This window comes from Oryx dammah, unplaced genomic scaffold, assembly GCF_014754425.2.
Source record: "Oryx dammah isolate SB20612 unplaced genomic scaffold, SCBI_Odam_1.1 HiC_scaffold_24, whole genome shotgun sequence".
NCBI lineage: Eukaryota > Metazoa > Chordata > Mammalia > Artiodactyla > Bovidae > Oryx > Oryx dammah.
This window is the reverse complement of record NW_024070208.1, coordinates 48,121,131-49,274,563: the sequence shown is the minus strand read 5'-3', so window position 1 is coordinate 49,274,563 and position 1,153,433 is coordinate 48,121,131. Positions and strand designations below refer to the sequence as shown.

The 1,153,433-nt window shown below is 39.3% G+C and overlaps 1 protein-coding gene and 1 long non-coding RNA gene across 4 annotated transcripts; one reads left to right on the top strand and one right to left on the bottom strand.

Annotated features, from left to right (window-relative positions):
• The first annotated feature begins 401,158 nt into the window (after positions 1–401,158).
• KLF12 (Kruppel like factor 12) lies at positions 401,159–924,476 on the top strand. 3 transcript variants are annotated; one of them, XM_040266872.1, is made up of 9 exons: positions 401,523–401,769; positions 507,100–507,274; positions 565,907–565,970; positions 646,526–646,615; positions 756,469–757,015; positions 785,240–785,375; positions 837,945–838,007; positions 894,007–894,164; positions 914,751–924,476. In XM_040266872.1, exons 3-9 carry the CDS (start codon positions 565,938–565,940, stop codon positions 914,930–914,932), a joined length of 1,209 nt encoding a protein of 402 aa, XP_040122806.1. In that variant the 5' UTR covers positions 401,523–401,769; positions 507,100–507,274; positions 565,907–565,937; the 3' UTR covers positions 914,933–924,476. The 3 variants fall into 3 exon arrangements, with proteins under 3 accessions (XP_040122807.1, XP_040122806.1, XP_040122805.1); XM_040266873.1 differs by lacking the exons at positions 401,523–401,769; positions 507,100–507,274 and adding an exon at positions 401,159–401,508; XM_040266871.1 differs by lacking the exon at positions 507,100–507,274.
• Positions 607,552–617,357, bottom strand: LOC120883014. The gene is made up of 3 exons (XR_005725643.1): positions 617,233–617,357; positions 610,997–610,999; positions 607,552–607,564 (listed from the first exon to the last, which is right to left on the bottom strand). It is a non-coding gene; the product is annotated as an uncharacterized LOC120883014 (long non-coding RNA).
• Positions 924,477–1,153,433: the final 228,957 nt, after the last annotated feature.

Genomic DNA, 1,153,433 nt, shown 5'->3' with positions numbered 1-1,153,433 from the left:
ATAACAGCACTAGTCACATTAGACAGAGAACAACTCTGCTGATAACACAATACAGAATATTACATCTCATTCTCTGTAGAAAAGTATCTGAGTCCTACCTGGTGTTATGAGCTGAATTTTGTCCTGAACAAAATATTGAACTCTTAACCCTTGGTACCTGTGAACATGATCTTATTTGAAAATAAGATCTTTGCTGATTAATCAATTTAAGGTGAGGTATTTGGAGTGGGCCCTAGTTCAACATGACTGGTGTTTATGTAGAAGAGGAGAGTGCCATGTGGAGCTCCAGACACACAAGGAGAACATCATGTGACCATCAAGACTGAGTTTGCAGTGATACAGCAAAAAGCCAAGGAACACCAAGGATGGCCAAGGATCCCAGAAGTTGGAAAGAGGCAAAGAAAGATTCTTCCCTACAGGTTTCAGAGCAAGCATAACCCTTTGGATTCTTTCAAATGAAAGTGATGCTTTCGAACTGTGGTGCTGGAGAAGACTCTTGAGAATCCCTTGTATGGTAAGGAGATCAAACCAATCAATCCTAAAGGAAATCAACCCTGATTAGTCACTGGAAGAACTGATGCTGAAACTGAAGCTCCAATACTTTGGCCACCTGATGTAAAGAGCTGACTCCCTGAAAAAGACCCTGGTGCTGGAAAAGATTGAAAGCAGGAAAAGAGGGCAACAGAGGATGAGATGGCTGGATGGCATCACTGATTCAATGGACATGAATTTGGGCAAACTCCAAGAGATGGTGAGGGACAGGATGGCCTGACATGCTGCAGTCCATGAGGTAGCAAAGAATCGGATGTGACTTCACAACTAAACAGCAACAACAGGCCTCCAGAACTGTAAGATGACAAACCTGTTGTTTTAAGTCACTCAGTTTGTGATACTTAGCTATGGCAAGCCTGGAAAAGTGATACACAGCCATGAGGTGTTTCCCCTAGACCACCAGTTTCTTCCTAATGTCCTTAAGCCTCTAGTTAAGGTACCAATCCTATCTTTCCCCAAAGTATTCTGTCATCCCAACTCCCCAGTGTTCTTCTAGAGCAACAGAGAAAGCATAGATTCCAGAACCCATTTCAACTTGCATAATTACAAGACAAAATTTCTAAAGTTTCATCTATATGAAGTTCCAACAACAATAAAAGGTATCAGTTATATGGTAGCTGTAATTATGAAAAGTATCTATTTCTCCAGAATATCCCTAAACACACATTTGGCACATGCTTTTCTTTTTACTGGTGCCATTCCTATAATGAGCTCTCTTGCTAAAATTTCCAAGTTCCAAGAATATGTTTTCATACCCTGGTAATGTAGCCCTCAGTTCAGTTCAGTCACTCAGTCATGTCCAGCTCTTTGCAACCCCATGAATCACAGCACACCAGACGTCCCTGTGCATCACTAATTCCTGGGGTTTACCCAAACTCATGTCCGTTGAGTCGGTGATGCCATCCAACCAGCTCATCCTCTGTCATCCCCTTCTCCTCCTGCCCCAATCTTTCCCAGCATTAGGGTCTTTTCAAATGAGTCAGCTCTTCGCATAAGGTGGCCAAAGTATTGGAGTTTCAGCTTCAACATCAGACCTTCCAATGAACACCCAGGACTGATCTCCTTCAGTACAGACTGATTGAATCTCCTTGCAGTCCAAGGGACTCTCAAGAGTCTTCTCCAACACCACAGTTCAAAAGCATCAATTCTTTGGTGCTCATCTTTCTTTATAGTCCAACCCTCACATCCATACATGACTACTAGAAAAACCATAGCCTTGACTAGACGGACCTTTGTTGACAAAGTAATGTCTCTGCTTTTGAATATGCTGTATAGGTTGGTCATAACTTTCCTTCCAAGAAGTAAGCGTCTTTTAATTTCTGGCTGCAATCACCATCTGCAGTGATTTTGGAGCTCCCCAAAATAAAGTCAGCCACTGTTTCCACTGTTTCCCCATTTATTTGCCATGAAGTGATGCGACTAGATTCCATGATCTTCATTTTCTGAATGTTGAGCTTATTTTAAGCCAACTTTTTCACTCTCCACTTTCACTTTCATCAAGAGGCTCTTTAGTTCATCTTCACTCTCTGACATAAGGGTAGTGTCATCTGCATATCTGAGGTTATTGATATTTCTCCCGGCAATCTTGATTCCAGCTTGTGTTTCCTCCAGTCCAGTGTTTCTCATGATGTACTCTGCATATAAGTTAAATAAGCAGGGTGACAATATACAACTTTGACGTACTCCTTTTCCTATTTGGAACCAGTCTGTTGTTCCATGTCCAGTTCTAACTGTTGCCTCCTGATCTGAATACAGGTTTCTCAAGAGGCAGGTCAGGTGGTCTGATATTCCCTTCTGTTTCAGAATTTTCCACAGTTTATTGTGATCCACACAGGCAAAGGCTTTGGAATAATCAATAAAGCAGAAGTAGATGTTTTTCTGGAACTCTCTTGCTTTTTTGATGATCCAGCGAATGTTGGCAATTTTATCTCTGGTTCCTCTGCCTTTTCTAAAACCAGCTTGAACATCTGGAATTTCATGGTTCACGTATTGCTGAAGCCTGGCTTGGAGAATTTTGAGCATTATACATGTGTATATATATATATACACAATATACATATACAATATTATTGAATATTAATATTAATTATTAATTAAATTTTAATTAATAATTTAAATAATAATTAATAATGTTGGTTGTTACGTAATGTATTATGGTATATCATAAATAAATTTAATAAAATAAATTTAAATAAACATAATAATATATTTAATAAACACAATATAATATATTATATCCTTGAAATGAAAGCTATGACCAACCTAGACAGTATATTAAAAAGCAGAGTCATTACTTTGCCAACAAAGGTCCATCTAGTCAAAGCTATGGTTTTTCCAGTAATCATGTATGGAGTGAGAGTTGGACTGTGAAGAAAGCTGAGAGCCCAAGAATGATGCTTTTGAACTGTGGTGTTGGAGAAGACTCTTGAGAGTCCCTTGGACTGCAAGGAGATCTAACTAGTCCATCCTAAAGGAGATCAGTCCTGAGTGTTCATTGGAAGGACTGATGAAGCTGAAACTCCAATACTTTGGTCACCTGATGTGAAGAGCTGACTCATTTGAAAAGACCCTGATGCTGGGAAAGATTGAAATCAAGAGGAGAAGGGGACAACAGAGGATGAGATGACAACATTAATCACTGACTCAATGGAGATGAGTCTGAGTAAACTCCAGGAGTTGGTGATGGACAGGAAGGCCTGGCATGCTGTGGTCTATGGGGTCATGAAGAACTGGACACAACTGAGCAACTGAACTGAACTGAACTGAAAATAAATAATGTATTATTTATATTATTTATAAATGTGAAAAAATAAATTATTTTAAAGATCCAAGATTTGGTATGATTTTGGCTTCCTAGATAAATGCATATTTCTTGAGTTGACTAGGAGCTAAATTGGATTGAATTGAATCATATTAAGTTGTGGGACTTGGATACAACATAATGACTGAACAACACTTCACTTACTTAGCTGTAGAATAGGATAAAAAGGTAAGTTTTAATAAATATTCTGCTTTTATCATAGACACATATTATTAAATGATTTCTTCATTGCTGTCCTATTACTTCAACATTGTTCTATATTAGAATCATTGCAGCTAAAGATAAATTTATTTTATTCCCTGATGATTCCTTTTTTTTGAGGTACAGACATCAGAGTGATGCATATTATATAGTCTGCTTGTCAGAATGAAAGTCAATGTCTTTCTGAATATTTTCTGATTCCATTTTTGTGTAGTTGAGCTAAAGTTACAGAGCATTCCTGTGCTATAAAGTACTGACTTTGTCAATGTCTTGTGATTTTTAACAAGTAAGACCAGAACATCATTGACAATTGTGGTAGCAGAAATGGAATGCTCAGGTATGCAAAGAACAAGCGAATGATATTTTTTTCACCTCATTCTATATTCTGACAAAGCTGGAGACCCACTTATATTTTCAACATTTCTGTTCCACTTCAATAGGCTTTTAACAGTGAACCTCTCTACCGTATAAATAAATATATGTAAACATGTGTATATATAAATTTAAATGTTGCTACAATTCTCATCTCCCTCTTTCTCTCTCTGATCACTCAAAATAATGTTTTCTTATTTATGAGACTATGACTTTCTTAGAGGAAAAAATGCCACCATGCTCATTTATAGGCATAATTATTTAGTAGAAAAATTTGCTGCTAGCCCTCTTGATTTTTATTTTCTATTTCTCCCCTTCTTTTCCATGTGTCTATGCTTTTGATCAGGACCATCTTCATTACCGGTAGCCATACATCACCCTCAACCTGAGTCTGTAAGTCTGCATGCATATCCATGCCTTGACAACCATTTCCTTCATCAGTTCCACTTTTCCATGAAGGCATTTATATTTTTGCTCTGTTTCTTTAGGTCTCTAATTTTCTTATCTTTCACAAAATACTCAAGAGAGTTTTCTATATATAATTTCTTTTTTTTTTTTTTTCTGCATCTCCCACTAACTCTCTAACGTATTTGCAGGATAACATCTTTCTGATCACTTCATCCAAATTGCTTTCATGGTGGCCACTGATGACCTGCATTGCCAAAGTGGAAAGACAGTTCTTCTGGGTCCTGACATCTCAGCCACACCCAAGATAATCAACTCTTCTCCTTTTCATTAAACAATCCCTTCCTTTGGCTTTTATGACTCAACACTGCCCTGGTTGGTGAATCTTAGGATTCTTTTCTTCTTGTTCTGCACTCTTTATATGATCTTCCTACCCTTGTGCCTTCTGTTACATCTAAAATTATACATTCATATGATGAGATTGCTCACGATGGAGGGAATAAGGTATAACCAGAGACTAGTTGAGCAGAGGGAGTTAAGATTATAACCAACAGCAGTAATGAGGCTCTAGCATCGTGAGAAATAAGAATAAAATTTTTATGAAGTGATGACATAAAGGAATAGCATCCAAGGAAGGTAAATAGTGAGGAGAGAAAGGGATAGATGGAGGAATGATTGGTAGAGTGAGCAAGAACAGGAATAGTGAGGTGGAGGTTTATGTTGCCTTTGCCCTCTCTCTTGCTGTCTCACACACCTTGCCACCAGTGAGCTCTAAAACAAGATGATAGAGACAAGGACCAGGATCAAGTAGTGAGAACAATGAAGTGGTAAGGAGCTAAAAGAGGGTGATATGGTCTAGGATCTGTGTTAAAAAAAAAAAGAGGGAAAGGAACCAAAGTCAACTTGTGAAAGCAGCATCTGCAATAGTAAATGGGCATCTCTGGTGGAGTATCCAATTATATGTGAGAAATGCATTGCATGTTAATTAAAGTAATGCCAACAATTGGAACAGATGAATTCCAAAATGTGTAATGGCTCATGCACAAGAGAAAATTGTTTCTTGGGTATGTAAAGACCAAAGCAAGTGTTCCTAACTAGAGTACAGCTTCCTTTGAATAGGGACCCAGACTTCTTTATATTTTGGCTTCTCCATCTTCAAAACATGCCTTCCAAATTCACTGTGCCCAACTGCCTCAAACCAGCACAAGATGTAAAAGTGTAGAATCTCGTGCCTGGGAAGATGTCATGGGCCAAGTGTGGAGGTGGAACACATTTCAGTAACCAAAACTCAGCTACATGGCCAGACCTAACTTAAAAGAAGACTAGAAAATATAGTCTAACTACTTGCCCAGGAGGGAAAGGAAGGCAGCTAATTGAATAGCTAATAAGTTTCTGACACACATTGTAAAATAAGAATGCATATGCTTCTAGAAAGAGTGCACTTAAATATAATGTGTTCATCAGTGGCCAATGACTTATTGGCAACCCAAGCACAATTTAACTTGAAGGCCAAAGGCATGTTGAGATGCTATGATGAAAATGCGTCCATTGAGTGCATTTATATATTATTGAAATTGAGACATTCAATGTAGTCTGTCTTAAGTCTTGGTACAAAACAGCATGTCGGGTTTGATATGTTACTTATCCATCACACAATATCATCGTGCATGCAGGAATATTTGGTAGTGTGCCTTTCCTTGGGAGTTTTCCAATTTCTAGTCCTCCCAAGAGTCCTTTAACTTCTGAAACAAAGGCTCCATCCCCAAGATTTCAGACTTCTCTGTACCTCAGAGCCATGCCTGTCAGTGGATTAACTGAGAAACAAAGAAAGCACCAGGAATTCATTAACTCTAGAATGAAATTACTTGGCCACTTCTGCAATTGCAAAAGTCATCATTCTCACATAGTGATAGAAGATCATTTGAAACCAGTTTCTCACTAACTGAGATGACAATAAAAATAGGTTAGCCCTGCTGGCTAATTTTCTCTTTTGTGGATTTTTTGGCTATGAGGCATTAACCTTTCCCAGTAAACATGACATTTTGGAATTATATATGATGAAAGTAAACAGCTGTAGGTATGCATTTATTGCAAACAGCATTCATATATTTTTAGAAGAGCAGTTGACCAGCATGCTCTGCAGAGAGAAACTGTTATTAGAGATATTAGTTGAGTGCATTAGGATTTAGAGTAGCATGATATATCTTTCACTGGCTGGGAAGTAGATTTGGAGAATTTACTTGTATGTATTTCTGAATGTAGTATGAAGTGAAAGTGTCAGTCTTTCAGTCATGTCCAACTCTGCAACCCCATGGACTATATATAGCACACCAGACTCTTCTGTCCATGAAATTCTCCAAGCAAGAATACTGGAGTGGGTTGTCATTACTTCTCCAGGGCATCTTCCCAACCCAAGAATCAAATCTGAGTCTCCCACATTGTAGGTAATTCTTTACCATACGATACCATATGAGCCACCAGGGAAGCCTAAATGTAGCCTAAATCATATGCAAGGGTCTTTGGTGTTTTTTTTTTATATATAAACTTCATTTACTAAAATGAAGTTGATCTTTCTCAATATTTAAACATAGAAAGAATGAAAGGGATAAAGGTCCAGAAAGGAGGAGTAGAATGACAAAAAGAGTCAATGCTTAAAAAATAGATATCCTTTCTGAAAGGATATATTCTAAAGGATACATTCTAAAATATATATATCCTTGTCTTTTAATTATTTATCTCTTCATTCAATAAATCTTTTAAGAGACTGTAGAACGTTGTTAATCAAAGCGCAGTTTTCAGAGCAGCAACAGGGGCAAAACTTAGAGCTGTTAAAAATGTATTACCTTAGGATCCAACTCAAATTTCCTGAATTTGACCTCTAGTGGACAGAAGCCAAGGATACTGTGAAGCAACCTACAGGGCACAGAGCAGCCCCCCACAACAAAGAATCATCCTGCCCAGAATGTCCATGGAGCCCTGGTAGGAAGCCAGAACTTAAGCATGTGTTAGAGTAACCTAGAAGGCTTGTTAGAATGCAGGTTGCTGGGCTCATCCCCAATCTTTCTGATTAGGTCTAGGGTGAGGCCTGTGAATCTGTGTTTCTAGTAAGTCCCTAGATAATTCCAGTCCTAAAATTCCAGAGACAAGGAGTTCAGTGACAAAGCAAATCAATGCTGAATCCCACTGCTGCCAGTCCTGAAGCCATACTCTTAGAAGCACTGGTAGAGAGAGACGGGAGAGGCTACTTGTCCCACTGGGGCCTTTTGCCTTAACTTCTTGAAGAATCTGGAATCTCCTGGCAAGTTAACTAGAGCCTGGGGTGCCTTGAGAGTTATAGGTTGACAAGAGAAGCTGAGGATTGCTGGGGGTGGGAGTGGGGGGGGCGGTGCAGACAGGGCTGAGTCAACAGAGAAGATACAGCGCCATTGTCATTTACAGATGATACCAGATGGCAGCTAAATTCAGAGTCCAGACTGCCTGAAGGGCTTGCTAATTACAAGAGACTTCAGCTGCAGGAAACACCCTAATCACCCCAATGGCAGCTGGGCAGCCCCAGGGAAGGCCCGATTGCCAGTAAAAATTTTTGTTTAGTATAAAGTAGGACTGGAAGGGTAAAAATGACAAGTTCAATTTGGACCTTATTTAACAGAGACGAGAGGGAGAGAGAAATATATTTATAATGGGGGGTGGTAGGGAGGGAACAAGGGGCATAGTTCTATTTGATAGGAATCAGCACAGAAGCTGATGAGCAGCTGGAGCCCAGGGTGGACCCCTGAGAGAGGCCCAGCCCCAGCCCCACCCGACCCCAGCCCCCCACCTCACCCCCCTCACACACACAAATGTCCCAGGCATCCTTGCCCACCACACCCAAAAGGACGGCCATGGCAGGTTCTACAACAAAGACTCAAAGGTGGAATTTCTAGTTCCAACCACCCCTGCTGTATACCCTCTCTCTTGTTATTCCTTTCCAAAAAAAAAGCTATTGGTGTTAACACCTTTAGGGAAGAAGGAAGACATCTTCCGCTTTGTTTTAATCAGTTGACTGCCTTTCTTTGGTTGGCACCAAGCGCTGAGATAATTTTGTTCCACCCGCGGCATTTAGCAAAACCCCGGGACTGTGAATGAGGAAGAAGCAGCAGGGAGGGAACTACCCAAGCAGCTACTTCTGGGCTGCACCCCAAGTCGTGGGGTTTGCGCCAACTTCACAGTATTCTCCTCTCCTGAACATTTTAACAAAAGGTCCTTAAAGTGGGGAGTAAATTGGAGAAATGCACCTAAAATGAAATTGCTTACAATTTAATATGGTGGGACGTAAGATTTTTTACAAGACTTTTTTTTTTAATGTTATATCAACCAAAAAAATTAAGAATAGAATTTCAAGTGTGTTCATATTTGAACACTTAGGACTTTATTTTGCCACCTGATGCAAAGAACTGACTCATTTGAAGGAGGAGAAGGGGACGACAGAGGATGAGATGGTTAGATGGCATCACAACTCACTGGACATAAGTTTGAGTAAGCTCCAGGAGTTGGAGATGGACAGGGAAGGCTGGTGTGATGCAGTCCATGGGGATGCAAAGAATCGGACACGACTGAGTGACTGAACTGAACTGAACTGAACTAGGACTTTATTTTGTGTTTCTCTGTTGTATCCTGTAATTTTGCAAAATGTGTAGAGAGAGGTACATTACATTTCTGGAGAGAAAATATTAATTAATAGTCCTTCCCAGTCTTCCTTTCCTTTATTTTTCCTCTCTGGGCCCCTTTTCATGCATAGGCAATATAACACAGCCCCAACAGTATAGCTGGGGACCCCTTTCCTGTCTCTGCTCTGTTTTTCCCTCTCTCTGCAATACTGCCAAGATTCTGGTCACACCCTTTATACCACAAGAGTGGGACCAAGATTCCTATGCAGCCATCTTGCTCTCAGGCTACCATCTTTCAAATTCTTCATAAACCCGATTCTACCACCAAATTAAGCTTTCTCTTTTTAACATGGGGGCTTTACGGGTATCTCAGTGGTAAAGAATTTGCCTGCCAGTGCAGGAGATGTGGGAGACACAGGTTGGATCCCTGGGTTGGGAAGATCCCTTGGACTAGGAACCGGCAACCCACTCCAGTCCTCTTGCCTGGAGAATCCCATGGACAGAGGAGCCTGGCAGGCTACAGTCCATGGTGGAGCAAAGAGTCAGACAGGACTGAGTGACTAAACACGCAGGCACGCACTTGTTAATATGGCGTGGTGAACTCACAGCTCCTGGTAATGCTAGAACTCTCCTTTCCTACTAGTTGAAGAGCAGCTACTGGTCCAGAATGTGAAAGTTGCAACTCTGCCCTAATAAAAAGTAAAAAAGATGAACAGACTGAAAAAATGAACTCCTCTTAGTTCCATAAAAGAAATGAGGTCACAGGGCAAACCGCTGGCCCCAAAATTGAAGAGACCAATAGGAGATGACAGAATCATAGTTACAGAAATACAAGCACAGAAACTTCCCTGGGAACCAAATCAGGGTATCAGTATGAAGAGATGAGTAAAGGAGAAGGGAGAGACCCCAATCTACCAGCCTTTGACTCAGCCACACACACCCTTTTCTTCTTCCTGCCCACTTCCCCACCCCTACTGCTGAACACTGAGTGTTTCACTTTGGTTACTAAAACTGTATAATATAATTTATAATTATAATTATAATTTTTGGACTGATATTAAAGGGTATTCCTTATATGAAAATAGTGCTTTGACTAGTACTTTTTTTTTGTTCCCTATGGAAGTCATTCTTAAAAATATAATCATTTCTTTTGTGAGAACAAAAAAACTTAGAGGCAAAAACCTGGTTCTTGTTTTGTTTAGTCACTAAACTGTGTCTAACTCTTTTGCAACCCCCTGGACTGGAGCCCACCAGGCTCCCCTGTCCATGGGATTTCCCAGGCAAGAATACTGGAGTGGGTTGCCATTGCCTTCTCCCACCTGGTCCTTGACTGATGGACAAAACAAATTCTCCCATCAAGTCCTTACTGTAAAACTCCAGGAAGGGCTCTATTCAGTGCACAACCAAACCCTGTGTTCATACATTCTTTACCATGAAAATCACACCATAGGTTCAAAATCAGCTTCTGCTTCCTTTGTGGGCTTGTGCTCATGGTGAGGATATTCAGACAATTGGAAAAAGAGCAAGTATTAAATTGCAGCAGCTACCAAACTCAAGCTACCTTGGAGTTTTAGTATTTTGTTAAGGATAGCATAGCGCTCACAGTTATCCATAGGATTTTAATTATAAACACATCATACACATATCCGGATAAAGCAATGGCACCCCACTCCAGTACTCTTGCCTGGAAACTCCCATGGATGGAGGAGCCTGGTAGGACGTGACTGAGCGACTTCACTTTCATTTTTCACTTTCATGCATTGGAGAAGGAAATGGCAACTCACTCCAGTGTTCTTGCCTGGAGAATCTAGGGACAGTGGAGCCTGGTGGGCTGCCGTCTATGGGGTCACACAGAGTCAGACACGACTGAAGCAACTTAGCAGCAGCAGCAGCGTACACATATTAGCATAACAAACTTGAACCTAATTTTTAATAGACACACTACATTTTTTATGATAATTATAAAAAGAATGTTTTGTTGCATATCTACTGCCACTGAGCAAAAGTATTGGGCTAAGATGGAACCAGTAAAGCTTTAAATTTTAGGCTTTTATTTTTCAATTAAGAGATCTAGAAGTGAGATCTTGCTCTATCCCAAAGGTATGGATATATTTTAAATTTTCCATTCTGTTTTTTTTTTTAAGATTTTTTTTAATGTGGACCATTTTTAAAGTCTTTATTGAACTTGCTACAAGATTTCTTATGTTTTATGCCTTGGTTTTTTGGCCCCACAAGATGTAAGATCTTAGCTCTCTGACCAGGGATCCAATTCGAACCCCCTGCATTGAAAGGCGAGACTTTACCGCTGGACCCTGGGAAGTCCCTCCATTCTCATTATTAAAGATGTTCACTTACCTGCAGTAGGTTTAATGAGTCCTGGCTCTGGAACTTACATATTTAAATGTTGTGTTATTAATTTATTTCCTTTGTCTCCCTAACTCCTTCACACACTTTCCCTCTAGTTAGGGATGTAACTAAACACATAAAGTTATGCTTAGTTCAAGAAACACCTGGAAGGCAGAATAGTGACTCAGAAGAAGCAAGGGTGGAGGGTAGCCGTAGTTAGGGAGTTCGGGATCAACATATAGTTTGAGATGCTATATTTAAAACAGATAACCAACAAGGACCCACTGTATAGCACAGGGAATCCTGCTCAATGTTGTGTGGTGGCCTGGATGGGAGGAGAGTTTGGGGGAGAATGGATGTATGTATGTGTATGACTGAGTCGCTCTACTATACACCTGAAATTATCACAACACTGTTAATCGGCTACACTCCATTACAAAATAAGAAATTTAAGAGAAAAAAGAAGAAAAAGCAAAAGGAAGTCATTAATGGCGCCCAACTGACTTTGGAGTTCTGAGAACTCATAGTATTTAAATAATGCTCAAGCCCATGTGAACATTTCTTTAGAATAAAATGCATAAATCATTTTGTAGTGGGTCGGAAAGTTCTCTTCTAGTCATCCCCTTGAAATAGAAAATTTTTACCAAAATAACAACACTAAGTATTTCTGTGAAGGGAAACTTGCTCTAGAAACTAAGAAGGAAGAAGGAGGCTTTACTGGAAGCCCCGTTGTCTCAATATTAACCACTAAGCATTTGAAAGTATTTAAGAATTCTTAACAGTAGGTTGGGACATAACAGAGATGAAAAATACTTTCACAAGGCAAAGTGGGATAAAGCAGAGGCTGGGTATGCTAATTTTCCCCAGAGGCTTAATTTTCTTACTCTTGTGAATCCAAAGCTTTGTTGTAGTTCATATCCCTGGGTGTATTTGATGTTTGAATCTTTATGGCTAAGGATAATTGACCTTAAAAAAATGGAATAATTTTGACCTCACATTGACACATGCACATGCACAATTTTGTAGCAAAAATGAGAACTTTTACCAGAGGTCCAAATAGTACCCATTAAAATGTTAAGGGGAAAAGTTAAGAGAAGAAAATTTGTTTTAAATTCAAATCATCCAATAGTAATTCTACTTGGTTTTTTCCTAAGATTTCCCTGTAGTCCTGCAAAGGTCTTCTCCGACCTTCCTCCTCTTCCACCAGGGAGGTGTGACAGCTTCCTTCCTTCTTCTCTTGGTTTCTCTTAAACTACTGTTTCTCCCATTTAATGGCACTTTATTTTTCAATTAAATTATAATTGCTGTATAATCCTATATAAATTATAGGTATACAATATAGTGACTCACAATTTTTAAGGTTATATTCCATTTGTAGTTATAAAATAGCAGCTATATTTGCCCATGTTTTACAATGTATCTTTGTATCATGTCTTATACCTAATAGCTTGTATCTTTTACTCTCCTACCCCTATCTTACCCCTCCTCCCTCTCTCGCCCCACTGGTAAGCACTAGTTTATTCTCTATATCTGTGAGTCTGCTTCATTTTTTATTATACTTACTAGTTTTCTGTATTTTTTTTGCAGTCCACACATAAATGATAGCACACAGAATTTGTCTTTCTCTGACTTACTTAACGTTAGCATAATACCCTCCAAGTACATCAGTGCTGTAGAAAATGGCAAAATTCATTCTTTTTATGGCTGAGTAATATTCCTTTGTGTATATATGTGTGTGTGTGTGTGTGTGTGTGTGACATCTTCATCCATTCATCTGTTGATGCACACTTAGATTGTTCTCAGATCTTGACCATTGTAAATAATGCTGCTATGAATATTAAGATGTATGTATCTTTTCAAGTTAGTGGGTATTTTTTTCAGCTATGTGCCCAGGAATGGAATTGCTGGGTCATATGGTAATTCTATTTATAGTTTTTTGAAGGACCTCCATACTGTGTCTGTACCAATTTACATTCCCACCAACAGTGTAGAAGAGTTCCTTTTTCTCCACATGCTTTCCAACATTTGTTTTTTGAGCTCTTTTTGATGTCAGCCATTCTGACAGGTATAAGGTAAATACCTTACCATGGTTTGGATTTGCATTTCTCTGATTATTAGCAATTCTTTATTCTTTGATGTTTTGCCTCAAGCATTGGGTAACGTGTAATTTTCATTGACATAGGCAAGGGGCATCAAAACGGGAGAAGATAGAAAAGGAAGGACTGCTTAAGTGCATTCCTGCCCCTGGTGCCTCTCTGAAGAGTTCTGACCTTGAAGGTCAAGCCAACACTGTCTGAGCACTCAGTATGTGCTAAGCATTCTTCCAGGTGCTTTTTATTGATTCATTTAGCACTCATGAGCCTCAAGGAGGTGGATACTGCTGTTATTCCCATTTTACATATGAGCAAACTGAGGCACAGAGAACTTAAATGATGCTTTTAACTAAGGTGATATGTCTAGGGATATCTAGAAGCCAGTGAGTCCTGAAGCTGAGAAGCACAGTTGCATTTTACTTTTTTCTTTAACTGAGGGAAGAAAGAATGAGAATTCAATTATAGAAGAAACAATTAAAAATTTTAGAAAAAGGTATAACAAACAAACCTTACACCCCTAAACCTGGACAAGATGGTTTCATGCCCTGTAAGTTCTACCAAATAAAAACAAAACTTTTGATTTTTTTTTCAGCATTCATTTTTCTTCAGGATATAGTTCAAACAAACTAGTTAACTGGATCCTGAAGAGCTATGGAGTCAGTTAAACTTGGTCAATTTCCACATTTATAGAATTAGTATATTAATAAATAATTCCTGCCTGATCAACCTCTTGGAGTTGCTAGAATCATATGAGATATGGTGTGTAGAGCTCTGTGATCACAGACAATGTGGTGTAAGTTCCTCTTCCACATTATGAAACATCTTCCCATAGGAGGTGCCAGATTCTGTACTCAGACAGTACACTGCTTAGATAAGATTTCTTAAGTATAATCATGACAGCAAACAATTGTGGAGTAATTCCATGTGCCAGACCATATCAATGTACATTTAAGTTCCCCAATAATACTATGATGGAGAAGGAAATAACAACCCACTCCAGTACTCCTGAGTAGAGAATTCTGTGGACAGAGGAGCCTGGTGGGCTGCTGTCCATGGGGTCACACAGAGTCGGACACGACTGAAGCGACTTAGCAGCAGCAGCAGCAGCAGCAGCAATAATACTATGAGAAAGGTACTATTATCATCCCCACTTTACACATGGGAAAACGAAGGCATAGGTAGGTTGCCTAAGGTCACACTGCTAAGGAGAGTAAGAACTGGTATTGAACACAGGAAGTTAAAAATATGTATTACCTCTAAAGATATAATCAATTGAAGGCAAAAGGAGAAGGGGGCAGGAGAGGATGAGATGGTAAGATAGCCTCAGCAACTCAATGCACATAAACTTGAGTGAAGTCTGGGAGATAGTGGAGGACAGAGGAGCCTGGTGGGTTTTAGTTCACAGGATCACAAAGAGTCAGACACAGCTTAGTGACTGAACAACAAGGATATAATCATAAAAATATGATCAAAAATATGCACATCTCTTTTTTGCTAAGAAGGGATTTTATTACAAATAAGTCATCTACATTCAAACTAATAGTCAAGATTTTGCCAGTGTGTTTAACTACCATGATTCTAGAATTACTGGAGTGTTTCTCATCAGCTTTGAAAATCCACAAATGTTGACTGAACACATACTACATATCCTATGAGGAGATAAAAAAATAGGGAACAGTTCCTCTCCTAAGTATTTAGATTCTACCTAATAGAAAAGAAGTCTTTAGTACTTGGAAATTTTTTAAATGTTAAAAACACTTATAACCTTGATTATACGTATGTATGTGTGTGCTATGCTCAGTCATGTCTGATTTTCTGTGACTCTATGGAGTGTAACCCTATAGACTGTAGGCTCCTCTGTCCATGGAATTTTCCAGGCTAGAATACTGGAGTGAGTTGCCATATAAATGAAAATAAAATCAGAATCTAACAAGTGAGTAACTAAGCTTTTAAGACTCTAGTGCCATCTTATAGGCATTTGTTGTGAAGTGAAATTGTTACTCACTCAGTCACTGTAGCTGCCCAGGCCCCTCTCTCCATGAAATTCTCCAGGCAAGAATACTGGAGTGGTAGCCATTCCCTTCTCCAGGGGATCTTAGTATGGATTAACTGTCAGGAATAGAATAATCTGTCCCTGACCTTGAGAAGTTTGAAGTCTAGTGAGAATAGTAGACTATTAAATAAATCATATTGATAATATATGACAATATTGTATGTAAGTAAAAAGAACCATGGGCTTCCCTGGTGGCTCAGACCATAAAGAATCTGCCTGGGTCAGGAAGATCCACTGGAGAAGGAAATGGCAACCCACTCCAGTATTCTTGCCTGGAGAATCCCATGGACAGAAGAGCCTGGTGGGCTACAGTCCATGGGGCCCCAAAAAGTCAGACACAACTGAGTGATTAACACTTCACAAAAAACTATACACAAGGTGCTTATGGAACACATACAGAGTGAGAGCTCATAAACTCATTCTTAAAGGAATTAGGAATTGGTTTGGTTAACTATGAGAAAGTTTTAGATGAAAGTCTGTAAATTCAATCAACTCCAGTATTCTTTCCTGGAGAATCCCATGGACAGATGAGCCTGGCAGGCTACAGTCCATAGGATCACAAAGAATCAGACATAACTGAAGTGACCACATGCACACTATGTAAATTAATTTACTGTATAGTTTTGAGTTTGATATATTGGAGGGAGAGAGGGGAAAGGAAGGGGGAGAGAGAGGGAAAAAAGGAGGAGTAGCAGGTGAAACAGGAGGAAATGAGAGGAGGAGGAGTCTTTCAACATTAAATATATTAACTGTTGAGTTTGTAATAAATGCCTTTTATCGTGTTAGGTTTTGTTTCATTGCTAGTTTTTAAGTGCTTTTAGCATTACAAGGGGAGAAAGCAATGGCACCCCACTCCAGTACTCTTGCCTGGAAACTCCCATGGACAGAGGAGCCTGGTGGGCTGCAGTCCATGGGGTCTCGAAGAGTCAGACATGACTGAGCGACTTCCCTTTCACTTTTCACTTTCATGCACTGGAGAAGGAAATGGCAACCCACTCCAGTGTTCTTGCCTGGAGAATCCCAGGGACGGGGGAGCCTGGTGGGCTGCCGTCTATGGGGTCGCACAGAGTCAGACACGACTGAAGCGACTTAGCAGCAGCAGCAGCAGCAGCATTACAAGGTGGTGGACCTTTTCACATGCATATTTGCAAATGTATACAGGTCTGGAGTTTACTCTTGATATAATTGTCTGGTTTGTATATTAATGAATAGTATTATTTTCAGGCTAATGCTGACATTACAAAATGTTTAGGAAATGTTATCTTCTTGTCCTTGGAAGAAATTTTATGTATGCAGCTATTTCTTCTTTGAACATTTTGTAGAATTCACTAGTGAAATCAGCTTTTCTTTCTTTGAGTATTAACTCAATCACTTGTTGTAAGTCTGCTCAGATTTTCTATTTCTTCTTGAATCAATTTCAGCAGTTGTCTTTCTAAGAGTTTGCCGGTTTCACTGTGGTCACATAATTTGTTGACATATAGCTGTTCACAGTATTCCATTATAGTTCATTTTTTCTGTAGCATTAATAATAATGTCTCCCCTTTTATTCATGATGTTAGTCATTTGAGTCATCTGTATTTTTTTCTTTTTTTTTCTTGATTTGTCACATGTTTTTAAATAGCTAAATTTTTGTCTTATTTTCTACTCTCTATTTCAATTATGTCCTTCCATCTGCTTGTCTGAGTTCTGTTTTTTCTTATTTTTCTGGTTTCATAATATGGAAGGTTAGGTTATTAATTTATTATTACATAGTTCTTCTTTTCTAATACAGATACTTATATCTCTAGGCATTGTTTTTGCTACATTATATAAGTTCTTGATGTGTTGTATTTTTGTTTTTATTCATGTTTTCTAATTTCCCCCATGATTTATTCTCTGACCCATTGATTATTTAAGAGTGTAATGTTTAATTTCCACATATCAGTGATTTTCCTAGATTTATTTCTGTTATTGATTTCTAATTTTATTCCCTTCAGGTTGGTAACATACTTTATGTGATTTTAATAATTTTTTATTTATTGCATGAATGTTCCATGTGCATGAGGTATTTTCTTCGTGTTTGTGCTGAGAATTACAATTGACATTTTAATTTATAACAATCTTTTTTGGATTAAAAACAACTAATTCCAATGATATATGAATAAGTTATAAAACCAGATGTTCATTGCTGGTATATAAGAAAGCAATTGATTTTTTTTGGCTGCACTGGGTCTTTGTTGCTGCACATTGGCTGTCTCTAGTTGTGGCAAGCAGGGGCTACTCTTTGTTAAGGTATTCAGGCTTCTCACTGCAGTGGCTTCTCTTGTTGTAGAGCATGGGATCTAGGTGAGTGGGCTGCAGCAGTTGCAGAATATGGGCTCAGCAACTGTGGTGCATGTGGGCTTAGACGCTCTGTTACATGTGGAATCTTCCCAGACCAGTGATCAAACCTGTGTCCCCTGTGACAGCAGGTGGATTCTTACAACTAGGCCACCAGGGATTGATCTGTATATCTATTAACCTTCTATCCTACCACCTTGCTGTAATTTATTAGTTCCAGGAGGTTTTTTTGTTAATCATGTGAGATTTTCTACATAGACAATTATGTCATCTGCAAACAAGGACAGTTATATTTCTTCTTTCCCACTCTATATACCTTTCATTTCTTTTCCTGCTGGAACCTCCAGTACAATGTTGAATAGGAGCAGTGAGAGGGGACATATAACCTTTTCCTCAGTCTTAGAGATAAAGCATTTACCTTGTCACCATTAAGTTTGGAGCTGGCTGTAAATTTTTTGTAGATGTTCTTTATCAAGCTGTTTATTTTTTCATTGTCCTTTTTTATTTCTATTCCTTAAACCAAGTAATCTCAATTGACCAGACGATCTTCAAGTTCACTGATTCCTTTTTCTGCCAACTCAATTCTGCTGTTGAACTTCTTTAGTAAATTGTACTTTTTAACTCCAGAATTTCTTCCCCATAGTTTATATCTCTTTATTGATAGTCTCTACTTGGTGATAAAATCCTGCTCATAATTTCTTTTAATTCCTTAAGACATTGTTTTAATTCATTCTTTGAACATATTTATAATAGCTGATTTAAATTGTCTAGTGAGTTTGATTTCCAGTAGTCATGTATGGATGTGAGAGTTGGACCATAAAGAAAGCTGAGCACTGAAGAATTGATGCTTTTGTACTGTGGTGTTGGAGAAGACTCTTTGAGAGTCCCTTGGACTGTGAAGAGATCAAACCAGTCAATCCTAAAGGCAATCAGTTCTGAATATTCATTGGAAGGAATGATACTGAAGCTGAAACTCCAATGCTTTGGCCACCTGATGTGAAGAACTGACTCACTGGAAAAGCCCCTGATGCTGGGAAAGACTGATGGCAGGAGGAGAAAGGGATGTCAGAGGATGAGATGGTTGGGTGGCATCTCCAACTCGATGGACATGAATTTGAGTCAGCTCCAGGAGTTGATGGACTGGGAAGCCTGGCATGCTGCAATCCATAGGGTGTCAAAGAGTCAGACATGACTGAGCGACTGAACTGAACTGAACTGAGTTTGAACATCCAGCCTTTTTTAGGATGGTTGGTTCTTTTCTCTGTGTATGGCTCAGACCTTCTTGTTTCTTGAAATGTCTCATAATTTTCTCTTGAAAAGTCTCATAATTTTCTCTTGAAAATTAGACATTTTAATTAACACAATGTGGCAACTCCAGAACCTGGAGAAACTCTTCTTTCCCAGGGTTTGTTGTTATTGTTGCTGCTGCTGATTGATTGTTCAGTGACTTTCCCAAGATAATTCTGTTAAATTTCTATTCTTTGACATCTGTAGCCACTGAAAACTCTGGTCAGTTAGCTTAGTGGTCAGCAAATATTTAGACAAAGATTTTCTTAAATGCCTTGATCCATATGTTTCATAGCCTTTGTTAGTGTGTTTTGAATGAGTATTAGAGCACATGTTCAATATGTATTAAACTTTCATGTCTATATATGCTAAGCTTCAAGGTCAGCCCTGTATTTGTAGATCATCTTCTAGCTTCCCAGGATTATATCAAAGCATTTCAAAGCTCTCTTTGCATATTTCATGCCCAGATTCTGTTTCAAAGTGTTTTGGTCTGCCTCTTGTTTGCCCAAAATACTATTTCTGCCTCAGGCACTATACTAAATGATTGCCATTGATTGTTTTCATCAATTGCCTCACAGTGAGTGAGTTGAGTCAAGTCCAATAAGGATGAGCATTGCAGGTAGGAAATTCCAGGGAAATGCCAGACAGGTCAAATGACAATTATCTAGGAATGAGGCTTTGAATGAAGCTCCAGACCTAGTCCATATCCTCCAGTGGTTCCTAATCTGTTGTTTTTCACAGAGAGATTAGTTGTGAGGATGCTGGTTTTCACAAATACTGCAGAGCTGGGTAGAGGGTGTGGGAATATGACACATAAAATACCAAAAGCTTCACTGCTCTTATAGATACTTTGTCATTTTTCTTGAATAAATACTCCTCATATTGTTGAAAATTTTTGGTTAATTTTCAGAGTTCTGAAAAAGCTGATTGTGACAATTTTGCCAGAGTCCTCATTGCTTTTACAGAGGAGTGGTTTCCAAAAGGTTCTCTGTCATCATTTTGAAAAGTGCTTTTGCTACCACTGATTCTAACAGTCCAGTGAAGTGAAGTGAAGTGAAGTGAAGTGAAGTGAAGTGAAGTGAAGTCGCTCAGTCATGTCCGACTCTTTGCGACCCCATGGATGGTAGCCTACCAGGCTCCTCCGTCCATGGGATTCTCCAGGCAAGGATACTGGAGCGGGTTGCCATTTCCTTCTCCAAACAGTCCAGTAGCATAGCTTTATTTCCCCAGGAGTGTGAGATAAAAGAGTATGTCCCTGAGTAAGATGGGATAGAAGCTCCAGAAGTGTAGAAAAGGTATGGCATTGGGTCTAGGTAGCCAGTGATCCAGGATTACTTAATCCATGAAAAAGCAACATCTAGAAGCTACTTTTCATGTATTTTCTTATCTGTGTTTTGTTCATTTACTCTTAGTTTCTAATATAAGTTTATTGTTAAGTATTGGGTCTCTCCTGCCCTACAAATAGGTTTATCTGTACCATTTTTCTAGATTCCACATATATGCATTAACATGCAATATTTATTTTTCTCTTTCAGACTTACTCCACTCTCTGTGAAAGACTCTAGGTTTGTCCACATTACTACAAGTGACTTAATTTTGTTTCTTTTAATGGCTATGTGTACCACATCTTCTTTATCTATTCATCTGGACAGACATTTAGGTTGCTTCCATGTCCTGGGTATTGTAAATTGCTCTGTAATGAACATTGGGGTGCATGTGTCTTTTTTAATTATGAGGTTGACATGTGTCCACCATCAAGTTTAAAACATAGCTAGTGGGAACCTGCTGTATAGCACAGGGAGCTCAGGTAGGTGCTCTGTGGTGACGTAGAAGGGTGGGATGGGGGTTGGAGATTCAAAAGGGAGGGGATATATGTGTACATATAGCTAAGTCATTTCATTGTACAGGAGAAACAAACAATACATTGTGAAACAACTATACTCCTACTTTCTTAAGTGATCTTTTCTCTGCTGAATTAAGCAGAAAAGATATTTTCCCCTTTCCAGTTGGGTGATCATCAGCCCACAGTTAACTGCGGGGATAGAAAATTCCAGAAGCAAGGATGGACTGATGTGCTATGAACACCCAGGAAGGGCAGACAGACAGGGCAATTTTGGGAAGTTACTTCCTTCCTTTGCTGGCTAGTCCTTCATGGTATAATGAGAGAAATAGTAGCATTCCTAGAAGTAAACATTGAATCTTTTTTCACAGTGTATATAAATTTCTATTCTACAATTGTAATTTTTCTTTTTTCTTTTCCTTTTACAAATTTCAAATAAAAACACTATGAGAGAAGTTCTTCTTTCAAATTTCCTTTAGCATTACCTATTATATGTCAAATTTAAATTTTTCACAATGAGCATAGAACTTTGAAGAATTTACACATGAGAAAATAAAAATAACAGTATAAGACAGTACAGAAAAGCAAGGGTAATATGAGACCAGAGGTCAGAAGGCTATTTTTAATCTGTTTCTTAATCATCTTGTATAGGAGCCAATCTCAGCTAGGTGCTTTGGCTAGAATGTCAAAAATGCCACAGTTTGTGTCTCAGGAATTCACAGCTTAGCAGGGAAGAAAAATGTATAAACAAACAATCATAATACAACATGAACAGTGCTGATAACAGTGAAGTCAGTCTCTAAGGAATGCAGAGGAGGAGGTAGGTGGTACTCAGCTTGTGGGTTTAGGGAAGAGAATATCTCACAGAGACAAGCTTCCCATCTCTGTCTGGGGAGTAGCTTTTCCATGTGAATCTGCCCCTGGCGCACAGGGCAGGATTTCAGCCAACTTAAGCACAATGTCTTGTTGGACTTCATCACTGCTAAAGCCCTCTCAAAATCTCTATGGTACTTTTTGTTCAAGGAGGAAGTTGGTATTATATGAGTTCAAATAAAGGTAGGATGTCCATTTAGTATAATAACACCATCTTATTTGCCCTACTTCTGAGCAATCCTGGCTATATTCACCCTAGAAATGTTTGGATAACTGGCCATACACATTCTTTTGAGAACAGCAGGCATCTCACTCCTGAAAGAAGGTGTACAATGGAGCTTGCCTCCACCCCTTTCATTTCTCATTCTCTAGACCAGCTATCAGAGTTTTCCAAAGTAATATTCATTTGGGAACATGAATATTACAGTAACTATTTCTTTACTTTGACCCCATCTTGACACGGTTTTCTCTCTTGGCCTTTGGAAAATATTTTGAAAATGATGTGAGCATAACATGTTTTTTCAATATTGAGTCATAAGATTATTTCATTCATTTTGATATCTTTGTTTGGAGAATTCTAGTTTATGCATACTGCAGGAATCTGCAGAGTTCCAACCCACATATGTTTGCCTGTGTAAAGTTTGCCTTTTACTCTTGAACCTCATAATCCCCTCAAGATAATAACAAGTCTTACACACTGTGTCTTTATCTCATGGTCATGCAATCACACTCTTGTTTGGTTTGCATGAGTAACATGTTATAAAGCATTGTATTAGCCTAAATTAGCCTAAACTTATCTAAAAAAGAGGTCCATGCTAGCCCAGAGAGCAAGTGGCTCAGTGTCAGAAGCAAGAACAGATGCTCGGTTTACAGCATAAACCTCTTTCTCAGGGACTCACAGACAATTACTAAAGGAATCATGATTTTCTCCTGTCACTGCAGAATTTGTTAAGGATATCCTCTTTCTTCCATAGGTAGTAAAGATGGGAGAAAGTACTAGACTGGAGACTTGTATTTTCCCTTCCATTCTCAGTGGAGAGTTTAAGGTTACAATTTGACAAACTGGGATAATTAGAAAGTGGTACGGAGCTCCCAGGTGGGGAACTGGATTGAGAGAAACAGCAGAATCTGGCCTTGGCCAAGAGCGTGGGCAGCTGAGAGGGGCAGAAGCAAGCCAAGCCCAAAGGGCACACAGAAGGATTGGGAGCAGTGTGAGCAAAACCAGAAAAGCAGATCCAGGAGAGATGCACATAGATCTCTCGATGGCTGAAGCATTGAAGCCTTCACTCATTGTTTTCCCAAGTTTGCCATGTATAATGGCCCAGAACAATTCTGCGAGGAAAGGTTAGCCTCCTGACCTTGCTGCCAATACAGTTTCCATCAACAGAATACCTAGTATTTAACATCAGAAAGGTAGTCATCTTTTCTATATTTCTCTTGGAAAAAGAATTAGTGAGTTTTCCCCTCAAACCTACAGAAAATGACTCTAGCTAAGGTATATGAAACATATTTATTGAGAAAATCCATAAAACACAAATTCGAAAAGAGCTTGGACAACAAGGCTTTAAAAATACCAGGAAAAAAAATTTTAAAAAAAATACCAGGAAAAAAAATTAAAAAAAAAATACCAGGAAAGATTCAGATGCCTTGTTAGCATGAATTAAGTGACCGTATCTTTAGGTCTCCACCATGGGGATCAATGTGTCCCAAATGTTTTTGTTCTCTGTCTCTGCTTCCCCCTACTCAGAGTTTGGAGTCTTGGCAGAGGCAGTGTGGGCAGCACCGGTTGAATGCTGATGCCCACCCCTTAGGGAAGGCAGGTGACTTTTTCAGGGAACCCCATCTCACCAACAAACAGTAGGAAAAAGTCACCCCTAATTGAATTCATTACTAGAACAAGAAAGGATAGAAACCAGCAGATAAAATATTCAGAGTGAGAGTCATGGTAACATACTCTCCAGTTTCCTAAATTAAATAAGGTGACTTTTCTAATAGTAGGAGGAATTTTTTAGTAAAAGTCAAGCTTAAATAAGAGCAATGGGTATTCAAGAATGTAATGCTGAAAACCAGAACCAACACCAACAGAGTTAATGAAAGTTAAGAATTCAATGTCAAGTTAAGTGAATTAGCCTGAAACCCAAGGCAATTACTCAGGTCAATCCATGAAGACACTACCCATGACAAAATAAAGTGGGAGAATGAAGTAACAATCTATGTTCATGACCAACGCTAGAGCCCCCAGTGAAGAAAAGATGACATTGTCTAATGAAAGTAATCATTTGGATGGGGAGAAATTCTGAGCTGAAGTGAAAGAAAATTCATATGAATAAATAAATGAGAAAAAAGGATAGCTCTTCTCTACAATAGTATTCTAATTAATAAAAATAAATTAATAATGGAGATAGAAAATCACAATTTGTCCAAAACCATGGACAAATCACTGTTTCAGGTAAGAATCATCTATAGATGATAAAATTAGATGGCAAGAATATGATAATGTAGCATCTCAAATGATCTTCCCATGAGGTGCTTATCAATTACAAAGGGAAAATTGTAATTTACAATGGAGAACCTTGGCAGGACCACTTTAACCAAGTGATTGAAGTTAACATCACCAATAATAAGACATATAAAAATCATGTATCTTCTGGTGTGATATATTGGAAAGGGCACAACATCTCTATTGTGATATTCTTGCCAATAATGCAAAACTTCTTTTTGGTAAAATTCTACAAAATAACTAGCTGGTACTCTTCAAATTTGTTGAGTTGATTAGACAGAGAGGAAGGTCACTGAAGTCACCATGCTGAAGAGAAAAGAGATGTGCCATCTAAATGCAACATGAGATCCTAGGTTGGATGGTAAAACATAAAAAGATACATGAGATGGTTGGCAAATTTCCAAAAAGTGTATGCAAATTAGTATTGGATCAATATTCCCCTTCATGGATCACAGCCTTGTCTTGGTAAAGGGTCTTGCACAACCCAGTGAAGCTATGAGCCATGTCCTACAGGGCCAGCTAAGATGGATGGGTCATAGTGAAGAAGTTCTGACAAAATGTGGTCTCCTGGAGGAGAGAATGGCAAACCACTCCAGTATTATTGCTGCCAGAACCCCATGAACAGTATGAGAAGACAAAAATATGTGATACCAGAAGATAAGCCCCCCAAGTTGGACAGTATCCAATATGCTACTGTGGAAGAGTAGAGGGAAATTACCAATAGCTCCAGAAAGAATTGGAGAAGGAAATGGCAACCCACTCCAGTACTCTTGCCTGGAAAATCCCATGGATGAAGGAGCCTAGTAGGCAACAGTCCATGGGGTCACAAAGAGTCGGACATGACTGAGTGACTTCACTTCCTTCCAGAAAGAATGAAGCAACTAGGCCAAAGCAGAAATGACACTCAGCTGTGGGTGTGTCTGGTAGTGAAAGTAAAGGCCAATGTTGTTAAGAACAATATTGTAGAGGAACTGGAATTTTAGGTCCATGAATCAAGGTAAACTGGACACTCAAGCAAGAGATGGCAAGAGGGAACACTGATATTTTAGGAATGAATGAACTAAAATGGATGGGAATGGAAAATTTAATCCAGATGACCAACTATATCTGCTATAGCAGGCAAGAATCCCTTAGAAGAAATGGAAAAGGGCTCACAGTCCAAAATGCAGTAGTTGGGTAACACTTCAGCTCATTTCCAAGGCAACCCATTCATCATCACGGTAATCCAGGTGTATTCCCCAAACACTGATGCTGAAGAAACTAAAGTTGGCTGGTTCTACGAAGACCTACAATACCTTCTAAAATTAATATCAAAAAAGACATCCTTTTCATCATAGGGGATTAAAATCAGACTTAGGAAGTTAAGAAATAGAATAGGAGGCAAGTTTGGATTTGGAGTGCAAAATGAATCAACAGCTAAAAGAGTTTTGTCAAGAGAACACAATAGTCATAGAAAATGCCATTTTCCAGCAACACAAGAGATGACTCTTCACATGGACATCGAAAGATGGTCAACACCAAAATCAGATTGATTATACTCTCTGCAGCCAAAGATGGAGAAGTTTTCACAGTCAGCAAAAAGAAGACCTAGAGTTAGCTGTGACTCAGATCATGAGCTCCTTATTACAAATTTCAGGCTTACATTGAAGAAAATAGGGAAAACCACTAGCCCATTCAGGTATAATCTAAATCAAATTCCTTATGATTGAACAGTGGAGGTGATGAATAGATTCAAGGGATTAGATCCAGTAGAGAGAGTGCCTGAAGAACTATGGATGAAAGTTCATAACATTATACAGGAAGCAGTAACCAAAACCATCCCCAAGAAAAAGGAATGCAGAAAAGCAGAGCATAATGTAGCATTAAGTGGTTGTCTGGGGAGACTTTATAAATAGCTGAGGAGAGAAGCGAAGAGAAAGACAAGGGAGAAAGGGAAAGATACCACACTGAATGCAGAGTTCCTGAGACTACCAAGGAGAGATAAAAAACCATTATTAAATGAGCAGTGAAAAGTAATAGAGCAAAACAATTGAATGGAAAGACTAAAGATCTCTTCAAGAAAATTGGAGATATCAAAGGAACAATTCATGCAAGGATGGGCACAATAAAAGACAGAAATAGTATGGACCTATGAAATTAAAAGACACTCCTTGGAAGAAAAGTTATGACCAGCCTAGATAGCATATTGAAAAGCAAAGACATTACTTTGCCAACAAAGTTCCCTCTAATCAAGGCTATGGTTTTTCCAGTGGTCATGTATGGATGTGAGAGTTGGACTGTGAAGAAATCTGAGTGCTGAAGAATTGATGCGTTTGAACTGTGGTGTTGGAGAAGACTCTTGAGAGTCCCTTGGACTGCAAGGGGATCCAACCAGTCCATTCTGAAGGAGATCAGCCCTGGGATTTCTTTGGAAGGAATGATGCTAAAGCTGAAACTCCAGTACTTTGGCCACCTCATGCGAAGAGTTGACTCACTGGAAAAGACTCTGATGCTGGGAGGGATTGGGGGCTAAAGCTGAAACTCCAGTACTTTGGCCAACTCATGTGAAGAGTTGACTCATTGGAAAAGACTCTGATGCTGGGAGGGATTGGGGGCAGGAGAAGGGGATGACAGAGGATGAGATGGCTGGATGGCATCACTGACTCAATGGACGTGAGTCTGAGTGAACTCTGGAAGTTGGTGATGGACAGGGAGGCCTGGCGTGCTGCGATTCATGGGGTCGCAAAGAGTCGGACATGACTGAGTGACTGAACTGAACTGAACTGAACTGAACAGAAGCAGAAGAGATTAAGAGGTGGCAAGAACACACAGAAGAACTATACAAGAAAGTCTTAATGACCAAGATAACCATGATGGTTATCTAGGTCACTCACCTAGAACCAGACATCTTGGAGTGTGAAGCTAAGTGAGCCTTAGGAAGCAATACTATGAACAAAGCTGGTGAAGCTGACAGAATTCCAGCTGAGCTGTTTAAAATCTTAAAAAGTTATGCTATTAAAGTGCCTCACTCAGTATGTCAGAAAATTTGAAAAATTCAGCAATGGCTACAGAACTGGAAAATGACAGTTTTCATTTCAATCCCAAAGAAGGGCAATGCCAAGGAATGTTCAAACTACCATATTATTGCTCATGTGAAAACATGTTAGCCAGGTAATGCTCAAAACTCTTCAAACTATGCTTCAGCATTATGTGACCTGAGAACTTCCAAAGTACAAGCTAGATTTAGAAAAGACAGAGGAACCAGAGATCAAATTGTCAGCATTCATTGGATCATAGAGAAAGCAAGAGATTCCAGAAAAGCATCTACTTATGCTTCACTTACTATAAGAAATCCTTTGACTGGACCACAGGCTAACTGTGGACAATTCTTAAACAGATGGGAATACCACTTAACCTGTCTCCTGAGAAACCTATATTCAATTCAAGAAGCAACAGTTAGAACCAAACATCAAACAGCTGACAGCCTCCAAATTTGGAAAAGTTTGTCCAGGCTGTATATTGTCACCCTGCTTATTTAAGTTACATGCAGAGTACATTGTATGAAATGCTGGGATGGATGAAGCACAAGCTGAAATCAAGATTGCCTGGAGAAATATCAATAACCTCATATATGCAGGTGATACCACCCTATGGCAGAAAGCAAAGAAAAAATAAAGAGCCTCTTGATAAAAGTGAAAGAAGAGAAGGAAAAAGTTGGCTTAAAACTCAGTGTTCAAAACACTAAGATCATGGCACTGGTCCCACCAATTCATGACAAATAGAAGGGGGAAAAGTGAAAGCAGTGACAGAATTTATTATCATGGGCTCCAAAACCACGGCAGATGATAATTACAGCCATGAAATTAAAAGATGCTTGCTCTTTGGAAGAAAAGCTATGACAAACCTGCTGCTGCTGCTAAGTCGCTTCAGTCGTGTGACTCTGTACGACCCCATAGACGGCAGCCCATCAGGCTCTGCCGTCCCTGGGATTCTCCAGGCAAGAGCACTGGAGTGGGGTGCCATTGCCTTCTCCAATGCATGAAAAGTGAACAGTGAAAGTGAAGTTGCTCAGTTGTGTCCGACTCTTTGCAACTCCATGGACTGCAGCCTACCAGGCTCCTCTATCCATGGGATTTTCCAGGCAAGAGTACTGGAGTGGGGTGCCATTGCCTTCTCCGATGACAAACCTAGACAGCATATTTAAAAAGCAGGGACATCATTTTGCTGACAAAAGTCCATACAGTCAAAGCTCTGTTTTTTCCAGTAGTCATGTATGGATGTGAGAGTTGGATCATAAAGAAGGCTGAGCACTGAAGAACTGATACTTCAAATTGTGATGCAGAAGAAGACTCTTGAGAGTTCCTAGGACAGCAAGGAGATCAAATCAGTCAACCCTAAAGGAAATAAACCCCGAATATTCATTGGAAGGACTGATGCTGACAGTGAAGCTCCAATACTTTGGCCACCTGATGCCAAGAGCTGATTCACTGGCAAAGACCTGGATGCTGGGAAAGATTGAGGGCAAAAGAAGAGAGTGGCAGAGGATGAGATTGTTAGGTAGTTTCACTGACTCAGTGGATATGAATTTAAGCAAACTACCAGAGATAATGAAGGACAGAGGAGCATAGTGTACTGTAGTCCGTGGAATTGCAAAAGATGGACATGACTTAGTGACTGAACAACAATCATTATTAACTTACTGGTTTGGATAGCTGTGCTCTAATTATTGAAGATGTTGACATTTTGGAAAAGTATATGAGAACTCCAAGGATTATTTTTACAACTCTTTGTGAAAGTCTAAAATATTTCAAAATAAAAAGTTTAAAAATATTCAGAATAGAAAGAAAAAAGGGAGAGAGAGAAGAGAGGACTCTTTCTTCTCTAAGTGATACTGCCAACATAATTACTCTCGATTTCAGGATACCTTCATTGACCCTACTGAGATGGACAGGGAGGCCTGGCGTGCTGCAATTCATGGGGTCGTAAAGAGTCAGACACAACTAAGTGACTGAACTGAACTGAACTGAGCTCCATTCACAGCTAAGCCTGCTGTTATGGACTGAATGTTTATTTCTCCCAAAACTCATGAGCTGAAATTCTTTCCTCTGTAGTGAGGGTATTAAAAGGTGGGAGCCTTGGGGGTGCTTGTGTTATGAAGGTGGAGCCCTCATGAATGAGATTAGTGCATTATAAAAAAGACCCCAGAGAAATCTCACCTCTTCCACATGTGAGTACACAGAAGATAGCTGTCTACGAGCCAGGAGGCAGGTCCTCACAGACACCAAATCTGGAGGCACCTTAATCTTGGACTTCTCAGCCTCCAGAACTATAAGAAATGTATCATTGTTTAAGCCATTCCATCTATGGTATTTTTGATACAGTAGCACTGAATAGACTGACAGCTGCTAAGACAAACAGCCATTAATTCTATGCCTCAGTTTCTAGTTGAAACAGCAATTAGCCAAATAAATGATATTTTCAAATATACAACTATTTGTTAATTTTATATTTATCTTGTAAAAAAAATTAATTTCTTTTTTTAAGGAAATTATTTTTCATTCTTTCTTCATCTTATGATTAAGAGTAATGTGATTTTCTTTCTACATTGTTCTCTTGTGTATCTCTATTCTTTCCTGAATAAATGCTCAATTATAATATTCTTACATATACAGAATCAAAGTATGTAAATATGTGCTGTGAAAAATGAATTTCTGCACATGAGATCATCTGTTTTAATTGATTTTTATTGTCTATATTGTGTCTGTGTACCCATAGAATAAAATTTAGCCTTCAAATAATATGCGCAATTAGAGAAAGATTTGACCAACCATATGACCGTGGATGAACACAATAACTTGATTCGGTTTGTGATACCTTTCCAGTGGAGAGATAGAGTCATAATCAATAACCTACATAGCAGTCTATATCTCAAGAACTTCTGCTTATGGATTGTCCCCACACAGTTTGAATGTGTTCTATATTTCTTTATGAAATCTTTCCAAATACCACCTTCGGAGCCTTTGTCAAAATATTATTGGTTATATAATACTCCAAAGTCAAGAGAAATGGTTTCTAAGAGCCCAAGAATACAATGAGTCTTTACTTAATATGTGTGGAAAATGTGGATGGAATCTTTTCAATAGTGTTTTGAATTTATTTTAGGACTTTGTGAATGTGTTGTTTCTCAGTGATTTAATGTAAAACCATTGACTTGCAGGCCAAATGGGAGTAGAGGCTAGTGACAACTGTAGACTGGTTAGACTTGATGATAATCTGAGATTTAAAAACTAATTCCCAAAGCAATAAAATATCTTTGTTAAAATAAGTGATGTTTGCACGTTAGGACCTTTCAAGCAGCAAGTGCAAAGCCACCTTCAGATAGCTCACATAATAGAGTTTTATTTTAAAGGATGCACAAGGGAGTAAGACAGACAAGAAACAGCTGCATAGCCAGGTTTTCAAGAGACTAGGATAACTTTCAGAATCCTTCCACAATAACGAACCTGGGGCTCATGGAGAAAAGAAATGCTGTTCAGAATACAACACGGCTGTAAAGACCTTGCTGTCATTTTATGCCACTGGTAGTAGGCTCCCGTTATGCACTGCTCCGCATGGTTATTCAGCTCCTCTCTGCCACTGCTTCCGGTGCCCCAACTGCTCCTGATTAAATATTCTCTGCTCGGCAATCTGCTGCACAATTCTTTCTTGTTCACAACATCTGCTACCTTGTAATTTCTCCTGGATTATCACATCTTCTTACTACCTTCTCTCTCATCAAGCTCCATTTCTCCATCACTTATGTGTTTGTGTCCCTCTCTGCATCTTTGATTCTAAAACCCCCTAAAAATGAAGATTTTATCAGTTTTACTACTTAATTTTGGGGTCTAGCTCTCATGGCAGTCCCCTTCATTAAGGCCACTGACTAGTCTACAGATGGTTGGATTTTAGTTGACATTCGTTTCAAGTCTAGTTCAAGAATGCTAGTATTTCCAGGTCAAATGAACCAACTTATAGTTACTATATATACTTTGTATATAAATCGCTAAGAAAACAATGTGGGCATGACAAGTTATATGCAGTTTCTCCAAAACAGGCTATAAGTGCTTTGCCTGGCTTACCCATTCAACTTTTCGCACCTCTCTGAATCCAGAAAGAAAATACAGCTTTAAGTTTTTATCCATAAAGTTGGTTCTATTATTGGGATCATCAGCCGGATATGAGACTGCCATGTAGGATCTGAATCATCATCAATCATCACTAAACAAAGCAGAGTTAACTGTCGTATGGAGCTGTAGTGCTTTTTCCTGCTGTGCACATTAGCACAGCTAACCAGCTCAGATAACCAGCCCACTGGTTATAACACATAAACACACCCTCACACCTAAACACAGCCATCACTAGCAAAGTGCCATCAGTGATGAATGAGATTCAATCAGCCTTCTGGCCTTCCAGGCTCAAGATAACATTCCTGCTATTGATAGTATCAATTTATAATTTAATTTCAGGTCCTAGCTCTTAAGAGATAAGACTGTTTGCAGAGCTAAAATCTAATCCAGTGGAGGTTTTTGGACAGAGTTCCATAAATTCTGATGACCACAAGATAGCCTGATTTCCTTAAACCTCTGCTAGAATACATTTTATAAACTTGAATTTCTAAACAAGGAATAATGAAAACGATGATGCCAAATTTAATCTTTGCTTATCCATTTACCCAAATGCATGAACTAGATGACCAGCCTCAATGTACTCTTATAAAGAAAAAGGAAAAAAAGGAAGAAATCTGCTTGTGATCTTCACAAAAGTGCAGGCAAACTACAGCTTCCTCTGAGTAGTCAGTGACAATTGAGTCCATATTTTTATTAATTTATTATTGACTTTTCTTTAAGAAAACAACACTTGCTTATGGTGAAAGTCGCAAACCATACAGAATGATAAACAGAAGTCATTACGAATCATTCCATATCTGGCTTCTTCGTTGAGGGTCTGCCTTCTGTGTATTTATTTCAGGAGATCTGCCACTGTAAACCCTGCCACCTTCAGCTCTCCTTGAGGACGGATGCTCCTTTCTGCTCTGGGATTGATGTAGGCGTAGACTAAGTTATCAGGCGGCTCCTGACCCCATCCAAGGAGGATAATTTTATTGTGTGTCTGTTTAGCCTCTGTCTTGTGCTCTCTTGAAGGCATCAATTCTCTCAGGTGAAGAACACAAATAAAATTTAGAACTGCTCCCTCAGGCTAAAGGTTAGGAATCATGCCAAGATTTCGCTGAATGAAGTCACTGTCTGCATAATCCCTCCTGCTCTGGCCAGCTCTCTCTACCGCATGCTGCCCTTTGATTAGAGAAGTATTAAAGGCAATGGAAAGTCACTCAGGGCTTTGATTGCCAGTCGTTTTCTTCTCTTATCCCGTTTCTGTTTCATAGGATAATCCCAAGATGATCACTTGTTCTGCCCTCTCTTTTGCCATTTTTCTTACACACATATGTGTGGCAAGTGTGTGCCTGAAACCTATGAAATAACCAGCAACAATAAGCATCTCCTCTGTCATTTTCTTTGCCTGCACCACACCCTCCTCCTCTCCTAACAAAGAACTTTGGAGAAATCACCTTTCTCCTAGTGTGGAGCAAAGTCATTAAATAAAAATTATAGGGTGGTTTAGCCAATTTCTCCACTCTACTGTGAATTCTTCAAAGCTGTTATCCAAGGAAGCTGCCTGCATATTTCTCCCTATTCTAAGCATCTTCCACTAAAGTATAAACAATAATGAGTCAGTTCATCAAAATGGTCATAGACGTAGAGTTTAGCTCTTGATTATCAGCCTCCATTCTTCCTCCTTGGGCCAAGTTTCATCTTTACTCATCCTAGGGCATTGGATTCTGAAATAATGCAAATGTAAGCTCCTTGTAAAATAAACTTATTCTTTCAAAATCTGAATAAGGATGAAATACATTCTTCACACTTTGCATGTAAATACTTTAAATTGTGTAAAAATATTCATTATTAACAACAGCAAAACAACCACCTGAGTAGTTGGGAAATTGAAAAAATCAAAAATTTTGCTAAGCCTGAATGTTGACTAATTTTTTAAAATGCAGAATCATTTTTTCCCCGGATTGACAAATGTGTTCTGGATTATCATTGTACTGACATCCATGGAAATTGGCATTTAATCCTAGTTTTACCTCTTCTTCATTGTGAGTTCTGGGCAATTTATTCTCCCTCTTTCCCTATGCCATTAAATGAGATGATTGGTTTCATAGAACTCTAGCATCTTTCCTTGTTTTCTTATCCCTTGGACATCGGGTAGAACACTAAATTCCCTCCTCTTACCTATCCATAGGGAAAGACTTCCAAAAATGATAATTCCAGGTCTCACCCTCAAATCTCTCCTGATTAATGAATTTGGAAGTCCATTCCTGTGAAGGCATCAACTTGACCCCACAAAGCATACTTCCCCCATTCTTCTAAGGCTCAAGTTTTCCAGTGCAGACCTCTGGTGGAAAAGCCTAGAGTTTTCTAACTCAGAATATGACTGGATGAGTAAATTTAATTCCAAGGTAAAGTGTATCTTCACATTCTGTAGAGGATAGGTAATAAAGTGGGTATCTTGATGTTCATTTTTTGCCTGACTCCTACAGTTATCTCTCCATTGGCTTTAAACATGAGGGAATAGGAAACAACTGTTATATATTAAGTTCTCTGTAAAATTGCAGTCAAAGAAACAAAGTCCTGGAGAGAAAAACTAGAATCAAGGAAGAGAGCGAGGGAGAAAGGAGGACGCAAGGAAAGAAGGATTGAAAAAATATATGTTGGATGGGTAAACTGATAGGCAAATAAACAAATGTCTCTTATTACTTGTTAGCAGAACAATTTTACATAGATGCTTATTTAAATGAAGCAGTCTGACATTTGCCAGATTATTGCAAATGAGGGTACATGTTTTATGTACATGTGAGTATACATCTTTTGTCTGTGAGATCCAACCAGTCCATCCTAAAGGAGATCAGTCCTGGATGTTCATTGGAAGGACTGATGGTAAAGCTGAAACTCCAATATTTTGGCCACTTTATGTGAAGAGTTGACTCATTGGAAAAGACCCTGATTCTGGGAGGGAGTGGGGGCAGGAGGAAAAGGGGACGACAGAGGATGAGATGGCTGGATGGCATCACTGACTCGATGGATATGAGTTTGAGTGAACTCCGGGAGTTGGTGATGGACAGGGAGGCCTGGCGTGCTGCGATTCACGGGGTCACAAATAGTCGGATACGACTGAGTAACTGAACTGAATTGAATTGAAATGTACTTTATTCTGAGTAAATTCCATACTCAAAGTATATTGTCAGATTACACGATGTAGTACCACAATAAGTTTATTTGGAGCTTCTTTGATGCCCAATAAACCCAAATTGCAAGCTCTTATAGAGTAGGAAGGGCTTTCTCAGTGGCTCAGCGGTAAAAAAATGTGCTTGCAATGCAGGAGACACAGGTTCAATCCTTGAGTTGGGAAGATCCCTGGAGGGCATGGCAACCCACTCTAGTATTCTTGCCTGGAGAATCCCATGGACAGAGGAACTTGGCCAGCTATAGTCCACAGGGTCGAAAAGAGTGGGACACGACTGAAGCAAATGAGCATGCATACAGAGTAGGAAACCTATTCCTTTTGGTTTTCTTGTGCTTACTATCTAGCTTCAGTTCAGTTCAGTTCAGTCACTCAGTCGTGTTGGACTCTTTGTGACCCCATGACTCACAGCACGCCAGGCCTCCCTGTCCATCACCAACTCCCGGAGTTCACTAAGACTCATGTCCATCGAGTCAGTGATGCCATCCAGCCATCTCATCCTCTGTCGTCCCCTTCTCCTCCTGCCCCCAATCCCTCCCAGCATCAAAGTCTTTTCCAATGAGTCAATTCTTCGTGGGAAGTGGCCAAAGTACTGGAGTTTCAGCTTTAGCATCATTCCCTCCAAAGAAATCCCAGGGTTGATCTCCTTCAGAATGGACTGGTTGGAGCTTGCAGTTCAAGGGACTCTCAAGAGTCTTCTCCAACACCACAGTTCAAATGCATTAATTCTTCGGCGCTCAGCCTTCTTCACAGTCCAACTCTCACATCCATACATGACTACTGGAAAAACCATAGCCTTGACTAGATGGACATTAGTCGGCAAAGTAATGTCTCTGCTTTTGAATATGCTATCTAGGTTGGTCATAACTTCCCTTCCAAGGAGTATGCAGTGATCTTGGAGCCCAAAAAAATCAAGTCTGACACTTTCCACTGTTTCCCCATCTATTTCCCATGAAGTGATGGGACCGGATGCCACGATCTTCATTTTCTAAATGTTGAGCTTTAAGCCAACTTTTTCACTCTCCTCTTTCACTTTCATCAAGAGGCTTTTTAGTTCCTCTTCACTTTCTGCCATAAGGGTGATGTCATCTGCATATCTGAGGTTATTGACTATCCAGCTTAGCATTTACATTTATTTGCTAAAATAAACAGGATGATAATTTGGAGGTGCTTCCCAGCCCTCTCTTAACTGAGAGCTTGCTGGATGCAGATGCCAATGATCAATGATCCTGAATTCTAAACCAATTTAAAAGGAACCTTGGCAGGATGCTTTGAAAAGGAAGGAAGCTAGTATTCAGTCCCACTGTGACTCAGCTATAAAGAATCTGCCTGCAATACAGGATACCTGGGTTTGATCCCTGGGTTGGGAAGATTCCCTGGAGAAGGGAAATATTACCCACTCCAGTATTCTGGTCTGAAGAATTCCATGGACTGTATAGTCCATGTGGTCGCAAAGAGTCAGACACAACTGAGTGACTTTCACTTTCATGAATATATAAAATTTATTTAATGATGGAAATCACAACTACTACCCGAATATTAGCTTTAGGTTTCAAATGAAAATGTCTTCTTAAAAATAGAAATCCCTTTATACACTGTTGGTGGGAGTGTAAATTGATACATACTTTTTGTAGAATAATTTGGCAAGATTTATCAAAAGCTTCAAAAATAACCACTAACTTTCACCCAGAAACATCTCTTTTGGAATTTACACTAAGAAAACCATTATCCCTGTGCACAAAATTTTTTCAGTAGATGATTATTATAATAGTAAAACTTTAGAAACATTGAAAATGTCCCAAATTAGAAATCTTTTTTGAACAGTAAATCTATATTTAGGAACACAGAATCTTATAAAATTATGGAGCAAAAACATAAAATACTATCAAGTTAAGTTTATGACATAATATTACTATGGGTAACTAACTTTTTAAAGTAAATATATGAAAAAAATAATAATAATAATAAATAAAGTAAATATATGTTAGTCTATACATATCCACCCTCCCCCCAAGATGCCATGTCCTTCTTTTTACTACATATTTTAGTTGTAATTCGTTTATATATTGGGGGATCTCTTTTTATGGGTCTCTTGCATTTCTGTTTATTTTGCAAGTAGAGGTATTGACTACTCTTTTTTTAGACTGTCTTTCTAAGAATGCTTGTATTGTGAACAGCCTTGGAAGATACAGGTAGTGTCTCCTTGGAAGATACAGGTAGTACTATTCAGTTTAATACAGATAGTGCCTCCTCTGAGACCAAGTTCTGACAGGCTATTGCCCGTAAGAAATGATTCAGTTTCCCTAAGCTCAGTGTCCGTCTTCTGTAGTACAGTCCACTGTTCATAAGGGTGCTCTTGGGCCCTCTTTGTGTGACCCCATGGCAATGGAGGCTCAGGAACTAGATCAGGACATGCTGATACTCTATTGTTGTAATATACTGTCCTTTATCTCTAACATAGAAGACTCATGTCTTCTACCAGCATCCATAAAACTATGACAGGCTAAGTTTGCAGCTTGCAGTTGTTAATAGTGTAGGTTGTGAAATTTGTGATCCTTTATATGCTGCAATCTTACTATAACAAATACAGATAACTTTAGAACCAGATGTTTAATGCTGCTTTTTAAAAGAATCATAAAGTCAGGTGCAATGTCTCAATAATGTGCCAATAATAGCATCAGAGGATCTACACAGCAGGACTCGGGGTGAGGCAGCTAAAGAGACTTTGTCTGTTGGTAAAGCTGGGATGCTTTTCACATGTCAAAATCCTTGAGGGTTCTGTTTTCAACTTAGAGCCTATTGAAGTCTCAGGCAATCCACTGATTATTCCTTATGCAGTTCATAGGGCAAGGAACTGTCCCAACAAAATAATTCAGTCTCTTGGAAAAAAATGTCAGCTGCAACATCTGACAGGGAACAGGTGTTTAGTGCATAGGATTCAGAGTCAAGAACCTTCTGCCTCTAAGTGTAACTGTCAAGTGGTAAGCCTCCACCGGCAAATGGCACTGGGAACAGTGCCTTTCTTCATAGAACAGATGAGACTTTATAGTTGCTGGAGGTTATAAATGTTTGTGAATATGGCTGTGCATACATATGTTCTCTCATCAACATCCTTTGGAACACAGAAGTAAAATGGTTATGAAAATGTCTTTCTCCGGTGGTAGTTTCATTTCTATAATTTGAAGTAAGATGAAATGAATAGACTGTAATTATCTACAGATTTCTTAGGCATATATTTCCACTGTACCTTGGAACTCAGCAATGGTTGTTTGAGGCAGATAAAATAAAGAAAAGGAAGAGAGGTTCTTTACTTGCCTCTTAAGCCATTGTGTTATATTCTCAGGAACAGAAAGGGGAGGGCTGAGTTCATGTCTGATTGATTTCAGGGAAGGCAGGCTTAGAATAATTAAATTGGGGCTTTCTTGCATTCCTAAAAGAATTTTAAAGTTTTAAAGTAACTATTGTTACATAAATCCAACCTATAAGAAGCCCCTTTAGGTAGAAGTTGACTCTCAACAATTAAAATTTTAATCCATTATAAATGATTACAAATAAACCTAATCCAGTTTCCTAGCACAGAGTTGCCTCCCATTTACTCTTTTAGGTTTAATGTGGATTTCTGAATTGGACTTTGATTCCCAGTCCCCTTTCTCATAGACCTCTAGAGTCACATCAGTTTCTTTACTTTACAACACATTGCTAGTTTCTTTCACCAACATCCATCATCACTGTCCACCTTAGGAACAGAACTCAAGTTTTATTCAGGAGGACAGTGTGTTCAGCTCAAAGACTACAATTTCCAGGTTTTTTGTTTTGTATTGTTTTCTATGATTAGATGTAGCCAATGACTAATTTTTGATCAAATACATGCATGCTGCTGAATTTTTAGGAAGCTTTTTAGAAGGGAAATAATGCTTTCTCCTCTTCTTTTTTATTTTTTAAATTATGAAAGTATGATAACACATTTACAGAGACTTGGAAAATATGGAACAAAGTTATTAATACATATGGTTACACTATGTATTACAATTATTTTTAAGTAGATAAAGTAAGATTTTTAGTTGAAGTTTCAATATCAAACTCTCAAAAATTAGCAGAATGAATATATAGAAAAGTAGAAAGATATAGCAGATCTGAAAGAAAGATAGCGTTAAGTCATGTCCAACTCTTGCAATCCCATGAATTGTATCCTGCCAGGCTCCTCTGTCCATGGGTTTCTCCAGGCAAGCATACTGGAGTGGGCTACCATTTCCTTCTCCAGGGAAACTTCCTGACCCAGGAATTGAACCCAGGTCTCTCCCGCATTGCAGGCAGATGCTCTACCAACTGAGCTACCGGAAGTCCCTTGGTAGATCTGAAAAGCACAATAAACCAATTCAACATAATTAAGATTTATACAATTTTCAGACAACAGTAGGATAAAAATTCTATTCAGGTTCCCATAGACTATAAGCTAGGAGACACTGGAACATATCCAGGGAATTTCTCCTCTTCTTCTTACCCTTCTCTCTCGCTCTCCTTTTTGCTATCTCATTGTTGCAGATGAAATCGCCACAATTATCTTGCTGATGCAAATCAAGGAGTACAGAAAGATGGCAGTATCTTGGGCTCTAGGAATTTTGTGCTTTCTCCAGACAGTCTCCTCTGAACTTTTCGTCATTGTAGTTGTTTACATAAAAGAATATACTCTGGGAGTACAGCTAATTCAATAAATCTAACTGAATCAGGTGATTCTAGCTTACACAGATTGGCAACCCTAAGATTAGACATTTATCACAAACTCACTGGTCAATGTTTAAAATGAATTAGAAAATTTATCTCTCTTAAAAGAGATAAAGAAATGGTGTAAGGTAGAAGAAAAAAAATCTACACATTGAATTAGCAGGGAGGATTATGTTGGTGATGGAATGCCAGTAGAGCTATTTCAATCCTAAAAGATGATGCTGTGAAAATGCTGCACTCAATATGCCAGCAAATTTGGAACACTCAGCAGTGGCCACAGGACTGGAAAAGGTCAGTTTTCATTCCAATCCGAAAGAAAGGCAAGCCAAAGAATGCTCAAGCTGCCACACAATTACACTCATCTCACACACTAGTAAAGTAATGCTCAAAATTCTCCAAGCCAGGCTTAAGCAATATGTGAACTGTGAACTTACAGATGTTCAAGGTGGTTTTAGAAAAGGCAGAGGAACCAGAGATCAAATTGCCAACATCCACTGGATCATGGAAAAGCAAGAGAGTCCCAGAAAAACATCTGTTTCTGCTTTATTGACTATGCCAAAGCCTTTGACTGTGTGGATCACAATAAACTGGAAAATTCTGAAAGAGATAGGAATACCGGACCACCTGACCTGCCTCTTGAGAAATCTGTATGCAGGTCAGGAAGCAGCAGTTAGAATTGGACATGGAACAGCAGACTGGTTCCAAATAGGAAAAGGAGGACGTCAAGGCTGTATATTGTCACGCTGCTTATTTAACTTATATGCAGAGTACATCATGAGAAACGCTGGGCTGGAAGAAACACAAGCTGGAATCAAGATTGCCGGGAGAAATATCAATAACCTCAGATATGTAGATGACACCACGCTTATGGCAGAAAGTGAAGAGGAACTAAAAAGCCTCTTGATGAAAGTGAAAGAGGAGAGTGAAAAAGTTGGCCTAAACCTCAACATTCAGCAAACGAAGATCATGGCATCTGGTCCCATCACTTCATGGGAAATAGATGGGGAAACAGTGGAAACAGTGGATGACTTTATTTTGGGGGGCTCCAAAATCACTGCAGATGGTGATTGCAACTATGAAATTAAAATACTCCTTGGAAGGAAATTTATGACCAACCTAGATAGCATATTCAGAAGCAGAGATATTACTTTGTCAGCAAAGGTCCGTCTAGTCAAGGCTATGGTTTTTCCAGTGGTCATATATGGATGTGAAAGTTGGACTATAAAGAAAGCTGAGTGCTGAAGAATTGATGCTTTTGAACTGTGGTTTTGGAGAAGACTCTTGAGAGTCCCTTGGACTGCAAGGAGATCCAACCAGCCCAGCCTAAAGGAGATCAGTCCAGGGTTTTCATTGGAAGGACTGATGTTGAAGCTGAAACTCCAATCCTTTGGCCACTTGATGTGAAGAGCTGACTCATTTGAAAAGACCCTGATGCTGGGAAAGATTGAGGGCAGGAGGAGAAGGGGATGACAGAGGATGAGATGGTTGGATGGCATCACCAACTCAATGGACATGAGTTTGGATAAATTCTGGGAGTTGGTAATGAGCAGGGAGGCTGGTGTGCTGAGGTTCATGGGGTTGCAAAGAGTTGGACACAACTGAGCAATTGCACCGACTGAACTACATTGTTCTATATTTGAAACTGTTACTGAGTCCAAGCTTGCTCTGCTCACCATATGACAGGCCAATGAATCCAAGAGACAAGATGCTTTTTTTTTTTCCTTTGAACATGTGTTCCCCATCATGAACCCCCCTCCCACCTCCCTCCTCATCCGATCCCTCAGTGCACCAGCCCTGAGCACCCTGTCTCATGCATCAGTCCTGGACTGGCGATCTGTTTCATATATGATAATACGTATCTTTCAATGCTATTCTCTCAAATCATCCCACCTTCACCTTCTCCCGCAGAGTCCAAAAGACTGTTCTATACATCTGTGTTTCTTTTGCTGTCTCGCATATAGTGTCATCATTACCATCTTTCTAAATTCCATATATATGCGTTAGTATACTGTATTGGTGTTTTTCTTTCTGACTTACTTCACTCTGTATAGTAGGCTCCAGTTTCATCTACCTCATTAGAACTGATTCAAATGTATTCTCTTTGATGACTGAGTAGTATTCCATTGTGTATATGTACCACAGCTTTCTTATCCAAACATCTGAACAAGATGTTTAGGCAAGGAATACGACTTTATTTGGAAAGCTAGCTGACCAAGAAGATGGCAGACTAATGTCTCAGAGTAACCATCTTGCTGGGGCCTGGACGCCAGGTTCTTTTATAGAGTCAGAGAGAGAGACAGACAATGTGGAATTAAAGTCAAAAGGAAGAATAGAGAGGGAGAGGCAGTGAGGAAATAAAGTTAAAATGGTCTTCAGTCTCACAAAACATCTCCAAAAAGGGTCAGCCTTTGGAGAGGGTGTGTTAATCTCTTCTATTCATATGTGGGCAGGGTCAGATTATCTTTCTATTAGCTGAACAAAAGCACTTTAATTTACAGTCAGGCAGAGGGACAGGGCAGATAAGGCGATGGCACCCCACTCCAGTACTCTTGCCTGGAAAATCCCATGGACAGAGGAGCCTGGTGGGCTGCAGTCCACGGGGTTGCGAAGAGTCTGACACAACTGAGCAACTTCACTTTCACTTTTCCCTTTCATGCCTTGGAGAAGGAAATGGCAACCCACTCCAGTGTTTTTGCCTGGAGAATCCCAGGGATAGGGGAGCCTGGTGGGCTGCCGTCTACGGGGTTGCACAGAGTCAGACACGACTGAAGCGACTTAGCAGCAGCAGCAGTAGCAGAGGGGCAGGGTCCTTTAAAAGGCAGGAGATGATGTTATTATAATAACAAAAGCAACAGAAAACAAGTCAAAGAAACAGTTTCCAACATGGAGTCAGAAGTGGCTTCTTTTCTGAAACAAAACTAATGGATAAATACATGTAAAAAGATTTTCAATAGTTCATTCTGTTTTTACTCACATCAGAGAGGCATTATAGTGACATGATCGGAAATCAGATAGCTTGGATTTGTACCTGGCCCCACGTCGGGCCAGCATGTGATAGTAGACAAGTTTCTCTCTCTTTCTCTCCCTCTCTCTGTTACAAAATGAAATATATAACTTGTTTGTGTTTATGAGTATTGGAGGAGGGTCAACATCATAGGTGATCAGACTGTCAACAACATGGAAAACATGCTTCTCTCTTTCCCTCTGAACTCCTTCCCCGTCCATCGCCACTGATGCCACAAAGTAAATGGCAAAGTTGTTCAAGTATGTAAGAAGTAGGCCTCCTAAACAGACAACTAAATTTTATTTCTTATGTCTGCATTCCCAGTTCAAAATAATAGGATTTGAGGGTATGTGAAAAACTCAATCTCACTTATCTTCTGCTATCTTGCTTTGGTTTATGATCAATTCAAGGATTAAATCTGCAGCCTAAATCTTTGCATGTGTATAAACAATTTACGTCAATTTTTAAATTTTTATTTAGGGCAAGTCTTACTTATTGCTAGTCATCTGTAGTTACATCAATTGACACTTTTTTAATGCATAATACATTCATTATATTTCTGAATAACTGGCTGTGTACAAGGCATAAAATATTCTCCAATATCTCCCAGTGTTCACGTTGTCTTTATTGCTGACTTTATTCATTTCTATTGTACATAATGGAAGCATAAGACAGATCTAAGTGCCCTTATTTGCCTTTACTTAGATTTACTTATCCCTCCCTTTCCTCCCTTTATGATGCTGCATTTCTAATTCCTTTATTTTATTTATTTATTTATTTTTTGGCTGCATCAGTTGTGGCTTGCAAGATCCTCACTGCAAAACACACAACTCTCTAGTTTTGGTATGTGGAATCTTAGTTCCCGGACTAGGGATTGAACTCACATCCCCTGCATTACAAGGCAGATTCTTAAGCACTGGATCATAAGAGATGTTCCAAATTCTTTTCTGTTTTTATTCTCAATTACTTTCTGGTATTTCTTAATCATCTACATTAAGGTTGCCCATCATCAACATTTATTATTCTGTGAAATTCATCCATGGAAAGGAATTATCTGTTCAACACTGAATTATGCCCTTATAACCATGGATTCACAAAGAGTCAGACATGACTGAGCAACTTTCACTTTCAACTGAGTACTACACAATAATTCCCTTCTGGTTTTCATTCTTGCAAATGAAGATAATTACAATGATTTACCTTTTTGTTATTTCTTAACCTGCTGGAAAGATATTTTATGTACTATCTTTAGGAACAGTGAACCAGTCTAGTGTATTAGTCAAAATCACATTTTAATAAAATAATTTCTTATATACATGCTTTCTACCACCACTGTCTAACCTTCCTGCAAGGCACTTCTTTTTATTTCCGAATCCATACCTATCAACCATCTTTTCCTTATCATGTCACTCTGGGCCATTGGTCATACTGTAGATATTTCCAAATATTCCACTCAAGATGCTTCGTTTCAGTGTATAGTATTTTCTGAATGGAAAATGTTTTATGAGCTCTCAAACCAAGCTATTTAGAATCCAGCTTTCTTATTCATTATGTCTCAAAGCAAAGAAACCAGAGTCACACTTGCAAAGTGAAAAATCTCTCAGAGAAGATGTTTCAACTGAGTTCAAAAAGTTGCCATCTCCCAATTATCCCCAGTTAGGATGGACAAGAAATTTTGACTGGCAACCCCTCCAGTACTCTTGCCTGGAAAATCCCATGGATGGAGGAGCCTGACAGGCTACAGTCCATGAGGTCACTAAGAGTTGGACACAACTGAGTGACTTCATTTTCCCTTTTCCCTTTCATGCATTGGAGAAAGAAATGGCAACCCACTCCAGTGTTCTTGCCTGGAGAATCCCAGGGATGGGGGAGCCTGGTGGGCTGCCGTCTATGGGGTCGCACAGAGTCAGACACGACTGAAGTGACTTAGCAACAGAAGCAGCAGACTTCAAAAATGATCCTTAAGCCTTTGGTTTCACTCGTATCCCCCTATAAACACTTTTAACAGCATTGCTTATTTACAGCAGATCTGATTGTACCAAGTTTTCTAAATTTTGTTTTCCTTGCCTCTCTAACATTCTAGTTCTGCTGACCTAATTCTTTTAATAATTTGCTATAATCACCTCTGTTTCTCTAAGCTATGCTTGTATCATGTAGACTGTAATAGAATTTCAATAACTAGCTGTTTGAGGTAAGGAAGGACTGGATGATGATGATACCGAAACTAATGAAGAGACTATTAAATCTTTAAGTAGATAAATAGAAGGAAGAAAAGGAGGGGTGATGATCATGGTCATGAACAATCATCTGCATGTCAGGCTGTTATATAGACACCGAATGCATTCATTTAAAATTAAAATCAGGCACTGACATTTGACTCCTGATACCTTTTATAAGACACTCTACCATTCCCCATGTTGAGTTCTTCCCATCTCTCTCTCTTTTTTTTTGGATTAACATGTTAATTTTCCTTTCTGCCAAAGCAGTCATTTGAGATAGGAACATTAGTTCATTGGAGCAGAAGTATGTCAATAACACTCGAGAAGGAAAAAAAAAGAAAAAAGCTATAGCCCATACAGAGCTGAAAAAACAGGCACAATTTTCATCTTTTTTAAAACCTGTGTCACATGGAGCATTTATTAGAATAAGAGCAAGGCTGCCAGGTTTTTCTAGGACTGATAGAAGTTCAGGCCCATTTTTAATACGTATTATTGTACATAATCCTCACAACGGTTGGAACTGTGGAGAAAGGTTAAGAGTGACGTCAATATGAGCACAACAGTATCTCTAATACAAAATATTCTTAATTAGGAATAAGTAGATTTGAGCTCTGCTTCCAATTCTGCCACTAACTACCTTGAGGAATTAACGAGTTACTTGGCTCCTCTGGGATTTAATTTTCTCATCTATAAAATGAAGGGCTTAGACAGCAAGCTCTAGCTCTAAAATTCAGTGTGCATTTTCATCAAAGAAAATGCATTTCAGCCATTCATTTCAAAGCAAGAATTCTTATTACTAAAGATAGAAATAACACAGGTGGCTTAAGCATCATTGCAGAGGATGAACAACCTTCTTTTTACGCATCAGAAGATCACTCCCTTTTGCCCAGAAAAGCCCATGGAGTTCTCTGATCATATTCTACATGGGAAATTGTTTCCTGCTGCCTCCCTATCTTCTCTTTCCTATTACTAATGGTCAGTATTTGGCTTCCAGATAAGACACTGGAAAGGTAATGCCATGGGACCAACCTCCAAGATGTAAATTTCACAGGAAGGTAGTAGAAATGTACAATAGTACATGATACTACGAAGAATGCCATCTGTATGCCAGAAATTTTGAGGTGCTTGGAATGACTGGACAGAGTAATCAGTAGCTAACTAACACGCCTTGAAAGTTAACAGAGGAGTCAAAGCAGAATATCCTTACAACCTCTAAACCAGAAGGAGAGGGGAAGCTGCTTCAGGTACAAATATTATAGAAGCAGTAGGAACTCCTCTCTGAGCTAGTGGCCAGACATGCTGACATGGGGGAGGGGCCTCTTCCAGAAAGGAGTGCTACCTAGTTGAAGGTACAGGGAGCACATTTAAACCTTGGAACAGAGCACTTTTTTACACCCTCTCTTCTATGCAATAAAATTATTTTCAGTAATAATCATGAAAAGAAGTAAATTACAATAATGACCAAGAAAAAAGCCATGGGTATAGAAAATTCCTTTTCAGTAACTTTTTCATAATTATCCCCATAAAATAAACTTATTGATTAAAGAAAAATCAATATTAGAGTAATAGTGTAACTAGAAATAAAACATAAATCTACATTCAGGTCTATTGCAGTAAGTAATAAAAACAATAACAGGCCTTAACTTAAATGGATTAGAAAATGATGTCTAAAAGACTATTTTTCCTTCACATATTCACATTCATAGACAGTGCAGCATTGTTGCTATAGTTATTCTTAATTGAGCAAAATATTTGTATTAATTTTCATTTCAAAAATATTTTTAATAAAGTGATGATATACATACAAGAAAAGCTTTAAATATAATTTTTGCAAATAGTTATAAAATTTTCATTTAACAATAAATTCCATAACCTGCAAACTGCCTATGTCATTGCTTCTTCAAAATTGATTAAAGCAGACTTCAAATTTCTCTACAGTCAAAAAATTTCCACCAAAATTGCTTCACCAGAAAATTCATTATGTCCTGATTCTTCTCATTTAAAACCACTATGCTCTTTTGAGGGGCTTACCTGGTGGCTCAGAAGGTAAAAAACCTGCCTACAATACAGGAGACCTGGCTTCAATTCCTGGGTTGGAAAGATACCCTGGAGAGGGAAATGGCAACCCACTTCAGTATTCTTGCTTGGGAAGTCTCATGGAGAGAGGAGCCTGACGGGCTACAGCCCATAGGGTCAGAAACAGTTGGATACGACTGAGCAACTAACACACACACATGCTCCTTTGTTCATTTTGTATCTACTATTTAAATGCTGGAATATCCACTTCCTCAGGAGCTGGGAAATGACTCCCCAAGCAAGTTTAAATTATCATGAAGTTTTAAAATTTACTCTTCAAACAAGCATTTGTAGCTAATCTCTGTGTTAGGAGCTGACTATATAATTTGGAATTCTCTGAATTACTTTCCATAGAGAATATGATGTTTATCCAGTGATAAGTAATTTTAAAATGTACTAATTTGTAGCCTTGTTCAGTTCAGTTCAGTTCAGTCACTCAGTCGTGTCCGACTCATTGCAACCCCATGAATTGCAGCACACCAGGCCTCCCTGTCCATCACCAACTCCTGGAGTTCACTCAGACTCACGTCCATCGAGTCCCTGATGCCATCCAGCCATCATATCCTCAGTTGTCCTCTTCTCCTCCTGCCCCCAATCCCTCCCAGCATCAAAGTCTTTTCCAATGAGTCAACTCTTCGCATGAGGTGGCCAAAGTACTGGAGTTTCAGCTTTAGCATCATTCCTGCCAAAGAAATCCCAGGGTTGATCTCCTTCAGAATGGACCAGTTGGATCTCCTTGCAGTCCAGGGGACTCTCAAGAGTCTTCTCCAACACCACAGTTCAAAAGCATCAATTCTTCCGGCACTCAGCCTTCTTCACAGTCCAACTCTCACATCCATACATGACCATGGGAAAAACCATAGCCTTGACTAGACGGACCTTTGTGGGCAGAGTAATGTCTCTGCTTTTGAATATGCTATCTAGGTTGGTCATAACTTTTCTTCCAAGGAGTAAGCGTCTTTTAATTTCATGGCTGCAATCACCATCTGCAGTGATTTTGGAGCCCCCCAAAATAAAGTCTGACACTGTTTCCACTGTTTCCCATCTATTTCCCATGAAGTGATGGGACCGGATGCCATGATCTTTGTTTTCTGAATGTTGAGCTTTAAGCCAACTTTTTCACTCTCCTCTTTCGCCTTCATCAAGAGGCTTTTTAATTCCTCTTCAAGGCTGGTGTCATCTGCATATCTGAGGTTATTGATATTTCTCCCGGCAATCTTATTCCAGCTTGTGTTTCTTCCAGTCCAGCGTTTCTCATGATGTACTCTGTATATAAGTTAAATAAGCAGGATGACAATATACAGCCTTGACGTACTCCTTTTTCTATTTGGAACCAGTCTGTTGTTCCATGTCCAGTTCTAACTGTTGCTTCCTGACCTGCATACAGATTTCTCAAGAGGCAGGTCAGGTGGTCTGGTATTCACATCTCTCTCAGATGTTATTAAATCTCAACCATAACCGTGTTAGTTGCTTAGAACTTAAATCAACAAAAGATTTTTTAGGAGAGGAGTATTTTATCATTGTGGTGGTTTAGTTGCTAAGTCATGCCTGACTCTTTCAACCCCATGGACTATAGCCCAACAGGCTCTTCTGTCCATGGGATTTCCCAGGCAAGATTAGTGGAGTGAGTTGCCATTTCCTGCTCCAGGAAGGTTTCTTCCCAACCTAGAGATTAAACCCACTTCTCTTGCATTGCAAGCAGAGTCTTTACTGCTGAGCCACTAAGGAAGTCCTATCTTATCATTCAGTTCAGTTCAGTTCAGTCACTCAGTCATGTCCGATTCTTTGTGACCCCATGAATCACAGCACGCCAGGCCTCCCTGTCCATCACCAACTCCTGGAGTTCACTCAGATTCACGTCCATCTAGTCAGTGATGCCATCCAGCCATCTTATCCTCTGTTATCCCCTTCTCCTCCTGCCCCCAATCCCTCCCAGCATCAGAATCTTTTCCAATGAGTCAACTCTTCGCATGAGGTGGCCAAAGTACTGGAGTTTCAGCTTTAGCATCATTCCTTCCAAAGAAAGCCCAGGGTTGATCTCCTTCAGAATGGACTGGTTGGATCTCCTTTCAGTCCAAGGGACTCTCAAGAGTCTTCTCCAACACCACAGTTCGAAAGCATCAATTCTTCAGCGCTCAGCCTTCTTCACAGTCCAACTCTCACATCCATACATGACCACTGGAAAAACCATAGCCTTGACTAGATGGACCTTAGTTGGCAAAGTAATGTCTCTGCTTTTGAATATGCTATCTAGGTTGGTCATAACTTTCCTTCCAAGGAGTAAGCATCTTTTAATTTCATGGCTGCAGTCACCATCTGCAGTGATTTTGGAGCCCAAAAGAATAAAGTCTGACACTGATTCCACTGTTTCCCCATCTATTTCCCATGAAGTGATGGGACCGGATGCCATGATCTTCGTTTTTTGAATGTTGAGCTTTAAGCCAACTTTTTCACTCTCCTCTTTCACTTTCATCAAGAGGCTTTTTAGTTCCTCTTCATTAAATTGTTTAACTTTGCTCGTACCTAGGAATAATAAAAAGCAGATTAACATTCGTCAGTTATTTTGTTGTTGTGTGGATTCTCTGCAGTCAATGCACACCCTTTTGTCTACATCCTAGCTGACCACTCCCATTACCTCAACTTTGGTCCACTTCCAACTTCCAAAAGCTAAAAGGCAGCCAGTACCAAGGCTGTCCCAGAAAGAAGGGAACACTAGAGAACTGAATCTAAGTTACCACAGTACAAAAGACTATTTTTTGTATTTATAGACATAAATACTTGAACTATTTCTTCAAGTATTTATGTCTATATTAAGATATAAAAATAAAATTAAAATAGGAGACCTTGAAGATCACTCCATGAAATAGAATGCAAAACCCAACTCTAGTCAATTAAGAATTTAGTCTATGACAAAAATCGCATTTCAAGTTGGGAAAAGGAGAACTATGTGTTGGGGTAGCTGTATGCATAGGTGCATGTGAATTCAGTCGCTCAGTAGTGTCCAAATCTTTTGGGACCCACTGGACTGTAGCCAGAGAGGCTCCTCTGTCTATGGGATCATCCCAGAATGAATACTAGAGGTTGGTGCCATTTTCTCCTCCAAGGGATCTTCCTGATCCAGGGATTGAACCAGCATCTCCTACATTGACAGCTGGGTTCTTTACCACTGTACCACCTGCAAAGCCCAGACAACTGTATAAAACATGTAAAAGATATAAATATGCTTCATTTCTCATTTCACACACACAAAATGATTTCCAGATAGTCCAAAGAGTCAAATGAAGTAAAAAAAAAAAAAGAGAGAGAGAGAGAGAGACAAAATCCACAAAACACAAAACAGGAAGGAAATATATATGAGTTTTTATATGCTATTGGGTTGAGAAAGCAATCTCAAAGCATAAAATCAAAGATAGACACCATAGGGAAAAGACTGACATCATCAGTGGCATAAAAATTAAACAAACCATAAACATAATGAAAAGACAAGTGGCATCCTGCGGGGGGAAAAAAAATAACTGTGTCACGTAGGACAGAAAAACAGCTTTCACAAATCAGTAAAAAAAAAATTATTAATAATAATGGCTATTAATATTATTATAGTAATAATAATCTTGAATGAAAAATGAACAAAGAATACAGAAAGGCAATTCACAAAATCAGGAATGAGGATAAAAGAAAAAAGTTCAACAGCATTTTACAAAGGAAAATAATCAAACAAAGCAACAATGATGTAAGCAAACTCAAGTTCAGCAACTTGCTGCTCGAAAGTCAATACTTCAGAGTTGGAAGTGGTCAAACAGGAGATGGCAAGAGTGAACGTCGACATTCTAGGAATCAGCAAACTAACATGGACTAGAATGGGTGAATTTAACTCAGATGACCATTATATCTATGACTGTGGGCAAGAATCCCTTAGAAGAAATGGAGTAGCAATCATGGTCAACAAAAGAGTCCAAAATGCAGTACTTGAATGCAATCTCAAAAATGACAGAATGATCCTGTTCGTTTCCAAGGAAAACCATTCAATATCACAGTAATCCAAGCATATGCCCCAACCAGTAACGCTGAAGAAGCTGAAATTAAATGGTTCTAGGAAGACCTAAAAGATCTTTTAGAACTAACACCCAAAAAAGATGTCCTTTTCATTATAGGGGACTGGAATGCAAAAGTAGGAAGTCAAGAAACACCTGGGGTAATGGGCAAATTTGGCCTTGGAATACGGAATGAAGCAGGGCAAGGGTAATAGAGTTTTGCCAAGAGAACGCACTGGTCAGAGCAAACACCCTCTTCCAACAACACAAGAGAAGACTCTACACATGGACATCACCAGATAGTCAACACCAAAATAAGATTGATTATATTCTTTGCAGCTAAAGATGGAGAAGCTCTATACAGTCAACAAAAACAAGACCAGGAGCTGACTGTGGCTCAGATCATGAACTCCTTATTGCCAAATTCAGACTTAAATTGAAGAAAGTAGGGAAAATCACTAGACCATTCAGGTATGACCTAAATATAATCCCTTTTGATCATATAGTAGAAGTGAGAAATAGATTTAAGGGACTAGATCTGATAGATAAGTGCCTGATGAACTATGGAATGAGGTTCATGACACTGTACAGGAGACAGGGATCAAGACCATCCCTAAGAAAAAGGAATGCAAAAAAGCAAAATGGCTATCTGGGGAGGCCTTACAAATAGTTGTGAAAAGAACAGACGTGAAAAGCAAAGGAGTAAAGGAAAGATACAAGCATCTGAATGCAGAGTTCCAAAGAATAGCAAGGAGAGATGAGAAAGCCTTCCTCAGTGATCAATGCAAAGAAATAGAGGAAAACAACAGAATGGGAAAGACTAGAGATCTCTTCAAGAAAATTAGAGATACCAAGGGAATATTTCATGCAAAGATGGTCTCAATAAAGGACAGAAATGGTATGGACCTAAAAGAAGCAGAAGATATTAAGAAGAATACACAGAAGAACTGTACAAAAAAGATCTTCACAACCAAGATAATCACGATGGTGTGATCACTCACCTAGAGCCAGACATCCTGGAATGTGAAGTCAAGTGGGCCTTAGGAAGCATCCCTACAAACAAAGCTAGTGAAGGTGATGGAATTCCTATTGAGCTATTTCAAATCCTAAAAGATGATGCTGTGAAAATGCTGCACTCAATATACCAGCCAATTTGGAAAACTCAGCAGTGGCCACAGGACTGGAAAAGGTCAGTTTTCATTCCAATCCCAAAGAAAGGCAATGCCAAAGAATGATCAAACTACCGCACAATTGCACTCATCTCACATTCTAGCAAAGTAATGCTCAAAATTCTCCAAGCCAGGCCTCAGCAATTCGTGAACCGTGAATTTCCAGATGTTCAAGCTGGTTTTAGGAAAAGCAGAGGAAGCAGAGGTCAAATTGCCAACATCTGCTGGATCATGGAAAAAGCAAGAGAGTTCCAGAAAAAAATCTATTTCTGCTTTTTTGACTATGCCAAAGCCTTTGACTGTGTGGACCACAATAAACTGTGGAAAATTCTGAGAGAGATGAGAATACCAGACCACCTGACCTGCCTCTTGAGAAACTTATATGCAGGTCAGGAGGCAACAGTTAGAACTGGACATGGAACAACAGACTGGTTCCATATAGGAAAAGGAGTCCGTCAAGGCTATATATTGTCACCCTGCTTATTTAACTTATATGCAGAGTACATCATGAGAAACGCTGGGCTGGAAGAAGCACAAGCTGGAATCAAGATTCCCAGGAGAAATATCAATAACTTCAGATATGCAGATGACACCATTCTTATGGCAGAAATTGAAGAGGAACTAAAAAGCCTCTTGATGAAAGTGAAAGAGGAGAGTGAAAAAGTTGGCTTAAAGATCAACATTCAGAAAACTAAGATCATGGCATCTGGTCCCATCACTTCATGGCAAATAGATGGGGAAACAGTATCAGACTATTTTGGGAGGCTCCAAAATCACTGCAGATGGTGACTGCAGCCATGAAATTAAACGATGCTTACTCCTTGGAAGGAAAGTTATGACCAACCTAGATAGTATATTGAAAAGCAGAGATATTACTTTGCCGACTAAGGTCCATCTAGTCAAGGCTATGGTTTTTCCTGTGGTCATGTGTGGATGTGAGAGTTGGACTGTGAAGAAAGCTGAACACCGAAGTATTGATGCTTTTGAACTGTGGTGTTGGAGAAGACTCTTGAGAGTCTTGAGTCTCTTGGACTGCAGGGAGACTTAACCAGTCCATTCTAAAGGAGATCAGTCCTGGGTGTTCTTTGGAAGGACTAATGTTAAAGTTAAAACTCCAATACTTTGGCCACCTCATGCAAAGAGTTGACTCATTGGAAAAGACCCTGATGCTGGGAGGGATTGGGAGCAGGAGGAGAAGGGAATGACAGAGGATGAGATGGCTGGATGGAATCAATGACTCAATGGACATGAGTTTGAGTGAACTCTGGGAGTTGGTGATGGACAGGGAGGCTTGGCGTGCTGTGATTCATGGGGTGGCAAAGAGTCGGACACGACTGAGCAACTGAAATGAACTGAACTGAAAAAGGAAAGGTTGCTCCATTCAGGAGGCTGGGAACCTGGGGTAAGGAAGACCCGTGTACAAAATCCAACTGTGAAAATTGTGTTCAACCATGAGAGTTTTTAAAGGGAGACACATTTGGAGAATCTTCTTATTTTCCAATGTGTGCAGACATTCTTCTGATTGATTGATGGTGAAGTAACAGGATGGTGTTCTGCAAATACTGTGCTCAACCAGTAGTTAAGATCCTCCACCTCAGTGGAGGCCTTTGTTGTTGTAGTTCAGTCATTCAGTTGTGTCCCACTCTTTGCTACCCATGGAGTGCAACATGCCAGGCTTCTCTGTTGTTCCCTATCTCCCAGAGTTGGCTTAAACTCGTGTCCACTGAGTTGATGATGTCATCCAACCATCTCATCCTCTGTCACCCTCTTAGCTCCTGTCTTCAGTCTTTCCAGCATCAAGGTCTTTTCTATTGAGACAGCTCTTCTCATCAGGAGGCCAAAGTATTGGAGCTTCAGCATCAGTCCTTCCAATGAATATTTAGGGTAGATTTCCTTTAGAATTAACTGGTCTGATCTCCTTGCAGTCCAAGGGACTATCAAAAGTCTTCTCCAGCACCACAAAAGCATTGATTCTTCAGCACTTCTTTATGGTCCAACTTTCACATGACTACGATCCATCTGCACGTGGCTACAGGAATACCATAACTTTGTATGAACTTTTGTTGGAAAAGTGGTGTCTCTGCTTTTCAATACACTATCCAGTTTTGTCATAGCTTTTCTTCCAAGGACCAAGTGTCTTTTAAGTTCACGATTGCAGTCACCATCAGCAGTGATTTTGAAGCCCAAGAAAATTAAGGCTGACACTGTTTCCATTTTTTCCCCATTTGCCATGAAGTGATGGGACCAGATGCCATGATGTTTGTCTTCTGAATGTTGAGTTTTAAACCAGCTTTTTCACTCTCTTCTTTCACCTTCATCAAGAGGCTCTTTAGTTCCTCTTCACTTTCTGCCATTAGGGTGGTGTCATCTGCATATCTGAGGTTATTGATATTTCTGCCTGCAATCTTGATTCCAGCTTGTGCTTCATCTAGCCCGTATTTCACATGATGTACTCTGCATATAGTTAAACAAGTAGGGTGACAATATACAGCTTTAATGTACTCATTTCCCAACTTAGAAACAGTCAATTTTTCCATGTCTGTTGCTTCTTGACCTGCATACAAGTTTCTCAGGAGGAAGGTAAGATAGCTTGGTATTTCTGTGTCTCTTTAAGAATTTCCCACAGCTTGTTGTGATCCACACTGTTAAAGCCTTTAGCATAGTCAATGAAACACAAGTAGATGTTTTTTCTGGAATTCCCTATCTTTTTCTATGATCCAACAGATGTTGGCAATTCAATCTCTGATCCCTCTGCTTTTCTAAATCCAGCTTGAATATCTGTAATTTCTTGGTTCATGTACTTTTGAAGCCTAGCTTGAAGGATTTTTAGTATTACATTGTAGCATGTGAAATGAATGCAATTGTGTGGTGGTTTGAACATTTTTGCCATTGGGCTTCTTTGGGATTGGAATGAGAACTGACCCTTTTTCAGTCCTGTAGCCACTGCTGAATTTTCCAAATTTGCTGACATATTGAGTGCAGCACTTTAACAGTATCATCTTTTAGGATTTGAAATGGCTCAGCTGGAATTCCATTACCTCCACTAGCTTTGTTTGTAGTGATGCTTCCTAAGGCCCACTTGGCTTCATACTCCAGGATATCTGGCTCTAGATGAGTGACCACACCATCATGGTTTATCTGGGTCATTAGGTTTTTTTGTTTGTTTGTTTTGAGAAGGAAATGGCAATCCACTCCAGTATTTTTACCTGGAGAATCCCATGGAAAGAGGAGCCTGTCAGGCTACAGTCCATGTGGTTGCAAAGAGTCAGACACAATTGCATGACTAGCACTACCCTAAGTTCTCTTTTGTATAGATCTTCTGTGTATTCTTGCCACCTCTTCTTAATATCTTCTGCTTCTGTTAGGTCCATACGATTTCTGTCCTTTATTGTGCCCATCTTTGCATGAAATGTTCCTATCTCTAATTTTCTTGAAGAGGTCTCTAGTCTTTCCCATTCTATTGTTTTCCTCTATTTCTTTGCACTGTTCACTTAAGGCTTTCTTACTTCTCCTTGCTATCCTTTGGAACTCTGCATTCAGATGGGCATATCTTACTTTTTCAAAGTTATTGTTAGGCATATTCCTTGAGAAGGAACCAGGACTTTGCTTTATCTCTTCATTACTATATCTTGACTGCTCCTCCTTTGTTTCTGCATTCCTTCCCTTTTCTGATTAGCAACTTTTTGAATCTGCCCTTTTGCACTCAGGGAAGGCCAAGGAAGCTGAAGGAAGCCTATTTCCTACAAACAAGAAATGGGGAACATGGAAAGGTTTTGCACCCTAGCCGCAGAGTTCTTGCTCCATTTCTATGAGGTTATTTTACTTTTCAGTTTTGGATTTGTGTTACTCTTGTCCAATGTTGACAAAAGATCAGCCAAATGAGTATTATTTGATATAATGCAACATATAAATCACTCTTTGGGGTGTTATATCGCAGTCCAATGCAGGAGACCTGGGTTCGATCCCTGGGTCGGGAAGACCCCCTGGAAAAGGAAATGGTAACCCACTCCAGTAATCTTACCTGGAGAATCCCATGGACAGAGAAGCCTGGTAGGCTACAGTCCACAGGGTCGCAAAGAGTCGGCCACAACTGAGCGACCTCACTTCACTTCACTTCATCTCAGTACAAAACAAAAGCTTTAAAAATGTGACTTGAGACTCCACTTCTAGGAATGTACCAGAGAAATAATCAGAGATGCACCCAAGATTTATGCACAAAAATTTTCATGGCCCTGCTACATTTAATATGAATCCAGAAAACATCTAAATAACCAACTGAAGAAGAATGGTTAAATAAATTACAATGTATCCAGTAACAAAATACCATGACTCATTTTGTTTAAAGAATCATAGTATTGAAGCATATTACTGTATTTTTAAATGTCCATGATATAATGTTAAGTGGAAAAGGCAGGATGTAGAACTGTTTATACAAGGCAATTTCAATTTTTAATAAACAAGATTCTATTTTTAAATAATGGTTATTGGAATTATTCATCCTGTACAATTATCTGTTATTTTTCTCCTCTAAAATTACCTTTGAGTTTCCCAGGTGGTGCTGTGGTAAATGCAGGAGACTCAGTTCATTACCTGGATCAGGAAGATCCTCTGAAGAAGGAAATGGCAACCCCCTCCAGTATTCTGGCCTGGAGAATCCCATGGACAGAGGAGCCTCGTGGGCTGCAGTCCATGGGGTCACAAAGAGTCAGACACAACTTAGCAACTAAACAAGAACAACAAAATCACCTATATTTTCTACATCTTCTACAATGATCATGAAACCAAACAGGATTTTGAAGAGCCCTCCCAGGTTCAGAAGCTTTTCTGTATCCCCTATTTCTTGTTTGCAGGAAAAAGGTTTTATCCTCCATCCCTGGGTTCCAAAGAACAACTTCAAACTACTACTAATTAGGGAAGTGAGAGAACTGTTATTGTTTAGTCACTAAGTTGTGTCTGGCTCTTTGCAATCCCATGAACTGCAGCAAGCCAGGCTTCCCTGTCCTTCACCATCACCTGGAGTTTGCTCAAGGTCATGTCATTGAGTCAGTGATGCCATCCAACCGTCTCATCCTCTGTCGTCCCCTTCTCCTCCTGCCCTCAATCTTTCCCAGCATCAGGGCCTTTCCCAATGAGTCAGGTCTTCACATCAGGTGGCCAGACTATTAGAGCTTTAGCATCAGTAAGAGAATACCAAAAGGAAAAAAAAAAAAAGTACAGCAATTGGGCAGGTCCTGGTTACTGCTTGGGTAATGTGCATAACAACCTGATAGAAATCTCTGAGGTCTTCTGTTGGAGCTGTGGCCCCCACCAAAGGGCTGATGATTGAGATTCCTAGAACACCACCCTATTACCTCCCCACCAATCAATCAGAGGAAGGTCACACACCCTGCAGACCTCCCCCGCAAGCTTTGCCTATAAAAACTCCTCCCTAAAAACCATCAGGGAGTTGATGTCTTTTTTTGAGCCTGAGCCATCCTGTTCTCTTTGCTGAGTCCTGCCATAAACCTTTCTCCAGTCCAAACTCCAACGTTTCAGGTTATTTGGCCTCACAGTGCATCAGACACGTGAGATTGGGTTTGGTAACAATCATATAATGCCTTCATAATCTAAAAGAAAACAATGAGATTATAAGAAGAGCAAAAATGGACTAAACTTGGTATAATTCCACTGACTCTGGTGGCCACAACAGTCTCTGTGCTGAAAGGATTCCTTGCTGATTTCTTTCATAGGAAGAGGAAGGCAGTTTTCTCCAGGGTTCCCCCTTTCCTCCAGGCCAAAGATTTGTTCAGCAAATCATTTTGTAAAGTGACGTGATTTGTAACATCTCCTCACCAACGTCCTCCAAATAGTTCCTCACCAGAGATAAGAATTTGTTATGAGTCGAGTCGTGTCCCCCAAAAAAATTCTATTATGAAGTCTTAACTCTAGTTAGTACCTCAGAATGTGACCTTGTTTGAAACTAGGAGGGTCACAGATGTATTTGGCTAACTTGGATGAGGCTATACTGGATTAGGATAGTTGGAATGGGGTGCCTCTAATTCACTACGGGCTTCCCAGGTGGCTCAGTGGTTAAAAATCCACCTACCAATTCAGGAGCCTCAAGAGACGTGGGTTCAATCCCTGGGTCAAGAAGATCCCCTGGAGTAGGAAATGGCAACCCATTCCAGTATTCTTGCCAGGATAATCCCACGGACAGGAGTCTGGCAGGGTTGCAAAGAGTCAGACACAACTGAGTGACTGAGCATGTACACACACACACACACACACACACATATGCACACAATCCAGTATGACTGTATCCTTACAAAAAGAAAGATTTGGATGCAGGGATATGCAGAGAAGGAAGATGAATGGAAGACCTGGGAAGAACATCGCATGAAGATGAAGGCAGAGACTGAGGTGATGACTCTACCAGGCAAGGAAAGCCAGAGAAGGGAGGGCAGAGCATCCTGCTTACCACCATCCAGAAGAAGCAACTTCACCAACACGTCAATTGTGGACTTCTAGAATTTTTATTTATTGTCTCCAGAATTGTAAGCAATAAATGTTGTGGTTTAAGCTACCCAATTTGTGGTACTTTGTTTTAGTAGCCCTAGGAATCTAATATAGACTCAAGCATTTTTGGCACTTGATCAGGTGTCTATTTTTCTAAAGGTTGAATCCAAGCTGAAGGGAAATTGTGAATTTTGTCCAGAAGGTAATCATTTTACAATTTTTCTGCCTTGGCAAGTGTAAAACATAAATCTCACCCTGCAGTGGTGAGACCCAAAGTGGCACCAATGGTAAGGAACCCACCTGCAAATGCAGAAGATGTAAGAGACACAGGTTCTATCCCTGTGTGGGAAAGACCCCCTGGAGGAGGGCGTGGCAACCCACTCCAGGATTCTTGCCTGGGGAATCCCATGGACAGAGGAGACTGGTGGGCTCTCTGGATCCATAGGGTCCCAAAGAGTTGGACACGACTTATGTGACTTAGCCTAGCACAAGATTAACAGGTTTAAGCACTCTGCAAAATAACATTGAGATGCCCTTCACCAGGGATGGAATTGTACACTTGCTGATACTTTTCACTGAGAAACATGCATTTCTCTCTGGTTGTGGCAGTCCAGGGGAGGGGATAGACCTACTGTGGGGGAGGAAAAAGTGGAAGACAGTCACTTTGGAAGCAAGAAGTACCTACAGGTACTCAGACTACAGACTACAGGCTGAGGAGAAAAAGTTGTCCTGCTGGGAGAGCCTAGGTTATGAACTGGAAAAGGTTATTTATAGTTTCCAGCTTTGTTCCCCTTGAATTGCAAATCTTGTCTGCTATCACCAAACCTTCAAAAAATCTTCTCAAGGATTATGGACTCACTTATCACTGTGGGGAATCAGAGGCCAGGGAATGTAAGCCATGGGGGGTAGATGGGAAAGGATTGATAGCCTGTTGAGAGAATCCAGCCTCAGGACCACAGGTGGTGACTCACACAAAAGTCATGCTGGATCTAGAGACCCTTGGTTTGCTCAAGTGGCAGATGGCTGCCAGGACAGATTTGGGAAACAAGTTCATTTTCCCTGATGAATAAAACTGGTAAAAGACTAAACTCCCTGAACACTGCCAGGGTGGTACTTACACTACTGGTTTTTTAGGTACTTAGTTTTTGTGAGATCTCAACACTGAGCAAATCTGGGACATCTTTATTTATTTACTTTTTTAAATGAAAGTAGTAGTTGACTTACAATATTATAGGATGACACAATTCTCTATAACACTATGCCAGATACTCAGTTTTTTCAAAAAGTTCATGCATTCAGCATTTTCTTTTCAACTGCTCTCCATATATATGACATCAGATCCACAAAGTTATAGGGACAATACTATCCCATTAATATTTCAGACCATAGATTTCATTTGAAAGTGTTGCTACATATCCAGTTCAGTTCAGTCGCTCAGTCATGTCTGACTCTTTGCGACTCCATGAATCGCAGCACGCTAGACCTCCCTGTCTATCACCAACCCCAGGAGTTCACTCAGATTCACGTCCATGGAGTCAGTGATGCCATCCAGCCATCTCATCCTCTGTCGTCCCCTTCTCCTCCTGCCCCCAATCCCTCCCAGCATCAGGGTCTTTTCCAATGAGTCAACTCTTCGCATGAGGTGGCCAAAGTATTGGAGTTTTGGCCTCAGTCTCAGTCCAGAAAAAATATAAGTTTAACCAAATGATAATAATCAGTATTGCACTTCCTAGGTGGCTCAGTGGTAACAAATCCACCTGCCTCTGCAGGAGATTCAGGAGACACAGGTTCAATCCCTGGGTCAGGAAGATCCCCTGGACGAGGGCATGGTTGCCTATTCCAGTGTTCTTGTCTGGAGAATTATATGAACAGAGGAGCCTGGCAGGCTGCAATCTATGATATCACAAAGAGTCACACATGTCTGAGAGACTGAAGACACACACACACGAAAATTTGTCTATGCAGTGCTCTCTTTTTTCTTTTTTGATGAAATAGATAAATCGCAAATAGGTTAATGTCTCTATTTTCCCATGGCTCTAGTCCAACCCACCAAAACCTCTGATTTAGGCCTCCTGCATCTTCTTTTATTTTCCTTCAATCCACTTTCTCTCCAGGAGTTAAATTAACTAAAAATGCTAGTTTAACTCTGTAATCTTCAGTTTAAAACTCTACAATATTTTACCAAGGAAAAAGAATTAAATTTGTCAGGGACATGGAGCAAGCTTTATCTCCACCCTCATCCCCTGCTCTATCTGGAGATTCTTCCTCCTCACTTAGCCTAATTCCTAATTTTCCTTCAGGTTTTAAATTTAATAGCACTTTCTCAAAGGAGTCTTTACAATCTCAGATCTAAGTCACCTGCCTGAATCACCCTACTCTTTAAAATGTCTTCAATTAAAACTATATCTTCTAATTACATATTTGTTAATGTATTTGTATACTATTCATCTTCCCCATTTTTAAATTCTTTTCAGTTCAGTTCAGTTCAGCTCAGTTGCTCAGTCATGTCCGACTCTTTGTGACCCCATGAATCGCAGCACTCCAGACCTCCCTGTCCATCACCAACTCCCGGAGTTCACTCAGACTCATGTCCACTAAGTCAGTGATGCCACCCAGCCATCTCATCCTCTGTCATCCCCTTCTCCTCCTGTCCCCAATCCCTCCCAGCATCAGAGTCTTTTCCAATGAGTCAACTCTTCGCCTGAGGTGGCCAAAGTACTGGAGTTTCAGCTTTAGCATCATTCCCTCCAAAGAAATCCCAGGGCTGATCTCCTTCAGAATGGACTGATTGGATCTCCTTGCAGTCCAAGGGACTCTCAAGAGTCTTCTCCAACACCACAGTTCAAAAGCATCAATTCTTCGGTGCTCAGCTTTCTTCACAGTCCAACTCACATCCATACATGACCACTGGAAAAACCATAGCCTTGACTAGATGGACCTTTGTTGGCAAAGTAAATTCTTTTAAGGCATAGATTGTTTTCCCATTGAGTTGTTCTCCATCCCAAGGTTCTAACAGAATTTCTCATCTATCATAGGTGTATTATAGATGCTTAATAAATACTTGATGAATAAGTAAGTAGATGCCCTTGAAATATTACTTAAATTGTGTCTTAAAGAAAACACTCAAGTATACTAATTTTTTTTTCAAGGCCAAGATTTTTTTTTTTTTAAGCAAGGGGTGAAATCATCACACATGCTTAAAGATGAAAAATTTCATATTCTTGAAAAGATCTCTTGAGTCTTGAATTTTTCAGTTTCTCAGAAGCAAATCTGGTAAACCTTCTCAGTCCATCCACCATTTTGATGAAGTAAGAGTATCTGGGAATCAGTTTTAATGATATACACATCTGAAAGTCCCTCAGAATAATTTTTCTCTTCCACCCCAAGACCTTGCTTGGACATGGTTTGGTATTTTGTTCTTCAGCTTTAAGCAAGCATTAGTCTGTCCCTTCAATTTCTTTTCTTTCGTTCTTTTTTTTGTTTTGTTTTGTTTATTTATTTTACTTTACAATATTGTATTGGTTTTGCCATACATTGACTTGAATCCTCCATGGGTGTACATGTGTCCCCTATCCTGAACCGCCCTCACACCTCCCTCCCCATCCCATCCCTCTGGGTCATCCCAGTACACCAGCCCTGAGCACCCTGTATCATGCATCGAACCTGGACTGGCAATTCATTTCACATGTGATAATTTAAATGTTTCAATGCCATTCTCCCATATCATCCCACCCTCGCCCTCTCCCACAGAGTCCAAAAGACTTCTATACATCTGTATCTTTTTTGCTGTCTCGCATCCAGGGTTATCATTACCATCTTTCTAAATTCCATATATATGCGTTAGTATACTGTATTGGTCCATTCTAAAGGAGATCAGCCCTGGGTATTCGTTGGAAGGAATGATGCTAAAGCTGAAACTCCAGTACTTGGCCACCTCATGCGAAGAGTTGACTCATTGGAAAAGACTCTGATGCTGAGAGGGATTGGGGGCAGGAGGAGAGAGGGATGACAGAGGATGAGATGGCTGGATGGCATCACTGACTAGATGGATGTGAGTCTGAGTGAACTCCAGGAGTTGGTGATGGACAGGGAGGCCTGGCATGCTGCGATTCATTGGGTCACAGAGTCGGACACAACTGAGCGACCGAACTGAACTGAACTGAACTGATACTGTATTGGTGTTTTTCTTTCTGGCTTACCTCATTCTGTATAATAGGCTCCAGTTTCATCCACCTCATTAGAACTGATTCAAATGTATTCTTTTTAATACTGAGTAATATTCCATTGTGTATATGTACCACAGCTTTCTTATCTATTTGTCTGCGGATGGACATCTAGGTTGCTTCCATGTGCTGGCTTTTGTAAACAGTGCTGCGATGAACATTGGGGTACACGTGTTTCTTTCAATTCTGGTTTCCTCGGTGTGTATGCCCAGCAGTGGGATTGCTGGGTCATATGGCAGTTCTATTTCCAGTTTTTTAAGGAATCTCCACACTGTTCTCTATAGTGGCTGTACTAGTTTACATTCCCACCAACAGTGTAAGAGGGTTCCCTTTTCTCCGCACCCTCTCCAGCATTTATTGCTTGTAGACTTTTGGATCACAGCCATTCTGACTGACGTGAAATGGTACCTCATTGTGGTTTTGATTTGCATTTCTCTGATCAATTTCTTTTCTCCATGAAAGAAAATATAATCCCTTGCCTTAAGTATATAACTCTGACATCAATTTCTTCATCTATCAAATGGGAATAACAACCAAGTCCCTAACTAACAGAGCTATTTTAAGTATCAAGTGATTAATGACTCAAAATGTAAAATTCCTTATTTTATAATAGCAAAGTATTAGACACAGAACTGTTTCACAAGTACTATTGATGCTAGCATGCTAAATCACTTCAGTAGTGTCAAACTCTTTGAACCCTATGGACTGTAGCCCACCAGGCTTCTCTGTCCATGGGATTTTCCAGGCAAGAATAATGGAGTGAGTTGCCATGCCCTCCTCCAGGGGATCTTCCAGACCTAGGGATCAAAAACACAACTGTTATGTCTCCTGCATTGGCGGCCAAGTTCTTTACCACTATCCCCATCGGGGAAGCCCAAATACTATTGATATGCATAGCTAATTGTTGTATTTCCAAAGAGTTTCTCTAATGGGGTGTCACTGGTGTTTTTATTTGTAAGCATACACCTATCAGTAAGCGTCAACCTATATATATATAATCAAACAAAAAGTCTAGGAATATATGGAAAAAGAAAAGAAAAAAAAATACCAAGTTTGATTAATAAAATAGAGCAATGAATTTAAGGTAGAAATAAATTACCCACTCCAGTTTTATGCATTTTATTTCTAAAGTTTATGCAAGTTCCCTTATATATGGTCTTAGTTTTCAATTTTGACAATTTTATTAGCAATACTGAAAGATTTTAAACTGTCATTACATTTAATCTTCTTCCTAAAGCTCCTTGTTTCTTTGGCAGTAAAGACATAAATTGTCATTGCCTATTCCTATTCAACTTTGAAGTATAATATTCTTTTTGTTTAGCTAACCTAAATCAGCCATGTAATGTTGCCCCTTTGGGTAATAATTATACCTGAAATATGCACCTGAGTAGAAGAAAGGAAAACATCTCAATTCCAGCTTCTTTTCATTTTGTTTTATGATTACTGATTTATGTATTTCTTGGGTCTCCTATTATTCAACAGAAATAAACCTCTCCACCTCCCAGGATATTTGCAAATATAAATCAATGAATTATGTAGTCCCCTCTCCCTGCCACCACCACCCCTACATGCAAACACAGACACATAATTTTAATATTTTGTAAATTAGCATAAAGCACATGTTGCATGTCATTATTTGACACTAAATCATTTTAACAACTTTATTTTAAATCAATTTAAAAATAGCAAAATGAAATTTTAGTAAGCTGCACTTGGTGGTGCCAAAAAACTTATGCCCTCAAAATATTTCTACATTGTAATAATAAATTTTTCCCATCATCATCAACAACCTATAAAATTAATGTTGATAAAAGCATTATACGCTTCTTGGGAAAAAAACGTTCCCTATTGAGTCACAAAAAAGAAACTCTAGGTCAGTTTCAAGGTTGTTCTCATTTTATAGTGAGGATATTAAAGGTATGAGTCTTCTGCAAAAATGCTAAAGCAAGATTTTGCTTTTGTTTATAATTGTTTTTGACACTAAAAAGACAAGCAATGTGAAGATTGGTCAGGGCAGTGTATTTGGTGTTTAAGGCATCCTCTGGTGATAGCAGCAGCACTGGGCAGGGTGTCCTTTACTATCAGGCTCATTGTCATTGAGTCACCCTCCCCTACCTTCTCTCTCTCTCCCCCCTACCTTCTCTCTCTCTTTCTCATTAATCAACTTGCATGACCAAATAAATAGTCACCACAAGGAACACCCTTTTATAATATCATCCCTATGCCCTTGGGTTGCCAGATTGTGAATTGTGCATACCTCCCCATTATTTGCCTTGATTGAAAGAGACCTTCATAAGTGTTCCTTCAGAGAATGAGAGGTTGAGTTCCGTTTCCAGATTATAGCCATTAGTGAGAGTCATGGTCTCTGTGAAGAGATAATGAGAGAGTCAATTCCTAGGCAAGTTGATAAGAAGTCTGGGTACCCAAGGAGGGGATAGGGGTCTGGAATTCTCAAGGAGAAGCAAAGGACAAACAAATTTTTTTAATTTTTTTCTTTACATTCCTTTGTCTTAGTCACATAAAATGTTTTTTTCTTGAAGTCTGAAACTGATGATTACACAACAAACTCAGTTTAAACACTGTTCAGTTCAGTCACTCAGTAGTGTCTGACTCTTTGCGACCCCATGGACTGCAGCACCTCAGGCCTCCCTGTCCATTACCAACTCCCAGAGTTTACTCAAACTCATGTCCATTGAGTCGGTGATACCATCCAACCATCTCATCCTTTGTTGCTCCCTTCTCCCGCCTTCAGTCTTTCCCAGTATCAGGGTCTTTTCTAGTGAGTCAGTTCTTCACAATCAGGTGGCCAAAGTATTGGAGTTTCAGCTTCAGCATCAGTCCTTCCAATGAATATTCAGGACTGATCTCCTTTAGGATGGACTGGTTGGATGTCCTTGCAGTCCAAGGGACTCTCAAGAGTCCTCCAATACCACAGTTCAAAAGCATCAATTCTTCAGCACTCAACTTTCTTTATAGTCCAACACTCTCATCCATATGTGACTCCTGGAGAAACCTTAGCCTTGACTAGACAGACCTTTCTTGGCAAAACTATATCTCTGCTTTTTAATATGCTGTCTAGGTTGGTCATAACTTTTCTTCCAAGGAGTAAGCGTCTTTTAATTTCACGGCTACAGTCACCATCTGCAGTGATTTTGGAGCCAAAAAAAATAAAGTCTGCCATTGTTTCCCCATCTATTTGCCATGCAGTCATGGGACCAGATGCCATGATCTTAGTTTTCTGAATGTTGAGCTTTAAGCCAACTTTTTCACTCTCCACTTTCACTTTCATCAAGAGGCTCTTTAGTTCTTCACTTTCTGCCATAAATGTGGTATCATCTGCATATCTGAGGTTATTGGTATTTCTGCCGGCAATCTTGATTCCAGCTTGTGCTTCATCCAGCCCAGCATTTCTCATGATATACTCTGCATATAAGTTAAATAGGCAGGGTGACAATATGCAGCCTTGACATACTCCTTTCATCATTTGGGACCAGTCTGTTGTTCCATGTACACTTCTAACTGTTACTTCTTGACCTGTACACAGATTTCTCAAGAGGCAGTTCAGGTGGCCTGGTATTCTCATCTCTTAAAGAATTTTCCATAGTTTGTGGTGATCCACATAGCCAAAGGCTTTGGCATAGTCAATAAAGCAGAAATAGATGTTTTTCCTGGAACTGACTTGCTTTTTAAATGATCCATCGGATGTTGGCAATTTGATCTTTGCTTCCTCTGCCTTTACTGAAACCAGCTTGAACGTCTGGAAGTTCATGGTTCACATATTGCTGAAGCCTGGCTTGGAGAATTTTGAGCATTACTTTACTAGCGTGTGAGATCAGTGCAATTGTGCAGTAGTTTGAGCATTCTTTGGCATTGCCTTTCTTTGGGATTGGAACGAAAACTGACCTTTTCCAGTCCTGTGGCCACTGCTGAGTTTTCCAAATTTGCTGGCATATTGAGTGCAGCACTTTCACAGCATCATCTTTTAGAATTTGAAACAGCTCAACTGGAATTCCATCACCTCCACTAGTTTTGTTTGTAGTGATGCTTCCTAAAACCCACTTGACTTTGCATTTCAAAATGTCTGGCTCTAGGTGAATGATCACACCATCATGATTATCTGGAAGATTAATTGTGATTATCTAGGTGAGTGATCGCACCATCATGATTATCGTGAAGATCTTTTTAGTATAGTTCTTCTGTGTATTCTTGCCACCTCTTCTTAATATCTTTGCTTCTGTTAGGTCCATACCATTTCTGTCCTTTATCGAGCCCATCTTTGCATGAAATGTTCCCTTGGTATCTCTAATTTTCTTGAAGAGATCTCTAGTCTTTCCCATTCTGTTGTTTTCCTCTATTTCTTTGCACTGATCACTGAGGCTTTCTTATCTCCTCTCCTTGTTATTCTTTGGAACTCTACATTCAAATGGGCATATCTTTTCTTTTCTCCTTTGCTTTTCACTTCTATTCTTTTCACAGCTATTTGTAAGGTCTCCTCAGACAGCCATTTTGCCTTTCTGCTTTTCTTTTTCTTGGGGATGGTCTTACTCCTTGTCTCCTGTACAATGTCACAAACCTCCATCCATAGTTCATCAGGCACTCTGTCTATCAGATCTAATCTCTTAAATCTATTTCTCACTTCCACTGTATAATCATAATAATAATAAAAAAAAAAAAAACTTTGAAGCCAACTCAGTACTTCTGGAACAGATCAGTGTTCATATTTACTAAAATAATACTTGCCCATGGTAAAACCTTAAGCATAATACAAAACATTCAAAATAGTCATAATCTTAAGCATATTACAAAACATGCCCCCCAAATGGTCATTATCTTACTTCCTAAAGGCAAACAATTTTGAAAATTCTCTTGATAAACAGTGAGTGCAAACATTCAGAATATAACATCCCTACTATATATTTTTAAAATAGTTATTCTCACCTTCAGGTAAACATTCCATCTACTCGCCAAAACCTTACCTTATTTAATTCAGTGTTAATTCATTCCCACCAGAGTTTGAGAAGTCAATGAGGTATTTTCACAGAAAAAATAGAATTTTTTCAGTCAGTTAGGTTTTCCCCCTATCCTTATCTCTAGAATTGTATCCAGTTTTTTTATTTAGTTCGCAATACCATGCAGGGGTAGGGGAATAGATGCAAATCCTCTCCTATGTCATCTGTTCACACATTTGTTTGTTCACATTTACTCTTGTAGGTCTTTAATGAGATCTCCTACATACCGTCTAGTCTTCCTTCCCAAGGCCAAGCCTTCTATATCTTCTTTCCATAACAAACCCTTTTGATTCTCAGTTCTCAACTACATCCAGACCCTGTTTGAGGGATACAGAATCAAGTATTGGTAACTGACTATCCTTCTCAAACTCTGTGGAGCTGCCTGAAACCCATCAGCCTGGTGACTTCTACAGCCAATTGCTACTCCATAGCTTAGGGATTATGCAGGACACAGGGCATGCCAACATGCAAGGCATGCCAACATACAAGGTTTGCCCGCTCTCCAGTCACCCTCTGAAATACAAGTCACAGGCACTTTCTGTATTCCACACCACCCTACCCCAAGCACAGTAAGAGGTGGTAGAGCACTCTACCCACTAGCAGTTCAGTTCTAGCTTATCTTAGGGACGTCACAGTTCTCAATACAAGCTTCTAAAGCAGAGTGGTGGCATCCTCTTCAGTTCTCCTCCCTCCCCCAGTTTCGACAATATTTAACTAAGGTCCAAGGATAGGCTTCTGTTCTGGCTTAGCCTTTTAGAAATACAATATGCTGACCCTTACAGGTCAAAAGCTCTAGCTTTCGAGACTATGTCTCTACTATGAGTCTCAAGAGTGTATTTTGGAACTCAGAAGCCAAGGTATTGACATTTTGTTCACTATATTCAATGTAATTTATCCCCTGAGACATTGCGTGTTAATGAATTAATAGGGGAAAGGTCACTGGAAAAAAAGGGAAATAGATCATATCACATAGAGAAGAATTTCAGTTAACATAATAGGATTCTATGCATCTCTCTAGCCAACTGTGTATTCATATATTTATCTTTCTAGAGAACTATTTTTCTTTCTCTAGAGAATTCAGACATGTCTATTGCTTATTTCTCAGAGTTTTACCATTTTCCCACTTTGTCTGAAGCTGTGCCTTAGCAAATACACCATGCATTTCTTCTGCCTTCACTATCATTCCATTTTATTTATGATTGAGTTCGTTATACACCAAATCATAGGGTTCCAGAGGAAAACAGGCATTGTTTCATAGGTAATACATTACTATTTTCTGACAAGCTAGAATATCACAATAGACTCTTCTTTTTCTTTTTGTCTACTCTTTTCCTTTTTCCTTTTTTTTTGGGGGGGTGGTATTTTGGGGAGTGGGGAGTGGGCGAAGTGCCTATAACTCACACTGAGAAAACTACCCGAAAAGTTGAAATGTAATATCTGAAGTAGACTTATAAAAACCTCTTAGGCATTTCAATAAAATTGCAATAAAAATTCTTCAATGTTCTTCATAACTATGTTTTTCATTCTTACTGCTAACCCTGTAATTAGTCTAGGTCTCCATGATTGTCATGTAAACCAAGAGTCTGAAAACTTTTTTCTGTTAATGACCAGATAGTAAATATTTTCGTCTTTGCATAGGTCTCTGTCCCAACTACTCAACTCTTCTGCTGCTGCTGCTAAGTCTCTTCAGTCATGTCCGACTCTGTGCGACCCCATAGATGGCAGCCCACCAGGTTCCCCCGTCTCTGGGATTCTCCAGGCAAGAACACTGGAGTGGGTTGCCATTGCCTTCTCCAATGCATGAAAGTGAAAAGGGAAAGTGAGGTCACTCAGTCGTGTCCAACTCTTAGAAACCCCATGGACTGCAGCCTACCAGGCTCCTCCATCCATGGGATTTTCCAGGCAAGAGTACTGGACTGGGGTGCCATTGCCTTCTCCAACTCAGCTCTTCTGGAGCAGAGCAAAAGCTACCATAGAAAATACACACGTGAATGAGTATGAAAGAAAGTGAAAATGAAGTCACTCAGTCATGTCCGACTCTTTGCAACCCTGTGGATGGTAGCCCACCAGGCTCCTCCTCTGTCCATGGGATTTTCCAGGCAAAGATAAAGGAGTGGGTTGCCATTTTCTTCTCCAGGGGATCTTCCCGACTCAGGAATCAAACTCAGGTCTCCCACATTGCAGGTAGACTCTTTACCCTCTGAGCCACCAGGGAATCCCAAATGAAGACGGCTACATTCTATTAAACATTATTTACACACATACACACAGAGCAGATGTCAGACCCCTATTTAGACTATCTACATGCTATCTAAAAGTGTCCTCCCTTTTTAATCCATTCTGCATTTTCTGTCCTATGAGTCTGTGAAGGGTACAACTTCCCCTGATGAGATGATATGACTTACGTATGGATCTATTAATATTTCTCATACTGTTATTTAAGATCCTCTATAAGATGACCGTTAGTAATGGAAAGAAAACTGGAACCAAGCAGAAGAACGTGTTCGGAAAACTGACCTGCCCATAGGTTCTGGTTTTGGTAAGGACAGTTCAAGGAGACTTTTCAAAAGATATAGAAACTTCAGACATAAACCAGGTCACTATGCCTGCTCCCCTCTCTTGGAACGTTGGACACCAGAGGGGAGGATCCAGATGGTCATCAAACACTCAGTGGCCAAGATGCATCATTTTCAGTTTTTTCTCTATATGAAAGGCCCTCAGCCAGGAATCCATAGAGACAGGGACGAGCTATAGCACAGTTCTTGAGCCAGGCACTCGGCAAGTTTATCATCAATTCACAGTCAAGCCAAATCTTTGTCTCTAGGCCTCTGGATAACATCCAAATGGCTAGAGTTCATGGCAAAGCCAAGGGCTAGATACATAATAAGCCAAAGAATTAGACTGATCAAAGAGTTGGGAGCAAAGATAAACATGATACTAACTTAGAGCAAACACTGTAAAACCTATTCAGAAGGATAAAATTTGTTCTGGTACCATAAAGGGAAAGCTACCTGGTTCTGGATGCGGTCTCCCTAGGAACTGCCTCAATTAGTTAAGTCACTTAAGGGATCTGCCTTCTGCAATGAATGTACAACCTCCCCTTCTTGATGGTGGTCAGAAAAATAAATGATAAGAGACTGAAAGATTGTAATCAAATGCATCTAAGACTATAGAAGTCACATAAATACTGACTTGCAAATACTCAATGAGAAATCTAACTGACACACAGCAGATTTCTGGCCTCAGCAAGTGTTCAGCCACAGTCTGGTTTTCAGAGAAATCAAATAATATTCAAAGACCACTTTATTAAGTCATCTTGAAAAATCATTGTCATAGATAACAAAGATATTTATCATCTGTATGAGCAATTAATGTTTGCCTGCAGAAAAAACTAATTGAAAAAGCAAATCATAATTAGATAGTAACTAAGTAAGCAGGGGTGATATGATGTATAAATTGCTTAATGCCATTAGGCTAAGATAACATAAAACACATCTACTTTATTATAAAATTTTCTTGTTGTGAATGGATACAGAACCTGCTGCGTGCATAACCTTCAGTTTCTTGCTTCTCTCTTCATAAGAGGGATGTCTTTCTTGGGAAGGAAGTTTCTGAGTCTCAAAGTGGGTATTTAGAAGGCAACCATTCCCTTGACTATTCTTTCATTATTGCTGCCAAGATTTACCTTCTGTAACTTGTCATATTCTCTATTTCTATGACTGGCAAAGCTTGATTTTATAAGAGATAGTCTTTATTTAAATAAATCTATTTTGATAACCACATCACAATCAGATCCTGTTAGCATGAAACCTGTCTTTGTTTTTCCCATAACTTAACTTATCTGTGCTTTGGTGTTACTACCTAACATTTTAACTCTCAAGGGATATTCTTTTATTTAATTTGCAAGAGAGTAAAAGTCTTCACAGGCTGTCAAAGGGAATACCTTGAACTGGAAACTACAGAGGCACATAAAGCATAAACAAAACACATTGGATTCCTATCTGGTTGGCAGACATGGACACGTGGGAGCCCAGCTGTTGGAGTTTAGATCAATGGATCTTGTTAAAGTAATTTAATTCCAAGACTCACTACCCAAGATCTACTTCCTGCCTCAATTAGCATTGGCTTAGGAACAGATGTGGAACTAAACCTGGAGGGGGTTTTGGTGGGGGGAGGGTACATGAGTGTATGGGGCTTATATATCAGAAGATTAAATGCTGGGCAGCTGGTGAAATTAGAGACAGTGTGACACAGAAGGCCAGCCATAAAGCAGAGTAGGAGCTTGCAGTGGGGAAATGAGTAAATATTGGCCTGGGTGAATGCAAGGGGAAACAAAGTGATATTCTATGGATCTGAGAGCCAGGAATCTGTCCTGAACACAATTTGGAATATTAGCTACACAGGATAGAAAACAGAGAAAAGAGGGTGAGAAAATGTAGCAGTAAGTACCAATGAAGATACTAGTATTCTGAAGTCCTCAGTGATTGGTTGCTTAACTACAAACAAGTCTCTGATGCTCATCAGCTTATTTTAAAAATGGGGATGATAAAACTAACTCATTGGGTTATTGAAAGATAGTCCATATAAAGTTCTTATTATAATATAATTTGTAGCTTATTATTACTATTAAAAAGTCAACATTCAGAAAACAAAGGTCATGTCATCTGGTCCCATCACTTCATGGCAAATAGGTGGGGAAACAATAGAAACAGTGACAGACTTTATTTTCTTGGGCTCCAAAATCACTGCAGACAGTGACTGCAGCCATGAAATTAGAAGACACTTGCTCCTTGGAAGGAAAGCTATGACAAACCTAGACAGCATATTACAAAGCAGGAACATCATTTTGCCAACAAAGGTCTGTATTGTTAAAGCTATGGTTTTTCCAGTAGTCATGTACAAATGTGAGAGTTGGACCATAAAGAAGACTGAGTGTAGAAGAATTGATGCTTTTGAACTGTGGTGCTGGAGTCCCTTGGATAGGAAGATCATACCAGGCAGTCTTAAAGGAAATCAACCTTGAGTATTCATTAAAGGACTGATACTGAAGCTAGAGCTCCAACACTCTGGACACCTGATGCAAGGAGCCAACTCATTGGGAAAGACCCTGATGCTGGGAAAGATCGAGGGCAGGAGGAGAAGGGGGTGATAGAGAATGAGATGGTTGGATGGCATCACCAACTCTATGGATCTGAGTTTGAGCAAACTCCCGGAGATAGTGAAGGACAGAGAAGCCTGGCATGCTGTAGTCCATGGGGTTGCAAAGAGTCATACAAAGCAAATGAACAACAACAACAAATTATTATTATTATATCTGATACATGGAATACTGATAAAAACTACTTCCCTCATCTCTAATATAGAAGATCCTTAACCTGAAATCTATGGCCCAGGGAGAATCATAATTGAGTATTTGGAAACAAGTGAATCACTTCAAATTGTTTATAGAAATTTGTGCATGTGTATGCACTTTTCTGAGAAGAGGGTTTATACATTTTATCTGATTTTATCAAGAATGCCCATGACCATAACCAAGGTTGAGAAGCACTGACCTGGTACACAGTAGTGAAGATTTTCATATCTCACTCACTAGTAGGCAAAAATGTGATCCTATTATATCAACAGGCCAATTTCCCATGGATTCAGCCTGGATAGGACAATATGTTAGGAAATAGTCCTTTCATTCTGACAGCTGGACGTGGCAACTGTGCTTGGGAGTGAACAGTAATTGTACAGCAAACAACACTTTGGTTAGTGACTCAATTCCCCACTTAGATCTGTTCACACATTGGAACTTTTCTCTCCTTTCTGCTTTTTCTTCCATCATTAACTGAGTCATCCTCATGATTGGTGCCAGACCATCTATTCAAGGATGACAAATGCTTCCGTACTTCCTCTGGTTCTTCCTGGTCTGAAAGCAAAAAAGATAGTCATTGTAACAGAAATAAAAAGATTCCAGAAGCATTCTCCTCCTTTTATTCAGATGATCCCTTTTGCCAATATTTATCAACTAGAACATATTTAGCACCAGAGTGTTGATAGAGGATTATGCTAATAAAATGGATGCTTTCATTCATAATGAAAACAACGATGACAGATAATATTCTGTATAAGGACAATTACAACATCTGGATCTACTTGACAAAGTAAAAGTAACATTTAGAAGTATTGAAGAGGAGGTTTTGCATTAATATAAAATAAAGGTCAGATCTGAATATAATCCATATACCATGTTTTGGAATGATAAAATTATTAATTATTCTGTATACACTGTGAAGATATTAAATTGAGACATAAAATATGGTTTTTCATAAATTAAAAATAAATCAAGTCAATATAAGTTCTTTGTCAAAGTTCATATTACTAGATAAATAGGAAAACATAGGATTAATAAATATGCAGAGTCATAACTCTAGTCCTTTAACATATTCGTGAGCCAATTAAGAAAATATGGTTGGCATTCCATTATTGGTGGTGGTAGCTTTGGTTCAAAGAATAATTGGTCTTCTAGTGCATGAGATTATATGCTGAATTCTTTCTCATATATAACCTGCAGAATATTAAGGTTTTAAATTATTAAAAAATAATTTTGGTGACTATCAATAAAGCAACAACAAAATATTTCTAAGGACAAAATGATATTTTTTGCAGGTGATTCTCAATATATGAATAAGTACTTAGTGAGTATTGTATTTACAGAGCCATCAGTTCCCTTCTAAAGGGGCTGCCCTATTACAGATTGAGACATTTGCATTTACATTGCTTTACTTGTCAATCAGTTTTACTCATTGAGCTTTAATGAAGCAAGCTTAGGAATGTGAACCAGAGGAGAGAAAATGGTAAAACTTTCAGTACATCTGTTTTAACACCTCAGAATCATGCAGGTTTTAACTGAAATGTTTTACAGGTAAACTATACCACTGCTAACTCAAATTTTCACCTTCAAAACACCTTAAAAATCAGATTTCATGTAAAGATCAGTGTATAGATCAGTAAACAAAAGAAGGCCTAGTTAAGTTTTCAGATGATAGGAGCAAAAGGTAGATATGATGAAAACTGATAACAAAAGATAGCTGCAGAGACATAAGATTTGACATAATGAAAAAAAGAGAAAAAAATAGTCTGTATTTTCCACACAGACAGGGATTGTGTTTGCTTCAATATGGTATCTCCATTTCTTAGGACTATGTTTGTGTCATATAGTAGGCACTCAAAAATCTGAGTGGATTTGTGACTGATACAACTTTAAAGCTCAGTCAGACAACATGATGCTGAAACACTCCAGTAAAGACAGAATAACAAGAAGCTAGAGATGTTGAATGGAGGGCTCAAGTTTCACTAAACCGTTTAGACTTAAGTGCCATTATTTATGGTTCTACTTAATTATGAACTTCCATGTCTTAGCATAAGAGAAATATGGTGAGTACAGTGAGTCCTCTACATGTGAACCTTCAGGTTTTGAACTTTCAAACATGTAAACATGGAGCTTACTGATGAAGTACTGTTGGAAATGGAGTCCCAGAGAAAAAGCCAAGAGAATCAAGTAGAAGAAACTGAAGAACCAAAGAGACTCATGATGCAGGAAACGGCAAGGGGATTTTCTTCATCTGAGAGGCACTGTTAATTTTTGAGGTAAGTTCAGTTCAGTTCAGTCGCTCAGTCGTGTCCGACTCTTTGCGACCCCATGAATCGCAGCACGCCAGGCCTCCCTGTCCATCACCAACTCCCGGAGTTCACTCAGACTCACGTCCATCGAGTCAGTGATGCCATCCAGCCATCTCATCCTCGGTCGTCCCCTTCTCCTCCTGCCCCCAATCCCTCCCAGCATCAGAGTCTTTTCCAATGAGTCAGGTCTTCACATGAGGTGGCCAAAGTACTGGAGTTTCAGCTTTAGCATCATTCCTTCCAAAAAAATCCCAGGGTTGATCTCCTTCAGAATGGACTAGTTGGATCTCCTTGCAGTCCAAGGGACTCTCAAGAGTCTTCTCCAACACCACAGTTCAAAAGCATCAATTCTTCGGCGCTCAGCCTTCTTCCCAGTCAAAACACCCCAATATAGACTGGTACATGAAGATTGCAGCAGGCATTCAGAATGCAGTCCAGTGTTATCATGTCATCTGTGATGAGAAAGCTTCCCTGATAGCTCAGTTGGTAAAGAATCTGCCTGCAATGCAGGAGATCCCAATTTGATTCCTGGGTTGGAAAGATCCGCTGGAGAAAGGATAGGCTACCCACTCCAGTATTCTTGGGCTTCCCTTGCGGATCAGCTGGTAAAGAATTCGCATGCAACGCGGAAGATATGGGTTGAATCCCCCAGAGAAGGGAAAAGCTACCCACTCCAGTATCCTACGCTGGAGAATTCCACAGACTGTATAGTCCATGGAGTCGCAAAGAGTTGGACACAACTGAGTGACTTTCATTTTCATGATAAAAAAAAATGAACTACTACCCAGACATTACTGGACCATTTTTTCAAGTGGGTAGATAGAATTAAATCCAGCAAGGAACCAGAACCTGTGCCATCAGTGTCTGGTATGAGTAAAATTTCAGCTTGCCCTCCGTTTCCTATTGCTGATGATATTTCAGCTCTGCAATCTCCCACCTCCTCTCCCTCCTGCAGTCAGTAACTCTTCTTGCCTGTTCACTCAATGCCAGCCCTGGTATGCCAGCTGTGGGATTATACTATTGTACTTTTCAAGGTACTGTACGGTATGATTCAAAATATTTTATTTTTGTGTGTTTGTGTTTGCTTTGTATGTATTATTTGTGTGAAAAGTATCATAAACCTATTAAAGTACAGCACTATATAACTTATGCTGAGACAGATTGAAGGCAGCAAGAGAAGGGGACGACAGAGGATGAGATGAATGGCTGGCTCACCAACTCGATGGACATGAGTTTGAGCAAGCTCTGGGTGTTGGTGATGGACAGGGAAGCCTGGCATGTTGCAGTCCATGAGGTCGCAAAGAGTTGGACACAACCAAGAGACTGAACTGAATTGAACTATATAACCAATTGTGTTTGCTGTGTACGAGGCTAACTTTGTTGGACTTATGAACAAACTGGACTTTTGAACAAATTAGACTTATGAATATGCTCTCAGAATGGAACTTGTTCCTATATAGAAGACTTACTATAATTGTGTGTGCGTGCTAAGTTCCTTCAGTCGTTTCTGACTCTGCAACCCTATGGACTGCAGCCCACCAGGCTCCTCTGTCCATGGGATACTCCAGGCAAGAACACTGGAGTGGGTACTGTAATTGTATCCCTCATCTAAAATAAAAAGGAAAAATGATGTGTTTGTTTGCAAAAAATAGATTCTCAAGTTTCTTTCTGAGCCTTTCTCTAAAGACCCAGAATAAACTGGAAACACTTCCAAGACCAACTAATAAATAAGATGTTCATCAAACATGTTTTTTATATCAAATTTAATCACTAAAGTTAATTTGATTGAGCATTTAAATTAGCAGAAACCAAATTGAGAGTAATTTTTTCAACTTGCAGGTAAATTGGAGTGTTTAGCACAATCTAACTAACAGATATCTGAGCTAGTTGTTATGGGTCACTTGTTACTACTAATCAGAAACTCTTGAATGTATTTGTAGAATTTTTCTACCTCAGTCTTGTATTGAATTTCTTTCCTTTCCATAAGATTAAAAATATGAGTTTTTTTTAATTGATTTGTTTGAAAAGCAAACTTTTAAACATCTTTCTAATGAAATCTCTTCTTTAGACAGGCAAATAATTTGTGACAAATTGTCAGTTTCAGTGACTGGCTTGAAACAAGACCATAAATATTCAGCCTGACATCACAAAACATCTGCTCTTTGATTGCGATATGCTACTTTTATGTTTTGGTTTCAAGAACCCTGAGTTTTATTTACATGTACCAGATTACATCCTATAAAACTTGAAGTGATGGTTAGCATTAAGACTTGCAAATAATAAGTTATATGCAGACACATATAAGTAGACACATTGGCCTTCATATTCTCCCCTCATGGTACAGTACTTCATAGTCTGCCAGTAATTCCATGGAAGAGAGGCAAGGATCCAGAGATCTGGAGTTCATTTCATTCCTGACTAATTTCACACATATGTAAAAGACATTAATTGTAGTAGAGTTCACTGCTAAGGCTAAAAAGCAAAATATATGTGAGGGGGCAGAGGAGCGTGAGGGAGGGGTGGAAATCTACCTCTTATGAATATTGAGTTACTCAATTCAAGAAAAAAATCATATTTTGCACTGATTTGAGTCCTCTTTATTGAATAAGAATTCTCTTGCTTTCCATTTTCTATCTCTTTACCAAAAAGCTTATAGTTCCCTCACTACAAACTGATTCTAAGATTTGACTTCTAAAGTGCTCTTTTCAAAGCTCTCAATTACTTGAAAATCCCTGAATTTTCTAAAATCTCCCAAGTGCTGTATTTATTTTAAAGGAATTGTGTGTATATGCTTTGTTCATTAATCACAAATTGGGAGGTGTATTAGCAGTTGAAAAGATGCTTCAGGAACTTTACAACTGAGAATACTGAATAATATATTTGGAAATATTGGTCAAATAATGACAAGAGAAAAAGCTTGGCTACCATTTTGCTTAATCCATCACTGAAACTGGCTATTCTGTTTAGAAAATATTTCTTGGAAATCTCATTTTTTATTTAGCCTGTTTGGTGATGTTTTTCATTGGCAGGCATAATAATACAGAACAGTGATGTTTGAAAGCCTTTGCTTGTGTGTGTGCTCAGTCAGGTCTGACTTTTTTGCAAACCCATGGACTGTAGCCTGCCAGGGTTCTCTCTCCATGGAATTTTCCAGGCAAGAATACTGGAGTGGATTGCCATTTTCTACTCCAGGGGATCTTCCCCACCCAGGGATTGAATACATGTCTCTTAGCAGGAGTATTGTTTACCACTGTGTCACCTGGGAAGTCCACTTTTTCTTGAGGCTTGGGCTAAAAACAGGAAGTGATGCCCAGCATCAGAGTCAAGATTCATTCAGTCACTGAGATTCACTAACACTTCCCAAGTCAGCCAGGAAACGCTGAATTAGAAGCTAATCAATAAGGCTAACTGGGCAGCTTTGCAGATTTACATTCAGTTAGGAATATTTTTCTGAAGATCTTGAAGTTGGCTTTTGCAAGAATTTTTCTTAATCTCTTTAAATACCTGAAAAATAGATTTGCATACAGGTCTATATAGGAACTGTTTAAATAATGCAGGGCTATTTCTCTAATTAAGGTCTTCAAAGCTGTACTCATGGTCAAGCTTAAACCTTTAGGAAGGATTTTCCCCAAATGATTTGATTCATATTAGGATATATATTACTTGTACCTTAACAAGAAAGAGACTTTCCTAGGAATTAATGAAACGTTCAAAACTTCTTTCATAATATGTAGTTTAAATGAGCAGAATTTTGAGTGGATATCCAGAAGCTAACCACTTTAACTGGCAAAACATTCCGTTCTCCAGTTACTCAAGTATGGAATACCTTATTTGTTATCAATCTGTGTCTTATGTTTGTGATGCTAAAAATGAATTAAAATGATTAGCTTCTCAATACCCCTCAAAATTCTGCTCATTTAGACTATGTATTATAAAAGAAGTTTTGAACGTTTCTTTAATTGGTTTCATAATGTTAAAGAGAATGAAGAGAGAATGAGCCCACTCATTTATATCACCTAACACTGTTTGCCTGGTAGCTCAGCTGGTAAAGAATCCACCTGCAATGCAGGACACCCGGGTTCTATTCCTACATAGGGAATAGCCCCTGGAAAAGGGAGATGCTACCCACTCCAGTATTTATGGGCTTCTCTTGATGCTGGGAGGGATTGGGGGCAGGAGGAGAAGGGGATGACAGAGGATGAGATGGCTGGATGGCATCACTGACTCGATGACGTGAGTCTGAGTGAACTCCGGGAGTTGGTGATGGACAGGGAGGCCTGGCGTGCTGCGATTCATGGGGTCGCCAAGAGTCAGACACGACTGAGTGACTGAACTGAACTGAACTGGTGGTTCAGAGGGTAAAGCATCTGCCTGCAATGCAGGAGACCCAGGTTCTATTCCTAGGTCGAGAAGATCCCCTGGAGGAGGAGATGGCAACCCACTCTGGTACTCTTGCCTGGAAAATCCCATGGATGGAGAAGCCTGTAGGCTACAGTTTATGGTAGGCTACAGTCTATGGGGTTGCAAAGAGTCAGACATGACTAAGGAACTTCACTTTTCACTGGTGGTTCAGACAGTAAAGAATCCACCCTCAATGTGGGAGACCTAGGTTCGATCCCTGGGTTGGGAAGATCCTCTGGAGGAGGGCATGGAGAATCCCCCTGGACAGAGGAGCCTGGTGGGGTCGCACATGGGGTTGTCCATAGGGTCGCAGAGTCAGACATGACTGAGCGACTAAGCACAGCCCAACACTGTTTCACCAAGAAAAATGTTTTCTTCAGTAGTGTGAGACCACATGAGACTATAGCCCACCAGCTTCCTCTGTCAGGCTTCTCCAGGCAAGAATACTGGATTGGGTTGCCATACCTTCCTCCCAGGGATCTTCCCAACCCAGGGATCGAACCTGCATTTCTTATGTCCCCTGCATTGGCAGGTGACATATTTACCTCTAGCGCAACCTGGAAACCCCTACTTTGAATCTAATAACTGCAAATTGTCTAAGGAATTAAACCTGCAATAATGCTGTAGTGATTGTCATAGTTTATCTGCTTTGAAAATGAATGCCTAGAAATTTTTCTAGCAATCTTAAATGTTTAACCCCTGTGCTTATTGGATAACTTAGTTCAGAAGCTCTGGATGGATTATTCCTGTTTAATCATGACAAAGGCCCTGGGGGATAAGTAGAACTTCTGTTTACTGTTCTCCATGTGATCAAATGAGTACACTGATATGTGTTTATTTTTTAAATTATCTCCAAAAATGCAGTTGTAGAAATAGTATCCCACATGATGTATTTCAACTTAGAGTTCTTAGGTGCTGAAAATATACCTGCACTATTATAATGGTACTGTGAGTTCTTCCACTTTTCACTCCTTCGATATAAATTTAAATTTAAAAAAAAGAATGTGATTATATTCACATTCTTGATTCTCCTCTATTTTTAATGCACTGGTAATCAGTCCAAATTTTTAATTTTTTTGCCCATTCAATAAATTTGCATTAAGACCCACAATTTCCATGGGTTAAATCATTCACTAAAATATTCTTGCAAGTACTCTAGGCTTATAAGAACTAAGGATGAAAAATATTCATTGATGAAGAATATTTAATACACACAATACATTAATTTTGTGTGGACACATGGATATGAAATGTAACACTTCAAAAATCAAGATTTGTTATCAGATTTATCATGAGAAAAAAATGAGTGACCTTGGAAATACCAAAATATTGAATAGTATAAGTTTCAAAATGGGGCATATTGAGAAAGAAATTAAAGATAGCATCTAACACAGTGATTTCAAAATAGTAAGCACTTGAGAAAAAAATCTTTGTTAAACATTACTTGAGTGTTCTACAAAATAAGTCAAAACATAAGCATTACATAAAATTTTCCTTAAGGACAGTATATTACTAAAATGTTTCAGGAAAAAAACTAACAAAGTTCATTATGAACTGACTTATGAAAAAACAGCATTACAATATCTTTAGGCCAAAATTATGATCTTATGACTATTCCCCCAAGGCTTTAAAGTATCTGGGCTAGATTCAGCCTAACCAATGGCTTAATTTCCAGAGTCTTCCCACTGGTCCAACAAAATCTTGGTTCTGAATCTTGGTTCCCATTTAAACTTGAGGAAGCCAACTGCAGCAAATGCTAGGAATACCCTCCTCAAAACCTACAAACATAGGTTAAAATAAGCAGTAGCATTCTCTGTAGTCAACATAAACAGTTAACCCCTCTTTCTGACCTCCAGAAAACATTAAGCAAAGAGAGTCAATCAAAGACTGATATTTAAATTCTGAAGTTGTATAAACTTTTAGGATATTTAAAGTGAGATATATCTTTTATTGTCTTGAAAGTGTTACTCAACCAAACTTGGATCCCCTCTCCCACATACAGCAAAGTCAACATAATGACATGAGTTTGTGGTGAAGGAAAATACAGTGTTTATTGCAGGGCGTCAAGCAGAGTCCAGAGCAGCTAGTACACAAGACACCTGAACTCCCCAATGGGTTTCAGCAAGGCATTTGTTTAAACTTTTTATTGGAGTATAATTGCTGTACTAGTTGTGTTGTGTTAGTTTCTGCTGTACAGCAAAGTGAATCAGTTATATATACATATATCCTCTCTTTTATTTTTTTTAGATTCCCTTCCCATTTTGATTATCACAAAGCACTTAGTAGAGTTCCATGTGCCATCCAGTAGGTTCTCATTATTATCTGTTACACATAGCAGTGTATATATGTCAGTCTCAATCTCCCAGTTCATTCCACCCCCCACTTCCCACCTTGGAGTCCATAAGTTTGTTCTCTATATCTGTTCTCTACAACTTATGGACACCAAGCTTTATAAATAAAGTTTACCTGTACCATATTTTAGATTCCATTTGTAAGCCATATTGTGCAATATTTGTTTTTCTCTTTATGATTTCACTCTACATGACAGTCTTTAAGTTCTATCCACATTTCTGCAAATTGCACTGTTTTGTATCAACAGAGGAATGGATAAAGATGTGGTACATGTATACCATTGGATATCACTCAACCATAAAAGAGGGATGAAATAGTCCCATTTTCAGCAGAGCATTTTTAGAGACAGGTGAGGGAGGGTCATTTCAGGGTTATGACCAACCTAAAGTGAAAGAGGAGAGTGAAAAAGTTGGCTTAAAGCTCAACATTCAGAAAACGAAGATCATGGCATCCGGTCCCATCACTTAATGGGAAATAGATGGGGAAACAGTGGAAACAGTGTCAGACTATTTTGGGGGGCTCCAAAATCACTGCAGATGGTGACTGCAGCCATGAAATTAAAAGAGGTTTACTTCTTGGAAGAAAAGTTATGACCAACCTAGATAGCATATTCAAAAGCAGAGACATTACTTTGCTGACTAAGGTCTGTCTAGTCAAAGCTATGGTTTTTCCTGTGGTCATGTATGGATGTGGGAGTTGGACTGTGAAGAAGGCTGAGTGCCAAAGAACTGATGCTTTTGAACTGTGGTGTTGGAGAAGACCCTTGAGAGTCCCTTGGACTGCAAGGAGATCCAACCAGTCCATTCTGAAGGAGATCAGCCCTGCTGACAAAGCAAGAGATTTTATTGGGAAAGGGCACCCAGGTGGAGAGCAGTAGGGTAAGGGAACCCAGGAGAACAGCTTTGCCATGTGGCTCACAGTCTCTGGTTTTATGGTGATGGGCTTAGATTCCAGGTTGTCTTTGGCCAATCATTCTGACTCAGAGTCCTTCCTGGTGGTGCATGCCTTGTTCAGCCAAGATGGATGCCAGTGAGAAGGATTCTGCGAGGTGGTTGGACATGTGGTGTCTCCTTTTGACCTTTCCCAAACTCTTCTGGTTAGTGGTGGCTTATTCTGTGTTACTTACCTGGACTTCCTGTCATAAAACAACTCATGCAAATAGTTACTATGGTGCCTGGCCAGGGTCGGTGGTTTCAGTCAGTGTGTTTCCTTTAACAGTATTAGAGTACATGTCGAAGGCAATGGCACCCCACTCCAGTACTCTTGCCTGGAAAATCCCATGGACAGAGGAGCCTGGTAGGCTGCAGTCCATGGGATCGCGAGTTGGACATGACTGGGCGAAGCCCTGGGATTTCTTTGGAAGCAATGATGCTTACACTGAAACTCCAGTACTTTGGCCACCTCATGCGAAGAGTTGACTCATTGGAAAAGACTCTGATGCTGAGAGGGATTGGGGGCAGGAGGAGAAGGGGATGACAGAGGGTGAGATGGCCGGATGACATCACTGACTCAATGGAGATGAGTCTCAGTGAACTCCGGAAGTTGGTGATGGACAGGGAGGCCTGGCGTGCTGCGATTCATGGGGTCACAAAGAGTCGGACACGACTGAGCAACTGAACTGACTGAACTGAACTGAGATAGCATATTGAAAAGCAGAGACATTACTTTGCCAACAAAGTTCCATCTAGTCAAGGCTATGGTTTTTCCAATGGTCATGTATGGATGTGAAAGTTGGACTGTGAAGAAAGCTGAGCGCCAAAGAATTGATGCTTTTGAACTGTTGTGTTGGAGAAGACTTTTGAGAGTCCCTTGGACTGCAGGGAGATCCAACCAGTCCATTCTAAAGGAGATCAGCCCTGGGATTTCTTTGGAGGGAATGATGCTGAAGCTGAAACTCCAGTACTTTGGCCACCTCATGAGAAGACTTGACTCACTGGAAAAGACTCTGTTGCTGGGAGGGATTGGGGGCAGGAGGAGATGGGAACGACTGAGGATGAGATGGCTGGATGGCATCACTGACTCAATGGACGTGAGTCTGAGTGAACTCCAGGAGTTGGTAATGGACAGGGAGGCCTGGCGTGTTGCGATTCATGGGGTCGCAAAGAGTCGGACACGACTGAGCGACTGAACTGAACTGAACTGAACTGAACTGAACTGAATATGTGATCACGGTCATCAAGTAGTTAATTTCTTGCATTTGATGGGGGTTTTAGCATCTGTAAAACAGCTCAGGGAATGTGCACCAGATACTATTACCTAGGTACTTCACAGAGGAGCTGAAGCAGAGGAAATGAGTGGGTGTCTGCCCCACCAAGGCCCCATAAGGCCCTGCTTCCTTACATAAGTAGAGACACTGCATTGGCTATAATCATGGGGACAAAGGCAGTTCACCTCATCAAGTGACAAGATAGATTAAATCAAACTCTAGCCACATGCCAAATTAAAATATCTTCAGTACCAGTTGAACTTGATGTTGGAAAACCCTCATTAGAGAATTTGCACATGTCCTTGGCATCTCAAGTACGAATGCTTCACCACCCACTCAGTCCCCGGAGTGCCTTTCATACCATCTTCTCTTCCTCTTCCCTTCAGAGGAAATCGTCCCCTAATTCCACTGCCAGGAACTAACTCACAAAAAGTCTTGAGCTGCTTTACTTCAGTTTTTATCTCAGTCACTTTCTAGTCTTCCTGTTCCTCCCTTCTGCTTGTGACCCATGAGATTCTTAGCTGGGCTCCTCTCTTCCACTCCCTCCATAACACATTTCTCCCTTGGACTTACTGGGGGCATTTCCCCTCGTGATCATTCAACAGACTCAGGTTCCTTCTCTTGTTTCTTCTCCATGCATCCAATGTCTTTAAATACCAAGCTACCAGGCATTCACTCCACCCAAAGGCTTTTTTCCTTCTCATTGTTTCTTTTGTTTGTTTGAGAAGGTGAGGGGGGGGGTTTGCTTTTTAGTTTGTTTTTGATAGGTTAGAAACAAGCCTTTTTTAAATTATTTGTATGTGAACAGGAGATTGGAAGGTAAAAGGACCACACTATAATGTGACAGTGTGCAAAAAGGCATGCACCCCACCAAACTCCACTGTCCGAGGATGTCTGCAGGCAGCAGTTTGAAACTTGGTGTGACTGGAGCCTCCAAACAGGTCTCCTGAAATCCAGCTCTTCCAGTTAGCCTTCTGTTGACCAGAGCTACCCATGTCCTTCACTCCACTGGAGGATGGAGAGGGCCACCGGGTTAGTTGAATGGGGAAGTTTGCTTTGATATTCATAATGGTGTCTTATCAAAGAATTCAGTTCTTGTGCAACCTCATGTCTTCCCAATGATTGTCTGAGCAGTCAGGAGGCAGTGGTCTACCAGAAACTGAGTTTTACTAGTCCTCCACTGAGTTTTGTCTCTGAAATCAGAAGTCTTTTCCTGGAACAGCCAAATTCACAGGGGAAAAAAATCACATTTCAGGTCCATACTGGCTCATGCAACACATGGATGGATGGATGGGCGAACCACACACAGACATACACATTCATACACATTCACACACATATTAATGCACACACACACACCTCTGCCATGCAGATATGGGGAAGGGAGATAGGGTCCCAGCAAGTAGGAACAGGCTTTCCATGACACTCAACTAGATGCAGTGGTCTTCATGCCACCCCTCACACAGCAACAAGTCTACCATGCAGACCACCCCCAGAGCACAGTGATGATTCTTGAAGCCAGTGCTCCTCATGTTGCCAGAGCCTTCCAGTAGCCTCTGTATGTGGGACTCTTGGGAAAAGGTGTTGAGGTCGTCAGAGAGGAAGATGGGCTGGACACAGGTGCTGGTGTGGGCCTTGTCTAGGAGGCTGCTTCAGCATAGCAATGTCAGCATTGAGCAGGATGAGGTTGTAGTTGGGCTGCAGAATGACAGCAGAAATCTGCAGTTTCTGGATAATTTTTTCATCCCAGTTGTCACCCAGGTCATATTTTCCCAAAAGGACTTTGAAGACTGCTGTCTTAATCACAGTGACTTTCCCCAGGTGGATTAGCACTGGCCAGTCACCACCACAGTGCTCTGGTTCATGCGTGCACCACTGCAGACTTAAACCGTGCATCCTTACACAGGCTGCCACCATGCACTCCTCTGGCCCTCTAGTAGAGGGCCACCTGCAGCAGCCAGCACACTCCAGGGGTTTGGGGAACTACTGTCTCAATTTTCCTAGACTATGGAGAAAGCCCCAGCTTGGTAAGATAAACTCAGATCTCCCCTTCCAAAAGGTAGTGTCTCAATCCCTCAACCAGGAAAGTACAAATCTGGAAAGGTGGTCTCCATGATTGTGATGACCGCTAAGCCACCTGGTTTCTTTTTCTTTTCAATAGTAATCAACCACCTTGACATGGCTAGCAACAAAGATCAAGGTTAAAATTAAAGGTTTTGAAAGCAAATGAAATCTGGGTTCCAGCCCCAGGCACTTAATGGCAATAAAGTGAAAGTTGCTCAGTACTGTCCAACTCTTTGCAACCCCATGGACTACACAGTTCATGAAATTATCTAGGTCAGAATACTGGAGTGGGTAGCCTTTCCCTTCTCCAGGGGATCTTCCCAACCCAGGGATCAAACCCAGGTTTCCCACATTGCAGGCAGATTCTTTACCAGCTGAGTCACCAGGGACACCCTAATGACAATAAAACCTTGGACAAATCACCAAATCTCTAAGACTCTTCTCTTGCCTGTAAGATGACTATAGTAGTGCTGTGCTTAGACTCAGTCTGTCCTTTGTGAACCCATGGACTGCAGCCTGCCAGGCTCCTCTGTCCATGGCCATTCACCAGGCAAGAATACTGGAGTGGGTTGCAATGCCATTGTTTCATTCTTCAGGAGATGGGATGATATGATGCAGATAGACTCAAAACATCATTATAAACATGACCACCATGAATTAAGTCATACTATTCTCCTCTGACAAAAATAATGGCGAAGGCAGCTTAGTGTGTGCGAGACTCCACTCAAGGGTTTTTTAAGCTTTCTTCTTCTTACTATAAAGAGAAAAAAAGAAAACAAATATCATCTGCAGTTTGATTTGAAACATATAAAATTTATGAAGCATAGGGAAAAACTGAAAGAAAATATTGGAAATGTCAATAGTTGCTCTGGTGGGCTTTTTTCCTACTTTCCTGCCTCCTTGTATTTTCTATTAGTGGGCCTGTCTGATTTTCACAATGAAATATTACCATCATTTTAAGATATAAAGAATTTCTTTTAAAAGTTCCATCTTCTTGTTTTCTTTTTGATACATGCATAATGTTTTTAAATTTAAAAAATCAAGCAGATGACTATAAAACATTGTATGATATATGACTTATTACATATTTTGGTTAAGATACAAATTGGAATCTACAATAAACCAAACAGCAAAAAAGAGACTTATGATAGACATTTTTCTTTTAAAATCTTAAGTTTACATAGTATCATAAAATCAATATACTTTCAAAGGAAAGCAAAAGTGTTCCTGATTCTTTTTTAAAAACATAGATCTAGAAACACAGATTATAATTCTGGTATATACACATGTTACTTTGAGGAAAATGAACAATAAGATTGTATTTTCTACATGTATAGATGTGAGAGTTAGACTATAAAGCTGAGTGAAGAAGAATTGATGCTTTTGAACTGTGGTGTTGGAGAAGACTCTTGAGAGTCCCTTGGAAACAGCAAGGAGATCCAACCAATCCATCCTAAAGGGAATCAGTGAATATTCATTGGAAGGACTGATGCTGAAGCTGAAACTCCAATATCAGAAGAACCAACTCATTGGAAAGGACCCGGATGCTGGGAAAGATTGAAGGCGGGAGGAGAAGGGAGTGACAGGATGAGATGGTTGGATGGCATCACCAACTCAATGGACATGAGTTTGAGTAAACTCCGGGAGTTGGTGATGGACAGGGAGGCCTGGCGTGCTGCGGTCCATGGGTCACAAAAAGTCAAACACGACTGTGCAACTGAACTGACTGACTGACTGACGTATTCAGTTACCTTCCTAAAGTTTTATTTATCAAATTTTTTCTTTCTACTTTTTTTCTTTCTACTTTTAATATAAAATGCATATTGATTTGCTTATTATTTAATAATGAGCATCCTCCATAAGCAATAGCTATGCAAAGAAACAGGATGTTCTGCTATTTTGGAAGAGCATCCATCAGTTCAGTCTCTCTCAGCATGAATGTTATGTCTCTCTGTCCAAGAAAACAGGGCTCTGGAAATGCTTAAAAGTGGAATTCAGTAAGCTTGAGAGTTTCTATACTAAAGCATATACTTGAACTTGTTATCTTTATCTAAGTATCCATTCTGTGAGTGCTTTGTATTCTGAGGTTGCATACAGAAGCAAACGTCATCCTAATCTGAAAGTTTCCCTAATAAACCGGCACCATTCCATAGATGACTCTAGTGTCTGCTGATACATGGGAGCACAGGTCTCTCGATGACTTTGGGATATCTGATAATACTATACACTTCCTTTGCAAATAGAAATTGAAGTTGAAAGATTACCTAAAACATACACAAAGTTACTGATAAATTAATGTCCAGCAAAATTAGACTGGTCAACAATCAGTCTAGAGAAAAAGGAAAGAATGATAGGAAGAGACAAGAATGATGACTAAAAAAGGATTAAAAGAGACATTTAAGACAACTGATCTTCAGGACAAATGACTCTTCATGATTATAATGCATAAGGATGAAGTGAAGATTATCTGTTTTCATATTATTTTGTCTGGAAAATTATACCCGTTAAAATCAAACCTTGAATCATTCTTGGTAATACAAATATAATATACATAACATTATATAATTTCATTTTAAGATGACATCATAATCAAACCTTTTTTTCTTTCTTGGCTATTTACCATGATATCTTGGTCTCTTTTAAGTGGTCTTTTTACTTAAAATGTCAACTTTTCTCATGTTAAGGAGACCATGGGTATATTATTTTACAACATAAATCTTAACAAAAATTAAATTTCTTTCAGGAAACGGAGAGGGATGTTGTTGTTCAGTCACCAAGTCGCATCTGACTCTTTGAGACCTCATGGACTACAGCAAGCCATGCTTCCCAATCCATCACCAACTCCTGGAGTTGGCTCAAATTGATGTCCATCAAATTGTTGATGCCATCCAACCATCTCAAACTCTGTCATCCACTTGTCCTCCCTTCAATCTTTCCCAGCATCAAGGTCTTCTCCAATGAAAGAGTCAGTTCTTCACATCAGGTGGCTAAAGTATTGGAGCTTCAGCTTCAGCATCTGTCCTTCAAAAGAATATTCAGGATAATTTCCTTTAGGAGGGACCGGAGATTGAGTTAAACACCAATGACCAATAATTTAATCAGTATAACCTACATAATAAAACCTCCAAATAAATCCCAAACAAAAGTGTTCAGAATGCATCTGAATCAGTGGACACACTGAGGAGCTGGGGAGAGTGGCTTACCCAGTGAGGGCACGGGAGCCCCATCTAATAAACTGTTCCTGAGTTCTGTCAGCTCCTCTGGAAAGAGATCAACCTGAGGAGAGGATCAGGGAACCCCCAGTTTGTAGCTGGTCTGTTGAATAAGTATGTGAGGCCTGGGGCTTATGATAGTGTCTGAAGTGGAGGCAGTCTTGTGGCAATGAGCTCTTAACATGTGGGATCTCAGCCTAGGTAGTTAATGTCAGCATTGAACTGAATCACTGAACACCAACTGACGTCCAGGGAGTCAGAGAAGTAGTCAACAGTGTGGAAAAAAATCCGCGTTTGATATCAGAAGTCTTATGAATAGAGAACGTTTTCCTTTAATTATGAAGATAGTTTTGACTTTCTAGATTTCTAAATGGGTTCTAGGGACCCCCAGGCTTCCATGAACCACACTTTGAGAGCCTCTACTTTATCATAATAGCAAAATGTGTCGTTCTACAAAATATTGGGTTGGCCAAAAAGTTCTTGTAAGATTTTACGGAAAAACCCACATTTTTTGGTCAACTTAATAATACTAGACAATGTTTACACAGAGAAAGACATGGAATTTTTTTTATATTTGTGTCACTGAAATGCAGTTGATTTATGATGCTGTGTTAATTTTGACTGTACAGCAAAGTGATTCAGATATATATATATATACATTCTTTTTCATAATGGTTTATCACATGACATTGAATATAGTTCCGTGTGCCATAAGTAAGTAGGTCCTTGTTTAGAATCTTTTCTAAAGAGGATAAACAGTGTTTGTAGAAGTTCTCTGACTGAAAGTCATACTTTTTCTGAGTTTATAAAATACGTTAAGAGAACTGTGTACCTTTGCAAAGCCCATTCAGAATGAATAGACTCTAAAAGAGCATTTTCTAAAAAACCATTTACTTAAGAAAATAGAATTCTTAGGTAAAGCAGCAATGGGAAAGGACAATGGCAGAAGGAGGGAAAAATTAATGCATGTGATCATTATTTGTAATCAATAGAAGGACTATGTTCTCTGCTAAATTCGGTGTCCTGCTCACTATACTGTTACACATACTTCTTGCAAGCAGGAAATTCTTAAAAATTATTTTTCAAATTCCTAGGCCAAATACAGTGGTTAGTATAGAGTTGGGATTCAATAGTTGCTGAATGAGTGAATTTGCAAACAACAAGCTAAATATATGTGTGACTTCAGGATATAGAAAACAAGAATTGATAGTAAAACTGCCAGAGTTGAGATCTTAAAAGAAACCAAAGAAAAAGGTACAAGTAGAAAAATTAAAAGCACTTGGGAATTCTTTTCTCCCTTGATTTTTCTTTGTATTTCTTCTCAATCCATCCAATACAGCTTTTCTTCCTTTTCTAAAATGCTCCACTTTTAGTCATTTTGCTAATATACACGCACACACATATATACATATGTATATATGTATGTACATATACATATACACATATATGTATGTACATCTACATATGTGCACATATGTGTATACACAAATGTATATATAAGAGCAGAATACATAGATGTCAGTACTAGGCTCCCCTAGAAATTCAAACCTGCAATTACCCAGGTAAATGAATTGCTGGTTGCAAAGTGGAAAAGCAGCTCTATCTATTAATAATAGAAGAGTTCAAAGTCTGCAGCCTTGGTTTTACATGTGCTTCTGCCATTTGCACACTGTGTGAACTTGCTTAATAATCCTTTCAGCTCAGTCACCTCATAGGTAAAGTTGAACTAACAGTCTGGGTTCTGCTTACTTTATAAATTTATTAAGAGTAAATTGTAAAAATAATAAAATAAATGATAAAGTCCTAAGCAAACTGAAAGCATTTTTATCATCCACTCTACCTGTTTGTCAATGGGAAGTTAAGTGCACTTCTAGAGCCACTCAACCTATGATGGTGATGGAAGATGGAAGTCACAGACTACATCTCCCTTTCCAGCTAGTCCAGGTAGAATAAAGCTTTAAAAACTCAAGGCTCAGGACAGAGTTTGCTGGTTTAATCCTGTATCCTCTCTCTATTTCACTGGTTTCCATCCAGCAATTCTGTAATAGAAAGGGTGATAGAGAAGGCAGGTAAATCCCCACACATGAGGGAAGAGTTCAGGAAAGGAAGAGATAAGGAAGATAATTTCTCACTCTGCACACCTCATCCTACCTCTGCCAACCACACCTTCCTCAAAGGCCAAAGTGTTGGTAGTTCATGACTATTCTTTCTATTGGCATAGGTAGGAATGGGGAAAAGAAGCAACTTTCTCCCTTACGTACCTCATTCCACTTCATTTCAAGCAATGAGTAAGAAATAAACATGGGGAAAGTATGCCTTGGACAGAAGACACATCTCATACAAACACTGCCCAAACATAAAAATATTCAACATGATTTATAAACACCAGGAGAGTGGAATACTCAGATGCTTTTCTAAGTTAGTTATGAATGTGCTGAATTCCTCAGTCATGTCCAACTCTTTGCAACCCTTTGAACTGCAGCCCACCAGGTGCCTCTGTCCATGGAATTTTCCAGGCAAGAATACTGGAGTGAGCTATAAATAGACATACTATCAAATAATTGATCCCTAAATAAAAACTAATAAATTTAAAATATCCACCTAGGAAAGAGTAATAAAAAGATATTGAGATTATAGCACGCTAACATTTTTTGAAACAATAAAAATATGTAGTTATTCCAAAATCAGCTGCGATGCAATTAAATGTAAAGGCATTTCATTGCACCTCCTACTATCTGACATTTATTTGAATGAAAAGTAACATAACCCTCTTGAATTGCTACTCTTTCAGAAAGCAAAAGAAGTGTTACAGACTTTGTTCACTCCTAGAAATGAAATACTTAACCTATTTGTGCAAATAATTGCATCTTGAATCCAAATGTAATAACATAATATACATTATCTAATACAAGTTGAAAGTATGGTCTAAACTTTTCTTAGCCATTAAAATTTTTGTGGAGGTTACATAATCTTAGTGGTGAAACTGAGGAAACCTCATGCATATAATGCAAGAGAAAGGCAAAATTGAGACAAACTGGAAATCTGCACCTATTCCCCAAAATTTCACTTTCTAGTAGAGACCTGCATTTGAGTTTGCTAGACGTCTGTGCAAGAGGAGTGTCAGCTCAGAAATGCAAAAGAAAAACAGAACTTCAAATCCTTTGATGATACAAAGTTTTGAACACAAAAGTCAATCACTCCTCAGTTAACAGTGGAAGAATATATATTAATTATTTCTAGGTTTAACAATTATACTTTACATCATTTTGCTAAAATCCACATTTTCTATAATAAAAGATGGTCACATCTCAACAGAACACCTTAATGAAAAGTAAGCAAACATTATGCATAAGTGAGCTAAACTGACTAACAGCAAACACTCTCATTGGAATCCATGAACTTCTGCTCTATTAGATCCAGATCATATGACCAAGACATTATTGCTCCTATACTAACAAGCTGGAGAAAGTACAAAGTCATAACCTCTTTTTTATTTTCTTAAATTAGTCACAAAGTTGAGTACACAAAGAGACTTCAATGAACAAAATTCCAGAAAGTGATCAACTTTTCATGTGAAAGACCTGAGTCTACTCTCCTCCTTAGAAAATTAGAATAGGGTAACCAGCCAAACCATTAATAGGCATTTAATGGTAAAGCGTGAGCAAGCATGACAGATAAAAATTCTAAGGTGGTACAGACACAATAGAAGTCTGAACAAACCTGAAAACTCTTTCCCAGAGATGCTCACTAGGTGCTCAGGGGTTGTGCGCTACCACCTGGAGGCAGGCAGGGAAACAAGAACAGAATGACAGCAGACTTCTTGTCAGAGAATGGGTAAGCCCAAAGACAACAGAACAACATAGAGGCCTGGAAGAAAATAGCTGGCAACCTCGATTTCTATATCTAGCAAAAATATCTGTCAAAACATGAAGGTAAAGAGAAGACCTTTTTTAGAAAAGCAAAAGATGAAAAAGTGTGTTACCAGCAGACCTATAATAAGAAACATGATAAGGATAGTTTTTCAAACTGATAGAAAATGCTGCCAAATGAAAACTTGCATCCATAGAAAGTAAATGTTGCTAGAAATGGTAAGTATGTAATAAATAGGAAAGGCATTTTTGTCATTCATTACCTCTTTAAAATTTAATTAAGGGATGAACAGAAAACTCACTAAAAAGATTTGAAAATGAAGATTTTAAAATTGAAATGTTTTCAACTTCACTCAAATTAAAATATAAATAATGTGTGTGTTTGTGTGTGTTGGTCACTCAGTTGTGTCTGACTCTTTGCAACGCTGTGGACTATAGCCCTCTAGGCTCCTCTGTCCATGAAATTCTCCAGGCAAGAATACTGAAGTAGGTTGCCATTCCCAGAGGATCTTCCTGGGATGGAAACCAGGTCTACTGCATTGCAGGCAGATACTTTACCATCTGAGCCACCAGGGAAGCCCAATATAAACAGTAAGTATTATTTTCATATATCAGACTGGAAAAAGTTTAAAAAAAAGAAATGCATTCTTTTGGCAAGATATGGGGAAACGGACACTCTCATATGTTGTTCTTGGGAAATTATTATCTCCCTTCTGGAGGAAAATGTGGCAATCTTCAACAAAGCTACTTGTGCACTTACCTTCTGACTCAGCAATCCCACTTCTAGGAATCTCCCCTGGAGATACTCTTCTAGCAATATAAAAATATATATGCATGAGGCTATTCATTGCAGTGTTGTTTGTACAGACAACCCTTGAACAGTATACAAGTACATATGTATGAGGTTATTTATTGCAGTATTGTTTATACAGTTGGCCCTTGGATAAGGGTCCCAGGGGTCATCTGTGCACTTGAAAACGTGGAGGACTTTACAGTTAGCCCTCCACATCCACAGTTCTGCATCTGTAGATTCAACCAACCACAGATTATACAGTGTTTATACAAAAAAAAAAAAAAATCCACATAGAAGTAGACCCAAACAATTCAAATCCATGTTGTTCAGGAATCAACTGTATTTGAAAATTTTAGAAAGACCAGATATCCATAAATAGAATCATTGAATAAATTATGATGCATTTATATAACACAATACTCTGCAGGTATAAAAGAATAAGGAAGATTCCTCTATACTGATTTGGGTATTTTCTAGGACATATTGTTAAATGAGGAACTAAAATGCAAAGGAGTAGTTATAGTATTCTACACTTCATGTAAGAAAGAAGGGGTAGCTTGACTATAATAAAAAAATGGATAATAACAAGTTGACAAATGTATAAAAGTTAGAACTCTCATGGCACTGCTAGGGAGAATGTAAAATGCAGTGGTGCAGCCACTTTGGAAAAATAGTCTGGCAAGTCCCCAGAAGGGTAAACATAGTCACCAAATAACCCAGCAATTTCTAGTCACATATTCAAGAGAAATGAAAACATATATCCATACAAAATGTTTATGCAAATGTTCAGAGCAACATGATTTATGATAGCCCCAAAGTGGAAACAATCTAAATGTCCATCAACTGATGAATGGAAAAATAAAATGGGGTATATCCATACAATGGAATATTAGTGGCTCAGATGGTAAAGTGTCTGCCTGCAATGCGGGAGGCCTGGGTTCGATCCCTGGGTCGGGAAGATCCCCTGGAAAAAGCAACGGCAATCCACTCCAGCACTCTTGCCTGGAAAATGGCATGGACGGAGGAGCCTGATAGGCTACAGTCCATGGGGTCACAAAGAGTCAGACATGACTGAGCGACTTCACTCACTCACTCACTCAAAAAATAAAGAACTGATCCAAGCATGGGTGAACTTTGAAAATATTAATATTATGCTAACTACAATTCTGAAAGAGATGGGGATACCAGACCACCTGACCTGTCTCTTGAGAAACCTATATGCAGGTCAGGAAGCAACAGTTAGAACTGGACATGGAACAACAGACTGGTTCCAAATAGGAAAAGGAGTCCGTCAAGGCTGTATATTGTCACCCTGCTTATTTAACTTCTATGCAGAGTACATCATGAGAAATGCTGGGCTGGAAGAATCATGGGCTGGAAGAATCACAACCTGGAATCAAGATTGCCAGGAGAAATATCAATAACCTCAGATATGCAGATGACACCACCCTTATGGCAGAAAGTGAAGAGGACCTAAAAATCCTGTTGATGAAAGTGAAAGTGGAGAGTGAAAAAGTTGGCTTAAACCTCAACATTCAGAAAATGAAGATCGTGACATCTGGTCCCATCACTTCATGGGAAATAGATGGGGAAACAGTGGAAACAGTATCAGACTTTATTTTGGGGGGCTACAAAATCACTGCAGATGGTGATTGCAGCCATGAAATTAAAAGACGCTTACTCCTTGGAAGGAAAGTTATGACCAACATAGATAACATATTAAAAAGCAGAGACATTACTTTGCCAACAAAGGTCCATCTAGTTGAGGCTATGGTTTTCCCAGTAGTCATGTATGGATGCGAGAGTTAGACTGTGAAGAAAGCTGAGTGCCAAAGAATTGATGCTTTTGAACTGTGGTGTTGGAGAAGACTCTTGAGAGTCCCTTGGACTGCAAGGAGGTCCAACCAGTCCATCCTAAAGGAGATCAGCCCTGGGTGTTCATTGGAAGGACTGATGCTAAGGCTGAAACTCCAATACTTAGGCCACCTCTTGCGAAGAGTTGACTCATTGGAAAAGACCCTGATGCTGGGAGGGATTGAGGGTAGGAGAAGGGAATGACAGAGGATGAGAAGGCTGGATGGCATCACCAACTCGATGGACATGAATTTGGGTGAACTCCAGGAGTTGGTGATGGACAGAGAGGCCTGGCGTGCTGCAATTCACGGGGTTGTAAATAGTCTGACATGACTGAGTGACTGAACTGAACTGAAGTACAAGAAGTTGGTTATCAAAGATCACATAGATTAGTGGTTATCTAGGACTGGGAGTGAGAGAGGATGATGAATGGGTGCAGGATTTCTTTGGGAGATGAACATGTTCTAAAATAGATGAGGTAATAGTTGAAAACCCGTGTGAATACACTAAAAACCAATGGCATGTATACTTGAAATGGGTGAATTTTGTGGCATGAGAACTATGTCAACAAAGTTGTTATATTAAAAAGGGATATTAGAAACTATGCATTATACTCTTATATGCAAAATAAATACAGGAAGTGTAAATCAGGAACTAAATAGATTTGCTATCTACAGAGGGTAAGTACAAAAGAGTAGAAAGAAGAGGGAAATGGGAACATAGTGATGACAATTAAGAAGGAGCAATATTTCCTAATGATTGATTGATTGATTGATATTATCCTGGATACAAGCATGAGGTTTCTTGACCAAGGCAGCTTACTATTATTCACAGTAATAACCATATCAATTCTAGGGCAACGATGAACATAGACTCACAGAGACGTAACTTTAGAAAAGCATTTCTTAAGAAAAAGTGAAATACGAAGAAGTATGTAGTTCATTCAATAGAAGGTAAGATGAGGGGAACTGAGACAAAGAACAAATGGGATATATAAAACCAAAAGCCAAGATGGAAGACTTAAATCCAATCATTTCAATGTTATATTAAACGTAAATGAACTCAATTTCTAATAGACAGATATTGAGTTAGAGGCAGATACTATCAATGGATATTTTTAATAAAAGCTATAAAATTACTGTCTTTAAAAACTCATTTTCTATATACATACAGTGAGCGTTGTTCAAACTGGGACTCTTGAGAGTGGAAGGGGTGCTACTCATAATTATACCAGAATCGGACACGACTGAGAGACTTCACTTTCACTTTTCACTTTCATGCATTGGAGAAGGAAATGGCAACCCACTCCAGTATTCTTGCCTGGAGAATCCCAGGGTCGGGGGAGCCTGGCAGGCTGCCGTCTATGGGGTCGCACAGAGTCGGACACGACTGAAGCAACTTAGTAGCAGCAGCAGCAGGAGTAGATAAAAAACCAGAACTGATGGTTACTCTACTTATCAACAGTTGGTGGTATGGGTTTCTCCAGTCTACAGGGTTTAGATCATAAATACAGAAGGCCAGAATTTGCAAGTTTCTTGTCTGCTACCTCTGTTAACTTTTAAAATTTCCATATTTCTTCCATAGTTTGACTACTAGTGAAGGAGGCAGGTGAGTCACTGGATAAAACCATATATAAATGTGCTGATTCAGTGATATTAAAATGAAGATGAACAGCACGGAGCTGAATTTTTCCAGGGAAGTGGTAGAATGTTTCTGAAATGAGGAGATAGTTGAGTCTGCATCTTAAAGAATAAATTAAAAATAAATAAAACAGAGTCAGAGAAGGCTATTCCAAAGGAGAGAATAGCAGTTGGAAGAACAGTTATAAATGGGTCTGGTGTTTGGTTAATTGTAAAAATTTAAGCAAAGCATCTTAATGAATTGAAGATTAATGTTTTCAATTCATTAAGACACATATCTTAAGGAACTAAAGATTAGAGAAAGAATGGTGAGAGAGAAATCTGGACAGATGTGGGGAGATGAGCAGATTGTTAAGGATATAACAGTACAATGAGTTGGAATTTGGTCCTATAGTTTGGGCAAAGGAAACTAACAGAGATTTCTAAAGAAAGTGATGTGATCAGGTTTATAAGAGTCCAGTGCCAGGGACAGTATGAATTAGACCAAAAAGAAAAAAAAAGAGAGAGAGACTAAAATAAGATAGTGAAGAGGAGAATAAGTAGCTTCAGTTGTTTCAACTCTTTGTGACCCTATGGCCTGTAGTCTGTCTAGACTACATAGACAGTCTCCAAACTGTCTATGGAGTTTTCTGGGTAGCAATATTGGAGTATGTTGCTGTTTCCTCCTCCAGGGGATTTGCCAGCCCAGGGATCAAACCCACGTCCTCTCCTGCATTGACAGGAGGGTTCTTTACAGTAAAGCCACCTGGGAAGCCATAATAAGGTAATGACAGTGAGGAGGAAAATAAGAGCCAGATTCAATAGAGAGATTGAAGGGATGAGGAGAATCATGGCAGCCAGGCATATAGCATGGCATATAGCTTGAGTGAATTTTGTTACAATAAAATGGGTTCTAAAACCAAAGACAGAATTGATTTTGAAGAGAAAAATGGTGAAATCCCTTCTATAAATGCTGGTAAACCTACAATAACTGTTAATAAGGGTATTTTAGAACAGGAAGTAACCTAATCTGAAATAAGTTTCTGAGTGTGTTCACGTAAAAGCCCAGCCAGGAACTGGACGGGTCATATTCCATCAAAACTGCCCAAGAAAATAGGGCATATATGCATCATTCTGAATGAGCCTGGGAAGGTTCTCTTAATTTTCCCATAATTCTATTTCTCTTCATTTTCCTTCACATTTCTAATTTTTTTTTGCTTCAAGTATTATAATGCTACACTATTTTTTATAATAATCACAACTCGAGCTACAGGGAAAATTGCTCCATTTAACAATTTCAAACGTTGCCTTTTGTCTTATTTAGTGTTTGTGTCCTGAAACAAAGAATGTTATGCTTACCTTTTCTGTTTGCATTTGTGTAAAAATTCTTTCTTGCCATTTTATATTAAACTTTTCTATATCATGTAGATTTAAATGCATCCCTTGTAAAATAGCATACAGTTACATTTTAAATCTTTCTAAAAGTTTTTGCTCTTTAAGAACATATAAAGAGGATAAACTGTATTTCTTTAAATAATGAATCCATGTCAGTTTATGAATACATGATAGCTTTTTGCATTTCCTAGCTATTTGCTTTATTTTTCCTTAGATTTTCCCCTTTTCCCAGTTTTATTTAGATTTAATTGACATGTAGCATTATATAAATTTAAGCATTATGTATACATAATGATACATGTAAATATCATGAAATGATTACCACAATAAATTCAGTTTAACACATCTATCACCTCACATTTACAATTTTTTTCTTATGAAATGTCTGATTTACTCTTTTAGCAACTTTCAAATACACAATACAGTATTGTCACCATATGTAATTAGCATTTTTTTATGCTGAAAACTTTAAAACTTAGTCTGTTAGTAACTTTTAACCATGCAATAAAGTATTATTAACTAGTCACCATGCTGTGCAATACATCATCAGAGTTTATTTCTCCTATAGTAACTGGAAGTTTGTACCTCTTGACCACCTTTCCCCATTTTCCTGATCACCAGCCCTGGTCTCTGGCAACAACCTATCTGTTCTGTTTCTATGAACTTGGATTTTTTTAGGTTCCACATGTAAGTGAGAACATATATTATTTATATTTCTCTGTCTGACATTTCATGTAGCATAATATCTTCCAGGTTCATCCATGTACTTGCAAGTGATGGGATTTCCTTCTTTTTTATGGCTGATTAATATTCTATTGAGTATATTTACCATGTTTCTTTATCTGTGAATAGACACTTAGAATATTTTCATGTCTTGGCTATTGTAAATAGTGCTACCATAAACGCAGAAGTGCAGATACCTCTTTGAGACAGTGATTTTATTTCCTTCATATATATATACACTCAGAAGTGGAATTGCTGGATCATATGGTAGCTCTATTTTTTAACTTTTCGAGGAAGCACCATAGTTTGCTTTTTTTAATTTTATTTGTTTATTCATTTTTGGCTATGCTGTCTCTTCATTGCTGTTTGGGATTTTCTCTAGTTGAGACAAACAGAGGCTACTCTATACTTCTGCTGCACAGACTTCTCATTGAGGTAGTTTCTGTTGTTGCAGAGCACCGGCTCTAGAGAGTGCAGGTTTCAATATTTGCAGCACATGGGCTCAGTAGTTCCGGCTCTAAGGCAAAGTTTAGTTTAGTTCAGTCTCTCAGTCGTGTCTGACTCTGCGACCTCATGGACTGCAGCACGCCAGGCTTCCCTGTCCATCACCAACTCCCAGAGCTTACTTAAACTCATGTCGACCCAGTCAGTGGTGCCATCCAACCATCTCATCTGTCATCCATCTCCTTCTCCTTCCACCTTCAATCTTTCCCAGCATAAGGGTCTTTTCCAATGAGTCGGTTCTTCGCATCAGGTGGCCAAAGTATTGGAGTTTCAGCTTCCGCATCAGTCCTTCCAACGAATATTCAGGACTGATTTCCTTCAGGATGGACTGGTTGGATCTCCTTGTTGTTTCCAAGGAACTCTCAAGAATCTTCTCCAACATCACAGTTCAAAAGCATCAATTCTTCAACGCTGAATTTTCTTTTAGTCCAACTCTCATATCCATACATGACCACTGGAAAAACCATATCTTTGACTAGATGGACCTTTGTTGGCAAAGTAATGTCTCTGATATTTAATATGCTGTCTAGGTTGGTCATAACTTTCCTTCCAAGGAGTAAGCGTCTTTTAATTTCATGGCTACATCATCATCTGCAGTGATTTTGAAGCCCCCCCAAAATAAAGTCTGACACTGTTTCCATTGTTTCCCCATCTGTTTTCCATGAAGTGATGGGACCGGATGCCATGATCTTAGTTTTCTGAATGTTTGAGTTTTAAGCCTACTTTTTCAGTCTCCTCTTTTACTTTCATCGAGAGGCTCTTTAGTTCTTCACATTCTTCCATAAGGGTGGTGTCATCTGCATATCTGAGGTTAATGATAATTCTCCCGGCAATCTTGATTCCAGCTTGTGCTTCATCCAGCCCAGCATTTTGCATGATGTACTCTGCATATAAGTTAAATAAGCTGGGTGACAATATACAGCCTTGATGTACTCCTTTCCCAATTTGGACCCAGTCTGTTGTTCCGTGTCCAGTTCTAACTTTTGCTTCTTGACCTGCATACAGATATCTCAGAAGGCAGGTCAGGTGGCCTGGTGTTCCCATCTCTTTAAGAATTTTCCAGAGTTTGTTGTGATCCATACAGTCAAAGGCTGTGGTGTAGTCAATAAAGTAGAAGCAGATATTTTTTTCTGGAATTGTCTTGCTTTTTTGATGATCCAATGGATGTTGGCAATTTGATCTCTGGTTACTCTGCCTTTTCTAAACCCAGCTTGAACATCTGGAAGTTTACAGTTCAAGTACTGTTGAAGCCTGGGTTAGATAATTTTGAGCATTACTTTGTTAGCATGTGAGATGAGTACAATTATGCAGTAGTTTAAATATTCTTTGGCATTGTCTTTCTTTGGGATTGGAATGAAGAGTGACGTTTTCCAGTCCTGGGGCCACTGCTGAGTCTTCCAAACTTGCTGGCATCTTGAGTGCAGCACTTTTACAGCATCATCATTCAGGATTTGAAATAGTTCAGCTGGAATTCCATCACCTCCACTAGCTTTGTTAATATGCTTCCTAAGACTCATTTGACTTCACATTCCAGGATGTCTGGCTCTAGGTGAGTGATCACACCATTGTGGTTATCTGGGTCATGAAGATCTTTTTTTGTATAGTCCAACTCTCACATCCATACATGACTACTCAGGCTCTAGAGCACAGGCTCAATTGTTGTGGCACTTAGGCTTAGCTGCTCCATGGCATGTGGGATCTTCCCAGATCAGGGATCAAGCCCATGTCTTCTGCCTTGGCAAGTGGATTCTTTGCCACTGACCCACCACCAGGAAAGCCCCATAGTATTCCCCATGATGTGGTGGTGCATAATTTATATCTCCATCAATAGTGCACAGGGATTCCCTTTTTACATCATCCTCACTAGCACCTGTTATCTAATGTCTTTTTGATGATAGCCATTTTAACAGGTATGAAGTGATATCTCATTGTGGTTTTGATTTGCATTTCTTGATGATTAGTGACACTGAACTCCTTCTAATATATTTGCTTACCAATTGAATGTCTTTTGGGGGAAAATATCTATTTAAGTCCTTTGTCCATGTTTAAATTGGATTATTTGGATTTTTTTTTTTTTACTGTTGGGTTATATGATTTTAATGTATAATTTTAATATTAACCTCTTATTAGATATATGATATGAAAAAAGATTTTCCCATTCTATAGGTTGCTTTTCATTTTGTAAATCATTTGTTTTACTGTGCAGAAGCTTTTTAGTTTGATGTGGTCCCATTTGTTTATTTACTTGTGCTTTAGGTCTCACATCCAGAAAAATCACTGCCAAGACAAATATAAAGAAATTTTCCCAATGTTTTCTTCTAGGAATTTTATGGTCTTTATTTACATCTTTGGAGAAGGCAATGGCAACCCACTCCAGTACTCTTGCCTGGAAAATCCCATGGATGGAGGAGCCTGGTAGGCTGCAGTCCATGGGGTCGCTAAGAGTTAGACACGACTGAGAGACTTCACTTTCACTTTTCACTTTCATGCGTTGGAGAAGGCAATGGCAAACCACTCCAGTGTTCTTGCCTGGAGAATCCCAGGGAAAGGGGAGCCTGGTGGGCTGTCGGCTATGGGGTTGCACAGAGTTGGACACGACTGAAGTGACTTAGCAGCAGCAGCAACATTTACATCTTTAATCTTTTTATCAAGTTAATTTTGGAGCATGTAAAATAAGGGTCTGGCTTCATTCTTTTGCATGTGAATATCCAGTTTTCCCAGCACTATATAGGAAGATTTAAACAGTGAAGTTGCTCAGTCATGTCCGACTCTTTGTGATCCTACTAGGCTCCTCCATCCATGAAATTTTCCAGGCAAGAGTACTGGAGTGGGTTGCCATTTCCTTCTCCAGGGGATCTTCCCAACCTGGGGATGGAACCCAGTTCTTCCACAGATGCCTTACCATCTGAGCTACCAGGGAAGCCCCACTTAGGAAAGAAACTATCTTTTCTTCAGTGATTATTCTTGACTCCCCTGTCAAATGTTAGTTGAAAGTATATAAACAGGTTGATTTCTGGACTCTTGATTCTGTTCTGTTGGTCTGTGTGTCTGTTTTGAATGCCAGTGCCATACTGTTCTGGTTACTATAGTTTTGTAATATAGTTTGAAATTGGGACATGTGAGCTTCCCGCTTTGTTCTTCTTTCTCAATAATGCCTTGGCTATTTAGGGTCTTTTGTGGTGCTATGCACATTTTAGGATTGATTTTTCTATTTCTGTGAAAAATGCCATTATAATCTTGATAAAGGTTGCATTGAATCTGTAGAGTGCATTGAGTAATATGGACATTTTAATAATATTAGTTCTTTCAACTCATAAAAATGGGATATCTTTCCACTTATTTGCGTATTCTTCAATTTTGCTCATCAATATATTATAGCTTTAAGTATACATATGTATATATATTTAACTCAGTTGAATTTATTCCAGTTTATTTTATTTTTTATACTATTGCAAGTGGGATTGCTTTATTTCATTTTTAGATAATTTTTAATGCATAGAAATTCAACCAATTTTTGTATGTTGCTTTTATACCCACCAAGTTTACTAAATTTGTTTACTGGTTCTTAAAGTCTTTTGGTGTTGCTTTTAGGATTTTCTATATATAATATCATGCAGTCTAAAAATAATGATAGTTTTACTTCTTCCTTTATGATTTGAATGCCATTTAATTTTTCTTTTCTTGCCTGATTTCTCTAGCTAGGTCTTCCACTACTATTCTGAGTAGGAGTGGTAAGAGTAGACATTTTCGTCTTGTTCCTGATCTTAGAGGAAAAGCTTTCATGCTTTCCCAAGAACCATGATGTTGACTGTGAACTAGTCTTATATGTTCTTTATTATGTTAAGTTATATTCCTTCCATACCCATTTTGTTGAGTTTTTATCATGAATAGGGTTGAATTTTATCAAATAATTTTTCCACATCTATTGAAATGATCATATGATTTTTTCAATTATTCTTTTATTTATTAATGTGATGTATCACACTGATTGACTTGCTTGCATTGAATCATCCTACTTGATCATAGTTTATGATCCTTTTAATGCACAGCTCAGGTTCAGTTTTCCAGTATTTTGTTGAGTATTTTTTGCAGTTATATTAATGAGGGTTATAATTCTCTAGTTTTCATGTGTTGTCCTTATTGACTTTGGTATCAGGATAATGCTGTCCTCGTAAAATGAGTTTAAAAGTGTTCCTATCTCTTCAGTATTTTGGAAGAGCTTTAAATAGCAGTCATTAATTCTTCTTTGAATGTTCAGTAAAATTCAACAGTGAAACTGTCTAGTTCTGGACTTTAGTTTGTTGGGAGGTTTTTTTGAATACTGGTCCAATCTCCTTACTTGTTATTGGTCTGTCAAGATTTCCTATTTATTCATGATTCAGTTTTAGTAAGTTGTGTGTTTCCAGGAATTTATCTATTTTTCTAGATTGTCCTATTTATTAGCATATAGTTAATTCACAGTAATCTCTTATATTCCTTTATACTCTGTAATATGACTTGTAATGTCTCCCTTTTCTTTCATAATTTTATTTATTTGAGTCCTCTCTATTCTTGGTTAGTATAGCTAAAGGTTTTGTGAATTTTGTTTATCTTTTTAAGGATCATAATCTTAGTTTTTATAACTTTTCTATTGTTTTCCTGTTCTGTATTTCATTTATTTCCACTCTAATCTTTATTATTTCCATTCTTCTGCTAACTTTGGACTTAATTTGTTCCTTCTTTCTAGTTCCTTGAGGTGTAAAGTTAAGTTGTCTGTTTGAGATATTTCTCCCTTTCTGACATGTGTATTTAATGCCATAAACATGCCTCTTAGAACTGCTTTTGCTACATCCCATATGCTGTCATTCCATTTTTGTTTGTCTCAAGAAATTTTTTATTTTCCTTTGATTTCTTCTTTGATCTGTTGATTGAACAATGTGTTCTTTAATTTCCATGTATTTGTGAATTTTTCATTTTTCCTCTCACTATTGATTTTTAATTTTATACCAATGTGGTTGGAAAAAAAAATGGTTTTATTTCAATCATATTAAATTTGTTAAGACTTACTTTGTGGTGTAACATTTGATTAATCTTAGAAAAGGTCTTATATTCTAGGCTATATTGAGCTGTAGGCAGGCTTCAACTCTACTTCCTAGCCCCACCAGGGCTGTGGAACAGGCTCTATGACTAGTAGGGCTTGTTGGCTGAATCAGACAGTACTGTTCACTGAGCTCTCTGGCCAGCCTGGGCTACAAGCTTCACTCTGTTAATGGCCAGGGCTGATGGCTGAACTGTCTGCTCAAGGGCCACTGCAAGCAGGGATGTAAGGTGGGCCCCACAGCTTCCCAGGTGCTCTGCTTAAACTTCATGGTCAGGTAAAAGTGATGGCTATATTGAGCAGTAGGCACAGCCACAGACCTTCTTACTTGTGAATGGTGGCAGAATAGGCTCCAAGGCCAGCATGACTTGTGGTTGGGGACATGAATTAGCCAGAACATTCCACCAAGTTCCATAGTTTGACAAGGCCACTGACTGGGATCTGAAAATGGACAGAGCCATTGGCTGGGTTCTCTGCTCAGATGCTGTTATAAGTGGCATTACAAGGTGAGCTACATAGCTTCTCAGATGCTCTATTTAAGCTTCCTGTTCAGATGTGGTTGGAAGCTATATTCAGTAGCAGATGTGGTTTCAAATTTGTTTTCCTGCCCTGACAGAACTGTAGAACATTCTAAGGCCAGAATATCTCAACTGGGGACTCAAATCAGGCAGCTCCTGCCTACCACTGGCCAGAGAGTGCCACCAGTTCAGCTCTGCAGATGAACAAAGCCACTGTCTGGGCTCTCTGCTAGGTATTTCCTGTGAGTTGTTATGTAAGTTGGTCTTCTGGTAGCATCCCACCAAGTTGGGGAAGCTGGATGTCAATCTTGAGTTCTATTTTCCACACTGGAGAAGCCATAGGCCCAGAGAAACCATCAGTGTATCCCTGTGCCAGCCTGGAGGAGCAGCAATGTGGCTAGTGTGCAGCCATTCTCTAACCCTTCTAATGAGGTCCTTCTTTGCCTCTGTGGTCCAGAGGTGTGCTTCAGCCTCAACTCCATGTTCTGGGGTTTTCCCAATGGTGTCTTATCTGTGGTTGCTAGTTTGTTTCCTTGTGATGGGAATTGAAGCCAGAAATGACCTCTTATGTCACCATCTTGATGATGTCACTCCTCTTTTGATTTAGATGAATGAATATTGTATTTATTTTCTTCTGATGCAATGATTTGAAACAAATATGTTTTATTTCAATTACCCTGAAAGTGAAAGTGAAAGTGAAGTCGCTCAGTCGTGTCCAACTCTTTTCGACCCCATGGACTGTAGCATATTAGGCTTCTCCGTCCATGGGATTTTCCAGGCAAGAATACTGGAGTGGGTTGCCATTTCCTTCTCCAGGGGATCTTCCCAACCCAGGGATTGAACCCAGGTCTCCCACATTGTAGGCAGACGTTCTACCCTCTGAGCCACCCTAGTATAACCTTTAAGTTTTTCTAAAACATTAATTTAAATTCCTCTAATTATCAGAGTAACTAATGAATGAATCTTCCTAATATTTCCATTTGTAAGATCAGAGCACATGCAGGTTACATAGCCAGGTTTTACTGTCTCTATTGGGCCAGCAGTGCTTTTTATGTCAGTACTTAGTAAAATTTAATGGATATATTATTACTCACTGGCAAGTAAATTGGCATGAATACAGTAAATGCTAATTTGATGTAAGGGTAACATATGTTAGAGAAATGAAAACTTATTACCTAAAATAAAATCCATTTAAGAGGTACTCAGTATTGGATTTTTGTTTGTTGTTGTTCCCCTTAACTAAGGGTATAGGGAAAGAGCACGTTAGTTTCATTCTAACCTAAATTGAGGGCACCAGTAGAGTGACTGCAATTCAATATTCAAATAGCTGGCTTTTCCTGGAGAAAAAAAAAGGCTCAAGTTGACTTAACAAATTCCATTTATTGAAGGCACATCCTAAGCTTCATTTTCAGCTCAGACTCCAGAAACTGACTTAGTTAATTGGGACAATTAAGAATCACCAAGGGTATAATTGCCCCTTTCATTTTGCTTTGGGAGGAAAGAGAGTGATTTATTTCAGAAAACAAGAGCCTAGGGGCCTGCAAAGAAAGAGAATGAGAACACTTTGGTTAAAGAGAAATATCTGGAAAGCTCTTTTGCAATCAACTCAAGAGCTGATAAGCCCTCACCTTCTCTCTATGACAATAGAAATGAAGGAAAGTCTACAATTGATGTTCTAAAACTCCTACAATCTATGATTTCTCAAAAGGAAAGAGCCTGTTAGCCATCTGTATCAGCTGCTACCCTTGGTAGATGCTTAACACACACACAGAGATGTGTTTACACTCACTCACCGGAATAAATGTAAAAACCAGTGCTGATTTTACTGGGATGATAAGAATATTAGTACTCAAATCAAAAGTATGTTTTAAAAAAACTTCCAGATTCTAAAACTTGGGTAAATTTTAAGCCACTCTTACAACTAGTTAACTGAGTATCAAACATATGCATAGATTACAACAATAAAATTGCAGAGGTCTCATTTATTGTAAATATTAAAATTGAATACTGTTGAGTTTAAAAATTTTGAGACTCATATCACAGCACAAACCCATGCAGATGTTGAAAATATAAACTTTCAATCTTTTATTTATGATTCTACTATTTGAGCATGTCATATTTTGGTTATTGTCATTTTTAAAATACAGTCCCTTAACTTCCTAAGTGGGTTGACCATATGAATCTGGAAAAGATAAAGAACCCATTGAAGAATTAGCTGTCTTTTATATTTGTTGTATCTACCCAAAACCAAAGTACAAAATTTAGTCATATATTCTACTATTTTGTCTATACAAGGCCACCCATCGGGCTGTGAAGTCTGCCTGTATCACATTGTTCTTCTCAAAAGGAGTATTTTGCTTGATAAGAATAAAAGATTATTTTTATCTTCCATTTTGAAAACACTAATGCCATCTAGTCTTTTCTTTGGGCATTAATTTCAACTTTGTCCTGGAAAATTATAATAACATTTGATTCTCAGTTTATTAGACCAAATTAAAATAAATAAGAAACAAAATTGGTTTTTCTTTTGACACTTTGAGTGCTCCATGCAACCTGTAAATCTGAAAAACTGGCGTAAGTATTCTGCTGAGGCTTGCTCTGCCTTGATCTGCCTAGCTCTGCCCTTGATATAAGAAAAAAATGTGGGAGATGCCCTGTGTCAAGTTACAAAAATTGACATGAGAAAGGAGAGGAAATTAGATCTATGTTAGCAATGAAGACTGCGGAAAGCAAAGTGTGAAATTGGAAAAGGCAAATTTTCTACAGTCCATCTCTCTTGCCAAGTCATCTGTCTGAGTGAGAGAAGACCTTTAAGAGAACTCTTCAAAGGCCTACGGGCATATTTCTTAGTCTGTTCCTGAGAACTGCTCATCTCCAAAGAAAGCCACGTGTGTGCTCAGTTGATTTAGTCATGTCCAACTCTTTGTGACCCTATGGACCATAGCCTGCCAGGCTCCTCTGTCCATGGGATTTTCCAGGCAAGAATACTGGAGTGGTTGCCATTTCTTACTCCAGGGGATCTTCCCAACCCAAGGATCAAAACTGCATCTCTTATATCTCTTGGGGTAGCAGGTGGATTCTTTTTTTAATTAATTTATTCATTTTAATTAGAGGATAATTAATTTACAATATTGTGATGGCTTCTGCCATACATCAACAAGAATAAGCACAGGTATATATGTGTCCCCCCCATCTCGAATCCTTCTCCCACCTCCCTCCCCATCCTCTGGTTGTCCTAGAGCACCGACTTTGGGGTGCCTTGCTACATTCATTGAATTTGCACTGGTCAACTATTTTACATATGGTAATGTACATGTTTCAATGCCAGCCATTCTCTCAAATCATCCCACCCTCACTTTCTCGCACTGAGTCCAAAAGTCTGCTCTTTATGTCTGTGTCTCCTTTGCTGCCCTGCATGTAGGATCATCAGTACCATATTTCTAAATTCCATATATACGTGTTAATATACAATATTTGTCTCTCTCTTTCTGACTTACTTCTCTGTATAATAGGCTCCAGGTTCGTCCATCTCATTAAAACTGACTCAAATGCATTCCTTTTTATAGCTGAGTAATATTCCACTGGGTATATGTACCACAACTTCCTTATCCATTCATCTGCCGATGGACATCTAGGTGGCTTCCATGTCCTAGCTATTGTAAATAGTCCTGAAACGAACATTGGTATACATGTGTCTTTTAATTTGAATTCTGGTTTCCTCAGGGTGTATGCCCAGCACTGGGATTGCTGGGTCATATGGCAGTTCTATTTCCAGTTTTTGAAGGACTCTCCACAGTTCGCCATTGTAACTGTACCAGTTTGCATTCCCACCAACAGTGTAAGAGGGTTCCCTTTTCTCCACACCCTCTCCAGCATTTATTGTTTGTAGACTTTTTGATGATGGCCATTCTGACCAGTGTGAGATGATATCTCATTGTAGTTTTGATTTGCACTTCTCTAAAAATGAATGATGTTGAACATCTTTTCATATGTTTGTTAGCCATCTGTATGTCTTCTTTGGAGAAATGTAGTTCTTTTGCCCATTTTTTGGTGGATTTTTTACCATTGGGCCACCTGGAAGCCCAAAAATGTATGTCCTTCCTTTTAGGCAAATAGTGGGAGGACAGAGAGGTCATCTTAATATTTGTGTGTTTGTTTGTTTTTAATCAGTTTCTTTACAATTGCCTTAAGCACCTTATGCCAAAGTGATGTATTTTTGGCATTTTCTGCTACCCTTCACCATGAAGACTGCTTTTCTGCACTCACACAACGTGTCTGAAATCTTTTGAACAATGAACTCACTGTGTTGTATCATCTATACAAAATTAGGACTGTGTAGAGAACTAAAATTTGTTGCATTGAATTATATTTTTCCTTTTATTTGAAGGAGAGTAACTTTTGCCAACACTTTAGCAGCTACAGTTTCTGTACTCCAGGGATTTTAAATTATTTATTTCCAGTTGAAGCGTTTTATTAATTAGAGTAAATGAACAGTTGTCTGGAATAGCAATTAATGAAGTATATCAAAAAAACGTTAAATACTCTAAAAGATGGGGATTGGCGTTATGAAGCATCTCTTGTGGATCAATATTACGCTTGGCATGTTAAGCTTTTGTCTTAATAAAGGGTTATCACAACCATCCTGTGAGATAGGTGTGGCTGCCTTTTATATGACAGGAAACAGAGATTCAGAAAGGTTAAAGAGCTTATCCAGAGTCTTTGTTCTAGTAAATAGTAATCAGTATTGTGACTCAGGTCTTTCAAATCCTGAAGCCTATACTCTTTATATGATAAAAAGCTGTTTAAATAAATTGGGTATAGGCACATGAGTTCTAATAAAAAAAAATAATACATAATGGAATTTTTGAAGAGTGAAATCCAATAGGAAATGAAGTTTGCCCAACATGCTTTAATTGACTCTCTTTCAGGAGTCATTTAGTAAAGTAAGACTATCAGAATGTTCATGAGATAAAATATAATATTAATCTATAGTTCTATTTCTCTTTTTCTGTTTTTTTTATAGTTGTATTTCTCTTCGTCCAAAAAAGTTTAGCTTATTTCTATAATGATGTAAGTACTTTTTTAAATACTCTATTTTTATCTGTGGAAATATCCTGACTGGCTATTGGTGAACCATTTCTCCTTTCCTCTGAGTACTTAACAGGACTACAATTCGAAGCTCCCACTGTATTTAGATGTGGCCAAAAGACTGAGTCTCTGCCAATGGAATGTGGGCAAACACAATTGCATCATTTCCAGGCAAGATCCATAAATCTTCCTGGATGGTAACACCCAGGGTACCCATAGAAGCCACACGTTGAAGATAAAAATGTCTCTATGAACCTGGACCCACAAATAATTGTATAGGCTGAACTTCAAATTTCCACCACTGCACCAGCTCCTCTTTATTTAAGTGATAAATAGACATCTATTGTATGAATTAAAGTGACTCTATGTCCCACGATTCCCAGAACCATACCAGTTTATATTTGTCATCCCAGTATATTTGATAAAAGTTCTCTCTTTCATTCTCAAAACAATTCAGTTTGAATAAAAAATGTAATCTTTGCAAAGTGTTAGCCACAGAGACATGTAAAATAAGTGTTAGTCACTCAATCTTGTCTGACTTTTTTTTTTTAATGGCTAGTAGATTTTATTAGTGTTTTGCAATTTCCAAAGGATTACACAATTTAATTTTTTTTTTTTTTTTTTTCAAAAGGCTTTTTTTTTTTTTTTTTTGCATTTTTATTTTTATTTTTTATTTTTTAATTTATTTATTTATTTTTAATTTTTACTTTACAATTCTGTATTGGTTTTGGCATAGATTGACTTGAATCCACCACAGGTGTACATGCGTTCCCAAACATGAGCCCCCCTCCCACCCCCCTCCCCACAACATCTCTCTGAGTCATCCCCGCACGTCAGCCCCAAGTGTGTCATATCCTGCATCAGACATAGACTGGCATTTCGATTCTTACATGATATTATACATGTTTCAATGCCATTCTCCCAAATCATCACACCCTCTCCCTCTCCCTCTGAGTCCAAAAGTCCGCTATACACATCTGTGTCTTTTTTGCTGTCCTGCATACAGGGTCATCATTGCCATCTTCCTAAATTCCATATATATGTGTTAGTATACTGTATTGGTGTTTTTCTTTCTGGCTCACTTCACTCTGTATAATCGGCTCCAGTTTCATCCATCTCAGCAGAACTGATTCAAATGTATTCTTTTTAATGGCTGAGTAATACTCCATTGTGTATATGTACCAAAGCTTTCTTATCCATTCATCTGCTGATGGACATCTAGGTTGTTTCCATGTCCTGGCTATTATAAACAGTGCTGCAATGAACATTGGGGTACATGTGTCTCTTTCAATTCTGGTTTCCTCTGTGTGTATGCCCAGCAGTGGGATTGCTGGGTCATAAGGCAGTTCTATTTGCAATTTTTTAAGGAATCTCCACACTGTTCTCCATAGTGGCTGTACTAGTTTGCATTCCCACCAACAGTGTAGGAGGGTTCCCTTCTCTCCACATCCTCTCCAGCATTTATTGCTTGCAGATTTTTGGATCGCAGACATTCTGACTGGTGTGAAGTGGGACCTCATTGTGGTTTTGATTTGCATTTCTCTAATAATGAGTGATGTTGAGCACCTTTTCATGTGTTTGTTGGCCATCCGTATGTCTTCTTTGGAGAAATGTCTATTTAGTTCTTTGGCCCATTTTTTGATTGGGTCGTTTATTTTTCTGGAATTGAGCTGCAGGAGTTGCTTGTATATTTTTGAGATTAGTTGTTTGTCAGTTGCTTCATTTGCTATTATTTTCTCCCATTCGGAAGGCTGTCTTTTCACTTTGCTTATGTTTTCCTTTGTTGTGCAGAAGCTTTTAATTTTAATTAGATCCCATTTGTTTATTTTTGCTTTTATTTCCAGAATTCTGGGAGGTGGATCATAGAGGATCCTCCTGTGGTTTATGTCGGAGAGTGTTTTGCCTATGTTCTCCTCTAAGAGTTTTATAGTTTCTGGTCTTACATTTAGATCTTTAATCCATTTTGAGTTTATCTTTGTGTGCGGTGTTAGAAAGTGATCTAGTTTCATTCTTTTACAAGTGGTTGACCAGTTTTCCCAGCACCACTTGTTAAAGAGATTGTCTTTACTCCATTGTATATTCTTGCCTCCTTTGTCAAAGATAAGGTGTCCATATGTATGTGGATTTACCTCTGGGCTTTCTATTTTGTTCCATTGATCTATATGTCTGTCTTTGTGCCAATACCATACTGTCTTGATGACTGTGGCTTTGTAGTAGAGCCTGAAGTCAGGCAAATTGATTCCTCCAGTTCCATTCTTCTTTCTCAAGATTGCTTTGGCTATTCGTGGTTTTTTGTATTTCCATACAAATCTTGAAATTATTTGTTCTAGTTCTGTGAAAAATGTTGCCGGTATCTTGATAGGGATTGCATTGAATTTGTAAATTGCTTTGGGTAATATACTTATTTTCACTATATTGATTCTACCGATCCATGAGCATGGTATATTTCTCCATCTATTAGTGTCCTCTTTGATTTCTTTCATCAGTGTTTTATAGTTTTCTGTATATAGGTCTTTAGTTTCTTTAGGTGGATATATTCCTAAGTATTTTATTCTTTTTGTTGCAATGGTGAATGGAATTGTTTCCTTAATTTCTTCTTCTACTTTCTCATTATTAGTGTATAGGAATGCAAGGGATTTCTGTGTGTTGATTTTATATCCTGCAACTTTACTATATTCATTAATTAGCTCTAGTAATTTTCTGGTAGAGTCTTTAGGGTTTTCTATGTAGAGGATCATGTCATCTGCAAACAGTGAGAGTTTTACTTCTTCTTTTCCAATTTGGATTCCTTTTATTTCTTTTTCTGCTCTGATTGCTGTGGCTAAAACTTCCAGAACTATGTTGAATAGTAGTGGTGAAAGTGGGCACCCTTATCTTGTTCCTGACTTAAGGGGAAATGCTTTCAATTTTTCACCATTGAGGATAATGTTTGCTGTGGGTTTGTCATATATAGCTTTTATTATATTGAGGTATGTTCCTTCTATTCCTGCTTTCTGGAGAGTTTTTATCATAAATGGATGTTGAATTTTGTCAAAGGCCTTCTCTGCATCTATTGAGATAATCATATGGCTTTTATTTTTCAATTTGTTAATGTGGTGAATTACATTGATTGATTTGCGGATGTTGAAGAATCCTTGCATCCCTGGGATAAAGCCCACTTGGTCATGGTGTACGATCTTTTTAATGTGTTGTTGGATTCTGATTGCTAGAATTTTGTTGAGGATTTTTGCATCTATGTTCATCAGTGATATTGGCCTGTAGTTTTCCTTTTTTGTAGTATCTTTGTCAGGTTTTGGTATTAGGGTGATGGTGGCCTCATAGAATGAGTTTGGAAGTTTCCCTTCCTCTGCAATTTTCTGGAAGAGTTTGAGTAGGATAGGTGTTAACTCTTCTCGAAATTTTTGGTAGAATTCAGCTGCGAAGCCGTCTGGACCTGGGCTTTTGTTTGCTGGAAGATTTCTGATTACAGTTTCAATTTCCGTGCTTGTGATGGGTCTGTTAAGATTGTCTATTTCTTCCTGGTTTAGTTTTGGAAAATTGTATTTTTCTAAGAATTTGTCCATTTCTTCCAGGTTGTCCATTTTATTGGCATATAATTGCTGATAGTAGTCTCTTATGATCCTTTGTATTTCTGTGTTGTCTGTTGTGATCTCTCCATTTTCATTTCTAATTTTATTGATTTGATTTTTCTCTCTTTGCTTCTTGATGAGTCTGGCTAATGGTCTGTCAATTTTATTTATCCTTTCAAAGAACCAGCTTTTGGCTTTGTTGATTTTTGCTATGGTCTCTTTTGTTTCTTTTGCATTTATTTCTGCCCTAATTTTTAAGATTTCTTTCCTTCTGCTAACTCTGGGGTTCTCTAATTCTTCCTTTTCTAGTTGCTTTAGGTGTAGAGTTAGGTTATTTATTTGACTTTTTTCTTGTTTCTTGAGGTATGCCTGTATTGCCACAGAGACATGTAAAATAAGTGTTAGTCACTCAATCTTGTCTGACTTTTTGCGACCACATGAACTATAGCCTTCCAGGCTTCTCTGTCCATGGGGATTCTGCAGGCAAGAATACTGGAGTCGGTAGTCATTCCCTTCTCCATGATATCTTCCCAACCCAGGGATCAAACCTGGGTGTCCTGCATTGTGGGCAGATTCTTTACTGTCTAAGCCCCCACAGAAGTTCCACAAATAACATTACTTTCATTTAAATCATTGGTTATATTTGTTTTATACTGTTTATTTTCTTTAGTATATAATAGCTAAGCAGGCTGTTTTCATTTTAAAAGTTTAACGAAAGCAAACACAATAAATTGCATTTTGTTTGATTTATTATATACATTTAAGACTCTGGACCCATTTGGCTAGGTCCATTTCAGTGAGTATGTGTGTGGATGGAAAGAGAATAATATCTTCTTGGTAGATATAAACCTAGGTTTAGTGACTGGCATATAGCAATAACCAATTAAATATTTATTGCAAATGCTATCATTTCTGTTCTTTTTCTATTTTTATTCTATTATTTCTAATGACTGATGATTTAAAAAATATTAATTAATGCAATCTTTTTGAAAAGTAATCTGGTAAAATTATTAGTCAGTGTTGCCTATGTCTAAATAATATCATTTCTAAGAAACTGGCCCCTTAGGTTGAAAATGAGAGATCTACAATTCAAGATTTTTTATGCATGAGGGGGACATAATAGTCTGAGTAACTGAGAATTCAAGAATAAATTTGCTATTGACAATTCTGCATATGGAATCAATAAAGTTTGGAAGAGGTCCATCTTTTGCTGCATCTCAACCCTTCTTCGCTCTGTATGTTGACCTTATTCTATAAAAATGTTCTACCTACAGGCCAGAGAGATGGCCACCTAGAATCCAGATCACATCCTCACAGTTCAGCCAGTAGCAAATCTACCCCCCTGATAGTTCTAGCAAAAGAATCTGAAGGAGTACTCCCGACGCTGTGCTCATCTCTGAATCATCCCTGAGCCATGAGAACAGATCATTCTGATTGACCAGCTTGATCTGGTTTAATGGGGGTATGTTGATTTCCATTATTGAGGTGGTGCTAGTTAGGAGAGAGGAGATGATAGGTTAAATAGCCCCACCAACATAATATGGTGGCAAGTACTTACTCAAATGAGACAAAGATGGATAGACAGACAAGTTAACAATATATCTCTACAAAACGATAGATACGTAAACAAAGACATTGTCCAGTACATGATTATATTATGTATTATAATGTAATGATACGCCTATTGTATTATTACTTAACATTTGCAAAAATTCATACCAATTTCACATCCAGCAAGGGGAATATTTAATAATAGTTAATGATATATCCCATAAGCTTTAAAATTATGTCATCATAAAATCATGGCTTTAATAAATAATGATATGAGAAATGTTCACAATATGCCATTCCTGATGGTTACTCTGATTGTCAACTTGACTGGGCCACAAGATATCCAGATATTTGATTAAATATTATTCTAGATGTTTCTCTGAGGATCTTTCTGGTTGGAATTTGTAGACTGAGTAAAGAAGATTGCCCTCCCCATTGTGGGGAAGCCTCAACCATTTGGAAACCTGACTAGAACAAAGAGGTAGAGTAAAAGAGAATTCATTCACTCTCTCTGTAAGACAGTCTTCAAGAGAGGGCATCAATCCTTTCTTTTCTTCAAGACAGATTCAGGCTTGGATAGAACTTATACCCTCAGCTCACCTGGACCTCGAGCTTGCTGGTTACAGATCAGTCAGTGCATGTGTGCACAGTCTTGTCCAACTCTTTGCCACCCCATGGACTGCAGCCTGCCAGGCTCCTCTGTCCATGGGATTTCCCAGGCAAGAATATTAGAGTGGGTTGCTTTTCTCTTTGCCAGGGGAATCTTCCCTACCCAGGGACCCTGTGTCTCCTACATTGGCAGATGAATTCTTTACCACTGAGCTAACTGGGAAGACTTGGCAGCAGATCATGCCGTCTCTATAACTGTGTCAGTCAGTTCCTTACAATAAATAAAGCTCTGATTCTGTTTCTCTAATACAGACTAATACAACTACACTCATCTAACACTCTAGCAAAGTAATGTTCAAAATTCTCCAAGCCAGGTTTCAACAGTACATGAACCGTGAACTTGCAGATGTTCCAGCTGGTTTTAGAAAAGGTAGAGGAAGCAGAAATCAAATTGCCAACATCCGTTGGATCAGCGAAAAAGTAAGAGAGTTCCAGAAAAATATCTACTTCTACTTTATTGACTATGCCAAAGCCTTTGACTGTGTGGATCACAACAAACTGTGGAAAATTCTAAAAGAGATGGGAATACCAGACGACCTGATTTGTGTCCTGAGATATCTGTATGCAGGTCAAGAAGAAACAGTTAGAACTGGACATGGAACAACAGACTGGTTCCAAATTGGAGTATGTCAAAGCTGTATATTGTCACCCTGCTTATTTAACTTATATGCATCATGAGAAATGCTGGGCTGGATGAAGCACAAGCTGAAATCAAGATTGCCGGGAGAAATATCAATAACCTCAGATATGCAAATGACACCACATTTATGGTAGAAAGTGAAGAGGAACTAAAAGAGCCTCTTGATGAAAGTGAAGGAGAGTGAAAAAGTTGGCTTAAAGCTCAACATTCAGAAAACTAAGATCATGGCATCCAGTCGCATTACTTCATGGCAAATAGATGGAGAAACAATGGAAACAGTGGCTGACTTTATATTTTGGGGCTTCAAAATCACTGCAGATGATGAGTGCAGCCATGAAACCAAAAGACGCTTGTTATGACCAACCTAGACACCATACTAAAAAGCAGAGACATTACTTTGCCAACAAAGGTCCATCTAGTCAAAGCTATAGTTTTTCCAGTAGTCATGTATGGATGTGATAGTTGGACTATAAAGAAAGCTGAGCACAAAAAAACTGGTGCTTTAGAACTGTAGTGTTGGAGAAGACTCTTGAGAGTCCCTTGAACTGGAAGGAGATCCAACCAGTTCATCCTAAAGGAGATCAGTCCTTAATATTCATTGGAAGGACTGATGCTGAAGTTGAAGCTCCGATCTTTGGCCACCTGATGCGAAGGACTGACTCATTTGAAAAGACCCTGATGCTGGGAAAGACTGAAGGCAGGAGAAGAAGGGGATGACAGAGGATGAGATGGTTGGATGGCATCACCAACTCAATGGACATGAGTTTGAGTAAATTCCAGGAATTGGTGATGGACAGGGAAGCCTGACATGCTGCCATCCATGGGGTCGCAAAGAGTCAGATATGAATGAGTGACTGAGCTGACCTGAATACAAGTATTTTAGTGGGAAACTCAGGATTCAGTAGCAATCCTACAAAATACTTCACAAACTTGTTACTTCCTTCATTGTTTCAATAAGGTTAACTCATTTTATATGAATAAAATGATTATATATTCCTCTTTATGATGCAAAGGCAGATATGCACATAATTTTGTTGAAGATCACTGTGAAAGACAGAATATTAGATGGAGTTTGAAAAATAAGTGATCAGATTTATGAAAAATTATCTGTCTCTACCAAATAGGAAATAAGAGAGTTGCTGTCCCTCTTTCTGCAAGAAAGTTGAGTGCAAAAAACTTTTTTGAGCTGAAATGATTGAAATATAATGGAACAATGTTCAATTTCAGTTTGATAACATCTACTGTGTACCTATCTGTGGGCAGCACTGTGCTGGGCCATGAGTGTATAAGGTTGAAAATAGCTTTGAAGAACATACTATGTCGACATGGAAAATAAATACATAGTTGAAATGTATTATGGTAAAGCTAATGACAATGATGCTTAGGGATCCTAAGGAAGTAAAGAGGGACTCATGATGGTTAAAATAAGTTTGGGTAATTCTTCCTGGAGGATGTCGTACCTGAAATAAGTCTTCATTACTTCTTGAGGAAAGGGAAACAGGAATAGAGTATATTTCACATAAGAGAAAGAGCATAAACAAGACCACTGGTTTATATATTAATATATACTGTTTGAGGAGCTAATTTAGTGTTTTTAGACTTCAGATGGGAACATCAGTGAACATAAAGAGGAAAGTAGGGACCAGCAAATTGCTGACTTTGTATAATTCATCAAAGAAATTGAATGCTATCTGATAAGTGATGGAGAACAACCGATATACTTTAGTGGAGTAAGGGGTTTAGTTTATATTCATTTTAGATAGTTCATGCTAGTGTTAGTATGGCTGGTAAATTTGAGAAGGGCAAATTTGGAGATTGGAACGTAGTTAGGATGCCATTATAACATTCTGGGGCTTTGGAATGGGCATCAAGAGTGTTTTTACTAAGTAGTGACAGCAGGATTAGAGAAGAGGTGAGAGAATCAAAATACTGTTGGTATATCACTAACATTTAGGGCTTCACTTTTAATGGGGTGGGGGAGGAAAGCAGGAAGTGAGAGAATGGTGAGAAACCGGAAGTACGTTAAGATGATTCCCAGGAGTCTCTATTGGTTGACTAGATATAAGGTGATGTTATAAACTGGCTAATGAAGAAGCAGGATTCCATTTGAGGGTTCGAATGAGGGAAGAAAGTAAGTTTAGTTTCAGACGTAGCAAATTTAAGGAAAGAATTGGTGTTTCAGTATCCAGGATTTATTTAATACGTAGTTGGAAATTCAAAGGCGAGGTTGGCCAGAGATACATATTGTTAAACTTTCAGAATATGGATTTTTAATTGAACCACTAAGTGTTCACGTGGAGAGGGCAGTGTAGAGTGGAAATAGTGAAGAGCATTGCACACAGTGAAGAGGGAGGAGGAAATAAAAAGTGCCATAGAGGAAACCGGGAAAAGTCATCAGAGATGTGGAAGGAGAAGCAGGAAGACATACTGAGAAAATAGGTAAAAGAGCAGACAGTTTTAAGAAATACATACTGGCAAAAATCCTTGGGTCAAACAGGTGACTCTCCATTGAAAAATGTGTGCTTCCCTTTCCTTAGTAGAAATTGTACTGACCAACCATCCAGGACTCTACATATCCTCCTCAACTTATCACAGGGTTTACATCATAAACCCATTGTGAATTGAAAATATCAAGTCCAAAATGTATTTAATACATCTAACCTGCCAAACATCACAGCTTAGCCTAGCCCATTTTGAATGTGCTCAGAACACTTACATTAGCCTCCAGTTGGGCAAAATCATTTAACACAAAGCCTATTTGATAATGGACTGTTGAATATCTTACATAATTTGTGGAATACCGTGCAGCTGTGCGACGTTGGGGAGGCGGTAAGGAGATACCCCACATCCAAGGTTAGGAGCAGCAGCTGCGCTTCGCTGGAGTGGCCATGAGGAGATACCCCATGTCCAAGGTCAGAGAAACCCCAGCAAGAAGGTAGGCACTGAAGAGGCAGCTGCACAATGCTGAAGCAGCCATGAGGAGATACCCCATGCCCAAGGGCAAAGGAGAAGGCCCAGCAAGACAGTATGAGGGGCAAATTCACCTTTAGACTCAAACCCCATTCCTGCCAGAGATGCTCAGAGGGCTCAAACAAATCTTGTGTGCACCAGGACCCAGGAACCCCACATAGACTGACAGAACTGTGTTTGAGCATCTCCTGTAGAAGTACAGGTCAGCAGGGGACTGCACAGGGACAGGGGCTCTGGGTGCAGCAGACTCGGGGATGGCATAAGCCCTCTTGGAGGAGGTCGCCATTAACCCCACCATAGAGCTGCCAGGACTTACACAGGACTGGGAAATAGACTCTTGGAGGGCACAAACAGAACCTTGTGCACACCAGGACCCAGGAGAAAGGAGCAGTGACCCCACAGGAGACTGACCCAGACTTGCCCGGGAGTGTCTAGGAGTCTCCAGCAGAGGCGTGGGTCAACGGTGGCCTGCTGCAGGGTTCAGGGCCATGAGTATAGTAGTATATGCATGGGATCTTTTGAAGGAGGTTGCCATTATCTTCATTACTTCCACCATAGTTTGGCCCCAGGTAAATAGCAGGGAGGGAACACAGCTCCACCCATCAACAGAAAGTTGGATTAAAGATTTACTGAGCATGGTCCTACTCATCAAAACAAGACCCAGTTTCCCCCTCAGTCAGTCTCTCCCATCAGGAAGCTTCCATTAGCCTCTTATCCTTCTCCATCAGAGGGCAGACAGACTGAAAATCACAGTCACAGAAAACTAACCAATCAGATCACATGGACCACAGCCTTGTCTAACTCAGTGAAACTATGAGTCATGCCATGTAGGGGTCATGGTGGAGAGTTCTGACAAAATGTGGTCCACTGGAGAAGGGAATGGCAAACCACTTCAGTATTCTTGCCTTGAGAACCCCATGAACAGAAAGAAAAGGCAAAAAGATAGGACACTGAAAGATGAACTCCCCAGGTTGGTAGGTGCCCAATATGCTACTGGAAATGAGTGGAGAAATAACGCCAGAAAGAATGAGGAGACAGAGCCAAAGTGAAAACAAAACCCACTTGTGGATGTGACTGGTGATAGAAGCAAAGTCCAATGCTATAAAGAACAATATTGCAGAGGAACCTGGAATGTTAGGTCCATAAATCAAGGCAAATTGGAAGTGGTCAAACAGGAGATGGCAAGAGTGAACACTGACATTTTAGGAATCAGTGAACTAAAATGGACTGGAATGGGTGAATTTACCTCAGACGACCATTATATCTACTACTGTGGGCAAGAATCCCTTAGAAGAAATGGAGTAGTCATCATGGTCAACAAAAGAGTCTGAAATGCAGTATTGACATGGCAAAAATGACAGAAAGATCTCTGTTCGTTTCCAAGGCAAATAATTCAATATCACCTTAATCCAAGTCTATGCCCCAACAAGTAATGCTGAAGAAGCTGAAGTTGAATGGTTCTTTAAAGGCCTACAAGACCTTCTAGAACTAACACCCAAAAGAGATGTCCTTTTCATTACAGGGGACTGGAATGCAAAAGTAGGAAGTCAAGAAACACCTGGAGTAATAGGCAAATTCGGCTTTGGAGTACAGAATAAAGCAGGGCAAAGGCTAACAGAGTTTTGTCCAGAGAACATACTGGTCATAGCAAACACCCTCTTCTGACAACAAAGGAGAAGACTCCACACATGGACATCACCAGATGGCCAACACCAAAATCAGATTGATTATATTCTTTGCAGCCAAAGATGGAGAAGCTCTATACAGTCAACAAAAACAAGACTAGGAGCTGACAGAGGCTCAGATCATGAGCTCCTTATTAACAAATTCAGACTCAAATTGAAGAAAGTGGGGAAAACCGCTAGACCATTCAGGTATGACCTAAATCAAATCCCTTACGATTATACAGTGAAAGTGAAAAATAGATTCAAGGGATTAGATCTGATAGACAGAGTCCCTGATGAACTATGGACAGAGGTTCATGACATTATATAGGAGACAGGGAGAAAGACCATCCCCAAGAAAAAGAAATGCAAAAAAGCAAAATGGCTGTCTGAGGAAGCCTTACACATAGCTGTAAAAAGAAGAGAAGCCAAAAGCAAAGGAGAAAAGGAAAGACATGCTTATTTGAATGCAGAGTTCCAAAGAATAACAAGGAGAGATAAGAAAGCCTCATCGATCAGTGCAAAGAAATAGAGGAAAACAATAGAATGGGAAAGACTAGAGATCTCTTTAAGAAAATTAGAGATACCCAGGGAACATTTCATGCAAAGATGGTCTCAATAAAGGACAGAAAGGGTATGAACCTAACAGAAGCAGAAGATACTAAGAAGAGATGGCAAGAAGACACAGAAGAACTGTACAAAAAAGATTTTCACGACCCAGATAATCACGAAGGTATGATCACTCACCTAGAGCCAGACATTCTAGAATGAGAAGTCCACTGGGTTTTAGGAAGCATCACTACGAACAAAGCTAGTGGAGGTGATGGAATTCCACTTGAGCTATTTCAAATCCTAAAAGATGAGGCTGTGAAAGTGCTGCACTCAAGATGCCAGCAAATCTGCAACACTCAGCAGTGGCCACAGGAATGGAAAAGGTCAGTTTTCATTCCAATCCCAAACAAAGGCAATGCCAAAGAATGCTCAAACTACTGCACAATTGTACTCATCTCACACATTAGTAAAGTAATGCCCAAAATTCTCCAAGCCAGGCTTCAACAGTATGGGATTCGTGAATTCCAGATGTTCAAGCTGGATTTAGAAAAGGCAGAGGAACAAGAGGTCAAATTGCCAACATCCATTGGATCATCAAAAAAGCAAGAGAGTTCCAGAAATCATCTATTTCTGCTTTATTGACTATGCCAAAGCCTTTGACTGTGTGGATCAAAACAGACTCTGGAAAATTCTTAAAAAGATGGAAATACCAGACCACGTGACCTGCCTCTTGAGAAATCTGTATAGAGGTCAGGAAGCAACAGTTAGAATTGAACACGGAACAACAGACTGTTTCTAAATCAGTAAAGGAGTATGTCAAGGCTGTATATTGTCACCCTGTTTATTTAACCTATATGCAGAGTACTTCATGAGAAACACTGGGCTGGATGAAGCACGAGTTACAATCAACATTGCCGGGAGAAATATCAATAACCTCAGATATGCAGATGACACCACCCTTATGGCAGAAAGTGAGGAGGAACTAAAGAGCCTCTTGATGAAAATGAAAGAGGAGAGCGAAAAAGTTTTCTTAAAGCTCCACATTCAGAAAACAAAGATCATGGCATCTGGTGCCATCACTTCATGGCAAATAGATGAGGAAACAGTGGAAACAGTGTCAGACTTTATTTTGGGGGGGGAGGCTCCAAAATCATTGCAGATGGTGACTGCAGCCATGAAATTAAAAGACGCTTACTCCTTGGAAGGAAAGTTGTGACTAACCTAGATAGCACATTAAAAAGCAGAGATATTTTACTTTGCCAACAAAGTTCCATCTAGTCCAGGCTATGGTTTTTCCTGTGGTCATGTATGGATGTGAGAGTCAGATTGTGAAGAAAACTGAGCACCGAAGAATGGATGCTTTTGAACTGTGGTGTTGGAAAAGACTCTTGAGAGTCCCTTGAACTGCAAGGAGATCCAACCAGTCCATTCTAAAGGAGATCAGTCCTGGGTGTTCATTGGAAAGACTGATGCTAAAGCTGAAACTCCTATACTTTGGCCACCTCATGCAAAAAGTTGACTGATTGGAAAAGACCCTGATGCTGTGAGGGATTGGGGACAGGAGGAGAAGGGGACAACAGAGGATGAGATGGCTGGATGGCATTACGGATACAATGGACATGAGTTTGGGTGAACTCCGGGAGTTGTTGATGGATAGGGAGGCCTGGTGAGCTGCAATTCATGGGGTCACAAAGAGCTGGACATGACTGAGCGACTGAACTGAACTATCCCAAAAGTATAAAATAGAAAGGATGCATGAGCACAGAGTTGTCATTAGTTTATCAATTGTTTACCTTCATGATGGTGTGGCTAGCTGGAAGCTGTGGCCCTTGGCCCTGCCTGGCATCATGAGAGAGTACCCTACTACATATCACCAGCCTGGGAGATCAAAATTCAAAATGTGAAGTTTTTTTTTTTTTTTTTTAATATATGTAGCTTTCACACCATTGTGAATTTGCAAGGTCATAAGTCATGTTAAGTCAGGGATAGTCTGTAGCATCATCATAAATACAATAAAAACTGAAAATTGTCCATTGAATTTAACCAAGGATTGGTTGAAAACACAGGAATAATTGAATAGTAGCTAAATAGACATGGAACATCAAAGAAGGTTTTTGTTCTGATATTAGGAGCTGCTGCTAAGTCGCTTCAGTCGTGTCAGACTCTGTGTGACCCCATAGAGAGCAGCCCACTAGGCTCCTCTGTCCCTGGGATTCTCCAGGCAAGAACACTGGAGTGGGTTGCCATTTCCTTCTCCAATGCATGAAAGTAAAAAGTGAAAGTGACGTCGCTCAGTCATGCCCAACTCAGCGACCCCATGCCCTGCAGCCTACCAGGCTCCTCGGTCCATGGGATTTTCCAGGCAAGAGTACTGGAGTGGGTTGCCATTGCCTTCTCCGAATATTAGGAGCAGAGGATATTTAATCACATTTTACAGGCTGAGCAGGAGAAGCCACTATAGACAGAATGGGTCCAGAATAGAGTAGGAATCAGTCTAGGAACAAAGGTCATGGAGGAGATCCGGTGGTGCTGGTGGAGAGTAACCTTGATTACAAGGACCAACCAATCTTCCTATGACTGTAAGAGGATGAAGGACTGTAAAATAATGAACATATATAGTAGTAGGTAAGTCTGAGGAACACCAAGATTTCAGTTAAATTACAGATATGCAAATGAGGTTGTACAGATTTTGACAATTAAATATTGATTATAATACTTTAAAATGTGCAAAGATCCATATGAAAACCCCTAGTATCCTGTCATTTCCTATCTACTGTTACTGAAAAGAAGACCTTTTACACTTCCTTTTCTTCAACTTGCTCATTCTCATTTAATTCTATCAATACTTTAAAGGTGATATATAAGATAAAGATCCCTTCCCACCAAACAAAATCACCATAGATCTAACATCAAATTCTGTCCCTAGAAGAGAATTGCCTATTAAGAATAATTCTACTTTCGATACACTTCTTCCCAACTGAGAGCAACATGACAAGGCAATCTGATGATTTGCCTTGGCAGTTTGTAATGTTTCTGGCTTCTGGATATATTTGTACAGCCCCATTGTGGGACTGAATCTGAAATAACAAACACTAAGCTCACAATAAACTGTGGAAAATTCTGAAAGAGATGGGAATACCAGACCACCTGACCTGCCTCTTGAGAAATCTATATGCAGGTCAGGAAGCAACAGTTAGAACTGGACATGGAAGAACCAACTGATTCCAAATAGGAAAAGGAGAACGTCAAGGCTGTATAATGTCACCCTGCTTATTTAACTTAAATGCAGAGTACATCATGAGAAACGCTGGGCTGGAAGAAGCACAAGCTGGAATCAAGATTGCTGGCAGAAATATCAATAACCTCAGATATGCAGATGAAACCACCCTTATGGCAAAAAGTGAAGAAGAACTAAAGAGCTTCCTGATGAAAGTGAAAGAGGAGAGTGAAAAAGCTGGCTTAAAGCTCCACATTCAGAAAACTAAGTTCATGGCATCTGGTCCCATCACTTCATGGCAAATAGATGGGGAAACAGTGGAAACAGTGTCAGACTTTATTTTGGGGGGCTCCAAAATCACTGCAGATGGTGACTGCAGCCATGAAATTAAGACACTCATTCCTTGGAAGAAAAGTTATGACCAACTTGGATTGCATATTCAAAAGCAGAGACATTGCTTTGCCAACAAAGGTCCGTCTAGTCAAGACTATGGTTTTTCCAGTGGTCACGTATGGATGTGAGAGTTGGACTGTAAAGAAAGCTGAACACCAAAGAATTGATGCTTTTGAACTGTGGTGTTGGAGAAGACTCTTGAGAGTCCCTTGGACTGCAAGGAGATCCAACCAGTCCATTCTAAAGGAGATCAGCCCTGGGTGTTCTTTTCCCCCTCCCTTGAAGAAATCTCAGGCAGGTTCTAAAGCTTTTTAAGACCCTCTCAGTCATTAGAAAAGTCCCATGTCAGCTAAGAAAATAAGCAGATTGATGAAATGAGGACAAATTTTAACACCCTTCAACTCAAAGCTTTTTCTCTGCTGTTGAAGAACCTTTGCTCCATCTCTCCTAACTCCAGCTCCTCGACCCTCAGCAGCCAACATCATACCAAGCAAGAGAGAGTCTCTGGAGAAATAACACGCTCTTGGGGTGCATAGGTATTTGTACTTAACCACTGTTTCCTTCTAGAAAGGGGCCAGTCTTCAGTCCCCCTTTCCCCCCTCACTTTCATGGAGTGCCCTTGTGGAGTATATTTTAGCAGAGGGGATGTAGGGTAATCCTGCATCATCTCTCTGGGGTAGATTTTAACAATCCTCAACAGACTTTAGAATCCCCTCCCTTTATCATATGTGAAACGAATCGCCAGTCCAGGTTCGATGCATGATACAGGATGCTCGGGGTTGGTACACGGGGATGACTCAGACAGATGGTATGGGGAGGGAGGTGGGAGAGGGGTACAGGATGGGGAACACGTGTACACCCGTGGCGGATTCATGTCGATGTATGGCAAAAGCAATACAATATTGTAAAGTAATTAGCCTCCAATTAAAATAAATAAATTTATATTAAAAATATAAAAAAAAATTTAAGACATTAAAAAAAAATCCCTCCTTTAGCCCTCGGGGGCATCAGTTGATCCACCTCCCACCTTTCTTTTGGAGGTCAGTCTCTTCCTCCAGGCAGTGTGCTGGAGCTCTCCTGTGTAGCCACTGAGACCACAAAGAGAACTCACTCGTCCTTATCCAGCACTTAGATAGAAGAGCAGCTCCTCCCAGAGCAGTATTTTTCTCCTTGCTACCAGATAGGCACACCCGCCTCTACAGTCTCTTGGAAGGAGCAACAGTGTCTTCCACATCTTCTGGGCACACATGTCAGTCAAGCCCTGCAGGTCAATCAAGCCCTTTCTTAAAGCCCTAACAATGGTCTCTGAGGAATTCTTTCTCATTCTCTCTCTCTCTTGTTCTCATCCTCATTCTCGATCTCAATTTCTTCTCCACTGTTTTCTGGGTGACAGGTGAGAGACAGTGACAAAGACTCTTTGCTTAATCAAATTTCAGTCAAATTCCTGAGACCTCTTTTAAGCCCACCCGTGCATTTCCTTGTAAAATCTAGTTGTAGAAAGATTTCTTGGTAACTGATCACCCTCAATATCTAAGCTGGTTCCTCTCCTCCACCATCTCCCAGATGGTGTCTGATCACCCTGACCTAACTTCGCCAAGAATCTTGTTAGATCCATTTAACCATAACCCCCTTACCCCCTGATGTTTCTTCTTAGTAACTTTTCATCCACTGACCCCCAACCTTGGTCTCTGGCTACAAATTCCTACTGCCTATGCTGTATTTGGGGTTGACCCCAATCTCTCTATCTCTTTCTCACCATAAAATTGCATTGCTGTGGTTCCTCTAGCTATTGTGATGATCTTCAATAAACTCTATTTTAGCATTTGTAACAAGTATCATGAAATACTTTTTTTAAACCATAGTTGATACTGCTCTGGCAGAAAGGGTTTGACTACTGGTGTCTGCTACATGAGTAATCTCTCCCTTCCCTTAAGGATATTGAGTAGCTTGGAAGTCTGTGTCCTTCTCATTTTTGAGAGAGGATGCAAGGACAAAAAGAGTCCCTTTACTGTATCTTGTACAGTATTTTTACCCCCACCCCCAACACCACCCTCCAGACTGAAAGCTCCATGAGGGCAGAGACAACCGTGCACTATTGCATTTCTCAGTCCCCAACAGTGTCTGGAACATAGTATGTGCTCAACAAATACTAGATGAATTATGTTCTATTTATTCATTTCTGAGGAAAAAATCTCCTTTTTTAACATGACTTCTCAAAGCCCAAATTAGCAACAGCAAAGTATGTCTCAGCTTTAAGAACAGGAACATTTTGTTTCTTTTTGCCATACAATGATAAATCTGCATATAAGTTTGCAATAGATAGAGAACATCTCCATTATTAGCAGGTGCTTAAGTGAGATGATATCAACTCACATAATTTAACTGACAGAGGAGACGTTAGAAATAACTACTCAGTTTAGATAACAGAGATTGAGTGACTTGTGCAAAATCTCAAGATCAGCTAGTTCTTGACAGGACATAAGGTAGAACCCAGATAGCTTTCAGTCTGCCATGATGGCATGTTCCTTTCATTAAACATAAGGCAGTCTCCATGCTACCTCATGGAATGCCTGCCAACATGATCAGCTTAAAGTTTGTACTTTGAATACAATTGACAGACTCCATCATTTGTAATTTTCTTGGAATAGTGGAGATATTTTTTAAATGTGTGACTTTCTTATACAATTCTAACCAAACTGGACATATTGATTATTTAACTAACTGAGCCTGAAATGCTTAAAAGGTAGGTTTTTTTTTTTTTGAGAGTCCTTTAAAGTAATTATTTAAGACAGAAATCTGATCATAGGAAAATTGCTTCTATTTTTTTAACTTTGCAACAACTGTTTTCTTCAGCAAAAAATCCATTTTCTATACCTCTAATGGTGTGGAGGGTTTTCTCTCCTTCCATAGAATTCCCATAGAAGTTATGGCTGGAATGGAAACCCTGCTGTAGTAGTGGTGGGTTATTGCTAGCTCTTGTCCATGGCCAAGCATATTTCTTATCCTCTCTGTTATATTATAAGCAACTTGTCAACAACTGTCAACTTGTATACAGTTTTGTGCCTTCTCACAGCACCTAGCATGGTATAAATATTCTTTAATTTATATGCAGAGTACATCATGAGAAACGCTGGACTGGAAGAAGCACAAGCTGGAATCAAAATTGCCGGGAGAAATATCAATAACCTCAGATATGCAGATGACCCCACCCTTATGGCAGAAAGTGAAGAGGAACTAAAAAGCCTCTTGATGAAAGTGAAACAGGAGAGTGAAAAAGTTGGCTTAAAGCTCAACATTCAGAAACCTGAGATCTTGGCATCTGGTCCCATCACTTCATGGCAGATAGCTGGGGAAACAGTGGAAACAGTGTCAGACTTTATTTGGGGGGGCTCCAAAATCACTGCAAATGGAGATTGCAGCCATGAAATTAAAAGACACTTACTCCTTGGAAGGAAAGTTATGACCAACCTAGACAGTAGATTGAAAAGCAGAGATATTACTTTGCCAACAAAGGTCCTATGGTTTTGCCAGTGGTCATATATGGATGCGAGAGTTGGACTGTAAAGAAAGCTGAGCACCAAAGAATTGATGCTTTTGACTGCTGTGTTGGAGAAGACTCGTGAGAGTCCCTTGGACTGCAAGGAGATCCAACCAGTACATTCTAAAGGAGATCAGTCCTGGGTGTTCATTGGAAGGACTGAAGCTGAAGCTGAAGCTCCAATACTTTGGCCACCTCATACGAAGAGCTGACTCATTGGAATAGACCCTAATGCTGGGAGGGATTGGGGGCAGGAGGAGAAGGGGATGACAGAGGATGAGATGGCTGGATGGCATCACTGAATCGATGGACATGGGTTTGAGTAAACTCCTGGAGTCGGTAATGGACAGGGAGGCCTGGCGTGCTGTGCAGTTCATGGGGTCGCAAAGAGTCGGACACAACTGAGTGACTGAATTGAACTGAATATGTTGTTGAATTGTTATTATTGTTCAGTTGCTAAGTCTTGTGTGACTCTTTGTGACCCCATTAACTGCAGCACACCAGGCTTCCCTGTCCTTCACTATCTCCCTGAGTTTCTCAAACCCAAGTCCACTGAGTCAGCGATGCCATCCAACCATCTCATCCTCTGTTGCCCAATTCTCCTCCTGCCCTCAGTCTTTCTGAGCATCAGGGTATTTTCCAGTGAGTCAACTCCCTTCTCAACAGGTAGCCAAACTATTGGAGCTTCAGTTTCAGCCTCAGTCCTTCCAATGAAATTCAGGGTTGATTTCATTTAGGATTGACTGGCTTGATCTCCTTGCTGTATAAGGGACCCTGAAGAGTCTTCTCCAGTACCACAGTTTGAAACTATTGAATATATGCATCAAAATTTAAAGTTTGTATAGTTTCTCTCTTGGAACTACTGCTATATCTTCTTTAAGTAGTATATTGAAAATATCTTAACAATTATAAATTTTAAAAGTGATGAAAAATTACTAATAAATTCAGAATATTTTCTTATAAGTAAATTATCATTTTTTCCCAAATTTTATGACTTTACCATTTTATAGTGTTCCCAGACTTATCACTAATGTGCTTATCATAGCAATCGTTGTCCTTAGTAAGACTGCAAATGCACACAGTTTTGTTTTGAACTTACAGAGCTCATACCAAGTTATTGTCAGGTAACAACTTTCTGAGCTCATTCCTCACACCAGTTCATTCAACAATCTTGGAGGAGGAAAGCATCTAAACTATATTAAAGACAAAGACTGTTTTCAGAAATAGCTGGATTTAAATCTTTTTTTACTGCTTTATGCTGTTGACAATTTAAGTAATTTCTTAAATCTTAGTTTCCTCTTTGATAAATGGAGATAATAGCAGAACTTTTCTCATAGGGTTTTTATGATAATAAGTAAGGGAAGGGCTGTATCAGGCATATTGCCTGATACTTAGGTACTCGGTACATTTTGTTAAAAAGTTTAGTCATGATTATCAGAATTTAACTATATTTCATTGTACTAACTACATTCTTGATACAAAGGCAACAAATCACAAGAGATCATGTGCAAATAATTCCATGATGGTAGTCTGAACATTACAGAATGTAAGTGATGGTGACAGGGGTATGCAGGGTACACAGATGAAGCTTCTTAAGAATACATGATCTCTTAAGTAAGATTCGCATGTGCGATCAGGTACAAGAAGGACAGTTACAGCAATGCTTTTCAAAATCAAGGTTCTCAGAAATGCCATGGCAGTTCAGAGGAGAAAGTGGTCACTATATGTTGAGAGGCAAGAGGAGACTGGTGGAAATTGGTCTTCTCTGGAGAAGTGGCATAGGAGTGGGTCTTAAAGGATCAGTAGGATTTAGAGAGAAAAGATATAGGAAGAAAGGCACAGCCATCTGAGGGAATTATGCAGGGAGCCTGAAGGAAAACACAGGAAGTGTTTGTTGAGCTCCCTTATATTCTCAGGATCTCCCCAGGCAGTGCAGTGGTAAAGAACCTTCATGCTAATGCAGGAGATGTTAGAGATGCTGTTTTGATCCCTGGGTCAGGAAGATCCCCTGCCCACCCCAGTATTCGTGCCTGGAGAATCCCATGGACAGAGGAGCCTGATAGGCTACAGTCCATGGGGCCTCAAAGAGTCGGACACGACTGAAGCAACTGAGCACATACATATCATATGTTCTCAGGGTGTGGTGACTGTTGAAAGTGGAAAGGCAGGGGGGCTCCCTGGTGGTTCAATGGTTAAGAATCTGCTTTACAGTGCAAGAGAGATGAGTTCAATCCCACATGCCATGGGACAAGTGAGCCTCCAGGCCACAACTAAGACTCAGTGCAGCCAAATAAATAAATATTTTTTTAAAAAAAAAGAAAGGGCTTCCCTGATAGCTCAGTTGGTAAAGAATCCACCTGCAATGCAGGAGACCACGCTTCAATTCCTGAGTTGCGAAGATCCGCTGGAGAAGGGATAGGCTACCCACTCCAGTATTCTTGGGCTTCCTTTGGGGCTCAGCTGGTAAAGAAACCTGCTGCAATGTGGGAGACCTGGGTTCAATCCTTGGGTTGGGAAGATCCCCTGGAGAAGGGAAAAGCTACCCCACTCTAGTATTCCAGCCTGAGTCACAAAGAGTTGGACACGACTGTGCAACTTTCACTTCAGTACACAAAAAGAAAGTAGAAAGGCAGGTCCATGAGCAATCATCAGAGTTCCAAATGTCTTAACAAAGGACTATGATCTTTTTTCTGAAGGTAAGGTTCAGGCTTGTTTTGAATCCATTGCAGATTTTAGAAGCACCATTTGGGTAGTTCAAAAAAAATGGAGAGTGAAAGAAAAATTTAGAGAAAGAAACTCCTATTGAAGTTACAGCAATAGTGCAACTGGGCTTTGTCAATGGAACTGGAGGGAAAAGTTAAGACTAACAGTGGATTTGGCAGCACTGGCTACTATTCAGAAAACTAGCAATTAGGTGATAAAGAAATAGTTATTTGTCTTGCTTTTCTGCATAAACTGCATTTCAGGGTAACCAAATAGTCCTAAATGATGTGAGAAAGTTATTTTTCAAGTTGAACTACAGCTAAAATATATGGTAAGATGATATTAATAGAAACTACATTTTGCAACCTTTAAGAAAATAATTGATCCAAGCAGCAATTATCAGTGGATGAAACCATTAGGTGAAACTTCAATTGGAAATTTCCAGTGGAGGGTTCTGGCTATCCCATTGAAAACAGAAAACGAGAAACATGAGTCCTTCTGATAAGATATAACACATAGCCCACAGTTTCCCTAAGTACTTCAGCGAAAATTCTGTGTACCTAATCTATTCAAGTTTCCAGAGCTAATCTCCATTTATAAAAATTATGGAAGATAGAAGGGCAAATAAAATGATACCACAACAAAGCAAACAGACAAATCCAAAATATGAGAAATTCTGCAAGGTGACAATAAATTCAGTATTACTCTGTTCAGTTTCAGTATCAAATCAACGGCAGTGGATAAAAAGAAGGCAGGGGTAAGGAGATAGGGACTGAGATGTTTAAAGAGCTAAAACAACCAAATATGATTTGTGGACACTGTTTGGATTCTTATTCAAACTAATCAATTGCAAAAAAAAAACATTTCTGAGAAAGTCTGAGAAATTCTGTATGGATTGGTTACTAAAGGAGTCCAAGAAATATTATTTTTAAGTTAATTACATGCGATATAATGGCATTGTGGTTACATAAGGTTCATATTTTGTAGAGGTATGGGGGTGAAATGGCATGATACTCCAAACTGGCTTTTACAAAGAAGGGAAGGGGAGGTAGGTCGGAGAGAACGAAAGAAGGACAGAAGGACGGAGAAAGCCCAAATGGGAAAATCTTGATAATGTTAGAATGTGGATAATTGTTATATTGAGGTTATTTTTATTTCCTTATTTTGTATATACTTGAAATTGTGCATATAAAAAGTCAATTTTTTGTTTGTTATATAACTTGATGCTTTAAGTTTCGTATCTAAAAAAGCAGATGCTGATACTTTTGTGGATCTTATTTTTCAGAATTTATCATTTCAGTAATATATGACATTCTGCACCAAAATGATCTTTTGTTAAAATTTATTTTATTGAAATATACTTGATTTACAATATTGTCTTAATTTCTACTATACAGCAAAGTGATTCATTTACATATATTCTTTTAATATCCTTTTCCATTATGGTTTATCACACAATATCAAATACAGTTAGCTGTACAATACAGTAGGACCTTGTTGTTTATCCATTCTGTATATACTAGTTTGCATCTGCTAATCCCAAACTCCTAATCCATCCTTCACCCACCCCCTGCCCCCTTGGCATTTGTGAGTCTGTTTTTGTTTTGTAGATAGGTTTATTTGTGTCTTATTTTAAATTCCACATATACGTGATATTGTATTGTATTTGTCTTTTTCTGACTTACTTCACTTAGTATGCTACTCTTTAGGCCCATCTGCATTGCTGCAAATGGCATTATCTTCTTCCTTTTTATGTCTGAGTAGTATTCCATCACATATATGTACCACTTCTTCTGTATCCATTCACCTGTCAAAGGACATGAAATACCATTTCAAGAAATCTCATTCTCAGCATGTATTGATCCTAAGGACAGAGAACTATAGTAGAAATTATTAAAGTTAAGACAAAGGATACAAAAATATGTGGATCTTAAAAATATATCAACATAATTACTCTTACACTCACTAAGTCAACATTGTCTTGATTCTCATTTTGTTATAGCAAAGGATTTAGTTGTTACATTAGTAATGGACTTAGATATGAGGAAAAATGATTACTTTTACTGCCTACATGATGATTTTTTAAAACTATAGATTGCAAGATATTTAATTACTTCTGATTCCTCTACTGCTGTGGCTCAGTCTATGACAACAATCTAGCATCTTTGAATGATTAATTATATGCTTAAAGCAAAAGTGCTACTACGTTTCTCTTTGTTGATCTTGACTATTTCGTGTTCTTGATAAAGGAACAAAATGCATTTTTTGTATGTTTTAACCATCTGAGAAGTAAATATGTTCTTACAATTCTCAAGTATGAGATATAGCTAAATTATACACTAGTTGTTTTTCCTTAATATTACTATGAAATAAGCAAAAATTCCAAAGATGATAAATAACCAAAACTAAAATCTAAGTATGAGACTTAACAAGAGAACATAAGATAATCTGTGAAATAGTTTTCCCAAGTTAATCATTTTTTAATGCCTATAGCTCATGGAATTGTGAAAAATACTACAAAAATGTAACTTATGAAATGCCTTGAGCAATAATGAAATTATTCACTCTGGAATCAGTCAATAAATCATGGTTGATTTATTAGCCATGTGTTTCCTATAGTCATGTACAGATGCGAGAGTTGGATCATAAAGAAGGCTGAGAGCTGAAGAATTGATGCTTTCAAATTGTGGTGCTAGAGAAGACTCTTGAGAATCCCTTGGACTGCAAGGAGAACAAACCAGTCAATCCTAAAGGAAATCAACCCCAAATATTCATTGGAAGGACTGATGCTGAAGCTCCAGTACTTTGGCCTCCTTATGCAAAGAGCTGACACATTGGAAAAGACCCTGATACTGGGAAGATTAAGCGCAGGAAGAGAAAGGGGTGATAGAGGATGAGAAGGCTGGATGACATCACCGACTCAATGGACACAAGTTTGAGCAAACTTGGGGAGGTAATGAAGGACAAGCAAGCCTGGCATGCTGCAGCTCCTGGGGTCAAGAAGAGTCAGACATGACTTAGTGACTAAACAACGACAAGCCATTTTCTCACAATAGGTCTTTGAAAGCACTCAGACGATTATGTTCATTTTACAGAAGGAAGTGGCTTCATAGAGGGCTTAAGGATCTATCTGTGGGTCTACTACTGGTGAGGGGGGAACACTGAGACCCAGATTCAGAACCTGCAGCCTAAAGTTCACTCATTCACACTTGACAGCACCGGGATGCCCAGTGTTAGGAAGAGTCTCTGACACAGATGAAGCTCTAACATGATCAGAGACACAGTCTTCCCACAAACTCCTAACCTAATTTGTGGATTACAGGCCAGACAAGTGAAATTCTTCATAATAACACAAGACAAGAATTCAGGAGTAATCCCAAAATAGACCATGATGCATTTACAAATGAATGAAGGAGAAATACTTACTGACAGAAGCTGTTTTTATTGTCAGTTCCTAACTCCACAAGATAGAGGAGGAAGGATGTGGTATGTTATATATTAAGGTTGTTAAATTTCTTTCCTTCTTATAAGATACAACTGGATTCCTGAGTGATTATAATCAGTTATAATTGGCCAAATAAGATGCAAGGAAAATATCAATACAATGATTCTGGCACTACATTGTCTCATTCAGTCAGCAAGACAATCCTGAGAGGTATGTTAGTGTGACACATTTTACTGAGAGAGAAGCAAAGTCTTAGATTAAGTAATTTTTCCATGAAAACATAGTTAGTAAGTGAAACTGAAGCCCAGCACTGTTCAATTCTCAAGCCTACATTCCTCACCACAAAACTATGCCTCCCTTTTCCATCCCTCCCTGCAAATAGCAATTACAGCAACATTCCAAAGGTTATGCAGAGAGAAAAATTTTTCAAATAAAATGATTTATTCATTATTCCAATGTATTTGCACTGAGCCTCATCTTTACACATAAACATGTGTTACATGGTCCCTGCTATACAGGAGTTACTCCCTATGTGAGAAAGCAACACACACCACACTCACACCATAGCCCACTACTGCTAACACTGATACTAATTGCTTCTTACCACCAAGATGTTACTATGTGTCCAGTTGTTTGAATACATCCCATGTGGTAGCACAGTTAATTCTGAGAGTCCTGTGATAGAGCATTCCATTTATCTGATTGCATGTTATGCTGGTTGATGTTTCAGATTATGACTTTCTTATTTCCAAAATGAAAAAATTATCATTCATTTTATAATAATCTGAACCCAAATTGTCATTTTAAGAAAGTCGTTTTATGGATGTTCTTCCTTCAAATAACTGTCAACTATGTAGCTCTGTAATTTTAACTTCAAATCATTCATTCATTCAATAATTGTTACTGAGTACTATATATGTACTGCCTTTAGCCAGTTGCTATTAAGAATACTTAAGTATGAATAAGTATCTCCAAGGAGCTTATTATGTAGGAATATAATGATCAAACCAACTTGTGTACCATCAGAAATGATGTAGCGTGTCCTTGCCATGTTTCTCCTTCATCTGTCTATGACAGCTACTGTTGGTGTGCCCACTAACAACCCCACAGACCAGACTCAGCCCTATTAAGTTTCCTAAAGCACATAAGATATTGGATACCATGGCCCCACCATTTGGTGGGTCTTGGTAATTACTGACATCCTACATCTAAATTTTAACAGTCAGGTACGTATTTATCTGGTATTTATTGAGCATCTACTATGTGCCAAGTGCAGTAGTAGGCCCTGAGAACACAGCAATAAACAAAGCCTTGCCCTCATAGAGTTTGCATTCTGGTGTTGGGAAACAGAAAATCAACAAAGAAATGCATAGTATGACAGGTTTTAAAAACAGCTGTGGAGAAAAACAAAGAGAACTGGGGAAAGAGAGTCTAGTCTTTGCCAATAAGATAAAACGTGAGCAGAGTCTTGGACTATGTGAAGGAATAAACCATGTGGACCTTTGCAGGAAAGCCTTCCAGGCAAGGATCGTTGTGTGTACAAAGGTCTTGATGATAACATATCCAGCCTGTTTCAGGCTGCAGTTGGATGAGCAAAAAGGGAAGTGTTCAGAGATGAGGATGCAGCTGAGCAGAAGCAAAAAAATGTGTGTTCTCTTCACATTGCCCTCAAGAGCCCTCTAAAACCAAATAGAGCCTGGAATACATACGCCAAGAAGGAAAATTCAATGTGCACAGAGTCCCCAAATAACATGGTCAGGATTCAGCTTTGCCTTAATATTAATTCTGTAGTCTGTCTGCTTCCCCCACTCAGAATCCAGTCTCAAAATAGTGAAGTGGGCCTGAGAAAGTAGAAATAGGTGCTTTCTAAATGCAGGCAAATCACCATTATCATCTATTATTGTTCTTTAAAGTCAGGAACCCATCCTTCAAGTCTGCAGAGTTTGGATGGATTCTATATACACTGCCTAGCTCTTATCATTTCCTTTTTCCTGTATCAAAATGTACAGCATATTGTCTATTAACACATATATTCAGAATCTGGAAAAAATGGTAGAGATGAAAAATCTATTTGCAAAGAAGAAACAGAGACACAGATGTAAAGAGCAAATGTAAATGTAAATTCAAAGAAATCCCAGGTCTGATCTCCTTCAGAATGGACTGGTTGGGTTTCCTTGCAGTCCAAGGGACTCTCAAGAGTCTTCTGCAACACCACAGTTCAAAAGCATCAATTCTTCTGTGCTCAGCTTTCTTCACAGTCCAACTCTCATATCCATACATCACCACTGGAAAAACCTTGACTAGATGGACCTTTGTTGGCAAAGTAATGTCTCTGCTTTTTAATATGCTGTCTAGGTTGGTCGTGACTTTCCTTCCAAGGAGTAAGCGTCTTTTAATTTCATGGCTGCAATCACAATCTGCAGTGATTTTGGAGCCCAAAAAATTAAAGTCTGACACTGTTTCCACTGTTTCCCCATCAGGGAACTGTAACTCAGTAGGCTGAAAACAAGCAGATGTGGTTTCTCTGTTGTTGTCATCGTCATTACTATTGTTCATTCACTAAGTTGTGTCCAACTTTTTGCAACCCTATGGACTGCAGCATTCCAGGCTCTTCTGTCACCCACTATCTCCCAGAGATAGCTCAGATTCACATCCATATTTCTGTGTGACATCCATGTTGAATCAAAGGGATGGTTTGTCAAAATCATTTGAATGGTTGGAGATGAAGGGGAGGGATGAAGGGATTAAAATGGAAATCATCCAATTCCAGTTCTGAGAATGACATTTAATTTCATCAACCAATGTCATTTGTAGAAGGCTTCTGACGCTATCTAATCATCTCATCCTCTGCCATCCCCTTCTCCTTTTGCCTTCAATCTTACCCAGCATCAGGGTCTTTCCCAGTGAGTTAGCTCTTCACATTAAGTGGCCAAAATATTGGAGCTTCAGCTTCCTCATCAGTCCTTCCAGTGAATATTCAGGGTTGATTAGGATTGACTGGTTTGATCTTCTTGTTGTCCAAAGGACCATCAAGGGTCTTCTGCAACATCATGATTTGAAAGCATCAATTCTTTGACATTCAGCCTTCTTTATGGTCCAACTCTCACATTTGTATGGTTTCTTTGGTCCTTCATAAAGCCTTAGTGCATGTGATGTGAGTCAATGACAGATGGAACCACCAGTAATGTCTATTCAATGTCCATTCATTGAACAATATTATTCAACTTAAACCCATATTTCTCTTTCTTCTCCACTCTAAGGAACTATGCTTTATTCATTTTAGTCTTAGTTCCTGATACAGGAATGATACTTAATAAATACCTTGTGGGTTACTGACTTAATTCTTTAGTTAATTAATACACAAGCCAGATACAAGCAATGAGGCTCAGAGTTGGAGTGATCTCTCAGCTATACCACTCTCTAATCATCTCTTTCTCATCCCTGTACCTGGGAATAGATTTCAACCTTGTTTATTCACTGTGTCATGAGCCTACTTAGCCTACTTGGTAGTTCAGTTCCTGTATAGGACTTTAATTTTACCCTGAAGCCCAGCTGATAACTAGGATTTGAAGGCAAATCAATTTTCAGCAGCCATTATTTCAGAGAGTTAAGTCATATTCTTTGTATTTCCATCCCTGTAGCAAGCAGACTTGCTCTATTTCAAATATTAATACCTTCCAAATCCACTGCAATCCCACAAAACTTCAAAGTTAGGAGTCTCCTGAAATTTGGGCAGGACTTCCTGTACTTTTGTCTAAGCCATATTTTGTCTTTTAGACACTAGTGCCTTTTAGACACTAGGCTTTAGACAATTTCTGCTGCCTCTTTGGTCAGTATCTCTTTGCATCCTAGGCTCTACAAAGTGGATCGCAACTAAAACCTAGCATCTTTTCCTCCCCACATTTAGTGCAGAGGAATGAGCACATTCTAGTTAATCCTTAAAAGATGGACAGTATGTTATTATACATGTATTTAAAGGTATTTCAGGAAAAAGAGGTGAGCAAGTATATAGAGTTTAAAATATCCATTTGATTTCTTTGGGGAATGGAAAGTAATCTTGTTTGGAACATAAGGTTTATTTCAGAGATTAGATTGAAATGATTAATGTGATATGAGTATAGATGACTGTATATAATCTAAATCTTCTGATGTATGGAAATCTTGCATATTAATTCAAATAGCTGTCAAGCTGGAACATTGGAACCTAAATATATTAACAATGGTTTTTATTTAGTCACTACATCATGTCTGACTCTTTGCAACCCCATGAAGTGTAGCCCACCAAGCTCCTCTGTCCATGCGGTTCTCCAGGCAAGAATACTGGATTGGGTTGCCATTTCCTTCTCCAGGGGATCTTCCTGGATTAGGAGTTGAACCCACATCTCCTGCATTGGCAGGCGGAGTCTTTACCCCTGAGCCACCGGGGATACATTTTCTAAAATAAAGTTGCAGTCTTCTTAGAGTAGGAATAGAGCTTCTTCAGATATGGGAGACAGTCATGAGCCCAGATTTAGAGATTCCACGGGAATACAGCACTGCGGCTGCTGTGAACATGGGTGAGTGCATGAAGTCGCTTCAGTCGTGTCTGACTCTTTGCAACACTATGGCCTATAGCCCACCAGGTTCCTCTGTCCATGGGATTCTCCAGGCAAAAAATACTGGAGTGGGTTGCCAAGCCCTTCTCCAGGTGATCTTCCCCCAGGGATGGAACCCAGGTCTCTCAGATTCTTTACCACTAGCGCCACCTGGGAAGCCCTGGTATGAACATGAGAAGGCACTAAAACATTCAAAGCATGCAAAGCAAAATAGATGAGTTAGGCAAGACCTTCCCCACAGCAGGTGCTTCCTCTCGGATATGTTAAGATGCACAGGTTTTACTGCATCATTGCAGTTCTTGCAAATTAATTTAGTTCGGGCTACAAGTCACCAGAATTTGTTAGGCTAGATCTGCATTCCAATTTTGGCTCATTTATTTGCCAACTGTGAGTCCTTGGGCCATAACTATAATCTTTCTAATATTGTTTTCTTCTTTGTGAAATATAATACCTACTTCACAGATTTCTAGAAGGATTGCATGAAATAATCTAAGTCCAAGTGTACAACACAGTGCCTGGAATATAATAAATGCTTAGCAAATGTCAGTTTTTCTTTCTTTTTTTTTCTTTCTTTATTTTTTTACTTTACAATTCTGTATTGGTTTTGCCATACATTGACATGAATCCACCACGGTCAGTTTTTCATACTTTGTTAAAAAAATTTATTCTTTCATATATCCATGTTCATACTTGGAGAGAGATAACATCTACATTTACTATTGAGTAAAAAGCTAAAGAGGAGAATTATAATTGTGATTATATTTTAAATGACTCTATTAATATTAATAAAGTATTAATAACCATATCACAGTTTTAAAACCTTAAACACCAACATGGTATAATGAGAAATAAATGAGAGTAATGGGAAAAATAAAATAAAAAGAGCCTCAGGCAATGAACTCTAAACAAGTAAGTTCAAAAAAGTTATCAAAAGAAGACAAAAGACAAAGGGAAAAGCCCATGAAAAGGGAACAAAGGAAAAATCCACAGACATGAGTGAGAACCTCACGTGAAACAAACATGCCCCCTTCCTGGTGAGCCCTAATTTGCATAGGGCAGGCTCAGCAGGGAGGAGACAAAATGTATAAAAAGAGGGATCCAAGCTGAGCTGAGATCTCTCCTCTGGGGCTGGCCTACCCTCATGCCTTGACAGTGTACTAGTGTTTGTTTAATGAATAAAACTCTGAGCTGCAACCTGTTAAAAAAAAAAGTTATTAAAATCAAGAGTTTGGGATTAATAGCTACATACTATTTTTAATATATATAAAACAGATAAAAAGTAAGGTCCTACTGTATAGCACAGGGAACTATATTCAATATCTTATAATATCCTGTATTGGGAAAGAATCTGAAAAAGAATGTGTGTGTGTATAACTGAATCATTTTTGTATATATGAAACTAATACAACATTGTAAATCAGCTCTAATTCAATTTTTTAAAAGACAAATATTATCAAGTAGGTACTTTCTTCTTCCTTACACACATATCTTTCTATTTTCACCATTTTCTGGCACTTTTCAAGTCCAGTTTCCTTCATGTGTTGAGAACCTGCTCCATACCAGATACTATACCAGGGATTCAGGATACCAAAGGCAGACAGGGTGAAATCCTTTCCAGGGGTGAAGGAGAGCTGTAAAATACCACCATGTATATGTAGGAGGGTTATTTACAGGGTGCTATGAGAGCAGAGATAAAGCAGAGCCTAGTTTTGCCCAAGGAATGAAAGATACCTCATAGGGGAGGTGATAACTAAACTGAGCCTTGAAGATTGAGTACAAGTTAGACAGCAGGCAAGGAGATTTCAGTTACAGTGTGTAACTATTTTTTCTTCCACTATCATCTACCCAACCATCAATACTTATATAAACACATACCCCACTCACACACATACACACACACACACACACACATACACACACACTCTTGTATAATCCTCCCTTCCCATTCCCTTACTTCTGCTATTTCTAGAAATTTAAATTTGTTGATGGAGGGAAAGATCTACTAATCAATGACATAATTTATATCAATTATTGAAATTTCTTGAAACTTGAAGCAGCAATTTTCATTTTAAAGATGGTGACAGGTAAGTGGTTCTTCTGATGTGATTACAGTATCATCAGAAACCACTACCTTTCACGTCACACCTACTCATGAGTCACACCTTACTCTGCCGAAGCTGAGTAAATGAGTGGATCTCAAACGTAGGAGTGTATCAGAGTCTTCAGGGACCTGTAATAAGTATTCAGACACACAAACATTCCTCTTCCCTCCCTCCCCATTTCTGACACCATGCCTTTGCCCAGACCTATTGAGCCAGAATTTCTGGTGATAGAAACTAAGTTTGAGAAACTCGAAACAAAGTTCTCCGTATAAGTTAAGAGTTTCCTTGTTAACAAATTTGTAACCATGTATATTACCATTTGCATTTTCTGATGTTCTATGGATGTGCCCTGCCTAGTAGAGAAATTTTTTATTTTTTTCTTAGAGAACTTTTTTTTATTTTTACTAAGAGAAACAATTTTTTCTCAATATTAATAAATTAATAATGTTCTAAATCATATGAACCACAAGTTGTTAATTTAATGGAATATTTTTTTAAAAAACAACCTACCTGATTCTAAAAAATAAAATCCACTTAACACAAAAATAAACCAGGTTGGTCTTCCTTCCTCAAGTACCTTCTCTCCTACAAACTGCTAAGTTTTTGAGATTGTTGGGGCTTCCCTGGTGGCTCAGACAGTAAAGAATCTGTCCACAATGCAGGAGACCCAAATTCAGTCTCTGGCTTGGGAAGATCCCCTGGAGAAGGAAATGGCAACGCACTCCAGTATTCTTGTCATGGACAGAGGAGCCTGACAGACTACAGTCCATAGGGTTGCAAAGAGTCAACTAAGCACACACACACACACAATAATTAGGAGAAAAGCTAAGCAGATGTAGCAAAGAAGCCAATAATACAACAACTAAGGTAAGGCAGAAGTTCATTTCTCACACAGCAGATTGGCCGATATAAACTGTCGGGGTATCTCAGTTCCACAAAGTTGTTCATGGATCAAGGTTCTTTCTGTCTTCCAACTATGTCATCCCTCAGTATTATCCTTCTCTCCTTGGAACAGAAAAGGCCAGGGACATGTTTATTTTCCAGAAAACAGGAAGAAGGAGAGAGTCAAAGTCCAGGGCAAATAACTTTTGATCATATTCCATTGGCTCAAACACAGTCACAAAGACAGCACAGCAGGAAGAAATCAACGAAGTCTAGACTCTAGCTGTAAAGCCATGAGCTCAGGACAAAGGGAGAAACAGATTATAGGGAACAAATAGTGACCATTAATAACAGTAGAACAGTTTATAGAGTTGCTCATTAAGACAACAGATCAAATTACAACACCTCTCTGATAACCTCGATTATTGCATCCCACCCAGAATGCAAGAGGGAGTTACCTCTGAAATGCATGTATTTACAACAACAACTCATCTACAAAATAGAATTAATATAAGTTTTCCAATGTTTACTTTGTGAGTTGTGATGAATAATCAGAGACTTGTGTGTTTCAATATTGCTCTCTTGAGTTTAATATGCTGCATCTAATAATTGCACAAGGTCATTATACAAGTATCACAATTTTCCTTTTTGACCAATACAAGATTATTTTTCTTTAGAAAATAAAATTAAAATGTTAACGCTCTTCTTTTTATATAAAAGTACAAGAAACTCTCTTTTTTAATATTCATGGCTTTTAATTTTCAAATTCTTAATTTCCCAAATTGTACCTAATTGTGATTTACTAGAGTCGGACACGACTGAGCGACTGAAGTGAACTGAACTGAACTGAACTGAAACTATTATACTCTGGGTTTTACAAGTCCCATTTGGCTTGTTTTAGACAGTACAAGCAGAATTCTTTTTCTATATGCAAAATGTCATGTTGAAAAAATTGTCCCCTTTATAACACAAGTTTCTGGAAGAACTAAGCAGAGGTATTTTTTTCCCCTGACACAGCAAGTTTTATTTTTCAAGCTGAATATCTAACCTCCCTAAGTCATGTCTACATGTCTTAAGTGATCATTATAACTGCAAAATATTGTCTTCTTGCGTAGTGACTATACACTCTAAAGAGTCCTGATCCCACAGAAAGAGTATGTACAAGTATAAGAAAGTGCAATGACACCGTTTATCCATGTAGATGAAACTTAGTACCTATATGTCACAGTAACTTTACATTAGCCACAAGAAAAAAGAGCAAGGGAGATTAAAAAAAAAAAACAACTAGGTATCCAGGCATACAACACTTAAAAATCTAAAAGTATTATCTAATTCCAATACTCCCCACTCACCAAACACACACACACACACAAACATATCATGCTATTTGCATTTTCACCTAGTTCTTTGCTTAAACTAGCTTCCATATGGCTTTATCTTTATATTTTGTTTTCCCCAATGGTAGCTCATTAGTTCAGTTCAGTCCCTCAGTCACATCCGACTCCTTGCGACCTCATGGACTATAGCACGCCAGGCTTCCCTGTCCATCACCAACTCCCGGAGTTCACTCAGACCCACGTCCATCGAGTCAGTGATGCCATCCAACCATCTGATCCTCTGTCATCCCCTTCTAATCCTGCCTTTAATCTTTCCCAGCATCAGAGTCTTTTCCAATGAGTCAGTTCTTCACATCAGTGGCCAAAGTATTGGAGTTTCAGCTTCAGCATCAGTCCTTCCAATGAATATTTAGGACTGATTTCCTTTAGGATGGACTGGTTGGACCTTCTTGCGGTCCAAGGGACTCTCAAGACTCTTCTCCAACACCATAGTTCAAAAGCATCAATTCTTTGACGCTCAGCTTTCTTTATAGTCCAGCTTTCACATCCATACATGACTACTGGAAAAACCATAGCTTTGATTAGTCGGACCTTTGTTGGTAATGTCTCTGCTTTTTACATGCTGTCTAGGTTGCTCATAGCTTTTCTTCCAAGGAGCAAGTGTCTTTTAATTTCATGGCTGTACTCACCATCTGCAGTGATTTTTGAGACCCCCAAAATAAAGTCTCTCAGTGTTTCTATTGTTTCCCCATCCATTTGCCATGAAGTGATGGGACCAGATGCCATGATCTTTGTTTTCTGAATGTTGAGTTTTAAGCCAACTTTTTAAATCTCTTCTTTCACTTTCATCAAAAGGCTCTTTAGTTTCTCCTTGCTTTCTGCCATAAAGTGGTGTCATCTGCATATCTAAGGTTATTGGTATTTCTCCTGGAAATCTTGATTCCAGCTTGAGCTTCATCCACCCCAGCACTTCTCATGATGTACTCTGTGTATAAGTTAAATAAGCAGAGTGACAATATACAGCCTTGACATACTCCTTTCTCTATTTGGAACTAGGCTATTGTTCCATGTCCAGTTTTAACTGTTGCTTCTTGACCTGTATACAGATTTCTCAGGAGGCAGGCCAGGTGGTCTGACATTCCCATCTCTTGAAGAATTTTTCAGAGTTTATTGTGATCCACACAGTCAAAGGCTTTGGCATAGTCAATAAAGCAGAAATAGATGTTTTTCTGGAACTCTCTTGCTTTTTCGCTGATCCAACAGATGTTGGCAATTTGATCTCTGGTTCTTCTTACTTTTCTAAATCCAGCTTGAACATCTGAAAGTTCACAGTTCACATACTGCTGAAGCCTGGCTTGGAGAATTTTGAGCATTACTTTGCTAGTGTGTGGGATGAGTGCCATTGTGTGGTAGTCTGAACATTCTTTGTCATTCCCTTTCTTTGGGATTGTAGTGAAAACTGACCTTTTCCAGTCCTGTGACCACTGCTGAGTTTTCCAAATTTGCTGGCATATTGAGTGCAGCACTTTCACAGCATAATTTTTTAGGATTTGAAATAGCTCCACTGGAATTCCATCACCTCCACTAGCTTTGTTTGTAGTGATGCTTCCTAAGGCCCACTTGACTTCATATTCCAAGATGCCTGGCTCTAGCTGAGTGAGCACACTGTCATGGTTATCTGGGTCATGAAGATCTTTTTTGTATAGTTTGTCTGTGTATTCTTGCCACTTCTTAATATCTTCTGCTTCTGTTTAGGTCCATACCATTTCTGTCCTTTATTGCTCTCATCCTTGCATGAAATGTTTCCTTGGTATCTCTAATTTTCTTGAAGAGATCTCAGTCTTTCACATTCTGTTGTTTTCCCTTATTTCTTTGCATTGATGGCTGAGGAACTCTCATTTTTTAAAATTTTTTATTGCAATATAGTTGATTTACAATGTTGTGTTAGTTTCTGCTGTACTGCAAAATCAATCAGTCAGTTACATATATCCCCTCTTTTTAAGATTCTTTTCCCATATAAGTCACAAAAGCATACTAACTAAAGTTCCTTGTGCTATATCAGTTCAGTTCAGTTCAATTCAGTCGCTCAGTCATGTCCGACTCTTTGCGACCCCATGAATCGCAGCATGCCAGGCCTCCCTGTCCGTCACCAACTCCCGGAGTTCACTCAGACTCAGGTCCATCGAGTCAGTGATGCCATCCAGCCATCTCATCGTAGGTCGTTACTAGTTATCTATTTTATGACTGAGCGACTTCCCTTTCACTTTCCACTTTCATGCATTGGGGAAGGAAATGGCAACCCACTCCAGTGTTCTTGCCTGGAGAATCCCAGGGATTGGGGAGCCTGGTGGGCTTCTGTCTATGGGGTTTCACAGAGTCGGACACAACTGAAGTGACTTAGCAGCAGCAGCAGCAGCAGTGTGTATATACTAATCCCAATCTCCTAATTTATCCCTCCATTCTTTCCCCTGTCTGGTAACCATAAGTTTGTTTTCTGTATCTCTGACTCAATTCTGTTTTGTCAATAAGTTTATTTGCACCATTTTTTTTAGATTCCACATATAAGCAATATCATATGATACATCTTTCTCAGCCTGACTTATTTCACTCAGTATGACAATCTCTAGGTCCATCCATTTTGCTGCAAATGGCATTTTCCATTCTTTCTTATGACTGAGTAATGAGATGCCTGGATGGCATCACCAACTCGATGGACGTGAGTCTGAGTGAACTCCGGGAGTTGGTGATGGACAAGGAGGCCTGGCGCGCTGCGATTCATGGGGTCGCAAAGAGTCGGACACGACTGAGCGACTGAACTGACGGAACTGAACTGAACTGAATATTGCATTGTATATAGGTACCACATCTTCTTTATTTCCTCTTTTAATGGAAATTTAGGTTCTTTCCATGTCTTGGCTATTGTAAATAATACTGCAATGAACATTGGGAGTCCGTATATCTCTTTAAATTATGAGTTTCCACAGATACATGCACAGGAATAGGATTGCTGAATTCTATGGTAATTCTATTGTTAGTTTTCGAGGAAGTTCATACTTTCTTCCACAGTGGTTGTGCCAATTTACATTCCCACCAGTGGCACAGGAGGCCTGTCTCTACTCCACATCCTCTCCAGCATTTATTGTTTGTAGATTTTTTGATGATGGCCTCACTCAGTCCAGGTCTTGTCTCCACTGGGCTCTCTTTCTGAGCCTTCAGGATGAGTTAAGTGCTCCTTCTCTGTTTATTTCTCTGATTATATTTACTATGGTGTGAGGATCTCTTTTTATATCTGCCTCCTCACTTGGCTGGAAACTCCTGTGCATGTATGCATGCTAAGTCGCTTCAGTTGTGTCTAACTCCTTGTGACACTAGGGACTGTAAGCCACCAAGTTCCTCAGTCCGAGGGATTCTCCAGGCAAGAATACTGGAGTAGGTTGCCATGTCCTCCTCTAGGGGAATCCTCCCAACCCAGGGAGTGAACCCGCATCGCTTATATCTCCTGCATTGTCACGTGGGTTCTTTACTACTAGCAACACCTGGGAAGCCCATAGCAATGCGTTTCATTCTTCTGTGTATATAAACGCCTAACTGAATACCTGATACTTGATGCGTACTCAATACATGTGTGTTGAAATAAGCTAATGACCTCAAAATGTCATGATATCTGCAATAATATATAACGCCACATCATTGAATTGTAAGGATTTTAGTTTAGAGGCATGACATCGCCAAAATTATTGTCAATATTCATTAAAATAATGAGTAAGTTACTTTTAGTTTAGCGTCTATTATAAAAAGATGCTTTTTCTAAAAAGAACAATGACTAAGTTACTTTTAGTTTAGCATCTATTATAAATAGAACTTTTTGGCACAAATATATTGTCTCATCTATCCATTCATTCAACAAATATGTACAAATTGCATACTGTGTGCCCGTAACTATTTTAGGCAATAGAGATGCACAGTAAAGAAAGGAATGGAGGGAGAGAAAGAAAGAAAGGAGGAGGGATGGGAGAAGGAAGAGAAAGGAAGAAAGCCTCTGCCTGCGTGGGACCATGCAGGGAAAGGGCTGGATGATGAAGGGCAAGCAGGGAGGCGATGAGACAGAAAACAAATGAGAAAATTACCTGAAATGCATTAAACAGCACTAACTTCTAAGAAGACTGATGAGAAATATGAGATAGACAGCAATTTTCACAAGAATGATATGTTATACAGGTACAATAGGAGAATGTTTTGAAATTTTTTATTGTTCACAATAAAAAACATAAAATCTACATAGAATTCTATAACAAAGGCCACATGTCCACCATTCAGCATCAGCAGTTACCAACTCAGGGCCAATTTTGTTCCATCTCTGTCCTCACCTACTTTTCTCTCCCACAGCCAAATTATTTGGAAGTAAATAAGCATCATATCATTTTGAAAGTGAAGTCACTCAGTCGTGTCCAACTCTTTGTGACCCTGTGGACTGTAGCCTACTAGCATCCTCCATCCATGGGATTTCCCAGGCAAGAAGGCTGGAGTGGATTGCCATTTCCTTCTCCAGAGGATCTTCCCAACCCAGGGGTTGAACTCAGGTCTCCCACATTGTAGCCAGATTCTTTACAATCTGAGCCACCAGGGAAGTCCTTCATATCGTTTTATCGGTATATATTTCAGTTCAAGGGAAAGAGTTAAAAAGAAGTAATCTTCATGGCTTATTTATGTAAGAACAAGGGTGGAAAAACCATTCAATTTCATCATCTTTGGCAGTACCCAAGTTCAAGTCCTATAGGAAGAGTTGTATTTTAGATGACCGTATGGGCTTGGAACACACCTTACCTCTTGCTGCTTTTCAACTTGACATCAAGGTCCTCAATATTCTGATTCTGTCCTTTTTTTTTTTTTTTCAGCTCCTAAACTCTTTTTTCACACATGTTTATATATTTTAATTAATTTTTTAATTGGAATATAGTTGATTTATAATCTTTTTAGTTTCTGCTCTACAGCAAAGTGAGTCAATAATACCCACACATATATCCATTCTTTTTAGATTCTGTTCCCATGTAGATCATTACCAAGTATTGAGTAGAGTTCCCTGTGCTATTCAGCAGTTCTTATTAGTTATCTATTTTATATACAATAGTATATATATGTCAATTCTATCTTACAAATGCAAACTGTTTACCATTGTGTCCCCTGCTGCTGTCATCCTCCTTCATTGATGCCACATTCAAACCCATTTGCCTCTCTCAGTTTTGGCATACCGCTTCTCCTCATTCAAACGCAACACCTCTTTTGCAGCATAAGTGCAACTTCCTTGAAGCTGCCCTCCTGAAGTAGTACGAATCACAGTAGCCTCTCATTTCTTAACCCTATTGCTTTTAGAGCTGGCCCTTCACTGTGCAAACAAAGATCATGGCATCCGGTCCCATCACTTCATGGGAAATAGATGGTGAAACAGTGGAAACAGTGTCAGACTTTATTTTTTTAGGCTCCAAAATCACTGCAGATGGTGATTGCAGCCATGAAATTAAAAGACACTTAATCCTTGGAAGAAAAGTTACGACCAACCTCGATAGTATATTCAAAAGCAGAGACATTACTTTGCCGACTAAGGTCCGTCTAGTCAAGGCTATGGTTTTTCCTGTGGTCATGTATGGATGTGAGAGTTGGACTGTGAAGAAGGCTGAGCGCCAAAGAATTGATGCGTTTGAACTGTGGTGTTGGAGAAGACTCTTGAGGGTCCCTTGGACTGCAAGGAGATCCAACCAGTCCATTCTGAAGGAGATCCACCCTGGGATTCCTTTGGAAGGAATGATGCTGAAGCTAAAACTCCAGTACTTTGGCCACCTCATGTGAAGAGTTGACTCACTGGAAAAGACTGATGCTGGGGGGAATAGGGGGCAGGAGAAGAAGGGGATGACTGAGGATGAGATGGCTGGATGGCATCACGGACTCGATGGACGTGAGTCTGAGTGAACTCCGGGAGTTGGTAATGGACAGGGAGGCCTGGCGTGCTGTGATTCATGGGGTTGCAAAGAGTCGGACACGACTGAGAGACTGAACTGAACTGAACTTCACTGTGAAAAATTTTGTTACATATATTCTTCTGTGTTTGTTTCCCAACTTGATTAAAAGTTCCTGTACAGCACTCACTATAATTTATAACTGACTTATATCTTAACTTCACAGCATCTGTCACAGAACTGGTTACATAGCCAGTGCTCAGTAAATATGTGTTGGACTTCCCTGGTAGTCCAGTGGTTAGGAGTCTACCTGCCAATGCAGGGGACACACGTTCAATCCCAGATCAGGGAGAACCCCACATGTGGAGGAGCAGCTAAGCCTGTGTGCCACAATTACTCAATCAGTGCTCTAGAGCCTGTGCTCTGCAAAACGAGAAGCCACCACAATGAGAAGCCTGCGCATCACAACCAGAGAGTAGACCCTGCTGACCGCAACTAGAGAAAGCCCAGGAGCAGCAACAAAGACTCAGCACAGCCAAAAATAAATAAATAAAATGTATTTAAAAATAAATATGCATTCATTTAGGGCTTCTCCAGTGGCTCAGTGGTAAAGAATCCACCGGCAATGCAGGAGTCAAAGGAGATGCAGGTTCGATGCCTGGGTCAGGAAGATCCCCTGGAGGAGGGCATGGCAACCTACTCCATTATTCTCACCTGGAGAATCCCATGGACGGAGGAGCCTGACAGGCTACAGTCCTAGGGTCACAAACAGTCGGACACACTGAAGCAACTTAGCACACAGGCATGTATTCATTTACAAATGGATTTCAGTTCAGTTCAGTCGCTCAGTCATGTCCAAGTCTTTGCGACCCCATGAACTGCAGCACGCCAGGCCTCCCTGTCCATCACCAGCTCCCGGAGTTCACTCAGACTCACGTCCATCCAGTCAGTGACGCCATCCAGCCATCTCATCCTCTGTCGTCCCCTTCTCCTCCTGCCCCCAATCCTTCCCAGCGTCAGAGTCTTTTCCAATGAGTCAACTCTTTGCACGACATGGCCAAAGTATTGGAGTTTCAGCTTTAGCATCAGTCCTTCCAAAGAACACCCAGGATTAATCTCCTTTAGAATGGACTGGTTGGATCTCTTTGAAGTCCAAGGGACTCTCAAGAGTCTTCTCCAACACCACAAATCAAAAGCATCAATTCTACAGTGTTCAGCTTTCTTCACAGTCCAACTCTCACATCCATACATGACCACTGGAAAAACCATAGCCTTGACTAGACGGACCTTTGTTGGCAAAGTAATGTCTCTGCTTTTGAATATGCTGTCTATGTTGGTCATAACTTTCCTTCCAAGGAGTAAGCATCTTTTAATTTCATGGCTGCATCACCATCTGCAGTGATTTTGGAGTCCCCCAAAATAAAGTCTGACACTGTTTCCACTGTTTCCCCATCTATTTCCCATGAAATGATGGGACCAGATGCCATGGTTTTAGAAAAGGCAGAGGAACCAGAGATCAAATTGCCAACAAATGGATTTAGAGGGGCCCAATAACTACAGGGGACTGGATATGCCAGATTGATTTCTTTAGCATGAAGGATATGTATTTAAATGTTCAAACTGCTAAACTTCTCCCAAAGGGAAATTTACTAACTGCCTACAGCCTGTTAGCACATTTTAAAAAATCAAGACTCTAATTTAAACTCCTCAAGATTTGATATTTACCTAATCATGATAATAGTCCTGACATAGATTTCCAGGGTATATATTTCTTATAAAGTCACTGAAAGTCATCTCCTTAAGAAGTACCAGGGAACACTTCAGTGGAGACTGAATGTTCTTTCTTATTTCAAGAGATTTCATCATAAATGCTGAGTAGGGGACAGCCTCAAAAATAGCACTACTCAATCTATTTCATTTATATCGCAAAGCATTTGAAAATGGAATATTTTTATGTGCTGAGCCAATTTGATTTCTCTGTATGATTTGCCATTCATATTTTTTTCTTTTTCGTCTCAAACCTATGATTTCAATAGTGATTATGTACAGTGACAAATGTGTGAATGAAAGTGATATGGAATTTATTATTCTTGATAGAAACAATATTCTACCATATGAAAATTTGATATTAAAATGCATTCCATGATAATCTTAGAAAGAAAATAACCTAGCTATCTTGATAATATTCGTTAAAACATTTGGAGTAGCTATTGACAATCTTTAGGGGTTTTTATTTCCTATATTAATTATCTCTAAACTGCAAACTCTATTATGTCAACTTTTGTTTAGCGTTTCTACTATCCCCAGTGCCTGATATGTATACATGTGCGTGCTAAGTCGCCTCAGTCAAGTCCAGCTCTTTGTGACCCTATGGGCTATAGCCGGCCAGGACTCCTCTTCCGTGAGATTCTCCAAGCAAGAATACTGGAGTGGGTTGCCATCCCTTCTCCAGGGGATCTTCTCGACCCAGGGATGGAACTCACATCTCTTATGTCTCCTGCATTGGCAGGCAGGTTCTTTACCATTAGTGCCACCTGGGAAGCCCACCTGATATGTATGTGTGCCATTAGTACTTGATGGGAGGAGGTATTTGAGTTACAGTGTTAATGTTCTAAAGAAGCAAGAAAGAAGTTGCCTCTCACTGATAATATCTGGAAGAAAATACTATCCAGGTAAACTGATAATTTGTTGTTTGTTGTTTAGTCACTCAGCCATGTCCAGCTCTTTGTGACCTCATGAACTGTATCCTGCCAGGCTCCTCTCTCCATGGGATTCTCCAGGCAAGAATACTGGAGTGGGTTTCCTTCTCCAGGGGATCGTCCCAATCTAAGGATGGAACCTGAATCTCCTTCATTGGCAGGCAGATACTTTCCCACTGAGTCATCAGGGAAGCCCATGGACTGATAATATTCCATCTTAAATTTTAATCCCCAATAGGAGAAAGTCAATGGGAAGGAAAGGATTGTAAACCCCTCTCCATATTCCCCCCTTATGCTGGAAGGTCTGACTACCAACACTCAGAAATCCCAGGTCTCAGCCCCTAGAGGAAGTAGAGAAATAGCTCTGTGGTTTCACCACCAAGATAAAAGATAAATACCTAAAATGAATTGAGTGCTTACTCTGTCAGTCAATGCACTAAGTGCTCTGCAGGCATTATCTCCTCTTAACTTCAGCACAAAACTTTAAGGTGGATATTATTTTATGTCCATATTGCAGCCAAGGAACTGAGAGCTCTGAGGTCTTGGGCCATTAATCTAGAGCCCACACTTAGCTCCCCTTCATACTGCCTCTTCCCCATGAAAACTCCTCTCCACTGGCCCTTATCTTAGCACTTATTCTTCAACATATGTCACGGCCTGTATCCCAATCCCCAGTGGTAAATTTCCAAAACCTGCTACTGTGACTAGTTAGCATAACCTCATTCATTTGCCCACAATCTTAATGTAACCTGTAGTCTTTTGTGTTACACTTGCTCACCATCTTCCCTTGTGAGAGGTTTATCTTCTGACAATATAAGAACTGCTATCAAACATGACTTCAATCTTAGACATTTAACTCAGCCTTCTCTTCCCTAATTGAATGAAACTCCAATGTCTGATTTAACTTTGTCCTTTGTCACAATATAAGCAACCTGCCTGCCCAGCTCCAGAACTGAGCTCCAGGTCTTAATGCAATCTCCGGGACTCACATCCTCATCTTAGTCTTCCATAAGGAACTCTTAAGGCATTGCCTGGTTCCTAGTGCACCCTCTCCCTGGGACCCAGCCAGCTTGCTTCTGCTCCTCTGCTCACTCAGCTTCCATCCTCACAAAGAGGGAAGTCATTGCCTCAGTCCAGCAGGGTTTCCTTCTCCCCCAGGAAGTAAACCTTCAGAAATCTGTCTGGCTCTAAACCCTATGTGGATGATACATTCAAATTCAATATTCATTGATAGTAGAAGTAATATACTTGAATGGAAATATGAGTTTGTACCCAAACTTGTAACTTATGTTACAATTTTAATTATTTAAATAATTTTAAGTATAATAATTTAAAATTATTTTTCAGCATTCTTTGGTATCCCCCAATAGATGATGTCTAAAAGGCCATCCCTAGATACACAGAGCTGTGGGAAGACATGAACTCAAATTCCTCTGGTTTTCTCATTTGTACTTTTTTCCTCAATTATGTACCCTCTGCACAAAAGGAGGGGCTCAAGTGCATCCAACTTAGGCACCTGAACTGGATCTGTTCTCCTTGGAAGATGTACTATCACTTAACACTATTTTCACTTTTTTATTTCACTCAAAGCAAATTTTGAAAAGTCACCCCCAACTTTTTTCTCAAACAGACTCCTTTGACAAACAAATTCACATCACAGTGGCAATTACTTGTAACAGCTCATGCTCCATCTTTCTTGATAATGGCTATATAGTTAATGAGCACGCTTGGAAAGCAACCCACATAAACCAAAATAATATGTTTCTAGTTATGAAGTTTCAGGAAACGTGATAGAAGATAAATTATAGTTAGAGAGATTTTCTTTATGTTTCTAAATTGACACCAACTAAAAACAGCTCTGTTGTTTGACCTTGTAGTTATGTTTCCAAATGTATATAAAGATGTACTATCTTAAGAGAAGAGAAATGATATTTCTTGAGCACTCACTCTGTTCCTAAGTATTGTGAGTTTTGCATATGCAATGTCATTTAATTCCTAATTATTATCCCCCATTTCACAGTTGCAGAAATTGAGGCCTGAAATCACTGCAGATGGTGATTGCAGCCATGAAATTAAAAGACACTTACTCCTTGGAAGGAAAGTTATGACCAACCTAGATAGCATATTCAAAAGCAGAGACATTACTTTGTCAACCAAGGTCCGTCTAGTCAAGGCTATGATTTTCCAGTAGTCGTGTATGGATGTGAGAGTTGGACTGTGAAGAAAGCTGAGCTTCGAAGAATTGATGCGTTTGAACTGTGGTGTTGGAAAAGACTCTTGAGAGTCCCTTGCACTGCAAGGAGATCCAACCAGTCCATTCTGAAGGAGATCAGCCCTGGGATTTCTTTGGAAGGAATGATGCTAAAGCTGAAACTCCAGTACTTTGGCCACCTCATGCGAAGAGTTGACTCATTGGAAAAGACTCTGATGCTGGGAGGGATTGGGGGCAGGAGGAGAAGGGGACGACCGAGGATGAGATAGCTGGATGGCATCACCGACTCGATGGAAATGAGTTTGGGTGAACTCCAGGAGTTGGTGATGGACAGGGAGACCTGGCATGCTGCAATTCACGGGGTCACAAAGAGTCGGACACGACTGAACGACCGAACTGAACTGAACTGAAGATTAGGTAAGATTCCAAATTGTTCTCAGTTAAGTAATAAGTCTAGATTTGGAACCCAGGTGTGCCTGTCTCTCAACCATATCTTTTACTCATACTGTTCAATGTGACCCTGTCCATTGATGGTATGTTACCTAAATGACCACCCTGCAATCCTCACTGATGGATCATTTTGTACTGTGGTAACTTACATGATGAAACAGACTTTCCAGATGTGATTAGGTGTATGGACACTGAGATGAGGAGGGCATTCTGGATTATCCAGGTGGACCCAGTGTAATCACATGAATCTTAAGAGTGAAGAACATTTCCAGGAGTTGGCCAGGGGAACAGATGTGGGGAAAAAAAGTGGGGGGGGGGGGGTTAAAGGAGAAGCCACATCTCTTTGATTCTGAAGGAAGGAAAGGGTCAAAAGTCAAGGAATACAATAGCCTGGAATATCTGGGAAAAGCTGGAGTCTGCAGAAAGGAGCACATTCTTGCTGACCCCTTGGTTTTAGCTCAGAATGACCAGTGTCAGACTTCAGTCTTACTGAGCTGCAAGATCACATATTTGTGCTGTTTTAAGCCTCTACATTTCTGGCAACTTGTTGCAGCAGCAGTTTATTAAGTTCAGTCACCCATTCATGTCCAACTCTTTGCAACTCCATGGACTGCAGCACACGAGGCTTCCCTGTTCATCGCCAACTCCCGGAGCTTGTTCAAACTCATGTCCATCAAGTCAGTAATGCCATCCAACCATCTCATCCTCTGTCATCCCCTTCTCCTCCCACCGTCAATCTTTCCCAGCATCAGGGTCTTTTCTCGTGAGTCAGTTCTTCACATCAGGTGGGCAAAGTATTGGAGTTTCAGCTTCAGCATCAGTTCTTCCAATGAATATTCAGGATTGATTTTCATCAAGGTGGACTGGTTGGACCTTCTTGCAGTCAAAGGGATTCTCAAGAGTCTTCTCCAACACACAGTTCAAAAGCATCAATTCTTCGGTGCTCAGCTTTCTTTATAGTCCAAATCTCACATTCATACATGACCACTGGAAAAACCATAGCTTTGAGTAGATGGATCTTTGTTGGTAAAGTAATGTCTCTGCTTTTTAATATGCTGTCTAGGTTGGTTATAGCTTTTCGTCCAAAGAGCAAATGTCTTTTAATTTCATGGTTGCACTCACCATCTGCAGTGATTTTGGAGCCCCCCAAAAATAAAGTCTCTCACTGTTTGCATTGTTTCCCCATCTATTTGCCATGAAGTGATGGGACCAGGTGCCATGATCTTAGTTTTCTGAATGCTAAGTCTTAAGCCACTTTTTCACTTTCTTCTTTGACTTTCATCAAGAGGCTCTTTAGTTCTTCTTCGCTTTCTGCAATAAGGATGGTGTCATCTGTATATCTGAGTTTACTGATATTTTTCCAATCTTGATTCCAGAGTGTGCTTCACTGAGCCCAGCATTATGCATATACTCTGCATGTAAGTTAAATAAGCAGGGTGACAATATACAGCCTTGACGTAATCTTTTGGAACCAGTCAGTTGTTCCATGTCCAGTTCTAACTGTTTCTTCTTGACCTGTACACAGATTTCTCAGGAGGCAGGTTAAGTGGTCTGGTATTCCCATCTCTTGAAGAATTTTCCACAGTTTGTTGTGATCCACACAGTCAAAGGCTTTGGCATAGTCAAGAAAGCAGAAGTAGATATTTTTCTGAAACTCTCTTGCTTTTTCGCTGATCCAACAGATGTTAGCAATTTGATCTCTGGTTCCTCTGCCTTTTCTAAATCCAGCTTGAACATCTGGAAGTTCTCAGTTCACATACTGTTGAGGCCTGGCTTGGAGAATTTTGAGCATTACTTTACTAGCGTGTGAGATGAGTGCAATTGTGTGGTAGTTTGAGCATTCTTTGGCATTGCCTTTCTTTGGGATTGGAATGAAAACGGACCTTTTCCAGTCCTGTGACCCCTGCTGAGTTTTCCAAATTTGCTGACATATTGAGTGCAGCACTTTCACAGCCTCATCTTTTAGGATTTGAAATAGCTCAGCTGGAATTCTATCACCTCCACTAGCTTTGTTTGTAGTGATGCTTCCTAAGGCCCACTTGACTCCATATTCCAGGATGTCTGGCTCTAGGTGAGTGATCACACCATCATGGTTATCTGGGTCATGAAGTTTTTTGTATAGTTGTTCTGTGTATTCAGATGATCATTATATCTACTACTGCAGCACCAATACAAAACTAATATAGAGGCTTAGTATTTGTAGAACAAATAAATGAATTAATCCACAGGTTGACCTTGTTTTTATAAACTAGACACACATATCAAGGATAAAAATTGCAAAGATTTAATACTTCCCAGGTGGCACTAAATTTAAAGCACCTGCCTGCCAATGCAGTAAATGGAAGGGATGCAGGTTCAGAACTTGGGTTGGGAAGATCCCCTGGAGAAGCAAATGGCAAGCCGCTCCAGTATTCTTGCCTGGAGAATCCCATGGACAGAGAAGCCTGGTAGACTGTACAGTCCGTAGGATCACATAGAGTTAGACACGACTGAATCAACTTAGCACTGAACTCTCAGGTGATCTTCTGTGAGGAGCCAGTTTTCCATGGAGTTTGCTAAATCAGGAGTTTATGATTCAATGAGATTTACATCTATTTAATTTAGTTCTACACTGTATGTTTCAACAAAATATGTTTGCCTTTGCATCGATCCAATTAAAGAATCACAAAGACCCATGTACTGAGAGCTAGGAGCTTAATTACATTTGTTTTTTGCTCTACTTGATCTCATGGTCATGTAAAATCAAGCTTCAGATCAGCCTGATTGCCTTTGTCCTAAAAGAGGAAACATGTTTGTTCTTTAATGATGTCTAAATGAGTCTAAACACAAAAATAAGCTAGAAAGATGGAGTACTGAGGATTCTCAACAACATACTCCAGTTGACACAGTAATCCTCAGATACAATAGGCTAGTATCTTACATGCCCTAGAAATGAGAGCACTTTCCTTGCTGTAAAAAAACATAGTCTTTGCTACAGTTGAAAGAGTGTGTTGTTTATTTTTATGTATATCTTTCTATTTAGCCAGAACCTTTTTTTTATTTAAATTTATTTATTTTAATTAGAGGCTAATTACTTTACAATATTGCATTGGTTTTGCCATACATCAACATGAATCTGCCACGTGTGTACACGTGTTCCCAATCCTGAACCCCCCTCCCCATACCATCCCTCTGGGTCATCCCAGTGCACCAGCCCCAAGCATCCTGTATCCTGCATCGAACCTGGGCTGGCGATTCGTTTCTTATATGATATTATACATGTTTCAATGCCATTCTCCCAAATCATCCCACCTTCTCCCTCTCCCACAGAGTCCAAAAGACTGTTCTATATATCTCTATCTCTTTTGCTGTCTCACATACAGGGTTATCGTTACCATCTTTCTAAATTCCACATATATGTGTTAGTATACTGTATTGGTGTTTTTCTTTCTGGCTTACTTCACTCTGTATAATCGGCTCCAGTTTCATCCACCTCATTAGAACCAATTCAAATGTATTCTTTTTAATGGCTGAGTAATACTCCATTGTGTGTATGTACCACAGCTTTCTTATCCATTCATCTGCTGATGGACATCTAGGTTGCTTCCATAAATTTAGCCAGAACCTTTTAAGTGAAATTATTATTAAAATATATTCTGGGGTTTCTAAATATGACTTTAAAAAGTTTTAAAATGCACCATTTTTTAAAATCAAAGAAACATTTAATCTGGCAAGGGCAAAACAGCTAAAAATGTAAGAGATCGTTACTGAATTCTCAAAATCAAAGATCAACAGAGAATAAGAAGGACTAGAACAGAAACATTTAAAAGAAAAAGTAAAAATTATCAAAGAGACGAAGGAGTATTTCAAAATACTGTACGAGCTTATTCTTGTTTTAATTCCAAGAAAGTTTATCTCCTGAAATTTCAGTGTCAGAAGTTTAGAATGAAAGGGAGAAAACAAGAAAGGTACAGAGAAGAAAAGGAAAAGGAGGGGCAGAGGGGGAGAATGAAGGCAGTTGTATCAAGTAAAGTAAGAGGTGTTTTACATTCTATTTTTTCAAATATACCTGGGATGATTTTCTTCACAAAAATTGTTACAAAGACTTTTCAAGCTACTGCATTTTAGTGACTTTAGAACAAAAGCTTAGTTCAATTCTTAACACCCAAATTTTTCTAATACTTCAACAGTTACTCTGTATCTATATCACCTATTATCAAGCTGTCTGCGATAATATCAGCCCCATTTAGAGATTTCCGTCTTTAGTATCCAAAGTATCAATACCAGGCATACATTTTCCCAAATCAACTGAACAGAATGATTGAGGTCATTGAGGTTTGTCCTGTGGGTCCTAGAAGCTTACGCTGAATGAAAATAAAGCTGATGTCTTTAAGTACAAAGTGGGCACATAGGGAATGATTCAAAAGGAAAGATGACTCAGCTTTTCTGTGACTGGGAAAATAAGATCCAGTGGGTTGCTGAGAGAATAGGAATGAATCAGTTGAAGACAGTGAGTGTACTAGTAACTTGTAAGGAGGTTTGCCGCAGAAGGGAGCTGAGAAAACTTTGGATGAAACTGTTTGTCCCCCGTATAGCTTTCCCTGATGTGCTGATTTACATACCGGATTTGCTTTATCAGTTTTTACTATTTCGAGGGACTGGAGATTATGGTGATCGTTAGTGCAATTCACTAAATATTTCTGCTTCTCCTTCAGAGCGCATGGTAGGATTGAGCTTGCTCTCTCCCCACGTGCCCTGCTGTGGGAGTGATGTGTGTCACCTTCAGGCGGAAGCTTGAAGAACTAGTGCAGAATTTTCCCTCCTGCACTAGCAAACAACCACCTTCAAAATAGGGTCTGCCCCATCAGCCTGGGTCCCAGCGTGAGGATGCATGAACCAGGGTCCTCAGTCAAGTCCTGATCACGTACCTAAGATATAAGTCTTTGTGGCTAAAAGCCAATAGGTCTCAGGATTTTGTGTTACCACAGCATAACCCAGTCTAACTCAACTGACACAAGAACATATCAAATTTACTTATATTTTTAACAATACATTAAAAAAAAACTTACAGACCCAGTATGCATTCAAGTTATCTAAATGTCACCTAAAATGAAGCTAACACCATATTTATCCCACCCATTGTAATAAATTACAAAAATTACATTCAAATGTCATCTCCTGAAGCTACTAATAGGAGAAGTCTTATAGATGTTGAATTTCATTAACCTAATTGAATCTAACCCCCATTTAAGTGACAGTTTTAGGGGGAAAGCATCTATCAGTTTGAAAGTAAGGATAGTCTTAAGTAAGGATAATAATAAAATATCATAGTTGGGAATTCCCTAGATGTCCAGTAATTAGGATTCTACATTTTCACTGCTGTGGCCTGGGTTACTCTTTGGTAAGGGAACTAAGATTCCACAAGCAGTGTGACCTGGCCAAAATATGTACATATCAGAGACTCTGTGTGTGTTTTTTAGCTCCTTTAGGAACACTTGAACGCCTCTTCTGCCTAAAAAAGAAAAGAAATGTGTCATGTTTATGAACAGTCACTGAATCTATTACTCCAGGGTAATTTTGGATCCTTCATATATCAATCAGAAAAAATTCAGATTAGGACAATATAAAACTTCCCTGAACCCAGGTTAAAAAAAGGAAGAAAGAAAAGTATTGAACATTTTAGGTTATCTTTTAAACAGATATAACCATAATCATTCAAACTGACTATGAGAAAAATTTTGTCTCTCATCATGTTATACATGGACTAGGCCTTAATTATGTCAAAGATACAGACACAGAGACATACATATTCTTACAAAGTTTCAGTGGATTTTTCATTCTCATGAGATGACACTGTTCACTTTATGTGGTGCCCTCTGATGTGGCAATGAGCTTTTCAAAATCATTCCTTGGCCGGTTTGGAATCATTTCCTTTTACCATTTTTGTATGAAGGATAAAGACAAACAGTATTGGTGCTCAGTCATCACAACCCCTTTAGGTTCTAAAAACAATTTCCATTTATGGTATGAAGCTAGCAGTTTCACACCACAGGGGTCTGCTGCTTTTTATAATCTGAGGGCCTTAGACACGGAATGGTGTCCATTTGCAAATCATCCCCTTTGTGCTAACTTTCTCTCTTCTTAGTCTGTAAAATTTTCCACTAGAAGAACCAAAAGGCCACAAAGCCCTCATATTCTCTATGGGCGGGCAGCAATGTGGAGAGCAGACAGAGTAGGGGAGTTGAGTGTGTTTTGGCAGAGAGCCACGTGAAGAGACAATTCTTGGCTACATCGAGCTGCTCTGTATTTATCTGTGATTGAAAGATGTGTAAATCATAGATCCAGCAGAAGTGCTTATACACAGTAGTCACCTTGTAAAAATGAGTGATTCTATAGCTTTTATTTGACATTGTTCTTATATAGACATATGAACAACTGTAGTGAAAATACCAGTTTAAAACATAGCTGTAACACTTGCTTTATGCTCCTGGAAAAATCATTCCATTGCTTATCTGACAACTAACTTCCAACACAGGTCTCTTTATTTTTCTTTCAAATTCCTCCTTTCTTTATTTTTATCTTCCAGCTTTAAAACTGGAGACCTGGTGCTGCTGGTTTAGTCACTAAGTTATGTCAGACTCTTGGGACACCACAGACTGTAGCCACCAGGCTCCTCTGTCTATGGGATTCTCCAGGCAAGAATACTGGAGTGGGTTGCCATTTCCTTCTCCAGGGGATCTTCCTGACCAAGAGATCAAACCTGAGTCTCCTATACTGCAGGCCGTTTCTTTTTCGCTGAGTCACCAGGGAAGCCCAAAACTGGAGATCTAGTAGAGAGTCATAATTTTCATTTCTCCCAGGCAAGAGATTGTGTTCCTAAGTGTCTGAATGGTGTTTCTTGTTACTCAGTTGAGTTCAGTTGCTCAGTCATGTCCAACTCTGCGACCCCATGAATCACAGCACGCCAGGCCTCCCTGTCCATCACCAACTCCCGGAGTTTACCCAAATTCATGTCCATTGAGTCAGTGATGCCATCCAGCCATCTCATCCTCTGTCATCCCCTTCTCCTCCTGGCCCCAATCCCTCCCAGCATCAGTCTTTTCCAATGAGTCGACTCTTCACACGAGGTGGCCAAAGTAGTGGAGTTTCAGCTTCAACATCAGTCCTTCCATTGAACATCTAGGACTGATCCCCTTTAGAATGGACTGGTTGGATCTCCTTGCAGTCCAAGGGACTTTCAAGAGTCTTCTCCAACACCACAGTTCAAAATCATCAATTTTTTGGCTCTCAGCCTTCTTCACAGTCCAACTCTCACATCTATACATAACCAGTGGAAAAACCATAGCCTTGAGCTGTTTCAAATCCTGAAAGATGATGCTGTGAAAGTGCTGCACTCAATATGCCAGCAAGTTTGGAAAACTCAGCAGTGGCCACAGGACTGGAAAAGGTCAGTTTTCATTCCAATCCCAAAGAAAGGCAATGCCAAAGAATGCTCAAACTACCACACAATTGCACTCACCTCACATGCTAGTAAAGTAATGCTCAAAATTCTCCAAGCCAGACTTCAGCAATACGTGAAACGTGAACTCCCTGATGTTCAAGCTGGTTTCAAAAAAGCAGAGGAACCAGAGATCAAATTGCCAACATCCTCTGGATCATGGGAAAAAAAAGCAAGAGTTCCAGAAAACATCTATTTCTGCTTTACTGACTATGCCAAAGCCTTTGACTGTGTGAATCACGATAAACTGTGGAAAATTCTGAAAGAGATGGGAATACCAGACCATTTAACCTGCCTCTTGAAAAATCTGTATGCAGGTCAGGAAGCAACAGTAAGAACTGGACATGGAATAGCAGACTGGTTCCAAATAGGAAAAGGAGTACGTCAAGGCTGTATATTGTCACCCTGCTTATTTAACTTATATGCAGAGTACATCATGAGAAATGCTGGACTCGAAGAAACACAAGCTGGAATCAAGATTGCCAGGAGAAATATCAATAACCTCAGATATGCAGATGACACCACCCTTATGGCAGAAAGTGAAGAGGAGCTAAAAAGCCTCTTATGAAACTGAAAGAGGAGAGTGAAAAAGTTGGCTTAAAGCTCAACATTCAGAAAACGAAGATCATGGCATCCGGTCCCATCACTTCATGGGAAATAGATGGGGAAACAGTGGAAACAGTGTCAGACTTTATTTTTGGGTCTCCAAAATCACTGCAGATGATGACTGCAGCCATGAAATTAAAAGACACTTACTCCTTGGAAGAAAAGTTATGACCAACCTAGATAGTGTATTCAAAAGCAGAGACATTACTTTGCCGACTAAGGTCCGTCTAGTCAAGGCTATGGTTTTTCCTGTGGTCATCTATGGATGTGAGAGTCGGACTGTGAAGAAAGCTGAGCGCCGAAGAATTGATGCGTTTGAATTGTGGCGTTGGAGAAGACTCCTGAGAGTCTCTTGGACTGCAAGGAGATCCAACCAGTCCATTCTGAAGGAGATCAACCCTGGGATTTCTTTGGAAGGAATGATGCTAAAGCTGAAGCTCCAGTACTTTGGCTACCTCATGCGAAGAGTTGACTCATTGGAAAAGACTCTGATGCTGGGAGAGACTGGGGGCAGAAGGAGAAGGGGACGACCCAGGATGAGATGGCTGGATGGCATCACGGACTTGATGGACGTGAGTCTGAGTGAACTCCGGGAGCTGGTGATGGACAGGGAGGCCTGGCATGCTGCGATTCATGAGGTCCCAAAGAGTGGGACATGACTGAGCGACTGAACTGAACTGAACTGACTAGACAGACCTTTGTTGACAAAGTAATGTCTCTGCTTTTTAATATGGTATCTAGCTTGGTCATAAGTTTCCTTCCAAGGAGTAAGCGTCTTTTAATTTCATGGCTGCAGTCACCATCTGCAGTGATTTTGGAGCCCCCAAAAATAAAGCCTGACACTGTTTCCACTGTTTCCCCATCTATTTCCCATGAAGTGTTGGGATTGGATGCCATGATCTTCGTTTTCTGAATGTTGAGCTTTAAGCCAACTTTTTCACTCTCCACTTTCACTTTCATCAAGAGGCTTTTTAGTTCCTCTTCACTTTCTGCCATAAGGCTGGTGTCATCTGCATATCTGAGGTTATTGATATTTCTCCTGGCAATCTTATTCCAGCTTGTGTTTCTTCCAGCCCAGCGTTTCTCATGATGTACTCTGCATATAAGTTAAATAAGCAGGGTGACAATATACAGCCTTGACGTACTCCTTTTCCTATTTGGAACCAGTCTGTTGTTCCATGTCCAGTTCTAACTGTTGCTTCCTGACCTGCATATAGTTTTCTCAAGAGACAGGTCAGGTTAGGATTATGCTATTATGATAGAACAGATAGAGCTTGGACTCTAGATAAAGACTGTCTGGGATCTATTCTCTGTTACTGTCTGGTTGTGCAGTTTTATCACTTATCTTTATCTCATCTCCTTATATGTTCCTATGAAGATAAAACTGTTTAATAAGTGTAAAGATTTTAGAAAAGATTCTGGCACATAGTAACTGTTATTTTTATGTTTTCCATTGTTACTCATAGAATAAAGAACAACCCACTGCAATCCATTGGTTCAAGAAAAAGTAATTATAGTGGTAAATTTATACTGCTGGAGAAGGGCATGGAAACCCAGTCCAATATTCTTTCCTGGAGAATCCCACAGACAGAGGAGACTGGCAGGCTGCAGTCTTCAGGGTTGCACAGAGTCAGACATGAAGCAACTTAGCACGCACACAATCAAGGTTATTCTGAAGACTCTCAAATTTCCCAGAACAAAAGATTCAATTACAAACCAGTTGAGAGAGCCACTACTTGAACAGAGAAGTTAAATAGCATTCCAACCTGATAAACCTTTCTTTATCTACCTAATAAAAACTCTTATTGTTAATGTCCTGATCACCTTTCATCATAGTCCTCTGAACTTGAGGCCATGGAAGCTCACTGAAGTAAAGGCTTTATCTGCATAGCCCCATCTAATCACAATTCTCACAAGGAATGTCAAAGGAGCACCATAAGTTCAGTTCAGTTGCTCAGTCATGTTGGACTCCTAGCAACCCCGTAGACTACAGGATGCCAGGCCTCCCTGTCCATCACCAACTCCCAGAGTTTACTCAAACTCGTGTCCATTGAGTCGGTGATGTGAGTCGGTGATGTCATCCAACCATCTCATCTGTCATCTATCTCCTTCTCCTCCCGCCTTCAATCTTTCCCAGCATCAGGGTGTTTTCCAATGAATCAGTTCTTCATATCAGGTGGCCAAAGTATTGGAGTTTCAGCTTCAGCATCAGTCCTTCCAATGAATATTCAAGACTGATTTCTTTTTGGATTGACTGGTTGGATCTCCTTGCAGTCCAAGGGACTCTCAAGAGTCTTCTCCAACACCACAGTTCAAAAGCATCAATTCTTCGGCACTCAGCTTTCTTCACAGTCCAACTCTCACATCCGTACATGAATACTGAAAAACCATAGCTTTGACTAGACAGAACTTTGCTGGCTAAGTAACATCTCTGCTTTTTAATATACTGTCAAGTTGGTCATAACTTTTCTTCCAAGAAGCAAGTGTTTTCTAAGGAGCACCGTAGCCACCTCTAAAGATCTATACATACTTGGCAATGCAACAACTCACAGAGCAGAATCAGCAATTTCCATGAAGTAAAAATGACATATCAAGTTATTATTGCTGAACCCTTCAGAAGCCACAGTTAGAAACAGAATACTGCTAATTCTGCTTAGCAATATTGCTTAGCAGAATATTGCTAATTAAGATTGTTTATGTTATAAATATTAACTGATTTTATTCATTCAGTTACTCAACTTAAAATGGACTCATCAAAGACAAATGTTGAAACCTCCATTTAAAATAGGGAAGAACTCAGTAACTAGCATCTTCTCTCTCATTGAGGAAACTAATGGTTCTTTAATTTAATTTCTTCAGAATAACAAAAAACTAACAAGAGAGTGAACAATTTTCTGATAAAATCCTAGGGGATTGAGAAACAGAAAGATCAGCTCGGTACTCAAAGTTTCTTTATCCTGAGGTCATTTGTTAATTGCTGAGCCTGGGGAGAGATCATCATAACAGAGCAGCACTTTTGCAGACTATTGGAGCTGTCAAAGCCCAGAACTCAAAATTTGAAACTATGATAAAGCAGACCCCAATTTCTGCCCCCTCCAAGAGTTGAAATTAACTGAATGAATAGGTTTTGCATAAGATTAGACATAGCTAAAGAGAGAATTCATGAATTGAAAAAATATATAATAAAAAATTACCAAGAAAGTAAAGAAACAGACAAAGAAATGAAACTGCAGCATAGAGAGACAGAAAATATAGTGAACAGAAGGATAGGTCAGAGAAAATGAAATAAAGGCATTAATAAAAGATATACTTAATCCCTAGGACTAAGGAGAAACATCAATTCACAGAACCAAGAATTCCAAGAAATCACCTGCAGTAAAATGAAAAGATATCCATATCTATACACATCATAGTAAAACTGCAGAAAAACAGATAATTAACATATTCTCATCCCACAAGGCGCTTACAACCTAAGAAGTTAAGCATCAAGTTAGGGCATGTATCAGCTATGTGCCAGCCTTATTTTAAGATTTGGTCTTGTTCTTGATGTTGCACCATTAAACTTTACATACAAATCACTTTTCCCCATTTTACTTACATGCAAAAGAGCAATTTCACTTTTACTTAGTCCAGGATACAATAGTGAATCCACAGGAAATATCCAGCTCTCCTGGCCTCCCTCAGTTCCACAGGGACACTTGGAGCAGCAAATAAGAATCTGAGAAATCTAAGAAGCCCTCATCAGTTCTCGACAATGTAAAAGTATCTAATAGCCTATTTTCATGTCAACAGTCAGAAGGGGGCATTTACAAACAGACACCCCCACACACATATAAGCATTTCTGAGGGAAACACGTGGGCTTCCTCGGTGTCTCAGTGGTAAAGAATCTGCCTGCCATACAGGAGACACATAAGACGCTGATTCGATCCCTGGGTTGAGAAGATCCCCTGGAGAAGGGCATGGCAACCCATTCCAGTATTCTTGCCTGGAAAATCCCCATGAACAGAGGAGCCTGGCAGGCTACAGTCCACAGGTTCGCAAACAGTGGGACGTGATTGAAGCAACTGAGCATGTACGAGGGAGACACACAGATGGCATTTCTACCTAATAAGTAATATCCAGTGCATTTCTCTTAACAGAATGCTTAACTTAATAGAGTATACATTCAAAATGCATATAATATTTTTACTTCCAAATAGAAAACAAAAACCAAGTCTTGTAATTCCATAGTCATTAGTACCTAGAAGAATGCTCTACACACAAGAAGCGGTATTTATTGTAGTATAATATGAACTTTATCATTCTTCCCCCAAACCAATGATTTAATAGGGAGCATGATGTAACGGACAAAGACAAAGTTGAGTTCCAGTCTCAGTCCTGTCGTTTACTGGCTGTGTGGTCATATATGGGTTTCTTATCCTTCTCTCTGGGCCTCCATTTCCTTGCCAACATATTGATGCAATAGACAACAGTGGGACTGAGTATGTGGCATATACTCCTGACCTACCACTTTAAGTATCTTTCCCCCAATTTTCTATAATGCTCTCCATTACTATATGTTGTAATAGACCCTGGAGCCTGAATACTTGGATCAAAATCCTGGGACTTACACTTATTATATGATCATGGGCAAGTTAGTTAAATTCCTCATGCTTTACTTTCCTAAACCATAAAATGAAGATGATTATAGCATTTAACTTTTAAGGCTGTTGCAAATGGAAATGAGTAAACATCTGTAAAGTGCTTAGAACAATGCTTGGCACATAGTAGGCATTCAATTATATTATTATTACTATTAGCTATAATTTTTAGATTGAATGATGAAATTGCTATTCTTAAGAAGATAGTGCTGATTTCATATAGTTCACATAATAGTGTATGTTCCTGCCACATGTCACCTGTGAGTACCTGGTCCAAACTGAACTAATGAATCTCTTTCCAGGCTTTTTTTTTTTTCTTTCTTTCTTTCTTTTTTTTTTTTTTTTTTGTTTAACAGCAGTTAGGCTGAAAGATATAAAGCTCAGGAGTCATTAGCAACAATGTTTCCATATGGAGAGAAAACCAGAAAGAAACAGGAGAAAGAAACAGAGGGGGAGGAAAACTAAGTCCACAAACAGAAAAGTGATGATAGACAGTATCCTGATGGCCTTGAGATCTAAGTCTATCCAGCTGTCTGCAAAGCCCAGCTACAGTCTCACAGATGGTTTATTCTGAGATAACCTGGCATAGGTGTGTGCATGCACGCTGTCACTTCAGTCGTGTCCAGCTCTTTGCGACCCCATGGAATACACCAGGCTCCTCTGTCCTCCGTGGGATTCTCCAGGCAAGAACACTGGAGTGGGTTGCCATACCCTTCTCCAACCTGGCATACTTCTCCCTACAAATTAAGCTTTCTGCTTAAACTTTTTCAAACAAGTTTTCTCTTTCTTCGAACAAGAGAGCTCCAACAAATATACTGTGTTTATAAGCTTAAAATAATCATATCTATCATGGAGGATTTTGAGCTTATTAAAGGAATGGATATAATGTATGTGATGATTCATTCAAAGTATCTGGCATGAGAGAAAACATGGTGGCTTATATTAATTCTTTCACTGTAATCTAAATTATCTGGTACACATGTTGTGAAAGACAGACAAATACAGAGGCTTAGATTATACCAGATGAGATGCAGATGTGATTCAAGACAGCTGGAATAAAACCTTTTGCCTGGCCATTTGTTAATTAAACTTCCAAGAAAGCACATCTCCAAGTTCTAGCTCTGTGAAAGTTTTCCAACTTCAAGCTTTCCCAAATAGATTAATCAGGTCTTTATTATGAAATGAAATTCATCCAACTCCAAATTGTGCTTATGTTAAGGCTTTGCTCCAATTCATCTAATTTCTTTCCTTTTTTAAAAGACTTCCTAAGACTCCTTGGCTTCCCTGGTGGCTCAGTGGTAAAGAATCTTCCTGCCAATGCAAGAAGCGCGAGTTCGATCCCTAGGCCAGGAAGATCCTCTGGAGAAGGAAATGGCAACCCACTGTAGTATTCTTGCCTGGGAAACCCCATGGACAGAGAAGCCTGGTAGGCTATGGTCCATGGGGTTGCAAAAGAGTAGGACAGTACTTAGTGACTAAATCACAACAACAAACAAAACTGCTTACCTGTTACTTACTTCAGTCTTTGCCTTTGTGTTCCATGTTTTTTATCCCAAGAACCTTCAGAAAAAATCCTGACGTGTATTTTGCCTTCTTCATTGGCCTGACTCCTAATCAGGAGTTTAGGAGTTAATGCAATTAACATGGCATTCCTTTGGAATTAATAATTGCATTTAGCAAAGTTACTAGATACAAGGCCAGCATTATATTTCAAAGCAATTTTATGTTTATATAACAGCAACAAATTTGTGTAAAATAAATTTAAGAAATCACATTTACAATGACAATATTAAACATGAAATATCTAACAATAAATGTAATTTCAAAGACTAGCACAAACTCTATACAAAGATGATATATTTTTAGGAAAAATTAAACAAGACTTAAATAAATTCAGTGTTTCAAATTATGAATAATTTGAAATTATGAAAAATTCATAATTTGAAACACTGAATTCTCTCCAAATTGATTACTGCAACCCCCTTCAATAAAAGGTCATCAGATTATATTTTATGGAAATGTACACACTTAATCTAAATGACCAAGAATAACTGAGATAATTTTAAATAAGAATAAAGGTGGAAGATATTTAGTTCTATAATGTTGCTATTGTAGTTGCTAAGTCTTGTCCAACTCTTTGGGACCCAATGGACTACCCTTCTAGGCTCCTTGGTCCATGAGATTTTCGAGACAAAAATACTGTAGTGGGTTGCCATTTCCTTCTGCAGGGGATCATCCTGACCCAGGGATCAAATTTGAGTCTCCTGCACTCCTGCTTTGCAGGCAGATTCTTTACTCCTGAACCACCAGGGAAGCCCCAAAGTTTTATAATAAAGCTATGCTAATTAAGACAATGTAGTATTAGCAAAAGGGTAGAGAAGGTCCAGAACAGAAATTGCAGAACTAGAACAAAAGAGAAAATTCAGAAAAACACCCAGGCATTTAAGGACACTTGCTTACTCCTTGGAAGGAAAGTTATGCCCAAACTAGATAGCATATTGAAAAGCAGAGACATTAGTTTGCCAACAAAGGTCTGTCTAGTCAAGGCTATGGTTTTTCCAGTAGTCATGTATGGATGTGAGAGATGGACGGTGAAGAAAGCTGAGTGCCAAAGAATTGATGCTTTTGAACTGTGGTGTTGGAGAAGATTATTGAGAGTCCCTTGGACTGCAAGGAGATCCAACCAGTCCATCCTAAAAGAGATCATTCCTGAGTGTTCATTGGAAGGACTGATGTTGAAGCTGAAACTCCAATACTTTGGCCACCTCATGCGAAGAGTTGACTCATTGGAAAAGACCCTGATGCTGGGAGGGATTGAGGGCAGGAGGAGAAGAGGACGACAGAGGATGAGATGGCTGGATGGCATCACCGACTTGATGGACATGAGTCTGAGTGAACTCCGGGAGTTGGTGATGGACAGGGAGGCCTGGCGTGCTGCGATTCATGGGGTCGCAAAGAGTCGGACACGACTGAGCGACTGAACCGAACTGACATTACAAAACTGGAACTGCAAAAAGTGGTTCTGGGAAAGGACGGACTTTCCAGTAGATGATCATGAGTTAATTGGATGAGCACATGGAATCAACTGCACGTTGACTCCTAACTAAGACCATATACAAAAATCAATTCCAGATGAATTATTAATCTGGATTATTAAATGTTAATGGTGCCAGATTAAGGCTTCTAGAAAATAATGCAAGAACTTGTCTTCAAATCTTTGCAATAGGCAAAGATTTTCTAAACAGAACTAAAAAACCATTCATTATAAATTAAAACTAAGAAATTCTGTATCTCAGAAGAAACCTTCAAGAGAGTTTAAGAGGTTAGCCACAGACAGGAGAAAATAGTGGCTGAAACATTTATGAATGAGTGACACTTATGCCAAGTACATGAAGAACTTAATTGAAAAATGAGCAAAAGTCTTAGACATTTCATAAAAGAGGATATACCAATGGCCAGTAAACACAGGAAAACATGCTAGTCTCGTTAGTTATCAGGAATTGTAAAATAAAACATGACAACATTACACACCCCTTGAAAAATTTAGAATAGCCAAAGTTAAATAGATTGACAAAACTAAGGGGTACTGTAGAAATGGAAGAACTGAGAATTTGCATACTGATGAAGTGAATGCAAATTGGAAAAAAAATATTTTGGAAAACCTATGACAATACAGGGAAGTAGAAAGGAACTTTGGAAGTACTGGGAATATGCTCTTTCTTGATCTGTGTTATTCATCAAGCTGTATTCTTGGGATATGTGCAAATATCACAACATGCATTATGTATGTTACATTGCGTTGAATATATGTTTTGTTTAGTTTTTTTTTTTTTCCCTAGCCAAGCTCTTTTCACACATTAATTGGTAGTTTATGATAAGTTGCTGGTAAATTGAATTTTATTTCTTATTTTCAATGACAACATAATCTCATTGGTAAAAATTTGATCTTAAAAAGATACTACAGCCAAATTAGAAAAAAAAACATATATAAACCATTACAATAGATAATAAATATTACTGCATTTTAGCTTCAGCAACATAATCATACTCAAAGAAGACTCATTCTACAGGGAACCTCTCAGCAAAGGTAAAAATAGTGAACCAAACAGGCTCTCTGACATCTGATATAGATCAATCACCAAATATTTACTGGCTGTTTATCATATATAACATGAGTTATTACAGAGAAAGAAATATAGATTTGATCACTTTCTAGGAGGTTTGAATTGCACTTAAGTACTTGGGGGCTGGGGAAGCATTTATTAATCCACTGTATTAAATGATTATATTGCACATGTTGCCAAGAGAAAGAAAGCATTTTAGATGGGCCTGGTCAAGGAACACTTTCTGGAAGAGGTAGTTTTATCAGGATTATAATGAATATATTAAGGGTGTATTGAGTACTGGAGGCTAGTGATTAGATAAGGTTGGAATGGTTAAAATTAAATCATCATTGAATAAATGAATGTTGGATACAGACTGTGTAAGCCTAGGCATAATGGAGAATCACTAAAGGTTTTGAGCCAAGAAATGATATGATTTGTTCCCTTAAGAAAAAGTTAATCACTTGTTTCTCCCATTACATGTATCTTAATCAAATTCTGGTATGAATTATAGTTTGTTCTTCCTATGCTTATCCTACTCATTAGATAGCAGCTAACCCTCTTGAAGTCAAGCATCAATTAACAGTCATCTTATTTCATCCTAGGACATCCAGATTAGAATCTTACATGTGGTTCACTCTCAGTAGTTGTGTGTTAAGTTAATCAATCAATAAATCAGTCAATAATACAGGTAAAATAAAGACACCCATCAACAACCACATAATAAATCTAGAGTCGTGACTTTAATAAATTAATTGTGAGACTATGGAAATATAAATGGATGGTTTAAAACATTAGGAAAAAGCAAAATGGTTCTTAGTGAATCTAGGAGAAAAGAAGACCCTGAGTTGTCTGCGGAATCTGCGAGAGAGCTTAGAAGCAGTCAAGAGAGTCAGTGCTTGAAGACTTCTTGGCTCCTGAATTGGTAATGACTATGAAGTGCTTCATAGACTGGAGACCAGCTTCTTTAGGACCAAGTATGTTGGTATTTATGGACTCTCACCGTAACAGTATTTACTTTCTTTTGGAAATTAATAGATAAATCTAGTATCGTAATTAGTTTTGGGAGTCATGAGATGAAACATGCTCTGTAAGAAGCAAATTATATATGCTCAACTATTTAGCTGTTTTCAGCTTCTAATCATTACTACTGAAAATATTCAAAAATAAGCAATAAAAAGAGAAGCATTCATTTTTCTTACAGCTTTTAACCAAGTTAATGATCTTTAAAGTGGCTTTTGGTGTATTTAAATGAGGAAGCATTACTGTGTAGCTTTAGTAAAACAGCCCTGAGTAAACCTGTCTCCTTGACCATGATCAAGTTACATTTCCTCTTTACTAGCTAGTATCAAAGAGAGCATTAAGTGCACTAAAGCATATACAGCACCCAGTATAACAGTTAGATCACAGTAGGTATTCAATAAATGTTCATTTTCCTTCAAGTATGCTAAACGAGGTAAAACACAAGTTAACAAATTATGAACCAGGTAAACATTTTTTCCATATAGACCTTTTGCTTTCAAATAGCTCTGATCATATTAAGCATTATTGTGTATGCTGCTGCTGCTGTTTAGTCGCTAAGTCATGTCCAGTTATTTGCAACCCCATGGACTGCAGCCTGTGAGGCTCCTCTGTCTGTAGGGTTTTCCAGGCAAGAATACTGGAGTGGGATGCCATTTCCCTCTCCAGGGATCTTCCTGACCCAGAGATTGAACCTGTGTCTCCTGCTTTGCAGGCAGATTCTTTACTGCTGAGGCACCTGGGAAGCCCCTGTTACTATGTATACATGTCATTAAATTTATTAATAATTAAATTATGTTTGTTCATTAAATTATAATAATTCAGTTAAATTTTTATGACAACTTATCTTTCATAACTTGACATCCAGTCTTTCTAATCTTTATCATCTTTAACTTCTTGAAATCTCATATTAAATACATTCCAAATAGAGGTACTCTTTTTAGAAAGCCAAAGGCATCATCCTACATCATCATCAAAGCAGAACATCATCATACAGAACTCTAGTCAATCTTATGCTGCTGCTAAGTCACTTCAGTCGTGTCCAACTCTGTGCGACCCCATAGAACTAAATTAGCGAGGAGAAACCATAACTTTGCACCAGGGTTAAAGCTATACCGGATATAATAGGAATGTGAAGCAGTTCTAATATCTGTATTACCACATACATAGAATACTGAATCAAAGATAAAATTTGTCTTAGCATAATAAAGTCCAGTATGATCAGTTGACTGTTACAGCCAAGGTCTAACTGAAATTACCAAAAAGGGAATCACAAGATATACTTCCAGCAGGAAAGCAAAGTCTTTCTAGGTTATTGCTTTGGCTCTCATGGGGCTCAGTGTATTTTCTATAGGCAGTAATTATAAAATCATAATTGTACCAACTTCTAAATGTCATCAATATGTACCTCATGTAATTAGAAATCCTGTTAGACTATTTTGCTCATTAGTATTGTGTAAACAAACAAACAAATGAATTATTAGGACAATAAGCTAACAAAACTCCTGGTAAATTCTAAGATGATGTATATATGCCAAGTTTTCTTCCAGGTAAAGAATTTCTTTAATATATTTATTTATATGTATAGCAGAAGCTGCATTTATTATGTTCACTAAACAAAATGGGCCATATTCTATTAATATATAGCTTTAAATTACAGATTATTTTTAGTTATTAAGAGGGAAAGAGTGTTAGCACAACCCTTCCTGCCTGTGTTTATATAGTGCCTTCTAATATGACTGTCTGATGCTACATGAGCTTTGTCTGAGCAGACGCCCAGTTACGTGGGAAGATTCTTTCTTCCCCTGCTCTCTTTCCTTGATGACTGTTGTTTGATGGATGCTGTGTGAAGGAGAATGCAGTGTTTGGTTGATGTGGGGGGGGGGCCCAAGAAAAGTACTGCATTCTCAAATAAATGACAGAAATTCCTTCCAGAAAAAAGAAGGGAAATCTTTTAGAAATGAACTCACTGAATACAACTGCAGTAGATAAACAGACCAAAATCATGTAAGTAATACCTTGAATACTCTATGACAAAAAGTGTCCATTAGTCACCAGTGAGAGAGAATCCTTAGGTAAGAACAAAGATCAATTTTATGCACATCCTTGTTGCTACTAAAACTCAAACCTCAGAGGTTGCTTGTTTATTTCATGCACATTGAGTCTACAACTGAAAATGAAATGCATGTTTAGTTAGCCAGATCTGAAAGGTACAACTGTACATTTTGTGACATGCTTTGGGAGGCAGGCAAACCCTTCTGAGAAACCTGTGGACTTAGTCCATAAAGAATGTCTGCTTTAAAATTGTTGTTGTTTTTCAGTCACTAAGTCCTGTCTGACTCTTTGCAAGCCCATGAACCACAGAAGGCCAGGCTTTCCTGTCCTCCACTATATTCTGTAGTTTGCTCAAACCCATGTGTCCGTTTAGTTCACTGATACCACCCAACCGTCTCATCCTCTGTAATCCCCTCTTCTCCTGCCTTCAATCTTTCCCAGAATCAGGGTCTTTTCCAACAAGTTGCCACTTCACATCAGGTGGCCAAAATATTAGAGCTTCAGCTTCAGCATCGGTCCTTCCAATGAATATTCAGGGTTGATTTCTTATAGAATTCACTGGTTTGATCTCCTTGTTATCCAAAGGACTCTCAAGAGTCTTCTCTAGCACCACATTTCAGTAATACCAGTTCTTCAGCACTCAGCCTTCTTTATGGTCAGACTCTCACATCCATACATGATTACTAGAAAAACCATAGCTTTGATTATACAGACCTTTGTCAACAAAGTGATGTCTCTGCTTTTTAATATGCTATCTAGGTTTGTCATAGCTTTTCTTTCAAGAAGCAAGTGACTTTTAATTTCGTGGCTGCACTCATAATTCACAGTAATTTTGAAGTCCAAGAAGATAAAATCTGTCACTGTTTCCATCGTTTCCTCACCTATTTGCCATGAAGTGTTGAGACTGGATACCATGATCTTCATTTTTTAATATTGAGTTTTAAGCCAACTTTTTCACTCTCCTCTTTCAGTTTCATCAAGAGCCACTTTAGTTCTTCACTTTCTGCCATAAAGGTGGTAACATCTGCATATCTGAGGTTATTGATATTTCTCTCAGCAATCTTCATTCCAGTTGTGCTTCATCCAGTAGGGCATTTCGCATGATGTGCTCTGCATGTAAGTTAAATAAGCAGGATGACAACATATATTCTTGACATACTCCTTTCCCAGTTTTGAACCAGTACATTGTTCCATGTCCAGTTCTAACTGTTGCTTCTTGACCTGCATATAGGCTTCTGAGGAAGCAAGTAAGATGGTCTGATATTCCCATCCCTTGAAGAATTTTTCACAGTTTGTTGTGATAAACACAATGAAAGGCTTTAGCATAGTCAATGAAGCAGAAGTAGATGTTTTTCTGGAATTCTGTTGCTTTTTCTATGATCCAGTGGATGTTGGCAATTTGATCTCTGGTTCTTCCTCTGCCTTTTCTAAATCAAGCTTGTAAATCTGGAAGTTCTCAGTTCACATACTGTTGAAGCCTAGCTTGAAGGATTTTGAGCATTACCTTGCTAGCATGTGAAATGAGTACAACTGCGCAGTAGTTTGAACATTTTTTGACATTGCCCTTCTTTGATATTGGAATGAAAATTGACTTTTTCCAGTCCTGTGGCCACTGCTGAGTTTTCCAAATTTGTTGACATGTTGAGTGCAGCACTTTAACAGCATCATCTCTTAAGATTTGAAATAGCTTAGCTGGAATTCCATCACCTCCACTAACTTTGTTTGTAGTGATGCTTCCTAAGGCCCACTTGACTTCACATTCCAGAATGTCTGCCTAGGTGAGTGACCACACTATTGTGGATACTGTGTCATTAAGACTTTTTTTTTGTATAATTTTTCCGTGTATTCTTGCCACCTCTTCTTAGTCTCTTCTGTTTCTGTTCAGTTCAGTTCAGTTCAGTCGCTCAGTCGTGTCTGACTCTTTGCGATCCCATGAATCGCAGCACGCCAGGCCTCCCTGTCCATCACCAACTCCTGGAGTTCACTCAGACTCATGTCCATCAAGTCAGTGATGCCATCCAGCCATCTCATCCTCGGTCGTCCCCTTCTCCTCCTGCCCTCAATCCCTCCCAGCATCAGTCTTTTCCAATGAGTCAACTCTTCACATGAGGTGGCCAACGTTTCAGCTTTAGCATCATTCCTTCCAAAGAAATCCCAGGGCTGATCTCCTTCAGAATGGACTGGTTGGATCTCCTTGCAGTCCAAGGGACTCTCAAGAGTCTTCTCCAACACCACAGTTCAAATGCATCAATTCTTCAGCGCTCAGCCTTCTTCACAGTCCAACTCTCACATCCATACATGACTACTGGAAAAACCATAGTCTTGACTAGATGGACCTTAGTCGGCAAAGTAATGTCTCTGCTTTTGAATATGCTATCTAGGTTGGTCATAGCTTGTCTTCCAAACAGTAAGCATCTTTTAATTTCATGGCTCTAATCACCATCTGCAGTGATTTGGGAGCCCAAAAAAATAAAGTCTGACACTGTTTCCACTGTTTCCCTATCTATTTCCCATGAAGTGATGGGACCGGATGCCATGATCTTCATTTCTGTTAGGCCCTTACTATTTCTTCCCTTTATCATGCCCATGGTTACATGAAGTGTTTCCTTGGTATCACTAATTTTCTTGAAGAGATCTTTAGTCTTTCCTATTCTGTTTTCCTCTATTTCTTTGCATTGTTCATTTAAGAAGGCTTTCCTATCTCTCCTTGCTATTCTCTGGAACTCTGAATTCAGTTGGCTATATTTTTCCCTTTCTCTCTTGTCTTTCACTCCTCTTCTTTCCTCAGCTATTTGTAAAGTCTCCTCAAACAACCACTTTGCTTTCTTGCATTTTTCTTTGAGATGGTTTTGGTCACTGCCTCCTAGTTAGTACATGCTATTAATCTCCATCCATAGTTCTTCAGGCACTGTATCTACCAGATCTAATCCCTTGAATCTATTCATCACCTCCACTGCATAATCATAAGGCATTTTATTTAGGCCATACCTGAATGGGCTAGAGTTTTCCCTACTTTCTTTAATTTAAGCCTGAATTTTGCAATAAGGAACTGATATCTGAGCCAGTCAGCTCCAGGTCTTGTTTTTGCCAAATGTATAGAGCTTCTCCATCTTTGGCTGCAAATATAATTAATCTGATTTCGGCCTTGACCATCTGGTGATGTCCAGGTATAGAGTCCTCTCTTGTGTTGTTGGAAAAGGGGGTATGCTATGACCAGAATGTTCTCTTGACAAAACTCTGTTAGCCTTTGCCCTGCTTCATTTTGTACTCCAAGGCCAAACTTGCCTGTTACTCCATGGATCTCTTGACTTCCTACTTCTGCATTCCAATCCCCTATGATGAAAATGACACTCCTTTTTGGTGCTAGTTCTGGAAAGTGTTGTAGCTCTTCATAGAGCTGGTCAACTTAAGCTTCTTCAACATCAGTGGTTGGGGCATAGCCTTGGATTACTGTGATCTTTTAAACAAACAGAGGTCCCAGTCTATTGTTTTTGAGATTGCACCCAAGTACTGCATTTTAGACTCTTTTGTTGACTATGAGGGCTATTCCATTTCTTCTAAGGGATTCTTGCCCACAGTAATAGATACAATAGACATCTGAATTAAATTCACCCATTCCTGTACCTTTTAGTTCATTGATTTTTAAATGTCAGTGTTCACTCCTGCCATCTCCTGCTTAACCATGTCCAATTTACCTTGATTCATGGACCTAACATTCCAGGTTCCTATGCAATATTGGTTTTACAGCATTGGACTTTACTTTTACCACCAGACATATCCACAACTGGGCGTCATTTCTGCTTTGGCCTAGACTCTTCATTCTCTCTGGAGCTATTTCTCAGCTCTTCCCCAGTAGCATATTGGACACCTACTGATCTGTGGGGTTCATCTTCTGGTATCATTTCTTCTTACCTTTTCATACTGTTCATGGGATTCTCGAGGCAAGAATACTGAAGTGGTTTGCCATGCCCTTCTCCATAGGACCATGTTTTGTCAAAAACTCTCCACCATGACCCATCCTGCATGCCATGACTCAGAGCTTCATTGAGGAACTGGCTGTGGGGAAAACTGGGTCTTGCTATGGTGGACAGGGCCATGTTCAGTAAATCTTTAATCCAATTGTCTGCTGATGAGTGGGGCTGTGCTCCCTCCCTGTTAGCTGTCTGGCCTGAGGCAATGCTTTCCTAGATAGGCTCTATAGTAGGGCTAAAACTATTGACTTAGGCCAATAGGCGCCTCTCAAGACTGCAGCTAACAGTGCCTTTGGCCCTGAGGCAGGCCACCGCAAATGCACACCTCCATAGGAGACCCTCAAACACTCACAGGCAGGTCTGGTTCAGTCTCTTCTGCTTTCAAATATTGATCCTAAAATTTTAAGACTTCCTCTACAGAGCCTGAATGCCAAGCCAGACTCAAAGAGGAAATTTAAATTGCCATATTTTAGCATCTAAAACATCTTGAGTAATATTGAATGATACCTAGTGTGGCACGTATAACTTTATGAATTACATGATCCTAGAAAGTTGAAACCATCATGCATCTGATTGCAAGGTAAGAGAAGATTGTTGGAGATTTGGGAATTAACTGTGAAGGGTCTCAGGATTCCACCTTCCTCAAATTCAGAAAGAAACTTCCTTCCTCCCTCCCCCAAGTTCTTTTTCGGTACATTCCAAAGCACCTGGAGCCTTCTAAGATTAAATTTTAGCTAATTCAGTAAAATGCAATAACAATATTTTTTAACTTTCAAAAACCACCCATAGGATAGGGGTGATGACAATGGCACCCCACTCCAGTACTCTTGCCTGGAAAATCCCATGGATGGAGGAGCCTGGTAGGCTGCAGTCCATGGAGTCACTAAGAGTTGGACACAACTGAGTGACTTCACTTTCACTTTTCACTTTCATTCTTTAGAGAAGGAGATGGCAATCCACTCCAGTTTTCTTGCCTGGAGAATCCCAGGGATGTGGGAACCTGGTGGGCTGCCGCCCATGGGGTCGCACAGAGTCGGACATGACTAAAGCGACTTAGCAGCAGCAGGGGTGATGACAGTGAAAGTGAAAGTGCCTCAGTGGTGTCAGACTCTTCACGACCCCATATAGTCCATGGAATTCTCCAGGCCAGAATACTGGAGTGAGTAGTCTTTTCCTTCTCCAAGGTATCTTCCCAGCCCAGGGATAGAACCCAGGACTCTCACATTGCAGGTGGATTCTTTACCAGCTGACCTACAAGAGAATAGATTAGATGAATCTATAGATAGAGAGATGAATCCCACATTCATTCTTGTGTATGAAAACACTGGAGGTGGCTGGACGATGGGTATCATGGATTTTTACTAGCCTGGAACTGTCATTCAGAAGACAGAATAGAAAGCAAGATTGGTGTATTCTATAACCAGAAAAAATTAAATTCATGATGTTTAGAAAATCATTTTCCTTTTCAATAAAAATGGTATTTTGCAGCAATGGGGGAAAAATACTTAAGCTGGATTTTTAATAAACTAGCTTTTTAATCCTAAAATTGCTTTTCCATTTTTGTTCCAGATTCAGAATTTTAACTGAAATAGCATAGACCTCCTAATTCTCTCTCATCAGTTTTAAAATCTACCTTGTTTTGTTTTTCCATTAGATAGAACCTTGGTATTCCAGACATCTCCTTGAGTTGATACTACTCTTTCTATTTCATTCTTTTTTTCTGATTTCTTTCCTTTGGAGCTCTTAAAGCATGTACATTCTTGGCCTAATAACAAAGTTTGTACTTAGAAATTGCCGTAAATAGTATGTAACAAAAATTATCTTTGAACTGCTCAATATATGTTATAGCTAGAGCCAAAAACTGCTGGTCACTAATGTCTTGTGAGTGCTTCAGGATTTTCCTAACTATGTTAGGTTACCTAGAATCTAGCTCAAGAATTACTCAATTCAGTTCAGTTCAGTTATTCAGTCATGTCTGACTCTTTGTGACCCCATGGACTGCAACATGCCAGGCCTCCCTGTCCATCACCAACTCCTGGAGTTTATGCAAGCTCATGTCCATTGAGTTGGTGATGCCATCCAACCATCTCATCCTCTGTTGTCCCTTTCACCTCTCACCTTCAATCTTTCCCAGCATATGGGTCTTTTCCAATGAGTCAGTTCTTTGCATCAGGTGACCAAAGTATTGGAGTTTCAGCTTCAGCATCAGTCCTTCCAATGAATATTCAGGACTAATTTCCTTTAGGATGGACTGGTTGGATCTCCTTGCAGGACAGGGGACTCTCAAGAGTCTTCTCCAACATCACAGTCTAAAAGCATCAATTCTTCGGTGCTCAGCTTTCTTTATAGTCCAACTCTCACATCCATACATGACCATTGGGAAAGCCATAGCTTTGACGAGATGGACCTTTGTTGGCAAAGTAATGTCTTTGCTTTTTAATATGCTATATAGGGTAGTCATAACTTTTCTTCCACGGAGTAAGCATCTTTTAATTTCATGGCTGCAGTCACCATCTGCAGTGATTTTGGAGCACAAAAAGATAAAGTCTGCCACTGTTTCCCCTTCTATTACCATGAAGTGACAGGACCAGATGCCATGATCTTAGTTTTCTGATGTTGAGTTTTAAGCCAACTTTTTCACTCTCCTCTTTCACTTTCATCAAGAGGCTCTTTAGTTCTTCTTCACTTTCTGCCATAAGGGTGGTGTCGTCTGCATATCTGAGGTTAACTGATATCTCTCCCAGCAATGTTGATTCCAGCTTGTACTTCATCCAATCCAGTGTTTCTCATGATGTACTCTGCATATAAGTTAAATAAGCAGGGTGACAATATACAGCCTTGACGTACTCCTTTCCTTATTTGGAACCAGTCTGTTGTTCCATGTCCAGTTCTGACTGTTGCTTCTTGATGTGCATACAGATATCTCAGGAGGCAGGTCAGGTGGCCTGGTAGTCCCATCTCGCTAAGAATTTTCTACAGTTTGTGGTGATCCACACAGTCAAAGGCTTTGGTGTAGTCAATAAAGCAGAAGTAGATATTTTTTTGGAACTCTCCTGCTTTTTCAGTGATCCAATGGATGCTGGCAATTTGATCTCTGGTTCCCCTGCCTTTTCTAAATCCAGCTTGAACACTTGAAGTTCAAGGTTCACGTACTGTTGAAGCCTGGCTTGGAGAATTTTGAGCATTTCTTTACTAATGCGTGAGATGAATGCAATTGTGTGGTAGTTTGAGCATTCTTTGGCATTGCTTTTCTTTGAGATTGGAATGAAAACTGACCATTTCCAGTCCTCTGGCCACTGCCAAGAATTATTGGAGAACTTTTATTTTTACATCACATTACCCTACCTTGAAATATAATCTAGTGATGTGATCTTCAATTTTATTTCCTTTTTCAAAGGTCTTTTGGCGTTTATTAAGTTTCAAACCTCTTTTTACTTTGTATAACCAAATTTATTCCTTCTATGTTTATACAATCAATGCTTCTATAACCTTGATTTTTCCCCACTTAAAAAAAATAAGACTTTTCTGATCTGTGTGTAATAACTTATTCCAATGTTTTCTAATACACTTGAGTTCTGGCAATGATCATATTTGACTAATCAGTGCATTCCATTGCTTTCTCACCTATGATATGTTTCAATTAAGTAGAATACAGTTAATCTCATTTTGAGACTTTTCACAGTACCTCTTGACAAACTGAGACACCCTTGTGTGCCAAAGCAGTCTGCATAATTTACTATTTCCAGTGCCAGCCATGCTGTTTCTTGGTAACTTAGCTTCCAGGTTTGAGAATTATATCTGAATCAGTGTTGACCCCGTGTGCATCCCTAGAAGGGCTTCCCAGGTAGTGCTAGTGGTAAAGAACTCACCTGCCAATGTAGGAGACACAAGAGATGCAGGTTCGTTCCCTGGGTCAGGAAAATCCCCTGGAGGAGAGAATGGCAACCTACTCCAGTATTCTTGCCTGGAGAGTCCCATGGACAGAAGAGCCTGGTGGGCTACACTCCTTGGGATCACAAAGTCAGACCCAACTGAAGCGACTTAGCAAGCAAGCAAGCAAATCCCTAGAAATCTTGGAAAGCAAAAGTTATGGGAACATAGGAGTTTAGAGTGACAAGAGATTATACCAAATGTCTCATCTTTCAGAAGAGCAAACTGAACCCTGGAGAGTAAAGGGACTCCCAGAGTCCAGGTTCCAGTTTTTAGGGCCAGGAACCAGGGATTTGGGTAGCATTCCTTTCCCTGTTTCTGAGTTGAAGACTAAAAAGTTAGCTAACTAGATGGTACAGTAGCCTCTGAACTTTAAAATGACATGATGATGCTTCTTGGGGAATATGTGGTTAATGAGTGAAATTTAAAACAACTTAATTTACTTAGAGAAAGAAATTACTGAATTTGTGCTAATGTAGACAGTAGGGGGGGGAAATGGCAGCTAAACTCTTTCTTGCAAATGTTTTGCTAATCGTTTGCTAATTAGTTCGTGAGCCTCAGTTCTGTCTTTAGAGAAATGACACTAACAAGTAATACCTGATTGTTTTTTTTTTTTGTTTCCTGGTATTTCCAGCTGTGAAAATAAGTACACTGTAAACACACACAAGCACGGGCTAAGCATGTGTCAAGGACTATTTTTGTTGGTGGTGTTGTTTAGTTGTCAGATTCTTTGTGACCCCATGAACTACAACATGTAAGGCTCCTCTGTCCACTGTCTCCTGGAGTGTGTTCAAATTCATGTCTGTCTAGTAAAAGCTATGGGTTTTCGTCATATTCGGATGTGAGAGTTGGACTATAAAGAAAGCTGAGTGCAGAAGAATTTATGCTTTTGAACCGTGGTGTTGGAGAAGACTCTTGAGAGTCACTTGGACTGCAAGGAGATCCAACCAGTCCATCCTAAAGGAAACCAGTCCTGAATATTCACTGGAAGGACTGATGTTGAAGCTGAAACTCCAATACTTTGGCCACCTGATGCGAAGAACTGACTCAGTGGAAAAGACCCTGAAGCTGGGAAAGACTGAAGGCGGGAGGAGAAGGGGACGACAGAGGATGAGATGGCTGGATAGCATCACCAACTCAATGGACATGAGTTTGAGTAAACTGTGGGGTGTTGGTGATGGACAGGGAGGTTGGCATGCTGCAGTCCATGGGGTCACAAAGACTTGGACACGACTGAGCAGCTGAACTGAATGATTAATCATTATGTGATCATTTAATTCATTAAGTGATCACATATAAAACTACTCCATATTTCATAATTCTATGTGAAAAAGTAGACTATCCCATGTGAATATGTGGAACTTTCATTCTAAACTATTCCACATGAATTTCCATATCAGCTAAATTCACCTTCTAACACATTTCTCCACAGGCAAAAATATACATGTATGTGAGTATGGTCGATATAGAGAGATAGATATATACAAACATATACAAAGAGAGACTCTTCAACTTGCCTTACAAAAGTGTCCTACAAAAAATTATTAAATGTTTAGCTGATTTCCAAGTTTTCTTGATAAAAGTCTTGCATGTTTTATAGATAAGCATAATAATTATACTACTACTGATGGCTATGCTTTTCTTCCTAGCTTCATTTTGCAAATTCAATAAAAACTCCACAGGAAGATAATGATTCAAAAAAGTTCAGTCACAAAATGCAGGCTTGCATTATTGGGAGAGTACAAGTTGTTGGGTTGCCTCCATTCGGATGATCTTCTCTCACTCTTCACTACAGTAGTTCACTCTCCTAACCCACACTATTATGGACTGAATTGTGTCTCTGCAAAATTCACATCTGAAGCTTTAACCCCCAATGTAACTCTATCTGGGGACAGGGCTTAAAGAATGCTCAAACTACCACACAATTGCACTCATCTCACATGCTAGTAAAGTAATGCTCAAAATTCTCCAAGCCAGGCTTCAGCAATACATGAACCGTGAACTTCCAGATGTTCAAGCAGGTTTTAGAAAAGGCAGAGGAACCAGAAATCAAATTGCCAACATCTGCTGGATCATTGAAAAAGCAAGAGAGTTCCAGAAAAACATCTATTTCTGCTTTGTTGACTATGCCAAAGCCTTTGACTGTGTGGATTACAATAAACTGTGGAAAATTCTGAAAGAGATGGGAATACCAGACCACCTGACCTGCCTCTTGAGAAACCTGTATGCAGGTCAGGAAGCAACAGTTAGAACTGGACATGGAACAACAGACTGGTTCCAAATAGGAAAAGGAGTACATCAAGGCTGTATATTGTCACCCTGCTTATTTAACTTATATGCAGAGAACATCATGAGAAATGCTGGGCTGGAGGAAGCACAAGCTGGAATCAAGATTGCCAGGAGAAATCTCAATAACCTCAGATATGCAGATGACACCACCTTTATGGCAGAAAGTGAAGAAGAACTAAAGAGTCTCTTGATGAAAGTGAAAGAGGAGAGTGAAGAACTTGGCTTAAAGCTCAACATTCAGAAAACTAAGATCATGGCATCCGGTCCTATCATTTCATGGGAAATAGATGGGGCAACAGTGGAAACAGTGGCTGACTTTATTTTTCTGGGCTCCAAAATCTCTGCAGATGGTGACTGCAGCCATGAAATTAAAAGATGCTTACTCCTTGAAAGTTACGACCAACCTAGACAGCATATTAAAAAGCAGAGACATTACTTTGCCAACAAAGGTCCATCTAGTCAAGGCTATGGTTTTTCCAGTGTTCATGGATGTGAGAGCTGGACTAAAAAAAAGGCTGAGCACCAAAGAACTGATGCGTTTCAACTATGGTGTTGAAGAAGACTCTTGAGAGTCCCTTGGACTGTGAGGAGATCCAACCAGTCCATCCTAAAGGAGATCAGTCCTGGGTGTTCATTGGAAGGACTGATGCTAAAGCTGAAACTCCAATACTTTGGCCACCTGATGTGAAGAGCTGACTCATTTGAAAAGACCCTGATGCTGGGAAAGATTGAGGGCAGGAGAAGGGGATGACAAAGGATGAGATGGTTGGATGGCATTACCAACTTGATGGACATGAGTTTGGGTGGACTCTGGGAGTTTGTGATGGACAAGGAGGCCTGGCATGCTGCGGTTCATGCAGTCACAAAGAGTCAGACACAAGTGAGCGACTGAACTGAACTGAAGGTTAAATGAGGTCATGAGGGTGGATCCTATTCCAATAAGACTGGTGTCTTTCTAAGAAAAGGAAGATCCCAAATATGCCCGCCTACAAAGGAAAGGCCATGGGAGGACCCAGAAGGAAGGTGGAATCTCTAAGCCACGGAGATAGGTCTTGAGAGAAATCAACACTGCCTGGATCTTAGAACCTTGATCTTGCACTTGATCTTGGGCTTCCAGATTGTGAGAAATAAATTTCTGTTGTTTAAGCCATCCAGTGTGGGTATTTTGATATACTAGCCCTTGCTGACTAATACACTTGGCATGACTTTTACAACCTTAAAGCACAAACTGTTCTTTTTACCACAAAAGCCAAACCTTTCAACTTACCACTTTTCACCCCCAAGTACTCTTCTCTCTAAGCTCATTGAGAACTCCAGTCCAAATGTTGGCTTTCATCTCACATTTATCTCTAAAGAGGTGTTCATAAGATAGGTCCAATCAGTAGGTAGAGCATCCGCCAGATGACAGTTCACAACACATGCTGGCATGCAAACTCCTGTACTAAACCTATTCTTTCCAAGGTTACTAATGATCTCCATGCTATACTCAAATCAATGGGGATTTATATGATTTTTACCTCACTTGACTTCTCTCCAGAATTATTCTCTCAATCACTCCTTCTTCTGGAAGCTCTTTTCTTCCCCATTATTATGAAACACTGCTTTTCCCTGTTTTATTTTTCTTCTGTCTGAACATTTCCTTTCTCTGTTTTCCTTTCTGGGACCCCTTACTCCAGCTGCCCCTTTGGATGTGATGCCCCAGGCTCACAGTCAGCTCCCTTCTCTTTACATCATTATATACACTTTCTCATTGGATGATCTCATCCACATCCATGGCTTCGAAAATGATGCATATACCCACATCTCCCCAGGGTGCAGCCCCATCTTTGATCCTTGATTTCTTATCTGACCTCCAAATGGAGATATAATTGCCTTTTCTGTCTAAATATTCCAGGACTCTCCAAATATGACTTTTGTTGACTGAACATAGCATATATCCATGAAATTCTTTTTATCAATGAAAAAACAATTCATCCATTTGTCAAGAATAGAAAGCACAAATTGTCCTACCTCGGTTCAGTTCAGTTCAGTTCAGTCACTCAGTCGTGTCCGACTCTTTTCAACCCCAAGAATCACAGCACGCCAGGCCTCCCTGTCCATCACCAACTCCCGGAGTTCACTCAGACTCACGTCCATCCAGTCAGTGATGCCATCCAGCCATCTCATTCTCTGTCGTCCCCTTCTCCTCCTGCCCCCAATCCCTCCCAGCATCAGAGTCTTTTCCAATGAGTCAACACTTCGCATAAGGTGGCCAAAGTACTGAAGTTTCAGCTTCAGCATCATTTCTTCCAAAGAAATCCCAGGGCTGATCTCCTTCAGAATGGATTGGTTGGATCTCCTTGCAGTGCAAGGGACTCTCAAGAGTCATCTCCAACACCACAGTTCAAAAGCATCAATTCTTCGGCGCTCAGCTTTCTTCACAGTCCAACTCTCACATCCATACATGACCACTGGAAAAACTATAGCCTTGACTAGACAGACCTTTGTTGGCAAAGTAAGGTCTCTGCTTTTCAATATGCTATCTAGGTTGGTCATAACTTTTCTTCCAAGGAGTAAGCGTCTTTTAATTTCATGGCTGCAGTCACCATCTGCAGTGAGAAGTTTCCATTTCCCTTTGCTCTCTCTTTCACACACACACACAAACACACCACTAGCCAATACCACTAAGTCTATCTCCTTAAAATTTCTCATATCTGTTTACTTTTCCCAAGCCCCACTACCTGACTTCAGGTCTTGCTTGTTTCTGTCCTTGATGACAATGCTAGGCAACCATGCTGGATATTTTTATTTCCCATCATACTCTCACCTCAAGACACTTTCTCTCTAGATAAACTTATTTGCAAAGCAGAAATAGAGACAGAGACATAGAGATCAAATGTATGGATACTAAGGGGGAGTGGGGATGGGGTGGATTGGCAGATTAGGATTGGTATCAATACATGACTATTTATAAAATAGATAATTAATGAGATCCTGCTGTAAAGAACAAGGAACTCTACTCAGTGCTCTGCAGTGCCCTAAATGAGAAAGAAATCCAAGGAAGAAGGGAAATATGTAAATGTGTGGCTGATTCACTTTGCTGTAAGCAGAAACTAACATAAAATTGTAAAGCATCTATACTCCAATTTTTTTTAAAAAGATACTTCCTCTTCACTTCTGTATAGAACTATCTTCTATACCTCAAGAGGTAATCTCTACTTACTGCTGTGTCTAGCTTTTCTTCTCTGCAGCCTCCCATTGGTTTCAGCTTCTGGTAATAGACATAAATCATGAAGAGCTTCCTACCATTTTGGTTCCCTGGGTGCTTCCACCCTTTGCTAATTCCCTTAACCCTGCTCACACCCCTGTAAATAGTCCCTCAGTAATCCATCTACAGTTAGCCCCTGGAAAGTGCCATCTCTTTCCTGCCAAGACTCCAACTGAACCTCAGGCTAACTTGTATCCCCAGTTCCAGTCCGTTCCCATCCTTCTTATGCTACCACTAGACTAAGAGAGCTCAGTCAAAATCTAATGATCGTTCTTTGGTGACCTACAGTGGTATTCAAGTTAAAGTCCATATCCCTTGGCTTAGCCCACAAACCTCCATGATTTGATCATATCTATCATCTAATCTCCTCTTCCACACTGCTCTTTCCTTCTGTAAATGGAAAACTATATGCTGTTCCTCAAACAAACCATGCTAGTCATTCCTCCTTTCCTTTCCATTCTGTTTTCTTTAACAGAATTCTTTACTCTCCCTTAAGTTAGCTACCTTCTATTTCATAAAAATTCACCTCAAATATCCCCCTTTTTGGGGATCTTGCAATCTCACTGAGATGCCCACCATTGTATATACACCTGTCGTATTTCTATCAGATTTCAATAGTAATTGTGAATTAATGTCAACTCTGCCCTCCCTCATATAAAACACCTTGAGGGCAGGGAAAGTGATTTCTTTTACCTTGTAGATCCTAGAAAGATTTGATCTAGAAACTTACCTATATCTCAGGCATGCATTTGATGACCACACACTCAGTGTTGAAACTCCTGACCAGTAGATGTGTTCCTCCACTTAGCAGAGACAAAATAAGAAAGGGTTCTCTCTCCTTTCTGATCACTGTTAAAAGAATGTTCTTAAGTCTCTCAAAACTCTAATCTAGGGCCTTGAATCCTCATTATCAGTCTTTACAATGGAAAAACAATCAATAGCTATTCTTTCCAGACCAGAGTCTAAGAAATAATAATTAAGGGATCTCTCTAGAGATCACATTCTCAGGAGCCACTCCTTCTCTTGCCATAGATCAGTTGAGTCCCTTCCAAGGCACGTGGCTGAGAACGGGAGTCTGGGAGGTCTCCTAGTTGAGCAGGTTTGCACTAGACACGGGTTTCCCAGTTTCTCCTTGTGAGAATGTATAGAGAATGTGTGTGTGTGTGTGTGTTTACTTGTCTTTAAGGGACCAGAGAGTCAAGTTCTTAGGAGAGTGAGCTGCTGCTGCTGCTAAGTCGCATCAGTCGTGTCCGACTCTGTGCGACCCCACAGACGGCAGCCCACCAGGCTCCCCAGTCCCCAGGATTCTCCAGGCAAGAACACTGGAGTGGGTTACCATTTCCTTCTCCAATGCATGAGAGTGAAAAGTGAAAGGGAAGTCGCTCAGTCATGTCTGACTCTTCGCGACTCCCATGGACTGCAGCCCAGCAGTTTCCTCTGTCCATGGGAGTTTCCAGGCAAGATTACTGGAGTGGGGTGTCATTGCATTCTCCAGGAGAGTGAGCATGAAACTCTAAAAGAGACACTGATTCAGTCACACCTGTCATCTCCGGGTCCTTGTCTGTAGTCCTAAATTTAAGAGAAGGAGATAGAGACAGACAAACTGACAGAGACAAAGAAAGGCAGACAAAGAGGTTGACACTCATTAGTAATGCGGTATTATTGTCACCTCCTGAATGAGCAATCTAATCACGAAAATGTTTCTCTTTTTATGAAAACATCAGCTTTCCCTACATCAAAATCTTCTGCCTCGGGTGGTAGAAATGCATGCAGAGGGGGTGTAGAAACCCTAAGGATCGCCCCATCACTCACTCAGTCACTGAAAGCTCTTCATCACCCTCAAATCACACACATGGTTTTGGTTTATAAATCACCATGGTAATGAGCACGACACAAATAACTCATAGAGTTCAATCAGAAAAAAAGCTGATGATGAAAATGAATGAGGAAGTAGGGGCTTGGTGCACTAGTTCCAACTACACTGCTCAAAATAAATAAAGAACTTGTGCTTTCTTGAATCTGTGGGTGCTGGCCCTTTTTGCCTACAGAGAATAAAAACAGAAGTAATAGAGAGAAAAATAGATTTACTGAGTCAAACGTAGTCTAAAAATGAGAAAAATAGCCTGAAGAGTAACAGGAGAAATAAGAGCAGCTTCAATAAAAATAAGCTTTAAAAAAATTTTTTTAATGTTTAAAAGAAAAAACTCTCCCAACAGGTTAGAGTTAAATATAAAATTGGTGACTATAGTGGAGCCAAATAAGCCTAGGAAATGGTTAATAATGTTTTGTAAGTTCAATCATGATAGCATAAACTAGAAAATTCTGTCTTTCAATATTTTGGCAAAAGTATGATAAAGAACCAACAGGGGTTTTCACTCAGCACCTTAAAAGCCTGTCTTATCCTTGGGGTTTCTGCAGCCAATGAAAGTTTGTCATGATGATGTAATGCTCCTGAGTTGTGTTTCAGCACCGGGTGTGTGGTCACCGGATACCATGCCTGAGATATAGGTAAGTTTCTGGATCAAATCTTTCTTTCCAGCCTGTTCCCCTGCTTAAACTAATTTCAGCAGAGTTCATTTGTTTCTGGTCTATTTTACTATTTCTGAACAATTTTTTTTTTGTTTTTGTAATGTGGCTAGGGTGATTATAGGATTGTAAAGACAGCTGGTAAACAAAATGATGGGATCTTAGAGTCAATTTTCCTCTGTTATTAGTATGAGGGCTTTTACTCCTCAGCAATTTATCATCACCTCAGAGGGAAAGAGCAGCAAACAGGGTTATGTTTTATTTGTTAAAGGATTCCTAGTCATTTAACAAACACGTTTTACTAGAAAGATGTTTTCAAGGAGATGGGAAAGATTCTTTTTAAGGATTCACACTGAATTTGACTTATTAAGGGAGCCCTATTGAACTGTAAGCAAGGAAGAAAGTTTCATGTTTATTATAAGGAGAGAATATATAGGTCCTGCCCTCACAAAGTTTAAATCCTAGAGAGACAGAAAGAGAGAGGAAAAGACAGCATGCTGTTTTTTCCGATTTTAAGTTAAAAACAATTGAGAAAGAAAAAAAAAGCTGAAGATTTAGTAATCTTTAATAGCCTCAATAGTTATACAAAGTTAAATGAAGAAAAGTTAAATGTAAATAACTAAGCCAATTCTAATACATGACTGTGCAAATACTTTTATCTATAAGCACCATTTTAAAAGTTGGAGTATTTCAAAAATTTGAACTAGGTAACCAGCATAGCCAATGAAAATGTAGCTCTTTATTTCCTCTCTATGATACCCCCTGCAGATGTGGAGATTTTAAAAGAATTCTTACTAATACCAGTCAAGCTACATATATTCAAGTAATGTGAATTGTAGAAAACATTTATCCAGATAACTCAAGGTTTCTAAAAAATTCAAGAGTGCTACTGGGGAAAATAAGAATGAGACATGGGGAAAGGGCCACAGGGAGGGGAAGAATTTAATAGTGTGTTCCCAGAAACACTGATTGAATTACCCAGATAATTAGTCATGTTTCACCTTAATTCTGACCATATAGACATAGACTCTGAGAAGAGCATCTAAAATAAAACTGTGGATATTGCTTTAATTAGTTCTCTTATAATTACATGGAGATTAATTTTCACTCTAAGTATCAAATCAAAGAAATCAAATAAAAATTTATTGAGTGTTTAAAAAATAACATAAAAGTATGAAAAAGATTTATCATGAGTCATGAAGAATGGCAGAAAATGTGAAATGCTGTGGAATTTCTAACAGGAAAAATACTTTTTCTTATTTTGTAAAACATGATGTCTGATAGGAACTGCTGCATGTCTTCTTTTATTAAAAACTTCTCAGCTCTCTACTCTAACAGCTACTTCTCTCTACCTTCAGCCTGATTTTATCAGTTACACATCATTTTCCACCGCATTTTCATTCACCTTACTTCCAAAGTACTTGATCATCTCTCTACTATACTTCCTCAGTGGTTATGAGATACTCACCCTTACATGAAATTAGCCTCTTCTGTTCCATAGTTAGTCATTTTTTCCTCAACTTAATAGCTGAAATCCCAAATATTTGGTATCATAAAGCAAGCCTTATATAAATTTTAAACTGTATTAGTCAGCATAATGTTAAATGACTCATTTTGACTGTATTTTTTAAAAATATATTATTGCTCTGGTGCAGTAATTGGTACTGACACTTGGGACTTAACAGATGAAATTCCATATGTTAGTAGCATCTTATGCTTTGTTTCTGCACCATCCACTCTAAACACAAAGCCAATATGGCAACAAGAAAGGGTACAGTGTCCTACTCTAGAATTGGAAAAATGAGTAAGGGGTGCTTTAGAATGACTAATAGAAGGAGAAAACATTTCCAAGAGAGGGAAACAGAATGGATAAGGTGGAGAATAATGAGAACAAGAGGAAATGCCCTGGCTTCTGACATGGAATTTATTTGGTGTGGGGCTTTGGTCTATGCTGAAAGCTGAGGTCTTCATCACGGAGCTGTGGTGGAATAGGATTTGCTCATTTGACTTGGGTTCTCAATCCTTCCAACACCCAACTGGAAAGCAGGCTCATTAGTTGTCCACTAGGCCTTCGAAGAGACCCAGAAGGAATCTGCCTGATGTCTGCTTGACCTAGTGAAGCTCTTTGATCCTCATTCTGAGATGCAGAGATGCAGGGAAAAAATCAAGATTTTTAAAATCTCTGTCTCATCAGAAAGATATTGTTTCAAGAAAGTCCTTAGTGTGTACTCTGAATAGGAACCAGGGACCAGGAACATGCCCTTGTGATTTATTTTGAGGATAGAGTGGACCTCGGAAAAGACAATCCAGAGTAGATCTGGTGCTCATAAGATCAGAAGAGTTCAGTCTGATTTCAGCATTCCCCTGATAAGAGAGTCATTTCTATTCAAAAGACAACCTAGAGGATGTTTAACTAAGTCCAGTAACTCTGATGGAGAAGGCAATGGCACCTCACTCCAGTACTCTTGCCTGGAAAATCCCATGGATGGAGGAGCCTGGTGGGCTGCAGTCCATGGGGTCGCTGAGAGTCGGACACGACTGAATGACTTCACTTTGACTTTTCGCTTTCATGCATTGGAGAAGGAAATGGCAACCCACTCCAGTGTTCTTGCCTGGAGAATCCCAGGGACGGGGGAGCTTGGTGGGCTGCCGTCTATGGGGTCGCACAGAGTCAGACACGACTGAAGTGACTTAGCAGTAACTCTGAAAGGAAGTTTGTTGGGAAAAACTATGATAGTGTTCCACTGTATGTAATAAAGTAGGTGCCATCTGATTTTAAGAATTAATTTTTAATACCTTGCTTTCCATGTCATCCCCAAAGCATTTTTTCACTAAGTAATTAACATCTTCCATAAGTGGAAATGGCCTAGGCTCCTTTAGTTTTTACCTTACACTCTTAGTGGGCAGGAAGCCACATTAGTGCCACTGCAGAAGAAAAGAGTGATGATAAGCAAGGGGAAAAGGAGTTAGCCATACCTCCCAATGTGGATATTGGGACCTAGTGCACTCTCTAAATGCATGGGAAATTTAAACGTGGGAGTATGTGTGAGGAGGAAGGATAAAGACTTCATGCTGCTGCCACTTCTTCTAAGTCACTTTAGTCGTGTCCAACTCTGTGCGACCCCATAGACAGCAGCCCACCAGGCTTCCCCATCCCTGGGATTCTCCAGGCAAGAACACTGGAGTGGGTTGCCATTTCCTTCTCCAATGCATGAAAGTGAAAAGTGCAAGTGAAGTCGCTCAGTCGTGTCCAACTCTTTGCGACCCCATGGACTGCAGCCCACCAGGCTCCTCCATCCATGGGATTTTCCAGGCAAGAGTACTGGAGTGAGGTGCCATTGCCTTCTCCAAAAGACTTCATAGTTGTACTCAATTATAATTCCACAGTGAAGGTCCATGGGGCACCTACCATGTGCCAAGCATGAAATGAGATGCTGGGTACACAGAGGAGAAGCAATCTTTTCTATCTCGCAAGAGCTTTCAGTTTCTCTTGAATTGCTATGTATGGAGTAGGTTTCCATCAAGCACAGAAAAGTAGAAGTGTGATAACATGAGGATGGCTGTATATCCCAGTTTGCCAAAGACAGTCCAGGCGTATGCCTCCTGCCCTGGGGTAATTATCAATCGCACTTCTGTGCATTCTCCAACATTCCCTAGCTTGTCACGAACAAATGAGGAACCTTGTAGAGATTTAAAATATGAGGTAAAGGAGAGGGACCACTAACCCGGGCAAGATATTCAGAGACTTTGACCCAGGGCTGGGGTCATGATGATAGAGAGGAGCAAACAGCAGCCGTTTCTCCATCTTTTCGAAACAGCTTCCCCACCTCCTTTGGGAGAATGTCTCCTTCCTGGCCCTTTATGTAAATTAAGGGCACTCTGTTTTCTTGAAGCCAAGGGGTGGCATGAGATCAATGAGCCAATGGGACACTCTCTCCTGGAACTCTGCCCCTGGAGCAGAATGAGAAGATGAGAGAAGACGGGGTGGGGGTTGGGGAATGGGAAGCTTGGAGAAAGAAATCTCGCAGCAGTGAGTTTCACCATGTGGTTCCTGCTGCAGAGACCCCCAGAAGGGCCTGGGTCCTGTGGTCTGGGAGTTGGTTTCTTCAGCCTTTCTTTCATTCTGTGAGTTTCCTCATAGCCTTCCAGTAAATATCTTTTTGGTTTACAGTAGCCAGAGTTGGGTTTCCTCCACTCACAACAAATGAATCCACATTGATCTCGATGTTTTGTCAAGAGGCCATACTTACAGATGAAGGGGATAAAGGAAGGAGGAATGACACACTAGCCAGCACTTTCCTTTTTCGCTCTGTATCTTCACCATTACTTTTGTACGTGAACACCATGCCATAATCTCCCTCCATCACCACATCACTGTAAAATGCTCTATCTGCTTCACTGCTTATTTTTCAACCATCATGTACGTATACTCACAAATGGAGGTGTGCTCTGTAAAAAGATAATTGTGCATAGTGACTCTGAAGGTCTTGCCTCTGCCTCTGAGAGTCCCCTAGCCCTCCTGCGTTGGTTCCAATGCTGCTGCAGGGGCTGCAAAAACAAAGGGCTAGGATTTGACACAAACAACACATACTTCTCAAACAGACCTTTTCTTGAAGCTTATTTGTCAATGAAATGAATCCGTGTGGGTGACCTGAAAGAAGTTTTTATTGGGGCACTGTTCTCCTTTAAACCATTCAAGGCACAGAGTGATGGCTCTGCCGTTCTAAGGGCTAGAGGGTGCTGAGCAGCGATCTAAGGCGGGCAGCACACGCCTGCTTCAGGTGGGGAGGCAAAGGAAAATTGGGGAGGGCAAGCCTGCACACCCCGCGATTGGCTGGATTTTGATGCAGCAAACACTCTAACGTCCTGAAATATGGGATGCAGGAAGTCTCCACAGATGCACTCTGCTGCAGTTCTTGAAAGGCAGGAACAAATTTAAACTGGGTTTTGTAAAAACAAATGACATCATTCCTGCACGCTCTTCTGAAAAGCTGCAGCCCCAATGGAACATTTTCCCCCTTTGCTCTTTTCTGTGCCCCACTGCAGGGCTTCAGGTTTTGATGAGCACGTTTCACTGGCTAAATCTTGCAGGGAATAACCTTTCATCACTTGCCTCTAAAAATAATAAAATCCGATAAGAAAATATAGAGGCATACGTAAAAGTTCGTTTAAACTCACATTTCATCTCCCTGCACTGTTATCTAGAGACATGACGGCACTTGGGAAGAATTCTAGGGATGTGAAGGGAACAATAACAAAATGCTGTTTGGGGGACTGTCATCATGGAAATTATAGCACTGATTTATTTTGGGTGGCCTTCACTATACAGTGGGTGGTGTGGGTGACTGGGAGACTAGGATTTCCATGTAGGGATTTTTCAGACTTTGCATTGTTAGCTGCAAAAGTAATCAGGGATCTGGAATAGTAACAGTAGTCAGTTAAGAGTTATACTGAAATACTGTTCCCCATTGTAGAGTTCTACATTTAAAAGTGCAAGTTTAAAAGATTTTTTAAGACACAGGAGAATTAGCTGACTTTAAGAATGTGTTTTTTTCATCTTCAGAAGCTAGATACTAGAAATCCAATAGTGAATCATCAACATATCAGAGTGTGATGGGAATTTTCTCACCAAAAAAATACTTGTTTAAGCACTGTTTTTAGGTAATGGACATCCCAGGAAGTTCCCTATTTGTCAATGTCAGTCTCATACAAGCAAGTCCATGAGTAAGAACAGTGAGAACTCACCCAGGTAGGAATCCGACCTGGTTTTCTCAATCCCATCCCAAAATGCAGACCCAATTATTCACTTTTCTAAAACCAGCTCCCACAGCTAATTCTGGAAACAGCTTTTCTTTTTTGAGCAGACTATTAAAAATCTTTTTAGTTCAGTTTTATTCAATATTATGATGAGATGGCAAACAAGAAATGAATTTTATCTTAAAAATGACATTCAGTGACATCTAAGCTGAGGTTTGACACCACTACCTCTCAAACTTATGGAAAATTTTTTTTTTAGGAAGGCAATATGATGATTTTCTTTCTCTCTGAAATGAAGCTAGCCTAGGGAGACCCTTAAGGAGAAATGGAGAAACAAGTCCACACATACACCCCTACCCTACCCCTTAATATTAATTTTCTCCATACACTCCCTTTGACCGTCAAAGCCTGGAGGTCATCTTTGAGAACCACACTCTTATTTATGCTGTCATGAATCAAACGATGGCTACTATGCAGACCCAAATAAAGTCACATGTGAGCAATCAGAACAATCTCTAACTAGAGCTACATTTAGTAGTCAGGAAACGCAAGAGACTATTTTCTTATTGTTAAGGATACCATTTACTTATTTTCCTTGTCCTCTTGGCTTAGACAGTAAAGAATACACCTGCAATATAGGAGACTTGGGTTTGATCCTTGAGTCAGGAAGATCCCCTGGAGAAGGCAATGGCAACTCCCTCCAGTGTTCTTGCCTGGAGAATTCCATGGACAGAGGAACCTGGTGGGCTACAGTCCACAGGGTCAAAAAGTGTTAGACATGACTGAAGGACTAACGCTTCCATTGTCCTCTTCTTCAAAATTTCCCTCTCATTCTGAAAGAAATTTTTTAAAAATATTTTTCTGCACCATTTTCTCCATTCAACTGAAATGGTTTCCACTCAAAAATGAAATCCAGCTAGGTCTTCACATGGAATTAAGGAATTTCTTCTTAGTGTAATCAGATACTGTGACACTTTTTATACATAAATGAAATCTGCTTTATTCTATCCAGTGTAGGAAAAGAAGAAGAGAGAACTTTCTAGCATTTATCTCTCTTTCTGACTTTCTAGTAGACGCTCTTCCTCTTTCTTATTTTGTCGTCTTTTACCTACCCTGGACTGCTGGAGCTGAAAAAACAGAACTAGAAGCTTGAGGCCATTGTTGCTGCTCTTGCCCTCCTTTGGGCCAAAGTCACCTGAGCTTTAAAAACAAACAAACAACAACAACAAAAAACTTTAAAAAAATATATTTTTAAAGAAGTGAAAAATAGGAAGGCCACTTGACAGCTTCTAAGGTCTACTCTCTTTGCTTTGAAGTCCCTCCCTGGCATGCACATGCTGTTGGAATTTCCCTTCAAAATGTATCTTACTAGCACTTAAAACTGAGAGTTTATAAAAAGAGATGAAGTTTTAGGAGTTATGAAGAAACTTTAATGTGCTTTTGCTGATCGTTGCTGCATAGCCTAAAACAAGTTAATGGCATTTAGAATCAAATAGACATTCTACCATTATTTAAATTTGCCCAAATTTTTATAGGAAAGAACTCCTTGATGCTGATTTAATCATGTATATGTTCTACTCCAATTTATAAGGAAAGCAAATTAAAAGGTATTTTGAGAGGTATAGATGGGGTGCAAGAACAGAAGAGGGTAAGTCAGATCCCATGGTTCTTTTGTTCAGAGCTTTACATGGCTTCCCATCTCTTGGCCAAAAAAAGCCCAGTGCCCTTGTTGCTGCTGCTGCTGATGCTAAGTCACTTCAGCTGTGTCCGACTCTGTGCGACCCCAGCCCACCAGGCTCCCCGTCCCTGGGATTCTCCAGGCAAGAACACTGGAGTGGGTTGCCATTTCCTTCTCCAATCCATGAAAGTGAAAAGTGAAAGTGGAGTCGCTCAGTTGTGTCTGACTCTTAGCGACCCCATGGACTGCAGCCTACCAGACAAGAGGACTGGAGTGGGGTGCCATTGCCTTCTCCAAGTGCCCTTGCAAAGGGCCTCAATTTCCATCTGCTCTCTGCCCCTCCTTCCTGTCTCACCTCCATTTCTTCCCTCTCCTTCTCATTCCCTCAATTCCAGCCACACTAAACCTCTTGTTGTTTATTGGACAGCCCAAACATATGTCAGCCTCAGGACCTTTGCATAAACTGCTTCCTCTACTTGGAACAGTGTTCATCCACCTCCACAAAACTCCTGCATTTCGTTCAGATCTCTGCTCAAATGCTGTCCTTTCCATTAGATTTTCTCTGACCACGTTTTATAAACCAGCAGCCTCCACTATCAGCCAATGGTACTCGCTACTTCTAGTATCATGATATCCTGTAGCCTTTTTTATTTTTTCCAGAGCACATATAAACATCTGACAGTGCATGTATTTGTTGATTTGCTTATGGTCTGCCCTCCCCCACTGAAATGCAAGCTACGTTAGAGCATGGACTTGGCTTTGCTCCCCAAGTGTTGACAACAACACCCTGCACAGAGAAGGGCCTCCACAAATATTTGTTGAATAAATGAATGAAGAGTGACTGAACTTCCAGCTTTGAAATCCTGAGATAATTTCATATTTCTAAGTCCTCTTTATTTTTGTGTCTCTGCAGCAAAATCATACATACCTTTGTTCCTAAATCTTAAATCAGTGACATTGGAATTAGACATGTTTAACATTAAAATAAAAACTCAGAGGTTTTCTTCATATTTAAAATTGTACATAGGTGTTAGTGACATATTTCTTTCAAATACAGTCTTCTTTGGGGCTTGCAGTACTACACATATTGCCTTTCTCTACTTTTCTTGCTTAAAAATTAAAATAGTAGCATTCCATGGTCTTTACAGTGAATTTTCACACAGTAATTTCCTTGATTAGTTTCAATCTGTGTTTCATTTGGCTCCAGCTCAGGAAGCTCTCCTCCGGTTTCTCCTCATTCCTAATGTTGTCCCCATTTCTGTCCCTGTCTCTGAAGCCTATTCCAAGCATCTAAAAACTGACCTTGCACATGATACACTCCCTAAATGATGTTCATACTAGTTATTATTAAAGACAAATGGATTTACTTGTAAAATATATGCATTGTTGTTGTTGTTGTTTAGTCACTAAGTCACGTCCAACTTTTTGCGACCCCATGGACTGTAGTCCACCAGGCTCCTTTGTCCATGGGATTTCCCAGACAAGAATACTGAAGTGGGTTGCCATGCTCTCCTCCAGGGGGATCTTCCCAACTCAGGGATCAAACCAAGGTCTCCCACTTTGCTAGGCGGATTCTTTACCAGTTGAGCTACCAGGGAAGCCCCAACACAAGGTACTACTTACTGATAAAATCCTAGCATTTTAGCCACTCTTCTTTTTCCCTACTCCTAACTCTCAAATGGATCCGATTCTGTATATAAATATTGTTGTTCAATAGAACTTTCTGCAGTGATGGAAATGTTCTGTACCTGTACTGTTCAATACAGTAACCACTAGTCACATGAGTCTACAGCATCTGAAACATGGCTGAATTCTTAATTTCCAGAGGCATCTTTAATGAAGAAAAATTTCACTACTAAACAGGGAAATAGAGGATGATGGTCAGTTTACAATGTATTTCTTTATCCTCCTGCAAACCCCATATCCTTATCTTCTCTCAGTCATACACTTTGTTACTGCCAATGGTTTTCAGGCAAGTTTCTTAAAAATAAAATAAAATTACTTTGACAGTTATCCCTCAGGTATCTGTAATGAGAGAGTACATGTTTATCAATAATAAAATGATGTCAGGACTTCACAATAAGTTTAGGTTTAAAATCTTGTACATTGACTCTGCTACTGCAACTGTACAATAAACTTAATTTTATTCCTGTTGCCCACATTGTACAGGCCATGATTTCCAGATGACAAAATTCAGAATAGAAAGAGAAAGTGACATCAAGATCTTGAAATCAGACTTCTGAAATATCACAGATATTTGTATAAAATTTAAATTCTTCCATTTTTGTCAGTTCACTATTATTACCTATGATAATTGAAAATTAGTTGAAAATCAACAATATTCTTAGCAATACTGTGGTTTTAAAACATAGAACTTCAGGCTTATCCAAATGAAGTCTTTCACAATGTATTTATAATACTATAGAAGATTCAGTTGATTCTTAAATTTTCTATCTTTATAATTACAGATCCTTCTTTGTATTTTTACAGAGGATTTCTTTTTTATTACTCTGTAGACATCAAGTCTGCACTGAGTTGCTATAAGGACGCCATACCAGTGAGTAGGACGCTAGCCAACAGCCAGGCAAAATACTTTGAAAGTCTGAGGGGAAAACACACTTGTCCAGAGCATAATAGTGTCTACTCTGCACAGCAGTACTTTTGAAATACTCCCTGAACAAAACAAACTGAAGAGACAGCAACTATACTCTCCCTGAAGAGCAATAATACACACTGACATAGAGAGTCTGGAAACTTCAGTAGCAAAGAAACCTGTTGACTTTTTTCAAACTCAGTGTTTCTCTATGATTATGACCTTAGAACACTTTACATTCTCACTTAACATCTCTTAATAGCCTAAGGAACTAAGGTTCCAGGGAATACACTAGGCATTAAGTATTTTAAGTATCAATTTCCTGTTCCCAAATATTCTGGCTTATTCTAGATGTATATAGATACATTGAAACAATTCTGAAAACCCTATCAATTCAACAGAATGTCAGCTATGTCTAGGTTAAGAGGTTTCCAAAAGATCAAAGTTCAGTTCAGTTCAGTTCAGTTCAGTTCAGTCACTCAGTCGTGTCCGACTCTTTGCGACCCCATGAATCGCAGCACGCTTAGATAAATAAATAAACTAATAAATAACTTCCACTGCATATTCCTAGAGTCCCCACTGAGAACTTTTCTAATAGTTTTTCATTGCTTTACCAAGAGGCTTCAAACACATTTGGGGTCACATTTGCTCTTCAAGCTACAAATTTGTCACTAATTGTAGATGTAATTAACTATATGATTATTGTCTATAAGTTGTTGGGCTAATAACCTATTGTCTATAGGTTCTTGGGCTTCCCAGGTGGCACTAGTGGTAAAGAACCTGCCTGCCAAAGCAGGAGATCTAAGAGACGAGGGCAACCCACTCCAGGATTCTTGCCTGGAGTGTCCCATGGACAGAGGAGCCTGGCGGGCTACAGTCCTTGGGGTATCAAAGAGTCGGACATGACTGAAGTGACTTAGCACACAGCACAGGCTCTTCTAGACAAGATTTCCTCTCCTGAAAATACCTAGAGTCTGTTACAAATAGCAGTTCCCAAGACCAGATAACATACAGTAGTTTTCATGACCAGCCTTACTTCAGCTTGTTTTCTTTGAGACTACAGGAAAGAGCTCTCCTACATAATTTAGTTAAGAAAATTATCTGTGTGAGTGCTGCCTATGAAACTAATGTGTGACAAAAATGAAAAGTATCTTTGAAAGTCAAAAAGGCATCATTAAAACGGTTTTCCCTCAGGAAGAAGGCTGCCTAATGGCTTCTTCAAAACAAATAATAAGTGAAAAGAAAAGGATTTACAAGGTGTCCAGATTTTAGAATTTTCCAGTTCTGAGTTATGTTTTATCTACCTAATAATTACTCTCTCCAAACCATTTAAATATGTGACTGTCACAGAGAGTGGCTTTATCTGTGTCACACATTCTTCTCTAGCAGAGATCTCTACCCATGATTTTAACCTATATTTGAGAGGAAGCTGAAACCACATTATAACAGCAGATTGCATGAGATAATACTGGGTAGAAGACAAATTGATGTCAGAAAGACATAAGTTCAAATCCCTACTTTAACAATCGTAAACTGTGTGACTATGGAGGATATTTAATTTTTCTGAATGTCAGTTTCTGTATCTGTGAATTGGGTAGTATATCACCTACAACAAAATATAGTCAAATGAATCTGATGAGACACTATGTGTAAATCATTTAAAATCAGGCCTGAAAAACAGTAAAATATGTTTACTGGGGATTGTTACTCTAAACAATTATTTTGGTCTAAAAGAAATCTCAGAATTATTTTTTCTATATCGTTTCTGGAATATAATACTCAAGCATCCATCTCTTTAAATTACATACCACATTGACTCCCTTCCTTTGTTAAACAAACACTCAAGTTACTAAGGATCAGGAAATAAGAGAAAGTCCTGCCCATTGAGAGGTCACCATCGAGTTGAAAGACAGCTGAGGCCCAGATCATGTTAGCACATCACTGCAAGTGCATTATGGGAGAGGTGTGGTCACAGTGCTGTGGGAAGACAGGAAGACAATGGTAAGTTCTACCCAAGTATGCAGGTTCTGTCTTCTCAGGAAAGAAAGAGGAGAAGCTGTGCCTTAAAGGACGAAGGGGATTTGCCAAGTGAAGGACTATGGGATGGGTCTTTTGGCAGATGTATCAGGAAAAGCGACATTCAGTGAAGCTAAAGAGTACACGTATGTGGCCTGTAGGGAGTAGACAGAGGACAAGAAGACAGAAGTTCAAAAGTGTTCATTTCAGAGATTTAAAGGCCAAAAGTGGTCAGACTGGAAAGAAACAGGGGGGAAAGGTAATTAAGTTCTGAACAGGGCCTCCCTGGTGGTTTAGCAATAGAGAATCTGCCTGCAATGCAGGAAATGCAGATTTGATCCCTGGGTTGAGAAGATCCCCTGGAGCAGGAAATGACAGCCCACTCTAGTATTCTTGCCTGGAGAATCCCACGGACAGAGTAGCCTGGTGGGCTACAGTCCATGGGGTCACAAAGAGTCAGACATGACTTGTGACTAAACCACCACCACCAAAGTTACTGAACACCTACTGTGGCTGGCATCATACCAGGCACTCCACTACAATTTTGCATCTAAATCATAGGACAGCACTCAGAGATAAGCAGTATCATCTCCATTGTGCAGATGAGCAAAGTGTGGTTTTCTGAAGTTAAGCAAATTGCTCAAAGTTACATAAAAAGAAATTAAAGAAACTTGGATTCCAGCCCAGGTTTGTTGAAAGAGTCTACACCAACCTTTATTTTAAGCAAGGGAACCAGCAGGGGGTCTTTAATCAAGGAAGTGACCTCATCAAAAAAAAAAAAAAAAGTGTTTTGGAAGGGAAGTATGTGACAGAATACAAAATGTTGATCTGGAGGAGGAGATGGCTAGGGATTAGGAGATTAGGTAGAGGTTATAGCAGCTTTGCAGGGGAGAGATGAGGAAGGCTTCAGTGAGCAAGCTCCTGTGCAGATGGAGAGAAAAGAAACACTTCTTAGAGAGACTCCAAAAAATTGGATGTGAATATGCTTCAGAATGAAGTCTCTGAACACAGATATCTTAAAATGTATGTGAGGGAGAACAGTAAACTACTTTATTTTAAAATGTTACATTAACTGGGAAGGGCAGACTCAAACTGATGGCATTGTGTCATATGAACCTGTCTATCTAAAATATGGTCCACAAGCCAACTGTGTCATTTCCACCTAGAAGTTTGTTGGAAATGCCAAATTTCATGCCTGAGCATTTTAACAAGATCTCCATGTAAAAAAAAGTACTAATCTACAAGATCTAAAATTGAAGGTAATAGAGGAGGTAGGTGTCAGAGAAGAGAGGAAATTTTCTTTAAAAATAGGCTCTAAAGCTTGAAATCTATAATCTTTCAAATGCTTAGCTTAGCAATGCTCTTATTTCCTATTACTTTTATTATGCTAAGAAGTTTCTAGAAGAAGCAGCCACAGGTGCTGACAAAGCCAAGTGTAGAAAGCAGATGCTTCTTCAATTCAGTATTTTATAAAGACTGCTGTAACCAAATGATTAGGTGGCATTTGATCTGCTCATTTGGAATGTCAGCAAGGATAACGCTTACATAAGCACTATGCTGTCTTATATTGTCCTTCAGTGAGGAACCAGGAAAACAGAAACCCAAATGCAAGTCTATTTTATCATCATGACTGACTGAAAGGGGGACAAAACAGAAAGATCTTAAAATATTTTCTGAACTTTCGATCCATTCATTCAATCAATACATGTGTATATTAATGTGTGTGTGTGTGTGTGTGATGTTGAGAAAGTCTTAAACCTTGTCCTGAATTTATGTTTCTGTCCAGTTGTTATAGATCCAAAGTCTCTAGATTGTACGCAATTAATTAGAACCAGAACCAAGATAGATAGGTTCAGTAGAGCCCGCAAGGGGAAAGAAATGAAAGAAAGGTACACGAGCTAAAATTCTTCACCCAGTTCTTCACCCTGGAATCTCTTCTAAACCAGTGGCCCAGTGATTTGTACCAGCTTTCTCCCATTCCATCTACCCTGATGACCATTGGTACCTTTTGTAAAGAATATTGGGACCATATATTTTCCATGTCTTATAATTTGATCCTTTAGGTATGTTGGGCAAATTTAAATATTTCATCTTGGCTCAATAAGAAAAGTTTGTATACATTTTTAACATTGGCAAGAGGCCACTGTGATGTTTCCTCCTTGGTCCATGCATTCATATCCCTGTAACGGCAATATCCAGGAGAGCACAGCGGTTTCACTGCTGCCTTCATCATCATGTTGTTTGTTACCAAGCTTTTTGGAGAACTTGCTATGATCAGGCAATTGTCTAGGCTCTGGAGCACAGAGGTGAGCAAAACCACTGCTCACACAGACCTGACATCCAGGTGAGTAAAACTGATGTTGAACAAATGGAAAATAAACCATAAATTAATGTGTCTATGAGTGATAAGTGATCATGAAAAAGCATAAATGTGGCGCTGTGAGAAAGAGCAATAGGGATGCTGTTTTAGACAGGGTATTAAGTCAGATTTCTCTGAGGAGTAGATATTTAAGATGAGGCCTGAATAAAATAAAGAGGTTAGACTTCTGAGGAGAGGCATTCCAGGCAAAAGAAGCTGCAAAGTTCTTTGGGCAGAAGTGCATCAGGCATATTTGGGAAATTCCTAGGTCAACATCCTGGAGCAAAGGGAGAGGGAAGAGGAGAGGAAATGATCAACCAGGTGCCATCACGTAGGTCCTTGACAAACCCTGAAGGTCATAATAGAGTTAAAACAAAAACAAAGAAATCTTTCATACACTGAGACAATTCTTGAATCTTTCATACACTACATATACTACACTGACAAAACTTACCTACATTACTCAGGCTAATCCTCACAGTAATCCTATATATGGGCATCTCATTATCCTTCAAGAAAAAGGACATCTAGATTAATGAACATGACCAAGGTCAGACAGCTACTAAGTGTTGGAGCTGGAATTTGAACTCAGGTCTGTCTGAGACCAGAGGCCATGATACTTTCCATAATGCAGTTATGACAGCTGGATCTCTGGAATCAAAATTTATATACAGTTAATTACTAGAAATACTGTGATATTTAAGTGAAACAGACATGACTGTGGTTCCTTCTACATTTAACAACAGGGTAGAACTATATTCTCTAGTCTTTACCACAATTAAATTTTATTTTTGGTCACATTTTCATGCACTCAACACAGTAGGATTCCCATTGAATGAGCAAAGTCCACAATGATTTTGTACAAGCATTTACTTAAATTATTAGATAATCAAATCTCTATAATATCTGGTTAACCTCTCATCCAAATCAGCAGACAATAAGCCCTCATACACAGCTGTGAAGACAATCTTATTTCAGAAATATTTGATACTGGGTACTGAATTTAAGCAATGGATTTTCAAAATATTTGATAGTTCCTACTTCCTAATTTACATCATCATTGTTAATCTGTGCACCTGTGTTTCTAAATTTAATCTCACAATAGGTTTTCAAACGGAGAAGGCAATGGCACCCCACTCCAGTACTCTTGCCTGGAAAATCCCATGGACGGAGGAGCCTGGTAGGCTGCAGTCCATGAGGTCACTAAGAGTCGGACACAACTGAGTGACTTCACTTTCACTTTTCACTTTCATGCATTGGAGAAGGACATGGCAACCCACTCCAGTGGTCTTGCCTGGAGAATCCCAGGGACGGGGGACCCTGGTGGGCTGCTGTCTATGGGGTCGCACAGAGTTGGACACGACTGAAGTGACTTAGCAGCCTCAGCAGCAGGTTTTCAAAGCTATTTGCAGGGGTTTCCTCAGAAAAGCCCTAGAATCTGAGTGACCTGGACACACATTTTAATGACACAAAAACCTACCTGATTTTAAAAAATAAAATCTACTTTAACACAAAAATAAACCAGGTGGTCTCCCTTCCTCCAGTACATTCTCTCCTACAAACTGCTAAGTTTTAGAGCTAGTTGGGGCTTCCCTTGTGGCTCAGATCATGAAGAATCTGCCTGCAATGCAGGAGACCTGGGTTTGATCCCTAGGTTGGAAAGATCCCCTGAAGAAAGGAATGGCTACCTACTCCAGTATTCTTGCCTGGAGAACTCTATGAACAGAGGAGCCTGGTGGGCTACAGTTTATGGGCTGCAAAGACTAAGACATGACTGAGAAACTATCACTTCTTTTTAGGAAGCTCTGTTCCATGGGGCAATAAGTTTTTGTAAGACAAATGGAAAAATTTGTTTTCCATTAGGTCAGTGCCGATAATATTAAACTTAGCAAGACCTTTCTATGAATACTTCAGTGAAAGCTCTGTTCACGTAGTTGTTTCTTTTAAGCAAAAGGTAGACTTTTCTTATCTTGCTGTTATACTGCAAATGGACATGACCTCAGAGGCCATGTAAATCAGGCATAAATTATAACAGATTTTTATTTATTTTCAGGACGATAGTGTTAAAATACTCTATAGTCTCCAACAATTTGTTGAAGCACAGAAGCTGAAAAAATTCTGGGCTTGTAAAGAAACTGCAGTGTCTAAAACTCTCCAGGAGCACTCAGAATGACAGGGCTCTTAACCAATAAAATGTGAGATACAAGGAACATATTGTCACAACTCAGCAAATAATAAGGAGCAGGTATAAGTATGACATCACTGCAAAACCCTCTCATTGGCGGTTCCTCTGTGTGCTGGTTACTGTTCTATTTGTGGAAGCAGCAGCCTTATTCAAATTAACCTTTTCACGCAGAGGGGAGGAGGGAGGTGGTGAGTAATATGCTGCAGTCTTTTCCCTGAAGGTGATGTGCTCTCAAATTCACTTTACATTGCCTGTGAGCAGGCAAAATAAAAATAAATTCAGCTGTGGCAGTGTTTCACAGGAATAATAGCTGCTGGAATTAGATCAGGTCAGTGCAAAGGAATGGAATAGAAGCTGTTGTCGAGTTCAAACAAATTTCTGAATTTTCCCTTCATTTTTATTCCTCCCCCTCCCCCTTATTATTTCTCCGTTTCTCCTCCTGGACTCAATTGCTGCACGGACTAAACTTGGTATCCCTCCAATCAGCCATTTGGGGGAGGGATTTCTTTGAATACTAATACCTCCAGCCGGTGCCGTCTAGCCAACAGGTCAGGTTAATGAATGGTTCTGTGCCATGGTAGAAATACTCTGGAGTATGAAGCTGATGAGATAATTTAATCACATTTACTGTAGTCTGTGAAGAACTGTCATTTTCCATCCTGTTACTGTTATATAACATAGGGCCTCCAGCTACATCTGTGATACACAGGAGGGTCCACACTGTTTTTAACCCTTAGTTCTTTGCTTTAACTTGGGAAGCTCTGATGTAGGGGGCAGTCCCTATGCCTGGTCCCCATCTAGACCAGCTTGTAGTGGTCTACACAGCCTTGCTCTAATAAAATGCTTTGGATCTTTGGCTTTATTTCCTTTACATCCTCAAACTTCTCTCTTGTCATTTGTGAAGACCACCTACAACACAAAGCATGTACAATTTTGAATCCTGCTTTAGAGTCAATTGGCTTTGGCAATTTTTTTTTCTGAATTTTCTATTTTCTTTCCTTCTGTTGTCACCTCTTCCTTTCTACCTCAAAATGTGGCTACCTGTCAAAGACAAATTTTAAAACTGCAAGTGAGAAAGGTCTTCAGAATGTTGACAAACTATAATATGGGCCACAATCTGGAGTGTCTTAGTCCACTGGGCTCCTAAGGCTTCCCAGAAAGAACCTGTCTGCCAGTGCAGCAGACGTAAGAGACGTGGGTTCAATCCCTGGGTTGGGACGATCCCCTGGAGTAGGAAATGGCAACCCACTCCAATATTCCTGCCTGGAGAATCCCATGGACAGAGGAGCCTGGCAGGCTATATATAGTCCATAAGATCACCAAGAGTTGGACATGACTGAAACGACTTAACACACAAACAAATTGCCTCTGACTGAGTGGCTTATAAACAGCAGAAACATATTTCTCACAGTTTTGGAGGCTGGAAGCCTGAGATCAGGGTGAGGTGAGGGACCTCTCCAGGTAGATTTCGCCTTGTCTCCTCCTTCGGTCTTCACATGGTGGAAGGGGACAGGGACCTTTGTGGGCTTCTTTTATAAGAGCACTAATCCCATTCAGGGCCCCACCCTCATGACTTAAACCCCCTCAATGGGCACCTGAGAATACCATCATCTCTGGGGGTTAGAATTTTAACATATGAATTTGGGGGTGGGGGAGACACAAATGTTCAGACTAAACCTTAGGCCAAAATTTCAGGTCAGAAACAAGTTGTTACATAAAAAGAGCTGGCTCTTTTTACTTCAAACATGCTCCACGTCCTTAAAGAGGTGTTGACTCTCAGATCCTAGTGAAAGTGTGAAAGTGTTAGTCACTTCCAAGTACTGTCGATCCCATGGACTATAGCCTACCAGGCTCCTCTGTCCATGGAATTCTCCGGGCAAGAATACTAGAGTGGGTTGCCATGCCCTTAATATCACTAATCTTGTCATCAAACATTAATGACGATGCCACCAGCATGACCCTATATGTTACCAAGCCATTTAGACTCTGCATTTGTTTTGCCTCTGTAACTTACAATTCCTTTAAATTATCTGGGTCTTGTAGCTGTTACTGGGTTCTGAATAAACCTCTCCAGAAAACAGTAGCTTGTCTGTGGATGGCTAGAGCACTACAATTTTATCACCACTGAATAAATAATTCAAGAGAAGGTGAACCAGAGCAACGCTGAGAAGCTGGTTGGCCGGTGGGGAGCAGGTATGCACTGGGGATGGGCAGAATGGAGACAGGAAGGATGGGAAGTAGACTGTCGAACTCACTGCCACCCTCCTGAACTGGCCCTGCCCAAGCCCCGACAGCTTTTTTCCAGGGACCACAGAAAATCGTGGGCTATTTCACGAGGAGTTGCTGAGACCCCAGGAACCAGGTGTCTGGAGCAGTCTTCAGCACAGCTGTGTCTGTCTGTCGCTGAAATCCAGCAGTCTTGTGAGCCCAGCTTTCCCTTTTTTGACTTTTTACACCTCTCCCTGCCTAATCCCAGCCCTTCCTTTGAAAGGAGACTGTTCTGAGGCCAACCTTGGCAAGCCACTCGGGGAGAGAAGAGCTCAGGGGTCACTGGCTTGACCTGGCGCACCACGCGTCCTTCGCTCATACTGCTTGAATGCGGCATTGTTCCCGTGCTGAATGAAGTTTTAGAAAATGACTTTCAGATGTTACATTCCCATTCTGGGGCTGTTTTACCCCCTTGCTGTTTATAATCTAATAAAACCCATTATCTTTGTTTGGCTCTGGACAAAAATGAAAAGACTCATAAAACTGCATCCTGGATGAGATGCACTGATATCTGCTGGCAATGCTTCCGCCTAAGACCACTTCCAAATACCTAGACATTTGTCCTTCCACTGGACTTACCTTTTGGATTTGTCTATTTGCTTCTTTTCTGTAACTGTCAAATCCGCGGGGTTATTTTAGGCGGCGCCCGCAAATGACTGTGACCCTCTTTATCTGAACTCTGATCAGAAAGCTGCCTAGTTCTCCTCAGTTTTTTTTCCTGGCGCCCCCACCTTCCCCCCCACCCCAACCTTCAAACCAGAAAAGTAGCTGCTGAAAGCAGAACAGTTGTCATGGCAACCCCTTGGCAGCTTCCTCAGTGAGTAACAGTGTTGATTTCCCGAGGAGGCCTGGTGGGAGGGGGTGGAGCTCTGAGGAGGGAAAGGAAGGTTACTGTGCACTTAGTTAATATGCAAAACCACTTACGCAGTGCTGGATGCGCTGTGAATAAGCGCAAACAAAGCCACGCTTGATCAGCTAACACCGACTTTGCACACTAGTTGATCTGTCCAAGGAGGCAGATGTTGGCTCTGCAAGAAATTTTGCAGTTGGACAGTAAAGGACACCAGAGGTAGTCCGACAAGAGGTTAAACACTATTTTTGTAATGGCTGGTGAATCCAGAAGAAAGGAACAGACCTAAGGTGTAATTGCCTGGCTCCTCTTTGCTTTGTTCAGAGAAAAACACAGCAATCTAAATCCACAGGCATGGTGTTTTCTCAGAAAATCTAACATACTGAAGTTCAAGTTTGCATCAATTAAACTCTATGTAAGATAAACCAATATGTTCAGATATAAGCAAGTATAGCATAATTGGGTTTGTGCTGGAACAAAACATACGGCTCAAGTAGCATCTTTCACCTCGGAGTTTTCAGACAAAGAAGCAACGGTATAGTAACTTGGGGCTGGAAGTGGGGGCGGATACTGTCTGCTCCTCTCTCTGCTCCTTCTCTGTCTCTTAACTTTGCTGAATCCCTGCTTTTTCCTGGGAGCCAAACAGGTTGAAAACCAAGCCTCCCAGAAAGTACTGGGCAGACTCCAGGGCAGTACAGTCCTGGCAAAGGTCACCTGCAGGAGAAATGAGCAGACTGGCTGTGAGCTGAGGAGGCTGCCTGCCAGCCCCTTACCTCTCGGCCTGCAGCTTTGCATGTTAAAGAAGAGGTAGGCGGATGGAGCCTGCAGCAGTGAGCTGAGGTCTGCCCAGCAGGTGTCACTAGGGATTTAAAGCTTACCAGACCTTTGGGACAAGGCCTAGGAAAGAGCCTAATAATGATTAATGAAGCTTACTTTAAAATATTTTTGAGAGGTTAGATGGGAAGTAATTTCAAGGTGTTCTCTTTCCAAGGGGTGTTAAAACAATAGCTGCAACTCGGTTTAAATGATTCCTGGACAATGGTCTCCAAGGCTCTCTCTCCATTTCTGAGCCCCCATTCCAAAAACCGCCATGGCCTTGAACACACTGAACCCAACGCAGTGGGCAAATTACACATAGAAAGCCAAAGCAAGTGCAGAAAATGATGACTATGGTAGAGTGTCCCACTTACAGTCAGCTTCCAGGTCCTAACACCACGGATGTTGATTTTGTGAGTCATCTCAGGGCTAAGATCAGAGTTCACTGTGAAAATGCAAATGCCCCCAGGAGTCACTGTGAATGTGAGGTCAGCTTGTATTTTATCAATGTGAATATTTGTTAACAAAGTCATATGAAGACTATCTCTAATTTAAAAAACTGCAGATAAGATGTCATCTCCTGAATACTTTTTTTTTTTTTTACTGTTTCCCTTTCTGTCTTTGTCTGCCTGGAAGCTCAGTGTTACATTTTATCATGAATTTCAGTAGCTTCCCAGACTTAGAGTTTCTTGCATAATTTTTCCTCCATTCACTTCACATTCACTAATGGCTTTAATCAGTTTATAGCTTTAATGTATTTGTACTTTTCAACTGTGCCTATCCCCTCACATCCATTTTGGGGTGATATACCCATTTAGAAGGGAGAGAAGGAGGAGGAAAGAGGGTAGAGAAGAGAAAGGAAAAGGAAGAAATAACTCTGTTGTTAACACTCAACATCTTATGATAATCTCATTAATTGCATTTATCTTGTTACCCTTTGCAAGGTGGAGAGGGGAGCTAGAGTAGTCATCTTGGGGGAACTCAGTTTTAATGTGCGCAAGAGGCCTCCTTGTGCCTGAGAAAACAACTTACACACTCTGGGTATCTGAATTGGGAGTAGAGGTGTGAATGGACAAAAGAAGTACACCTCTTTCTGAGGCTGGCTAAGAATTATTGGAGAGTGTTTATCATTCTTTTAAATTACTTTACAAAACATCATTCTGTGCAGCTTTTTAAAGAAGCTCATCAAATTTCATTAAACATTTGAATACAGATTTAATGTATCTGATTCTCTCAAACACTTCCAATTCTCAACATCAGATCTACATTAGTCAGTGTTCATTGCAGGAAACAGAAACACTCTAGGTGTTTTAAAATTCTCCAGGCAAGAATACAGGAGTGGGTTGCCATTTCCTGCTCCAGGGGATCTTCCCGACCCAAGGATCAAACATGCATCTCCTGCATTGGCAGGGGGATTCTTTACCACTGAGCCAAATGGGAAGTCCATACAGGAGATTAGGTACTGACAAAATTGTTGGAAGAAATGGAGGAGTGGGCTCAAGGTACACCTGTAGGTATAACTCATGTGTAATTTTACTTGCAAACCGAAGGAAATTTCTGCCAAATAGACATAATTCCCCCCATCTCACAGATGAGAGAAACTGAGGTTCAGGGGGTGTTGTCCTATAACAGAGTCAGGATGAGGAATTAGCCCTTTGCTCACATTTCTGCTACTGATGCTAACTCCAGCCTGGAGATAATGAAAGAAAGCCACAGGACGCACATGGACATCCTGAAGAAAAATGCTTTGTGTTGTCTTCTTCCTCCTGGGGATGCCCCATCACACAATACCACCAAGGAAACTCTCCCACAGATAAAAATGCCAGTTTGCAGTGCTGCCATTGTGGCGGAATTTCATTAGCATCTTAGTGGGTCATTGTATTTACTTCTGTTTCATGAGGGAAGGAATAAATGACTTCAGCAATATTGATGTCTACAGGCCCATTTTCTAACCACAACTCTAACCATTCTCTAATCACTTAACTGAAGTTTTAATGAGAGCTATTGTTATTATACATTATTAATAAAGGACCACCATTGCTATTAATATCACTTAGGGAAGATTCTATAAAGAGCTTTGAGACTGCAGATGCAATTAACAAGAGGCCAAATTCTCCATGGTGTGAAAAATATCAGATAGGGTTGGTGACACATTTGATCTTATAAAAGTGTTAAGGGGATCCTAAGTGGATTTCACATGCCCATAAGAAAACCATGAACTACACGAGATTGATGTATGTGATAACCTCTCCTTCATAGAGGAGAAAGTTGATGAGTTGAAAGGGATTTTCATAAACCTCTGATCTCATGACCAAGACAAAGGAATGAATAAATATAGTACATCATATTTCAGGGAGTCTGTGCTTACCTGAAAGGTCAAACTCATGATTGGTAAAAACAAATATTTACACTTTAAAATAGGGATGTTGGATAGCTCTATGACATAGTCTGAATAAACTGTGAAGCCCGTCATTCTCATAGGCTTCATAGTATATCCAAGAGCTGGGAACTCTGGTGTGGGGCAAAGACCCCTTACCCATGTCTTCCTTTCAATCATATTTCCTCTGAAAGTCCTCCTCAGACCCCCAAAGCTGCCATTGCTTACCAGGCTCAGAGATGTAAGGTCACTCTGTCTCTCTGTTGGGAAGGGCTGAATTAGAAGCAACTTGAGCACAGAAGGAACAGAGCCTTGGCCTCTGAGTCTCCTATCCCATAAATGGAAAAGGAAGACTGGGCTGTGGTCTCATCATCGTCAAGGTAAGCATGGAGTTCTGCATGCTAACAGCGATCACCTTAGCAGAGTAGGCCAGTTGACTCATCATCCAGGGAGCCCTGTGTTTCACTAAAAGCATGTGTTCTCTGAGTTGCCATCATTGTTCAGTCAGGTCCAACTCTTTGTGACTCCATGATCAGCTGGGTGACCTGAGAGCAAAAAGGGTGAGTCCATTCACAGCTAGATCATAGGCAGACCTGGACAGTTTTAAGGGCTCAGAGAAGCTAACGAGACTTTCAGGCATGTTCAAAGATTATGTTTTTTGCCAAAAACCTCAGTCTTACTGAAATAGCAAGAATCATTCTATTGTTAACTAGGAATGCATAATCTTTAGCACATTGAATTATAGATTTTCAAATTCTATAATCTCACGTTGATCAGGTGAATATCATTATCCCCATTTTAACAGATATGGCAAGAGAGGCACAAGGTTTAAGAGTGGAGAAAGTCATAGAGTAAAAAATGAAAGAATTTAAAATAAAATCCAAATTCCCCTGACTTCTAGCCTAATGCCTGACCTCCTTATTAACATATGCTCTCTTATTAATTAATGAAAACTCAGAACACCTGTGAAGGAGTGTCTACATGGAAATGTGTGAATCTTGAGTTTATGCCTTGTCTGGAAGAACTGATTTTTCTGATTTATTCTTGCAAGGCCCTTGGGTTATTCCATTGGACTTATTTGCATTTTTATTTGTTTTGTTCTTTTTCAAATTATGGCTCAGCAGGTAATAGCTATGAAGCTTTCACAAAAGCTTTGGATTATGCCAATAATATCTTCTTAGTGGTTTTATTAATCAAGAGAAAACATCTTGTTAATGTTAGAATATCCATGAAGTAACCATTGGAAGGGCTTCCCAGGTGGCTCAGTTGTAAAGAATCCACCTGCCAACACAGGAGACATGGGAGCTGTGGGTTCCATCCCCAGGTTCGGAAGATCCCCTGGAGGAGGAAATGGCAACCCACTCCAGTGTTCTTGCCTGGAGAATTCCATAACAGAGGAGACTGGCAGGCTACGCACAGTACATGGGGTCTCAAAGAGTTGGACATGACTGAATGACGAAACAACAACAATAACTGAAACAATATTGTCTTAAGTTTTTGGAAGATACTTTCTAGCTGGCTTATTTGATTTACACAGGTAGAATTTTTCTGTGCAGTTTTGTAGTATATTTCCTCTGGAATCTCCAGTAGGTTCAGTTCAGTTCAGTTCAGTTCAGTCGCTCAGTCATGTCCAACTCTTTGCGACCCCATGGACTGCTGCAGGCCAGGCCTCCTTGTCCATCACCAACTCCCAGAGTCTACTCAAACTCATGTTCATTGAGTTGGTGATGCCATCCAACCATCCCATCTTCTGTCATCCCCTTCTCCTTCTGCCTTCAATCAGGTTGGGAACTAATGTGCATATTATTATTTTTTAAGGTTGAAGTTTTTTTTTAATTTTAAGTCTTCTTTTGGCTACTTTTAAACGAATATTCTTGCTAAATCATTTTAATAAGTCATCAACAATCAATACACTTGTATTTTGCTGTAATAAGCTGTACAAACATATTGAATGTCAAAATATGAGCATAAGGATAATAGAATACTAGGATGTTAGAATTATAAAATACCACACAAGTCATATAGTCAAAACATACCCGAGAGAGAAACTATGACCCAGAGAAATTAAGCACCTCGGTCACACAGCACTCAGGAACAGAACTCAAACCATCATGAAGGTCCTCAACCTTGGGACTCATCCTTGTGTCATGACCCTTCCTAGTCATTTTTGGTTTTTTAGTTCATTTTTGTTCTTTGGTTCACTTTTTCTCTCCCCCCCTGAAGTTATTACTCTCATATTTTCTTTTCCACACACACTGTCACTCAGATTTTACATCACACGGCCTCTCAGCAGAGGCACCTCCTTCTCACTGAGGTGTAAAATCTTCACATCATCACCCTGCAGCCCTGGGGATCCTCAGGCCATCGGCATTCTTGGCGACTGAAGGACAACTCCGCAGGAAACAATGCCAATAGTGTGCACTGTTCACACAGAGGGAATACAGAGCTCTGATTGCCCAGATTCATAAGCCGCCCAGGTGGCCCTAGTGGTAGAGAACTCCCCTGCCAGCAGTGCAGGAGACCTAAGAGACTCCGGTTTTATCCCTGGGTTGGGAAGATTCCCTGGAGAAGGAAACGGCAAGCCATTCCAGTATTTGTGTCTGGAGAATCCTAGGGACAGAGGAGCCTGGTGGGCTACAGCCCATGGGATCCCAAAGAATCGGACACGACTGAAGCAATTTAGCATATAAACCACACATGCGGTAAACAAAAGCACTGAGTTTCAAAGTCTTGCCCCCAAGGCAGCATCTTAATCACATACTACCTGCTTAAGTGTGCTGAATCTTAAGGCTGACTTTTTTACTAAGCTGTGAGCTCTGAGCTGAATATTAAACTAGGATTTGGAAAGGAGAGTGTGCTCCTTCACAGAAAAGCATTTCGATTTTAACGTTTAATTATGAAGCTGCCCCACAGAGAAGCTTGGAGCTTGTTGCTATTAGAAACTGAGTCATACTTGCCAGGGCTGCGGTCGGATTGCAAGTCCCTCCCCCACCTTCCGCCAGCGGTCTCCAATAATTACCGCCCTTCCTAAGGTTGATTGGGCTGAACTTTGAGATGATCCCAGGTGTTCAGTGGCTGCACTGTGCTTCTCAAGGAACATGGAAATGACTGTGATGGAAGAAGAAAGCCCTTGCTGACAGGAATTTCCAAAGCTTTCAGTTGTGGAAGCTAGCAGTGTTTAGCAGAAACAATTTTACATCTTCCTGAAGAAAATATCCACAAAGTTTTCATTTATTTCAGACGTTAATGAGAGATATTGAATTATTGTGCAGGAAAGAAATATTTTCCATACCTACCAAGAAGATTGCAACAATCTTCCAAAATGGAGAATGTCTTGTAACCAAGCACATACATCAAAAAGTGATTGATGTGAGCCATTGAGTTTGTACATATTTTGATACTATTCATTTTTATAGCCTTATTCTGTTACCTTGACAGAAGAAAATTCTCTACTGCTTCTAAACTTAGATTCTAGCTTATTTTGTAGGCGCATGTATAGTTTTTAAATAGTTAACTGCAGTTTATTGTATTTTTCCACAAAATATATGACCTAGGACTTATTTTATTCAGTTATCTAGCACAAGGACTGATTATTGATGAATAACTGCATTCATATACAATTTTTAAATGCCTTTCATCCCTTCTTGTCATGCCAAAATACTTTTGCATTCCACATTCATTCATTCTTATTGTCTTAAGGTTCTGAGGGAAAAAGGGACTAGAATAACTTTTTCACCTTTTCCTCTGATGACAGTCATCACAAAACTACTCCAGCATCTCAGTGTGGAGAGCAAAGACCGTCTCCATCAAGTGCTATTTCTACCTGAACAACTCATGTAGTGTCGTGAGAAATTGTGTGTGGGTTTCTCCCGATGCGACTTGGTTTAAAAATAATAATAATAAAGAAGAAAGTTGTAAACATCATCCTTTAAAAGGAAAAGGTTAAAAGAAAGGAAAAAAATGGCAGAAAAATAAAATACAGTAAAGTATGGACAGATAAGAATGTGGGAGGTAGAAGTCTAGGAGAAATATAATGACCAATTAGTAATAGATTGCAGATAGATTTTATTCACGGCTAATTAGTCAGGGAGAGAATACCACACAGATGAAAAGCAGTGAGTATCTTCAGAGAAAGTGTGTCCTTGAATTTATTTTCTTCCTTTTTATGCGGCAGTCTTTTATTAGAAAGTGAGTGTGATTTCTATATCCTGCTAGACATTTTTTCAAAAGTAAGTTAGGGAAAAGAGTAGATAGAAGTGTTCACAAAACAGCATTTCCTGTGATTCTCTGTTATATCAGACTGTTAGGTCTGATCCCACCCACTAGGGCACTGTCTACCATCAATGTGGAGAAACCGAGGGAATGTGGCCAGAGATGGGTTTTGACCTAAGATCGATTTTCTCACCGTGTCTCCTTCATTAGTCTCTCCCACCACACTCGCAACCATGCAGTCTTCACTACTATGGGATACAATCTCTACAGCTTGTAAACTTACAGTGTGCATTTTTGTCTTACTAGAGAGTAGAAACAGGCTTAACTTGACTTTGTTCCTTAGAATGCTAGCAAAGCTGAGTTAGGGAAGTGGGCTTGCATGATTACCTGATTACTCTCTGTTGGTGGTGGTGGTGGTGTTCACTCACCCAGTGAGTTACGACTGGGCAACTTGAACGACAACAACAGAGAGTAATCAGGTAATCGTGCAAGCCCACTTCCCTAACCTCACCTTTGTTAGCATTCTAAAGAACAAAGTCAAGTTAAGCTGTTTCCGATTGTTTCAGTGACTTAAAATTGAGGGGAACAGGGAGGAAGCTATTCATCAGACTCTCCACCCGTGAAGAACATTAGAACATACCAGGTTGCAGTCATGGTTTTGGAAACTTGGACTACTTTCTTAACTGCTCTGAGTGCCTGTTTCCTCATCTAGAAAGGAAACATGAGAATGACTTGCAGCTCTGTGAGGACTGATATTTGTTTTTATGACCCAGGGTAGGAATTTAATAAATGATTTCCCTGCTGGTTCAGTGGTAAAGAATCCACCTGCCAATGCAGGAGATGCAAGTTTGATCCCTGGGTGGGAAAGATCCCCTGGATAAAGAAATAGCAACCCAGTCCAATAATATTCCCTGGGAAATTCCATGGACAGAGCAGACTTTCAGACATGACTTAGCAACTAAACAACAACACAACAATTACTAATCTGCTCACCACCATGCAGGATGAATTTCACAAAGATTTGCATGCCTATTTTCAACCCTAGGCGTATCCTGCAGTGGATGGTGGCAAGAAACATTACTTCTTAGACCCATTACTTGTTCCATGGTCCACACTGATGGCATTCAACCCTTCCAGTGTTCTGCGATTAAGATAACTTCCTTGTACACATCATTCCTTTCAGAGACTTTTATTTGTTTCCATATATTTGCCCAAGCCTTAGATTCTCTTTACCCATGAGAATTAGTTCAAGCTTCTTAATGTGGAATTTAAGGGTCCTTAAAATCCCAGCCCAAACAAGCTTAACAACATTTGACAATGCCCATTATGTACTCTGTGCTCTTTCTCTATTGAGCCCACTATGAAACAGCCCCCTGATGTATTTCCCTGTGCGATGTGTTTTTGTTCCAGCTAAACTCTCAGACAGTAATGTCACCCACCCTTTTGTTCACTGGTTACGGACCTGATGTTCCCCACTCTGTGCTTGTTCAGCACTTTGATTCTATTCCTCAAAGGGCGTTATGACTAAAGAAAATGTCAATAGAATTTCTAATTATTTCAAACTATTGTGAGGGATACTGAATTACTGTGCAGAAAAAAAGACATTTCTCTTATCCACCAAAAGTGATGCCACAGTCTACTAATGTGAAGAGCTTGCTTCAGGATGTTAGTTAACATTCCTTCCATCCTAGAGTCCTAGCCAAGAACCTAAATGCAAATGCATTCCCTTTAGATAAAGCTATCTAGTAGCAGCTAAATTAAAGAGTACAGTCCATCCATCCTAACTCACTGCAGTCCTGTCCAACTCTCTGCCACCCCATGAACTTTATGCAGCACGCCAGGCCCTTCTGTCCATGGGACTCTCCAGGCTAGAATTCTGGAGGGGGTTGCCATTTCCTTCTCCAGGGAATCTTCCCAACCCAGAGATCAAAGCCACATCTCTTACATCTCCTGCACTGGCAGGTGGGTTTTGAAGCACTGTAGGCTTCCTATCTCAGGACTTCCTATCTCCTATTATGTTTTAATAAACCAACATGGTAAGGGAAGAAACTCTCCCCCAGGGGATTTTAAGGACATATATGCCCAAGAGGCAGAGTTAAGTCTAGGAATTGTTTAGGCAGAGAACCCTGACCCATTAATACCTGGGAAGTGGTACAAAGGATATGAGCTACCTTCAGTTTCACCAGTATTGATACCACCATAACTCCTTGGGTAGTAGTGAGAAAAGATGCTCTGCCCCTTTCTGCAGAAAGCAGCTAAAGTCATTTCCCTACTTTGGAAGTAAAATGATCCATAGAATAAGCATTCCTACCTAACCATTATTATAATACAGAGATGTAACCGGATATTAAAATGGAATTCTCTATTTCTATTTTGGCTGAAGCATGAGTATAACAGATGTTACAATTCAAAGTGAGATTTGAAAATCTAAAATCAATAGATTAATTTTGTAGTACCTGAGATAGCAGCATGCCTTTTAAATGTTAGGAAGAGTTGAGAAAAGTGAGGAGAATTTTTGGAGAGGAAAGGTGTGGTACTTACCCTCAGCTTCAAGTTAGAGTTTTAAATGGACAACTGGAAGGATTTAATATATGTTCTTATCTAGTTGGGAGATACAAAGGACTGATGCCTGATTCTTGCTTGGAAATCTAAAGCATAAGAGGTGGGTTGATAGGTTCCTCTGTGGAAGGGTGAAATAGTTGTTGCTGAACTAAGATCAGAATTTATTGCAGCAGGGTATCAGAGATGAGAGGGAGCAGGAGGCAATGAGAGCATGCACGTTTCCATTGGACCAGAGGCAGTCAGATAAGTAAAAGAGCAATCATCTGGAATCTTGACCTAGAAAGCCACCCAAAGTTGGAACACACTCACCAGAGAAACTGGTTGTATCACCAGAGTCCTTGGGCTAAGGAAGCAGGAAATAGTCAGCCCAAAGGAAAATAGAAATCCTCAGCTACTGGTGGAGGTAAGGGAAAGGATGCTGGGAGAGTAAGGAAGCTGGAGGAGGGAGAGGGTCCAAAGAACCCATGAGTTAGGGTTAGGGTTAGGGCTAACTGTAGGGGAAAGCACCAGCATTTAGTATCCACCAAGACCAGAGCACAGCACTACACAACCCTTGAAGGTAACATAACAGACACTAAGGATTATCTTGCCCCAACCTCTGTCTTCTACCTTTCTCCCCTACCAGCTCTGATTCTGAAGGGAGAAAAAGAAAATCCTATTATTAATAATAGGAGGAGGCAGAGAAGTTGACGTACAGGCAGGAAGGGAGAAGCCATCTGTTCTCTCTCCCTCGGTTTCAGATGGTCAGAGATGCCTCAACTTGACCACAAGGCTGAGGTTGTGTGTGACATTCTGTAAGACATGTCATTCTAATTGCCAAATTGAGAAGGGGTTTTGTGCCCTAAGAGGGGACTTTAGAAGTCCTAGCTCCTGTCTGATTTTCATCCAGGAGACAGGGAGGGACACCCTACAAAGCTCATTTTAAGGAGCTTCAGGAAAGAAAGCACAGTGGTTCTATGATTCCATCCCCCCAAGCCATGTTTTTTTAATATATTATTTTCACATGCCTCTCTGCCCACTTTGGCATCTCTGACGGCAGCTACTCTGTCTTGTACTTGTCATTTTTGTACTCTCAGTATCTAGTCTATTAACTGGCACCGTTACATAGCACGGAGTATTTGCAGAGTCATACAAGGGGAGAGGTAAAGAGAATTATTGGGTTGCTCAAAAAGTTTGTTTGGGTTTTTCATAACATCTAACAAAATAACCCAAATGAAATTTTTGGCCAACTCAGTGCATGGGTGTGAATGAGAGAGGAACCACATTCCTAGTTGGATAGCTAGAGAAGACTTCACGGACATGGTCATATATGACATGTAAGATTAATATTCCACCAGGTATTCATTTAGAATGACAGAAATTCAAGAAAAAAATGTAGCAGCAGGAGAAAAAGTATAGAGGTGAAGAGATGCAGCTAGCCTCTAGAAATTAAAGTGGCCCTGTTATAGATGGATATGTGAAGGTATGCATAATCACTTTCTAGTAAATGAGAACAGAAAGTAAGAGGTGGAGCACAGTGAGATTGGAGAGGCTGAGGCCATCAGGCTGCTGGCAGATCCCCAAATAGAATCAGGTGAAGCTTATTCTAGGAGAGTAGACTGGAAAAGTCATCAGAGGTCCATCAAGGGCAATGCTATGTCCGTCATTCAGAAGATGCTGCCAAATGAAGGGTCAAGTTCAATGAGGAGGGCAGTGTCGACCTAAAGTTTATTAAGCAGATTCATTTTCCAGACGTAAAGGGACTTGGCTTCTCCAGTCATCAGCTTTACAAACAAAGAAGGATTAGCTGACTCCAACTGCAGGTAAAACCATAAGAACAAAAGATTCAGCACAAGTATAGGGAAGATCTTCACGACCCAGATAGCCACAGTGGTGTGATCACTCACCTAGAGCCAGACATCCTGGAATGCAAAGTCAAGTGGGCCTTAGGAAGCATCACTACGAACAAAGCTGGTGGAGGTGATGGAATTCCAGTTGAGCTGTTTCAAATCCTGAAAGATGATACTGTGAAAGTGCTGCACTCAATATGCCAGCAAATTTGGAAAACTCAGCAGTGGCCACAGGACTGGAAAAGGTCAGTTTTCATTCCAATCCCAAAGAAAGGCAATGCCGAAGAATGTTCAAACTACCACACAATTGCACTCATATCACACGCTAGCAAAGCAATGCTAAAAATTCTCCAAGCCAGGCTTCAACAATACATGAACTGTGAACTTCCAGATGCTCAAGCTGGTTTTAGAAAAGGCAGAGGAACCAGAGATCAAATTGCCAACATCCGCTGGATCATCAAAAAAGCAAGAGAGTTCCAAGAAAAGGTCTATTTCTGCTGTATTGACTATGCCAAAGCCTTTGACTGTGTGGATCACAACAAACTCTGGAAAAATCTTCAAGAGTTGGGAAGACCAGACCACCTGACTTGTCTCTTGAAAAATCTGTATGCAGGTCAGGAAGCAACAGTTAGAACTGGACATGGAACAACAAACTGGTTCCAAATAGGAAAAGGAGTACGTCAAGGCTGTATATTGTCACCCTGCTTATTTAACTTCTATGCAGAGTACATTATGAGAAACGCTGGGCTGGAGGAAGCACAAGCTGGAATCAAGATTGCTGGGAGAAATCTCAATAACCTCAGATATGCAGATGACACCAGCCTTATAAGAAGAACTAAAGTGAAAGAGGAGAGTGAAAAAGTTGGTTTAAAGCTCAACATTCAGAAAATGAAGATCATGGCATCCAGTCCCATCACTTCATGGCAGATAGATGGGAAACAGTGGAAATGGTGACAGACTTTATTCTGGGGGCTCCAAAATCACTGCAGATGGTGATTGCAGCCATGAAATTAAAAGATGCATACGCCTTGGAAGAAAAGCTATGACCAACCGAGACAGAATATTCAAAAGCAGAGACATTACTTTGCCAACAAAGGTCCATCTAATCAAAGCTATGGTTTTTCCAGAGTCATGTATACATGTGAGAGTTGGACTATAAAGAAAGCTGAGCACCGAAAAATTGATGCTTTTGAACTGTGGTGTTGGAGAAGATTCTTGAGAGTCCCTTGGACTGCAAGAAGATCCAACCAGTCCATCCTAAAGGAGAGCAGTCCTGGGTGTTCATTGGAAGGACTGGTGTTGAAGCTGAAACTCCAATATTTGGGCTACCTGATGTGAAAAGCTGATTCATTGGAAAAAACCCTGATGCTGGGAAAGATTGAAGGTGGGAGGAGAAGGCAAAGACAGAGGATGAGATGGTTGGATGGCATCACTGATTCAGTGGAAATGAGTTTGAGTAAACTCCAGGAACTGGTGATGGACAAGGAGGCCTGGAGTGCTGCAGTCCATGGGGTTGTAAAGAGTCAGACACGACTGAGCGACTGAACTGAACTGATAGGGAAGAAGCCAATGGTAAGAGAATGAAATGAAAAGATGGGTTTGGCTGTGTCAAACTAGCTGGTTTATATAAGATTGCTGTTTATCTCTTCTGTATATAGTTTTTGTTATTGCCCCCAAATTCCCTACCTCTGTTATAAACTGTTTTGTTTCTGTTCATTCAGATGACTCATGTCTTACTGATACCGATAGTGCTTCAGATAAATCTAGAAGGGCAAGGCCATTTTTCACAGTGGTGAAATATTTTGAGGTGGAATCAATTTTCCCAGTTCATGGAAAGAGAAAGTTATTTCAATGAAATGACATGATAAAGGTCATTGGAATGCCTTTTTTAGAAGCTATCTCTGTCACAGAAGATAATTTCTTAGGATATTACTTATTAACATTTTAGAATGATTTAAAGAGAACAAGTTTATATAAGACTGAGAAAATGGGGAAAAAATATAAAGTGTGAAGTCTTTAAGGTACCAAAAGGCCTTAGATACTAGGAAGAAGCATCATCTACTTTTTGTCTTAAATCTTCCCTGGGAAGATGAAACATAGACTGCAAAGCAAGGAGGAAAATATAAATACTAGAAAAGTCAAGAAATAAAAATGTACTCAGTGACTATTTTGTGATTTCTTCTACATGACTTACCTTGTTTAATCTCCATAAAAGCCCTCTAGGGGGTGATTATTATCATCACACCATTGAGGAAACCAAGACTCAAACAAGTTACATAAATTTTAAGGCAATATAAATGGCAGAACTGAGATTCAAATCAAGAATCACTAAAAATCAAGACCTTGCTTTTTCTGAAATACCAAAATGAATTACAGTACAAAGTGTAAGCAGCAAAGAAATTAGAACACTGGTCCTCCACACAATGATTAATTAGGGAAAAAATATTTTTTATAATACTGAAGTTAAGACAATTATCAAGGTATCTTAAAACTAAAATCAACTTAGGAGAACTATGTAAGAATTAGATGTGGCAAATGGAAAGTTTTACTAAAGGACTTTAATGAGGCTTAAATTACTGAAAAACAGTATTGTACTGATTTAAATTCTTGCTCAAAATAATCTGGGTGTGTAATTCAAATATCCAAAGCCAGTGGAATTTTTTAACTTGATCATAACCTTAAAGTTTATATAGAGAAAAAATACCTGAAAAGAAGCAAGAACAATTTGAGAAAAGATTAATAAACAGGAATCTGCCCAAGATTTCAAATCTATTTTAAGACACAAAATTACAGCAGTATTACATTCATGCAAGAAAAAGTCAAGAGACTAAAGCAAACAAAATGGAAGTTCCAAGTATATATTAACTCTAAGTATACATAAGAATTTAATAATTTATACAAGTTACATAAAAAGAAAAAAACCCACAAGCTTCTATCTCTAGAGAAAAGTTATTCAGTAAATAGTTTGAAGTCAACTGATTAAACTATAGTATAATAAAGAATAATTCCATTAAAATGAAAGGTAAGTCACATAACTTCTGTGCTTAAAGTCCCCTAATTGTTTTCCATTGCTTCCAGAGTAAAAGATTCAGAGTAACCTTAACAGCCCAATGCCACATGGCCCATAATTTCTGCCTGCCTGTTTTGTTATTTTTCTCCTCCTTTATTCATTCTGCCTCAACCATACTGTTTTTATTTTGCTGCTCCTCCAACACAGAAAGTTTCCAGTTACAAGGTTTTTGCATTTGTGGTTCCCTTTGCCTGGAATGCTTCTCCCCAAGATATGCATATGGCGTCTTCTTCATCTGCTTCAGTGTGTTCGTGCTTACTCAGTTGTGTCTGACTCTTTGTGACCCCATGGACTGTAGCCCACCAGGCTGCTTTGTCCATGGAATGTGTTAAGCAGGAATACTGGAATGGGTTGCCATTTCCTACTCCAAGGGATCTTCCAGACCCGAGGATCAAACCCAAGTCTCCTGGAAGGAAGCTCTTTCATCTGTTTTAGATCTTTGCTCAAATGTCACCTTCTCCATGATCTCTCCCCTATTTCTCTGAAATTAGACAAATTCTAAGAAAGAAAATATATATGAATATTATATAATCTGATGGTGTTACTAGGCCCCTTATCAATTCACAAATTACTGATAATTTTACTATATAATAAATAAATTTTACTATAAAAATTTTAAACTTCTGCCTGCTCCAAATATGACAAAATAAAATAGCAAGCAACAAGTTGAAGAAATATACTGGTAAGATGTGCCAAGTAAGGTTAATTTCTTTCCCTGAAAAAAACCCATCACATGCAAGAGAAATACCAACCAAACACGGTCAAAGGAATGAAAAAGAAAATTGCTACACACACGTGGTAATAAATTATCAGCATATATAAAAACTATTCCTCATCATTGATGAGAAAATAAGTGAAAATTAAAATAAAGCAACACCAAAATATCAAAGATGAAAGAAGGGTAATTGGCAAGGATAAGATAACACTTTTGCTTCTGTGCAGCCAATAGATGTATAAAAATAGTCTATCTCAAGAGCAAGTTGGCAATATGAATTTGAAAAAAATAGTTTAAATGTGCTTACCTTTTAAAAAAAAATTTTAATTGAAGGATAATTGCTTTACAGAATTTTGTTGTTGTTTTTTTTTTTTTTTTCTGTCAAAGCTCAACATGAATCAGCCAAACAAATATCCCCCCCCTTTTTGAACTTCCCTCCCATCTCCCTCCCCATCCCACCCTTCTAGGTTGATACAGAGGATTGATACTCAAACCCTGTTTGAGTTTCCTGAGCCAACAGCAAATTCCTGTCGGTTATCTATTTTACATATAGTAATATACGTTTTCATGTTACTCTTTCCATACATCTCACCCCTGACCCAAGGACTTTCACTTGTGGAAGCTGGTCATATGGAAATGATTAGGGACAGGTGGAAAGATTTAACTACAAAGATGAAATAAAACAGTAATGGTACAACCTTAGAAGGAGTGAGGTAAGTCAGAGGAGACAATGTAGTTTTGTTGTTGTTGATGAGGACCTAGAAAGGGGATCTCTAAGTTGATTATATGTAAATAAGCTTCAGGTCTTCTCTTTTTTTAATCTTTAAGGACCATCTGGAAGTGGCAGCTGTATTGTATCTTAAAGCTAGAAGAGGAAGTAGTGGGCTTAAGCTTCCACACAGGGATTTAGGGATATAAGAAAGTATTTCCTTACCAGATGATTTGTAAACATTGATCTTGGGTAAAGTAGGATGTATAATCACATTCCCTGGAGGACTTTATACCACAGAAGAGATTTTTGTCAAATTAAGACGATTTTGGTGCACACCTACAAGAAGCAGGTTTGATGTTTAAATTCACATTCAGTGTACTTTTAATTATGCTTCAATGTTTGATCAGTCTATTGTTCATTGTGTAGTATGGGTTCATGTTATAGCGACTGTCACCTCATCTCGTTAAAATAATACTTAAAATTACTCTTTATTATCCAAATAGGTTTCTCCATAAGAATTAAGGTGGGGCCCTCTGGCTTCAAACCACCAGCTGCCATGCATTACATAATCTCAGTAATATCTGAAATCCTTTGGGTGCTCTTGGCTTTTCTCAGAAAACTGTACGTCTGAAATCAATTTATCAACCGTCTGAAAGGCCAAAGATATTCCAAGTCCAGTTTTCAGTTATAGTGGGAGTAAGTTTTCTGGTTCACATAATATTTAAATCTATTATTAGTGTTCTTATGGTGTTTTTACTGAGTGCTCATCACTAAGATGATAACAAATATTAAACACAATTCTATTAAAATATAACATATTAAAAAGCAGAGACATTACTTTGCCAGCAAAGGTCTGTATAGCCAAAGCTACGGATTTTCCAGTAGTCATGTATGGATGTGACAGTTGGACCATAAGGAAGGCTGAGCGCCAAAGAATTGATGCTTTTGAATGGTGGTGTTGGAGAAGACTCTTGAGAGTCCCTTGGACTACAATTCTAATGGAATTCTAAAGGAACAGTACCAGTCAATTCTAAAGGAAATCAATCCTGTCATTGGAAGGACTGATGCTGAAACTGAAACTCCAATACTTTGGACACCTGATGAAAAGAGCTGACTCACTGAAAAAGACCCTGATACTACGAAAGACTGAAGGCAGGAGGAGGAGGGGGCAGCAGAGGATGAGATGATTAAATGGCATCACCAACTTGATGGACATGAGTTTGAGCAAGCTCCAGGAGATGGTGAAGGACAGGGAAGCCTGGCGTGCTTCAGTCCATGGGGTCACAAAGAGTCAGACACGACTGAGTGAATAACAACAGTTGGGAAGATCTGATATAAAGTGAAAATTTCACAAATATGAGAAAAAGATTTGTACATACTCAACAGAAAAGCTGCATATCAAAACTGTTACAGACGTAGATTGACATTCAGTTCAGTTCAGTTCAGTCGCTCAGTCGTGTCCAACTCTTTGCGACCCCATGAATCGCAGGTTGACATTAAGTCAAATCAAATCACGTTTTAAGCAGTACAGATACATTCACCAAGGGGGAAAAATGAGCCTAAAAGAAGAAAGGAATATAAATTGCTTATATGGAAAATAGAGGGAATATCACTGTCTTACTTATAACTTAAAGAATCATGTGTTCATATTTAATAAACTCCAAATAGTCTCATTTTTCAAACAAATCCTGACATCATTTCACCAGTTACATCATAGCTATGTGCAACAAAATCAGGAATTCTGTAATGACCACCTAGTGATTATTTCTATCTTTAGATTTTTCTAGGCAGGAAAGAAAAAACTAAAATGAGCGCTATTTGAAATTATACTAGTAGAACACACCTCTTCCAAAAGGAAAAAGAATACGCCCCAAGCTCATTTAACCCACATTGCTTCATTTATTTTAAAGCAATATATCTTCCTTCCCTACATCCTAACCTTTACAGCGAGGAGTGGCTACCCACTCCAGTATTCTTGCCTGTAGAATTCCATGGAGAGAGGAGCCTGGTGGGCTGCAGTCCGTGGGATCGCAAAGGGTCTGACATGATTGAGCAACTAACACTTCACACACTATCCTTTTTAAAACTCACTTTCACCTTTATTCCTTGGTCACACCTGGTTTATCTTGCCCAGAAATCCTGGTACCTGACATATCAAATTTTTTTCTGTCAACCAATCAGACCCCTCTCTTGCCGTCAGAAAAATTTTGCTCCTCAGATTGCTTGAATTCAACCTGACAAGATTCCTGAATCCTTCACTCCCTTCTGGATACTTCATTCTAAATATTTATTACTGAATTTTTCAAAATATCCTTTATTCCACTTCCCAATTAGATAAAAAATTCATTGGTATTTCTTCCAACTCTCTACTCCAACATTCTCTAAATGCTCTGCCTATGTTCCTTCCTGCTGCTGCTACTGCTGCTAAGTTGCTTCAGTCATGTCCGACTCTGTGCGACCCCACAGACGGCAGCCCAAGAGGCTCCTCCGTCCCTGGAATTCTCCAAGCAAGAACACTGGAGTGGGTTGCCATTTCCTTCTCCAATGCATGCAAGTGAAAAGCGAAAGTGAAGTTGCTCAGTTGTATCCAGCTCTTAGCGACCCCATAGACTGCAGCCTACCAGACTCCTCTGCCCATGGGATTTTCCAGGCAAGAGTACTGGAGTGGGTTGCCATTGCTTTCTCCATGTTCCTTCCTAGGTCAATGTTAACCCCTGAACCTGATCTTCCTTTCCAGAGCTTCATACCTAAACTTCTGCAATCTTACCTCAGGCCATCCTGTGAAGAGATATTTCCTTCTCAAATACTTTAATATGACAGCTACCTTACTTACAACTTACAGTACTTCAGTTTGACAGAACAGCACTGCAAGTTCTCAATCCATACAATTATTTTTAAGATTTCCTACAGTGCCCTCCCAATTTGCTCTTCAGTGGCAATTCATAAGAGTGACTAATGATTGGTTCCATCAAAGGAATATAGAGGAAGTCTTAACATTATCCAACATGAAGATTAGCCATTAAACAAATTCTGAATTGAGTATCCATCTATTAATCAGCTATTAAATTGGTGGACATAAAAAATAAATCCCAGGTTAGATAGGAATTTATTAGATGTAAATAATTATCAACAGCCCATAGAAGGTAAAGAAAAGAATACTTCAATTTTCTTTATGACCCTGATTTTTACTTGTGATGACAATATAGGCAGCAGAAAAATAAACTACAATCCTAGACTCCCTTTCAGCTAGGCTTGTCAAGGGACACAGTTCTGGCCAATAAGATATAAATAGAACTCATCAGAGGGCATTCCAGAAAAGCTTTTTTAAAGGAGCTGCCTACATTGACATGAGTTCTTTGCCCCTTGCCTTTTACCATTCTTCTTGTCCAAAAGGCTGGTTGCCATGCCCATGGGGGCAAGAGTTATCTTATAATAAGGAGAAAAAGAGCATATATTCTGGGGGAAAGTTAGGAGACTAGATCTTTAAATGACATTGTGTATACCATGCTTAGTCTGCCTACTACAAGACTTCTTTCACATAAGAGAAAAATTAACCTTTCTGCTTTATGCCACTGTCTTTTAGTTTCCTATAGCCAACAATCTAACACATCCTTAACTGATATAGTTGGTAAGAAGTTTGATATAAAATTTTAAACTAACAAAGAGATATTTCATGAAACAATGTTCATCATTGAGAAATTGACTCTTCCTTGGAGCAAAAATTAAATAATTATTATAAATGTGTTGCAGGAAGGAGGACCCCTTCCAGGGCCCGAAACTGGGCTCTTGTCTAACACTTGGAAATGAATTGTCCAAGAAGACACATGTGCTGACAAAGCAAGAGATTTTATTGGGAAAGAGCACCTGGGTGGAGAGCAATAGGGTAAGGGAACTCAGGAGAACTGCTCTGCTTGCAGTCTCTGGTTTTATGGTGATGGGATTAGTTTCCGGGTGATCTTTGGCCAATCATTCTAATTCAGAGTCTTTCCTGGTGGTGCACGCATCGCTCACCCAAGATGGATGCTAGTGAGAGGGATTCTGGGAAGTGGATGGACCCATGATGTTTCCTTTTGACCTTTCCCGAACTCTTCCGGTTGGTGGTGGCTTATTAGTTCTATATTCCTTACAGGATCTCCTGTCATAAAATAACTCATGCAAATGGTTGCTAAAGGGCCTGACTAGGGTGGGCGGTTTCAGTCATTGTGCTTCCCCTAACAAATGCAGTTCATTATTTTTTCTTAAGAGGTATTTCTGCTTCACAAGTGTCTATTTTCTGTGATGTGAAAATACAAAACATGCCTACTATTTTTGGCTTTTTTACTGTCTATTGTTTATAAGTTTGCTCAAAGAAAAGAAAATGGACTGCTTAGAGTCTTCAGATCAATGTCTAAAGCATACCCTCAGTTCCTATGAAAGCTTTAGTAGTTTTCCTCTATTACTACTTCAACCTTTCAAGGTACCTGATTGCAAACAATGGAAAGGTGCTCTAACTTACGTAAGAAAAATAGGAATTTATTGGAATTATAGCATGTGTGCAATAGTGTGTTTATATGAAATACATATTTAATCATCAGATGACCAAAATATATTATCCATATATATTTGGTCTTCATTCAAGGTTCCTGGCTCACAGCTCCCAAAACCTTTGGAATTTCCGAAGTGATGAGAGTCATAAAGATGTCTTATGTTGTGCTAATGTGGTGATTTTTGGACCACACCTAAGGATGGGTGCTGTTTGCCATGAGAATTAAAGGATTCAAATTCTCACCCCCACCCCCCAGCCTCCGGAGAATGAGTCAATCCCTAAGGTCAGAGGATTCAAACACTCATGCCTGTGTAATGTGTGTGTGTTCGTGGTAGTTGCTCAGTTGTGTCCTACTCTTTATGACCCGGTGGACTGTAGCCCACCAGGTTCCTTTGTCCATGGAGTTCTCCAGGAAAGAATACTGGAGTGAGTAGCCATTCCCTTCTCCAGGGGATCTTCCCAACCCAGGGACTGAAATCCAGACCTCCTGCATTGAAGGCAGATTCTTTACCGTGTAAGTCACCAGGGAAGCCCCACCTATGTAATGAAAATTCCATAAAAAGCAAAAAGTACTGGGGTTGGGGGTTGGAGAGAGTGGTACATCTAGAGATTATGGAAGTTCCCAGCCCTTTCCTCATAACTTGCCCTGTGCTTCTTGTTCATTTCACTCTTCCTAAGTTAAATCCTTTCAGAATAAACCAGTAAGACAGTTTAAGTCTCTGAGTTCTCTGACAGGCCACTCTAGCCAATGAATCTTACTAACCCAAAGAGAAAGTTGAGGGAACTTCTGATTAACAGCCAGTTGGTTACAAGCATAGGTGACAACTGGACTTGCAACAGGCATGTGAAGTGGGGTGGGGGATGGGCACGGAGAGCCTGGAGGACTGAAGCCTTCATCTGTACTATCTGATGCCATCTCAGGGTAGCCTGATAGAATCAGAATCAAGTTGAGTTCTAGATACTTTGCTGTTATCTAAGAATTGTTTGTTTTCAGTTTGGGGAAGCCCCCTCCTAACATGCCCTGGAAATTGGTCTCAGAACCACCCCAAAGAGGGCGGCTCACAGAATTGACAAGAAAGCTGAATGCAATGCAATTCTGATCTTGAGAACCTGGACTGAGGCCAAATTTCATGTTTAAGAGCATAGTCCTCTACAAGAATCCCCTCTCTTCACAAGCTCCAAGGTTCTCAGGCCTCCTTCTCCCCAACTAGCTACGAATTCAGGGGTTTCCCCTATTCCCTCAGGTTAGATAATTCACTGGAATAATGAACAGAACTCAGGAAAGTGTTATGCACGCATGCATAAGTCATTTCTGGTGTGTCTGAGTCTTTGCACCCGCATGGACTGTGGCCTGCCAGGCTCTGTCCGTGGGATTCTCCAGGCAAGAATACTGGAGTGGGTGGCCATGCCCTCCTCCAGGGGATCTTCCCGACCCAGGGGTCAAACCTGTGCCTCCAGCAGCTCCTGCCTTGCAGGTGGATTTCTTACCACTGACCCACCGAGGAAGCCCCAGTAAAGTGTCATATTACTTACAAGTACAATTTTATTTTAATTTAAATATAAAGCAAAATCAGCCGAATGCACAGATGTTTAATATATGGGATCTAGGAAGATCCAAAATACAAAGCTTTCATGTCCTCAGGATATTTCACACTCCTAGCACCTAGCTATATGGGTACCAGCCAGGGAAGTTTACTAGAATTTGGGTGTCCAGAGTTTTTATTGAGGCTTCCTTCCATCAATGTGATTAGTTGAATCATTGCTCATGTGATTGAACTAAATCTCCAGCTCCCCAGCCTCTGTGAAGATCAGGTGGATACTACATAGCTCAAAGCACTAAACCTCTAATCTCATGGTTGGTCTTTGTGGTCTGAGAGCTGAGAGCAGGGCTGGAGATCTTTGTATAGTCATTTCTAGAAGTGAAAAAAAAAAAATAAAGGCAAGTTCAATCTTATATAGTAGGACCATCCAAGACCCAGGATTCTTAGGAATAAAGGTTTGAAGTATCCTGGGGCCTTCAGAGGTTTCCCCTATTCCCTCAGGTTAGATAATTCACGGGAATAATGAACAGAACACAGGAAAGTGTTATGCGTGCATGCATAAGTCATGCATGATAAGTGGTCTGTCTCATTAGTGAAACTATTCAAGAGCCTGCCATCACTTTCCTTGTTAGTATAAACTACTAGGTGTGATCTGAAAGACCAACCATAAATAACAAAGACACTCCATCACTCAGGAAGTCCAAGGATTTAGAAGTTCCCTCCTAGTAGCCAGGACAAAGCCCAGGCAAATTCTGTGTTATACGACATTGAAGAAAATCAGGGAATTTTCTTCAGTAAATCAGCAGGAACCAGGATCACAGTCAAGAACTTTCCACAGGAATGATTGACTTAGAGCACAACTGCCAACGCCACAGACTTGCCTGGAATTCACCAACATTGCCACAAACAGTGTCCTCCACACTAGATCCCATAGCACCAATGACATTCTCAAAATGAACGGATATTGCAGCTCCTTTGCATCCCTTCTAGTTTCAAAGCTCCTCAACGTGAGTCTTTCACTATCCAAGTTTAGGTTGTGTGCACACACCGTGGCTTGCAGAGAAAATGAATATTTATCCTGTGTGAGCTTCTAATGTGGAAGTATATAAACCTGATTTTGAATCTTCAAATAATGGAGAATTTCCCCAGCTGAGGAACTTGGGACCTTGGGCAGCAAAAATATGAAAGTTACCCCTATATTCCACCTTTTCCACTACTTAGCATCCATATACATCCTTCTTCTCCCCAAAATCTACTTCTGTAAAATACTATCTCTTGTATAATTGAAACACACTCTTCAACTCTTACAACATGAAGAACATTCAAAGTCCTATTATATACAAATCCAACTACATGTCTCAGATCTTTGGGTAGATCTTCTCTAGTTTTGCCTCCATCCCACAGAAATATCCTATATAAATATTGTTCAGCTTCTGGATTAGATATGCCCTATATATAATAGTAAGTACAAATGAGCAGGAAATGAGATACATTAATTATATACATATGTAATACACATATAATGTATATAAAATATATAGTCATATATATATACATATATATATGGAGCAAGAGAACAAGTAAGATCATATACAGGGGATTGGAGCCCCTGTTTATTCACAATCATGAAGACAAATAGATGGCATGTTCTGTTTGCCATCAGCCAGTGCAAAAGCTGGCTGAGTAACTTTGCCGCAGGATACTTCAAACTATTCCTAAGAGCCCTGGGTCTTGGATGGCCCTACTATATAAGATTGAACTTGCCTTTATTTTTTTTCACTTCTAGAGATGACTATACAAAGATCATCAGCCCTGCTCTCAGCTTGGCTGGCTCTGTCCACTTTGTTTTCTGCCTCCACTGTGAAGTAATAACCCCATTTTTCCTTCGGTGTCAGGATTAATTACCCAGACAGCCCCATAATACCTCTTTTCCATACATTCAACTCACAGTGAAGACCAGTGATAGTCTCCAGTTCCAACTCAAAATAACCCTTATTATGATGCCTTGTAGGTACATTCATCCCTTGTTTACCAAATCCTTGAAGCCAGAAGCCTTGGAAGCTAGCAGAGTTTTCTGGAGTACACTATGAGGTGTAATTTTAAGTAACACCAAACACCATCCACTCTTACCCAGACTCATCTACTCCATCTATGAGTTAAAAGGGTCCCCACAGTTCTTTTCAGGTCCCCAAGGTTCTCCTGAAAAGGCACTCCAGTCTCACACACAAGATCACTCATCTGGGACTCAAAGGGAGTCTTCCATAGGCCATGCAGCCATTCTACAAGTAAGCTGCTTTCAGATGACAGCTATACAATAAAACCAATAATCCCATGAGCAGCAGCACACTGCCTGATTTTATTCACTGAAAACCAATTGTGTGGCCAGAGAAATGTTGAACATAATCTTCTGATGGAGTAAAAAGATTATATGTTAAGTCCATAATCAATGGTGCTTTCAGGAGTATAACAGGCAGGAAAAGCAAATCCATATACTGAATGTTTGTTGGAAATTGTCCAAAGTAGCAACCTGCCAGGACTTTCACCCAGGTCCTCAGCTCTTTGTTCAGGGTGAACAAATCCCACTGGAAAATTGAGCCCTCAGCAATGATGACATAAAACAAGCTTTATATAGAGAAGTCCCAATTTGGGGTACATTCATTTCTGTAAATGCCGTATTAAATTACCACGAACTTGGTGGTTCACCTCTCATGGTTCAGAGGCCAGAAGTTAGAAAGCAGGGTGTCAGTTGGTCCTATTCCTTCCTTCACCTCGTGTAACTTCAGGTGTCCCCTGGTTTATGACTACATAACCCCCATCTCTGCCTCTATATTCACCCGGCCCTCTCTGTGTCTGTGTGTTCTCTCCTCTCCTTCACAAGGACACTTGTCATTGGATTTAGGATCCACTCAGATAATTCAGCGGAGAAGGCAATGGCACCCCACTCCAGTACTCTTCCCTGGAGAATCTTAGGGCAGAGGAGCCTGGAAGGCTGCAGTCCATGGGGTCGCTGAGGGTCGGACACAACTGAGCAACTTCACTTTCACTTTTCACTTTCATGCATTGGAGAAGGAAATGGCAACCCACTCCAGTGTTCTTGCCTGGAGAATCCCAGGGATAGGGGAGCCTGGTGGGCTGCCATCTCTAGGGTCACACAGAGTCGGACACGACTGAAGTGACTTAGCAGCAGCAGCTGCAGATTCAGAGTGATCTCATCTCAAGATCCTTAACTTAATAACGTCTGCAAAGACCCTTTCTTAAAACAATCACATTCACAGGTTCTGGGGTTAGGACAAGGATATATTTGAGGAGGGCAACATTGAACCCACTATAATAAATTCTATCACTATCACCATTGCTACATCACTCATGAGACCACTAAGTCAGCACTAGTCAGAAGGAGAGGAGCTGACTGACATTTAGAGAGTAGACCATCTTATCTATTCTGACCTTTTAGAGATTCTTGATAACCATTTAAATGGCATGCTAATATTTTCCCACCTGGAGCCATCCCCCAAAGTTTATCTACATACCTCTACCAAAACAGTCTTATTACTCTCAAACTCCTAACTGCCTGCTCACACTACTAACCACTATTAGTTTGTGTTATTACTTAACTCAATCCATGACTATTTCTAGGCAAGTTAGAGGATGTCACGTCTGACTCTTTGCAACCCCACAGACTGCAGCATGCCAGGCTTCCCTGTCCTTCACTATCTCCTGGAGTTTGCTCAGACTCATATCCATTGAGTTGGTAATGCCATCCAACCATCTCATCCTCTGTCGCCCCCTTCTCCTTCTGCCCTCAATCTTTTGCAGCATCAGTGTCCTCTCCAATGAGTCAGCTCTTCGCATCAGGTAGCCAAAGTATTGGTGCTTCAGCATCAGTCCTTCCAATGAATATTCAGGGTTTATTTCCTTTATGATTGACTGGTTAGATTTCCTTGCTGTCCAAGGGACTCTCAAGAGTCTTCCTCAGCACCACAGTTCAAATGCATATATCCCTCCTCTTTAGAAAAACAACTACAATAAATGACTCAGTATGGTAGAATTAGATCCACCTAATATTGGTTCCAGAACACCAGGAAGAAATGTGTATATAGCTTCTCAAGCTACTAATTAGTCATGGAACACCTCCATGAGGTCATTCCCATGGTATATAGACAGAAGCAGTAGAACAGGAAGATATCTATGGGGAGGAGAAACACCCTCCTTGTACAATTTGGCTTATCCCTTCAACATTGGTGTGAGTCCATTCCTTATATAGATGTGAGCCTGAATGTATATTCCACTTGATGGACTACTGCTGGATATGTCTCATTTCATGATTTGGTGAATAAGCTAATGACCAGTTCATAATGGGAAGCTCAGTTCACAGAATTGGGCTTTGTGGTTCTACTGAGGTCCAGTAGCAATTCAAGAGGTATTTCTCAAAATAGGAACAGTTACTTGCTGAAGAGGCCATAGCTTATATTTCAAAAACAATATTATGAGTCTTACCCCTGAGTTGACTACTGGGGCTCCAAAAGCACCCCAGTCTGCTACAGACAGCTCAGGCTTCATGGATCTTCTAGATCCCATGGGCTGCCTGATAGAGCTGGTTGTACTTCAGCCTGGAATGATTGCCAGGGGCAGGACTGATCTGAGTTAGTAAGGAAAAAATATCTGGAACAGCAGCTGCACTTGGAAGCTTCCCCTAATTCAGTTTATGATAATCACCTCTCATCCTCCAAGACCCATCTGTCTTCCCCATCAGCCTAATTGGAGAGTTAAATGGGGCTGTGATAGAAATGACCACTCCCTATGTTTCTAGTCATGGGTGGTAGCACTGCTGCTAAGTTGCTTCAGTCGTGTCCGACTCTGTGCGACCCCATAGACGGCAGCCCACCAGGCTCTGCCGTCCCTCGGATTCTCCAGGCAAGAACACTGGAGTGGGTTGCCATTTCCTTCTCCAATGCATGAAAGTGAAAAGTGAAAGTGAAGTTGCTCAGTCATGTCCGACTCTTAGCGACCCCATGGACTGCAGCCTACCAGGCTCCTCCGTCCATGGGATTTTCCAGGCAAGAGTACTGGAATGGGTTGCCATTGCCTTCTACTAGATCTCAAAGCCCTTTAAATACCTCATATAGAAGCCTTTAAGACTTTACGAAACATCAAACAACAATTAATATAAAGGTAACATTTTCTGTCTGAGAAAGTATCAGAGCATTTCAATCTTTAAAACCACAGCTGATAATTTTCTTAGACATCTGGTAATCAATAAAAATTCTTTTTAATGTCTTTAATAGATAACATATTTGGCATTGGATTCAGTAAAAATTAAACTCCTCTTGAATTTTGAAAAACATGTTTTTCTGTTTATAACTGGACATCACTACTAATAAAACATACATTTACATAAAATTGACAAATCACTGCAAATAAAACTAATTTTAAGCTACAAATGTTCACACTTTTTAGTCAAGCATGTTTATTTTACTTTAGCATGACTTTCAAGCACCCTGCGTTAATTTCAGAGAATCTAAAGTTATGGCTTGTGAGGTATTTAATGACGGCTGGTTTGATGCAAGCAACTCCTCCCTGGCTTGGTTTCCTCTCCCGTTATCACAGAGAGGTAGGACTTACCACCATTCTGCTTAAATTCTTCAGTTTTCTGCTGTAAAACTGTCGTCAAATGTTCTATAGCCTCATCCACATGCAGCCCATGGAGGTCTAGAACATTCTGCAGCAGAAGGGAGGCATTGACTTTCTCAAATATCTCCACAGCAGCAAGGTGATTAGCTTCTTTCATCTTCTGCTCATGGAGAATACCCTGCTGGGCATGAAATGTGGCAACATTTTTCTTCCCTATTCGATAAGCTTCTTTTGCCTTGCTGTAGCATTCCATCCTCTTCTGCTGGTGCAGGAGAGCCTCTGCCCTGTAGTCAACATACTCTGGGTACTCAAAGTCCTGGAAAGATGGTTCACTTGGTTTATCTTCAGTCTCTTTCAATGTCTTTGCCTTTTTCGCCTTAGACTTCTGTGCAGTATGAGAAGTGATATTCTCATTTTGGTGAACAAATTCTTGTGCTACCACTGTTTTTACAGGGTCTCCTTCAAGAACACAATTTAGAAATTGCACTGTGTGTTCTAATGAATAGTTGTGGTCCTTGAAAATGTCCACCAGGAAGTTTTGGTTAATGGCTGGAAATATCTTAAAAAGTTGCTTCTCCTTTACCTTAGTGCCACAATCTTTCTCAAACATAAGCATCTCCCTTTTCACCTATTAGGTGATAGCACTAATCTCTGAGTTTCCACAGGGATGTGCTTTTTGCTCTTGATTTACTCTTTTAGTGAGGAAGGTGAGATCTAGGACTTCCATCATTGTTGGTCCTTCCTCTCATAATAGCCCATTTTGAGTCAGGATGCCAATGTCAATATCAGGCCATTGCCTGGTATTTTTCCCCAGCATACACTCAGGAAATGGAGGGAAAATAAGAGGATGTGTCTTCAGGACCCACTGTGCCTACTGTGTGGTGTACTTGGCTCAAGACTCTCTTCATCACCTGACCACCAAAATCTTCCACTCTGGTCATTGAACCACAGTGCCAATTTTCCTTGCCAGGAATGTGCTATTTTAGATCCATTATCCAAAAACAGGGTGAAAGGTCTACTTATATTCCTTTCCTCAGCGTGTGCTTACACCATAAAATGACCACAGGTCTAGAAATAGAGATAATGACTGTCTCCCTTTTGGTGAGCTCTACAAAGAGATGTGGATTTTTTTTAATGCAAATTTGTTGGGAAATTTATGAGTCGCCTATGCATTTCCATAGACCCAATGATCAATAAACCAATGTCAAATCCCTTGTGTCTCTATTAGAGAAAGCACAACCATCTAGTCTCTGGAGGTTAAGTGCCTGACTTGGCTTCTGCACCTGCCCACCTCCGCCATAGGATCTTCCCATCTCCATTGTAATCAAGCAGATCAGTTCAATGTTAGTGTCCCCCAATAACATCCTTGATCTACACAAAAAAAACACAATCACATCTTTTTATTTAATTTTTATTTTATACTGGCATAGAGTTCATTTCTTTTTTCCATTTTTTATTTAAATATTTTTTAAAATCTTGGGCTTCTCTGGTGGCTCAGAGGGTAAAGTGTCTGCCTGCAATGTGGGGGACCTGGGTTCAATCCCTGGGTCAGAAAGATCCCCTGGAGAAAGAAATAGCAACCCACTCCAGTACTCTTGCCTGGAAAATCTCATGGACTAAGAAGCTTGGTAGGCTACAGTCCATGGGGTCACAAAGAGTCGGACACAACTGAGCAACTTTTAAAATCTTTACCATGTTGAGTTTCTGCCCTAAAACAGTGCAAATCAGCCATAATTATACATACATCCCCTCCCTCTAGAACCTCCCTCCCTTCCCTGCATCCCATACCTCCAGGTCATCACGGCACATCAAGCTGGGCTCCCTGTGCCTGTTTAGGAAGCACAGAAAGTACATAGGATTCATATCATAAATCTAGTTTGTTGATTCCCATTTAGATATAATGACAAATCATTATAATCTTAATGTTCTTTAGCATAATCACCATTCAGTACAACTTTCTGTCAGTCAACCTACCTAGGAATTAAAATTAATTTGCCTTCGCAATGAATTCAGATAATTGCACATATGTTTTTATAAAAATCGGGTTAACATAAAACTATAGTTTTTTACTCTTTAGCATCTTTAGCGTGTTTTGGATTTAGTCCCATGTATCTCTCCTTTGTACGATATAATATAAATTGCTAAATATACTTGTTTTATTATATAAATATATGACTATGGTAAACAACATAATTGAGTATTCAGATAACAACTGTAGTTATCAATTTGAGATAAACATTATGGAAAAGAGGCTGAGGACCCGAAGAGAACAGACTGAATCAAGAAAGGGAGGACTAGCTCATTAAGACTAAGAAAAGAATCTCCATGAACTACTTGGGTTGCATCCACTAGCAGAAGCTTAAAATATTTGGGGTTTGTGGATAATCCAAGTCCTTCAAACCCTCCCATAATTCTTATTTCAATGTTCTGGGGCTTACTCTGTTTCATTAAATACTTTACCTTTCCCAGAAGACACCTGAAGAGAGGGCATAGTAAATAATGTGTTAACTTGACAATCCATGGCCAGCCTATTCCTTTGTTTGTTGGGTACCTTAGCTTCGCAGCTGTAAGAGTCAAAAGACTCTGCCAGCATCATCAGGTAGAGTCTCCTGGGTTTAAGCTGGTGACTTGAGTTTCATATTTAATCTTGTAATTCTTTTTTATAAAAAAAAAAAAAAAAAAAGAGAGAGAGAAAACAGTCATTCTCATTCCTACTTGAATTCCTTTATGCTGTTATATAATAGCAACAGGTTGACACCCAAAGCCGTAGTTTCAATGTGCACATGATTCCAAGTGATTGCAGGAAAAGAAACTGTTTCACCACTGCTCACCATCATCTGTCACCTTTCTATCACAAACAAAGACTGCACTTTCACTAATTTTAGCCGATTATGACAGGTAAAAGTCCCAGATTTCCTTTTTTTTCAGAGATCTAATGCAATAATCTACTCCTGGAAACAGATTCCATATCAGTCAAGGCTTTTGATTGCCCCAAAATACAAAATATGTATTTGTTAATATATAATATTTACATGTTATTTAAAGATGGAAACTTATATACAGCCTCCTACATGATATTTTGCCCCTTTATGACTTCCTTTGTTATCTTTTTTTTATTTGGATAATATTCCAAAAAAGCTAGCAGGTTTCTACCCAATCTAGTAGGGGCAAATGAACTCTTCTATCATATTATATTGAATGCTTAAGCCAAAGTACTTTTTATTTTGATTTTTTTTAATTTATGCTCTGCTGAGTAAATATGTACATATATATTTATTAAAGAAATTGAGTCTATAAGCAGATAAAATAATATAGATATAAAGATAATGTTCTTCTGTTCTATTCTCTAATTGTATGATCTTACCAGGAAAACATAACACATTTAAGAGTAATTTTCTTTGATAGTGATTACTGAGATTATTCTGTTAAACACTAGATCTTTTCAAAAGTGTCTCTGTTATTTTAATGTATATTGATTTAAACTGATCAACATGTTTTGCATTTTCAAAAATTTAGTTTGCTTCGCTCCCATCCTCTATTTTTTTTTCCAGAATTAATGACTGCAAATCTTGTGCTTGCTTGTGCTCCTTAGACTAATTTATTTTTCTTAGTGTGTCTTATTAAGACCAACTGGCACACATATCCCAATATTTTTATCTTCCCAAGCATTCCCTGCACATTCAGAATCAGTGTCTATTTTCAGTAACTTCATTATCCTTCCTAATCACAGGATATATTTCTTCACTGTTTTTCTATTTGAAACCCGATTTTATTACTCAGACTCTCTCCTGCAATTAATTTACTCTAGTTGAATTGTTGCTGTACTTCACCTGGGGAGAGCAGCATGCCTTTGGTGGGCCAAGTTAGCTCTTACCAAAGCATGCAGTGTGGGGCCTTGGAGTCATCAAGTTAATTTATTTACAAACATATTACGCTCCTACTGTATGAAGTGCATTGCGTAGAGCACTCCAGAGGGAAGACAAGAGAAATAATCTCCACTTTAGATTTATATAATAGATTTATAAATTCATGAGGAAAACACCCAGAAGAAGTCAAAGCAATCTTCTTTAACACGTGAATCAGCCCCAAATGGCATAGTTTCTTCATACAGTGATTTAGCAAATTTTAATCCATGCCTACTATGTGCCAGTCACTAGGACTGATTCTAGGAATGCAGTAAAACCATGGTACCTGGTCTCATGACCTTTGAAGCAAACTCTGGAAGGCTGATGGTGAATGGAAATAATCAGCTACAAAGAACAAGCAGGCAATGATCCGGCAGAAGGCAATATGGAAATCTAATCTAATCACGGGGCACCAGAAAGGCTTCCTTGAATTAATGGTGGGCTTCCCTGGTGGCTCAGTTAGTAAAGAATTTAAAAATTGAAAATTGCAATGCAGGAGACCTGGGTTTGATTCCTGGGAAGATCCCCTGGAGAAGGAAATGGCAAGCCATTCCAGTTTCTTGCCTGGAGAATCCCATGAACAGAGGAGCCTGGTAGGCTACAGTCCATGGGGTCACAAGAGCTGAACGTAACTTAGAGACTAAACCATCACCACCACACTAAAAAGGTGAATAACGTTAGATACGTAAAGGGGAAGGAGTAGAATACAAGGGCTGAGAGGGTATAGATTAAAGGATTTATTACAGAGGCCTTTGGAAAGAGAGAACCCCTGAGATGGTATGTAAATCAATCTGAAAATAATTATAAAGCATTAGCTATGTTCTTTATAAAAAAAACTTTCTGTGTACTGGAAAGGACACAGATTCATGTAAACCATTGATGAACACATTCCAAGTGGAAAGAACAGCTTAACAAAGAATGAAAGGCAAAATCATGTGTGTGGACTGGCTTGACCACAGAAGGAAAGCTGAGGAGTAACATGAAATGAGGTTGCATAGAGATGAGGAAAGTCAGCAGAACATTCAATACCTAAGGAGATGTTCTAGACTATAAATATAAACTAAGTGAGAGTAAGAAGAATTAGAGGCTAGAAGGGGAATCTTTGGAGCAAAAGGAGTCTTCTTGTCTGGATGAGGGGAGCACAGCAGACGCTGTTGGTGCCCTGCCCAAATCACATTGGCATCACCAGTCCTGTCTCCACATTCACCACCTGCCACCTACACAAGCATCTGTGACTCCACCCTCAGGCTTTCTCGGGCCAAGGGAGAAGCCCTGGCTTATCCAGGGAGCAGGCAGGACTTCTGGAAGAGTTCAGGCTTGTAAGCAGGACAGGATAGAAATATAGTGCATCAGTACCCTGGTTCTCTCGTCCCAGCAGAGAGGGGGAAACTCTGGAGCAGGTTCTGCACCTTCCCAGCAGGACGGCACGTCAAATGTCTTTCTTCTCTTCTCCATGTTACTCCTCTACTCTCCTATCAATCTTCCTGGGATCACCTCCAAGTAAACTATTTCCATGAAATCCTCATCTCATGGCCCACTTCCGAGGGAACTCAAAGTGAGCAATTAGTTCCTGGGGAAGGTGAGGAAGAAGGAGTGTTTGGACATGGTGATAAAGAGATGATCCCTTATTGGGTATCTAACCCGTGAATTGGGCTTCCCTGGTGGCTCAGTGGTAAGGAATCCACATTTGATGCAGGAGACGTGGACTCAATCCCTGGGTCAGGAAGATCCCTTGGAGAAGGAATTAGCAAGCCACTCCAGTATTCTTGCCTGGAGAAGTTCCATGATCAGAGGAGCCTGGTGGGCTACAGTCTATAGGGTCGCAGTGGAGTTGGACAGGACTTAGGGATCAAACAACCACCGCTTATGAATTACTTGCCCATCCCTATAACCTGCAGCCAACTCTATATTCTCCTAGTAACAAAGTTATATCTTCTAAATTGCACTGTTTATCCAGATCCAGAGTTGTAGATCACCAATGCTAACAGGGACAAAGAGACAAGGTCTTTTGCTTACACAAATTTACCAAAGTATTGTAATATAATGCAATATAATATTTAATGCTTTACCTAATTGTGTCCCAGCTACTGATCTCAGTTTGTTTTGGTTACCATCCCACAGAGAACAAGTACCCATGGAACCAGGACATCTCTGCATTAATAAGGAACTAAAAGACACTTAGCTGGAGCCCTCCTTCTACAGGTAAGGCAGATGAGGTGCAAAGAAGAGATATGACTTTGACTAAGTCAAATGGTCGGTGAGTGGAGCTCTGCAAAAAAGATCTAGTTTCTCTGTCTTTCTTTGTCTTTCAGTTGATTGCATGCAACCCTACAGTGTCTGCCAGTTGGGGGAGTGAAGGGGAAACCTTCAAAAATAAGAGGAAACTGTTGTTTTAGCATATATACGGCAACACACTAGACAAACAGAAGGCAGTTGCTCTTATTGCTCATAAAAGAGCAGACTTTAGACAGGAAAATGTTAACTGATAAAATTCTAAAACTTCTCCTTTTGCCACATATGTTTTTATTTCCCCATGAACTGAGAGATAATACAAGTTAATGTGTAAAAACAGCAGTTCAGTACCCTCAGGTAATGATAAGGTATGTATCTAAGTGACCTTGGTTATTTAATACAAACCAGACTGTTCAACTGAAACAGAGAGTAGCTGTTAGTTACTTATCAGAACACCACCCACCAGCGCCCAGAAATGAAAATCCAAAAGGGGAAAATGGGATCGAGCTTAACACATCTAGAAAAAGGCAACCAAGGGACCCAGTGCTGCCCTGGAGTTTCAGTGGCTGTCACTACAGACACCTTGTGGAAACTAACTTGGGTCCACAAAACAAGACCTCTAAGTGCATCATCTTTATTAATCTGTAACCAGAATTGATTTCCATGACAAACTCACAGTCTCCCAGGTGACAAAACTTAATTTCCATCCAATTATGTCTGTCTGCCAGGGTTACATCTAAGTTCCTAGAGGCCATTGTGGAGGTGGGCGGGGGTGGGGGTGGGGGATATCTGACTAAGTACCAGAGCATCACTGGAATTGGGGTGGCTGTTAAGATTTGTTTTTGTTGTTTAGTCACGCAGTCGTGTCTGACTCTTTGTGACCCCATGGGCTGCAGCACGCCAGGTTTCCCTGTCCATCACCAACTCCTGGAGCTGGCTCAAACTCTTGAGTTGGTGATGCCATCCAACCATCTCATCCTCTGCCATCCCCTTCTCCTCCTGCCTCCAACCTTTCCCAGCATCAGGGTCTTTTCCAGTGAGTCAGTTCTTTGTATTAGGTGGCCAAAGTATTGGAGCTTCAACTTCAGTATCAGTCCTCATTGAATATTCAGGGTTGATTTCCTTTAGGATGGACTGATTTAATCTCCTTGCAGTCCAAGGGACTCTGGTTTGGATCTTAGTTCTTGGTCTACACATTTTCCTACATCTGCCTCGTACTCACGTGAGACCTGCCAGCATCCTGTGCATGTTTGCATCACTCTGGGCAGCAAGGGAAAGTGGTCTGCCTTCCTCACACCACGATTTATTTTGGAATATGTTTGGAATTGTTTTGCTTTATTTCATTTATTTTTCTTGTTTTTAGCCACTGGGCCATACTGATTCCAGTGTTAGTCATTATCAGAGACTTGAGCCAAGTATATCTTAAACTTGAAGCTCTTCATTCTTGATTTCTTGACATAAACTGGGTAACTTCTCAGTCAATGATGACATTAGATTGGAACCTGAGAAAACTTTATTTGAAATGTGTGGAAATACATGGAGACTGTGGGACCCCGGGGAGCTGACGCAGGTCCACCCCTCCTGAGCACTGCTTGTGAGGTTTCTTGGGCTCCAGAGCCACGCTGCTTTCCCCAGCCCTCCTCAGGGAAGGTGGCACAGGCTCTGCTCTGTCTCAGGTTTCCAGCCTTTTCCAGGTCCCGGGCCTCTGGCCAAGGAGGACGGAAGCAGGCGGATTTCCAGGGAACAAGCCAAGCTCTATGCTCTTACCTCCCCTGGGCCACACGCCTTCCCCTGTCTAGACTAATTGGGAAACTAACCCTGACTGATTAAAACTTCTTTCAAATTTTGCCTTATATCTTGACCTTACCTTTTGAAGATCCCCAAATCCAAACTTTTCACTCTTTTTTTCTCTGTTGTTTGGCACCTCATGGACTAGTGGCTTGAATAGAGAAAGGATCAAGAAATAACAAATGCAATGCCCCCCAAAGTGAAAACTGATCACCAATTATTATATATAAAAATATGCGTCCAGTGACACCAATAGCAGTTTTAATCCTCGTTCTTCTTTTTCACATGTAATATAAAATTTAAAGGGATTCCCCAGTGGCTCAGCTGTAAAGAATCCACCTGCATGAAGGAGATGCTGATTTGATACCTGGGGTGGGGACAATCCCCTGGAGGAAGGCGAGGCAACCCATTCCAGTATTCTTGCCTGAAGAATCCCGTGGACAGGGGAGCCTGGAGGGCTATGATCCATTGGGTCACAAAGAATCAGACACGACTGTAGCGACTGAACATGCACATATAAAATTTTAAATGTGATGAAAATTGAGACTGCTGGATGGCAGTGAGTCTCTCTGTAATTCCTAGACCATTTCCAAAACAGCATGGCAACAGTTAGGAATATCTTAAAGAAAAGCACTACTCAGAATTTTCCACTGATGAAAGAGAAGCTTCATGCTGATAAACCTACCTCCGTCCCCACCCTACCTCCACCAATAAGCAGACACATAGGCTCTCCTCCATTTCAACCAGCAGCTAACGGCCTTCTGATCCCACCCACTGTGATTTACCCATTGGATTGAGTGACCCTTGTTGGTTATTTCAGTAGGATTGTTTTACTGCAGTGATCGTTAATATAGCCTCACCCAAATCCACATCGGTCCTCATCTCTTCGTCGTCACAAAAAGATGAGAAGGGCAAGTTTCAGCCTCTTCCTTTGTGATGTGCAGGACCCAAAACCGTGAAGCGAGGCATTGACAAATCTTGGACTAGAGTCCAGACATCTTTATTTAAGTCATATGTTCAGAGGGGTCATTTTTGCTTTGTTTTGTTCATTTTTCTTCTTGTTTTTAGCCACTGGGTCATGCTGATTCCAGTGTTAGTCATTATCAGAGACTTGAGCCAAGTGTACCTTAAATTGAAACTGTATTTGTTGGCATAAACTTGGTAATTTCTCACTTCAGTTCAGTTCAGTCACTCAGTCATGTTCAACTCTTTGCAACCCCATGGACTGCAGCATGCCAGGCTTCCCTGTCCATCACCAACTCCCGGAGCCTACTCAAACTCATGTCCATCGAGTTAGTGATGCCATCCAACCATCTCATCCTCTGTCTTCCCCTTCTCCTCCCACCTTGAATCTTTCCCAGCATCAGGGCCTCTTCTAGTGCGTCAGTTCCTCACATCTGGTGGCCAAAGTATTGGAGATTCAGTTTCAGTGCCAGTCCTTCCAGTGAATATTCAGGACTGATTTCTTTTAGGATGGACAGATTGGATCTCCTTGCAGTCTAACGGACTCTCAAGAGTCTTCTCTGATACCTCAGTTCAAAAGCATCAATTCTTTGGCGTTCAGCTTTCTTATAGTCCAACTCTCGCATTCATACAAGACTACTGGAAAAACTATAGCCATGACTAGACAGACATAGTCAAAGCTAGATGGTCTCTGCTTTTTAATATGCTGCCTAGGTTGGTCATAGCTTTTCTTCCAAGGAGCAAGCATCTTTTGATTTCATGACTACAGTCACCATCTGCAGTGATTTTGGAGCCCAAGAAAATAAATCTGTCACTGTTTCCATTGTTTCCCCATCTATTTGCCATGAAGTGATTGGACCGGATGCCATGATCTTAGTTTTCCAAATGTTGAGTTTTAAGCCAGCTTTTTCACTCTCCTCTTTTACTTTCATCAGGAGACTCTTTCGTTCTTCTTAGCTTTCTGCCATAACTTCTCAGTAGATGGTGACATTAGATTGGAACCTAAGAAAACTTTATTTGAAATTTATGGAAATACATGTTTCTCTTCAATATGCAGCAGCAGTCACTGGATAGAGTTACTTTTCCTGTATATACATATATATATATATAAGTCTTTTTTAGCAAAAAAAGCATTTCTTTTTCTTCAGTTTTTTTTGCATTATACTTTTGTGTTTTTTTAACTTTATTGAAGTATAATTAATTTACAATGTTGCATTTATTTCTGCTGAGCAAAGTGATTCAAATATACATGTATATATGTACTCTTTTTCATGTTCTTTTCTATTATGGTTTATCACAAGGCGTTGAATGTAGTTCCCTGTGCTATACACTAGGACCTTGTTGTTTTTCGATTCAATATATACTAGTTTCCATCTGCTAACCCCAAGCTCCCAATCCTTCCTTCCCCTACTGTGCCTCCCCCTTGGCATCCATAAGTCTATTCTCTTTGTGATTCTGTTTCTGTTTCATAGATAGGTTCATTTGTGGCATATTTTAGATTCTACATATAAGTTATATCATATGGTATTTGTCTTTCTCTTTCTGATTTACTTCACTTAGTGTGATAATCCCTGTCCATCCATGTTGCTACAAATGGAATTAATGAAAGTGTTTCTTAGAAAATACTTTCTAGACTAGGGACACAATTTTAATTAAATAGAAGCCATTAGAGAAAATAGAAGCTACAGACAACTGCTCTGTGGATGTTCTTCTGAGGTCAGAAATAATTTGATCAAACACCTTCCTGAAATTATGTCTGTTTGGAATCTCACTATATCATGCAATTGAAAGTCAAAGGAAACTCTGATGAGTAGCCTGCTGCTAAATGATACAATGTAAAATTTAGATGCCAAAAAATTGATAAGCCATTAGAAACTCCTTGCAGTCTAGTCTTCATACCTTAAGCAAATTAATATTTTTCAAAAACTATGATAATTCTCATTATTAATCTCAAACTTATACTTTAGAACACTCAATGCACCAAGTGAAGTTGTTTTTTTTTTTTTCCTTTGTGCCCAAACACCATTCCATTTAACTCAGAAAAAGGTTCATTCTCTCTTATTAACCTGTATTTATGGAGCACATACTTGGAATGAGTTACCATAAGCATTATGGACACTTTAAAGGGGTAATAAAAAGTGTCCCTTTCTTAAAGTAGTTTACTAGATATTTGTTACAGAAGATGTGCTTTTAAAAAATACTATATTTCTAAAAATAAGTTCTAGATATTAATGAAATCATCTTGATAGATGCAAAAGCAGCCAGCTCTTGCAGGTACTAATCTCTTCCTGGTGTTCCTCTCCTCTGGCAAACAATCTAGTTCCTGCTTTTGAATGGAGAAACTGTTCTCCATTTAGCTTGACGGTCTAGTCTTGGCCATCTTAACTTTTGTTTGATTACTCATAGAATACCTGAGGTAAAGCCTGTATATTGATTTATTTTTTAAATATATATTTATTTATTTTCCTGCGCCAGGACTTAATGGGGGCAGGCAGCCTCTTCGATCTTTGTGGCGGCACTCAGGGTCTTCTTTGGCATGCAGGATGTAGTTCCCTGACCAGGGATCAAACCTGGGCCCCCTGCATTGTGAGCTCAGAGTCTTAGCCACTGGACCACCAGGAAAGTCCCAAGCCTATATATTTAAATGTGGTTAATTAGCAGTTGAAGGAAAACAAAAGACAAAATAAATGGGCACACCATGGCACAAGATCGTGGGCCCTAGGATGTGTATGTATTTATCTTCAGTTTGGGGGTCTCCTCTTAGCAGCTCTTATTCTCCTTTCATCTGGAAGAGGCTGCCTTCAAACTTCACCACCTTGGGATCACCCTCAAGGACTTCTAAGACTATGAGCAGAGATCGTGATCATGGGCTTTGAAGTCTCACAGATATGTGTTCAAATCTCAATTTGGCTACACACCTGCATAGATTGAAACCAGTAGCTATGTACTACTATCTTTTGGATGATAGCATTAATAACACCTTCGTCAGATTGTTTTTGGAATCAGAAGAAATAGCAAGTATTTAGCACACTGCCCAGCTTAAGTGCACAATACATGGCAAGTATTATCATGATCAAAATAGTAACGATCATTTAAAACCCATAAAAGATAGCAAGACCCAGAGCGAATGGAGTTCCCTCTCTATTTAACTAAAGCCTACATCTCAGTTTCATCTTCTGTCTCAGAACCTGCCTCATCCTATCTAACAGCACCAGCAAAGTCCACTCCCATGAAGAAAAGCTTTGTTTGCCAAACCAATACACATAAACAGGACAATTCACTCAATAAAATACACCAAACACACAATCATGCATGACACATACACACACTGATCAGAGATACTTTAGTTACAAATGCAAAAAAGGATGAACAATAATTATAAACGATAGTTCAAGGCTCCAAATGATTGATTTGCAAACTTAGAGCATATAAATGACAAAGAGAGAAATGTAGATAAATGTTATGCTTTTGAAAAAGACTCTTTGTTCAAGTAAGTTTCAGAAACCCTGATTTTTTAAAAGTTAAGAAGTTTATTAATGCAAGGCTAAGCATAATCTATAATAAGCCATGGAGTTTAAATAGTGAATATATAATTGATACTATTTCCCTAATTTATAAATCTGAATTTTCAGAAACATGTCAGTCTTTTTCTACAGTGGTGGGGATAGTTTAAGAACCAGTTTTCTATGGAACATTGGGAATTACTGGTAAATTCGAAAAAACTTTGTTATTCTAGAAGACAGATAGCTCTATGGGCTCTAAGAGGCTGGCAAGTTTTAATGGGAAAGAGATTTAATCTCTTTGAAGAATGGATAGGATAAAGCATTCAGTTCCTATTAAGAGGAAAAATAAATGATGAGTAGCTACTTAAAGGTATATTTACATGTCCACTTATTTATATCTTTCCAGTTTTGCTCATTCATAACTTTAATATCCACAAAGGATTTGAGGTGGCTCCCAGACACATGTTTACACCTCCCAACCACTAATCCCACTTCAAAATAGTCCTTTCTCTGGTGCGATGCTCTGTGGTTTATGAATTCTTCATCTGCAGAGTTCAGGAAATACAATGTGCCTAAGAATGATGGGGGTTGGGGTAGCAGTCTTGTCAGGAATACTGATTCTCAGCCCAAACACAGATTCTTGCACTTTAACAAGCTTGTCAGGTGACCACGGGAAGGTAGTATAAGACTATAGTTTTTGAATGTGGTTTTAGATTAATGTTATTTAGAAAAAATGTCTAATCACAAAGGTTGATCTCTAATCACTAAAGTTAATCTCTAATCATACTTTAAAAACACAGATATTTCTCTGGATAGATGATGATGATACACAGATGATAGATGGATCCCAAGAGTCTTTTAAATTGAAATATGGTTGATGTACAATATTATATGTTATAGGTATACAATATAGTGATACACAATTTATAGGTTACACTCCATTTATAGTTATTGAGTCATGTTGAGGTTTGACAGAAAACAACAACATTCTGTAAAGCAATTATCCTTCAATTAAAAATAAATAAATGTATAAAAAATATTAGCTATATTCCCTGTGTTGTATATCTTTGTAGCTTATTTTGTAATTAATAATTTGTGTCTCTTAATCCCCCAACTCTAAATGTCCTTCCCCTTCTCCGTCTCCCACTGTAACTTCTAGTTTGTTCTCTATATTTGTGAATCGGCTGCTTTTTGTCATCTTTGTTAGTTTTTTGCATTTTTTAGATTTGACATTTAAGTGACATAGTAAAGCCTATGGATGCAAAGAGTGTTAAAAATGAAAATTATGAATAGGAATAATTGAGACTAGAGATTTTTAATTCTATGCTGGAACAAATCTATTCCAGCAGGAATATGACTCATACTTTTAATTTATTTAGAACTCTGGGCCAGGAAGAATAATTCTACCCAGCCCTTGAGTTCAAGTTTGCACTGTGTGGTTTTTCTTGAGAGTATCTTCCTCAAGGTGGGAAATCAGGAACCTGATTCTGAACACCAGCCAGAAAGTCAGAAGCTGGAACTTTCTCACCTGGCAGGGGAGAGTAGGAAGATGGGAGAGGATAGAAGAATTTTAATCTCCAAGGAGAAGGAGGCAAGAAGTGGGGAGCAATGCACTGGGAACTTAGCCAAGCAGACTGTGGTTTCAGGCAGGGGCCCAGTCACAAGGAAGTTCCAGAAAGTAAAAACCCACTCTTACAGAAAGAAAAATTAGAATATCAAAGGTGAAGATTGCAAGGAAAGCTTCAGTTTAGTGAACACTTGGATACTTAGGTAAGTTATCCAGAAAGATCAGATGCCAGGCTGAGGTCTATAGTGAAGAAGCATTCCTCAAACTTGTACCTAAGGCATTATCAGTGTAGAAAGCAGCTATGGCTGTATCCAGGAGACAGAGATTCTGGGTACTGTTGAGAAGAACTGGGTAAGGCTGGGATCAACTTTCATTGCTGGTATTAAAACAGCAACACTTTTCATTAATTATTCTTCGAATGTTGACATATTTTCTCTATCACTTTTGGCACATCTTCTTCTCACTGCTCTTTCAGTGTAGTGACTAATGCCCATAATGGTGAGAAGAAACACATAAAACCCAGCAATGCTGGGCTCATTTTTATTGCAGTCTTGATATTTTCTGAAGTTTGATGTAATAAGATCATCAGTCCCTGGTGTGTTGGGCATAATGAGAGCCTGACAGACGTAGCACAGTAATTGAGTCACCAGAGTTCCTGCTTTCAGAACAGGGCTTAAGCTCCTTCTCTGGGAAGCCAGCTCTGGCCTGCTTTGCCCTCATCTTTTCTTCTCTAAGGCATTCTTCAGCTCTTCTTTTAGTGGTCTCTGATGGTTCTAATCTTTCTCTTTTTCCATACTCCCACCCCCAGCTCCCTGTCTTAAGTCCTGCCCAGTTCCCTTCTGGTACCTCTTGCTTTTCACTTGATGGTTCTTTTATTTTTTTTTTTTTCATCTGCTCTTTCTTGTCTGCATCCCATCTACTTGTGACCTTACAGACATCCCTGTGCATGATTTTCAGATCTCTCTGGAATAGTTTGACATTTCTGTCATCGAAATTTCTTACTATCTAAAGCACAAAGAAAACAGATCTCCTCCTTTCTCCAGGCACAGAGCTCTGTGTTTTTAAAACTCCTTGTCTTCATCAGACTCATTTTTTGACAGGCTAATCCTGCCCCAAGTTAGTCAACATTCTCTCTCAAAGCATGGTTTCCTCCATGGATGCATTCATTTATCTATTTTCTTGAGCGATGACTGATCTATAACAATGTATTAGTTTCAGGTCTACAACATAATGGGCTTCCCAGGTGGTTCAGTGGGTAAAGAATCCACCTGCAATGTAGGAGATGCATGCGGACGTGAGTTCTATCCCTGGGTCAGGAAGGTCCCCTGGAGGAGGGCATGGAAACACACTCAGTATTCTTGCCTAGAGAATCCCACGGACAGAGGAGCCTGGCGGGCTACAGTCCGTAGGGTCACCGAAGAGTTGACACACCTGAAGTGACAGAGAGCGCGTGCAACATAATGATTCACACTTCTATATGTTACAAAATGGTCACCACAACAACATCCATCATCACACATACTTACAATTTTTTCCTCTTCTTGTGATGAGGACTTTAAAGATCTACTCTCTTAGCAATTTTCAAGTATACAATACAGAATTCTTCTTTAGTACCATCATGCTGTACATTATGTTTCCAAGACTTATTTATTTTATAGCTGTTAGTTTGGGGTATCTATTTGCCTTTTTGGTTTTATATTCACTTGAGTCTCACTATCTTTTGCATTCCTTCTCGCTCTTTTTCTCCAAACTTACCTCAGTACCTCAGACCTATGTCATTAATATGTCTCATTACTGAGCCCCGGATAAAGTAGTTCCAGCAAAGCTATTATGGTTACGATGTTGGAGACGATTAACTGACATGATTACCAAAGAGAGAGCCTGACCTCACTGGGTGGAACAACCACCCTGCCCCTTCTCCAGCCTGAGAGCCTCTCCCAGTGATGCTTCAAGAATGATGAACTTCCAGAAAGTATCTACTGACTCCACCAAAACAATCAGGGAATAATTGCAGAATCTCCTCTTTATGATATTCATATCCAAAAAAATTCTCCAAGGAATCCATAAAGCATTTCCCAATCAAGTACTCCTCAAAAGGATAGCAACAAATAAATCTAAGTATTTTTCTATGTAATATTAAAGTAAAAAATTTATCAGAACTTTCAGGTTCCATATGTTTCCCAAATATAATTATGGTTGATGAAAACCAAATCTTAAAAATAAGAAAGCTTGTTATTTTTTCCAACGCTCACCTACTGTGTTCAAACTGCTCCTTCTCTACCCCAACTCCCACTTAAATCCACCCCAGGCCTAAGTTATGGGGAGAAATCCCTGAGAAGCTTCATGGTCCAGACTCATTTGCTAACAATGCATCAGGGCTCAGCTCTGTGATCACTTTTCAGCAAACATTTTTTGTTTTAGGATGTGTGTGTGTGTGTGTGTGTGTGTGTGTATGTAAGAGAGACACATACACATAAAAAGAGATGCCCAGCCTTTTAAAGCACTTACTACATAGTAGAAATGCAAGAGTTGACATTTTCTGAAGTATCAAATATTTGCTATTCATGGTACAAACTTATTTATATCCGATACATCATAATCTTTGTAGCTTTTTCATATTATTATTCCCACTTTAGAATTTAAAAATATAAAAGCCTGAGACTGAGAAAAACTAAATAACTTGCACCATTATACAGCAAATTTCAGGGAGTGGTTTTGTTTCAGACCCTTGTTTGCCTAGATTTTCTCAAACAGCACACTTATCCACCACCATTTCCCATTTTTGAATTCATCCTCTAGGATGACTATTCCATAATCTCCAGCCTCCCGGAAACTGACAGTCCACTGATCCTACTATTTTTTTCACACACCCCCCAACACCTCTTCCATCCCTCTTTACCCAGCTTTTTTTTTTTTTTTTCTGTTGTTGTTGGCAAACTAATTTCTCTGCTTTTTTTTTTTCATTATTTATTTATTTATTTTTATTTTACTTTACAATACTGTATTGGTTTTGCCATACATTGACATGAATCCACCACGGGTGTACATGAGTTCCCAGTCCTGAACCCCCCTCCCATGGCGATTCGTTTCTTACATGAAGTATACATGTTTCAATGCCATTCTCCCAAATCATCCCACCCTCTCCCTCTCCCACAGAGCCCAAAAAGTCTGTTCTATACATCTGTGTCTCTTTTACTGTCTCACATACAGGGTTATCATTACCATCTTTCTAAATTCCATATATATGTGTTAGTATACTATATATCTTCAGCAATCAATACAAAGAAATAGAGGAAAACAACAGAATGGGAAAGACTAGAGATCTCTTCAAGAAAATTAGAGATACCAAGGGAACATTTCATGCAAAGATGGGCTTGATAAAGGACAGAAATGGTATGGACCTAACAGAAGCAGAAGATATTAAGAAGAGGTGGCAAGAATACACGGAAGAACTGTACAAAAAAGATCTTCACGACCCAGATAATCATGATGATGTGATCACTAATCTAGAGCCAGACATCTTGGAATGTGAAGTCAAATGGGCCTTAGAAAGCATCACTACGAACAAAGCTAGTGGAGGTGAGGGAATTCCAGTTGAGCTGTTTCATATCCTGAAAGATGATGCTGTGAAAGTGCTACACTCAATATGCCAGCAAATTTGGAAAACTCAGCAGTGGCCACAGGACTGGAAAAGGTCAGTTTTCATTCCAATCCCAAAGAAAGGCAATGACAAAGAATGCTCAAACTACCACACAATTGTACTCATCTCACATGCTAGTAAAGTAATGCTCAAAATTCTCCAAGCCAGGCTTCAGCAATACGTGAACCGTGAACTCCCTGATGTTCAAGCTGGTTTTAGAAAAGGCAGAGGAACCAGAGATCAAATTGGCAACATCCACTGGATCATGGAAAAAGCAAGAGAGTTCCAGAAAAACATCTATTTCTGCTTTCTTGACTATGCTGAAGTCTTTGACTGTGTGGATCACAAGAAACTGTGGAAAATTCTGAAAGAGATGGAAATACCAGACCACCTAACCTGCCTCTTGAGAAATCTGTATGCAGGTCAGGAAGCAACAGTTAGAACTGGACATGGAACAACAAACTGGTTCCAAATAGGAAAAGGAGTACATCAAGGCTGTATATTGTCACCCTGCTTATTTAACTTATATGCAGAGTACATCATGAGAAACACTGGACTGGAAGAAGCACAAGCTGGAATCAAGATTGCCAGGAGAAATATCAATAACCTCAGATATGCAGATGACACCACCCTTATGGCAGAAAGTGAAGAGGAGCTAAAAAGCCTCTTGATGAAAGTGAAAGAGGAGAGTGAAAAAGTTGGCTTAAAGCTCAACATTCAGAAAACTAAGATCATGGCATCTGGTCCCATCACTTCATGGGAAATAGATGGGGAAACAGTAGAAACAGTGTCAGACTTTATTTTTGGGGGCTCCAAAATCACTGCAGATGGTGACTGCCGCCATGAAATTAAAAGACACTTGCTCCTTGGAAGAAAAGTTATGACCAACCTAGATAGAATATTCAAAAGCAGAGACATTACTTTGCCAACTTAGGTCCGTCTAGTCAAGGTTATGGTTTTTCCAGTAGTCATGTATGGATGTGAGAGTTGGACTGTGAAGAAGGCTGAGTGCCAAAGAATTAATGCTTTTGAACTGTGGTGTTGGAGAAGACTCCTTGAGAGTCCCTTGGACTGCAAGGAGATCCAACCAGTCCATTCTGAAGGAGATCAGCCCTGGGATTTCTTTGGAGGGAATGATGCTAAAGCTGAAACTGCAGTACTTTGGCCACATCATGCGAAGTGTTGACTCATTGGAAAAGACTCTGATGCTGGGAGGGATTGGGGGCAGGAGGAAAAGGGGACGACAGAGGATGAGATGGCTGGATGGCATCACTGATTCTATGGACATGAGTCTGGTGAACTCCGGATGTTGGTGTTGGACAGGGAGCCCTGGCGTGCTGCAATTCATGGGGTCGCAAAGAGTCGGACACGACTGAGCGACTGAACTGAACTGATACTGTATTGATGTTTTTCTTTCTGGCTTACTTCACTCTGTATATCGGCTCCAGTTTCATCCACCTCATTAGAACTGATTCAAATGTATTCTTTGTAATGGCTGAGTAATACTCCATTGTATATATGTACCACAGCTTTCTTATCCATTCGTCTGCTGATGGACATCTAGGTTGCTTCCATGTCCTGGCTATTATAAACAGTGCTGTGATGAACATTGGGGTACACGTGTCTCTTTCACTTCTGGTTTCCTCAGTGTGTATGCCCAGCAGTGGGATTGCTGGGTCATAAGGCAGTTCTATTTCCAGTTTTTTAAGGAATCTCCACACTGTTCTCCATAGTGGCTGTACTAGTTTGCATTCCCACCAACAGTGTAAGAGGGTTCCCTTTTCTCCACACTCTCTCCAGCATTTATTGCTTGTAGGCTTTTGGATCGCAGCCATTCTGACTGGTGTGAAATGGTATCTCATTGTGGTCTTGATTTACATTTCTCTGATAATGAGTGATGTTGAGCATCTTTTCATGTGTTTGTTAGCCATCTGTATGTCTTCTTTGGAGAAATGTCTATTTAGTTCTTTGGCCCATTTTTTGATTGGGTCGTTTATTTTTCTGGAATTGAGCTGCAGGAGTTGCTTGTATATTTTTGAGATTAGTTGTTTGTCAGTTGCTTCATTTGCTATTGTTTTCTCCCATTCTGAAGGCTGTCTTTTTACCTTGCTTATAGTTTCCTTTGTTGTGCAGAAGCTTTTAATTTTAATTAGGTCCCATTTGTTTATTTTTGCTTTTATTTCCAGTATTCTGGGAGGTGGATCATAGAGGATCCTGCTGTGATTTATGTCGGAGAGTGTTTTGCCTATGTTCTCCTCTAGGAGTTTTATAGTTTCTGGTCTTACATTTAGATCTTTAATCCATTTTGAGTTTATTTTTGTGAATGGTGTTAGAAAGTGTTCTAGTTTCATTCTTTTACAAGTGGTTGACCAGTTTTCTTAACAAATTAGAATCCAACAACACATTAAAAAGGTCATACACCATGATCAAGTGGGCTTTATCCCAGGGATGCAAGGATTCTTCAATATCTGCAAATCAATCAATGTAATTCACCACATTAACAAATTGAAAAATAAAAGCCATATGATCATCTCAATAGATGCAGAGAAGGCCTTTGACAAAATTCAACATCCATTTATGATAAAAAACTCTCAAGAAAGCAGGAATAGAAGGAACATACCTCAACATAATAAAAGCTATATATGACAAACCCACAGCAAACATTATCCTCAATGGTGAAAAATTGAAAGCATTTCCCCTAAAGTCAGGAACAAGACAAGGGTGCCCACTTTCATCGCTACTATTCAACATAGTTCTGGAAGTTTTGGCCACAGGAATCAGAGCAGAAAAAGAAATAAAAGGAATCTAAATTGGAAAAGAAGAAGTAAAACTCTCACTGTTTGCAGATAACATGATCCTCTACATAGAAAACCCTAAAGACTCCACCAGGAAATTACTAGAGCTAATCAATGAATATAGTAAAGTTGCAGGATATAAAATCAACACACAGAAATCCCTTGCATTCCTATACACTAATAATGAGAAAGTAGAAAAAGAAATTAAGGAAACAATTCCATTCACCATTGCAATGAAAAGAATAAAATACTTAGGAATATATCCACCTAAAGAAACTAAAGACCTATATATAGAAAACTATAAAACACGGATGAAAAAAATCAAAGAGGACACTAATAGATGGAGAAATATATCATGTTCATGGATCAGAAGAATCAATATAGTGAAAACGAGTATACTACCCAAAGCAATCTACAGATTCAATGCAATCTCTATCAAGCTACCAACGGTATTTTTCACAGAGCTAGAACAAATAATTTCACAATTTGTATGGACATACAAAAAAACTTGAATAGCCAAAGCAATCTTGAGAAAGAAGAATGGAACTGGAGGAATCAAACTGCCTGACTTCAGGCTATAGTACAAAGCCACAGTCATCAAGACAGTATGGTACTGGCACAAAGACAGAAATATAGATCAATGGAACAAAATAGAAAGCCCAGAGATAAATTTACCCAGCTTAAAATCCATAATCCATCATGAACACTCCTTAGCACACACCTTCAATGCCTGTGTGGCTTGTCCATTTTGCAGCTCACTTGGCAAAACCCCAACCCTAGTTAAACCCAACCCTCCATCACCTCTGTGTCTGCTGCCCACCAGCTGCTCATGGCAAAGAGAAAAAGAGAGCCAGGAGGACCAGTGTCTTATGAGACAAAAGCTATGTCAGCCCTTATGGCAGGCACTTTTACAGTTGCTGCAACATGTGTCTAAATGACTGGCCAGAACATCAAACTGAAGAAGTCCCACAACTTCTAAGTGCTTTCCAAGACAAAGCTTGGCCTAGACATAGATTACTAATCAGTGGCTGAAATTGTATTCATTGGTGAGGGCTATTTCTCCTACTTTCCTTAAGCTCTCTTTTTCTTCCTAGTAACATATGACGCCTACTTTTAGAACCAATGTTGCCACCGTCACTAAATTAACTTTTTAAAAAAGATACTCAAATAGCTATTAAAGGAGCGTGAATAGTTTTTTTCTGATCAACAGTGTTGCACACAAATGTCATCAGAAGGAAATGGCTGGTTGCCTCCAAGTGGACTCACAGCAACAGCATGTTTACCCTCAGTCTCTCAGGCTCAAAAACCTAATGTATTCAGGTCAACAAGAGCAAATACAAGTGCTCAGTGTAAACTCACAGTAACCAAACTTGTTGACAGATGTATGAAACCAGAATCCAACTACAGATAGGCCTATTACAATGTCTGTAACACTGAAATTAGCATCACCACTGTTCCTCTGCTATATAGGAAGCCAAATCAAAACTAGAAGTTTGTCTGATGAGCTTATAACCAAAGAAGATAATTTGCCCTAATTAAGTACATTTTGTCATTAGTTTAAGATAACCCAGGGTATCCAGTGCCACAATACTGACACCTTGCCAATGGAACTGGAAGTTCATTGTCAGTTGGCTTCATTTCCCCTCCTTGACATAGCTGTTTGGATGAACGCTTGTTGACAGTGGCCTCTGTTGCCCTCCTTTTGTAATAGAGAAAATATCTTTCTATAATAATAGCAATTCATTCAATCCAGTTACTGTTCAGTAACAGACCTATAAACCAATCTGTCTATGATAACTTGACATAATTCTGATTTTTCATTCCTTGTTTTCATAGGTAAATTCTCAGAGTTCAGTTGTATACCACAGACTTACAAATTCTTGGAGAATCCCTTTCTGCAGCCTCTTCATGACATCAATGGGGATTCCAGAATAAGTAGTGGGAAAGTACAACTTGGGGATTTCCAAGCAGTGCTAGTGGTAAGGAACCCACCTGCCAAAGCAAGAGACATAAGAGGCACAGGTTCGATCCCTGAGTCAGGAAGATCCTGTGGAAGAGGGCATGGCAATCCACTCCAGTATTCTTGCCTAGAGAGTCCCATGGACAGAGGAGCCTGGTGGGCTAGTCCATGGGGTCACAAAGAGTCAAACACTACTGAAGTGACTTAGTCCCTTAGCCCCTCACTACTTGAGGTCAATTTGGGGGATAAGAAAAAATCAGGTAGGATGCTTATGGCATTTCATGGCCCTTTTTCACCTATGTATACGGGTAGTACATCTTGATATGTGCCAGAAAACTGATCACAGAGACAAATTCAATTAATGATTTCAAAGGTTCCTCCACATTGTGTCTCCAATATTTTTTTCAAAGTGTTATCATCACAGTCAAATGCTCCTATTTAATCTGTGTCATCCTGTGTACCAGAAAATCTGTAGCAACAAGGAAACTCTTTTCTATTATATGGTCTTTTCAATGCAGTGCAATCTAAGCCATCTTTATCACCAAGCACATTTGTGATATCCATTCTACTGCACTGTAATAAGCAAGATATCAAAGATATTGTTTTCTCTGCTTTGTCTTTTCTGCACTCTCAATTTATTTTCTTTGAAATCCGGTCAAAAGAACATAGCTTCCTGTCGCCAAACTCATTATCAGTACAATAAGATAATTTTCACAGAAAGCAATAACCACGGATGGCATTCAAACCACTGATGTCTATATTAAGATCATATTTTTCAACCAAAAGAGTCTTTTCTTAAATTAATTATGGAATACAAGTTAACTCCTCTGAGCATTTAGATTTTTTTTACCTTAAGTAATTAACTCCTCTGACCCTCCCTCATCTTTTGAACACTGCAAATGGCTGTTGTTAGCAGCCTGTCAGATGTGCCTCTCAGACTCTCCACACACAGATGCAGATCTCAGCCGCATCACCCTGACTCTTAACTGGAGAGTGCACACCTCAGCCTGAGACCCCTCTTTCGTTGGAGGCTTCCTGCACACAGACTCCGCTTTCTGCAGAAAATGCCACCAAGGTGATCTTCACCATCTGCCTGGCGTTGCTGGGGAGCCATCATGGGCGCGTGTTGGAAGAAGAGTCTATGTTTCCCTCACGTTGGTCTGTGCTATTTTTTCCACCCACCAAGTCAGGAAGCTGCAGAAATCTCTGGCAAGCGGCCACTTTCAGTTTTCTCAGAAGCCAAGAGAGTGGTTCCCCTGTATTTTAGAAAAGGCAAATGCTGCCTTGTTCAACCTAATCATTACTTGGAGAACAATCGCAAAGAATCAAGCCCACTGCTTTTTATGCCTAAAGAATCAGCCTGGGCAGTATTTTGAATGCTTCCACTTCTCCTCGCCCAAGGACAGAAAAGCTCTATAGAAAATGGGCTCTGTTCAGGGAAGCCACCCACCTGCTGACACTCTGAGTATAGGAACATGCTATTTCTATTCCATCCTGGAACTCCCAACCAGAATGGGACCAAACCCTGGTACCAAGTGACCCTCCTAGGAAAGTACACAGTCGTCGTTCACTTCTAGCAGGATGTAGCCACGTATAACAGAAGCCAACCTGAGATCGTTGGCTGACTCTTTCCTCTGCCATCTGTGACTGGGGTTTCGGGCTCATGTAGAAGTGTGGGCACTTGGGGAAGGCAGGGCTGGGTGTGGTGTTGAAGCAGGAGGATTAGGGCACTGACGTGGAAGAGGATTTGAGAAAGAGAACTCTGAAAGCAAAGAAAGAAGTTCTCAGGGAAGCTGAACAAGGGCCAAAAATAACCCTTCTGCAGAGAAGTGTCTGGGGAAAAGTTATGAAAATTCCCTTTGCAATGGGTTTTAGGTGGTTATTTTTCCACTGCTAGTTTAAGATACATGGCTGTGATTTTTTAATATATTCCACTACTAGGCTTACATTTTGATTTGATCTGCCCCAAATAAAGTTATTATTTACTCTTATTCCCACAAGGTATTTTTTAATTAATTAATTTGTTTTAAAAAAGTGTATTGAGTAACTGCTCTTTGCAAAACACTTAGCTATTTGCCATGGTGGATGGGAAACTCATAAAGCACTATAAATTTTATTGATAAATTGAGATCAGTTAAAATATGGTAAGAACATGCAATCAGGAATTGAGAATAAAAATGTTCTTCAGGTAATCCTTCATTATTTGTAAACTTTGACTTCTTAATTTATAAAATAAAACTTTATGTTAGAAGGTCTCTAAATGTGTTTACAGTGTCACCATTCCATCATCGACCTTTCATTCTTCTCCCTTATTAGCTTTATTTTCTTTAGGGCCCTCTTTTTTTTTTTTTTTTTTCCTTCTGTGAAACACTTTCTCCTTCTGACCCTATATTAATTGGGGGGCAATTTCATCAATTCTTATGGCTTTGATTTCCACTTAAAGACAATTCCCAACTGTAAATAGATAAATAATAGATAAAGGGAAGGGTTGGTAGGTAGATGGGCTTCCTTGATAGCTTGGATGGTAAAGAATCTGCCTGCAATGCAGTAGACCTGTATATGATCCCTGGGTCTGGAAGATCCCCTGGAGGAGGGCATGGTAACTCACTCCAGTATTCTTGTGGGGAGAATCCCGTGGACAGAGGAACCTTGCAGGTTATGATCCATGGGGTCGCAGAGTCAGACACAACTGAAGTGACTGAGCACACAGGTAGGTAGGTGGATATAGTAGATGAGTAATTGATTAGTTAAGTCACTCAGTCGTGTCCGACTCTTTGCGACCCCATGGACTGTGGCCCACCAGGCTCCTCCATCCATGGGATTCTCCAGGCAAGAATACTGGAGATACATAGGTAAATGAATGATTGATTAGAGAAATAGATGTAAATGAGCAACTTATCTCCTGATCTCCAAATCTGATATTTATTATTCTACCAAATGTCTCCATCTGTACATTCCAAAATCATCTCAACTTTCATGTGCAAAGTTGAAAATCTTCTATTTTTGTATTTATTGTGATAAATAATTATACTATCTATTCAAATACCAAAACCAAGAGCTGAGAATTTTATTCAGTCATTTGTATTGCCATCCAGTTGGTACCTATAACAATCAGTCCATCCTTCCTCTTACATCCCTGTGCTTTCAATCCACCTTCTGAGCCACCATCAGAATGACCAAATTTCAGTGACACTAAAGCACTCCTTTTCCCTCAATTAAAACATTGAACCACAAGTCTGTGCTAGCACCACCTTTTTCAGTCCTACCATTGGTTCCCCATGCCCAGGTTGTGTTTCTGAGTCTGGAATACATATTCCTCAGGAGTCCTGGCAGTGTGCCAGGGGAATTGAACACCTCAGGATAACATCTTCTTGGGAACTCAATTTTACTTGATGGCAAGGAATGTAACATATGCCTTTAGTATTGAGACAAGTAGAATACACAATAGAAAGCAAAAATATGAAAGGAGACTTCAAATAAATTTTTCTCTTGTGATGCTTCTCCACCCAAAGCCTATGGTGGGAGACTGGATAGTCTTCTCACTTCTCTGGGATACTTTGGAACAGACAAAATGTTTGAGAAGTACTGTAAAAAAAGAATGGGCTTCCCAGGTGGTGCCATTGGTAAAGAGTCTACCTGCTGCAGGAGATACAAGAGACTCAGATTTGAACTCTGGGTGGGGAAGATCCCCTGGAGTAGGAAATGGCAACCCATTTCAGCTTTCTTGACAGGGAAGTCCCATAGACAGGGGAGCCTGGCGGGCTACAGTCCATGGGGTCACAAAGAGGCAGACATGACTAAACACACATAGTAAAGGAAGAATAGAAGCAAAACTTCTTGCATTTGCAAGTCATCTAGTCCACATCTATTATCTCAACAGCCTCCTGTTCTTCTCCGGCTCCCCTTCCACCCAGGGCTCCAACAAGGTAGCAAGTTACCTTTATCTCAACATGTGAAATTGTTTCATGCACAAAGCCATGAGTTAGACAAAAGTGTGGAGTATGGGAGAACAATGAGTCATTCATGACAGTGTAAGTTTAGGGAATGGGAATAGAAAGAAATGAGCTTGGCAAAAAGTTGGGAAGAATTCTTGGGTTCAGTTTGTGAAGAACATTGTCTCCCACAGGTCAGACTTAATCATGTAGGTAATGGGGAGTCCTTGATGTTTTAAGACAATGTAGGATCACCTGTCTTTCTGAAATGAAAGCTCTAAGCAAAACCGTACCCTTGGTAGTAACATGTTGTATGGATCAAAGACTGGAGTGCAAGCTTCAGGCAAGAGTCCAGGTGAAAGATAAAAGTTATCAATCACTGAAGAGTTGACTCGTGGGAATAGAAGTGAGACTTTTCACTCTAGAGTTTTGAGGTTAAAAACAAAAAATTCAACCACAACAGGAACCGCGATAATGATTCACTTGGTAAACATCCTGTAGTAGATGTTTCAGGTATCTTTATTAGTGAAAGCACTTTAGTTTTTCCAACTCTTAACATATATAAATTAAAAGCAATGAGACAGACCACAAGGCACACCAGTTTCAGGCCTCTTTCGCATTGCATATACATTCTGGTCCCATTGATAAGGATGCCCTTATTATCCCAGATTTTATTCCACCTGCAGAACCCTTAGCTCTATTTCAAAACCCAGGCCACAAGACACCTCCATAGAGAATGCTTTGTCACTGCCACTCATCTCAGCAGCATCAGGAACCTCCATCTTTATGTATCTAGAAGCTTTGTGTCCACGTGGTCCAGATGGCCTCACCTCAGTGTAATACAAGTATATCTCTGTATGTTCATCTCATCTTTAGCCTGTGAGCTTCTTGAGAGTAAAGTCACACCTGCTTCCCTTTGAATCACCAGCATCCTGCTTTAGGACTGGCACATGTTAGACACAGTTTATTGCAAGTTTATGAAAGAATCAAAAGTCATAAAGAAGCTTTATTACACCTCATATTTGCTTAGTGACTCATTCGTGCCTGACTCTTTGTGACCCCGTGGACTGTAGACCCAGAATTCTCTGCCCATGGAATTTCCCAGGCAAGAATACTGGAGTGGGTTGCCATTCCCTTCTCCAGGGGATCATTCCAACCCAGGAATCAAACCTGGGTCTCCTGCATTGCAGGCAGATTCTTTACCGTCTGAGACACTAGGGAAGCTCTACACCTCATATATAACATGTATGTCAAAGAAAATGCAAGGACGTGTAAGCTCATTTCAAAATCAATGCCTATCTTAAAAGACTAAATGTACATTCTATTAAATCTGACTGTTCAATGGATAAGTATTTTCTATAAATAGCACAGCCATTAACAAACCTTTTTTTTATTTGAGGGAAAACTGAGTCAGTCATACAAACGTGATTCTAAGTTGTCTATCTTAATTCTCAAATATTCTGAGAAGCATGCAGAAGAGTTTTAATAGATTCAGTAACTGAGAATCAGAGTCAATGTGTATAGCTGAATCTTGCTGTTGACCCTCTATTGCATATATGCTATTAAGAAATTTGTATTTAAAATAAAATGCCAAGATAATAATATGTAAAAGAATGAAGATAAATTTGTCTGATATTTTTTGTCTCTGCTTTCATGGATGTGCCTTTCCTACTCCAAAGGAGAAAAATACTTCCCATAAAAGGATTTTTAATTATAAAAAGCAAATAGAAATAGTTGTTGTTAATAGACTAAGATCTTATCTCATCTGTACTACTTCACAGATACCTATAAAGAGGGAGCAAGATCAATTATAATAGATGTATGTATTTTGGTCAAGTGTTAGTTGCTCAGTCATGTCCATCTCTTTGTAACTCCATGGACTATAGCCCACCAGGCTCCTCTGTCCATGGAATTCTCCAAGCAAGAATATTGGAGGGGGTTGCCATTCCCTCTCCAGGGGATTGCCCCAACCCAGGGATTGAACCCAGGTCTTCTGCATTGCAGGTAGGTTCTTAACCATCTGAGTCACCGGAGAAGCAGAGTAGTCAAAGATGGTTTCTATTTTCCTCTTTATTTCTCCTCTGTCTTTTGTAATTGCAGCCATGAAATAGTACATCACTTCAAGTAATGAATCTAAATTATAACTGCTAAAGTTTTTAAGTGAACATAGGGAAAGGCAGTTTCTATATAAATACTTGTGCAGAATAACTGAGATAAACTCTTTTTGTATGTTATCTCATTTAATATAAACAATATTCTGCTTTTCCTTACCAGCACCTACTGCAAATAGCTGCATGTGCTCTGTAAGATGAATGTAGTACCTTAGTGATTTATACCAAGTACCAAAACACGAGGAATGAAAGTCGATTTTTGTTTTAATCAACAGGGTTAAAATAGCCTGTATGGTCCTCAAAGCTGAGGTGCATCTCCCTTCATGAGTTTGGTGGTAAACACCCCAGTAACTGTGTCTTTAAAAGTCAGGGAAGAAATGCTCGTTTAATCAGTTTTGGTTTCTTGCATCTGAACTATATTATGTGACATTTGAAGATTTTTAAGATGTATATATATATTTAAATACATATGCACATACTCTATAATATTCAAGAGAAGACTTATGTGACATTTGAAGATTTTTAAGATGTATATATGTATATTTAAATACATATGCACATACTCTATAATATTCAAGAGAAGACTTGAGAACTACCTTGGTCTCCAACCATGCATGCCATAAATGTAAACATTTTCATAAATTCTAAATAAAAGAGGAAAATATTTCAGCTAAAATCCAAAACAGACATGTGTGTATATTAATATATATGTGTAAAATCCAAATGTATGTATGTATGTGTGATATATATGTGTGTCCATATATATATTTGCATTATATATATATATATATATAATGGTCTTGATCTGTAAAAAGAAATTTTAGGAAGATATCTTTGATGCATTTTTCAAAATTCCAAATAAGAGTGACAAAACCTACAAAGCTTAAGTAAGTAAACCTACTGAATGGTTTTAAGATGTATGTATAGCCAAATAAATTAATGACTTTTCCTTTTTTTGCATAATGACTTCTCCTTTCCTCCAGTAACCTTTCTTATTTCTGGCATAATTCCGTTAGCTTTTGAAATCTGGACAGCTTTTAAATGTAGACTCATACATTAAGAATTGGATAGTATTAGTTATTGGACATTTACAGAGTGACATACAGTGTTTTATGTGATTTGCCAACAAAATCTCATTTTAATGAGGTAATTCTTCTTAAACATGCTTTACAGATGATGCAAATAAAGTTCAGGAGAAATAAATCCACTTGCTCAGATTCACACAGCTTTTATAATTTGCTTAGTTCAGATGGGAACTCAGATCTTTCTAATTCTAAAATTTCAGTTGTTTTGTTCTCTGTCTTCACAGAAATAATGTAGCCCACTGAACAATCTCAGTATATGTTTTCAAGTCATTTTTAATTGACTATGATCATGCTTTTTCTAACTATAGTGTATAGTCGAAACAAAGGCATTACACTTAATTGTTATACATGTCGAATCTGCATGGACAAAGTATGCTTCCAGAAGAACTGCTGACAATGATGCTTTCTTCCTTTCCATAACACTCTCTCCCAGATGCTCAGACTTTATTCTGGCTGTGGACAAGTGAAATAGGCCCTGTGGGACCTGTTGCCCCCCTGTAGGAATGCTTCTTAGGATGTTAGTGAGTGGAGCATGTCAGGGTTGCCAGACCATGGCATCAGAATGAACCAAAGGGGCCTTTAACAGGTTGCAGAATCTTGTACAAAAAAAGTCTTGTCCCAGTGACAGCTGTAGCTATTCATGTATTCATGTGAATGCCCAAGTGTGAGCCTGTGATTTGTTTGTTTGTTTAGTGAGCGATCCTTTGTCTTTAAGCCAGGTTCACAGTGGTCCCATCAAGAACCAGGGAATCCAAGCTCTCTAACTTTAAGCAGAGGAACCCTCTTGTCTCTGACAGAGACCTTGTGAGACTGTGTACTCTGTCCTTTAGATCTGCCTCTGGAAAGAGAAAATGTGATTCTATTTCAGTTGTTGTCAACCTACAGGGAGTGCCATAAATAAAGATTCTGACGTCAGATGGTGGAGGCCTATCACTTTTAAAAGTTTTTGAGACATTGTATAAAAATGCTTTTGTTTGTGTGGATTCAACTCCCAGAGGTTAAAAGCCCTCAAACCTGGATAGGATACTCTTGGACTGGAAAGTAAATTTCTCAAAAGGTTTTACTGGGTATCTTTTAGAGCCACAGAATTATGTAGAGATGTGAGAGCTTGAATGAGTGTGAAGACACATACCAGGACCAAGAGTTTCTTATCACAATCTAGTTCAGGCCATGGGACAAACTTACATGAGGAAATAAACAACGGTCAATTTTATGTGGCAGAAACTGAAACTGCCAACTAGGATCCTTAAGAGAGTCCCTTGTAAAGAATCATGAAAATGTTATTTGACCACAGTTATCAATTTGGAAAGAGTAAAACTATTCAGAGGGTTTCCCTGATAGCTCAGTTTGTAAAGAATCCACTTGCAATGCAGGAGATCCTGATTTGATTCCTGGGTTGGGAAGATCCACAGGAGAAGAGACAGGCTACCCACCCAGCATTCTTGGGCTTCCCTTGTGACTCAGCTGGTGAAGAATCCACCTGTAATATGGCAGACCTGGGTTCTATCCCTGGATTGGGAAGATGCCCTGGAGAAAAGAAAGGCTACCCACTCCAAAGCTGTTCAGAAATGTATTTCCATATCATCTTACTCTTCTGCACACTTTGGAAAGGTAAAGTTTTATTGTTGCTCTTGTCACTGTAGTTTTGTTGCTTAAAAAGCCATTCTCTACAAAGCCCATAATAAAATCAACCCTGCCTCCCTCGTCTTTTCCACTCTGCCCCACAACCTCTTCCAGTGGTAGCATTGGTCTGAAGGAAGATGATTACTTACAAGGTAAAGTACTTTAGTTTATGCTAGTCCCAGATCTTGTCACACTATGATTTCATCTCAAACACAGCTTCTAGAATTTTAGCATCAATACTTTCTATTATCAATTCAGACCAAAAAATTAAATTTCTTTGGAATATTTAATAAGTTAGATGCTTTCTGCCAATTTTTCTCCAGAGTATACCAAAGTAATGTAATAATGAGTATATAGACAATAGCCAAATCGGATTTCCTATGCAATAAACCATTTTTATCCACAGATTTTACAGCTTGGTTGAGATGATTTGCAAACATATAATAATACTCTCTTTCTGAGGTTCTATATTGAATGATGTGCACTCTGAAGATGGGATACAGAAAAGAGGCTTTTTGTTAAGAGGGCTCAAGCTGACTGTCAAGGGCCCATGTCCATCTTATGGTTTCCCATAATTTCAAATTTTGATCTTTACAGGAGATATTTCCAAAGATGATACATATTGCAGAATCACACCTTGGGATAAACATGCCTGGAGACCCCACAAAACTTTATGTAAAACTTGGCATAATAGGAAAAGTATGCTCTTTAGGGGAACAAGGTTGAGTTCAAGGCCAAGCTCCCAATGCCACTGTACCTTATTACCTTAGGCACTTCGCTTAACCTCTTTGGGTCTCAGTTTATAAGTTTGCCCTACCTCTGTTAATGATGGTTTTGTTTAGCAAACAAAATGAAGTGAAGTTAAGAGCAAAATAAGGCATTGTTACAGATATTGAAGAGGTTAAGAGAGGATGTGACAAGTGATTCAATTATTTCTTCCTCCTCTTTCTTCTCTTAGTTTTTGAGGCTTGGCAAAATATTTTTTGAGTGTTTACTAAATCCAATGATTAACACCAGAGATTCGCAGATAAAGTGGCTTGGTCCTTGCCCTGAAGTAGTAACAGAGAGACCTGATCTGACTTTCATTTATAAGGATCACTCTGGATGCAGCATTGAGAATGCATGATAGGGAGGTAAAGGCAGAAGCAGAGATACTTGGCTTCTAGACCTATGTATCATTTTGGGCAAAAAATGATGGTGCCTTGAACAAGGGTAGTAGCAGTGGAAGTGGTGAGAATCCAACTAAGATGAGGTTTGATAACTGCATCTTGGATTTAGCATGGCAAAAAAAGAACTGGTATCTCTGTGGCAGAGAGAAAGTTCAATCAAAGCAAAGTGCCTATGAGAGCATTACTTAAAAGAGAATGAAAGTTCATAAGCATACTGGAAATATTTGGGATAGAAGCCAACAGGAGAGGCAAGAGTAAGAGGGAAAAGCCATCAGGTTCAGAGAGGCTAGCTTTGGAGGCAATGAGTAAAGGTCTGATAAGCATGAATACGTGTAATGTCCATGAGGTTAGATCAACAGGAGAGTAGTTCCTCTGAGCAGAACTCATCTCAGGTATAAAGGGGAGAAAATCTGTCTTACCCATTGTTCATTTCCATCCAAAACCAGCTGCTACCATTTGGTTAGGGGGCTAAGATAAGCATCATGGAATTGAAGATGTCTGAAGTGGAACTAAAGAACTAGGGTTTTTGACACATAGTTAAGGAGGTAGAGCTTATATAACTATGCTTTTTATGTTCTGAATACTTTTTCTGCCATATTTAACCCTCACAACAGAAATCTAAAAGACAGATGATATCAGATTATACTAAAGATGGGAAAATTGTGACTCAGAAAAATTAAATAAGGTACTCATCTACCCGTCTTCCCACAGTCAGTGAGTGACAAAACTAACATTCTACCTGCTCTAGCTATCTTTCCATTATGTTCTGAAGGACCATGGAGATGTACCTTTCAGAAGGTGAAAACGTGGGATTAATTGGAAGCACAACATGGGGAACACTGGGAAGAGAGAATTAAAAGAGCCTGTGTAAGAAATAAAAATAGAATTCCCATACAATCCTGCAACCCCACTCTAGGGCACATATCCAGAAAAAACAATAGTTTGAAAGAATACATGCACCCCAATGTCCACTGCAGCGCTATTCACAACAGCTAAGACATGGAAGCAAACTAAATGTATACCAGCAGATGAATGGATAAAGAAGAGGTGGTATATGTATACAGTTGAATACTACTCAGCCAAAAAAAATAGGATGAAATAATGCCATTTGCAGCAGTATGGATGGACCAAGATATTATCATACTAACTGAAGTAAGACAGAGAAAGACAAATACAATATAACTTATCAGTGGGACCTAAAAAACGCAAATGAATTTATTTATAATACAGAAATAAACCCACAGACATAGAAAGCAAATTTATGGTTACCAAAGGGGGTTGAGACAGGAAGGGAATAAATTAGGAATTTGGGATTAATATATATACACTAATATATATTAAATATATGAACAATAAGGTCCTATTGTTAGTAGTATAGGGAAATACACTCAAAATTTTATAATAACCTATAAGAGGAAAGAATCTGAAAAACTGTGTGTGTGTGTGTGTATATATATATTTATTTATTTATATTTATATTTATATGTAACTCTATTAGACTATAAATATCACCTGAACTGTCTCCTGAGAAACCTGTATGCAGGACAAGAGAAAACAGAACCAAATGTGAAACAGTGGACTGATTCAAGATTGGGAAAGGAGTAAAACAATGCTGTATATTATCACTCTGCTTATTTAACTTCTCTGAAGAGTATACCATGTGAAATGCTGGCTGGATGACTCACAAGCTGGAATCGAGACTGCTGGAAGAAATATCAACAACCTCAGTTATGCAGATGATACCACACTAATGGCAGAAAGCAAAGAGGAATTAAAGAGCCTCTTGATGAAAGTGAAAGAGGAAAATGAAAAAGCTGGCTTAAAACTCAATATTCAAAAAACTAAGATCATGGCATCTGGTCCCATCACTTCCTGGTGAATAGATGGTGAAAAAGTAGAAACAGTGGCAGATTTTATTTTCCTGGGCTCCAAAATCACTGCAGGTGGTGACTGCAGCCATGAAATTAAAAGACACTTACTCCTTGGAAGAAAAGCTATGACTAACCTAGATAACATATTAAAAAGCAGAGGCATCACTTTGGCCAACAAACGTCCATATAGACAAAGTTATGGCTTTTCCAGTACTCATGTACAGATGCAAGAGTTGGACCATAAAGAAGAATTGAAGAACTGATGCTTTCAAATTGTGGTGTTGGAGAAGACTCTTGAGAGTTCCTTGAACAGCAAGGAGATCAAACCAGTCAATTCTAAAGGAAATCAGCCCTGAATATTCATTGGAAGGACTGATGCTAAAGCTGAAGAGTCAATACTTTAGCCACCTGATTCAAAGACCCAGCTTACTGGAAAATATTCTGATGCTGGGGAAGATTGAGGTCAAGAGGAGAAGGGGGCAACAGAGTGTGAGATGGTTAAACAGATAGCATCAATGACTCAGTGGACATGAGTCTGAGCAAACTCCAGGAGATAGTGAAGGATAGAGAAGCCTGGGGTGCTGCAATTCATGGGGTCACCAAGAGTCAGACACAACTGAGCAACTGAACAAGTAACTAAATTGCTATGCTGTACACCCAAAACTAACACAGCATTGTAAATCAACTATAATTTTAAAAAGAAATGAGAATCCAAACTGATTCTCTGAGCTTCTTTAGGTTCAGCCACTGGTTATTAGTGGCTCCTAGGCTGCTCTCAAGGACCTATGAAAAAATTGCCAAGTACTAGTTATGTTTCAGTTTAGAATCTGAAAGAAGTTATTATTTTAGATGACTTTCCAAGAGTTAGGAGTGAATATTTTTTTTAATTAAGACTCTCATCATAGGCTCTTACCTCTTCCAAATTCTCACCCTTCCAAGTCTGAAAAGGAATTAAAAATGTTGTTACCATGCATCACCTTCTCCAGCACTTCCTTAATTTTACAAGCAGCTGTGTACATCATGGGGCTCAGGAAAACAGAGAATCAGTGCCAAGCATAGGTTGGACCTGTGAACCCTGAATATTCAAAACCATGAATAATGAGTCCAGACTCAGAGGACATTTTTTTGGCTAAGATTTCATTCTTCAAGAATGTATTCTTCAGACTGCTTAGGAACATGTTGCTTATTCTGTATTTTTACCTTGGTTCAAAGCCTTTGTTACTAAAGGCTATTCCCCTCTATAGTTGCACACGGGATAATGTACCTTTGATGATGAGATCCAAGAATGCAGGAAGCTAGGAATATGGCAACTTTCTTTTTGCTTAATACATACTGCCATCCCAGCTAGCAACTGTAAAGAAGCTTATTTGTTTCCTTGTTTGCTTTATTTTTTCAGATGTTAGGCATTATTGCATGTTTTAGCACATAAAGTTCAGATCATAAGGATTTATTATATTTAACTTTAAATAATATGTGTACTGAGCATTCTTAATATTTGATAATGGAGATTTAAATGGTATCCAAATTATTCACTAAGTGTGGAATACTGGTGTTTTGTTTTCTTCATTTTTCTGCTTAGCCATTTAAAGAAGACAATGAAAATGGATAAAGCAAAAAAATATACCATTTACATTGAAAAACAAACTAAAGGGTACAGGAAAAGTGAAGACACAAATAAATGTTGTGTTAGTTATCAAGTATCACATTTGAGGGGAACAGTTTTGATTTCAAATACTCTGTTTCATTGTTTCCATTTGAATCAAATTAGACTGTCATAATATATACCCTAGTTTTAAATTCAGACAATATAGACAGCAAAAAAGAAGTAAAAAGAGACATATATCCCAGAATCATTCAAGTTAAATTCTCATTTATGCTCTGCTACTAATGTCTGCATGACCTTGGAAAGGGGACTTAACGCTTCTAAGTTTAATATTTCCTTATCCTTGAAGTGGTACAATTGGTCTAGATGACCTCCAAAATCTCATCTCATTTTAAAATCTTATCTATAGATAATACTTTGTGGAAAAATAATAACTAAATACTATTTCAAATGTTAAAGAAATGTAACCTACTATTTTAGAATATAACATGTCCAGCTTTCACTGGTTTGCTTTTCCAAAATATATTATTTTCATTCCAGTCCAATTTGTGACTCTTTTTCAAGTCTTGAATTGTTTCTACTATACTACTATATAATCTAGTTTCAAATTTTTCAACATACAGTGCCCAAAATGCTCTATAGCAAAATGTATAAGAAAAAGATAATATTTCTCAGACATGGATAGTTATGAATTTCATCCAAGTGGACAGGTAAAATAAACTTAAGGAGAAGAAAACTGACATTTAAAATTGGTAGAGATACAACTATTTTTGCAGAAATAACATCTTCTACTTCTACAGCAATCTGTCTTCTTTTCTTTCTTCCAAACACATGAAAAAAGGCATTTCGAGTTACTAATTAACTTCAACATGCTGATCTTTGATTCTGTCTAAGGTCCATGAAAATTGACTAGATTCTCTTCTACCAGAGAGGAAAAAATAAAAATTGAACACATTTTTTGAAAGATTAGATTCTCTGTTATCCTGATAAATCAGCCTAAATCTCATTTGGTTGGACTATATTTTTATTTGTTCCTTTCCCCCAAAGAAATTGGCAATATCTAAGATTTATTTTCTAACTATGAAACTATATTTTATTATCAGAATAAACTATAAATTTTTATGGGCTACCCTCTTTCCCTTGATAGCTTCCACTTTAGAATGAGAAGGCTAGAATTTGGGGGAGTTGATTTTATAACCACTGGAATTCTTAACTATTGTTAGCCTTGGCTATAGATGAAAATAAAGAGGGGAAAACTTAGGCAGGGAGTTACTTTGACTAGAAATGTAAAGTCTTTGATCAGAGAATCAAAATGAATACACCAACTGACAATGAATTATCATATATGGCTTTACGGGCTTCCCAGGTGGGACTGGTGATAAAGAACCCACCTGCCAATGTAGGAGACATAAGAGAAGTGGGTTCAGTCCCTGGGTCAGGAAGATCCCCTGGAGGAGGGCATGGCAACCCACTCCAGTATTCTTGCGTGGAGAATCCCATGGACAGAGGAGCCTCATAGGCTATAGTCCATGGAGTCATAAAGAGTCAGACATGAATGAAGCATCTGAGCATATGACTTTATAATGTTAAAAGACAAAAATATGAGGGGATATAGACAATGTCAACCATTACTATTCAACCACTCTGTAAGAGGCTGTGCCTATTTGCTCAGTCATGTTCAACTCTTTGTAACCCCATGGACAGTAGCCTGCCAGACTCCTTTGTCCATGGAGATTATCTAGGCAAGAATACTGGAGTGGATTGCCATGTCCTCCTCCAGGGTATCTTTCCAACCCAGGGATAAAACCCAGGTCTCCCACATTGCAGGTGTATTCTTTACTGTCTGAGCCACTAAGGAAACCCAAGAATACTGGAGTGGGCAGCCTATCCCTTCTCCAGAGGATCTTCCCAACTCAGGAATTGAACTGGGGTCTCCTGCATTGCAGGCAGATTCTTTACCAGTTGAGCTACCTGGGAGCATGGTTCAATTTGGAGTAATACAAAAATGAACAAGATAGCTTTTTTTTTTCACAGTTTATGTAAGCTAATTGAAGCCCCTGGCTTTTAACATGATCAATTGCTAGTGATCTTGTAAAACTCCCTCCTTCATCTTTCTGCCCAGTACAAACTCATATTTCTCATTGCTGAATGGACAAGTCCGCATAGACGTTCCACAAACCTGGTAAATGGGCATATGTCTAAGATCAAATTCATCTCCCTCTCTGCTAACCTACTTATGCTACTGTCTTTCATTATCCACTCAGTCTCCCAAGCCAAAAATTCCAAAGATATCTATCCAAATCACCAACACGTCCTGCCAATCCTTGCTCAGAAACTTCTCTGAAGATTTTCCCTCCTTTGTTCCCCAAGATACTGCATTTCCTTGCTTCAGATCTCTGTCCATTCTTACCTGGATTATTACATTGGTTTTCTTTCTGATTTTATTGCATCTCCTCCTCAAAACCATCCTATACACAACTCCCAAAGGTATCTTTCTTTTAAACAAAAAATCCATTCCCATCATTTACCTGCTTAAAATTCCAGATATTTACATGTGCCTGGAAAACAAAACACAAACTCTTGAGTGTGGCAGGCAAAGGAACTTTAAATGTGACTGCAATACAACTTTCCAATAGCTAGTCCACATATGCAAGTTCTAGCCCCATTCAATGCATCACTGTTTTGGTGAATTGCCACAGTAGGAGACTGTCCTTCCGTGGCCTCTGCACGTACTACTGGGTCTGCCTCAAATGTTCCCTTTCTCTCTCTCTAAGCCTGGACATCTTTTCATCCTTTAATAACCATACCAAAGCTTAGTTTTTCTTCCCGAACACTGCCTGACAAAATGAGTGTCTGCCTATATCCTCAGAGTACACTGTTTCTACCTTTATTCCTATTCTACTGGACTTCACCTGTTTATATATCAGAACGTTTCCAATAGACAAGAAAATTCTCAGGGTATGGGCTGCCTTTCATTACCTTTTATCTCTAGGTCTCAAATTAGCCTGATAAATGAAATGTGTTCTGTAAGTGTTTGTTGAATGAATAACTGATTATCATTATCACTGTTGAATATAGTACAAAAAAGTAATTACCCATTAGGAATAATTACAATGTAGACTATGACTACATACAATACTTCATGGAGAAGAGATAAGAAATTAATGGTGATTTAGAGATTCATCTGCAAGGAATGTTTTGAATGTAAGTATATCTGTTAACAACATAGATTTGGTAGCAAAGAATCAAATAACACCTTTATGAGAAGGGTGAAACCAAGACTCTGGTTATGAAGAACTTAGGGATATTCATTCTAGTCCTGGGTATCTTCTTTATAAGGTGGTAATTGAAACTTTAATAGGATGAGGATATCAAGGGATTTTGTGTAGGGAGAGAAAAGTACATACATAATCCATGATGACGTTCAAATTCTTGCTGAAGATGCCACAGTCAAAACATTTATATTTCTAAAAATGATTATAGCATTATGTTTTCAGTTCAATTCAGTCACTCAGTCACGTCTGACTCTTTGCGACCCCATGGACTGCAGCACACCAGGCTTCCCTGTCCATCACCAACTCTCGAAGCTTACTCAAGCATTATGTTTTCGTTTCTGCTTAATTCTGTTATGTCATTTATATTTTCTAAGTTGTATGCAATCAAAGAGAAAGTCATTTAGGAGTAAGAATGCTTAGTAAAATTACAATATTCATCTTAAACTCAACATGTTCTTCATAATATTTATCTATTGTACTAGTTATTAAGAACTGGTTACATGATAGTTTGGAGGAAAAAAATACCAGAATCTTAAAACTATAAAGTGCTCCCACTCTAGTGTAGATTTTCATGCATTGTGTTCCCACTTACCTAATGGAGATTTAAAAGAGATTTAGTTCCAAGCAGCTACATGCTGCAAAGTACTACTGGATCTACACGTAATGAAACTTGGGAAGAGTTCAAACCCAAGGGAAATGGAGAAAAGATCATTTGCTCTCTTTTGATCTCTATGGCTATCCACTCCAGTATTCTTGCCTCGAGAATTTCATGGACAGAGGAGCCTGGCAAGCTACAATCCATGGGGTCACAAAGAGTCAGACACAACTGAGTGACTAGCATTTTCATTTTCACTTTTCAATCACATTGTATGGTAAGATAGGTTGGTTGGTTGGCTTCACAGTGTGCTGATTTTTTCTATACAGAAAGTTAGAAGATCCTAGCTTTTATAGACCTCACTAGCCTGGGTCTCAGAAATCCTGGGATCAGGAATTCTCAGATCTAGGAAACATGTTTATATTGTTCATTCCTTTATTCCCAGTAGTAGCCGAAGGCCTGCAATAAATTCATTTTTGATTGAATAAGTGGTCAAACCTCTTTTGTGTTTCTGCAGATTGTCAATAGAAATATTGATTATGTTGTCTTATTTATTAAGTTATCAGTGCACATACATTCTAAATTTTGGCTGCATAAGTTAGGATGAGAATATTTATGGGAACATGATACCACACCTTTGATGGATTCTCTTTCTGGAGTGAAAGATCAACATTACTGGGGAAGATTTTGCTTCTTCGAGGAAATACACAATAGAAGTGCAGATAGGAGGGGCAGCTAATTTCTCAGTTCTTCATTTCATAAGGTCCTCTTCTCATAAATGAATGGTGATCTACATTCACCCATAAATGGTAGATGAATCTACATTCATCTATAGATGGTAAATATAGCAAAGTTAAACCAAGAGAAATGTGCATGTGAGCATAATACAGAATTGGTGACTGTTCATCAAACTCACATGGTTATAAGGCCCACACAATAGCCACACTCAAGAGGATCCTTAGTAATATGGTTAGCAATATAGAGGCAAAACTCTGAAATTGAAAGGTAACAGATAAAATTGACTGAGACTGAGTCCATCCAAAAGGAGATCAGTCCTGGGTGTTCATTGAAAAAACTGATGCTGAGGCTGAAACTCCAATACTTTGGCCACCTGATGTGAAGAACCAACTCATTTGAAAAGACCCTGATGCTGGGAAAGATTGAGGGCAGGAGGAGAAGGGGATGACAGAGGATGAGATGGTTGGATGGCATCACTGACCCAATGGACATGAGTTTGGGTAAACTCTGGGAGCTGGTGATGGACAGGAAGGCCTGGCGTGCTGCGATTCATGGGGTCACAAAGAGTCGGACACGACTGAGCTACTGAACTGAACTGAACTGATCTGTTTGGGGGATGTCTTGACATTGAGGCAGCTCAACATTGACTGCCCACTGTAAAAGTGGTGGGATATGACTGCTCTTAGCTTTTTGGACCATAAGAAAGTCCATCTTTTCTGTTCTCACTCCATTCAGTTCATATATATAAGAAGGACACACTGGATTTTAGCGATAGTTCAAGATTTTTAGCCCTTAACGTAAGAAAATGTCCCTTACCATCATTTGGAACCTATCTCATTGTGCTGGAAAACAGCTAGAGAGTAGTTCCTAGTGGAATTCAGAATAAATGAATACTAAAACCCATTAACTATTGTGGGATGCATCAACTATGATAAGTGCCTTAAAAAAGTAGGCTAAGGTTCTCAGTAGATTTTGATAGCTCTACTCACAAACTCCCAGATATGACTCTCAGTACCTATGGTTGCAACAACTCCACACAAAGTCATGGTTCTCTAATAGAAGAACCCAAATATGCATTGTTTTCAACAGAAATGTAAAGGAACTGAGCTATTTACAATACTGTTGTTCACTTATAAAATAAGTTACTCTTCCTCCCACTTTCCACCAAGAACATTCGAGTCAATTAAATTAAGCCATTTTAAAATTTGCAGAGCACCACAAAAAAGATCCAGATGTTTACAAAAAGCAAAAGGGTGCGGTATTATATGCTTGTGGGCTTCATTTCTTGGACTGTTTGCTTCAAAGCAATTTTTGCTTGTTAAATCAAAGTATTTTTGCTTGTGAAAACAACCAGGGTTAGCAGTTACTTTTCTAAGTTTTATAAACCAAGAATGCTATTTCTAAAGAAACAGGAATTCATTTTTATTAAATTCAATAGTTGATTCAGTCTACTTTGTTGAGTTCCTAGTCCGCACCATGCATTGCATTAGGTTCTGGCAATATTTTCATGAACAAGACAAACATTATCACTGACTCATAAATAACATTTTTCTTTTTAGTTATTTGCAAATAAATGTTATCTCATGCAGATTTTACACACTGTATTTTATTTGGACTATCAGATTTTATATTTGAGTTAATGTCAAATCTCCCGTGTTTATCTGAAAATTTAATGCAATTATATTCAAAATTCCCATACAACTATTTCAGAATTGTCCATTGATCATAAAATTCTTTTAGAAAAAGAGTGCTGGAAAATAACTAAGCTATTTTTAAAAAGTAGAATAATGAGAATAGGCTTGAATAATGAGAATAATGAGAATCAATACAACACAAAATTCCAATAATTAAAGGAGTGTAGTAGTGGTGCAGGCCCTGATGACTAGAAATGTCTAGGAATAAAGATTCCAGAAACAGATTTGTGTCCATTTAATAATAGATACAGGTATTCTGATATATACCCTGCTTTTTCCCATGAAAATTACCAAAACATCAGAAAATCAAAACCATGAATTACTTTAAGAAAAAAAAAAAAAAGACTAAAAATACAGAGAAAATTTATCAAAACTCAAAAAAATGCCAAAAGTTAACTTCAGTTCAGTTCAGTTCAGTTGCTCAGTCGTGTCCAACTCTTTGCCACCCCATGAATCGCAGCACGCCAGGCCTCCCTGTCCATCACCAGCTCCCGGAGTCCACTCAAACTCATGTCCATCAAGTCAGTGATGCCATCCAGCCATCTCATCCTCTGTCATCCCCTGCTCCTCCTGCCCCCAATCCCTCCCAGCATCAGAGTCTTTTCCAATGAGTCAACTCTTTGCACGAGGTGGCCAAAGTATTGGAGTTTCAACTTCATCATCAATCCATCCAATGAACACCCAGGACTGATCTCCTTTAGGATGGACTGGTTGGATCTTCTTGCATCCAAGGGACTCTCAAGAGTCTTCTCCAACACCACAATTCAAAAGCATCAATTCTTCGATGCTCAGCTTTCTTCACAGACCAACTCTCACATTCATACATGACCACTGGAAAAACCATAGCATTAACTAGACAAATCTTTGTTGGCAAAGTAATGTCCCTGCTTTTCAATATGCCACCTAGGTTGGTCATAGCTTTCCTTCCAAGGAGTAAGCATCTTTTAATTTCATGGCTGCAGTCACCATCTGCAGTGATTTTGGAGCCCCCCAAAATAAAGTCTGACACTGTTTCCACTGTTTCCCCATCTATTTCCCATGAGTGATGGGACCACATGCCATGATCTTTGTTTTCTGAATGTTGAGCTTTAAGCCAACTCTTTCACTCTCCTCTTTCACTTTCATCGGGAGGCTTTTTAGTTCCTCTTCACTTTCTGCCATAAGAGTGGTGTCATCTGCATATCTGAGGTTATTGATATTTCTTCTGGCAATCTTGATTCCAGCTTGTGCTTCTTCCAGCCCAGCGTTTCTCATGATGTACTCTGCATCAGTTCAGTTCAGTTCAGTCACTCAGTCATGTCCGACTCTTTGAGACCCCATGAATTGCAGCACGTCAGGCCTTCCTGTCCATCACCAACTCCTGGAGTTCACTCAGACTCACGTCCATCAAGTCAGTGATGCCATCCAGCCATCTCATCCTCTGTCATCCCCTTCTCCTCCTGCCCTCAATCCCTCCAGCATCAGAGTCTTTTCCAATGAGTCAACTCTTCGTGTGAGGTGGCCAAAGTACTGGAGTTTCAGCTTTAGCATCATTTCTTCCAAAGAAATCTCAGGGCTGATCTCCTTCAGAATGGACTGGTTGGATCTCCTTGCAGTCTAAGGGACTCTCAAGAGTCTTCTCCAACACCACAATTCAAAAACATCAATTCTTCGGCACTCAGCCTTCTTCACAGTCCAACTCTCACATCCATACATGACCACGGGAAAAACCATAGCCTTGACTAGACAGACCTTAGTCGGCAAAGTAATGTCTCTGCTTTTGAAGATACTGTCTAGGTTGGTCATAACTTTTCTTCCAAGGAGTAAGGGTCTTTTAATTTCATTGCTGCAACCACCATCTGCAGTGCACGGAGGAACCTGGTGGGCTACAGTTCACGGGGTCCCAAAGAGCTGGACATGACTGAATACTCTGCATAGAAATGAAATAAGCAGGGTGACAATGTACAGCCTTGACGTACTCCTTTTCTTATTTGGAACCAGTCTGTTGTTCCATGTCCAGTTCTAACTGTTGCTTCCTGACCTGCATTCAGGTTTCTCAAGAGGCAGGTCAGGTGGTCTGGTATTCCCATCTCTTTCAGAATTTTCCACAGTTTCTTGTGATCCACACAGTCAAAGGCTTTGGCATAGTCAGTAAAGCAGAAATAGATTTTTTTCTGGAACTCTCTTGCTTTTTCCATGATCCAGCAGATGTTGGCATTTGATCTCTGGTTCCTCTGCCTTCTCTAAAACCAGCTTGAACATCTGGAAGTTCATGGTTCACGTACTGCTGAAGCCTGGCTTGGAGAATTTTGAGCATTACTTTACTAGCATGTGAGATGAGTACAATTGTGCGGTAGTTTGAGCATTCTTTAGCATTGCCTTTCTTTGGGATTGGAATGAACACTGACCTTTTCCAGTCCTGTAGCCTCTGCTGAGTTTTCCAAATTTGCTGGTATATTGAGTGCAGCACTTTCACAGCATCATCTTTCAGGATTTGAAATAGCTCAACTGGAATTCCCTCACCTCCACTAGCTTTGTTCATAGTGATGCTTTCTAAGGCCCACTTGACTTCACATTCCAGGATGTCTGGCTCTAGGTGAGTGATCACACCATCGTGATTATCTGGGTCATGAAGATCTTTTTCGTACAGTTCTTCTGTGTATTCTTGCCACCTCTTCTTAATATCTTCTACTTCTGTTAGGTCCATACCATTTCTGTCCTTTATCGAGCCCATCTTTGCATAAATGTTCCCTTGGTATCTCTAATTTTCTTGAAGAGATCTCTAGTCTTTCCCATTCTGTTGTTTTCCTCTATTTCTTTGCATTGATCACTGAGGAAAGCTTTCTTATCTCTCCTTGCTATTCTTTGGAACTCTGCATTCAGATGCTTATATCTTTCCTTTTCTCCTTTGCTTTTTGCTTCTCTTCTTTTCACAGCTATGTGTAAGGCCTCCTCAGACAGCCATTTTGCTTTTTTGCATTTCTTTTCCATGGGGATGGTCTTGATCCCTGTCTCCTGTACAATGTCACGAACCTCTGTCCCTAGTTCATCAGGCACTCTGTCTATCAGATATAGTCCCTTAAATCTATTTCTCACGTCCACTGTATAATCATAGAAGTAACATTAAAGACTAAATTACAGGCTACAGAGTTTCCAAGTGACCCAAAATGTGGACAGAAACTAAAAAGGAAAAAAAAAATCCATAGATCAAATAAGAAAAAAGTAAAATCAAAGAAAGCATTAAAAGTGGAAAATATAGCCTTATTTTTTTTTAAAGGCTATATGTGCTGTATAAGCTTCCAGTGATAGCAGGCTATACAAATCAAAAAAATCTGAGATGAAATATTTTAAAGAATCTTTTCACAGTGTTGGAAAGATAACAGGATGACTTGCTTTCTAGACAAATCTAGAATAAGAGAATCTCGAGAACTAAGGAAAGTACTCAAATCCATTTTTCTATACTACAACCAAAATTAATAACAAACCGTGAGTGTATCAGCTGCTGAGACATAACTAAAGAAAGACTCACTAGCCTGGAAGCTTCATCAAAAGGAATTACCAGAACAATGCATCAAGAGACAAAAAAGTTAGAAAATACAGAAGAAAAAGATATAAAGATATAGTGAGAAAGTTCCACAGAGGAGGAAGTTGAAGTAAATGTAATATTTAAGAGATACTAAGAAATTTCCAGAACTGATGAAATACATTAGATATTAATAGAAGTATCAAGTTAAACAAAAAGAAATCCACATTGAACACATTTGAGTTGTAACTGCAAAACCAGACAAAGAATTCTTGAAAGCAGTCAAGGAAAATAGGTAGATTACCTTCAAAGAACAAGCTACACTGAGAACTGATTTCACAACAACAACTTTACTCAGAAGGCTGTGGAGTATTTCCTTCAAAGGACTAATCTGAATTCTATCTGCTGCAGAAATATCACTCAAGAATAAGTTGAACTAAAGACAATCTCAGAGAGAAAGTTAGTAAACACACATTAAAGAAAAAATTTTAATTCTTTTTAACATAAAATGTACTCACCCATAGTTCTCCAATCCTAGGAATTTATCTTAATAATAAACATTTAAAAATATATTTAAGATGTATATACATTATTAGACATTTCCTTGTTTTATCAAAAATTTGGAAACACGTGAAATCTGTATCAAAATGGAACAATTACATAAAATAAGATTCATTCTGAATTTGCATTAAGATTTCACAGATATTTGTGTATTCACATGAAAATATAATCTCAGTATTACAATACACAGAAAAAAAAAGAAAGAAGCATACTATAGAGAAGCATGCTTCAATATTGGATAAAAATTATAAATCTCTGTTCATTATAAGTTTACATTTCCAGAAAAGTCAAGAAGATATATATATATATATATAGTTATTTTTCATGGGGTATGAAATAAGAGGGAACTTTTTCACATTTTGTTTTATTTGCTTTCTTTACCACCATCATTTTCATTTAGAAAAACAAAAAGCAAAAGCTTTTCAGGAGTATCTCATAATTATTAAGACTTTTATTAGAACCATTACATTTATTCATCTATCAGCACTGGGTTTTAGAGCTGGCCTTGTTCTCTTGTTTGAGTGGGTCATGATGGTAATGAAGCTTAGTCTGAAGTTTTGCTCCCTGTGTAGGTCAATTAGCTCTGCACACAGAACAGAATGTCCCTTTTGTACATTATCTAGCAGCCAAGGAGCCAGGCTTTCAAATCTTTACCTGCGCCTCATGGTAAGAGAACTTGAGTGGATGCTGCAAACCATAGAAAATGGAAAATCAACTCAAACCATGTGAACCCAGAGGGTGGGGGCAGTTAGTATCACTTTCACCTACAAAGAAGGACTCTTATCTTCTCTTTGAAATATCTTCCTTTGATATTCCCAGACCATGGCGTCTCCCGGGTTACAAGTCCAATCAAAACAAAAACTGCTTTAAGCAAGAAACTCCCTTTTCTTAGAGCTCTCCCTTTTCATTTTCCCTATTTCTTTCTCCCACTATCCCTGAACTTCCCTTGTAGCGCAGTTGGCAAAGAATCTGCCTGCAATGCAGGAGACCCAGGTGTGATTCCTGGGTTGGGAAGGAAATGGCAACCCACTCCAGTATTCTTGTCTAGAGAATTCCATGGACAAAGGAGCATGATGGGCTACATACAGTCCACGGGGTCACAAGAGTTGGACACAACTGAGCGACTGAACCACTACTACCACCACTTCCCGTGCCCAAGAGGATTTCTCCATTTTCCCCCATATTCGTTCTCATAATAAATGACCTCAAGAAATAGAAGATGATCTAACCACTCTCCATGGCCTCGGAAAGGATTTTTCATTTTTTTCATCATGGTGAGGAACACCAGTGGTTGGGGGATTCTAATCTCACCATTTTCGGGTCTGCAGTTTTACCCCTCAACTTTATAGCAAGTAAAGCTTGGTAATATTTTTTGGAGGCTTGTGTCTTATGAAACCTGCCTTATTAACCTAGAGCTTCATTCCAATCCAAATGTATCCTTGTCAGATTGTAACTCAAATCATGGAAGGAATTTGAGCAACTTGGATTGTTTATACTGAATATTAACATTCTGATACCAAGAAGAAAAATAAATAAGTTCCAGAAAACTTATGACTTGGGGTTTTCTTTTAGAAATCCCTGGATAGTTTCTAAATACTTTCTTCTAGGGAATGTGGAAGAAATAAATGTAGTAAACAAAATCAATGTCAAGGTATTTCTTGAGATATGCTGATTGCTAGCTAGACAATTAATATAAAGCTATAAATTTCCATAGAAAACTATTTCACTATTTTGAAATGGAAGTGCTGAGTGGAATTCATTGCCAGTCAATCATATTTATTTTTGAAACTCTTCTTCCTGTCAAGGTTGGTTAAGACTTCTTGCTACAGAGGATTTTAATGAGGGTGAACATAGATTCTGGTTTCTGAAACAGTCCTGATTGGCTTGAGTCCATTGTCCCTGTGTATTTACTGATACTGTCCCTTCTCATTTTCAGAAGTTGGAAACAAGAATTACATGATCACTCCATTTTAATGGGCTTTTCTGGTAGCTCAGATGGTAAAGAATTGGCCTGCAATGCAGGCGACCCCAGTTCGATTCCTGGGTCAGGAAGATCCACTGGAGGAGGGATAGGCTACCCATGCCAGTATTCTTGGGCTTCCATGGTGGCTCAGCTGTTAAAGAATCTGCCTGCAATGTGGGGCACCTGGGTTCGATCCCTGGATTAGGAAGATCCCTTGGAGAAGGGAACAGCTACCCACACCAATATTCTGGCCTGGAGAATTCCGTGGGCTGTATAGTCCATGAGGTCACATAGAGTTGGACATGACTGAGCAACTTTCACTTTCTATTTTAATAGTTCGATCACCTATTTTCACACCTTTCCCTTCACTATGTCTCTTGATGTACACTCCTCTGAGAAAGTCAGGATAAATGAAAAAGGCAGAAGCATTGTCCCTACCCACCTTGGTCATTTACCCAGGACACCTGCTGGGGCTCAGCCAGGTCCACCATGTTGCTCAATTCTCAAGAGTGCCCTTCACAGCATGATCTCTAGGGACAGTGGCCCCACTCTTTTTCTGTACTCATCCTGTTAGGGAAAACGTATTTACCTAGATTAAGCTGAATGAAATAACTCAATGCTATATCTCTCTCTTCTTTCTCTTATGTGCAATTGTGTCCAAACCTCGACCCGATCACATGTGAAGGGAGTTTATCTTCTCTTTTCAATTACTCTCATTTCACAAATGAAAAAGCTTTGGCAAATGTCATGTTACTGGTAGAATCATGTGTCACCTGAAAATGTCTGGTGTTCATGTTTGGCTCTATTTTATTCTAATTTTCAGTGCCAACTGACACTATTTTGTGTACATAAATTATGTCCCTCCATTCTGCTGCTGTTTAGTAATCACTTAGTTACAACATTTCCTGAAATACATGACTGAATTTCTCTGTATGAGAAAATCTGAATAACATACTTCTATATACATAGTGCAACACACAAGGTTTAACTATGGTATACTCTTTCTAGCACACTATATATGGATAAAATAGTGTTAAAATGTCTGTATAATGTGATACACAATGTTCTTAATAAAAACTGTCATGAATGTTTCTAAATTTATAATTTAAAATAAATGAGCATGTAACTTGTGACCAGTAAAAGAGCAGGTAGGGGACACATTACGTCGTGCTCTCTAGGCATCTCAAAGGAAGTTTAATTCTAGGTGCCAAGCAAAAGCATTGAAGAGTTTTAAGAGGGTTAAGAAAAAAATAGCTTGATTCACACTATTGGATTTGCATCGGCCAAATATATAGTAAGGAGTTCAATTAGGATGTTGTAGCAGTAATTCTGGCAAAAGAAGGTGATAGCTTAGACCAAGATACAGAGAGGGAAAGCTTTGGCAGAACTGGGATCTATTTTGGAGTGAAAACTGGCAAGGCTTGCTAATGGACTGCCTGAGAGTGGGAAAACTGGGGAAGAAAAGTTATCTGGCTGTTCCTGAGTTATATGTGCTTAGTTGCTCAGTTGTGTCTGACTCTTTGTTACTCCATGGACTGCAGCCCACCAGGCTCCTCTGTCCATGGGGATTCTCCAGGCAAGAACTGAAATGGGTTGCCATCCCTCCTCCAGGGGATCTTCCCAACCCAGGGATCGAACCCAGGTCTCCTGCATTGCAGGCGAATTCTTTACCATCTGAGCCACCAGTTATATTCTTTCATAATAAACTGATAATCTAGTAAAAATAAAATGAAATGAAATAAATGAACATCTAAACATCACACACACACACACAAAGAGAGAGAGATATACACACATCAAAGGTAGACACCAAAAAGGAAAAGGGAAAGGTTTATACATTTGACTAAATTGATTTACTTTTTACTTCCAGTTAGACATGGCCAATGAAACAAATGCGTTTTTAAGCACCCAACCCCACTGAAAGAAGATTAGATTTTTTTAAAGTATAAATCTATACAGACATACAAGAGAGTAAAGGAGACCATAGATAGAAGGGGAAGACCTGCAACAAAATCCAAGGGCTGGCCCATCAAGTGGCAGGTTCTGACCACGTACATGTGTTCAGGATCTTTTTCTTAAATATGAAGGTTTGAAGCTTATCAGAAATTTGAGGAAACCATCTAATTTCATAAAATGCAGAGACATAAACAAATAGAAAGGAACTCAAAGGAAGCAAAGATATGATAGATTTTTTTTAAGTTAAAAATCCTAGCATTATTCTCCTCAGAGGTTTAAGAAAAGATATGGTGTCGTGAAATAGTTACAAAAGAGGAATAATCAGAGAACAATTTTGTTTTTATTGCAATGTAAAAATAAGGTTGCTAAAATTAAAAAGTCAACAGAAATATCGGACATGGGGCCCAGAAAGCATAATAAAAAGGCAAATATATGAAATACTGGAGCAGAAAAATAAGGAAATGGTTCAGGAGAAAAAGTTGCCAATAAATCAAAGTTTAGGAAAGAGAATATACTTGGAGGAAGGGGGAATAAGATGGGAAGATATTATAAAAAAATTATTTCAAGAAAATGTTCCAGAACTCTAGAATATGAGTTTACAAAAGAATCTCAACAAAATAAAATTTAAAATACCCTTTTTAATGCACATCTCCTTGAAATTTCATCCAGAACACTAGAAAGAAGTAAAGTACTATAAAAGCTATCAGAAGGAAATAAATTTTGTAAAAGGTTCTGCAATCAGAATATTACCAGGCAACTCTACAACTACATTTGAAGCTAGAAGATGATGAAACAATGCCTTCAAATTTCTAAGAGAAACTTTTTATTCAACCTAAAATTCTGTTTTCAATCAAACTATCAAACTATCAATCAAGTATAACAGCCTATTAGAACATTTTCAGACATGCAGATGAATGTGAAAGTTGATCAGTTGTGTCTGACTCTTTTCGACCCCATGGACTATACAGTCCATGGAATTCTCCAGGCCAGAATACTGGAGTGGGTAGCCTTTCCCTTCGCCAGGGGAACTTCCCAACTCCGGGATCGAACCCAGGTCTCCTGCATTGCAGGTGAATTCTTTACCAATGGAAGCCCTAAACAAATTATCTCCCATGCACACCCTCTTAAGTTCCTGGACAATGGGAACATAAACTAAAATAGAAGAAGAAACCAAATTTTCAAAATAAGGGACTCAAAATGGGAGAAAGGAGAAATTTCAGGTTAACAGCACACTAAAGAGAAATTAGTCTATACTGGAGTAGAAGGACAGAGGGCTCCAGCATGGATGCTTCCAAGGGCAGGGAGGGGAGGTGTTTGTGGGGGGTGTGGGTAATTGATAAAGCACCAGATGTTTTTGACCATATGGAAATTAGAATCTAAAAGGATTTTATTGATCAGTTGGAATAATGACTGTGATAAATACATAAACCTAGACAAACAAAAATAAAAACAAAAGTATTACTAACTCTTTGGATTTCCCTAGTGACTCAGCTGTAAAGAAGCCACCTGCCAGTGCAGGAGCTGCTGGTTCGATCCTGGGTCAAGATGATCCCCTCGAGAAGGAAGTGGCAACCCACTCCAGTATTCCTGCCTGGGAAATCCCATGGACAGAGGAGCCTGGTGGGCTACAGTCTAGGGGGTCACAAAAGAGTCAGACGCAACTTAGCGGCTAAACAACAAATTATTAACTCTAAGTAAAACAAACACTTCACAAGATAGAAAATATAATTATAATATTTGGCTCAGTTCTGACCAATACTAATAAAGTCATAGTAAGATGAATACTGATCATGAATTCAACAAAACTTACTGATAAGACTATGCATATTGAGACAGTAGAAAAATATGACATGATGTAATAACTATAAATCCTCATTTCATAAGAAAAATATAAAATAACTAAAATTGACAAGTTAAGAAATAGCACTATAAAATATAAGGAATTAAATGCCAAAACAAATAGCCAGAAAACTTGGAGAAAAAGAACATTGAAATAGGAAATAAGGGGGTTGGGGAAGTGCTTTTCAATATCAGTCTTGTAGAGGTATTTTACTGTTTGAACTACACATATTTATTACTTAGAAAAATAAAACAGTATTTCACATAGAACAGAAATTATTTAAACTTAGAAGGAAGGAAGAAAAGAGAAAAGAAAGAAGGTAGAAAGGAAGGGAGGGAGGGAGGCAGGGAAGGTGGTTCCATCCATGTATTTCATTATATCTACCAGTTAAAGGAGATAATATATATGGTCCATTCTATAGATGTTGACAAAAAATTTGATAAAATTTTGTACCCATTGATGAAATAAATAAAAGAAGTCTCATAATAAAATAGCTTCCAGAAGTCTGCAGCAACCACTATGATATTAAAATGACAAATGAAAAGAAAGAATAGTTGTTCTCAACATTAAAATTTGGCAATGTACTCACAATCTAGCCAATGACACAAAGAAATTTTTCATGTTGTCATGAAAAATGGCCACAATATATTGTTAAATTGGAAAAAAAGTCTTAGTATGCTCCTATATGTGTGTGTGTGTGTATGTACATAATATTCAAAAGGAGATATGAAACAAAATTTAACATAGGCTTTCTCTGGATAGAAGGCTTCCCCGGTGACTCAGTGGTAAAGAATCCTCATGCCAGTGCAGGAGATGTAGATTTGATCCCTAGGTTGGGAAGATCCCCTAGAGAAGGAAATGGCAACCCTTTCCAATATTCTTCCCTGGGAAATCCTATGGATAGAGGAGCCTTGTAGGATACAGTTCATGGGGTCACAAAAGGATCAGACACAACTTAGTGACTGAACAACAGATCTCTGGGTAAAAGAATTGTAGGTGACTATTGCTGATATATGTATGTACCTTTTTGTACTATTGCAGAGTTTTCAAAATTTTCTACTATGTGCTACACTCAAAAATTGTATTTTACCCATACAGTTTTTATTAGTACCACCCTCATTTTAATTATAAAAACTTTATTTTATTACTCTCCTGAAAAACATGTTGTTATAACCAACCCCCTTGTCTCTATTATTCCATTAATAAATAGAATTGTTACCAAAATATTGAATTAAAATAGTTATTTTTACATCACCTCCTTGTACTGTTCTGTACTTTAAAGAAAGATTGATCCTGGGAATAACTGTGGTATTAAAGAAATTTGTTTTCAATGGCTCCCAATTCCCTCCCTCCCAAAAAAAAGTTAGAAAAAAGCCTTTCCTACTCCATCTCAGTTTTCCAAGTTTCTCTTGTACTCTCCATTGTTTTCTGTCTCATCCTAACTATGCAAGACCAATTCTACTAAAGCTATTATGATTTTATTTTTCATTAAGTTTGTTGTTTACACTTAAGATAGTTAGGCTTCCCTGGTGGCTCAGCAGTAAAGAATCCATCTGCAATGCAGGAGTGCTGTGCTCTGCTTATTCGTTCAGCTGTGTCCGACTCTTTACAACCCCATGGACTGTAGCTTTCCAGGCTCCACTGTCCATGGGGATTCTCTAGGCAAGAATACTGGAGTAGGTTGCCATGCCTTCCTCCAGGGGATCTTCCCAACCCAGGGATTGAACCCAGGTCTCCCGCATTGCAGACGGAGGAGACACGGGTTCAATCCCTGGATCAGGAAGATCTCTGGAGGAGGGCATGGCAACCACTTCAGTATTTTGCCTGGGAAATCCCATGAGCAGAGGAGCCTGGAAAGCTACAGTCCATGGGATTGCCAAAGAGTCACACATGACTAAACAACAACTTAAGATAGTTAAGTCTCTCATCCCAAAGTTGATGCTGCCCAAGGTTCTGACCTAAGCCCCACATAATCTAATATCAGTTGTTCGGAGATAACATAATACCTCATGCATGCTTTAGCTTTTAGTTCTGATCAGTTTTCTCAATGAAACTCCAATTATTATACCTACAACTAAGTGATTGATATTGTGTATTCCTTTGTTAAACATAATGGCTGATGTCCAAAGCATGCTAAAAATCTCCCAGCTTTCAGCTGTTCTCCAGTATAACCATGAACTTCTGTTCTTGCCAGTTGAGTTGCGCATTTCCAAAAACTTGGTAACATTCCTTCCAAACCAGTTGTCTCTGCTATGTTAATTACATAATTAAATTTTATGTTGAAACTAATGAAATGCTATAAGAAAAGAGAGATGTTTCTGTGATAACCTATATGAATACATTTAAAACACTGGATAAAATTGAGTTATTAAAAAATAATTCTTTTAAATAAAGTATTGACAAGATAACTCAGATACTTGTTTACAAAACTATTACAACTCCAGGAGAATCTGTGCTCAGTACTTTGCATGTTTCTTTACTTTTTCATTTCATTTAAAAAAATACAAACATTAAACCTCATATCCTGCATTTTATATGCTTTATGTAAGTAAAATCATGCAGAGAAAAGGCTTTTGCATATCAAAAAATCAGTGAATATACAATTTTATGTTTAAATTAAAGGGCATTTTAAAATTCCCTCCTATAACCACATTTTTATTTGGTTAATACATCAACTTCTAAACCAAATTGCATTAGATAAAAGAGCTTCAACTGAATATAAATAATCACTTATTTGTTTATCTGCCTCCCCTACTGGAATGTTAGCCCCTTGAGAGAAAATATCACATATTGGTCTTATTAATCTTTGTTCTCTAGGACTAATGAAATGCCTGGGCACTTAATAATTGTTTGCCTCAATTTTTCAATGTATCTTCCTCAAATGAATACTGTCAAATTTTTTATTTGTTCATTCAAAGTTTCTAATGAATTTTTTTTTACTTCATAATACAAATTGAAGCCAGAGGCAAACAGCTTTGTTTGGCTTGCTTCAAACATTAAAAATTAACAACGGTTTATCTGCCTCTCCTCATGTGGTTCTCCTACTTGGAGAGCCCTCTCACCAACTTCAGTATTCTATTCAACCAAAATTGTATGAAGACAATTGCTCAATATGAATGTTTCCTCCTCTGAAGTCACTTCCCTGACTCCTTCCAGGTCCCATGATGGTTGAGTATTTTCATATTTTAGTACTGAAGCACAAGTTATGGTAAGTCAGCACCTGTGGAAAATTTGGGGACTGGTTGATAACCCAAACACTGGACTGAGAGACCTGACTAGGCTCAAAGCTAAAGGCCGGACATGGAACCAACCTAGATGTCTGTAGATGGGTGAATGGATAAAGTCATGGCACATGTACACAATGGAATATTGCTCAGCCATAGAAAGGAAAGGATCTGAGTCAGTTCTAGTGAGGTAGATTAGCCTAGAGCCTGCTATGCAGGGTGAAGTAAGTCAGAAAAGGAAAAACAAATATCATATATTAACACATATATACGGAACCTAGAAAAATGGTACTGATGAACTTAATTGCAGGGCAGGAAGAGAGACTCAGACAAAGAGAACAGACTTATGGACACAGTGGGGGAAGGAGAGAGTAGGATTGAAATATACACATTACCATGTGTGAAATAGAGGGTAATAGGAAGTTGCTGTGTAGTGAGGGAGCTCAGGCTGGTGCTCTGTGACAACCTGGAGGAGTGGGATGGAGTAGGAGATAGCAAGGAGGTTCAAGAGGGAAGGAACACGCGTATACATATGGGTGACGATAGTGGTGAGTAATCTGCCTGCCAATGCAGGAGACACAAGAGACTCTGGTTCGATATCTCGGTCAGGAAGATCCCCTGGAGCACAAAATGGCAACCCACTCCAATATTCTTGCCTGGGAAATACCACGGATGGAGGAGCCTAGTGGGCTACAGTCCATGGAGCCACAGAGAGTCAGACACGAGTGAGCAACTAAGCAGATATATAAATGGCTGATTCATGTTGATGTGTGGCAGAAACCAACACAACATTCTAAAGCAATTATCCTCCAACTAAAAATAAATTTTTAAAAAAAGTAAATGCAGAAATTCAGAGATGCCATTGAGCAGCTAAGATACAGCGCCCGTCAGCCTTAAAAGTTAAATCACATTTCAGACAAGAACAGGACCAAGAGTTCCAAAAATCCCAGAGCACAGCAAAGATGTTTGTAGGCTGAGGAACATAGTAAAGAACACAGCCGTCTGGAAAGAAGGCTGCCATCATCCCTCGGTTGCCTGGTGAGCTCACAGATGTCAGCAGGAACTCAGAACTTGTGCAGGCTACAGGACCATGTAATAGGTATGACCTCTCTTTTCCCAGCCTTTGCTGGGCAACCCAGCTTTGGTCCTCACAGAGCAGTGCAAAAGCCAGATCAGCGCAAAAGCCAGATCAGCATAAGCTCCACATGCCCATGAGCTGGCAGACAGCTAGGACCTGGAGGTAAAATAAACACCTAACAGCATCCTAAGGGAATACTGGATCTCAAGTTTGGAGCCCAACAGAAATAGCAATTTACTATGAGAGCTCAAAAAAAAAAACAACTGGATCGCCATGTCCCATGCTGTGAAAGAAAAATGAAAGTGAAAGTTGCTCAATCATGTCCGACTCTTTGCGATCCCATAGGTTGTAGCATGCCAGGCTCCTCTGTCCATGGAATTCTCTAGGCAAGAATACTGGAGTGGGTAGGTGTTCCTTTCTCCAGGGGATCTGCCCAACCCAGGGATCAAACCCAAATTTCCCACATTGCAGGTAGATTGTTTACCATCTGTGAGTAGTGACTAAAGTACAAAGCAGAAAGAATGGGGAACTTAAAAAGAGGCACTGAAGCTACAGATACTGCTCTCTGTATTAGAAAATGTGCAGAAAATGGTTAGATCATAACTTGCATAGGGAGTATCTGTCCTACCAGATTTTATGACCTTGGAAGAGACATAGATGGGGAAAATAGCATAACCTCACAGTTAAAATACTTTAACCTAGAAATGGCTGATGTTAGTTTGTAGCATAGCTAACTCAGAGATTAATGGGTAAGTCTCCTAAAATAGATTTGAAATACAGAAGATTTTAGAGTCTTTGAACAGTTTTTGGCAGTAAGCAGTTGGGTGGCATGCATTGTACTCAGTACCTAAGTTGTGCCTGACTCTTTGCGACCCCAGGGACTGTAGCCTGCCAGCCTCCTCTGTTCATAGGATTTCCAGGCAAGAACACTGGAATGGGTTGCCATTTCCTTCTCCAGGGGATCTTTCCTACCCAAGGATCAAACATATTTCTCCTGCACTGGCAGGCAGATTCTTTACCACTGAGCCACTAGGGAAGCCCCACTTGGGTTGCTCTTGTTGCTGTTGTTGTTGTTCAGTTGCTAAGATGTGTCTAACTCTTTGTAACACCATGGTGTGCAGTGTGCCAGGCTTCCCTCTCCTTCACTATTTCACAGAGTTTGCTCAAACTTATGTCCATTGAGTGAGTGATACCATCCAACCATCTCATCCTCTGTCACCCCCTTCTCCTCCTGCCCTCAATCTTTCCCATCATCAGGGTCTTTTCCAATGAGTCAGCTCTTCCCATCAAGTATTGGAGCTTCAGCTTCAATATCAGTCTTTCCAATGAATATTCAGGATTGATTTCCTTTAGGGTTGACTGATTTGATCTCCTTGCAGTCCAAGGTACTCTCAAGAGTCTTCTCCAGCATCACAATTTAAAAACATCAATTCGTCAGCGCTCAGCCTTCTTTATGGTCCAACTCTCACATCCATACTTGACTACTGGAAAAACCATAGCTTTGATTATATGGACCTTTGTCGGCAAAGTGATGTCTATGCTTTTTAATGCACTCTCTAGATTTGTCATAGCTTTCTTTTCAAGGAGCAGGCATCTTTTAATTTCATGGTTGCAGTTGGACGGAGGGAAGTTTAATTTTATTGAGCTGAGCACCTCTCAAGAAGTTTCTTGATTCACCAAAATGATTTTTAAAACTTTGTCAGTCAGTTATCAAACCAACATGCTCTAGAACTGTGTGTCTGGATTCCTAGAGAATGCAGTTTCCTGTAACTTGATAAAAACTTGTCTACCACTCTTCAGATTTTTTAGCTATTAATTAAAGACGGAAAGGCAGTCTTTCTAAAATTTTTGCACTAGTGTTTTGAGTTTATTCATTCTCAATTTTAGAATATTGAAACCCCCAATAATTTTGTAAAGAATAAATTTTAACACAAGTTTTAAATATGCAGCAAATACCTACTTTCCTCCACAAAATACTATCTGGTTTGGGAAATTTTCTTAAGTGCTATGAATAAATTTCACTTATTTGATCAAAAAATTGAAAAAAAAATATATCAATACTATAGCTTGATACATTTATCTTTTTATCTTGGCTTTATTATATCTGTTGCTTAGTGTTAGTTGCCTCAAATCTTTTTAAACATAGACAGGTAGCAAACAATAATGTAGTTCTAATTATTGAGCACTTATGTACAAGAACTTAGGCTGGACACTTTATTTACATTATTACATCTAATCTATACAAAATTTTATTAGACATGCACTCGCATATCTGCCATTTTGCAAATGAAGAAACTAAGGTCCATTTAGCTTAAGTAACTTGCCCAGGATCACACAGATAGTGAGAGGTAGAGCTGGGATTTTTAAGCCAGGTCTCGAACTTTTAAGTTTTATATTTAACCACCACAGTGAATGTGTGTAGAGGGATGTGTGACAGGTACTAAAATGTTCTCTCTTTTCTTCATTTCTTTAAGAAAACTTTATTTTCTCTTTCAGAAGTTTCACTGAGTATTTTGCGCATTAACCAATATAAAGGATATGCAATGGACTTCCCTAAGCACAGCACAGCACAGGGTATTCAATAGGAGTCAGAAAAGGTTTAAAAATCAGTCTCAGTGCTCAGAAGCTTATGTGGTGTGTGTGTGTGTGTGTGTGTGTGTGTGTGTGTGTGTGCACATGCGTGCACTTGCTCCGTCGCTCAGTTGTCATGTCCCGCTCTTTGCAACCCCATGGTCTGTAGCCCACCAGGCTCCACTGCCCATGGGATTCTCCAGGCTAGAATACTAGAGTGGGTTGCCATTTCCTACTGCAGGGAATCTTCCCAACCCAGACCCTGAACCCAAGTCTCTTGCGTCTCATGCATTGACAGGCAAATTCTTTCCCACCGTACCACAAGCAGATACTAAATATTTTCCAATTAAAACGACAGCCTTTTAGCTGGAAAAAAATAAAGAGGACTGAATGTTTGGCCCTCAGAGTTAGCCTAGGAAATTCAGATATCACAGGAAGGAAATTAAGTGGCTCTCACTGCACTTCACAGAGTTACTTGAACATTGTGAAGAACAGAATCCAGTATCTATTGCATACAAATCGGGTTTGTGTCATTATCCTTGGCTGTGGAACATATTTTTAATATGTTTGTCTCTGTGATAAGATTGTAAGTTCCTTAAGTGTTGAGCCTTTTTTTATACTTCCACACTGCCACGGAGCCTGGTGCACTGTTGTGTCACTCAAGATTGTGGTTAATTGAATTGAGATAGGATCTCTTATCAGTATTTAGTGCATTTTCATGAAATGCTTGGGAAATTTCTCATCTTTCTTTCTTCCATAGCACTTAGGCCACTACAACGATAATAAAGCTAGGGTTTGCCCACAATTCTCCTTCCCAAAGCAAAATTAAACTCTGCCCCTTCTCTCTTGCTTAAGGAAGTGCTTCACACTCTTTGTTAATTACATTTTTAAATGTTTTATTTATTTATTTATTTATTATCATTTTGGTCTTTGTTGTTGCACTCAGGTTTTCTCCAGTTGCAGAGAGAGTGGGGGCGACTCTCTAGTTGTAGTGTGTGAGCTTCTCGTTGCGGTGGCTTCTCTTGTAAGGCAGCATGGTCTCTAGGGCACTCAGGCTTCAGAAGCTGGCACATGGGCTCAGCAGTTGTGTCTCACTGGCTCTAGAGCACAGGTTCGGTAGTTGGGGCACATGGGTTTAGTTGCTCCGTGGCATGTGGAATTTTCCTGAACCAGGGATTGAACCCATGTCTCCTACATTGCCAGGCAGACTCCCCACCACTGGAGTCACCATGGAAGCCTCATACACTTTTTAAAATTTATTTATTTTTAATTAAAAGATACTTGCTTTACAATATTACATGGGTTTCTGCCATACCACAACATGAATCAATCATAGGTATGCATATGAACTCCCTCTTGAACTCCCTCCCACCCCTTTCCACCCTCTCTAAGTTCCCATACACTTTTTGATATGACCCTTTTCCTAGATTCTAACAGAGCCTTTGAGAATTATGAATCCAAAAGATTTTCTGACAACCCATTTTGATAAGAAAGTAGAAGTTTGAAAGATTAGTATTTGACTTTAAGGACTCTGCCTTTCAAGCAAATGATATAAAATTTCTTTACTGTTAAAATATCACTACCAAAAATATTAACATTAGGAATATTCTCAGACAAATATCCATCTGTCTTTTAAAATAGACATTTAGTTTTCTAGTACTTTATCTTTCTTTCCTTGCTAATTACATGACTGATGATAGATTGGCCTCCAAGAGTTCAAATTTTGATGCACCATGCTGCAGCATTCTCAGTTATCTATGTTTACAAGATTATGTTACAAAGTTTTAGAGTCAGTTTCCTCTTGAGATTTCAGACATATACTTTGGACAGATTCTACAGAAAAGAAGCGATCTCTTTAATGCATTTCACTCTAAGAATGCAAGACTGTAGGGTTACATTATTATTGAAAAATATACTTTTTTTCATTGTGTCATACCTCTTGACCTAACAAATGAGAGTCTTGAATGTGGACACTTATAATATCAAAAGGGAATTAACTTATTTGAACTTAACTAATAACTACATTTTTTTTCTTTTTCTTTATTCTGTTAATTCTCTCTTATAATTTTTGTTCATTGAAATTAAGATTTTTTTAAAAAAAGTAACTCAGGGGCTGGGGATGGTGAAAGTGGGTCAAAAGACTTCAACTTCCAGTTATATATATAGGTTGCTGCTGCTGGTGGTGCTAAGTCGCTTCAGTTGTGTCTGACTCTGTGCTACACCATAGATGGCAGCCCACCAAGTTCTGCCATCCCTGGGATTCTCCAGGCAAGAACATTGGAGTGGGTTGCCATTTCCTTCTCCAGTTACAAGGCTCCTCTATCCATAGGATTTTCCAGGCAAGAATTCTGGAGTGGGTTGCCATGCCCTCCTCCTGGTTAGAGGGGTGTAATGTACAGCATAATGACTATAGTTCATGATACTGTTAGGGGAAGCACACTGAATGAAACCACTCACACTGATCAGGCACCATAGTAACCATTTGCATGAGTTGTTTTATGACAGGAGGTCCCGGTAAGGAGCATGGAACTAATAAGCCACCACCAACTGGAAGAGTTCAGGAAAGGTCGAAAGGAGACACTGCAGTCCGATCACCTCCCAGAATCCTTCTTTCTGGCATCCATCTTGGTTGAACAAGGTGTGCACCACCAGGAAGGGCTCTGAGTCAGAATTACTGGCTAAAGACAACCCAGAAACTAATCCCATCACCATAAAACCCAAGACTTCAAGCCACGTGGCACAGTTGTTCTCCTGGGTTCCCTTACCCTACTGCTCTTCACCTGGGTGCCCTTTCCCAATAAAATCTTTTGCTTTGTCAGCACATGTGTCTCCTTGGACAATTCATTTCCGAGTGTTAGACAAGAGCCCAGTTTTGGGCCCTGGAAGCTGTCCACCTACCTCAGGTCAGTTCAGTTGCTGAGTCATGTCTGACTCTTTGTGACCACATGGACTCCAGCACACCAGGCTTCCCTGTCCATTACCAACTCCTGTAGCTTACTCAAACTCATGTCCATTGAGTCAGTGATGCCATCCAACCATCTCATCCTCTGTCATCCCCTTCTCCTCCTGCCCTCATCTTTCCCAGGATCAGGGTCTTTTCAAGTGAGTCAGCTCTTCGCATCAGATGGCCAAAGTATTAGAGTTTCAGCTTCAACATCAGTCCTTCCAATTGACACTCAGGACTGATCTCCTTTAGGATGGACTGGTTGGATCTCCTTGCAGTCCAAGGCACTCTCAAGAGTCTTCTCCAACACCACAGTTCAAAAGCATCAATTCTTCAGTGCTTGGTTTTCTTTATAGTCCAACTCTCACATCCATACATGACTACTGGAAAAACCATAGCCTTTACTAGATGGATCTTTGTTGACAAGTAATATCTCTGCTTTTTAATGTGCTGTCTAGGTTGGTCATAACTTTCCTTCCAAGGAGTAAGCATCTTTTAATTTCATGGCTGCAATCACCATCTGCAGTGATTTTGGAGCCCCCCAAAATTAAGTCTGCCACTGTTTCCACTGTTTCCCCATCTATTTACTGTGAACTGATGGGACCAGATGCCATGATCTTCGTTTTCTGAATGTTGAGCTTTAACCCGACTTTTTCACTCTTCTCTTTCACTTTCATCGAGAAGCTCTTCAGTTATTCTTCACTTTCTACCATAAGGGTGGTGTCATCTGCATATCTGAGGTTATTGATATTTCTCCCGGCAATCTTGATTCCAGCTTGTGCTTCATCCAGCCGAGCGTTTCTCATGATGTACTCTGCACAGAAGTTAAATAAGCAGGGTGACAATATACAGCCTTGACGTACTCCTTTTCCTATTTGGAACGAGTCTGTTGTTCCATGTCCAGTTCTAACTGTTGCTTCCTGACCTGCATAATTGACCTCAGACAATTCATTTCTGAGTGTTAGACAAGAGCCCTGTTTCAGGCCTTGGAAGGGGTCCACGTTCCTACAACAATATTGTATTGTATATTGGAAAGTTGCTAAGAGAGAACATCTTGAAAGTTCTCAACACAAGAAAAAAAGTGTAACTATATGAGGTAATGAATGTTAACTAAACTTATTGTAGTAATCATTTTGTCATATATACATATATAAATTCATCATGTATGCGTGTGCATGCGTGCATGCTCAATTGCTTCAGTCATGTCCAACTCTTTGTGACCTTATGAAATGTAGTCCACAAGGCTCCTCTATCCATAGGATTTTCCAGGCAAGAATTCTGGAGTGGGTTGCCATGCCCTCCTCCTGGGGATCTTCCTGACCCAGAGATCAAACTGCATCTCTGGCATCTCCTGCATTGCAGGCAGATTCTTTAACCACTGAGCTACTTGTATACCTTAGATTAATGTAGTTTCATGTCACTAATATCTCAATAAAGTGAGAAAAAAGAATGTCTAATTCAGTGGGGAGTCATGATCTGTAAAATACCTCCAACAAACATATTTAAAATTCACTTGGAGGACAACAGAGCTGCATAACAGGAATTTTATTTTCTACTTTTCACCATAGGCTCAGATGATGAAGTGGTTTACTTTGAGTGAAGAGATCCTTATAAGAAAGGAATAGTTAAATAAGCATATGCCCCAATGGTGTGAAAAGTGAACAGGCTGTCAGTAGATTGGAGGATGGATGGAAGCCTCTTTGTAGCACTTGCTGTGTGAGCTGTCCTGTGCAATGAGGACTATTGCACTTCCCTGTCCCATTCTGCGGGCTGTGTATGAATTATATAAGGGTTGCAAGAACCAAAGTGTTTGTTAGTTCATTACCTTATTATTGGCAGATACCAAGTATTTAGAAAACTCTTGAAGACAGGCTTTAGATTCTTAACTGTTCTGGATTTTGTTCTAATGCAGAAGGTTAAATGAATTACCAACATGCTGTGTTGTACTTTGTTTCATTTTCCATAATCCTATGCATAGCTTGCTGCCTCCCAAGAAAAACAAAGTATAGTTTAAACCACCCCTTCTCACCACAGTCTCTTTCATTCTCATTCTAGAATCAACACTTGACATTTTCCTTGTTAGAAAATTAACAATGTAACTCCTATATCTTACATCAGTGGAAGAAGGGAAGAGATCATTTGTGGAGATTACTCCATTTCCTGTGGGTGAATGGAAACACAAAGATAATGGAAGAATAGAGAAGGAAAATACCAAAGTAGCCGGAAACAAATGGGCCACTCAAAAGAGGTTGCCTGGAACTTAGGGAATGAAAGCCTGTGGTCATTGTTTGAAATTGAATAACTCAATTGTTTGATACTATTTAAAAATATTTGAAAGTCCATAACCTCTAAGCAAAGTCAATGTTTTTATAACCAAGATAACCAGAGTAGTACAAAGCCAACTCTCCTTCTAAAAACACTTAAAATATAATTATTATAGTTAGTTTATAAAGTATCTTGAGTAAAGTACCCATTGTAAAAATTTTAATGCATTCTAAAATAGGAAGTGGCCTCTAATGGGAAATAAAAGCAGGTGAGACATTCTTTCTTGAGAACTAGATTCTTGGACTGTATCACAGTTGGGTACCATTGTATAAACTTGAAGTAATCATTAATAAAATGGATCATAACCAAGAACAGGAAGAAAAGAAAGACAAAATGGTATCTTCAGTATGACTGTTTAATTCAGATGTTCTATGAATAAATGTGTATCTTGTGGCATCTCATATCAGGTATTACTTCTGAGACACATAGAGTCCTGGTCTAACCACATTTGGAAGCTGTTAATTTCTGGGGACAGAGTTAATATTTGACAGTTCTTTCCCACAACTGTAATATTATAACCTCTACAGTCTGGAGAAAAGACTCATACTTCACAACCACTGTGTCCCTTCACCCTTAGTGTAAGCTACAAACTCAGCTAAGCATGTCCTCATTTTCTGAGACTAAAGAGTTCCAGTCTCTAGAACTGTTTCAATTCTGTTAAGTTTTGCTATAAATGGTAAGTAGAGAGAACTAATGCCTTTCTCTCTGTCTGCATGAAGGTCAGGAAAGTTACATGGGCAGGTCAGAGGAAGTTAATCCTTAATTTTACATGTTTAGCAAAGCTTCGTGTGTTTTGCACAGGTCCAAGAATGTGATTCAGTGGTAAAAAAAAATCCACCTGCTATTGTAGGAGACACAGGTTTGATCGCTGGGTCAGAAAGATCCTCCAGAGGAGGAAATGGCAACCCACTCCAGTATTTTTGCCTGGAAAAATCCCATGGACAGAGGAGCCTGGTAGGCTCCATGGGGCCCATGGGTTGCAGAGTGTTGGACACAACTGAGCAACTGAGTACACACATAAGAATGTATTTGCTGAGTCAGAGCCACTCACCATCATTTTTTAGGTAATTTTTTTCTTCACTCAGTACACTTGGGTAGGAAGGTCTCACACCTTAGTGCCTGCATGACAGGAGGCATCTCTCAAAAAGCTCAAACTATATGTTAGCTTCTCCAAAAGCCTAGTAAATCTCAGAAATAAAAATTCCCATTGTCTTGAAAGAATGAGTTCTCATTTCACACTGGATTTGTTCACAAAGAACTTTATCTGACAACATATTCTGATGCAGTAAAAGCCTGCTGGTTGTCTAAATTATGAATTTATGACACTGGCCTAATCGGACAAAAGTGTGTTTAGTGATTTCCCTTCTCTCTACTCTAGGTGAATGTGCTGTCAGTCTATACCCCTCGGGAACTTACCCTCTAGTTAGTGTACTTGACCACTAGGGAAATAACTTTTTAGAATATTTGCACAGCAAAATATAACCAAAGATCAAAAAGATATAGGATGGCTATGTCAAAAGTTGAGGGAAGTTCACTTTCTAAATATAACAATAAAGGGTATATGAGAAGACAACGTGATGGCCATTTTCTGACATCCAGTATGTGCCCAGTGATTTATTTTAGACTGGTTCTGGTTTTGTAAACAGCCCAACGGTCAAAGGGCTGGGAAGACCTCCTGAAGTTTGCTATAGTGGTATTAAACTTGAAAGAAGTTGCTAGCAAGATGCTACATAGACCAAAGCAGCCCAAATATCCCAAACACGCAGCGATGGTGGAGCAATCATCCACCCAACCACAAATTCCTGAAGTCCCTCCAGATGCCACACAGAAACCTGGGTTTCTGAATCATCCAAAAAATAGCCAGTCTCATACACAAAATAGGATCTTAAACATGTTTTTAAATCTGAAAATTGCTTAAGGTTTAGAGAAAAATGGAAGCCATTCCATTTATTCCTTCAAAACTACAGTGAATTCACCCTAATTGTAGGGTGAAATTTCTAAAAATCTAAATAATTTTAGTGGGAAGGACTTTGTGGTTGACAGGCTTTCAAACTTAAGGTAATAGAGAAGTATGATTTTATAATCACTTGTAAGAGAACCAAAAAGAGTTCTTACAGGTATTTTTGTATTTACTAACAAGTGATTTAAAAGTGATAGCTATCATTTCAATACTTCTCATGTACCAGGCACTTTGCATATATTTTCTCAATTTTTATAACGTTGCTAAGCATGTGTTACTTACTAAGTCGTGTCCCACTCTGGGAACTCATGGACTGTAGCCTGCCAGGCTCCTCTGTCCATGGGATTTTTCAGGCAAGAATACTGGAGTGGATAGCCATTCTGTTCTCCAAGGGATCTTCCTGACTCATGGACTGAATCCAGGTTTCCTGCATTGCAGGCAGATTCTTTATGGTCTGAGCCACTGAGGAAGCTCAGTGATGCTAAGCAACACCCATTCTCTGGATGAAGTTAGGGTTTAAAACCAGAGTTCTATTGCTTCAAAACCCATTCAATAACTGAGATGGTGGGAGCACTGCAAATTTCATTTACTTCCGGTAATATCTCCATGCCCTTCTGGTATTACTCCCTTAAACTTTTTTTAAATTAATTTATTTATTTTAACTGGAGGCTAATTATTTTACAGTATTGTAGTGGGTTTTGCCATGCATTGACATGAATCAGCCATGGGTATACATGTGTCCCCCATCCTGAACCTCCCTCCCACCTTCCTCCCCATCCCATCCCTCCTCCCCATCCCATCTCTCAGGGTCATCCCAGTGCACCGGCCCTGAGTGCCCTGTCTCATGCATCGAACTCCCTTAAACTTTTAAGAAACAATGTCCACGTCATCTCCATGTCTTCTTTTGAAGGTCTCTGTGTATCCAATCATTCAAGCTTTGCTCTTTGCTTCTTCTGAGCTGCCACCAATGTACTATTTGAAGTAGAGTCTTTGGGGACTGAATTTGATAAAGCTGTTTTAAAATTGGTAGCTGCCTCCTATATATTCTTCAATAGGTATGTCTGAAGGCAGGAGGAGAAGGGGACGACAGAGGATGAGATGGTAGGATGGCATCACTGACTTGATGGACATGAGTTTGAGCAAGCTCTGGGAGTTGGTCATGGACAGGGAGGCCTGGCATGCTGCAGTCCGTGAGGTCACAAAGAGTTGGACATGACTGAGCAACTGAGCTGAACTGAGGAATGTCTGGGTGATACTGTAGCTCTCTATCTGAGTAGCCTGAGTGCGGGGTCCACCCTCTCCTTGGTAGCTGCGTTTCTCTGCCATAATTAATGTCCTGTGTTCTGTGGATAGGAGGATATTTTAAATCTTCTTTGCCAAGAAGAGACACTTCCTGCTTTTACTCCACCAAGCTGAATACAGATTTTCACATTGCATAGAATCATAACGCTTCCTGTTTTTCACTGTTATACATCTCAATGGCAGCTACAATTCATCAGCATTACCTTTAATTACTTTCTTCTAATAACCAGGTTGCCTTAGCTCCTATCAGAAACTACATAATGGCCTTATTAAAAATCTTTTTGTTGAGGAAATTGAGGCTTGATTTTTTTTACTATTGGTGCTATTAATTTATAAGTCTAATGAGGGAAAATATCACTAAAAAGAAGTAGTGTTCCATTCAAAATTCATTGTGCCACCATATTTTTTTAGTGTTAATCACTTTCAGGTTCCAAAGTATGAAACATTTAATCATTTTAATATTCCAAAGAATAGCAAGGAGAGATAACAAAGCCTTCCTAAGTGATCAATGCAAAGAAATAAAGAAAAACAATAGAATGTTAACTGTGTAATTGTTTAAAATAGCACATTATAGTATTTCAGTGATTCCTAATAAATTAGAGGGTTTGAGTCTAACAATAACTAAGTACTTTTTTAATTGAAGCATATTTGCTGTACAATATTATATGTTACAGGTGTACCATGTAATGATTCACAACTTTTAAACGGTATTCCTTATTTATAGTTACTATAAAATATTGGCTATATCCCCCATGTTGTGCAATATATCCTTGTAGCTTATTTTATACCTAATAATTTGTACCTCTTACTCCTCTACCCCTATATTGCCCCTCACTCTTTCCCTCTTCCCACTGGTAACCACTTTGTTCTCTATATCTGTGAGTCTGCTCCTTTTGTATATTCACTAGTTGTTTTTGTTTTTGTTTTTCTTTAGATACCAAATAAAAGTAGCATCACGTAGTACTTATCTTCCTCTGTCTGAGTTATTTCCCTTAGTATACAGCCCTCCAAGTCAATCCATGTTTCGGCAAATGGCAAATTTTCATTCTTTTTCATGGCTGAGTAGCATTTCATTATATATTTATATCACGTCTTGCTTATCCATTCTTCTGTTGATGGATATTTAGGTTGCCTCCATATCTTACTTTGCCACCATCTTTTTGCTTGTGGTCTTATTCCAGGGTAGAGAGAACAGAAGTTCTCAAGAAGTAGGTTGAAATCTGCAACCTGTGAACAATGACTCCCAAGTCACTTATCTCCAGCCAGATATTACTCTCACCTCTAGATATGCATTAGTTTATTTGCAAAGATACATCATCTCCCAGATACCACCACACATTCTTCAAACTAAGTATACCTAGAAATAAATGCCAAAACCAACTATCTCTTGTTCTCTTAATAGAACCCCTTCTAACCTATTCATGTAAACCAGAAATCTAAGCCTTTGATGATCAATCACTAAGTTCTGTTCTGCCATACTCACCTCCTAAATAGCTTTTGATTAAATCCCTTCCTACCTTCTCTTGCCACTTCTTTTGTTGGCAGCATCATGGCTAGTCTTGCTGCCTGCAACACCCACATAGAGTTTTCCCATCTTGCCTCTCTTTCTTTTCAGCTGTGCTAGATCTCTGTTGCTGTGCACAGGCTTTCTCTAGTTGCGAGGAGCTGGGGTTACTATTCCTTGTGGTGCCCAGCCTTCTCACTGAGGTGAGTTCTCTTGTGGAACACAGGCTGCAGGGCATTTGGGTGTCAGTAGTTGTGGTGTGTGGACTGAATAGTTGTGTCTCCCGGGCTCTAGAGCACATGCTCAATAGTTGTGGCACAATGGCTTATTTGCCAGGAGGCATGGGGGAATCTGCCCAGACCAGGGTTCAAACCCTTGTCTCCTGTATTGGCAGGCAGATTCCTTACCACTGAGCCACCAGGGGAGCCCCCTATCCTGCCCCCTTTATGAAAGAAATGTTAGTTATTTTTTTGAACAAGGACTCAAATTTGAACAAAGGCTGCCAATAAATGGACCAGAGCAGACTCACCTGTGCCAAGACTCTAGCCAGTGATTAATGAGGTCACTTAACTCAGAACATTCTGTTCAAAAGAGGCAGCAGCATCTAGCAGATGAGCTCCTCCGGAATTCGGATGTGGAATATGCAAGGAACCAACCTATCCATAGAAAGAGGAGGGCAGAGCAGGCAAGCCGAGTGAAGCCAAGAATTTTGTGTCAGAGAAACAGAGGGAGACATTAGTTCTTGGAAGTGCTGAGTCAAACACGGATTGACGATTGCAAATCTGGCACACCAGTACTTGTCAATGAGCACTCACTTGCAGCAGGGTTATTGTCACTTTTATTAAGGAAACAGTCTCTCTGCCTTACCATCAGAAGGAAGTAGCTAACACAAAGAGAGGAGTCAGAAGAAGCCTTTTAGTTACAGTGCCTTAGATGGGGTGTGAATCTGTTTGTAGGGTTGAGGAAGACTAGACAACCTGCTCCAGGATAGAGGGGCAAGACATCTATGTGCCACAAAGATAAAGTGGATACTATCCTGGCCAAAGCAAGGCTTTGGTGCTTTTGCTTTGGAGCAATTCCAGAAAATAGGAAATGCAAGTGAAATTCCCCATCCCTCTGTGTCTTTCTCCTTGTCCTGCCCTTTCTAGGATAGGTACCATTTTTAAGTGGTTACTTTTGGATGAAAAAGCAGTTACTGTTGGATGATGGAAATCCAAGAGGCTTTTAAGATCTTTCAAATTACTTGTATTTTTTCCCCAACCATGTACATGTTCTGATTTGAGGATAAAGAAATAAGAAAGCAAAAATGAAAAAAAAAAAAAAAAAACAGAAAAAAATTAAATTCAAGGACCCCGGAGCAGAATGACTGCCTCACTCTCTCATATGATTAGACATTGGCACTGGGAAGCACATGCTCTGGTCCCCGGTTGCCTGGTCGAAAGCAGATAAGGAAACACAGGGCCACCATATGACTTGGCTTCAGGAAACCCTTTCTATTTGTAACTGGTATTCTGAGACCACTTAAAATCAGATCCAAAACTAATAGTTCCCACTGCTGAATTGCAATGTCAAGCTGAATTGTCTGACTTGCCAGGTTTCTATGGTTAAAATTAATGCCCTGCTTGGCAAAGATTGTCATACTAGCAATTGGAACCATGTGAGAGGAGCCAGTGCAGTTTGGATTTCCAGAATCCTGGGTCCCTTTGAATTATATCTCTGCATTCATCTGCTTCCCCCAAGAGTGAAATGAAGTGCAGGCCAGTCATAAGGATTCAAGCACAGCATTTGACCCAGTGGTATACAAAATCCAAATATGGGGAAAAATATTACTTAAAAAATCACAGGAGTCGTTCCAGGATTGTGGGGTAGAGTTTCATGAGAATTTGTAGAGGTGAATTTGACATTTGCTTAACCAGAGTACAGAACATTGTCTGAGACAATCTAGCCAAATTCATTCCAAACTTAGGATGAGAGGAAGCCCCTCTCTTGATCATTAAAAACAGTATAATAAGAGAAATCACCTTGGTAATGAAAACTACCTTCTTGACTAGGTTTCACAAATATTAAAAGGAGACAGCTATTAAAAAGCCAAGTAGATCTTGTGACTGTATCCACACTAAATGAAATAGTAGCACCCAAGTAGGCATGAGATTCTAGTGCTTTAGGACGAAGCTTAAAACTCATTTGTCTATGCTTTGGAGCACAAAACTAGGAGGAAACCAAATTAAAAGGCAGTTCAGTAAAGATCATCTTAGTAGGGGAAAGACTGATATGCAAAACATATTCTAGGAACTGGAAAAAAGAAAATGGGAAGAATAGGCTATTCCACAAAGAAGAAGAGTATATAACCACAGAAACTCTCAATGAGATTGAACTTGTGTCACAGACATGAGATTACCCAGTCTTCACTCTTTCTGCATTCAGTTTGCATGTTAAGACATCCCCCCTCCTTTTTTAAAAATCTGAGTTTTCACTATCTGCATCTACAAAGATTAAATCATGGTCGCTGCAACTGCTGACTTTCAACGCCCCTGAAAGGAGTTCAGGGTGAAAATCAGAAATGAGGTACTCTGTGCTCTGAGGAAAAACTGACAGAACAGGCCTTCAGATAGTTAGATCTCTTCAGGAGAAGATTTTATGAGTCCCAATTCTTGCATCTTCTCATACCTAGAGAAACACTGACGTCATTAATGGTGAAATCTGCTTTGGCTATTAAGGAAAAGTTTACAGTTAAAAGTCAAAATAGAGTAGCTATGGTTCAGATATCCTGGGAAATAACTAGGTGATGCTATGGGTGTACTTTCAGATTAGAGCTTGTATTGCTCCAAGCTGGGGCAGTCCTATGCCCCATTTTGACAGGAAGTTATCACAGTCATAGTTGCCTAGTTCCCTAAAATTAAAACTGAGCGGGACTCTGTGGGGCTCTGGAGTGCAGATCTGTTCTGTGTTCTCCATTTCTTATCTGTAGGATATAGACTTTGTTCAGCCTCCTTGACCTTCCCTGAATTCCAAAGCTTGGATTCAAACAATTGCTAATCAGGGAAGGGAGGGGATACAAAAACAAAAACAATCAAAGGTTGGTATAGCCTCCAGACAGAGTCCTGGTTCCTACTCAAAGAAATATGCATAACAATGTCTTTGAGCCCCCACCCAGGTGGAAGATGGTAACTTCAGACTGAACACAAGATTCCTGGAGCACAGCTCTGTTGCCTCACCACCAACCCATCAGAAGGGGTCACAAAGCCTGCAACCTTCACCCCAAATGTTGCCTTCTGTTTCCGGGGACCAGAGATGAACATCCTGTTAGGTCTCCTGTTTGGCCCTTGTCTATTTCATCTCTGAGAGGGGCCAACTAAATTGCTGTTACTACGAGGGTGGAAGTTGGTTTCAGATGTGGAAAACCCCAACTTAGATCAGGTAGAGAGAGAGACTTCTGCTCTACTAGGCAGGCCTACGCCCATGCACAGCAGGAAGAAGTTACAGAAGAAAGAGACCTCCACCCCAATTCCCAAGGAGTATCTTGAGTATGAAGTCTCTCAGGGAGCCTATGTGCTGCGTTAGGAGAAGAACATTTTTATGTGAATCACTCAGGGGTAGTCAAGGAGTCCCTGGCCAAGATAAGAGAAGGGCTGAGTCAAAAAAAAAAGAGAGAGAGAAATGTCTCAAACCTGGTTTGAATCCTGGTTCAATTCATCCCCCTGGTTTGCAACTCTCACATCCTCCTTGGTGGGGCTCCTGATCATCTTGTTACTACCTCTCACCTTCGGGCCATGCTTACTGAACAAATTGGTGGCCTTCATTAAAAGCCGCATCAACACGGTGCAGCTCATGGTACTCAGATCCCAATATGCGGCCCTACCAACGGTCCACTTAGCAGGAGACAATATAGCGCTGACCTCAGACCCATGATTGGGTCTGTCCTGGATCCTAGAGAAGTGGGGAATGAAGGACCTAAGCTACTCCATTTTGTTAAAGAAGACTCCATTTTTTAAAAATTCCCAGAAAAGAGCTTTTTGGAAATCCCTTAACCTCACCCCACCACCCTGGGACCAATCAGAACCCGGGCAAGCCCGGGAAATGAAAACCAATCAGAACCCAACACCTAACCCTTCCACAGAAGGTAACCAATTAGACATCTCCCAACCCGGAAACTCTCGTTTTTCAAATTTTTCACGCGAGAATACCCTATATAAGCAATGAAACCCAGAGCTCAGGGCTCCTCCCTATAGCTGCTGCATCAGTATCGGTGGGAGCCCCAGCTCGAGCTTGGTAATAAAAACTCTCTTGCTTTTGCATCGGAAAAAAAATAAAATAAAATCTGAGTTTTCTTTGGGCAAACCAAAGATGCAGGCTAGCATCTCTTATTCAGTCTTAAGTAAGCTAGCCTTATATTCTCTTATCTTCAGTTATTTCCCATTTCTATCTGCCATTTATAGTATTTGTTTAAAAAAAAAAATCCAGCCAAGTTATTCTGCCTTCAAACCTGTCTGTGATACTCAGTAGGATCCTGCAAACTTTCCCCATCCTTGCCCTTCACACATCATCACAGATGCTCATGGCTCTAGTCACAGAACCATCTCAAGTGTATCAGCTCTGTTGTCTTGGTAAACTTAGACCTAGTTTTTCTCCTCTCCCTGCTTCAGTTTCTGCCTGATTCTCCCAGGCATACTTGGTGCATTCCAGATGATGCAAGCCTTAGCCCAGAAGATCACTATCTCCTTAGGGAACTTTTCACTGACTAGGCATAGAAATAGATGTTTCCCTTCTTCTGTTCCTCTAAACCTCCCTTCTTTCTTGTTAACGGTGCCAATTCAATTGTGTCTTTGTTTACCCTCTTGTTTCTTCTATTGGAATATAATCTCCTTAAGACTAGGAAGAATCTCTTTGAATCTGTAGCTCAGTTCTGTTTCATTACTCAGCTCTGTCCACCTCTTTGTGAACCCATGGACTACAGCATGCCAGGCTTCCCTGTCTATCATCAATTCCCGGAGCTTGCTCAAACTCATGTCCATTGAGTTGGGGATGCCATCCAACCTTCTCATCCTCTGTTGTCCCCTTCCTTGTGCCTTCAATCTTTCCCAGCATCAGGGTAGACTATAGCCTGCCAGGCTCCTCTGTTCAAATAATACTCCAGGCAAGAATACTGGAGTGGGTTGCCATTTCCTTCTCCAGGGGATCTTCCCAACCCAAGGACTGAACCCAGGTCTCCTGCATTGTAGGCAGATTCTTTACCATTTGACCCACCAGGGAAGCCATTTTGAATCTGAAAATTATCTTTAAATGTCTTGAAATGCCCAGTGCTTGGCACAGTTACTAAGATGCTATAATGTTAATGGATGGAATGACTAGTGATCATTACTTACCAGATGTTCCCAAAGGTCACAGACAGTGCCCTAGACAGAGCTTGGGACTGTTAAGACGAAGTCTCTGTGTGGTGTTCAGAGGCACATTATCCCCCGTCTCTTGTATCCTATCCTTTTGAGAAGCTCAGTGACTCCTTAAAAATGGATTAAATTTGTCTCCCCTTTCCCAGGACAGATTCCCATGATATGGAAAGCTTCCTATCTGATGACTTACTCAGAGCTTTATTGTCAATTCACATGTCATGACTATTTTACCTAATTCATTTATTTTGTCTAAAATATTGGACAATGGAGCTGAAGAGTCTGAGCCACCAAGTGAAGAATAGCTCTGCAAGTCCTATGTCATCCTCATTCTGCTATGTGTCTATTTCTGAAATGTGACATTTTTTAAAGCTCCCTTCAATATTTCAGCCAGCCTTTATTAAGACTGTACTATATGCCAGGCATGATTTTTACTGTTAAAATTTATTGGGTCTATGACAGGGTCAATAATTTATGCACTACCAGTCAGGTGTGAAAGAAATACAGTTTCTTTATTTTCTACATCTGACTTAGTTTTGCTCCCAAGGTATCATACTGCTGGATAATGGGGGAAATATGACTGTTGAATAACAGTATATAATCTCTTTGGGGCAATCACTTTAAAGTAAATCTTTCGTCCTTCTGTTCTCCACCCTCATTCCTAAGATGGCTCTTGAATGTACAGGGAACTTTAAAGATCAGAAGTTACTGGGAGAGAAGACACTTTGGGGCCACTCCTAGAGACCTCAGAAATGGATGACTTGTGATCCACATTGACTTTTACAGTAATGCCCACCAGTCATGGGATGTTCCATGGGCCCATGGCGCTGACATCTGGTGGAACCCATGGTGCAATCACGGATTGCTCTTATACTGGCTCCATGAGAACATTTTGGCTCTCTGCCTGGCCTTGTAGACCTGCCTGAGTATCAGTCTAGTCCTTCCTCTAGCTCTGGTTTAAGCCATCTATTTGGCATCTGCTCTTGTTCCCATTGTTGGCTCGTAGATTCTCACTGAGGGACATTCTATGTCTTCTCTTGACTGGTGGACATTACTGCAGAAGTCAGTGAGAACCACAGGTCATCCGTTCCAGGGATCTCTAGGGGTGGCCCCAACATGTCTGTCTTCTATCCCAGTAACTCATGGCCTTACTTTCTCCTGGATTTCTACCATTGCCCAGAGAATCAAGCAAGTGAAAGAAGTTTGGAGGAAAGAGAGGAGTCTGACCTCCAGCCCTCTCTTTGACCCCTCACTCAGCCATGTATAGCATTTCCTTCAGGACCACACTCCTCAAACTATAGTGGTTTCTCACCCCTGCCCCCAATCCACTGCATTATATTTCTTTGTAAAATACAATAAAAATAAATTATTAGAAAAATAAAATAGCAAAGAGGCACACAATACAAGCCTCATTTTTTAAAAAAATTATGATTTGATTCAATAGGTTTAAAATCAGTTGTCTTTGTCTGGGCTCCTAACAGAAAAATATTATAGACTATATGGCTTAAACACAACAGATAGTTATTTCTCATAGTTCTGGAGACTGGAGGTCCAAGATGAGGGTGCCAACAGGGTCAGTTTTGCTGAAAACTTCCTTCCAAGTGGCAGATAATCAAGGTCTTGTGTTATCTTCACACAGAGGAAAGTAGAGTGGAAGCAATCTCTCTCCTGACCCTTCCAAGGGGACTAACTCCACACATGAGCTCTCCATCCACATGTCCTCTAGGAGAGTGAAAAAGATGGCTTAAAACTCAATAGTCAAAAACTAAGATCATGGCATCCAGTCCCATCACTTCATGGCAAATAAATGGGGAAAAAGTAGAAACAGTGACAGATTTTATTTTCTTGGGCTCAAAAATCACTGTGGATGGTGACTGTTGCCATGAAATTAGAAGATACTTGCTCCATGGAAAGAAAGCTAGGACAAACTTCGACAGCGTAATAAAAAGCAGAGACATCAGTTTGCCTACAAAGGTCCATAGAGTCAAAGCAATGGTTTTTCCAGCGGTCATATATGGATGTGAGAGTTGGATCATAAAGAAGACTGAGCGCCATAGAAGAGATGACTTTGCATTGTGGTGCTGGAGAATCCCTTTGACAGCAAGGAGCTCAAATCAGTCTATCCTAAAGGAAATCAACCCTGAATATTCATTGTGAAGCTCTAATACTTTGACCACCTGATGTAAAGACCTGATTCATTGGAAAAGACCCTGATGCTGGGAAAGATTGAAAGTGGGAGGAGTAAGGGGCAACAGAGGATGAGATGTTTAGATAGCATCACTGACTCAGTGGACATGAATTTGAGCAAAGGCCTGGAGACAGTGAAGGAGAGGGAAGCCTACTGTGCTGCAGTCCATGGGGTCGCAAAGAGTCGGACACAACTTAGTAGCTGAACAACATCAACCCTCATGACCTCATCTCGACCTAAGCACCCCCCAAAGGCCCCACCTCCTAATGCTATGACATTGGTGGATGGAGTTTCAGCCTATGAATTTGAAGGAACACAAACATTCAGTCCATAACAGTAGTCTATCAAACTGCCATAAAAGTTTCTAAACTCTCAATCCCCATTTCAGAACTGACCTCACGGTGGATTACAAGCCAGCACTTTCTTAGGACCACATTCTGAGTAGTGCAGGCCTAAAATGTGCCCATGAATTACCAAGAACTTGTCTAAGATGATCTTTAGTTTGAGGCAGTGCCCTAGGAAGGGAAGAGCAAGTTCCACTATGCCAGAATTCTGCAGTTTCTCTGTTTTATTTTTTCTAAGAGCACCACACCCAGCTGTACTTATGGTCAACATGCTCCAAGGTTTAGCCTCAGGGGTTAGAGAGACACCTTCCCTCCTGGCCCTGGTCCCTCTCAGCATCTGTCTCACAAACCAGGAGTCTCTCCATTTCCTCTCCTTCTTGGGGTTTCTAGACAAAACTATCTGTCTTTTCTTTTGATATGTGACCAGTAGGGATTTTTTTCCTTTTGTATGTTATTCTTTCTTTCTCTCTCTTTTTTTCTTTTTGGCACTTTAGAAAACTCTGTTCAGTTTCTAAAAGGCTCAGCCCTCTTGCTGGAATTTTTCTTCAAGTTGGCTTTGGAACTCAAAGCTGATCAATGCCCTCTTTGTTCCAGCTGGTACCCTCCTTACTTTTGAGAGGACAACTGCCATTGACAAAATGGGTGAGGAGCCTTGGAGGCAAAAAAAAAATGTATAGGGTATGAAAATATTTCATAAAATGCCTATTAAACTTATATCCTACAAATAGGAGTATTATAAAGGATTTTAAAACACTTCATCACTATTACATACCACTTGCTTAATAACTGCATTAAAATGATAATTTGAGGCAAACATTTATACATTCCATTATTCATCTTTACTCATGTTTCTTCATCTCACAATGAGACAGGGGTTTCAGGATATGTATCTTTATATATATGAAATCAAAAATAATGCTGCTAATATAAAATACAGTTAAGTTAAAGAGTTATTTTGTGTGTTTGTGTATGTGTGTGTGTGAACAACTGACAGGAGAATTCATTTCTTACTGTGGGATCCTTATGCACTCCTGGGGTTTAACTTCACAAACATATTAATGTCTGCTTTATTCTCAGGAAAACTGAGTTGCTCAAAGAAAATCGGATGGTTCCTTCTGGATAGTCTTATATTTCAAAAATTATAATTTTGTAAAGGTGCTTGAAAACTTACTTTGTAGAATTTAAAATAGTCATCAAAAGAAACTAGACAATCTAGACAGTGTGTGCATGTTTTTTCCTTCTTATCAATTATTTATTATGACCACATAAATAATTCTAGCCATTATTTCTATTTCAATAGCTATTACATACTTTAAAGTATTGTAAAAAAATAAATTCCAGTCTTCTGAGATCTTATCTCTTTAAGACTTAAAGATGAACACAGGTTGCATTCATTATACTATTTAAATTCTTTTTTCCTCAGAGCCTGGTATAGCAAAGAAACCAAATAATTATTTATTCGGAGTGAAAAGTTCTCCTTCCCCAAACTTCTACTGGAAATATGGTCCTTCAATGTACGCACATTTTAAATCAAATTAACTTATTCTAAAAGCTGTAGGAAACACAATTTTTTAAAAACTCTAAATAAATGTTGCTTATATGTATTTACAGTATCTTTCAACAATGCTTTCTCAGGGTATTAGCAGAGTCCAGGTAGGAACAAGATGGCACAATCAGATTGTATATTTAGGGAGAATTTAATTAGGGATTACTTTCAAGGATGTGGTCTCAATGTAGAGAAACTACAAAACATAATACGTTACCACAAGGCTGGTTACCATCCTCAAGTTAAGGAACCACACAGAAGATGAACCCCAAGATGGAAAACAAGCTAAAGAACATAAATGTACATTTCTGTTATAGATACAAGAAGTATTTAAACAGCATCAACATTTAGGTTGCTTAGCCTAAAAGTCCATCAACAGATGAATGGAATATTACTCAGCCATAAAAATAAATGAAATAGTGGAGTGTGGAGATTCCTTAAAAAATTGCAAATAGAACTGCCTTATGACCCAGCAATCCCACTGCTGGGCATAAACACTGAGGAAACCAGAATTGAAAGAGACACATGTACCCCAATGTTCATCGCAGCACTGTTTATAATAGCCAGGACATGGAAACAACCTAGATGTCCAACAGCAGATGAACGGATAAGAAAGCTGTGGTACATATACACAATGGAGTATTACTCAGCCATTAAAAAGAATACATTTGAATCAGTTCTGATGAGATGGATGAAACTGGAGCCGATCATACAGAGTGAAGTAAGCCAGAAAGAAAAGCACCAATACAGTATATTAACACATATATATGGAATTTAGAAAGATGGCAATGATGACCCTGTATGCAGGACAGCAAAAAAGACACAGATGTGTATAGCGGACTTTTGGACTCAGAGGGAGATGGAGAGGTTGGGATGATTTGGGAGAATGGCATTGAAACATGTATAATATCATGTAAGAATTGAATCGCCAGTCTATGTCCGATGCAGGATACAGCATGCTTGGGGCTGATGACCCAGAGAGATGTTATGCGGAGGGTGGTGGGAGGGGGTTCATGTTTGGGAACGCATGTACACCCGTGGTGGATTCATGTCAATGTATGGCAAAACCAATACAGAATTGTAAAGTAAAATAAAGTAAAAATAGAAGAAAAAAAAATAATGCCATTTGCACCAACATGGTCGAACCTTAAGATTATCATACTAAGTGAAGTCAGACAGAAAAAGACAAATAGTATATGATATCACTCGTATGTGGCATTTAATTTGAAAATGATCAAATGAACTTATTTACGAAACAGAAATCGATTTACAGATATCAAAAACTAACAACAGTCACGGAAGCAGAAACATGGATAAACCAGGAGGTTCTGACTACCCTACATATACTATTGTATAAGATAGGTAACCAACAAGGACCTACTATATAGCATGGGGAACTCTACTCAATATTCTGTGATAACCTATATGAGAAAAGAATCTGAAAAAGAATAACTATATGAATGTGTGTGTGTGTGTGTGTGCAATGCACACTCTTGCTCAGTCACATCTGACTCTTTGCAACCCCATGGACTATAGCCTGCCAGGCTCCTCTGCCCATGGAATTCTCCAGGCATACTGGAGTAGGTTGCCATCCCCGTCTCCAGAGGAGCTTCCCTACCCAGGGATCAAACCCAGCTCTTCTGCATTGCAGGTGGATTCTTTACTGTCTGAACTACCAGGGATGCCCAAGTATATGAATAAGTATAACTAAATAAATCACTTCACTGTAACCTGAAACAACCCAGTATTGTAAATCAACTATACTCCAATCAAATTATTAAAAAACAGGCAAACAAACATGGTGTTTATTCTTCTTTCCCACTACTTACAATCACTTATTGACAATATTGTAAACTTATGGGCCTTTGGGTTGAGGCATGTAACTAGCCCAAAGTGCACTCCGCAAGAAAAGAGCCTGGGAAGAAATATATCTTCAGTCCTGCTGATGCTCCTCATTGGAAAACTCAACCAGAAGTCAGGAGCTAAGGAAGCTACCACCAATCAGAGTCCTAAGTCCAGAGAAGGATGGAGGAGAACAGAAATGAAGATTGAGTGAAAAACACAAGACATCTAACAGATTCAGTGTGCTGTCTTGCAATGTACACACGGTTGCATGTGTGCTCTTTAACATACTTTGTACCAGACAGAATGTCTATGTATGTATAACTGACTCCTTTTGCTATACAGCAGAGATTGGCAAAACCTTGTAAATCAACTATTTCTCAATGGAAAATAGAATGTTTTGTGCCTGATGTGTGCTTTAAAATATGAGATAACAAAAGTTATATGCATACATATCAAGAGTAACCTAATTTATCTCATTTTATTTTCATAATACCTGTGGTAACAATAGTAAATGCATTTTCTTGAGCTTTCATTAAGTCCCAGGTACCATACATTCTTGGGCTTCCCAGGTAGCACAAGTGGTAAAGAACCTGCTTGCCAACACAGGAGATGTAAGAGGCATGGGTCCAGTCCCTGGGTTGGGAAGATCCCCTGGAGGAGGACATGGCAACCCAATCCAGTATTCTTGCCTGGAGAATCCCAGTATTCTTGGCCTGGGGAATAGATAGAGAGAAACATGGCAGGCTGTTGCCCATAGGGTTGAACAGAGTCAGACACAACTGAAGCAACTTAGCACCATATATTCTTGGGTTGTAGTAGGTTTGTCATGCTCCCTGGCCACCAGCTATTAAAAATCTCATGCTATTTTTGGACTTTCCCTCTTTGTGAGTCTTGCATCCCATGGTCAAAACCAGGATTGACTTTCCCAGCCTCAGGCATGGAGCCTAGGTTAGGCTCATCAGACTGAGTCTGGGAAGAGGAAAGGAGACTGCTCATACCTCCTTCATGCTGGCACATGTTGGTATGGCATGGCAGAGTGGAGTGGGATGGGGTTTATAGCTATAAGTGTCCTCTGCTCAGCCCTGCTCAAGGACTGAGGGCCTTCACCCAGCAAAGGTGTAAATTCAATATTTTTCTTGGCTGTGAGGCCTCCATGTCTGATTTCCTGGCCTCTCCAAAGATTCTGTAAACCATCTTTAAAAACTTTCTTATCTACTGAAACTTGGAGAAGGCAATGGTACCCCACTCCAGTACTCTTGCCTGGAAAATTCCATGGATGGAGGAGCCTGGTAGGCTGGTAGGCTGCAGTCCATGGGGTCACTAAGTCGGATATGACTGAGTGACTTCACTTTCACCTTTCACTTTCATGCATTGGAGAAGGAAATGGAAACCCACTCCAGTGTTCTTGCCTGGAGAATCCCAAGGACGGGGGAGCCTAGTAGGCTGCTGTCTATGGAGTCGCACAGAGTCGGACACAACTGAAGTGACTTAGCAACTTAGCAACTGAAACTAGCTACATTAAGTTCTGGGTTTCTCTAAGGTTGTTTTTTTTTTTAATCTGGGTAGATACATATTTTCAAGAACATTTTAATACAATCTTATGAAACGTAGTTGCCAATAAAGAAACTGGAGCTTGGAAAATTAAGATCACACAACTCATAAGCAGCCAAACAGCCAACGGCAGAAATCCACTCCCCACAATGGCCTCTTTGCCCCATATGCCAGCTAGGGCACCTGTGGAGTCAACAACAAACTCTGACAAGAAAGGGAGTCCTGAAGAAAATGCTTTCGAGAGAGCTGAGGCAAGCAGATAATTATCAGTTGAGGGGCTTTTATAGATCAAGCTTGTCAATGAAAAAGAAATAAACAAATTAGATTATTTTTCAATGTGAATAGGAAAAGGATGTCATCTGGGAGTTACAGCTACTTCAAGCTGAAAACATTAGCGCTTCCTTTTGTTTGTTAGCTTTCCCTTCTCTTTGAGCATCTTCATTGTCATCCAGACCTCTTCCGACCCTTGGAGCATAAGGTATATGTGGTGTCATCTCCATTCATTTAAACTGGCAAAATTGTCCATAGAACTCTGCTCTATTCACTCTGTCCTGGTGTCTGAATTCCTGAATGCTCTGCTTAAAAGATACTACCTTTACCTGTCCCGTTTTGTAAAAAAATACACAAGCCTTTATTGGAGATTTATAGGCGTGATAAGGAGTTACATTGTATTTCATGCATCTTTCTCACACATACCTTACTTCCTTTTCTCTTCTTGTCCTCTCTTCACTCATACTTCCTTCCCAGATTGCCCCCAGTTCTCCAAATTATATTCCATTCAGGAAAAAAGAGAAGTGAAGTCATTCCCTTACAACAAACATATATCCAAACCCATTAAAATGTTCAGCAGAACAAAAAATCACCATCCACTTAATGAAACCCACGTTCTCAGAAGGCTATAACAAAAGTCAAAGAAACCAAGGCTGAAGAACATAAACATACATTTCTGTTACAAATACAAGTAGCCTTTTCAATTATTTAAGAAGGATGCATTGACAAACACTGGGATTTTCCCTCAGACAGAAATGACCAGAAGAAAGGCAGAGAACAGAAATCCTAAGGGCATGTGGGTCAAGAGAGGAAGTGGCCAGGGCTGGAGGCAATGGGTAAGCTTAAAATCCTGCTTTCATCCACATCTTACTAGCTCTTTAAGAAGAAAAGTTCCTTAAGAGTTTCCAATCTGATTCTAACCTAGAAGCGCATCAATGTTGTATGTGGGTCTGTGGTAACAAAATTTGAGAGGTGACAGCAAGGAGTAAGAAATAAGAATAAACTTCTATGTCAACAAAACTAGTTTTGTTTGGAAATCTATGTATTTTAAGAATTTTTTAAATTATAGAGTTTATTTCACCAGCTACACATAATGTCCAAGGCATGAAAATGATCTCAACATTCCATCTTTTTTAACAAAAGGCATCCAATTACAGATAATGGTTTGCCATTGACTTGGCAACTTGGACCCATTTTATAAGTGTGTCAAACTACAGGAATACAAAGCTATGAAACCTGTCTCACGACACATGCAAAAACCCATTTCATTACCTTGTAATCAGATCTCACACTCGGTGAAGCCAAAACATAATAAACATTCATAAATCACATTCCAAAGTCTTGACACCTAATATATTCATAATATCTTTTTAACAGAGCCAATGGGTGTTTTTATATTTCCAGAAAATAATGTTTGAAAAAGTAAAACTAGGGGCTGCATTAATACTGGAAAGGAAAGATCAGGTAACCTAGACTAGTTTAAACTGTCACTTCCGTTCCTGGGAGTTTAACATATTATGTTTTTTTTTTAAATATATAATGTAGTTTGTAAAAGGAATTGAGCTGGAATGACCAGTGAAAAGCAGCATTTTGGGAGGAGAGAGGATATTAATTAACAGATTACTTGGTTTGAGTTTACTGTAGGTCCACTGTGGGTAATCTATTATGGTCTCCCCTTTTAAAAAAAAAAAAAAAGGATTAAAATGTAGTCATTATCCAAGGTTCTACCCTTGACTTGTCCTTCTGCCCTCTGGGGAAGGACATATTGCTCAAGTGTTCATTAGTTTCCTACCTGTTGTTCACAAGGCTTATGATCAGAAGTTATCATCAGAAGTTTGAGTGTGTTTTCTGAGGTTTTAAAATCGACAATGGCCTGAAAAGCAATGATGCCCAGTCCACATAGATGATTTGAAGTGAAAGGACATAATCTCAAACCTTAACAATTTCTTTTAAAAATTGGAATTATAAAAATTCAAAAGAGGGGATTTAAACCATTTCTGTCTTTGAAGTGGAACTGGTGAAAGTAAAAATCATTACGACAGGAGTGGGTGTGACCTTGGGTGGCTCCAGTCTGCAGCCCGCTTGTAGCTGGATTTCAGTTCCTGACCAGAGATTGAGGTGGGGCCGAGGCTGTCAGAGTGTTAATCCTAATCACTAGACTGGTGGTCAGTGACAAGGCCCTGGCCCTTTGGCTTTGCAGAAAAAGAATTTCCACAAAGAGAGAAAGTAGTGAAACAAGTAGTGTTTACTAGGAGAAAAAGAGTACAGTAAGTGAGGAGAGACACACAGGTGGGCTCAGAGAGAGCTGTACCCTCATGGTGGCTTGAATCACTTTTATGGGGCATTACTTCTGAGTTTCCTTTGGCCAGTTACTTTGACTTGCCTGGTTCTGAGTCCATATATGGTACATGTCAGGATTCACCTGTGTGTGTGTGCCCATTTCTCAGACAAGATGGATTCCAGTGAGGAGGCCTATGGGTAGCTATGGGAGCCCAGCCTCCTCTCTCCTTTGTCCTGCTACTGACATTTTGTAGTTTCTGTGCACAGGGAATGAACTCAATCTGCTTACCCCAGTGGGGGTCCATCTACCTCCTTCCTCAGGTACATAACATTTTGCAGCTTATACATGTATACCAAATGTGTGTGTGTGTGTGTGTTCCGTTGCTCAATCATATCCAATTCTTTGCAGCCCCACAGACTAGCCCACCAGGCTCCTCTGTCCATAGGATTCTCCAGGCGAGAATACTGAAGTGGGTTGTCAATTCCTTCTCCAGGGGATCTTCCTGACCTAGGGATCGAACCTGCATCTCTTGCATCGCATTGGCAAGAATCTGCTTGCATTGGCAAGCAGTTTCTTTACCACCCACGCCACCTAGGAAGCCCTATATATACCAAACATCTGCCCCTTAATGGCCAGTCTGACACTCCAGAAGTTCTCTCAAGGATGTTAAGACATGAGAGCCCCTGGTGTAAGTCAGGGGCTCTGCACTTCCTATCCTGTCCTCTAAAGAGGCCAGTGGACAGAGCTGGACAGGGCTGGGCGGCCCCTCCCCAACCCTTCCCTGAGTGAGAATTTCTTCAAGGAGATCCCAGGAAAACTCCAAGAATACTTATTTCCTTGTGGCAAGAGACCTTCTAGATCCCAGATGCAGAGACATGAGGCTCCCCTTAACCTGAAAAAAACTGATTTTACGTGAGGTGAGCATCAGCATACTGAGAAGCAAGAGCAGAAATGAGCCCCTCTCAGGACTGCATTGGGAGGCTCAGGAGCTAGGTTGTTAACCTCAAGCGGAAAGAAAACTAATTTAACCTGAGAAAAGACAAAGGTTCTCAGAGCTCTGGGTGTTTCTGTTGTTGTTTAGTCGCTAAGTATTTCTGCTCTGGGTCTGTCTACTCCACAGCATTATGAGTGGACAAGAAAAAGGAAAATTCTATTTCACGATAAAGCAACAATAAAGGAATTTCAGAGGTGGTTGAGGCAGATAGGAAATGATAAATCAGCCACCTGTATGCCCAGATGCCAAGCTCTTTGAATCTCCTTACTAATTCCCAAACAGAATATACTGCTTGTCACATGCTTCACATAAAACCTTTGAAAAGGGAATTCATTAAAGAGACAGAGTTCACAAGATAATGAAGCAGACATTTATTGCTAAAATGATTGCTGACCTGGCTTTTTAGTTATTTTGGTTCACATTAAGATACTTCTGGCTTCTGGTTTCAAAAGCATCTGGAGAGTAAAGTAATGGGCAGCGGTGCCCTGTGCTTCCACAGGTCACATGCAGAGCAACTCCAGACCCTGCGAACACATCTGGGAACACAAACATAAGTGGAGAAAGGGGTGTTTGAGCAGGGAGGAAAACAATCATCAAGAAGCTCATACCCTTTCTTCTGGAGGGAGGAGAGAGTTAATTTGGAACACCAAATCCCATCTCTGCCATATATGTAGCCTGACTATTAGTAACATTGAACAATAAGATGCAAATAATAGAATCTACCAGATAAGTGAAAGTCACTCAGTTGTGTCTGACTCTTTGCGACCTCATACAGCCCATGGAATTCTCCAGGCCAGAATACTGGAGTGGGTAGCCTTTCCCTTCTCCAGGGGATCTTCCCAACCCAGGGATCGAACCCAGGTCTCCTGCATTGCAGGCAGATTCTTTACCAGCTGAGCCACAAGGAAAGCCCAAGAATACTGGAATGGGTAGCCTATCCCTTCTCCAGCAGATCTTCCCGACCCAGGAATCGAACCAGGGTCTCCTGCATTACAGGTGGATTCTTTACCAACTGAGCTATCAGGGAAGCCCATCTACCAGATAAGGTCTCTCTAAAGAATTAATCAGATTTTGCATACAAACATCTATCTGAACCACAAAAGATATTTAATAAATGGTAGCTATTAGAAGTTAGTATTTTGAAGTCTAGGACCCTCTTTCACGCCTTTCTTCAGATGATAAAATATTAATTAAGGGAATAGATTAGAAACCAAGAGGATATTCACGCAGACAAAAAGCCATAGCTGAGAGAAATTAAGTAGCCAGAAAAAACAATAGAAGCACAGCATTCAGAATCCAATCCCATTCCTGGCAAAAACCCTCTAGTCCTCTCTACCTTTTAATGTATCACTGCATTAGAGCACAGAATTCATGTCCATAATGATGACAGCTAAACATCAAAGAACCATTAGAAGGATTAATTTGAAAATAAGTTGTGTAAGAGGGCAAGAGAAATAGGCAATATATTCTTAAATGATTTCTATTAAAGTTTTTTCAATTAAAAAAATCTAGCTTCTTCAAGGGATAAATTCCAAATTTAAAAGGTACTAAGATATCTTTTTCACCTATGAGATTTGCAAAGATCAAAAAGTTTGATACTTTTTGATGTGCTATCATAGGTATAGGCAAAAGAAACACTTTTAAATATTATTGATGGGAGTGCATATTGGTATAAGTCCTGTGGAAGGTAAATTGACAATATCTATGAAATTACTGATGCATATACTCTGACTCAAAAATGCTTCAAAAATGCACATGACCAACATTCTCTCAAAGATGTGAGTTGATTAATGTGACCAGGTCATTCTTTGCAACAATATTTACATGCATACAATAGCAAAATTCAGAAATAATGGTGTTAATCAATAGCATGTTAATTAAATAACTTATGGCACAAAATGTTTGGTGGAATATTTTGCACACAGTAAGCAGAAAAGAATATGTAAACTCCTCAAGTACTGGTAAAAAATAATCTCTGATATAGCTTGTTAAGAAAAAAAAAGAGTTGTGAAAAGTATTATAATAGACATTAGTGGTGGAACTAATATGCATGCATATGTTTGTTGCCTGTATATGAATAAAATATCGCTGGAAGGATATACCAGAAATTAACAACATTAATTATACCAAGGGTTTGGAGAACTGAAGTGGAAGAGAGATTTTCCACTCTTCTGTACCTCTTGAATTTTGAGCCATGTAAATGCACTACCTGTTCCAAAACAAAAACAAGTTTTTGTTTCAATAGCTGGTGTGAACAAAGCCTGGAGAAAGAGGGTGACAGACACAGAGGATGTTGCAGGAGGGTCGTGTTGAGCAGGGGTGGTTCCACATACAAGGTCAGGTCCATGGAGGTGCAGATTTGTCCATTGCCATCAATAGAGAAGCATCTGCTGTGAAGAAGAACATGTGCCAAATAGACATTGTTTAGGAAGGAAAGCTATTGATCTTGGTGCATTTTTATTGTCTTGTTGTTTGTCTTACAAAACAGGATGAAAAATTGGTTCTTCGATTTTTTTCTCTTATGAGCCTACCATTGTCTATAATTCCTTTATGCCCTGAAAATAAATTACAGAGGTGGCTTAGCAATTTTTTTTTTCCAAAATTTGTTCAGTAAAACAATTGTCCAACAAAAGAAACCACTAGAAAGAGGGTTCTGTGATCAAACAGGTTTGGGAAATCCTGAGTATTAGTCTTTGTTCTTGGATATTCATGAAGCACAGATGTATTTCCAATCTTATTTATGCAGGAAAGTCATTTATTGCTTTTAAGATGAATAACTATTAACAGTTCATGGAAAATAATATTCAAAATTCTGATTTGGAGACATTGGCCCATGTTAACTTTCTCAGATTCTACCATTATGTTTGTGCTAGGCATGGTATTTGAGCCATAATTTCATAGATACATTTTGAAGAAACCATAACATTTTTTGATTGTATTTACAATTTAGTAAAGATTATACAATTTAGAACCATAGAACATTCCATTATTGAATTCATCAACTTTATGCTATTTTCAGAAAAGTATTGACATTGAAGCAATGCAATTCTAATGTAAATTTTCTATTGTACAGTCTGCTTGATATAATTTTGATCTGTTTTGTTCACTGATAAGTCTGCAACTCCTAGAACAGGGCCTGGCATACAGTAGACAGTTAACAAGTATTTGTTGAATAAGTAACAGCATGACTAGAATACACTAATTAATATACTTGAAAGTGAAAGTGTTAGTTTCTCAGTTGTGTCTGTTTGTAACCCCATGGACTATAGCCTGCCAGGCTCCTCTGTCCATGGGATTCTCCAGGCAAGAATACCAGAGTGGTGTGCCATTCCCTTCTGCAGGGGAATCTTCCTGACTCAGAGATCGAACTGGGTCTCCTGCATTACTGGTGGATTCCTTACCTTCTGAGCCACCAGGGAAGCCCAGGTAATGCACTAATTATCTAAGAATTCAGTGCACAAAACAGAAATATGTTAAACCACTCTTTCTCTTCTTATTATTTCAAAGACACACCCAGACCTTATACTACATCAAAAGGACAGCATGGTAAACATTATTTTTGTTTTATAGACATTTTTTTTAAAGGAATAACTGTCATTTTAGTAAGCTCATTAAAAATTCACAAGTATTGCATTTCATGAGCAATGTTAAGTAATTGAATTTTCTTCCAGCTACGCCCCAGCCTGCAGCAATTCTCAGCACCTTGGGACTGACCTGGCTTGGGTCTGTCAGAGTCTAAAACCATAAAATGTGTCAGAGTTGGGATCATGTCAAAGTCAGATGGTGCCCAAGCAGCTTAGCATATCACTGTCAGATGCCAGAATGAGGGTTTGCTGAGTCATCCTGGCACCTCCAGGGAGCAGGGAAATATTATACAACCTCTCTGGCCCCCAATCATCCCTGGGGCAAATCAGACTGGGGCAAATTAATTAAGTTTTATGTCCACTTCATCATTCATTAAATATTTACTTACTGTCTACTATGTTCCCAATGGAAGGCTGAGTATTAAGGCATTCTGTATAAGCTCCCTACTAACAACCAAAGTTCATCAGTGGTTACTATCTACTTAGACTTCTGCAAGAATTTTACATGATACCTCATTTAACCTCACAGCAACCCTCTGAGATGCTACTCTGTTGACCCATTTAACAGATAATGATAGGAAGGCATATGAGGTTATATAGTTTGCCCATAGCCACAGTAAGAGATGGCAAGTTTTTATCCAGGTTGACTAACTGCTGAGCCTACGGTCTTAATCTCAGCAGTAATGGACTCTGCCCTCCCTAGATATAAACATATAGATAGACATTTTTTTTTTATACTGGAGTATAGTTAACAATGCTATGTTAGTTTCAGGTATACACCAACATTTTAACAGAAGGGGAAGTAAAATTGTTGAGTGCCTCCTCTGCACAGTCTTGCATTTTATATTTTTTGTGTGGTATCTCATTTAATGGACTTTCCTGGTGGCTCAGCGGTAAAGAACACTCCTGCCAATGCAGGAGATGCGGGATCGATCCCTGGGTTGGGAAGATCCCCTGGAGAAGGAAATAACAACCCACCTCAGTATGCTTGCCTTGGTAATCCCATGGACAGAGGAGCCTGGCGGGCTATAGTCTATGGAGTTGCAAAAGAATTGGCCACGACTTAGGAACTAAACAACAAAAACAACCTCATTTAATAGACTTACATGCTGAAACAGTAGAGCAGGGCTTCCTTGGTAGTACAGTGGTTAAGAATTTACCTTCCAATGCAGGGAACTTGGGTTTGATCCTTGGTCCAGGAACTAAGCTCTCACATACCAGGGAACAACTAAGCCCATGCTGCAACCACTGAGCCCACGAAATTCAGTTAGAGAGAAGCCCACACATCACAACAAAAGATCCCACATGCTGCAACCAAGACCTGAAGCAGCCAAATGAATAAATCACTATTTTTAAAAAGGAAGAAATAGTAAAGAGCAGAAATTAAAAGCACAAGATTGGTTAGCTAAACTCCTGGGTTCAAATCTCAGCTCTTCCACTTACTGGCTATGTCCTTGAACAAACTTCTTTCATCATTCAGTGCCTCAGTTTCTTCATCTGTAAAAGAGGAAACTACATACCTTATAGAGTGAATACTGTTAAAAGAGTTAATATATGGGGGAAAAAAACACTTAGAACAGGGCTGGCTCATAGTAACTAAACTTTTTTTAATTTAGGGTTTTTTTTTATTTTTTAATTTAAATAAACAACAAAAGTCACTTTAAAAAAATTCATGTCAGGAAATGTGTGGGTTGGTGGAAAACCAAAAGATAAATTCTCTGCTCTACACACCACCATGGGATGCTATGTAGTCAACATCTTCAGCTCTGACATCAGTGAGATGATGTCTCTGAACCTCCATCTCTTGGTCTCCATCAAATGCAGCCTCCACCATTGTCTTCTGAGAATTCCCAGCCACTTTGCCCCACGCTGTCTCAGGATCCAGGGACACTGCTTGCTTTGTCTGGGAGACACTAGCACAGAACCCACCTATCCATTCTATCACATCTGAAAGTAGGGCTTGGGTTAGGTCTTCATGGCCTCGTATCAATATCTAGGGAGAGAAAGATGGCAAAGTAGGAAAAGTTGAAACTTCTAAGCTTGAAGTGAAATATTTTACAATTTCCAGAGATTAAAATGAACATTCGCCAACAAAAGAAACTGTTTACAGATCTTAAAACATTGTAGTTTCTTTTATGTATCTTCTGGGGAAAAAACTTTTAAAAAATATGGTCATTAGGGTTGTGTTTCCAAGTTATTGGTTGCATTCATTTTTTGAAGAGTCTGATGATTGCTGTATGACTGCACTCTTAAAAAACACAGTATCAATTAGTGTGTATAAAAAGCTCAGTATTTTAAAGTCCTTCATTAATCATTAGTCATAGCAACAATCTTAGCTCATCACTTTTCTGGTTACAGAACTCCAGGTGACCTACAGCAAAGTTAAGAGGTCTTATGAGTCCAAGTCACTAGTCTGGCCATTGTTAGCACCATTCCACACTGAAAACTCCAAGGCTATGACTTAACTTCTGCTGCCTCTTCCCACTGTACTCCACAAGAGCTCAAACTTCTTTGGCCCTAAACTAAGCCTGTCAACTTACAATGCATAATAACTTGCCAAATGAAGTTGATATTGTTGCCTGACTGATATGTTTACTGAGGAACTAGTTACTATATTTGCCAGCTTCACTCTGTCCTTGGTCTTGGTCATTATTTTTGAGTCCCCTCTGATTTAAGTTTATTGCTCTAAATTAAGACTATTTAGGAACACTTGGGAATGAGAGAAGGAACTCAATAAGGAATTTCTTAATGTATAATTGACTGTATGGGAACAGATATTTCTTTTGTTATATGTAGTTTATTTCTCAATGTAGCTTAAAGAAAATATTGGCACATGTGTAGACTCTATTGGGAAACTTGACTCCATCTTGCTTGTTCTAGACAAGAACAGTAAAGATAAACATTACAGAGTCAATAAGTTCCTAAGTGGGGAAGACCATATTTATCTACATCACTAGTACCTGATTAAAGAGGCACTTCAGACATACTTATTTATGATGGTGAAGTGTTTACAATAAATCACTATGTAAAATTTGCACCCACTTTGTACTTTAATAGTAAAATGTATAATCTTAACCACATTTATTTAAGTAAAAAATTACTATGTATTTTCAGACAAGTAGTTTGTGTAGTTTTTTCTACACAAAAAATAATTGTAAAGTTAACTGTTGTTTAAAAACAGAACCAATGAAAATATTTTTATTTCTGTCTGCCCTACTGGTCAATAGTGTTCTATTGGTTATTGTGCTACTAAGTACTGTATCTCCCAGCTCCAGTGAATTGGTGCAGGCTTCTGTGAATGCAACCCTTAGTCTATTGTGGCTTGCACTAAGCTTGCATGCCAATTACAAAGTCTCCAGTAATTATGGTTTTTCACTGAATACTTTTGAACATTTTATAATGGAGAAAATATTTGCTGGAGGAAGTTCTCATCCAAGCATTATTTGCAAGAATGCTGCTTACACAGTTTTTTCTCAATGCATATTACTGTGTTCCATAAATAACAGTGTTAAATATTACAGGATTCTTGGAAGATAGTCAAGTGGGAATAATATATTCATATTTTTATAATTTGGGAAAACTAAAACCTTTTTTTTTTTATTTACCATATTGAGTTACATACCCATTCTGGGGCTTTCATAACAGCTTGTCATCCTTACAAGAAATAATTATTATTGAAGTACAAAATTTCATGTAGAAGCTTTTTTTAATAAGATTACTTTTGAATTAATATGCTTTGTCTTTGAATGAATAAAAGAAATGTACTACAGAAGTCCATTTTTACCACTTAGCCTACTATATATGTCTGTGATATGTTTGAACAAAATGGAAGAATTATAGTATCAGTTAGAATTGCATAGATTATTTAAATATCAGTGTAAGAACCAGAAATAAACTGACTTACTCTCATTTATATTTAACAAGATCTCTTATGTATCTACTACATACCTGATAAGGTTTTGAGGAAACAGAGATGGGAAATAATGGTCTCTGTCTCTAGTAAGGGAAGAGCTTTAGAAAAAAATGAAAGCTACAATGTATTGTAATATCTATGATTATACTGTGGGTGCACAAGAGAGGAAGTGATCATTCCTTCTAGGGAGGAATCAAGGGTGAGGCTAAGATGGTGTGACAGCTGAGAAGTAAAATGTGGATGACTAGTAGGATTCTGCTATATGTTAGGCACTGTGCTAAGAAATGCCAGAAGTGGGAGAGTACAATGGAAAAGTTTAATATTTACTCAGCAAATGTCTATACTTTATTCACTGTAATATAATAAGTTAAAATCTCTATTTTCAAAAAGTTGGCAGTCTAATTTAGGAGATAAGGCATATGCATGAGTGAGTGTGTGTGCACAGGTGTATTAATAAGGAAGTATTTGAGTGCTAAATGAACATAATGGAAACAAGTGGTAAAGGAGGGAGGAAGCACTGTGAACTCAGCTGATCCAGGAAGGATGCAAGGTAATGGCAGAACTTGAGTAGGACCTAGCTCAGTGGAAAAGTGGCTATTTTCATTGGATAGAATGCCAAGGTAAAGATCTGGACACTGGGCTTCCCTGGTAGCTCAGTGGTGAAGAATTTACCTGCCAGTGTGAAAGATACAGGTTCAATCCCTGGGTCCTGGAAGACCCCACATTCAGTGGAGCAACTAAGCCTGTGTGCCACAACTACTGAGCTCGCAGGCTGCAACTACTGAAGCACCTGGTCTGTGCTGTATGACAAGAGAAGCCACTGCAATGAGAAGCCTACACATTGCAACCAGAGAGGAGCCCCCACTCACCGCAGCTAGAGAAAAAGCCCACACAGCAATGAAGACTCAACACAACCAAAAACATAAATAACATTTATATATTGTATATATGCCAACAAAGGTCCATCTAGTCAAGGCTATGGTTTTTCCTGTGGTCATGTATGGATGTGAGAGTTGGACGGTGAAGAAAGCTGAGCGCTGAAGATTTGATGCTTTTGAACTGTGGTGTTGGAGAAGACTCTTGAGAGTCCCTTGGACCGCAAGGAGATCCAACCAATCCATTCTAAAGAAGATCAGCCCTGGGTGTTCTTTGGAAGGAATGATGCTAAAGCTGAAACTCCAGTACTTTGGCCACCTATGTGAAGAGTTAACTCATTGGAAAAGACTCTGATGCTGGGAGGGATTGGGGGCAGGAGGAGAAGGGGATGACAGAGGATGAGATGGCTGGATGGCATCACCAACTGGATGCACGTGAGTCTGAGTGAACTCCAGGAGTTGGTGATGAACAGGGAGGCCTGGCGTGCTGCGATTCACGGGGTTGCAAAGAATTTGACATGACTGAGCGACTGAACTGAACTGATATATGTATATATAAAAGTTCTGGGCATTATAAGGCTTAAATGACTGAGGATATTTCAAGTGAAAGAAACAGAAACTCAAGACAAATTGGCTTGAGCAGTAAAGGAAATTTGATCTCAGGGAACTGTAGAGTAGAAGGCGAGGTGAGGGTTTAATACACACGGTTCCAGGCCTTTGGCTCCTTTCCTGTGATTCTCTTGGCTCTTCCTCCTCTAGCCCCTACTTTGTGCTAGGCTGGGTTTTCTCCTTCTCAGAGTGTTAGAAATGGTTGCGTTATATCACAAGGCAAAATTTCAGAGTCATAACATTCCAGGCATAATTCGTGAGATCCATCCTAATTGAACTGGCTCAGGGCGTTTGCTACTCTTGAACTTGTCTTTGTTGAGAAGGATAGAAGGTGCTGACTAGATTAGCACTGGTAGAGCCTCTTCCCAGGAAACATAAGAATTTTACAAGCAGAAATAAGGGGACCGTTGGGAAGTCACTGCCCTAGGAAACACTGTCACTCTTCCCTAGGCCATCATTGCCACGTGCCATGTTCATATGGCTTAACCTGATCACTTGCCTTGTATCTGGTTCCTCTGGTAGAGTAAGAAGCTTTTGAAGGCAATCATATGTCTTATTCATCTCTACATCTCCAGCAGCAAGCATACCCAGATAGTAAGCACACAATAAATGAGTGCTATTCTAAGAATTGATGCTTTTGAACTGTGGTGTTGGAGAAGACTCTTGAGAGTCCCTTGGACTGCAAGGAGATCCAACCAGTCCATTCTGAAGGAGATCAGCCCTGGCATTTCTTTGGAGGGAATGATGCTGAAGCTGAAACTCCAGTACTTTGGCCAGCTCATGAGAAGAGTTGACTCATTGGAAAAGACTGATGCTGGGAGGGGTTGGGGGCAGGAGGAAAAGGGGACGACAGAGGATGAGATGGCTGGATGGTATCACCAACTCGATGGACGTGAGTTTGAGTGAATTCCAGGAGTTTGTGATGGACAAGGAGGCCTGGTGTGCTGCGATTCGTGGGGTTGCAAAGAATCGGACACGACTGAGCATTTGAACTGAACTGAACTGATTCTATGAATTAATGTAAAAAGCAACTTTGTTATGGCTATAGTATGCCCAAAGGGAAAGAGACCCAAGTTAAGAGCCCATTGTACACTTGAGACTTGAGTTGAAAATGGTTTGGTCAAGGGCAGCATTTTCCAGAGTGTGTTCCAAGAAATACTAGTCTCACATGATGCTCCTGGAAAAAGAATCAGTGGTCAAAACAGTTTGGGAATTATTGCATTCTGCCTCCTGCACATACACTTCCTAGGACGCTTGTCGTATGTGTTACACACATGTTACATTTTTGTGGGAAAAAAATGCTTCACACCTCTAACCAAGTAGTTCTCAGACTTATCTGACATGCCCATTCCTCATTCTTCTCCACATAACATCTTTTCAATGTTTGTGGAAGCAGTATCTTGGTTTCTATAAGAAAATGTATCACTTGTTCCTTTACAGGAAGGCCAAGAGCATTTTTTCCCTGTGTATTCTTATCTGTCAGCATAAAGGAGGTTGTTCATCCCTTATAGATGAACTGTCCAGCTCAGTTAGAAGGGATTCCTGGCTTCCCTCACTGGCTAGTGAAGGCAAGAAGGGGCTCCTCCCTCTCATCTTCCCCACCAAAAATCTAACACAAAAGCTTTCCTCCTCTTAATCCTCACCAAGCTAACAGGAAGTGAAATAAACCCTAGCCCCTACCCCAGAATCACTGTAGCCTGGGGCAGACTTTAATATATAGTTGGTTGCTTGAACCTAGTGACACAAAAGGCTGTAATTAGCTCATCCTCTCTCATTCTCTGCTAACTGTGGACAGAGAAAATAGAATTCCCCGTGGACAAAAGCGACTCTAGCTTTACGTGTGGAGCTTAAAGCAATCTCTTGTTAAGAAAGCCTAACCTGAAAAGCTAATACAAGAAAAGAAAATTTCCAATTCATGTATTTGCTCATTTCTGAGGCAATGAATTGAGATCATAATTTTTATTGTGGAAAATTTTTAATCAAATACAAACAGAAGGACATTCTAAAAATATCTTCATACTCATCAATCAGCTTGAATAAATATGACATTTGTCAATTTTTTTTTTACTCTTCCACTCTTTTTGTTGTTTCCTAAACTATCTTAGAGCAAACTCCAAAGGTTATGCCATTTCTGCTGTAAATTCTTTGTTCTTCATCTCTGATTTTATATATATATATAATTTATATAATGGCATGAGGTATCATGCCATAATTAAATCTAACAGAATTAACAGTAATTTCTTAGTATTATCTGATAGCAAGTTCATATTCATGATCCCCAAATTATTTCAAAGATGCGGTGCATATGATCAAATCGAATCAAGACCCACACAGGCCCAAATGCATTCAGTTGTTATTTCTCATCTCAACAATCTTGAGCCCCCCTTTCCTTTTTTTCACTTCTACATTCTTTTCTTTTATGCCCGATACATTTTTAAGATACATTCATGATTTATTGTTCTAATCAAAGGACATGAAAAAATTAAAAAGGTAGATAATCTTTTAAATTTGGCCAGAGAACATACAAAATTAAATGGGCTTTATATTTTATCCTTTGTGTTGTGAATGTCCCTTATTTAGCCTCAGATATTTCTGAGTAGGGAAGGGAAAAGCAATAAGCTCAGGATTCAGAGTTTCTGAGACATATTTTATGATTTTATGTTTGTATTTTATAATTAATCACTCATAGAGGTGAGGGAAGACAAATCTACCCAAATCTACTGATTTCATGGATAACAACATCCATTACTGATGAAATAGGATAAAACCTTAAGTGTTCTTCTCAAAAGGTCTGTCTATATGCATCTTGATTTCTCAATTTATTTTAAATTATTAGAGTTGTTTGACTCATGTATGTTTCAACTTTCCTACACTATGATTGGGAAGAAATTTAAAAAGCAACATCTCATGATAATTTTCAGAAATAAAATCTAAGCTAATTAATTAAGAGTTTTGCCAGTTAGCCACCCATGTTTCAGAAAAGCTACATTCTAAATGGGTTATTTCATTGGCAAAGGCAGTCATTTCTGAGGCTTTATTTAGAAGAGATGAGGAAAGAAAGATAAATTGTGAAGAGAATTAGTAACACAATCTTTCAATTGCAAGTATTTCAATTGATTAACTGTCAGACCAAGCATTTCCCTAAATTCAGCAAACCAAGTCAATCTGTCTTTTGACATATTCTTTACAATTTGTTAAGGCTTTTGGCGTACTTGAGAATGCCAACCACTGACTATTAGTTTAGGTTTGATTTTTCCACAGAGAAATCTATACATTGCATGATAATTCCAAAACCCAGTTAATCAAAACTTTAACAGCCAAGGAATATGCCAGAAAGTCTTACGTAAGTACACTAGTGATTTGTAAAGCTATCTATTTATTATTTTCTTCCCAATTTGTTGCAACTATGATACTCTTTCACGGTCTGAACTTAAATAGAATAGCTGTAAGTCATTTCTTTCCAACATGGGTAAGAAACTTTCTCCTCCTTTAAGTACAAGTTAATTATGTAATCATTCATCATTACCAGATGCCAATTTAGAGGATTGTTTGGAAAAAGAGAGATTGTATACCTGCAGTCTCATTTCTAAGGACATATTAAAGTAATTATGAGTTAAAAGCTCTGTGTTTTCACTGAAATAAACAAGAGGGATAAAGCTGTCCATTTTCGAGCCACATGGAATATACTGTGCTTCGGTGTTGATCTTGATAAAGCAACCTCAATTTCAGAAACTACTGGAAAACTAGAATTTAACTAGCTGGCAGAAGAACATGGCATCGATATGTCTTTAAATGGAGGTCAGGGAGAAGTTAAATTACAGAACCAAATGGGCAAAAATCTTTCTTCTGACATATAGCCTTATTTTTCAGTACATCTCCAGACAAGATTGTGTGGCTCCATTCATTTAAATCATTTTGCTTCAGCGTAAAAGGAGGATGGGTAAGATGTGACACGGGTGCTCAAAAAGGGCAGTTATAGATAGCTAAGAGCACCTTCCTTGACACAATACCATTTTCAGAGAAGCGACCATTTCTTCTAAAGTATGGATACAAGCAGTCAAGCTGAATGTCTACATGAGTCACTTCATGGCTTTATTCATCTCTACTGATGAGCATATCTCCCAGCCTCTGCAGCTGTAACTGGCACCTGCCCAAACGAGCTCTTACTACACACATGAGGCTTTCTTGGCTCTCTCTTCCTCATAACTAGAAGCTTGTGGGTCATGGAATCTAAAGTCTTTGGCAGGAGGGACCTGAGTGTTAGGTCTGATGGGCAGCCTAGATGTGGAGAAGGGAGGCAAAGGATTAGAGGAAGCTGGGGTGCATGAAGCATAGCAGATACTCAATAAGTACTATTGATCAACAACTGACTATACATTGTGTCTATAATCTCACTTTTAAGCAAAAGACACAGGTTGTACTTTTAATTTTTTTTATTTATTTATTTATGGCTGCACTTGGGTCTTCATTGCTGCTTGAAGGCTTTCTTTAGTTGTGGCAAGCAGGAGCTACTCTCTAGTTGAATTGTGAGAGCTTGTCACTGCGGTGGCTTCTCTTGTTGCTGAGCATGGGCTCTAGAGCTTGTGGGCTCAGTAGTTCTGGCTCACCGCTCTCGAGAGTGGGCTCAGTAGTTATGGCACACAGGTTTAGTTGCCCTGCGGCATGTGGAATCTTCCCAACCCAGACATCAAACTGGTGTCCCCTGCTTTGGCAGGCTGATTCTTAAATGCTAGACCACCAGGGAAGTCCCAAGGGTTATAATTTTTAAAGTAAAAAGAAACACTAAAGAGTAACAGATGATGTTAGCAACACTGGGGATGGAGCAAACATGAGATACCAGTAGTTCCAGAGGTTTCCTAGTGAATGAGATGTTGCAGGAAGACACTGGGACAAGAGAGAGTCCAGTGGAAGAACTCACCCTCACAGAAGGGTTGTCCTAGGCTCAGTTTCAGCCTATAGATTGGGGTACATATAGGAATAAGAAAATTGTCTTAAAACCAAGGAGATGAACCAGCCTCTATTGGTAAATAAAAGAAATCCTTTACAGGGAGATGATCTTTCTTCTGTGACCATTCTCATTCAATTTTCTAAAGTTTAGTACCAACCTGAACCCTCTTGAGTACCATAAAGAGGCACAAGGAAAACCTCTAATCTTTCTAAATCAGAGATGGTCAAAACAATCAAGGTATAATGATATCACCTCCCTCCTAGTGTGTGTGTGTGTGTGTGTGTGTGTGTGTGTGTGTATGTGTGTGTGTGTGTGCACACACGCACAGAAGATTGGGTTCAGCATGCTTGTACAGTGGTAGCACTTACTCTTGTCCTGGGAGCTATTCAGTCAGAGCTTGCTCTCATCCTCTGTGGATCCCACATTCTTCTGAGGAGGCTGTTAAAGTTGAGAACATCTTTCTGAGAAACTTCTCTCCCCTGACATGTACATAAACTCTCAGGGGTATCCTGGAGCTTTCAAGCCCTTGAGTTAAGAAGGTTTATGGGGTAGGTGGTGCCAGAGGACTGCCCAGTTCTGCCCTTAGTGCACAGGCAGTGTGGAGCAGTGATGAGAGCTTGGCTCTTGAACCTGTGGCTTTAGTTCCAACCCCTCCTCAAATCACCTCCCCTTTCCAGATGCTATGAAAGACACTGTTCATGTTTGTTTGGCTCTTTTTCGTTTCAAGTGAACACTGACTGTTTCCTGTCTTGCAACGTGGGTAAGGAAAACACTGCTTTTCCAGTCCTTCTTGCACTAGGGGACAAAGTGATGAAGCTATGGTCCATGTGGTGGAACTTTTGGGGAACATTGCACATAAGCAGCAAATCAGCCAGAGAACATCCTTTGCCCTTTGATCCTCCCCTTTGACCTTTATGGAATATGCACCCAACCCTGGTTGGTGGCTATGAGGTGAAAACCATCCTGTCTTAGTCCATCGAGGCTGCTATAACAAAATATCACAGACTGGGTGGCTTATAAAGAGCAGAAATGTATTGCTTATAGTTCTGGAGCTAGTTGTCCAAGATTGGGGTACCAGCATGGTGGAGTTCTGCTGAGAACCCTCTTCCAAATTGCAGACTGGAGACTTGTTGTATTCTCACAGGGTGGAAGAAGGGAGGAAGATTTCTAGGACCTCTTTTATAAAAGTGCTAAATAGAGTTTTGCCAAGAGAACACACTGGTCATAGCAAAAAACCTCTTCCAACAACACAAGAGAAGACTCTACACATGGACATCACCAGATGGTCAACACCGAAATCAGATTGATTATATTCTTTGCAGCCAAAGATGGAGAAGCTCTATACAGTCAACAAAAACAAGACCGGGAGCTGACTGTGGCTCAGATCATGAACTCCTTATTGCCAAATTCAGATTTAAATTGAAGAAAATAGGGGAAACCACTAGACCATTCAGGTATGACCTAAATCAAATCCCTTATGATTATACAGTGGAAGTGAGAGATAGATTTAAGGGAGTAGATCTGATAGATAGAGTGCCTGATGAACTATGGAATGAGGTTCATGACATTGTACAGGAGACAGGGATCAAGACCATCCCCATGGAAAAGAAATGCAAAAAAGCAAAATGACTGTCTGGGGAGCCTTACAAATAGCTGAGAAAAGAAGAGAAGTGAAAAGCAAAGGAGAAAAGGAAAGATATAAGCATCTGAATGCAGAGTTCCAAAAAATAGCAAGGAGAGATAAGAAAGCCTTCCTGGGCGATCAATGCAAAGAAAGAGAGGAAAAGAACAGAATGGGAAAGACTAGAGATCTCTTCAAGAAAATTAGAGATACCGAGGGAACATTTCATGCAAAGATGGGCTCAATAAAGTACAGAAATGGTATGGACCTAACAGAAGCAGAAGATATTAAGAAGAGGTGGCAAGAATACACAGAAGAACTGTACAAAAAAGATCTTCACGACCTGGATAATCATGATGGTGTGATCATTAATCTAGAGCCAGACATCCTGGAATGTGAAGTCAAGTGGGCCTTAGAAAGCATCACTACAAACAAAGCTAGTGGAAGTGATGGAATTCCAGTTGAGCTATTTCAAATCCTGAAAGTTGATGCTGTGAAAGTGCTGCATTCAATATGCCAGCAAGTTTGGAAAACTCAGCAGTGGCCACAGGACTGGAAAAGGTCAGTTTTCTTTCCAATTCCAAAGAAAGGCAATACCAAAGAATGCTCAAACTACCGCACAATTGCATTCATCTCACATGCTAGTAAAGTCATGCTCAAAATTCTCCAAGCCAGGCTTCAGCAATACGTGAACTGTGAACTCCCTGATATTCAAGCTGGTTGTAGAAAAGGCAGAGGAACCAGAGATCAAATTGCCAACATCCCCTGGATCATTGAAAAAGCAAGAGAGTTCCAGAAAAACATCTATTTCTGCTTTCTTGACTATGCCAAAGCCTTTGACTGTGTGGATCACAATAAACTGTGGAAACTTCTGAAAGAGATGGGAATACCAGACCACCTGACCTGCCTCTTGAGAAATCCGTATGCAGGCCAGGAAGCAACAGTTAGAACTGGACATGGAACAACAGACTGGTTCCAAATAGGAAAAGGAGTACATCATGGCTGTATTTTGTCACCCTGCTTATTTAACTTCTATACAGAGTACATCATGAGAAACGCTGGACTGGAAGAAACACAAGCTGGAATCAAGATTGCCGGGAGAAATATCAATAACCTCAGATATGCAGATGACACCACCCTTATGGCAGAAAGTGAAGAGGAACTCAAAAGCCTCTTGATGAAAGTGAAAGAGGAGAGTGAAAAGGTTGGCTTAAAGCTCAACATTCAGCAAATGAAGATCATGGCATCTGGTCCCATCACTTCATGGGAAATAGATGGGAAAACAATGGAAACTGTCAGACTTTATTTTTGGGGGCTCCAAAATCACTGCAGATGGTGACTGCAGCCATGAAATTAAAAGACGCTTACTCCTTGAAAGGAAAGTTATGACCAACCTGGATAGCATATTCAAAAGCAGAGACATTACTTTGCCAACTAAGGTCCATCTAGTCAAGGTTATGGTTTTTCCAGTAGTCATGTATGGATGTGAGAGTGGGACTGTGAAGAAGGCTGAGAGCCAAAGAATTGATGCTTTTGAACTGTGGTGTTGGAGAAGACTCTTGAGAGTCTCTTGGACTGCAAGGAGATCCAACCAGTCCATTCTGAAGGAGATCAGTCCTGGGTGTTCTTTGGAAGGACTGATGCTAAAGCTGAAACTCCAGTACTTTGGCCACCTCATGCGAAGAATTGACTCACTGGAAAAGACTCTGATGCTGGGAGGGATTGGGGGCAGGAGGAGAAGGGGATACCAGAGGATGAGATGGCTGGATGGCAGCACGGACTCGATGGACGTGAGTCTGAGTGAACTCCAGGAGTTGGTGATGGACAGGGAGGCCTGGTGTGCTGCGATTCATGGGGTCACAAAGAGTCGGACACGACTGAGTGACTGAAGTGAACTGAACTGAACTGAAACCTATTCTTTAGTGCTCTGCCCTCATTACATAATCACTTTAAAGGGTCTTCACCCCTTAATAATGTTACCTTCGACACTGGGTTTCAATATATTAATTTTGTGGACACACAAACATTCAGCCTATAGCACATAAATTTAGAAAAACTGCAAAATGAAAGCCAGAGGAACTGACAATCTGGTGGCATTATAGAAGGCTCTATCAGTCCTGATATAGCACCTGACTCTAATTTTCTTATGTTAGAAAATAAAGGTCCTAATATATTTAAACCTAGGTTATAGAAATTTCTTTTGCTCACAGTCAAACACAATCCCCAAGTGTATTTCATTCATTAATATAATGTATTGCATACATTAGTTCGTTAACATTTGATGATCTAAAATCCTCTGGGGTAGGAATTATTATTATAAAACCAAAGAGAACTACCTGGTATCAGATCTTTTTTCTTCTCTCTCTCTTAAATCACAAATCCAATTTCCCCCGTCTTTCTGGCCTCTCTCCTCCACCTGTACCATTATGACCTTAGATCAGACTTCCCTCATCTGAACTGTTGCAAAAACCTCCCAATTATCCTCTCTACTTCCAGTCTCATTCATTCATTTATGTCTGCGGTGACTTTATTAAGTATCAAGTGCAGTAGTAGATTGGAGATGGTGATGGCACCCAACTCCAGTACTCTTGCCTGGAAAATCCCATGGATGGAGGAGTCTGGTAGGCTGCAGTCCTTGGGGTTGCGAAGAGTCGGACACGACTGACTGACTGACTTCAGTTTCAATTTTCACTTTTCACTTTCATGCATTGGAGAAGGAAATGGCAACCCACTCCAGTGTTCTTGCATGGAGAATCCCAGGGACGGGGGAGCCTGGTGGGCTGCCGTCTATGGGGTTGCACAGAGTCAGACATGACTGAAGCAACTTAGCAGCAGCAGCAGTAGTAGATGAGGCTTCCCAGGTGACTCAGTGGTAAAGAATCTGCCTGCCAATGCAGGAGAAGTGGGTTTGATCCCTGGGACAGGAATATCCCTTGGAGGAGGGCATGGCAACCCACTCCAGTATTCTTGCCTGGGAAATCCCATGAACAGAGGAGTCTGGCGAGTTACAGTCCATGCAGTTGCAAAGGATCAGATATGACTTAGCGACTAAATGATAACAACAGCAGTAGTAGATGCTGGGGGAAAAGTAGTGGACTAGGAGTGGATCATGTCATTGAACATCCTGAGTTCTTCCTTCTTACAGTCATCAGTGATCCTCCAAAAATGTCTATATGATTACATCACTCCCTATTTAAAATGCTAAAATGACTGCTTATAACATTTAAGTAAAAATAAAACATTATATAAAACATTATATTTCATGTAGGATCTTTCAGAATCCTGCATTATGCTAACTTTCCAACCTCATCTGACCACCTTCCATCACTTCTTTCTTCCAGGTTCCCTATTTTCAAGTTCACTGAACTGCTTGCTAGGTAATGTATTTAAAGTGCCTTACACAAGGCTGGCAAAAATAGACACTTAGAAAATATAGCTTGCTTTCCTCAGCCCTACCTCAAAAACACTATACACTTTGACACCTTTTGAATTTGCCTATAATTTTGCCTGAAATTTCTTGTTCACTTTCCTTCACAGATGAGTTTCTATTCAGAGTTAAAGATTCAGCTTCAATACAGTGAACTCTAGTTGTCCCTGATGATATGGAGAATCAATTTTTATGCTTAGTACCATCCTTCTGCATCCTAGAACAGGAAAGTTACTAAAAATGTTGAAAAGAATTACTGATAAGTGCACTTACTTTACTTCAAATAAATTTGGTATTGATCATTGGTGGTAAAGCACTGTTAGATCAAGGAAGATTAGAGCTGGCTATCGTAGGAAGCTGATTGTAAGAGATTCCTAATAACCCGAAGGTGGCTAAAATGCTCCACTCTACTATGGTCTGATGCAATGATAACATCTAATCCAAGAAGTGCAACTAATTAATTCAGTATTTATTAAGTATCTAATGTGTGGACCTCAATGGAGTTGCTGACAGAGTGGACAGATTAATATAAAGCAAGTGTTTTCCTGGAAAGTTGGGAAGGAGGGAAAAGTGTAAGTGTAATGAGGCAAGAGAATGGAAAGTAAGATAAGAGAATAAATTATCAGGCCTCTGAGTTTAGATCAGCTACAGAAAGAAATGAACCTTCAAAGAGACTGACAAAATTAGGAGAAAAATCAAGAGATTTTAAGTTCCCGAATGTCTGAATATGATCAAAGGATCTGTTTAGTGTATGTAATAGGTAAAAATTATAGAAGAGGAGATGGTGATTAGAAAATAGGACACAAACTTATGGTTACCAGGGGGTATGAGAGAGGGAGAGACAAATCAGGAGATTGGGATTGACAGGGACACACTACTATATAAAATAGATAACTAATAAGGACCTATTGTATAGCACAGGGAACTCTACTCAATGTTCTGTAATGATCTATGTGGGAAAAGAACCTTTAAAAGAGTGAATATATGTACATGTCTAACTGACTTGCTTTGCTGTAAGGTAGAAATGAATACAACACAGTAAATCAACTCTACTTCAATTAAAAAAGGGGGAGTGGTGGGGAATGGGAAATCCAAGTTCAAGGTGTCAGTGTCAAAACAGTCCCTGGGGATGAACATTCAAGTATATAGGGTGGAAAGAGATTGCCAGACATGGAGGTGAGGAGGACAAGATACCATGAGGTTAGAACAGTGGCCTTGTGTGTATGGACAGACAAGTCATTTAGAATAATGGCTAAATAAGAGTTTAAGGTGAAGAACGTAAGTCAGATGAAAGCTTCTAGATATCGCAGAAGTTCATCTATGAGGACGCCTACTGGGTACATAAGCTGAATGGTTTAACCTCCACAGGACAAGGGCTATTTACACAATGACGGGAGAACAATGCTTTCCAGCCAGTCCTGGGGATTCTGTCCTCCTCCAATCATGCACACACATGCCAAACCCTAATGCTGAAAGTGAAAGTGAATCTTTTTCAGTTGTATCCGACTCTTTGTGACGCCATGGACTATACAGTCAGTGAAATTCTCCAGGCCAGAATACTGGAGTGGATAGCCGTTCCCTTCTCCATGGGATCTTTCCAACCCAGGGATCAAACCTAGGTCTCCCTAACGCTGAAAAAGAGGAAAGATTGATTTTAGTGAAGAGGGCTAAAGGAAATTGTATTCTTAGGAGAAAACTAGATTTAAATCAAATCAAGAAGGTTTAATGAGTCTTCTGTTAAAGATGATTAAAATTATGGAATTTTTCTTCATCGTGAAATGAGATTTCTTGAAAATGTAAAATATTGTGACAGTTAGATAGTAAGGGGCTGGCCAGAGGGGAGGAAACACATAAAATCATCAGTATAAAAAATATGAAGAGACTCGATGAGACTCCTCTTTTTATGAGGTTGATGGGTGATGAGGCATAGTGAATTAACTGGCATCAAGACTTTAAGGAAAGAAGGGGACAGGTGGCCTGAGGGCTGGCTCAGGCTGAGCTTCAGGTACATCCTAGAATAGGTGGGATAAGCTGTCCATGATCTCTGGTGTTCTGGGTTCGTATGTGAACCTTCTTGAGAAGTTATGGTGGTGTCTCTAAGGAAATTCGAATCCACATGGTTTAGAACTAAAATTACATACTGTCCATATACTGACCTCCTGGTGGGAACGTTCCAATGAGAGGGATGACTAAAGTTTCTGAAGGTAAATGCTGTGGCCTGGATTGGATCTTCTCTCAGGGATGCCTCTGGCAGAGGTGAAATCCAAGAAAAGGAGATCCTCTGTCTCAGAGACATAAAAAGGTCAGGAAATCAACTAATCGTGTGGCTGACACAAGAGAAGGACAAGCAAGAATTGTTGGGTAAATGAATAGAAATGAATTTAACAGTCAGTTTTAATGCTCTGCTAGAAAATAGAAACTTTGATTGCACATTTTCAAATTGCTTACAAGGACAGTAGGAAATCTTTCTGGCTGCTTTGTATCTGAGCCACTTCTCTACTTGGGGGAGTTCCCATTTTATGAGGCAGAGGGAGAAACTAATGCCAGCTCCTCATTTATCCAGCCTCCCTTGCAAGTCAAGAGCATGTATGAGACCTGCTTGTGTGCTAAGGTGCTTCAGTCACGTCCAACTATTTGTAATCCTACGGACTGTAGCCCACCAGGCTCCTCTGTCCAGGGGATTCTCTAGGCAAGAATACCAGAGTGCATCGCCATGCCCTCCTCCAGGGGATCTTCCTGACCCAGGGATTGCCTGTGGTTCCTGCATTGTAGGCAGATTCTTCACTGCTGAGCCACAGAGGAAGCCAATGATTGAGACCTAGGCTCAGCCAAAGAGATGTAGCTTCCCAGGCTTACCCTGGGATCTGGGATGGAGAATAGCAAAGAAGCATTTCTTGCGGCAGAGGACACAGCAGCAGGGTTAGTCCCCTAGAATAGTATTAGTAACAGTAGCAGTGACAGCACCCCAATGGTGGTGGCAGGAGTGTGAGCTGCGGGTTGTTGGACTCAGTGGCCGTGGAAGTTATTCTCAACCAGCCAGTTCTGCAGGTGCTTCGTGCCATTGTTCCTGACATTTCCTCTACTCCTGGTCTAGCATGCCACATGATTCCTATCCAATAACCTTTCTGTAAATTCAGTTGCTCTTTAAATCAGAGATATGGTTTATTATTCTTTTATGTATTTATTTTTGTCTGCACTGGGTCTTCATTGCTGTAAGTGGGCTTTCTCCAGTTGCAGTGAACAGGGGCCACTCTCTAGGTGAGGTGTGCAGGCTTCTCATTGCAGTGGCTTCCCTTGTTGCAGAGCAGTCTCCAGGTGTGCAGGCTCAGTAGCTGTGGCATGTGGGATCATCCCAGACCAGGAATTGGACCCATGTCTCCTGCATTAACAAGTGGATTCTTAGATATGATTCATTTTTCTGACAACTATTAATTCTGTTGATACAGATGTTATTCCAGAAGTGGAGTGCTGAAAGCAATGGAAACTAAAATGAGGAACTGAGTAAATGGTAGTGAGGAAGCGGACTGATAAGTTAGTGGCTTTTTTTCTGAGTCTGGAAAACAATAGTTTAATCTCTTGCTCTTGAACACAATGGCACCCCACTCCAGTACTCCTGGGCCTGGAAGATTTTGGTATTAGGGGAAATGGTAGGAAGATCCGAGGATGTCTTTCAGTGAAGTTCCAATGGAAAAGAAACAAGTTAAAACTAACGATAGACTATCTTAAAGAGGGAAGCAGGAGATTTAGCAACAGCAGATAAATATCAGCCAAAAGACAATCTTAAGCTTCCAGATCCATCTTAAACAATTTTTAGAAAGCTGTTTCTGCCTGATGAAGAGGAAAACCCAGATGGCCAAGATTGGATTATGAGTATTGCATTTCTACCCAAGGTTATTGTTTTAAATTGCCTCGGGGCACAGGTCATTAATCTGAGGTCCAGGAGGACCGGCATCATGTAGAAGTCCCTGGCGTGGAGTCAGGAATTCTCAGGCTCACAGTCTATTTCGAGAAAAGATCTCTGGCTGTGTTATTAGCCCATGGAGTTGACTGGAAGCACCTGAAGCCTACTGGGTTCTTACAGGAATTGTATTACCAAAGAAAGTCCAAGGTTAGTAAACAATGGCTAGTGACTTCTCGGTCTCTAGGGCAAATCCCTGAGCACTAAACTCCCACCAACAGGATGTAGGATACCAAAGCTGTGCAGCCCCCAGTAATAACATATGCCCTCAATGTTCATCTCTACTGTTGTCATAAAGAATTATCTTGGTATGGGTAGGGTGACTGTCATAACAAATAAACCCACTATTTAAACGCTTCAAACACACTGGAAGTTTTATTTCTTATCCACATACCCAGAGAAGGCAATGGCACCCCACTCCAGTACTCCTGCCTGGGAAATACCATGGACGGAGGAGCCTGGTAGGCTGCAGTCCATGGGATCTCGAAGAGTCGGACACGACTGAGCGACTTCACTTTCACTTTTCACTTTCATGCATTGGAGAAGGAAATGGCAACCCACTCCAGTGTTCTTGCCTAGAGAATCCCAGGGATGGGGGAGCCTGGTGGGCTACCGTCTATGGGGTCGCACAGAGTCGGACACGACTGAAGTGACTTAGCAGCAGCAGCAGCATCCACATACCAGGACTGAGCAACTGAAGAAGTGGGTGGTACAGCTTTTACCTGCGCAGTAATTTGGGGGTTCCGGTTGAAAGAGGAGTTTCTACCATATTCAGCATCATCTTTTAACTGTCAGTCTCCACTTGAGATACTTGATAGTGAATTGGAAGGAGGGGGAAAACGACACGGAAAAGCACACATCCTAGTGATTTTATGGGCCCAGCCCAGAAGTGATGTGTGGCACTTCCACCAGTATTCTATGTGCTAGAATGCAGTTTACATGTCTACAACTAAGTGCTAGAAAGGCTGGAAAAGGTGTCCTCGTTGTGTGTCCAGTAAGAAGAATAGTTGTTGGAGAGCAATGAACCATCTCTGCCACAACAGAGGAAAGAAAGACCCATCCTGAGAGTAGTACTGGGGCTGTCCAATTAAATGAGCAAGTACTTCTCCCTACTGCCTGGATAAGAAGCCCTGCCACTCTCATCGGGCAGAATATAAGTGCTATGGACCAGTGACTATTGTCAGGTGTTTCTACATTTCCTTTTCAGAATTGGAATTGATTTGGTGAGGGGTTAGAGGGAGAATAAATTATAGTTTATATTAAGTATGCTAGTGATGAACATCTTTTTTTAGCCATATGTGCACAGACTATGATAGAAGAATAAATGTCCAGGGATCCCAGATACAGTCAATAATACACCAGATTGGGTGTTTTGACTGATGAGATTTCAGACTGTCTTTTGTTCAGAAGGTGGTGGTATATTTTATGTAGATCAGAGCATTTTTAAGCAAATGTGAATGGGACAAGTTGATGGTTGGGCAAGGGGTAAACCTGAGGAGGCATTTTTAAATTGCTAGCCCACCATTGATTCTCCTGTTTCCCAAATTTCAACAGAACTAACATATTTTTCAGGTACCCCATTCGCTTCTTGACTTTAATGAGTCAACAATGGTCATCTCATCCCAGGTGCCTGCAGTACAGAGACTGATACATCATACAATTCTAGTCAATGAAACATTAGGGAAATCTGCTGGACGGCTTCAGAAAGAAAATTTTCACTACGTATAAAAGGAGATTTATGGGGAAAAGGAATCTCTTTTTCCATTTGACCTTGTACAATACCTGGAACGATGCCAGCACTGTGTGACCATGAAGGGAGCTGGAGTGAGGCTGAGGCCACAGGAGCATAATAACAGGAAGATGAAAGGAGCGTCAATTGCAACCCCAGTATCTTTAAGTCACTAAACTACCTGGCCTTGGAACCACACAATGAGAGGCCATAGCCTTCTCATTACATAAAACAATACATTTTTATTAGTGTTTAAGACATTTTGAGTCAGGTTTTTCTGTTACGTTTAAAGTCTCCCAGCTAATAAAGATTCTTTGTGTTATCCGGTCCAGACATCTCTTATAATACATGGGGAAACCTAAGGTTTAGTGCCTTGTCATGGAAAATACACCGTCTATATCTGATAAGTATATGCTGTCCTTTGTAGATAAATAGTCTTGGGAGTACATGTCAGTAAAGAATATGTGTGTGTGTTTCATGAGGATGATGCATGGGGATGGGTCTATCTACATTTTATCAACCAGTTCTCTTTGTAACTGAGAACATATATTTGACATCCAGTTGAGTGGAGTCAATGGTATAGTGCCTTGTTACGAACTGGATTGAAGTTAAGTCAGCATAGAACACATTGTCTTGGAGCCATTAGGATGTCGGGCCAAACATCAGAAGATATGCTAACTCTGAGAGTAAAAAGAACTGCTTTACAAGTCTTGGAACATGGAAGGAATTGAGAATTATCCTTCAGATTCTATTTTACACTAACTCTATTGCTTTTGACCAATACATAGCAAAAATAAAGCTTTGCAGATGTGGGTGGCTTAAATGGTATTTTAAGATCCAATGTTTGTGTTGGGATTTTTTTTTAGCAGCTGAACATTTCTTATGAATGTTTCTGAAGTTCCTGCAAATCATTTTCTTCCCACTCCATTATATTATACTCCACTTCCACCTTTCGATTATTGTGAATACATAATGATGAAAATAACTACTATAAATAATGCATTGACTTTTTATATCTTCTTTCCAACAAAAAGAAAAATTCATGCCAAGCTGCAGGGAGAAAAGGGTAGCAGCTGGTGCAGTTTCTCAGAAGACTGGAAAGAAGCAGTTTGTCCTCTTCTTTGGAATGAGATGGGAGGGGCTGTGGATAGTAGCCATATCGATGTTCTGCAACCACACCCTTACCGCCATTTTTAACATGGATAATCTCCTAAGTGAACATGTAAAAAGCTAGGAATGACAAGAGCAGTGTTCTTTTGCTGATCCTTCTTTCTCAGGAATTAAGGATCTTTAGTTTTTTATTTTTAATTGTTTAGCTTGCGCTGGTTCTTCATTGCTTTGAAAGGATTTTCTCTCGTTGTGGCAAGTGAGGGCTACTCTTTACTGAGGTATGTGGGCTTCTTGTTGAAGTAGTTTCTCTTGTTGTGGAGCATGGGCTCCAGGAGCAAGGCCTTCAGTAGTTACAGCATATGGACTGAGTAGTTGCAGCTTCCGGGCTCTCTAGCATGGGCTCAGCAGTTGTGGTGCCCAGGCTTAAGTGTTCACAGCGTGTGGAATCTTCCTCAACCAAGGATTGAAACTGTGTCCCCAAATCCAGGCTTTAAGGATCTTTAAGAAGATGGTATCAGCAATCATATGGATTTGCACAACCGTGGGTAGAAAATGTAACTGTTTTATCCTTTGGGACAGGGCATTTGGTTCAATCCTAGCTCACCTTAATCTCAAGGGATGGGTCATTCTAGAAACCATGTGGAATTTGGAATCAGCAGGCCTGAGATGAAGCTCCAGCTCTGCCACTTACAAGCTTTGTAACTTTGCTAAATAGCTTCACCTATCTCTGAAATTAAGACAATAATAGCCAAATTATTCCTTCATTTTTTCTTTATTTTCTCATATGGATCCTCTTTCAGAACATTTGAAGCAGATTATGAAAAATTTTATGTATAATAATCACCTGAGGCTGATGAAACAAAAATAGAAAAGCAGAACAAAGAAAAAGGAGAAAGCATTTCTAATTCTAAAGGTTGATATAATAGCCATAAATATACATTACATTAGAATCTGAGGTTCCTAGAAGCCAGGGCATGAAGGGAAAAATGAGGTTACATATATTTGGTTTTCATTAAGGAAAGTGAACATCAGTTCCTCTGAGGATACATAGCATTTTCCTGGCACAGCATTCTCCAAGAAATTGAAACCATATAAGGGTAACAATGCCTAGTTGCCAGGATTGTTGAGTGAATTAAGTATATATAAAGGCCTTTATAAATTGCAACCTATTATTGAAAATTAATTAATACATAAATATTGATTAAACATATTTAATATAAGTTGAAAGCAGAAAACAGAGTTTTAACATCTTACTTTTTTTCAGTGGAAAGAATTTGTATATCATATCTATACTTTCCTATCTTCCTCTCTTCTAAAGCAGAACACACAGGACACAGAACCACTTTTAGAACAGGTTTGAGAGTTCATGGCTATAACAATCAATGATAGTAGTTGCAGTACATATAGCTATAAATATAGATGTGAGATAACTATGTGGCATATAGGGATGAATGGAAAGACCCAGCAATGGGTCTGACACTTGCTTTCTAGGAAAAAAAAATCACCAATCTTTGTTTGCTTTTAAACAATCTGACTCTTGTAAAGGTGGAGTGAAAAATGTACAGCCGTTGACCCCTTGCACAGTGTAACACAGCTGCCTTTCTGTAAAACTAATTAGTGAACTAAACTTGAAGCAAACAGCCTTCTCCCCAGTGACTATCACAGCCCCCAGATTACCTACACAGTCACTGGGTCTCTTCCTCCTCAACAGCATTCAAAGCATCATTCCTAGTTTCTTGATCAAAACTCAGTGGGCCAAGGTCATCTTCTTTTCAGCTTATAATTCCTTTTACACCTCATTTAACCAGTGTGAGGATGCAGTGTGTAGAAGGAGCATATCTTAGTACTTGAAGAAGGTATCCAAGGGCAAAGAGTATGGTCTAGTCCAAAGACTGTCAACAATATTAACAATACCCAACAGTAGTTTATCAGTTTAAATGTCTCCTTTCAATACCAGGAAGAGATGGAGGATTCTAAATACAAGAAACTATCATCATTGGAGAGAACCTGTTGTAGCCATGCATTCCGGAAAACAAACTCACTCAGAAGGACAATGCAGATAGTGGAGTGCAGTTTATTACACCGGCGGGCCCAAGGCAGAGTCTCCTCTTAGCCAAGGACCCCGACCAGCATTTGTGAAAATCTTTTATACCCCATGTGTACGTGTCTGAACCCACCACTCCAAATTCCTTGAGACTTACATAAACCAAGGAAAATACAATCCCAGTAACCCCATCATTCATGTGCTATGTGCTCATGTGCTCAAACAGTCAATTAGCCAATAATCAATAAACCTGAGGTTACACTCCAATAGATACAGAAAAATTTATGGCCTGTCTGGAGGAAGGGGTGATTAGTGTATGTTTTCTCTTAGGCGATGAGTAACCGAGATATGATCTTCAAGGTTCCCCTGTCTGGAGGGGGTCTTATCCTTCTGTTGTTGTTTTCACAGGCACTAAACCCAGAGTTCAGAGTCCATTGGAAAGGTGGCCGAGCATGATCAGCATGAACAGGCCTAAGATGGAGTCCAGGCCCTATGAATTCCTTCTTCAAACCCCAGATTTACATCTGCATAGTCACCTTAAGCTCAATTGCCTTGCTTTTCTCATTTAACTTGCCTCCCATTCCCAATGTCTCTTTTGCCTTAAGCTGTAAATGGTATTCAAGGTGGTGTCTTAAGCCATTTTTGAGAGTTATTGTTTTCCAATGTATCTCTCATGTATACTGGAGGTATTTGTTGTTGTTGTTTTTCAATCACTATGTCATATCTGACTCTTTTGCAACCCCATGGATTCTAGCCTGCCATGCTCCTCTGTCCATGGGATTTTCTAGGCAAGAATAGTGGAGTGGGTTGCCATTTCCTCCTCCAGGGGATCTTCCCAACCCAGGGATCAAACCCATGTCTCCTGCATTGGCAGGCAGATTCTTTACCACTGAGCTACCACCAAGGAAGCCCATACTAGAAGTACACATGTTATTAAACTTTGTTTTTCTCCTGTTAATTTTTCTTTTATTACAGGGTGGTTTCAGGCAAGTACCTAGAAGGGTGGGGGAAATTTCCTCTCCTATATTAGGTGAAAATACCTGTATTATCTCAATACATTCTTTTAAAAAAATCTTGCACTTACAGGAAAAAAAAAAAAGGCACAGAAAACTTCTGTCACTGAAACAAATTTGGGTCTGTTTGCCCAGATGCACAGTAAAACCAGCCTACTGACACTGGGTTGTTGGTGAAAGAAAGTCCAGCATTTAGTGTAGGTGCCAATACAGAGAATGAGTGCCTCATGCTCAAAAGCCTTGAACTGTGGGAAAGGTTTCAGCAAAGATTTTTCAAAGGCAAAGTGAGAAAGGGGAGTGCCAAAGTATGTGATCAGCTTGTGCACAGTTCTCTGATCAGTTGATAGTGAGGTAACACCCAGTGTTTGTTGGATAGTGTCACCAGTGTTAATATTATCAATCCTTAGGCACTAGTAGGTTTGGGGGCTATTTACTCATGATCACCACTTGGTGGTGGTTTTAGCATCTGTAAAACAACTCAGGAAATGTGTATTAGTTGCTTTTATCTAAGGTTACTTCAGAAAGGAGTTAAAGCAACAGTAACACAATAATAATGGGGGACTTTAGTACTTCACCCATACCTATGGTTAGATCAACCAAACAGAAAATTAACAAGGAAACACAAACTTTAATTGTTACAATGGACTTGTTGGACCTAATTCATATATACAGGGCATTTCATCCAAAAACAACAGATTTCACCTTTGTCTCAAGGGTACACAGAACATTCTCCAAGATAGATCACATCGTGGGCCACAAATCTAGTCTTGGTAAACTTAAAAAAATTGAAATCATTTCAAGAATCTTTTCTGATCACAATGCGGTAAGATTAGATATCAATTACAGGAAAAAATAAACTATAAAAAACACAAACATACAGAGGCTAGACAACATGCTTCTGAAGAAGAAATACAAAAGGAAATCAAAATATGCATAGAAAGAGTGATAATGAAAACAAGACAACCCCAAACCTACGGGATTAAGTAAAGCAGTGCTAAAAGAGTTTTATACCAATCAAGCCTACCTCAAGAAACAAGAGAAACATCAAATAAACATCCTAACTTTATACCTAAAGCAACTAGAAAAAGAACAACAACAACAACAACAAAATACCCAAAGTTAGTAGAAGGAAAGAAATCATAAAAATTAGAGCAGAAATAAGTGAAAAAGAAACCAAGGTGACTATAGCAAAGATCAACAATACTAAAAGCTGGTTCTTTGAGAAGATAAACAAAATAGACAAACTGTTAGTCAAGACTCATCAAGAATAAAAAGGAGAATTAAAGAATTAAATTAGAAATGAAAATGGAGAAATCACAACAGATGACACAGAAATACAAAAAATCATAAGAGACTACTATAAGCAACTATATGCCAATAAAATGGACAGCTAAGAAGAATTGGACAAATTCTTAGAAAAAGACAACCTTCCAAAACTAAACCAGGAATAAATAGAAAATTGGAACAGATCAATCACAAGCATGGAAATCTAAACTGTAATCACAAATCTTCCAACAAGCAGAAGCCCAAGACCAGATGACTTCACAGGTGAATTTTACCAAAAATTCAGAGAAGAGCTAATATCTATCCTATGCAAACTCTTCCAGAAAGTTGCAGAAGAAGGCAAACTCCCAAACTCATTCTATGAGGCCACCATAACCCTGATACAAAAACCAGACAAAAATGCTAAACAAAAAGAAAACTACAGGCTAATATAACTGATGAACATAGATGCAAAAGTCCTCAAAAATTTTTTGGAAACAGAATCCAACAACATATTAAAAAGATCATACATCATGACCAATTGGGCTTTATTCCAGATATGCAAGGATTCTTCAATATTCACAGATAAATCAATGTGACACACCATATTAACAAATTGGAAGATAAAAACAATATGATTGTCTCAGTAGATGCAGAGAAAGCCTTTGACAAAATTCAACAGACATTTATGATTAAAAACTCCAGAAAGCAGGCACAGAAGGAACATACCTCAACATAATAAAAACAATATTTGACAAACCCACAGCAAACATTATTCTCAATGGTAAAAAATTAAAAACATTTCCTCTAAAATCAGGAACAAGGCAAGGGTGCCTATTCTCACCACTGCTATTCAACACAGTTTTGGAAGTCCCAGCCACAGCAATCAGAGAAGAAAATGAAATAAGAAGAATCCAGATTTGAAAAAAAGAAGTAAAACTCTCACTGTTTGCAAATGACATGATCTTCTACACAGAAAACCCTAAAGATACCACCAGAAAATTACTATAGCTAACCAATGAATATAGTAAATTTGCAGGATGCAAAATTAATACCCCAAAATCCTTTGCCCTATACACTAACAATGAAAAAACAGAAAAAGAAATTAAGGAAACAATCCCATTCAACATTGCAACGAAAAGAATAAAATACTAATGAATCAATCAGTTTAGTCTCAGTGGTGTCCAACTTCTTGTGACCCCATGGACTACAGCACGCAAGGCCTCCCTGTCCATCACCAACTCCCAGAGTTTATTTAAACTTTTGTCTATTGAGTCAGTGATGCCATCCAACCATCTCATCCTCTGTCATCCTCTTCTCCTCCTGCCTTCAATCTTTCCCAGCATCAGGGTCTTTTCAAATGAGTCAATTCTTCGCATTAGGTGGCCAAAGTACTGGAGTTGCAGCTTCAGTATCAGTCCTTCCAATGAAAATTCAGGACTGACTCACTTTAGGATGGACTGGTTGGATCTCTTTGCAGTCCAAGAGATTCTCAAGAGTCTTCGACATCACAGTTTAAAAGCATCAATTCTTCAGTGCTCAGCTTTCTTTATAGTCCAACTGTCACATCCATACATGACTACTGGAAAAACCATAGCTTTAACTAGATGGGCCTTTGTTCTGTCTGACTCTTTGTGACCCCATGAACTATACAGTCCATGGAATTCTCCAGGCCAGAATACTGGACTGGGTAGCCTTTCCCTTCTTCAGGGGATCTTCCTAACCCAGGGATCAAACCCAGGTCTCCCACATTGCAGGCAGATTCTTTATCTGCTGAGCCACAAGGGAAACCCAAGAATACTGGAGTGGGGTAGCCTATCCCTTCTCCAGCAGATCTTCCCAATCCAGAAATTGAACTGGGTTCTCTACATTGCAGGCAGATTCTTTACAAACTGAACTATGAGGGAAGCCCATATACTTGTGAATAAATTTACCTTAAGAAACAAAAGACATATATATGGAAAACTATAAAACACTAATGAAAGAAATCAAAGATGACACAAATAGATGTAGAAATATACCATGTTCATGGATTGGAAGAATCAATATAGTGAAAATGAGTATACTACCCAAAGCACTATAGGTTCAACTCAATCCCTGTCAAGCTGCCAATGGTATTCTTCACAGAACTAGAATGAATAATTTCACAATTTGTATGGAAACATACACACACACACACAAAAACCTCAGATAGCCAAAACAATCTTCAGAAAGAAGAATGGAATGAGAGGAATCAACCTTCCTAACAACACTATACTACAAAGCTACAGTCATCAAGACAGGATGGTACTGGCACAAAAACAGAAATATAGATAAATGGAACAAAATAGAAAGCCCAGAGATAAATCCACTTACAGACAACTTATCTTTGACAAAGGAAGCAAAAATATACAATAGAGAAAACCACTGTTTAACAAGTGGTGCTAGGAAAACTGGTCAACCCCACATAAAAGAATGAAACTAGAACTTCCTAACACCATATAGAAAGGTAAACTCAAAATGGATTAAAGATCTAAATGTAAGACCAGAAACTAATTAGAGGAAAACATAGAGGAATAGATGAAAACATAGGTAGAACACTCTCTGACATAAATCACAGCAAGATCCTCTACAACCCACCTTCCAGAATAATGGAAATAAAAACAAAAATAAACAAATGGGACCTAATTAGATTTAAAAGCTTTTGCACAAGGAAGGAAACTATAAGCAAGGTGAAAAGGCAGCCTTCAGAATGGGAGAAAATAATAGCAAATGAAACAACTGACAAAGAACTAATCTTCAAAATATACAAGCAGTTCAATACCAGATAAATGAACAACCCAATCAAAAAGTGAACAAAAGAACTAAACAGACATTTCTCCAAAGAAGACATACAGATGGCTATTAAACCCATGAAAGATACTCAGCATCACTCATTATTAAGGGAATGCAAATCAAAATCACAATGAAGATTCATCTCACGCTGGTCAGAATGGCCACCATCAAAAAGTCTACAAACAGTAAATGCTGGAGAGGGTGTGGAGAAAAGGGAACACTCTTACACTGTTGATGGGAATGCAAACTGGTACAGACACTGTAGAGAACAGTGTGGAGATTCCTTAAAAAACTGAGAATAGAACTGCCATACGATCCAGCAATCCCACTGCTGGGCATACACACTGAGGAAACCAGAAATGAAAGAGACACATGTACCCCAGTGTTAATTGCAGCACTATTTTACAATAGCCAGGACATGGAAGCAACCTATAGGTCCATCGACAGGCAAAGGATAAGGAAGTTGTGACACATATACACAATAGAATATTACTCGGCTATAAAAAAGAAAACATTTGAGTCAGTTCTAACGAAGTGGATAAAACTGGAGCCTATTATACAGAGCAAAGTAAGTCAGAAAGAGAAACACAAATACTGTATATTGTCATATATATATAGAATTTAGAAAGACGATAATGATGATCTTTTATGCAAGACAGCAAAAGAGACAGATGTAAAGAACAGACTTTTGGACTCGGAGAAGGTGAGGATGGGATGATTTGAGAGAATAACATTGAAACATGTATATCACCATATGTAAAACAGAGGACCGGTGCAAGTTCCGTGCATGAAACAGGGCACTCAAAGCTGGTGCTCTGGGACAACCCAGAGGTATGGGGTGGGGAGGAGGGTTCAGGATAGGGGGAACACATGTGCACCCGTGGCTGATTCATGTCAATGTATGGCAAAAACCATCACAATATTGTAAAGTAATTATCCTCCAATTAAATAAGTAAAAAAATAATTTTTTAAAGAAAGGAGTTAAAGCAAAGAGGGAGAGGGGGTGTCTGTCCCAGAAAAGGCCGCATAGGGTCCTGCTCATTACACTTCCTTATAAATACCTTCATTTAATCCTCATCTTTGTGGGTTAGTTAATATTTACTCCAGTTTTCAGATAGAGTCAGACATATATGAGTCTGAAGCTTGTTTCTGCTTCTTATTAACTATAGGAGCTCAGGCAAGCTATTTAATGTTATGAATCAACGTCCTTACCTATAAAACAGGAATAAAGACTGAATAAGATAATATCTGTGAAGCATCTTTAGAGGGTCAGACATAGAGGAAGTACATAATAATGGTGATTATTATTATTGTATTTCCTGAACAGAACTCTTGCAGCCACAAAAAATTATAAATTACCTATTAAAATATTTCAATATTCTTAAAAGTCACAGTCATGTTCTATTAGAATATTTCCTCAGGTAATATAATTTTCTTAGTAATATTTTGATCTATAGTTTGAATTTGTGGATAAAAAAGAGTTTAAAAAAAGAGTCCCCAAACATAAACTTATTTCTTCAGAATAAACCATAGAATATTCTAGGACTCGTCTCATGAAGCTACCAGGTGATTAAATCAACAAAAAGAATTTCTGTCTGAAGCCTGTGTTAGTTTGTGCTCTGAACTCAATAAATGCAAAGTAGCTGCCATGCTGTAGGACTATGAATTTTAATCCTTAATATTTTCATGTTATAGGAACCTCAACAATTGGTGCACAGAAATCTTTTCTTATTGGATTCATTACAGAGCCCTCAGATTATTCTTTATGCGTCTTCTAGATTAGATTTACCCAAACAGCCCAACTTCTTCAGGTTGGTAAATTGTTTATAGGTGATTTATCTGAAAACAAGCACAAATATTTTTTAGCAACAGCCTCCTAATGTGCTGAGTCTTTGTCACAAGTGTCTTCCATTTCTTATAGCACACTTCATTCTAAATGGCCAACTCTGGCCTTGCACTGTGGCCACTGTTTCTGCTGATATAGCCCAGCTTTTCAGCCAGCACTGGGTCAAACTTGGAGAGTGCTTTGATCTTTTCACTGAGAGGCACATGGTCTCTGTGTCAAATATCACCAGTGGCACTATTTCACAAGTTGTACCCAAGTTGGCATGAGGACTGGGCAGGAGTTAAAACTCAGAGTCAGGGATAGGTGTACACAAGCAAACACTCAGAGCCAAACACACCAGGGCCAAAAGAAAGTTGTAATACAGGGAGCAAAATAAGGTACAGAGCCAGAGTCCAGTCCGGGGTCAGAGGGCAGAAAACAGGCTGCATAGCCTCTAAAACTGCCATCCCTTTGCTAAAGTTGTTCATACTGGACCACCTGCAAGGAAAGTGACTAGCACTTAGGGGCCAGAGGTGTCTCACAAACGCCACTTACAGCAGAGATGAGTCAGGATGCAAAGAATTTGAACTACCATTTCACATCCTTGCTATGTTATCAGGTAAATACACCTAAAACTCATTGACTTAAGGCCAGTTCCATGCCGTGCCATGCCAAATCACTTTAGTCATGTCCAACTCTTTACGACCCTGTGGACTGTAGCCTGCCAGGCTCTGTTCATGGGACACTTCAGGCAAGAATACTGGACTGGGTTGCCATTTCCTTCTCCAGGGGATCTTCTCAATGCAGGGATTGAACCCAAGTCTCACACTGCAGGCAGATTTTTTACCATCTAAGCCACCAGCCAATGATAAAGTCACTGATTTGTATATAAAGTGAAATATGCATTTCATTTTTTATATAACTATTCTAACCATTTTTGGAAATTTTTGAATTCTGATAGGTTTTCTTTTTAAAATTACTGGTTTTGACTCATTTAAAGTTGCTTATTCAGTTTGTCTAAATATTCTTTCACTTTAATTTCATATTTTCAAAACATACTCGTGGTAACTGTATAGATGATTCATTAAAAGCATCCTTTGTGAGTATCTTGCATTCTGTAGTGAATACTTTCACAAATAGTATAAATTAAGTAAACTAATACATAACTTGAATTTGCTCCCTTCTAATGAAGGATTGCTGTTTTGATGATAATAAAGAGAAGATCTGTTATGACTATATTATGTAGATGTCAGGAACAATGAAGTGCAATGGAGGATTAAATTAAATAAGAGATAAAGTATAAAATCACAGTACCTGGCATATGTTAGCTACTTTGTTAATACTAGTTCCTTTTATAGAAGTGAGAAATTCATTCTCGTTACCAAGTTACTTGCTTGATATTTCGTATACCTGACTCACCAGATTTTTGCTTACTTTTCACTTCACATGGAATCTTACCAGTCTCATTTTTTATGATATGAAGAAATGTGAAAGTAGATAAAGAAATACTTTTAGAACCTCTGTAATTCCAGTTTGCTATATTTACTTCCCTAACTCCACTTAGAGACAGCCTCTGGGAAGAGAAATTATTTCCACTTTCCCTCTAGTGTCTCCAGTGTTCCTAATATTAAACCTCTAACCTTCTGTCCTCTCCCTTCTGGCCTCAGTGGGCAAAGGAGGGAGGTATACCAGATGTTGCAAGCCTTGCCTCTCCCCACAGGACATACTGTGAGCAAAGAAGCCAATTTAGTTATGCGCAAATGCATTCTTTGCTTGAGCACCTTGATACAGTAGCTGGTGAGATGAAAAGGCAGAGAATAAAAAGGAAAGAGTTAACAAGATATGGGATCAGAGTGTGTGAATGTGGAAAAAGAGACTGGAATGTATTAGAATGAAAGCATTCAAGGTGAGCAGAGAAGGATGGATACATAGTCCTAGTTTGGTGAAAGAAAAAAATATGGCTCTGCCTTATGTTTGCTTCTGCATAATGGCAAAGGCACGATATATAACCTGCAAGGAAAGAATGGAGAGAATCAAAGTGTATGTTGGGCACCTGGATGATATAAATCAATTAGATAACCTGGCTTCAGTGGGAGAAGAGCCAACTGTTGAAGCACCCATCTGAAAAAGGTTAGGTGTGTGGAGGAATCCCAATGAACTATTGTATCAAATGTGCAGTGCTGTGTATTTAACATTAGAATAAAGTAGATGGTGAGTCAGAGTCTAAAGAACAGAACAAAGTGAAAAGGTAATGGGTAGACAAAAAAGAATGGGGGTAGGAGTCAGTGCAGAAAAGAATTAAAGATAAAATAAATAGTGGAAATCAATATCAAGAGGGAGAAATATGTAAAAAGTGGCATGCTGCTGCTGCTGCTAAGTCGCTTCAGTCGTGTCCGACTCTGTGCGACCCCATAGACGGCAGCCCACCAGACTCCTCCGTCCCTGGGATTCTTCAGGCAAGAACACTGGAGTGGGTTGCCATTTCCTTCTCCAATGCATGAAAGTGAAAAGCGAAAGTGAAGTCGCTCAGTCGTGCCTGACTCTTAGCGACCCCATGGACTGCAGTCTACCAGGCTCCATGGGATTTTCCAGGCAAGAGTACTGGAGTGGGGTGCCATTGCCTTCTCCGAAAAAGTGGCATAAGGAGGACTTAAGTACTATATTGTTTTCTAACAGGGATGAGATTTTAGTTGTTAAGAAGAAAGCACGTATGCACTTGTTCAAAATCCTATTGAATCAATACATCCTGAGCTACCAATCACCAATTAAATACATTCTCTAGAATTTGCGTGTATAAGTCTCTTAGATATCACAAGTCTGTCTGTTGGGGGCTCACCCAGTTTGTTGTCATTATGTTTTTCCTACCTGCTAAGTGAAACACCCTTTTGCAGTGGGCAAAGATCTGATTTCAAGCAAGATAGGATGCTGACTTAGCTCCAAGGAATGAGTCATGACTGGTCCAAGTCATTTATAATAATCTCATTCCCTTCTATTAATGGATTTGGTCCCAAATTAGCATGTGAATCAGTTCTGGTTAATGACACATCAAGGGAAACCTGGTATTTTCCTTCTAGACTCAAAAGTAGTGTACAGGGACTTATCCATTCCTACTTGTGATACTGAAGTAAAGACATAATGCCTGGAGATGTGGCAGCTGTCTTGCAACCATGAGGCAACAAGCACAAAAGGATGGTGAAGTTGAAGGGTGAAAAGGGTCAAGGGTTTTGGTTGAGCCCATTTAATGGCTAAGTCTGTTTCTGAGGCTGCCAGTTACCAGATGTGCTACAAGGGTAAGCTACTCTTTAGCTGGATTTTCTGTTATTTAAACCAAAAGCATTTAGTCATTCAATCATATCTGGACTTGGACAATCAACTTATAACCTTCATCATGTCTTTTAGGCTTTAAAAGAATGCATTTGTTTGGTACTTCAGGAAACTATTTAAATGAGTCATCTCAAACTAACATATTTAAAAGTAATTTAGCACATTCTTTTGTTGTCACAGATCCAGAGAACTTAAGCATGACAAGTTCTTCTACCTATTTTCGTGTATTATCACCTTCTACTTGGAATATTAAAAGAAATTACAAGAAAATTAAAATATAAATAAATTACAGTAAAAGTATAAATATTCAATATATGAATGTAGATAATAAAAATAGCATTCCCATATTGCTTCCTGATTAATCAGTTTAATTTAAATTTATTTAAGAATACACGAAGTCTTTATTTATTTATTTTGCCATGCTATGTGGCATGTGGAATCTTGGTTCCCTGACCAGGCATCAAACGCAGACCCCCTGTAGTGTAAGCTCAGAGTGTTAACCACTGGATGGCCAGTGGAGTCCCAAGAATACATAAAGTCTTAAGAGAGCAAGAAGCCCATATATATACTTTTATTTTACCTTGGGAACAAACTAGAGGGGTTAAAAGATGTGATTGTTTAACTAGACAGCAGCAAGTAGAACAAGGATACAATCCTTCTTTCAGGCAGAAGACTTCCTCCTCCATCATCTTGGTTTCCAAAGGAGACACAGAAGCACTTTCATAAATTATTGAAATCTGTTCATTAGAAGGCAATGACCAGATGTGGCCACTCCTGAAATACACCTTTTTGTTATCTTCAATTCCTCCATTATCTGTATCCATTTTCTTACCCATCATGCTGGTGTTTCTTCTTTTATTCTTTCTCATTTTCCTCTATTTTATTTGTGTCCTCTATACTGATGACCTCAGCTCTCCCTTCCCATCTTCTCCTGATTACCCTCTCTCATTTTATCTAATACTTCCTTTCAATCTTCCTCCCATTCTTCCACTAAATCCAGTACCCTGTCCCCATCCACTCATCCATCCACTTTCTCTTCTGAATATAAACATCTAGGACTTTAGCAGCTCTTTATTTTCCTTAGTTCTTTTTATTTACTTTTGCCTGTATAGTCTTTGGTATAGTTTGTTTTCATTTTCAAGTCCATCTTTTACACATGCTTTTTAAAATACATACTCTAACTTCAGAATTATTATTTTATTCAGTATAATCTGTCATTTTCCTCTGTTAACAGAGCAGTAAGGACCTTGGCCTGGCACTCAAAGCAATGCCACTGCTGACCTGTAATTCCATGGTTGACCTGCAGACCTCTGCCAGGGGTGGAAAATAAAGCCTGAAAATGCTGACAAGGGAGGTGAGGAGAAGCAAGCAGAATCTGGAGAAGCAAGAGAGCCCTGAGGAAGCAAAATGAAAGAGAAGAGCAAATAAACAGCCTTATATCCTACTATCCTAGAGCCATTATTATTTCACACACACACATGCACATACAGGCAAGCTTTCAGATTGTTAGGATGGACTGCTGGAGGAAGACTCAGGAACCCCCAAAACTAGCATCTGGCTTTATTTATGAACCAGACCTGAAGAGGTCAGTGCTAGGTCTGTGAGAGCCTGGGTTAAGGTTAAAGATAAAGGAGACATTGGTCAAGGTCTCTTCAGTGTTGATCAACCTGTGTTGCCAAACTAGAGGGTTCTTTGGTGGTGTCATTTGTCCACTGTGTTTGAGGAGGAGGAGGACATTGGACAGAGAGCAGGAGAAAGACAATGTTATTTCATGGCATTCACAGCTGACTTGAACACATAACATAATATCCTTTACAAGAGAGGTCCAGTGGTCCTAACTATGTTGTGATGACAGGTTTTACTGGTTTAAGATTCTGTAGCAGAAAACTCTCTCTTTTGCAAACGGAAGTCTTATCTGCTGCCATTTTCCCCATGTTCACTTCACCATGGATTCTGTATACTTTATTAAAAAGAATTCTCCATGATAGAAAAAATATTTTCTTAAAGACAAGTTGGCAAAATGATAGAAATAAAAACATATTAATTTAAAGTAGAATAATTTAGGGACTTCCCTGGTGGTCCAGTGATTAAGAATCCACCTACCAATACAAGGGACATGGGTTCAATCCCTGGTCCAGGAAGATTCCACATGCTCCAGGGCAACTGAGCCTGTGTACCACAGCTACTGAAGCCTATGGATCCCAGAGCCCTTGCTCTGCAAGAAGAAAAGCCTCGGCAATGAGAAGCCTGCGCACAACTAGAGAAATCCTGCACAACTAGAGAAATCCTGCATGCAGCAACCAAAACCCAGGGCAGCAAAAAGGAAAACAAATAGGATAACTTAAAGTCTTGCCTCTAACTTAATCAGGGAATAAAAAGAGTATTTTGACTATTTCTTATGACTCCTTCCGACCCTTGAGTCTTTATCGGTGAGTCCTTTTGGATGTGTTGTTTGCTTATATCTAAGGAGTACATGAGGAAGGCAGAGGTGAGGAGAATTAAAATTAATCTCTATTCAGTTGCTAAGCAAACAACTATGCCATGCACATTTCCATGGGCCACACTTCCCAGGATCTAAAATTGAGCAAGATGGGTTATGTGGTACTTTCCTAGGAAGGCTATAACAAATTGCCAGAAATTTGGTGGTTTAAAACTGGAGAAGTTTATTTTCTCACAGTCTGGAGGCCAGAGGAGCTTCCCCAGTGGCTCAGTGATAAAGAATCCACCTGTAATGCAAGAGACACAGGCTTGATCCCTGGGTCAGATAGATCCCCTGGAGGAAGGCATGGTGACCCACTCCAGTATTCTTGACTGGAGAATCCCATGGACAGAGGAAACGGGTGGCCTATGGTCTTATACAGTCACAAAGCTTTGGACATGACTGAAGCAACTTAGCATGCACGCATGGACACCAGAAGTCTGAGATTAAGACATTGGCATGGTGGTCCTTTCTGGAGTTTCTGAGGGAGAGTCTGTTCCATACCTCTTTACCAGCTTCCAGTGACTCTGGCAACACTTGGCATCCCTTGATTTGTAGCTTGTAGCTGCATTATTCCAATCTCTTTCTATTTTTAGTGGAGTATAGTTGCTTTACAATGTTATGTTAGTTTGTGCTGTTCAGTGAAGTGAACTAGCCATAAGTATACATATATCCTTTCCCTCTTGGACCTGTTTCCCCCACTCTCCCCCGCCACTCATCTAGGTCATCACAGAGCAGCGAGCTGAGACTATTTCCAAGATAGGAACAGAGACCCAGATGTAGAGAATGGCAGAGCTGGGGAAGGGGAGGGTGGGATGAATTGGGAGATTTTTTATGATTGATGATAAATACATTCCTGTGTGTAAAATAGCTAGTGGGAACTCGCTATCAAGCACAGGAAGTTCAGTTCACTACTCCAATCTCTTTCTCTATCTTCATATAAATTTTTCTCCCTGTGTCTCTGTATGTGTCTAAGTCTCCCTCTCCTTTCTCCTATAAAGTTATCAATTATTGGATTTAGGGTCCATCCTAAATCCATGTTTTGGCTGCCCCTTGATGTGCACAAAAGAGGAGAGTGAAAATTTGGCTTAAAACTCAACATTCAAAAAATTAAGATCATGTCATCCAGTCCCATCACTTCATAGCAAATAGATGGGGAAAAATGGAAACAGTGACATGTTTTTATTTTCTTGGGCTCCAAAATCACTGTGGATGGTAATTGCAGCCATGAAATTAAAAGACGCTTACTCCTTGGAAGGGAAAGTTTGACCAATCTAGATAGCATATTGAAAAGCAGAGACATCACTTTGCCAACAAAGGTTCGTATACTCAAAGCTATGGTTTTTCCAGTAGTCATGTACAGATGTGAGAGTTGGGCCATAAAAAAAGCTGAGTGCAGAAGAATTGATGCTTTTGAACTGTGGTGTTGGAGAAGACTCTTGACAGTCTCTTGGACACCAAGGAGATCAAGCCAGTCGATCCTAAAGGAAATCAATACTGAATATTTATTGGAAGGACTGATGCTGAAGCTGAAGCTCCAATACTTTGGTCACCTAGTGCAGAGCGCTGACTTATTGGAAGAGACCCTAATGCTGGGAAAGACTGAAGGCAGGAGGAGAAGTGGGCAGCAAAGGATGAGAAGGTTGGATGGCATCATCGACTCAATGGACATGAGTTTGTGTAAACTCTGGGAGATAGTGAAGGACAGGGAAGACTGGCATGCTGCAGTCCATGGGGTTGCAAAGGGGTGGACATGACTTAGCAACTGAAAATCAACAACTAAATCCAGAATGATTTCATCTTAGAACCTTAGCTAATTACATCTCCAAATACTCTATTTTCAAACAAGACTACATTCTGAGATTCTGAGAGTACACGAATTGGGGTGGACACTATACAGCCCACTACAGGCTCTAACAGCAATTGTTAAAGTGTGGCTCAGCACAGACTAACACATTTGCAATAGCTCCAATTCAACCACCTTCCCCAAAACCTGCTAGTCCAGTTTAATGACACCTCACCAGAAAGGTTCCAAAACACCCCAGAATGTCCCAGATTGACACCCTTGCTCCATGACACAAACATCTTCCACACGAACAATATGACCTCCTCTTTATCCTACCCGCTGTGGTTCCATCACAGCTGCTCCCGTGCTCTGTTCTAATGGATGCCCTGGTGAAAAGGGTAAGAAGGAGCTATTCTTCCTCATGCTTATCAGAACTTTAAAAGTTTTCACAAGCAGTGAAGTTTGTGTACTAGCACTTTTGGTTAATTAGAGCAGACCAAAAGCTAACTGAACTTCAAACTTTCTCAGTCAGAAGTTCTCTTGAGTCAACTACTCAGAATGATTCCTCCCACTGTCCTTTTCCATCCCCTGCTCTCCATCAACCCCGACCTTCCGGCACTTTTTCCCTTTCCAGTTCATATGCTTCTAAGACTAAGGAGGGAACTCGGTAACCTGATTTCTCAAGGTGGGGCTGCAGGGAAGGAACACAAAGCCTATGTGTCCCCTCGTCATTTTTTATCTCCCTCAGGCTCATTTGACATTTACATAAAGACGTTTCATTTTTGTTCTATGCTCTCTGCCCTTTGGAAAGGTCTGAGTATATACACAGATTTAGGCTGAGACCTTCCGTAGAAAACAGAAAACAGAATCACTATCAACAGATTCCCTAGTTCTCTTCTATTTGCAACAAAATATTTACAAGAATATATTCCACATTGGGAATTCCCTGGTGGTCCAGTGTTTAGGGCTCAGCACTTTCACTAATGGGCCTGGGTTTGATCCCTGGTTGAGGAACTAAAATCCTGCAAGCAGCCCAGCCAAAACTTTAATTAATGAAAACTTAATAAAAGAATACATCCAACTTCTTTGTATTTAGGGAGCATTTAGTTATAAGATGGTGTAAATAAGATGGGTATGAGAGACAGCTGGAGACTTGCTTAATTTTTTTTTTCAGTTAATTAAGTTATTTTACCTGGAGGATAATTGCTTTATAATATTGTGATGATTTTTGCCATACATCAACGTGAATCAATCATGGGTATACATGTGTCCCCCCACTGAACCCCCTCCTCCACTTCCCTCCCTGGGTTGTCCCAGAGCACTGGCTTAGGGTGCCCTGCTTCATGCATGGAACTTGCACTGGTGATCTGTTTTACATATGGTAATACACATGTTTCAATGCTATTCTCTCAAATTATCCCACCCTTGCCTTCTCCCACAGAGTCCAAAAGTCTGTTCTTTATATCTATGTCTTTATTGCTGCCCTGCATGTGAAGTGAAGTGAAGTGAAGTAAATTCGCTCAGTCATGTCCGACTCTTTGCAACCCCGTGGACTGGAGCCCACCAGGCTCCACCGTCCGTGGGATTCTCCAGGCAAGAGTACTGGAGTAGGTTGCCATTTCCTTCTCCAGGGGATCTTCCCAACCCAGGGATAGAACCCAATCTCCCACATTGCAGGCAGATGCTTTAACCTCTGAGCCACCAGGGAAGCCATGTAGGGTTATCATTACCATCTTCCTAAATTCCATATATATGCATTTGTATGCAGTATTTGTGATTCTCTTTCTGACTTACTTCACTCTATATAATAGGCTCCAGTTTCATCCATCTCATTAGATCTGACTCAGATGTTTTCCTTTTCATAACAGAGTAATATTCCATTGTGTATGTGTACCACAACTTCCTTATCCATTTGTCTGCTGATGGATCTAGGCTGCTTTTTGCTACTGCCGCTAAGTCACTTCAGTCGTGTCCGACTCTGTGTGACCCCAGGCTCCCAGGATTCTCCAGGCAAAAACACTGGAGTGGGTTGCCATTTCCTTCTCCAAGGTTGCTTTCAAGTCCTAGCTATTGTAAACAGTGCTGCAGTGAACACTGGGGTACATGTGTCTCTTTCCATTCTGATTTTCATGGTGCATATGCCCAGCAGTGGGATTGCTGGGTCCGATGGCAGTTCTATTCTCAGTTTTTTTAAGGAATCTCCACACTGTTCTCCATAGTGGCTATACCAGTTTGCATTTCCACCAACAGTGTAAGGGGTTCCCTTTTCTCCACACCCTCTCCAGCATTTACTGTTTGTAGACTTTTTGATGGTGGCCATTCTGACCGGCATGAGATGAATCTTCATTATGGTTTTGATTTGCATTCCTCTAATAATGAGTGATGTTGAGCATCTCTCATGTGTTTACTAGCCATCTGTATGTCTTCTTTGGAGAAATGTCTGTTTAGTTCTTTTACCCACTTTTTGATTAGGTTGTTCATTTATCTGGTATTGAACTGCTTGTATATTTTGAAGATTAGTTCTTTGTCAGTTGTTTCATTTGCTATTATTTTCTCCCATTCTGAAGGCTGCCTTTTCACCTTGCTTATAGTTTCCTTCCTTGTGCAAAAGCTTTTAAGTTTAATTAGATCCCATTTGTTCATTTTTGTTTTTATTTCCATTATTCTGGGAGGTGGGTCATAGAGGATCTTGCTGTGATCTATGTTGGAGAGTATTCTGCCTATGTTTTCCTCTAAGGTTTTATGGTTTCTGGGGAGACCTACCTACTTTAGACTGAGTTTCATTGAGTGGTGACGTCCCAATGAGTACAGAATTTCAATGTTCAGATGAAAAATACACATACAAAGAGTACAGCCACATGCACCATCATGCCATGGTCCTACACTAAAGAAGATGCTATGTTCCTACATTTTTAAGTTCTGCAATTGGACTTTTGTACCATTATAAGTTTATTTATTTATTTTATGGAAGTATAGTTGCTTTATAATGTTGTATTAATTTCTACTGTACAGCAAGCTGATTCACTTATACACACATACATATATTTTTTCATAATTTTTTCCATGATAGTTTACTATAGGATATGATATTATCACTTATATGTAGAATAGAAAATATGAAAGAAATGAACTTTCCATGAGACAGACTCACAGACATAAACAACAGACTTGTGGTTACCAAGGACGTGGTGGTGGAGAGGTGGTTTGGGAGTTTGGGTTTAGCAGATGCAAACTATTATATATAGAATGGATAAACAGCAAGTTCCTACTATATAGAATGGGGAGCTATATTTAATATCCTGCAATTGGACTTCTAATTCTCTCTGCTGAGCTAATTAATTCACATTAACCACATTGCAAAGCATGTGGTTTGCAAACCACAATGCCAATTTATTAATTTACACTGAAAACTATTACAGCTAGGTGGATTGTAATGCTCAACTCGTTGGAGTAATACCTTCTCAATAGAAATGTGTCCTTCAGGAATAAAATCAAAATTAGAGGATATATTGGATTATTGAATGAAAATAAAAGAAGCGATTAACCTTAAGACATACAGCAACTACTCTACCTTGAGGTTACAGGTGCCATGCATCAAAATTTCTGTTGCTCCAGAGTACACTCAAGTAATAATGGAATAGGTGCCTTAACCAGCTCTCAAGTTTCAGTATTGTTTATTATTGTCCAAAAGTTTCTGTGACTAACATTGCACTTGGTGTCAGAATTTTCGGCATTATTACATCCATATCTCCCTCCATGATTTTCAAAATGTTGCTAGATTTGGGTTTCCCTGATGGGAATTCAGGAAGGTATTGTTATCTTACCTGTGACATTCTCATATGATTCATCTTAATGTGATAGTACATTTTGGAAAAAATATCCTTTCCAAAAGGCTACACTCATTCTTTCGTGTCAACGCTTGTTATTTCAGTCAGACTGAAGGGTGCACCCTGTTTTGGGTCTGCTGTTCCTTGTGTGTACTGCACAAGGTCTCAGTAACACAGGCAGACAAAGTTTCCTCCAGGGCACTTAATTCCTAGCAAGAACATGAACTAATGGGATCTGAAAAGAACTAAGATTCAGGATTTCTGGGTTCTGGTCTCAGCTTTGCCTTGAAGTATCTGAGGGGTAGGAAACTCACATCTGTTTCCACCTATTTAGGCAAAGAACTGGGTTATCTTGTATTCCAATCCCTTTTACTAACACATAGTAGGTATCCACTATGTGCTAATCAAACAACCACCTCCAACAGCTCTTTTAACTCTAAAAATTTTACAAAATCTCAGTGAATTACAATCCAGATCAGTGAATGACTTTTTATCAGTTTGTTTTGTCTCTAGTATGGAGCTTCATGTATTTATCTGGTGAGCATTCATCGCAAACTACCTATGTGTCAGGCAAAATTCCACAAAGCTCGATAAGAGTAACACTTTCAAGCTTTTTCTTCTCCTGTTCTACATCCTTCTTCCCCCACTCAATGCTTGATTTCCACATGGGATCTTTTTATTCAAGTAATCTAATCATCTCTCTTGACAATCAACTTTGTCTCTCCAATGTTTCCCTTTACCGTGATTGCCCAAGATTTACTTTTCTTTGGGACTCAACTTGTTTTGAACCCTTTTTTTTTTTTCTCAAGAAGCTTGATGATAGCTTTGTAATCCGAGTTCAGAAGTTTAGAAAAAGCAGATTCTCACCAAGAAGCAGGAGTCTGAGTGCTGGATTCCAGGGGCCTTCCACCTACCTGATCCTGGAACTTGAATTGCTCCCATCTGCAACACTGGAAGGTCACTGCTGGCTTCTTCATCCTAGTGGAAGATTGCTCCAAGAACTCAGAGCACCTTCCAGATCGCCTCTATCTTACACTCCCCCTAGCTCCCCCTCCCCGCCCCACAAATCCCCCACCGGATGACTGGGAAGGAATCCAGCCCAGCATCCTGCAGCCACACATGTGTCTTCACTCATCCTTCAGCCCCCGCAGCCTCTGCAGGTCCTGCCCTCCTGAGGACCTTCCAGACCACCCACAGGGCCCTCCCTTGGAGTTCTGAAGGTCCATCACCTCCCCTGCTCTCTCATATCAGCCATGCCAGAACCTGCACCATCGGGGTTCCACTTATTTCCACCAGTCATTATGAAGATTTTACAGAGAAACGTGATTTTAAATGTTATAACACTTTAAAGTTGAATAAGAACAAACCAACAGAGTGCAGCAGAAGCAACTGGAAACTTTGTTGTCCAATCGCTCAGTCGTGCCCAACTTTCTGTGACCCCATGGCCTGCAGCACCCCAGGCTTCCCACTCCTTCACTGTCTCCCGGGCTTTGCGTAAACTCAGCAACTTACACAGCAATGTATATAGGAATGAACCAACAACGACCTACTTTATAGCACAGGAACTATACTCAGTGCTTTTTAATAATCTATAAGGGGAAAGAGTCTGAAAAAGAAGATATATATATATACATATATATAAAACTGAATCACTGTGCTGAACACCTGAAACTAACAAGACATTGTAAATAAAAATTAACATAAATTTTCAATAAAAATAAAGAAAATAAATTTTCAATACAAATTTAAATAATTCTTAAAAAATGAAGAGGAGAGAAGCACAAGAAACTGAAAGCAGGCCATCCCTAGGGCTGGGAGGGTATTGGTTGGGAGTCTCCCTGGTGAGTCCCATCTGAGACAGAGAACGTCTACAGATGCCAGTGGCCATCTTGCCCAGCGGCAATTAACCAAGACAGCTGGAATCCCAGATCAATCTCCCCTGCCTAATGGTTTACTCTGATCCAAACTATTGGCCTATCCCAGTATGTTGGCATTTCTGGTCCAGTTTTTCAGGGCATGATGAAGATTAATGACAAGTCCGGGGTAAAGTTCAGGATTTTGTAATGGATCCACAGGAAGCCGGAGGGATCAGGTAGAACACGGCTTAAGCTGACCGTCTCCAGTGACCGCTCTGAGCTCCTTGTTTGTGCTATACTAGTGTTTGGGTCCACCGTGTCATGGGCTACTGCTCTACCTCAGAGTGAGTGAGCACAAGCAACTTCCATCTCCTTCCCCACAAAAGTTAAATCATGGCTATAGCAAAACAGCTTTTTAAAATTACAATTATTTCTCTAAGCAATCATTTCCTGGTCTCATTTATACCTAGAATAATGTAATTTTACAAATACCCTCTGCCCTGCTTTAGGGATCTTGGCTGTAGAATCAGGTAAACCGGTGTTTGATCAGATGAGTTCTATAAGCTCTCTGCAAATTCTGCGTATTTTAATATTTGAGACAAGAAATGTCTCATAAAAAGATAACTGGAAAAAAATACACGTATAAGAGTATTTATCACAGCATTTTATATATTTTCAAAATATTGATTAATAAATTGTCATGCTTACATATAAAATGGACACTAGGAAGTCATTAAAAGTGTATCTCTTTATTCACTGATAAAGAAATCCCCTGTGATTAATTATTAAATGCAGAAAAGAAGTAAAAAAGCATTTATGACCTCACTTATGATAAGTTTATACATGCCCCACACAGATACAAAAAGATATCGAACACTTACTGTCAAATCTCCAAAGTAGAATTTCATGTGATCTTCAATTTTTTTTAATTTCTATTTTTCTGTATTCTGTGAATTTTCTACAGTAAAATAAATAGTTTTTTTTTAAGGATTGGAGAAAATAAATTAATTAACTATCTTTATTTTGACAGATATATGGGCTTATAGGACACTATATGGGCTTTAAAGTCAGGCTGAGGTGGTTTCAAATTGTGATTTGACTTTTTATATGACCCTGAGCAAGTCATTTAACTACACTGAGCCTCAGGCACATGACTTACACAGTTACTCCCTACGTAACATAAGGGCTGCTTCAGGACAGTATGAGAGAATAGTGACAAATGTTTTGAAATATTACTCAGTGTATCTTTCTTTTAACTCTTTTTCAATGCTAGAGCCCTTCCACCACTCAAACTAGAATGACGAATGCAGAGACTCAGGAAAAAGAGGACATAGAAGAAAATAGTGAGGAAAATATATAGTGGAATCAGAAGTCATATTTTTGTCTTTAAATTCTAAAATTATTGAAAATTTTAGAATAGACAAAGACTTGAAAAGCAAAGTGCCATTTTAACCATTCCTTTCATACTTTTTTAATGTTCTCCTACTGCAAGTGTTACTCTTGAAATAAAATAGTTTTAATTTTAGAAGAAAATAGTTAAACCGCAAAATTACAAATAAATCTCCAATAAGCCAAGTTCAGTTACTTGTTACAGGACACAAAGCTACATTCATTCAACACATTTTTGTTTTCCAAACATTTTTCTAAGCACTGAGAGTGCAGCAGTGAGAAAAACAAACAAAAAGTTCTAAATTTTTTAAATGTATCTTGTAAAGTAGCCAATACACTCTTATGATACATATATACAGAAAGGGAAAGGAAAAGAGTGGATGGGAAGGTATACAGTGGAAGAAACTGGAGCTGATGGCTGATTCTAAATGGATTCAACTCGCGTGGAAGAGAATGTAATATTATGCTGCAAAGTGAAATATCTGGTACTCTATGACACTTCGATCCTGTGCCTAGGTTTATTCCCAAGAGCTGTAACTTGCACACCTGTATCAGGAGACTTATACAAGAATGTCTCCAGCAAAGATGTTCACAAGAGCAAAACATTGAAAACCATTTAAATGTCCACCAACAGAAGAATGGGTTAATAAAATGAAATGTTCTCAGACAGATTTGATGCTTTTGAACTGTGGTGTTGGAGAAGACTCTTGAGAGTTCCTTGGACTGCAAGGACATTCAACCTGTCAATCCTAAAGGAAATCAGTCCTGAATATTCATTGAAAGGACTGATGCTGAAGCTGAAACTCCAATACTTTGGCCACCTGATGCAAAGAGCTGACTCATTGGAAAAGACCCTGATACTGGGAAATTTTGAAGGCAGGAGGAGAAGAGGACAACAGAGGATAAGATGGTTGGATGGCATCACCAACGTGATGCACATGAGTTTGAGTAGGCTCCAGGAGTTGGTGATGGACAGGGAAGCCTAGTGTGCTGCAGTCCATGGGGTTGCAAAGAGTTGGACATGACTGAGTGGCTGAACTGAACTGTTCTCAATGATGAAAACAAAAAACCACGACTTATCTTTGAAAGATAATTGTGGCAGAGGATATTTTCCCAAAACAGCCACAGTATTATTTCTGGCCCCAAATGTTCTTCCAGAACCTTCTCCACCCTCTCCACCACCTCCCACAGCAAGAAGTGGAGTCTGTGTTTTCTCCCTTTGAATTTGCTGTGTCTTTGTGACTGCTTCAACTCAGACAGGACAGAGGCTATGTGGTTTCTGAGTGCACATCATAAAAGGCAATGTACTTTCCTCTTGGCCTTTAGAGTGCTAAGCTGCTTTGTAAGGAGTCTGATGACCCTATAGTCACCAAATTGAAAAGACCCCGTGGAAAGAATACCTAGAAATAGAGGTAGACCAAGAAGCTATGCTTGTGTTACAAGCCCAGACAGCAGGAATATGAGTGAAGATGTTTCAGAGATGACTCTGACTCTAGAAATCATTGGACTTAAACACATAAGAGATTCTGAGCCATAACCATGCTTTTCTTAAACTCCTGAATCTAGAGACAGCATGAGATGTCCACTTACGTCCATCAGCTACAAATGATGTTTGCCGTTCTAAGCCACTGAGTTTTGCAGTGATGACAAAGGGATAGACGAGGACAGATGACTGGGATGATGACATTGAGTGAAAACGAAAAAAAAGTCCCAGAAAAGTTCTTACTGTATAATGTCAGCTTCTTAGTGCTCAAAAATAAGTCAAACAAAACAATAAAATTATTTCTTAAATAATTGAAAAGATAAATGCAATATTTTTTAGATTTTCATGTTTCTTATTTCATTGCATTAGAATCAGAACATTTGTATTATTTCTACTTTGCAATATTCATTAAGGTTTTCTATGTAGCATAATAGGTGATCAGTTTTTAGGAATGCGACTTGAACACTTGGATGTGTAGTTGCTGTGTTCAATGTTGGTTATATGCATCTATATGTATTATCAGATCTACCCTGCTAATTATAATAGTTAAGTCTTTTAGTCACTTAATTTTGGTCTGTGAGAAAGGTAACTTAAGGGCTTGTGTTGCTAGTATGTTTCTATTTATTTGTAATTTTAAAAATTTCTGCTTTATTACTATTTCACTCTTGTTTTGGGCAGAGCATGAATATCCACACCTGTATCTCCTCTGTGAATTGTAACCTTATTAGTTTTATTTAATGCATATGGGCCTGAAACCCCATATCTGATACTAAGATCATGACTCTAGCTTTCTTTAATTTTTGTTTGTTGAAAGGTTGCCCACAATCTTTTTAAGTCAGAATGTTTTAGCTCTGGCTTATAAGTAGCACATCTTTGGCTTTTCATTGAGATCGGTCTGAAACGTCTTCTTTCATAGAGAGTGAAACCTACTTACTGAGAAACCTATTAATGAGAGATATCTTAGTTCTATCATTTATTGAGTGTCTTCTACTCCAGGTATCATAGGAGCTGGAAATACAAAAGTGATAGATAGATAAATAGATAGATAATAGAGGCACCATTCCAGGTATCAGGAATGTTAATTGAAAGAAGTGACTCTCCCTCTCTCTCTCTCTATTTACCATCTATCATTCTTTTTTTCATCTATCTATCTATCATCTATGATGGAGAAGGCAATGGCATGCCACTCCAGTACTCTTGCCTGGAAAATCCCATAGACGGAGGAGCCTGGAAGGCTGCAGTCCATGGGGTCGCTGAGGGTCGGACACGACTGAGCGACTTCACTTTCAGTTTTCACTTTCATGCATTGGAGAAGGAAATGGCAACCGACTCCAGCATTCTTGCCTGGAGAATCCCAGGGACTGGAAAGCCTGGTGGGCTGCCATCTATGGGATCGCACAGAGTTGGACACAACTGAAGTGAATTAGCAGCAGCATCTATGATCACTTCTGTATTTTCACTTTCATGTAGCTTGCAATCTAACAGGCGGAAAAGACTAAACATAATATTATGCTTTCAGTTTTATAGACTATTTAAGCCTTTAACTCTATGGCCTATATTCTTTGTGTCTTTGTGTTTGTACAGTTCTTCTATTATTTAGAAATTTGGTATTCTTACACCAGCGGAACTCTTATAATTATAACAATATAATATCCTTAGTTTTTCATTTCTTTAGACAGTACCTATTAGCTTTCTATTATGAGCAATGATAAAATTAGCATGTTTCCTGTTTCCCCTCTCCTCCCTCTCTCCATCTCTAATATTTTTTTCAGTGCTTAATAGTATGGTTACACGTGTTAATATTTCTATTACTCCATCTGTCAACTTGAAATGATATCTCCTGACTCTCAAATATTTTAGATGAAGCAATCAGCAAGTTTACTCTGACCCATTTTTCCTTATCTCCTCCAAATTTTTGTGAGTTAAATACATTCTAAGTTGTTAGGGCATATAACACACATATATCTGTTCTATCACCACCTTCTGTCACATTTGGTTTATATTTGGACCATATGCCCTGTGTTCCTCATGTTCAAAACAGCCTGGACAGACTTCAGTCTTTATATTCAAATGCTAGTTTGGCTGGATATTTAATCTTTGGCTTATACTTCCCTCTGGGAATATGGTTAGAGGTACTCAAAATATTGAAAGTTGGATGCCTGCTCTTTACCTGTTGGGAAAAGTTGCTGTTCTTTTACATATTTTTCTTTCTTAGAAATCTTCTCATGATGCTAGGTGCTTCTCATTATCACCTAGGCTTTTTGCTGGAGGTCAGGGAATCTGGAAAACTTGCCTGGGGGTCTTCCCAGCAGGAACAATTCTCCCCCTGCTCTAGCACAGAGATAGGCTAATTTCTGCAGTTATAGCTCATCTGTGTGCCTTTGTTCAACTCTACCTTTTCTGTTTATCTGAAGCAAAAGGCTCTAAAGGGCCTCAGCTGAAGCCCTGCTCACCCCTGTTCCTGACTCCATCTTCTAAATAAGTAAAATAGTGTTTGCACTTTAGGGAGAGCTCCTTTTCTTCAGGAGGTGGCTCAGTCTGAGCTCTGGAATTTTTTGGGCTTCTCTCCACCTTCTCCCATGACTTTTACTTATTCTTACATGATTTTGAAGTCAGCTGATTTTGGTGGATTATACGTGTAATTTCATAAAAAATTAAGTTTGCAAGGTCCATTTTTAAATCCTTAGGCTTTTGCCTTTTTCCTAGGAGACGGGGTAAAAAGCTGACTTATGCAACCTTTTTTGTGTCAGATATTTCAAATCACTTTAGGTTTGCCAGAACTAGACTTAATGTGAAAGAAAAGGATTTGTGGGGTCCAAAGATTCAGAGCTTGGTTCACTCAGAGTGTAGATTTTATACTGTAAACTACACTTTTATGGAAGTAGAACTAGAAAGTTCTTCCCTGGTGGCTCAGACGGTAAAGAATCCACCTGCAATTCAGGAGACCTGGGTTTGATCCCTGAGTCAGAAAGATCCTCTGAAGAAGGGAATGACAACACACTCCAGTATTCTTGCCTGCAGAATTCCATGGACAGAGGAGCCTGGTGGGCTACAGTCTATGGATTTCCAAGAGTCAGACATGATTGAGCGACTAACACTGATGTCTTGTAGAAAATCCATATGATGTTTACAGAGCAGGTTCCCTCATCCCAAATATGATAAGAGAAAAATCAGATGGCTGGAATGAATTGAGTTGGAGGAAACATGACTAGATTATATTGAAGCCTCTAAGAAGTTCCCAGGATTCTGTCTCAAATTAAAATCTCAATTATAAATAGAGATAGCAACATAAACTCTATATTTGGGGGAGATTCTCAGAGCATAAGGACTTCGGCTTAGCTGCCCAAGATATAATTTGGGAAGACGTTTTTTTGTTTGTTTTTCCCTGATTGCCCCAGTATGAGATTTTGTGTATACACAGATATACTGTGTATGTATTTTTTAATTTGTATATTTAGTTTTGGCTGCATTGGGTGTTTGTTGTTGCATGTGGCTTTCTCTAGTTGCAGCAAGTGGGGGACCAGTGTGTGGGTTTCTCATTGCAGAGGCTGCTCTTGTTGTGGAGCATGGGCTCTACACAGCATGGGCTCTGTAGTTGTGGTACTTGGGCTTAGTTGCTCTGTGACACATGGGATCTTCCCAGACCAGGGATCCAACTGGTGTCCCCTGCATTGCCAGCCAGATTTTTAACCACTGGACCATCAGGGAAGTCTGGGAAGCCGTGTTCTGAAGAAAGTCTCCAACCTAGTACCTGAAGAATGGAGCGGGGGTGCTGAGGAAGTCATCTCTGCAAGAAGTTCCCATGGGCATGGAAGTGGTACAGCCAAGAAAGAAACAAGAATATGTAGACTCCGAGACTAGGGGCCATGGAGGAACCACAGATATCAGGAACAGATGCCAGGATACTGGCAGAGATCACTCAAGTGAGCTTCACCTCCCTGGAGGCCAACAAGCTCAGAAGACATCACTTGGACCAAACACCGCTCCCCAATGCCAGGATGATGCAAAGGCAACAGCATTTCTCCCAATGCAGCTTATCCCAGAAAAGAAGAAAGGAGAGGAAGAGAATAGTCTAGTGATTGAGTATGTTACTTGATTCGGCCACACAAAAGTCGCAAATGACTGAGTCATCTTGAATTGCTCAGATTATTTTGTATGATCTTTAAAAGGGGAACTTTAGAACTGAATTAATTTCACTTGTAGAAAAATAAATACTATTAAAGTTCTGCACCCATAGGTTAGTAAGTGTAAAACTTTAAGTCTGCTGCATGTAGGAGCTTGTTGACATTCCAAGGAACATTCATCTAAGGCATACTTGCACCATGAACTAATTTAAACCTTAGACAATAATTGGAGCAAGTCACAACCATGATGTTGTGGGAGAACTGTATGCAGAAAGCCAAAGTTTGGAACCCCAAACTGTAAAATTCACTGTGACTCTGAAATGCCAAAAATTAAACCTCCTACTTATAGAAGGAAGGCTGATTTTAGGGGGCACCAGCTTAAGCCGTAAGCATGGTGATGGCAGATAGTTGGAGAGTTTGATTTTGGAAGAAAAAACAAGATCTGTTCAAGCTGTGAGGACCACTCATATCTAGTGATATAGAAGCTCAATAAACTAGGAAGGGATCCTTGAGACCCTGGAGAATGGAGACATCATGATCTTGCAAGAGCCAAGGACTGATTAGTCAGGGTCTATCCTCCCTTTGGGCTTCCAGGTGGGCAGTGGTAAAGATCCCACCTGCCAGTGCAGGAGATGCAGATCTGATCTCTGGGTTGGGAAGATCGCCTGGAGAAGGGAATGGCAACCCACTTCAGTACTCTTGCCTGGAAAAATCCCATGGACAGAGGAGCCTGGTGGGCTACAGTCCATGAGGTCACAAAGAGTTGGACAAGACTTGGTGATTAAACAACAAATCCTCCCTTTAGCCAGATTGCCTTTACACAGTGATGGGAGAGTTGCTACTCCTGGGAGTCAGTGGACATCCCAGGAGGTTTGGACTGGGGTCATATGTATCATTTCCTATAACCCTCAGAAAAGACCCCTTAGTTATCCCAGCATCATAATAGCCCCTTCTGTAGTACAGACTACCTTGGAGGGGAAAGTGAGCAAAGAGAAATTCTTGGGAAAGCAGCGATGATCCTATAGTGCAAGCAAGTGACATCTTCACCCATGAGCCACATGTAACTCCTTAATATCAGAGACTGAGGGAAGTAGATTATGGGTAAACAAAATTTAAACTATGATACTTTTGGCAAAATATTCCCCTCCCTAGGGATGCAAATATTTATTAAGGAGATAAAACTCAGAAGATAATATTTTTAAAAATTTAATTAATGCAATTTATGTTTGTAGTCATTCTGAAGTTCTCAGTAGTCTCAAGATTCTATTAACTGAACAAATAGTATTAATTGCTTAAGGAAGGGGCCAGACCCAATTTAGAACACAAAAGTCAGCATTCCATTTGGTGGTGAAAATTTAAAAAATCCCAATTAGACAAGCAAGGTCAGTTCAAGAGGGTCAGTGATGTCTAGAAACCAAAGATGGGGCAGTCAAGCAGTTCAGGGGGGATCCTGGGAGGGAAGGGCAATAACGTGGCTTCCCTAGGTAAAGCCCCCAGCACTGAACATTTCCTAGAGGTTTAAAACCAGTATCAAACCAAATGCTGTTAACTAACAATGGTTGACTCATGTCTCTGAGTTCCTAGGCCTTTGCAGTCACTGACCCGGGTGTGGTATGGAGAAAGCCCTTGGTGTTTGCACTGAGAGAACAGGTGGGTCAAAGGAGGCCTCACGTTTGGAACAAGGAAGATGAAAGAAGCACGGTCTGACAATGGGGAGGGATATGGATCAACAGTGGATGTACAGATACTCAAGTCCAGAAAGGACCAGTCATAACTTACTGGACCAAAAAGCACAGAGGCTAACACCCAGATCAGATCCCTAGGCCAAGGTCACGTCTTTACCAGCATCTCCCTCAATTCCTTTCTGATTCAACCTCTGTCTTCACAGAGCATAAGGGAGAGTCACTGGCTGACTGATTGAAAACTTTAAATTGACCACAATGAGTTCAGAAAATTATTGAGAAACTTGAATTGGCAATGCAAAAGTTTCCATCATGAGAGAGACCAAGAGTTCTTAAGTGGTTTCCATTACAATGGGGGAAAGAAAAGCATTTTCATATTTAACACCCAGATTTTGTGGCTATGTGAAAATTATACTCCATGTATGTGTTAAAAGTGGCAGATATGTAGCAAACATTTAATAAATGATAGCTACTAATTATTCTTAGAGCATTACATCTTTCTATTGCTTTCTGGACTTTATGTTTTGCTTCTGTCAGCTTTAAGGTCTTAAGAGATCTCCGTAAAAGCAAACATCTTTAAAATGTCCTGTTAGTTTATCAGGTGGCACAAAAGTACTGGCAAATAAAATATTTGGTTCTTAGGAAGATAATACTATTATGGAAATGGGGTGGAAGGGAGCATTCTAGAAATTTGTATCTAGTTCGGAATTTTGCCTGGAAAGGAAAACAGGCTCATCTGGCCCCCAAGTCACACATGAATTATTTGTACCAGAATGACATTTAAATAATTAATAATGAGAAACTTAGCTTAATATTCCTGCCAACCAGCCTGTACTGAGAAATCAAAATTTTTTTAACATCTTGGTAAATCTGGGATCAGAGTACACGTGCTGGGTGGTCTTGCAGGCTTTTTTCACCACAGTGTAGGAGCCCAGTGACCTGCTTTTCTCTCCATTCAAAGACTGTACCAGGGCATCTATTTATATTCCAAAGTCAAGCCACCCACCCGCTGTCTTGGAAAATGCTGCCACAAATGAAACACTGCCATTACCAACTGCCTCTTCTTATTCTTTAAGAGTCCCACCACTTTTTATTTTGTATTTGTTCACCTCATCTTTTTCTTTTCAACATGCACTTTTAAAACACTGTACATTAGTTACAGATTTTTCTGGTCTTATTAATTTTGGTTGACTACATTAATCAGTGTACATAAAGAGCCATCTTTACTCTTCATGTTGTGACTGCAGCAACTCCAGATCACACTGAAGATAGGTTCCTTCTATCAAGTCTACTTACTAAATCACGTACATGTAAGTTGCAATCATTTCCTGGTCAGAATTTCTTTCTGTTCCTTTGATTTTCTCCTAAGTTTAGGGATTCTTTGTACTTTGGGAGCTTGTATAATTTTGTCTATTGACTGTAAATGCCTGATCACATTTTATATAGTTGGAATTACAACTTTAACTGTAAATGATGATATGAAAATGCCCCTCAAATGCTATTTTTTCCTGCTCTCAACACTTATTCTTTAGAACTATTACTCTTTAGTCTTCTCTAAGACCCTAAAAGCAACTCACTATACATATCTGTAATCACCTAAGTAAGTTTATATTCATAGAACTAATTGTGGGAAAAAAAGAAACCTCAAAACTCACCACCTATTATGAGTCATCAGCAATGAAGCATTGTATCTTATTATGTTAAAACTGATTAATGATGATAACAGAAATTTTGTCTTTTAATTCATAGAAACAAAGTCCTCTTATTTAAACTACTAATGCTTTGTGTATGAGTGTTACTATTTTCATGTATGGTAATATTTGGGTAGGAAGAATTCCTTTAACATATATTAGAGGGGTATTCATTAGTTCATTCCATAATGAATTCAATAGATGTTTCTTGCATGCATGCTAAGTCGCTTCAGTTGTGTGCAACCCTTTGCGACCCCATGGACTGTAGCCCACCAGACTCCTCTGTCCATGGGGTTCTCCAGGCAAGAATACTGGAGTGGGTTGCCATTCCCTTCTCCAGGGGATCTTCCTGACCCAGGGATTGAACCCAGGTCTCTTATGTCTTCTCCACTGGCAGGCAGGTTCTTTACCACTGGCACTACCTTGGAAGATGGTTCTTAAGTGCCAACAAATTTGAGGCACTTTTCTAGGCAATGCAAATACATTCTCAAATAAAATAGACAAAAATGTCTGTCCTTTCTGAGATTACAACCTACTGGGAAAAGATAGAAAGTTTTTTAAAAAATTATTTTTACGATTGATTTGATATATGGAAAGAAATAAAGCAGAGAAGGGAGGTGGGACAGGGTGGGGAAGAAGCTGCTATTTTTCAAAAGGTGGTCCAGGAAGGCCTCCTTGACTGGGTGAGCAGACATTAGAGGTGAGAATATTCACCAGGCACAGAGCTCAGGGCAGAGGCAGCAGCAAGTGTGGCCTGGTGTGTACAGGAACAACCAGGAGGCCAGAGTGGGCGGAAAAGTATGAAGGAGGAAAATGGGAGATAGGATTTGGAGAGGTAAAGCCCTGACAAAGCCACTTTGGAAGGCTGTGTGAGGCTTTTGCTAATAAATAGTGAGATGGGGACTTCCCTGGCAGTCCAGTGGTGAAGACTCCACGCTTCCAGTTCAGGTGGCTTGGGTCTGATCCCTGGTTGAGGAAGTTCCCACATGCCTTTTGGGGTGTTGGAAAAAAAAAAAAAAAGAGTGAATGTGTATACCGTTGTGAGGCATTGAGCCAAGGAGTAATAAGATATGACTCATGTTTTAAGAGGTTCCCTTTAGATGGTGTGCTGAGAAGTGTCTGTAGACAGGGGCGGATGAAAGCAGAGCATCTATTTAAGACGCTTCTGTAATAATCTGGGTGAGGTGAAGGTTAGTGAAAATAGACGTGGTGAGAGAATACCAGATTCTAGACAGACCTTGAAAGAAGAATCAATAGGACTTGCTGGCTTATCATACATGAACATATAGGAGTCAAGAATGTAACTAAGATTTTTCACCCTAACAATGAGGGAAGAGAAGTAATTGCTGTCTACCAGGATGAAGAAAATGACTAGGAATGGGGAAGAATAAGGGGAAGGTAAGATCTGCAGTTCAGTTTTAGGTAAGTTAACTTTAGGTATCCATCCTACACATCAGTGTAGCTATAGAATAAAGAGAGGAATATATAAATCTGGAGTGAAGGGCACCTTGAGATACACATTTGAGAATGATCAGCATGGAGATGGCATTCACAGCCATCAAGACTGGATGAGATCACCAAGGGAACGGGCAGAGACAGTTAAGAGATGTAATAGTGACATGTAGGCATATGACATAGGAAACATTAGTAAAACAAAAAAAAAGAATAAGATAGTGGGATATTCTGGAAGACAGGGGAAGAAAATGTTTCAAGGAGGAGAGGGTGTTTTACTGTCTCTTTAACCATCAGTTGGTGTTTGTGTTAGACTTCATCTTCCTGACCTCTCTGTGCCATGTACTGCAGATAGATCAAGATAATGCTAACTGAGCATTTATTACCAGATCAAAACACCAGATTTAATTTCTGCTGACTTTAACAAATGAGGTTTTAGTAGGGCAGTGGGGATGAAAGTCTGATGGAATTGTTTTTAGGAGAGAGATGGGAGAAGAGAGATTGAGTACAGAAAAAAATACAGCACTTCTTGACAGACCTTTGTTACAACAAATAACAGAGAAATGAAGTAGGAGCTGGAAGAGACTGTGTGGTCAGGTTTTCAAGTGTTTTCCCTAAGATTTGGTAAATTATAGGGTGTTGTGTGCTAAACAAATTGATTCAGTAGGGAAGGAAAAACTCGTGATGCAGAAGTGAGGAAACAGTTACGGAACAGTATACATGAGTAGGTGAAAAGATAAGGAGTCTCATGCTAAAGGTGGAGGAGTTAGATACAAGCACCATGATTTATCCATGGTACCAGGAAGGAAGGCGATGCTGTAAGAAGATGGGTAGCTGGGGTGTGAAAGCGTATAAGTGGAAAATTTACTCCTGAGGGATTCTGTTCTCTCTGGGAAATAGGAAACAAGACTATCAGCTGAGAGTTAGGATGGAAGATGAGTGCTGAAAGAGATGAGACCGGAAGTGTAAACCATCAATGTGCCGGAAAATGCCCTAGGGTCATTCAGTTCAGTCACTCAATCATGTCTGACTCTTTGTGACCCCATGAACCGCATCATGCCAGGCCCTCCTGTCCATCACCAACTCCCCAAGTCAACCCAAACTCATGTCCATTGAGTCGGTGATGCCATCCAACCATCTCATCCTCTGTCATCCCCTTCTCCTCCTGCCCTCAATCTTTCCCAGCATCAGGGTCTTTTCAAATGAGTCAGCTCTTCACATCAGGTGGCCAAAGTATTGGAGTTTCAGCTTCAGCATCATTGGGCAGTACTTATACCCAGAATAGGATTTTGGAATTCAGGTTCCTTGCGAAACTATTCCCAGAGCATTCAAAACACATTTGAAACCAAGTGAATAAATATTTTGGAGAACTGCTGTATGCTCTATTGGCCTTGTTTTCAAAAGTCAAGATGTTATTACAGAGCTAACAGCAACTACAGCATGATCTTTAAAGATGTTTAACACTGTATCATTAAAATTTTCCCAAATGTTTGAGAATGCAGAACTCTTTGTGTTGCATTACCTGTTAGCATCCTCCAGAACAATGCTCCACGGACTCAGTCGTGACTGACTCTTTGCAACCCCACATGCTATAGCCTGCCAGGCTCCTCTGTCCATGGGGATGCTTCAGGCAAGAATACTGGAGTGGGTTGCCATGCCCTCCAGGATTCTTTGCAACCTACGGATAGAATCTTCCCAACCCAGGGATTGAACCCAGATCTCCTGCATTGCAGGCAGATTCTTTACAGTCTGAACCACCAGGGGAGCCCAAGAATGTTGGTGCAGGTAGCCTATCCCTTCTCCAGGGCATCTTCCTGACCCAGGAATCGAACCTGGGTTTCCTGCAGTGTAGGTGGATTCTTTACCAGCTGAGCTACCGGGGAAGCCCTGTATTCAGCACTATGCCACCTATGAGAGGCAACATCTGAACTAGAATCAAAACTAAAGAGACTCTAGGTAAACAATTAGAGACCATCAAATTAATTTTTTTCTGAGGTTTCTTATCCATGAACCCTAACGGAGGTATAGAAAGCCTTCAATGACAATTTAGCCTAATAAGAGCAACAGTGTGCTGAGATCCATGAACTCAAACCTCATGTACACAGACTGGGCAATCTTGGCAAGTATTCAGCACTTAAGCATCTAAATGTTCACTAGTAAGTTTCTTCCACCAGTTTTGGGAACAGACTACACAGTGATTAAAGGGACTCATCTGACATCCGTCAGCCCAGGGACAAATCTTATTTCCATCTCCTATTAACCATGTCACCTTGGAAACAAGTTAATATCCATGGATCTTGGTTTTCTTCTTTGCAAAACAGAGAAGACATCATCTACCTTGCCAGCTATTATGAGCATTAAATGAGAAAAAACACATTAAATGCTTAGCACATTGATTTTTATTTTAACATGTATATTGTAACAAGCAATAACTAATAGGGAGTGCTTTTCTAAATGAAAAGTCCTATGAAATTGCAAAGCAGCATTAGATCTGTATTGACAGTGTGGCAAAGGAAATTAAATTAAAAAAACATGTAACAGATTGATTTGGTTTTTAAAAGTAGGAAACCTACTCTATTTTCTCTTCAGTATTTTGACAAAGTCTACACCGGAGGTTTATTGAACTTGTAACTGCGTTATTTTTGCAGAAAGGAATGGTTTTTCTGTTGGGGATAATACTAGTAATAAAATAATATTATTTTAGATATGTGGTCTAGCATTTCCTTTACAAGCAGGTATTGTTCCTAATGGGAAAATAAAGATTACAAAGGGTTAACCAACTTAGCCAACGTCACTCATAAAGCAGTAGTAAAGTCTGTATTTCTGACATATTTATAACTCTATGGTTAAGACGATGGTTTAAGGTTCTCTTTTATTCGAAGGTCTCTGACCATTTAAACCTTCCCCGCTTTATCTTAGGTGTGCTTTGTTAGTTATTAGTGTCCTTTAAGTACCTGTTTTAAGCTCACTTTAAGATCTGGACCTACCAATTTTCAAGACTTCTACTTTGACCAAATTCCAAGATAATTACAGTAGTTTTAAAAAACATGTTCCAGTGAAAAATCAGCCTTCCTTTAGATTTGAAATGTCAAAGAATTAAATTTGCTTGCTTGTGGTAAGAAGATAATTCTTAGAAAACTTTATGATACTAAGACTAAAAAAGACATTGCACATATAGGTTTAAAATGTGTTGGAGTGTGTTTGCTGTTAACTGTGGAACCTGATCCAAGACCAGGCTCAGAAGCAGGAGCTAAAAACCTGAAGTCTAAGTTTTGGTGCCAAATCCACGGAGGATTGCATATCTCCTTTCTAACTTTGATGCTGCTAGATGAAATGGCAAAATATTTCTTTGCTGCTTGATTACATGTTACTAAATAAAAGTGGTATTTATAAGTATTGTTGGGGTGAAATGATATAAATATTTTTATTAGCACATGATTGTAAGAGATACAGATCCTAAATGTAGACTTGCATGAATGGACACAAGTCAACACACACACAAAGAGATAAAATTACGAATGGTGTGTGTCTCGATTTTCGCAGCCGACTTGGCCATATGTTTCTTGTCTAGGCGGCTGCCCAGTGAACTCATGCATGTGGATAGTAGTTCTAGCAGGCAAGAAGCCATATAAACAATGAACATAACTCAAAATGAAATGAAGAAGGATGCTAATAGCAAATTGTATCTTTGTCAATACTACTCAACCAAATTTTTTGATGAGTAATTTGGATAAACAGATAGATGATATATAATCATCCCAAATTAAAAATTGTCAAGTATCTGATGAAGGACCACATAGCATTTCCCACTGTAAGATGTGACTGTCCCTTTCTCTCCCTGACTTTTGTCTATACTTGTCTTCACTGTAAACACCCTGGAGTCATCCAGGACAGTTCCAAACATGATGCCTGATACACAGTGGCTCAGTTCTACAAAATACCTTGTTTATTTTGTCGTTGCAGTAGGAAAGAACTGGTTTCAGCCTCAAAGAAATAATGAAATTTAAATTCTTTTTCCTTTTATATAGAAAATAGAATGAATACTTTCTGTTAGTGTGGGGGTAGGGTGGGTAGTATAATAGCGCTATCGAATTTCATTCATATGGGAACATTTTAATTTGTTAAGAGTAAGCCTTGTGTTTTACTTGATGTTTTTCCTGAGAAAATGCAGTCAACCTGCTTAATTCAATGAGAAAAATATTTAATAATTGATGAGGATTTTTGGAGTTGAAAATTGTAAACAAGACAGTATTTCAATACAACAGCTCTAAAATAACTAAACAGACTTCCTATGTTGTATTTATTTGCCCTTTCTATAGCACCTATCATCTTAATACGCAGACATAAAAGTACCAGGCATAATGTGAGAATGAAAATATTATGATTCTGTCTAATTTTTCTCTCTCAGTGAGTTAAAATACAATATTCAACCATATATTTATTCCCCTATGTTATACTACTTAGTTCCTGAGACTAAAGAATTCCTTATATACTACAAATATGCAGTGATTGATGCAAAATACAAAGGTGTGAAACTATTAACTCAAAAATCAAAGTACAAATAATATGCAAATATACAGATATAGTAGCAGTAGCTAATGGCCACATATTCGATTTTCCTCGTCCTGGTTTCATCCTCATCTTTGAAGAAATTATATCTCTTCTCATGATCTGGTGATAACCAGTTGAATTCCTGAGACTCATATTCATCTTGGGTCTGGTGAGGTTATCAAGCTCTTTCATGCCAACAGTATATCTATATATTTTGAAGTGATGTCTATCATAACGATTAGTGATGAATTGTACAGTATCCTTATCATTATAGCTTTAAAGATAACGTGATACAAAAGCATCAGATGCCTCAGAGTCCTCATCTATGTAATGGGAACGGTGTTGATTCTCGAATATTCCTTGAGTGCCTACTACATGCCAGGCACGTTTCTAACACAATGGGCTGCAGCAGTGAACGTGCAAGAAAAATCCTCTGTTCTTACGGAATCTCTCTCTATCGGAGGGGTCCTGCAGAGGGGCAGAGCGACAGTAAGCAACCAAAATAAAGCAGAATATGTAGTATCCTAGACTGTGAGAAGTGCTGTATAGAGAAAGATAAAAGGAAGGAGGATCCAGAGTGCTTGTGGGGCATGCAACTTAGTAACAACTGCCCTGAGGAAGTGACAACAGTCTAGAGGCTCATAGGATTCTCGGTGAGCTTGCATGAATTATAAACAAACCAAAATGCTTTGAGCAGTGTGTGGCACATATGCCGTGCTGTGCTTAGTCGCTCAGTCCACGTCCAACTCTTTGCAACCCCATGGGCTGTAGCCCACCAGGCTCCTCTGTCCATGGGCACTCTCTAGGCAAGGGTACTGGAGTGGGTTCCCATGCCCTCCTCCAGGGGATCTTCCCAACCCAGGGATTGAACCCAGGTCTCCTGCATTGCAGGTGGATTCTTTACCAGGTGAGCTACCAGGGAAGCAGGGTTAATAAATGTCAGGTTGAAAAGAGGGTGTAACACTCAGGATTGTTTTGAGGAAAGTTTTTGTTTGTTCTGTAGAGTTTCCTCTATTGGCCATGGCTACTTTTATCTGGAGTTTAGAATGGAATTATATTTGAATTTTGCACAAAAGTTTCAAAAAACTAATTTGTAAACTGCATAAAAATAAAGAACCAGAAGACCTAGGTCCTTGTGGATTCATGGATCGATTATCCACAGTTTGTCCCTGTCTTGGAAAAGGAAGGGGTAGGGGAAGGGAGAAGGAGAAAGGGAGGAGAAGAAAAAAAAAAATACACAATTTAAATTATTTTAACTTTTAACTTCCAATTAATTTGGAAGATGGCTCAGTTAAAACATCTAAATTCAAACCTAGGAAAATACCAATCTTCAGTAACTGAATTAACTGGGTCCAAACATTTTATTGAACTAACACAGAAATCTCATATATTCCTTTAGACAATGTTTATTGACAAAAAGTTTATTATTCTAGTAGGTGACTATATTTAGGTGTACTTTAATAGTAAACAAAGAATGAGTTATTTGTATTAAAGAAATTAATCGTTCTGGCTAATACGAAAGGAAAATAAATAATCCTAGGGCACCCACAATGCGCCAGGCAATTTGGAAGTTACTTTCCATAAAAAAGTTTTAGGGACTTGTGTATTGAGTGCTGAATAAGGCATTGGTGGGATAATTAAGAAGTGAAAAAAAAAAAGTGAAAGTGAAAGTCGCTCAGTCGTGTCCGCCTCTTTGTGACTCCATGGATTATACTGTCCATGGAATTCTCCAGGCCAGAATACTGGAGTGGGGAGCCTTTCCCTTCTCCAGAGGATCTTCCCAACCCAGGGATCAAACCCAGGTCTCCCATATTGCAGACAAGTTCTTTACCAGTGGAGCCAAGTGGTCATGCACAATTCTTGCGAAGTCTCAAAAGAGCTTAGCACTCAGAAGGTACATAAGCCCTCATTCATTCTCCACATCTTAATAAAGAAGGTGCCATCCCAGGTGTACAGCGAGGAAAACTGAAACCAAGAAAAATAAAGCAAGCTGTCAAAGGTCATTCAAGTGATGAAAACCCATAATCAGTTAGGGACTTTTTGGTTAACAGATAGAAGCGCGTACACTGCTGATTCACTAATATTTGAGTATGAAATACGAATGCAGTTTATATTTATCTTTCTGATTGTGACTTGGTTTTAAAAATTAATGTTCATGTCTCAAAGACATGTAAATTGATAAAATAGAAAGATAAGCCACAACCAGACTATGTCACTGGGTGAAGCTAAACTGGGATTCACATTTGCCTTAGAAAGATTGCACAAGGATTAATCTTAAATCGACTACATTATGATTTGTGTACTTTAATGATTTTTAAAAATCACATTGTGTGGAAAAGTACCTGTTAAGAAATATCATGAAGTCTTTTTTTTTTTTCCTGTCATTTATGAAATGGTGTCCTTACAACGGCTGTGTCAATAACTTGTCAGCCTACGAGGTGTTTTTCTTTTTTTAGTTGTCAGCCAGAATTTGACAGAGAGTCTCAGTAATATAATGGCTTGCAATTTAGGACTAAAACATTACACAAAATTATATAGCAAAATAGTAGAGACTGTTAGTGGGCTGTCTCAGATTCCATCTAAGTTGTCCTCTTTCCTGTGACTGAACTCTAAGAAGCCACGTGACCTCGTTTTGGCCCATGAGATATAGGCAGATGAAATGGGTGAGGTTTTGAGGAAAATCTCTAAAAGGAATGGGTTTGGCCTTTATCTTTAGCTTTTCGCCCTCTTTCTTCCATGGAGGGAAAAAAGTTACACATTAAGAAGGTCAGCAGAAAAAGAAAATGAACTTGGGAGCCCTTGGGCACCAGAAAACAGCTGCACAGGCTTGAACTCTAGCCGTGTACCTTTGGACTTGTTTCATTGCAAGGGTGTGAGGGGGGCAGGTATGTATCTTAAGCAGATATTAGCTAGGTTTTCTGTTGTTGCAGATGAAGGCAAAGCAATACTTCATCAATATAGAGATGTTTCTCTCTCCTTTTCCTCTTCCTTCTCTCATTCTGCCCCTATTGTCATTTCATGTTATTTTATTCCCACATTTCTGGAGAGATTTTAATTTTTTTTCTCTCTTCTTCTCTGCTGCTAAGTTGCTTCAGTCGTGTCCAACTTTGTGCTGCCCCATAGACAGCAGTCCACCAGGCTCCCCTGTCCCTGGGACTCTCCAGGCAAGAACACTGGAGTGGGTTGCCATTTCTTTCTCCAATGCATGAAAGAGAAAAGTGAAAGGGAAGTCTCTCAGTAGTGTCTGACCCTTATCGAACCCATGGACTGCACTCTTCCAGGCTCCTCCATCCATGGGATTTTCCAGGCAAGGGTACTGTTGTGGGGTGCCATCCATCGCCTTCTCCCTTCTTCTCTATCAGTTATCTAATTTGTTATTTTTGGCTTCCAATGCCATAGAATTAAATATCTATTTAGATGTCTTACACCTTTATTGAAAGTAAAAACAAGGATGAATTCCATCTTTTCAAGACCCCCTCTTCCCCTCTTATTACCAGGATTGAAAATTGAGGCAAAATTTCCTATTTTCCTTCCCTTCTATCCTTTCCCCTAAATACTTAACAAGATGTTGAATTTCAGAGTTTGGATGTGTAATATCTTTCACAGCTGTTCCAACACCCATTTCCTATTGTAGACAGATTCCCATCCTCTTAGCCAGGCTGTGGCAATAGCAGTTTGACAGCCCAAACATCCTGCCCACCAATGTCGCATTTATATTTCTAGATTAGAGTTCAATTGTTACTAATCAAATGATTAAATTTCAAACCATTCTTGTTTACTATCTTTTTTTTTTTCAAATTTCAAAACACTACCCAACCTGAGCAAGAGCACTGGGAAAATAGCACTCTCACAAATGATGGTGTCATGTTAACCTGGTAAAATATTATGAAAATAATCTGGTAATGTGTTTTTAAAATAATAAAAACAAATTCATAATCTTCATTTCAGTTACACTATTGAAACTGGCGGAAACTATACAAAAGATACTTTTTAGAAAAAGGTGTTTAAGTACAATTGCAAACATTTGGAAAAACTTAAATGTGGTGGGGTCAGCAATTTAAATAGATAACAGCAATTCATTATTAGGAACAATAATGATATGGAGACTTTATGTCAAGATAAAAATTATTAATAATAAAAATTGCAATGAAGTGATAAACCCCAAGGTAGAAAGCAGTTACCCATGTAGGGGGGTTTCCCAGGTGAGACTAGTGGTAAAGAACCCACCTGCCAATGCAGGAGACATAAGAGACTCGGATGGCTTCTACCCCTGGGTTGAGAAGATTCTCAAGAGGAGGGCATGGCTACCCATTCCAGTGTTCTTGATTAGAGAATCCCACAGTCCACAGGGTCGCAAATAGTTGGATATGACTGAAGCAACTTAGCATGCATGCAGGTACCCCTGGAGGGACAGGAGAGGGATACAACTGGGATGACCACAGCGGGTGGCTTAGAAAGTACTGGAAAGGATCTATTTCTTAAGTGACGGAGAGGCCACATGTGCATGATATATACTATTTCATGTACATGACACACTTCATGTTGTTAAGAAATAAAAATATCCTGCTCATCTTTTAAGTGCAACCTTTTCTCCAGTATTTCCAAACAGATACAACTTCATCCAGAGTATTTTCATTGTACATTGTGTTATTGTTATTCATTAGTTTTATCTACGCCCATCTTCATAAGCTCATAATACTGAGGCTAGTCCTTTGCATTCAGCATGAAATTAAAGTGGTATTCTGTAAACCATCTACACATTCGCTGACGTAAATTGATTCATGGGGGTGCAATTTTCATTTGTAAAATTTCAAAAGCCAAGGATAGCTATAGTTCAAACCTGATAAGCCTTAATTTGTTATATATTTATTTTTATCTTATTTACTTTTACTCTTTTGGCTGTGCTGGGTTGTCACTTCTGCAGGTGTGCTTTCTCTAGTTGCAGTGAATCAGGACGACTCTCTAGTTGTGACGCGTGGGCTTCTCATTGCCCTGGCTTCTTCTGTTGAGGTTCACAGGCTCTAGGGTGGACAGGCTTAAGTGCAGTATATGGGCTCAGTAGTTGTGGGGCAGGGGCTTAGTTGTTTTGCGGCATGTGTGATCTTCCCAGACAAGGGATCATATTGTGTCCCCTGCTAGTGTAAGAGGGTCTCCCATGGAGGCAAGGATTGGTACTGGCTTGCTGCCGGGATGGGGGCCCTGGCAGCAGCAGTCCTGGAAGGTGTCCCCTGATGCAAGCCCTCCCAGAGGTTGCCATCAATCCCACCATCAACTTGCTTTCTTTAAAATTGTATACTATGTTTATCACAAAATTATAACTCCAATGTTTGCAACCGAAAAACTTGTGAAGTGCCATTTTTGAAAACAAATTTGCTGTGAATTTCCTCTCTCGTATTGAAAACTTGAGTTTTTATTCAATACAGTATAATTCTAATAAAACAAAAATTAGAATTGATTAGATAATTTTGAAATGATTAAATATGATAGGGACAATAAAATTAGGTTAAAATTCTTCAAAGCTAATATATGCCTCTATGTACAAACTTTTAGAAGAAAGTTGCTAGAATGAATGATCAAAAGGTATTTATCAACACATGCCAGAATTTATTTTTAATATATGCACACAAATGGAAATTCAGGTTTTCTGCTATATAGTATTTTAGTGATGTCATTCTAATTTTAGTAATTGTTTAATAGATTCAACTGCTGCTGCTCCTGCTAAGTCGCTTCAGTCGTGTCCAACTCTGTGTGACCCCATAGATGGCAGCTCACCAGGCTCCCCCATCCCTGGGATTCTCTAGGCAAGAATACTGGAGTGGGTTGCCATTTCCTTCTGCAGTGCATGAAAGTGAAAAGTCAAAGTGAAGTCACTCAGTCGTGTCTGACTCTTCGCGACCCCATGGACTGCAGCCTACCAGGCTCCTCTGTCCATGGGATTTTCCAGGCAAGAGTACTGGAGTGGGGTGCCATCGCCTTCTCCAAATAGATTCAACTAGCACTCGTTAATTACCTGTGCATGTGTGCATGCTAGGTCGTTTCAGTGTGTTTGACTCCTTGCGACCCTATGGACCATATTCCACCAGGCTCTTCTTTCCATGGGATTCTCCAGGCAAGAATACTGGAGTGGGTTGCAATTTCCTCCTCCAGGAGATTTTCCCAGTCCAGGGATCGAATCCATATCTTTTGCATCTCCTGAATTAGTAGGCTGGTTCTTTACCACTAGAATCAGCTGAGAAGCCCCATTAATTACCTACTAAGTGCAAACTAGTGTGAAAGGAAGGCTAAATAAATGGCTTAGATGTAGCTCTTGTCCTCAAAGTGTTACCTGTGATAGGGCAGCCAACAAAATTTAATGAAAGCAGAAAGATGTAAGTGCCTCAAGAATAAGTGAGGGAATTGACATTTGCTGGATGCCTGCTCAGGCATACCTCACACTGGTCCAAGCAAGCATGTTAACTGGTCCAGTAATAAATGTTGATCCTTCAGTGTGAGGGAAATATAATTTAAATAGGTAGAAAAATTGAAAATCAGAAAAAGGATAAAAAACCATCTGGTCAGTGGCTGAGGCAGTCTTTCCATTATACCAAAAAAAAAAAAAAAACCTCAGGGGCTTCCCTTGTGGTCCAGTGGTTAAGAATCTGCCTTACAATGCAAGGTTCTTAAGTTTGATCCCTGGTCTGGCAAGATCCCACATGCCTGGGAGAAACTAAGCCCGTTCACCACAACTAGAGAAAGTCTGAGTGCAGCAGTGAAGACCCCGTGCAGCAAAAAACATATAAAAAAATATTTTTTTTTAAAAAAAAGCTGAAAGGGAGAGATGATTTTTTTGGTGATGGAGATGCACATATGTGTACGGGGCGTCAAGACATCATTTGGGGAGTATTCCACAGGAGGAAAAAGAGGGGGCTATTGAGTAAAGGGCTTCCCTAGCGGCTCAGCCAGTAAAGCATCTGTCTGCAGTGCCGGAGACCTGGATTTGATCACTGGGTCTGGAAGATCCCCTAGAGAAGGAAAGGGCTACCCACTCCAGTATTCTTGCCTGGAGAATTCCATGGGCAGAGGAGCCCGGCAGGCTACAGTCCATGGGGTTGCAAAAGAGTCAGATAGGACTGAGCCACTAACACCTTCACCTTCATTGAGAGTAAAAGCAACCAGGATGGATGGGGCATTATAAGATGTCCACATGGGCTGGAATGGAAGTATGAGATAAAAAGCTAAGTGGGGCTTTTGAATATCACTGTTTCGAATTGAAACTAATTTTTGCCATTTTAGGATTTTTAAATATAGGTATGCAATAATTAAGGTTTTGCTGTATAAGAGGAGAAATGGACCAGAAATTCAGAGTTGGGGGAGGAGATGTGGGAATGTGGGCAGTGGGAGACGTGAATGAAAGTGACTCTGAAGGAACGGTGGAAAAGAAGAGACACGTGTAAGGATGCGAGGAAGATTTTAAGCTAAAATGACCAAAACTCTATTGAGCACAACAAAACAAAGTTTTGAATGTCATGTCCCCTCTAATTTCTAAATAGCCTCTCACTCAAATCGAAACATGTTGTTTACCATATTACCAGCTTTTTGCTTTTGTAGTAAGACTTTCACAACTCTTCCTCATACTTAAACAGGAAAATTCCCCTTTGCTGCACATTATTGGCAAAGTTGACACAAGAAAAACAGAAACCAGGCACTGAAAACCCAATAGCACATATTTACTTCAGGCTTTAGGAAAAAATCCCGATTATATTCTTTAACTTATTTAAAGCTCTGAGAATCACTTTTATTTTCACTTCAAGTCAGTTCTCATCTTTCAACACAACTTTTACTTCTGAAAATGGACTTCATGCCTCCCAACCCCCACTTAAAATCATATTAGTGTTAAAGTTAAGTCTTTGATAACACTGAGCCAACGGCTTAAGAACTTTACATGTACACAGATACTGAGTATAGTCATCACCTTAGACAAATCAGGCTATGGGACAGGTGATACTCTTAATATGATAAAAGATTTTCCATCACTGATTCTAATCTTTCAAAGAGTAGCACAACTGGAGAAGTATAGGATCTGGCAAAAAGTTTCTGCGTATGTAGCATTTACAGTAACAATTTAAAATCTTCAGTTGTAAATTTAGCCACATATTTACAAGGTGAATTAGGTATATTATTTGCTTTGAGGATGCATGTGAATGGTTGTTACGGTTGTTTTTGTTCTTGATCTTTTCCTGATCAATATGTTAGGGAAAAGAAATCCAATATTTATATAGGGTACGTGCATACAAATATCAGAATTCCAACCTTCATCCTCTTTCAAACAGTTTTAAAAATATTTATTTGGTTGCATGGGTCTTAGTTTCAGCACGCAGGATCTTGGTTTTGGTGCACGCGCTCTCTGGAGCACCTGGGCTCAGTGCCTGCCCGGTTGCTCCAGGGCTTGTGGGATCTTAGTTCCTTGGCCAGGGATCGAATCCTTGTCCCCTGCATGGCAAGGTGGAGTCTTAACCTCTGGGTTACCACGAAAGTTCCCTTTCATCCTCTTTAAATCATTCTTCTGGTATTTGCAATACTAAAGACTAAATAAATGAAGTATAAAAAGTTAGGGAAACATGTTTGATCCAACTCATCTGGATTTTAAACAGAACTAAACAGAATTAAGCATCATAAAGAATTGGCATTTTACATATACTTTCAACACTGAAATTTCATGATTCTGTAATATCAACACATTCTTTTATGCAGACAGAATTATACATTCTTGACAAAATAATTTTGTCATCTTTACATTTTCTGACTTTTCACATCCTCGAATACACATGGAAATAAAGAAGGGACTAAAGACAAACATGTGCACACATTTTTGCCAGGGTATGTGGACCTGATTCTTACCTTCCCCCTGTTATTTACACCTTAGTTTGGCTTCCCTGGTAGCTCAGATAGTAAAGAATCTGCCTGCAATGCAGGAGACCTGGTTTAAATCCCTGGGTGGGGAAGATCCCTTGGCGAAGGGAATGGCAACCCACTCCCGTATTCTTGCCTGGAGAATTCCATGGGCAAAGGAGCCTGGTGGGCTACAGTCTGGGGAGTTGAAGAGTCGGACATGACTTAGCCACTAACACTTTCACTTTGTTTAAATCCAAGTTCTGTACAGAGGTGGAATGACACGAAATGAATTGGAAATGTACGCCTATACACAGACACACTCACATAGAATTGTCTCCAGCACCCTAACTCCCAAAATATCCTGCGTCTTTATTCTCTCATTGTTTTCATTCTTCTACTCCCAGCTCACACAATGAAGTGATTCTCCCTCTTAAACTGTTTCCTTTTTATATCTGGGGAGTTGCCTTAATTTAACATTTGTATTCTTTCTTACTTCAATTTAACAAAATATGCTAGTTTTCTTCCCCCTAACACTTGGTATACTTCCCTCTTTTAACCACATTACATAGATTCTAAATATTAACCTTGACCTATCTATTTTTCTTATCCCTCTGGTGTGGATTCTTCTCTGTTATTTTCTATCTTCCATCATTCTATTAGCATGTCCACAGCTGGAGCCATAGGTAGGAAATGCAGTTATGGAATGTGTTTCCAAGTGCAGAAGCACTTGCTCGAGAATATATTTATGGTCAGTGCAGCGACAGAAGCGACTTAGCAGTAGCAGTTAGCAGCAGCGCTCTCAGAGCAAGAACTGCTAGTACACGGAGTGCCACGATGACATAATTTCTTATAGCATCCTTCCACTCTTAAACTCACCTCCTTCTCTCCCTGCCCCACCTAGAGGAAAACTTTACACTATTTCTAGTAGAGCCAAGTTTTCCGATTAAATACTGTGTGTTTGTTGATGTACTATCGGTTTTCAAACTTGTCTTTTGCCGATGTTTTTATCCAGATGCAGAGGAATGTAAAGGGCTGTTTACCCAGAGTCCAGGATCACGCTAGGGGGTGGGGTCCTGGCCTGCTGTCCCCGGAAGAGACCCTGCCCCAAGGAGCGCCCCTCAGCCCCCAGGTTCCATTTTCCTTTGGGGGTTCCTGATTCCCTGGCCGCATCCACGTCTAAGAATGTGGCCTTCCATCACCTTCCTGCTCCCTATGCTTTCCTAGTCTAAGGATACTTCGCTCAAGGACTGGGGTACAATTATTCAGCCACTTTCACTTACTGGCTCTTGGAAATCCTAAAACCAGGACAGACCCCCTCCTCTCATGTGTCTTAGACGCAGGCCCACTGGAGAATTAGAAGGGGACTGTGGAATCCTCGTCCGGGCTGGACCACCTTGCCTAATCCTCGCGTACAGCAGGAGGCAGGAGGCATGGAACACAAGCAGGCAGGCAGTGCGCTGCCTTTGTTTTCCTGAATAACGCACACAGGGCCTCTAGAAGTGTTTGGAAAACCGCCACACGAAATGTAGAACTGGGCTTTTTCCTGGCTAGAATGCGTCCTTTCGCTCTCATTTCCTGTTTCTCGGCCTCTGTCTCGTTTCTCTTCCCACCCCTACTTCGTGCCACATTTGCAAATCTTTCTCTCCTTAATATAAACTTCCCCTTCGAGGCCTTCCCACTGCCGAGGTGGTTTCCCACGCAGGGCGGGCTCAGGGGCGCCGTGCCGGGGTGTCCGGCCACTCGGGCGCCCCAGCGCGCTTACCCAGCTTTGCAAGAAAGTGGCGCACGCGATCGCCGCCGCGCCCGCTCCGCTCCCAGCGCGCCCGCTTCCGTCCGCTCGCCGCCCTGCCCCCGCCAACCCTTCGCCGCCGCGCTGACCCCGCGCCCTCTGGGCCGCTGCGGGAGAGCCGGGCCGCGCTGCCCGCCTCCTCTCTCTCCGGCCCCAGAATCGCGTCGATCCGCTTCCCGGGGCGCGGAAGCGGGGAAGGAGGGAGGGACCCTCGGGAAGGGCGTCGAGGACTCAGCTCCGGGCTGCTCGCTTCTCGGGGCTCCCTTCTGGGGCGCGAAGAGGGGAGGGCCGGAGTCCGCTCTCCCGCAGCCTCTTGGCCGGTATCTAGAGCTCCCGCTTCCAGCCCAAATTCCGAGCGAGGGCGGGCATCCCATCTCCTGGGGCTCCGGAACCGGGCGTGCGGCTCCGCCTCGCCCCCATTCATCCCGCCAAGGTGAAGCGCTGGGCGGGAGGACGCCCTCGCCTCGCCCGCAACTTGCGTCGCTCGAGAACCCAAACAATGATTTCCCCACCGCCTTCCGCACCCGGCCCTGCGCGCGCCCCACCTTCGCGTGCGCCCCCGCGCCCAGGGCACCGCCCGCCCGGGCTGCCCCTGCCGGGACCCCATTGTTGCCCGGCGCGGGCGATGCCCGGAGCCACGGGGGCGGTCCCCGCGAGCGGTCCCGAGCCGCCGCCGGCCGCTGGAGCCGGCTCCGCCCACACCTTTCCAAGTTAGCTGGTGGGTGAGCCGCGGGGACGGCTCGGGCACCCGGCCCCCTCCCCGCACGTTTCCACCCGGGCGGGAGGGGAGCGGCGGGGGCGGAGGAGGGGTGGGCCGAGCGGGCTCCGCGCTTTATTTGTCTCCAAATTCCCTTCCTAAGGCAGCCTAGCGCGCTCTGGCACAAAAGAGGGGACTTTCTGGCGGCTCCGCGCGAGTCCGCTCCCGAGGAGTTGAAATCGGGGGTTCCTCCCGCGGGCCCCCGGCGCCCCGCGGCTCCCAAGGCGGTGTTGGCCATGTGTGGGTTATTTTGGGTGCCGCAGCAAGGTGGTGCAGGTGATCGCGAAGCGCGGCCGAGGCCGGGGGGCGGGGGCAGGGGTGGGGCGGGGTGGGGCGGGGTGGAGGCTCCGCGGACCCACCCCCCAAGCCGGCGGCCCGGGCGGCGAGGCGAGGGCCGGGCAGTGGGTGTTGCCTTCTACCTCTGCGAGCGGGGAGGGGTTAGTTTCCCACAGGGGATTTCGACCATCACACTCAGAGCCCGCCTCCTAATCCTCGGGCGGAGCGGCTCGGGGGCCCCATTTTATGGCAATAAAGCGACTTAGCGCCTGCTGAGCGAGCCCCTCCCCGCCGCCGCCCCCGCCCTCGGCCCCACCCCGGGGCTCGCCCGCAGCGGCGGGGCTTTGTTTCTGGGGAGGAGGACCCGGAGCTCTTTTGTTTGGGGGTTTGGTGTTTTCACCACCCGCCCCCCCCAACTCACCCCACCCTACCCCACCCTACCCCACCCCACCCCCCCGCGCCTCTCCGGTTTCCTGAGCTGCAGGCTGCAAGGGAGGAGAAGCGGCGTCTTGCAACCCCCTCGGCTGGGCCCCGGGGTAATTCGATGCGGGCCTGGCGAGGCTCCCCACGCTAGACCCGGGCTCGCGTCTCGGCAGCCTCCACCCACCGGCCCACCCTACATTTAGCGCATCATGTGATCCGGGTAAGTCATTTGCAAGTACAACAGTTCCCTGGGTTGCCCCCCATTCATTTCCTGAGAACTGCAGAGAGCAGCTGAGAGGCTCAGCCCGTGCGTGTGCGAGTGTGCGTGTGAGTGTGCGCGGGTGACGCCGTGTGTGTGTGTGTGTGTGAGCGTGAGTGTGTGCGCGCGCGCGTGTGAGAGCGAGAGAAAGGGAGAGAGAGAGAGGGGGACTCTGGGTGAGGGAAAGAAAACAATTTCTCCTGCTCTGCAGCTTCTGTTCAGGTCTGTGCCGATTCTGTTTCTTATCAAAATAAACAACCCCCTCCTCTTTTTTTTTTTTCTGGTGCCATCCCAGATCAGACCGTAGTCTCTTAATGTGTTTTATTTTTCTTCTGTCATCTGCTCAAGTTAAATCATTTTGGTTGGTCTGTGTTCTTAAAGGGGGAAAGTGTTGGGAAGCGGGGCGGCGAGGCGGGGGGGCGAGAAGGAGGGCGACGCTTTTGCAAAGCAAGTAGCGTCGGTTGGATTTGTGGAGAAGAAAGGAGGTTTCTCCCCCCTACCCCATTTTTTTTTTTAAAAGAACTTATCAAGTAGCGTGAATTAAGCAATATTTTTCTATCCCTAGTGGAATTGTTGTTTGCAGTGTTTGCCTGACAGTTGCCAAGGATGGGAAATAAAACACCAGGGCTGAATTGGGGGTTGCGGGGGGGGCAGCTTGTGGAAGTAGTTTGCCCCCTGGAATAGAGCGGGTTGGGTGACGAGCTGCCCCACCGGGCCGTGTGGGCAGTGGGTGTGCATTGGAGAGAGCGGAGGGGAAGGGGTTAAAGCGGAGATGACACTGCTGGCATGAATAGTGGTCCGGGTGCCACATTCATTATTGTCTCTGGTCGTAATGATGTGTAACTGTCACTTGCTACAGTGCCTGGTCTGTGGAAGTAGCCGGGGGGCTGACCCGAGGCTGTTATTTTCAATTACGGGGGACCTGGCCGGAGTTGACAAGGGGCAACTTTGCAGGGCCACCCGGGCGGGAAGCCCGCGGAGCCGGCCTGGGAGCCACTTCTTGCCTTTAGAGGAGGACTCGTACTTGACCTCCGCGACATTAGTTGGTGTTCGCGTTAGATGCTTCCCTACGGGGAGAGTCAGTCCTGCTTTTCTTGGGCAGAGAACTGCCTATTAGAACTTTGAAAACTTTTATCTTTGGGGAAAAGGGTGGGGTGCACTCAACAGTTCCGTTTCGAAGTGCATTTGGGGCAAAAGCTTGGAAAAAGTACCAATTCCTTTGTTACATGCCCTGCAGCTTCCCAACCCCCCTTCACCCTGCGCTTCGAGTTTTGCATACTTTAATAGTAATAGCCTTAATTCAGCTGGTAAAAGCTGATTGTGTTGAGTTAGAGAGTATTAGTACAACGGAATGTGTAATCTGGATAAACAGTTCGTGTGGTTAATATTGTCAGCTCTCTAATTTAACTGTACAGATGGTTTAAGTGTCGCGCTGTATGGATTGTTTTAGGCAATTCCACTGGCTAATAGAGTCCTCAGCCGAGCCCTCGGATGTTTTGTTTTAAATCAGCTTTAATATTCTCTCAGTTTCCCTGAAACACCAGGGAGAGGAGCAGCTCTATTTACATTTGGTGCATGTGCATCTAGTGGCTTCGGTAGACATCTGCCAATCAACGGACGTCATTCTGCAAATCCACCTAGACGCCTCCATGCCCTCTTCCTACTGGAGGATAGAGTTGTTCAGCTAAGTAAATGCCTTGAAATGAATTTGGTGGTTTTTAACGGGCCGCAGCTTGTGATGGGGGAATAGGAGTGGTCGCTTCGAAGGCTGGGTGTATTCCTTCTTCTAAGAAAGGCTTTTTGAAATTGGCATTCAGCAAAAACAGTGACCCCTCACCTAAAAAATAAAATAGGCTGGTAGTGCTATTTGTAAACCTCATTCAGATTTGTTTACATTTTTAAAAACCACATAGAAATGGGTTATGATAAAGGGATATACTTTTAGGCTAGAAAATGTTTAACTTTAGCAGCTTAGAAATGAGATGTTGAAGGACAAACATTCGGTTGCATAAGTTGTATCTTTATGGCTGCAGCCTGGTCAGTTGGAGTAGGTTAAACTCCTTTGAGTTGGGAGAGGGTTTTGAGCATACCAGAATTGACAGGAATCTGTAATGTAATAAGGAAAGGGGTTTTTTATTTTACCTTCTAATTCATAATTACTATGAAATATACTGAAGCTGGTAAAAGTTGGGATGGTTTCACAGAACATTGTAATAATTTATGCCCTAAAGCTGTATTATCGCTGTGGGAGATAAACATCCTTGAGGGGTTTCTGTGTATTTTTGAAATATTTCAGTTATTCAGTGGTTTCACTCCTAATGTTTCAGTTAGTAGTGCATATTTAAAAGAAACTTCTGTCAGTTAAAACTTTATTTTGGAATGCTTTGAATGACTATTTACTGAATGAAAATGGTAGCACTAATGGGCCCTTTAGTATATATATTTTTCTCCTGAAAATTCCTTTGCCACAGCTGAATGTCCTCTGGGAGAAAATTGGTCCTGGTATAGCATTTGAGACCTTGACCTTAGCAACTCTTGGCTGGCGCTTGTTTACTACAGCTGCAGCCTCTGTGTGTACAGAAAGGGAGGGACTGCAGACACTGAAGCGCTCTTTCCCCAGGCCGAGGGAAAAACAAATCAGGATGCTTGACAGTCTTTGCAAAGAGCACCCATCAGGCATGTAATAGTGTTAGTGTTCTGGTCATTTAAAAAAAATATATGTTCCTGGGGAATTACTTCCCAGCCTCCTGGGAAAGGTAAACATGCTTTTCGGCAGACTCAGAGTGGGTCTTAGACGTCATATCCTGAAGCAAGCTGCTATCAACGTAATGAAATGATTTAGTCTTAAATGCAGGTGTGTTTTCTAAGATGACGTAAGGGGTTAGGCCTCTAGGCCTGTATGGGAGCATTTTGAACTCAGGCCCGTGTTGGTTAATCTGGAGTGTTGAGTATCTTGAACAGTGAAGTGATACTGCTAGCTAGATGAGCGTGTAAATGTCTTGGACATTTTCATGGTGGTACAACATGGAACGTGTGGAATTTCATGTTTATGCAAATTAACATGAGGTTAATTACATTAAGTTTGGGGGTGTCAAATGGTTTCTTTATATTGTGAGAGTAACAGTTATCTTAGTGTCAACTTCATAAATCTAGCGGTAGAAGATTTAATCGTGTATGAATGCAAAATACTTTGTAATCCACTAGAAATGGCACAAACTTATTTGAAAAGTTATTCTTTCTTTGAATAAGTAAGTTTTCTTACTTGTGCTTCCATGCTGATTAATGAACACGAGCTAAATATTCCAGAAGAGTTTTGTTCAGAATTGACACCATGATTATCTTTTTTTTTTTTAAGAACATAGCTTTCATGTTTGTAAATAATTCCTAAAATAGGTTGCTGTGGCTTACCTTTATCATTTACATTTTGAAAATCCCATAGGGTACTATAGTGGAAATATCTGTATTTTTGCCCAGTGTTCATTTGTTTTCCATTTTAAAATTTATGTTTATTTTTTCAGCAGACAAATTACGTGCGCCTTTCCATCTTAAGTATGGACAAAATGTAAGGGTAAAAATATTAAGATTAAATCACTGGCAGCACCCTATAACCACAGCCTTAACTCATCTACCACAACCAGGGCTCTCAAAATCAAAACACAAGTAAACAGATGGGCCTTCCCCTGTGCCCAGAAGGGCAATAGCCTTAGGCTCTGTGAGACCTGCTTGGTTTCTAGGTCCCAAGCCCTTCCAGAGAACTGTCTGACTTCAGCGGGCCAGAATTCATTGTCAGGGCCTAGACTGGCCACACCCCATCTGATGTCAGCTTTTGAGTTTTTGCGGTAGGGAACACATGCTGTGGATTAAATGGTTACTTTCTCTATATATTCTCAGTAATTATGTTACAAAAGGATTTTTCTGTTTAGGGTGTTTATTGTCATAAAAGTGGCTACTTGAGTAGTCCTGTTGCCCCATAAAAATTTGTTTTGGTCTGTCAGTAGATTACAGGATACTCAGAATTCTCAGAGATGGTCTTTTTTCCTGTCTTTTTTTTTTTTTTTTTTCTTTTTAACTCAGTCGTACTTTTCTTGTATATTTTTGAATATTTATTAAAAGCAGTTTGGGGGCTGGTCCAAACAGCATTGCTGTTTAGGTACAGATGGAGCAGTAGAAAGCCCTTCCTGCTTTATTGCTGTGTAGAAGATGAAAAAATTATAGAGCTTTGAGAGACTTTTCCCACCCCCATCAGAGGCCACAGAAGCTGCCACTATTACAATTTGCTGCCCTTCACATCAGGAATTGTATTTGTTGTGCTCCATTCACCATGCTTAACAGTATATATATGGCTTTTTACAATAATTGCTGGCATGATGTTTATGTATGTACTATATATAACTATAGTCTATTTTAGGTACATACATATGTATATATGTATATACATAGTATTTATATTTATGAATGAGTTTTTATATTCTCTAGTTATATTGGTATATACCCCATACATAAACTGTATATATTATGACCACGAATTATGGTAAAAAGCCCTCTTCCCACTTGTATATATATAAAAAAGAAAAACAGGCAAAGTTTGTTTTTTTTTTCAAATTCTATGTTGGGGGGTACTACTCTCGCTTAAGTTTAACAAGCCAACTTATAACAAAACATGAAAACAACTCTGCCCCAAAGAAAACAAAGCAACTGACCTAAATGACAAGGAAGGTAAATGATTATAAAAATCAGATAAATAACTGTAAAGGAAACCTTCATTCATTTCAGAATTGGGTGTCTGCTCAGATTATACATCCTGGAATCAGGACTGATTTAAGTGGCAAAGATACTGCAGCTTGAGTGTTGCTCTCTCAGTTACTAACTCTGGATGACCTTGATTAAATTTTTTAACTCTTTCGAGCTTGTAAAATGGGAAAAACAGCATGCAAGTTTACAGGGTGTGGTGAGGGTAAGACGAAATAGGGTAGGTAAAAATCACTTTATAAGCCTCAGGAACTGTGTGACAAGTGATTTGACAGAAACATCTCTCCTCCCCAGCCCCCATCCCCTGCCCTAAAAGGGACGAACTTTCCAGTCCCTCAAAGTGAGCATATAAATTACACTTATGGAGAAGGAATTTCCGAGTGTGGGTAGAAAACTTCTGGCAGTCAAAGGTCATGAATTCCATTCCTGTCTCACCAGAGATTTGCTCTATGACCTTGAGAAAGTCACTCTTAAAAAGTTTCTATGTAGCTGATATAGGTTACTGACTGTTAATATTTATATAATGCAGGTGAAGCATCTGAGCTTTTTCAAAGGAGGATACATGAAAATAGTTTCTGTGATCATTTATAAAAAGTAGAAAATAAAGATCAACGAGGATTATTTAGAGATTATAAACCTCCCGGGCTACTTCTTCGTGAGTGAACTGAAACCTCTATCAACTGGTCATTAGAAATGCCCTTAGTTTTTTTTTTTTTTTTAATGGAATCATTAAATTTGTGCTGTTGTACTATAATTTAGAACCGTCTATTGAACTGCAGATCTCCACTTAAGCCAGGATTCTGTTGATTAAGCTATGTCTGATTTATGGTTGAGTCTCTTGGTTAGACTCAAACATTGTTGCAGTATAGCATGTACACAATGAAGAAAGGTAGTGATGGGGATCTTAAATGGGTATTTGAAAATAGACTGCCACACATTTTTTTTTATATGCGCACATTTTCTGTCGTGTATTTTTTTAAAAACACACATTTTGGAGAAAATTAAGAGCAACAATAATTTACATAGTTTTAAACCTGCTACATTTTCTGTAATTAACAAGTTTTTTTCACACCTTTGCTCTTAGACTCAAAAGTAGCTCATCAATATAACTCTTTCTGTGTCACACATACACCTTGCCTACCTCCTGTTCATGTTACAACTATCATTGTAAACATCACTTTCTGTGGGACTCTCATTTATCATCCCTTGCTTGTAGAATACACTGGGTTCTAGGCTGTAATCTCTGGCTCCATAGCATACGATATTCCTTCTGATGTAATTGCTCGTTGATTTGTCTTGTCCCTTCCCAGTAATAAGCCCCTTGAGAGCAGGAAATGAATCTTCTTCATAGTTCCTTTCCTGGCTTCTAACATAGTGACTGATCATATAGTGCTAAAGTACTTACTAAAGGAACTAATTGAGAACTGTTCATATGACTGTCCTTTTAGTAACTAAGTGCCAAATATCATGGTCATTTCCTATCTATACCTTTTCATTTCTGGTAAATATATTCACCTCTGTTAGCCATTCCACAGTTCACTGCATTTTCCTGAACTTTTTTCCTCCTTGTAGTGGAGTTAACTAATGCTGGATTTAAAACCTTAAGCAACCCAGTTTTTAGCCATCTAGCTGGGCAGGTTGGTTCTCCAAGTCTTAGTTCACTCATTGATAAAGAAAAACAAAAACAAGAATATGTAATGTCAACATTGTGGAATGTTTTTGAGTGTCAAAATTGTGGTAATGCCTGCAAAGCCTCCAATATGTAGAACCTTGTACATATTTTGTTGTAGTTCAGTCACTAAGTCATGTCTGACTCTTTGCAACCCTGTAGACTACAGCATGCCAGGCTTCCCTGTCCTTCACTATCTCCTGGAGTTTACTCAGACTCAGGTCCAGTGAGTCAGTGATGCTATCCAACTATCACATCCTCTGTCTCCCCTTCTCCTCCTGCCCTCAGTCTTTCCCTGCATCAGGATCTTTTTTTTCCCAGTGAGTCGGCTCTTCTCATCAGGTTGCCAAAGTATAGGGTCTTCAGCATCAGTCCTTCCAGTGAATATTCAGTGTTGATTTCTTTGAGGATTGACTGGTTTGATCTCCTTGCTGTCCAAGTATGTCAGGAGGCTTCTCTCGCACTGCAGTTCGAAATCATCAGTTCTTTGGCATATTTAGTGCCAAATGTTAGTCTGCTCAAAAGGTACCAACTTCCAGTTATAAGATAAATAGTTCTTAAAAATAAATAAATTAATTAAAAAAAAAAGATAAATAGTTCTAGGGATGTAACATGCAACACATTAAATATAATCAACACTGATGTATGTTATATACAGAAGTTGTTAAGAGTAAATCCTGAGTTCTTACCACATCACAGAATTTTCTTCTGGTTTTGTATTTATATGAAGTGTGGGATGTTTACTAAATTTACTGTGGTAATCATTTTATGATGTATGTTACACTTTAAACTTCTACAGTGTTATATATCAATTATATCTCAATAAAACTGGAAGAAAAAAACTTTAATCTCTTCTAGTATATTGATTCCTCTCTTAAAGGCAGCTGTTGACAAAATAACTACTCTGTATTGTGCAACTGCTCTAATACAGAAATTAGGCACTGTGCTTTTCCAGGCTTAGGTTACTTAATATGTACTTTTTAGTAACTAGGCAGGTATAGTTGACTTTCAAGTAATTGCCACTTTAAATACTATATGTGGAGACCCCTAAAGTGCCTTTTGTACAATGGATTTTGACTTAGGAACATCAGTTCATGGAGGCATCTTTTAGCTCTTGTAAGATGAGGCTGTCTGCCAAGAAGTAGTCTGCCCCCTCCTGCCAGCCATGATTTTGCTGTTTGTGATAATAATTTCAAAAACCATTTGAGAATGTTGCTGCTCTTTGCCTTTCATTAACATACTGTGTAAAAAAAGGGAAAATGAAATTTCCTGCTTCTGGTTGTAAGAAGACCGAACCAAGGGTTCAGTCATTGTGACTGTCCTTTCAGTAGCTAAGTGTCAGATATCATGGTCATTTCTTATCTGTGCCTTTTCATCTCTAATAAATATATTCACTTCTCTTAACCATTTCACAATTCACTATATTTTCCTGAATTTTTTTTTTCTCTTTATGAAGAGAAGCCCAGTTGAGACAAAGAAATCATTAGGTGTGCTGAAAATTGGTGAGTTTTTATTGAAAATGTTTAATGGAAGTAAGCTAATAAATTGTAAAAAAATAAGATGACAACATACAAAATGCTATGCATCTGTTTTTAATAACACTATTTAAAAGATTGTGTATAATTACAGATTTTGTACTATTCCTTTGGGAAGTGGTGTCCTTTAAAATGTCAATCTAAATCCTTAACTTATACATATTTGAGTTTTGTGCAAGTTTGTATGCATTTATATTAGAAACATGAGATTCCTTCCTTTATTTATTAAATATTCATTGAGTATGTATGCATGATATTATGGTTTCTGTTTTATAGATGTGGAAACTGATTTTCTGAGTCATGTCTTCATTGGCAATAGCCAGTTAGCTTTAAGCAGAGATTTGAAGACTGAAAAACCTTTGAACTATCTTCTGTGTCACTCCTATCTCCCTTCAGCATTAAATATGCTGTTCTAGTTAGTCTTACTGTAGAGAATTAGAGCACAAAAATGGGAGTCTTAGACAAATAGATGTTGTCTTCAGAGGTCGTTTTATTTTGCTTGTAGACTAAGTTGATATACTTTTACTAGAATATTTACTTCAGTGTAGAAGCTAATTCTGTGTTTGCTGATGTATGTACTAAAATAAATTGAGACAATCCAAATAAATTATTTTAGAAGGCAACTCTATAGAACGTTCCATAATGTTAATAGTTGACCAAGAAATTCTGGCCAGTATGCATTTTGTATTTGATAAAAGCTGAAGGCGGGAGGAGAAGGGGACAACAGAGGTTGAGATGGTTGGATGGCATCATCGACTCAATGGGCATGAGTTTGGGTGGACTCTGGGAGCTGGTAATGGACAGGGAGGCTTGGTGTGCTGCGGTTCATGGGGTTGCACAGAGTCGGACACGACTAATTGACTGAACTGAAAGCTATTAAAGTCAGAGGTGTAATAAAAGTAATAAAAATGTATTATCCATGTTAAAAATGCCTTACTTACTCATTTGACTTATGCTTATTTAGTTTCTACTATGTGTCTGGAATTATGTATAAAAGTGGGTAGGACATCATCAATTGCTTGAAAATCAAGTAAGGGAGGTAAGACTTATGCAGATAATTATAATTCAGAGTAATTTGTGATACATGGATCAAGTGCTCTAAGATGTTTCAATACAATGTAGGGGAGAAAAATTGCTCCTATTTGGGAAATCAAAGGTTTCAAGATTTCAGTGGGTATGTGGCAAAAGTCCTTCATGGAAAATGTTTTACTTTATAGAAAAGAAAAAGCAAACCTGCCAGAGGAGAGCAAATTAAAAACAGCTGTTTTGGCATCTACGGTGATTTCACACCTCCTTTTCTGTTATCTTTTAGAGCTGATGGCTTTTGGTGTTTTGGTGAACCTCTATTTGCTGTATCATCAGAAAATTTTCTTTTCCAAAAAATAGATCCTGGGATATGCTTGGCTAGTATGCACACAGTGTTAACAATGAATTTATTTATTTATTTATGATTATTATTATTTCTTGAAATAAAAAAAAAGTTTATTTTAATTGGTGACTAATTGTGGTGGTTTTTGTCATACATCGACATGAATCGGCCATGGGTGTACATGTGTCCCCCCCCAACCTGAACCCCCCTTCTACCTCCCTCCCCACCCATGTTACAATGAATTTAGAGAAGGTTTATTTGGATAATAAAAATAATAATAATGGTGGTTGATTAATAAAGTTAAAAAATACAGTTTATATGAAGCTGTCTAATGAAATTTTTTTTCATATTGCTGAAGAGGTTTGATATATATTTTATTTATAAATGATAGGAATTTTAGCCTTGACCAAAAGCCTTAACATATAAGAATAAATCTTTTTTTCTACCTAAGATCAATGAAAGGGAAAACTTTAAAACTGATCAATTTTACAGAAGGTCAGAGGCAGTTGAAGGGATATTTAGAAAGGAACTTCATGTTAGAGTGGTTGAATATCTGAAGAGGGCTATTCTGTGGAACGCGCAGTAGCTTTTCTGCTGTAGGTATGAATACAGGACACTTAAGCAAACACATGAAATACTTCATTTTGAGAGATCATATAATAAGAAACAAATGAACTCTTAATGAGTCTATAAAGAGCATTGATGGAATTTTTATTGTACACTGAGCCATCTATTGAGTATATTGGGACTATACCAAGGCTCTAGGCAGAAGCAGTTGTGTTATATGTATAAGTAGCTTTGTAATTAAGACAGTTTAGTAGAATACCTGAGAAGTAGGGCCCACAAAAACTTTGCTTAGTACTTTGGGGTTCATAAAGCAGTTTTAGTTTCATCCTTACAATCCTGTAAAATAAGATTGTGAATGTAAAATAGCTTGAAGACAGCCAAGTAAAAACTGGAACCTGGATTTCCAATACCAGTAAGATAATTTGTTTCCATTTCATTCCATTGCTGTCTTCCTACTTGATTTTAGTCTTAACAAGCAGACATTTCGGTAGTCTACATTGTATACAGAGGTGCTGCTGCTAATGTTTAGCTTAGATGGTTTATTCACTGAGTATTATTGGTTGAATTTTTATCTCCTTCTGAAGCATTTTTAAGGAGTATATCAAACTCCATATATAACAGCTTGGATAGATCAGCCCAGTTAATCTTAGATAAGACTAGGAATGCATCCATATTCTGAAGAAAGTTAGGGAGGTGGTTCATATCAGGGGTGATACTAGGTGCTGAGAATACTTAGATAAATAAAACACGGGCTTTGTCTTAATGTATAGGTGGATTGGGGAAAATAGACAGCACCATTGAATCCAAAGGAAGGACCATACTACCGTATCCTGCTTCAGTTTATTTTCTTCATGTAGATCTTTTATGTGCCTAAAAGTAATACCCTGGAGAATCTTAGATTTATGTTTTAGTCTCTCTTAAGTACTTTTAATCTTAGCAGAAAACCTTTTTTTTTCCATTTAAAAGTGATTTTCTAAGTTTTTTCTTTTTTAAAAAACTGTACATTGCACATTTATTATACATAAAATGTGTATATACATTTAAAGATATTCTTTAATGTTTACAACTCAAAGCTAGATATTTATGGTATTTAAATGTGAATTCTTTCTTTTTGACTTAGTTTTTTGAAGCATTACCACTTCAGCTCTATAGGAAATAAGCTTTGTAGAAACTCACTTGTTGAGCAGTGTTTACAAATATATCTCTTTGTTAAAAGTAGGTACATGAGTGTGGAGACTTTAAACTTCATTTTATTTTGTTTATTTTGAAAGCGTGTAGTATTTTTATTAGCAGCATTTTTGTCTTAGTTATTACACAATAATGGTACATCTTATAATCAGTGGATAAAATGAAATATGGTAAATGTCCACTTGTTCATTTTTTTCTGCTGTTATACCCTCAGCATGCTCTATTAGGAATGAGGACATTCTTTGATCAAATTGTGATACTATTATTACATCTCAGAAAACGGACAATAACTCTATATGTCACCTAATATCCAGTTTCTCCAATTGTCCAAAAATGTCTTTTACAGTTTTTTTTTTTAATCCAGCATTCAGTCACATTTCATTCATTGCAGTTGACTAAAATTTTTATTACTATTTTGTACCAACTACTCAGTAGGGACAAATTTATTTTGTTTTAAACCTGCCCCTCCCTCCTTATCTTTTAAGGCATTGGTGTTCATTTTGTTTCATCCCATTTTTTTGTTTTCACTTTATTATGGGAGTATAATTACTTTACAATGTTGTGTTAATTTCTGCTGTATAACAGAGTGAAGCAGCTATATGTATACATACATCCCCTGCCTCTTGAGCCTCCCTCCCACCGCCCCCTTTCCACCTTCTGAGTCACCACAGGAAACTAGCTGGCCTCCCTGGGCTATCCAGTTGCTTCACACTAGCTATCTGCTTTAAACCTGGTGGTGTATATATGGCAATCCTGTTCTTCCAATTTGTCCCACACTCTTCTTCCCCCACTGTGTCCACACTTCTGCTGTCTATGTCTGTGTCTCTATTCCTGTCTTGCAAACAGGTTCATCTGTACCATTTTTCTAGATTTCATATATATACATTAATATACAATATTTGTTTTTCTTGTTCTGACTTCACTGTGTATGACAGACTCTAGGTCCATTTACATCACTACAGATCGCCCAATTGTGTTCCTGTTTATGACTGAGTAATATTTCATTGTATATATGTACCACATCTTCATTATCCATTCATCTGTTGATGGACATTTAGGTTGCTTCCACTGAAAAAAGCAGTAAAAAACAAACACATGGAGGCTAAACAATATGCTACCAAAAGAGCCAAGAGATCACTGAATTTGATTTTTATAGTGAACTCCTTTCTTTTTTACTTAGCTTCCCTTCTTCCTGTAGCCAACAGTAGGATTATATTCCCCTGCAACTCTTGTCATCAGAACTATTATGCATCTTCATATTTATTTCCATATCCATAAGTGTTATAAACACATACGCACACATGGTTTTTTGGTCACACTTAGAAAAAAGACTTTTTGGAGACCTTTTTTTCATTTAGTACTGCCTAAGGGAAATCCTCCCGCTTAGCTGCAACAACTCTAATCTGTTAAAAGCAAAACAAAACTGTGGCATATATTCTAAGGGATGGTTGTATAGTCTGTTTAACTGATAATTTACTAATGGGCAATACTTTTTTTCCAGTTTTTGCCATTAAAACCAATGTTGTAATAAATGTATTACAGACCTTTGGTATTGATTACCATGCCACATTGCTTTGAGGAAAGGTTTTTTTTTTTTTTACCAGCAAAGCAGGGAAATACCCATTTCCTAAAACTCCATCAGCCAAAGTTGACACCTTTCTTCATTTATTATTTCCTGGTTTCTAGTGATCTGGAACACTTTTTCCTGTGTTTGTAGGTAAATTGGAATTCTTCTTCTAAGAGTTGCCCTTTATTCCTTGTTCATTTTTCTATTTGGTTATTGTCCTTCTGTGGGAGTTATTTATATTCCACTGGTTAACCTTTTGTCTGATACCTGCATTACAGATAATACTTTTCCAAAAACTCATCTTTTGTCTCTTGTCTGTTTAAGAAGTAGCTTTTGGTATATAACATTTTAAATTTTAATATCTTTTTTGTGTTTCTCTGGTTTCCTGTTTTTGTCTCATGTTTTTAAAAGACTTTATCCACTGATAAAGTAGACATATAATCTATACTTAGATTTAATTTTTCATTCGACTTTCATCTGGAGTCCATTGGGAAGGTTTAGTTGTATGTATGGTATAAAAGAGGGGATGATGGGGGCGGTCCACTTTTAATTACTTTCAGGTGCATATTCAGTCCATTGTATCAGAACCATATTTAAGGTAATATATCTCTTTCTCAGTTAATATAAATTACACAGGGTTTTTTAAGAGATATCTTTCTGATATTGGTTTCTAGTTGAATTCCACATTTTTCAGAGTATGTATGATTTTGAGTCTTTAGAAATTTGTTGAGATTTGTTTTATGGCTCAGAGTGTGGTCTGTATTAGTGAAGGTGACGTGTAGAAAACAGTGGATCCTGCATCGTTGGGTTGTGCAGTCTGTAAATGTCTATTAGCTCTGTGTCAGTTTGGAAAGTTGGTGAATGTTCTTTCAGTCTTCTATATTGTTAACTGATCTTTTTTATCTCCTTGTTCTGAAGAGTTTAAGTATTTAAATTCAATTGTCTTCTAACTCGTTTCAGTTCTGTAAGCTTTTGTTTATTTTGAAGCTCTGTTTTTAGGTGCAAACACGTTTAGGATTGTTACGTTTTCTTTGAATTGACCCCTACATTGTCATGCAATATCCCCATTTTTCTTTTGTAGAGAACATCTGATTAAGTGTTAGTGCTTTCAACTTTTATTTGGAATAATTTGGTCATTTGCATTAAACGTTTTGATGTGATCAGGTTTCTCTACTACCTTGCTGTATGTTTTCTATTTGTCCCTCTTGTTCTTTGCTCTTATCCCTGTTTTGCCTTCTTTAGACTTGATTAGTTTTTTAATATTCTATTTTATCTCCGTTGTTGGCTTATTAGTTGCAGCTCTTTGTTTTATATTTTTCATATGTGGTACTTTAGGGTTTACAATATGCATCATTAAGTTTTCACGTTTCCTGTATGATGTCAGAATCTCGGTGTTATACCACCATTTTTTCCTCTCTCATTGTTTATTTTCTTAATATTTTTACTTATACATATTATAAACTATAGTTTCTTAGTTACTAATTTTGCTTTAAAGAGTCAATTAAGTAGTTTTTTTTTTTTAATTTACTGATGTCTTTTCTAGTTCCAGTCTTTTCTTGATTTGTTTGTTCTAGGTTTCTATCTAGTGTCAATGTTATTTTACCTAAAGAAATTTCTTCAGCATTTCTTAGAGAGCAGGTTTGCTGGCAGTGACTGGTCTTAGCTCTTGCTTGTCTGAAAATGTCTATAGGGTTTTGAATTCTAGGTTGACAGTTTTTTTCTGCATTAATTTAAGGACATTGATTCATTATCCTTTAGCTTACATAGCTTCTGAGAGACATCTTTTGTTATTCTGTACATCTTTGTTCTTCTGTAAGTAATATTTCTGTCTGCGGGTTTTTTTTTTTTTTTCACTTTGGCTGTGAAGTTAAACACACACAGGTGTGTTATCACTTGCAGCTGTCCTTCTTGGGGTTCTCTAAGCTTCTTTGATCTGTAATTTATTATCCTTCCTAATTTTTAATGTTTTCATCTATTGTATTTTTGAGTATTTCTTCTGCCCCCTTTCTGCCTCTTCTTGTGTTCTATTTTGACGAGTACATTAATTGATATTATTTCATAGATCTTAGTCTCTCTGCTTTCTCCCCTTCAGAATAATTTCTATTGATTTATCCTCAGATTTACTAATTCTGTTGTATCTAGTCTTTGTAAGCTCAGTGAAAGTTCTTCATTTGATATAATTCATCTGGTATTTTCATAGAACTTAAAACATTTTCCCACCTCTTTGCTGAATTTTTGCTTATTCACATTGTTTGTCTTTTTCTCTTTTTTTAAAAAAATTTTATTATAAAACCTCTTTGATAGTTTCAAAATCTCTGCCATCTCAGGGTCTGATTATGTTGATAGCTTTATCCCTTGACATGATCTTTCCTTGCTTTGATTTGGTGTCTAGTAATTTTTGATTGGTTGCATGACATTATGGAAAGGAATAGTACAGAGTGAGGTAAATATTATGCTAAGACATGGATATGCCTCTTGTTCTGCAAGGTGCTACTGTCTGTTGATGGAGTGAGTCTGTTTGTTCAGTTGATGTGCTGAGTTACTGCTTTGTTGTTGCTGGTGAACAGTCATATCACCAGAGACTTCAAGGTCCTTCTGGAATGCATTGCTTTACCTCATGACTTCTGTGAGACATGGAATGAGTTTTTCTTCTCAGTGTTCCTGGTATACCCTTGACTTTCCACCAGTTCTGAATTCCTGTGACACAAAGGATTCTTTTCTGGGCTTTTTGCCTCTATCTTGGCAGTAGTCTAGGGCATCCCTCATAGCTCAGTTGGTAAAGAATCCACCTGCAATGCAGGAGACCCTGGTTCGATTCCGGGGTCGGGAAGATCTGCTGGAGAAGGGATAGGCTACCCACTCCAGTATTCTTGGGCTTCCCTTGTGGCTCGGCTGGTAAAGAATCCACCTGCAATGTGGTAGACCTAGGTTTGATCCCTGGGTTGGGAAGATCCCCTGGAGGAGGGAAAGGCTACCCATTCCAGTATTCTGGCCTGGAGAATTCCGTGGACTACAGTTGTATGGGTCGCAGAGCTGGACACAACTGAGTGATTTTCACTTTTACTTTGGCAGCAGACTGGGTGAAGTTGTGACTGGATAAGTATGTGGGGGTCTGAGTTTCCCCACACCAGCTACAGTTTTGGTCTGGTCTGGATGACTGAATCGGAGCTGAGATTTTGTTTGCATGTCTATCCCTTTCTCTTTGTGGTAGGTTTTTGTGCCTGTGAGTTCTATATCAGTTATGGCTGATATGTTATTGATATCACTGTAGAATTCTGGGCTTGAGTGGGTTTCTTCCCTTATTCCAGGACCAGTTGAGTTTTAACCTAGTATTCAGTGCAGAGTAGTTGTGTTCGTGACTTCTGCCTCTCGCCCAACAGCTGCTATTCTTTGAACCTGGAAAAAGGGATAGGCAGAGGTCTCTCTGTCTGTCTTTCCCAGTGGCAGATAACTTTTCCTTCTCGAGCTGCAGTCCACTTTTTCATGGAGGGAGCGGGAATATTTACTGTCTTCCTTACTGTGGCAGATGGCTTTTGCTTAATTTGATATCAGAGACTGGAATGAGGCCAGTTTTCATGATTGGGCCCCAGTGGTATTAGCTGGTTCCTACCTGTATGTCATCACTTCCAAGGGTGGCTTTCTTACGTCTCCTGTTCTTTTTCTAGACTTTTGTCTTAGCACCTGGAGGAGGATTTTGCAGAAGAGTAGGTGAGTGGCTGTGGAGTGTCCTTGCATCTGGGTCTTCCTGATACTAAGTGACTTTGTTAGCCCACATTCAGCTTCTAAAAATTTATTATGTTTATGGTGGTTTCCTACTGCTGCTATTCCCATCTCTTTCAGAGTGCTGCATGCTTAGTCGCTCAGTTGTGTCTGCTCTTGGACCCCATGGCCTGTAGCCTGCCAGGCTCCTCTCTCCATGGGGATTTTCCAGGCAAGAGTACTGGAGTGGGTTGCCATTTCCTTCTCCAGTTATGCTGCATATCTCAAACATTTTCATCTTGCAAAACTGAAGCTCTGTACGATTCAAACAGAAACTCTCTATTACCCTCTCTTATAGGACCCTGGTAACCATCCTTCTGCTTTGTGTTTCTTATCAGCTTTTATGACTGTTCACTCTTTTTCCATTATCGTGGCGGAAGGCAATTCCTCCTGTTTCTCTGTGAAGGGGCAGTCCTATGAACTGAACCCAGTTCATCTAGTTACCTTGTGACTTAAATTTTTGGTCTCAAAATCTTGAATTTGGAGAGTATTCATTTCACATAAGCACTTTCTTTCTTTACCTGTATAACTTCAGTTTGCTTTGATGTCATTCTTTGTTTTCTTTTACTTTGGTAATACCCGTTAAACTGTGTGTGTATGTATAAAATATAGTAGTGGAAAACTTTTTCTTCTTTAGTTGACTGTTACAATGCATTGGAGGATTTAGGATTTACTAGTATTGACCTATTCTTGCATTAGGGAGCAAATGCTTTTAAAAAATAATTTTTTGCTTTTGTGCAAATTGATTCTATTTGATATCTAGGAAAGATACTTAGAATATATATAACTATATTCACACTGTGGTAGACACCTATAGTATTTTTCTTGGTTCTGAATCAGATTTTTGTATAATAATTTATGTATCCACCAAAATTAACTTAGAAAATATTAATGTTTTTCCATGAACTTTAATTGGAACGCTTTTAAAGGGTGATACTCCAGTGTGAACCATGGTCTTTCCCTACCCCCCAGTGGTAGATATGTGATCTTTTTTTTCCAATTTCTTCTGTTTATTTGTCCATTAATAAGTTTTCAGCTTCTTTTAGTATCAAGGTTTTGGTGATGAAAATTTCCGTTTGCTCTTTAAAACTACTTAATATTGAAATGCAATTGACATATATTACACTGTATTAGTTTCAAGTGATTTTATGTATGTGTGTGTGTCTGTATGTACGTAAGTCATTATCACAGTAAGCTTAGTTTACGTCTTTCACCGTACTTGGTTACAATTATTTTTTCTTGTGAAGGGAACCTTTAAGATTTACTTTCTTCAGTTCAGTCGCTCAGTCATGTCCACCTCTTTGTGACACTATGGACTGCAGCACACCAGGCCTCCCTGTCCATCACCAACACCTGGAGTTTACTCAGATTCATCTCCATTGAGTTGGTGATGCGATCCAACCATCTCATCCTTTGTCAGCCCCTTTCCTCCTGCCTTCAATCTTTCCCAGCATCAGCGTTTTTACCAGTGAGTCATTTCTTTGCATCAGATGGCCAAAGTATGGCAATTTGAGCTTCACCATCAGTCCTTCCAATGAATTTTCAGGACTGGTTTCCTTTAGGGTGGACTGGATTGATCTCCTTGCTGTCCAAGGGACTCTCAAGAGTCTTCTCCAACACCACAGTTTAAAAGCATCAATTCTTTGGCGCTCAGCTCTGTTTATAGTCCAGCTCTCACATCCATACATGACTACTGGAAAAACCATAGCTTTGACTAGATGGACCTTAGTTGGCAAAGTAATGTCTTTGCTTTTTAATGTGCTGTCTAGGTTGGTCATAGCTTTTCTACTGAGGAGCAAGTGTCTTTTAATTTCATGGCTGCAGTCACCATCTGCAGTGATTTTGGAGCCCCAAACAGTAATCTGTCGCTGTTTCCTCTGTTTACCCATCTATTTCCCATGAAGTGATGGGATTAGATGTCCATGATCTTAGTTTTCTGAATGTTGAGTTTTAAGCCAACTTTTTCACTCCCCTCTTTCACTTTCATCAAGAGGCTTTTTAATTCTTCTTCACTTTCTGCCATAAGGATGGTGTCATCTGGATATGTGAGGTTATTGATATTTCTCCTGGCAATCTTGATTCCAGATTGTGCTTCAGCCCATCATTTCTCATGTTGTACTCTGCATATAAGTTAAATAAGCAGGGTGACAATACACAGCCTTGACGAACTCCTTTCCCGATTTGGAACCAGTCTGTTGTTTCATGTCCAGTTCTAACTGTTGCTTCCCGACCTGCATATAGGTTTCTCAAGAGACAGGTCAGGTGGTCTGGTATTCCCATCTCGTTCAGAATTTTCCAGAGTTTCTTGTGATCCACACAGTCAAAAGCTTTGGCATAGTCAATAAAGCAGAAATAGATGTTTTTCTGGAACTCTCTCGCTTTTTCCATAATCCAGCAGATGTTGGCAATTTGATCTCTGGTCCTCTGCCTTTTCTAAAACCAGCTTGAACATCAGGAAGTTCACAGTGCACGTATTGCTGAAGCCTGGATTGGAGAATTTTGAGCATTACTGTAACTACTAGCATGTGAGATGAGTGCAATTGTGCAGTAGTTTGAGCATTCTTTGGCATTGCCTTTCTTAGGGATTGGAATGAAAACTGACCTCTTCCAGTCCTGTAGCCACTGCTGAGTTTTCCAAATTTGCTGGCATATTGAGTGCAGCACTTTCACAGCATCATCTTTCTGGATTTGAAACAGCTCAACTGGTGTTCCATCGCCTCCACTAGTTTTGTTTGTAGTGATATGCTTCCTAAGGCCCATGTGACTTCACATTCCAGGATGCCTGGTTCTAGGTGAGTGATCACACCATCATGATTATCTGGGTCGTGAAGATCTTTTTTGTACAGTTCTTCTGTGTATTCTTGCCACCTCTTCTTAATATCTTCTGCTTCTGTTAGGTCCATACCATTTCTATCCTTTATTGAGCCCATCTTTGCATGAAATGTTCCCTTCTTGTATATTCTTCAAGAGATCTCTAGTCTTTCCCATTCTATTGTTTTCCTCTATTTCTTTGCACTGAACACTGAGGAAGGCTTTCTTATCTCTCTTTGCTATTCTTTGGAACATTTGATCCTCAGGACTTATATAGTTTATAACGGGATGTTTGTAGGTTTTGACCACCTTTCCCCATTTGCCCACCCCTGCTCTCAGCCTCTGGTAACCACCAGTCTGTTCTCTGTATCTGTAATCTTTGGATCTTGATATGTACCCATTTTCTTTAGGAGCTTTTAAATTTGTTACTTTGGGATAAAATGTAATATTCCCTAATACTACATAATTACATTTCTGTAGTATCACATATGTAACTTTTTTGTATTCCAAATGTTGGCTGTTTTTTTTTTTTTTCTTTCGTTAAATAGTCCACAAGATGCTTTGCTGTTTTATTATTCTTCTTTCATAATTCTTTTGGATTTTTAATCATTTCTACTGTTTTTTTCTTGTTTTCTTTTAGTGACTTTTTGCTTATATTTTTTTCAATTTTCTACTTCTGTTTTTTGCTTCATTTACTTTTTTTAAAGCATATACTTATGAAGACATTGAAGTTAGTAGTGTTCTGAGTATATCCTTTGCTATATATTCTGTGTGTTTTTTATGAAGGAATTACTCTCAATATTTCTGGATTGTAATTCTATTTCTTCTCTAAGTCAATTTCTAGGAATATGTTTTTAAATTTTTGATTACCATTTTTAGGTCTTCAATTTTGGGTTTGCATCTAAATTTTGAGTTACATTCAGAGATTGTAATTTTTTAAATATTCTCATTTTTAAATCACTGATTTTTTTAATGTCTAAGTATATGGTTTACTTTTATAAGTATTCTCTAGAGATTTGAATAAAGATATCTTCTCTTGAGAAATGTGATATTCTATATTTTTTTCAGCTAAATTGAGTTTATTGATTTGTTTTAAATTCCTTTATTCTATTTTATATTTGTTCTGTTCAGTTTGATTAATTCAGAAAATGGTGTATTGAGTTTTACATTCTAATATTTTAAAATCTTAAACTTCTAAAATGTATTTTTTGTTATTTGAAATTGTTGTAAAATAGAAGTGACGTAAAACTTAACTGCCCTTCCCCATAGCCCTTGGCAGGCACCATCCTACTTTCTGGGTTTTTGAGTTTGATGGTTTTACATACCACGTATAGCTACAGTCATATACTATTTTTCATTGTGTCTCTGGCTTATTTCAGTTAGCACGTTGTCCTCAAAGATCAAGTTTATTGTATCATGTGTTAAATTTTCTGTCGACTTTTGAGATTGAATAACATTGCATTGTATGTATACTGCGTGAACAGGGATGCTTGAAAGTCTTTTGAGTCTTGCTTTAAATTCTTTTGGGTATATAACTTCAAGTTGAATTGCTGTATACTGTTGTAATTCTTTAATTTTTTGAGAACTTGGTATACCACTTACCACAGGAGCTGTACCACTTTGCATTTTCATCGGCTACAAGGGGTCCAGTTTCTCTACATCTTGGCTAATACTTATTGTTTTCTGGGCTTTTAAAAATATCTTTCTGGTGGGTTTGAAGTAGCATCTTGTGGTTTTCATTTACATTTCTATAGAGATAAGTGATGTTGAGCATCTTTTCATGTGCTTTCTGGGCATTTGTTTATCTTCTTTGGAGGAATGTCTGTTTAAGTCCTTTGCCCATTTTTAATTTTTTTTTATTGCTGTTTTTGAATTATAGGAGTTCCTTGTATATTCTGGATACTATCCTCTTATCGGATACATGATTTGCAAATATTTTTCTCCTATTCCATGGGTTCCTTTTTCATTCTGTTGATAGTATCATTTGATGCACAAAAGCTCTCAGTTTTCCTTTTTAGCAGTTTATCTTTTTTTTTTTGGTCACTTATGCATTTGGTGTCATATCCAAAAAATCATTGGCAAATCCATTATCATGAAGCTTTTCTCCTGTGGTCTATTTTAAAAGTTTTATAATTTTATGTCTTCATTAAATTTTGGTAGCTTTGCTTGTATATTTACCTGTGTATTGTTAGGTATATATAACTCCATGACTTTTCTTAAAATTCTTCCTTTTTTTTGGTATTGAATGCCTTTAAAATGAAATTCATCCTAGACTGCTATTAATACTGCCATTCCTGTTTGTTCTTTTTGAGAGAGACTTTGAATGTTTCTGATTTTACTGTACCAGTTGCCTTAGTCTGTCATTAAATTTTTCTTGTTAATTTGTTTTGTTTGCTTTATAACATATAGTAAGTAGTTCTTTTCATCATTTTCTTTCTCTTTCAACCCATTTTATTACCTCTTCTTTTTAATGGTCACATTAACACAATAATAACCATCCCTATGTTTTCCTTGATAATGATGTTAGTCATTTCATCATATTTTTGTCAATTTAATCCAAATGATATTTATATTTTTAAATTTCCTATGTGACTCTCATCAATTTGGAAGATACGCTGTACTGTGCTGTTGGACTAACAGTAAGTATTTCAACCCCAGCTTCATGTTAATAGCTCATATAGTGCTGATGTGTGACAAAGAAAATGCACAATTTCTTTAAGAGAACTCTGTTCTGCAGTTTTTTTTTGGTGATACATTGCCATTGCTAAAACATTTTAGTAACAGATAGACACATCTTCAGTGTCTATAGTGCAAAGGCCCCCTCTTATGTGGGATTATGTGTGATGCCATTGGTTAGCTAATGGCTTGCTTTGAAAAGAATCAGGAAATAGACTTTCCACTACATCTTGCAGTAAGGTGACTGTTTTTCTTACATTCTCTCCTTTGTTCTTTTATTGGTGCCCAGATATAGTGGAGTACCAGTTCAGTTCAGTTGCTTAGTTGTGTCCAACTCTTTGCAACCCCATGAACCACAGTACGCCATGCCTCCCTGTCCATCACCAACTCTCAGAGTCCACTGAAACCCATGTTCATTGAGTTGGTGATGCCATCCAACCATCTCATCCTCGGTCTTGCCTTTCTCCTCCCACCTTCAATCTTTCCCAGCATCAGAGTCCTTCCAGTGAGTCGGTTCTTCACATGAGGTGGCCGCAGTATTGGAACTTCAGCTTTAGCATCAGTCCTTCCAATGAACACCTAGGACTGATCTCATTTAGAATGGACTGGTTGAATTTCCTTGCAGTCCAAGGGACTCTCAAGAGTCTGCTCCAACACCACGTTTCAAAAGCGTCAATTCTTTGGCACTCAGCTTTCTTCACAGTCCAACTCTCACATCCATACATGACTACTGGAAAAACCACAGCTTTGACTACATGGACCTTTGTTGGCAAAGTAATGTCTCTGCTTTTTAATGTGCTTTCTAGGTATGTCATAGATTTTCTTCCAAGGAGCAAGTGTCTTTTAATTTCATGGCTGCAGTCACCATCTGCAGTGATTTTGGAGCCCCGGGCCTTTTATTCTAAGGATATGAGTCTATGGACACATTGTACTGCTAGTACTCTTCTGTAATTTGCTAGAGATTTCTGTTTTAGAGTAGTTCATTTGTCTCTTCAGACACTGGATAGAAAAATTGCTTTAGGTGTATTCAGTTTAAAAAAGTTTTGGGACTGTTATCCCAGTTTCTACACTTACCTTGAAAATCATGAGAATCTTTAATCTCCAAACAGTTAAAATATCTTCTGGAAAGTCTTGCTGTGAAATCATAAACTGTGTGGTGGAAACAGTTACGGTCATGAAAATCAACTAATTCTGAATTCATATTTATGATGCACGTGAGATTGCATTGAGATCTTGCCTTAGTTTGGTTGGGCTGCCTTAGAAAAATGCTTCAGACTCAGTAGCTTAAACAGTACAAATTTATTTTCTCATGTTACTGGGTACTATATGTCCCAGACCAGGGTTGGTCTGTAGTGAGGATTTTCTTCCTGGTTTGCAGATGGCCATCCTTTCCCTGGGTCCTTACCTGATAGAGAACTCTGGGGTCTCTTAGTATAAGGGCACCAGCCTGTTTTGATTAGAGCCCTCCCTGATGACCTCATTTAATCTTATCACCTCCGAATGGACCTTATCTCTGAATACAGTCACATTGGGGGTTAGGCCTTCAACATAAACATTTTGGGCAGACACACACATTCTGTCCATAATAGATCCAAAGCCTAAATTCTGAAAATAGAAGGTTTCAACTCTTGGTTTATGTTTCCTATCAGAGTGAGTTCTTAATAGTTTGACTTTCAACTGCTCGAGTTGAAGACCTAGTGAAGGTCTTTATAAAACTACCATGTAAATATGTGTGTTGGTTTGTGAGAACAAGAATATATAACTGGACTTTTTTCATACCTCAGAATAAAGATACGGCTTTCTAAGATAAAACAGTGTTGAAATTATGTAGAGTAATTCTTCAGTTCAGTTCAATCCAGTTGCTCACTCGTGTCCGACTCTTTGCAACCCCATGAATCACAGCACGCCAGGCCTCCCTGTCCATCACCAACTCTCGGAGTTTACCTATACTCATGTCCATCAAGTCGGTGAAGCCATCCAGCCATCTCATCCTCTGTCGTCCCCTTCTCCTCTTGCCCTCAGTCCCTCCCAGCATCAGAGTCTTTTCCAATGAGTCAACTCTTCACATGAGGTGGCCAAAGTATTGGAGTTTCAGCCTCAGCATCAGTCCTTATATTGAACACCCAGGACTGATCTCCTTTAGGATGGACTGGTTGGATCTCCTCACAGTCCAAGGGACCCTCAAGTCTTCTCCAACACCACAGATCAAAAGCATCAATTCTTCGGCTCTCAGCTTTCTTCACAGTTCAAATCTCACATCCATACGTGACCACTGGAAAAACCATAGCCTTGACTAGACGGACCTTTGTTGGCAGAGTAATGTCTCTTCTTTTGAATATGCTATCTTGGTTGGTCATAACTTTCCTTCCAAGGAGTAAGCGTCTTTTAATTTCATGGCTGCAATCACCATCTGCAGTGATTTTGGAGCCCCCCAAAATAAAGTCTGAAACTGTTTCCACTGCTTTCCCATCTATTTCCCATGAAATGATGGGACTGGATGCCATGATCTTCGTTTTCTGAATGTTGAGCTTTAAGCCAACTTTTTCACTCTCCTCTTTCACTTTCATCAAGAGGCTTTTTAGCTCCTCTTCACTTTCTGCCATAAGGATGATGTCATCTGCATATCTGAGGTTATTGATATTTCTCCTGGCAATCTTGATTCCAGATTGTGCTTCTTCCAGCCCAGCATTTCTCATGATGTACTCTGCATATAAGTTAAATAAGCAGGTGACAATACACAGCCTTGACGTACTCCTTTCCCGATTTGGAACCAGTCTGTTGTTCCATGTCCAGTTCTAACTGTTGCTTCCTGACCTGCATACAGGTTTCTCAAGAGGCAGGTCAGGTGGTCTGGTATTCCCATCTCTTTCAGAATTTTCCAGAGTTTCTTGTGATCCACACAGTCAAAGGCTTTGGCATAGTCAATAAAGCAGAAATAGATGTTTTTCTGGAACTCTCTTGCTTTTTCCATGATCCAGCGGATGTTGGCAATTTGATCTCTGGTTCCTCTGCCTTTTTTAAAACCAGCTTGAACATCAGGAAGTTCACAGTTCACGTGTTGCTGAAGCCTGGCTTGGAGAATTTTGAGCATGACTTTATTAGCATGTGAGATGAGTGCAATTGTGCAGTAGTTTGAGCATTCTCTGGCATGGCCTTTCTTAGGGATTGGCATGAAAACTGACCTTTTCCAGTCCTGTGGCCACTGCTGGGTTTTCCAAATTGGCTGGCATATTGAGTGCAGCACTTTCACAGCATCATCTTTCAGGATTTGAAGTAGCTCAGCTGGAATTCTATGACCTCCACTAGCTTTGTTCGTAGTGATGCTTTCTGAGACCCACTTGACTTCACATTCCAGGATGTCTGACTCTAGATGAGTGATCACACCATCATGATTATCTGGGTCGTGAAGATCTGTTTTCGACAGTTCTTCTGTGTATTCTTGCCACCTCTTCTTAATATCTTCTGCTTCTGTTAGGTCCATACCATTTCTGTCTTTTATCGAGCCCATCTTTGCTTGAAATGTTCCCTTAGTATCTCTGATTTTCTTGAAAAGATCTCTAGTCTTTCCCATTCTATTGTTTTCCTCTATTTCTTTGCACTGAACACTGAGGAAGGCTTTCTTATCTCTCCTTCCTATTTTTTCGAACTCTGCATTCACATACTTATATCTTTTCTTTTCTCCTTTGGCTTTCACTTCTCTTCTTTTCTCAGCTATTTGTAAGGCCTCCCCAGACAGCCATTTTGCTTTTTTGCATTTATTTTCCATGGGGATGTTCTTGGTCTTTATCTCCTTACAATGTCATGAACCTCCATCCATCATGAACTACTTATTGCCATATTCAGAATTAAATTGAACAAAGTAGGGAAAACCACTAGACCGTTCAGGTATGACCTAAATCAAATCCCTTATGATTATACAGTGGAAGTGAGAAATAGATTTAAGGGACTAGATCTGATAGACAGAGTGCCTGATGAACTATGGACAGAGTAATTCTTAGGGGTGAGCAAAAAAAATGCTGCTTAGGCTTCTGGCTCTACCGCAGTGTTGCTTTTCAAGCAGGACATTAGCAAAAAAGCGTATGGAATAAAGGCTTTTCTTTTTCCATTTTTCCTCTTTTTGGGGTTTATCTAGAAGATGTATATTTCATTCGGATCTAAGGCAAAAAAATAAATACATATTTACTGAATGCCCACTGCAGTGGGTTGAATAGTGGCTTTTAGAAATATTTTTCCATTTCTGCATTTGTCATGCAAACGTGATGTGAGTGTCACCTAATTTGGAAAAGACTGTGCAGATGCAACTTAAGGTCCTTGAGATGAGGTCATTCTGGATTTGCTGGGTGAGCCCTAGGTCCCATACGTGTCCTTATAAGAGTCAAAGGAGAATCAGTGATATAAGGCAGAGGCAGGAATTGGAGAGGTGTAGCTATAAGCCACGACCACCATGTGATGCCAGAAGCCAACAGAGCTGGAAGAGGCAAGGAATGGATTCTTTTCTAGAGGCTTCTGAGTAGTGTGCCCCTGTTACCACCTTGATTTTGGGCTTCTGGCCTCCAGACTGTGAGAGAGGAATTTCTGTTAGGGCAGCCTCAGGATACTAATCCTCCACCCCAACTCCCTGCCATGGGGAAGTTGTTGTTCAGTCCCCAAGTTGTGTCTGACTCTTTGTGACCCCATGGACTGCAGCATGCCAGGCTTCCCTATCCTTCACTATCTCCTGGAGTTTGCCCAAGTTTATGTCCGTTTAATCGGTGATACTATCCAACAGTCTCATCCTCTCTCACCTTCTTCTCCTCCTGCCTTCAATCTTTCCCAGCATCAGGGTGTTTTCCAGTGAATCACCTTGCACATCAGGGGGCCAAAGTATTGGAGCTTCAGCATCAGTTCTTTCAGTGAGTATTCAGGGTTGATTTCCTTTAAGAGCAACTGATTTGATCTCCTTGCTGTGCAAGGGACTCTCAAGGGCCTTCTCCAACACCACAATTCGAAAGCATCAATTCTTCGGTGCTCTGCCTTCTTTATGGTCCGGGCATGGGGAAGACATTCTGCTAAATGCTAGGAGTGCAGAATTGAGCAAGACAAATAACCTTGTCACTAGGAAATCAGAATTTTTTGAAATGTAAACCAAAACATAGTAAAATATTACAAGAAATTGTATATTACAGTAAATATTCTAATAAAATCTTGCAGTGAGTTACAGTAAATTTGTACAGAGCATATTGGGAACACTGAAGTGTACAGCTAATGTTGTAAATTTGGAGAGTTTGGAAGATTCATTGAGGATGAAACTTTTGATCTCAGTTTGAATGAGGAGTAATAAAAGTGTAAGAACGGGGATCAGGGAGAAACATGGGAAACAGCTGGTCCTGCTCTTTTAACCCCTATCTGGGACATGAGCACCCATCTGAGGGCTCAGTGTGATCAAGTATTGGGTGCAGAGCTGTTTGTTGAAGTGACATTGTCAGCTTGAAGCCACCAGGCTCTAGTAGTCTGTCCCTGTGATACATGTAGAAGGTATCTAAAAAAATCATCCTCCAGCCATGCTTCATCATTTAGTCTTCTGGCTCAGAGAGGAGTATGAAGTTAGTACTTAACGTGTTGCGAGTTACAATCTCTGTATGTTCTGTGATTGGGGGTCTGCAAACTTTTGCATCAAGGGCCAGAAAGTAAATGTTTTAGACTGTGTTGGCATGTCACAAAAAGTGTCTGGGGGTGTGTGTAAGTGTGTGTGTGTATATATATATATATATATTTATTTTTCTAAATTCACACACATATATATATTTACAACTTTTAAATATATATATGTATGTGTATGTTTGTGTGTGTGTATAGATGTGAAATAACCGTTTAAAAATGTAAAAACTTTTAAGAGAACAAGCCTTACAAGAACAGGTCATAGGCTCTGTTCGGTCTGCTGACTCATCTTCTATGATGTGTTAATGTCTTAAATTAGGGGTCCTTTTTCTTTTGAAAGGGGAATCAAGTATTTCTGCTCTAAAGAATAGATACTGAATATGAACAGCTTAAAATCTGAGCCAGAGTATGATTATTGGACTTTATAGCTTTCTAACCTCAAAAGATTGAACAAGTATAGAAATGACCAGATAAATGCTTGCTTTGTTCAATATCCTTGCCTTCTTTAAATAAATAAATTGAACTTGTATATATATATATCAAAGACCCCCTCAAAAGAGGAAGTATGCCATCTTGATGATTTCTTTGATTATACCACTTTGAAAGACTGCATTTCTGTCTAGTAACTGATAGCACTTTTAAAAGGCCATCTCTTTTTCCTCAGTACAGATACTTTTCTATGTGATACGTTGTATACCTTTTAAAGGTGCCTAACAAGGTTGTGTTCTTTAGCATGAATGATTGAACGAACAGTTCAGATCATCTTGTGAGCGAACTTATTATTAAATGATCTCTTTTTTTCACTCACAGCTTCCGAAACATCCCAAAGAGCTTGTAGCTTTAGAATCTGTCAACAAATTATGTTAGGATTATTTTAAATTCGTTCAAGGTAAGCATGTATAGCTTACCTCGGAGATGACTTTATTTTTAGTTCCAACAGTACTGTTGCAGATTAGGTGTTAGAAAAACATTATACTGAGGTTACAGTGAAAAGCATATTAAGGATATTTCGGAAGCTGTGTTGCCACTCAACCTTCCTTCCAAAGTCTAGTGCAGTTTCCACTTGTTCTTTTCTCCCCTCTCTGAGTAGACAGAGTTCAAGTGAATCAGTGAAGTTTTCTGAGGGGGAAAAGGTAATTTTGGATCCAAATTGTATTATAGAGATCAATCGCAAATACAGAATTAGAATATGTGCTGCATGTGGTGCTTATATCCTATTTCTAGACTATGAACCCCTCCTCGCCAACCAACACCACCAAACCTTAACCTCAGACTTCTTTTAGCCCCATCTCTCATCTCTGCCTTCTTTCAGAGAAGAATATCAAGTCAGTTGAATTCAGACCATCTGTGATGTTGTTGGTGAAATCTGGCAGAAAAAAAAAGGGGGGGGTTAAACCCTGTTTCTTCCAGGGCCTGTTTAGTTATTTAAACCCACTCATCTGTAAAATGGGAATGTATTTATTCTGTGTTTGTTGAGAGGATTACAGAAGCTGTGTGCAATGCTTCATCATAGTGCATGGCAGGGATATGGCCAGTAGTAGATATTATTATTGGATATTGTTCTACTCTCCAGTCTAGAGGAAGAGAGAGAAAGTAGATTGAATAGCCTATAATGTTAAAGCTGTGCTGAGACCAGTAGTAGAGGGAAAGTAATGGTAGTTCTTGTACAGGTTCTAAGAAACTCTGTAGAAGGATGGCTTATGAACCCCACCTTGATGGGTGGGTTGCTTTGAATGGGTGGAGGGAGAGGAAAGGGCTGTCCACACACAGGAAGCAGCTTGAGCTCAGGGTGAGGCAGGAAGTGTTGGGTGTGTGTAGGGCTGAGGTCCACTGTGGCTGATTTAGCCCACAGCAATGCTTTCTTTGGAAATATACAATGCTTTCAAAAACTTGAGCCCACAGAGTAACATGAAAGATTGCATTTAAATCTACATTTCCAATTTTTCTTAAAAAGTTTATTTACAACTGTTGGTTGAAACTTACCACCATTCCTTAGTCTCATATTGTTTTAATTAATGCATTTTAGCATCTTAATATAGCTCAAATCTTTAAAAATGCCATGGTTATTGTTGCTACTTTATTCAGTGTGTTCTTGAAGGCAGTTTCTGTTGGCTTGGATTAATATTTTTCTTTCAGGTTAAGGAAACATCATTTTTTCACCAAAAATTATTGTCAAGAATAGACTTTGAATTTTATCAAATGTTTTGGGGCATATTGTGATTTTTATTTTTGACATACTGATGCTTTGTTTATAGTATGTTTCTTTTCATTGGTAAATTAGTAAGTTTCCCATGTTTTTCTGTGCTCTAGAGCATCAGAATAATCTTTTCTTTTAAAAGTTATTATAAATGTATTATCTATTCCATAAATGTTGGGAAACGATGTTTGTATCTATCTTTTTGAAATAATTGTTTTTTTCCCCCTCCAGCACCTCACCGAATCTGTCCTATAGTGATTGATTCAGTCAGATTTCTTACCTCTTTTAAATCAACGTTGGTTGATATCCATGGTTACACGAAAATAATTTTGTGGTTATTTTCAAATTCAGTAGCATAATTTTGAACATAATATATTTAAAAATTTTATTTGATATTTAAAAGCAATTCTTAATTTCATGATTTTTGTATCATATCTTTAAAATGAACTAGTTTATGATTTCTCTTTTACTCTTTTTCCTTTCTATTTTATTGAGGTATAATTGATATGCAGCACAGTATAAGTTTAATACTTTGACTTATATACATTATGACATTACTGTGATGGTTAAGTGAACATTGTGGTTGTTCACTAAACATTTCACATAGATACACAATGTTTTCTTGTAATAAGAACTCTTAGGATGTATTCTCTTAATAACGTTCATATATAACATGAAGCAGTATCAATCATGTATATTGCCCACCTAATATTTATCTTATAACTGGAAATTTGTACCTTTTGATCACTTTCATCCAAATCCCCCTCCCTCCTCCATGTACATTGCAAAGTGATCACCATAAGTCTGGTTTCCATCTGTCGCCATACAAAGACATTACAGTATCATTGTATTCCCTATGTTGTACATTTCATCTCTGTAACTCATTTAGTTTATAACTGGAAGTTTTTACCTTTTAGGGCACCATCTGTTTGTTTTGTCTATAACTGTGTCTGTTTTGTTAGCTTTGTTCATTTGTTTTTAGGTTCCACGTGTAAAGTTGTATGGTGTTTTTCCTTGTCTCACTTATTTCACTTAAAATAATACCTTTTAGATGCACGTTGTTGCAGATGGCAAGGTTTCATTCCTTTTTATGGCTAATATTCCATTTGATATAGACTTTACATTTTGTTATTTTTTAGTAAGGAAAGTCTGATTTACAATTCCTGCATTTATATAGATATAGATACGTCGTCTTCATCTGTCTGTCAGGGAGCACTGAGGTTGCTTCTGTGTCTTGGCTATTGTAAATTATGCTGCTGTGAACATGGGGTGCATGTATCATTTTGAATTAGTCTTTTTGTTTTCTTTGGAAAAATATCCAGAAGTAGAATTGCTAGATCATATGGAAGTTCTGTTTTTATATTTTAAAGGAAACTATACTGTTTTCCATAGTGGTTGTGCCAATTTACATTCCCACCAGCAGTGCACAAAGGTTCAGTTTTCTCCACGTCCCCTTGTTATTTGTTGTCTTTTTGATAATAGCTATTCTGACATGTGTGGGGTGATAGCCCATTGTAGACTGGTTTTGCATTTCCCTGATGAGTAGTGATGTTGAGCATCTTTTCATGTGTCTGTTGCCTGTCTGTATGTCTTCCTTGGAAAAATATCTATTATGTTTCTCTACTTAATTTTTATTGGGTTATTTGTTCATTTATGTTGAGTAGCATAAATTCTTTGTATATGCTGGATATTAATCCCTCATCAATTTCCAAATGTCTCCTCCCATTCAGTAGGTGGCCTTTGGCCTTTCATTTTGTTGATGGTTTCCTTCACTGTGCAAATGCTTTTTAGTTTGCTAGCTCATTTTATCACTTAAAAAAATTCAAGTTCAGTCATTTTTTCTGTTGCATTTTTATAATTGGTTATTTCAAAGTGATTAGATTTTACATTTAGTTAATTTTTAATTAAAAAATTGATTTACAATTTCTGGATTTTGGCATTTATTTATAGAATTCTTCATCATGGAAGTATGATTAATTTAGATGGAATTTCTGTGTATATTTTAAAATAAAGTATATTTAACTTTTAGAAAATTTGATGTAAATATGTTCAGCTTTTGTCTTTTGCTCTTGAAGTTCTACTTTGCTTCTTGAAGAAAGACCATATTTAAATGAACATTAGAGTTTAGAGACCAGTTGGAATCAGTAGGAATTTAGTGAAACAGTTGACCCCAGGAGAGTCAAAGGAAGTCAGAAATATCTAGGTATGGATAAATTATTGCTACTACAGAGAACTTAAGCATATATATCAGAGAAGGCAATGGCACCCCACTCCAGTAGTTTGCCTGGAAAATCCTGTGGATGGAGGAGCCTGGTGGGCTGCAGTCCATGGAGTCGCTAAGAGTCGGACACGACTGAGCGACTTCACCTTTCACTTTTCACTTTCATGGATTGGAGAAGGAAATGGCAGCCCACTCCAGTGTTCTTGCCTGGAGAATCCCATGGACGGAGGAGCCTGGTGGCTGCCGTCTATGGGGTTGCCCAGAGTCAGACACGACTGAAGTGACTTAGCAGCAGCAGTAGCAGTAAGTATCTATATACAAACTCATGGAGATGAAGGACATACTTTAAAATAAAGGAGCCTTTTTCTGATTTCTATAAGAGTACTGAGCATCTATAATACAGTTAATTTCTAAAGTGAATCATGCCATGTGTGGGCATTTTCACTTTGGTTCTCGTACTCTGACTAAGCATAGGTCAAGTACAGGCTTAGCTTTCCTTAATTTCTTGTTTCTGTTGTGTGATTTATTTCTCTAATCTGATTCTTATTCTTTAAATTGAGATATACATATACACACATACATACACATATATACAGCATGCATATACCGAGAGACCTTATACTTGAGTAGAATGTGAAAGTGAAAGTGAAGTCACTCAGTTGTGTCCGACTCTTTGTGACCCCATGGACTGTAGCCTACTGGGATTCTCCGTCCATGGGATTCTCCAGGCAAGAATACTGGAGTGGGTTGCCATTTCCTTCTCCAGGGGATCTTCCCGACCCAGGGATCGAACCTGGGTCTCCTGCATTGGAGGCAGACGCTTTAACCTCTGAGAATGTAAAACGATCTAAAAAGTGATGTGTTAACATTTCTTTATACTCTTATTTCTGTAGCGATATGATTATCTTGAAATTCAGCTTATTTATTTCAGGTTAGTATGATTATACTGTGATTTCAAATTTTGATTGGAAAGTTTGTAGAAAAATTGCATACTCTACTGAGGATATTTGCTCTTGGAAATTGGATCCTCAGTACACGTGTGTCCCATAGAGGTGACTTTATTCCTTTTTCCTTGGAGCTGTTTTGAAGTGGAACTAACTCCCTCGCCCAGACTTTACATCATAATACAGAACAAGAATCGGAAAGACCTTCTTGAACTGTTTCGCTTAGCTGTATTTTGTGGTTAGTGGGAGATAGATTTGAGTTGCTAAGTTTACCTTGTTGTCTTTATAGACAGTGAAAAATACCTAACAATACTTGGGTTGGAGCAGGTGTCTAAAATCATCTGTTTAGCATAACACAATTTTTATTATCTAGGCAGTTACATTTTTTGAATATAATTTAATAATATGGTCTTGATAATGATAAAAAAGCAGATTTTCTACTAACAGTTTTGTAAGTATGTATTGATTTTGTTTCTCCAGAAAATGCCACTATTTCTTATCAATAAAATGAAGGTTTTGAAAAATTTTGAGCATTTGATAATTAAAAATACATGGCTTGAAATGTAGTGCTGAGTAGAGGAAATTAAATTTCAATTTTCAAGTGCACTAAATTAGTATGATTTGTTATGTTAGAAACCATTAATTTCCCTCTGTAGTGAAGTATAATTGCAATTTCACCAATATTTAAAATAATAAATGAGCTTTTCAGATAATTATATGAAAACTTTATGTTAGGTATTTGAACTTAGTTTTAATGTCTAAGATGTCCATTTTCAAAAGGAAATTGGTGCAGACATCTGTTGAAATACCTGTATTGTCAAAACAGTCCCAAATAACCAGTTTGCCTGTTTATGAGTCTACAAGCATTTCCTGTCTACAGGTAAAGCCCAGATGAAGCCTTTAATAACTGGAAGCAGCAAATGTGATTATGAAATATAATTGACTGTGAGTGCCTTGAGGACAGGGACAAAGCTTTATAAATAGCCTTGAATTCCCAGTAACTGTGGTACAAGCTACAGAGTAGGGGCTCAATCAAGTGTGTAAAATTCAATTACACCATTTCTTTTTAAAGCTGACAAGAAATTGCTATCTCATAACTACCTTAATTTTATTATAATAAGAGATGAGGCCAAGTAGCAGTGTCTAGGCTTGAGTCTCTTTTTTTTTTTCTCCACTCTCCTCATATGTGGCAGCAAAGTCATTTGCCCTGCCTTTTTTTCTCTTTACAAAAAGCCTTCTTCCTTTTTTCCTTTGGACTCCATTAGACACTGTGTATTAGTTTTTTTTTTTTTCCTTTTATTGTCAGTGCTTGAATATTGCATTACTTGAACAAACACTTCATCCTTTCGTGGAAAAAGTCCTTCAGAAGCTCTGTTCCTGTTAACACCTTCAGGTTGGAAGCCAAGAAGTGCTGTCTTCTCCACTTGTACACTGGTGAGAGAAGCCAAGAATTCTGCCACCAGCCCCCCCCCCCCCCCCCCGCCCCGCCACCAACCCCCCGCATTCCATTCCATATGAATTTACTCTTTTATCAAAGATCCTTTTCTTCTTTTTTCGAACTTCTCTTCCCCCTTGCTTGCCTTCTCAATAATATATATATTTTTTTGCTTTGTGGATGAATCTTCAGTAAGGTCATATCATTCTTTGTGTTGTCTTCCCAGGTGGCTCAGGTAAAGAATCTGCCTGCCAATGCAGGAGATGCCGGTTTGATCCCTGGGTCAGAAAGATCTCCTGGAGAAGGGAATGGCAACCCCAAGAGTCTTAAAGAGTCAGACATGACTGAGCATGCATGCACACACGCATTCTCTATGTATTGTTGGATGCTTCTAATTAAACTATTTCAAATGTAATAGTGACGTGACTTTGTTTTTAGCTTTGCTTCCCATTTTCCCTTTATCGATCAGATTATATTTTAAAAATTTTAAATAAAGAGCCTTGATGAAGTTAAACATCATTAGGGATAAAACTCAATTCTGTTGGGGATACAAGGCCCAGGTAGTTGTAGTTCCAGAAAAGACTTGCTTTTGAAAATTCTGAAATGGCTAAATAAGACACTGTTTCCTTTTGACAGTTACCTCCTGACCTTCCTTACCATCAGAACTTGGTGCTGTACTTGACTCAGGTGATGTACTGCAATTCATGGTGACCCAACCTGCTGTGAACTGGGCAGTTTATGGTCTTAAAAAAAAGACAAAGAATTTCAGAAATTAATGAAATTAATAAAACTGGCTAAAGAGCAATAGAGGAAAAGTATCCAGAGCTCCTGTGGAAACTGTATGGAGCATAAAGGGGGACCTGGCCTTCTTTAGTAATGTTTACTCATCAGGTTTAAAATATATGAGAACCAATCTATTCCATATTTTATCTCCCAGTCACCATGGTTTCTTACGGCTATTCTGTTTCATGTGCAGGCATGCTCAGTCACTTGTCATGTCCCACTCTTTGTGATCCTGTGAACTGTAGCCTGCTAGGCTCCTCTGTCCATGGATCCTCCAGGCAAGAATGCTGAAGTGGGTTGCCATATTCTCCTCCAGGGGAATCTTTCATACCCAGGGATTGAACTTGGATCTGCCAGGGTCTCCTGCATTGCAGGCAGACTCTTTACCTACTGAATCACCTGTTTTGTATTGCTAGTCTGTTGCTTCCTAAACTAAATCTAATGAATTTATAAGTCAGTAGATTTAATTAGTAACACTATATATGTTTAAGGACTTACATCTTAAACTAGGAGAATGTTTTCTTGATAGAACATTCTGATTCCTGGAATTGTATACCGGGTCTACTATAGTATATTTTCACTCTGTGACACTGGGAAAATGGTGGTAGCATAAAGAGAAATAAAGAGAAGCTGAGAGAGAGGTAGGGGAACTGGAGATAAACAGTAAAAACCATGTGACTTGACCACGGGGTTCTGTTCATTCCAAACACTGGGTACATGGATTCATGGAAACCATATGGTATTAACCATACATTTAATCTTGAATGATTCGGAGGTCATGCAAGTCAAGAAAGTTTGGTGTCTTACTCATCTTTATGAATTTCACTTTATGTGAATGTGCAGAAGTGTCAGTCTGAAAAGTTGCAGGTGAATGGATGTGGGATGACATAGCATGAGTTTAATCACTCACTGAATGTCTCTACCTGTCCACAGAGAAATAATGATCCAATACTCAACACTATGTGGAAACAAAGTGTGCACATCATTGAAATAATGAGCTAAAAATACATTCAACTGTGACTTGCAAGCCCCCAAATCATCTTATCTGGGAAATTTCCTTATCTGTATATGCCTCTTCATTTTTGTATGCAACGTGTGTGTATTATAATAATAACAGGATAAAATCAATATGTAACCCAGTTTTAGAAAGGTAATTTTTCCACTGGGAAAATTGTTCTTACCTTTTTTGTATTAAATTAACTTTTTAGGATCTATTACAGGGTCATATTTTAACTAATAACTTCACCTACTTCTAATGTAATTTCTATCGTTGTCTATAAATCACTATGTAAACTGTGATGCTGTAATAAAGTAGGTCTCGTGTTGATGAGTTATTTGTGTAATCATTGTACTTTATTTGATAGTATCATAAGAGATTAAACCTTTTGAAATGAGACAGAATTGAATTTTGGCTCATTATGTATTCATGGTGGTTTTGAAGTTGTCTTTTTCCTTTGTGGATCATTTCAGTGCTAGGAAAGCATTTCTTTAATGATGAATATTTGTTTTTCACTCAAAATATCCATAAAGTCAAATACAAATAGCACAATATATCTTACTCAAATACCTCTAATTAAAGTTGGACTTTATTCTTCAGAATTCTCTGTGGGGTGAATTTGGGCCACTTTGGAGAAGGCAATGGCACCCCACTCCAGTGTTCTTGCCTGGAGAATACTATGGACGGAGGAGCCTGGTGGGCTGCCGTCTATGGGGTCACATAGAGTTGGACACGACTGAAGCGACTTAGCAGCAGCAGCAGTAGGAGATTGTTTTCTTGTTAGTGACGACTAGTAGCCAGTATGTATGTGGTTGTCCTGGTGCACGCTGCTGTTTTAGACTTAGAGTACCTCCAAATGGCATTTTCCATGCTTCATTGTGGATATTTCTTGGCATCTAGATGAATGTCGTGGCACACACAAAATTTAAAAGTTTAAAAAAATTTTTGTTTTACTTTTAGAGTATGATTGTTTGACAGTGTTGCCTTAGTTTCTGCTGTACAACAAAGCGAATCAGCTGCATGTATGCACATACGCCCTCCCTCTTAAGCCTCTTTCCCATCCTACCCCTTTAGGTCATTACAGAGCACAGAGCTGAGCTCTCTGTGCTACACAGCACACAAACTTTTAAAATCACATTGTTGTTTTAATTTGATACCATGAAGAAAGCCTTAAATGACCAGCTAAAAGGATACTCCTGTTTAGGAATGTTAAAAATTTAAAGTTTTTTCAACAGCTAGTAAAAAATTCTGCAGTGTCCTAGAATTTGTTTTCTGATGGAGTTTTTAGAAAAAATAATGGAAATTATTTACTTAATTTAAAATTTACAGCATTTTACGTGAGTGGTACAGTTGTTAGCATTTCAGTATGTTTCCTCTATGATATACCTCACTCTCCTGTTATCTCTGGTCTCTTAAAACAAGTAAGAGTAAGCTTTAGACATGGTACACCATCATCCCTAAATACCTCAGTGAAAGTTTTCCCAGGAAAGAACACTCGTATACAACTGCCGTAGTAACACAGCCAGCCCTCTGATCCACAGACCTCATTCTGATTTTACCAGCTGTCCCACTGCTTGTTTGTTTTCCCATCTGGTCAGAAATCCATCCCAGAATATACATCGTAGTCAGTGGACATAACTCTTCCCAGTCCTCGAATCAGGACCATTTCCTCAGTCATTCCCTGTCTCTCAAATGTAGGGTACAGACCTACACACTGGAGGAAGATCCTGAGCCATTTGGTGATGTTAGTTTTGATCATCATGTGTGTGTCTGCAGGATTTCCTTTCCAAAGGCACCATCTCCCCCTTTGTAACTGGGAGGTAATCTGAGATTACACCAGGATCCTGCCTTCATCAAAGCACCATCCACCAGGCTTATTCTCCATTGACTGCTCTGCCTGAATCAGTCGACACAGGGGATAGTTGCCAAGTGGTGATTTTCATTTCCTCTCATTCCTTCTAGTGGTAATCTGCTTTATGGAAGTGGTTTCCCTTCTTCCTCATTTGTGTATTTATTTTTTCATGTATCTCAGATTCTTCCTGTATTGAGGGGGTTCTGATTCATCATTATCCTTATTTATTTTGACGTTCGTATTGTCCCAAATTGGGCAAGTGAGGATCTCTTTCAAAGTAGCTTATGTCTTTTGACACATTCTCACCAGTCTTGGGCTTCCCTTGTGGCTCAGCTGGTAAAGAATCTGCCTGCAATGCGGGAGACCTGGGTTTGATCCCTGGGTGGGAAGATCCCCTGGAGAACGGAAAGGCTACCCGCTCGAGTATTCTGGCCTGGAGAATTCCATGGACTGTGTACTCCATGGGGTCACAAAGAGTCAGACGTGACTGAGTGACTTTCACTTTCACTTCTCTTTCATCAGTCTTGGAGCACTTTCTTACTTTGTGACACAAGAAGCTATCCCAGGCTTGTTTTCTGCAACTTTCCTTGCCCCATCCTTGCAGTAAGCGGTCTTTTTCAGGTAGCCCTTGTTCTTTTCAGTGAACAGTGGTATTCAGAAGCCTAAGATCTGGGCTCTCCCAGTAGACCTGAGGAAACACGTCCATGTCTGCACACATACAAGTATTTTTACCCACATAAACACGCCTGGAGGCTCAGCTGTAAAAAATCAACCTGCAGTGCAGGAGATGTGAGTACCATCCCTGGGTCAGGAAGATCCCTTGGAGGAGGGCATGACAACCCACCCCAGCATTTTTGCCGGAAAAATTCTATGGCCTGAGGAGCCTGGTCCGTGGAGTCGCAAAGAGTTGGACATGATTGAAGCCACTGAGCACATACACACTCATAAACACTTTGTCTATATTTATGCCTATTTCTGTTGTGAAATGAAAGTTGCTCAGTCGTGTCCAGCTCTTTGTGAGCCCATGGACTGTATAGTCCATGGAATTCTCCAGGCCAGAATACGGGAGTGGGTAGCCTTTCCCTTCTCCAGGGGATCTTCTCTACTCAGGGATAGAACCCAGGTCTCCTGCAGTGCAGGCGGATTTTTCACCAGCTGAGCCACAGGGCATTGCGTATGCTGCTGCTGCTGCTGCTGCTAAGTCGCTTGAGTCGTATCCGACTCTTCGCGACCCCATGGACTGCAGCCTACCAGGCTTCTCTGCCCATGGGATTTTCCAGGCAAGAGTACTGGAGTGGGGTGCCATTGCCTTCTCCAGGGATTATGTATATATATTAAAAAAAACTAAATTCATAATTATACTTTCAATTCTAACCCAGCGTGTCTTTCCAGCTTTTGCCCTTTCTATGTTTGCAAATACCTGCTCAAGCAGTGAGAAGCCTGATCCTGGTTAGTGTCAGTATACACCTTTATTTGCTCAGTCATTTTACTTGTTTTCCCTATCCATTCTCTGTCTTACTGTTTGCTCTCTCCTTACCATCCACCCCCTCACTGCCCTGTGCCTTCAGTCACCAATGATAGCATCATGATACTAACATGCATCAGTATTTTCCCTCTCTATACCATGCTCACCCCCACCCCCACCCCTGCTTTCCAAGTGCTTGGGGCCAGTGGGTATGCTTATCTGTGTGTGCTATCTCCAACCCCCCTCCCCCACCCCTGGCTCCACCCTCTTCCCTATCCCATCAACTCTCCATGTTCTCAGGTGCTGCTGGCCAAACAATGCAGTAATATTTTATGGTAGAATTCCATGGACAGAGGAGCCTGGCGGGCTACAATCCATGGGGTCGGCAAGGAATCAGACACAACTGAGACTAATGCTTTCACTTTTCCACTCATTATGGGCTCCATGACTAGAAGGTGAAACTGCTGAATTTTACAGAAAAGGAAGAATGTTGAGGATGTACACTGGAAGTGCCTCCCTAGTAATCCTGTATTAGTGTCTTCTTTCTCCTACAAGGTTCACCAAGTGAATTATTTGGTATTTGTGGTGTGAATATGATATGTGGCCAGCCTAGAAGAATGGCTTGGAGAGTAGCAGTCTCTGAGTACAAGACCAGTGTGTTGATTGGATGATCTTTGTATAGTGTTGGTCAGAAGCCTATTTTTATTATTCATTTTTGCTTGGTTGGAAGGGACTAGCTGATGTTTCTGAGCAAGGTTGTAAAGGATTCATATGCTCATGGGGCTTGACCCAAGGCAAAGAGATTTCTCTAAAGTCATTTATAGAATAATAGGAATTTGGACTTCCCTGGTGGCTTAGTGGTAAAGAATCCACCTGCCAAGCTGGAGACGTGGACTCAATCTTCGTATGGGAAGATCCCCTGGAGAAGGAAATGGCAACTCACTCCAGTATTCTTCCCTGGAGAATCCCATGGACAGAGGAGAATGGTGGGCTACAGTCCGTGGAGTTGCAGAGACTCAGACACAACTTAGTGACTAAACAACAACAATTCGGAATATAAATCCAACAGCAGGAAAAGAAGTCATAAAAATAGCCTTTGCTAACTTCAGAAAGTAAACACATGTTAATGAAATGTCACTCATTTGTGTTATAAAACAGGGCCTGTGGCATATAGCATATTCTTACTTTAAGGATTTAAAATAACCAGTGTCCCACGTGAGCTTGTTTACTTGTTTGCTAATTAAACATAATTGTTTAATAATAGTTCAGTGCTGCATGAACTAGCTAGCAGAATATTTTCTAAAAATTGTTAAGCTGATGATGAAGACTCCTTGCATAAAAGTTAAAAAACAAAGGTGACCAAGGTCTGATTTATATAATGGCTCTTTCCTGTGGTATTGACTAACTCTCTGGGAAGTGTGCATTCCTTTCTCTTGGCACCATCCATGTATGAGGTTTTATACGGCCATTCATTATTCAGTATACAGGTCTCCAGGGCATGAGCCCTGGAGAGTAATGAGAGCTTAAAGGAGCTTTGGAAAGCATCTGTCTCCTGTAGATAAAGGTAAAGTAACTTGCACTCGGTTATGAAGTTTGAGTGCAGTAGAGCCAGGGGCCCAGACGGAAACTAAGCTCTCCTGGCTGTAAGTCAAAGATCTATGCCCGAGGTCTTAGTGCTTCTGGATTTGGGGGTGATGGTAGTGGTCATAATAATAACAATAATGAATTGTGCAATCATAACAATTTAAAATTTAGTTTATATAGTTATAGAAATAATGTAAATACATTATAAAATAAATTATATGATTATATATTATATAAATAGTAGTTATATAATAATTATAATAATTATTATTTGATTAGCATAACAGTTTGTAACATCAAGCTTTTGCCAGGAGGTAAGCAATGCCAATGGTTAGTAATTACCTGGACCATTTTTAACACTTAATTAAAATGGGCAGTGTTCTCTTGTCAGTGTTTAATTTCAAGAATCTGAGCAGTGAGTTCAGCTGCATCTGTGAGTGAGAAGCTGAAAAGCAGAATTTCCTTTGGTATGATGGCTAAAACGGTTTCAGTCCTGGGATGAGGATTTCTGCTCCTGAAATGAAGAGGTGAGTAGGACAGGAAAATTAATAGGGCCTTAACTATCATTTGGTAGGAGATGCTAAATGGGCCTGTAAAAGTTAGTTTAGCTGGGTCTTTCCATTTCTTAGTTTCTTTCTTGGATTTTTACGTATTTGAAAAGGGAGAGAATGGAAAATTGAATTCAGACTCACTATGTGGTGGGCCAGTAGATGCACATGTAAGTCAAAAGGAATATTTCAAAATAGTATTTGGAGGAGCATTTCATAGAGTTGGAGCTTGTATTATGTGGAGGAGCATTTCATAGAGTTGGAGTTGTATTATGGAGAAATACTAAGTGTTGCTTTAGAGAAAAGTCACTTTGCAATTGCAGACATTTAAATCATCAAAGCACATGAATATATGTATAACATTTTAAAGTATGCTGTGTGGTTAAATGTTTGGAAAAATACTTAAGAATGTGTTAAAAATGTTGGGATATAGTGTCTGAATCTTGTTAAGCAGCAACTCTCAACAGCATATGTAGTGTTTGGATCTTCGGGCCAGGGTTGTGATGCTTTACACGTTACTGTGATTTAATAATGGCTCTTTGAAATTTAAAACTGTTTAAGCTCTCTGGAGAAGGAAATGGCAACCCATTTCAGTTTTCTTGCCTGGGAAATCCCATGGACATAAGAGCCTCAAGGGCTACAGTCCATGGGTTCGAAGAAGAGTTGGACATGACTTAGCGACTAAACAACAACAGCAACAAATAAATCCTACAGTTGTGTTTAAAACTCATCCATGTTATGATTTCTGTCTCCGTTTTCCTCCTGTATTTGGTTGTCAATGAAAGAAAAAGGTCCAGGTACTGTGGACCTGGCAAAGACGTATAATACATACTTACCCATTTTCTCAGTGTTAAAAAGTTCACTCGCAGATGTTTGTAGAAGTGATCTATTCCATTGTGCTTTCTGAAAATGCCATGTCTTCTATAAAGCCTTTGAGAGGAGGGAAAAAAAAGCCTGCCCCCCTAAAAGCACACCCTTGTTTTATTATAGAATAAAGCCCTTGGCAAACTCCCAGGTTTGAGTTGTAGTGCTTAGAGAGTCTTCAGAGAAAAAATTATTTCTGAACTTGGTATTTGTATTCATTTTTAACTGAATTTGTATTACCATAATATGAGCAATGTATTTTTTTTGTTTTAACAGTTAGAAGTAAACTAAGTAAAGTGAACTCATGCAGAAAAAGAGATTTGGAATTTGAACTCAGAAATGTCTGACCCACGGTTTCTAATAAATCCAGATTTTAAACATTTTTTGTTTCACCTTTCACATAGTGAGTTAAAGTAAATGCCCCAAACTGTGTTGGGTGCTTACTGAACTGGATCACAAACTGCTTTCTAGCTTTTTGGGGTTCTCTGGACAGACTTATCTTCTGTTTGTTCTTCCATCCACCTCAGGTGGAAGCAGGCGGGGGAGTGGTATTCTAGTTCCCTTCTCATTTCACTGATACTAGAAGGTAATTTTTTTTTTCTCTCTAATAGGCTGAAGCCACATATGTGAGGTATAAAAGGGAAATCACACAGGTAGAGTTTCCTTGTCCCAGGTAAAACCTGCTGAGTTTCCTAGGATACAGATTTAATTTACAAATACTGATTTGAAAAAGCTTTAAGGAAATCCTAGGTCATGGTTTCTGCCTTTCAGTTTTTTTTAGAGAGCAAGTTAAATAATTGAATCTTTAATGATCACGTTTTATGGAGAATAGAATACATCTTCCATAGTAGGTGATTCTGTGAAACTTGGATTGAGGTTCTTTGCGATTGTAAGCTTTGGTGCCTGTGTGGTTTCTTTGTTGGAGAAATGGGGAACTTCTTTTTTTTTTTTTTCTGTAGCTGAGTACAGTCTGATCAGCATCTTTTGATTTTCTGAGCTCTGTGACGAGTGCCAGTGTGAAAAGGGGCAGCGGGTACAGAGGAAGGTGACCATAATGTGTGATGCAGCTTAGAGTTTAATTATTGATAGACTGCAAGAGTTCGTCATCCTATCTAATGGACAAACCTTTGAAGTAGTTTGAACTCGATACCTTTCTGTACCCCCAATTCATATAAAAGCTTTTTGAGTTTTATAATTAAAAGGAGGAGACGAAGAAAGCTTCCAGAAACAGCTTCCAAGCCCTTGTCAGCATGTTAATGTAACTGAAAGGGACTAACTGGTCAGGATGTATGTGTTAAAGTTGAGCCTCTTCAGACCAGAAGCTCTAGCTCGTGATATGATGGAAGGTGGTAGGGATCTGGTAGGGGAAGCCACTACCTTCACTAGAAAGCTTCATGAAGGTGCAAGAGGTGTGTGTGTCTGTGTGTGTGTGTGTGCACGCACGTGCGTGTGTGTGTGTGTGTGTGTAACTCTGTGTCCTTGATAGTGTCACAGGGCCATGCTGAAGGCAACCCGGCACACCCAGTGCAATTCTAGAATCCAATATGGGAATGGCACAGGTCACTCCTCTCGGTAACTGATGTTCAAGATGGTAACCCCAGGTCTTTGTAAGGAATGAGTAATACATAATGCAGCTTTTATAAACATGTCTTTTAAAAATTACAGTACAAAACAGTGGCACTGAAAATGTTCACTGTAACAGAAATTCAGTTATCTCTGAGGACTTACTCCTTAAGGATTCTAGATAATTGAGATTTCACTGAATGCGGTTTTATTGTCATAACCTCCTGACGTTTCTAATCTGAAATCCCATGTGGGGTTTTCAGTCACATTTCAAGAAAGATATGAATCTGAAAGAAAGGGAAATGAACTGATTTTTGTTCTACCTGGGGATTTGAAAAATGTGCACTTTTCAGGCTGGAGGTTATATGATCAGAGCCTGTGAAATGCAGACTTTATTGACCACATTTCAGAAATCTAAAATAGAATTGAAGTTTCCTATGAAATCTGAAAGGTATTTCAGCATAAAGCAAATGAAAGGAAACAGTACTTCATACAATGAGTAGAATAATTGTAGAACAGTTTACTTATGTGTCCAACTCTGTGCAACTCCATAGACAGCAGCCCACCAGGCTCCCCCGTCCCTGGGATTCTCCAGGCAAGAACACTGAGGTGTTTAATTTTCTACAGCCAGATCCGTAGAACAGTAGATCTTAAAGTCTTTCTGGTTATGGAAATAATCATTTTTACTGAGTCGCCCCTCTGTATGCCAGCTCTGTGCTTGCCTGTGGGGACTCCTGGCCCAGTCCTTTCCCTTCAGAAGTGCACATCTGGGGAAGGAGATGACCATGTGATCTCAGGAGAAAGTGTATTTACTAGGGAAGTCTGTGGTGCTCGGATCATTTCTTCCCATCACAAAGGCATGTACACTTGCTTTTTAAACCCAGAAGCTGTAGTTTTCTAAATACGTCTGTTTTACAGTTGATTATAATAAAACCACTGCCCTTTGCTTTCCTGTCTGTTGGTCAAGAGGTTAAAGTACAGATACTTTGAATAAATGGGATTAAAAAATTTTTCCGCTGTGTATATATTTGTGTACGGCAACTAATAGTATAGCATGTCTGTATAAAAGATATGTTTAAAATATATAAAATTATGTACATCAGAATCCATAAAAATATTGATTTAAGTTTTTGAATACATGTTTATGTAACTTAAATATGAGCTATCCCGAGGCTTTTTAAAAAATTTTTTCACTAATACACCTAAGTATACTTTGACAAATTTGGAGAAACTAGTGCTTCTCTAAGGAAGAAATGACTTTCATGTTCTTACTTGGTAGGTTATGTTGAAGCAGAGTGGTTTAAATAGTAAATTGGTGTTAAACCAAAGTAATGGTCCTTTATGCTAGTTTGTAATTTTGATTTTACTTATCTAGAGGAATGGGCCTGAGGTATAATGTACTGAATTATAGTCCCTTTCTTTGTATATATTTTTACAGTCATTTCTTAACTTTCTCTGGAGAAGGAAATGATGACCCACTCCAGTTTTCTTGCCTGGGAAATCCCACGGACAGAGGAGACCAGCGTGCTATAGTCCTTGGAGTTGTAAAAAGTCGAATACAACTGAGTGATTAACAGGAGCAGCTTGACTTTCTCTCTCTCTCTTTCTGTGTATGTGTGTGTGTGTGTACTTATATATACATGTGTGTGTTAAAAAAGTAAATGTGTTAGTTGCTCAGTCATGTCCGACCCTTTGTGACCCCGTGGACTGTAGCCCACCAGCCTCCTCTGTCCATGGAATTCTCCAGGCAAGAATACTAGAGTGGGTAGCCAATGCCTTCTCCACGGGATCTTCCCAACCAAGGGATTGAACCCAGGCTTCCTGCGTTGCAGGCAGATTCTTTGCCATCCGAGCCACCAGGGAAACCCCAATATGTATGTGTGTATGTGTGTATTTATATGTGTAAATATATGTATAGCGTTGCTGTTCAGTTGCTAAGTCATGTCTGACTGCTACTCCGTGGACTGCAGCACACCAGCCTCCTCTGTCCATGTTTTTGAAAACTTTGAAATTACAACTTTAGAGCTACAATTCTTTGAAAAGAATTCTTTGAAAATTAATTTAGTCTAATTCTTTAAAGTTATTTACAAACAAACGGTAATGATTATATTATGGAGATTTATGGTTGACAAAGTTCTTTTCCGTTAAGTGGGACTCCAGCTTTGCCCACATCTATTGTCTCTGTATTTGAATTTCTTTATTCTTTCTGTCATGTTATTTTAGACATTAATGTCAGCAAAGGTGAATGAAAAGGAAACAGTGGAATCTGCATGAAAAGTAGGAGAGTTTTTCAATTTGTGTGTCCATGTCAAACATCAGTTTAGTTGCTCAGTCGTGTCTGACTCTTTGCGACCCCATGAATCGCAGCATGCCAGGCCTCCCTGTCCATCACCAACTCCCAGAGCTTACTCAAACTCATGTCCATCATGTCCGTGATGCCATCGAACCATCTCATCCTCTGTCGTCCCTTTCTCCTCCTGCCTTCAGTCTTTCCCAGCATCAGTCTCTTCCAGTGAGTCAGTTCTTCACATCAGGTGGGCAGAGTATTGGAGTTTGAGCTTCAGCATCAGTCCTTCCAATGAATATTCAGGACTGATTTCCTTTAGGACTGACTGGTTGGATCTCCTTGCAGTCCAAGGGACTCTCAAGAGTCTTCTCCAACACCACAGTTCAAAAGCATCAATTCTTAAGTGCTCAGCTTTATTTATAGTCCAACTGTCACATACATACATGACTATTGGGAAAACCATAGCCTTGACTAGATGGACCTTTGTTGGCAAAGTGATGTCTCTGCTTTTGAATATGCTATCTAGGTTGGTCATAACCTTCCTGCCAAGGAGGAAGCATTTTTAACTTCATGGCTGCAGTCATGTCAAACATATTGATTAATAAATGGGAAGTACTTGTAAGAATTAAGGGACACTGGATATTATTTCTTCATATAGGTGGTAGAAAGAAGAAAGACCTGTTTTTGATAAGGGAAGAGCAGAAGCTTGGGAAAAGTGAAAAAAAAAAATAACTGAATGGTTTCTTAAAACATAGGAGACAAGTGATCAAAAGTAACATTTCTGTCTCGTGTTGTGGGTGTATCTCTCCCATTCTGTGCCCAGAAGATGATATAGCCTCCTGATGATGTCCATTGTGACTTTTTTGTACCTTAATGAAGCAAAGGAAGCAAACACTCCCATTACTCCCGAGTTTAATCTTTAGCAGGTGCAGCCCAAGGGGTCTCGAAGAGTCGGACAGGACTGAGCGACTTCACTTTCACTTTAACTGGGGATGGTGGCCGGTTATGAGGCAGTACTTGGCAGTCGGTGAGGGAACTTTCCAAGGAAGGCAGCAGCATGGTGGAAATGTTAATTTGGAAAGCTTCATCTGAGCAGCATGCAGATTGAGTTTAATGGGGAGAAATTAGAGTCGAGGAGGCAAGGTAAAATGTCAAAATTCTGGTCTAGAGTAAAATCAGGGCGTTTTAGAATGCAAGAAATAGGTAGAATTAAGAACATTTCATGAAGGTTGTTTTGACTTCTGAGAGTGCAAACATCAAGGGAGAGAGGAGATAGGATTCTGCAGTTGCAGGGTTGGGAGGTTGGCAGATGGCATTTATAGGGGGACATTGGGAGAGCTGATAACAGTGTTCCATTCTGAGTTTAGTAATGGTCAAGATTATGTAGGAACTGATACTAGGGCATTTCTGAGACTGGGACTTAGGTAACATCTTTGAGGTGGAAAAAGTTTTGAGCGTAGAATTCTGAGTGAACTTGGAGATGTGATTCCGTACACCAGGGGGAAACATACTTTGCCTTCTAAAAGAGCTGTTTCAACACTTGGCTCCAAGATTATATTTCTGCCTCACTTATCCACTGGCATTTCCTAACTCTGTGATTTAGTCAATTAAGATGTGTTTGATTAGGAGTAAAGAAAATGAACTCAGACTAGCTTTGATAATAAAGGGGGCTTTGATCTGATCCTATTAAGTCCACAGGGAGGTAGGTCTTCAGGATTAGTTTGGTTTAATGTCTCAACAGTATCAAGAATGTATCTATCTTTCTGTGTTGGCTTCAACATCAGTTTGGCTCCTCCTCAGCTGTGTGGAAGTGAGATGGAAGGCATCTGGTTTTTACTTGTAGAATGAGAAGAAATTGACTCCTGGCAGCCTCTCAGGTGAGGAAGCTTCTTTTTAAGATGCTCATTGTGACTAATATGGTGTAAGATACCATGACCATGGGATTTTTTTTTTTCCCTTTGTTCATTCAAATAGTCTTTAATTTCTTGCAGCAGTATTTTATGGTTTTCATACTGTAGGTTTTATACCTCTTTGGTTAACTTTATTCTTAAGTATTTTATTATTTTTGATGCAGTCATAAATAGAATTGTTCTCTTTTTAAATTGAGGTATAATTGATATAACATTATATTAGTTTCAGATTTACAGCATGATTTGATACTTGTATGTATTGTGAAATGATCACCACAATAAGTCTAAACATTCATCACCATACATAATTATAAAAATTAATTTCTTGCAGTGAGAACTCTGAAGAATTATTCTCCTAGGAACTTTCAAATATGTAATACTACATTATTAACTACCAGTAGACATGTTTTTTAAAATTCATTTTTGGATTGTTCACGCAGGTATATAGAAAATCTATATGGTAGGTTTTCGTATAATGATTTTGTATCCTGCAACCTTGTATTGTAATTTTAAAATGAATTCTTTAGGAATTTTTATATTCAGGATCATGTCATCTGTGAATAGAGTTGGTTTTACTGCTTCCTTTCCAATCTGAATGGCTTTTATTTCTTTTTCTTGGCTATTTACTCTGGCTAGAACTTTTAGTACAGTTCTGAAGAGGAGAGGCAAGAGAAGGATTTCCAGTCTTCCTGATTCAGGGGAAAGCTTCTTGCCTTTCACCATTAAGTATGATGTAATTTGTGTGTGTATGTGTGTCTGTGTTTTGTGGCTGCCTGTTACCATGTTGAAGTTTTATTTCTAGTTAGTTGAATTTTTATCATGAAAGGGGGTTGAATTTTGTCAGATGCTTTTACTGTATTTATTGATATGATCATGTATTTTGTGTGTGTGGTTTTTTTTTTTTTAGTATTCTGATAAAATTGATTTTCATATATCAAACCAATCGTGCATACCTGGCATTAATCTCACTTGTCATGGTATGTAATTCTTTGTATATGTTGCCAGGTTTTGTTTGCTTATGTTTTGTTGATGATTTTGTATTATTAGTCACAAAACATTATAAGCCTATAGCTTTCCTGTGATGTCTTTGTTGGAAATAATGAGTGAACGAGTGCTTAGTCCTGTCTGACTCTTTGTGACCCCATGAACTGTAGCCTTCCAGGCTCCTTTCTCCATGGAGTTTTCCAGGCAGGAATGCTGGAGCAGGTTGCCATTTCCTACTCCTGGGGATCTTCCAGACCCAGGGATTGAACCCACATCTTTTGTGTCTCTTGTATTGGCAGGCAGGCGAATTGTTTACTACTGTGCCACTTGGGAAGCCTCCTTGTTGGAAATAGTTTAATTTTAAATGGCTAGTTTCGTTTCAGTTCAGTTCATTTGCTAAGTCACATCTGACTCTTTGTGACCCCATGAACCACAACACGCCAGACCTCCCTGTCCACCACCAACTCCCGGAGTTTACCCAAACCCATGTCCCTTGAGTCAGTAATGCCATCCAACCATCTCATCTTCTGACGTCCCCTTCTCCTCCTGCCCTCAATCTTTCCCAGCATCAGGGTCTTTTCCAGTGAGTCAGTTCTTCACATCAGGTAGCCAAAGTATTGGAGTTTGAGCTTCAGCATCAATCCTTTCAATGAGTATTCAGGACTGATCTCCTTTAGAATGGACTGGTTGGATCTCCTTGCAGTCCAAGGGACTCTCCAGAGTCTTCTCCAACACTACAGTTCAAAAGCATCGATTCTTTGGCCCTCAGCTTTCTTTATAGTCCAACTCTCACATCCATACATGACCACTGGAAAAACCATAGCCTTGACTAGACAGACCTTTGTTGACAAAGTAAATGGCTAGTTTAGATTAGCTGTAACTTTTAACATGTTATTGATGCTAATTCTTATTCATGGGCTTATTTAAGTGCACACATTAAATAAAATGGGATATGAATTAGTCTCTACTATCATATTTTGAAGGTTTTTTTTCTTTAAGGATTGGAAAGAGAGCACAGTAACACCTGTTTTTACAGTGTAATGACAGAATCTGTTTTGTTCATGAACCTAGTGTGTTCTCTTAACATTAAAAAAAATTTTTTTTTGTTTTGGAAGTTTTTTAATTCTTTGTGTGTGTGTGTGTGTATGTGTGTGTTTACTCATTTACTCCATCATTTACCTGAAAAGCAATGAATATATTACAGTATGAATAAAATAAAGTGTATTATATGGAGATTAAGCTTAGACTTGTATTTAAGGTTTTATTGCTTTTTTTTTGATGATTAGAACATGAGAATTTTACAAATGATAATTGCACAGTTCGACTACAGGTAGTACAGTAGTTTATTGCACAGGTTTCTTTTTTCTTAGCTTGGAACACAATACAGTTTTTCACAGTACAGTTCAAAAGATTAAAGCCTATTGTCTTCAGACATACCCATGTGCATAAAGCTTGTTTCTTTAAACATAATTCCTTGTGAATGATTTTAACACTTTAAAATGCTTTCACATTTCTCATCCTATCTGGTCATCATCATGATCTTGTAAAAATGGGAGAGTTAATATTTTAACCTGAATTCACTAGAAAAACACATGCAGTCATTGAGAGACCTTAAAGCTGCAGGTCTTTGTAGTGGCTTTAGAAACATGGTAATCTAGATGTTCAGAATCCCAGCCATATGCTCTTTGTTATAAATCAAATTATCTGTGTAACAGTACCACCTAATGACCATCTCTGATTGCTGAATGGCCTTCATCACTTTCTTTCTGTCCTTGGTGAACTAGAGCAGACAGCAAGTTGCAGTCAGCATTGTCACTAGTCCAGTAGTTTTTATGGTAGATTAAATTCCTCTGAAGGATGGTATTTATCCTCAGTCGAATTTCTGAGCAGAAGATTTGCTAAGCAGTAACAGTTGCTTGGCCTTTGGGCCTGATCTCACCATCTTTCATGGAGTTTTTAGCAGATTTCTGTTTCTTAGGGTCCACTGGTGTTAATGGAACCCAGGACCATACTCTTGTCTCCAGTCTATAGGATACCCGGAGAAGGCAGTGGCACCCCACTCCAATACTCTTGGCCTGGACAATCCCATGGATGGAGGAGTCTGGTGGGCTGCAGTCCATGGGGTTGCGAAGAGTTGGACATGACTGAGTGACTTCACTTTCACTTTCCACTTTCGTGCATTGAGGAAGGAAATGGCAACCTACCCCAGGATTGCCTGGAGAATCCCAGGGATGGAGGATCCTGGTGGGCTGCCGTCTATGGGGTTGTACAGAGTTGGACACGACTGAAGCAACTTAGCAGCAGCTATAGGATACCACTCCCTCCTTCAATCACTCATCCCTGTGAAGTTTCAAAGCAGCAGCACATACTGGTAAAACCAGCCTGGATCTTGCCCTCTTGAGTACTCTCTGGTTGAGGATGCACCTGGGTGCAGCACCTGACAGCTCCTTTATGTAGTTGGTAGGGCTTTCTTGACAGCCCAGGTCTGGCTTCCTCTGTGCAATGCACTGAGAAACACCAATTCATTATATATCAGTACCTTACACTTTATAGTGTGTTAGTCACCAAGTTGTATCTGACTCTGCGACCCAGGAACTGTAGCCCACCAGGCTCCTCTGTCCATGGGATTCTCCTGGCAAGAGTACTGGAGTGGATTGCCATTCCCTTCTCCAGGGGATCTTCCTGACCCAGGGATGGAACCCAGGTCTCCTACATTGTAGGCAGATTCTTTACCAGCTGAGCCACCAAGGGAAGTCAGTGATTTGTACTTTACAGAGCTTCTCATTTGATGCTAACAGTGGAAGAAGATAATTTACAAATAAAAAACACAGACTCAGGAACTTTCATGACAGGCCAGAAACTGGCACAAACTGGGGCTAGGAAATTAACTTGTGTCAGATTTATAAGCTTCCTGAGAACAGGGATTATGTGTTAATCGGCGTTTTAGACCTAGCACCCAGTGTGTATTGTGGCTCGTATCAGGAGCCTGGATATGTGTTGTATAAATTGTTGAGCCCCCCACTCCATCCCACGTGACTCCCCACAGCTCTGCTCTTGTGAGATTGCTTATGCAGAAGGTTCTAGACTGTTTCCTGGGAACCTCAGGCCCAGGAACATCAGCTGCTTTCAGAGATGAGGATATCCTGCCAGGATTTTTTTGAAGCCATTCTGCTGTCTTATCTCTGACCTACATAACTTCTGACAGAGTACCTGTGTCAACATTCGAATCATGAGCACTTGCTGGTGGCCAGGCTTCTGTACCATGTGCTTCTGATGGCAGAATTCATAGAGCTGCTGCTTCAGCTCTGCACTCATGTCTTGGGCCAGGCTTTCTATTCCCTACTCAACAAGCTCTGAGGTCAGCATTAACCCCAAGTACAGTTATTGCCAAACAATGACATACTACTACTTCAGCATTCTCAGGGGCAAATAAGTAGAATGTACTAGATGTTATATGTTTGGAGGATGCAGGAGAGAGATATAATGGGTTTATGTTTTTAAAGCAGAAATGCTAATAGTTGATCATGAACTTCTCCCTGTGCTTAAAATGTCAGTGATTTATTTAGCTTATGAACTCTTTTTTTAGCAAAAACTTGTTTTTAAAATTTAATCCACTTTTGTGTTTATATAAAATATTAAAAGCTCAGTATACCTTTCATAATATTAATGCATAAAAAATAGAAAGCAAGTTGAAAGTAAAATTTAGCCTAAAATGTACATCAGGTTTTCCTCATTGAGGCTAATCATTTGCTTCAGTTAGGCTTTTAGCAGGCACTGACCCTATTCCAGCACAGATAACGTGGCCCTTTGCTTGGAAAATGCATGGGATTGCAGTGTTTCTCACTAGACTTAATAGAAATGTGTGTTAAAGTGCAGAGTCCTGGGCCTAACCCCACATGACTAAATCAGAACTTTTTGCAGTCAGGGCCCAGGAATCGGCATTTTTGCCAGCTCCTTATTGATTGAGGTGGGCTCTGGAGTTAGAAGCCTTGGATCAGAGTCACAAAAATCTTGCACTTAATCGTTGTGCTGTTTAAGCCTGCTGTGATATTTGTAATCGGTTGACCAAAAAGTTTGTTGAGTTTTCTGTAACATCTTCTGGAAAACCTGAATGACCCATTGGCTAACCCAGTATCTGGAAATAGGGATGATGTAGTTAGGTCAGGGAGGATCCTGAACTCTGTGTTGCATTAGTGCTGTGTCTGGCCTACAGTGCTGCAGTGGTCAAGAGGAGAGTGGTCAAAGCAGGAGATGCGAGAGACACAGGTTCGATTCCTAGGTTGGGAAGATGGCCCAGAGGAGGAAATGGCAACCCAACCCAGTATCCATGGACAGAGGAGCCTGGTGGGCTACAGTCCACAGCGTCACAGAGAGTTGGACAAGACTGAGCGACTGAGCACAGCACACCACACACAGTGGTCTATAGCAAGTGCCAGGCACAGCGATGCTTGTTACTATTACATCTCACCCAAATGATGTAATAGCTGCGGGGACTCGTCGTCTCCCACAAATAAGACCGTTGAGAATGTTACCAGAAAAATAACTTTGGAGAGGCATGAAGTTGATGCCAGACCCACAGTGTGTTTTTGCAAATACCCGTGTTAATTGCCCCACGGCTGCCCCGTTGTTCCAAGTATTGTCTGTGGCTGCTGTGGACTTTTTGGCCCACAGAGGAGGTGATATTTACACTCTGGTGCTTGACGGGAAAAGGTCCCCGAGTCCTGCTCTGTGCAGATGTGGTGTTTCAGCGGAAGCTTCCAGAGGCAGTCAGGCCTTGCTGATGAGAGTGCTGGTGGCAGTTGTCGGGGTTCCTGTCTGGGCTCCAGTGCTCTCGCCGCACCTGCTGCTTCTCTCTCTACGTGGCGCCAGGCCTTCTTCGGATGCCTCTGCTACCTCCTTCACACTCAGCCTCGAAAGCAGTGACGGGAGCCTGGACCATTTCAGCATCCGGGAAGCCTGAAAGCTTCCAAGACCCCCAGGACTCAGGTGTTAAAGTCCCCACAGGCAGTAACACGGGAACGGGACTCAGTTTCTAGAGAACATGCAGCCTTCTCACTGCCAAGTTTGAGTTTACATCTTATTCTGGAAACACGCTATTGTTCATCTCCTACCCCTTTTATGTTGGAAACGGCAACCAAACCTGACTGTCAGATGAGAAAGAAAATGCGAAGCTGATATCAAACTGTGGAAGAGTATTATTATGGAAACATTCACGATCTCCTTCTCTAACCCTAAAAATCTAAGTGGAGCTACGACTATTGAAATTTGTGGTTATATTTCACAAATTGAGGTCACCTCCTAGAACTTCTGTTCAGCAAGTGTTCTTTCAGGCTGAAGTGTTTGTCCAACAATCGGTTCATAACATTTTTATGTTTTCCCAGTGGTTTTAGTAATAGAAATAATTCATTTCATTCCAAGAGTCCTAGTTCCATCCTTCTTGTTGGAGGCTCTAATGTTGTCATGGGCTTTAGCTGGAAAGGTGCCTCTGTATTGTGGATTTTTCTATTCAACCCTTAGCATAATTTCCCATGCCCCCTGGGCAGATGATGGGGTATTTCCATTTTTGCGTGTGTTCATGGCAGTAAAACAGGCATCTGTTAGTCCTTAGAAAAAATGTTGGAGATAGAAACATCAGAATGCTGTTGTTCCGTGTTCACCTTGATTTGATTGTAGGTGCTTTTCTCTCGTATTTCTGCTTCTTTGGTGTTTTGTATCTTTTTCCCTGTGTGTCTCATTTCCCCTTTACTTGGTCCCCTAACTCCATTCTTGCTCATCTCTTAACTGGTAATGATATGTAATGTACCCCTTGGGTCCTGCTTCTTTAGTCATAATATGTAGTATACCCCCTGTGTCCAGTGTTTATACAGTATAACTTGTATGGCATTAAGTGTTTCTCTTAAACACCCAAACTATAATTAAGTCTTTTTCTGTGTCCTTTGATTAATATTTTTATTAGCTCACAGGCTTTCTAATAAGGACAGAAAAAAATTCCTGCCCCTTGTTTTCTTGGCATCTTTTTGTTGCTGTCTCCAACAACAAATTTTTTTTTTATTACGTTTGATTGTTTCATCAAGTAGATAAAATCCCCCTGATGTTCCTACTCACTCTAAATTTGAAATACACCTACGGTATTCTTTTAGGCTTTATTGTTTCCTAAACCATCTATTTAAATACAGTCCTAAAGCTTAAACGGAACAATGTTATTGTGGCTAAGAATAATAAGTGTAATGGAGCAGTAGATTAGATTTCATTATCATCCTCATAACCATGCAAAAGCCAGTATTCCCACAAAGCACTCAGTAAGTTCTCATGATTATTAAATTTTGCCAGTACTGTGGTAAATTTATAATGGTTACTTGCAGTGATTTGTAAGTGGAGTGAGGGAAAGAACTTGGCCTTTAAATCCAGTGGGACCTCTCTAAAGCCCTGATGTTTGAAGTAGAAGTCTTGACACTAGTCAAGGGGAAATCTGTTGCCCATCACTGAACAGATCAGCATTATTTTAATGCATGGTTTTGCTGCATCTGAAGCAAAGCAAGGGGCTTGTAGGGCATTGTGTTATATTGAGACTTCTATGAACTTGAGAGTGTGTGCAGCCCTTTTATAGGGAGTGGTTGACTTGATGCCTTCATTTCAGTTTCCTTTTATTGCTTATCAGAAAACCTTTATATGTGTTTCATAATCCCAAGTTTTAATTGGATTATGAGATATAACATCAAATTCATGAATGAATTGAATGTAAATTTTTAATAGTGAACCTTCCATACTTGTTCTCTGACATTAAAAAATAGATGATTCTGCCATTTGAATTATTCTGTTACACTTTCTGATCCTGCGCTTATGTTCTTGGTTTTCCTCAGCTTAAAATTCCCATCTGCTATTTCCTCCCCGCTATATTCCCTCTTCTAACTATTCCAGCTCTCAAAACCTGATTCCTGGTTCATATGCCATCTGCTCTGAGAAGCTGTCCTGCTTTCCAAAGTCAAAAGGGAATGAGTTCTCTTCTTTTGCATTTGAATTTTTGTAATGTTCGCGGTATTTTGCCTAGACTTCTGTTTCACAGCTATTTTGTTAGTTTTCAATGACAGGTATCATATCAGGCTGAACCATATGAAATTACCATTATCCAACTCTTTTTGATCCGCAGAACATATCAAGTTAATAAAGTCGAACTTCATACTTATTTCATCATGAACTGCACAACTTTTGAAAATAAATGGTCTGAGTTACTTAAAACACAGCTTGGACTTGAATTTACATTAATTTACATATCTCGGTGAGTTTCATACATGACAAATGTTTTCAAGTAATGTGCGTTGAAATGAGATCAGTTGGACTGTCTAAATTATTGTTGCTTTTTCTAAACAGCTAATAATTGATTTGGAAAGAAAGCCTGTTTTGTGAGCCACACCCTTTGAAAGCCAGCATACACAGGGGTCCACCGTGTACTCTGTCGGTTATCCAAACCGACATATTGTCAGATATCTAAAGTTAAACTTTGTCTCCATCACCGCTGCTTGCTTAGTTTTATGTTGTTATCTTTGTTGAAATATTTTTCTTTTCTTTGCCTGTGCTTGTTTTATTTTGCTTTACTTAATGCAGAAATAATAATAATTTTCTAATGTCCCTTTCTCAAAATTTTGTAAACTCTTGGCTGGAAGTCTGTCAGTGTCCTCCTGCCTCAGAAAATACTCTCTGGCTTTCTTTATTTAGTCATGGAAAAAAAAAATCCTTTCCTTCCTTTGAAATATTTTGTACTTGCTAAAGGTCCAGTTAAATCACAGGACATAAAAGTTGTGCTGACAACCTTGGGCATTCTCTGTCCTTTGCCAGAAATAGCAAACTAGATACTCATCTTGTACAAAAATATGTGTGTGTTTATCCCTGCTAAAAACATCGTGTATTTGGTAGACGTGTAGATGTCTAAGGCAGCTTGTACTGGGGAATCTTGGGCTAGGGTGATAAGTTGGGGTTGGCGGAAAGAAAGGATGGTCCTGATCAAATGGACAGAATTGTGCATTTTTCTTTATTGACCGACTTTTTAGTTTAATAGCATGCAAGCTGTTTGTTGGTTACATACAGTACACTGTGATTTCAAGACATTTCTTTTTGCTCACTTTACTTTTTTCCTAACTATAAGAAATTTTGCATGAGAAAAGGTGATTCTAGAATTGAAAAGAAAGCACCATCCGTGGAATATGTTGAAATGTTTTACAGCATCATGTATAAATCTGGTTTTATGAATTTCTTTTGTTCTTTTACTATAAAATACTCTTAATTAGGGTAAAAATTCTCAATGACTGTTTTATAAGCTCTGAGGCATGTATAGACATTTTTTATTTTTAGACAGATCCCAATGGTTGAGGTTGCTGGAATATGAGATTCTATAAACTATACAGTTGATTTAGTATAATAATTAAATAAGGTAACTTATTCTCTGATAGTGGGATAAGGGAACAGATTACTGTAAATCCATGGAAGGAGGCTTTCCATGCCCGTATATAATGATATGTATGTGTTTCTGCTGACCTGGTGAATAATTCAGTAGAATGAACTAGATCTGATTGAGCCTAAATTGTAAACTCAGAGGTGGAGATCAGTGCAGTGTGCCTGGGGTGATGCCTTGCACACGGCAAATCCATAATTATTACCTGTCCAGTGAAGGCTGAGTTGATCAACTGACTATTCATTGTTGAACGCTATGTGATGAACTCTAAGGACATAGAAAAAAACATAATATTAGACTTGATCCTTGAGGTTGTATGTTAGAATTAGAAACAGGAACCAGTGCATTTATAGAGTGATTGGTGCTGAACTCTGTCGTACTTAAAGTTACCTTTTAATAAAAAAGGTGATAAGCAGTGGTGGTGATGGTGTCATCCAGTTACTGAATACCTACTTTGTACTGTTTATTGTGCTAATTGGTTTACACATATTATTCCAGTGAATCTTCATAATAAACCTGTGACTATTATTCTTGTTATTTGGAGGGGATATTTCAAATATTTCAATATATTTCAAATATATTTCAAGGTTCAGAGTATTTCTCAAGATTGCCTAGCAATTAAGTGTCAGAGCTAGGTTGTGAGGCTTATCGTGTGAGCCTCTTTTACTCCAAGATTGGTCTGTGATGGTAGTTGTGTATCAGAGGTTTTCTGGACTCCACAGACTCAGTAGAAGACGTTAGGCTCTTCTAAACGAAAACCGTAAGGCAAATATTGTTGTCAGTGGACTTGGATTCTACCCATTGGTGTTAGTGCAGTGATGGGAACAGAGAATGTTGTGGAGGGACTTTTCAGTTGCTTCCTTTGTGTCTTTCAGTATCAGTATTAAAATTGACCCATTTTTAATGATAGTTTCAAGATGATCAGTTTCCATTATAAAACATATTTTACATACACCTATAAAAAGTTGTTAAACCGTAGTGCTAGCATGGCCGCCATTGTGTTTGAATTACTTTGAGTTAGGAAACGGATAAAATTGATCTCCATTTGCTGGTTTCGGTTTCTTACTTTACACGTGTTAATATTTTAACCCAGTCTCTAGGAAACCTATCAGTAGGTTCATGATAGTGATCAGGAGATCTATTGATTGCTTTCTTTTTAAAAACCATCTAAGCATTTTTGAACATACACTTCAGTAGTATGTGTTCATATTGTTTGTGCAGCAGATATCCAGAATTTTTTCGTGCAAAACTGAGACTATATCCATTAAAACACCTTTCCATTTTTTCCACTTCTCAGGCTGTGGTAACCAGCAGTCTGTTTGTCATTGACTTGTTTCATTTCGCACAGTGCCTTGAAGGTTCACCTGCATTGTTGCACGTGACAGGCTTTCCTTTTCAAGGCTGAATAACATTCCATCGATGTGTATACCACATTTTGTGTGTCTGTTTGTCACTGGACATTTATTTGGGTTGCTTTGACTTCTTGACTGTTGTGAATAGTGCTGCAGTGATGTGTACAACTATCTTCTCTAAACTGTTTTCAGTTCTTTTCGATTTATACCCAGCAGTAGGATTGCTGGATCAAATGGTAGTTGTTTTTTAATTTTTTGAGGAAATGTCATACTGTTTTCCATATCAGTTGTACCATTTTACAAACAGTGCAGGGTTTCAATTTTTCCACTTCCTTGCCAAAACTTTATTTTATTATTATTATTATTATTTGGATAGTAGCTATCCTAATGAGTGTGAGGTGTCAGGAAGTCTTTTAAAAGCCTGCTGGTGATTCCGATGGTAGAGTAAATGTGTAAACCACTATTTCAGCAAACCTTTGTGTTTCAGGTACTACAACCATGCCAGCTTTAGGAGTCATTAGAGTATAGAAGATTTTCTCATTTAGTTCATTGAGAAAAGACTGTGTTTTTTCAAAAATAGAAGTTTCTAAGGAGAAGTTAGTTACCTTATCAGGTTAACTAATTGGCTGGGTTGCATTTAGGTACTTTCTAGTTTAAGATTTTCATTGTGTTGTGATTTTGTTTTACATACTGTTTTTTTTTCCTTATGAAGATATTTTTATTGTTATTTTTAATTGTGATAAAATGCACGTAAAGCTTACCATCTTTTGTTTAGTTCTGGGCATCAAAGATATATTTAGATTTTGTGCAGTTGTTACCACTATCTTCAGAACTTTTTTCAAAACTAAAACTTTGTACCCATAAACAATAATTCTCTTCTCCTCCTAGTCCCTGGCAACTGCCATTCTACTTTTTGTTTTTGAATTTGACTACTCTTGGTGTCTCCTATAAGCAAAATCATAGTTTATTTTTTTGTGTGTGTGGCTGGCCTGTTTCAGATTTTAAAAATTTGAAAATATTTTGTTGCAGCATTTAAAATATGTTTATTTAATGAGCATTTACTGAGTACTTTGGGAATAGAATGCCATGTATCTAGACACTCTCTCCCCCAAGTTGCCCTTTACACACTTTAAACATCTCTCAAGGCAAGTTAGTATTGTATACTAGTTTAATTGACAGGTTTTTTTCTTACACATAAAATAGCTGTATATTTTACAATCGATTGGAATTTGTATCCAGTGATGGTGCCTGCATGCTAAGTTGCTTCAGTGGTGTCTGACTCTTTGAGATCCTATGGACTGTAGCCCGCCAGGCTTCTCTGCCCATGGGATTCTCCAGGCAGGAATACTGCAGTGGGTTGCCATGCCTTCCTCCAGGGAATTTTCCAGACCCAGGAATCAAACCCACATCTCTTATGTCTCCTGCATTGGCAGGCAGGTTAGGATAGATAATTTCCATAAGGAAAAATAATTACCTAGAAAACATTAATTTAGGGATGCCCTTATGATTCCGAGTAAATGTTTTAATTTAACTAAAGAACAGAAAAGCTATTTGGTATCATTAATCAGTACATGTGAATCATTACTCTGAATGATTATGCTTCATTTATTTTGTGTCAGAATGTTTTCCATACAATAATAGAGAATAAAAGTGCATCATTAATTACAGGAGAGCAGCTCACACATGTGTGGGTATGTGTATTTCCGTATCATCACACAGTGAGGGAAATTTAATACAAGAAATTATCCTTACAGAAGAGTTGATGATTCAATTAAATAATAGTATTACATTTATGACCATTTATAATTATGCCTTATAATGGTTTTCAGTAATGTTTCCAAAAGTTTTTAGAAACATTTCCATATATTTGTGTTTTCTAATTCTGAATGAAAAAGCCTCTTCAACAATATGGCTTTTATCTTTGGGGGATACCAATTACATGTGTTAGAGATAAGTGTAACTTTTTTTTTTTGGGGGGGGAATGGGAGCAATTAATTTGCAGAGCTTCACTATGGTGGGATTTCTGAAAGAGAAGACTAATTCTTGTAAAAAGTTACAGTTCTGTGCATGGAATTTTGGACTTATTCCTTTACCATAAAGATGGACCCTTCCTGATAAGAACTGCTGTGACAGTCTGCCCTTCTGGTTATCATAACTCCTCTGTCCTTCAGTAACGTTCCTTTTAGCTCTTCCCCTTTCCCCTAGCTGTCTGGACTCTTGTCAAAAAACCACAGAACAAACAGACAGAACCCACTTGCAGTATATAATCGCACTATTATAAAAGCACACAGTATTGTCCTGGGTCCAAAAGGCAACTGAAGGAAGCGAGCCCCCAGTTTGTTTCACCAGCTGCATTTATCTTCAGAGTAGAGGACTTTATAGTTCAATAACTGCTTAAAAGACGTATGTCTCTCTTTTAGAGATGAGAAATTACATAGACAAGAAAAACTTAGGCAGTTTAAATGATGCTACAGGAAAAAGTGGGTGGAGAACAGAATTGGAGAGATTCTTGGAGAAAGTCATAGTCTTTCTCTGAACTCTGTCCTCTCTCTTTTTTTGTAAGAAAGCCAAAATCATTTCAACACTGTTTGTTCAAGCACCAAACAATTTTCAGATGGTTTCTTAAATATTGCTTTTTAGCTTATACTTACAAGGAGTTTCTGACTTACAATTTTTAAGGAAACTTTGAGTAATTTGTCTCAGAAAACTCATCCTAGTCAGAGCTAGGATTTGAGTCTTCTGATGTTTAGGCCTGTTTCATTTGAAACATCACACTTAGTGATTCACTAATAACTTCATTACATTTCACTCCCTACCTCCCAGTTATGATATCATTAATTTCAGTATTGCAGTGTTAACTTAGAGTTAAAATTTTTTGCTCTAGGCTCTGGTTTTTAAAAGCTGTTGAAGCCAAAATTCTTTCAGTATGGAATGTACCTTTGATTTTAGGAGAATATGAAAAAAGAAAATAAGATTTATACTAATATTTTGTATAACACCCATAGTGTTATATATAAAACTATGAAAAAAACCTCATTTTAAATATAACTGAGAAAATAAACCTACTTATTTCTCTTTTTTTAAAGGAGATTTATTGAGATAGAATTCACATACCATATAATTCACCTATTTAAAGTATACAACTCAGTGGTATTTAGCATATTCAGAGTTGTGCAACAATAACCACAATTAATTTTAGAACACAGAAAACCTACTTTTAAAAGTAGAAGTTACGGGTGGTTTTCAGTGTTTGGCTGTTATGAATAGAGCTGCTTTTAAAAGTATACGTAAAACGTAATCTTTAAATTAATGTCAGAATTGTATGTTTGAAATGCTTTAATTATATGGTAATTATTTCTCAGCTATTTATAGAGAGTTTTTTTTTTTGCCAGTGTGCTGAGCTGAAAAACTTTACTATATGCCCAGCCTTAAAAAAAATTTTTTTTTCATTATTTCTCTGACTTAAGGTTCTCTATTCCTGTTTTTGTAAGGTTTTGGTCAGGAAGGTGAAATGAACAATGTTTGCTTAAACAAATGCCTTTCATGTTTTACTGTAGGAGCTATAAACACACGTGGTTAGATTTCTGTTTTAGTTTATCATTCCCCGTGGGTCCCAAGCAGAAAACCTTATGTAGCATTATTTATTAGGCAGTAATTCTCAATAATGAATACAGCTTAGACTCACATGAGTGTAAAAAATACTAGTATGTTTATTCCTCAGATATTGTGATTTAATTGATAATTTTGGCATGGTACCCAGGTGCCAGTAGCTGGCAAGTTTTAAGTTTCCCATGAGATTTTCATGTGTGGCCAGGATTAAAACATATTTTAGACTTATGCTGTCAAAAACATTTTTAAAAAACAGTTTCCCTTTTGTCTGTCTGTCTGAAGCCTATGAAAAAGAACTGATTCAATCAAGGCTAGATTAAAATGTTGGAGGGGACCCTGATTAAATCACTAGGTAACACCTTTGAAGCTCATACCCTCCGTACTTAGCAGATGTCTGCTTTGTGGAAGTTCCTTCCTTCTTTCCTTTGACATTTATTAAGTGCCTACTGTCTGTTCCAGCACTCTTTTATACCCTGAGGATATAAATACAATTTGGAGTCCTTCTTACATTTGAGTTGGCAAAAGATGCATAATAAATATTTGTTGAATTGAATAGAATCACAGCTGAGCCCTCTTGGCGTACTGCTATGCAGTGCCTCAGATCCTTTGTAGAAATTATGCCTTTTTGATATCCAGGAACATTCCAAGCATTGTTTGTGATTTCCTCATTTCTCTGCTCAGGGACACCCCAAAATCTAGCCAGGCTTGAGCCATCAGGATAGAGTTGGTTAGGACCGGTGATTGAGGTCTCACTTCTCCATGTATCACAAACACCTGGGTCCTACCGGCAACTGAGTTTTAGGTTTTCTCAACATCAAGTCAGATGACAGAGAAGACGAAGATGGGGCTGTAAATGAGAGGTGTGTGTCTCTAAAGGACTTGGTCTTAGAAGCCAGCCTTGCACTCAGTCCCATGGTGCATTTCCTTCCTGAGAGCAGGAAAAGGGGAAGCATGGTATGTTTCTGTAGTAGTTAATACATGCTTACTGTGTTGATCATCTCTTCTGTGATTCCCTACAGTTGCTAGGCTATTTTAGAGTTGACTTTACTTATGGAAAAAAGAGTGCTTAGAACAAAATAATGAAAGGTCTCTGTGTGTGCATGTGAGCCCAGGCTGTGTTGCATGTATGTGTGCACACTCACACATACCCTTAAACATATATTTAAGAGTGAGAAAACAGTAGCAGAGTGCTTCCCAGGTGGCCCAGGCAAAGGACCTGCCTGTAATGCAGGAGGTGTGGGTTCAGCCCCTGGGTCGGGAAGATCTCCTGCAGAAGGAAATGGTAACCCACTCCAGTATTCTTGCCTGGAGAATCCCGTGGACAGAGGGGCCTGGCGGGCTACAGCCCACGGGTCTCAAAGAGTCGGACATGACTTGGTGACTAACCAACAACAATCATTGCTGTAAAACAAACAAACAAAATAACAACAACAATACAAAAACTCAGTTAATTTTAGCATTTCCAACCTTTCAGCATATAGAAAATACCTCGTGAATAAGAGTAAGTGGGTGTGTGTTGCTGGCTTTTGTATCTTGCAGTGGTGCTTATGATGGGTTTGTCACATGGGACAAAAAAGAACAATTTCAAAGTTTAACAAGGCATTCCTCCTGGTTGACTCTTTGCTGCCACTCTTGGCATTATTAAATTTATATATGCAATAGTGAATAATGGTATCTAGACTTGTATCCTGCCACATGTTTTTAGGAAAATATTGGAAGAAATGCATTCTGCTTTTACTTTATAAGTGAAATGATGTTTATTTGTCGAGATTTTCCCTCACAGTGTTCCCCCCTCAACTTTTACACTTTTTATTTGGGCTGTTTGGCTTGTTTATTTTGTTTTGCAAAGAGTTTATTCTCTGGACAGGTGTGGATTGGCATGTGCCTTTTAAAGACTTCTGTTTGTTGGGGAGCTAGACATATACCAAGGGAGCTTCTGTGTGGCCGCCTTTCGAACAAAGCTTCCTAATTTCAGTGTCATTGAGTCAGCAGCTGGTGCAGCTGAATTCAGAGGAACAAACATACTTATTGAGTGTTTTCTCTAAAAAACAGCCTGAACAAAGCATTTCCTTAAGCAACGCTGAGCAGGATCTGGAACTTCCTATTCCTCAAAAAAGTCTCAGAAAGGTTTGCGGAAGTGCAGAGGTCAACATGACTGCCTGTAACATGTCTCCTCTACCCCCAATCCATGGTAATTGACTCCTTTTAAAAATCTTGTATTTTAAGGTCATAAGATCAGCATCTGTAAATAAAAAGCAAACAGAAAAACAAGGAAACCTACATTACAAAAAAATAGGAATAATCAGTTATTGGTAATAATCAGTAAATACCATGGTCATATCAGCTAGATCATTGTTAGTAATGCCAGAGAAGTGCCTGACACATGTGCTGGTTAATTTAAAAAATTGTAGCTTATATTATGGTATGCTATTTTCACATATGATTGATTTATTTTCTTGCAGATAATTAAGGTGATTAATTGTCTACATAATTTATATTTCTTCTATAAAGATCTTTGAAATGGTAGAAATTAGGAGTTAGGCAAGAATCCATTAATGCATTAAAAAAAATAAGCATTCTTTCATTACTTTATATAAAAATCATACTTTCAGTCATTTTTTTTTTTTTTTGTTAGGGAGTACTCTCATATACCAGACACTCTATTAGTACTCACAGGTAGAAAATAAATGCATGATAATATGTGAAGTGTTAAGTAATAATAAAGGTAAAATAATAAACATAAAATATAATTTGGGGGACAAGGTAAGTGGCGTAGATATGCTTTCATTTGTTTTATTTCCAGATAAACTTCTATTTCAAGGTAAAAAATTTTTTAGCAAGAACTTAAGGGTTCATAAGGAGGAGCCAGACATCTTAGAGTGTGAAGTCAAGTGGGCCTTAGGAACTATTACTATGAACAAAGCTAGTAGACGTGATGGAATTTCAGCTGAGCTCTTTCAAATTCTAAAAGATGATACTGTTAAAGTGCTTTAGTCAATAGCAAATTTGGAAAACTCAGCAGTGGCCACAGGACTGGAAAAGATGAGTTTTCATTCAATCCCGAAGAAAAGCAATGCCAAAGAATGTTCAAACTACTGTACAATTGTGTGCTCTTTTCACAAGCTAGCAAGGTAATGTTCAAAAGCTTTTAAGGCAGGCTTCAACAATACCTGAACCAAGAACTTCCAGATGTACAAGCTGGATTTAGAAAAGGCAGAGAAACCAGAGATCAAATTGCCAACATCTGTTGGATCATAGAAAAAGCAAGGAATTCCAGAAAAACATCTATTTCTGCTTCATTGACTACACTAAAGCCTTTGTGAATCACAAAAAACAGTGGGAAATTCTTAAAGAGATGAGAATACCAGACTACCTCACCTGTCTCCTGAAAAACCTGTATGCAGGAGAAGAAGCAACAGTTAGCACTGGACATGAAACAACAGACTGGTTCAAAATTGGGAAAGAAGTACGTCAAGGCAGTATATTGTCACCCTACATATTTAACTTATATGCAGAGTACATCATGAGAAATGCCAGACTGAGTGAATCACAAGGTTGAATCAAGATTGCCAGAAGAAATACCCAGCAACTTCAGATATGCAGATGATACTACCCTAATGGCAGAAAACAAGAAGAAACTGCAGAACCCGTTGATGGGGGTGAATGGAGCCAGTGAAAAAGCTGGCTTAAAACTCAACCTTTGAAAAATTAAGATCATGGCATCCAGTCCCATCACTTCATGGCAGATAGATAGGGAAAAAGTGGAAACGATGGCAGATTTTATTTTCTTGGGCTCCAAAATTACTGCAGACTGTGACTGCAGCCGTAAAATTAAAAAATGCTTGCTCCTTGGAAGGAAAGCTATGACAAACCTAGAGAGCGTATTAAAAAGCAGAGACAACACTTTGCCAACAAAGGTCCATGGAGTCAATGCCATGGTTTTTTCAGTAGTCATGTGTGGATGTGAAGAGCTGGACCATAAGGAAGGCTGAGCGCCGAAAAATTGATGCTTTCAGAAACATTGGAGTGGGTAACCTTTCCCTTCTCCAGGAGATCTTCCCAACCCAGGGGTAGAACCCAGGTCTCCCACATTTCAGGCAGATTCTTGACCAGCTGAGCCATAAGGGAAGCCCAAGAATACTGGAGTGGGTAGCCTTTCCCTTCTCCACGGGATCTTCCCAACCCAGGAATTGAATTGGGGTCTCCTGCATTGCAGGCTGATTCTTTACCAGTTGAGCTACTAGAGAAGCCCCCTTTGGATAGCAAGAAGCTCAAACCAGTCTATCCTAAAGGAAATTAACCCTGAATATTCATTAGAAGGACTGATGCTGAAGCTCCAATACTTTGGCCACCTGATGCAAAGAGTTGGACTCATTGGAAGAGACCCTGATGCTGGGAAGGATTGAGGGCAGCAGGAGAAGGGGATGACCGGGGATGAGATGGTTGGATGGCATCATTGACTCAATGGATATGAGTGAGCAAACTCTGGGAAATAGTGAATGACTGGGAAGCCTGGCATGCTTCAATCTATGGGGGTCAAAAAGAGTTGGACATAACTTAGCTACTGAATAACAACAGTGAGGTTTGAATACTGCCCCTACTTTTTGTACTTTTGTAATCTAAGTGTCAATGAGATTCTGCCTTCTTGTTCCGGGGAAAAAAAAGATTTAAGAAATGTTATTAGATTATATTGTGTTTCACATTTTTCTGTTTATACATGTAGGATTTCTGATACTTTTCCATCAGCATTTATATAAAATAAGAAAATCACTGTATAGGGTCAGATTTGTGGCCAGTCAAGAAAGGTGTTGTTTTCTTGTAATGCCATAATGTCCTTGCCCCATAAAATAATCCACTGACAACTTAAGTTTCTTTATGTTACTACTTATTTCTGTTGAATTAATTTTAGTTTCCTATTAATTTTTGTAACTTAAAAATAACTTTGTCTCACAGATTAAGGAATTATTTTATGTAGGTTTACTACCTGACTTACAAAATAGTGACTTTTCATTTCCTAAATCTTATGCATATTTCTCTCAGGTTTTAGTGAGATATTCCTGAGTATACTGAGGCCAGGATTAGGTACACAGGTCTTGTTAGAGCATCCATGACAGGTACGATTCTATAGATTATTTGGCTTCTGTTTCTAGGCCAAGACACTATAGTATTTTTATGTGGCTCTCTCTCATTCTCATGAGCATTCAGTTGTGAGTGGATATTGTCTTTAAAATGCATTGTTTAATAAGATATGGTGGTTAATACTGTGAAGAGCATCACAGCTCTGCAAAGGTAATATCTGCTTTATTTTTAGTTCTATTTGGTAATGTTTAAAACTTTAAGATGTGTTTATGTGAGTTAAGAGTGTCCCTAGAGAGAGATCTTCTATGAGTTGTTCATTGTGCCTTTGCACAGGTTTCCTACGTTTATTTATAACTTACCACCCATGATTCCATAAACACCTAAAACTGATTTTTTGTTGTCACAAAATGATGTATCAGGGAAATTTTACAAACCCACTTCCAGCGTCTCAGTAGGCCCTGCATTGCACACAAGGGGGTGTTTAAACTACATTGCCTTCCTTTCTCATTCCTTTTCCCCAAACAGATGCCATTCTCACCCTCATGGATTAATGTTTGTGTCACCAAGACAGGAGGTCTCTGTGTCAAGAACTTCTTCTCACTTGACCGATTTTTGGTCTCATCAGAGCCTAATTCTCTCACCATTCCTACTCTCCCCTCTGAGACAGGTGACTTATATGAATTGGGGCTGCCCTGACGTTGGCCGTCTTAGAATCTGGGTCTTTCTGGCTTTTCTCAGTTGGTGCCCCCTCTGTGTCTCCCATAGCTGTTTTCATCACCTCCTCTGTCTAAGAAAATCTTTAAGGTTATATCATCTTAAGAATGCCAACTTCTTCCATTGTGTTTTTCCATTCCCTAAGAAGTGCCTTCACTTTGTTTTTCACTGCATTTGAAGGAATGTTTCTTAAAGAGCTCTTTTCCACTTCTTGATCTTACAACTCCAACTCAAGGTCCTGAGCTGATGCACCTGCTGCTAAGCCCAAATATCTCCTTTTGATTGTATAGTGGCATTTCAGACTTACCATGTGTCCATGGTTGAATTCTTTTTTTTTTTTAAATCCTGCATTTCCTGTTTTTGTTTTTTAACTTATTTAAAAAAATTAATTTTGTATTGGGGTATAGTTGTCTTACAATATTCTGTTGCTGCTGTACAGCAGAGTGAATCAGCTATATGTATACACGTATCCCGTCTTTTTTGGATTTCCTTCCCATTTAGGTCACCATAGAGCACCCTGTGCTATACAACAGGTTCTCGTTAGTTATTGGTTTTATATATATGCGGAGAAGGCACTGGCGACCCACTCTAGTACTCTTGCCTGGAAAATCCTGTGGACAGAGGAGCCTGGTAGGCTGCAGTCCATGGGGTCGCTAAGAGTCGGGCATGACTGAGCGACTTCACTTTCACTTTTCACTTTCATGCATTGGAGAAGGAAATGGCAACCCACTCCAGTGTTCTTGCCTGGAGAATCTCAGGGACGGGGGAGTCCGGTGGGCTGCCGTCTATGGGGTCGCACAGAGTCGGACACGACTGCAGCGACTTAGCAGCAGCAGCAGTAGTGTATATATGTCAATCCCAATCTCCTAAATCATCCCTCCTCCTTCTCCCTCCCCCCACTCACTGTATTCATATGTTCGATCTCTGTCTGTCTAGTTTTGCTTTGCAAATTCCTGATTTTATTAAGGAATCTTTGACCACCAGGTGCTACATCCCTAAACCTGGGAACTATCCGTGACTCACCACTGTTGTCTCTCATCAGTCACCACATCAGGCTGATTTTACCTCCTCAATATTGTTCTTCTGTTATTTTATGATTTTTAGTAGACTTTTTATAACCTCCTGTCATCACTGGTCTCTTTCCTTTCTGTATTATCTCCATCTGTTCGCTTAACTGGAAAGATACTTTGCTAAAATATGTGTGTGATGGTGTCATTCTTTTGTTTTACGTTTAATGATTCCGCACAATTTATGGTCTGAAACTTAAATAACGTAGTCCCTGGTGCTAATGCCGCCCGCTCTCCCTTCCCAGTCTTGCGCAGTTTGGGAACTTTTGGTGTCTGTTCCTCTGGTGCTTCCTAGTGTGGCTCTGGTTTGTCACATGGGCCGTGTCATAATATGCCTTCCCGCTGGATCATGGAAAAAGCAAGAGAGTTCCAGAAAAACATCTATTTCTGCTTTATTGACTATGCCAAAGCCTTTGACTGTGTGGATCACAATAAACTGTGGAAAACTCTGAAAGAGATGGGAATACCAGACCACCTGACCTGCCTCTTGAGAAATCTGTATGCAGGCCAGGAAGCAACAGTTAGAACTGGACATGGAACAACAGACTGGTTCCAAATAGGAAAAGGAGTACGTCAAGGCTGTATATTGTCACCCTGCTTATTTAACTTATATGCAGAGTACATCATGAGAAACGCTGGACTGGAAGAAACACAAGCTGGAATCAAGACTGCTGGGAGAAATATCCATAACCTCAGATATGCCGATGACACCACCCTTATGGCAGAAAGTGAAGAGGAGCTAAAAAGCCTCTTGATGACAGTGAAAGAGGAGAGTGAAAAAGTTGGCTTAAAGCTCAACATTCAGAAAACGAAGATCATGGCATCCGGTCCCATCACTTCATGGGAAATAGGTGTGGAAACAGTGTCAGACTTTATTTTTTTGGGCTCCAAAATCACTGCAGATGGTGACTGCAGCCATGAAATTAAAAGATGCTTACTCCTTGGAAGAAAAGTGATGACCAATCTAGATAGTATATTCAAAAGCAGAGACATTACTTTGCCGACTAAGATCCGTCTACTCAAGGCTATGGTTTTTCCTGTGGTCATGTATGGATGTGAGAGTTGGACTGTGAAGAAGGCTGAGCGCCGAAGAATTGATGCTTTTGAACTGTGGTGTTGGAGAAGACTCTGGAGAGTCCCTTGGACTGCAAGGAGATCCAACCAGTCCATTCTGAAGGAGATCAACCCTGGGATTTCTTTGAAAGCAATGATGCTGAAGCTGAAACTCCAGTACTTTGGCCACCTCATGAGAAGAGTTGACTCATTGGAAAAGACTCTGATGCTGGGAGGGATTGGGGGCAGGAGGAGAAGGGGACGACCCAGGATGAGATGGCTGGATGGCGTCATGGACTCGATGGACGTGAGTCTGAGTGAACTCCGGGAGTTGGTGATGGACAGGGAGGCCTGGTGTGCTGCAATGCATGGGGTCACAAAGAGTTGGACACGACTGAGCGACTGAACTGAACCAGCACTCAACACTTGAAATCACACTTTAGGTCTCACCTGTACCCTTACTGACCCTGTCAGCTCATTCTACTGTTCTCTAGACTGAGTTGGTTATTTTCATTTTGACACTTCATGTTCATTTACAACACTTAACGCCTGCAGTGCAGGAAACCCCAGTTCGATTCCTAGGTCAGGAAGATCCCCTGGAGGAGGGCATGGCAATCCAGTTCAGTATTCTTGCCTGGAGAATCCCCATGGACAGAGGAGCCTGGCGGGCCACAGTCCATGGGATTGCAAAGAGTCAGACACAACTGAGCAACTAAGCACAGTATAACGGGTAGCTGCTTCTGTTAGCACATCCATCTACCCCATTAAATGGTGATTTACTGGAGGGCTAAAACCTTCTTTTGTATTCAGTCTATTCTTCACAAAAGAAGTAAGAAGAGTAAAACTTTGCTCACAAAAGAAGTAAGAATCAATAATTGATCGGTAAGTCAGAAAAGTTATTAAAATACAGAAATTAAACATAATGTATACATATCTAGAATATTTTAGACATAGAACTTAAACATTTTTTTTTCCTATTACAAACCTTTTGTAAGACCAAGATGTTTTCTTTCAGTATGAATTCACAAATGGGATTCAGTATTATCTTTCTTACCAAAACCAATAGTGGATTTTATGTTATTTCCAATTCGTTCCTTTTAAAAGTGAAATTAAAGTCCTTTGAAAGATGTTTTCCCATTGTACAGTTATGATGTCCATGGCTTATTCACTGGCAGCTTTAGAAATTATTACTTTATTATGGACTAAGCTTTGAAAATCTTGAAAGTATGCAATGTATTTTTCATAGAAAATGAAAATTTTCTTTTCATGCTCCAATTTCACTTCTTTGCTACATCACTGAATAAAAATCACATTATTAAAATATAAGTGCATAAGCAGGTTTAGGGTCAAAACTACTCTTACTACAAATATGCTCAGATGATGGCAGCAGAGACTGTCGCTCTGCTCCAGAAGGAGACTGCTGGTGGGGAACATCCCTGGTGCATCAGTCAGTATGATTTATCATACAAGGGGAGTGGAGCTCATTGGTCCATCTGGACAGTTGGTTAAGTGGGAGTTGCTTCAAAGCCTTCTACCATGTTTGTCTGATTGATGCTGAGAAGATGGTTATCTCGGTTACTTGGCATTTTGGTATTAAAAGAGCTGGCTAGAAACGTGCCTGCTTTCCTGTGCACTCTGTCTTCAACATCATTTATAAAAATGTTGAATAAGACCACTTGGGAGCACCTGTCTTCTGGACATCCTCGCGTTTGTACATCTGTTTGTCTGTCATTTGTCTCCTGCTTCAATCACAGTAAAATGTAATTTTTAAAAACTGATCTTGGGTTTGCTCCAGTCTCTTGATAGCTCTCGAGTAGAATGAGTGCTCAGCAATACTCTGCCATCAATTCCTGTTTGTTTTTGTCTCAACATGTTTTCTTCACTATTTGAAACTCCTTCATTTTGAAAATTTCTGCTTGGGCATCCTCGTTAGCAACTGCATCCCCTGCACAGGGGCTGGTTGTAATGAGAATTTTTTTAACTTAACTTTTTAATTGGAATATAGTTGGGTTATAATGTTGTGTTAGTTCCTGCTGTACAGCAAAGGGAATCACTTATACATATATCCTCTTTTCTTGTATTTTATTCCCCTATAGGTCATTCAGTTCAGTTCACTGTTAGTCACTAGTCGTGTCTAACTCTTCGGGATGCCATGCTGTAGCCCGCCAGGCTTCTCTGTCCTTGGAATTCTCCAGCCAAAGAATATTGGAGTGGGTAGCCATTCCCTTCTCCGGGGAATCTTCCTGACCCAGGGATCAAACCCAGGTCTCCTGTATTGGAGGCAGGTTCTTTACCATCTAAGCCACCAGGGAAGGCCCGTAATTAGAATTTTATATTTGAGCCAACAGTTCTCAAATTCCACCTTGAATCCTTCCCTGTGTGATAATGCTAGTTGAATTTTTGTTACATCTTATTTAACAATTAGATTTAGACCCACCTTTAAACTACTCTGTTAGTCTTTGATTTAGGTCCTGCAGTTTCTCTGTTGCAGAATTGGTATATGCAAAACTGTTAATACTTATACTGTTTCTTTCTGCCTCTCTCATGCTAAAGTACATTGCTATATGCTTTGTAGAAAATCTTACTTTGCTTCCCAAAGTTTTATCTTTTTAAGCAACATTTTTTCTTTATTGGCTTTGGAGGACTTTGTAAGGTTACTGTCAAATTTTTTTTTGGCAGGCCTGATTAGTAGCTTGTCCTTGACCTACTAATCTTTGAGGGTCTCCTTGTATTCCTTGATAGGACTCTCATTCCGATTTTTGAAAAGCAGTTAGCTCTGTGTGTCCCCTCCAACCCTGTTTCCTCTAAACCTCTACCCAGGACCTAATCGTTTGAATCCCTGGCAAATGTTTATCTTGAGCTATGGATAAGGTCTTTAAAATGGTCTTCAAAGTACCTCGGTTTATTTTCTTTAAGCTGTGTGTTTCCTTTTTAGGAATAATGCCCCCCTCCCCTTTTTTTTTTAAGAGTTGGCTAGTGACATGTTATTGCTGTATTCCAAGGTTGGAGTGATGGTGCTGTCTTTTTAAAAAAAAATTTATTGAAGTACAGATGATTTCTGATACTGTGTTAATTTCTGTGTTACAGTGAAAGTTACATATTTTACACATATATGCACATTCTTTGCCATTATGGTTTATCTCAGGGCATTGTCCTGTACAGTAGAACTTTGTTCCATTTATCCATCCTATATATACTGTTTTGCCTCTGTTAAATCCAAACTCCTAATCCTGCCTTCCTGCACCCATCTCCCCCTTGACAACCACAAATCGTTTTCCATGTCTATGAGTCTGTTTCTGTTTTGTAGATAAGTTCATGTGTCACATTTTGCATTTCACATAGAAGTGATAGAATACAATATTTGTCTTATCTTTCTGACTGGCTTTGCTTAGTATGATAATCTCTCGTTAGTTTTGCCAGCACTTTCCCAGTCTTTGATTTTTCAATGTTAGGTGAAAATTCTTCAATCTGACACTCAGAGAAATATACTCATATTACATTACCATTATTCTTGGTGTTTTCTTTTCACTATCGTATTGAAAACTCTGAGGCTGCTATATAAAGGATCATAAAAGCAGTGCCTCATAGTTGACTACACAGGCTTTTTCAGTATACAGTGTTTATGAGTTGGAAGTGGCTATATTTCATAATAAAAGACAATTATTTATGGATAAAGAAAAGCATGCTAGACTGTTAGAGCAAGAAGCTTAAGAAAGCAAGTGTTCCAAATATTCACCATCTGCTTCAGAAGACATCTTGAGAATAATAGAGGACACTCTGAAACCCTCAAACAGGCGTCTCCATTTCCACTTCTCTTTCATCTTCTCAGTATCATCTCTGCATCTGCTGGCCTTGCTAGTCTGTAGATAGGAATGGACACTATCATCCACAGAATTCACATTTCCTGTGCTGCCCCATCCTGCTCCTGCAGGACTTCCAGCCTCTTTTTAAAAAATTAGTTTTCATATTGGAGTATAGTTGCTTTCCAGTGTTGTGTTAGTTTCTGCTGTGCAGCAGAGTGAATCGGCTATATGTATACATACATATATCTCCTCTTTTTTGGGTTTCCTTCCCATTCAGGTCACCACTGAACGATGACTAGTGTTCCCTGTGCTATTCAGTAGATTCTCATTGTTGTTGCCAAGTCGCGTCAGTCGTGTCCGACTCTGTGCGACCCCATAGACGGCAGCCCACCACGCCCCGCCCCGTCCCTGGGATTCTCCAGGCAAGAACACTGGAGTGGGTTGCCATTTTCTTCTCCAGTGCAGGAAAGTGAAAAGTGAATTCGAAGTCGCTCAGTCATGTCCGACCCTCATTAGTTTTCTGTTTTATACAGAATAGTGTATGTATGTCAGTCCCATTCCCCCAATTCATCCTGCCCTTTCTTCTCTCTTCTTGGTGTCCATAAATTTGTTCTCTGCTTCTGTGTCTGTTTGGCAAGTGAGATCATCTATATCATTTTCTCGGTTCACATATATACATCAATAAACAATACTTGTTTTTTTCTTTCTGACTCACTTCATTCTGTATGGCAGTGTCTAGGTCTATCCATGTCTCTACAACTGACCCCTAGCCTCCCTTAAAGGCTACCTTAATCCTTCTGTGTCTGGGTGCCCATGGACATATTATATGTGCTGATGAGTTATTCCATCTGCTGGTACCATGAAGAGTCTTCTTTATTTTTGTCTCTTGCTTGGTCACATCCTCTTTTCCTCAAGTCCCTGAGAAGGCCTCATCATTGCTGGTTATAACTCCTGTAAGAAAGAATCCTAATTCTTTCTTATCTAGAGGCATCACTCAGAGCTCTCCAGGCTGTCAGCCCTTGAGTAGAAGAGAGAATGTTCCTTCAGGTCACACTCTGTAGCTGGGGTCCTAAGCCATGTTGCTCATATACTTTCTCCACATCACTTCTAACACTGCTTTATTGCTTAGAAACTGGGGACTCATCTTGAAGCAGGGGCATATAGTACTATTCTCTGTTGCTGGTTGCTCTGCATCCATTCTTAAGTATGATGGAAAACAGCACAACAGAAACAATGCTAATATCCTCATTCTCGAGCCAAGGACCAAAATGGATTCGAATGGATGCAAGTGGATACGTATGGGCTCAGGGAATTTCCACATCATTGTATTTACCTACGTATGTCTCTTCCTTTCACGTTAGGAACTTCTGTGAAGTACACAGCTTCTCTGGTGGCTCAGATGGTAAAGAATCTGCCTGTACTGTGGTAGACCCAGGTTTGATCCCTGGGTCAGGAAGCTCCCCTGGAGAAGGGAAACCCACTCCAGTACTCTTGCCTAGAGAATTCCATGGACAGGAACCTGGTGGGCTACAGTCCATGGGGTTGCAAAGAGTTGGATACAACCGAGCAACTAACACACACAACTTTGAAGTAGTTACATGAGTGTGTATTTAACATTTGAATTTCCCCCACTGAAAAATAGTATTTTGAATATGAAGGTGATTTACAGTTTTGAATTTTATTAGTATGTATATATGCCAGTATGAAGTATGTGACTATAAATCACATACACAGTAGTAGTGATATAAGGGGTATGTGTGTGTTTATGGCACAAAGTAGTATGATACATCTATGAGTAAGTTGTAAGAACAAACTGAACAGTAGTGTGATTGATGCACATATGTACATATGTGTGTATGCAAAGAAATGTGTGTCAGAGTAGTGTAATGTATGTGTATATGTATATATGAATTCAACACAGTGGTGTGTCTGAATCAGAGTAATATAGTTTGTGTATAAGAACTGGGGGCAAGCAAGCATGTGTGATATGTATGTTTGTATATGTTTCAGACACGTAGTATAAGGTGAGAGTGTGTGTGTGTGTGTGTGTGTGTATGTGTGTGTGTGTGAGAGAGAGAGAGAGAGAGAGAAACAGAGTAGTATAGTATAATTGGGAAAATACAGGATAAATAAAGCATATGGATTCCAAAATGATAACACCTCCATGACTGTATAAATCACATGACTTTTCTAGACACCACTAGTAAAATACAAGATTTTTACTAGATCTAACTACCATCCTTTATGATTCTAAAATTTGATGGTTAGTGCAGTCACCATCTGAAACTACTTAGCCTGTTCCATCACTGTGTGAATTATTCTGTCTGTAATGACATTTATAACTGACTGTTCTGCATTTAGAATCTCTTGTTATATCCTTGTTTATTAGCTTCTGTGGGAGAGAGACATAACTCTTTAATTTTCATGGTTATTTTCCTGAACTATGCCCCAAATGACCCCAAATGTTTGTTTTTTTTTTTTTTAAAGGAATTCAACACTTCTTTGGATTTACTATTAAAAAAAAAACACCAAGGTTTCTAAATCTTTGCATTAATGTAAGGAAAACCTTGCAGCAGGCCGTCTCATCTTGTTAAGGCCACCTGGCTCTATAATACCTAACTAAAGTGATTGAGAGGGTGAAAGCCTTGAAGGCAGTATTCATGTTTGTAGACAGTACATAGATAATACGTGCCACATGCTACATACTCGGCATATATTTATAGAATGAACAAATGATCCTACAATAGAGCGCGTTTTAATAATTCACTGTCATCTGTGTGACCATGTGTTTTCTGATGATTCCTTTGTGATGTTTTGGTTGGAGCTGGTGGAGAGGTGTCCCGTCGTCACGGCTGCAAGATGGCAGTGCTGTTTAGATGCTGCTGGTGACTGCGACAGAGGGGAGAGGAAGTGAGGGGCAGTGGGAGCAGAGTGTTAGCGCTTTTCTGTCTTTTTGGAGCAAGTTCCTGCACCCCTTTTAGAGGAACCATCTTAAATCAGTGAACCACATTATTTCATTAGCCCGGTATCCATAGAGTCATATGGGAGCTCTTCCTCTGGGCATAAATCTTGTGTCCATAGGGCACTGAAGCAGTTAATCTAAATGCTCTGTTTTAGAATCAAAGTGAGTGCAGACCTAGCACTGAGTTATGATAGTGGGATGTTAGAGGATCCTACTTTCCTTCTAGAATAGTCTCTTACTAGCATGTATTCACTGGAAAGGGAATAAAAAAGCTCTATAAGGGAACGTGGTAAACATGAAAAGAAAATTTGGTAATCTAACTTACAAAAGATCACCTTTTCCACTCCATGAAATACCTTGTGCTTCTTTGAATTAATTTTGAAATCCATTTGAGCATTCATCACTAAAGTTTGCCGTGGTTGCAGAAAATGCCTTGTAGAAGCCCTTAGTCAGCTTCGGTTGATTAGGTGTAGTGGTGATTAATTTTTACTTTGATACCTTGTCAGCCTTCTTATTTGTAGAAAATGAGTAAAGATGAGAAATAGGGCTTTAAAAGTGTGAGTGATTATTAGTTATCGCACATGTTCTTCAGGAAGCTACCTGGCCCTAAAAATGAATGAAATGAGAACGCGTTATGGAATATAAGGTTGGTTTCCCAAGCAGTTTTGACGTCCTTAAAGTTGAGCCTGAAAAATACTAATCTAGCCTCCAGGTTGTTTCGTCTTGGCTGTCAGTTTTTAGTAGCTCTTTTCATTCAGGCCTTCCCACAGCATTTGGACATTTTGGCGTTAAGGTTTGACTCTAACCTCAGCAAAGAGACTTCTTTCAGAGTCAAAATGAAACCGAATATTCATATTAGGGGGTGTTGGGGAAAGGAACACTGCCTTCACTTCAGAAGCAGACTGCAGGCGAGTTCCGCCAACTGGCCTGTTTGTGAGAACTAGTGAAGTCATCAGGCTGGAGCTATTTTCATGCCCTGACACGGTGCTCCAAGGCAGCTGGAAGTGCTGCACAGAGGAAGCTCCGAGAGAGAGCGGGTTTTCAGAAGCAGAAAATTTGCCTGCTGACTGACAGCATCACCATTTCACACCGGCTGGGACTCTGACATCTCCAGGAAGCACGAGGGCTTGTGTAACAGCCCAGGCAGAAGGAGAACGGGGAGCGTCTCTAGCCTTCCCATGTTATCTGAAGCGATGTGTCAATATCAAGGCACCAGGGCTGTCCGACAGAGTAGGGGGCCCTGGGTAAGGAAGATGGTGCTGGTGGAAAGCTGGAAATGCAGCCTTTTTTGTTTTTAGAGCAGCAAGACATTTCTTTTTTTTTTATACTTCTAAATATTTAATTTTTAAATTTATTTTAATTGAAGGATAATTACTTTACAATATTGTGATGGTTTTTTGCCATAAATCAACATAATCGCCCACAGGTATACATGTATTCCCTCCGCCCACCCCCACCCCCCCAATTCCTGAACCCCTCTCCCACCTCCCTCCCCACCCTATCCCTTTGGGTGGTCCCAGAGCACCGGCTTTGGGTGCCCTGCTTCATGCATTGAACTCACAGTGGTCATCTGTTTTACACATGATTATGTACTTGTTTCAATGCTATTTTATCAAATCATTCCACCATTGCCTTCTTCCACTGAGTCCAAGTCTGTTCTTTACGGCAAGACAGATTTCTATTTTCTTTTTCCTTTTTTTAAAAACTCAGATCAGAAATGCAAAGCCTGCCCTTTCTGCTGGCATAGTCCTGTAGGGGTTTATGAGCAAAATAAAGGAAGTGGGATGTGGACCGTGTATAACTTATTAGCATATTGAAAAACAAATTGAATACCGTGCTGGACAGCAAAGCACCGCAAAACAGCCCCAACATGGGAGAAAGTACTGTTCCGTTGTATCTCTGAAACCCATAAGAAAAAGATCTATCACGTGTAAACAATTTTTTTTTTAATAACCTGAACTACATTTAAATTTTCTGATTCTGAACTCTGCCTTGTGGGCCTCCACACTGAAGATCCTTCAGAAAAGCATAAGTGAATATTTGATTTGAGAATCACCTACCGGATGTTGTTTTAACCACTTCTGAAATGGTCTAAAAATGTACACAGAGCTCAGGCCCTTCGGAGACTTAGAAAAAGTCCAGGGACCTCAACCAAATGGAGATAAATTTAGAGATAATGAGAACTAAGTTTGAGCATGAGAAATTCGCTCCTTTTCAGCTTCACTGATGCAAGTATTTTCAATTCAAAAAGCAAGAGGTGTCCTCTGATAAGTAGTTTCCTACAATAGGAGTGAATCAAAGCAGACACTCTTTAGCATGAGTGCATTTAGGGGTCATGGCTATGCACGCTGCCATGATTCAACCCTGTTGAGCAATGAGACGTCAGAGACAGGAAGCCGCCTTGTTTATTAGAAGTAGGGTAACCACAGTCTCAGCCAACTGAGGAAGGTTCTGCTGGCACTTTCATTCTGAATAGCAAACCCTAGTGCAAGGAAAAAAAAGCCAAAGTGTTTGGTATAGGTGTTTATATACGACTAAAGAGCTCTTGTTTACTTCTTTTTATTTAACTAAAAGAGCACAACCCTTCCATTTCTTATTCAGTAACAGTTAACAGTTTAGCAGGGCTCTGATAGAAGTCAAGGATGAGAGGGCATGGCCTGGATTTCTGCATATTCGAAGGTAATGAAACCTTTGTCTAGGTGGGTGCTTCCTTCAAGCTGTTCTAGAAGACATGTATTGAGAGATTCCACCATGTTTCAACAGGAAAAAGATCATTATTGCCTTAGGATTTCTGGGATGGTGTGGGAGGAGTTGCAGAATAATTTTCTATTATTTGATAGAATTGGGGGCATCATTTGGAACATTCTCAATTACAGATGAAGAAACTAAGACCCTGAAGTGTCGCTTTTGTAAAATCTCACGATCTAAGTAGTGTTAGTGGAAATTGCATGAATGAATCGAATTGAGAGTTACTTTATGTTTGATATTAGACTTGCTGTTTGGGGGAAAACTAAGAAAAAACTGTAATATCCTTGTAGTAAAGCTTTCCTGGCTTTAATTTATTCTTTCTCTGATACTTAAAGAAACTTACAGATCATGAAATTTGGTACAGGTTTTTAAAAGTCAGGCTTGAAATCTGACTTCCCCCTTGTTGCTGGGACCCCAGGAAAGTGACTTATATTTGGGTCCTCAGTTTTCTCATTTGTAAAATGAACTTAATAAAAGGACCTACCTAAAAGGATTGTTATGACATTTTGAAAGAACAGATATGAAATGCCTTAGTGTGGTGTCTGCTATGTAGAAAGAGCAAAGTAAACGTGGCCTATTCAGATGATGACTTATAATAACTTATAATGTTATTTTGTTCTACAAAGCTCAAGGCCCTCGTTTAAAAGATTCATCTTCATTTCCATCTGAGTACTAGGCCCCACAAGGGACCAAGGTTTACATTTACACTCACCCCTGTATATTGGAAAAATAATTTTCTTTTTGCTGAGCTGAAATGAATACTCCATCAGGAATAAAGTTCAAGAAGTTAACACCTGTAAAGAGAGGTCAGTGAACATTTCAGAATAGATTATAGGAACACCCCCAAGTTCACAATGGCAGTTTTCATTCAAGGTCATTTTATATATTAAGGTCTCCTCTTTATTGCTTCCTCTTTCTTACTCTTGACTATATATGGTCTGCATTTTTATATGTGATTCTTGCATTTATTAATATTATTTAAATGATGAAGTTATGAGTTTTTCTTTGTACCTATTTCATGGATGAGAAGGCTGAAGCTTTGAGAAACTTGTTAAAAAGTGGTTGCATTAACTTTGTTTCACTTTTTGATTTTCTTCCTGTGTCTCCATCTCTCTTTTCACCCGGTTCTTTTCCTCACTGTACTTCTTGACTTCCTTCCTTTTCACCTTTCATCTTATTCTCCCTGTGTTTGTTATTTTAGTCTTTCTCATTTTATTTTTCCCTTATTTTTCCTCATTCGTCATAGGTATAACAAAAAAACTTTTAAGAGTTGTTGTATCTAATGAGTTTTGAATTTCATACCCACTTTGAAAGGAGAGAAGACATTTTTTTCTTAATGAAGCTGTTGAATTAAGTTATACTTTGTGGCCAGCTATTTAGCTCGTCTCCCTTGCATGTCCATGACAAGCGGACAGGAAGAGTAGTTTGTTACTCAAGTTTAAGAGATGGAGATGACTCATGGATATATATCTTGAAAATCTTCTTTGTCACTGATAGATAATTTGGCTTGTACTAACAGAATGCTCTGGTTTTAAAAGACATTGTATAGTAGCTACTATTTCAGTTGCTTTAAATCTGTCTTCTCAGAGGACAAAACCTGTAACCTATTCTTTGAGAGCCCAGTGAGTTTAGTTGGACCCTTTTCAGAAAAAATGGGCGGAGGTCAGAGCCCCCTCCTGAGCCCTGGGGCTGGGCAGAGGCTGGGGACAGTTGGCCTGCTGGCCTGCTCTGTCTCTCCATCTCGAACTGATTGTCCCATTGTACTTGGTACCTCCCCAGTTACACTCTCAACCCCTTGCCCTTCCTTTTTATTAGAAGCCCCTCTAGAGTTAGCTTTGTGGAAGATAAGGGAAACTGAAAGACGTCCAGAAGCAAACAAGAGCTTGAAATGGAATACTAGACCATATTAAAAAAAATTCCCTTGTCAGGTTCCAACAGCTGTGCCTGGCAGCCCATAGTTGACCTTAACCCTCCTTCTCTCATCCCTTAGTGGCTCCCAGTAACTTAAAAAAATACCAAACTTCTGAGCTCTCAAGTTATGCAGAGCACTACAACTTTCTCTGACGCTGGAGTCCTGAATCTCCTTTTCCTTATCTGAAGAGTCATGAATATGTTCTAACTCCAGGTCTTTCACGTTCCCCTTTCTTTAAGAGGTCTCACAATGGGAGGAGGAGTAAGCAGATTTTTTTCCCACCAAGTTGAATTTCACCCCCTTTCCCTCCCAAACAAGGCAGACATGGCTTTTCAATATTTTTCCACTCTTCTTTTACATGTAGAATTAAAGCAAAACAAATTATGGTAATCTTGGCTTTTTGGTTGAGTAGATTTTGGATGAGTTGAAGTTTACTGTAACTTTGAAATAACATTTTTCAGTTTGACAGTAGAGTCGGGTAACACAATTTTCATTTTCACAGATTACTTTTCTGAGCCTATTTGCAGACCAGAGCATGACAAATAACATGAATAAGTTTCACTTCTTTTCTCTGCGTAGGAAACTCTTCATGTTAAATAGGATTCATACATACTCGAAGGTATATACTGCATAATTTTACACCTAGTGCCATACAAGTTGGATTTCTTATTCATCACACACCATATGCAGTGTTATTAGTCTTTACTGTAAGTAGAATGACAAGTGAGCAATAAAAACAGGCCTTAAAAACTACCAGCAAACATACAGGGGGAAAAAAATCTAACAGATGCTTTAGAAAGAAGTGACAGTCAGTGAAATTTGGGTTACATGTATGTTGCATAACTGATGGCCTTGGTGTGTGCCCTCAATATAGTTCATGGTTTTCACTTCAAGTTCTAGCAGGGGCTCCATGCTGTTCTCGTTTTCCTCTATACCCCTCTTTTCCTTCTTCACCTGTACTTCCCACACCTCTTACATCCTGTTATAAGCATCTTCTCTGGGTGGGGACTGCTTGACCTTTTCCTCTTCCTTTTCACTCTGCAGGCAGGTGTTGCGTTTGTCTGTATCTGTGCTTCCCTGAACTGGGTTGAGAATCTCTTTTAAAGTGGATGGCCTCACTTAACACCTGATGCTTCCAGTCATTGTGTCCTCTGCTTTCCTTGCCCATCTGTACAACCCACTGTTGCTTGTTGGGCCCATTCCTGAGTCTCCCGGTGCCACGCTTTATCCTGGTCCTGGGCTTGGTGCATTGTAGCCCTTGCTTCCTGGCTGTCTGTTGCTGGGAACAACTGTGTCTGGGGTAGATTAATGCTGCTGTTTGTTCTGTTCATTGCTTGTGTGTGTGTGTGAAGTCGCTCAGTCGTGTCCGACTCTTTGCGACCCCATGGGCCGTAGCCCGCCAGGCTCCTCTGTCCATGGGATTCTCCAGGCAAGAATACTGGAGTGGGTTGCCATTTCCTTCTCCAGGGGATCTTCCCAACCCATGGATCGAACCAGCGTCTCCTGCTTTGCAGGCAGACGCTTTATCCTCTGAGCCACCAGGGAAGCCTTGCTTACCCATACCCTACTCTGTTAAATGTAAATCTCTCTTTGGATGTGTCTTGGTTGTTTCATGTGCTGAGCCACAGTGCACTCTGCCTGCAAAGAAGTTAAGACCAGCCCAAAGGCTGAAAGGCCTGTTATACTGCACTGGGGAGTAGGTTAAAGAATCTTGATTGTGTCTGCAATTTGTTTGCAAACTCCAGAGATAAGCATCATTTGTGCACATTGATACAGAAACCATACCTACTGGGGTAAACCTTGTTGCTTTCTGTGACATCTTGTAAAGAACCAGGAAAAAAACAATTTACAAGTATCCTCAGATACTTTGATGGCAAAGCAAATGCCTTGCATTGATTTGTTATTGTCGTCCATTAACACAAGCTCCATGTATTTTTTCTTCTTCTAATAAATTGCTTCGTAGCCAGAGTTTTGCTTTTTTAAGTGACTAGAATGGATTTGAGAAGCAGAAGTCTTAAATTTCCAACTTACTTGATGTTAAGACTACAAGGCATTTTGGGAAGAATGTAAAGGGCAGATTTTGACTTCCTAAAACTTCCAATTAACTTTCCTTTGATTGTTTCTCTTGATACGGTTTTGTCATGTTTTTTTATATGTCATATAATAATGTCAGTGATGTCAAGGTTTCCTGGGACATGAAGAGTTTCAGTCACTCTTATCCATCCTGGTAGACGCTCTTGAGCAAAAAATTTAACTTCTCTTTCCGTGCCCATAAGATGTTAATTATTATAATTATTCTGCACTTTGTTCATAGCAATGTCATGATGCTTTGGAATAGATGTCATGCGTAAATATGAAGTACAGTGTAACAATGGGATTTTTATCTTCCTTAACATCAAATCTTTGCTCATTAATTTTTAATTAGGATAGCTGTGCTTTGAAGATGTTTAAGTTTGTGAGTCAGTCTTCTTACGAAGATCATAGGGGTATTCCTTTTGCTTTTGTTTTTTTTATTTTTACAATTTTTATATAATTTTGGCAGATAGTTGATTTACAGTGTTGTGTTAGTTTCAGTGGTACAGCAGAGTAACTCAGTTATACATATGCTTAGGTCCATTCTTTTTCGCATTCTTTTCCCATATAGGTTATTACAGGGTATGGAGTCGAGTGTCCTGGGCTGTACAGTAGGTCCTTGTGTACTCCTTTGGTTTTCACTTTGGGAAATGAGGAATGAGCAGTTCTGTCAAGAATGGAAATTAACTCGGGCTTTTTCATTTTCTGGAGAGTCTAATGTAGTCAGTAAAGTATGTACTATGTTCAGAACGCCAAAAAATCGTATGAACAGGGAGGTGGCAGGACAGCTGCCCTGGGCTGTGACCTTGAAGCTGTCTCTCATTAGTAGTGTGCTCCTGGGTAAGTCATGAGGTGTTTTCTGATTTGTAAAATGAGTCATCTGAGCCTGCCAATCCCAAAGTTTGCTCGAGTTCTGTCCTCTTAAAACCACATTTCCACTTCCCCACCCTTCTTTGCTTGCCCCTTCTATCCCTGTCAAGTTTTGGATGTGGCTTCTGCAAGGGAGCTGATGCAGACCTCAGTGAGCTGCTTCTCTGTGGCACTGAAGTTGCTGATGAGAAAACGCCAGCTCCTAACAACAGGGCCCTGAAATTTTTTTTTTTTTTAATGTCCTGTATCGTGCATAAATTATTTCTGGCTAAAGCATCTAGAAGTTTAAATGATCACTCTGAGTTAGTTGCTTTGACTTTCCTTTGTGAATCATCCTTGCTGTTTTGCCTAGCTAGGTGGTTGTTAGTCTTTGGAGTTAGAGCTGGACTTTCTGTGTTTTGTTTTTAACCCCTTTGGGTCTAAGAATTTTGATGATGTGAGTTGTCTGAAATACCTGTTGGAGGCAGGAGCAGTTTCAACTTTAACATACCTTAATCCTAGCTTATGGGCTTCCCTGGCGGCTCAGTGGTGTCAAGAATCTGCCTGCCAGCACAGGAGACGCAGGTTCCATTCCTGGGTCTGGAAGATCCTCTGGAGGGGAGGGCAGGGCCACCCACTCCAGTATTCTTGGCTGGGGACAGAGGAGCCTGGTGGGCTACAGTCCATGGGGTCATAAAGAGTTGGACATGACTAAATAGCAACAACAATCCTATCTTATTGATGGTACACAGAAAAATTTACTGGGATTGGAATTTTGTACCAAAAATTGTAACTTAAATTACTCTTCTTCTAACTAATAAACAAGGCTTTAAATGCCCATAACAATATTCTGTAGTCACTTGTCCCATAAAATGAGTTTGTCTCCAGTTTTTCAATGAATGAGTCTCTAGTCCCCTTTACCCTTCATTCTCTCTCTTCCTTCAGACATGCCGAAAGGTTTTCTGATTTTCCTCCACCTCCCTTTCCTTCTTATCCATCTACTCATATACTTTTCAGCAGTATTTTTGGCACATTTTCTCATCCAGAGAGGTCAATGCAATAATTTAAAATTTCAGGCATTCATTTTATACTTAACATCCGCTGTGTGTGAAGCCCGGTACCCAGATAGAGAAGTGCCACTGTTCACGAAGCATCTGTCTGGCTTTAGGAAGCCAGTGGGGGCAGTGTGTTGATGGCAAACAAACAGCTCTAGCCTCTTACTGCTTGTCTTTGCATCCTGCCTCTTGGCTTATTGAGCATGTGACTTTGGCCAGTCTTTACCTTCTCTCTACGCTGATTCCTTTTCTGTGAAATAGGGATGTTAAGCCTGCCTCCTGGGGTTGCTGGATATTAAATGAATTAATACATAGAAAAGACTTAGTATGATCCCTGACACATAATAGTCCTTATTGTTTATTATTATATTATTGTCATTCATTGGTAGTGGTAGTGGTACTGTTGATAGTGGTAGGTGGTATTTCTTGCCATCATGATTTTTACAGTTTTAAAGTTGAGAGTTCTATTGTATGGAATATGTATTAAGTATAAATTATGTTTGGAGTACAGTTTTTCACCACAAATGGCAAATAAAAATTTTTTTTCTATAAATGTTACATTTAATAAAATTCAGTTAGATACTGTATTAACCTACTTTGATATGTAGTCCATCTTTAATTATTTTAGATGGTTCAGTTTATGATAACAAGTATCTGAAGAGTCGACTCATTGAAAAATACCCTGATGCTGTGAAAGATTGAAGGCAAGGGAGAAGAGGGCGGCAGAGGATGAGATGGTTAGATAGCATCACATACACAATGGACACGAATTTGAGCAAACTCTGGGAGACAGTGAAGGACAGGGAAGCCTGGTATGCTGCAGTCCATGAGTGGCAAAGAGTCGGACATGACTCAGCAACTGAACAATAGCAAAACAACATCTGAAGATGCTTATTATGAGCACAAGCCAAGAAAATCTCGATATAGAGTTTCCTGATAATACGGCTCTTTCCTCATTTGGTATAAGTTACTATGCATAAGTTTAAGTGAATGCTGATGTGGCCGTGGTGGATGGAGAGCACAGGCTCTGGAGGGAGACCTCCCTCCAGAGGTTTTGTAGGGAAAGCCAGGTGTTGATTGGCAGAGATGAAGAGGAGAGGCCTAGCAGCTGAGGAGTGGAGTACCTTGGAATTTTTGGAGACAGATGAGCAGGTTATATGCAAGGGAGAGAAAGCTAGTACCCTCCAGCTTTCCCCCTCAGCTGTGATAATGGGAGAATAGAACAGAAAAGGAGGGATGACATTATCTAGTAGGGATTATGTTTGATTCTTCTTGATTCTTGACTCATGGCTGCAAGTGGCCTGATCATGTTCAAGGGACATTGCCTTTAAAATTTAGGGAACTGAAATAGAAACTTGCTTCAGGGAAACAATTCTCCCATTTGAATTATATATGCTGTGATTCAGGCCAAGACAATGGGGTGTGACATTGGGTGGTTAAGGTAGCCTGCTTCCTGGGGTATTAACCTGATTCTCAGTGTTGATAAATGGACCAATTGTGATTTCCTTTCCATGGAGTGTCAGAAAGCTTCTTTTCAGTAGAATTAGCCTTCTCAAGAGTGGAACTAGTAGAAAACGTACCAAAAAAACCCAGAAGAAACCTTTTTTATTTGATTCAAAACTATGGATATTCAGATCAGTTCAGCTGCTCAGTTGTGTCCAATTCTTTGCGACCCTATGGACTGCAGCACAGCAGGCTTCCCTGTCCATCACCAACTTTCGAAGCTTGCACAAACTCATATCCAACAAGTTGGTGATGCCATCCAACCATCTCATCCTCTGTCGTCCCCTTCTTCTCTTGCCCCCAATCCCTCCCAGCATCCGAGTCTTTTCTAATGAGTCAGTTCTTCACATGAAGTGGCCAAATAATTGGAATTTCAGCTTCAGCGGTCAGTCCTTTCAATGAATATTCAGGACTGATTTCCTTTAGGATTGACTGGTTTGATATCTTTGCAGTCCAAGGAACTCTCCAGTCTTTTCCAACACCACAGTTCAAAAGCGTCAATTCTTTGGCACTCCGCTTTCCTTATAGTCCAACTTTCACATCCACACATGACTACTGGAAAAGCCATAGCTTTGACTAGATGGACCTTTGTTGGCAAAGTAATGTCTCTGCTTTCTAGCGTGCTGTCTAGGTTGGTCATAGCTTTTCTTCCAAGGAGCAAGCATCTTTTAATTTCATGGCTGCAGTCACCACTGCAGTGATTTTGGAGCCCAAGAAAATAAAGTCTCTCACTGTTTCCATTATTTCCCTATCTATTTGCCATGAAGTGATGGGACCGGACGACATGATCTTAGTTTTCTGAATGTTGAGTTTTAAGCCAATCTTTTCACTCTCCTCTTTCACTTTCATCAAGAGGCTCTTTAGTCCTGCTCGCTGTCTGCCATAAGGGTGGTGTCATCTGCATATCTGAGATTATTGACATTTCTCCTGGCAGTCTGGATTCCAATTTGTGCTTCATCCAGTCTGGCATTTCGCATGATATACTCTGTATATGTTAAATATGTATATGTATATGTTAAATATGTATATAATATACTATGTATATGTTAAATAAGCAGGCTGACAATATACAGCCTTGATGTACTCCTTTTCCTATTTGGAACCAGTCTGTTGTTTAATGTCCAGTTCTAACTGTTGCTTCTTGACCTGCATACAGATTTCTCAGGAGGCAGGTCAGGTGGTCTGGTATGCCTATCTCTTTCAGAATTTTCCAGTTTGTTGTGATCCACATAGTCAAAGGCTTTATTGTGGTTAATAAAGCAGAAGTGGATATTTTTCTGGAATCTTGCTTTTTTGATGATTCAATGGATGTTGACAATTTGATCTCTAGTTCCTCTACCTTTTCTAAATCCAGCTTGAACATCTGGAAATTCACAGTTCATATACTGTTGAAGCCTGGCTTGGAGAATTTTGAGCATTAGTTTGCTAGCGTGTGAGATGAGTGCAGTTGTGCAATGGTTTGAGCATTCTTTGGCATTGCCTTTCTTTGGGATTGGAATGAAAACTGACCTTTTCCAGTCCTGTGGCCACTGCTGAGTTTTCAGTCCTGTGGCCACTGCTGGCATCTTGAGGGCTGCACTTTCACAGCATCATCTTTTAGGATTTGAAATAGCTCAGTTTGAATCCCATCACCTCTGCTAACTTTGTTCCTAGTGATGCTTCCTAAGGCCCACTTGACTTCACATTCTAGGATGTCTGGGTCTAGGTGAGTGTTCACACTATCGTGGTTATCTGGGTCATGAAGATCTTTTTTTTTTTTTTTGTATAGTTCTTCTCTGTATTCTTGCTAGCTCTTATTATCTTCTGCTTCTGATATTCAGACCCTCATTAACTCTTACTTGGACTGGTGAAATATTCTTACTGGAGTCTCTGCCTCATTCCCCAGAGCCCCTTTCTTAGTGCTGTCAGATTTATCCTCCTAAACTTTCACCTGGATCCTCTGCCCCGATCTCTTAAAGGCTTTGTGTCTTCTCTATATGAAATCAGCTTCTCTGGTGCGAACTGCTTGCCCCCATCCAGCTTCACCACTGCGATATGGTTGGTCCACAGTGTGGCTTCTCCACATCCTTCTGGCCCTAGACATGTATTACGTCTCTTCACTGTGCATAACTCCACATGGTGTGCCCTCCTAATTCTGTCAGAAATCCTTGCTTTGTTCTTTTGCTTTTATCAAAACTTGGTTTGCACATAGTTTAAACAGATTGACCACCACAGCCGGTTAGAAAACAGCGGCAAGTCTTTTCTTGTTTTCTTCGTCTTGTTTTTCCATCCTCTGAGGAAATACTCTCAACTGTCTAACAAACTGATGGTTACTAAAGGGGAAATGTGTTGGGGGGATGAATCAAGAGCTTGGGATGAACATATACATACTACTATTAAATATATATGAGATAACCAACAAGGACCTCCTGTTACAGCACCGGGAACTCTACTCAATCTTCTGTGGTGACCTATATAAGAAAAGAGTCTAAAAAAGAGTAGATACATGTATATGTATATCTGAATCACTTTGCTGTACAACTGAAACTTAACACTGTAAATCAACTGTACTCCAATTAAAGAAAAACCTTTGTATCTCTAACGCGTACACATTACTTAGCTTGTCTTTTTGTTTCCTTTAGTGTTTGCCCTTATCTGTGGATTTGTGGTGTGTGAACAGGATTGAACCCTTTCCCACCCCATCTGTGTACCAAACCCACAGCTTTGCTGTCTCTCCACTGTAGTTGTGTCAGCTCTGGTTCAGTCCTTATTAAGCGTTCACATAATTACAGCTCTGGAGACACTACTCCAAGGTCAACATGCACTCTTCCTTTCTTGTAGGTTACATTGTCAGGTATTTTGTTTGCTGAGTTTTTTGAAAATCCTTATCCCTCCTCCAGTCCTGAGTTGTCTGATTCTCTCCTCTTTGCCTTCATGTTGTGTCAGGGCCTTCTTCTTGGAGTCTTGGCACTGCCCTGCCTCGTACACAGCTGTGGCCCTGGGGCCCCATACTTGTCAGTCCTTCTCCTCTCTCTTGAGCCATCTGTCTCCTTATCTCCTGGTTCCTCCTCCTCTGTTTACCTCCTTTGCTTTGCGTCTCCTCCTTCCTGAGAAGAGTCTTGTAGGAGAGGTACATATTTGACATCTAGCATATCTTTATTTTTGTATTTGATTGATGGCGTAGTTGGATCTGTAGCATACAGGGTGGCACGTTATTTTGCTTTGGGATTTTGAAGGTTTTCCTCCACTCCAGCTTCCGTTTGGATGCCATTATGATTCTCAGTACTTCTGTTGATGACCTTTCCTTTCCGCTCCCCTCTTGCCTTTTCTCTCTCTTTGGAATCTTATAGAAGGCTCTTCCTGTTGGAAGAGTCCTGAATTTCTCAAGTTCAGTTCAGTTCAGTTCATTTCAGTCGCTCAGTCGTGTCCAACTCTTTGCGACCCCATGAATCGCAGCACGCCAGGCCTCCCTGCCCATCACCGTCTCCCTGAGTTCACTCAGACTCACATCCATCGAGTCCGTGATGCCATCCAGCCATCTCATCCTGGGTCATCCCCTTCTCCTCCTGCCCCCAATCCCTCCCAGCATCAGAGTCTTTTCCAATGAGTCAGTTCTTTGCATGAGGTTTCCAAAGTACTGGAGCTTTAGCATCATTCCTTCCAAAGAAATCCCAGGCTAGGATATACCATTTTTCATCAAATATGTGTGTGATCAGTTTTCATCAGATTTTGCAGGTTCTATCATTTGCAGCTGGTTCAGCATTCTGTCCACTTTTAATCCTTATTTTATGAAAATTCTTTTTTTTTAAATACACAAATCTCTTGTTATCCAAATTGATTCATTTACTGAGTTCAGATAGCAAGCAACCAGATAGGGATGTGTCAGAGGATCCAGGAATACTGTTTCTTCCCAAGCTGGCTCCTTCAAAATTCCTCATCAGCTGTTCAGTTCAGGGATTTTGGGGAGCATGGGAGGGGCGTGCTGGGTTCATGCTGTCCCCATCTCCCCTTTCTGTTTCCTCTTTAACGCCCATAGTTCCAGGTTGCAATCCTCACTTCAATGCCATTTTCTTCAATTCCAATTATTATTTTGCTCCTGTTTTGTCTTTGCTTCTACTTTCTGAAAGGTCATGTCATCATCATCTTCCCATCCTTTTATTTATATCATTTTCTTCTGCTGTCACATTTTTAATTTTTAAAAGCACTTGTTGTTCTTACAGTAATCCTTTGTTCATGATGTCCTCTGTTTATTTTTGAATGCATTTACAATCTCCATAATCTCCAATGGGAGCAGCAAACAGCTTCTTATAAGCTCTGCGTTAGAATGTGGGCTTCTCAGCAGAGTCCCCTGGCTGGACTATGGTTTGTTGAGCCCCTGGTGGCAGGAGGTATCTGTAGGCTTGATTCTAGGACCAGTTAGCTTCTCATAGACAGATCTTCCAGATCTTCTGCCTACAGGTATAGGCCAGGCAGCCATGTGAAACGTGAATGGGAAGAAAACTGGACATCTCAGCACTCTGCTTGCCCCCAACTCTGTTCTCTGTATGATTCCCCCACCTTCACAGAGTCCCAGGACTCCCAAGTAGAGGCCCCATGCTTTCCTCTATCCAGAGACTAAAGCATTCCTCTTCTAGGATTGGAGAGGGCGTATGCATGTGTATTCAGTGAAATATTGGAAGATCTAACTAATTCTCAGAGGCATTGTCCACCAGTCTCCTCCTTATAGCTTAACTTTACCCCCATTTCTAGAGTCACATGGAACTGAGAGCCTCCGAGATTCTGGAAGGTTTTGTTGGTTAAGGCAGTTGCTTCTCAGTTTTCCTCCCAATTGGCTGAGCTTCATTCAGCTTTCTAGGGTCTGCTAAATCACTTACCTTACTTCCATCTGCTTTTTGCCTTTCCATATATATATATGTATTTGCTATTATTGACTCATCTCACATCATGTGCCAGAAGAAAAATCTATTACCTCTCATTTTATTTGAATTGGAGAGAGAGTAAAAGTCAGTGTGTATGATCAATCTGCCGTTTCTTAAAGCAAGAGTCATATTCTTGTTGGCTCTTTGTGTTTCCCTTTCTGTCAATCATTTATCCATATGTTTTAACAGATTTTCTATTGAGTTTGCTGGCTTTTTCTTTGTAGAATTTCCTTATATATTGTAGTTTTAGTTCCTTATTGAGTTTCTATCCTTATGTTAACAAACTCGGGCCATGTGATAAAGCTCTGCTCTCAAAATTTTAATTTTCCAAAATGTGAAGTTAGATGTTAATACTACTGGATTCTGAGGGTGTGTATTGTTGTGTGAGATTCACACAGCGGAAGTACCACAGTGATTTAATGCCTTAAAAGTTTCTCTCTTTGTTTTAAATTACAGTCATTGAAAGAACACCTATTACAGCATATGATTTGTATAAGTTGTCTTGGTTGGAAATTGTAGAAACCCAGACTGGCAGAGGCTGATTGTCCCAAAATATCTGTTCTTTCCTCCTTCTGTGACAATAGAATTTTTTACTGGAGTGTATGGCTGCCCAGGATAAAGATGACTGACATTTTCTAGCTTCTAGAGGTGACTGAGGAAGTTCTAGCCAGTGAGATGTAAGTGGCTGCTAGGAACCACCTGGGCAGTCACCTCGTAGCTTCCTTCTTTCTTTCTGTGTGTGGCACGCTGATGCAGTGGCAGGAGGCCTAGCTGTCATCTTAAACCCATGAGAGGGGGTCAGATTCTTGGAATGGCTGTCCTGGTGAGCTGCATTGCACGTGGTCCTGTAAGACTCGGGGGAGGAGAACTTCCGTATCAGCTCTGCATTCTGAATGCTAGAGATACAGGCTGCAGTTGTGTGCGTCTAAGCCACCATCCTTGTAAATCTGCTTGTTTGCTGACACTTGCAGCTAAACCCAATATTAACTGATACAGCGATGCATACTTGCTTAATCAAAAACAGGTTTAAGGCTTATTGGCTTATGGGGATGGGTTCATCCAAGAGGTGAAGCGGTCTTAAGTCCTGCTCCATGAAGCCGTTTAAATTATGTCATTAGTACCCTCCTTCTCTGTTCACTTTTCAGGTTTGTTACTTTTGCTTGCTTTATTCTTAGACTGTTCAGATGTGGCAACAGTATGACTTCTGGTTGCCTCTGTCATGAAGACATTTATATTCTCAGAGAAGGAGCAAGCACTTTTTCTGATAATTTAACAGTTATCCCTATTGCCTGTTCCCTAAACCAGTCAAAGGGGACCAGGGGAAGGATGCTCAGCTAGACCAGGGTCATATGCCCATTCCTGGGCTCCAGGCAGAAGGACATCCATTCCCAGACACAGGGACTACGTGGAATTTCTCTGGAATGAAGGAGGGGCTGGTTCCGAGAAGATGATGGGAAAATAAATATGTTTGGTTGCATTATATATAATTAGCCATCATGTTGCTGTGATTTTAAAGTATATATATGTTACTTTCTTGCTTTTTCTGTATTTTTCAATAGTTCTTTCCAAACAATGTTAAAATGAATGATTTTATTCATTTTATTCATGAGGCAAATCAGTGACAGTTAAGAGATAAAAATAAAATTAATAGTGCAGCAAGAATGTACAAAGTATTCTTTGCCTGTATAGAACAGTAGATAGTAAGATGATCAGATGAAAATACCTGTGGTTAAAAAAAACAACAACACAGTATAATTCTAATAGAGATCATTTCTTAGTAATAATTAAGCATTCCTTACTAGAGTGGTTACAGTGTATCTTAGCAGACTGTCTCAACTATAGTCAAGAAACAACCTAATAGAACTCATTTGCAATTTGTAATCTTTGCCAGTAACTCTTCTTTTTCTTGCTTGAGCCTCCTGAAAAGCCCCATCCAGTGTCAGAGTTGATTCCAGTTTCTTATAATGGGGTGGAAAAGCAAATCTCAAAAGAGTCCCTCAGAATGAAATGAAATATATTGTTTCTTTTGGAAAACAAATGGAAAAGTATAATTTTTAAACTACATTTTAAGAATACAGGTATTGTAGCCTATGAACAAACTAAGTACTTCTATAAACGTTCTTTACAGCTTTATTGAGGTATGATACACAAAAAAAACTGCACATATTTAATGCATGTAATTTGATGAGTTTGAACATCTGTGTACACCTATTATATCATCACCATAATCAAGGTAGTAAAGATATCCATCGCTTCCCAATAGTTTGTAGTGTCTCCTTGCTTTTTCTTTTTTTTATGGTTCAATTCAGTTGCTCAAGAACACTTAAAATGAGACATACCGTCTTAACAAATTTTTAAGTGCACGACATAATGTTGTTAGTTACATTTACTGTGTTGTAGAGCAGATCTCTAGAACTTGCTCTTCTTGTATTACTGTAACTTTATATCCATTGAACAGTAACTCCCCTTCCATAAACTTAAAGCCTTGCATAGAGGTGAGTCAGGCATTTTTAAAGATAAACTTTATATATATATGTATTTTAAAACTTTAGATTTATAGAAGAAAATGGGACAAAAGGATAGAGCATTTTCTTATACCCCACACCCATTTCCCCTTGTTAACAAAAACTTTGTTCCTATGGTATGTTTATTGCAATTATTGAACCAATACAGATACATTATTATAATAAGTGCATACCTGCTTCCCATCTTTTCAGTTTTTACCCAGTGTCCTTTTCCTGTTCCAGGATTTCATCCAGCACCCACACTACATTTGGGGTCATACCTGTTTGGCCTCTTGTGGCTATTGTATGTTTCCTGTATTTGAGGACCTTGATTAACAGTTTATGGAATACCGGACTAATGTTTTGTAGGGTGAATCTCAACTGGTGTGTGTCCGATGTCCTTCTCGTGATTAGCCTGGGCTTAAAGGATTTTGAGAGGAGGGTCACAGAGCTAAAGTGCTATTGTCATGACGTCAGATCAACAGTATGTGCAGTCAGAATGATTTATCACTGTTGATGCTGACCTGGGTTACCTGGCTGAGATAGGGTTGGTCAGGTTTCTCCACTGTAATGTTATCCTCTTTCTTTCTTTCCTTACTGTTACTACCCTCTGGAAGAAAGTCACTGTGTGTCTCATATTCAAAGAGTGGGGTGTAATGGTTTCTCCTTGAGGGTGAAGTGTATACAAAAATTATTTGGACTTCTTCAGCTCATGAGATTTGTCCGTTGTACCTTGTTATCTATCTATCTGTCTCTTTTTATCTAAACCTTTGTATTAGTATAGACTTTGCTGTTGTTTGTTGTTTAGTCAGTAAGTCAAGTGGCTTTGTGGCCCCATGGACTGTAGCTCTCTAGGCTCCTCTCTGTTCCTGGGATTTTCCAGGCAAGAACCCTGGAGTGGGTTGCTGTTTCCTAGACTTATGGCTGTTTATTTTATACTTTGAGTTATAATCTAATACTGCTTAATTTTGTTACTCAAATTGTACTAGGTTGGCACTGGAAACTCTTTTCTTTGGTCCTTGTATCCTTTGACCAACTCCCTTAATTGTGTTTTTGTGTGTTTTTTGTTTTTCTCTGGTCTTTCCTTCCCTTTCCCTTTGTCTTCCCCTTCCCCTCCTCTTCCCTTCTCTTCTCTACTTTCTTTCTCTACAAGATGTTACATGTATCTTGTGTATCTCCTGCCTCTGTCCTATAATCAGCCATTTCTTTAGAAGACCTGGTTTCTTTTAGTAGAGAATGGTATTAGAAACCAAGAACTGGGTACATGGTGTGCTTATTGCTGCTGGGGTGTTTTTATTATCTCATTTATAGCTGTAGAATTGGAGATCCCAAATAAAAATGGTGGTAATGGAAGAAGGTAGAAATAGTTGTGGTCAGATTGTGGACTAAGAGGCCTGTGTCTGTGTAGTATCTCTTCCATTCCTCTGCATTTTGGGAAGGTTTTTCTCTCTGATATTTTTTGTGAGGTGGTTTATTTTCCTGGCCTTTCTCATGAGTCATTTATCTAAGGGCAGAGTATAAGAGAATTTTTATTAATGTTCTGACTGGCCGAGTTATTCATTGATTGATCACATCATTTTTTCTTTTTTTTTTGCAGTTTGCCAAAAAGGCATACAATGAAATATGATCTGCTAAAGACTATTGTATATTGTTTCTGACAATAAGAATAGATGCAAAATTCTTTACGAGATTATTGGTAAGCATGAAGCCCTTTAGGACTATTTAATAGATATAATGCTCCTCACTCTCTTCTCTCCACTTAAATAGCAGTTGCTCTGAGCACTTGCCTAATGTATTATAACTAGATCTACAGCTTGATTTTCACACTTTAGTCTTTATTGAAAACATAAATATTATCTTGAGTAGAGAAATGCAGACTTTCCTACAAGAAACTCTTCTTTAGAGAAAATTTTAAACCCTGTCTGATGGTATAGCACATCCTACTTTTGTCCCTTTGCATTAATTACTCAGTGCTCTTAGAATGGGCTTCCATGGTGGCTCAGTGATGAAGAACTGAGCCTGCCAGTATTGGAGAGGTGGGTTCGATCCCTGGATCCATAAGATCCTCTGGAGGAGGAAATCGCAATCCATTCCAGTTTTCTTGCCTGGAAATCCCATGGACAGAGAGGAGTCTGGTAGGCTACAGTCCATGGAGTTGCAAAAGAGTCAGACACAGTTTAGTGACTGAACAACAACAAAGTTCTTTAGAAATGGGAGATCGGTAGCTTTTACTGGTTTTCCTGGTCAAGGGTCAAGATACTTCTATAATCTGGATTTACTGTATTTCAGGAAAACATCAAAAAACACTGCAGCCATTATGGAGGCAGAGAGTGTACACACACTCGTACACACACAGAGGTTAATTTCCGATGAGGTCTGCTATGTGTCAGGAAATTGAAGTGAGTTGTTTCATTTTCACTGCTACTGTATTAACGTGGACAGAATGGCTCTCCATTAGGCTACTATGAATTATCTTATCCTTGTCCTCCTTCTCCACACCTATATTTAGCCATCCCTAAGTAGATTCTATTCTTTTGAAGCATTTGAGCGCATTATTTTTTGATGGTTGAAATGACTTAATTTGTCAAGGGATGAGGGTCTTAATTTAATTTTTCTTCTGGCTGTTAGCAGACTAATTAGAAAAGCTTGAGCAGTGCTAGACCTGTACTTCATCCAAACTTTCAAGTTTAGACTTAATGAAAAAATAATATTTCACAAAGGGAATCTTCAGTTTAACCTTGTGGAGAGCGTTTTTACTCAATCAGTCAATTAGTCAGACTGCTTATCATGCATGGGGTCTTAATACCTTTCTTCTTTTTTTTTAAACTGATGAGCCTTTGCTGTTTTCTTGAATCTCTGATTGCTATTTTACTCTTATTTCTCCATACTTTGCTCTGTCTCCTGGGATATGTGGTAAAGTCCCTGCCCGTAGAGATCATTGTGCTGTCTCAGTTTTAATTTGTGCCTCAGTTAATGCTTTTCTCATGTTCATTTAAATGCTTTATGAGCTTCTGTTCTCTGAAGCATAGATCTTATCTGTTTGATTGAATGACACATTGCAAATATTTAATGTTTCATATTTATGAGGGCTTTCTGAATTATTTTATTACCCTTTTGGACATACTTATCAGGTCTTACTTAATTGATGTTAAGACTCAGCAATCCATTAAGCCTTTTTCAATCAATTCAAACTGAGGCTGTAACTAGGATTCCTGTAGTCCTAACTCCCACATGTTCACCATAGCTGAGTCAAAACAGAGTTTCTTTTCTGGGTTAGCTTCTCACCTCACTCCAGTACTCTTGCCTGGAAAATCCCATGGATGGAGGAGCCTGGTAGGCTACAATCCATGGGGTCACTAAGAGTTGGACATGACTGAGTGACTTCACTTTTCACTTTCCTGCATTGGAGAAGGAAATGGCAACCCGCTCCAGTGTTCTTGCCTGGAGAATCCCAGGGACGGGGGAGCCTGGTGGGCTGCTGTCGATGGGGTTGCACAGAGTCGGACACGACTGGAACGACTTAGCAGCAGTAGCAGCAGCAGGAATCTTTAGGACCTTTGACCTCTTGATATCATTGTTACAGTAAAAGCATGGACTATTGCCTGGTCAGGAGACATGCTCCCAGGTCAGATTCATTTTCAGGATTGGGTCCTCACATTGTAAATTGCATTTGAGATCTTATCTATTAAGAATTAGCCAGTAGATAACCTCATTCTAAATATTTAAGTAAGTTATTAATAAATCAAATACATGAACAGAAAATAGTAGCAAACACTTACATAGCCCTTTTTAGGATATACATATTTTCTGTGAAGGAAGTACTGTGTCATAATATTTGTTTTGCAGGTGATGAAATTATGATGCCGATAATTTATATACTTTGATTGTATTCACACAATAGCAAGGCAAGATTGGACCATTCTGACTCTAGAGACTGCTGTAAAAACTATACTATCCTGCCCTGAGATCTTTCCCTTCCTTTCGAGAGAGTGAGAAAGGGTGTTGGGGGAGAGGGTGGGTTCAAAGTGAGGGGGGAGAGAGGGACGGAGAGTGTGTGTATAAGTCAGAGATCTGGGGGAACTTTATTGCCATATATTTATTTTTACTCTTTGACCATGACCCGTGGCATGTGGGATCTTAGTTCCCCATCCAAGGTTTGAACCTGCAGCCCCTACATTGAAGCACAAAGTCTTAACCGCTGGACCAGCAGGAAAGTTCCTTATTGCCGTCTATCTTTGATGCTGGATTTCTTTTTCATGAAGTTGAGCTGCGGGTATTGGTGATTTTGAAGAGTTTTAGGAAATCACAGTTTGTGCTGTCCCTCGAAGTACTACAGTTCTTGTCTCCCCACTCATCCAAATGTTAGCCCCATTTACCCAGTGCTTGCATTTGAGAATAAGTCAGCATTTTAACGTGAATATTCAAGGTCAGTTCCATTTGATAAATATTTATCAGTCATCTCCTGTGCACAGCATTCACAAGGATACATTCTTGACCTGGGTGGGACAAAGCCTTATCCTTAAGTAAAATACATCCATAGTAAATACTCAGGTGAGTAACTAAACTGCAAGGCATATGAACGGTAGAAGATATTGTGGGAGTTCAGAGGTAGTAGGGAATTAGGACATACTTTGTTTGAGGAAGTGGCTTTCAAGAGAAGTTATGAACATGGGATTTCTATTAGAGATATTTGAGATAGAAGGAACCAGAGGTGCTTGGGAGGAAAGGTGTGTATAAGATGTGTACCTGGTGGGGAGTAATTTTTGAGATGTGGTTTGGGGTTGTAGTGTGAATTTTATTCATTGCCAGCACTGTGGAAATTGTTGTGGCAGTCAGAATGGAAAAGAAAGGAATCAGTTTAAGATCCCTTTTCTCAGGATGCATAGGGCTTGATGGCTAATAGAATGGGAAAGATATGGGTGGAGGAGGAGGGTTAAGGTTGATGTCAAGCTTTTAAGGTCAAGGAGACTTGGGAGGATGAATGGAGGTCAGAAGAGATGGTTCTCTCAGACGGTATACAGTCTGCCTGCAATGCTGGAGATCCTTGGGTTCAATCCCTGGGTTAGGAAGATCCCTTGGAGAAGGGAATGGCAACCCACTCCAGTATTCTTGCCTGGAGAATTCCATGGATAGAGGAGCCTGGCCAGGCTACAGTCTCTGGAGTCGTGAAGAGTCAGACACTGACTGGGTGACTAACGCTTGACATTTTCACTTTCACTAGCCTGCTTTGCTGAGCAAGGATTATTTCTATATTCACTAGAAACATTTTTTGACCACCTCAGCTGTGGAAAGCCTGAATCAAACGGCTGACTGTTGTTTAAAGGGTGTGTGTTTAAGGAGTGGGGAGAGCTCCATAGCGGAACTGTAGAGAAAATACCTCTTCATAACAACAGCTTTGTTATGTAGCACATTCAGTGTGTCTGGATGAGGTATTCTAAGAGCCTCTTGTTCAGTCTCAAGTGGTTTGAAAATAAAGGAGAGAAGTTGTAGGCATACTTACGTTGGCACTGAGTGTGTAGGATTGGACTTCATTTCTGAAACTGTTTTTGGCTTGATGGTGGCTCCAGAGTTCTCTGCCTTCCAGTGTCCCAGTCTGGGACTGCAGATGTTCAGGGCAGCCACTTGGAGCATCAGCTCTCAGGAGCAGTGGGTGGTCTGAGTGTGCAGTCCTGAATTTTATGCATAGGTGGCATCGAGCATACCTTTCTTCCTTGGCAATGCTCTCCATGATGGCACAAATTCTGTCTGCTTTAGATGACTATTGAATTTTAGCACTTGGCAGCGTGCCTGATACATAGTAGACTCATAAAAGCAGACAGAAGTGAAGTGGTGATGAGTTGTTCCCGTATCCTGTGGCAGATTGTTTGCAAACATGATATTCTGATGGCTGTTTATTAGGGAAAGTGTGAACTAAGGAACCTGTAGGTCTGATTTACCCTTTATCTATTTCAATACATGATACCTGTAGTTGGATTATTTCAACCAGAATATCTGTTTAACACTGTAGTTGATTTTTGACATTCATGGGTTCCCCCCACCCCACAAGTATAATTTGGTTTTTATTGGTCCTTTATACTTATGAATATATTTTTGGTCAGCTTATAAGTTTCCAAAAGACAAAGATAACCCTTCCTGGATTCTTATTGGGCTTGCATTGAATTTATACGACATCGTTTTGGAGAGAAAGGACATTTTTAAAAAATACTTTCAGTCTCATAACTTGGTCTCTTCAGTCATCTGTTTAATGTCTTTGATAATTTTTTAGATAAAATATATTTTACTTAACAGGGAAAGGGTAAAAATTCTGTAACATAGTAAGTCTTATTAATTTTGCCTGCATATCTTCTTTTTCTAATTTTATTGAGATATAATTATACACTGCTATGTAAGTTTGTGTAGAGCATAATGGTTTGACTTTGCATACATTATGAAATGATTGTTATAAGTTTAGTTACTATCCATCATCACACAGATACAATAAGAAGAAATAGCCCCCAACACCCCCCCCAAAATTTTTTTTTTTTCTTGTAATGATAGCTCTTAGGATTTGCTCTTGAGTTTGTTTTTGAATAAGCCATCCTGTGTACCTTATAAATTGACTGTAAGGTACTGTTTTGTGTTGATTTATGGACGACAGGTCACATGCGAAAGGTTTCAATTCAGTTCAGTTCAGTTGCTCAGTCGTGTCCGACTCTTTGCGACCCCATGAATTGCAGCACACCGGGCCTCCCTGTCCATCACCAACTCCTAGAGTTCACTCAAACTCATGTCCATCGAGTCGGTGATGCCATCCAGCCATCTCATCCTCTGTTGTCCCCTTCTCCTCCTGCCCCCAATCCCTCCCAGCATCAGAGTCTTTTCCAGTGAGTCAACTCTTCGCATGACGTGGCCAAAGTACTGGAGTTTCAGCTTCAGCATCATTCCTTCCAAAGAACACCCAGGGCTGATCTCCTCTAGAATGGACTGGTTGGATCTTCTTGCAGTCCAAGGGACTCTCAAGAGTCTTCTCCAACACCACAGTTCAAAAGCATCAATTCTTTGGTGCTTAGCCTTCTTCACAGTCCAACTCTCGCATCCATACATGACTACTGGGAAAACCATAGCCTTGACTAGACGGACCTTTGTTGGCAAAGTAACGTCTCTGCTTTTCAATATGCCATCTAGGTTGGTCATAACTATCCTTCCAAGGAGTAAGGGTCTTTTAATTTCATGGCTGCAGTCACCATCTGCAGTGATTCTGGGGCCCCCCAAAATAAAGTCTGACACTGTTTCCACTCTTTCCCCATCTATTTCCCATGAAGTGATTGGACTAGATGCCATTATCTTCGTTTTCTGAATGTTGAGCTTTAAGCCAACTTTTTCACTCTCCTCTTTCACTTTCCTCAAGAAAGGTTTGGGATAATACAAATGGTGGTGTGGGCAAGTCGAGTTCCGTGTGGTCAGCATGGCCATCTTTGCTTCCACTCTTAGTCCAGTGATCTTTCAAGCTGAGGCTAGAGATATTTGTAACATTTCCATTTTTCTCTTAATTGCATTAAGTTTTTGAAAGCTAATGTTACTAAATACTACTAAAGCTAATATTTCTAAATAATAGTCCATTATTTTTTTGTTTTGTCCTTTTTCCAAAAGGAATATTTTTTTTTTGTAGTAAATCTTTAATAAGACGAAAGCACAGGAATGGCATTATTTCTTTATTTTAATAATGTCTTATGAAATTATGTTTTCTAGTGTAACATTTTCCAGGTATGATATTAGAAATATGAGGGAACCCAAAGATTTTACCAGGCCAACTTGTCAGAGGGACTCAAATTAAAATTAGGATATTAACATATTGTTAATTGATAATCAGATTCACGGAGACAGTGCTTCTTAAAGAGCTTATTTCTTTAAAGCGAAATTGTTTGCTTTTATGAAATTTTCCAGGAAGGCACGTAACACGAAAAGTAAATTCATAGCTATTTTGAAAAATAGTAACCTGGGTTTTAATAATATTAAGCATTTTTTTCCTAGGAGGTTATCACCCCTCAGTTTTACATGTTTTACATTATGCTGTAAATCTTATTTGAATAATTTTAACATTTCCAAAGACATAGCTCAGAAAGCAATTTAAAAGAAACAGCGTGTTTGAAGTTAGACACAACCTTCTTTCTTAGTTAAGCAGTCAGCTTATTTTACCTGAATGTTTATTTGCTCTTAAGTCAGAAATACCTGGAGCACAAGCTCTTCTCCAGGGTTGAGATTTTTAATGATGTGAACCTTAGGTTAATAGGGCTCTTTTATTCTGGTCATGTGTTTTGTGAATGGAGTGGTGATTGGCAAGTACATTTACTTTCATGTAAAGCTTGACTGATGTGGACCAACTGCAGACCCTTACATGACCTCTCCACGTGGGGTTGCATTGTACCTTCTCTTCCTTTCCTACATTGCTTTCCTGGGAGATGACCAGCTGTGAGTTTCTCAAGATCAAAGGTGATATCATTTCTGTGTCTATAGCCCCGGTATGTCCAGCAGGGCCAAGCAATAGTATGTGCTTAATAAATGAGGGTTGAAGGAGTACAACTAAGTGTATGTGTTAATATGTATAGCAGACATTGTTTGCTACTGCAGATGTTCTTTCTGAAACATTTTATTTTTAAATAATTAGAGGGTCACAGGAATTTTGCCCACTATACTCCCGAGATACAAGGGAGATCTTGAACTCCTTTATCCTGTTTCCCCTGATGGTAATATTTTCTGTGACTATTGTGCAAAATCAAAGCCAAGAGATTGATCCAATCTGCTAGGCTTATTCAAATTTCACTAGTTTCACATGTGCTTAATGTGTGTGCTTGTATGTACAGTTCTGCAGATTTATTTAACCACTGTCACAGGTAGAAGGCTTCCCTGTGCTGCCCTTTTATTGCTCACCCCTCCCCCTCCACACAATAGGTTTTTAATAGTGCTGACTCTGCTTGGCTGTTGCTTCTACATTATTTATGACATATAACAGAATGATGTTTCTCTTCTCTATGTCTGCCTCTCCATTGCTGCCCTGCAAATAGGTTTATCAGTACCATTGTTCTGGATTCCATATATGTGGGTTAATATACGTGATTTGTTTTTCTCTTTCTGACTTCACTTTGTATAATAGGCTCTAGGTTCTTCCACCTCATTAGAACTGACTCAAATGCATTCCTTTTTATAGCTGAGTAATGTAGAAAGTGCTTCCCTGGTAGTTCAGCTGGTAAAGAATGCAATTCCTACATTGCAGATCGCCTGTAATGCAGGAGACCCTGGTTCAATTCCTGGGTTGGAAGATCCCCTGGAGAAGAGAGAGGCTACCCACTTCAGTATTCATGGGCTTCCCTAGTGGCTCAGGTGGTAAAGAATCCACCTGCAATCCAGGAGACTTGAGTTTGATCCCTGTTTGGGAAGATCCCCTGGAGGCGAGCATGGCAACCCATTCCAGTATTCTTGCCTGGAGAATCCCCATGGACAGAGGAGCCTGATGGGCTGCAGTCCACAGGGTCACAAAGAGTAGGATACGACTGAGTGATTAAGCACAGCACAATCAAGAAAAGGGCTTCCCTGGTGGCTCAGATGGAGCATCAGTGATAGGATTCGTGACTGTTCCCCACTCTAAAGGTCATTGATTCATGTCAATCTATGCCAAAACCAATACAGAATTGTAAAGTAAAAATTAAAAATAAATAAATTAATTAAAAAAAAATAAAATAAAATATATTTTCACAACATACAGAAAAAAAAAAAAGTCATCTCTCACCCACAGACAGTTTACACATTTCCTATTTTAAAGAAACATTATCTTAAAGTTGGCTTCCGCAAAGTAGGAAATTGTTAACACGGATAATAAGAGTCCACTCCCGTTAGTTGGAATTTGAATACCACGTAGTACAATCGTTATCCAGAAAACGCATGAGGTTGCAAAACATAATTTTAATGCTAAAAATGGGGATCCAGTGTTAATGAGTTAGATGTTGGCAAATGAATTTTAGGAAATGATCTTAAGCATAATAAATTGATACAGTCTTGTGTGCGCTGAATGGGTGTGTCCAGTGGGTTTTAATTGGTGTGACCAGGGATGCTTTGTGCATGGTGGAGGCTCTAAGGATGGATGCACACAGTAGGCTTAGTGTGTCTCACCGTGTGACTTTACATGTTAAAAGGGAATTCATCCCTTGGAGTGAATATAGCAGCCTGAGTTGCAGATACAACCACCCATATTTAGATAAGTACAGAGGAAGCTTTTCGTATGGAAGGGAAAAAACTGTTGCTTGTGAAAATTTTTGCTTTAGGAAGTAGTTTGGAGTTTTGAAAATGAATCTCTTTTACTCTCAAGTTCTACAGATACTATTTGTATCTCTTGTCTGGGTATGAGAGAGAAGGTGGTGTTTCTCTCCCTTCTCTCATCTGCTTATTCTTTTACTTTCATTATGCTGGAAGGTGGGCTTGCGTGGTGGCTCAGCAGTAAAGAATCTGCCTGCCAGTGCAGGATATGTGGGTTCCATCCCTGGATTCGGAAGATCCCCTGGAGAAGGGAATGGCTACCCACTCCAGTATTCTTGCCTGGAGAGTTCTATGGACAGAGGAGCCTGGCGGGCTTACAGTCCATGGTGTTGCAAAGAGCTGGACACGACTGAGCGACGTAGAGAGATCCTGGAAGGCATGGTGGTGAAAATGGCTTGGGAATTTCATGATTGGAAGTGAAGGAACTTCCCCTGCTGACTCTGCTTCTTGCCTTTCTTCCTTTCCTGCATCCTCCAGCCTCTCTCAGACTGCCTGCTGGGCCAGAAGCTATTGCGAAAAAAACTTCTGTAAAGAAAGCCTCCAGGTGACACTCCCCAAACCTTGAGATCAGAAAAGTACTGCCACCTCTTCCGAGTTGAAAAACCTCAGCCTGTCTTGGGAACATCGGGTCCCTATTGGGCGTGGAATGCAGGTTTGTGTGTACACTCTGAGCGGGTGTGGGAGCCTGCTGGTGGGCGTGGGGACACCATGTCTGGGTTAGTGTCAGGCTAAGCCTTTAAAAATAGCTTGTTTTTCATTTCTGGAATATAGCCTTCCTGTTCCAGTTTATTAACTCTCAATTTTTAAACTCCTATACCAGGTGCTGTGGGAAGTTAACAAAAAAGTCTTTATCTTGAGGAACTCACAATCTCTTCCGAGGATTTATTTACTAGTGGGGGACAAAAGAGATTTACCAGGAGTGCAAAATAACAGGCCATGGACTTATTTTAAGTGCTGAGAGAATACATTGTTAGCCTGATAGAAGTGGTCTGGGTGCTGTCTGTGAAGACTAGAGCATGTGTGTATCCGGACGGTTCACAAGGAGTGAATGACTGCTGGGCAGTGAAGAAGGGGGCACTTGAGAGGCAGGGGTTTTGAATGTGACTCATGTGTGCACTGGGGTGGGAATGGGTTGGAGTTCTGAGTTCAAGTCCTTCCACTGACTAGCTTTGTTAATTCAAGTTGAGTCCCTTCCCTGACTATATAATCCCTGTTGTTGATTTTTAAAAATTGCACAACCTAAATGTTAAGAATTATGTTTTATTTGGTGGACGAAACTGAGGGCTTAAGCCCAGGATGCAGTGCCTCAGATGGCTCTGAGGGGCTGCTCTGAACAGGCAGGGAGGGGAGCGGGGCTGTATAGGAGTTTCGGCCACAAAGACCAGGTGGTCGGAACATCAAAAGATGTTGTTCGGTCACTAAGTCGTGTCTGACTCTTTGTGACCCCATGGACTGTAGCATGGCAACCCTCCCTGTCTTCCCTTATCTCTTGGCATCTGCTCAAGTTCATGTCCATTGCGTTGGTGATGCTTTCTAACCATCTCATCCTTTGCCACCCTCTTCTCCTTTTACCCTCAATCTTTCCCAGCATCAGGGTCATCTTGAATGAGTTGGCTCTTCACAACAAAGATTAGGTAGTCAGAACTTCAAAAGATGACTGTTACTTAAAGAAAACCAGACATCTCAAGTTAAAGAGTTTAGTACTTTTCTTTGTATGGGAAAATGCCAGGAGTCTGGGCTCACTGAAGTCATTCCTTTGGTGTGCACCTCAGCTCTCTGGGGGCCAGGATCCTGTACTTTCTCATCCTGTGTCCCCTCAGGATAGACCATCGGGGTGGCTACAACAGTTGAGCTGCTGGATAGCAGGCATCCCATTTCTATCCTGAGTTCCCTCAAGGCTCACCTCTGGGGACACTGTAATGTGATGGCTTGATGGCTGCAGCGTCCTTTGTTTATTGATACAGCAGGAAGTATTTTTCATTCATACAGTAAAACTATGAATACTAAATAATGTTTATAAAAAAGCTCTACAAGCTGCAAAACTGTACACAGATTTGAATCCTTATCCTTTGAATACTAGTCTTAGAAATACACTTTTAAATTTCTTTTTTATACACTTTAAAAATGCAGAGTGTCAGAAAGGACACTATTTACCTATGTATAAGAGCATGAAATGGTACTAAAATAACCCAATTCTGCAGATTGTTTTAGGATGAAACATATATTCCCCTTTCAACTTGTAAGGAATGAATTTTTTGAATGATTGTGATTCTCTTCAGCTTTTCTAAAAATGTGTGAGGGAAAGATGGATTACTTCCAAAGAAGGACTGTGGCCCAGCTTTTTGTTTGGCTTCAATCTGACTTTATATTTTTCTTAGAAAAACAAACAAGTGCCAACAAACAAGACGAAAAGCTGTATTGGGAACTTCCAGTCCTCCCTGGAGGACCTGTTTATACGTCAGCTGCTGCAGTGGGGATCAAAAATACTCATCATCTCTGCCATGATTCAAGTAATCAAATTAATAAAAATAAATGTATCTCTTCCAACTGAGAAGATGTATCTCTTCAACCACTGTAGAATCAAGGGGGAAAGTCTGCCTGCTTTATACCCAGCACCTGTGAGCCTGTTTTCCCTGAGGAAGTAATTTGAGTACAGATTTGAAGTAAGCTGTGGGATAAACAGGCCTGGAGAGCAGAACAGAAGTCTATGGATTGAGATAAAAATTAATTGCTAAAACTATGAAGCCGCTGTATATGATTTGCTGTTTTATAATATTCTTCCATGGAAGCTTAGATAAAGCTGCTTCTGTATCTTCCTTAATACAGTGGTTTGGCTAAGCATTATGCTTTGTTCGACCTGAGATATTTTCAGAAATAACTCTCTAAGATTTCAGATACACCTTTCTCATACTTTGCTTCATAAAACTGAATCAGACTAATGTATAAGAATACTAAAGTAAGATTCAGGTAATGCTTTTATAAATTTGCATGGAGGAAGAATTTCTAAGGGCTGAGGCTGAATCCAGAAATCATATATTAAAAATAGATGGATATATTTGACTAAAAATCAAGCATATCTTTATGATAAAAATTTGATAAGTTGAAATGACAGATTATAATGTGGAAAAAACTATCTGAAATATATATGGCAGTGAAAATTTGTATTTTTAGGGGAAGAACTCTTAACCAGAATAAAGGCAACTGCACCAATATAAAGATGGGAAAAGATTTGACCAGGAATTTCACAAAAGAAGACTTACACATGACCAGTTAACTGATCAATTCATGTTTAATCTGCTGAATTCATGTTTAATCTTGCTGATTGTCCAAGAAGTACAAATTTAGAACTGTTTTTTTTTTTCCCTTAACTGTCAATTTGCATAAGATTAAAAATATGACCAGACCAAATGTTGGGGAGGATGTGGTAAATACTCATGTATATGCATTGATGACACATGTGTAAACTTAGACTTTTCTGTGGAAATATGTGTAAACATTTAATACACGAGTACCCTTTGGACAAGAAATTTGAGGAAGTTATTTCAGAAATGTGATAATGAATATGTTCAAAGGTCTGGCTACAGTCATGTTCACCAGAGAATGGTTATCCCTAAAAATGAAGGAGTCAAAACATGTAATAGAGAGATAGTTAAATCAATATGGTACATTGATAGAAGAAAACACTAAGCTGCTGCTAAAAAGACAACAGATTTTTGAATTTATTGATAGGGAAATTTGTCGTGAAGTGTTGTCAGCTGAAGGAAGCATATTACAAAGTGGCGTTTGTATCAGGGATATATAGAAATGTTGCAAATGTGCTGTATGTTAGAACCTTTGCTAAGTGCTTTACATTGATTATCTCTTTTGATGACCATGGCATTCCTCCTCCTAGATATTACTAGCCCCATTAAACAGATTAACAAACAGAAATATCAGGATGATACGTAGCTCAAGGTTGCACCAGTAGGAGGTGTGGAGCCAGGATTTAATGAGTACTTTTCTAGAATTTATACTTTCATGTAAGTGTATGCTTATGTGCAAGGGCACAGCAAATATGGTTAACAGTTCTTTCTGTTTGTTACTAGTTTGTCAACTAATAAATGATTGAAGTTTTCTTATTTATACCTTTAGGTATTCTCTGAGGATTTTAGAATATGCACATTGTACTTCCCTAATCAGAAAAAGCAAAGCTATTTTTATTTTTTACTGTTTGTACTATACAGGTAGTAGTTGTTAGATTTTTAGAAGGGCAGGCACTCTCATTCTAATTTGTATACAATGTGTGTCAACTTTTACTAAGAGGAAGAGTTGAAGAAAACTATGAATGATCAGCATTATAATTGGCATTTTTCATAACACTCATAGGACATTGCATATTAGGAAATCCATAAGTGATGTTTTCTATGGTACTTTTTAGGGTAGGTACAACAAAATTGAGTTTTAAAGAAAAGCAGTTAATATTGAACACATTTATTGGCTTAAAAGTTTATACTTTTTAAAAATTAATGAAGTCCATATGAAAGTAATTTTATTTTTATCAGCAAGCTTTAAAGTATTTACTGAATATCGAGAACTTACAGGAAAAAAGAAGTGTAAGATGCATAATTAACAGTCTAGTTGTACAAACAAAACCTCAGAAACTGACAGGTTCGTTCGGGTTTTTCTGTAGGATGATATGGAAAAACCTGAATGAACTTTTGGGTCAACTCAGTATTTAAAATAGTAAGTTATCAGGTGGTACATTATAAACTTCAGATGAAAATATAGAAATAAAACTAAGTCATGAGGGTAGGGTTATTTGTAAGTATGTTTTGTATGTACTACATAAGGGAGCTTATAAAGTATAAGATGGATAGGGTCGAATAATACTCAAGTGTAATAGGGAAAGTACATGGAGAAATAAGGATTGGTTTGACCCTGAACACTGGCTATAGGTAGCTGAAGGTGGCAGGTAGCCTGAACCAAGTGGTCGAAGCCAGAGTGGGCGGGAAGGGAGCAGGCCTTTAGTTCAGTGATTGTTGGCAGGTGATGGGAAGTCAAATAGGAGAGGTCCGGTTATAGAGAACTTCCACTGTGAAGACAATTGGACAAATTAAACAGAAAAATTTATGTAGACAGTAGGACAAATTAAAAAAAAAAACTTCAAGGTCATTTACAGGGCTTAATTATAATAGTTTTCTAGAAATTTCTCTTCAGTTTGATAGATATATTAAGGAAAGTCCTTTAATCAAAAAGAGTCCTTGCCTAACAGATTTGGAAGTTCCTATTATCCACCCCAAGGTTTTATTTTCAGTTTTCAACCTGTGCTTTTATGAAATATTAACCGTATCCCAAGGAATTACATGAGAAATAGTGAAGCTGATCAGTCTGATTGGAGTTTTGTGAGTAGTGTTCTTAGTTAAGAAACTCTGGTTGGATGGTGTTTTGAATATCATTTAGTTTGATTTCTCACCTCAATAAAGGTATTTCTTCTGTCATAATCTTCAAAGGGAATCATTTCTGTTTGTCTAAAATGATGAATATAGAGAAGAGGATGAAGACTTGAGTTTGTTGCTTAGTCCAACATTTGAAGTAGCCTGTTTTAGCTGTTGATGCATTTGTTTATAGCTGAAGGAAAATTTAAAAGCACACACAGCATGTGTTCTTTTAGAAGGATCATGGGAAAGGATAGTGTAGAATACTAAATTAACAGTTAAGTAAATTTAATCTTTGAAATGCTTTTTTAAAAAAAAGCCATTTAATCTTTAATCACAACTAGAATAAACATCTTTAAATCTCTTAATCTGGCAAATTGAGTACTGTTTTTGTCAGTGACATCATAAACATTTTAGTTAACTTTGTCAAGTAGCAACATGCCACTTGATCTTTTGGCATGACTGTAAAAGTAATGTATCAGATATTAAGTATATCATGCTTGTATTCTAGGATACTAACTTTTTTATTTGATTGTCTCACAGTGTACTGTTTATAATACTCAACATGACAAGTAGCATATTAAAGGTGTACACAAAAAGTACTCAATTCTGGTTTGACAAAAGATCAATTTCTTTGTAAGTAATAATTTAAAATAAGTTGATTATTAATAAGTAACAAGTGCTTGTATTATTACCAGTAAGATATGGATCCTGTAAGTAACATAAGAGACCTATGGTGATAGTTTTTCATAAACAGAGAATTAACGATTAATCCACTTCTCTGCACCTGAGATGCCCCTGTCAAACTAAATTGTATACGCTCCTTGGTATTCCATATGCAGTGTACTGTTTGTGCAGCTAGTCATTTAGAACAAAGTAAATTGTTGAATGTAAATTTAATGTACCACATCTTCAAACAAAAGAAATTATAGAACTGATTTAAAATTACACACAATATCATATACAATAGCATCGCTAGACTGATTGAATAAGGGGACTTAGTTAAGAAAGGCATTATGGATAAAGTGAGCAAGAGTTTTGAAAGAGCATAAAGATAGTAATTAGTGTACCAAGGCAGGTTTACCTATAGAGGGAATGGTGAGTTGTTGGGAGTCTATGCACCCATCAAGACTTGGACTATTTACCTAATCTGTGGATGTAGTATAGAGCCTTGTACATATTGGCACTCAGTTTTTTTCTTCCTCCTCTTCTCCTTCATCTCGTCCTCCTACGGTTTCTCCTTTTAAATATAGTGCCTTTCAGTTAAAAATGGTAGAAAGTAGATTTTTAACAACTTAAAATATAATTGAGTGTTTCAGATCTCAGTTTGGAGTTGGAGAGATGGAAGTTGATTCCTGCCTTCATCACTTGCTCCATCTCTGTGATATTGAGCAGACTCTTTACCTTCCAGTTACAGTTTCCTCATCTGTACCATGGCAGAGCAAGAATACCTAACCACAGGTTCCTAACTTGTGATTTTAATGAGATAAATCTTGCAAAGCCTTTAGCATTGTGTTAGCTTAAATGTTACCCTTAAATAAAAGGAATGTGGGGTATGGCAGAATGCTACTTTTGTGGCCTGCATTAACATACAAATGTATTCTTTATGGCCTACCTTAAACTTCTAAGAGGTGATACTAAGTTCCTTACCTATTGTCTGTAGAATATGATTATTTTCTCTTTAAATCATATTGATTGGAAGTGGGCTAGAATTAGGGAGGGTGTTGACTGTGAGCATGTAATGGACAAAATGGCCATTTTGTTCTGGAATGGTAGAGCTGTTAAAATTTTTGTCCCTTCTAAATGTAGGTATTTATACAGTTTTTGTTAAAGTGGAAGTGTTGGTCACTCAATCGTGTCCAATTCTTTGCAACCCCAGGGACTGTAGCCTGCCAGGCTCCTCTGTCCATTGAATTTCCCAGGTAAAAATACTGAGAGTGGGTTGCCATTCCGTTCTTCAGGGGATCTTCCTGACCCAGGGATTGAACCCAGGTCTTCGGCATCGCAGGCAGATTTTTTACCATCTGAGCCACCAAGGAAGCTCAGTTTTTGTTAATGCCCATTTACAGTAGAGTGTGAGATCCCTGTGCTAAGGCAGTGAAACTGAAAGTCTCTCAGTCATGTCTGACTCTTTGTGACCCCATGGACTATACAGTCCTTGGAATTCTCCAGACCAGAATACTGGAGTGGGTAGCCATTCCCTTCTCAGGGATCGAACCCAGGTCTCCCTCATTGCAGTAGGATTCTTTACCAGCTGAGCCACCAGGGAAGCCTAAGAATACTGTCGTGGGCAGCCGTTCCCTTCTCTAGGGGATCTTCCTAACCCAGGGATCAAACCCAAGTCTCCCTCACTGCAGGTGGATTCTTTACTAGCTGAGCTGCCAGGGAAGCCCAAGAGTACTAGAGTGGGTTGCCTATCCCTTCTCCAGCAGTTCTTCCTGACCCAGGAATCAAACCAGGGTCTCCTGCATTGCAGGTGGATTCTTTACCAACTGAGCTATCAGGGAAGCCTAAGAAATTGTATTTCCCTGGACCAGAGGTTGACTTGAGTCAAGATACAGAGTCTGAAGCAGGAAGAGGAAGAGAGAGGCAGTGATTTAGGGGAGAAGTGGCCCAGTGTTTAGCAGAGCCCTGCCCACTGCTCCCCAGATTTTCCCCAGTGGCTGCTTTTCTGGCCTCTTAATGCTTTCTCCTGAGAGGTGGCCCTTCTGTCTCCAGTGGATTCTGTTGTTGGTCATCTTCTTTTGTTTCCTGTTTTCCGGTAAGCCCTTGACCATTTTGGATAAAGCACAGGGTGCCCTCCCCTTCCCCACCTCACAGCCTGGGTTCTGGGATGTCCACGTCTCCCAGGGCATCCTGACTTCTATGTTTACCCGTCAGTTTATTCCGGTAATTCAAGATAGGTGAGGACTTAAAACATTTTAAATGTAATCTAAAAAGATCTGCTGTGTAATTTTATGAAGAAAATTCATGTCTCCTCATAAGAAAATACAGAATTTTGGGTACCTTAGAACCACCTGTGAGTGAATCAGGTTCTACCAGCAACAAGAACTCTCTCTTCCTTTTCCATTCTTCTTTCACTAGGCTTTGGTTCTGCACTTAGCCATGGCCTAGAGGTAAGAGTTAATAAAGCAGTGCCTTTAGGAGATTAAGTTACAGACCTTAATTTAGAAGGAACTGACTGTGTTGTTTAGGAAGGAGGTAACTCTTCAAGAGAGTAACGAAGGTGCTGTTAATATTAGAATGCAAGGTTCATTTGTTCTAGAAGCTGAAACTTACCTGGAGTTTAGCGTAAGACCTGCGTAGAAAAATACACGAGAACGAATTGGAATAGTGATGCTGTGTGCCCTTGAGGCCCAAACCTGACCACAGGTCTTCCTAAATACTTACTTTAGAAATCATGAGAGACTTGCTGCTGCTGCTGCTAAGTCGCTTCAGTTGTGTCCGACTCTGTGCGACCCCAGAGATGGCGGCCCATCAGGCTCCCCCATCCCTGGGATTCTCCAGGTAAGAACACTGGAGTGGGTTGCCATTTCCTTCTCCAATGCATGAAAGTGAAAAGTGAAAAATGAAAGTGAAGTCGCTCAGTCATGTCCGACCCTCAGCGACCCCACAGACTGCAGCCTACCAGGCTCCTCTGTCCATGGGAGTTTCCAGGCAAGAGTACTGGAGTGGGGTGCCATTAGAAGCCAAAAAAAAAAAAAGTTAAAAGCATATCTGATCCAGCATATTCTGGCAAATTGTTCTTGGTATAGCTAAATCTGACCTCAAGCATATTATGATCTGGAAATATGCCTGTAATGGGCCTTTCCTGGTGGTCCAGTGGCTAAGACCCCGCATTCCCCATGTAGGGGGGCCTAGGTTCGATCCCTTGTCAGGGAACTAGATCCCACAGGCCACAACTGAAAGTTCACACGCTGCAAGTAACGATCCCACATGCTGCAACTAAGACTCAGTGCAGCCAAATAAATAAGTGAATATTTTAAAAAATTAAAAGTTAAAACCACTGTTAAAAAAAGTGCCTGTATTAATTTTATGATCTTAAAGGTACAGTTTGTATTTAGCTGGAAACATTTAATAGGAAACCTGTTGAGTATAATGCAGTGACTAACCATGATGAAGTTTTCTTGTCATAGAGTTGAAAAGTTCTTCTGTTTCAAGAAGAACAGATAAAAATAGCTGCGGAAAAGCAAATCTAGTGGGGTTATATAAAGAAATGTAAAAGTGCTGGTTTTATGTGGTTTATACATGTTTTCGTTTAGAGTTTTTGGAGAAAGGATGCAATAAAAGATCAAAACTTGGTTCAAGTCCTAGATCCACTCTATTATTGGTTGAATCTCTTTCATGTAACTGTGGACAAATTACAGTGAAAGTGAAAGTCGCTCAGTTGTGTCTGACTCTTGTGACCCCATGGGCTGTAGTCCATGGATTTCTCCAGCCCAGAAGACCAGCGTGGGTAGCCTTTCCCTTCTCCAGGGGATCTTCCCAACCCAGGGATCGAACCCAGGTCTCCTGCATTGCAGGTGGATTCTTTACCAGCTGAGCCATCAGGGAATCCCAAGAATACTGGAGTGGATAACCTATCCCTTCTCCAGTGGATCTTCCAGACCCAGGGATCGAATCAGGGTCTCCTGGATTGCAGGTGGATTCTTTACCTACTGAGCTATGAGGGAAACCCCATGAGCTATGAGAGGCAAATGATATTCCTTATTTAAGCTTCAGTTTCCTCATCTGTGAAATACAGTTGCTAAAATTTAGTTGGTATTGTTGTACTGAGTGTGAAATGATAACTATATAGAACATCTGGCAAGGTGTCTGGAAATTAGTACTCAATGAATGATAACTATTAAAAATAAAAATAATAAGCAATAATGGCAGACCCCTTTCTTTGCATTGTACATTATTGCTGGTTATTTCTCAGGAGTACTGTAATTGGTCATATCATGTATGACCTTTCTAAAATTGAAAAGTCTCTTTTTCTTTATTTCCTCTTGTAGTGGAAGCTTTCCATAATGATACGATTCTCTTCCCTTCTGTCTCTTACACACTGTAATTCTCTGCAGCATCTAACAGGTGCTTTTTGAAAGTTTTGTTAAAACATGAAGACTAACTGAACATTTTGAATCTTGAAGTGTTTTCCACTTAAGAGCCATATTTATTTTATTATCTCATATTAAGACAAATTCTAGGAGTGACGATTAATCTTGACAGTTTTTCTGTAAACACTGCTGTTTGAAATCGGTTTATTAATATTTAAAAGTAATATTAAGAAAATATTAGGAAATATACTTATTTTAAAAGTAGTATTAGGAAATATATATATCTAGTTTTTTAGAAAAATATTATGGAGGTATGTCAGTAATGCTAATTAAGTTAGGGAAAATCCTTAGTCAAACCACCACACCATGCTTATTCAAGAAATATTTTTGTGTATTTTACTAATTCTTCATATGCAAGTTATTTTTACTTAATATTGCTCTTTCCCCATCTTTCTTAAGTATAGTTTATGATGGCAGCATCATAGTCCATTACATTGTTTTACCATAGTTAAACTGGCTGCTTCTTTGGGATGAACTGGTACTGTTTTTAGGTTATAAATGGTGCTAACAGTGAGCCTTTTATATTTGTAGGCTTCCTTCCTTCCTTCTTTCCTTCTTTTTCCCCTGCCTCCATCCCTCTCTGTCTCCCTCCCTCCTTCCCTCTTTCCCCCACCTCTGCCTCTCTCCTCTTCCTTTTTTTTTTTTTAAAAGGGGGATGATTAGTTCAGGAATATTATTACTGGGTCACAGGTTATTAACTGTTTTGACTTTTGAAACATGAGTGCCTTTCAGAGGATTCTGGTAGTTTTATTGCCAGAGGCAATGTATGGGTAAGACGATTCTACCATTTTCTAACAATGAACATAGTAGTTATTTATTTAAAGTTGGCTAATCTAACTGATGCCGAGTGTATATCACAGTTCCTTATTTCTTTACAAGGGCCACAAGTGATCTTGTTGACATGTATTTAGTTTCTGATCTCAGGCAGGACATCTGGTCATGTAATTTTCTGGAATTCATTGTACAGTTGTAATAAAGTACATCTTGTTAGAACTCATTTAAAGAAAAACTCTGTAATGCAACTTGTCGACTTTTTATATGATGAATTTGTATGCTCACAGTTAAAACTACTTATAGGAAAAGTGTTTGAAGTTAAAAAGATTTTTTTTTTAAAGGTATTTCTGGCTTCTAGATCTAATTACTGATTATTTGGCTTAATGTATTAACATATACTTTAAACTCTGTCTGCAGCCCCAGTCACCAAATATAGGATTGGAAACCACTGTTTTGGTTTTATGGACATTTTAAAATAGCCTCAAGGGATCTTTATCTTGAGTTTTACTCTTAAGGCCAACTACTCTATTCTCTTTGGCTTACCCTCTTTTTTAACCTAACTTGTGGGAGGTTGGATCTTAGTATTTACTCAGGGTGCTCCTTGCCCCCTCATCCCCCCCACCTCAGGCAAAACATAGGCTGGATGAATTGAACCTAAAGGGGCAAGGAAATTTCTTTGAGATGTATAATTAGATGGGGAAAAAAGGAGGAAAGGGTGAGAACAACAACAAAATTTAGAAGGAGATTGGGGAGAAAGACATGCACTTACAGAAGAGAATAGATTTGAATTTTCATCACCTTCCAATTTCTTCACCAACTCCTTCGTAAGCCTTCAGATCGGCTATCCTTTAGATGTATTGAGGAGTAGTTGATTTGTATTTTTAATCAAATTGATTCTGTATCTCTCCCTCCCCCCTCCCCCACTTCTTTTTTTTTCATTTTCGATTATTTTATCTTTACGAAATGCACAGGGCGACTTTCTGGTTCCTTCTGCCCTGCTGCCAGTGCACCTTCAGCCCAGCAGCTCCCCCTCCGTGTGAATTTGCACTTCAGGGGCACCATTTCCTGTCAGAAACCCAAGGCAGGCCCCTGACATTTCTAGGTGGCTATTCACACAGGAAAGGACCTGAGAAGTTTCACAGGGCACCTGCTTGACTGTGGGAGGAGCTGATCATCATGGTGCACAAATGGGTCCCTCTGTTCCCATACCTTTTGGCCTCCCAGGAGTCTAAAATTAGAGTGGTTAGAAAATTGAAAAGCTCGTGTAACTGTATGCCAGAATATAAATTATCAAAGATTAGATTTGATGTTCACATTCACCTGGATTGAAATCAGAGTGACTGATACTGATATTTGATTCCAAATAAAGTGATTGTTTTTATGGTGGTAGAATTTGCATAGCATAAACTTTACCTTTTTGGCCATTAAAAAAAAGTTACTTACTTGACAAAGGTATAACTTCTCACACTATACCAAAAACTTTTCTAAATCTAGGACATTCAAAGATGAACAGAACCTGATTCTTCAAACAGCAGAAGTAGAGTTAAGTCCATATATTTTCACATAGCTGTATCTAACTGGAAATATGTGTCTGCATATGAAAACCATTCTGTCCCTATTTTAATGAATAGAAAAACCTCTAAATAGCACTTCATTTTTATTTTTAATTGTGCTGAAATATATATGACAATAAATTTGACCTTTTAGACATTTAAAAGTTTATATTTCAAGGTGATTTTTATTCACTGTGTAAGCATCGGAGGAATTATATATAGTTTTATAACAGAAGCATAATGCTAAAAAAGAATTTGATTTGCAAATCTTTCACTTTTTTTGGAATTAAAATAACTGATTTTCTTTCCTCTTCCGCCTTTCTTCATTTTTTGCACATATATTTTGGTAGCTGAACTATTGCCAGGTTATTTTAGACCTGTTTTTCCTCTAATGTAGAGCCTTTTTTTCTCCCTCTCAAGGTCTAAAAGAAAAAATACTTTTTTCATGGGATGTGTTTGCAATTTGTGTGCTGTTATTTATAATTATTTTATAATAAAAAATATGAAATTGATAATTGTGAATATGTTTCACTGGGGATGAATTATGTTTATTAATAAAGTTAAGTTTTGAGTGAGGGTACTAAAGTTCAGCTGTTTTGCTGGGTAAACATTAGCAAGTCTATTTAAGGATGTAACCTTTGCATTCTTTTAATAATATTTTCTTTCTGTCATGAGGACGCTTGAGGAGTGGTTATTTATGGCAATAATCAAGTTAGATGCCTGGTGTATCTACTTGATCTCCTCATTTAGCTGTATCTGCAGTCATTTGGTTATCTTATCAGATCAATCTAATGCATTTCATTTTGCTTTATTGATTGATGATATATTCTTTTTTATTTTGTATTTATGACTGTGACTGTTGTAGTGAAAGTCATTGTTGGTTACTCAGTCATGTCCGACTGTTTGCCCTCCCATGGACTGTTGCCCGCTAGGTTCTGCTCTCCAGGCAGGGATACTGGAGTGGGTTGTCATTCCCTTCTCCAGGGATCTTCCCGACCCAGGAATCGAACCTAGGTCTCTTGCATTGCAGGCAGATTTACCGTCTGAGTACTGTCTGAGCCACTAGGGAATGATCTAGGAAGCTGTCATAAGTCAGAGCATAAACCTGTATGATTCTGTCAAAACACAGAGCATAAACTTCTATGATACTGAATTCCCCTTTGTATCTTTCATGCTCAGTGTATGTCGTTAATTATTATTATGGTCTAGATAGCCCTATGGCCATGAAGCACCAGAGCCTTTGCATCTACTTAGACTGTTGATTTTCTGAAACTGCAAAAGAATGAAATGTCAGTGGCTAAATTAGTAGCACAATTAAGAACATTCAAATCCACTTTGAAGATACACAGGAGTAGTTGGGGCATCAGGTATATTTGGACACTTTATCTGAGTGGATTAACAGCTCTTAGTTGGTAGTTGGGAAGGAATGACATTTGCATAAAGGCACTTCCTTTTGCCACCTTTGAAATATTTTTTTTTAAGAAGTGTGGTTTAATCTTACTCTGTTATTAAACTGCTTTAAGCTTCTTTTTAAGTTATCAGAGCCAAATGGAAGGCTTTATTTCTTTGCCTGTTCTTGAAAACAGTGCTGTCAAACAGAGTAAGACAAGGCAAGCAATGGAGATACAGCCCCCTGTGTTTTCAGTTTATTTGCATTTGTTCGTACTTCTAAGGTATTTTAAATTCCCAAAGGAGTTTGCTTGCTCTGTTATATAAATTGTTACCTAAAAGGGTCTATAAGAGATCAAAGTAAATGTCAGCCTAGTAAATAGAAGAGTTTTCTTTCCCCCTTCTGAGCTACATTATAAAGGGAGATTTCTTTTGCCTTATTTATATTTAGAATTTAATGTAGTTAGGAAACAGTGAGTTATTAAAGTTTGAAAAGTGTCAAGAGTCCCATATTTGAAATCTGTTGAAAGCAAAAAAATCGATTAAAAACTTTTTGATTACCTTAGAGTTTCTCCTAATTTCTCACACATTAGAGAGGCTTTGCTTTTCTCTTCCTTAATGCAGACAGAACTTGGCTAAACCATGTCATTCTGTTCATTTCCGTTAAAATAGTATTTAAATGAACAAGACGAACTTGTTTATGTTGCTGGTTGATTTATAGGATATTTAAGGCCAAAGAAGTTAACCAAGGGACCAAACTAATTTGTGTCCATGGAATAATGATTTTTGTCAAAAAGTTTTTGTAGTTCATATATTTATTATACATTTTCCCTCTCCTTTTCTCTCTTGGTAGTAGTTCAGCTGATGGCTGTAAACATTATGGGGTCTCTTTGTGTATCACAGAGTTTTCGAGCATGACAAAATAATTAACATCCTCTTTGATTTCTTTGGTTGTTGGAAACAAAACGTCTGTGCTAACTATATATGCTCAGTTGCTCAGTGATGTCCGACTTTGTGCAGTCTCATGGACTTAGCTTGCCAGGCTCCTCTGTCCGTGGGATTTTTCAGGTAAGGATACTGGAGTGGATTGCCATTTCCTCCTTTAGGGGATCTTCCTGACCCAGGGATCGAAGCCGCAGCTTCTGCATTGGCAGGATTCTTTACCACTGAGCCATCAAACTATCACTAGTAAGGACAATTAATATACAAGCCATTTGATTGATTCCCAGAGTGCTAAATCATGGAAAGTTTATTAGTTTGCTGGGTATTTGTTAAGAGTATGAAGTTGGAATTCAGAATATATTTTCCCTGAAATATGGTTGAGTATGTGATTATTAGAGGTAGTTAATTCTACAAAGTACATTTCCTCTGTAATGCTTGCCTAGTAAGAATGTGGTAGTTCCATTGTAACTCTAAATATGACAGTGTATCTCTTGGGAATTGTTTGAATTCTCATATGAATTTTCAGGGACAGTGCTGTAACTCTTGACAACAGAAATACAGATTTGAACGTTCTAAGGCATAGGCAACATGATATTTCAGAGGCTGGAATTTGGAAGTGGTTCCATTGCACCAGGGGTGATAAACTGTTAGGGCTTGGAATCTCTTCCAGGTTATCTTTTAGGGACACTCTCAACTCTAGCTCTGTTTCACGTACTCCTTTATTTTCTTCAAGGTCCCCAGAGACTAGGTTACTCTACTACTTGTTTGTAATCCACACTTAGAATTCTGACCAGAGTTGCTATTTTCTCCCCCTTCTTATCTGCTGTACAGGGTTGATTGGTGTCCCCCGAAAATTCATGTTCTACTTGCAACTTCAAAATGGGACATTATTTGGAAATAGAGTTGTTGCAGGTGTAATTAACTAGGTGGAGGTCATATTGTAGTAGGGTGGGCCCTTAATCCAACCTGTGATTGGCATCCTTACTAGAGAAAAGGGAATATGGGAACATGTGGCTCAAGGTGAGAGTCATGAGTGTTGAGTGTGGAGTAAGAACCCTTCTGCCAGAGCAGCGGTTCTTGGCTGACTGTATCCTGGAATCACCTGGCTATCTTTGAAGATCTGCTGATGCCTGACCACGTATCCCAGAGATTTTCTGGTCATTAGTCAGGGATTCTGATGGCTCAAAGGCAATTTTATAGCTCCTAATGAATTCTGTTGTGCAGTCAAAATTGAGAAATACTGGTCTAAAGGTCTTTATATCCCAGAGAATAACCAGGATACTTATTTTAAAATTTTGGGGTTATGATGGTGGGGATGATGAATTTTGGTTGCAATGGATAGATTTAGGGGCTTCCCTGGTAGTTTCAGATGGTATAGAATCTGCCTGCAATTCAGGAGACCTGGATTTGATCTCTGGGTTGGGAAGATCCCTGGAAAAGGGAATGGCTTAAGCACTCTACTCTTCTTGCCTGGAGAATTCCATGGATGGATTTAAAGTAATGCAAGGAGATCCACCCAGTCCATTCTGAAGATCAGCCCTGGGATTTCTTTGGAAGGAATGATGCTAAAGCTGAAACTCCAGTACTTTGGCCACCTCATGCGAAGAATTGACTCACTGGAAAAGACTCTGATGCTGGGAGGGATTGGGGGCAGGAGGAGAAGGGGACAACAGAGGATGAGATGGCTGGATGGCATCACCGACTTGATGAACACGAGTCTGAGTGAACTCCGGGAGTTGGGGATGGACAGGGAGGCTTGGCGAGCTGTGATTCACAGGGTTGCAAAGAGTCGGACACGAATGAGCAACTGAACTGAACTACCTTCAATAAGACAGAAACCAGTTTATTACCTGACTCCAGGGTTTCCCAGACATCTTTGAGATAGGAGGTCAATGAGTCATGCGTCCTTGGATGTGTTGGGAGAATTGGAATGGTCCCTGGTGGCTGCATCTTGGTTGGGGTGTGGGTTGGTGTTTTTCTCTCTAGAGTTTTCTCTCTACTATTGCTTTTCTGCTATTTGAAAACCTGTTTTGGGCCCCATGAAGAGAGATGAGGATGAGTTGAAAAAGTATGGAAGATACTTTTATTTAGTATCTAGTACTGGTATTGCTGCTGTTTACTTGCTAAGTAATGTCTGACTCTTGTGACCCTATGGACTGCCCACAGGCTCCTCTGTCCATGAGATTTCCCAGGCAGGAACACTGGAGTGCGTTGCCATTTCTTCTCCAGGGGATCTTACTGACCCAAGGGATCGAACCTGTGTCTCCCACTTGGCAGGCAGATTCTTCACCACTGAGCCACTGGGTGGATACCACTGGGAAGTCCCTAGTATCTAGTACTGATATTTAGTCTAGCTAGGAAATGATTCTCTTTTGTTGACACAGAAATGTACACATATAACGAATCACATTCTTTTTTCTCTGAAATTTTATTTGCAGTGACTGTTAACCATTGTAACATGTATTAGTTTCATGAGAGCACATTCTTCCTGGTCTTCATCCACCTTTTACTGCGTGGACTTGACAAGTAGGTTGTGCCTTTAGTGTTATGGACTGAGGGCTAGTTAATGCTTGTGATGCTTTCTAGTGGTTTATTTCTAGTATTTCATTGCCATTTCTTGCACACTGATGGTATATTTAAAATACTTAGGAAGACATTAAAAACAAGAAATGTAAGATGGGTCTGCTTCACATAGAAGACTTGGAATGAATGCCTCTGTGTTGATTTCTCATTTTGTGCTGGTTTCCTTGTCAAGCTTGCATGCTTTGACAGCTTCCCAGTGACCTTAACTGTTTTCCCTTTTGTGTATTTGTTTGTAAACTCCACTGCTGTTTTCACTGCTGTTGTCTAGCCATTTGAAGCCTGTGGTCTAAGTGCGACCATGAAGGAGACCTCATTATTGGTGAAATTCTTTGAGGTTGTTTTCTGTGATGTATACTTGATGGCCAATTCTTGAAAGTAATAATAGTCATAGCCATCTGAAATTTTTGTATGCTACTAAGTACTCTTGCATTATTGTATGTAGTTTTTATATGGCATTTTTGAGGTAGATGGTAGCACTTCTCTTTTATTGGTAAAGAGATGCTCCCACTGAGCATGGTAGTTTGGATCTAACCAGGGCTATACGGGAAAACAGCTTTCTGAATAAAAGGTCTGATTTGCTGTATTTGGGATTTAGTCACTAAGTCGTGTCCAACTCTTGCAACCCCATGACTGTAGCCTGCCAGGCTCCTCTGTCCATGGGATTCTCCAGGCAAGAATACTGGAGTGGGTTAACATTTCCTTTTCCAGGGGATCTTCCCAACCCAGGAATCAATCCCGGGTCTCCTGTGTTGCAGGCAGATTCTTCACCAGCTGAACTATGAGGAGAGCCTTGTTGCATTTGCTGATATAAACATACCAACCATGATGGATTCCAAGTTACAAAAGTGTAGTTACAGGGTTGTGTAGAGATGCACACAGACCTCTTTCATGAGTCTATCTCAAATAGCTCCAGCTCCTCTCTGGCTGTTTCACCAAAGCTAATGTTGTGTTTTCCTTCCTCCCTTCCTTTCTTCCTTCTCTCCTTCCCTTTCTGTCTCCATCCCTGCTCCCCCTAGGCAGTTATTTTACAGAATCTTCTGTATCACTATCTCAAGGACATCATGTCCCGTTTGTAGCTTCTTCTATTAGGAATTTCTTAAGAGACATGGAATTACAATCAAATGTTAACATCTAGCACCCTTCTTGCCTTAAACTAAAGTTGAATTAATAGGATTTATTATATTGTCTTTTTTTTTTTTAACTCTTGATTAAGGACAGTGTTTGAGTATGCTGTCGGATCAAATGCCCGATCATTCCAGGTGTGAGCGTAACTTTGTGAAACTGTAACAAGTCAAACCGATTTTATTCACAGCACCAACTGTTCTTAGTTTAACTCAGAATGCTTTTTTCTTTTCCATGCCTTCTTTCCCCCTGCATAGCCTGTACCCTAAACCCCTTTTTCTTCAGGATAGGATTTGGCTGACGTAGCTATGTAGTAGCCGAGTTGGGAGGATGCTGGATCTCAGGGATAATGAAAACCGTGAGGATCATCAGTCGTCTTTATTCATAATTGCAAAGGAAATGGCCAGTGTTGCAATCTCCTTCTGGTTGCATATTTTGATGGAAAGTCTAAACACTTGTCTAATCTCCTTCCCCTTGTCAATTTCTACCTGATGATAAATCTCAGAAAGCACGTGTCTTAGAGTTTTCATTTATCCTGTTTCTGGCTGTAACACTGACTTCCTTGAAAACTGGAGTGCATTAGAAATCATTGCATTTTGTCAAATGCCCTACTCTTTCTGAGACCTCGAGCAGGATGTCATGGACAGCTTGCTGTTGCCATCTCTGAAGGATTTGCCCCAGTGTGATTAGGGTACCCATCTTCTTTCTTTAGCAGAGCTCTGATAGGTGGATGGAAGTAGGGAGTGCTTGAATCCATCAGTGGGCCTGGCTTGCTTGCTTTTTCTTTGTATTTGACTGTACAGAAATTGTGTTAATCCACAAGTTCTGTGTAATTTGAAAAAAAAAATTGTTCAACCGAATTTCTGAAATTGCTTCTAGAAGTTTATCTATGCATGGAAAAATATTTCAGCCAATATAAATATGAGGCTTGTAAAGTCTTCCTTACAACCAAATTCCGTGTAAGAATGACCTCGTTGTAAAGGCAGGCCACGTTTTTCTTTTCCATCATGTCAGACCTCTAGAAGACATGGTTGCAGACCCTGGGGTTTCCCACTCAGAATGCCATCATATGTTTGACCCCTAAAGATTTGGAAATTGTTGAGATTTTATGACTGGCTGACACTTACATTTAATGCTCAGGCCACAATACTAAGGGATGAGAGCAGATGTTCGTGGGGGTCAGGGGCTGAGTTGATGTTACTATTATAGAGGGCACGGAAAAAAAAGCCTGGAGGGTTCTAGTGCGCTTTGCATCATGGGCAGTTTATTTTGCTTTTCTTGAGGAACATGTTAAAGGAGTAGATTTTATCATCTTAGATATTAAAGTTGGAAGCATTTTCCACAAGACAAAGACATTTCCCAGGAAAAAGAAATGTTATTTCTCAGTCTAATTATAAGAAGAGGTGCAAAGTGAAACGGATCTGTTTCCTGCTTTTATTTCAACATATAGATCTTTGATGGCAAGGGACTCAAGTTAAAAAGACCTATTGTGAGTAAGCTTCTTGACAGTTAAAACTGATTTTCTATGTGAGCAGTACAAGGAAACTACTTTCTGTGATTATTCTGAAATAATTAAACTGATTTATGATGGATATATTTGTTATCCAAAGAGATTTACGTTGAAACGGAATTAAATTCAAATACTTTATAGCCAAAGAAGTCTTTCAGTTTGAGGTCTTCATATGGGGGGTTAGTATATATAGGAATGGAAATATATACGTTTTTGGTAACTTCTCTTAGATAATTGGGGCTTCCCTGGTGGTTCAGCAATAAAGAATCTGCCTGCAGTGCAGACAACCACCTGCCAAACAGTAGACGTGGGTTCGATCTCTGGGTTGGGAAGATCCCCTGGAGAAGGAAATGGCAACCCACTCCTGTATTCTTATCTGGAAAATTCCATTGACAGATTAACCTGTCAGCCTGCAGTCCATGGGATCAAAAGGGTTGGACACAACTTAGCAACTAAATCACCACCATTAGGTAAATAAAGCACGCCTGTTGTTTATTGTCTGTTTACATCAGTAAAGAGCTTCCCTGGTGGTTCAGCTGGTAAACTACCTGGCTGCAATGCAGGATACCTGGGTTCAATTCCTGGGTTGGGAACATTCCCCTGGAGAAGGAAATAGCTACCCACTCCAGTATTCTGGCCTGGAGAATTCCACGGACTGTATGTATACTCCACAGGGTCACAAAGAGTTGGACACGGCTGAGTGACTTTCACTTTCACTTTACAGCAGTAAAAAGTAAGAACACAATGCATTTTTTCAAAGTAAGACGTCATCTCTGATAAGACTAAGATGTTGCCTAAATATTTGAATGTTAGAGACCGAGATATAATTTTTAATGAAACAATAATGAAATGTCTGGTAAAAACTACATTTGTGAATGTTTTCAACAGTGACCCATTCCCAGAGGTGAATTTGCCTTGTTGAAGTATGTGTGGATCTATTTTGTATACCTGTTCAATAGTGGCTGCCCTCTTAGGGCATTTCTGCATCTTAAGTTGTATCTGCAAGAGACGATTAACCATGTTTTATACATAAGAAAGTGCGATACTTGAAAAGAGGTGGAGAGATCCTGGAAAATGTTTAGTGAGCAAAGGTTCGAAAATGAAGAATTCATTTTGCAGAAACCTAATTACTAATTTAACATTGCACTGAAGTTATTTACTTCTTGGGGAGGTTGCCTCTTTAGCTTAAAAAAAAATGTAGTAAAAGCAATAATTATAAGGACTTTCAAAGGTTTTCACAAGGCTTTAGTTGTTCCAACCCTGATTTCTCACCTTCTTTTGTAGCTGGTGTTCTTGAAGTTAGCATGAAGCTGGCAGGCACCTCTGAATACTCTGACACCCCCTGCACCCTCCCTGTCTGTATGGAGTCCGGAGTCAGCAGTGCCCCTTGGCCTCAACTCTGGTCCTGTCTGTTGTGATTCTTTCTTACCCTCTCTGGCTTCACCCCTGCAGGTAGACAGTGGTTGATATGCCTGGACTTCTGCTTCTCTGTGTGTTTTCACTGCCCTCTGCCAATTATTTTCAGCTCAGACTATTTGAGAGCTTTGTGTGACTACATAAACATAGATATGTGGAGTGTGTTTATCATTTCTATCTCTTTTGACAGTTGCCAGCTTATCTCAGGAAAACCGCTTTCATTCTTTTTCTTCCATGTGTAATAGAAAGATCATGACCCCATTTCAGCTATTCTGTCCCTTTTTATGGCAGTGTTAAACCTGTGTATATGTAGTTTATATTTAGCAAATAGATTAAAATAGAATTTCCCAATAAAGAGAAGAGATAGAAATAAGATGAAGATGTGATCTCAAATAGAATCAAGTGACTGGTCAGATTTAGAGGATTTCAGACTTCCTGGAGTTGTGTGAAATCATCTGTGTTGACTTTTTCGTGTGTGTGAAATGAATGCGTTTATGTATTAGCATTTATTTTTAGCTCACGTTTTCACCAAAGTGCAGGTCACCTGCAGAAAAGTGCACATGCACCAAGTGTACAAGTGGATGAACTCCACAAAGTGAACATACACACTCCACGATCACTCAGATCCATTCTTCAAAAATGACCAGCAGCCCCACACACACCGGTCAGCTCCTGTTTCACCTCCATCACTGTAGACAACTGTCTGTTCCTGATGCTACACAGGGACACGCGCTCTTTTGTGTCTGTATTATTTCATATAACATTATGTTTAAAAAATTTTTAATTGATGTATAATTACTGTATTACATATTACAGGGCTTCCCTCATAGCTTAGTTGGTAAAGAATCTGCCTGCAGTGCAGGAGACCCTGGGTCAGCCATATCCCCTGGAGAAGGGATAGGCTCCCCACTCTAGTATTCTTGGGCTTCCCTTGTGGCTCAGCTGGTAAAGAATCAGCCTGCAATGTGGGACACCTGGGTTCAATCCCTGGCTAGAAAAGATCCCCTGGAGAAGGGAAAGGCTACCCACTCCCGTATTCTGGCCTGGAGAATTCCGTGGACTGTATAGTCCATGGGGTCACAAAGAGTCAGACACGACTGAGCGACTTTCACTCACTTCCCTTCATCACGTATTAAAGGTACATGTGTGTATGTGCTCAGGTGTGTCTGTTTATTTGTGACCTCACCACCTCACCTGTAGCCCGCCAAGCTCCTCTCTCTAGGGGATTTTTCCTGGCAAGAATACTGGAGTGGGTTGCCATTTCCTACTCTGGCGGATCTTCCCAACCCAGGGATCAAACCCGTGTCTCCTGCATTGGCAGGTGGATCACTCTGAGGCATCTGGGAATCCTTACCTTTATTTATAGTTTTTTAAACTTTAGTTACTATAAAATATTGGCTATATTTCCCATTTGTGCAGTATATCCTTATAGCTTATTTTATTCCTAATAGTTTGTATGTCTTACTCCCTACTCTTCTATTGCTCCTCCCTTTTCCTCACTCCCCACTGGTAACCACTAGTTTCTTCTCTGTATCTGTGAGTCTGCTTCTTTATTATCATCACTAGTTTGTTGTATTTTTTAAGATTCCATATATAAGTGACATCTACAGTATTTGTCTCAACATTATATTTTAAGATTCATTCTTATTATTTTTTTCATTGCTACATAATATTCTATCATAGGAATTTATCCAGAAACTTCCACAGATGTATTTATCCATTTTACTGTTGATGAGCATCTTGGTTGTTTCTACTTTGCAGCTGTAAGGAATACATTGCTATGAATATTCTTGTGAATGCCTTTTGGCATGTTTAGGTACATATTTCTTCATAGCATATTAGATAGTGGAATTGCTGAGTCTTCAGGAATGTACTTTCATTTTTGTAGATACTACCAGTTTTCCTTACTGACTCTACCAATTTAGACATTCATCAGCAGTGTATAAAAGATACAGGTGCCCCATATTTCACTATTCTCTGTATTTTCTCACTCTCTTTTTGCCATTCTGATAGATATGTATTGATGTCTTAGTGGTGGCTTTAATTGGCATTTTCCTAGTGATTAATGGGAGTTGCATACCTTTCATATGTTAAGGTCATTTGGCCATCTTTGGGGAGAAACTTGTCCAGGTTTTTTTTGTCAATTAAAAAACCTGAATGACCTTTTTTCCTTCTTGTTCATGTCTAAAATTGAGCCATATCCTAAATCCAGGATGATGTTTGGTAGGAAGGATGAGAATCATGGAAAAGTTATTCAGGTGGAAATATGTGTGTGTTCATTCATTTAACAAAGACTTACTGAACATTCCTTTTATTCTATACCTTTGAATGGTAAAAAGGTAGTGTCTGCCTCTGCAGTGTAATGGGGTGTTAAGGCAAGTCTAAAACATCAAGAATACTGAGGGTTGAACGCTTTGCTAAATAGCAACAAGGAGAAAGCCCAATGACAATGTGTAAGCAGGATGCATAATAGGCTCAGAGTTTGTAAAAAAGGAACCAAAACTTAGATGGAAAAGTGCAATTAGCCAGATGAAAATTTAGGATGGGAAACAGTTTCAGGTGGAAGAAACAAAATCATGAGAGATGGGAGTGCTTAAGGAAAGGAGGGGTGTGTTTTTGTGTTTACGGCGGGGGGGGGGGTGTTGAACACCGTATTCACTAGTTTCTTTTAGTTAATATTTTCTGAGCACCTCTCATGGGCCAAACCCTGTGTAAACTGCAAGGACACAAGGGTGGATAAAATGATTTACCGTAACAGTGATAATATATAATATTCCCTGAGTGCTTCTTGTGCTCGGCACTGTGCTTAAGCACTATGCTTGCGCTGTTGGACTGAATTCACGTAGCCAGTCTATGACATAGGCATGGCTGTTACTCCTGTTTTATATTTGAGAAAATCGTGTGCTCCAGAGGTTAAATAACTTCAGTAAGGCTAGGAAGCCTCTATGCTTTCTAAAAAATAGATTTGTTGGGGACTTCAGAAATTGCTCAGAGAATTACATGTATGGATTGTAATTGCGTTGAGGTAGCAGTAAGTTAGATATGGGTGTGTATGTGGTAACCGGATAGGTAATAATAAACATTTTCTAGCATTGTTTTAAAATTGTCAGGGAAGTTTGTAATTTCCTTGATTCTGTCTTACTGCGGCAAAAATTTGAAGTGTTGGACGGACCAGTGTTACAGCTCTGTGTTACAGCTCAGTTTTATTTGCAAGCAAGGGAGAATACATCCTCAAGGCATGAGGGTGGGCCAACCCAAAAGACATGAAGAGAAGAGAAGACCCAAGCTAAATTTTGGCTCCTCTTTTTAATTGTTTTTTTTTTTTTCCTCCTCCCCCTGAGCCTGCCCTATGTAAATTGGGCTAGCCAGGAGGCTGTTTGCTTCACCTGAGGTCCTCAGTCTGGTCCTGAGACCTTCCTTGGTTCTATTTTGAAGGGCTTTACTCTTCTCTGTCTTTCAGCTACCACCGTTCTGGACTCCTTTTTCCTATTCTAACTACATAACATACCCACCTCAAGAGATGGGAGGCCCTTCTTTTGGAATAGGGGCAGTCTCTCTGGCTATTTCCTGCTGAACTGACAGAGTGAGGGCCTTTGAGTCTCCCCTTCTTGTTAGTCTCAAACCTGAGTCATGAACGGTGTCCATCTAAGGGTGAGTGATATCTTCCGTGGTCAGGTGTAGCTTTATATGTCCTTGTTGAACTGGCACTGCATGTTGTAGCTTGTTGTAGCTTGTTGACAGGTGTACTGAGTGTCTTCTTTTGTTTTCTTCCACGGCTTGGCTTGTGAGTAGTGAGTGCAGGAGTTGTGTCCTGGAACCTTGATTGCTATGGGGATAGAAAGTATTACAGGGTATGGGCCCATCGGTATGGGCCCATCCATCTGGGCTGGAGTTGAGCCTTTGGGGACCCATCTTTCAAGACTTTAATTAGGGCTTAAGTCCCTGGAGCATATAGTTCAGTTCAGTCTCTCAGTCATGTCCAACTCTTTGTGACCCAATGAACCGCAGCACGCCAGGCCTCCCTGTCCATCACTAACTCCCAGAGTCCACCAAAACCCATGTCCATTGAGTTGGTGATGCCATCCAACCATCTCATCCTCTGTCGTCCCCTTCTCCTCCTGCCCTCAATCTTTCCCAGCATCAGGGTCTTTTCAAATGAGCCAGCTTTTTGCATCAGGTGGCCAAAGTATTGGAGTTTCAGCTTCAAAATCAGTCCTTCCAGTGAACACCCAGGACTGATGTCCTTTAGGATGGACTGGTTGGATCTCCTTGCAGTCCAAGGGACTCTCAAGAGTCTTCTCCAACACCACAGTTCAAAAGCATCAATTCTTTGGTGCTCAGCTTTCTTTATAGTCCAACTCTCACATCCATACATGACCACTGGAAAAACCATAGCCTTGACTAGATGGACCTTTGTTGGCAAAGTAATATTTCTGATTTTTAATATACTGTCTAGGTTTTCTTCCAAGGAGCAAGCATCTTTTAATTTCATGGCTGCAGTCACCATCTGCAGTGATTTTGGAGCCCAAGAAAATGAAGTCTGTCACTGTTTTCATTGTTTCCCCATCTATTTGCCATGAAGTGATGGGATCAGATGCCATGATCTTAGTTTTTTTAAGCCAACGTTTTCACTCTCCTCTGTCACTTTCATTAAGAGGCTTTTTAGTTCTTCTTTGCTTTCTGCCATAAGGGTGGTGTCATCTGCATATCTGAAGTATATTGATTAATATTTATCCTGGTAATCTTGAATCCAGCTTGTGCTTGATCCAGCCCAGCATTTCTCATGATGTAATCTGCACATAAGTTAAATAAGCAGGGTGACAATATACAGCCTTGACGTACTTCTTTCCTGATTTGGAACCAGTCTGTTGTTCCATGTTCAGTTTTAACTGTTGCTTCCTGACCTGCATAGAGATATCTCTAGAGACAGGTCAGGTGGTCTGGTATTCCCATCTCTTTCAGAATTTTCCAGTTTGTTGTGACCCACACAGTCAAAGAATTTGGCATAGTCCATAAAGCAGAAATAGATGTTTTTCTGGAACTCTCTTGCTTTTTTGATGATCCAACGGATGTTGACAATTTGGTCTCCAGTTCCTCTGCCTTTTCTAAAACCAGCTTGAACATCTGGAAGTTGACAGTTCATGTACTGTTGAAGCCTGGCTTGGAGAATTTCGACCATTACTTTACTAGCATGTGAGATGAATGCAATTGTGTGGTAGTTAGAGCATTCCTTGGTATTGCCTTTCTTTGGGATTGGAATGAAAACTGACCTTTTCCAGTCCTGTGGCCACTGCTGAGTTTTCCAAATTTGCTGGTATATTGAGTGCAGCACATTCACAGCATCATCTTTTAGGATTTGAAATAATTCAACTGGAATTCCATCACCTCCACTAGCTTTGTTCGTTGGGATGCTTCCTAAGGCCCAGTTGACTTCACATTGCAGGATGTGTGGCTCTAGGTGAGTAGTCACACCATCATGATTTTCTGGGTCGTGAGGATCTTTTTTGTACAGTCCTGTGTATTCTTGCCACTTCTTCTAATACCTTCTGCTTCTGTTAGTTCCCTACCATTTCTGTTCTTTGTTGTGCCCATCTGTGCATGAAATATTATTCTCTTGGTATCTCTAATTTTCTTGAAGAGATCTCTAGTCTTTCCCATTGTATTGTTTTCCTCTATTTCTTTGCATTGATCACTGAGGAAGGCTTTCTTTATATCTCCTTGCTATTCTTTGGAACTCTGCATTCAAATAGGTATATCTTTCCTTTTCTCCTTTGCCTTTCACTTCCCTTCTTTTCATACCTGTTTGTAAGGCCTCCTCAGACAACCCTTTTGTTTTTTTGCATTTCTTTTTCTTGGGTGGTCTTGATCCCTGCCTCTTGTACAATGTCAGAAACCTCCATATTTCTTCAGGTACTCTCTGTCAGATCTGATCCCTTGAATCTATTTGTCACTTCCACTGTATAATTTTAAGGGGTTTGATTTAGGTCATAGCTGAATGGTGTAGTGGTTTTCCCTACTTTTTTCAATTTAAGTCTGAATTTGGCAATAAGGAGTTCATGATCTGAGCCATAGTCAGCTCCTGGTCTTGTTTTTGCTGACTGTGTAGAGCTTCTTCATCTTTGGCTGCAAAGAATATAATCAGTCTGATTTTGGTGTTGACCATGTGGTGATGTCCATGTGTAGAGGACTCTGTTGTGTTGTTGGAAGAGGGTGTTTGCTATGACCAGTGTGTTCTCTTCTCAAAACTCGGTTAGCCTTTGCCCTGCTTCATTCTCTATTCCAAGGCCAAATTTGCCTGTTATTCTAGGTATCTTGACTTCCTACTTTTGCAATCCAGTCCCCTATAATGAAAAGATCTTTTTCGGTGTTAGTTCTAGAAAGTCTTCTAGGTCTTCACAGAACCATTCAACTTCAGGTTCTTCTGTATTACTGGCTGGGGCATAGACTTGGATTACTGTGATATTGAATTGTTTGCCTTGGAAACGAATGGAGATCATTCTGTCATTTTTGATATTGCGTCCAAGTTCTGTATTTCGGACTCTCTTGTTGACTGTGATGGCTACTCCATTTCTTCTAAGGGATTCCTGCCCACAGCAGTAAATATAATGTTCATCTGAGTTAAATTCAGCCATTCGAGCCCATTTTAGTTTGTTGACTCTGACGTTCACTCTTTCCATCTCCTGTTTGACCACTTCCAATTTGCCTTAATTCATGGACCTAACATTCTAGGTTCCTATGCAATATTGCTCTTTACAGCATCAGACTTTGCTTCTATCACCTGTCACATCCACAGCTGGATGTTGGCTCCATCTTTTCATTCTTTCTGGAGTTATTTCTCCAGTGATCTCTAGGAGCATAATGGGCACCTACCAACCTGGGGAGTTCATTTTTCAGTGTCCTATCTTTTTGCCTTTTCATACTGTTCATGGCATTCTCAAGGCAAGAATACTGAAGTGGTTTGCCATTCCCTTCTTCACTGGACCACATTTTGTCAGAAGTCTCCACCATGACCCGTTTGTCTTGGGAGGCCCTACATGGCATGGCACATCGTTTCGTTGAGTTATACAAGGCTGTGTTCCTTGTGATCAGATTGGGTAGTTTTCTGTGATTGTGGTTTTACTTCTGTCTGCCCTCTGATGGAGAAATTTAAAAGGCTTATGGAAGCTTCCTGATGGGAGAACTTTCCTGTAGGACCCCAAATGGTACAGGTTTGGGAGGAGGAAACTCTGGAGTAGGAGACCAGGACATAGTAGGCAGCCCCTGTGTCAACCAAGAAATTCTCGGACCTACCTGCCTCATCCAGTTGTACCCTGGGCTCTAGCCCCGTGATGGTTATGTGTGACAGGTGGGCTGGCTGGAGTAGTTGCTTCAGTCCTATTGACGCATCGTGAAGTAACGCTTGGTGCTTGACCTTGAGGCTCTTTGGTCCCGGGGACAGAGTGCTTCCCAGTGTCCCAACTGATGGCATTTGTAGCAAGCCATTTTAGGAGACTTTCATGGTTTGGACACTTCTTGGCCCATTGTCCCGCCTGTCTACAGATTAGGTATTTGCCTTGTGCCTTGTCCTTCAAGGACTCGTGGTTTGTCATAAGGCTTCTCTGAAGGGCAGCCAGCATCTGGGCATGCCTCATCTCTTAACTTTTCTCCCTTTCCTGGGCCTTGGCCTCCCTCTCCTGTTCTCTGTTATAAAAGGTATTGTTGGCTCTCTGGACCATCTCAGCTAAAGAGGCAGCAGGGTCCTGCTGTTGTATCTGTTGTAACTTCATCCTGATGTCTCATGCACATCGGGACAAGAATTTGTCCTTTAAAAATCACCTGTTCCTCGTAAAAGTCTAAGTCCACATTGGTAAACTTTTGGAGGGCCTCTTTGAGCCTTTCCAGAAGGGCATGGGGTTCTTATTGGGCTCCTGAGTTATTGGTGAGACTGGGTACAGCACCACAACTAATAGCCTTCCTTTTATTTTAATGGGTGAACTTCCTTAAGGGTGAGTCTTTCTGAAGCTTATCCTACCCAATACTGTTGCAACCTGAGAGCTGGGCACCCCTGGGTCAGGGTGCAGATCCTCAGGCAGGCTGAGGCGTGACAGCCTCCTGGAGATCAATTCCCTGGGCAGGTTGAGGCATGTTGGCCTTCTGAAAATTGGATCCCTGGGCAGATCGAGGCTTGTCAACCTTATGGGACCCCTGGACTGGTGGATCCCCAAGCACGTGGAGGCGTGACAACCTCCTGAGGACCAGATCCCTAGGCAGTTCGAGGCAGGTTGACCTCGTGGGACCCCCAGACTGGTGGATCCCTGAGCAGGTTGAGGTGTGATAATCTCTCAGGGACCAGATCCCTACGCCGATAAAGGCAGGTCGACCTCCTGGGACCCCCCCCCGAGGCTGGAGTTGGGTGGCTTAAGGTCTCCAGCATGACCAGTGTTGGGTACAGTTAAGGGGTTGTAGTCTGAACGCATTGCTCGTTTGTCTACCGTGGATGGGAATGGATACCATGATGTAAAGCAGTCCAAACCTGTGCCCTGAACTGGGAACCTGGTGAAATAGCCATAAGCCTTATCCTCTTATTCCTCTGAGGGAATGTAAGTCACTGATTTCTTTCCCTAGTCCTCTATAAGAATAGCTTATTGTGTTTCCAGTGGTAAACAGTTCCTTGTCATAGATCCACTTTAGGTAATAATAGAAATAATGACAAAAGAGTGGGTTATCTGTTGTCTGATCCTGTTAGGGGCATTGAGTATTTTAATAAGTGGGGTGGAGTGATTTTGCCCCCAGGGTCCTGGTTGTAGGAGTTAGTAAGTGGCTTAAGAACAAACTGCTAAGAGGCAACAGACCAGATGTTCCATAAAAGTGGAGTGGAGATTTGATTCTGGGCTATGTTTGTAACTTTAGGAGAAGAGTGGCAAGGGTTTGGGCCCAAACAGCCTGCAGGGCAAACTCCCAAAGTGGCAAACATTATTCCCGGAAACCCAATGGCCCTTGAAGGGATGCTACCCACAGGTGGACTTCTAGCGGGCATTGTGTGCCTGTCAACCACCCCAGCGGATTCACTGAGAAATGCTGTTGTTGCACATGTTCTAGGAAACGTGGAACATGAAGGCCTGAATAGACTTCCCTGGTGGCTCAGATGGTAAATCGTCTGCCTACAATGCCGGAGACCCGGGTTCAATCCCTGGGTCTGAATATCTAGAGAGATTGGATATTATACAGTATTTCTCTCCCAAGGGCCAGCTATTTTCTGGTTGTCCCTCCATAAGATTGTAGAGGCAACACTGTGGGTCCAGACGGGTTCAGGAAAAGCCATGAAAATAGGAGAGAAGAGGGCAGGGCACAACTTTTGAAAGGATCACATAGCCCAAGGGGGCATAACATAAACCGATTAAAATCAAATGGGTCCAAGATGACAACTAAATGTCAGATTCAACTAAACCTTGATCCTCACTCTGCAAGCTAAATGACATACCCAGAGGTCCCAGGACAGTTCCAAGGCACTGTGAAAAGGCTGAAGAGGGGGTAGTTCCCCAGTTGTTGGAATGATCCTCCCACTCATTAGCATATGAAAACACCCAGCTAACTAACCACACCACATTCCACAGCCATGGCACTTGCCCTCTGCAATGGCCCACACCCTGTGCACTGTCCTTCTTTCTAAATCCGAACAAATGTACCTCTTACCTATTGCTGTGTCTCTCTCTCAATTTTTTCAATGAGACATCAAGAGCCTGAGCTTCATTAGGTCCTAAAGCCAGGCACCATGAGTTTTGGCCGGCTCAGGTCCCAGTCGGATATGACTTGAGTGTCTAAGCATCGCACAGAATCCCTGCCACATGGGTTTGAGTCCCAGTCTTAGGTAAACGGTTTCAAGCACAACTTTTAGAAATGGAAAGATGGTCTGCCCAATACTTTGTAAACAGTGGCATAGATGGAGAGATGGGAGGAAAAAGCAGGGGGGGAAATGGGAGGAGGAATTCCCTTCATTACCTGCCAGAAAATCTGCTAAATACCTGACCTGTGCTCATGGTTTTCATTGACCTGATCCTTGGCACAAAGAAGATTAAGGTCAGAAGAACCCCTACCCGCTTGGGCAACAGCTACTAAGGCACAGCAGATAGTTGAGCCTTCGGGACACCCTGGGGCACCCAGTGCCGCTCGCCTGTTCACGGAGGTTTTGAGGAAACAAGGAATGAGAGATTGTAAAGGAATTAAGATTATGTTAGCCGCATATCCTTCCAGACATAGGAGCAAAGACTTCCTACCCCAACCAGAGGTCTTATGGAATCTGAGACTGAGCTGCATGCGCTTTCTGCTGAGTTTGCTTTTGCTGTCCCAGTTTCCAGCACGCTGGACTTCTTGTCACTTCTGCTGCACTGGGTTTTCTTCATGTTCAGCTTCCACGGCAGGAGCTTTCACTGAGTTGGGCTTCTGCTGTGTTTTTCCTTCACCTTGCGGGGGCCAAGCCGAGGTTGTATCAGCCAGGTTAAATCCAAGTCACAGCATCATATATGTCTGGGAAGTTTGTAATTTGCTCGATTCTGTCTCACTGCAGCAAAAATTTGAAGCATTGGACGGACCAGTTTCACAGCTGCGTGTCACAGCTCAGTTATATTTGCAAGGAGAAAGGAAAATACATCCTTGAGGCGTATGAGGTTGGGCCGACCCAAAAGACACGAAGAGAAGAAAAGCCCCAAACTCAATTTTGGCCCCTCTTTTTATGTGTTTTTTTCTTCTCCCTCTGAGCCTGCCCTGTGTAAATTGGGCTAGCCAGAAGGCTGTTAACTTCACCTGAGGTCCTTACTCTGGTCCTTGGACCTTCCTTTGTTCTATTTTCATGGGCTTTATCCTTCTTTGTCTTTTAGCCACCACCATTCTGGAATCCTTTTTCCTATTCTAACTACCTAACAAAATGATATAGGAATGTAACAGGTATATAATATAACAACAATATTTATATTATATATATACTAATATATAAGTTATTGGATGTAAAAATAATTCTATCTACTTATGATGATGAACAGGCAAATTATACTAGCTAACACAGACTCGAGTGGAAATCCTTGAATTTGATTCCCAACTCTACCATTTATTATTAAGCTAACCATGGCCAACTCTTAACTTGTTTGCTTCATTTTATAAAACTTTGTCTTAAATCCCTACTATTCATTTCAAAATTTGCTGGGCCTGTGAGGGAAAATACTCAAATTGGCCTTTGGTCTTTTTCCTGATAGTTTCAACATGTTGAACACTACCAAAAAATCATTTGTCAACAGAGGCCTTGTAAAGTACAGTAGATTGGGGTCTCCAGACAATTTTTGGATTGAACTGAAGGCACTGAAAATGGAGGGTTATAACTGAGATGTCAGCGAATACGACCTTAACAATTCTAGTTGATGCTCTTGGAATATTAAATATCCCTGTTAAGTACATTTTTCCTCTTCAGTATATGAATTTTAATATGCATCCTCTATCGCTCCAGCCATATTTCCTATATCAACAGTCCCCTGTGGCAACTTTATCTTTGAATACAGACCATTCTTGTTCAATATTTGCGTAGTGATAATGAATTTTATTCTGTAAATAACAGCCTTAGTACCCTAAACTATGGCCCAGCATAACTTTACCGTTTGTACGAACTACATTATTTTAATATTCTAAATAGCAATTTTAATGTTTTATTCATTACACTAAACAAATGTGGAATACAGTGAGAAAACTGTTGATTAATGTAAAATGAGCAGATTTGTTGTGTGAAGTGGGTATCCTCTCTCCACTGGGCTGACAAACCTGAACTGCTGAAATGTGCTGTTCCAGGAGCCTTCTTAAACGTTTGGAAAGTGTGAATTATATTTGAATTAGCCACCTAAGAAGCCCAGAGCTTCCCCCAAACTCCAGACTATGAAAGAATTCTTGAAAATCTTACTGTGCTCAGAGCCCATTTAAGGGGTTCTTGTCCTCTCTAAGGGTTGCCCAATCACTTAGTTTTTAGACTTTTTCTTAGAAAAGGACAGTCATTCCAGGTATGTTGTTGAATGTAGCCTGCTGCAAGCAGTGGATTTATTCTGACTCTTGTTTTATGTTAAATCATGTGATTTTTGAACTGTGTGCTTAATATACAATGCATTAAAGTGAAAAGTAAAAGTGAAGTCACTCAATCGTGTCCGACCCTCAGAGATCCCATGGACTGCAGCCTTCCAGCCACCTCCATCTGTGGGATTTTCTAGGCAAGAGTACTGGAGTGGGGTCCAGTTGCCTTCTATATAATATACTCAGTTGGCTTTAATACAGTTTCTTCAAAAACAAAACAAAAACTCAAAGTGAAATTGATGCTTCTTTTAAAAATACTGTGTTTTATTATGAGAATTTACGTTCTTCCTGGAAAACTGTTGCAAAGTCCCAGAGAAATCTAGGGCCTCTGTAGTTTGTAATTTCCTTGGCTTCCTACATATTTTGAATCTGAAGGTCAGAAGAGTACAGAACATACCATGAGCTGACTGATGAGTAGATGGTAATTGTTTGTTTGTTTTTCAGTATGGCAGTACTGTTTTTATAGGAGAACTCATAAGCAGGCATCGGAGAAGGCAATGGCACCCCACTCCAGTACTCTTGCCTGGAAAATCCCACGGATGGAGGAGCCTGGTAGGCTGCAGTCCATGGGGTCGCGAAGAGTCGGACATGACTGAGTGACTTCCCTTTCACTTTTCACTTTCATGCATTGGAGAAGGCAGTGGCAACCCACTCCAGTGTTCTTGCCTGGAGAATCCCAGGGACAGGGGAGCCTGGTGGGCTGCTGTCGATGGGGTCGCACAGAGTCGGACACAACTGAAGTGACTTAGCAGCAGCAGCAGCAGCAGCAGCAGCATAAGCGGGCATAGAGCCTTTCTTTCATTTCATATAATTACAGGGGGAACCATTGTCACAAGCCGAGTAGCAGTGGCCCTGTCCAGAGGGGACATCCTTCCTGGCTCCTCTTTCAGCCTTTGTTTGGGTGGCTCCACTCTTCCAGCCTCCTGGCTCCTGGGAGTCAAAGGTTCATAGCTCCCTCAGTACATTAGCCCAGAACTCCCCATTTGGTGCCCTGGGAGTTGGTTCCAGGCGTGTTGAGATACTGATGTCCTTAGACAGTTGAGGATGCTGTGAAAGGGTTGGGAAGCACTGAGTCAGTCTTTTGATAACTTCATGTGTGGCCTGGCACCCCCACCCCCAGGATGCCCCATGGTTATGGGTTGGGGCATTTTTTTCACTTGAGAGACTCTCTGTGGTTATACCACCCTGTGGAGAATGGTTAGCTCCTACAGACCTGCCGTAGAATTAGAAGTAATAAATCCATGGGCTCTTTACCAAGTGGATCCTCTCTCTGAAGTCAAAGGCTTTATCACCAGTAAACTGGTGGCTCAGATGGTAAAGAATCTGCCTGCAATGCAGGAGACCTGGATTCAATCCCTGGGTCAGAAAGATCCTCTGGAGAAGGGCATGGCTACCCACTCCCGTATTCTTACCTGGAGAATCCGTTGGACAGAGGAGCTGGGAGGACTACAGTCCATGGAGTTGCAAAGAGTTGGACGTGACTGAACTCAAAGGACAAGGAAACCCAGTCTAGCCTTGCTTATGTTGCCTGGTATCACACTCATAGCATCTGACAGGAACTGAGCCAGCAGGGATATTTGGTAGAAATCATTAAAAACATGAGTTTGCATGTAACTCCATGAAAAAAAAACAAGGGCTGATATAATATGTGTTTTTTCTTTTAGGTATTGCTGCTTGTCAGTGAAAGAGCTGGAAAAAAATTCCTTAAATAAATATACAGTGTAAATATACAGTGAATTCTTTCCCCAGTTTTATACATTATGAAAATGAGAAACCCTTAATCAAATCTGTTAACTCAGAAGAATACCTAAGGAGAAACATAAAAAAACAACAGTGAGACACAGAATGGATGAAAATGTTATTGTCAGTAAGTCTGACATTTAGAAATTTTGGAGGATTATTTGGCTTGAGTTACAAGTGATGTTGTAACATAATACATTTGGCTGTGTTCAGTTTAATGATGTATATATCGTCCAATGCATTTTCCGTCAGCAGTAGAGTGGAAGTGTGGTACAGAATACGTTACGTTTTATTTATTGATTTAAATACAGCTGTGCTTCAGGACATAAACTGGATGTTGGGTTATATTTCTGGCCCTCTGGGAATCTTTTAGTTTTAATAGGCTGTGAGGATTAGGGAAAACCCTTGACACTTGAATTCAGCCATGGCTGTGCGTGCTTTACGAAAGATACACACAAGACTGTTGAGATCACTTTGCAGAGTTTTCAGAGATGTTAAGATTTATAATCTAGTAAAATAAAAATCTGGTAGCAGCAAGCATCAAATACATTCTGCACAATTATACTCTCCAAGGGTCTGAAAACTGCTCAATTAACAGGGCCTGTTGTGATACATTCATATCCAAATACATTAAATGCTAGATTAAACAAGAAAACATATCTTTAGGGAATTTAATGGTAGCAAGTCATTAAGGTCTCTATAAAATATGACTTGAGGCCAGGAATATTCCCATTGTGTTGAACAAGGCTTTAAAGTTGTAGGACCTTGACTGGTGCTTTTAGTTAGAAATATAATTCCAGCTGCTTCAGTAATTTTAGGGTTCCTTTTTATGTTAGAACATAAAAAGAAATAGGCAAATTTAATTTTAATAATATATTTTTATAATAACGTCTTGCCATTTCAACACATAATCAATATAAAATGATAAATGAAATATTTTAAATTATGCTTTTTTGGTAAAAGGACTTCAAAGTCTGCTGTGAATTTCACACTTGCAGAGCAACTTGATTTGGACAAGATACATTTCAGATGTTCAGATACGGCTGGTGGTTTCTGGAGTAACCAGTGGAAGTCTTTGACTTTTAGTTTCATTAACAGTGTGGGTAGACATTTTATGCTTTTCTGGTGTATACTTCAGTTCAGTTCAGTTGCTCAGTCGTGTCCGACTCTTTGCGACCCCATGAATCGCAGCATGCCAGGCCTCCCTGTCCATCACCAACTCCCTGAGTTCACCCAAACTCACGTCCATTGAGTCGGTGATGCCATCCAGCCATCTCATCCTCTGTCCTCCCCTTCTTCTCCTGCCCTCAACCCCTCCCAGCATCAGGGTCTTTTCCAATGAGTCAACTCTTCTCATGAGGTGGCCAAAGCACTGGAGTTTCAGCCTCAGCATCAGTCCTTCAGTGAACACCCAGGACTGGTTGGATCTCTTTGCAGTCCAATGGACTCATAAGAATCTTCTCCAATACCACAGTTCAAAAGCATTGATTCTTCAGCGCTCAACTTTCTTCACAGTCCATCTCTATCCATACATGGTCACTGGAAAGACCATAGCCTTGACTGGATGGACCTTTGTGGGCAAAGTAATGTCTCTGCTTTTTAATATGCTGTCTAGGTTGGTCATAACTTTCCTTCCAAAGAGTAAGTGTCTTTTAGTTTCATGGCTGCAATCATCATCTGCAGTGATTTTGGAGCCCCGCAAAATAAAGTCTGACACTGTTTCCACTGTCTCCCCATCTATTTCTCATGAAGTGATGGGACCAGATGCCATGATCTTCGTTTTCTGAATGTTGAACTTTAAGCCAACTTTTTCACTCTCTTCTTTCACTTTCATCAAGAAGCTTTTTAGTTCCTCTTCACTTTCTGCCATAAAGGTGTTGTCATCTGTATATCTGAGGTTATTGATATTTCTCCCGGCAATCTTGATTCCAGTTTGTGCTTCTTCCAGCCCAGCGTTTCTCATGATGTATTCTGCATAGAAGTGAAATAAGCAGGGTGACAATATACAGCCTTGACAGACTTCTTTTCCTATTTGGAACCAGTCTTTTGTTCCATGTCCAGTTCTAACTGTTGCTTCCTGACCTGCACACAGGTTTCTCAAGAGGCAGGTCAGGTGGTCTGGTATACCCGTCTCTTGAAGGATTGTCCACAGTTTATTATGATCCACACCGTCAAAGGCTTTGGCATAGTCAATAAAGCAGAAATAGATGTTTTTCTGGAACTCTCTTGCTTTTTCCATGATCCAGCAGATGTTGACAATTTGATCTCTGGTTCCTCTGCCTTTTGTAAAAGCAGCTTGAACATCTGGAAGTTCATGGTTCACATACTGCTGAAGCCTGGCTTGGAGAATTTTGAGCATTACTTTACTAGTGTGTGAGATGAGTGCAATTGTGCCGTAGTTTGAGCATTCTTTGGCATTGCCTTTCTTTGGGATTGGAATGAAAAGTGACCTTTTCCAGTCCTGTGGCCACTGCTGAGTTTTCCAAACTTGCTAGCATATTGAGTGCAGCACTTTGACAGCATCATCTTTCAGGATTTGAAACAGCTCAACTGGAATTCCATCACCTCCACTAGCTTTGTTGGTAGTGATGTTTTCTAAGGCCCACTTGACTTCACATTCCAGGATGTCTGGCTCTAGGTGAGTGATACTTACATGGTAATTAAAAAATTCTGAAATCTGTGCGTTCTGAAACCTAGTTGTTGTTCAGTTGCTAAGTCGTGTCCCGCTCTTTGTGACTTATGGACTATAGCCTGCCAGGCTCCTCTGTCCATGTGATTTCCCTGGGAAGAGTACGGCATCATTTCCTCTTCCAGGGGATTTTCCCAGACCAGCGATCGAACCTGCATCTCCTGCATTGGCAGGTGGATTCTGTACCACTGAGCCACCAGGGAAACCCTCGTATTGGTGCACGTTGTTGTTGTTACTCAGTTGCTAAGTCATGTCCAGAGCTTTGCGACCCCATGGAGTGCAGCACACCAGGCTTCCCTGTCTTTCACTAGCTCGAACTCTTGTCCATTGAGTTGGTGATGCCATCCTACCATCTCATCATCTGTTGCCCCCTTCTCCTCTTGCCCTCAGTCTTTGCCAGTATCAAGTTCTTTTCCAGTGTGTTGGCTCTTTGTATCAGGTTATTTTTAAAGAAATTTATTTGTTTTTTAATTGAAGAATAATTGCTCTACACAATTGTGTTGGTGTCTGCCAGACATCAGCATGATCTGCCAAAACATAACATCAGGTTATTTTTAACTAGGAGGAAGGGAGAGAAGTACTTACTGATTCCATGAATGAGTATAGTTCGTAGGAAAGAGATCAAGGTGTGGATTTCTGAATAATTACAGGAATAAGATGGATGGCAATAAAGATGCAATGAAAGAGAGGGTATAGAAGGTATTGAAAATAAAAAGTTGACTGACTGTGGAATAGATATAATATTAACATATTAAGTTTTAGAAAATATAGCCAGATAATCTCCATAAACAGGACTTCTGGATGATGGATTTTCAGCATGATCTTTACTTTTGTGGGTTTTAGTTTATTTGGATCATACTACTATGAAAAATTGCAGACCCATCTCCCTTTGCCTCATTCCCTATAAAAGAGAAGTATGATATATTAATATATGCTTTCTAGAAATCTGGCTGTCTTTAGTAACTATTTTTCTTTCCTTAAATTAGTATAATTTAATAATACATGATACCCAGAGAAGTGCATGTGGCTTTTCTTTTGATCTCTTTCTGACTCCAGCAGATTCTGTGGCCTAATAGTATTGCTTAGCTCTGTGTTTTTACAACCAAAGTAGTACTTATCGTTGAGAAGAAAAGATAACTTAATAACTGCCACTTTTATCAAGTGCCTTCTGCATATTCCATATGTGGACATAACAAACATACTACCAGGTAGGCATTATTTTAGCATTTTTTAGCTAATTAATTTCTCTAGAATTCAGACCTGGATTCTAAAAATTGTTACTGGGCCATGACATTATAGCTTGGAAATAGAAAAGCTGAGTTTTGAATTCAGGTCTCTAGGATGTTAAATGTCATCAGGAGGTGACATCCACTTCCTAGCCTCAGGAGGTGGATAAAGTACTCCACCATCACAGGGCTTCCCTGATAGCTCAGTTGGTAAAGAATCGATGCCTGCAATGCAGGAGACCCTGGCCTGGTTCGATTCCGAGTCAGGATGATCTGCTGGAGAAAGGAATAGGCTAACTATTCCAGTATTCTTGGGCTTCCCTTGTGGCTGAGCTGGTAAAGAATCTACCGGCAATGCGGGAGACTTAGGTTTGATCCCTGAGTTGGGAAGATTCCTGAAGAAGGGAAAGGATACCTGCTGCAGTATTCTGGCCTGGATAATTCCGTGGACTGTCTAGTCCTTCGGGTCACAAAGAGTTGGACATGACTGAAAGACTTTCACTTTCTTTCTTCATCACAGAAAACTAACCAAAATGATCATATGGATCCAGCCTTGTGTAACCCACTGATGCTGTGAACCAGGCCATGCAGGGCCACCCAAGATAGATGGGTCATGATAGAGAGTTCTGATGAAACATGGTCCACTGGAGAAGGGACTGGCAAACCGCTCCAGTATTCTTGCCTCGAGAAGCCCATGCATGAATGGTATGAGTATGCAGAGTAATGGGAGGAGGCATGATTGCTTCTGAAAAACTCTGCAGGTATTGTTCATGGTCTTATAAAAATGGGAGGGTTAGCTTTCCAGTAACTTCTGAGGCTACTGGGATATCTGGGGGCGGGGTGTGTGGGCAAGTCCGTGCATAATAACTCTGAGAAAGGCTACATGAAAAAAAAATGCGTTGGCAAAAGGAACTCTGATATCCTTTGTTTAATATGGACCCCACTTGAAGAATTCCCTGGCTGTCTGGTAGTTAAGATGCCATAGTTCCAATGCTGGGTGGTGCACGTTCAATCCCTGGTCAGGAAACTGAGATCCCTCATGCCAAGTGGCACAGCCCAAGCAAACAAACAAACCTGTCAACATAAACCCCATTGCATCCACAGAGCATCCATGGAGAAATGCTGCCCAACTCTAGCAATAACAAGATTCGGCCCATCAGTGGCCCCTGGTTGTAATTGGGTGTCTTCAGTGACCACCTGGATCCACAAAGTGAATGCCGCAGTGGTTTGTCCATTTCAGTGCATGGTAGCACTCCTGACAGCTGGGCCCTCTGTAACTGGATACATTTATCCTGGAATAGTGCTTCCATCATGCTCACACCTTGGGAGCTTGTAGTGAGAGGCACTGTCGTGGGAGGAGAAGAGTTTGGAATCAGACAGACATGTGTTCAGATCCCTGCTGTGCAGTTCAGTAGCCATGAACCTTGCTTTGCTTGTAACGTGGAGGTTCACATTGCTCCTTCAAGGTGGGGACTGCCTTAGGCATCGGTGTAAAGTACCTGCCACATTGCCTGGTGTGTACATGGTATATGGGTTACATTTTTGGTGCTGAGATACTATTGGGAATAATATATCTATGTAATTTACACAAAACAAAGTGACAGATATGTTTTTGAGCATTCCAAGTGGCCATGATAAAACCCTAAGGGGAATAAATTACTCCCAGTCACAGATGAACACGTTATTATAACAGTGCCTCATGGAACTGTGCTTAGACAAGGAATTGTCCCTGCTCACCTTCAGAATTGTCCAAGGCCACCTCCAGAGGAATTGTTCAGCTACTGGTGTGTCCCATGGGCTCAGCTTTGGAATAGTGAAAGTATTTCACTTCATTGTCCCCTGTTTATCAGTTGAGAATTTCTCTTCAAAGTGCCATACAGTGAAGAGATGTGGTGTCCTCAGGTACCACTGGTCATTAGTCATCCATTGTATTCTGCCCAGAACCTCCCAGGTGGCACTAGTGGTAAAGAATCCACCTACCAGTGCAACAGACCCAAGAGACGTGGGTTCCATCCCTGGGTCAGACATGACTGAGGGATTGAGCACAATGCGAAATGTATTTTGCCCAAAGCAGGTTAGTAGCCACTGGGAAGGAGAAGTTTCAATAAATTTCACTGCGTTCACCAATTCAGAGATAGAACTCAAACTCCGTTAACTAATATTTATTTATCCCCGTTCATAGCACATGCTGTGCAGACTTGTGCATTGTTTCAACAACAGCTGTTTATTCCACTCTGAAAGAATTTCAGAGATAGAACTCTTCAAATAATTTCTGTGTTATAAATACCATTTTTTTTTACAGTATGAACCTAATAAATTGCAGTCCATAAATTATTGTCAGTGACTTAGTATGATTCTTTTTTTGTGTGTGCATTTTTTACATAGAAGTTTCTTAGATTCCACAACCTTATAAGGGAAGAGAAACTGAAAGATGTATCAGTGCCTTAATTTCACTGATGCGGGAGTTGTGGTCCAGATTGGTTAGCTAATTTACCACTGGAACCCAGTGTCATAGGTAATGGTAATATAATACTCTCCCTTATTTAACACGAATTTCATCAATCAAATAATGTTTATTGCTAAGCTACAAGAATTCAGCATCTTGCTAAGAAAATAGACACTCCAAATAAAATGCAAGGATTATTCAAGAGAGTTGGAGCACCGGATATTTTTCAAGTTGCTTTCCCTCCTGTGATTATGAATGCCTTGTGTAGTCTCCTATTCATAATTGATTGGTCCATAGGACTTCCCTAGTGGTGATAAAGAATCTGCCTGCAGTGCAGGAGACCTGTGTTTGATCCTTGGGTTGGAAAGATCCCCTGGAGAAGGGAGTGGCAACCCATTCCAGTATTCTTGCCTGGAGAATTCCATGGAGAGAGGAGCCTGGCGGGCCACAGTAGATGGGGTCACAAAGGCTTGGACACAACTGAGTGGCTTTCACTTTATGGGTGACAGCTAACTTTGGAACGACTTGTGCATATATATACACTGGACATCATTCTGTAATATCTGTGTGGGAAAAAAAGGTAGAGGAAGATTTTAGCAAAAGTTTAGGTTTAGAGAAGTTCATTTGGGAGGTAATAGTCATATCTCTCTGGTAGGGGAACTTCGTAAGAGAGCAAAGGCTGTTGTAAAATTAAGGGGAATTTTTGGAAGATAACCCTCTGTAGGGAGGTAGACTGTTCAAAAGACATCCAATGGTAGCACAGAAATTGGAGAGAAGAGTCTGAGACCTCATTGAAATGGGGGAGGGAGATTGTATTTCCAAGTGGAGTTGCTAAATAAACATCAGTTATCAGAGAGACCATTTCAAGATAGGGGGAGGTGGATCGCAGTAGAGTGAATGAGTTGCGATTGTTATATCTGAGGAAGGATAGAAACTGTTTTCTAGTTACGTGAAGTTGTAGCAGAACTGCCTGAATGTTAGAACTGAGATGGAGATTATCTGAATATTTTTAAGGAGAGAGAGAAGATGCATGCATAGGGTAGAAAAGAGTAGAAAATTAGAACCCGGATGTGGTGAGGGAAGGTTAAAGCCACTCAATGAAATAAAAACCTTTAAAAGTGCTAGCTGGGGTGGGTGTGTATGCCATCAAGCATTTGAACCTGAGGGTTGAAGCATATTGAAGTTTGAAGCGTGTGAGTGAAAATTAAATAAATGTTCATTATGTAAGTTATCACAGCAGCCTTCACGGTGAAGGAAGTTTTGGACAAAGTCTCCAAATAGTAATAGAGAAATAGACTTTTTATATTTTGCAGAAAGATCTTCAGATATTAACAATAGACCTTCATAATATTAGTGGTATATGGCTTGCTCTTGTGTGACAGTTGTATTCACTGAATGTTCTTTTCAGATTCAAGTTGACTAGTAGAGTCACGTGCATACTTCATAGCCCTGCTCTGGATTAATAGTGAGTTATTATCTATTTGGTTGAGTTGTCATCTGCTTGGTTCTCATGAACTGAAATGCAGTTATTTTCATCCTTCACACCATGGCTTTCTGCAGAGATGAAGTATGTGTAAAACCACACCACCTGGTTTTACCATTCCTTTTTTGCAGTCTCGGTAGTTACCCAAATCACAGTGTGCCACCTCCAGCCATTGTTAATCTTAAAATATATGATGGTCGCGTTCAGTTGCTCAGTCATCTCCAACTCTTAGTGACCCTAGGGACTACAGCACACCAGGCTTCCCTGACCTTCACTGTCTGCCTCAGTTTGCTCAAGCTCGTATCCATTGAGTCAGTAAGGCCATCCAACCATCACAGCCTCTGTCACACCCTTCCTCTTGCCCTCAGTCTTTGCCAGCATCAGGGTCTTTTCCAAGGAGTCGGCTCTTTGTGTCAAGTGGCCAAAGTATTGGAGCTTCAGCACCAGTCCTTCCAATGAATATTCAGAACTGATTTCCTTTAGGATTGACTGGCTTGATCTCCTCGCTGTCCAAGGGACTCTCAAGAGTCTTCTCCAGCACGACAGTTTGAAAGCATCAATTCTTCAACACTCGGCCTTCTTTATGGTCCAACACTCACATCCGTACATGACTACTGGAAAAACCATATCTTTGATTATACGGACCTTTGTTGGCAAAGTGATGTCTCTGCTTTGTAATATACTGTCTAGGTTTGTCATAGCTTTTCTTCCCAGGAGCAAGCGTCTTTTTAATTTTGTGGCTGCAGTCACCATCCGCAGTGATGTTGGAGTCCAAGAAAATGAACTCTGACAGTTTCCACTTTTTCCGCATCTGTATGCCATGAAGTGACGGGACTTGATGCTGTGATTGTAATTTTTTGAATGTTGAGTTTTAAGCCAGGTTTTTCATTCTGTTTCACCTTCATCAAGAGACTCTTTACTTCAGTTTTACTTTCTCCCATTAAATTGTTATCTTCTGCATATCTGAGTTTTTGATATTTCTCCAGGCAGTCTTTATTCCAGCTTGTGAGTCCTCCAGCCCAGCATTTCACATGATGTACTCTGCATATAAGTTAAATAATCAGGGTGCTGATATATAATATAGCTTTGACGTACTCCTTTACAGTTTTGAACCAGTCTGTTATTCCATGTCCAATTTTAACTGTTGCTTCTTGAACTGTATATGGGTTTCTCAGGCAGGTAAGGTGGTCTGGTATTCCCATCTCTGTAAGAATTTGCCACAGTTTGTTGTGATCAGCAGAGTCAAAAACTTCTGAAGCATAGTCAGTCAATGAAGCAAAAGTAGATTTTTTAAAAAAAATTTCCTTGATTTTTCTATGATCCTGCTCGTGTTGGCAGTTTGACCTCTGGTTCCCTTGCCTTTTCTAAATTCAGTTTTTACGTCTGGAAATTCTCAGATCACATAATGCTGAAGCCTAGCTTGAAGGATTTTGAATATAATCTTGCTAATATGTGAAATTAGTGCAATTGTATGGTAACTTGAACATTTTTTGGCATTGCCTTTCTTTGGGATTGGAATGAAAACTGACCTTTCTCAGTACTGTGGCCACTGCTGAGTTTTCCACACTTACTGGCATATTGAATGCAGCACTTTGACAGCATTATCTTTTAGGATTTGAAATGGCTCAGCTTGAATTCCATCACCTTCACTAGCTTTGTTCATAGTAATGCTTCTTAAGGCCCACTTGACTTAACACTCCAGGATCTCTGGCTCTAGGTGAGTGATCACACCATCATAGTTATCTGGGTCCTGAAGGTCTTTTTTATATTCAGTTCAGGTCAGTCGCCCAATCTTGTCTGACTCTTTGCGACTCCATGAATCGCAGCATGCCAGGCCTCCCTGTCCATCACGAACTCCCGGAGTCCACCCAAACCCACGTCCATTGAGTCAGTGATGCCATCCAAACATCTCATCCTCTGTCATCCACCTCTCCTCCTGCCCTCAATCTTTCCCAGCATCAGGGTCTTTTCAAATGAGTCAGTTCTTTGCATCAGGTGGCCAAAGTATTGGAGTTTCAGCTTCAGCATCAGTCCTTCCAGTGAACACCCAGGACTGATTTCCTTTAGAATGGACTGGTTGGATCTCCTTGCAGTCCAAGGCACTCTCAAGAGTCTTCTCCAACACTACAGTTCAAAAGCATCAATTCATTGGCACTCAGCTTACTTTGACTAGACGGACCTTTGTTGACAAAGTAATGTCTCTCCTTTTTAATATGCTGTCTAGGTTGGTCCTAACCTTCCTTCCAAGGAGTAAGCGTCTGTTAATTTCATGGCTGCAATCACCATCTGCAGTGATTTTGGAGCTCAGAAAAATAAAGTCAGCCACTGTTTCCCCATCTATTTGCCGTGAAGTAATTGGACCGGATTCCATGATCTTGACTGGATTCCAGCATTCAGTTTTCTGAATGTTGAGCTTTAAGCCAACTTTTTCACTCTCCTCTTTCACTTTCATCAAGAGGCTGTTTAGTTCTTCTTCACTTTCTGCCATAAGGGTGGTGTCATCTGCATATCTGAGGTTGTTGATATTTCTCCCCGCAATCTTGATTCCAGCTTGTGCTTCCTCCAGCCCAGCGTTTCTCATGATATACTCTGCATATAAGTTAAATAAGCAGGGTGACAATATACATCCTTGATGTACTCCTTTTCCTATTTGGAAGCAGTCTGTTGTTCCATGTCCAGTTCTAACTGTTGCTTCCTGACCTGCATACAGATTTCTCAAGAGGCAGGTCAGGTGGTCTGGTATTCCCATCTCTTTCAGAATTTTTCACATTTTATATAGTTCTTCTGTATATTCGTGCCACATCTTCTTAATCACTTTTGCTTCTGTTAGATCCTTGCCGTTTTTGTCCATTATTGTGCTTGTCTGTGCATGAAATGTTCCCTTGGGATCTCCAGTTTTCTTGAAGACCTCTCTGGTCTTTCCTATTCTGTTGTGTTCCTCTGTTCTTTTGTATTATTCACTTAAAAAGACTTTATCTTTCCTTGCTATTCTCAGGAACTCTGCATTAAGTTGGTTATATGTTTCCCTTTCTCCTTTGCCTTTTGCTTCTCTTCTTTTCTCAGCTATTTGTCAGGCCTCCTCAAACAACCACTTTGCATTCTTGCAATTTTTTCCCCCCTCTGGGGGATGGTTTTGGTCATCACTTTATGTGCAGTGTTATGAACCTACATCCATAGTTGTTCAGACACTCTGTCTACCAGATCTAGTCATTTGAATCTGCTTGTCACCTCCACTGTATAATCGTAAGGAATTTGATTTATGTCATACCCGAATAGCTTAGTGGTTTCCCTACTTTCTTCAATTTGAGCCTGAATTTTGCAATAAGGAGCTAATGGTTTGAATCACAGTCAGCTCCAGGTCTTGTTTTTGCTGAGTATAGAAGTTCTCCCATCTTCACTGCAAAGAATAAAATTTCTATGATTTTGGTATCCACCATCTGTTGATGTCCATGTGTAGAATTGTCTCGTGTTGTTGGAAGAGGGTGTGTGCTATGACCAGTGTGTTCTCTTGTCTAAATTCTGATAGTCTTTGCCTTGCTTCATTTTATACTCAGAGACCAAACTTGCCTGTTATTCCAGGCATCTCTTGACTTCCTACTTTTGCATTCCATTCCCCTATGATGAAAAGGACATCTTTTTTGGTATTAGATCTAGGAGGTCTTGAAGGTCTTCATAAAAGCTTTCAACCTAAGTTTCTTCAGTGTTAGTGGTGGGGCATAGACTTGGATTACTGTGATACTGAGTGGTTTGCCTTGGAAACAAACTGAGTTCATTCTGTCATTTTTGAAATTGCAACCATGTACTGCCTTTCAGACTCTTGTTGACTGTGAGGGGTACTCCATTCCTTCTAAGGAATCTTAGCTGTGGTAGTAGATATAATGGTCATCCGAATTAAATTTGCCCATTCCCGTCCATTTTAGTTCATTGATTCCTAATATGTTGATGTTCACTCTTGCCATCTCATGTTTAACTACATCCAATTAATCTTGACTCATGAACCTAACATTCTAGGTTCCTGTGCAGTATTGCTCTTTTCAGCGTTGGACTTTATTTTCACACCAGACACATCCACAACTGAGTGTCCTTTCTGGTTTTGCTCAGCCTATTCGTTCCTTCTGTAGCTGTTTCTCAGCTCTTCCCCGTTAGCATCTTGGACACTTCTCCACCTGGGGGACTCATCTTTCAGTGTTATATCTTTTTGCCTTTTCATACTGTTCATGGGGTTCCCATGGCAAGAATACTGAAGTGGTTTGCCATCATCAAAATATATGGTAAATGAAGTAGTATTTTGACATCCTTTTGGGAATAAAGTTAGAGAATTTAAGAGCTATCCTTGTAAAATCTGATGGTTTTTTGAGAGTGTAGTTGAATTAAGGTATAAAAATAGATTTTCCGTACATATTGGGGAGATACCTGTGAGCACTTTGTCGTTTACTCCCAATAGTTATTTGATAAAGTTATTTTACTTTTGAACATTTCTTGGCAATGATAAATGATTAATCCATGTTTTATTTATATCAGACTAATTCTGATGTTTATATCAAAATACTTTTATGTTTGTATTCAAATAGGCTTTCAAGTCTTCAGGTGGCCAGTTTTCATTTTGAGATTATTTTTCAAAATGCCTTTGTTATTCTTGGCTATACTGTTACTTTTCAAAATCACTTAAAATAATTTTCTGGAATATTTTTAGAAAAGAAAAACTCATCTAACTTACGTTTGTGTCAGGAATTTCTCTCTAATCAGGTTTTTCACTAATGCTTGACTGTGTGTGTGTGTGTGTGTTTGCATGCACGCGCATGCTGTTGGCATGTTTTCATTGCTTCATATTTGAATAGTAAATATTTTGAAATATTTTATCCATAAGGGTCAGTGATGTCAGAAATATCTTCAGTTGTGGAACATAGCACATGAAAAAGGCCTTTTACAGTCATTTTCTGCCATGTAATTAGCTTCTTTACATCATGTTTTTAATATTGTTGGTTTAGAATACATAATATAAATCCCTCTATAATACATAAGAAATGTTCTTGAGGTTCTCATGGCAAGAATACTGAAGTCATTTGCCATCATCAAAAGGTATGATAAATGAAGTAGTATTTTGACATCCTTTTGGAAATAAAGTTAGAGAATTCAAGAACTACCCTTGTAAAATCTGATGGTTTTTTGAGAGTGTAGTTGAATTAAGGTATAAAAATAGATTTTCCATACATTTTGGGGAAATACCTGTGAGCACTTTGTTGTTTACTCCCAATAAACATAAACTTCATGAACATAAAACATAAGACCTAAGACTCTAGAAATTCTGCTCTCAGGATTGGTTTGGTTATTCTTTTGAAATGGTCCTTCTCTCTCCTTCTCTACTGTGTCAGAGCTCCTTGTTGGGTGACATGGCTTAGCTGGTATAGGTATGTCAGCTAGGATGCTCCGTCATATGTATGCGTGTATAAATCATATGTGTCTGTACATACACGTGTGTGTTCTCAGAGTCAGGTTCAAATGTGTTCATTCCTTGTATAGCTCTTTAGCTTCAAGACTTCGCTTCGTTTCACCTCGCTGTGGGTTCCCTCAGTTTCCTGCTATGCTTTATTATTTTCACTAGAGCTCCTATGATGATATTAGGATTTCAACTTGATACATGTTTAATGGATATGGACTTTAATCACACTTACTTTCAATTCAAAATGGACGTATTCATACTGGGTCATTGGAATAGCTATGCCTTGTACATAAATTTATTAACTAATATTATAATAATGCCTTTGTTGTTGTTCAGTCACCAAGTTGTATCTAACCCTTAGTTCATGTTAAACATATGGTGAATATCCACTAGATGGTATCCATTATGGTTATAATTATTTTACTTGTTTATATTCTCCCTGTTGTTGTCCATGAGCCTCTTTAAATCAGGTATTGTGATATATGATTTGTAATGTCCTCAATTTTTTGCATATATGAATATGAATTAATAACAATATAGGTACCATGTAATAGATGTCAGTAGACCCTCAATTAAGACTTGCTAGCTATTGCTTGCATTATATTTGAGTTGACTTCGACTTCCAATTTCAGTATTTTTTAGTTTTTCAAGTGGTGGTTTTGGTCCTTCTAGAGAGGAGTCCACCTAATATATCATTTGTTATTCTCAATAAATAGTATTTTGATTTTTTGGTATTAATTATGAGAGAAGCAGAGATAAGCATACAGATGTAATACATTTGACAGTCTACTAATTTGCTCATCATTGAGAAATACTTATTGATTATATATTTGCTATGACAGCAGCTATCTGTTATGAACCAGATTATGAACTTCATGGGGCAGTGATTATGATGTCTGAATGTACACGCTAGATTAATGAGTTTAGCTTGTCAAAACTGTTGTTCAGTAAGACAAGATATTCATTACAGATATCACATTAATTCTCTTGTGTCTGTATCAATATGTCACAAATGTCAGTAAAACAAATCTGTTTACTTCTTTGATCTATCTTTCAATTGTATTGTAAAATCTGCCTCTGTTAAAACTTCTTTGGGTTCAGATGTGTGAAAGACTGAACATGAAAGTGTCCTAAAAATACCTCAAGTTGGATATTTTCTAATTCTTGTTAAATATTTGGAAATTGCAAATTTCATTTAAATGTCAGCTGTAATTAAGTGTGTGCCATTTGTTTTCCTACTCAGGTTTTACAGTTTGATGGAATGTTTTCCTCACTATTTAATAAATATTTGTTTTATTTCACATTAGTTAATTTAACACTGGGTAAGAGCAACATATTTTAATCAGCTATTGTTGTGATGGACTAGAAAACAAATTTACTCCCTAAGCAAACAGTTTACCATGCATTGAATGGGGTTTATCTTTCTTAGCATTGGGAAACTAAACATAGAATGCAATAATTAATAGGAAAGCCAAGTATGTTGACTGCATACTGAATGAGGCAACTTATTTTTCTTGACTATGTCATTGCTCTTTAGTGTATAAAATTTGTAATTACCCCATAATATATACGCCCAGCTATGTTCAGACAACACCCATTGAAGTAAAGTAGTGTGGAAATTTCTAGACTTTGTGAATTATGCATGTATAAATAGTACCAAATGTGTGTTTATTATGATTTTATTTTTCATTTGTTTTCAACACTTGATGTTTGCTTTTCTCTGTATAAATCACATAACCACATTTATATTTATACAAAGTGCTGGGAGGTGAAGTAGCTGGGACCCTGTTGTTCTCTCCTACCAGCCTCTTAAGATCCCCCAAAGTTTTTCGCATCTTAACGATAGTGGTTTAAAACACACCCTGATGCAGTTAGGGGAAGACTGTTCGTGCCCCCTCCCCCCACCCTGGTTCCCATGTGAGAATGGAAACCCCTGTGTGGCCAAGCTGCTTTTGGCAGAATGTAGTGTTATATGCAGTAGCTTTCCATGCAACTACAAATTGCACACGCTTATATTTGTGCTGCAATCTAAATCACCTAAGTTAGACATATGAAGACAAGGTTTAATCATCTTGTCATTCCTCTGCAATACAAATCAGATTTTTGACTACGCAGTCCCAGTAAAATGGCAATTACACTTGAATATGAGCATAGCATACAGTACTTTTCAAACCATTATATTGCGCACAATATATGTACAAGAAAGGCTTAATTCATTTGCTGTGGTTACTTTCTTTTAAAGGTTTATTTGTTCTCTGTCTGTATAGAATGATTGGATGTAATGCAAGCCGAAAACAGATGGAAAGCGTCATTTCTATGTCAGTGTGCTTTATCTCTGCCTTCTCCCTCAGAAAATGGGCTGTTTATGCAGTGAACTCTGTGCTTAAATGATTGCGCAAAGCTTCAGGGTATACCATACTCCATGTGGGACCTTCCTTAGTTCTCAGAAAGTTTGCTTTTTCTGTATTGTCTGTTTTTCTTCCTGGTAGGCTACAGTCCATGGTGTCGAAAAGAGTCGGACACAACTGAGTGACTTTCCTTCCTTTCCTGGGTGGAAACATAATTTCAGAGAAACATAGAGCTGGAAATGGGAAAGAACAATTTTATAATGGGGAATTTTCAAATGAGTTATATGTAACTAACAAGTCCAAGGAGGGTATTGTGGAGTATGAGTTATTGATGACCTTACAACAGTGAACTCTCTTAATGGGTTTTTTATAGACACTATACTGTGATGCCCTAGAGGGGCTTCCCTGTTGGCTCAGATGGTAAAGAATCTGCCTGCAATCCAGGAGGCCTGGGTTCGATCCCTAGGTCAGGAAGATCCCTGGGAGAAGGGAATGGCTACTCCAGTATTGCTCCCTGGAGAATTCCATGGACAGAAAATGCTTGCAAAGAGCCAGACACAGCTGAGCAGCTTACACTTTCACTTTCACTGTGACGCCCTAGAGTGGAGCTCCTGTTGTCTGTATTCTCAGGACTTTTCCTGTAAGAAACATACAGTCATGGTTGAAGGTGATATAGAGTAAGTGTAACTTGGGCTAGAGTAAGTCATTGCTTTTTCCTAGTTCGGGGGAAGTTTAAGTGGAAGTAGGATATTGGGCACTTGATTATAAGCATAGGGAGTATGGATGGGACTGACATTTGTCGAATAACTAGTATGTGCCACGTAGTGAAGTGTGGTCAATATATTGTCTACATTCTCATTTCCGGTGCCCCTTGCCCAAAGGTTTTATTTTACCAGCTTAATAAATTACGAAAAGGGAGTATATGAAAGTGAAGCAACTTGCCCCAAGTCACATGACCTCCAAGTGTTCCTTCTCTCTGGCATTTGTGCCTGCATCTTTTCCATGCCCATCAGCATAGCCTTTCTTATAGGAGTAGACATGCCATACATTCGTGTGAGATCCCAGAATTCTGGGCATAGAAGAATCCCTGAAATTTCTGTGTCATCCTCTGTATTACCCAGTGAGCAAAGGATAGGGGATGGAACATTGTCCCTTGGTTTTTTCCTGGAGAAAGGAAGATAATGCTAGAACATAGATATGTAATTATAGAATGTATCTAGGAAGTAATCTCCATTGAAGTTTTGTGTACTTTTCTTTTTTAATTCATCAGATCTTTGATATGATAATCTGGTATTAATAAATTGAATAGAAATTGGGTTATTTTTTATAAGGCATTGCTTTCTCTATGGACTCTACCTAACCCTTGTTGAAGTGACTTCAATTAAAAGTTTGAAAATTTCTCAGTGGGATACAAAGAATTGTCACTGTTTAATCTTTATTCATAAATCATGAAAATTATGTGTATCTCATATGTAGATGTTAAATTATGGAATCGCATATACTCAAAATGGACAGTAAGCAACTTCCCTTTTCTGTTTATTGTGAGAGGCATCTTTAAGATAAGATATTCATATAGATGTGATTTCCTGACTGCCTATGGCCTGTGTTTAAAAATATCTGAACCTCAGTTTGCTTCTCTACAGAGAGTGATGTGTATGCCATGGAAATCGTGTGTCTTTTCTCAGCAGTAAGATGTCTCATGCCATACAGGTTCAGAGAAGATACTGTAGATGTCACCTGTCACCTAGCAACAAGCTTACTGCTTTGTGTCTTTAGTGTCTTTTCATTTTAAGTCAAAATAGCTCTGAAAATGTAGCACTTAGATTTGCATTTATCTCCAGAAATATTTAGATTAACCTTCAAATATTTTTAGTTCCCAAGATAACTCACCACGACAGATGAAACAGAAATAACTTTAAATGAAAAAAGGCAATTTATAGATCAGAAACCTTGATACAGAGTAAGGCCAACCTGGATCCTCTTATATAATATCTCAGACTGAAATGCACAGGCCTGCCTATGGGTTCGCTAATCAGCTCTAAAAGTTATAGTAACTGAGTTGAATGGTATATACCTCTTTATAGCTTGATTTTTTTTTTGTATCACTGCTTGAAAACATAAGATCACAGCTAATGAAGTAGTGATTTTGTAAAGCTGAATCTGGAATTCCAAATGGGATTACTATTCCAGCACCAGGATTCAATTATTTGAAACAGAGCAAACTAAATTCCCTTTGGGCAAAGAGGAGTATACCCTGACTAGTCAGATGTCTGTAAATATTTATAAAATATGTTTTTCTGTCTCTCCTTAAAGATACATAAAGGGATTCTCAGAGGGATTAGCAACAAGTGTACTTGTGGATCCTGAAGTATTAAGAATGTATTAACAGTAGCCTTTAAATATTGAGAACATAATAGATCATTTAAGCTGTGATGAAGAGCTAGCAGCCTGTTACCGGAGGGTAATATGATGCCTGTACTCTGAGTAGAAGGAGAGCATCCACTTTCATTCTGGCCAAGGCCATCTTTGTTATCTAGGATGCGTGTGTTTGTGCTTAGTCGCTTAGTCATGTCTGACTATTTGTGACCCCATGAACTGTAGTGCACCAGGCTCCTCTTCCCATGGAATTTTCCAAGCAAGAATCCTCAAGTGGGTTGCCATTCCCTACTCCCGAGTATCTTGCCGACCCAGAGATCGAGCCCGCGTCTCCTGCATTGGCAGGCGGATTCTTTACCACTGAGCTGATATTCTCTCTGAATTTTTATTGAAGCTGGCTGGCCATGTGTGTAAACCTTAGGGAAGAAACCAAGAGTTAGAAAGTGAAGAATGTGGACAGTCATTCTTTATTGCTTATAGCTACTGAAAAAAAAAATGTATAAATAGAATTTCACTAAAAGAAATACTCTTCACTAAAAGAAAAATAAACCAGTATTTATGAGTGGTTCCAGGAAGCAACATTTTTGTTTAAAAGTAAATCTAAAATTCTTTCTAAAATATGCCTTTTGTTACTTCTTGTGTTTTTCATATTGGAATAAGATGACTGCCCTTGGTTTTGCCTCACCTGACGATTGAGAATCGCTTTTGGAGCCAGGGAAATGAAGGGCAAAAGCAAGCATGATGAGTTTCTTGATGAGGACAGTGGACGTTAAAACTTCCAGACTTAGGAAGAAATTACTGGATAATTTCACAAACCCGTTCAGCAGAGTTTAGTCATCTTTTAAATAGAAAATTGATGAGATAATAACTGTTATTGGAAATACTCCAATTTTCTATTTTATATCATGGTTTGGGTTTTGATGGGGATTTGGGGAACAATCCAAAGGTCCCTTGGCAGGAATAAAATTGGAGCTCCATCTATTATATCTGGTGGTCTTAATTGGGGGAAATTCTGTTGTTTTTCTGTTTACTATTTGGGCCATTGATGAAGGGAGTGATAATTCTTACGAGTACTTACATATATAATAATGCAGACTGTTGTATTACAGAAATTACTTCAGTTAGGGTGTATAGGATAGATAGGTACATCAAGTATTATCTTTGCTTCTGTGGAGAATGAAGTTGAGCCTCAAGGTTGATTGAGTTGTTTACTGTCACATGCTAACAGCTGATAGAGGAGAAACTAGGGACAGGTTTTCTCAAGCTTAAACTGTATCTTTGTTTCCTGTCATTTGTGCTACTTAAAGTATGGGATGGGCGTCTCAGAGCAAAGGACGGTCCTGAGTGCTCATTGAAGAGCTTGAATTGAATGGAAAACAGAAGTTAGCATTGTACCATGCTGTCCCCAGGTTTAAAATATACTCTTGTTCTTGTTGAGTCTCTGAGTTGTGTCTGTTTGTGACCTCATGAACTGTAGCACGCCAGGCTTCCCTGTCCCTCACTGTCTCCTGGAGTTTGCTCAAACTCACGTTTATTGAGTTGATGATGCCATCCAGCCATCTCATCCTCTGTCTCCTCCTTCTCCTCTTGCCCTCAATCTTTTCCCACATCAGGGTCTTTTCCAGTGAGTTGGCTCTTCACATCGGGTGGCCAAAATATGTACTGAAGTCTACTTTTAAATTGTAGGTGGTTACGACGATAAGCTGCAAAGAGCCATGCCACAATATTTGAGTCTAATTCAGGGGTTTTATAAGGACCCTACCATTATCTGACTTGTTACTTTGCATATGAAATTAACCTCTGATCATCGTTGTCAAATGGATCTTAAAATTGTTGATGTGCTCAACTTGCAAAACTGGTTTCAGAACAAATACTATCATTAGGATACTTAGTAAATCCTCGAATGCTGTAAAAATGTATAATATTATGTATAACTCACAAAACTCAATGTTCATTGTAGTCTGTAGCTTAATTGCATATAAAAAATACAAATTATGTAGTTAAGGCCTTAGTTCCTTGGTTGGACTTCCCCAGTGGCTCAGCAGTAAAGAATCTGCCTGCGATACAGGAGACATAGTAGATACAGCTTCCATCCTTGGATTGGGAAAATCCCATGGAGAAGGAAATGGCAACCCATTCCAGTTATTATTACCTGGAAAATCCCATGGACAGAGGAGGCCAGCAGTCCATGGGGTCACAAAGAGTCGGACATGACTGAGCACGCATGCATGCAAATTCCTTGGTTAAGAAATATCCACACACTTGATATAAAAGGGAGTTTCCTTTTCTTTCCTCATCCTTAGCTTCTCTTACTCATTTGACAAACCTTTATTAATCCCCTAAAGTTTGCAGGGTAATGGGCTGTGTCCCTGGGAAGTAGATGATAATAGAACTACGTTAGCAGGTGCTGCTTCTGCTGGTGGGACTATAAATTGGTGTGAAAGTGATGTTTCTCGGTCGTGTCCGACTGTTTGCAACCCCATGGACTGTAGCCTACCAGGCTCCTCTGTCCATGGGATTTTCCAGGCAAGGGTACCGGAGTGGGTTGCCATTTCCTTCTCCAGGGGATCTTCCCAACCCAGGGATCGAACCTGGGCCTCCCGCATTGCAGGCAGACACTTTACCATCTGAGCCACCAGGGAAGCTAGCAGGTATATAAAAAGCAAGTTGAGTAATATATTTTGAAAGGTTGAAAAAAGCTTATATTACTCTGATCCAGGAATGATACTTCTGTAACTGTATTCTAAGACAGTAATTAAAGGTGCACACCAGGCCAGCTGAGTACAGTGTTGTAGGATATGGATTCATGGCTGAGGGGTGAAATCTACATTAGGCTTCCCTGGCCAGGCCCCACCTCCTGATAAGTGTCTGTATCTTCCCAGAGACGGCATCCTTTCTAGTTTCCCAAGGGCATCCTTCAGGCTAGCAGAGGTCCTGATGTACATGATTTACACAGAAGGATGTGTATTATCAGTAATAGTAAAAAATTGCAAACTACTAGACAAAAACGAGGGAGTAAATAATCCTGTATCTTTATAATGGATACTATGAATTTGGAGGTAAGAATTAATGAGTTGAATGTCATGTCAAAATGTTCTTAGTTTATTAAAGTGTGAAAAACATTATAGAACCAGAATGTAAGCTTGCAGAGTTTTGAAGTACCTGATACATTCTGTTGAGAAGTTGCAATTGATGGATTGAAACACATTTTGAAGACTAGAAAGCACAAGATGTATTTGATAGAAACATGGTGTTCTAGATAACTTCTAGAGCAAGGGCTATCTTTCAAGGGATAGCCTATTATGATTTCATAATATGAAACAGAAGAATTATCCTCTGAATTTCAAGAGAATATTTCTGTTTGTCATTGCCATATTAAAATACTGCGTTTATGTTCTGTTGCTTCTTAGTGGCGCTTCTAGTAGTGGTGAAAACTGGACAGTATATTAGAGGATGCATTTTTGAATCACAAGAGGCATATCTTTATAATATAGAGGGAGAGATGAAAGGCGACAGGGGAGGAGGAAGAAAGAGTCATTGCTTGATCAATTGATTGATTTAAAACTGGAATGAAATTAAAGGCCACTTCATCTTACAGACCAAGCCCATGAAACGTGTACATTCTGGTATATTTCTTTTAAGGCTTTATGAGTTTCCACACATTTTCTGCTCCGATGTGTGGAAACACATGCAGAGGAAACATGGCTGGATACTGCCTGTGTAGGCATTGGCACAGAATGGGAACTGCTTAAGAACTCTGAGGCGTGTCCCCTCTTGAGTGTAATTCCAAGTGAAAAAAAAAAAAAATGAACTGTGCCTAATAAGCTGGCTTAACTGAATGCCAAAAAAAATTTTGCCTCGTGAAATGGAAATTCTGAAGCAAGTTACATAATACTGAGAGAGAATAAATAGGAGGACTTTTAAGATGTATCCATATGGGGCAAATGGTCTATTGTAATCAGAACTCTCCAGTCCAGCAATATTTAATTCTGTTTTCTGAGATCCACATGGTCTTGGGGATTTGGAAGCTTTTAGAGACAACATAAATATTTACTTTATGTTTGTTTAATTTTTAAGTAGTGACATATTTTAACTCAGATCAATTTTTAAAAAGTTAGTTGGGTATTGGCCAAGATGGAGTCACCAAAAATTATTCATATTAATTATTCTGCACATTTGTATCAGCTATAAAGAGGCGAAAGGAGACAATTTCCTCTGGAAAACAAATGTTTCTTTAACAATCTCTTAGTTGCTAAGCATAATGGAGCCAACTTTTTCAGCTAAAACATTTGTGACTTCTCTTTCAGATATTAAATTTGCTTTTAAACCAGTTTCTGCCATTTTACCCCCACCCTTCTCTCCCTGTTTCATCCCTCTTTTTCTTCTCTCTCTCCCTTATTTTTATACACATTTCCATATCTTGGGCCCAGGGTCTGTCAGTAGTGTCATAGCTGGAATTCTGCCTGTTTCTTCAGCTCTCCATTTCCCCCTTTACATGGCTGCTAAAGAGGAGGCAAAAACCAAAACCGTTCTTCAGCTATCACTTTTATTATGTCACTCCACTAATCAAGAGCTTACAAAAATTGCAGACTCAAGATTTTCTTTTCTTTTCTCCAGTGGCTGAATGTTATCAACATGTGCAACTTTTTATCATTTTAAAATTGAAGTCTAGTTGATGTACAATATTAGGCAAGTTACCGGTGTACAGTATAGTGAGTCACAACTTTTAAAGGTTACACTCCATTTATAGTTATATAGTTATAAAGTTTTGTCTATATTCCCTGTGTCATACAACATATCCTTGTAGTTTGTTTTCTAATAATAGTTGATACTTCTTAATCCCGTACCGCTTCCCTCTCCATACTGATAACCACTAGTTTGTTCTCTTCATCTGTGAGTCTGCTTCTTTTGTATCTTCAGTAGGTTGTTGTATTATTTAGATTCCACACGTAAGTGATATCACCCAGTCTTTCTCTGTCTGACGTATTCACTTAGCATAATACCCTCCAGTTCATCCATGTCGTTACAAATGGCAAAATTCCATTCTGTATGGCTCAGTCGGTTTTCAGTGTATATGGATGCCACATCTTTATCCATTCACCTGTTGATGGTCAATCAGATTGCTTCCTTATCTTTGCGATTATTTGCATTATTATAAATAATGCTGCCATGAACTTTGGGGTTCATGTATCTTTTTGAGTTAGTGTTTTTTGTTTTGTTTTTGGATATATCGTGGAGTGCATTTACTGGGTCATATGGTAGATCTAATTTTAGTTTTCTGAGGAGCCTTCATACTATTTTTTTCTCCAGTGTCTGTACCAATGTGCATTCCCACCAACAGTATACAAGGGTTCCCTTTGCTTGTCACCCTTGCAACATTTGTTATTTGTGTTCTTTTTGATGATAGTCATGCTAACAGGTATGAGGTGATATTTTATTGTGGTTTTTAATTTATATGTCCCTGGTGGTTAGCACCTTTTCATGAGCCTGTTTTTATCTGCATGTCCTCTTTGGAAAATGTCTACTCAGATCTTCTGCCCATTTTTAATTGGGTTACTCGTGTTTTTGATGTTGAGTTGTATGAACTGTTTATATATTTTAGATATTAACCCCTTAGCAGTTCTCATAAATTTTTTGTGTGCTTTTCTTTCAGGATCAATGTGACTCTAGAAACAAATGGATGAATGAATATCCATATGAAGAGGAAAACAATAAAGGTTGGTTAGTCAAATTGTATAATTGCAGTGGCAGTCCTATTTTGAACATTAATTTGGGGCAGTTATTTTCATTAGTGCACTGCTTTGACTATGAGGCACAGGTCAATGCTTAGACATATTCATCTGTCTATAACGTGTAATTTTTTTTTAAACCCCTAAGTATAAAAAAGTTATAAAGAAGCTAGATGTTTTTGTGCAAGTCTAGCTATCATCAGTTTCCAAAACCAAAACTGTTTTAAGAATCAACTTTAAAATGATAATTAGAAAATTGAAACTGATTACTGGGACAAAAAAAAAAAGCCAGATTTTCCTACCACAAGCATAATATTCATCTCAGCTCTGTATAGCATATGATGGCTGTCAAATGCTGTCCTCTTTGCACCTGCAATCTTGGCTTTCTTCAAGGATAGGATAGGATGACTATGAGAGGCTTTTACCCTTGGCTGTTTCATAGGAAAGTGCAGGTATAAATTGGAGGATAAAAAACATCCCATGGATTTCAATAGTTATCATGTGCTAGCTATCACTTTGTGGTATTTATTTAAACTTACCTTATACTGCATACTGGTCGTAATACAAAAATCACACATTAATACGAAGAAAATGACAATATGTTAAACCATTTCCATTTCATAAAGTCTGGTACAGAGGCATGTGACTCATATCCCTATATAGCTGGACAGCACGTACAATTTCTTACTTTCCTTCTTCCATTGCTCCTGCTACTTTCACATAAATGTACATTAAGTCTTTCTGCCAGCTCACCTTCACGTGTCTGCATGCTAAGTTGCTTCAGTTGTGTCTGACTCTGTGACCCCATGGACTCTAGCCCACCATACTCCTCTGTTCATGGGCTTCTCCAGGCAAGAATACTGGAGTGAGTTGCCGTTCCCTTCTCCAGGGGATCTTCCCAACCCAGGGATCAAAGTCAAGTCTCTTATGTCTTCTGCATTGGCAGGCGGGTTCTTTATCACTAGCGTCACTTGGGAAGATGGTGCTACTTACAAATGATTTTCCAGATTATATCTTTCACTTGAAATTGCCTTCTTCCAACTCAGTATCCATTCATGATAAGAAATAAGAAATGTTAACAAATTAGGCCTAGAAGGAACATATCTCAATAAAAATGTGACAGGCCCACAGCTAACATCATACTCAGTGTTGAAAGTTCGAAAGCTTTTCCTCTAAGATCACAAATAAGTCAAGAGTGCCCACACTTACCACTTATATTCAGTATAGTACTAGAAGTCCTAGCTAAAACAATCATGTAAGATAAAGACATAAGTTACCCCAGTTGGAAAGGAAGATGTAAAATTGTCTTTATTTGCAGATGCCTTGATTTTATATAGAGAAAATTTTAAAGACTCAACCAAAAGACTGATAGATGATCAGTGAATTCAGTAAAGTTGCAAGATACAATATCAACATATACAAAATTCAGTAGCATTTCTGTAAGCTGTAAATTTCTGTATATTTCTGAAAAATAAATAGATTCCACTTACAGTAGCATCAAGGGCTTCCCTGGTGGCTCAGATGGTAAAGCATCTGCCTGCAATGCAGGAGACCTGGGTTTGATTCCTGGGTTGGGAAGATCCCCTGGAGAAGGAAATGGCAACCCACTCCAGTATTTTTGCCTGGAAAATTCCATCGATGGAGGAGCCTGGTGGGCTACAGTCCATGGGGTCGCAAAGAGTCAGACGTGACTGAATGACTTCACTTTCACTTTCTTTTCACAGTAACATCAAACACAATAAAATACTTAGGTATAAATTTAACTTAGGATGTGAAAGATCTCTATGCTGTAAACCACATGACATGGATGAAAGAAATTGAAGAAGACAAATAAATGGAGAAGTACCTCATTATTTATGGACTGGAAGAATTCATACTGTTAAACTGTTAATATTACTGAAATGTATTCAGTGCATTTCATATCAAGATTCCAATTACATATTTCGTAAAACTAGAAAAAATTTCTGAAATTCATATGGAACCACAGACGCCCTTGAATAGCCAAGGAAATATGGAGAATGAAAAAGTGGGGGTGGGGGTGTCTCACATTATTCTTTCTGATTCCAAGTTATACTGTAAAGTTATAGTCATCAAAACAGCCTGACACTCGTAGAAAAGAAACCAGCAAATAGACCAGTGGAACAGAATTGAGAGCCCAGAAAGAAACCCAATAAGATTTGATCAACTAATATTTGACAAGGGAACCAAGAATACTCAATAAAGACGATGGTCTCTTCAATAAATGGTGTTATGACAGTTGGATTTTCATGTATGAGAGAATGAAATTGGACCCATATGTTACACCTCTCACAAAATTTGAACCAATCAATTACAGACTTAAATGTAAGACTTGAAACTAAGAAACTCCTATAAGAAAACATAAGAACAAAGTTTCTTGACATAGATCTTGCTAATGTTTTGGATATGACACCTAAAGTACAAGCAACAAAATAAACGGGATTATATCAAACTAAAAAGTTTCTTCACCATAGGAAACCATCAAAAAGTGTGAAGACAACCTGCAGAATGGGAAAAAAAATATTTGTAAACTATATATCTGATGAAGAAGGGTTTACTATCCAAAAATATAATGTACTCTTGTTACTCAATAGAAAAAAAAACAACCAAATAACCAAATAAATGGTCAAAAGTCTGAACATGACATTTCTGCGAAGAAGATATATCAACATCCGGGTTCATAAAACCATGCTGAATATCATTTAGGCATTTAGGGAAATGCAGACTAAAACTAAAGTGATATAACACCACACACCTTTTAGAATGACTATAATTAGAGAAGAGATAATGCTGGTGTGGATGCAGAGAAAAGGGGTGTGTGCACTGGTTGGTAGGATTGTTAATTGGTGTAGTCACTATGGAAATTTTATGGAAGATCCTCAAGAAATTAAGACCAACTACCATGTAATCCAGCAGTTCCACTTCTAGGAAATATCTAAAGGTAATAAAAACACTCAACAAAAGATAAATGCACCCCCATGATCATTGCAGCATGACTGATAGTAACCAAGACATTGAAACAACCTGTGTGTGTGTCAACAGATGAATGGGTAAATAGTATGTGGGGTGTGTGTGTATATATATAAAAACATATAATGGAGTATTATTCAGTAGTTAAAAATGAGGAAATCCTACTATTTATTTCATTATACTAACTGAAATAAAGACAGATACAAATACTGTATGATCTCACTTGTATATGGAATCTTTAAAAAAAAAAAACCAAAGTGCCTTTTTCCTTCCTTGCTAAAATTTCTCCTTTGTAATATTTGTTTCTGGAAAATACTCTAGAAGGGAGTATCAGTTCAGAGGTGATACAAGGGAGATTTCTGGGTGTATGGTAATGTTCTTTTTTTATGAGCTCACTGTTAGCTATATAGCTGAATTAACTTTGTAAGAACTGAGTGCACTGTGTACTTCCTTGCATGAGGATTAGTGCTGTGTTTGTAAACTGACTCGAGGGCTTTGGATGTGAAGGCCTGATCTGTAGTGTTTGTCAGTTCCCATGGTCTAAATATTCCCACCGGTTTCAGTGGTTTAAAAACTTGCAAGATTCTTAAAATTTAACTCCAGCAACTACTGATAATTGCATTTATAATGTAAAGATAAACAGTTTTCTATATTCCTAAGACAAATAGGGCAAATATAGTAAATTCAAATAGTCCCAGCTCATTCCTCTGTCACCATGGAAATCTTCACTCATTATCATACAAAAAGTTCTCACTTTCCCTATATATGAGTTTCAGTTCAGTTTAGTCGCTCAGTCGTGTCCGACTCTTTGCGACCCCATGAATCGCAGCACGCCAGGCCTCCCTGTCCATCACCAACTCCCAGAGTTCACTCAGACTCACGTCCATCGAGTCAGTGATGCCATCCAGCCATCTCATCCTCTTTCGTCCCCTTCTCCTCCTGGCCCCAATCCCTCCCAGCATCAGAGTCTTTTCCAATGAGTCAACTCTTGGCATGAGGTGGCCAGAGTATTGGAGTTTCAACTTTAGCATCAGTCCTTCCAAAGAACACCCAGGAGTGATCTACTTTAGAATGGACTGGTTGGATCTCCTTACTGTCCAAGGCACTCTCAAGAGTCTTCTCCAACACCACAGTTCAAACTTATATATGAGTTTAATACTGTATTTATGTTTTTGTTCAGGTGTTATTAAATTTTTATGTTTGAATGGATCAGTGTTAAGTTTTGTATGTTTATACATTTTGACAATGTCATTGTTCTGTAACTAATTTTATGACAACTGAGGATGATGGCAAAGAGAATCATTGTGTTAATACTTACCCTGAGGATAAACTGAAGATACTGTCTTGATTAGCTATAATATATTATGTGATTCATTCTAAATGACCATGCCTCATAGCTCATAATTCATGAGTTCGGAAGTCTTTATAGAGGGAGGCACACTGAGTGTTTCACTTAATGTGTTCGTCCTGATGAATTACATTATTCATCATGCTATTTTTTATATTTTTAAATCTGTGTTTTCAGTTATAGAGGCTTTAGAACAAATTCATAGATACTTGTTTTTAAACCTGCTTGGATCAGGTGGTGTTAGTTTTCATAAGGTCTGATTCAGAGAGAAAATTGCAGTTTGGAAATTTATCTTTTCTGTATTTCACATATATTCCCAAGGTCAGTTTTAAGATGACATTTTTAAAATGTCAGCAGTGGATGCAACATTGCCACTGTCTACATAATTGAAAAGGGATTTGAATATGGCTCTTAAAACTATTTTGTACGTTTCCAATTTGCCAGTGGTGATAAAATCTTGCCAGAGCCACAGAATATGATGCGGTGCCTTTCTGCTTCGGTTCTAACATTTAAACAGCCTGAGCATTTGTAAAATTTCTTTTGTGGCCATATCAAGAGTCTCCTAGAAGCAGTCTTCCTCTCTCTTTCCAATCAGTCATGTATAAATATATATAGTGTATAAATATATATTTATATAAAAATATACCTATATAAATTCACATTAAATTCTTTACTCAGTTTTAAAATTCTTTCTTTTTTGTCCCTATACCATCTGCCATTAGATAATATTAAATAAATTCTAAAAAGATTCCAGTTACCATTAATTTCTACTCACATATATGAGCATTAAAGCTTGTCTGTAGCTCTTTAGCATATTTTAGCAGTTTCTCTCATTGTGAATGTTTGTGGACCTGACTCCACAGACCTGACTTTGCTCCGCTGTTTTCCAGCTATTTCAGTATGTTACCCAGTACTCTGAGCAGCTGGTTCAGAGCAGGTGTCCCGAACATATGCATGCATATACATTAGTCCAGCTTATCAGAATTCATGTTCAAACTTTTGCTCCAGTGTTGGCAGTGGGTAAGTTTGGACAGCAAGAGAACAATACCACACCTTTCTGAGGAAGTTTTAATTCCCTACCAAAATTTTGTTTCATAGCAGTGGACAGGTATAATGTGGTTACTTTAAATGTCTTTTGTCTAAAGTTTCAAGATGCACACAAAGTAGAAAACTGTACCAGCAACAAGCCAATCTTTTCTTCCATTTTGAGCTAAGTTGGCATAATTGTTGAGAAAGCCTGGGTTGATATAAGTGAAATATATCATCAGCACTGGGGTACTCTGCATTAGGTAGTCACCTGGACCATAAACATGGAATCAGGAAAAATGAGGTCTTGCTCTGCAGTTCTTTGTAGTAGCTTGGACCAGTGACTTTGTGGAAAAATAACATCTGTCCTGCCTGTTTAAAGAGTTGTAATAGAGGTGAAAGGAAATATGACATATTTGTGAAAATAATTCAGAGCTGTAGAGTCCTAAAGGTTTGAGTGGCGCTTGATACTCTTATTTATATAGCATAAGACAGAGATTCATGACTTTCTTGTATCATGTCACATCAAAGTCAAGTGTTTTAAGAACTGAAAGTGCCCATGAAGGTCATTGACTCTAACATGTGCTTGGCATGTGGCTGTCTTCCGTAAGCGTTGGTTGATTACTTTAGCACTGTATCTTGAGTACTCTGTGCTATTTCTTACTGCATGTGGCAGTTCATCATGTTTCCAGGCATATCTAGTTATATTAAAAGTTCTTTTCTTGAGCATAATCAGTAGATTTGATAATGATCCAAACTAATAGGTGTATCTCATATTTATTAAAATATCATCCTTTGTGAGGTCATTCTTCTGTCAAATCCCTTAACTCTTTGCTGTCTAGTTTCTTAGACCTGGGATATAAGAACAAAATGATATACAGGGATTTGAGAAAGATTGTGCCATTATTGAAGTAGGATAAAAGCTTTATTATTTGAAAAGATGATGCATTGCTCATTTTAAAAACATTAAAGCATAGAAAGCCCCATCACTTCCCTGCCTCATACTTGTTGGCATTTGGTGAGCATTATTTATACAGCATCTGTGTGTGCATATATACAAATAAATAGAGGTGGTTTTGCAAAAGTAGGACCATATTTGTATTTTGCTTCTAATATAGTTATTTTTTGTTTGCATCTGATGTAATGGAAGATTTAGAAACTGGGCTTAAACCAAAGGAATTTACTATTTTTAAGTTAATGTCCTTTCACCAAAGTGACTCTATTACTTGAGAATTAAGAGAAAGACCAGAAAACAAACAAACAGAAAAACCCTCTTTGAATTCTGATATTTCTGTCTTTTTTAATGACTGAATTTAACTCTAAACATCTTTTGACTTTTTGCTGTGAAAGATGGGTAGATTAATGACATTTCTTTTTAACTTGCTTTTCTTCTCTTCTTATTTTACTGTCTTCTTAAAATTTAGGTTCTTAATATTTATTTTCTGATTGTTAACTATAATTATCAAAACAATTTAGTCTGAATTCTTTTTCTCAGCAGTATGGAAACACTGCTTTATTGTCATCTGGCATTTGGTGTCACTGTGAAGCCTGAAGCAAACTGATCTTTGCACTCGTTCTTGTTTTGCTTTTTGTTCAGATGTCCATAAGCTATTTTTAGTAAGCTAGAAAGAAGTTCAGTAACTGCATCAGTTTTTCTTCTTGTTTTTTTCTCATTCTGTATCAGTTTTTCTTGGATCTTGCCATTTAACTCTGAGAAGCAGACTCTCATTTTATGCCTTCATATTTAAATATTGGGCTTCCCTTGTGGCTCAGCTGGTAAAGAATTCATCTGCAATGTGGGAGACCTGGGTTCGATTCCGGGGTTGGGAAGATCCCCTGGAGAAGGGAAAGACTACCCACTCCAGTATTCTGGTCTGGAGAATTGCATAAACTGAGGTATCTTTTCCTTTTGTTTTCTTCTTTATTAACTCTGAAGATAGGTATAACATTTCTCTTTGGTGTTTTGTATCATCTTAAACTTTTTAATTTCACTTAAGTGTTTTTTCCCATTCAATATTTTTTTCCTGCTATATTTTCAGTCAAATTTCTTTGTTACTTTTTAGTTCCTAAAGTGGCTTTTCATCTCTGTAGTATTTTATAACCCTGTCCGTTTATTTTCATCTGATTCAGATATCTTGTATTTTATCATTTGTACTTCTTTCCTGAACATTATTTTCTTTTAAAGCAAGAGCCGTTTGTTTAAATTATTACTATTGTTATTGGGTCTGTGAAGTGTTATTTAAATTCTTCATCTGTTTCTTTGGGTAGTTCTTCTTATGATGTTTGTTCTTCATTGGCCTCTTTCTTTCCTTTCTGTTTTGCTTTTGATATTTGCTACTTTTATGCACGGTTTCCTTGTGGCCTGTCTCTGATTTTTACCCATCTTTGAATGGGGCCAGTAGTTTCCAATGTGGCAGGTGGTGTTGTGGGTAGGGGCACCAACCATTTTGGACAGGAGCTAGCTGTGATGGTTAATTTTGTATATCAACTTGACTAGGCCACAGGGTGCCCACATACAACATTATTTCTGGCTATATCTGGGAGAGTATTTCTAGGTGAGGTTGGCATTTGAATCAGTGGACTCAAAAAGCAGATGGCCCTGCCCAGTGTGGTGGGCATCATCCAACCTGTTGAGAGGCTTGAATAAAACAAAAGAGGAAGGGAGAGATCAGTCCCTTATTAGCTGCTTAAGCTGGGACATTAGCCTTCTCCTGGCCTTGGACTTGGATTCACATGATTAGCTTGCTTGGCTCCCAGGCCTTTGGACTTGGACTGGAATTACACCACTAGATTTCCTGGTCTCCAGCTTGTAAATGCAGATCATGGGACTTCTCAGTCTCCATAATTACATGAGCCAATTTTTACAGTAAATCACGTATCTCATATATAGATGTTTTGTGTTTAGGTGCTCAGTCATGTCCAACTCTTTGTGGCCCCTCGGACTTTAGCCTGCCAGGCTCCTCTGCCCATGGAATTTTTCAGGTGAGAGTACTGGAGTGGGGTGCCATTTCGTACTCCAGGGGATCTTCACCACCCAGGAATCGAACCTCTGTTTCTTGTGTCTTCTGCATTGGCAGGTGGATTCTTTACCACCTGCCGTATATCATATGTATACATCATATACCACATACCATATATATATATATATATATACACACACATATACATGCATATACACACATATGTGTATATATTTATATATATCTCCTTTTCCATTTCTCTGGAGAATTCTCACTAATATAAAATAAGCTGTCAGCATTCTGTGAGTGAAACAATGATGTACCAACTAACTGCACATACCCAGTGCGCTCAGGATTTTATTTCCTCCAAGAGAAAGCCAGATGTATCTATTTCTTATCAACATAAAGTAACAATTTGGAAAATCCTAGTTAGACCCTGAAGCCAGAGGCTGAAATACAAAGTAGGAACCCCCAGGTATGTGAGTATATCCCAGCATTTCTTCAGTCAAAGGAAAAAATGCATACACAATTACTGGCCTGAAAAGCAGGTTTTCCTAAAGTCAAACAGATACAATTAACATGACTTAAAATGATGAAAATGACTATTTTAATGAGAACATAGTAGCTAGGAGACAATATGTGAATCCTTTAGCATTTTTTTCTCATTTGACTTTCACAGTACTATATGGGCATATAAAATTAACCATCACATCTGTGCTGTAGTGTGAATGGGTTTAGTAATCATATACTTAGAATCTGTTATTTGTTAGTTATTGGGCTACAAAGGCAAATTATATTTAGACCCTGATTTCAAGGTTACCGCATCTCAGGAAAAGGCAAATAAGTTACTACAATCTTGATTTGGAGTTGGTGTGGGCCATAGATGGCTTCAATTGTGGAGTGACCTTTGACCTGGGCCTTGAATGATGATGTCACATTGACTGGAAGAAATAGGAGAAAAAGTCATAATATTCTGTTTTTTAAAAAATATTTTAAGTAAATACAAAAGTATATTGTCTTTCCTTTGGACACGAAAGTGCCCTGCATAAATGTAATATTCAGTGATGCTATTCAGTACTTCACCCAAAATCTATTGAGGCTCATTTATGTGTCTAAATGATTTTTTATTTCCCTTCCCCTCTGTCTCTCTCCTTTTATGTCTGTCTCTCTCACATTTTCATTCTCTGGCCTTTTGATTATAGTGGCTCTTCAGCTAAGCTTTATGTCATCGTATTTAGAGTACATTATGAAAGTAGTTTATATAATGTATTTTGCCAGAAATTTTCAGGAGTGATCATAAAAATGATATGAGCATCTTTTTAAACATAACCATTTCAGTTGAACAGTTTTGATTTAATGAGAACATCAGAGTATTAAAGCAACAGGGTGATTGTTGAAAATATTTGTTGAAATATAACATCTATCTGGTTAATTTTGTTATTATCAACATCTGTGCTTTTTTTTTTTTTTTTAAGTGTAGCCTCCTTCACTTTTCTCCTATTGATGTTAGCTGAGAATTAATTTATTACTGCTCTCAAAAGAGACATTTGTTTAGTAAAATCACGAATAATTATTGACTCAACAATGAGAGTGATTCTTTACCTTATACATACTTTGGTCCTTCAGTATAACTTCTGGCCTAATAGAAGTAAAACTCACAAATATTATAATTTAAGAGTCAACTGGTTGCTTGTCTTCACCATGCTTTGTTTTCCTGGAATTGTCGATCTGGTACCAAATTCTATATCAGGCAAGGTTTACTCAGAGAAATAGAACCATGACACTGGTGGAGAATATGGGATTTATTTTGAGCATTTGACCGTATCTATTTGTAGAAAGTTGAGCAAGTTAGGCATGGTTGTTGCTTCTGTATTTTGGATATTAGGCCTAAATCCACAGGCAAGCAGTCGGCAAATAAGGTGCTGGAGAACGGGGGTGAACTGGAAGCCCTGAGGAAAAGCTGAATCCACACAGACTCCTTACTGCTCACTAGGCTCTAGCCTCTAGGATGCTCTGGACCGCAGGGGAGGCAGGCGCCTTCACTGAGTCAGACATATCAAGGTCGAGAATCAGATAAGCTGATGGAGAGCCTGTAGGCCGGCCCCGCCCCTGAGGCGCCGCTGCACTGCACCCACCACTAGAGCCGGGCAACCATCTTCCTCATGTGATGAGAGCAAGAGGGCTGCTGCGCTTCTGCCTTTTTGAGTCCCATCAACATGCTCCTTGTAACCCAGGAGCAGTGCTGGCAATGCAGTGGAGCTCAGCCAAGCTGTGATGGTTCATGACGGTTCATGGACTACTGAGCCCATGTTGCCCATTCTCTCCATTTTCCTGCAGGAGTCTCCTTTCCAACCCTTCCCGCTTTCTTATTGGACGGCATCTATCTTTTCTGATTCCTGCCTTCTTAGTTGTTACTTCCATTCTTGTCCGAGGACTGGAAGCACTGTACTTGGGACCCAGGCTTGTAGTGGGGATAAGCTTGCACACAGAAAAGTCTCACCAGCTCTGGACAGCCACCTCCCTGGATTCAGTGTTTCTGAGCTCTGCCCATCTTTTGAGAAACAGTAGGATCTCTGCTCATCTTTTGAGAAACAGCAGGATCCTTTGTGGTCTCATGTGGTACTTGACCAGTTTTTGGTGTCACTCTGCTTCCTATATTTTGATTGCTCATCTGTAATGCCAGAGAATGGTCAGGCTTAGCCCAGGACCATGTGGCCATGGGGAGCTTTGATTGCAAGCATAGGAAGATCAGACATACCTTGAGAAAGAGGGGAGATTCTGATTTTATGCATGGTGAAATTAAGTGGGGTTATCTGAATGTTAGGGGTTTTTCCAGGTGGTTCAGAGTAAAATTATGAGTAAGAATGAGGTGGAGACATCATACTCAGTGGGAATGAAGAATACCAGGGACAGTGTAGGTTAGAGGTGAAATACATAGCCAGTAACTAAACACAGTTGCTGGAGAGCAGCTAAGGACCAGGCATGTGTTAATTCATACTGGATTCATGAACCAGTAGACATTAACACTGAGGGAAGAACAGGGTGGGTTATTATAGGGCAAAGGGCAAAACTGATGGGACTGCAGAAATGGGAGCATACTGGCACCAAGGAAGGTGGAGCCTTCTGGACAGACTGGGAGGGCAAGTGACTCTGTCTTACATGTCAACTGTCCAGTGTTGGGGGCGGTTCCTCAAGGTTTGTGTTGAGTTATGGTACAGGACCAAGAAATCCTGTACAATGGACATTCCTGGAACAGGAGTAAAGAAGAACACTTGGTGAGGTGGGTGAAGGTCAAAGGAAAAAAGTTACTAGCCTTTTACTGAGCTTGAGGGGGAAAAGAAGAAAAGCTTTTGAAAGTAACCTGCCTTCAACTCCCAAAATTACACCCATAACCCCAGGACGGACTTGATTCTGATCTGTGGTTTAGAGGAAGTTCAGAAGGAGCATTCTAATCTGATAGAGAGTAAGAGCAATTTGTTGTTTTTCGGGTACTCAGTTGTGTTCAATTCTTTGTGATCCGTTGGACTGCAGCATGCCAGGCTTCCCTCTCCTTCACCATCTCCTAGAGCTTGCTTAAACCCATGTCCATTGAGTCGGTGATGCCGTCGAACCATCTCGTCCTCTGTCATCCCCTTCTCCTCATACCTTCAGTATTTCCCAGCATCAGGGTCTTTTATAATGAGTCAGCTCTTTACGTCAGGTGGCCGAAGTATTGGAGCTTCAGCATCAGTCCTCCCAATGCATATTTCGGGTTGATTAGGATTGACTGGTTTTATCTCCTTGCTGTGCAAGAGACTCTCAAGAGGCTTCTCCAACAACGCAGCTCAAAAGCATCAATTCTTCAGTGCTCAGCATTCTTTATGGTCCAGCTCTCACTCCATACATGACTACTGGAAAAACCATAGCTTTGACTAGACGGACCTTTCTTGGCAAAGTAATGTCTCTGCTTTTTAATATGCTGTCTAGGTTTATCATAGCTTTTCTTCCAAGGAGCAAGTGTCTTTTGATTTCATGGCTGAAGTTAACCATCTGCAGTGATTTTGGAGCCTAAGATCAATTAGGTTGCTTAAAAAAAAAAAATTCAGATACTGGTAAAACATACCAGTTTATATTTTTACATTTATAAGGTGTGTGTGGGGTGGACAGGGAAGAGGTTGATTGATTCTAGTTGATGGGTTGATGGTTGCTAGATTTCTCTGAGTTTTAGTTTCTTTTTAAATTTAACCACGGCATTACTTTTAAACTGAACTGTAAGTGAAATTCACATTCCTTAAAGACCAGGATCACACAAATTGAGACACATTGCCTGTCTGTTTTCTTTGTGAACTCAGTTCTTTCCATTGGTGACTACTATTCATGGAAATTAATGTTGCTGACCTTTAGATGGACATCACCAGATGGTAAAATATTGGAAATCAGATTGATTATATTATTTGCAGCCAAACATGGAAAGGCTCTATACAGTCAGCAAAAACAAGACTGGGAGCTGACTGTGGCTCAGATCATCAAATCCTTATTGCCAAATTCAGACATAAATTGAAGAAAGTAGGGAAAACCACTAGACCTTTCAGGTATGACCTAAATCAAATCATTTACGATTATATTGTGAAAGTGACAAATAGATTCAAGGGATTAGATCTGGTAGAGTGCCTGAAGAACTATGGATGGAGGTTTGTAACATTGTACAGGAGGCAGTGATCAAGACTCCCCAAGAAAACAAAATGCAAAAAGGCAAAATGGTTGTATAAGGAGGCCTTGCAAATAGCTGAGGAAAAGAGAGAAGCTAAAAGACAAAGGAGAAAAGGAAAGATATACCCATTTGATGTAGATTTCCAAATAAGAGCAAGGAGAGATAAGAAAGCCTTCCTCAGTGATCAGTGCAAAGAAATAGAGGATAACAATAGAATGGGAAAGACTAGAGATCTCTTCAAGAAAATTAGAAATAGCAAGGGAATATTTCATGCAAAGATGGGCACAATAAAGGACAGAAATGGTATGGACTTAAGCAGAAGATATTAAGAAGAGGTGGCAAGAATACACAGAAGAACTATACAAAAAAGATCTTCATGACCCAGATAATCACGATGGTGTGATCAGTCCCCTAGAGCCAGACATCCTGGAATGTGAAGTCAAGTGGGCCTTAGGAAGCATCACTACCAACAAAGTTTGTGGAGGTGATAGAATTCCAGTTGAGCTATTTCAGATCCTGAAAGATGATGCTGTGAAAGTGCTGCAATATGCCAACAAATTTGGAAAACTCAGCAGTGGCCACAGGACTGGAAAAGGTCAGTTTTCATTCCAATCCCAAAGAAAGTAAAAGTGAAGTCTCTTGGTCATGTCTGACTCTTTGTGACCCCGTGGACTGTAGCCCACCAGGCTCCTCCGTCCATGGGATTCTCCAGGCAAGAATACCGGAGTGGGTTGCCATCTCCTTCTCTGATCCCCAAGAAAAGCAATGCCAAAGAATGCTCAAACTACCACACAATTGCACTTATCTCACATGCTAGTAAAGTAATGCTCAAAATTCTTCAAGCCAGGCTTCAACAGTACAGGAACTGTCAACTTCCAGATGTTCAAGCTGAATTTAGAAAAGGCAGAGGAACTGGAGATAAAATTGCCATCATCCATTGGATTATTGGAAAAAGCAAGAGAGTTCAAAAAAAACATGTACTTCTGCTTTATTGACTATGCCAAAGTCTTTGACTGTGTGGATCATAACATACTGTGGAAAATTCTGAAAGAGATGGTAATACCAGCCCACCTTACCTGCCTCCTGAGAAATCTGTATGCAGGTCAAGAAGCAACAGTTAGAACTGGACATGGAACAACAGACTGGTTCCAGATTTGGAAAGGAGTACATCAGGGCTGTATATTGTCACCCTGTCTATTTAACTTATATGCAGAGTACATAATGAGATATGCCTGGGTGGATGAAGCACAAGCAGGAATCAAGATTATTGGGAGAAATATCAATAACCTCAGATATGCAGATGACACCACCCTTATGGCAGAAAGCAAAGTAGAACTAGAGAGACTCTTGATGAAAGTGAAAGAGGAGAGTGAAAAAGTTGGCTTAAAGCTCAACACTGAGAAAACTAGTATCATGGCATCTACTCCCATCACTTCTTGGCAAATAGATGGGGAATCAATGGAAACAGTGGCTGACTTTATTTTTGGGGGCTCCAAAATCACTGCAGATGGTAACTTCTGCCATGAATTCAAGAGACGCTTGCTCCTTGGAAAAAAGCTATGACCAACCTAGACACCATATTAAAAAGCAGAGAGATTACTTTGCCAAGAAAGGAACATCTAGTCAAAGCTATCATTTTCCAGCAGTCACGTGTGGATGTGAGAGTTGGACTTCAAAGAAGGCTGAGCACTGAAGAATTGATGCTTTTGAACTGTGGTGTTGGAGAAAACTCTTTAGAGTCCCTTGGACTGGACGGAGATCCAACCACTCAATCCTAAAGGAAATCAGTCCTGAATATTCTTTGGAAGGACTGATGCTGAAGCTGAGACTCCAGTACTTTGGCCACCTGATGCGAAGTACTGACTGATGGGAAAAGATCCTGATGCTGAGAAAGATTGAAGGTGGGAAGAGAAGGGGATGACAGAGGATGAGATTGTTGGATGGCTTCCCTGACTCGATGGACATGAGTTTGAATAAAGTCCGGAAGTTGGTGATGGACAGGGAAGCCTGGTGTGCTGCAGTCCATGAAACTGAAAAGAGTCAGAAATGACTGAGCAACTGAATTGAACGTATAGATACAAAGGACAGACTGTCTTATTCATGTTTATAAACTCCTCTCTGTTCCATAATGTACTCATTCTGCAGAGGAGAAAATGATGGACGTTGGTGGGAGTCTAGCTTCTTCCCAGATTTTTACTTCCATCAGTGATAACCTTTACTATTCTCTGAAATTGCAAGAGACTTGCCTAAGGTTGCACTGCAGTTAGTAGAATGTCATGTATATAATTTTTGTTTCATAACATTTATTTGTACATCATTTCTAAAAGTGCCATTTAGAAAGGCCCCAGTAGAGAAATAATTGTGGAGGTGGTACTTATGAAGGTATTTGTTTGGGAGGAGGAGAGGTTGAGTGATTAGAGGTAGAGGAGAGTAAGCAAAAGTTGTTGTTTTAAGCAATTAAATGATTTCTACTTATAATGTCTTCTGGTTCTGTTATGGATCTGAAATGCTTGCTCATCTAACTAGGTAATTATTGCATCACCATCTCACCTCTTAATTCTCTCCATAGCATTTGAAGAAAACAGATATCAGATTTTCAGAGGTGACCCTGACATGCAGTTTCACAGCTCCCCAGCCCACTGCTGGCTAACTTGGTGCAAATAATCAAGGGGAGATAAAAAGAGAAAAGGCCAAGAGATTTCTGTGTTGCAACTCAGAGTGTGAATTGACTCCCCTTCCCTGTTTCTAATCAATTATGCAATAGCGCTTATTTTTTATTTTGCCGGAAACAATATATATTGTTCTAATGCAAGAATTTAATTATAGTGAAGTCTCTAGTGCTTTTTGAATGAGAAATTAAATCTCCATGTTACTTTGCCTCCAACTGTGAAACTGAGATACTGCAAAAGCCCCAGCAGAAATTGCTGGTAACATTAGCTGCTCTTTCATTATTGAAATATGTTGAACAGCTGAGAGGGGAGACTAAAGAGACCAGTGGGTTAGTGAATTGTCATTCTTTTTATGCTGGCTCCATCTTGTTCAGTAGTTCACCATGTAGGGTCTATGCTTCAAGGAAATGATGTTGTTGCCCTCAAGAGCAGCTTCATTCTAGATTTTTCTTCTCAAGTAATATTGAAAATTTCAAACATTTATATTAGAAACATAGAAATATGAAGTTGGATGGTAGTATAAGAAATATCTCATTCAAGTGGATTCGTGTACGTAAGATAAAAAAATCAGTTAAAATGAACAATTAAAAAAGCAGTTTGCTCAAGGTGACAGCCAATTATAGAGTGGGAGATTTGGGAGAAAGAAGGCATAAAGGCAACGTGATTGCTTGTAGTTCACAGATTTCTGAAACTTGATTTAATCAAGTAGGTTTACCTTTTGCCTGTTTTTAACTTTAAAGTGAAAAGTACCTGAGGGGTATATTTTCAATGAATGTTTGAATAAACGATGGATGGAGGATGAATGAGGACAAAGGAAAGAGCATGAGAGAGAAAATGAGTCCAGTCTCTCTTACATTTCCCTTCTTTGAAAAATGTGTTAAAGAGTGTGACCACATGTGAAGGAAAAGAGAGAAAGATGAGATCCTGAAACGTTGGCAAGTGGATCACACAAAATGTGAAACACTGAAAATGTATTAAGGTTGACTTTTCCAGATAGTGGTAATTGAGGGAAACAATGGTTTCCTGGTTTACAGGAGCTAACCATGTGGAAAATGGCAAGAGAGGATTTTCCTAAACACTATGCTGATGACATAAAAATATTCTGAATACTGCTCAGACTGTGGTTAAATATAATAACAAATACAAAGAAGGTATTTTCTTATACTAAGTGTTTATGATTGTTAGTGATAGACCAGCAATTTTATATTAAGGCATCTAGCAACATGACTTTGTTTTAATGGAAAATCCGGTGTTTGGGTAATTTGGTAAGTTAAGTGTTCTGAGAATTTCCCCTCTATTCTGTTTTTCTTATACTTTGGAAATTAAATTTTGGTTATCTTAATTGCTTGTGTTATAAGATGACTATGTAGTCTTAATAAAGCAAATTTCTAGCCAACTATTAGTCATTTTATTTCAAAATTAGTAACTTTGAAAATTCTTAATCAATTTAAACAATTCTAGTTAAAGGAGTAGGCAAAGGCAATGGCACCCTACTCCAGCACTCTTGCCTGGAAAATCCCATGGACGGAGGAGCCTGGTGGGCTGCAGTCCATGGGGTCGCTAAGAGTCAGACACGACTGAGCGTCTTCACTTTCACTTTTCACTTTCATGCATTGGAGAAGGAAATGGCAACCCTCTCCAGTGTTTTTGCCTGCAGAATCCCAGGGACGGGGGAGCCTAGTGGGCTGTGTCTGTGGGGTCACACACAGTCGGACACAACTGAAGTGACTTGGCAGCGGCAGTTAAGAGTAGGAGTAGATGCTTTCTTGAAGTTACTAAGTATGTGCTCAGTCATGTCCACTTCTTTATGACCCCATGGACTGTAGCCTGTCAGTCTCCTCTGTCCATGAAATTTTCCAGGCAAGAGTACTGGAGTAGGTTGCCATTTCCTTCTCCAGGGGATCTTTCTGACTTAGGGACTGAACTCTTTGTCTCTTGGGTCTCCTGAATTGGCAGACAGAGTTTTTGACCACTGAGCCTCCTGGGAAGCCCTATTAAGTATTGGTGGATATAAAAGAATCTGTGTGCTATATGTGTAAGTTATAAGCACAGGGATATAGAGAAACTCACCTTAAAAAGTAGAATATTTCCAGTATTTGTAAAGATCCCTTTTAGTCTCTTTGGGGAAGGAAATAGCAACCTGCTCCAGAATTCTTGCCTTGGAAATCCCATGGACAGAGGAGCCTGGCAGGCTACAGTCCATGGGGTCACAAAGAGTCAGACATGACTTAGCAACTAAACAACTGTTAGTCTCAGACATGAGCTTTATCCTCGTATTATATTTAACTTCCTCTCTGTGATACTTGTCATCATATACAAGGACATATTCAGGAACTGTATATAGTTTACTTCACTTGTTGAGGGATATCAGATGAGTAGGGTTTCCCTGATAGCTCAGTTGGTGAAGAATCCACCTGCAATGCAGGACACCCAGGTTCAATACGATTTGCTGGAGAAGGGATAGGCTACCCACTCCAGTATTCATGGGCTTCCATTGTGGCTCAGCTGGTAAGGAATCTGCCTGCAATTCAGGAGACCTGGGTTCCATTCCTGGGTTGGGGAGATGCCCTGCAGAAGGGAAAGGCTACCCACTGCAGTATTCTGACCTGGAGAATTCCGTGGACTGTATAGTCCATGGGGTCACAAAGAGTTGGACAAGACTGAGTGACTTTCAGTTAGTTAGGGACTTCCCGGGTGGTGCTAGTGGTAAAGAACCTGCCTGCCAGTGCAGGAGACATAAGAGCTGCAGGTTCGAGTCCTGGTTGCCCCCTGGAGGAGGCAACCTACTCCAGTATTCTTGCCTGGTGAATTCCCATGGACAGAGGAACTTTGTGGGCTACGGTCCATAGGGTCCACAAAGAGTCAGACACGACTGAAGCCACTTAGCCCATCAGATGAGTAGCGTTGTGCTCTTTTCTTTTGTAACTTGCCTTTCTTACTTATATTTTGTTTTTGATATTCATCCACATTGGTGTATGTAGGTAGAATTATTTACTTTCACAACTGAATGGAACTCTTTTTTATTATGACCCTACTGTAATTTATCCATTCTTCAGCAGTAGATGTTTCTATTTCTTGTAGTTTTTTTTTTTTTTTTTCTATTTTAAATAATGCTGCTGTGTACAGTCATTTGCCTGTGTCTTGGTGCCCAGGTAGAAGGTTTCTCTGGAATATATGCCTAGGAGTAGAATTGCTGGATTGTAGAGAATGCACATTTTCAGCAACACTACGTAGTGCCCGGATGATTTTCCATATTGTTGCAACACTTATATAGTGCTGTTTAATAGTTCCATTTCTCCATATCCTTACCAACTCTTGGTTTCTGCTGATGTTTAAAAGTTTTATCAGTCTGGTGTTGTGTTAAATAGTGTTTCCTTCCGGCCTTAATGGTGACTTGCTGTTACTAAAGGTTTATATGTTTATTGGTTATTTGGGTTTCATCTGTGGAATCACACGTTTTGCCTATTTTTCTATTGAATGGTAGTCAGTTTTTTTTTTCTCCCTTTCGGTGTAGATAAACAGGGCTAATTAAATACATTGAAAATATTTTCTCCGAGATTGTGGACCTTCTTTTTACTTTTAAAATAATGTTTTTATTTTTAATTTGGCTGAATATGTATCTGTTCTATAGACTTCTTAGGTGGCGCTAGTGGTAAAGAGCCCACCTGCCAAGGCAGGAGATTTAAGAGACACGGGTTCGATCCCTGGGTTGGAAAGATCCCTTGGAGAAGGGTATGGCAACCCACTCCGGTATTCTTGCCTGAAGAATCCTGTGGACAAAGGAGCCTGGTGGGCTACAGTCCATGGGTTGCACAGAGTGGAACACTACTGAAGTGACTGAGCATGCATGTATACCTATTCTACGGTTAGTGTTTTCTGTGCATTTTGTCATGATAATTTTATATAGGATATTTGTATCTACTAAGTGAGTTTGACCTATAATTTTCTTTTCTTAAACTGTTTGGAATGGAATTTGGTATCAATGTTTGTCTTCCTGTTTCTGTTGTTTGAGAGCATGTGAATAACTTGAATAGCCTTATCTTTACATATATGGTAGAAGTCACTTATAAAGCTATTTGGGAGTAGAATTTTCTCTGTGGCTAAAGTTTGAACTTGAAATTCATTTCCTTTAGTGGTAAAAAGACTAGGTTTTCAGTTTCTTCTTCAGACAATTTTGGTAAGTTGTATGTTTCTATAGCACTGTGTTTCTATAAAGTTCATTTATTTTAAGATTTTAAATGTGTTGTCATGAAAATTTTATTGGTTTGCCTGAACTATCATAACAAAATATTGCAGACTTGGTGGCTTCAGTTCAGTTCAGTCACTCAGTTGTGTCCAACTCTTTGCGATCCCATGAACCTAAGCACGCCAGGCCTCCCTGTCCATCACCAACTCCCGAGTTTACTCAAACTCATGTCTATCGAGTCGATGATGCCACCCAACCATCTCATCCTCCCTCTTCCCCTTCTCCTCCTGCCCTCAATCTTTCCCAGGATCAGGGTCTTTTCAAATGAGGCAACTCTTCGCATCAGGTGGCCAAAGTATTGGAGTTTCAGCTTCAACATCAGTCCTTCCAATGAATATTCAGGGCTGATTTCCTTTAGGATGGACTGGTTGGATCTCCTTACAGTCCAAGGGACTCTCAAGAGTCTTCTCCAACACCATAGTTCAAAAGCATCAATTCTTAGGCGCTCAGCTTTCTTTATAGTTCAACTCTGATATCCATACATGACCACTGGAAAAACCATAGCCTTGACTAGACAGACCTTTGTTGACAAAGTAATGTTTCTACTTTTTAATATGCTGTCTAGGTTGGTCCTAACTTTTCTTCCAAGGAGTAAGCATATTTTTATTTCATGGCTGCAGTCATATTTCACCATCTTCAGTGACTTTGGAGCTCAAAAAAATAAAGTCTGCCACTGTTTCCACTGTTTCCCCATCTATTTGCCATGTAGTGGTGGGACAGGATGCCATGACCTTTGTTTTCTGAATGTGGAGCTTTAAGCCAACTTTTTCACTCTCTCCTTTCACTTTCATCAACAGGCTCTTTAGTTTTCTTCATTTTCTTCCATAAGGCTGGTATAATCCGCATAACTGAGGTGATTGATATTTTTCCCAGCAATCTTGATTCCACCTTGTGCTTCATCCAGCCCAGCGTTTCTCATGATGTACTCTGCATATAAGTTAAATAAGCAGGGTGACAATATACAGCCTTGACATACTCCTTTTCCTATTTGGAACCAGTTTGTTGTTCCATGTCCAGTTCTAATAGTTGCTGCCTGACCTACATACAGAGTTCTCAAGAGGCAGGTCAGGTGGTCTGGTATTCCCATCTCTTTCAGAATTTTCCACAGTTTATTGTGATCCACACAGTCAAAGGCTTTGGCATAGTCAATAAAGTAGAAATAGATGTTTTTCTGGAAATGTCTTGCTTTTTTGATGATCCAATGGATGTTGGTGGTTTGATCTCTAGTTTTTCTTGACTTAAATAACAGCAATTTATTTTCTTAACATTTCTGGAGGCTTGAAATCCAGATAAGTTGTTGATGGAATAGATTTATCCTGAGGCCTTTTTCTTTTGCTTATAGATGGCTTTTTTCTCCCTGTGCCTTCGCCTAGTCTTTCCTTTGTATACCAATCATATTAGATTAAAACCTACCAGTTTGACCCCATTTTACCTTAATTACCTATGTAAAGGCTCTGTCTCCAAATACAGTTACATTCTGAGTTAGTACGACTTTAACATCAAAAATTTATGGGAGACTAATTTCAGGCCAGAGCAAGGATGTTCACGGTTGTCCATTAATTATATCTTTAATCTTGCTGTATTTATAGTATGTCTCCCTTTTCAGTTTATTTAATTTATTTCAAAATGGTTGTTTTTGCAATTTTCATTTCTCTTTTATTTCCTGTGGTAAGTCTTGCCAGAGATTTGTCCATTTTATATCTTTAAAAAGTCTCCTATTTTTGTTATTTGTTGTTCCTATTTTTTTTTGTTTTATATATATTCCTAGTTTTTGTCTTTAATTTTTTCTTGAGTTTATTCTCATATTCTTTGTCTAATAAATTTAGTCACTGAACTAATTAATTTTTTATACTTTAGGATTTCATTGTATAATTAGCACAGCAATAACTCTCATGAGTTTTGATATGAAGTTTTGAACTGTTTATTTTCTCTATTCCACTGTAATTTTTCTTTGAGAGTCTTGAGTTATTTATAGATCCTTGACTCATATTGAAGTTGTGTACTGATAAAGCCATCATTAGTTGAAAATATCTTAAGTTGAAAATGCATGAATATACCTGACAAACCAAGCATCATAGCTTAGCCTGCTGCTGCTAAGTCGCTTTAGTTGTGTCCAACTCTGTGCGACCCCATAGACGGCAGCCCACCAGACTCCCTTGTCCCTGGGATTCTCCAAGCAAGAATACTGGAGTGGGTTGCCATTTCCCTCTCCAATGCATGAAAGTGAAAGGTGAAGTCGCTCAGTCGCACAGTCGTGTCCAACTCTTAGCGACCCCATGGACTGCAGCCTACCAGGCTCTTCTGTCCATGGGATTTTCCAGGCAAGAGTACCGGAGTGTGGTGTCATTGCCTTCTCCTAGCTTAGCCTAGCCTACCTTAAGTGTGCCCAGAACAGTTTACATTAGCCAACAGTTGGGTAAAATAATCTAACACAAAGTCTGTTTTATAGTAAGGGTTGAACGACTCGTGTAATTTATTGAAAACTGTTACAGAGTTGAAAGCAGAATAGTTATCTGGATACAGAAGCTTGCGTGTTGGTTGTTTACCTTTGTGCTTATGTGGTTGACTGGGAGCTCATCCTCTGTCTTCCCCTTCTCCTCCTGTCCTCAATCTTTCCCAGCATCAGTGTCTTTTCAAATGAGTCTTCAGTTCAGTTGCTCAGTTGTGTCTAACTCTTTGCAACCCCATGAATTGCAGCACACCAGGCCTCCCTGTCCATCACCAACTCCCGGAGTTCACTCAAACTCATGTCCATCGAGTTGGTGTTGTGTTTAAATAATCAAATTAGCTGCATTGTGTTGTACTTACAGTGTATTGTCTGCTTGATATTAATTATTTATAGTATTACTATATGGTCTGCTCCCAGAGCAATTTTTGTAAATGCTTTGTGTTTGGAAATAGTGTATGATCACTTATTGTTATTATATCACTTTATTCAGTTGATAAAGCTTTTAAATTATTTTGCTCAAAATCTTTATAGCCTGACTGGTTTTTGCTTAGCTAATCTATCCATGACTGAAAGAATGGCTTAAAAATCTCCATTTCTGGTCATGGTTCTTTTAGCTTCGCATTGTTTCTATATATTTTGGTTATATATATTTTGAACTATGCTAACAGATGCATACTTACTTAGAATTTTTAATATTCTTAGGAGATATACCTTGCATCTCAGTGTTCAGTCATTTTCCTTTTTTTCATAATGCATTTTGTCAGAATTTACATACTCCATTTACTTAGATATTACTGTATTTCAGCATTGTGAGGACATTATTCCATTTCACTTTACATGCAGTCATAGTCTGAAAGACTGCAAGCAGGAGGTTCATATGTTCAGGACATCTGAGAAAATGGCATGGACTTCTGTATAGAAAATGGATTGGAAGGTTGCAAAAAAACTGGAGTTGGGTCTATTATAGGGCAGCATGAGATGGTGGTGACTTGGCTTGGAGTGTTAGCACCTAACATGGAGATAAAGATGTCTGCTAATTAGAACAGAAAGAGGAGCCCAAGACTGGGGAACCAAGCAGAGGGTTAAAAAAGAAAAATAAAAAACAAAGCCCATAAAAGGGGTAGCTCTAGGGCCAGAGTGAGAACCACTGGCAAGAAAATCCACAACAAACACACTCCCTCCCCTGATTGGTCCTGGGCATAACCAATTAGGCAAGTGCTGTTACCATTTCCCCTATTTTGCATAAGGCATAGCTAGTCAGGCTCCAGCTGGAAGAGACAAAGTATAAAAGGGGAACCCAAGAGGAATGGGGGCGCTTCTCATGGGGTGGGGGTGGGGGGATGGAGGCAGTGGATCTGCCTATGCATCTGAAAGATCTGCTGCCTGCTTGAGCTGTAACGGAGTTATTACTGAGGTGTAATTAGTTTGTTATGCGAAGGAAATAGCAGCCCACTCCAGTGTTCTTGCCTAGAGAATCCTGTGGACAGAGGAGCCTGGTGGGCTGCTGTCCATGGGGTCGCACAGAGTCGGACATGACTGAAGCTACTTAGCATGCATGCATGCTTTGGCGAAGGAGATGGCTACCCACTCCAGTATTCTTGCCTCGAGAATTCCAGGGACAGAGGAGCCTGGTGGGCTGCCGTCTATGGGGTCACACAAAGTCGGACGTGACTGAGGCGACTTAGCAGCAGCAGCAACTAGTTTGTTATTAGAAATACTGACTGCTTAATGAAATCACTGGGTGGATGGTGCTACTGGGAGGATCACGTGTGCAAAACATGATGCAGTGTTTTGAAGTTGTGAGATTGGAATTGCCTGGGAGAAATCGAAAGGGATTTTCCTGGGAGTATATTTGGGCCTGTTACTTAGGAAGTCAGTGATACATTGATGGCACTAGAAGCTGTCAGAGTAAATGAGATGAGCTAAGTAATGTTTTTGGAAAGAGAAGAGAACAGTGGGAGAGTCAAGCATGGAGAGAATTGATATAAAACAAGTATAAAAGACTTGGATGCAGAAATATGATGAAATGCAGTGAGATAATATAAATATAAAATGGGATTTTTAAAGGCAATAGTCACCACCTGTTAAAAAAACAAGAGAGTCTTCAAGTGAGATGATCATTGAAGAATGATGGCTAACGTTGAGTAATTGTGAAACAGAAAGATTCAACCAGGAGTTATACAAATAGTCACATAGAAAGAGAAAAGAAGAGCATAACTTTAGAAACCAATGAATAGCTATAGTTTAGGACAGAACAGAAAGGTCAGTTGGGGCCATTTTATAAAATATCTAATGCATTATAATGTTAGAGTACAATTTAAGGTATTTGAATGAACTCTACTAGTGTAACTTGTAAAAGTGGCTGTCCCTATTCTATTAACCCATGAGGTCACAGTTAACAGTTTGTAGGTATATTTTATTCTTAATTTTTTCCCTTTGATGTGATTAATTGAAATTGTTTTGAGGTGCTTTTTGAAAATCTGTTTTTTTTTTAAAAGAAATATTCAGGTTGTATTTCAGGAAATTTATTAACACTGAATTCACCCATCTGATTTCACTTGTAAGTTATTTAAGTAAATGTGCATTAATTATTAACCTGTAGTGTTTAGAGGGAAAAAAAGTGGTTGAAATGATACAAGGTAATTTTAGACAAACTACTTTGGCAGGCCTCCAATAGTAACAAAAAATTGAGAGTGAATAAATGGGATAAGCTTTTGTCTTTCCATACTTTTCTCTGTAATTTTTTATTAGGATTTTTAGAGTTACATGGTTACTTTTGAATTATGAAATAACATTTTAATGAATATATAATGATTATTTTTGCAATTAAAAGTTTAATTAGGTGTCAAGGTTGCCTTTCACTGAATCAGTTGAGCAGATAGCAAATTTTGTTGACTGTGTAGAGCTAGTGATATACTGAGCCTCTGAAAAATACACATCTGAATTGTGTTCTTAACAGTTCATCAGTTGGTTAAATAGCAAAATATTTAAATCCGTTTGCTGTTTATCAGTTACATTAGTGTGATGTTCATCCTGGTCCTTTCCCATGGCTTTTCTGTTCTGAGTTGTTTCTTTTAATTTATCTCTTCGTCAAGTAGATTTCATTGTCAAGTAATTTTCAGAAAATATCTTAACACCCTGCAGTCCCTAAGATATTTTATGTTCGGGCACATTAAACGGATGCTTTTATACCCTAATGTCAGATTGATTTAATAAAAGAATTGGATTATGCTTTCCCTCAGAGCTTTGTAAAACTTGAGTGTTCAAGTAATCTTTTTGCCATACTTCTGTGTTTATAACTTGGTTTGCTGTGCTTAGGCACTCAGTCGTGTCCCACTCTGCATCCCCGTAGTCTGTAGCCCTCCAGGCTCCTCTGTCCTTGGGGATTCTCCAGACAAGAATACTGGAGTGGATTACCATGCCCTTTTCCAGGGGATCTTTCTGACCCAGGAATCGAACCCAGGTCTCCTGCATTGCAGGTGGATTTGTACTGTTTGAGCCACGAGGGAAGCCTAATAACTTGTTTGGCTGGATCCTATTATTGAATAGTTTATTTTATGAAGGACTCATGGATGCTGTATTCCCTGACTTCTTGCTTATTTTACTATGTTTCTTTTCTATTCAAAGGATATTTTGCTTTGTTGTAAAATTTGGAGATCCCACTAAGAAATCTATAGACATTGCTATTTTGTCTTCGGCAGGGAATGTTCCCCATAGAACAGTGAGTCTAGTTTGACCTCCTCACCCCCACCCCCACCCGCCATGTGCGTGAATTGCTCTTTTCTGCCTGAACACCTGTAGAATGTTTTTTCTGTATGTTGAAGTTCAGTGACTGAAGGATATAATTCTTTTAGATCATTCTGTATCAATTTTTAATTGTCATTGCAATCTTTTTCCTGCTTGGTATGGGAAATTCATAGTATCATTACTTGAAATATTTCTGTAGTCAGTTTTGGGGCTCTTTTCTAGAAAATAAGCAGTTTTTAGGTTCTTCTTTGTGCCCCCTGTCTTTTCTCCATTAAAAAGTGTATTTGTCTTTCTCTATATATTCACTGGAATTGAATTAAGTCTTCTTTAAAAAAACACTAGTAATTTATTTTGTGGCCTTATCTTCTCATTTCTAGCCATATCTCCTCATTCCCTTGGTGTTTTTATTTTATTAGTAAAGATTTGATTTAGAGAAGGCAATGGCACCCCACTCCAGTACTCTTGCCTGGAGAATCCCATGGATGGAGGAGCCTGGTGGGCTGCCGTCTATGGGGTCGCACGGAGTTGGACACGACTGAAGTGACTTTGCAACAATGATTTGATATGTTTTCGGTCTTCCGTATGTCTTGATGGCTCTGCAGCATCTTTTTAACTTTTCTTACTTCATCATTTCACCTCTGAGCTCCTGTTCACTGATAATAATTTTAAAAAATCCTGCTACTCTAGAATGGGAAGCTTTTTGTTTTCAGGTTGTCTCTTCTTTAGAAATGAATACTTTTCCCTTCCTTTCCTTCCTTTTCTCTCTCTCCCATTCTTTCCTTCCTTAATCCTGAGATATGTTTACATATTTCCTGTTTTGCTTCATTTTGTCATGTGGACAGATATTCTGTGACTGAGATACAGTGCTGATGAATCTTTCTTCTTTCCTTCTGTGGTTGAGACCTATTTTTCTTGGTTGCTGCATATTGAGAATCAGTTACTGTCTCTCATTTTGCAGTAATTCCAGATGAAGAGTGGGTTAGCCTTATTCTGGGGAAGTGGGGGGAGGAAAGGGTGTGGTTATGTGAGCTGTGTCTGAATATTCTGGGCCTTCTCCCTGCTTTTTAGCCAGGTGTGGACAGTGATAACCCTTTCAAAAGAGCGCACAGGTATAACATCCTCATAAAAGCATGCATGCTTTTTCTGCACTTTTCAGCTAAGTGGCACAAAGCTAGTCTTTAGGCAGCTCAGTGGTGTTTTGTTTCATCCTGTGGCTTTCTTTTTGACACGTAGGAGCCCTGTTTCATAGATTTTTATTTATTAATGAACTGAAAATTTCTCCACAGAGTACTTACTTGAAGTATTTAAGATTACTTTGGGGGCCAATAAGAGCCTCTTCAGTGTTAAATGGCAAGATCATGTTTTACGTTTTCTAGAGTGGAACATCTTCAGAGATTCTGGAAGGGCTTCCCCATGTCTCCTTTATATGTTGCCCTGGCACCATTTCCAGTTGCCCACATAGAAACAGCTTACTCTAAAGTGCATATCATTTTAAATCATTCACTCATTAGGCATCCTGGTTTTTTTGTCATTCTTAGTGTTTCAACATACAAGAAGTACTTATAAAATAAGGCCATAAGCTACATTGAATCATTATGTCCAGTACTTCATAGTCTTTACTTCTGTGTATGTATCTCCTGGAAAGAGAATGATCTTCCTTTTTTTTTTTTTTTCGGTGCTGACATAAATTCAGTTCTTACATGGGCAAAACCAGACAATCTCCAGTGTTCTCCTGGTGATTCATTAAGTCTTTGGAGTGCAGAAGGCCAATGCTGGGTCACACTAGGGCAAGGTTTTAGCGGAGAGTCTGTCACCTTGTATTGATCTACTAGTTATTTGTTTCATTTATGTGTGAAGATGCTCCACTGTAGCTGTGATTACTGTGAATTCAATCTGAGACATACAAGATAAGAGAATCAAACTGAGATTTATACAGTTTACCCCCAAAAAAGAAAGAAAAATCAGGCTTGGTGTGCAGTTTTTTATGGTTATATTTAAATGCACTTGATGATATTTTCCCTTCTTTTGAGATGACCTGGAAGGAAATCATATGGATGGACTGTCTGTGACTGATGAACCCCATGCTGTTCTAAATGATTATTATTAATCATATTGATACTGTTATTGATTGGATTAATTACAGGGAATCAAACTTTGAAGACTGTTTTAAAGACTGTCCATAATTCTTTAAAGACACATTTACAATGAAAATGTATCAGGATAATGGGGGACGTTTCATGTATTGGCAGTGTTTCTTCATCCTGATCATTCAAAACTCAGTATTAGAACAGTCATAAATTCTCAAGCTATAATTATATTTAACAGGTTGCTGTGATTTTTACATACTCAGGCATATTAAATTTTTTCTCTTTTTAAAACATTTTAGAATTTTACGGTTTGCTTTTTCATCATTCTTTTCCTGAAAGTATTTTTGTGCCATTAACTTTGATTTAATAAACATTTATTGATTGCATAATACCAAGAATATGATTGATTTGGTCAGTGTAGTTGTGCAACCGGTTAATGTGTAAGTGGGAAACAAACTAGCAAACATGCAAAAAGACTTTTAAAACTCCTTTCAATTCAGGAGGAAAAAATTTATTAGCTGTCTTTATTCATAGATCACATTGCCAACATGAATGTAGTATTTTCACTGGCATCAGTAGTTACACACAAAGTCTCGAAAATTGGTGGTGATGGAACTTATTTAGCCATCATTTCTGTTTTGAGTCTCAGGAAAAATATTCATCATGCGTTTATTTTTTTTTTTTTTAATTTTCACCCACAAAATATTTTATTTCTTTTACTGGAATATAACTGCTTTACAATGTTCTGTTAGTTTCTGCTGTGCAGCATGTGAATCAGCCATATGTGTACATATTCCTCTCCCTCCTGAGCCTTGCCTCCACCCCTGAAGCCACCTGTCTAGGTCATCACAGAGCCCCAAGCTGAGCTCCCTATGCTATGCAGCAGCTTAATCTGGGGCCTAAAAGGAATCAACTTCATAGTTCAGACTTTAGTAACTTTTTCTGTCTTGGAGCACAGCACCATGCAGGTGGAACTAAATTGAAAAAGGGTGATGTAGCCCAGATGAATTATATATGCATTACAGTATTGCCTAAGAATAGGGGTCAATAGTTCTCTGGTCTCTTCTAGTATGTTATTGTGTCTTTATAGAGTCTGGCAGCTTATCAGAGTCTCTGTCTGGCTTTTGGTCCCAGAGTTTATTTTGCTAAGGAAGTCTATGTATTTGGATTGCATTATGTCCCTCCCCCAAATTATTAACTTCCTGTATAAGAACCCCTAACTGTCTTTGTGATTGATGGCTTATTAAAAAGATCCGACAAGTGAAGGGTTTAATTTGTAATGCTTAACTTCTTGACTGCTTGATTTTATCTTTTTTTGGCGTCCCTTTTTATTGATATATTACATATTTTTAAAATAGCACAGTTTTTTAAATCTCTTGCCAAGTTCTGATAATTTTCTCATTCTGTAGTTATGTTTATAAATTTTTACCATTTGCAATTGGTATAAACTTTGAAAACCACTAGCAGTGCTTTTGTTTTTCAAGGATGCCCTCCCACAGTTGACATTAATATTTTTTTGCAGCTTATGTAATTTTGTTTAAAAAACATTCCATGCCTTTCTGCTACTTCCAGCTCTTGATTTAACCCACGAAAAATGGGTACTTTTGACAGCAGCTGTACTGGGAAATGCTTTCCAAATAAAACATTTGTTAGAACACACAGACGATTTATTTGGGTACATCTTAGAGCCTAAATATTTGATTCAGCTGCCAGTATGTGCTTTATTGGCTAATGTGTCTACTGCGTGTCCCCATTTTCATATGCAGGCAGCCAAGTTGCCCAGCAGTCTGGTACCTCTCAGGGAGAGGAAGTGGGTGTGTCTGTGGGCAGTTGGTGGCACTAGAATGCTCCTCTTTGTAGCCAGTTGCTATATGTGAGAACTGGCAGAAGATGGCCAGAAGGTACCTGGAAGCATCTGTCTATAACACAGAAGCATGTAAATACTAACAGACTTCCTCTACCTGTCCAGAGTGGCTTGAGGAAGCCCACACAGATCCCCTGTGACACTGATCCAAGAAAATTAGAACTCTTAGAGCACCTTGTTCAATCATATTGGATCTAAAGTAAAGGCTTTTAATACAGCTGAGATCTAATACGTTTTTGATGTACAAAGATATATTATGGTAAAAAAAATACTTTGGTAGTGCTCTCTGGTTTATAAAGTACACTGTTGTGTTTCCTCATTTGATCAGTCAAAAGAAATTTGTGAATTAGATGGTGTTATACCCATTTTACAGATAAGAAGTAAGACACACAAGACAGCAATGTTGATATTGTTCTGTAGTCGCCAAGTCACGTCCGACTCTGCCACCCCATGGATTGTTGCTCGCCAGGCTCTTCTGTTCATGGGGTTCTTCAGGCAAAAGTACTGGAGTGGCTATGCCATTTTCTTCTCCAGGGGATCTTCCCAGATCAGGAATCAAACCTGAGTCTCCTGCTTTGGCAGGTGGATTCTTTACTGCTGAGCCATCAAGGGAGGCCAGCAATGTACTGTTACTTTAAATCCTTATCATTAGATTCCATCTTATTTATTCTCTCACGGTGCTACACAGGAGATAAAGCATGACCAATGGAGGATGGACTGACCTAGTATAATATAAATTTGCATCAAATAGACATCACATTGAGGACCCAGAACTCAATGATTCAGAACATTAACATCAGGTGATCAATTAGCAACAAGTCATTTGCTGATTGTAACTAAGCAGTATGGAATTTATAAAGCTTTGATTAGATGTGATCTAAAACTATGAGTAGGTCTCTATGATTAGAAGAAAAAATGAAGAAGTGGTGATGCACGTGTACCTAGCTACTGTGTGTGATCTGTTGTATGTGTGTGCTTCATTGTGTCCAACTCTTTGCAAGCCACTGGACTGGCCCGCCAGGTTCCTCTATCCATGGTATTTTTCAGGCAAGAATACTAGAATGGGTTGCCCGTTCCTTTTCCAGGGGATCTTCCCAACCCACGTATCAAATTTGCGGCTCTTGTGTCTCCTGTGTTGCAGGCAGATTCTACACCCACCGAGCCCTCGGGGAAGCCCCTTAGTCTTGTACAACTCTTTACGACCCCATGGATTGTAACTCTCCAGGCTCTTCTGTCCATGCAATTTTCCAGGCAAGACTACTGGAGCAGGTTGCCATTCCCTTCTCCAGGAGATCTTCCTTTGGAGAAGGGATCAAACCCACCTCTCTTGCATCTCTTGCATTGGCAGGTGGATACTTTACCACTGTGCCATATGTTCTCTCTCTCTGTATGTCTTTACTGCAGTAAAAGGAAGACTTGATGATAATCCTATGAGGAAGCTTTTTAGAATGGTGTACTGTTAACTGGGATCTGTGGAAGGTGGACTGAATGCTTTCCATAGCTGTGCTTAGTCTCAAGCAGTATGCCGGGGATTGGCGCATAATCAAAAAGATGACTGATATGTATGGTTCAGCCCTGAGGAGGAACTGCCAGCCTAGTGGGGAACTGGAGAGGAAATGACTTCAGTTTCGTAGATTCTGTGGACTAAAATGTCTCCTCCAAGTCCATGTGTTGAAGACCTAACCCCAGTGCGATGGCATTAGCAGGTGGAGCCTTTAGGGGATAAGTAGATCATGAGGGTGGAACCCTTGTGATGAATTAATGCTATTAGAAAAAGAGATGTGAGACACGAGAAATCTCTCTTCCTATGTGAAGACACAGACAGGAGATGGCCATCTGCAGCAGACAAGAGATACCTCATAAGGAAGCAAATAGATCAGCCCCTTGATCTTGACTTCTCAGCTCCTCAAACTGGAAGAAATTAATTTCCGTTGTTTAACCCACCAGTATATGATGTTTCGTTAATAGCAGTCTGTGATGACCATTATGGAAGAGTCAGAAGACTCTTCACAAGACACATATTTGAATAAGGACTTTAAGGATGAGTAAAACATATGTTACCAATGAGGAGGAAAGGGTATTCTTCCTAAGATAAACCAAATGTGGTCATGCCCTGATGTATAGAAGGGAATGTAAAAAGATACATATTGCATGTTTAAGTATCTATATTACTTTCCAACTAAGTTTATCTGACTTATTTTTTTAAAGAATATACACACATGAGAAGCAGAAATTTTGCATAAAACATTGTGTGCTAAGTCACTCCAGTCATGTCCAACTCTTTTTGACCCTGTGGACCATAGCCTGCCAGGCTCCTCTATCCCATAGGATTCTCCAGGCAAGAATACTGGAGTGGGTTGCTCTGCCCTCCTCCAGGGGATCTTCCCGAGCCAGGGAGTGAACCCAAGTCTCTTATGGCTCCTGCATTGACAAGTAGGTTCTTTTCCACTAGTGCTGCCTGGGAAGCCCCTTACTTAGGCCCAAAGATGTTTAGTGTCATATCCAAGGTCATTTACCTAGAACAATAATGTAAATCAACTTGATTCTTAGTCTGATGTTCCATTTCACCCCAGGGCAGAGGGATCTTTCATTTTTAGTTAAAAAATATAGTAATAATATTGAGAAGTAAAAGCCTGACAAACTGTAAAATGCAGATCCAAGAACTCAGGAAGCACCAGAGTTTCAGGTCACTTAGTGTAGACACACTTCAGTGGGCCCTGAGGTTATCTCTGTGCAGCATTGCATAGCCATTGTGGTTCATAATTATTGGTCTGAGGCATCAAAAAATTATTCCCTTACCTTCTGTGTAAAATACGTTAGGAATATTTCCATCCTAAGAATAATAGTTAGACTTTTCTCTTTTAAAATTGCACTTAATAGAGATACACCCTTGTCCTGTCCAGAAAATGAAACTCCAGAGCACAATATCCAGGCAGTTTCTTTTATTACTGAAGCCACTGAGGAAGCCCAAGAATACTGTGTATAGGAGACTTATTGTAAAGGGATAGGTCTCTCTCATGTTCTGTTCACTGTTTCATTAAAATGAAAAATGTGTGGATGTGGGATAATGGGGGAAGGGTTAGGATACATTGGGATTGACAGATATACACTACTATGTGTAAAACAGATTGCTGCTGCTGCTGCTAAGTCATTTCACTCGTGTCCAACTCTGTGTGACCTCACAGACAGCAGCCCACCAGGCTCCCCCGTCCCTGGGATTCTCCAGGCAAGATCACTGGAGTGGGTTGCCATTTCCTTCTCTAATGCATGAAGGTGAAAAGTGAAAGTGAAGTCACTCAGTCGTGTCCAACTCTTCGCAACCCCATGGACTGCAGCCCACCAGGCTCCTCCGTCCATGGGATTTGCCAGGCAAGAGGACTGGAGTGGGGTGCCATTGCCTTCTCTGAAAACAGATAGCTAGTAGGAACCTATTGTGTATCACAGGGAAGCTCAGCTTGGTGCTCTGTGATGACCTAGAGGAGTGGGATGGAGGTGGGGGCAAGAGGGAGGTCCAAGTGGGAGGGAGACATGTGCATACAGCTTTTTCACTTCATTGTGCAGCAGAGACTAATACTACATTGTAAAGCAATGATACCCAATTTAAAAAAAAATGACTTAAACGTTGGATGCAGAGAATAATATACCTTAAAGATGCATGACCTTATTTAGAACTGAAGCCTTCAGATATTTAGAGAAAGGAAGGCTCTCTTAGATGCCTTGTTGACAAAGCTCATGGTTTAAGGGTCATCCTGTGCAGAAAGCATGAGAGCCTCGGGAAGAAGGATTTTTTCCCTCCACTGATTTTGTCTTACAAACTGGTCCCTAAGTTTCCTTTCACACATTACTTACCTCATTCTTCTGTCCTTGAACACCACCTTGCCTGAGTTGTGTTATGGGATTGTGTATTTCAGTCTTGGCTAAATCCATCATCCTGGCTTTCCTGTGTCTCTCTTCACTGACTCAATCTCCATTTGGTGACTAGCAGAACCCTGTTTTAACTGGGCATTCTTGGTTCAACACTCTTGGCTGTCAATCTCTCCACCTTCTACCCTTTTCACTGGGCTGGAAGACCAAGTCAAAGTTATGTTTAATTATGGACTTGGGAAGTATTCCATTTGTCTTCATAGGAAATTATCAGAAAACAAAATTAGGGGCTTTACTATAGCAAAAAAAAGAACTTGTCAGAATTGATCTTGTTCATTTGTCTCCAGCTATATCCTGTCATTTATTTTGGCCATTATTTATTATATTTTTGTCTATAAAATTTAGAAGTAAACACAGATAAGATTTGAAATAAAGGCTATCTTTTTTTTTTTTTTTTTTGGTCTCAGTTTGGTAGTGTAAGTGGCTGAAGTTAGAATTAAATTAACGTGGAAAAGTCAGAATTCATTTGTTTGCTGCAGAATGTTAACATTCTACTATGTTTTCTGAGTAAAGTTCTGGCAAGTGGCTGGGCCTATAAATTCAAGGTCATTCGGTTTCAGTATTGGGTGAAAGACCTTGGGGGTTACCTTCCCTTAAATGGGGGAAAAGATTGTGGAGGATCAGAGGCAGTGTATGAAATGGACCACTTTGTGTGGCAGCAAGTGAAAATTGTATTTTGCCTCAATCCTCTTGCACATGGAGCCGCAAGAGGCCACAGAGGTTAGGGTTGCATTCGAGCTGTCCTCAAATGAAAGTTGGCCCCCCTTTTCTTACAAATCCCCAAGGAAAAGAGATTCTGTGACCTTGGTTGACTGCACATTTCAGAGCTTCACAATCACCCTTGTCGGGAGTTTTCCCTAAAGCCCATTCCTAATCCTTCCTCTTTTAGTTAGTTTCTTTTCTCTGGAATACTGCAAAAAACAAAAACAAAACAAAAAAAACCCCAAACCAACTCCTGCACTGTTTTCCCTCTTTATGTTTGCCTTTATCAAAACAGCATATTCTTTATGTACTCAGAGAAATAGTAGAAAACAGAAAAATAAGTCAGAGAAGAAAAGTAAACCTACATAATATCCATTACACTTGGAATGAGGTGACTTCTTAGATGCTATTTGTATTTTGATTTTTATGTTTAAGAATATGTAGTACAAACCTGTGTATGTCAGTGGGCTATTTCTGCATCTCTTTAAATGACACTTTATGGTATTTTATTTTACAGCCTTATGATTTAACCACCATCCTATTTTTGGACATTTAGTTTGCATCCAAGATTTAGTAGTTCCAAGCAGCAGATAAATAAATGTTCTTTTGTGCATCCTTAATTATTACCTTAGGATGAATTCCAAGAGTTAGAATTGCTAGAGCGAAAGGCATGTGCATTTTATGGCTTTTAATATTTTCTGCCAAATTGCCCTGCAGTTTACAGCCCCACCCAGAAGATAATGAGAGTAGCCTTCTCTTAATTAATTTACATTGCAACTACATCCCAATAACTTGGAAAATATAGTTTGCTGGCATGAGAGGGTCATTTTCTAGTTTGCAGAGCAGACTGTAATAGGGGCTTAATTACTATCATTCTTTTCCTCTACTGAAATTCCCATCACCTCATGGCTTTTGGTTAGAGTGGGAAATTTTAATATATTCAATCTGTTTTGAAAAGGAAACATGAGTGATAAAAGGTCAACAGGAGTTTTGGAGTAATGTGCAATTGTGTGCGTGAATAGTCTCTGCATTTCCTATCCTGGGGATGTCGACTCAGCTTCCAGAATGTTCCTCTGTAGACTGTGGGCAGTGGGATCATAAACAGCCCTGTAGATGTGAGTCAGGGTCTCTGAATGGCTGACAGCTAGGAGTCCCATCTCTTCCATCAAATCCTGTAGACCCAATCAGTCTCTCTCTGTATATGACTGAAACAGAGGTCATTAGAGACAGAAAGCTTTGTCTATATTAATCAGGCTAATATACCATTTCTGAATTTTGTGGAAGAACAAAGAAATGGGCCATCAAAAATAAACTCTTTTAAAACACAGTATTTCTTATGGAGACCTTGTTAAAATAGTGTCCCTTGAGTCTTTCATCTGAGGTAAATATGTAAGAAATTAATTTTCTTAGGAAAATGTGCTTTTAATGGTGACAGTCTGTTAAAGTGTAAGGATACTGGTAGTGCATTGATTCATAGCACTACTTTCTTCAAATTAAATTTTTTTTCTTTTATTGGAGTATGGTTGCTGTACAATATTATGTAACTCACAGGTGTACTGTATAGTGATTCACAGTTTTAAAAGGTTATACTCCCATTTATAGTTATTATGCCAACAAATGTGGAAAACGCAGCAGTGGCCACAGGACTGGAAAAGGTCAGTTTTCATTCCAATCCCAAAGAAAGGCAATGCCAAAGAATGCTCAAACTACTGCACAATTGCACTCATCTCACACGCTAGTAAAGTAATGCTCAAAATTCTCCAAGCCAGGCTTCAGCAATACGTGAACCGTGAACTTTCAGATATTCAAGCTGGTTTTAGAAAAGGCAGAGGAACCAAAGATCAAATTGCCAACATCTGCTGGATCATGGAAAAAGCAAGAGAGTTCCAGAAAAACATGTACTTCTGCTTTTTTGACTATGCCAAAGCCTTTGACTATGTGGATCACAATCAACTGAGAGAAAATTCTGAGAGAGATGGGAATACCAGACCACCTGACCTCCCTCTTGAAAAATTTGTGTGCAGGTCAGGAAGCAACAGTTAGAACTGGACATGGAACAACAGACTGGTTCTAAATAGGAAAAGGAGCACATCAAGGCTGATGTACTCCTTTTACATCAAGGCTGCTTATTTAACTTCTATGCAGAGTACATCATGAGAAACGCTGGACTGGAAGAAACGTAAGCTGGAATCAAGATTGCCAGGAGAAATCTCAATAACCTCAGATATGCAGATGACACCACCCTTATGGCAGAAAGTGAAGAGGAGCTAAAAGCCTCTTGATGAAAGTGAAAGAGGGGAGTGAAAAAGTTGGCCTAAAACTCAGTATTTAGAAAATGAAGATCATGGCATCTGGTCCCATCACTGCATGGGAAATAGATGGGGAAACTGTGGAAACAGTGTCAGACTTTATTTTGGGGGGCTCCAAAATCACTGCAGATGGTGACTGCAGCCATGAAATTAAAAGACACTTCCTCCTTGGAAGGAAAGCTGTGACCAACCTGGTTAGCATATTGAAAAGCAGAGACATTACTTTTCTAACAACGGTCCATCTAGTCAAAGCTATGGTTTTTCCTGTGGTCATGTATGGATGTGAGAGTTGGACTGTGAAGAAAATTGAGTGCCGAAGAATTGATGTGTTTTAACTGTGGTGTTGGAGAAGACTCTTGAGAGTCCCTTGGACTGCAAGGAGATCCAACCAGTCCATTCTGAAGGAGAGCAGCCGTGGGATTTCTTTGGAGGGAATGATACTGAAGCTGAAACTCCAATACTTTGGCCACCTCATGTGAAGAGTTGACTCATTGGAAAAGACTCTGATGCTGGGAGGGATTGGGGCCAGGAGGAGAAGGGGACGACCGAGGATGAGATGGCTGGATGGCATCACGGACTCGGTGGACGTGAGTCTGAGTGGACTCCGGAAGATGGTGATGGACAGGGAGTCCTGGCGTGCTGAGATTCATGGGGTTGCAAAGAGTCGGACATGACTGAGCGACTAAACTGAACTGATAGTTAGTATAAAATAGTGGCTATATTCCCTATATAGTACAGTATATGCTTGTCACTTATGTTATACTTAACAGTTTGTACCTCTTACTTCTCTACTCCTTAATTGCCCCTCCCCCTTCCCTCTCCTTACTGGTAACCACTAGTTTGTTCTCTTATATCTGTGAGTCTTGTAGCACTGTTCTTTATTGTTGTTTTGACTATAACCTAACTATGCTGAAGGTATTTGATCCTAGGGCAGAGCCTTTCAACTAATACGGTATCAAGTCACACTGGTGGAACACAGATGGGTTACACGTATTCATCTCTTGAGCGTTTGAGACTGTCTGCCAAGGCCAGCCTTGTCTGATTACCTCTCTGTGTAGTAGAGCCATTAATTGTTCTTTATATTCCATAATGTAAAAACAGTTGGGAGGCACTGCTTTATAGATCTGTTGTGGTTTTTGGCTCCCTTGGAAACCTAGATCTAGGTTCACATCAGCACAAATGTGTCTCAGCATCCTTATTCAGCCTTCTGTAGTTATTCTGATAAAATCTGGGGAGAGTTGAGGGATCCAAAGACTTTTGAGCTATACACTAGACGTAGAATGAATGAGAGTTATCTAAGATTCTTATAGAGTGATTCTGAGATTGAAGGAGTAGTTTTGGTATCTTCAGTGCCCTTTGCCCTAAAAAAAGACCACCTCTTTGGAGGTCCGGTGGGGTTCAGGGGAGAGGGGGTCACGTGTTTGCCTATGGCTGATTGATGTTGATGTATGGTAGAGGCCATCAAAATATTGTAATTAGCCTTCAGTTAAATAAAATAAAAAAGACCTTGCTAGACTTGATTTTGCAGCCCTGTGTTCTGTGAATTGTACCACAAACAGTGGGAGGTGCAGAGATAATCAGTCATGGTTAAGAGCTGTGCAGAAGCTTACCATTGCATGGACTTGCTTCTTACTATTTATATTTCCTTGCAAAGTATGTATTTCTGCATCCTTGAGTGTAATTTATATAGGTGTGAAAAAGTCCCAAATACTCGGGTTTCCTTAAAAGTTTTAACCATAGAACAGATTGTGTTCTCATTGACTTAAGTTTTGAATGGAAGATTCTGAATGGTATAAAATTAGACATGAGGCATTTGTAATAATACTGTAGGAAGGACCTGTCAGCTCTGCACATTACCAGCTCTGTTGGCATCATTGGTAATAAATGATAAAAGTTGGCCCATGAGTTGAACCTCAGATTCTGTGGCTACTTAGGTTTCCATCCTGATCACAGAGTTTGATGTTTTCTTCTCATTTCTCTTTGAGGGCCAGAATCTTTTTACCAATTCTCTTGATTGTCAGCACTCACCAACCAGGGAACCAATTTTAGCAGCTGAGTGGTACATAGGTTCTTACTTAAAAATTAACAGCTTGAAGAAATATAAGCATAGGATGCTGTATTAAATGATTATGTTAAGTCTTTTACCATTTTCCTATTGTTTTTCCTTTGACAGCTTATTTTCTGCCAAAATATTAAAGTTTGTTCAGTCAGGTACTTTAAAATGAAACATTTATATCTTGGTAGTTATTGTATCATACCAAGTACTAAGTCATGGCGTCTAGTCAAGGCTATGGTTTTTCCTGTGGTCATGTATGGATGTGAGATTTGGACTGTGAAGAAGGCTGAGCGCCGAAGAATTGATGCTTGTGACCTGTGGTGTTGGAGAAGACTCCTGAGAGTCCCTTGGACTACAAGGAGATCCAACCAATCCATTCTGAAGGAGATCACCCCTGGGATTTCTTTGGAAGGAATGATGCTAAAGTTGAAACTCCAATACTTTGGCCACCTCATGCAAAGAGTTGACTCATTGGAAAAGACTTTGATGCTGATAGGCATTGGGGGCAGGAGGAGTAAGGGACGACCGTGGATGAGATGGCTGGGTGGCATCATGGACTCGATGGACATGAGTCTGAGCAACCTCTGGGAGATGGTGATGAACAGGGAGGCCTGGCGTGCTGCGATTCATGGGGTCGCAAAGAGTCGGACACGACTGAGTGACTGAACTGAAGTCATGGCTCACCAGTAAAGAGTCCGCCTGCAGTGAAGAGCTGCAGGAGATGCGGGTTTGATCCCTGGGTCAGAAAGATCCCCTGGAGGACGGTATGGCAACTCACTCCAGTATTCTTGCAGGGAGAATCTCATGGACAGAAGAGCCTGGCAGGCTAAAGTTCAGAGAGTTGCAAAGAGTTGGACATGACTGAAGTGACCTAAAATGCAAGCAGAAAGTGCTAAGTTGTCACAAGACTTTTCCATATAGAGAAACAGAATTGTTTTCTTAAACCCCTTTTAAATTAATGCATAATTAGTAGGAAGAAACATTTTGAAAACATTGTTGAGTGACCTGTCCTCTATGTTAGAGTAATAAGACTTTCCACCTAAAACTGGTTTTTTTTTTTTCATGATTATGTAATATGTTCAAAACTGGAAACTATTGAAAAGGTTAGTGAAGACAGTGTGCTGTCTTCATCGTCTCCCATTGTTTCTCCCCTGTCCATTTGTTGGTGTTCAGTCGCTCAGTTGTGTCCGACTCTTTGAGACCCCATGGACTGCAGCACACCAGGCTTCCCTGTCTTTCACCATCTCCCAGAGCTTGCTCAAACTCATGTCCATTTAGTCAGAGATGCCATCCAACCATCTCATCCTCTGTCGTCCCCTTCTCCTCCTGCCTTTAAATCTTTCCCAGCATCAGGGTCTTTGCTAATGAGTCAGCTCTTCGCGTCAGGTGGACATAGTATTCAAGTTTCAGCTTCAGCATCAGTCCTAATGAATATTCAGGATTGATTTCCTTTAGGATGGACTGGTTGGATCTCCTTGCAGTCCAAGGGATTCTCAAGAGTCTTCTCCAACACCACAGTTCAAAAGCATCAATTCTTTGGCACTCCTCCTTCTTTATGGTCCAACCTTCACATCCATACATGACTACTGGAAAAACCACAGCTTTGACTATATAGATCTTTGGCCACAAAGTAATTTTTCTGCTTTTTAATATGCTGTCTAGGTTTGTCAGAGCTTTGCTTCCAAGGAGCAAGCATCTTTTAATTTCATGGCAGCAGTCGCCATCTACAATGATTTTGGAGCCCAAGAAAATAAAGTTTGTCACTGTTTCCATTGTTTTCTCATCTATTTGCCATGAAGTGATGGGACCAGATGCCATGATGTTCGTTTTCTGAATGTTGAGCTTTAAGCCAACTTTTTCACTTTCCTTCCCTTTCATCAAGAGGCTTTTCAGTTCCTCTTCGCTTTCTGCCATAAGGATGGTGTCATCTGCATATCTAAGGTTATTGATATTTTTCCCTGCTGTCTTGATTCCAGCTTGTGCTTCATCCAGTCTGGCATTTTTCATGATATACTTGGCATAGAAGTTAAATAAGCAGGGTGACAGTATACAGCCTTGACGTACTCATTTCCCAATTTGGAACCAGTTCATTGTTCCATGTCCAGTTGTAACTGTTGCTTCTTGATCTGTGAACAGATTTCTCAGGAGGCAGGTAAGGTGGTATGGTATTCCCATTTCTTGAAGAATTTTCCAGTTTGTTGTGATCCACATAGTCAAAAGCTTTAGTGTAGTCAATGAAGCAGAAGTAGATGTTTTTCTGGAATTCTCTTGCTTTTTTTGTGATCCAACAGATATTGGCAATTTGATCTCCTGCTCCTCTGCCTTTTCTAAATTGGCTTGAAGATATTGAAATTCATGGTTCATGTACTGTTGAAGCCTGACTTGGAGAATTTTGAGCATTACTTTAATAGCATGTGAGATGAGTGCAATTGTGCAATAGTTTGAACATTCTTCACCATTGCCCTTCTTTGGATTGGAAACTGATCTTTTCTGTTCCTGTGGCCACTGTTGAGTTTTCTGTATTTGCTACTATATTGAATGCAGCACTTTCACAGCAGCATCTTTAAGATTTAAAATAGCTTAGCTGGAATTCCATCATCTCCATTAGCTTTGTTGGTAATTATATGCTTTCTAAGGCCCACTTGACTTTGTAGTCCATGATGTCTGGCTCTAGGTGAGTGATCACACCATCAGGATTATCTGGGTCATTAAGATACCCCAGATATTTTTGAGAGACATAAAAATTGAAGTCATATGTGTATATATATATGACATATATTAATAATATATAAGAATATATATACATACATACATATGTATTCTTTTATCTTCTGGCATAAGAATTACTGTTTTGTTGCTTTCTTCAATTGTGTTTTTGTCTTATATGTAACAAATACACTGGGTAACAAACTTTTTTACTGCCAAGAGAATAATGATTAAGTGCAGAATGATATATTTGCCCACTTTATTTCATGTATCAGATTATTAACCAGTTCCTTCTTTTGGTCCTGAAAAAATGTGTTTATAATTAATGTAAAGTAATATATAACATTTGAATTACTGTTACATAAGTATGTTTAATTTGTTTGGGATACTGGGATACTATTGTGACAGCACCTTGTTCCTTTTTGTAATTTTGTAGATTTGGCAGTAATGATTGCCTTTAGGAGTCGTTATTTTATATGTCTGAATATTCTTTCTGATGTCCTCTGAATGAGGAAGTTCAGTTCAGTTCAGTTCAGTTCACTCAGTTGTGTCTCTTTGCGACCCCATGAATCTCAGCACACCAGGCCTCCCTGTCCATCACCATCTCCCAGAGTTCACTCAGACTCACGTCCATTGAGTCCGTGATGCCATCCAGCCATCTCATCCTCTGTCATCCCCTTCTCCTCCTGCCCCCAATCCCTCCCAGCATCAGAGTCTTTTCCAATGAGTCAACTCTTTGCATGAGGTGGCCAAAGTACTGGAGTTTCAGCGTTAGCATCATTCCTTCCAAAGAAATCCCAGGGTTGATCTCCTTCAGAATGGACTGGTTGGATCTCCTTGCAGTCCAAGGGAGTCTCAAGAGTCTTCTCCAAAACCACAGTTCAAACGCATCAATTCTTTGGCGCTCAGCCTTCTTCACAGTCCAACTCTTACATCCATACATGACCACAGGAAAAACCATAGCCTTGACTAGATGGACCTTAGTCGGCAAAGTAATGTCTCTGCTTTTGAATATGCTATCTAGGTTGGTCATAACTTTCCTTCCAAGGAGTAAGTGTCTTTTAATTTCATGGCTGAAGTCACCATCTGCAGTGATTTTGGAGCCCCCCAAAATAAAGTCTGACACTGTTTCCACTGTTTCCCCATCTATTTCCCATGCCGTGATGGGACCAGATGCCATGATCTTCGTTTTCTGAATGTTGAGCTTTAGGGCAACTTTTTCGCTCTCCTCTTTGACTTTCATCAAGAGGGTTTTTAGCTCCTTGCCACTTTCTGCCATAAGGGTGGTGTCATCTGCATATCTGAGGTTATTGATATTTCTCCCAGCAATCTTGATTCCAGCTTGTGTTTCTTCCAGTCCAGCATTTCTCATGATGTACTCTGCATAGAAGTTAAATAAGCAGGGTGACAATATACAGCCTTGACGTACTCCTTTTCCTATTTGGAACCAGTTCTAACTGCTGCTTCCTGACCTGCATACAGATTTCTCAAGAGGCAGGTCAGGTGGTCTGGTATTCCCATCTCTTTCAGAATTTTCCAGAGTTTCTTGTGATCCACACAGTCAAAGGCTTTGGCATAGTCAATAAAGCAGAAGTACATGTTTTTCTGGAACTCTCTTACTTTTTCCATGATCCAGCAGATGTTGGCAATTTGATCTCTGGTTCCTCTGGCTTTTCTAAAACTAGCTTGAACATCAGGGAGTTCACGGTTCACGTATTGCTGAAGCCTGGCTTGGAGAATTTTGAGTATTACTTTACTAGCATGTGAGATGAATGCAATTGTGTGGTAGTTTAAACATTCTTTGGCATTTCCTTTCTTTGAGATTGGAATGAAAACTGACCTTTTCCAGTCCTGTGGCCACTGCTGAGTTTTCCAAATTGGCTGGCATATTGAGTGCAGCACTTTCACAGCATTATCTTTCAGGATTTGAAACAGCTCAATTGGAATTCCATCACCTCCACTAGCTTTGTTAGTAGTGATGCTTTCTAAGGCCCACTTGACTTCACAGAGGAAAGAAAGGTATTATTGAATTGCCTATTTATTTTTAACAGCTTTTTGAGACTACTTTAAAGGGTATATTCTTTCTTTTAATTGAAAAATGGAATTTGTGATTAAAGTTACAGTAGAGAATTTTTTTGTTATTAAACTTTATTTTTAGAGCAGTTTTAGATTCATGGCAAAACTGAGCAGAAAGTGTATAGAGTTCCTGTGTACATGCTGTCCTTATTCAAGCATAACCTGCACAGTTGTCCACATATCACACCATTTGTTACAGTAGGTGAACCTACATGGACACATCATTGGAATGCAGAGTTCACAGTTTACATTTGACTTTGCTTTTGATTCTGTAAGTTTGTGGGTTTGGACAAACGTATAAGGCCATGTGCTCACCATTGTAGTATCATATAGAATGGTTTCAGTGCCCTAAAATTCTTTCTTGTCTGCTTGTTCGTTCCTCCCTCCTCCTTAACTCCTAGCAGCCAGCTCTCTTTTTACTCTTTCAGTAGTTTTACCTTTCGGTAATATCATATAGTTGGAGTCATGCAGCATGTAGCCTTTTCAGGTAGCTTCCTTTCACTCAGTGATACGTATTTAAGTTTCCTCTGTGTCTTTCGATGGCTCATTTCTTTTTAGTGCTCTTTAGTTACTCTGTTGTCTAGATGTATCATAGTTTATTCATTCACCTACTGAAGGACATCTTGATTGCTTTTATGTTTTTTCAGTTATGAATCATACTACTGTAAACATCCATGTGTACAGGCTACCATGAGGTCGCAAAGAATCGGGCATGACTGGCTAAAAACAACAGCAAATTTTATTTTCAAGGACATAAATTTTCAGTTCATTTGAGTAAATTCCAAGTAGTGTGATTGTGGACACTATAGTAAGTTTTATTTTTTAAAAAATTCCCAAACTATCTTCTAAAGTGGCTAAACCACTTTGCATTCCAACCAGTAATGTGTGAGAATTTGTTTTGCTCTACATTCTTGCCAGTGTTTGGTATTGTCAGGGTTTTGGATTTTGTTCATTCTAATTGCTGAATAGTGGTATTTCATTGTTTCAGGTTTCATCTTTTCATATACATACTTGCCATCTGTATATTTACTGTCTGTTAAGGTCTTTGACCCATTTTGTAATCAGATTATTTGCTTTCTTACTTGTTGTGTTGAAAGAATTCCTTAAACTCAACAGTAAGAATATTTTGAGTAATAGTTTTATATCAGACATGTTTTTTGTAAGTACTTTCTCCCAGTCTGTGGCAGCTTTTCTTGTTCCCTTGAATGAAACAATAAAGTCCAGCTGATGAATTATTTTTTTAATGAGTTGTGCCTTTACTATTACATCTATAGTGTTATCTCCACACCCAAGGTCATCTAGGTTTTCTAGGATTTTTATAGTTAGGCATTTCATATTTATGTCGCTGATTTGTTTTGAGTTAATTTTTGTGAAAGGTGTAACTTTGTGACTGTGTATTTAGAGTCATTAGTTTTTTTGTTTCTTTGCATGTGGATGTCCACATGTTTTCTACTGTTTGATGACAGTGTTGTCTCTGCTCTATTTTATTGCCTTTGCTCCTCTTTCAGATACCAGTTAACTATATGTGGGTCTATTTCTAGGCTTTCTAGTCTGTTCATGGATCTATTTGTTTGTGTTTTTTTTTTTTTTTTTTTGCCAATACCACACTTCTTGATTACTGACGCTTTTTAGTAGGTCTTTAAGGTCTTTAAATTGGTTATATCAGTCCTCTGGTTTTGTTCCTCTCCTTCAATTTGAATTGGCTAATCTAGGTTTTTTGCCTGTCCATATAAATCTAGTCAGTTTATTGATATCCACAGAGTGATTTGCTAGAAATTCGATAGAGACTGTGTTTAATCTAAAAGACTGAGTGGGAAAAACTGATACCTTGTCAGTATTAAGTCTTCCTATCCATGAACATGGGACATCTCATCATTTATTTAGTTCTTTAGTTTCTTTCATCAGAATTTTGTAATTTTCTTCATATAGATCTTGTACATATTTTCTTAGATTTATATCTAAGTGTTTAATTTTGGGAAGCACATAAATGGTAATATGTTTTAAAATTCAAATTGACTTGTTCATTGTTAGTATTTGAGAACGTGATTGACTTTTGCACATTAATTAACCTTCTATCTTAAAACCTTATAATAATTGTTAATTATTTTTTATTTCAGGAGTATTGGGCTGATTCTTGGGAATGTCTACATGTCTTTTGTCAACAAAAATAGTTTTATTTATTCCTTTTCAATCTGTATACCTTTTATTTCCTTTTCCTGTCTTTCCTAGGGCATGTGATATGATTTCCTGTAAGATGTTGAAAAGCAGTGGTGAGAGTTGACATCCTTGCCTAGATCCTGATATTGGTGGAAAGCTTCTGGTTTCTTGTCATTACATATGATGTTAGGTGTAGGTCACTTGTAGATATCTATGTACATCAGTGTTGTCTAGAAAAGAGAATTGTAGGATACATATATATAAATAAATAAGGAGATTTATTGTGAGAATTGGCTCAGGCAATTATGGAAGCTGAGATATGCCACTGTATGCCACCTAACAGTTGGAGAACCAGGAAAACTGTTGGTATAATTCAGTCCAAGTCTGAAGGCCTAAGAACCAGGCAGGGGGTGGGGGTGGGGGACAGGGGAGCTGAAGATATAAGTCCTGTAGTCCAAAGGTCAGATAGGATCTCTGTTGTCTGAGAGCAGAGTAAGATGGATATCCCAAGTCAAGAAGAGAGAGAGGATTTGACCTTCCTCTGCGTTTTCTTTTTGGACCGTCAGGGGTTTGGTTGATGGCTGCTGAAGACATAGGTGAGAGTTAATCTTAATAACTCAGTCTACTGATCCAGAAATGTTTTACCAGCTATCTGGGCATGCTTTTTACATAAGTCAAGTTGACATATAAAATTAACTCCCACAATGTTTTTAGTCAAGTTGAGGAACTTTCCCTGTAATCCTAGTTAACAGAGATTTTTTTTTTTTAAACTCATTGATGCGTGTCACATTTATGCTTCTTTTGCATGCACTGATGTGATATTTTTCTACTTTAATCTGTTGATGTGAGGGATTATACTAATTGATTCTCTAGTGTTGAACCAGTCTTACATACTTCAGGTAAATCTCACTTGTCTGTGGTGTAAAATTCTTTTTATATATTTTTGCATCTATTTTGTTAATATTGAAAAATTTACACTGTTTATTAGAGATTTCAATCTGTACTTTTCTTGAAGTGTCTTTGCTTGGTTTTAGTAATATGGTGATACTGGTCTCAGCGAGTTGCGAAGCCTTCCCTCTTATTGTGTCTTCCGGAGGCGATGGTAGAGAATTAGCATCCAAATATTTGGTAGAAATCATTTCTATACTTATCTGGACTTGGTCCCTTTTTAATGGAAGAATATTAATTATTGACTCTGTTTCTTTAATGGATGCAGGCCTATTCATATTGTCTGTATATTTCTATATGGGTTGTGGCAGCTCATATCTTTCAAGGTAGTGATCCATTTCATGTAGCTTAAGAAGTTTGTGATATTGAATGGTTTGCCTTGGAAACAAACACAGATCATTCTGTCATTTTTGAGATCGCATCCAAGTACTATATTTCAGACTCTTTTGTTGACCATGAAGGGTACTCCATTTCTTCTAAGGGATTCCTGCCCACAGTAGTAGATATAATGGTCATCTGAGTTAAATTCACCCATTCCGGTCCATTTTAGTCAAAGCTATGGGTTTTCCAGTGGTCGTGTATGGATGTGAGAGTTGGACTTTGAAGAAAGCCGGGTGCTGAAGAATTGATGCTTTTGAACTGTGGTGCTGGAGAAGACTCTTGAGAGTCCCTTGGACTGCAAGGAGATCCAAACAGTCAATCTTAAAGGAGACTATTGTCTATCTAGTGTCTGAAGATGTCCCCTCTTTTGTTTTTCATATTATTAATTTGAGTCGTCTCTCTTTTTTCTTTTTCCTTAGTCTGACTAGAGACTTAACCAGTTTCATTGATCTTTTTAAAAGGTCAGCTTTTGGATGTGTTAATTTTCTCCATTGATTTCCTGTTTTCAATTTCATTGATTTCTGCTCTAATTTTTATTATCTCTTTTCTTCTACTTACTTCGGGTTTAATTTGCTTTTTTTAAAGTTTCCCATTGTGAATGTTAGATTGTTGACTTTTTGTATTTCTTTTTTTTTTAATGGTTTATACATTCAGTGCTATAAATTTCCCTCTAAATACTTCTTTTGCAACACCTTAGAAATTTTAATAAAGTTATATTTTCATTGTCATTTAGTTCAAAATATTTTAAAATTTCTCTTGAGATTTCTTTTTTGACCCATTTGTTGTTAAAAGTATGTTGTTTATCTCCAAATATTTTGGAATTTTCCAGCCATCTTTCTGTACTGATTTCCACTTTAGTTACAATGTGGTTTGGGGGCAGATAGTATAAAATTTCTTCTATCAAAACTATTTAAGTTGTATTATGGGCCATAATTTGGTCTCTCTTGGTGAATAATCCACGTGATCTTGAAAAGAATGTGTAATCTACTCTCATTGTATAAAGTAGGCTACACTGTGAAGTATATCCTGTTTATTGATGGTGCTGTTGAGTTCACCCATGTCCTTACTGATTTTCTGTTTGCTAGTTCTGTTCATTTCCAGTAGAGGGATGTAAACTCTCCAACTATAATGGTGTGTTCATTTCTTTCTGCTTGAACTTCTATGTTTTTGTCTTATGTATTTTGGCATACTGTTGTTAGATGCATTCAGATTAAGATTAAGCATTGTTACATCTTCTTGGAATATTTGACCCCTTTATCATTTTATAATGTCCTTCTTTACCCTTGAGAAACTTTCCTTACTTTGAAGTCTGATCTGGTTGAAATAATATAACTACTTATGTTTTCTCCTTTTAATGTTGGTGTGGTATATCTTTCTCCATACTTTTATTCTAACCTACATATGTCTTTATACTTTCCTGTAAATTGTAAATAGTTGGGTCTTGCTTTTTAGTCCACTGTAACAAATCTCTGTCTTTTAATTGGTGTATTTATACCATTACTGTGTAAAATAATTTATTTTAGTTGGATTAATAGCAGCTATATTTATTATTGTCTATTTGTTGCCTTTGCTCTTTGTTCTTATGGTTTTTGTCTTTCACACTTTTTTCTTTACCTTTTGTGGTTTTAATTTAACATGTTATATAATTCTTTCTCTCTTTTCTTAGTGTATTGGTTATATTTCTTGTTTTAGTAATTGTCCTAGAGTTTGCAATACATATTTATAACTAATCCTAGTTTACTTTTAAATAACACTATCCTGTTTCATGGACAGTGCAAGTACCTTATAATAATAAAAATGATAATAAAAATCATTCTTTCCTTTATCTGCTCATAAAAAGCATTCATCATTTCCCTCACAATGTTTTGGATCACTTGTATCTCTTTTTGCAGAGAAAGCAATGGCAACCCACTCCAGTACTCTTGCCTAGAAAATCCCATGGGCGGAGGAGCCTGGTGGGCTGCAGTCCATGGGGTCGCTAAGAGTCAGACACAACTGAGCAGTCTCTTTTAGCATTTTCATATCTCTGCTTACATTACTCATCTGTTCTTACATGCTGCCTACTTTTTAAATTAAAGTTCTTAGCATGTTAATCATAGTTTTAAAATTTTCTGGAGCTGAACAAGATGGCAGAGGAGTAGGTGGATATAGAGTACCTCTCCAGGAATACATTAGGAATACACCTTCAGACACAGAAGTGCATGCACAGCACCAGCTGAGAGCAGACAGGAGTACCTGACCAGTGGAAAAGAATATATAGAGCAACACAAAACTCGGTAGGACGAAGGAACTGGAGAAAAACTGGAGTGTTAGGACTGGACCTGCCCTCAGCTGGTAGGGGAACTGCAACAGGGGTCCAGTCCCCACACTGGGTCAGTTGTCTGAGTCAGAGCAGAAACATTTAAGGCTGAGAGTGAAACAGCTGATCTGTGGCAGCCTAAATGGAATGAAAATCAGATTGTTCTTGCCACAGCCATACATACCCCAGACAGGGATGCAGGACCCCTGGAAGGTGCAGCAGTTGGGAGCTGGAGTTTAGGGATTGTGGAGCAACCCCAAGGGGGGGGTGGCTCTTGACTGCAGAGAAACGGATTGAGGGGAGGTGAAGGAGGAGATTCTGGTGGGAAATGCCTGTGGAGGAAAGCCAGGCAGCCGTGGAAGCAAGGCAATACTGCTGAGTTACGTGTAGGGGGTGGAGCCATCACCACGGCCTCTCTCACGCCATATGCCAGCATTGCAGCTGAACAATAGATAGGTTGGGCCATCAAACGCCTGACACACTGAATTACAGAGAAGGACCCCACTCCGGATGCACCAATCTACAGAGTAGGACCTCAGCCAGGGGGGCCTCTTTATGTGCCTGATGCACCTGAACCAACAGAGAAGGACCCCAGGCAAGGGAGCCCTCTAAGTGCCTGAACAGGCGGAGCTATGGAGAAAGACTGGCCCAAGAGGCCTTCTATTTGCCAGCTACAAGAGGCTCAAAAAAAGACTCTGATAGGGCCATAACTCCTGCAGTGGAGGGAGTCCTTGTCCCTGCACACTTGGCATCACCAAGGTGCCTGCAAGCCAAGCAGCTACACCATCTTCATGCTCAACTCCCACTGGGGCGGAGATGCTACCGGCAAAAAAAGTCTTGCCTCTATGTCCGCAGGGTCACTTTGCTACCCTGTAGACGGTAGCCTGCCAGAGTTCTCTGTTAGGGAGAGGAGTTCTCCAGGCGAGAATACTGGAATGTATTGGCCAATACTGATCGCTGTACCCCTCTAGAGCACTTTACTTCCTGCTGCCCTAGCTGCCAACTCCCCCTGAGTCCCTGCTACTGCCAGAACCCTTGCAATCCAAGCAGCTGTACCACCTCCACACCTGCCCCTCACAAGGGCAAACCCAAGCCCTTCAGGGCAGCCTGAGAAGCTAAACCCCAGTGGACCACCACGTAGAGGTAGAAATAAAACCACAGTTGAAACCCAGGGGCAGTGTGGCTAAGGAAGAAGACCCAAAACCTTTCCACCAGCTGTACAAGCTGCAGGTTAAATCCTCACGATCAACTAAGCAGACTGTGTCTATGGAATATATAAAAGGCCATTGAGAGCTCCCACAAAAGAAAACACACTACCTTTGATAGATGTGGACATTGGAAGCAAGAACACGCAGGAGTAGGACCAGATTAGAATCTGAGCTGACCCCACAGCAGGTCCAGAGATCAGTACAGTGTTGGAGGGCATCCTAGAGAGGTGAGGTGGACTGTGATTCCCAGCAAGGGAGAGGACTCTGACAGCAGTGACACAAGAAAAACATTTTTTTCTTATTATTTGACTTGTTCTGTAGATTATTTTGGATTTCTTTTTCTTTTTTCCCCTTTTTTTTCTCCCTGTTGCAGTTGTCAGTTTTATTGGCACTAAGAAATCCAGTTTAACTTTTCTTTTTCCAGTCACATTTTATATTATTGTCATAAACCTCTACCTCTAAATTGGGCTTTTGCAGTTCTGTGGAGTTTCCCTTTTTTCTTTTTCTAATTTTAATTTTTTAAACCTACTATTATTTTTTCTACATTTATTCCTTTGCTTGCTTTTTCTACTGTTCTTTTCCCCTTGCAGTTAATATTTAATGTATATAAATCTTCTTTATCTACTTCTGCTTAAGTTTGCATATCTATTCTTCCTTTCTTTCCTTTCCCCTCAACATATACGTTAGTTTTATTTTCATTGCTTTATTCCCCAATTGGCACCTTGCTTTAGTTTTGTTTTCCAGTTTGTGCTTTAGTTAGTTCTGGTAGATATAATTTTTGGTTTCCTTTGTTCGTTGGGTCAGTCTATTGTACTTTATTCTTGTTGGACTGTTTTGATTTTGCATATGGGTGTATATGTGTATATTCAATCATACTTTTTATTGTTGTTTTAAACCTCTGCCTGTACGTTGGGCTTTTGCAATTCTCTGGAGTTTTTCCTTTTATTTTTTTCCTATTTTCTTTCTTCTTCCATATTTTTCATTTCTCTTTTTTATAACTTTAATTTTTTAAACCTATTATATTTTTCTACATTTATTCCTTTGGCTTTCCTACTGTTCTTTTCTCCTTGCAGATAATTTTTAATGTATATAAATCTTCATCTACCTCTATTTAACTTTGCATATCATTTCTTTCTTTTCTTTCTTTCCATTCCTCTCAACATATTTGTTAGTTTTGTTTTCATTGCTTTGTTCCATACTTGGTTCCTTGCTTTAGTTTCGTTTTCCAGTTTGTGCTTTAGTTAGTTTTGTTCTTAACTTGTTAATATAATTTTTGATTTCCTTTGTTCACTGGGTCAATCTACTGTACTTTATTTTTCCTGGACTGTTTTCACTTTGCTCATGGGTATATATAAATATGTGTGTTTATTCCATTATTTTAATTATTATTTGCCTGATTTTGTAACTGCCATTTGTCTGGGGTTCATCTTTGGTTTATTGTTTTTGGATATTTGTTTTAATCTTACTTAATGCTATAACAAACCACTTGTGGAATCTTCGTTCCTGACCAGAGATCAAGCCCTGAGTCTTTGGAGTGGGAGCCTGACTCCAAGACCCTAGACGACTGCTGCTGCTGCTGCTAAGTTGCTTCAGTTGTGTCCGACTCTGTGCGACCCCATAGATGGCAGCCCACCAGGCTCCTCCATCCCTGGGATTCTCCAGGCAAGAACACTGGAGTGGGGTGCCATTTCCTTCTCCAGTGCATGAAAGTGAAAAGTGAAAGTGAAGTCACTCAAGTCGTGCCCGACTCTTAGCAACCCCATGGATTGCAGCCTACCTGGCTCCTCTGTCCATGGGGTTTTCCAGGCAAGAGTACTGGAGTGGGGTGCCATTGCCTTCTCCTAGACCCTAGACTACCAGAGAACTAAACATAGGCAGTATCAAAGAGTGAGAACTCACACAGAGGAAACCGCTTGAATACAAGACCAGGAGTTACCCAACCGCCAGTAGCACCTTGGGCAAGACACCTGTGAACAATAAACAAAACAAAAATACAAACCCCATCATCAGCAGACAGGATTACCACCTCACTCAGCCTTGCCCATCAGAGGAAAAACAAACAAAAACTCAGCACAGAGATCTCACCCTATACAGAGCTTACACAAACCTCTGGACCAACCTTAGGAGGGCAGAAACCAAAAGGAAGAAAGATCAACCTGGAAGCCTAGGAAAACGAGACCTCAAACACAATCAGTTAAAAAAAAATAATGAAAAGGCAGAGAAATACTACACAAATGAAGGAACAAACTAGAAACAGAAAAATCCAAATAAATGAAGAGGAAATAGACAAACTACCTGAAAAAGTATTCAGAATAGTGATAGTTCCCTAAGATCAGGAGCAAGACAAAGGTGTTCCACTTTCACCTCTATTATTCAACATAGTGTTTAAAGTCCTAGCTACAGTAATCAGAGAAGGAAAAGAAATAAAAGGAATCCAGATCCGAAAAGAAGAAGTAAAGCTCTCACTGTTTGCAGATGACACGATACTGTACATCAGTTCAGTTCAGTTGCTCAGTCATGTCCGATTCTTTGCGACCCCATGACTCCCAGCACACCAGGCCTCCGTGTCCATCACAACTCTCGGAGTTCACTCAAACTCATGTCCATCGAGTGGGTGATGCCATCCAGCCACCTCATCCTCAGTCGTCCCCTTCTCCTCCCAGAATCAGGTCTTTTCCAGTGAGTCAGCTCTTCGCATGAGGTGGCCTAAGTATTGGGATTTCAGCTTTAGCATCAGTCATCCCAATGAACACCCAGGACTGATCTCCTTTACGATGGACTGGTTGGATTTCCTTGCAGTCCAAGGGACTCTCAAGAGTCTTCTCCAACACCACAGGTCAAAAGCATCAATTCTTCGATGCTCAGGTTTCTTTATAGTCCAACTCTCACATCCATATATGACCACTGGAAAAACCATAGCCTTGACTAGACTGGCCGTTGTTGACAAAATAATGACTCTGCTTTTGAATATGCTATCTAGGTTGGTCATAACTTTCCTTCCAAGGAGTAAGTGTCTTTTAATTTCATGGCTGCAGTCACCATCTGCAGTGATTTTGGAGCCCAAGAAAATAAAGTCTAACACTGTTTCCACTGTTTCCCCATCTATTTCCCATGAAGTGATGGAACCAGATGCCATGATCTTCGTTTTCTGAAAGTTGAGCTTTAAGCCAACTTTTTCACTCTCCTCTTTCACTTTCCTCAAGAGGCTTTTTAGTTCCTCTTCACTTTCTGCCATAATGGTAGTTTCATCTGTGTGGTGTCATCTGCATATCTGAGCTTATTGAGATTTCTTCCAGCAGTCTTGATTCCAGCTTGTGCTTCTTCCAGCCCAGCGTTTCTCATGATGTACTCTGCATATAAGTTAAATAAGCAGGGTGACAATATACAGCCTTGACATACTCCTTTTCCTATTTGGAACCAGTCTTTTGTTCCATGTCCAGTTCTAACTGTTGCTTCCTGACCTGCATATAGGTTTCTCAAGAAGTAGGTCAGGTGGTCTGGTATTCCCATCTCTCTCAGAATTTTCCACAGTTTCTTGTGATCCACACAGTCAAAGGCTTTGGCATAGTCAATAAAGCAAAAATAGATGTTTTTCTGGAACTCTCTTGCTTTTTCCATGATCCAGCAGATGTTGGCAATTTGATCTCTGGTTCCTCTGCCTTTTGTAAAACCAGCTTGAACATCTGGAAGTTCACGGTTCACGTACTGCTGAAGCCTGGCTTGGAGAATTTTGAGTATTACTTTACTAGCTTGTGAGATGAGTGCAATTGTGCGGTAGTTTGAGCATTCTTTGGCATTGCCTTTCTTTGGGACTGGAATGAAAACTGACCTTTTCCAGTCCTGTGGCCACTGTTGAGTTTTCCAAATTTGCTGGCATCTTGAGTGCAACACTTTCACAGCATCATCTTTCAGGATTTGAAATAGCTCAACTGGAATTCCATCACTTCCACTAGCTTTGTTCGTAGTGATGCTTTCTAAGGCCCACTTGACTTCACATTCCAGGATGTCTAGGTGAGTGATCACACCATCGTGATTTCTTGGTCATGAAAATCTTTTTTGTACAGTTCTTCTGTGTATTCTTGCCACCTCTTCTTAATATCTTCTGCTTCTGTAGGTCCATAACATTTCTGTTCTTTATCGAGAACATCTTTGCATGAAATATTCCTTTTGTAATCTCTGATTTTCTTGAAGAGATTTCTAATCTTTCCCAATTTGTTGTTTTCCTCTATTTCTTTGCATTGATCACTGAGGAAGGCTTTGTTATCTCTCCTTGCTATTCTTTGGAACTCTGCATTCAGATGGTTATATCTTTCCTTCTCTCCTTTGCTTTTCACTTCTCTTCTTTCCATAGCTATGTATAAGGCCTCCTCAGATAGCCATTTTGCTTTTTTGCATATCTTTTCCATGTGGATGGTCTTGATCCCTGTCTCCTGTACAATGTCACGAACCTCCGTCCATAGTTCATCAGGCACTCTGTCTATCAGACCTAGTCCCTTACATCTATTTCTCACTTCCACTGTATAATCGTAAGGGATTTGATTTAGGCCATACCTGAATGGTCTAGCGGTTTTCCCTACTTTCTTCAATTTAAGTCTAAATTTGGCAATAAGGAGTTCATGATCTGAGCCACAGTCAGCTCCCAGTCTTGTTTTGCTGACTGTATAGAGCTTCTCCATCTTTGGCTGCAAAGAATATAATCAGTCTGATTTTGGTATTGACCATTTGGTGATGTCCATGTGTAGAGTCTTCTCTTTTGTTGTTGGAAGAGGGTGTTTGCTATGACCAGTGTGTTCTGTTGGCAAAACTCTATTAGCCTTTGCCCTGCTTCATTCTCTATTCCAAGACCAAATTTGCCCGTTACCAGGTGTTTCTTGACTTCCTACTTTTGCATTCCAGTCCCCTATAATGAAAAGGACATCTTTTTTTTGGTGTTAGTTCTAAAAGGTCTTGTAGGTCTTCAGAGAATCATTCAACTTCACCTCTTTCAGTGTTACTGGTTGGGGCATAGGCTTGGATTACCATGATATTGAATGGTTTGACTTGGAAACGAACAGAGAACATTCTGTTGTTTTTGAGATTGCATCCAAGTACTGCATTTTGGACTCTTTTGTTGACCATGATGGCTACTCCATTTCTCCTAAGGGATTCCTGCCTGCAGCAGTAGATATAATGGTCATCTGAGTTAAATTCACCCATTCCAGTCCATTTTAGTTTGCTGATTCCTAGAATGTCAATGTTCACTCCTGTTTGAGCACTTCCAATTTGCTCTTGCTGTCTCCTGTTTGAACGCTGCTAATTTGCCTTGATTCATGGACTCTTATGCAATATTGCTCTTTACAGCATCGGACCTTACTTCTGTCACCAGTCACATCCACAACTGGTTATTGTTTTTGCTTTGATACTGTACATAGAAAACCCTAAAGATCATATCAGAAAATTGCTAGAGCTAATCAGTGAATTTAGCAAAGTTGCAGGATACAAAATCAATACACAGAAATCACTTGCATTTCCATATACTAACAATGAAAAATCAGAAAGCGAAATTAAAAATCAATCCCATTCACCAATGCAACAAAACAAGTTAAATATCTAGGAATAAACTTAGCTAAGGAGACAAAAGAACTGTACAGCGAAAATTATATGACACTAAAGAAAGAAATCAAAAATGACATAAACAGATGGCGAGAGATTCCATGTTCCTGGGTAGGAAGACTCAATATTGTGAAAATGATATAATCTATAGATTCAGTGTGATCCCTATGAAATTACCAATGGCATTTTTCACAGAATGAGAACAGAAAATTTCACAATTCATACAGAAACACAAAAGACCCCAAATAGCCAAAGCAGTCTTTAAGAAAGGAGAATGGAGCTGGAGGAATCAACATTCCTAACTTCAGATTATACTAAAAACTACAGGCATCAAGACAGTTTAGTACTGGCACAAAAACAGAAATATAGACCAATGGAACAAGATAGAATGCCCGGAAATAAACCCATGTGCCTATGGCTACCTTATTTTTGACAAAGAAGGCAAGAATATACAGTGGGGCAAAGACAGTCACTTCAGTGGTGCTGGGAAAACTGGACTGCTACATGTAAAAGAATGAAATTAGATCAGTTTCTAACACCATACACAAAAATAAACTCAAAATAGATTAAAGACCTAAATGTTAAGACCAGAAACTATAAAACTCTTAGAGGAAAACATAAGCAGAACACTCAATGACAGAAATCAAAGCAGGATCCTTTATGACCCACCTCTCAGAGCAATGGTAATAAAAACAAAAGTAAACAATAGGACCTGATTAAACTTAAAAGCTTTGGCATAGCAAAGAAAACTATAAGCAAGGTGAAAAAATAATCCTCAGAATAGGAGAAAATAATAGCAAATGCAACAATGGACAAAGGATAATTTCCAAAATATACAAGCAACTGATACAACTCAATGCCAGAAAAACAAACAACCCAATCAAAAAGTGGGGAAAAGACCTAAACAGTCCTCCAAAGAAGACATACAGATGGCTAACAAACACATGAAAAGATGCTCAACATCGCTCATTATTAGATAAATGCTAATTGAAACTATAATGAGATATTACCTCACACTGGTCAGAATGGCCATCGTCAAAAAGTCTACAAACAATAAATGCTGGAGAGAGTGTGGAGAAAAGGGCATGCTCTTGCACTGTTGGTGGGAGTGTAAGTTGATACAGCTACTATGGAAAAATGGTATGGAGATTCCTTAAAAAACTAGGAATAAAATCACCATATGACCCCGCAGTCCCACTCCTAGGCATATATACCCTGAGGAAACTGAGAAAGACAGTTTTGAAAAGACAAAATTGAAAAAAGACACATGGATTCCATTGTTCATTGCAGCACTATTTACAGTAGCTAGAACACAGAAGCAACCCAGATGTTGATCAACAGATGAATAGATAAAGAAGTTGTGGAACGTACACACAATGGAATATTACTCAGCCATAAAAAGGAACACATTTGAATCAGTTCTGATCAGGTGGATAAACCTAGAACCTATTATACAGAGTGATGTGAGTCAGAAAGAGAGAGATAAATATTGTATTCTAACAAATATATACCAGGTCTAGAAGAATGGTACTGAAGAACTTGTTTGAGTGAAGTCGCTCCGTCGTGTCCAACTCTTTGCGATCCCATGGACTCTAACCTACCAGGCTCCTCCATCAATGGGATTTTCCAGGCAAGAGTACTGGAATAGATTGCCATTTTCTTCTTCAGGGGATCCTCCTGACCCAGGGATCAAACCCGTGTCTTCCGCTTTGTAGGCAGATACTTTACTGTCTGAGCTACCAGGGAAGAACTTATTTACAGGGCAGCAATGGAGAAACAGACATAGAGTATAGACTAATGGACATGGGGAGAGGAGAGGAAAGGGTGAGACGTATGGAAAGAATAACATGGAGTCTTACATTACCATATGTAAAATAGATAGCCAACGGGAATTTGCTGTATGGCTCAGGAAACTCAAACAGGGACTCTGTATCAACCTAGGGGAGGGATGTGGGAGGAGGGTTCACAAGGGAGGGGATATATGTATACCTATAGTGCTTCCCTCGTGGCTCAGATGTTAAAGCGTCTGCAATGCGGGAGACCTGGTTCGATCCCTGGGTCAGGAAGATTCCCTGGAGAAGTAAATGGCAACCCAGTCCAGTACTCTTGCCTGGAAAATCCCATGGACGGAGGAGCCTTGTAGGCTACAGCCCATGGGATTGCAAAGAGTCAGACACGACTGAGCAACTTCATTTTCTTTCTTTCTATGGCTGATTCATGTTGAGATTTGACAGAAAACAACAAGATTCTGCAAAGCAATTATCCTTTAATATAAAAAAAAGAAAAAAGAAATTCTGGTTTGATTATTACAGTGTTCTTGCCACATCTGACCCTGGTTCTGATGTTCATTCTTTTCAAACTATGCTTGTTTGTTTTTTTTTTCTTGGCTGCCAGTATGGCTCATAAGTATTTGTTGAAAGATGGACATGAGATAGTAGATAAAATGAACTACAGTTAATAGTTATTAGTAAGGTATAGTGCTATGGTCAGGTCGGAATCTTTTTAGCAAGCATGTACCTCTCAACTGTGTATCTCACCAGTGCTTTTGCATCCTTCCAATCCCCTTTCGTGGGACAGGATGGCTGAAACTGTATTTCTCTTCCTGCAAGTAGGTTAGATGCTCATAAGACTCAGTGGGTTAGACTTTGGTGAGAGTTTCTCCTAAGGGAATGTCTTGTTAAGAACTTAATGCTGTGACAGCTTTCAGATAGAAATCCTCCTCGTGATGGAAGTACTAGAGGATTTTCGTCCAATATTCACTTTAAAGACATGGTACAACTCCTGGAAAATAAAACTCAAAAAGTCTGGGGACGTTCTACAGTATTCTATAATTCTTGAATTTGTCCATCCTGAGCCTCCAGGAATTCTTCAGTTACAGTTCACCTTTGTCTACCTGAGCACTGGGTCCCAAAGAGGTTTTGGTTCAGGGGATTTTGCTCTGGCAATTTGGATCCTCTTGTCTTTCTTTTCAGTTTTTGAAATAGCACTTTGCCTTGTGACCTCACTTCTCTGATGGATCCAACAAAAGTTGTCATGTCTGTTTATTCAGCTTTTTACTTGTTGTCATGATGGATTGATGACTTTAAGCTTCTTATTTGGTGGACTAGAAACTGAAAGTCCCCAAGGTTATTTTAGTTCTTCCAGAAATTCATGTAGAGAACCTGGGTTTTATTTCTTTTCCTCATTACTCTCTAGGAATTTTCTCAGATAACAATTCCAAAATTGCTATGTAGTCAGAGAATGTGGCCTTAGCATTTCAAAGCCCAGTGAAGTGGGAGATCTACATAGAAGACAGAGAATATAGTAGTTTGTGGTTATTTTAAGAATGTTTTGTTTAAAAGCTTCATAAGTATACATCTTTTTACTTCAGTGCTTTTTCAGATAAGAACAGAAAAGGCTGATTGTTTTTTTCCATAAGACTGAAATCTTTTAAAATATACTCACCAACTGCTCAATGTAGTGGAAAAAACAAAAATATTTGTCCCATGGTTTCCTTTTTCAGAATGCTAAATTCTTAGCTCAAGATACTAGTACAGTGTACCCATTTTGTGTGTGTATGTGTGTGTGTGTAATTCACTGGAACTTATAAAAGATTATAGCACTTTCAGGTAAGATCCCATTTTATCATAGATCTCTGCATAATAAAAATATCAGCTAATATCCCATGTGAAGCAATATAACTATTCCATGAATCAGTTACAAATACAACTTAGATGATCAGTTCATTTACGTTTTACTTACTCTTTTAGATTCGTAGTAAATTTTAACTGCAGCATGAATATACGTGCAACTCTGTGTGCCTGTCCACTTTTCTCGTTAGAGAATTGATGTCACCTTTTCATACTTTATGAAAGTTAATCTGGATAAAAGCGAATTTATTTTGTCTTTTTCTTTTAAGCTGTTTGGCTTTTCTTTACAACTCAAAATTTGAACACCTAATTATTTCTTTTAATTATACAGATAATATATGAAATTCATAAAAGTGAGAGCATTTGTCAAAACATGGAAAAAAATCAGTCTGTGTTCTGTCAGGTCCAATTTTTACTGTATATCCTTTTAGCTCTTTCCTTCTCTCCTCCCTCCCTTCCTTCCTTTTCTTTTTTTTCCTCTTCCTCTTCTCCACCATTCTCTTTGTCTCTGTTAAAGCATTGTTTTTAAAGGTTCAGGAACATATTCTTCTATCATTTCTCTTTTTTGCCTAGTTATGATCAATCTACTTTTAAGACAAAAACTACATGTCATAAATGTAATGAATAAATATTACCAGTGATTTGCATGTCCCATAATCAGTTCCCTATTTTTTGGCATTTGATTGATTTTGGTTTCGTTATCACCTTAAGTGGGCTTCCCAGTGGCTCAGTGGCAGAGAATCAAACTGCCAGTGCAGGGGACACAGGATATGCAGGTTTGATCCCTGGGTTGGTAACATCCCCTAGAGAAGCATTGCAACCCACTCCAGTATTCTTGCCTGGAAAATCCCACAGACAGAGGAGCCTGACGGGCTGTCGTCCACGGGGTTGCAAAAAGTTGGACATGACTGAGCGCACATGCCAAATCACCCGAGCAGGACATTGTTACACATGCTTAAGCATATGTTTGTTCAGTCTTTTTCTTAGAATAGCATTTTCTGTTAATTTCATTATTTTTGTCAGGATGCAGTAGGTCTTGATGTTTCTCATCCATTTGTGTATCTCCAGCTTTTTTCAATTTAGTAGGCTTTCAAATTAATGTTGAAAAGAAAAAAAATACCCTGCATTTTGCAATATTTGCAACTGTTGTTCCAGTAATTTTATGCATTCAGAAGGTGGTTGTGGGTCATCATCATCTGATCTTTAGGAACAAACCATGTACTTACGAGCAAGATAAACTTTACCATGCTTTATCCTTTGAAAATCTAGCAGAAATGTTTTTGTTTTTAAAGGTAGCACTTATGTGATACTGTGCTGAAAAATAATGTGCCTAAAATCTCTTTATATTTAAATAATCATACATGCTAACTATATACTATGTATACTATGTAAATATATTATTTGTATTATACATACAGCACATAATCATATACATGTTTTATATCTAGCCACATATAGAAAATGTAACCATATGTAATATATAACCAAATATAATAATTTTTTTAAGTCATCAATATACTTTATTATTTTTCCTTACTTGATTCTTTTTGATTAAAATGAAGTCAAATTTTCTAAGGTATCCTTGTGACCTTAAATTTTAGCTACCATCAAAGATCAGGGAGGCTTACCCTCTGAACTGGTTAAGTTTGTTAGCTGAGCCTTACACATAGTTAGAATATTTCCCCCTCTGTCCCAGGATGTCTCTGGCAGCAGAGTAGAAGAAGGGGGCATTAAGGCTGTCACTTACAGGACAAAGACTAGTGGTAACTGAGAGTAGAGGCTGACTGTGATGGCTAAAGGTTCTGGTGACACAGTTCATATAAATTAGGGAGAGAAAGGTTTCTCGTCTGAGAAACAGTGTTGATGATGAGGTCATTACTTGGGGGACAGTTCATTTAAGCAGAGTGAGATTTTCTGGTTTCTTTCCTTCCTTCCTTTCTCCCTTCCATCTGTCTTTCCTTCCCTTCCCCCTTCCATCCATCTTTCCTTCCCTCTCCCGTCGCTTCTTCCCCTCCTCTCTTCCATCTTTCTTTCCCTCCTTCCTGTCTTCCTTTCTTTTTTGGGGAAGGGGTGTATGGAAATCAGAGATACTGTACTTGTTATGGATTAGTAAATCGTGGCCTGACCGTGGAATGTCTAGTTGAAGAAGTGAAAAACATCAGAGCTGAAAATTCAAGATTGTGAAAGTGAAGTCGCCCAGTCATGTCTGAGAGCCTTAAGTGAAAAATGTCAGAGTTGAAAATTCAAGATTGGGTCCCAGCAATTAGCACTTGCTGCCATTTGGCTGGCTGATTGTATTCCCTGCCCCCTTGTCAGTGGAGACACAAATGTAGATAGGTGAATCCTTCATTTCACGGGGCTGACCCCTTCTCTGAGGAATTTTAGTACTCTGGCATTAAAGGCCAGTGCTGCTGCTGCTGCTGCTGCTGCTAAGTCACTTCAGTCGTGTCTGACTCTGTGCGACCCCAGAGATGGCAGCCCACCAGGCTCCTCCATCCATGGGATTCTCCAGGCAAGAACACTGGCGTGGGTTGTCTGCTGCTGCTAAGTCGCTTCAGTCATGTCTGACTCCTAGTGACCACGTGGACTGCAGCCTACCAGGCTCTTCCATCCATGGGATTTTCCAGGCAAGAGTACTGGAGTGGGGTGCCATTGCCTTCTCCAAAGGCCAGTGACACTGCTAATTTTGTAACATTCAAAACTTCTCATTTCTCTACCCCACCCTGCCCCTACCTCAGTTTCCAAAGGACTGGGGAACCTGGAGGGAAGGTCATCTCAATAGAGGTTGAGGTTTACTGAAGTGATGGCATGTAATGGTTTTGTCCAGTAAGCATGGAATGAAATCCATTCCATGTGTAGTTCTGAATTTTTTAGTACGTACATTAAAACACAAAATTAATAATATATTTTATTTATTCCAGTATAATCAAAATGTCATTTCAACATGTTTTATCAATTAAATGGAGGAGGAAATGGCAACCCACTCCAATGATCTTGCTAGGAGAATCCAGTGGACAGAGGAGCCTGGTGGGGTACAGTCCATGGGATCACAAAGTTGATCCTGAAGTGACTGAGCAATCAATTAGAAATTGATGAAATATTCTGCATTCTTCTTTTCATATTTAGTCTTCCACATCTAGTGTGTGTTTTACATATAAAGCACCTCTAAATTTGGGCTCAACACTTTACAGCTGTTCTGTAGCTGCATGTAGCTAGTGACTACCCAGGCGCCATAGATGTAGATTGTGTATATCCTAATGGAAGTGAATTTGTGGTTTGCCTTTCCAGAATGTTCTCGTGTCTTCTAAAAAAGGTCCTTTTATTCCTGTGAGTCTGAATCAGTAGTAAGATGCTCTAAGAACCTACTAGCCACTACAGCTTTTCATATTTCCTAAGAAGGCAGCTTTCTTCCTCTTCTTTATTAAGGACATTGTTTCCTTTTTAATTTACATAGCTTTTGGTGATTTAAATTTGTTCCTTTGATCCAGTACAACTAGATGAAACTAGTTTTGGAATCTTTGCCCTTGTTTTCTGGGAAACGTTGGTTATGAAGAAAGAAGAGAAGAAATGAGAACAAAATTATAAAACCATCTTATAAAATGTTTCTAATTTCCCAACAACTAGATGAAACTAAATCCTTCCAGGATGTATTGAATTCAACCAGGATGAATTGAATTCTCTGTTATCTAAAAGGTAACATTCCTAATGAAATTGAGAAAATATAGACAGGTTTATATTTCAATGCATATTGTGAAATACTTTGTTCTTCATTGAAGGGTTAGTTCTGGTTTCAGTGAAAAAAAAAAAAAAAAAGCCAAGTATCTGTCATCCAGCAAATTAGAATGAAAACTCTATCTTCTAGTTTCTTATTGAAAGTTGAGTCAGCATATTCATTTGGGCAATTACAGTTTCTTACATTGGAGGGTTTTGAGACTAATTTGGTAGGTTCTCACTGGCCGTATCTAAGATTGAGGCCAGAAAGCTCCCTTGATTTGTTATATTAATATTGATATCCTTATAGGTTTCTTTCAGTTTCCGTAGCTTGAACTAATGAGCAAATTCTTGAAAGCCCTCCTGGAATCTTTGCCCTTGTTTCGTTGGAAAATTTGGATTTGCAGAAAGAAGAGAAGGAATTAGAACAAAATTGTAAAACCATCTTGTAGAAGGTTTCTAATTTCTCATCAGGTATATTTTAAAGGCAACTATAGATAGTCTTTATAATCAGATATTAGTTTCTATTACTACTGGGATTGTATTTATGCTACTGAGTAATGTAATCCAACATCAAATTAAGATTCTTTTATAATGAGTTCATAATATCATTAATTATAAAATAGTGCTTTTTAGATGGGGCAGCTGCCTTCACCTGCCCTTCCCCTTTGCCTCTCCCTTGACATTTGGCCATTTCTGACAGCATTTTTTATTGTAACAACTGTTGGGGTGAAGGGATGTTCTGAGATCTAGTGGTAGAAGGCAGGGGTGCTACTGAATATCTTATAATGCAAAGGACAACTGCTACAACAGTTGGTCTAAATGTCGTTGGTACAGATGTTGAAAAGACCAGGTCTCAAAGAATACCTGAATTATAACAATGGACCTCCTTAACAAAACATGTTTCTTCTCTGTGTGAGCTGCATTTAATTTAGACTTAATTACTATGAAATAGCAAGAAAGGTAATAGAAACTTCCTGGATACAATGTGTTATATTTGTTTTTGGTCAGTCATTGAGTTGTGTCCAACTCTTTGCGAACCCATGGACTGCAGCATGTCAGGCCCCCTGTCCTCCACTATCTCCCGAGTTTGCTCAAATTCGTGCCTTTTGAATTGGTGATGCAATCTAATCATTTTATCCTCTTCTGCCCTCTTCTCCTTTTGCCTTCAATCCTTCCCAGCATCAGAGTCTTTTCCAATGAGTTGACTCTTTGCATCAGGTTGTATTGGAGCTTCAGCATCAGTTCTTCAGTGAATACTCAGGGTTGATTTCCTTTATGATTGACTGGTTTAATCTCCTTGCTGTCCAAGGGACTCTCAAGAGTACTCTGTAGCACCATAATTTGAAAGCATCCATTCTTTGGTGCTCAGCCTTCTTTATGATGCAACTCTCACATCCATACGTGACTACTGGAAAAACCATAGCTTTGACTATAGAGACCTTTGTTGGAGAAGTGATGTCTCTGCTTTTTAATACACCATCAGCGTTTTCATAGCTTTTCTTCCAAGGAGCAAGCATCTTTTAATTTCTTGGCTGCAGTCACCATCTGCAGTGATTTGGGGAGTCCAAGAAAATACAACATCCACGTTTTCCCCATTTAAAATGACGGGACCAGATGCCATAATCTTGGTTTTTTGAATGTTGAATTTCAGGCCAGCTTTTTCATTCTCCTCTTTTACTTTTATCAAAAGACTCTTTAGTTCCTCTTCAGTTTCTACCCTTAGAGTGGTATCATCTGCATATCTGAGGTTGTTGATCTTTCTCTCAACAATCTTGATCCCAGCTTGTGTTTCCTCCCATAATTCTGCATGAGGTACTCTGCAAACAAGTTAAGTAATCAGGGTGACAATATACAGCTTTGACATACTCCTTTCCCAGTTTTGCACCAGTCCATTGTTCCATGGCTACTTCTGTTGCTTGATCTGCTTACAGGTTTCTTAGGAGGCAGGTAAGGTGCTCTGGTACTCCCATCTCTCGAAGAATTTTCCACAGTTTGTTGTGATCTACACAGTCAGAGGCTTTAACATAATCAATGTAACAGAAATAGATGTTTTTCTGGACCTCGCTTGCTTTCTGCATGATCCAACAGATGTTGGCAATTTGATCTCTGGTTCCTCTGACTTTTAAAATCCAACTTGTACATCAGAGTTCTCAGTTCTTGTACTGTTGAAGCCTAGCTTGAAGGATTTTGAGCTTAAACCTGCTAGCATGTGAAATAAGCACTGTTGTGCAGTAGTTGAACGTTCTTTGGCATTGCCTTCTTTGATATTGGAATGGAAACTGACCTTTTCCAGTGCTGTGGCCCCTGCTGAGTTTTCCAAATTTACCAGCATGTTGAGTGCAATACTTTAACTGCATCATTTTTAAGGATTTGAAATAGCTCAGCGGGAATTGGGTCACCTCCACTAGCTTTTTCCATATTAATGCTTTTAAGGACCACTTGGCTTCACATTCCAGAATATCCGGCTCTAGATAAGTAACCATACCATCATGGTTATCTGAGTTGTTTAGACTTCTTTGTATAGTTCTGTGTATTCTTGCCGCCTCTTAATCTCTTCTGCTTCTCTTGGGTCCTTACTGTTTCTGTCCTTTACTGTGCCCAGTTTTGCATGAAGTATTCTCTTGATATCCAATTTTCTTGAAGCGATTTCTAGTCTTCCCCATTCTACTGTCTTCCTTTATTTCTTTGCATTGTTCATTTCAGAGGACCTTTTTAATCTCTCCTTGATATTCTCTGGAACTCTGCATTCATTTGGCTATATCTTTCCCTTTCTCTCTTGCTTTTTGCTTTACTTTTTCCTCAGCTATTTGTAAAGCCTCTTCAGCAACCACTTTTCCCTGTTGAATTTTTTTCTTTGGGATGGTTTTGGTCACTGCCTCCTGTACAGTGTTAGGAATCTCCGTGCTTAGTTCTTCAGGCATTCTGATCCCTCATATCTAATCCCTCGAATCTATTCATCATCTCCACTGTATAAACATAAGGGATTTGATTTAGGTCGTACCTGCATGGCCTAGTAAATTTTGCTACTTTCTTCAATTTATGGTCTGAATTTTGCAGTAAGGAGCCCAAAATCTGAGTCACAGCTCCAGGTCTTGTTTTTACTGTCTGTATAGAGATTCTCCATTGTTGGCAGCAAAGAACATAATCTGATTTCGGTTGTGACCATCTGGTGATGTCCATGTGTAGAGTCATCTCTTGGGTTGTTGGAAAAGGATGTTTGCTATGACCAGTGTGTTTTCTTGACAAAACTCTGTTAGCCTTTGCCCTGTTTCATTTTGTATTCCATGGCCAAACTTGCCTATTATTGCTGGTATCTTTTGACATCCTACTTTTGCATTCCAATCCCCTATGACGAAAAGGACATTTTTGTTGTTGTTTGCTCTAGAAGGTGGTGTAGTTCTTCATAGAAACTGATCAACTTCAGCTTCTTTGGCATCAGTGGTTGGGGCATAGACTTGTGATGTTGAATGATTTGCTTTGGAAATAAAGCAAGCCCGTGCTTTTGGACACTTTTGTTGACTATCAGAGCTACTCTATTTCTTCTAAAGGATTCTTGCCCTTACAAGTAGATACAGTGGTCACATTAGTAGATGTAATGGTCATCGAATTCAGTTTGCCCATTCTTGTCCATTTTAATTCACTGATTCCTAAGATGACCATGTTTAATCTTGTCATCTACTGCATTCCAGGTTATGGCCCAGCCACTTTATTCTTGTTGGAGCTGTTAGTAATTGCAGTTCACTCTTCCCCAGTTGGATATTGGATGCCTTTTGACCTGGGGAGCTAATCTTCCAGTTTCATTTCTTTTTGCCTTTTTGTACTGTCCATGGGGTTTTTCAGGCAAGAAACAACCAAGTGGGTTGCCATTCCTCCTCCAGTGGACCACATTTTGTCAGAACTCTTCTGTATGACCTGTCTGTCTTGGGTGGTCCTGCATGGCATGGCTCATAGCTTCATTGAATTATGCAAGCCCCTTCGCCTTGACAAGGCTGTGATCCATGAAGGGGACAGTGTGTTATACAGGTTCAAAATTGTACTGCTTCCGTTTTTGCGGGGCTGGTTATTAAGAGGCTGGAGGAAGTAACAAGGCCTTAACAAATGCCATGCAGTTACATAATTCCTTAATAAGTATATTTCAGAGTTCTGTTGAGTAAACCTTGTCTCTTTTCTGATTTTCCTTGTGTGCATTTTAGAACTTTAAAAATACTGTTTTATGGGGACAATAACTAAATTTTATTTATCTATACACAAACACACACACTCTCTCTCTCTCATAGCCTTTATAGAAATTCTAATGTGGCATAAAGATGAGTTATAAAATCACATGCAGAGGTGAGGGAGGGGCATTCAAGATGATAGCAGCCTGGGTAATGGCATGGAGGTGTTAATATCACTGGCTTTATATTGCCCTGAAACACAGATTTTAAACTTGGAGCCGTTTGGATTTGTGTTTCCTATGTAGTTCTGGTTTCCTCAAATAAGTTAGTAAGTTTTCCACAGCTCAAATTACAAGGGTACTCTGTAGGTTTGTTCTCCTACAGAGAATATGCTGTAGCTGTAAATATCTTTCTTTAAAATAATGTGTTTCTGGGTAATGATGTGAAGGAGAACCATAAGAAAAGGCTTTGAGCACTGCATCAAATAACCCTTGATTGCTAGGAAGGGCTCAGACACTACATGGTTGCACCCAGCAGTTGGAGAATACTAAATGCCTTCATTGAGATGCCTGTGGCAAGGTGAGCTGTATGTCTGTTATTGGTGTTCATCCTCACAGTTTAAAACTGACAAAATAGTTCACTGTTGCTGTTCATCATGAGAAATATATATATATATTGTGTCAATCTTTCATAAATTCCTATTGTATTTTTGTCAAATCCACCCTTTTCATTCTAGTTATGTAGTAGTTCATATAGAGAAATCGCATACAGAAAACTATGAGGGCTCTGCAAAGTTTAGTAGAATGGTTGAAATAGTACAACTACTACTAATAATAAAATTCCTTAATATTAACTAACTGTTAAAATGCTTTGTGCTAAAGTATCTGATATGCATGCTCTCAGTCAATCCTTAAAATCTGTGAAGTAGGCTGTTATCTGTATTTTACAGGTAAGAAAACGGAAAACATGAGAATGTCATAACCCAGGAAATGTGTTCCTGGGCCCATGTTCTGGTCAATCTTCTATTCTAACTTTTACACTTCTGTATAACTGTTTAAAGTGTACAGGAAAAAAGCGCAGACCTGAAAGATAGAATGCTTTTTAAAAAAGTGAAAGGTGCAATAGTCAGAATTCTTGGAGATGGAATTAGATAAAGTGAAAGTAGATGTGTAAGAGCAGTACCAGTAAACATGTCAAATTAGTACAGAATTTGGTATCATCATTAATTATTACAGCTGAAAACATTGTTTGAAGAATCCAGAGAGATAACGGCTAGAGGTGGATGTACCTGGAAGGTGACAGATTAATTAATTTTGGGTTGAGCCTATGCATTTTGCCTTTGGCAGCTAACTAGTGATGTCTTTCTCCATTGCAGTCCCTGGACCTAGAGTTTTGAGGAAGACAGGAAAGACCTTTCCAGTGACGTGTCTTACATGATTGTCCAGGCGAAGCTGTGGTTGCACCATTGTATTTTTGATATAATCCTTTAAAAGCAATTACTTCTGTTTCACCTTTTAATAACATGACAAACACTACATAGAGCTTTTACATGCTTTGACAATCCTTCTTAGATAAAATAAACAGTAAAGGTCATTTGTTTTAGCTTTACTTTTTTCAAACATACTTAAGAAACAACATCATGCCTAGGGTTTTCAAGGAATGTGAGATATTTGTTACAAAATCTTAACCCAATGATATGTTTAACATATAAAATAAGGCAGTGAATATAAGACCTGGTTTATAAGTTTATGTAGTTTTCTGGCCACTGTGGAGACCCTTGTGGTTGATTGTTTCTTTTTGATTTCATTAGACTAGTTCTAATGAAAAAAAAAGTTAACTTGTATTTTTGTTTTTTCTCAGGTTTTTTTTTTTTTTTTTTGCATATTCCCAATTCTTCAGTGCTGTTTCTTCAGCCTTTACCAGAGACAAGCACTCAACAGCTCATGTTTTAATAAGATAATCCATTTTGGGTTTGATAAGGACCCATTTGACATCACTGTAGGTCAGGAAAGGTGGAGATACAGGTTAATAGTCATTTCCTTTGTTTCCTGCAGAAAATAAATGACTTAATTTTTGATAGTAATCTTCATTGTCCCTAGGCACAGAGGACCAGTGATGTTATTTCATTACATAGTCTGTTCAGTGTTCTGCATTTTTTTCATTACTGTCCAAATGACTTTTCATAAAGGAAAGTGATGAATATGCTAATATATAGTACTCTTAAACTCATACTTTGGCAAGTACCTATTTTGTTCTAAGTTTTGATAACCATGAAAGTCTGTAAAACACTAAATCCCAGGAAAAAAATGAAAGTAAAGACATAGTTAATTCTTGTCTTGAATATATAAGCTTATGAGATGACTTCTTTATATAGTTTTTTCCCCTTACTTTACCAAAACCTGTTTCCAAGTTTGAATAAATTTGACTCTATTAGTATCTGTTATCATATTCAAACATACTCAGCTTGTGAGACATTTTCTTCAATGCATAACAGATCCCTGAGTAAGCAAAAATGTATGGAAATTAAACAGTATACCCAAATATTCATGTATCCCAGAGTGTGGTAGGTCCTTTATGGGATGTTGGAGGGCGCTGTGGCGTGTTTGGCTTTTCCTACTGGACATCCTGCCTCAGGCTTCATGTCCAATGTAGAAAACCAGTGCCATTCTTCACATTTCTGCTGACTTTCACCCCATACTTCCTCTTCCTTGTCGTCATCCAAAGCTGTTCCTTCTTCCTGTAAAGTGTCTCTCTCTCAAAGAGTCTTCCTCCTCCTTATTCCCACTGCCACTGCCTTGGGTCAAGACCTCACCGCCTCTCCCCTGAGTTATTGCAGTAGCCTGTGGCTACTTCCTTGGCATCAAATTCTCTATGTAGATAAGCCATCTTCCAAAGCAAGTCCAGTGCTAGCTTTCCAAACACAAACGTTAAACGTATTATGCTTGTGTTTCATGATGCCCCGCCACCTGTTGTGTGTTGCTCAAACACATTTCTTCCTCACTTACCTTCAGTTTTCTCAAGGCCGGGAGTCTTTCTCTCTTAATCACTTGGGCCTCTTTCAACGAGCACATTGCAGTCACTAAAAAACACTTTTCAATGAATTACCATACCATATAAGACCATTTGCCAGTTAACACCAAGTTACTTATCTGCTCTTATCTCTAGTTCCTTTTTCAGTGAACCAGACGATGTTCCAGCCACATGAGAGCCTTTACTATTCTTCACAAACGTGAGAATTTCATTGCCCTTCATTGCGTATGCTCTTCTTCCCATCTGGAGAAAGAAATGGCAACCCACTCCAGTTTTCTTGCCTGGAAAATTCCATGGACAGAGGAGCCTGGCAGGCTGCAGCCCATGGGGTTGCAAAGAGTCAAACACAACTGAGCACATATGTACCTCTTCCCATCTGTTTCTCAATAACCAGTTACCACCTGGGTCAGATGAACTCTGGGCATGAAATGATTTTAGATTTATTTACATTTATTCTTCTCAACAGACATTTACTGAGCACATAGTACGTATTGTATGTGTGTGTGCTCACTCAGCTGTGTCCAACTCTTTGCTACCCGATGGACTCTAGGCCACCAGCCTCCTCTGTCTGTGAAATTTCCCAGGCAAGAACACTGGACTCGGTTGCCATTTCTCACTCCAGAGGATCTTCCTTACACAGGGATTGCACACCACGTCTCTTGTATCTCCTGCACTGGCAACCAGGTTCTTTACCATCGAGCCACCTGTTAGATACACACATAAACCTTGGGCTAGGCATACTCTTATGAACAAAAAGGCAAAGTCATGGTCATCCTGGAATTTACATTCTGGTGTAATAGCAGATAAAGAATTGGTCAGCTAGTGATGGAACACAAAGATGGAACAGAATATACAGAGGCTTGGAGGACCAGCATATTTGACTTGGTTGAGGTGTAACCTGAGCAGAATGGTGGAAAACAGGTTTGGGTAACTTTCTAGAGGCACATTGATGAATGGTTCAGGGTACTTTTTCTAGAACAAGGTAAATCTTCAGACACGGCTGAGTGACTGAACACACACACGCACACACACACGTGTAAGGGCTTCAGAATGACCTTAACATCATCTCCCTTCAGTGTGTCCATGATCAGCCCGCCTTTGCCGTGCTCCTCCCATTGTACTCCTGGTTCTCAGCCTTTTGATGTAACAGCCCGAAGGACATTAGCCAGAGTGGCTGAGATACTGCTGGGCTCGTGCAGCTTTGAAGCCAATGTCAAAGTACCCAGTAGTTAAGAATCTCTATCCCGAGTAGCAATAGAAAATAGATATTAGTCTCAGATATAGACTAGTAACCTTGGACAGGTTGCTTAATCTCCCTGGACCTGAATTTTCTTGTCTAATATGCACATAGTAAAAAAAAAAAAAATTGTTGGGATACTAAATGACTAGAATGGAACTCTATAAAACTTCCTATTTTGTTCACTGATGTTTCCTAAATACCTTGACAGTGCCTAGTACTCAGTGTTTTTTGAATGAATGAATGATATAACAAATATAAAGCACCGGAAACAACACTTGGTACATAAATGCTCAGTAAATGATACTTTTTCTTGTTATGATAGTTGTTTCTATGTATGTGTTTTTTAAGTTTTATAGTTGTTACATAATTATTTTTTGAAATTATGAGACCCTGGAGTCGGATTGTGGTTGTGTTGCACTAGTTTTCCTAGTGTTAACCTAGTTTCTATACTCTAGTCCCTGACTTTGCCCCATTTTCTTTTGTAGTGCCTCATGGTTCACAGACATGGCTTGGATAGAATGACATAACTTGGCTTTAGCACAGACCCTCACTGCATGTTTGAGGAGAGACTTGGTCAACTCATGACCAAATAATTCAGAATATGAATGACAAAATAAGTTTTATTACAGTTTGTATTAATGCTGGGGTGGAAATTTAAGTGCTCAGATGACGTTTCTAAAAATTTTAGTGTAAACTATTATTTTAATAATTTAGCACTTTGTGCTGTGTACTAAGTCGCTTCAGTTGTGCCCAACTCTTTGCGACCCTGTGGACTATAGCCAGGCTCCTCTGTCCATGGGATTCTCCAGGCAATAATACTGAAGGGGTTTCCGTCTCTTCCTCCTGGGGATCTTCCCGACCCTTTACCAACATAGAAAACAGTGACTCTTCCTATCAGGAAAATACAAGTTACTGCATTGCATGTTCAGTGTTACCAGTTCTTAAGAAAGACACAATTCCATGTTTCAGTGTGAGGGGATTGTGAAAGGGTTTTGTTTTTGAGACTGGAGACAGATATTTCAGAAAAGTGTATATATGGATCATGGAAACCACTGAAGGAGATTTAAGCTGTGAGTCCCAGTGTGTCTATAGTTTGACTTCTAGTGGTCCCAGTTAAAAATGGTCATTAATGTGACATCCACTCTGCCATGCTGCAAAGCAATGAAACATGAAAGTCTGGGTCAGAGGGGCAGTCTGCGTTTGAACTGGTATTTATTTTGTACCATTGGAGATACTCTGATTAGGTGTATGCCCACTACAGAATTGATTTACCAGTGTTGAGGCTATGTGAGCTTAGAAAAATAAGCTTTTCTACTTTAAGTGATTATAAATTATATGTGAGGCCCCAAATGTATGTCTCTTGAATGTAAAAGGTAGGAGACAGAGTTCGTATATCATCTTAAGTACATGAAACTATTGTGAAAACATTGAATGACCCATTTAGGATAGGACTATTTTCAAAATAGTAGCAGATCAGATTACCGTAGATTTTTCTGGATGTTGAATTCAGGATGGGACTGACTGAATTAATTATGAGATGTTTCTAGGATAGGAATGTATAATCATAATAAGCCAAGGAAATATGTTGAAAGATTGATTTAAAGAAGAAAATGTGAAATAGCTTTGATACCAGTGATTTATTTGAATTCTTATTATTATTCCCCCAAATGTTGATACTTGGCTGGTGATTGGAAGTTGCACGTCCCATTTGTTCAATGACTGAACAAATGGTCCCTGAGAGGAACCCACTGATGGAGATTCAAGAGTTCCTCTCTTGGGGCCTTCAGTAAGGTGCTCGTGTCTTTTCCCATGTTGATGAGGGTTGCCTGTGAGCATATGTGCACAGAGAAAGGGAGTAAGAAGGAGAGGGAGAGAGGAGTGTAGAGGATGGGAGCTTAGCTAGGACTCAGGCTCATTTGATTTGGAATCAAGCTGCACCAGTTACTAGTTGTGTGACCCTGGACAGTTTAACTTCACTGTGTCTCAAATGCTTGGTTTACTATAAGGACTGAAAGTGAAAGTGAAGTTGCTCAGTCGTATCTGACTCTTTGCGACCCCACAGACTATAGCTCACCAGGCTTCACCATCCATGGGATTTTCCAGGCAAGAGTACTGGAGTGGGTTGCCATTGTCTTCTCCAGAGGATCTTCCCAACCCAAGGATCAAACCCAGGTCTCCCGCATTGTAGGCAGAGGCTATATAAGGACTAAATGAGTACAAATCTCTTATACAGTGTCTAGTCCACAGCAGATATGCAAATAGTAGGCGTTATTATTTGTTTGTTTGTTGTTGTTTACTTGCTTAGTTGTGTCTCTTTTTGACCCCACGGACTGCAGCCCAACAGGCTCTTCTGTCCATGGGATTCTCCAGGCACAATTTCTGGATTGCACTGCCATGCCCTCCTCCAGGGGATCGTCCAACCAGGGATTGAACCTGTGTCCCTGAGTCTCAGCAGGCAGATTCTTCATGGCTGAGCCACCGGGAAAGCCCATTGTGTGTGTTACCAGGATATTAATAATAGTAAAATGATAGTTGTTTTATACTACCTGTTGTTGCATAACAGCGGATAATGGAAGCCTTGACTGGACACTATTCTAATCTCTGAGATGATCCTTACAAAGAGCAAAATTCACTCATTCTCTTGCATTTCAGCCAAAATTTGGGAGTTGGATAAAACACTTGAATGACCTATTGGTTGAATGGCATAAATGATTGAAAAAAGTTGTTACTATTGTTGATTTTGTTGTTATGTTAGAATTGAGTCAAAAAGGGTGGTGATTGACTTTTCTATGAAGTGGTTTTTTAGTAAAGCCTAATGCCAGCAAATTTGGAAAACTCAGCAGTGGCCACAGGACTGGAAAAGGTCAGCTTTCATTCCAATCCCAAAAGACAATTCCAAAGAATGCTCAAACTACCGCACAACTGCACTCATCTCACATGCTAGTAAAGTAATGCTCAAAATTCTCCAAGCCAGGCTTCAGCAATACGTGAACCATGAAATTCCTGATGTTCAAGCTGGTTTTAGAAAAGGCAGAGGAACCAGAGATCAAATTGCCAACATCCGCTGCATCATGGAAAAAGCAAGAGAGTTCCAGAAAAACATATGTACTTCTGCTTTATTGACTATTCCAAAGCCTTTGACTGTGTGGATCACAATAAATTATGGAAAATTCTGAAAGAGATGGGAATACCAGACCACCTGACCTGCCTCTTGAGAAATCTGTATGCAGGTCAGGAAGCAGCAGTTAGAACTGGACTTGGAACAACAGACTGGTTCCAAATAGGAAAAGGAGTACATCAAGGCTGTATATTGTCACCCTGCTTATTTAACTTCTATGCAGAGTACATCATGAGAAATGCTGGACTGGAAGAAACACAAGCTGGAATCAAGATTGCCAGGAGAAATCTCAATAACCTCAGATATGCAGATGACACCACCCTTATGGCAGGAAGTGAAGAGGAACTAAAAAGCCTCTTGATGAAAGTGAAAGTGGAGAGTGAAAATGTTGGCCTAAAGCTCCACATTCAGAAAATGAAGATCATGGCATCTGGTCCCATCACTTCATGGGAAATAGATGGGGAAACAGTGGAAACAGTGTCAGACTTTATTTTTGGGGACTCCAAAATCACTGCAGATGGTGACTTCCACCATGAAATTAAAAGACGCTTACTCCTTGGAAGAAAAGTTACAATCAACCTAGATAGCATATTCAAAAGCAGAGATATTACTTTGCCTGCTAAAGTCTGTCTAGTCAAGGCTATGGTTTTTCCAGTAGTCATGTATGGATGTGAGAGTTGGACTGTGAAGGCTGAACGCCGAAGAATTGATGCTTTTGAACTGTTGTGTTGGAGAAGACTCTTGAGAGTCCCTTGGACTGCAAGGAGATCCAACCAGTCCATTCTGAAGGAGATCAGCCCTGGGATTTCTTTGGAAGGAGTGATGCTGAAGCTGAAACTCCAGTACTTTGGCCACCTCATGCGAAGAGTTGACTCATTGGAAAAGACCCTGATGCTGGGAGGGATTGGGGGCAGGAGGAGAAGGGGACAACCCAGGATGAGATGGCTGGACGGCATCACTGACTCGATGGACATGAGTCTGAATGAACTCCGGGAGTTGGTGATGGACAGGGAGACCTGGCGTGCTGCAATTAATGGAGTCTCAAAGAGTCGGATACGACTGAGCGACTGAACTGAACTGAATTTCCTTATAATCTGATACTTTTGCTTCTCCTATAAAAAGTGAAAGTGAAAGTTACACAGTCATGTTCCGCTCTTTGCAACCCCAAAGGCTGTAGCCCCAAGGCTCCTTTTTCCATGGAATTCTCCAGGCCAGAATACTGGAGTGGGTAATTGTTCCCTTCTCTAGGGGATCTTTCCAACCCAGGGATTGAACCCAGGTTTCCTGCTTTGCAGGCAGATTCTTTACTCTCTGAGGCACGTGGGAAGCCCGAAAAAGGGTGATGCTCTTCACCAGTTCGTGTGTTTGCAATAGGGCTTCTAAAGGTGGCGCTAGTGGTAGACAACCTGCCTGCCGGTGCAGGAGACCTAAGAGTCACGGATTCCATGCCTTAGTCGCAAAGATCTGCTGGAGGAGAGCATGGCAGCCCACTCCAGTGTTCTTACCTGGAGAATCTCATGGACAGAGGAGCTTGGCCGGCTACAGTCTACAGGGTCTCAAAGAGTCATACACAACTGAAGCGACTTCGCACACACGCACGCATGTTGGCATTATAAACTCCTCAGAGTCTTTTCTGAACACACCTCAACCAATTTGGTGCAAGCATCCTGAATTGCTACTGTGTCCCTTTGATCACTATTGAATGTAACTTGGGCATGGGAGGGGGCAATTCATGTTTCTCATTACCTCTAGCCAAACACTGGAGAGTCATGATGTTTAACTGAATATGTCCTGCATCTTGAGAAATCACAACTAATCTCAGTAGATATTTTTGGCTTATGAAGGGAAACCTGGTTTAAAAATTAGATTTATTGAATGTTGACGAGCTTGTTCTTTATTACTTAAATTGTGCAAACTGGATAACCCATATTCTGGAGGAGGGGGAGGAGAAGACCTGCGTTCTGGGATTTGGAGGATTCCAGTCTACCACTCCAGATTGTAGTAGTTGACTTGGAAAGTCATCCTTGTTCTCTGTTTTTTTAATGGGAGATTATCAGTGAGCATCATTTTTTTTTTTCCTTCCTCAATGTTCCATTCAGAATACTATGAGATGACAGGACTGAGCACAGTTGTTTTATACCTCCTTTGACTGGGAGAACTAGTATCAGCTGGACTGCTAAACGCCAAATCCTATTTGGCAAGTACGAATGTCCAGAGTACCATTCTGATCCAGTGCACATGTAACTGATCAACAGCCAGCTAATCTGATGGTAAATTTGCCTATAATTGATACAGTTTACTCATATGAATTAAGTAGCATAAGTATATAGATGTGTGCATGAATATAAGCACATGCACATAAATTATATAGGGTTGTATAATATCACAAAGTTTGTCACAACATAAAGAGTACCATGTTACTAAAATTGATGATTGTAATTTTATTTTCCTCTGGGGACTCAATCGGGCAATTGGATTCTCCTGTAAATGCATTTTGATCAAGATCATGGCAAGATATGTTTGACAGCAATTTCAGTTTGTTACATATTTAAAGTCTGCAGTCAATTGAGACTGTATGTATCTGATTTTAGCTGAGAGAGATAAATCTATTGTGTTTTGTTCCAAGGACTATACTCTTAATGATGTAAAATTATCACATGCTTTTTAAAAACCATACACCTTGTTGGATGGTCTGGAATATGGTGTGATGCACCGAATATGTGTGTTTCTATTTATGCTAAACAAGGTTAGAATCATGAATGCAGAGATTACTATCCCTTATGTGTGTATAATATAACTTTCAGGCATGTGTACACATTGAATCTGTACCAGTTGCAAGAGTTTCTTAAAGATTGGTTCCTTAGCTGTGAACAGTGTTATTTATGATGTTTATTATGGCTGTGCTTTGGCTGATTCTGGAAAAACCAGAGGAAGAGAAATATTTGCAGGGCAAACTTTATTTAAAAAGAAATTTTTTTTGGAAAACGTATTGGATTTTTGTTGACTTTTACATGAAACTGACATGTAATCGTGTCTTTAACACATCTAGAATTATTTGAGTACAACAACAGCAACACAAATGATATCTCAAATGCAGTGATATTTAAATGTACTCAATGGAATATGAACCCAGTCAGCGTTTTATGATTTATCTGTTTTTAACTTCAAAGGCTGTGGTTAGCTTGCCTTTTTTTTAAAAAAAAAGAATGAGTTGATCACAGCCAGCCAGGAAAACAGCTGAAGTATATCAGCTGTAAATTGGTATAAAGCACTAAAAGGGACATTAGCCTCTAATCAGATTCTAACAGTTCATTAAACCTGCTTTTCCAGAATCGTTGTCTTTCCCCTCTCTTTTCAAGGCATCTTCTTCCCTTTCTACCTGGGCAAGACCTCCTCCGGGGTAGGAAACTATATCAACTCATCCTTCATTGTCTACCAACCAAATAGCCTCCCAGAGGCTTTGTTAGGGCAAATTCCTGGCTGCTGTGAAGGACTGGGCATTTGAGGGTTGGGTACCTCTTTCCTAGGCTTCCCTGAGGCTGAGAGGGGGCAAGCCCAGCTGGCCACTTCCAACCGTGGAAGCAAGTGCCCCGTTGGGATTTGAGATCCATGCCTGATGTGTAAGCAATCCATCAGTCTCCCTGAAAGGATTTTAAGCTTGGAACAAATGCACTGAGCTCACCAGTTAACACCAGACTTCCTCCTATTCTAAGCCATGAGGGTATGAAAATCCCTCCAAGATACAGACAAATCAAAAGCAAACATTAAAAAAAGTATCCTATCAGTGTTAATAATATTGTACTTTTCTAAGAGAGGAACATGACAGTAATTTTCTTTTTATTCCCTAACAAACTAGGTAGCATGGAATTTCTGAATGCTCAGTAGTTAGCTTTAGTGTAAATTTGCTTTTTCTTGCTGTTGGTTTCTCTGAGCAAATATTTGTCATGAGTGGTTCCATACATTTTATTTCTTAGAGTATTTTTGTTAAACAAAAAAGAGAGTCAAGAAATGGGAGAAATAATTAGAGCTTCACCTTGCTGCGCTCTGTTGGTATTATTTGGTAATAAAAGCATTTAATTTATGATGTGTTGAACTGGGAGTTTTTATTCAACTGTCTGCTGGGGAGAAAAGCAACTCTATGAATGGGGAAAACTTGATGGTTCAGAAGTGATTTTAACCTTTGTCACCATGTAGGCAAACATTTAGAAAATGTCTTTCTTCTTTTAATAAGACCACTTAAGTGTCATGGTTACATTCTATAACTGAGCAAAGAAACTATCCTAAAAATTCAGTCAAACTTAGTGATTTTAATTTCTGGATTTAGTCAGTATTTGAGAGTAAAGTTGGCATTCTCAACATATTTTAAAACTTGAGCCTGATTTTGGCCTGAAGCAAACACTGACGGGTGGCTTTATGACTCCCTTCCTAGGTTTTTGACTTCAGAAAATCCCCAAAGTTGTGGAAATTGGTCAAAGATAACCTTGATTTAATCTTTTTATAAATGTTGTTGGAAATTCTCCTGAACCACATAGAAGTAAGGTTTTCCTTTCAAGAGGTGGCAAATGGAGCCAAACGTATACCAGAACAAAAAACAGATTGTTGTTTATTCTTTGATTATGATTTCAGCTTAAGAATTCATTCTTAATCCAAGACTTACATTAGTTGTTTTCGAAGAAGGTGTTTGAGGTTGATAGGTAGAAATTTTCATTGGGTCAGGTATGCCACAATACCAGAATTAACTGTCTACTGTTACAGTTTCTTGCTTTTAAAATTATTTAGACTTTGACAGGAATATGAGAGTATATAAATTATTGTGCTCTGTTTTCTTCTTTATGGATTTCTGTATGCAATACAACCTCCAAAGCTAAAGGAATAAAGAAACTTGCCTTGCATTTCCTTCCACTATTTGCAAAAGCTTGATGAATTATTCCAGCCCCATATAAATTAATGTAAGGTTTCCTTACTCCAGTTTATTATCATCTGACCTGCAACCCAGAGGTCAGAGAATCAGACTGATTAATTCAAGTTCTTGGTCATTATTTCTAATGAAAGTTCAGAATGGGGGGATAATTGGTGGTGCGGGTATTCTCACTTAATTATAGTATATTGTTAAAACGTTAGGTTAGCAGTATTAAATGTGCTACAATGATGGCAGATTCTACCAGATGTCCTCCGTTGAAGGCTTTATAGCTGAATTTCCCTCTCTCCCTTTTTTATTCTCAGAATATCAACACCTTGGAGAACAGAATGTTAATGCTTGATGGGATGCCGGCAGTCAGAGTCAAAACAGAGCTTTTGGAATCTGAGCAAGGGGTAAGCGAAAGTTTCTGACGATGCCCCACCCCTTTTTCTCTCAGACCCTGGCAGGCATTCATGTCCAGAGTGTTCTGAGGTTTGCAGAACACTTCTGATTTTTCCCTTGCTTCAGCTTTTGTCTCTTGAGTAACAATCCTCTGAGACGGTGGGTGATTCTTACCCATTTGCAACCTCAAAACATTACTAACTTACAAAAGAAAGCTTCCTAAATTTAGGAGGTCATAGTGACTGTATAGCTTTATTTAAATGGATGCATGTTTTGGAAAGCTGTAACAATCCAGAGCACGGGGGAAGTGTTAAAAAAATAAGACGCGACCATAACCTCAATGTCAATATAGATGGGTTCTTCCAAGCTAGGAAATTACAGAGTACAGGTGGGGGAAGGTTTACTGTTTGTTGGATGGACATCTCTTTTGACATTTGTGTTTACCCTTTCTTCGAGTTGATGAAATTTAGGTCAGTGAGTTCGAAAAGCACATAAAAGCAAAAGAAAGCTTGTTGAACATAACATAGCCAAATGACAGTTTATGACTACTGAGTATATGAAGACTAAAGAGCAGAGCTGGCTTTTTTTTTTTTAATAAGGATGTGGGTGATTTTATAATTGTTAACATTTATATTAATAGGTTCGCTTGTAAAAACCATCCTCAGGGCAATGTGTGGCTGACCACCTTTTATGTTTAAGGGAGAAAGCACCGTCTACCTATCTTATTAAGCCAGCATTACACTCATGACCAAAAAAAAAGGACATCAGTTAAATATTTAGTCTTAATCTTGTTTATGTATCCTTTATTCAAATCAAGATCAAAGCAAAACCTTAGCAACGTTTTATAATTGAACAATCAAAAGATATTTTAAGTGTGAGTAAAATCTCACGGTTAAAAAAAATCAGTGTGCATGAGTTCTTCTGGGACCCCGTTCAGAAGGTTAGGAAATTGATGTAGCAAAAGGATTTCATAATGAGGACAGTCAAGGGCAAGGATCTTGATGGTTGCATTTAGAGGTCCTCCAGTAACGCCCCATTCTTGAGCACTGTGTGCCAGGCTGTGTGGCATTTCATAACATATTTCGCTTCTGTATAAGCCAGTGTCTGAAACAGACTCCCATCATGTAGAGGGTTTCATTTCATCTTTATGTTCAGTGTAGACTGGGGAGCTCTGAAATGAGCATTGTGGAGTATGTCAACCGGAAGTACAACCCCACAGCTCTCTATGTGATGTAATGACTGTTGCCCAGAGATTCAAGCAGTAGGCCGTGGCGGAAGAAAAGACTATATGTCAGTTATTAATACTTGTTTTCTAATTTTAAACAAACCTTCAGGAAAAGTCATGTGTTCACCTGGATTTTCTAGCCTGACACTCAGCAAGTTAAATCCTCCAAACAGTTTTTTACCTTTATTGTGTAGCTTAACCACAATAGAATGTGTTTTATCTTTTCACATTTCTGTTTTCTTAATCTAAATGCATTAGCATCAGTTTAATAAAATATATTTCTACACGCCCTATGTTTAACAAAACATACAAACCATAACATCTCATTTGGAGAAGACAGCATGATGGGAAAGTGAAAATAGTATATTTCACAACATTGCTTCTATTTCACAATATGTTCCTCAACTTGAATAGCAGCAAATCTGTTCAAGTCATACATGTTGAAGGAAGGCAGAAAACCCCAAAATATACTGTATGTACAGAAAACCACTTAGAATATATTACCAGGGCTACTAGTCAAAGCCAGGATATGCACTGTTGTCGTGGTCTTGGAAATCTTTAAGAACATCTAGGTACTTCTCTCCAAGTAAGGTTTGCATGAAAGGTTTAGGTACATAAAAAACAAAAGCCAGTATTCCCAGGGGTTTTACAGTGTGCATGAGAAACTCATGTCACATTATTTATAGAAAGTATTTTTTGGTCCTCAAATAGGGACAGGAAAAGTTGTAAGTTCTAGGTTTTACTTAATTCATTAAAATCAATTTTCCTCCTTGTGAATGGAACTGATCTTGACATTTTATCCCTAATTTATATTTTGTGTGTTGGAGGGGCATAGAAGCTGAATTTATTCTTTTTCTTAGCAATGTATATACTTTTCTTAAATACATGGCAGAGATAACTGCATTCTCTTTAACAGTAAAACTTTAAGAAAAGCACACCATGCTATTTAATGAATTGTATTATGATTGATTATTTATAGAATATAATTAATTGTATTTAGTCATTTATAATACTTTTAAGTCAGCTCTTCTTTAAAGAGACCAAGTCAGCAATTTTAGTGAACTTTAATTTTGGTTCCTTTACTGAAGTATCTCATTGAGGATGATAGGATGGGTGATAATAATGTGGAATTTCAGAATCTCAGAACTATTTTAAGATAAGAAGTGCTAGATTCTAAACATGATTTCCATGTTACAGAACTCTTTCCTTATTAAAGAGTATTAAAGTCTGGTTGAAGTTTGATTCTTCATACGAAAATGTAAATATATTAGTGAAATTAAAATCACATATATGTTTATGGGCTTTTGAAAGTGAGATGTTACAGTGAACAAAATTATAGAAATGTGCCTATGCATCACAGCAGTGAATGGAAAGGGTGAAGCTGGTGTGTTGGTGGGTTTCTGTAATCACTCAGGAAACCTAGTTTTAAGACTTTTCCATCAGTGTTTAGGACAACGAAGGTGAACCTGGCTTTCAGGCTGTAGGCAGCACTGTAAGATCTGCTCCTGTGCATGGGCCTCCTGTCTCAGAGCGCTATAAGGCATCTGTTCCTTCTCTCTTTCTTGCTATAAATAGTCCCTTTGGTCCCCAGCTGTCAGCTGGTCTCTGCATGTGCCCCCACCCCTTCAAGGAATTCAGGGCCGGATGAGCTCATTTTAGAGCTTAAAGAAAGACTGTGGAACAGGCCAAGGCTGGCCACTCACTTTAGTCTTGGAAAACTTCTGGCTGCCTTGCCTCATCTCCTTAATAGTTTTATGATGTGTGTATGTGGTCCCATCTCTTCGATTAGATTGGAAGTCCTTAAAGAGCAAGAACTATTTTCTGCCTTTTTCTTGTAGTTCCTGGCACTTGGTAAATACATGTTCTGTGCAGCTCGTCCAGGCATTTTAACTGGCATAATGCAAAATATGAAATCAGTCAACAGCTAGTTATAAACCTGCTCTGTCTACCTCGTAAGGTTGTTGTGAACATAAAATAAGCACTGAAAATAAGAAACTGTCATTGGTGACGGTCTCCGTCTTGCAGCCATGTTAACAGGATAGATAAGGGTGGCTCATTGAAACCACTTCTGCATGTCTCCCTTCTGTTTGGAACACTCTTGAAAGTGAAAGTGTTAGTTGCTCAGTCATGTCTGACTCTTTGCGACCCTCTGGTCTTTAGCCTGCCAGGCTCCTCTGTCCATGGGGATTCTCCAGGCAAGAATACTGGAGTGGGTAGCCAGGCCCTTCTCCAGGAGATCTTCCCTACCCAGGGGTTGAACCCGGGTCTCCTGTGTTGCAGACAGATTCTTTACCATCTGAGCCACCAGAAAAGTGGTTAGTTGTATTGAGGTTGCTCATTATCCCAGTCTCCTGAAATGGGACTTCAGTTTTCTCCAGGCTCATTGATAGTACAGCACATGCTGCTGTGTGGTCCATGGCAAGGTCATGTGCTCCTGTGATACACTCCAGGGGCCCAGCATGGAGTGTGGGGTGACTTTGTCTGTGACCTTTGGTGCTTGTGTTCTTCTGGGACAAGAGCGTCCCAAATGCTGTCAGCCTTTGAATATTCTAATGTGTTACTGAGCCCAGGACAGACAGAGGAATTCTGGAACTATTACACCCAGAAATAAGGATGTGTGCAGAGAATGGGCACCCCCTCAAAGACATAAAACGTAATTTTATTCGTGGCCTTGCAGCTCCCCAGCTGGAATGGCATGGGCAAGGAACTGCCCACCTCCAGGCCTCTGTGTCTTCATCTATGTAGTGGGGGTGTTGAGATGAGGCCTTCCAAATTCAGCCTGACTGTCTTTAATTCTGGTAATAGGCACAGAGTGAAAGAAAGTGAAACAGCTTTTTAGTTGCTCAGTGGTGTCCAACTCTTTGCGACCCCATGGACTGTAGTCCGACAGGCTCCTCTGACCATGGGATTCTCTGGGCAAGAACACTGGTGTGGGTTGCCATTTCCTTCTCCAGAGGATTTTCCTTACCCAGGGATCGAACCCCGGTCTCCTGCATTGCAGGCAGGAATGAGAGGAAGCGTTTTTAATTATGTGTCTAAAAGTGATACTGAGATGAAAATGCCTGTATATGAAAGCAGAAGTGCAGTGACTTTACTGTGAGATAGGCCTGAGTTCAGATGCTTCCTTAGCCAAGGGCCTGCTCTGGGGCCCTTTTGGTCTCCAGTCTCTGTCCACCCAGTCCCCCTCACCTGGGAAGTGAAGCAGACCATCTAGCCTCACAGGAAGGAGCCTGCCCACATGCGGTGGCTGCTCACGGAATGTTCTCCTTTTGAGGAAAAACAGAAAGGGCCCCATTGCTTCATTTCCATTTCTGCAGTTCTCATCGTTATTGAGCACAGATTTCAACATCTGCCTTAGTTTATAATCCTAAGAGAGGATTTAAGGTAAATCAAATCAGAAGTGTTCTTTTTTATTTTAATTTCTATTCAAGCATGTTTGGAAAAATGTTTCAAATTCTGATCAGATTTTATCTTGTAGAAATACAGAATGAATGCAGAAATCAATTATTATTTTAAGACAAAAATGATATCACCAATTGGTGTGATAATGGTATTTGACCATAATTTTTTTAAAAAGGAACTCTTGGGTTTGCATACTTTAAAGACAGTTGTTAATGTTTTTACAGATGAAATGATTCAACAGCTGGGAATTGCTGCAAAACAAAATGGGAGGGTGGATGAGGGTGGATGAGTGGAGACAGAGATGTAATAAGAGTGGTCATGATTTCATCATTAGTGAAGCTAGGCAGTGGGTACACGGGGGCTTGTTTAACTCTTCTGTCTGATTGTATATAGGTTTGAAATTCTTTAAAGTATAATTTTTAAAAAGCTCTCAATGAAAATATGGCAGATACATAGTAGGTGCATAGGCATCAGAGGGGGACAGGCAGGAATCACTTATGATTCAGTCACCTTCATTCTTCTTGTTCTAAGACCTGAGGAGTCTTCCACGGGGGTGGAGCAGAGTCCCTCTTCCAATCACAAGCATGTTGGAGCCCCTGGTTTCTCCTCCTCTCTCTCCTCTTGTCCAGGCAGGTGCAGTTCTGACCAGTGGGCTGGTAGGCAGAGGGTAGTGGGAAGAGTGTGACTGAGAGAGAGGAGGAGATTGGATGTTCTGCCCATTAAAAAAAAAAAAAGGAGTATATTTGCTTTACAGTACTGTGTTCGTTTCTACTCTACAGCAAAGTGATTCAGCTATACATACACATATATATCCCCTCTTTTTTGGATTTCCTTCCCATTTAGATCACCGCAGAGCACCGAGTTCCCTGTGCTAACTGTAGGCTTTCATATCTATTTTATATATAAAGCACAGCCCGGGAGCCGGGAAGGGGACAGGTATGGCAGCAGAGGAGAGATACATTCCATTGTATCCTCCATGGTTTCCTACCAGAGAACATCAGCCCTGGTTGGACCAGAGATCTCTGAGTGCCCTAATTTTAGAGTTAGGACAAAAGAGAATAATGGTCTTTTCTCTGGAGTAGCTTTCGTAAACCCTTCTTCAGGACATCCATAACAAGGTGTTGAAGGTATTTCTGTGTCATTAAGGTGACTGTGTTGCCGTTTCCTTAAGAGCAGAGCTCATGGTTTACGTTTCTTGTTATTCTTCATCCTCCCAGCACAAGGAGTTGATTGGCAGGGCTCCGCCAAGAGTAATCAATGCAGATGCTGTTTGTTGTAAGGGAAGCCACTGTCACACTTTAGAATTGAGAGGATTTGGAGACAGGTGCCTTTCTGGAAAAGCCCCCCGTCCTTAGGTGTAATAAACAGATGAAAACAGGTGCAAGTGTTGTTGTTGCTGTTTAGTTGCTAAGTCGTGGCCAACTCTTTGTGATCCCGTGGACTGCAGCATGCCAGCTTCTCTATCCTTCAGTATGTCCCGGCGTTTGCTCAAACTCATGTCCACCGCATCAAAGATGCCATCCAGCCATCTCATCCTCTTTCACCCTCTTCTCCTCCTGCCCTCAATCGTTCCCAGCATCAGGGTCTTTTCTGATGAATCGGCTCTTTGCATAAGGTGACCAAAGTATTGGAGCTTCAACATCAGTCCTTCCACTGAATATGCAGGGTTGATTTCCTTTAGGATTGACTGCTTTGATCTCCCTGCAGTCCAAGGAACCCTCATTGTAGTTGAACCTAGATTAGAGATTGACAGTTACATTAGAATTCAGTGGCTTTAGAGGAAAAGAAAACACACTCAACAACACATCTAGCTTCTTTTTCCTCAGTAAACCACTATGTTTAATTTAACATAAAAGATTTAATATACATTTGTGTGTCAAGGCTTAGTAAGAAAGTGTTACTTTAATGACTTCATCAGAAGAGATGAGAAAGCATTATAAAAATGCCACTTGCATTACCCTTCAACAGCACCTCATTATTACCTCCCCTACTGTGGGAACAGGCGCCAGCATAGCTAGTAAATTGGTAGAATTATCTTAGACATATGAATTTGCTTATCATTTAATATTCTCTGATGACCCACTACTTGAGATCTTTTGATCTCTAGTCAAATCTTTGCATGTCACTACCTGGCTTCAAAGAAAAACATAGGCAGAAGCTGTGTTATTGCTAATATGAGAAGATCGTTTTTTTTTTTTGTAAAAAAAAAAAAAAGGCAGGAAAAAAATCTGTACTTCCAAAACTCACATTTTAGGGAAGAGCTCTCTTCCACTATAGAAGCAGAGTTGGACTGATTTTTAATAATGTCAGAATGGCCAATAAATGTATTAATAGAAAGAATTGAAAATCAATGAGCTGTGATAGTAATTACAGATAGCACCCAAGGGAAATACAGCTGGCAGCCTAATCCCTTCCCTCGGGGCCTGCCCTGGGCAACGCTATGAAGTTGATAATTCTGCCCTCCTCTTTCCCATTAGCAATGTACTTTTTCTTTCAGCTTCATCCCTTTTCGCCCGCCATCCAGACACCCTGACCCTCTGTGCAGCGATGGTTCTCTCTATCCACAGATGACTGGTTCTAACTGCAGTCTCATTAGTTGAGGAGAATGTGAAGCGCTTGCATCTGCATAGGGTCAGTGCTTTGTAAAGAGGAACACATTTTTAAAGCAAACTCATGCTCAGAGTCTTTTGGGAATTTTGATTGGGGGAAAATTAACCTTTCCGAAATATTTCAGCTTCTGAATTATGATGTTCTCCTTCATGTACTAGTCGTTGTGGGAGAATAAGGAAAAAAAAAATCTGGAGCATAATGTGTGTATTTCTCTATATCTGGGTGTGTTTTCTTGTAATAATATTTACAAACTGACGCATAGTCTCTAAGTGTCTCACAAAAACACCTCATTTAGCCTTTGGAGGACTTTTTTTCTTGACTGTGAAGGATTAACTGCTATGGGTATTAACCTCTTACTGTAAACATTAGAAAACCATGCAAAATATATGAAATGTTTTCTTACCTAGTGGACAACTGTAATCTTTAGCAGTGGGAGGACAAAGGATGTGATTTGACTCTTGCCTCAACCTCCTAGAGGCAAACAGGGAGGACCCAGTAGTCACACTGAGGTAAGCAGGCAGGGTTTGGAATTTGGAGAGGTCAAGGCAGCTAATTTTAAAGCGAACAGTAACAGAAAGGAAGTAGCTGTACAGAGAGAGGGCTCTGGGGATCTTTAAACTGGTCCCCTTAAGGGTTTGGCTAAGTAGTGATCTGCCTTTGTGGAGAGGATGGCAAGAAAAGAACCAGGAAGGCAGCTCAGTTCAGTTCAGATGCTTATTCGTGCCCGACTATTGCAACCCTGTGGACTGCAGCACACCAGGCTTCCCTGTCCATCACCAGCTCCTAGAGCCTGCACAAACTCATGTCCATCGAGTCAGTGATGCCATCCAACCATCTCAGCCGCTATTGTCTCCTTCTTCTGCCTTCAGTCTTTCCCAGCATCAGGGTTTTTTCCAATGAGTCAGTTCTCCACATCAGGTGGCCAGAGTATCAGAGCACAGCATCAGTCCTTTCAATGAATATTCAGGACTGATTTCCTTTAGATTGACTGTTTTGATCTCTTCACTGTCCAAGGGACTCTCAAGAGTCTTCTCCAACACCATAGTTCAAAGCATCATATCTTTGGTGCTCAGCTTTCTCTGTGTTCCAACTCTCACATCCATACATGACTACTGGAAAAACCATAGCTTTGACTAGATGGACCTTTGTCGACAAAGTAATGTCTCTGCTTTCTAATATGCTATCTAGGTTTGTCATAGCTTTTCTTCCAAGTAGCAAGCATCTTTTAATTTCATGGCAGAAGTCACCATTTGCAGTGATTTTGGAGCCCAAGAAAATAAAGTCTGTCACTGTTTCCTTTGTTTCTTCATCTATTTGCCGTGAAGTGATGGGACCGATGCCATGATCTTAGTTTTTTGAATGTTGAGTTTTAACCCAGCTTTTTCACTCCTCTTTCACTTTCATCAAGAGGCCCTTTAGTTCTTCTTCACTTTCTGCCATAAGGGTGGTGTCATCTGCATATCTGAGGTTATTGTTACTTCTTTTTGATAGTCTTGATTCCAACTTGTGATTCATCCAGGATGGCTACAAGTGGAACAGTTCTTGGAAGAGCTAGTATGGATTACTAACTAAACTCAATGGCTAAAGAAGAGAATTTAAGCAGAAATTGCTTTCAGTTCAGTTCACTTCAGTCGCTCAGTCGTGTCCGACTCTTTGCGACCCCATGAATCACAGCACGCCAGGCCTCCCTGTCCATCACCAACTCCCGGAGTTCACTCAGACTCACGTCCATCGAGTCCGTGATGCCATCCAGCCATCTCATCCTCTGTCGTCCCCTTCTCCTCCTGCCCCCAATCCCTCCCAGCATCAGAGTCTTTTCCAATGAGTCAACTCTTCGCATGAGGTGGCCAAAGTACTGGAGTTTCAGCTTTAGCATCATTCCTTCCAAAGAAATCCCAGGGCTGCTCTCCTTCAGAATGGACTGGTTGGATCTCCTTGCAGTCCAAGGGACTCTCAAAGAGTCTTCTCCAACACCACAGTTCAAAAGCATCAATTCTTCGGTGTTCAGCCTTCTTCACAGTCCAACTCTCACATCCACACACGACCACAGGAAAAACCATAGCCTTGACTAGACGGACCTTAGTCGGTAAAGTAATGTCTCTGCTTTTGAATATGCATGCTATCTAGGTTGGTCATAACTTTTCTTCCAAGGAGTAAGCATCTTTTAATTTCATGGCTGTAGTCAACATCTGCAGTGATTTTGGAGCTCAGAAAAATAAAGTCTGACACTGTTTCCACATCTATTTCCCATGAAGTGATGGGACTTGATGCCATGATCTTCATTTTCTGAATGTTGAGCTTTAAGCCAACTTTTTCACTCTCCACTTTCATTTTCATCAAGAGGTTTTTAGTTCCTCTTCACTTTCTGCCACAAGAGTGGTGTCATTTGCATATCTGAGGTTATTGAAATTTCTCCTGGCAATCTTGATTCCAGCTTGTGTTTCTTCCAGTCCAGCGTTTCTCATGATGTACTCTGCATATAAGTTAAATAAGCAGGGTGACAATATACAGCCTTGACGTACTCCTTTTCCTATTTGAAACCAGTCTGTTGTTCCATGTCCAGTTCTAACTGTTGCTTCCTGACCTGCATACAGGTTTCTCAGGTGGTCTGGTATTTCCATCTCTTTCAGAATTTTCCACAGTTTATTGTGATCCACATAGTCAAAGGCTTTGGAATAGTCAATAAAGCAGAAGTACATGTTTTTCTTGAACTCTCTTGCTTTTTCCATGATCCAGCAGATGTTGGCAATTTGATCTCTGGTTCCTCTGCCTTTTCTAAAACCAGCTTGAACCTCAGGAAGTTCACGGTTCACGTATTGCTGAAGCCTGGCTTGGAGAATTTTGAACATTATTTTACTAGTGTGTGAGATGTTTTCTTTTAGGAGTTACTAATGTTGTAATAGACCTTCTTTTAAACAAGAAGTAAAAGGATAGGAAAAGATGTATATATACACCAAATCACAAAACAGACAATGGTTCCCGTATTAATATTGGATAAAATAGACTTAGAAACCAGAGCTAAAATAGAATATTTCATAATCGTAAGAAAGTCAGTTTTTGGAGGACTTGACAGTCCAAATTGGTTTTTTACCATAGTAAACCCTTGTGTCGATGTAGCATTATTCCTATTAGTAAATAGAATTGCAGAGATAGCTTGTGTCAGAGATACCACCAGTGAGTAAATGGGATGTACTTGGAATTTATGTATTCTGAATCTGAATCTTTTCACTATTGCAAGCTGTCTTAGATAGTTTTATAACTAGTAATCATATTTCATATTATCTGAGTTCAGATAATTTCTACTATAATATTAATGTTTAAGAAAAATTTTTGCAAATCTTATGAAAAGTTTTAATTCACTACCCCAATAAGTGCACATTCACCAATAGAAGTTCTGTGGCCATTGTACACAGGAGCCTGAAATAAAGATGAACTCTTGGAATCTCTCTTTAACCTTAGCTCAGCTGATAAAGAATCTGCCTGCAATGCAGGTGACCCTGGTTCAATTCCTGGGTCGGGGACATCCACTGGAGAAGGAATGTGCTCCCCACTCCAGTATTTTTGGGCTTCCCTGGTGCGTCAGTTAGTAAAGAATCTGCCTGCAATGTGGGAGACTTGGGTTTGGTCTCTGGGTTGGGAAGATCCCCTGGAGAAGGAAAAGGCTACCCATTCCAGTATTCTGGCCTGGAGAATTCCATAGACTATACAGTATACAGTCCATGGGGTTGTAAAGAGTGGGAGAGGGCTGAGTGACTTTCACTTTCACTTTGGTGAAGTTGTAGAAGAGGAGAGGATTAAAAATATTTTACTGCATAATATATGTTTTAATATAATGGTTTCAACAAGTTTATCATCGGTAAAAATGTGCAAAAATATTCCCTGCTCATCACAGTGGAAAAATTTTGTTTCACTGGGTGTATCAAATTCAGAAATCAAGAAATTGAGCAGAGCTGACAGCATGTATTAGATTCACCGTCTTGAAAACCCTGTCTCTCTGTCCTGGTATTTTGAGAATGCAGAATTTCATAAATAACAACATAGGGATGTCAGCAATTGCCTTTTTTTTTTTTTTTATTGCTTTACAAATTATGTCAGTGTTATCACTGGGGAAAATCTATGTTTTGCTACCAAGGCACATTTAACCTGGTGGCAGGTTTGATCAGTTTAACATGTTGCTGAATGGTCGTGTCTGTGGCCTGTGGAAAAATCTGTCTCTATGATCTGCTGGTCAGTCCATTTTCTTGTCTTAAGGGCATTTTTTCAGAAAATTTTCTTAATTAAGAAATACATACTTCTTGTCAATCACAAATGAGCTGTTATGTTCAGATGACTCATAGTCTCCATGACCAATTCTATTTCCAGCTTTGCAATTTCATTGTTATACTCTTGTCTTAACTAATTATGTCTTTTCAATAAAGCCATGCAGATGTTGATTGATATAGTCTTAAAGCCTATATCTACTAAGCAAGACATTCTTATTGTTCTCTAAAATTAAGATGAAGAATATTCTCTTCTTAAGTTTTTTTTTTCTTTTTTTTGACCTAGGTTATATATTTTTTACTTCCAACTTGAAAGAAATTAATGCACCTGTTGGTTTAAAACCTCAAACCTCCCTTGGCTAAGTCAGTTATAACAGGGTAGTAGCATGAGTCTCCTGGGTCACTTCAAGTTATTCACGTCATATAAAGATTCACATCATACAAAGTATTGAAGCCGTTTAAAAATGATTCATCAGGGACTTCCCTGGTGGTGCAGTAGTTGAGTCTCTGTGCTTCCAAAGCAGGGGATGCAGGTTCCATCCCTGGTCAAGGAGCTGAAATCTCACATACCACATGGTACAGTCAAAAGATAAAAAAATAAACTTTTTAAAACCATTAAAAAAAATCAGTATATTGTGATATTTGCTGAAGAAAATAAAGAGGCAAATTGTTTGGAGTAAAGTATTTTCTATGAATAGTGCAAAGCCTGTTGGTACATTTTAGGGAGCTGACTGTCTGGAATTCATTTTTAGGCCCATATGTATAACCTATTCATGTACAAGATCATAAATTTTTCCCTCAATCTTGTACTCACTAAAATTTTTTGTCTTGCTGAAAATGTCTTGATTCTTCTACCAGCAACCATTTAGCAAAGAAACATGATTTTCCTACACGTAATTATTAATATGGTAAATAAATATCAATTACATGGTAAAACCCTTAATGTCTGTTATATCAAGTCATAAAATATATAGAGAGACGTTATCGCTTTCCATTTACCTTGCTCTCAATTTGCTCTCATTTCCCTCCCACCAAATTTTATTTGCCATGGTGACTTCTGATTTCCACATCAATGTTCCGTAAATACATAAAAGTAGAAATTTTGTCTTTGTCCTCTTTGGGTTGTTGTCCTTGGGGTATATTCACATTTCTGTGCAGTGTTTTTGATTGACGGGAATGTTTCTGAGAAGGATGGGGAACATTTTCCTATATATTTAAATTCAGGGATGGTAAAGTGTGTAGAATTCAGCTAGAATAATGAAACTATATATATCATCCTTAACATAGTACCCTATGTATTAAGTAATTAATGTGAGAAGCAACTGCTCTTGGGATTGTTGTTCATCTGAATTTCTCCTTAATTCTATCATGTAAAATAATTTGTATATGTAACGTAAAATAGATATTCATTTATTCACATGGATTTTGGAAAAACAACATTGATGGTGCTCTAGAGTGACTTTGTTTCATGTGACTCCATCATCAATTAAAAAATGGTACTGTGGATTTATATTTATACAATAGAAGTAATACATATTGATTTTGTGTTATTAATATCTGCCTTTATGCATAATTTGCATTTAAAAATATGTCTTTAGTTCTGTATTCTTGAACTTTACTCAGAAATACTATATCTCATTGTATGTAGTTAACTTTCCTTAAAAATACAGAACTAGAAACAATTGTTACTGTGGAAAGCAATTGAAATGTTATTCAGAAATATATATGGCCATGATAGTTAAAGGAATAATGATTTCAAAATTACTTTCTGTTTTGTTAACCAAAACTAACTTTTTTCTAGTGAATACTTATATAAAGCATTTTATTTCAAACTCCTGTTTCCACAGAGATAAAATTATGTTGCCACCATTCAAAATTTCAGTTGTCTTGGAAAATGATTCTTCTACAGAAGTACAGGAGAACTAAGTATAACAGGCAAAAATAGTACATGATACGTAATGTGGCCAGTTTCGTTAATATCTTTTGATTTTTCTTATAGGAAAAATGACACATATCATTATACTATATAGCATTCTGAAATTGTTGGGGAAAGAGTCACCAAGTAATTGATATTATTAGGTTTTGAATTACATGAATTATCATCTTTATGCCTTGCACAACACCTTGCCATTATAAGAGACCTAAGGCCTTTGTTAGAAAAGAGTAAGTTGTTCTCACAGGCAGTGAAGTTGTACCTACATGATGTGACCTTCCTTTATGCAGCTGACATTATTTGCAAACAATCATTATGTGTAGTGGCTCTTTGCAATCACCCGACATCTTGTGTTTATCATCTTGACTTTCTGTTAGCTTCCCATACCGTGATTTCAGTTCCCCTTATAGAATCTTTTACAACAAGGAAAAAGGAAACCATAACATCTTGCAGTTCCTAGACTGTCTTGCAGTTAATAGGACTTTGGCCAGTGAGCTGCACCAACCTGTAGAGATGTAGAACGGGCAGTGCAGGGCAGGCTGTCTTTTGGGTGAGTGCAGTGTCAAGAACTTCTGGCTTTGGGGGTTGGTTTGACAGACTTTCTGGCACTGGATGCTAGAGGATTGTAGTTGTAAAATTTTCACTGGTAGAGACCTGGAATGTGGTTTATTTTTCCTCTTAACTATGTATGTTCCTTTAGAATGTAAACCTAGTTCACTGACCTACCAGATTTTCTGAACCAACAAGGGCTTACTGTGTAGCACAGAGAATTCTGCTCAATGCTGTGTGGTAGCCTAGATGAGGGGGAAATTTGGAGGAGAATGGATACGTGTATACATGTGGCTGAGTCCCTTTGCTGTTCATTTCAGACTGTCACAATATCATTAATTGGCTATAACCCAATACAAACTAAAGAGTTTTTTAAAAAATGAACTTGCATTTAAAAATATATAGTTCTGGTAGCTCAGCTGGTAAAGAATCCGCCAACAATGCAGGAGACCCCAGTTGAATTCTTGGGTTGGGAAGATCTCCTGGAGAAGGGTTAGGCTCCCCACTCTAGTATTCTTGCCTGGAGAATTCCATGGACAGAGAAACCAGGCGGGTTACAGTCCATGGGATTGCAAGAATTGGGCTTCCCTGATAGTTCAGTTGGTAAGGAATCTACCTGCAATGCGGAGACCTGGGTTAAATCCCTGAGTTGGGGAGATCCTCTGGAGAAGGGAAAGACTACCCACTGCAGTATTTGACCTGGAGAATTCCATGGACTGTATCGCAGAGTCGGACAGGACTGAGAGACTTTCACTTTTACTTTACGAGTAGCTTTCACTACTGAAACTACTCAGAGTAGATGCTGTTTGTAGCTGATACAGTGAGCTTTACTCATTTTCCAGCTTAAATGTATTAGGACTTGCCTCAGTGAGTCTCTATGGTGAAGTGTGTGGACTCTGGAGCCAGACTGGGTATGCTTATGTCCTGTCTCTAACATTTTTTCTGTGACCAAAGCAAACTACTTAATCTCCATCTTATTTTCTTCATCTGTAAAATGGGGATTATAATTGTTGTTGTTCAGTTGCTCAGTCTTACTGGACTCTTTGCAACCCCCTGGACTGCAGCATGCCAGCTTCCCTGTTCTTTACTATCTCCTGGACCTTGGCTCAAGCTCATGTCCATTGAGTCAGTGATGCCATCCAACCATCTCATCCTCTGTCATCCCCTCTCATCCTGGCTCCAATCTTTCCCAGCATCAGGGCCTTTTCCAGTGAGTCGGCTCTTTGTATCAGGTTGGCAAAAGGACTGAAGCTTCAGCTTCAGGATCGGTCCTTCCAATGAATATTCAGGATTGATATCCTTTAGGATTGACTGGTTTGATCTCCTTGCTGTCCAAGGGACTCTCAAGAGTCTTCTCCAGCTCCACTGTTCGAAAGCATCAATGAAGCTGAGCCTTGTTATGGTCCAACTCTCACACCTGACTACTGGAAAAACCATACCTTTGACTGTACAGACCTTTGTAGGCAAAGTAATGTCTCTGCTTTTTAACATGCTGACTAGGTTTGTCATAGCTTTCCTTCCAAGGAGCAAGCATCTTTTAACTTCATGGCTGCAGTCACCGTCTGTAGTGATTTTGGAACCCAAGAAAATAAAGTCTGTCACTGTTTCCATTGTTTCAGGGAAGATAAAGGAGTTGATGCCCATTTGCTGCTAGCTGTTGCTTCAGCCTAATACCCTCTCTGTCCCCATAGTTTGTTGAAATCATGGTTATCCTCCAAGTTCCAAGACAAAACTCTTTCTTGCATTTAGCATTCCCATTGATTTCTCTCTTCTCTGCACTTTTATTGACTCTGTCTGTAGTCACAACCTACCCAATTTAGCACTTAATTGAGCTCAAATGGCATCATGCATATTAACTCTCAGCTTGATTTCCAGCACATTCATTCGTTAGTTCAGTCTAAGAACAATCATTTGTGGTGCTGGTTGTTAGGAAACAAGGTATAGTCTGACTTGAAGGAGGCCCATGGTTTATCTGTAAAAGGAAATGGCAACCCACTCCAGTATTCTTGCCTAGAGACTCCTGTGAACACAGGAGCCTGGTGGGCTGCTGTCTGTAGGGTTGCACAGAGTTGGATACGACTGAAGCAACTGAGCCTGCATGCATGCATTGGAGAAGGACTTGGCAACCCACTCCAGTGTTCTTGCCTGGAGAATCCCAGGGACAGAGGAGCCTGATGGGCTGCTGTCTATGGGGTCGCACAGAGTCGGACACGACTGAAGTGATTTAGCAGCAGTAGCAGCAGCATGGTTTATCAGGAAGATGATACTAGTATTAATATTCCCCAAAAGAATAGTTACGGAAGGTGCTATTCATGGGCACTTCTGGTCCCTGGTACCATCTCATCTAACATTCCTGGTAGTCCCACAGTGATCATCTCTACTTTACCCATGAGGACGGCTATGTTAGGAATTGTTATGTAATTTCTCTAAGATCACATTACTTCTCAGTGTCAGAACCAGCTATGTTTGAACTCGAGACAATGATGTTTTTTTGTGCTACTAAGCGGCTCTTTAGCAAATGATAGATTTCTAGCATTCTATGTGAAACTTTCATGGAAAATCATTGATTTTTACAGATCTTGAAGAATAATTCTCATTATTTTATTATGTCTCATGGAAAATATTTATTAGAATGTTATCAGTTGATTAGCTGAATGAATTTGACTTGGCTAATCTAACTTTGCATTTCTTTGGCATTGGGAATATACTTCCTCTGGCTTCTTTAGAGTTTTGTCTTCTGAAGGAAAAATGATGACAACCCTACTACTTTGTATCTGTATGTATCCTTTGTGTAACTCTGAGCACTTTATTGTTTGTTATTGTTTGATGTTGGCATAAATGTAGTGAGAAGATAGAAGAGAATACTGTGATCACTATTTTTCATATGAAAAATTGGGAATATAAGAATGCAATCATTTGCCAAAAGCCCAGAGATAATCAGTGGCAATTGTGAGATTTTTAACCCAGGGCTTCTAACCCTTTAGTTAAAGAGTTTGAAAGTGAAAGTGAAAGTGAATCCGCTCAGTCCTGTCCGACTCTTTGTGGCCCCTACAGGGCTCGTCCATGGCATTTTTCCAGGCAAGAGTACTGCTGCCTGCCAATTTTAAATGCTGATGGATTTTCAGTAGATTTGTGGACAGACAAGCACCCTAGAAGTCCTCTTGGCCTTAAGTGGTGCTGGTTAGTGTTGGTATTAGGGAGTGCCAGCTTGGTGTTACCAATGGAAATCGATTTGGTCTTGATGTCATGGTTTGGAGAGGAAGTACAGAGAAGATGAAAAGATATTCTTGAGTAGGTGGAGATAGTGTGCAAACACATCAGTGGGAATGGGGCTTATCTTTCTATATATGCCATCTCAGAGCAGATTTTTCAGAGTTAAAGAAAGTGTAATTCATTCCTTTCTTTGAACAATGGAAGTTTGTTACTTGTATACGAAGGAAGGCTGCTGGTGTAGTAGTAACTTTTGAGGAGTGATCCATGCTCTCTTGGACTTTCCCTCTCTTAGCCCATGTACTGGTTTCTCTCCTCTTCCTCATCTGGGTTTTCCCCCACTTTTGCTGTGGTGTTGAATTTTTAAGCCTGTGCGGGTGTGCCAGAATTCATTTAGATGAATTTGGAATTATCGATATTTGTTCACATAAAAGCTGTGTTATAGTTAAGTGGCTAGACGTTTGAGTTTCATGCTTCACACCCTTTTAAATTCTTTATGCCATTTCATTTATCCAATATGATTTCATTATAATTCTGTGTAACACTCTGGGACTCATTCATGGGATTGCTTTGGGCCCATTATTTTTATGGACTCCGAGCACTGCTTCTGTCGTGTTCTCAGTTAGAGTCCTAAAATGGTGCGAGTGTGATCCTAGAGATGCTCTGTTTTACAGAATCATGCAGTGCTATAGATGTGTGGTGCGTTTAGCTTGATTCTGCATAGCTACAATTACTTGGGTAATTCAAGCAGAGAAACCACACGCACTTAAACTGAACCGCTTATTACGTCTTTCATGGATTAGAGTGATTCAGTCTGAGCAGTTTTGCAAAGTAAGTTATCCTTCTACAGCACCTTTGGTTCTCAGTTATTTATTTATTTATTCACTCTAAAAAAGATCTGGGGCGAGGGGCAGTAAGCAGATATACCTGGGGGAACACTGAAAATACAGTTAGGTGTGTATGTCAGGTTTTAGGATATTATGCTTTGTTGTGTATTGATGTACTTTTTTGTTTATAGAGCTGGTCATGCTGGCCTGGAGTGCCGCTTTGTATCTGTGACTATCCTTTTCATGTATCACAGCAGTTTTCTCTGCCTTCCACCTTGATTTTTGTATCCATTCAATGAGAAGGTGGAATTGGTCCCTTTAAAAGTCAGTGAGGATCGTGAGGACATTGCAGAAAGAGTAGACTGAAGGAGATTCTGATAGTTCTGGGCCCGCTTATTCCCTCAGCCTTTGAGTTCCTGTGGAGCCCAGCAAATTCCCACTGTCAGACTCCAGCATTGTATTTTCAGTGCCAATTACCATGGAATTGTGAGATATGTACTTAACTCTGCCTTTGAAGAAGCAGTTCACATTTTCATCAGTGACATTTTATTTTACGTCTTCTCTACTAAGAGAGTGAATGACTCATGTGGGTGTTAAAAAAGACTTGAACTGTTTAAAATATTGATGTTCTAAGTGCCATAACTTGGAAGCTGAGACATGAAAATTGGCATTTAAATGATGTCTCCAAAGATTCCACCTCTTTTGTACAGAATGAGACGAGCTATCGGAGTGAAGCTATGGTGTCAGGTTCTGAATTCAGCTCTGAGAGCTTGGCAGTGGGGCTGCTGCAGTGGCTGGCAAGCTCCACATAAAGCCGCCCTGCAGAGGGACCATGGGGTTAATATCTACTCTCTGCTCTCAGGGCCAAGCAGGAGCCCAGTGCATGATTTTTCTAGGGTAGTTTTTTTTCTAATTGCTCATCTGAATTGGTGTCTTTTTTCTTTTTAGTTTGATGAGGCTTTGAGGTTAGCCAAAATCTCACACAGTATCTATGGCAGTTCATACAGTAGGTTCTTGACAAATACTTGTTTCCTTTTATTTTATTGAGCTTCACTAGAAATCAGAGATCCTGTGTTTACGTTCACGTGACAGTTTTGGAAGTTTTGTTGCCTAGATTCCTGATTCTGTCTCTTCTGACACCGATGGTATCACCTCTGACGTGGATGGTCCAAGAGCATCTGCCTTTCTGCTGGAGGAGATGGATCATGTCTGAAGAGAACAAAATATATGAACAAATTATATAAAATCTTAAAAGACCCATGTCACACTACTCCCCTCTCTCACTTTCCCTTTCATTTTCCAACAGCCTGTCTTTCCTTTCCCTTTGGTAGTGGAGTTTTCTGCCTTTGTCATCCCTTATCAGTTGGAGATGAGTGTAGGTGAAAGTTGAGTGTTAACATGAGAGTCAACACAAATACCCCAGTGTATGTTTTTTTTAAGTCAACATTTTATTGTTTTAAGATGGAAAATAGTTATCTCATAAATATTGTGTTTGTATGTGTGAGAAAGAGAGAGATTGAAAGTCCAGGACACTTTGGCTACAGGAAAGGAGCATAATGGCTTTTATTTAAATAATCATGGTCTTAGAAAAATTTGCCAGAACTATGAGAAAATGGTAGTTTTAACTTTTCTCAATAATAAAAATAATATTAAAAATAAATTATTTTCCTTTTCCTTTTAATACCTAATTCTTTTACTTTCCTTTTTTTTTTTGAAAATAACTTTTTGTTTGGCCTGTAGAACAATCCTGACCTGAGAACACTCTTTGGAGACGAGTAATAACTGGTGAACTATTTCTCTTGTTGGCAAAATGGCAGCTATCACTTATACTTTCTATTAAGTCTGGCTGAAATCATCTTGAGGTGAGAACAGTACCACTGTTGTCTGGAATTTTTAGGAAAATTAGAATCATTGAAGAAAAATCTGGCAAAGCCTTTGTTAGTAAAATATTACAAAAATGTTTATACAGTGGGCTAGCTTCTTTATTTTGCTGGTCTTCTCCATGGACAAAGAGATGTTAATCTCATCTTCTGTTCTGTAGCGTACTTGAAATACAAATGATCTGTTTATCACACAAGGAGAATATCTGTAGAATTTCCTACGTAGGCCATTGAAGGGGCCGGAAGAGGAAGAGGCAAACACAGGTTTGACCCTCAACTCATTCTTAAAATCTCTAAGGCAAAGACAGGATCAAGTAATTTTCAGTATATATAAAATATGGATATTTTGCTCTTTGGTGTGTGTGTTCGTGCTTAGTTGTGTCTGACTCTTTGCAGCCACATGGACTGTAGCCTGCCAGGCTCGTCTGTCTGGAAATTTCTAGGCAAGAATACTGGAGTGGATTGCCATTTCCTCCTCCAAGGGATCTTCCCACCCCAGGATCGAACCTGCATCTACGTCTTTTGCATTGACAGGCCGATTCTTTACCCCTGTGCCACCTGGGAAGCCCTTGGAGGTAATGTCAGTATAATTGGGAAGTAGTTCAGTTGAAACTAGGCAATAAATTCATTCAGTTAAATGGAATTTAGGTACCAGAAAGCATCATCCAGTAGTAGAAATCAGATTCTTTGCACTGCTCAAAGCATATGACTTCCCTGTGGAAAAACAGCAGCAATGAAGATTTTGTACAGTGTTGTTTATTGATCCTGCAAGAATGTAATAGGAAGTCCATGGATTCTGAAGCTTTTTTTTTTTCCTTTATAACTTGTGGGTGTGATAACAGAGTTTTAATATTTCTTTTGATCCTTATCCTATGAAGAGGTTATTTCCTTCTACCTGATGGTATGGAGAACACCTGAAATAAGTTCAAAAGACATGGTATCCAGAAATCTTACCACATGGGTTTTCAGTGTGTGTGCTGTTTACTCCCTAGGGGAGGTACTTTTAAAATACTTGAGTTATTCTAACACTAACCAAGCCCCACCCCCCCAAAAAATTGAATTTATCTCTAGGTATTAGATTGACAGGGCAGGTGAGACCAGTGTTTATTAATAGATATTTGTTTTAGTCTTTTTTTTTTCTTTCAATTTTTGGCTGCACGGGGTCTCTGTGTGCAGGCTGCTCTCTGGGTGCAGTATACGGGCTTCTCATTGAGGTAGCTTCGACTGGTACAGAGCACAGGCTCTAGAGCCAGTGGGCTTTAATAGTTGTACATGGACTTAGTTGCCCCACGGCATTTGGGACCTTCTCAGACCAGGAATCCAACACATATCCCCTGCATTGGAAGGCAGATTCTTAACCACTGGACCAGCAAAGAAATCTCTGTCTTTTAACGTATATGATTACATTTGATTCTTATAATGATGTCTTCAGTGGAGGAAATAAAGTCTCAGAAGTGTCAAGTGTCCATCTGACATCAAATCTTAGGAGTGTTCTTTCAATACACAGAAACTGAAAAAATGCTATCTTAAGGGTATTCTCTGATAGACATGTAAGATAGGGAAACCTAATATGTAAGCATTTATCCCCTCTGCTTTTGCAGCTTCTTTTTTGTTGTGGGTCTTTGTTACACAATATCTGGAGAATTAGAGAAAGGGGACTTTTGAGGATGGGGGAGTAGAAGAGATAGAACAGGGAAAAGAGCATGCTCTCATTTATTCTGAAAAAGGCAGAACCCTGTTGCTGAGGGAGAGAGTAATTGATTTTGAAAGAGTATGCAGGGATGGGATAGGGAGATTGAGCATAAGAGCCAAAGTAAAACATGTGCAAGTTTGAATAGAGAGTTTAAAAATTTGGTGGGTGGGGCAGGATAGGTCTACCAAGTGTTCCAGGTTTTGAAAATGGAAGTAAGGGCATTTTTCTAGTTTGTGTATTATGATCACATTTTAACTTTTCATTGAGAGATTTGACTAAACATCTAGATTGTTTACTGAAGATCGGGTTGGAATTTCTTTCAAGGGCACATTGCTGTGCCTGGCCCATGCAGGAGCTCACCTCCACATGGGTTACATTTGGAGTTGGGTCATTTGTAGTGATATGGATGGACCTAGAGCCTGTCCTACAGAGGGAAGTAAGTAAGAAAGAGAAAAACACATATTGTATATTAATGCACGCATGTGGAATCTAGAAAAATGGTACTGATGAGCCTATTTCCAGGACAACAGTAGAGACTCAGACATAGAGAATCGAGTTACTGATACAGTGGCTGGGAGGAGAGAGTGGGACAAATTGAGGGAGTAGCGTTGACATATTGGAGAAGGCAGTGGCACCCCACTCCAGTACTCTTGCCTGGAAAATCCCATGGATGGAGGAACCTGGTAGGCTGCAGTCCATGGCGTCGCACAGAGTCTGACCCGACTGAAGCGACTTAGCAGCAGCAGCAGCAGCAGCAGCAGCATTGATATATATACACTACCATGTGTAAAATAGACAGCTGGTGGGAAGCTGCTGGATAGCACAGGGAGCTCAGCTCAGTGCTCTGTGATTACCCTAGAGGGCATGGGCTGGGGCAGTGGGAGGGAGGCACAAGAGAGAGGGGAAATGTATATATGTATACTTACAGCTGATCCACATTGTTGTATAGAAGAAACTAACGCAACTTTTAAAGGAATTATACTCCATTTAATATTTTAAAGGAATTATACTCCAATTAAAAAATAAATTAAAAAAAGTAAATGCACATACATGCACATACTCATACACTGCATATATACACGTATATGAATATAGTTATGCATATATAAATTGATGTTATATATTTATACATACAGAAAATACAAATATGTATGTGTCCATGATTGTACAATATGTTTATTTATATAACTAGCAGTTATTTTACACATAAATAAATTTGTATGCACGGATACCAAATGCTTCTCATAGTCTTGGCAGATTGTTACAGTGTTTAGAACAGGTTTTTCAGACTACTTTATATTTCTCTGAATTTGAACGGGAAAAGGCATCAACACTGGAGCTGCTGACAGGAGATGGGGAATATCCTGACGGTATAATCCCTCCGTGGAATCTGGGGTAACTGCTGCTGCTGGCTGGACTTCCTTCCTTGCCATATGTTGAGAAAATTTAGGAGAGAAAGATTTGTAAGAGATAAAGCATTGATAGTAGTAGTCAACTTAGATGTCTCTCAGATACAGGTCGAGAATCTAAGGATATATCAGAGTCTATGGAAGGACCACTCTGGTGTACTAGAACATGCCTTGCATGAGGATTGAAAACATTTGCCCTTCAACATTGTGAATCCTTGAGGAGTTATTTTGCTTTTCATGGTGTGTTGATTACAATACCCAGAATTCTGGATGCATTCAAATGGTATGCTAAAGATTCCTTCATGACAGCATGATGTATTATGTTGATAATGTAGTTAGAAATTGAAGATTAATAATAAAATGTAGCCTAAAAGAAGCAGGATCATTTGACCCATTAGGACAAACTGCAGAGTAATGTAGCCAGTTTTTATTAGTTTAACTGTTGAGAGAATTTTAAATGTTGATGCAAGGTAGTCTTAAAAAAGATTCATTTGATTTTCTAACTATACGGTTCTAGACTTAGGATATAGAGGAAGACAGCTTTCTTCCCTGTATCAAGACAAGCAAAGTCAAGAGAGAAAGTCCGCGTTGCCCCTGAGCAGCCTAGAGAGATCATATCCTTGAGTGCTCATGGTATAGTCTGTGCTAGATCCTGCTATAGCCGTCAAAATTCTGTTGGGCGGGAGAGAGGTTAGCAAATTTTCTGGGTTTGCTAACCCATTTGTGGATAACCCTCTGGAAATTTTCATGGTAGTTCTTGAGTGGCTTAAACTCTTAATTAGTAGCTCTCTGTATTAGAATTCTTCAAGGAACACCAGAACTTAATCTATGAGTCCTCTATCAATTTTGGGGGTTTTTAAAGCGACCATTTGGCATCTGGGTGTCTCCTTCAGCCTAGGCTGCACTCCTGGGGTGCTTACAAGGACTTCCATTGGCTCTTGAAACCCAGGGTAGGACCTGCTCAGTGAGTTAGTATCTTGTGTTTGACTGCAGGACAGCAATTTTGCTTGTGGCATTTGGCAGCGTTCTCCAGAGTCTGACTGGTGTTCAGAAGAGTCAAATTGATCATCTATTCAGAGGTACTGATGTGTTTCAGACCTTCAGGACTTTGGCAGCACAATTCAAAACAGAAGAATTAAGAGTAAATGAAGCAATGTTAAAGGACCTAATAGGAGTAGGGATGAGAGCACATCAGTGGAAAAGCTCAATGGCAAATTAGGGTTCTCTTAACAGTCCTGAGGTTCTGGCAGGAGAAATCCAGTGTCTAGCCAAAGGCAGGATCAGGTGGTAGGAAATAAGTCCTTGTTGAATAACTCTTTTACTGGCAATCTTTCTTTTCCTCTGGTTTCGATTGTTAAGTAGCTCTCTAAATGTTCTCTTTGTATTCGGTAAAGGTCTTGAATTTGAACAAGCTTAGGTCCCGTATGATTCACATCACAGAAGTTGGGTTTATTTACTTTGTTATGAAGTATTAAAATGTATCAAATGTTAGAAGTATTAATATAGTCCTGTGTAAGAACCCCTGTACAGTGCAAGGGAGTGAGATGAAACATGTGCCCGGTAGACATTTATTCATTCATCTACACTGTGGAGGGGAGAACTGAGTTCTTCTAGGAGCAATTTAAGAGCAAGAGCAGTAGAAATACTTGTAGACTGAATGTAGGCATTCCAGTGATGGAATTTCAAGGTAGAAGCATATTGCCATGGAAACAAATTTGAGTAGGAGTAAGGAGAGGTAAGAATTGCAGAGGGAAGTATATTTGGAAAAAATGGAGGCAAGAAAAATGAGTTTTTCAGTTTAACTCACTCCTAAGTGTGTTTGCCAAGTCAGCACTCACTTTTGTACTGTCCTCCTGGTTCTTTTCACTCACAGTCTTATATGTGAAATATCGATATACATGTATATTTTTAACTAGACTAAACACTTAAAGATTAACTGCTCTTTTACTAGATCCAGCTTTTAAAATAGAATAAACCCTTAAAGATGTAAATAAAGGTCAGGAGTGATGTCTTTTTCATTTCTTGCTGTGCCTTCACAATGGAAAATGCTCAACAAATGTTCAGTTTGTATCCTTCATTTATTTGTGTGCAGGGCATTGTTCTAGGTGCTGTAGGCACACCAAGCACATAAGACATAATCTCTGATATAAAGAGAGTTTATACTCAGGAAGCAGAATGAGGTGGTTGCAGGGAGAATAATATTAGGTAACTGTATTTATAACTGATTTGCTAGATTTAGCATTTTACATTATTTCATTCAATTCTTCTGGCGCACCTAGGTGAAGTGAAGTGAAGTCGTTCAGTCGTGTCCGACTCTTTGCAACTGCATCGACGGTAACCTACCATGCTCCTCCGTCCATGGGATTCTCCAGGCAAGAATACTGGAGTGGGTTGCCATTTCCTTCTCCAGGGGATCTTCCCGACCCAGGGACTGAACCTGGGTCTCCCGCTTTGCAGGCAGACGCTTTAACCTCTCAGCCACCAGGGAAGCCCTGGCACACCTAGGGGTTAGGTATTATTCTCCTCTTCCTCAAAGAAACAGAGTCTCAGGAAAGATATGCCAGTCACTGTGACAACTACAAGTAGGTGGCAGGGTCTGTCTTGGTGCCTGGTGTAAACCAAAGCCAGGCTCTTAAAATATACCTCTGTATTGCCATTGTATATGTATATGGTGAGCAGTATGGGCAAGTACAAAAGTATAGGTTCTAAAAACTATTAAGAAATTTCTGAGCATGGAGTGATTATATTATAGAAAAACTCCAAAGAGACCAGGAAAAGGTTAGTATGAGTCTGTGAGGAATCCGTCTCAGCAGAGGAAACAGTATCAAGAATGGTTGAAATGTATAATTTCTGTATGAATGATATGTGTTGACTGTTTAGTAGTACTTATAAAAAATAATCACTTTTCTAGCGTATAAAGTGGATACAAAGAAAATGGAGTGTTTTCTCAAGTCAATGCTTAGCAGACACTCAGTCTCCAGCACATGCTAGACCTCAGATGGTATATGTTTACTGATGTTTATTCCAGTTTGGACAGTAGTTAGTTAGAGTTTTATTTAAAGTCGTGACTGTTGGGACTTACCTTGTGGCCCAGCGGTTGATCGCACACTTCTCGTGCAGGGAGCACAGGTTTGATCCCTGGTCTGAGAATAAGGATCCCACATGCTGTGTGGTGCAGCCACATAAATAAATAAAGACATGACTGACGTTTGACTTAGTTGGGTGCAATAGTGGCCCAGGGAATACCATTGTACACATTTCTACCTTCAGAATCATTGTTTACAATGTTTTATTGCTTTGAAAGTGTGTTTTATACCCATTAATTGGGGGCAGATGAAGTTAACAATTAAATAAAATTATGCCATTGGAAGGGCAGTCCTAGAATACAGATAGCAAGATGCTAACATCCTACTTCCTTATCTCCCATTTCTTTGTTAAATATTAATACAGTAATATATATGGCCACAGTCAGCCACTGACATTTCTGCTTTATCTCCCCATACATCAGAGTTACATGATGGTACTTAAGCCTTCATTTACAAAATAACTTGCACATTCTGGCTAATTCATCATAACTACTTCCTAAGGGTCCTTATTTAAATACTAGGATTGCTACTCTATAGGCAGAGAATAGAGACAAAGACATTGACGGTCTTTATTTGCATTGACTATTAAATATTATACTAAAATGCCATGTTCAGTATAATGATATTAATTTCGCTTTGGATTTTTCAAATTTTGGGTTCTGGGATAGTTGATGGGTAGATTCTTGCATGGGAGACAGACAGTCTTCTACCATAGGAAACTAGAGACCTTTACTAGATTTGACAGCTCTGGTCCTTGTGGTCTTTGTCAGTTCTGGAACTCAACAAGTCTATAGTTTAATGAGGTGTTATTTCTCTGAGTAACTATACAAAACAGTAGCCATTATGTTACATTATTAACTTTTAAAAACCTTTTTTGTATAAGTAACAGGTTTTTACCAAATTAGAATACTGTTTATTTCCCTGTTTCACAAAGGATTTATTCTTTTTTTTTTTTTTAAAGTGTTTATTGAGTTTGTTATAGGGCTGGTTCTGTTGTTTTATATTTGCATTTTTTGGCCACGAGGAATGTGGGGTCTTAGCTCCCCAACTAGGAATTGAACCCACAGCCTCTTGCATTAGAAGGTGAAGTCTGAACCACTGGACTGCCAGGGAAGTCCCAGGTTTAAGACTTCTTAATTAATGCAGTCAGATCACTCCAGATACCATTCTAAAAATTTATGCAGATCAGCAAGCATGGTTAAAAAACTCTAAAACCCCAAGCTTTAGATGTAGTAGTAAGACAGAACACTACGAATTTCAAATTCTTTCTAATAGGAAGGTAAACACAAATGTCTAGAAAACATATTTCTTATTTCCCTGCTCAAGCCTTTGTGGAGAACTGGGTTTTTCATGAAAGTATACAGAAAAGTGAAGATGGAATTGAGCTAAAATCAACCCTCAAGAGAGAAAATCAATCCTAAATTCAAAAGCACTAAAAAAGAGGTCAGGGTAGCTCAGAGCACTGACTACAGGAAAAGGATTTGAAATGTGTTTGACCCATGCCGTGGCAGTAGTGGTAAAGAACCCTCCTGCCCAGGCAAGAGATATAAGAGACGTGAGTTTGATCCCTGGGTCAGGAAGATCCCTTGGAGGAGGGCATGGCAACCCGCTCCAGTATTCTTGCCTGGAGAATCCCATGGACAGAAGAGCTCGGTGGGCTACAGTCTACGTGGTCACAAAGAGTTGAGCACTACTGAGGCGACTTAGCACTCACAGACGATCCATGCAAGCAGTCTTGGAAAGGCAGCGCATCTGGGGAAAAGGAGCGGGAGGCTAAATAAATGGCCCCTAAAGATGTGTATGTTAGAATCCTTGGAATCTTTGAATTTTGTCTTGTTCTCTGAAAAAGGGACTGTGTACATGTGATTACATTAAGGATTATGTGTTGGGAAGGTGATCCTGGGTTATCTGGGTGGACCCGAAGTGACAGCACGAGTGCCCTTATTAGAGGGAGCCCGCATGGGATGTGCGTGCAGAAGAGAGAGGGAGCCCGCATGGGATGTGCGTCCAGAAGAGAAGGCAATGTGAGGACAGGAAGCAGAGGTGGAGAGATGCAGCCACAGGCCCAGGAGCACCAGAATCCACTGGAAGCTACAAGACTGAGAATAAATTCTCACTGAGAACTTTCCCAGAGACGCATTCATTTTAGCTACATATGACTTATTTTAAGCTTCTGGATTCCAGAACTATAAAAAAATGGAAATTTCTGCTGTTTTAAGCCATTAAATTTCTGGTAATTTGTTACAGCATCCAAAGGAAACTGGTACAGAGATGAAATGAGAAATTTACCTTTAGGAAGTCTCTGGTGAAAGCATGAAGAAGCAGAGGGGAATTTAAGATCCGGAAAGACATAGCACACTGAAAAATAGATGGAAAGCATACAACTTCCCCAGCTCATCATCCCCACAAACGATTCATTGAAGAAATGTTAAATTTTGTACAATTCATGCAAATTAAAGTACATTTTTGCTACACTAACAGAAGAGGGCAGTCTAAAATTGTATTAATTCCACCAAACCTCTGCCATTTTTTCATGAAATGAAATAAACATTCTTCAGAACTATTCTAAGATAAAAACAAAATGAGAATCAAAATCTCCTTAGTTGATGAATATTCCCTTCATAGAAAACTAACACAGCGCTGCAGACTGAATTAAATCTTCCTAAACAATTATTCGGAGCTATAGGGGAGCAGGGCTTCCCAGGTGGCGCCTGGTGGTAAGAACCTGCCTGCCGGTGCAGGAGATAAGAGAGATGTGGGTTCAATCCCTGGGTTGGAAAGATCCCCTGAAGGAGGGTGTGGGAACCCACTCCCATGTTCTTGACTGGAGAATCCCCATGGACAGAGGAGACTGGCGGGCTACAGTCCATGGGGTTGCAAAGAGTCGGACATGACTGAAGTGACTTAGTGTGTGTAGGGGAGAAAACCTTTCTGTCAAAACTTTAAGAACAGAGATGGACTAAAAACGGATGAAATGCAATTTAATTGAACATAGGAAAGAAATGAAAAAGTAGGTAAAATAATAAGCTATAAAGTCTATAAATTGTCAGGGGCTCAAGGTGGGGAGTGGATTAAAATAGGAAAACTTACTGAGGGGCATTGAAGACATAGTCACATAACTAAGAGAATGAAAATAAAGTGAAGTTAAAATTAGTTTCACAGAAAATTGTTGAAGTAGAAGATAGAGCAGATCTAGCCTGTGGATAATTGGAATCCTTGGAAAAGAAAAATGAAATAGGACTAACATTTAAGATCCTGAAAGACACAACACACTGAAAAATAGATGGAAAGCATACAACTTCCCCAGCTCATCATCCCCACAAACGATTCACTGAAGAAATGTTTATATGTTTTACAGTGTACAAATTTTGTTACAATTTTAGTTGCAACTATTGACTTTGATAAGTTATCTACTAGCATTTTATAACGCCCCAAAACTTGCTTGAATTAAAAGAAGACCTGAAGGTACATATTGGAAAGGTTCCTAGGAAAATTGTAAAAAAAAAAAAAAAAAAAGATCAACTATATATTTCCTAGTAGAAAAGTAGTGAACTTTGAAGAAAATAATCTTATCATCTATAGCAGGCATTGTCAAACTACATATAACGGCCAGTTGTGTAAAATTCAAGCTACAAACTGCTTCTACATATATTTTTTTAAAGAGTTAGAAAACAAAAATATGTGACAAAGAGCATATGTGGCCCACAATGCCTAAAATAACTTACTGCTTAGCTCCTAAGAAAATGTTTGCTGATGGCTGGCCTACAGGCAAAAGCAAACAAAGAATCAATCAAGTAAGAGAAGTATTGAGGATGGCATCAGACATCTCCAAAGAATATACAAAGAAAAGCAGCAATTCAAGAAATTCAAGTGTGAATTCCAAGTGTGAACCGTGAATTTCATATCCAGCCAAGCTCTTCATTAAGTATAAATCTGTAGAAAAACTGTTGTAAACAAGCAAGAGCTCAAGGACTTCAGCATCCAGTGAGCTCTTCCTGAAACATCAAGAGGATGAGTTTTGGCAACCAAGACATGATTGGGAAAATATTGGCTAAGTGTTGTGATAGTGAACATTTAATGGATTTACTTGTAGTTCTAAGCCTGGAAAAAAAAGATGTCGATTCATAAATGGGAGAATAATACATCAGTGTTCTGACAACGTTGAAAGAAAGCACTCATTCGACTTTAACATGGTTTGTGGGTTAGTTGCAACTATTGACTTTGATAATTAGAAAATAGTTATATAAGAGTGTATCCAACTCATTCTTAGTATAGACATGCTGATGTACTAAGGATAAAAGGGCTCTGTATCTGAAACTTATCCTGAAATATTCAGGAAAAAATAGATATATTTGTACACAGGTGTGTAATTGTGTATGTACATACCTGTAAACACATTTTTGTGTGTTTATATCTGTAAATGTTTTTAGATAGATGTAGATGTATCAACAGACGGTTAAGTGAATGGGTATGCTGCCGCTGCTGCTGCTGCTAAGTCACTTAAGTCGTGTCCGACTCTGTGCGACTCCATAGATGGCAGCCCACCAGGCTCCCCCGTCCCTGGGATTCTCCAGGCAAGAACACTGAGGGGTTGCCATTTCCTTCTCCAATGCATGAAAGTGAAAAGTGAAAGAGAAGTCGCTCAGTTGTGTCTACCTCTTAGTGACTCCATGGACTACAGCCCACCAGGCTCCTCCATCCATGGAATTTCCAGGCAAGAGTACTGGAGTTGGGTGCTATTGCCTTCTCTGAAGTGAATGGGTTTAGTTATGTTCAAATGCATGTAAAAAGAGTGACGTTTTAAAACCCAGGTTGAAGGGTATATGGGATTTTTATTGTATCTTGTTATAATTTTCATGTACATTTAAAATTATTTCAAAGTAAAATGTAGCCAAAAAATGACACAAAAGGGGTCATAAGAGAGAGTGCTGTAATAGCCCTTATTGTTGTCTCCTACATTTTTATTTTTTGAAGAAAGAATAGGAAGGTAGAGGCACTTCTCTGTGGTGTCCGCCAACCTTATTCTGCTTTTCCAGACTCAGGCATATAGTCAAAAGCCTGACAGAGAATTTAGCTATTTGGATATTTATAACTTTGTAGATACTCATTGAAGGGGAAGGTTCATTTGCTCATTCATCGTATATTGGGTGCATGATTCTAAGTGCACTGGAGATTGAGAGGTAGTGAAAATGTCTCATTTCAGTGAAACTCTTGGGCCTGAAACCTGCTGCAAAACTTTCCATCAGTGAGGGTGTGCACCACTAGGCCAGGGTCCCAGAGGATGAGTAGATATGTTTCTTCGTGGCTGCCAGGACTCACAGCAGAATGATGCATGCAGGAAGAGTGGGCCTGTGAGGGGTGGACAAGAAGGACGAAGTTGGGGCTTTGTGCTGGTAGACCGAAGAATATCATCAGGGCTGGATTGCAAGATCAAGACTTTCAATGGGAACTTGGAGGGACAGGATCAGATGTCAGACATAAGTCAAAAATGAAATTTCAATTTGGTCGAAGTTAAGTGGTTTGGGATATACACTGGAAAAGTCTAGGTTCATGGGCTTTTTGTTGATATTGGCAAGAAACAGCCAGTTGGCTTACAGACCCAGGATTGGGCTGCCCAGGGACCAGCAGAGATGAAAAATCAATTCATTTAATTCATAGAGATATAGTACAAATCATTTCTTACAAAACACTTGACTGAGCTCATCCTTTTATACTGACTTTTCTCTTTCAACAAGAAAAATACTTCTAAAGTATTTAAGATGCAGTCATAGTATGTATTGCTGTGTTTAGAAGTTTGGCATATACTGCTTTTACTGTATAGTCTTTTAAGTGCTGTAGTTAAAACAAGGCTTCCCTGGTGGTTCAGTGGTAAAGAATCCATCTGCAATGTAGGAGATGCGGGTTCACTTCGTGGGTCAGGAAGATCCCCTGGAGAAGGAAATGACAACCCATTCCAGTATTCTTGCCTAGGAAATCCCATGGACAGAAGAGCCTGCTGGGCCACAGTCCATGGGGTCACAGAGTCAGACACGACTTAGCGGCTGAGCGCGAGCATGGTTAACAAGAGTAGTTGAAAATATATTGAAGGTAATATTAGTTTATACTAAAGTGCTTTAAAAAACAATAAATTTTAGCAACAACTGTGTTTTATTTGAAAGGTATGAAAAGCTTATTTTGTTTTTGTGTGTGCTAAGTTCAAATCTTAGCACCAAAGTATTGATGCTTTTGAACTATGCTATTGGAGAAGACTCTTGAGAGTCCCTTGAACTGCAAGGAAATGAAAGCAGTCAATCCTAAAGGAAATCAGTCCTGAATATTCATTGGAAGGACTGATGCTAAAGCTGAAATTCCAATACTTTGGCCACCTGAGGCAAAGAACTGACTCACTGGAAAAGTCTCTGATGCTGGGAAAGATTGAAGGCAAGAGGAGAAGGGGCCGACAGAGAGTTGGATGGCATCACCGACTTGAGGGACTTGAGTTTGAGCACACTCCGGGAGTTGGTGATGGACAAGGAAGCCTGGCGTGCTTCAGTCCATGGGGTTATAAAGAGTTGGGCACGACTGAGTGACTGAACTGAAGTTCAGATCTGCCCTTTTGGTCCTCATTGGCATCAAGCTTGCTTTCATTTGCTGAACCATCCAGTTCCATCCCCTTTATTTTTCTCTGTGGGAGTCAAGGGGGTGAAAATCCACTCCTGGGGACTTACATCAAGGGAAGGGGAGAACAGTCATGTTGCCTCTCACATTGCTCCTTCTGCTCACCTGCCTGCTGATTAACAGGACAGACCACCAGGCTGAATGAAATGCAGGCTATCACTTACAGGTGATGGTGAAAATTATGGTGAAGCTGACAGATCACCCAGGTCCCTGTCACTGGGCTATGGGTCCCAAGTGCTATATCAGCTGGGTTTTTTCCTACAGGTATATCTAAGGATTTTCGCAAAGGAAACCCTAAAATCACCTATTAAATTCTAAGTTGAGGATTACGTGATATATGATGGAAAGGGGATGTGAAGAGAGGAAAGCATGTGATAATGGAAGATAGGAGTAGTGCAACCATGCCACACATACCCTGAGCCTAGTTCTGAGTTTGGCGGTGCAGTGGTGAGAAATGGTGTCATGTCAGAGCTGATAGTGGACTGCAGAAGACAGACGTGTGTCGCAGATTTGTATGCTGTGCTTGGGGGGAAAGAAGCCCCACACGGAACCCAGCCTGGGAGGAGATTAGGTGAGGTGACATGGAGAAGGTAACTCGGAGACGAGCTCGAAAGATACATTGATGACACGAAGAGATGTGGAGAAGGATGGTCAAGAGAGAGGGAAAGTTTCAGGCCAAGGGGAGGAAGCATGAGGCTGCATGCTGTGTGTGAGGGCAGCGTAAGCACCTTGTGTTATAGGAGGAAGAAAGAGAAACAAAGGAGTTAAGAACGACTCACAGACTTAGAACACAAACTTACGGTTGTTGCAGGGGAAGGGACAGTCAGGGAGTTTGGTATGGTCATGTACACACTGCTTTATTCAACATGGATGACCAGTAAGGACCTACTGTATGGCACATGAAACTCTGCTCAGTGTTATGTGGCAGCCTGGATGGGAGGGCGTTTTGGAGGAGAGTGGATACACGCATATGTATGGCTGAGTCCCTTTTCACCTGAAACAGTCACAATTTTGTTAATAGGTTATACCCCAATACAAAATAAAAAGTTAAAAAAGACATGGTTATATCAGATTACTGCAAACCTTGTGTCTTCAAACAACAGAAATAGGTTTTCTCCCACCTTTGGAGAAGTCCAAAATTAAGTGTTGGGAGGGTCACACTCACTGTGAAAGCTGTATCGGAAGATCCCTTCTTGCTTCTTTTAGCTTTTGGTGTCTGCCAAGGTCCTTGGCCATTAGATGCATTACCCTAACCCCTGTCTCTGTTTGTATTTCTGTCTCAGTGTCTTCTTTGAAGAACCCCTGTCCCAGTGGACTAAGAGCCCACCCTAGTCCGATCTTAACTAATTATATCTGGAACAACTCTATTTCCAAATAAGGTCACAGTCTGAGGCTCTGGAGATTAGGAATTCAGCGTATCATTTTGCAGGACACAGTTCACTTAGAACAGTGTCCACAAAGGACTGTTTATCTTTCTGTTCGCTCTTCAGAGTTGCTTAAAGGAAGGCCAGGCTTCCCTGGTGGCTCAGCGGTAAAGAATCCACCTGCAATGCAGGAGACCCCGGTTTGATTCCTGGGTCAGGAGGATCTGCTGGAGGAGGGTTTGGGAACCCACTCTAGTGTTCTTGCTTGGAAAATCCTATGTACAGAGGAGCCTGGTGGGCTATGATCAACAGAGTCGCCAAGAGTCAGACACGACTGAAGGGACTGAGCACAGCACAAAGCAGGCCACTCAGTGGGAAGCTTCCCTTGTGGCCTTATAAACTCTGGGGATTTTTTAAACAACATATGGAGGACAAATGAGCAGACTTTGCCATAGTGAACTTAGAAACCATTAAATTAGCTCAAGTAGCTCTGTTTACAAGTAAACAATCGGTACCATTTTTCTAGGAAGCTAATTTAGAACCTACTTTCTTTTGGGAGTTTTTGTGAAGGAGCAGTAAGTAGTTAGGCTCTTTAGCATAGCCTTACTTAGGGCAAAACAAAACAGAAAACAACAATAGTAGAAAAACCCCAAACCATTCAACTCTGGATATAGCCTTCCTTAAATCATTGTACTTTATAGAAGCATAAAAGGAGCAGAAACATTGGAGAAACTGTAGGCCTGTGGCCTACAGAACAGTTTTATTTAGAAGGTTATGTTTACTTTGAAATAATCAGAGTCATCGAGTGAATGCACAAAGAAGCAGTGTACCTTTCTGTGGTACAAAATTTAGGGAATACAAGTTTTGGTCTAGTGTTTATACTGTTTTCATCTGAATATTTTTCTTATTTCTGTAATTCCTGATACATTTATTCTACATACATTAAAGTAATTAATTCATCAATTAGAACAAGTATACACACACACACACATATATATATATATATATATGTATATACATCCTCCACTTTATAGAAATGTATACATTTTTGGACTTCCCAGATGGCTCAGCTGATAAAGAATCTGCCTGCCAGTGCAGGAGATACAAGAGATGTGGGTTTGATCCGTGGATCAGGAAGATCCCCGGGAGAAGGGAATGGCAACCCACTCCCGTCTTGCCTGGAGAATTCCATAGACAGAGGAGCCTGGCGGGCTACAGCTCTAGGGGTCGCAAAGAATAGAATATGACTGAACACACTCACATACACATGCATCTTTTCTGTGAACTTGAAAACCATTCTTCTGTGTTTCTCTATTGCTGACTTTAGGAGTGTGCTTGACTATTAATCTCCTGGATGAATGAGCAGTACTGAGACATTCTGTTGCATCTTCAAAGATTATCCCCAAATTCCACTAAATTTACATTATTAGAGGGGCCATTGCTGTATCTCATCTTATATTGACCTTATGAACAAAAACTAAAGTAATACAACATTTCATTTTAATAAGCCAAGAGATTAAAAAAAAACTCATTCGTTCGTATACTACCATACCTTATCCTCTGTTTCTTATAATTATTTTAAGTTTATTTTTTAAGAGTCACAAGGTTGAATTCATTACTATATAGTTCAGTATTCCCATTAGCTGAAAATTTTGTGACTAGAATTCAAGTTGCCTTAATACAAGCAGCAGAATAATCTGTACCTTTAGCTTATAGTGTTATATTTATGTTTTGATGACAAACTTTTGTCCAATATTGAAGTATTTGTCTTTTAGAACACAAGAACTATAAATGCAGGATTAAATATGCTTTTATCTTTATCAGATCTTCAACCTTTAACTATAGAGCAAATATATAAATGCCAAAAGCTGTAAAGTGTTAGAGTAGTTGCTGAAGAATTGATGCTTTTGAACTGTGGTGCTGGAGAAGACTCTTGAGAGTCCCTTGGACTGCAAGGAGATCCAACCAGTCCATCCTGAAGGAGACCAGTCCTGGGTGTTCATTGGAAGGATTGATGCTGAGGCTGAAACTCCAATACATTGGCTACCTCATGCAAAGAGTTGACTCATTGGAAAAGACCCTGATGCTGGGAGGGATTGGGGGCAGGAGGAGAAGAGGACGACAGAGGATGACATGGCTGTATGGTATCACAGACTCGATGGACACGAGTTTGGGTGAACTCCGGGAGTTGGTGATGGACAGGAAGGCCTGGTGTGCTGCGATTCATGGGGTCGCAGAGTCGGACACGACTGAACAACTGAACTGAACACCTCCCCCAGTTTTTCTTAAGAGAATATCAGATATATTGTTTGAACTAATGTGGAGTGAACATGGGTGTTTCTTAGAAGCACAGCCTGCTCAGAAGCAAGGCAGGTTGGAGGAAATCTGGTACAAATGAGGAATCAAGCCTTGGTGTTTAATACCAGCCCTGCACATCACATGTAACCTCTGTGAGCCCTTGATTATATTTTTATAACAAGGGCTAATAATTACTATTCTCTTCATATTACTGAGCCATTGGATACATCCAAAACTTATGGCTGGAAATTTTAAATTTAAAAATTGATAAATTTTAAGGAACTGTACCACTATAGGGTGATGATATACAAAATAACCTAAAGGAAAATCTTCTTGAAATAGTAGATCAAGGAAAAACTAAACACTTTGTTGATTTCAGCAATTCAAGAAAATGGTGAAGTTTCCTTTAAGTTATTAGATAAGATGGAAAAATAAAATGGACTGAATGAGAGGAACACAGAGTAGATTCATAGATAGTGAAACATCTGTTCAGAGTTTTTTTTTTTTTTTTTAAACACAGTAAGTCATGTCTAGGTTATAATGGATGTTCACTTACACATAGATTGATAGTGAGTGGCTGACTGGATATCACAGCTCTTAAAATTTCCTTGACTTTGCACTGGAAATGCTACAAATGTCCTATGAGGACAACAGACTTTACTTTGAGAAAATGGCATCACTTTAGATGCAAGTGGTCAGGATGGTGAAGGATTTGAAGTCATCTCACATTAACATAACTGTGTAACAGATTTAGCCTCCAGAACAGACATAGGAGGAGACTCAATAGATGTTCAGATTTTTGAAACTTTAGCATATATATATATATATATATATATATGTAATTAAATGTAGTTTACAAGACGGTATTATTACAAACCAGAAGGTATAGGAAGTCAGGGTTGATGTATATGAGGAAGCAGCAGCTTACTAACAGGTAGAATTGTTTGAAAAACAAGATCCTCTTTCTGATGAGTGCTCTGTGCTCTATTACCAGTACGGTGGAAACAGAATGTAGTTGAATACTTTGCATGGATTTTACTTGGCATTCTTGCCCTGACAGTGTTGGAGGTGAACTTTTAAATTCATCAGCCAAAGATTTTGTAAATCCGTCAAAGATCTCATGTGTTGTCTTAGGTCTGTGAACAAGTGTAGGGAGTTGAGATGAAATAATTGGTGTGGGAAAGAGACGCTTGATTTTAGGTAAGTTAATTAATTTTGAGGGGATGATGTCATATTGAAGTGAAATTTCATGAAGAGGACCCATCCTTATGAACGTGAACATCTTTTCTGATGTTTAATCTGAAGAAAAATGTATTATACAACTTGTGTTTTACTGTCTATTCAGTGTTTAAAATATAAGGATCCCTTTTAGTGCAGTATTTCAAGATGGTCGCTGCTTATATGTATGTATCATAAGGATATCAAGGGACTTCCCAGTTGGGACCCATGGTAAAGAATCTGCCTGCCAGTGCAGCAGACCACCTGTGATGCAGGAGACATGGGTTTGATCCCTGGGATGCAACAGTCCCTGAAGGAGGAAATGGCAACCCACCCCAGTATTCTTACCTGGTAAATCCCGTAGTACAGTCCATGGGGTCACAAAGAGTGGGACACGGCTGAGCACACATGTGTGAACATAATGAAAACGGGACAGTGCAGTGTAAGTGTACTTACTGAGTTAATTGGGAATTAACCCTCTGAAATTGGAATTTTCTTATTAACATAAATTAACAATGGCAAGAATACAGGAACTAATGCTTGTAGAAATTCTTGAAGTTGGGCGCAAAAGTCAGAGGTCACTGAAGAACAAGAGTAGTGGTCAACTTCAGGTAAAATATGAGTAATGAGAGTATTCTTTCTTAAAAAGGAAAAAAAAATGAAGACCTCTACAACAGTATAGGATTTTCTTTGGTTATAATACTGCGTGGTGTGTGAGCGCGTGCTCCGTTGTGTCCAACTCTTTGTGTTGCCATGGACTAAACGCCACCCAGCTGCTCTGTCCATGGGATTCCCCCAGGCAAAAAGACTGGAATAGGTTGCCATGCCTTCCTCCAGGGGATCTTCCTGTCCCAGGGATGAAACCCACATTGCGTGTGCCTTCTACATTGCGTGTGCCTTCTATATTACGGTCAGATTCTTTACCCTGAGCCACCTGGGAAGCCTATAATAGTGCATTAAATAGATACATATTGAAACAGGCTTAAAACACTAGTGTAGTTGGTCTCATGTAGCCATACAAACAAAACAGACATGCACGTTAAATTGAATCAACATTTCAGGAATCTGAAAGTTTAAATTAATATCACACCTGTGATGGGTGATGATTTCTTTTTATTTTTTTTGCTGAGTGTAAATTGCTGTCAAAATGAATGGCTTCTGACTTCTAAAGCACAGGCCTTTTGAGTCTGATAATCCTGTCTGCTGAGTTCTGTATCTTCCTGCCATGTTTTCCAGTTTGGATTACTGCAAAACATCATCGGGCTCCCAGCATTGTCATTTGGCCCATGCTTGGGTCATGGGCATCACTGCCAAGCCCTCCTCCATTCCTTTTCCACTGCATTAGCCCTTGCTGTTGAAGTTGTATCTTAGAATGTTGCTGCTACAATAGGAGACATATGTACAAGTGCAGACACTGAAATTGCATGACAGTCCTATAATAAAATGATTGAGAATATAGTTACACTGTTCTTTTAAGATCATTGCTGAAATGAAATGACAAAATTTCTTAGGGATAGCTGGGATTACCGTGTCCTTTGGCTTTTTTGGACCTGAATTTCACAGTGAGCTAGTGGAATCAAAATTAAATAAATTGAGTTTATAATTTAAAAAATATACATGAGAAACTACCTTTCCATCTCTTAGTGAAGTGGATAAATGGTGCAATACTCTGTTCTCAAATGCAAATTGCATTTGCTGTATATTGAATGACCCAAGGAAACAGAGAATTCAGAGATTTAGGGGAAGTGCTGTTGCTTAAGTCAGCCTGTACATCTCAGAAAACAAATGTATTGCAGCAGAATTAGGAGGAACTGTAGGGTAGTAGGTTTTTTAATGACCCATGATAGCTATAATTGACATGTACAAACTTTGAACTTGATTGGCATTTTTTCCCTGAAGTCTGTGGTTGAGATTATTTTGTTTGCTTCAATCTGATCTATTGAATATGCATTTATAGCCATATCTTTGCCTATAACTGCTATCCTGAAATTGACTTTGTAGGTTGTTGATTCCCAGTGTTGTAATTGTCATTAACAAGAATTGATCCTGATCCTCCTTGATGTAAACCATTTTCTTATATTCACTTATGTATCTTTAGCTTGACTTTATTATAGCCTGAGCCAAGAGCAGAGGAAAGTTTTGAAGCTTCGAGGGCATTAACTTTCTAACATGCCCTTTTGTTAAAGTTCAGTTGATCTACCTATTTGATGAAAATGGTAACTTTCAAATGTTATATTTGTGGGTAGTGAAACTGTCAGAAAAAAATTACACAGTCCCATTCTTGAATTTGGTTTTAGAATCAAACCCTATTATTCTTCATAGTAATATGAATACTTTAGAAAGATGGCCAGATTTTTATTCCTTTGCTATATTTTTAAATATCCTGTCAAATATATCAATCTGTATTATTTTCCTGGTACAGCTGAACTTACAGGTTTATGATGTATTTGTGAAATGCCATAATTAATAAGATTTCAGACATTCTGGTTGATTTTGGTGTTTATTGCCCATCTCCTGAAGTGAAGATCACTTCATCACTATGTCAGTATCTTTTGGCACACACAAATGCCACACACAGCATCTTTATTAAGAAAAATGATACTGCTTTAAAAATTAAACTATCTACTAGACGTAGGCAAGTGACATGATATCTTTTGTTAGATCACGTTACCTAAATCTTTTTTTAGCATAGATTAAAAAGTATAACGTCTTGATATGTGGGCTTTCTTGTTAAAAAACTATATATAAAGAGAAATTTTCAGTAGCATACGCAGAGGAAATGATTTGAATAAATCAACTGTGTCCTATTCAGGCAAACTAACAAAGACTGTTTAGATGGATCCCTTTGCCATTTTCCAAAAGAAATAGTATTAAATAAAAAAGTGAACTGAACCAAACTCAGGGTCATATTACTGGACAGCACTTATTTTTAGGTTTCTCCTTGTGTGAGATTTTCACTAATCTTAGTTGTATCATCATCTCATTAACAGAAGACTATTGATGTATTGGGTCTTTGGTAGTTTGAGAATAAAAGGATAGAAGAAATCTTTAACAGATTTACCAGTGATTCATTACTATGTGCGGGGGAAATTTCTTCATTGTTAATGGTAAAGAACATTTTAGAATGCAGCATGTGGCTATTAATGCTGAATAAAGTGAGACCCAAAGTAATCCCATAATGTAGTCTTGCAAAACTCCTGGCTATTGAGTTATTTTCACTTGCTGGCAACTTAGTGAGCAAGTTTGCAGACTTGGGCAAATCATTTAATCTTCCTGAGCTTTGGTATCCACTTCTGTAACGATGACAAAACACTGCTCCCACCTCTTCCCTGGATAGTGTTTTAGAAATAATTGAGAGAACACATGTTAAAGGGCTTCATCTAATGCCAGTAATTCTTGAATTAAACAAATTACATATGTAAAGTGACCAAGAAATAGAAAACCTATTTCAGAGTAGTTGAGCATTACAACTTTCTGTACCCTTCTCTGCTGTTTCTGACCTTTAACCCTTCTAACACCCTTCCCCTTACCTTCCCTCCTTACCTGCTCCCTGACAGCCTCCATAAGTATTTTGTTGCTGTTGTTCAGTTGTATCCAACTCTTTCTGACCCCCTGGACTGCAGCATGCCAGACTTCTTTGTCCATAAGCATTTGGAGATAATAAAACTCTAAGTAATTACATTTTTTGTATATTTACTTTTAAAATATCTTTCATATTTAAGATTTTGTGTTTAAGTGGCCCCCAAAAGAAGCCCATTAAAATATAAGCCCTGTAGATGGCTCAGTTCTGTCTCATTCCTCTGGTCCCAAAGGGTATATACTATGGATATGTGAAAGGAACATGTATGTTTTAGCTCTTAATATGCCTCAGGGAAGTTCATTTGACTCTTTTATAAACAACTTTTAAAATAGTTTATTAAACAGAATTTCAACCTCTGCACCCTGAATTCATGGTTCCTAAAATGTTTTTCATGTTTGGGTTGACATGATGAAGTTTCTCTCTTCATTTCGTGGCAGCTGCTGCTACCTTTTTTTAAGGAAGCCACTGACCCCAGAGGTTAGAATGAGGAAAAGGGGTATGGAGAATTCTTTGCTGAGCTTTATTGCTTTGCTGCAGTATGAAAGTTTGCAATCGAACCAAGGGAGCAAGAACCCATTAATCAGGGGCTGCTGTCACTGAGAAGATTTGTGTTCTCTGTTTGGGGGAATGTTTTAGAGCTACGGACCACATATTATTTATAACCATCAAGACAGGGTAAATTATCCTATAATTTGGGCTAATATATGCCCCCAAACGACCCCAACATGCGCATGTGTGCACATGTACTCCTTACTCTCAAACACACACACACACACACATATACATACATACATGCATTTGCACACACACTGTTAATAGCAGGTTAATGTGAAGGTAATGTTTCATGCTGAGGACAAGGTGGCCTGAAGATATTTCTATGGCAACAGAAAGGTCCCTCCAGATATCTGTCTTCTGAAGTTGATGCTGTTTATTAGAGGCTGCCTGTTCCATAGACTGTAATTATCATTAGGTGAAGAAAGGTTGTTAAACGTGGGTGGACTCCTTGGCTAAGGCTTTCTGACTGATTTGTTTAGCACAGCTTTGAAATAAATTTCAAAGGAATGTTAAGAACCTGAGATCATGGTGCTACTCGTCTCTGTTGGTGAAGCCACAGCTAATTATAGAATGTCTGCTGAATGCAGGTTCAAGTTTTTGAAATGACAACATACACATCAACACAAAAACACTGTTAAAAGTGATGGGTCTGTGTTAAACGATTTTAGTGTGTATGCAGTTACACTGTTTAGAGAAGTCTATTATTTCTTTACTTCAATCAGAATGGCCATTGAATTAATCAAGTTGTTATTGGCATTTTCTTCCAGGGCCTACAATCTGTGATTCAGAGTTTATCTTCTGTTTTTACAACCAGGACTTAGAACTTCCAAGATTTTTCTTGATTCTTGGCATGCAGTTTAAAGCACATGGGCCAACAAAAATCTCACTCTGATTAGGATATGTGTGAAGTGTTTGGTATGCCTGCATTTATAGTCATGAGCAGTGTATCTAGTAAGCCAATAGAATGTTTTTACAAAAGGGGAGACGTGTAGAAATTTGGTAATTTTGGCCACACAATTGCATATTTTCACTTTTTTTTTCAAGAATGTGATTTCAGTTGAAGTGTTAGAAAAAGCAATTTCATACCATGTATGATTAGTTTTTTAGAAGTTAAAAGCTACAGTTTTCAATTATAGTTTCAGAATCATGAGTCTGTGTACTTAGTGAGATTTTTCATGAGCTCTAATGTAGTTGCTTAAGACTATAATATTTGAAAATCATGTAATCATCCCAGTAAGACATAGAACTCTGAAAGAATTTCACTGATTTCATTCTATAATACATTAAATTGAAAAAAATGTTTCAAAAGGTTTAAGCCATGTTCTCATATTTTGTGAACATCTATTTCAATAGTTACTGTGACTAGCATTTAATAAAATTTGCTGAAGATAGAGGTGGTTGGCAACAGAATGATTCATCTATTGAGTGTTATGCGTGCGTGCTAAGTCTCTTCAGTCATGTCCGGCTCTTTGCGACCTTGTGGACTGTAGCCCACAGTCTCCTCTGTGCATGAGATTCTCCAGGCAAGAATCCTGGAGTGGGTTGCCATTTCCTTCTCCAATTGAGTATTATGGAATAGCTTAAATAAATTTTGTCATTAATATGTGATTTTTTTAGGTGTCAATTCCACTCTAGCCAATTATTAGCTTAGACAGTTTTACTTTTTTGATGACTGAGATTTCCTATCAGTTTACTGGACAGTCTGAATTCGGTATATATAAACCTGACATTTTATTTTACAGTTTTTTCCTGAGTCTGTTGGTTTCCCATTTGTATCCTGTAATTGACATCTCATCGCCAATGTTTTCTATAACTTAGTATAGTCACTACTTTGTTAGTCGAGTTTCATACTTCAACCTCATATCCAACTGCAAGTGTTTCTCTTTAGCAAATGACTCAGAGGAGGGAAGGGAATCCTTAAAAAAAATTTTTTTTTTAACTTCATCTTATTCCTCACCTTGGACTGTGTCTCAAGAAATGAGGAGGAGGGCAGTGTTGGTTTCTGCATCCTTCCCTCTACCTAATAGGTGGGAATGGGAGGTGAGAGGGGAGAGAAGGTAGTAATGAGAGACATTCGACAGTTTGATCTGACTTGGGCTAAACTCTTTACCACTCGTGGCCTCAGTGACGTGGAGTTCTCCATGTAGGTGGTGTTCACTTTTATTTCACCTTCTCACGGGACCTGCCAAGGCAGGGCAGCTACGTGTCCTTTCAGTCTGCCAGTGGTCCATGCTTCCAGCCTCCTCTCTGGGCAGGGTGCCTGGTGGCCTCTGGGGCAGCGCCACTGTATAGTTCCCTAATGTGAGACATCTGATGCTAGCATGATATTTTTCACCCCATCTTGCTCAACTGTTGTCATCAGAGGATGGTTGTTCTCTGCTGCAGTTGCCTTGCATGGCTGCAGATTCTCTTGAGGTGTAGCTTCCTTCTGCGAAGTCCCCTAATTCATGGAACTCTTCACATATTATATGCCAATTTCACCCTTCGCTACCTGTTGGTCTTTCTCTCTCTCTCTCTCTTTTTTTTTTTTTTTTTTTTGCCATTTTTAGACAGGATAATAAATGCATTTAGAAGGATAATAAATGTATTGCTAAGTACATTTCCAGCCATTTTTTACGGTATAAAATTTCCCCTTATAAGAATTATATTTATGATAGAATTGGTTGCTCTCCATCCTGTTTACGTTTGGTTGAGGTAAGCACTTAATCCCCTTCCTCCCCCAGCCCCCAAAGCAGGCAGAAAACACCAGACTCCACAGTTCTCTCACTTTCTTCTCTAGTCCTTTTCTTAAGGACTTCGGAAATGGGTCAGACTTGGATGGATGATAGTCATGAGTAGCAGAGCTTTTTCAGCTGCTTTTTAAAAAGTCCCAGAGGAATTGTCTGGCACTAGATATTTATGACTTTCTTTAAATATTAAGTGATTTCTCTCTCTGTCTTCAGCTTCATGTTAGTGGGCAAATTGAGTACAAGTAAATAGAGCCTATAAGTATCATGGAATAAGATTTTCTTTGACAAAGAGAGAAAAAGGGAGGGGAGGAAAATATGTATTGTTGCTGTTTGTATCTGAAAATCAACTTGAAGATCACTTTCTAACATAGGTTAATTTACTCTTTGAACATTTTTTAGGAGTTTATTGTCCATCAGGCAGAGATCATACAAAAGAGGAGAAAGATTTTAGAGAAAGAGAAATTCTTTCAAAGAAAGTTTACATGAGGGCTTCACTGATAGCTAAGTTGGTAAAAAATCCACCTGCAATGCAGGAGACCCCAGTTCTATTCTTGGGTCAGGAAGATCCTCTGAAGAAAGGATAGGCTACCCACTCCAGTATTCTGGGCTGGAGAATTCCATGGACTGAGTCACAAAGAGTTGGACAGATACAGCTGAGTAACTTTCACTTTCATGAAGGGAGGCTGCTTGACAGATTTTGGAGGATGCTGTCTTTCCTGGAGGAAGTAGAATCAGAGTAAATGATTAAAGGAGATGTGGGAATTAGGCAGGTTACAGGAGCAAGGGAAAAGAGTGTTCTCTGACAGGCATAACTATCAGAATGAAGAGAGAACATGGAACCTTTAAGTCCTGAAGGTCTAGAATATCCAGAACTTACAAGGTAACAAGGCACTGGTTAGAGTGATCTTACCTGATTGGAGAAGGAAATGGCAACCCACTTCAGTATTCTTGTCTGGAAAATCCCATGGACGGAGGAGCCTGGTAGACTACAGTCCATGGGGTTGCAAAGAGTCGGACACAACTGAGTGACTTCACTCACTCACCTGATTGTAGGGAAATTAACAGAAACCAGATCATGAGAATAATTTGGAAAGTGTCCTAAGAGAATTGGAGAGCTAGTGAAACATTTTATGAAGGGGCATGGCATCATGAAATTTGCATTTTAGGATAACCACTAATATCCTGGGTTCAACAGATTGATTAAGGCATGAAGAATGCAAGGAGATGAGTTAAAAACTGTTGCAGTGTTCCATGTAGTATATGATGGATGGTAGCCTAGAATAGAGTGGGATAGCTGGTGTAGAGAGAAACAGACAAATGAGAGAGCAGTTTGGCATGTGAAGTTGTCAGCCTTTGAAGATGGATGGGATTTATGGGTTGGAGAAGAGGGAGGAGTCAAGAATGAGGCACCACTGCCTGTCCTGGGATGCCAGGTAATTGGAAATTGGTATGTCCTGGGAGAGAGGACACTGAAAGGGGAAAGACCTGATCCAGATGAAGAAGATGATGGATTGAGTTCTTTACATGAACAGGGTCTGAAGTGCCCTAAGGCCAAAAATGTGGATATGTCAAGTAGGCATTTGAGGTATCAAAAAGTATTCGGCCTGGAAAGGCAGATTGCATTTGGAAAGATGAACTCATTACCCAGGCTGTTAGCTCATTCCGAATAAGAATAAGCAGATTCCTATATTGCTTTATTGACAAGAATAAGAAGACTCGTATTCTGCTTTATTGACATGTTGCAGTACTTAGGTGAACAAACTCAATTTTTTCATTTGTTACAGTGTTTTTCCCCCATGGAAATGATTTAGTAAATGTTTTCAATATGTTGTAAATTTTACATGCCCTCCTTCCACCATAATTTTGGAAATTTTAAGGTGCTATTTGCCATGGGAACCAAATTGAGAGCATGAGTGTGGGTGTACACAATGTATCTACCATGACCAACACAGATGTGCTGGACCTGAAAACAACCATTAGTTTTGCAGGCCTGTGGCCTGTCGAGAATATATATGAAACAGGAGAAAAACCTTTGCCCAGGAAAATAACTTTTTGTATTATGAATTTAGATTTTTTTTTAATGTGCTAAAACAAAGAAATAAAGTGGAAGTCTTCAGTATTCCAATAGTCCAGTCTCTTATTGTCTTGGAGGGGACAAACTGTTAGCAGTTGTATTTCATCAGGAAACCTGAGTCCATCATTTAGGGCCCATACATACAGATATAAGCTTCCCAGGTGGTGCTAGTGGTAAAGAACATGACTGCCAATGCAGGAGATGTAAGAGGCGTGGCTTTGATCCCTGCATCCAGAAGATTCCCCTGGAGGAGGGCAAGGCAACCCACTCCAGTATTCTTGCCTGAAGAATTCCATGGACAGAGGGGGCTACAGCCTATAGGCTCACACAGAGTCGCACACAACCAAAGTGACTTGGCACACGTGCTGATGCACGCACATGTGGATATAATGAGTCTCCATGAAAAAAAAAGTATCTTTAAGTTTCAGGGTAAAGAACAAAATGTGAAGAGAATTGCCAGTTCTAAAGCCAAAAGCCTAGATTTAGAGAATAGTCATTAAAGCACTTCAAGGAAGAAATAAATTAGGTGGAGATGAAAACTCAGTTCTAGTTTATGCTTTTCTGATGATTTTTATTTTTATATTAGCTAATCCTTTAGAGATGAAGCTAAATATGCCACACTGTTACTGTCAGCTTGTTATAATGTCTTGGGGGAAAGACTGGGAGGCTCCCTGACCCTGTAGCTGGCCTCAGCAGTCACCTTAAGCATATTGCTGACACATAGTGGACATTGAGAAAGTATTAGTTCCACTGCTACATTTAAAGTGGATAACCAACAAGAACCTACTGTATAGCACAGGGAACTCTGTTCAATGTTATGTGGAAGCCTGGATGGAGGGGACTTTAGAGGAGAATGGATACATGTATATGTATGGCTGAACCCCTTTGCTATTCACCTAAAAATATCACATTGTTTGTTAACCAGCTTTACTCTAATACAAAATAACAAATTTAATTTTTAAAAAGTATTAGTTTCCTTCCCTCATGTTTGCATTGCTTTTGAAAAAACACAGTTTTCAGTGTGAGTTTGATTTCATCAGAAACTTCCTTATTCAAAGATTTCAAACCAATAAATTTGGGAACACTTCGTTCTGAATCACTTAATGTTTTATAATGGACTGATGGGAATACCAGACCACCTGACCTGCCTCTTGAGAAACCTGTATGCAGGTCAGGAAGCAACAGTTAGAACTGGACATGGAACAACAGACTGGTTTCAAATAGGAAAAGGAGTATGTCAAGGCTGTATATTGTCACCCTGCTTATTTAAGTTCTATGCAGAGTACATCATGAGAAATGCTGGGCTGGAAGAAGCACAAACTGGAATCAAGATTGCCGGGAGAAATATCAATAACCTCAGATATGCAGATGACACCACCCTTATGGCAGAAAGTGAAGAGGATCTAAAAAACCTCTTGATGAAAGTAAAAGAGGAGAGTGAAAAAGTTGGCTTAAAGCTCAACGTTCAGAAAATGAAGATCATGGCATCTGGTCCCATCACTTCATGGCAGATAGATGGCGAAACAGTGGAAACAGTGTCAGACTTTATTTTTGGGGGCTCCAAAATCACTGCAGATGGTGACTGCACCCATGAAGTTAAAAGATGCTTACTCCTTGGAAGAAAAGTTATGACCAACATAGAGAGCATATTGAAAAGCAGAGACATTACTTTGCCAAGTAAGGTCTGTCTAGTCAAGGCTATGGTTTTCCAGTGGTCATGTATGGATGTGAGAGTTGGACTGTGAAGAAAGCTGAGCACCGAAGAATTGATGCTTTTGAACTGTGGTGTTGGAGAAGACTCTTGAGAGTCTCTTGGACTGCAAGGAGATCCAACCAGTCTGTTCTGAAGGAGATCAGCCCTGGGATTTCTTTGGAAGGAATGATGCTAAAGCTGAAGGTCCAGTACTTTGGCCACCTCATGCGAAGAGTTGACTTATTGGAAAAGACTCTGATGCTGGGAGGGATTGGGGGCAGAAGGAGAAGGGGACGACCGAGGATGAGATGGCTGGATGGCATCACGGACTCGATGGACATGAGTCTGAGTGAACTCCGGGAGTTGGTGATGGACAGGGAGGCCTGGCGTGCTGCGATTCATGGGGTCGCAAAGAGTCGGACACGACTGGGCGACTGAACTGAGTGACTGACTGAAGGGGGACAGTGTGTCTGCCTTACAGCAGATAGTTTTCATATAAACTTCTTTTGAATGTGAAACCTGTTGGGACATGATTCCTCAAACACTCATCTTCTGTTGTAGCCACTTTTTTTCTTCCCACCTGTAGAAGCCGTGATAGTTTCCCCTCAGTCTGTTTTATTATGATCAGGCTTCTGATACACGGCAGCAAAACTTAAACCTGACATCAGACTACCTTACTGCCCATTCCGCCCATTGCAGTGAGGTCAGTCCTTTGTTGTCCCCATCAGTCATCCCTCCCTGGTGGATGCCCCACACTCCGTGCCCAGGGTCATGCCATCCACTCTTTGACATGTGACCTCTTAATTCATTCTGTAACCTTTCTCTTCAATGTCAGCATTACTTGACCACCCACTGTGAAAATATCAGAATGACTGGCATAGATCAGAGCCCCTCATTTGCTTTTCTGATGTTTTAGGTCCTAAATATAATTCATATGGGAAAAGTTCCATTACCCAAACCAAATGGACAAGAGCAAAATTATGGTATGGGAAAACTATTACCTGGTTGGCAGACTGAGATGTTGGCTTCAGACTACTAGACACTTCTGAATACTACTGGAAAAAAGTACTTAACTTCCTGGGCTTTAGCTCATTGGCTTTTTGTTTTCACTTTCTAAATTCTTCAGCACTTCGAAGATCTGTAAAAATAAATTCGTTTGTGACATAGAAGTTAGGCCTTACGTAAGCTCATGCTTAGTCCCTCAGTCATGTCCCACTCTTTGCGATCCCATGGACTGCAGCCCACCAGGCTTCTCTGTCCATGGCATTTTCCATGTAAGAATGCTGGAGTGGGTTGTCACTTCATCCTCCATGGGATCTTGCCAAGCCAGGGATCGAATCTGCATCTCCTGCATGGGCAGGCAGATTCTTTACTGAACCACCTGGATGGCCCTAAATAAGCTCAGCCTTCTAGGGTCTGGGAATTGAATTTTAAAAAAAAAGTAAATAAATAAAAGGATTTGGCAGAAAAGAACCAGCTTCTTGTTTCCCACCAGTGATAAAATTAGTGAAGAAATTTAGAACCACAGATGTAGCTCAGTCTGTGATTGTGTGGTTCCTGAACAGAGGAACAACCACAAAGAAATATTTTTGTTGTCTGGCTTTATTATAATGCCAAGACATTTTGGGTATAAGCCAAGAAATAGGATTAAGAGGAAAAGGAGATAGAAGGAATAAAAAGGAAATCTGTTGTTAAATAAGAGGAAATATTACTCTGTAATCCTCTCAATAAATTATGACATTTCATAGAATTCAACAACCATTCCTTACAAAAATACTGAAAAATAAAACTTATTTAATGTTGGAATAGGTGTTTCTTCTAACCAGTAGTCAGCAGTGTACTTAATGGGGGGGGGGGAAAGAGCATTTTCTTCAGAATCAGAAAGGAAGCAACCTGCTAACGCAATCATTATTTTGTTTTAGAAAATCTACTCAGTTTGTACCTGAAACACAGTACTATATTTACTTAGGTAAAAATGTTATTATTTTGAGAGAATGTGATTGAATACATCACATTAGAGAAAAAGGTGGTTAAATTAAATAGCTTGAGTTTAGTAAAGGTAACAAAGTAAATAGCATATCTATGCTTTGTTAATAACTAAATTAAAAAATTTAATGGCATTCATGGTGTGAATCCCATTATGAACTACCTAGAGATAATGGAAACATACACACTGCCATTCTTAAATAGATAGCCAATGGGAATTCTCTGTGTGACTGGGGGAACTCAAACGAGCTTTGTAACAGTCTAGAGGAGTGGGAAGAGATGGGAAGTGGGAAGGAGGTTCAGGAGGGGGACATACATATTCCTATGGCTGATTCATGTTGATGTAAGGCATCCCCAGGCTGTACTCTGTATACTCATTATAGAGCACCATTGCATTGTCATTGTGACTGAACACATATTTTACACATAGTGCACGTGTGCACTGGCATGCATGTATATATATGTCTGTGGCTTGTAGACATCTGGAAAGTGTAACATTTTACAGACTTATTAATCGTTACTTCATCATTAGTCAAGTCTCAATGTCTCTTTGCATTTTGCATTGTCTCCCTGCAAACTGTGTTTCCCGAATTCGCTTGCCCACTGGCTTGTCAAGAAGTTTGGCCAGCGGGAAGCATTGGCAGACAGCTAGGAAGCTTGAAAGGATGGGGAAAACCGTGGTTAGAACTTTCTTCCTTGGGTAGCATTTTCCAGGGGCTGTGTCTCTTGTGCCCAGTTCCTCAGGCAACTCTCACTATGGATCTAGTTCCCTTTGGATAGCTCTAGCCTAGGTTTTGGAGAAGGTCACAGCAACTCACTCCAATACTCTTGCCTGGAAAATCCCATGGACGGAGGAGTCTTGTAGGCTGCAGTCCATGGGGTCACTAGGAGTTGGACACGACTGAGCAACTTCACTTTCACTTTTCACTTTCATGCATTGGAGAAGGAAATGGCAACCCACTCCAGTGTTCTTGCCTGGAGAATCCCAGGGACAGGGGAGCCTGATGGGCTGCCGTCTCTGGGGTCACAGAGAGTTGGACAGGACTGAAGTGACTTAGCAGCAGCAGCAGTCTAGGTTTTAAAACATCCTCTCTGGCCCTTGTCTTTCCAGTCCTAGGGACAAGGGGGAGTTTTTGAAGTTTTGCTGTTGCTATTACTTCATTATTTGCCTTTTGGCAACTCAGCTCTGTTGTTATACCTGTAGTAAATTTCCTCTGAACAGCCAGTAGAGCACCTGTTTCTTGACTGGATCCTGATTTAGAGAAGCACGTGGTTTTTCTACCTTCCTCCCTTCTTCCCTCTCCCTCCCTCCTTTCATTCCTTCCTTCCTTTCAAATAACCTATCTGTGGCACATACTGAACCCTCAGTATTGTTGATTGAATGCATTCTTAAACAATGGGGCTTAGGGAAAATGATCAAATTATTTTCAGATATTCAGTTAACTAAAGCTAATGAAAAGATCTGCACCTTTCCCATAATTAAATTAGATCACATGGATTGTGTTTATTCAGTCATTAGAAGAGCTATTGGAAGATGCCCCTATCTCTGACCCTTTGCTAATTGGAAGACTAATGCAGAGGTATGGGTCATGGATCAATTGAAAGGAATCTTTTCAAAATGTTAAACAATCAGGTTTGGGGCTGATAAGCAGTCCGCAAAACAGGAATCAGCTAGGGATTTTTGGTTTTGTTTTTATTTCTAAAGCTCTCTTTCTGAACACAGTATCTGAACACATTTACATTGCCAACAAAGAGGTTGGTTTTAATTATGCCTTTATTTTTATTTCAATAAAAGTGATATATTCTTATGATTAAAAATGTCACAGAAGTTTGTGGCTAAAAAGCAGTAGCTTCATCTCACTTAACTCCATCCCTCCAGAGGAAGCCAAGGTGAATGGTGCATTGTAACCACCATACAGTGGTCTCTGTGTATATTCGTTCTAAGTCACTCAGTCGTGTCCCACTCTTTGGGACTCTGTGGATTGTAGCCTGCCAGGCTCTTCTTCTCTCCATGAGATTCTCCAGCCAAGAATACTGGGGTGGGTTGCCATGTCCTCCTCCAGATCTTCCTGACTCAGGAATTGAACCCGTGTCTCTCACACCTCCTGCACTGGCAGGTGGGTTCTTTCCCACTAGCGCTATCTGGGAAGTCCTTGTATGTGGGATCTAGTTCGCTGACCATGGATTGAACCCAGGCCCCGTGCATTGGGAGCATAGAGTTTTAGCTACTGGACCTCCAGGGAAGTCCCTCTGTATATATTCAGAATATGCCTATTGTATTTGCAAGGCATAATGTTTTGCCAAGCTTTGCTTTACTGTGCTTTTTTTGCAATACTTTCTTTGCTAAAGAGAATAACTTACTATACTTTTTTTGCCAAACTTCCCTTTACTAAGGATGGTAACTGAGACACCTCTCTCAAGCAATCCAAAACTCTTTGTCTTTCATTTTTGTAGCTTCATGGTACTCTATTGTATGTTTGTAACCTAGTTTAATTGTCAGAGTCCTTATTAGTTGGCAATTCCTTACGTTTGGCAGTGGCTTCTACCCTTGCAGAGAGGCAACTTTAAATAAAAGATGAAGACTTTTTTTTCTTTCCAGTTGTCCCATAATGTTCCTGTTTTATATAAACATCTGAGAGAGTAGATTAGAAACCATAATAATTATGAAATTTCTACAGCTTTCCAATATATCTGAATATACCTGTGGACATTTGATTTTGGCATGTTGTAAAATCTTCTCTGAAATTTTATTACTTGAAAACAGGTGTACTGTTCCATTGTGTAAGGAGTCAGAGTTCATCATGAAGAAGTGAGGTCACTGTTTCTTAATAGTTTCCTCTCTTTGCTTCCCATTTTTCTCCTGTTATTTTCATGGGTTATTACAGAGTCATGTTTAGATTACAAAATATTTCAGAACAGATTCCTATTTTTAGTATATGTGCTGCCGAAGCGAGCACCAGAACAGATTCCTGATGAAGAACTTTTAGATTTAAAGTAAGGCTTTTGTGAAATATTTAAATCCAGCATCTTTGAATTTAAAAGTAAATATCATTAAAGTAACTTACTGGGCCATAAAATAAATTCTTGCCACAGAGTTGCTTTTTTGTATTAACGTAGCAATAACACTGTGGATGAATGCTATTGACGTTTCAGCCATACGCAGCAGTAGTAAGGAAGCCATGTTCCTGATGGTTGGTGACTACTTGGGAAATTATACATTGGCTTGTGAGTCAGTATTTTTATTCAGTAATTCAATATTTGAAGGTTTTATTGGAGAATATAATCATTTTATACTGATGAGGAGTTTGTACGCAACTACTCTTCCTTACTAATAAGAGAGAAATGATCCACAAATGCAAACTTATCAACAGAAACTTCTTTAGAAATAAACTGCGTCTTCAGAAGAAGACAAAAACTGATGTAGACCTACCCAGAAAAAGACTGTAATATCTCCATTTTGGTTAAGAAGGCAAAGGGATTCATAATTATTTTAGAAACTTGTTTTTTTTTTATTTTTCCCAGAACCAGCTTTGATTAGAACTATTTTCAAAGTATACCTCTCCAGACTCATAATTTCCCATGGTTCTTGAAAACTGTATTTCTGGACCCTCATTTATTTGCAAGTTTCATTTTTAGGGCAGAAGTAATTGGGTTACTGAATGTATTAATATTAAAAATATTATTGAAGAACTGACCTTTATTTGTCCCAACTTTAATGTATTCAGCTGTTCAGAGGAGAGGAGAGTTCTTACTCTAGGTCATTCTAGACAAGTGGGATTTTTATCCTTATATAGCAAAAGTGTGAGAGGCAATCTATGTTTTTGAAATACATGAAAATTTATTTTAAATGACATTTGATTTTTAATATAAAAATGTAAATTTTTTCCAAAGTTTATTCTTGTGGTCTTTCCTAATTTAGCTATACTCATGAAAATGTATTTGTACATACATGTGTATCTCCTGAAAAAGTAGAATGCCCTAGCACAATATTTTCTGCTTCCACCTTCCTATTGTAAATACATCAGGTTTTTTTTTAATCCTTTCAATTTTTTTCCCCTTATTCATATGAAAAGCAGTGTTGAAACAGCCTAGGAAAATGCATTCCATATTTTGAAGTTTCAGTTAAAAAGTTGGAATTCAGATTCTCTGAGATGTTTACACATGTTTCAAGACCTTTCCAAAAGATATATATTTTTGTTTCCACCTACAACATTTGGATTTCCTTTAAGTGTGGAAAATAATTACTTTTTAAAAATTATTTAGAACACACCACTGAATTGTATGTGGTTAAAGTCTTTTAAAGTGTGTGCTTTTTGACATTTTAAAGCTTTCACTAGAAAATTAAAATAGGATCCTCTTTAGTCATAGTCATCTCAAATTATACCAAAACAATTCCACTTATAAGTATATAAAGCATGTTTTTTTAAAATGGCATTTAATGGGATAAAAAGAATTATTTTACTTTATGGGAAAATCCTGACATCAGATGAATTAATTTTTGCTATTTTTTTATGGTAGGAATATTTGGGATTTCTGGCCAGAAAGTTTAAGCAAACACAAAGAACCTTTATAAGGTTAACTTCTCATTCCTTGGTAGAAGGAGGCATTTTGGGTGATAATTTTTTTAATTACTTGCCAAAGGCTTTGTAAAATTCATGACCCTTGAAACTTAAATGAAGTGGAAGATAAAGAATATAGGTTAGTGGGTGGGAATGAGTTAAAGGAAATTTATAATTATTTATATTATAATGAATTGCAACTAATGCTAGATACTATTCTGCTATGGACATGTTTAAAGACATTTTCTCTGCTTCATATATATTTAAGGTCAATATGCATGTGATAAATTATATTTAAGAATATTCTTAATTAAGTCTCATAAATCATTACTTAGAGGAAATATTGTTTAAAAAAATAGGCCCAGAAACTCACTCTTTTAATTAATTCTTTACTCTTTTTATTTAAAATAAAATTACAAAACCTATCTGCACTAGAAAGTTATTCTCACAACCTACTATTTGAAAATATATTTAGTTCTTTTTAGCATGCAGTATTCTAAACAAAAGTAGAAGCACAGCAATATTTTGCTTAAATATTTTAAAAGATTATTTACCTAGCTTTTCTAGATTTTTTAACTGTATTAACTCCTTATTTTACATTATCCTTTTAAATAAGTTTAAATGTATAAAATGGTTCAGAAACTTAGTGATACTCTTCGGTTCTCTTAAAAGAAAAATAGTTTTTCAAGACTTGATTTCTAAAGGCATGTATATGTTTTTATCGAAGGAAAACAGTAGGTATACTTTAAGTATATATGGATGATACCAAGGGAAAATGGATGCATTCCTTTATTTTTTAGATTTAAAACACATATCTGTCATTGGGTTTTCTATAGGTATGCTTAGTAATCAAGCATTAAAATCATGGTACTTGGACTTTCTTTATGTTTTTTCTATATCATATCTGCACATAGTGACAGCTCTACTTCCTTTCTAATCTGTATTTTTAAAATTTCTTTTTCTTATCTAATTGCTTTAGCTAGAATTTATAATACTGTGTTAAATAAGAGTGGTGAGAGTAGCCGTCCATGTCTTATTCCTAATCCTAGAAAAATATTTTTCAGCTTTTAAGCATGGAGTATGATATTGGCTGTTGGTTTATCATACATGGCCTATATTTTGTTGAGGTGTGTTTCTTCTGTACCAACTTTGTTGAGACTTTTTATCATAAATGGATGTTGAATTTTGTGAAAAGCTTTTGCCAAATATATTGAGATAATTATACAATTTCTGTTCTTCAGTTTGTCAGTATATTATATCACATTCATTGACTTCTAGATATCCTTATATCCCTAGGATAAATCCCACTTGATGAGAGTTTATGGTCTTTTATGTGTATTTTTAAAATTTGATTTGCTAGGATTTTATGGAGGATTTTTATGTCTGTGCTCAGCAGGAATATTGGCCTGTAATTTTCTTTTTTGTAGTGTCCTTATCTGGTTTTGGTATCAGTGTGATGTTAAAGACCTCATAACATGAGTTTAGAAATATTTTTTACTCTTCAGTTTTTTGGTAATAGTTTGAAAAGAGTAGATATTGGCTCTTTTTTACATATTTGGTAGAGTTTACCTGTGAAACTGTTTGGTCTTAGATTTTTCTTACTGTGAATATTTTTTTTTACTGATTCTATTTAATTACTAATGACAAATCTGTTCAGATGTTCGATCCTTGATTTCGTCTTGGAAGATTTTAGGTTTCTAGGAACTAGTCCATTTGTTTTAGATAGAGGCATTTTTTGTTGATAATTTTTGAATTACAGCCCAAAGGGAACGTAAATGTGTATAGCAACTATGGAAAACAGAATAGAGATTCCTCAAAAAATTAGAAATAGAACTGGCATACAATTCAGCAATTGTACTTATGCATATTTTTCCAATAAAAATAAAAATTTAATTTTAAAAAGTATATGTACCTCTTGTGTTCATTGCAGCATTTGCTGTTGATCAGTCACTCAGTCATGTCTGACTCTTTGCAACCATATGGACTGCAGCAAGCCAGACTTCCCTGTCCTTCAGCATATCCTAGAGCTTGCTCAGACTCCTATCTGTTGAGTCAATGATGCCATCCAATCATCTCTTCCTCTGGTATCCCCTACTCTTCCTGCCTTCAGTCTTGCCCAGCATCAGGGTCTTTTCTAATGAGTCAGCTCTTTGCATAAGATGACCAAAGTATTTGAGCTTCAGCATCAGTCCTTCCAGTGAATATTCAGGATTGATTTCATTTAGGATTCACTGGCTTGCTCTCCTTGCAGTCCATGGGACTCTAAAGAGTCTTCTCCAACACCACATTTCAAAAGCATCAATTCAATGCTCAGCCATCTTTATGGTCCAACTCTCACATCCATAAGTGACTATTGGAAAAACCATAGCTTTGCCTATACGGACCTTTGTTGGCAAAGTAATGTCTCTGCCTTTTTTTTTTTTTTTTTTAGTTTATTTTTTATTGAAGGATTATTGCTTTACAAAATTTTGTTGCTTTCTGTCAAACCTGAACATGAATTAGCCATAGGTGCACATATATCCCCTCGCTTTTGAACCTCCTTCCCATCTTTCTCCCCATTCTACTCCTATAGGTTGATACAGAGCCCCTGTTTGTGTTTCCTGAGCCATACAGCAAATTCCCATTGGCTATCTATTTTACATATGGCAATGTAAGTTTCCATGTTACTCTTTCCATACATCTCACCCTCTCCTCCCCTCTCCCCATGTCTGTAAGTCTATTCTCTATGTCTGTTTCTCCATTGCTGCCCTGTAAATATATTCGTCAGCACCATTCTTCTAGATCCCGTATATGTGTGTTAAAATATGATATTTCTCTTTCTGACGCACTTCACTCGTATAACAGGTTCTAGGTTCATCCACCTCATCAGAACTGACTCAAATGTATTCCTTTCTTATGGCTGAGTAACTTCTTTATCCATTCATCTGTTGATGGACATCTAGGTTGCTTCCATATTCTAGCTATTGTAAATAGTGCTGCAATGAACAGTGGGATACATGTCTTGTTTTTCAGTTATGGTTTCCTCAGGGTATATGCCTAGGAGTGGGACTGCTGAGTCATATCGTGGTTTTCTTCCTAGTTTTTTAAGGAATCTCCATAACGTCTTCCATAGTGTCTGTATCAATTTATATTCCCACTAATACTACAAGAGTGTTCCCTTTTCTCCACACTCTCTGCAGCGTTTATTGTTTGTAGACATTTTGATGAAGGCCATTCTAACCGGTGTGACATGATATCTCATTGTGGTCTTGATTTGCATTTCTCTAATAATGAGCAACAGGACTGGAAAAAGTCAGGTTTCATTCCAATCCCAAGGAAAAGCAATGCCAAAGAATGCTCAAACTACCACATAATTGCAATCATCTCACACACTAGTAAAGTAATGCTCAAAATTCTCAAAGCCAGGCTTCAGCAATATGTGAACTGTGAACTTCCAGATGTTCATGCTGGTTTTAGAAAAGGCAGAGGAACCAGAGATCAAATTGCCAACATCTGCTGGATCATGGAAAAAGCAAGAGTTCCAGAAAAACATGTACTTCTGCTTTATTGACTATGCCAAAGCCTTTGACTGTGTGGATCACAATAAACTGTGGAAAGTTCTTTAAGAGATGGGAATACCAGACCACCTGACCTGCCCCTTGAGGAACCTATATGCAGGTCGGGAAGCAACAGTTAGAACTGGACATGGAACAATAGACTGGGTCCAAATAGGAAAAAAGAGTACATCAAGGCTATATATTGTCACCCTGCTTATTTAACTTCTATGCAGAGTACATCATGAGAAACGCTGGGCTGGAGGAAGCACAGGCTGGAATCAAGACTGCTGGGAGAAATATCAATAACCTCAGATACACAGATGACACCACCCTTATGGCAGAAAGTGAAGAGGATCTAAAAAGCCTCTTGATGAATGAAAGTGGAGAGTGAAAAAGTTGGCTTAAAGCTCAACATTCAGAAAATGAAGATCGTGGCATCCGGTCCCATCACTTCATGGGAAATAGATGGGGAAACAGTGGAAACAGTGTCAGACTTTATTTTTCTGAGCTCCAAAATCACTGCAGATGGTGACTGCAGTCATGAAATTAAAAGACGCTTACTCCTTGGAAGGAAAGTTATGACCAACCTAGATAGCATATTCAAAAGAAGAGACATTACTTTGTCAGCAAAGGTCCGTCTAGTCAAGGCTATGGTTTTTCCAGTAGTCAGGTATGGATGTGAGAGTTGGACTGTGAAGAAGGCTGAGCACCGAAGAATTGATGCTTTTGAACTGTGGTGTTGGAGAAGACTCTTGAGAGTCCCTTGGACTGCAAGGAGATCCAACCAGTCCATCATGAAGGAGATCAGTCCCGGGTGTTCTTTGGAAGGAATGATGCTGAAGCTGAAACTCCAATAGTTTGGCCACCTCATGTGAGGAGTTGACTCATTGGAATAGACTCTGATGCTGGGAGCGACTGGGGGCAGGAGGAGAAGGGGACGACAGAGGATGAGATGGCTGGATGGCATCATTGACTCGACAGACGTGAGTCTGAGTGAACTCTGGGAGTTGGTGATGGCCAGGGAGGCCTGGTGTGCTGCGATTCATGGGATCGCAAAGAATCGGAGACGACTGAGCAACTGAACTGAGTATGAGCACTGTTGACCATCTTTTCATGTGTTTGTTAGCCATCTTTATGTCTTCTTTGGAAAACTGTCTGTTTAGGTCTTTTCCCCACTCTTTAACTGGGTTGTTTTTCTGGCACTGAGTTGTATGAGCTACTTCTATATTTTGGAAATTAATCCTTTGTCAGTTGTTTCATTTGCTATTATTTTCTCCCATTCTGAGGGCTGTCTTTTCACCTTGCTTATAGTTTCCTTTGCTGTGCCAAAGCTTTTAAGTTTAATCAGGTCCCACTTGTTTACTTTTGTTTTTATTTCTGTTGCTCTATGAGGTGGATCATAAAGGATCTTGCTTTAACTTATGTCATTGAGTGTTCTGCCTGTGTTTTCCTCAACAGTTTTATAGTTTCTGGTCTTACATTTAGGTCTTTAGTCTATTTTGAGTTTATCTTCAGGTATGGTGGGAGAAATTGTTCTAATTTCATTCTTTGACACGTAGCAGTCCAGTTTTCTCAGCACCATTTATTGAAGCAACTGTTTTTGTCCCATTGTATATTCTTGCCTCTTTTGTCAAAAATAAGGTAGCCATAGGTGCATGGGTTTATTTCTGGGCTTTCTATCTTTTTCCATTGGTCTATATTTCTGTTTTTGTGCCAGTACCAAAATGTCTTGATAATTGTAGCTTTGTAGTATAATCTGAAGTCAGGAAGGTTGATTCCTCCAGCTCCATTCTTTCTCAAGACTGCTTTAGCTATTTGGCATCTTTTGTGTTTCCATATTAATGTGAAAACTTTGCTCTAGTTCTGTGAAACATGCCATTGGTAATTTGATAGGGATCACTTGGCATCTGTAGGTTGCATTTGGTGGTATAGTCATTTTCACAATATTGATTCTTCCTACCAAGGAACATGGGATATCTCTCCATCTGTTTGTGTCACCTTTGATTTTTTACATCAGTGTCTTATAATTTTCTGTGTACAGTTCTTTTGTCTCCTTAGGTAAGTTTATTCCTAGGTATTTAATTCTCTGTGTTGCAATGGTGAATGGGATTGATTCCTTAATTTCCCTTTCTGATTTTTCAGTGTTAGTGTATGGAACTGCAAGTGATTTCTGTGTATTGACTTTGTATCCTGCAACTTTAAATTCACTGATTAGGTCTAGTAATTTTGTGATACTATCTTTAGGGTTTTCTATGTACAGTATCATGTCATCTGCAAACAGTGAGAGCTTTACTTCTTCTTTTCCGGTTTGGATTCCTTTTATTTCTTTCTCTTCTCTGATTGCAGTAGCTAGGACTTCCAGAACTATGTTGAATAATAGTAGTGAATGTGGACACCCTTGTCTTGTTCCTGATCTTAAGGGGAATACTTTCAGGTTTTCACCATTGAGAATAATGTTTGCTCTAGGCTTATCATATATGGCCTTTACTATGTTGATATAGCTTCCTTCTGAGACCATTTTTTGAAGAGTTTTCATCATAAATGGGTGCTGAATTTTGTCAAAGCCTTTTTCTGCATCTACTAGGATCGTCATATGGTTTTTATCTTTCAATTTGTTAATATGGTGTATCACATTGATTGATTTGCATATATTAAAGAATCCTTCAATTTTTGGAATAAACCCAACTTGATCATGGTGTATGAGCTTTTTGTTGTGTTGCTGAATTCTGTTTGCTAAAATTTTGTAGAGGATTTTTGCATCTATGTTTATTAGTGACATTAGCCTGTGGTTTTCTTTTTGTGTGTTGTCTTTGTCTGGTTTTGTTATCAGGGTGATGGTGACCTCATAGAATGAGTTTGAAAGTGTTTCTTCCTCTGTAATTTTTTGAAAGAATTTTGGAAGGATAGGTATTACCTCTTCTCTAAATGTTTGATAGAATTCTCCTGTGAAGCCATCTGGTCCTGGGCTTTTGTTTTTTTGGGAGATGTTTGATCACAGCTTTAATTTTAGTGCTTGTAATTGGGTTGTTCATAATTTCTCTTTCTTCCTGGTTAAGTCTTGGGAGATTGAACTTATCTAAGAATCTCCATTTCTTCCAGGTTATCATGTTATTACCATATAATTGTTCATAATAGTCTCTTATAATCCTTTGTATTTCTGCATTGTCTGTTGTAATGTCTCTGCTTTTTAATACACTGTCTAGGTTTGTCATAGCTTGTCTTCCAAGGAGAAAGTGTCTCTTAATTTCGTTGCTCCAGTTACCATGTGCAGTGATTATGGAGCCCAAGAAAATAAAGTCTGTCAGTTGATTCTACTTTTTCCCCATCTATTTGCCATGAAGTGATGGAACCGGATGCCATGATGTTAGTTTTTTTGAATGTTGAACTTTAAGGCAGCCGTTTTACTCTCCTCTTTCACCTTCATCAAGAGGCTCTTCAGTTCCTGTTTGTTTTCTGCCGTAAGGGTGATGTTATCTGCATATCTGACGTTATTGATATTTCTCCTGGCAATCTTGATTCGACCTTGTGCTTCATCTAGCCCAGCATTTCACAGGTTTTACTCTGCATATAAATTAAATAAGCAGAGTGACAATATGCAACCTTGATGTACTCCTTTCCAAATTTGGAACCAATTTATTGTTCCATGTCCGGTTCTAATGGTTGCTTCTTGACTTGCATACAGGTTTCACTGGAGGTAGGTAATGTGGTCTGGTATTCCCATCTCTTTATGAATTTTCCAAAGTTCGTGTGATCCACACAATCAGAGGCTTTATTACAGTCAATGAAGCAGAGGTAGGTGTTCTTCTGGAATTCTCTTGTTTTTTCTGTAATCCAGCGTTTATTGGCAATTTGATCTCTGGTTCCTCTGCCTTTTCTAAATCCAGCTGGAACATCTGGAAGTTCTTGGTTCATGTAGTGTTGAAGACTTGCTTGGAGAATTTTGAGCATTACTTTGGTAGCATGTGAAATGAGTGCAATTGTGTGGTAGTTTGAACATTCTTTGTCATTGCCCTTCTTGGGGATTGAAGTGAAAAGTGACCTTTTTCAGTCCTATGGCCACTTCTGAGTTTTCCAAGTTTGCTGTCATTTTGAGTGCAACACTTTAACAGGATCATCATTTAAGATTTGAAATAGCTTAGCTGGATTTCCATCTGATTTAGAATTAATGTTTGATCTAAACATTTATAAAATAATCTAAAATAGCTTGTTTGTAGTGATGCTTCCTAAGGCCCACTTGACTTCACACTCCAAGATGTCTGGCTCTAGGTGGGTGATCACACCATCATGATTATCTTGGTCTTTTAGATCTTTTTTTGTATACTTCTTCTGTGTATTCTTGCCAACTCCTTTTCTCTTAGGTTCATACTGTTTCTGTCCTTTATTTTGCCTATCTTTGCATGAAATGTTCCTGTGGTATCTCTAATTTTCTTGAGGAGATCTTTAGTCTTTCCCATTCTATTGTTTTCCTCTATTTCTTTGCACTGTTCACTTAGGAAGGCTTTCTTATTTCTCCTTGCTATTCTTTGGAACTCTGCATTGAGCTGAGTGTATCTTTCCTTTTCTCCTTTGCCTTTAGCTTCTCTTCTTTTCTCGGCTATTTGTAAGGCCTCCTCAGACAACCATTATCCCCTTTTGCATTTCTTTTTCTTAGGGGTGGTCTTAATCACTGCCTCCTGTACAGCGTCTTGAACCTCTATCCATAGTTCTTCATGAACTCTGTCTATCAGATCTGATCCCTTGAATTTATTTGTTAGTTCCACTGTGTAATTGTAAGGGATTGGGTTAAGTCACACCTGACTAGCCTAGTGGTTTTCCCTACTTGCTGCAATTTACATCTGAATTTTGCAATAAGCAGTTCATGATGTGAGCCGTGGTCAGCTTCCAGTCTTGTTTTTGCTGACTGTATGAGGCTTCTCCATCTTTGGCTGCAGAAAGTATAATGAATCTGATTTTGAAAGTATTCACAGTAGCCAAGAAATAGAAACAACCTACGTTCCCATTGACAGACGGATGGGAAAAGATATATATGTTTGTGTATGGACATACACAGTGGACTCTTAGTCATGAAAAAGGATAAAATCTTGCCGTTTGTGACAGCATGAACGGAGCTAAAGGGTATTATGCTGAGTGAAATAAGTTAGAGATAGAAAAACACCATATGAGTACTTTTAGTTGAAATATAACGTAGCAAAACAAATGAACACATACAACAAAAGAGAAACATAGTGTTTGATAAAGAGAACACACAGGTGATTGCCAGAGAGGATGTTGTATGAGGTCTGAAGGGTTGTGTGAAATAGGTAATGAAAATTAAAAGGCACTAACTTCTTGTTACAAAATAAATAAGTCATGGGTATGAAATGTACAGTTTGGGGAATATATTCAGTAATTATGTAGTATCTTTGCATAGTGACAGATAGTAACTAGATTTATCGTGGGGTCATTTTTAATATATATAAATACCAAATCAGTGTGTTGTGTACTGGGAACTATTATAGTATTATATGTCAGTTGTACTTCAAACAAACAACAAAAGAAAAATAAGCTCAGTGAAAAAGAAATCAGATTTGTGGTTACCAAAGATAGGGGTCAGGGGAGAGGAAAGAGGTAGAAGGCGGTCAAAAGGTACAAACTTTCACTTACAAGATAAATGACTATTAGCTATGCAGTGCTTTACACGATTAATACATTTAACACTACTCTTATGTTGTATGTAAAAGTGAAGAGAATACATCCTGAATTATCACAAGGAACAATTTTTTTCTGTTTCTTTTATTTTGTATCTATATGTAATTCAACTTATTATGATAATCATTTCATGATGTATGTAAGTCAAATATACTGTAAGCAATAGTACCTTAGTTATATTTTAGTGAAACTCGAAGAGAAAACATCATACTACTTGGTCACTGAGAAAAACACAGAGTAATTGACTGGATTCCAAATTCATATGGTAGGAAATTAAAGACTGCCTCTCATACTTCCAGTTTCTCCATGTGTGTAGTGAACATTATAATTCTCATGCTGTAGATCTTGAGCTAGTATACTACCTCTGTATCTACCCGGATGTTCAAAGACACTGTTATCATTGCTTCTTAGTGTAATTTGATCTTTAGATTCATAATACCATACGTCACTGTATGGTACGTCACTATATTTAGGAAATATAGATAGACTTAAATTTACATTCGATCTAACATGTCATGCATGCATATGTATGTAATGTATATGCATACATATTTTATATATGTAATTGTAGCTTCTGTTTATCTTATGGCATATTGTGCCATTACCCAACCCTCCAACTCCCTTCTAAAAATAGGGAAGAGGTGCACGTATTTGGGTTTCCCTAGACACTAGAGTGAAAGAAGATTCATGATATGAAAAGATTCGGGCAATTCTAAGTAAGTCAGTCTGGATCTAAAATAATCTTTGAAGGCGTGTTAGTTTACATGATCAATGTGGTTACTGTCCTACAAGAGATTTAGGAACACAATTATGGAATTTTTAGTGGTTTTTTGATCATTTCTCAGTGACTCTTCCAAATACAGCACAGCCTTCATAGTTAAACTCTTTACAGATAAAGGAAGAGTACAAAACATGACAGACAGTGGCAAAGAATCAACTTTGAGTCTCACAAATCCCCTAAAATCTGAAGAGATTTCTTAGTTTTCAAATGACATTTTATTGTTGTAAGAAAGGTTCATAAAGCATAAAAAGTGATTTTTTGTAGAGTGGTTATTTCTTTCATTATACTTTCAATATGTGCTCATCTCTTTTCCATTCTCTCTTTTTTTCTTTTTTGGACAGTTACTTACCATATTGTTTTTAAGACGTTGAAGCACAATAACCTTCTCTTTTTAACTAATGGAGATGAAAGACAAAGAAAATCTATTCTTCTACTGATAAAAGTTTTAATGGAATAATGAAGGATAGAATTATGTATGCTGAGATTTGTCTTGAGTCCTCTGAACAGCAGTAAGATCTAATTTACCCACCAAAAGCCTTCATAATTAAAAGACAGTCTATGATTTAACACGCCTTTTATAGTAAAAATATTGAAAGAGGTAACTTATATTCATCTTAGTCTAAATTATTTTCATCTAAAAATTACAAGGTTTTTTCCATCAGAAATTTTAAATGTCATAATCAATAACCAGTGTTTCTCTATAAATTTAGAAGTGGCCATAATGTTCTCATGTATTCAGTCACTTTTTGTTATGCAATCCTATATTTTGGTTTGTTTGAGAAAGCTGTTTCAGGATTTTTTTTTTTTTTAACTCTCGGAGACAAAATCTGGCCAATTTCAGATAAATGTTTATTTGGAGCTTGCAATGATTTTGAAGGTTATTTTGATGCATTGATGATTAGGAAGGTTTTATTTTAAGAAAACAGTTGGAACTTTTTTGAACTTTAAAGAATGGTACCTTTATTAACTTTGCTGACTTTAATTTTTTACATTTGTTATATCTGTGGATGGCTTCAGCACTATATGTAGATTAAAATTGGGCAGTTGCTACTCCGTAACACATATGTCACTTGCTTCTGTTTTTTAAGATACTTGGTTTTTCTGATGATGATTAAACTGTAAGAGTGTGTGTAATCAGAGCTTTCTGATCTGACTGTACACACTGAAAACAGTTTTGATTATTCTAAACATTTTCATCATTTGACATACCAATGGCTTTGTTTCTCTGTCTTGTGAGATGACTGTGCCCTTTTACAGAAAGAGCCCTTCCTGTATGAGACAGCGCTACATACTAGTTCACTTTGTTCTTTGCCTGCTACTGAAGTAGCATAGATGTTTTGTGACTGAGCACAGATTTCATGCAGAATTAAAGAATGTCCCGAACAGTAACTGGAGAGAATCAGATTCTGTGTGTTCCTTGCTCATGGATAAAACTTCCTGGCTTCTCTATTTAACTAATAGGAATGGCCAACTTCCAGTATCCAAAAGATCAGTGTGCATATTGTGAGTAAATGGCATCTGAAGGCTGGAATTTCACAGTTCCAACTTTGTAGCATTCTAGAACGGTGCCTGGTGGACCTTAGCCCCTTTTTGGAGCCCGCTTATGTGATATTCATACAGAACCGTCACCATCAGCATTCACCTAAATGGTGAATTCCACAGTCTCCTTCCTTATCTCAGTTGGGAGCACCAATCTTCATCAACTATCTGAAGTGAAAGCCATAGGAATTATCCTTGATACCTTTCATTCCTTCATCATCTGCATCTCCTTCATAACTTCTAAATATGAGTTTTATCTGAATTCATCTCTGCCTCCCCAAGTGCTCAGCGGAACTTAATAGCCTCTTTAAATAGGTTTCCTTGACTTCTGTTCTCACTCTCCCCTCAGCCCGTTCTTCATATAGCAGATTTCTCTTTCAAACTTAAAACCTTTTAATGTCATTTCATTCTCCTAAGAGTAAGACCGATTTTTCATTCATAGCTGAAGGTTCTTGCTCGTCTGCCCTTCTAGACTTCCCTTTCTCTAGCTATTTGCATAGCTTGTTCCAACTCTTGTTTCAGTTCTTGATTCAGATGACCACTGTCACTAAACCCTTCTAATACCACCTTTTTGCAAGGGCATCGGCTTCATTGGGTGAAGAGTTGTAGGGATGGTGGTAATGAAGGCAAATGTGGATGCAAGAAAACAAGTGGGCAGCCTTCTGTAATAGTCAAGACTAGATGATGGTGACTTGAACCAGGTTTGTGGTATTAGAGAAAAAGTAGCATAAACCAAGTCGCAATGTATTTGAAAGTTTAGTAAATATCAGAGTATTGTGTAATTAGCACTGGGAGGGGTTAGAGGGCAAGATAAACTGGGCTGTTTATCTACATCCATAGACACAGAAGCTATTAATATTTGAGTCTTATTTTATAAACTCTTGAAAAAAATGAACTTTTGAATTTGAAAGGACCTTGTAATTTTTTAAAAACACTATATTTTGATGTATAATTTGGAAATAATTTATCTTTATTGTTGCTATAATTTAAGATATAAACTTGAATAAGGGCCATTATATTTCTCAAACTGAGGTTAGTTGACTAAGAGTAGTTGACCAGCCATCAGAGTGTGAATATCCTCAGTTCTGCTCTGCTATTTGTGAGTTGCAAGAACCTGGGCACCCAACTTTTCATATTTATGCCTCACTTAAAACTTTTAAGATCTCTAAGCTATGCATTTAAAATTGAAAGATAAAATTTTATGGTTAGGACTTTAGGAATTGGGAATGGGTAACTGGTATTTTACTCAATACTCTTAATTTTTTCTTGAAGACAGTGCATTTCGTTATGCTAATGAAATAAAGCCTTTAGTTCCCATGTGGGGAAAAGAAAAGATCTCCCTTATGAATTGGATTTGGGGGCTGATGAAAGACAGAAAGAACTTCCTGGGTAGTGCTCATGGTAAAGAACCTGCCGGCCAGTGCAGGAGACATAAAAGACGAGGGTTCGATCCCTGGGTTAGGAAGATCCTCTGGAGGAAGCCATGGCAATCTATTCCAGTATTCTTGCCTGGGAAATTTCACAGACAGAGGAGCCTGGCGGACTACAGTCCATGTGGTCACAAAGAGATGAACATAACTGAAGGAACCTAACATGCACACACACACGAAAGGCAGGGGATTGAGGGACAGCCCCTTGGTTTCTTAACTTGAGTTCCTAGATAGATATTGAAGCTATACAATGACATAGGGAAGACTAGATTAGGAGAAGGCTTTTTACAGATGAGATAATTGACTGTTCTTCTGGATTTGTTACATTTAGATACTAAGTAAAGATTTCAAAAGCATCATTCTATGCTGCTGCTGCTGCTAAGTCACCTCAGTGTGTCAGACTCTGTACGACCCCATAGACTACCACCAGGCTCCCCTGTCCCTGGGATTCTGCAGGCAAGAACAGTGGAGTGGGTTGCCATTTCCATCTCCAATGCATGAAAGTGAAAAGGGAAAGTGAAGTTTCTCAGTCGTGTCCAACTCCTAGTGACCCCAAGGACTGCAGTCCACCAGGCTCCTCCATCCATGGGATTTTCTAGGCAAGAGTACTGGAGTGGGGTACCATTGTCTTCTCCCATCATTCTATGAGAATCTATATTTGGAAGTGGAGGTTTCATAGATTGACATGCTGAAGTAAGTTCAGTTCAGTTCAGTCGCTCAGTTGTGTCTAACTCTTTGTGACCCCATGAATCACAGCACGCCAGGCCTCTCTGTCCATCACCAACTCCTGGAGTTCACTCAGACTCACCCATCGAGTCCGTGATGCCATCCAGCCATCTCATCCTTGGTCGTCCCCTTCTCCTCCTGCCCCCAATCCCTCCCAGCATCAGAGTCTTTTCCAATGAGTCAACTCTTCGCATGAGGTGGCCAAAGTACTGGAGTTTCAGCTTTAGCATCATTCCCTCCAAAGAAATCCCAGGGCTGCTCTCCTTCAGAATGGACTGGTTGGATCTCCTTGCAGTCCAAGGGACTCTCAAGAGTCTTCTCCAACACGACAGTTCAAATGCATCAATTCTTTGGCATTCAGCCTTCTTCACAGTCCAACTCTCACATTCATACATGACCACTGAAAGTGAAGAGGAACTAAAAAGTCTCTTGATGAAAGAGGAGAGTGAAAAAGTTGGCTTAAAGCTCCACATTCAGAAAACGAAGATCATGGCATCTGGTTCCATCACTTCATGGGAAATAGACCAGGAAACAGTGGAAACAGTGTCAGACTTTATTTTTTGGGGGCTCCAAGATCACTGCAGATGGTGACTGCAGCCGTGAGATTAAAAGATGCTTACTCCTTGGAAGAAAAGTTATGACCAACCTAGATAGCATATTGGAAAGCAGAGACATTACTTTGCCGACTAAGGTCCATCTAGTCAAGGCTATGGTTTTTCCAGTGGTCATGTATGGATGTGAGAGTGGGACTGTGAAGAAGGCTAAGCACCGAAGAACTGATGTAAGGGATTACCTTAAAGATCGTAAACAGAGTGGAAGGTACAGGACTGGGTTCCAAGGAGCTTTAGTTCTGAAAGTTCTGAGAGCACAATGAGTGCAGCCAGCAAAGAGGCCTAAGACTTACCAGCGATACAGGGAGAACACCAGGAAAGGGTGTCGCAGAGGTCAAAAGAAGCAGGTACTTAATGAAGAGGTGATTGTTCCGCAGTGTTGAATGTTGCTGGAACATCAAAGTTGAAAATAAATAACAGATCGACAGCAAGGTCATGGGTGGTCTCGATGAGGGAATTCTCAGCTGCCAATATTGTGGTCACAAGTCCCATGTGGCTTTTTAAGTTTAAATGTGCTTTAATTCAAATAAAATCAAGTTAAAAATTTCTCCATCACACTAATCATATTTTGTATGTATAATAGCCATACCATACTGGATCTTGTCGCTGCTTCGCATTTCCATCATTGCAGAAAGTTCTTTTGGATAGAAGGCAAGTGCAGCTCTGAGTGGGCATGTCCTTTCTTGGCCTGACAGAGTCTTCTCTCTGGGGTAAGGATGTCACCAGAGAAAGACAAGAGCAGAGTCCTAGAGGCAGGATCCAGTATACCTGTTCTTAAGGAGACAGTGCCCAGTAGAGTGGCTCTGTGGTAAAGAATCCGCCTGCGAATGCAGGAGATACGAGTTCAGTTCCTGGGCTGAGAAGACCCCTCAAGTGGGAAACAACAACCCGGTTATCCAGAAAATTCCAGGGACAGAGGAGCCTGGCGGGAGCTATAGTCCATGGGGTCACAGAGAGTTGAACACGACTGTCAATCGCTGTCTGGCCCAGTAGAATCATGAAGATGAAGGCATGAGTGCAATGATCCAGAAGAGGTGAGGAAGTGCAGACCGGCTGTGGATCTCTCTGGTTTAGAAAACAGTGAAGGTGATCATCACAGTTCTTTTATTGACTGTAATTGTTAAATTGTTTTATGCAGGGACACTTCAACTGGGAGGTCAAGAAGACCCGAGGTGATTGCGAGCTCTTGTGTAGTATGGGAAAATTTAATTCCGTAGACAGTACTTCATGTTAGCCTCAAGAAGACTAAAAGTCAGATCCACAAAGGAGTATTGATAGGCTCTTCAACTGAGGGAAGAGAAAAATACAAGCACAGTTGTGTTTTAAACATGCTGACATATTAAATTCTCAGAAGAATTTCAGGAGGTATTATTAAATCCTTGTTATCCAGATGAGAAATGAGTTCCGTTCTATTCTGAGAAATGAGACTGACTGATAGTAAGTCAACTGAGGGCCTATTATGTAGACTTCTGAAAACCAAGTAGGAGACTTAAATTTCAACATGATGTCCAAAAAAGACTTGTGTTTTCAAAGGCATTTTTTTTTTTCAACTGTATTAAATTTGGGGTAAGTGCCCAGAAAGGCCGATCCTTTCTTTTGTAACTTCTACCTGTAAGTTGGCTGTCGCTCCATTTTTTTCAGGTTTGTCCTTCATAGTAAAATAGCCTATCACTGTGGTATTGGAATGTGGTTTATCTCACACGTTGTCATATAGCACATGCCCAAATTGAAACTTTTCTAACAAAAAATGAACACTTTGTTAAAATATAGCAGTTAATTATCAACTGTTTCAGAGGCAAATGTCCTGCCATTTGTCACATTGTGTCTTATAATGGAATTTGCTAAGATTAATACCTGGCTGTTTTTCATACTGGGTTGTAAGTCCCTTGAGGTTAAAAAAAAAAAAAAAATGGATGTATATGTGTTTTACTCTGGAGTGCCCTGCTCAAAGCTCTGCAGACAGTTAGATATTGAATGGATATAGTTTGGGTTGAATTAACACACTGTGTTAATGCCATTGAATCAGCATCCAACCAGAACTATTTCCTTTTCGTTTTCCTTTTGAAGTGAAAGTGAAGTCGCTCAGTCGTGTCGGACTCTTTGCGACCCCATGAACTGTAGCCTCCCAGGCTCCTCTGCCCATGGGATTTTCCAGGCAAGAGTACTGGAGTGGGGTGCCATTTCCTTCTTCCGGGGATCTTCCTGACCCAGGGATTGAACCCAGGTCTCCCACTGAGCTTGACCTTATGTTGCCCTTCCCTGTCACTTCACTCCAAAGTGCAAAAAGAGAAACCCCCTGACTGTACCTTCTAGTCTTCCCCACTGCATGCCATCCTGTTCATGTAAAGCAAGGTATCAACATGACAAATGCAGATAAACGTGTGTGTCTTCTAGAGGACTCTGCCACGTATTCTTAAGGCTTATACAGTAAGAATTTCTGCTTTGTCTTTTTCAACAGAGAGACTTTTCAAAATTTGATAGAATCACTTGGTTTTCTCTTATGCAAGTAGCCTAGTTTTTAATGACTTTACTGCTTTTCTCATTAAAGTTGCTTATTAACTTAAAAGCTGTATGGGAAGGGAGGGTGAAATGTATTGGGATATTGGGATTGACATATGTACATGACTATGTATAAAATATGGGCTTCCTAGGTGGCACAGGGGTAGAGAATCTACCTGCCAATATAGGAGATAAGGGTTTGATCCCTAGGTCAGGGAGATCTGGAGGAGGAAATGGCAACTCACTGCAGTATTCTTAGCTGAAAAATTCCATGGAAAGAGAAGCTTGGGGGCTATAGTCTGTGGGGTCACAAAGAGTAGGACATGACTGAGTGAATAATTGCATTGAATGTATATTAATTTGTATTGCTTCTGGTTTGAAACATTCGCAGTTGTTTTAAAATGTTTATAAGACAAAATATCTGACATAGAAGCATTTATTTTGGGTTTTAGCATTGGCTCCATGGTTTAAATACTATAATTTTTATTTGAGTCCTTTCTTAGCAATACATTATGGGTTAATGGAATATGATTACCTAAGTATCCTCTTGTCAGTAAAGCCAAAATTCAGTTTATAAAATTAAATTTTGTACTTGATATCCCTCATAGAGATTATACTTTGAAAACTAAAGTTTTATTTATTAATGATTTACAGATATCTTCATGACTACTCAGGAAATTCATGTACTTGTTTTAAATTCAGAATTATTTAAATCCCCATACATTTGGTATAATAAATTAAAATCTAAGCACAGATTTGTTTCTCTCTCTCTCTCTTTTTTTTAGTATCTTTTGTATGTCAGTATATTCCTTGTGACCACAGTTTGGATAAAATAAAAAAATGACCGCATTAAAAATGACTTTGGAAGATACAGTTTTGAGAAATGTGCTGTGTTTACATAAGAATATTGTTCAGTCATAAAAAGAAATCCTGCTATTTGTGACAAACTGGATGGAGCTTGAGGGCAATTATGTTAAATGAAATAAGTCAAGGAAAGACAAATACTGTATAGTCTCACTTATATGTAAAATTAAGAAAACAAACTCATAGAAAAAAAGAATAGATTGGTGCTTGTGGGGGGTGGGTGTGGGTGGGGGTGTGTGTGTTTGTGTGTGTGTGTGTAAACTCATAGAAAAAGAATAGATTGGTGCTTGCATGTGTGTGTGTGTGTGTGTGTGTGTGTGTAGTAGTGAAGGTGGTTTGGTACAAACTTCCTGTTAGAAGATAAATAAGTTGTGGGGATTTAATATACAGCTTGGTGACTGCAGTTACCATGCTATATTGTAATGGCACCCCACTCCAGTACTCTAGCCTGGAAAATCCCCTGGACGGAGGAGCCTGGTAGGCTGCAGTCCAGGGCGTCGCTAAGAGTCAGACACGACTGAGTGACTTCACTTTCATGCATTGGAGAAGGCAATGGCAACCCACTCCAGTGTTCTTGCCTAGAGAATCCCAGGGACGGGGAGCCTGGTGGGCTGCCATCTGTGGGGTCGCAGAGTCGGACACAACTGAAGTGACTTAGCAATGTTCCTAAGAGAGTAGATCTTAAACGCTCTTTTCAAAAGTAAAAAAATTGTAGCTACATAAGTGATGTTTGTTAACTGAGCTTATTGTGGTGGTCTTTTTGCAGTATATACATATATAAAATCATTACCTTGTATACATGAAACTAATATAATAGTGTGTCAATTATATCTCAATAAAACTGGGAAAAAGAGTTCTAGAAAACTACCCAAAGAGTAGCTCCTTCATACATTAAAGAACAGGAGCTTTTATAATGTAAGGTTTATCTGCTGTGGTCAGTATTTCTAATGCCTATGATGGATATGTGTAGGCAGCAGAAATCAGAAAGGCTGACCAAATGAATGACAAGGAGAGTGAAGCTGCTGCTGTCCTAGTTGAGCATAACACGCCCCGACTTTTCTTTAAAGTGTAGTGAACTCAAGATTAAATGAACCAACAAAACATTTCATTAGCCCTTAGTTTTTTCATTTTTGTTCTCTTTTTAGACAAACCCATAAATCACGTTGTTTATTTCAAGTTATACTGATGAATAAGACCTGGTTACATGACAATTTCATAATGAATTTTATTAATGTCCTATCAACAACATAATGCCACATCACTCGAGTTAAGATTCCCTTCTACCCTCTATTAGCACTATCAGTAAAAAATGGAAGTAGAAAATTAATGATCTTGTGTCACTAAACAGCAGTTTGCTTTTTAAAAAAATTCATGGTGGGCAAAAAACAAAACCCCATCTATCTGATGTCTGCTAAGGAGGAAAAGTTTATGACAGTGAATCTGTTTAAAAAAACTTTTCAAATGGGAAAGTAGTTCTGCGCAGACGCTTAGAAAATGAAATTCTCTTGACCTTTCTAAACTATAATTATACCTGTATTGTCCCATTTTATATTAAATACTTCATTTCTTTAGATTTAAAAATTAGAAGAACATTGACTAGATTCTATTTTGTGTAGGTGAACATGTTGGTTGAAATTGTTATCCCTCATATTAAATATAAGAAAAATTATTCTTTGCTAAATAAATGAGAGCAATTATTTTACAGCTTTAAGATTTTAGGAAAGTTTAAAGAAAAAAATGTTACTCTAAGTTTCTTTCATCTTCTTTTCTTTAAAAAAAAAATCCCATTTAATGACTCTATCTTGGTGCCAAATACAGAGATCAAAATGAAATCTATGACTTTGTAAATAATGATTTATAAATCTGAGTCATAAAAATGGAATTGTTTCCACTAATTTGGCTTTCATTTCTAGAACTGTGTTCCTTTAATTTCTGTTTAGTTTTCCTTGGCAGTGACTCCTGAAATGTGATTTTAGTTTTGTTATCTTTAGAGAACATGTGTAGGGATTAATGACTGTAAATAGGTATATAAAAAGTTCTAATCTATTTTAAGCATTAACATTTTTAAATGTCAGACTTGCTTAAAACTGGGTACATGTTTTGTTTTAACATAGTAATAATGTAACATCTGTTTGCTAATAGGTTTTTTTCTCTAAGTAGGTCAAGGTGTAGTTTTCCATTCCAGAATGGTTCAAGTAATTGTAATAGGTTTCTGGTTCAAGAAAAACATCCATCTGAACAGAGCCGAGAATCTGGAATTTAGAAAAATTATCTTTGGAAGAGCAGCCCTGTTCATACACCTGTAGAAAAAACATCCCATATAGCCTTAAAAACCTATTTATTCTTATTTTAGATACCAGTTTTACCACGTTTGTTTTATTTTCCAACTCTGAAAGTAGTTTTGAGGCAGCAACATAGGAAAGGTGTGGGTGGGTCATGGTTAGAGGCATCTGGAAGCTGCTGGATGTGACCGAGGACCGTCATCATAGGTTGGAAGCAGTTCCTCATAAGGACCAAAGACCCTGCAGATACATTTTATAGGAACCATCCTCTATAAACATTTTTCCTAAACTTATGATATGTGACCAATTTACCATGCTGACTTGTAAGATGCAGGCAGTAAAGCAAATTTGAATTTCTTTCTGACCCATTTAACTCTCTTAGTCTGGGTCTAATGCCAACTACATAAGTGAAAAGTTGAATATGTGTTCATTTGGAGGAGAAATGCATAGTCCACAGAATATTTCCTGGTCTCAGCATCTGATATTTATTTGGTGTGTGTGTGTATGTTCTGTGCTTAATCATATCTGGCTTCCTGTGACCCCATGGACTCTAGCCCACCAGGCTCCTCTGTCCATGGGAATTCTCTAGTCAAGAATACTGGAGTGGGTTGCCACACCCTCCTCCAGGGGATCTTCCCAACCCTGGGATCGAACCCGCATCTCCTGTGTCTCCTGCATTGCAGGCTGATTCTTTACCGTTGAGCCATCCAGGAAGCCCCTCTAGTTGGGGTGGCAGGGATATAAATATTGAAAGTGAAGAAAGTTGTGTGTGCAGTTCCAGGTATGCATGAGTCAATGGGGATCTGACAGGATTCCTTGCACACTGGACGGTGAGGAGGAGCCTTTTGTTAGAGGGAGATGGCTAAAAGGAGAAATGAACTTGGCCAGGCAGGGGTAGAGAACCCTGCTCCAGGCAGAAGAATTGGCATCGACAGTCACTGCAAACCAAAGGAACAGGATTTGTTTGAGTAGTCTTCCAAGAAGAGAGGAGCTTCTGGTGAAGTGTGATAGAACAGAGGTCAGCTAAATTCTTTCTGTAAAGGGCCAAATAGTAGATATTTTAGACTCTGTAAGTCTTATAGACCATATGCTCTGTTGCAGTGACTCCAGGACAGGGAGGCCTGGCGTGCTGCGATTCATGGGGTCGCAAAGAGTCAGACACGACTGAACAACTGAACTGAACTGAACTGATAGAGAATATATAAATTAGTGTGTATAGCCATGTTCCCTGATTATATTTTATAAAAATTGTCATGTTGAATTTGGCCCTAAGGCTCCTGGTGTAGATGCTGTGTTAGCACCGAAACTCTGCTGCTCGGAGTAATTTTCTTGTTGCTTTTGGTAATATCTTCATAGGATTGGTCTGAATGGTATAGTATAGACCGAATTAAGAAAAACCTTTCTGTATTTCCTCCTTAAATTTTTTTTCCCCTGTGTTTTAAGTTTTGTAGTTTTATTATGTATTTTAGTATTTGCTATTTGCTTTCTATCCTGGAGATTCTAACATTTATTTATCATAGTTACAGACAGTCGTTGCTTACAGTGTGTCTCATTACCTTCATATCTATTGTTCTGTTTCCTTTTTTGTTTCTCAAATTTGTGTTACATTGAAAATGTCACAGTAGCAGAAAAAACATTGAATATCTAGAGGTCATGGATGCAGGCTTTATGGAGCCATAACATTGGAGCTTGCCCTTGAGGGCTAAGTATAATTTTGCCAAGCAGTGGGAAAAAAAAATGATATTTTGGGCATGAGAAACAGCATCAGCAGAAATAAAAAGATGTGAAAGGCGGTGCGATACTCACTGAACATCAGGTAGTCCAGAACATCAGAAAACCTGGAGGATGTTGATCTATCCTCTGTTTTAAAGGATCTTAATTTATCTTCTTAGTTGTTTGGGTTTTTCTTGCAGCCTGTGGAAAGTTCTTGCTCTTCTGCAGAGTCTGTTATCCCTGTCACAGCCAAAATGATTCTTTTAAGTGTCAATCAGACCTTCTCACAACTCTGGTTAAAACTTTTCTTCTCAAAAAACAACACCTAGACTTTATCATAGAAAGTGAAGTAAGTCAGAAAGAGAAAAACACATACCGTATATTAACGCATGTATGTGGAATCTGAAAACAAATGGTATTGACCATCTTATGTACAAAGCGGAAATAGAGACACAGATGTAAGAACAAGCATATGGATAGCAAGGGGAAAGAGGGGGATGGCATGAATTGGGAGGTATGGTATGGCACATATCAACTATTGATACTATGTATAAAATAGATAACTAATGAGAACCCACCATGTTGCACAGGGAAATCTACTTGGTGCACTGTGGTGACCTGAATGGGAATGAAATCCAAAAAAGAAAGGATATAAGTATACACAGCTGATACACTTTGCCAAACAGTAGAAACTAAGACAACATTGTAAAGCAACTAAACATCAATAAAAAGTAAAAAAGAGAAAAGGGCTGCCAGCCATCTCCTAAAAGATGCTACGTGACCTGTCTCCTTACGCCCCTGTCTGAGCTCATTTTCTCTCATGTTTCTTGCTCCACCTCCACTGGCCTTCTTGAAAAGCTCTTAAGGGTTCCCAGCACACTGCATGCTTTTGGCACTCATGGATCCTCTGGAGCCCTCTTCTCAACAATGTCTCCCTTGTTGATCCAGGTTTCAATTCAGTCTCACTCTATCAGACAAGCCTTCTATGAACACCCTGTCTAAGTGGAGATGTCTTTCACTCTCTGGAACCTCTCTGGCCTCTTGTCTTTTCTTTTCCTGATAGAAAATCTCAACTTCAATCCAGTGTTGCTGTGAAAGTAAGTCTGCAAAATAGTTGAAGACCTTGGCTGAGGAATGATGAGAAGAATGTAACAGAGCAAATGCTGGATATTCCAGGCCAGAAATATTTTTAAATAATTAATGAGAGTTTTGCACCTCTGTGACCTTTTTATTGTTCATTCCTCTTTTAATTTTGCCTTCTTAGAACCTCTCCCAAAGCATGTGGAAATGAGAAAGTCTATTTTTATGTGAGAAACATCAAATTTTGAAGGTTAAATTTTATGCCTATTTGGCCTCGATAGGAAAATGTAAAAAGAGCTTTCCCTTTTTTTATTAGCTTCTGTATAATTTTATGTCATTATTCATATATAGAATGTAATTTTCTATTGTGAATAGAGGTTGTGGAGTACATAATTTAATTAAATTTACTTTGAGTTTATGCTTTTCCAAAACCAGATATAAAGTCAGTGTTACTCTTAAAACTCCTGAGGAGTCTTAAGATTCATGGGAGAGATCCATTAGCTCCTTTTCAAATTTGAAAGTCAAGAGAAAATGCCAGTAGAGTTATTATTGTATTATTGAGAAGTTCTTTATGACAGCTGAAATACTAAGAAAAGTAGCAACTAAATGATTTAAAGCAAGGATTTATTAACTAGATACACATCTGTTTGTGGAAAAAATACCCAGAACAGGAAAGGATATATATCAAACAATTATTTTTTATCAACTAAGCTGCTATATGTTCTATCCTAGCCACCTGACTTTTTCTGGGACACAGGATAAGGTGTAAGAGTACTTCAGGGAGAAGTGAAAAAACACAGGACTGTTGGTAGTTATTCCTGGTTAACAGCTCAGCAAACTTTTTATTTTCTTTTGGCTGTGTGCCTTGTGAAATCTCAAGTTACCCAACCAAGGATTGAACCGAGGGCCCTCAGCAATAAGAGTGCAGAGTCCTAGCCACTGAACCGCCAGGGAATTCCCAAACTTTTTCCTTTTTTTAAATCTTTGCCTCTATCCACGTATCAAACAGTAAACTGTGATAGGGAAATGTTTGGAGGAGAATATGTCAGCAGCATATCACTGAGTATGAAGTAGTCATTTTCCCCCAACTTTATTACCTATATTATATAATCATGCCTAAAGAAATGTACTCTGGTCATTTTGTATATAAGTGTTACTTTGATGGCCTTTCTGATTCTCTCAGGTGAGACTTAGTGCTGGTTTTTCTATTTGGCATGTACTTTATTCACAATATGGGACATAACTTAGCATTATAGGAAATTGTATTAATTGTAATGGAACAAGTGGCTGTAATAAACTAATCTCTAAGAGCAATGAAGAAAGCAATTTAAAAAAAAGCATGATTAATGAAAATGATTTGATGTGTTGTCTATAGACAATATTTTCAGCAATATGGAGGAATAACTACTCTGAAAAGTCATCCTACTGTAAAACAGAGATGAGAACAAATAGAGGAGATTTTTCAGATCCTTCCATCATTCCTAGTTGTTTCCTTCCCAGTCAAAACAATGACAAATACACATATACATGTAAGTATCATGAGGTCATAAATTGGAATTACCCTGCAGACAATGTCAGCATTAGACTAGAGCTGGCTGAAATCAAGAAGCAAATAATAATTGTCAAAAATAAAATGTATGGGGCTTCCCTGGTGGCTCAGTGGTAAAGAATCTGCCTGCCAGTGCAGGAGACTTAGGTTTGATCCTTGAACCAGGAAGATCCCAAACGGCACAGAGCAACTAAATCTGTGTGCCACAACCGTTTTTTAATTTTATTTTTTGTTTAATTGGAGGATAATTGCTTTATACTGCACTGGTTTCTTCTATACAACAGTATAAGAGAGTCATAATTATCTGTTTATATGAGAACTATTGAGCCTGTGCTCTAGAGCCCAGGAGTTGTTGCAACTACTAAAGCCCTGGGGCCCTCGAGCCCTTGCTGTGCAGCAGGAGAAGCCACTGCAATGAGCAGCCCTTGCCCTGCAACTAGGGAGTGGGCCCTGCTCTCCACAACTAGAGAAAAGCCTGTGCAGCGACAAAGAACCAGCACAGCCGAAAATAAACAAATAGAAGGATGATTGACTCAATGGATAAACTGTCAAAACTGAAAAAAAGATGAAGTAGTTCATAAAAATAGCAAGAAAAAAGAGATCACAAAGAAAATAGCATTAGAGACATCAAACTTCTCAGTTCCAACAATGGCAGCTAGAAGACTCTGGGATAATATTTTCAAAATGTTAATTACACATGTCAAGGTAAAGTTGTGTGATCACTCACGATGAGTCTATGGAATATCTTCTATAAATATGAGCAAAAATTAGGACATTTTTGAGTGAACAGAAACCAAGACGTAAAGTAAAGGACATCCTAAAGTATTCAGCTAGAGGATTCTGACAGATTAATAGTTGACGAAGTAAGAGAATGATCCCCAGAATTTGGTCTTAAATGTAAAAAAAGAAAGATAACTAAAGAAATTGGTAAACATTACATAAATTTACACATTTCTTCTTCGGATAGTACTACTAATATTTAATGTGTAGGATTTTTATATAATAACAACTGAAAATTTGAATTATAATAACATTTAAATTTAGAGAGGAAATTGGGTATTGGTTTCTCTGAGGTCCTTACATGTCTATGACAGTGTTAATTATGCTTGGTAAAAATTCAAGAGTAACTCCTAAAAGAGACATACAATAATATATAATTTCCAAAGCTAGTAGAATAGGGAAAAATGTGTAAAACAGGAAAAAAAGCAAAGTATAAGCATCTTTCTTTTTCTGTTTTTTACCATCACTGCATGTGTGCTAAATTGCTGCAGTAGTGTCTGACTCTTTTCAACCCTTAGACCTTAGCCCGCCAGTCTCTGTTCATAGGATTCTCCAGGCAAGAATATTGACATGGGTTGCCATGCCCTCCTCCAGGGGATCTTCCTGACCCAGGGATTGAACCTGAGTCTCTTACATTTCCTGCACTGATGCCACTTGGGAAGCCATTTAACATCAGAAATGGTAACAAATAGATGATAAAGGCAGAGTAAATGTAAAGCCAAAAGTAAGATCATAAAAATAATGCCAGATGTCACTAATCATAATAAATATGAATGAATGTGATAAACTGAGTTCTTAGTGGCCTCCAAGGTTTCTGGTCTGCCCCACCCATGGGTGCATGGTAATCCAGTGCCCAGAAGAGGACTCTGGGTCAGCTGAAACCTTGATATTAGCTTGTGAGACCCTGTGCATAGCAACCAGCTAAAATATACTAGATTCCTGATCCACAAAAGCTGTGAGATAATAAATTTGTGTTGTTCTGAGCCACAGAATTTGCAGTAACTTATCATTCAACAATAGAAAACTAATAAAATGGACTAAACACTAAAGCCAAAAGATAGAGATTGTTGTGTTTGCTAAGTTGCTTCCATCGTGTCTCTTTGTGACCCCATGGACTGTAGCCCACCAGGCTCTTCTGTTCATGAGATTCTCCAAGCAGGAATACTGTGAGTAGGTTACCATGCCCTCCTCCAGGGGAACTTCCTGAACCAGGGATCAAACCCATGCCTCTTACGTCTCTTGCACTGGGAGGCAGTTTGTTTGTTTGTTTGTTTTTAACCAGCAGTGCCATTTTATTTTAAAAGTGTAATTATATATGGTTTACAAGAGAAATATCTAAATATAAAAACACATAAAGATTAAAAGTAAAGGAATGATAAGTTTACCATGGAAATATATTCATTTTATTTTAGGTCATTCAGACTTTTAGTACCGAAAATATAATTAGGTAGTGATAGAGTTTCACTACGTATGTTTCATGTGGTTAGCATGATACAGCAATTACAAACCTGTGAGTAACTAAAGTAGCATGAAAATATATAAAGCAAGACTGATTTAAACATAAAAAATGGAAAATGCTCATATACAGGGAGATTTTAAGGGAAGATAAATTTTATACCTTTGTCAATTATTTTCATTCCAATCAGAAGAAAGTAGTAAAGATAATGATGAATTCTGAAACATAAAGTATAAGTTAAATAGAATATATAGATCCTTTCATTAATAATAATAGAGAAAATAAGCATTCTTTCAAAGTTTTCAGAATTGTAAGAACGTATAAAAAATATGCCGTAAAAGCAAGCCTCACCAAATTTCTGAAAATTCCTATCACACAGCATTTAATTTTATTTTCTGACCACTGCATTTAATTAGGAGTCAATAATGTAAAAAACATTGAACTATGACATCTTTATAAATAACTCGAATCAGACAAATAGAAATTTTAAAAGTAAAATTGTATTATAATGAAAATACCATATATCAAAATTTGTAAGATACTGTAAAACTCGTATTTATTACCTTAAAACTTTATAAAGGTGCATATTGCTGCTGCTAAGTCACTTCAGTTGTGTCCAACTCTGTGCGACCCCAGAGACGGCAGCCCACCAGGCTCCTCCATCCCTGGGATTCTCCAGGCAAGAACACTGGAAAAGTGCATATTAGACAAAGTCTAATCTTGGATATTCATTTTCTTATATTTCATATAAATATATTTATTATGCCTAAATATATTAATTGCATTATTTTAATGTTTCAAGTATTATAAAAATTACTAGTTCAATTCTTTTTTAATGTTGAGTCGTCTTTGTAACTTTGCAATAATTACTATGTTCTCTCCAAATAAGTCGGAGAAGGCAACGGCAACCCACTCCAGTACTCTTGCCTGGAAATCCCATGCGCGGAGGAGCCTGGTAGGCTGCAGTCCATGGGGTCACAAAGAGTCAGACAGGACTGAGCGACTTCACTTTCGCTTTTCACTTTCATGCATTGTAGAAGGAAATGGCAACCCACTCCAGTGTTCTTGCCTGGAGAATCCCAGGGATGGGGGAGCCTGGTGGGCTGCTGTCTATGGGGTCATGCAGAGTCGGACATGACAGAAGCAACTTAGCAGCAGCAGCAGCTCCAAATAAGTATTCATTTGCACAATATATACAGAAAATTAAGAGGACCAGTGTTGAAACAGATGACCAGTGTTATTGAAACAGTATAGTAAACAAGTTGTTCTTAATCATGTTATTTTCTATCTCATCATTGAAATTTCTAGTTAAAATCTGGTTTTTAGCAGTGACTGGTTACTTGCAATACGATAAGGACAAAGCACCTTAAAAAATGGGCTTCCCGAATAGCTCAGTTGGTAGAGAAGCCGCTTGCAATGCAGGAGACCCCGGTTTGATTCCTGGGTTAGAAAAATCACCTGGAGAAGGAATAGGCTACCAACTCCAGTATTCTGGCCTGGAAAATTCAATAGATCCATGGGGTCGCAAAAAGTCGGACCTAACTGAGCGGCTTTCACTTTCAAGGACAAAGAGCTATGGTTCTTAAATTTCTCTTTAGATGACATCTAATCTAAAGGAGAGTTTTTAAGTTCTTCCTTAAAAGAGAGCTTACAGTGAAAATTAAGCTTTATTATCACTTAATAATAAAATAAATACTTATTAAGTCATGACAGTCATCTATCCCATGTTACTTAGTTCTGGTGACTTGAAATGGTAATGGTTTCCCTTGAGGGAGACCATTGCCAAGTTGGTGGGTGGTGTTAATAGGAGGGCCTTGTCAGCTTCCCAAGCCTGTACAAGTAGTTCCTTAACTTTGGTTTAAAGTCAGCACCCTGTGCTAAAGAAAATACAAGTTCATTATTGGGCGTATTATAATTCACAATAGACTACTGACATTGCTGCAGTTACATTTTCCTAAATAACTGAATTTGTCACTATTGAATTTTATTGTAAAAAGGGCATCATGTCATTTATTTTACATGACATTATGGCTTCTGGTAAGATTGACTAATTGATTTATAATCTATTCTAATTTACTGTAGTGCATAATTGCTTAAACTTATTGAACAGGCATGAAATGTTTCACAAGGGATGTTTCCCCTCTTTTGTCTTTCAATAATCTGAATGATTTACCTACAAAGAACTGCCTGTTTTCTCTATAAAAAGCAATATATCTAGTGTCCATAAAAGTCCCAAGGTCAGATATTCAGTGAATGCATAAATACCTCATCTGAAATCATCACAGTGTGAGCAAAGCTCAGTAATAAAAATTCAGAACTGCTACTTCCTTAATAAGTAGTCCACAGCTCCGGAGGCTGTACTTGACCTCATCAGAATTTTCCATTGTGAACAGTCCTCAACTTCGTCTTTTCTACGGCCTTTGGTTCCCTGGCTTGCTTTTTCTAACCAGGTTCACTTGTATTCATTTACATTTTTAATGAATTATTTGCTTCAGTGCCTTCTTTTGAGTGGTGCCATATGTTTACTATTTTCATCATAAATTGTGAATGCCTTCTTAATTTAAGTGTTATAGTAGAGCTTTTGAAAACATCATCACTGTGAATTACTTCACATACTTTGAAACATATTAATACATGTTACTGTCATTTTATAACTCTACATTTTCTTTCTTCTGAGAATAGTTTATTAAGTCTTTTCATTTTGCATATTTTTACTTGGAGCTGAAATTAAACACAATTCTCATGTATTATAATTTTTAAAAATAAAATAGTTCACTTTTAAGAATTTAGACTGAACTAGAGAGTTTGTGTAGTTTTCAGAAAAATCCACAGAAGCAAATTTGGACTTAGGAAAAGAATAATAGAGTAGGGATTTAATAGCTCATTTCCCAGTGCTTTGATTATAAGATTTAATTTTGTTCAGGACGGTACTATATAAATTGATTTTTAGCTGTGTTATATATAAGATGTGTATTGTTTCTAAAAGTAAAAACACAACAGTCATATCAAAGTAAAGCAAAAGAAAATTTGACCAACGGCATTTTGAGCATTGCCATCTATTTAAAATTAGGCTAATGATAAAATGAGAGAAATTTCAGACCACTTTTCAATAAAGCTCTCTTACGAAGCCTCTCTTCTCAGTGTCTGACAAATGATTCTCTTGGCTCATTTCATGTTTAGGCTTATCCTCCCTCTTATTTATTTTTAGAGGTTAAATCTACTACAGTGATTTCTCTATTTATTGAAGTTCTTACTTAATAGGAAAGCAGAGATGAGAGCAAACCAGGTCAAATTGATCATTGATTAGGTTGTCTTAGCAGGCTATTATCAAATGGCTAAGGCTAATAAAGTCACTCATTTAGATCAGTTGCTGAATTCATTATAATGTTCCATGGTAAAATTAAGTGATTAGTTTTCACCTTTGATTTTAATGCCACTCAGCTTATACTTGTTATTACCTGTGTGCACAAACACAAACTTGATAAAGAAAGTCTTGCTTTAGGCCTAAAACTGTGAAAAGGTAATAGGTCCAGTGGCCACTTCAGTGACCAAAGCAGATAACCAAGGGGGGAAATAAGTCAATGTGATAAAGAAAAGTGCATAATAGCGCCAGCCTCATTCCACTCATTTATTCAGCAAATGTTCCAGTATTGGGGATTAGCAGTGAAGAAAATAAAAATCTCTGTTGTCATGCAGGTTCATTTATTTTTTCTGGCTGGGATTATTATTTCTAAGCTGAGCTTTGAGCCTTCTACCCCTAAAAACTTGACTCTGTTTTCTTGATTATTTCAAAAATTTATCAGACAATAATACTTCTCTCTTTTCCTTATTCCATTGACCTCTTTCATACACACTTATGAGGATGTCTTAGTCAAATGAGATATCAAAACTATATAAGACCAGGTAGAACCATGATAGATCAGTGGCTCATGGAGCCACTTTGGCAAGCAGGCAGGTTCTTTACAAAAAAGGATTCTGGCTTTAAGGACCAAATACTGTACTAATCAAGAGTTCTGCAAGGTCCAACAATGGCCAGCATCTTCCTTGGTGCTCCTAAATTTAATTTCCTTTCTTCTAATCAGTGAAGTGTGACCCCCATTGTTTTGGACATGTTTCTGGCAGAGTCCAGTCTCATCATCTCCACCTTCCCAGTTCTAGCATGCCTACTTGTCTGTCTTACACCTGTCCTCAGGTAAGGCATGGAGGAGTATTGGTATCCATAAACTATCTGGAAACACTTGAGTTCAAAATGCTGAACGAGTCTCATAGGTTTTCATTCCTGTTTTTGTGTTTATGGGTACACACGCAAGTGCTAAGCTGCTTTAGTCATGTCCACTCTTTGTGACTCTATGAGCTCTAGCCTGCCAGGCTCCTCTGTTCCTGGGATTCTCCAGGCAAGAATACTGGAGTGGGTGCCATGCCTTCCTTCAGTGGATCTTTCCAACCCAGGGACTGAACCAGCATATTTTAGATTCCTGCATTGGCAAACAAGTTCTTTACCGCACCAGCTCCACCTGGAGAGCCCTTTCGTATTTATATGTCATTATATTGAAAGGGATTTGAAGACCTAAATGAGAAACTTTGGCCACTAAATTAGTTTATACAGGGTTAAAGCATTTGGTGCTGACATTGGGTGTGTAGATTAAGTTTTGAAACATACTTGCAGTGTAAATGACCAGACATGAAATCCAGACCAAAAAAAGAAGGTCATTGTTCACCGCAAACAGGGCCTTGGGCTTCCCAGGTGGCTAGCTCCGTGGTAAAGATTCACCCTGCTAATGCAGGAGACGCAGATTCAGTCGTTGGGTCGTGAAGATCCCCTGGAGAAGGAAATGGCAATCCATTCCAGTATTCTTGCCTAAGAAATCCTATGGACAGAGGAGCTTCTGTGGGGTCACAAGAGAGCGGACACGACTTAGTGACTAAACAGTAACAGCAACAATAGGATGTGTTATAATTAATTCCCTTTTTAAAAAATTTAGTTTTAATTTAAGGATAATTGCTTTACAATATTGTCTTGGTTTCTGCCATACATCAACATGAATCAGCCACAGGAATACATATGCCCCTTCCCTCTTGAACCTCCCACCTCATCCCACTCCTCTGGGTTGTCACAGAGTCCCTGTTTAAGTTCCCTGAGTCACAGAGCAAGTTCCCACTGGATGTCTGTTTTACATACAGTAGTATGTATGTTTCCATGCTGTTTTCTCCATTCATCCATCTCACCCTCTCCTCCCCCCACCCCATGTTCCTAAGTCTGTTCTCTATGTCTGAGCCTCCACTGTGAAAATGAAGTGAAAGTCACTCAGTAGTGTTGAACTCTTTTGGACCTCATGGACTGTACAGTCCAAGGTATTCTCCAGGCCAGAATACCGGAGTGGGTAGCCGTTCCCTTCTCCAGGGGATCTTCCCAACCCAGGGATCGAACCCAGGTTTCCCACCTTGCAGGTGGATTCTTTACCAACTGAGCCACCAGGGAAGCCCAGGAATACTGGAGTGGGTACCCTATCCCTTCTCCAGCCAATCTTCCCAACCTGGGAATCAAACTAGGGTGTCCTCCATTGCAGGTGGATTCTTTACCAGCTGAGCCACCAGGGAAGCCCTCCACTGCTGTCCTGCAAATAGGTTCAGTTACTTCCCTTTTTATAGGGAGCAGGACCTAAGTACATACCCTTCTACATTAGGGAGATAGTTTACCAGGAGAATCAGAAGTTTCTCTGGGAAATCTTGCTTTGACTCAAGTCCTAATGTAATCCATTCTATTGATTTTTTTCATTCCCTTTAAAAACTGGACCGTGTAAAAAATGTAAACTTCCACTCTACCAAATGGCTTTCATCAAACTGATACAGTTAGCTTCTTCAGGCTGTTAGAGCAATGAAAAATATAGAATTATTCTCTTTTATTCATTTGACAAATATTTATTGAATGTAGTCCCACACTGAAAGGACCTCACAATATTCTAAGAAGGACACATACATGGGCGCTGCTGCTGCTAAGTTGCGTCAGTCGTGTCTGACTCTTTGCGACCGGATAGACGGCAGCCCACCAAGCTCCCCTGTCCCTGGGGTTCTCCAGGCAAGAACACTGGAGTGGGTTGCCATTTTCTTCTCCAATGCATGAAAGTGAAAAGTGAAAGTGAAGTCGCTCAGTCTTGTCTGACTCTTAGCAACACCACGGACTGCAGCCTACCAGGATCCTCCGTCCACAGGGTTTTCCAGGCAAGAGTACTGGAGTGGGGTGCCATTGCCTTCTCTGACATACATGGGCAGTAATTTTAATACAGCAAATTAAGTGGAAAAAATGGATGGACAGAAAAAGAAAGCTGCTACTGCTAATTGGACTAGACTTGAGTGTCAGAGAAGACTTCCTGGATGAGGGGACACCTGAACTTCATTTTAGAGGTATCTAGAAGTTAGAAAAAGTGGAGGGTAGAGAAAAAGTGTTTGGGAGAGAATTGTGTACTTCTGTTCAGAGGTAACTGAATGTTTGAAGGGTCCCAGAATTTTTGACAGTGTAAGGAAACTACGTGCAACTTGAGACAGAAGAGTGGAGGGGTATGAGAGGTGGGTGTAGGACTGTCAAAGATTATCAAAGGTTATCATTTGTGATGTATTAAAGAATCTAGAATTCATGTTTGATGATGGGTAACTGCAGTTTAACCCCCCTTATCCATATGCATATCTTTTTTCCAACCACCTAACAGTTACAAATAATAGTTATAAATCAGTTAGATTTTAGCACAGTAATCCTCTAGGAATTGAGTGGAATTTCAAGCAGCCAGCAATTTAACATAGAGAATTAGATGTTTATGTAATTCATTGAAGAGAGGGAGGGGTTGAATGTGGGTTTGCCTCTCTACCATTGATTTCAGGACACACTGTTCATAGCTGCAAAGTAGAGACAGGTAAGCCACCATTGTTGCCATTACTTCTAAGACACAAACGGTTTTCAGACAAGTAATTCAACCCTACAGTGCTGAACATTGCTCCAGCTTACTTCCAACTTCCAATACTTGCATAAAGGTATCTTCCTGGCAGAATCTAGAACCTTATTCTTTAAGAAAGCTTATTGCTCTAGCCCCTGTGTTTCAGGGAGATGTAGGGAAACAGTAGTAATGGATGATAAGCAAAAACTAAGCACATCTAGTCCAGTGTTCTGTTTTATATTTGTTTATATAGTGTATAAAATGCTGAATATGGTTTTCCCCTAATTCCCTAAAGAGTCTTTAGGATGAAGGTGATCAGAGAGGGTAAGAAAAGATTATCAATGAGGGAGTAAAAAGTCTGGAGAAGAACAGACTGGCTGGCATAGGGGGAGAAAGTACATTTGAAGGATAAAAGAGATGGCAGGACTTAGAGGAAAGTCCTCATTGTATTAATAGCTAATTTTGGATTATTGTCAGTGATCATCCCTTTACACTAATTTCTACTTTAACCTTCTGTTTTTCTCTACGTAAATGTGCTCAGAGTTCTGAAAGCAAATGTTCTGGCATTATGCATTTCATAAAGCTGAATGATCATATAGGCATGAGAACAAAGGATCACTTTAAGAATGTGTTTAAGACCACTAATCTATACACACACACACTTTTAGCAGTTAGTTACCTCTGAGTGCATTTGAGAATATCTTTTCTCTGTACCAGAATAAAAAGCAAGCTGTGGGTTCAGAATAGGAATCATTTGAAAAGTGATGGCTATAAATGGAGCCAAATTTGTGTTGACATGTTCTTCACAATATTATTATAAAACTGATATAATATGTAAGTTGTTTAACTCATGTAAGTACAATATTATTAGACTGTATTGTTAGGGCCTCTGGTAAATCTCTGACTTGTACAGTTATTCATTTATTTTTTCTTGAAAGACGAAAAAGGAGGCAATGAGTTGAAACTGTTGATGCTCTAATTTAGGTTGTGAATAAGAACGGAGAACCACTTGGTGATGGCAAAATGATCACAACCTGGGGAGAAAGGAAACTTTCATTGAAGTTTGTAAATTTTAGCAAAAAAAGAGTAGTGGAGGTGTTAACTGAAAGCTGAAATTTTAAAGTGCTGCAAACAGGAAAATAGTTAACTTTGGTTCAGAATAAATGTTTTATTTTATTTTATTTTTTTTTTTGAGTTTTTTGAATGTTGACTTTTTTTTTTAATATATTTATTTATTTTTAATTTTTACTTTACAATTCTGTATTGGTTTTGGCATAGATTGACATGAATCCACCACAGGTGTACATGCGTTCCCAAACATGAACCCCCCTCCCACCCCCCTCCCCACAACATCTCTCTGGGTCATCCCCGCGCGTCAGCCCCAAGCGTGTCATATCCTGCATCAGACATAGACTGGCATTTCGATTCTTACATGTTATTATACATGTTTCAATGCCATTCTCTCAAATCATCACACCCTCTCCCTCTCCCTCTGAGTCCAAAAGTCCGCTATACACATCTGTGTCTTTTTTGCTGTCCTGCATACAGGGTCATCATTGCCATCTTCCTAAATTCCATATATATGTGTTAGTATACTGTATTGGTGTTTTTCTTTCTGGCTCACTTCACTCTGTATAATTGGCTCCAGTTTCATCCATCTCATCAGAACTGATTCAAATGTATTCTTTTTAATGGCTGAGTAATACTCCATTGTGTATATGTACCACAGCTTTCTTATCCATTCATCTACTGATGGACATCTAGGTTGTTTCCATGTCCTGGCTATTATAAACAGTGCTGCGATGAACATTGGGGTACATGTGTTTCTTTCAATTCTGGTTTCCTCTGTGTGTATGCTCAACAGTGGGATTGCTGGGTCATAAGGCATTTCTATTTGCAATTTATCCTATGTCAAATTTTGGTAAAACAGCCTCTCAAACAGAAATACATATAATTGTTTATCCTATGTCAAATTTTGGTAAAACAGCCTCTCAAACAGAAATACATATAATTGTTCTCAATTTATAACTACCTGAAAATAGCCTTTGAAAACATAGAAATAAGGGACTAAAATGAAAAGTAGACAGACCCATAAAAATAGTGTGAGATCTTAGCACATGTTTCTCAAAAGGTGATAAATAAAGGAGACCAAAAAAAAAGAAAGAAAGAAAAGGGGCATAGTCTATAGAAAACCAAGAAAACCAGTACAATTAACAAACATACCTTAGTGGATCAATTTCGAACAATGTACTTGATATATCCCCAGTTTTAACAGGACTTCCCAAGTACTCATAAACCTTTATTATCTTTAATAGCTTTTTCAGAGATTACAGTGCATTTTTTACATACTAATGTCCACCATAGAGTAATACTTGTATCTAGACATAGTGAATATTTTGGAATATTTTAACTCTATATGTCCATCTCCTGCTGTATATCCTGGATATGGATATCCATATCCATTGGGCTTCCCTGGGGCCTCAGCTGGTAGAGAATCCACCTACAGTACAAGAGAACTGGGTTTGGTTCCTGGGTTGGGATGATCCCCTGCAAAAGGGATAGACTACCCACTCCAGTATTCTTAGGCTTCCCTGGTGGCTCAGCTAGTGGGAAAGAATCCGCCTGCAATGCAGGAGACCTGGGTTCAATCCCTGGGTTGGAAAGATCGGCTGGAGAAGGGAACAGCTACCCACTCCAGTATTCTTGCCTGGAGAATTCCAGGGGGTTGCAAAGAGTTGGAAACCACTGAGAGACTTTCATTTTCATCCATCTCCTTATTTGTGTGATATTTAAACCTCAATGAAGTACTACTGCTGTTATTATTGATAAATGGTCATTATTCAGTTAGATTTACTTGTATTTACCTTTTTCTTTTTCTCGATGCTCTTTTTTTGAGTATTTCCATGTTTTTATACAATTATTTTCCTTGGGCCTGAGGAATTTTCTTTTGTATTTATTTTTGTATGGTTCTGCTGGCTAAGAATTCCCTGTTTTTATTGAAAGTGCCTTTATTTTGTCTTGATTTTTGATAGAAAAATAGGGTTGCCAGTTGTTTTTTTTTTCCCCATTCAACAATTTAAAATAACTTTCATAGTTTCTTGACTTTCATCATTTTTGTTGAAAAGTAATCCTCCAGTCAAGTATTGTCTTCCTTTCTTCAAGAATTTATAATTTTGATGTGTGTGTCCTTGTGTGTGTGCGTGTGTGTGTGTCCTTGTGTGTGTGCGCGTGTGTGTGCACATGCATGCCCATTAGATTCCAATTTTGGAGTAAACTTGCCTTTAATCTGTTTTCTTAAGTATGTTATTACTGTTTTTTGAAACTCTGTATTTGATAACTCAGAAAATTCTGAATCACCAGTGCATTTTTATTGTGTATTTGTCTTCTTTTAGTTTTAAGAGATGTAGAATACTCTCCTTCAATGTTTTGTAGTATTTAAGGGAATATTAAGCATGTGATTATGTCTCAAAAGAGAAGTAAAGGAGTTGGAATGATAGCACCTCTCATTGTTTTCTTTCTTGGATCTTAGACCTTTAAATCTTAGTTACTTTAACTGCTCAGTGTCTTAAAATTTCACTTCTTGAAGTTTAATGCATGATCTTTTATTATTCCTAGCAGTCTAGTTCATCTTACACAAGTTACTCTGCTTTTGCTGAAATGAAATTTAGCCCTTTACCCACATTTTATCTGTTAGAAATTACCTTGATTATTTTAGATTATTTTCTGTCTCATCACTTTATCACCATGAAGCTCCTCATGAAAAAGTTTTGCATTTTAATATATACTGTGAGACAATGCTGATAAATGTATGCAATCCACTTTTGAGAGAATATGATCTATAGAGCTACTTCAGTATTACTTTTTTATCAACTAAGATGTGCAAAGTCATGTTTAAAATTCACCTATCAAATTGACCTTAACATTTACTTTTACTTATAGATTCTATTTTCCCATAATTATTTTTAATTATTTTATTATATAATGTGTTTTTCATCCTATATTTTTTATGATGATTCTCCCTATACATATACTATACTTGGAAACTGAAGCTTTTAAAGCTGTTCATTCTTAATTATGGGCTTTCCTGGTGGCTCAATGAGTAAAGAATCTGCCTGCAGTGCAGGAGACCCAAGGTTCGATCCCTGAGTTGGAAATGACATCCCACTCTAGTATTCTAGCCTGGGGAATCCCATGGATAAAGGAACTTGGAGGGCTACAGTCCACGGGGTTGCAAAAGAGTCAGACACGACAGTGACTAAACCCCCATCATTTATATGGAATTGAAAACTATCGCTCTCTACCAACCTGTGCAGAGTTGCCAACATTAAATCTTCTTCATAATCCTTATTTTTATGGTCTTCCTTTATATAACCCTTTTATTGCACTTTTATTCCATCATTTCTCTGTGAACTTTTCATGTCAGGTATTCCAGAAAATTTAGCACAAGTTGAATGGTGAACTTTGTGTTGATTTATCTTCCTGTTGAATAGAATTTTCAGCAAGTTCTGCCTTTCCACACTAATTTCTGAACTCCTCTGTAACTTAAAATCCTTCTGGTTAGACTTATAGCCAGTAATGTGTTCCTTTACTCATAGTAAGAATATTCTTGTGTCAGTAAGTGGTATAAATAAACCCTTTCCTTCGACCTTTTACAAATATACATCAAAATGTTATCCTTAACTCTTCATTTGGGGAGTTTGTAGTGTGGAATCGTTTGTGTGTATTTGTCAGAGGATAAAATAAAATTAAATCAGTGATTTCCCTTCAGACCCCAGCCCCTTTTCATATGGTATTGCTTATGTTCTATATCATCTACTGACTAGGGAAGGTATCAGAAAATGTTACAGCTTATTAAAACTCAAATCTAGTCATTTAATCCAGCTAACCAGTAAAGTATAGCTATGAAAGAAATCAGTTCGTAATTGAAATACAGGGAAAATGGATAATGCCACCTACATGTAACTTTTTATGAATCAGGATATCTGCCATATTATTTATAAAATTAAGGAATAATGATTCAAATTTGAATTACAGTTTAGAGTTATATTTGCAAGAAATTATCCAGCACCAATTTATTCAAACCAAGAGAAGGATTTTTTCATTCCTTAACTATCTTACCCTTTAACTCTGTGATACATAGCACAACTTTAATGAAAAAAATGTAGAAATGATTTTTTGGTATCACTTAATCCAGTTTCATAATATCAGTTAAAAGTTCTGAAAATTTGAAAAGTTCTGAAAACAGTTGAAAAACTCATTTACATTTAAAATCTGGACTAAACCAATGTGCGAATATTTAGTTTTTATTTCTAACACTTAGTGCAAATGCTCCTTTGCTTTACTGCAGAAATATTACTGTCAGAAGGCAGTTCCACTCCAAATCCTCTTGGCGGTGTACTATTTGCCTTCCTAGAATCCTAAAAGTTTTGACATATGTGGCCTCAAAAGTTTAAAACTTTTTAAATTGTGCATTTTTAGTATATGCCAAGTGTTTTTGATAGTTAGATCTTAAATATGTCCAACTGTCTTCTGCAGAAAGATTATGAAGAAATTTTAACACTTGACCCTAAAGTGTGCTAATCCAATATATTGAATAATCACGGCAGTGACATTTTATGGAAGCTTAACTGATAGAGACTATCAGGTATATAATAGTTATCCCTGATTTTAGCTCTAGAATAAAATAGATCAAATAATAGCTATGACCAAAAGATACAAACACAACTTTAGTTAAGTGCTTTTGTGTCAGGCAGTGTACATTCAATAATGTAATCTTCAAAACTCCTTTCAAATGTAGGTAGAAATATAAATACCATTTGTTAGTGAGGAAATGAAGTTTAGAAGATAAGCAACTTGCTTGTAGTCACATACCTAGGGCAGAGCTGGGGTATGAACCTAAGTCTATTAATGTTCATAGTCCATGACCTTTATACCCCTGCTATGGTGTTAAAATATATCCTTTTTAATTAATCATATAAGATATTTAATATGAAATGCAGTTTCTCAAAAAACTCTTGCTTGTCTTCATGTCAGTTATCTTCAGGAAGAAAATGCTAATAGCGAATCAACTTTCTTTTGTCATCTAGCATGTATCTGGGATCCTCCCTTCTGCTGTCAGTTGCCTTGTGCTCAAGAAATACAAGTGAATTTTAATATGAGCTTGAGAAAAAGAATATAATTATGGCAGTAAATCTGCTGGAATCGTATAATGAATTTAAAACCCAATATAAATGCATTTTGGATTATCTGTCATTTGGGATTACTTAGATAGCGATCCCTTATAAGACTGTAGATAATTGAACATTGGTTATTTTACTGCAGCTGAAAGTATTGATGGTAAGGAGAAAATGAACTATGTAAATATGAGTTTGCTTATTTGTTTAATAATGAATTTGAGATTTCATCACAGGCATTATTTAAAGCCAAAACACAGAGTAACTTTATCTCAGGGGAATTAAAATTCTATTATTTCAATCAAAAAGGTGATTCATGTGCCTGATTCTTTTCTGTTACTTATTTATTCAGTAATACATAATTAAATAATGTGCAGTTGTTGTTTTCTTAGAGCCATTATGAGGAAACTAATGAAGGAAAAATAATTCTATTAATAATAGATGTTTGTGAAGTCCATGAAAGCTTTTACTTAACCTTTTTGTCCCCTTCTTCTTTATGAAACACAATCATCTTTAAATTGCATGAAATAAAAAGAAAATGTCCTATGGCAGTGATTACAGTGACGGCAGTCTTTCCTGATACCCTGGAGGCATACGGTATAGAATCAGCTGTAGAGATCAGTGTTTCATTACAGGTGAGGTTTGTTGTCAGAGACCACGTGGAACTGTGTCTTGACATTGCCACTTACCACTAAAGAGCCACTGGCACACTTTTTAACCTCTTCGAGTGTTTTATATCTGTAATGTGTAACTAATAATAGTTCCCTATATTGGGATATGAGGATTCAATGTGTATATCACAATGAATATTCACATGTCTGTAAGTATTGTTATCATTCAGTCACTAAGTCATGTCTGCCTCTTTGCGACCCCACCCTTTATACATGGTGCAGGTGATTCAAGTTTGAAGTCTAGACAGAGCTGGCATTAGCCATCATTTTGTTGTTGTTTAGTCGCTAAGTCAGATTTGACTCTTGTGTGACCCCCTTGATCCCTGCTAAGCTCCTCTGTCCATGGGATTTCTTAGACAAGAATACTGGAGTGGGTTGCCATTTTCTTCTCCAGAGGATCTTCCTGCCCCAGGGATTGAACCTGAATCTCTTGCATTGGCGGGTGGATTCTTTATTGCTGAGCTACCAGGGCTTCCTAGCCATCTTTTGGGTGATAAAGAAGCCCCCCTAGAAAGACACATGCTTAATGCAGCTCAGATCATCAACTGTACTTATTACTTAAGCTCTTTGAGTCAACCCCAGCCCCACTTGACTTTTACAAAAAACAGATATATCTGTATTCTTCTATTTATGCACCTAAGCACAAGTATGAGAGGTAAACAATAAGTGCATGTAAAATCAAGGCCTATAAACACACATACATATACACACATCCACATATATAGATCATAAACTTCTCAAGTTAATTTTTGTGCATATTCTCACTATATACACTACACACACAGTGCACGCATGAGTGCATACACACACACACACACGCCCTCTTTTAATTTTTAAAGGTACTGTATGGTAAAAGTCAGAGAAGTGTATACATGCTAACTGACATTCTTATTAATATAGGGTCCAAAAGACTGTTCAACACAGATGTATTGAACAGTCTTTTGGACCCTGTGGGAGAGGGCGAGGGCAGGATGATATTGGAGAATGGCATTGAAACATGTAAAATATCATATGTGAAATGAATCGCCAGTCCAGGTTTGATGCATGATACAGAGTGCTTGGGGCTGGTGCACTGGGATGACCCAGAGGGAAGGGATGGGGAGGGAGGAGAGACAGGGGTTCAGGATGGGGAAACACATGCACAATCATGGCGGATTCAAGTCAATCAATGTATGGCAAAACCAATACAATATTGTAAAGTAAAATAAATAATTAAATTAATAAAAAAAGAAAAAAAATAGAAACCATACCCACTTGCCCACAGAGATGAACATACTAATATTTTAACTGTATAGATGGATTTACATGATTGACACATATGGAGAAAGTTGAGGGAAAAGATGAGAGGAAACTAATCAATTTTTTAAAATATGAAAAATAGGACAGTAGAGGGAAAAAGATGGAAGGAAAGCGAAGGTAGCTTAGGACATCATTTCTCAATGTCAGCTGTACTGAACTTGAGTCTTTGTTGCATTAACTGGCCTGTTAGCCTTTTCCCTCAGTTGTGATAATCAAAAATGTCTTCAGACACTCTCTGCTCTGTACCCTACAGTGAACTACTTCCCTAGTTGTAAGAAAAAATGTCAGAAACATGGGTGAAATTGTTTGGTAGTAAGAGAAATGAATAAAATGGCAGTCAGTCAGTTTTTTAAATGAAGGAATGGACAGATGGAAATTTGAAACACTAATTTTTGTATGTTATAATTAAGTTAATAAGTATATTTACTGTTTGTTAAGTTTCCAAGATGGGGTAATTTTATAGATTTATTCAATGTTAGAGTGAGTGAGGGCTTTCGAGAGCAAATGGGACTTGTACCAGGGACGCTGACGCATGCTGGGTGATGAAAGTGGAGTTTTGAATGGACTCAGTGCCTGGTTAGAGGAAAGACACAAACCTCAGAGTGCTTTGGAAGCGCAGAAGAGTGGTGTCTCATCGGGACAGGTGGAGTCTGGTAAAGGTCAAGGTGATAGCAGAAAAGTGACTGTGCAAAGGTGTAATCAGGGTCATTTTTGATTAGAAATAAAGGAAGAGAGTAAACTGGCTACATAAAATAGAACTTTAACTAGAACTCAGGTAAGTACTCTTCTTACAAAACCACATTGCCTCTCACTTAGTTTTCCCTTTACTGAATTTCAACTGCTTTTATTGGGTAACATACTTCTTTGGTCAAACATAAAGCTTTTTATTTTTATTTTTTTCTTTTTCATTTCTGAGTGTTTGGTTTACAAGAAAAGGAACAAAAGAAGTTACATAGATGGTGAGCTGACTTTTTTCACCTGTATTTCTAATATATAGCTTACAAATCTAATTAGACTTTTGTTTTTTTCATTTTATCCCCCCATCTTTCCTCCTTTCTTTCAAACTTACATCACATACAGTGTGGCCAGAGCACCAAATACAGGATGCTGTTCCTAAGTGACAAATGCTTTTTCCAGTTGTGGTTATCAAGAATACCTGAAGGGATTGCCATTCCTTCTCTAAGGGATCTTCCTGACCCAGGAATCAAAGCCCTGCCTCCTGCATTGTATGCAGATTCTTTACTGTCTGAGCCGCCACGGAAGCCCAAAACTTAATATGGAAATAAATAGGAAATAAATATGAAATAGACATTATAATAACTGCCTCAGGCCGTTAAGTTTGTTGTGTGCTGGATATATTGGGAAAGTGAGCAGGCGCCTACCATACAGCTCTCTAGGCAGTGCTCATTTTTATATTTGCCAAATATTAATTTCACATGAACTGCAGGAAACAATTTCTCAAAGACATAAGTCCTCACTTGACTTTCCCTTCTCAAGGTTCCCAAGGACAGCATGGGAGGTAAATTCAGTCTTAGCAGTCACTCTTAGGTTTAGATCACAGATCCACATTGCATTGTTCTTTCAACTTCTGGGAGGATGTGTTTTTTTTATAAAACTGGAGAAAATTTTACCAGGTAGCATATAGGAAATTTTAAGTATATTTATTTTTCCTGCATTTAAAAAAGCAATCATTAATATTGCTTTTATAATTAATTAGTATTGATTAACTATTTTATGATCTCAAAAGGCAAAGGCAAAGTTGCTCAGTCGTGTCCTACTCTTCTCAACCCCATGGACTGTAGCCTACCAGGCTCCTCTGTCCATGGGATTTTCCAGGCAATAGTACTGGAGTGGATTGCCATTTCCTTCTCCAATTTGATCTCAAGATCTCTATAATACTTATTTTAATGTTTACTTGTCAATTTAAAGAGCACAATTTTGTTTTCTCAAATTCCTTTTTAATACTTTACATTCTTTATAGCTCAAGGTTGAAACGTTTCCCATTGTTTATACATTTCATGTTTTCTGAATGTAGTTCACAAAAAAGTGATAAGACTCTTGTTAAACCTCTGGGTTGGGTAACAGTTGCTTCTATAGTGTCAAAGGAGAAAATCCTTTTGTAGTGTCCTCAGATTCTTGACAGTGCTGTACTGATTATAGTGGTGGTCACTAAATACTGGTTGAGTGAAAGCTTTTCACCAAAAACATACAAAACTTTGTAGTATCCAAACATTGATATGTAATTGTTGACATTAGGTTTCAAGTTTGAAAATGTTTTCCAGATAAACTATGAGGCAGCAGCTTGAGGTTTTCAGAAGAATTCATAGTTTTAACCCACTTGGGTTACTGCAAATGCAGACTTTTATTAATAGTTACCAGTTATATTTAATTCTTTTCTTAGTTTTATTGCAGGTTATATAGGTAGCTATCAGGGCTTCCCTGATAACTCAGTTGGTAAAGAATCTTGCCTGCAATACAGGAGACCCCAGTTTGATTCCTTGCTCAGGAAGATCTGCTGGAGAAGGGATAGGCTACCCACCCCAGTATTCTTGGGCTTCTTCCCTGGTGGCTCAGCTGGGAAAGAATCCATCTGCAATGTGGGAGACCTGGATGTGATCCCTGGGTTGGGAAGATCCCCTGGAGAAGGGAAAGGCTACCCTACCCATTCTGGCCTAGAGACTGTATAGTCCATGGGGTCACAAAGAGTTGGACACGAGTGAGTGACTTTCACTTTCATATAGGTAGATGGGCGTCCCTGGTGGCTCAGTGGTAAAGATTCCACCTGCCAGCACAGGAGATTTGGATTTGTTTGTTGGGATGAGAAGATCCCCTGGAGATGTAAATGGCAACCGACTCCAGTATTCTTGCGTGGAGAATCCCATGGACAGAGGGAGGCTGGTAGACTACAGTCCATGGGGTTGCAAAGAGTTGGGCGCACCTCAGTGTGGTTGAGTTACACTCTTGTGTTAGTTTCAGGTGCACAGCATAGTGGTTCAGTTACAAGCATATTCATTCCTTCCAGATTCTTTTCCCATGTAGATTCTTACGCAGTATTAAGTAGAGTTCCTTGTGCTATGCAGTAGATCCTTGTGGGTAATCCATTTATATATATGCTGTATGTACGTTAATCCCAAGCTCCGTATTTACCCCTTCTTCCACATTTCCCCTTTGGTAACAGTAAGTTTATTTTTTTTTTAAACTGTGAGCCTGTTTCTGTTTTGTAAATAACTTCATTTATATCCTTCTTTAAAATGTTATTCCTTGTTTTAAGGTATTGAACAACTCTTGAGACTTCACCCACTAGCCTTCCTGAAAGTGTGTATCTGACACTTACTGCTGTCCTGCAGCAGAATAGAATGTGCCTTTACTATGTCAGCGTCAGCATTACTAGTATCATTTTAAAAATCTTTGTTTCTTTTAATGCTCTGTCCCAGCCAGGAGGAGTGCTGAGCTTAGATTTCCCGTCACTGTCAGTCACATCTGGTTAGCAGGAGTCTCGTCTGCTGGCAAGTTCTCTTTTTCAGCCAGATCAGTCTTCCTCCATTCTGTCTTCCTGTTTTGCCTTTGTCTTCCCTGAAGCTCTAGTCTGCCTCTTCTCCCCTTTTGCTCAGATGCTCATTTGATGGATGAAATCAACAGGGGCTTAATGTGTATAGTTAGTTCTCCACGTAAACCTATTAATTATGTACGCTTCTGTGTGCCTTGCGGCAGTCACAGCTTAATGAGGGACCACTTCAGAAAACCTTTGGACAGTCTCACCCTTTCATAGTCTTAGAAAGACCTGCGTGCGTCTATATTCCATTTACCAGGAAGCCAAAATATGAAGCTAGAAGAGTTAGTTTGCATGAGTGCATTTTGCTGATTTGTAGGGGGAGCATTTAAACACTATTGCTTTTCTACTTCTGCCACTTTCCTGTTGTTGCTCCCTCTGACCTCAGGGTTGGGTGGGGAAAAAATGGATTTCTCTCAGCTTTGCCATTAGTCTTGTTTGGCTGGTTTGTGGATCTCTCTTTAAAGGCATTTTCTATGAGCAGGGAAGCATGTCGGGCTTCTCTTGACTGCTTGCTTGCTTTAAATATCCAAAAAATAAAGCCTACATTTTTGCAAATATACCATCCTTTACATAAAAAATGTGTTATTGCTGTGTAGGTTTGTAATGTATTGTGGTTTCCAGTTGTAGCATTGGGTATCTCTGCCTCTCTGAGGTCATTTTCTAGTCTGAAATTTGATGTTTTCCAGTACTGTGAAATAGCCTTACAAAAATAACTCTTGTGGTGAATGTTTTGTGAAATCAAAAGCAAGGTCCATCTGGTAGCAGACAAGATTAATCTGTTTGAGAATGGTAAACATTTTGCATATTTTAAAATATGTAACTAGCACAGAACATTTGCCTCAGGCACTTGAATAAGTCTGTGGTTTAGGGTGAAGATTCAAATGAACTTTTTATTCCTAAAAGTCTATAAAATATGCTTTCTTGTCTTGTATGGTAAAACTTCAGTATCTTAAATCAGTCACTGAATAATAATAGTCTTTTAAAAACAAAAGAACAGAAAAAGATAACCGTGATATAGTAAAGATAAGCCTATAACAGTTAACCCTTTTTTAAAACATTGCAAATGTTATAATAATTTTGGTTTATTTTACAAAAAATTATACATAAAATAATAGATAAAATTGAATCTTATATTGAATTCAAATTAATTTTAAATAAGTAGTGGGCTTTACTTTTTTAGTAGAGATTCATTACTTTCAGAATAATTTGGCAGAGTGTACTTAAGAATTCCATATACTTAGCCCACTCTTTCACAGTTTCCCCTATATAGAGTCTTGCATTAGTGTAATATATTTGTTGGATGTAATGATTTAATGAACCTATATTGATTCATTATTAAGTATAGTCCATGGTTTACATTAAGGTTAATTCTTTGTGTTGTACACTTCTGTGGGTTTTGATAAATGCGTGGTGACATGTAACCACCATTGCAGTAACATACAGAAGAGTTTCATTGCCCTAAAAATTCCCTGTGGTTCTCTATTTCATCCCTTCCATCCTGTCCCCCATGCCCCTGGCAACCACTGATCTTTTTACTGTCTCTGTAGTTTGCCTTTTCCAAAATGTCATAGAGTTGGACTCATATAATTTATTTTAACATGTATTTGCATGGTTTTCTGAAGTTAAGTTTAACAGTAATTGCAGGAAAATAGGAGCAAAACTAACTTCTTATACTTCCTTTTTTGACACTTCTAATAGTGACACTATTTCTTTACCTCATTTGACCAATTAAATGGAATTTAAGTGGTTTAATATTTTGAGCATAAATATTCTCATCCAGCAAATATGTTTGAATGTTCACTGATTATGCGGTAGTACAAAATACTATTAATTGACATGTTGCATAGTATGTTCATGTCCAAACATGTTTGTCAGTCTTTTCATTGCTTAAGAACATCTGCTATTAATTTTTTAAAAAATGCACAGATAGAATAGAATTGCTTCTGTCTTCTACCACCCTTTAGGAGAAGCCTCCCCACCTAAGGTTTGATCCCAGCTTTACAACACATAAGTCCTAAACTAGAATTTCAGATGTGCAGTCAACTGTTAACATAAATTCTGATTGCTTTGGGTAAATGATAAGATTCAGGAAAGTTTTGGAAAATAAGTAACTCATGGAAAAATGTAGTAACTAGGAAATAAGGAAAATTTAGAGTAAATTAAAGTGTGTATTGAATCCTTTAAAAAGGCCAGCATGTTTGCAATTTGAATATGAAAGCATAAAAACATAAATGTAAAATCACAGAGAAAGTCCATTATGTTATGCATATGTTCTGAATTTTCTTAGGGAATCAATCATTTCTTAAATTAACACTTGAGAGATTGAGATAAAGTAGTTTAATTAAATATTCATTGAAATATCTTCCCCCTTAACTCATTCAATACTTTGGAAACCAACTTCTAGATTGTAAACATAAAAGATTATCTACTTGTTTCCTTTTATTCTCTTGTCCATACTTTTTGAAAAAATATAATTTGTCTTTCCTTTTTTTGAGTATATACTCTGCTTTAATTTTTTCTTGGTCAGTTTTCTAAAGTAACACTTTTACAGCGGTTGTGTTTAAGAGTTTGCCCTTGAACATGAAGAGTAAAGAAGAAAAATCACTGGGCTTGAAAGCAGTGTGAATGATGATTGTCAGGGCATATGTAAGACAAATCTTGAAAAACAGGCTTTCCTTTTTAGTAAAATAATACAGTAGAGAGGAAAGTGAAGTTGATGCTTTTTCACAAATTGATGTTTGGTGCCTTTCACACTGAGGGCAAAGATGACCAGAGTTGAGCAGGTTGCCTGCTTTAAGCGTGGTGCTCATATTTTTAAAATTTAATATACTAATGAGGAAAACTAAAATGTATACCTATTGTGCATTTCATATAAAAAGAGGAATTCAGTACTTTAATTAAAGTGTATTTGCGTTTAAAATAATGCAGTATAACTTAAAAACTCGATGAAACAGTGTATGAAGTCATAGATTTAGTTTATTCCCTTTTTACGTGAAATGCACAGGAAGCTTTTTTTAAATTAATTTATTTTTTATTGAAGGATAATTGCTTTACAGACTTTTGCTGTTTTCTGTCAAGCCTCAACATGAATCAGCCACAGGTATACATATATATATATCCCCTCCCTTTTGAAATTCCCTCCCATCTTCCTCCATATCCCACCCCTCTAGGTTGATGCAGAGCCCCTGTTGGAGTTTCCTGATCTATAGAGCAAAAGCACCTCGTGAAAAGTGCATATTCAACTACTCACCAAGTCAGACAGTGAACCTTTACATAAACTGATTGTCTGCTGCGATACAAGAAGCAAATAAAGCTGAGCAGTTTCATCTCATGATGAGACTATTAAACAATGGCTGACATCACTAAACAGTTATTTTAATGTATTTATGTATTATTGTCATAATGGATTCAAACTGATTTATGGATTGATAGATGATATTTATATTGTGAAACTAAGAGATAAAGCCAGTCAATTAAAATGTATTCTATCAACTGTTAAAACACGATCATCCTATGACCCAATCTAATGAAGCTAAAAAAAAAAAAGAGAGAGAGAAAAAAACAGTGTCAAATGACTATCTTCTATATGTTAAGAGAGAATGTATATTTAAAATCTTACGTGGAACCTAAACATGCTTACAATATCTCGACGTGTTCAACTACTTTTGTAATATATATAAGGTTGTTTAGCAAACAGAAGACCCCTACAATGGCTGTATTATGCAACCCTGCATCAGAATATCTCTTATGCTGAGTTCTGTAAATCAAGTCACTCTGAGAGCTACAATAATAGATTTAGGTTCTGTTTGGAATTTTTAGTTCTAAAAAAGGAAGCACATTTGTTTCTGTCCCATAGTCTTAGTATTACTTAAAAGCACTTAATGCCCTTGTTCAGTCTTTACAACAATTTTATGAGTTTGGAATTAATATTACTCTTGGATAAACTCAGGCCTAGAGAATACATGAACCGTGAATTTTCAGATGTTCAAGCTGATTTTAGAAAAGGCAGAGGAACCAGAGATCAAATTGCCAACATCTGCTGGATCATTGAAAAAGCAAGAGAGCTCCAGAAAAACATCTATTTCTGCTTTATTGACTATGCCAAAGCCTTTGACTGTGTAGATCACAAGAAACTGTGGAAAATTCTGAAAGAAATGGGAATACCAGACCACCTGACCTACTTCTTGAGAAACCTATATGCAGGTCAGGAAGCAACAGGTAGAACTGAACATGGAACAACAGACTGGTTCCAATAGGAAAAGGAGTATGTTAAGGCTGTATATTGTCACCCTGCTTATTTAACTTATATGTAGAGTACATCATGAGAAATGCTGGACTGGAAGAAGCACAAGCTGGAATCAAGATTGCAGGGAGAAATATCAATAACCTCAGATATGCAGATGACACCACCCTTATGGCAGAAAGTGAAGAGGAACTAAAAAGCCTCTTGATGAAAGTGAAAGAGGAGAGTGAAAAAGTTGGCCTAACGCTCAACATTCAGAAAACAAAGATCATGGCATCTGGTCCCATCACTTCATGGCAGCTAGATGGGGAAACAGTGTCAGACTTTATTTTTTTGGGCTCCAAAACCACTGCATATGGTGACTGCAGCCATGAAATGAAAAGACGCTTACTCCTTGGAAGAAAAGTTATGACCAACCTAGACAGCATATTGAAAAGCAGAGCCATTACTTTGCCAACAAAGGTCCATCTAGTCGAGGCTATGATTTTTCCATTAGTCATGTATGGATGTGAGAGTTGGACTGTGAAGAAGGCTGAGCACCGAAGAATTGATGCTTTTGAACTGTGGTGTTGGAGAAGACTCTTGAGAGTCCCTTGGACTGCAAGGAGATCCAACCAGTCCATTCTGAAGGAAATCGGCCCTGGGATTTCTTTGGAGAGAATGATGCTGAAGCTGAAACTCCAGTACTTTGGCCAGCTCATGCGAAGAGGTGACTCATTGGAAAAGACTCTGATGCTGGGAGGGATTGGGGGCAGGAGGAGAAGGGGACGACCGAGGATGAGATGGCTGGATGGCATCACTGACTCGATGGACGTGAGTCTGAGTGAACTCTGGGAGTTGGTGATGGACAGGGAGACCTGGTGTGCTGCGATTCATGGGGTCACAAAGAGTCGGACACGACTGAGCGACTGGACTGAACTGAACTAAACTGAGAGAATTTTTAATGATGACACCAAAATTGTATTGCTAATAATTAACAGGGCAGGTCATGAATTCAAGTCTTTTGTGTCCAAATCAAATTTTCTTTCTATGATAACCACGTAACAGGCAGGCTATGTAATCATGAAGTCATGAACTATATATTAGGCAAGTCACTCTATAGTCTTTTCTAAACACTCCCATGAAGTGATTTCTCAAAAAGTTATAAAGGTAAACTTAAACATAATCTATTTAAATTCTTGCTAGTGGATGACTTTAGGAAACACAGCAGGTACTGTGAATACTCACATATAGGAAGTTTTAGATACATTTTTACATTCACTCAACAAAATACCTAAAGCTGAAGTTAGAGTTTAAAACATTTATTTAGGAAAAGGGTGATCTGATTAGAACAGCTCACATGTAATCCTCATCTCACTGAAAGGAATATGTTCACTGGAATATTATGCATTGTACTTTATTGAGTGAATTATTTTGAATCAAACTGGCTTTCGGACTCTTGAAGAAACAATATGATGCCGCAGTATAATCCTATGATATTATCTTTCAGTTTTCACACCTTCTTATGAAGTAGGTTGTTACATTTACCAGACTTTTGTGTTCATGTATGCATTTATTTCTTAAAGTATGAGAGGCAAAAAAATTATTGTGGACCCCCCCTCCAAAATATTGCATCATTTTTGGGGAAATGAAAATAATTCTCATTCTCTTTGACATAAAATGCAGGGTACCCTTTTATCTTCACGTCTTTAGAAGGAATTCTGTTTCTGTTGATAATATTGAATATAGTTTATGTGTTTGATCATGTGTTCCACACCAGGGTCATCAGCAGCAAAAATTCAGCTAGACGTTTCCCCCAAACGCAGATCTTAATGGGCTTTTATTTAAAACAAACAAACAATAAAACAGCAGCAGTGCTTAGTGGATGTTGCTGCAAGAGTTGTCCATCAGTGTTGTATCTAGAATTGAGTAGTTGGAGACCAAGGGCAAAATTTTAGTATGAAATCCTTTCATTGTTCTTTTTTTAACAAAGTTTTCTTTTCCTAATTGTGCATAAAACTTCTCTTTGTAATTTCTGTTTTTTTCTCAGTGTCTTTGCCTCTTAGATGCTGTTTCCTGGTAACATAGCCATCCATATCTTTTCTCTCTTTCTCAAGTCTGTGTAGGATTTCTCAAATCCCTTCATTTCTAACTACTCTCAGTACTTCTCAGTTGGTTTTTCTCCAGCTTTCTTTCTTTCTCTTGGCTACTCTCCCATGGCTTCCCTACAGTTACATGTTTATTAATTTGTATTTCTTAGTCAATGCATTTCTAGCACTTTCTAAAATCCAAGAAATGAATTTCTAATAACAATTTCAGGATCAAACCTTTCAGGTCTTTTCTCTTTCCTAAAATGAGGAGTGCGCATACACTGTTTGGGAAACTGATTTATATAGTATTGCTGGTCTTATGTGTGTGTATGTGCAGCTTGAAGCTGGAATTATGGATGGTTTACTGGCCACATTATCACAGGAGAAGTGATTGGTAAGGGCTATGAGAATATGATACTATGTCAACACTGTAAATAATTGAATGGTATGATGAGGGTTTTGTCCTCTTTATACTGATAAAGCATTGTTTTCGAACGTGCTGACTGTGTTTCATCTGCTACATGTGAAATAGGAGCCAGTTTGTGCCTCTGTGATGATTAAATTCATGCATAATGTGTCTAACATTCCCAAATAAGTTATGTTTGTCATCCAAAGGTTTGGTTGATCCTTCCTAAGTTTTTGGATCATTTTCTATATTGTGGTTTGAGCTTATGTAAAAGCTATGTAGTTATCAAGGATTTGAATGCACCTAGCATTCTTAGTAGGAGAAGGCAGTGGCAACCCACTCCTGTGTTCTTGCCTGGAGAATCCCAGGGATGGGGGAGCCTGGTGGGCTGCCATCTATGGGGTCGCACAGAGTCGGACACAACTAAAGCGACTTAGCAGCAGCAGCAGCAGCAGGTTTCTTAGTGGGCTTCCCTGGTGACTCAGATGGTAAAGAATTCACCTGCACTGCAGGCAACCTGGGCTCCATCCCTGGGTCAGGACAATCCTCTGGAGGAGGGCATGGCAACCCACGCCAGTATTCTTGCCTGGAGAATTCTATGGACAGAGGAGCCTGGCAGGCTACAGTCCATGGGTTCGCAAAATAGTCAGACACAACTGAGTGACACACTCTAACAATACGGGGCTCTTAGTATTGGATCTTCATAGCTTTCTGGTGTATGCAACAGAATTACCAGAGGAACATTATTCTTCTATTTTTAAAAAACAGTAAGGAGTAAATTTTTTTAGTGAGAGATTAAGCTATATTACCTACAAAGTATAGACTTGTGTTCATAATATACAGAAGTCTAAGCAGTTTGCAAAGCTCATTGAAGCTTGATGCGTCAAACCATCTATTTGCCCTGTAAGCTCCAAATCTACCAACTGTATTGTCATAGTCTGCTAAAGTACTCTTTCGTTGACTTTACAAAGAGTTTTCTGCAATGATAAATTATATGTCAAACTTGGGATTTTAAACCTATGTTGGAACTTTGTGTCCGAGTATAGTTAGGAAGAGGTTTGTGATGGAAATTAATCACTATCTCCAAAATTAGAATTTTGGAGCACTCTAATATAGTAAAAGAGAGAAGTTAATCTCAAGACTATATTAGAAAGCAAACCATGTTTGATAGTATGTACTCAATGACATATTTTACAGTTTTAATGACAAACCAATTGGGATATTTTATGAAAGCAGCCTCAACAAAGAATTCCTGTATGGGTATAACACACTAATAAGAAATATCCTACCTCGTTCTACAAAGAAATTAAATGATAATACTGGGTACAAATTGAAATACTCTTCTTATTTAGAAGAGTAGATAATGCTAATAGCTTTTTATAAAAGTTGCTCTGTTTATGACATTTTTTTTTGTTTTCCTTTGTTTCTTAATATCTGAGAATATTTAAGTTCTTATTTCTCAATTTCAGCACATGAAATCTTGTCATTTAAAATTTTATGCAGTATATATTTTGGATGGTTCATTTTGATATTTTCTAATTATCTTTTTGCGGATAAGTAACCATGTTAAGTTAGAAGAAAAAAATAAAACTTCAACTCATTTTTCTTTTTAGTTGTTCTGGTACTATTGTTTAGCTTATTTCCTTTCTTTTCTCATTGCTGCTAAATAAAATGCCCATGCACTATTATATTTTCTGAATGGAGCTAAAATTTTTATTCTATAAAGAAAGATTTGAAGAAGCATGTTTTGTTCCTTGTAATGTACGCACAACTTTGAGAAAAATAGTGAACCAAATCTATTATTAAAGAATGAAATGAGCCAGTTTAATATAATTTTAGGCATTGTTGTTCTCATACCATAATGAAGCTGAAAAAAGAGTTTTTGATCTTCATGTAATAGAACAATAATGTCCCTGTTAGCCTGGTTAGATTATATATAACCAAAAATAATCTATTATAGTCTAACTCTCTGTTAAGGCTAGACAGACACATACTAGTTTGGAGACCTTTTAGGCCTTGGAAAGAGGCATTTAATAAATACTTCTTGAATTTATGAGTGAATAACTATAAATTATATTTATGCTCAGTAATAACACACTGAGCCCATTAGTTTGAGTGGAATCTTGAATTCTTTATTATTATTGTATGTTGTTCCTAGTATTATTATTAAATTTTGCTCATTAAAACTTGAAAGAAATGGAAACAAACTTGGACAAAATTGTTATCATTGTCTTAACGTAAGCGTAGGCAATTTAAGATTTATAGAATAAGTTTTTCCTAAAATTATTATTTCCTAAAAATGTCTGTTGTGGAATTTCTTTATATTATTTTGAGAAAATCTTTTTCATTGTTAAGAGCTAAGTTATAATCCCATTGTTAGAAATGATTTGTATTGAATACTTTCGTAACTGAGTGTGGGAAGTTGGAGAATTTTATGCCCTGTTTTAATGATCAAAATGAGAATGGTATGGTGGATATTTGTCCAAATATGCAAGCTGAAATGTCGTAGTGAGTTTCCCCCATGTTGTTGCCAGGCCTCCTATAATAGTATTGAGTAAGGGTTAGAATCATGAAATCATGGACTTTTAGAGCTGGAAAAGATATTTAAGGTTATCTAATCAAAGTTTCCATTAGTTATAAACTATTAGTTATAACTAATGGAAACTAAATTCCATTATAACTAATGGAAACTAAAACTCGTAAGTGTAGTGATGGGTCAGACCAACAAAATGAATGTTTTTAACTTTAGTTGTATATATAATATCTTAAGAAGACAGTGTAACTACAACTGAAGACCCCATGCTATAGTCCATGGGGTCACAAAGAGTTGGACACAACTGAGCAACTGAACAACAGCAAAAGAAAATACTTTGTACTCTGAACTTGTCGTTTAGAAGGTTTTATGTAAAATTACTGTTCATTTTTAGGTTTCTGTGCCCTTTTTCTTCCCCATAGTGTACTTATTTCCCTGGATTTTAACAATTATGTTTGTTGCTCTTCCAGTTGTCTTGTACTTTTAAATTCTCATCTTTAATTATGATGACTGTCACAGAGCAGTATCTCAGATACTTGGAGAGTGAATTAATGTTCCACAGCAATAAGAGAAAAATTAATAAACATTGAAGTCATAAATCGTCCATCTATTAGAGGATGTGATTAACAGAGATAAACATGTTCCATTTTTCTCCCCACAGTCTCCAAACGTCCACAAGTACCCCGATATGGAAGCTGTTCCTCTGTTGCTAAATAATGTGAAAGGGGAACCCCCGGAGGACTCATTATCTGTAGATCACTTCCAGACACAAACTGAGCCAGTGGACTTGTCCATCAACAAAGCCAGGACATCCCCTACAGCCGTTTCATCCTCCCCAGTTTCCATGACAGCGTCCGCCTCCTCACCTTCCTCAACTTCAACCTCCTCATCGTCTTCTAGCCGTCCAGCCTCATCCCCGACTGTTATAACATCAGTATCTTCAGCGTCATCGTCGTCGACAGTATTAACTCCAGGACCCCTCGTTGCCTCTGCCTCTGGTGTGGGAGGCCAGCAGTTTTTGCACATTATCCATCCTGTTCCGCCTTCAAGTCCCATGAATTTACAGTCTAACAAACTGAGTCACGTTCACCGCATCCCCGTGGTGGTCCAGTCGGTGCCTGTTGTCTACACAGCTGTGCGGTCACCTGGCAATGTGAACAACACTATCGTAGTACCACTTTTGGAGGATGGGAGAAGCCATGGCAAAGGTAAGAGACACAAGCGAGCCTTGCTTTATTTTACCACTAGAAGTAACTGGTATGCAAGGAAGTTACTACTAAGAAGTTCTGTGCACAGTGACACAGAGGAACAACTGATCTGCTCCTGTGAGTAGAGCACAGTTTAGTAGAAACTAACCTCATTTTCTTGTACGTATATGTTTCAGAATTACTCAGTCCATATTTTTATGTATCAAGTCATATGATGTCAGAATTCTAATATGTGAATTTGTAAAATAATGTTTACCTTCATAAGAAGGACAGTCTATACAGTCAGCCACATGGCTTGTGAGTTGTGAATCCCTCATAGAGATTAACAATTATGAAACAATGTAAAGTGTATCAAGATGTTTCTTCCTTCAGTTGTTCAGGCTGGATCTTACTTATTTGGCAATAATGTAAAATGACATGGAGTTCCAATGCTTGTTATCTGTTCATTCACTTTTGAGTAATTTGTAAATTAAGTTCCCATTAAAGTAACTCTAATGTTAGGTGTTTGGCTAGAAATGCATCATGTAGTTAGAGTTCTTATCTTCATATAAGTCTAAGTTGTTATTTTAAATAGCAAGAAGCTTCTATGATAGAAATAATTCAAAATGCAGTATTAATATTTCCTTCTGGGGATTAGAAGCGGAAAGATACTTTGTTACATGCTGCTGCTGTTGCTGCTAAGTCACTTCAGTGGTGTCCAACTCTGTGTGACCCTATAGAGGGCAGCCCACCAGCCTCCCCCATCCCTGGGATTCTCCAGGCAAGAATACTAGAGTGGGTTGCCATTTCCTTCTCCAATGCATGAAAGTGAAAAGTGAAAGTGAAGTCTCTCAGTTGTGTCTGACTCGTCGCGACCCCATGGACTGCAGCCTACCGGGCTCCCCTATCCATGGGATTTTCCAGGCAAGAGTACTGGAATGGGTTGCCATTGCTTTCTCCTTTGTTACATGAGTTTATGTAATAATATCAAGTTAATTATATATGATAGCTGCTCATGAAGTTATTTTTCTTCTTCTAAGTTCTTTTTTTTTCTATTTTTAAGTCAAAGGAATTGTAATAACATGATGTTCATTTTTCCCTTTCTGTAGATCTAAAAAAAAGCCACCATTCTATAGAAATATAAAATGTCTATAATCATCAACTCATATGCATGTGTTTCATCTTCAGAGTCTAGAAATAATGATGGATTAAGACTTAGGTTGTAGTACATTTTGCTTTGAATGCCATATTACTGTCAAGCTCATAATTAAAATATGATGGATGAACACATAAAACACTGCCTTTGTGTAAAATGCTAGTAAACATAGTTGTTTTGGTTCTTGTAAAAGGTAGGATTCAGTGCATAGGAATAATATTTGATCATGAACTTGGAGAATTTTTGCAAACATACAAAATTGTGCATGCATCTTTTGCAAGTTACTGTTTTATCTCCAATAAGTTTCTTCACAGCACATGACAAATTGCACCTTTTCAATTTTCCCAAGTGAAGAATCTCATGGCTTACAATAATCAAAGACTTAGACTGCAAACTTGAGATCCAGGTACTATGCTTACCTGACAACTATTTTGTATTTTTGGTGCTATTATGGACAATGGCCAGGAATTAGTCTCACCACTATCTTTGTGAACTAGAAAAAAAAGAGGAAGAAGGGAATATCTACATAGATTTTACTTGAGTCAAACCTTCTTTGATATTACTAATATTTCTAATTCAAATGAGCTACTCGATTTGAATAAGAGTAACATAATTAAAGATCACATTAGATGTTTATTTTCATTTATAATTTACAGATGTGCTTTAAATACTTTAAGAATTAGCAATTAGAAAAAATATGACCTTGTGTATTACATTATTTTATATATGTGTATACCATGGAATCCAATCTTTATACAATATCACTTATGAAAATAATTGCTTTTATTGTGAAGGTGATTGATAAGGATTTTAACACTGTTTGTGACTTTTTTTAAAAAAAAGTTTTGGTGCATTAATGAAGGAAACAGATGTCTCTTTTCCTTGCCATTATCATTTTATGAGAGAGATTACTTTTATTTAAAGTTTACTGCCAAAATTTAATTTTCTGGAAAATTTATCTTTGTAGAAGAACTGTATTAAGACTCATGGTGTAATTTGTTCTCTACATGAGTATTTTTGTTAGTTTCATGCAGTGTTTGTATTCAGCAGTTTTTGCATATCAAGAATAAACATATAACCATCAGCACACTAAATATGATATGGACGTTAACAGCCTGAAATTTGGGATCAAGGATGCATGAGTTTAGAATCCTAGTTCCCTCACTTCCAGCTTTGGACTGGGCAAAGTTATTTAATCTCACTAATCTTCATTTTCTTCAGTGATAAAATGCAAATAAAATATGATATATCTTTGAAGATTATTGGAAATATAAAGAGTTTATGTGTACATGTCTGGCACTGATAATAATTTATCATTATTAGATTCCCCCCCCCAAATACCTGAAGCAATAATGTTCAAAAATTTTTTTGCTGTATTGTAAAAACAGAAAGTTGGGGGAAAAAGACTTACTGAATTTAAAAGTGACAAACTGCTCTCAAGAAGTGCTTCTCAAAGTTGTTACAACAAATTATAAGGGATGAGGGTTTAGGATGAGAAGTCATAAGGAAAATCCCATACTTTTATGTTTATTAATTTATATTGTTTTTATAATCCCCATATTCTACAATATTGCTATAGCATTTTATATTTTTTTAAATTGTTTGATAAATTAGATGATAATAAAAGTATGTAGTGAAGGAGGCCTGCCTATCTCACAGAAGGAATAAAGGAAGAGGCATTTCAGTAATTCCTCACATCTTTATGCTGCAAATATGCACTTGGGCACTGGGCCAGCGATGAAATGGCTGAGTGATAAAAGGAGGTCTATTTCTATTCTCGCATAGGTCTTATATTTCTGGTATGGATGAGCAAAAGAAAATATAATAGGGGAGTTGGATTTTCAAATGCTACTAATAAAAATAACTCACATAAATGTGGGTGATTGTACTGGTTAATTAGTTTTAAAGTTGGTAAAACATATCTGGTCTATAGTAAAGAAATAGATTACCTTGTGTCACATTACATAAGGGACTAAGAATGTATACGTCTGTATCTAAAATAACATGAATTGAGTCGTTTGTCCATTCAAGTATTGATTAAGCATCTCTCATGTATTAGGCGTTTCATTGTTACCAGAGATTGTGTTGAGCAAAACAGATGCTGTTTTTATCTAAGTACTTACAATCTACTAGGAGATCTTGTCATCAAACAAGAAAATTGTACAGTTAACTGATAGCTGTGGACAGAGTTAAAACATAGACTAGCCATGGATGTGCCTATGGGAGAGAGGTTAATTATAGCCGTAGATGGAGAAAGCTGTGTTTGACCAAAGTATTTTCATGTAGAGTGTTACATGTGGTTGGAACAAATGTTTTTGTTGTGATACTCAGAAGTGGGTGTTTGGGGTTTTGGAATTGTGGTAGGATGGAACTTCACATGGGTATGTTTGGCTAACAACAGAAGAGTGTGAAAAAATATTCTAATGAGGAGAGCACTCCAGCCCATCCAAGTATTTACAGAATATGGTCTTAAAGGAATGGCAAGTTGGTTAGCTAACCCAGGGCACTGACAGAACTCAGCTGGGTTTTGATAAGATGTAATATGAAGAAAATGGCATGATGTTCTCAAAGGTGCAGTTAATACAGTGTAGACTAGAGCTATGAGAGGGATGCTGTAAGAGAAGGTCTCCAGAGGGACGCATTTTCCTGCTTGATACCAAAGGGACAGAGTAGCATTGAGCCCCCCAAGTGACAGTGCTGAGAGCTAGAAGGTTCTCCATGGGACCTGAGACATGTTGTTTATAAACAAGACCCTAAAGGGGTTATTTGACCTTGTAACAGAATTTCAGTTGAGCCTGGGAAAGTTTTTGGTAGATTTCTCAGGAGATGTTCATTAGTTTTCACAGATAATTAGCAGCAGAAAGCATAGACGGTAAAAAAAAAAAAAAAATCACAAGCAAAATTGTTCTTGGTTTATTGCTTCAATAGGCATGTTTAGGATTCTCCTTTCCTTCCTTTTGATTTGCTGTTAAGGTAAAAGAAAGGGTATTTAAGAGAATACAAGTGAAGAAGGAGTTGTCCGATTATCAAAAGCTTCTAAGGGGCCAAATGAAATAAGGACTGAGAATGGAGCATTTGGGGAAGGATGGGTTCACCGATGACACTGTCAGTGGAGCACTGGGGACAAGGAACAGACCGAAGTGAGTTCATGTTCTACTGGGAGGTGAGGCAGGGTAGACCAGGAGTCTAGAAGGCTCTTTGGCCAAGTTTTGCTGAAAGAGTTTTGGAGAAATGGCATGATAGCCGAAGAGAAATTTATGCTCTAAAGGGAGCAATTTAAAAGAGACAGAAAGTATAGCATATTTATATTCTGTCAAGAATAATCCAGTAGATAGTTGAAAATGGGTAATTCTAGAGAAGGAAGAATCACAGAAGCAAAGTTGTTTATTACACATTAGTTGCTTATATTATTTTGCAGAAGTAACCTGCATCTTGGCAGTAATTAACCTGAATTCTGAAGTCAATTTATTAGATTGACACAGGTTTTGAGGAAAAAGATGCATAATGGTAAAGGAAAGAAAATGCAGAAAACAGCAGATAATGGTCTAAGATTGACAATGAAAAGCAAACAGATTAGAAGTTCAGTAAAATGTAGGTTCCACTAAGAATTGTAAAAATGATACCAGCATTAATATGAATATAAGATCAAACATTTCTCATTCATCACATACTGGAACATACAGAATAATTTTAAAAAGATAATCCCTGAGCAATTTGTAATTGTTGTTTAAAGACATTTTTATAATTGAATACGTATAGATGTGTACATTTTAGAAATGCAGAATACTTAAAAGGACAAGGCCGTAACCAACTAAAGAGCTAAAAAGACAATGGATTTATTTTCTCTCTCCTGTACCTGAGCTGGCCCTTTCCCCATATAGCTAGAGGAACATAATATAACCTTGATGCCAAGGAATGAGGCTTGAACAAAGGTGTAATTGATGTTGGCTTTGGAACAGCCAGAAGTGAAAAGCCAGCTGAGTTACACTGTTGTCTAGTTTTCTTTCCTGACCTCTATCCTGTTCTTCTTCATTGCTTTATGTAGATGGTCTTTTGGTTGTCTTCTCCTCCGTTCCCCATGTTGTCTTCTCCTTAGCCACCCATACTCACCAGATGTCCCCATGACCATAAAAGTGGAAAAATGCCTAGTAAAAAGAACTCAGCCTGTTTCCTATGCAGCCACATTCTCTCTCTTGAAAATGCAATCCCAAGAGCCCAGCCTACCAGAATTTTTACAGAACGTATTTATTGCATCAAGACTTTTATTATAATAGTGTCATACTTGACTAATAACTTACCATTTATCATAAGTGCATTATTCCTGACTTCAGACATTTATAGGATAAAATCTTTGAGTTTAAAGTACTTTTCCCCGAAATATCTGACTAGAGCCTGTTGTAACTGCTGTTAAGAAATCAGCAGCCCCATATGGGCATGTCATTTCTTTGATCATCTCCATTAATTAAAAAAAAAAGTTATTTTTCTATTATTTTTAGATAAAATGGCAAATCCTTCAAAACCATACCTATTCCCGTAGCACTGGTTCAGGAATTTCAGAGGGCTGTGGCTGTGGGCACATCTGAAATAGTCACACCCCATTTCTTCCTACAGGCTGTTGCTTTTCTCATCAGCCCACAGGAAGAAGCCACAGTGTATTTTTAGTCCTGGGCCATTTATACTTGTGAAAGGGAATCTGGTCATCCTAGCAATTGCTGCAGAGCTGGTTGGAGATTATGACTGTAGCTCCCGACCACTGAATGCAACCAGGGTTTACTCCCACGAAACTCCCCATTTCAGATCTTTTTGTTTCACCAGTGTTCTTCTGTTCTTGGCTTTCCCACTTGTTGATGGTCATGATGTCTTATTTCAGGTCTCGGTTCCTTTTGTCACAGACTCGCTTCTGCTGGCTGCCTTACACATGACTGTCCTCTTTTAGTTCACCATTCAGTGGAATCCCAGTGTCATCTGTCCATATAACCAGAATAGTCCTGGGCAGCTGACATACACTCCTGTATATGGTGGTCTTGGCTTCTTGACTGAACTACCCCAGCTTCCTTTGGTAAATGCATTCTTCTTAGGTTTAATTATGATAACTACTAGATATAGGCTCCTATTTTTAATCTGATTTTGATTGACAAACCTTCTAATTACTTAATCCTTTACTGTTAATTTTTAGCGTTGCTTATTGGGAAGCAGGACTGGATGGTTGCTCACTTTGGCTTATTTTTCTTAATTGTAGACTTTGAAAGGATTTGAGTGTTTCACTATAAAACAGACAGTAACTTGTTAAATAGTGAGAAAAACAGCTAATATTTATGAAAAACTGAATTTTAAATTGGAGGACAGAATATTTTATATGGATACATTGGTCATTTGTTTTTACCTGATTTTAACAAGGAGTAGAAACCTATCTGTATTTTTTTCACTTATGGGCACACATAGGAAGTTGAATGGATTCCATCAAAAAAAAAAAAACAACGGCTTCTTCTGCTCTTGTTTACTGAAATATCTACAGGTTATTGCCTTCTCTGTTTCATCTGGCATAGATTGTTAGTTGCTCAGGCATGTCTGAATCTCTGTGACCCCATGGACTGTAGCCCACCAGAGTCCTCTGTCTATGGGATTTTCCCAGCAAGAATACTGGAGTGGGTTGCCATCCCCCTCTCCAGGGGATCTTCCTGACCCAGGGATTGAGCCTGCGTCTCCTGTACTGCAGGCAGATTCTTTTACTGTCTGAGCCAACAGGGCATAGATTGGGTTAGGTCTAAAATTTGACAATTGGCTGAAGAGAAGTGACAGAAATTATATGTATTGTTCTAAGAGATAATTAGCAGAAAAGAAAAAACTCTGTGTAAGGTCCTTGTAAACTGTAAAATGTCAAGGTGTGAGTTTGGCTTTGCCCACACACATTTAAACAGTAAATAGAAGTACAACTGGAAAAGAAGAGAAAAAAATATGACCAGCAGAGGGGAGAGGTGATACTCCATTCAGAGATAGATACTGTGTAAGGAAGGAAAGATATGGACAGGAGAAAATCCATTCAAAAGATAAAGTAGCTAAAGCAAGGGGTTACCAGAGTGGACTTTGTGTTCATTCTGTTATAATTTGTTAGGTCAAGTTCCTTCTAAGATAAAACGGTCTAATTTATGTTTAAGTAGATAGATGCTTAAATGTGATGTATTACTAGTATTTAGTCTAAGAAAGTCTCTATATTCATTTTTTACCACACCTGAAATATTTTCTCTGATTATCTTTAACATGTTGAATCTGGAAATAAATCTTTCCTTTCCTCTGTAGTTTCATTTTGAAGAACAAATTTTTTCTCTCCTGAAGTAATGTTCTACCTAAATGTGAAGCTTCTAATTTCACATAGTACAGGTGCTGTTATGCTACAAGGAAATTCTTATTTTACATATTAGATTGCAGATATTCATAGGATTATTTTGATGATGTTTGGATATATATACTCACTTCAAGAACCGTTTTGAGTATTGGACTGATATATCTATATGTATATAGATAACTATAGAGCTGTAAGCTGCTGCTGCTGCTAAGTCACTTCAGTCGTGTCTGACTCTGTGCGACCCCATAGACGGCAGCCCAGCAGCCTCCCCCATCCCTGGGATTCTCCAGGCAAGAATACTGGAGTGGGTTGCCATGTCCTTCTCCAATGCATGAAAGTGAAAAGTGAAAGTGAAGTTGCTCAGTCTTGTCCGACTCCTAGCGACCCCATGGACTACAGCCTACCAGGCTCCTCCATCCATGGGATTTTCCAGGCAAGAGTACTGGAGTGGGGTGCCATTGCCTTCTCTGATAGAGCTGTATAGGTATCTTTATATATCTAGATATATCTATATAGATATAGATACTTTTTTGCAATTGGACATTTTGCCCAGTGACTCTTAAGACCTGGAAGGAACAAATGAAAGAAGAAAGAATGTAAGATCCAAAAGGGAAACTTGGTCTTAGAATCATTGCCAGCACTGTTTTAAATTGGCTTTTTAATTATTTATAACTCTCTGGCTGTGGTTTCTGTTTCCAATTTTTTTTTACTCCATCAACAATAATTGTTTTTCTTCTCCAAGCTCTATTACTATTTTCTCAGCCCCTTCTTTCTGCCTGTTTTCCATTGTTAATGGAGAGTTTGATTAACGGTTGTTCTTCCACTTTGGGTTCTTTAGAAAAGAACAGATTGATATTTGTCTATCTAATAAATAAAAGAAGAGCTACCAATTTACAGAGTGGTAATGACATGCTCGATCTTCCCTCCAGCCCCTTTATGTGGGGGAGATGCAATTTTGATCATTGGCCAGTTGTATCTGTGTTTTTTATGACTAGGCGGCTTCGCCTTCGTTTTTCTCCTGTAATTAGTTAATTTTTTCAACAAATGTTTTATGGGCCAATTATATGGCCAGGAATTTCAGTGTGGTGATTTTTAGGACAACTTCTCTTAAAAGTCAGCTGTCGTTTATAATACACTAAAATAATATCGTTCATACTCTGAGTCATTTTCCTGTTGGTGAACCTTGGTATCAGTATACTAGCTCATCATCAACATTTTAAAGGAATTAAATAGGATAGATTTGATTAAGAAATATGAGAGTTTCACCCACGGATGTGTTACATCATGTAACTTTTGTTTAGTAACTGACTAACTTGCATCAAATGCAGTACGGTGTGTGTCTTTATAGTATCTGTGTACTGAGTCATATTGAAATATGTATTTCTTCCTATAATTTCTATTTAGAAAATTTGAATGAGACTACATAGAGTTCTTCTCCATCTCCTGCTCAAATACCCATCTTGATTCCAGTTTGTTTTTTCTGCCTTTTCACTCTTCCAATTCCCTTCTCTTTTTATCTTGTTTTTTCTCCTAGATATATTTCTCTCCCTCCCTCCATGCTTCACTATTCTTCCTTTTCTTGAATCTTGATTCTTCTTTATCTTCTATATCTAACGAAATCACCTATCCCATACGTGCTGTATTTATTGTGGAACTAAGAAACCTATGTTGAAAATGATAGCCTTTGTACTGCCATCTAGTGGTGGAATTTTAAAATAAGGTGATCTGAAAGAGTTGTTGGAGGAACTCATATGTAGTCTACTAATTTATTCTATTATTGCTCTCAGATTTTACAGTTGAGGGCTGTCAGGGAGTGCAGTGAATATGCCCTTTTAAAGTAAAACTTGGACATGAATTTGAAACGTAATTTATCTACTTGGTTTTAAGAAGCATCACTTCTACCCCCTTGTCCTGCTTTCCATCCTGCACATTTGTATGTGCCTTCTCTTTAGTAGAAATAAAATGCTACTTTCTACGTATCTGTGATTAGTTTCTTTGTAACTATGGGTAATGTTTGTTGAGTTAGTGGAAGCAGATATATGGCAACTTGTGAACTATTAAGTTTTATTGAATGTCACAGAGAAAAAATAAAAAGTGAGACAGCAGGACTATAGTAAGACAGGAAACAGGAGAATTTGGTAAAACTAAGTGGGAGTAGCCCTTAGAGAATTCATCAGAGAACTGCCTTATTGATAGTTGCTGCTGCTGCTCCTAAGTCACATCAGTCGTGTCCGACTCTGTGGGACCCCATGGACGACAGCCCACCAGGCTCCCCCGTCTCTGGGATTCTCCAGGCAAGAACACTGGAGTGGGTTGCCATTTCCTTCTCCAATGCATGAAAGGGAAAAGTGAAAGTGAAGTTGCTCAGTTGTGTCCGAGTCTTCGTGACCCCATGGACTGCAGCCTACCAGGCTCCTCTGTCCATGGGAGTTTCCAGGCAAGAGTACTGGAGTGGGTCGCCAGTGCCTTCTCCATATTGATAGCTAGGGACTTAGGAAAAGCTCAATAGCAACAGTAAAATTGAAAGATGTTGCCATGGTGTATGGTTTTCTCACTTTCTCAGTGAGAGAAAGACCTAGTGAGACTTGGGTGACCTATGATAAGAATAAACTTCTCTGTTGAGGAAACCTGTAGCTGCTCCTACAATGTGACATGGCACGCCTGCTGCGGCACTTCAGTCAGGTCCGACTCTGCGATCCCATGGACTGTAGCCCACTGGGCTTCTCTGTCCATGGGATTTTCCAGGCAGGAACTGGAGCGGGTTGCCATGCTGTCCTCCAGGAGATCTTCCGAGATGAGGGATCAAATCCGCGGCTCCTGCCTGGCAGGCGGATTCTTTCCTGCTAAGCCACCAGGGAAGCATAACGTGGCGTGTGTTATTATAAATGCTTCCTCGTAGAATAAAATAGGCTGGCATCTCTGCAAATCCACCTGGACCTCATTAGCTCTGATTTTCTCAACACATTGCATTGTGCCTGACACTAGTACATGTTCGATAAATACTGAGTGAAGAGATGCATTAACTAATGAATTCATTAATGTAGGTGCCGTGCTCTATATGAGATGCTCCATTAGACTGCTGTGGCCAGTGCTGGTCTCTAGTCCTAAACCCTAACCAGAAAAGCAACCTCCCTCTGTAGGGTGAAGTAGAAGAAGCAACAACATGGGATCCTCACATCCCCAGAGCCTGACTCCCACCACCCCAGCCCTACCACCCCTCCCCACCAGGCTGCTGCCATTCCACTAAATATGTGTCATGTCTCAGCCATCTTTTCTACCTCGCTGTGATGACAACTCTCCCTCTAGCCTTGCTGTTTCCTTTTCCTGGATGGCCATTTCTTCCTCTGTCTTAAGACCTGGTTCAGATGCTTCTTTTCTAGAAAGGCACATACCAAATCGGAATACAGTGTATGTCATATATGTACACATAGACATACATTCATGTGCATACTTGGGTTGCTTCAGTTGGGTCCACCTTTTTGCAACCCCCCATGGACTGTAGCCCTCCAGGCTCCTCTGTCCGTGGGATTCTCCAGGCAAGAATACTGGAGTGGGTTGCCATGCTCTTCTCCAGGGGATCTGCCCAACCCAGGGATCGAACCTGAGTCTCCCAACTCCTCTGCGTCTCCTGCAGTGCCAGTCGGGTTCCTTATCACTAGCACCACCTGGGAAGCCCATAGATATACATACATATACAAAATATATTCTCTTTACTCAATATATTTGGCTCAAGTATATTATATATATAATATAACATTACAGTGATATCTATATCATGGCCTTACGCTTGATCCAGTGCACACAGTGAACAATAAATGTTTGCAGAATGAATGAGTATCTTTCCCATATCTGTTCTTCTTTTGTGTCAGTGGGCCACCTGTAATTCCCTGGTGCTTCTGAGTATATTGTTTCTGCTATGTCCCAACGTTTTGGTTTTTTTTTTCACTGTACTTAATACTGAAGAATAATATTTGGTGGTACATTACAGATACTTGATATGATTTAGATTTTAATAGTTTCTGGAGCTAAACTCCCTGTGGGTGAGAAATATTCTTATGGCTTCTGAACAGTCTTAATGAAAAGATACTGTTGCATGAGAGTTACAGCCAGTTCTTATTATTCTTTTATGCCCAGGTAAAATATTTTACCTGTGAAACTAGGAGAAATAATGGCTTTGATTGGATCTGGGCAATTAATAGAGTCTGTGAGGTTTCTTATATAATAGTAATGCCAATTTCACTTCCCAGTCAGGGTGAAACAAATTATACCTCCTATCCCACTGCAGTTGACTGTGTCAGCATCACAGTACCATAAAATCTCAATAAAATCTGAAAACTGTGGAGTATGGATAATCCCACTATAAATTCTAATAAAAATTATCCCTCCAGACTCTATATTCTCTCCATTAAGTTCATAGACACTGTCTCTTTGTACATAAAGTTTTATGAAATAAATCGACCAGTTCTCCTGTCCTTCCCAGATAGCAAGCTGTTTTGATTTAAAAGCTGATAAGAGTACAATCAGTTTTTGGTGTTTGCAGTGCATTTTAAAAACATAAATTTCACCTAACAAACCTTAAGTAGAAGGAAAAATGCTGCTTTTATTTGCACTATACCGCAAAGGTCTCTTTGTGAGAAAGAATAAATGACATTTTTACTGTGGTGGGCCCATTTGTTGCAGCCATAAAACAAAGATTTCGTTTCTTTCCACCAATTTCTAATCTTAAAGGTATATTAAGCAAACCCACGCACAAATCTAAAACAGGTCTGCTGAATTGCTTCAAATCTGCGTTTAGAAGTTGTCAATTTCATGATTTCGTTTTTGTCTCATCTGTGCTAAAGCCCAGGGCTCCCTAATCATCTCTGGTGTGACCTTTGTCAGGCATGGATGTTTTCAATTAGTCCTCTGTAAATACAGAGCCCATTAAAACAGAGGAAACCTTCTAGAGACCTAAGGTGGAACCCCCCAAAGAACATGAATTTGACCCTGGAGGAAGTCGTATGTTACAATGAAAGTAGAATTGTAGCATTTGAGGTGCAAGTTACGAAACAGGCTTTGCTTCTGCGAGGAGGCAGAAGTATTCCAGATAAGGAAAAGGGTGAACAATGGTGGAGCTTTACTGAATCATAGGCTGTGAGGTGCACAGACGCACACACAAACAACATAAGATGTAAAACATGCATTGCATACATGATATATACTGTGAATTACTTATGAGAGGACCTGACTTCTCCTTTTCTGAAAGAGAAAGCCTTTTAACTCTTATTTAGATGTACTTCTTACATCCTTTGAATATCCTGCTGTGCCTCGAGAGTAAGTAGTGGATGAAAATAGCAAAAGAAAAATATAGGAGAGGGATATCTCTCAATTTTTATAACTCATGCCCCTTGAAATGTTATCTCAGTAGATTTTTATGTATTCCTAATAGCCACAAAAATTGTGTAGCATTTCACTTCCTGTAGTTTTCCGTAGGAAAAGAAATTCCTAACGTTGCAGTACCTATTTACAAATGCTTGAAATCCTCTGAGATTCTCAATGCCCAATCCCCACCCCCTGCCCAAATTAGGAATTTTCCTTTCTCTGTAGGTAGACTAAGGGCAAAAGAGTGGCAGCTAAAAAAGGAGTTGTCAAAATTATTATTAAAATAGGAACTTGAAAAATCACAGCGAGGTCTGTTGGGATTGGAGTAAATAGGCTTACGCAGCTAGTCCTTGGAGGTAATACTTTATTACAGCATAATAATTGCTTTTGAAATAATGACCATTAGTAATGAAGGAAAGGCTAAATTATGGTCTGTCTGAAGTAGGTGGCAAAGTAGGTAATAAATCTTATAAATATATTTATGAAAAATCATTTCAATAATTAACCTTTATTGAATGCTTATATGTTCTTTGCACTTTACATACATCATCTTTAAGTCTTACAGTATAACCAGTGTATAGATATTATTGCCTGTCTTTTATAGATAAGAAAACCGAGACTCATACCTTTCTCTGTTTCTTAATAAGGTCACAGCTTACTAGTGACAAAACCTTGAACAAAATCAGAACTTTTTAATACTTTTGCTATACTTGGGTTTTGATCATTTAAAAAGTATGCCTTAGTTATGTAGAGAATTTGTCAATATTGAATAACCCAGTTTCATATTTTTTCAAATCAGGTACATTGAAAGTTTAAATCATTTTATTTTTGTCAAGGTTTAAAATGTTACATAGGAAATCATCTATATTTAAATTCATATATATATGTGTGTGTGTATATATGAATTGCATGAGGTAATTCCATGTGGCTAAGTATTGATGTTATGGTACCATATTATGTATTTCTATTTTCTCTAACATCTTGCAATTTTTTAACAACAGCTTCAAGCTATAGGTTAACATTTCTTAGGTGTAGGGAAATTTTGTCAAAGTGTGGTTGACTGAGTTTCAGAGATCGACATCTGTGTCCTTTTCCCACATAGCTGGTCCCTGCCTGGAGCTCTGTTGAGCAGGGAATTGGTTAGACAGGCATACACAGCACAGACGTGCCTGTTTGTCTTGCCTCATCCTGGTAGTGGTTATTTTCTAAAAAACACAAGGGAAAAACCACCAAATAAAAATACAGCCAGCATTTATTAGTACCGTTATAATTGTATTTATTTTTCTTAGATTAATGAGTTCAATAAAATTCCAAGCACTAGCCAATAGCTAATAATCATTACAACATTACAGCTTTAAAATTATCCTAGCTTATATTGCAGATGTTCAGAAATGCCTTCTTCAGAGTTGGAAAATAAATTCCAAAAGATGTGTGTTTGTTTACAGAGAACAGCTTCATAGTAAGATCGGACGTTTTCCAGTTTTTGTGTAAGTTTCTCCTGAGTCTCATCCACTCCTTTTCTATGTTTTTATAGTTTTCTTCCTATTTTATGAAGTTTATCAGAGAGTAAGATATGTTGTATGGTTTCCAAAATGGATTGGTATCATGATATGTGATAGCAAGTATTTTCCAACCTACTCTCAAAGTGATGGTTGCCATGAAACATGACTTGCTTTCATCTAACAAATGGACACTAACTGGCAAACCCCTGCTTCCTGGCATCCTTGTACCCATTGGTTGGTATGATCCACAATAATCAAGGTGCCATTAACCTCCAATTATTTTCATTATACCTTGCAAGTAGGGCAACATATTAACAGGCCCTTTTATTTCCTTCCTTGGCCAATTGTGATCATTTTTTGCAGTAATCACCACGGTAAGCCCCTCACACTTAACAAGTAAACCCCTTTCAACTATAACTTAAACAACTTTTAACTGGGTAATTTTGCATGGTCTAAGTGGAAAGTTAAAACGTTTGCTGTTTACAAGCCACTGAATGGTTTATAACTGTCTTTCAGTGTTGTGCTCTATTTTTAATTATGGTAAATACAGAATAGAATTATGCTTGATCAGCCAGAGTAAGCCAGCACACTCAGACTCTTCTTGTTAACATCATTTCATACCTCATTCCAGAGACCATATAAGGAATATTGGCCATATTATTACTATTCAGCCAGTAGGTGGTTTATTTAGAGATGCTTATGTATTTGTAATGTACAGAATGCAGTGGCCACCTCGTATCTGGGCATGTTAGAATACACTCAAAGAGGTTGATGCTGTTCCTTATTTAAGCATGTATTGTGATTGGAAGGACTGATGTTAAAGCTGAAATGCCAATACTTTGGCTACCTGATTCGAAGAGCTGACTTATTTGAAATAACCCTGATGCTGGGAAAGATTGAGGGCAGGAGGAGAAGGGGACGACAGAGGATGAGATGGTTGGATGGCATCACCGACTCAATGGAGATGGGTTTGGGTGGACTCTGGGAATTGGTGATGGACAGGGAGGCCTGGCGTGCTGCGATTCATGGGGTCGCAAAGAGTCGGACAGGACTGAGCGACTGAACTGAACTGAACTGTGCTCACGCTCGATCATGTCTGATTCTTTATGACCATGTGGACTGTAGCCCGCCAGGCTCCTCTGTCCATGGGATTTTCCAGGTGGAAACACTGGAGTGGGTTGCCATTTCCTACTCTAGGGGATCTTCCTGACCTAGGGATGAAACCCGCGTCTCCTGCATCACAGGCAGATTCTTTACTCACTTAGCCATTTAAGCATGTATATATAAATATGTGAGACATACATATATATACACATATATATTCATTCTTTAAAATTTTGCCACCTAAAAACTGTTGCATTTTATAAACTAGATGAAACTAGTTGACTTGTGATATAAACTTCTTGAATTTTATTCCCTATGGTACAACATTTCAATGGGCGGGGGGGGGGGGGGAATGTCTTCACACTTAACATTAAATGAATATGATGATTTTAACACTGTTTATTTTCTTCCTGTGTTCTTATTCCATTACCAAAATTAAATAAAATTTGAACTGTCAGGTTAATTTTAAAAAATTTTTTTCTAATTTTTTTAACCTTTTACATCACCCAGGAATTATTCAATCTATTCCTTTCCACTTAATTACTCATTTATGATTCAGCCACATGTTTGATGCACTGACAATACCCACAAGAAGCTCATAGTTGAATGGATAGAGGAGACAAGACAGCTATAGTGAGATGAGTGCTGCAATACAAGTAAGTGTAGACCCACAGAGATAGATTATAAAGGAATGCAAAGCTTAGAGGTTGAAAGGGAGTGATTGTAACTTCAGGAGAAGGGTGTTTCTCAGAGGAAAGTGTTACTTACATCATACACATAAATGAGGAAGGAAAGGCAATTAAAAAACAAAAGATGCAATGTCCTAGAAATATGAAAGACCATAGTAGATCCTAGTAGATAGGGACATTATTCAAGTAGATCAGAGAAGGCAGTGGCAACCCACTGCGGTACTCTTGCCTGGAAAATCCCATGGATGGAGGAGCCTTGTAGGCTGCAGTCCGTGGGGTTGCTAGTGAGTGACTTCACTTTCACTTTTCACTTTCATGCATTGGAGAAGGAAATGGCAGCCCACTCCAGTGTTCTTGCCTAGAGAATCCCAGGGACGGGGGAGCCTGGTGGGCCGCCGTTTATGGGGTCACACAGAGTAGGACACGACTGAAGTGACTTAGCAGCAGCAGCAGCATCCAAGTAGATAGGTTGGTATGGTTCACTTGTAGGGTATTTGTCTAAAATGAAATGAGGTTCTAGGGTTATCTATGGATCTGGTTATCCCGGGCCTTGTAGGCCAAACTGAGAAGTCTGTATTACCGAACACTCTAGGGAGACAAGCATGTAAATAGATAATAGTAATAATTAAGTCTATGGATGAAGGACTAAATAAAAGAAAGGAGAAAAATTAGGAAGCTATTTTAGGAAGCCAATGTGAATGGATATCTGATGGACAGAACTCATTGCCCTGATGGTTGTCAAGGAAGAAGGAAAAAATATATCTAGGATAATTCCCAGATTCTTGTTTTGGCTATGTTGAGAATGTTCTTTAGTGGAAGAATATATGAACTGAGAGATCTTACTGAGAATTTTACCCTGAAAACAAGGCAATGTTAAAAAAAAATTTTTTTTTGACCCAAAACATGAAGGAAAAGTTAAGGGCATAAATTGAAGTGTTCCAACATCTATCTAAAAGAACTTTTATAAAGTAGGTCTAAATAGATATATTCAGAGAAGCGATATTCAGAGAAATGTCTTGAGAATTTTGAAGAATTAAGGGATAACATGAATCTTGGGCTATAGACAAGTCAGTAAAAATAAGTCCGCCTCTAGACACAGAGGAGTGAAATTGCCAAGCCTGAGTCATAAAGAAAATCTCGAAAGCTTTTCTACAAAGGAATTAAAGAGTGACAGAGGCTGTCAACAGCAACAAATACCAGAAAGAAATGCTGTAGTGTCTTCAAAGGACAGTGAGGGATCCTAGAATTCTGTTCCCAACAAAAGTCACTTCAACTGACAGTAAAATTAAAAAAAAAAAAAAATCATACATATATTGACTAAGTCTACCGCCCACACAAATTTGCTGAAAGAACTAAAGGATATTTCTGTGAAAGAAAAGAACCTGAAATGGAAACTGAGCTTAGAAATGACTTTTTAAAATATAAATATCTGCGTGAAGAGATAAGCTGTAACTCTTAGCAGTAAAACATGAAGCAGAATACGGGGCTACAATGAAAAAGAACAGGGCTTCCCCGGTGACTCAGTGGTAAAGAATCTACCTGCAGTGCAGTAGATGCAGAAGACTTGGGCTGAATTCTTGGGTTGTGAAGATTCCCTGGAGAGGAAATGGCAGCAGACTCCAGGATTCTTGCCTGGGAAATCCCGTGGACATAGGAGCCTAGTTGGCTACAGTCTGTAGGGTCACAAAGAGTCAGATACAGCTGACGGGACTGGGCATACACAGCACACAAAGACCTACAACACCTTCTAGAACTAACACCAAAAGAAAAAAGATGTCCTGTAATGAAACAGAACCTGGGGAAGGTGGGCATGACCCCTGGGGTACTTGTAGCATGCTGCGTCCTTCTTGTATTTGAGAGAAGGGATACCTAGAGTGACTTTAGAAAAATTAAGAATATAAATAAATAGCAAATGTAATGTTGAGTGAAAATAAACTGTAAAATTTTATATATACACTTTTTAAAGAGCAGTGGTGATCACTCATTGATACATACCAAGAAAAAGTGTTAAAACTTATATACACTAGGACAGTATGGAAGAGGGAAACGAAATAGGGGGGAAGTGCAGAGTCAACTCCCTCTGTGATAATTTTACTTTCTTTAATGATCTGAAAGAAGGACTGCGAATGTTAAGTTTTTGCATCTTTTGGGAGAATCAGATAAGTGATTAGTCTGTGTGTGTGTGGAATTTCTTACATAAAAATAGCATCAGGGAAAAGCTGTAAATAATGTAACTCAGTTTGGAAGCAGGAGTGTGAGAGAGCAACTGTCGGGTCGTAAGTGTGATGTCTCTTCGTATTTTATGTTTATGTCCGCAATGGCTGGATGTGAGAGGCCATGGGAGGGGATGGTTTTCAGGATTTGGAGTGGCTAAAGGAGAAAAATGAATAATGATACTGAAGAGTCACTTTGATCCTTGACATCTTATTTAATTGACAGTGTGAATGGGGTGGACATGAAGGAAGAGCTCTATTTTTAGCATATGAGCTTGCATGGATTATAATGAGCCATCTGGGCCTCTCTCATCTCTGCTTGGCCTCAGGGCCAGCTGATGCTTAGTGCTGAGGAGGTGACATGGCAGCTTTGGTTAAGTCAGGGTAGATAATGTTCAGAACGCATACTGTTAGAGCAGCGGTCCCCACAGTCTTTTTGGTACCAGGGACCAGTTCCGTGGAAGACAGTTTTTCCATGGACTGGGTACAGAGAAGGAATGTTTACAGGATAATTCAAGGCATTACAATTATTGTACTACCACTAATCTGGCAGGAGGCAGAGTTCAGGCATAATGCAAGTGATGGCGAGCGGCTGTAAATACAGATGAAGCTTTGCTCTCTTGCCCACCACTCACCTCCTGCTGTATGGCCTGGTACTACTTCATGGCCAGGAGGTTGGGGACCCCTGTGTTAGAGCATTAGAAGTCTTAGAAGTCATCCAAACATCAGTGTCACAAGTTTCTACCAATTAAAAATCTGTTTTCCTCATTATTATATTCAAAGAAACTAATACCAAACATTTGTGTATGTTTCATGGCTAAACAGTCCATGAGGACACACGCACTCATGAGGTCAACAGCAACTTTGATTATAAACATGCTGTGATACTCTCATGTGCCAAGTTTTTTTGGGGTATCTTTTTGTCTTTTTTGATTTTACTTTTGGGCCATGCCATGCAGCGTGTGGGATCTTAGTTCTTCAACCAGGGATTGAAATTGTGCCCCCTGCAGTGGAAACACACAGCCTTAACCACTGGACCGCCAGGGAAGTCCCATGTGCCAACTTCTTTAATCTTTTTACTTTGAAACTAGCAAAAAGTAACTGCTTTCAAATGTAAGTCATTTCCATGTCAGCTATGCAGAGCTTCGTTGACATAAAAACAGAACTATTAAGTTCAAAGTAGATTTTCTTCCATTTCTGAAGTGTTTATTAGATCTGAACATTTTATATTAAGTTGAGGATCATGATTCAGTGGTACTTAAAATCATTATAGCAGGTCTCTTATCTGTTTCTTGCAAGATTCAATTCTACCCAGTTGGCAAACCAGAAAACACAGAGCAGAAAGACCAACTAAGTGAAGTAAGAAAAGTGAATTAAAATGCCATGGATTAATGTCTAAAGTCATCTTCTTTGTGCCTTCCAGATGAAAATGAGTTTGATGATCTCATTATTCACCATATGTGCCCACCACCAATTCACTTTATTATTAAGTGTTTTAAATCATCTCTTCCTAAAGTAGATTCAATTTTGAATAAATCAATTGGAGCTGGTTAGCTTGGGTTTTGAGCAGTTGTAATGAATTGGTAAAATGGAAATGTAGAGGAAAACAGTGGTCTGTGAAATCTCAGAAGACTCCTGGAGTTCAGAAGTCTTGGCCAACTCTGCAGAGTTACATAACATTAGTGGAGACTCAGTGTAAAATTCCACTTATTAATAGAAAATTTTATGAATTCTTTTAATCACAAAAGCCTTGTGTTCTCTGAGGCACATGTGAACACAAGACAATAGTAAATCTCTATTCTTGTTCTTTTTATAAATAAGGAAAGTAGTTTTAGTCATGATTCTTTAGAAAGGTGAAACCCTAGTTAATATTGTGTTAATCTCAACAAACATTTATTTTAAAGGGTATTTTAAATGAGTGAATTCCTCCTCTGCAGTTTCCAAGCAGAAACTCATATTGTAGAAGTGACATGAATGTTGTTGTATTTAAAATATTTTATTGAAAGAAAAGAAAATCCTATTAAATGTAATTTAGCTTAAAAAGTAACCAGAAAATTAAGAACGTTTTCCTTCCATGTTATTCTGTGGCCTTATACAAACCCAAAAATATATATGCTACTGCTAAGTCACTTCAGTCGTGTCTGAATCTGTGCAACCTCATAGACGGCAGCCCACCAGGCTCCACTGTCCCTGAGATTCTCCAGGCAAGAACACTGGAGTGGGTTGCCATTTCCTTCTCCAATGCATGAAAGTGAAAAGTGAAAGGGAAGTTGCTCAGTTGTGTCCGACCCTCAGCGACCCCATGGACTGCAGCCTACCAGGCTCTTCCATCCATGGGATTTTCCAGGCAAGAGTACTGGAGTGGGGTGCCATATAATTAACTAATATTTTATAGAGTAATAGAAATTTAATGATTGTGACTTTTGCCCCATGAATGTTAATATTAGAATATAACCCAGAATGTAATTTTTTAAATGAAATATGAAATAGACACTTTTATCACTGAATCTTTCGCAAGCTGGGAACCACTGTGATCATTTCAAGCAGAGATCTGCACTTATTACCACCATCTTCATCAGTAAATATTACTTTTTATTGTGTACAAGGAGATATAATCAATATGATTTCTCAAGGAATAGACAGAATAAAAAGGGATGTAAAATAAGTATCAGTTCAGTTCAGTCACTCAGTCATGTCCAACTCTTTGTGACCCCATGGACTGTAGCATGCCAGGCTTCCCTGTCCATCACCAACTCCTGGAGCTTGCTCAAACTCATGTCCATTGAGTCAGTGATGCCATCCAACCATTTCATCCTCTGTCGTCCCCTCTCCTCCTGCCTTCAATCTTTCCCCGTGTCAGGGTCTTTTCCAGTGAGTCAGTTATTCGCATCAGGTAGCCAAAGTATTGAAGTTTCAGCTTCAGCATCAGTCCTTCCAAGGAGTATTCAGGACTGATTTCCTTTAGGATTGATTGGTTTGATCTCCTTGCAGTCCAAGGGATTCTCAAGAGTCTTCTCCAACACCACAGTTCAAAAGCATCAGTTCTTTGGTGCTCAGCTTTCTTTATAGTCCAACTCTGACGTCCATACATGACTACTGGAAAGTAAATATAGGCTTAAGTATAATTCAAAATGGAAAGTGCAAGAATGCCATAAAAATACATAAGTACAAAAATAAGAGCATTTTTTTAAAAAGGAAAGTTTACATTTTGTTAGAAAATGAACTGAAGGTTCGTAAAGGAAAGTATTATTCTTTAGGAAGGGTATAGAATTTTTTTTACTAAATTGTACATAGATGGGAATAACTATATGTATTAATAACTGGATTAAGGGACTTCAGAGATAGGACACATAAGTGCCAAATGAAAAATGAAATTGTAGGATGATTAGTGGGGGCTGCTGAACCTTTTTTGTTGAGGTGGTGGGAAAAATTCAGTGCTTTCAAATAAGGACTGATTGAGAAATCTGTATTTCTCTAGACATCCTTCATTCACTTAATTACTAGAGAAATACCATAGAAGACAAATGTAATATGTAGCAATACTTCGAGGAAGCTTATTGAATTTATTATGAAAAGAAAGGAAAGGACCTCCAAAGAACTGTGGGGTGAATGCAATAGCAATTAGTATCTGGTTGAATGAAGGGCACACCCATGAAATGATGAGAGCTCTCAACCTGGGTGACCAGGAGAATGATGGGTCTCCACTGAGGCTTGAAAGAAGAATAGGACTGGACTTTGAAATTACTTTTGGACATTCAGGTGGAGTAGAATGCTGGAAATATGAATAAAATGGGATTGAGGGCAGAGGAGCTAAATCTTTAGCTCTTTTAGAGCTGAGAACATGAGTTGAGTGTCCATCTCCACTGAGACAGTAATTGAAATTGTAGAAATTGTGGAGTTACTGAGAAGTAAAGAAAGACAGAAATAAGAGGGTGGATAATGAGATTTGAAGGGGTATCTAAAATTTAGGTATATGCAGAGAGAAGAGTTGAAGAAAGTAAGAGGGAGAGAGACGCAAAAGAATTAAACAGTCTTATAGCAGAGTCAGCAAATGCTTTCTCCAAAAGGCCAGATGGTATTTTATGGCAAGCCATATGGTTTCCGTGACAACTACTCAAGTCTGTCATTGTAACCCTAAAACAGCCAGAGATAAAATCATGAGCATGATGGAATAAAACTTTATCTATAAAATCAGGTGGCAAGACCCACAAGCCTTGGTGTGTCCACCCCTGAAGTCAAGGGAGGGAGAGAGATTTAGCACATTTTTGACCAGGGACATATTAATATATTTTTAAGTAGTGGTACAGTTAACAGTCACTGTGCAGAATTGTTAAAGCTTCTGGTAGGGCATATCACTAGAGCTTAAAATTGATCAAGGGTTCATTATACAACTTACGATTGTCATTATCATTCACATTTTGCTCCGTTATGTTCTTATTCCAACCTTGTATATATTATAAATGTCAAATTTTCAAAAATGATGCATCACAAAATTTTGAATGAAGAGTATTTTTGGTGAATTTTATGTAGATTTCTTTCTGTTATTGTCCAAGTGACATATGTGCTAGTGTCTCAGAACATGATGGTTCTTCATAATATTGTTCTGATTCAGACAGTGTGAATACTAGACCAGCAAAGAGACAAAAAACCTTAGTGTCTGATTCTGATACAGAAAGTGAAATGAAACGCACGGTGCAGTGCTGGAGAATGCTTCTTTTGATTCTGCAGAAGACTGGACTGACGATAACATGTCAAGAAAATTAGAAGACTTTACAGGTGTATCAGGTGTAACTGTTGAATGTAATAGCCCTCAAAGTGTTAGTGAAATAAAAGAATTAATTTTTGGCTGGCCAAAAGAAAAATCACCAGCCACAGGTACTGGTTTCCCCCAAAATCCCTCAGTCAATATTAATTAAGAAGCTGGAAGTGAAAATGAAAAGATATAACCAATAGTCTTGAAAGCTGCAGAGAGTTCCAGTGGTGCTATCACTTAGAAGAAGACCTTGCACTAGGGAATTATAATAACATTATGAAGTTATTATTTAATATAATGGGGGAAGAAGCCATTACTCTGTCAAATGTGCAGATAGGCATTTGGGGAAAATGAATAAATTGCTTGTATATCAACACAGTACCCACATCACAGGATTTACATAATTGATTGGATTTTTAAATCTTCGTTGGGGTTATATAGACAATAACACTTGCTCTATGTAGAGAAGTTGTCTCATTAGCAGTAACAAAAATTTAAAAAGAAGACAACAGAGCATCGTGGAAGGATCAGTAAGTAGAGTGAGACCCAGAAGAGCCAGATCTGATCCTGGAGTTCACTGACCTCTGAGTCAAGCTTTATTTACTTATGAATTTTTCTCTCATCATCTATCTTGATATGATAGAAAAATCAAACCTATATTTGAGCAACTGACATTCTGAAGCCAAATGATGTCAGCATATCAGTTGTACAAATGTACTATGAAGAGTGTGCTCCATAGCCCCACATGTAATAAAGTCCTAAGTATTAATTGACTACATGCAGCCATATCCAAAAGTCCATATAGTAAAAGCTATGGTATTTCCAGTAGTCATGTATGGATGGGAGAGTTGGGACCATAAAGAAGGCTGAGAGCCAGAAAATTGATACTTTACAACTATGGTGCTGGAGAAGACTCTTGAGAGTCCCTTCGACTGCAGGGACATCAAACCAGTCAATCCTAAAGGAAATCAAGCCTGAATATTCATTGGAAGGACTGATGCTGAAGCTCCAATACTTTGGCCACCTGATGTGAAGACCTGACTCATTGGGAAAGACTGATGCTGGGAAAGATTGAAGGCAGGAGGAGAAGGGGGTGACAGAGAATGAGATGATTGGATGATATCATTGACTTGATGGATGTGAGTTTGAGCAAACTCTGGGAGATGGTGAAGAACAGGGAAGCCTGGAGTGCTCTGACAGATCAACGCCCAGTTTAGTAGACTGGCATGTGAAAGTTGCTCAGTTGTGTCCAACTCTTTGCAACCCCATGGATTATATAGTCCATGAAATTCTCCAGTCCAAGACTGGATAGTGCTCTTATTTACTCACAGTTCTGTAAGGCGAACATTTGAAATGGGTTTAGCTGGGCAATTTTCATGCTAGTCACTCCTGTGAATGCGGTCATCTAGTGGCTGGAATGTGTCCACTCAATCTAGAATGACTTCAGGTCATCTAGCCAAGTCCACAGTTGCTAGGGGAAGCAGTCACACAAGGGCATGAATTCAAGGAGATAAGATTCATCGGAGTGATCTTCACGGTGACAGTGATCATAGGTGGGTGTTTGAAGGACTAAATAGGTTGAAAGAGTAAATAGGTTCAAGTTCAGGTGTTGGATTTCTGCAGTTATCTTCCCAGGATTTCATGACATGGAGTGAATTTCACACCATGTTCCCAGTACCTCTCTCTTAAGGATGACACTTTGTCCAACAATGAGTTAGACCATCTACTGCTGTCTGATCCCTTTTTCATTTAAGAGGAACAAAATCTGAAATGTAGATTCTTTTCAGATGCTTCTGGCATTCTTTTCAATGCTTTCACTTGGTGCTATCTTATTCAAAGAGAGAGGTATGTGTTTGGTTTTAATGCCCTGGTAACTTTTCCATTTTCTCCCCCGTGGGCACCTCAAAGTATTAGTGTTCCCTAAATGAGCTGAAAAACTCAAAAGACTATTGGAGGTTAGGGAGGGTAGCCCTACCCCACATTTAATAAAAATAGAGTGGAATTATGCAACTATGTAGATTAGCTAATCATCTGACCTAATCAGCAATGCAGATTTAAAAAAGCTTTTCTAATTACTTCCTCAACTTGGCTGAAGGTATGGGTAAGAAGAGTTTCCCAGCATGATGGCAGCAGATGTATTTCATAATATTTATTGAAAATATTGGAGAGAGATCCTCAATTATAATGTTCCTGAAAAGTACATCAGAAAAGGCATTATATTTAACATATTTTAAGCTTTCATTAAGATATAAACATAGCATAATTTAGATGATCAACTCTCACACCAGTTATTTGGAATCTGTCACGCTGTGAGACTAACTTTCCCAGCCAGATTGGTTGCTGGTTAAGTGCCTGTCTCTTCTTTGAGTGATATGACTTCCCAAGTGATCTCTATTTGTCTTGATGAAAATGGGACCACCAAAAATATCCTCTTTTCTTTGGCTATTTGTTCATTTGATATCTTGGCAAAGGAGTCTTAGTGCATGGTGTTTCAAGAACTTTAAATGTTAAATTGTTGATTTTCACAGGTATATGTAAGACCACACAATGAGTCTGATACTAAATTTATTGACTAAATTTAGCAATATGAACGAGTGTTAAAGGAATCATTTTGTAGTGGGATTGCACAACAGGAGACTTATCTGTGAATTTCTGGTTGATCTGTCTGTATCATCCCTGTGTCTTGGGCTATTTGAGTGCTAGCTGTTCATCTTTTCTGTGAGCTGCTGAGTATCATTCCAGGGGCTTCCCAGGTGACACAGTGGTAAAGTATCCACCTGTCAATGTGGGAGACTTAAGAGACATTCAATCCCTGGGTCAGAAAGATTCCCATGGAGGAGGGCATGGCAACTCACTCTAGTATTCTTGCCTGGGAAAAACTCCATGGACAGAGGAGCCTGGTGGGCTGCAGTTCATAGGTTCTCAAAGAATTGGACACGACTGAAGGGACTTAGCGTGCATGCACATTCATTTAATATAAAGCAGCCTGAGCCAGTTTCTATTGCCTGGAGCCAAAATAAATCTTAAATGATCTAATGCCTTCATTGCCTTTGGAACGACCAAATGCCTAAGTAGCTGTATGTTATTACGTGGTTGTGAAATTGGTTACTTTCCTCTACAAAGAGTTTCTCCAACCCCCTCTGCTAGGAACTCTTCTCTAGAGATCAAATGGAAAAGAAACAGTCTTTGTCTTACCATGTGGTATAAAGACAGCATTCAAGAACTTAATGTGCATCATTGCATAATTTCTGGTGTTCAAGAAAGTGAGGGCTGTGTTGGTGGAAGTGATCAGTGATGAGTCACATGACGGTGAATTGTTTTATTTGAGGATAGACCCAGAAAAGATGGATAATCCAATGTATGATTTGATTTCTTTGCTAGAGACTTTGAAACTAGGACATAGTTTTTATGCATTTGAAAGTTATCAGATGTGATACCTTTCTGTCCAAACTCTTAAATATCTAGATCAAAGTTTCTCAGCCTGTGCTATTGATATTTTAGACTGGCTCTTTGTCTTGGGGCCATGACTGTCCTGCATACTATATTAGATCTAATAGTATCCTTTGCATCTGCCTACTGGGTACCAGTAGCATCTCCCTTCCTTCAAGTTGGATGAATCACTGTGTCTCTAGACATTGTCAGATGTCACTTGGGGGGCAAATAAGTCCTCAGCAAAAGACTACTACTTTAGATTAGTTTTATTATTTTCTTTCTAATTTAGCCAACATTTGCTAAACTCTTCCATTATTCAAAGTACATTTTGTTATGTTTATACTTGCAGAATGTATGTCAAGTATACTCACGCCTTAGATTTCAACAGATATTAGCACCTTCCTAACTAAGTTTAGTTAGAAATCTGTCAAAATTCTCTAGATACAGCTTTTCTAGTCATATAGTCAGTATTAGGTAAAATCGTAAGAAATTGTCTTTTGTGGGTTAAGAAAATGGGAAAAATAAGCATTTCCCTGCGACTCTACCTGATGTATGATGCACAATAACAAAAAACAAAAAAAAAAAAGAGGAAAAAAATGAAACTGTAAATGTACCCAAATGTCATTGTAACCATGATTTTAAGTTCATTTTGCTTTTCCTTGCAACTAGTAGTGGTTTTAGAAGTCTTATGTAGGCATGTTTGAAGAGCAGGATTCTGGTTGGAGCTGGCTGAGAGTTGAAATCATATATTTTAGCAATGCGATTATGTAGCTAGCACAGTGCTTTCAATTTAGAAGGTGTGCTTCTTTGGTGCTTGAAGTGAGGGCTGATGGAATTCCTAGTTGGTGGTTGCTAAAGCTGTTCGTAAAGAGGAGGTGGAAGTGAAGCCAGTTTTGAAAAATATACATTAATATATTAAAGGTTGATGGTAACCCTCTTATTTGAAAAGATCTGGTGGTCCCTATCAACAAGGGTCAGAACATTGGGCTATTTCTTACCTCAGCAAGCATGCAGTGAAAGAGAATCTTACCTAGAAACGCTGTTTTGGAAAATGAGATCAGGATAGTGATGAAGGGCACTGGCTAACACATGGAAATACAGTTAAAATGACAGGCTGCTAGTTCTGTTATTTTCCTGCTCTCAGATCTCCACTTAGAGCAACAATGAACTATGAGACAAGGATTCACTGTGATATGAAAAATACCTACACCTTGATATTTCTCTTGTAAACCTTGTTCTTCTCTAAGCTTCTGATGAGAGCTATAAGCAAACAAATCCTCTCCCTCCTGCTCGCCACCTTCCAGGCAGTGTTAGTATGCAAGAAAATGGCCAGAACTCTGGCAGCAGAAGCAAGAAGAAGCCAGAAGGTAGAACAATAACTCATGAGCTACCTAATCATCTTCTGACCACTCAGAAGTTGGTAGTATCATGGATTTTATACGTTCTATTCTGTAATCATCCCCTGAAACTACCGAGAGCTGATGGCGGCTTTATAAATCGGATGAACAAGGGAAAAGAGTCAGTGAGTGCTCAGTCCATAAAAATACGTCGCTTTCACTAATTCCTGGGATTTCTAGAGGATGCCATGTGTGTGATATACACAGAAGAGAGTCCATGCTTGATGTTGGTCCAGGACAAGGTTAACTTTCTGCACACTAATTTTAATTCATTATATATGCCTTTTTTTCCCAGCACAAATGGACCCCCGAGGCCTATCTCCCAGACAAAATAAAAGTGACAGTGATGATGATGACCTGCCAAATGTGACCTTAGATAGCGTTAATGAGACTGGATCTACGGCCCTTTCCATAGCCAGAGCAGTACAAGAGTAAGTATCACATTCTCAGGATGAAATGAGAATTGCCAAGGTGTTCGATGGATCATGGAAACAGCGGCATCTCCTTCCCCAGACCTGTCATTCTAGTTCTGACTGGGTACATGTGTCAGCATCTTTCCATTCACCCTGTGTTCTTTGGGAGGAGATCAGGGGAATCATAGAGTGTTTTACATAGTTAAATATTTGTGTTTGAATAGAAATGAGACTTCTTTTTTAATACTTCCCACACCTTCCCAACTCTGAAAAGAAATATACAATATTTTTTATTCTTTTTGAATGTCACTATCTAAATTATCATCTTTATCATTTTCATATAGAACAGTCAAGAGAAATAAAACCCGACAAGCATTATTATCTTGTGTTGATAGGAAAAAAATAGGATAGATTTTTTGAAATTTAAAATTTTGCAGATAATACGTTACCTCTTTGAAAAACAAATCATATGTAATTTTTGAAGGGCTCTTTCTTGCTCCTTTAACTGCAACACAGGGTTAGATTTTAGCCCTCACTTATTGAATGTAGCTGCTTTTTCATCATTGTCAATTCTGTGTCTAGAATTGTACCTATCACTAGTCCATGTGTATTTTGTCTCTAGCATAATTTTTAATAACATAGTCTTAAAGAAGAGGAGGATCTAAATTAAGCCACTATTACTGCAGACACGAAAGTTCATTAACACTTTACTTAAAATAAGCTTGGTTACCTCCCATGTATTAATTCTTTTTTCCCAAGTATTGACTAAATAGCTACTCTATTTCATGACTTAGGTCTTGAAATTAAAAAAAAAATTTTTTTTTTTTAAACATTTTAGAATTTAGAGCCTAAATGTGGGTATTTGTGTGTGGTATAAAATGAATAATATACCTCCATATTATATAGGTACTAGGTATTATATATTTACATTATATATGTATGTGTATACGCACAAATATATATATTTGAGGAAACAATATATTGCGAATCTAATGAAATCTGCAGTTAGATTTGGATTCAAATTTACATTCAAGCTCTTAGTAGCCATGTGACATCTGGCAAGTTAGCCACTCTGAGATGTTTCTTCATCTGTAATAAGAAAGACTGCTTGCCTTACAGGACAACTGTGAGGGTGTGATATGGTTACATGGCATGAAAATTGAATTGAAAAATTTTGACAGATAAAAGCGTCAAGGAAGGGTAAAATTAGTAGTATTGCTAATGATAGATAGTTGTTACAATAATAGTAATAGTGTATAGTATAGTATATAGTGACAACTAGGAAATATAAATATTGCAAATGTCATTATGCTAATATCACTATTGAAGACACTGAGGATCAGAGAAGTTCAGTGACTTGTCCAAGGTCATATTATTAATATAAGTGGTGATAAGACAAGGTTTAGAACTTCTAACTCACAGAACAGGTCTTTTTCTGTGAGTGCCCTGTAATGTCTGTGAACAGTCATATTCTTCCACTTGAACATGTATAAAAACACTGTCTTCTCCCGTTGTTTAAATAACTGGTTGTAGTAACCTAGTCTCTCTGTGTGGTGATCAGCACAGCAATTGTGGTTTTGTGGGAGTGAAATCTTAAGGTCAGGGATTCCATTTTCTCACCTGTAAAATTAGACTGTTGAAAAGGTTCAATTCTGAGATGAATCATAAATTTCACAGACATTTTAATCATACTTGTTTTTCTGTGCCATATAATATATACATAATTTGTGCATACATATGTTATGGATATGTGTATTTCTTTTATTTCAGATGTTAGGGTTTGGCAGTGTGATTACTAAAATCTAAGTTATGCTTATTCCATTTGGAGCTGATAGAGCAAATAATGGTACTAACTTCTCAAATATAATCACTTTTTATGCTTCTAGTATTTTGTGCTGATAATATAATAGTAAATTTTAATATGAAACTTCTAACAGCAGCCTCAGGAATTGGAGCTTCATCTTCAGCATAACTTCTCTGATCTGCTTTGTGAAAACATTTGGAAGCCACGATCCTTTTTCCTACTGTGCATATGCCTGCCTTTATTACTATTACAAAAGTTGCATGTGTATCTAGGGAAATGCCAGATTCATTATTCATGAAAGTGTATTCATTAAACGATTAGTAAAGAATACTGAGCTGTCACTTGGGAAGCCCTAGAATGCCAGGACCCATCAATAGTTAATTAAGCATCATTCAAGAAGGAATATGTGTGTGTAAAAACTGAGAAGTGATAAGATACTGTGAGGTGAAGTGAAAAGAATGTTCTACAGAGACCTCTTAAATGTAGGTGCATTTCAAAACTTGTTACAATATGTTGAGGAAAATTTTAGGCTCAGACAAATAAGTATATAGTCCTTGTTAGAGAATTAAAAAAAATAACTGTCCTTAGGTTTCAGTTCAGTCACTCAATTGTGTGCAACTCTTTGCCACCCCATGAATCGCAGCACGCCAGGCCTCCCTGTCCATCACCAACTCCCGGAGTTCACTCAAACTCACGTCCATTGAGTCGGTGATGCCATCCAACCATCTCATCCTCTGTTGTCCCCTTCTCCTCCTGCCCCCAATCCCTCCCAGCATCAGGGTCTTTTCCAATGAGTCAACTCTTCACATGAGGTGGCCAAAGTACTGGAGTTTCAGCTTTAGCATCATTCCTTCCAATGAACACCCAGGACTGATCTCCTTCAGAATGGACTGGTTGGATCTCCTTGCAGTCCAAGGGACTCTCAAGAGTCTTCTCCAACACCACAGTTCAAAAGCATCAATTCTTTGGCATTCAGCTTTCTTCACAGTCCAACTCTCACATCCATACACGACCACTGGAAAAACCATAGCCTTGACTAGACGGACCTCAGATATGCAGATGACACCACCCTTATGGCAGAAAGTGAAAAGGAACTAAAAAGCCTCTTGATGAAAGTGAAAGAGGAGAGTGAAAAAGTTGGCTTAAAGCTCAACATTAAGAAAACGAAGATCATGGCATCTGGTCCCATCACTTCATGGGAAATAGATGGGGAAATAGTGTCAGACTTTGTTTTTGGGGGGCTCCAAAATCACTGGAAATAGTGACTGCAGCCATGAAATTAAGACACTTACTCCTTGGAAGAAAAGTTATAACCAACCTAGATAGCATATTGAAAAGCAGAGATATTACTTTGCCAACAAAGGAACTTAGGTTTACCCAGAGTTAACTTTCAGTGGACATGTGTTTCTCTTCTTCTCTTAATTTCTCTTTCATTTTTCGTGCATATCTGTTTCACTATTTCTCTTTCCTCTTTTTGTGTTTGCCTTTGGATCATGATGCCATCTATTAACACAAAAGCTGGACAACGAACAAACAAGCAAAATTCCAGTATACTATGCTCAATACAATAATGTATCCCATCATAAGAGGACAGAACATTGTTTCAGCATGTACCAGATGAGAGGATTTCAAAAGATATCTGTGCATCTATTTCTGGCACTTTCAGAACTTTCCTTAGGTAAGAAGGATGTCTGTAGGTAGAGAGGTGATAAAATCAAGGGTTTATGTTCACTAGAGGTGAAAGTGAAATCGCTCACTCCTGTCCAACTCTTTGCAACCGAGTGGACTGTAGCTTGCCAGGCTCTTCTGTCCATGGGATTTTCTAGGCAAGAGTACTGGAGAGGATTGCCATTTCCTTCTCCAGAGGATCTTCCTGACCCAGGGATCGAACCCAGGTCTCCCACATTGTAAGCAAGATGCTTTACCCTCTGAGCCACCAGGGAAGTCCTTAGCACATTTTAAAAGCCCTGGGCAACCGAAACACATTTATCTCTCTAATTAAAGCCATGGTTTAGGAAGAGTTCTTACCTCATTGGCCCCCATGCTAGTGTCAAGGAAGAAGGGGGGAAAAGATGAGGTAGGAAGATATTAGGAAAGACTGATAAGCAGAGAGGGGATTAAACTTGTCTTGTCCTTCAAACAAGGTGCTAACCCACAAGATGACTCTCTCCAACCTTATCTCTTCTTCGTCTCCTTTCACATTCAGGTTCATAGCCTTGCCTCTGTGGTTGTCACCATAGTTTGAATTTTTGATTTGGTGGCTCTCTTTTTGACACTATATTTACATAGCATAATCCTTAATATGCTATTAAATGCTGTTTTAAAATATTTGGTATTATACATGTTACTGGCTTTTAAAATGAATGCTGTAAGTCTTCAGTTTAATATTTTTCCTTTGATTTGAAATGCAGGAGTTGTTGGCCAAAGTTGCCTCTCTCCTCCACCCCAATATGTTTAGCTAGTCTTGTCTTTCAAAAAGAACACTGGTTGGTGGCTTGAGCAGCAACCTGAGTTCATTTCCATCAAATAGATTTTTTATAGGGAGGCTCCTGAACTGTTCTTGAACTGTTCATTTCAACTATTTTCATTGGTTCATTTGTTTCTCCTTTATCAGCTCAGCATCAGTGAATTCAGATAAGTGGGAAGAGCTGGCCATAGAGAGGCCCTTCTTGTATTTCAATTGTGGAGGCACTGTCTAAGCCAGAGACAGGTATCCAGTAATTGTGACAGAGCCAACTTCCAGAAATTCATAGAACATCTGTTTTGCTTTGGTCTGGGTTTGTTTTTTTTTTTTTTCCTCCTCCCTCTGATGCTGAAATAGGGTCATTACCCTTAGCTACTTGACAAACATAATTATGAAATAAATGTTTGGAAAAAGAGAAGTACAGGCACATGATTAGAGCAAATTATTATAATTAACTCTAACCCTCAGCAAAACTATTTTTTAAATAGGTAAAATTTGGCTCTCTTACCCAGAGCCTCTAATTTCTGTACCCCTTTTTCTTCTTTCTAGTTCTAAACCTTCATTCTCCTCATTTGGTGAGGCTAGTAGAATAATCAACTTCCTTCAAATTAAAGTATAAATGAATACGAATATCTGAAAGAGGGCCTTCCTCAGAGAATTTCTAATCAACCAGGAACAAGCCTTAAACTGAAAGAAAAAGATCTAGTCACGATACTTTCGGTACGAGTGAAGTGGGAAAGGGTAGAGCAGAGGGTGAGGAAAGCAAATGAAGGTGTTAAAGAGCTGGACTTGTTTTTTTCAGGGTCAGTTTTTGCAGAGTTGATAAATGCACGTTATTTTTTTAACTCACATGGTATCTGAATTCTCTACCCTGTCTGATCTTGATAATAACTCTCAGAGGGTGGGGAAAAAAAAAGCACAACATAAATTAGTAGCAGAAGCAGCCTTTTGCTTTAGTTAGCATCCCTAAAATCTACACCTGGTAAAAGGATGTTCTTTTAAATGGCTCCTTGTCGATTACATTTAAGCTAATTAAAACATTGCTTTCTTCCCCCTGTTTTTATTATATTGCTTGTGTCAAGTGCCCTTCTTCTTAAAGCAAAACAGTTTGTGAATTCTGGAAATGAAGAGTCATATATCCTTGTTACATTTTCACTTAGATGCTCTTTGAAAGAACAGATATGGCGGCAAGTTATCTGTCCTGTTACTTTCTTCAGATTCTGTTACTGGTTCAAACATCATGGTTCTTAATTTACAAAGTTGCATCTGATGATCAAAGAAAAGTCAGAAATCTTGTAGGTTTTTGATGGCGATTGTGTGTTTCTCATTGTCCTTATTTTAAAATTCTTGATCTTTATTTCTCAATTTCCTTGTATCTAACTGGGTTAATGTCTTTTAAATGATTGTAGAAAACAATCCTAGAGATAAGAGAAAGAAAAAGCTGTTCCTGACTGCCTGTGAGTGTGTGTGTGCTCAGTCATGTCTGATTCTTTGCGACCCCATGGACTGTAGCACCCCAGGCTCCTCTGTCCATGAAATTTTCCAGGCGAGAATACTGGAGTGGGTTGCCATTTCATTCTCTATGGGATCTTTCCTACCCAGGGATGGAACCCGCATCTCTTACATCTCCTGCGTTGGCAGGCAGATTCTTTACCACTAAGCCACCTGGGAAGCCACTGGCTGCCTAGTTTTAGGCAGATTCTATAAAAAACTCATACAGTTTCCGTTTAATTTGCCCTGTGCTCCCTTTTTTATGCACAAATAAAGAAAAGGAAGCCCAGAGAGGTTTAGTCTGTCTCCAGAGGTCCTGCAGCTGGTAATTTGCAGAGCTCATTTTGAAATCAAAGTTTATCTGACTATAAACCCAGATTCCTTTATGAAGACAGCTCCTGTTTTTATGCTGTGGCTTTAAAATCTCTAAACCATAGCTATCTAAAATTCACACAGTTTTTTTCAGTCTTGAATCCCAATAAGAATACAACTTTTATGAAATAATTTCTGATTTTTATTTCATTTTAAAACTCACTGTTACTTTCAATGTAATCTGATGTAAGGGAAAGTGGGGATTCCCTGGTGGCTCAGATGGTAAAGAATCTTCCTGCAATGTGGGAGACTCAGGTTCAATCTCTGGAGCAGGAACATCCCCGGGAGAAGGGAATGGTTACCAATTCCAGTATTCTTGTCTGGAGAATGCCATGGACAGAGGAGTCTGGAGGCTACAGTCCATGGGGTTCACAAAGAGTCAGACATGACTGAGCAACTAGCACTTAAGAAGGAGATAATTCAATCAAATGCCTTCTCAGAAATGATTCTTAAAAAGGTCTTTGTGAATCACACATAACATTATATTGATATGTAAAGAAATAAAGTACAAATATATTAGAGTGTTCTTTATATAACACTGTTGGTATTATTTTAAGAAATGATTATTTCAGTATAAACACATGTGCTGACATTTCTAAAATGAACATCCTTTATAGAATTGCTTTCTGTCAGTCTATAAAAGGAGAAGTTTGTTCAAGGTCTGAGATGGTACTGTGTCATCTAATTTTGCTTCTTCAACTGAAGAATTTGAAGGCATTGGGCCATGCCTTTTTTGTTATCTGCTGATTAGAACGAACCCAGTTGAGCTGACTGTGCCCAGAGACTAGCCACAGAGCTCAGTATGTCAAATAATTGCAGTTCTTTTGTTTTAAATATTTCCCAAATTCTTATCTCATTATACAAACCTGTATTTTTATTTAATAAGCCTGTCATATTTGTGTGAGTGCATGATAAGTCGCTTCAGTCATGTCTGACTTTTGGCAACCCTATGTACTATATCCTGCCCAGGAATTGAACCTGCTTCTCCTGCATTGGCAGGTGGGTTCTTCACCACTAGTGCCACCTGGGAAGCCGATAATGTGTTTGGAACACCTTCAAAGTCCCACATCATGTCTTACCAGAGAAATAGCTTTGGTTCAGTTCTGTAGGTGAAAGCTAGCTCTCTACCAGACTAATGATAGACATCATGGCTGATGAGGCTGCTGCTGATGGGTAAATCTGAGAGGCATTCACTGTCTTGCCAAGGAAATAAACACTTTTATGTTGCTCTTCTTCTAAGGTAGGTCAAAAGAGCTCCTGATTTTTTGTGAATGAAGATAGATAAAGTCTGAAGTGTGCACTTAGCTTTCATCAACCCAACATTCTTGCAAGATTTAAAAAAAGAAAAAAGATAATGATCATGGAGTACTCAATCCCTGCTTGTTTAATAGCAAAATGAAGCCTGTACTCTTATACCAACACTTTTATCTGCTTTGATGAGATCCTGTTGGTCCCTCTTTCACTTAAAAAAAAAAGTGTGATCAGTTTTTATAGTAATTTGATATTTGAGCTGTTTCGTGAATTAGCAAATTAAGTCATGTCTTCATTTGGTGAATAATGAATTCATTTATTCAACTCTGAGTTAGCTGCTGGAGATACAGGATGACTGATTCACAGTACCTTATCATAAGGAGCTCAGAATAAACCTACATGAGGCAAATTAAAGCCCAAAGGGATGAAAGCATGAAGGAGGAAAGGAAAGGACACGTAGCTCATCCAGAGTAGAGCAGAGACACGTGGTAGGATTGCACAAGTTCAGTGACTGGCATGGAGCTGAGTGTGATGAGGAGCTGGGAGGTGAAGCTGCTTCAGGAGGTATGTAGGGACCTGATCAGGAATGATGACTTTATTCTGTAAACAGTGGAGAGACATCAATAGATTTTACATGGGAATGGCATCATCAACTTTATGTCTTAAACATTTCAGTCTCAAGAAAGCTCAGTATGGTGGTGCTGGTTGACCACTGTGCATCCCAAAGGGTGCCATTTCTATGAATGGTGCTGCCTAGCTGCCCAGCTACCCACAGCTTCCACAGTTAGACACAGGAGCTTGTGGTGTAAAGATACATACAAAGAGCTTTATATATCTGCATGTATGTACATATGTGTATATTTATAGACACCCCTGTGTCCATTCACATGAGACTCTCCCATATATTGAGCTGTTCAGAGGACAGACAACATGTCCTCCTTATAGCTCCAGGGCTTGTAGCACAGTGCCTGGCAGGGGACTTTTTTATACACTAGAACAGCATTGAGTAAAGTAGACAAATCACTGATTTTGTGGTGCTTATATTCTAGTGGAGGAAGTGAGAGAACACAGATAGTAAGTGAATAATACCTCTGAAGAGAGCTTCGCTGGTGGCTCAGTGGTAGAGAATCCGCCTGCCAATGCAGGTTAAATGTGGGTTATTTAACTTGCATTAAATGGCTGTGGGTTAAATCCCTGGGTTGGAAAGATCCTTTAGAGAAGGAAATGGCACCCACTCCAGTAATCTTGCCTTGGAAATCATGTGGACAGAGGAGTGTGAGATCACGAAGAGATGGATATGGCTGAGCATATGCACACAAGTGCACACAACATACGCACACCTCTGAAGAAGGGAAGTGCTATGGAAGTAAGGGAAACAGATATGGGTACTGGGTAGGGTGGAGGTGGTACACAGTATTTATAATTTCATATAAGGCATTTGAAGAATTCTGATAAGGTTATCTGTTAGGAGAGCCCTAAAGAGATATAAGGTCAATTCACTAGGTTATCTGAAGGAACAGCCCTTGAGGCAGAGGAAATAAGTGAACAGATTCTAAGGCAGGAGTATTCTGGAATGAGTAAACAGACTCACTGACCAGCTAGAGAACATGAGTTAGAATTCCTTAATTTTGCAGAAGAAACTGAGCTCTGTAGATGCTAACTGTTCTAGCATCACTTCCCTAGGGTGAGGGAGCCAGGACTGAATCTCTAGTGTCTACGCATACTTTGCCCTCTGTGCTGTGATTAAAGTTCTTTTTTTTTTTTCCAAAGGAATCTGCAGTTATTTAACCAAAACGGAAGTCCAAAAACAAAAATGCAAAACAGTTTTTCTTTCAAAACACTTCATTACTTTCAACTTACTTCTTTTTGGCTGGGTTCTTCCAATCTAATTTTGTATCCCTGATGAGTCAAAAATATTTATTATCCTAGAGAGTTGTTAAAAGATATATTGTTACTGTATCATCTAGGAACCATTAGCACTTTTTCCCTAGAAATGATGCAGCTGTTGTTTCAAGTGAGAACTTACCCTAAGAATTTTTATGTATGAATCTTTTTGATCACTCAAAAGTAAAATAAAGTACAAGGCACCAAATCCCCTGGCAGCCCAGTGGTTAGGACTCTGTGCTTTTTTCATGGAAGAGGCCCGGGTTCAATCCCTGGTCAAGGAACTGAGATCCTACAAGCCACGTGATGCGGTTAAAAGAGAGAGAGAAAGAGAATACAAGTAATGCAGTTTGTTCTAGAAATGCCAGAAAGTACAAAAACAAATGAGCAAAACAACAAGAAAAATAGCAAAGAAAATAAAAGACAAGATATAAACAGATTATTTGTTTAGCTTTTGTAACCACTTGGAATTATTGTTAACTGTTGCCTAGTTTTTTAAACTCTCATGCCACATTCTAATGTGAATTTATTACTTCTAGATAATCAATTTAAAAATATATAGAAATCAAGCTTTTTAAAGCCAAACCTTTTGTTTTTATACTTTTTAAAGTTAGAGATTCCAAAGTTATATCATAGATAGAATGAGTCAGCCACTTTTATTTGAGAGTGGCTACTTATTTTTGCTAGTAATTGCTGAAATGACTCATAATTTAAAATAAAACGGTATTTCATGTGGTCATGCAGTATACTCCAAACTGATGGCAAGTATTAATTTGCTGTTAGTTGTTTGACCTGCTTCTCTGTGTGAGATCTTTTTGTAGCTTTTTACTTTCTATATGTTCTACCTATAATTGCTTTGCAAATTTGTGTATGCCATTTATATTTCTCATCCATATATTCCTAATGAGTGTAACTAGTAAGTATAGGTAGTCACTTCTCATGCATTTTTGATGTGTGTTGACATAGATACTCAATGATTATGTTGAAATATTAATAAGTTTCTGTAGAAGTTCCCAGAACTATTCATCACTCTTTCATTTATTAATATAGTCAGAGAGAGCACACATGATAGAAAACCATACTGTAATATATTTGAAATTAACTTCATTCACCAGGCTATAATCTCTTCCATTTTCAGTCAAATGCTCTAGATACTCTCTCTGCTTATTACTCTTCATGAGTTATTGCCAGCATACCATAATTTTCCTTCACTTTATAGCACTTTCCCACACATGAATCTCATTGAATACATTTACTTACATGCATCAAATGGAAATAGAAAATTAATGGGTACGTTTTCATGGAGAACCTGCTGCTATAGAGAAAAATCTGACATAGATAGAAAAAGATAGCTCGGATCAGATAGAATCTTATCAGGATGACATTTGACCACAATTTTGTACCGTCTTCCTTGACAGTCACAAACTTGAGTTGCCGCTAGATTGTAATCTAGTACATTATGCATTATGGCTTATCCTAACAATTAAATCCCAAACCATGTGCAGTTAGTGTATAATAATGCCAGCAAATTTTGAGGAAATTTCTGATTAATCTTTAGAAAAACTATTTTCATGGGAGAAGGAACACCAGTGTAAAATAAAATTAATCCTGTCAAAGTGTAGTTTCACAATTCGCTGACGTATTATTAGTGTTATTTTACCTCTACTTGTGGAAAAGCCAATTAATATATAAAAAACTGAAGTTTTGACTTAATTTAAAGCTAATTATGTATTCTGACTAAAGTGATCATTTTATCAACTTAATTTCTAATATGAGACTGAGTCAAATATTTCTGGGAACAAGTTTGAATCTTTTTTGATACTGTGAATAAAATTATGATTACCTACCTATTCATGTATCCTTTCAAATATTGGTTAATGTTACTTTGGGTTGCAAGTAACAGTACATGTTACAAGAAAGCTTAAGCATGGAATTATTTTTCTAGCATAACAAGAAGTCTGGAGTAATAAGCAGGACAGGCTGCATGGAGTACCCTAAGGTTTGTCATAAGGTTTCTTCTCTCTTCCTGTTTTGTTGTCCTTAAGTTGTGGCTTCCCAGTACCTGCAGTGCAGGAGCCCTGGGTCAGGAAGATCCCCTGGAGAAAGGAATGGCTACCCACTCCAGCATTCTTGCCTGGAGAATTCCATGGACAGAGGAGCCTGGTGGGCCTCAGTCCACGGAGTCGCAAAGAGTCAGCAATGACCGAGCAGCTAACACTTTGACTTTTCACTTTTCAGTGGTCATATGAAGGCAGCTGCATCTCCAGGTATCCTGCCCTTACAAGAGACAGAAGGGAAGGGGTAAAAGCGGAAAGAACAAACTAACCAGAAGGCCATACCAAGCAACTGTGTTCCTTTTAAAAAGTTTTGCCAGGAGACCCACCATATGGCTTGTGATTATATCTCATTGACCAAAACTGGTTTATGTATTCCCAGTTATTTGAAGTATGGCTATGGAAAAGAAAAGCATGGACTGACACAGTTAACCACTAACGTTTGCCACCAAATTTCAGTTTAACACCTAAGAAAAATATGTCACCACCCCAAATTCAATATCAAGGTGTTTTGTTTTTTTTTTCTAATCAGTTGTATAATGCCAATATAATGCTGTGTAGGCAGTCATTCCAAGTCTCAGGAGCATACCATCATAAAACATTTCTCTCCCATGTATCAAGTTGGTCATTTGGAGCAGGTCTTATGGTTGTTGGAGCAGGACTATTCACTCATTTTCTAAACCCAAAGGACAGCCCAGGGCAAGTATATCTCAAAGCAACACTAGAGCACAAGTGGGCAAGCCCTAGTGTACAAACAAAATATAAGCCCTTGCTCATGTCCCTCATCTGACAGCATCCCCTTGGTCAAAAAAAGTCACATGACTAAATCCCACACCAGTGTTGAGGAAATCCATTCCTCCCATGGAGATGTGACGTTTTAGGAGAGTGATGACGAGTGTACTGGTATTTCAGGAAAGAAAAACGGCTGTTGTTTACAGAAACAGTTGAAATTATTTTTGAAATCTTAAGTTTTAGCAAATTTTAGCCATATTCTCATGAAATTTCTAGATGGCTCTGGTGGATCTTCTTTCTAGATTTGCTTTCTAGATCTTCTTAATGATGTATGTTTTAGAATCATTCATAGCAGGTACATTTATTGAATCTTGATATCTGGATTTCATAGTGTGAATTTATCTCCAGGCCTTATATTCTCAGAGGTACTTTATTTTGTTACAAAACAGGTGTAACAGCTGTATTGCAAAATGTATCACTTAGCAAGAAGCTGATTCTAGCTGAAGAAGCAAAATCTGTGAAATGTTACCAAGTCTCTAAACTGAAATTAACTTTGATTATCCTATTATGGTGCACAAAATTACAAAAAAAAAAAAAAATCAGCTAATGTGCCTTTTCCCCTGATTTCTGGAATTAAATAGACTATAGTGACAAAATACAAAAGCTATTATACAGATAGTGGAAAATAAAATCTCTGAGCTAAAATTTCATGCCGTTTCAGCAAAAGTTGTTTTCATCTTCATTTCTTCATCCAGTCTCCGTTTTGGTCTGTAAATGTAATGATTGATTATTATGACTGAGAGAAAACAAGGTATCGATTCATGTAGTTTCCGTTTTCTAATGCAGATATAAAACTCATTTTAAATTTTTTGTACATTTAGAGAAACCTTTTCTGGTATGTGACAGTAAAGTGCAATCAAGGAAATCTATTAGGAAAAAATAAGTGACTTCTTAAAATCAAGAGATTAGTGTATCTTGTCAGCTTGTATTGGGTAGATTAAATTGTAGGGTTAAGATATTAATTTTTCACTGTAGCTTTTTTTATGAGGCTTATTATGTAAGTGAAGTCAGTAGATCAATAAAGCTTTTATGATGTGAGACTATCCAGCAAAATTATTAATTGTTAAGAAAACAAAATAGTTGTTGAATTAAAAGCATATCATCTCTTTACATACTGAAAACAACCTGGTTTTTTAAAATATATTTACAGTCTTCATTTTTACTCCTACATTTTTACCGAAGCTTCCAGATTGACAGTTAAAATAAGTTTCATAAATCTTGCCATGTATATCTTTAAAACATCAAAATCATCCTAGTGTTTTGAAAGGGATTGCATAATAAATTATTAGTGATGAAAATGAGTAACAAGTTGGTCACATGCCCAAAAAATCAGGAAGACTATATCGGAAGTTATTGAGGTAGTTCAGACACGAGCACCTCTGGGCCTGGGCCAGCACTCCAATAGTGGCTTTCCAGTAACAATATCCCTAAGTGTTATATTAAAAATGTCCCGCTTTGTGAGTCTCAGTTTATTTTTATCATGTATCTCACCATGTTCCTTAATATAGCAGCGGATGAATTATCTCATTTTACTGAGAACAATAAGACACAGAAAGGTTAAGTACATAGCAGGTATCATAGAATAAGAAGTGATGCTCATAATGTCCAATCAGATATAATTTTACAGTACATGTTAAAAGTACTCCTTCCTGCATTCTGTCTTGAAAGGATTTATAATTTATGTCTTAAAGAAATAAGTAATAGTTTTAGTGATAACTAGACTCTAAAGAATAAGATAACGGCAGGAAAATTGGCCATATCTTTGAACCAAATAATGTACTTAAGTGGAGTGGGTGGAGTTTGATAAATTGGTGAAATTTACAAATGGAACTAGCCTATTGGAATTTTGAAATCTAGAACTGAAACTGATTAGAGGAGGCTGGAGATGTGGAAGGCTGTCATTGGCATAAGAATGATTATTAAGATTTATTTTTGCTCTTTGAGGTATTATTTGTATGCAATAAAACATATTTTAAAAGTGTAGTTCAAAGGATTTAACAATTGCATATATAGTTGTCCTTTGGTATCCATGGAGATTGGTTCTAGGACGCATGTAGCCTCACAATCCCTGGATGCTCAAGTCTCTTTTAAAAATGACTTAGCATTTGCCCATAACCTATACAACATCTTCCCTTATACTCACTTTAGATCATCTCAAGATTATTTATAGCACCAATATAATGTAAATGTTATGTAAATAGTTAATAAATACAATATGAATATTATGTAAATAGTTACCAGTTCCTGGCAAATTCAAGTTTTGCTTTTTGGAACTTTATGGGTATATATTTTAGTATTTTCAGTCCATGGTTGATTGAATCAATAAATGCAGAGCCCTCAGATGGGGTGGGCATGGCTAGGGGCCAACTGTACTCATACACCACTAACCAAACCCAAGAAACACAGAACCCTTCCATCACCCAAAAATTTACCTTCACCCTTTGCCCCCCGCAGTAAATCCAGTGCCTCCTCCCAACCCCCAGCCAACCATTTCCTGATGTCTGTCACCATGGGTTAATTCTAGAGCATCATTTGTGGAATTGTATACTATGTATTCTTTGCTTTCAGTCTTCTCTCACCCAACATGATTTTTTTGAGATTTTTGCATGTTGTTACTTTGCTAAGTACTATTCTGTTACCTGGATGCAAATATAATTTGTTTATTGTTTTACTTACTGCTGAACATTTGGGTTGTTTCCAGTTTGGTTTTATTATATTAGTGACTTTTGAACATTCTGGGAAACTCTTCTCTGGACATACCTTTTCATTTCTCTTAAGTAGCTACCTAGGAGTGAGTTGCTGGGTCAAGGGAAGATATATGTTCATCTTTATAAGAAACTACCAATTTGTATGCTGAGTAGCTCAGCTACATCTGACTCTTGTGACTCCATGGACTGCAGCCCATCAGGCTCCTCTGTCCATGGAATTGTCCAGGCAAGAATACTGGAGTGGGTTGCCGTTTCTTCCTCCAGGAAATCTTCATGACCAAGGGATTGAAACAGTGTCTCCTGCATTGCAGGCGGATTCTCTATCACTGCACCGCCAGGGACTACAAAAAACCAGTGTCCAAAGTATTTGTATGCCTTTACATTCCCACCAGCACTTTGGAGGAGTTCCAGTCACTCTACATCTTCAACTAACTAGTCATAGTCTTTTTTTTTTTTAAGGCATTCTACTGATTATTTAGTCTTTAAAATCAGATCTATTTTCAGTTCTTCATAGTAAAAACCAGATGCCAAGCACCCTGTTTTGGAAGAAGACAGTGAGGAGACAGATGAAGAAATTAAAGTTGGCAAATTGAGCTAGTTATAATTATGCCTCATAAGGACAATATAATAAATGGGTATCCTATAAACTCTTAAACAAAGGGTGAGAAGGACTAAGACAAACATCAGGAAAGTAGGGAGGAGTGATTTTCAGCCAGATCCTGTCCATCTGAGGTTTTAGGACAATGAAAAATGAGAGCTCTAATCAATTTAGCAAAAAATGAACTAGAGACAGTACAGATCTTGTTGAGTTGGGAAAAGGACACATAAGCTTGGATGCTTGAGGTTAATAGGAAGGAATCATGAGCACTGAAGTGGTAAGAGACTTAAGTTTCAAGGAAGCAAATGTAGATTCGTGACTGTGAGAGAGATGAGAATAAGAGGACAGCCAGAGGAGTGATGTTCGTTTCTGTAAACTAGAGATTGACCCAGAGTGAAAAGAAAGATTGAGACAGTTATTCAAATAACTGTGCTTGGGGGGAAAAGAAAAAGCAAACTTTAGTTACTACGTGTTTGTTTGTTTGTTTTTCCTGAATATATGAATTTGATTATCTGATAATTATCTGGGTAAGTCAATGTAAGTAGCAATTATGAATTTTTATCCATTCAAAGTGTACTTATTAAAGGCCCAGTATATGCCAGAGTCACTTGTGTCTCCTCCACTCCATTTTCATTCTAAGTACATCTTTGTCTTCTTATCCTCATGAACTTTGAAATTCTCCTTCCTTTCATCTCTTAACTTCAAACATGAATATGTATTTGTAAGCTTTAAACCTAAAATGTAGGTTGAGATCTTTCTCATTCCAATGAGAAAATAAGGACTTTTTCTTTTAATAATAGCTCTTCCATTTGCTAACTGCATAATATTTTATAATGCTCTAACCTTCCCATTTCTTAATCAGTTAAAGATAGAGCCTCTTAAGAATTTTCCAGAATTCTCTGTTTTTATACTGCTCAGGAACAGACTAAAATCATAAAATCAAAATCGCAAATAAATATTACTGATTCATCCAGATATTCCTACCAGATCATTTGAGTATTTTATTGTTGTTTATTGTTCTATATAATGACACTATAAGCAGTAGAAGGGAATAACTTCCTTCTTATAGTTCATTCATTCAGCGCTTATCAAATGCCTGCCATGTGTAAAAAGACTATGCTCAGCTTCATGACGAGACAAGTAGAAAATGTCATCTCTAACATGCCAAGAATGGCTTCATTTTCTGTCTACCACGATATCTAGGATATTTATATTCAAAGAAAATTTCCAGTGAATTTAAATGTTCCCATGCATTGCAGTAATTTCTGTTCTCTATCATGGAAGCTCACATTTCTTAAGCTTCAAATATACGCTAGCAATCACCAGTCACTGTGGAAGGTCTGCATAGGTCAGGCAAACCCATCTTTATCACAGGGGATAAGAAAAATTCAAGATTGTTTTACACATATTCCCAACTCAGGAGGGAAAACGTGTAGTATTTCCTTTTTACCAAATCTGATTGTTTTTAAAACCCGGTTGTTCATTTTGAAATTAGTTTAAAGAAATAGAGCAGAGTAGTAATAACTTGGCTCTGGGTAGAAGGCAGAAAGTCCAAAGATGCATATTATGCAGTTAAGGGCACAGAGTAAGTTAATAATCTAATAAACTTGCTGGTCTAGTGGTTTCTTAATTTTGTGAGCTGGTTAAAAAGAAAGTAAAGCCTGGCTGGGACAGGTTAATCTAAGGATTCCTTCACGATCCTTGCACTCTGCTTAAAACATCCTTTAAAGAAAACTATGGGGAATTGAAGATGGTGCAAAGGTCAGACAGCTTTTGAAAGCTAAAGCTTTTGGAATTGCTTCCTCAGGACAAAGGGGACCTTGAAGGTATTTTCGAAGTTACATTTAAATACATTGAACATTATCAGACAACAAACAGGGTGGGCCGGTGTTTCAACTGGGATATATATATATATAGAACGAGGACTCCGCATACACACATAGTTTCCTTACTATAATATATTCCTACATGTGTGTATAACTATGTGCTTGCAGTTTTTTAAAATGCTATTGCAGTGTGTTGCAGAGAATCACATCTTTAAAGGTGTTTTGAGAAGCTGGTTCAGCTCCACAAATGTCAAAAAGTGAATCCAGAACCTAACCTAACCCAATCTAACCTCTGTGGGTTTTTCTTTTTTTTTTTCTAATCGGAAAACAAGGAGTTTGGACTAAATTATCTCTCAATTCCTATTGAGGTCTCTTAAGTACTGAGTCAGTGATTATTAACATTCTTGAAAGACTTGAGCCCTCCCTGGTAAATATAACCTCTGGTAGCCACTTAATTATGTGGTTCCAAGTTTATGTTTCTACTCAACTGCTACGATTCATGATAACTGTGTCTAGAATCATAACTTCACCCTAAGTTGTAGAGCATGTGGTTTAGCACAGTTTGATTCCCATTTATATATTTTTTCATTAATAATCAATCAACTTGAATTTAATGAAGAGTTTGGAATTTAGAGTTTTAGAATTGAAACTTTAATAAGATTTGATGTAATGATAATAGATGATTTATACGAGAACAATAAAAAGTATCAAGAACGTGCTTTACATATGAAAAATATTAATCATGAAGACAGTAGTTGTTTAGGAAAGGAATGAGCCAGGAAATTCATTCACATCATGTCTTCAAACTTATTCATTGCTTCTGTGGGATAAGGAAAGGAGTTTGTGAGCTATAAACTCTTAGAATGAGAAGATCAGCATTCGATGTCAGAAAAGTTCCTTTGATGATGCCTTTCAAGATATATCTATAGAATGCTAGATTTTAAATGTCTTAGGTTCATTTTAATGAAATTCAGTTATTTTTAAAATTGCAATTATAACATAATCACATGTAAGAGAGAGTTGCTAACCAGCTTTCTTTTCTACAAATTTGAAGCTTATAATTGCATTAATTTGTATGACAATATTGTATTATTTTAGGGGCTGATTGCAAAAGAGATCTTCTGCCATCTCTGTTCCTATGTTTAAAAACTCCTGTAAATGCAGTTCTTGAGGTGGTGAAGGCAGGAAGTTGGCACAGTGCTTGTAATGTAGTAAAACCTTAATAAATGTTAGTTGTTGCTCGACTCTTTTTATTATATATCATTGGTTATAAAGGTTGTCACTTTGCACAAATTCTTTTCAAATTCATCTCTACAGATGTCCACTCACATAAAATTGCACAGCTGAGTACATTACTAAAGCACACATGTGCCAGACTCGATTAAATGTCAGGCAGAGGCAGGCACATGTGTTAAACATGTGACCTCACCATGGCTTAGCAGTCACTTGTATCGAGTGAATCTTTATAGCATGTGTTGCAAAGATAATCTATTATAAATCATTTTGGTTCTTATTTCTTAACTCTAGTGATAATGATAAGCAGTGTACACTTACATTAGTCATTTTTATTAACTAATTTTAAAAAATATTTCCATTACTGGCTTTTAAGTTTCTAGGTCATTGTTTTATTATTGAGATGTGACATGTACATTGTTAAGGGTACAGATCTAAATGTATAGCTTAGTGATGAACACACTCATGTGATATTTGTGTAAATCAAAATACAGAATAGTTCGAATACTAGAAGGTGCCTTGTATCCTTCCACTCAATACAAATTTAAATTATTTAAGTACTTTTCCACTTAGTGAAAACCGACATTATTCTGATGGAAGAGAATTCTTAGATTGCAAAATGGCAAGTTAAACAGCTTAACTTTTTTTTTGGCCATGCTGCATGGCTTGTGGGATCTTCGTTCTCCAACCAGGAATTGAACCCATGCTCCCTACGGCAGAAGTACAAAAAGCCTTAATCACTGGCTCTTCAGGGAAGTCCCTGTCTGATCATTTTTTAACTTTGAATTTTAGTGGTTCCAGATCCTGCTGTACTCTCTCATTGAAAAACAAAAAACAAAAAACAGGATCATTTGGATGCTGCCATTGATCTTAGAAAAACCCTCACTTTTTAGTATTTATCAAAGCACACCATTGTTCTTTTCATATTCATTTTGTAATCATTGTTAAAATTTCCATTCATGATATAAGTTTATTATAGCTGCACATTGCTTTTGTCTCTTTTATGCTTTGAGATTCTGTGTTAAATTTCATTGTAAAAAGGCTTCTTGCCAAACAGTTTTCATCTAAGATGTGGATACAAATTGGTGGGCTAGGACTCACTGGTACATTGTAATCAGTTAAAAGAGTGGAGTTGCAGCGAACTATCCAGAAATAACATTTAACCTGCTGTCTGTCCCATAGCCACAGTGAGTTTCAAAATCTGAATTTATTGTGTCTATTTTCTCATGAGAAGGGGACAGCAGAAAATGAGATGGCTAGATAGCATCACTGACTCAAACTGGGCAAACTCCGGGAGACAGTGGAGGACAGGACAGCCTGGGTGCCGCAGTCCATGGGGTTGCAGAGAGTCGGATACGACTTAGCGACTCAGTAACAAACAACAAATAAACCTGACAATTCTATGTCTGTGAACACTGGGAGAAAAGCAGTTAAAACAGATGATTTGGGTCAGTGGCTTGCCACATTTAGTGCATTCTACCATCCAAGATAGCATATTGTGGGGAATAATTTTTGAGACTACTCCAGCACAATGGGTAAGGATAAGAGGTTTATGGAAACTTTCTGATGGGAGAGACTGAGGGAGGAGGGAGAAACTGGGTCTTGTTCTGATGGGCGGGGCCATGCTCTGTAAAGCTTTAATCCAATTTTCTGTTGATGGGCGGGGCTGTATTTCCTCCCTGTTACTTGATCTGAAGCCAAACTATGATGGAGGTAATGAAGATAATGGTGACCTTCAAAAGGTCCCATGCAACTACCCCACAATTGCACTCATCTCACACACTAGCAAAGTAATGCTTAAAATTCTCCAAGTCAGGCTTCAACAATACGTGAACTGAGAATTTCCAGAAGTTCAAGCTGGATTTATAAAAAGCAGAGGAACCAGAGATCAAATTGTCAACATTCATTGGATCATCGAAAAGGCAAGAGAGTTCCAGAAAAATGTCTACTTCTGCTTTATTGACTATGTCAAAGCCTTTGACTGTGGATCACAAAAAACTGTCGAAAATTCTTAAAACGATGGGAATAACAGACCACCTTACCTTCCTCCTGAGAAATCTGTATGCAGGTCAAGAAGTAACAGTTATAACTGGACATGGAACAATGTACTGGTTGCAAATTGGGAAAGGAGTATGTCAAGGCTGTATATTGTCACCCTGCTTATTTAACTTATATGCAGAGTACATCATGAGAAGTGCCAGGCTGGATGAAGCACAAGCTGGAATCAAGATTGCTGGGAGAAATATGGACACCACCCTTATGGCCGAAGGCGAAGTAGAGCTAAAGAGCCTCTCAGTGAAAGTGAAAGAGGAGAGTGAAAAAGCTAGTTTAAAGCTCAACATTCAGAAAACTAAGATCATGGCATCCGGTCCCATCACTTCATGGCAAATAGATGGAGAAACAATGGAAATAGTGACAGACTTTATTTTGGGGGGCTCCAAAATCACTGCAGATGGTGACTGCAGCCATGAAATTAAAAGATGATTGCTCCTTGGAAGAAAAGCTATGCCCAACCTTGACAGCATATTCAAAAGCAGAGACATTACTTTGCTAACAAAAGTCGGTCTAGTCAAAGCTATGGTTTTTCCAGTAGTCCTGTATGGATATGAGAGTTGAACTATAAAGAGAGCTGAGTGCCGAAGAATTGATGCTTTTGAACTGTGGTGTTGGGGGAGACTCTTGAGAGTCCCTTGGACTGCAAAGAGATCTAACCAGTCCATTCTAAAGGAAATCAGTCCTGAATATTCATTAGAAGGACTGATGATGAAGCCGCAACTCCAGTACCTTGGCCACCTGATGCGAAGAACTGACTCATTTTAAAAGATCCTGATGCTGGGACAGATTGAAGATGAGAGGAGAAGGGAATGACAGAGGATGAGATGGTTGGATGGCATCACCAACTCGATGAACATGAGTTTGAGTAAGCTCCAGGAGTTGGTGATGGACATGGAAGCCTGGCGTGCTGCAGTTCGTGGGGTCGCAGAGTCGGACACAACTGAGGGACTGAACTGAACTGAACTAGCGTGATGCCAGTGAGCTAGATTCCTGTTTTGATGATTGTGGTTTTATTGGTTCACAGGGATCAAAATCTCAGAACAGTAGCCATGACATTTGATCTGAAAACAAGACTGAAGACTATATTTCTTTACTTATTCCCTTTCCCATTTCAAAAGACATTTGGCCATAATTTATATAAATGTAGTATAGTATAAAAGTGAAAGTCACTCAATCATGTTCGACTCTTTGCAATCTCGTGGACTATACAGTCCATGGAATTCTCCAGGCCAGAATACTTTCTCCAGGGGATCTTCCCAACCCAGGAATTGAACCCAGGTCTCCCGCATTGCAGCAGATTCTTTACCAGCTGAGCCATAAGGGAAGCCCGTAATAGAGTATAATTTTAGAATTAAGAACTGTGTAAACAAATCAATGTACAGGAAAAATAATGTGACAGCAGATAAAGCTAAGAAACTTAATAGCTATATATGCCGAGCATGCAAGCAATCCTCCATAAAATACCCAGGCAGGATGCTGATGTCATCCATGTATACTTAAAGGTCACTTCATTAATAAGGCTTTATTCCCAGAGAATAGCCACAAACTATTGCCCTTAAAGAAGACAATAATTTTTTTGACCTGACAGCTTATATGGAATGACAAACAGGTAATGTGGCAGAAAAAAAAAAATGTCAATTCAATGAGGAAGTATGACAGATTGCATTGAAATTCTGCTACAATGTTATATATAGAAAAATACTCTTTTGGCTGAATCAGTAGATAATAGTATAATAATGATTTGTTGCTTTCGCTACATCTAAGTAGACACATGAACATACACTTGTATTACTTGAATCCAATAAAATTTATACTCTCTGTCTTTATAAAAATGTAAATTGCGTATACCTACTCAAATTACCCTATTTTGAGTCCATTTAATTTTCAGATAACTTTTAGGAAACACGAGTTCTAGGAAGCTATTTGGGGATCTTGAGAGGAATGCAGAAGAATTAATTTACAATTTATTTCTGGTGAATTTGAAATGCAGAACATGTTTTCCAAGGAGTAGTTCCCAAGTTTTCATCAGCAACATGGATAGACCTAGAAATTGTCATGCCCAGTGAAGTAAGTCAGAAGGAGAAATATCCTATGACATCCCTTACATGTAGAATCTAAAAAGAAATGATATAAATAAACTTATTTACAAGACAGAGACAGGCTCACAGGATTATAGAGAATGAACTTAAGGTTGCTGGGTGGAAAGATGGGGGAAGGGGTAGTTAGGTTGGGATGGACATGTACACACTGCTATATTTAAAGTGGATAACCAACAAGGACCTACCATATAGCACAGGGAGCCATGCTCAGTGTTACGTGGCAGCCTGGATGGGAGGGGAGTTTGTGGGAGAATTGATACATGTATGTTTATGGTTGAGTTCCTTTGTTGTCCAGTTGAAGCTATCATAACAGTGTTAATCAGCTATACTCCAATATAAACTAAAAATTAAAAAAAAAAAACAAAGTGAAAAGAAATTCAGAATTAGAACAGAAAAATGTTCTGATCACTCAGTGTGTTGGTTTTATTTCCTAGAAAGACATGAGGGACTCTCATGGGAGGAGTATGATTCGTGAAAGCCCAGGGCTGTGAGTCTGTGGTTCTGAATTTCAGTTCCCCTTCTGCTGGCACCGTTTGCAGGTTGCCCAGCCTTGGCACTCATGAATCTGAAGAGTAGAGATGAGGAGAGCTGCTCCTTCCTCTCCTCTTAGACCAGAGGAGGGAAGCATCAGGATTAGCTTGGAGAGTTCTTACAACTTCTTTGTAAACTTGGTTCTCAGTGCATGGTAGTACCCCCTGAAAATTCTCTAAGATGCTCTCTAAGCAGTATTTGACCCTATGACAATGCCCAGCACTGCGTGCAGTAGATCAGATGCAATATGAAATTCTCTGTCTCTCTATTAATTGGTTTTGAACACCACCCTAGAGATCTTGGCTTTTATTGCTGCCAAGTAGTGTCAGCAATTGGAGAAGGCAATGGCAAGCCACTCTAGTGTTCTTGCCTGGAAAATCCCAGGGACGGCGGAGCCTGGTGGGCTGCCGTCTATGGGGTCACATAGAGTCAGATACAACTGAAGCGACTTAGCAGCAGCAGTGTCAGCATGGGTCACTTCACAGAATACTTGATCAAAGGAAGGATTAACTTTCATTCTAAGCACCAAACAGTGCAATTTTAAAAAGAAATTAGCAAAAAGAAATGTATGACAAATGTATTGACCAGAGCAGACTGATGTGGGTTTTGACTTAACACTGTGAAACCTTAAATGATGATAAGAATTGTATGTTTACTGTTTGGTCTAGCATTTTAATGAAAAGGACTGTAGATAATAAACATTGAAGAATTAAAAGAAACATAAGGATTGCCTGGCAAAGTTAGAAACAAATATATTTAAAGGCTACTTTTGTAAGCAACTGAGGATTGCTGAAGTGTTTACGAAATAAAATGTGAAAGGTGGGTACCATTATGTAAACAGGGAGTTGGGAAGAGGGCAAGAAAAGAATGTGTCCTGAGCTGTGGCTATGAGCCAGGCACATCACATCCCTTATCTCTGTTCATCCCCACATCTACAGAAGTGAAGTGAAGTGTTAGTCATGCCCTACTCTTTGCGACCCCATGGACCACAGCCCACCAGGCTCCTCTCTCCATGGGATTTTCCAGGCAAGGATACTGGAGTGGGTTGCCATTTCCTTCTCCACATCTACAGAAAATAAATGTTAATTTTCCCACTGAAGCCTTCTCTGGTGGTTCAGTGGTAAAGAATCCACCTGCCAGTGCAAGAGATGTGTGTTTAATCCGTGGGTTGGAAAGTTCCCCTGGAGAAGAAAATGGCAATCCATTCCAGTATTCTTGCATGGAGAATCCCATGGACAGAGGAGCCTGGCAGATTATAGTCCATGAGGTCACAAAAGGTTGGACATGACTTAGTGACTAAACAACAACATTCCCACTTAAGGGATAAAGAACTGAAAGTTGAATGTAGGTAACTTGCACAATATCACAAGGAATGTGTTTTGAAACTAGGATCCAGTCTAGCTAGTCTGACTCTAAAACCTTTCTTTCTATTACATTTGGGAAGGAGGAGGGCATCCTTAGTCCCTGGATGGCGAGGATCCCACTCTGTGACCTGGGCAAATTATATGGCCTCACCACTGGGCTGCTTAGGTGGCTCAGTGGTAAAGAACCCACCTGTCAGTTCAGGAGATGTGGATTCGATCCCTGGCTTGGGAAGTTCTCCTGAAGAAGAAATGAAAACCCACTCCAATATTCTTGTCTGTGAAATCTCATAGAGGAGCCTGATGGGCTACAGTCCATGGGGTTGCAAAGAGTCAGACACAACTTAGCAACTAAACAACAATAACACTCCTCCCCATTGGGGTGAAGGGGAGCTCCAGAATGCTCTCTGGCTCTGAATTCAGTCAAGGTAGTAGAAGAAAAAACAGGTTTAGAATTGATGCTCATTTATGACTGGCTGGTACCATGGCAACCATAGTGATAACCCAGCAGGTCCCTAACCCCATAGTTTGCTCATTCATAGAATGCAGATACAGTAGCCTGTGTTCCTGCTGCAGGCTTTTGTGACCATGGGATGAAACGGATGTGGAGATGTTCTGTCCTCTTAAGGCACTTCTCAGGTGGAGAGTATCACTGATCCAGCACTCACAGCCCCACTTAAAGATACGATGAGTGAACATATTTGTAGAAAAACAAAGATGTGCAAACCTTACCTTTACAGGATGCAGTTTATGAAACCATTGTGTGTCCCCCAGAGTATTTATACTCTTCACTCACCAGAGTAAAACAAAACTTGACTCTCAGTAGTTTTGAGCATTATTAATGATTCAAACTGTTATAATTCAGATAAAAATAGAGCCTTAATAGTTTTCAGAAGTAGCAATAAGCTATTTTGAAGTATACACAAAGTGTGAAATTTTCTCTAAAAGGAGCTGAGAAGTTTGCTGAAACGACAGGTTAGAGGACGTGGCAGGAAAACAAGTCAGTTTTCACTAGATGATGACTTTTATTCATATCCTAATTAGCAGAATGTGTAGGTGTAAGTTTCACACTGTAGAAGAAAGTGACTTGTAGAGAATCCCATTTGCCTGGCTGTTTACTTAATTTTGAAAGTTAATATGTAAAGTTGAAATGTTCTGAAACAAAAACGCAAAAGGAGATGAAAGCAATTTCATTTCAAACGAAACTGAAAAGCAGGTATGAAGGCAGTGGGAACATGGCATGTGTTTGATACAAGAGTGTGGAAGTGGTTTCTACTTGTCCCGAGAAGAACCGTCCTTCATAGACTGGCTGTTAACAGTCACTGGGAATCCTGCAGTATTACTACACTGAAGGTTTGCTCTAAAATGAATCTGCTTTCAAATGCATTTAAAATCTGGGTGTATTTGTCATCTTTTATAGGCCATCATTTTACCTCTTCATTGATTTCCTGAGTGACCAAAAAAAATACGGAAAAAGGAACAAAAAGACCCTCATAAAACAATAACAAATTTAAGTTGGACTAGAATTAACCTGCTCAAATTTAGTAACTTTGAAACCCAGGGTTTGAAATAAGTTATGTTTGAGTTCTTTAAGAAAATAAGATCATCTGGGCATTTGCCAAATTTAATATGGTGATGATTTTACAAGGGGAAGGTATTAAAGATAAACCAGTAGATAAATGACAAACTGTAAATTTGCATATTAAGAGTACATTAAATAAGCAAAGATTTAGTCAGAGAAGAGAGTCTTATTCAGCAGGGAGACTTAAAAAACTAACCCCGAGAGATTTAGTCAGTAATTATTTTTTTTAAATAAAATATAGCCAGGCTAATATGGGAAGGATTAGCACATTAGGTGACATCCTCTCAAACTTTGAGATTACTTTTCTCCAGGTTCTTCTTGCTCTGACTGTCCTCTTTTCTTTGACTTTTTTTTTTTTTTCCAATTTTCAAATGTTAGGCTACCTCCATGTCTTGCAGACTAGAAGATTTGTCACAGTAATCATGATGACTCTTGTAACAAAGAAAATTACTGTGATGCACTTTATTTTTATTATTTATTGGTTAAAAACAAAACATTTCATTGAATGGCATTCTGGTCAAATCATTGTTCCCTTTAAAACATAAATGTTTCTTCTAGTGTATAGTGTGTGCATTCTGGAGCCAAACACTTGGGTTCCAATCCTAGAAGTGTATTGGCACTAAGATCTTGGCAAGTTACTTAATTTCTCTAGGTGGCAGTGTATTTTTTTCATCGTTAAAACACGTAAAGTAACAAATCTTGTAGTGGTTGAGTGGCTTAAATGAAACATTGCTTGTAACATGCTCAGCAGAGAGCCTGGCAAATAGTGAGTGCTTAAGAAATGTTCCTTTGAAAAAATAATTTCCTTATTATTCAGTCGGTAGTTGGATAAACTGTCTATTAAGCACTGTCTTTTCCCTAACTCCATGACCCTGGACAAGCTATATATATACTTGTTTCTGTTTCATAATCCAGTAAATGAAGCAAGACGGTCACCTGCTTGTCCAGGAATGAGACATAAAAAGTACCTACAACAGGACCAGGCAATACTAGGTGCTCAATAAATTAGTTGTTACAGATGATGTACTGCAAGTTCCTCCCAACAGAAAATTTTGAATCTTTTGAATATGTGTAAGAAAATTATTAAGAATATACACAAGCATGAGTTAAAACAATACATAGTTTGACAATATAATATATCCTGTCTGTCTAGAGGAGGCAAGACAGAAGAATCACTCCTGCCTGAGGTGATCAAGGAGGGCTTCAAAGAAGAGGTAGAGCTTATTCTGTGCTTTGAAAGATAGCTAGAGTTTAAATGTCAGAGGAAAAGACAAAGGTATTTCCAATAAGTGAAATAGGTTAAGTCTCGTAACAACAACAAAAAATAGAAGCCTAGATTGGAAAGTTCTTATAGAAAGTCATGTGAAATAGCACTGGTGGATGAGGGCCATAATGTCAGGGTCTTTAATGTGATGGTAAGGAGTTAGGGCTTTCTACTCTAGACATCAGGGACCCCTTTGATGGTTATGGGGCTGAGGGTTTAGAAAAGTTGTCTTTTTAGTTGCTGATAATAGAATCTACCGTAACAATTTTTGGTGAAAGGGAGTTATTAAATAATATGCCAATAGAACAACCAGAGGGCACTTCTAGCAAAATACCTCTGATATTCCCTACCCACCCTCTGTACCCCTGAATAGACCTGGATACCGGGATCTCCTCTCAGCTCCCCCAGAAGGATGTCTGCCTCTGCCGTCAGCCTTGTTGGGAGACCACCTTTCTACCCGTGGCTGCTTTCCCCAGTTGCTCACACCTATCGTGTTAGGGCTTTGTAGAAGCAGCTCACAGGTGAAAATCCATGACAGATGTCTCTCGGAAATGTTTCAGTTTCTCTTCTTTAGAAAATCAGAAACAAAGAGGCTGGAATGATGCTGAGTGAGCAAACTTCCATATCTGCCCAAATCACTTATCTCTTAGGATGTCATGTGGATTGGCAGCAACAGAGATTGATGCATGACATACAGTGGGTATGAGTGTGCCAAATGTAGGGTCATAACTGCCACTTTAAAGGGGTTTCAAGAGCATAGAAAATAAAGGTGAGTTCAATTCAGTATTCAGTCGTGTCCGACTCTTTGTGACGCTGTGAACTGCAGCATGCCAGGCCTCCCTGTCCATCACCAGCTCCCAGAATCCACCCAAACCCATGTCCATTGAGTCGGTGATGCCATCCAACCATCTCATCCTGTCGTCCCCTTCTTCTCCTGCCCTCAGTCTTTCCCAGCATCAGTCAGTCAGTAAGTTCAGTTGCTCAGTTGTGTCCGACTCTTTGCAACCCCATCGCAGCACACCAGGCCTCCCTGTCCATCACCAACTCCCAGAGTTCACTCAAACCCATGTCCATCGAGTCAGTGATGCCATCCAGCCATCTCATCCTCTGTCGTTCCCTTCTCTTCCTGCCCCCAATCCCTCCCAGCATCAGAGTATTTTCCAATGAACACCCAGGACTAATCTCTTTAGGGTGGACTGGTTGGATCTCCTTGCAGTCTAAGGGACTCTCAAGAGTCTTCTCCAACATCACAGTTCAAAAGCATCAATTCTTCAGTGTTCAGCCTTCTTTATAGTCCAACTGTCACATCCATACATGACCACTGGAAAAACCGTAGCCTTGACTAGATGGACCTTTGTTGACAAAGTAATGTCTCTGCTTTTGAATATGCTATCTAGGTTGGTCAATTTGCCTTCCAAGGAGCAAGCATCTTTTAATTTCATGGCTGCAGTCACCATCTGCAGTGATTTTGGAGCCCCCAGAAATAAAGTCTGACACTGTTTCCACTGTTTCCCCATCTATTTCCCATGAAGTGATGGGACCAGATGCCGTGATCTTAGTTTTCTGAAGGTTGGGCTTTAAGCCAACTTTTTCGCTCTCCTCTTTCACTTTCATCAAGAGGCTTTTTAGTTCCTCTTCACTTTCTGCCATAAGGGTGGTGTCATCTGCATATCTGAAGTTATTGATATTTCTCCGGGGAATCTTGATTCCAGCTTGTGCTTCTTCCAGCCCTAAATGGAGAATAGTGTTTAACAAAAAGAAAAAGAGAAGTGCAGGTTTCAGGTCTAGTGTGAGGCAAGTGGCAGGCTAGAGTGAATTTATACTGAATTAAAACCAGTTCCAAAGTAGCGGAGGTAGGAGCCAGATCACAAAAGGTAAAAAAGAAGAAAGTGATGCTCAAGAACTAGGGTCTAGTGTTGACCACTTGTTGCAGAGCGTAAGTTGAGAAAGAAGCAGTAGAAATTGTGATTTTTTTTTTTACTCTCTTTTAATATAGTAGCCTGTTTTGCATATTCTTTGTGTTCAGGAGGAAAGAGGTAACATAGGAATCTTTCTTTCCATTGTACCTCACTTTATTGTGCTTCATAGTTACTCATTTTTACAGACTGAAGGTATGTCAGAACCTGCCAGTTTTCAAATGGCATTTGCTCGCTTTTGCCTGTATTGCATTTTGTTAAATCACACCATATTTCAAACTTTTTCATTATTGTTATGGTGATCTGTGATCAACGATCTTTAATGTTACTATTGCAAAGAAATTATGACTCGACTTAGATGACTGCATTTTTTAGCAATAAAGTATTTTTTAATCAAGGTATGTATGTTGTGTTTTAGACACAATGCTATTACCCACTTAATAGTCTATAATATAATGTAGTCTATAATATAATGTAACTTTTATATATACTGGCAAACCAAAAAATTTGTATCTTGCTTTATTGCAACATGAAGAACAGAATGGCAGAACTGAATTTAATTATGTGCAAACATATTTCCAAGTTGTGTGCTTATGGATTAATTCAGGGTTCAAAAAGGTAGGTTGTTCCATGCTCTTACAAGACTGTGCTGGCATTCTGCAGTAAGTCACATTGGCAACGTAGAAATATTCTCTTTTTGAAGCCCTTGAACTGTTATATTGGTAATGCTGTTACCTAAAAAAAACATAATGTAATCTGTCTGTGATTTGCTTCTTGTGATGTGAATGAGTCAAACCAGGGAGCAGGTCTGTGTTTAGCATAATGATCCATGTGTGAACTGGAGACAATCTCAAGGTCCCTGCTCATCAGCACCACTCAGCATACCAAAGGCACTAAATCAGTCCGACTGACTGCCTTGTTTTTTCCTGCCCAGACTGATGCTGCTTTTATAAAACACAGCTACAATTAGGAGATGTCTTGGCAAATTAGAGCCTCTGATACCAGAACTGTAAACTGCCTCAACTCTTGCTAGCCTCTTCTCTGATATGTAGTCAACACCACATTTGAATATGGATAAACTCAAAACTAAAAAGTAACTAGAGTCACCTAAACACTGCTGGGTCATGCTTCCTAATCAGCAGATAATTTGTCTAGTTAGTTTAACATCTAATTTCAAAAATATCAGTTACTCTGAGAGTCTAACAGAATGCAGTCTACTACAGCTATAATGAGCTGAATTTGTTTTGCTGTTTAACAGGATGTTGCAATACTCTGGTGACTTTTATTTAAAAAATAAGCTTTTACATTTCTTCATGATAGATTTCTCTAGTTATGGACAAATTGGGAGCCGGCTGTTTTGAAATAGTCTTTATTGTGTCTCAGCATTTACCGGCTTCCCTGATAGGTCAGTCAGTAAAGAATCCACCTGCAATGCAGCAGACCCCGGTTTGATTCCTGGGTCAGGAAGATCCATTGGAAAAGGGACAGGCTACCCACTCCAGTATTCTTGGGCTTCCGTTGTGGCTCAGCTGGTAAAGAATCCACCTGCAATGCGGGAGACCTAGGTTCTATCCCTGGGTTGGGAGGATCCCTTGGAGAAGAGAAAGGCTACCCACTCCAGTATTCTGGCCTAGAGAATTCCAAGGGTTGCAAAGAGTCGGACATGACTGAGTGACTTTCACTTAGCATTTAGCCTGTACCCAGGACCTAGAGACATAGCACCCTTTTAGTAGTTATTCCTGGTTTCAGGGGAAAGTGAAACACAGAGACACAAGAAAGACCTGAGCAGACATTCCCACTGCAATGTGGGACACCCAGGGAAGATCGAGATTGTCCTGGTAGCCAAAACTTATCTTGCCCATCACAAGCTGCACTCCAAGCATTATTCTGAGTGAGAGGATATAAGTACACTCATTATGAAGATGGAAAAACTGAGATGTAGATTAGATACCTTATCCATAGATCAACCAACCAGTAAATAAATGCTAGAACCTCATAGTGGTTGAACCCAAGCAACCTGGACCAGAATCCATACTCAACACTGTGCCATGTAATCCTGCAGTGAAATTCCTGTAATGTTCGAACTCTTTAGCCTGAAAGTTTTTCAGGGCAGGATCCAGAGTTTATGCATTTGTATATCACCAGTGTTTAGCACAAGACCTGGCAAACTATAGAAACTAAGAAATTCTTTTAATTTGTGAATTATTCTTTTCAATGTTGAATTGTCATTTTATCCCTTGTAAAACTAGTTGAATCATATGGCTTTCTTTCTCAAATCTCCAGGGCAGGAACACAAGAGTGAAAACATCAACTGTTTGTATTTCAATTTTATCAATTCTTTTTTAAAAAAATAATAGTTGTATTTTACTGTTTGGTAATACGAAGTTTTTAGGCCTGTATCTTGTGTGGTACTGTTTAGTACACGTATGGAGTTTTTTTTCGAGGTTGATTCTTCTCATTTCTGTAGTTTTTGCAGGGATGCTATGAAAACTCTTGCTTGCTTTTATTCAAAGCAGAAATAATTCTAAATAGTAAGGATGGATTTGCAAGCAGTTTCCAGACCCCGCCTGTTGTGTGTAACACCTGTATTTAATCAGAGAATACAAATTTAAGCAAACCACTCTAATCATATTTTGTAAATTCAGTTTGTCTTGATTATTTAAAAGAGAGTACGAGGATTGGTAGATTTAAGTATAAGTTAATTCTGTTTAATGGCTGTTGATCCTTCCATACTTTCTAATAATTAGATTGAGGGAAAATGGTCCCTAGATTTTTTTGCCGAATTTTTAAAAGATAGTTTAACTTGTGCATATGTTCTGTCACTCAGATGTGTCTGACTCTTTGTGACTCTGTGGTCTACAGCCCACTGGGTTCCTCTGTCAGTGGGATTCTCCAGGCAAGAATACTGGAGTGGGTTGCTGTTACTTCCCCTAGGAATCTTCCCAACCCAGAGACTGAACCCAGCATCTCCTTGCATTAGCAGGCAGATTTTTTTTTTTTTTTTTTTTACCACTGTGCCACCTAATTTAACTTACAGGCTTCAAAAATCATGATTTCACTTTTTGACAGTGGTGCGTTACTCTCATGGTAATTTACGTATTATGAAAGTTCAATATAAAAATGTTTTAAATATATTTATAAAATATTTTGTTTTCTGAAACAAGAGCCAATTCTCCAATCCTCTGATAACAATAGAATGTTCAGCAATTCAGTTCAGTTCTGATGCTGATCACCCAGAGCTATCAAAAACCAACAGGTCAAGAGTCCTGGCCTGTGGGACTTCCCCACTTTAAATGCCTGCCACATATGGGGTCCCAAGGCTGCCTGGTCAACTACAAAGTTGAGGGTTAAGATCCCTTCTAGGTTCAATAATTTATTAGAATGATTCACAGAACTTTATTATATTAATATATTATAATAATAGATACAATTTAGGAACAGCGAAATGAAAGAGATGCAAAGGGTAGGGTGTGGGGGAGTGGGGATGCAAAGCTGCCACGCCCCCTCCAGGCACACCACCCTCCTTACCTGTTGTTGTGTTCAACAACAACATAGCTCTCTGGATCCCATCATGTCGGGGGTATGTGGTGATTCATTATGTTGGCATGATTGCTGAAATTGTTGGCCTTTGCTGATTGAACTCAGTCGCCAGTCCCTCTCCCCTCCAGTTCTGAAAGTTCTGTCTAATCACCTGCTTGGTCTTTCAAGCTAACTGGGAGCCTGACCCTGAGTTACCTTACCACCTTAAACTCACTGTAGTCAAAAGTGGCTTATGAGGAACAACAAAAGACACGCTGTCTCTTAGGAAGTTACAAGGGTTTTAGGAGCTCTGTGCCAAGCTTCTGGGGCAAAGACCAAATATTTATCTTTTTTTATACCATGTATATGTGAGCTACTATGACTGACAAGATGTGGGTTCGATCCCTGGGTCGAGAAGATCCCCTGGAGAAGGAAGTGGCAACCCACTCCAGTATTCCTGCTTTTGAAATTCCACGGAGAGAGGAACCTAGTGGATAACAGTCCATAGGATCGCAAAGAGTCAGACATGACTGAGCATATATTAAGAAATATGTATGGTAAGCAATATTTTGAAATTTGATGATCATTTGAGAGTTCAGACTGTTTCAGGACTACTTATAAACAGAATTTTCCATTGCAAGCAGCATTGTTTGGTAAACATGAAACTGTAAGCAACTGAATTTTGCATTATGTTCTACTCTTGTAGCTGTTCTCCAATTAACTTTTTTTTAAAAAAATAGAGTAATTTCTTCACTCATAAGATAACAAAGTGGGACATTGTTTTAGAGTATGGCATGGAGCCTGTGAGGCCTGGACTGGAGTTTCAGCTCTGGTGTGTGCCCCTAGGCTAGGTTTAGCAGAGCTCTCTAAGACTGGTTTTTCCTTACCACCAAGTGAGCTGCTGTGTGGAGAAGTGAGACTCTCCAATAAAACTCGAACCATGTACCAAATTCACAGTAAGTTCTCACTTTGAAGAAATTATTTGTGTATGTGTCTTTGCTGTGTGTCAGAGACACTTCTTTTCCATTGTTACCTTCCTCCTAGCTTACAGAATGATAACTTCACTTTTCTTTGGTCTAGTTGCTAAGTCGTGTCCAACGCTTGCGACCCCATGGACTGTAGCCCGCCAGATTCCTCTGTCCATGGGATTTTCCAGACAAGGATACTGGAGTGGGTTGCCATTTCCTTCTCCAGGGGATCTTCCCAGCCCAGCAATCGAACCTGGGTCTTCTGCATTGTAGGCAGATTCTTTACTGACTGAGCTATGATGGAAAACACGAATGCTTTTTTAGGTCTCATGTGGCTATTCTAGCCATTGCTCTTCCTTCATGAGAAAGCTTCTCCAACAGAAGTTGTTTTCCAGTATTCTTTTATTCTTGTTTTTTAACTTTTTAAATGGTAAACTTTGGTTTTTACAGAAGGTTTATGTTCTTGACAAAACTGAATGAAAAGAATGGTATTCCCTTTTATTGCCTGTACCCACCACCTCCTCCACTATTCACATCCCACACCAGAGGGATGTCTGTGTATGCTCATTGTGTCAGACTCTTTGTGACTCCATGGGTTGTAGTCTACCAGGCTTCCCTGTCTGTGGAATTCTCCAGGCAAGAATCCTGGAGTGGGTTGCCATTTCCTCCTCCAGGGGCTCTGCCCCACCCAGCGATTGAAACTCGCATCTGTTTTGTCTCCTCCTGCATCTCCGGCCCTGGCAGGCAGATTCTTTAACACTGAGCCACCTGGGAAACCCCACACCAGAGGGACACATTGTTGCAATAGATGAACCTACTCTGATCCATCATCATCACCTAAAGTCCATAGTTTACATTTGTTCTTGCCCTTATGCGTTCTATGGATGTATTGACAGATGTATAATGATATGTGTCTCCCATTGTAGCATCATGCAGAATGGTTTTACTGCCCTAAAATCTGTGCTCTGCCTGTTCATCCATTCCACCCTCCCCCTTGCCAATCACTAATCATTTTCTGTCTCCATGGTTCTGCTTTTTCTAGAATGTAGGAAAGTTGGAATCATATGCTTTGCAGCCTTTTTAGATTGGTTTCTTCCTCTTGGTAAGAGGCACTTAAAGTTCATCCGTGTTTTCACTACTTGATAGTTCATTCTTACCAGCATTGAGTAATATTTCACAGTCTGGATGTACCACAGTTTACTTTATCCACTCATCTACCAAAAAGACACCTTGTTTATTTCCAGGTTTTGGTAACTGTCAATAAAGTTGTTGTAAACAACAGTGTTCAGGTTTTGTTTGGATATATGCTTTTTTTTATTGGTGTAGAATTGATTTATAGTGTTGGATTAGTTTCTGCTCTATAGCAAAGTGAATCAGTTATACATACACATATATCTGCTCTTCTTTTAGATTCTTTTCCCATATAGCTCATTACAGAGTATTGAGAATTCTCTGTGCTGTGCAGTAGGTTCTTATTAGTTAATTATTTTATGTATAGTAGTGTGTATATGTCAATCCCAATCTCCCAATTTATTCTTTCCCCCTTCCTCCTGGTAACCGTACGTTTGTTTTCTACATCCGTGACTCTATTTCTTTTTTTAAAATAAGTTCACGTGTGCCATTTTTTAGATTCCACTTATAAAAGATACCATATGATAATTACCTTTCTCTGCCTGACTGACTTTACTCATTATGACAATTTCTGAGTCCATCCATATTGCTGCAGATTGGACCTAATTAAAAACTTTTGAACAGCAAAGGAAACCATAAACAAAACAAAAAGACAACCCTCAGAATGGGAGAGATTATTTACAAATGAAGCAAATGACAAGGGATTAATCTCCAAAGTATACAGAGTTCATATAGCTCAATATATTAAAAAAAAATCAATAAAAGGCTCTAAAGAAGACACACAGATGGCCAAAAAGCACATGAAAAGATGCTCAGCACCACTAATTATTAGAGAAATGCAAATCAAAGCTACAATGAGGTATCACCTCACATAGGTCAGAATGGCCATCCATAAAAATTCTACAGACATTAAATGCTGAAAAAGGTGTGGAGAAAAGGCAACCCTGCTACACTGTTAGTGGCAATGTAAATTGGTACAGCCACTATGGAGAACAGTATAGTGTGGTTCCTTAAAAAACAGAATAGAGCCTCCATATGATCCAGCAATCCCACTGCTGGGCATATACCCAGAGAAAAATCATAATTCAAAGAGATACATGCACCCCAGTGTTTACCACAGCACTGTTTGCAATAGCCAGGACATGGGAGCCCCCTAACTGTCCATCAACAGATGAATGGATAAAGAAGGTGCCATTTATATATATGACATATATTTATATGATGGAATATTACTCAGCCATAAAAAAGAATGAAATAGTGCCATTTACCAAAGTGGATGAACCTAGAGATTGTTACCCCCATTTTGAAACTTTTAACACTCTAGAGCCTGAGACTCATCACCTCTGTAGCTTTACCAAGAACCTTTTCTTAGGACGGTTCCCTTAGGACGGTTCCCCATTGACCATGTAATGGGCTTTCTCCAGTTCCCACTCTCATTCCTTTTAGGCAAAGTAGCTCTGTTTGCTTCTCCTAGGATCTTCTTTTATATTCGTTTTCCTCTTATCTCACTGGCTTCTCCTTCTAATTTCTTGATTGTTCCTTTGCCTCTAGCCCTCAACCATAAATTATCTCAGAGTCAGCGCCTCTTAACTCCTCTGCATGGGTAGTTTTCCTTTAGAAATCTCACCTGCTTTCTCAGCTAGTTTTCTGCTCTGTTTATGAAAATCAAGTCCAATGCCTGCAAGTCTGCCTTCCAGCTGCCTAAATTTAGAACCATGTTTTCTACCGTTCTGTTGGTCTCTCTTGAGTCTTCCCTTTACCTTCTTTTATTCAGTCAACAGATCATGCAGATACTTCTTATCTCATCAATTCCTTTCTCCCTATTCCCTCTGGACATCTTTGGATTTGACTTTTTCTCCCTTTGTATCCATACTGATACAGTATCGTCAAGATTGTCTCAGTGTTAGTCATCTGCACACCACTGGCAGATAAATTCTTAATGTGATACCATTTCTCCTGTGGAATGAAATCATCCATCAGCTTTGCACTTTCTAAGGAGAATTCCAAAACATCTATCACCAGTCATGAAAGACATTCCACCTTCTGAGCTGCACCCCATTGCATGAACTACTTCTGACCAAGGTAACTGCATGCTCTGCTCATCTTTCCCACCTCTTTCTCCCTGCTCCTTTTTTATCCTCACCTGCATGCCTGAGGGCTTCATTGTGCTGCTCAGGAGATGTAGCCTGGGCAATCCAGCACCATCCCATATCCTTTTCTTAAAGTAGTATTTCCTCTCTTCTGCCTGCTTAAAGTAATCAATATTTCCATTATTTCATCATCTACTGTCTTGCGACAGCTCTCCTATTTGGAGAACTGACACTTTTTATTTTATATTATTATTTCTGAGGTTCTTGGATACTTACCCAGTTGCACTAATAGTCTGTTTTCGAGGTCAGAGGCCATATCTTGGATTACTGTATTATCACGTAAATTGGTTGGCAAGTGCATAGCGCCTAATAAACTTTAATGAGTTCTTTCCTCTTTATCTTTTTCAATCACAGTCATGGTCTGGCACTTTATAAACGACCGGAACAACAGTGTTGCAGTCTGTATCGAATTCAGAAATAACCAGAATAACAAAACTAGCTGCCCTTGAGCTTGCCTATCCTGTTAATGTAATACTAGCCCGTGGGTGTCTCTTGGAAAAACTCTGTAGTCTCTTGGGCCAGTGCCAGATGAAGCAGGGGAAAGAGAGTATCAATACCAGTGGCTGATGGAGAAGGAGGTAATGGTGAATGTGAATGCAATTATTGAAAACGATGGTGTTCAGCTGTAGAAGGCCTGGTTCATTTGGCATGGCTTATATGGTGGGTGCATTGCTCTCTGTCCAGTTTTGTTGGTAAGTGAGTGTGTGATATTTCATATATTTCTTGACAGTCTCCACAGTACTTTTCATGCTGTGGGTAATGACGGATGTGTTTGGCACCTCTTGGGCTCCGATGCCACGTTCTAAAATAAAGTGTCTCTGGATAAGCCAGCAAGTCATTTCCTGGTTCTTTTCCCTTAAAGTCCTCCAAGTTTGTGGGCCGTCAGTTTTGGCAGTGAAAGAACGACCTCTACAGCTGTCTGCCGATCAGCCTGCTCTCCGATTCAATGCTGAGTCCATCTCTTGGGTACCATTCCTTTTGATTTATTTAGTGTTTGCTTAAAGTAAAGCAGATCGGGCTTTGTACACACACATACAAATCCATAAATCCATTTCTTTTAAATGCATTAAAATTGAGATAACAGTTATATTTAATTACCAAGTTGAAGTTTTTCTAGCATTTGAAATTTTATTGCAAGTGAAATGTAAAACTACATTTTCTCTTCGTGATGGCTTATCATCTTTAGGGTCTGCTTGATGCCATTTTCATTATGCCTGTGAACCAAACGATGTAAAATTTTGTCTTACTCAAAGGAAAAACAGTGCAGCCCAGTGAGCTATAACACCTTCTTCAGAGAGTGCTGAGTTGTAATAGATCCAATTTGGGGTGACAAAATGCCCACATTACATACTTTAACTTTGCCTCTTTTTTCCAGCCTAAATGAGGCATCTAAGAATTAATGCAGCCAGAGGCAGTAAAAGCGTTTGGAGTAATTCTTCAACTACTTACTCCTCTTTCTTGACAGAGCACACCAAATAAAAGGCATTGGCAGTGTGACTAATAGAATAACTACCAATCAGAATGCCTGTCAATTCATGAAATTCCTCTAGCGCCATCCACACTGATGACTGAGTCAAAGCATTTCAGTTCACATATTAAAAAGATGAGAACCTTAATGCACCGTATACTGAGTGCTGAAAAATAATATGTCAGACTTATAAACATGGAAAATGAAGTGAAAAATTGAACCAATTATCAGGGTAGCTCAGCTCGGAGCAGCAATGTGGGATCTCTATTACCTGGATAAGTGTCAGTTCTACAATATAGGTTGTTGATCTGTAGCCATGACCTAAATTTCCTCCCCCAATCTCATCACAGCTTTATTTTTATTAACCTTTTAAAAATGACTTCATTTTGTTTTCTTCTACTCCTTTCTTTCTACCACTTTTCAACCTACCTGTTACTAGTAATTCTCTACCCAGTGCATGAAAACTATGATGGTAAAAGCAATAGAATTGTTGATTGATGAGTTTAATTACCCCCCAAAAAAAGCCATGTGAGAGTGTACACAGAGAGATACAGACTTTATACAAATTCATAAAATGACTGCTATAGATAATAACAAACTGTTGAAAAGCATGAAATGAAACAGGGAAAAGGAGTTCTTAGAAGACTTGTATTGCTTATATTCTTACCCCAGTAAAGGAATAGCATTTTAGAAATGGCTTATTTTTAAATAATTTTAATTTTTAAAAATTTAATGTTTAAAAGTTGCAAAAATAATGTAGAGAATCCATTCGACTTCTCTGTGGTTTCTATCTTACCTAAACCATAGTGCAATGGTCCAAACCAAAAAAATTATTATTGGTTTAACAATATTAACTGAACTGTAGGCTTCATTTGAAATTCAGCAGGTACTCTTGCCTGGAAAGTCCCATGGATGGAGGAGCCTGGTGGGCTGCAGTCCATGAGGTCTCGAAAAGTCGGACACGGCTGAGCGACTTCACGTTCACTTTTCACTTTCATGCATTGGAGAAGGAAATGGCAACCCACTCCAGTGTTCTTGCCTGGAGACTCCCAGGGACGGCGGAGCCTGGTGGGCTGCCGTCTATGGGGTCGCACAGAGTCAGACACGACTGAAGCAACTTAGCAGTAGCAGGCTTCATTGGAAATTCAGCAGTCTCTCCACAAGGTCCAGTGATTTTCCACGAGTTTCTCCAGCGATGAGGAAGTGATAGAAACATCTGCTTTGGCTTCTTGGCCCTGGATGGGGCCTGGGCTCACATTGTGCTGGGCATGGGCTCACACAGGGTCCAGAGAGCCCATCTCATGTGGGGTCAAAGGAGACAAGACCCAGAGCACATTTATTTTCTTTCATTGTCTCTTCTGCTTTGCTTTTTGTCATGTGTATGTATGCCTGCTAAGTCACTTCAGTCATGTCCGACTCTTTGCGACCCTATGGATTGTAACCTTCTAGGCTCCTCTGTCCTTGGCGATTCTCCTTGCAAGAATACTGGGTAGGTTGCCATTTCCTCCTCCAGGGGATCTTCCTGACTCAGGGATTGAAACCACATCTCTTATGTCTCCTGCATTGACAGGTGGGTTCTTTACCACTAGCACCACTTGGAAGGCCCCTATCATATATATTAAGTATACAGACAGGAACCCACGTGTGTCTCACACCATCTTTGACCCTATTGGCACAGGTGATTCATAGAAAAGCCTGGAGCTGTTTCCCACAGAACGGTATATGTGCCTGTCCAGGACTCTGAAAGGCTGTTGATGTTCAGTTGCTAAATTGTATCCAACTCTTTGCAATCCCATGGACTTCAGCACACCATGTTTCCGTGCCCTTCACTATCTCCTGGAGTTTGCTCAAACTCATGTCCATTGAGTCAGTGATGCCTTCCAACCACCTCAATCCTCTGTTGCCCCTTCTCTTCTCACTGTCAATCTTTCCCAGCATCAGGATCTTTTCCAATGAATTGGCTCTTCCCATTATCTGGCCAAAGTATTGGAGCTTCAGCTTTAGGATCAGTCCTTCCAGTGAATATTCAGGACTGATTTCCTTTAGGATTGACTGGTTTGATCTTCTTGCTGTCCAAGGGACTCTCAAAAGTCTTCTCCAGCACCTTCACCTTCGTATATAAATATTAAATGCATATTAAATATGAAAATAAATGCATATTAATCTAAATATGTGTAAGATTATTATGTTCATTTCCTTATTTACCTTTTCAGATTATTGAAAGAACAAAACTCATGGAAAATAAAAAAGCTACTATTTCTACTTCTCATCATCTCCTCCTATTTGTAGAGCAACATTTAATTGTACCAGATGGAGGGTCTGATACAGGGCATATAGTGGAGAGCTAAGGAGAAAATCCTTTCTGCTTCTCATTGAGTAATTGCATGCATGTATAAACACAAGCCTGAGAAGGAGGACAGATGCAGAGTGGTGGGTCTATAGTGTGGATGTACTGCAGGTTGGTGAGTCAGGGAAAGTGATGAGCTCTCTGAGCTGAGAAGGAGTCAGAGTTCTAGATGAAGAAGCGGAGGGCCTGTCGGGATCCTATAGAAAAGGAACAACGTGACCAAAGGCACCAAAACTGCGAAAGGGGACGAGGGTGGTAGGATCACAGAAAGCAGTAGTCGGGGAGATATTGTTGGAAAGTGAAGCCAGAGAAGTAGGCGGGAACCCAATTGTAGGCATTTAGGCCATGTTGAAATTTGGGTCTATTTCAAGACCAATGAAAAGCCTCTAAAGGGATGATGGAGCAGGAAAAAACAGGTTTGCTTTTTAAAAATATCACCATGGCGCTAGTGCAAAAACATGGCTTGAGGAGGAGGTGGTTCAGAGAGTAGTGATGGCAGGAGAGAAGAGTGGGTTACAACAGGTTAGTGGCTGTGAGAAGGCCAAGTGGACAGGATGGAGCAGATGGGCTGGATGTGGGAAGACAGACTCAGTCCAGGATGGCTACTCAGCTGCCGTGTGGTTTACACTATTGGTGTTGGTGCCATTTGCTGCCCAAGGTAGTACTGAAGGAAAAACAGATTATTTGGTGGGTTGTTGTGTTTTTTTTGACATGCAAGAAAGGGTAGAGATGACTAAGCCTCTTAATCTTCGTCGTGAGATCCCATAAGCCTAGGTCATGAAAGTTCAGCTTTCTCTCCATATATGGGGAATCTCCACGGTTCCCTGTTACTGTATAATTTCCTGCCCTCCAAGCCTGCCAACCCTCAACTCCCTGCACAATCTGTAGTTTTGCTGTGACTGTTTGCACCCTTCTGAGCCTCTTCATATCTTTAGATGCCCCTTTCCTCTTCCATAGCTGAGAAACTTCTCCTTTAAAATGTACCTTTTATATAATCCAAGGAAAACATCTGTGTCTGCTCCAAAGCTTAATTCCAGTGCCCTTGCTGTCTGCTTGCATGGGCAGTTATCACACTGCATCCTGATGGCCAATCATTTGTCTGAAATCGTGACCTGCTGTAGGCTCCCTGACATCAGGAATCATGTCTTAGTGTTGTTGTCATCGTTGTTCAGTTGGCCAAGTTGTGTCCGACTCTTTGCAACCCCATGAACTGCAGCACGCCATGCTTTCCTGCCCTTCACCATCCCCCGAGTTTGCTCAAACTCATGTCCATTGAGTCAGTGATGCCCTCCAGCTGTCTTACCAGACTCTCTCATCCACTTCTCCTCTTGCCCTCTATCTTTCCCAGCACCACAGTGTTTTCCAATGAGTTGGCACTTCACATGAGGTGGCCAAAGTATTGGAGTTCAGCTTCAGCATCACTCCTTCCAATGAATATTCAAGGTTGATTTCCTTCAGGATTGTCTGGTTTGATCTCTTTGCTGTTCAAGGAACTCTCAAGAGTCTTCTCCAACACCACAATTTAAAAGCGTCAGTTCTTCATTGCTCAGCTTTGTTTATGGTCCAGCTCTCACATCCATACGTGACTCCTGGAAAAAAAACATAGCTTTGACTAGATGGACCTTTGTTGACAAAATGATGTATCTGCATTTTAATACACTGTCTAGTTTCATCATTGCTTAATAGATGTATAATGTCTTAATAGATGTGTAATGACAGCCTCTATCATAGCACAGCTCACTGTACATAAGAGCCTAGAACAGTGGCATAATAGATGTTCAAGTAATATTTGAATTCATGAGTAAATAATAGGTATGCAATAAATTTGCTTAAATTAAACATAAATGTGATGTATACAAGGCTTTGCCCAGGAGAGGAAAGATTGATACTGTTCTACACCTGACTATCCCAATTACTAGTTCCTTATCCAGACATTTATTTATTGATCTGTGTTCTACACCTGTCTTAATAATCTAGCTCATCTCTCCCTAATTTTTCTAAGAAATTCTCTCCCCCAGACATATCTTTTCATTCACTTCACAACTTCAATTCATACTCCTCTTCTTGGAGTATCTTCCTACCATCATTCCCTTTAAACATTGTGTGTGTGTGTGTGTGTGTGTGTGTTTATTTTTGGCTGCACAGGATCTTCATTGCTGCGCTCAGGTTTTTTTCTGTAGTTGCGGCGAGCGGGAACTACTTTCTAGTTGAGGTGCATGGCATCTCCTTCTAGTGGCTTACTTGCTGCCAAGCACAGGCTCTAAGTGCCGAGGCTTCAGTCGTTGCAGCATGCCGGATCAGTAGTTGTGGCTCAAGGACTCGAGAGCAATGGCTTAGTAGTTCTGGCGCATGGGCTTAGTTGCCATGCTGAGTGTGGGATTTTCCCAAAGCAGAGATTGAACCCCTGTCCCCTGCATTGGCAGATGGATCCTCAGCCTTTGTACCACCAGGGAAGCCCTCATTCACTTTTTTTTTGAAGATTTTTTTTTTTTTAATGTTGACCATTTTTAAAGCCTTTATTGAATTTGCTACAGTATTGCTTCTGTTTTGTATTTTGATTTTCTGGCCATGAGGCACATGGGATCTTAGCTCCCTGACCGAGGATTGAACCCCTATCCCCTGCATTGGAAGGCAAAGTCTTAACCATTGGACCACCAGGGAAGTCCCTGCAATCATCCACTTCTAGTGATAAAATTTTTGCTTTTCCTTCATGCCCAGCCTAAAGGTCTTCTCAAAAACTTCTCTGTTATTTTATAGTTGGAATTAATTTTAACCTCTTCTTCACTCCAGTAAAACTTAAAATCCCTTTTAATTTTCCTACACTAATTTATGATAGTTGCTACCTATTTATTTCAACCAGATTGCAAACAGCCTGAAGGCAAAGATTCCCTCTTCTCCAGGAAACTGTATTGAATTTAGTTAATATTAATCAATTATTGAAACTCTTGGAGAAGGAAATGACAGCCCACTCCAGTAGTCTTGTCTGGAGCATTCCATGGACAGAGGAGCCTGGTGGGTTACAGTCCACGGGGTCACAAAAGAGTTGGCCATGACTGAGCAACTGAGCACGTTGAAGCTCTAGGTGCTCTGGATGGGTTCAGCAAAATAGCTCAGATGTCTGAATCTAAAATATTTTATCCTTTTTCCATATCTCACTGCTTAACAAGTTTTTATTGTATGCCTGCTGTGTGTAGTATACACTGTGCTAAGCTCTGGGCATGCAGTGGTGACTTAGGCAGACATAGCCATTGCTATGGGGCTTCTTTGGTGTCTCAGTGGTAAATAACCCTCCTGCCAGTGCAGGAGACATGGGTTCGATCCCTGGGTTGGGAAGATCCCCTGGAGGAGGAAATGGCAACTCATTCTAGTATTCTTGGCTGGGAAATCCCATAGTCAGAGGATACTACAGTCCATAGGGTTGCAAAGAGTTGGACCCAACTGAGCACACACACAGCCATTGCCGTCTGTACTAATAGTTCTGGTCTAGTAGGGAAATGGGGCTAACACTCCAGCAGTTATTTATTGGACACCTACTTCATGGCAGGTAAAGGAGTTATGACAATGAGTGAAAAGAGAAAAGCTCCCTGTCCTCTTAGAGCACATCATCCACTTGGAGAGACAGACAACATAAATTAAACATATCAACAAATGTAATCTTTAGTCAATGTGTGCTAAGTACCCCCAGGCTATCAGAACTTCCAGCAAGTTGACCTAGACCTAAAGGTTGGGGCCAGCTTCTTAGAGTTGAGCATTCAGTATCCAGGGCAAAAGGGAAGGAGGAGAATCTTCAGTGTCACTATTAAAGTTTTGGGGTTTTTTTTATATGGACCATTTAAAAAATCTTTATTGTATTTGTTACAATATTGTTTCTGTTTTATGTTATTGTTTTTATGGCCTGAGGCATGTGGGATCTTAGCTTCCTGACCAAGGATCAAATCTACACTCCCTGTGTTGGAAGGCGAAGTCTTAACCACTGGACTGTCAGGAAAGTCCTGATACACTGTATTTTTAATAAAATTTTTACTATTAAAATTAACAGTGGAGAAATGATTATGTTAATTCTGTATAATATTTAAATTCAGCCTACTCTTCCCTTGTGACTTAGCTAATAAAGACTCTGCCTGCAATGCAGAAGACCTGGGTTCAATCCCTGGATTGGGAAGATGTCCTGAAGAAGGGACCGGCTACCCACTCCAGTATTCTGGCCTGGAGAATCCCATGGACTGTATAGTCCGTGGGGTCGCAGAGAGTCAGAACTAAGCGACTTTCACTTTGACTTCTAAAAATAACATCAGTAGCTCTGCATAGAGAGAGAATTAAGTGTAATGAGGGGAAAAAGAACTTTTAGATAATATATGACATTCCTAATGGTCATCATCTTATCATTGACTTGATGAAAACTAAGAACAGAAAGGGCCTACTTAGTTTAAATACTGGAGTCATGCTCCTGCTTTTATTTGGTCAAAAGTAGTGTGTGTGTATGTGTGTGTATATAATATATTATGATGAGATCATCCTGAGTAACCTGAACAGTCATGAGAACTTGTATTCATTGTAACTTTGTGTAAATAAACAGGAATAATAAGAATTACTTTAAAATGATCTTTCCTGTGATTCTACATAGGAAAATTCTGTACTTACAAATAATTGTAGAGTTATTTCTAGATTAATCTTTTCTTCCACAGATGTAGCAAACTGAGTTGTTAAAGTATGTATTTGTTCAAATAATTGCATCAATTTATGGAAGAAAGTACAGGCTCTTAATTACATAACAGGAGAAAAGTGCTGTGTACCTGAAACTATGACAACATTGTTAATCATCTGTAATCCAATATAAAATTTAAAAGTTTAAAAAAGGATAAAAGTGAATTTAAGAAGAGAAAATATGTGTATATAATAATTTCTCTGGATCTTATAATGAAAATCTCTAATCTTACTAGGTAAGCAATGCCCACAATAAGTAATTTTGGGTTTCTGAAATAATTTATTCTGATTTTTCTCAGTATTAAGTAGCCTTTCTAACATATAGGGCATGAGAGCATGAATAACTCAAGTATTGCAACCAGGTGAATGAAGCTGCCATTTTCGAGCCTGGGAACGTATGGAAAGGAATATTTTTTTTTAAGGGTAAAGTTGGTTGGGATTCAAAAAATCTGTCTGGCACTGCTTTGGGGATAGGACTAGAGATCGAAATCCTGGAGATATTGTTGTATGGATGGTAACTAGGGCCTAGAGATGGATGAGATGATCAAGGGTATGAGGGGGCTATTTTGGAGACTCCTTCATCTAGGGAGTGAGTTGAAACAGTGTATAGGAAAATCATGAGAAAATGATCCCCAGACAATGCTGACATTTAGAGTTCAGAAGAATGGGAGGAAGAGGCTCAGGCAAAGAAAAAAAAAAAAAGAAGAGGAGGAAGAAGACTGGAAACATGTCACTGATGCTGAGTAGGGTCAAGGATGGAGTAATCAGTTAGGTGAGTCACTGTGGAGAGTTTGAGAAGATGAGGACTGAGACTGACCCATTAGATCTGAAAACATGGAGGCCATTGATGACCATAACAGAGGTGGTTTCATCAGACACCTGTGGTCACAAACTGAATGGGGTTGGAGTCTCAGGAAAATGGGAGGTGAGGAAGCGGATTCCTTTTACCAGCTCCAGCTGACACATCGTGGGAAAGTGAACAAGATGCTCCGGTCACACTCTCTCACCCCATGTTCTGTGAACAGTGCCTTTGCAGGGCTGTGTAGCTGCTGAGATCACTTACACCTCTGTGCACGCACATCACGAGGTCCTCGCTTGGTCACGGACGGTTTTGTGCGGTGTGCTGGTATGAGCTTCATCATGAAAGCCCTGGCTGCTGCTGCATAGGGGCTCCACAGAAGCAACATCATGGTTATGTTATATGAAGCTATGTCATGGCTCCGTTATGGTTATGTTACGGCTACTGCGTCAGCCAGGAGAGAATAAATGTGTCTTCAGTTCATTATGGCTGCTCGTGTCCGCTTCCAGCCTCTTAGCTCACGCCTTGCCTACCCTGGATTCAGGGAACAGTGTAGATAGTGTGAACAAGCGAGACAGCTGGTGCTGTGAGCAGGATCAGCCGAACTCATGTGTTGTACATTATATATTTAAATGGTAACACTAACAACAAGAAATTTTTGCAAAGAGTTAAAGGAAGAACAAAGTATGACTCTGATGAGTCCCTGAAAGCTTAATATTTAGCTCGGTGCCAGTTTTAGGCCAGGAAGACCATCTATTTATACTGTAGAATGTTCAGTTGGGCTTAAATAAATGCTGAGGTTCATTAAGGCCCCTGGTGCTAATTCACTTTATTGCAGCCTCGGGGGTAGAGGGGGGGGAATATATGTGAGCTCCCAAGAATTGAATGATAATCTCGAGGAAGACAGATCATTCTCACCTGTGTCCAAGTTCTGATTTTGTTTTTTTCCCCTGCAACTCCAGCAAGTTACTAACTCTTTAAAAACCTTTTATTTTCTCAAAGGTGAAATGTAGATATTAATGATGAGGAGAATGTAAGATAATGTGACTAAAGTAAATACTTAACAGGGTCTGCACCTAGTAATGGAGAAGGTGATGGCACCCCACTCCAGTCTTCTTGCCTGGAGACTTCTGGGGACGGAGGAGCCTGGTGGGCTGCCGTCTATGGGATCACACAGAGTCGGACACGACTGAAGTGACTTAGCAGCAGCAGCACCTAGTAAGGGCTTAGTAAGTGAGAGTGACTTTGTATGCTATGGTTACTGACTTAAAACTGCAGAAGATTTGTCTTCTAATTGGACTTCCCAGTTAGTGGTAAAGGACCCGCCTGTCAGTGCAGGAGATGTGAGAGAGATGGGTTTGATCCCTGGGTCAGGAAGATCTCCTGGAGGAGGGCATGGCAACCCACTTCAGTATTCTTGCCTGGAGAAAGTGGACTATTGTCCATAAAGAACAGACAAAATGAGATTTCAAAGAGGAAGCCATACTGTAGAAACCACAGTATTTGGTTCATGTTACTCTATAGGTGTTTATTTCTCTTTATTTCCTTGCCTTGAGGGAAGTGATATAAGCGTAATAATCAAGACTGGGGGCTTGTAGAGCACATTTATCTCAGTCCTGTGGAATTAACTGGATATTCCAGTTCCATCTTCATATCCTTTCCAGTTCAGTCTCAGCACTACTAGTGATAATAGCTAACATGTATGGACTGCTTCCTGGGTAGGTAGCACTGTTCTGAACACTTTAACATTATTGGTGGCCCAGAGGTTAAAACGTCTGCCTGCAGTGCAGGAGACCTGGGTTCAATCCCTGGGTCAGGGAAGATGCCCTGGAGAAGGAAATGGCAACCCACCCCAGTATTCTTGCCTGGAGAATCCCATGGACAGAGGAGCCTGGTGGGCTACAGTCCATGGGGTCGCAAAGAGTCGGACACGACTGAGCGACTTCACTTTCAAACATTATTAACTACTTAAATCTCACAGAGCTAGAAGGTGGCTACTATCATTGCCTCCACTCATGCAGATGAGAAGACAGAAAGGCAGACAGGTTAAGTACCTTACCCTAAGATAACACCTTTGCTGAATGGTGGAGTTGGAATTCAATCCCAGGCACTTACATAGCTTGCTCTCTCTAGCACTTCATTTCTATTCCACTGGGGGCCTTAAGATTGGACTTAAGTTGTCACAGCTTTTCTGCCTTGGGGATCAGGGTTTCACACCCCTCCCTACCAGCCATTCAGGTAGGTTCAGCAAAATATTGAAAAACAGGAGCAATCACATTGTCTTGATTAACTATAAATGTTAGTCATTACAGTACAAGATTTGAGGGTCAGGTCTTTCAGCGCTTATACCCAAAGAAGGAAGGCTGATTTGTGTAAGAAGGTATCTAAAAAGTTCTCACATGCTTAGCAAGAAAGCTAAATTAAGCCTTGTGTTGGGTAAAATTATAAACATGCTGTCTGCCTCAGATGAGTAAGTGTATATAAATAGAACAGTTGGTGTACATGGCCTTAATGTTATAGCTTCCTTTTTTGTGTAATGTAAATCACCAAATAGGAGCATTTCCATCTGACATAAACTGTCAGTCTTAGAAGAGCATGTTGTAGGACTGAATGCATGTTATACAACAACGAACCTTGCCCTTTCCTGCAGCCTGGTGATTTTTTTTTTTTTTTTCTTGCCCTATCCAGTGTTTAGTACTAAGACCTGAAACCCTCACTTAGAGAACAAAGTGGCTTAGCAGTAATGGAGCCTGTGTGAGGCAAAGACTAGTAATGAACATGCCCTGCAAGCTTCCTGCCTAGATGCAGGTGCAGGAATCAGGAGGTCATGAATAATGCATGACATGCAGATTAGACGGTGGTTTCTCCTACTGGGATTTTGACTTTGCTACCTGCCTGGCTGCTATATGTGGAAAGAAGGTAGGCGATGGTAAGAAGTGTCACCACTTAAAGACAGAGCACACAGAAATACGGCATATTTCTTTGAAGAAATGAAATTTGGCAAGTAGCTGAAATGCAAATTTATGGTCTACTTTCCTCAGATAAAGTAAGCTCCAAGTCATCAATGTACTCACTTTGGGAAGGGAAAAAAATCTTTATTTTACCATTTCGATGTAAAAAGCTTTATAATGATTTGATCACACAAAATCAGAAATTATTTGAAGAGGTTAAACCCTTATAAAAATTATCTGCTTATAGTGTTTGATCTATGGGTCAATAGAGTTTTGCTAAAAAGATACAATTACCTAGAGAACATTGTACTGTAAGTTGCATGTGTTTTTGTGCTCGGTTGCATGTCTGACTCTTTGCAGCCCCATGGACTGGACCCCACCAGGCTTCTCTGTCCATGGGATTCTCCAGGCAGGAATACTGGAACAGGTTGCCATTTCCTACTGCAGGGAATCTTCCCAACCCAGGGATCAAACCACAGTCCCCTGTGTCTCCCGTATTGGCAGGCAGATTCTTTACCACTGCCTCAGCTGGGAAGCCCCGCTATAGGTTAAACAGACCCATTTTTTCCCCACTGATACATGCAATGAGACGCGTTAGTGAGAGAATATTTCCATACTATCAAACTTCACCTCGTAGAATTATCATGATGAGTGAAAGTTAGGTTAAGCTAAGTCGCTTCAGTCGTGTCCGACTCTGTGCGACCCCATAGACGGCAGCCCACCAAGGCTCCTCCGTCCCTGGGAGTCCCCAGGCAAGAACACTGGAGTGGGTTGCCACTGCCTTCTCCGATATTTGGGCTGTTACTTGTTAAAACTGTATTCAGGCAGTAGGATTCTGACACCCCAGGGGGAACGTAGGCAAAGCTCAAGAGGATTTCCTTCATTTTCCCCTAGGTCAGGGGACTTTAACTGGACAGACATTTTTTGGCTCACAGTTCTTCCATTTTCATGATTGTATTTCAAGCAGACAGACTGAAAGAAAAAAAAAGCAGAGCAGGGGAAAAAAAGAGCCTTGTTACCTTGTGTGTAACTCTTGCGCGTTTTTATTGCATGTTTGTTCACTCCGTCCCCAATTTGGGGTACTGGAATATGAGCTGGCTTTCATTTCTAGCTGAGTCTGTCATTTCCGCTAGGCCCCAGGTTGGCCGAATGCCAAGACCAACAGGTGATCCTTGTAGCTGCAAAACAGCAGGAAGTGGTCCGTACTTGAATGAGACAGTTCACCAGAGGGGCTGTCTGGCTGCTCTCCATCTTTCTGCATAATTAACATCCCCTCCCCCACATGGAGCAGGAAATCTGCGCTGAGCAGCTCAGCTGCAGCAGCCATTGAGAAGGGCTGTGAGGAAAAGAATGTTAATAAGGGATGGTGGAAGAAATAAGCCTTCTGAGTGCAAAGTGCAGTCTGGCTCTGGATTTACAGAAAGGCTGGATTTGGCCCTTCAGAGAGACTAGAACTGTTTTGTCTGTTTTGAAATGATTCTTACTCACTGAGCAACTGTGGAGAATAGGGATTCTAATGAACCTTGAGGCTCTTGATTCTAACTGGACTTTTAAGACCTATTTAGAATCCCGGTTTACTTTCTTATCTTGTGAATAAGAGTAATGACTCAGATCTAAAGGGTAAAGATAGCATAAGCCTAAGCACTGCCTAGATCTCACAAGTACCTGGTAAAGAAGGAAGAAAGCAGGAAGTTGGCCATGGGGACTGGAAATGGAGCAAATTGTGCTGCCAATAAGTGACCCACAAAGAGGTGGAAGTTCATGGAGGTCCAGTAGCTAACTCCTGCTTGGAAGACATCAGCAGTTCCTAGAAATTTCAAGCATTTCCAGTGGATGACGCCAACCCAAGGAGCTTGTACAACAATATGGTCTTTACTGTCTTTCTCCCATTATTCAGCTAAAGGTTTGAATTGACATGGTCTCCTTCAAAGCCTGGCTAGAGAGCATCACATATGGAAAATGTTTCACCTAGAAATAACTACTCACCCATCCTTCCTCCCACAGATTCTGTGCCAGGACATTTGGATGAAGTTACTATAAGGGGCCAGCACCCCACTCCAGTATTTTTGCCTGGAAAATTCCATGGACAGAGGAGGGATGTTGGAAGAAATATACCTTCTGAGTGCAAAGTGCAGTCTGGCAGGCTACAGTCCATTGGGTTGCAAAGAGTCAGACCTGACTTGAAGTGACTTAGCACAGTAGTATAAGGGATGGGGGTTAATTTTTTCCTCTGCCCTCTCAAGTTTAGTGTCTGAAGGTGTCTCAAGTTAGTGTCTGAAGGCACAATAGGTAGATTAACTAGAGGAAAAAAAAAGTTTATTTACACATAATACATGCATTCATGCTTGCAGGAATACTCAGTGATGAGTAATTCAAAGGGGTGGTTAGAATTGGGAGCTTATATACCACTTTAACAAAGGCAAAAAAAAAAAAAACTGTGGAGTATTGCTTTGTCAAAAGACAAGGGAGTCTGGGAGTCTAGGGGACTACATTCTAGGGAGGTAGCAAGGAAGTGTATGGGGGGGCAGGCGGGGAAACTAATGGTAAATAACGGTTGTTTATGCCAGCTCATCTCAATACTATTTCTGGGGATGAGTTGTATATTGTACTCCTTTTCCTGATATGGGAATTGTTGGATGGAAGGCTTTTACAAATTAAAATTTCCTTATAGAGGAAAGGTAGAGAGCTCTTCCCGTGTTTGTGTTTGTGTTTGTGGCTGCCTTCAAATCAAAACAATTATTCTGGCAAAGTAACATATTTGGGGAGGGTGTATGCTGATCTCCTTTGCTATGTTACTTTAGGGCTTTAAATCTAGAAGTTAACTGAGGGAATGTGTACTTTTAGACTTGTCTCTTTGTGTTGTCCTTGTGGGAACAGGTAGCAGAAAGGGCTTGTTGAGGGTCAGCATTAGACCTTATGTTATTTTTATGCACTCCTAAACCCTGCAGGGATTAGGTTGGCAACAGTAACTTTTTGTTGGACTGAATGAATGAATCAATTTATTAAAACTGGTCCTGCTTTGCGGGATCTTCACAGGGAACATAGTGACAAATGCTTGTTATGTTAAAAGTGGTGCAAAAGGAAAGCGACTGCAGGTCTGTAGGCATTGAACTGCATTCATTTACTACGAGGTGCCTATGTTGTGGGCCATTTTACATTAAGCTAATCTGAAAGAGATCATTTATAAACCAGATCACTTTTTGTTCACTTGTAATAAGGAAAATGCTTTTTTAATGACTGGATTATTCTCATCTGCCTACTACAGGGTACATCCGTCCCCAGTATCAAGGGTCCGGGGAAATCGAATGAATAATCAGAAGTTTGCTTGGTGAGTATACAGTCAAAGTGATGAGAATTTATAAGTTCTATGGGAATTTATAATAGGACTGTGTCAATTATTCCTGGTACTCTGTAGAGAATATATTTCTACTGCCTGAGCTACATTATTTCCCTTTCCTTTGGAAAATTCTAAACAAACATGAATAGAGTTTCTTTCCAGCCAAAAGTCTTCATTCACCAAAAACTGAGTGTAACATTTTTTTCCAAACAGATATGGCATATTTCCCAGGATTATCAACTGTGACATTTTTAAAGAATGTGTCCCATTTTTTGAAGACACTATGTTTTTTAGTAAGATTTAGACAGCTCAGATTTTTCTGAGCTACCAACTTCTATTTCTCATGAAAATTTTCATAAGTTAATCTATTACATTACTTTTGATGACTACTATTTAGATGCCCTTTTTCTTGCCTTAGCCTTAAATATCCAGGCATCTGTTCTTTAATCTGGGGACTATGAAGATCTTTCACTTGAACAAAAAGAGAGATGAAACTTACCAGAAATAACCTGAAAAGTTATTTTAACCACAGAATATTGATTACTTTTTTTTTTTTTTTCTGGCCATGTGGGCCTTTGTCCCCTCTGGTGAAAGTGCAGAGTCTTAACCACTGGACCGCCAAAGAAGTCCTGACTACTGATTCTTTAAAGAGGAAATTTAAACTGTTGCACAAATATTTCATATAAAACAAAACTCAATATAGTTTTATTAATAAAATCCATATTTGTTTACATTACTTCATTCTCCAAAATTAACCTTTCCCCTCATAGTATATCTTCAAAAAAAGAAAGGAAGAAGTGAAGGAAGGGAAGGAGGGAGGGAAAAGAAAAGAAAAAGAATTGAATCGTGTACTTTCTTACTACAAAGGTGAATGGAAATTCACAGGTCTCCATTTTTTACTTGATTGAATTGTGGTTAGAATGGGATTTTGATTAAAAACCATGGCTTTTTTTTAAGTATAGGAAGATGATTACCAAAGATTGAGCTTCCAAATTAATTTTACTCCTAAATGAGGATTATTTTTAGACACAAAATAATGATTCTTTGAATTTGAATAGTGCCTAATCAGCTCACCTCCCTTCCCCCATTAAATCTAATTAACCCTCACAATAGCTTGATCTTGTTGTTAAATATTATGCTTTGGTTTTTCACAGAGGGGGAAATGGAATACAGAGGAAGCAGCCTTTTGCTTACACACTGTCTAAAAGCTGGGGCATCCCTCACAATCACTATTTTTCACAATCACTAAAGCGTATTTTTCCCTGTCAAACCTGGAAAGCTGAAAGGATAATAACACTGATGGCCATTACATAAAAGGAAAGGGATAAACCAGGTCCTTTTTTGACTACATGGAATTGCTCTTACTTTTTAGTCCAAAGCACATCATACTGAAGAAACTTCACTGCAGATAGAGATTGTGAGATGCTCAAGTGAGTGACATAAGCTAACGGGTAGAGTGCCATGTTGTCAGGAGAGAGGCCCAGTTTCTGCAACTTATATTTCAGTGGCTAAATGTGGATCACTGAGTCCATAACACATTTTCTTTTCTTCGCTCTTCCTTCCTGAAGTATTAGAGTAACAATAACTTGTTCCTACATAATTCATAGCACATAATTCGGTTAGTAAGTTTAAACCAGTCTTATCTCCAGAGAAGTAATCCATGAAAAACAAAAAGGATCTTTAATACTAGCTTTGAGAAAATTCAGTTTGTATTTATTCAACATCATTTATTTACACTCCCAAGCACTAGATTAGAAAGATAAATAAAACATGGTTTCTGTCTTTAGGGGGTTTACTGTCTTGAAGGATGTGTGTGCGTGAGTGTGTGTGAGTGTGATGTCACATATATATAAAACATACAATATTATACAAATAACATAATAAAATGTGGATAATGCTCTAAGAGATACGTTCATAGTACAACATCCAGAGGAGAATAATTATCAACTTTATTTAAGACTAGCTTGGGAACAGACAGTATGGAAGGGGAAAAAATATAAAGGTGGAAAAGGATTGTCAGAAAACTGATTCCCAAGGTTTTCGAGTGAAGGCTCAAAATTAATAGAAAAAACAGAGTCCTGACAAAGTGCTTTATTTATTGATTAAAACACAGATACAAAGACCTGGAGACATTTCTAACTTATTTGGTTGTGAGTTTAGTTACAAATCCTGTTGCATATACTATCTTGAATTTTTCTTATGTAAATATTATGAAACTGTTTTATGGAAATAAATCACATAGGAAAGCTAGGAAGAAGCCCAATGAATCATCCAACATCTACATCTACTTAAGTGATGAACTGTTGCTATTTCTTTGTGAAATATTCTCTCTGAAGATCTAAAAGTTTTAAATACTCTTGCTAGCCATGGATATGAAAGCAATAGTTGCTCTTTCCAAAACAGAAGTTTCGAGATAATTTACAAAATTAGATACCAAATTCAACACTAACTTGGTTCTGGCTTGAGTTATATCCACAAGTACTATATATGCGTGGTGTTGGGTGAAGCCAGCAAGTGCTCCAATCAGTTAAAAAATGTTATTCATCATATAAACAATTAAATCTCAGTAAAAGATGAAAAAACTTGAACCTGTAAGTTATGCCTAGGAAATGCATGACAATTGGTAGATTGTAAATGTCAGTGGCTGTGGTTGAGGTCTCAAACCAATGCTTATTATTGAGTAAAGATGGCTTAACATTATAAGTAGTGTTTTTCTTCACATAATGTTAATATGAGAGGCAGTGTCCATCCCCTGGCCTAATTCCTGTGGCAGGAATTCCTCTGGAGCTGAAGAAATGTGTGGAAAAAAATATCTGTTCAAGACAAACAAACCTGCTGGATGGAAAGAAAATATGGCTAAAAAATGTACGTAACCAGGAAGGAGCTGAAAGCACGAGGATATAAGGGGTCCAGTGACAGATGTCTGTTATAAGTATCTGCTAACTTTCAGGGATTAAGGAATGACAGTAAGAACTTCTTGCAAGATATATTAGCATCCTGATAAAAAACATGAGATCATCAGACAACTCATTTAATATTCAATTAATCAGTGGTAGCCATCCAGACCACACATAAACTCTGCCCATCGGAATGACTCTCCCTCTCTGCCATTCCACTGTAGTAATATTTGTTGATTTGAGGATTAATGAAGTGTTTGAGGTTCAGCATATGAATTTCATTCGCTGTATCATGTGTCACAGCTCTTGTTTCATGCCTGCCTTTGTCCGACAACTAAGAGCATTTGCTATTTTTTTCTTGCATATGATAATGACAGGGAAAAAATATTTTGCTCCTTGTGGGGCAAATGAGGGGAAATGGGGTAAATCTTCTTAGAGGGTTGAATCTATAGGTAGACTTTTCTTCTTCACAGGTCTTTTTGCTTGAAACTATGGTATTCTGATACCAAACCCACAAACAGTGGCTGTTTCCAAGTCATCTTTCAGCCCTTTTATCCCCAGAGCTATTCTAGAATCTGAAATGTACAAACGTGTTTGGTGTGGATGTGTAGGTTGGACCAGGACAGGGCGGGGCTTATTGGGGAATATCTCTGAAATGAACATTGAAATTGATTTAAGGCTCCAAGCTTGCCAGTCTCAGTGGGAGGATTCCAAAATCCTCATTTTTAGCTTTTTATTTTTTCTTCTGTTTATATACTTTTCCTTCCATCCGGCCCCAGTCCAAAAGTTTTCAAAGACTTGGGTGTATATGGTTGTTTGATGATGGCGTAGTCATGGTTATGCTGTGTACCCAAAACATTTGTGTGGGGCTGTTTTGTGCAGAGGTATGTGTCACATAGTAGAGACTGTAGACTATTTATATTATGATGGAGAAATTAGGCATTGTTAATAGGAATTGCCATTAGTAAAATAGGATTAATTTTCTCTAACAATCCAGATGCTGTCACCACCAGTCTCAATTATGATTCCTTTCTTACCAACATGCCTGAGATGTTATGTAGCTGTCTGCAAAAGAAGCTCTAGTTTTAATAGCATATCCATGCCAATTATGACACATTCTGGGTGTGGATCACATTTCACATTTGGAAGTGAAAAAGTTCTGTGTCACCAATTTAGGGAAGGGCAGGAAGAGCCTTTTCACACTTTGATGTTTTATGGTTGGATATGCTGTGCTACAATGAACTTAAATATTTATATGAATATAGTTGCAAATGTTAGACATGACTTCATTGAATCTTTTTGAACAGTGTAACTAATATGGATTTTGGTCATAAAAATAAGAACATTGCTTCTTTAAACTTTTTGCCTTGGTAGAGGAAGGCACTCAAGTTGTTGCTACTGGAAACCTTTAAGAAAGCTGAGATAGAACTAGCTCTTTAAAGGGGGTGGGGGGTCAGGACATTTCTGAATGCAGTAGTTATCAATTGTGGGGCTGAAAAGGAACTGTCGTTTTGTTGTTGTTTTCGGCACTCAGTCATGTCTGACGCGTTGGGACCCCATGGACTATATATAACTCTCCAGGCTCCTCTGTCCATTGGATTTCCCAGAAAGAATACTGGAGTGGGTTGCCATTTCCTTCTCCAGGGGATCTTCTTGACCCAGGGATCGAACCCACATCTCCTGCATTGGCAGACAGATTCTTTACCTTGGAGCCACCAGGGAAGCCCCTTGAAAAGGAACTGTAAACGTCATCAAGTTCAATTCAACTTCTCACTTTTTCAAACACAGAGATGGAGATCCAAAGACAGAAATGTGTTCCTTGTCAGATGCGGGCATAAGCCCAGTTCTCAACACTCCTGTCCAGCCATCTTTCTGCTCCTTGGCAGTCAGTTACCTGTGGGCAGAGCAAGAGAAATGCTAAAGATGAAATCAGATGGATGTTTAATTCATTACAAGCTAAGCAGAAGGCTTTTGGCTGGGAAATTCCCATGAGATTGATGTGATGGGGAAAGAAAGAAGAAAGGCCTGATAAAGACATTGCTTTCCCTTCCAATCTGTGGCAGTTGATCGCTGCCAAAATGTTTACTCATCATCTTGCAGATCCTTGCATGCTCATTATTTATAGATAATATTGACTATGTTACTTTAATTACCAGAGCATTTCACTGCTTCTTGACTTACAGGGCAAAAATTATGATACTGTGCCTCAACTTTAATATGTGAAGATTCCAGTTCCCAGAATGCCTGCCTGGTCTTCACTTTTATTTTTTAAATCCATACGTGTTGGCAAATAAGTAACAGCAGGTTGCCTTTAGATTTAGTTTGGAAGCATGTTCTTTCCAGTGTTTGATAACAGATTCAGAAAATGGGCGGCAGTTTATATAACCATAAAGCAGTTTGCAAGTTCTCGGTACACTGAATTACAATGCAAACAAGCTTCCACAGTGATGCTACATTGAAAATCCCTTCAAATTCCTATCTTTTCCTATGTTATAATCCAGTGTCAGCTAGTAAATTCTTCCATGACTTCCACCACCTCCTCAAATTTAGCTTGGTGACCATTATGTATATTTTAAACTTGTGTGCTGTGTTTGAAATTTCCCTTAACAACCATTGGTCTAATTTTCTTTAACCCAGAACTGCGGCAAGAACAGTCATGATAAAAGTGTTTCACATTCCTGTTAATATTAGCTGATTTTTGCATCTAGTATTCCTTCAACCACAATAAAGATGATTTGGGGAAAAAAAATCAAAGTAGGTTATTTTCTAATTATGGGAGAATTAAGGCTATAAGATTCTGCTGAGCTAAAAGGTCACCACTTTTGAGTTGTTTCTCTATTAAAAGTCCATTCATAATTTGTTTTTACCAGCCAGCTGCTCAGAACCATATTACTCGGCCTGTCAGTATACTCTCTGTTATTCCTGGCGTCTTAGCACTGGAGCTGTGTGTGGTACTATCATGTCTTAAAGCATCTCTACTGTATTAACTAGTTTCATTTTATCTTATATATATATTTTAAAAATGTATTTGTCTGCACTGGGCCTTAGTTGCAGCCTGTAGGATCTCATTTCCTAAGCAGGGATCACACCCAGGCCGTCTGCATTGGGAAGGCATAGTCTTAGCCTCTGGATCACCATGGAAGTCCTTGTATTAACTCATTTTAATATGGTCCCTTATTCGTTCAATATTCAAAAGGACTTGTTTAGAAAAATCTAAAAATACACAGAGACTTTACAACATACTTCTATATAATGCACGGGTCGAAGAAGAAATTTCAAGAGAAATTTAAGAATACTTTTAACTACAGTTGACCCTTGAACAAGTAGGAGTTATTGGCACTGACCGACCACATGGAGTTGAAAGTCTGTGGATAACTTTATAGTTGGACCTGCGTTTCCATGGTTCCCTGCATATGGTTCCAGTCAACCTCAGGTTGTGTAGTACTATAGTACATACTTATCGAAAAAAATCCCCATATAAGTTGACCCACACATTTCAAACCCATGTTGTTTGTTTAAAGGTCAGATGTAAATAAAAGTGAAAACACAAGTTACCAAATTTTGTAGTAAGCATATAAAGTAGTGCTTAGGAGGAAATCTATTGCATTGAATGCATATTTTATAAAAGAGGAAGGATCTAGAATCAGTTACCGTAAGCTTTTACCGTGAAAGTGAAGTCGCTCAGTCGTGTCCAACTCTTTGCGACCCCATGGACTGTAGCCTATCAGGCTCCTCCGTCCATGGGATTTTCCAGGCAAGATTGCTGGAGTGGATTGCCATTTCCTTCTCCAGGGATCTTCTCAACCCAGGAATCGAACCTGGGTCTCCCGTACTACAAGCAGACACTTTACCGTCTGAGCCACCAAGGAGAGCAAATTAAATTCATAGTGAGCAGAAGAAAAGAAGCAAGAAAATGACTTGTTTGTAATTCTGGGACTTGTAGCATAGTTTTCATATAGTTATTGTTTCTTAGTTTAAAGGTATAATCAGGAATCATGATTGAATCTGGGAAAACTACTAAAACTACAGCTTTGTACATTTTTCAGTTGTGCAGCGGGCATTATTCTCTATCACAGCCCCCTCCCTGTTAAACTTTTCAGATGTAGACTTTTAAAATGATGGTCGTGTTGTAATGAAACAGGCAGGATAAGGGGGTTGGGAAGTCATTAATGAGTTAAGGCTTCCCTGGTGGCTCAGATGGTAAAGAATCCGCCTGCAATGCAGGGTACCCAAGTTCAATCCCTGGGTGAGGAAGATCCTCTGGAGAAGGAATGGCAACCCACTCCGGTATTCTTGCCTGGGAAATCCCATGGACAGAGGAGCCTGGCGGGCTACAGTTCCTGGGGTTGCAAAGAGTCAGACATGACTTAGCGACTAAACAACAAATGAATAATGCAGGTTAAAAAAAAAAAACTGTCCCAATATGAAAAAAGAGATATCTTTGATAGAATTACAAGGTCTCTGATAATTAATGTAGGATATTAAAACGATGAAAGTGTTATGTTTGTTAATAGCTTAGTCATGTCCTCCTCTTTGCAATCCCATGGACTGTAGCCCTCCAGGCTTCTCTCTGCATGGAATTCTCCAGGCAAGAATACCGGAGTGGGTTGCCATTTCCTTCTCCAGGGGATCTTCCCAACCCTGGGATTAAACCCAAATCTCCTGCATTGCAGGCAGATTCCTTACCGTCTGAGCCACCAGGGAAGTCCAAAACAATGAAAGGTCTTATTTTATATCTATCTAGAGGAGCCACGGTCTTTCTTAGTCTTCCACAGTATTTTTCAGTGGATACATTTGGGCTGAAGGATTAGCTAGTCAAACCTGCCTTCTAAATATATATTTGAAAGAATAATGACTTAATGTTAGGACCCAATCAGAAATCCTAATGTGTTCTTGAATATGCTGGGAATATTGCACAGATCATAAATCTTCAGGGGATTCCCTTGTGGAATGCTTGGGGTACCAAGTGGGGTTGTTTTGATTTTCCTCTGTCAGTCATATTATTTTCAGTATCATCTTTCTAGCCATGGAGATTTCTCTGTAGACATATGGACAGTGAACTAGCCATTTAAAAATCACATAAGATATCATCTTACTATAATTTTTCTCAGTTGACCACTAGATTTTCATAAAGTTTCTTAATGCTTTCCTTCAAATTGGCTATTTATTACATTTCTTAGTAGAGTACTAGATTACCTAAGGAAGGACCAATATCCTCATAATTAATATATTATATCAGTTTTAAGATAGCAGTAGATAGTGTGTGGCCTATTTGCCCACCAATTAAAGCCAACCAATATCACACGTAGGCTTCCCAGGTGGCGCTGTTGGTAAAGAATCCACCTGCCAATGCAGGAGAAACAAGTTCCATCCCTGTGTGGGGAAGATCCCCTGGAGAAGGAAATGGCAACCGGCTCCAGTATTCTTGCCTGGGAAATCCCATGGGCAGAGGAGCCGGGCGGGGGACAGTCCACGGGGTCACAAAGAGTCAGACACGACTGAGCATCTGAGCACAACAGTATCCCACAGGTTTTAGTCAGAGCTGCTTCACATAAGCCCTCAGTTAGTAGCTGAAGAGCTGAGGACCCTGCTGGAATCCGTGGTTATAGCCATTACCTCTGTCTCAATTTTCATTCAGTTCAGTCTCCTTTAGCAGGTGAGGTTCTTTGGTTGGAAGTAATGGAAACCGACTGAGTCTGTCTGATGTACTTGAAAGGTAATTTTGTTGAAGGAAGTGAGGTGCGTTATGGAGTCAAAGGAAAAAGTGAGGAGTTGGTCCTTGGGAAACCCAGGGAGCAGAGCAGGACCTGGAAGCAAGTTGAGTAAGAAGGTGCAATCTTGCAACGAGACAGCCCCAGCTCCTGGATCACAGTTGAGGACGCCAGAGTCCGATCAACCCAGCCCAACCTGACGCAGGTGCCCAGCCTTTGACCGAGGTGAGAGCAGGGTGTCTTGGTTATCAATCCCATTAAAACCACACACAATGAGGGATTTCCCAAAGGAAGAGGAGGTGCTCATACCAAACAGTGATGGGGAAGATGCTACCTCTTAACCCAGCACCATCCACTTGCCATGTTACCAGTGAGCTAGAAGCTATCACTAAAGGCAGTTGATGAAAAGTGAAAGTCGCTCAATTGTGTCCGATTCTTTGCGATCCCATGGACTATACAGTTCATGGAATTCTCCAGGCCAGAAAACTTCAGCATTTTTCCTTGGAGTCAGTCTATTCCTATATTTTGGATGACGAAGGCAGTCCTCTGATTAGTAAGTAAAATTTAGTAATAAAAATAAATGGGTTCTCCCTGGTCTTACTCTTAAATGTTCAAAGCATAAGAAGAGTGTTTAGCCAAAATAGTAATAGAATTCATTCTGAAAACTCACTAGCTTTATCCTAATCTCAAACCATCCATTTTCCTAGAAATCCTACTTTGAATGGTATATTTCAAAACATTTTAAACCAAACACACTTAGCTATTGTGAAAAGAAAGAGGCGCTTGCTGCTGCTGCTGCTGCTGCTGCTGCTGCTGAGTCGCTTCAGTCGTGTCTGACTCTGTGTGACCCCATAGACGGCAGCCCACCAGGCTCCCCCGTCCCTGGGATTCTCCAGCCAAGAACCCTGGAGTGGGTTGCCATGTCCTTCTCCAGAGGAGCTTCCTAGGAAATGAATAAAGCTTGAAGTCTGCAGGCTTAGGTTCTAGTATAAACTTGTCACTTACACTAAACCAGCCTTTCTGCTTCCTTCAACTCAGTGTTTCTACTGAATGAATGATTTCTGACCTAAACTATCCAAATTTGGTCTTGGGAAGAGTTCAACAGAGATAATACTCATCATAGTATCACCTTGAAAGTGCTTTATAAACCCTAGGTATTAACCCATAGTCAAAGGCCAGCTGTACATAAAAGGAATCTTTTTCTACTGCCTGCATGATTTTTTTTTTGACATACCTAGCAGTTATTATAACCCCAAATGAACTGATAAGTTATTGGGTTGGCCAGAAAGACTGTAACATCTTTTGGAAAAAACTCAAACATTTTTGCCAACCCAGTACTTCGACTGTCTTGGGTCCTTCTTAACTTTAATGATTTAGAACCCTGAGCAGGTGAGTGTGCTTAGGTAGGACTGTGGTTTGATACATTAGATAAATACATACTCCAGGAAGGGCAGTTGTTACATCCAAGCAGAAATGATAGCTTTTCTGGTTACAGATGTAGCCAATTTACTTCTGTTTCTACCAAGGCCAAATTAACAGAAGGGTAACACCCTTGGGCTTTCTAGGTGGCTCAGTGGTAAAGAATCTACCTGCCAGCGCAGGAGATGCGGGTTTCAGCCGTGGATCAGGAAGATTCCCTGGAGAAGAAAACGGCAACCCGCTCTAGTATTCTTGCCTGGGAAACTCCATGGACAGAGGAGGCTGGCAGGCTACAGGCCAGGGGGTTACAGAGGATCAGACACGACTTAGCAACTGACAACCACCACCACCTCAACACTATGTATGTTATCAACTCTGTGTGAGTAGTAAATATTCCCTTCCAGCCTCCTACATGGACATGTTGGGTTAGATCTTTTAGAAAGCAATGATTTAAATTACCCATAGGAGTAAATTAATGTTCTTGTAAAAGAGAAATCTCTCCAGTTCCATCTGTTTTCCCACTCCTCTACTCTTTGCCTTTTTCCTTAGAGGACTGTAAAGAAAAAGAAACTGCTTTCCTTGAAGCGTATAGTTGATAGTTCTGGAGAAAGAAGGAAAGAAAATAACTTTCTATTATTTTTCACTTTAGACCTGAATTATTTCAGACTCTTTGAAGAACCCTGTTGCTTAACGGAAAGAATAGACTAGGTTCTAACAGTGCAAGTGGCTTACAGTAATCTTCCCCAAACTTTACAGGCTGTGAAGTGTTTATTTGAGAAAGAGAAGGGAGCGTGGAATTACAGCAACTAGGAAACAAAAGGCCAAAGGCAAGGGTGTTGAGAACAGAAGGAAGTTGCTGCCACCTAGAGGTAGAAGGTGGTAAATGGTGGGTGTGCTGGGCTCCTGGGGTGATCCTGAAAGGAGACACGGAGGGTGGAATCATCATAAAACTGAAAATGCTTCTGGTTGACTCACTCTCTCCTCTAAGGGGGACTAGACTCATTCTCTCCTCTTCCCTGTTGGTAGTGTGCCAGTATGTCCTATGAGATTTTGCTGACTCTGGTAGGCTTTTGTGAACAAGAGTCTTGTAATTGATCATGAAAATGTCTGTTAAGTCTTTGAAAGTCATTGGAAGGCCTCTGTAATGGCCATGTGGTCTCAATTATTTGGAGGATTCCTTATTAGCCTGGCTAATAGAGAATGTCTTTTTCATAATCCATGCCACGTGTTTCAAATACGACCTCAGGAGCTCCTCAAAGTTTGCATGCTCAGTGAATTGTGCAGCTGACGGTCTCCTGAGTCTCAAGAAGACGCAGGTAGGAGGGAGACCTTTTTGATGGGAGCAGAGAACTCTCAGAATACCATTGAGAGTGAGGGGTCCTGAGACTCCCTTGGGTTACACCAAACCCAGAACCAGTACAGCCCAGCCTCAAGAATCTGCCATGTAGCCTGTTTTTGCTTTTGTTACCAGGAATTGGCTGTCCATAGCACTGACATTTTTTTGCCTCGTTGGGACATTTTTAACAGAAAATCCTCCCTCCTAAGGAAGTCTAGACAGCCATGACTGTTGCCATTTTTGCTGCCACTTTTGCCTGGTGATTCTCTTTCCGGGATGGCCGTATTGCACAACCCCAAGGGGCACTCTTCACATAATAGCCTATGTGGAGGGTGCCTCCCAGAGCACTAGAGCAGATCTCACTGGCATGGAAAGGGGAGAAAATAGGAAGAAAATATTTGTGTGAATTTACACATTGGCCCCTCTTTCTTCTGCTGAATGGGAGACTTGCCTGAATGCTGGAGATGATTATGACGCTGGTTTTCACGGAAAGGAAGTGGGGGGAGACTTAAAAAAAATACCAGAAGATATCACCAAGACCTTTTAGAAAGTGGGGCTCACAGTCAGAGTGTCCCTATGTTCCTCTTGTTTTCTAAATCCTACTGCTGCCCGAGGATGCTTTTGCCGAAGCTCTTTTCCGTCTACCTGTTTTGTGGGCCTGGCTTGCCATTTCTGTTCTTTTGGGCTTCCCTGGCGGCCAGTTGGTAATGAATCCACCTGCAGTGCAGGAGACTGGCTGCAGCACAGGGGATGCATGTTCAATCGCTGGGGCAGGAAGATCCCCTGGAGAGGGAAATGGCAACCCACTCCAGTATTCTTGCCTGGGAAGAATGGACAGAGGAGCCAGGCGGGCTACAGCCAGACACGACTGAGCAACTAAACCACTATCTTAAGTGTTTACCTTCTATGTCACTTTTGATATTCTGGAAGTTTTGTGGGGTTTTTGTTTTTTACTCGATAGCATCATCACTTTTCTAGAATACTTATTTTCATTCATTTGTTCCCTCATTGGGTGAAATTATGGCACATGGGATGATCTGGCCGCTTTCCTGCACTCTGGGGACACTGTATTTAATAAGACAAATGGGCCTCTGCTCTCCTGGAGTAGAGGAGGACAGATAATTAGCAAGTGTCTGGAGGTGAGAAGTGCTCAGATGAAGGTGTAGCCCAGGGGTATGTTAGGGATGCCTGGAAAGCCACTCCAGGGGCTTGGTCAGGAAAAACACCTCTTGAAAGGAGACATGCAAGCTAGGAGATGCATGAAAAGGAGTCAACTGTGAGTGTATGGGAGATATCGTCCAGGTGCTCGAAACAGCTCACACAAGGGCCCTGGAATGAGGACACATTTGGAAAATTCAGGGAACTTAAAAAAGTGTGTGAGTGGTGGTTGAAACAAGACAAGGGTCTACCTCTCTAGAGAGGTTACGTCTATAGACACGCACATTGTGAGTGAGTGGGTGAGTGAGTGAAAGTCGCTCAGTCATGTCCGAATGAGTGAGTGAAAGTCACTCAGTCGTGTCTGATTCTTTGCCACCCCATGGCCTATACAGTCCATGGAATTCTCTAGGCCAGAATACCGGCATGGGTAGCATTGCCCTTCTCCAGGGGATCTTTCCAACCCAGGGATCAAACGCAGGTCTCCTGCAATGCAGGCAACATCATCAATATATAATTGATACTTAAAATGATACTTAACAAGGGGTGGGTGTGTCTATATCTGATGATGAGAGAGAAGTTTTTGAGACCAAGAAAATCTTCAGATAAGTTTTTCAGACGGTCCACTGACAGCTCTAATGTACAGTGGTGGAGCCACAGATACCCACAGGTAAATCAGACAGAAACTATTCATATCACGGTGCACTTCACACAGCCAGCACGTGTCCTCAGGGTGCATGGAAACTGAAGTGTGAATTTCAGTCACCTTCTTTGCCCCACCTGTGCATTCTGGTAGCATGCACCACCATAAAATGATGCTACCTGCCCCAGTATGTGTCCAGCCCAGAGCTGCTTGGTGAGACACCAACCTCAACTAAATAAATAGGTCTTAACACACAAAGGCATCTTTTTCCCAAAACTCCGAGCACCCTGACCTCTTTCTTCCCATGAAAAGGCCCTGGAAAAGAATCCATTTGTTCAAATCCTCCAAGCCCATTTTTCTTCTGTTCTCCACCTACACAATCACACAAGCTAGAAACCTCACAATAACATCAACTCTATGAACCAATCCATTTGATCACCCAGTCTAGCGTTCTTCCTCCTAAATATTTCTTGGTGATGTTAGCTCTTGTTTATCCCATCTCTTGCTTAAAGATTTAACGTAAGCTTCTAAGGGTCTCTTTAGATTCTGATTCTTTCTACTCACCCTGCAGATCCATTCTCCACCTTACCTGCAGTGATGTTTGTCAAATGCAAATGAGATTTCTCCCCTCTGTCTTGCCATTCAAAGCCCTTCGTGCAGTTCATGAGATCCTTTGCTAGACGGCTGTTTTCCTGCTTTTCCACCTTGCTTTCCCTAAATGTTTCCCATCCTCCATGGATGCTGCATTCCAGCTACACCGAATTCATATTTTCCAGAACACGTTGATCACCACGCAAGCTAATTCTGAAGGGCTCAGATTAAGGATTCTCTTCTTTGGGAAGTCTTTCCTCCAGTACCCCCGTGCCATCCGGCGCTTCTTCCTGATCCGATGCCACTGTATGAACACGTTACTGTCCTCATCACGATTTAGTGTCCTCATTGGTTTGCCTGTGTGTGTTGATCTTCCCACCTTTCCATCTGCAGATGGCAAACCAATCATTTCCTAGCTTCCCACAAAGCACATGGGACAGCAGACCCAGGGAGTATTCATCAATGAAATGAATAATCTCAACACCCTTATCTTACCTTGTAGGATAACTGAGACGCCGAGAGTTTAAAGGATGCTGTCCAGGTTTGCACAGTGAATTTGAGCTGGAGTGGCACCCCACTCCAGCACTCTTGCCTGGAAAATCCCATGGATGGAGGAGCCTGGTGGGCTGCAGTCCATGCGGTCGCTAAGAGTCAGAAACGACTGAGCGACTTCATGTTCACTTTTCACTTTCATGCATTGGAGAAAGAAATGGCAACCCACTCCAGTGTTCTTGCCTGGAGAATCCCAGGGACGGCGGAGCCTGATGGGCTGCCGTCTATGGGGTCGCACAGAGTTGGACACGACTGAAGCGACTTAGCAGCAGCAGCAGCAAAACTTCATCTCCTGACTTTGATGGTTTCTCCTCCACTTTTGCATGGCTGTTTTTCATCCTTATTCAGTATTTTCCACAAAGTAAAAAAGCGCAGATTCAGAAGGCAACAAGAATTTTTTATGCTAGAAAAATCTTTAGATGTGAGTTTTATCATCTCTACCCTTTCTGTGCTTATAATTATTATACTCAACAAAATGTTTGAAGGATAATCGTAGAATACTGACCTAAGTTTCAGAGATTGGGGACCTCTTCTGTCATTCTCTTAATTATCTGATCTGAGACAAGATTGTGCAGCCTGCACTTGCCTGTGTATTTCACAGAGATTATATGAAAATAAATGGAAGAGATTTTATAGGAAAGGACTTTATGCTCTGGGAGGCAAGATACTGCAGAATGCCTCAGTGGTATTTTTGGTCACTGTTCACTTCTAAATGTAACCTCCCTTATTGTTGATTTATTTGATAGCTTTTCATTTCTCTTTTTGTTTCTACAACCATGTAGTTTTATAAAGGATTAAGATTCCAGTTCTTACCTCCATCTGACTTTTCCGTTTATGCCCTTCCCTCTGATCCACTTGATTCTGAATTTAATTATCAGGTTTACATTAACACCCTGTCTCTTTGCTTTCTTCCTGGCTAGCAGTTCTTCATGGCTGAGTGAAAAGAGCTTGATTAATAAAAAGCTTGCCCTTTTATATTTCCTTGTAATTAGTCCAATGAAAAAGGGTCACCTCCTGGATAGGCTTTGTGTGGGTGACTTTTTTTTTTTAATTCTTTGTCCTTTGGGAGTGCTAATTCCATGGCTTTTTTGATTCTGGTATATATTAATGGATTTGGAAATCAAACTTCTGGTTGATTATTGCCACACCTTCAAAGACAGACATCCACAAACCTCACAACTCTGGAAATAGGATTTGGAATGAGATTTTAAATGCTGGCTCTGTGGTTTTATAGGATTAAGGCATGGGACATTGTCAGATGAACAAAGACTAAATATTTTTTTCTTTTTAATTGATTAGCTAACTCAACAGGTCCTGAATTTTAACTGGCCCTGTGTAAAATATCAAATCCATGTTGGTATGAAGAGTTAAATCACTTATCCTCCCAAGGGCTGAGAAGTGAGACCTCCCCAGGATCATAGCAGCTGTGGGCCCATTTGCAGAGCATACACCAAAAAGGGCCTCCTGATGATAATAAGGAAGGATTGTTTACTTTGTGGGAAATGTCCATCAAAGCAAATCCAGAGCTGTAATTGGCCACAGAGGGAGATGTGGCCTCAGAAGTACTGGATGTAGATTTCTATTCTCCAGTAATTTTTTTTAATTAATTTATTTTTTATTTTATTTTACAATTCTGTATTGGTTTTGCCATACATTGACATGAATCCACCACGGGTGTACATGCGCTCCCAAACCTGAACCCCCCTCCCATCCAGTAATTTTTTAAAGGCCTTTAAAACTGACCTGGGGTGAATAAATACAAAATCAGAAGTCCAAGCAACTCAGTGGAGAAAGCACAGGCTGTGAGATCAGGGGATGCTAGTTCAAATCTTGTCCCCTGCATTTATTGGCTGTTTGGCCATAAGTGAGTTAGCACATCCTCACTGCTCTTTTCCTTGGAATAAAAGTCCAACAGAAATATCTCTTTCCTCGAGGTCAGCAGATTAAAATTTAAATGTGTAGATTCAGGTTAAAGATCCGGCTGGAGCAGGATCATGTATGTCAGTTATTATTTTTATCAAACTGCCTGCTCCTGATTGTCTGCTCCCTCAAAGGCAATCATCTAAACATCGTCTGTGTCTGACTCTGCCTTCTCTGTGGGTTACGCGCTACGTCCTGACGAAGGGAACCTGATACGGAGTTATAAGTGGGCTCTGAAATCAATAGTTTGCTCCCAGGCATGTCTAGTTATATTCCTGGTAAATAATTCATCCTCTGGTGGTGGATGGTAGGTCTCCAAAGTGATTCTCCACAAACTCCTCATTTTTAACACTTCTCTCCAAAGGGAAAGAATGAAGTCTGGTTTTCTCAGAAATTGGACAGCATACTTGGTTAGAATGGCTTGTCAATGATATTTTACCTGCCTATGCTTTTTATGGTTTTATGCAGTTTCATACATATCATTCCATTTATTCTTTATAATGATTCTGGGAGATGTCGTAAAAGATACCATGATCTTAATCTTTAAAACGAGGGGAGGCAGAAGAGAGTGGGAATTAAAGCATCATTCTACTTATTTTCATATCGCAATTACCACATGTTAACTCTGCAACCTTAGGTAAATGTTTTACGATCTGTATGCCTGTTTATATAAAACTTTATAAATTGGAACTTTCTATCAATTCTTGTGCTATGGTTTTTGTGAGGATTAAATGCACTAATACCTGGAAAACTCTCAGGACAGGGTTTAGCAGACTCAATAAATGTTGACTATTAGTATTTTAAGGGAAAGCAAAGCTAACTTATATAAAATGTTAGTCACTCAGTCATATCCGACTCTTTTCAACCCATGGACTATAGACCGCCAGCCTCCTCTGTCCATGGGATTCTCCAGGCAAGAATACTGGAGTGGGCTGCCTTTTCCTCCTTCAGGGAGTCTTCCCTACCCAGCTTTTGAACCCAGGTATCCTGCATTACAGGCAGATTCTTTACCATTTGAGTCGCCAGGGAAGCCCAGTAAGGCCATAGCTAATATATGGCTGACATTAGTTCTTTAGGTCTAGAAAGCATTTTGACCCTTCTACAGATAACAAAATGGAGACCTAGGTTAACAGAATTCCCAATAAGGTGTATTCAGCTGGCCTTGATATTTCCACTACATTCCTCCTGTTAACTTCTCTCTCTTTAGAAGTGAAAGAAAGAAAGTCACTCAGTCGTGTCTGACTCTTTGCAAGCCCATGGACTGAAGCCCACCAGGCTCCTCCATCCATGGGATTTTCCAGGCAAGAGTATTAGAGGGTGTTGCCATTTCCTTCTCCAGGGGATCTTGCCGACCCAGGGGTCGAACCCAGGTCTCCCACACTGTAGGCAGACACTTGACCGTCTGAGCCACCTCCCTTTAAATGTTCACGTTTCCTAAAGTTCTGTGTGATTGTGCATAACCTTTCTTAAGGATAACAGCCTTCTCTACAATTTCAGTCCACATCCTTTCGCCATTGACAGTGTGGATTGACCTCTTCCTCTTCTGAGTCCCCACCAAGCCTTTCTGTCACAACCCTTGAGTGTGTGTGTGTGCATATGTGTGCCTGTGTGTATATGAGCCTCTCTTTTAGACGCTAAGGATCCAGGATCTTACAGAAGGTCTGACCCATGAGTAGCAGGCACTCTGGAAATATTTGAAGAAGGAAGAAAAAGAGTGATGGGACATGGCTTTAAACTGAAGTGTTCTAATCCTTTTAGAATATTTCCCCAATATTCTGAAATATTTAACAAGTTTTTCCAAGATTTGCTCAATTAAAAAATCTGTTTATTGGAAGTCTGACATATCTTGAGCACCCACTCTGTGCTAGGCACTATGTGAATACAGGGACTAAAGGTATCTACAGGGAATGTCTGTCTTTGGGGAAGAGCTTGAACTCTCAAGAATGGGTTAGCAAAGTTATGTTGCTGCTGTATGTTGATGGTCTTTTATAAAAATCATGTCACCTCTTTGTCACAGGCAAGGCTTTCTATGCCTCACTGCTTTAATATATTTAAATATTGCATCATGTGTTGGCCCTGGGCATTAGCAGTGTTCAAGATAATGGAATTCATGCATAGAAAATTATTTGCATTTTTTAAATTTCACTTAAAAATTTTTTTGAAAGTGTCTGCATTGCCTTTGCTCCTTCTGATGCTTCTCCTAGTGTGATGTACCATGTCTGTAAACTGAAAAATAATTGAACTAATAACAATTCCATCACTGTTTGCCCACATGCACATATACACACGCCTGATTGTGGTAACACAGTTATTTTTGTTTGTGGATTTTTATCTGTAGATATTTGTCAGCTTGATACTACTCCACTGTATTGACGTTGGAATGTCATTAGAATGCTGATTTCTGTCTGGGTTTAGAGACCTATTTTTGAAGGCGTCAGACATTCAGTAAGACTGTTGCCCGGTGGAGACAGTGTGTGTTACCAGTGTAGTCAGACATTGAAGTGAAAGTGAAGTCGCTCAGTTGTGTCCGACTCTTTATGACCCCATGGACTGTAGCCTACCAGACTCCTCTGTCCATTGGATTTTCCAGGCAATAGTACTGGAGTGGATTGTCATTCCCTTCTCCAGGGGATCTTCCTGACCCAGGGATCAAACCCAGGTCTCCCGCATTGTAGACAGACGCTTTACCGTCTCAGCCACCAGGGAAGTCCATTACTACCATTAAATCCATTATAAAGTCAGACGTTACTACCCTTGAAATGTGAAAATGATACATCATTTATCTCAGGACCACTGATATTCTTGCACTGGTATTGGTTCAGGTGTGTAGTGGCATGCCTTTGACTTGCATGCTTTCAAACTGTTGAGTATCTTGAAAATAGCATTAAGTAAAAGCAGAATCATGGCTGTTATTTCCTGGTGTTGTCTGAAGCAGGGTTTGCTTTTATAAGTTGGTGCTTATCAGTAAATCAGGAGGCCTCTGATTCTAGAGATTGTAGATGTAATTGTCAACAAAGGAGCATTTCCTTTTCTTCTTGTACTTGGTACTTTGACTTAATGTGTGAAATACAGTAGTTCTTGCATGTGATACTTTCACAAAATATGGAACTGCTCATTGTCACAAACTGGGTATACCATGACCTTTGGTAAATACACTGGGAATAATAATAATCATCATAGGCTTCCCTGGGCTCAGATGGTAAAGAATCTGCCTGCAGTGCAGGTGACCTGGGTTCAATCCCCAGGTTGGGAAGAGCTTCTGGAGAAGGAAATGGAAACCCACTCCAGTATCCTTGCCTGGAGAATCCGATAGTCAGAGGAGCTTGGCAGGCTACATTCCATGGGGTCCCAAAGAGTCAGACACAACTGAGCGACTAACAGTTTCAATAATAATCACCTTAATAATAACGACAGTTAATATGTATCAATATGCATGATTAGAATTAGACTGGTTACAATATGTCCTTCAGGTCTTACTCCAGTTGGCCTAAATGTTACACGATTTAGTCACTGGAAGAGAAAAACCAGAGCCTGTTCCCTGGTTCCTGACACAACCCCCTTCACAGTGAGCTCCTTTACACATTCATGACTGTAGTCACAGTGAGGTAAGAGCAGTGCCCCCCTTTCCTACATGAAACAGATCCTTTAAATGAACTTGCATTTGCGATATGCATTCTCCTATGTCCCCAAAGGCTCAGAGTTTGTGTCCAGCCTTTGGGACATGAACATGAGGTATCAGTAACCCCATTTTGTCAGTGATGAAATTAAGGGCCCAAAATAGAGATTCAGTGATTCGTTCTCCATAACCAGCCACTGTGGAACGGAGCTGGCACTCTGAGATCTTCTCAGTCCAAATTTAGCAATGGATCTCCTGCCCGTGCTGCTGACTCCTAACGGGAGTCAGCTGGAATTCTTATTTGTGGAAGGAGAATTTCAAAGCACACACACCAGCTCTATTTTATTTTAGTACAAAGATTCCACAGATCTTGGCATTTGGTTTTGTTTGAGGTATGGAAAAATATTTGTCGAAAGGGAAAGAAGAGTTTCCAGATAAATATGAGAGGTCACTGAGGTTCTTGAAACTGCTTTTCAAAACCGTTTTAAAGATATAGATTAGTTTTCCCTCTGGAATGCTTGAAATATTGTAAGCACTCTCAGTGTACCCTCTAGTCATATGATTTTTCTCTTTTTTCTGGATGCCACACTTTCTGTAAACCACCATCATGGTTTTTCTCATTTAACACAGTGGGACTTTAAGGTGATTATTCTGAAATTGTCAGTGGTTCTGAAGCAGATTGTTACCAAAATGATTTTAAGATGATCTTCTTAAATCAACTTTTTTCTGAATACAAATAAATATACATAAGCTTGTGCATATAACAGTATACATATTTACTGTTTATACATATTTCTTGGTGGTTTTTTTAGAAACCACTTCAAAAGAAGTTTCCATGTAACTTTAGTGGAATGAGAAAACATTCCTTTTCATACTCCCCCCTTAATTTATAAATGCATTCAACCTGTTAAATACTCATATAGTTAAGTCTTCAGGCAAAGCTAAATCCTCTGGTGCTTTCTGGAACTTAAAGCAGAGGTCTATTTTAAGGAACTTGGCAATGATCAGATAACAGATTTTTAAGACCGTCTACATAAGAAGAGTCATTCCTGAAGGAAGGCAGGTTACAACTCCTTCCGCCAACATTCTCTGAGAGGAGGCAGTAGGAACAGCCCCCAGCACGTGCAATGCTTAAGTAATTCATAGATGAATATGCCATCCTCCAAGTGTGCTCAGATTCTAAGCTCAGATTGTAGAAATGGAGTGTAGCCAGAGATGAAGGGAGAAAGCCGGTCTCAAATAAAAGGCTGATGTCCTCAGCCCATCTGAAATGTAACAGGCTACCCGGCAACTTTTCTTCTAAGTGGAGAAACTAATGGAAAGATGGAGGATCTTCTTATGTAAGAGAAGGAAAGACCAGAAGAGGGTTAGGACTCCAGAGTAACTTTTTTTCTTTATGCGCAAAAAAAACATGACTATACTGTGATTCTCCCCAACTTAAGAGAGTGATGAGAAGAGCTGATGAACAATCACTCCTTGGGGCAGGAGGTACTGAGCCATTTCAGCCCCTCACAGGGAGCACTGACTACTGTTTGTTCTGGATAAACTGTTTTTTTAAAAGGAAAATCAGATTGGAATACTTCGCTCCCATTGAAAGTGTGCACTCTGCTGTTTCATATCTTTAGTGCTAAGAGGGTTGATGTTACTGACTTTCTACTGTTTAATCTGCCTAAGCTTTATTTTACTCATCTGTAGAATGGGAATGATAATACTATCATCTTAGAGTATTTGAAGAACGAAATAAAGTGATTCATGTAAAAGACTTAGCAAAGCATCCAGCAAACCTCAATTTGCTCTGTAAATATTAGCTATTATGATTTAAGCACGCAAAAGCTAAGCAAAAGGAAAATCCCTATTTGTAATAACCTTAAGTACAGACTGTGTGCGTGCATGCTAAGTCGTTTCAGTCATGTCTGACTCTGCGATCCCATGAACTGTGGCACACCAGGCTCCTCTGTCCATGGAATTCTCCAGGCAAGAATACTGGAGTGGGTTGCCATGCCCTCCTCCAGGGGATCTTCTCGACCCAGGGATCAAACTGGTTTTTTACCACTAGAGCCACCTGGGAAGCCCCCAAGTAGAGACTAAAATCCATATAACTCCCTATCTTGTGAGCTCAGGTTGGACCAGAGTAAAGCTAGCAAGTAATTTCAGAGGTTTGATTCTGTTCTTAAAATTTTCTGCTTTTCCAAGTGAAAAATCGTGCATTTTCCACAGAATACCTTAAATATTCAGGAATCCTCCCCGAGTCTAACGACTGTAGCAAGAATCTGAAATAATAAGCACTGCCTTTGGCTTCTGTCACTTTTTTTTTCTTGACTTCACTTATATCTCTAAATACCCAGCATTTTATTAAGTTGACCCTGTTGGCTCTGCTCAAAAGCCACAAAACGAGAGAGCCTGTGGCAGGTTGGGCTTGAAACTCACCATGTCAGTAGGCTTTCCAGCCTCTCTTCAGAGGTCAGTGTGCATGGCTGCAGGAAAGTGAAGGCACTCATTCTGTGGCAGCCTGGGGTAGGTGTTCAGCAGATGACGGTGGGGGACTACCACCGCCAGACTCACTGCTGAACCCCCAGAGCTCAGGTCTGTGCTCACACATGGTAGCTCTCAGGAAATGTTTGTGAAATGCTGAAGAAGTAGCCAGTCTCACAAAGAACAAATCTCAAAAAAAACCTTGAGATTTTTTTTCAAAGCAACTAAACCTTATATTTTTACAACTAAATCTCACATGAAATATTTAGAAAGAGAAGAGTGGTAACTTGCTATATAAGCTGATTTTTGGTAAATTTAGATTTCTTTTTTTTTAGTTGAAGGATTGTTGATTTACAGTGTTGTGGTAATTTCTGGTATACAGCAAAGTGATTCAGTTTCATTTGTATACAAATATGTTATTTTTCATATTCTTTTCCAGTACAGTCTATTATAAGATATTGAATGTAGTCTCCTGTGCTATATAGTAGAGCCTTATTGTTAATCTGTTTTATAGATAGTAGTTTGGATATGCTAATCCTAAACTTCTAATTCATCCCTTCCTCACTTTCCCCTTTAGTAACCATGTGTTCTATGCCTGTGAGTATGTTTCTGTCTTATAAATCAGTTCATTTGTATCGTATTTTAGATTCCACATATGTGATATCCTATGATATTTGTCTTTGTAGGACTTACAAAGGGTCCATCCATATTGCTGCAAATGGCGTTCTTTCATTCTTTTTTATGGCTAAGTAACATTCCATTATATACCACATCTTCTCTATTCATCTGTGGATGGACATCAAGGTTGCTTCCATGTCTTGGCCATGGTGCTACTATGAACACTGGTGTGCATGTTTCTTTTCAGATTAGAGTGTTTTCCAAATGTATGCCTAGGAATGGGGTTGCTAGATGATACGGCAGCTTTGTTTTTAGTTTCTTAAGGAACGTCTAGACTGTTCATGGAGAAGTGAAGTGAAAGTCGCTCAGTCGTGTCTGACTCTTTTCGACCTCATGGACTATACAGTCCACAGAATTCTCCAGGCCAGAATACTGGAGTGGGTAGCTTTTCCCTTCTCCAGGGGATCTTCCCAACCCAGGGATCAAACCCAAGTCTCCTGCAGTGTAAGATGGTTGCTTGTTCTCCACACCCTCTCCAGTATTTGATATTTGTAGACAATTTAATGATGATCATTTTGACTGGTGTGAAGTGTTACTTCACTGTAGATTTGATTTGTATTTCTCTAATCTTTAGTGATGTTGAGCATCTTTTCATGGGCTTGTTGACCATCTGTATGCCTTCTTTGGAGAAATGTCTAATTTATTATTTTAAAGTCAACTGCTGAGAACAATGAAGCTGTTGAAATTCATCATTAGAGGGTCAAAGGTGAGAGTTTCAGTCTTAGATTAGCCTCACATTCTTGAAATTAAAATAATTCAAAATAGTGACCCTGAAGCTCTGCAGGTTCCAATGACATCAGACAGATGTCATGGAGCTAAGACAGACTGTGGTATTAGCCTAAGGATTTTAAGAACTGTGATCCAGGGGATCACATTGGAAGTCTTTGCTGTTATTCTTTGTAAAGCTGAAGGCAAGATTCTTATCCCACAAGGAAACCAGAATTTACAGCTTTGAAACACCAGCTATACCTGACCAACCCAGAGCTTTTGTGGGTCTTGCGAGCACTGTTGGTGCAGCCCCCTCCCGGGGCAGGGACCAGCCCTGCAGGCTTCCCTTTGTCAGGGAGGAGGCATCGCTGGGCCATGCAGAGCACACCTGTCCCTTTCCTTCTGCGCTCGCCCACTTGGGCTTTGGTTTTTCTCTCCTCTAAGATGCAGGAAAGTTTCTGTTCCATGGAAACACTGTCAAGATGAATTGGAACTTTGAAAAATGAGTAAAACATTTTTAGAGGAAGTTTAACCTCTCTGACAAAAGATGCTGTAGGAATGGAAGGAGTTATTATAAACTTTTTAAAGATGGGGTATGTAAAAATGCTCTTAGCACTTTGAGGAGAATGTGTCCCATTTTGCACCTGCTATTTTTGCCTTTGCTCCTGGAATCTTTAAGCCCGTCTTATGGATGTGGAGATTGCATTAGCAGTGGGGGGAGCTTTTCATGAGCTGCACTGTCTGTCAGAACAGACGCTGTGCTGTTTCTCCTGATTCTGCTAAAAGTCTCACTGCACACTGGTAGGCTCACACTTGGACATATACCAGAGCACGAAATGGTTTCCCCTGGGGACGCGCAGAGGGTGGATCTGGAACGCGATCCCTGCTTCCTGCTTCTGGAGATAAAAGAACATCTGGCTAAGAGTCTTAACTAGTCTCTTTGAAACGATAAGTCAAGAAATGAACTCATTTAATCAAACTAAAGGATGCATGACATGGCTAGTTCTAAATTGTCTTCGTGATGAGGCTTAAGCGGGTTTACCCAACAACACTTACCTATGATCTAGTACCTTCTGTGACTGTTTCTGGGACAGCTTCTTGTTTCTTGGACAGCGTGTGGCCAGGTCTCAGCTCTTGCTCACACAGTCCACAAAATTGAATCATTCTCCCTTGCAGCTCGCCAGATCAGCTCTCAACAAATAGCTGAGCATATCTTCCTGCGTATCTTATCAGTGTTTAATTCTCACACCTCAGAACGTAGTTATGTTTCTGCTAAAAGAAAAAAATGATTATTTGGATTTGAAAATTAGACAGCTTGTTTGAAAACTATAACTATCCAAGAACATGCTAACCCCAGATAAATTGACAAATGTTTTCATCATTGTCAAAGAGAGTGTAATATGTTTTCTGATTATTTATCATTATCTCTGTGTAAATGTAAGAATGATTCAGATATTATTAATAGTCTGCAGTGGTGCAAAAGAATCTCTAGAAAATATCAGATAACACTAGTGAAAAGAGGGATAAATGACATATTCATTCTCCCCCCGCAACCTTTGCTCCCCCAAGGACCTTGAGCTATTTTTTAGAGATATAAAATTCCTCACATTTCTTATTAACTTTATGCCTTCATTTCTACATCCCTCATGGGACATTACTTTTTTAATTGATATAACTGACATACATTACATGTTCATGCCTTTATGTATCGCAGCATGCTTACCACGCTAATGCTAACACCTCCATCACATCCTATGACTGGGGCTTCCCTGGTGGCTCAGAAGGTAAAGAATCCGCCTGCAATGAAGGAGACCCGGGTTCCATCCCTGGGTCAGGAAGATCCCCTGGAGAAGGGCAACCCATTCCAGTATTGTTGCCTGGAGAATCCCATGGGCAGAGGAGCCTGGTGGGCTACAGTCCATGGGGTCACAAAGAGTTGGACAAAAACAGTTCTTCTTTTGTGGTGGCAACTATTCAGATTTAGTCTCTTAGCACATTTGAAGTTGGTAGTATGGTATTGTTGACTGTTTGTTGTTGTTCTTCAAGTTGCTAAGTTGTATCCAATGTTTGTGACCCTGTGCATGGAACTGCAGCCTGCCTGATTCATCTGTCCATGGGATTTCCCAGGCAAGGATACTGGAGTGGCTTGCTGTTTCCTTCTCCAGAATCGTTGACTACTTTAAATGCATTTTTCTAACTGAATTTTGTTTGCACACTTTTTGTAATTTTCTTTGAGTTAAACAACAGTCCTTGATATGTTCCCAGACCAAAATCGGAGAACAGAGCAAGGTAAGATCTATTGAGGCTGACCAGGTAGTAAGCATGGTCGTAAATGCCTTACACGTACGAATTCACTTATACTTGTAATGTAAATGTGCTTATCTGTTCCATTTTACAGAAAAGAAACTGAGGCATTCAGGCCTTCAGTTATTTGCCCAGAGCTATTGCGAAGAGATGACTCATTGGAAAAGACTCTGATGCTGGGAGGGATTGGGGGCAGGAGGAGAAGGGATGGCTGGATGGCATCACTGACTTGATGGACGTGAGTCTGAGTGAACTCTGGGAGTTGGCGATGGACAGGGAGGCCTGGCGTGCTGCGATTCATGGGGTCACAAAGAGTCGGACACGACTGAGCAACTGAACTGAACTGAACTGATACAGTTAGATGCATGAGAGCAGGTGATCTGACTCCATGCAGCCCTAAGCATGTAACCACAAGCCTTTCCCATAAGAGATGGCCAACAGACCAGAGTTTAAAAATAATAATAATAATAAGTGAAAGCTTCATGCCATCAAATTGGTTATGCTTATGATGATCTTTGCCTTTTACAACTTTTCAGCTGTGTAGTCCTTTAAAGGAAATCTTCAGTTCAGTCGCTCAGCCATGTCTGACTCTTTGCGACCCCATGGACTGCAGTACACCAGGCCTCCCTGTCCATCACCAACTCCCGGAGTTTACTGAAACTCATGTCCGTTGAGCTGGTGTTGCCATCCAACCATCTCATCCTGTGTTGTCCTCTTCTCCCACATTCAATCTTTCTCAGCACCAGGGTCTTTTCAGATGAGTCAGTTCTTTGCATCAGGTGGTCAAACTATTGGAGTTTCAGATGCAGCATCAGTCCTTCCAGTGCATATTCAGGACTGATTTCCTTTAGGATGGACTGGTTGGATCTCCTTACAGTCCAAGGAACTCTCAAGAGTCTTCTCCAACACCACAGTTCAAAAGCATCAATTCTTCGGCATTTAGCTTTCTTTATAGTCCAAATCTCACGTCCATACATGACCACCTGAAAAACCATACCCTTGATTAGATGGACCTTTGTTGGCACAGTAATGTCTCTGCTTTTTAATATGCTGTCTAGGTTGGTCATAACTTTTCTTCCAAGGAGTAAGCATCTTTTAATTTCATGGCTGCAGTCACCATCTGCAGTGATTTTGGAGCCCCCAGAAATAAAGTCTCTCACTGTTTCCTCATCTATTTGCCATGAAGTAATGGGACCAGATGTCATGACCTTAGTTTTCTGAATGTTGAGTTTTAAGACAACTTTTTCACTCTCCTCTTTCACTTTCATCAAGAGGCTCTTTAGTTCTTCTTTGCTTTCTGTCATAAGAGTGGTGTCATCTGCATATCTGAGGTTATTGATATTTTTCCCAGCAATCTTGATTCCAGCTTGTGCTTCTTCCAACCCAGTGTTTCTCATGATGTACTCTACATATAAGTTAAATAAGCAGGGTGACAATATACAGCCTTGACGTACTCCTTTCCCAATTTGGAACCAATCTGTTGTTCCATGTCCACTTCTAACTGTTGCTTCCTGACCTGCCTACAGATTTCTCAAGAGGCAGACCAGGTGGTCTGGTATTCCCATCTCTTTCAGAATTTTCCAGAGTTTTGTTGTGATCCACACAGTCAAAGGCTTTGGCATAGTCAATAAAGCAGAAATAGATGTTTTTCTGGGACTCTCTTGCTTTTTCAATGATCCAGCGGATGTTGGCAATTTGATCTCTGGTTCCTCTGCCTTTTCTAAATCCAGCTTGAACATCTGGAAGTTCACGGTTTACGTATTGCTGAAGCCTGGCTTGAAAAACTTTCAGCATTACTTTACTAGTGTGTGAGATGAGTCCAATTATGCAGTAGTATGAACATTCTTTGGCATTGCTTTTCTTTGGGACTGGAATGAAAACTGACCTTTTCCAGTCCTGTGGCCACTGCTGAGTTTTCCAACTTTGCTGCCATATTGAATGCAGCACTTTCACAGCATCATCTTTCAGGATTTGAAATAGCTCAACTGGAATTTCCATCACCTCTCCTAGCTTTGTTCATAGTGATGCTTCCTAAGGCTCATTTGACTTCACATTCCAGGATGTCTGGCCCTAGGTGAGTGATCATACCATTGTGATTATCTTGGTCGTGAGGATCTTTTTTGTACAGTTCTTCTGTGTATTCTTGGCACCTCTTCTTACTATCTTCTGCTTCTGTTAGGTCCAGACCATTTCTGTCCTTTATTGAGCCCATCTTTGCATGAAATGTTCCCTTGGTATCTCTAATTTTCTTGAAGAGATCTCTAGTCTTTCCTGTTCTATTATTTTCCTCTATTTCTTAGCACTGATCACCGAGGAAGGCTTTCTTATCTCTCCTTGCTGTTCTTTGGAACTCTACATTCAAATGGGTATATTTTTCCTTTTCTCCTTTGCTTTTTGCTGCTTCTTTTCACAGCTATTTGTAAGGCCTCCCCAGACAGCCATTTTGCTTTTTTGCATTTCTTTTTCTTGGGGATGGTCTTGATCACTCTCTCCTCTACAGTGTCATGAACCTCCGTCCGTAGTTCATCAGGCACTCGTCTATCAGATCTGACCCTTGAATATGTGTCACTTACTGTATAGTTGTAAGGGATTTGATTTAGGTCATTGGTGTAAGGGAAATGTTACACCCTTGTTAATTCTCTTGGCACTCATCGATTCTATCTGAATCACTCCATAGTTGCTTACATTTGCTCTTTTGTTATTGTTGTTGTTTCATAGACATTTTCCATGTTGACTTACCCATATTTTAAGTTCTAAAGATCAGAGACATTTGTCGTTTACTAGTTGTCTATTTTCCACAAAGAAAAGACATGAAAAAGCAGGTATAGAGTAACCTCTTAAAAATGTATATCATATGAGGTGGATTTAGGAAAAATAAATAATCTTGATTTTTGTTAAGCTGTTTCTTACATCTGCCAAAAGGTGATCCTGAGATATTTTGGTGTCATTGGTTCCCAGTCACATATTAGCCAATGTGCATTTGGCTAATTTGATCATCTTCTGAGAGACTCACACAGACCTTTCTCCAAAGAAGATGCTTAAATAGTTCTCACTGATAATGTATGAAGGTAAATGAGACCATTTCAGATATTTCCACAAATGCCTGATTTGTGCACAGAATTAGAAGACTCAAAGCTTACTGTTCTACATTAAGTACATTTTTATTCTGCAATAAACAAGGAAAATTAAGCTGGTAATTAGTATGAACTTTGTACCTGATTCACAGATGTTTTCTGATAACTTAGACCTGCAGTAAAACATTGAATACTTACTAGGTTTCTAGGCATATCAACTTTTTGAAGGGTCTCAAAAGTTGCCTTCAGGTAGTCTGTATAGGAGTCAGAAGGAAAAAAGAGGGCGAGAAATCTTAGAAATCTGTGATAAGTAATCCTCTTTGTTAGAGCATGAATTTAATTTTATAAGTTAGTATGTAATGAAGACTTTTTGTAAAAAATCAAACAAAATGCTTCATGGGTTGTTCTACAACTTTTTTTTTTTCCAGAAGTGAAAGCTAGGAAATCTAGATGTTGTATATTGGAGTATAGCTATTAGTATGTAGTTTTCCCCAGGGAAGCCCTTCTGTTTTGCTCACTCTCTTCATAATAAGCATCAGTACTTTATTTCTCTGCTTTACCTTCTCTTTGAATAAACCCAGACTTGCACCAATGATGTCAAACATGTCCGAAGAATCACCACCTACTGTATTAATCCTGCATGGCAGCAACCTATCTGATAACCAGCCCCCATATTGTTCTTCAGAAGCCAAAATACACATCATGTGGAGATTTACACCAATACTTGTAACATGAGCTTCACCACTGCTTAGTAATATATATGTAAGTTTCTGTTTGACAGTGTGATCTTTAACTCACCAGCACTTACACACCACCTGCCTGCTTGCTGTCGCTTCAGTTTTGTCCAACTCTTTGTGACCCTATGGACTGTAGGCTGCCAGGCTCCTCTGTCCACAGGATTTTCCAGGCAAGAACACTGAAGTGGGTTGCCATGACCTCCCTGAGGGGATCTTCCCCACCCAGGGGTTGAACCTGCCTCTCCTACCCTCTCCTGCATTGGCAGATGGATTCTTTACTGCCCGAGGCACTAGGGAATGGTACTGTGTAAACTTGTGGAAACTATGAGATAATGGGAGAAGTCTTAAAATGGTGAATTTTCCAGTGTTTGAATTATTTTACTAACTCTTGGAGTCAGACAGTCTCAAAGTGCTGTAGTTTATATTGACAGCTGGAGAATCAAATATTTATTATGTTGAGAATTAACTCTCTGAGTTAGGAGGAATAAATTGTAATTCACAGAAACTCCAGGCTTTCTGGAGACATTATGCTTAATTAATGTCACTAGACTATGAAACAGTCTCAAACTTCACATCCATTTTCCCTGTAAATGAGTTTCATTATATAGGTTTGGATGGCTGAAAGGTAAGCCCTTGAATGGAGGAGCCAGAGGGCACGTCGGATGCAACTAAGAAATTTCAATTAGTAGGGCTTAAGTAGACTAGCTGACTGGTAGACTTGCCTTGATGTATGCATGCTTGGAAGCATGTGTGATGTTCAGGATAGCTTTGGGAAAAGAGGAGGTGAGTTTTAACTGCAGGTGGTTATTAAGATGGAATAAATTTCTGGGCAGGGAGAGGAACCCTAAAAATTCAATGCATGAAGAACAACAACAAGTAATTTGTCTCAGCGTTCAAAATCTTCACCAAGACTGGCTATTCATCCTTATCTCTTACTATGCATCCCTATCTCACCCTTAGTCTCGGTTTGCCCATCTGTTAAATGGAGAAAGTAGTGTTAATTTCATAGGGTTGTTGTGAAAATCAGATCATGCATATGTAGCACCGTGCTTGTCATCATGTATTAAGTACTCAATAAATATCAGCTGACATTCTTCCTCCTCTCTACTTTGCCAGAAGTGCACTCTGAATTTCTTGTAGACCACTTTACCCAGTTTTGATCAAATAGCCCTCTTTCCTTATCCCCAGTCAGTACTCAGGTGATTCATCCTGCCTGGAGTGTGACCCTCTCCACCTTACTCTATGCCTCCCTTCTCAAATTCCCACTCAAAGTCAGGGTCCTGCTCAAAGATCCTTTTTCTCAGGATGACATCCTAACTACCACAGCCTCCAGGGCTGGCTCTCTCCTCTGAATTTCTTTAATGGCTATGAACAGTCAATGGAACACCAGCTTGTTGTGTCTTCTGTTGTTGGGTTTCTTTTAAATTATGTGTGTAGATACATGGGCTTCCCAGGTAAATCAATGGTAAAACAAACCTGCCTCCTAATGCAGGAGATGCTAGAGACATAGGTTTTATACCTGGGTGGGGAAGATTCCTTGGAGGAGGAAATGGCAACTCACTCTAGTATTCTTCCCTGGAGAATCCCATGGACAGAGGAGCCCGGCAGGCTACAATCCATGGGGTCACAAAGAGTCGGACAGGACTGAGTGACTGAGCACAGCACATGTAGGTATATGCTTTGTTATACCACTCACTAAGCAGTATGTGCCTTAAAGGAGAGACTGAGAGGTGTAATTCTCTGGGTGTCTTGCAGAGTGGCCTGGAGGAATAAGTAACAAGCTTTATAGCCAGACAGCACCTGTCTGGGATTCCTGGCCTGCACATCCTTGCTGTGTGGTCTTGGGCAGTTTACCTCTCCTGAGCCTTAATTTTCTCATTATAAACTGCAGACAACGCTATAGAGTTTTTTAAAAATTAGTGGTAAAATGTATCAAGCACCTAGTGCAGTTCTGGGCACAAGTAAATGCTTAACAGTGTTATTGTTATTATACAGAATATATGTCATAATCAATAGACGCTTTATAGCTGATCAGTTCAGTACAGTCTTTCAGTCTTGTCTGACTCTTTGCGACCACATGGACTTCAGCAGGCCAGGCCTCCCTGAGAGTTGGTGATAACCATCCAGCCATCTCGTCCTCTGTCATCTCCTTCTCCTCCTGCCTTCAGTCTTTACCAGCATCAAGGTCTTTTCAAATGAGTCAGTTTTCCACATCAGGTGGCCAGAATATTTGAGTTTCAGCTTCAGCATCTGTCCTTCCAATGAATGTTCGGGACTGATCTCCTTTAGGATGGACTGGTTGGATCTCCTTATAGTCCAAGGGACTGTCAAGAGTCTACTCCAACACCACGGTTCAAAAGCATCAATTCTTTCACACTCAACTTTCTTTATAGTCCAACTCTCACATTCATACATGACTCCTGGAAAAACCATAACTTTGACTAGACAGACCTTTGTTGGTAAAGTAATGTCTCTACTCTTCAATATGGTGTCTAGGTTAGTCATAACTTTTCTTCCAAGGAGCAAGCATCTTTTAATTTCATAGCTGCAGTCACCATCTGCAGTGATTTTTGGAGCCCTCAAAAATAAAGTCTCACTGTTTCCACTGTTTCCTCATCTATTTTCCATGAAGTGATGGGACCAGAGGCCATGAGCTTGATTTTCTGAATGTTGAGCTTTAAGTCAACTTTTTCACTCTCCTCTTTCACTTTCATCAAGAGGCTCTTTAGTTCTTCTTTGCTTTCTGCCATAGGTGGTGTCATCTGCATATCTGAGGTTATTGATATTTCTCCTGGCAATCTTGATTCCAACTTGTGCTTCATCCAGTCCAGCGTGTCTCATGATGTACTCTGCATAGCAGTGTGACAATATGCAGCCTTGACTTACTCCTTTCCCTATTTGGAACCAGTCTGTTGTTCAGTGTCCAGTTCTAACTGTTGCTTCTTGACCTGCATACATATTTCTCAAGAGGCAGGTCAAGTGGTCTGGTATTCCCATTTCTTTAAGAGTTTTCCAGAGTTTTGATGTGATCCACACAGTCAAAGGGTTTGGCCTAGTCAGTAAAGCAGAAATAGATGGTTTTCTGGAACTCTCTTATTTTTTCGATGATCCAGCAGATGTTGGCAATTTGATCTCTGGTTCCTCTGCCTTTTCTAAAACCAGTTGAACATCTGCAAGTTCATGGTTCATGTAGTGTTGAAGCCTGGCTCGGAGAATTTTCAGCATTACTTTTACTAGCTTGTGAGATGAATGCAATTGTGCGCCATTCTCTGGCATTGCCTTTCTTTGGGATTGGAATGAAAACTGACCTTTTCCAGTCCTGTGGCCATTGCAGAGTTTTCCAAATTTGCTGGCATATTGAGTGCAGCACTTTAGTAGCATCATCCTTTAGGATTTGAAATAGCTCACCTGGAATTCCATCACCTCCACTAGCTTTGTTCATAGTGATGCTTTCTAAGGCCCACTTGACTTCGCATTCCAGGATGTCTGGCTCTAGGCTGGTGATCACACCATCATGATTATCTGGGTTATGAAGATGTTTTTGATATAGTTCTTCTGTGACTGATCCAACTGGTCCATCCTAAAGGATATCAGTTCTGAGTGTTCACTGGAAGGACTGATGTTGAAGCTGAAACTCAACATACTTTGACCCTCTGCTGTGAAGAAATGACTCATTTGAAAAGACCTTGATGCTGGGAGAGATTGAAGGCAGGAGGAGAAGGGGACAACAGAGGATGAGATGGTTGGATGGCATCACCGACTCATTGGACATGAGTTTGGGTAAACTCCAGAAGTTGGTGATGGACAGGGATTCCTGGTGTGCTGCAGTCAGTGGGGTCGCAGAGAGTCGGACATGACTGAGCGACTGAACTGAACTGAACTTCTGTGTATTCTTGCCACCTCTTCTTAATATCTTCTGCTTCTGTCAGGTCCATACCATTTCTGTCCTTTATTGTGCCCGTCTTTGCATGAAATGTTCCCTTGGTATCTCTAATTTTCTTGAAGAGATCCAGAATATTTGCTGATCAAGAGAATAGCAAATTCTCACCCCCTCCCCCCAAAAGGAGAAGACATGTATGTTTGATATTGTAAAGAATATTTCGTCATTTCTAATGAAACCAAATAAGTAGATTAAGATTCCTTATCTTAAATAGGCCAAACTATTAATCCTCTGTGAATGTTCCTTCAGGAATTAGTGCCTGCCATTTGTATAGCACTGTTCTAGGTACTTTGAATAGAAATGTAAATAAGATAAATCTGAGCAGTACAACAAACTAGTGAATATAACAAAAACAAAACAGATTCACAGATATAGAGAACACACTAATGGTTGCCAGAGGGAAGAGGGAATGGGGAGGGGCAAGTTAGGGGTAGGTGAGTAAGAGGTACAAACTGTTAGGTATAAAATAAGCTACAAGGATATACTGTACAACATGGGGGGTATAGCTTATATTTTACAGTAACTATAAATGGAGTGTGACCTTTAATAATTGTGAATCACTGCATAGTACACCTGTAATTCTATAATATTGTACAACTATTGTTGTTTAGTTGCTCAGTGGTGTCCGACTCTTTTGCAACCCCATGTACTGTAGCTCACCGGGCTCCTCTGTCCATGGGATTTGCTAGGCAAGAATACAGGAGTGAGTTGACATTTCCTTCTCCAGGGGAATTTTCCCAACCCCTAGGGATCAAACCCAGGTCTCCCTCATTGCAGGCATATATTCTTTACCACTGAGCCATCAGGGAAGCCCACACTGTACACCAACTTTAAAAAAAGATTTAAAAAAAAAAAAAAACCACATCTACATCTCTGGTGAGAGAGATGAATGATGAACAATTAATATACTATATAATGTTAGAATTGATCAGTAGTTTGAAGAAAAAGCAATAGACAGTGAGAGGGTAGGGGAAGGTATATGGATGAGATTGTGTGTGTCCTTTCTGAAGAAGTGACATTTGATTAGAGACATCAGTTAAGTGAAGCCGGAAACCATATGGTGAGTAATAGTTCTAGGCAGAGGAATAGCAAGCCTGAAGGCTCTGACTTGAAATGAATTAGACATTCTAAAAACAGTTAGAAGGTATTGTGACTGGGGCAGAGTGAGCTAGAGAAGGAATAATAAGGTCTGAGGGCTCCCAGAATGACTTGTAGGTGATAATACAGACTTTGAGCTTTGTTCTTAGTGAGCTAAGAAACCACTAGCATTTTGATAGGGCATTGTTTCTTTTATTAGGAAAATTCTAGGAGAATTCTGCCTGCGATAAGGGAGACCTGGCTTCGATCTGTAGGTTGGGAAGACCCCCTGGAGAAGGGAATTGCTATCCACTCCAGTATTCTTGCCTAGAGAATTCCATGGACAGGGAGCCTCGCAGGCTATAGTCCACAGTGTCGCAAAGAGTCGGATACGACTGAGCAACTTTCACTTTCACTTTTTCATAGGAGAATACTTCACAACCATTAGGTTGGCTATTATTAAAAAAAAAAAAAAATCAAGGAGTGTTCGTGAAATTAGAACCTTTGTGTATTGCTGGTAGGAAAGTAAAATGACACAACCACTATGGAAATGATGGTTCTTCAAAAGTTAAACAGAATTACCTTGTTGTTCAGTTGCTAAGTCGTGTCCGACTCTTTGAGACCCCATGGACTGCAGCCTGCCTGTCTTCCCTGTCCTTCACTATCTCCCAGAGTTTGCTCAAACTCATGTCCATTGAGTCAGCGATGCTGTCCAACTATCTCATCCTCTTTTGCCCCCTTCTCCTCTTGCCCTCAGTCTTTCCCAGCATCAAGGTCTTTTTCCAAGGAGTAAGTTGTTCGCGTCAGGTGACCAAAGTATTAGAGCTTCAGTGTCACTCCTTCCAATGCATATTCAGGGTTGATTTCCTTTAGGATTGACTGGTTCAATCTCCTTGCAGTCCATGGGACTCTCAAGAGTCTTCTCCAGCACCACAATTTGAAAGCATTAATTCTTCGGCTCTCAGGCTTCTTTATGGTCCAACTCTCAAATGACTGCGGGAAAAACCATAGCTTTGAGTATTCAGACCTTTGATCCAGCAACTCCATTTCTGAGTATATACCGAACAAATTGAAGACAAAGATACACGTACACCGGTGTTCACAGCAGCAATGCTAACAATAGCCAAAAGATGGAAACAACCTAAATGCCCATCAGTGGATAAAAGGATAAACAAAATCTAGTTACCACTACATGCCATGGAATATTATTTGGCCTTAAAAAGTGAACTGCTGGTACATACTACAAAGTAAATGAATCTTGAAAACATTATGCTAAGTAAAATAAGCCAGACACAAAAGGACAAGTACTGTGAAAATAAAAGTAAAGTCACTCAGTCGTGTCCAACTGTTTGCGTCCTCATGGACTATAGCCTGCCAGGTTTTCCTGTCCTTCACTGTCTCCTAGAGTTTGCTCAGACTCATGTCCATTGAGTCAGTGATGCCATTGAACTATCTCATCCTCTCTTGCCCCCTTCTCCTCTTGGCCTCAGTCTTTCCCAGGATCAAGGTCTTTTCCAAGGAGTTAGCTGTTGCATCAGGTGGCCAAAGTATTGGAGCTTCAGCTCCTCCATCCATGGAATTTTACAAGCAAAAATACTGAAGTGGATTGCCATTTCCTTCTCCAGGGGATCTTCCTGACCCAGGGATTGAACCCAGGTCTCCTGCACTGCAGGCAGACTCTCTATCGCCTTAGCCACCAGGGAAGCCCAAATACTGTATGAGTCCACTTACATGAGGTACCTAATTTAGTCAAATTCCTAGAGACAGAAAGTACAGTAGAAGTTGCCAGGGACTGAGGGATGAGAAGGATGAGTTATTACTGTATTATTGTTATTACTCTCTTGTATAATGGGAACAGAGTTTCTGTGTTAGGATGCCGAAAAAGTTCTGGAAATGAATAACGGTGATGGTTATACAGCAATGTGAATGTACTTAACGCCACTGAATTGTACACTTAAAAATAGTTAAAGGGTCAATTTTATGCCACATATATTTACCATAATAAAATAAATGGGAGGTGTGCGGGGCGGTGAAGGTGTGGAAGCAGAGATTCTAGTTAGATGCTGTGTCCGGAAAGCGGGTGAGAAATGCATGACTGAGGAGTTGGTGGAAAGTATTCAAATTCAGGATGATCATAAAAGACTCCTGTTTTTGTTCTGAGCCACCAGGAAAATAGAGATCATTTCCTGAGATAGAGAATACTGGGGAAGGAGCGAGTTTGGGGGTAGGGTGATATCTCATATTCAACTTTCAACATGTTAAATTAGATGTCTGATTGGCCCTTTCAGTAAAAGGTCAAGAAAATGTCTGAGCCTGTAAAGATAAGAACAGGTGGTGACATGCAGAAAAAAGGTATATGTAGCACCTGTATGAAGTGTGGGAGTGAATGGGTTCACCCAAGGAATTGCAAGAGGAGTGGCCAGAAGCCTGAGCACAGGGGCCCTCTGGCATTCAGAGGGACATAAATCTGGGGGTGCTGTTCATGAATACTAGCAAGTTTCTGTTGAGCACCTCCTCTCCCAGGCACTGTTGCAGGTGACTGGGACAACAATGACTAAAAAAATTCAACCGCCCCCCCAATATTATTTTTTGCTCTTGGACAAGTTACTTAACTTGACTGAACCCCACATTCCTCATCTGTAAAACGGGGGTTACATTGAGGTCTGTTCAAAACAGAGCAACAGTAATTTAAAACATTTCCTGATTATATACCTGTTTATACAAGGTTGTTTTATTTTCATAACTCTATTTCCTCTTATAACTCTGCAAGGTAGATTTTTTTTTTTTTCCCTAGAAAAGAATCCAAAGTTTGGGGAAGCTGCTAAATTTTTCTAAGACACAGCTAAAAATTATATTTCATTGGCAAGATTCTTACTCTGGTAGTTCTGAAGTCACATCTTTTGGTTCATCCAATATTTCAAGCCATTCTAATATGCAAAACACTCAGCAGGCTGCCTAAGGCAATAGTTATTGCTTCAAAACGTGTTTTCTTTCATCCCTACATTGTCTTCCCTTCCACTTAAGTGAGTCTCTTTGAGGTCCTGAAAAACGAACTTCTATAATTAAAACCAATCAGAAAATGCAATCATCTAGGTCATCAAGTATGTAAACTGCCAACTATAAACTTAATAATATCCCTAAATGACTGTAATGAATGTTAATTGACTGAATAAAATAAAAACTGTGCCTTTTCAGTCTAATTTTCTCTACAAAGTACCTGGCCTTTAGAATTTACAGATTGGACAGCACTTACTGAAATTCTATTACCATTAACCTATATTTATTTTATAAGCTTTCTTCTATAAAATGCATTCAAGATATTCCTGAAAATAACTTCTTTATGAACCTAGTTTATACTGCCTTTTAAATTATTGTTTGTTTGGCAAATCAAAGTGCTACTCTGCTGTCTTTTTTTTTTTAGAAATTTTTGTTTATGTTTTTGGCCAGATTGCTTGACTTGTAGCATCTTAGTTCCCCTACCAGGGGTTGAACCTGGGCCCTCAGCAATGAAAGTGTGAAGCCCTAGCTACTGGACTGCCAGAGAGTACCCTCTGCTGTGTTCTGGGCTTCCCTGGTGGCTCAGAGGGTAAAGCGTCTGCCTGCAATGCAGGAGACCTGGGTTCGATCCCTGGGCCAGGAAGATCCCCTCGAGAAGGAAATGGCAATCTGTTCTAGTACTCTTGCCTGGAAAATCCCATGGACAGAGAAGCCTAGTAAACTACAATCCATGGGATCACAAAGAGTCAGACACAACTGAGTGACTTCACTTTCACTATTGTTTATACATAGATTAATTATAATCATTAGTGTCTTCTCTCCTGGGAACTCCAGGATGTTTAAGGACATTATTATAATATTATCCTAATCACTTAGAGGAAGCTGCTGGGGTTGTTCCTCCCTCTTCCTCATCTGCCATCCCTCCAGGAACTGACAGACCTACATCTGAAATGCCTTGGAATTGGGCCCCCCTGAATCAGATTTAAAGACACTATTTTGGTTCAGCTTAGAATCCACTGCTTAGATGATGACCATAAATAGCTCTCTAACTGATAAAAGCTGTGACTTTCAGCACCTCCTCACCAATGAATCCTATTTTTATAAGCCATGATTTTCCTCCCAAAACTAAAAAAAAAAAAAAAAAAAAATTATGACATTTCCAGGACATACAAAATAACGATTCACTATAAGGGAACACTAAGTCCATGGTTTCTGGCCCAGCTCATCCTGTTTGCGTCTATTTTCCCTTCGCCTCTCACATGTTCTTTTAAGACCCACTTGTTGGTGTCCTACATTAAGCTTGCTGTGATCTTTCCAGACAGAATTAGACCCTCTCTCCCTTTACTCCGATAACACTTTATTATTCCTCTCTTTATCACATAACATTTTTTATGACTTTTATAATTATGATTCTCATACATAATAAATTGGAGAAATTCTTATTATCCTAACAGCTGGCACCAGGCTCCTCCAGAAGAATCCCCCTTGGTGTGGAAAATATGCCTTTAGGAATGCTTGGAGGGAGCATGACAGCTGAACCCCACTCCCACTTCCCTGGCCAAGGACTCGATGTAACCTTAGCCCCAGGGTTTTTACTAGGGGAAATCTGCCCTGCATGTGCTAAGTGGAGGAGTTTGTTGTTTTTCTTTTGAAAAAAGATGAGATGGGGGTAGGAGAAGAACCCAGAGAAGAGGCGAAGGAGAGAGAATGCCTGGTAAAGAACCTGCCTGCCAGTGCAGGAGATGTAAGAGACCCGGCTTTGATCCCTACATCGGGAACAACCTCAGAGAAGAACATGGCAACCTACTCAAGTATTGTCTGGAGAATCCCATGGACAGAGGAGCCTGGAGGGCCACAGTCCATGGGCTTGCAAAGAGTCAGACACAACTGAAGTGATAGCACGCACACTCGGGGGTGGGGAAGAAACTAGAGAAGAGGTGAAGGAAGGAGAGAATGCCAGCAAGATGAACAGTTGCCTGAGGCTGGAGTGGACCAGTGAGCAGCACCGAAGTAGGCAAAGGCATTTTATAAAGACAGGAACACTAGGCGGAGAGAGTCAGAGCTCCGAGAGTCCTCCATGTCTATGGTAGAAGGGCTACTGATGAGTGTGTGTGGTCTTTCTTGGTGTGAAGACTGAAGACGGTGCTGATTTTTACGTCAGGACTAATGATAGAGGCCAAGAGAGCCTTGAAAATATAAACCTCCCAGAAATTTACGTACATCTTTCGAGAGTTAAGGTTAGACTTCCACATGTCATGTAATTGGTGTGTTTGAGTCTTTTGTCACCTGTTTGAGGTGGATAAATATCCAAATCCTATACCTCACCATACTATAAACTCTTTGAGAAGACTTTTGTATATGCTCATTTGCTTTTCTGTGGTGAACCCACAGAAGATATTTGTTGTTTTATTTGATTGAATAAGTAGTGTTATGTTGAAAAATACCTGTATATCTGACTGCCACTTATTTAAACCCTTATCATACAGATTTTCTCAGCAGGAAAAAGCCAAATTAAAAAAAAATGCCCCAACAGTGCAAATTATATTTAGTTCCATTCAAGTCGCTCAGTCATGTCCGACTCTTTGCAACCCCATGAATCACAGCATGCCAGGCCTCCCTGTCCATCACCAACTCTCAGAGTTTACCCAAACCCATGTCCATCAAGTTGGTGATGCCATCCAGCCATCTCATCCTCTGTCATCCCCTACTCCTCCTGCCTCTAATCCCTCCCAGCATCAGGGTCTTTTCCAGTGAGCCAACTCTTCTCATGAGGTGGCCAAAGTACTGGAGTTTCAGCTTTAGCATCATTCCTTCCAGAGAACACCCTGGACTGATCTCCTTCAGAATGGACTGGTTGGATCTCCTTGCAGTCCAAGGGACTCTCAAGAGTCTTCTCCAACACCACAGTTCAAAAGCATCAGTTCTTTGGTACTCAGCTTTCTTCACAGTCCAACTCTCACATCCACACATGACCACTGGAAAAACCATAGCCTTGACTAGATGGACCTTTTTTGACAAAGTAATGTCTCTGCTTTTGAATATGCTATCTAGGTTGGTCATAACTTTCCTTCCAAGGGGTAAGCATCTTTTAATTTCATGGCTGCAGTCACCATCTGCAGTGATTGTGGAGCCCCCAAAAATAAAGTCTGACACTGTTCCCACTGCAAATTATATTTAATCATCAATAAATGTGGTACAAGAGACTTAGCATTGTTATCTTGATGTTTTATAGATTTTTCATCTTAAAAATGATGTGATGTAAGAGGAAGTGTGGACTGGAGGTCTTAAGTCTGTCTTTTCTCAGGCACGTACCCATTCTCTGAGCTTCCCTGGTGGCTCAGAGGTTAAAGCATCTGCCTGCAATGCAGGAGACCTGGGTTTGATCTCTGGGTTGGGAAGATCCCCTGGAGAAGGAAATGGCAACCCACTCCAGTATTCTTGCCCGGAGAATCCCATGGACAGAGGAGCCTGGTGGGCTACAGTCCACGGGGTCACAAAGAGTCGGACACGACTGAGCGACTTCACTTCACTACCCATTCTAAGTGTCTTATTTTCTCAGCTATTTCTCAGTTGTTAGACTGCCATTAACAATATCGACCCTGCCAATCTTTCTGTAGTTTTTGTGATTTCTAAGTTTATGTATGTTGATATAAAAGCCCTTACTATGTCACCTGCAGTATTTGATAGTACACAGTAAGTTTACTTTAAACAACATAGTATACACTGAATGGCTATCAGTCAGAACTATGGACAGGTTTTTTACCAGTAATGAAGAAGAAGGAAGTTAGAAACGTTAAGTGGTATTTACCTGATGCGTGAAAGCTTACAAAGTTTTAATCTAACTCTTCTTCTTAGGTGAAGAAAGATGGGCCACGGCTGTGCATTTGGTGGACGGTGTGGCTCTGAGATTTTAGTGATCTATGAAGCTCTAGGTGGGCTATTGAAGGCCAATAGCATAGAAATGTCAGAAACATCAGCTCCACAGAAGCAGGCTAAGAGCAAAACTGAGATTGGAAAGAAAGTGTCAGTATCAGTAAATAGGAATGTAGTAAGGAATGGCTCTTGGTGTAAACATGGTTTTGTGGAACCCGAGGTAAAAAAGGAACCCAAAACACTTCTGTCTCTTCTGTAAGAATATCATTCCCCTGATACTAAAACCAGATACAGATGACCGAAAATACACAAGATCTTTTATACAGACTCAAGAACCCTCAACATAAAACAAGCACACTGAATCTAGCAACATATACAAAAGAGCATACACCATGATTATGTGGGATGTAACACAGAAATGAGGCTGGTTTGACATATGAAAGTCAATCAGTATAATATATTAGTAGACTTAAACACAAGACCACATGATTATCTCAATAGGTCATAAAAGGCACTCAACATTTTTTTTCATGATAAAAACACTCAGCAGACTAGAAATATAAAGGGATTTCTTTAGCCTGATAAAGAACTATGAAAAACCCATATCTAACATCTTTAATGGGCAAACTAAATAGTTTTTCTAAGATGAGGAACAAGACAAGGATGTTTATACTTTTTTTTAAAAATTTTTTAATTGGAGGAAAATTGCTTTACAATGTTGTGTTGGTTTCTGCAGTACAACTGTGCAAATCAGCCATAATTATACATATAGCCTCTCGCTCTTGATCCTCCCTTCCCTAAATCTCTCTATCATATGACCCAGAAACCCCCACTACTGGGCATGTACCCTGAGAAAACCACAGTTCTAAAAGACACACGTTCCTTAATATTTATTACAGCACTATTTAGAGTAGCCACGGAAGCAACCTAGATGTCCCATTGACAGATGAATGGATAAAGAAGATGTGATACTACTCAGCCATAAAAAAGAATGACTTTCAGTCAGTTCTGGTGAGGTGACTGAACCTGGAGCCTGTTATACAGAGTGAAATAAGTCAGAAAGAGAGAAACACATATCACGTATTAACGTATATGTATGGAATCTGGGGCTTTCCAGGTGGCTCTGGTAAAGAATCCACCTGCCAATGCAGGAGACACAAGAGATGCAAGTTTGATCCCAGAGTCAGGAAGATTTCTGGAGGAGAAAATGGCAACCCACTCTAGTATTCTTACCTGGGAAATTCCGTGGACAGAGAAGCCTGGCAGACCAAAATCCCTGGAGTTGCAGAGTCGAACATGAATTGAGCCACTGAGCAGTCACACACATGGAATCCAGAAAGATGGTATTGATGAACCAATATGTGGGGAAGGTGGAAATACAGACTAAAAAATGGACTTGTGTACTCACCACTTTCATTCATTACTCTAGCCATGGCAATTAAGGAAAAGAAATAAGAGAATCCAGATAGGAAAAGAAGAAGTGAAGTTAGCTCTATGTATAGTTGACATGAAAGGAAGCAGTGAAATTATCTCTGTTTATAGTTGACATGATCTTGTATATAGAAAACCCAAATGAATCCCTTCAAAAAACTATCAGAGTTAATAAAGGAGTTCAGCATGATTGCTGGACATAATATCAATATACAAAAATTGACTTTATTTCTATCCAGTAACAATGAACTATCTGAAAATGAAAAGTAAGAAAATAATTTCAAGACAACCTTGTAAATCAACTGTACTTCAGTGAAAAAGAAAATAATTCCATTTTCAATAACATGAAAAAAAGCAAATACCTAGGACAAAAGGTAGCTCAGACGGTAAAGACTCTGTCTGCAATGCAGGAAACCCAGGTTCGATCCCTGGGTTGGGAAGATCCCTGGGAGAAGCAAATGGCAATCCACTCCAGTATTCTTGCCTGAAAAATCCCGTGGACAGAGGGTTACAGTCCATGGGGTCACAAAGAGTCGGACACGACTGAGCAACTAACACTGTCACTTCACTTTCAAATTTAATTGAATAAGTACAAGATTTGCACACTGAAAACTTTGAAGCATTATTTTGAAAAAACTAAAGAACTTGTTAAAGGAAAGGCTTCCATGTTTGTAGACTGAAAAACTTAATGTTGAGTAAATGGATAGCGTTCTACCAAATGGTAAATAAATTCAATGCAATGTCTATCTAAATTCCAACTGCATTTTCTTTTGCATAAATTGACAAACACCCTAAAATTCATATGGAAATAATCTTGAAAAAGATGAATTTAAAGGACTAAAACTTTTCAATTTTAACATTTACCTCAAAGCTATGAAGTTAAAACAGTGTGATACTAAACTAAATATGCACATATAGATCAATGGAATAAAGGTGAGATCTTAGAAGTAAACCGTTACATTTATGATCAGTTGATTTTCATGAGATTTCCTAGACAATTTAATGAAGAAAGAAGAATCTTTTTAGCAAATAATATGGAGACAACTGTGTATCCACATGTGAAAGAATGAAATTAGACTCCTTCCTTTCACAAAAAGTAACTAAAAATGGGTCAAAAATCTAAATATCAGAGCTAAATCTACAAGAAGAAAGCATAGGAGTAAATCTTTGAGACTTAGGTTAGGTAAAGCTTTCTTAGGTATAACCACACACACACACATACAACTAGAGAAATGTTAAATTGGACTTAATATTTAAAACTTTTGTGCTTTAAGGACCACAAGAAAATGAAAAGACACAGACTGGGAGAAAATACTGGCAAATTATATATCTGATAAGTGACTTGTATCCAGAATATATGGGAATTTCACAACTCAACAGTTAAATGACAACACAGTTTATAAGTAAGCAAGGCATTTGAATAGACATTTCTCTGAAGGAGATATACAAATGGCCTGTGAGTATATGAAAAGACTCAACTCCATTAGTTGTTAGGGATATTACCAATGAAAACCACAATGAGATACCACTTTACATGCACTACAATGGCAGAAATTCAAATGACAAACATAATGCGTTGGTGACGATGAAAAGAAATTACAAGCTTCTTACAGTGCTGGTGAAATTATAAAGTGGTGTAGTCACTTTGAACAACAGTTTGAAAACTCACAATATTAAACATAAAATTACCATATAATCTAGTAATTCCATTTCTAGGTTGTATGGCTAAGAGAATTTAAAACACATGTTCACACAAAAGCTTGAAAAGATATTCATAGCAGCATTATTCCTAATCAAAAAGTAAAATCAACCCAAATGTCTATCAACTATGGTGTGTCTGTCTAATGAAATACTATTCAGCTATTAAAAGGAATGAAGTATTAATCATTTCATGATATATGTAAATTAATTCATTATGCTCTATGTCTCAAATTTATACAGTGCTGAATATGAATTATGTTTCAATAAAACTGGAAGAAAAAATAGGAATAAACTATTGATGCATGCCACAACATGGATAAACCTTAATGACTTCATGCTTATTGGAACAAAGCTAGCCACAAAAAGCCACATATTTTATGATTCTGTTTCTATTAAATACTCAGAATAGTGAAATCCATAAAGGCAGAAAATTGGATTAGTAGTTGCAAGAGCTAGGAAGAGAGGGTGTGTGGAATGCATTAATGAACATGGAGTTTCCTTTTGGGGGTGATGAAAATATTTTGAAATTAGATAGAGGTGATGGTTCCACAACATTGACAATATAATGAATGCCGCTGAATCATGCACTTTATAGGGTGATTTTATGGTATGTGAATTATATCTTTTACATCTTAATAAAGATATTAACCAAAAAAAAAAAAAAAACTAGGAAGAAGAAACCCAAGTTTAAGATGTATTGGACATTGTATCAGGTTTACATTATTCTAGGTTAATCTTCCTGTGTGTGTACTAAGTCGCTTCAGTCGTGTCCAACTCTGTGCGACCCCATAGACAGAAGCCCATCAGGCTCCCCCGTCCCTGGGATTCTCCAGGCAAGAACACTGGAGTCGGTTGCCATTTCCTTCTCCAAGGCGTGAAAGTGAAGTCGCTTAATCGTGTCCGACTCTTGGCGACCCCATGGACTGCAACCTACCAGGCTCCTCCATCCATGGGATTTTCCAGGCAAGAGTACTGGAGTGGGGTGCCATGCCATTCAGGGGATCTTCCCGACCCAGGGATCGAACCTAGGTCTCCCACATTGTAGGCAGATTCTTCACTGTCTAAGCTACTAGGAAAGCACAATGAATTATAATAAGCTATAATTCATATGTAAATTTTCAGATCACAGCCTATGCTTTTTTTCTAGGAACCACAACAAAAAATAGGATTCTTGTTTTCTTTTTTTCCTTAAAGATAGTAAGGAGAGCTTATTGATCACAAAACTGTAATTTAGAAGTCTGCATATAAAAATGAAGATTCAAATTTCACATCGTTTCCTCCTTTAAGATCAGCATGTTCTGTTTTTGTTTTCTTTTGCTTGTTTATCATTAATACTTGACCTAGTTCAGAAATAACTTTATGAGACATACACTTGAGAATTACTGTTGTATCATTAGAATGTGGAATAAACACACTAGGCCCTAGGCTAATGTGGCTGAGTTTCCTGGCAGCCATAACAAAAACATAAATAGGGTGGGGATTTTTAGTTCTAACTATCTGATGAAAAAAAAATTTGTGCATATGTATATATTCCAGTTTTGCCAAGCAGGCTTTCCTTTATACCAAATAAAGATTATAACATGGCTCTTTCTCTCTTTCTCCAGTTTTATTGAAGAGTGAAAGAATCCTAGCTTGAAGAGTCAGGAAATAGACTAGTACCAACTCTACTACTGTTTAGCTGTGTGGGTTTGGCATAGGTTAGTTTAATTAACTTTTTGAGCTGTGGTTTGCTTATCTTCTAATATCTTTCAGGTATAAATTTGGGTCACATTACTATACCTTCTAACTTTTACAACATCAATTGGGCAGAGTACTCAAAGATTAAGTTGAGTTTCAAGAAGGAAAATGAAAACAAGTAAAATATTTCCTCCATTAGATGGGAAGATTTCTGGTATTCTCCAAAATTCAAATACACACACACATTTTATGGTAGGACAGATGCCTATTTGTGGCACCAGATAGCCAAAAAAAGCTCAAGTGAGATATTACTAATGAGTTCTACTTGGCCATGTTATTTATATATCCCTGTATGAGTAATTAAAAACTGTTTCAATAATTTATGTAACTGTAAGTACCAGATATTAACTGGTATAATTTTGGTGCTCTTTAATAAAACAAATCTCTAGTGGAACATAGACCTTGTTAATGATGAGCATAAAATAGATGGAGGCTGTGTTGATGGTTACTTAAAAAGTTTATTTATGATTGCATTACAATAACTCACAAGAACTGTGTATTTCAAACATTTTATATATGTCTTAATATTGAAAACACCAAGTCATCTTATATACTGTCCTCACCTAATACACACCCGTATAACTTCTTTATGATCGGATCCGCCTTATAAGAAGATCCTTCTGAAATATTAGCGCGTTTATATCAAACACCAGTGTTCGCCCCTGGGAACGTCCTCATGGGGTGGACTGTGTTCCCCCAGCTCTTTCCCCTCTTTCTTTCTCCTCACCCTTTCCAGCACCTGCTGATATGCCAGCATCTAGAGAGGCATGCATATAACCACATCTTCATTCTTGAGTTTAAAGTTTATCTTTCATAAAATAAAGAGAACAGTCCTAGAGAGTCTCAAATCCAGATGGGCTCGAGGACCACACCTGGAAGAGCAAGGCATAGTGCTGTCTTTATAAGGCAACAGTGGTAAGGCCTGTGCCAACCTGGGGAAGACAGTACCCGCCTTAAAGGCATTCTGATTATTTAATCCCTTTCCAACCTAGAAAGTTTTTTTTTAAAGCTTAAATGATCCATTGAGCTACAACTCCTAGCATGAAATACAATTTAAATCCCAACGTTTCTTGAAGAAATTTTGTGGAAACATTCTTCTGAATATTTTGGCAAGTTTTATGTCTTCTGTTCCATGTCCAGTATAATTCAGAAATCTATAGTTGTTTCAGGGCGCTTGTTCCATCCTACATTATGAATTGATTTTATAGGAAAAAAATCTTTACAATGAATACAGTGTTGCCCCCAAAGAAACTATTTTAAATAGATAACTGTATATCTGAAATGGGTCTCTCTTTTTTTGTTGTTAACAAAAAATCTTTCAGCCTCTAATCTAAATTCATCATAACAGTTTAACTATATAACAAATCACAGCAAATGCCATAATAATTTATTTTTTCTATTTATCCATCTATCTATTTTATCTTTTGCTTAAACAGCTTATGATCTTACTTGCTAAAATATGATGAATCAAAAAAACAGCAGAGTCTAACAGTTTTGAGTATTTTAATGGTCCTAGATAGTGATTAAAATTACTGAGTAGCAGCTGCTATTTTCAAGGAAAATCATGGTATACTATAAATCTATCTACAGACTCACCTACAAAAAGTTCATTGGTAAGTCAGTGAATCAATCTTTTAATTAGTAAGGTATTTCATTTATTAGAATAATTCAAAATACATTATGCACATATTCTGTTTGTATGAAAAAATGTAAAATTCTCGTTGAATAAATGCCAAGATTGAGCTTTTGGACATATTTTATCTAAGTATTACTCTTGATTTATACATTTCGTGAAAATGAATTTATTTTTATTGAATTCAAATTTGAATGTAAAGTGGTGTAATGTTTTTGTCACAGCTTCTGGAAAGATTGGCAACTTCTAATCTTACATTTCAGTGTGCTCAAAATTAGTTTTCTGTAGGAAGCTGTGGGCAGGAATGAAAGTGAAAGTGTTAGTCACACGGTTGCTTCTGACTCTTTGCAACCCCCTGGACTGTAGCCCACCAGACTCCTCTGTTTATGGAATTCTCCAGGCAAGAATACCAGAATGGGTTTCCATTTCCTTCTCCAGGGGATATTTCTGACCCAAGGATGGAATCAGATTTTCCTGCATTGCAAATAGATTCTTTACCATCTGAACTACCAGGGAAATCCATGGGCAGGAATGAAAAAGATGAATCAGTGGATTTGAGCTATCTTAGAATGAAGTGTCTGGGGACTGGATAGTGAATGTGTCTAAATAACCCCCTTTCTCTAATTGATATCTCAGAGAGGACCTTGACGTGGTTTGGTAGAAGCTAGAGAGTCTGTGATGGAGAAGGCAATGGCAACCCACTCCAGTACTCTTGCCTGGAAAATCTCATGGATGGAGGAGCCTGGTGGGCTGCAGTCCATGGGGTCGCTAAGAGTCGGGCATGACTGAAGCAACTTAGCAGCAGCAGCAGAGAGTCTGTGATAGTATGGAAGAGAAATAGAAAGATTCCTGCTTCTGAGAGCCATCTGCTGGCTAAGAAAAAGCCTGCAAAAACCTACATGTGTCTGGCTTGTCCACATGAATAGAATCTCAAGTACTAAGATTTATGTAACTCCTGGATTCTCATCGACTCTATTTTTTGGCTTGTGGCCTCTATATTTCATTCCCAACGTGGTGTTTGATTTACTAACGAGGAAGTAGTTCTCACTTCCATCTATTCTGTGGCAGCAGCTGATTCAGAATTCCCATAGGTGATATTTACATTCTATTGAAAATCATTTTAAAACAAGCTTTGGAAAACAGTACAAAATATACTTTTAAAACTGAGTGTGCCCCCTTCCCTTAAGGTAACTCTGTTGTGTAACTAACTCTAAACAATTTTTGGTACCATTGTAAATAAACAAAGATGGCAGGGAAGGAACAAGTTCTCTGGTCTTGATGGTCGAGGAAGACTTAATCGCATATCACTGCCAAACTCAATCTTCAAAAATGTTTCCCTGGAAAGATACATATTTTACAAAGTTAAGTAAGTATTTTTAAAGGTAGAATAACAGTAAGTAATTACACTGTGTATCTCTACTGGCAGTATTTATAAAATAGTTTAAAATTCTCAGGAGTAAAGTGTATGCTTTATCATAGCAGGCTACATTTTTTTAAAAATATAAATTTATTTATTTTAATTGGAGATTAATTACTTTACAATATTGTATTGGTTTTGCCATACATCAACATGAATCCACCACAGGTATACATGTGTTCCCCATCCTGAACCCCCCTCCTACCTCCCTCCCCGTACCGTCCCTCTGGGTCGGCCCAGTGCACCAGCCCCAAGCATCCAGTATCATGCATCAAACCTGGACTGGCGATTTCATTTGAGAATGCTTTTATGTACTGTTGTTTTCTATAATAGGATTAGAGGGGAAATTTTAATAATTCAGGTTATTTTGTTGCTTTTTATCTTTTATGGGGCGTCCAAGGTGGTGCTAGTGGTAAAGAACATGCCAGCCAGTGCTAGAGACCTAAGAGATGCAGCTTCAGTCTCTGGGTCAGGAAGATTTTCCTGGAGGAGGGAGTGGCACCATTCCAGTATCCTTGCCTGGAGAATCCATGGACAGAGGAGCCTGGCGGTCTCCAGTCCATAGCATCACACAGAGTCGGACGCAACTAAAGTGCCTTAGCATGTATTCATGCATGCATCTTTTATTAGATGTGGTTTATATTTGTAAATACTCGTGTGAGTAGAACATAATAATTCAGGTGGATTCTGGTGCCCAGCCCTTGGGTTCAGATACTGGTGTGGTCACCCACTCTGTTTTGGCCTTGATCTTAACCTCCCTTTCCCTCGGTTTCCTCATCTGTAAACTAGGGGTACTAATAATTTTGACCTCCAAGAGCTACTTTGAAGCTTAAAGCATTTAGAGCAGCGCCTGGCCCATGGCAGACATTCTGTCAGTGTTGGCTCTCATTGTTATCCTCCGTCATCCTCCTTGATGTTCTGTTGAGGTGATGTGTGTGAATTTGCTGAAGGACCTTCCATCCCTCTGTTTTCTGTTCTTGTTTTAAAATTTTAGGATATGTGTGTCCTCGTCCCAGTCTTAAAAGATTGTCCTGGCTCTTTCTTTTTAACTCCTGTAGAAACTCCAATTTCAGTGAAGGGCGTCTCACTGTTTTCAGGTCACACGTGACAAATGGCCTTTATTACCTGCTGATTACAGTTAACCTTCATTCCTTTCATGGCAGCTGTGTGGTGCCTTCTATTTAAATAGAGCTGTTCTTGGATGTGACTTTCCGAGTCTCTCTGGGTTTCATTCTAATTTAACTTACCATTCCAAGTGGGACTATTGTGTAACTGAAGGCGAGACTCACTCATTTGTTCTCTCTCCATCTAATTATTACGTCGCAGTGCCTGGGAGGCCCCCTCGGGCGTTCATTCACTTCTCTAAATGGTCTAACCTTCTGGGGAGGAGGTGGGCTTTTAGTTATTATTTATGAGCTGTGTGGCGTGTTCAGTGCAATGTCTGGGAACACACTAGCAACTGTGTTCAGTTGCTGAATGGTCCCGACCATTTTCATCATACCAAGCTTATTACTAAGGATTTTTTGAAGAATCCTTTGCTAGCATAGGCGGTAGTTTCTTGCACATTTCCATTCTTCAGAACGTGGCCAACTTTTGAGGCACACAAGTCAGTGTGCGTGCATGTGGGGATACTTTAAAAGCTGTGGAAACAAAGGGCACGTGGCTCAGAAAGCATAGAAAGGGCAGAATATTTTAATTTCACTGAAAATTTTAATTGTAAGCATTGCTTTAGAATGCCATTCTCTTCAAGTTAGAGCAAAGAACCAAGACACTCATGGGAACATATGATTTTAATGGTTACCCAGAATCCCTGGTATTCAGTCACCACTTTGTATATTACAGTATTTAAAATATGAAACAAAAAAGAATAGATATGCAACAAGCAACAAAGTTTTACTTGATAGCACAGGGAACTATAGTCAGTATTTTGTAATAACCTATAATGGAAAAGAATCTGAAAAACAATATATGTATAACTGAATCACCTTGCCATGCACCTGAAACATTTAAATCAACTATACCTCAGTAATGGAGAAGGAAATGGCAATCCACTCCAGTATTCTTGCCTGGAGAATCCCATGGACGGAGGAGCTTGGGCTACAGTCCACGGGTCGCAAAGAGTCGGACACGACTGAGCGACTTCACTTTCACTGAGTTGACTCATTGGAGAAGACTTTGATGCTGGGAGGGATTGGGGCCAGGAGGAGAAGGGGATGACCGAGGATGAGATGGCTGGATGGCATCACTGACTCAATGGACGCAACTCTGAGTGAACTCCGGGAGATGGTGATGGACAGGGAGGCCTGGCGTGCTGCAATTCATGGGGTCGCAAAGAGTCGGACACGACTGAATGACTGAACTGAACTGAACTGAACTGATACCTCAATAAAATATATGTATTATGAAAACAATAAAATTTGAAACAAGGAAATGAAAGTAAGAGTAAGGAATTGAGTAAGCACTATCAGAAGACTTGAAGTCAAAGGGTCCTAGTAAGGATTAATTAACCAATTAAAGGTTAATTAATTAGTTGATTATATTGAATTAAGAATACCTGACTTAATACGTTAATCGATTCATCCATCCAGCTATTCAGTCATTCTATTTAGCAAACATTTCTTGAATGCCCACAATGTTCTTGGCTCCAGAGACACAAAAGTACTTGGTACCAGCATCTTAACTATCTATCAGATTTTCTGCCGTGGACTTGGCATAGCCAAATACCCAGTCCAGTTATCTTCCACCTACCATGTTCCCCAACTCCAGGGTCATGCTGTGGGCCCAGTACAGCAGCAGTCCTCCGTGGACTTGGGTTTTCCTCTCCTCTTCCTGTGTTCTTTAATCTCGTCTACATTTCTGATTCTTTTTTACTTCAGCCCCATTTACCTGCCTTTCCACAAAGAGATCAAATAAGTAGTTCTTGTTTGAAAGGTACAGGCTAGCGTAAGGTTCTGTGACATCTGAGGGTATCTCTGCCACTTAAAAAGGGGAACCAGGGGATGTTTTACCCATTGAATGTCATTTTAAGGTTAGCTTGGTCCATTTATTCAATGCACATACCTCTTTAAAAATTATTTTTATCATCATCATGCAGATATCTTTAGGTAGTTGTTCTTTATAATGTCCTAAAACATTTCACTTTAAAATGAGGAAAACCACGGTATGAAGTTTTGTAGAGCATTAAGGCCAGCCACCTAACATGTCTTCAATTTTGATGTACATTCAAAAATCTGAGTGAAGTGGTTTCCCGCCACTCTGTAGCCTGCTTTTCTTCCCTGCCCACCATATAGTCCAGTGGCTGACTGTATAGCAGCATTACCTCCTTGGTCCCTTATAGACTTGCTTAGTAGTTACTGGGTATTGATTTTAGGTTTATTTTTTTACTTTTCTCTGCATATATGAACACATAGCAGAATAAATAGCTAAAATCCACAGGCCAAGCAATATGTGTGTGTGATTATGCTTAGTTACATTTAGACTTCTGTATAGTAGTACATAGAAAGCATTGTACAAAACAAAATGTTCTTACTATAGGCTTTATGTTATAACTTGAGGGACATAAATACCATGTCATATTCTCGATTTGAAAGGTGTAAAATATACCACAACACAAAAGTTTCTATTTGTGAGGCCCCCAGTGGCAAGATCCATATTTGTTTTTATGACTAGATAGTCAAGAAGTGAATTACTGTTGCCTTATTATCACAGATAGAGTCAATTTGTTCACAAGAATCACACCCTATGCCAGAACATACCTTGTTGGGAGTGACTAAAGCCCTTCTCTCGTGGGACAGACCAGTCACACTGTTTTGACTCTTTTTACAGCCAAGCTCCAATCCCTACAGCTGAGTCAATGATGTGGAAAACCACAAAGCTGCATTGAGTGATAAGAAGGCTGAAAAAGTGGCTTAGCCATCCCATATGTTCTTTCCTTCAACTTCATAGAAATCTTGCACAAAACTGTTGAAGATACAGGCAGATAAACGTCATTTATATTTGATCTTCGCTAATAATATAAAGCATTGGCTACTGAATCTGTTACTTGTACAAGTGAAAAGATGCTTTGAAAACTTGGGTGGCTCAGTCGGTAAGGAGTCCGGCTGCAGTGCAGGAGACCCAAGTTCAATCCCTGGGTCGGGAAGATCCGCTGGCAAAGGGAAAGGCAACCCACTCCACTGTTCTTGCCAGGGAAATCCCATGGTCAGAGGAGCCTGGCGGGCTACAGTCCAAAATGTTGCAAGAATTGGGCATGACTTAGCAACTAAGCCACCACCACCATGTGGAAAGAGACACTTTAAAGTTTACTGGAGCAATGTTGCAGTAAAATATGAGAAATAAATTTATATGTCCATCACTTAGGAAATGAATTTTTAAACTCTGGAATGAATGTTCATTGGACTACTCCCATATTTCATCTGAGTCAAGTATTAACCAATTATAGCCCATGGATCAAATACTGCCCACTATTTGTTTTGTAAATAAAGGTTTATTAGAACATAGACACACTCATTTGTTTTATTTATACTCATATTTATGTATAGCTGCTTTCATGCTACAGTTGCAGGGTTGATTTGTCACAACATAGACTGCATGACTCTCGGTCAGAATATTCACTATCTAGCCCTTTATCTAGCCTGGAAAATCCCGTGGACGGAGGAGCCTGGAAGGCTGCAGTCCATGGGGTCGCTGAGGGTCGGACACGACTGAGCGACTTCACTTTCACTTTTCACTTTCATGCATTGGAGAAGGAAATGGCAACCCACTCCAGTGTTCTTGCCTGGAGAATCCCAGGGACGGGGGAGCCTGGTGGGCTGCCGTCTATGGGGTTGCACAGAGTCGGACACGACTGAAGTGACTTAGCAGCAGCCCTTTATAGAAACAGTTTACCAACTCCTGATCTAGTTAGATTAAAACACCATCTATTGTAAAATACACCGTTGAGAAAGACAAAATAAATCAATTAAACCATGACCACCACCCATCAAATGTCAGAGGCATCCTGAGTTAGAGACATTGAAATATGAAAAGATTCATCTTAGGATCCGTGCACTATAGCGTATAGCCCTTCAAATGAACAAACCAGTGTTTGCATCAGCATAAACAGACCTCAGATCCTCAGTGTCGAGTGAACAAAAGTCAAGTGTGGAACAATTTGCAGAATGATGTGAACAGCCTTTTATCTATATGTCTCTTAAAAAACGCAATATAATGAGTTTCCATGAATGCAGATACCAGTAAGCATAATTTAAAAGAATTGAAAGGATTTGTAGAAAACTGATGATAGAGATTTTCCCTGGGAGAACAAGGGATCAGGACAATGATGGAAGAAAGAGGGGAAAAGTTATCTTTATCTGTAGTGTTCAGTTTTTTTGAGGACTGATTTATTCATAAAAAGTAATTTTAAAAAACATCGAAACCTGGAAAAGCTGGAAGAAAATAATGACAAAGTATTAATAGTGGTAAATCTTTTATAGTAGGAGTATGAGTGATTGCTTTTCTTATTGTATTTCACTGTAACTTTAAAGAACTTCATGAATAACTAAAAAAAAAAATGAGTCATATTCTTCATTTCTGTCTCAATCAAAAGAGATTAATGTTGGAAGAAGTACATGTTAATCAGTTACCTGACATTACAAACTAATCCTGTTTTTCTACTGTGGCATTAAGATTAAACAATGTACAAGTCAGGGCCAAATTTCATAGTTAAAACTTTTCATAATATGGTACAGCTAATCTTTAAATACAATGCACTTGATTCTTCGCCGTGAAAAACCACCAACGGGAAGAGTTAAATGTCAGGTACATTTTGCAGAACCAAAATAGCTTGTCATGAGTCATGTTATGGATGTACTGATGTCATTTCTTTCAGCCCAGCCTCACTTGTTTTGAAACGTACATTGTGATTTTACATGATTTTATGTGTTGTCACATGCAATTCAGACCCTCATGTTACATATTAAATGCATTCATTTTGTCATTTGTCTGTTGCAGGTCTTCCTAAAATATTCTCTGTAAGTGTCTTCCCAAGTTCAGAAGTTTAGGCGATAATTTTACCACCACCGGATAATTTCTTTTGATGATGGAGATCTACTCATTCACCACTGCTTTCATTTACTGTTTTTTTTTTTTTCATTCTGTTGTTATTTTAAGCATGTCTTCCTCTCCCCAGGAGTGTTTCATCAAAAATAGGTCAAGCTGCCCGCCTTCGAGATAAGAAATGAAACGTGTCCCAGAAAGTGACAGCAGTAACGTGGACCCGGGGCCTTGAGTCTCTGTGAAGCTGCAGACTGCGAGCCTCAGGTCTCACAGCACTGCAACCAAACAGAGTGCTGTGTTTGCTCACCGTTTAAATCTCCTTTCTCTTTTTCCAGTTCAATCTCACCGTTTAGTATCGAGAGCACAAGGCGCCAGAGAAGGTCTGAATCCCCAGACTCGAGAAAACGGCGTATCCACAGATGTGATTTCGAGGGCTGCAACAAAGTGTATACAAAAAGTTCTCACCTGAAGGCTCATCGAAGGACACATACAGGTAACAGGTCTGCAGGGCTTCTCACCTGAGGGTCACTGAGAGTCCAGACAGGGCCGGCTGCTTGACTTCGGACCCCTGGGTGTGCTGGAGTGTTCTGTGCTCACCCATCATATCTGAGCAGAGTGCATTCCCTCTCTTAGTCAAAAAAGGCTTAAGTCTTAGTGAAATTTAGAAACAAAAAAGTATTTCTTCTGTATCTTAAGGGCTTATATTAGTGTGAACCCAGTGGTCTAGACTTTTTCATAGTCAGAGTTGCCACTTAGTGCTTGTCTAGGTTTTAAAATGTCCACGTAACATACAAAACAAGCAGAGTAAAATCGTTTTCTTATCTTAAAGTTAGCATTTTCACCACCACTTAGATCATGTTTTCCTCCCCTTGATCTCATCCCCCAAATAACCAAACCAATAAACAGCAACAACAAAAACTTGAAATAAGATTGACATATACATAACACTGCAAGGAGTTGAAAACTTTATTTCCCCATGATTCCACTTGATTCTCACTGGGTTTTGGTTTTTTTGTTTTTTTTTTTTTTGGTATATGGAGAGGATTTTTTATATTCATAGTTTGCAAAGAAGGAAATTGAGATCACAAGTAACTCGCTGACTTTGTCACCATCCATTCACCCAACACATCTACCCTCCCACCGATTCACCCTTCCAGGAAAGAAGCCGGTGGTTCTTCACTTAGCTTTCTACTCACCCCATCCATCCTCTACCATGTATGTCTCTCACTTGGCATCCCCTGCCTGCCTTACTTTCTGGATCCCGTTGGGTACCACTGATAGGAGGCTCTGGGAAGAGACCAAAGACCAAATTCCGCCCCAATTACAGAACCTTTTCAAGGAAAAGTGATTGGTGACTGGAATGTGTGAACCTCAGAGAAGAGGGAAATTCATTCATAGGCATTCCTGGTAGCAACATACTAGAGATGAAGACAGCCCAGTCCAGTAACTATCCTGGACGTGAATCTGCCTCCAGCACCCACCTCTGGGAGCTTCATGTGTAACAGACCCCGTGGGGCCATGTAAATAGTGCTCCTGTCTCAGATACATTAAGGCAACCACACTGTGTGCACCGTTTCCCAGCTGAGGTAGCAAATTTATTTAAATTGGCATTCTTTGCCATATATTGAGTCATGTTATTATAGCAGATTGTTTGAAGGTTTCTTTACAGAGACTTTCAGGATTTTGATCATTGAGGTGGGGCCTCTTTGCGTGTGTGATGACGTTACAGCACAAGATGCTGCTTGAATTCAGAAAAGCTTTATAGTCTGCAGTTTAGTTTTGCTCATCTACCATGTTAATGCTTTTGCTGTTTCTAAGGTAATTCAGCACAGTGTGCAAACTGCCTCTTCCCATCTTTCTTCCCTGTTCCCAGCCCTTCTTCCTTTTCTTCTTAATTCCAGATCCTCCCCTCTTCACTGATCCTGAGCTCTCCCAGGAGAAGTTTTCCTCTATTTCTTAGACACTCATTTTGTCGTTGTTTTGTTTTGTTGGCCACACTACACGGTTTGTGAGATACTTAATTCCCTGCTGCTGCTGCTAAGTTGCTTCAGTCGTGTCTGACTCTGTGCGACCCCATAGAGGGCAGCCCACCAGGCTCCCCCGTCCCTGGGATTCTCCAGGCAAGAACACTGGAGTGGGTTGCCATTTCCTTCTCCAATGCATGAAAGTGAAATGTGAACGTGAAGTCGCTCAGTCGTGTCCAAGTCTTCGCGACCCCATGGACTGCAGCTTACCAGGCTCCCCCATCTATGGGATTTTCCAGGCAAGAGTACTGGAGTGGAGTGCCATCACCTTCTCCAACTTAGTTCCCTGACCAGGTATCAGACCCATGCCCCCTGCAGTGAAAGCACAGTCTCAACCCCTGAACCACCACGGAAGTTATCAGGCACTATTTTTTAATCAATTTTCTTTCTTGTTTTTGGATCTGAAAAATTAAGCCATTTAATATTTAAGTTAGTTTTTTATTGGAGTACAGTTGATTTACAATGTTGTGTTAGTTTCAGATGTACAGCAAAGTGATTCACTTAAACATACACACATATCTATTTTTTCTAGATTCTTTTCCCTTATAGGTTATTATAAAATATTGAGTAGAATTCCTTTGCTATACAGTAGGTCCTTGTTGGTTATCTATTTTATATATGGTAGTGTGTATTCAATTTTCTTATGATGGCCAAGAATAAGTATAGAGACATAAAAGTTGAATAAGCATATTTCATCCTCTCAGTACATAGTGAACACAAATCATAGGAGTAAGTATGATCAGGTTGTATTACTGACTTTTTATGGGAGCATTTCAGTAATAAGAAAAAAAAAAGGATGACCTTTCATCAGTGAATCCTCATATATTTTGAGTTACTCCTATTTTCCTTGAACTTTCTGAAATAACTATTAGCCCCATTTTCACCAGACATCCTCGATTTCAATTATCCAAGTGGTGAACAGTGAAAGAGAAGAAAGGGTTTAATGAGATACTATGAAAGGATTTTAATGTTATAGCATTATAGGATTGAATCTTGAAGGTTTTAATATATATTGTGAAAAGTGAGGGAAATGTGATGTGTGCATTGTAATTCAAAGCAATATAAACCTCTAATGCTGAAGCAGAATTAATCAACATGGCTTATTAATAAGATGAAATCATTGACTCCTAGGGTCCAAATGGACCTTAGGTGTCATGGAGTTTAGTTCATTCCCACATTAGAGAAATCCCTTGGGTGTCATCTCTCACGGAGAACCAGTCCCTCCTATGCAGTTTTCTGCACACGTAACAGATCTTTTCTTTCATTTGATCCGCACAACACCTGGTATCATTGTCTCCTTGGTAACGAGAGTGGCTCCCGGTGGAGTATTATTTCCTACCTCTCCTTAAATTTGTCGAGTAACAGAGAGACAAGTTGGATGATGTTTCTGAGGGCAGAGTCCTTGTCTCTGACAGCCCTGAATATGTCCCCTGTGGCTTTGTTTGGCTACTTTATACCTCCAGCCGTCACACTGCAATTTTCACTTCCGGGCGCTGGTGCTCCTCTAGACACTGCCATGAACCACGGGCATCTTCATTTCTCCAAATCAGACACCCTCAATTCTCTCAGCCACTTTTTTCTAATTATACTCTGACATATCACTGTATCTTCTAAAGTTTTCACTCCCCTAGTTGACGTAAGAGCTCTTGTTAATGGACATCTCTTAATAGATTTCGAAGACAGAGTTAACTCTTTTAGCAGGTATCTTTCTCTGTTAGGTCATCTATGTCAAAAACTGCTGAAAACTAGATCTTTCCCTCCCTTGTAACAATAACATTTCTTTTAAACCAAAGCATGCGGTGTTGTATTTGTTGTTGAACCTGTCAAATGATGGCTGCCTTGAGAGGGGTGGGTTTTCCCTCACTGAGGTGTTTGTCCCAGGCTGGATAATCTCTTGTCGGACATACAGGACAATTATTGCTGTGGGAGCTGCACATACCCTTTCAAACCTTAGAAATACTTCTACTGTGTATACTATATCCATCTGATTGATGTGAGCTCATTATTCTAATAAATCGAAAAGACTTTGGAACCCCTTCCTGCCCACCTTGCTTTTAGTATTTTAGGATTCTTCTTCAGCTTCTCCATTTTTTTCAAGTACTGAATAGAACAGGTTCAGGAGAAAGGACTCAGATGTGGTCCTGGAGACTTCCATCCAAGTTGGTCTCAATTCATAAACTTACAGCTAAGAATCCACCTACTTGTCCTACCTCTGATCCATGTTTCTTGATCTCAAAGCTCCACCCAAAAGTCCTTGTGAAATTTCTGCTCCAAACCCAGATATGACACGCTCATCCGTCCAACTTAGCAGAGAAATACTTATTCTGGGCAAGGCAGAAGCTCCTAAACCACCAGTCAAATAACAGTACTTTTAGAAAGAATGAATGAAACTTGGTTGATTTGCTGCCACCAGTTCAAAGTTGAGCCCATACTGGTTTCTGATTTATAATTACATGCAAGATTTCATAACTTTGTGCTCAAAATTAAATGCACACTAGTTCTGTAGGGATTCAGGTTGGCTTACTTTGCTTTTAATACATATCTTCTTAGCCTTACCTTTGCTTCAGGCATATTGAGTAAGTTATTTGTGTTTGACCAGTAATAATGAATGTGAAGTATGGGATTATAACTGATGACTTATGAGAATTATACACGCAATGGGAGGTGAGCAAGGGGCAACAAGACACTTCCTTTGAGAAAGTCACGTTAATTCTGCCTTTAACTTGATCTTTTGTGCCTTCTTAGTAAATGATCAGTCATCTGTTTAGGATAGATATAAAGTAAATTAAACATATCTATAGGAGTGTGAAAGAGGTTCATTTTCTACATAGTCATAAAGAATTTAGAATAAAACAAGAAATGCTGAAGTACCTTCTTAAACTGAAAAATCACTTAGTCTAATGAATGTGCATTTTAGATAATAACATAGAAGTTTGGCCAAATATTTTTAAATGCCTACTAACACTTCCCTGTGGCAAATTGTTTAAGGAATATTCAATAGAAGGAAAAAATATATTTCGACCATCACATTTACCCTAATTATTCCTATCCACTAGTCTGAATTGTATGTCTCCTCTGCGTGAAGCCGTGTACAGTGTATTTAAATGAATTGCACTGTGTTGAAATTAAAGGTCATTTAAATTTGTATGATATGTAACTTATTTACAATGAATTTCTCTGATTTTAAGAATTTTACTGCTTATCAAATGATCTAAATATGAATTTTAGAAGATAATGGTTTTACAAATTTGATATTACCATTTATAATTCTCTTTATTTTCCAAAAATGTGTGCCATCGTGTTTTCTCTAAATAAAATGCAATACAAGTACAAGGAAGTAACACTCAGGCACCACTGATTCTTACAGCCACTAGATGGCGCACAGCAACCAGATGTTGGGTCTAGCTTAAGAGGGTCCAGAAATCAGCTGGAACCCTCTAGTGGTACATTTGAAATGGTATGATTGTCCCTGTTCTGCAAAATACTGTTATTTAATGATGAACAAGGAAATGGCAAGATAAAGATTTAAAACTAGGGTTTTTTAAAAATAGATATTGATCATTAATTTCATTGAAATTAATCATTTCAATATGTAAGAATATTTAGTTTCAAATGAATCTTAATTTGAAAATTTCAACTTGGTATCCTGGACTCTAATAAGTTTCTCAGGCTTGTTTAGTCAATCTTGCCTCATAGTTATTTGAATTCATATGAACACTCCACACCTAAATTTTAAAAAGTAGTGAACACAAGGCAGTCACATCTCTTATCTATCTGACAGTAGCAAAAGTAATTTGTATCTAAATTTTACAAGGAAGGTAACTCATATGGATACTTTTAAAATACTAATCAATTTTTATTTAAAAGTCCCTCATTATTTAAAGTATTTAAATATGTCCTTCCTTACCTTTACAAATGAAGGAAATGTTGTATTAGTTAGCCCTTCCCTTGAGGAATAAAGCCTTTGTAATTAATATCATGTGCTGTAATTTCATGTCATGGGGTTGCAAAGAGTCAGACACGACTGAGCAACTTGCACTTACTTTCACTTTAACTTTTTTTCAATGACCGATGCATTGGCTCCCCAGATGGCGCTAGTAGTAAAGAACCCACCTACTAATGCAGGAGACATAAGAGACACAGGTTCAGTCCCTGGGTCAGGAAGATCCCCTGGAGGAGGGCATGGCACCCCACTCCAGTATGCTTGCCTGGAGAATCCCCATGGACAGAGGAGCCTGGTGGGCTACAGTCCATAGGGTCACGAAGAGTCGGACACTGAAGTGACTTAGCACAGCACAATGCCTGTGCAGGTAGTATACTGCAGATGCTGCTGCTAAGTCGCTTCAGTTGTGTCCAACTCTGTGTGACCCCATAGATGGCAGCACACCAGGCTCCCCCGTCCCTGGGATTCTCCAGGCAAGAACACTGGAGTGGGTTGCCATTTCCTTCTCCAATGTGTGAAAGTGAAAAGTGAAAGTGAAGTCACTCAGTCGTGTCCGACTCTTAGCCACCCCATGAACTGCAGCCTACCAGGCTCCTCTGTCCATGGGATTTTCCAGGCAAGAGTACTGGAGTGGGGTGCCATTGCCTTCTCCGATACTGCAGATAGAGAGTGCATATAGATAGTGAAGGACAGGGAAGCCTGGTATGTTGCAGTCAGTGGGGTTGCAAAGAATCGGATATGACTTAGTGACTGAACAACAGCAGCAACAAAAATGACTGCACACACATGCATACACTGTGATCTGAAATGCTCGTAGATTCCATGCTTCTTCACTTGTTGCTTGCCTCGCCCCTTCTCATTGCTATTCCTCTGTTTCTTGCTTCCAATTTGGCATCTTATTTTATTGGATGAGATTTTGAAATGACTTGATAATATCCTACACAGAAAATCATGAGCCGTGTGCCAGCAGTGCATCCTGATGGCCTTTTGTTCACTAGTCTTGGGGTTGCTAGGTCTTACCTTCAGGCGGTGGGGTGCTGCTTATATATTCACATCCATCTTCATTATTTAAATAACTCATTCCATGTAAAGCTCCACTTCAGACCCTCTGTCTAGATTCATTGTTAGATAAAGCATAAGGCTTAATGATGCCCAGATAATGAATCTCTTAAGGACAGACTGACATTTTTCAAGAAAAAAAATCCTCTCTGAATAAGTTGTTTGCACATCTTAGCCGAAGAGCTTGCAAGTATGCACCATATTGGTAACTGCAAAGAAATAGGAAACTATCATAGAAACGGCACTAAATTTGAAGTCAGTAAACAGAAGTTTATCTTTGGCCCCTAACTGGTTGATGAGCTTAGACAAGCTACTTAACTCAGTGAATCGCAGGTTTTCTATTTTTTTAACTGTGAACATAAATATAGCAAGTTGTGGCGTAATTACCATGTAAGTGCCTGCTAAATCACTTCAGTCGTGTCTGACTCTTTGTGACCCCATGGACTGTAGCCTGTCAGGCTTCTCTGTCCATAGTCTTTCCCAGGCAAGAATACTGGAGTGGGTTGCTGTGCCCTCCTCCAGAGGATCTTCTGACCCGGGAATTGAACCTGTGTCTGTTAGGTTTCCTGCATTGGCAGGTGGGTTCTTTACCACTAGTGCCACTGCATGCCCAGTCAGTGCGGTGAAAGTGAACGTCGCTAAGTCATGTCTGATTCTTTGCGACCCCGTGGACTGTAGCCATGAAATTCTCCAGGCCAGAATACTGGAGTAGGTAGCCGTTCCCTTCTCCAGGGGCTCTTTCCAACCCAGGGACCGAACCCAAGTCTTTCATGTTGCAGGCAGCTTCTTCTGAGCCACCAGGGAATCCCCAGTAAATGCAGGGACTAAGACATTATAGGGACCCAGTCATTATTTGTTGAATTGAAATTATGTATGTCTTGTACTGATACAGATATATGTTATTAATGTGAGCAATAGGTTCAAGGCAAAAAATGTTTGGATAATTTAGTGTATTCTTATCACAATCAACTGTTTGCTCCAGACTCTACTAATTTAAAATTTATATAATGCAGAAAATATTGGGGTAAAACTAACAAACGAACCAGTCTCCAAACCTGCTCGATGTACGGAGCTCACGGCACATTCTTCCCTTCTTCCTGAAATGGCCTGCCTGGGTGCCTCCATTTTTTTCTTCTCAAGTTGGTAAACCTCTGTTTATTTTTGGAAACTTCCTCAGTGTCTCCTTGTCTGTTAGATTGTCTGACCACCCTCCTTTGCTCGGCACGTAGAATTCCATCGTCTCTAATCTGGAGCACTTGGACATGTCCCTTGTCACAGCAGCGCAGTGGGCAGAGAGGGGCCATGTGGGAAACAGTGGAGCAGTCGAGAGAGCAGGGCATGGCATCTGCTTGGACGTGAGGGCAGGGTTCAGGGAGACTTTGAGGACATGCGGGGTGCGTGGTTAGCAGGAAGGAATGCTGAAAGCAGACGCGGAGACCAGTGGTGAGAGAGAGCCAATATCTCCTAAGGACCTGCCGGGTCAGGCTCAGAGCTCTGCTAGTGCTTTCCATAATTTAATCGCATCTGCAAGTCCTTGGAAAGGTCAGAGCAGCAGTCCCCAACCTTTGGGGCACTAGGGACCGGTTTTGTGGAAGACAATTTTTCCACGGACTGGGGAAGGGGAGGTTGTTTCGGGATGATTCAAGCCCATTACATTTATCCTGCACTTTATTTCTGTTGATATTGCATCAGCTTCACTTCACATCACCAGGAACAAGATTGTAGAGGTTGGGGAATGCTGGGTTAAGGCGCTCTTTGCTGTCATGGAATAGACAAGGAGAGGAGCTGAAAGGCAGACTTTGGTTTCTCTAGAACCTGTCATTCTGGTTTTTTAGAACCAGTTTTTTCTAGTTTGTGTTGTTTTCATTATACCTATCTGCAACAGGTTTGCTAATAACCTACCAGTCTCTCCCAGCGGGGCCACACTCCATGCAGGTCTAGCCAGTGGCCCCTACCTGTTTAGAGTTGGTCATTAAGGTACTTGGAAGTATTAAGATAGCAGGGGATGTTAAATGGCCAGTTTTTAAAATTTCTGTTTATTTATTTATGGCTGCACTGGGTCTTCGTTGCTAACATGTGCTTTCTCTAGTTGCAGTGCTGAGGCTTCTCATCATGGTAGCTTCTCGTTGCAGAGCATGGGCTCTAGAGCACCCAGGCTCCGTAGTTGTGGGGCACGGGCTTAGTTGCCCCACAGCATGTAGAATCCTCCTGTACCAGGGATTGAACCCATGTCCTTTGCATTGGCACATGGATTCTTAACTACTGTACCACTAGGGAAGTCCTGAAATGGTCTATTTTTAAAGTTTTTCATCATTAATGTGAACTGGTCTTGTTTTTTGGCCAAGATTCACAGCTTGCAGGATCTTAGTTCCCTGACCAAGGATTGAAACCCAGGCCCCCTGCAGTGGAAGCATGGCGTTCTAACCACAGGACCACCAGGAAATTTCCAGTCTTTCTTTAGCATCAACTAAAGTTTCTAAAGTTGTTAGAAAGCGCGTGAGAAAACAAGGACCAGCAGCATTAATAATTAAATGAAAAGAGCAACTCTTGAGTGATTGCTCTGCACATAGCTCTCTGAATATTAATGGGGGCAGCTTAAAGATGAAGACAGCAAGGGGTTTGAAATCTGGTAGTAGAGCCATATCTGCAGAGATCTGGATCAGTAACATAAATATTATAAAAATATTTGCTTGTTTTCATGTATGAAGGAGTTATTTTAATCTGTTCTAGAGAGTTACTACTTATAAACACATTGAAAATAGAATCTATTGCTGCTTCCACTTTTCCCCCATCTGTTTGCCATGAGGTGATGGGATCAGATACCATGATCTTGATGTTTAGTCACTCAGTGGTGTCCAACTCCTGCAACCCCATGGACTGTAGCCTGCCAGGCTCCTCGGTCCATAGGATTTCCCAGGCAAGAATACTGGAGTGGGTTGCCATTTTCTCTTCCCAGAGTATCTTCCTGACCCAGGGATCGAAACCACGTCTCCTGCATTGCAAGCAGATTCTTTACCACTGAGCCACCATGCCATGATTTTAGTTTTTTAATGTTGAGTTTTAAGCCAGCTTTTTCACTCTCCTTTTCCACCCTCATCAAGAGGCTCTTTAGTTCCTCTTCACTTTCTGAAATTAGTGTGGTGTCAGGGAACACTTGATGGGAAAGCCCTGAGCGAGCTTGATGCAGGTTGCTGTAGCAACAGTGAAGGGGTCTTTGGTCCCAACTTCAAGGCTTTGGCAACCATCACCTACCCGTGGGAACCTGCAGGAAAGGGCCAGCTCTAAAAAGGAAGCTGAAAAATCAGATCAATAACAAATGTTTTGAAAGTATTTACTTATTTTCATTTATGAAGGAGTTATTTTTTTTTAATTTAAATTTATTCCATTTAATTGGAGGCTAATTACTTTACAATATTGTATTGGTTTTGCCATACATCAACATGAATCCACCACTGTTCTAGAAAGTTACTACCTAGAAACACAGTGAACCTAAGATTTACAGTTGTCTGAATATAAGTGTGAATGCTGTTAACATTTGTTTCAGTTTTGATTTTAAAGTGTTACCTTATTTAAAAACTAAAGTATCTTTTTCATATATTTAGAAAAGTAAAGACTTCTGAGACAGTCTTATCAGTTATTACCTAGTTGAATAAGCTGCTTGCTAAGTGAGTTTGTTTTTTGTTTTTGTTAGCACACAGATCATCAGTGACAATGAAAAGTTAAAATACTGTGGGATCTTATCACCATGCTCCCCATTTTCCTTCCTCTGCTTTTGGGTTTATTTTGTCCATTCAGCTATCAAAACTGTGTTGTAAAGAGTGGGATAATAGTATCCCCAGCCCTTGTTCCTTTTCATGTCCTGCTGAGCAACTAGATTATGCCTCCTGACTTAATTTTGCTGAATGATAAAATTAACTACTACTAATAGAAAATGTGTGGCTTTAGTGGAACTACTAAGGAACTGTATTTTTGTAGAAAATATAGTTACCATTAAAGAGTTTATTAAAATATTATTTATGTATAAGGCTTAAGATAAATTCAGTAAAAGCCCTTCATCACTAAGAATAAAAAGAATTATAAAGTAAATACATTGCTTAAAGATTAAAATAATTGATGCTCATTTGAAAAAAAATAGACTCAATCACAGATGTTGCTAATTTTAACATCACATATCATGTTACTAAATTTTAAAAATTAAAAAAATGAGATATTTATTTGTAGACTAGACCTTTAAATGACAGTTACTACAAATAAAGTCTCCTGTTATTTTCCCTTTCAAAAATATATAGTCTAGGGACTTCCTTGGTGGTCCAGTGATTAGGAATCCACCTTGCAACACAGTGGACACAGATTTAGTCCGTGGTCAGGGAATTAAGATCTCACAGGCTGAGGGGCAATTAAGCCCGCTTGCTACAAACTACAGAGCCTGTGCACTACAACTCAGATCTTTCACGGCCACATAAATAAGTAAATATTTAAAAAACAAACAAAATATATATTCTACTTAATTGGAATGGGAAAGGGTTGTAGAAGGGGTAAAGTGCAATCAGTAAGCTCTTTGTTTCACAAAGTGGATTGCTCTTCTATAGACTCTTGTATGTTAAACTTCAAGAGAACAGGAGGCATTTGAATTCAAGCTGTTTCATTCATTTGATCAACAAGCATCTGTTTGCACAAAGCAGAATAGTATAGAAAAGGCACCCTCAATACTGCACTACTGAGCGTGATGGACAGGTGGGAAACCTGTTGTTATTATGGGATGGGGTGTGAGGAGGGTTTAATTACAGGCGTGCCCAGGGTGCCAAGGAGTGGCATGATCACTCTGTTTCAGAAAGTTTTCCTTACAATACAGACAATAAACTGGAGGGAGCAAGACACAAGACAGGGAAAGAGACCGGTAGAAGTTGGTACTCATGAAAGGTCATGCCTAACTCAGTCGTGTCTAACTCTTTGCAGCCCCTTCAGAGGATCTTCCTGATCCAGGGATTGAACCCATGGCCCCTGAGGCTACTGGATTGGCAGGCAGAGCCTTTACTACTGAGCCATCTGGGAAGCCCATTGAAAGGTGGGGAGACTCTAAAAAGAGGCAGACCATCTTCGTGGAGATAAACTGGAGAGGGCGTTTTGAAGGCAGAACTAGCAGATATAATGATAATCAGGTTGGGACAAGTAGAGAATAACAGATAGGAAAGAGTCCAAGAAATCTCTCCAGCTGGAGAAATGTATGACCTGATACCTGAGGAGGTAGGGTTGTCTTGTTTCCAGATACTAAAACAGAAGGAGGAACAGGCCTTGTCTAAGTGGTAGATGCTGGATAACACCTCGGTCATGTGGAAGTTGCTTTCTGGCTGCCAAGGGAAAATGTCGTCTCCCCTGCCATGGTGTATGGGAGAGAGACTGAGATGTAACCTTGGGAATCTTTGCCTTAGACGTTATGGGAGCAGCCATGGGTACCAAGGAGAGCCTCTGCAGGTGAGGAGTCAAAGCCTGAGTCTCAGTGAACATTTATGTGACAAGTAAAGGGAGGTGTCTGAGAAGAAGCTGAGGAAAAGACAACCAGGAACAGGAAGATCAATACTCTTACTACCTGGAAACACGGGCTTCCCAGGTTGCGCTAGTGGTAATGAACCCGCCTGCCAGTGCAGGAGACATAAGAGACATGGGTTCGATCCCTGGGTTGGGAAGATCCCCTGGAGGTCCTGGCATACTCCACTATTCTTGCCTAGAGAATCCCATGGATAGAGGAGCTTGACTGGCTATGATCCAAAGGATCACAAAGGGTCAGACAGACATAGCACCTGGAAATATAAACTCAGAACAGCCAAATAAAGAATTACCCGTAGACCTTGAACTATTGCTTTCACTGAAGTACATGTTTATTACAGGATATTTTTCACTTCCCTTGTATTTTATTTCTAGGTGCAGGGGGCTAGGCTCTTGGGGGTTAACATATTGTCTCTCCTATCAGTAGTAATTCATATTCTCTCAGTCTGCTTGGCCAGGTCTGACTGGATATTCTGGTTTATGAAAGCAGCAATTTAAGGTTGAGAAGGATTATAGGGAAATGGTTAAGACTGTGACCTTGGGTGTCAGATCCTGGGTTCAAATCCCACCTCCACCTGCCACATACTAACTCTGGGTGAAGGGAGGTTGCTTACAGCAACTTCATGAGGAAGTTAAGAGTCAACATTAAATAAGTTCAGATCCATACAGCTCTTAGGACCAAGTGGGATACTTGGAAAATACTATCTACTGTAGCAAAGATTATACTTATCAAAGAAACTCATTATAGAATTGTATGGAAAAGAAAGAAGAGGCCCACTTGTTTACACATAATGAAACAGAAAGTCAATTAATGCAGTCCAGACAGTTCTTGGGGAGGATGCTAAAATACTAATCACTTGTCTGAATTGACAAGACCAAATGAATCAAACAAATTATAGAATAGTTTGGTCTGCTTGGCCTATGAAGAAGTTTTATACTTATAATATTAGGAAAAATCAGTATCAGGATTGGCATCCATTTACCTGCAAATTTTAATTCCTTCCTGAAAACTAACAAATGGCCTTTATTTTTAGCTTCATGTTATTTTTATTTCTTGGCAGAAACAGAAAAACCTTGAATTTCATAACTGTAGAATTCAGTATCCTTTACTGAGCACCTCTCATTTGCTGGGCACATGGCATGTATATTTCTAAGTTTCACAACTGGAAGAGTATTCCCACTTTATAGACCGGCAGAGTGGGGTTGGGTGGGGATGGAGTTTCAGAAAGCTTCACTCTCTAGCCTGAGATCCAGTCATAGATTGACGACTGAGCCTTACTGGACCATGCATTCTGAGTGTTAGTCACTCAGTCATATCCAACTCTTTGCGACCCCATGGACTGTAGCATGCCAGGTTCCTCTGTCCATGGAATTTTCCAGCAAGAATACTGCAATGGGTAGCCATTCCCTTCTCCGGGGTATCTTCCTGACCCAGGGATCAAACCCGGGTCTCCTGCATTGCAGGCAGATTCTTTACCATCTGATCCACGAGAGAAGCCCGTACATTTAAAGCCCGTGCTATTTTCTGCCTCTTTGACACCAGCAAGAAGGCAGGCTGCCTCGTCTACCCCTGGACAAGTCAAGGGCCTATAATCTCAGCTCTAGGTTTCTGTTTCCTCATTTTCAAAGTCCCTGATTTCCTTCCAGATCTAAGATTCTGTGAACTCTTATGAACTAATGTGACAGAAACCAGAAGACAAGATAGGAATCTTGATTCTGGTGTTTTTTCCCCTCATATGCAAATACCATTCCTCAAGTGAAACCGATTGTCACAGCAAGTATGTTGAGCCTTGAGTGTAATGAAGCTCATTTATCAGTGTCTGGGGCCCCCTGACTTTATAAAAGTTAAAGAGGGACACATTTCAGAAATGCACTTCAGCACTGAAGAAAATGCCCATGTTTCCTGTTGGAGAAGGTGGTTGGTTTTGTTTTTCGGTTGCTTGAGAAAATAATAGAGAAAAGCTGATGTGAGGACATGGGCGTTTTGTTTGACGGGAGCTTTGGCAAACTGCACATTCCTTTTCTGGTGTTGCTCACACGTCATTTTAATATGAAAAGGCACCTGTCTTTTGTCTCAGGACACATTTACCTTTCAGCATTTCAGATGGTGAAATGGGAGGTACCCGAAAAAGTTATTTTTGTTTTATGGGTTTTGGGAATCCATTCAATACCTGGTGTTTTCTTTAGACTTTATTATGCCTTCTGCTGGGTAAATGTCATGGAAATGCATTGAGTGACTCTTAAGCCTTTTCTTTAACCAGAATTGAAAGAGACAGCAGTTCTCATAATAAGTCAGTTTGTTGACTGTTCCAAGAAAAAAAAACCCTGATGAGAGTTCTCATTTTCCCAGGATACTTAATTAGAATATTATTTAAATAATCCTTGTGAATACACACAGAGGCCATCATGGATATAAAATTGTATTAGCTTGAACCGCCAGTGTGGAATTAAGAGTTTTCAAACAGAAATTAACAGACCCTCTTTTTTGGTATGTTCTCTTTTTAATCTTTTCAGGACCCTTTAAAGAAATTAGAGGGCTTGTTATTAGGTTTGGTTAACATTTTCCTTTTTTGGAGATTTTCATAGTTTAGATCAGTTTTTACAAAGAACTGAAAGAGGACAGGTTATGCTGAAAAATGATCAAAAGGTAGAAATGGCTTATGGATTGGTCATGGGACTTAAGAGACCTTCACTTCAGAATCAAAAGCCTAAAATAATAACTGCACCCCAGGGTAAGCATAGTGTTACCCATCTTGTTTCTTTGATTTTTCTTATACATTAGCAACTTGATGTCTGGACTTAAAAAAAAATCACTAAGACTTATTTATGAAGACATATAACACACCATTTCCTATCATTTTATTACTCCATAGGGTAATACAGGCAATAAAAATCAAAGGTGATCTGATGGTGGAAGCAAAACTTCTGATTATTTTGAAAAAATATTTAAATACATTTTCAAAGACTTTGCTCCTGAGGATTTTAAGTGTATCTGTGGGTTAGACCGAAAAAAAAAGATGGGCATGCTATGTTATTTTTAGCCTGTTTCTAGGAAAAACAGTTTTGAATAACACATTTGCAGAATTCTGATTCAGATGAGTTTAAGGACAATTCACCATTCCTGAAGAAATTGCTAGAAATTCTGTTTACTGTCACCACCATTCAGACTGCTGCAGAGCAGCTGTGCATCAGAGAAGCACAGATCCTGGGAGATAGATGTCCAACTCCTATTATTGTCCAGATTAACCCTTTCCATAGGAAACTGTTCATGGAAAATTAATCTCTACTTCTGTCCCCACCACATTAGAGTGAGCGTTCTGTTTTCTGGGAAGATTTAAAGGAAAGAAGGGCAGATGGATGAAGGATTCTCTCCATTATATCTTTTCAGGACTCATTTATACATATTACAGTATATCTTACAAACTTATTATCTTAATTAGTTTTTACTCACATTGTGAAGTTAGTTTCTCTTACCATAATTTATTTATAAGTTTGTACCCCTTAAATTGCTTCAACGCACAAGCATACACTATAACATGCAGTTTCAATACAAAGTCGTAGTCCCTATGCATCGTTTTTGTATCCATTTTTAAAACTTAACTAGTCCTGAGAGAGCATTGATTGATCTTTATTTTTTAATGAAATGCTGGGCACTCAGCAGATACGACAGAAACCTAGGTCAGTCTTGAGCAAGGAGCAGAAGCCTGCTCTCCACCTGATCCAAGCAGCCAACTTGTTCCCTTCACCCCCAGAGCTCAGCCTCTAGTTGTGAAGAAAGATTTGAAGATCTTATTTTCTTTTTCTCCCCTCTTCTTTTTTCTAAGTATGGAGATAGAATACCTAAACTCTTGTTGTATTAATGAGGAAATGGGTATAAGAAATGCTGTCCAATAAATATTTCTGAATATTAAAAAGAAAATATACATTTTTGTAAGGAAAGTTTCAAGGAAAACTCATCTATTGCTCACATAATTGTTTACTATTTTCTGATACAGGTTCTCCCTGACCCTCCCCACCCCAGATGAGAATATTTACATTATTTTTTTATGCATTCATTCACCACTTCATATTCTTCTCAGTGGTAAAGAATCCACCTGCCAGTGTAGGAGATGCGGGTTTGATCCCTGGGTCAGGAAGATCCCCTGGAGGAAATGGTAGCCCACTCCAGTATTCTTGTCTGAAAATTCCAGAGGAGCCTGCCGGGCTATAGTCTGTGGGGTTACAAAGAGTGGGACATGACACAGCTGAGCACACACGCATTAACCACTTACCCCCTAACAACGTATAAGTTATATATTATTTTCATTGGTTTTATTCATGAAGTAGGGTTATATCTGCCTCTTAAGTATTTTGCTGGCCTTGTCTTTCATGATCATTATTGTACCTGATTCCACCTCACAGAATACTTCCCAGATTTTGCACTAAATTTCCTCCTCCATATTTGTGGGCCCACAGAAATCCTTGCCATAGTTGTTGTTTTCTCTGCTTCTCCTTTAAAATGTCCACCTGAGCAATGATGCCAAACATCTGAGCTCCTGTTTTCTGATCCTTCCTTGAGTGTGTCTGTCTTTCCAGACTCAGTAGAATTATCGTTCCTCATCTTGCATGCTGGTCATGGTAGCACAACTCTATTGAAAGGTGATGGAGCTGGGTGGGGCTCCATCACTGTAGAATCAGTGCTGTTTGGTTACCAGCTAAAATATACAGAGATGTTCCTGACCCCACTCATCCTCATAAGGAAGATTTACTCATTATTGTGCTTTTATAATGAGCAGAAGAGATCCTAAAGACTTTTAAAAACCTGATGGAATTGGGTGAGGCTTTTAAGAGAATCACTCATTTCGTGAACCAGAACCTTCAGTTTAAAGCAATGGACATGAAATGTCAAGGGTGTTCATTACTGAGAGAACTGTTAGAATTTTAGTCAAGGATCCTGAGTTGAGAGGAAGTGATTATTTTATCAACAAAATATTCCCTCACCTACCCATCCCAGACTAGCAATGTATGTTATATAACCTGATTAAGTTAACATAATCAGAAAGCCTGCCCCAAGCTGAGGTACCGTTCACTTACATCAAGGGTCAGCAAACTTCCTGTAGTAAACCTTTGAGATATTGCAGGTCATACCTTCTTATTGCAATACTCAATTTCACTGTCACTGAAAAACAGCCATAAACAATATGCAAACAAATGAGTGAGACGGTGTTCCAATAAAAACTTATTCATGGACTCTAAAATTTGAATCTCATATGATTTTCACATGCCATGAAATAGCCCTCTTTCGTGTTTGTTTGTTTGTTTGTTTTCAGTGATGTAAAAGTGTGAAAATTGTTCTTAGCTTGCAAGTCTCATGAAACAGGCCACTGACTGGATTTGTCCTGGGGGCCACAGTTTCCCACACCTCCTATAGATTTTCAAATGGAAAGGGCACAAGTACCATTATTAAACAGTCAAATTGAAAGTAAGAGTATGTATAGGTGCCTAAATGGGGTGTACAAGGAAATTCAGAGAGTCTCCAAGACAACAGACTGTCCCCATGGTGGCCATGCCAGCCTCTAGCATCCTTCTTGCTCTGAAACTGAAGCCTGTCTCCTTCTATTACTTCTCCTTACTTCCAGGCCCATCCCAGGTCTGGGGCCCCTTCCTCTCACTTTAACTGCAATGGCAAGACAAGAGTATGGCAGCTTTTCTAACCCTGGTCATATTCATACTGCACTTTCCCAGCGAGATAGAAACACATATCCTCTCAGCACACAACTGAGCAGTGCTTTTCCTCAATTAAAATCTTTTATTCTTTTTTTCTGAGACCTGTACTCATTGTAGCTGGTTCTATACACAACAAGAGATATCTAGGAGATGCCTGTTGGTGACAAAGACTCAGTGAGCTGAGCTCAGTGCCTCCAAAATGAATGTGCTTTTGAAGATACGATTTTTATCAAGCTCAGCTTAGTAGAACCTATGTTCATGATGTAAACTTCAAAAGCATGCAGTGATGACATGTCAGTAAAAGTATTTTAGCAGTTGCCATGGATATACTGTATGTGCATGCATGCTTAGTCATATCCAACTCTTGACCCTATGGACTGTAGCCCACCAGGCTTCTCTGTCCGTGGGATTTCCTAGGCAGGAACCCTGGAGTGGGTTGCCATTTTCTCCTCCAGAGGATCTTCCTGACCCAGGGACCAAACCCACATCTCCTGCATCACAGACAGATTCTGTATCACTGAGCCACTTGGGAAGCCTGGATATACTGTATAGTGGACTGCCAATCTTCTTAAGTTATAGGTTTTGCTGACTTAAAAAAAATTTTTTTCTGTTAAATTCTGATCAGTCAATACCTGTCAGTGCAGATTTTTGTCTCTAGAGAACATCCAGAATGAGTCAGAAGTGAAGTTTTGGATTAAGCTGGTCATTAGGCATCTACTTGATGGGAGCCCTTTCAGAGTAACCTGGAGCTTTCTGTGGATCACAGTTGGTGCACCAGTATTTCTAGAGTTAACTGAGCTGTACTATTCATGCGGTTCTGTGAAAGTGCCACTTGATCCCAAAAGGACCTATATAGTGAACATTCATTTAACAGCTGAACAAAAACTGCTGAGTCTGGTTCAGTCTTAGTTTTCCCATGTAGGCATGACTTGTACATCCCATTCACAGGGCTTAGTAGTTGCCTGTGTACACACCTCGGTGTGAGCATGTCTGTGTTTGTGTTGCAGTTTTATTAATTTATTCAAACACTATTTGACACATACTCTGAGCTCTGAGGATATAGAAATAGATGTGTGATTCTTAATCTCTATGTTCAGAAACTGGTAAAGGGGAAAAGCATCTAGACAAAATCTGTATGATATATTGTGATGGGTGACTTAATAGAAATAGGAGTTGAATAATTGGAAAGTATCTAAGAAGGTAGAGTCAGCGTTGTCTGAGGATGTGACAAAGTTTCAATGGGAAAAAGAATTTGGAGCATAGTGAAAAACACTCAATTTGGAACCAAACACATCTATTTACTGGCTTCAGGCAAGTTATTTTACTACCTTCATCCTCAGTTTTATCACCTATAAAATGGATTTAACAAAACTCACTTTGCAGCTCTGTATGTGTGTGTGCTTAGTCACTAAAGTCATGTTGGACTCTTGTGATCCTGTGGACTGTAGCCTGCCAGGCTCCTCTGTCCCTGGGGTTCTCCAGGAAAGGATACTGGAGTGGGTTGCCTTGCCCTCTTTCAGGGGATTGCAGCTGTGTATCTTGGGGTCTAAAAGTCGTGTGGCTCAGTTGTATAAAGAATCTGCCTACCAAAGCAGGAGACGCCAGAGACATGGGGTTCAATCCCTGGGTCAGGAAGATCCTCTGGAGAAAGAAATGGCAGCCCACTCCAGTATTCTTGCCTGGGAAATCTCATGGACAGAGGAACCTGGTGGGCTATAGTCCATGGGATTGCAAAGAACTGGATGCGACAGAGCACACACACATGTTGGGGTCAGCCAATAGCTCTCTGCTCCCTGCCTTAGGCCTTTTCGCCAAACTCCACATAGGGCCAAGCAGTGTGTGGTTAACTATTGGATGGAGGGGGCAGAAGAGAGATCAGTTCTTGTGGGGTTACCTGGGGACAGGGCTTCCATTCTGAATGAGAGCCAGGAAAAAGTACACCTGGGTCAACTATTGTCCCTCTCCCCCGGGAACTCATTTGGACAACGGATAGCGTATCGCTTCCCAACAAAGCCTTTGCATATTTTACTGTCTTTACAAGTTGACTGAGGGATGTGGTCAAATTACATACTTCTTCAGACTGTTTTTTGCTGTGGCTTTCAACACTCAGACCAACCTGATGATTCCTCAGGACTTGCCCTAATTCTTAAGTCCCTGAAGAAGATATTTAAACTTCACACTACTAAGATATCTAGGATTCTTTCCCAGGAGACAAACAGTTGTTTATTGTTATTTAACCTCTAAGTCATTCCCAACTCTTTGTGACCCCATGGACAACAGTAGTTTATACATAATATAAATAATAACTGTTTATAAATAATAAGAACTTAGTACCTAATTTTTGTGCCCTAAAATAGCTTTTAAGTGTCTAAGTGATGCACTTTTGGGAGCAGTATTGCAACAAAACATAGAAATCATTACCCTTTATAATTCTTTATGAGTTTCAATCCTTTAGCCACATCAGCCTAGGCAGAGCTCTCTCACATGCCTTTCTAGTCTACCCATGGTGATTATACACCAGAGTTATCAGTCTACGCCTTCTGATGGTTTGACTGCAAAGTAACTTACCCATAACTGAAGATGCAAGTGTTAAGTAACCTCCCCATTGTCAGAGCAAGAGAGATTAGATTGAAACCCCCATCTGTGCGACCCAAAACCTGCTGGCAGGGTGGTTAGGTTTCTTGACAAAGGGCCACCAAATGGAAAATCCACTGAGGACAGTCATGTCCCCAGATAATCACATTGGCTAGATTGTTCGGGAGAAATGATGGAGCACAGTATTATGTCCCTTTGTTTCTTCCAGGAGAGAAACCCTACAAGTGTACCTGGGAAGGCTGCACCTGGAAGTTCGCTCGTTCGGATGAACTGACGAGGCATTACCGCAAACACACAGGAGTGAAGCCATTCAAGTGCGCAGACTGTGACCGCAGCTTCTCCCGGTCAGATCACTTGGCCCTGCACCGCCGGAGGCACATGCTGGTGTGAGGAAGGCTACTTGTCCAGCTGAGCGTAAGAGCTGGATCTCTTAGCGGCACCCCATTCAGCAGGGCTGGATCCCCTTCACAGTGTTAACACAAAAGGGCATCACCATCCCACGATGTCTGAAAGCAGAGCAGGAGAAAGAAGTGGTAACACTTCTCCTTTCGGTCTGAAGGTAACCCCCCCGTCACGACTACACGAGAAACGACTTCACGCTGGCCTGGGAGATCAGTGACACAGATGCTGAAGAGACAGGCATTGTTTTCCGTGCTGTGTCCTCTGCCATTTCAAGATGTTTGTAGTTTGTACATTTTCTGAGCTGTCAGACGTTTTGTTATTGATACTTTTAAAGGTCATCTACCACAAATTGATGGCTAGAGCAAGACCTTGTAAATTTGGATTATTCTCCCATCATCCCACCCCTGAACCCCTTTTTACAAGTAAGATATTAATAGAACCCACATCCAATCTGTTACCAGCAACCAGCCTGAAAGTAGAAAAGAAGAAACTGTTGGAAAGATTCCAATACCTGAAAAGAAAGGAGCGCTCAGGCAGCCCTTTTGCAATAGCGATGGTGACCACTAGATATCACTGCGACTTGTCATTATGCCATGCCCTGGAGAAAACCAACATTGATTCTTTTCATCTGTTTGTTGTTGATTGTTTTTGTTTTGTTCTGCTTCTGTTTTGTTCATCTGTTTGAGCAGAGGGGCAGCGACATTTCAGTTGGAGTCTAGTCCTGGTGTCCTCCCTGGCGTGGACGGGCACAGAGTCGTTCTGTTGTTGAATAGGAAGAGCCTGTCTAAAAAAACTACTGCCCCACTTCAAATTGCAGTGTTCTGTCAGCTAGGCATCATCTCTTCCTGCCCCTAGTATTTGATTACAAGGAATCGGGGGAAAAAAAACTTTCTTAGACACACTGGCACCAAGGTAAGAGGTGGGGCGGCCCAGGCAAAGTCAGTGAACATGAAAAAAGTCAGACAAAGCAGAGATGGAGATAATGCGCCTCTTGAGGAGAAAAGCAATAACAAATAAAAGGACTTTCCTACAATCACTTCACTGAGGACTCACGTTACCAATTTTCATACTTACTATAGGGATTGTAAAAACACCCCAGCATTTTAGAGGTCTTGGCTACATTTACAGCACTGAGGTAATCTTTCTGCTGTTTGTTGTCCTGCTTGGTTGAGTACCACAATTAGAGATTATGCTCCCCCTTTTCTTGTTTGAAAACAGTCATTTGGTGACTAGAGAGGCCACGAAGGCATAGCTGGGAATTAACTGTTGGGTGAATGGGTCAGTTCTCCTTGGAACTGAGTCAGTGGGAAGGGAATGCTCCCCAAGGAAAGCCTGACATGGTGCTAGTTTCCACCCTTGGAGAGCTAAGGATAAATGACTCTCCAATAGGTTCTTCTCTATAGATTTCATTTTCTAAACTATATTAGGACCCAATACAACGGCATGTGCAGGGATGAACCCACTCATCCTGTGCTGAGGGTGAGAGGAAATTATAGTCCTGTAAACCCCCTTGAGTTATGAGCCTTTTTTGCAACTAGCGAAGTCTATAGTAAACAAAGCAATACATCACCAATGAGCATTCTTTCAGAAAAATTACCATATTTTTTCCCCCACTAAAAGCTGAATTTTTTCAGCTTTCTGTAGCCAAGGGGCTTGGTAAGGTTTTATTGTCATTGCTGTTATCGTTAAGATTTTTTTATAGCTTAGATATAAGAAGTTGCCAGCATAGACCTTTGCATTATATTTTAATTAATTACAAACACTTGATTTGGGGAATTGCACAAATTAACCTCACCATATTACTAGCTCATTTTTAAAGATTTAAACATTCTGAAATAATTGCTGGTTCTAGAAATATCGTCTTTAGGATTATCTTCTAATTCAGATCATCTTAATTCTGATGAAACAAAAAAACTAGAAACATTGGAACAAGGATAACTTGTGTTGGATGGCTTTAAAAGGAATGTTTTTAATGTTCAAGCAAGAGCATAATGATTTTCAGGTCAAGTTCTGTCTTCAAAAACACATGCTCTATATTTTCTGCCAGGTCTGAAAAATTCATCAGGCAATTTCCCTCCAACAAGGGCTGCAGTTCTATGGGTAAATAGCTTCTGTAGCTACACAGTGTACTACCCACCAAGCACTGGGTTTATGGCTTTTTGTTTTTTTTCTTTTACACCAACTGGAAAGTTTTACCTGTACTGTAAGCAACTCGTGCATCTCATTGCCTGTGACCATTTTGAATAGAAAGACCAGTGTTGGTTACCGGTCAGTGGCAAAGAACACAGAGCATGGTGAATACAGCTGTGAAGCCCTCTACTAGTCCTAGAATTTAGCTGGCAGGAAAGAGGTGAATCACTGAGGGTGAAGAGCAGACGATTTAATTCTGCTTTCTCTCATAAGAAGGGCCAGTCCTTTTCTCTGCTGAGAGATCCTGAGAGTGTTACAGGTAGAAATGGTTTTTAGAATTCATAGAACTGACAGGCAGTAGGAGCTTCCTGAATGACAGCTTGATTTCAATTTAGCACAGAATGAGATGAGCTGCTCCCCTCTAATAGCATAGGAAAAATTAAGGGACGTGAGCTTGTCTGCTTGCCTTCTGAAGGTGGGAACCCAACTGAGACAGTAAGTTTACTGATAAAACCTGTCAGCATTACGCCATTTCCCCCTTTTGATGTATTGATACTTCTAAGGAGGGAATCCAAGCACAAGTAGTGAATGAGTTGCTGATCTAGTCCCAGACTGAAACTTACCTGAGGCTTGTCTGGAAACAAGTTTGTCTTGAAACAATTATAACAAATAATCCTTGGTGAATTTTCTACAAGTGTTTCCCCATAGAAAGGAAGGTGGTTTGGAAGAGAAGGAATTACATTTTTAAGTAAGAATATCTTCAGGCACGGAAAAGCCTCCTGCATCTCATCTGATATCTGTTCTAGCCTCTTTTAAAAAGCACAGTAGATGATTAACAGCAGAAAAGGAGTCAAATCCAAAGAATTTCTCAGTTGTACCCTAACTGGATGCATTCTTTGGTGTTAAATTTGAAGTCATTCAGTTTGCAGCTGGGCATATGTGTATGTTTGGGAATTTAGACACAGGTAGCTATAATGGCTTTGGAAGCTACAGTTGACCTGACTGTCTCTTTGCATTGTAGAGATTGATTTCAAGGAAGTTAATGTTATTTGAAAAGTTAAGAAGTTCAGACATTGAAGTTTTAATAGATTCCCTCCTCCTATTCTGATCTTAGGTTGTTTGGGTAAAAACTCACACTTGCCCATCCAGTTCCAGCCCCATCCCATCAACTGCATGTGGACTTTGAGAAGCCTGCTTGATAACTTGTCTTAAGTTTTATTAAGGCATTTAGAGTAAAATTTCTAATGGCTTTACCATAAAATTACACTGTTGCCTGGAATTACTTTTATGGAACACTATGGGACATTTATTTTCAAAGGCAGTTGAATAACAGTAACACAAACCACATTTTTTTATTGAAAAAAAAAAAGAGCACTTTTTGTTCACTTTACAAGTTTAAGTGGAAAATAGAAAGAGGAACTTCAGGGGAAAAAACTTGCAAAATACTACAGTGTTTACAAATGCCAGTTCTAGATGATTAAAAGGGCCATTCTCATTAAGGTTGAAATTTGGATCAGCTTATACAAAGATTGTGTTCATTTTTATGCAATTGTTTTAACTTCAAATTTCTATTTGTGTTTTCAACATAAATACAATTCTGCACTTTGAAATCAGTTCATTAGCGTGATAACATATATATGGATAAAGACGCAGTATTTCTTACTCTGTACTTTATTTATTATACTTACCAAAGTTGCAATTGAGTAAATCTGGTGAGGTGAGGCCTTCAAATGTATTAATACGCCTTTGTTGTATTGTTATGACTGCTTAGAAGTGTAGCCATGATGTTGTTATAAAGGTGTCTTAATGTTTATAGTAAGGAATGACAGAATTTCAGCAGTGTTAAGAATACCAGCATTCGTGATATGTTGAGTTACAGTCTTTGTAAAGGATTGAGCGTGAGATAACTCATATGAATCTTAGTAGGCCCAGGAAGCCTTAATATTCATAGTCCATAATCCAGTCTCCGATTTTACTCTTTACTGTTTAAGCCTGTAAATTTAGGAGGTAAATGTACTCTACAATTTCATTGATCATATCTCTTCCTTCAACTTTTCTGGGGTAGTGCATTTCACACACACAAAAGATGTTTCCATTTGATTTGGTTTGGTTTAGAAAAGGGGTTTGGTAAGCCATGTCTTCCATATCACATTTCTCATATCCCCACAATGCCTTCCACTTACCTGTACTGGCACCCCCAACACATGCACACCTGTATACACACTTGTATATGCAGCAGCCAGTGGACTAATAAATATCAACAAAGAACTTTTTTAAAAAGAATGAATTTGTAATAATCCATGCTGTCTGGAAATGTAAGTTATTTACCTTATTAGGGAATCAGCTTATAATGCTATATATGACTTTGCCTGCATTTTATAGTTAAGAAGTGTACATAAAAATTTTAAATGCTATATTTTCACAGTTTCATTATAGAATAATGTCTGTTTAGCAACCCATGTCCATTGGTACTTTAAATATGCTGAATACTGTGCAATTGCAATAGAAATTCAGATTTTCATAAGAAAATGAAATAGGGTACTGCATCTTAAAAAAATAGAGTGAAGATATTTTGCTGTATTAGTAACATATGTGATAGTGGAAAAAAGTATTTTCAAACCCACAAATTTTACAGAGGTTGTAAATAGTTTGATGAAGTATATTGGGAAAAAGAGCTTCTAGTTTTCATCACAATAAAAAAAAAAAACTTGTTCAGATATGCCTTGTGTATCTTACACACAATTAGTGATATTGCCAGGGGGACTCTGTTCTGCCTTGTCAGGGCATAGCCCTTGCGCTCCCTAACAAAATGGGGTGGCTGCTTGTCTCAGTTTAGCCAGGATGGTTTAGAATGCAGTGAAGTCATTTTAAGTTGTAGCACACTGATTCCAGATGCATGCTCTTTGCCTGTAAAGAGGAAAAGAGCAGCACAGGATCTTTTGTGTTAAAAAGAATCATCTAGCAGTTGTTCTCTTTTCTCAGTTACCTTCCTCCTCGATGCAGTAATTCTTGATCAAAACAAATACAGACCCTCCGCAGGTGTTTGTTTTTGTTAAATCTCAGAGGGAGTACTTTTAGCAGTAGCTACCTGTTGACAAGATGAATGCTATGGATATGGCCACATGTGAAATGATTCTATACTGGCAATAGGAATAGACTAATGCCCATTTTCAGAAATGAATTAAAAGCTGAAAGTGCCTGTCAATAAATTTTATGACCAATGAGAGATTCCTGTACTTTTACACAGCAATAATTCTTTATCAAACTGGGTTTTTCCCCCACCTTTGGGAAACACACACACAGAGAAAATATATGCACACAATAAATTGAATCTGTTCATATATGCCCTCAAAAATTGTTTGGTGTGTTTTAAATATATTGCATCTTGCTTCTGTTAGCATTTCTTAATTTAATCTTTCTTACAGAGTATAAGAACGCCTGTCTAAACTTTATGATTATCTCCAGTATATATCCTGGCATGTGGCATTTATAATTTTGAGATGAAAACTTCACTGTGATTTGTCCGAAACTTATGAAGTACTTGTTTATAGTCCAAAAAGTTTTGCTCAGTTAACAAGAGCCAGTTTATTAAGAGCAAAACACTATAGACATTTGTTCCTTTTCCTTTATTTTATCCACTAATATCAAATGCACAAACCTATACCTTTCTTCATTTCCCTTCCCCCTAATATTTCCTGTTATCATCTAAGAACCATTTTGGAGTGAATATTAACACAGTTGTTTCTCCCCAAATGTCCACTGAAGTAAAACTGACATGTGGTAAGCCTAGCCTTGACCAAGGTTTACAGTTAGTCCTGGAAATGACCAGATTTACATTCAGAACATCCCAATATGTTCCTACCATTATTTTACTGCTAAATGTAAAGTCATGAATAGAAATATACAAGCAGATTATATGAAGAGACAAGAGCCCTGGAAATTCTCCAGTCCCATCATCTCAGAGCACAAATCCATCCAAACAAGCTATCAAGGGGTATCAGTAAAATTATACTCTTTCAGAGCCAAACATTTGGTAAGAGCAATTTTTAACGTATAACTGTGATTAAACACTCAGGCTTGAGACAGTGAAGACTACCATGATGGACAGTGTTCTCCAGAACCAGACCACAGGACTAGTAAACCATCTCCTGTTCCCCCCTCTACGTTTCAGAACAAAAAAGAAGGAAGTATGCTAGATGAGGGTATAAAATAATGATCAAAGTGTCAGAGTAACACTACTGCGTTCCTTAATTGTACTGAAGGCAAGTTTTTTGACTGGGCTGTTTTCTGCAAGTTGTCTGAAAGTACTAAAAGAACTTGAAAGGGCAAAAGTTCAGCAAACCGTGAAAATACTAGCTGTTCTTTAGTAAATCCTTACTATATGCCGAGCAGTGTACTGGGTAATTTTTAGACATATCACCTCTCATGTACAACAGTTCTAGATTTCATGGATGGGAAACCAAGGCACAGAGAGGATGGCTGAGTTGTCTGCAAACAGAAATCAGAGTAGGAGTGGAAGTTTACCTCTCTCAGGCTCCAAAGCCTTTATTCTCCCCAAGGCACTGCTGCACCTGTGTTCCCAAGAGCCAACTTTCCATATCTAACCCTTAAGTAGTTTTATTAGGGATGTGTAGTCATCAAATTTTCCAAATAAGATATAAGGACATGATCTGACCGTGGTGCATAAGATTTAAAATCAGTCTTCTGAAAACTCACACATGGAGAATCATTAAAAAACAAACACACCAACTGGCTATCTCCCTGGACTTCTCACCTGCCTCTGAAATGTTCGACCTGGAGATCCAGAATCATTTAAACACTTCCCTACCTGATGGCGTTTTAGAGCAGATTTTCTTGATTCTACATATTTCTTTATAGATGGAATAAAGGGTTTTCCACTTGTGTAGACCTTCCAGAGTGTGTTTAATTTGCATTTGAAGGTTACCTCCATGGAACTAGTCGTTGATAACAAGAGTCGACTTTTGGCGGTTGTAAATGGGTTGACAGTCGGGAACATTCAGATGATGAGCGAGAAGGGAGAATGGAAAATTCCTTTTCAGATTTCTCACCTAACAGTACCACCTTGTAATGTTTTCAATAGTCTTACAAATAATTTGCCTGTAGTATTATTGTTAGTTTAATTGAATTTTATCTAGGAAGCTATCCAACATCAGAGAAATGACACTCCCCCACCCCCCTTTTCTGTGTAGAGCACATTCTCTTGACAGTATTGATTCATGGAAGTACTAATGGACTTAGAAAACATTTGGAGAATGTCATTTCTCATGGTGTTTCTTTTTCTGAAAATGAATCTCCTGAATTACAATCTTTCTCCCTGTTATTTGGCTGAGGGAAGAGATAAAACTTGTGTAAACAAATTTCCTCCCATGCTGAAAGCAACTGTTTCGTGTGCACACAACCCATTGCAGAAAAGGGCTCTCTCAGTTAATTGGGTTTCAAAACAAGCAATAATTTCTCCACAGCAAAACCACAACTTTAAGCAAGTTGAAAAGAGATGAATAGTAGAAATAGTCACATTGGTACTTTATCTTTCTGGATTATATCTCTAGAAATTTTAAATGTTTGAGGCAACAGAGTCTGCCTTTTGTGCAAAGCAAGAAGCATTGATTCCTTGTGTGAATTAGTATATCTTGCTTTTTCCAAATGCAGGTTGAGGACGAGGGTAGAATTTGGATAAAATTCTAGTCAAAGTGCTCAAGTAATCAAAAAGTAGGATATTTTAGGGATGAAACATCTTCCCTTTCTGCTAATGTCATGCTCCTAAAATATAGTATAAAACATTTTAGAAAATGATGTTGCCCTACTTGTGTTTCTAGTTTTCCCATAGCAGAATTTTGTATTTACATCCAGACTACAAGATGTATTTTGTCCCTCAGAACTTGATTATATTGGATGGGTATAGTTGAACTGGGGCACTGGTGCCTATATTCAAGGCTCTTTCCTATCAACTTGTCTGTCTACACTTTGTTGTGTTTAAAAATTCATTAAAAAAAAAAAAAACAACCACCATCCCTACCCCCGCCCTGTGGAATGGGGGGGGCGCTGTATTGTTTTGTTCATGTCTATGTGGGACACATTGCATCACATGGCAAACCAACTCCCCGTGGATGTGAGATAACTACTTACAAAACCAGCTTGAAAACATCGTCTTCTGTATTATGTCATCCTGTATCATAATGCAATTATGTGTACCATAACGTGCTCATTTTAAAAAAAGAGAAACCAGCAAATTCATGTTTGTCCATAGAAGAATGTATTCAGAGCTTTCTGTGTTGTGAAATGATGAGAACAGACCACGTTTAAGATATACCCACCTGCCACTTAAAATGACTTAGTTATAATTAGTAGTAGTCTAGACGTTGCTCTCGGTGTGTGGGGGTCAGTTCAAACGTCATCCTCTTTTGAATAAATCTCTCGGTGGTATTTGAAAAAATACATGGGAATAAAGAAAAATATCATCTTTGGCCAAATCAAGCAGGCATCTTTTTCCTTTCCTTGACACTTAGCTCATTCTACTTGGTGATTGGATTACAAGAGCTGTGTAAAAAATACAAAAACATCCTTTCATTTACAAAACAGTTATTCTAGGCTTGAAGCCTCTGAACAGCAAATCAAATAGATGTGCTGCGTCTGATTCACTTATGTAATTTTACAAAAGGCTCCTGGGTCTCTGACCCCAGAGAGTTAGAATACCCAGAGGAGGTCCTCTGCATTAAAGGATTGAAACCCCCAATGATGCTGGCAAGCAAATGTATTAATTTCTTAAATCTTCATTTGGTTTTCTGTTCAGAGTTTTAATTGCAAATGAATTTATTTCTCCAGCTTATCTAAAGATCTAATTTCCCAATAGTTTCCTCTGCATTTATATACTCTGTAGTGTTTAGGCAACCCCTGTTATAAGTTTATTAATATTATGTAAGTGTTGTTCTTGTATTTATGTATAGTGTATGTATTGTAAATATACTCAGAGCTTTTTTCCTTTTACTGTAAAATGGTGATTTTTTTTTTTTTTTTTTTTTTTTGCCCTACGATAATGTAAAGGGAGACCCTCCTAATGAGATTCTCTCAGAGGATGATTATTCCAGTCTATTCTCAGAGATTTAAATGAACAAGTGTTATCGTTTTTAATGGTGTCTCAGACATATTCTGTTGGTGCATTGCTTTTCTGTATTCAACTTTCCTATGAATTGAGCTGTGAACCGAAATAGAGTTTAAACCTTTAACTGTATGCATTTGTATAATTATCTGAATGAAGGCATGAAGGTTAAATAAAGCATTTTGTATGGAACGAAACTCCCTAATTATTACTAAGGCTGATTCACACACTTTGGAAATCATGGTTATTACCATACTAATTAAATCTTTGTTATGAAAAGTTTTACCATTTGTGTATTGTAATTTAAAACAGAACAAGATAGACTGTATACTAAAAGATGAATAGAGGACGTTTTATTTTGTAACAACCAGGACCTAAAGTGGGATTCCTGAAAATATTTTAATGAGTGTAAAACTAAAAAGTGGTCCAGAAATATGAAGTGATATGAAAACAAGATATTTTTCAGAGCCTAAAATCGAATCTCTGTGAATGAATGAATTACATTACTTTTTGCACTTTGTGTATCGTTTAAGTGTAGAATGATCTATCTAGCATGTGACAAAGCTGGTTTATTTCTATAAAATCTTAAAACAATTACAAGGTTTGGAAAAATAAGACCACTAATGAGTGGAAAAGTGAAAGTATTCGTTGTGTCCCAACTCTTTGTGACTTCATGGACTGCAGCCCACCAGGCTCCTCTGTCCATGGAATACTCCAAGCAAGAAAACTAGAGTGGGTAACCACTCCCTTCTCCAGGGGATCTTTCTGACCCAAGGATCGAACCCTGGTCTCCTGGATTGCAGGCAGATTCTCTACCTTCTGAGCCACCAGGAAGCCCTTTAATTTAAATAATGCTTAAAAAGCACTTGAAAAATCTACGTATCCTCCAGTTGTTGTGTTGAGTCACCAGGCTGTGTCTGATTCTTCATGACCCCACGGATTGCAGCATGCCAGGCTTCCCTGTCCCTCACCATCTGGGAGTTTGCCCAGGTTCATGTCCATCGAATCAGTGATGCCATCCAGCCATCTCCTATTAGTATCCTTCACTTGAAGACCGACTAGAAAAATCCATTCAACAGGGAGAATGGTAGGAAATCCTACTAACAAGTATATTAAATGGTGATAGGTGATAATAAAAATAATATTTCAGTACTTCCTAGATGCCCAGCAGTGTTCTAAGTATTATATTTGTTCTCTTTATTCTTACCAAAATCCTGAGTTGGGTTCTGTTATCCTGATTTTACAGAGGTAAAGGTAAGGTACTGTGTTTAGGCAACTTTTCCAGTCAGCCTGGTTCTAGCACTAGAGTCCTTAGCTACTAAAGGGTTACAGGTTAGGAGGATGGAGAAAGGATGGAAGGTGGGCAGAGAGAATGAGCAGTGATGAATATCATAGAAATATTCAACAAATACCTTTGATTATTCATGTACAAATAAATATTAATAAACCAAATGAATACAATTCTTCATTTCATACTTGGCAAACCATCATGTAGTTTAATAACATAAAAATCAGAGACTGAATTTTGTGAATGAACTTTAAGTTCGGGTGAAATCACTGGGTTCTACTCAGAGACACAGGCTCTTCTGTGTTCTGCTCCGTCCAAGCTGCTTAGGGCGCCGTCTTTGACCCTCCCAAGCCTGGTTGCATCAAGCACCTACCTGAAGGGAGCCTAGAGGAGTGATTTCTCAACCAGTGCCAGCTTCCTTGGTAATTTCAGTGGATCACAAGGCCAGTTCTACAGAAGAAATCACTCACTCATTAATTATAAGATTCTTTGACAGTTGAAGCAATAAACTGTAAGTACATTTTTTTTACTGAACTACTCATGATTTTAGTTGCACCATTTTGGAAATATCCCATTTAGGCAGAAGCCAACAAATGAGGATACTTTATTCTTGTTCTACACTCTGGTGAAGCGTGGCAGTCACTTGAAAGACTGAACCTAATTCATTCAGGGTCTTCATTTTTGGATATGACTTTGTAACAAAGTGGTAAGTTGAACATTTGATTTATGTGTCTTGGGCCTGATTTTTCTAACTGTTCTCTTTAGGCCGTACCAAGCAAGTAGGCCAGCTCTCCAGCTTTGTTCTTGTTTTCCAGTTCATCTCAAGAGATTTTGTCATAAGTGTAGATCAAGGAGGCCAATCTTATGGAATAGATCACCCGATACTGTTATACTCTCAAGGTAATGTATCTGTCAGTGTTTCTTCTACCAAGGGATTCCCCAATCCTTCAACAACAGGTGGAATTCTATGGGTACTAGGGACTCTGAAACTTCCTCAGTTCTTACCTTTATTCTTGATGTTTTGCCATAGCTGAGATTTCTCATCTGAATATTGATGGTATCACTGTTCCTGATTCTCTCCAAGTTAATGACTGCAAAGCCACAGCATGAAAGAATTAAAAGTACAGAAGCAGCTACGTGATTAAGTAGAATACCATGGAGCTTTATCAAAAAAAGAAAAATACTTCAGTGCTTGAACAAAGTCATACTCCCTAAAAAACTATTTCAGTCCCAAACGGCCACTGATGGTTTTCATACCATATAGTACATTGTCTTCCCACCAAAGTTGCATGATTTCCTTCAACACAATGAGTTCCTTGTGCTTTGTCCAAGTGTTGTCTGGATTTAATATATTTCTCTCCCAGCAGTGTAATAAGTATAATCTGCATCACTTCCTGTTTAGTCTAAATTCATCAATCAGCACCTACACAGCCATACACTTGAATGATTGTCTTACTTCTGAAATAAATTACTTTTTCTTTATATAGGAACAATTTGTACATGGTCTTTTTCTCTCGTATTTTCACTGTGGTAAATTCATGTGTGTATCCACATGTAACTCAGTTTTATGAGGCCATGATGACATCAGCAACATCAGACTGAAGCAGGTATGCTAAAAAGAAGTTCACTCGGGGAATGTTCCAGAATTGCTTAAAAATATGTATAGCCATTGCAGTGCCCTCTTTTTTTGAGAGCTACAGTTTATATAATGTAATATATATTTATATATTGTAATCCATGGGCTTCCCTGGTGGCTCAGTGGTACAGAATCCGCCTGCCAATGTAGGAGACAGGTTCGATCCCTGGGTCAGGAAGATACCCTGGAGGAGGAAATTGTAACCCACTCCAGTATTCTTGTGGGATAATCCCATGAACAGAGGAGCTTGGCAGGCTACAGTCCATGGGGATACAAACAGTTGGACATGACTGAAGCGACTGCACACACACAAGCATTGTAATCCATTACCTTCAAGAGGATTTCAGGGCATTTGTCTGCATCATAGCTTCTGTGATGTCCACGTCCCTTAGAGCTTTCAGACCGTACCAAATACTCAGGTCAGTTCAGACATCTCAAGGACAGCCCTGCTGTGCCCCAGACTCCTCTGAGGTCCTCAGCTTGACCAGAGAGCAACTCATGAGGTAGATGTGGTTGGGAAAGGTTAGCAGTATTGATCAGCCTCAGGGTCCGTAAAACTTACATTAGTGCAGCCTATATATTCCATTGCTGAACTGAAGTCTGTGGACCCTACCTCACTTTTCATGGCTAATTTGGAGACACTCTTTTGTAATATGCGCAGCATGAATCCACACAGTCTCTTGGATATTGATGTTGATTCTTTTGATATGTGCTCTGCTCTGCTGTGCTAAGTTGCTTCATTTGTATCTGACTCTTTGCAACCTCATGGACTGTAGTCCACCAGGCTCCTCTGTCCATGGGATTCTCCAGGCAAGAATACAGAGTGGGTTGCCGTACCTTCCTCCAGGGGATCTTCCCAACCCAGGGATTGAATCCAGGTCTCTTAAGTCTTCTGCGTTGGCAGGCATGTTCTTTACCACTAGTGCCACCTAGGAAGCCCTGTTTATATTTGGTGTGCCTAAAATATCGGACACAATTACACAATTGCACTCATCTCATACACTAGCAAAGTGATGCTCAATATGCCAGCAAATTTGGGAAACTCAGCAGTGGCCACAGGACTGGAAAAGATCAGTTTTCATCCCAATCCCAAAAAAAGACAATGCCAAAGAATGTTCAAACTACTGCACATTACACTCATCTTACACGCTAACAAAGTAATGCTCAAAATTCTCCAAGTGAGGCTTCAACAGTATGTGAACTGAGAACTTCCAGGTGTTCAAGCTGGATTTAGAAAAGGCAGAGAAACCAGAGAAAAATTGCCAGATAATTGAAAAAGCAAAGGAGTTCCAGAAAAAATCTACCACTGCTTCACTGACTATGCCAAAGCCTTTGATTGTGTGGATCACAAGAAACTGGAAAATTCTTAAAGAGATGGGAATATCAGACCACCTGACCTGCCTCTTGAGAAATCTGTATGCAGGTCAAGAGGGAACAGTTAGAACTGGACATGGAACAACAGACTGGTTCCAAATAGGGAAAGGAGTATGCCAAGGCTGTCTATTGTCACCCTGCTTATTTAACTTATATGCAGAGTATATCGTGTGAAAATCTGGGCTGGATGAAGCACAAGCTGAAATCAAGATTGCTGAGAGAAATGTCAATAACCTCAGATATGCAGATGACACCACCCTTATGGCAGAGAGTGAAGATGAACTAAAGAGCCTCTTGATGAAAGAGGAGAGTGAAAAGGTTGACTTAAAGCTCAACATTCAGAAAACTAAGATCATGGCATCTGATCCCATCACTTCATGGGAAATAGATGGGGAAACAGTGGAAACAGTGTCAGACTTTATTTTTGGGGGCTCCAAAATCACTGCAGATGGTGATTGCAGCCATAAAATTAAGACTCTTGCTCCTTGGAAGAAAAGTTATGACCAACCTGGACAGCATATTAAAAAGCAGAGACATCACTTTGCCAACAAAGGTCCATCTAGTCAAAGCTTTGGTTTGTCCATTAGTCATGTGTGGATGTGAGAGTTGTACTATAAAGAAAGCTGAGCACCAAAGAACTGATGCTTTTGAACTGTGGTGCTGGAGAAGACTCTTGAGAGTCCCTTGGACTGCAAGGATATCCAACCAGTCCATCCTAAAGGAAATCAGTCCTGAATATTCATTAGAAGGACTGATGCTGAAGCTGAAACTCCAATACTTTAGCCACCTGATGTGACAAACTGACTCATTTGAAAAGACCCTGACGCTGGGAAAGATTAAAGGCAGGAGGAGAAGGGGACGACAGACGATAAGATGGTTGGATAGCATCCCCAACTCAATGGATATGAGTTTGAGTAAGCTCCAGAAGTTGGTGATGGACAGGGAAGCCTGGCATGCTGTAGTCCATAAAGTCGCAAAGAGTCGGGCATGACTGAGCTACTGAACTGAAAACATCAGTGAATGGTTAGGGGATTTCATATACTTTACTCAGCCCCTCATAACAATGTTTTTATGGTTGCTAGTAAGAAGTTTTACATACATAAAACAAGGCACACATTTGAGTTGCTACTCCATGAAGTACTACACTAATTGATATGGGCTATAAAATTTGTACCTCAGAGGTAATCTCTGACCAAAACTTGGTTACAGCCTTTTGGAGCAGATAGATACACAGTTTCTATAGTATCAAATATAAATGGATAAGCACCACCAGAACTGACTGAGGTGTTGTGAAAGTTTAAAAGTAGAACAGCTTCTGTAACACAAGTAATCAGCTGGATCGCCACATCCCTAGAGATCTCTATTGCATGGAGATGCTCAGATTCCTAATTCCATGCCCAGCAAAAGACCAGAGCCCTCCCTAGGATTCCTGTGCATGCTGAGGGCATGTGCAGCTCTGGGGGTAAAGAAGGTAAAGCTGCTCACTTTATCACCATCACCTCATTCTCTTGGTTTATCATCTCAAGGACTGAAGTGTGTTGTCTCTGTTTTCTGACTGGTCAGCCTCTTTGATCTACTACACACACACACACACATACACACACACACACGTGTGTGTGTGTGTGTGTGTGTGTAAATGGTACATTCATTGTTTGCTAACTGAAGTTTTGTGATCCAAGAGTGGCAAGGAAATCCATTTAGTGGATGAAGATGAAATTTTTCAAAAATTAAATAAAAAAATGGGATGGTAAAGGACAGAATGGTATGGAGTAACATGAAATCCAAGAAAAGGAAGAGAAGAAAGAGCCAAGGAGATGAAGAGTAGCTTTTGTCTCAGCTATGTACATGAGGGCTTCCCTGGTGGTGCAGAGGTTAAAGCGTCTGCCTGCAATGCGGGAGACCTGGGTTCGATCCCTGGGTCAGGAAGATCCCCTGGAGAAGGAAATGGCAACCCACTCAGTATTCTTGCCTGGAGAATCCCATGGACGGAGGTGCTTGGTGGGCTACAGTCCATGGGGTCGCAAAGAGTCAGACACGACTGAGCGACTTCACTTCACTTCATGTACATGAGAGCACGCATGTGACCGAGCACAATGCTGAATATCAGGTTTAAAAGCCTCTGGTTGACTGGTCTCTCTCCTTTTCTCCTGTCTGACATCTCCCATGGTATATCCCGGTGTGCTGTTCTCACACTGAGCAATTTATCCACTGTGGTGGTGAATTTTATGTGTCAACTTGGCTGGGCCATGGGATGCAGATATTTGGTCAAACATTATTCGGGATGTTTCTGTGAGGTGTTTTTGGATGAGATTAACATTTAAATGGCGGTAAGGAATCTACCTGCAATGTGGGAGACCTGGGTTTCATCCTTGGGTTGGGAAGATTCCCCTGGAGGTGGGCATGGCAACCCACTCCAGTATTACGATGGGGGAAATCCCATGGACAGAGGAGCCTGGCAGAATACAGTCCACAGCGGGTCACAAAGGTTGGACACAACTGAGCAACTAAGCCCAATATTTAAATAAGTGGGCTTTGAATAAAGTAGATTACCCTCCATAGTGTAGGTGGGCCTCTTTCAATCAGCTAAAGTGAAGTCGCTCAGTCGTGTCCGACTCTTTGTGACCCCCTGGACTGTAGCCTACCAGGCTCCTCCATTCATGAGATTTTCCAGGCAAGAATACTGGAGTGGGGCACCACTTCCTTCTCCAGGAAATCTTCCTGACCCAGGGATTGAACCCAGGTCTCCCGCGTTGTAGGCAGACGCTTTACCATTTGAGCCACCAGCGAAGTCAATCAGCTAAAGGCCTTGATAAAACAAAGACTGCCCCTAAGAAAGCAGGAACTCTGCCAGCAGGCACCTTTGGATTTGAACTGCAGTGTTTCCCTGACTAACTTGCTGGTGCACCTCATCAGATTTTGGACTCACCAAGCTTTCCTTTCATCAGTCTTTTCCAACCACAGGTCTTTTACCTCCTTGGTTAGATTTATTCCTAGACATTTTACTTTTTCTGGTGCACCTGTAAGTGAGGTTGTTTTCTTGATGTCTCTTTCTGATAGTACATTGTTGGTGAATAGCAACACAAGAGATTCCTGTGTATTAATTTTGTATAGTGCAACTTGGCTGAATTAATTTACTAGTTCTCATGGTTTTTTGATGCTACCTTTCTGTATATAGTATCATGTCATTTGCAAATAGTGACAGTTTTATTTCTTATTTTCTAATTTGTATTCCTTTTATTTCTTTTTCTCACGTGATTGCTGCAGCTAGGACTTCCAATACTATAATTGACTAGAAGTCATGAGAGTGCGGGCATCTTTGTCTTATTACTAGAGGTAATGTTTTTCACCATCAACTATGATGTTGGCTGTAAATTTGTCATAATTGGCCTTTATTATGTTGAGGTATGTTCCCTTCATACCCACTTTGTTGAGAGTTTTTAATCATAAATGGAGGTTTAACTTTATCAAAAGCTTTTTCTCCATCTATTGAGATGATTATATGATTTTTACTCTTCAGTTTGTCAATGTGGTGTAGCACATTTACTGATTTGCAGTTATTGAACCATCCTTACATCCTTGGGATAAATCCCCTTTGTTCATGGTGTGTAATCCTTCTAATGTACTTTTGGATTAGACCTGCTATAATATATTTTTAAAATATTATTTATTTCTTTGGCTGTGTTGGGTCTTAGTTGTGGCATGTGGGGATCCTTTTAGTTGCAGCATGTGGAATATTTAGCTACAGCATACGGAACCTAGTTCCCTGCTCTGGTATCAAACTCAGGCCCCCCACATTAGGAATATGGAGTCCTAGCCACTGGACCATCAAGGAGGTCCCAGTTTCCTAATATTTTAGTTTGTTGAGGATTTTGCATCTATATTCATCAGTGATATTGGTCTGTAATTTTCTCTTTTTGTTATATCTTTGTCTGATTTTGGTATCAGGGTTATGATATCTCATAAAATGAGTTCAAAAGCAGTACTTCCTTTGCAACTTTTTAGAGTAGTTTGAGAAAGATAGGTGTTCATGTTATTGTAAATATTTGATTGAATTCATCTGTCAAGCCACCTGATCCTGGACTTTTGTTTTGAGAAAGTTATTTTTTAAATTAGTGATCTAATTTCATTACTCATAATTAGTCTGTTCATATTCATATTTTCTCTTTCTTCCTTGTTCAAACTTGGAAGATTATACTTTTCTAGGATTTGTCTATTTCTTCTAGGTTGTCCATCTTATTGGCATATATTTTTTCATAGCAATCTCTTTTGAACCTTGGTATTTCTGTGATGTTGCTTGTACCTTTTCTGTTTTCATTTTTTATTTTGTTGATTTGGGCCCTCTATTTCTTATGAGTCTAGCTATCAATTTTGGTTATCAATTTTGTTTATCTTTTCAAATAAAGTGCTCTTAGTTTCATTGATCTTTTCTATATGTTTTTAAATCTCTATTTCATTTACTTCTGATCTTAATTATTTCCTTCCTTTTACTAACTTTGGGTTTTATTTGTTCTTCTTTTCCTTGTTCCTTTAGGTATAAAGTTAGGTTGTTTACAGCCCTAAATTCTTTTGAATGTGATGATATTTTTCCCTTATAATCATTCCTATCTAGTAGGGTTATAATCCTTACCAATATTGAAGTGACTGTGTAGATACATAGATCTAAGGCAGTGATTCTCAGCTGAGGACAGCTTTTTCCCCCACATGACATTTGGCAATGATTTGAGACACTTCTGATTATTACAACTGGGAGAGAGAATGCTAATGTAACTAGTGGATAGAATCCCAGAATGCTACTACTAAGCATCCTAGAATATTCAGGATAGTCCCCCATAACAGAGAATTCTTTCCAAACTCTCAGTAGCACCAAGGTTGAACAACTCTGGTCCAAGGTCATGTCAAAGTTATTAGGTTCCCATAAGCAACCAACATCATCTACTTTAATCTGCCAAAATGGCAGGATGAGCTTTAAACAAGGGATTTAATGGATAAATGGCATTTGGAAGATGGTGAACCCCCACACTCTTTGTCCTAGAAAATAGTCAAGCATCTGTACTTGAACAGATCTATGTTCCTGTCTCAAACTTGTGTGCCTGTGTAAAGAACATCATTTTCTATGTGTCAATTTGGTGAATTCTAATTTATTCATTACTCCCCCTGTATAATCTTCCTTAAATCTATTATCTATCCAGCCAGGAAGTGATTGGCATTTCCTTTTGTGCCTTTGACACATATCAAATATTGCACTTTTGATACTGTGAGTAGTCGATTACATATCTTCTTCTTTGCTAGACTTGAACTGCTTGAAAGTAGAAATTGTGTCTTATTGATCTTTGAATCACAAAGCCTGGAATGTGGTAAATACTCAGTAAGTATTTTATGGCTATAAATTATGATCCAATTTATAGATAGGATTTTAATGAGGGAATAGAAACAATAAAATTGAAAGAGTATTTCTGAACTAGATCACAGAGGGCCATAAAGGCTAAATTCTGGGATCTGACTTTTATGATTTAGGCAAAAGGAATAATATTTTAATTCCTAAACAATGAATGTTCTGATAAATTTTTTGAAAATTAGGTCATATTTTAAATGCACTTCCCTACACATACTTCCATACACACAAAAATATATTAGGTATTTCATTAAAGAAAGCATAGTAAATAACTGATAATTTAAAATGTATTCACATGTCAAAATTAACATCAAAATTAACTTTGGAGGCTTATCAAATTGTATTCCATAATATTTCATGGGAATTTGTGTGTGTGTGTGTGTGTGTGTGTGTGTGTATATATATATACACACACACACACACATAAATATATGGTCGTGGTGGTGGTCTAGTTACTCAGTCATGTCCAACTCCTCCAACGCCATGGGCTGTAGCCCACCAGGCTCCATGGGATTTCCCAGGCAAGAATACTAGAGTGGGTTGTCATTTCCTTCTCCAGATATGTGTGTGTGTATATATATATATATATACTTATAGTAAAGTATGAAATTTCTTTTTTTCAAAAATTAGAAAATAGAATTCTATCAATTTACCAAGCACTTTATAGGGAGGCATTGTTGTGAAAATTTCAAATATTATAAAAATTATGAGGTGCCAATTTACTTAAAAGTTTCTGTTCAGACTCTGTCAGTGCCCAGCATCTGATTACCTTTTCGTTATTTCAATCCACAGAGTCTTTGACAGTTTTTTTTTTAAATGTTTTGATTCTGTGACTTTAATATTTTTCATCTTTCCAAAGAAATTCTTTGAGAAAATGAACATTTGGAAAGCCCTAAATTGATACCATACCTCATATATGAGTCACTGTTTAGAAAGAGCTTTCACTTGATCATTTGATTATGGTTGGGTTTTAAAAACATTATATAATACTGAATTTTGAAACTCAGAATGACAGCTGGTATACAAAATTCTCTGCAATCAAAAAATGAATTGTTTTGTTCAAGTGGGGAAAAAATATGTTGATGATAATGATGCTTTTGCTGAGCAGGTAGGATTGTGGCTGAGAAACTTAATTTTCTAGTCAGAAATGTTGTTTTCCCTCAAGTCACAGCAAACAAGTGGCTTGGTAGCTCGCCTCTGTGACAGCAGATAACTCAGGAACGTGAAGACCTGAGTTTCCACAATACTTCCTCATAGTCAGGGCAAGTGGGAACAGGCTATGTCTTCATGCTGTTAATTGGTGTTTTCTTTCTTCCTTCAATTTTACTGTATTTTTTTTGCTAACATTGTCATTTCCAGTCTTTTGTGAAAGATCCTGTAACCGAATCATTCACCCCAGCTGGGGCCTAAAAAATTTTGCATTTCCTTTTTAAAAAATTCATCTTCTGTGCTGATGTGTCTGTCTTTACTCACATAAAACCAAAACCATAGTCCCTTTTTTAAAGATATATATTTGTTTAGCGATATGCGGATTATATCATATAAAGTAATATTTCATTTGATTTTGTGTCTATGAGTGAATTGCTAATCAGGGACTACTTATTTTCCACAGAGGACAAAGGAGCCTTGTGGGCTATAGTCCATAGGGTTGCACAGAGTTGGACACGACTGAAGCGACTTAGCACTATTTTCCACCATGACCCTGGAAAGCTACTGTAATGCTTTAATGTTTTCTTTGCCTTTGTTTATGATGACTGTGCTTTGTGAAAATCTTGTCACCCATGTGAGAGATACGGGTGGCATTTTCTATGAATCTCTAACTTGTAGACGGTGCACCTCTCTATAAGACCTTTACAACATCAAAGATGACAAATGAAACCTTTTACTTCTTTTCATTGCTTAATCTCTTGGCATTCTGTGTATATAGAGACTATCATTGGGCAGAAAGCAGTAATAAAACCCAGAAGTAGATAAAAGGACAAACAGTGAAACCAAGGTATTTGTAAGCTCTATAAATCTGCTAACCAGAAGTTGCCGTTTAATCTTTACATACAGTGAAGTCTCAAGGTTAACTGCTCCATAAAGCTTTACATAGATCCTGGTGTTTGGCGTCTCTTCGCTTCCTTATTAACTAAAGGACTCTCCCATCACATTTCTTAAAATTCTGTTTATTTTGACTGTATTATCAATGAGAAATTTCTCTACCTTAGATGGAAGGTAATGCCATTGGCTATTGACATCGATTTGCAATTAGGATATGTTTGATATAAATGCAAAGAATATTGAGACTGGCCTCAGTCCATTGTTGATAAATGGTGTAATGATGGCATTTTTGATTCCATGATGAGGAAAAAAAAGATCTCCTACTACCAAAATAGGAAATGAATTCTTCTCCATTTGTGCTGGAGGAGCTAAGTAGATGATTGGAACTGTGAGGACAAGTCAAGAAAGAAATGTTTGATGAAATATACTGGTAGAAGTCTTTGTTACAAAAGGTTGAAGATTTTTTAAGATTTTATTTTCTGAAAGTGTAGTTGATTTACAATTTTGAGCTAATTTCTGCTGTACAGAAAAGTGATACATATATATGTGTGTATATATATATACTCTTTTGCATATTCTTTTCCATTATAGCTTATCACAGGATATTGAATATAGTTCCCTCTCCTATACAGTCAGACCTAATTGTTTATCCATTTTCTATATAATAGTTTGTGTCTGCTCATCCCAAACTCCCAGTACATCCCTCCCCCAAACCCCATCACCACAAGTATGTTCTCTATATCTGTCAGTCTGTTTCTGTTTTATAGATAAGTTTACTTCTGTCTTAGAAAGTTGAAGATATTTAAAACATTGGTACAGTGGAAAGAGTATTCACTTTAAGGTCAGAAGGAAGTGTTTTCAGGTATCGGTTATTCAGTTTACTGGCAGAGTGATGCCTGCAAGTTCCTGGCCTAAGGAAACGCATCTTAAATTGGGGGTAAAAAAAACACTGCCTTCCAAGGTGTTTCAGGGTACACAGCAGGATCATATAGACAAAATTACAACACAGAGCCTGCCCCAAAGTCAGCCTTTGTTGTCATTAGCTGTTGCTCAAGTTCATAAAGGGAAGAGATTTCCACTTTACTCCACAGGAAGGAAAGTTCAGGAAGATCAACTCCAGCCATTCTCCTCCCCTCTGTGTTTCCTCCTTGAAGGAGTAGGAGTAACTTGTCTGTTTGGTGAACTTGAGTAAAAGAGGCAGCACATGGTGGCTCAGCCCGTCACCCTCTCCCAGGACACATTGCCCTTAGAATGCCCGGGTTCTCAACCAGACTCACAGCACAGATCCCTTTATTATTATCGTTGCCTTCTGCAGAGTCTGGGGCTTTCTGCCAGTGATCTCCAGGAAGGGTAAAAGCGATATTTTATTTTGTGAATGTGGTCTTTAAATGTTGAAACAAAGGAGATCACAGCAACTTAAGTAAGAAAGAGTACCTGCCTTAAGTATACACAGACTGTGTGTGCTAAGTGCACGCTGAATCACTTCAGTCTCTTTGCGACCCTATGGACTGGACCATAGCCCATGAGGCTCCTCTATCCATGGGATTCTCCAGGCAAGAATACTGGAGTGGGTTGCCAGGCCCTCTTCCAGGGGATCTTCTTGACACAGTGATCGAACCCACTTCTTTTATGTCTCTTGCTTTGGCAGGAAGGTTCTTTACCACTAGCACCACCTGAGAAGCCCATACACAGATTACTAGCTACTTTATTTGAGGTTCAGCTAAAAATATTCCTTCTAGCCCGCCACCTCAGTAAATATATCCCCTACATATGCACTTGGTGTTTGAAATTACCTGGTAGACTTCATTTATTTGCCTAAAGTGAATCACTCACTAAATAAGCCTGAAGAGCAGAAGTGGTAACTTTAACAACAGTCACACCTTAGTATGAATGAGTCTAGATGTATTTAGAAGAGCAGGTTTAGGTTAAGAGGGAGAATGAAGTTAGTAAAAACACTCCCCTCATGTGATTGTGTGATTTTTTTTGTTGGTTGTGGTTGCTTGTAGTGGCTGGGAGTTACAGAAGTGGCAAGGGGTAAAGAGAGAGGTGTACAGAGGTTCACGAAAGAGAGACAAAAGCCCTGGGAAATAATATGTTCCTGGTTTATTGTTTTGCTCAGGGAGATTCTACCTAAGAAGTAAACAATGTGTCACAACTCATCTGTGTAGTCCCTGTTGAGTAGGAGGATTTGTCAAAATATACTTTCATGCAGTGGAGTCCATACAATCTAATACCCAGATGGATTATTCCATCTAGTAAATATATGGAAAATGTTTAGAAAAAAAACAGTTTTCTCCAAAATACTTCACTGAAAATATGTCTCTTATTTGAAAGTTCTGGGCACATCAAATCTGATTTGATAGTTTTCACTACTCAATCTGCTATTTGATTGCAAATGGCTATCAAATACCATTTTCAAACAAAAGAACAAATGGGAAGAAGACTAGAAATGCAAAAGCATGGGTTGGGAGAATTGTACTTTTTCCCTGCATATTTCTGTCCTTTTTTCTCAGAGAATTGAATGTCCTTCAGGGAGTGGTTGAGAACCGTCAAAGTAGCAAAAGGATTATTTTTAAAATTTACTGATCTCTTGCAATATTTACATTAGAAATGTTATATCACCTTACACTGGTCAGAATCAGTTCAGTTGAGTTCAGTCGCTCAGTCGTGTCCGACTCTTTGTGACCCCATGAATCTCAGCACTCCGGGCCTCCCTGTCCATCACCAACTCCCGGAGTTCACTCAGACTCACGTCCATTGAGTCAGTGATGCCATCCAGCCATCTCATCTGGTCAGAATGGCCATCATCAAAAATTCTACAAACAATCAGTGCTGGACAGGGTGTGGAGAAAAGGGAACCCTCCTACACTGTTGGTGGGAATGCAAATTGGTACAGCCAGTATGGAGATCAGTATGGAGGTTCCTTAAGAAACTAAAAATAGAGCTACTATATGGCTCAGTAATCCCACTGCTAGGCATATATCCAGAGAAAACCATAATTTGAAAGAATGCATGCACCCTTATGTTCATTGCAGCACTACTTACACTGGCCAGGACATGGAAGCCACCTAAATGTCCATTGACAGAGGAATGGATAAAGAAGATGTGATACATATATCCATTAGAATAATACTCAGCCATAAAAAGGAACAAAATAGTGCCATTTGCAGAGACGTGTATACACCTAGAGATTGTCATAGAGTGAAGTTAAGTCAGAAAAACATACATTGTACAATATTGTTTATATGTACAATGAAAAATAATAGAAATAAACTTATTTACAAAACAGAAATAGAGTCACGGATGTACAGAAAAAACTTATGGTTACCAAGGGGAGGCAGGGTGGAATGGATTGGGAGATTGGGATTGACATATATACACTGCTGCTGAGGTTGCTGTTGCTAAGTCGCTTCATTCGTGTCTGACTCTGTGCGACCCCATAGACGGCAGCCCACCAGGCTCCCCCATCCCCGGGATTCTCCAGGCAAGAACACTGGAGTGGGTTGCCATTTCCTTCTCCAATTCTCTTTTATTCAGACATATATACACTGCTGCTGCTGCTGCTAAGTTGCTTCAGTTGTGTCCGACCCTGTGCGACCCCATAGACAGCAGCCCACCAGGCTCCCCCATCCCTGGGATTCTCTAGGGAAGAATACTGGAGTGGGTTGCCATTTCCTTCTCCAAAGCATGAAAGTGAAAAACTACTGGGGCTCAAATGGTAAAAAAAAAAAAAAAAAAAAAAAATCTGCCTGCAATGCGGGAGACTCAGGTTCAATCCCTGGATTGGGAAGATCCCTGAAGAAGAAAATGGCAACCCACACCAGAATTCCTGACTGGAGAATCCCATAGGAGCCTGGCAGGCTACAGTCCATGGGGTTGCAAAGAGCCGGACATGACTAAGCAAGTAACACTAAGCACTATGTATAGCAAAGTGAACTCTTCTCAGTGCTCTCTGGTGATCTAAAGGGGAAGGAAATCGAAGAAAGAGTGGATACATGAATACGTATGACTGATTCACTTTGCTGTACAGCAAGAAATTAATACAATGTTGTTAAGGGAACTATGTACTCAGTCACTCAACTGTGTCCAACTCTTTGTGACCCCATGGACAGTAGCCCACCAGGCTCCTCTGTCCTGTGGAAATCTTCAGGCGAGAATACTGGTTGTGGGTTGCCATTTCCTTCTTTAGAGGATCTTGCTGACCCAGAGACTGAACCTGTGTCTCCTGCATTGGCAGGTGGATTCTTTACCACTGTGTGACCTGGGAAGCCCAAAGCAAGTATACTCCAATAAAAAGTAATTGTAAAAAGAAACGGTGCATCACAAAACAGATTTCAGATTATATATATATTCTTATATTTAAGAATAAAGTCATATTTATGAATTTATGGATAAATTCATTCAGTGTCATTTTAATTTCCTAAATCATTCATTGTCTATCATTTGGGAAACACAGTTTTACTATCTGTCATTTCACAGAATGTTTAGTGTGATAATCTAAATAAACTGAAATTCAAAATTTTTCAAATATGTCAACACACCTTTATTCACTTTACAAAATCTAATACCCTTAAAGATCTCTTCTCTGTATTTAAAAAGAAAAAAAGTATTGAGTTGTACAATGAAAAAAGAAAACACACACACACATATGTACCCATAACATTTTTTTTTCTGAAGAAACAAAATGGAAAGAATCATATTAGCGAGGAAAGCTCAAGATTTGACTAGGCTGAATAAGTCAGCCTTTGGGACCAGCCCTGTTGTGGCTTGCTAGTCATGAGTGTCTTAGGCAGATACATCAGGCCTGCTGATCTTCAGAATCTTTACCTGTAAAATGGGTATAACACACAGTCACAACTCAGGATGCTAGATCACGTAAATAAAATACAACATCTGAAGTGTGGAGCTCTGCTGATTTTTCACCTGACTGTACTTATTCTCTTTTACCCACTACATCCACATAAAAGTATGTCTTTATGGCTCTGATGGAAACAGAGGGCATCATTTGAGGTTTTGTTTTTGTCCGTGTTGTTGCTTGCCTTCATTGAAATGTTTGACTTTTTATTTGCAATATGAGAAGCCATGCCTTGTTTCAGGACAATGGATTTTTAAGAAAATATTGAAATAAGTTGATATGTACACACTTGGCAAAACTTGCCACCCCTCTCTTGTTTTAGATTGGTTCCTGATTTTTACCAGTGACCTTTTATTCAACATTAGAGTGAATAAGCCCTGGACTTTCCCAGATTAAAGATACACATAAACCTGGAAGCAGCTCCCACAAAATATCACTGTGTAAACATGATAAAATGAAGAAGTAGATCATTTACATTCAATGAGTAACAAGGTATTTGCAGGAATTAGCTGCCCTTGACCAGCCCAATTCTGTCCATAGAATTTATGCTTTCACTTTATTGACGCCTATACATAAACATTTCTTGTCTCACTATGCCCTGGTTCAGCGTTCAGCACACAAAGGGCTGTATTTTACAGCTGTGGGCTCTGCAGCTCACCTTCCAGGGACATTGTGATCCCATCCTCCTACGTAGGCTGATGTCTGCTGTGAAGGTCTGCATCTCTGGGACTTTGAGTTAGAATCATAATCTGTTGCTTGTGGGCCAATAGCCCACAAGTAAGCCTTCCCATTCTTCTGTTCCTTCAGGCCATGTTTGGGAAGTTTTCATCACTTTGTAATGCAGTTATTGTTCTGGAGAAAGAAGTGAAACTAATGTCCATGAGAGCAAAGGTTTGTGAGGATGGCAGGGTAGATGTGGAAACAGTTTCTGTTTTTGCTCCTGGATAATCAATAGTTCAATATAAAAAGCAAAGATTCAGAGGAGACCAAGCTTATATTTGAAAAATAGCTTTTTCAGCCAAGATGGTACCAAACTCTACCCACAAGTCTATATGGAATTTAGAAATACCCCCCTTTGCTCTTAGTTTGCACTCGTTGAGAACTTATTATGTACCAAGTAATGTGCTATGTGTCTGAAAGGTGTTATCTCATTTAAGCCTTCCGTATTCCAGTGAGGCAAATATTATCCATCTTAGAGGTAAGGACTGTAAAACTTAAAGAAGTCAAGCAGCTGCCAGAGACACATCATGAGTAAGTGGACAAGCTGGAATTTTCTGCCCCCAACCCAGCTCTTAATCACATTATTGCTATGTATAATCATCATGATAATCCGGTTTTTTCAGAATCCACATCCCAGCCTTAGTGAAAAAATTTTAAGCAATGTCTAATCCTTATTCAGAAAATGAAGATCATGGCATCCGGTCCCATCACTTCATGGGAAATAGATGGGAAAACAGTGGAAACAGTGTCAGACTTTATTTTGGGGGGCTCCAAAATCACTGCAGATGGTGACTGCAGCCATGAAATTAAAAGACACTTACTCCTTGGAAGAAAAGTTATGACAAACCTAGATAGCATATTGAAAAGCAGAGACATTACTTTGCCAACTAAGGTCCATCTAGTCAAGGCTATGGTTTTTCCAGTAGTCATGTATAGATGTGAGAGTTGGACTGTGAAGAAGGCTGAGTGCCGAAGAATGGATGCTTTTGAACTGTGGTGTTGGAGAAGACTCTTGAGAGTCCCTTGGACTGCAAGGAGATCCAACCAGTCCATTCTGAAGGAGATCAGCCCTGGGATTTCTTTGGAAGGAATGATGCTAAAGCTGAAACTCCAGTACTTTGGCCACCTCATGCAAAGAGTTGACTCATTGGAAAAGACTCTGATGTTGGGAGGGATTGGGGGCAGGAGGAGAAGGGGACGACAGAGGATGAGATGGCTGGATGGCATCACGGACTCAATGGACGTGAGTCTGAGTGAACTCCGGGAGTTGGTGATGGACAGGGAGGCCTGGCGTGCTGCGATTCATGGGGTCGCAAAGAGTCAGACACGACTGAGCGACTGAACTGAACTGAACTGAATCCTTTCAGCAGTAAATCGATGATGTTAACCAAGTCTTCCTAATTTTATTTTCCCCTAATTTTTATACATCTAGAGCATTATCTTATTGACTATGAGGCTTGGTGTGCTACAATTCATGAGGTTGCAAAGAGTCGGACACAACTGAGCGACTGAACTGAACTGAGAGTATTTTCTAGTTTTATTTGGGAACTTGTAAATGGACAGAGTTCCTTTAAGAAGTAATTATAAAGCTTCTATAAAAAATTTTTGAGGAGCTATGACCATCATCAAGGGAAGTAGGACAGAAGACACAATTCCTGCCTTAATAATGCACATTATTTAACAAAGGCTTATTGAGCACCCATTTTTGTGTGATGTCGTATTAGACACAAGAGTGAAACAGTGTCTGTAGCTAACACTGCACTCAAAATGGTTGTAAATTCCATGAGGAATATCAAGTCAGAAGAAAAATGTGGATTACAGTTTGAGAATTGCTCTGGCTATCACTTGAGTATATCATCTGGGCACTTAATCCAAATTTGGCCATCAGGGAGAACTTCTGGCAAGAGGTAATATCTGTGTGTGTGCGTGCTAAGCCACTTCATTTGTGTTCCACTCTTTGCGACCCTATGGACTGTATTCCACCAGGCTCCTCTGTCCATGGGATTCGCCAGGCAAAAATACTGGAGTGGGTTGCTCTCCTTCTTCAGGGGATCCTTCCAACCCAGGGGACTGAACCTGGGTCTCTTATGTCTCCTGCATTGGCAGGCAGGTTCTTTACCACTAGTGCCACCTGGGAAGCCCCTTAGAAAACAGTTGTGTAGACCAATAGTTCCAAAGAGTGGTCTAGAGACAAATAGTATCAACATCATCTAAAAATACAAATCCTATGCACAGTATTGAGGGAAAGTGACCAAGTCATTAAAACATATATTTCTGGGACTACCACCCCTAAAATTTCTGATTCACTAGGTCTGGGGGGGCCTGAGCATTGGTATTCCTAATAGTTTCCTGGGCTTCCCTGGTGACTCATGGTAAAGAATCCACCTGCAGTGTGGGAGACCTGGTTTTGATCTCTGGGTTGGGAAGATCCCCTGGAGGAAGGCATAGCAACCCACTCCATTATTCTTGCCTGGAGAATCCCCATGGACAGAGGAGCCTGGTGGGCTGCAGTCCGTAGGGTTGCAGAGTCGGACATAACTGAGTGACTAAGCACAGCACAGCACTGTAGGTTCCCAGGGGATACTGATCCTGATGCTGCTGGTCTGGGAGCCATAGTTTGAGAACCACTGGTTGAAGGCAGTACTTCTCAAACTCTAATGTGCATATAGTCGCTTAGCAAAATTATTAAATTGCAAATTCTGTTTCAGTAGGTCTAGGGTAGGGCATGAAGTTCCCTATTTTGAGCCAATTCTCTGGTTGTACCAGTACTGCTGGTCCTCAGATGACATATTGAGTGTACGAAAACAAATAAAATGAAGGTGAAGCTGGAAAGACAATTAAGGACTAGATCATGAAGAGCCTTATACTGTTTAAGGTGATTTCAACACAGTTTTAAAATATTAAGTCATGGCACTTTCATGATTGGTTGGTTTCTTCCATCATTTTCCATTGCCTTCGAGGACATCATCTTCATTTTGTTAAGATAGCAATAGAGGAATCAAGGCTACAGTCTTTTATTGTTTACCTCAATATGGGAAAAGAGAGAATGCTCCTATTGGTAAAACAAAACTTCCTCACTTCAGTCTTAGTTTGGCTCAGTCTAGTCATTATACCCACAGCTCCATCAATAAATATCATCAGTGGAAGGTCCAGCATCAGTTGTCTCAGTCCTTGGTTCCAAAATCAATAATTGGCTAGGGGTGTGGGATCATCATGATTGGCTAGAATAAGTGAGTTCTGCCTCTGAAGTGTGAAGTGAAGTTGCTCAGTCATGTCCGACTCTTTGCAACCCCATGGACAGTAGCCTACCAGGCTCCGGGTCCATGGGATTTTCCAGGCAAGAATACTGGAGTGGGCTGCCATTTCCTTCTCCAAGGGATCTTCCCAACCCAGGGATAGAACTTGGGTCTCCTGCATTGCAGACACTTTACTGTCTGAGCCACTAGGGAAGCCCAAGCAAGTGTCAATTCCTAAAATTATTTTGCTGCATAGGAGGATAGGATTGAGAATGAAGAGAATCAATACATACTATGAATGTCTTAATCTTTTTTTTTCTGAGGACTTTCAGGAATCACTGAAAATTTTTAAATAGAAAAGCTATAACATCAGATGTGCCATTGAACAAGAACACTAGATTTTGGGGGTAAATAACTTGTGGTGGTCCAAGAAAGTCCATGTGGAAGATGTTGCATTCATCGAAGGTTAATGGTGGCTTCATCTTAGATCATGGTATGGCAAATGGAAAGGTCTAGAAAACTAGGTAAGCAATTTGATATGGATTAGGGAAGGAGAGGACTCAGAAGCCACTTACATGTTTCTGGTTTTGACAAGGGACATACAAAGAGGAGAAGGTTTGGCTTGGAATGGTGAAGAGGGAGGAAGTTGGAGCAATGAGCAAGATGGTTGGAAAGTGATAGGTTTAGTTTAAAGCCTATCATTTGATATGGCAAGGAAACTTCCAGGTAAAATTGTCCCAAAGTAGTTTGAACTACTTTTATAAGTTTGGATTTCAATGGAAAGGGAAGAGCTAAAGATGTAGAATCAAGAATATCTATTTTACAGATAGTGGTGAAGCATATGAAAAGAGGCCAAGATGGCACCATGGGGGGAATAGATGAATCCTGGTATTTGAGGGGAGGACAGAAAAAAGAATGTTTATAAATGAGACCGAGAAAGATCAGGTTGATTATCAGACAGACCATGGAAGAATGTGGTGCTGCAGACACTAATGTTTGTGGTAGACACTAAAGTTCATGGTAGAACAATGATCCAGAAATACAGGAAAGTGTTAAGGGAATTAAGCTGCCACAGCCTAAGTAAGTAATATATGTTGGAATGGATAGACTTGGAGCAGAGAGAGAAATGAATGATTTGAGGTGGTGGAATTAGTGGGTATAGATAGCCCTTCCTTGACAATCATCTGTCAAGGGCTGTTAACTAAAAGGGAATTTGGAATCTTTTTCTTTGTTACTGTAAAGGAGAAATTGAATTTATGACAATCATTAAACTTATTGTGAGTGCCAAAGAATTGATGTTTTTGAATTGTGGTGCTGGAGAAGACTCTTGAGAGTCCCTTGGACAGCAAAGAGATCGAACCAGTCAATCCTGAAGGAAATAAACCCTGAATATTCATTGGAAGGACTGATGCTGAAGCTGAAGTGCCAATATTTTGGCCACCTGATGTGAAGAGCCGACTCATTGGAAAAGACCCTGATGCTGGGAAAGATTGAGGGCAAGAGGAGAAGGGGGCAACAGAGGATGAGATAGTTGGGTGGCATTACCAACTTAATGGACATGAGTGAGCAAACTCTGGGAGAGAGTGAAGGACAGGGAACCTTAGCGTACTGAAGTTCATGGGGTCGCAAAGAGCCGCACATGACTTGGTAACTGAACAGCAACAACACACTGCAGGTGGGTTTAGGGTATGCTCACACCAACTCTTGAGAGAGGTTTATTATTATTATTATTATTATTATTCAGTTCAGTTCAGTTCAGTCGCTCAATCGTATCCGACTCTTTGCGACCCCATGAATCGCAGCACGCCAGGCCTCCCTGTCCATCACCATCTCCTGGAGGTCACTCAAACTCACGTCCATCGAGTCAGTGATGCCATACAGGCATCTCATCCTCTGTCATCCCCTTTTCCTCCTGCCCCAACCCCTCCCAGCATCAGAGTCTTTTCCAATCAGTCAACTCTTCACATGAGGTAGCCAAAGTACTGGAGTTTCAGCTTTAGCATCAGTCCTTCCAGTGAACACCCAGGGCTGATCTCCTTTAGAATGGACTGGTTGGATCTCCTCACAGTCCAAGGGACTGTCAAGAGTCTTCTCCAACACCACAGTTCAAAAGCATCAATTCTTCGGCGCTCAGCTTTCTTCACAGTTCAACTCTCACATCCATACATGACCACTGGAAAAACCATAGCCTTGACTAGATGGACCTTTGTTGGCAAAGTAATGTCTCTGCTTTTCAATATGCTATCTAGGTTGGTCATAACCTTTCTTCCAAGGAGTAAGCATCTTTTAATTTCATGGCTGCAGTCAGAGATATGCAAATCAAAACCTTATTGTGGTTTTGATTTGCATTTCTCTAATAATGAGTGATGTTGAGCATCTTTTTTTGTGTGTTTATTAGGCATCTGTATGATGTCTTCTTTGGAGAAATGTCTGTTTTGTTCTTTGGCCCACTTTTTGATTAGGTTATTCTTTTTTCTTGTATTGAGCTACATGAGCTGCTTGTATATTTTGGAGATTAATTCTTTGTCAGTTGTTTCATTTGTTTTGTTTGCTATTATTTTCTCTCATTCTGAAGGCTGCCTTTTCACCTTGCTTTTTGTTTCCTTTGTTGTGCAAAAGTTTTTAAGTTTAATTAGGTCCCATTTGTTACTTTTGTTTTTATTTCCATTACTCTGGGAGGTGTGTCATAGAGGAATCTTACCGTGATTTTTGTCAGAGAGTGTTCTATATTTTCCTCTAAGAATTTTACAGTTTCTGGTCTTACATTTAGATCTTTATTTATTTTATTTTATTTTTTCTTAACTTAATTTTTTAATATAAATTTACTTATTTTAATTGGAGCCTAATTACTTTACAATATTGTATTGGTTTTGCCACACATTAACATGAATCCGCCCAAGGTGTATATGTGTTCCCCATCCTGAACCCCTCTCCCTCCTCCCTCCCTGTACCATCCCTCTGGGTCATCGCAGTGCACCAGCCCCGAGCATCCTGTATCCTGCATCGAACCTGGACTGGTGATTCATTTCATATATGATATTACACATGTTTCAATGCCATTCTCCCAAATTATCCCACCCTCTCCCTCTCCCACAGAGTCCAAAAGACTGTTCTATACATCTGTGTCTATACACCAAGGAAACCAGAATTGAAAGAAACACGTGTACCCCAATGTTCATCGCAACACTGTTTATAATAGCCAGGACATGGAAGCAACCTAGATGTCCATCAGCAGATGAATGGATAAGAAAGCTGTGGTACATATACACAGTGGAGTATTACTCAGCCATTAAAAAGAATACATTTGAATCAGTTCTAATGAGGTGGATTAAACTGAAGCCTATTATACAGAGTGAAGTAACCCAGAAAGAAAAAACCAATACAGTATACTAACACATGTATATGGAATATAGAAAGATGGTAATGATGCGAGACAGCAACAGACACATTTAGATCTTTAATCCGTTTTGAGTTTATTTTTGTGTATGGTGTGAGAAAGTGTTCTAGTTTCACTCTTTTAAACGTGGTTGACCAGTTTTCCCAGCAACACTTGTTAAATAGATTGTCTTTTCTCCCACTCCAGTATTCTTGCCTTTAGAATTCCAAGGACAGAGGAGTCTGGTGGGCTACAGTCCATGTGATCATGAAGAATCCAACATGACTGAGTGACTAACACACAGCTATAGCATGCAACTGTCTTTAGTAAAATTTTAGAAGCTAGAAGGGAATTTTCATGTTTTTGAACTGCTCAGCATCTAAACTCCCCTTGCTGTTTTTGGAGTTCCTGATTTCAAAAGTCCTGGTGAGGAATGGAGTTCATCTTCCACTTCCAAAGCTGAGAAGATCCATGTCCCTGGCAGCTAGGATTAGAACACATGCACTCCTTTCTGGACTTTAATTCTGAAGAAAGTGATAATGGACTTTAAAAAAGGACAGTGAAATCTCTATGAAAAAAGGAAAAGCCTAAGAATAGTCAACTCCAGTTATATAAGAGAAGAACAACTTAACAACCTTAAAACTGGAAATTGAACTTAGGCAGTATCAACACAAGAAACCACAAATTTAAAAAACTGCCTGTGCACTTGGAGGAGATAGTTTGCATACATAGAAAAAAGATGATCACACGGAGCATATAAATCAATAAGAAAAAGGCAAATCACCAACAGAAAAATAGACAAGAGATATGAACAGATAATTTACAGGAAAAAAAGAACCAGAATGGAAAAATTTGCAAAAAGATGATCTAGCTTGCTAGTAATTAAAAATTAAATTAAAAAAATAATTTGAAATAGAATTCATACTTGGATTGGGAAAAATGAAAAAGTCTGACAATATCACATGGTAGCAAGCAAGCAGAAAAAACATCTTACAATACCGATAGGCTAGAAAATAGGTATAGTTGCCCTGGGGAATAATTGTGTACCCAGATTTTCTACTTCTCTTTCTAGAGCTGTAGTTCTCAACTAAAAGCAGCTCGTTAGGATTACCTGCAAGGCTTTTAAGAAATAGCCTTGGAAATTTTATCTTAATAAGTCTGGGATATGACCCCAGAGGACCATTGCCCCAGAGAAATGGTTACAGCTGTGTGCAAGGAGACAGGGAAATGTATATAAGAGCAAATATTTGGTAACAAATGGCTATCAACAAGGGAATGTCTAAATAGTGACATATGTGTTTGTAAATGTAATAAATGTGTATATATATTTACAGAGGCACACACATCAGAAAAAAGAGATCTGAAACATGTTTACTTGTTAATGGGAAAATGGAAATATAACAGAGAGCAAAACTGACTCCATATTGATTCTATTCCTTTAGCTCTAATCCTTGTGCCTGTTTCTGTGCTTAGTCATGCTGGCTCTCTTTCTTTTGTACAAGAATGTTGCCTCTAGCCTGAAATATACACAATGGCCCATTCTTGAGGCTCTGATCTTAAACAGTATAACACTTTCCCACTCATATAGAGATAAAAATTTGCAGAACAGAGAATAACATTTGTTCTGTTGGAGGTTTACAGGAATATGATAACCGGGCCTATGTGGACTGCTGCAAGAACAAAGGATTCCTGCACCAAGAAGCTTACAACAACCAGCAACACCTTCTTCCCTTTTAGTACAAAACAAGCCTAAATTCTACCTAGGGTAAGGTGGTTCTTTGGGACACTATCCTACCTTCTTCTTGGTCTGCTAGCTTTCTGAATAAAGTCACTAATGCTTGCCTCAATAACTTGTATCTTGATTTATTGGCCTGTCATATGGCAAGCAGTATGGGCTTCCACTCCGTAATTGAAAGAGCCAGGAGAGACAGAAGGTGTAAAAGAGAAGGACTAACTGATTCAGCCAGGTTGGTTCTTGATGAGGAAGGATCCAATTTCTCCAACTTCTTTGAAGGGTGGAGCCAAAACACAGTTGGATGACTTGGTCTTCAGAAGGCTTAGTTCAGCAACAGGAGAGTCTCTTCTACTTGACAAAAGTAAAGGAATGAAGAATGAATATCTGCACTCATCCATCCATTCCTCTCCCAACAATCATTTATGAAGTGCCTGCAGGTAAGTGTGCAGTGACTCCTTGGAAAGTAAACTTGAAGGAATTTTCTGTCCAGGATAGTCTAGCTCCTCAATCAAGTAATGTAAATCATCTGCAGAGTGGTGTAAAGTTAGGCAACAAGGCAGTTACTATATTTCTAAAACTCAAAAGTGCTTTACTTTTTATTGTTTTTCAATTTACTTGTTTGGTACAATAGAAGTGTTTTCATTTTTAGAGTTAACCTTCTGTTTCTAATTTTTTTCAAGTCCAGAGCCAAGTTTTTTTTTTTTAACTTGAGCATTTAAAGTTGGTGTTTTTGTAAACTGTCACCAGGACAATCATTTACAGAGGAATCCATTTCTGCATGTGGCTCATGACATCAGAGACAGATCTTTGAATGATGCTATTCAACTAGACTTCATAATTCCTAATACAAGGACTTCACAATTATTTGTGGATGAAAATAAATTTATTTTTGGATCACTAGTGATATTTCCAATTTTACTGGCATCTAGAAATTGAACCAAATCAACTGACTGTAAGTCAGAGGCAGAGTCAAGTTGAGAAACTGTGCTTCCTGGTTAGAAATTGAGGCCACACATTTTTTCCCAAGATCATACACAAAGGTTTGAGCTCTCTGAATAGGCGAGCCAGCAGCATATGGATAGAATGTATTAAACAAAGGAACCAATAATGTGACTGGTTTTTGAAGGCTTCCAAAAAGAGCAATTGAACTAATTTTGGCATTAGTTATTCTACAAGAAAAGAAACTATGAGAAAATGGAGATCTAAAAATGTTCTTTCACTGGAGACCTATTATCAATTGCACATACAGCTATTGAAGTTGCTCTTACAATCTACACCTGCAGCATTGTGTGAGATAATTATTTTATTCTTTGCTCATTAAAACAAACAGACCTCCCAGAAAGTAATGTGCATTCTTATTTTTTTAATGGATTTATGGACTCAAAGTATTGAATACCAAATTTTCTGTGGGTTACTAAAAAGGCACAGAGGGATTCTAGAACAGACTGGTTGTTAGAGTCCAGCCGCCTTGTATCCAAGGAAATGGACTTAATTTAATCCAGGTGACTGGCTATTCAACACAATCTTTTCTTAATTAATGGTACCTTGACCTCTTCTTGTGGAGTCTCTTTCATGATCTACACTTCTTGCAACTAACTAGTCTTATATTCCCACATGACTTCCCACGGTTTAACTGTCATAGAAAATCTATTTTTTAAAAATTCCTTCAATTTGAAGTATATCCAAGTAACTGGAAAGAGGCAACTGTTCTTTGCACACAAGTTTTGTGAAGGTAATTTTTTTCCCCCATAATGAAAATTGTGAAAGACAGTTCTTGGATTCTCAATAATCTCAGTAGCAACACTAGTAACAACAGATATTTAAATAGGGAAATGTTTTCCTTTTCAAGTGTGGAAGGCAGGATTCTAAGATAACCCCCAAGATTCCTGACTCTAAGTATGTACATATTATTCCAGTTATTCAGCCAAAAGTTAATCTAGGTACTACTGTGAAGGAATTTTGTAGATATAATTATAGTCCTTAATCAGCTGACTTTAAATTGGGGAGATTATCCTGGTCTGACTTCACCAGATGAACTCTTAAAAGAAGTCACAGAGATTCTCCTATTGGTCTTGAAGAAACAAACTGGCACAATGTGGAGAAGGCTATGTGACAGGGAACTGTGTGCGTGGAGCAGGCATGGGAACTCTGAATGCCTCAGTCTCAGACCCACAAGGAAGCTAATTCTGCCAGCAACCAGTGAGCTTGAAAGAGGACCCTAAGCCTCAGATAAGACCAGAGCCCCAGCTGTAAACCTTGACTTCAGTCCAGGGAGACCCTGAGCAAGGACTCAGCTCAGCCATTCCCTGACTCTTGACTTTCCAATACTGTGAGGTAAAAATTGTGTCTTGTTTTCAGCACTGTTTGTAGGGTTTCCATAGAAAAGTAATACACTAAGGGAGTGCCAATCGAACTTCTTGACTTGAAGGTAGAATATTAACTTTTCACTGGTCTTCTAGTTTCCAGAGCATTGGGGTCCAGCCTCTGCATGAAATACAGGTTTTTAAAGAGTCAATTGACAACTTTCAGTTGTCATCTGCATAGTCCTGTCAAATGTCCAAGTGAGAGAAATGGTAGAGAAGATAATCTAAAACAGAATTCTCAGACTTTTTTGATCTTCATGCACTTGATGAATGAAGCTTGCCTTAATGATACTCTCCCGTGACTGTATCCAGTAGAGTTCTCACGCCTAGGCTGTAACCACATCCCTTTCTCTTCATGGTTAAAAAGGCAAATGATTGAAAGAAATATCATAATAGTGATACTCTTGAATCCACTCTGATTTATTTTAAAAAGCAATTCACTTTCAGCATTTAGAATTTTAGGTACTAATACATTTGTGACAGGCCTCGCAACTGATGTTTCTTCATCAAAAATGAAAGTGTCTTCGTTTTCTCCCCCTCCCTCTTCCCCTTCCCTCCTCCTTCTTCTTCACATTCAGTGAAGATTGATTGAGAGTGTATTGTGTAAAAGACTGTAGTAACTACTATGAAAGTGGCTTCCTATATTTGCTATCCCTAAATATTCCTATTGGTTGAATCGAGAAGATCTGTGATTACCAAGTACTTTTCCACCTATCAACCCCTGACCACACCTTTAACTTTCTAGTCATTTTTTGTTTTATCAAACTCAGATTGGAACAACATTGTAAGCTCCTTTCAAAAGGCTTCTCTTATTTGTCACTGGAACACTCATATTATTTGATAAACACAATTTTGAATAAATGAGCAACTGAGTGGCTACTGGAAGATGCTCTTTCCCCAGGAAGATATATTCAAAGATTCCTTTTTTTTTTTTTTACATAGTTTGTATTAAGATTTAAATAAATATATACATATATGTAGAGCACTTCCCTCATAGCTCAGTTGGTAAAGAATCTGCCTGCAATGCAGGAGACCTGGATTCAATTCCTGGGTCAGGAAGATCCCTTGGAGAAGGAAATGGCAACCCACTCCAGTGGCTGGAGAATTCTACAGAGGTCCCTGGCAGGCTATAGTCCATGGGGTCATAAGAGTTGGACATGACTTAGTGACTAGACCAAAACCATACATTTATGTGCACTATATACTCTGTCTACATGATTCATACAAGAAAGCAAAACAAGTATAGTCACTAAACTACAATATAGGACTGTTTTCTGAAACCCTAAGAAGGCATAAGAGTGTTTAAAAATGAGGGTACAAAGAATATCAGGGAGTGAGGTTGCAAAGCCATTAAAAGTTTGAATTGTTTACAGGTATTGATATTACGTGATTGAACTGGGTCAAGTTAATGTTTGCCTTTTGGAATGTTTTGTTAGCTATTTAATAATATTTTCCTTAAAAAAGTACAACATTCCAGGAGAGCAACATTAAACATAAGACTATTTGATCACATCCAAAGCAATGGTTTTCTCATTCTACTCACTTTTGTGTTCCATTTCTCTGTTATGAAACCAAAGGAAAAAGGTGAGGAAAGAAGTCTGATGGCAAGAATCAAACTTATTTTACTACAAAATTCTGAGAAAATACTCTTCTCAAGACAATTTTGATCCTTGGTGAAGCACTTTTTTTTTTTAAACCATTTTATTGAGATATGATTGATATATGAAAAGCTGAACATATTTAATGTATACAGCTTGATGAATTTGGAGAGAAGTACATGCTCATGATCTTGCGGTGTTCAATTGAAATGCCAAACACTAGTTATGCTTGGAAAGAACTAAAAGAGCAGCTGGGTGGAGATACTGATTCCAAAGTGAAGGGAATGGTCTTTCTCAAAGGAAAGCAGGGTTTTTGCTTTGATATCCCTACTGCATCAGTAAGAGAAGTATAGGAAAAGTGGCATGATTCACAGCGCTGGCAGCTTTCTGTGGCCATGGAGCAACCAGAGCTAGAAGGTCCAAGGGAAGGATATCGCAACTTCCAAGGACAGAGGGAAGGCAATTGAGGCTTCAGGGGACAGTGCAAGGGCAACCGAGGTGTTGGGGGACAGTGGGAAAGAAGTAGAAGCTTCAGAGGACTGTGATCAGGAGGTGGCAACAAAAGTAACAGATTCCAAACAAAGGCCAGAAGTGGAGTTTTAATCAAGCATTTGGACAGTAATTTGAAGTAGAGGATTTATTTAGCAAAAAGAGAACTATGTCCATCAACATGGAACTGAACATTATCATTCATACAAAGCTAAAAGCACATTGTATTTCTTTCCTGACCACTTGCCCAGTTCCCATCTCTTTGAGAGAGAAAAGCTTCATCTAAATTATTTCATCTGATTGATGACTGTCATTTATAACTTTATTGCTACTTTTGTCTTGGGTATTCCTTTGGAAAAGGTGTATGGATTCATTACATTTTCTAGTGTATTTATTGTCTATAGATTATAAGATAAAGTCAAGCATGTATCTGCTGATACTTTTTAAGTTAGATACTTAGAAATGTCTCTTAATAGTAGGTTTCCCTGGTGGCTCAGATGGTAAAGACTCTCCTGCAATGCAGGATCCCTGGGTTGGGAAGATCCCCTGGAGAAGAAAATGGCAATCCACTCCAGTAATCTTGCCTGGAGAATTCCATGGACAGAGGAGGCTGGCAGGCTACACTCCATGGGGTTGCAAAGAGTCAGGTAAGACTGAGCAACTATCACTCACATATGCTCATGAAAATATCACCACAGTTAATGCCATATACATATCCATTATCTCCAAAAGTATCCTCCCACCCTATTTATTTGTTTATATAATAACACTTAAGATCTACTCTCTTAGCAAAAGTTTTAGGTATATAATACAATATTGTTAACTACAGTCACTGCTGTAGAATAATTTCTAGGACTTATTAATCTTGCATAACTGAAATGTTTTATCCTTTTCTCATTTCTCTCTCCCTCTAGTCCCTAGCATTAATCATTCTACTCTTAGCTTTTACGTTTGACTATTTTAGATTTCTCAAATGAGTGGGATCATGTGGTGTTTGTTCTGTGTCTGGCTAACTTTACTTATAATGTCCTTCATGTTCATTCACGTTGACACAAGGGACAAAATTTCTTTCTTTTTAAAGGCTGAATAACATTCCATTGTATGTATATATCCAGTCTGCTGTAGATGGACATTTAGGCCGCCTCCATGTCTTGGTTATTGTGATTAATACCGCAATGAACATGGAAATGCAGATATCTTTTTGAGATATTGATTTCAGTTCATTTGGATATGTATCCAGATGTGGGATTGCTAGATCATATGATAGTTCTGTTTTAACTTTTTGAGGAATTTTCTTACTGTATTCCATAGTGGTTGAACCAGTTCATGTTCTACCAATAGTGTACAGGGTTCCCTTTTCTTCATGTCTTCACCCACCCTGTTTATCTTTTTTGAAAAAAACAAAAAGCTATCCTAGCGTACGTTGCAGTGATATCTTATTGTCGTTTTGATTTTAATTTTTCTGATAGTGATGTCCAACACATTTTCATATGCTTGTTGGCCACTTGTATGTCTTCTTTTGAGGAGTGTCTATTCAGATCCTTGGCCCATTTTTTTAATTGGGTTATTTGAGGTTTTTATTTGTTTGTTTTTTGCTATTTAGTAGGAGAAGGAAATGGCGACCCACTCCAATGTTCTTGCCTGAAGAATCCCAGGGACAGCAGAGCCTGGTGGGCTGCCATCTATGGGGTCGCACAGAGTTGGACATGACTGAAGCGACTTAGCAGCAGCAGCAGCAGGAGTTTCTTATATTTTCGGGTATTAACCTGCTACCAGATATATGGTATGCAAATATTTTCTCCCATTCTGGGAGTTGTCTTTTCAGTTTTTTGATTGTTTTCTTTGTTATCCAGAAGTATTTTGGTTTAATGTAATCCCATGTGTCTATTTTTGCTTTTGCTGTCTGTGCTTCTGGTGTCATATTCAAGAAACAATGCCAACACCAATGCTGAGAAAAGATTTTTCCTATGTTTTCTTCTAGGAGTTTTACATTTAAGCCTTTAATCCAATTCAAGTTAATTACTGTATATGCTGTAAGATCAAGATCTAATTTCATTCTTTTGCATGTGAGCATCTAGCTTTTCCAACAGCTATTATTGAAGAGCTTATTCTTTCCTCATTGTATTCTTGGCATCTTTGTGAAAGACAAGTTAACCATAATAACTGGGTTTATTCTCAGGCTCTCTATTCTGTTCCCTTGGTGTATATCTCTGGTTTTATCCCAGCACCATACTGTCTTGATTCCTGTAGCTTTGTAACATATTTTGAAATCAGGAAGTGTGAGGTTTCCAACTTTGTTCTTCTTGCTCAAAATTTCCTTGCTATTCAGCACTTTTTTTTGCAGTTCATATGAATTTTGAATTTTTTTTTCTATTTTTGTAAAAAAAAAAAGTGTGGTTAAACATTTGATAACAATGGCATGCAATCTGTAAAATACTTTGGATAGTATGGACATTTTAACTATATTAATTTTTCCAATATGGGATATTTTTCCAATTTTGTGTCATTTAAAATTTCTTTCATCAATGTTTCATAGTTTTCATCTATAATATTCACCTATATAGTTTTCTCCTTCTGAAAGACACAGATTTTCTCACCTTCTTGGTAAAATTTATTCTTAAGTATTTTTCAAAGATTTTAGAACAGGAAAGAAAGCTAGTTATAACCTCTTCATAGGTTTCTTATAAAACCAGAGTTGAAAATGAAAGGAGCAAGGATATCAGAATATTCTCAGAGCTCAGTCTGCAACCAGATTAAGTGTGTATTATCTTGACAGGTCCTAGACAACAACAGGGCACTAAATGCCTAGGAAAGGTCATCTGGAGGAGACTCAGGAGAGAATTGTTACTCCATGCATCTGCCTAGCATTTAAGATCCACTGTGCTGTGCTTAGTAGCTCAGGCATGTCTGACTCTTTGTGACCCCAAGGACTGGGTCCTGCCAGGTTCCTCTGTCCATGGGGATTCTCCAAGCAAGAATACTGGAGTGGATTGCCATGCCCTCCTCCGGGGGATCTTCCCCACCTAGGGATGGAACCCAGGTCTCCTGCATTGCTGGTGGCGTCTTTACCATCTAAGTCACCAGGGAAGCCTAAGAATACTGGAGTGAGTAGCCTAACCCTTCTTCAGGGCATCTTCCCAACTCAGGAATTGAACCAGGATCTCCTGCATTGCAGGCAGATTCTTTACCAGCTGAGCTACCAGGGAAGCCCTTAAGGTCTACTACAGAGCTGGAATAAAAACAGACTGGGTTAGGGAACATGAAACTTGCCTGGAAGGAACATGATTTTCATGGATATGAAATATCGCTGACTAAAATACAGCCCATAACTCATCCACCATTGTCCCCACTGACTGATAAATCACTGATCAAGTGGCAGTATTTTGAGCTGGGAGAAATCTGAAGAAAATCATCTTTAAGGCAAGGATCATAGGTCCACAGGCCTCAACTAACTCTATGAATGCCACTGGACCTAAGTTCTGATTTGAGTGGGTTTCTAAAGAGACCTGGAGGCTCCTCTACCTACAGGAGGAGTTTGGTAGAGACTAGGGAAGAGACATGCTGATTGAGAGGAGCACTACCAGGCTGAGTGAACATAGTACTGTTATGGTGGGAGAGGAGAGACCATGGACTAACGCAGGGGCTAACAAGGAGAGTGGCCTTGGAAGGAAAGGAACGGTGGGTGAGGGAGGAGACAAGATTAGAACAGAGTAGGCCCAATATGCAGAGGTGTGGCCTTGTGGAATGGTTGTGGTGGGTTAGAGGGAGCATGATTACAATGGAGCACAAAGAGTAAGGCCCAAGGGGTCTGGGTATGGCCACAGCTGAATTCAGAGAACACAGCCTGGCCACAACAAGAGGACAAGGACGTAGAGAGCATCCTGGAGGGAACAAGAACAACTTTGTCTGGGAGGTTGTAGAAGGATCAAGGTAGAGTACAGAAGATTGACCTGGAAAGGAGAAGCATGATACATAGGGGAGAAGAAATGTGTCCCACCAGAAAACACTTGGCCCTATGGAGACAAGGGGCATGGCCTCAGGAAGTTGGACATAGCCATGAATAAACATCCGGGGCATGACTAGCAGTAGCCAGAGGAGTGGATTTAAGAGCAGGAAGGAGCATGGTCCAGAGGGAATGTAGAGATGGGCATAGCCATAATTGAGGGGATATGGCTCCTACTATACAGACCAAGTGAAGCATTAAAGTTCACTTATTTATATCTAGCACAATTCCTTGTCTCTCCTCAAACCCTCCCTTCTTCCATAATTCTTTGTTCTTAACCACAATTCTTTATTCTCTCCCACAAATCTCTGTTCTCTCCCCAAATTCTCTCTCTCCTTAAAGCCTCTACTTTTTCCCGTAATTTCATGTCTCAGCTACAACTGTGTGTGGTCCTAGCAGGAGTGGGCCAGGAGGGGGAGGGTCATGAAGGAGCAAAGGTGGTGAGGTTTTGGTGGAGGGACTTGACCCAGACAGACTTGAGAGAGTGGCCATAAGTGTCTGTGTGGTGGACCCTGTGGGAAAGGCTGGTAGACGAGCAGCTGTGAATTATCTCTCTTCACATATCTTCTTTTCAGTAATTCCCTCTCTCCCAGTTTTCTGTTCTCATCCACATTTCTTCCTCCCACAATGCTTTGTGTGCACCTGCATTACCCCACAATCTTCTATGCTCTCCCACAGCCCTCCCTGTTCTCCCACATCTCTCTTTTCTCTCCCAGACTTCTCCATTCTTCCTCAAAATGCTCTGTTCTCTCCTGCAGTGCTCCATTCTCTCCCCAGATCATCTGTCTGTCCCAGGATTCTGTTTTTCTCCCAAAATTCTCTGTGGTGCCTCAGTAGAGGGAGTGGCTTATGATGCTGCACTAGTGGCCTTGAATGGAAACTGTGACCTTGGAAACCCTAAGGGAATGGTATTAGCGGGAGAGGTAGGTTTGCAGCATTTGAGGGCATGATGGTCATGAAGGAGTTAAGGTGGTGTGATGAGTTCGGGAGAAGCAGGTCAAAGTGCCCAAAGCTGGACGATTCTAATTCAATAATCCTTTCTTCTTTCCTCCCCTCCTTCCTTCAAAAGTATATGTTTTTGTATTTGCTCTGGAAAGGCTACATAGTTCAAGCAATAAGGTCACTTTCATATTTAACATAATTCGGCCCAGAGTTTACAGAGGAATTGAGGTTATTCTTCAAATCAGCTATGCAAAATAGCTTCTGTATTTGGGGGAATACTGTTGCTGAAGGCAATTATTCTTTTTCTCAACAAATATTTACTGAATGAATCTATGTGCCAGACACTGGGCTAAGTGCGAGGGACAACCTGATAAATAAGAAAATATGACATGGTGTATGAAAGTGATGTTAGTCACTCAGTAGTGTCTGATTCTTTGAGAGCCCATAGTCTATAGCTTGACATGCCCCTCTGTCCATGGAATTCTCCAAGCAGGAATACTGGAATGGATTGCCATTTCCTTTTCCAGGGGATCTTCCCAACCCAGGGATCAAACCCAGGTCTCCTACATTGCAGGCAAATTCTTTACCGACTGAGCCAATAGTATGAGTTTTAATAAAGGCACAAATTCAGTCTAGGAATCTCAGAGATGTTTGCGCTATCTTGAAGAAGCAGTATTAACTGGAAAGATTTGAGTGGGAAGTGAGCAGTGAGAAGTAAAGAAAGGAATTGGGAATGCAGAGCATGAATAAATAGACTGGTGACTTCTTCAGGATTGGTAAGTGAACTGAGAAAGTAGCATTTACATATATACAATATCATGTGTAAAAGAGACAACTAGTACCACTGCTATATAACGTAAGGAATCCAGCCTAGCCCTCCGTGACTACCAGGAGGGGGAGGAAGGAGGAAGGAGGCTCAAGAGAGAGGGGATGTTGTTGTTCAGTCACTAAGTGGTGTCTGACTCTGCGACTCCATGAACTGCAGGTTTCCGTCCTTCACTGTCTCCTGGAGTTTGCTCAGACTCATGTCCCTTAAGTCAGTGATGCCATCCAACCACCTTATCCTATATTGCCCACTTCTCCTCTTGCCACAGTCTTTCCCAGCATCGGGGTCTTTTCCAATGACTCAGCTCTTTGCATCAGGTGGCCAAATTGTTGGAGCTTCAGCATTATTCCTTCCAATGAGTATTCAGGGTTGATTTCCTTTAGGATTGACTGGTTTGCTCTCCTTGCAGTCCAAGGGACTCTCAAGAGTCTCATGTATATAATTAGAACTGATTCATGTTGATGTGCAGCAGAGACCACCACACCACTGTAAAGCAATTACCCTCCAGTTAAGAAAAGAAAGAAGAAAATGGAAGAAGCCTAGTGGTGATGGTGGCAAATGAGACTCCATATGTGGATAGAAGACTGTGATCTTTAAGATAATGAAGAGCCACTCAGAAGCTCTATTTGGGATCCTGGCACAATCATACCTGAGTTATAGAAAAGTTGTTCCTACAAAACTGTAGAAGTCAGGTCGGAGGGGGTAAGACTAGGTTGAGAGAAACTGGTTACAAAGTGAGCCTGACAGTATATGTAGGAAATGATGAGATCTTGAACTAAGACAGTACTGAATATTATGAAGAGAGATATTTAAAAGATTTAGAGTATCTTCCACAGACAATAAAGAATCTACCTGCAGTGCAGGAGATCTGGGTTTGATCCCTGGGTCAGGAAGATCTCTTGGAGAGGGAATGGCCTATCCACTCCAATATTCTTGCCTGGAAAATTCCATGTACAGAGGAGCCTGGTGGGATACAGTCCATGGGGTCACAAAGAGTCGGACACAACTTAGAGACTAACACTTTCACTTTCCATTGTCCCCTATACAAAGTGTTAGAAAGTGTCTTGTGTCTTGAGTTGGAAAGGGTGTGTATTTTAGAATCAGATAGTCCTTAGTTTAAATCTTAGCTCTCTACATATTAGCTGAATAGAGAAATATCTCAAATCTTTAAGTTCCTTATCCATAAAATGGGAATAGCAACATCTAACTCACAAAGCCATCAACATTAGGAAACATATAAAGTGCTTATCATATAACTGGAACTTTGTGGCTGACCTTTCTTTATGTTACTCACATATTTTAATTTTTTGTTTAGATTACAGAAGTTTAGAGTTCGATGTAACAATAAGCAACAGAAATCCTGTTAGACTTTATGATCAACATATATGCTCTTACTGTCTTCTAATATTTCTATCATATTAACGTTATTGAATATTTAGTCCTTTTTTGTAAATGATCATGTTTATTTTGGGGAAGAGGTGAACAAGAAAAAAGTAGATGGATGGACCGTTAAGTGAATGAATGAATGGATGGATCTGTGAATGTCAATCAGTATAACCTTGACCTTGACTAAAAACCAACACCAAATTTAGTGGTTTAAAACAACTCTTTTTTATCTCACAACTCAATGTGTCAGCTAGAATGACTTCAGTTGGGACAGCTCATTTTTGCTCCATTTGATATTCAGTTCAGTTTAGTTCAGATCAGTCACTCAGTCATATCCGACTCTTTGTGACCCCATGATATTAGCTAGAGTCAATCACACTTTGTGGTCAGTTGGAAGCCAGTAACCTCACTCACACTTTCAGTTGCCTGTTGGCCATTGGCAGGGTCAAAGAAGGTGACTGAGCTAGCTGAGGCTGTAGGAGTCTCAGGAGCAGTGTAACAGGGCTACTTGCACTGAAAACACTTTTTAGTTCCCTTCATCATGTTTGCTGATGTGACAGTGGCCGAAGTAAGTACCATGGCCGATTCTAGACTTGAACAGAGACTAGACTCCACCTTTTAAAAATGTAACTTTATGTACTTACTTTTGGCTGTGCTGGGTCTTCATTGCTTTGTTTGGGCTTTTTATCTAGGAACAGCAAGAAGGGGTTACTCTCCAGTTGCAATGCAAGGGCTTTTCACTGTGGCACAGGCTCTAGAGCGTGTGGGCTTTGGCAGTTGCAGCATATGGGCTCAATAGTTACAGTTGCTGGGCTCTAGAATACAAGCTCAATAATTGTAATGTACCAGCTCAGTTGCTCCATGGCATGTTGGATCTTCCTGGGCCAGGAATCAAACCAGTGTCTTCTGCAATGGCAGGTAGATTCTTTACCACTGAGCCACCAGGGAAGCCCTAAACTCCACCTTTCATGGGAGGAGCTTCAGAGTCCTATTGCAAATGGATGGAAAGAATTTATGGCCATTTTTTGCAATCTACAACCACCGAGGCTAGCTTAGGCTCTTTCATATGGTAGTTGTTTCAGAGTTCCTTAGACTAAGTTTCCATGGCTATAACACAATAATCCTTCACCATTCATGTCCCTGCTATTTGAGGATCTTCAACTCCCTGTAACGTCCTGAGAGTGCATCCTAGGAGTACACCAGAGAGTGTCTCACTGTTCTTAGTTTCTTCCTACTTAAGATGTGTTCCCTTTTATATCAGTCTCATTTTCCCTCATTAAGTATCCTAGACCTACCAGATGCTGCTCTCCTCAAGGGCATTTAATTTACTTGCTGTGTCTTTTGGGCATAAAACTATATAGTATCCTGTGACATTGCTGGAAGAAGACCATTCTTCCTTTTCTACTCTTGGTTAGTGGAATGTGAACACTGCTTGTGCCTCAGAGTCTCATAGTGATTTGAGAGCACACTTGTAGATTTTTCACACAGCTTGCCTTCCCTTCCCAGCAATCATAGCTCAATTGGCTCTGGGGGAGTTGTGAGAACATTGAATCAGAAGCTGAATCCAAGTTTATAACTAATTCATTTCAGGATGCCCCCAATCAATGACTAAATCTTGTCCACCTGACTCCTTCCTTTATTGTGAAGGAGTATTGTGGGCTGTTTTTTTTTTTTTTCTTTTTTTTCCTATAGATTCCTTGGAACAACAATATCAAGTTCAAGTTCAAGAAGCATAGTCAGCCATGTCTGAATCTCAGATAAGCACTGTCATTGGCCCTAATTTGTAGATGGGGAAACGAGACTTAGAAGACATTCAGGAAATTGCTCTTGGTCTCATAACAGGTTCATTGCATAGCTGGAATTTTAACCCAGGCACCCTGACTTCAAAGCTCATTCACTTAGCCTCACTACAGCTTGTCCCCTAAACACAAATTATGCCACTGAGTATACATTTCAGCATTTCTGCTTTAAAATTTAGGTGTTATGAATTTAATGCAGAAGAGCTATTATTTCTTTCTGCTAAAAGAGAACAACTGAAGGCAACTGACTGAAGCCAATCTCAATAAAGACAAGAAAGTTTCTCCTTTTAGGATAAATTCCAGTGTAACTATGTGTGTAATAAAATAGTAGCTGTCTGGTTTGTGGCTCTATACTTTGTAATATAATGTAGTATTGTACTATTAAGTATGCAACTCCGGAAGCCATGGAGATGATGGCTTTGCCAGAGAAGAAAGGGAAGAAAAAGGAACTGTGGTAGAAACAGAAAAAGAATCTACTTAGGACATGCCTCCAAATTTCAAGGGTGTCATGTGATGTGATAAAAAGATCATGAAACATGCATTTAGATTTTATGGGTCCAAAAACTAATTTTCCCATTATTAGCTGTAATGTTGAGCAAATAATTTAAACCTCATTTTATCACCTTCTATATAATGTTGAGAGTGTTAAGTAAGTTAATGCAAAACACCTTAGCCTAGTAGCTGGCCCAGAATATGTTCCATTTAAGACACTCCATGTATTATTAAAATTTTAAGCCTTTTGAAACAAGGTGGGAAAATAAGTAATTATTATAATCCCAAATAAAACTAAAAATTTTCCAGCCAACAAACATTCATCCAACATTAGTACTCTTATAGCCAACATGTTCTTAGCCTGTTTCCTTTTTTTTCCCATGTTTTTTCCCCCAATCCTGGCTCCATAGATGGGTTAGTTCTCATTTGTCCTAAGATCAGTAACATTCTTTGTAGTTTCCCTTTTGTTTTCTTTTTCTTCACTACTGTCCCATAAAAGCCCTTGAGGAGTGACTTTGCACCGAAGAATTCAATGGGTAGAGCATACAACAAATCTGATTAAGGGAATTAGAGGCAAAGTGATAAAGGACTGTGAACTCCAAAGTAAGAAATACAATTTGACTGTGGGCAGTGGAGGCTTTTGAAGTTCTCTGATGAGGCAAGTGACATTTCAGATGTGTATAACAGGAAGATAACTGTGGTATCGATATAAAATCAGATAAAAGTGAAAAATGGATTCAAGCAAACAGAGACTGGAAGTGGGAAGACCACTTAAGATCATTTAGAGTCATGGCAAGAACGCTGAAAAGCTATGAAGATGAGTTGACCCAGGCAGAATAGTGGGAATGAGAAGATAGGATGGATCCAAGAGGCATTTGCTACATTGAATTCACATTTGTTCAGTAACAAGTGTCCACTCCATGGACATAAATAGTCTAGGTACCAAAGACAGAAAGTGGACACAGTTGCAAAAGTCCTGCCTCATTGGAGACTTTAAGTGGTGATGAATGTGCTGTAGAATAATATATTTGGGAAGGAAAAAGGGAGCTCTGGGTGACAGCTGAGACTTAGAGAACTTAGTGTGGGGATCTTTAATTCAGTGACAGAGAGTCCATGATAGAGTAAGCTTGGGGATCCAGCAGGGAGATAACTCCTGGAAGAGTAGCCAGCAGGTGCCAAACTACGGGCTTCAGTGTGAATTCTTAGACCAACAAAATGGTTAGACTCTAGAACAGGAAGCAGGAGGGTGAAAGCACTAGGAGACAAGCAAGCAGGGGTGTCTAGAGGCTAATTCTTGGGGGTCGTTTAAAAGATCTTTTGGCTTTTACTCTGAGCGAAGTAAAAGCTGCTTTGCATGTTTTGTGATTCATTCATTTCTTTTTAGGGGGCAGACCACATGGTATGTTGGATTCCCTGATGAGGGATCGAACCTGCGCCCCTTGCAATGGAGTGTAAGGGAACTGGAAATCCTAGATGGGGGCTATTATTTCACATAGGTTAGTCAAGACAGGGCTTTCTGATATGGTGATATCTGAGCCATAGAAATGGATAAGTACTCAGAAGTAAGTATAGATCTGCAAATAGAAAGGGAAGAGAATGTAAGGCTGAGTCCTGGGCTTTCCAGAGAGAATAGAAAAGGATTTTCAGTAAAGAAGACTAAGAGAAGGTTAGAGGTAGGATGGGCTTCCCAGGTGGCTCAGCACTAAAGGGTCTGCCTGCAATGCAGGAAACGCAGGAGACGTGAGTTCAATCCCTGGGTCAAAAAGATCCACTAGAGGAGGGCATGGCAACCCTCTTCAGTATCCTTGCCATGAAAATTCCATAGACAGAGGAGCCTAGTGGGCTATATAGTCCATGGGGGTCCCAAAGGGTTGAACTCAGCTGAAGCAATTGTACATGCATACATGCAGAAAGGTAGGAGAAGAACCAGGAGATGTGGCAAATGAGAAGCTCAGTGAAGAAAGAGCCTCAAGAAGAAGGGGCTGACAAGCTGTAATCAGTGCTGCTGGTAGTGTGTGTGAGTGAGATGATTGAGCACTGACCGTCTGTGAAAGGCTGTCCTCTCTGAGATGGCATTCGTGCCTCTGGTCTTCTGCTTCCCATTTTCACAGGTCCCTCTCCATTGGGTTTGACTTCTTCCACTTGCTCTGTGAGCACATTTGTGCAGCTCCAGGAATCAACCTACTTCATTGAAACCATATTCAGGTGTGGGGTCCAATGAAGCTAAGCCCCTAACTACTGCCAGGGATGAAAAAATTTCCATCTACTCTTCTAGGTTCTTCTGGTGGTCTAAGAATTAAGTTGATATAAGACAGATTAACAGAAGAAAAAAAAGAGATTCATAACACACGTACTTGGGGAAGGCCCAGGAAAATGAGTAACTCACCAAAATGACTAAAGCTCTCAAATCCAACTCTCAGCTAAAGACCAAAGATGATGTTGGGGGTAGCAGTTTTGGACTTCACAGGGGAGGAAAGAAATTCATGTGGATATGGAAAAGCAGAGGTTTGATGTGTGTGCATGCTCAGTCGCTAAGTTGTATCTGGCTTTGTGTATCCTTGTGGACTATAGCCCGCCAGGCTCCTCTGTCCATGGGACTCTTCAGGCAAGAATACTGGAATGGGTTGCCATTTTCTCCTCCAGGGGACCTTCCTGACCCTGGGATCAAACCCTTCTCTTCTGCATCTCCTGCCTTGGCAGGCCAACTCTTTATGACTGAGCCACCTGGGAAGATAGAAAGGTTTGATAAACAAATATTTAGTGGACCATGCAGGGATAGTGGGATGCAGAATGGGCTGTGATCTATAGGCCCATGCTTACCAGACCTACCCCATATTATTTGCAGATGTCTCTGCTGAGAGCTCTACTCAGGGAATAGGCACCCCCATCTAAATTCTTCTAGGCAGTTAGGGAGGAAGATTGAAGGTTCTCCCTGAGTCTTGGGTCTTAACAACCCAAAGAAACACATTTTGGGGTAGAAAATTTTGCTCCCCCACACTACTTACACATAAGAGGAAGCTATTTCTTCAGGAGAGGCCTAGGACTTCTTTTGAAGTAAGTGTATGCAATGGAAAACAAGTTTCTTCTCTTGCTTTTCAAAACCCATTCAGAAGACTCTGGTACTACCACCTTGATATTTCTCGAAATGGGAAGGAGTGAAGCTTAGGTTCCTTTTCAGAGACCAACCAGCACCTAATTTCTCCTTTGACTTCCACTTCTACATTTTCTTCCAATGCAGGAAGATTTTATCTAGCGCAGGAATCATGGGTGGAGATTTGCTATATATTTTCTCTTCTACATTGTTTAAACTGAATTCTCTCAGGTTCCCTTAGGATCTACACTTTTGCTAAAAACATGAAACTTTCTTGGATTGCTCAGACACCCTTCCCATTTATGAGGAGGCCAGTGTGGCAGCTGCTTGAATTCTGAAAAAGATTAGAAGATAAGAGAAAATACTGAGGTGAGTCTTATTTGTATCTCAGTTTCTTTATCTCTTTTCTTATCTTTTTTTACTGTCAGTTGTTTCATTTTACCTACAGTTAGCAATATGCATTTTGACACTGGAGAAAGGGGAGTGATCTCTACCATCTTCCTTTAATCCTCCCCTGTGTGCTAAGTTGCTTCAGTGGGGTGCAACTCTTTGCAACCCTATGGACTTTAGGCCAGCAGGCTCCTCTGTCCATGGGATTTCCCAGGCAAGAATAATGGAGTGGATTGCCATTTCCTTCTCCAGGGAATCTTCCCAACCCAGGAATTGAACCTGTGTCTCTTACATCTCCCACATTGGCAGGTGAGTTCTTTACCACTAGTGCCACCAGGGAAGCCTAATCTTCCCCTTGTTGCTGTTCAGTCACTCAGTCATGTCTGACTCTTTGTGACCCCATGGACCGTAACATACCAGACTTCTCTGCCCTTCACCATCTCCCAGAGCATGCTCAAACTCATGTCCATTGAATTGGTAATGCCATCCAATCATCTCGTCCTCTGTCATCCCCTTCTCCTACCTTTAATCTTTTTCAGCATCAGGGTCTTTTCCAATGAGTTGGCTCTTCGCATCAGGTGGCCAAAGTACTGGAGCTTCAACTTCAGCATCAGTCCTTTCAGTGAATATTCAGGGTTGATTTCCTTTATGATTGATTGGTTTGATCCCCTTGAAGTCCAAGGAACTCTCAAGGGTCTTCTCCAATACCACATTTCTCCCCTAAGGAAGAACAATTATGTTTTGGGTCTATCTGTCCCCAAGGGGCTTGAGTGGAAGATATCTTCCAGGGGATAAGCATCGCAGGAAACACCCTCATCTTCTGTTTGTTTCTTGCTGCCTCAGGCCAGGCTGCTTCCTTGTGGGAAGATGCAGGATCTTGGGCTCTTGCTTTGGTTCTGGCTCTCTCTCTCCTTTCATGTTTCCTCTTCTTCCAACTTGGTAGCCAAAGACTTCTGCTCCTGCCCGGCTCAGGCCAACTTGTTTGTGAACACTAGAAGTAAAAACACTCTTTTTAAATTTCACTTGTTAAAAAATATTTATTTATTTAGCTGCACTGGGTCTTAGTTGCAACATGTGGTGTCTTCAATCTTAGTACATGGGATCTAGTTCCCTGACAAGGGATCGAACTCCCTACATTGAGCATCTTAGCCACTGTACCACCAAGGAAGTCTTTCCAGTTTCTTTTCATTGTTGGTGTTTATTTTCTTTCTGACTTCAGTTTTCTCTGTTACTGGCAGAAAAACATGATTCTAGCCTTTCCTTCCACTATAGCAGTAGAGCTGAGTTTGGCTTCTGAATGGGGGACAGAGTAAAGAGAACCAAACAGACTTTGTGGCCTGTTTTAAAACAAAACTTTTTATTTTTAAATTTTATTCAGAATAATTCACATAACATAAAGTTCATCATTTGAAAGTGTACAATGCAGTGTTTTTAGCATATTTACTATGTTGAAGAACCATCATCACCATCTAATTCCAGAACATTTCCATCACCCCCATAATGAAACCTCTTGCCTGCTATCAGTCACTTTCTAATTTTCCTTCCCTCAGCCCATGGTAATCACTCATCTAGCTTATGTCCCTTTGAATTTGCCTAGTCTGGACATTTCATATAAATGGAATTAAACATATGTGGCCTTTTGTATCTGGCTTCTTTTACTTAGCAAAATGTTTATATCTTATTAGATTAGGGAAATGGTTCTGTCCAGCTCATCAGAAGTCAGCAATGGCATTCACAACCCAAGACTCGGTGTACCAATGTGGAGTACTGAACCTTTCATGGTTTATTTGTCATTGAAATCATAAGTATTAGGGAGCCTGTAGTCAAGGTGGGCTCGGCCCACTGGGTATTTGGGTATTCTAGAAACATCTATTTCTGCTTTATTGACTATGCCAAAGCCTTTGACTGTGTGGATCACAATAAACTGTGGAATTTTCTGAAAGAGATGGGAATACCAGACCACCTGACCTGCCTCTTGAGAAACCTATATGCAGGTCAGGAAGCAACAGTTAGAACTGGACATGGAACAACAGACTGGTTCCAAATAGGAAAAGGAGTACGTCAAGGCTGTATATTGTCACCCTGCTTATTTAACTTCTATGCAGAGTGCATCATGCGAAACGGTGGACTGGAATAAACACAAGCTGGAATCAAGATTTCTGGGAGAAATGTCAATAACCTCAGATATGCAGATGACACCACTCTTATGGCAGAAAGTGAAGAGGAGCTAAAAAGCCTCTTGATGAAAGTGAAAGAGGAGAGCGAAAAAGTTGGCTTAAAGCTCAACATTCAGAAAATGAAGATCATGGCATCCGGTCCCATCACTTCATGGGAAATAGATGGGGAAACAGTGAAAACAGTGTCAGAGTTTATTTTTTGGGCTCCAAAATCACTGTAGATGGTGATTGCAGCCATGAAATTAAAAGACGCTTACCCCTTGGAAGGAAAGTTATGACCAACCTAGATAGCATATTCAAAAGCAGAGACATTACTTTGCCAACAAAGGTCTGTCTAGTCAAGGCTATGATTTTTTCAGTGGTCATGTATGGATGTGAGAGTTGGACTGTGAAGAAAGCTGAGCGCTGAAGAATTGATGCTTTTGAACTGTGGTGTTGGAGAAGACTCTTGAGAGTCCCTTGGACTGCAAGGAGATCCAACCAGTCCATTCTAAAGGAGATCAGCCTTGGGTGTTCACTGGAAGGACTGATGCTAAAGCTGAAACTCCAGTACTTTGGCCACCTCATGCGAAGAGTTGACTAATTGGAAAAGACTCTGATGCTGGGAGGGATTCAGGGAAGGAGGAAAAGGGGATGACAGAGGAAGAGATGGCTGGATGGCATCACTGACTCGATGGACATGGGTTTGGTTGAACTCCAAGAGTTGGTGATGGACAGGGAGGCCTGGCATGCTGTGATTCATGGGGTCGCAAAGAGTTGGACACGACTGAGTGACTGAACTGAACTGAACTGAACTGAGGACACTTTGATCATAATATCTAATAACAGTAAGCAGAGGATATGGGTATCCCATTTTTATAGAAACAACATGTTTCATTCCTATTGTGGGAGGAGGATTAAAAGTACATAACCTTTGAACATTTTCTTTCTATGTATTTTATTTGGCTTATTCTAATAGTATTTCTTCATTGTCCTAAATCATGGCCAAGTCTCTCAGTGTTGAGGATAAGTTAGTATAATTATGTGATTGGAAAGTACAGTTGTACTACCTCATATTTTATATCACCTTGATTTTTTTCTTAAAGCTTTCCAACAATACTGGACCACTTATATATGAAATGTGTGTGTATGTGTGTGTGTGTGAAGGTCTGTTCCAGTCTGAATTTACTCAGTATACTTTATTGATCTTAGACATGTCTGGTCAGATGTGGCAAGCTGGTAGAAAAATCCATGCAGAATAATGTCTCCTTAGATGGAAGCGTGAGGTGCTCCTGAGACAAATGTTAGCCATGGTCTTCTAAAAATGCTCCTGGTAGCCAAACACAAGCATGTCCAAGATTCCTGTACTTGTTCTAAGTCACTTCATGTGTGCGTGTTAAATCGCTTAGTCATGTCCAATTCTTTTCGACTCTATGTACTGTAGCCCACCAGGCTCCTCTGTCCATGAGACTCTCTAGGCAAGAATACCGGAGTGGGTTGCCATTTCCTCCTCCACGGGATCTTCCCAACCCAGGGATTAAACCTGTGGCTCCTCCACTGCAGGTGGATTCTTTACTTCTGAGCCTCTGGGGAAGCCTATCCAGGCTTCCTGGCAATGGTCAACCCAATCCATGGCACAGGAATGGTTGCCAGCAGCACTGCAGTTCTGAGAGCACCACATGGGGCACAGGTAGCTGTGAGAATTGTGAACCCAACTCAAGCAAGTCTGCTTGTAGTGCTGAGAGGATCTGTAGCTGACATCACTGGGAGCAGAAAAGAGGAAACACTGGATACCATATAGCAGATAAGAAGACTTAGCAGTGAGCCCACATGAGACACCCGTGAAGACTCTTTAGAGTAACTGAAGCTAGTCTTCAGGGGGCCCATGATGGTATCAGCATGTGACTAGGAAAGGTAAAGAAAAAATTTTAGCATGATCTCATTTTCACCCCTGAACTGATGCACTTATCAGTTTTATAAATAAGTGAAAAAATATATGTGATACTCATATATATTTAAATGTAAAATTATGTTTTATATATATAGTGATTGTTTAAATTTATAGGCTAATTTTTTTTTTAGGCCATGCTGCACATTATGTGGAATCTTAGTTCCCTGACCAGCAATTGAATTCATGCCCCCTACATTGGAAGCATGGAGTGTTAACCACTGAACCTCCAGGGATGTCCCCATAGGCTACTTTTGGATTATTTCCAACCATGCACTTAATCAAGTTCTGAGAAGATCACTTAAAAGAGCAATAACTCAAATAACTGGAGAGGTCTAATCTCAAGGAAGAGTTTCCTAAATAGGAAAATAGCCTGATGGAAGTAGTAGTATTCCCTAAAAAATACTTCCTGTTTCCCACTCTCTTCTCTCTCTCCCATCATTTTAAGAGACAATGTCCCTAAAGCAACTAGAAAAAGAAGAAATGAAGCACCCCAGGGTTAGTAGAAGGAAAGAAATCATAAAAATTAGGGCAGAAATAAATGCAAAAGAAACAAAGGAGACCATAGCCAAAATCAACAAAGCTAAAAGCTGGTTCTTTGAGGAGATAAATAAAATAGACAAACCATTAGCCAGACTCATCAAGAAAAAAAAGGAGAAGAAGCAAATCAACAAAATTAGAGATGAAAATGGAGAAATCACAACAGACAACACAGAAATACAAAGGATCATAAGAGACTACTATCAGCAACTATATGACAATAAAATGGACAGCTTGGAAGAAATGGACAAATTCTTAGAAAAATATAACTTTCCAAAATTGAACCAGGAAGAGATAGAAAATCTTAACAGACACTTCACAAGCACAGAAATCAAAACTGTAATCAGAAATCTTCCAACAAACAAAAGCCCAGGACCAGATGGCTTCACAGCTGAATTCTACCAAAAATTAAGAGAAGAGCTAACACCTATCCTATTCAAACTCTTCCAGAAAATTGCAGAGGAAGGTAAACTTCCAAACTGAATCTATGAGGCCACCATCACCCTAATAGCAAAACCAGACAAAGATGCCACAAAAAAAGAAAACTACAGGCCAATATCACTGATGACATAGATGCAAAATTCCTTAACAAAATCCTAGCAAACAGAATCCAACAACATATTAAAAAGATCATACATCATGACCAAGTGGGCTTTATCCCAGGGATACAAGGATTCTTCAATATTCACAAATCAATCAATGTGATACACCATATTAACAAATTGAAAGCTGAAAACCATGTGATTATCTCAACAGATGCAGAGAAAGCCTTTGACAAAACTCAACATCCATTTATGATTAAAAAAAAAAAAAACCCTCCAGAAAGCAGGCATAAAAGGAACATGCCTCAACATAATAAAAGCCATATATGATAAGCCCACAGCAAACATCCTCAATGGTGAAAAATTGAAAGCATTTTCCCTAAAGTCAGGAATAAGACAAGGATACCCACTCTCACCACTACTATTCAACATAGTTTTGGAAGTTTTAGCCACAGCAATCAGAGAAGAAAAAGAAATTAAAGGAATCCAGATTGGAAAAGAAGAAGTAAAACTCTCACTGTTTGCAGATGACATGATCCTCTACATAGAAAACCATAAAGACTCCACCAGAAAATTTCTAGAGCTAATCAATGAATATAGTGAAGTTGCAGGATATAAAATTAATACACAGAAATCCCTTGCATTCCTATACACTAACAATGAGAAAACAGAGAAATTAAGGAAACAACTTCATTCACCATTGCAACGAAAAGAATAAAATACTTAGGAATATATCTACCTAAAGAAACAAAAGACCTATATATAGAAAACTATATATGAAAGAAATATATATATGATTTCTGATGAAAGAAATCAAAGATGACACAAATAGATGGAGAAATATACCATGTTCATGGATCGGAAGAATCAATGTAGTGAAAATGAGCATACTACCCAAAACAATCTATAGATTCAATGCAATCCCTATCAAGATACCAACGATATTTTTCAGAGAACTAGAATAAATAATTTCACAATTTGTATGGAAATACAAAAAACCTCGAATAGCCAAAGCAATCTTGAGAAAGAAGAATGGAACTGGAGGAATCAACCTGCCTGACTTCAGGCTATACTACAAAGCCGGTCATCAAGACAGTATGGTACTGGCACAAAGACAGAAACATAGATCAATGGAACAAAATAGAAAGCCCAGAGATAAATCCACACACCTATGGACACCTTATCTTCAACAAAGGAGGCAAGAATGTACAATGGAGAAAAGACAATCTCTTTAACAAGTGGTGCTGGGAAAACTGGTCAACCACTTAAAGGATGAAACTAGAACACTTTCTAACACCATACACAAAAATAAACTCAAAATGGATTAAAGATCTAAATGTAAGACCAGAAACTAGAAAACTCCTAGAACATAGGCAAAACACTCTCTGATGTAAATCACAGCAGGATCCTCTATGAGCCACCTCTCAGAGTAATGGGAATAAAAGCAAAAATAAACAAATGGGACCTAATTAAACTTAAAAGCTTTTGCACAGTGAAGGAAACTATAAGCAAGGTGAAAAGACAGCCTTCAGAATGGGAGAAAATAATAGCAAATGAAGCAACTGACGAAGAATTAATCTCAAAAAGATACAAGCAACTCCTGCAGCTCAATTTCAGAAAAATAAGCGACCCAATCAAAAAATGGGCCAAAGAACTAAATAGACATTTCTCCAAGGAAGACATACAGATGGCTAACAAACACATGAAAAGATGCTCAACATCACTCATTATCAGAGAAATGCAAATTCAAAACCACAGTGAGGTACCAAACAGTCTACAAACAATAAATGCTGGAGAGGGTGTGGAGAAAAAGGAAGCCTCTTACACTGTTGATGGGAATGTAAACTAGTACAGCCACTATGGAGAACAGTGTGGAGATTCCTTAAAAAACTGGAAATAGAACTGCCATATGACCCAGCAATCCCACTGCTGGGCATAATCCCAAGGAAACCAGAATTGAAAGAGACACATGTACCCCAATGTTCATCACAGCACTGTTTACAATAGCCAGGACATGGAAGCAACCTAGATGTCTATTGGCAGACGAATGGATAAGCAAGCTGTAGTACATATACACGATGGAATATTACTCAGCTATTAAAAAGAGTGCATTTGAATCAGTTCTAATGAGGTGGATGAAACTGGAGCCTATTATACAGAGCAAAGTAAGTCAGAAAGAAAAATACCAATACAGTATATTAACACATATATATGGAATTTAGAAAGATGGAAGAGAGGAATATGACCTATGACCTTACATGTGAGACAGTGAAAGAGACACAGATGAAAAGAACAGACTGTTGGACTCTGTGGGAGAAGGCTAGGGTGGGATGATTTGAGAGAATAGCACTGAAACATGTATATTACCATATGTGAAATAGATCACCAGTCCATGTTCAATGCATGAGACATGGTGCTCAGGGCTGGTGCACTGGGATGACCCTGAAGGATGGGATGGGAAGGGAGATGGGAGGGAGATTCAGGATGGGGAACACATGTACATCCATGGCTGATTCATGTGAATGTATGGCAAAAAAACACCACAATACTGTAAATTAATTAGCTTCCAATTAAATTTTTTTTTAAAAAATCTTTAAAAAAAAAGAGAGAGAGACAATGTCCCATAGGATGAGTTTTCTATTTAGCCTGAGAGAAATAGTAGTATTTCCTAAAAACCACCTTCTGTTTCCCACTCTCCTCTCTCTCGGATCATTTTGAGAGATAGTGTCCCCTAGGAAAAAAAAAAAAAACAAACAGAGAAAGCTGAGGGGTTCTATACTTACCAGCTGGTTATTTTAGACAAGTTAACTAATATCTCTGAACTTCAGTGTCCTCATATGTAGAAAGTAGGGTAAAATACCACCTACTTGTTGATATCTGGGGAGGCTCAACTGGATTTGCCTCTGTCAAGGGAGTACCAAAATGCCTTGCATGGTGGGCTCTCAGTCAATGGTAGTTCTCTACGCTTTCTCACTGCTGTGGGCAGGAACCCTACGGGAGGCCACCCTGGATGGTGTTGAAAAGGTAGGTCTCGGAAGAGAGCTCTCTGAGGAAGTCTGTGGCTGCAGCTCCATGAACACACTTGTCTCAGGGAATGCCATCAGCTGCTGCCTCTGAGCATTGTCCAGTGGCTCCTTCCTTGCCTGTTCTTCAGATGCCATTTAGCATTGGACTTCTAGCCAGTAGAATGGGCATGGTCCAGGCTGACACAGAACTGGGCAGCCATTGGCACCTCTGGTCACTCTCTCTGCCCCAATTCTCTGACCAGGCAGGGCCAGTCCCTCTCACCACTCCTGACCATCTAGGGTTCCACTTCTTACACCAGTATCAAAGGTCCACCAAGGATAAAGCATCATCATCAGCCCTCCCTTCTCAATTTACATATTCTTCCCTCCCCCTCCTTTCCCACATCCCACCTCAATTTTATTCCTCTCTTCCATTTTCTTGGGTCTCTTTTGAAGTTGATGAGGGAGAAAATAAAGCTCCATAAGTAAAGGATACCATGTCTCAGTATTTCTAGAAATGACTGATTAGTATTAACTCTGCCAAACTGAAAATCATCATAGTTTTTGGCACCCAATGAAGCTTTTATGTTGTTGTTCAGTCACTCAGTTGCATCTGACTCTTTGTGACCCCATGGACTGCAGCATGCCAGGCTTCACCATCTCCTGGAGCCTGCTCAAACTCATGTCCATTGTTGATACCATCCAACCATCTTGTCTTCTGTCATCCCCTTCTCCTCCTACCTTCAATCTTTCCCAGCATCAGGGTGTTTTCTAATGAGTGGGCTCTTTGCATCAGGTGGCCAAAGTGTTGGAGCTTCAGTTTCAGTATCAGTCCTTCCAATGAATATTCAGGGTAGACAACAGGAAACAATTTTACCCTTGCATGAGGAAAGATCCCAAGGCCATCCCTAAGGAAAAATCTGCCCTCCATGTTAGACATCCTATGACCATCCCCTGGGAAGGTGCTTCACTCTTTATCTGAATGTGGAGTCAAGTCAGTTGTATGGACGTGCTATAAGTGTCCTTCATTATTTGCCTGTGATCCAACCTATAAAGGTCTCCTTTCAGCTGGGAAATTGGCACTAATTCTGTGTCATGTAGAGCCCGGCTTTGGCACTAGGCTCCTGAGATTTGAAACTATTGATGACAGGAAGTCTAATAAAATTTTAGCTTTCTGATATATATGCATATACATATATATATATATATATATATATATAATATGTGTGTTTTATACATATAATAGAATAGCAATAGTTATTATGTATATATCTATAATAGAATAGTAATTGTTACCTCATAAATTTGTATGAGACGTGCTACAGTCAAGACTTGGAACATATTACGTGTTCAAGAACATAAGCTATTATCATTGTTGTTATAATTATTATTATTTTCTAAGATAGGGCTGGATAACAACTTAGGGCTGTTTTAAGAAAAACTGAGGGAAATAAATATATGCACATAATACAAAAAAACAATACATAAAGATGATTGGTTATCCCCAAACTTTCATATACATTAGAATTAGTAGAAGTCTTGTGAGGATACAGGTTTCTGGCCTCCATTCCAGAGTTTCTGTCAGTAGGTCTGGGGCCAGGAAAGAAGATTTGCATTTCTAACTAGGTGATGCTGGTGTGACTAGTCTACAGGCTATACTTTTAGCAGCACAAATTTAGGGTATTTCTCATCTAGAAAAGTAATTTGGGTTTCATCAATGGTTGATAGAAAACTTGGCTACATGTTTCTATAAATTTTCTTCTGAAAAAGTAGAGTGGAGGTGTGGCTCACTTGCTGTCAATACCCTGTATAAACAGCCATGTAAGGCTGAGGCTTCACTCAATAGTCTTATGAAGTGAGCATCTGTGATACGCCAGGGAACACCCCTGGAAATACATCAGTGGGTAAGACAGACACTCTCCCTCACATCACGAAGCTAATCATCTTCTGGGGTGATAGGCATTCAGCAAATAATTACATGGACGCAAAATTACATTCACTATTGAGTGAAAAAAAAAAAAAACCTTGAATTTTCATATCAACTCTGTGAAACAGTACAAATATTATGGCTCCTATTTTAGAGCTAAGAAAAAAAAAAGTACAGAACCAAGGAATTTTTAAGGCTGGCACTGCCCTTAGAAATCACTTTTCAAAACTCTTAATGCAAATGGAGTTAAAGAACTTCCTCAAAATGACAGGAGTAATTGGCATCGATGCTAAAATTAGATTTTTATTTGAATTTTCTTTTCATACTGCCTGAAAACAGAAAACATGGCCTTGGTATTTTATAGCACGTGTACTATGTGTAACATACCAACTGTGGTAGTGAGAATGAAATAAAAACAAGGGAGCTAGCAGGCAACATAAAGAGACTTTCTGCTGCATTGATTTAGAGCTTTATGTGGTTTTTAATGTAATTTCACTCCTACTTCTCTTGGTGGCCTAGAAGCCAGCCATTATTCCTCCATTATTTACATGGTGGGTGTTTTTCTCTCTGAATTTTGAAATACATTCTCAAATGGACACTTGGCCATGACTGATGGATTACTAGAAGTCATTTTTTTAAAACTTAGAGAGTTGGTTTAAAACAGTTGATAATTTCTAAAAACAAGTCACTTTTTAGATATTCATAAAAATAGAATTATAATTCTTTTGTAAAACACCTCTCAGCCAGATACTCAATGAGGTTGTTAAATTTTTTCCCAGTTGAAACTAAAAAGTTTATAGAAAGTAAATAAGAAATATTGCTACTAATTAGAATACATTAAACAGAGTGATGAGAAGCTTATATATATATATTCTAATAAGCTTATATATATATTCTAATAATATTTATTCTAATAAGCTTCTCATATATATATATGTATAAGGTCACACACTTTAGGGAATTAAACTTTTAAGTTGAAAGTGAAAGTCGCTCAGTCATGTGCAGCTCTTTGCGACCCCATGGACTATAAAGTCTATGGGATTCTCCAGGCCAGAATACTGGAATGGGCTTTCCCTTCTTCAGGGGATCTTCCCAACCCAGGGATGAAACCCTGCCTCGTGGCAGGAGGATTCTTTACCAGCTGAGCTACCAGGGAAGCCCTCTAAAGGTTTGACCCACTTTAATTTAAGGTTCCAGTTCTCACATAGTCCAGTGAATACGTCCCATTTAAGTTACATCAGATGAATCCACTGCATACATTTTGTTAGCTATGGTGAGATATTAGCCTCTACTGAATAGTTGCTGAACCTGATTACAAGGGATCCTACTTCTACATGCTGCAAAGGGGTGGGGTGGGGTGTGAATCATGGTGCCCTTCCTTACTTACCAGGAATGGGTGATCACAGAATTTTAAAGGCACAGAACTAGATAAAAAGTTATTAAAAATAAAGTTAGAATTTCTGGAGTCAAAAGGAAACATGGAAAATTGTCTTCTCTCACCTCTCATTATGGGGATGAAAAAACCAAGTCTCAAAGGGGAAATGGCCTTTCTGGGATCATGTGGCAAACTCCCAATCTTCTGATTCCCAGACAGGGGCTTTTCTGTAATCAATGGCAGCAGTATAGTGCCCCTCCCCCACGCCATGGCTGTTTCTTTAGCCCAGGCAAGTTGGAAATTTCTTTTTTTAAATATGTGTTATTTTTAAAAAAAAATTTTATTCAAATATAGTTAATTTGTAATGTTAGTTTCAGTTTTAAGTGTATAACATAATGATTCAATAGTTTTACAAATTATATTCCATTTAAAGTTATAAAATATTGGAAACATTCCCTTTCTGTACAATATACCCTTATAGCTTATTTTTCTATACACAGTTTTTCTTAATCCTTGACCTCTATAATGTCCCTCTTCTGCCACAATAACTACTAACTTGATTTCTACATCTGTGAATCTGTTTCTATTCTCATTTGTTTTATTTTTTAGATTTCACATATAAATGATAGCATTGTTTATTTTTCTCTATCTGATTTCTTTAAACCTAATATCCTCCAGGTCCTTTCATGTTGTTGCAAAAGGCAGAATTTCATTCTATTTTATGGCTGAGTAGTATTCCATTGGGTATGTGTGCTTCTCGTCTTTATCCATTCAGCTGTTGATAAATGCTTAAACTGCTTCTATATCTTGACTGTTGTATATAATGCTGCTGTGAACATTGGGGTGCATGTATCTTTTCAAATTAGTCTTTTTGTTTTCTTTGGATATAAGGTATAACCACTATGAAAAACAGTATGAGGTTCTTAAAAAAAAAAACAAGTATAGAACTACCATATGACTCAACAATTCCACTTCTGGACATATATCCAGAGAGATCTTTTTATTTAATTTTTAAAAATTTTTTAATTTAATTGTTATTGCAGTGTAGTTGCTCTACGATGTTGTGTTAGTTTCTGCTGTATAGCAAAGTGAAGCAGCTATATGTATACATATATCCCCTCTTTTTTCCCATTTAGATCACCACAGAGCATTGAGTAGAGTTCCCTGTGCTATACAGTAGGTTCTCGGTATATATTTTATACATAAGTAGTGTATTATATGTCAATCCCTATCTCCAAGTTCTTCCCACCCCTTCTTCCCCCACTATATGTCCATTCTCTATGTCTGTCTCTATTTCTTCTTTGCAAATAAGTTCATCAGTATCACTTTTATAGATTCCACATACAAATGATATTATATGATATGTTCTTTTGGACTTGCTGACTTAGTGTCCACAGAGAAAAGAAATCAGTGTCAAATAAGTCTGTTCCTGTTTTGGGGGTTTCATAAACCTAGATCCTAGAACAATGTATAATGATTTGAAGAGCAGGACTTCTTGCCCCAGGATGGATTTAAAAAAAAAAAAATGTGGGATAAGCAAGGAAAAGTTCAAAAAGCAGATGCAGAGAAGTTGTGCTTTTTTGCTCAGTCAGTCGTGTCCAACTCTTTGTGACCTTAAGGACTGTAGCCTGCCAGACCCCTCTATCCATGGGATTTCCCAGGCAAGAATACTGGAGTGGGTTGCCATTTCTTCCCCCAGGGGATCTTCCCGACCCAAGGATTGAAACTGCAAGAAATCTCTTGTGTCTCCTGCCTTGACAGGCAGATTCTTTACCACTGAGCCAGATAGCTTAGACATGGTTGATTTCTGAGAAAGGAACACATAATCTACTCTTCTCTAGCCAAACCCCTAGGGGAAGAGGGTGCATGGAAACCCAGGATGCAGTTGGAAGGCCCAAGGATTCCCAAGTAGATCTGAGTCCTCAGCCATTGGAGAGGGAGTAAGTTTCCAGCAGCTCTGGTTTTCATGGTGGGGCTGCAGGAGCAGTGTTGGGCAGATAGGCCCCAAGCAGCCTCATTGAGCTCTTCATCCTACTCTTTGTTATAATACCAATGAAATGAACCTTTTCACCCAAGAGGGATGGACATGACCCAAGGATAGGAGAATCATGGTACTGAAAGCTGAGCCTCTCTGTACACTGATGATTAATCAAATCCCAGAGACAGAGTTTTGGGTAAAGGAGAAAAGAATAGCTTTACTGTTTTGCTAGAAAAAAGGAGAAACACTAGGCTTCTGCTTCAAAAACCTATGTGTCTCAACTCCAGAGAACTTGATGAGGGCTTTTTTAACAGTGGGTCAAAGGTGGGGGTCTCTGACAAGATTAAGGTGTGAGCACTCCTTTTAGTCTCCTCATAGGTGGTCTGTCTCCTAATCTTCTTTGGTCTCCTTAATCTTACAACAGATGATCTCTTGACTGCTCCAGCCTTGATTAACAGCTTTTTCTGGAATTCAGGGAACATCATAATGACTGGAGTCTTGCCTGCAAGAGATAGGGAAGAGAAAGGCCTTCATGCCTGGGAGCCTCACAGGCCTCCAATCTGGTTTCAGTCATATGGCTCTGAGGCTGTGAATGAGGAAGAATGCAACAGTGACCTACAAGGACAGTTGATGACCGGAGGCAAGATGGAGACCAGGATGCCTCATGAATGCCAGTGTGGGTGTTGTCTCCTCTCCAGCCATCCCTACACCTCAACACCCTGCGGTGGTGGTGCTGGTTTAATTGCTAAATTGTGTCTGACACTTTGCAATCCCATGGACCAGGATCCTCTGTCCATGGAATTTTCCAAGTAAGAATACTGGAGTGGGTTGCTATTTCCTTTCCCAAAGGATCTTCCTGACCCAAGGATCAAACCTGGGTCTCCTGTGCTGCAGGTGGTCTCCTGCATTGCAGGTAGATTCTTTAATGACTGAGCCACCAAGGGAGCCCCTGGGCACCCTATATTTAAGCCCAATCCTGGGGAAGCAGAGAGTAAGTGAAAGTAAGGGGAGGAGACCACACTGTATAGACTGAGATCAAATGTCCAACCATTTGGCCTAATGGGAGATAGAAATGAACATTAAGTTCAGTGACAGCAAAATAGAGAAATTTCTTGTTACAAAAGTCTGTGGGTTTTTTGCCCGCTATAAACATCACTGCTTACTTGGCATGAGTATAGTTTCCCTAAATGGCCAAGAGTTGCTTTTCTGAATTCTGCTTAAAAAATAATTTAATCCAATTAGTCAACATGTAAAAATGGCCTTAAATAACATTTTAGGAAACATGACAACTCCTCTTTTAAATGGAAAACTGTTGTGAAGAACTATTTGTGTCTTAAAACATTTTAATGTAAAACTTGTGTTGGTATTTCATTTTGGACTTGTACACCAACTCAGCCCCCATACATTCCCTCTTAACATCCTGTCTAAGGAAGCTTCCAGAAACTCCACTGCTCTGAGGGCCTCTCGACAAGACCTCCCAGCTTCCTTTGGGAAACACCCCCAGATCCCTTTCCGCAGAGTACATTATCATTTTCTTATTTAATCCAAGTTACTTTGCAGTGTTATTTTTATTTACACACTTCAGCTGTTCTCATATTTGTTCCTGAAGTGCATGCAGTTAATGTTCAGCTAACATTTGCACATGCCCTTGAGGGTTACCACTGGTTTCTTATCTTTTTCAGAAAGGCACTGTGGGTCTGCTTCCCCTTTCTTGAATGGGTGGGTCAGGAAGGGGCAGGCTCTCAAGGTCAAAGTTCAAGCTTTAGAGCCCCTCCAGGCTCTATCACCTACAGGCTTTGGACCTTTAAGAAAACCTCTCTATGCCTTAGTTTCTTCATTTATAAAGTGAAGATAGTGATGTTTCTACCTTGAACAGTTGCTGTTAGTGCAATTGGTCCAATTTCTGGCAAATAGTGTTCAAAAAAATCTCAGCTATTACTATTATACGACCTGGAACCAGGAATTTGCCACATCTGCTCTATACACCACCACCACCCTCCACCAATTTTCTTCCTCTTTTTGTGCTATTTTATTCCCTAATAAATGCTTGGTGAAAGTATTCTGAATGAACCATTTGCTTTCACTTTTCAGTTCTGTAAACTTTAATTAAACCAATGTGCCAGACCATTGCAGTGTCTCACCATGGTACAGAGCAAAGAAAAAGAATGAAATGCTGCGTACTTCATCTTACAGTGTAAGAGAGATTTAATAACTTCACATTTCCATGTGTTGACTGCAAAGGAGCACGAGAATGTTACTGAAGACTTCCTGGAGGCAGAAACCACTGACCTGAATCCTGAACCATGTGTGAGAGTCAGCTAGGGGAAAAATGATGGGCAGGTCCTTCTAGACAGTGGGAAGAATCTGGAACACAGCAAGAAACAACGTGAAGACATGGTGTGCCTGGGGGGGGGGAAATATCCTCAACATCTGCAAGTATCAAGGCAAGCATGCAAATGGCAGCAACATACCTTATGTGTATTTAGAAGTTATAAATCAAGCTAGCAAAGTGCTATACAAAATAAATTTACCCTCTTATCTTGATAAATAGCATCCTAGGAGGCCAGGTTATAAGTTGGAATATTGGAATTTATTGGAATTCCAGGCTAGAAATGTGATGCTGGGAAGAGATCCAGCCTTTAGCCCACAAACTACCTTCTTCTTGACCCATCCCTGGCTCCATTGCCCACCTCCCTTTCTTTAGCAATAGTGTTAACATTTTCCCCTTGACCAGCCCACCTCCAACCTGTTCAAGGTCATGGTCTATCCTTCAGAGCATAAATTCAGGGAAGAGACCCATGCAGGTGCTGGAAGGGCTCTGAGCTATTTGTTTGGAAATTCGGGAGACCAAACCTCAATAGCCTATTCCATGAGGAGGAAGCATGGCACCTGAGTGAATGCCTCCCCTTAGCATGTGGACAGCTGTGAAGGGGACCAGGAAGCACAAGAAGAGTGACCTCGAAAGAGCAGAGGTCTTAGAACTGATACCTTATGTGCTGGGACGTAAGGGTGATACCAAAGAGGAATCACACTTCTCCATCATGAGTGCATAAAGACTAAGGCAAACAGTGGGGTAAGAGACTGGAGGGAGCAGATAAGAGCCATGCCATGGATGCTTTATACTCTACTGAGATTAAACTTGAAACTGTTGGTTTGTGAGCATGTATGCTAAGTCGCTTCAGTCATGTCCGACTGTCTCTGACCCTGTGGACTGTAACCCACCAGGCTGCACTATCCATGGGATTTTCCAGGCAAGAATACTGGAGTGGGTTGCCATGCCCTCCTCCAGGGGATCTTCCCAACCCAGAGACCAAACCCACATCTCTTATGTTTCCTGCATTGGCTGGTGGGATCTTTACCACGAGCGCCACCTGGTTTAGTAGGAATATTGAAAGATTTTAAGAAAAGAAAGTCATGGTCATAGTTTTTGAGTTATTGGCTACAAATTGGAGGACAGATGGAGTTTTAAGAGAAAATAAGATAGAGGTGGTGGGGCCAGGTTGGACATGGTTAGTTGAAACGTTCAAGCTGAATTTTGTAGAGATGGGAAGATGGGTCAATACCTGGTTTGGAGGTAAAATTGGTAGTGATTATTGTTTGGAGATGGGGCTGGCAGAGTGTGAGGGAAGGATGGAAGACTGGGAGAACTGGAGGATGACTCCCGTATGAACTAGTCGCTGTGTGTTGGTTTTTATTGTTGTCACGATAAATCACCACAAATTTAACAGTTTAAAATATATCCATGTATTATCTCAAAGTGCATCTCAGCTGGATCCCTTGCTTAGAGTCTGGATTGGATTCCATTCTCTTCTGAAAGATTCAAGGGTGAATCTGCTTTCAAGCTCTTTTGGGTTGTGGGTTAAATTCAATTTTTTTGAGGTTGTAGTACTGAGGCCCCTATTTCCTTGGTGGCTGTCAGCCAAGGGCTGGTTTTTTCTCCTAGAGGGGGCCTGAATTCCTTTTCCTGCTTTCCAAACAGACCCAGTGGAAACAGGCAACAGCAGAAATGGATGGAGTTCCTTATACTTTGAATCTCTCCAGCTTCCGTTTCTCTTTCATCTCTCTGCTGCATTTCTCTCCTATTTGCCTCTTTAACCAGAAGAAATGATTCTCTACTTTTAAGGACTCATGGAATTGGACTGAGCCCACCCTGGTAATCTAGAGTCATCTCGAGGTCCTTAAACTTAACCAGATTTTCAAAGTCCCTTTTGGCATGTTACTCAATATATTCATAGGTTCCAGGGGTCCTAAAGATGGGGGTTGGAGGGTGGTTTTTAAGGGAACCATTTTCTCTAGGCTATTAAAATACTCCTGAGATTATTTATACTAACCAACCTGTTCATTCCACGTGTGTGCATGTGTGCTAATTTGCTTCAGTTGTGTCTGACTCTTTGTGACCCTATGGACTGTAGCCTGCCAGGCTCCTCTGTCCATGAAATTCTCCAGGCAAGAATACTGGAGTGGGTTGCCATGCCCTCCTCTAGGAGATCTTCCCAACCCAGGGACTGAAACCACATCTCTTACGTCTTCTGCATTGGCAGGAGGGTTCTTTACCACTAGTGCCACCTGGGAAGCCCAAGGTGCTCATTCCACAGATGTCCCTTGTTTAAGGCCAGGCAACTGGTTGGTGGCAGTAGCTGGGTGAAAAATCCATCCTTCCTGATTTCTAGCCCAGGCAATCCATGACCACGCTATCTAGCAGCCCCTGACTCTGTCTCCTTCCATCTCACCCAATTGCTCTCCATCAAATCACCTTGTTTATTTCCTTCATTGAATCCATGAGACACTCAAATAATGTCACTAGCTTATTATTTATTGGCTATCTTCTTTCACAAGTATTTCAGCTCCCAATTGAGCTACAAGTCTAAAATAGGGATTTTTGCCTTGTTTGTTCACCATTGAAGTTCCAGTGCTGCAAATAGTGTTTGGTTCACAGTAAGCATCAATAAATGCTTATTGAATGAATAAATAAATAAGTGAATGATATTGGTAATATTTGGCCTGAGAAGATGAGCCTTGAGAAAAAGACACACTGTAGCAGGCCAGAATTTTTTTAATCTTCACATTGTTATTAAAATCAAAGCATATTCAGTCATCCTCTATTTCTTTTGGCAAATCCTCTTGATTTCAAATATACATTTGCAGCATACCCACTCAAATGATAGCATCAACATCCAAATCAGTTGAGATTGACTGTGGTTGGATTTTCCCTAGGTTATTAAGTATGCATGCAAAGCAGGCCATTTAAACCTTCTACAGTAATACATCTTCCATAAGTAGTCCTATTAAATTAGCAATATTAAGGCATAATTTTGCTTTGTATTAATGAGTTTATGAGGGCCAGCTGGACATTTGCATATGTTTGTATTTCCTCTAGTATTTTATAATAAATTTAAACTTTACTTGTCACATGGGTTGGAAATAACTCAAGAGGTCATCTTGTCCACCAACTCTCCTAAATTACAAGTATATGAAAACCATCCATAACATCAGCTGAGTAGCTTTTTCTTAAACACCCTCTAAAGAATAAGTTTCTTTATTAAAAGCCCCAAATTTCACAAATATTAATCAAGTATATTCTCTCTAAGGCATAGCCTTTCTTTTTTTGCATTATTTTTTAAAGTGCATTGACTTAATTATCTTTCAGTGAACAGAGCAACATCAAAATAATTTATATCCTCCATTCTTTTTCAGGCTCCCATGGTAGTTGAGAACTATAAAGTTGGTTTTTATTCACCAGGATTTTTTTTTTTAATAGACACACTATCTTCCAAGTTACATCTCATTGATGAGACCTTCAAGTGAACACAGCATTTTAATGAAGGCCTGATTAATGGTGTGTGTGGTGAGTAGATGACTTCTCCCTGTATAGGACATTCCTCAATATACACAGCATTTCCTTTCCAATCTCTTACTCTTTGGGGATCTCCTGTGGCTTATATAAAAAGAGTGCCACCTGAAGTGAATTCCAAGTGCCTTTAGGTAGAAATTGTTAAAATAAGCTCCAGAAGCATTAAAACAAATGGTTGATGAGTGTCTCCTTAGATATCTGATCTTGATGGTCCATGTTTTTCTAGTGTACAGACCAATTTTAAAATCTCCAGTTTTTAACTACAATTTTCCTACCTTTGTCACACACATTTTTGATTTTCTTTTACTGGTTGTGCATTCAGACATGGAAACCCATTTTATCACAGAAATGTACACAGCTTCGCTTAGGGCAGGGTCCTGTCACTGAGGACCTGCCGGGGGACACCAAGAATGCAGCAGTGATACGGGAGTCTTGTTGATGGTGTCCCTGGAACCTCTGTGCTCTTAATGAACTTCTCCAAAGAGTGTTTCACAAGCCAAATTTAGATTCCAGTTGGGTTCTTTGGTTTTTTAACTTTTTTTTCAATTGAAGTATAGTTGATTTACAATGTTGTGTTAGCTTTAGGTGAACAGCAAAGTGATTCATATACACATATATAAGTCATACATATATATATATATACACATACCCACAGGCTTCCCTGGTGGCTCAGACAGTAAAGAATCTGCCTGCAATGCAGGAGACCTGAGTTCAGTCCCCGGGTTGGGAAGATCCCCTGAAGAAGGTAATGGCTACTCATTCCAGAATTCTTGCCTGGAGAATTCCATGGCAGAGGAGGCTGATGGACTACTTACTGTCCTTGAGGTCACAAACAGACACAACTGAGTGACTAAAAATAAAGTACACACACAAACATATGCCTTCTTTTTCAGATTCTTTTCTCATACAGTTTATTATAAAATATTGAGTAGAGTTCCCTGCACTGTATAGTATGTCCTTATGGTTATCAATTTTATATAGTAGTAGTATATATGTATGGGGCTTTCCTGGTGGCTCAGTGGTAAAGAATCTGCCTGCAATGTAGAAGACTCGGGTTCGATCCCTGGGTTGGGAAGATCCCCTGGAGGAGGGCATGGCAACACACTCCAGTAGTCTTGCCTGGAGAATGCCATGGACAGAGGAGCCTGGCAGGCTACAGTCCATAGGGTCACACAAAGTCGGACACGACTGAGTGGCTAAGCAGCAGCAGCAGCACATATGTGTGCATATAGTAGGTACATATGTTAATTCCCCAACTCCTAACTTATCCCACCTATCACTCTCCCCTTTGGCAACCATAAGTTTGTTTTATTTATGGGCCTTTTTCTGTTTTCTTTATAAGTTCATTTGTATCATTTTTTTTTTTTAGATTGCACATATAGGCAATACCACATGATGTCTGTCTTTCTCTATCTGGCTTACTTCACTGAGTATAGTAATCTCCGGGTCTATCCATGTTGTTGCAAATGGCATTTTTTTTTTATGGCTGGGTAATAGCCATTATACATATATATACACACACATACATTGGACTATTTATATATATATATATAATAAAATATATATAAATCACATATATGTGTATAGTCAATGGGACATATATCATATATATATATCATACCTTCTTTATCCATTCATCTGTCAATGGACATTTAGGTTGCTTCCATGTCTTGGCTGTTGTAAATAGTACTGCAATGAAATTTCAGGCTTATCTGGGGGTCTCAATCCTGGATACAGATCTTTTCTTTTCATCTATCTCCAAATTTCTTTCTTACAGCTTCATGTTCTATAGAGGTGCCTTTCTCCTATGTACTATTAAAGGCAATGCCTAAAAAGTAAGCAATGTCAGTCTTGCCATTAGTAAACTATGGAGCTAGTTCACTGATTATATGATGGTGAATCTGTTTAGAAATAAAGTATAGAGGAAAGGGAGGTGGGTATTGTGGTGACATCCACAATGCTAAGTTCCTATTCCACTGCTGTCTCTGCTGTCCCTTTAGATGCCCCCTTAGTGTGGATTGCTACCATGATATAAATGGATGTAAATGTTGATTCATTATCACTTTTCACATGGCATTAATGTAAACTTTATTAAGTTTTACAGTTTTAAAAATATGAACTTTTTACAATTTCTTTAACCCTTGTGTTGATCCTTTGAGAGATAAAATGCCCTGGTTCTAATAAGTATTATGGGTCATTATTTGACCCAAAATATAAAGAAATCTGTGCTTACTATGTAAATATTCTCAATTCTCCATACTCTATTTCTATAGAAGATTCTGACTCTAAAGACATTCAAAAGAATATATTAATTCTTTTCTCAAATCCTTACATTTTTGTCTTGGAAGTTAGTGAAAATTTTCTTACATTTTGTATTTTGTTGGACAGTTATTACTTGTAAGTTTTGCTTTTGTTCAATACTTATAGCTCACCATAACTTATGCCAAGACTGACTTTCTTTTTATGCATCTGCAGGGCTGTGTGCCCAGATCTAGAGTGGTGCTTGTTATCAAAAATACTCCTTAGGAAAATCTAATACATGATTGCTTTGTAAATAATATCATTCCATTCAAAACCAGGTTCTTTTCTATTGGCTAGATAAAATATACACATGAAAATGCATGTACATTGTTTTTGTACCAACAATGGGTTAGGTTCTTTAATGCATAATAAATCACAGCCCCAAACCTCCTGAGAATGTGTATATGGAGACAAGATCGATAAATCAGTCACAGAAACACATCACAGAAACCCCACGAACCACAGTTTAGCATATTACCAGTTATGTCACTATTTCTTATTGCTATATGTTGAACAGCTCACAGCTTCCTCATATGCTCTTGCCTTATCAGAGAGTCTGAAAGTGTTATTGCCCAGTCGTGTCCGACTCTCTGTGACCCCGTGGACTGTAGCCCACCAGGCTCCTCTGTCCATGGGATTCTCCAGGCAAGAATACTGGAATGGGTTGTCATTCCTTTTTCCAGGGGATCTTCCTGACCCAGGGATCGAACTTGGGTCTCCTGCACTGCAGGCAGATTCTTTATAGTCAGAGCCACCAGGAATCCTATGAATTAGATTAAAAGCTATTGAGATATGGAGAACTGGGTAAACAGAGCAAAATATTTTTACTCTGTTGATAAAAAAGTTGACACAATGTTCCTCTTTCTGAATCAATTCATTAGTGTTTTCAAAACTGTTAAAACATAAGTTAATCATTAGAAAGGAACAAAATACCCTGTACAGATATAATCTTTCTATGCACTGTATAAAGAAGAGAAATAGTTATTTTAAATAACTGCATTAAAACAAGTGACTGAAAGAGTAAACCCTCATGAGATTCTGAAAACTTACACATGAAAATGAGCTGATTTAAATGTGTAAAGACCTGAAGAGAAAAGATTTGGGGATGCCTGCAAAAGAATCTATCTGCAATGCAGGAGACCTGGGTTCAATCCCTGGGTAGGGAAGATCCCCTGGAGCAGGGCATGGCAACCCACTCCAGTATTCTTGCCTGGAGAATCTCTTGGACATAGGAGCCTGGTGGGCTGCAGTCCCTGGGGTCGCAAAGAGTCGGACACAGCTGAAGAGACTTAGCAGCAGGCTTCACAAATTGTACTCTCTCTTCTGGTCATTGCTGGTAGCTGTGGATGGTCAAGAGACAGGAGAATGAGTGATAATGGGAGAAGGAGAGTGATATGGTATTGACTAAAAAAACCCCACACAATTTTAAAAGTTCAGAATTGTGTTCTATTCAGCAGATTTTCTGAGGACTTAAGCCTGAAACACAGCCTCTCAGATAGCTCTGAGGGACTGCTCCAAAGAAGTAAGAGAAGAAAGAGGATATACAGAGGTTTTATAAGAAAAAACAAGTGGCCAGAACATCAGAAGACTACTTTTAGTTAAAGAAGATCAGACATCTCAAACTAATTAATTTAGTGTTTCTACTCATGGGAAGATTTAAGAGTCGAGGCTTATTGAAATCATTCCTTTGACATGTTCCTTAAATATGTAGGATGAGTAGCCTGTTTTGTTTTGTTTTGTTTTCCATCCTGAATGCCCTCAGGGTGCACAGTCAGGGGCAGCTGCAGTGGCTGCTGGTTCGATGTCTGAGAAACTTCCTATGTTTACAGATATGACAGGTAATATTTTTCATCCACAATAGATTCTAACACCTGGTAGACTGAGTCCTATGGGCTTCAATACCTGGCCTGTGAGCCCTTCCCATCTAAATCTGAACATATTTCTATCCCTTCTAAGTCATGTAGCAGGCCTTATATCCCAAGGTGTATAAAGCCAGCAACCAAATGGGCACAATCCATACCAGCAGGAACACTGAGAATGAATAAAAAAGGACACTGAGATTGTGAGATATCAGTCCGATCGTGACTGTTGTTGGACATCGCTCATGTGAATGTTGAGGTTATCAGGTTGTGCTCTGACATGGTTTTTCATTTGGGATGCACAAGGGTCAGTCCTTACCCATTAGAGTCAAGAATGAATATCGTATGAAAGATAAAGTTTATTCTTTCCGTCCATCACCAGGGGGAGGTGGGTCTCCGGATAGAAAGGACATCATGTCTAGAAAGGGATTATCAGGTAGGTGAGAGAAGTCAAAATTTGGGGGGTTTGGGAATCTTTGACTGGGTTCCCACTAAGGGGAAATCTTCAGCTTTTAATAACTATGGCTCCTTGGGTCTAGGAATAAAACAGACCATGATTTTCTGGAGTTAAAGATTCTCAGGGGGTTTTGTTGACTTAATTTCACCTTTGTGCATTCTATTAATAGGAGCAGGCCATGGGTGTGTCAAAAATACTTCTAAAAGGTTCCTCTTATCTCTCTCACTCTCCTGCTCTCTCTTGTGTACATGTGGGCACTCATGTGTGCAAAAAAGAAAAACCCTTTAATCATTTTAGCATTTTCCAATTTTCTCTCAGTTCCTCACTCACCCAGTCACCATTTTAGCACACATCCCATAATAAGCAGCAAGTGTGTTATCAGCAGAGGTAACAATGTGATATTTACTACCAATTTGACCTCAGAAATCTTTCTTATCTTTTTTTCTTGTGAGTTCTCAGAATCTTATTACAGAGAACACAGTCCTTGACCAGTGAAAATATTTCCAGATAAATCTGCACCTGAATATCTTTGTACTAAAGGTGTCTCCTGGATCCTGCCTGGTATCCCACATCAGTAGATCAGATGGAGATCAAAATTACATTTATCTCACATGCTGAGGAGGCAGAAAGTGAAGGCCAAGGTTCTAAGGGGAGAAGGGGCATAGCTTATAGCTATTCCAAAGATAAGCACGGTGCAGAAACCAATGGCTACAGGGCTGGATCTGAAGAATGGAAGAGGGAGAAACCAGTTCGTATATTCCAACTAAAGCAGCAGACCAGCAGGGCCCCTCTGAGTTCAGTAGAAACCCACCTCAGTGCTGCTTCAGGGTGTGGAAGCTTGTCAACCACTGTGGCAATGGGACATGAAACTCTGGAGGAGGGAACCCTAGCAAGATGTCCTTTCCCTTCCTGGGGTCTCCTGAACTGGGGAGATGTATCTCTCAGCTAAGAGAGCAATTCAGTATCATATGCTATGGGGTTTGGAGCCAGGGACTCTCTCTATGTCTATTTCTCTTGTTTTCATTCCTTCAAGTCACTTCAGTTCAGTTCAGTTCAGTCGCTCAGTCGTGTCCAACTCTTTGCGACCCCATGAATCGGAGCACACCGGGCCTCCCTGTCCATCACCAACTCCCAGAGTTCACTCAGACTCACGTCCATCGAGTCAGTGATGCCATCCAGCCATCTCATGCTCGGTCGTCCCCTTCTCCTCCTGCCCCCAATCCCTCCCAGCATCAGAGTCTTTTCCAATGAGTCAACTTTTCTCATGAGGTGGCCAAAGTACTGGAGTTTCAGCTTTAGCATCATTCCTTCCAAAGAAATCCCAGGGCTGATCTCCTTCAGAATGGACTGGTTGGATCTCCTTGCAGTCCAAGGGACTCTCAAGAGTCTTCTCCAACACCACAGTTCAAAAGCATCAATTCTTCGGTGCTCAGCCTTCACAGTTCAACTCTCACATCCATATATGACCACAGGACTTCAGCTGTGTCCAAATCTTTGAGTTTCTATGGACTTTAGCCTGCCAGGCTCCTCTATCCATGGGATTCTCCAGGCAAGAATACTGGAACGGGTTGCCATGCCCTCTTCTAGGGGATCTTCCTGACCCAGGGATCAAACTCACGTCTCTGTGTCTCCTGCATTGACAGGTGAATTCTTTACCACTAGCGCCACCTGGGAAGCCCCTTATGTCCTTATAAAAGGAGGAAATCGGGACACAGAAGCAGACATGTGTAAAGGAAGGACAATTTGGAGAGATATAAGGAGAAGATGACCACGGGCAAACAGAGGAGAGAGGCCTTGTAGAGTCTTTTCCTCCACAGCCTCAGAAGAAACCAACCCTGCAGACACCTTGACTTTGGTTTCCTAGCCTCCAGAATTGTGAGACCCTACGTTTCTGTTGTTTAAGCCTCTCCCCATTTATGGTGTATTATTACAGCAGCCCTAGGAAATGAATACAAATTCCAGTTATGCTTTATCTCCATTTCTGGCTTAGTTCTAAGCAGAGGAAAAATTTATGATCACAAGCAGAGTCTATTTCCCTAGCAATCAGGAACAACTCCCAGAAGCCCACAGCCATCACCCAGGGCCTTTTTCCTTCCCATGTAGAAGGTGAAATTGCATGCCAGGCACTGGGGTGCCGCTCACTGGATCCCTTATTTGTCTTAAATAGGCAGATTCTGAGGGGTCCTGGTGGAGAAGGCGATGGCGCCCCACTCCAGTCCTCTTGCCTGGAAAATCCCATGGACGGAGGAGCCTGGTGCGCGGCAGTCCATGGGGTCGCGAAGAGTCGGACACGACTGAGCCACTTCCCTTTCACTTTTCACTTTCATGCACTGGAGAAGGAAATGGCAACCCACTCCAGTGTTCTTACCTGGAGGAGCCTGGTGGGCTGCCGTCTATGGGGTCACACAGAGTCAGACACGACTGAAGCGATTCAGCAGCAGCAGCAGCAGAGGGGTCCTGGATTTCTCTTGTTAACTTTCATTTTCTAGCTAAGTATATTCAGAAAATGGTTTGATTCCCCAGAACCTTCGTCTTTCTTCCTGCCTAAAAGAGGGTTAAAGTTCCTTCCTCTAGATATTCATTTGGTTTCAATCAAGCAGTGAGTATAATAGGCCTTCCATATACCAGTAACTCAAAGCACCTTACTTCCATTTGCCTTCTGTTTCACTTTCTCCACTGACCAAATTTACTGAGCGCTTAAAACATAAACCCCTCACTGTGATGTGACTCAAATGACTCTTCTACAAAAGAGGATAACAATAGGACTTTGGCTTTTATGGGTGTTTGTATGGATGAAATGATTACAGGTAAAGCATGTAGCACTGAGCCAGGTGCCCTGGAGGGCCCAGTAGCTGTTAACTGGTGCTATTTCTCATGCGGCTGTAACCCTTAGCTCCCAGTAAGGACGACAGCTTCCATTCAATGACATAACCATTCATCTGAGGATAAAAATGCCAACAGGCAAAATCTAACATGTGAAAAAAAAAGTAACGTTTAAATAAATGAATGATTGTTTCATTTGATGGTTTTGTTTTTGTTGTTCATTTGCTCAGTCATGCGCAACTGCTTGCAACCCCGTGAACTGCAGCATGCCAGGCTTCCCTGTTCTTCACTATCTCTCAGAGTTTGCTCAAACTTTATATCCATTGAGCCAGTGGTGCAATCTAACCATCTCATCCTCGTCACCCCCTTTTCCTCTTGCCTTCAATCTTTCCCAGTATCAGGGTCTTTTCCAATGAGTTGGCACTTCGCATCAGATGGCCAAAATATTGGAGCTTCAGCATTAGTCTTTCCAGTGAATATTCAGGGTTGATTTCCTTTAAGATTGACTAGTTTGATCTCCTTGACGTCCAAGGGACTCTCAAGAGTCTTCTCCAGCACCACAATTCATTCATTCAGCTAACTTTTGTTTTTCCATGTAGGGGACTGAACCCAGTACATGGTGCTTATTCAAGACAAATGAAGGATCCAGCATTTCACCTTATTTCACCTTTCAGCCCTCCTGAGTCCTGTCAATGCAATTTCACCTCATACAGAGGAAAAGGAAAAAGTCCCTTACGTGATGCATGTGGGGATCCAGGAGGTAGATTGTGCTTATGATCATAAATTTCTCCTCAGTTTGGAACCAAGTGGGCCTCAGAGGTGAAGCACAGGTACCTAAAGCAAGACCTTCAAAATTAGGTCTCAATTCAGGTCTCAGGTATTTCTCTTAGAAAGTAAATAAAATGTAAATGTCATCTGACAAGTTCAACGCTTCCAAGTAAAATATTTTTCTTGATTAAATACTATTAAATGGTGTGGTTCAGAAGTGTTTTCATAATTATACTGATTTCCACAATAAAATTGAAATGAGGAAGATTAAAAAATAATCTTGAGTAAAGAAGAAACAGGGGAGAAAAATCTTCAACAGAAAAGCTTCAACAGCTATATCTGAAGATACAGCTACAGACTGTGAAGAGATACTCCGGAAACAGTAAAGGAAAACTCACTTTTGCTTCAAATAATCTAAATACTAATCAGAATAACTAGATAATTAACTCATTTCTCCATTTTATGTTTCTGTTTAGCTTAGCTTTAGGCAGGCATCAATATAGTAGGAAACATTTTCCTAAGTAAAGCAAAAAAAAAATGCTGCCCACACAATCATGAATGAGTATCATTGCCAGTGGATGAAAATCCCTCATGGGCAGCGTTATTTAGGTAATTCTATCACCATGGGGATGTTAGAATGGAGAACAGTGGGCGTCTTGTAAGATACTCACGTGAGGGAAGGAACCTCGCCAACGCCTCTGCAAAGGAAAACATTTCGCATTCTGCTTACACAGGTCAATCATGGACACAACAGAGTTTTATTCCTTTTGGCAGTCTAAAGGCAGCTTCTGTGCTTGAGATCTTCCATACATCACCTGGTAACCTCAACATAGACTTTGCTTCCTCATGGAAACTTCTCCTCAGGTTACAAAGTACATGAAAACAAGAGGGAGGGTGCAGGGGGGAAATTCCACTCTCTAGTTGGTTCACTTGTATAATTTCAACAACAGTGACATTGATCAGTTTTACTCCTATGGGAAAGTTAACAGGAGCTGAAGTTATTGCCCAGTGGTAAAGGTAGACTTCCGCATCTCTATTTTGGGAATAAATACTCTTTAAGAAATCCTTGAAGTGAATGACTAACACATGGATTGCCAAACAACAAGACAGAAGATTTGCAGACGTGGGCAGTGGAACTTCCCATTTCCTGGTTCAGCTTAAAGAAGGCAGCAGTCCCCTCCATGTCCCACAATGCATAATGTCCCCAAAGGGACTCCAGAGTGAGGCATTTCTGGTTGACCTGAGGTTTCTGCTTGTAGTCTAAAGAGAAATGATGCTTTACAATTTGTCTGGATGTCTCTACTTTTTTTTTTTTTTTAAAGAGCGATTTTGTTCCAGCTAAGAGAACATTTTTCCAGCATATTTAAACAAAATGGGGGCAAGTTGGATATAAAACCCTGGGAAGAATACATCTTATATAATTTTGCCATATGAACTTCCTTATGCAATATTTTCTTTAACAAAATTTTGTGCTGCTTAAGAACATAAGTTGAGAAACAATGTGAGAATGACTAAGCTGAGCCTAGTCTAAGAAGTGCAATTAGACACAATGATGCCAATTTTAAAACAACATTTAAAATAAAATTAAATCAATCTCAAGGATCTTACAGACTTCGAGTGTAACTGTGGTATGAATCCTTCTAGTGGCCTGAGAGAGGGTGGGACTTCACATTACAGGCTTTGGAGGCAGACAACTGGAGATGGAAATTCAGCTTTGTCACTCTTGGTCTGTGATCATGAGGTATTTAACCTCTTGGGACACCAGTTCTTTCATCTGTAAATCTGACCAAAAAAAGCACCTCCTACTTGGGGTTGAGAGTATTAAATGATGTGGAGCCTTTTATATAGGACATGTCAAATAAATAGTATTTTATAATATTCAAAAATATAGGGAGCAAATCTATTGAGAATGTTGAAAAGTTAGCTGCTCAGTCACGTCCAACTCCTTGAGACCCCATGGACTGTAGCCTGCCAGGCTCCTCTGTCCATGAAATTCTTGAGGCAAGAATACTGGAATGGGATGCCATTCCCTTCTCCAAGAGATCTGCCCGACCCAGGGATTGAACCCAGGTCTCCAGATTCCTTACCATCTGAGCCATCAGGGAAGCCCATTACTGACTTCCGAATAGAAATGTGAAGTGTAACTAACCTTGGGAATATATATGTGTATATCTAGCCTCCCTGGTGGCTCAGATGGTAAAGAATCTGTCTGCAACATGGGAGACCTGGATTTGATCTCTGGGTGGACAAGATCCTCTGGAGAAGGAAATGGCAACCCACTCCAGTATGCTTTCCTGGAAAATCTCATGAACAGAGGAGTCTGGTGGGCTACAGTCCATGTGGTTGCAAAGAGTCAGACACGACTGAGCAACTAACACACAACACATATCTAGCCAGTGATGCTGTGTGTACTTCAGTTCAGTTCAGTTCAGTCACTCAGTCGTGTCCGACTCTTTGTGACTCCATGAACTGCAGCACGCCAGGCCTCCCTGTTCATCACCAACTCCTGGAGTTCATGCAGACTCACGTCCATCGAGTCAGTGATGCCATCCAGCCATCTCATCCTCTGTCATCCCCTTCTCCTCCTGCCCCCAATCCCTCCCAGCATCAGACTCTTTTCCAATGAGTCAACTCTTCGCATGAGGTGGCCAAAGTACTGGAGTTTCAGCTTTAGCATCATTCCTTCCAAAGAAATCCAGGGCTGATCTCCTTCAGAATGGACTGGTTGGATCTCCTTGCAGTCCAAGCTCTCAAGAGTCTTCTCCAACACCACAGTTCAAAAGCATCAATTCTTTGATGTGTACTTAGGACTCAGCAAATCTGGACAGATCTGCAGGATAGCAGAGGAGAGCCCTTTAAGATTGAGATGGATACTATGAAAAGTCTCATCTTGGGACTTCCTTGGTGGTTCAGGGATTAAAATTTGGTGCTACCAAACAAGGAGCAGTTTCCCCATATGCACCATGGCATAGCCGAAGAAAAAGACAAAATGGCAACTTGAATAAAAAAGTGAAAAGACTCATCCTAAGTAATAGAGAATGAGTTAAGGACACAGGGCTGATGTTGGAGCTGGAGAAGGAACTGTGAGAACTACCCACGTCTGTCACTCAGATATATGACCTTCTTTCTAAAGAATACTTGACCAAAAGGCATGGTGTGGCAATAAAAAGGACACAAAATCAACAAAAACAAAATAAATGGAAAGGGATTTACTAAAATTTGCTTGGAATGTTAAGAGTGCAAACTGGCAACTCAGGACTAGCAGCGTGGGCAATGATGAAAGATGTTGCTGGGGACTCTGGAAGACAAGCCAGCCTTACCAAGAAATTGATGTCATGGACATGAAAAGCTTCAGGACAGACACTGCAGACAGCTCTAGTGTGGGCATCTGGTGAGAGATTATTCAGTAGCATCTCTACATCAAAGGATCCTTCTACAGGGACCCTGAGCAGGAAAGAAGGAAATGATGGCCATCACATAGCAAAGAAAAGGAACAACTGGCTGAGCACAGGGGAAATCACCCTGGTGATTCAGAATTGTCAGGGCCAATAGCTACAGTGAATCCTAGGAAGGGCACTCTCTCACCCAGGCAAATTCCTCTGGTCCAACTTCTCATGCTCATCCAGCAGAATTTTGGGGTGTCTGTTCCCACCAGTACCACCTACCTTAAATAACTTAAGGAGTCTTAGTTGGAAACATTTACAACAAGCAAGTAGTTTTAATTTTAAGTTTTCTCATAATGCTATAGTTGAAATTTTCTCTAAATTTCAAGCTAAAAGTTTGCAGCCCTTACCTAAATTAGCTCTTTTGTCTCCGACCCAGGAGTCTCATGTCTTTGGTCAGCATTCATGAAACTCTGGTAGGCTAACATGCAAATATGATAACATCTCAAACCCTTTATAGTCCTTGATAATGTTTAAGATCATTACTGTTAGGGGGACACAAATGAAAAGACAATGAGTTAACCACTACATATCTATTTCAATACTGAAGTTAAAAAAAAAAAAAGCAAGCATTGGCAAGGATGTAGAGCAACTGGAAGTGGTGGAAATACAAAAATGGAATGGCCATTTTCAATTTCTTATAGAATTAAATACATGTGTGGCCTATTATAGCAATCCCACCCATAGGCATGGATTAATATCTAAAGACATCAAATTTTATGGTTACACAAAAACCTGCACACAACTGTTAATTACTGTCCTATTCATAATTGCCCCAAATTTTAAACAATCCAAATGTCCTTCAGTGGTTTCGATAGATGAAGGATGGTACGTATCCATGCAGTGGAATACGACATGGTAATACAAAAGGAATGAACAAAAGAAACACAAAACAAATTGAATGAATTTCAGAGGCATTGTACTGAATGAAAAAATTAAGTCTCAAGAGATTGCATACTGTATGTTTACATTTCGGAGAAGGCAATGGCAACCCACTCCAGTACTCTTGCCTGGAAAATCCCATGGACAGAGGAGCCTGGTAGGCTGCAGTCCATGGGGTCTCGAAGAGTCAGACATGACTGAAGGGACTTAGCAGCAGTAGCAGCAGCATGATTACATTTATATGACATCCCTAAGTCAAAACTATAGGAAGAGAGAATAGATCAGTGATTGACAAGGGTTAAGGATGTGGGGAAATTGTGTACAAATGGGTAAAACGAAGGAATTTTGGGGGGATGATGAAACTGCTCTGTATTCTGATTGTAGTAGTGATTCCATGAATCTATCCATGTGTTAAGATCCATACGATGCCATAAAACAGTTTTATTGTATATTATTTTTAAAAATAAATGTAAAAATTTCTCTAAAATTCTTTTCAGTGTAATCCTACCCCCCTCATAAGTTTCAAAACAATGCATAACTTTTTGAGAAATAATTAATGTATAGTGAAATGCATGGATCTTAACTGTACAGGCCAGGTGCATAACTTTAGGTGTACAATTTAGATCTTTCTTTTGAGAAACATATCTTAAAAATTTTTTTTATTGAAATATAGTTGAATTCAAATTTTAATTACCATTGTACAGCCAAGTGACTCATATATCTTTTTTCATATCCTTTTCCATTTTGGTTTATCACAGGATATTAAGTATAATTCCTTGTTCTTTACAGTATAGTAAATCAGTGGTAAAGAATCTGCCTGCCAAGCAGGAGATATGGGTTTGATCCCTGAGTCAGAAAGATCCCCTGGAGAATGAAATGGCTACCCACTTCAATATTCTTGTCTGGGAAGTCCCACAGACAGAAGAGCCTGGTGGGTTACAGTCCATGAGGTCAAAAAGAGTCGGACTCAGCTTAGTAACTGAACAGCAGAGACAGCAGCTCCACAGTAGGAATTAGTTTTTTCACCATTTTATATATATCAGTTTAGAGAAATATGCCTTTTTATTGTCATTTTCAGCACATCTCAGTGATGTTATGAAATTATTTTTTCTTATCTGTCCTATGTACTCTATCATGTACTCAAGAGTAAAAGGCAATAACAAGTTTCAGTTAATTCATATCACTTGAATGAATATTTTAAGGTAATATTTTACTTTTTTTATTTCATCTATAATAAGACTCTACATTTTCATTATGTTAATACTGTAAATATAACCACATTATAATAGCTTATAGAAAGTTTCAGCGGTTGCACTAAAGCTTTAAAAATTCAGTGTTCAGCGTAGATATTGTTCAACCTGCTGGCATAAAGTATAATAAAAAATAGTAAAAAGACACTTTTATATAAATACATGGCAAAAGAAAATTTTGAAGCATTTATCTTTTTATATATCTATGACTTTCAAGTATACTGATAACAATTAAGCTTTCTAACCAACTCAATTATGAAAATGTACAGAAGTTTTACAATCAAACTTGCAGCATGATAATTCCTAAATCATGACCAAAAAGAAAAAAAAAAAACTAAATGACAAAGAGAGTCATAGGTAAACACTGGAGCTTATTTTAGCTAGACTCAAATGAATTTGTAGTCAGAGAAAAAGGTAATCAAATAGCTTTAAAAGAACACAAATAGCTATAATAAATTTTATTTAAAGACAATGAGAGCTAAATAAGAGCCCATTCAAAAAGCACAACTGTTTTACAATTTTCACATTTTAACCGTGAAGAAATCTAGTGACAAGACCAAACCTGTTCTTTAACCAGTCAAGCAAGTAAAAAAATACGATCAAAACTGTAAAAAGAAAATCTAACCCCAGCAATTCTGGTGTTGAGAATGAGGTAATCCTGGGTAACAAGCAGGGAATCTCTTTGATCAATGGTTTAACACTTCCCAGCATCTAATTTAGCACTTTTTGAGATCTTGTGTTAACCTGAGCAGGTAACCTGCCTCTTTCCAGATTCAGAATGGAATGAAAAATAATGAATGTCCCAGGAAAAACTTCTGGCAGGCATTTCCAAAGGTGCAGCCTCTTCTTAGTCTACTAAGAGAATAATATAATTCAGGCCCACTTCTGACTTCCTGTTTTAATTTAATCCCCCCTCCCACTTCAAAATCAGTTATAAAATGGAGTCCTTCTATATCTGAATGAGCCCGATTCAATCTGATTCTGTGAGAGGCTTTCGTAGTTGTCCTCCTCCCTTCCTGGAGGCCTGGTAGCGGTTAGATGTCGCACATCTTACCTGTTCAGGCTTCCACTTTAATAATACTGGAAGAAGTTCCTTTATTTCAGGAATTTATAAATAGAACAAAAGTGGGTAGTTTGAATGAAACTCTCACACAGGATCAACTATATGGCGCACTAAGCAGTTAACCTCAGGATTTAGTACCTTTAAAACAAATTATGAATCACATATCAGGCTGTTCTTGTTTAACCCCATCCCATGCCTCTTTACACAGGAACTGGTGCATAGGTGCTGAAGGAAGGATGACTAAGAGAAAAGTCTTTGTTCTGTTCCTATCCTGACCCTCTTCATTTGCAGCCATCCTGTTTTTATGACATGCATTAATCATCTTCTGGGGACTATATTGTTTAATTTACCATACTGATATTTTATCAGGACTTCCCTTGAATGGCAGAGTGGTATCAGGCTCTTTCACTACAAATAACCAAAGTTCAAAGTTGATATTCTCTGCCTGCCAGCTGTGTGAAATATACAAAATAAATCTCTCAGTGCCTCAGTTTACTTGTCTGTAAAATGGAGATGATAATATGACTTATGGCTTTATTGTGGGGATAAAAGGGATTGGTATGTATAAGAGGTTATAACAGTCCTTTTCAGCACGGATACTATGTAAATTTTAGCTGTTTGTTTACTAAATTGTGAACCACATAGAGCCTATTGATAACCAGGGGTCTGCATGGCATGGACCCACAAAGGAAAACATGTAAAGGGAAAAAGGAAAAGGGGTATGAAACAAAACTCTGGCTCAAAGTGTTAACTCCTGTGGGATTTCTTTTCTGCGAGGAAATATTTTGTGGGTATAAAGAGGTTTCTGAGCTCCTTACCTCCACACACACAAGAGTATGTGTCCAAAATAAGGCTGAGTATACCCTGGTGGCTCAGACAGGAAAGAGTCCGTCTGCCATGGTGGAGACCTGGGTTCGATCTCTAGGTCAGGAAGATCCCCTGGAGAAAGGAATGGCTACCCACTCCAGTATTCTTGCCTGGAGACTTCCATGGACAGAGGAGCCTGGCAGGTTATAGTCCATGGGGGTCACAAAGAGTTGGATATGACTGAGTGACTAACACATACATGCATACATACTTGAAATAGGCATTTAGTACATGTTTCTGGAACAAAAGCTACTGACAGTATGAGTGGGATATGGACCCTGGGAGCAATTCTGTCCTTAGGCCTGGCTCTCCTTTCTCTCTATAATCTGGGGAATGTGAAACTCAATAGTTGAGATCAAACTAAAAGTTTGGAGAACACTTTTTGAAGTCGTGGAGGGTCAGGGACCTGCAGGCAGAGGTGTGATTCCAACAAGTTGACCAAAGGCAAATGTCATAAGCAGCAATCAACACAGGACCCAGCTTGAGAGGCTGTTGACATTCTGTGTAATTACTGCAAGTGCGCCCTGTGTAGCCCACATTATTGTAAATGGCATTTCCAACGCTGTATTAAAAAAAAAAAAAAAAAAGCAGTGAAGTTATAGCCATTAGCGAAGCTGAATTGGAACTCCTAGAAAAATGTCAAGGAGATCTTAATTGTACTTTATATAATGGTCTCCTAGGCTAATAAGATATGATCTAAAACCATTAGGTATGAGAAGGTAAACATTTTAAGAACACTTTTTTTGCCAAAAGCCTCTTCATTTCTATTTGACAACTCTCGCTCGGCCTTGAGGTAAAGCACTGCAGTGTTCTGAAAGAACAGATATTGTTTGTGACAGAGGCTGTGGGGCCCTGTGGTGTGGGAGAGTACCCCAAGATAATGTAGACAGAGCAACGCAGTCTGTAAATCTGGTTCTTAAGTTGCCAGTCTCCGTTTCCCACCTCCCACCCTGGCAGAGAGGGTAGGGAGGTATGCTGTAAAAGTTACTCCCCTGTCACGTAGCATGCAATTCCCAAATGCTGGGAAACACCCATTATTCTGACAAGTTTCAGAACACATAAATCTATTTAGCATTATAAATGACTGAGATTCATTCTCTCGAGGTCGGAATCGTGCCAACAAAGAGCCATATATTTATGTCTTTTTTTTTTTTTTCAATGAGCTTCTGAGCTAAGACAGTGGATGCTTGAATCTCTGTAGCAGCTGGGGATTTTATAGTCTGCTCTTAATTACTGACAGAAGTCACCAGCAATCAAGTACATGGGTCATTGTAACTGTCCCTTGAACTCCAAAGGCTGGTCTCCTATTCCTGGTTAAAGAGCACACTTTTTGCCTTAGTTCAGCTTTTTCATTGATTTCATGTTAAAATAGCTTGAAGAAATAGTATCTACTCCTCATAAGATGTATGTCTAAGTGAGAGGTAGGGTCCCTTCTATCTAATTTAATGCTTTGTTAACAAAAGGGACTAATTCCTGACTATCCCTAAAGAGGGCTATATGTGGGAAAAAAGTACCAAGAATTAATCTATGTTTGTGTTTTACAAGTATGTCGAGTTAAAATTTATTACCTGAAAATCCAATTACCAAGGCTGAATTTAACATAAATAGTTACTCTGGTTAGAAACAGTGAGTGGTTACAATTTGCAATTTAGTTCTGTTTGTAAACACAGCTTAGAAATCATTGTTCAGACATGGATTTGGGTTCCAGTTTGTCTCAATCTTGTGTGTGTTCTGGCAAACAACCTAATGCTTCCTTTTACCTTTGTTTCTCTATTGTCCAGGGTAGAACATTACTGCTAAGTGGAATTTGTATAGTGCTTTGGGACACCTGCACAAATTGTGCCATTTCAAATAGATATTAAGATGGCATTTGTTTAATCTAGTGCAAGAACAGAATAATACTTTCCTTAATGCTGGTTGGGTCATGTTTACTGAAGTGTGTTTGTTTCATTAACATTAGCCATTCAGGATTAGATGTTACATGAAACGGTCTACTTTTTGTCAAATATATTTATGAAACCCTAAGGTAAACAAAGTTAAATAAGGCCTTGTTACGGGACTTCTCGGAGCCCTTAATATGCTAATGATATTAAGACTCTCCTAGATGGATATAGTACGGGGTATTTCCCAAACTTATTTAGCGATAGCATTTGGGGGCGAGAACTTTTGTTTTGGGGTCAGAGGGAAGCTTTTGTGATATGTTTGGCGGAAGAAACAGCACCATTAATAAGTGGAATTCAAAGATTTTTTATTTTCCCAAAGATTTTAAAGAGGAAGCAGTGTTGAAAAGCATGCCTGCTCTTTCAGTGTTATAATAGAAGCTGCCTTGGTGGACATGCATTTAACTTAGAACAGCTTTTCATGACTCTATAAAATATACTAGTTGAATTGTTGATTTTGTGGGTCAAAAATGATGAACATCAGCATTTTCATGTATGTCTACCTAATATCAGTGACCCTGGTAGAATGAACCATTGGCCTAGTGGGTTAAATTCTAGTATGGCTGCAAACTTCTTCAATAAGTTGAATTTTATGTTGACAAGAATCAACTTTTTGTTCCTGAACATTTTATGACAGTTATGCTTATTCTTATAATTGCATAATTTAATTATATTATGTAAACCCACAGAGGGCTTCCCTGGTGGCTCAGAGGTAAAGAACTGTCTGCCAGTGCAGGAGATGTGGGTTCAATTTCTATGTCAGGAAATCCCCTGGAGGAGGAAATGGCAACCCATCAGTATCCTTGCCTGGAAATCTCATGAACAGGGGAGCCTGGCGGGCTACAGTCCATGGGGTTGCAAGAAAGTCGGACACAACCTAGCGATTAAACAACACAACACACCCACAGAGTATAAATATTACAGTATGAAAGAAAGTTGGTGGATTCTGTACAAACTAGATCGAATGCTTTATCAATACTCAGCTTAAAAATTGCTTTTAACTGAGGCATTGATGGGATATTCTAAAAGATTGGGGATGGAAATCTTAAAATTGTAGACATCTGCACTCTGTATTTTTAAGTGATTTTTTAATTCTTACTATACATCAAAGAAGCTAAACTGGAAATTTAGTTTGATATGTTATGGGTGTGGTTTAAAAGAATCAGAATTCCGAACAAAAGACCTATACTCAAAGCAGTGACTTTGATCCTATGTCAAAAGATCAATGAATATAGAGGGATTATATCCAAATGTTTTAAAAAGTGGTATGGTTTTGACACTGACCAATCAAAATGGATGCCTGTCACACTGGAAAGAATCTCAAACTTAAACAAATACACATGCTGGCTGAATGTCAGCTGTGCCTACAAATGTTTTAGGTTAAAATATAACATTTTGACAGCTTACATCATTTTAAAACAATTCTTTGTTTTAGACAAATATTTTGATTATAGAGCCAAATGCTACTCCTGGTCAACTCAGAGAAGACTTCTCTTGAGCTACTATCAGTATTGACACAAAGAGGAACTAGTTTGATACAAGGTACTTTCCTCATTCCTTAATTTCTTTTAATGATCAGGAACTGAAGAAAAGCAGGTTGGCTCCTATAAGCAAATGTCCTGGAAGAAGCAGGTGGATGATTTAGAAACCAGAATTTAATGACAGAAATAGTTTCCTTGTTAATCACTGCATGAAAGGAAAAGGTCAGGAAAAGGGGAGAAAAAGAAAAATAGAGTCAGAACCAGGATTCCAGGTTTGGGCGGAACAATGAGAATATTTGCTGCTAGAGGGAGTTCCTGTAAGACATGACGTACTTGTTGGAGGAAACTGGGGAAACACTGTACTGAGAAAGAGACTGACCCAGTGTCCCTCGCATGCTAATCATTAATTCCCGGGGGTGGGTAGAGGCTGTCCAGCCACATCTCACAACCATGGTAAGGAGTCTGCCTGCAATGCAGGAGCTTCAGGAGACACAGGTTCAATCCCTAGGTCAGGAAGATCTCTGGAGAAGGCAGTGGCAACCCACTCCAGTATTCTTGCCTAGAGAAGTCCATGGACAGAGGAGACTGGTGGGCTACCATCCATGGGGTCACAAAGGGTCAGATACCACTGGGCGAATAACACAGACAACCAGTAAAAAATGAGGCTCAGAAATCAGGATTAAATCCAGACACAAAGAAGAAAAATACCACAACAAACTCTGTCAATTGGCAAAAACATAAGAAGGTCTATCCGCAACTGTCAGTTTTCAATTAGTTAGAAATAATATAATTGAGAGAAATTCTAGTGTTCTTTGAGGCTGTAAAACAAGAGTAAAAGAATGATTTTGTTAAATTTAAAAAATGGTGGTTATGCCAAGGTTTTATTTTTCTTAAATTTCACTCCTTTGAAATCCACCATCTCTTCTTTTGAAATATCAGCTACTGTATATCTATGTTTGGAGGAAGTCTGTGAGTTAGAAGCTGGTCTTGCCATCTGCAAGCGCCTACTGGCATTGTTGCTTAGTTCCTAGCTGTGTGTTGGGATCATCTGGGGACTTTAGACAAGTTCTGATGCCAGTGGGCCACTCCCAGAGATTCTGGATCAAGTGATCTGTGATGCTGCTGAGGCACCAGATCTTAAAAGCTTCCTGCCTCAAATGCTGTCCATGGACCAGCTGTGTTCACATCGCCTGGGAATCTTTTAGAAATACTGGATGGCTTTCCCTGGTAGTCCAGTGGTTAAGACTCAGTGCTCCCAGTGAAGGGACCCTGGATTTGATCCCTGTTCAGGGAACTAGTTTCTGAAAGCCACAACTAAAGATCCTGCACGTTGCAACAAGGATCTTGTGTACCACAACTAAGGCCCAACATAGTCAAATAAATAAAATCTTTTTTTAAAAAAGAAATACTGGAAATCGCATCCCATTTCTAGACTGAGAGAGAATCAGAATCTGCATTGTCACAAGACTCCACATGCATTGGTGGCATATGAAAACTGGAAAATCTAGAAAATTCTTTCTCAAAATATTCTCAGAGAACCTACATGAGAATCACCTGAGGTACTTATTTCTTTTGTTTAATAAAATGCAAACTTTGGGGGATTAATTTAGCTCTTGATTAAAAATCTCTGGAGAAGAGGGGAGTTTTGGTGGGGGGAAGGAGAGACGGGGTGGAACATGAACCTGAGGAATAAAAGCTTGACAATTATCCAGTGACTCTTCAGTCAGTTCAGTCGCTCAGTCACGTCCGGCTCTTTGTGACCCCATGGACTGCAGCACGCCAGACTTCCCTGTCCATCACCAACTCCCGGAGCTTACTCAAAGTCATGTTCATCGAGTCGGTGATACCATCCCACCATCTCATCCTCTGTCGTCCCCTTTTCCTCCTGCCTTCAATCTTTCCCAGCATCAGGATCTTTTCCAATGAGTCAGTTCTTCACATTGGGTGGCCAAATTATTGGAGATTCAGCTTCAGCATCAGCATCGGTCCTTCTAATGAATATTCAGGACTGATTTCCTTTAGGATGGACTGGTTGGATCTCCTTGCAGTCCAAGGGACTCTCAAAAGTCTTCTCCAACATCACAGTTCAAAAGCATCGATTCTTCAGTGCTCAGCTTTCTTTATGGTACAACTCTCACATCCATACCTGACTACTGGAAAAACCATAACTTTGACTAGACAGACAGTGACTCTTATGAGTGTCTAAATTGAGAGCCATGGGGTGGGGGAAATAGGGAGGGTCTTTTAAATTTTTATTTTATTCATATTTAAAAGTTCATTTATTTTTGGCTGCACTGGGTCTTTGTCCCTGCTCTTGCTCTTTCTCTAGTTGTGGTGCCACCTTCTCATTGCAGTGGTTTCTCTTCTTGTGGCACGTGGGCTTAGTTGTTCCCAGGAATGTGGGATCTTCCTGGACCAAAGATCAAGCCCATGTTCCCTGCATTAACAGGTGGATTCTTAACCACTGGGCCACCAGGGAAGTCTGGGAGAGGTTTGTAAATGGTACACACTTCCAGCTATAAAATGAATAAAGTCATAGGATCGTAAAACATGGTAACTACAGTTGATAACACTGGATTGTATAACTGAAATTTGCTATGAGAGTAGAACTTATATAATTTCACCAAAGAAAAAAGGATAAAGATGAAGTGGTGTTGTTGTTGTTCAGACGCCAAGTCATGTCCAACTCTTCTCTACCCCGTGAACTGAAACTCACCAGGCTGTCCTCACCATCTTCTGGAGTTTGAGGTGATGGTTGTGTTAATTAACTTGATGAGGGAAGTTCTTTCATAATGTTTATTTATATCAAATCATCACCCTGTACACATCACAGTGGACACTGTACACTTATATATATCTTACAACTTTGTGAATTTTATCTCAAGAACGCTGAAAAAAGTAATACGAAAACTGAGAACCAACATTTTAGAGAATATGTCTTGGAGACTTTTTGATAATGCTAAGGTCTGGATCTGAAAGGCAGTGGCAGGGGTTGGAGGCAGAACAGAGAATGCCAGCTGTATTAACAAGTACACGTTCTCAGTCTCTCCGCTTCCAAAGTCAAAGGAATACTAACTTTAAAGGAGGAGAAGATGCTTACAGTATCAATTTCTGGGGGAATTTATGCCCACTCTTTTTAAGAACAAGTCAGATTTCAGGGAATAATCTAAGATGACCACTTTCCTTTCTTTAGACACCAACAGTTAACTGAGGTTTGGGATCCATTCCAGTGTTTTTGTTCCTCATCAGAATTTAAAGTAGCCATTCTCAGAAATAAAGTTCATGGTTAAGGACCCAAGAATTTCTTGTAGAAATGATTGACAAAAACTTGTCTAAACATTTATTTCTACTCATACTCCGATTAAGTAATGGCACCCCACTCCAGCACTCTTGCCAGGAAAATCCCATGGATGGAGGAGCCTGGTGGGCTGCAGTCCATGGGGTCGCTAAGAGTCGGACACAACTGAACGACTTCACTTTCACTTTTCACTTTCATGCACTGGAGAAGGCAGTAGCAACCCACTCCAGTGTTCTTGCCTGGAGAATCCCAGGGATGGGGGAGCCTGGTGGGCTGCCGTCTATGGGGTTGCACAGAGTCGGACATGACTGAAGCGACTTAGCAGCAGCAGCAGCAGGCTGTGTTTCTAAATACAGAGCAAGGAGCACCCTTCTGTGATAGCTACTCTCACACAACCATGCATGCTGCTAAGTTGCTTCAGTCACATCTGACTCTGTGTGCAACGCTATGGACTACAACTTGCCAGGCTCTTCTGTCCGTGGGATTCTCCAGGCAAGAATACTGAAGTGGGTTGCTTTGTTCCTCCTCTAGGGGATCTTCCTGACCTAGGGATTGAACCTGTGTCCTTTATGTCTCTTGCATTGACAGGCGGGTTCCTTACAACTAGTGCCACCTACACAACCGCGGAGAGGGCATAAATCAAACCACAGTCCAGGCAAAGAACAATTCAATCCAGCACAAGTCTTAGATAGCACAATGTTGGCTTCTCACCTGGGTGTTAATATTGTCCCCTAATTCTAGAATAAAAAAGAATTCTACTGTAGCCTTTATTTATTCTAGTAATTCAGATGCATATGCATCAGTTCCTGGCCATCAATATGGGTCTAGGAAGGAATTTATTTTGTTTTTGTATTTGTTTGCTAGGACTGCCATAACTAAATGCTACAAGTGTGGTGACAACAGAACTTTATCGTTTCACAGTTCCGGAGACCAGAAATCTAAAAACAAGGTGTTAGCCGGGCCATGTTCTTTCTAAAGGCTCTTGATGGAGACCCTCCTGTCTCTTCCTAGCTTCTGGTGGTGGCTAGTGGCTGGCAGTCCTTGGCCTTTCTGGTCTGTAGAGGCATTGTTCCAGTCTCTCTGTGTTTCTTCACATTGCCTTCCGTCTGTGCCTCTCTGTGTCCCTTCTTTTAAGAACATCAGTCATATTGAATTAAGGGCCCAATATAGTTCAATATGACCTCATCTTAACTAATTACATCAGCAATGATATTATTTCCAAATAAACTCACATCCTGAGGTGCTGGGAAAGACATGAATTTGGAGAGGTACTATTCAACCCAGTTCAGTTTGGTGTTACTTTTATTTTTTGGAGTGCCCCATGGTATGTGAGATCTTAGTTCCCCAACCAGGGATTGAACCTGCACCCCCTATATTGGAAGTGCAAAGTCTTACCCACCAGACCACCAAGGAAATCTCATTTTTTGGGGGGGTTGTCTTTAAGTTCCATCATTTATTATTGTTTTTCTCCTTTATCCTTCCTTGCATTCTCTTCCATTCCTATTGATAGCAATATTTAATTATATTTTATATATGTCCTCCTCCCCTTCTACTTTCCTTCTTTAGATCATTATGCATCCTGGAAGATGTCGTGTTGTTAAATAATACCAATGGAACTTTAAAATGGAAATAATGGAATTTTGCTGTAAACTTTGTTGTTTCATATTTATTTACTCATTATTTTTGTGACCTTCCATGTTGTTATATCCATTTAGCTAATTTCTTCTCATTGCTCTATATTCTAAAGCATCATCAAATACCATGTTAAGCATACAGACCTTTATGTTAGGCAGCTAGGTGATAGACAGCTGCTTCCAACTCTTTGCTGCCACAAACCACTGAAGATTGAATCATCAGTCACTTAATTATCCACATCTCCTGTGAACTTAAGCAGAACTTTCTGAGAAGTATACCAGAAGAAGGATTCCCCTGGTCTATTAGCATTGGTAGTAGCATATTTAACTTCCCTGAGTTCTAACAAGAGTGATGGACAAAATGGCAGCACCATCCTACAGTCTATAAAATAGACAGTTAGTAGGAACCTGCTGTATAGCACAGGGATCTTAGTTCAGTGCACTGTGGTGACTTACAAGGGTGAGATGGGGAAGTGGGAGGGAGGTCCAAGAAGGAAGGGACGCGTGCACGTGCACACACACACACACATGCTGATTCACTTGATTGTAGAGCAGAAACTAACAACATTGTAAAGCAATTACATCTCAATTAAAAAAAAAAAAAGAGGGTTTTCCCTGGTGGCTCAGATGGTAAAGAATCTGCCTGCAATGCAGGAGACCCAGGTTTGATCCCTGGGTCAGGAAGATTCCCTGGAGAAGGGAATGGCTACCCACTCCAGTATTCTTGCCTGGAGAATTCCATAGACAGAGGAGGCCACAGTCTATGGGCTTGCAAAGAGTCAAACACCACTGAGCAACTAACACTTAAAAAAGAGAGAGAATTTTTATTCTCTTCCTTATTTGTCCATCTGATTGTGAAGAAGGGTATCTCACAGTTGTTTTAACATACAATCCTTCAGTTACTAGTGATAAGCCACTAGTGTTAAGCCACTCTACATTCCTTTCTCCTAGTTGCTGATTTTTACTTTCTGCCCATTTTTCTATGGGATACTTTGCGTTTCTCTTGCTAATTTTCAGGAGCTTCTTTTATGTTCTACATACCATCCCCTCTTCCATTTCAGATATCTCTGGTTCCCCATTCACTATGCCTATAGGCTCCCTCCTTGAGCAGAAGTCTTTAATTTTGATGTAACCGAATCCACCAGTTTTCCTTTTGGTTTGGTCTTTGAGATCTTGTTTTCAAAACATCTTCCTCATCTCCCCCACCCACTGTGATAAAATATTCTCATACATTTAGTTTTTTCAGGTTTGAGCTTTCCAATCGCATTTATATAATTGCATATGATTTAAACTATTTAAAACTCTTCAGTGGTTTTCATATTGTTCAAAATCCTTCTTACGGTCCATGAGGTTCTGAAAATTCCCAGAATTTTTTAGCTCATCTCTTAGTGCTTTCCATCTCTTTGTATCTTAATTTGCCGAATTGCTCACAAGCCTGGAAGCTTGCTACACATTCTCTAACCCTCTGGACTTTGCATGTGTTTTTCCCTTGACCTGGTGTACTCTTGCCACAGTTTTACTGAACTGATTCCCACTAGTCCCTAAGGACTGGACTCAGACATCCCCTCCTTCAGGAAGTCTTCCTAGACTTCAGGACTGGATTAACCAGCTCCCTGTATGCCTGTCATCTCTGGTCATATTATAGTTCTTATTGCTCATATTATATCACCCTAGCAGATAACTGGATACCTGTTTGTTTCTACCACTAGTTATAAGCGATTTGGGAGAATAGATGGAGTCTTAGTTATCTGCAGGCTTGCATGGGCTTATGTCCGCAATGCCTAGCCTATTGCTTGGCATGTAGAAGGAATTAATAAATAATTACAGAAGGAAAGAATGAATAATTTTCTGAGTCAGAAAATTTGACTCTTATTTCATCCATGGATAGAACCACATTCTTACTTTAGAGTATATTCAAGAGCAGATGTACATTTTCTCTAAGTCATTCTTGCTGGTATAAGAAGTATATTACCTTAAGTCTCTTAAATAATTCTCCATTTTCCTCCCTCAACACTCCTTGGTGCCTAGTGTGTTGCCTTTCTACCAAGAACCATACAAAAGGTACATTCTTTTAGTTATAAAATACAAAATCCTAAGGATGTAATCTATAGCATGGTGACTATAGTTAATTATATTGTTTTGAATATTTGCTAAGAGAGTAGATCTTAAAAGCTCTCACCACAAGAAAAAAAAAATGTAACTATCTGTGGCGATGGATGTGAATAGAACTTACTGTAGTGATCATTTGGTAATGTATACAAATATTGAATCATTATTGTGTACATCTGAAATTATTAATATAATATGTCAGTTATATCTCAATAAAAAAAATAACTATTCAGTTTCTGCCATAATGTAGGAAAACTTTTCTTTCTAACTGTGGTAACTTGATCTGGGGGCTCACTGCCTTAAAAGAAAACAAGTATTGACAATAAGAGTAGTTCTGAGCACTCAGAAAGAGGAGGTGGAAATCCCACTTTCAAAAGGGAGTTGGAAAAGGCGGGGCAGAGGTAGAAGAAATAAGTAGTCAACTGCCAATGCTTCCTCCTTCGGGCCAAAATTTTGCAGTTTTTTTTATAGAGTTATAGAGTTTAATCTATAGCTATGTAACAAATCGGCCCCAAACTTGGTGACTGAAAACAAACTTTGTTCTTATTAATATATATTTTAATTAATTGATATTTAATAGAAGGATAATTGCTTTACAATACTGTGTTGGTTTCTGCCATGCATCAACATGAATCAGCCATAGGTATATATATGCCAGACTGTATCTGAGTTTGCATCACTGCTGGGCAGGTTAACCTTGAGTTAAGTCCTGAATGGAAATCATTCTAAGCAGATTTCAGGAGATAGTTTTCAATAATAAAAGTGTTTCTTTGTCTTTGTTTTGTTGTTTAATTTTCTAGATTTCTTCCATTCTTCCTCCTCTAATTCTAATGAAGTCTTCTGGTCATTGATGGCTCATTTTCCCTCCTCTCAAAAGTACTGAGCACATAATCCACAATTAACAGTACACAAACTTATTGAATTAAGGGACAAAAATCTTTAAACTCAATCAATTCTGATACTTGTTAGTTTTATTAAGATTTAATGAGGAAAGAGAAGACTAAAGGAGTAGAAAGTTCCACTAATAACTATCAGCTTAATTTATCCATCTTTCATCCTCCTTCAAACTAGCCCATAATTAAGGGTTGATGATGTCATCATCTATAATAATACCTCGATGTGTATCTCCCTTCCAACTTGGCAAAGTGTACTACATCTGTTATCTAACTGTATCCTCACACCTGTGAAGACAGCAAAGCAGGCATTATCCCCATTTTGCAGACAGATTAGGAAAATTAAAATGCAGCAGTGTTAAGTGAGCTGCCTAATATCCAAGATGGGTCCTGATGTTGTCACTGAAACCCAGATCACCCCTTTCCCTCACTAGAATATAGAGGTGTCTTCAAATGGTGATCCATAGAGGCAAGGAGTCATCTCCTTTTAAACCTTCAACACGGAGAATTCCAAGTTGCCATGCTGCTGCTGCTGCTGCTAAGTTGCTTCAGTCGTGTCCGACTCTGTGCGACCCCATAGACGGGCTCTGCCGTCGCTGGGATTCTCCAGGCAAGAACACTGGAGTGGGTTGCCATTTCCTTCTCCAATGCATGAAAAGTGAAAAGTGAAAGTGAAGTCGCTCAGTCGTGTCTGACTCTTAGCAACCCCATGGACTGCAGCCTACCAGGCTCCTCCATCCATGGGAGTTTCCAGGCAAGAGTACTGGAGTGGGATTCCATTGCCTTCTCCACCAAGTTGCCATAATAATGTAATAAAAGCATGATTTTCCAGTAGTCGTGTACAGTTGTGAAAGTTGGACTGTAAAGAAGGCTGAGTGCAGAAGAATTGATGCCTTCAAACTGTGGCATCAGTTTGTCGTGCTGGAGAAGACTCTTGAGAGTCCCTCAGACTGCAAGGAGATCAAACCAGTCAATCCTAAGGGAAATCAGCCCTGAATATTCATACGAAGGAGTGACACAGAAACTGAAGCTCCAATACTTTGGCCACCTGGTGAAAGTGAAGTCGCTCAGTCAAGTCTGACTCTTTGTGACCTGTGGACTGTAGCCCACCAAGCTCCTCCCTCCATGGGATTCTCCAGGCAAGAATACTGGAGTGTGTTGCCATTTCCTTCTCCAGGGGATCTTGCCGACCCAGGGATCGAACCCAGGTCTCCCACATTGCATGCAGACGCTTTAACCTCTGCGCCACCAGGGAAGCCCTGGTGGAAAGAGCCAATTCATTGGAAAAGACCCTGATGATAGGAAGGATTGAGGGCAGGAGGAGAAGAGGGTGATAGAGGATGAGATGGTTGGATGGCATCATTGACTCAATGGACATGAGTTTGAGCAAACTCTGGGAGACAGTGAAAGAGGGGAAAGCACGGTGTGCTGTAGTACATGGAGTTGGATGTGACTTAGCAACTGAATAACAAGAGCATAATTTTCAAAAGCCTCATTCCTGTGATGCCATTCCATAAACTACTCTGGATGTGAGTGGAATATAAGCTTTAGGAAGGTTTTCCTGTGAAGGACTAGACAGTGAATGTTCTAGGCTTTGCAGTCATATGCTCTTCTGTTGCATATTCTTCTTAGTTACATTTTTCACTCGAGTTTTATCTATTTTTCTTAAAAATATTTATTTATTTGGCTGCACCGAGTCTTAGTTGCAGCATGCAGGATCTTCAATTGAGGCACGTGAACTCAGTGTAGCATGTGGGACCTAGTACCCTGACCAGGATTTAAACCTGCCTCCCCTTCTCCCCACCCCCACATTGGGAGCACAGAGTCTTAGCCACTGGACCATCAGGGAAGTTTCATTTACTCTTCTAGTTTTAAGATATAAAAATTCTTTTAGCTCACAGAGTGTTCACAAATAGGCCATGGGATTTGTCCCCCAGGTCCTGACTGAAGACACTATTTGTCCTCAGAAGGTTAACAGTGACCACTCAACTGACAGCTGTAGTATAAACTTGCTGTTGTTGCCTGGGGAGACTTGCTGGGCAGTTTTCTTTAAACCCACAAATTGCCCACTTTTAGGTGTGTCTTTTTTCTCTGAATTTCTTGCTCTGCCAGGTGATATGCACTATGTCCCTTCTGGGGCATTGCCGGATCTATGACTTAGTTTTGTGGACTGTGTTTTGCACTCCGCTTGCAGCTGGGGATCATGGACTGTGATGCTCCCTTTCCTTTCTAGTGTATTGAACTTCTCCTTGGAGAAGGAAATGGCAACACACTCCAGTGTTCTTGCCTGGGAAATCCCATGGACAGAGGAGCCTGGCGAACTACAGTTTATGGGGTCACAAAGAGTCAGGCACAATTGAGTGACTGAACACATTGAACCTCTGCTGCCTTTTTGCTTTTATTTTGCACCTCCAAAGTGCCCCTCCCACCTCACTTTATAAGTGTCAGTTTCTCATTCATGTCCAACCCTTTGTGACCCCATGGACTATATCCAGCCAGGCTCTTTAGTCCATAGAATTCTCCAGGCAAGAACACTGGAGTGGGTTCCCATTTCCTTCTCCACGGGATCTTCCCAACCCAGGGATCGAACCTGGGTCTCCTGCAACGCAGGCAGATTCTCTACCATCTGAGCCACCAGGGAAGCCCCTAAACTTAGCCTTATTTATCCTCTTCATTGTCTTTTGTTAAAGCAAAAGAGGCTGAAGGTTGGGGGTATCTAAGAGGTTAGTCAAGGGCATTGATATATCCCAGTTGATCATTAGAAGCCAGGGCGCCTCCCCAAGTTTCATTTGCTTTTTTCTTCCTGGAATCCTGGCAGGAGCAGTGGGAAAGAGAGTGCTAGAGCTTTTGGAAATCACCAGTCTCAGGTGATCCATGCTCTAGTGGAAAGTTTGTTCATCCTGAAGGCAATGGCGAGCCATTGTGGCAAAGCAGTGGCACTACGAGGTGTGTGGTTTTGAAAGCCCTCTTAGGCTGTGATGTGGCGGTTGGACTGATGAAATCGAAGTCTGAAGTGGAAGGTAATTCCAGTGGTCCAGCAAAAGATGCTCCGTAACAGAGTTATGGAACTAGTTCAAGAGATGATTAGGAAACAACAGCACTTGGTGCCTGGTTATGAGCGTGAAATAGGGAAAGATCCAGGTTAATGGCCTGTAAATTGGGAAACGATGCTATAATCCAAACACTGGAAACACTGAGAGGACCAAGGAAGAAATTAGGAAGCTGGATGATTCATTCTGTTTCAGACATGCCAGATGTGAAAATCCTCTGGGATGTGCAAGTCAAGATGCTCAGTATACAGCAGGAAAACTGGTGTGAGGGTCAGGGAGAGTGACTCAGCTGGAATATTTGGGAAACATCCAGCTGTTGGCTGAGGTCATGGGTTTAGATGTGATTGTCCAGGGAGAATTTGGAACTTGAGAAACAAACAGAAGCAAGGACAACCCCCCCCACCACCACCCCACCCAAGGAACCTCAACTTTTTAAGATGCAAGAGCCTGCAATAGCATTAGGGGATCAAGAAGGATTGGTTAGAGAGAGAGGAATGTAACTGGAACTGTGTGCCATCATGGAAGGCAGGATTGGAGGGAGGTTGAATCTAGTGAGATAAGAATAAAAAAGTTAATTTTTTGGTATAAAACATGAAGTCACTTATTTAAATCAATTCACTAGAGTGGTGGGAAGCTAGATTGAAGTGATGTGCCTAGTAAATAAAGGAGATAATATCAGATGTAAAGTCTGTAAAAACACCTTATTGTAAAAAGTTATGCAAATATACAGGAGACTTTGCATGAGTGCCAAGTTGCTTCTGTCGGCCCTATGAATTGTAGACTGCCAGGCTCCTCTGTCCAGGGATTCTCCAGGCAAGAATACTGGAGTGAGTTGCCGTTCTTTCCTCCAGGGAATCTTCCTGACTCAAGGATTGAACCAAAACCTCTGATGTCTCCTGCCTTGGCAGGCAGGTTCTTTACAACTAGCATCTCCTGGGAAGACCACAGGAGACTTTATTAATATATAATGAATAAATTAATGAATGGACTTGAAACTTTTTTTTGAAATAATTAATCCTTCTATATTTATTTACATGCCTCAGAGATAATAGAATCATAGAAAAGAGAATCAGTAGGTTCACAAAAGAAGCTACTAGAACTCCTTATCCTCAATAAAAATCCCTTCTACAACTCTACCCATCCTCTGCAGGAAACTCACTATCTTAAAAATACTCCTGTCCTTTTACTGAATAGCTCTAATTATTAGAGCCCCTATCAAGATTTTCTGTTTTTATCCTGAGGCCCCTTGCAGCCCTGCACAGTTCACAGACCTTCCTTTCTTGCATGAGGGCAGAGCTCACACACAACCGCTGTCACCAGCCACTCCTTTCTCTGGGATCTTCCTATCAGTCTTGTGATGGAGTTTGAGGCTCAAGAAGCCATATCCTTGGCTCTCCTTTACTTGCCCTTTTCAAAGGTTATCACATAGGCCCTTAGTGATTTCAAGGGTTTGGGAATCTTTCTGCTAGTGACAAAGAAAGAAGACTGAGGGAAGCAACAATAACGACAAATATGGGAATTTTTCAGAGCTTCAGAGGTCTTAGAATTAAGATCTTGGGTTCATAAGTAAGATATGAAGTGGGCCTCATTTTTCTATGCCTGTGTTGGGACTCATAAGTCACTTCTTTAGTAACTCTTCCTCCAGATCCCATGTTCTCATATTCTTCTTGACCTTTCTACTAGAAGTACTCAAAGGTAGCATCAAGATAGATCTAGCTGCTGCTAAGTCACTTCAGTTGTATCCGACTCTGCGAGACCCCATAGACAGCAGCCCAGCAGGCTCCGCCATCCCTGGGATTCTCCAGGCAAGAATACTGGAGTGGGTTGCCATTTCCCTCTCCAATGCATGAAAGTGAAATGTGAAAGTGAAGTCGCTCAGTCATGTCCGACTCTTTGAGACCCCATGGACTGCAGCCTACCAGGCTCCTCCACCCATGGAATCTTCCAGGCAAGGTTGCCATTGGCTTCTCCAAGATAGATCTAGAGGCCTCCCTTTATAACGTGTCTGAGAACACACAGGCTAAGTGACCCCCATCCCATTGATCTTAGCCCTCAAAGAAACTGTTGACATCTTTGTGTAGTACCTTACAGCTATTTTCCATGTAGAACTGAAACACAGATCCTAATTCTAAAATACAAGTATTTTCTGCCCTCAGTTTAATCTCATTAGTTAATGTGACCATCTTATATTTTTCTTTAAGTCTATAGACCAGAGCAGGACCAAGGAAAGTGGCCTGTGGTGTGAAAGGAGACCATGTTTTCATGTTGTGCTCAATCCACTAATTTTTTTTTTAAGGAAAAGTCGTTCAAAAGTATAGGCTTGCTTCATTGTTTCATGATTCAGTTTCTACTTTATCCTTGTGTTCATGAAATATTGCGAGAAATACTTTGCTGAAATTCAGGTATATTATGAGACTGGTGTGATGGTTACAGGTATGGAATCTGAAGGCAAACATCCTGGTTTTGAATCCTGGATCTTGGATTTACTAGCTTTAAGACCTTGTGCTGGTAAACTCTCTGTGCCTCAGCTTTCTTATTTATAAAGTGAAGATTTAATTTCTCATGGGATTTTCTTATAGAGCTTTCATGAGGCTTCCCTGGTGGTTCAGTAGTAAAGAATCTGCCTGCCAATGCAGGAGACACAGGTTCGATCCCTGATCTGGGAAGATCCCACATGTTCCAAAGCAACCAAGCCCGTTCATGGCAAACTCTGACCCTGTGCCCGGGAGCCTCAACTGCTGAAGCCTGCATGCCCTAGAGCCTGTGCTCTGCAACAAGAAAAGCCACCACAATGAGAAGCCCATGCTCCACGACTAGAGAGTAGACCCTGCTCTCTGCAACTAGAGAACAGCCTGCACAGCATCAAAGACCTAGCACAACCAAAAATAAATACATAAATAATTTTAAAATAGTTTTAGAAGCCTATCCTTTAATAGTCTATGAAGTGAAGTGAAGTCGCTCAGTCGTGTCCGACTCTTTGCGACCCCACGGACTGTAGCCTACCAGGCTCCTCTGTCCATGGGATTTTCCAGGCAATAGTACTGGAGCGGATTGCCATTTCCTTCTCCAGGGGATCTTCCCAACCCAGGGATAGAACCTGGGTCTCCCATGTTGTAGACAGACGCTTTACCATCTGAGCCACCAGGGAAGCTTTTAGTAGTCTGTAGTGTACCTATAATTTAGGATAGTATGGTGACATATTGTTTTCCCCTCTATCTTTCCTTGGGATAAGAAAAGAAATTGCCATCTTTCATAGCAAGAAACACCTTCTGGTTCTTGCAGACCAAATGTAAAATCTGGTTTTGTCCAGAGATTGTGTTTTGCCCCCTACACTTTCTTCCTTTTTTTTTTAAACTTTGTATTTTGTATTGGAGTATAGCTGATTAATAACTTTGTGTATTTTACTGGTCTCATTAGAGGCAATATGGCTCAATGGACGAGGTCATGCTTTGGAATCAGTCATACCTAAGATCTGGCTCAGCATCTCTTAAACTGACTCTGACCTAGTTCCCGACCTCACCTCACCGAGTCTTTACTTCCACATTGAAAAACAAAGCTAATAAATGACTACCTAATAAAGTACTTAGAATGCCTGGTATATTACACTTGCTTCACAAATATTGATCCTTTTTATTCTAATGCTATTTTGCATGCATTACATTTATATTTTCTCACTCTTCTTTTTTATAATATTCACTGAGCAAATTCCAAATCATTATCAATAAACATGTCTTGTTTATCTATTGTTTAGGGGCCTGCGCTAGATGGTAAGTGTACAAGGAGGAAAAGACATACCTCCTTTGCTACAAGGGCTGTGTGCGTGTGTGTGTGTGTGCTATCACTTCAGTTGTGTCCGAATCTTTGTGATCCTATGAACTGTAGCCTGCCAGGCTCTTCTGTCCATGGGCTTCTCCAGGTAAGAATACTGGAGTGGATTGTTATGCCCTCCTCAAGGGGATCTTCTTAACCCAGGGATCTAACCCTAGTCTCATGTCCCCGGCATTGGAAGACAGGTTCTTTACCACTACTGCCTCCTGGGAAGCCCTGCTACAAGGGTTATTAAAACCTAATTGAGAAGGCAAAATGTATCCAAAGAACAGTCAGTGGCAGAACCTGAAATCATGTTCTGTACCTAGACTAGGAATGAAATAATTTACTGATAAAAATTTAAAAAAAAACTTTTTCATGAAGGAATAAGAGGTAAAATCATATTAAATACAAACTGCTGCATTACAATATCTAGTACAGTAATCCCAAAATGATTTGTAATTTAATATTTAGAGGAGAAGGCAATAAATGGGAAATCAATGCAGCAAAACAGTAATTCCTACTTGTGTTTATTATATTTTTCTTAAATGAGTATACTCTAAAGACGTTATACTGGAACAAAATTAATTTCCTTTCAATAAGAACTTAAACTTCTCCATTTATTCTATTGTATAGTTACTATAGATATAACTTAAATTTGGAGATCTGTGCCCTCTCGCTTGAATTCAAAGTAGTAAATATGAGATATAATTAGACTAACAGTTAACTCATTTCTTGTTGACACAGCTACATTTCTGTAAAATCTTTCTCATTACTGAAGTTATTTGTCTAGGGTCTTAAAAAAATATGAAACAGCTGATGACTAAGACAGTTCTTACTAAAATCAGAACCAAAATAAACCTGCCTTGATCACATTCATGAGGTCATTCAATTGAATGATACTTCATGAAGCCTGGAACACAATAGCCCAAATCTCTGAATGTAGCGGGATAATCAGGGTAGAGAATTTATTGTGGGGGTGATTAAAAAGTTGCATCAGAGAAATAATGATCCACCCTTTAATTACTTTGCTTTGTAGTAAGCTTAGATCAATATCAACTGTTTGTTTTATTCAAGCTCCTTTATTTTCCCTCCTTAAAGAAACCATTACATGACTATGCAAGTATAAGAATTAAGAGAAACTTAAACATTTGGCATGAAAGGTAGAAAGTGTGATGAAAGTGACACACATTTGGTCTTTGCAAAGAAAAGCTTGTGCCATTGCAAAAATTTAACAGGTCATCCAGAGTAAGAGTCAAAATGAGATCATCATCTTTACCCCAGTTTTCACTGAAGTCCTGTAAAATCATGATGAACAAATGAAAATGGAAACACTTGAGATCATATATGAATTGGTGTTTTTAACTGAATTTTGGAGTGTCCCTTTGAATGCAGTTATCCAGTAGAGTAGCTTAATTAGTTACCACTTCTCATCTTTCTCTGGCTTCTCATTGTGAAATTGATACTAGCTGTTTAAAAACAAAGGATGCTCCAGAAGCAAACCTGAGTTCTCATCCCATGCCAAATTGGAAAGAACATATGGATGTGAAAGAAAACATCCTTTGAGGGTGGCCTGTGTTGAGGGCACATTGCAATCTGCTAGGGATGTTGCACCTGGTTCCCAATACTGATGCCACAGACAAATAAAACCACATACTTCACTTGGGTGTGGTACCAAACCAAGACAAGGCCTCCTCTCAATCAGATTCCTCTGAAAGGGAAAATTGTACACAACTTGAAGGACAATCCAAAAACAGCCTTGTTGTTGTTCAGTCACTAAGTCATGTCCAACTCTTTGTGACCCCATGAACTGCAGCACGCCAGGCTCCCTTGTCCTTTACTACCTCCCAGACTTTGTTCAAACTCATGCCCATTGAGTCAATGATGCCATTGAACCATCTCACCCTCTGTCGCCCCTTTGTCCGCCTGCCCTCAATCTTTCCCAGCATCAGGGTCTTTTCCAATGACTCAGCTATTTGCATCAGGTGGACAAAATACTGGAGCTTCAGCTTCAGCATTAGTCCCTCCAATGAATATTCAGGATTGACTTCCTTTAGTATTGATTGGTTTGATTTCCTTGTTATACAAGGGACTCTCAAGAGTCTTCTGTAGCAGCACAGTTCGAAAGCATCTGTTCATATTGATGAGCTCATGGGCATAATTCTTTCTTGGGAGGGGAGGAAAAGTGTCATAGGCCTTTTTTGCCACTTTATTTTTTTCTTTTAATTGAAGGATAATTGCTTTACACAATTGTGTATTTCTGTCAAACATCAACAAGAATCAGCCATAGATACATCCAGGTCCCCTCCCTCCTGAACCTTCCTCCCCATCCCACTCTTCTAGATTGCCACAGAGCCCCTGTTTGAGTTCCCCAAGTCACACAGGAAATTTCCATTGGCTATCTATTTTACATATGGATTGTAAGTTTCCATGTTAGTCTCTCCATGCATCTTACTCTCTCCATCCTCTCCTCCTTTTTGTCCATAGGTCTGTTCTCTATGTCTATTTCTCCATTGCTGCCCTGAAAATAAATTCATCAGTACCATCTTTCTAGATTCCATATATATGCATCAGTATATGATATTTATATTTCTCTAACTTACTTCACTCTGTATAATGGGCTCTAGATTCATTCATCTCATTAGAATTGATTCAAGTGCATTCTTTTTATGGCTGAGTAGTATTCTATTCTATATATGTACCACCACTTCTTTACCCATTCATCTGTCAATGGACATCTAGGTTGTTTCCATGTTCCAGCTATTGTAAATAGTACTACAATGAACATTGGTGTACACGTGTCTTTTTCAGTTTTGGTTTCCTCAGGGTATATGCCTAGGAGTGGGATTGCTGGGTCATATGGTGGTTTTATTCCTAGTTTTTTTAACGAATCTCAATACTGTCTTCCATAGTGGCTGTATCAATTTACATTTGCACCAGCAATGCCAGAGGGTTCCCTTTTCTCCACACCCTCACCAGCATTTATTGTTTGTAGACTTTTTGATGATGGCCATTCTGACTGGTGTGAGGTGGTATCTCATTGTAGTTTTGATTTGCATTTCTCTAATAACGAGCAATGTTGAGCATCTTTTCATGTGTTTGTAAGTCACCTGTATGTCTTCTTTGGAGAAATGTCTGTTTAGGTCTTTTTCCCACTTTTTGATTGGGTTGTTTGTTTTTCTGGTATTGAGCTGTATGAGCTGCTTGTATATTTTGAAAATTAATCTTTTGTCAATTGTTTCCTTTGCTATTATTTTCTCCCATTCTGAGGCTTGTCTTTTCACTTTGTAGTGTCCTTTGCTCTGTAAAAGCTTTTAAGTTTAATTAGGTCCCATTTGTTTATTTTTGTTTTTATTTCCATTATTCTAGGAGGTGGTCATAGAAGATCTTGCTTTGATTTATGTCATTGAGTGTTCTGCCTATGTTTTCCTCAAAGAGTTTTATAGTTTCTAGTTTTACATTTAGGTCTTTAATTCATTTGAGTTTGTCTTTGTGTATGGCGTTAGGACAGGGAAGCATGGCATGCTGCAGTCTATGGGATCAAAAAGAACAGACACAACTGAGTGACTGAACTGAATGGCATTAGGAAGTGTCCTAATTTCATTCTTCCGTGCATAGCTGTCCAGTTTTTCCAATACCACTTATTGAAGAGGCTATTTTTGCCTCATTGTATATTCTTTCCTCCTTTGTCAAAAATAAGGTAACCATAGGTGTGTAGGTTTACCTCTGGACTGTCTATCTTGTTCCATTAGTCTATATTTCAGTTTTTGTGCCGGTACCATACTGTCTTGATGACTGTTGCTTTGTAGTATAGTCTGAAGTCAGGAAGGTTGATTCCTCCAGCTTAATTCTTCTTTCTCAAGATGGCTTTGTTTAGTAGGGGTCTTTTGTGTTTCCATATGAATTGGGAATTTTTTTTTTGTTCTAGTTCTGTGAAAAATGCCATCAGTAATTTGATAAGGATTGCATTGAATCTGTAGATTGCAATTGGTGGTATAGACATTTTCACAATACTGATTCTTCCTACGCAGAACATGAAACATCCATCTGTTTCTGTCATCTTTGATTTCTTTCATCAGTGTCATAATTTTCCGTACACAGTTCTTTTGTCTACTTAGGTAGTTTTATTCCTAGATACTTTACTCTTTTTATTGCAAGTGGTGAATGGGATTGATTTCTTAATTTCTCTTTCTGATTTTTTGTTGTTAGTATATAGAAATGCAAGTGCTTTCTGTGTATTGACCTCATATCCCATGACTTTGCTGAGTTCACTGATTAGCTCTAGTAATTTACTGATAGTTTCTTTTGGATTTTCTATATATGGTCATGTCATCTGCAAACAGTGAGAATTTTACTTCTTCTTTTCCAGTTTGGGTTCCTTTTATTTCTTCTTCTTCTCTAATTGCTGTAGCTAGGACTTCTAAAACTATGTTGAATAATAGTGGTGAGAATGGACACCCTTGTCTTGCTCCTGATCTTAGAGGGAATACTTTTAGTTTTTCCCACTGAGAATAATGTTTCCTGTGGGCTTACCATATATGGCCTTTACTCTGTTGAGGTAGGTTCCTTCTGTGCCCAGTTTCTGAAGTGTGTTTATCATAAATGAGCACTGAATTTTGTCAAAGACTTTTTCTGCATCTATTGTGATGATCATATGGTTTTTATCTTTCAATTTGTTAATGTGGTGTATCACACTGATTGATGTGCATATACTGAAGAATCCTGGCATACCTGGAATAAACCCGACTTGATCATGTTGTATGAGCTCTTTAGTGTGTTCTTGAATTCTGTTTGCTAGAATTTTGTTGAGGATTTTTGAATCAGTGATATTGGCATATAATTTTCTTTTTTTGTTGTTGTTTTTGCCTAGTTTTGTTATTAGGGTGATTATGGCCTCATAGAATGAGTTTGGAAGTGTTCCTGCCTCTGCAGTTTTTTGAAAGAGTTTCAGAAAAATAGGCCTTAGCTCTTCTCTAAATGTTTGATGGAATTCCCCTGTGAAGCCATCTGGCCCTGGGCTTTTGTTTTGGGGGGAGATTTTTGATCACAGTTTCTATTTCAGTGTTTGTAATTGGATTGTTCATATCTATTTCTTCCTTGTTCATTCTTGGGAAGTTGAACTTTTCTAAGAATCTGTCCGTTTCCTCTAGGTTGTCCATTTTATTAGCATATAGTTTCTCATAATATTCTCAAGATTTTTTGTATTTCTGTGTTGTCTGTTCTAACCTCTCCTTTTTCATTACTAATTTTGTGGATTTGATTTTTCTCCCCTTGTTTTCTTGATGAGTCTGGCTAGTGGTTTGTCAATTTTGTTTATCTTCTCATAGAACCAGCTTTTAGTTTTATTAATCTTTGCTATTGTTTCCTTCATTTCTCTTTTATTTATTTCTGCTCTGATCTTTATGATCTTTCCTTCTGCTGACTTGGGTGTTTTTTTTTTTTTTTTTTGGCTTTTTCATCATTTTCCAGTGGCTTTAGATGTAGTTAGGTTGTCTATTTGATTATTTTATTGCTTCTTGATGTAGGATTGTATTGCCATAAACTTCCCTTTTAGAACTGCTTTTGCTACATCCCATAGGTTTTGGGTTGTTGTGTTTCATTGTCATTTGTTTCTAGGAATCTTTTTATTTCCCTTCTTATTTCTTCAGTAACCGCTTCATTATTTAGTATTATTTAATCTCCATGAGTTTGTGTTTTTTGCAGTTTTTTTTTTCTTTAGCTGATATGTAGTCTCATAGTATTGTGGTCACAGAAGATACTTGATATGATTTCAATTTTCTTAAATTTACTGAGGCTTGATTTTTGTTCCATGATGTGGTCAATCCTGGAGAATGTTCCACATGTAGTTGATAACAAAGTGTATTCTTCTGCATTTAGATGTAAAGTCTTGAAGATATCAATTAGATCCATTTGGTCTAATGTTTCATTTAAAGTTTGTGTTTCCTTATTGAGTCTCTCTTCTGATATCCAGTCCATTGGTGTAAATAGGGTGTTAAAGTCCCCTACTATTATTCTGTTACTGTCAATTTCCCCTGTTATGCCTGTCAGTGTTCACCATATATATTGAGGTGCCCCTATGTTGGGTGTATGAATATTTACAATTGTTATGTCTTCTTCTTGGATTGATCCCTTGACCATTATGTAGTATCCTTCTTTGTCTCATAATATTCTTTATTTTAAAGTCTATTTTGTCTGAAATAAGGATTGCCACTCTGGCTTTCTTTTGGTTTCCATCGGCATGGAATCTTTTTCCATCCTTTTATTTTCAGTCTGCGTGTGTTCCTAGGTCACAGACCTTTTTTTAAGGAATTGTGTCTCTGTGCTGGAGTAGGGGGATGGGGACAGGCACGCAATTATCCCCGTGGTGAAGTTGCTTTGAAAAGAATTATGCTGCCGTATTCCTAGGCAGCTTATCCTGTCTCATCCCCACTGATGGTAAATTTAAACAGGAAATTTCTCTTGTGATGTTGTGGCCTCACATTTTTCAATCCATTGGTAGGTAGTGTAGAAAATAATGGAGAACTTGGGGGTTGGAGGGGTGGCAGTTTGAGTTTGAGTCCTGGATTTCATGCCTTTTGACCCTTTTCTTTAGTTGCCTCATCACTGCCTTTCTCTTTATGTTGTTATGAAGACTAATACGATAATTCTACCAAAAGTGGTAGAATGCTAGCTGGCACATAGTAAGTGCTAAGTAAATATAGGCATTATTATTGTTATTATGTTGTTGTTCAGTCACTAAGTCATGTTATTATCATTGTTATTGTTTTTTACTGCTATACAACAACTGTTGAGTCATGCCCCAAGGCCACAGGTGTGAGGCCTTGCACCAAGGCCACAGAAGTGGAGCCCAGGACCAAGGTCATCTCTGAAGTTGACTGGGCCCCTTAGTAACCATTGTCAAAGCCCCCTGATAATTACCAGCAGGCTTCCTGACCCCAAATTAGGCAAAAATGCCTGCCCTAGTAGTCACCCTGTAGACCCTAACCAATACCTAATGCCAAGCTTCCAGCACAAATTTTCTTTGTCCTAAGGCTATAAAAATTGGCTACTAACCCACGAAAAATGTCAACTCACCTTGGCCTGTCAGGAGGTATCGGCCCACTGTGATCGCAGTGCCAGCATTATCTTTGCTCTTTGTTCCTAATAAACTCACTTCTTTCTGCAATACTTTGTGTCTGGAAATTCTTTTCCAACCCACGCTCAGACTACCTCAACAATAATGACTCTAAAATCATGCTTCACTTAAATGTTCAGAAAATGAAATATTTGTGAATGGTCAAGAATTACACAGAAAGTTCTTTATATCAGAATCCTTGTGAATATTACTCAGATCCTTATAAAAATGTACTCATGGCATTCTGATTATTATGATTACATCATAATGTAATCTCTGATGATAATTTTGCAATACCCCAAGGTATTCTGAACATGATTGTTTATTATAAAGAACTAAAAAAAAAAAAAGTATGGGAATTTAGAATCAATCATGCATTGATATAACTAATCCCTTGAAGACTTTTTAAAAATCTTAGTATTATCTTTTGTAAGGTCCCCCCTTCCCCATACAATTTGCCTTCAAAAGCAGAAAACAAGATACAAATCAAATTGGATGGTTCCAGTTAGTTGGTTATAACTAATTGAAATTTCACTGAACCTCTCAAATGATTCATACTTTCTTACAGCCTTCACATCCTTTTAATAAGGCTTTTAAGTACATTTCTCAAAAACTGACATTTGAAGTTGTTCTTATTTGTATAAAAACTTCTGTATAAAAGATAGATGCTTATAAAGCATAGCCAAGATATATATATTCAGAAATTTAGATACTTCATTTGATAAACAAGAAAGAATGAAATCAAATAAATAAAAATTTTAATCTAGTAAGCTAGAAGTGTTGCAATAAAATAAATCCAAAGAAAGCAGAGGAAAAGAATTCATAAATGTAAAAACAGAAAATAATAAATTAGAAATAAATAAAAATTGTGAAAAATAAGATCAATTTCACTGAAACATATAAACAGTCTTGCTGTTTTAATAAAAAAATTGAAAACTCACAAATACACAGCATTGTGAGAAAGATGATATAACCAGAGACCCACAGGAAATTAAAAATTATAAAATGATACTATTCATAATTCTTTGCTAAGCTATTTGGAAAACTTGATGAAATATTCAATTATTCCAGGAAATATAAAAATTTTTCTTTCTTTTTTAAAAGTTTTAATTGGAGGCTAATTACTTTCCAATATTGTGGTGGTTTTGTCATGCATTCACATGAATCAGCCATGGCTGTACATGTGTTCCCCATCCTGAACCTCTCTCCCACCTCCCTCTCCATCCCATCCCTCAAGGTCATCCCAGTGCTCCAGCCCTGAGCACCCTGCATCATGCACTGAACCTGGACTGGAGATCTATTTCACATATGATAATATACATGTTTCAATACTATTCTCTCAAATCATCCCACCCTCCCCTTCTCCCACAGAGTCCAAAAGTTTGTGCTTTACATCTGTCTCTTTCACTGTCTCGCATATAGGGTCATTGTTATCATGTTTCTAATTCCATATATATGTGTTAATATGCTGTATTGGTGTTTTTCTTTCTGACTTACTTTGCTCTGTATAATAGGCTCCAGTTTCATCCACCTCATTAGAACTGATTCAAATGCATTCTTTTTAATAGCTGAGTAATATTCCATCGTGTATATGTACCACAGCTTTCTTTTCCATTCATCTGCCGATGAACATCTAGGTTGCTTCTATGTCCTGGCTATCGTAAACAGTGCTGCTTGAATATTGGGGTACACGTGTCTCTTTCACTTCTGGTTTCCTCAGTGTGTATACCCAGCAGTGGGATTGATGGGTTATATGGCAGTTCTATTTCCAGTTTTTTAAGGAATCTCCACACTGTTCTCCATAGTGGCTGTACTAGTTTGCATTCCCACCAACAGTGTAAGAGTGTTCCTTTTTCTCCACACCCTCTCTAGAATTTATTGTTTGTAGACTTTTTGATAGCAGCCATTCTGACTGGCATGAGATGGTACCTTATTGTGGTTTTGATTTGCATTTCTCTGATAATGAGTGATGTTGAGCATCTTTTCATGTGTTTGTTAGCCATCTGTATGTCTTCCTTGGAGAAATATCTGTTTAGTTCTTTGGTCCATTTTTTGATTGGGTCACTTATTTTTCTGAAATTGAGCTGCAGGAGTTGCTTGTATCTTTTTGAGATTAATTCTTTGTCAGTTGCTTCATTTGCTATTATTTTCTCCCATTCTGAAGGCCGTCTTCTCACCTTGCCTATGGTTTTCTTCATTGTGCAAAAGCTTTTAAGTTTAATTAGGTCCCATTTGTTTATTTTTGATTTTATTTCCATTACTCTGGGAGGTGGCTCATAGAGGATCGTGCTATGATTTATGTCACAGAGTGTTATGCCTATGTTTTCCTTTAGGAGTTTTTTAGTTTCTGGTGTTACATTTAGATCTTTAATCCATTTTGAGTTTATTTTTGTGTATGGTGTTAGAAAGTGTTCTAGTCTCATTCTTTTACAAGTGGTTGCCCAGTTTTCCCAGCACCACTTGTTAAAGAGATTGTCTTTTCTCCATTGTATATTCTTGCCTCTTTTGTCAAAGATAAGGTGTCCATAGGTGTGCGGATTTATCTCTGGGCTTTCTATCTTGTTCCATTGATCTATATTTCTGTCTTTGTGCCAGTACCATACTGTCTTGATGACTGTGGCTTTGTAGTATAGTCTGAAGTCAGGCAGGTTGATTCCTCCAGTTCCATTCTTCTTTCTCAAGATTGCTTTGGCTATTCGAGCTTTTTAGTAATTCCATACAAATTGCGAAATTATTTGTTCTAATTCTCTGAAAAATACCATTAGCAGCTTGATAGGGATTGCATTGAATCTATAGATTGCCTTGTGTAGTATACTCATTTTCACTATATTGATTCTTCTGATCCATGAACGTGGTATATTTCTCCATCTATTAGTGTCCTCTTTGATTTCTTTCACCAGTGTTTTATAGTTTTCTATATATAAAAGAAGCCTTTTGCTTCTTTAGGTAGATATATTCCTAAGTATTTTATTCTTTTCATTGCAATGATGAATGGAATTGTTTCCTTAATTTCTCTTTCTGTTTCCTCATTGTTAGTGTATAAGAATGCAAGGGATTTCTGTGTATTAATTTTATATCCTGCAACTTTACTATATTCATTGATTAGCTCTAGTAATTTTCTGGTGGAGTCTTTAGGGTTTTCTACACAGAGGATCATGTCATCTGCAAACAGTGAGAATTTTACTTGTTTTCCTATCTGGATTCCTTTTATTTCTTTTTCTGCTCTGATTGCTGTGGCCAAAACTTCCAAAACTATGTTGAATAGTAGTGGTGAGAGTGGGCATCCTTGTCTTGCTCCTGACTTTAGGGAAAATGCTTTCAGTTTTTCCCTATTGAAGATAATGTTTGCTGCGGGATTATCATATATGGCTTTTATTATGTTAAGGTATGTTCCTTCTATGCCTGCTTTCTGAAGGGTTTTATCATAAATGGATGTTGAATTTTGTCAAAGGTTTTCTCTGCATTTATTGAGATAATCATATCGTTTTTATTTTTCAATTTGTTAATGTGGTGTTTCACATTGATTGATTTGTGAATATTGAAGAATCCGTGCATCCCTGGAATAAAGCCCACTTGGTCATGATGTATGACCTTTTTAATATGTTGTTGGATTCTGTTTGCTAGAATTTTGTTAAGGATTTTTGCATCTATGTTAATCAGTGATATTGGCCTATAGTTTTCTTTTTTCTTGGCATCTTTGTCAGGTTTAGTATTAGGGTGATGATGGCCTCATCGAATGAGTTTGGAAGTTTACCTTCCTCTGCAATTTTCTGGAAGAGTTTGAGTAGGATAGGTGTTAGCTCCTCTCTAAATTTTTGGTCGAATTCAGCTGTGAAGCCATCTGGTCCTGGGCTTTTGTTTGTTGGAAGATTTCTGATTACGATTTCAATTTCTGTGCTTGTGATGGGTCTGTTAAGATTTTCTTTGTCTTCCTGCTTCAGTTTTGGAAATTTAAAAATGGAAATAAGGAGAAATTAAAACAGCAACAAAGGAACAAGTAACCACACGCACACACACATATCAACAGGACTCCCTGATGACACAGGGGATAAGAATCCACGTGCCAGTACAGGGGACACATGTTTGATCCCTGGTATGGGACGATTCCACATACTGCTGAGCAACTAAGCCCGAGCACCACAACTACTGAGCCCAGGCATGTAGAGCCTGTGCTCTCTAACAGGAGAGGTCACAACAATGAGAAGCCTGTGCACCACAACTAGAGAGTAGCACATACTCTCTGCCACTAGAGAAAGTCTGAGCAGCAAAGATCCAATGCAACCAATAGTAAAATAATAAATAAATAATTGACAAAGTTGCAAAGAATTGTTCCTTTTGCTGTACTACTTCCCCATAGATGATATGGTAAAATTCTGGAAAATCTTTCTGGCATAAATTATGGCTATCTTAATGAAGCTATTACAATGCACATAAAACTGTGGAATATATAATTCATTCATTAAGTGTGGCTAGCATAATCTGAAAAAGATAGCAAGCAGAAATAAGATTATAGAATACAAAGTCACTTTCCCCCTCTATGTCCCAAATGCTTGGAATGTATATAGTAGGGAATTAAAAAGTTTTTAATTAAAAAATATTTATTTATTGCATTTGGGATCTTTTAGTTGTAGCATGTGGAATCTTGTTCCTTGATCAGGGATTGAACCCTGGTCCCCTTGTATGGGACACGAGGAATCTTAGCCACTGGACCACCAGGGAAGTCCTGGGAATCAAACATTTTTGAAAAAATACATGAACTTATTTTAAACTTGGCTTTATTGAATATTTCATTTATTCCTCTCTTTTTGATACACATATGCTCATTAAAGGTGTAGGTCACATCTCAATACTGAAAATTCCTGAGAAATCTTATTCTGCAAAATGCATTCACCTCTCAAAGATGTTTTATTTTTCTCAAGCAAGCACATGACCTTAGGATGTATTTTCTTCTTTGTTCAGTCTTCCAGTTGCTCAAGACCAAACTACACCCACTAACTCTTAAAAGTGGCCAGAGATCTTCTCTAGCTCTCCTCTGTCAACTTCTTTTCACTGGTATGCTCTTTTCCCTTCCCTGTCTGTGGAGTTCTGTGGTGGCTTCATTTCCTATTTCTAGAAGGCATAGACTGCACAGTGGCTGTTGCCTGTACAGTTTTGTTGTTGCTGTTCAATTGCTAAGTCATGTCTGACTCTTTGCGACCCTATAAACTGCAGCACACCAGGCTTCTTTGCCCATCACTAGCTCCCTGAGTTTGCTCAAACTCATGTCCATTGAGTCAGTGATGCCATCCTCTGTCCTCTGTATCTCCTGCTCCTCTTGCCCTCAATTTTTCCCAGCATCAGGGATTTTTTCCAATGAGTCAATACTTCATATAAGGTGACCAAAGTATTGGAACTTCAGCTTCAGCATCAGTCCTCCAAATGAATACTCAGAGTTTATTTCCTTTAGGATTGCCTAGTTTGATCTCTTTGCAGTCCAAGGGACTCTCAAGAGTCTTCTCCAGCATCACAGTTTGAAAGTGTCAGTTCTTTGGCTCTCAGCCTTCTTTAAGGTCCAACTCTCACATCCATATATGATGACTGGAAAAACCTAGCTTTGACTAGACAGACCTTTGTTGGCAAGATGATGTCTCTGCTTTTTAAAACACTGTCTAGTTTTGACATAGCTACTCTTCCAAGAAGCAAGCATCTTAATTTCAAGGCTGCACTCACCATCTGCATTGATTTTGGAGCCCAAGAAAATGAAATCTGAAACTGTTTCCACATTTTCCCTGTCTATTTGCCATGAAGTGATAGGACCAATGTCATTATCTTAGTTTTTTTAATGTTGAGTTTCAAACCAGGTTTTTCACTCTCCTCTTTCACCTTCATCAAGAGGCTCTTTAGTTTCTCTTCACTTTCTGCTATTAAAGAGGTATCATCTGCTTATCTGAGGTCATTGATATTTCTCCAGGCAATCTTGATTCCAGCTTATGATTCATCTAGCCTGGCATTTCACATGATGTACTCTGCATATAAGTTAAATATGCAGGGTGACAATATAAAACCTTGACGTACTCCTTTCCCAATTTGGGGCTTCCCTGGTGGCTCAGACGGTAAAGCATCTGCCTGCAATGCAGGAGATGTGGGTTTGATTCCTGGGTTGGCAAGATGCCCTGGAGAAGGAAATGGCAATCCACTCCAGCACTCTTGCCTGGTCACAAAGAGTTGGACACACTGAGCGACTTCACTTTCACTTTTCCCAATTTGGAACCAGTCCATTGTTCCATGTCTGGTTCTAACTTTGGCTTCTTGTGCTGCATACAGGCTTCTCAGGGGGCGGGTAAGATGGTCTGGTATTCCCATCTCTTTAATAATTTTCCACAGTTTGTTATGATCCACACAGTCAAAGGCTTTAGCATAGTCAACGGAGCAGAAATAGATTTTTTTTTTTTTAGGATTTCCTTTGTTTTTCTATGATCCAGTGTGTGTTGGCAATTTGATTTCTGGTTCCTCTGCCTTTTCTAAATCCAGCTTGTACATCTGGAAATTCTGAGTTCATGTACTGCTGAAGCCTCACTTGGAGGATTTTGAGCAAAATCTTGTTGGCATGGGAAATGAGTAAAATTGTACAGTAACTTAAACATTCTTTGACATTGATTTTCTTTGGGATTGGAATGAAAACTGACCTTTTTCCAGTCCTGTGGCCACTGTTGACTTTTCCAAATTTGCTGACATAATGAGTGCAGCACTTTAAAGGCAACATCTTTTAAGATTTGAAATAGCTCAGCTGGAATTTCATCACCTCCACTAGCTTTGTTTGTAGTTTGTCCATGTTGGGTAGTGACTCCTGGGCAGCTGATGGGCTTCAGGGCAGCTGATGGGCTTCAGGGCAGCCAATGGCAATGGTGAGATGGGAGTGCCCTCTGCTCCTGGGTGTGATACAACATCAGCTCCAGCCTTTCCCAGACCCTCTTCCCAACCACTCCAGCAGGGCCTTTTCCTCAACTCCTGGCTGCATGTTGACTGACTCCCAATGGCCAGCAAAGGTTTAAACACTCAATGAGGGCCAGCAGTGGGACAGCCAGGGCACCAGGCATGTCATCCTGTGCAGTTTACTTTTCATCAGAGACTCAAGCATCTCAAGTTGCCAGAGTGAAGGAAAACTTAAATCCTTTCTCCATTTTCTTCCATGTTCTCTCCCACTATTTTCCCATCTACCTGAACTATCTGGGCCATAGTGTCCCTTCTTGTTTCCAAAGCACCCTAAAAATGATTTTCTGTTTAGTTAGTTCTAAAATGTGTCCTTATCTCCCTTACAACTGTATTTCATGTTCTTGTTACCATGTGTAATTGGAATAGATGAGCAGTACTCTCAATTTCTCTCTTGAATATCGAGAAGTCAAAAATCAATAGGAGTCATTTGACTGGATCAAATACATATCTATTCTACATGAAATTCATTGCCACAGATGGAAAGGTAAAATGGAACTTGCATGAAAAATGGCTGAATTTTCTTTCTCCTTTTAAAAAAATAGCTTGCTAGAAAATATTTGCCTTAGGCAACAGGCTATGAGAGGTTACTATCCCTGGATAGTAACCTTGCCAACTCCAATCATTCAGCAAATCCAAGCACCATAGTCCAAAGGGTTGCTGTTTTCAGTGTCTTTATTTTTCATAAAAAAATATGGTCAGAGATCTATTTTACCAAAGAGTCTCTGAAATAGAAATAAAGAAATCTTCCAAATTTGATTCTGATTCTTTGCTTACTCTGCTATTGTGTGCATGCTCAGTAGTGTCCGACTCTTTGCCACCAGATGGACTATAGCCCACTAGACTCCTCTGTCCATGGGATTCTCCAGGCAAGAATACTAGAGTGGATTGCCATTTGCTCATCCAGGGCATCTTCCTGACACAGGGATCGAACCCACATCTCCCATGTACTCTGTGATTAAAGTACTCCAAAAGGGGCTTTGCTCTTATCCCCAGATTTCTTCTTAAGACATGTTTTCATTATGAAACAAATCTATTGGGCCAAAAGGTACTAAATTAAAAAAACGGAGAGAGACTGTGGCAAACTTGATGAGAGCTTAGACTTGTGAGTGGTTAATGAAAGTACCACTGTACTTAGCATGAACGTGCCAGTTTCTTAGAAGTTTGAAAAATATGTTTCTGAAAAATGAGTCTGGGGATATGACTAATTTAACAAAAAATGTGTGTCAGTTAGAGAATAGAGATTCAATGTAATTGAAGAGTTGTGGTTACAACTAAGAACAAAGATTAGAGGCACAGATAAATTTCATACTTATTTAAACTTTAGAAATAAAATAAGACCCAACATAATAACTGAACACTCTGCTCTTATATGCTGTTTTTTTTTTTTTTTTGTAACTCTGGGGGCTTAGAAATGGGGGAAATTGCTGTTCTTTGGCTGTGTTTCAGGAGTGCTACTGCTAAAAAATTCTTTCTCAGGCGCCAGTCATGTTGAAAATAAGCCCTTCAGACTCAACGGTTTTCTAGTTTGTTCTCAAATGAAGAAGAAAAGGCCTGTTAACTGAAGTTCTGTTGATTTTAATATAAGGTTACAAGAGCAGCCATTTCCCACTCACCACCGTATATTTATGCCACACTCTTCCCTCAGGGCTACTCTCAAGGCTGAGAAGCTGCATACAGAGTATCTGTGTTGACATAAGCTCTCACTCAGAGCTTCTGAGGTTCCAGCTCCACCATGAGAAAATTCACTCTTTATCCCTATATGATGATAAGTAGAAAATGTGGGCTGACTTCCTTCTCTCTGAGGTAAAACCCACTGAAAGTGAGCCACTGGAAAGAAGTCCTTTCTAGCAGCCCCTCTCTGTGGTTCTCCTAAGTCACTCCCATTGGCTCCACTTACAGTTCCTTGGCGTCTGTTCCCCTCTGTTGGAGCTCCTCTGAGTAGCGGTTGATAAAGCTCTTTACTTTAGCCAGTCATCGGTAGGGTTGCCACTGTTTCTCACTTCCTTTTACAGCCAAGAGCTGCTGGAACCCTTTGTGAGAATTATCCCACCACATGAAGAGAACCATCCTTAATCTATTGAACCCATGAGGACCATACAAATCTTAGAAAGAATGTCCACAGTTTATACTGTTTCTCAGAGAAGAAAACCTACATGGTATTGCAATCTACCACCCTTTCAACAGCTATTTTTACACATTTGTGATTCTCAGAGGCAGGTCATAGATTCCCTACCTCTCTTTTGTCTTGGGTGAACTTTTTCACTCCCTAAGGACATCCCTCTAAGGGCAAGGCAGTGGAGAACCCTTCACTTCCTCCTAGATGTGGGGGACCTCAGGTGACTAGAGTATTTGGCAAACAAAGCACATTCCTCTTCAGACATTCTTCCATAGTGCACAGGGACAACAAGTACTTGAAGGCTAATAAAACAGTTGTACAGAATAGGTATGCAAAATAAATTCTTTACGTGCTATTACACCCCTTTGTACACATACATGCATGAACCTTGGGGTGTTTGCCTATGTTTGCATGTGTAAATAGAAAATATTTACTGTTCACAAATGAGTTTGTGTCTATCTGTGTGTCTATGTGTTGTGGTAAATACGTCAGAACACCATTTTCTTGTTCTCTCTCTCCCCCATTACAGTTCTAACTAGATCTAAAATTGAGTCCAAAGTTTACATTTGAGGTCTAAGGCACAAGCACAGAAATAAATATAGAATATTGGGACAAGAGGCCTTGGAGTCTATAGAAAAAGCACTGGGCTGAGCTTTAAAAATGTTAAATATCTGCTGTTTCATGGATATAATTTTGACTTTGATAATTTGGTTTGCTTGTGTAGAAATTAGAAATGATGACAAATATCCAGTGGGGTCATAAGTATACTCAAAATACACTCCTATGTGTAGAGAAAATGCCCTGTCTTTATTTTTCCTGTAACTGATATGAAATCCTTCAAAAGTCCCCACAGTGTTAGGTTGCTGTTTGTCAGTCACTAAGTTCTGTCTGACTCTTTGTGACACCATGGACAGCAGCATGCCAGTCTTCCCTGTCCTTCACTATCTCCTGGAGTTTGTTCAAACTCGTGTCCATTGAATTGGTGATGCCATCTAACCATCTCATCCTCTTTGCCTACTTCTGCTCCTATCCTCAATCTTTCCCAGCATCAGACTCATTTTAATGAGTCAATTCTTCACATTAGGTGGCCAAAGTATTGGAACTTCAGTTTAAGCATCAGTCCTTCCAATGAATACTCAGGGTTGATTTCTTTAGGATTGACTGGTTTGATCTCCTTGCTGTCCAAGGGGATTACAATACCACAATTAGAAAGCATCAGTGCTATGGCACTGAGCCTTCTTTATGGTCAACTCTCACATCCATACATGACTACTGGACAAAACCCTAGCTTTGACTAGATGAACCTCTTTTGGCAAAGTGATGTGTCTGCTTTTCAATATGCTGTTTAGGTTTGTCATAGTTTTTCTTCCAGGGAGCAAGTATCTTTTAATTTCATGGTTGCAGTCACCATCCACAGTGATTTTGGAGCCCAAGAAAAAAATAAAATCTGTCACTGTTTCCATTTTTTCCTTATCTATTTACCATGAAGCAATGGGACTGGATGCCATAATCTTAGTTTTTTGAATGTTGAGTTCTAAGTCAGCTTTTTCACTTTCACCTTTCACTTTCATCAAGAAGTACTTTAGTTCCTCTTCCCTTTCTGCCAATTAGGGTAGAATCATCTGCATATCCAGAGAAGGCAATGGCACCCCACTGCAGTACTCTTGCCTGAAGAATCCCAGGGATGGGGGAGCCTGGTGGGCTGCTGTCTATGGGGTTGCACAGAGTTGGATATGACTGAAGCAACTTAGCAGCAGCAGCAGCAGCATCTGCATATCTGATGTTGTTGATATTTTTCCTGGTAATCTTGATTCCAGATTGTGATTCATCCAGCCCAGCATTTGGCCTGATGTACCCTGCATATAGGGACTTCCCTAGTGGTTCAGCAGTAAAGAATCTGCCTGCAATGCAAGAGATCTGAGTTCAATTCCTGAGTTGCGAAGATACCCTGAGGAGGGCATGGCAACCCACTCGAGTATTCATGCCTGGAGAATTCTGTGGACAGAGGAGTCCGTCCGGCTACAGTCCGTTGGGTCACAACAAATCAGATGTGACTAAAGCAACTGAGCATGTATGCATTCACTCTGCATATAAGTTAAATAAGCAGGGTGTCAATATATAGCATTGATGTATTCTTTTCCCTTTTTGAACCTTAGGTAGTGATGTGATATTATAGACCAATTCAGTATGTGTTTTCTGATTCAATAAATTAAAATTTTATTGAATTTTTCAAATAGAAAACTTAAAATAGAAAAATTCTGTCTCATTCAGACAAAATACATACAGTCTCTTTTTCTAAACTTTCCTTGGTGGTTTGGATGTGTAGGAAAAGTTTGTTCGAGTGACCTCCTCATGGTAAATGAAAGATCAGGATCTCAGTTGTTCTGAGCTGTACCTGGACTGGAGACAGATGCCTAACTGGTCCTGCCTGTGTGTCCCAGCATAGTTAGTGGGTATCTACTGGTTACTATTTTTCTTACTTTATATTTTTGTATTAATATATAAATTTTGTTTATATGTTGACTTATAATGTTGTGTTAACTTTTCCTGTATAGCAAAGTGACTCATTTATACATATATGTTAAACAAGCAGAGTGGCAATATATAGCCTTGACATACTTCTTTCCCAATTTTGAACCAGTCCATTGTACCATGTCCAGTCCTAACTGTTGTCTCTTGACCTGCATATATGTTTCTCAGGAGGGAGGTAAGGTAATCTGGTATTCCTATCTCTTGAAGAATTTTCCACAGTCTGTTGTGATCCACACAGTCAAAAGCTTTAGCATAGTCTTGAGGCAGAAGTAGATGTTTTCCTAGAGTTCTCTTGCTTTTTCCATGATCCAGTTGAAGTGAATACAAACATTCTAGAAATAAATATTTGCAAATTTTTTTATTTAAAAAAGGTAAAAGTTGGCCTTCAAAGCTATTTTGGTAGTTTATAAAGTTTCCAGGTAAAGAATGAACAACTTTATGTAATTTGGTTGTAACTGTTTTCATTATCAAGCAATTATTTCAAAATCATGGGAATACCAGTCAAGTTGATGAACAACAATAATAGAGTCAGTGTAACTCTTTATAGAGCATAACACTTTTAACTCTATTCCACGCATTAATTTGCATGGGTGCATGCTAAGTTACTTCAGATGTGTCTGACTCTTTGTGACTCTATGGACTATATATAGCCCATCACACTACTCTGCCATGGGATTCTCCAGGCATGAATACTGGAGTGGATTGCCATGACCTCCTCCAGGGGATCTTCCCTACTCAAGGATCAAACCTGTGGCTCTTGCATTGCAGGTGGATTCTTTACTGTGGAGCCAGAAGTGAAGCCCATACATTCATATGCATCTTCTCATTTTATTTAGCCATTTATTGATTTTTAAGAAACATAACAGTGGCTCATCGATAAAGAATACACCAGCTAATGCAGGAGGTGTGGGTTTGACCCCTGGGTTGGGAAGATCTGCTGGAGAAGGAAATGGCAACCCAGTCTAGTATTCTTCCCTGGGTAGCCCCATAAACAGAGGAGCTTCCTGGACTACAGTCCATGGGGTCAGAAAGAATCGGACATGACTTAGCAGCTAAAGAATAACAAGGCAACTGTAAACAAACTTGAAATGAGAAAATGTTAAGAGGTTTTCTGGTTGAATTATGGAAAATAAACAATTAGAAATGAGCATTGGGAACAGTCAGTATTATTCCATTGCTGAATTACCATGTCACCTTGAGCAGATTCTTTAACTGTCTTCTCCTTAATCATTTACCCTATGTTAGACGGGAAAACTTCCTCCATGGTTTTGTAAATATTAGATAATAACTATAAAGTATTATCTGGAAAAAAAAGCTCTTGGCAGAGGTGTAGCGGGGATAGATAATAGTTTATCATTAATGAGCAAGATGGAGTCAAAATACCCAAGCCATGTGAAGCAGTAATAGCTAAGAGGTGCAGAGAATTAAACTGAACATAATAGATGAGTACCCATAAATATTAGGATGAACAAAGAGAATGTGATGTATAATACTGGCCCAAACTTCTTCATGCCACAGAAACATCTTTTTAAACCTGCCACGTGAGTCCTGACGTAGTCATAGGGTAAGAAGGGATTTGTAAATATGCTTTACAAACATGAGCATTTAAACTTCTTTGGGAAACAGATTAATTAAATGCAGGTATAGGAAAATGGAAGGCTTATTAAAGAGCTACTCCCCCTACTTCTAGCCAGTATCTCCAAGACAAACCAATAGATGGGAAGGAGGCACTGAGAACAATGCACAGTGGAGATACTGTCCTTCAGATCTGGAAAATTTGTCTCTGTAGACTTACTGGTAGGTAAGTCTCCAGTGTGATTTTCCACCTTTTGAAGGAAGAGTAGCTCCCTTGAAGGCAATGAGATCACTGAATTAGAAAAAAACTGGAGTATTTGACCTGAATGTGAACTTAGATTAGGGAGTAAGACTATAGATTAGATCACCTCTCTATGAGCCAACCAGGAAGTCTCCATTGGAAAAATGAAGGCATGGTATTATTACAGAGCCAATATATTAATTAGCCTTTTTATTTATTCCAAGAGAATCCCAACAAAAACATGATATTATCCCAAGAAGTCAGAATCCAGGGATGGTTGGTGAATACAGGTGTGTGTTGTAGGCGTGTTTTTGGAAAGTCCCATGACTGTGTTTTTACTTAAAGATATTGGCTCATTTTCTGATTAAAGGAAATCTGATGTGAACTGTTTTGTAAAGAGTAGAAACTTTTGGCAAGGAAAGAATTACCAACCAGTTGCCTCTTTTAAGTGTAATACTTGTCTAAGATATGGTACACATTAATGAGTAGTAAGATGCTCCCTATGTAGGCAAATGTAATCAGTAAATATCTATATGAACACATACTACATGTAAGGCATTGTGTTTAATTTACAAAGTACAAAAGAATGACTCAGACATCACCTCTCATTGAGCTCACAGTGAGAAGTAGAGAATGTAGTCTTTGTGCAGTTAACTGTATGAGATGGAACATAATATTGTGTATGTATATTTTTTGGAAAAAAAAAAAACTGTAGAATATAGAACAGAATGTAGAATTGAGAACAGAATACACAGCTGGGTAGATACGAGAAATACTTCATGGAGTAGGTAAAATTTGACATGGACTCTAAAAAATGAGTAAGACTTTTAATAAGGAGAAGAAGGAAGATAGGGTATTCAAGATAAATCCAAAAACAGTACCAGCCAAGCCAAGTGGTCTGAAAGTCTACTGTATCTTCTAAACTCAAGGAGTGGTGCAGTGTGGCTAGATTAGAAAGCTGTGCTGGGGAGTATGAAGTCAGGGGTGTGCCCACCATGATGAGAATGTTACTTCTCTTTCATACTTGGATAATGGAGGATTATTAAATGTTCTTGCCCATAGGAATGGACTCATTAGATTAAATGGCAGTGTGGTGAATTTATTGCAAAGTAGAAAGTTTGTGAACATACCAAATTACATATTTATTAGATTAATTGGATAATGTATATAAAACATCAAGTAAATTTATAAGGAATCAAACTAAATGTTAAAATTGCTCTTATTATTTTTTAAATTTAAATTTTATTTTGAACTATAGTTGATCTTCAATATTGTCTTATTTCAGGAGTACAGCAAAGTGATTCAGTTATACGTGTACACATACCTATTCTTCTTCAGATTCTTTTTGCATATATGTTATTACAGAATATCAAGTAGAGTTCCTTGTGCTATGTAGTAGGTCTTTGTTGATTACTTATTTTATGTGTCAGTTCAGTTCAGTCGCTCAGTCGTGTCCGACTCTTTGCGACCCCATGAATCGCAGCACGCCAGGCCTCCCTGTCCATCACCAACTCCCGGAGTTCACTCAGACTCGCGTCCATCGAGTCAGTGATGCCATCCAGCCATCTCATCCTTGGTCGTCCCCTTTTCCTCCTGCCCCCATGTAGTACTATGTATATGCTAAACTCAAGCTCCTAATTTATCTCTCACTCTTACTTTTTCCCTTTGGTAAGCATAAGTTTGTTTTAAAAGTCTGTGAGTCTGTTTCATAAATAAGTTCTTTTCTTTTTAAGATTCTACAAATAAGTGATATCATATGATGCTTATTTTTCTCAAATTTCTCTTATTATTATTACGGTCTAGAAAATCAGTGATGAGTACCTACACCATGCAAATGTCAAAGGCAATGGGAAACAGCAAATATTGAGAAATATTTTAAAGATGACAATAATAGTATTAAAAATGAACATTTATTGAGCAGATACTATGCTTCAAGCTCTGTTTTAAGTGCATTATATGCATTACTTTATTTACTCCTTACCATCTTTTAAGAGGAGTCAGCCATTTTGAAGATCTGGCAATGAGCAAAGAAAGATTAAGTATTAATAATTTCCCAGATCTCACAGTTGTTATGTGGTGGAATTAGGAAGTAAACTCAGGCAGTCTCACTTTAGATATACTCTTAGGTGTAACTGTAGAAGAAGGTGATAAAACTTTGCAGAGATTAAGGGATAGGATGAGTCAAAAATGATTCATAGTGGCTGTTTTCAAGGTATCTTTTGTAAACACTAGTTTTTTTCCCCAAATGTTAATAGATGTTGGATATGGAAGGGGTTCAACATCAAATAAAATACTAAGGTAAACAAGATAAACATGTTTTTGACTCAGGAGACCTAAGGAATTTAAGCAGTTTATTTTTCACTGTGAATCTCCAGGAAAGTGTGATATATTATATAGAATTTCCCAGACTTAGTTGACCATAAATCTCTTTTTTAACCTAACCTTTTGGGAGATTAGTATTCCTGGAACACAATTTGGAAAATGCTGATGCAGAGGTCTTACTTGATGCCAGATGTAGGAGCAACAGTGTTGTGGATAAAATGGTAAATTTGGTCTGGATATCTTGAGTATCAGGTACCTGATGGGAAGACGCATAATAGAAGGTTAAAGATTTGGGTCTTGAGAGATAGGTCAGGATTGGAGGTGTAGACGTGAGGATCCCTCACATGAGTGGCAGTGAGGACTCCAGCTTAGTGGCAGTGGTTAAGTTCATGAAAGGGAAGAGTGAAAGAGAAGACCAAGGAATATATTTTGAGTGCTGCCTATGTACAATGACAGTTTGTGTGGGACTCAGCTGATGTTTAGCTGCTATTTAAATTTGATCATATTTTGTTAAATTACTTTTAATTGTGAATGGTCTGTTAAATTTCAGCATACTCATATGTATAATTTAAAGCGTAGGTATTTTTTTAATTAAAAAAATAAAAGTTTATTAGTACAGTAAGTCCCATACATATGAATGAGTTCCATTTTGATAGCATATTCCTAAGCCCAGGTGGTTCATAAGTCCAACAAAATTAACACTAGGTATCCAACTAACACAGTAGGCTATATAGTACTGTACTAACTTATGTGACTGGACATGTGAGTGCACATTAACAGCTTTGAAAGTTTGCCACTTGAGAGTTTGTATGTAGAAGACTTACTGTACATTTGACCAACAGGGAACATTGAATTTCTTAATTTATAAAAAGATTAACCTGGTTGATCTGTCTGTCCTTGGGAGAAATGGTCTTTAATTTGAACAAAGTATAACTCAACTGTAAGTGCAACAATGTGGACCTATGGTTAGCATTCCATTTATCACTTGTCCCCATGACTACCTTATATAAATTTAAGGAAGGACTATTATTTGTTAAATTTGAGTACAGTCTTGAATTTTAAAATGAGCTCTCATATTAATTTAATCCATGGCAACAAAGATTGCCTCAAACCAAATAGTTCCAGGAGGATCTATTTTAGAAGAAACATCTGTGAACCATTCTAAAGGCTTGCAATACAAAAAAAAAAAAAAAAATCATATAATATCTGACCAGAAACAACAAAAGCCAAATTGGATCCCTCCCTGGAAAATGAACTTCAAATTATGTTTTAAACCTACAGACTTCTAAGGGAAAACTTTAAAAAATTATATTTAATTCTTTTAAAAGCTAGTGGTTTCAGGCAAATACACTATTGAATCCCTGATTTCAAAATGTTGAGGATGTGTTTTATGTGTCAAGACCAATGTTAATCTAAAAAGAGAGAGAATTAAGAAGAGAGAAGTTAAGCTAGTTTTTTCATTCATTCCACTGACCTTTCCCCAGTTTGCCTCATACACTTCTTTGCTAAATAAAAATAGGTCTTGATCCTATAGCTTCTCTGTTTGAAAAATGGCAATGGTTGACCATCAGAGAGACAGTGATGTTCAAATCCCTTAGTCATACATCCAGGTCCTGAAGGCCCAGATCTTTGTGTGGCTTCCAGGTCTGATCTATTACTGCTCTATTTCTTACCTGGAAGATTCCAGCCAATTCTATTGCTTGTACACTGCACTCCTCCTTCTACTGCCTTAAATATGTTGTCTCCCCCTTTTAGGTTACTTCTTCATCTACCAACTCCAGCTAAAGGTAAACCTATTCTTCTCTAGTTTCCTACATTATTTCATGTACAATCTTAGTGCACTTAACCACTTTCCAACTTGTATTATCGTGAATAGGAAGGTCACAGTAAGGCAATCCATGCAACCTTGGGAATCAGCCAGACATGGGTTTCAAATACGTCGCTTTGTCTTAATAGCTAAATGGCCTTTGGCAGGTCTCTGAACCTGGCAGATCCTCAATTTCCTTATCTGTAAAATGGAAATAAAACGTTATGTATAAGTTTCATTAGAACTCTGCTTGGCACACAGACGTTAATACATAGTCATTCCATTTCAATAGTTCTTCATTCTATCTTTACTTTCTGAGTGAACACATATCAGCTCCACTTATTAAAAACTAGAGAATCAGTGAAAAATTACTTATTTCATTAGTTTGTTAGAGAATAAAAGAGATAATGTATTAAAAGGTATAGTATAGTTTCTGGCAGAGAAACCATAAAAATGGAAGCTCTACTATCATTAATATTGTTTAGGTGTATAAACTTCAGTGAGCAGAGGCTTGTGTGCAATTCATACTTGAATTTCTGTCATTGCTTACCAAATTGGTGTTCAATGATTATTCCTGGAATGTATAATTCTGTATTATGGGGATCAATCTGAAAGTAAGAATTGATTTGAGCAAACCCCAAGACAGGTCCACTTGGCAGATTCTATTTTCAAAAGAATTCAGATGAATAGGCATTTGATTAAATTTAGTGCCCAATTCAACAACCAAAATCATAAAGGGCAAAACTCAGGAGAAAAAATAAACTTTTAATTTCCTTCTAAAATAATTTGTGATTACCAACAAGAACCTACTGTATAGCATGGGGAACTATACTCAATATTTTGTAATAGCTTATAAGGGACAAGGGGCTTCCTAAAGAACCTCTCTGCCCATGCAGGAGATGTAAGAGATGAAGATTTGATCTCTGGGTTGGGAAGATCCCCTGGAGGAGGGCATGGTAACCCACTCCGGTATTCTTGCCTGGAGAATCACATGGACAGAAGAGTCTGGTGGGCTACAGTCCATAGGGTCGCAAAGAGTCAGACACAACTGAAGCAAATTAGCACACATGCACACATAAGGGACAAGAATGTTAAAAATATATAGAAATATATGTATGTATAACTGAATCACTTTGCTGTTTATCTGAATCTAACACAGCTTCATAAATCAACTGTTTTAATTAAAAAATAAAAATATATTGTGATTGAAAGAAAGCACACCAAACATAAAATTTACCATCCTATCCATTTAAAAAGTGTACAGTGCAGTAGTGCTAAATATAATATATTCATATTTCTATGAATAGAAAAAAAAATCTCTCCTCTGATTAGTCTGAAATTTTATACTTGGTAAACAACAACTCTCCTTTTCCTCTTCTCCCTAATCCCTACTAATCACCATCTTTCATGTTTGTTCACCATCACAAACTTCATGTTTCTGAGGAGAAAACAATTTTTTTAAGGAAAGATAAGAGAAGAATTCTATCATGAGGACCTCACCCATTGATTATCAGAGAAAGTGGAAAAATAAGGAAAATAATAAAACAGAGAGTGGTCCCTTGTGCAGCAAGCCTGTCACATGCTAAGTTAATGAGACTGAAACTTGGAGCAGGTTGGTCCTTTGCTGGGAAGCCATGGAGAAATATCAAGTCCTGTCTGGGAAGCAAGGTGGAGTAGTCTAGCAAGGCCAGAATCAGTTTTATGTATGTTAGAGCAGAGAAAGGCTGAGGGCCGAATTAGGGCAGGTACCCGAAATACACTCACAGGGCAAACATGAGACACTACAAGGAGAACGAGAGGAAATGAGACAGAGAAGGGAAAAGCAATAAACTTAATTCCTGTGGGTGTGTCTGACTGTTTTGGCCACCTTTCAAAGGGCCAACCATGGGCCTCTTGGACAATGTTGAGAGGAGCTTCATAGCACCTGCCCCAGTTTGATGAAAGAGGCGACCCTTTTCACCTCTCTGTATGAGTGCTTTGTCACTTCAGTTGTGTTGGACTCTTTGCGACCCTATGTACTATATATAGCCCACCAGGCTCCTCTGTCCATGGGATTCTCCAGGCAAGTATACTGGAGTGGGTTGCCATGCTTTCCTCTGGGGATCTTCCTGATCCAGGGGTCGAACCTGTGTCTCCTGTGACTCCTGGGTTGCAGGAAGGTTTTTTACCACCAAGCCACTAGGGGAAGCTTCCTACCTCTCTACTCTGGCCAATTAGTGCTTTTAAGAACTGAGGTTCATAAATATATTACTGAATTTCACTGATATAAACATATTTTTAAGAGAAGTGTTGAAAAGCAAAAAAAAATGACCAGAATTTGTCTGGGTTGCACCCACTTTCAGATAGGCCTGCTGGGGAAAGATGGTGTTTAAGGAAAAGAAGAAAAACAACCCATAATTTCTAAGCTGAACATTATGAGTCCGAGATTTTTTTTCTAGCTCCACCTAGTCTTTTTATATATGACCTTTGGCTGGTTCAATCTACTAGCCTTTGGCTCCCCTTAGGATCAATTTCCTTGTAATTTTCAAGGACTTTGAATGTCCTGGTGAGTCATTGAACGAAACCAAGTATTTTCTTGCCTTTGTATGGTGACCATTTTAGTGTGGATTCTCAAAATTGTTCATATTAAAAATTAACATCCAATGGTTCACATATTTGAAAATTGAGGTTAACCCAAAAGAACAATATAAAATGAACTTTAATAAATGATTTAGTTGCTGTAAAATCAATTTCTTGACCATGAAATACTGAAGGACAAACTTCCTCCTTTGTTCATATCTATCTTCCTTAAAATTCTGTGGTAGACCGCGTCGGCTTAGAGGTCAATAGAAGCCTGGAGAGGATGACTGACTGAGAAGAGAGATGAAATATTCCCATTTATTCTGCAGTGCAAACACAATGGTGAGTAGATACACAGAATCCTTTAGTTCTTGGACCTTGCACACTGATGGGAAAGAGGGAGCTTGTATTCTAATGTGAAAAAAGTATTGAACAAGTAATCCAGAAAAGAAACAACAAAATGATGACACCACATGAGAAGTTCTAGGGAGGTAATGACATCAACAGTAATATACAATAAAGACAGAGATCTTTAGAGAAGAAATGCCCCGGAATGGATCCAAGGTTTTTTAAAGTGAATGAACATGTGAACATATCAAGGCCCACCTCCTCTCACTGCCCATAATCAGTCAGCGTGGTGCTCATTCCATGTAGTCTCTGGGGAGGGAGGGGATTGATTCAAACCATTTTCCCACTACTCTATCTTGAACCCCCTTCTTCCTCTCTCTTTGCCTAGAGTGCCCACTTCCTTGTCCCTTGTGCCTTAATTTTCTATTGCTACTGTAACAAATTGCAACAAGTTTATTGACATAACACAAGTTTATTACTTTATAGTTCTGCAGAACAGAATTCCAACACACATCTCACTAAGGTCAAAGCAAGGTTTCAGAATAGCTACATCCCTTCCAGAAGTTCTAGGAGAGAATCCATTTGCCTTTTCCAGGTCCTAAAGGATCCAGATCTTGCTTGACTCATGGCCCACCTTCCTCCTCCTTCAAGGCCAACCATATAGCATCTCACTGATCCTGCTTCCATTGTCACATGTTTTTCTCTGATCACATCTGAGAAAGTCCACTTTTTAAAAAGACTCATGTGATTAGATAGGGCCCACATGCATAATCCAGGACAGTCTGCCCATCTCAAGATCTTTGACTTGAGCACATCTGCAAAAATCACTTTTTCTATGTAAGTTTACACCTTCACAGCTTCTGAGGACTAGGACAATTTTGGGGGGTTACTGTTATTCTGTCTCCTGCATCAAGGTATCCAGAGTTCTCAGGTTTCGTATGGCAGATAAAGGTTGTCATTCCAGCAAAACTCTCATTCCCTGAGCTGTTGGCCAAGGGGATTATGGAGAAAGTAGTGAGATAAATTAAGACTCGATTTGTAAAGGCTGACAGTCTATACTTTCTTGTGGCACTGGATCATAAGTCTTAAAAAAAAAAATTCTAACAGGTTGAATTTCTGGCTGTATCCATGGTAGATACACACTTCTTAATTTCAACTAGATTGTTTTCTTTGAAGTAGAGCTATGTACTCCAGAGCCTAGGACAGAGGGAAGAAACTTCATAGGCTTTTCTCTGTAGTAGGGAATGGGCAGGAATTACTTTGCTTTCTCTTCTCAATTTTGTTTGGAGCTGAGATCCAAGCAGTCTTAGTATGTGCCTGGCTTTAGTATCTAAATGATGAGCTAACTCACTCATGAGAGGAATGAAATTTTATTTCCTTAAAAGAAGGAAACCATGCATGAAATGGAAATACCTGTTTTACCAATACCCAGTGTTGAGTCCATCAACTTTACAAATCCTCTGATTCTTGACAATTTGTTCTGTAGAAGCAAAGATAGCTCACTCTCTGTCAAGAGTCTGAGAGAAAATTTCTATTATATCACACAAATAATATAGTGTATGCTCAGTCGTGTCTGACTCTTTGCGACGCATGAACTGTAGCCTGCTACAGGAAATTATGTAGCCTGCTGTCTTCATCCCTCTGTCCTTGGCTTTGGGGTACATAGCTCTACTTCAAAGAAAACAGCCTAGTTGAAATTAAGAAGTGTGTATCTACCATGGATACAGACAGAAATTCAACCTGTTAGAATTTTTTTAAGACTTATGATCCAGTACCACAAGATAGTATAGACTGTCAGCCATTACAGACTGAGTCTTAATTTATCTCACTACTTTCTCCATAATTCCCTTAGGAAGTGGGACAGGCTTCTCAGTCCATGGGATGTTCCAGGCAAGAATACTGAAGCGGGTTGCCGTTTCCTTCTCTGGGGTATATTTCTGACCCAGGGATGTGTCTCTTGTGTCTCCTGCATTGGCAGACAGATTCTTTACCACCAGCACCACCTGGGAAGCCCCTTATATCACACGTCTTTGCCTCAATTCCAGTTTCCATACTGCTTTACCCCCACTTCTGGAATCACCTACATCACATTTCAGCACCTGAGTCTGTTTGGTCCATAGTATGTGCACAGTAGTATCAATTGAATAGATGAATGATTTCTTGTCTAGGTAACTGAATTGTGATTACTGTGTGCCAACAGATACCATTTATTGAACACCTACTCATTCTACTAGATCAGCTTTCATATATTTTCTAGGTCTCCATGTATTTTATGTCTTCCATCTTTCCAACAATTTTACGAGGTGGTCTTATTGTCCCTAGCTCAGGATTACACAACTAGTTTATAAGTGAAATAGCCAGGACTCAAAGTAAGGTCTGTCTGACCCCCTAAGCCCATTGTTCTTTAGGACTTTATACTGTTGTCCTTTTCTGACCATCCTGGTACAGTGAGAAGCTCAGGATTAGCCTAGTCAACAAATCTCCAGTCTCAGCCTCACAATGGTGAGATGAGGAGGAGCAAATTAAGTGTCAGAAATGGTTCTGGGCAAAACTGTGAGCACGACTGGTTTTAGAGTCCAACAACCCTCTCATTCCATCTTTGTTTAATATTTCTAATATTGCAATAATAATTGTGTACAATATTCAATATGGGTTAGATCAATGTTTTTGGCAGTTTTGTTTACTCTTTTATGTGTACCTGTCCCTTCCATATTTGCTCATGTGTGAGATTGTCTGCTCAAAGCACAAAAATTTTAGAGGGGAAGCAATGGTCAGTTTATAATTGGCTCCTGACTGGATTGGCCTTTTAAATGCCCTCCACTATTATTCATTGCAGCTCTCCTACCCTCCTGAGCTATACAGAATTTAGAATATTTTTTAAAATCCATATGCTCCTCCCTAGAAGATCTTCAAAAGAAACGGATCTGACTCTTGGACTATCTGTTTTGAAACTCTTTTGAAATATCATTTTAAAATACTCTTCTGCTTTGCTGGTGCTACCAGCGCATACTAACAGTGTCTACTAGCCAATCCAGCCCTACACTTTGCTGTGTTCTTTTTTCCTTTTAAGATTTTTTTTTTAATGTGGACCATTTTTAAAGTCTTTATTGAATTTGTACAATATTGCTTCTGATATTTATGTTCTGGGTTTGTTTTTTTTTTTAATTTTTGGCTGCAAAACATGTGGGATCTTAGCTTCCTGACAAGGATTGAAACTGCACCCTCTGCATTGGAAAGTGACGTCTAACCACTGGACCACCAGGGGATCCCACATGCTGGGCTTTGTTGGTTGTTTTTGTTTGTATTTTGTTATCCAGAGGGAAACTGAGGGAAAGCTGAGTGTCAAGTGACCTGGGAAAATCTGGAGACTTCTTGAAATTACTTGAGGTTGCTTTAATATTTTTTTCCTGTTCATATCATTTGTTCATGTTCTTTATTTGCTCAGAAAAGCTGGGTTTGTACATTATGTTAGAGTAGATCATTTACCTTTATGTACTTAGTATTAATATTTTTTAACCTAAGAGGGAAACTATCCTTAGTGAGGATCTCTATGAATTTTTCTTCCTTGGATTTTCCATCAGTAGATTTGTAAAAATAGAGTTTTCATGATGAATAGCTAGTTTTAAAAACTACCAAGTGACTTGTGATTGTAAATCACTATTCAAATGCCAAGAAACAATTCAGTCATGGTAATATTTTACATGAAAATTTTGTTAATTTGTTGCAGGAGTGGAAATACATATTCATATGAGACTCTTTCAGTTATGTATTTAAGGATCCTAGGAGAAAATATTGGATGGAAACCAATATTTGTTTCAACAGCACTTTCTGAAATCCTCTTAGACACCAAGAACTGTTGGTTACTGAGGATACGAAATGAAATGATTCTCCAAATTAATCAGCAGTTAATTTGTTTTCCTCCAAAATACAGGTGAATCATTGGCCTTTAATTTCTTGAGATACATATAAATAATTACAACTTTCATAAGCACACATGAGAATCCAGTTATTTGTGTAATTGCCTTTTGGTAAAAAAAAACAAAACAAAACAAAAAAAAAACTTTAGGTATAGGGCCCTGGTGAAAGTTTCTAGATTCCTAGCTGGGACAATATTAGCTATAAAATAATAAAAAGCATAGCCATAAAAATTACATTGTGCTAACTCATGATAGTTAATCTCTATGGTGTTATCTGAAACAGTGTCTGCCTACATAAAAAAGAAAGAAATATGTCCTCCACAAGTGGAGGAAGCTTGGATATTCATGGAGCATCGACTCTCACCTGGATGATGCTGTTGTTCTGTTATGCATATCTGCTGTGCTTCTTGTTAGAATGGTGGCCTAAATACTGTCATGAAATGATAAGTAGGGAAGTTTTAGAAAAGTGTATGCTAGAAGGGCTTGAGAATAGGGGTTGAGGAGGAAGAGAACCTAGGGAAATTGGTAGAGGCACAGCACATACCCAGAAACTGGAGAATATGGGGGAGGTAGGAGAGGACAGAAAATAGGCATGAGAAGGAGATAGAAATATGAGGGGAAAAGAGAATAATGAAATAGAGTGAAAATGACAGGAAAGATTTGTACAGAGGAGAATGAGAGGAGAAAATCAGTTGCCAATAGAGGAGAAAAAGGAGAAAGAAAAGACGTTTGATAGTAGAAGACAGATGCTTCGAGAGAGAGTGAAATGCTTACAATGTTCATCCTCGGTGTTTGATTCTGGGATCAAATGTCTGTTGCTGCCACAACCCATAGACAGCATTAGTCATGGCCTGTTGCAGGGATAGACACAGTCCTGAGAACAGAACTGTCTCTCAGTCACATCTGAGACCCAAGCAGAAAAGTTAGATTCCACCAGCTCTCTGGGAAGCCCCGCTGCCATCTTAGCCGTGACGTACAGCTTCAGCTGGGAAGTGGAAGGAATGGTTATGCTACAGGACAGTGTTCTCCAGGCTAGTGTGGTTGAGCCCAAGGTTGACCAGTTGAAGTTGGACCACGCCTGGCTAGATGCTCCTGTGCTCCTCACCAGGTAGAAAGCCAGCCTCATGCAAAGGAGTTGATCATCTTCAGCTTCTGTGACTACCCAGTGTAACCAAAAAAGGAAGGCTCCTTCTCTTCTTTCCAAGGAGTAAAGAGATTACTTGCAGATCCTAGCAGGAGAGTGAGCAGAAGCAACTTAATAATTCAATTGGCCACTAAGATGTTTCCCTGACTAATGCAAATCTCTCACTGAAAATTTTGCCTGTAGAGTGTTGTACATTATCTTATCCTTAGTTTACGAAGAGTTTTCATTGAATCAGAAGTTGCTAAACATTATACATTTTTTTCTATATGCATTAATATTTGTTTTTCAGCTGCTCAGTCGTGTCTGACGCTTTGTGACCCAATGGACAGTAGCATGCCAGACTTTCCCTGTCCTTCACTATCTCCCAGGGTTTGCTCAAACTCATGTCCACTGAGTTGGTGAGGGCATTCCAACCATCTCGTCTTCTGTCGTCCCCTTCTCCTCCTGCCTTCAATCTTTCCCAGCATCAGAGTCTTTTCCAATAGGTCAGCTCTTCACATCAGGTGGCCAAAGTATTGGAGCTTCAGCTTCAGCATCAGTCCTTCCAATGAATATTCAGGGCTGATTTCCTTTAGGACTGACTGGTTTGATCTCCTTGCAGTCCAAAGAACTCTCAGGAATTTTCTATTCAAAAGTATTAATTCTTTAGGACTCAGCCTTCTTTATGGTCCAACTTTCACATCCATACATGACTGCTGGTAAAACCATAGTTTTAACTAAATGGACATTTGTTGGCAAAGTAACGTCTCTGCTTTTTAATACGCCATCTAGGTTTGTCATAGCTTTTCTTCCAAGGAGCAAGCATCTTTTAATTTCATGGCTGCAGTCACTGTCAGCAGTGATTTTGGAGCCCAAGAAAATGAAGTCTGTCACTGTTTCCATTGTTTCCCCATGTATTTGCCACGAAGTGATGGGACTGGATGCCATGATCTTAGTTTTTCAATATTGAGTTTGAAGCCAGTTTTTTTCACTCTTTCACCTTCATCAAGAGGCTCTTTAATCCCTCATCACTTTCTGCCATAAAGATGGTATTATTGGCATAGCTAAGGTTATTGATATTTCTCCCGGCAAGTTTGATTCCCGCTTATGCTTCATGCTGCTGCTGCTGCTAAGTCACTTCAGTGGTGTCTGACTCTGTGCAACCCCATAGACGGCAGCCCACCAGGCTCCCCCATCCCTGGGATTCTCCAGGCAAGAACACTGGAGTAGGTTGCCATTTCCTTCTCCAATGCATGAAAGTGAAAAGTGAAAGTGAAGTTGCCCAGTCGTGTCTGACTCTTAGTAACCCCATGGACTGCAGGCTACCAGGCTCTTCCATCCATGGGATTTTCCAGCCAAGAGTACTGGAGTGGGGTGCCATTGCCTTCTCCTATGCTTTATAAAGCCCAGCATTTTGCATGATGTACTCTGCATATAAGTTAAACAAGCAGAGTGACAATATACAACCTTGACTTAATCCTTTCCCAATTTTGACCAATCCATTAAGATAGTCATATAATTTTTATTCTTTTTCTGTGAACATAGTGGAATGTGTTTAAATAAATGTATTGCTAGATTTTGGCTTTGTTTTAAAAAAGTTTACATATATGAGGACAGAAGAGATGAATGTATAATTTTTTCTAATATTATCCTTTTCTGATTAAAAGAACAAGTTCTACATGATACCATACAAGCTATCAGGGAGCTTTTGCTCTTATAGTATTCCCTGGATATGATATGGATGATCTGATTCATGAATATTTGGTGTAACTCATAAAATAGTCAGTCAAAAGAGTTCTTGGTGTGTGTGTGTGTGTGTGTGTGTGTGGTGAAGTGTGTATTATTATTCAAGTGTATTACTTATTCTTGAGTCAGTTTTGACAAGTTATACTTTTTCCAGGAAACTGTCTATTTTTCACACTTATAGATTCATTAACACAGAATTATTGATAGTATTTTTTATTTTCTATCAAGCTTGCATTTATAAATATACTTCACCTTTTTTTTAACTTCCAACATTGTTTGTTATTTCTTTTCTCCTTTTTATTTTTGAGAAGTCTCACCAAAGATTTGTTTATTTTTATTAGCATTTCAAAGAATAAGCTATTAATTTGGTTGGTTTTCTCTAAGGCATTCATGTAATCTCTGACTCTTTGGTTTCTTCTCTTCTTCTTTTTTTTGGGGGGGTTTATACCCAGTTGTGTTTTTTTCTGACTTCTCCAGCTGGCCATTTAACTCATTAATTTTCATCCTACTATATATTTAAAATTAAAAATTTCTTTCATTTTTGTTTTGATTTCTTCCCACAGATTTTGATGTGTAAATTTTTATATTTCTGTTCTAGATATTTTTTTCATTTTTGATTCCTTATACTTATTTATATGTATTGATTTCCAAATGTATGAGTTTTTTTTCAGATACATATTTGCTCAGTTCAGTTCAGTTCAGTCACTCAGTCATGTCCAACTCTTTGCAACCCCATGAATTACAGCATGCCAGGCCTCCCTTTCCATCACCAACTCCTGGAGTTCACTCAAACTCACGTCCATTGAGTCAGTGATGCCATCCAGCCATCTTATCCTCTGTCGTCCTCTTTTCCTCCTGCCCCCAATCCCTCCCAGCATCAGTCTTTTCCAATGAGTCAACTCTTCTCATCAGGTGGCCAAAGTACTGTAGTTTCAGCGTTAGCATCATTCCTTCCAAAGAACACGCAGGAGTGATCTCCTTTAGAATGGACTGGTTGGATCTCCTTGCCATCCAAGGGACTCTCAAGAGTCTTCTCCAACACCACAGTTCAAAAGCATCAGTTCTTCGGTGCTCAGCTTTCTTCACAGTCCAACTCTCACATCAGTACGTGTGATTCATAATTAAATGAGTCTTCCCTGGTGGTTCAGCTGGTAAAGAATCTGCCTGCAATGCAGAAGACCTGGGTTTGATCCCTGGGTTGGGAAGATCCCTTGGAAAAGGAAACAGCTACGCACTCCAGTATTCTGGCTTGGAGAATTCCATGGACTGTATAGTCTGTGGCCTTGCAAAGAGTCAGACATGACTAAGAAACTTTCTTCTTCTTCTTATAATTAAATTATGTTGTAATTGTATTTCTGGGTGACAGAAAACATAATTACCCAGAACATGTAATGATTTTTCAATTTGGATGAGGCTGAAATGTTGGCTGTGGTCTCTGTTTGGTTTTAGTTCAATCACTACACATTTCTGAAAGGGAAAGGGTAAATCCTGTGTTCTACTAGGGAAAGTTTTGATGAATGGAGGATGTTAAAGTGACATAGTAAAATCTCTATAGAAAATGCAGTCCTTTTGGTCACCTCCCTCCTTTCATTCTCATGCTTATTGGGGTCAGACACACTAACCTGGTTATTAATGCAATTTTTTAACATTCATCTCTCCATGCTAAATTCAAGGTTGTAAAAGCTCTAGAATGTTTCTTATCCAGATGAAAAGCTGGTTTTCCTTTTTAAGCAAGCAAAAAAAAATTCCCTTCAGGCTGTACATTACATTGTCAGTGTTTGTGAAAGGGTGTTATTCACAGGGTCAGTTGGTGAGGAAAAAAAAGTGCCCTCAGTTTTTCAGCAACTACTTAAAAATGGACATAACTTGATTAGTAGGCAATGAAAGGCTGAAGGCTCTAAAGAAGGACCACTTAGTTTATATTTTCTTTCCCCACAAAAGAAACATTCTATAGTCACCTAGTTGGGCAGGAATTTGCAAGAAAATTGGCAACGTTTTTGTTTTGTTTTGTTTCAGTACTGGAAGGAATTTTAGAGTTCAGCCAAGGCTCTTGGTTAACAAATGAGGAAACTGAGTCCTAGAAGGTCTAGGAGTTTCTCCATGGTCACACCCCTTGTTCCTGGAAGAACTGGAAATGGAATCTAGTGTTTCCCCTCCCTCACCACATGGCTCAATTTGAATGCTCTTTGTAAAGCTTTTAACGAAAGATGTGAAGATGTCTTTTTTTCCACGGCTCAACATTTAGCTTGTAAATATCCTGATGAGCTACAAAACTTGGCAGAGTTGTGAATCCTGCAAAAGAGTAGGAGGTGGGAATTTTCCATACTTCTTGGATTATCAAAGACTGAAATTAATCACATGTGCTCTTGCTAGAGATCCTCAGAGCCTGGCAATGCGATGTGAAATGCTTCCATATTTGTTAGAACATGAAGAAGTCTTTACTCAGTGGGAGCAAATACCAGATATGGTGTAAGGTCAACACGTAAGCCCTCAACAGCCAGTATCGATAAGATGAAAGCCTATGGAAAGAATATACAATTATGACAATATTCAACAAAATTTATAAATCAGACAGTATGCTGATGGGGGCATAGGAAATATCAAGACTACTTAGTCATTTAAGACCATCTTTTAGACATGATAAAAGCCTGTAGGATTTTCTGCTCCAGCTGTTCGGTTCATGACCTTTTTTCTGGGTTATGGCTGGACCATCGCCTGTGATAGAGGGAAGAAAAGAGGCTGCGGATCAGGCAGAGGGCACACCACTTCAGGTCTTATACATCATGCTGAGAGCATTCGAGAATCCCTAAGCAATAAGAAGCTGCTAAAGTGTTGTAAGTTAGGAAGAAATTGAGTTAGATTTGAATTTTAAAGCAGTCACTCTGGATGAAGTGTGGATAATCAATCAATAAACAATATGCAAGAAAAGAGACAGGAAAATCAGTTAAGAAAAATTTAAATTCTCCAAAATAAAATAAGAGTCTAAATTGAAGCCTAGGAATGAGATAGAATAGAAAAGACAGATTTAGGAAATGTTAAGGAGGTGAAGGTTTGAGCATGAGAGATGAGAGGAAGAGATGAGTCTCAGAGACCCAAGTGTGGCCTGGGCTACATGGTGGATGAACACATTGTTCACCAAGCTAAGAAAGATGGTAGAAGCATGTTTGGGAGGACAATTGGAGTTGATTTTCAGACACGTTGAGCTTTAGTTACTTTGGTCTGCAGTGGTGGAGAAGAAATGTCCAGAGATCTTCATTTGAGAGTGCTGAGTACATCATTGGGTTCCATGGAGGAAAGGTGAGCTTCCAGGTGAGAACGCACCAGGACAGAGCTCTAGCAAACAGTCACACTGAAGGGGTGATGGGCAATGAAATCCACTGTAGGACCATAAGGATGGAGGCTTTATATGCGGGAATAAAAAATTATATGGGGTGACCCCAAACAGAAAGGATGGGGTGGTTCAAGGGCAGAGGTTGTTGTTTAGTCGCTCAGTTGTGTCCGACTCTTTGGAACCCCATGGACTGCAACACGCCAAGTTTCCCTGTCCTTCACCGTCGCTGTCAGAGGTAGTGAAAGTAATAAACTCAATGAAGCAGGTGAGAGCGATAAGGGATGAGAGAACACTGAGCTGATGTTAAAGACCAGGAATTTGTAATGACAGGAAGAAATTGAATACAGTTGATATAAGAGATGTGCGTGACAGAGACAGGATGGATGGATGAATGAATGAATCCTTGTCCCAAGTGCCAAATTCACGCTTATAGTGGTATAAATAATTGTTTTTCAGATATAGTGCCTCTTTCCCAGCACTGGGCTAAATTGTCACCAACCAACTCACTTTTAAAATAATTGGGGGTATATTTGCTTTAAATCATCGTGTTAGTTTCTGCTAACTAACACGATGGGGGTGAGAGATGGGAGCCGGAAGGGCAGCTTATGCTATGAGCCCCAGTGTGTCACACCTGGTAAGGTGTATGGAAGATGGGCAGGGGGAGGCTCTTTCTGTCCTTCCAAGGGTGTCTACTTTTCTGTTTTCTCTTAGTTTTAATCTCTGTTTTCTGTCTGATTCCCTTCATCTCCAATATAATTTCCCCGTCATTCTTCTCTTTCGATTATATCTTTGCCTACCTGTTACATTTTGTGTTGCAAAAAGACACGGGACTTGCAAGCTACATCATCTCCTGGAATCACAATTCTTTCTCTTTGATGATGGCTTTTCTTCCCAAGGTCTCATGGTGGTGGACCTCACAGTGAGAAATAAACATCGCTCAGTTTCATGTGTAATTTGGGAACATACAGCCTTCCTTTTACGCCTCTGCTCAGACAGGACTGAAGTACATAACCTCTCATGATGACTCATCCTTTCATCCAGTGAGCTTCCACTACTTTAAACACAAAGATAACAGTGTGTGTGTGTATACAGACTTGCTATACACCAATCTGTTTTGAGTTGGGAAGGGTATCTCTCAATGCTCATCACATCAGAAAGTAGAAGCCTTTCTATGAAGGGAAAACAATTAAGTCATCAAAAATGTTAACCATATTTTAGAATCTTGGCTCATATATAGTTCTGGCATATAGTAGACACTCGATAGATATTTTTGAAAGATTGAATAAATGATGATTTAGGTCATTACCATTGTTAAATAGAAACACACATTAAATTAGATTCATATTAAATGCATATTAAAATCATTTTATAGAACATGTCAGGGCTCCAAATGATTTATTTTATCTTTTCATGTACTCTTAAGGAAATCTGGGTGCTCTGTGTGATTATTTATTTCCTGAGTCCACAGTAATTCTTTTTAGAAATGTTGAAGACATTAAATCAGTGCCTTAAAACCATGTATAGTTCATGGACTTCTGAAGTCTTTTACCCAAATAGGGGTGTAGCTTGGAATTTTAGCAAACTGAAATTACACTGAGTTCTTAGCTGTGGCTCCTCTCTTACCTTTAACATGCAACCCCAAAGTCACATAAACTCATCATTTATCCCCAGGACACAACTTAGCGGTGTGTTTGTTTATGAATTGATCTGTAATAAGCCCACAGGAGCCCAGCAGTAAAAAAAAAAAAAAAAAAAAAAATGAAATAAATAATACCCAGGGCCAAGAGTTGTCCACAAAATGAACTTCACCCCACTATTTTCATAAACCTCCAACCCCCACCTGCTGACTGCAAATCTCTTTCAGTTTCAAGACAGCCAGATGTTCTTTACCCTGTGTACTCATAACCATCACTCTGCGTCCCGGGAAAGTGAAAAGGGAACATCAGGATCCACTGCCAAGGGCGCTCCACCAGGATCCAGAAGCCTGGGAATTCTACCCTGGGGAAAGAAAGCAGGAGTTGGCCAGCCAGATTCACCTCCCACCACGGGAGGCTGTTTTTAATTGTTCTTTGAAGAGCCTTTCCAAGTTGTTTAAAGTCTTGTCCGCCCACTCGGGCAGGTTCTGCTGGGCTCCTGGAGCAGCCATGTTTTCTTCCCTGCTCTCCATCACAGGCGCTGCAACTTTGGGCAGAGTTCCCATTTTCCACTCTGTTTTCCAGGGATGGTACCCCACGGAAGGCTGAGGTCATGGTGACAGCACAGATCTTTTCCATGGCAAGTTTTGAGCGATTCACTTAGCATTTTCAACATATCACTGGTGAATTTGTGTAAATGACTTCTTTTCTCTTTTTTAATCTGTAATAAGCATACTTTTAATAGCTTTTGAGGAAGTGTGTTCATTTACGTTGGTGAAATTTCAACCCAAGGAGCCATTCTGACACAAAATGATGACTGGCCCATGAAGATATTGTTTCTCACCCAAGTCAGTCAAAAACTAGAACTGGCATCTAGCAGTGTGGTATGGACTCATTATACATTGGTTCATTCAATTTCACATCCCACAGCAGTCCATCCTGTGATACCTTTGCTTATTCCCATTTTTCAGATGGAGAAACTGAGGGTCACATACATAGAAATTGATAGGGCTGGGATATGTCTCTCCAAACCCAACTCCCAGAGTCTTTTACCGTTATGCTCCATGTTTACCCAGAATTCTACAGCAGAACATAGGATCATCACCCATGGATTTGAATAATAAAAAAATAATAATTCAAAGTATTCACTTGAATAATGAATAAACCATTTTTTAGAGTACCAGTTGAGTTTTGAAGTTTACGTTTATTTTTATTGAAGATAAAAATTGATGGAACTCTACTTAATATTTTGTAATAACCTATATGAGAAAAGACTCTGAAAAAGAATGAATATATGTGTATATATAACTGAATCCCTTTGTGTACACTGGAAACTAAACATTATAAATCAACCATACTCCCATAGGAATAAAACTGATTTGGCTATAGGAGAAAACCTATTTATTTCTCTACTTTAACTTTGATTTTGAAACAAGTTCACACTTTTTTTAAAGTGGCAAAAACAGTACACAAAATTCCTATATGCACTTCTCACAGCTTTTCCAAATGTTAACATCTTACCTAATAGGGTACATACAATTAGGAAAATCAGGAAATTAACATTGACAATGATACTACTAACTAATCAACAGATCTTATCCAGTGTCACCGATGGTTCCCCTGATTTCCTTTTCCAGACCCAGCATCCAAGTTCTCAAGTTGCATTTAGTGGTCATGGTTTCTCCGTCTCCTGCAATTTGGAACAGTCCCTTAGTCTTTCTTTGTCTTTTATGATCTTGACACTTTTGAATAGCGTCATATACCACTGGCCAATGTGGTAGAATGAGTCTCAGTTTGAGTGTGTCTGATAATTTTTCATAATTCCGGTTATTATTTTCGGCAGCCATCCTACAGAGGTGATGCTGTGCCCTTCTCAGTGCATAGTATCAGGAGGCACTTGATATTGATAGGTCTCATTATGGGTTATGTTAACCTTAATCGCTTGGTGAAAGTGGTGTCTGCCATATATGTTAACACTAAAGTCGCTAGTTTTCTCTTTGCAATTAGCAAGTATCTATTCTCTAAATTTAAGCTTTCTTGCACTTATTTTTGGCTATATCATTTACTCTCTTCTTGCCTCTTTGCCCTCTTGCATTAAGTGAAATTAGTTGTCACTTCTCCACATATCCATCAGTGTGGCCATGAGGCACAGACAACATAATGTATGCAAAAGAGCATAGTCAGTTATGAAGGTGTATATGAATACAACAAACTAAAATACTAAATTGATTGTAGAATGAGAAGTCACAAGTTGACAGTTGCTCAGCTTTCATATTATGTTCTTTCAGACTTCCAATGAAATTAATTAAAAGGAAGATTTAAGAATTAGTCTGCAGTGATCCATGCAAGGGAATTTCTTAGCTGGGTGACTTACTCTCCTAGACTTTTCAGAAGAGACCAAATCTTCTTTGAGATTTCTGGGATTTCGGTTGTTCTAAGATTCCCTGAACCTCGCATTTAAATTAATAAACATAAAGGAAAAATCACAGTATGTATTGTGATTTGGGATTACTCTACACAATATACCATTGTGACTTCTCTTTAATTTTACAAATGTAACAATCATATTCATTAACACTGGGAGTAGAAAGCAGTCATATTCTTTTATTTTCCCAGTCAGCATCCACGTAACTTGTTAGTGGGAAGTCTAGCATCTCACTCTTGAGACTTTGCCTGGAAAGTCTTTCCCTCCCACACACATTCAGACCCTTTTTAAGTTTAAGAGCTCAAACCTTACTCAGTGTCATGGGGGAAAGATCTTGATCCTGCATTACTACTCTGATTTTTTTTTTTGCTACCACTGAATGTCATTGTTCAAAATTAACACTCTATAATGCCAAGAAAAATGTGTCCATCTTGTAATGATATACCTAAACCAAAAAGCATCCCATGTTCAAATGCTCAGCCTTTTCTCCAAAACCACAACAATGTGCCAGCATAGCTAGATCTTAAAAGCATGCAATCTCAGATACATGTTTTTATTTTCCCTAAAAAATGGCTTTTTCTGGTATATACCAAGGGTAAGCACCCATACCCTATTTTTTGGTATGCTTATCCTTGGAGAATCCTGACATGCTTCTCACAAACTTTGGTACACTCATTCTGGTATGCTCGAAGAGGTGAAGAGAGTTGGGGTCCCTTTTTCTCAAAAACCCCTACATTCCTTCTACAGTTTAGCAGACTTTTCTCTAGCAATTAAATATGGTGATTAAAAGGTGAGAGGTGTGGTATGCATTAGCCTTGGTCAGTCCACAAAGAATTCCTATTATACCCTTCACTCAGGTGAAGACTGATCAGTTGTCATCCTATGGTTATTTAACTAAAGAAACCATTCAAGAAATTCTAATGGCCTCTTTGTTTGCTTGCTTGAGTGCTCAATCATGTCTGACTTTTTGCAACCCCATGGACTGTAGTCCACCAGGACCCTCTGTCCATGGAATTCTCCAGGTAAGAATACTGGAATGAGTTTCCATTTCCTCCTCCAGGGGATCTTCCTGACCCAGGGATGGAATCTGAGTCTTTGGTGTCTCCTGCATTAGCAGGTAGTTTCTTTACCAACTCCCCCACCTAGGAAGCCCATTTTTAATTAAAGAAACCATTAAAGAAATTCCGGAAAATGGTTCATTGCATAATAATTTACCACAATCACCAGGAAAGAAGAAGGAAGCCATCTCTGGTATTTAGTACACAAATACATACAATAAAATGTTCAGGTCTCAGATACATATGAATAAAAATAAGGTCATATTTCCACTTAAAGTTTTGAAAATGATATCTTGAATCCTACCTTTTGGTTTACCATAAACTAGTCAACTTCAAAGTGTCTTTGAGCTCTAGGAGGGGTCACTGCCCTTTGCTTCCAGCAAAGAAGAGACCAGGTGGTAACTTCTAATCAGTCTTCATTGAGGTTTGGGAATGCATGTACACCCATGGTGGATTCATGTCAATGTATGGCAAAACCAATACAGAATTGTAAAGTAAAATAAAAAATAAATAAATAAATAAAAAAGAAAGTTTATGGAAAACAGAACGGGACTGTTCACATACAGAATAAATGACATTGCACACAAGTGTGTTCAGAGCCCTCAACCTCAAAGCCAGGATGACATTCTTCAGAGTTCCTAAATGATGATCTTCTACCTTCATTCCAGTCAGCTGCCATCTGGAAAAGGAAAGCCAGCCACCTCTCAACAGCGGTGCTCTCTAGCATGTCTGCTTTATTTGAATTCCATGAGGTTTCAGAGAGAGGAGAAAAGACCCTAGTACCTCCTCCAAACCCAACAGTCCAAAGCCCTCACAATCCTGAGTTCTTATTCACTGCCTCAAGACTGGCCCCTTCCCAGGGTGATAAACTGCAGGTCATCTGCTACTTTTAGGGGAAATTACAACTCCCATTAGGAGTGTAGTCTGGTCCTACGAACTCAACCTGACTGCAACGTTAATATGTTTCCCCAAATCTAGCTTATTCAATCTTTGTGGTCATGTTCAGTCACTCAATCATGTCAGACTCTTTGCGACCCCATGGGCTGTAGCCTGCCAGACTCTTCTGTCCATGGGATGCCCCGGGCCAGAATACTGGAGTGTGTTGCATGCCCTCCTCCAGGAGATCTTCCTGATCCAGGGATTGAACCTGCATCTCCTGTGGCTCCTGAATTGCAGGCAGCTTCTTTACCACTGAGCCACCTGGGCTTCCCTCAGTCTTCGCTAGACAGCAATCTTTTCATCTGGGTCACATACCACCAAATGCTGTGAACTTCTTGAATCCTTCAGGGTAAGGTATTTATTTGAAGCCATTCCTTACTGAAATGACTCCAACTTTCCTTGGAGAGGATGTAGGGAAAAGGGAACTTCAGACAAGAGATCATTCTTCGGGGCCACTCAATAATAAATATGCTGAGAGTCTAATTCAGCACAGAGAAAAACAAACATTGGCTTTTTAGGTAGTAATTGCTAAAATGTACTTTAACCAAATTGAAACATCTAAAGTTAATTTATTTCACTATATTCAAATTTCCCTTTAAAGAGTAGGATAAAGTTTTGTTTTATCTTTTACATAACAGAAAATGCTTATTATGGGGTTTCTCCTGGTTTGCTGGGCTTCCCTGGAGGCTCAGTGGTAAAGAATCCACCTATGCAGGAGTCACAGGAGATGAGGGTCTGATTTCTGGATCAGGAAGATCCCCTGGAGAAGGAAATGGCAACCTACTCCAGTATTATTGCCTGGAGAATCCCATGGACAGAGGAGCTTGGTGGGCTAAGTCAATGGAGTCGCAAAGAGTCAGACATGACTGAAGCGACTTAACACAGATGCACGCATGCCCAGTTTGCTATATAAATTTGAGCCTCTATCTCTAAAGGTAGAATATAGTCTGAAAGTTTTAAATGATAGTCTTTCTCCACATCTATATTTGTTAATATTTGTTTTCTAAATTTTTCATCACAGGACTGAATTTCTCATTATAAGAGTAAAGCAGGACCTTTTATTGGCCTCTGCCATCTATGGAGTCGCACAGAGTCGGACACGACTGAAGCGACTTAGCAGCAACAGCAGCAGCAACTCACAATAGTCACCAGCACTCATTCACTGGTTTAAGCTGCTCCCTCTCCTGTTGACTACCTGGGAGCGCTGTGGTCTCCACTCTCTACCTAGGGCCCCTGGGGTCCAGAGAAGCCTCCCTGTCCCCCCAGATCTACAGATAAGGAGGTTCAGCATGGTCAGAGTCTACACCAAAGCAGAGATGAGATGAGACTTTTTTCCTTGATCTTTTAAATGAACATCTTTTTTTTCTTCCTTTATTTATATATTATTTATTTATTTTTGGCTGCCCTGGGTCTTTGTTACTGTGCAGGGGCTTTCTCTAGTCCAGCAAGTGGCAGTTACTCGAGCTTCTCATTGCAGTGGCTTCTCTTGTTGTGAAGCATGGACTCTAGATGGCATGTGGGCTCAGTAGTTACAGCACGTGGAATCGTTTCAGAGCAAGGACCGAACCCATGTTCCCTGCATTGGCAGACAAACTCTTAACCACCGGACCACCAGGGAAGTCCCAAGATGAGACTTCTAGTAGAGCTTACCTTTCTTCATTGTGATCTGAAAGAGTGGCTAATGATCTCTATGGCATCTTTCTCTTTTTTTGGCCAGGCCATGAGGCACGTGGGAATCTTAGTTCCTAGATCAGGGTTTGAACCATTGCCCCCTGCAATGGAAGCAGAGTCTTAAGCACTGGATCACCAGGAAAGTCCTCTATGATATTTTTAAGCTCTAAAACTGTATGACACTGTAATATCCTTAGTGATGTTTCTCATGAAACAACTGCAATCCCAATTCCCTTTTGCAATTGGGAAAAAATATGGGGAAGCCACACTTTTCGACTTTTGGGGTTACTGCTCTTATAAAAAAAAAAAAAACTGGCCATAGGAAGGTTGCCATGGCTCTACCAAACCTAGGACATGCTAACTCATCAACATAGTGCACGTATGTAGGACTCTACAGGGTAACCTAGATTTGAACAACATCACAATCATCTTTTTGCATCTTTAGATCCTTGGAAAGCTTAGAGTACTTTTAAAGGCAGTTTACTTTGACATAATTAGTAAGAAATGTTTGCTTTTTCATCATAGAATTTATTTTCTAAGTTAATTTTTATTGGAGTACAGTTGATTTGCAATGTGTTAGTTTCTGCTGTACAGTGAATCAGCTTATATATATATATATATATATCCATTCTTTTATTGAGTAGAGTTCCCTGTGCTATACAGTAGGTTCATCATGAAATTTAAAACTTGCAGTAAGTTACCAAGTGCTGGGCTCTGTTAAGATTACATCTCCAAAATCACACTCTACATTATGGAAGAAAGTTGAGCATATTTAAAATACCATTTTCCTGCCTTAAAGAAAAAAAAAAAAAACTGCAATTACATTCCAGAGAAGATGAGGAAAAGATTCTTCCTTTTTCAGATAGCCATTTAATATCTGGAATAACTTACTGCATTGGAAGAAAAGTACATCGTTAGGATGACTATTGTGACTGGGAAAAAAGTATGACTTATCTGTCATAGTTATCAATATAGAATAAATGTAAAATAAATGTCATCCATATTCTCCAGTTTTATGATCTTCATTCCATTTGGGGAAATTTGCTAAAAGGCTCTTGTCCGCTTCTGGAAGGCTCTTTCAGCCACTCTGCCTAAGACCATACTTCCATAAACAGCTCCAGTGTTGCTTTTTTCATTGAACCTTTCTCAATTTAGCTCTCACACATTGGTTCATTATTCTGTGAAATTCTATTATGCTAAACTCAGTACCAGGTTATTTAGCAGTACACTGTTTTTTTAACTTCCATTAATTCATCTTATAAACTCAGTTTTACATCTGAAATTCAGGATTGACTCTTCTGCTTCTTTGTATAACTCATAGCACCTCACACAGGGCTTAGCAATGGAAGGAATGCAATAGGAATATTTGACTGATTCAGGAAGAAGGCTATATTGACATAGACAGGCTAATACATATATATGTTTTGCCATAATAGGGCTAAACTAATACCAGACCAAACTAACATGAGGAAGAAGAGGAAGAGATGGAACCTTAAAATTCCGTATCAGCTAAATAGCTGGCAAATAGTGTATTTTTCTTTTGTTTCCAAAGAGCTCTTATACTGCTTCTTAAGCTAGTCAAGACCTGCTCAGAAATCATAGGTTCCTTTTGGAAGCTTTAAGTTTGTTTGTCGGTCTGCAGGTCACTGTTGAAATGTGTTTTTAGCCTAGATCTAAATACTGAGTTCCTCTTCTGGTCCCAGTTAATGATAGAGACAGAGGGCAGGAGAAGTAACAAGCATTCAGAATTTCTTAAAAGTGTTTTAGGCTAAGAGGACCTGTTGGTACTACTGTGGGCTTTCTAGCTTGACCCAATCCTAAAGCTTTAATTTTTTTTTAATTGGAGGATAATTGCTTTACAAAGTTGTGCTGGTTTCTGCTGTACAACAGTGTAAATCAGCTATATGTGTGTGTGTATATATATATATATATATCCATGTGTGTGTGTGTGTGTGTGTGTGTGTGTATGAGCTTCTCTGGTGGCTCAGACAGTAAAGAATCTGCCTGCAATGTTGGAGATCTGGGTTCGATCCCGGGGTGGGGAAGATCTCCTGGAGGAGGGCATGGCAACCCACTCCAGTATTCTTGCTTAGAGAATCCCATGGACAGAGGAGCCTGGTGGGCTATGGTCCATAGGGTCACAAAGAGTCAGACACGACTGAAGCAACTTAGCACGCACGTGTGCAGTGCATACATGTCAAACTTTAAAGGAGTAATTGTGGAAACGAGAGACCAGGCTGTAACCAGGGAGACAAATTCAGGAACATCTGAAAACATAAAGGGGTTTGGTAGCCTTCTAGAGTCTAGGCTGAGGCTAGAGTGCTCTGATAAGCTAGATTTCCTCCTCAAATGGACCTTCCATGTAAAAAAGGCTATATATTAAGACACTGCTGAGGTACCAAGACAGTCTAGGAAATGATATATGTCTGTAACTGTAGATGAGCTCCTGAAAGTCATGCAGATAAGACAGATTGCATTTTTCTATGATGAGTTGTCTAGTATTTACTGATATTTGAAAATATTGCATTGGGAGATGCTATGAAAAAAACTGTTGTCATTGTATTATAAACTCATTCTTAAAATTATTACCATGTATCTATTGCAATTTGCTTCATGTGCCATCACTTCATGGCAAATAGAATGGGAAAAAGCGGAAGCAGTGACAGACTTTATTTTCTTGGTCTCTAAAATCCCTGCTGACGGTGACTGCAGCCATGAAATTAAAAGATGCTTGCTCCTTGGAAGGAAAGCTATGACAAACCTAGACAGTGTGTTAAAAAACAAAAACATCATTTTGCCTACAAAGGTTTACATAGTCCGTATGGCTATGGTTTTTCCAATAGTCATGTATGGATGTGAGAGTTGGACCATAAAGAAGGCTGAGCACTGAAGAACTGATGCTTTAGAATTGTGGTGTTGGAGAAGACTTTTGAGAATCCCTTGGACTGCAAGGAGATCAAACTAGTCAGTCCGACAGGAAATGAATCCTGAATATTCATTGGAAGGGCTGATGCTAAAGAGGAAGCCCCAATACTTTGGCCACCCTATGTGGAGAGTCGACTCATTGGAAAAGACCCTGATGCTGGGAAAGATTGAAAGCAGAAGGAGAACGGGGCAACAGAGGATGAAATGGTTGGATAACATCGCTGACTCAATGGACATGAGTTTGAGTGAACTCCAGGAGATACTGAAAAACAGGGAATCTTGGCATGTTGCAGTCCATGGGATCAGCAAGAGCTGGATGTGACTTAGCGACTGGACAGCAAACAGAAATTTCAATTTACTACCATATTATCTGGTCTTTATAAACATGAAACATGAAAATTATTTCAGCCATTCACTTCATACAGCACTGCTTTCAGTAAGATCATCTTTGTGTTTTCAATGTAAGTGATTCAAACCAGAAAAGATCTTTCTTTCAGAAGATTTCCAGATAGTACTAGTAGTTTGTTCCTTTTCATGTTTTATACATGAGGCTGCTGCAAAAAATTTTTTTCTGTCAACTGAACAAGTTCAATAGGAAATTAAAGACTTATTTTTCTTTTGAGAGAAAACTGTATGACAGTTTTTATAAATAAATACGCAAATGCACTTCCCATTGCCAAGATTTTCCAAAGAAAGCTTCAGTTTGCTCAAACAATAGGCTAACTCCTGAATCTTCTAGCTACAGGAACTTGTGGTCTTTGGTAAATATTAGCAGAACAGGCCTATTCACAAAGGCTGCACACCTGACCATCTGATCTCAGTCACAATGTACCCTCAACACTTCTGGGAAAGGCCAATCTGAATTTTTTTATGGATTGGACACAATGAAAATGAGAGAGGTTCTATTTGTACGTTGACATTTCTACCAGAAACTAGTTTAGTAAACTATTCATTAGCAATGCACAGCAGAAAACAACTAAGAAGGAAAGAAATTGAAATTTTTCATATGCATTCATACTTTAAGTAGATAATTACTACTGTAATCATTAATTGCATCTATTTTGCCAGAATGTTTCCCTAAAAGGCTAATTGTATACGACTCTTTGGCCATGTATTTATCAATGAAGGCTAATTAATTTTCTCTTGAATACTGAAACATGCACTGTATCTCTTGTAATATTTTCAGTTTGTTTCTCATATTTATGTGTGAGTGATTGGCTAATGTATTTGTCTAATGTACACTAAAATCTTTGATATTCATCATCAGAAAGGAGCAGTAATATGTACTGAATGAATTCCAAAGGACAAATTATGGTGATTGCAAAGATTTGACCAATCTTTTTTCTGTTCTATGTTTTGAAATGCAACTGAGAGCTATTACCAATCCTTTTATGCCAGCTATAGTGAAGATAAGGGATAGTATTTCTTAAAGATCTATCCAGCAGAATGAGAGCAGATTGCTTTATAGAGTATACATAAATTTGTGTCCTTGCTGTCCGGTAGGTTTCACATGAATATCTTTATATTTTATTATTTCTCTTAGCCATATATACTTTCTACCATTCACATTTATCATTTATGAGCATATCTCTCTTTATTTGTAAAATGAAGATATCATCCAGGAGTGACTCTTTGGCAAAGAAATAAACCTGATGAAAGTTTGACTGGCAGGCTTGTTCAGATACACTCTCAGTATGTTACAAATTCAAATGACATTTTCTGCATATGTCCAACATTTGCAAAAACCATAACATCCAGACTTGCTCATGATTTTTCTTTGGGCTGTCCACAACAAGTGTAACTTCCAGACAGTAGGCTGAAAGCACTGTAAGGAAATGTGATTCAGGTCAATGAGGTAATTGAGGAAATGTCATGACAACCAAAATTAAAATGAGCAGTCTCGCATTTGCATGTGCCAGCTGCTCCTCAGGAAATCTTCCTAACTTCTTTTCATTCCTTTTAGACAGGATAATGTGGCTGCAAATTACATCCAAGTGAAAGGGAATTGACTCACCCTCGGTAGATATCCTTGGAGTAGACAAACCCTGGAAGGATGACTTTCAAAGGAATAAACTCAGAACCAAGCAAAATACCCACAGGCAAACAAACATATACTCATCTAATTTTATTAATTTTTTTCTCCTGTTTCTGCTGTGATGATGCCGAGAGATCATTTTAAAACTTTCAAAATAAAAAGTTCCTTTCAATCTTGTACCATTTGAAGTTGCCTCATGACTCGCATGTATACAGTCCTGTGCAAGATGGTCCTTGGGACCTTGGCTTCTTCCTAGTGAGACTCGAAGGTTCCCCAGGAGGACAGTTGTGCAACTCGAAGGAACCTTTCTCTCCATTAAGTCATGGGCTTTACAGACTTGAAAAGTACGTGCTTAGTACCACCATGAGCCCTTCTGCTGAGTCTTCTATTAAAATAATACATAGAAACAGACATGGTACCCTTTGTCTGTATGTCTGTGCTCCTGTGCTTAACAGATATGGAAGGCAACCACAGTGAGCTCTCTGTTCCCTGTGTTTCAGGGAACTGAGCAATGGGCATTATCCTCTAGGAGATGTTTATACAAGTGACTTTCTAGGTGAACCCCTAGGACTCACAGTGAAGTGGGAATTGCTTTATTCCATCAATCCTTGGCATCTCCTGTGGTCATTCATCAGTTCAAAACAAATTAAGTTGCCACACAGTTGACACAGTTTCCTACTTGACTGCAGTAATTGCTGAGCCAAGCATAGTGGATTGGCCTCTTTACCGTCTTGGTGGCACAAAGCCTTACAAAAGCGTTAACAACTTTTCACCAGTGTGAAAAATGTTTCAAAAGATACTTGCTCTTTTCAGGACACTTATGCATTCATTCTAGAATGTAAAAACATATAAAAATAAATGATTCCTCTAAAGATAATCTTCCATTTTTAAAAATGCAAGACAGTGATTTCAAGTCAGAAATGGAAAATTGTCCTGAAAGTGCTAAGGAAAATTACTGTTAGTTACCAGTGAAATAAAACTATTTGTCATGTTACCAGCATAATAAATTCTCACTCTATGAAGGTGGCACAGTGGTAAAGAATCTGCTGGCCAAAGAAGGAGTCACAGGAGATGCAGGTTTGATCCCTAGGTTGGGAATATCCCTGGAGGAGGAAATGGCAACCCACTCCAGTATTCTTGCCTGGAAAATCCTTGAACAGAGGAGCCAGGCAGGCTATTGTGCCTGGGGTCTCAAAGAGTCGGACACGACTTAGCGACTGGGCACTATGAAGGTACCTTTCTCAACAGGTCAGAACTTGCAATTCTATGTTGTAAACTTCTAAATACAGAGGAAAGCATAAGTTTATTTATTGGAATTCAGGCTTTAGAGATCTGACAGCGCTGAGGACTTTAAAAGATACTGAATCAATTGCTATAAAAGAAAATACTCTTGACAATTTAATTCGTATAGTATTACAACTGAAGAGACTCTTTGGTGATTTATGAAGGGCATGTTTATGTGTTGAGTTTGGGGATTTTGCGTGAAAGGTGAATTTGTGCTCAGAATATTTGCATCTGCAAAGACCTGTGAGTTTGACTGTGGGTACACGTAGCCTTTGATTTGGAACCATATGAAAGAAACACATTCCTTAAGAATGTGGCTTAACTTTCAATTTACTTTGATACACATTTACTGTTTTAAGTTCCTTTATAATGTACTATGTATATCTGTCTCCTTTGGACTCATCTATCTCCATGCTTTAGAAGTTCCTGGAGAGTTGAGATTATCTTCAGGTAACTGTCATAATGAGTAGACACCAAAGGCAACCGGCTTTTAACTTTTTCCAGTGCTGAATTGTTTCACTCAATGATGTCTCCTTAATTCCATTTGATCTCAAATGTACTGTGAACTGAATAAAGGAAAGATTGAATAAATCAAGACAAACTTACCAAAGGTGATGCTTCTGAAATAGCTACTCAGTTCATCCTCTTTAAAGGAAAAAAAAAAATTCAAAACAAGAGAGGAAACATGATCCTTAACATCAAGAAGTGCAATCTAGTTGGAGAAGATAAATATATACATCTGATTCATCTAGAGACTAATTACAAAGCAGTCTATGAGCTAACATGAGATTGTTTAGAATACATTGAGTGTGCAGTTGTTAAAGATCCGGCGAGCAGATATCCATGAGCCCTGGGCAAACTTTGAGTTTTTGAGTCTTCTCCAGGCCCCTCCCTTCCATTTCAACACTCTTCTTACCTGGCGACTTGCTTTCCCAGAGTCCTATGACTCGTTGAACCAATACAAAGAAGACTTATGGGGTCTACGACTTTTCTCTGTATCAGCGTTGGAACCTGGAACCAAAACCTGTTTTGTCTCTTCTAGGACCAAAGTATCAACTGTGACATAGTAACAGAAAACAAAAGGAGAAGATGAGTTTGACAGATCAGATGCTTTTCAATGCCTCTCAAATCACTGCATGTAACCAACTTTCTTTCCTGCATACAGGGTCTATCTGTTGTCAGCAGAGTTCTTAGAACAGAGAAAGGCAAGAGGCATCTTTCTCAAGAACTGTGTTTGTCTATGAGATGTAAGAAAAACTTTGACCTTCAGAGAACTGGTGAGGCAAGAGGGCACAAAATTTACATGGGTACCAAAAAACTCAGCAACCCAGACAGAAAAAATTTTATTGCAGTACTTTTTAAAAGAGAAATTTATGCAGAGAAATTGATAATGAACAAAATATCAGAATTTTAAATAAAACCAGGATCAGTAGAGTATTATTGATATTTCCTTTTGTTTCAATCTAATATGGCTTGATATAACAAGGTCCTGATCCTGTCTTTAAATAATTTTTCATTTTGTTCATCATGGCTTTTCTTGCATTAATTTTCATGTTGCAAAAAAACTATCTCATTAAAATATTTATTTTAATCATTGAGTTTTTTTGGTGCCTCCTTAAATTTTTTATTGAAGTTTCATTGCAGTACAATGTTTTAGAAGTTATAGGCATATGATAGTGATTCACAATTTTAAAATATTTTACTCCATTTATAGTATTATAAAATAATGTCTATATTCCCCATGTTGTATAATATATCCTTGTAGTTTATTTTATACATAATAGTTTGTTCCTCTTAATCCCCTACCTCTATACTTCCCCTCCACCCTTCCCTCTCCCCACTGGTAACCATTAGTTTGTTCTCTCTATCTGTGAGTCTGCTTCTTTTTTGTTATATTTACTAGTTTGTTATGTTCCTTAGATTACACATATAACTAATGTCATACAGTAGTCTTCCTCTATCTGGTTTATTTCACTTTAGTGCAATTCCCTCCAAGTCCATCCATGCTGTTGCAAATGGCAACATTTCATTATTTTATTTAACTGACTAGTATTTTGTTATATATTTACACCACATCTTCTTTATCCATTCATCTGTTGATGGACACTTAGGTTGTTTCCACATCTTGGCAACTGTACACAATGTTGCTATGAACATTGGGGTGCATGTATCTTTTCAAGTTAGCTTTTATATTTGGGGGCTATATATTTTTATATGCACTCTAGTATTCTTGACTGGAGAATTCATGGAAAGAGGAAGCTGGTGGGCTACAATCCTTGGGATCACAAAGAGTAGGATATGACTGAGCGACTAACACTTTTCATGGTAACTCTATTTTTAGTTCTTTGAGAAACCTCACTGCTTTCCACAGTGGCTGTACCAATTTACTTTGTCACCAACAGTGCAGGAGGGTTCTCTTTTCTCCTCATCCTCACCAACATTTGTTATTTGTGTTCTTTTTGATGATATCAATTTTGACAGATGTGACGTGACATCTAACTGTGGTTTTGATTTTCATTCTCTTATGATTAGCAATATTGAGCATCTTTTCATGTACTTGTTGGCCATCTGCATGTCCTCTTCAGAAAAATGTCTATTCAGGTCTTCAGCCCATTTTGTAATCCAGTTGTTTGTTCTTTTGATGTTGAGTTTTTTGAGCTGTTTATATATTTTGGGTACTAACCCCTTATTGGTTATATCATTTGCAAATATTTTGTCCCATTCAGTAGGCTGTCTTTTCATTTTGTCAATTGTTTCCTTTGCTGTGCAAAACCTTTTAAGTTTAATTATGTACCATTTGTTTATTTTTGCTTTTATCTCCTTTGCTTTAGAAGACTGATCCAAAAAAATTGCTATGATTTATGTCAAAGATTATTCTGCCTATATTTCCCTCTAGGAGTGTTATGGTTTCTGGTCTTACATTTAGGTCTTTAACCCATTTTGAGTTTATTTTTGTATACAGTGTTAAAGAATGTTTTAATTTTCTTTTGCAAGTAGCTGTCCAGTTTCCCAGCATGGCTTATGGAAGAGACCATCTTTCTTTCTATTGTACAATCTTACCGCCTTTGTCATAGATTAATTGATCATAAGTGAGAGAATTTATTTCTGGGATGTCCCCTTAAATTTTGCACCTGAGATCAGTGACTCAGTCAACTTACCTTAGCTGGGTCCAGTCCCACTACAGGATCATTAACAATTAAGGGGAAAAGAAGGAAGGGGAATTTGTGGGGAGGCCTACATGAAGAATACAGTTTCCAGTTATGTCAGAACATTATAATTAAGCTTTCCTGAAATGAAACAATAATAAAAAGCCAGAAGAAAGATAATAGGTCAGTTATACATTTGGGAATTCTCATAGCCACAAGAGGGCATCAATTAAAATTTTGAGAGCATATGCACTCCAAGAGAGTATGGAATGAAAAGGAGAGAGGACTAAAGAACTAGTCAGAGGATTACTGTTAGTTCTAAATGACAGATTCTTTCTCTAGTGGATTATTACTTTCACAGTTCAGTTCAGTTCAGTTCAGTCGCTCAGTCGTGTCCGACTCTTTGCAACACCATGGACTGTAGCGTCAGGCTTCCCTGTCCGTGTCCTTCCACAGTGTAACGTATTCTAAAGTAGTACTTCTGAAACTTAGTACATTGCATCTGATCACCTGGAAGCTTTGTTGAAATGCAGATTACTGGGCTCCCAGGGCCTACATTAGTAGATTTGGAGTAGGGTTTGAGAATTTACCTATCTAGCAAGTTCCCAGGAGGTGTTGATACTTCTAGCCCAAGGCCCATACCTTGAAAAGCACTAAGGTGGGCTAGAATAAACAGAGCTTTATAAAAAGAGTGGCTTGCATTAAAATGTATGTAGTAAAATCCGATATAGAGAAAGCAAATTGTATTATTTTCTAACACTAAGCTCTTCAGGAAGAATCAAGGAGAATTATTCTACCACTCCTCCAAGTCAAGACAGGTAGCAACAAGTAAGGCTAGTTGGTGCAAGATAATAGAGAGTGGTAGGGCTTGTAAACTGGAGATTATATGTCCATTGAAGTTCAATGAAAACAAAATAAATCACTATGAAAGCCAAACAATTTGTACCTCTGACAATCTGGATCCAATAGGAATATTAAACTGATCTGAGATAGAACAGTGTTCAGAGTTTCAGTGACTTAAAATTTGATAAGGGGAGCAACCAAGTTCCCTCAAAATTGGCTTGATTCTTGCGGAGGCGGGTAAGAGCATCAGTTTGCCCAAGTGATATAGATCCAAGCCCACTAAAAAGAAGCACCTGAAGCTGGAAGGACTGAGAATGAAGCCCAGTGATCTTGGGAGCTTTGATGAAAGCCCTCAAATCACTCACGGGTGGAGCAATTGGGGCTGCCTGAAATCTGCCCATATTTGAACAAACTGCTAAAACATGGGCTATAGGAGCCATAAGCACACAGAACTTGAGGAGTGGTGTTGTCCTCTTTTCCTGTACTCCCCAAATCTTGGGGTCCAAGATAAGAGAAAGGAGCACTGAATGTCACTGCGTTTGGACTTCTCAGAAATCATGGAAAATAAAAGGCTCAATCAAGTTGCTTTTAATATGATTTAACAAAATGGGGAAGTGCGGGATTTCTTAGATGCCAGCTATCAGACGGAAAATCATAATTTTTTCAGTCAGAGGAGACAATTTGACAGCAGACCAGCCCAATCTGGGGTACTAGCTTGACAACTGTTAGTTCACCGAGTGATATATGGTGCGTATGTGTCTCTCCCTATCCCAAGAATTTGCTGAGAAGCCATCAGCTCCATTCTTGCTTCCTCCAGCATGAATGATGTGGTACAACCTGTTTTCCACATCCAAATCAGTGAGTCAGCTGAGAATTATATAACAGTTTGAAGCATGCCAAGCAAGTTACCAACAAGAAACAGGTCTCATAGTTAGACATGGGTGTCTGATTGGATATCAGTGTAAATTAGCTTCCACATAGGCTGCTTGAGCTCTGTCTTTAGTCTTACAAATTGTGGAATAGGGAGAGATGCATGGAATGATAAAATGACCAATAAACTGAACTAATTCAGGAGAAGCAGAAACTCAGAACTAGAGGGTAAACAGTAAGCCATCTCTACCTTCTAGAACAGGTGTATGCAAACTATGCCCTTGGGCCAAATCTGGATGCCACCTGTTTCTTTAAATAAAGTTTTACTGGAACATAGCCCTGCTCATTTGTTTACATTGTGTCTCTAGTGGCTTCCCAGGTGGTTCAGTGATAAAGAATCCACTTAATGCAGGAGACTCGGGGTCAGTAAGATCCCCTGGAGTAGAAAATGGCAACCCACCCAGTATTCTTGCCTGGGAAATCCCATGAACAGAGGAGCTTAATGTGTCCATGGGATGGCAAAGAATTGGACACAACTGAGCAACTAGGCAGATGGCTGCTTCAAATGGCAGAGTTGAGTAATGTAACAGAGACTATATGGCCTACAAGGCTGAAAATATTTACTATCTGGCCCTTTACAGAAAAAAATTTGCTGACTCCTGTTCTAAGAAGAAAACTTAGAGGCCCTCAATTCACCTGGAATATGGTCCAATTGAATTTTATTTACATCTCAAAATCAAAGTACTTCAGTGATATCTGGCCACAGTAATATATGTGAACAAATTTGACAGAAAACATCAATATCCCTAATCTGGTGAAATGTGACATATGGCCCACCTCCGATGGTGAATTTCAGTCTGCTTTTTAGGCTCCAACCTTAATAATTGATCCTAAGTTTCAGATCTTCCTATTTCTTTAGCTGAATTTCAAGGTGGAAGAATTGTTGCCGTGATATGCCCATGTTTGTCCTATAAAGTAACAAGTTACTGTATGGTCTTGCCGGACGTTACTCTGTGTAGATAAAATGAAGAAGTTGGCAAGTTTGTCCTTCCAGTTGCATGCCCTTTCTTTGCTTTGAAAGATTTCATCAATTGCAATGATCTAGAGTCTTCAGATTCTCTTTCTAACCAAATCTTCCCTCACAAGAAAACCATAATAAACTCACCCACAGTAAAATACAAATAACATATAACAGTACAAGGTCATCTCTCCAGGGGGATCAAAATTCCTAGATGCATCAGCAATTTAAGTGGTAAATTTTTCTTTCATTCTCTCTTTTTTTTTTTTTTTGAGGTCAGGGTAAAAGAAAAGAAAATAATACAAAGTAAGTTAGTGGCTTCTTCCATGGTTCCTCTGTGCTTAATCTGTAACCCAACAACTCCTACATCAAAATCACCTAAGATATTTAATAAGGATGCATATCTTGAAGCCAAATTCTGGACCAACTGAATCAAAATATCTGAAGATAAGTCACAGGAATCTTTATTTCAACAAGCACAATTTCCTCTTCATGATTCCAAAGCTGAGTAAAGTTTGAAAACTACTGCACCATACTGTGTGGAATTATTCAGCTCATTGGACTTGTATCTTGATGAGCAATAATGGTAGGTTGGAGATGCTCCAGGACCTGACTTTGCTATCTGATTGGCCATTTAATAGTCCCTTGACTTACCTGCATGCTGATGAATGAGCAAATGCATTTCTCACACTTACAAGGGCTCTCTTTGATGGAGACTGGTGTAAAGCTGCAGAGAGTACAAGGCACTTTATTTATTTTCACATTAAACTGCACAGAACAACATGATGTGAGGTGATCATTTATGTTTCAGGAAAGTGACCCAGTTTCCTTCACTGTAAAATGGGGATTTTAATAAAGCCTGTTTCAAAAGGTTATGAGAATCGAGATAATACACTTAAAGCAGATGGCAGGCAAGGAGTGGTTAACAATGTCAACAATTATTGGTGCTAATTTTATTCCACATGAGAAAATTAAAGCTCAGAAGTTTTATTCAACAGATCAGTTATACCACTCATAAGATGTTGAGAGGGAGATTTGGAACTCAATACTTTTCAAACTTTATTTATTTATTTTTAGCTTTTTATTTTATATTAGAGTTAATACATTTTTAGGGTCAGTCTTTCATTTAAAAATTATTTATTTTAAATGGGAAGATAATTGCTTTACAATATTGTGTTGGTTTCTGCCATACATCAACATGAATCAGCCATAGGTATCACATATGTTCCCTCCCTCTTGAACCTCCTCCTTCCCAGCCCACCCCTCTAGGTCATCACCAGCTTGAGTTCCCTGTGTCATACAGCAAATTCCCACTGGCTATCTGATGGTGGGATGAATTGAGAGCATAGCATGGAAACATATACATTATCATATGTAAAACAGGGAATCAGTCTTTCCTTTAACCAGAGGTTGATTTACCTTTTATCATGAAACTCGTACTGAGTTATAAATTTCCTCCTTGTACCGGGGCTTCCCTGGTGGCTCAGATGGTAAAGAATTTGCTTGCAGTGCAGGAGACCTGGGTTCAATACCTGGGTTGGGAAGAGCCCCTGGAGAAGGGCATGGCAACCCACTACAGCATTCTTGCCTGGGAAATCTCATGGACAGAGGAGCCTGGTGGTCTATAGTCCATGGGGTTGCAATGAGTTGGACACGACTGAGTGAATTTTATTTTCACTTTCATTTGCATGGACCACTTCCAAGACTCTAAGATGGACTCAGCAATGCAATATGTTCACAGAGCCAAAAATATTATAATACTCACAAAAGTTAGATAATTTAATTGGTGTAGAAAACTGTTTCTTTCCAGTCCTATTCCGTCATACTTTCTCTCTTTCTGTTGGCAGTGAAGTGGCTACTTGCATTTTAGGGTTCTAGCTAAAACAGAATACTTTCAGCTTGGGTTTAGTGGGATGTGTTTCATGTGGTCTATAATCACTTCTGTGTATAGTTATATTGTCATTCAGGCTTAGTGTAGAATTGTCTTCAACATATAATCCTAATAACCATTTTTCCCAATTCATGGTATTGTGATATGACAATATCCAGGCCAGAGATCATATTTTATGAAGGTGCATCTGAGTATCCAGCACTGGAGGCATAAGTATAGTGGAAGTGAAATTAGTTATGAATTATATAGAGCACCAGAAGCTAGTCTGTGGCAAAATCTGATAGACAGCAGAAAAGTAAAATTATAAACAGAGGTTCTCATTCCACATAGATATTAGTGTTAGTAGCTCAGTCATGTCATGTCCAGCTCTTTGCGACCCCATGGACTGTAGTCTGCCAAGATTGTCTGTCCATGGAATTCTTCAGGCATGAGTACTCGAGTGGGTAGTTATTCCCTTCTTCAAGGGAGCTTCCCAACCTAGGGATAGAACACAGTCTCCTGCATTACAAGTGGATTATTTATCATCTAAGCCCACCAGGAAAGCCTATATGCATACATATATATACATATACACACACACACACAATTGAATATTACTCAGCCATAAAAAAGAGTGAAATAATGTCATTTGGAGTAACATGGGTGAACCTAGAAATTAAGTGAACTAAGTCATACAAAGAAAGGCAAATATCATATCACTTATATGTGGAATCTAAAAAAATGATGCAAATGGACTCATTTACAAGACAGAAATAGATTCACAGACATAGAAAACAAACCTTTGGTTACCAAGGGGAAAGGGAAGAGAAAGGATAATTTGGAATTTGGGATTAACAGAGAGACTACTATGTGTCAAATAATTAGCAAATACCTAGAGTATAGCACCGGAGAAGACAATGGCACCCCACTCAAGTACTCTTGCCTGGAAAATCCCATGGACAAAGGAGCCTGGTAGGCTGCAGTCCATGGGGTCACTGAGAATTGGACATGACTCAGTGACTTCACCTTCACTTTTCACTTTCATGCATTGGAGAAGGAAATGGCAACCCACTCCAGTGTTCTTGCTTGGAGAATCCCAGGGATGGTGGAGCCTGGTGGGCTGCCGTCTATGGGGTAGCACAGAGTCGGACACGACTGAAGCAACTTAGCAGTAGCAGTAGCAGAGTATAGCATAGTGGAATACATTCAATATCCTATAATGACCTATAGTGAAAAAGAATCTGAAAAAGAATATATATATATACATCTGTACACTTTTATGTACAGATGTATATATAACTGAATCACTGTGCTGTACACGTGTAACATTATAAATCAAGTAAAAAAAATGAACAAGAAAAATTGTCACTAGCATCATACTTAGTGGTAAAAGTCGGAGTGTTCTCTCCCTAAGAAAAGGAGTAAATAAGATCTTCACTCTTAAAACTTCTATTCAACATTTATATTTTACTGGAGCTTCTAGTCAGTACAATAATGTAGAAGTAAAAAATTAAGGGCATGAAAACTGGGAAAAAGAAAGTAAATTGACTTTATTGGCAGACAATACAGTACTATATGTAGAAAATTATAAATATAAAATTTTAAACCCACTGTAACTTATAAGCAAGTTTAACAAGCTTGCAAGACCAAAGATCAATTTTAAATATCCACTATATAAAGTACAGTCAGTTCAGTAACTCAGTCGTGTCCGACTCTTTGCCACCCTATGAATCACAGTACGCCAGGCCTCCCTGTCCATCACCAACTTCTGGAGTTCACTCAGACTCACATCCATCGAGTCAGTGATGCCATCCAGCTGTCTCATCCTCTGTTGTCCCCTTCTCCTCCTGCCCTCAATCCTTCCCAGCATCAAAGTCTTTTCCAATGAGTCAACTCTTCGCATGAGGTGGCCAAAGTACTGGAGTTTCAGCCTCAGCATCATTCCCTCCAAAGAAATCCCAGGGTTGATCTCCTTCAGAATGGATATAAAGTACAAGCAACACACAACTAGAAAATAAAATTAAGAAAGCAATTCCAATCATAATTACATCTAAACAATAAATTTAACTAAACAAGGGCAAAAGGGCATGAGAAAATTTTCTGGGTTGATGGAAATTTTAAAAAACATGGTACGTGTGTGTGTGTGTGGGTGCATGTGTGCGTGTGTGTGTGTGTGTGTGTGTGTGTTCAGTCACTCCATCGTGTCCAATTCTTTGAGGCCCCATGGATCAGGCTCCTCTGTCTATGGGATTCTCCAGGCAAGAATACTGGAGTGGGTTGCCATTTCCTCCTCCAGGGGATCTTCCCGACCCAGGGATCGTACCTGCATTTCCTGCACTGACAGGTGGATTTTTTACCACTAGTGAGGGCCAAGTGGGAAGCTATATAAATTTATTAAAAATTATCAAACTGTTTACTCAAAATGATAAATCTTATGGTATATTAACTGTAGCTCAACAGCACTGATCTTTCTATTCTCATAAGAATCAGAAATATCTTCCTTTTCTCATAGAAATTATAAAATTATCACACGAGGCAAAAATTATGCAGCAAAAATGTAGGGGAACGTGTCCAGACATTTGTTAGTCAATAAATATATATATTATATTATTTTATTTTTATGAACTTTGTAATATTATCAACATTAAAAATTCTTTCTAAAAAAGTTATTCTGATTTTTTAAATTTATAATTTTTGTTGCTTTTCTTAAAGGGGCCCCTAAATTTGTGCAAGTTTTCATCTTAAAAAATTGACTTCTGTTCCTATTTATATTCCTTAGTTCCTTTCTCTAGAGGAAACAACTTTTACTCATTTATTATATAGGTGTACCTCAGAGACATTGTGGGTTCAATTTCAGACCACCACATAAAGTGAATATTGCAATAAAGAAAGTTACATGAAAATTTTGGTTTCCCAGTGCATATAAAAGTTATATTTACACCATACTAGAATCTATTAAGTGTGCAATAGCATTGTGTCTAAAAAAAATGTATATTATTGTTGCTGTTCAGTTGCTCAGTCATGTCTGACTCTTTCTGACCCCATGGACTGCAGTATGCCAAGCTTCCCTGTCCATCACCAACTCCTGGAGCTTACTCAAACTCATGTCCATCGAGTCAGTGATGCTATCCAACCATCTCATCCTCTCTTGTCCCCTTCTCCTTCTGCATTCAATCTTTTCCAGCGTCAGGGTCTTTTCTAATGAGTCAGCTCTTCACACGGGTGACCAAAGTGTTGGAGTTTCAGCTTCACCATCAGTCCTTCCAATGAACATTCAGAACTGATTTCCTTTAGGATTGACTGGTTTGATCTCCTTGCAGTTCAAGGGACCCTCAAGAGTCTTCTCCAACACCACAGTTCCAAAGCATCAGTTCTTCGGTGCTCAGCTTTCTTTACAGTCCAACTCTCACATTCATACATGAATACTGGAAAAACCCCAGCTTTGACTAGATAGACCTTTGTCTGCAAAGCAATGTCTCTGTTTTTTAATATGCTGTCTATGTTTGTCATAGCTTTTCTTCACAGGAACAAGCATCTTTTAATTTCATGGCTGTAGTCACCATCTGCAGTGATTTTGGAGCCCAAGAAAATAAAATCTCTCACTATTTCCATTGGGTCTCCATCTTTTTGCCATGAAGTGTTGGGACATGATTGGCTTATTACCTGGAACACCTCACAGAACTCAGGGATCAAGGTCTTATGTTCATCAAAACACATGATAAAGGAGGCAGACGAGGGCACACAGAGAGGAGATGGTAGGGACCCTCCCACATGCAGCCTGGCTGGACAGGCATCACGGGTCATCTGGGGACCTGCTGTTCCCACTGGCATTTGAGGGACATTTTCAGGCTCTGGGTGTGTTGCTGTATGGCTGCCAACCCTGAACATCAGCATCTCCCAGTAGTTAAGGATACACAGGCTTGACAGCTAGAATTCAAGTCCTCACCACACCACCTACCATCTGTGGGACTCTGGCCAAGCCATCTGAACTCTGTTGTCTCATTTGTAAAATGGAGGCAATATGCTGTCAGAGCTATTCAAATGGTCAGGGGCCCACAGAGAGAACAAGTGCTGTCTTTCTGTTCCAGATTAAGATGGTGAAGTAGAAGGATGTGTGTTCATCCTCTCCGGTGAGAACTCCAAAATTACAACTTGCTGCTGAACAACCATTGACAGGAGAATGTTAGATCCTACCAAAAAGAGATACCCCACTTCTAGGGACAAAGGAGAAGTCCCAGCAAGATGGTAGGAGGGGTGAAATCACATTTAGGATCAAACTCCATACCTCTCAGAGATGCTCAGAGGGCTCAAACAAAACTTCATGCACACCAGGACCCTGAGACCCCACAGAGACTGAGCCAGTTCTACCTTTGAGTATTTGAGTGTCTCCTGAGGAGTTACAGGTCAGCAGTGGCCTGCTGCAGGGGCAGGGGCTCTAGGTGCAGCAGACCTGGGTCACATAGCCTGTGGCTTAAGCCCTCTTGGAGGAGGTCACCATTAACCCCACCATGGAGCCACCAAGCAGACGATCCACAAACTGCAGAACAATTATACCAAAGAAATTCTCACACTGTTAAGAAATTTCTAGGACTCACAAAAGATTTCCCAACCTGGGGATCTGGCAAAGAGAATGAAAATCCCCAGGGAATTTGACTTTGGAGGCCAGTGGGATTTGATTACAGAACTTTCACAGGACTGGGGAAACAGACTCTTGGAGGGCACAAACAAAACCTTGTGCACACCAAGACCCAGGAGAAAGGAGCAATGACCACACAAGAGACTGACCCAGACTTGCCTGCAAGTGTCCAGGAGTCACTGGTGGAGGCATGGGTTGGTGTTGGCCTGCTGCAGGGTCAGGGACACTGAGTGTGGCAGTGCATGCATGGGACCTTTTGAAGTAGGTCACCACTATCTTCTCATTACCTCCAGCATAGTTTTGTCTCAGGTCAAAAAACAGGGTGGGGACACAGCCCTGCCTGTCAACAGAAAATTGGATTAAAAATGTACTGAGTGTGGCCCTACCCATCAGAACAAGACCCAGTTTTCCCCATAGTCAGTCTCTCCCAATAAGACAGAATGAAAACCACAATCACAGAAAACTAATCAAACAGATTACATGGACCACAGCCTTGTCTAACTCAGTGAAACCATGAGCCATGCTGTGGAGGGCCACCCAAGATGAATGGGTCATGGTGGAGAGTTCTGACAAAACATGGTCCACTGGAGAAGGGAATGGCAAACCACTTCAGTATTCTTGCCTTGAGAACATCATGAACAGTATGAAAAGGCAAAAAGATATGACACTAAAGGATGAACTCCTCAAGTCAGTAGGTGCCCAATATGTTACTGGAGAAGAGTGGAGAAATAGTTCCAGAAAGAATGAAAAGACTGAGCCAAAGAGAAAACACAGCCCAGTTGTGGATGTGACTGGTGATGGAAGTCAAGTCTGATGCTGTAAAGAACAATATTGCATAGGAAACTGGAATGTGAGGTCCATGAATCAAGGTAAATTAGAAGTGGTCAAATAGGAGATGGCAAAAGTGAACATCGACATTTTAGGAATCACTGAACTAAAATGGACTGTAATGGGTGAATGTAATTCAGATGACAATTATATCTACTACTATGGACAAGAATCCCTTAGAAGAAATGGAGTAGCCATCATAGTCAACAAGAGTTCAAAATGCAATACTTGGTGCAGTCTCAAAAATGACAGAATGATCTCTGTTAGTTTCCAAGGCAAGCCATTCAATATCACACTAATCCAAGTCTATGCCCCAACCAGTAATTCTGAAGAAGCTGAAGTTGAACAGTTCTATGAAGACTTGGAAGACCTTCTAGAACTAACATCCAAAAAAGCTGTCCTTTTCATCATAGGGGACTGGAATGCAAAAGTAGGAAGTCAAGAGATACCTGGAGTAACAGGCAAATTTGGCCTTGGAGTATAAAATGAAACAGGGAAAAGGCTAACAGAGTTTTGCCAAGAGAACGCACTGATGATAGCATACACCCTCTGCCAACAACACAAGAGAAGACTCTACACATGGATATCACCAGATGGTCAATACTGAAATCAGATTGATTATCTTCTTTGCAGCCAAAGATGGAGAAGAAGTTCTGTATAGTCAGCAAAAACAAGACCAGGAACTGACTGTGGCTCAGATCATGGACTTTTTATTGCCAAATTCAGACTTAAATTGAAAAAGTAAGGAAAACCACTAGACCATTCAGGTATGACTTAAATCAAACCCCTTACAATTATACAGTAGAAGTGACAAATAGATTCAGGGATTAGATCTGATAGACAGAGTGCCTGAAGAACTATGGATGGAGGTTCATGACATTGTACAGGAGGCAGTGATCAAGAAAAAGAAATGCAAAAGGCAAATTAGTTGTCTGAGGAGGCCTTACAAATAGCTGAGAAAAGAAGAGAAGCAAAAGGCAAAGGAGAAAAGGAAAGATATACCCATTTGAATGCAAAGTTCCAAAGAATAGCAAGGAGAGATAAGAAAGGCTTCCTCAGTGATCAATGCAAAGAAATAGAGGAAAACAATAGAATGAGAAAGAATAGAGATCTCTTCAAGAAATTTAGAGATAGCAAGGGAACATTTCATGCAGAGTCGGGCACAATAAAGGACAGAAATCGTATGGCCCTAACAGATGCATAAGATATTAAGAAGAGGTGGCAAAATCCATGGAAGAACTATACAAAAAAGATCTTCATGACCCAGATAACCACGACGGTATGATCACTTACCTAGAGCCAGACATCCAGGAATGTGAAGTCAAATGGGCCTTAGGAAGCATCACGGGAACAAAGATAGTGAAAGTGATGGAATTCCAGTTGAGTTATTTCAAATCCTAAAAGATAATGCCGTGAAAGTCAAAAAAGCAACAGAATTTCAGAAAACCATCTACTTCTGTTTTATTGATTACACCAAAGCCTTTGACTGTGTAGATCACAACAAACTGTGAAAATTTCTTAAAGAGATGGGAATACCAGACCACCTTACCTGCCTCCTGAGAAATCTGTATGCAGGTCAAGAAGCAACAATTAGTACTGGATACGGAACAATGGACTGGTTCCATTGGGAAAGGAGTATGTCAAGGCTGTATATCGTCATCCTACGTATTTAACTTATATGCAGAGTACATCTTGCAAAATACCAGGCTGGATGAAGCACAAGCTGGAATCAAGATTACTGGGAGAGATATCAATAACCTCAGATACACAGATGACACCACCCTTATGGAAGAAAGTGACAAAAACTGAAGAACCTCTTGATGACAGTGAAAAAGGAGAGCAAAAAAAGTTGGCTTAAAACTCAACATTCAAAAAGCTAAGAATATGGCATCTGGTCCCATCACTTCATGGCAAATAGACTGAGAACATGGAAGCAGTGAGAGACTTTATTTTGGGGGGCTCCATAATCACTTCCAATGGTGACTGCAGTCATTAAATTAAAAGATGCATGAAATTTAAGATCAGAAGAAAGGCTATGACCAACCTAGACAGCATATTAAAAAGCAGAGACATTGCTTTGCAGACAAAGGTCCGTCTAGTCAAAGCTGGGGTTTTTCCAGTAGTCATGTATGAATGTGAGAGTTGGGCTGTAAAGAAAGCTGAGCACTGAATTGATGCTTTGGAAGATGTGGTGTTGGAGAAGACTCTTGAGGGTCCCTTGAACTGCAAGGAAATCAAACCAGTCAATCCTAAAGGAAATCAGTCCTGAATGTTCATTGGAAGGACTGATGCTGAACTGAAACTCCAATACTTTGGTCACCTGTGCGAAGAGTTGACTCATTAGAAAAGACCTTGATGCTGGAAAAGATTGAGGGCAGGAGAAGGGGATAAGAGAGGATGAGATGGTTGGATAGCATCACTGAGTCGATGGACATGAGTTTGAGTAAGCTCCAGGAGTTGGTGATGGACAGGGAAGCCTGGTGTGCTGTGGTCCATGAGGTCACAAAGAGTCAGACACGACTGATGTCTGATCTGACTGAACTGGTGGGACTGGATGCCATGAATTTCAGTTTTTTGAATGTTGAGTTTTAAGTCAGCTTTTTCACTCTCCTCTTTCACTTTCATCAAGAAGCTCTTTTGTTCTTCACTTTCTGCCATAAGGCTGGTGTCATCTGCATATCTGAGATTATTGATATCTCTCCCAGCTTATGCTTGATTCCAGCTTGTGCTTTATCCAGTCCTGTATTTTATAAGATGTACTCTGCATATAAGTTAAATAAGCAGGGTGACAATATACAGCCTTGATGTACTCCTTTCCCAATTGAACCAGTCTGTTGTTTCATGTCCAGTTCTAAATGTTGACTCTTGACCTGCATACCAGTTTCTCAGGAGGCAAAGAAGGTGGTCTGATATTCTCATCTCTTTAAGAATTTTCTACAGTTTGTTGTGATCCACAGAGTCAAAGACTTTAACATAGTCAATGAAGCAAAAGTCAATGTTTTCCTGGAACTCTCTTGCTTTTTCTATGATCCAACAGATGTTGGCAATTTGATCTCTGGTTCCTGTGCCTTTCCTAAATCCAGCTTGATCATCTGGAAGTTCTTGGTTCATGTACTGTTGGAGACTAGCTTGGAGAATTTTTAGCATTACTTTGCTAGCATGTGAAAAGAGTGTAAATGTACGGTAGTTTGAACATAGTTTGGCACTGCCTTTCTTTGAGGTTGAAATGAAAACTGACCTTTTCTAGTCCTGTGGCTAGTGCTGAGTTTTCCAAATTTGCTGGCATATTGAGTATAGCACTTTAACAGCATCGTCTTTTAGGATTTGAAATAGCTCAGTTGGAATTCTGTTACCTCCACTTGCTTGTTCATAGTGATGCTTCCTAAAACCCACTTGACTTCACACTCCAAGATGTCTGGCTCTAGGTGAGTGATCACACCATTGTGATGATCTGGGTCATTAAGATCTTTTTGTATAATTCTTCTGTGTATTCTTGCCACCTCTTCTTCATATTTTTTGCTTCTGTTGGGTCCATACTGTTTCTGTCCTTTCTTTGTGTCCATATTTGCATGAAATATTCCCTTGGTGTCTCTAATTTTCTTGAAAAGATCTCTAGTCTTTCCCATTCTATTGTTTTCCTCTATTTCTTTGCACTGTTCACCTAGGAGGGCTTTCTTATCTCTCCTTGCTATTCTTTGGAACTCTCAACTATTGACAGGATGGTGGAGTAGAAGGACATGCACTCATCTCCTGTGCAAACATAAAAATCTCAGCTAGCTGCTGATAAACCATTGACAGGAGAATGTTGGATCTCACCAAAAAAGATACCCCATGTCCAAGGGCCAAGAGAAAGCCCCAACAAGATGGTAGGAAGGGCCTAATCCATTTAGAATCAAACCTCATACCTCCCAGAGATGCTTGGAGGGTGCAAACAAAACATGTGCATCAGGACCCAGGGAAAGGAGCAGTGACCACCAGAGGAGACTGAGGCAGACCTGCCTTTGAGTGTTTGAGTGTCCCCTGCAGAGGCACAGGTCAACAGTGGCCTGCCATCAGGATAGGGGCTCTGGCTGCAGCAGACCTTGGAGGCACAGCGCGTGGCATAAGTTGTCTTGGAGGAGGTTGCCATTAGCGCCACTATACAGCCGCCAAGCAGACGCCCCACAAACTGGAGAACAATTATACCAATGAAGTTCTCACACTGCTACAAACATTTTAGGGCCCACAACAGATTTCCCAATCTGGGGTTCTGGCAAAGGCTGAGAACCCTCGGGGAATTTGACTTTGAAGGTCAGTGAGATTTGATTACAGAGCTTCTACAGGGCTAGGAAAACAGACTCTTGGAGGCCATAGACAAACCTTGTGCACGTCGGGACCCAGAAGAAAGGAGACCTACAAGTGAGTGAGCCAGACTTGCCTGTGAGTGTCTGGGAGTCTCTGGCAGAGGTGTGGTTGACAGTGGCCTGCCACGTGGTCAGAGCCACTGACTACCACAGTCCTGGGGGCCACAGAGTGCTGGCATAAGTCCTTTTGAAAGAGGTCATCATTACCCCTACAATAGTTTGGCCTCAGGCCAAATTACAGGGCTGGGACACAGCCCCACCCATCAGCAAAAGTTTGGATTAAAGACTTAGCCTGGCTTCACCTACCAGAGGAAGACCCAGTTTTCCCCATAGCCAGTCGCTCCCATCAGGAAGTTTCCACAAGCCTCTTATCCTCATCTATCAGAGGGCAGACAGAATGAAAAAAAAAAAAAAAGTATATACCTTAACTTTAAAATGCTTTATTGGTAAAAAGTGCTAGCCATCACTCCTGAGCCTTCAGTGTGTTATAATCTTTTTGCTGGTGGAGGTTCTTGCCTCTCAGTGCTGATGGTGGCTGACTAATCAGGGAGGTGGTTGCAGAAGTTTGGGGAGGCTGTGTAAATTTCTTAAATAGAAAAATGAACTTTGCCTCATTGATTGACCTTTCCTTTTCTTAAGCAATTTCTCTGTAGCATGCAATGTTGTTTGATACCATTTTACTACAGTAGAACTTCAAGACTGGAGACAACCCTCTCAAACCCTGCCACTGTTTATCAACTAAGTTTATGTAATATTCAAAATTCTTTGCTGTCATCTCAATAATCTTCATAGCATCTTAACCAGGAGTAGTTTCCATTTCAAGAAATCACTGTCTTTGCTCATCCATAGGAAGCAATTCCTCATCCATTAAAGTTTGATCATGTGATTGTAGCAATGCAGTCACATCTCCAGAGTTCACTTCTAGTTCTCTTGCTATTTCCACCATATCTGTAGTTACTTTCTCCATGGAAGTCTTGAACTGCCCCCTGCCCTACTCAAGTCAACCACAAGGGCTGGAATCAACTTCTCTTAATGTTGATACTTTGATCTCTTCCCATTAATTGTGAGAGTTCATAATGGCATCTAGAATGGTGAAAGGGCTTCCCTGGTAGCTCAGACAGTAAAGAATCTGCCTGCAATGCGGGAGATCTGGGTTCAGTCCCTGGATTGAGAAGATCCTGGAGGAGGGCATGGCAACCCACTCCAGTATTCTTGCCTGGAGAATCCCCATGGATAGAGGAGCCTGGTGGGCTACAGTCCATGTGGTCGCAAAGAGTCAGACACATCTGAGCAACTAAGCACAGTACAGTACAGAGTGGTAAAAACTTTCTGGAAAGTTGTCAGTTTATTCTGCCTACATTCATCAGAAGAATCACTAGAGATTACAGTTTTAGCCTTGTGAAATATATTTCTTAAATAATAAGACTTGAAATTCAAATTTAATTCTTAATCCATGGGCTCCAGGATAGATGTAGTGTTAGCAGGTATAAAAATCAACATTAATCTCATACATCTCCATCAGAACTCTGGGGTGACCAGGAGCATTGTCAATGAGCAGTAATATTTTGAAAGAAATATTTTCTTTGGAGCATTAGGTCTCAATCGTGGGATTAATATATTCAGTAAACTGTGATGCAAACAGATATGCTGTCATTCAGGCTTTGATGTTCCAATTTTAGAGCACAGACAGAGTAGGTTTAGCATAATTCTGAAGGGTCCTAGGATTTTCAGGATGATAAATGAGCATTGAGTTCAACTTCAAGTTACCAGGTGCATTAGTCCCTAACAAGAGACTCAGACTATCCTCTGAATGAAGCATTGACATCTCTTTAGTTATGGAAGTTCTGGGTGGCATCCTCTTCCAATAAAAAGCTGTTTTGTTTGGACTGAAAATCTGTTGTTTAGTGTAGCCAACATCGTTAATTATCTGATCTTCTGGATAACTTGCTGCTACATCAGTACAGGCTGCTTTACCTTGCAGTTTCATGTTACGGAGATGGTTTCTTTCCTTAAACCTCATGAATCAACCTCTGCTAGCTTCATGTTTTTCTTCTTCAGCTTCCAGACTTCTCTCAGCCTCCAGAGAATTGAACAGAGTTAGGGCTTTGCTCCAGATTAGGCTTGGTTTAATGGAATATTATGGCTGGTTTGATCTATAAAAAATGAAGAAAAAAATGAAAGTGTTAGTTGCTTAGTTGTGTCCGACTCTGTGACCCCATGGACTGTATAATTTGCCAGGCTCCTCTGTCCATGGAGTTCTCCAGGCAAGAATACTGGAGTAGGTAGCCATTCCCTTCTCCAGGGGATCTTCTCAAATCTGGGTCTCTCCATTGCAGGTGAATTCTTTACCATCTGAGCCATCAGGATCTATACCAACCATTTAATCTTTCTCCATATTAGCAGTAAGGTTATTTTGCTTTCTTGTGTGTACACTGGAGTAGCACTTTTAATTTCCTATAAGAACTTTTCCTTTGCCTCTATAATTTGGCTAGTTGTTCAGCAGGATAGGGGTAATGTTTGGCCTGTCTCAGCTTTTACATTCTTTCCTCACTAAGATTTAACATTTCTAGCTTTTGATTTAAAGTGAGAGACATGTGACTCTTCCTTTCACTTGAACACTTGAGAGGCCACCATAAGGTCATTAACTGGCCTAATTTCAACATTATTGTGTCTCAGGGAATACAAAGACCTGAGCAGGGGGAGAAAGATGGAGAATGGCTGGAGGATAGAGCGTCTGAACATGCACAACATTTATCAGTTGAGTTTACTGTTCCATGAGCGTGGTCATGGTGTCTCAAAACAATTCCAAGACTAACATTAAAAATCAGTTATATAATAAATATAACAACAATGGAAAAGATTGAAATATTGTGAAAATTTACCAAAATGTGACACAGGGACACGAACAAATGCTGTTGAGAAAATGGTACAGATAGACTTGCTCAGTGCAGGGTTACCACATATCTTCAATTTGGAAAAAACATAAAATCTGTGAAGTGCAATAGAGCGAGGTGCAACAAAATGAGATCTGCTGATATAGCCTTCCAGAGATAATTTAACTAAATAACAACATAACCTAACTTAATAATAATAACATAATAGATAATTTGGTGTGACTAAGGGCCAGAGTGTGCTCTAAGGACTTTCCATTTATTAAACCACTTGATCCTTATGGCGATTTTATTTTATGGATAGGTGCTATTCTCACCTTGTATTACAGACAAAAATGCTGAGGCAACAGAAAGTATTGCAACTTTCCCATGGTAAGTTTCAAACCCAGGCAGTCTAGCTGCAATTTTTACTCTTAACCACCCCTCAAAATTGTTTCTCAATACATACATAAGTATTTTTTAGGGGGGTGGGAGGGAGGGGAGAGGACAGTGGCAACAGTCTAAAGTGTAGGTACAAAGAGCTGGGTTTAGCACACGCTGCACACACCTTTCTGTGCTGTTCCTTTATGTTTCAATGACATGTCTTGAGTACAAGACTGGCCACATAATTTTCTGGGTCCAGTACGAAATGGAAAGACGAGTTCCTTGCCTCAAAAATCATTAAGAATTTCAAGAAGGCAGCAGCAGAGTATTAAACCAAGATTGAGGCTTCCCTGATGGTCAGTGGTAAAGAATCCACCTGCAGTGCAGGAGACGCGGGAGACATGGGTTCATTCCCTGGGCTAGGAAGATCCCCTGGAGAAGGAAATGGCAACCCACTCCCGTATTCTTGCCTGGAAATCCTGTGGACTGTGGAGCCTGGCAGGCTACAGTTCACGGGGTTGCAGAAGAGTTGGACATGACTTAGCAATTAAACAACAGCAACCTAGGGTGCCTTTAAGCCCATGCCCGTGAAATGAGGCCTCCATGAACCCAGTATTATTTTTGAAGATTTTTTTTATGTGGATCATTTTAAAAGTCTTTATTGAATTTGTTACAATATCGCTTCTGTTTTGTTTTGGTTTTCTGACCCTGAGGCATGTGGGATCTTAGCTACCTGATCAGGGATTGAACCCACACCCATTGCACTGGAAGTGACATCCTAACCACTGGACTGCTATGGAAGTCCCATTTCAGTACTTTTGCCTCTAGTTCTTGTTGCCACCATAACTGCTTCCCAATGACTGATCAGAAGCTGGTCATAGAACTAAGAGGTGCCGCCTTTATGCCACAACCTAGGGACATGCCAACTCTCCTGTTGTGGTTGTCAGCTTATGAAGGGAGAGGTATCAACTCTGTCCATGCAGCTTGTGCTATTGACTAGAAGAAAAAAGAACAAGAGTCTTTCTGTATAAATACATGATAGACATCTAGAGATTAGAAAACTATAGTCTGGAGTTATCTTGCCTCTTATCTTTTGCTTTATTAGCAAGGTAATTTGGGTCACTAATGTTGATGAAATCAATATGGCTAGCACTAAATTATTCTTCTCTGCTTGTTTCTCCCCATACCTAAACCCAAATTATTCCCAGCCTGTACTTACAAGTGAAACTTATCAAACCATTTGACCCAGATGACACTGAAAAATTGCATTGCTAGACTCTTTGCAGCATTTCACATCATCTGGATTTTTCCTTTCCTTGGCAGGGAAAAGTAAGAATCACCCAGCTCAGCTGACTGCCACTGATAAGATCAGGAAAGTTTGCTGAGTGAAAGCCTTTCAGACACTTTTCTGACATGTTGATGGAAGGTTTGTTTTGCTCATGTTTCTTCTTCCTTTCCCAGCTGACACGTACGGTGGCCTAAGGAACTAAAGGTATAGGAGAACATCCAATTCAGAGTCACCCAAAAAGGTACAAGCAAGTGAAAAAGAGCCGAGAGGAAAATTTCCAGAACATTTGCACTTAGAAGCATGATGAAACTTGTTGACTAAGGTATCCACGTTATCTAGGGCATGCAATTGACAATCCGGCACAGGTGACAAAACTGACAAACACACACAAGAAATGCACATTATCTGTAAATTGGTCGTGATTGAATACTTCATGCCATCAAGGGAATAGAGGCAATGAAAGAGGAGCCTTATTTCTCTACAAAGAAAGGAATTTCTGTCAGAAAGAGACGAAGATATAAAAGAGAAAAATGTCTTAAGAGAGATCACTATGCATTCTGTAAAGTACATGTTGTAAAAGGCAAAGGGAAGAGCAGATTGATTCTGAAACTCTATTCAGTGTAATTTTGTGTAAGCTGTTCTCTAAAGAGAGACTGAACCCTAATCAAGCAGCATCTTCTTCCAGATGGCTCTAAGTGTGCCTTCATCTGTTTTTAAAGAGAGGGTGGGGATGATTCCTTACTATAACGAAAGGCACATATTGAGACTTGATCAAAGAATTTTCCCGATACATATTTATAACTTAGCATGCTCAGAATGGTTTGTAAGGATTTTCCCTTTCCCCATCTTTTCCTGGTATTCGTTGGCTCAAGACATGCTTCAGTGGAATTCTAATTCTTAAGTGGCTGTCAAGTCCATGGGTCCCCCCATCCAAGACCCTTAATCAATATTTGTTGAATGAATAAAAAGAAAAAGACTACATCCTCGCATCCAATGGAATACCAGTGGACAACGTAGGAACTGCAGGAACAAGCCCAGGTTGGTATCATCAGCTGAAAGAAAGGAGCCTGAGCTGCATTCTCACCTGCACAGAATTGAATGCTGTGAACTCAGTTTCAGAATTTTGATCCTATGATACTTCCAGCTTCATGTGCAATTTCAGCAGGTTTTTAAAAATATAAACTCAGTAACAGTTTTCCCTAAAACAATGTCACCATACCAACAATGAAGTCATAACTGCCAAAAAATTCTGGGTGAAAGAATTCTTGAGAAAGGATTCCTGGTCATTGCACTTATTCATTCATTCATTTGCTTATTCATCTACATATTTATTGAGCACCTGTTATGTCTCGGTTGTTGGGCTAAGTTCCTGAGGATATGCAGGCAAATAAAGTGACATATCTGCCTGCCTTCAAGTTGGCAATCTAGTGGGGATATTTCAGTTACAATAGTTCAATGAGGGTTAAAATGCATGCCACAATGTGTGTTATGGGAGAAAAATATAAAGGATACTTAATCAGAGTTGTAAAGTATTTCCAGAGAAGAGACATAAAAACATCGACCTGAAAAATAAGCATATCTCAGCCAGGCAAAAGAAAGAGGGGGATATTCCAATAGAAGGGAATAGCATTCGCCAAAGTTCAAAGGCAAGCCTGGGGAAAGGCATGCTGGGAACTAAAGAAAGCTCATGATGACTGGCTGTTGAGTTGTGGCTGAGGATGAGAGAGGGGAGATCAAACTGAAAAGATGGAGAGGGCAGGAAGAAGGTATGTGTCCTTTTTAATACTTAAATAGGGAGCTACATTTAATGGAATTAAAATCTACAAACTCAGACTATGCTAAATGGTGCCAGAAATACAAGGTTCAGTAAGGAGACTGTCTCTACCCTCAAGGAGCTTGAGTCATTAGCAAATTCTCAGGGTCCAGAAACTATGTCAAATCCAGAACAAATAATCCATGAGATGGGAGATGTCCCACAATGATATTGAGCACTGATTCAGAAGTGTTGATTTGTAAAGGAAGAATAATCTCATTCTTTCATGTGTGGATTTTAGATGTAATCTGAGGGTGTGTATGTATAGATGTTTCAAACATCCTAAGAGATATTCTTCAATCTCCTGCATTCTACCAATATTAAGAAATAAAGGTGATCTAAACAGTAATATATATAAATGTCAAATCATTATACTTGTACACCAGAGACTCATACAATACTGTACATCAACTATACATAAATTATGAAAAAGAGGGCTTTCCTGGTGGCGCAGTGGTTAAGAATCTCCTGCCAATGCAGGGAATATGGGTTCGATCCCTGGTCCAGAGGATCTCACATGCCATGGAATAACTAAGCTCTGGGCCACAACTACTGACCCTGCATTCTAGAACCCATGCTTCACAGCAAGAGAAGACTAACAATGAGAAGCTAGTGTACCACAATTAGCAAATAGCCTCTGCTCTCTGCAATTAGAGAAAGCCCATGCACAGCAACAAAGACCCATCACAGCCAAAAATAGAATAATGAGTCTTTGAAAAAAAATCATAAAATTTCTAAAAAAGAAAAAGAATCCTTGATAGCATTGGAGATAAGTGAAGATGATCTGATTATGAATCAAAATCATCTATTTTGAATTCTAGAAATATTGAGACAGAACTTCTGTCATGGAAGAAAATTACAACAGGTGTTTTCTTATAGCATCAGGTAGAACTTAGAGAAAGAATTGACCTCAAAGTTCTCCTTTCCATAAAAGTTTGAAAAATCTGAATTCCATCGGATTTTATAAGATAGTTATAGAGAACTATTTTTTCCTCAAAGTTCCTCAAAGTATTAGGCTTTGCCTAATACTTATTTTTATTATTATTAATAATTATGATAACTGATAATAATTATTATTTGCCTAATAATTTAAAGACTCTTCTAGGATTTTTGGAAGGTTCTCAGAAGACATTTGCAATTTTGTATAGGCAGAAATAAAGGCAGTGCCTATTTTAATGTCAGGTATATCTAAGCAAATATGCTGAAACTAACATTAGATGTCAGGCTAATCACCATGCAGAAACATTGGTGATATTTAATAATAGTGTCTCTTCAGTGTAATTTTCATAGAATGATCATAGTTTTTTATAAGGTCCTTTCTGAACCCCAATCAGATAGACTCCAACTCCTGTCTTAGAGCTGGGATTTGATGATCTCCAGAATATGAGTTTTTTGAACAAAGAGCTACATAGCCAATTATAACTAAGCAAACAAGCTAATTACATTAATAACTTGGAAAACCATTAATCTAGTTAGTGGTTCCCAATCTCTGACCAGGAGACTCCTGGAGATGCTGCAAAAAACATTTCAAATCTGTGTGTTCCCTATGAAACATCTCTACATTATACACCTGATCTTACGCAAAAATTCATGCCATTTCTGAACAATGTATTCAAATAGTATTGTATTTTAATATTATACACAGAAAACATTCATAGGTTATTAATTTCATGTCCGTCTTTTGTCCTATGTTCTCAAGAAACATATTCTAAAAGTACAGCTCTGAGATAGCTTTAAATGTTTTCAAAACCTTAAAAAAGAATCCCCGTTCTGCAGGCCTGTTGAATTTTTTTCTTCAAGTGAGTCATTTTTTGTCATTCTAATTCACAGGCCACTCATAAGCATATTACGTACAACATTTCAAGTAAACAGTTGAAGGATATAATTAAGTCCAGCTGAATTTTAGCTGGTCACAATAACATGCTTATGCTCCGTCCTCTACTACACTGAGTCCCACAAAAATCGTAGGACTGTTCAGAAAAAGAGAATGTATTCATTTATCTGCTAAGAAGTGCAAAGTTATATCTTAATCTCAGTGGCAGCAGTTTTCCTTGGTCTAACTTATCAGGTAATGTTATCACCTTTTTCCATCGCATGATGCTTTCATGCTGTTTTTAAAGATGTAATTATTCATGTGACTCACTGCAAGCTATCTCAAATTCTTTTTGGAAGTAAGTGAGACATGAATAATCAAAAACTAGCTTGAAACATTGTCCTAGAAATAGATTTCATTATAAGGCAAGAGTTCTTAAAAACCGAAATTTTCTCTGAATAATGTATCCCACTGGGCTGAAATCTTTGTCAGAATGAGGTGCCTTTCAATACCAGACAAGAAAAGTTAATTCAACACTTGTTGACCATTTCATATGTACTGCTTTGTCCTAGGAAACAAAGATAAATTAGAATCACCTATCATATTCTTACTTTATATTAGCTCAGAAAGTGTTGGAAGTAGGGTGGGAGGTGTCTTTGGTGGCTACATCACGGTTTGACTTTTGTCTGAAGAGCTATAGAAGCAGAGAAAAGAGAGCAGTTCTTACGGTGTCTGCGGAAGTAAAGAGTGAATCAATAAAGTTTTGCTTCATCAAAGTGACATCTTAGATGTGTTGGAGTGTGAGCCGAATTTTACCGCACAGAGAAGAGCAGGAGGTCACTCCAGGGAAAGGGTGAATATGAGCAAAGGCACACTCTCAGTTCCCCTTCTCCCCCGCTCGCTGTTTTATTAGCTTTTCCTCCTGACCCATCCCTAAATCATGGGGGTTACTCAGGGCTCTAACCTGGGCCACTTATCATCTCACACTACAAGCAAGTATTAAGCAATCTCATCCACACCCAGGTATGGCTTGATTCCCATCTTTATGTTGATGACAACTAAGTATGTATCTCCAGCCCAGATCTGTCTGCTTAACTCCAGATGAATATAGGCAAAGCCTTCGCGACATCTCCTCTTTGGCTTCTTGCAGATCCCTCAAACTCAACACGTTCAGAACTGAATTCATTTCCTCATACTTGTCCTCCTGCAATTTTTCCATATCAGTTCCTGACATTACAATCCCTCAGGTGCTCGCACCAAAAACCTGGGTGCCGTCCATGACTCCTCCCTGTTCCTCACCCACAGCCTCCATCCAATATGTTGCCAAGCCCTGCCAAGACAATGTCTGAAGTAGTTCATAAAGTATTTCTCGCTCTGTCCCTATAACTTCTACCTTACTCTTATAACCCTAATTATGTCCTTAATCTCTATGTCCTATATTACTGGGTAAAAACTCTCCATTAGAAAGGGAGGTGGGGATGGGGTAGCAGACATTTGGGGTACAGCAAAAATGGTGCAGGAGGGAACTGGGGCTCATGGCTAAGGAATGGTACCAGGTGAGACTGGATATCTGTGTCGTGGGTTGAGATCTCTGAAAACTGCAAGGTCGGCCCAGTATACAATGCTCCTCTGCCATGGATAGCTATTGGCAGTGCTCATAGCAAGCTCATTTGTCTGAAGTTGAAATGGTGCTCTCTATAGTCACAAGACCAGGAGTATCCCTGGAGGCTCCCAGTGTGTCAGTGGTGAGAGCCTCTCCTCCTGGTTTTGGAACTCTAGTCTTGCTGGAAACTTATGACAAATAAGTGAATCTCCTGTCTCAAGGACTCAACCAAAACAGTGCTAAGTCAATGAATAACCATGTTTCCTCATTTGAGAACTGATAGTTTACAGTTTTTGTCCATTTGTCCTTGTGTTGAATGAACTTATAAAAACATATCTTATAATAAAAAGGGTAATCCTATTTTTTGTCACCATTGCTGCAAAATATTTTTTCCTAGATGTGTATGTGTGTGTGTGTGTGTGTGTATTTGTGTCAGAAACCTTGTCTGTATGTTCCTTTTCCTTCACTCTCAGACATAGGCCTCTTTGCTTCTTTGGCCTGAGTGCTTGGAAATCTCTAAATGGACCAGGGCAAGGGAGAGACAGCCCAGAAGGAGACTCCTGATCCGAGGAAGATGTGTTTCAAAATATTGTAATGTTGTAACGTAGGCAGGGATTTTCACTTGAAAGTTAAACAATTTCACATTTTAGTACATGTTTTTCAAACACAACATGCACTCAGTTAACTATTTGGAATCAGTTTCAATATAACTCATTTCACTTGAGTATGTCTATTTTCAGAATGGCCGTTGTGCCAAGGACAAGTTGATCAAGTGACTTCCCCTAAGTGTTTTGGCAATCCACCCTGATGACCCACTGCCAGTTATCAAAAGCACAATCAAGTTCAGGAGAACTGAAGCCTAAACACACAGGACTGACACCTCTGGACTTTGAAAATGGGCCCCAGTACACTAAATGAACTCTGTCTAATATTGGCCTGGATTCTCTCAGTCAGTTAAAATAGGTATTTATTATTATTATTAATCATTGTAAAGAATTAACAGTACAAAAGTTTAGGGAAAAAATGATTTCCTACTCTAGTTCCCCAACACTCCTCATTCCAATATACATATTTTTATGCTTGCTGTTTTCTTTTTCTTTTTTCTTTAACTATATGTGCTTTTTATGGGGCTTCTCTGATGCTCAGCAGTAAAAAATCTGCCTGCAAGGCAAGAGATCTAGGTTTAGTCCCTGGGTCAGGAAGATCCCCTGGAGGAGGGCATGGCAACCCACTTCAGGGCATGGCAACCCACTTCAGTATTCTTGCCTGGAGAATCCCATGGACCGAGGAGCCTGGCGGGCTATAGTCCATGGGGTCCCAAAAACTTAGACATGACTGAACAGCTAACATTTTCGCTTTTTTCATGTGCTTTGCACATTTATGACATATAACAATAATCTATACATATAGCTAATTTTTATATTGCTAAATACTACAATATATTGGCAAGCCTTTAGCAAATATAAGAAGAGAGCACAAAAGCAAGGAAATATATCAGTGAGGGACAGGGAAGTCTGGCATGCTGCAGTCCATGGGGTCACGAAGAGTCAGACACGACTTGGTGACTGAATAAAAACTCTAAACAGAAAGAATATGCAAATAATTTTAAGTTTGTGGCACTCAACTCCATAAAACTAAATAAAGTTGAAAATAAATGGATGATTTCCTAAGAAACTTGTAAATAATTTTGTAAGGTTGCCATGGGACCATGGCCTCAGACATCATTTTAAGTTCAGGGTACACTAAGCCCAAGCAGGTCCAGCTGACCTACTTCAGAGTGACCCACACTTATCTATTACACCTCCAATAAACTCATTGTGCTGTGTCAAATAAGTGCCAAGCACTCAGTTATACTTGTGGAATGAAGAGATCCACTATGCGGAGTGAGCCAGTAATTAGCCTAGTGGGTTTGCTTTCTTTCTTTCTTTTTTTGTTATAATGTTCATTTCTTGCTTTATGTTTTTTTTTTTATTTTTATTTTTACTTTATTCTGCTTTACAATACTGTATTTGTTTTGCCATACATTGACATGAATCAGCCATGGGTGTACATGAGTTCCCAATCCTGAACCCCCCTCCCACCTCCCACCCCATATCATCTCTCTGATCATCCCCATGCACCAGCCCCAAGCATCCTGTATCCTGTATCGAGCATAGACTGGCGATTCATTTCTTACATGATAGTATACATGTTTTAATGCCATTCTGAAGCACTCTCCTCTGTGGGAATGTCACCCATATTTCCTATAACAGCCACCATCTACAAGTTAGATGCTAAATTTTTTTCCTTAGCTCTACTGTCATGAGGGTTAGAGGCAGGTTCTGATTTATTAGGAGCTTATTTTCACAACTATTCTTATGCTGTCCTGCCTGAACTGACTGCAGGTCATTAAATCCATCCTGGTGACATCAGAACTCCATGGGTTATAAATTTTCTCCTTGATGATTGGTATTAATATCCCTTTGGATAGTATAAGGACAGGGAAACTCTTTGATTTGGGATCAGATAATTAAATGGATCCCCTCCTCATGTAGATATCTAAGTCAGAAATACTTGTTTTTGCATTAAATTTTAGTTTTGATCTTAAAGTGACTCCTAGTTATTTAACAGTGACAGAGCAAATATTGCTTCTATGGCCTTAAAATACTTAAAATAACTGATTACTCAGCTTGAGGCTTTTTTCACCAAAAAAGAGAGAGGGAATCATGGTCTCTAGCAAAAGGACCCTCAGTTAATTTAGGGTGTGAATAAAAAAGAATGATGGTAGAAACTGGATTTCACTGGGTGAGAAAGAGTATCATCTGATAAGGCAAAAAAAAAGGAGGGGAGGGAGAAGGAGGGGGATCATTACGCTGGTCAGAGATCTATGTCAGTAAAAACAAAAGAGAAAAAATGTGGACCTCTCACTATTTCAAGGAGAGGAATAGCCCTTTCTGAGTTTTATTATGTGGTTTAATTGATAGCGAGAACTGGAAATCAAGACATCTTGGTTCTGTTCCCATAATTTGAATGCTTTCACATTGCTCTTTCTGACTTGATCAAAATATCCTCCATGTGCAGGGGTTTAAGAGCACAGCTCTGTAACCACCATTAGAGAATGAGCAATTCAAGTAAGTCATTACATTTTAAGTACTTCTTAATTCAGAAATGAACTAAATGCAGGCAGGAGATTTAAAAGTCCATAATGATATCAGCTTAAATGAGGCTTCTGGAGTTATGTTGTAAAAAAATCTGCAGTGTTCTCTTATTCAACAGCTACTTGGAAAATTGGAATCCACAAGCAGATCAGAAAATGGTGCTATCATTGCCCAAGACACATTCCTGTGCTAAGTTGCTTCAGTCATGTCTGACCCTGTGATCCTATGGACTGTAGCCTGCCAGCCTCCTCTGTTCATGGCATTCTCCAAGCAAGAATACTGGAGCGCATTGCCATTTCCTTCTCCAGGGGATCTTCCCAATCCATGAATCAAACCTGCCTCTCTTATGTCTCTTGCATTGACAGGTGGATTCTTTACCACTAGCGCTACCTGGAAAGCTCCCCAAGACATGCTCCAGAAGAGCTAATTTTACCCCACTTCCTTCTGTCTTGTCCTTACCTCCATGAGTGAAACATCTGAGCAAGGGAGGGCTCTCCAGTATCAGCTCATCAGACATCTCCAGCTCCCTCCTTGACCTCTAACATCTTCAGGTCATTTAAATCTGCAGTATCTAGAAAAGTGGTCCTCAACACTGGCTGGATATCAAGATCCCTTGAGTTAGTTAAAAAAATTGCTGATGCTCAGGCCCTTATCCAGACAAGTTCAATCAGAATCTCTGGGATTAGAGTCTTGTTATTAGTATTTTTTAAATTTCCAAATGAAATTCTGATGTGCAGGTCCTGCCAAGAGGGATCAAGAGACATCCCCAAGCTCTCGACCTCAGGCTTTGCTTTTGAGACAGCAAGTGTCCAGCAGGGTGGAACCAGCCCTGCAGGGATTTCTGGCTTCCTGGGGAAGCCTGGCTTGATATTACAAATCTGGGGCCAGACTGAATATAGAGACAAGTCCTACTTTCTCCTAAGGCTAGGATGGAAAGAAACTCCCCTACAACAAAATCCAAAACCAAGTGGCAGGGTGGAAGTCTGAGAAATGTCTTAGAGAAACAACAGTTCGGCATCAGCTATTTAATTTCAGATAAGTTCTTATAGATGGGATTCTCTGTACTTGGCAACTTTTACATCTCATTTCACTGGTACATCAACCTCTTTGAGCTGGGGTTAATAGTCCATTTTACAGATGAGGAAACAGACAATTTGGAGTGCTTCAGTAATCAGAATAAAATCACCCTTCTATGAAGTGGCCAAATCAAGATTTAAGCTCCAGTCTTTCAGATTTGGAGTCCCATTTCTCCTATAAGCCTGCACAGTGGCCCTCCCCACCCTGCTATGCTTCCAGTGTGCTGTCAGTGTGAGCAGGAGGCAACCTGCTTTGTCTGCATCGTGTTGTAATCACTGTCTCCATCTTTGAGTGCAGAGCTGAGCTTTCAGATATTCTGATGTTTTTAGCCCCAAAGTAAACCTCTTAAGACAATTTGGGAAGGTATAAAGGAAACACATCTCACCCAAATCAGACTAAAGTTTGTGAAATTCAGCTCCCTATACCAATAGATAGGCTCTCAAACTGGTGACTCTTTTCTCCCTGAACCTGGGAAGAAAGGAAGGGATTCCAGGAAGAAAGGAGAGGGCAGCTCATGAGATTCTCTGACACAGAAAAATTGCTTCCCTGGATTCTACTCCCTGAAAAGTGAAATAAACGAAGAAAGAGAGTCCTGGAGGGTTTGTGAGGGAATTATGAATACCTGTTGTTTCACTGTGTCTTCCAATAATTAAAGATTTATAATCACAAACTCTTAAATGGATGGAGTTAAGCTTTATTCTCATCTTAATCTGAGTTACTGTAATTATCAGAGAATGGAAGTTTTAACTGGGGTCAATAAAGGATAGTTTTCTGAATGGTGGCAAGCCTAGGTAAGATGTTCAGGACAGCAAGATGTGAAGTAATTGGAGATGAAAAATAATAGATGTTTCACTTTGAAACACTTTTAAGATAAATAAGCATAATTCCAGATATGCAACTGTCAGTTCATGCCCTGAAAAGCTCTGATTGTTACATGGTGGTGGTGATGTTAGTCGCTCAGTTGTGTCCGACTGTGACCCCATGGACTATAGCCCACCAGGCTGCTCTGTCCATGGAATTCTCCAGACAAGAATACTGGAATGAGTTGCCACTCCTTCCTCCAGAGGATCTTCCTGACCTAGGGATCAAACCTGGGTCTCCAGCATTCAGGCAGATTCTTTACCCTCTGAGCCATCAGGGAAGACCCAATGATTATATCATGAACATTTAAAACCCAGCGACAACATCTGTTAGAATTTTATTCAACATTTATACTATCGAATAAAATTGATTCAGTACTTATAGTATTGAATAAAAGTGATCAAGGTAGGAGAAAAGGCAAATCCTGTCTGCTTTGTAACTTGCCTGGTTGGGGCTGCTGAATTGTGGTTCAGATCCCTCCTGGTGTGCTACAAAATTAGGATGCTTAGTCCTTGGGCTCCCTAGGTGGCACTAGTGGTAAAGAACCCACCTGCCAATGTAGGCGACATAAGAGACGTAGGTTCGATCTCTGGGTCGGGAAGAGCCCCTGGAGGAGGGTAGGGCAACCCACTCCAGTACCCTTGCCTGGAGAATTCCCCTGGACAGAGGAGCCTGATGGGCTCTAGTCAGTCCATAGGGTTGGAAAGAGTCACATATGACTGAACCAACTTAGCATGCACAGTCCTTGGGCAGCCATGTAGGGTCAGAGGTGGCCCAAGTCTTTGAGTAAGTCACTTGTAGCATGGAGGACCCTCAACTATGTTCAAATACTCTTAATAAGTTTGGGATACAAAATGCTTTTATTTTCTATGAGTAGCATCATGTGAAAAATATGTGGAAGCCCTCTAGGCAGGAACCAAAAGTGAATGTAAAATTGAATGTTTCTATGGTACTTGACTCAACCCAAAGTTAAAGTATCTAGATTTGTTAGGGCAGCTTAGATCCCATCCTCCCCATTGTTCAGCTTATGCTCCCAGCCCCAAAGTGGAAAAATCCTGCTCCCGGGGGAGGAGAAATATGTATGTGTAAGTCCCAACCTTTCCCAGTATTTCTACGGGCAGGCAAGAAAGGGCTGCCGTACAATTAAACATAGGAATTCCACAGATTTTGTATGGCAGCTCTTTTTCGCCTGCCTGTAGAAATACTGGGAAAGGTTGGGTCTTACACACGCACATTTCAAATGGGTCTTCCCAGGGGGTGCAAGTGGTAAAGTACCCGCCTGCCAATTCAGGAGACCTAAGAGACATGGATTCAATCCCTGAGTCAGGAAGATCCCCTGGAAGAGGAAATGGCAATCCACTCCAGTATTCTTGCTTGGAGAATCTCATGGACAGGGAAGCCTGGCGTGCTTCAGTACATGGGGTTGCAAAGAGTTGGACATGACTGAGGCGACTTAGGACAGCACAGCATATCTATGGAATATTCAATATTCATGAAGTCGCTATACTTAATAGGTGAATAACAAATGCTACAACTTTGTGAAAAACGAATTGCAAGATTTGATTTAAAAGAAAACAGAGGAAAATTGAACATTTTTTGAACGTAGAGTGTGCTGCAGAGGCTAATCAAATATATTTCAAATATATTTGGCAATAAATATATATATATATATATAATTGCCAATTACCTATAGATACCTTCAAATAAAGATAAGTACAAATATTTGAGATTTTTCAAACATTTGAAGATATAAAATGTCTTAGAACATCCACCTTGTTTTATACCCTGGCAAATAAACATAAAGGCAACTATTTAAGCATGAGCATCAGGGAACCGTGGCAAGTAGAAAGCATGGCATTCTAGGATTACAATGATAATTCTACTTTTACAGAATTGAATCGTACAGCATTGTTAGCCCTAAAGTGCCTTTCCTTTGGAGGTTATATAAAAGAATGACGGTATATTGAATGACCTTTAATTATTCAGCTTCCTTCTAAGGATACCGATCTGTATTCTCGATCCAACTGTGGGTCAGAGACAAAGTAAGGGAAACCCAAAGAGAAGAGCGACAGAGGAACAAATACTTTGAAACACACAAGCACCTCCTCTGTTTCCTTCGGATAATTCCTTGCAGTCTTTAAGGCATATATATATATATATGTATTTATATATATATATTCCTCTTCCTTCCTGTCCCTTCTGACATTAACAGGTCTAATGACACCAGATGTCAATGACAATTTTGAATTTTAAAATTTTGAGGGCTCTGAAGGCTGCCGCCAAGAAGCAGGTAGCAACTGGAGAGCAGAGTATCATTTTCTGAAAACATAACCCACCTCCTGCACACAGACTTTGGACTTTGCAACAGGAGGTTAGCGACATGGCAGTCTGGGAGTTGCATCTGCTCCTGCTGTCTACACAGCGTGGAAATGGATGTGAGAGTAACTCAGCATTTCTGAAACTAGCAACCTGGCGCAAAGAGCAGTACCCTGGGGTCTCACATAAATGCCAGAGAAATTCTCCATTCTCTCCAGGTCTTAGAAAGTAGGAGCTTTTGTCTCAACTAAGTAGAAAGAGGGGGCTACCCAGGTGGCTCAGTGGTAAAGAATCAGCCTACCAGTGCAGGAGATGTGGGTTCAATCTCTGGGTCAGGAAGATCCCCTTGAGATGGAAATGGCTACCCACTCCTTTGAAATCCCATAGACAAAGGAACCTAGTGGGTTACAGTCCATGGCGTCACAAAAGAATCGGACATGGCTTAGCGACTACACAACAACAAAGTACAAAAAGCATCTTGATTTAACAGGTAACTGCTAAGGCAGACTGTATTACTCAACATTCAGAACCATAGCCTGATCATCCAGCAAGAACCTTCCCTACTTCCACCAAAGGTCTGTTGTGAGGCTGGAACATTCTCGTTGCAGAAGTCCAACTTCACACACTGGCATTTACACCAGAGGGGATTCTACCCCACCCTCCACAAAACAAAAATTCTTAAATGTGGGAGGTACTGCAGGAGATGATCTTTCTAAGGCCAGGGGCAGATGGTAAAGAAAGGCAAGTTTGGCTTTTAGAGACAGGCTGCGCTAGAACAATGTTTTCAAGTTCAACCTAAGGTCAATAGAGTTTGCTAGATATGAGAAACATGGAAATAAATGTTCTTTCTCTTTTCCAAGTGATTTGAGGAAAATATTCACTCTGAGAAAGCACTTCCTTATGCTTCTCGAGATGAAAAGAAGGTTTCTATTTATGTAGTATCCAAATGTCCTGGTGAGAAGCAAAACTTATTTGTCAAACACAGTGAACCTACCCACCCAAATTGACTCATCCACCTCTCAGATGTACTATGCAGTCCAGAGTCTTTAAAAAAGGAAAATCACATATTTTGTTGCTGTTTCTTCTCAGATAGTACTTATTCTGACTTTTTTTTTCTGCTTCACTATGTTACTTTTAAAAGCTTTTTGGTTTATTGCTAATTTCCCCCTTTTTCAGGCTCAGTTGTACAATATGGTATGTGTGTTGGCTTGTAATTTTGGAGCTGAATTTATAGGCCTGCTATAGTTTAAGTGATATTCTATTTTTGCTTATTTTATTTTTGCCTGGGCTTGATACATTTTATGAGGTTCTTTCCTATAGTACTGGCATTCATATCTGGTATAACCAAAATTCTCTTATTTAATATTTCTTCAAAGTTTCAAACTGAAGTCTTTTCTTTTGTGTGATGTTGGAACTTGTTGTGATTTTTTTTTTTTTTTAAATTCTGGAAACATTTTCTTCCACATCAGAAACTCAAGTTTGCAAGAAATCCCTTTGGGAGTCTTTAAATGTGTATTTGGAGGGCAGAGAGGAGAGGCAGCCAACATTGGGCCTCCTGTCCACTGAGTCCCAGAGTCCCTCTGAACAGCTATGGGGGATGGGATAAGGTTAGCCTGGGGAGACAGAGGGTCTGATTCTCTACCTCTGTGCCACACTTACATGCCTGATTTCCTCTTTTTGCTCAAGTGAGGCACTGCTTCATTGCTCCCATTAGGGAACAGACTGCTCTTTCTATGCTTCTCACTTTCACAGTAAAAAAAAAAAAAAAAAAACAAGAAACAAAAAAAAACAAGCCAGGCTGCTCCTACTAGGATATCTTGTACAGGCTGACTTGATCCGCCAAAGAAAATTTGAAAACAGGACAAAATTGTAAAGAGGTTTGGAGAAACATGGGATAGCTCAGAGAGATGGGCGCCTGCATTAGCCCACGGAATAAACATCCTCACAAACCACTCCACCCAGAGGAAGCTATAAAAATCTTAATGATTCCTCAGGAGACCTTAGATCTAGCCTGGCTCTGCCTCTCACTAGTTCTAAGACTCTGCACAAGTGACTTCTCCAAGACTGTGTTTCAGATAAGACAGAGGTAAAAAGGAACTCTGAAAGCATCAAGGCCAGCTTTTACTTCTTCTAGTTTGGAAATGGAAGGTTGGAGTAGTCAAGTGACCTGCTAAGTTTGTGCTTACTGAGATATAGGTCTCCTGACTGTCAATTAAAAATTTTATTTTCATTGCATCATACAGTTTCTCTCACTGGCAAAACTTGAGTGGTAGGAGTTAGGGGGTGGTTGTTGGGGGGCATTGACAACTGCTAATGTTTCTGGAAGTTTTCATGCTCCACAAGTCCATGACTATAGGAAGCTGGATTCAGGGCCTGTAGGAATCATGTTCAGAGAGATCATTTCTCATTCTTCTGTCTTTTCTTTCCTCGTCTCCTCCCTCTCCAACCTCATTTCTCCACCACCACCCCTCCATCCCTAATTTCTTTTCTATTCCTGTGTTCCTCTGTTCATGATTCTAAGTTTGGAATCAGGAATTAGAGTTTATTTTGCATAGTTTTATTTCCTTTGGAGGAAAAGTACTAGAAATAACCAATTGGTAAATAAAAATTTTGTCTCTTCAAAAAGAAAGTAGTTCCAACAATTTTTTTAGAGAGATGGAATTGGAGGGGAAAAAACAGATTTTTTTTTTTATATTTGGGGTTTCAGAATCTTAACCATTTCTGTAAAAGGGCACCAAAAGTAGAAATTAGGATGCTAGCTTCTGGGAAAATGCAGCATTCTAATTCAAGTGTTGTCTGAGAAAAAGATAAAGCAGGCAGTACTCATTGTACTAATGTGAAAAAGATGAATGACACCTAAATGGGTTTTCTTTGCATCACAGATCATGGTTAAGTGTTTTACATGCATTTGTCACCGCTATTAATGTAATCACATAAAACTTTCTCTTGTTCTCAAGTGCTTTTAAAGTGAGCTATTTGAGCTTTTGATTCTGCAAGGTTTTCCTTCTCTTTCAAAATTAGCAAAGGTAATATGTAAGCCCTGGAACTTTTTTTTTTTTTTTTTAAAGTAAGAGCAGAGATAAAGAAGAAACTATGGTAGTTGCTTGGGTAAATTGGGAAGTGCGGGTGTTACCTTTCAAGAGATGTTACCCATAATTGTAATAAAAATATCCTGAGAGGATCATAAAGGATGTTGTAAGTGTTTTCTGTATTATATAATATTAATGCTAGATCATCTACACAGGCCTTCTGCATAAGTATTCTTCCCCTATTGTGTTTTCCTTCTGACTCAGGAGCTCACAGCTTCCTTGAGAAGGCACCCCAGATCTGGCTGCACCCTGCCCAGCAGGGGGCCCTTGGGGTAGGGGCAGGGCAGTCACAGGTCTTGGATGAGGTATTGATTTCTGAGGCCCACATAGTTGCCATCAGGGTGGGGTTTTTGCAAGATAGTCAAAAGCTCTTCCATGGCTCTTGCTTGCATCCCTGCCCTAATACTCAGGAGTGGAAAGGGGACCTGCCTCCTTTTTTCCTTCAACAAGAAAGACCTAGATTTGAACATTGTCTCTGCCATTTCTTGTCATGGTGGTCTTAGGAAAATTTTTTAGTCTCTCTAAGCCTCAAGGCCTTACATAACACTACAGGGCTCCATGAGATAATGTGTGGAAAGCACCTAGCAAAGGGCTGGCGCCCGAGATCACTCACTGATTCATGTTTTTGTTGTCCATCATGCTAATAAAGGGCCATGAAGTTACCGAAGGTGCCTTTGTAAGTCCTTCAGACTTTCTCACCCAGTCATAATTCAGAAGAAGCAAGCTCATTTTTGTCCTGTTTTGTTTTAAATTGACAACAAATTTTAAAGTATAAATGAATTAATAGAATTTATTTTTTAAAGCAGTTTTAGGTTCACAGAAAAGCTGAGAACAAAGTACAGAGAGATCCCATTTATTCACCACCCCCCACCTCCATTCCCCAAAGTTTCTCCTACTACTGACAGCTTGCATTACTGTGGTATGTTGGTTACAATTGATGAGCCAATATTGATATATTATTCTTAACTAAAGTGCATAGTTTACATTAGGATTCATTCTTCTTTTTGTACGTTCTGTGGATTTGGACAAATGTATGATGATATGCTTCACCACGGCAGGCTATGTAGCAATAATTCCACGTTCCTAAAAATCCTCTGTGACCAATTTTCCATTCCTCCTTCCCTTCCTCTGAATTCCTAGAAAAATTTTACTGTCTTTTCATCTTTTCCAGAATTTCATAGAGTCATATGCTGCTGTTCCTGCTGCTAAGTCACTTCAGTCGTGTCCGACTCTGTGCGACCCCAGAGACGGCAGCCCACCAGGCTCCCCTGTCCCTGGGATTCTCCAGGCAAGAACACTGGAGTGGGTTGCCATTTCAGCCCGGCTTCTTACACTTAGTAATATGCATTTAAGTTTCCTCCATGTCTTTTCGTGACTGGATAGCTCACTTCTTCTCATTGCTGAATAATTTTCCATTGTGTGGCAAAACACAGACTGTTTACAGAGTCCACTGTTGAAGAACATCTTAGTTGCTTCCCAATTTTGGCAATAATGAATGGCTATCAACATTTGTGTGTGGGTTTTTGTAGGGACATCATGTTTCAGTTCATTTGGGTAAATATCAAAGAAGACAGTTGCTAGATGGTAGATAAGTGTATGTCTAGTTTTGTAGGAAACTTCCAAACTGTCTTCCAAAGTGGCTGTACCATTCTGCATTCTCATCAGCATTTTTTAAATGCCAAAAAATTCTTTGGTTGAAAGAGCACATTTTTACTACGAGTCACAAACATATTCAAATCCCTATTTTGTTTGCACCCAAAAGCTGGAGTTATTTGAGTTTCTAAAAGACTCAAACTTTCATTCCAAAGGTTCCCTACATCTGAAAGTTATTTCTTCCTATTATAAAGAGTATAATAACCCACAGGGGAAAAAATATTACAGGCAGGGTTGCACAAAACTTTATCAAAAGAGCAAATTAGATAACTTTACTTTTTTAAAAAAATTGAAATCCAACGTATACTAAAAAATGGCAGATGAGTTGCAAAATATGGGGATGATAAAACCAAGAGAAAAAAATAATTCAACTGAAACGAGGTTGCGATATGGGTCAATCTAAGGAGATTATCAAAGAAGAAAAAAGAAAGGAGATGTTTATGGAGACAAAGTAATCTTTTATTTATTTAGATTATTTTAAGATCTAACGTGTACATGTTCACTGTTACAGCTTACTGTAAGCCTAATCAAAGTATTGAGTACATCATTAAAAAATGTCTAAATTTTCATAACCTTTTCATGAGATAGATTAAGATAAGGAGAGTCAGAGTCAGAGAAGAAAGGCAAGAAGAATTGAACACTGAGTGTTTGGGGGCTTTATTCTTGAAAGAAAGGCAAATATTTTTGAGAGATTTTTTTCCACATTAAGAATTGTTAGCCTACAGAGAAATTGTTTTGCCTGAAAACTCCATGATTCCTTGTGTGAAACCTTGCCTGGAGACATCTTAATTTATGTTGGTCAAGTAAGAACTAAGCAAGCCTTTTGATGGATGTCCAGTTAGTGAATAAGTCTGTAATTTAAGAAGAGTAATCGATTTCTGTTGTAAAATAGTAAAGTACCCTCTGAGTCAGACAGCAAGGGTGACTATGTTCCTGATTGTGAAATCAAACAATACATTTGAGGTAAGGCTAGAAGAAGGAACAGTTGACACACCAGTGGGTACAGTACCCACTGAGCAAACTCGATGAAAGAAGAAGGGACTTGAGAATCTCAGAGCAACAGCGACAAAAAAGGAGATGTGGCCATTACCTGGCTAGAGAAGAATTCCATGTTACCAAGTCTAAGCTCGTGCTGCTTGCTGCATGACAGGCCAATTACTGATAGACCTTGTTTGCTAGAGTTGTTGGGGCAAGGAATAATGACTTATTTGAAAAATTACCTAACTGAGAAGGTGGGCTTGTGCCCCCAAAGAACCATCTTGTCTGAGTTGGAATTCAGGCTCCTTTTACACTAAAAGAAGAAGGAAAACATCAAACACTACCTGCTTCTCATCAGCTTTTGGAGGGCATAGGTTAATTTCTTCCTTTCTGTAGTCATTCACAGATGGGCCTGATCAGGATGTCTCTGGTGAGCTAAACAGGTATTTTAGTTAATGTTCATTACCTGGGAAGCAGCGTTCCCAGAGATGGTCCGTTATGCTCATAGGTCCATTACGCTCATAGACAACACCCCTTTAGTGATTAACTTGTAATAGAACATAAGGGTTCTTCCCTAGGACACCTTTGCCAGCATGGCCCTTTCGCTGACCTTCTATTACTCCTTATTCATGTGACACCCTTGCCTGCTTCCTACTGGCTTTTCCTAACCAGACAAGTCTTCCAAAGGCCCTTTGATCTGAGAGAGGACAAGAGATGCCATTCAGTCAGGGCCACAGCTGGGGAAAAACTAGTGGACTTCAAGTTTAAGCACAAGAAGATTTGATAAAGCAAAATATGCTGAGGCAAAGGCAAACACAAGATAAAAATAAAAATCCAAGGAGTAATAGATTTGAGAAAGGCAGAGATGGAGAACTAGGAAGAAAAAGCAAGAAGATCAGTTATATGCAATATGTTCACACCTAACAGATGATTAAAACAGAATAACTTGTCACCCTTAGTGTACAGGCAGGTTACAAAGTATCACAAATATTGATTGGTAGAAATGGAATTGTAAATTTTTAACACCTATCTGCTTGAGATAATGTTTCCAGGTAGTTAGAGAACGAGAATAAAGATCATGCTGGCCTGGGTCTGTTCCCAGCTTTGGAACTTGGCAGCTTTTTCTGAGTTTCTCTCAAGTTCTCAGGTCAAAGGAATCAAGTAGAAGAGGTATTCATGTAAACACACTGTGTTTTTCTGTGAGTAACAGACCTACTCCAGTTATTTATGTTAGATTTGCAAAAATCTTCTCATCCCAGTGACTTCAGGGCATGTGACAATATAAAAATTGAGACTTACTAGAGAAACTTTATTTTAGCCTTAAATGATAGCTTCTTCCTGATCATCTGAAAAGATTAAGAACTCTTTATAGTTTACATTACTCCCTAATTATTGATGAATTTTTTAATGTCTTTGGACAAAAATTAAAGAATAGTCTCATCAGTAAGGGATAATATCTTTTTTTAGATTATAAAGTCAAATCTAAAAAATTTTCCCCTACACATTTTTCCAATGCTTTTATAGAGGTTATGATGTTTTATCTTCTTCGTAGCTTTGATGTATGCTCTTTCTACAGAGTTTATCATCATGGACTGCATCTACTGATGAGTTAGACCTGGGAAAACTAATTCAGTCCACAGAAGAGCTGCTCTTTGCTTTGCTTCATTTAGAAGGAAGGACCTCTGTGGTTAGTCATTCAAATCTATTATGCATAAAAGAATTTACATTAGAACTCTGCACTGCTTGTCTTTTAGAAATGGAAATCTAGGAATGAAGTGATGCATCATAGTAAACTTCAGAAGGTAACATTTTGGCTTTTCCAGACGTCATCACTATCTTCTTTCCTTTAAGTCAATAGTTTTCAAATATTTGCTTCTAGTATTATAAAATTGAGATTTTTGATGACTCATTGAGGACGTGATAGAGACAGTTCATACATCCTTATGGGCACCTGTGGTATGTAATTCATGGAACTGAAGTTATTTAAAGTTAAATAGTAAAATAAGGAGTAAAATATTTTATCTCTTGTGTCAAATAATTTATCACTTTGGAGAAAAAAAAATGTTAGCACAAAAAGTCATTTAAGAATAATTTCAAGGCAGCACTTATACATATATAATAATATAGTACAGTCTCCAGACTTTGGAGAGATGTTAGAAACAGAATCAAAAAAAAAAAAAAGAAAAAAAAAGATTGATAGAGTTAAGTCATGATGACTTTCTGGAATACCTCAAGTTTGACCCAGATTTTAATGGTTAGGTGAAAAAGGAGAGGCCTTACAAGCAGAAGGAAGGGCATGTCAAGGCAAGAAGAACTTAGCAAGTCTTGGACATGAAATTCCCAAGCTAATTAGACAGAGGGAATGTGCATGACATGAATAGGAAAAAAAAAAAAAAAAGGACATAGCTAATGAACTTCTTTAAATGTATTTGAAATTGTGTTTTAGGATTAACTTTTCTTCTTGTATTAGGACTTTTAGGTTCAAATCATATAAATCGACTTGACATAGTTAAAGTGAAAAAATAATAGGCTTTGTTATATGGATACTGGGCAACAGACTTTATGGGCATTCACAGTATACCAGAAAAAGGATAGTCATAGGAAACCTCTGCAAACCCCCAACTCCCTGATGAAGTTTTCTTCTCATCTTCCTGCTACTCTTTCTCTCCCTCTGTTTTTTCAAACTGTTTTTTGCTTTCAGATCTATGTGGCAAAAAGCATGACCCACTGTTTACATCTTCTTTCTCCAGCCTAGGTTGAGGTTGGATTCTCTTGGGCTCCATTCAAAAATGTCAAAAGGAAATTTGGTAGACTCATCTGATTTAAAGTGCCTGTCCCTGGATCTGTCAAACTAAAGTCTGTCAGACATTTTCACAGTGTCTGAACATGGCTGTCAGCAACATGCTGCTCCTGTGACTAGATGAAAGTAAAGGATGAATTCCAGAGAAGGCGAGTCAGATAACCTAATATGTGTTCACTATATTTATATATCTAACTCCCTCTTCTTAATTCCACTGGATTCATACCTGTGATAGCTATGAAATATTTTGTGAACCAGGCTACTTAAGTGGAAGACATGCTATCCTGCAAAAGTGGACTATATTTCCAGGATTCCTGCATCCCACTCATGCCACTAAGACAGAATTGAGGTAGCTTGAAATCTGAAATAGGAGAATAAGGGTTTGCGGTTCTAAGAGCTTTTCATAATAAAGGCTCCTCAGCCATTTCTACTACCTTTACTGAATAACAAATTTACCTTTTGATCAAGTTAAGTAGACTTAAATCAAGCTAAATTTTTAACTTTATTGAGACAGAATTAATACACAAAGAATTGCATGTATATTGCCAAATTCAAACTTAAATTGAAGAAAGCAGGGAAAACCACTAGACCATTCAGGTATAACCTAAATCAAATCCCTTATGATTATACAGTAGAGGTGAGAAATAGATTTAAGGGACTAGATCTGATAGATAGAGTGCCTGATGAACGATGAATGGAGGTTCGTGATATTATACAGAAGACACGGATCAAGACCATCCTCATGGAAAAGAAATGCAAAAGAGCAAAATGGCTGTCTGAGGAGGCCTTACAAATAGCTGTGAAAAGAAGCAAAGGAGAAAAGGAAAGACATAAGCATCTGAATGCAGAGTTCCAAAGAATAGCAAGAAGAGATAAGAAAGCCTTCCTCGGTGATACATGCAAAGAAATAGAGGAAAACAACAGAATGGGAAAGACTAGAGATCACTTCAAGAAAATTAGAGATACCAAGGGAACATGGCTCAGAAGGTAGAGCGTCTGTCTGCAATGCAGGAAACCTGAGTTTGATCCCTGGTTTGGGAAGATCCCCTGGAGAAGGAAATGGCAGCCCACTCCGGTATTCTTGCCTGGAAAATCCCATGGACTGCGGAGCCTGGTAGGCTACCGACCGTGGGGTCGCAAAGAGTTGAACATGCCTGAGCGACTTCACTTTCACTTTCACTTTAAGGGAACATTTCATGCAAAGATGGGCTCAGTAAAGGACAGAAATGGTAGGGACCTAACAGAAGCAGAAGATATTAAGAAGAGGTGGCAAGAATACACAGAAGAACTGTACAAAAAAGAGCTTCATGACCAAGATAATCACGATGGTGTGATCACTCACCTAGAGCCAGACATCCTGGAATGTGAAGTCAAATGGGCCTTAGAAAGCATCACTATGAACAAAGCTAGTGGAGGTGATGGAATTCCTGTTGAACTATCTCAAATCCTGAAAGATGATGCTGTCAAAGTGTTGCACTCAATATGCCAGCAAATTTGGAAAACTCAGCAGTGGCCACAGGACTGGAAAAGGTCAGTTTTCATTCCAATCCCAAAGAAAGGCAATGCCAAAGAATACTCAAACTACCACCCAACTGCACTCATCTCACATGCTAGTAAAGTAATGCTCAAAATTCTCCAAGCCAGGCTTCAGCAATACATGAACCGTGAATTTCCAGATGTTCAAGCTGGTTGTAGAAAAGGCAGAGGAACCAGAGGTCAAATTGCCAACATCCAATGGATAATGGAAAAAGCAAGAGAGTTCCAGAAAAACATCTATTTTTGCTTTATTGACTATGCCAAAGCCTTTGACTGTGTGGATCACAAGAAACTGTGGACAATTCTGAAAGAGATGGGAATACCAGAACACCTGACCTGCCTCTTGAGAAATCTATGTGCAGGCCAGGAAGCAACAGTTAGAACTGGACATGGAACAACAGACTGGTTCCAAATAGGAAAAGGAGTACATCAAGGCTGTATATTGTCACCCTGCTTATTTAACTTATATGCAGAGTACATCATGGGAAATGCTGGAAGAAGCACAAGCTGGAATCAAGATTGCCAGGAGAAATCTCAATAACTTCAGATATGCAGATGACACTACCATTATGGCAGAAAGTGAAAAGGAACTAAAAAGCCTCTTGAGGAAAGTGAAAGAGGAGAGTGAAAAAATTGGCTTAAAGCTCAACATTCAGAAAACAAAGATCATGGCATCTGGTCCCATCACTTCATGGGAAATAGATGGGGAAACAGTGGAAACTGTTTCAGACTTTATTTTGGGGGGCTCCAAAATCACTGTAGATGGTGATTGCAGCCATGCAATTAAAGACACTTACTCTTTGGAAGGAAAGTTATGATCAACTTAGATAGCATATTAAAAAGCAGAGACATTACTTTGCCAACAAAGGTCCATCTAGTCAAGGCTATGGTTTTTCCTGTGGTCATGTATGGATGTGAGAGTTGGACTGTGAAGAAAGCTGAGCACCGAAGAATTGACGCTTTTGAGCTGTGGTTTTGGAGAAGACTCTTGAGAGTCCCTTGGACTGCAAAGAGATCCAACCAGTCCATTCTGAAGGAAGTCGGTCCTGGGTGTTCATTGGAAGGACTGATGCTAAAGCTGAAACTCCAATACTTTGGCCACCTCATGAGGAGAATTGACTCATTGAAAAAGACTGATGCTGAGGGGGATTGGGAGAAGGAGGAGAAGGCGACGACAGAGGATGAGATGGCTGGATGGCTTTACTGACTCGATGGACATGAGTCTGAGTGAACTCCAGGAGTTGGTGATGGACAGGGAGGCCTGGCGTGCTGCGATTCATGGGGTCGCAAAGAGTTGGACACGACTGAGCTACTGAACTGAACTGAACTGAATGTATACATGATCTTCCCCAGTGGCTCAGAAGTAAAGAATCCACGTGCAATGAAGGAACCACAGGTAGATGTGATTTTGATTCATGGGTCCAAAAGATCCTCTGAAGGAGGGCATGACAACCCACTCCAGTATTTAACTGCCTGGAGAATCCCAAGGACAGACGAGCCTGACGGGCTACAGTCCATAACTTCTCAAAGAGTCAGATAGGACTGAAGTGACTTAACACAGATGCATGCACACAAGCTTTCTGACATTGGTCTAGAATTTTTTTTTTTTTTTGATATGTCCTCTCAGTAAAGGAAACAAAAGCAAAAATAAACAAGTGGGACTATATCGAACTGAAATGTTTTTGCATAGTGAAGGAAACTCAACAAAATGAAAAGGCAGCCTACTGAGTTGGAGAAGATATTTGAAAACAATTTACTTGATAAGGATATAATATCCAAAATATACAATGAACTCTTATAACTCAACATCAAACAAACAACTTGATTACAAAATGGACAGAGGGGCCAAAATAGATGTTTTTCCAAAGAAGACGTATATATCATCAACAGGCTCTTGGAAAGATGCTCAATATCACTAATCATCAGGGAACTGAAAACCACAATAAGAGGTCACCTCGCACCTATCAGATTGGCTATTTTAAAAAGGATAGCAAATAAGTGTTGGCAAGGATATTAAAAAAGAAAACCCTCTTGTACTTTTAGTACAGTTATAACTTGGTGCAGCCTTTATGGAAAAGAGTGTCAAATTTCCTTGAAAATTTAAAAGTAGAACTACCATTTGATCCAGCAATTTCTTGTCTGGGTATTTACCAAAAGAAAACAAAAAACACTAGTTTGCAAAGGTGGCTCAGCGGTAAAGAATCTGCCTGCAATACAGGAGACTCTGGAGATGCAAGTTTGATTCCTGGGTCAGGAAGTTCCCCTAGTAGGAAATGACAACGTGCTCCAATATTCTTGCTGGGAAAATCCCATGGACAGAGAAGCCTGGCGGGGTAGTCTGTGGGGTCTCAAAACAGTCAGACATGACTAGCTGAGCATATATGCACTCCAGTGTTCATTGCAGAATTATTTATAATAGCTGATATATGGAAGCAATCTTAGTGTCTATAAATAGATGAATAAAGATGTGTTACACACACACACATACACACACACTAGACCATTACTTAGCCATTAAAAATGAACTCTTGCTTTTATGATAATGTGGATGGATCTAGTGGATATTGTGCTAAGTGAAATAAATCAGAGAAAAGCAAATACCACATGCTCTCACGTAGGGAATCCAAAAAAACCAAACAAACAGAACAAAATTAAAAAAGAAATATAAATACAGAAAACAACTGGGTAGTTACCAGAGGAAGGAGGTTAGAGGTGGGGAAATAGACAAAGAAAATTAAGAAGGACAGAGCTCCAGTTTTGTAATAAGGAATATAAGCAATAATATTTTAGCTACTTTGTACAAAGACAGTGGTTGCTAGACTTATGGTGATCATTTCATAATATATGCAAATGTCAAATCATTATGTAGCACACCTGAAACTAACATAATATTGTACATCAACTATATTCCAATAAAAATAATGTACACAAAATAGTATTGTTAACTATAGACCTTGGATATAAAGGAGAAAATAAGGCCCACTGTGAAAAAAAAACTTAAAAGGCATAGTATTACTCTTTGCGACCCCATGGACTGTAGCCTGCCAGGCTTCTCTGTCCATGGAATTTTCCAGGCAAGAATACCAGAGTGAGTTGCCATTTCCTCCTGCAGGGGATCTGCCCAACCCAGTGACTGAATATCCATTTCTTTTACTTCCTGTGTTGGTATTCAGATTCTTTACCACTGTGCCACCTTTCTTTTTTGTTAGCTAAGATTCGGAAGATGCAAATTGTTCCACTCAGTCATTATACTCTGGAATGTGTTCTTGATTTATAGAAGAAACTATCTCCTTTTTAAAACAGAAACTGAAATATAATTTCTTGTTCTCATAAATATTTTTTTTGGCATGTCCACTATTACTTAGAATATTTTTATGTAACTTGTTAAGATATTTCAGCTAAATTAACATAGTTGTATTCAAGTTTCTTTTTGCAATGAGAGCTTCTTTGCCACTAGTAGTAGAAAATCCACTGAATGGGCTAAATGCTATGTCCTATCAATGAACACTATGTGAATTCATTATCTCACCATGGTTTGAAGTCTGTAGGCAAGGTAAGTCTACAGGCAAAGTACTGAAATATCTGACATTGTAGATACCAGTGCAGTCAGCCTACAGTAAAACTGATTTCTAAAAATCAAGCCAGCAAAGAATAGGATTCATAAGCCCTGAGTTACCTGCTCTGCTGTCAGCACTAGACTCTGGTTTAGAGCTTCTCTTGAAATGTACATGTAGGTCACTGATATACCAGAATACAAGAAGATAAAAGTGCAATAATATGTTCTATCACTTTGGGATCTATCTTGACCTGGAGCTGTACAGTATTATATTAAAAATTTCAGCTTCAATAAATAATTTAATTCTGAGAACATTAGGATCCATTTCATCACTGTTTGTTCCTCCTATGAAAGAGCAATAAAATAATAAAATTGCGTGATGGCTCTCTGGTTATTGCTTTATTTCAAAAAAGGAGATAACATCGAAGAGGAGGCACTAAGTTAATGGACTGAGGGAAAACTCTGTGGGGATTATACTACTTATGTCATAGAAAATCCTTACTATGTCTTAAAATAGAATCTGTTCATCAACATAATCACTGGTTTGTTTAAAATAAAGTAGGTTAATTCCCAGTGATTTTTTCCCCGAATCCTCAACAAGGTCTTGGGCTTGGGTCCAACTTAGGAGGCCCAGTGGCTCAAAAGAGAAAGAATCCGCCTATAGTACAGGAGATCCGGGTTCAACCCCTGGGTCAGGAAGATCCCCTGGTGAAAGGAATGGCACTCCAGTATTCTTGCCTGGAGAATCCCAAGGACAAAGGAGCCTGGTGGGCTACAGTTCACAGGGCCACAATGAGTCAGACATGACTGAGTGACTTTCACTAGGAGGCTGAGACCAACTCGAAACTGTTGATCGGGAAGGCTAAGACGTAACAGGAGCACCTCTGAAAGTCTAGGTCTTACTCTGGAAGTTCTCCAATGTTATACAAAAGTGAAAAAGAAAGAGGAGAGAAGACAGAGAAGCTGAGGTTTCAAACTGAAACAGGCTGGATTGTGTATCAGTCTGAAGGAACAAGAATGGGCAACAAGCCAGTGGTCTCCGGCAGGCAGAGAGCAGAGTAAGAAGCAAGCACTGGAATGAAGGCTCCAAGAAGGATGAAACTCACCATCTACTTTGCCGTGTTTCTGGAATAATGCCTGGGTGTGGTAGATGCTGAATTCATATTGATTAAATAATAAATGGTTGTCTAAATAAAGGAATTCACAAAAGGTAAATTTGTACAATCCAGTACAAAAAATAGATGTCCCTTTCATGTCTCCTTCAATGGATACTGCTTAAAATGACTTTTTATCTGGAAGGGGAGTTTGGGGGAGATTGGATACATGTATATGTATGGCTGAGTCCCTTCACTGTTCACCTGAAACTATCACAACATTGTTTATTAACTGGCTATGCGGGCATACTAATTCACTTCAGTCGTGTCTCAATCTGTGTGACCCTATGGGCTGTAGCTTCCCAGGCTCCTCTGTCCACAGGATTCTCCAGGCAAAATAACAAGTTTTTTAAGAAAAGTACGTGACTCCCCCAGAGTAGAAATATGCTCCTAAAAGGAGTAAATGCAAGAAGTTATGCTGTGCTAAAGGTCTTACCTTTCATATTTTATCAGAATAATTATCTCCACTATTATCATAATTATTAAGCTCCCATTAACTATAGAATCTTTCCCCCTGCTGCTTAAGTATACCATGCTTTTTTCTTTTTTATTAAGAAAAACTCCAAAAATAGTACCAAGTAAAGTTGAATGTGTACTATTATGATAATAGGGCCTTTCCAGGAGGCACTGGTGGTAAAGAACCTGCCTGCCAGTGCAGAGACGTAAGAGACCAAGTTCAATCCCTAGGTCTGAAGATCCCTTGGAGGAGGGCATGGCAACCTACTCCAGTAATCTTGCCTGAAGAACCCCATGGACAGAGGAGCCTGGAGGGCTACAGTCCTTAGGGTCATAAAGAATTGTACATGACTGTGCAGGAGAAGACTCTTGAGAGTCCCTTGGACTGCAAGGAGATCCAACCAGTCCATTCTAAAGGAGATCAGCCCTGGGATTTCTTTGGAAGGAATGATGCTAAAGCTGAAACTCCAGTACTTTGGCCACCTCATGTGAAGAGTTGACTCATTGGAAAAGACCCTGGTGCTGAGAGGGATTGGGGACAGGAGGAGAAGGGGACGACAGAGGATGAGATGGCTGGATGGCTTTACTGACTCGATGGACATGAGTCTGAGTGAACTCCAGGAGTTGGTGATGGACAGGGAGGCCTGGCGTGCTGCGATTCATGGGGTCGCAAAGAGTCAGACACAACTGAGCGACTGAACTGAACTGAACTGAAGAGACTTAGCAGATAAGCATGCAGACATTATGATAATAACAAATATGTCTTCCCTTTAACTGTGTGGATCACAACAAACTGTGGAAAATTCTGAAAGAGATGGGAATACCAGGCCACCTGACCTGCCTCTTGAGAAACCTGTATGCAGGTCAAGAAACAACAGTTAGAACTGGGCATGGGACAACAGACTGGTTCCAAATCAGGAAAGGAGTACGTCAAGGCTGTATATTGTCACCCTGCTTATTTATAAGTATTTATTTATACTCTTATTGAGTATATCATGTGAAATGCCAGGCTGGATGAAGCACAAACTAGAATCAAGACTGCCAGGAGAAATGTCAATAACCTCAGATATGCAGATGACACCACCCTTATGGCAGAAAGCAAAGAAGAACTAAAGAGCCTCTTAATGAAAGTGAAAGAGGAGAGTGAAAAAATTGGCTTAAAACTCAACATTCAGAAAACTAAGATCATGGCATCTGGTTCCATCACTTATGGCAAATAGATGGGGAACCAATGGAAACAGTGAGAGACTTTATTTTCTTGGGCTCCAAAATCACTGCAGATGGTGACTGCAGCCATGAAATTAAAAGATGCTTGTTCCTTCAAAGAAAAGCTATGACAAACCTAGACGGCATATTAAAAAGCAGAGACAATGCTTTGCCAACAAAGGTCCATCTAGTCAAAGCTAGGGTCTTTTAGTAGTCTTGTATGGATGTAAGAGTTGGACTATAAAGAAAGCTGAGTGCCTAAGAATTGATTCTTTTGAACTATGGTGTTGGAGGAGACTCTTCAGAGTCCCTTGGACTGCAAGGCGATCCAACCAGTATATCCTAAAGGAGATCAGTCCTGAATGTTCACTGGAAAGACTGATGCTAAAGCTGAAACTCCAATACTTTGGCCACCGGATGTGAAGAACTGACTCATTTGAAAAGACTCTGATGCTGGGAAAGATTGAAGGCAGGAGGAGAGGGGACAACAGAGGATGAGATGGTTGGATGGCATCACTGACTCAATGGATATGAGTTTAAGCAAGCTCCAGGAGTTGGTGATGGACAGGAAAGCCTGGTGTTTTGCAGTCCATGGGGTTGCATACAGTTGGATACAACTGAGCAACTGAACTTCTCATTAAATGTATTTTAAGGATAATATTTTCCATTTATTATTTTCTATACTTGGGAAATGTCCTATTGGCAAGGTTAAACTCCTCAGCCTAATATTTGACACTCTTAACTCTTATCTGACCCTGCTTAATGAGCTTAATCTCCTGTCTTTTCCATTAGCCCAATTAAGCTGATTTCTCTTGTTTCACGCCATTTTGCTTTCCAGATTTTGGTTATGTTTATTCCCATATCTGGGTACTATCTTCCTTTGTTATGAGTTGCTCCCCTCATTTTTCAAGTCTAATTTACATGGTAATGCTCCTCACATTTCTGTTTAGTCATTTTTCACAAGGTTTTAATTGCATTTATAATTTTTAGAACAAAGTCAGTGTTTTAGGTACTCTGCATAGGTTTTTCAGGGTTTTCTTATGGCTCAGCAGTAAAGAACCTGCCTGCCAATGCATGAGACATGGGTTCAATCCCTGAGTTGGGAAGATTTCCCTTAGGAGGAAATGGCAATCCACTCCAGTATTCTTGCCTGGAGAATCCCATGGACAAAGGAACCTGGTGGGCTACAGTCTATGGGGTTGCAAAGCATGGGACATGACTTAATTACTAAACAATAACAACAATAGTTTTTTCATAGCATTTGGTAAATACTGGTTGATTTTTTTTCTGACTCTGGTTTTATGATTATTAATTTCCACAGCTATATTTAAAGGTAATGATAGCCTAAAACACTATATAGAATGACATGAGTAGGTGACATGCCACATCTTGAAATAAAGGTAACAAATTGGGTCAGAGATATATTTTCCTGGCTTTTTTTCCCAGGGCAATCCCCAGTCCCTTTAGCATAAAGGTCTAGAACTTAGTCAAAGAGTAGAAGTCCTTTCTGTACTGAGAAGTCAAATATCAGAATCAGAGTTGCCATAGCAGCTGGAAATGGAAGAAAACATTTCTCAAATGAAGCAATCATCTCAAATCTGCACATAAACTCCTTTCAGATTCTTCACTAATATCTGAATTGCACAAGTCAGAAGCAAGAGTACAACATTTCCAGTGGAAATAAATGCAGGAAGGCTGAAAGAGTGGAATAGAGTTTTCAGCATTTGCTTAGTTCTGATGAGGGTGCGACTTGACATTCAAGTCCTACCAAGTTAACAGGGCTTGGCAAACAGCTTGAACTTTCTATTAAAATACCAGCAGGGCCACACATTAGGAGTAAGAATCACATCTCAGAACTTACCAAAACAGACCCATTCCAAGAAAGCTCAAAATTAAAACCAAATATTGACAGAATCACGGTGATTTACTGATAATTTAGCATCCTGCTAAAAAGAGACCCTTAATATTCTTCAGACGAAGCTGCAGAATACAGAATCTCTACAATGTGTCATCATACACAATGCTCAATCTAAACTTTTAAATTGTTAAACATGCATTAAAATTAATTATTAATTATTAAAAATTATTAAACACAGGAAAATGTGACTCATAGTCAAGAAGAGTATCAATAGAAACAGGCCTATAGATCACTCTGATGCTGATACTGGTAGTCAGGGCTTTAAAATAATGATAAATATATTAAAGGGTCTTTAATATATTTAGACCCAGGAAAATGGATGAAGAAATGGGTAATTTAGAAGAGATGTAGAAACTCTGGAAAAGAAACAAATACTATACCTAGAATTTAAAAATATAATAGTAGTAGTAGTGTTAGTCACTCAGTCCTGTCTGACTCTCTGTGACTCCATGGACTCTAGCCCACCAGACTCCTCTGTCCACAGAATTCTCCAGGCAAGAATCCTGGAGTAGGTAGCCATTCCTACACCTGGAATTTAAAAAACATTGCTGGGATTAACAGCAGATTGAACAGTGCAGAATAAAGGATCAGCAAACTTGAAGAGAGGTGAATAGAAATTATTAAAACTGAAGCACAGATTACTTGACTAACAAGGAAAACAAATATCTTTAACCCTGGGAGACAAACTCCAAATTAAAAAGAAAATGCTAACACACACGATCTGATTATTTTCTATAATTCTAGGGATTAATAATGTGCTAAAATGTGCCAATGAATGTATCAATAAGTGTTAAGTAAGTAATTTGCAAAAGGTTTGTAAAATAAACAAATAACACTGAAGCACAAAGAGCAAATGCTTGAAAAAAATTGTACAACACTTTAATCTTATATGACAGATTCAAGTGGTCAAACATAAACACATGTGCTTAGAGTCTAAGAAGGAAAGAAGACAGGGATGAGAGAGAAAAAATTACCTGAAGGAATACTGGGCAAAATTTTTTGAAATTTGATGAAAAACACTAACACAAAGGTTTTAAAAATTCACCAAAGCCCAAACAGAACAAACAATACACCTAGGTATGTTTTTTGAAAACCAAAGATATGGCCTTAAAAAGAGCCAGAAGGAAAGACACATTACATGCAGAGAAACAATAAAAGGAATACATTTAGTCAAATGTTTGAACAGTCAGTTATGTGAAACAAAGGAAGCTGGAAATAACGGAATGACATTTTTAAAGTACCGAAAAAAAGTTTTAAAACCTGTAAATTTACAAGTTTGTATTCTACAAAGTAACCTTTAAAAATGAAGGCAAAATAAAGAAAATTTTATGGAAATGTAAATCTGTGCAGCCCCTATGGAAAACACTATGGAGGTTTCTCAAAAAAATTAAAAATAGAACTACCATATGATCCAACAATCTCACTTCTGGGTATATATCCAAAGGAAATGAAAATGAGATATCAAAGAGATATTGTACTTCCATGCTAATTGCGGCATTATTCACAATAGCCAAGATATGGAAACAACTTACATGTTCATCAATAGACAAATGGATAAAGAAGATGTGTGATATATATATAATGGAATATTTTCAGACATGAAAAAGAGAAATTGTGCCAGTTTTAACAACAGGGATGGATATTGAGGGTATTTTGCTAAGTGGAATAAACCAGATAGAAGATGAACACTTCATGGTATCAATTATATGTGGAATCTGAAAAATATCAAACTATTAGAAACAGAGTAGAAAGGTAGTTGCCAAGGCCTGCTGGAGGTAGTAGAAATAAGAGGCTGGCAAAAGGGCACAAACATTCTACTATAAGATGAATAAGTTCTGAGGTTGTATCATAAGACATAGTAACTATAGTTAATTACACTATATTTTATAATTGAAATTTGCTAAGGAGGTAGAAATTAGATGTTCTCACACATAGTAAAGACAAACATGTCAGGTTTTGGATTGTATTAACTAGATGGAAAGAATCCTTTCACAATGTATACATAGACCAAATTACTACAATATACACAACTTAAATAAGTTAAAATTTTGTCAATGATACCTCAGTAAAGATGAAAAATAAAATTTTGGAAAGGCAAAAGTGGAGATAATTTGTTGCCAGCAAATCTATCTCTCAGGAAAAGTTAAAGGAATTCTTTGGACTAAAGAGAAATACCAGATGGAAATTTAGAATTATACGAAGTAATGAGTAAATTTGTGGGTCAATAAAAGACATTATTTTTCCTTCTTTTCTAATTGTCTAGTAAACAATTGACTGTTAAAAACAAGAATAACAATTATTTCTAGGTTACAATTTGAGAGCTTACTTTGTGCCAAGCACCATCCTGAGTATTTTACACTTGCTGATTTATAGAATCTCTACAATAACCTAACAAGATGCAATCATGTGCAAGAACTTGACGAAGATCACACTTAGTAGGCATTTAAGATGGCAGTGGTTAAAATATGGGTTCTGGAATTAAATGGACATGGATTCAAATGCTGTCTTTCAATTTACCAGCTGAGTGTACTCAGAAATCTTACTTGATGCTTTAGTTTCCTCATGCAAAAAAAAGAACATGCTCAATAATGTTTTCTAAGTTGTGAGAACTGAGTAAAATAATTCATGTAAAGAATATCATCCCAAAAGCTAGGCAGCTAGTAAGCTCTCTGCAAATGGTACATGCCTGCTAAGTCACTTCAGTTATATCTGATTCTTTTGTGACCCCATGGACTGTAGCCTGCTAGGCTCCTCTGTCCATGGGATTCTTCAGGCAAGAATACTGGAGTGGGTTGCCATGCCCCCATGCCAGGGATCCTCTCCGCCCAGGGATAGAATCCGCATCTTATGTCTCCTGCATCAGCAGGTGGGTTCTTTACCACCTGGGAAGGCCCCTTCACAAATGGTAGCCATTGTTATTATGTGATCTGACCTTGGAACTCAGTACTGCCTGCTGAGGAAGTTCACGTCCTTAAGCAGTGTACCCTACTACCTCTATCTTTTAGAAGACAACTCTAAACTGTGAAAAACAAAACAAAGACCCTTCCTTGGTAGGGAACTGACAGTATAGAAAATACAAATGTGCCTGCCAAGTTAAAGAAAAAAATCTGCTACTTTTACCTGATAGAAGACATCTGCTTTGAAAGTTGCTAAACTCAAAGGTGGAAATATTTATTTTAAACACCTTTAGATACTCAAGATTCCATCTCAACAGGCCATTTATGGTTTTGTCACAGGAGCACACGCTCTGTACCAACAAAATCAAGCCATCACTGAAGAGATGAATCTCAGATCATGAACGTTGATATCAAGCACTTGGGAGTGTTTTGGGTAAAAACACTTTTCTTGTTCTGGCTAGTTATGCTTTCTAAAATACACACACACACACACATACATGGAGTTTGGGATTGACATACACACAACTATATTTAAAAAAAATAGCCAACAAGGACCTATTGCATAGCAAAGGGAGCTTTACTCAGTATTCTATAATAACCTAAATAGGGAGAGAATTTGAAAAAGAGTAGATACAGGTATATGTATAACTGAATCACTTTGCACCTGAATCTGAAACAGCTTGATTGTTAAAACAGTTGATTGTTAATCAACTATGGTTTGGTGGTTTAGTTGCTAAGTCGTGTCCGACTCTTGCAACACTGTGGACTATAGCTCGCCAGGTTCCTCTGTCCATGGGATTTTCCAGGCAAGAATACTGGAGTGGATTGCCATTTCCTTCTCCAGGGGATCTTCCTGACCCAGGAATCAAACTCAGGTCTCCTGCATTGCAGGCAGATTCTTTACCGACAGAGCTATGAAGGAAGCCCTAATCAACTATACTGAAATATAAAGTAAAAGTTAAGAAAAAAGAAAGCAAAGACTAGTGAACATAAGAGGAATTCTAGTTTGGTTAATTGATTGAATCATTTATTCATCAAGACCAGTATAAGGAGAGACACATTTAAATGTAAAAAGGAACTTTTAACTTAAAAAAATTAAGAACAGGATATATTTAAACCTAATTAATCAATCTGATGATCAAATAAAATTACTGTTTTGATATATGGATTATTGTTTGTCTTTTTTGTTTTAGGCCTATTGAAAGCATTGTAAAGTATCAAGAGAGCTTCCTGTCTTTCCTATAAAGCACATGCATACTCCTATAAACTGATACTAAAAAATATCTATTTTGTTATTCATAAGATCTTAAAATGGCTCAATTCCAGACCCTTAATTAATTAAAGCATTAATTAGTTCGTTCATTTGTTTACCGAAAAATTTTAGTGAGTGTCAGTGTTATGGGATATACTCAAAATAAGAGACATGCAGAAATGGCCATCTGGGAGAGGACGCAGAAGAATTTGTAAGTAAAGATGTAATTTAGTGTGACAAATTCTGTGATGGAAGGATTTGGACAAAAGAAAGTAGGTTAGAAAAGCATTCTAGATTAACCTCACAGTGACCAGAGTGTTAAAAGATGTAAAATTAATTAGACTTTTACAAAAAATAGTTAGGAAATACACAATCTAAATGTACTAAAATCAGTAAGGAGCACATTGGGATGTTTTAAAACTAAAGCAACATTAAAGCTTCTAGATATTGGACTTGACAATGATTTCTTAGAGACGATACCAAAAGCATCAACAACAAAAACAAAGAGACAAGTGGGATCATATCGAACTGAAAAACTTCTACACAGAAACAAAACAAAAAACCAAACCAAGTCAGCAAAGTGAAAGCAGTCTACAGAATGGAAGAAAACACTAGCAAACTATGTATCTGATAAGGGTTTACTGGCCAAAATGGGTAAGAAACTCCCAAATGCAATAGCAAAAAAGCAAATAATTTAATATAAAAATGAGCAAATGGATTCATGTCGATGTATGGCAAAAACCACCACAATATTGTAAAGTAATTAGCCTCCAATTAAAATAAATAAATTAATTAAAAATAAAATAAAAATGAGCAAATGATCTGAATACACGTTTCACCAAAGAAAATGTACAAATCTCTAACAAGTATATGAAGGTTAGTCAACATCACTCATCATTAGGGAAATGCATCTTAAACCCACAATAAGATGTTACCTCACACCTTGGAGAATAGTTGTTAGAAATGACAACAACAACAGAAGATAACAAGCCATACTGAGGAGGCAAACATTTGGTTGATGTTAACTAAACTCACAGTGGTCATCGATTCTCCATATATGTGAGTCAAATCATTATGCTGCACATCCCAAACTCATGCAATGCTGTATATTAGTGATACCTCACTTTGAGGTATTTAATTAAAGAAAATGCAAACACTAACTTGAAAAGATATATACAACCCCATATTTACTGAAACATTATTTACAATCGCCAAGACGTGGAAGAAATCAAAGTGTACATCAATGGATAAATGGATTTGTAAAATGTGTTTATATTTTCTATATGTGTTGTGCTTAGTCGCTCAGTCATGTCTGACTCTTTGAGACTCCATGGACTGTAGCCTGTCACGTTCCTCCATCCATGGATTCTCCAGTCCAGAACACTGGAGTGGATAGTTATGCTGTGTGTTTATATGTCTACACACACACACATATTTACAGTGGGATATTATTCAGCCATAAGAGACAGAAATCTTGCCATTTGGGACAACATGGATGGACCTTGAAAGTATTGTGCTAACTGTCTAAGTCTGGCAAAGAAAGAAAAATGTGACGAAATGAGAGACATCCAGAAATGACAGCCTGGGAGAGGAGTCAGAAGAGTTTGCAAGTAAAGATGTCATTTAGCGTGACAACTTCTGTGACAGTAGGATTAGGACAAAAGAAAGTAGGTTAAGGAAGCATTCTAGATTAAACTTCACAGTGCATTGCACAAACATTCTAGATTAATTTCTCACGTATGTGTGGAATCTAAAACAAAGAATAACAACAGCAACCATGAAAAAGCTCATTGATACAGAGAACAGATTGGTGGTTGCCAGAAGCAGGGGGTAGGGGATGGGGTGAAATGAGTGAAGGTGGTCAAAAAAAGCAAACTTCTAATTATAAGGTACATTAAGTCACAGGGAGATAATGTATAGCATGGCAACTATAGTTAATAATATGATATCATATATTTGAAAGTTGTGAAGAGAGTAAATCTTAGAAGTTAGCATCACAAGAGAAATATTTGTAAAAACTGGAGAAGGAAATGGCAACCCACTCCAGTCTCCTTGCTTGGAGAAGCCCATGGACAGAGGAGCCTGGTGGGCTACAGTCCGTGCCGTCACAAAGAGTTGGACCTGGCTGAACAACTAATACACACACACAGACACACAGACACAGACACACAGCACACGGTTGATGAAGGGGCTTCCCAGGTGGCACTAGTGGTAAAGAACCTGCCTGCCAATGCAGAAGTCAGTAAGAGACGAAGGTTTGATCCCTGGGTTGGGAAGATTCCTTGGAGGAGGGCGTGGTAACCCATTCCAGTATTCTTGCCTGGAGACTTCTGCAGACAGAGACTGGTGAGCTACAGTCCATAGGGTTGCATAGAGTCGGACATGGCTGAAGTGACTTTGCACGGCCACACGCATGGTTGATGAATGTTAACCAGACTTATTGTGGTGATCATTTCACAATATATATAAACATCGAATCATGTCATACATTATGTGTTAATTATACCTCAATTTTAAAAATGTGATATGTACGTACAAGGGAATATTATTCAGCTTTAACAAAAAGGATTGACATCGTGGATGGACCTGGAGGACAATGAGCTTCCCTGGTGGCTCAGTTGGTAAAGACCCCTCTTGCAGTGTAGGAGACTGCCTGCAATGCAGGAGACTTGGGTTTAATCCCTGGGTTAGGAATAACCCCTGGAGAGGGAAATGACTACCCATTCCTGTATTCCTGCCTGGAAAATCCCGTAGACAGAGAAGCTTGGTGGGCTACAGTCCATGGGGTCACAAAGAGTTGGACACAACTTAGCAACTAAACCACCACTAGGGGAGGACATTATGCTAAATAAAGTAAACCAGTCACAGAAAGACAAATACCACATGATCTCACTTTTATAAATATTCTAAAACTGTCAAACTCATAGAACAGAGAGTAGAATTTTGGTTACCAGGGGCTTGGGAAGGGGCGATGGAGAGGTGTTGGTCAAAGGGTACAAAGTTTAAGTTACATGAGATGAAAAAGTTCTAGAGATCCATTGTACAACACTGAGACTATAGTTAGCAACACTATATTGCATACTTAAAAATTTGCTAAGAAAATGTATGTTATATCAAGTGCTCTTACCACAAAGAAAAAGAATATTATAAATAAGTAAGTAAAGAGGTAAGGGGGAATTTTTAGAGGCAATTCATATGTTTATAGCTCTGATCATGGTAATGGTTTCACAGTATATTCTTATTGCCCAATTCATTAAGTTGTATATATTATATATGTTTAGCTTTTAAAAAACCATTTTTAATTAGAGTTAATTTACAATGTTTTGTTAGCTTCAAGTGTACAGCAAAGTGATTCATATATATATGTATATACATACACACACACACACACACACACACACATTGAAATAGGCTGCCCTCTTAGCTCAGATGGAGAGAACCACCTGTTATACAGGAGACCTGGGTTTGATCCCTGGGTTGCAAAGATCCCCTATAGAAGGGAATGATACCCACTCCATTAGTCATGCCTAGAGAATTCCATGGACAAAGGAGCCTAGCAGGGTATAGTCCATGGGGTCACAAAGGGTTGGACATGACTGAGCAACTAGCACTTTGACTTTCACTTCATATGTATATATATACCTTTTCAGATTCTTTTCCATCATAGATCATTAGGAGATACTGAGTATAGTTCCTTGTGCTATACAGTTCCTTGTTGTTTATCTATTATTAAAGCTTTTTGTATGTCCATCACATCTCAACAGTGTTCTTTAAAAATAAAATAAATTAAAAATGCAAAAAAGAAAAGTAATGCAATACTACACTAGATATTAAACGTGCCAATCTTAAAATTTAGCTTTTTCTGGGTCCATATTACTTTGCTATAACATTCTATTAAAAATAAGCCCAAAATAAAAACAATACTATATTATAGTATATTTTCTGTCTGAATTTTTCCAGCATTAAAAAATTAGAGTGCATCAGGAAAAAGGGTTTGGCATCAATTCAGTAACATATACTTTAAAAGACCAGATTAAATCAAGCTGTTTTGGACAAATAGAGATCACTTAAATTAACAACATACATTTATTAGTAGATAAACATGTCACATACTTGTTTTCATTTGACTTAATTTAGGAGGTAGTTTCTGGTTTTACCTTGGCACAAATTATAAAATGGCCTCATGTCCTATTTACTTACTTGGAATTCCTCACCGAGGACATGCTTCTTAAGAAAACAGGTGTTTCAGCATATTCCCTGGGAGGCATTCTTTAAGTTTAATGTGATTTGCTTAAAGACTCAAGTAAAGTATGACACCTTGTTTTGACACAGGTTAGTAGATGATATTTAACTGTGCGTGCCCTCAGTCATGTCTGAGTCTTTGCAATCCCATGGACTGTAGCCCACCAGCCTCCTCTGTACATGGGATTCTCCAGGCAAGAATACTGGAGTGGGTTGCCATTTCTTTCTCTAATATTTACTTGGATTTACATAAATCATTGTTTGTAATTAAAACATATCCCTGAATCTGTTTAAACTTGCTAACCCTTTGAAATCACTAATGATGTCAAACTTTATGCTTTGGAGTTTAGGGGCTTTGATAATGTACCATAAAATATAATGAAATTTACCTTACCACTTTAGCACAGCATTGGGTCGAATGTAATTCATTTCTCATGTAATAATAGTAGTAATATTAATAAATGGTAGGGATATTCAGAGTGTACTTTTAACGGAAGAATGAGAAAAAGAAAGAAAGCAGCATTTTGCTAGAAAATTTTTCTGTCCTTTCTCTTGGGGGTGGAAAGCACTAATATTGCTGCAAATATGAGTCTGAATATTCTTCCTGGTTCATCTTGCTATGAACAGAAGCAGAACACTCAAGGCCAATGTTTTTAAACTGTGGCTTATCCAATGTGGAGTGAGTGTCAGGATTAAACTTAAAAAAAGAATGAGTCTTCTTTTGCTTTTTAAGTAACATGGAGAAATCACCCAACGTCCTAGGACTAGAGTTAAATGATATGTAACAATTTAACAAAGATTTGATGACCTGGAAGACAGTCAATGGTAAGTTCAGCCTGCTTATGACTCACACCTGTGGCTAAGGACTGTCCTTGCTCCTTATTTGATTCTCAGTGTGAGCAGAGTTTGTTTGTAAATCCTGATGTCTTGAAAGATTGCCTTTCTCCCTGGGCATCTTTCTCACCTATTATGATTCATCCTGAAGTGGACCCTCTAGACTCCAGGACCACCTCTCCTTCCTGTGCCTCCCAGCCCACAGGTCTATTTGAGGAGCTGCCAGAAGAGAGCTCTGTCTTGAAAAATCTTCACTTTTGATTAGGCCTGATGACCTTTGAAGTATATTTAGTTAATAGTCTCATTTACTATCATTCTTTAATCTCTCTTTCATTGGATTTTGAAAAAAGCTGAGATCTTTAAAAATATATGTTCAAATGGTTAGAAGTGTGCTAAGTAATTGGGTGCGTGCATCACTCACTCAATCACTCAGTTGTGTCTGACTCTTTGCAACCCCATGGACTGTAGCCCACCAGTCTCCTCTGTCCATGGAATTTTCCAGGCAAGAAGACTGGAGTGAGTTGCCATTTTCTTCTCCAGGGGATCTTCTGGACCCAGGGATCGAACCCTCATCTTCTGTGTCTCCTGCATTGGCAGACAGATTCTTTACCACTGAGCTACCTGGGAAGCCCAAATAATTGGTACATTTTTACAAATCTAATGGGGAATGGCAATAATGATTAATCTGTGAAGGAAAATGTGGGAGAATTTTTATTTGTTCTTAGTCTAACTGTCTGATGTTAGGATTTGGCATTTCCTTATGGGAAATCAATTACAGGGATGTTCTGCCAAGATAAAGGAAGGAGGAAATAAAGACCGCACCCCAGTAAGACTATATGGCTTTAAAAAACATTTTTAAAAATAGCTTGTCTGATGATTAAATCAATTGAACTTAAGGAATATTTCCTAATCCTACTGCCACGAGGTGGTAGTTTCCAAATTTCTGTGACTATTATTCTGAAAGTGGTCCCTTTTCTCACTTCTGGGACTTCCCAAATCCTGTCCCTGGCTCTGTTGTCGGCAGGGAGATGGTTACAATGAGTCTCACCAGGCTGCTTTGAGTCAGGGTCACATCTGGGGTAAAGAGCACCAGTTCTTGTCTTTCTACACCCTTCCCTTAAAAAGTCTCTCTTATTTGGGACTCACGATTTTTTTCTTCAGTACTCTATTAGCATTATGACAAGGAGAGAATTTTTTCTTTTTGCTGAAACATCACTTATAATTTTAAGATAATTTTCCTGTTAAAGTCACAATTATTAGTTTCTAAACTGGCAGAGAAATGATATCTTGACTCTCAACTGATAATAACCCATCCTCTAACATACGTAAATCACAGATATAGGTCAAAGAAAAAATGATGTCAGAACTTTCTATTTCTGGTTTCCTTTAATTGATATATATATATACATATATATCAATTATATAAATATATATATAGAGAGAGAGAAAGTGAAATTGAAGTCGCTCAGTCGTGTCCAACTCTTTGCGACCCCATGGACTGTAGTTTACCAGGCTCCTCTGTCCATTGGATTTTCCAGGCAATAGTCCTGGAGTGGATTGCCATTTCCTTCTCCAGGGGATCTTCCCAACCCAGGGCTCGAACCTGGGTCTCCCGCACTGTAGACAGACGCTTTACAGTCTGAGCCACCAGGGAACCAACCATATAGAGAGAAAAGAAAGTGAAAGTTAGTTGCTCGTTCATGTCCAACTCTTTGCGATTCCATGAACTGTAGCCTGCCAGGCTCCTCTGTCCTTGGAATTTTCCAGGCAACAATACTGGAGTGGGTTGCCAATTCTTTCTCCAGGGGATTTTCCTGACCCAGGGATTGAACCTGGGTCTCCTGATAGCTCAGTTGTTAAAGAATCTGCCTGCAATGTTGGAGACCCAGGTTTGATTCCTGGGTTGGGAAGATCTGCTGGAGGAGGGATAGGCTACCCACTCCAATATTCTTGGGCTTCCCTTGTGACTCAGCTGGTAAAGAATCCGCATGCAATGCAGGGTACCTGGTTTCAGTCATTGGGTTGGGAAGATGCCCTGGAGAAGGGAAAGTCTACCCACTCCAATATTCTGGCTTGGAGAATTCCATGGACTGTATAGTCCATAGGCTCGCAAAGAGTCCAACATGACTGACTTTCATGTCACTCCTGCACTGCAGGCAGATAATTTACCATTTGAGGCACCAAAAAAGCCTGTGTGTGTGTGTGTGTGTGTGTGTGTGTGTGTGTGTGTATGTATATATTGACCAAAATCATATTCTGAAAGTTCTCCAAGGATTGCTTTGCAGCTTTCTATTCTCAGGTGTACACCTTTGTAACTCTCAGATCTAAAAGTACTCAGTAATTTGAAAGCTGGTTACCCAAGGAAGACACATATCTTTTTTTTTTTTTTTGATCAAAACTTGTTACAGTTTTGTGAATAGAGTGAGAAAAAATGCATCATAGAATTCTAATAAAATGGAAGAAAGAAGTGGAGCAAAGAGATTAAATATATTTGTCTTATGTAAGTGCAAGTCTATCTTATCTTTGATAGTGAGTCATTATCATGCAGGGGCCTGTTTTGCTCCTTGGTTAACATAGAGCCTCTCTCGTGACGGATCCATGAATATATTCACTTACTAGATTCTTTGAACACACATTATATGTGAAGGTGTAGGGAATATAGAGATAAAAGAGAGTCTTTGTGCTCAATAATAACTTAAGAATTTATTGAAGTTGTAGGGTAAGTAATGATAATAAGTACCAAGTCTGAGCCCTGCTTCAACTCTCATAAGCTAGTCCTTCATAGAAATACATTAATCAGGCAATGCTGTTTAGAGGTAGATCATTATACTAATCCTCTTTAAGAGAAAAATTTTTGTGCAGGTAAAATAAACATGAACTTATTCAGCCTCTTGCGTACTTGGTTTAAGGGCTAAAAATAGTTTAAAGGCAGGATGAATTCCAGAGTTCCAAAAGCTCTAAAGTAGCATAATGATGGATTCATGGAAATTTTTTTCAACAAACTAAACAATACTTGAAACGTATCACCTTATTTCTACTGACTCTGGTGCAATAGTCTTATGTTACACATTTATTGATGCTGATTCTTTACGAAATGATCTTTATGTCAATATGGCAAGTTTTTCTGCCCAGATGATGTGCCAGCACTGTGTTAGGCATTTCAGGTGTACAAAGAGAAGTAAAATATAGTCTATTTCACTCTGGACTAGGACAACCATAAGAAATGATAGCTAGGAAAAATTATGGTAAGAAAAGACACCTTACAGCAGGAGATTTTTGAAATAAAAATGGAACCTTGGATGAGATTTCTAAAGGAAAAAGTAAGCCACAGCCACTGAATACTGACAAAACCTTGAAAGCAGGGTAGTGAGGGATAAAATTGCCCAAATTTGCCGGAATTAAGACTTGTGGAAACTTAGGTATATTTGTATACATCAAAACAGTTTCCCACTCCCTGTCCAATGTGATAATTATTGTACTTTTAGTAATCTTTTATAGAAAATTATACATGATGACAACTTACTCTAAATTCATGTTAGAATACATTTTCACAGCATCTTCGTATATTTGAACCTTATGGAAATGAGATGTATAGGCAGAGCATAGATGTATATTCAGGCTAATATTGAGGAATATATGGGTTCATAGATCCATTGACATAATAGTTTGGCTCCCTAGAGTCTTCAGTCCTCTGATTAGAAATCACTGGTGTCAGGTATGGCAGTAATAGAAGGCTGGAAAAATAAGTACAGATATTAAAAGGAGGATATTGAATTGAAGACTATGAAGTTTTCTTTAATTTAAAAGAAAGTGTTAAAAGTGTTTGAGCCTATCGTGGTTTGATGTTAGCTCCATAAGGGCAAAGGATTTTTCTGTCACATTCACCATCAGATATGAAAAGCTTAACATAGGTCCTGGACCATGACAAGTGCTCAATTAATAAATATCTTTTGCATGAATGAATGAAGTCAATTATGAAGACAGAATTTCAAAAGTATAGGGAGATTTAAAAATGTGGTCAAATGATACAAAGCTTCCAAGGAGGATGAAAATGGAAAATGAGAACATCAAATTGTGCATAGTAAGGGTCTGAAATGATCTTCCTAGCAGTCTTTCCTGTCAAGGGCAGAAACAGAGACCAGCCTAAGAAAGATGATTTAATTAAGACAATGACAAACCCAAGATGATTTCAGAAAGTCTGACATCCCCGTTGGAGAAGATTTCAGCATTGTCTACTGAAGCTGAGTTATACATATCCCATATGCCCAATGCAGTAGCAGAACTATAGAGAAAGCAGTGTGACCTCTCACTATGGGAAATACAGAGAAGAAAACTTATTGAGGTTTCTTTCCCAAATCGTAAAGATTTAGAGGCGATGGGGTATCATTTTGGCAACTTACTCTCAAGTGGTTTATGGAGAAAAAGTCCTTTATGCTATACTTGCCTATTGCTTCAAATTTAAAAAAAAATAAATTATCAAAAATTCTTTAATGATTTATTCGCTAAGTAAGTAGGTAAAGGAAGTTTTAAAAAGTATGGCAAATCAACAAACAATCTAGAGATAGATCAAGAACTTGAATGAGAGGCATTGTTACATGAGTAGGGGTGGCTTTGCTTTTTCAGAATCAGAAGAATGTTGATAATGTCAATAGACAGTGGAGAAGGATCAAATTCAAAGAGAAATACAACCAGAGCCTGTTCTAATCAATGCTTCAATCCAGCATACTAAGTTTTGTGAGATGGTAGAAAGAAAGCAGTTATCAAAGAGACAAGAGTCTTCACTTTTGCCTTCAGGAAGATGTATTGCAAATGCCTCAAAACAGGAATACCTACCCTTTCACCTCAGAAGTGAACTGAAAATCACTCAGTCATGTCCAACTCTTTGTGACCCCATGGACTATACAGTCCATGGAATTCTCCAGGCCAGAATACTAGAGTGGGTAGCCTTTACCTTCTCCAGAGGATCTTTTCAACCCAGGGATTGAAATCAGGTCTCCCGCATTGCAGACAGATTCTTTACCAGCTGAACCACCAGGGAAGCCCAGAGGCAACTCTAAAATATATTAGCAGGTGGACTGCAGGTCAATCTTGATGGGAATGGACATAACTGTTGGTAGAATTTTCAGTGCCAATGTCCGCAACATTCCTGGACCTCAGCTCCTACAGAAGGCTTTGGTTTGGTCCTCTTCCTGAGTTGGGAAGATCCCCTGGAGAAGGGGATGGCAACCCACTCCAGTATTCTTGCCTGGAAAATGCCATAGTCAGGGAAGCCTGGCAGGCTACAGTCCATAGCGTTGCAAAGAGTTGGACATGACTGAAACGACTTAGCACACACACAAACACAAGAATCCCAAAGGTTTAGGCTTCCCAGGTGGCACTAGTGGTAAAGACCCACTCCTGCCATTGCAGGAGACGTCAGAGACTTGCGTTTGATCCCTGTGTCGGGAAGACCCCCTGGAGTAGGAAATGACAACCCTCTCCAGTATTCTTGCCTGGAGAATCCCAGGACAGAGGAGTCTGGTGGACTGCAGTCCATTGGGTTGCAAATAGTTGGACATGCATATATACATTCTTCCTGGTTACAAGCATATGAAGGCAGATACCTTAGTGAGGATTTTGATGCTATGTTTAATTAATGTCACGGTGGTTATACTCATCGATGTGTCATGACCATTCATCAGACTGTGTTCCTATGAACAGTTTCACAGTAACTGGGGCCTGTTTCTACTTATCTCAAAAGAGCTCTGGGAAACAGGGGTGCTACAACTGTGGGATACAAGAGACACACCTACAGAAGAAGTGGCTTTAACTGGCTACCATAGCAGATGGCTATTTTGTTTTGTTGTTATTAAAGCTAAGCCATTATATATTTGGTTCCATCTTTAAAAGTGTTCAAAACTATTTGTAATTATTACAAAAGCAAGATTAATTTCATTGATCTTTAATGCAAAGTATATAATTATAATAAAAAACTATACAACTTTAGGTGTTTTATAATTAAAGCACACATGTAAGTTCAAATCTATTTTATTTTTGTTTGTGTGTTTACTGCCTCTATCACTTTTTTCCATTTCATTTTTATTTATTAATTTTTTTGGAGTATAGTTGCTTTACAATGTTGTGTTAGTTTCTACTGTATAGCAAAGTGAGTTGGTTATGCATATACATGTATCCCCTCTTTTTAAGATTTCCTTCCCCTTTAGATCAACAGAGAACACTGAGTAGAGTTCCCTGTGCTATATGGCATGTTCTCACTAGTTATCTGTCTTATAAAGGGTAGTGTATATATGTCCATCCCAATCTCCTAGTTCATACCACTCCCCCTTTTTCCCTTGGTGTCCATAAATTTGTTCTCTACATCCCATAGCTAATGGCTATTTGGAGAGATTAAATGAATAGGACTGTAATCTTTTATAGGAAAAATAATAATTATTTTTTTAGTCCCTTATAAGCTGCAAAACTATCATTGCTAAGGAAGTAAGTAATATCACACTGCAGTCAGTTGTGGAAGGCTGTTGTAATTCCGTTTGGTTAAACATGTTGGCAAAACAGGCATAACAGGTAGACTCACTCCATAGAATAGCATTTATTTTTGCTGGAAGGGATACATAATATTATAATTATAGATCTTTAATCATCCCAGGAAAATTTTGAGATGCTGATGGAGACTAGACAAGGGCAATCCTCAGGTCTTCTTAAAGAGGGAGTGAGTCAACAAGTAGTGTGAAGATCGTGGGGTTTAGATTCAGAAAGTGGTTCTGTTTCATTCCAACTTTGTGGCCTTAAGCAAGCTAGTAAACCTCATTTTCTTCATCTCAAAAATGGGGCTAATGGTATGTTACAGGGTTTTTATAAGGATTAAAGATAATATATATAGAATGACTAACTACAATTATTATCTTTTGACTCATACTGAGTTATACTAGTTAGTATTCATTAGCTATTACTGCTTTTTATATTTACTGTATATGAACTACATTCTAATCCAGTCAGTTTCAAGGCTAACAAGCATACACAATCATCAAAGACAAGCAGAGACAAAAACAGATAAATAAACACTAGCTTTAAATGTCTTTTCAGGTGAAAGTATCTTTCTATAAATCTTCCTTTTTTTTTTCTTTTTCTTTTTTTTTTAGACTGCTATTCCTTAACCTCAAGAAAGAAAAAAATTCTAATAGGGAATGAAGACTAGGAAGCCTGAAATTCAAAGGGAGTCAGATTAAAGAGTTTGTTATGGGATATATCACTTCCCTTTTTATGATATCAGAGCATGCATCAAAATAAGCAAGCTCAAGAAAAGTTCATATTCAATTATGACAATATTATCATGTGATATTTTATAACCTTTCTCTAAATGGGATGGTCCTTTGTCTTGGTTTGCCTGGGACACTTCTAGTTTATTTCTGTTATTATGGCTTAATCATTAACAGTTTCTACCATCCTTTCACTCTTAAAGTTATCCTAACTTGGACAATAAGTATGATAATACTATGCAAAACAGTTTAGACTCGCATTTTTCCAGGAACTCAGGTTAGATGCCATACAACAGAAGGTATTAACTATTTTACCCACAACCTGTGTAAATTATACAAATTGGCACATAGACTGTGAAATGTTTTCACAGGACATCTTCAAGGTAGCATTTTATTACTGAGTCATATTATAGCAAAAACGAGAGAAAGCAAAAAAGAAAGATTTACAAGATCGAGAGGACAAAGCAAATTGAAACCTATACCAGATTACTGGTGACCAGGAAAATAAAGAGAACTTGAACATCAAGTGTTTTTGTCATGCACTGGATATTTTGAAATTTCCTTCCAAAACTGATAAGAAAGAAAAGTATTTATTTTAATTCACTACAAACTGATTTTTAAAAATATAAACACTAAGCAATATTTTTTTCAAAAACACTGTCAGAGTTCAAAACTTTGTTCATTTTTAATCCCCAGATCTTATACTCTGGAGATGAATTCACTGCATAGTATTAAAGAATAATGTGACATGAAAAACATCCAGTGTCTAGACTGCTCTTTCCTTTCCCTCCCATCATAGCTCTTTGCAGTATATCTACAAAATTTATAATATTGCCAAGAAGGTGAGGGAAACTGGGGTTAGGCTTTGACTGATAAAAACTGAGATTTCTGGATTAACTCTAGAAAAAATTTTGTAAGAAAATTCAAATCTATTACATTTTATAACTTCAATTTTGGAATGAACTACATGTATTTAAACAGTTTATGAAGTATGAATACACTAATTTTTGTTAGATATCAGTCTATCACTTTAGAATTTTAAATATTGTGCTTTTCAATATTATATATTTACTCAGCCTTACCTCTACTGAGCTTATTACTCAATGAGTAAAACAAAATGGATATCTTGGCATGAAACAAAGACAGACAGTTGTCAATACCAATACCAGATGTAAGTTATTTCAAGTCTAATGAGTCTACTAGGAAATTATAATCAAAAGGTAATTGTGAATTACAGATATATTAATCTTTATCAACTTTCCATAAACAAATCCCCATGAGAAAAAAAATTCTGTTGATTCTTTGCTTAAAAGATGTTCATTCTAAATTCCTCTAATAACCCAAAGACCCTTTTGTCATTAATCAATTAATATTTTCCATTGCTATGTATGAAGAGGCTAGTGCATACTTCTTTCTTTTTAAAAAAATTGAACTATATTTGATTTATAATATTGTGTTAGTTTCAGGTGTACAGCTTCAGATTCTTTTCCATTATAGATTATTATAGGAAATTGAATGTAGTTCCCTGTGCTATGCTCTAGGTCCTTGTTTACCTTTTTAAATATATATATAGTACTGCATATATGTTAATCCCAAACTCTTAATTTATCTTCCACCTGCATCCCCACATACCTTTTGGTAACTATAAGTTTGTTTTCTATGTCTGTGAGTCTACATCTGTTTTGTAAGCAAGTTCATTTGATTCATTTTTTAGATTCCACATATAAGTGATAAGGGTTTCCCTGGTGGCTCAGCTGTTAAAGAGTCTTCCTTCAATGCAGGAGACCAGGGTTCAATCTCTGGGTCAGGAAGATCCCCTGGAGAAGAGAATGGCTATCCACTCCAGTATTCTTGCCTAGAGAAATCCACAGACAGAGGAGCCTGGAGGGACAGTCCTTGGGGTCACAAAGAGTTGGACATGACTTAGCGACTAACACACACACACATACATGTAAGTGATATCATATGGTATTTGTCTTTTTCTGTCTGACTTACTTTCACTAAATATGTTAATCTATAGGTCCATTCATGTTGCTGCAGATGGCATTATTTCATTCTTTTTTTTTTTTTATGGCTGAGTTACTTTCCATTGTATCTATGCACCACATTTTCTCTTTTTATTCATCTGTCAATGGGACATTTAGATGGCTTTTATGTCTTGTCTGTTGTAAGTAATGTTGCTATGAACATTGGGATGCATATATCTTTTCGAAATAGAATTTCCTTCCAGTGTGGGATTGCTGGATCATATGGTAACTCTGTTTTCAATTTTTAAAGGAACCTTCATGCTGTTTTCCAAAACGGCTGCACTAATTTACATTCCTATCAACAGTGTAAGAGGGTTCCTTACAAAAAGGCCAATATACATTTATTTTAAAAATGTTAGTTATAGCTAGAACATGGAAGCAGCCTAGATGTCCATCAACAGATGAAAGGATAAAGAAGTTGTGGTGCGTATACACAATGGAATATTACTCACCCATAAAAAGGAACACATTTGAGTCAGTCCTAATGAGGTGGATGAACCTAGAACCTATTATACAGAGTGAAGTAAGTCAGAAAGAGAAAGATAAATATCATATTCTAATGCATATATATGAAATCTACAGAAATGGTACTGAAGAATTTATTTACAGGGCAGCAATAGAGAAACTTTCATCAAGAGGCTTTTTAGTTCCTCTTCACTTTCTGCCATAAGGGTGGTGTCATCTGCATATATGAGGTTATTGATATTTCTCCCGGCAATCTTGATTCCAGCTTGTGCTTTTACCAGCCCAGCATTTCTCATGATGTACTCTGCATAGAAGTTAAATAAGCAGGGTGACAACATACAGCCTTGACAGACTCCTTTTCCTACTTGGAACCAGTCTGTTGTTCCATGTCCAGTTCTAACTGTTGCTTCCTGACCTGCATACAGATTTCTCAAGAGGCAGGTCAGGTGGCCTGGCATTCCCATCTCTTTCAGAATTGTCCACAGTTTCTTGTCATCCACACAGTCAAAGGCTTTGGCATAGTCAATAAAGCAGAAATAGATGTTTTTCTGGAACTCTCTTGCTTTTTCTATGAGCCAGCGGATGTTGGCAATTTGATCTCTGATTCCTCTGCCTTTTCTAAAACCAGCTTGAACATCAGGAAGTTCACAGTTCACGTATTGCTAAAGCCTGGCTTGGAGAATTTTGAGCATTACTTTACTAGCCTGTGAGATGAGTGCAATTGTGCGGTAGTTTGAATATTCTTTGGCATTGCCTTTCTTTGGGATTGGAATGAAAACTGACCTTTTCCAGTCCTGTGGCCACTGCTGAGTTTTCCAAATTTGCTGGCATATTGAGTGCAGCACTTTCATAGCATCATCTTTCAGGATTTGAAATAGCTCCACTGGAATTCCATCACCTCCACTAGCTTTGTTCGTAGTGATGCTTTCTAAGGCCCACTTGACTTCACATTCCAGGATGTGTGGCTCTAGATGAGTGATCACACCATCGTGATTATACGGGTCATGAAGAAGGCTGAGTGCCGAAGAATTGATGCATTTGAACTGTGGTGTTGGAGAAGACTCTTGAGAGTCTCTTGGACTGCAAGGAGATCCAACCAGTCCATTCTGAAGGAGATCAGCCCTGGATGTTCTTTGGAAGGAATGATGCTGAAGCTGAAACTCCAGTACTTTGGCCACCTCATGCGGAGAGTTGACTCATTGGAAAAGACTCTGATGCTGGGAGGGATTGGGGGCAGGAAGAGAAGGGGACGACAGAGGATGAGATGGCTGGATGGCATCACTGACTCGATGCACGTGAGTCTGAGTGAACTCCGGAAGTTGGTGATGGACAGGGAGGCCTGGCGTGCTGCGATTCATGGGGTCACAAACAGTCAGACACGACTGAGTGACTGAAATGAACTGAACTGAACTGAATGGAGAAACAGACATAGAGAATAGACTTAAGGACATGGGGAGAGGAGAGGAGAGGGTGACATGTATGGAAAGAGTAACAAGCAAGCTTACATTACCATATGTAAAATAGATTGCCAATGGGAATTTGCTGTATGACCCAGGAAACTCAAACAGGGGCTCTGTATCAACCTAGAGGGGTGGAATGGGGAAGGAGATGGGAGGGAGTTTCAAAAGGGAGGGGATATATGTTACGTATGGCTGATTCATGTTGAGGTTTGACAGAAAGCAACAAAATTCTGTAAAGCAATTATCCTTCAATAAAAAATATAAATTAATTTTTAAAAAGTTAGTTATAAAAAGAATGCTTATAGTAGGACCTCATATTTTAAAAGAAGAATATACATCAAAATTATGTTAACAGTCATCTCTCAGTGATAGTGTTATTCCTTTATATGGAATTGTATTTCCTAAATTATTTATGATCATCATAGAAACAATAAAGGTATGTCCCCCCATTTCCTTATTATGAAGGGGGAACTGTCATGGTAAGTAATATCTGGCCATTTTTCAATTGGTTGAGTATGAAATTTAATTCTCTGTCCAGAAAACAGTTCTATTTATAGGCTACTGAAAATCTAAATGGAAAGTGTGCTTCATACCTGAAATTTTCAATGATAATGATGGAGATTGTGACATTTGCAAAAAGAAAGGTCACATAAAATGAAAGATCACGTGTGTTATGGTGAAAAGCAACTCTGTGGGCAGGGCACTCCATTTGGAAGGGAGATTTTGTAATACCTCATTGTTGTGATTTTGAAGGTTGGCATCTCTTGATTTTACTCTCCACCCTGTTTCTTCTTACTTACCAACATTACATGAGCCAGATTTTGGGAATCTGAAGAGTAATTGGAGGGAATTGGGAGAGAAGGAAATGATGACAACAATGAGAAAACCTTTTTGGCCACAACTCAGAGAGCAATGCTATCAAGCTCGTAAATTTGGTGCTATTTTTACCTCCAGAAAAACACAAAAATGAGCCCAAATGCCTCCTCTCCCAATCCATGCACAAATTTTAAGTCAAAATTTAACCCAGAGGGGAAAAAATGAACCCAATACATACGTGTGCCTAGCTAAATCCCTCACAAAGGAGCCTTCAGTATTTCTACTCAGCCTAAGAAATAACTCCTAGATCTTCTGCTGAAATGATTCATGAAAAAAAAAAAGCTAAATATGTTTTCTTAAGAAGCAAGTCAATGTGTCAGAAAAATATGATTGTACTAATCCAGTTTAACTTTTAACCTCAATAAATAAGCAAGAGAAGTTTGCAACCTGAACCTTTCTTACCAGTGAATGTTTCTCTTCCTTCTACTCCTGAAGAGTTTTTCTTTTTTATCCTGGGGATAAAGAGATATTATAATTCATCAAAATTTCATCTCTACAGGAATCTGGACGTCCCCAAAATATGATATGAACTAGTGAAACAAATTATGAAACTGTCTTTCACAAATATTTTTTTAAAAAGAGGCAGTCACTCATTTGGATGCAACCTGGGGCGAAAGAAAAGAATTAAGGCAAGGCCCTCTGGAAGGCTTTTTCTACCATGAAGAGAAGCAGTGGGCTGGGATCAGGACACAGCACTCCACCAGTACTGTAGTCCTGAGGAAGTCCCTTCACTACCCCAGACTCTGTAAGAAGTGAAGAACACTGTAATGGTTGCCAGAGATAGGGATGGGTGAAATGAGTGAAGGCGATCAAAAGATACAAACTGACTATTCCAAGATAAATACACCCTTTGGTTGTAATGTGTTTCATGGTGACTATAGTTAACACTGTTGTATGATATATTTGAAAGTTGTTAAGAGAGAAGATCTTAAAAGTTCTAATTAAAGAAAAAATTTTCAATTATCTGCAATTATGTGGTGACAGATGTAAACTAGACTTACTGTAGTGATGCTCAGTCGGTAAAAAATCCGCCTGCAACACAAGAGACCTGGGTTCAATCCCTGAGTTGGGAAGAGCCCCTGGAGAAGGAAAGGGCAGCCCACTCCAGTATTCTTGCTTGCGAAATCCTTTGGACAGGGGAGCCTAGTGGGCTACAGTTCATGGGGTCGCAAAGAATCAGAGACAATTTAGCGACTAAACCACCAACCACCTTATATCATGTTGTATACCCGAAATTAACATATAAGACCCTGTCAACTATATCTCAATTTTTTAAAATGACATTGGCACAAAAAAAATGGGTAAACAGTTTTATATATGCCTTGTAGTTCTAAAATCTGATTACTGTAATAAATTACTAGGAGGAAAAGGTATAAGCCAAAATGTACAATATAATTCCATTTTTGTAAAATAAAGTAGAAACATAGTTGTTGCTACTATTCAGTTGCTAAGTTGTGTCTGACTCTTTGTGACCCAATGAACTGCAGCACACCAAGCTTCCTTGTCTTTCACTATCTCCGGAGTTTGCTCACACTCAGGTCCATTGAGTTGGTGATACCATCCAAACAGCTCATCCCCCTTATCCTCCTGCCTTCAGTCTTTCCCAGCATCAGGGTCTTTTCCAATGAGTTGGCTTTTTGCATCAGGTGGCCAAAGTATTGGAGCTTCACCATCAGTCTTTCTAATGAATATTCAAGGTTGATTTCCTTTAAGATTGACTGGTTTGATCTCCTTGCAGTCCAAGGGACTCCCAAGAATTTTCTTTAGCACCACAGTTCAAAAACCAATTCTTTGAAGCTCAGCCTATTTTATGGTCCAGCTCTCACATCTGTATGTGACTACTGGAAAAATTATAGCTTTGACTGTACAGACATTTTTGGCAAAGTGATGTCTTTGCTTTTTAATATGCTGTCTAGGTTTACCATAGCTTTTCTTCCAAAGAGCTATTGTTTTTTTTTATATCATGGCTACAATCACTGTCTGCAGAGATTTTGGAGCCCAAGAAAATAAAATCTATTACTGTTTCCACTTTTCCCCCATCTATTTGTGATGAAGAAACACAATAATAATACAAAAATTTAAGACAAAGGCTGGAGTGAACTTTAACCAAGATCATACAAATTGTAGCTTTTTCTAATGCTTCATCCAGGTGCTTGTTCAGTACTATAATATTCCAAATAGTGACTTCTCCCAATCTGTGATGCAATTTTTTGTTCTTCTAATGGTGTCATTTGATGAACAGCTGTTAATTTTAATGCAGACTCATCTAGTGTTTTTCCTCTTTAAATTAGCATTTTCTCTGTCCCACTTAACAAATCATTGTCTATATCATGATGTGAAGCCATCAATGGGTTATCTTTATCTTTTTGTCTCTAGTTGTTCCACCTGTGGACCAATGGAAGTGCTATATCCCAAGGAAGTTTCATAAGCAAGTGTGCCTTGCTGTAAAATGGAACTTCCTTGAAGGAAGTTGAGGAGAAGACTTGACAATCTTTGTTCCACACTGTCTCTGTAAGTCCTCTGGGGATTGATTCTCTCTGTCTTTCTGGAAGACTCTAAATCTCGTGATGCATCATTGGCAAATTTCCATTTCATCAATGTTTTCTCTAAGCTCTCTTAAATCTTCAGCTAGCCAAATCTGTCATTTCTCCAAGCAAGAGTGAATCTAGATTTTTTTTCAAGTTCTGAAATGTATACAGTTTGGGGAACACTTTTAAAGAAAAGAAAGTAACACAATCCTGGGGCATCATGTAAACAAATAGAAAATACCCACAGCTGTCCTGGGAGGGGCCGGTGCAAGTGAGGGGTCTGTCCACAGGTTACAACTCCCTCTGCAGGATTCTCAACATGAGGTTGCTTTGTATTCATACACCTCTGTAAACAAGATCCTTAAATTGGGGTACGTTGTTATTTTTAAGTCATTTTTCTTATTTTATCACAAGCTCTCACTCCTCTGACATTTATTTTTTAGACACTTTCTCTCCCTGTTTTTATTACTAACATCCCTTTATCCACTTACATTCAATGTTCATTGCAGCACTGTTTATAATAGCCAGGACATGGAAACAACCTAGATGTCCATCAGCAGATGAATGGATAAGAAAGCTGTGGTACATATACACAATGGAGTATTACTCAGCCATTAAAAAGAATACATTTGAATCAGTTCTAAGGAGATGGATGAAACTGGAGCTGATTATACAGAGTGAAATAAGCCAGAAAGAAAAACACCAATACAGTATACTGACACATATACATGGAATTTAGAAAGATGGTAATGATGACCCTGTATGCGAGACAGCCAAAGAGACACAGATGTATAGAACGGACTTTTGGACTCTGAGGGAGAGGGAGAGGGTGGGATGATTGGGACAATGGCACTGAAACATGTATACTATCATGTAAGAAACGAAGTGCCAGTCTATGTTTGATACAGGATACAGGATGCTTGGGGCTGGTGCATGGGGATGATCCAGAGAGATGATATAGGGTGGGAGGTGGGAGGGGGATTCAGGATTGGGAGCTTGTATACACCCGTGGTGGATTCATGTCAATGTATGGCAAAACCAATACAGTATTGTAAAGTAAAATAAAGCAACAATAAAATTAAAAAACAAAACAAAACAAAAATTTATTTTTATTGAAGTATGGTTGATTTACAATGTTGTGTTAGTTTCTGCTGTATAGAAAAATGAATCAGCCATACATGTATATGCATATGTGTGTCTGTATATACATGTATGTATGTATATATGCATGTATGTATATATGTATGTATGTATGTATATGTATGTATATGTGTGTGTGTATGTATGTGTATGTGTGTATGTATCTGTGTATATATGTATGTATGTATGTATGTATATATGTATATGTATGTACATACATATATATATCCCCTCCCTTTTGGACTTCTAATTCAGGTCACCACAGTACATTAAGTAGAGTTCTCTCTGCTATACAGTATGTTCTCATTTAGTTTCGTGTATATGTATGTGTCAATCTCAACCTCCCAATTCCACCTACCCACTCCTTTCCATCTTGGTATCCATACATTTGTTCTCTATCTTTTGTTTCTATTTCTGCTTTGCAAATAAGGTTATCTATACCATTTTTCTGAATTCCACATATATACATTAATACACAGTTTTTTTCTCATTCTGACTTACCCCACTCTGTATGGCAATCTCTAGGTCCATCCACATTTCTAAAAATGATCCAGTTTTATTCCTTTTTTATGTCTGCATATTATTCCTTTGTATGTGTATACCACATTTTCTTTACCCATTCTTCTGTTGGTGGGCATTTAGGTTGCTTCCATTTCCTGGTTATTATAAATAGTGCTGCTATGAACATTTCGGTGCATGCATCTTTTTGAATTATGGTTTTCTCCGGGTATATGCCCAGTAGTGGGACTGCTGGGTCATAATCTTTTACTGAGCATTTGAGCTCACTTAGGAAAGTTCTTCATCCACTCTGTGTCCCTTAATATCCACAAAGATGATGTGTTCAACACCATCGTCCTTCATCTTTTAAGACTGCTCCTCTGATCCCATGTCTCCCTCTGGCCAACACTGCTTTTTCTGGTCTCCTTTGCAGTAAATCATCTTACAACAGCTTTCTGCAGTTACTATCCTCACTTTCCTCACTCCCAGTTCCATCCTCAATCCTCTTCAAATGAAGAAAGTGGCCTTCCCAAGTCAATGATGAATTTCATGTTTCCAAAAGCAGTGATCATTTGTCTTCATCTTACTTGTCATCTAAACAGTTGTTCACTCCCTCTTTTTAAAGAAAAAGCTTTTTTCTTTTTTTTTCTTGACATCACACTCTCCTGGTTTTTTCATACCTCCTGGGTCATTTATTCTCTCATTTTCCCTCAGAGCCTCCTCCCCTGAAGATCAAATCTCTAAATATGGGAGTCTCAATACTGACTACTGAACTTGTCCTTTTCTCCATCTGCACTTGTCACTGAAGTGATTTCCTCCAATTACATAGCTCTAAATTCTACTTCCATGCATGTGATTCCAAAAGTGTGTATCTCTACCATTTCCTCTTCCTAAATCTCCTGATGCATATTAGTTTCCTAGGATTGTTCTAAAACTATTACACTAGGAACCGGGTGGCTAAGCAACAGAAATGTATTGTCTCACAGTTCTGGAAGCTAGAAATCCAAAAGCAGGATGTTGGTAAGGTTGATTCCTTCTGAGGGTTGTGTGGAAGAATCTGTTCCATCTCTCTCTATCTTCTGGTCACTTCAGACATTCTTTGGCTTGTAGATGGTATTCTTTCTGTGTCTTCATATCATTTTCCCTCTATGAATGTCTGTCTATGTGTCCTAATCTTACCTTGTTATAAGGACACATTCATGCTGAATTAGGGCCCACACTAATAACCTCATTTAATGTGATTATCTACAAAGACCTTATTTCCAAATGAGGTCACATTCATAAGTACTGGAGGTTAGGACTTCAACCTCTTTTAAGGGGACACCCAGAAAACCATCTAGCTTCTTCCCTGACCCTCTTTTTGGATGAGAATGTCAAACCTAACATGCACAAAATAGAAATCTTGATCGATGCTTTCCCCAATTGAGTTTTTCTTTAGGCTTATTTACTTTAACAAGTGGTGCCACAGTGTACCATCTTAGGTGTCATTCTTGAGGAGTCTCTTTTCCTCATGCTCCACTGTCAATGTATCAATAAATTAAGTCAGTTCCGTTAAATTGTATACTGAAGCTGTTCAGTCCTCTCTCTACCACTACCACTTTGGTCTAAGCCACCATCATCTCTCATCTGGAGCATGGAAATAGCCACCTCTTTCCATTCTTGCCTCACTACAATGTAGTCTCCACTCTGCCACAAGAAACCTTTGTCTGAAGTTTGCTTGTTTTGGTCAAAGTAATATATACACATAATTGAAAAATATATGATAATATTTTAAAACTTCAGTGAAAATCAGTAGTTCCTTAACCATCCCTTTCTTAGCCTTTACTTCTTTGTTTCATCTGGTATTTGCTTCCACATTTCTAAATAATATGATTTCTATTTCTTGATTTGTGAATTTAGATACTATCAATTGGCTTCCTTTTACGGTTGGTGAAGACTTAGTTTTTCTGTGCCACCATTCTCCACTTCTCATTCTCTGTTTCCCATAGTAATACTACTATTAATATTTTTATTTAGCATTTTTTGTATTAGGCAACTTAGCAGAAGTTTCTTTATTTTGTTTGTTTAGATGTATTTTAATTCTAAAGCTAGATAGTTTCCTTTTTCTACATATTTTGTGCTTTGCTTGTGGAGGTACTTTTGTTGAGACTTTGCATGAGTTACAGATATGAAAATGATTTGATTTTATCCTCAAACTTGATGATAATTTGATTTGGTATAAATTTTTAGGTTGAAAATTATTCTCTTTGGTACTTTGTAAGCATTCCTCCATTGCCTTTTGTCTGTAGCATTGTTACTACTGAAAAGTTGAATGGTATGTTTAATGTTGTTACTTTGTAATCTGTTTATTTTCTCTACAAAAGCTTCTTGAAGTTTCCCTAACATGACACTCTTATGTGTCCTAATGATATGCTTGAAATTGGTCTTTATTATTCATTCTCCTGGTAGTTTTGTAAACTTTTTCAATCTAAGGATTCATGTCCTCAGATTGGATGAAATCATCTTGTATTTCTTTCATTATGTTCTTTATTGTCTTTTCTTACTCTCTGAAACACTCTGAGTTAAGTGTTAGATACCCTGATCCTCCAAGTCTTGTCTATCTTTTTTTCCTGTCATTTTGCTTTGGTTCTACTTTTTTTGAACTCTATTTTCTTGTATTTTTCATTTCATCTGAGCTTTTTTTCCTTGTTGGTTCCTTTTTTAGTTTCCTAATCTCGTATTAGGTATGCAATGTCAGTAAAGAATTAGCCTGC

Coding starts and splice junctions, on each gene's coding strand:
- KLF12 (XM_040266873.1), top strand. CDS start 565,938: ATGAATATCCATATGAAGAGGAAAACAATAAAG. Junction 757,016..785,239: donor TGGGAGAAGCCATGGCAAAG/GTAAGAGACACA, acceptor TTTTTTTCCCAG/CACAAATGGACCCCCGAGGC. Junction 785,376..837,944: donor ATAGCCAGAGCAGTACAAGA/GTAAGTATCACA, acceptor TGCCTACTACAG/GGTACATCCGTCCCCAGTAT.